The sequence below is a fragment of the Schistocerca gregaria genome, chromosome 6 (genome assembly GCF_023897955.1).
Source record: "Schistocerca gregaria isolate iqSchGreg1 chromosome 6, iqSchGreg1.2, whole genome shotgun sequence".
In the NCBI taxonomy this organism is placed as follows: Eukaryota; Metazoa; Arthropoda; class Insecta; order Orthoptera; family Acrididae; genus Schistocerca; species Schistocerca gregaria.
The window spans coordinates 473,453,010-474,606,442 of record NC_064925.1 but is presented as its reverse complement, the minus strand read 5'-3'; the positions used below and the strand labels follow the sequence as shown (position 1 = coordinate 474,606,442).

General features: G+C 42.5%; 1 non-coding gene across 1 annotated transcript; it reads right to left on the bottom strand.

Annotated features, from left to right (window-relative positions):
* Positions 1-995,301: 995,301 nt before the first annotated feature.
* On the bottom strand, positions 995,302-995,376 carry Trnas-cga (transfer RNA serine (anticodon CGA)). Its single transcript has one exon. It is a non-coding gene; the product is annotated as a tRNA-Ser (tRNA).
* Positions 995,377-1,153,433: the final 158,057 nt, after the last annotated feature.

Genomic DNA, 1,153,433 nt, shown 5'->3' with positions numbered 1-1,153,433 from the left:
CGAACACGCTGAGCTAGCGTGCCAGAACAAACTGAGCTACCCGAACACGACTCACGACCCGTCCTCACAATTTTACTTCCACCAGTATCAATATTTAATGAACCAAAAACACGTTCTAACATCACTAACATCAGTAGTGTGAGGTTAAACTTAATTCACACATTCATCGACCAATGTCACTTTTCCTCTTTGATCTGTTACTCTTTCCATCCATTGAATCGTCTTCAGCTGCGTTAAATACAAAAACTCTTCAGCTGGTTCTCGTTGATTTTTACCATTTTATTTGTGGTATGTTGGCTACTCCAGCAGTGACTCAGGTCTACGATTTCCGCTGAAACGTTGCAGACACCTTCTGCAACAGTAACTGACACGGAGTGGACGAATATAAATATTGACATATGTTCACGATGTTTTATAAGTGATATGCCGTGCAACACTGATCATATGAAACTAACGTATAAATAGGAATGAGGAAATGAGTATCCAGTTTGATTCCTTATCAACTGCGAACTTCAGCTGTATTATGTTGAGAAGTGTTTTGACTTGGGGAGCTGCGGTAAAAATCCGAAATATTAAAGTCGACGGGAACCAAATGACGATTTGGAACCATTGTGGTGTGGGTTAATCTCCACTTACTCGTTCAGCTGCATCAATAACATACAGTACAATATCAACCGCGAATCGTAGGTGTTACATTAATAAGTATTTCTTCTTAGATTACTCAGTTTAAAAAATCTGCAAATACTAATAGGAGTCCTGAGAGTGGTGTCAGTGACACAGAATCCCATTACGTGAAACTTCCTTCCAGTTGTGATTTTCTTACTCTCTTGATATAACCTAATGCTAGTTGTAGTATTGACATATACTTTCTCCGTTATCCTAACAGATTGAATCAGGGCCTGTTTTCTTTTGGAGTGCAAGGTATAGTAACGTATATAAACATTCCACGCTAACTCCAGGAAGCCTAACTGAGGGTGTAATATTCGTGTACGACCTCTTCAGATAATATAATAGTATACAGCTGTATACTCATATTGTGCTTAAAATTACCTCCTAGACCGTAGACAGCGAAAATACTTATAGTAATTTAAAGAAACTAAGATCTCATCTTGACAAATAAATTACATACAGATAGCCAATTATATAGATTATCTGTATGTAGACTCGAGAACTACAATACTTGCAATTTTATTATGAATCAAAACCGCGCGACGCTCTGTAATTTATTGAAGTAGTCATTATTTATCTAAAAGATTCTCCGCTGTTAGTCCTTTATCAGGTACAAGGACAAATATATGTGACTATGATTAAACTAGGTGCATCCAAGGAATCTCCCAGTTGACTGTTAAATTGGAGAATTATTACAGTTCGATGTAAGACTAAATTGATAAATATGAATTCGAAAGTTAATAACGGTCATCTTTGACAACCAGTCGACTAGTTTAAAATATTTGATCTCACAAAACTCATAGCTACACACATTTGTCTTGGTATGTGATGACAGCTTAACAGCCGAAAACACACAAAAGTGTTGCATGTTTTTCATTCAAACTGTATTAAATATCCTCCTGTGAACCAACGAAATAGTCAGTTAACGCAGCTGCACTTTTGATTGGTTTGTGAAGTTCTGGCAGGTACAGACTCATCCCACAACAAGTCTGCAAACGTATGGGGGTCAAGGCATAAACAAACATCAAAAAAAAAGTTTTGCATCACCCTGTTTTCAGAACTCCTCAAGACAGACGTTGACTGTGGATAATGTATGACAGACACAGTCGCTTTGACTGTTCAGAGATGTCACAAAACCCGCCAAAATACGTAAACAACCATGCATGAGCAGCGCCTATTAGACAGAGCGGCTCCGACAGCCGATCACTTCCAGTCATTCCATCAGGAAGGAGGTACAAGACTCGTCTTGTCTGTAGTGCAACCATACCTAGACGGTTTGTACCACGGTTCGATCACGTCCGCATTTTGACTTTGTGCCCGAAACGACTCTCAGGAAAGGAAGTGTCCAGGGGTCTCGGAGTGGATCAAAGCGTCGCTATTTGGACATGGAAGAGATACAGAGAAGCAGGAACAGTCGATGACATGCCTCGCTCAGGCAGCCCAAGGACTACTACTGCAGAGGGTGGCCGCTGCCTATGGATTATGTCACGGAGGAACCCGGACAACAACGCCACCATGTTTAATAATACTTTTCGTGCTGCCGCAGGACGCCGTATTACGACTCAAACTGTGCGCAGTAGCCTGCATTATGCGCAACTTCACTCCCGACGTCCATAGCGAGGTCCACGTTTGCAACCACATTATGCAGCGAGGTACAGATGGGTCCAACAACATGCCGAAAGGACCGCTCAGGATTGGCATCACTTTCTCTTCACCGATTAGTATCGCATATGTTTTCAACCTGACAATCGTCGGAGAAGCGTTTGGAGCCAACCCGTTCAAGATGAACGCCGTAGACACACTCTCCAATGAGTGGAGCAAGGTGGAGAGTCCCTGCGGTTTTGGGGTGGCGTTATGCGTGGCCGACGTAAGCCGCTGGTGGTCGAGGAAGGCGCCGTAACGGCTGTACGATACATGAATGACATCCTCCGACCGAAAGGGCAACCATGTCATCAGCATATTGGCGAAGCATTGGCCTTCATGGATGACAATTCGAGATCCCATATGGTGAATGACTTCCTTCATGATAACGACATCGCCCGACTAGAGTGGTCAAGATGTTCTCCAGATATGCCTGGGATAGATTGAAAAGGGCTATTTATGGACTGTGTGACCCACTAACCACCCTGGGAGTTTTACGCCGAGTCGCCGTTAATGAGTGGAACAATCTGGACCAACAGTGCCTTGATGAACTTGTGGATAGTATGCCACGACGAATAAACGGATGCATCAATGCAAGAGGACATGCTACTGGGTATTACCGGTGTGTACAGCAGTCTGGACCACCACCTCCGAAAGTCTCGCTTTATGGTGGTGCAACATGCAATGTATAGTTTTCATGAACAATAAAAAGGACGTAAATGATGTTCATGTTGATCTCTATTCCAAATTCCTGTACAAATTCCGGATCTCTCTGAACCGAGGTGATTCAAAAGCTTTTTGATGTGTGTAGTTTGCGAAACAGTAGTGATATTTGTCGGAACGAAAAACAAAAACATCCTGTTACGCTTCGTAACTTATGAAGATGCACGTATCCACGACGACACAGAAAACCACTGTCTTATGCTTACTGTTCATCGTCAACTGAAGTCGCCATTTTGATGCGTAAGGAACTGAAATGGAAATTAAATGTCCCTTATTGATCAAATCTTCTAAACACGTCAAACTGATTGGGAGATGAACAGGCCGATGTTTGGCTACCAGCTGTACTACACTGGAAAATTACAAGTCGTTTGCTGCGTACGTCCATTACGTGCCGGAAACAATGTACTAACGTGCGAAGTCAAATGTTAATCAGGCTAGGCTCGTGGCTGAACGCTGTCACAGTGGTAAGTAACGAAGCTGAAAAAGCAACTACAAGCAGGTCAGTGAATTGCGTCGCCAGTCTACGAGTAGGTCAAGGGCAGGCTGGTAGGGGTGTGCATGGTAAGGGGGGGAGGGGGGAAAGCTGCGGTGGTGGAAGTGGGGAGGGGGGTTAGTTGCAGTGGAAAGGCGGGGCACGGGAGCACTTGTGGATTGTCGATAGCGCGACGCCACGCTGTCGCTAACAACACTAATTTGACCTATCGCACTGCTCTATCTTAATTTTATTTGACGTGTCATTAATGGAAATTAGGGGTTTGCCTGCGCTTTCGCTGATAAATCATGACGTATCCCTCGTTTACTCCGTGCGCACCGCGGTGACAGATCACAGCTGTGCTGTGTTGTGTTTTTGTTTTGGTGTGGTTTGACACAGAACATACAAAGCACGGAATACTTCAGCGTCTGATGATTTCACCTCTGCTAGAAAAACACATTATTACAACGGTATTCTGAAGGTAACGTCTCCCCATTTCCCCCTCGAAGAAAGAAAATAATACTGGTTTCAAAACAATAGCAATCTCTTTAAACAAATCAAGTTGCTTATGGCCCTGATTACAATTTTGTATTAATTTTCTACCTGTGTGAAACATGTGATTCTAGAAGTTATAATTTCCTTTCTACGCCAACGAAGAAATAAAACTATTGAGGCTTGCTGATGACGTTACAACTCTGCCAGACACGGCAAAGGACTCGGAAGAACATGTGAATGGAACAGATAGTGCCTTAAAGAAAGCTTATAAGATGAAGATCAACAAAAGTACAAGTTAGGTAATGGAGTAGATTTACATCAAGTGAAAAGGAATTAGATAAGGAGAGAAGACATTAAAAGTGAGTTTTACTATTTTAGGCCCCAAAATAACTTATGGTAGCCGAAGCAAAGAGGATATCAAGCAGAACTTAAATAAATTTTGCTAACAGAAATGTGTTACCATCTAACATAAATTTAAGTTTTAGGAAGTCTTTTAGGAAGAAAAACATTTTCCATTTCAGAGCGGGAATCGTACAGCAACCAGTAACATGCAATGAAGAAACAGACAGTCTTAGTCGCAGAGTTGTGATCATTTTTTGTTGATTCAGGCTTATTGAGATTAGATGATATATTGTGTTAGGCACATGGGATACAGAACAAAGAAAACTTCTCTGCAAATAATTGTCGTTGTCAAATATTCGAAAACATTCCGCAGTGTCGTTGTTGAGGCATGCAACGAAGTCCACTAATTACTATCCTGCAACCAATATTGATAGTTTCTTCATATATTATGAGGGTATTTGTGTATAATGTAGCCTTTTAAGAAAGTGAAACATGAACGGTAAGCAGTTCACACAACAAGAGAATAGAGGCTGTTGAAATGTGGCGTTACAGAATAATGCTGAAGATTAGATGGGTAGATAGAATAAGTAAATAGAAGGTACTGTATATAAGTTGGAAAACAAATTTATGGCACTACTTGATTAGAAGAAGGGATAGGTTGATGGGAGACATCGAGAGGTTTGGATGAATGGTCAGACTACCAGTGGAAGCAGTCGTATGTGTTGGCGGGGGGGGGGGGGGGGGGTGTTGTAGAGAGAAACCAAATGGATCAGTTCAGTAAGCAGATTTAAATAGATGTGGCTTCAATGTGGCTTCAATACTAATCCGGAGTTGAACAGGCTGGCACAGGAGTTGCATGGACCCCTTCATCAAAGCATCCTCGGACTGAAGACCACAACAACAAATCGCCTCACCTGCTAACATTTCAAATAAATACGTACCAAGTTAGGTATATTCATTTAAGTTCATTTGTCTTATGAGTGGTTTGAGGCACCCCGTCATGCCTACTTACCTCGAGCCAACCTCTTCATTTTCTAGTAGGTACTTCACACTACATTATGAGTTATTTGTTCGAAATATTCCATTTTCTGCCTTCCCCGAAGTATTTTGTACCCTACAGTTCCCTCCAGCGCCGTGGAAGTTGCTCTTTACGTCCTAACACGTATCTGATCGTTATCACTCTGTCGGGAATTCTAGATAATATTGTTTTCCTTGTCTGTTCTGCGGGAAAACTCCTCATTTCCTATCAGTCCACTAAATTTACAGCTTTTGTCTGTAACATCAAATCTCGAACTCTCCAGTTTTCATCTTTTACTATTTCTCCACGATACTTCCATACTATGCTGAGCACTAGACGAATTTTAATAAATATCAACCCTAATTTAAGACCGATATTTGACATTAGAGATCATTTATAGAGAAGAATATTCTCTTCGATTTTAGTATTTGCTGATTATATCCTCCTTGCTCCGCCTGTTGTGTCTTATTTTGTTTCCAAGACAGAAGAATTTCGTCACATGTTCTACTATGTGGTACGTTAATATGGTGTTAACTTTATCGCTAATGTCTTCTCAGTTTGATACAGTAAACGATGGTGCATATACACTTTCATTCAATGGTATCATTCAAACCAAGACTGTTGTACGCCCGCTGCAAAAGAGAATACAGGGAAACTGAGGGAAACAACCAAATATACATACCTGAGAAACGTAGAGAAAGAAGCTCACGACAGTTTCTACCGTCAGATGTGAGCGAGCCCTAGTAAAAGCCTTAGAGCGTATTAGTCCTATATAAAGGCATTGAACAGAACTTAACATTCCACCAATTCACAAATGGATCACTTTGCTGATGAAACCGAAGACAGCAAGCAGAGAACTGAAATTTTAATTTTATCATTTAAAAGGTGTTCACGTTTTGGAAAGCGCTCAACCAATGTTTCTCCGACGCGCTCGTAGACGAATTGTTGTTATGTAACCACATACGTACAGTACTGAAAACCACTTAAGAATATTCAAATTGAACAACGCTCTAAAGAAGATGTAAATGATATTACGAGTACATTTTACATGAAATGTGCTGCAGAACCAGCTTATTTTCTATATAATGTTTATAAGGACCCCCTGCGCCTACTATGATGCAGTCATAATCAATTTCGGCACAGAATGTACGACTTTGGATGCCACTTATGAGCTTAAATAAACGACAATTAAAATATACTGTGTGGATATATGTATTTGTCATGGGTGGCATTTAGCGAACGAAAGGCTCTTTCTGTATCGTAGAATGTGCTTGTCCTCTATAAATGATAACAACGAATGAGTCGCCGAGCTCCTTTCGACAGAGTATTGTTTTTCCTGAAGGCTCTAACAAACAAGAAAGTTCAATAGTCTTGATTTCTGGAGATCACTTACAATATCCAATGCACCACTCAAGTGAAATAAGTAGTGACTATAATTTTAAGACAACCTCGTTAAAGAAAAGACACAATATACCAACTACAATGAAAAAACTTGAGAAATTGCAAATTATGTTCTGTAACAGCTGTCATAGTTTAGGTGACTGAAATTCAGAATAAGTTTCAGATTGCAACTACTATTCCACTTTGACATCAGCTGCATATTTCAGAATGTCGAACAGAAAACTTATTTTACTGTTGAATTTTGTAAATTTAGAGTTATAGTTGTTTACGGTACACTAACAGGCTTTTAATCCTTATCTAAAACCATCTTTTTTTATGTTTTCAGGCAGTACTGTTATCAGAATTCGAAATTTTTTTGCATGATATCTACATTTTGCATGTTCAACTTACATATGGCGATTCTGGAAAATGTCGTCAGTCTTCTATTCTTCACAGGTCAGTTATAGCCTTGCGACACATGGTATTTCAGGTATAATACGCTCTCTACATCCAACGTACGCTTTGTAATGGGCTAAATTTTCTTCCCATAATGTATTTTTTCCTTTGACTTCCTTTGTTTTCATTTCTATGTGTGATGGAGGGCTGGAAACGAATAAAAAAAAATTTAAAATGTCCTTTAAAATAATGGTTTGGCACAGCAACTGTATGCCACTTCAGCATTAAAACTGCTAGTCTCAGTTAAACAATAGACCAGTATCAGTCATTAAGAACAGCATAAAGAAGTAACAGACAGCTTTTGAGCCAAGTCATGATTTTTCAGAGATATGTAAAGTCTGTAAATCGTAACTTGTTTATAAGGATTGTTAGTTAACAATGATGCATTTCAAAACATTGGTTGAACTTTTTCATTAATTCTCTGGAGGAATCGTACTTCGGTATGAAGTAACTTGTGAATGTCGAACCCTGTTGGTTGGGACGTTGCCAGAATTACTACCATTAGGCCATCGTAATCGTTCGTGAAGGCCTCAAATAAATAGGAAAGTGAAATAATTACCTTGAGGAAGATTCGTTTGGATTCCTGAGAAATGCAGGAACACGCAAGACAATACTGACCATACGATTTATCTCAGAAGATAGGTTAAGGAAAGGCAAACCTACATTTATAGCATCTGTACAATTAGAGAAACTTTTGAAAATGTTAATCACAACATTCTGTTTGAACTTCTGAAGGTAGTAGGGGTAAAATACAGGCAGCGAAAGGCTATTTACAACTAGTTAAGAAGTCATACTGCAGTTGTAAGAGTCGAGGGGCATGAAAGAGAGGAAGTGGTTGAAAAGGGAGTGAGACGGAGTGAGACAGGATTGTAACCTTTATCCAATGTTATTCAATAGATTGAGCAAACAGTGAAGGAAACCAAAGAAAAATTTGGAGTACGAATTAAAGCTCAGGGGGAAGGAATGAAAATTTTGAGGTTTGCCGACAGCATTGTAATTCTGACAGAGATATCAAAGGCCAGTTGAATGGAATGGAATGTGTCTTGGAAGGAGGGAGTAAGATGAACATCAACAAAAGAGAAACAAGGGTAATGGAATGTTATCGAATTAAATCATGCGATGCTGAGAGAACTAGATTGGGAAATGAGACATTTAAAGGAATAAATGGGTTCTGCTATTTGGGCAGCAAACTAAGTGAAGATCAGGAAAGTAGATGGGTTATAAAATGCAGACTGGTAATGATAAGAAAAGCATTTCTGAACAGGAGACATTTGTTACTATCGAATACAGTTTTGAGTTTTGGGAAATCTTTTTTGTCTGACACTTGTGATTTGCAGAATATCCATGCAGGTTTAGATGTAGAAAGTACTTGTCATGTATAGGCCCTCTATTGTTCTTGATCTATATTAACGACATAGGAGACAATCTGGGTAGCCGTTTTAGATTGTTTCCAGATGATGGTGTCATTTACCGTCTTGTAAAGTCATCAGATGATCAAAAGGACTTGCAAAATGATTTAGGTAAGATATCTATATGGTGCGAAAAGTGGCAATTCAAAAAATGGTTCTGAGCACTATGGGACTCAACTGCTGTGGTCATCAGTCCCCTAGAACCGCGAGACCACCGCGGCCGGCAAGTGGCAATTGAACCTGAATAAAGAAAAGTATGAAGTTATCCACATGAGTACTAAAAGAAATCAGCTAAATTTCGATTACGCGACAAGTCACACAAATCTGAGGGCTGTAAATTCAACTTAATTGGAACGATCACATAGATAATATTGTGGGTAGAGCAAACCAAAGACTGCGATTCATTGGCAGAACACTGAGAAGGTGTAACAGGTATACCAAAGAGACTGCTTACACTACGCTTGTCCGCCCTATTCTGGAGTATTGCTGTGCGGTGTGGGATATGTATCAGGTGGGACTGACGGATGACATCGAAAAAGTACAAAGAAGGGCAGCTGTCTTCGTATTATCGAGAAGTAGGGGAGATAGTGTCACATGCATGATACCTGAATTGGAGTGGCAATCCTTAAAACAAAGGCGTTTTTCGTTGCGACGGGATCTTCTCGTGAAATTTCAATCACCAGTTTTCTCCTCCGATTGCGAAAACTTTCTGTTGGCACTCACATAGGGAGAAACTATCATCGCGATAAAATAAGAGAAATCAGGGCTCGCATAGACAAATTTATGTGCTCGTTTTTCCCGCGTGCCGTTCAACAGTGAAACGGTAGAGAGATAGCATGAAGGTGGTTCATTGAACCCTCTGCCAGTCAATTTATTGTGAACAGCAGAAAGTTTCTGAGATATGGAGCTACAGAGGAATGCTGAAGATTAAATGGGTAGTTCACGTAAGTAATGAGAGGGTACTGAATAGAACAGGGTAGACAAGAAATTTATGGCATAACTTGACTAAATGAAGGGATCAGTCGAGAGAATACGTTCTGAGACATGAAGGGATCACTAATCTAGTATTGGAGGGAAGTAATTTTGGGAGATGAGGGAGAAAGTGTGAAAATCGTAGAGGGAGACTGCCCCGTAAGCAGATTCAGAAGGATGTAGCTTGCAGTAGTTATTTGGAGATGAAGAAACTTGCTCAGGAGAGAGTGGTGTAGAGAGATGCATCAAACCAACCTTCCAACCGAAGACCACAACAAAAATATCGAAACAACTGGAAGCTATAGACAGGCCGGCCGCTGTAGCCGAGCGGTTCTAGGCGCTTCAGTCCGGAACCGCGCTGCTGCTACGGTCGCAGGTTCGAGTCCTGCCTCGGGCATGGATGTGTGTGATGTCCTTAGGTTAGTTACATTTAAGTAGTTCTAAGTCTAGGGGACTGATGACATGAGATGTTAAGTCCCATAGTGCTTAGAGCCATTTGAACCATTTGAAACTATTGACTGAGAAGTGGAGAAAAGCAACGAAGAGAGCTGAGAACTTTGCATAGCTACACCAACTGTTACTCCACAGCATTCTCTAATAACTTCTATACCATGTGGAATATCGTTTATATACACCACAAGATGCAACTTAAAAGTTGCGACACCGTTTGTGTCTCCAAATCGACTTAAATAATTGCAGCTACAGTGGACTATTGGACTTTTCCTTCAGTTTCATATTTTAATAGTTTTAACGCCTGTTTTGCTGTAAGAATTGTCAATCTCTTACGTATAACGAAAATTCGATCTGGGAAATATTCAGCCCACGGTAGCTCAGTACGTTTGCTCCTTGTAGACTCGTTAGGCATGGTGCTACTTCAAAGCACCCTCGTGAGAACCCGAGTCCGGCCAGGACTGGCACCTGCCAAGGGCAGGAGGGGCCGCGGAGTTGCGCCCAAGTTGTGGCGCTGCCTGTTCAGATCTTCATCGAGTTGCACTCCCGCGAGAACTCTCGGGCTCAGGCCGTAGTTTCGCAAGAGCCCTGCGCGCAGAGAACTGTTAAGCTGCGCCCCTGTCGCCGCGGCTACCTCGCGAACACATTAGTCGGAGCACTGGGGTTTATATTTACTAAGATATTATCTGTTCTTTCGGACATGTCCGAAAGAACAGATACTATGTTAGTAAATATATATAGTTAAGGCTCACCGGCCACTTGATCATCTTCTTCTTCTGTACGACTGCACAAACAGTGCCCGAACTCTTAGGGGAATCGGCAACGCGCCGCGAGTAATAAGTATAGTGGGCGGGGGCACTACGTATGTAGTGCGGGACAATACGTTGAGAATGTGGGTTTCGCGGGAGGCGTGCCAGAGATAAATCCCTGCAGTGGCGCTATCCTTTGTGTCCTCGGTGGCTCAGATGGATAGAGAGTCTGCTATGTAAGCAGGAGATCCCGGGTTGGAGTCCCGATCGGGGCGTACATTTTCATCTGTCTCCGTTGACGTATGTCAACGCCTGTAAACAGCTAAGGTTGTTCATTTCATTGTAATTTTGCGCTAGCGTTTCTCCACGACTGTATGCCACTGATGACTTCTGTGTGACACTGTACTGCCCTAACCTGTTTAGATTTGCGCACAGGGAATAGTAAATACACGTAACTACACGCGGTCGTCACCGATTTCATGTCTATCAGCAAGTTAACTCTTTATGAATCAAGACGATTTCTGTACATCGAGACTGGCTTTATTATAGCGCAGCCATAACAAGAGACCTTGTGGTGATGAGAGCCATGGGATAACGGTATACACATAGCCAGATTGCGGTGGAGTCGTTGCACAGGGTATAAAAGGGTAGTGCATTGGCGGAGCTATCATTTGTACTGAAGTAATTCATGTGAAAAGTTTCCATAGTAATTACGGCCGCACGACGGAAATTAATAGACTTTGAACACGGAATGGTAACTGGAGTTAGAAGCACGGGAAAATACAATTCCGAAATTAGTAGGGAATTCAATATTTTGACATCCACAGTATCAATAATGTGCCAAAAATACAACATTTCAGACATTACATCCCACCACAGGCAACACAGTGGCCGACGGCTTTCACTTAATGACCAAAAGCAGCGGTGCTTAAGTAGAGTTGGCAAACAGGCAACACTGCGTGAAATATCAGCAGAAATCAATGTGGAACTTACGATGAACGTACCCGTTTGGATGGTGTGGCGAAATTTGGGGTTAGTGGGCCATGGCAGCAGATAACCGCCTGTTGGGCCTCTTCTCGGTTTGTGGCCATATCGGTTGGATTCTAGGCGACTGGTGAGCCGTGGCCTCGTCGAGTCCTGATTTCAGGTGGTAAGAGCTGATGGTACGTTTCGAATTCGGCGCTGACCCTACGAAGCCACGGACCTAAGTTTCTAACAAGCTAGTAGTGGCTCCATAATGGTGTGGACTGTGTTTACATGAAACTGACTGGGACTTCTAGTGAAACTTAAGCGTTCATTGACCCGAAATGTGTATGTTCAGCTACTTGGAGAGCATTTGCAAACTTTGGCGGACGCCTCGTTCCCAAACAACGATGGTTAACAATGAGCCATGTTACCTAGCCACAGTTGTTGGTGATTTTCTTGAAGAACATTCTGGGCAATTCGAGCTAATGATTTGGCTACCCAGGTCACCTGACATGAATTCCACTGAACATTTATAGGACATAATCGAGACATCAGCTCGTACACAATATCCTGCAGCGGCAATACTTTCGGAATTATGGACAGCTACACAGGCAGCATGGCTCAATATTTCAGCTGGGGAGTGCCAACGACTTGTTGAGACCAATCCAGGTCGAGCTGCTGCAATACGCCAGGCGAAAGAAAGCTCGATACGATATTGGTATGTGTCCCATGATTTTTGTCAGTGTTTAGTACATTTCGCAATGGACCCAAAATTCCTTACGAGGTACACCATTTGCTAGCTAACGATGGACTGCACTGATAACGAAATCCACCATCTGATGAAGAGAGATAACCTATCCTCACTAGGAAAATAACTTTGAGCCATTGGCAATGTGCTTTTACTTCAAGGGTATTATATGATAGCTAATTACTGATTGCACTCATAACGAAACATTTCGTAGTAGTGCCGTTGATGTGGGAATTCTCATATATGAGACCAATGAAAGCATGCAGACATTAAAGGTTGGATCATACGACGGGCCAGAACAAGAGGGTACACACGTCTGAACTCGTTTATGATGTCTAATGGAAGTGTGTTCTCATAATAAGGATAACGACAGTATGAGGTCAATGACGATAGTATGAGATCACTATGACAATGGTTATTTCTCAGACTAATCGATATGCATGCGACAGTATGCGCTGTATGTTTCAAAGTGCTCCGCATAGAAACGGCAATTTTCCGGGTCTCATACCTCGGATTCTGTTGGTAATGGAAAGGTTAGGTCAAGTATTTTGGTTAGCCCTCGGGCTAGGGACTATTTATACACCCAACAGAGATTTCACCTTATTATAAGTATCCTACAATACAGGGTCGCCTTCTAAGTACTACACACTTCATCCATCTCAGTAAAATGCAGCAAACCGGTTGGTTCTTTTGGATTATATTTGCTGTACGGTGTTCCCTAAAGAGCTTATGGAGGCACCATTTTTCTCTTGGGAGGTTCCTGAGAAAACCCGAAGAAAGCATTCTTCACCAGTTTTGCGCTGACACCAAGGGAAAACAAAATAATTAAACGCAGCAGTTTGTAGGCACTTATCTGGATGTGCCACCTTCATGTTTTAAAAATCTGTGTCCGTTATCGGGAGATTGTATTAAATCTCTAGTACCATGTAAGTTATTCCGCGACGTTTTAACACATATCCTATCATCCTGTCCATTCTTCTTGTCAGTGTTTTCCACATATTCTTTTCCTCACCGATTCCCCAGAGAACCTCCTCGTTCCTTATCTTATCACTGCACCTAATTTTAAACATTATTCTGTAGCAACACATCTCAAATGTATTCTTTTCTTTTCCGGTTTTCCCGCAGTCCATGTTTCACTACCATACAATTCTGTGCTCCAAAAGTACATTCTCAGAAATTTCTTCTTCAAATTAAAGCGTATATTGGATACTAGTAGACTTTTCTTGTCCGCAAATGCCGTTTCTTTGCCAGTAATAGTCTACTTTTTACGTCCTCCTCGCTCCATCCGTCACTGGCTATTTTTCTGCCTAGGTAACAGAATTTCTTAACTTCATCTAATTTGTAAGCGCCAATCCTGATGTAAAGTTTCTTGCTGTTTTCATTGCTGCTGCTTCTTATTACTTTCACCTTCCTTCGATTTATTCTCAATCCATATTCTGCACTCATTAGACTGTCCGCTCCATTCCGCAGAGCCTGTAATTCTCCTCAACTTTCATTAAGTATAGCAATACCATCAGCGACTCTTATTACCGATTTCCCTTCACCTTGAATTTTCAAATGGTTTAAAAGGCTCTAGGCACTACGAGACTCAACATCTCAGGTCATCAGTTCCCTAGACGTAGAACTACTTAAACCTGTCCTAGGCAGGATTCGAACCAGCGACCGTAGCAGCAGCGCGGTTCGGGACGGAAGCGCCTAGAACCGCTCAGTCACAGAGGCCGATCCCTTGAATTTTGATTCCATTCTTGCAGCTTCCTTTTATTTCCATCATGGCTTCTTCGATGTGTTGTTTGAACGGTAGGGTCGAAAGACGATATTCCTGCCTTGCACTATTTTTAATCCGAGCACTTACTTCTTTGTCTTTCACTCTTACTGTTTCTCTTGGTTCTTGTAAATACGGTATGTTACCCTTCTTTCTGTCTAGCTTACCCCTATTTTTTTCAGGATTACAAACACCTTATACCATGTGACACGGCCTAACGGTTTTTCCGTATGGAGAAATCCTATGAACGTGTCTGGCGTTTTCTTCAGTCTTGGTTCCATTATCAACCACGAGCTGGGAACTGCCATTCTGATGCCTTTACCATTCCTTAAGTCAACTGTTCGTCACCTAATACATACTCAAGTTTTGTGACCCATTCTTCTTCATATGATTATTGTCAGCAACTTGGATGCATGAACTGTTAAACTCATTGCGCGATAATTCTCTCACATGTCAGCTCTTGTAGTCTTCCGAATTGTGCGGACAGTAAGACGCCTGCCTCACACATTCTACACATCAACATGATTCGTCGTTTTAAGGACGCTTTCCCCTATGGTTTTATAAATTCTGAAGATACACTATGTGATGAAAAGGTTCCGGACACCACAGAACCATGCGTTTTTCACATTAGGTGCATTGTGTTGCCACCTACTGCCAGGTACTCCATATCAGCGACCTCAGTAGTCATTAGACATCGTGGGGGAGCAGAATGGGGCGCTCCGCGGAACTCACGGACTTCGAACGTGGTCAGGAGATTGGGAGTGAGTTGTGTCATACGTCTGCACGCGAGATTTCCACACTCCTAAACATCCACAGGCCCACTGTTTCCGACGTGATAGTGAAGTGGAAACGTGAAGAGACACGTACCGCTCAAAAGCGTATAGGCCAACCTCGTCTGTTGACTGACCGAGAGCGCTGACGGTTGAAGTGAAATGGGTAGCTCGAAGCAGTCCCGGCCCGCGGCGGGACCGAGTGACGTCACGTGGCGCGAGGGGCCGACGCCACGTTTGAAACTGACGCTCCCACATCCCTAAAAGCGTCAAGCATCTGTCTTTGCTTGCTTTCTTGATCCAGAGCTTACCCTTACGCCTCAATAAGTGTGTACCCCAGGAATGTGTTAAAATTGTTGCTGTTCATTCCAGTTTCAGCCGCGTCCTTCACAATATGTTCAAGCATGGGAACTCACTCTCGTGGTTTAAAACTGTACTTTTTGACTGTTTTCCACGCAATGCTGAGCTTCGGTAGCTTTGTCTCTCTCCGTTTGGTTAATATAATCACCAACGCTCGGTAAACTCTAAACATCAGCTGTTTTCGACACAGGAAAATTTATGCCACACACGGACTTGTAGTTTATTACGAGCAGTCGCCTTAACAATTTGGCTATCCGAGGACGCCTGCAGATTGATCCAAATGTTATGGATTCACAACGCTCATGCTCTCACAGTTCATGATTTCCGCACAGGGACACAAGTTTTATATTGACACTGTAACTGTCAACGACGTATCCATGCCTATGGCTAAAATAACGATATATTTAATTGTGCGAGCATTTCGCTTGTGACTACGTTACATAAGGACGTTTAGATCTGTTCTGGGCGCGTTCTCGGATATCCAAAGTGGTTAAAGCGACCCCTTTTTATAAGCAGGAAATCCGGTTTCGACAAACGGTGCGGCATAAAGATTTGCATCAGTTGTAGACAGCTGACGTCAATGCACAATCACAGATTAGATTAGATTAGCACTTGTTCCATAGATCATGAATACGACACTTCGTAATGATGTGGAATGTGTCATGTTAATAAAAGGCGTCTATACAAGATATTGCATTACACAAAATGTTATATGACATTTAATATATTTTTTATTTTTTTTTTATTTATTTATTTTTTTTTTTTTTTTTTGGCGGGGGTCTTGGCAAAACTACCCTCTTACTATATCCACAAATTCATCGAATGAGTAGAAGGAGTTGCCATTAAGAAATTACTTTAATTTACTTTTAAATGCTATATGGCTATCTGTCAGACTTTTTATGTTATTAGGTAAATGACCAAAGACATTTGTGGCACCATAATTTACCCGCTTCTGAGCCAAAGTTAGATTTAACTTTCAGTAATGAAGATCATCCTTTCTCCTAGTGTTGTAGCCATGTACACTGCTATTACTTTTGAATTCGTTCGGATTTTTAATAACAAATTTCATAGGGTAATGCATATATTGACTTTAAATAAAAGTCTGCAGGATGATCTAGGATGAGCTCCAGCAATTATCCTGCTTTTGTGCAATGAACACTCTTTTACTCAGAGACGAGTTACCCCAGAATATGATGCCACACGAAAGCAGAGAATGAAAATACGCGTGGTGAGCCAATTTACTGAGATGTATATCGCCAAAATTTGCAATGACCCTAATAGCAAAAGCAGCTGAACTCAAACGTTTCAGCAGATACTCAGTGAGTTTTTTCCAGATCAACCCCTTATCAATGCATACACCTAGAAATTTTGAATATTCTACCTTAGCTACCGATTTCTGATCAAAGTCTGTATTTTTTAATGGAGTCATTCCATTTACTGTGTGGAACTGTATACACTATGTTTTGTCAATGGTTAATGAGAGCCCATTTGCAGAGAACCATTTAATGATTTTGTGAAAATCATCGTTTACAATTTGGGTGTGATATTTCGCAAAATTTTGAACAGCATCTGAAAGAACCACTTAAGATCAAAGCAAATAGATAACTCCACAGGATACCCTTCCGTGAGGCTCTTCAGCTGGTTTAAATGCCTCGGGGCATTATGGGACTTAACATCTGAGATCATCAGTCCCCTAGACTTAGAACTACTTAAACCTAACCAACCTAAGGACGTCACGCACATACATGCCCGAGGCAGGATTCGAACCTGCGACTGTAGCAGCAGCGTGGTGCCGGACTGAAGCGCCTAGAACACATCGGCCACAACAGCCGGCCGCACTTCAACTGGACACGGCATAAGTGAAGAAGGTTGTTGCTCCCTTTACTGGTCGTGTTGAGGCCATAGACGGTGTTACACAGTATTAACGACTTATCTTTTGTGGATTTTCCAACGTACACACATACCACAAGGTAGCTCACTGTGAGTCATTCAGAACGTGTTACGGAAGCGATAACAGACTAGTGCACACTGCATTCCCCTCGTCGTCGCGTGCCAGGCCTCTATACAGGGTATCACAAAAAGGTACGGCCAAACTTTCAGGACACATTCCTCACACACAAACAAAGAAAATATGCGTCCGGAAACGCTTACTTTCCATGTTAGAGCTCATTTTATTACTTCTCTTCAAATCACATTAATCATGGAATCGAAACACACAGCAACAGAACGTACCAGCGTGACTTCAAACACTTTGTTACATGAAATGTTCAAAACGTCCTCCGTTAGCGAGGGTACATGCATCCACCCTCCGTCTCATGGAATCCCTAATGCGCTGATGCAGCCCTGGAGACAGGCGTATTGTATCACAGCCGTCCACAATACGAGCACGAAGAGTCTCTACATTTGGTACCGGGTTGAGTAGACAAGAGCTTTCAAATGCCCCCATAAATGAAAGTCAAGAGGGTTGAGGTCAGGAGAGCTTGGAGGCCGCGGAATTGGTCCGCCTCTACCAATCCACCGGTCACCGAATCTGTTGTTGAGAAGTGTACGAACGCTTCCATTGAGCGTAGGTGGAAGAACGAAACTAAAATGAGCTCTAACATGGAAATTAAGCGCTTCCGGACACATGACCACATAACATCTTTTCTTTATTTGTGTGCGAGGAATGTTTCCTGAAAGTTTGGTCGTACCTGTATAGGCGGTTTCAGGAGGAATGGTGGTGGGCTCAGCAGACGCGGCGGGGAAGCGGCCCTGCGGCTGGCTGGCCGGGCCAACGGGCGCGGGCGTCTCCGTGGCAACCGACTTGTTACCGGTGCGCTGTTTGCGCCAGGCCGGGCCCTAATGATGTTTACCTGCCGCGGCGGGACGCGTGTTTTCCGCGCCGCCAACGCCGCATCGGGCGCCACATCCGCTGGTGTCGCCCCGGGACAGGTGGTGGGCGGGTCAGCGACGCAGGTGTACGTCCGAGCTCTCCATCTCGCAACAACAGTTGCCGGAACCCCGCGTTGCTGCTATTAAGCTTCACAAAATGTTGGCCGTCTTAAATAGCTCTACTGGTGGCAGATGCTGGAAATAACCACGCGGAGGAATATGGTATCTGACAATATAACACAAATTCAATGTAGCCCTGTGCCTTACGACGTGGACTTCAGGATGGAAGACATTTTACTGACTCGGGCTTCGATGTGTGTGATGTCCTTAGGTTGGTTAGGTTTAAGTAGTTCTAAGTTCTAGGGGACTGATGGCCTCAGATGTTAAGTCCATAGTGCTCAGAGCCATTTAAACCATTTTTGAAGAAATTTTTACTCTTGACAGAGTAAGAGCAGTTGACGTAAGTATTAATGATACAGTTATTAGAATTAATATTAAAATTGTAAAAATACCGGGTGATCAAAAAGTCAGCATAAATCTGAAAAGTTCATAAACCACGGAATAATGTGCACAGAGATTTAAAAATTGACACACATGCTTGGAATGACATGGGGTTTTATCAAACCCAAATAAAGAACAAAGTTCACAAAATGTCCGACAGATGGCACTGGACAGCAAAACGTCAGTGACTTTGCATGACAGTCGTGTATAAAAGTAGATGTAATAAGAGAGAGAATCAGATGCGCCAGCAGTCGCAGCATGTTGACGTTACCTGAAAAGACGGTTTTAGTGAAACTGTATTATCGGAATAGAGAAGGTACTAGTTTAGCGTTACGATCATGTCGCCATAGGAAGGGGATTCGAACGGGTAAATGTCCGTTGACAAATGCAGCTGTGGAGAGAATGATTTCGAAGCTCGAAGCCACGGGTTGTTTAGACGATAGACCCCGTAGTGGCCGACGGAGCACGAGGCGTAATGCTGTTGAGACAGTTCAGGAGGAAATGGAGACTCTAGCGGGTTCGTCTATGCACGGGGGAGTCAGTGCTAATGCAGTCACACGTCACATCGGCATTCCATACACTACTGTTTGGTTGGCACTTAGGTGTACCCTCCAATGCTATCCGTACCAAAGCCATCGGCATCATGAACTGTTACCTGGCGATTTAGTGAAGCGGAGGGCATTTGCGGTATGGGCGTTACAAAAGATGGCCGAAGACGTCGATTGTTTGTGTAACGTGTTGTGGACCGCCGCTCCGAGGGTCTGTCAACGCCCACAACTGCCGAATTTTGGCTACCGAAAATCCTAGAACTGTCGTGGTAACTCCATTACACGACGAGAAAGTCACGGTATGGGTTGGATTTACCACATCTACCGTTATCGGGCCTTTTCCTTCGAGAAAATGCGTGAGTCTGGTTTTGTAACTGCTACCTTGACGGGTGAGAGGTACGCCGATATGTTACAGAATCGCATCATCCCCAGCCTGGCTGATAAACACCTGGCTGGAACGTAAGATGTTTAGGCAGGATGGCGCTCCACCCCATATTGCTAGACACGCGAAAGATATCATGCGCGCGTCGTTTGGTGATGGTCGTGTGCTCAGCCGCCACTCTCGTCATGCTTGGCCTCCCAGGTCACCAGACCTCAGTCGATGCGATTATTGGCTTTGGGGTTACCTGAAGTCGCAAGTGTATCGTGATCGACCAACATCTCTAGGGATGCTGAAAGACAACACCCGACGTCAGTGCCTCACCATAACTCCGGACACGCTTTACAGTGCTGTTCACAACATTATTCCTCGACTACAGCTGTTGTTGAGGAGTGATGGTGGACATATTGAGCATTTCCTGTAAAGAATATCGTCTTTGCTTTGTCTTACTTTGTTATGCTAATTATTGCTATTCTGATCAGATGAAGCGCCATCTGTCGGACATTTTTTGAACATTTGTATTTTCTTGATTCTAATAAAACCCCATGTGATTCTAAACATGTGTGTCAATTTGTACCTCTCTATCTAGATTATTCCGTGATTTATTCAGTTTTCAAATTTAGACTGACTTTCTGATCTTACGTAATACATAAATATAAAATACAAAAAAATATAAATTAAACACCCTAATAAAATACAAACGCGAAATTAGCCTTCAAAACAACAAATTATACTAGCGCAAAAGTATGTTCAGGAAAAAGTCACATTGCAGAAAAACTGAAACCCAGGTATTTACAAAATTAGTCGAAGTACTTTATATAGGACAGACGGGAAGAAATTTCAACCTCAGATTCAGAGAAAACACGAGAGAAACAAACAACAACCAGTCCACCTTCTTTACAGACGTCAGAAATGAAAAAGACGAAGTTGACAACATTGAAAGCCGGCCGCTGTGACAGAGATGTGCTAGGCGCTTCAGTCTGGAACTACGATACTGCTACGGTCGCATGTTCGAAGCCTGCCTAGGCCATGGATGTGTGTGATGTCCTTAGGTTAGTTAGGTTTAAGTAGTTCTAAGTTATAGAGGGACTGATGACCTCAGATACTAAGTCCCATAGTGCTCAGGGTCATTTGAACCATGTGAACAACATTGAAAATGCACTACGTATCCCACAAAAAATCCCAGAAGTTCCAGTCACAAATATTTTGGAGGAATTTGAAATACACATACACACTAAGGGCTACTACCACGATATACTAAGTGAACAAACCGAGTTCAAGCACATAGAGTTTTAGTAAAAATTATTCAAATTTTATACAGCGGTAACAGTTAACCAAAACAGCAGAGACGGCAATAACAGTTCCGTCTGCAGCTCGTGGTCTCGCGGTCACGTTCTCGCTTTCCGAGCACCGGGTCATGCCTTCGATTCCTGGCGGGGTCAGGGATTTTCACAGGCCTCTAGATGAGTGGATGATTGTGTTGTCCTCATCATTTCATCATCATTCGTGCAAGTGGCGAGACTGGACTGAGCAAAGGTTGGGAATTTGTACGGGCGCCGGTAACCGCGCAGTTGAGCGCCCCACAATCCAAGCATCATCGTCATCCATAACAGTTCCATATATAGACGACCTGCAGACGACATAAGTATCTTTGAGTAAACAGCTAGCTGTCAAACTTAAAATTTCTACGACTGTCAAAATAATAAAAAACGTATAACAACATACGTGTAACATTAAATCATCGAACAACTTTGAAAAGTTAAAGAGTACATCACCATAAAATCTTCATGACCGTTCTTACAGAGATAAATGAAACAGAAAGGCTACTTTGAGAGGAAAATCTGTAAGTTTTCAAATACTGCACAGTGTAATTGTTCTTAGCTGATTATATTTGTCACATTCTATTAATATTTATGGAATGTGCCTTCAGATAATGACGAACAGCGATTTTGAGGTTAATTCTAGTAAACACATCGTTTTATTACTACTTATCTGTGCCGCCCTTTATCTACAGTAACAACTTCTTTTACGTATTGCCATCAAGTGGTTAGTTCCAACATCTGCCTCTGGCACACACACACACACACACACACACACACACACACACACACACATACACACAAAACACACGTGTATATATATAGGGTATCTCACCTAACTCTGCAACCTCAAAAATCTCTGGAGCAACAATAGATATTCAAAAACGGCTTTCACCAGGAGCTGAGAAAACCAAATACCTTGAAAAATTTTAAAACGTAAGCAAATACTATGTTCAACACAAACTTGTGTGTTTTTGAATGGACTCACCCTATTATTTCGTATGCAATCAATATCATGAAAAACCACAAATATAATGGCGTTTGTTGCATCGAAATACATCAGTTGCATCCCGAGAAATTGAAAAGCGAAGTTGACGCTTGAAATAAATGAAGCGCACAACTAGCTCACGTCCTGAGACTCAAGCGTGCACCTCATGCTGCCGGTATTCGTAATGTGATTGACGTACTACGTCAGTGGAGTGTTAATGTATGGTGTGGTATTGTATGACATCATATCTTTGGTCCATACTTCATTCATGGCACTCCTAAAGGGAGATAGTTTAGCTCCTTCTTGAGCTCTACCCTACTTCAATCGGTCCACCTCTTATAATGTGTCAAATAATGCTGTATCAAAATGATGGATGTCCTTCGCATAATGTTTATTGTTGCGAAATGGCAACTAGAGGTGCAATTAGTGGTAACACACGTGGTTCCACGTATCTAAACGTCATAAGTTCTGAAACATGTGGCTTGTAAAGGATAGTAACGGCGTCACAGTTTCTGAAGTAATGCATCGTATGTAGTACTGTGCTCAGAGAAGGAGTTGTCTGCACTAGCGCCTGTATCCTGCCGTAAACATAACAGTATCACCACGGCACGCTCTACCTTCAGTGTACAAGTGTCTCCTAATCTGGTCTGCTGAGATCCTCTCATACTGTCACGTAATTCATATACGTTGCCACATTAAAACCTGTTTTCTCGTGGCTTGCTACATTTCCCGTCATCTAGTCGATTTACCGGCCTTCAGTAATGAAGAAAAACTAGATATTATTTTAATTTATGGCGAATGTCACAGAAATGCTACCGCATCTGTGACACCGTATGCTGAACGCTACCCAGATCTGCGGTGTCCGTCACGTCTAACCAATGGCAACATCTGCAAGACACTCACGGAAACAGGAAGCTGGGCTCCCACAAAACGTCGACGTACAACGCCAACGACTGGCAAAGGAAACGAAATTACTGTTCTGGCTGCTGCAGCGGTCAATCTTCAGGTGGGTGTACGAGGAATTGCACGAGGTGTAGGAATAAGCCACAGTGGTGTGTGCAGAATCGGCATCTGTTTCATCCGTTCCATATCTCAATGCACCAAGAACTGTACGGGAATGACTTTGAATCCCGCATTGCATTCTGTCGTTTTGCACTTAAGCAGTTGCAAGGTAATACAGTATTCCAAAGGAATAGGTTGTTTACGGACGAAACTTCATTTACAAATCATGGTAATGTGAATCTGTGGAACATGCACTACTGGTTCGTGCAAAATCCCCGCTGGATTCGCCAAATTGCTCATCAAGGACTGTGGAGTGTCAATGTTTTTGGCGCGGTATCATTGCTAACTGTATTATAGGTCCCTATTTTATACCGTGTTACATTGAATGGAGAGCGATATGCATCATTTCTTCAACACACACTAGCGCTCCCCATGGAGGATCTAGGATTGGACACTCGTCTATCAAAGTGGTTCCGCCGGTCGCTGTGGCCGAGCGATTCTAGGCGCTTCAGGAACCGCACTGCTACTACGGCAGTAGGTTCGAATCCGGCCTCGGGCATGGATGTGTGTGATGTCCTTAGGTTAGTTAGGTTCAAGTAGTTCTAAGTCTAGGGGGTGATGACCCACATTCTCCACCAACTTGGCGCCAGAACAGTTTGTTATAAAAACATCTATCTTCTCCCTCGCTCCTTCTCTTCATATCTCTCTCTCTCTCTCTCTCTCTCTCTCTCTCTCTGTCTCTCTCTGTTGTCATTGTTTGGGGAGAGTTCCACTCGTGGTAACGTGAGATCTCTTTCGGAGAGGATGACGAAAAAGCGTCCTCTCTCTGTCCCACTTCTTCGCAGTAGAGGTGGTGTGATACCACTTCACGGATTGCCGTTTTGTTTCCGGTTCGAAGTAAAGAGCACTTGTCTTCTGCTAGACGCTGAGGATCGCAGCCGACACACAGGTTTCAGTATCCCAACTGGTGGACGAGTGTATCAGCACTGCAAACAGAGACGTTCTGTTGTGCAGCGACGTATTTGATTGAGAACCGTCGATCACCTCCATTGAGGGTGTCTGCACGTTGCAACAGTGTGTGCGGGCAGCCACCACGCAGGGGTCAGTGAGGTTTGCGATGTTGACAGGTTCCTCGCCCACCGTCTCATCGTGCTTTTGTTCACTGCCAGGTCTCTGTAGACGTTCTGCAAGCGACTATGAACATCTGCGATGCTCTGGTTTCTCGCCAAATGGAATTCATTGACAGCTCTCTGTTTGATACACACCTCCGTTACAGAAGCCATTTTGAAGGCTACGCATAGCGCTGCCTCCAATCGGAACTTCCAGAAACTATAGGAGTTGCAGCAGGAATATTCCACGATTTCCCACAAAGAATTTAGCATTTTTGAAGCGAAATTGGTTGAGGCAAAACGTTTGTTGCATTACTTAGTGGAGGCACCTCGTATACCAATGCCATCTAATCTGTCTTGTCATTTGAAAACTGAATAGAAACACTAAATGATCAGAAGTAATATGAACCAATCTTTTTCTTTCTGTAGGTAGTCCGTTCCTATTTCTCATCAATAACTGAGTTTAAAGGTACCGGTACTTGTAACTGTATTTACATGGTGACAATTATTCAACTATATGAAATAAAAATTTGATAAATCCTGACCGGTTTGGGTTAGGACGTTCAAACTGCACGGCTCGAGGCGGGTCGTAATGGAAATTAATATATACATGCATGGTTTGATTTAGCGACGAAGCTCTCTTTCATGTGCATGCCTTTGTCAATAAGGAAAATTGGTGTATTTGGGGAACTGAGAATCTGGATTTGGCGGTCGCTAAGTCTTTTCATCCTCGGTGGGTGACTGTAGTTGAGGGCAGTGTCCAGTCACCGAATAATCGGTGCGACACGGTGACCACCGAACGGTACGTGAAGCGTTTGGATGGTGGTCATTCCCATTATCCAAAGTAACCTGACTTCGGCAATGTGTGGTTCATGTAAGACGGAGCTCGACCCCGTCGAAGCAGCAGTGTTTGATGTCCTGGAAGAGCACTTTGGGGTACCTAGTGGTCACTGGCATGAGCCTCGAATGGCCGCCTTCTTTTTCGGATCTGAATAAGTGCTACTCCCTTTTGTGGGGCCGTGTTAAAGGCAAGGTGACAGCAATAACTCCGAAACCGTTGCTGAGCTGAAAACAGCCATTCAGAAGGTCAACGACAGCACCGTTGTTCCGACACTGCAGCGGGTCATGCTGAATTCCGCTATACCTCTGCGCTACATCGTCACTAATAATATCAGGCATACCGAACGCGTCATAACCTAAATACAAATATAAGTAGTGACGTTTACATGTTGAATAAAATGTGACCACGCCGCAGTCAGTAACTAATTTACGTTTTCTCATACAGTTCAATAACTGTCGCCATGTATATTTCAATATCTACATCTACACCTACACCCATACACCGCTAGCCAGCTGACGGTGTGTGGCGGAGGGTACTTTGAGTACCTCTATCGATTCTCCCTTCTATTTCAGTCTCGTATTGTTCGTGGAAAGAAAGATTGTCGGTATGCCTCTGTATGTGCTCTAATCTCTCTGATTTTATCCTCATGGTCTCTTCGCGAGATATACGTAGGAGGGAGCAATATACTGTTTGGCCCCTCGGTGAAGGTATGTTCTCGAAACTTTAACAGAAGCCCGTACCGAGCTACTGAGCGTCTCTTCTGCAGAATCTTCCACTGGAGTTTATCTATCGTCTTCTTAACGCTTTCGCGATTACTAAATGATCCTGTAACGAAGCGCGCTGCTCTCCGTTGGATCTTCTCTATCTCTTCTATCAACCCTATCTGGTACGGATCCCAAACTGGTGAACAATATTCAAGCAGTTGGCGGACAAGTGTACTGTAACCTACTCCCTTTGTTTTCGGATTGAATTTCCTTAGCATTCTTCCAATGAATCTCTGGCCACACAAAATTTTCCGTGTGGAGCTAACAATTCAAATTGTTTCGTATGAATGGAAAGCACACAATACTGGAGTTAATCTATCAAGTGAGTTTCCCCCCTCCGAATGCAGAAAATAGTATTACATATTTGGCGACTTCTAATCAAGCTGAGGGCCTATGGGGTATCGTCTCAGATGTGCGACTTGATTCGTGATTTTCTGTCAGGAAGGTCGCAGTTCGTAGTAATGGACAGCAAATCATCGAGTAAAACTGAAGTGATATCATGTGTTCCCCAGGGAAGCGTCCTGGGACCTCTGCTCTTCCTGACCTGGGTGACAATCTGAGCAGTTCTTAGTTTTTTTTTTCAGATGATGCCGCAATTTACCGTCTAGTAAGGTCATCCGAAGACCAGTATCAGTTGCAAAGTGATTTAGAAAAGATTGTTGTATGGTGTGCCAAGTGGCAGTTGACGCTAAATAACGAAAAGTGTGAGGTGATCCATATGAGTTCCAAAAGAAATCCGTTGGAATTCGATTACTCGATAAATAGTACAATTCTCAAGGCTGGCAATTCAACCAAGTACTTACGTGTTAAAATTACGAACAACTTCAGTTGGAAAGACCACATAGATAATATTGTGGGGAAGGCGAGCCAAAGGTTGCGTTTCATTGGCAGGACACTTACAAGATGCAACAAGTCCACTAAAGAGCCAGTTTACACTACACTCGTTTGTTCTCTGTTAGAATATTGCTGCGCGGTGTGGGATCTTCACCAGGTGGGATTGACGGAGGACATCGAAAGGGTGCAAAAAAGGGCAGCTCGTTTTGTATTATCACGTAATAGGGGAAAGAGTGTGGCAGATATGATATGCGAGTTGAGATGGAAGTCATTAAAGCAAAGACGTTTTTCGTCGCGGCGAGATATATTTACGAAATTTCAGTCACCAACTTTCTCTTCCGAATGCGAAAATATTTTGTGGAGCCCAACCTAGATAGGTAGGAATGATCATCAAAATAAAAATAAGAGAAATCAGAGCTCGAACAGAATGGTTTAGGTGTTCGTTTTTCCCGCGCGCTGTTCGGGTGTGGAATGGTAGAGGGATAGGTGATTGTGGTTCGATGAACCGTCTGGCAAGCACTTAAATGTGAATTGCAGAGTAGTCATGTAGATGTAGATGTAGATCTAACAATCAGCCAGGGAAGTTCACTGGCTTAAATATACAGTCCTTTTCCTCACGACTGAAACACACTATAGCGGGAGCTGCCGAACGGCATCTCCCCTAGCACGCACCGGCCGTTCACAAGGGATCCCCGCCTGTGCCAATGCCCCTATCGTGTCCTGTAGTCTGCGCTGTTGCTAGCTATCTTATTTCGCGTCCATTCTTAGCTCTAGAAAGTTCCAATTCGACGCTGCGAAAAGAAGAGCAACGTTTTCTTTCATTGTGTCGTGGCTGAATACTCCATTCTCTGAATCATCACATAAGGGTGTAGCGTACTTCCACCTCAGATGCTGGTGAAAAAATGGCAGCCCACTATCGAGGCCTTCCTTCGTCGTCACTAGCTGCGACTCTAGCCAGACACAGACGTCATGGGCGGTACCGAGACTTGCAACGTGCGGACACGCAGTCAGAGGAATCGATGGCCGACAATGGCAACAGCGCCAAAGGGTGCGCCACGGGAGGAGGGAGTGGGGCGGCGGAGGCCCTCTTAAAGGCAATCCCCCGGTGCAGCTCGGCGCCGGCTTATTACGGCGGCCTGTTTGATCTTAATTAAACTCCGCTTTGGATCCGGAAACCGCCTCCTCGCAAAATTGGCTGAAGGAGGCGGCCGCGATCCGTGCACCGGCGCCGGTGAAACTGCGACCTGGGCGGCGGCGGCGGCGGCGGTGGCGGCGGCGGCGGCGACGACGCGGGGGCGGAGACGACGCCGCCCCGCCGAAGACGACGCCGCCGTCGACGCCTCGAAGAAGGGCCTCGCCGGCGCTTCGCTTCCGCCTGGCGGCGCGGCGCCCGCTTTGCAATTCCGCAACCCTAAGTGGCGGCGGCGACGCCTGCCGAATAGGCGAGAAAGGGAAAACTTTCGCCACTTGGCGCAAGAAACAGAGGCAGAGCGCGGCAGTCAGACTGCCGCTCAGGTCGCCGCATAATTCACGCCCTCCCCCCCCCCCCCCCCCCCCCCCACTACTTCCTCGACCGCTCGAAATTAGTTTCCGAGAGCGGTGCGGTACCTCACACAGAGACCAGCAAGTTCAGCTGCGGCAGACGCGCCGACCGGGACAAAGCTAAAAGTCAAGGTTTAGCCGCTTTCTTATGCGGGCATGTCTCGAAGAAACACAGGGTGTGTTTACAGATTCTTGTAGTTTCGTTCTGTCGTTGCAACTACTAAAAAAAATGCGTGTTCTTTTCACCAGATGCGTTTCGCTTTATTGAGGTAAAGCATCATCAGGTCTGTAATTAAGTTATTTACATTTTGATTTTCCTTAAGACAGAAAAACAGTTACTCTTACGCATTACACCAACACACAGCAACAAAATGAAATTGAATTACTCATGGCCGTGCGGTACTAGGAGCTTCAGTCTGGAACCGCGTGACCACTACTGTCGCAGGTTCGAATCCTGCCTCGGGCATGGATGTGTGTGATGTCCTTAGGGAGTTAGGTTTAAGTAGTTCTAAGTTCTAGGGGACTGATGACCACAGATGTTAAGTCCCATAGTGCTCAGAGCCATTTTAACCATTAGAATTACTCACGAACAGTAAACTCAACAAAAAACGAAGAGAGTAAAGGCCGAAGACTAACTGCCGGCAAGCTTATGTTGGCAATACTACTGAACACATACCACAGAGCATGATTAGAAATATAAAAACAGACAGAAAACAGTGGCGTGAGGAAAGGTGTGCTGCGTTAAACATAAAAAATGCGTAGCGGTGCAGAGCAACAAAAATTAGATCACAACTGTAAGTGTCTAAAGAAGAAACACATCAACGATTTGCTGGCAGACGGCTTTTCCGGATGTAGGTGAGACATCAAGCGGAAATCACCGTAAGTGGTGGTGGTGGTGGTTAGTTTTTAACGTCTCGTCGACAACGAGGTCATTAGAGACGGAGCGCAAGCTCGGGTTAGGGAAGGATTGGAAAGGAAATCAGCCGTGCCCTTTCAAAGGAACCATCCCGTCATTTGCCTGAAACGATTTAGGGAAATCACGGAAAACCTAAATGAGGATGGCCGGAGACGGGATTGAACCGTCGTCCACCCGAATGCGAGTCCAGTGTGCTAACCACTGCGCCGCCTCGCTCGGTACCGTAAGTAAAAACCGATATATTGTTAACGAACTATTTTTTCGATTTTAAAGCAAATCAAAATGTAAATAATTCAATTGAAGTCCACTGATGATGCTTTACCTCAATAAAGCGAAACGCTTCTAATGAAAAGAACACGTATTTTTTGTAGTTATAAGGACAGAACCTTCACGATTTGTAAAGGAATTTCCGACAGTGTGGCCACTCAACTGTAGTGTTTAAAGAGTACGATGAATGAGAAAAAGATAACTAAAGATAAGAACATAATTTCCATTGCGTTTCTCGTTGAGGAGATCGCAAATACTCAAAGAAAGGAATAGGAAAAAATCGCTGATTTGTAGCCCCATATCGTTCACATACATTTCTGGTAGAACCTTAGACCACCTGATTTGTTCCAGTATAATGAAATATCTCGAAGGAAACGATCTCTTGATATGTAACCAAAACGAATTCAGAACATATCGCTCTTCTGAAACACAACTGGCTCTTCATTCACATACAGTAACGCTTGCTGTTTGCAGGGTATCTGAAGTTGATTCCAAATGTCTTTCAACACAGTTTCTCATCAGCTTCCGCCGCACGGGGTAGCCACGCGGTTTGAGGCGTCTTGTCACAGTCCGCGCGGCTCCCCCGTCGGAAGTTCGAGTCCTGTCTCGGGAATGTGTGTGTGTGTGTGTGTGTGTGTGTGTGTCGTCCTTGGCGTAAGTTAGTTTAAGTTAGATTAAGCAGTGTGTAAGCTTAGGGACCGATGACCTCAGCAGTTTGGTCCCACAAGACTTTACCACAAATTTCAAATTTGAATCAGCTTCCGTGCCTACAGAGTATCATCTCAGTTGTGCGACTACATTCGCGATTCGCTGTCAGAAATGTCACAGTCATGGTAACCGACGGGAACTCATGTAGTGGAACCAAAGTGATAACTGAGGTTCTTCAGGAAGGTCTTTACGCCCTTCCTAGTCTACATAAAGGTTTCATAAAACAAAGAGACTATCCCTCTTAGATTATTTACAGGTGTTACTGTCGTTTAGCGTTTGGTGAATTTGTTAGAAGATCCTAATGTATTCAAAAGATTTAGAGAAGACATCTGCGTGGTGCGAAAACCTCAAATAATAAAAAAGTCAGAGATACTCTATATATGGACTGAAAACAAATCAGTTAAATTTAAGTACACTCCAAGTACCAAAAATTCAACGGTTGCAGATTCAACAAAATACGCAGGGCTTACAGTTACAAACAATTTTGCATTAGTTGACTGTTCCACCGATTCTTGGTAGAATATTTTAATACGCCATGAATGAGACTCACAAGTATTGTGTGCGTTCCATTCATACTAAACAATTTTAATTGTAAGCACCACACGGAAAATTTTGTGAGGACTGTGATCCAAAGAATGCACTTAGGACAAAACAGTGAAAATACCTACCGAAGTGACTCCTTACGACACACTTGTCCATCCTCCTCTGTGTTACTGATGCGCCGTTTGGTTATCCTTACCACAATAGGTAGACGCTTGACATCGATAAGGTTCAAAGCAGGACGGTCCGCTTTGTATTATCGCGAAGCAAAGGGGTTAGCGTCACAGATATGGTAAGCGAAGTGGCAGTCACTAAAACGAAGCCTTTTTCATTGCGGCGAGATGCTTACACGAAATTTCAATCAGCAGGTTTCCCTTCCAAGTCCGAAAATATTTTTTGACTGTGACCTGCATAGGGTGAAATGATTGTCCTGACAAGAGAAATCGGAGTTCACACAGAAATATTTAGCAGTTTCTTTGTCCCGCGTTCTACTCAAATAAGAATGGTTAAGAAACTCTCTGAAAGTCGTTCCATCGTAAGTCTGCCAATCACTTGAGTGTGAGCTACAGGGATAGTAATGTGTATGTGAAAGTAGTTTGCGGACGTGAAAATATAGTTCAGTGAGCGTTTATAAACTTGTTGGAAACGGACCGTAAGGCATTCTTTTACAAATAACAGAAAGAAATATTGGCCTTTGTGCTGCTTCATAATTTTATACAAACAACCATCCACGGTACATAGTGAACTCGAAATACAGCGACAAAATTTCGGCGGATGTTTAGAGACACTTTCTGAATATATTGGTATCATTGACCTAGTGGCTCATTAACGAGATTATGATTTACTCGGTTTTGACCCTAGTTACCCACAAATTTGTGGAAATTTCTGAATAGTCTGTAACCTTCTCCTCCTTCCTAATCGGCCTACGGGACTGACTTTGATGGCAAATGCCTAATGAAGTTCTACAGTAGGTAAGGCTATTTTCACCGAAGGAAAATAACACTGGTTAACTAGAGGGAAGTCTACAACAGACCCTTCTGAAGGAAGAATCTATTCTAAACTTAAGTTAAATACTGATGATTATTCTGAACTGTGTGGAATATAGCGCAATCCCTCACGAATCAAACGGTCGCCAGCTCGCTAGGGCAATGAACCTCCAGAGTCATAAGAAAGATAATGGCAAAAAAATTTATGCAAATACTCACTGTGGTGGCAACAGAGGTTGTCACGCCTTTCCACCACAGAAAAGTTCACGAAAAAATAAATGAATCAGAACGCAATGAGTTTACAGTTACTTAAACTTAAATATTAAATTTTCGAAGCAACGTCAATGAAGTTGCTGGTTAAACAAATGACTGATTGTAACTGAAATATTGTTAAGTAAAAATGACTTTCCTTAATCTCGGCGTAACGTAATCACCGGAGAAAATGCAAATACTTTACTTTTAGCAATTGAAAGATTTAATTGAACTTACTTTAAGCAAATGAGAATCTGATTTTGTTTTTAATATAAGAACAATGAGATACGCACTAAGCCTGCTGAAGGTACTCGGTAAGCTAAATATAGAATTAATGTAATTGTACACTCTTAATCTGTACTGTATCTTAAGTTATTAAGTGAGTGAATACTCAAAATTGCAACATCGTTAAGCCTTTATCATTCAATACAAGAATGAGCAGTTACTGAGGTGCAAAATTTAGATAAAAACTGGTTATTAGCAAACGAACAAAACCGGCAATATTGCAGCTTCCTCCGCCTGTCCACTCCTACCGTGCTCTCAATACTCGCGTTTTAACGAAGTAGGTGCACCTACACTGGCGCTATCATAACGGCACACTGGGTCTGCTGGAGTGCCTAACAAACACTTCCGCATTCTTTCATGACTCAAACTGCTCTGTCTCCTTTCTGCTTGCAGCGCGACAGTGACTCTCCATATGCGAAGATAAACAACGGCACAGCTATTGCCATTTCATTGTTGATATCAACACATTTAAATACAGTTCTCTTGGCCATTATCCAGCAATTTATAGTAATTACCTTTATGATTATAAAAAATTATATACAGTCAGAAATAAATAAATAAATACACTATTACTTCCACTACATATTAACTACAGCTTCTGTAATAAAGCTTACAGATTCAGAATTTGCAGTACTGAACAAATTAAACTGTTCTAAAAAATTCAAAAAAATATTTTCTGTTGTGATCCTAGTTGTACTTCAAATGCTGAATTAAAAACTGTTTTCAGTTTTTTTCTGTCAGGGATAGTTTTCTATTTTCTGTTTCTGATACAGCGCAGCAAGCATGAGATGAAATTCGATATACAAATTCACGTTTCTATGATGTTATAAGTGTATCACATTAACGGAGGATGAGATCTAACATATAACATAGCAATCTTGGTGTATACGCATTGTAGCATTTATTTGGCATGAGAAATTACAGAAAACTGACAAAAAATGAGCCACTGTGTTGTAACGCACATAACTTTTTTCTCTTGTATTGGGAGTCTTTCTTCTCGAATGATATTCCAGCAATAATTTGCTAACATAGAAGGTAACCACTTCCATTCATAACGCCTTTCTATCGTAGAAATGTCTTCATGGAATCTTTCGCCAAGTTCATCCGATACGTCACTACAACTCTCTGTGAAGTAGTCCAGATGAGAGTCCATCAAATGTACCTTCGAAGGCATATTGCTCCCCAGATCTTGATATGATTTGATCATGCCATTCATCACTGCTTTGTAGGTAGTAGCTCTTCTTCTTCCGAGGAAGTTTTCTGACACTATCTTGAAAGAGTCCCATCCTGTCTTCTCTTTGTCAGTTACTCGTGATTCAAAATTTGCTTATTTCTGCAGCTCCTTGATTTGCGGGCCCACAAATACACTTTCTTTTGTTTTTGCAGCTGAAAGACCCCGGAGTATGGTAGCTAGATATAAGTCTGATGTGAAGCGGTGAAAGTAGTATGTCTCCAGGAGCCGCCAGACTTATTTTCGCGTAATGAGAATTTCAGTTGCGACTATTCAACTTGCAAAGAAAACAGGCGTACTTCGTGTAGCCTTGTTGCATTCCCAGTACCATAGCGATTACTTTGAAATCTCCACATATCTTCCATTTGTATTCATTGTATTGTAATGAATTTATTATGCTTTGTACTAATTCGTCATGCTCTTTGGTCAATCTGGCGTAAACTACTGGAACGGAGTGTATTTTATTTCCGTTATGGAGCTAAACACCCTTGAGACTTGTTTTCGACGCATCTATGAAAAGTCTCCACTCCTAGGAAATCTAGATGAAGTTCAGCACTTTCATTAGTCAAGCAACGTCATTGAAAAATGTCAGTGCTCCGTCACTTGCAAAATACGAAATTAAGACATGTTCTCTGTGCCTGAACGCTATGATTTTAGTACATTGGTGGAGCAGATTATACTCTTGTCATCTTGAACCAAGTGGCTGCACCTTTTGTTTACTTAGTCCTAGATCATGTACCAAATCATTTTAAGTCTGCTTGTGTTAATAAATGTGGCGATGGCTCACTTGTGCACTGATGTAAAGGATGATCATTTGTGATTTCTTCAGTACTACTTAGTTCACTGTATCTCCGAATTTAACCTGGAACTCTTGAAGGTACTGGAAGGCTGTCAGAATCCTGCACAGTCATTCTCGCTGAAGGCAGATCCGAGTAAATAATGTGCCTCTTAAATATTTTGTTTGTATGACGCTGCATTTTTGAAAGACCGAAATAACAATCAGTAATGTGGTCCTTGAGCTCTCTCCACACCATGGGCACAGCGACCAACGTCAAATTCTTTTACCTTTCCACCACTGAATTAGTTTGCAGTAACATGTAGCACAACAGAATGTGGTGCCCATTCTTCATCTTGGTCCCCTATTTCTACTCTAAAGTAATGTTTATATGCTTTCTTTACGACTGTTGAAATTTTCTTCCCCTTTATGACAAAAGTGAACTTCCCACAGATATGGCAGAAGTTGTCTGGCTTATATCTACATCCACGATGACGTTGCATTTCTGAAAATTTGAAAAATACCGCTTCAGTAATACACCTGTACCACATTAATACTGTAGAACTAGGAAAACGCTGATAAGTAAAAGCAAGCAGTCAATTTACTTTGAGCACCAGGCTATATCAGTTTGAACACAGGAACTTATAATTTCAACTGTGCTCGGAAATATGACAGAGACATCTACTTGTCAGCCAAAACACCTAGTCGTTAAGATTGGCACAAATTACGGCTAACATCTCTGTTGTAAACTCAATAAACTCGATGCACCTGCATCTGGGAAGCGTGAAGGTCTACTGCCGAGGCAGCGACCGGTTGTCGCCTTTTGAGTTAATGAGCTATTGCAGGTGGTCTTAACGACATAGGTGTGGAGGGGGATAATCCAATGACGTCTGATTTTTCACCATGCTATTGAACAAGAAATTGTTACGTTCCATCACTATTGGATGAGGCAACATACGCTTATTTCTCTATAGCGTCCCTGTGTTTGCCAATAATTGTGTATATGTATATACTTATTACATAAAAAGTATCCCTAACAACGATATTTTGTTTACATATTTGAACTTCGAATGCTAAACTGGTTTAGAAGCACACATTTTAATATCAGAAATAGAACCCTTGTCGAACAGTGTTATCAACGGCTATTGAACGGCGCAAAGCTTTGGATGGTGCAGAAGGCAGTTTATCTACATTTCGGTTTTACAAGTGAAAAAGCCTCTGGCATTCAGTTACCATAAACGGAAGGAGCCAGTTTCTTTCAGCCGCTTGTGTGCAGTGACGTGGTTGGCGCCGTTATGGACAAAGCTGAACATGGCGTCGTTGTGGCATGGGTCCATAGCATGCAGTGATCTCAAACACGAGTTGCATGTCAGCCAACTCTTCGTCAGTAAACTCATCCATACTGCTGCTTTGTGTCACTGTTAACGTAGAAGAAACACTGCCAGAAAACAAAAACCTAGACAGAACAGGACAATGCAGACTTGAAGGCGAGAAGTAAAATCGGCACCACTGTTTTGAACAGCATATGCCGTGTGTGTCAGTCGGAACAATCTTCCTCACGAGGTAGACAGCGCATACTGTCGACGATTGCGGTGTTGTACAGATATTTTCAGTCCACTAGAGATACAAAAATAAATTTTAGGAAAGCAAGAGAAATTTAATTTTACTGTAACAAGTCCCCAGAGACCAGAGGTCGCTTATAGTGATATACTCAGAAAAATTACTGTACTGTCACCAAAAATTTGGACTGAGTTCGTGTTCACTCGGCATACATTCTACAAGACAAATACTTCTTTCTGGGATTGTTGTGCTTAGAAAACCTCCAGCACTAAAAATACTTCCGTTAAATCAGGGAAAACAGGCGTAAGATCGACATTAGTAACAGGGTCTGGCAGCTGGTCACCCAATAAATGTGAGGAATCGAGACTTTCTGCTTAATTATGATGAGAGGTCCATTACTTCTAGTTTACTCTATTGGCTACCATTCAATGAGAACAATAACGAACGTAAAATGTTTGGGAGCTTCGGCCGAGAGCGAAGTACACCAACCACTTAAAAGTAATTGCAGGGAAAGTAGATGCCAGGCTAAAGTACCTTGAAAGATCGCTGTGGATCTTTAATTCATTCACAAACTGCGCCTCAGTCTAGGACCCTTACCAGGCTGCAATAATGGAATAAACGAAGCAAATCCTAAGAAGAGTGGTTCTTTTCGTCAAAGGTTTGCCTCGCGAAATCGTTACGGAGATGTTCATCAGAGTTCATTGGCAGGAGCTAAGAGAGATGGATTACGTATCAAGGAGAGTTTCACAGTAAACATTCTCGGAGCGGACGTTCCGAATAGAGTCAGATAACATATCCTTTACTGTCGTTTCTTGTAAATATCAATTTATTCCCAACAATTAGCAGCTTTCAGTCAGTTAATACTCGGTAGAAATCTAATCTGCATTTGGATCGTACTTCCTTAAATCTTGTGCAAAAGGTGTGCTGTATAATGCTGCATCCATTTTCAGTAAGCTACCACAAGTATTCGAAAACCTCAGCAGTAATCCACACGCTTTAAAATCGAAACTGAAAAGTTTCTTAATGGGCCACTCCTTCTATCCTGTTGAAGACTTCCTTGAAAAATTAAGCTGATTTCCGTCTTATATTGTTGATTGCTTTTACTTAAACATATGACTTGCCTTTTTGAGTTCATAAACATTTTATTTTTACCTGTTATTACTTTTATCTTGTAAATTCATGTACTGACACATTCCATGACCTTGGAGATTTGCCTATGAATTTGCTCCTACGGAACTTGATTTGTAAATAAATAAACAAATAACAGGTCTGAAACAAATTTGAGACACTGACATATAGGACTGAAGTCGTGCTGGTGACACTCATCCAGATAAAATCATCACTATAGTCTGACGAAACTGTGATTAATTTGCATATGAAGTGGTTTGGAAACGGTTGGCACAATTATGTGACGCCTCTAAAAGATATTTGTTGTGGATGTAAGAATCTCCGAACACAAATTGTAACGAAGAAGTTACGAAGTAGTAGAGACTCAAGAACAATGGCATTACATTGCATTATATTCCGTCTGAACAGGCTGAAAAGGCTCAACAGTACCGACCGACCGCCGTGTCATCGTCAGCCGATAGGCGTCACTGGATGCGAATGTGGAGAGGAATGTGGTCAGCACACCGCTCTCCCGGCTTCTGTCAGTTTTCGTGAGCGAAGTCACTACTTTCAAATCAAGTGGCTCCTCAGTTGGACTGATAAGGCCTGAGTGCATCTCGCCTGCTAACACTGTTCAGCAGACCCGAACGGTCACCCATCCAAGTGCTAGCCAAGCCTGATAACTTTTATCTTCGGCGATCTAACGGGAACCGGAGTTACTACTACGGCAAGGCCATTAGCACAATTGCATAGTGGTGGGCAATAAGTATCCATAATCGTATAGAAGTGAAGAAACTGTAGGACACGTTCGTCATCACAAATTACGACTGCTCATCTACTATAAGGCAAGAACTTTTAGTAATAACGTAATAAGCAGAGTATACAGAGTAACAGTCATGTAAGTGCACGATGAAACATTACAGTTTATATGTTTTCTAAAGAGTTGATTTGTCAATAAACCACGTTTTCAAGAGGTGTAGATATCTGCTACGATAATGTCAATATGTCGTTTAATTAACAAAGAAACTAGTGGTATTAATTAGTATTAATGAAGTATTTGATTTTATAATTGTTTTGTAAATAAGACCGCGTTTTATCGAAGCAACTTAATTTATTCTTCCCAGACGCGTTTCGCATTTTTTTCTCTAAGGGATCTTCAGTGGGATCTGTAACGATACAGATTTGTTATTTTTAGATTACCAAACATTTCACGTCAAAAATGGTTCAAATGGCTCTGAGGACTATGGGACTTAATATCTATGGTCATCAGTCCCCTAGAACTTAGAACTACTTGAACCTAACTAACCTAAGGACATCACACACATCCATGCCCGAGGCAGGATTCGAACCTGCGACCGTAGCAGTCACGCGGTTCCGGACTGAGCACCTTAACCGCGAGACCACTGCGGCCGGCTCATTTCACGTCATGTAAATAAGTATTTTTTAGGGTTTGCGTTTCCTCTCACCTGGTCTGGATATCGCACGACCACTATATTTCCGAAATGTAAGAATAGTTTTGTATTCTATTACGAACTTTCTCACCCTGCTCAACATGTTTCTCTTTCTTTTTTGTGGAGTACCATTATTCTTTTGCCACTAGATATAGCTATCTGTTCGAGCACTGTGCTTGTAAAAAAGTAAATATCGTAACTTCATTATGTGTTTCCCCCTCTTTGGTTTGTATACGTTCACAATCACCTTCTATTCATGATATTTATATCTGTGTCTGTATTCGTGTGTGTGTGTGTGTGTGTGTGTGTGTGTGTGTGTGTGTGTGTGTGTGTGTGTGTGTGTGCCGAGAGAGAGAGAGAGAGAGAGAGAGAGAGAGAGAGAGAGAGAGAGAGCTAAAGGTTTATTTTTAAGTGCGTGTCTGTGTATGGATGTTTGGAGGAGGGGGGGGGGGGGGTTGGTGATTTGAGTTTTAGAGTGCTGAATATGAATCAAACACCTCTCAAACACCTCTTAGAGAGTGGTTGAAAGCTTTGGTGACAGCTGATCTGACTCTTCGTTTTAATGTTCTGTGGAGGGGTTCATGGAAAAGCGAATGAAAAGATGTTCGGTAATATTATTATCACGTTGGGAGGTTTTATTATTATTATTATTATTTTACTTGTTGTTTGTTTTTATATTAAGTTGTCGCCTTTCAACGTGTCATGATTAAATTCGCGTATTGTCAGTTTTTCATATTAAACGAAATGATTTTCGATAACCATGTTAGATGAGATTTTGCAACATGGCAGCTAGAATCCTACATAGTAAAGTTTTTAACTTTAAGCCATCTTTCCTGTCAAGTAACTTCGCAATATTAAAAGAGAAGTTTGCACCAAAGTAATTACAATAATGAGTGTAATATACAGAATGAGCCGCATCAGGTTTGGCCATCGTTACATTTTATTTTCGGAATTTATTGCAGAGGTATAAACTAATGGTAAGTTAGCTACTGCTCACGTTCTGACGCTGGATAGTCACTGTTTCTTTCGGGAATGAAACCAAGTTTTGAAGACAATACGCAGATAGCCAACGCAGCGAAGTGTTTTGTATATATGCGTGTTTTACATGGGAAAACCCAAGCCCCGTGTCTACCCAACGCTTTTGAATTAAATATGCGATTGGCTTTAACAGCTGTTCTAGTACAGGTTTACTCACTCTTAGAAGTGGTCAATATTATTATCAGCAACGTGTTTTTCCTTTGCAGTAACACATTCAGGGTACGAATAGTTTCTATAAACAGCTACAATCATAAGTTACAGCTTGTTGGGAATGTGGAAATTACGATACGCTCTGCAGTCGAGATAATGAGCGAGATCACGCGAACGGGCGCAGGTAGCTAGCTTAAGCGTAGCAGTTTAAACGCAGTACAATGTGTACTGTTGCAGGACAGCCTACTATCGCTTGTGCCTTTTCTCGTGGTTATGCAGGGTCGGCACGTTTAATCGGACTTGGCAAGGTTAGTTTAACGGGTGGCTGGATGTCCTCCCTGCAGCCACAGTGTACCCCAACTGTCTGCGACTAGTGTAATCCATGGAAAAGTGCGACTGTGTTCAGGTGTCTGCGAGACGTATAACTGAGGCAAGACGTGGGGACCAGCCCGGTATTCACCTATTGGGATGTGTGAAAACCACCTAAAAACCGTATCCAGGCTATCCAGCACACCAACCGTCGTCGTTAATCGCCCAGGCGGATTCGATCCGGAGCTGGCGTGCCTACCCAAGACCAGGAAGCAGTGCATTTAGCGCTCTCGGCTACCCTGGTGGGTATGTTGCAGGATAGCTTACAAGTGATGTAAATGTTACTAAATATTTGGCTTGTTAAAAAGTAGGTGAGCTTACATGGAGAACATACCGTCAAATGTTAGCTGGTTATTGCCACAGTTAGCCTGCAATTTAATTATATCTCTTTATAATCTCTGGGAGTGTTGATTTCTGACCAGGTTACTGCTAAGAGTTTGTAAAAATTTCTATTCAAAAGAAGATGTATGGAACACTTCATAAAGCTAGATGTCTTCTTTAAATGTTTCTTTTTTGCTATATTCTCTGTTATTGAAATAAATTCTTTCTTTAGATGTTTGCATTTTTCTCATATGATCGAAACTAAAAATATCGTAATAGGCCCCTTCTCATTTGAAGACAAGTAATATTTATTTCCCTTTTTTCTATTTACTTTGTCCTTTAATGTCCACCCTTCCCCTTTAAAACATTCACATTACTTTTCTAGTTTGTTTCAGCAAACAAGGTGAATCTAGGGAGAATAAAATTATGAGACTAACACCCAACATTTCAGGTTGAAATACAAGAAATCTTATAGCTCTAATAATTAAAGTTTTTCCCTGAGACATTTAAGTCACATGTTTACCTGTGATAATAATGGAAGCAGAAGAATTGAATTAAAATTTGTGCAGCGGCCGGGATTCGATCGTGGGTTCTCTTCGCTAACCATTACGCCACCGCAGCACTATGGTCATTATTGCTGCACGAACTAACGAAATCTACACACACTTTAATTCATATCTTCAGCTTCTTTTTCCCCTACATTGTCACATTACCAGGGCTCTCAATCATTCGAATAGCACTCCAGCGTTGCACGTAATGGGAAAGTAGGGGGCAAAATAAGCTGAAGATGTGAATTGAAGTTTGTGTTTGGGAGGGCATTGACAGTGGTAGTTCGTGTAGCAATGTTGACCATAGTGCTGCCGTGGTGCAATGGTTAGCACTTCTGCCTAATAAGAAAGAAGAGCCGGCTTTGAGTCTAGGCTGCGACACGAATTTTAATTCACTTCTTCTGCTTCCATTATTATCGCAGGTAAAAGAAATCGTTTACTTAAGGTTTTGAATGCAGCATCTGGCTTGCGCACCATCACCTATAGAATCCCCGTCTCCTACTCACTTGGGAAAGTCTGAAATAGTAATAATAATAAGAACAAAATTATAAGAAAATCATTGTTCGCTAACACCACAACAATAACAATACTTCAGAAAACAGGCGTTACATTCTTAAGTAAAGGTCTTCGAAGCTTGCTTTATACAATACTTCCATGGATTCACTGGGTATCTAATGAAATGATGAAAGTGCTGTTCATGTTTACAGGCCACACTTGCTTAATACCGTTTCTCACTGAACTGTCATGTAATACAATTCTTATGACGTATATTACCACCTCACTTTTGATAGCACATTTCTTAATGATTATATCGTTTCATTCATCACACTCCGTAGCAAAATAGCTACAAAAATTCTCCTACAGTTCATAACTTTTCTGAGACTGTACAAGTAATTGCGAGAATCGTCAGCTCCTCAGCCGAGAGACACAAATTCTCAATACTAAATCCCAACGTGCCACTGAGCCCTTGTGGGTCAAACTGGGGAGCCGTTTGATCGATAGGCAGCGGCTCAGGTCTCGTAAGCCGAGAGAGAGGTGTGCTGTCCACATGGCCCTTCGTATCAGCATCCAGTGACGCTTTTGGATTGAGGATGACACGGCGGCCGATCGGTACCGTTGGGCCTTCATGGCCTTTTCGGGCCGAAATTTTAGTTATGTAGATCCCAACGCTCCACATAAACTCTCAACTGTTCCTATTCCTATTACTAGTCCTGTGCGTCGAATAACTAAAACCAATTTCATGCACAATAAACAGGATTCTCATTACCTCTGTACGTTATTCATACCGTGCAGTGTTAATAACTGTCGTATCCGGGGAACGAGAACATGTTGTCTGCTTTTTGGAGAGTGCCATTGCCCTGTGTGCCTGGAATTTCTGCAAGGTAACTCCTCTGTAAAGTCATCGTCAGTTTACTGAAGTCTCCATACCTTCTCACACACATCAACAAAATAAAATAATTCCAATTACAAACCATACGTCACTTCTACTGTTAATGCACAAGGGCTTCTTAAGTACCTCATGTAGTGCAATGACGGTCCAGTGACGCTCCACTAATTTTTAGACCGTGACAGCCTTCAGTATTTTCTCCTGTACTTTTGCTCTACGGTCAGTCGGTGGGATATAAATGAAGACTATCAAAATCATGGTGAATGATGCTGTAAAGACTTTGCTTCAAAACCACCGTTCCTCCTATATGGATTTCACAAACATTTTTCGACGTTGCCATGTCCTTGATGGATATTTTGTATCTGTTTGGTTGTTATGGTCACCCCGAATGCAACATATTATCAGCAGTTTTCTTTTCGCCCAAAAAGTATTTCACCAAGTCGTAAACATACTGAGACCTAATCTTCACCAAACACTGGTCTCTACAGATGTCTGAGAATACGCACATAGACCGGGCAGAGCAAAGTGACCCCCTACCTAATGCCCGGTATGTCCACCTTTGGCATGGATAACAGCGGCGAAGCGTCGTAGCGTGGAAGCAATGAGGCGTTGGTAGCTAGCTAGAGGGAGCTGGGATCACATCTTCATATACAAGTCACCTAATATTCGTAAATTCGTGGGAGAAGGCCGATCAGCTCTGACACCACGTTCAATCATATCCATGATCCCGTGAGTTGGGGGGAAAGCACATAAACTGGAAACTCGCAACTGTGTTCCTTGAACCACTCCATCACATTCCCATTCCTGGCCTTGTGACGTGGCGTATTATCCTGTTGAAAAATGACTCTGCCCTAGGGAGACATAATCGTCGTGAAGGGGTGTATGTGATCTGCAACCAGCGTACAGTACTCCTTGGCCGCCACCGTACTTTAAACGAGCTCCAATGTACCCATGGATGCCAAGTGAAATTCCCCAGAGCATAATGGATCTTCCCACCAGTTCGTCTCCACCCCGCAGTACAGTCCAGTCACTGTAATGCAATTGACGTCCGATCTGGTACCACACATGTTCCTTCAAATGGTTCAAATGGCTCTGAGTACTATGCGACTTAACTTCTGATGTCATCAGTCGCTCGGCTCCAGACTGTAGCGCCTAGAACCGCACGGCCACTCCGGCCGGCCACATGCTCCTTCGGGGACAGATCTGAGCATCATGTTTCGTGGTTTAATTGGAGACAGCCCGGTGTCGAGTATAGACTCCTGATGAAAGCTAGCCCAATTGCGCTAGTAGGGATCCCACAGTAAATTCGCCATGGAAAATAAATACTCTTTTGGCAGTGGCACCCGAGGATGGCGAAACTAGTCATGCAATACAATAAAGACATTCTCAAGATACAGCTGTGGTGGCACCTTTCCTCATATATGTCATCAGCTGAAGTTCCTTGCCCATGCATTAAGATGGACATCAACAAATTGAAGTACAAGTGGTCTCTGTGATGAGTATGTGCAGTCACTGTGACCAGCTACCTTGTGACAGGAGCCTGCCACCTGTCACGTAGGTACCTATGGAATTACAGTGCTGAGTCATAGGCCTTGGAAGCACAGTCCACCTCTAAGGGAAACTACTGTGTTGCAGGACGTGTGCCGTGAATATTCTGGCACTGTCCAGATGGGGGTGTGTATGCTGGCCAGCCTGTTGCTGCCACAGTGGAACAGCAGTGTCTGCTTGAGCAGCCTTGCTTACACAACGATGTCGTCAGACATCCAGCAGGTGACAACTGTATGCTGGACTGATCCCAACAATCGGCCACATGCACACATGCCTTTTGCTGAAACAGAGCCCTCATAGTTAAGTGGTCAAACTACAACGCCGTAGGTGTGACCTCCACTCAGTGGCACCAGCTAATCATCCAGAACCCTCAGGTCTTAGATGGGGGCTGCCCACCCCCAGCCCTGGAGGACTATTGTTCGAGACTGGGATGGTGCAGCAGGCCAGGCGCCTTCGCCTGTGCAGGCACACGCCCTGTGTTTGCCTCTATGTACAAGGACGGGCACCACTGCTGAGAGCTCGAGATCCATGACGGGATTAGGTGGCTTCCAGTGCGTCTTGCCCTGAGCTGCGAAGCTGCGTACAATTGGCGCATACGCGGCCCAGGCCACCAAACGCACCTCTCGTTAGCGTTCCCTCTGAGTCGCTGGCTTCATCATTTCTCAGGGCGAGTAGCGTAGCCAGCTACCAGACACCATAAGTAGCCTGCTGACCTCGTAGCCTCCACATCTGCCGTCTACAGCACATGTCCTAGAGGACGTTTCGTTCCCTGTGCATTGTTCAGATTGTTGTAGTTGCTTCACTAATATAATGTGCGTTTAATCAATGATGTTTTCATGTTTCAAATGGTTCAAATGGTTCTGAGTACTATGGGACTTATCATCTTAGGTCATCAGTCCCTTAGAACCTAACTAACCTAAGGACATCGCACACCTCCATGCCCGAGGCGGGATTCGAACCTGCCACCGTAGCAGTCCCGCGATTCCGGACTGCAGAGCCTAGAACCGCACGGTCACCACGGGCGACATGTTTTCATGTTTATACATTGTATGATTACTGGCCTTCGACTCACCACTCCACTGTTGCCCCTACCAGTGACGTGAACTATTGGCTTGCTGATACTGAAACCTCAATTTCACCACCCACTACAGGGACCATCCTCTCTCGGCCATTACTCAACATATGGCTACAGGAAAGGAGGAAACTGTATAAACATTCAGGATTATGGATAATTATCCAGACACATAATTCAAGTGATTGTAAAAAATGTAAAAAGTAAACTATTAAGAGTACACAGACGACATTTAGTTACATGTATGAGGAAATCCAACAAACATGTGCACAGCCATCCAGCATGTAAATTCCGATGTACTTGCCCTGTCAGTGTGGGAGCAAACCATAGATTCAAAATCCAACCTATCTTAAACGAAAGCAGTCTTAGTAGCTCACTAAATACTTACTAAATAACCCCTTAATTGCAAACGGCACAGAAACAATCTTTTCATCTTCTGCAAATAATTTTCCAGGACAGGTTTCATTGTGGACCGTCATTTAGAACGAACTGAAGACACAACTGCAATCTGTGAGAAAGTGTTGGCGTCATTTCACTCACTACGGAAATATAGAAAAGTGTATTTCCTTTCGGGCTTAAAAAAAGGCATGTAGAGCCACTAATAAACCCCATACTTGACTACAGTGATGGCATTCTTCTATGAGTTTTGTACAAAAGCTCAGACATGCTGGAACTGGTGATGAATGCTTGTAAAAGATACATTTTCGACGTACGCCTGTTCAACCACGTCACTCCACCCTACGAAAAATTATCATGGCTACGTGCCTTCAAGCGTAGCGATTATAATACTCTATGTTTGCTCTATCGTCTAGTCAATCATTGCATTCCCGTTTATTTGTGTTCGTCTCTTAATCCACTATCTGAACAGCACAGCTAAAAATGGCTCTGGGACTTAACTTCTGAGGTCATCAGTCCCCTAGAACATATAACTACTTAAACCTAACTAACCTAAGGACATCACACACATCCATGCCCGAGGCAGGATTCGAACCTGCGACCGTAGCGATAGAGCAGTTCCAGACTGAAGCGCCCAGAATCGCTCGGCCACACTGGCAGGCAACAGCTCAGCAGAAATACTTGTTATCAACAGAGTAAAATGCTATGTACCCTCACATAACACTGCCATGTTCTCCGAACTGCTTTCTGCTCCGGGGAGACGGCTTTCCAACAGTACGTGAAATATTAAAGAAATTAAATTCCTTCGAAACTTCAAAGTCGAAGGAGTTTTATAACCCGTACTTTCCTTAGAGCCACTGTCACTGTCATTTCAACCTTTTCCTCTGCCTTTATCCATTCTGCTTCAGATCATTCTAATTGTCCTTTACTATTATAATTATTACTTTTTATTGCTGTTATTAGTGTCAGTTATTATTATTAGCATTATTATTATTACTGAGAAGGTTTTGTAATATGTTTGGTGTGCATTGCTACTGTTCAGGTGCAAGAGAGGGCCTTAAGACCCTAATCTGGTCAGACCATATATATATATATATATATATATATATATATATATATATATATATATATATATATATATATATGGCTACAACCACTGAAGGACTTTTTTTTCTTTTTTGCTGTGATCTCTAGCTACATGGCAGATCAACGGTGAAGATTCTTTGTGTGATGGAGCTCTGCAATAGAGAGTCCGAAACTGAGGCTTTCGGATTCAGAACCACATTTAACATGGTGAGAGGTTTCCTCCATTTTTGCATGTCACGTCTCACTTTCGTTAATTTTATTAATGTTTTATATCATGGCATGGCGGGAGAAGGCCGAATAAGGTTATTCTGTTGAGAGCATTTGTATTGAGAGCTCAAATTGCTTTTCACTTTATTGGTATGAATGTGGGGAACTGTATGTGATCTTGCTTTTAGTTTATTCTGTTATTTCCCTATGTGTCAGGTTGCGAGACGAGCACCAGAGGACGCGCCTTTTCGTAGGGTGTCTGCTTTTCTGCAAACACGGAGAGTGTCACACACAGTGGGCTTGAGCGTCCTGCGGGGCGACCGATCCTTAGTCGAGTTTCGTCTACAGTATGGAGGGCGAAACGACCTACAAGCCATCTGAGCTGCGCCACAGTTTAATTTGTTTTCTGTTCCGGTGCATCTGGAATGAATACTGCTAGCGCCGACTGACTGTGTTGTCTTCATGATTCTGACAATACTTGTGGACGATGCCCCGCTCGGTGCGACTGTCTGGCGCCGGGTGGCTGGTGGTCTTGGCATGCTGTTTTCGTAGCCAGTCAAATGGCAAGTTCAGTGCCAGCAGCTAAATAGCAGAGGCATGATTGGTCAACTTGAAATGAGGCCAGTTGACGTCATAAAGCCCTGCACGAAACTGCATGGAACGGTTGCTATTAGCGCAAATGATGTTCTGAGATAGTGTGGGCTATTTTGGAATGAGCACTGAGTGCTGATTCGAGGCTTTTCGAGGGTAGTGGGGAGATGAATAACGTTGGCTTTGCTCTTGTGTTGAGTGGGCGCAGGGCATTTCGGGATCTGATATTCGTAGGATTTGGACGGTCTCGCAACTTAGTTGCACTTTTTCGGAACCGTTGTGGAGCATGACTTCGGTCATACTTAAGTTTCGTTCTGCGACTTAAGACCCAGGTTCTTAGTTGCGTTTACGCACCTGTACCGACATGTCGAGTTTTTCTATGTCTCTTTCCGGAGTTACACCCACCTGCATCCAGTTTTTCTGCTTTGGCCACGCGTGCAGAACTTAGAATTCCCCGAACAGCATTCGAGGCCACGGGTTGAAACAGAGTTGCTGCACAAAAGGAGTCGGCGCCTACATCATCAGAACGCTGCCTAGCGACGGCCTGCTGCAGGTTTCAGGACTGGTAAAGTATTTTATGGCTCCAGCATTGTAGGACCTATCAAATTTATACTGAAGTCCTCAGCAGTACGCGCTCGCTTTCCTACAAGTCCACCTTGTTTATTTCTCCAAGTGTGCCCATTTGAGCTCTCAATACTAATTGCGATACTGCACTGTAGGCGGGAGAGTAATATTTGATTCATTAGGACCTCCAGTCATTATGGTCAGTCTCTTGCATCACAGAGAGTAGGAGCACCTTGTCCTTGAGCCAACTCTTATTCTCATAATAGTTCAATGTACCCTATCCTTTAGCCTACTATTTGTATCGACAATCAAGTACTTTTGTGTTCTGATTGATAAGAAATCTCATTGTAATATTTAATCCTCTTATAATTTCATAGATAAACGCAGAATCCCATCTCCTGTCGTTTGTTATGATAACATTCCCATTTTTTACTGAGTAGATTACTCTTTTATTAAATTATTATGAGTGTGCACACCTTATTTTACCAACTAGCAGGTCCACCAACAATTCCTTTCGTTACCGTTGTGTACGTAAATAATTAGGTGGTACATAAGGAGAGGGTGGAGTGCATGTCCAGTTTTCAAGCAATATTCGCCAGAATTAAAAAGGCACTAACTCTTCTCCACCCCGACACCTCGCAATCGCCCCATCTACCACACAATTCATTTACTAGTGAATGCAGAAGCTTAAGTAAACTGTGTCTTTGTAAGGATTGACGCATCAGGCAGCTATGATTGGTATCAATGGGGACACTTTAGGGTGAGTGTGGTCCAATTTGGTCTCTCGACTGGACGTGTGCCGTGCGTCTAGCCGTTTTTGTAAGCATGACACAAAGAACATATTCAGTTTCTATTTCTATGCGTCTAAAAAAATACCTTATCTCAATACAAACACTTCTTCAATCGCTTAAAAGTGTCTACATCATTTTCAATAACCTGTGTGTGAAATGCGTTCCGCTCACATACGCCTTGTGCATGCCATAAGGATGGCAATTAGTTGTTACTGATACAAATATCATAGTTCTCAAAGTAACGACAGCAGTCAGGAGAATGTCGTATATCATGTGACGCGACGTGTTCGTTTAATGCATATTTATAACTACACCATAACTGTCGCGGATAAAATATAAGCATTTTTTAAAGGAAGACGCTGTTTTCTCTACCATCATCGCTCTCGCACGCAGAATTATGTTCGCTACAAGAACGAAACCTTTTCCGAAGTCCTCTCGGGCAGTGCTATCTTATCGTAATCTGCTGCATAATCGATACTAGTCGGCCGATCTGGTCGTAAATTCGCGTACTGTAAATCGAGGTTTCTTGTAGCTCCCATCCACTTGAAATTTAAATCAGAACACCAGAACTTCCGTATCGGTCTGTCAGGGTGCTTTCTTTCGCTCTAAATAATAAGGAGTCTTGCCTTCTCCTTCGCTGTATCTTCCTCCTGGAGTTTTTTACTCTCCTTTGGTTGCCTGAGCTGAGGTACCGGCTCTTTTCCAATATAAGAGCTGGTCTCTCGTCTTACTCTCCTGTCACACTAAGCTCCTTACAGCGGATACTTCCAGCAAAGTAAGATGCTATCGAGCCACAACCTCTTACTTCACCGCACCGAAGCTGAGACGATAAAGTTAACAATATTTTATCGCATCTTCTTCCTCCAGTGTAAAACAGGATGATAAAAAGCCTTGTTAATACCCCTTGTTTTAGTCACAGTAATGCTGTTAGCAACGCGAATTCATTCTCAAAAGGTTTTAGAGTATTCTATATTTTGCGATTCCGTCCAAGATTTGTTTGTTTTTTAAAATTAGTATGTTGACCACATTATGTTCAAAAAGATCTGAAACAGCTATATTTACGCAAAATTCGTTGATACTTATCACTGAGCAGTGTAATGAACGGAGGAAACAAAAGATACGAAGAAAATATCTGGCAGGATAAATGCTAAGTGCCTTGCTCGTGTAGACTAGGACGCACACTCCAAGAATGGGAGGTGAGCCGCCCTGGCTCCAATGCATTTTGCTGATAAATGTTTAAGTAGGCTGATTAGGTTTTTTTATTGGTAACGCCGCCGCCACGTAACGCTCTGTATGAAAATCACTAGCTGCGCCGTGTGCAGTCTGTGGCTTGTTTGCATTGTTGTCTGCCATTGTAGTGTTCTTATTTCAATTTCCAGGAGTGTATGATTACACTGTGAAACTCTTAATTTATGATATTTACTTAAATTAAATGATGAGAAACATTTTATATCTATTGTCTTTCCAGCTGGGAGGTTGCTCATTTTGTTTAATATCCAGTTTCTATCTGCACTGCAGCATTGGCTAAAGCAAAATTTAATAGATGTACTAATATCACTATTTTCTGTCTACAGACCCAGTAAAGAATCATTTTATGATGTACTTTCTTAGAAAAGAGAGCACAAATAGACATTTCTCTTCACAGGAATTGCAAAAATACTTTTTTTACGATTTGGTAACTTATCTGCTAGCGTATGTTCTCGTGATGCATTACTCTAGTGTTAAGATGTGACATAGGTATTAAACATTTTTACTGTAATATTTTTTCTGCTTCAGCTTTGCCATGTTTCTATATAAGTTATTACATTTATTGCTGCCTGCTTTGCTTACTTGCACTTTTTTGTCATTGCTGTTTGTGTTAATTGTTTTGTGCTGCTGCATTGCCTCGTCCCTTAGTTTAGCATCTGAGTTCAGTAGCTTTAAGTTAGCTTAAGATGGGGTAGTCTATAAAAGAAAACGAGTTGTGATGAATTGGAAGAAATGCATTGAGAAGCTATAAGGAATGATTTGGCCAAAAAAGTAGTGTACAGTGGAGAAAAACTATTTTTGAAAGAGGGTGTGAACAAAATACAGAAAGCATGCTTGGATAGGATATTTTTGGTGGAAACAAATGTTGAGATATGACGAAAGATCTACAGAATGAAGTTTTGGGTTTGACTGCAGTACCAAATGTCACAATGAAAACAAACCCTGTCCCGTATTTTGTGTTATTATGCTATGTGAATTTGTATTTTTTCCTGTCTTTGTGTGTTTAGCTGATACGAGTTACATTGTAGAATTTTTCTGATAATATATTATTTACTTTGTAAACATGTTTAGACATTACATATCAGTTCTGTTTTGTTGCTCATATGTGAATTTGATGTTTCAAAAGTTATTCTGATCTTTATGTATGTACTTATGTCATAATTTTTGTAACACTGATGAGCATGTTTATTTCTATTCTTTTGTAAAGCCTGTTTTACTACAAATGTTATCTGTATTATTATATTTTAATGATGTACTTTGTAACTTTGTTATTGTATTCTTATGTTATAAAATTGTAATTGATACCAGTTCATCAGATTAAGTAACTTGTAGGTTACATTTCACTGCACGCGTTTCTGTTGGTCATAGTATATGAACAATATGTGAGAAGTAGGGACTGTTAGTGTTTGCACATGTGATGATGATTCAGCAAGGGACTGGTTAATAGCATTGCTGGTTCTAAGGACAATTCCAAAAACTTTGTGCGTGCACAAGTGGTGGTTGATGGACTTGCTATATTCTCCGCAAGACTCTTCGATGGTGATTGTGCACCTGCACAGTCGCAACAGATGGCTGCTGACTATCTCTACAAGGACTGAAGTGGGTCTACACCTTTGATGACTTACCAATACCATTATTTCTACAAGGACTGCAGTGGGTCTGCACCTCTGTTGGCCCACCAATACCGTAATCTCTACCAGGACTACAAGGAGTCTACTCTATGTTGACCTACCTACCAATATTCTTCAAATCTTCGACTGACTCTGTTGTGGGTTACCTATCAGTATGTCAAAAGTCAGCACTGTCTTTCCGTTGCAAGGACAACACAACTTCTTCAAGACTGATTAGAAATCCACTACATCCAAGTGCAATTTCTTTTATTGCTCAGACTTTGAGAAAAACACTGCAATTGTACTGTGATGAACGATCAGAACTGTCTTTATGGACTGTGAGAAAATTTTAGCTTTGGACCAACGTTGTATCAATAAGTGAGTGCATTTGGTATCTTTGTTATTGCAATTATGAAAATTTTTTCAAATCTGTATTGGCCACTGCCCAAAACAATTTGTAATTTTTTTTGTGGGGAGCATGGGGGCTATGTAAGTAGGCTGTTTAGGTTTTTTTATTGGTAACGCCGCCACCACGTAATGCTCTGTATGAAAATCACTGGCTGTGCCGTGTGAAGTCTGTGGCTTGTTAGCATTGTTGTCTGCCATTGTAGTGTTGGGCAGCGGCAGCTGGATGCTAACAGCGCGTAACGTTGCGCAGATGGAGGTGAGCCGCCAGCAGTGGTGGATGTGGGGAGAGAGATGGCGGAGTTTTGAAATTTGTAAGAATGGATGTCATGAACTGCCATATATATTATGACTATTAAGGTAAGTACATTGTTTGTTCTCTATTAAAATCTTTCATTTGCTAACTATACCTATCAGTAGTTAGTGCCTTCCGTAGTTTGGATCTTTTATTTAGCTGGCAGTAGTGGTGCTCGCTGTATTGCAGTAGTTCGAGTAACCAAGATTTTTGTGAGGTAAGTGATTTGTGAAACGTATAGGTTAATGTTAGTCAGGGCCATTCTTTTTTTAGGGATTATTGAAAGTCAGATTGCGTTGCGCTAAAAGAATATTGTGGGTCAGTTTAAGCCCATTTGTGTATAATTTTTTTTAAGGGGATGTTTCAAATGTAGTGTACTGGCCAGCTTGTGACTTTTAGGCGCGTGTCTAGGTAAGCTCTGGGTTGGTCCCAGATCTGTTCCTCGTAACATTCGATTATGGTAAACACGATGATCGCTGAGGTCGAGTCCCTCGGTCGATTCAAAAACTAAACACCGCCCAAAGAGACCGATAAGGCCCAACAGTACCGCCCACAGACGCCACCGTATGAGGATATGGAGGGGCATTTGAACAGTACATCGCTCTCCCGGCGGTATGTCAGTTTATGGGACTGGAGCCGCTACTTCTCAGTCAAGAAGCTCCTCAGTTCGCCTCACAAGGGCTGAGCGCACCACGCTTGCCAACAGTGCTCTGCAGACCTGGTGGTCACCCATCCCAGTGCTAGCACAGCCCGAAAGCGCTTAATTTCTGTGATGTGACGAGAATCGGTGTTACCACTACGGCAAGGCTGTTGCCTCTTCTGTAGACATCTTTCTTTTATTTTTTTAGAAATATGAATTTGTACGTTGCTTAAACTGCAGATAATCCGAAATAATGGTCAGTGTATCGTATTTACTAATGCGAGTATTTTCGTAAAAGGGAAGTGCAAACAAATACTAAGAGGTTTTGGAAAATGAACAAAGAATGCCATCGTGAAGTATGAAAATGAACTCCAAAATGCAATCCGCTATTACAATCCTGCGACGTCTATTTTCATCTTCAGGTAAAAAACTTACTCAAAAACTTTCAAAACTCCTCTTTTAGAGAAAGAGATGAAGAAATCACATTCCGAGAACACTGCTTTAAAATACATTCCACTGCACATCCGTACAAATCCTCTCCAATATTTGTCGAAATGATGTATTATGCGTAGGTTGCTGTCAAACTCATGTACTATACAAGTTACATGTCTGTAATTCATACCAATTTAGGTTTACAGTAATAGCTTTCTAATGACACGCCGATAAGCAAAATCGGATGAACTGTTTAGATTTTGGAAATTCGTTACTGGGTGTCACTTGTATAATTTACAGTCCGAAACTATACTTTAAACTAATAAAGACAAAGAAAATCTGATTATACCACCAGAATCGTCGTGAAAATAATGCTAAGGTACGCGTGTCTTTTTAAGTTATCGTGATTCCTCTGGCTATTATTAATTTCTACATGAACTGTGAAATGTCTGCCATTGTAGTTTCACAAAGTCCGCCATATTTGGCACTCCAAGCATACACGTCTCCTTCATGGACTCAAAGCACAATCCTCGTCACAGCATCAACATTGAATTCCCAGCCACGCGGTCGCCCTGGACCATGCGCTGGGGCTACCCCTCTTGCTTCGGCTAACGTTCGCCACGACGCGGTTGCTGACGAGACACAGCTAGCCGAGAGGCCCGTGCGGCCATGCCAACTCTGGCGATTTTCTTTTCAAATCCATCTCTTTCAAACCAGGGAGAAGTTATTTCTTACGTTTTTGTGTCTTACTGTGTACAGTGTGCAGTGAAGGCCACTTAAAATGCGACGTCTGCAATCCTCTCAACTATCAATCAACTTTAAAAAAAAAAATTCCTTAAATTTCGTTCCTGCACTCCATTTCCTCCATGAATTCAACATGTTTTTTCCTGGGTTCATCAGTCTTCTGACTGGTTCGATGTGGCTTGCAACGAGTTCTTCTCCTGTGCCAACCTTTCCAGCTCACAATAGCTCTTGCAAACTACGTCCTCATTTATTTGCTGGATACATTCCAGTCTCTCTCTTCCTCTACAGTTTTTGACTTCTACAGCTCCCTCTAGTAACATCGAAGTCATTCCCTCATGTTTTAACAGATGTCCTACCATCCTGTCCCTTCACCTTGTCAGTGCTTTCCACATATTCCTTTCGTCTCCGATTCTGTGCAGGACTTCCTCATTACTTACCTTATCAGTCTACATAATTTTCAACATTCGTCTGTAGTACCACATCTCAAATGCTTCGATTCTCTTCTGCTCCGATTTTCCCACAGTCCATGTTTCACTACCAACAAAGGAAAGTTTTAAATCGAAAAAACCGCTGCATGTGTACCCCTTGACCATATCTCTCTGGTATTATAGGAAGTCTCCACACTCTTCATTTAATTCCGTCAACCTGTTGAAACTGACATCAGATATTTAACTATTCGTACCACCAATTTTTTACATTTTCTGGACGCTTGCAAATTTAGCTCAAAGTTCTTCTTAGGGCGCGGTTACTTTCGTCCATTACCTGCACTTACCTACCGAGCGAGGTGGCGCAGTGGTTAGCACACTGGACTCGCATTCGGGAGGACGACGGTTCAATCCCGTCTCCGGCCATCCTGATTCAGGTTTTCCGTGATTTCCCTAAAACGTTTCAGGCAAATGCCGGGATGGTTCCTTTGAAAGGGCACGGCCGATTTCCTTTCGCTCCGTCTCTGATGACCTCGTTGTCGACGGGACGTTAAACACTAACCACCTGCATCTACCTGAAACTCGTTCCACCAGATCGCCAGTAGGAAAGCAGAGCAGAAACCTACCGCACTGCAACACGCACCAAGCTGCACACAACGTAACTATTCCAAGAATCGGGAAAAGGTCTTAATTTTGAATGAAAGGTGGAAATACCGGCAAAACTTCGGTATATTCTAAACCTTGATAATGTACACGTTCACTGCCTAGCCCGTGCTAATCTTAACACAGTAATGCGCAAACCTTTCATTCACGTTAGCAAGTTTAAGGTGACGTATTTCAGGAAATCTGAACAGCTACTCAGCACGGTTTGTCCTTAAATGAATGTGCTCGCCATACTATTAAGTTTATCGATGTCTAATGCACTCCTGTTTTTAGTCACCGATCTGCTCAATATGCCATGCGGAATTACTGTCTTTTCTGATACACAAAATTACTTAAAAAATCCGTTCTTTCTAAGAAACGCACAGGAATAAATATGCCTTCATTTTAAAACGTTTTTGAAATATGTAGCAAAACTGAAACCGGCAAATAATAACTTCCTTTGGAGCTTATATTGCACACGACCGTGCCGTTGAAAGGCAAGGCTCCGACTCCTTAGACTCCTGTAAGCATTCTCTATCTCCAAGAGAAAAGACACGCGAAGAATATTCCGTTCTGGTTGGTCAGTTTTCTTCAAGCTCAATATAAAAACATTATTCTCCCGCGTCAGTCCGCTCTTTTCATGACTAACCAATCAATAAATAACAAACTTTCGAACTATACTTTCTTCCGAAATAAATATTTAAAGTTCTGATACTCAGTTTATACTTTAGGTTATCAACTATTTCCATTTGCACTCGAATTAGCTTTCTTTTTACCATGAACTTACTTAACAAATTGTAATACAAAATTCCCCGTCGTTTGCATTCACACTGTCTTGAAACTTTCTGTCACTAGATCGTACAGCGTTCATCTGCAGAACAATGAGCTAGATATTACTTTGGAACACATTCACGCATCATTCAAACTACTAAAAGCATATACAGCATTGTACAAACATAAATAAACAAAAATCCTTCGAGAAATAAACGCATCAATTCACAAAAACATTCTCTTGACATCTTTCTTGAATGTCTCTGAGCACTACTACACTCTGGTGGTCAAAATTCGTAACTAAATTATAGTTATTTCCGTTTAGTCGTGTCCGCTACTGCCCTCTAGCAGATGAACATTAGAACTACGTACTCGACTGAACAGGCTTAAGACTATCTGTCACTGTTTACTTACGAGTCGTTCTCCCGATACACTTGCTGTAGACAGGAGCGATATAAGGCGGCACGCCTCACACTGTCAACTAAATCTTTAAATTCTTTCTTCAAGGTATTGTAATGTCGTTACACAGTTAATCTGTAGTGCCTAATACAGGGTGTTTCAAAAATGACCGGTGTATTTGAAACGGCAATAAAAGCTAAACGAGCAGCGATAGAAATACATCGTTTGTTGCAATATGCTTGGGACAACAGTACATTTTCAGGCGGACAAACTTTCGAAATTACAGTAGTTACAATTTTCCTCAACAGATGGCGTTGCAAGTGATGTGAAAGATATAGAAGACAACGCCGTCTGTGGGTGCGCCATTCTGTACGTCGTCTTTCTGCTGTAAGCGTGTGCTGTTCACAACGTGCAAGTGTGCTGTGGACAACATGGTTTATTCCTTAGAACAGAGGATTTTTCTGGTGTTGGAATTCCACCGCCTAGAACACAGTGTTGCTGCAACAAGACGAAGTTTTCAACGGAGGTTTGATGTAACCAAAGGACCGAAAAGCGATACAATAAAGAATCTGAAACTTCCTGGCAGATTAAAACTGTGTGCCCGACAGAGACGCTAACTCGGGACCTTAGCCTTTCGCGGGCAAGTGCTCTACCAACTGAGCTACCGAAGCACGACTCACACCCGGTACTCACAGCTTTACTTCTGCCAGTATCCGTCTCCTACCTTCCAAACTTTACAGAAGCTCTTCTGCGAAACATGCAGAACTAGCACTCCTGAAAGAAAGGATACTGTGGAGACATGGCTTAGCCACAGCCTGGGGGATGTTTCCAGAATGAGATTTTCACTCTGCAGCGGAGTGTGCGCTGATATGAAACTTCCTGGCAGATTAAAACTGTGTGCCCGACCGAGACTCGAACTCGGGACCTTAGCCTTTCGCGGGCAAGTGCTCTACCAACTGAGCTACCGAAGCACGACTCACACCCGGTACTCACAGCTTTACTTCTGCCAGTATCCGTCTCCTACCTTCCAAACTTTACAGAAGCTCTTCTGCGAAACATGCAGAACTAGCACTCCTGAAAGAAAGCGTTTTGGTGCGGCTGTTCTGTTTGATGTATACTATCCGACTCTGCAATGACATGGAACTCCCTCCCACACTACCTTCCACCTTTTACTTTGGCACCTTTACGGCTCCTAATGACAAAGCTACTTAATACAACAATTTGTTTATGACAGACATTGATCCAGTCAGTGTCTGACACTGCCGCGATAGCCCTGGTTCTACGCCCAGGGTGGCCAAGCGGTTCTAGGCGCTACAGTCTGGAACCGGGCGACCGCTTCGGTCGCAGGTTCGAATCCTGCCTCGGGCGTGGCTGTGTGTGATGTCCTTAGGTTAGTTAGGTTTAAGTAGTTCTAAGTTCTAGTGGACTGAGTTTTCCTAGCTTCAATAAAATATTATTCATACTGCGTTTCTGTCTAACCGCTGGGTAAGATATTAGGAAAAGAAGTGAATAGTCTGATTTTCTCATCCAGTAGAAACAACAAACGGTCCAATCCTGCATAAAGGGTAACTTTATTGATTAGCTTTTCCTATAAACAGGACTATCCTCCCATAGTATACTTTATTTGTAAACTAAACCATATTTTGGTAAGAGGGTTATATGTGGTAACAGAGAGACAGGGTTTTATGTTATTTAGGTAAAAGTATACAAAGTACAGTAGTTGTGGTAGGGTTATAACTTCCTCGTGATTTGCTGTACCCTGCATTAATCTATAAAGCTATCCTGCATATGGATCGCACACTTTCTTTTCGTAATACAAAATTTGTAGTGTTGGCAGAAGAGCCAACACCGTGTTACTAGGGGAGGCCGAAATGCACGCCGATTTAGCTCACGCAGGCTGGCGTGAGAAAGGAAGAACTATACTGACGTGAGGTCTGGAACATGACAAGGAATTAGAATTTAGAAGGCGTACGTAGCTAGTTTGATACTTAACTGTAATCCATTAATGATGAACGTCGCTCTTGACCGTACATGACTCACAGTATCAATATCAATAGTAACTGAATATGGCGCCTTGCTAGGTCGTAGCAAATGACGTAGCTGAAGGCTATGCTAAACTGTCGTCTCTGCAAATGAGAGCGTCTGCAGTCTGTGAACCATCGCTAGCAAAGTCGCCTGTACAACTGGGGCGAGTGCAAGTGAGTCTCTCTAGACAAGCCGTGTGGTGGCGCTCGGTCTGCAATCACCGATAGTGGCGACACGCGGGTCCATTTCGAATAGTCACACCCTGATATTTGGCTGATGTTACCGCTTCCAAAGACTGATCATTTATGTTTTACTCTTACATTAATGGGAATTTTCGCCTTGTTATACGCTGTAGATTACACTTACTAATATTGAGAGATAACTGCAAGTCATTACACCACGCATTTATTTTCTGCAAATCCTCATTGATTTGTTCACAATTTTCGTGCGATACTTCTTTCCTGTAGACTACAGCATCGTCGGCAAACAGTCTAAAGCCGCTGCCAATACCATCAACCAGATGGTTTATGTAAATCGCAAAAAGCTGAGGACCTATTACGCTGCCCTGGGGCACACCTGAAGTTACTCTTGTTTCTGTTGAAGTTACCTAGTAAGGTCATCCGAAGACCAGTATCAGTTGCAAAGCGATTTAGAAAAGATTGCTGTATGGTGTGACAGGTGTCAGTTGACGCTAAATAACGAAAAGTGTGAGATGATCCACATGAGTTCCAAAAGAAATACGTTGGAATTCGATTACTCGATAAATAGTACAATTCTCAAGGCTGTAAATTCAACTAAGTACCTGGGTGTTAAAATTACGAACAACTTCAGTTGGAAGGACCACATAGATAATATTCTCGGGAAGGCGAGCCAAAGGTTGCGTTTCATTGGCAGGACACTTAGAAGATGCAACAAGTCCACTAAAGAGACAGCTTACACTACACTCTTTCGTCCTCTGTTAGAATATTGCTGCGCGGTGTGCGATCCTTACCGGGTGGGATTGACGGAGGACATCGAAAGGGTGCAAAAAAGGGCAGCTCGTTTTGTATTATCACGTTATAGGCGAGAGAGTGTGGCAAATATGATACACGTGTTGGGATGGAAGTCATTACAGCAAAGGCGTTTTTCGTCGCGGCGAGACCTTTTTACGAAATTTCAGTCACCAACTTTCTCTTCCGAATGCGAAAATATTTTGTTGAGCCCAAACCAACATAGGTAGGAATGATCATCAAAATAAAATAAGAGAAATCAGAGCTCGAACAGAAAGGTTTAGGTGTTCGTGTTTCCCGCTCGCTGTTCGGGAGTGGATTGGTAGAGAGATAGTATGATTGTGGTTCGATGAACCCTCTGCCAAGCACTTAAATGTGAATTGCAGAGTAGTCATGTAGTTGTAGATGTAGGACGACATACTGCTCTCTGTCTGTTAGAAAACTTTCTATTCAACCGCATATGTCATCGGATACACCGTAAGCACGCACATTATATTCTGGTGGTAATCTAGGACACCATGACACCTGAGTACAATCAGATCAGAGCTTACAGAGCATCGGAGCAGACCTCTCTTAACGCTCTTAACGGAACTAAATCGACAGATGTAAAGGTAATATCCGTAGTACCACATGGAAGTGTGATAGGACCGTTGCTGTTCACAATATATGTAAATGATCTATTAGAAAGAGTCGGGTGCTCTTTAAATCTATTGGCAGATGATGCAGTTGTTTATACCAAAGCAGCAACGCCAAAAGATAGAATTCGCAGAACGGCCTGCAGAGAACTGCTGACTTGTGCTGACTCTCGCAGATTACCCTAAACATACATGGATGTAACACACTGCGCATACATAGGAAAAGAAATCCACTACTCCACTACTGTACAGCTACACTATTGATTACAAACAGCTGAAGACAGCGTCTGCCGTAAAATATCTAGGCGTAACTGTAAAGAGCGACGTTAAGTGGAATGACCACAGATAGTGGGAAAACCAAACAGAAGACTCAGATTCATCGGAAGAATTTTAAGCCAATGTAACTCATCCACGTATAAAATAGCTTATAAGGCGTTTGTTCGCCCGTTTCTTGAGTATTTTTCGTCTATCTGGGTTCCCTATAAGGTAGGACTGATAGAGGAGATAGAGAAAGTACAACGAACAGCGGCACGTTTCGTCACTGGATCGTTTAGCTAGCGAGAGAGCGTTACGGAGACGTTAAACAAACTCCACTGGAAAACGTTACAAAAGAGACGTTGTGCATCACGGAGAGATTTGCCACTAAAATTTCAGGGCAGCACATTTCAGGAGCAGCAGTTACCCCTGCGAACATCTAGTGTATTGACCAAGAGGAGAAAATTCGAGAAATTAGAGACAGTACAGAGGCTTACCGACAACCATTCTTCCCACGCACTATTCGCGAGTGGAACAGGGTTGGAGCTATGAGATAGTGGTACAGAAAGTACCCTCCGCCACACACAATTACGTAACTTGTGGAGTATGATGGACCACCCACATCCTGTCACTCTTGAAGTTTCTCCCGATAGCATGCCGCCTCCTGGCGGTATAATGCTCCTTGACACAAGGCCAACATCTTAGTACAGAGTTCTGAGGAGCATGATAGTGAAATCACTCTGACGTCTCGGCCAACAGACTCGCCTGATCTGCAGCCGACGAAACACCGACCAGTGCGCCAGTTACGTCCCCACTCACCACTGGTCCATCATTGACGAGAACTGTGTGACCTGTACATCAGGAGCCATCTATCCTTGGATATCTACCGAAAGCATATCGAGAGGATATGCATCAAGGAGAACCGTTGCTGTATTCTGTTCTGAAAGTGAAACAAGATGGTATCAAGCTGGAGGCCATAGTGTGACTTCGTAGGCTTTCCCGGAGTAATAAGTCTTGAAAGTCTCTTCGGGTTGTCCTCATGCGCTGACATCCACGTTTTTTATTTTTATTTAACGGAAACATTTCTGAACAAAAGTGGAGTGGCCCTGGGTAGTCCTTTATCACCCATAGTCGCTAATTTATTTAAGGAGGACTTCGGGGATTTGGCACTGAGGACTTCAGCTTTGCAACGAACATGCTTCTGGAGATATGTGGATGATATCTTTTCCGTCTGGCCGCATGGACGTGATGCTACTAGTAGATTTTTGGACCTCTTCAACTGTCTTCATCCCCGCTTCAAATTTACCATGAAGGTTAAAAGCGATGGGATGCTTCCATTTTTAGACGTTATCGTTTATAAAATACCAGATGGTAGTTTGAGACACAGTTTTCATCGAAAGCCGATGCACAGTGATCGGTATCTGCAACCTAAGAGTTGTCATCCACCACACCAACGCAGTGGCGTCCTTCGGACTTTGGTACGGAGAGCATATGCCATTTCTGACGAGGACAGCTTAACCCAAGAACTTGCGCGTTTGATGGCTGTTTGTAAGGAAAATGGATATTCCGAGAAGCAGATTCTTCGGGCTATGGAGTTCGGACCATTACTAGAGGTGCACTAAGAAGAACATAGATCGGTGGCTTTTCTTCCTTATGCTGGACGTATATCGTTTAGGATTGGCCGAATTCTGAAGAACTTTGCATTAAGAGTGTGTTCCGCCCACCTTCTAAGATTAGGGCACTACTCGGCTCTGTGAAAGATGATTTGAGGCTTAGGAAACCCGATGTATACAAAATTCGTGTCAATGTGGGATGGCTTACTTAGATTCGCACACTTGATCACAGGTGTGTGGAATATCGCCGTCATACGAGGCTACAACAGCTGGAAAAATCGGCAGTAGCAGAACACTGCTTAAATGAGGTACACGGTATGAAATTTGATGAAACTGTGGTAGTTGCCAACATTTCCGGTTTTTGGAACAGTGTCTATAAAGATGCGATTGAAATTAGGTTGGCGGATAATTTAATCAACAGAGACAATGGGTTTCTTCTTAGAAGACGTGGAATCCTGTGCTATCTCGCATCGAAAATGAACGCTCTTCGATGCAGCCCTGAGTGCGATACATCGTTGCCGCCAGTGTTCTACTAAGGGTGGCGCCATTTCCCTGTCTTGGAGAGCAACAACCGTGATGGTCGGCGCATGCGCTATGTACTGAACGGTAGCCTATATAGGACGCCGACTTGCATCCTGGCGTCCGGGACTAATCAGCAGATGCATCATTCTCCATTAAGATGGCGACCATTTGGATGGTCGAAATATCGAATCAAGTTGATTTTAGGATCCGGAAGCACACCCGAAGAGTCTTTCATGGAGGCCACAGTGTTTAGCATCCACATCTTGAAGCACTGGAGTACATGTATAGCGTCTGCTTCTATACAGCGACGAGGCTAGGCTTGAGAGGGACGTAGCTGAAGTGAGGTACGAGGTACGTGTTCAGCTGGACAAGTCGACGGCCCCTTACCATTAGCCGAGCGCTGCTCAGAGAGCGCCACTGTGCGGTGGTAGGCGGCGCTGAGGAGCTCGCACTGTCTCTCGCGGGCGCGCTTTTCTGGAGCTAAGCAGCAAAGAAGAGAGGCGCAGGCGGAAGAAAAGAAAGCGGACGACGCCTCCCTTCCCTGCCACTGTGGCGCCAAAAGCCCTCCCCTCCACCCTGCCCCACCGAGGCTGCTCGGCTTTGACATAATAGAGAAGGGGTTCCTTTTACTTTGCAGATTGCTGATATGAATAATTACTGGCCGGGCTCAGTGGAGAAGACTGGAAGCGGTGGGGCATGGGGCTCCCTCGCCCTCTTGCTCCTCCTCAGCGGCAGGTGTCCCAGATATAGCGAAGAGGAGCGGCTCTACCCGTCTAGGACGCCGGACGCTCTGGCTGCGTCGAGAACCGGCCGGCTCGCTAAATTATTAGCGCCGACGCCAACCAGCCGAGGAGCACCGCCGCGCCGCAGAATGGTACCGCGGGGCTCTTCCGGTCGAGAGGCTACCTGCTTCACACTGAAAGCCTGCTCCAGCGACAGTGAGGCACAAGACAAGAAGTTATTTTCACCAACTTTGAAAGATACATTCGATACGCATACCCGAAAGAGCACTGCATCGTTCTTCTTAACAACAGCGTTACTGCAGCATCGTATTTATCACTGGGCTTGTGGCTCTCAATTACAATGTCTCCTCTATGCGGGAATATACACTCCTGGAAATGGAAAAAGGAACACATTGACACCGGTGTGTCAGACCCAACATACTTGCTCCGAACACTGCGACAGGGCAATACAGGCAATGATCACACGCACGGCACAGCGGACACACCAGGAACCGCGGTATTGGCCGTCGAATGGCGCTAGCTGCTCAGCATTTGTGCACCGCCGCCGTCAGTGTCAGCCAGTTTGCCGTGGCATACGGAGCTCCATCGCAGTCTTTAACACTGGTAGCATGCCGCGACAGCGTGGACGTGAACCGTATGTGCAGTTGACGGACTTTGAGCGAGGGCGTACAGTGGGCATGCGGAAGGCCGGGTGGACGTACCGCCGAATTGCTCAACACGTGGGGCGTGAGGTCTCCACAGTACATCGATGTTGTCGCCTGTGGTCGGCGGAAGGTGCACGTGCCCGTCGACCTGGGACCGGACTGCAGCGACGCACGGATGCACGCCAAGACCGTAGGATCCTACGCAGTGCCGTAGGGGACCGCACCGCCACTTCCCAGCAAATTAGGGACACTGTTGCTCCTGGGGTATCGGCGAGGACCATTCGCAACCGTCTCCATGAAGCTGGGCACGGTCCCGCACACCGTTAGGCCGTCTTCCGCTCACGCCCCAACATCGTGCAGCCCGCCTCCAGTGGTGTCGCGACAGGCGTGAATGGAGGGACGAATGGAGACGTGTCGTCTTCAGCGATGAGAGTCGCTTCTGCCTTGGTGCCAATGATGGTCGTATGCGTGTTTGGCGCCGTGCAGATGAGCGCCACAATCAGGACTGCATACGACCGAGGCACACAGGGCCAACACCCGGCATCATGGTGTGGGGAGCGATCTCCTACACTGGCCATACACCTCTGGTGATCGTCGAGGGGACACTGAATAGTGCACGGTACATCCAAACCGTCATCGAACCCATCGTTCTACCATTCCTAGACCGGCAAGGGAACTTGCTGTTCCAACAGGACAATGCACGTCCGCCTGTATCCAGTGCCACCCAACGTGCTCTAGAAGGTGTAAGTCAACTACCCTGGTCAGCAAGATCTCCGGATCTGTCCCCCAATGAGCATGTTAGGGACTGGATGAAGCGTCGTCTCACGCGGTCTGCACGTCCAGCACGAACGCTGGTCCAACTGAGGCGCCAGGTGGAAATGGCATGGCAAGCCGTTCCACAGGACTACATCCAGCATCTCTATAATCGTCTCCATGGGAGAATAGCAGCCTGCATTGCTGCGAAAGGTGGATATACACTGTACTAGTGCCGACATTGTGCATGCTCTGTTGCCTGTGTCTATGTGCCTGTGGTTCTGTCAGTGTGATCATGTGATGTATCTGACCCCAGGAATGTGTCAATAAAGTTTCCCCTTCCTGGGACAATGAATTCACGGTGTTCTTATTTCTATTTCCAGGAGTGTTCTCTGAAGCACCAAACAAACTGCAACTGCCACACTGGTGACCATCCTACGATGTGTATAAGCACGCATAAAAGTTTCAAACTCGATTTTCTCGGAAATGGTTGAGAGCTGCGTCTCCTTGTTTACATATTTTGAAGTCCTAGTCGTGCTCTACACTCCCTATCAATGTCAATTAAATCGGTGAGAGCAAGTTCTTACGGTCCCCCTCTAATAACGCAGAAAGAGCACCGAACTAGCGGTGCACTTACTGACTCGATGATCTCCAAAGAACGGCGTCCCGGCTTTCCGCAATGGTTGCAGCTCAGCTCCCCTCAGTGGCCTACACGATGGGCAGCCATGCCTATGCCATGCCTATGCGTTTTCAATTACAGCGATATGCAACTAGGCAGAATACGACGCTGCGCTCCTATATAAGATAACTCAACGTTTTGGAAAACATCCAGATTTACAAAAACAGAAAGAGGTTTCCGAGCAAATTGTTGAACGACCAGTTAGAATCGGCGGATCATAATTTCTTTGATATATTTGATGCGTTGCGCTAGAGACCCCGTGCGACCTATTCACACATTGTGATGCGTAATGTGTGTCTATTATGCTCGGTAAGCCACCTTTAGAATACTGCTAATGTTATTTATATGTTTTTTCAGAGAGCCTACCTTGGTAAAGTAAATACTTTTTCATAAGGCTTGAAGTGTAGTTGGCCAGCTTCGCCAGTAAAACTTTACTCGATGATTAACATTGCCCGCAAGCGTGTCTTCGTTACGTTCTTATTTTATTTATTTTATATTTTACAGATGTATTTTTGTATGAAGCTAGAACGCTTCTTGTTTTGGTATTTACTTTACCAAGGTAGACCCTCCTAAAAACATATAAATAACATTAGTAGTATTCTAAAGGCGGCTTTCCGAGCATAACAGATAAACATTACGCATCACAATGTGTGAATAGGTCGCCTCACCCATTCGGTGAGACCTATGGACGAAACGAGTGCCATGCCGACGGGAGCGTGCATCTTGGTCTGCATGTCTTTTCCCCTCTGTTCCTGTGCCCTTCGGTTTGCTTCTGACCTGGCATTCCTTAAATCGATGGTGAGAGACTTTATAGCAAGTAAATATGTTATTTTTTAGCGCTTACAATACATAAAACCATAGTGCCTAGACAGGTAACGCCCAGCATACAGGTTTTTATTTCTCGTCACATTGTACCTAAATCGTGTTATGAACAGCCTTCTGTGTGCATATTCGTGACGTCCTTATAGGAATAAAGGTAAATTGTAATATGTAGTTTCGTACGGCGATAATGGATAATGTCTGTGCCTCAGATGCTTTTACTTTGTAATTGACGTACTTTATAGTGATTGTAGTATGTACAGGAAATGCACGCACAAATGTGGGTGCATGGGTATGTAACAATCAGTAATAGTAAAGCTGTGTTTTAGTAGTAATGAGTGGTTGTACCGTGGGACTGTGTGCGCGCTGCTAGGACACAGGTATCTGGTGGCCGGTTGTGAACCGCTACAGTCACAGCAGGTAAGCCTGCGCGGAATAGGACAGTGATGATGCCGACCTGTGTTAGGCGAGCAAAGGTAGTTTTATCTGGTGACTTCAGTTTTATATTTTATGGAAAGAACGACCATGAGAGAAGTTTTTTATTTTTTTTTATTGGTTGTGACAATGATTTTATCAGACGGTCTGCCTCATATGCCATGATGTCCATATTGTTTTATAAATGTTAATCCACGTTTCAGGCATGTGGTTCTGTAATAATTATAATGTATTAAGCCCTCCCTCAAACCTGTTATGATATACCTCCACAGATCTGATGATGGCACCTTCAGAGTGCTGAAACCGGTCGTCTAATAAACAACCGAAGTGATCGTGGCTTTTCAATTATTTTAAAAACAAAGTGATCGCCCCACGACGCACCATGTGTTCATTGAAAAAGATAACAAGTGCCTGGCGCAGTTGTTAGATCGATTACTGCTGCTACAGTGACAGTTTATCAAGATTTAAGTGAGATTGAACGTGGAGTTACAGTTGGCGTACGAGCGACGGATCACAGCAGCTTAGCCGGCCGCGGTGGAAGAGGGGATCCACGCGCTTCAGTCCGCAACCTCGCGACTGCTGCGGTCGCAGGTTCGAATCATGACTCGGGCATGGATGCCTTTGATGTCCTTAGTTAGGTTTAAGCAGTTCTAAGTTTTAGGGGACTGGTAACCTCAGATGTTAAGTCCCATAGTGCTCAGAGCCATTTGAACCATTTTGAACAGCATCTTGTAGGTAGCAATGAAGTGGGGATTTTTCCATACCACCATTTCACGGGCGTACTGTGAATATCAGGAATCCAGTTAAACATCAAATCTCCGACATCACTGCGGCCGGAGAAATGTCACTTCACAGTGACCAAAATCATATTGTGTTTCAGTTTAAGCACAGTCGTGTAAAATTGTTCAAAGGGGACGTTTCAGTCTTATTGCTTTTAGTTTTCTTTGCCCATTTCACCTTCTGCTTTCTGCCTGCCAGTGTGGCCGACCGGTTCTAGGCACTTCAGTCTGAAACCGCTCTATCGCTACGGTCGCAGGTTCGAATCCTGCCTCGGGCATGGATGTGTGTGATGTCCTTAGGTTAGTTAGCTAAGTAGTTCTAGGTGACTCATGACCTCAGATGTTAAGTCCCATGTTAAGTCCCATAGTGCACAGAGTCAACCATTTTTTTTTTTTTTTGCTTTCTAGAATGATCTTCAAACACATTTCTAAATGGGATATCTGTTGCAGTCTTTGTATTTTGTTTGGATCTTTCATCAGCCTCTGAAAATGTCACGACCAGCTAAATTCTGACACTGTACTTCTTCCCTAGTTGGTGTATTAAAAGGGTGTTCCTGTGACTCAGTTTGACCCTCATCACTTATAGGTGTTACATCTGTGCCTAATACAGCTGATGTCGAAGAATTCGTAGTCAGCAAATACATTTCTAATTATTTCCTACATTATAAAGATATAAAAAATAAGAGAGCCTTCTGTAAACATATTTACAGCTAGTTACATGTAAGCAAGTAGATTGAATTCAGTTTCTAGTTACGTTAGATTTTACTCATTATATGCTGTGAAATGCTTGTTCTAATTCCAAATGAACATTGCACATAATACTGCGTCACAAATTATCTACAGAATGTTAACCGCTGAGATACTATAAATTATTTCCGCTGGTAGTGCAGATTTAGGACAGTTACTGGGAATATGCAAAGTGACGAAAACAGTTTATCCATATGATTAGTTGATTTATTCAGTTAGAGGGATCACGCCGACTTCCGTGAATATTTCTTTTAGATCAATAGGCATGACGTCATGGAGGTGGTGTAGTTCCACGACAGACGAAGTTACGACTGTTCATGTAATGATATGCTGCGAAGAGGTCACAGAAGAGTGCGCAGACGGTTCAGAATTTTGGAAGAGACGCTGGCGCAGAAAGTGTAGTTAGTACTTGTACAGTTCCAAACGCCAATGAAGTAGCTGACAGTCTGTGGCAATAGAGTGTCAAGTGGGGCAGTGTGTGAAACGTTTCGTACAGATGCAGCAGCTACGGTGGTCTGTTTACCTGTGTTTCAAGAAAGTCTCGAAACTAAATGGTGATTCAAACGCCTCTGAGTACCATGGGGCTCAACATTTGAGGTCATCAGTCCTCTATAGCTTAGAACTACTTAATCCTAACTATCCTAAGGACATCACACACATCTATGCCCGAGGCAGGATTCGAACATGCGACCGTAGCGGTCGCGCGGTTCCAGAATGAAGCGCCTAGAACCGATTGGCCACCACGACCGGCAGTCTCGAAACTAACCCTGATACTGAAGCGACTGCCAATGTGATTTATATTCATGGTGTAAAATTGAACCCAAGTGCTTTGGAAAACTTCCTCCTGCATGCCATATGTTTACTGACAGAAACTGACATCCATAATTTCCTGCGATTTTTACAGACTTATCTGTGATACTATCACGTATAATTTCGTGTTCCTGACTGACTGAAATGAGTGTTTATTGTAACTAATGGTGAACCTAGAAAAGCATAATAAATTAAGCGGTTTTATTGGTTATTATTCCCGGAGATTATATGCTGACATTTTGTTTTAATAGTGGATAAAACATTCTTCAAGGGTTTGTGACCAGGAGACAAAGCTGTCGGAGCGGAATGAATTGAAAAGGAACTACCGTACAGAGAAGACAGGTCGTTAGAGCTGTGTGGCAGACACTGGACGTCAGATGACGTAACCGGAGTAGCACACACTTGTCTCGCAGAGTCCGACAGGCGGCGTGTATTCAGGCAAGTGTCAGCAGGCGAAGCGCTGCGCAGTGCGGCTATCTCGTGTTTGCATCCCCGCCTCTCTCTCTCTCTCTCCGGCGGCCCTGGCAGACATCCGAGATGCAAACACGAGATGCGCGCAATTGAGCAGGCGGCAGACAGCGATGTACACGCCAGATAGCGGCGCCGCATAAAGAAAGCCAATTTCTGCCACGGGCAGCAGAGCCGTGGCCCGAGCTACCTGTTCAACGCGCCCTGGCGAGACGTGCTGGATAAGCACTCTGCGGGCCAGGATGACTTGATGTGCGCAACGTCAGGGGCTCCTTAATGAAATGCTTTTGAAGCTGAATTGAAAGCGGCACGTGGCGCAGTCAAAAGTCCCCGCTTTCTCTACATCTAAGTCTTTAATTTGCACCCTCTCACCAGTTTGTTATGTTAATCACTTTACACCCATCACACTAAAAAAAGTTGAATTTTGCACCTCATTCGGAAGAGAAAGTTGTTTTAATTATGTCCAGCCCAAAGCCTGAATCATTTCAGTGACGGTCTCTCCTCTATTTCGCGATAATGCAAAACGTTCTGCCCGTCTTTGAACTTTCTCGATATGCTCCGTCAATCCTATCTGGTTAGAATCCCGTACCGTGCTGCAGTATTCTAAACGAGGACGGACAAGCGTAGTACAGGCAGGCTCTTTAGTAGCTCTGTTACATTTTCAAAGTGTCCTGCCAATAATACGCAATCTTGGGTTATCGTTCCCCACAACATTTTCTATGTGTTCCTTCCAATTTAAGTAGTTCCTCATTGTAATTTCTAGGTTTTTTGTTGAATTTACGCCCTTTAGATTTGGCTGATTTATCGTGTAACTGAAGTTTAACAAATTCCTTTTAGGACTCACGTGGATGGCCTCACGCTTCTCGTTACTTAGTCCACAGCTCGTGGTCGTGCGGTAGCGTTGTCGTTTCCCGCGCCCGGGTTCGATTCCCGGCGGGGTTAGGGATTTTTCTCTGCCTCGTGATGACTGGGTGTTGTGTGCTGTCCTTAGGTTAATTAGGTTTAAGTAGTCCTAGGGGACTGATCACCATAGATGCTCAGAGCCGTTTTCGTTATTTAGGATCAACTGCCAATTTTTGCACCGTACAGATAGCTTTTCTAAATCGTTTTGCAATTTGTTTTCATCTCGTGATGACTTTACTAGTCTATAAACGACAACGCCATCTGCAAACAACTTAAGACGTATTCTCAGATAATCTTCTAAAACTTTTATGTAGATAAGGAACAGCAAAGACCTTGGGAAACACCAGAAATCACTTCTGTTTTACTCGATAACTTTCCGTCAATTACAACGAACTGTGACCTCGCCGAAAAGAAATCACGAATCCAGTCTCATATCTGAGACGATATTCCACAAGCACGCAATTTCACTACAGGCCGCTTATGTGGTACAGTGACAATAGCCTTCTGGAAATCTAGCAATACGGAATCAACTAGAAATCCCTGAGCACTCAACACTTCTTGTTGCGTAGTTGTGTTTCACAAGACGATGTTTTCTAAATCCGTGTTGTCTGTGTTTCTTAGACGTAATTTGCAATGTTCAAACACAATATATGTCATAAACCCTGCTGTATATCGACGTTATTGATTTTGGCCTGTAATACTACCTTTCTTGAATGTTAGTGTGACCTGTGCAACTTTCCACTCTTTGTGTACGGATTTTGCGTCGAGCTAACGGTTGTAGGATTGTCAAGAATACAGCTATTGTATCAGCCTACTCTGAAAGGAACCTAATTGATATACAGTCTCGACCGAAAGACTTGCTTTTGTTAAGTGATTCACGTTGCTTTACTACTCCGAAGATATCTACGTTTCTCATATTGGCGTCTGTTCTTGATTCGAATTTCGGAATATTTATTTCGTCTTCTTTTGTGAAGGAATTTCGGAAGGCTGTGTTTAGCACTTCTGGTTCGGCAGCATTTTGCGTCTATAGTGTTTCTAGTGCTATAGTGCAGAGAATGTATTCATTGTGTCTGCTCGCTAGCATGCTTCACTTACGACCACAATCCCTATGGACTTTTTGCCAGGTTTCAAGACAAAGTTTCGTTGTGGAAACTATTATAAGCATCTCGCTCTGAAGTCCGTGCTAAATCTAGAGCGTCAGTAACTGATCGCCAATCTTGGAGATTTTGCGTCCGTTTAAATTTGACATGTTTCTTCCGTTGTTTCTGCGACAGTGTTCTGGTAAGTCTTCTGTACGAAGGGGGCAACAGCTTGTATAAACCTCTAAATTGTTGCTGATACTATTTCTTTGAATTGAAGCCCCATCTGCTCTACACTTACATTGTTACTTTTGAAGGAGTGCATTTTATCTGCCTTTTTGAGTAAGTATGTTTCTCATTTATTTTTGGAGGAACTGGGCTTACAGTATTCAGTCTCGCTACGACAACCCTGTGCTCACTGATCCCCGTATCCGTTTTGATGCTTGTTATTAGCTCAGGATTTTTTGTTGCTGACAGGTCAAGTATGTTTCTATAATCTTTTACTGTCCGCGTGGCGTCATGAAGTAACTGACCTAAATAGTTTTCAGGGAATGCGTTTAGCACAATTGCGGATGATTTTTTATGTGCGTCTCCTGATTTAAACACGTATTTTAGACAACATATCTAGGGCAAATTAAAATCACCACTAACTATAATTGTAAGAGTCGGGCACGTGTTTGAAATTAAACTCAAGTTTTATTTGAATCTTTCAGCAGTTGCAACATATGAGTTGGTAGGTTTGTTAGAGTATCCAATTATTATTTCATTCCGGTTGCAACAATGACCTCTGTCCGTACTAACTCACAGGAGCTATCTACTTCAATTTTGTGTTAAGATAAACTACCTCTAACAGTAACAAACAAGACACCGCCAACTGTGTTTAGCCTAACATTTCGGAACACCGTTAGGTTCTTAGCAAAAATTTCGACTGAACTTATCTCCGGCTTTAGCCAGCTTTCAGTGCCTATAACGATTTGAGCATCAGTGCTTTCTATTAGGGCTTGGAGCTCTAATTCTTTACCAACATGGCTACAACAATTTACAACTACAATACCGATGGTTCCTGCATTTATGTTCTTCATGTGTTCGGCCTGCACCCTTTGTGACTGAAGCCCTTTTTGTGTATTTTCGACCCCCTCTTACCTTATAAGCCGCCCAGTCCACACCACACAGCCCCTGTTACACGTGCAGCAGCCTCGTGTGTGTAGTGAATTCCTGACCTATTCAGCGTAACCCGAAACCCAACCACCCTTTGGCGCAAGTCGAGGAATCTGCAGTCTACACGGTCACAGAACCGTGAAAGCCTCCACGCGGGTCTGTACCAGAGGTCCGCAATCTGTCCTGTCGACTATGCAGCAAATGGTGAGCTCTGCTTTCATTTCCAAAGAGAGACTGGCAGTCTCTACTACTTCTGTAAGCCGCTCGAAAGCAGACACAATCTCTTCTGATCCACAGCGCCTCACATCATTGGTGCCATCCCATTAACTAAAATACTGTAATGGTGAACTGTCACTTTCTAATTAGTGTCAAAAGAAGAGAATGAGGCAACCACCAGGAAAACACACTAAAATCTTCTACTAATAATCTTTATTGAGCTCAGACGCTACTCAGACTCATAAACTCGGATCACACTCGTTTCGTCATCTCCTAAAATGGAAGGTAAATCAACTGCTAAACCACCTGCTGCCTTCATATTTTTATGTTATTGTTGTTGTTGTGGTCTTCAACCCCGAGATTCGTTTCATGCAGCTCTCCATGCTACTCTATCCTGTGCAAGCCTCTTCATCTCCGAGTATCTACTGCAATCTACATCCTTCTCAATCTGTTCGGTGTATTCATGCCTTAGTCTCTCTACGGTTTTTACCCCCCGCGCTTCCCTCCAATACAAAATTGATGATCACTTGATGCCTCAGAACGTGTCCTTCCAACCGATCTCTTCTTCTAGTCAAACTCCTCTTCTCCCCAATTCTATTCAGCACCTCCTCTTTAGTTACATGGTCTACCCATCTAACCTTTAGTAATCTTCTGCAGCACCACATTTGAAACCTTCTGTTCTCTTCCTGTCTAAAGTATTTAACGTCCATGTTTCAGTTCCATACATGGCTACATTCCATACAAATAATTTTAGAAAAGACTTCCTGACACTTAAATCTATACTCGAAGTAACTAATTCCTCTTCTTGAGAAACGCCTTCCTTCCCACTGCCAGTCTACATTTTATATCCTCTCTACTTCGACCATCACCAGTTATTTTGCTCCCCAAATAGCAAAAATCATTTACAATTCTAATTCCCTCAACATCACGTGGTTTAATTCGACTACATTCCGTGTTGTTGATGTTCGTCTTATATCCTCCTTAAAGACACAGTCCATTCCGTTCAACTGCTCTTCTAGGTCCTTTACTGTCTCCGACGGAATTACAGTGTCATCGGCAAACCTCAAAGTTTTTATTTTTTGTCCGTAGATTTTAATTCCTACCCCGAATTTTTCTTTGTTTTCTTTACTGCTTGTTCAATGTACAGATTGAATAACATCGGGGATAGGATACAACCCTGTCTCACTCCCTTCCCAATCACTGCTTCCCTTTCATGCCCTCGACTCTTATAACTGCCTTCTGGTTTCTGTACAAATTGTAAATAGCCTTTCGCTCCCTATATTTTACCCCCGCCACCTTCGGACTTTGAAAAAGAATATTCCAGATCTGTCTTTTTTAAGATAGGTCGTAGGGGAGTATTGCCTCACGTGTTCCAACATTTCTACGGAATGCAAACTGATCTTCCCCGTGGTCGGCTTCTTACCGTTTTTCCATTCGTCTGTAAAGAATTCGTGTCAGTATTTTGCAGCCGTGACTTACTAAACTACTTTTCACACCTGTTAACACTTGCTTTCTTTGGGTTTGGAATTACCATTCCTTTTTGAAGCCTGTTGGTATTTTGCCTGTCTCATATACCTAGCTCACCATATACCTCTGATCATATTTTTATATAAAGTGCATTCTGTTAAAATAAGGTACGCTGATACCGGTGCACGAGAATGGTACACGAGAAGAGCTGGACACCGGAAGGGCCTCTCACCGGAAGAGTAATCAATGCGTCCGTACCCTGTCTGGAGGACCATTGAAAGTATTCCTCCTGCCTCGCCGACTGTAACGTATTATTCTTCAGCTCTACCCAATCTTCTTCCTGTGGACACCGGACCCAGTATCTCAACAGTGAGGTATCTGAAGATACAGGCTCAACTCACTCTCAAATTGTGTGCAGGAAGATGGTGTCGTGGATCCACTGGACTTGTATTTCTGCTGGGCATATGTAGTGGACAGCCTGAACAGAAGTTTGAGAAGTTTGGGAGTCAGTTCAGGTGAAGAATGTGGTAACGCCATTACGCCTCATATGATCTAGTACCATCAATATCACACATAATTCGCCGTCGTATACGGCGAGTTCATGAATTAAGTGAATCTTAAAGGTTTAATCAGGAAATACCACAGTGCAGCTGACGGGTCGTCTGAGTACAGCCTGGAAGCTGCGTGAAGGTGTCTGCTGTTAGCGTTGCGCAGCAGTTTGCCTCGTATTTTCGGCTGTTTGAGCTCCTGGATTTCGGCGACCCACTACTGGACTAGCGTAACGGCCGGGACCCGTCCTCCCGCCCTTGGCTGCCCTTCGCCGAGGATGAATCGATGGTGTCGCCGGACATTTGTTTGGCGGCGTATCTCTGCGCGGGTGGGGGCCCGCATGAATCACCCGGCGACAGACACGCGTGTCGTACCCGTGTTTGTGTCAGCGGCGCCGAGTCCAAGCGCACTCTTCCAGTAATAGACACACTTCGTAGCGAGTGAACAGCATAGGACGGTTCCGCAGGTGTTTTGTTTTCTGCACGCAACGACAGCGAACAATACTTCCCTCTCCTTCCTCTTCCTCCTCCGGGCCGTTGCAATCTAATATTGGCCGTCCGCTACCCCAGGACGCCATCACATCACAGCAGTGCACGGAGCTACCATATTAGCGTACTCTGAAAGGAACTTGACTGGTATACAGTCTGGACCGGAAGCCGTGCCTTTTTTAAGTGATTTAAAGTCTCGCCTATTGCCAGGCCATCGGTTCATTGGTTGTTGCTGCGCCTGACGTCAGCACAATGGGGCAATCACTGACGCGGTTCCTTCACGCCAGTGCGGAAGCCCCCGTCTACGGTCTTCAACAGCCTGTGTCGCCGGAGTGGAGAATTTCTGTCTCACATTACTAAAGATGTAACGTGTATCTGAAGCCGATAAAGTACTGTTTCTGGCTCATGAGTTTACCTACTGAGTCTCACCAGTCCATGCACCCTGAATGTATTCACCTTCTGCACTCTATACATCTACATCCATACTCCGCAAGCCACCTGACGGTGTGTGGCGGAGGGTACCTTGAGTACCTCTATCGGTCCTCCCTTCCAGTCTCGTATTGTTCGTGGAAAGAAGGATTGTCGGTATGCCTCTGTGTGGGCTCTAATCTCTCTGATTTTATTTTCATGGTCTCTTCGCGAGGTATACGTAGGAGGGAGCAATATACTGCTTGACTCTTCGGTGAAGGTATGTTCTCGAAACTTCAACAAAAGCCCGTACCTAGCTACTGAGCGTTTCTCCTGCAGAGTCTTCTACCGGAGTTTATATATCATCTCAGTAACGCTTTCGCGACTACTAAATGATCCTGTAACGAAGCGCGCTGCTCTCCGTTGGATCTTCTCTATCTCTTCTATCAACCCTATCTGGTACGGATCCCACACTGCTGAGCTGTATCCAAGCAGTGGGCGAACAAGCGTACTGTAAGCTACTTCCTTTGTTTTTGGATTGCATCTCCTTAGGATTCTTCCAATGAATCTCAGTCTGGCATCTGCTTTACCGACGATCAACTTTATATGATCATTCCATTATAAATGTATAACGAAGTGGCATACCTGCCCCTTACTCCCATTAAGAACCGGAACCCACGTGGAGGCTTTAGTGCTTGTAGACTAGCATCTCTCGACCAATGTGACTGCCTGTCTAACTGAGGCATTACCGGATGCGTTGCCCCTGTGTCACCTCAAACCATACCCTTTGCCGCCTGGTCTCCGTGCATGAGAGCTGGCCGCATCATTATAAGACAAACTAACAAAGGAAGCAGTGAAAACCGCCGAAGAAGGCAAGGACCCAACCATCACCCATCAATATGATGCTGAATCGTTTTTTGGGTTTGAAATGGTCTAGTGTTAACAGATTATGCTAGCAAGGGTCGAACTATCACAGGACCATACTACTAAAATCTGTCTTGGTTCCCAGCCTGGAGGTTATTACCTTCTTAGGGGTAAAATATAATTTTCTTAAGGGTAAAACCGAAAGGTCTCGATTGTGTTTCTATCAAAAACTAAATTATTTTTAAAAGATCGCATTTTCCCTATTTCTTTACTCATTTATTTACTTGATCGGAATTAATGAGGCGAAAAATTAGATTACGACATTACACCATCAAAATGACACGTTCAGCATTACTTAATACAAAATTTTATACAATATAACTTATTTTTTAAGCCATTCAATTGCATTGTCTGTGAGGTTGTGTATATCCCCCAGTTCACCATTAAAACCATGCATAGTACACTGGATGAAGTGGGCCATTGATTGGTTATGTTGTCATCATCTCCCTGCATCTTCTGACTCCGTCTTCACAGGGTTCAGCGTAGTCCACACACTTCTGGAAAGCTTAAGGCCCTCTATTGGTATATTTGGGTCAGAAACGAGTTTCCTGTTCTTTACTGTGCTTCTACTGCATAAATTTTCAATTCATTTCCTGGAATGAAGGGGAAACACCTCTTCATCTGTTTGCCACAGAGGTGACCTTGATCTCAGGTGGTTTTTCGGTGTCAAGTAATGTTGTACTGGAAGGCTTGGGTTTTCCAGTATTTTGTTACACTGTCTTGATAGTAGCTGGTCTCTTCTGATTTCAGGTGGTGCAGTATTAGACAGTACAAGTATCCAATCTATAGTTGTAGGTCTACGTGCTTCTGATATTATTCACATTGTTTCTCTTAGCTGGATATCAAGTTTTGATATATGCACACTTCTGGCCCATACAAGTGGACAGTACTCGGCCACCCTGTATACCAGTGCCGAGGCTGAAGTTGTCAGGGTATTCTTCATGTTTAATGGTGTGGTTATTCACGCAGATTTTCAGCTTTCTCTTGGTTCCTCTGTTATTGATACGCGTGTTTACACTTACTGTCTTATCTGGATTCGGTTGTTGATGCCATTTGGCACAGTATACGTGCAACAGGTTTAGGTCTTCGTTCAGTTTCTACTCTATTTTCTCAAAAGATCTTCTTTGATAATCTATTGCCTTATCGTCCCTGTATATAAACTTACGGGACGTTGTTTCTGGGATATCTGCAGTGTACAAGTTAAATAATAAGGGGGCCAGTACTGAGCCCTGTGGTAGTCCGTTATTGAGCTCTATGCATCTGCTGGTTTTGCCATTAAGAGTTACTCTAATTTTTCTTCTAGTTAAAATGTTTGTCATAAATTTATAGGCCTAGCTGCGCTGAGTTTTTTTTTTAGCGGTTTAGAGAGTAGGCCATCCCTCCACACACTGTCACTATTTCTTAAGACTGTAATACTGATGACATAAGTTACCAATAATTAAATTTTTAAGTGATAGGTTTAGCAAGCGACACAACGTGGTGGAAATTAGAGCTTCACAAAGGAGTGTATGAACATTCTTTTCCTCATGTAGGGAACCTAATACACACTTACTTTGCGCTTTGCACCATGCATGTATGACTGAGGCATATACATCACATATGTATCAGTATCTCAGGAAAATTCTTTCTCCAAGAAACAACTAGGAATTGCTTCATCATTCACTTGGCAACACATGAACTAATTAATTCACAGCACAACATAACAGTAACTCTGTAAAAGTTACAACCTTGCTCCATGGGCTATTTTTGCTTCTTCTTTCGTTTCATTCAACTTTAAATCAATCAATTGTTAATTTTTTTGGCCTTCCTCTTACCCCAGTGCTTATTTGATTGTCTCTGGTCTTGCTTTCCTTTCTTCTGAAGAGATGTGGATCGTTATCTGGTTTTAATTTTTACTTGGAACATTTCTTTATTGTCTTTAATCTCCTTTTTTTGACATTTTTATCTACCGATATTCTCCGTATTTTCTGTGTTTTGGAGTTGCCTTAAGAAGTCCTTCTCCGTTCCCGTAAACCGGTTTGGCGTTTTTTGCGAATGTTCACATTTTTTGGTTAATGTACTTGGGTTCATTCCATAAAATCAGTTCTTCTGTTTCTCATTGTATCTGAGAGTTTTTCGATAGTTTGGTATTATTTTCATGTTTTATGTTGGTTTGGTTGATGGGAAATCTGGGGCCAAGGATTATACCGAGTATCTTCCTTTATCTAATCTCCAGCCTTGCATCTGGCCCATGGTTGGTGATTGATAGTGTTTTGGGTACATACAGGCCTTCCAGTCTGATTATTGTGTTGCATGGTTCTATTCTTGCATTCCACAAAAGCATTTCTTTTTTGTGTTTTTAGTGAGCTACGAGGTCTTCCTTTTTTCTTTCTGATTCCATCGCCTTTTCCATGAGGGTATACCAGGTCATCGATTCTCCGAGGTATTTGAATTTTTCGACGGATCTGTTCCTTGTTTCACTTTAAAATGTTTGTTTGGTTTTTTTTGTGTTTGTCATTATCTTGGTCTTCTCGAAGAAGATTTTCAAACCTTTTTTTTGCTGGTATTTATAGTTACATTGTCTGGCTTCTTTCCAGGTATCGGCTAGTAGGGCTGTATCAACTGGAAAGGCCAGAGGATTCACTTCAATGCCTTTACTTTCTCATCCGTTCCCATTCTGGACCTTCGGGATCCACTGTCTGACTACTTTTTCTAGAGAGCAATTAAATAGAAATTGGGAGAATCCACCTCAGTGCCGTTCACAAGTCTGACTTCGAAACAAGTTCAAAAATTCAAATGGCTCTGAGCAATAGCGGACTTAACATCTGAGGTCATCATGCCCCTAGACTTTGAACTACTTAAACCTAACCAACCTAAGGGCATCACACACATCCATGCCCGAGACCATATTCGAACCTGCGACTGTAGCAGCAGCACGGCTCCGGACTGAAGCGCATAGAACCGCTCGGCCACTGCAGCCAGCTCGAAGTAAGTTTTGGTAGGGCGTTCTCTGATAAGGTTTGTGGTTTCAGATTTTCTGATTTGTTGTGTAGGTATAATTATTTCACTTCAAGAAAGAAGAATTCGTGGTTTGTTGTATCTTTCGTTTTTTGAAAGTCCATGCATATGATTTACACTCTCGATTTCTGGTAGGCCATGAAATTTTTGAAGTGTGGGGTTAGTTCTTGGCTCATGTTTCGCTTCATGAAATCTTCCTGGTATTCTCCACATTGACAGTCTACTTTGGGTTCTGCTCAGCTTGTTATTACTTTTGAGAATGTGTTACGTGCTATGTCTAGGAGTGAGATCCTATTGTAGTTGTTTGATTCTGTTTCGGAGTTCGTAAGTCAGGACCATCTTCCATTCACCTGGGATTGTTTCATTCGTCAGAATTTTTTCAAAGATGCTGTAGGAATCTATGACATTTTTATTGGCATTTTACAAAGTTTAGATGTGATTTACTTTTCTCCCCAAGCCTTCCCGTTTTCGAGATTTGAAATGACTGTATGACCTCGGTGGTGGTTGGTTCAGAGTTAGGGTTGGTTATTATTGAGTTCTTGAAGTCCATTTTTTATTCGTTCTTCACAGGTCAGAAGGTTTCTGAAATATACCTCAAATATTTTGCAGTTATCCCTGTTGTTGCGGACAGGATTCCCGTTTTGTGTCTTTTAGTTGCACGCACTGGTACAGGTAGCTAGGGGAGTGGAAGCCCCTCATGCACGACCACCCGCTTGGCGCCTGTGTGTGTCGCCGCCGTGTCCTCCCCTAGCGGCCAGCAGATTACTTGCCGCTGCTGCTGCTGCTGCTGCTGCTGCCGCCGCTGCTGCCGTCGCCCTGAAAGCCGCTCCCTGCTCTGTGGTCTCCGCGCACCTGCAACTAGCAGACAGTCTACCGCCGCAGCCGTTCCTCTATTCCTCCTGCCCCTGCTCCAGCAGTGTGGTGGTACCTGAGCTGCGGTGTTGTGGCCACGTCTGTGCTGGAAATGTGGGCTCTGAGGGCTCATTAATATTAGCCACAGCATGAACAGTGTTCTGAGTTTCCTCTTATTTCCAACACTTGATTGAACTTTATCATTTTGAGAGTGCTGAAGGGCGATCTGCTTTAATTTTTAAAAACCATTCAATGGTCAAGCTCGCATAAAGTATTTCTTTAGTTGAGACAACCGGTTTCAATAGACTTTGCTGTAAGCCTCAGGCCTTAAGAACCTTTTGTTGTAAAATGTGTTCATTTTACGCTGAACCTCACGCACAAGATGTCAAGTGGATGAAAATCTGCACATTATAAATGGTGTGTCATCTCTAAAATATTTAAAAACATAAAGCACCTTGAGGGAAAGGCCACGTCCATACACATATTGCTCAGAGATGCTTATTACATTACACAAACATCGTTCACAATAGCACATCTCTTTACACATTCTGGACATACTCTAAATACTACTGCTCATTAGAACCGCTTGACTTAAACAATGAATTGTTTTATACGGTCTTGGCTACTGAATGGTTTTTAACGAATTTCCCTCAGTGTTTGCTTTGCTATTTTAACAATTCATTTGAATTGCTATTTTTAACAGTTCATATGAATACTGCAGTTGAGATGAGTAAGTTATTACCTTCAGCAGCTACATACACTATGTGATCAAAAGTATCCAGACACCCCCAAAACATACAGTTTTCCTATTAGGTGCATTGTGCTGCCACCTACGGCCATGTAGGCATCAGCGACCTCAGTAGTCATTAAACATTGTGAAGGAGCAGCAGAATGGGGCGCTCCGCGGAACTCACCATGGACTTCGAACGTGGTCAGGTGTTTGGGTGTCACTTGTGTCATACGTCTGTAAGCGAGTTTTCCACACACTAAACATCCCTAGGTCTACTGTTTCCGACGTGATAGTGAAGTGGAAACGTGAAGTCACTCACAGCTCAAAAGCGTACAGACTGACTTCGTCTGTTGACTGACAGTTACCGCCGAATGTTCAAGAGCGTCGTAATATGTAATTGGTAGACATATATCCAAACCGTCACACAGGAACTGAAAACTACTTAGGATCCACGGCAAGTACTATGGCTGTTAGGAGGAACGTGAGGAAACTTGGATTTCATGGTCGAGTGGCTGCTCATAAGCCACACATCACGCCGGTAAATGCTAAACGACGACTCGCTTGGTGTAAGGAGCGTAAACATTGGACGATTGAACAGTGAAAAACGTTGTGTGGAGTACACAACGTGGCGATCCCGTGGCAGGGTGTGGGTATGGCGAATGTCCGGTGATCGTCATCAGCCAGCGTGTGTACTGCCTACAATACAATTCCGATGCAGTGGTGTTATGGTGTGGTCGGGTTTTTCATGGAGGAGGCTTGCACCCCTTGTTGTTTGGCTCAGGCCTAAATTGATGTTTTAAGCACCTTCTTGCTTCCCACTGATGGAGAGCAAATCGGGGATTGTGACTGCATCTTTCAACACGATCGAGCACCTGTTCATAATTCACGGTATGTGGGAAAGTGGTTACATGACAATAACGCTCTGTAATTAACTGGCCTCTCCTCAGTGCAGCCCCCCGTGATGAATAGGCTTTCATTCCCCAAGAAACCTCCCTTCACCTGAGTGAACGTATGCCTGAGTGGAAACTGTCATCAATGCTAAGGGTGGACCAAGACCATATTGAATTCCTGCATTACCGATGGAGGTCGCCACAAGTTTTTTAAGTCATTTTCAACCATATGTCCGGACACTTTTGGTCATATAGGGCAGCTACAGCGACTTGCAACGAGGTATTTCCAGCGGTTGGATCGCAGCCAGCAGGGCCGCCTACTCCGTAATTTGTGCTGAAGTATGCCATTCAGATGGGGCAGAGCGTGTTTAACATAGCTGGGGACAATCCGAGTTTTTATTTCAAATATTTATTATTAGAATCCATTTTTAACACAGTAATCATTAGGGGAGGTCTAAGAATTATAAACGCTTCTTCACCATAATTCTACGATGCAATTAACTATATGTAATGAGAAATAAATTACGCTTCGTATGCTACCGATGAAGTACGAATCCTACCAATGTCGTAGGAACATTGCTAGTAATTCCTATCACTCACCCCGTAATTCGGATTGCGTTAGGATGTATAGGATGGTCCGTAAGTAACGCCCGTAAATTATTCAAGTAACTTATACGCTCCCGGCTGCATGGCTCTGGAAATGTTTTCTACGTCGAAAGTAATCTACCTAGCCGCCTGCCTTCTGGTAGAAGCCACTCAAATTACAACAGTGCAGTTGATAAATTCTGTGCGTAAAACTGCTACAATGTAGGTGTCACTCCATAAAAATATGGTAAGTAATGGTGTTGCTTTCTTTATGCTTCTGGCGAATGGTACTGTATGTGATAGTTTTGCTACTGAAGTGCTACTGCCGTAAACATTTCTGTTGTAAAGGTGAACGCAAGCAGATTCAGAACTGAAAAACGTTTACTTCTTAGCGTATGGGTGTGCGAAAGGTAACGAAAGGGTGTGACAGATCATCAAATCATGAAATACTTTTTAATAATCTCAACGAAGGCTAATCTTCGGAAACCCCAGTGGAGGCTTATCTTCGGAAGCTGGAAATAAAGGCCTTTGCAACTGGGTTTGTGACAGACTCAAGAAAGGTGACAATTGTAAGGAAATCAGTGAACGCTTAAATGCATCATTGCTTCGCTCACCAGCAAAACTGATAAGCAAGCGGTCGGGGAGATGATCAATCCTCCATGCTTCTTTGGTGAAGAAAGAAGGTTATCGTTCAGTTATACCCGGCAGCATCCGTGTAAGTGGCCATGGTATAAATACGCAACAAGATTCGTGCGAACACTTATTCGCAGGATTACCTAAATTATTGGACCGCTGTGAGATTATGATGACAATTGGAATTACATTCCTGTGCCGAGGTGTTTATGCCTCTGTGAAAGACGACCGTTAACAACCTCCAGCTCTGCACCGAGAATAATAGCATACAGAGAGAGTTTGAAATATGAAAGAGGTATATGAGGCTTTCTTTTCCCTTTTATTCCACTCTTGCACGTATCTTTTATCAGAGAAATACAATTTATGCTAGAGTCACGGAGTCGTTTCATGTTCCAGTTTACCTTTAATCCTGCTTCTTCTTTGAAAACAAACACATTAGACATTTCTGATGTTGACTTTTGCCCCAAGCTGTACACCGATTCTGATCGCTTTGTCTTCCATACTTCCGATTTTCCGTCTTATGTAACGTTAAGTACATTAATCTGAGTAGTTGTAACCCACTTTAAGGCATTTGTCAATATATGCACCGTAATGACATCCCGGAATATTATTTAATGTAGAACGTTGTTTTTTCCATGCATGGATGATGCTACTTCAGCAACTGTTGTTTAATCAATGGAAATCCTGTTAATCATATCCTTATTACGTACGCACGACCGAAATAGAGCTTTATATTAGGCCATTATAAAGTGTCTCTGAAAATTAATCTGTAGAGAAACACTGTCAAATGACGTTTTACAAACGTCTGTGGATACGCAACCAAAAATAGTTTTTCATCGTGTTAATAACGGGTGTAAAGCTCTTCTGGTAACATTGATACTTATTGTGAGAGTACTAAATTATTGACAGAGAGCTTCATTTTATTTGTTTACACCATCCAACCACTCCCTCGCTTCTTACAACAAAAACTCTTTCTGTTTCTTAACCACAACAATATACAAGTGTGAAATGCGTGTCATCTGTAAGGAATAAGAAGGCACGTATGTCCACACTTTTATTATTGTCAGATGTATCAGACATTTAAGATCGTGACTACATATATTTCGTATGTTTATTTACCTCACCACATACAGCTATAAGCAATCAAATAGGCTAAGGAGGTCACTTTCCTGCGTAGCCTGGTCTTTCGCATTGAAATAAACGCTCTGTCTCGTTATTTAACGATTAGGTAACTTTCCCATTCTGCGCCATAAACGTAAATCACAATTAAGTTTGTGTTTACCGTGTGTTATATTCCGTATATGATTGCGGGGAAAAATCAGGAAGTGATTGCGTTCCTAACAAGGGAAATAATGAAACAGCATGTTTATTTCAATATAAAAGAGCAGCCTATACAATAATTACCTTAATTTATAGCGGTTGTGGATACATACATCAACAAGAAAGTAAGCTAGTATACAACTTTTAAACAATTGGGAGAGGAAACTCTAGTTGAAAGAGCTAATAGATGTCCATGTTCATTAAATTCCTCAACTTCACTTTCTGTAGGTACTGTTACGAGAGATTTACCCCACTTTCATCCTTAAATTTAAAGCTTGTCTTGCCATGTGATTATGCTTCAGCAGTGAGTTTGAATATTCTTAGTATCATGCAGCTGTTCCTGACAATCTCTGTGATTGAGTTTCTGTCAACTGTGATATCGGTTGTGTTGTTCTGATCCCATAATTAGCAAAAAACCCTTAGTCTCAAGTCCCACATTTAATGCTTTTCTATCAAAAGTTGTTAGTGGATATTTTCACCAGAATGCTCAAAACAGGAGTGTTTCAGTAGGAACTCCAAATAGATTCTCGAATGGAATGTATTAACGGAAGTGCACAACAAAAGTGGTTTTTTGTAAAATGTTACTTACCAGTAGGAAATGTCACACTTATAAAATATTCTGGATCAGTGTGATAAGTACCTTTCCTTTCTTGTGGGATCTTTTAGTTAGCCGGGGATCAATATCATACTGTCGGCCTGCCAGTGAATTTGCTTTGTAAATCTAAATCTCCATAGCAAACCCTGCTCCAATAACCAAATTCAGCTATTCGCTTTAAACATATTTCAAGAACGTTACATGTACCGTCCGAGTTGTAGTGTTAGTAGAGTGCTGATTGACCAGTGACGTCTATCAAATATCTAGACAGAACGTTGCATAGCGGTATGAAATGGAGCGAGCACGTAATGACGGTGGTAGAAAAGGCGAATGGTTGACCTAGGTTTACTGGGACAACTGTAGCTCATGTATAGAGGACATATCATACAGAACACTAGTGCGATCCATGTTTGCTCAGTGTTTGTGTGTTTGTGATCCATGCGAAATCATGTTAAAGGAAGATATCGAAGCAGTTCAGAAGCAGGCTGCTAGATTTCTCACCGATAGGGTTCTATCAGCATACAAGTTATGGAGATTCTCCGTGAAAAATTGGAATCCCTGGAGGGAAAACGAGTTCCTTTTCTAGGAACACTACTGAGAAAATTTAGAGAAGCATCATTTGAAGCTGACTGCAGGACACCTCTACTGCCAACAACGTACACGAAAATAAGAGATTAGGGGTCGTACGGAGACATGTAGATAGTCGTACTTCCCTCCCTCCATTTTCGATTGAAACAGGAAAGAAAATGACTAATAGTGACACCAGGTGCACTCCACCATGAACCACGCGGTGGTTTGTGCAGTATGTAGAGAGTACTGACTATAACAAAGAAATATATATATATATATATATATATATATATATATATATATATATATATATATATATATATGTGTGTGTGTGTGTGTGTGTGTGTGTATGTGTGTGTGCAAGTCAATATAAATATTTATTTGCGTGGAATTACACAATGCGACCAATGCTTTTGTTTATTTTCTAATTCCATGAACAAACTGTAGTGACCGCAATTACCATACTAAACTTCGTTCATCATAAGAATAAGCCTGATGTAAACAAACACAAACGCGATGATTGGTCAGCAGCCATAGCTCTCGTATATTGGTATTGTTCCGCTCTTGGAAATAGGTTTAACTTACGTGTTATATATCTTATTAAATCTCACCGTAAGAGAACCTTTAAGGCATTCTAATGTATTAACAGCCATCAACATTTTCTCAATAACTCATTAGGTACGTATTTTTTCTTTCAAAAATCGAGTGGTCACAGATTCTGCAAGCGCCAGTTGTGCTCGCTGTTCATACGTACTGTGAAAATGGATGAGACCGCTTCCTGCTTCACAGTGAAACACGAGCGTGGAACACCGTTAATGGCTCAAAAAACTTCTTTTTAATGTTTTTCACAACATTACAGAGATAAATCAAGTCTTAGGGTTTTCGAGAAACACCATCTAATGAATAAAATGGACGGTAGGTCAATCATATGTGTGGTGTAAACAGTAGCGTCGTATAATGATAATCGTGTATATTGGCTGGCGGCAGTTCGGTTTGAATAGCCAAGTCATTCAAACATGAAATTCATCTAATATACATTAGTTAAAGTATACTTAACCCTTTTTCTGTTCGGTTTGCATATCTAACTCATTTAAGTATGAAATTCATCAAATATATGTTAGTTAACGAGTACATAACCATAATTTTTTTTAAGAAAAATGCAAGTCGTCTAGTTTCTAATTACATGTCACACGCAAAATTCTGGTTTTCTTACCAAATATACATTCTTAATTATCGATATTTTATAAAAGACTGTTGAAGAGTTTTGAAGTTTAGAAACATTACACAATCAAATTTTGGGGGGAAAAGGAAAATTAAATACTCCTTTTTAAATAAGCGCTTTGTTTTGTAGGACAAATGTGGTCTCACACGAGACTGAATGATAAGTGTCGTAGAAACATGGAAAACAATTATTTAATTACAACACTATGTTATCTAAGATCGAGAGCATATAATATTTTCCGTCCCGTCACCTCAGAAGCGTATCGCCTGAGTTTTCGCTGTAGGCAGCTTTTTCGATTCGTCAGCCAGTAAACAACGGTAAGTGTCTAAGACATAGCGGTAAACGAGAGTGAAGTATCCAATGATCGTGTGAAAAGCAAGGTCTTCAGTGGGTTTTTGGACTAGTGTGGTGATGACCTGGATCCTTATGACTCTGATAGACACCCGGAATACGTTCCTGAAGATGAGAGCACTTCCAGAGTTGTTGATAATCAAAAGAATATGAATATTTATTTCTGCAAGTAAACAGTGTTAACATTCGTCCCTTAATATTATTTACATCAATATACTTGACAATGTGATGGCAGTAATGTTAAGGGCTATCCGTAACATTACTTACTTGCCGTAGTAAGAAATCCAGATTAGTTTTCTATGCAGTATTACGGGATCTGTAAATGTAGCTGTATGTTAATACCTAACCTTCTTACAGCAATCGGTGTTTATTTACGGATCTATTATTATGGAGTTTCTGTATTCCACATATTTAACGTTGCCAACATTTTTTTTTATCTAGAGTAGGTGTGTCAGGAATGTCAGTGTATATGTTACGTGATGAAAACTAAAGTGGATGTATAATTTTGGGTGTTTCACTATTCTTAGAACTTTGCTAAACGTTAATCTTATGACTCTGGTTTTTTGTTGTTGTTTTTTTTGTAGATTAAGAGGCTTCTTGGAGGTAGATTTTCCTCTGAAGCTACATCCAGTAGTGACGATGATGAAGCATACGCTAAATATGTTAACGATCAACAGAGCATACGGAAAGGACGAGTGGCAGCGTGCACGAGCAGATGAAGAAAAACAGGAATGAAGGAAGCAGTATAAGAAGTACTGAGGTAAGGTTGCTGTCGTTAAAAAAAAAAAAAAAGAAGAAAAAGAGAGATAGACAATGATGTACTGAGAAAACAATGTTTTAAGTAAAGTAACAATGTTAAGTAAATGCGTTGAGGATAAAATGTTTACATGTAAAAAATGTTAGGTAAGTTTGTTGAGACTACAATGTTCCGAGTAAATAATGGTAAGTACGTGTTTCTGAAATTTTTAAATTTTTTTTTTTGAGTTGAAATTACATACTAAAAGCATGTAACTACTGGCGCTGTGTAATAAAGCAATGCTGCATCAGAAATAATATGATTTTGTATGCATTTCAGGTATTTGATTTACAGGATTTTATTAAAATATTTGTTGTGTGTTTTATCAGAACTACTTATTTGTCCCTCACCATTTTGTACTGCCAAGCCCTTCAGTTCCCATCATGGTCGCAGGTCTCCTGCACACTTAACGCCGCGACTATATGGCGCCTAAGGTTACAGTTTTCTTGACTTATGCAGGTAGTATATGCAACGGTATGGGTCCTGTTCTGTGGTAACCAGATGGGAAATGCTTTTTTCTGCCACCATCTAAGATTACGGTCTTATCAGTGTCTGAAGTCTTTCGTCTGTGAAAAACGGATGCCTACCGTATCCCGTGCAGTTGTGGCAAGTTATACACCTGTCAGAGGATGAGAACAATGGAGGACCGCTGCACAGCACATGCCAGTACAGCAGCCGAGCGAAACTGCAACCTCAAAATATTACACGGTCATCAAACATCAGATGGAATATAATAACGTTGAGTTCCTTTCGTGCGCTTTCACTTACTAGGATAGTGTTGAAGAAAGCTGTAGAGATTAATCTAGAAAGTGATCTTATAAATATAGTTAGAGGTTTTTTTGCTTTAATTCTGTGAGAAAATCTGCACTGACACTGTTCTCGCATCACAGTGACGGGACCAGCGCTACCTGCTCGCCTGTTGTTAATTGATATTCTCGGTAACCTTGACGCCGATTATTCCTGGTTCTGACGTGGCGCTATGCCCTGTGTCTTCCCCTGTCGAAATATCGGTCGTTTTTAAGAATACCAGCCGGTTGCAGTCCCGTAAATTATATGAACAGAGCATACAACATTTGTATCATTTTAGATGACGGAAAGGACCGACGTACAAGGCGTAGATAAAAAACAACGCTGACATTCAAAACTCCTTCCTGTGGCGTCGTCGGAAGAACGAGATCCCATGTCAGTATGGTACCTCAGGCACGGCGTAGAGACACCGTCGAGAGGTTCGATACGCCGCCGCTGCTGGAAAACTACTTTCGTAAGAGGGCAGTGACGTTCAGCCCCACTCTGCAGTCGTCGCTTATGACGGCAGCATCGTCTTGCTTCAGATCCAGCAGCGCGAGCTGTATTTGAAACCAGAACATCATCGAAGATTACTGTCAAATGAACATTGACATCAGGCTATCATCCTGTGTTGTGTCAAGTGATAAGTTACAGAGAACAGCGACAGTAACAAATACATAAGCAACATTCCTGTGGAAATGGATTGACTATTTCCAATCAACAGTATAAATAAAGTGACCTAATACTCTCTCTCTCTCTCTCTCTCTCTCTCTCTCTCTCTCTCTCTCTCTGTGTGTGTGTGTGTGTGTGTGTGTGTGTGTGTGTGTTGTAGCATCCACTCGACCGCCTCCAGAATCAAGTCTGGGCTTGCTGGAAAGCAGTGCAGAACCGATGTGAATGTCCCTGGTGTTTTATCGTGCGCTACTACACTTCCACTCCTCTCGAAATAGGTAAACACAGGTCCAGTAGGGTTTTATAAGTATTCTTATATCAATCTTCCTTGAAAATAGTGGCAATTTCAGGTAGAAGTGGAGGTGGATAGCGATCCAGCACCTTTCTCTCCAAAGTAGCCCACAAAGTCTCGATGATACTGAGACAAGGCGACTGTGGAGGCCAGGACACATGCGAGAATTCATCCTCATACTCAGAAAACCAGTCCCGCACGGTGCGAGCTGTCTGGACAGTGACCCTTTCGTCTTAGTACTCAGCATCACCATTTTTGGACGAACATCGTGCCATGCGAAGCACATGATCAGGCAAAACGGTCACACAATCCTTGACAGTAATGGGACTTCCCAGATCTAATCTACGGACCTGTAGATTAACATGATATGGCTGGCCAGATCTTCACCGAAACTGCCCCGTATTCCATTCGTGGGAGGTAAATTCACCCAGAAGTTGTAAACGGTGCGGAACAAGGCTCATTCGACTACGTGACTTCCTTCCATTGTTCCATAGTACAGGTTTCCGTCATTGTGCATTTGTTTCACTCAAAACGGGTTCTGGAATTACAGCACGCCCTCAGATTCTCGGCTTATGGAGCTCTGATCGTGTTGTTTTGGTGCTGGCAATGTTAGCAAGTGCGATATGAGTATCTGTTGTGACTTTTGCGGCTGCTGTTCTCCTACTTTTTGTCACAATCCTCTACAACCACCGTGTGTCACCATCATTCGACACATACTTTCTTCTGCGTTGTGTGTTACCAGATGACTTTTTTCGCTGTCTTCCGATGCGGTTAAACCTTTGATGTGGTGCCTCTTTTAACACGCCATCGCTTCGGCTACCACGGTTACTTAAACACTAACAATACGACTACCAATAATTTGCCCCTAATTAGAACTCACTTAGGTCCGACATAATGCACTCACAACTACACAGGACACTGTTCTGACACTCGCAACGTATTGAGGATATTTCACAGATGCCGTTCATCGTCAAATACGACAGCGTCACCTGCAGGCTTGGCTAGTACCTGCGTTTACGTTCAAGCACGCATTTCACTCCGTGTTTCCATATTTTTCTCTAAACCTTATATGCGATTTATTTCTGCGTTATTGAAAGAATTTCTGTTTTTTTTTTTTTTTTTTTTTTTTTTTTTTTTTTTTTTTTTTTTTTTTTTTTTTTGAGTCATCAGTCTTCTGACTGGTTCGATGTGGCCCGCCACGAAATCCTTATTTGTTCGAACGGCTTCACCTCATAGTAATAGTCGCACCCTACGTTCTCAATTGTTGCTGGATGTATTCCATTCTCTGCTTTCTCGTACAGATTTAATTTTCTACAGCTCCTTCCAGTACCTTGGATGTTATTCTCTGATATCTTAACATATACCATTCACTTTGTCAATTCTTCGTGTCAGTGTTATCCAAATTTTCATCTCTTCGCCACTGCTTGAAGAGAATCTCCTCATTCCTTATCTTATGAGTTAACCTAATTTTCAACATCGTTCTATAGCACGTCCCCTCGAATGCTTATATTATCCATTTTTTCGGTGTTCATGACCATGATTTACTATCATACAATACTGTGCTCCATACGTATGCGCCCAGAAATTTCTTCTCCAAACTGAGACCGATATTCGATAGCACATGTTCTCTTGGCAGCAATGCCCTCTGTGCCTATGCTAATCATCGTTTTATGCCCTCCTTCCTTCGCCCGTTACGTTTTGTTATGATTCCAAGTTATCAGAATTCCTTAACTTCTGGGTGCGAGTCCGGGGCTCTGCAACCAGTGTGACCTACGTGTATGACATCCTGCGATCCGTAGCCATACCCTTTCTGCACAATACCCCCGGCTTCATTTTCCAGCAAGACAATGCGCGACCACATACTGCTGCACGAGCATGTGCCTTCATGATGTCACAGGATGTCAGTCGCTTGTCCTGGCCCACCACATCAACTGACTTGTCGCCAAACGAAAATGTGTGGGAGATTGTAATACTGCATGTGCAGCGCTGGGACCCAGTGCCAAGGACTACAAATGAACTTTGCAACCAGGTAAACGCAGCATGGATCACTATACCGCAGGACGCAATTCGCGCCTTGTAATCGTTGATGCCATCATGCATGGAACAGGTTATGAGGGCCCACGGCGGACCATATGCCTACTAGGCAACAGGACGCATGCTGAACAGACGTGACTTAAATGCTAATCATTTCTGCAGAACATACTGATGTACATATCCTGTGAATATGAACGCCTGGGACCCAGGTAACAGGTTCAGGATAGGAAAGATCACGCATCAAGACGTGGGAGGGAAACGCATAAGATAGTTGGTCATCTTCACCAAACTAACGTTTATTTAAGACAAACATACTGATCAATTAAAATCCAGATAATAACAATATCAAAACCACCAGAAATATACTGACATATAAAATGAGAAACTTCAGAAATTTACCAATATAAGCAAAAGGAAACAGTATTCAATAAACACAAAGCATCTGAGTTTATGAACAGTAAAAATGAAATTTGAATTTACAAAAGTTCATGAGTTAATCCCGCTAAACTGCACAGCATACAACCCTCGGGGAAATCGATCAACCCAGGTATAGCTACGAGGAACAAGACAAGTACTCAACTTTTGCCAAGTATGCCAGACGACGCTGCAAAGTGCTCCCGTGGCAGTAACTTAGACCTTGGGCGTTGGGCAGGATGACGCCAAGGTAGCTGCCCCGAAGTCACGGCTGCAAACACCAGGGTAGACTCACGTGTTTCGCAAACAACTGTGAACATAAATCATATGCGGGGCACCACTCTCAAACAATAACAGGCTATACACTGAAAATGCGACTCGCTTTAGCAAGATAAATACAACTCGTATCCTTAGCTAAAACAAATAGTTAAAGCCAAAGTTATATATGTAACTAAGGGAGTTGGGGTGAGGAGTACACTTAGCATGGAAGGTCCAGGCCCCCCTTGAACACAACAGTCAGCAAAACAAAAAATTAATTTATTCAAGACAATATTTATAAAACAGCTAAGAGACAATCAACACGTGGCCATCTTTAAGACAATACTAAAATGTCACGTAGCTTGCTTCTTAAGCAAGGCAGCAAAGTATAACTACCAAAGCTAACTTAAAGAGATGAGGCTCAAAGATTTCAATAGTTACAGGAAAAATAAATTACAGTCTGGAGGTGATTTAAAAGTTACCAATTAATGGAGTCATTCCGAAGCAAATCAAAAAAACCTTATTTTTTTAATATACATGAACACCTTTAAAGTTCCTCAAGCAGCAGACCAGCCATTCAAAACAACAACTAAACGCCGGGGCCCAACCGGGAGTCACTTCCATTAGACGTCACATCACAATATATATACCTTCAAAGGCTTTTTAGCAGATCAGGGGAACCCGCTAACATTGACAGAGATAATTAGAATGGATTTTGTCGTACACAATAAATACATATGTCTCTGTCTAGGTAAGATGATAAGCGGGTAGCCGGCTGGTGTGGCCGTGCGGTTCTAGGCGCTTCAGTCTGGAACCGCGTGAACGCTACGGTCGCAGGTTCGAATCCTGCCTCGGGCATGGATGTGTGTGATGTCCTTAGGTTAGTTAGGTTTAAGTAGTTCTAAGTTCTAGGGGACATGACCACAGGTGTTAACTCTCATATAGTGCTCAGAGCTATTTGAACCATTTTTTGATAAGTGAGTACATATAACTCACAAGGAGCAGGTACAAACAGAGCAGTGGCAATTAAACCGCCTGAGTCACGAATAAGTTTGCTACAACGTCTTAAAAAACATTAGCTAAGGTGAGCTTAAGCAAAACAGAAAATTGAAATCAGTAGTAGCACTACGTAATTCAGTTATGACTATATTGAAACGCTTCAACGTAGGTTACAATAAATATACTTTACTAAATCACAATTAGATTTCAAATTCACACCCAGTACCTGATGCAGTAACATGACAATGCCACCGGGTACAGTGTCACTCACCGGTGTTACTACTTCAGTCCATAACATCTCTCCCCAAGCGTGTCCACACAAGTGGCTTAACAATTGACAGAATCAGGAGACACACTAACGACCATTGGCCACTCTCAAGCCAAGGCACACTGCAAAACAAACGAATACATATTATTCACTGAACAAGGCACAATAATATTGAGCCAAATTTCATTTAAACAACAAAACAACAGGGACAGACTATCAATAGGCAGTGTTTTACGGTACACTATCCCCAGCGTCAGTTAGGCTTGTAACTCCTCTTCAGATGACAGGAGCAGGCCATCGTCACCAGAGCTGTACAGCACGACCTTCGTCACCTTCTTTAGCGGCTGCCCAACATTCTCCAAGTCGCTTGGCGATCCAACTGCGTACATGCATCGTCAAACCCAAATCTGCCCAACCAAACCCCGCCGCCAGGCACCGCTGCTCCAGCCCTCCTTCTTCCGTCACGTGCCGTTCACCACTCACTGCCACTGCGCCGAGCCTCCACACCTCAACCAGGAAAACCAAAGATAATTCACAACGGAGGTGACTATCGATACCGGTGCCAGAGGTAGTTAGGCCAGCAAACCGAGCCGCCACAGTTTATGTCCTTTCCTGTCATCATTCAAGGTGTTCTTTTTTTTACCGCTGCTACAGTGGCAGGTTATCAAGACTTAAGTGAGGCTGAACTTGGAGTTACAATTGGTTCGTGAGCGATGGATCACAGCATCTTAGCCGGTCGGGGTGGCCGAGCGGTTCTATACGCTACAGTCTGTTACGGCGCGACCGCTACGGTCGCGGGTTCGAATCCTGCCTCGGGCATGGATGTGTGTGATGTCCTTAGATGTTATGTACATAGTTCCGCGTAGTCAGCGCGCACACAACTTTTCCACTAGAGCGCGCCCCACTAAGCACAACAGCGCAGGTGTAGTGCTAGTCCATCTCCGCACTACGAGATGGCGCTGCCTTAGGGATAGACCAAATTCTGCTTCCACCGATCCGCGTATTAATATGTAACGCAGCCAATGAGATTGGTGCTAATGTAGAACTTTTTCTCCTCGCGGATCACACTCGCGCAGTGATACCTGAATGCACGAGGTATTATAATGAGTATACAGACCTCCAATTAGTCAGTCTGCGTTTGTCTGCATTAGTCTGTACCAGTCTGCATTAGTCTGTACCAGTCTATAGTCAAGTTGCAGTCTGCACCTAAGAAGATTATTATATTACTGTACATAACCATGAAGATAAATGTATTTGTCAAGTATCAGAGATATGTGAGAACAAGATTAACCTTCCAAGACCAAAGGAACTTCAGACTGTCAATTTTAAATAGCATCCAGAATCAAGTTACATAATGTCTATGCTTTTTATTATTTTAATAAATGTGTGTGAAAATTAATCAAGTTCTGTTTAAAGTTGGTCACCGTCAATCTGCTACTCTAAGCGTACAAATGGCATTTCTATTATCTGACCTAACGGCAGAAGATAAACACGCCACGATAAGACCTCGAGACGTATAACTGACAATCGCCTACTTCGTTAGAGCGACAAGTCAAATAATCTGATCGTGTGTGTACCGAAGATCTTACAGTACGCAAACCACAGTAGGTTCGTTAGGTTCAAGTAGTTCTAAGTTCTAGGCGACTGATGACCTCAGAAGTTAAGTCCCATAGTGCTCAGAGCCATTTGACCCATTTGTGATGCTCGTTAACAAGGGTCAATCCTCTGTCAGTCAGTTTAAATATTTATGGGCAAATTTTATTTTGCCCGTCCTGAGTATATGCCAGCGATACTGGATGTCCACATGTGCACATTTCTAGTGCACAGATTAAGCCGGAGACGGCTTTAAAGGCTCCCGACACGCACGGCGCTCGTTCTGCCACAGGGCGGCACAAAAGAACTGCTCACTGGTGCGGAACAACACAGTCTATAACCTACTGCTACATCTGCTTCTGCGTCCGTACTCTGCGGGCCTCTAACAATTGCGTGGAGAAGGGCACGTGTCATTATGAACCGTGTCAGATTTGACCACTTGAGCCGCTGTTTGCCCCTTTTCTTGCACTGTCGTATATTTATGGGACTACAAATTGTTGATTGCATCTTTTAAGAAGAGGCACTTAACTCGTCAACACTCGCGTGGATGACTCTCGCCATCTGCAGGGTGGTTATAATTAAAGTTAAACCTTCAAACTGCTGTAGAAGTTGTAAATAGGCTGTTTAGGTTTTTTATGTTGGTAACGTCACGAAGCGCTCCGTATGACAATCACTGACTGTGCTGTGTGCAGTCTGTGGCTGGTTTGTATTGTTGGAATTTGCTATTGTAGTGGTGGGCAGTTGGATGTGAACAGCGCATAGGGTTGCGCACTTGGAGGTGAGCCGCCAGCAGTGGTGGATGTGGGGAGAGAGATGGCGGAGTTTTGAGAGCGAATGATCTGGACGTGTGTCCATCAGAGACAGTAAATTTGTAAGACTGGATGCCATGAACTGGTGTATGTTTATAATGACTTTATAACACTATTAAGGTTAATACATTGTTTGTTCTCTATCAAAATCTTTCTTTTACTAACTATGTCTCTCAGTAGTTAGTGCCTTCAGTAGTTAGAATCTTTTATTCGGCTGGCAGTATTGGTGCACGCTTTATTTCAGTAGTTTGAGTAACGAAGATTTTTGTGAGGTAAGTGATTCATGAAAGGTATAGGTTATTATTAGTCAGGGCCATTCTTTTGTAGGGATTTTTGAAAGTCAGATTGCGTTGCGCTAAAAATATTGTGTCAGTTTAGTGTTGATCAGAATAGGTAAAGAGCGAAATGTCTGAGTACGTTCAGTACTACTCAACTATTAGAAAATCAAATAATGTAAGAGGTTTATCAGCACAGTCATTAATAAATTTTTCTAAGGGGACGTTTCAAAGTAACACCACCGGTCAGAATGACTCCAAATTGCAACTGAATATTATCAGAGAGACGGGAAAACGTATGGAAGAAGAAAAATAGATCGTTACAAAAAGTAGCAATAGTTGGCGCTGTAAGTATCATAATTTAATAGTGGTCGACTTCAAATGACCAATGAATCACACAACTATGCCTAAGGAGTACGTTTGACGTTAAGCAAACTGGACTGCCCATTGTGCACGGGTGTACAGGTGTGATACTGTTAGCTACGTAACCCCATCCATCACGGCAAGGTCGTATCACACCGGATGGGAAAAATCGGTTTTTAATTGTCCTGAGGCCAAAAGCCGCATAAAAAGCATCACTCACATCGGTTTTTAATTGTTCTGAGGCCAAAAACCGCATAGAATGCATCAGTCAAAATCTAATCGGAATATTAATTTCTGTGTGACTGGCGCAAAACATTTTCAATATGCTGTCTACCGTTTTCTGCAACAAGTTGAAATGAAGAAACAGAATGTTCCACAAATGATCGAAGTGTTTCCAGGGTCGTGTTCAAAACGTGTTCCTCAATGCGTACCTTCAGTGCAGCTAATTATGCAATCAGAACATTGATCACATCTTTCAGATAGCCCCACAACCAAAAGTCAAGCAGATTAAGATCAGATGATCGGGCCGGCCAGGCTGTAGGGAAATGGCAGATGATAATTCTACCAATTCCGGAGTAGTGGTTCAGCAGCTGCTTAACTGGATTTGAAATGTGCGGAGGTGCGCCATTTAGCATAAAAATGATCATGCCAACATATCCACGCTGTTGGAGAGCTAGAATGATGTGGTTGCGCAAAAGACACTCGTAGCGCTTACTAATAACGGTACAGGTAACAGGACCGGAAGCATCTGACTCTTCGAAGAAATATGGCCCTATGATAAATGATGCAGTAAACCAGCACCAAACAGTAAATTTTTCAGGCTGAAGTGGTACTGCTTGATTTGCGTGTGGATTTTCCTAGCCTACATTAGACAATTCTGTGTATAGACATATCCTGTTTCATGGAAGTGGGCTCACAAATCTTCAACAGTCAATCATTGTCTACTTCCATGCGAGCAAGAAATTTTAAAGCAAAGGTCTCTCTTGCTAACAGGTCAACAGGAAGAAACTCGTGCACATGTGTAATTCTGAATGGATAGCAAAGTACACTGTGTAATCAAAAGTATCCGGACACTCCCAAAAACATAAGTTTCTCATAATACATGCATTGTGCTGCCACCCACTGCCAGGTACTCCATATCAGCGACCTCAGTAGTCATTAGACATCGTAAGAGATAGCACAATGTGGCGCTCTGCGGAACTCACGTTCTTCGAACGTAGTTAGGTGATTGGGTGTCACTTGTGTCATACGTCTGGATGCGAGATTTCCACACTCCTAAACATTTCTAATTCCACTGGTTTCGGTGTTATAGTGAAGTGGAAACGTGAAGGAACACGTACAGCATAAAAGCGTACAGTCCGACCTCGTCTGTTGACTGACAGAGACCGTTGACAGTTGAAGAGGATCGTAATGTGTAATAGGCTGACATCTATCCAGACCATTACACAGGAATTCCAAATTGCTTTAGGATCCACCGCAAGTACTATGAACAGTTTGGCGGGAGGTGAGAAGACTTGGATTTCATGGTCGAGCGGCTGATCATAAGCCACACATAACGCCGGTCAATGCCAAACGATGCCTCGCTTGGTGTAAGCAGCGTAAACATTGCACCATTGAACAGTGGAAAAACGTTATGTGGAGTGACGAATCACGGTACACAATGTGGCGATCCGATGGCTGGGTGGGAGGTATGGAGAATTCCCGGTAAACGTCATCTGACAGCGTCTGTAGTGCCAACAGTAAAAGTCGGAGGCGATGGTGTTATGGTGTGATCGTATTTTTCATGGAGGGGGCTTTAACCCCTTGTTTTGCGTGGCGCTATCACAACACAGGCCTACAAAGATATTTTAAGCACCCTCTTTATTCCCACTTTTGAAGAGCTACGCAAGGACGGCGATTACATCTTTCAATAAGATCGAACACCTCTTCATAATGGACGCTCTGTGGCGGAGTGGTTACACGACAATAACATCCCCGTAATGGACTGGCCTGCACAGAGTACTGACCTGAATCCTGTAGAACACCTTTGGGATGTTTTGGAACGCCGACTTCGTACCAGGCCTCACCTGCCGACCACGATACCTCTCCTCAGTGCAGCACTTCATGAATAATGGGCTTCCATTCCCCACGAAATCTTCCATCACCTGATTGAACGTATGCCTGCGAAGCTGCAGTCATGGCTGTGGGTTGGCCAACATCTTACTGAATTCCAGCATTTCCTATGGAGGGCGCAACGAACTTGTAAGTCATTTTCAGCCAGGTGTCCGGATACCTTTGATCACATAGTATAGGATGTTTCGTAGGATTTTATGTACTGTACTCACAGGTATGTCCAGTGTTCGAACAATTCTCCGTGCACTACTTGTTTTCGCTCCACCACTCGTCTCCTCCTTCGTTGCTGTGGGCACTGCCTCCACTGACGTCGAATCAATTCGTTTCTCCCCTGTACACCAAAAGAAACCGTCTTTTCGAATTTCCGAATCATTTTCTCCAGGCCCACGACACTCATCGGATCAACCCCTTTTTTCAAACCCTTCAGTGTGTAAGTAGGCTGTTTAGGTTTTTTTTTATTGGTAACGCCACATAGCGCTCTGTATGAAAAATTACTGGCTGTGCTGTGTGCAGTCAGTGGCTGGTTGGCATTGTTGTAATACTCGCCATTGTAGTGTTGGGCAGCTGGATGTTAACAGCGCGTGGCGTTGCGCAGTTGGAGGTGAGCCGCCAGCAGTGGTGGACGTGGGGAGAGAGATGGCAGAGTTTTGAAATTTGTAAGACTGGATGTCATGAACTGCTATATATATTTTGACTATTAAGGTAAATACATTGTTTGTTCTGTATTAAAATCTTTCATTTGCTAACTATGCCTATCAATAGTTAGTGCCTTCAGTAGTTTGAATCTTTTATTTAGCTGGCAGTAGTGGCGCTCGCTGTATTGCAGTAGCTTGAGTAACGAAGATTTTTGTGAGGTAAGTGATTTGTGAAACGTATAGGTTAATGTTAGTCAGGGCCATTCTTTTGTAGGAATTATTGAAAGTCAGATTGCGTTGCGCTAAAAATATTGTGTGTCAGTTTAAGCACAGTCTTGCAGAATTTTTCTAAGGGGACGTTTCAAGGGTCCGGAACTTCTGCAGAGCGACGTGTGCACTTTCTTCATTCTTGTAATACAGCTTTACAAGCAGAGCGCGATCCGGCATTGAGACAGTGACGGCGAATGTCGCAGATGCGAAAGGAGGAAAAGCCTTGTACGAGGCGTATTGAGATCAACTTCAATGTGTCGTGCGCATGACAGGTGTTTTTATTTACGTATTGTCCCACATACAGCGCCATCTACTGATCAGTTTTCTCATTATTTTTTTCTTCTGCCTTACGTTTTCCCCATCCTCCGATAATACTCCGTTGCAATTTGCCGTCATTCTGACCAGTGGTGTTATTTTTAGAATGTTTTGAAAGTTCAACTTTAATTATAATCACCCTGTACATAATTATCACGTTCTCTGAGTTTGCTGGACTTAGTTAACAACATTTTCAGCACCTTTCCGTCAACTGTCCGTCTGTTAGCTTCAGCCATTGTGGGATTTCAGTTACGGAAGTTACACAGTTTTTGAAACAGTATCATAGGTCAATGGTCATCCACGAGGGCTCCATTGCTGCAGTGTGAAAGAACGTTAGCGTATATTACTTCACTGCTTTGCTAGGTTCAGTCCAACTTTCATCTGCCTAATCAAATTTGCTTCTTACACAGTATACTTACCTTAAGAAACTGAATATCCTCTTCACTTTTATTTATGGAAAAATTTCACAGGTGAAGAAAACCTATGACAGAGTTTATCAGAGATCCTGATGTATGGCTGGAGTGGTTCCATGAACCTGGTGATGAAGATTTTGACAGTAACATTGCTGATTCATAGATCGAGGATTCTGTGCATGAAAGGCGTCATGATTCATGAACAGAGTAAGAAGTGTCCGAAAATGATTAATCTGATTCAGAGGAAGAAGTTATTCTAGAAGTCTTCCTTTTTGTAGGAAAAGATGGAGTAACTGAACAGATGAAAAGTAAATATCATACCTTTGTTAGAACAGGATTTCGTAATATTCTTACGTATTTTCCTGGATCCAAAGACGAAGCTCGTATCCAAAAACAGAAACAGATATTTCGAAGTTAGTCGTAGACAAAAATATAATACGCATTATTGCAACGTGTTCTAATATTAACATCACAGATGTTCGTAATAACTCTTCTACTGAAAAGGATGCTAATGAAATAGGACATCCATAAGATTGTTATATCTGTGTGGATCTCTGAGGGGTTGTATAAATAATTTATCTTCGTTGTGGGATAATAACTCAAAGGGCAACGGACTTGGATAATGTTGCATGTGCATGAGTGAAAACCGATCAGGTTTCTCTTGAGCTGTCTAAGGTTTGATAATATCGTTGACAAAGGCGTTCGCAGAGAGACACAAGTTGACTACTGTCCGAGACGCAGTGAAAATATTTACGAGTTGTTGCCACAAATACTTCTCGCCTAGTACTTATCTTACAGTACATGTGCATTAAATGTATTTTACTTAGTTTTAAAGAAATACCTCAGAAAGTCATTCATAGACACGTGCAGACTACCCAAACACACGGGTTATCTTGTGGATGACACCTGTCATCCGTAGGAATGACTGTGTCAGGAAATCGCCCGAGAAACGGTTATTTATGTATTTATTTTTGGCCAAAGCAGAAGATGAAACAATCATTTCTCCCTGACACCGAGTTGAAAAGAACGGTAAGGAACACTAATGACTGGTGCAATTCGTATTACCATGTACCGAATATTTCGTAGTGATTTGTACTACATGGATTTATAGTTGTAGGAAAAGTAAATGTCCACACTACGGTTTAATGGGTGAGTTCTGGAAAGTATACGACTTACACGGTGTTCGCGTAACCGGCTCTTGAGTACTGTTCGAGTGTTTGGGATATGCACCAATATGGATTAAAGAAACGCATAGAAGAAAGTACAAGACTGTTCCGTGAGATTTGATCGAAATACGTGTGAGGAATAAGATCTTTTGGCGAAACGCTCTTGCGACAGCTGAGAGAATCAGAATTTGCCACAAATTACACAGCACACACCGCTAATCTCGCGTAAGTACCGTAAGGTAAAAGTAAGCGAACAGGACTCAGAGTGAAGCGTGCAGACGGTAATTATGCAAGACTCTCGAAGGGAGTCGTGCGTGGGAATTCAAGGCACCACTGTTCTGTGGCAAGTACGAAGCCATGCATGGTATCTGTATCGAGTGAACTTTCTCCCTGCCGCCGTTGGATAAGCAGCTGCAGCAGCAAGTCGTATAACCCTAGCTTACTTATTTGTTAGATAGTTTAAAAATTAATTTCTTTGCGTGTTTTTGGGTACTTGCATTGTTTAATTCATATATTTCGGGCGTATTATAGCATTTGACAGTTGTAGCATCGCGCTTTAGTGTTTACTTCGTAGATTCTTATTTAAATTGCGTGTGAGTTTCGTATAGGAGGTGCAATTTCGAGTTTTAGTTACTGTAATCGTAAATTCAGCAGATTGTAGCGCAGCCGTTAGGCATTTGTACAGGTTAGTTGATACATTCTTTGCGTGTTCCGCTTGCGTTATCTAGGCACGGACTCGTGTTTCGGTAACTGTTGTTAAACATCGATTAGAATGGACAGGGACTGCGATTGCTGTGTTCGGATGAGGGCTGACTTGGCATCCCTTCGCTCAGAGCTGCAATCGGCGCTGACTTCGGTCTCGCAGCTTGAGGCTGTTGCCAATGGGCACCACTGTGGGGAGCCGGACTTGGGTATCACGGGGATGTCAACCTCGTCCCGTCTGTCCCCAGATCGGTCTGCCGCTGTGGTTGCCCCGGTTGCTGCCCGCAGTGGGGCTGAGTCCTCGCCTGTGGTTGATTGGGAGGTCGTTCCAAGGCGTGGCAGGCAGCGAAAGGCGTCCCCAGAGGCTGATCAGAAAGCCTCCCCGGTGCGTCTGACAAACCGGTTTCAGGAACTGTCTCTGGCTGAGCCAGATGCATCAGCCTGCCCTGTTTCAGAGGATCATTCTCAGCCTTCAAGGTCCGGGCAATCGCAGAGGGTGGGCTTACTGGTAGTTGGGAGCTCCAATGTTAGGCGCGTAATGGGGCCCCTTAGGGATACGGCGGCTAAGGAGGGGAAGAAATCCAGTGTGCACCCCGTGTGCATTCCGGGAGGAGTCATTCCTGATGTGGAAAGGGTCCTTCCGGATGCCATGAAGAGCACAGGGTGCAGCCAGCTGCAGGTGGTGGCACATGTCGGCACTAATGACGTGTGTCGCTTTGGATCTGAGGAAATTCTCTCTCGATTCCAGCGGCTATCTGATTTGGTGAAGGCTGCCGGTCTTGCTTACGAGATGAAGGCAGAGCTCACCATCTGCAGCATCGTTGACAGAACCGACTGCGGACCTTTGGTGCAGAGCCGGGTGGAGGGTCTGAATCAGAGGCTCAGACGGTTTTGCGACCGTATTGGCTGCAGATTCTTTGACTTGCGCCATAGGGTGGTGGGGTTTCGGGTTCCGCTGAATAGGTCAGGAGTTCACTACACTCAGCTGGCGGCTACACGGGTAGCGGAGGCTGTGTGGCGTGGACTGGGCGGTTTTTTAGGTTAGAAGGCCTCGGAAAAGTGCGGGATGGGCTGCAATGTCAAAGGGTGCTTGGCAATTACAGGACGTGCTTGGATCAAGGAACAGTCGGAATTATAGCTGTAAATTGTTGTAGTTGCGCTGGAAAAGTCCCTGAGCTTCAACGCTAATAGAAAGCACAGAAGCTGATATCGTTATAGGTACAGAAAGCTGGCTAAAGCCTGAAATAAGTTCTGCAGAAATTTTTACGAAGTCTCAGACGGTGTTCAGGAAAGATAGATTAGGCAGAATTGGTGGTGGAGTGTTTGTGTCTGTATCTTGTAGTGAAGTCGAAGTAGATACTCCGTGCGAATTGGTATGGGTGGAGGTTATACTTAACAGCCGAATTAAGTTAATAATTGGGTCCTTCTACCGACCCCCAGACTCCGATGATACAGTTGCGGAACAGTTCAGAGAAAGTCTGAGTCTCGTAACAAATAAATACCCCACTCATACGGTTATAGTTGGTGGGGACTTCAACGTACCCTCGGTATGTTGGCAAAAATACTTGTTCAGAACCGGTGGTAGGCAGAAAACGTCTTCCGAGATTGTCCTAAATGCATTCTCCAAAAATTATTTCGAGCAGTTAGTCCACGAACCCACGCGAATTGTAAATGGTTGCGAAAACACACTTGACCTCTTGGCCACAAACAATCCAGAGCTGATAGAGAGCATCATGACTGATAGTGGGATTAGTGATCACAAGGTCATTGTAGCTAGGCTCAATACCATTTCTTCCAAATCCATCAGAAACAAACGCAAAATAATTTTATTTAAAAAAGCGGATAAAGTGCCACTAGAAGCCTTCCGAACTGACTATGCGAATGTAGACGAGATATGGCTCAAATTCAAAGATATAGTAGCAACAGCAGTTGAGATATTCATACCTCATAAATTGGTAAGAGATGGAACGGATCCCCCGTGGTACACAAAAAAGGTCCGAACGCTGTGGCAGAGGCAACGGAAAAAGCACGCGAAGTTCAGAAGAACGCGAAATCCCGAAGATGGGCTAAAATTTACAGACGGGCGAAATTTGGCACGTACTTCGATGCGAGATGCCTTTAATAGGTTCCACAATGAAACATTGTCTCGAAATTTGGTAGAAAATCCGAAGAAATTCTGGTCGTATGTAAAGTACACAAGCGGCAAGACGCAGTCAATACCTTCGCTGCGCAGTGCCGATGGTACTGTTATCGACGACTGTGCCGCTAAAGCGGAGTTATTGAACGCAGTTTTCCGAAATTCCTTCACCAGGGAAGACGAATGGAATATTCCAGAATTTGAAACACGAACATCTGCTAGCATGAGTTTCTTAGAAGTAGATACCTTAGGGGTTGCGAAGCAACTCAAATCGCTTGATACAGGCAAGTCTTCAGGACCAGATTGTATACCGATTAGGTTCCTTTCAGATTACGCTGATACTATAGCTCCCTACTTAGCACTCATATACAACCGCTCGCTCACCGATAGATCTGTACCTACAGATTGGAAAATTGCGCAGGTCGCAACAGTGTTCAAGAAGGGTAGTAGGAGTAATCCATTTAACTACAGACCTATATCATTGACGTCGGTTTGCAGTAGGGTTTTGGAGCATATACTGTATTCAAACATTATGAATCACCTCGAAGGGAACGATCTATTGACACGTAATCAGCATGGTTTCAGAAAAAATAGCTCTTGTGCAATGCAGCTAGCTCTTTATTCGCACGAAGTAATGGCCGCTATCGACAGGGGATCTCAAGTTGATTTCGTATTTCTAGATTTCCGGAAAGCTTTTGACACCGTTCCTCACAAGCGACTTCTAATCAAGCTGCGGAGCTATGGGGTATCGTCTCAGTTGTGCGACTGGATTCGTGATTTCCTGTCAGGAAGGTCGCAGTTCGTAGTAATAGACGGCAAATCATCGAGTAAAACTGAAGTGATATCAGGTGTTCCCCAGGGAAGCGTCCTGGGACCTCTACTGTTCCTGATCTATATAAATGACCTGGGTGACAATCTGAGCAGTTCTCTTAGACTGTTCGCAGATGATGCTGTAATTTACCGTCTAGTAAGGTCATCCGAAGACCAGTATCAGCTGCAAAGCGATTTAGAAAAGATTGCTGTATGGTGTGTCAGGTGGCAGTTGACGCTAAATAACGAAAAGTGTGAGATGATCCACATGAGTTCCAAAAGAAATCCGTTGGAATTCGATTACTCGATAAATAGTACAATTCTCAAGGCTGTCAATTCAACTAAGTACCTAGGTGTTAAAATTACGAACAACTTCAGTTGGAAGGACCACATAGATAATATTGTCGGGAAAGCGAGCCAAAGGCTGCGTTTCATTGGCAGGACACTTAGAAGATGCAACAAGTCCACTAAAGAGACAGCTTACACTACACTCGTTCGTCCTCTGTTAGAATATTGCTGCGCAGTGTGGGATCCTTACCAGGTGGGATTGACGGAGGACATCGAAAGGGTGCAAAAAAGGGCAGCTCGTTTTGTATTATCGCGTTATAGGGGAGAGAGTGTGGCAGATATGATACACGAGTTGGGATGGAAGTCATTACAGCATAGACGTTTTTCGTCGCGGCGAGACCTTTTTACGAAATTTCAGTCACCAACTTTCTCTTCCGAATGCGAAAATATTTTGTTGAGCCCAACCTACATAGGTAGGAATGATCATGAGAATAAAATAAGAGAAATCAGAAATCAGAGGTGTTCGTTTTCCCCGCCCGCTGTTCGGGAGTGGAATTGTAGAGAGATAGTATGATTGTGGTTCGATGAACCCTCTGCCAAGCACTTAAATGTGAATTGCAGATTAGTCATGTAGATGTAGATGTAGATATGCATATCGCTCCTCTCCGATTCAGATATGATGTGACGAACTGTGAGCAACGGTAACGATTGGGCAACTAACGGCTCTGCCAAATAAATCACGGGTATCATCCTTGTCACAATTAATATTGACGGAATGGATTATGAGATTCATCTAATTGCTGAAATCCAAGATCATCCTGCATTGGCCATGATTTATTGCTAGAAAGAAAGGGCGAAAAGAAAGCAAAAACATTATTTGTGAATGAACCTGTCATTTCTTTAAACCAGCAAATAAGAGGAAACTGGATTACGAATTCGTTCAATATCTGATTAAAATGGGAACAATAAGGTACTACGAACTCCACAGGCAAGGGATGGGGAAGGTATCTGGAACTGTGCTCACATTTCACTGGCAGTGACTAAAAAGATGATTCCAAATCATCGATGATTTTGGGGTAAAAGAAAACACCCGCAGGAGCCCAGCTACTTGAGTTATGAGTGAGCCACCGGGCACAACGTAATTTGAAATTAAGATCCCCTCAACATTCCAACACTGTAGCTACACAGTGTGTACCTGAAGTCACATTGGTAGCGTGGTCTTATCACGATACTGCGGTGCGAGAAAATAGACTGCAACCTAAGTGGTTGCAGAGGTCGAAGTTAAATCGTTTTCAGTCGAAGCACCTCAGCAGAACAGCCCACAAAACGGTCAGCTGAAAAGTCTTGGAGAACAGTCTATCCCAGACTGCGACACAGAATCCCCAAGGAAAATCACTTACAATGATGCTCTTCAGAGCTCTAAATGGAGACTAGCCAAAAACTGCCGATTTTCGAATCCGCTAGGTCGTTAGACAAGCTCTCTACGGGTAAAAATGTCTCGATTTTCTAATTAGAACAAAGTGTTAACAATTTGTAATAGACATTCACTGCTGAAAACTTATGCAACTCATACCAGTGGGAGCAAACTCACGATTTGTGTTATTGGAAAAATGGGGCACTCACTCCCTTCTGTCTACTTTCTTAGGCACCAACCAGTCGTACTATCAGCTACCTGAATGGCGTGAGACGTTCCAACAACCTATAAGTCGTCACTGCAGTTCTTCAAAGAATGGGCCGAATATACCGCAAGTTTAACACTGCCACGATTCTGGAGATGTTATCTAGCGGTACAGCATCCCATAGTCTTTTTTTGACTAGTGTCTGGCTTGTGACAGTTAGCGTCAATATGGGCAATATTAATGAGCAGAATTCTTTACAGAAAAAAATTTTATGGCCATAGAATATTATGTACATTATTTTAAGTGTTCCATCTGTAAACCTATCCCCTTCTCACTCCCTTCTAATCACTACAGTTGTAATTTCCTATGAACTGTCAAAAGTAAAAATGCAGTTCATGATTGGATGTTTAGTAACGTCCATTTCTGTAAGATCTATCTTTAAGGGGGAAGGACTCCAAACAGGCAGTCTTGGAGCTGTAGAGGCACCACAGGACATTTTAATTTCCATTGTCTATACTTTTACAAATAAATTCATAAAACTTCGTCAACATGACCAGGAAGGATTCAGGATTCACACTCACAGCAGTAGAAGTTCAAAAATATAACAAAACAAATGCTTTTTACATGTGAAATTTCATCAATTTTCACTTACTATTAGCTGCATCTGTTGTTGTAGGTACACTTATACACCGATGAATTTTGCACAGCTCACAAACCGTACTTACAGGTGTATGAAACTGTAGAATTTATTTAATTTATGAATAAATTAATGAGCTGTTAGATTTTAAACTTCGTGTTTAGAAAAGGCTCAAATTTTATAGTTAATTATCTCAATTTTTACCACAGTTTTTAATAGATTTGGAAAATTCTTGAGTTTCATACACCTGTAAGTATGGTTTGTATGCTGTGCAAAATTCATGGATGAATTTCTCTTACTATGAAGAAAAGTCTACCTATAGCAACAAATGCAGCCAATAGTAAGTGAAAAAAATGATGACATTACATGTGTAAATAAAATTATTTTGTTATGTTTTTGAACGTCCACTGCTATGAATGTGAATCTTGAATCATTTCTGGTCATGCTTATAAAGTTTCATGAATTTATTTGTAAAAGTATAGACAGCGGAAATTAAAACGTTCTGTAGTGCCTCTCCTGCTCCAATTCCGCCCGGTTGACGTTCTAACCCCCTTATTTCCTATTAAAAAAATGTAACATGTAATAGAGGTAAAAGGGAACAAGTTACGTAAGTTAGCACATTTGTCAACGTACCATTAACAATAATACTGCACTGGTTTCTGTACGACTGTATGTCGGATAGTGCTTCACTTGAACGGATATTTTGGGGGTAAAGGAATGTTATCATAAAAGGGAATCTGGGATGTTTGCCATATACTATTAATGGACCTGATGTAGAACATTCAGAGATAGCGCTCTCTCAAATTGTCTGAATTTCCTGTATCGCGTTTATGCTTTTGCTCCCACTGGCGGAAATCGCATAGCAAGTGCGCCATCTGTTCTTCATAAATGATTACTTCACGCCTCACACAGTTTACCTTTATTTTTAAAGCCTTAAAACCGTATTATTACCAACCTTTACTGATGCTAGTATTTTATGCGCTGTAAGTCTTCAAAAACTGTTTGTCAACAGACTGTCGGTCTCTTGTAGCCTACCCCAGAACCACTCTGCGGTCTCTTCCAATGCATTATTCTCGACTATTCAAAAGACCTGTTACTCTTTGCTTTGTAAAAATATACCTTTTCGTAAAACATTGTAAAGTTGTTTTAATGAATTGTTTCCTAATGAAAGTTTTTTGCACTTTGTAACGATGAAAAATGTAGTTGCGAACAAAAAAATGTAGCATGTGTCACTTGTCCAGCGTTGCCCAGCGTTGTAATCCGCTTGGATTCCTATTTGTTCCTTCGTAGCAGTTTACACTTGTCTCGTGATTGAGAATGTTGCCGAAACACAACGCGCCTACTGAAAAGCGTTGTATGAACATAACGTTGGTAATCAAGGAAACCAGACTCATACATTATACTGTACCTCTAACCAATACGGAAATGTAGCATATTTTCATATCTTTTGCTACCAGTTTTATGCTGTATTTAAAAGTCATTAAAAATTACGGAATGTTCGAGGGTGGTTTTGAAAATAATAAAAAATGTGTTCTCGATATCTGAAAGTTATTAAAGCCTAGTGTAACATCAAACCCAATAGATAAGCGGGAATGACGAAATTAAAGGGAGGTTTTGATCTCCGACATCATCTGTGTCCCAATTTGAATTTAAGATCCTGCATTAAGCCATTTAATGAGGGGAAAGATAAACGAATCTAATTACTCTATGCTTACTGGCCTGTAAGTTCGACTGACATGTCACCCGTCAAAGCTGCCCGGGATATGGTGTGTTGGTAACTTATTCATTCCGGTTCTCCTGCAAACACTGTCGATGCTTTGTAGACGCACCTATAAACCACGTGGCAGTGTGTTCCAGCGCTGCATGTCCCGGCTGACTTTCATTCCTTTCCACCACTCGCTTTGATATCAGCTGCTAATGGTTTCACTCTGTACTGAATCCTTATGGTCAAAGTGGATGTACTGTTCTGTAATCTAAATATTTTTTTGTATTGGTGACTCTTCAGTCTCTGAAATAAACTTTATTGCAAACACATGACTTCTTTATGCTGCGATTCCCAGCGTTTTTCTTCCATTCAGTGTTGTAGCGCTACGGAAAAGAAAGGAATGGACATGTCTACATTGGCCGATCACGAAAGTTGGAAAGAAAAACCTAGGTACAAGGAAGGTAAGTGCGAAGAAATCACGGGTAACTGTTGATCTACGAACGTGGACTACACAAATGTTCAGGGACATTCAGAAATGCATAAAAATAAGACACTTAGGAATCCAATAGGTGGAAACTGCAGGGAAAGAAAGGCGAAATGGCTGCATGAAAAATGCGATGAAAATGAAAAGGCATATATGAAAGTAAAAACAACCTTCGGCGAAATTAAAAGCAAGGGCGGTAATATTAAGAGTGCGATAGGAATGCCACTGTTAAATACAGAGGAGAGAGAGGGACAGGTAGAAAAAGTTTGTTTGACGATGTGATAGAAGAGGAGTCAACAGGAAAGAGTTAGAGAGTCCAGTATTAGCATCAAAATTGAAAAGATCATTGAAATGATTAAGACAAAATAAGGCAGAAGGGCAGACAAAACTCCATCAGAATTTCTAAAATCATTGGGGGATGTGGCATCGGAACGACTGCTCATGTTATTGTGTAAAATGAATGAGACTGGAGATATAACACAATTCTGAAGAGAGCAAGAGCAGTCAAGTGCGAGAATTATCGCATAATCAGCGTAGCAACTCATGCACTCAAGTTGATGACAAGAATAATATATAGAAGAACGAAAAATAAGGTTGAGGTTCTATTAGATGCGGATCCGTTTGGCTATAGGAAAGGTAAAGGAACCAGACAGGCAGTTCTGACGTTGCCGTTGATAATGGAAGCAAGACTGAAGAAAACTCAAGACACATTCATAGTATTTGTCGACCTGGAACAAATTGTGCAATATGAAAGAAATATGGGTAATATGTAGACGTGCAAGAGCCAAAAGTGAACAAAAACAAAACTGTGTGACAAAGAACGAATTGCACGGATTAAAAAAGGTGTAAAATATCGATGTACTCATTCGCCACTATTGTTCAAGCTATACGTCGAGGAACCAATGACAGAGACAAAAGGAAATTACAAGAGTGGAATTAAAACTCAAGATCAAGATCAAAGAATGTCAGTGATAAGATTTGTTGATGACATTGGTATTTATTGTTAGTGTAGGTGAAGAAGAATTACAGAATCTTTTGGTTGGGAAGGACAATGTAATCAGTATAGAATATGGATTGAGGGTAAATCGGAGAAAGACGAAAATACTGAAATGTAACAGAAATGAGTACAGCAAGAAAGTTAACATCAAAATTGGGGACCACGAAACAGACGAAGGAATTCTGCTACCTAGGCAGCAAAATAGCCTATGGTGGACGGAGCAAGGAGGACATAAAATCAGGATAGCACTGCCGAAAAGGGCACCCCTAACAAAAGGATGTCTACTAGTATCAAGCGTTGTTCTTGATTTGAGGAAAAAATTTCTGAGTTTGTGCATTTGCAGCACAAAATAGTATAGTGGTGAAAACCGGAACAGAAAAGTGCCGAAGTATTTGAGATATGATGCTAGAGAATAATATCGAAAATAGATTGGACTGATAACATTAGGAGTGAGGAGATTCTGCGCAGAATCGGGGAGGAAAGGAACACATGGAAAACATTGAGGAAGAAGGTGGAACGGAATGGTAAGATGTTAGGTTTCATCAGTGGCAACGTGTCCACGCATGTTTAGGAAAACACTGTAGACAGAGGCGGGTTTCTCATATATAGGTAACAGTTCTTAAGTTGGTCGTTTTTTGGATCAGAATTATCACATCACATTTCCAAAGGAATAAAGTGTATTTTGTTGACTAATTTGTTCAAAGCGTTGACCTGAATCACGCCAAGCAACCTTAGGTTGATATAGACCATATGTTGCAGGCCACCTCTCTTGTCTGACAACAATTGTTCATTTTGCTTCTTCTGCATAAGAACCAGAGCTTTCAATTATTCAGATTTTAACGGTAAATTTAACACTTCCGGAAGAAAAATTATTTGTTGTATATGCGCTTAGATATACGAATGTCGTCTTTCGAAGTAAATGATAAATGCGTTCGGACGCAATTAGTAATTTGGTGTGCATCAGAAGTTCTCTCTACGGATGCCTCTAAGACAGGAATGATAATGATGATGATATCTGGTTTGTGGGGCGCTCACCTGCTCGGTCATCAGAGCCCGTACCCTTTCTTAATCTGAAAACAGACCAATCTCGCCACTTTTCATGAATGATGAGGACAACACAGACACCCAGTTCCCGGGCAGAGAAAATCCCCAACACGGCCAGGAACCGAACACGGGACACCGTGATCCAGAGGTAGCAACGGTAGCCGGTAGACCACGAGCTGCGGACTATGACAGAGGTATCAGAGTAAAAAAGTAATCAGGTAGTCAGCTAGTCAAACGTTTCCTTACATACACCGTTGGAATTGGGTTCTGGCTGAATAAAAGTCTAGCTCTAGGATGTAATTAATTCTGTCCTCGAGATACTGTTGTTTATTTCCGAAACTAAAGCCACACACCAGTAACTGTGTAACAAAGTACAGTATTTTTAAACCTTGAAAGCCAATACTTGTAAAATGCGAGGGTGATTGCTGCTGCTGCTCGGACGAGCTGTGCATCAAGTATGCAAATCTGGTTCATTGTTTTTCGCATAAATGATTGTGGGTTCACTGGTATTTTATGTCAGTTACGCACACTGCCTATTTAGTTTCGGGAATCTGGCGTTTAGTTCAAGCTCGTTGCTCATTGCAGAATATGAAATTTACGTCACATTATAGAATTTTTTTGATGGTGAATTATTTATGAGATAATGAGCTGTCGGCATCGAAAAATCTCTCACATCTGTCCCATAGGAGTACCTGATGTGAATAACTTCCTTCATTAGGTGGTGTCAGCAGTTGAAACAAACTTACTTTCCGTTAGTAACTTGTCAGCCTGTAAGACATACTTAACACACTATTTGTTTCTTTCTTTATTGGGAGGGAATGGGGACGTGCTTTAATCTTTAGACTGGTTTTATGGGGCCACCCGATTGGCACTCTTGTGGAAATTTCTTCGTCTCAGAGTAGCTGGTAGACCCGACGTCAAATATTTGTTGTATTTTTCTTTCCGTATCCGACCTTCATTGCAAGTTTTGCCGTCTACAACTCCGACTAGTGCCATGGATGTTCTTCCTTGAAGTGTTATCAAAATTCCCATAACTCAATCTTCTTTTTGTTTCCCTCACGGATCCTTATTTTACCAGTCCATTCTATTTTCTGCTCCTTTTGTAACACCGTACCTCAAAGTTTTCGATTATCTTCTTTTTTCGCAATACATGATTCATTTCCATAGATCACCTGTGATATAATGAGGCCTAATGCACATTAAGAACTACCTGCTACCGATAAGTTTCGGTAATTTCGTTTGAAAGACGACAACATTATACAGAGCTGTTTCTACGAATATGACACATTTCTAGCATAGCTTCTTTAATGTGGTCAGAATAATTTGAAGTTACTAAATGCGAAATTATATAAATCTGATTTCCACCAAACTGTCTTAAATTCACGTAAAGAATATTTATTAAATACCGTGTTTGCCAGCGATATTAATAAATAGATTCCTTTCCTACAAATGTAATCGTTGGTCTATGTAGCTTGGTGGGACAACAATCACACTCCGAAGACATTGTAGCCAACATATAAGACCAACTAAATACCAGTCATGTTTAAATGTAAGTTACTGCCACATGTCTGCGCATGCGCAACTTCGGCATGTTCTCTGCCAAGTGCTTTCCTTTATCATTACGTATGAATGGGAGAAGCAGAAGTCTTCAGTGACCCGTTACATTCAACACAAAATGGTGCTCACGGCAAAGTAACGAGGGTCCAACTTTCGAGTGTAATGCGAAGTACAATTCGTGGGCAAACGTGTGCAGAACTATTGGAGCAAGAGCAAGTTTGGAAGTGTGCAACGCATAGTGACAAAGCGATGTCAACAATGGTCGTTTCAAGCATCTTCTGTGATGCTCGTGCCGTATGCGGTGGCCGTGCGGTTCTAGGCGCTACAGTCTGGTGCCGCGAGACCGCTACGGTCGCAGGTTCGAATCCTGCCTCGGGCATGGATGTGTGTGATGTCCTTAGGTTAGTTAGGTTCAAGTAGTTCTACGTTCTATGGGACTGATGACCTCAGAAGGTAAGTCCCATAGTGCTCAGAGCCATTTGAGCCATTTGTGATGCTCGTTAACAAAGGTCAATCCTCTGTCAGTCAGTTTAAATATTTACGACAAATTTTATTTTGCCCGTCCTGAGTATATGCCAGCGATACTGGATGTCCACACGTGCACATTTCTAGTGTACAGATTAATTACACAGTAAACAGCATACATTCCTAAAGGATGTATGTCAGCACTTGCTGACATATATGAACTATAGTAATAATAATAATAATAATAATAATAATAATAATAATCCAACAGCCACGAGAAACACGTAACACAGTGTTCTGCCGAAATTTATTACATCCATCTTCGTTAGTTGGAGAACCTGCATCCTCACTTAGATACGATCATTTCCCAGTGTGCTAGGTGTAAGATGACAAACTTCCTGCAGTGGTCCTATAACACCACAACTCTGTGGACGATCATACATTTTCTACGTGTTGTTGTTGTTGTGGTCTTCAGTCCTGAGAATGGTTTGATGCAGCTCTCCATGCTACTCTGTCCTGTGCAAGCTTCTTCATCTCCCTGTAACTACTGCAACTTACATCTTCCTGAATCTGCTTAGTGTATTCATCTCTAGGTCTCCCTCTAAGATTTTCACCCACCACGCTGCCCTCCAGTGCTAAATTTGTGATCCCTTGATGCCTCAAAACATGTCCTATGAACCGATCCTTTCTTCTAGTCAAGTTGTGCCACAAACTTCTCTTCTCCCCAATCCTATTCAATATATCCTCATTAGTTACGTTATCTATCCACCTTATCTTCAGCATTCTTCTGTAACACCACATTTCGAAAGCACGTATTTTTCAAAAAAATTGTTTATTAGGTGTGCTGAATATTAATTTTGTAAATATGTTGTCGAGTTACAAATGCTATTTGTTCTTTAAGAAACAGAATACGCATGGAATGTTAACATTTGTATGTAGGCACTCTGGCCTAGTCAGGGAAAAGCTGTTATCAAAGAGCGTAATAAATTGTAAATGCATTATCGATGTTCATGCGAGCGCGCAAAAAATGTAGCGGCTGGGAGACGCTAGGAGATGAATGGTGTCGGTGATTGTGTGTATTTGCCGAGGTGGCTATGCAAAAGTGCGGAGACAAAAAGTCTGTTTCCGAAGTGCGGAGTAGTGAAAACTGAAATTAATTGTTTTGGCGGATGTTTAATATGGGTAAGATTTGGGCACTGTCCAAATACAGCAAGAGTATTTCACATAACATCAAGAGTACCGGTATTGTGGGCCCTTGTTATTGGCTATGGCATGGCTAGATCAACCTGTGCCTTATTTACCGCTAAATGAAGCCACTCGACAAACGAATAGCATCATGAAGTAAAGTACGATATAGACTTTTTATAACTAGAAGTGTAATAGACTGACCAGCGTAGCTGGAATTTTATAGCTTGAATAACATTATTTTCGCGCATATTGTTACGTAAATAATTTTCCGAAGTCATAATCCAAGTAGTATCCATCCTGTCCCTTTGTATGAACCGAGATAATCAGAAAATGAACTGAAAAAGGAGTGACTATAAATTTATTAGATAATCAAAACATAATTTTTCCAACTTTTGGACAACTACGTGATAATGAAAACTTTGGTTGTAGTATGAATAATGTCAGAAACAGAATGATGCAAAATCCAGTATTAATTCATTTGCTAAAAATAGAGTAACTTTCGTAATAAAAACTGGTAGTAAAACTTTACGTAACTTGGACACTGAATTTTACTATCAAAGGAGTTCTAATTTGTAGCTTGTGATATAATTTGTAACTTGTATCACAAAGAAACATCAAAGTAACAGCTACGTAAATAACAATCGTTACCAATGAGTAAACTCAAACAATCTTCCTGCTTGCTACAATTACATCAGACATTATTGCAGTGAGTAGCGTAAAAAAATAATTTATGTCCACAGCCAGTAAAGAATATTACTTTAATTGATCTTTGATCATTTATATGATATGTTGTATGTGTTTGCTATCTGATTATTTGAAAGTTATCCTGGCATGGCACGCCACAATGAAAGTTAACCCATGGTACTGACTATATAAAATGATTGAGAGTGTAGTAAAGTTTACTAATAACATTTTTTAAATAAAAACAGACATAAATTATAGTTATTGATTGAATACAGTGAATAACTAACAGTTGGACTAAGAGAACAATGGACAAGAATCCTGGGTGGCAGAAGTGGGTCAAGTACTCTGGCCCTAAAAATATGGATAAAGCAATCTGAATTGACCTGACACTGAACAGACTTAGATTGATAATCTACAGAAGTCTGTACAGGTGCAGCGAGAGCAAGTGGCGATTGAGATCTGTACGCCCTGACAAGGGCGGAGCAGTATTTATTTCGTGCAGCGAAGTAACTTGCTGCTGGCGAGATGTATGCGACGGAGACGAGGCGTAAGGCAGCACGTATGAAGCGATCGCGGCCACGAAAGAAATGCAAAATCTCATGGTTTATCGATCAGGCACACGGATCACAATTTACTCTCTACCGGAGCCCTGAAATAATGGTATATTCTGGTGTGTGACACACACGTTCGCTGGTCGTTTCAAGGACCAATCTGGCTCAATTTTATGACAGAGCGCTCAAGGACCCCAAACGTCAAGACTGGTCAACCAAAAACGAATAGGTGTTCCCTCAGCAAATGAGTAGTCCGAAATGTTTAAAGACACACTGTTGGTACAATAAGAACTTCAACACAGGCTCTCAAGTCTAACTACTTGCAAGTGAAGTCAGTCTCAGGACAGGTCCCTAGTACCAACCACACATGCCAGAACTTCGACCAGAAGATCACTTCCAGACCTAAGTGCAGAACACGAGTGTCTTGCTCCTCTCCAGATAAAAAAAAAATTCAGTTTTTCCGCAAAGTGCACGAACGACACCGCCTTTACCCTGACTTGAGCCAATCGCAGGGCTTTAGAAGTGCTATATCCCCTACTACACGACAGCACAAACTCATGTCGAACCAGTGCAAGAGTAAAGAAACCTGGATCTCTGAAAAAAATAGAAACTGCCAGTTACTAACTTCTTGAAGTTTTCACGGAGTGGGAAGATATTTTTCTCTGAAGTTAAGTTGCTTCCCACAGCAAAAAGTCATCAGATACAATCTTAAAGATCTTTATCTAAATCACCTGTGCCTTCAAGCATGTTAGTCCTAGCTATGAGGTGTAATAAAGATTCGATCTCTAAACGTTTCTCAGACACCAAAGTTTCTAATATAACCGAGGTGGCTGTTGGAAGTGAGTCACATGCCTATTTGCAGTATGGGCGAACATAAATACACTCCTGGAAATTGAAATAAGAACACCGTGAATTCATTGTCCCAGGAAGGGGAAACTTCATTGACACATTCCTGGGGTCAGATACATCACATGATCACACTGACAGAACCACAGGCACATAGACACAGGCAACAGAGCATGCACAATGTCGATACTAGTACAGTGTATATCCACATTTCGCAGCAATGCAGGCTGCTATCCTCCCATGGAGACGATCGTAGCGATGCTGGATGTAGTCCTGTGGAACGGCTTGCCATGCCATTTCCACCTGGCGCCTCAGTTGGACCAGCGTTCGTGCTGGATGTGCAGACCGCGTGAGACGACGCTTCATCCAGTCCCAAACATGCTCAATGGGGGACAGATCCGGAGATCTTTCTGGCCAGGGTAGTTGACTTCTAGAGCACGTTGGGTGGCACGGGATACATGCGGGCATGCATTGTCCTGTTGGAACAGCAAGTTCCCTTGCCGGTCTAGGAATGGTAGAACGATGGGTTCGATGACGGTTTGGATGCACCGTGCACTATTCAGTGTCCCCTCGACGATCACCAGAGGTGTACGGCCAGTGTAGGAGATCGCTCCCCACACCATGATGCCGGGTGTTGGCCCTGTGTGCCTCGGTCGTATGCAGTCCTGATTGTGGCGCTCACCTGCACGGCGCCAAACACGCATACCACCATCATTGGCACCAAGGCAAAAGCGACTCTCATCGCTGAAGACGACACGTCTCCATTCGTCCCTCCATCACGCCTGTCGCGACACCACTGGAGGCGGGCTGCACGATGTTGGGGCGTGAGCGGAAGACGGCCTAACGGTGTGCGGGACCGTAGCCCAGCTTCATGGAGACGGTTGCCAATGGTCCTCGCCGATACCCCAGGAGCAACTATGTCCCTAATTTGCTGGGAAGTGGCGGTGCGGTCCCCTACGGCACTGCGTAGGATCCTACGGTCTTGGCGTGCATCCGTGCGTCGCTGCAGTCCGGTCCCAGGTCGACGGGCACGTGCACCTACCGCCGACCACTGGCAACAACATCGATGTACTGTGGAGACCTCACGCCCCACGTGTTGAGCAATTCGGCGGTACGTCCACCCAGCCTCCCGCATGCCCACTATACGCCCTCGCTCAAAGTCCGTCAACTGCACGTACGGTTCACGTCCACGCTGTCGCGGCATGCTACCAGTGTTAAAGACTGCGATGGAGCTCCGTATGCCACGGCAAACTGGCTGACACTGACGGCGGCGGTGCACAAATGCTGCGCAGCTAGCGCCATTCGACGGCCAACACCGCGGTTCCTGGTGTGTCCGCTGTGCCGTGCATGTGATCATTGCTTGTACAGCCCTCTCGCAGTGTCCGGAGCAAGTATGGTGGGTCTGACACACCGGTGTCAATGTGTTCTTTTTTCCATTTCCAGGAGTGTACTTGTGAATGTTTATTACGCATGGCTCTGCACACAATGCCTGGTATATGACTCCAATGTGTTGATGTTTGCCTTCAGTCTTTCGCCCCCAGTGCAGCCTTCAGCTGGCGTCAATGCACGTGTAATAGCATTGTCCCACTGGGACCTGTCTCGACTAGGGGCTGCTCTGTCTGTCCTGTACGGCTATCGGCCTATCTGGCAAGATTTACTGAGGGATGGGGTCGCCGCCAATTGATTTCAAATTCCAACGTGATGTTTCTAAGAACTAAAACTCATAAAAACACCTCATGCTTTTAGTGCTCTACCAGGCTCCTTAAACACCTGCTCAGGTTATTAACTATCTAGAGTCTTGCTCAAGGTGTGTAAGGGTGTAATAAAATCTTTAATAATTTTCCATATACGAAAAATAGGTGAGAGAGTAACTCGTCCTCTCTCATATTATGTGACTACTATGATATGTGTGGTGTGAAGTACTGTTCCTACATCATGACACCAATAATTATTCTTACATAACATTGCTTATGAGTACAAAGTTCGGTTTCAATTTAATTATCCTTGTTCTGATGAAGAACTGGCCACTGCTGGTTATTGCATTAATAACATACTTTGAAAACCTTTCTTCCAAATTTTCCACTAACTACTGTTAATTAGAAAACTAGTTTGCATAGTTAAAAATATATAAAGTTAACAAAGATTTATTTCTAATCATCATTGCTAAAATATTGAGCAGTGGCGATTCGGTTATAACTTCATCTACTTCTCTCAGTTTTGTATTATTCTCTGGAGCAGATGTCTTTTCCCCACACATAAGGGAGTTTAGGTACACAGTCATATAGAATAGCCCAATTAGGTGGAGAGGTAGGATGGTTATACATGGCTCCCAGTGACAGGACGCTGTTTTATAATTAGGATTGTCCCGAGCCTTGCAAAATTGGCAGTGGTTAATTTCAATGAATTATATTGAGAAAATGTTTGTTACAACAATGCAGGCCGATTTGGGGTTACAATGCAACAATACAAGCATAGATGTGTTCAACAATGTTTCAGATATTGACGACAAACTATACTGTAGGAACTGAATGTGTAAATAGATAATTTGGAAATTAATGAAACAGCACATAAAAGTTATGTAAAAATGTGTGTGAATTCTTACGGCACTTAACTGCTAAGGTCATCAGTCCCTGAGCTTACACGCTACCTAACCTAAATTATCTTAAGGACAAACACACACACCCATGCCCGAGGGAGGACTCGAACCTCCGCCAGGACCAGCCGCACAGTCCATGACTGCCCTACCTTAGACCGCTCGACTAATCCCGCGCGGCTAAAAGTGATGTAAATGTAACACAGACGAAAACTAAACAGGAAATGGAATAGCGTAGAAATTTGACAGTATTTAGTACGAATGCTTTAATGCAAATTATTCAAAAATGAGTGACCAAATAAGTGGTGGGATTAGCTATGTGAAAAGCGAAATTATGAGTTTAGTAGGCAGTGAAGTTAGCTGCGTGTCGAAGACCGATAAGTACTGTAAAAGAGGAAATAACTGCTGTGAGAGGTGAAAGAGAAATGTCAAACTAAACATTGTGAAAAGAAATAAGTGACTTAGATACTAAATTTCGTAATGATAAAAAAGATATGATAAAACATTTTACAGACGAAATGAAAAGAAACAAAGACAACATACAACAACAATTGGGCGACGTATTAGTTGAAAAATGCGGGCATATCGAATATCAACCGAAACATGATACCGGTGTGAGAACGGCCGAGATCAATGAATATGTGAACAAAAAAGTAAATAGCTCAATAGCAACAGTCCGTTCTGACTTTAGACCTTCGGTGAATTCTTTGAATGAATTGTAATTGTTAAGGTCACAGTTCAGGCGTTGGAAACATATGATAATGATAAGTTTTCTGAAATAAAAGACCAAGATTGTGGGTCAGATAAACGATCGTATTAAAAATCTGGGGAACGCAAGAAATCTAAGCGCCACGTTCGTTGTTGGAGGGACATGCCAGAGCCAAATAAGCAGTCAGATTGATCAATTTGATCTGGAAGGTGATAATAATCCTGTCATCTTCCTTGACAAACGTAAGTCGTTAGTTCCGAAAGAATTTCCAGAAAATATTCGCGCAGGATTGCCAGGACATGACTGAGTGGTGACCCAGATAGTTGGGCAGTTTGTGCCCTGAGCGATTGCGAAACGCTTGACGAACTCTTTAAACGATATGAAGCCGAATACTGGTCAACCAGTAAGGAGGAGGAATTAACGTCTGCTCCTCCGTGCCGTGCCAGCAGAGACTCATATATGAACAGTTAGCGCGAGGATACGTGTAAAAAAGATCGAGCATGTAAAAGGACACATAACCGAAAAGACAATGTTGGACATGCTACGCGGCAAATTGAGGGTTCATCGAACCATTTTCGTACTACTTATCTACGATTCCACTCTCGAATGGCGCGTGGGAAAAAGAAACACCTCACTCTTTCCTTTCGAGCTCCGATTTCTCTTATTTTATTATATTGGTCATTTCTCCCTGCTTAGGTGGGTGCCAAAAAAATATTTTCGCACTTGGAAGAGAAAGTTGGTGATTGAAATTTTGTAAATAGCAAACCAGCGTTTTTGAAAAATGATCTAGATGTGTTATACCATAGCGACGATAATCGTTAGTACAGTCACCACAACAGCAGCTGTAATCAGAACTGAAATAGTAACTGTTACGTCAGACGAGATCAAAATAATCAAAGACAAAACGGAAACTTAAATACTGATTACAATGTGAGATTGGCATATGTAGACAGAGGAAGACCCAGCGGAAGAGGTTTTGGCCGTGGTAGGGAAGATTATAATTGTAACCACCTTGGCAACGATGGAGTGGGAAATAGGGGTTGGCAACAGTAGCGAATCGTAATGCTGCGGATCCCTTTGAGAGTCCCCGCCGGCTTCCGACGCAGTATTGCTGCAGCAACAATGACGCCGCAAAGGGGAGCAAAACGGTAACGAACTTACGCAAGGTCAAGTGTACGCTGGAAACAACGAGAATTTAAAACGATGCAGAAACGTCACGATTCGGACGCTGGTCGAATCAAATGTATTACCAAGCGAAATCACGAATTTATTTGGAGTGGCTACTTATTCGAGTACAGACAGTACCGTTACACCGAGTTTAGCGCGTCTTCCGAAAGCGAATAAGCAAGCTGATTAGGTAAATGAAGTTGAAATAATTGAGGTTAAGGATTGGATGACCCAGTTAAGTAATATGTACGATGGTTTTGAGGACTGGAAGAAAGAAAGTAACATATATTTTACGGAAAGTAATGAGGAAGTGATGAGTAATGAAGATGAGTTTTTTGTTTGTGAGACGAAAATGGCAAGTGATTTGAAAGACGTGTAACGTAAAGTAGATAATGTTGATGAGATATGTGAATAGAATAAAGAATGTGGGGCACATGAGTGGTTTAATAATAATGTGTTTGTTGATGTCATCCGGAGCTCGACGATGTCGGCGGATTAGAAAAGATAGCCGGAAACTGTATTGTGGTATGTTTGTTGTGATAACTGGGTGAGATTAGTGGGCGAAACGAAAGATTCCATTTTGTACCAAGTTACTGCAGAAGTATAGTGTTCAGGTGAAGTAAGGCAGGTGGACGGTGCAACAGATACTGCGGAAATAAAACACGTTTTGTTTCAAACATAAGAAGGTAGTAGTAGGGGGCAGAAAATACCACCGGATATAATGGTTGAGCCGTGTGGTAAACTGTGGAATGATTTGGAAGTGGAACAGGTTTCATTATGGGAAGATAGACGTGATGACTTGAGACGCTGTGAACAGATAAAGATCGCGGTAAATGTACATGGAGTGGAAACTCAGATATTAATCGATAGTGGTAGTCAGATTAGTATCTGTTCCCAGTGATTTTAAGAGAGCATATTAGGAATGAAAGTGAAATAGTCGAGATGCCATTTGACTGCGTTAAGATAATAGATGATAATGGTAGTTGTAGTAAACCAATAAAATCTCAAGTGTTGTTACAAATGGTATTAAAAATGCATTCCTTAAACACGATTTCTTAATGGTTTCTCGGCTTAGTACTGAAATAATTGCAGATATGGATTGGATGTCTAAGCAAAAAGTAATTATTGACTGTGACAGAAAGGAAATTATTTATTGTGGGAAACGAGAAGATTTATGTGTATTTTGATGAAGTAGTAGAAACTGGAGAAAGGAGTGAAGTTAATTTACGAATACTTAAGTTACCAATGTGTGCATGTGTGCGGTCTTGGTGAAGGAGCTGAGCGTTTGTTGTTGTTGTTGTGGTCTTCACTCCTGAGACTGGTTTGATGCAGCTCTCCATGCTACTCTATGCTGTGCAAGCTTCTTCATCTCCCAGTAACTACTGCAACCTACAGCCTTCTGAATCTGCTGGGTGTATTCATCTCTTGGTCTCCCTCTACTGTTTTTACCCTCCACGCTGCCCTCCACTACTAAATTTGTGATCCCTTGATGCCTCAGGACATGTCCTACCCACCGATCCCTTCTTCTAGTCAAGTTGGCCACAAATTTCTCTTCTCCCCAATTCTATTCAATACCTCCTCATTAGTTATGTGATCTACCCATCTAACCTTCAGCATTCTTCTGAAGCACCACATTTCGAAAGCTTATATTCTTGTCAAAACTATTTATCGTCCATGTTTCACTTCCATACATGGCTACAGTCCATACAAATACTTTCAGAAATGACTTCCTGATACTTAAATCTATACTCGATGTTAACAAATTTCTCTCCTTCAGAAACGCTTTCCTTCCTATTGCCAGTCTATATTTTATATCCTCTCTACTTCGACCTTCATCAGTTATTTTGCTCCCCAAATAGCAAAACTCCTTTACTACTTTAAGTGTCTCATTTCCTAATCTAATACCCTCAGCATCACCCGACTTGATTCGACTACATTCCATTATCCCCATTTTGCTGAGCGTTATCATGTTCGAAACTTGAATAAATTCTATCCATCTAATGACGAAATGAAAGACAGTAGAAAATGTTTTGGGAATACCAGTAGAACAGAAAAGGGACTTAAGTACACAGTCATATTGAAAAGCCTACTTAGCCAGAGAGGCAGGAGGATTATAGTCTCCCTGTTACGGTTCGAGACATTGCCTTGTATGGCATGCTCATCACATTTGAATCCTACTAATGAGAGCGATAGCGCAGTGATAAGACGCTGAAATCCTGTTACGAAGGTTGGTGGTTCAAACCCTCCACCAACTAACCAGATTTGGGTTTCCTGTGAATCTCGTTTCATCTACCGCAAATCTAGTTGTTAAAAGTTGGCGTTCAGTCTCACACACCAAATAGCGCAATGAAAACAACAGGATGGTGCGGTAGCGGAGACCTATCTGACAGTTACGACTGACGGTTCTTCACTCACTGTGTATTAATTATGACATAATCCTGAAATACACACTAACAGTGACAAACTTGTTACTGTAACCAGCACAGTCAGAGACGGTTCTGCTATTTGGACCTTGCTCCAGGTGTAGATTGTGTTACTGCCAGTATTGTGTGCTTGTTTCCAAAGTTCTTATGTAGGTATTTGTGAGTTATGAAAAATTAGAGTAATCTAGACCTGGATTAATTCATTGTGCAGTAGTCTCAGGACGCTATAACGGAGCAGTCATTCAGAAGGCTGCTCATCACCAGCACCGATATCACAACACAACAGATTTCTCTCCACAGCGTTTCTCCTTTCAAGCCTGTAACCCGTCTCTAAAGTCATCGTTGTAAACGAAATTTTAAACGCTTATCTTCCTGCCATCTTGCATTCTTTTAGAATAGCTACTAGCAATCATTGTAGCATTCAGCTAAGATTTACCATTACATAACTTGTAGTTACACGATTTCCAATTTCTGCGTTGTCTGCACTCCCCTCCACATTTAACTGGGCTAACGATTCGGCTTATTGCACTGTTTCGTAGATGTGATATACTGTATAATAAATGAAAGCACCAGTTTGCTTTTCTTCTACATTATTACTTTTATTACGTTTTCCGATTTTCGGCTTACAAGGCCATCTTCAGACGATTATTGAGTATTGTCACCAAAGAAGTTACAGTACCTGTAAACAACATTGGAATAGAAGTTACACATCTAGACTGAAGCAGAAACATACAGTAAGTAATATCTTAGACAGTGTGATACTAATGCAATGAAAAAGTAAAAAAATTAACAGTAAATAAATTAAAAATGGAGTATATAGGAAAAGCATTAACGCAAAACAGGAACAGCATGTCTGCATAACAGTTTCTGTTAATAAACAAAACTAATAAAGTAAAATAAAATTAGTACTTGACAAGACTACTTCAAAACTGGTTCAAATGGCTCTGAGCACTATGGGATTCAACTGTTGTGGTCATCAGTCCCCTAGAACTTAGAACTACTTAAACCTAACTAACCTAAAGACATCACACACATCCATGCCCGAGGCAGGATTTTAACCTGCGACCGTAGCAGTCGCACGGTTCCGGACTGAGCGCCTAGAACCGCGAGACCACCACGGCCGGCAAGACTACTTCAGGAGATGTAAAAGATGGAGAGTGATACACAAACCAATTGAAAGAAGAAACAATTATCAATGTACATAAGGAACTTAAGCAATTTCAATAAGATAAACAGAAATGAATAAATTAAGAAAAATGGAGGAGTTTGAGAGAACATACAGTAAATGAAATCTTTGAGAGTGTGGTGCTACTGCATTTTAAAAGGTAAAAATGCTGAACATTACACAAATACAAAAGGAGCAAACAGGAAATACATTAACATTATATTCAAAACTGTGGCTAACCCTTTATAGGGCAGAAAATGAAAATGTATTTTTTCTCTCTCTTTACACTTCTAACAGGTCTTTGTGGTTCCCACTAACGAAAGAAAATTTATTATAATTTTTCAACTTTTTAGATTGACTAATACGTGTACCACTGCCCTATAACGACGACTACAATCTGTAAATGGGCAGTGGTACATATATGTACCAGTAGGAGTAAGGTGCAAAACAGGTTTCAATAAACAGTTTCATTCATATACGTGAATTATCATACATTATAAATTTCCTAGAAAGGTTTCAAACAATAATTTGCAGAAACTATAAAAAGAAACTTGAATTATTTTGTGCACTAATTTGTGAAAAGGTGTAAAACACCCTTTACAAAGTGCTGCTTTGCAAGTATTACAGCACAGTGTACTACGTTTTTGAATTTTCTTCGTACTACACTAATAACCCCGTCGTCTCATACCAACTTCAGGCAAATGGATGCCAATATTAGCAAAACGAACAGCGTTTGGAACAGTATTTCTACCAGTGGGAAGTTTTATTTGGGAGACGGATGAATTTCTTGGTGAATAACCGGTTTTCATGCTGGGCATAAAATCTCCAAGTAGCTCATTTGCCAAGTGTGAACGAAATTCTAGTTGAGTCATCCACATCTTCTTATCCTGCAGTCTACAATTCTCTCGATAAATAATGTAGCTGTTAACGATAGTAGCATCAAACAGGTAGTAAAATATTCTCATCCACCACCTTCGTGACTTTCAGCCCACACTATATACTGTCATATATTGGCAAGAATTTATCTCACCGTCCATATATATATTATAGGATGCCACTACAACGGGACACGAAACTGTTTCTTTCACACCGTGATGACTGGTACACTGCACAGTTGTCTCGTCAGAGGGATTGTGCATTGAACTTGATACACATACTGCCTTCTTCCCCCTGTCCATCCACTTGGATACTGATTCGTCACCTGATTGGGTGAAATCAGTTTAGGATTGTTTGAGTAAACGGTCTCCCTTCAGGAGTGATTTTTGAAAATATTTCATATTCGACTCAATTGTCCCACAAGAGAAAATGTTCTTCGCCAACAGACGTTTTACAAGAGGAAGAGACGTAAAAAAATTATCGAAGTATATACAATATCCCAAATTTTGAAATGGCGCTGCTAGATCAAGAACCACTCTTTCACCTAAGCCAACAGTAATTTCTCCAGAGTCAGACTTACCAGTGTATACCGAAAATCCCATCATATAACCTGGAACTGCGCATGCAGCAACTCACACATTGAAGCCCCACTTAATAGGTTTCATAGGCATGTATTGCTTTAGGCTACTTCTTCCTTTGAACCTGATCATACTTTCGTCTATAGAAATGTGTCTAGATAGAATGAACCTTGGAGTGATTTCTGTAAAAAGCGTATTAGAGGCTTATTTTGAACAATTTATCAAATTGTGGTGTGTTATGAGCTGGAGCTTTCGAATTATTGCTTAGATGAATACATCGAATAAGTTTCAAAAAACGTTTCTCTGACATCAAACTGGCAACTCTTTTCACGTGAATAATTTGGATTATTTGACCAATAGGGCCTCATGCTTGGTAACTCATAAAAGCTCATTATTACAAGAATGTCATCTCTTCTGCTCTAGTGCAAATTGTTGTACCCACTGTTTGACTGGCATAGAGATTGGATTGTTCCACGATGACTTTCCAAACATCAGATGTAAAAAATACAAAAATATTTTACGTGGTGTTTTATTATCTATATTTATTTTTGGACCATAAGGTTCGTGAAATTTTATGTTACTAAATTTAGTGGGCAAAGACGTACACTTGGACCGAGACAAGAGTTCGTCAGTATTTTCATCAGTATGTGAGTCTGAATCAGAGCTGCGAAAATTGTTATTCTGAAAACCTCGAATTTCTTCCTGACTTACTAACTCGTCTCGTGAAAAAGTTGGGATCGGTAACTGAATTCGTTTACAATTTCTGTGAAGTTTGATAGACGTGGAGACGTTCTGTGTTGCTGTGGATTCCCAGCTGCCGTGGATGGACTGGATGTAGACGCTAAAGTGCGGGTTTTGCATGGTGAGCAATGCACTGTCACTAGCAGGTAAATCTTAGGCGTCATCATCACCTCCCCCTTCTGAGTCGTAAACTTGATCGCGGTAAACGAATTGAGGACACCTTCCACTTCTTTATCCGCAAGTCCCTTCATTATCTGAAAGGATTGTAAATCCATTTGTTACTACGCTGTATTGTTAATAATACCAAATATTAACAAGCGTCAGATTCTTTGTTGTAATTGTTTATCAAACTGTATAACCTGAAATAACTAGTCTGAAAAATAATTGAAAGGACGGAATAAAAATAAAGTAAAAATTCTAGCGGACAAATGCTTCTGAGATTTCTGTTACGGCGCGGAATTTTCGTAGTGTTATTGAAACTGCTTCAGTACTAGCTTTCGGAAAACGTATTCCTAACAAGTGATTATCAAAGTACAAAGCCAAAACTCTATAGCTCTCGGCAATATGTGAAATTTCATTCAAAGTAAAAGCGGAAATGGCAAAAAATACAAGTAAAAAGCTCCCACTTTCATGTACCTCGTTGTGATACGAACTTATCTTTCTTGAAAAACTATCAAATAGTAGAAAATTAAGGTCGTAAGCCAACTTATTTTACTGTCACATGATTATATTGTACTTACAGATGCTGAACTGCAATCACTCTTCTTGTTTTTGCCGGAAAATTCACGAAAGTTGCAACAGTTGCAAAGCAGTAGCGGAAGTAACTGCCAGTGGTACACATGTGTACCGATCAAAGACATTAGTCATTACGCCACCTATAATATCGTTTCCAAGAGTGATTAATGTTGTGGAATTGATACTATATCGTGTTTAGAAGGCGCTGAGTAAGTGGTACATAGTTGTGCTGCAAACTTTAGGGATTTTTTTTTTAAGAAAGGTGGTACAATATTGTACTGTGCCCTATAACAAATGAACCAAGAAAAATGTAAACAATATTCGACCAGACAGCTACAAGATGACACGTGGACAATAATACAAGTACCAGTTAAAAGAAAGCCTTAACAATTGAAACTATAGTCTATTTGGAATACATAGACAGCTTCAATAAAATAAAAGTTCTTAACGAATATAGATACCGTTCAGTGTACGTCGTCTTTCAGTGAACACTACGCGAAAACCGGATGGTACTCTGGGACATAGTGTTCACTGAAATCTGATGCACGCTGATCGGTACCTGCATGCTAAGGGCTGTAATCCACCATAGCAGCGGAGTCGTGTCCTTAGAACCCTGGTACGCAGAGCATATGCCATTTGCGATGCAGGCAGCTTAAGCCAAGAACTTGAGCATTTGGCGGCTGTTTCCAAGGACAATGGTTTCCCTGAGAAGCAGATTCGTCGGACCATCACTGGACGTGCAGGAAGAGGCATATAGATCGGTGGCCTTCATTCCTTATGCTGAGGGCACATCGCTTAAGATTCGAAGAATTTTAAAGAATTTTGATGTTAAGAGTGTGTTCCGTCGAACTTACAATATTAGAGCACTACACGACTCTGTGAAAGATGACTTGGGGCTTAGGAAGAATGGTACATACAAAATTTGGTGTCGTTGTGGGAAGGCTTACATGGACGTTCGATTCTCACAGTTCATGACAGGTGCGTGGAGCATCGCCGTCATACGAGGCTACAACATCCGGAAAAATCGGCGCTAGTGGAACATTGCTTAAGCGAGGGACACGGTATGAAATTTGACGAAAGTGTGATAATTGCCAAAAGAGGCAATTGAAATTAGGATGGCGGATAATTTGATTAATAGAGACAATGGATTTCCTCTTAGCAAGACGTTGGCTATTGTACTATCCTTGCATCAAAACAGAGCGTTCTTCGGTGCGATCAGGCCGAGTGTTCCAAAGACGCCTCTGAATGCAATATATCGTTGCCGCATGTGTTGTACAAAGGGCGGCACCACCTGCCCAATCTTGGAGGGCAGCAAACGTGCCGGGCGGCTCAGGCGCCGTGCACAGCAGCCTTGCCATCAGTTCTTCTGAGGATGGCGAACAATTGGGTCGTCACGAAAACTTATTTGACAACTTTCCTGAAATTGGGGATCCCATTGCCAATCCTTCTCGTTGTAGGTAGAATTCTTTGGTGAATTAAAAGGAATTTTGACCAATAATGAGGTGCAAGAATATGCTCATTTTCTACTATCGCGATTGTTTCTTTGAGAGTTTGTCTGTTTTCGCATCAGATGAAATCAACATAATTATGATTGGGATATATAAATTTTTTATGTGATTTATTACTTCTTCTGTGTTTTTACTGGTCTATCATTTTGTGTTTTATACGGCTGCGTGAGTGTGTTCTGCGTATGGCTGGCGAAGGCACTTTTCTGTAGTTCACCATTGGCCTCAGAGGAGTGTTTTCTTTATGGAACTTTGGTTGGCTCTAGAGTTTTGGCGAATTAGGTTTCACACCTTTCATATGAGCTTTTTGTTTGTCATTTAGTCTGTGTTCGATTGTATTGAGGGCATTTTTCATTTTTGAATGAAACCTTTTTTTCCGTCTGACTTTAGTTGCGTGATTGCATTTTGTGAAATGAATTCTTGTGTCTGGCATTTCATGTTTGTTCGTGAGGCTGTGCTCAATATCAATTCCCTGAACTGACGTGACGAGAAGTCTGAGAATGTCTTATACAACAACGCCATCACGAAAGACTCCTTTCTCAATAATAAAAACATTTGACATTCTGTACTTAGTACTGACTAATAGCTAATAAACTTAACACAGGCAGTACTTCTACTGTTGCTTCAGACAATAATACTATTAATAATAATAATAAAAATAATATCAGCAGGACGAATAAAAGCAGCTCACAAGACAAATCTTACAGACAGTAAACAAGAGCAAAAACAAGACGACGTGGATCACTGAATCAGAAGAAGACGTTAAAGAATTTGGGATCACACAAGACAACATCAACAATAGAGAAAAGTTTAGAAACATAAAAAAGAAACTCCCACTTAAACTAGAACATACGGAGAACAGAACGGGAAAGAGATGGTCGGAAGAACGCAAGGGAGAACACAGTGAACGTATGAAGAGAATTTGGGAAGAACGAAGATAGAAGAAGAAATCATAAGTACTCAAGTTCAATCGCTCTCTCAAAAGGGACTAATCGAAAATAATAATAATAATAATAATAAATATTATTATTATATTTTATTATTATTTCTTTTCTTTGTCATTCGTTACGTCTGGTTAAAAAGGGAAAGTGACGCGGATCTTGATCAAGCGTGACTTCCTTTTAACTGTACGGTATATGTTACATTGCATTTAGGAACTTTCGGGTAATTGAAGAAGTATCAATAATTACAGATTTCTGTAGTTTTATATATAAGTTTGGATGTAGCTGTATTGCGTTGATGTACTTGTGGATATTGTGTGGTATGACTCCTGTAGTTGATAGTATAATCGGTATAATGTCAACTTTATCCTGATGCCACATGTCCTTGACTTTCTCAGCCTGTTGGTTGTATTTTTCAATTTTTTCTCCTGTTTTCATCTGTATATTTCTTGTTCAAATGGTTCAAATGGCTCTGAGCACTATGGGACTTAACATCTGTGGTCATCAGTCCCCTATAACTTAGAACTACTTAAACCTAACTAACCTAAGGACATCACACACATCCATGCCCGAGGCAGGATTCCAACCTGCGACCGTAGCAGTCCCGCGGTTCCGGACTGAGCGCCTGAACCGCTAGACCACCGCCGCCGGCTATATGTTGTATTGGTTATGGATATTTCGACTAGTTGTGTTAATTTCTTCTTTTTATTGGTGAGTATGGCGTCAGGTTTGTTATGTGGTGTTGTTTTATCTGTTATAATGGTTCTGTCCCTGTCTAATTTGTATTCATCATTCTCCAGTACATTTTGTGGTGCATACTTGTATGTGGGAACGTGTTGTTTTATTAGTTTATGTTGTATGGCAAGTTGCTGATGTATTACTTTTGCTACATTGTCATGTCTTCTGGGGTATTCTGTATTTGCTAGTTATGTACATCCACTTGTGATGTGATCTACTGTTTCTATTTGTTGTTTGCAAAGTCTGCATTGATCTGTTGTGGTACTGGGATCTTTATTATTATTATTATTATTATTATTATTATTATTATTGCTGTGGCAGATTTGAAAGAATTTATAGGTGTACGAAATAGATATTTAATGATGCAATAGTTCCTGTGTAAGGGAAATTTAAGGAGATTGCGACACCTGGAAATCTTGGAATGAAGGATAAAGGTGCGTAACGAGTGTGTACACGGACAATGGTAGACATTATTGTTGTTTCAATAGATATATCTTGCAGTGTGTTTTGAAATGGCATGATGAAGAGGAATGGAGAAAAACAGCACAATTCCTGCTGTATAAAGTGCCCCCTGATGACATCATCGACGCATGTACACGACAACAAGCTTCTCTTAGAGGAGAAATATGAAACCTGTATAAAAAGAGACACAGTTACCCTTTATTTTGCACAAGTATTTTGACAATGTCGCAACTTATGAACAAAAAGGCCCAGAAGGTACCCTTTCACAGGTACTCAAAAGACTACCACCACAGATAACCTTTTCCTTAATAACATCATTGAATGGCGCCCTACGGATGGGCACAGTACCCGCAACTTGGAAAATGTAAAAATCTGTTGTAATCAAAACGTCGGAAAACGGAGATCGTTCAGATGCAGAAGATCCAAAAACATATTGTTCAATACGTCTAAAACTTTATGGCAAACGTTCAGGAGACGCTACTGCGCAAAATCCCACTGGCTCATGGAGCTCTTCAACGACTGAGCTCAGAACCATAAAATCTATTAAGTGAGCCGTCAGCCAAGCACTGTAAATTGTCAGCAACACTACGAACAAATAGGCCATGGCAGTAGTGATAGACATTGCAGGGACGTTCGACAACTTCCGGTGGCCTGCAGTCTTTGCCGGGTTAAATCAACTGGAGGTATCACAGTCTCTGTAGGATAGTCTTCTAGACTACTGCAGGAACAGAATGGCAGATGGGCAAACACAAAGTAATCAAACGAAATTCTAAGCGTTTTCCACAGGTAGCGATCTGTCGCCCCGTCTTCTGTGACTTAGATGTTGAACCCCTGCTGTGTTTAATAGGAGGGGATAGTAGGGCATATGGAGTTGTGCATGCAAATGATGTACTAGTCGTGATATCAGCGAATAATGGAGACCACCGGGAAGAGGAAGTCATTCGTTAGTCTATTTATCTCTGTTGTCTTGGAGGGGAGCAAACAGAGAGGTCATCGAATTAGGTAAGGATGGGTAGGCATTCACCATGTCAAATGAACCGTCCCGGCATTTGCCTGAAGGGATTTAGGAAAATCGTGGAAAACGTGAATAATGATTACCGGAAAGGTTTTCAGCCGTCGTGCTCCTGGGTCCAGTGTGCTAACCACTGTACCGCTTCTTTCGGTAAGAGACAATCAATGGAACACTACGTGCTATCACACAATAGTGTAGCAATAATCTACATCTACATCTTCATGAATAATCTGCAAATCACATTTAAGTGCCTGGCAGAGGGTTCATCAAAACCCTTCACAATTCCCGTTCATTCCTAACTCGTATAGCGCGCGGAAAGAACGAACACCTATCTCATTCCGTACGAGCTCTGATTTCCCTTATTTCATCGTGGTGATCGTTTCTCCAAATGTAGATCGGTGTCAACAAAATATATTCGCATTCTGAGGAGAAAGTTGGTGATTAGAATTTTGTGAGAAGATTTCGTCGTAACGAAAAACGCCTTTCTTTTAATGATGTCCAGCCCAAATAGTGTATCGTTTCAGTGACACTATGTCCCATATTTCGTGATAATACAAAACGTGCAGCAATTCTTCGAACTGTTTCGTTGTACTCCGTCAGTGCTGCCTGGTAAGGATTACACACCGCACAGCACTATTCTAAAAGAAGACGGACAAGCATAGTGTAGGCTGTCTCCTTAAGTAGATCTGTTACATTTTCTGTGTCCTGACAATAAAACGCAGTCTTTGGTTATCCTTCCCCACAACAGTTTACGAGTGTATGTGTTCCTTCCAATTTAAGTTGTTCGTAATTGTAATTCCTAGTACTTAGTTCACTTTGCGGCATTTAGATTTGACTGATGGATGACCTCACACTTTTCGTTATTTAGGGTGAGTGGCCAATTTCAGCACCATACAGATATTTTTTATAAATAGTTTTGCAATTGATCTGATCTTCTGATGACTTTATTAGTCGGCAAACGACAGCGTCATCTGCAAACAACCTAAGACGGCTGCTCAGATTGTCTCCCGAAACTTTTGTATAGATAAGGAACAGCAAAGGCTATACAACGCTATGTTAGGGAATGCCAAAAATTACTTCTGTTTTAGTCGATGACTTTCCGTCAATTACTACGAAATGTGACCTCCCTGACAGCAAATTACAAATCCAGTCACATAACTGAGACGATATTTCATAAGCATGCAATTTCACTACAAGCTGCTTGTGTCATACAGTATCAAAATCCTTCCGGAAATCCAGAAATACGTAATAGATCTGAAATCCCTTATCAATAGCACTCACCACTTCATGCGAATAAAGAGTTAGTTGTGATTCACAAGAACGATTTTTTTCTAAATCTATGTTGACTGTGTGTCAATAGACCATATTCTTCGAGGTAATTCATAACATTCGAACACAATATACGTTCCAAAATCCTTCAGCATATCGACGTTAATTGATACGGGCCTGTAATTAAGTGGATTACTCCTACTGCCTTTCTTCAATATAGGTGTGACAACTTTCCAGTCGTTGGGTGCGCATCTTTTTTCGAGCGAGCGGTTGTATATGATTGTGAAGTATTGTGCTACTGTATCAGTACTTCTGAAAGGATCCTAATTGGTACACAGTCTGGACCAGAAGACTTGCTTTTACTAAGTGATTTAAGTAGCTTCACTACTCCGAGGATATCTACTTATACGTTACTCATTTTGGCAGCTGCTCTCGTTCGAATTCTGGAATATTTACCTCGTCTTCTTTTCTGAAGGCATTTCGGAAGGCTGTGTTTAGTAACTCTGCTTTTGCAGTACTGTCTTCGATAGTACCTCTATTGCTATCGCGCATAGAAGGTACTGATTGTTTATCGCCGCTAACGTACTTCACATACGACCAGAATCTCACTGATTTTCTGCCAGGTTTCGAGACCGAGTTTCGCTGTGGAAACTGTTACAAGCATCTCGCATTGTGTCCACATTAAAATTCGAGCTTCTGTAAAAGATCGCCAACCTTCTGGATATTGCGTCTGTTTGAATTTGGTTTATTTGCTTCGTTGTTTCTGCAACAGTGTTCTGAGCCGTTTTTTGTACCAAGGCGGATCAGCTCTGTCGTTTGTCAATGTATTTGGTATAAATCTCCGAATTGCTGCCGATACTATTTTTTTTAATTCAAGCCACATGTGATCTACACTTACGGTATTAATTTGGAAAGAGTAGAGATTGTCTGTCAGGAAGGTGGCAAGTAAATTTGTATTTTCGCTTTTTTGAATAGGTGTATGTTTCGTTTATTTTAGGAGGATTTGGGGGTTACAGTATTCGCACTCGCTATGAAAACCCCGTGTTCACGAATACCTGTATTCGTTTTGATGCTCGTTATTAACTCAGGACTATTTTTTGCTAATATGTCAAGTGTGTTTTCACAAGCGTATACTATTCGCGTGGGCTCATGAACTAACTGCTCGATATAACTTTCAGAGAATGCGTTTAGCACAATTTCGTATCATTATTCATGCGTACCTCCGGAATTAAACATATTTTCGCCGACGTATGGAGGATGAATTAGTCACCACTAACTATGACTGTATGAGTCGGGGTACGTGTTTGAAATCAAACTCAAGTTTTCTTTGAACCATCAGCAAATCCATCATTTGAATTGGGAGGTTGGGAAAAGGATCCTATTATTATTTCATTCCTATTGCGAACAATGACCTCTGCCCATACTAACTCACAGGAAGTATCTACTTCACTTTCGGGTCAAGATAAACTACTTGTAACAGCAACAAACACGCCACCACCAACCGTGTTTAGCCTATCTTTTACCGTTAGGTCCTTTGCAAAAATTTCGGCTGAGCTTGTCTCCGGCTTTAGCCTCCTTTCCGTACCTATAACCATTTGAGCATCAGTGTCTTCTGTTAGCTCTTGGAGCTCTGGTGCTTTCCCAACACAGCTAGCACAATTTACAAATGTTATACCGATGGTTCCTGTGTTCGGCCTGCACCCTTTGTGACTGATGTCCTTCTTGTGTTTCCCGAGACCCTCTAACCTATAAAACGGCTCAGTCCACGCTACACAGCCGCTGCTACTCGTGTAGCCGCCTCCTGCGAATAGTGGATACCTGACCTATTCAGCGGTACCCGAAACCCAACTACCCTTTGGCGCAAGTCGAAGAACCTGCAGTATACATGGTCACAGAACCGTCTGAGCTTCTGATTCAGACCCTCGACTCGGCTGTACCAGAGGTCAGCAATCGGTCCTTTCGACTATGCTGCAAATGGTCAGCTCTGCTTTCATCTTTCAAGTGAGACTGGCAGACTTTACCAATTCTGTTAGACGGTCGAAACCAGAGAGAATCTCTTCTGGTCCAAAGTGACACAAGTCATTGGTACTGACATGAGCCACCACCTGCAGCTGGCTCCACCCCGTGCTCTTCATGACACCCGGGAGGACCCGTTCCAGATCTGCAATGACTCCACCCGGTATGCACACGGAGTGCACATTGGTTTTCTTTCCATTCTTGGCAGCCATGTCCCTAAGGGTCCCCACAACGCGTCTAATGTTGGAGCTGCCACCCTCTGTGACTCTGTATTTTGCAGGCTGAGGCTTTTCCTGTGAAAAGGACAGGCGACGGTGTCTGGCTCAGCGACAGTGTCTGCCACAGACAGCACCGCGAAGCTGTTTGTCAGACTAACCGCGGAGGGCTTACGTGCGCCCGCCTGGGAAGGCTTTCGCCGCCTGCTACATCCCGGAGCGACTTCCCAGTCGACCACAGGTGATGGGTCAACCTCAGTGCGAGCAGTAACTGGGCTGGCCACCGGTGAGGAGTGAGAGGAGGACTCGGACGTGCTGGACGTCCGTTGGATTCAAAAATGTAACTACCGAAGCACTCAGGCGAAGCTAAATAATTCACCCCTAATTAGGATATTGTAATATGTCACAAAATCGGTTTACTTTCCGACGCAAACGAAAACACGAGAACTGTAGCTATTAGATATTAAATTAACACGCAGAAACTAAAGTAACTAAGGTATTAAAGCACACACATCATATTATAAAATTCGCTCCTGCTTAGGAACTCTCAGAAGTCACAATATCGGTTACTTGCCTGTTGCTGCTTGTGTCTCGACAAACAACCTAGACACTACTGATTGGAGCGCTGACAAGAGACCGCTCAGTAAAGATTGGAGACACAAACAGCGAACGAGCCATCGTTATTGGAATAGACAGATAAAAATTTAAATTTCCATGGACACGCAATGTTAAGCAGAAACAAAGCAGAAAAAACTCTGTATAAACTAGCGGGGCTTAATTCAAGCTAGTACAAGTTATACCAACGTCTACAGTTCTGTGGACGTACCAATGCGCTGTCTTCGAATCTGTGCCAAGCTTTACAGCCAGTACATGGACACATCGATTGACCCTAGTTACTAAAAAGACGTCGGTCATACGAGGACAGAGTAGTGCCCTGAGTCTACCAGGAGCTTTAGGTACCATCTCAGTAACAGTACTGTGTATGGTACTCGGAATATACCGTACAGGTTATGTATGTGGAAACTAAATCAGGCAAGTAAAATTATAGGTGTACCTAAAGAAACAGAAACCAAATTAAGCTCTGACTGCTGGATACATGACAAGGGGAGTGGGGCACAAGTTATAATGGACGTTGAGAATATTATTTCCTCCCTGACACGAGTGGCCTGCTAAGAACGAAACATATCAATTCCATCTGTGGTGTGGTTCATTTCTTAACCTTACACGAAGCTTATCCCACACAGACTGAGACACACATCAGCCTGTACTTGAGGGGTTCCTCAGAATGCACAGTTTTTTTATGCGTACAGTGCAGAACATCAGAGACCATTGTAACACCAGACGACATATCAACACAGAACTAAGAAGGGAATGCCAATGAAGACAACTCAACACACTACAGACATCATCTCCGACACTACATATCAAGACCGCAAACGACCATTGGCACACAAGCAACAAGCTTATATTCGATCTCATGATGGATTCCGTAGGGAAGGTGCTCAAGAAGGAGCGGGAGAAGAAAACAACAACTGAACTACAATAACAGAACTTTGGACGATTGACATAACATTAACATAGCGAAAGTTAACGCAAGCGAGCTGTCGCAATACTGCACACTAAACCCGCGTACAAGTCAAGTAGTACAGGTCAGTGCAAGTGTATTGTCACAACAATGCACTGTAAACATGTAGAGTTATCTAGAATAACGCTGACGACAAATAGTTAATCTATTAATAATACACGAATTATACACTCCATCAGTATCAACTATGAAATTTTCGCACGATGTTTTTTTTTCACTATTAACATAATTTGAAGGTTTGCGACTGGCGGCCAATGGCTAGAGGACAAAACTGCGAGGTATTCAGCCTCACTCACAGTGGTGGAGGCACTAAATGTGGATGATGAGGCTCCATGCCTTACAGTACCGTCAGAGGCGGTTGAAATTGCATCCGCTGTTTGACGTGGGTCGCTTCTTGCCTGTTGCATAATGTAGCGGTTATCTGCTGCTCTAGTTGACCATAGTCTACCGCTTCCTCTCCTTAGGGCAGCCGTGCACTCGAGTAGTAGGTCAAACTGCGTACCACACCATTTTTAGGGTTGCCTACCTATCAGGGAGAAGCATAAGGACCGAACATTAGATGAAGACATCCAGAGTGCAGTGCCGAACATTAGGTTATGCAATATTTTTGCCCTGCATGCTTGCCCCTGATGGGTAGGCAACACACAAAAATTGGGTGGTAAGCACTTTGCACTACTCACGTGCTGCAGAACAATCTCCATGCTCTTAAAACAACTCCAAGCAATAACAAATTCCTGGGCTACACTTTTCACATTTTCTCCTTCTTCCAGTTTTCTTGTCCAGAACCACGCAACTGCTACGGTCGCAAGTTCGAATCCTGCCACGGGCATGGATGTGTGTGATGTCCTTATGTTAGGTAGGTTTAAGTAGTCGTAAGTTTTAGGGGACTGATGACCTCAGATGTTAAGTCCCATAGTGCTCAGAGCCATTTGAACCATTCAGGTTCCTTGAGATTCTTCGCCGTGTGAACTCATCCAAATGTTGCCTCCGGACGACGCTGTAATGAAGAACACCATTACAGGGCACCGCAACCGCTCGATGCTTGACACAAGCTGTCGTTTCCAGTCCCTTGAACTGCCTCGTTTTTCGAGACCAGCAACTTTCCGCGCTGTAGTCACTCTGACCTCGCGCCACGTGGTGAACAGTTCTCTGTGCCCGACTGGGAGACCTCTGGCAACAAGCTCCGGCACTTTCATTCATTTCAACTGAGTATTCAATATGTTATGCTACTTCATCGGTCTCGTTCTTAAGTTTTGCATAACAATGCACATTTTGGAAACGTTTGACACACCTTCGGATGATGCTGCAAGTGAAATTCCACTAGAATACATCCTCTAGTAGTCTTGAAAATTATAAGATTCTAATTTAAACATTGAACTTTAAATTCTCAATCAGCACCTCATTTGCGGTACATAAATTCGAGGATTATTCAGAGGCATATCAAATGTTTCTCTAATCCTTTTTATTCCTCACTTTTATCCAAACAATTTCACAAAGCATTTGACCATTTTTTCCAGAATGCATGAAATATAATTAAATATCAGTCGATATCCTATTATTATTAAGAGTATATAGGTCAAGAGAAAGCACAGAAGTTTCAGTTCAAGCCGTAATTTTTTTTTTTTGACACTTCGTTGGCATAAAGTACCTAGCAACAACTGTTCGTGAAAAATTTTTGAATCTTCCCTCAAATCACTAAGTTTCCCTTCGTCATACTGATTACTTTTCAGCAGTTAAAGGTTTTTCTGTTTGCTAAATTGGACCTCAGGCTAGTCAGTTTGTTACCGCATATGTCAAATTGTACTCTTCGTTTCGCTATGAAAATTCGGACAAATATATGTTGTGTATTTCTGTCGACTGTCGTTTCCGCTCCACTCAAACATTTGAGCAAGAAAGTAGATCGGGAAACATTACCTCCGAAGGCAGTCAGTGGCGCTAGGAGTACGGTGGACCCACACAGCACACACGCCCATTGCGAGCTAGTGCCAGAGTCACCCTATCGCGCCTGCCTGAGGCGGAAGCTCCGTGCGGCGGACGGTAAAAATACCCCGACAGTCGCGGTGGCCGGTGTCAGGTTATAAAACAGGGCAGCCGCATCTGCTGGCCGGCGGGTGATGGATGCGCCGGCGTATTCATTCCATTGTTTGTCGGTAAATCTGGGGTGGGGGGAAGCTGGCGTGTGGGCGGGTTTAGCGGGAAACTCTGCGCATAGACAGCGCCCCGGGGTCGCGGCGTTCAGTTCACAGAAACACCCCGCCGGTTAGTCTCCCTGCTACGGCACGGCCGTGTAAATAAATAGCATCGAGCCACGTTCAGCGTGTGTAAAACTGACAAGGGCGCCCTTCTAAATCAAGAAACCGTGTTGCCATGGTCCTCTTGCGCTTCTGACGTTACACGCAGCCAACAACTCACCTGTTAGGTTTAGATTAGGCGTTTTCTGGCCTATAGCTATACTCATGTTTATCCTTTACTTTTCTAGTTTTGTTGTGTTCTTCATTTGAATCGGTCACTACTAAAAGGCTCCATACCGACAAAAGCTATGTGCGAGGAAAAAGCGAAAGTGTGTTTTTCTGTCAAACTAGTGGTCCAATAAGTGCTAATTTTTTGATATCAGTAGTGAACGTCACGGAACGTGCTCTGTAACAAAATTAGTTTTCGATGCCTTATAGAAAGAAAGCTTTAAGATTCCGAGATGTGTAAAATAAGTGCCTTGTAACAATGAGTACAGAAATCTGCTTGCTTCTCCACCGAATCTTTAAGGGGTTGTCTTTTAAAAACAAATAGAACCTTGTAGCGTCCCCTTAGAAAATTATGAATGACTGTGCTTTTAAACTTCTACCTTATTTGATTTTCAAACAGCGGAGCAAAACTGAACATACTCAGACATTTCTCTCTTTACTTATTCTGATCTTCACTAAACTGACACACAGTATTTTTTTAGCGCAACGCAACCTGACTTTCAATAATCCCTACAAAGAATGGCCCTGACTAACAATGACCTATACCTTTCACGTATCACTTACCTCACAAAAATCTTCGTTACTCGAACTACTGCAATACAGTGAGAGCCAATTATGCCAGCTAAATAAAATATTCTAACCACTGAAGGCACTGACTACTGATAGGCATAGTTAGCAAATGAAAGATTTTGATAGACAACGAACAATGTATTTACCTTAATAAAGTTCAATAGTGATCATATATATATATATATATATATATATATATATATATATATATATATATATATATATATATATATCATGACATCCATCTTTACACATTTCCTTTTTCTGACGGACACGCTTATAGGAACCGCTCAAAACTCTGCCATCACTCTCACCACATCCACCACTGCTGGCGGCTCACCTCCAACTGCGCAACGCTATGCGCTGTTCACATCCTACTGCCCAACACTACAATAGTGAAAATTCCAACAATGCCAACCAGCCACAGACTGTACACAGCACAGTCACTGATTTCCTTACAGAGCACTACGTGTTGTTACCAACATAAAAACCCAGCCAGCCTACTTACAACCTCTCAAACGATAGAACATTCATTGTTTTACTAAGCAGTCGGTATACAACCTACGTATACAGGATACTAAATGCGATATATTCTTACAGAACGTAGAACAGCTACAGGAAGGACGTATCTGCCGGTCACGTGCAAGTAGATATTATAGGCAGTGCGTCACATCCTTCAGTCCATCTTTCCAATGAATCACTCATCTTTGGTATCCACATGGTTCTATTCCGATTGTGTGAAATTCATTGGTCACACACTACTGCAGCGTCTGCACCTTACCTATGCTTGGGGCACACACCATTGACTTCAAATGTCCCCGTAGCCACATACTCAATGTATTCAGGTTCGGTGAAGTGAAGGACGTACTACTGGATTTCCGTGACAGAAGTGCCGCCATTAAAGTTTGCGCTAAGGTACCGCCGCAAGATCCGTAGAACATGGTTTGTCTGTTGCCCTGTTGTTCGTCAACTACATTCATTGTCTTTCTCTAAGGGTAACGGTCTCTAATAGCCATGGGAATTCATTGCACAGAAATAGATGATACACAGCACCTGTTAATCTAGTGAAGTGTATTGGCCTATAAGTCTGTCTACAGAGGCGACCTATGGAGAAAATGCTATTATACGGTAATTGTAAGCTTTTCATTTGTGTTTTGTTTATTGCTTTTGCTGTACTTCCAGCAATAACTTTTGTAGTGTCTTCTGAACTCCCCTCATGGCAACTACAAGAGTCCGTGAACTCTTAGTGACTAGTAGTGTGTGAAATAAATCACATGACATACTGCTCCAGAGACTTTCTCTGTCTTTGCTGGAGGACCTGGATAATTTCCATCCAATGCTGTATACCATCGAGCTACATGTGGGTCTGCAGCCTCTTTTTGACCTGCAGCACAGAGATAAAGTAGTCATTTCTTCTATACAACTAATCAATGCCCTGCGGCACTCTTATTGCTTTTGAAATACCACAAAATACGACCACTGGACTGGAGAACAAGCACCACATTCATTCACTAAGCAGTCATCACTTCTTCTATACAACTAATCAATGCCCTGCAGCACTCTGACTGCTTTCGAAATACCCCAAAATACGACCACTTGACCGGAGAACAAGCACCGCAGTCAGTCACTAAGCAGTCTTCTGTAACCCACATTCGATCACAGTCTACAGTGAAAGAGCTAACGGAATACAGAAGAATTCCACATCTGAAATTTCCATTGGACCAAACGGAATTAATTGTCTGCTGATGACCTTGTCAAATACACTTTGTTCGTTAGGCAATATCTCTAGCTAGTTAATTTCTCCACACCCATCTAGGCATATGCTTCCTAAGCAGTCCACGTACGCTCCCTAAACAGCATCACCCGGCTTATCAAACAACTGATGAAGCCAGTTCACACATCCGCACACAGGAGCATACTTCCGAGCACTTTCTAAACTTTCCGTACAGAGAAAAACAACTTTTTGGAGTATTAATGACAAAGTTTCGAAATACACACCGCCTCACCAGTTTGTCACTAAGGGTCTCAAAACTCGCCTTCTGCACCCCATGATTGCTGCCAGTCCATTTTCTCGATTTCGGTAGTTGCCAGTTCCAAATCGCTCCCTGAAGTTATTATAACACGCGACGTTCTGGTCAAGCAACAAGCAGTTGTGGTGCAGAAAATAGGCACTCAGAGAGTCTATTTACTGTTAGTGCTCAAAGTAATGTTGTGAAGTTCTGCAGTCTGGCGACACGATCAGGAGTTGTTTCCCACAGGGTATTAGGAAGCAGGGGAAACCCACTAGAAAACACTCACTTTGAAAGTCGCTGGTATGGACCAGGCTACCAACTATACACCTGATGAAATGATCACTGGAAGCTTGTCTCCCAGCTGGAGACAGTCCCCATAATCCAGAAGCCAGACAACGCCCTAGCGTTTACCACAGTGACGAACAGAAGCGCCGTCTTTCATTCACAGCGCCAAATTTTGACCTGGTGGCCAAACTTGGAACTAGTCTTTTTCCAGCATAAATCTCTTCCACATTAACGCAGTACAATATCTACCAAGTTCCACTGGCGTACAGTCCACACTGGACCTCTGTCAGTAGCATTATTTTAATTAACCTCTGACTGCTGGAGGCGCACGATCCGCTTGGCACGTTGAGGCACTGGCCTGCACTGTCATCCGTATACCTGCGCTAATGTGGCTGACCCTCGAGTTGCCGCCTGGGACGGAGCGCCCCTCCCTGCTCCATCCACCCTGTGCTGAATATTTCTGCAGTGGCTGCGACTCCACGCGAAATATTGTGTCCTCTCAGGGCTGATACACAATACTCGTAAATGCTCTCACTACGTACTTCCCCTGCAGGTGAATTACTACAGAATCAAACTGTCTGGTAAAACTACTTTCCGTCACCAAGAATGATATCTTGCTTGTAGTTTTCCAGCACTATTTTTGTAGATTATACAGAAAGCGACGTGATTCGTTAGCTTTACATCAATAGTTTATTGTTCTTTCTTGGATACCCCTTTATAATGTGTGCATTTATCTATGCGCTCCTCACCGTACTAACTCAAGAACGAATAAAATAAGCCATAGATTATAGATTACTGTAAGTTATTTTTGTTGTTCAGAACATCTATTTCGTCGTTTATAGGAGAAAGCGACATACAGACAATCTTTCACATCGCACTACAACATCGGAATTTACTGTGAGCAACGGTAAGAACAATTTTACTTCACGTCGTAAAATTCGTATTCTGGTGCGATAAGAAATTTCACACGGCCTACTGTTTGTATCGCTGAATTGCCCGAATGTTTGTTGCGCTTTGTAATAACACGATTATGCGTAATTTTGTTTCTTTGACGAAATTTTACAATACTTGTGATTCAACAGATTTTCAACATCTGAAAGCTGTGAAATCTCTTGCCTTTTGGTTAGCACATCAAATTCACTTATAGAGAATATTCAAAGACATGAACTGTAAATTTAGGCCTTACTTCTACACTTTGTGAATATGTTTCCCATCCTTCTTTTTGATCCGGGCTTTGGACCGGCACGGGCCAAGTTATAAACATTTTTAATTTAGTTTTTCTCTTTTCATAATTTTTTTCGGTTTCGAAGCTTTTTTTGTAATAGCATTATTGGAATCGTTCTATGCTGCAATTAGTAACTCTGTTTTGTGTGGTATTTTTCAAAATAGGGTACGGCACACAATGGTACCTTGCAAGTTTTACATTCGTACCTGCTTTCTCGACGCACTTTTTGTTTCCAGCAAAGAATGCATTACGCGTTAGCGCACTTTTCTGGGATTGCTCACTTGTTACAATGTCTGGAAAACACCTTCCCACAAATCTTAGAGGATTGTCATCAGAACACCTTCCTCTACCAGCTTTTCTGCGCTCTAACGCATACGTTTCTGTAAGTTCCCTTGCCAATGACAGATGAAACTCTGCTATCGTCATTTTACAGCCTGTTAGTGATATGTGTAGTACATGAACATTTAAAACACACAGATCTAGAACGTGAAAAAAGAACGTTTTTATACCACTTCATTGTTTTCTGTATACATCCGACAGAGTTAAGCAGCATATCAGAACGGTCAACTGCTGCCATATTCAAGTTATAATCTACAATGCTTTGTGGTTTCTCCAGTATTCCTGTCAATCTTTCCTGTTTCAACCATTTTTGTGGTGTTACATGTGGTCAACACCCACACTTTCCTTTTGTCACACCACTTTATAGCAAGCATTGTATCAGTACACATAAATTGAAGAATCTCCATAATATCTTCCTCAGTGCAACCACGACGTCTCCTTGTAAAATACAAGACGTGAAGAACACTGATGTAAATTCCGATGAACAGTGAACTCTAGTGCGAAGCCTAAGTTCACAACAGACAAGCTAGCGGCCAGAATTGCAAAAGGCTACTGAGACATGGGACGGGAAGTCCGCTGTCCGAGTTATCTCGTCATCAGCACTCAGGTAGCGGCGCGCCTATACTCGACAACAGCGCTCAGGGGAAAACCGGCGGCCGCGACTATACTCGTCATTAGCATCCAGGGAGCGGCACGCTGCATCACGAGTAAACTCGTCAACAGCAGTCAAAGGGTTAAGACCACCTGGTAATTGCCGAATTCTGAAGAGGAAAGGTGTGATCTCTTTCTCCTCCGCACAGAGTGCAAGTATGTGAAATTTTCAACAAAAGTTTGTTTGCCTTCTCAGAGTGACGAGAGAACAAGTATTCGGGCTTTTGTATGAAGGAAAGTTAACAGAAACGTCGCGGCCTTTGACATACCAGCGGATGCCCGACAAGAGACCGGCTAGTGTACCTGCAGTACCTCCCCGCCGACAAAGTGAATTTCTGTTGCATTTCGATGCTGCGCTCCTCCCCATCCCCCGGCTTTATGGAAGCGGCGTCTCGGGCAGAAAGTGAAGCCGTGTTTCCAGCAAGTCGCCGGGGACGGCGCTGGCGCCGGGAGTGGATAAGACGGCCGAACAATCCGGCCCCCCGCGCCCGCTGCGATCCTCCAGCGAGGAGCTTCCCCCCAGGGGGGCGGCTCAGCGCGGCTCAGCGAGTAATTCGACGCAGCAGGCGCCGCCTACCCGCCTCCACTGCCTGCACCTCGCGAGCCAAGTTGTCTCGCCCTCGCTCCTCGCTGTGTTGGCAGCGCTCCCAGCGGCCGCGCCGCGCAACTCGTGAGCTGTGCAGGCCCCGCAGATCCGCGGGCTCTGCCCCGAGCGTCAGAGTAGCAGGGTGGGAGGGAGGGGGGGGGGGGTGTCCAGAACGTTCCTCCCCTTTCTGATGGAGCTCTTACAATTGTATCAACACAAAGAGAAGTTATAAATTCCACGAAACTTTTCAAGAAATGGTTAAGATCAAGGTGACAAATGCTACAGTGATCGCCAGAACATTATGACCGTTGATCTACTATCGACTTAAATCCGTCCAGGCGACAGTAGGGTCACCTGGCGAGGAATTACTGCTCGTCAGACACACACACAGTGCATATAGTATCTGTCTATCTACTGAGGTCATGGGTCCCTAGTCGTACACACTAATTAAGCTAACTTACGCTAAGGACAACATACACACCCATGACGGAGGGAGGACTCGATCCTCCGACGCGGAGAGACGCGCGAACCGTGACAAGAGGCCCTAGACAGTGCTGCTACCCCACGTGGCTGTCTGTGAATGTGCTGTGCGTGTGGATGACAGGGAAGGCGCGCGATCTATCTGCATTTGATCGAGAGCATTGGGCGATGGCCCAGAGGCTCAGCACGAGCATTTCGCAAACTTCACAACTTTTTGGGTCTTCTACGCTCGGCGAAACCAAGGTGAAACCACGTCCAGACGTCGTAGTGCCACACCTCATTACAGATGTCGGACGTCGTAGGCTAGGCAGACTGGTAAAACAGGATAGGCGGCGAATTGTGGCGAAACTAACATCACACCTTAATGCTGAGCAGAGTATAAGTGTGTCTGAACGCACAGTGTAGTCAACACTCCCAAGGATGAGCCTCCGCAGCCGGCGTCCTACGCATGTGCCGTTGTTAACACGACTTCGGCAACTACGAGCGAAATGGGCACGTGACCATCGACACTGGACGTTGGCGCAGGGGCAGGGCGTTGAGTGGTCTGACAAATCCCGATACCCTCTTCATCATGCCAATGGAACGGCGAGAATCCGTCGTCTTCCAGGGGAACAAAGAGTTCCTTGAACCTGTACTGTGGAACGGAGACAAGCGCTGTCGGCGGCTCCATTATGCTATTGAGAACATTCACGTGGGCATCCATGGGTCCAGTGGAGCTTGTTCAAAGCACCATGAGGATCAAGAAGTATCCTATACTGGTTTCAGACCGCGTACACCCCTACATGACAATCATGTTTCCCAGTGACAGTGTCATTTTTCAGCAAGATCATGCATCATGTCACAGGGCCAGGAGTCTCATGGAGTGATTTGAGGAATTCAGTAGCGAGTTACAATTGATGTGCTGGTCCCCAACTAGCCAGATTTGAACCCGATTGAACCCATCTGGGATGTGAATGAATGTGGCGTCAGAGCTCATCGCCCCACTCCCTAGGAATTATGTGACTTGTGTGAGCATACGTGGTATCAGCTCCCTCCAGCGGCCTGCTAAAGCCTCATTGCTTCTGTGTCATGATGTGTCGCGTCTGTTCTCCGTGCAAAGTCGGACATACCGGCTATTACGTCAGTGGTCATAATGTTCTGGATGATCAGTGTATAATATGAAGAGCTGATCGTAACTGCTGCATGCAGTTGCATTCAATTTTATTTTCCAATAAAAAAAAGAGTACAACCAGGGTTCAGGACAACAATCCCATCTTCAGGTGCGTAGAACAGCTGTACGAGTCAACTGAAATGTGTAGTGCACCAGAAAATCGCTATACTACACCTTTTAGTCCATTCGTATGGATATTCTACGACATGTGCCAGAGAATCACTACATTAACCCATTTTCAGTTGTATGGATATTCTATACACCTGAAGGTTTTTGTCCTGAAACTTGGATGTGCTCCCTTTTAATTGAAAAACAGAATTTTTTACATCCGTAAACTAATTTTATTAATTACGATTAATCTATACAACACTTGTGATTGTCCATTTAAGAGAAACATGGACACTTCGGCTGTAAACCGTGGTAATGGACAAGTTGGTTGTTTTCAGAAATTGCGCATGAAAACTTCAATGGAATCCAACAAATAAGATATTTCAAATACATACAGAGCGATTTTCTTAATTGGATAAGTGATTGTTTTCAAATATCTCTACAGTAACGACATACTTTTAAAATGGTAACTTCTACCCAAAATTTTATTCTTAGTAATTCATCAGTGAGTCCGTAACATCTTTTAATTGCGACTGATTGCTCTTAACTTGTGTCAGCAATGAGTTACCAGTGTTTACTTGCTGCTCGAGGTGTCTGTCAAGCCAGTAATCTCAATTTTCTCATATTTCGAAAGTTGGAGATAAAGTGCAAGTGCTCACCCTCGGGGCATGCTGTGTTGGGATCACCAACTGAAAGGTTCCAGTAATGTAGGATCCAAGCAGTAACCATCAAAAATTTACACCCTACTTCAGATGCACACAAGCCTTTCTTCAGTACACGGAACGCTGAAAAATAAACTCTCATTATGATGAAATGTTATCAACTTATCTCACAGGTATGCAACTGCTGAAATATTCGTTTCATAGTGTTCGGTCAAGGAATTCATGGAGTAACAGTTTCCATTGGCGTCAGTAGGGTTACAGAAGTTTTCCAAAAGGAGATATTTTCCCAATAAACTCAACAACCATACAGTTTTTTTTTCACTGACAAGGAGACAAAAATGACATAAAAGCAGTAAGGGTTTTAATCAGTTTTCTGTAATCTACCAGACAGTCACTAAAACAAGACTTTCATCGAGGAAAGAAACAAGCTATTTCTAGAAGTGGAGATAGCACTGTGGACCAGTTGTGTACCATGAATGAAATTATATAAACGAGCAATAAAGATCAGTTACCATTACTATTGCGGGACATGGGTTGTCATAAAGATTTTTACGCAGTTGCAACGAAGCCTGTACTGACACGCAGAAACAACGCTTGAGTACGAGCTGCACTAGTTTACTAACGAGAATATATGTCAGTGACACAATTACCAATGGGGCACATTCAAGGAGGTTCCACACCACCACAGCTAGCCTCAGCAGCCCCAGCAGTCAGCAGAAAAAGTTAGCATCCTGCAGTAGACAGAAACTACTCAAAATTAATAAAAATTATTAAAATAACAGGCAGCATTCACATTGCGTCAGGAAACATTAATTCATAAAACTGACTTAAGATTACATGGTCTGTAGTAAAACGAGAAACAGGACGATCAGCCACAGAACAAGGTGACATCACTATTGACCTGAATTGAATGGCAAAACTATGAGCTATAAGTATTAAATATATTTAATGATCATTCCTTAAATATAGTAGAAAGTATAACGACAAATAGTTAAAGAGAAATATTGCAACAGTACGTTGTAAAAGTAACTCTCAAAAAGTTCAGTAATATTATTGTGTCACCTACATCTCCTTCTCAAATTAAAAAAAAATCTATGCATTCTATATTCAAATATAACTGTCGTAAGAGTTATGACTAAACGTAATTCAAATATATATTTGACGCTGCAATAGTGAAGCCATAGTCACAGGACATAAAATTACAAAACAAAAGGGGGTTACATTACTGGTTTCAACAAATTCAGTCATATTATTGTATCACCGACATCTCCTTCTCAAATTTAAAAAAAAGTCTATGCATTCTATATTCAAATATAACTGTCGTAAGAGTTATGACTAAACGTAATTCAAATATATATTTGACGCTGCAATAGTGAAGCCATAGTCACAGGACATAAAATTACAAAACAAAAGGGGGCTACATTACTGGTTTCAACAAACGACGTCGTCATTTTCAAATGTAAAACATCAGTTGAAGAATTCACGTTTTTCACATTTTTATTTAAAAATGTTTCTCATTTTTCTTAAAAAAGGGGTTACGTAATGTAACCCTTTTTTTAAAGAAAATTTTTTGTACTGTGATGATTCACTATTGTAGTCTCAAATAAAAATTTAACAATAAATTCTTTCAAACCTAATCTGGATAAGATCGAGTTTCCAATAAGGTAAACATTTGTTCCCATGTAGTAAGTCCTGTCATTTCTGCAATATATATGGTACACCCTAAATCAGAGCATTTTTTCTGAAAATCTGAAATAACCCAATGTTAAACCCTTTGTAAGTAATCTGTTTAGGTTTTCTTATTGGTAACGCCACGTAGCGCTCTGTATGAAAATCACTGGCTGTGCTGTGTGCAGTCTGTGGCTGGTTTGCATTGTTGTCTGCCATTGTAGTGTTGGGCACCGGCAGCTGGATGTGAACAGTGCGTAGCGTTGTGCAGTTGGAGGTGAGCCGCCCTCAGTGGTGGACGTGGGGAGAGAGATGGCGGAGTTTTGAAATTTGTAACACTGGATGTTAGAACTGCTATATATATTATGACTATCCAGGTAAATACATGGTTTGTTCTCTATCAAAATATTTCATTTGCTAACTATGCCTATCAGTAGTTAGTGCCTTCCGTAGTTTGAATCTTTTATTTAGCTGGCAGTAGTGGCGCTCGCTTTATTGCAGTTGTTCGAGTAACCAAGATTTGTGTGAGGTAAGTGATTTGTGAAAGTTATAGGGCCGTTCTTTTGTAGGGATTATTGAAAGACAGTTTGCGTTGCGCCAAAAATATTGTGTGTCAGTTTAAGCACAGTCGTGTACAAATTGTTCAAAGGGGACGTTTCACCTTCTAAAAAAAAGATGGTGGACCAGTTTCACTACTGACATCATTTTCCAAAAACAGCGAGAAGGTAATGTGTTGTAGAAGAGTACCTCATCTAAGCAGCAGTAATATCGTCAGTAAACACAGCTTCGATTTCAGAAGACTTGCTCTACTGAGAATGCCATTTACACGTTCAAATATTTTACAAAAATTGCATAAAAAATAGTACCAAGTGGTATTTCTGCTACCTGTTTAAGACAACTGACTCTGTGAATACTAATTCTCCTAGATAAACTGAGGTTTTATGGTAACATGTAAATGAATATAAATCACCTTAAGACTGGCAAAAGCTCAAAACCACTCACGTGTTAAATAAAATGACCTTGTCTGGGACGGGTAGCGTTTATTGTTCTACACCCCATAAACGAACAGTAATGGAGTACAGCTGCATCCATGGATCGATTTCACTTGGGGTTATGGGGTTGATGTACTGCCAACCAATGGATAACATCAGGTTGTTAGTTCCATGTTACACGGATCATTTTGCACGATAAATCCTAGTTATGTGATGTTGAAAGAGACGTTGTTCATTCATATCGCATATGAATTTGTAAACATGTCTACATGCTGAAAATTTATAAGTTAATTTAAAAAAAAAGAAGAGGCAGATGTTAGTAATTCGTACCCACGTCCTCGTGCGAATTCAAATTTTACTTTGCTTCCTGTTAGACATTTAATATCACTGGATAAGTAATCAAAAGTTTTTATTGAAGACTTGTGCGCCCCTTCTTATGCTAAAGACAACCTTAACGTGTAGTAATTAATGTCATTTGTGCTTCTGATATTTTAATTGTGTACCTCATTCCTCCTTTTGAACTGTTAGTGAATTACTTGCAACAAACTTTCTGAGGGAATACATTTACTGTGAAGCAGTAGTCAGGATGATCAACTCCTTAAGCAGATGTCTACTAGATGATCGTTGATAACACCAAATGTTATTTTTACATCACGTCTTTTAGCAATCCTTCTGATATTTTAATTGTCTTCCTCATTCCTCCTTTTGAACTGTTAGTGAATTACTTGCAACAAACTTTATGAGGGAATAAATTTACTGTGAAGCAGTAGTCAGGATGATCAACTCCTTAAGCAGATGTCTACAAGATGATCGTGGATGACACCAAATATTATTTTTACATCATGTCTTTTAGCAATCCTTCTTAAAGATAAGTTGCTGCAGAACATTATTCCACATGACATTATTGAATAACAATATGCAAAATAAGGCAACTTCCTGATTTGTTTCTCCCAGGATTTGCAATGACTATACATGTGTAAATGTGGCTGAACTACGTTGTTTTATGAGTTCCGAAATGTGGTTCTTCCAGTATAATTCTCTGTCAGTATGAGCACCTAAGAATTTTGAAGTTTTGACCTTATTTATTATTTCCTGCCGATGTGACACACGTATCATTGGTGTAGTACACCTATACCTTCGAAACCGAATACTTTGCGGCTTTTCTAAAATTGAGATTGAGACCGTTCGCAGAAAAGCAGCCAATTACACTGTTAAGAAGCTTGTTTAGCATTTCTTCTGTTACTGTATGAATGCTTGGGTTAATTACAAGCAATTCTGCTGGTTGTATATTTGTTGGAAGATCGTTTACACATATGAGAAATAGGAATAGGGCTAATATTGAGCCTTGGAGATCCCTATACGTGATTTCTCCCCAGCAAGAATTATGTTACCAGACTACATTAATTCAATTGTCAAGTACACCTTTCTGCATTCTTATGTTTAGGTCTGACATTATCCATTTTTTGGCTATAGCACCATTTCCATAAAACTTCAATTCATCTAGAAGAATATTGTGATTCACACAGATTCCTTAGACAGGTTGCAGAAAATTTAATTCCTGTAAAAGTAGGTAATTGAACGTATAAATGACATTCCTAATAGAGCAACTCTTCTTAAACCCAAACGGCGATTTGCTGAGGATATTGTTGTTTCTAAGGTGAAGTATTATTCTAGAACGCGAAAGCTTTCCAAGATTTTGGAAAAGGTCAACAGTGGCCAAATGCAGAAAGCTGTATTTAATAATTGAATCAGTGCAGTTCGGAAATCTTATTCAGACTGGACACAATCTCATGTCCACTTTTGTTTCTGATATATGTAAACGAGCTTCCATCTGATATACAACAAGTAGAATTTGTTCATTTTGCGGATGCCACTAATATTATACTCAATGCAAGCATACGAACATAAGCCGGATAAATGGTAAATAATATCCGTAAATGTATCACTTACCGTTTTTATCTGAATGGTTTCTCCCTCAATATTAAAAACAGACAAAATATTGTGTTTTGAAACCTAAAGCATCTGTACTGATAGGAAGTGTAACACATGGTAAGGATATAATTAACAGGGTGGAATTCAAAATTCTTATGTTTACCTATCAATGAGAATTTAAATTAGAAAAACGGAAATTTTTGAACTCCTTAAACAGCTTAGTGCAGACACATTTTAAATTATCTTCGTTGCAAATCTGGTGGAGAAACGCATCAGAAAGTTGACTTATTTTTCATATTGCCATTCAATAATGTCACATGAAATAACTTTCTGGGGTAACACATCTTTAGGAGGACTATCTTCATCGCTCAAAAACGTGTTATGAAGAACATACGTGGCCCTCACCCACGATCATATTCCATACATTTAAGGTGTTAGGCACTTTAACCACCACTTTACAGCATATTTATTCTCTCTTAAAGTTTGTTTTAAATAGTCCACAGTACTTCAAAAGGACCAACGATGTACATAATTACAATACCAGAAGAAAACATTCATTACACCACATTAAGGTGTCAATAGCACAGGAAAGAGTGTACAATGCTGCAACAAAAATTTGTGATCACTTATCCATGATGTTTAGTATTTGACAGTCACCTAAATCGAATTTGAAAACCGACTGAAAAAGAGTATGCTTAAAAACTCCTTCTGTTCCAAAGAAAATTTTCAATTTTGTGATGTATAAAAGGTGGTGGGTATGAATTACTAATTCACAGTTATGTGTCCAAGCTTGAAAGTGATAAACACGTAGGCGTATTTATAAAATAATTTGGTTATAATATGACCCTTTTCTCATCATTACGATTTATCGTACAAATGATCCGTAGATCACGAAACTGATTAACTAATTATGAGAAAATTTCAAATAACTAAATGCGTAAAATGCATAGAGGTTTTAATAAATCATGCGTGAACCATCTACGTTGCGCTAGTTACATTCTGCTAATTGACTCTGCTGCAGAAAACACGAAAATCGATTTTAATAATTGTAAAACTGCCCCAGTACGAGCTGTAAGCCACTACATGAACAAAGTAATTTATAAACAAGAAAATAGTATAAAATAATAATGAGGTTATAGAAGCAGTGTGTGAGCTTTTATATTTAGGGCAGTTGAAAATAATTACCGTACTAACACGAAAAGAAGGTTAACAGAAGGGATAAAAATGGCTCGAGAGCTTGTTGAAGGCTTTTAAAACGTAATGTTGTAAGTAGGCTGTTTACGTTTTCTTATTGGTAACGCCACGTAGCGCTCTGTATGAAAAATCACTGGCTGTGCTGTGCACAGTCTGTGGCTAGTTTGCATTGTTGTCTGCCATTGTAGTGTAGGGCAGCGGCAGCTGGATGCTAACAGCTTGTAGCGTTGGGCAGTTGGAAGTGAGCCGCCAGCAGTGGTGGACGTGGGGAGAGAGATAGCGGAGTTTTGAAATTTGTAAGAATTGGTATCATGAATTGATAAATATATTATGGCTATAAAGGTAAATACATGGTTTGTTATCTATTAAAATCTTTCATTTGCTAACTGTGCCTATCAGTAGTTAGTGACTTCCGTAGTTATATATGAAACGTCCCCTTAGAAAAATTTATACTCGACTGTGCTTAAACTGACACAAAGTAGTTTTTAGTGCAACGCAATCTGACTTTCAATAATCCCTAACAAGAGAATGTACCTGACTAACATTAACCTATATGTTTCACAAATCACTTACCTCACAAAAATCTTCGTTACTCAAACAAACTGCAATACAGCGAGCCCCACTACTGCCAGCTAACTAAAAGATTCAAACTACGGAAGTCACTAACTACTGATCGGCACAGTTAGCAAATGAAAGATTTTAATAGAGAACAAACCATGCATTTACCTTTATAGTCATAATATATATATCAGTTCATGACACCAATTCTTACAAATTTCAAAACTCCGCCATCTCTCTCCCCACGTCCACCACTGCTGGCGGCTCACCTCCAACTGCCCAACGCTACACGCTGTTAGCATCCAGCTGCCGCTGCCCGACACTACAATGGCAGACAACAATTCAAACTAGCCACAGACTGCGCACAGCACAGATAGTGATTTTTCATACAGAGCGCTACGTGGCGTTACCAATAAGAAAACGTAAACAGCCTACTTACAATGTGTCTGAACGTATGCTACGTTGAGAGCTTGGGCTGTGCTTGGTGTCTGAATATGGCTCGATTTTTCTTAGCTATACGACGGACTTAGACTTTATTCACAAATATCATCATTCCCCAGTGTTCATTCTTTGCATAACCGCAGCCATACAGAAGTTTATCGAAAGTGCAGAAATTTCAACCTGTACCAGATCTGTAACTGGACTTATTCTCTAAATAAAGTACCCTTCTAACTGAGTGAGATATGCATTTGGGGAAATACCAAAGGAGACAGGAAAGCTAGTGGTCCAGAGGACAGTTAGGAGAGGAACTCATAATCGTAACTAAAATGAATATAAAATGGAGGTGGCAATGACATTTAGCCAGTCGAATATATAGGAAACAGAGAAAACTAGTTCTTTCCTGGATTCTAAAAAAAAAAATCAGAGAAATTCAGGATGACAACATAATGGAAGGTCAAATGACGTTAGAAAACTTGCAGAAGCAACGTGGATCACAGAGAGGGAGAATGCTTGGAAAGGCGGCGGTAATCCAGCAGATGAGTGTCAGATACCTCGTGATAACGATAATTGTAATGATTTATGTAAACGCAAATTAGAATAACGATAATTCAGATATCTAAGACATCGTGGAGAGTTGCCAGAAGTGTACCATTTTTGAAATGTTATTCATTGTAGCCTAAACAGTAAGGTACAAAGTTATTTAGACAGTGTCATCCTCAGATGCAGGTTTTAGGTCTTTGTATTTGCTTTAAAGACTAGAAATTCTGAGAAAATGACCACTCTACGCTCTACGCTTAGACATCTGAAAATGATACAAATTCGGGTTTTGGTATCCTAATTTTTCAGTGGGTGCATGACCTTTTGAATCCTTATAAACTATGTCTCTGAGCTTAAAGATACATACTAATCTAAGTTTTCCCATATTTTAGTTCTTACATCACTATCTGCAGGCACTCCAATGTAACTTCCTCATCTCTGCAAACTTTCCGTGAATCTACGATTCTTGGTGCAGATCATTTCTTCCAATACATCTCCCTTACATAGCTCGCTGTATCATTCCTCTGCTTTACGAATGAGTTTCTATGGTGGTTTCCCTGCGGACTCTCACCTTTTGACAAGTGGAGCTATAGTTGTAGAGTTGTTACCCGAGGCTCCTTGGCGAGGTCTTGGAAGTTGTGTTTGGAGCTTTCATCATTTGCCTTGTGGTAATATTCTTTCGATGGACATCTTTAGCCCACTTTCTGCCTGCCATGACTTCTTCTGTCCTGACATTATGGAGCAATCTGATTCTAGCTGCAATGTCGAGCACGAGTTTTCTTACGTCCGACAGGCTGAAACTGAACTTCTTTTTAATGTAAGAACGCTCTTATCCCATTAGTTTCCAACCTCGCAGGAAGCAACGCTAGTGCGGTCAATTTTTTCCCACTTTGAATTTTCGTGTTTATTTTCATCATGCTTCTAGAATTGTTGGCTTAGACACATTTTATATGCGTGCACACTCATTTTATCCATGATCCCCATTTAGATGTACTGTTACAGACAAATGCAATTCATCTGTGCTCCACTTTGCTTAATGCCTTTATGTTGCCATACTGCAGTACAAAGTGATTCTTTAATTAATAACTTAGGATACAGGACACTTTGCAAAAACTCCATTATATCGTTTCTAAACAATATATTGCACTAATAAAGCTGAATACATTTATTAAGTCTCTATATATGAGCAAGCTTCGCAAATACACTGGTACAGTATTGGTAACCTGTAGCGGTACATTAAAGCAGTCTGTCAGTTTCCTACAAAATAACCACAACGAATACAATTTCTTGGTTGTCTGAAAACCAAGGTTATCCCTCCAATGTTCGCTCATAAAGAGATCATTGCGTTGCCACTTGTAACAACAATTCACTTCGCCATACACACGAACAGTTAGATGGGAACAACAACAAAATCAACGTTGTCTTCAGATGATCTCTTCCTCAACACACAGAGCTTACAGCTTACATAATCCCCCTAAAAAGACCGTAATTAACACTGACTTCACTAAACGTCGGTCAGTACAGAAGGTACGAATTTTACAGCAATGTCACAAATTAAGAGCCAGTACAATTTCCATGCATCGATCTGTTAACATAAATAGCGAAAAATGCACCGGTGATAAAACTACTTGTGTGTACCGTAGGCTCACAGAGAAAAGAAACGGAAATATCAAAATAAGGAAAGAACATAGACGAGAATGTTACTGCAGTGTTTCAGTATGTAGTGTTCTCTTGGAAAGGTACCATCATAATGTGTTCAATAGAGAATATTTTAAGAGAAGGGTTTCATAAGTGTATTACCTGTAAACATACAGCTGAGACTGTGTCCATAGCCTCCTACAGGAGGAATGAATGGAGGTGATAATGGATGAGTGTGGGACGAATACCTCTCAGCAAATAAAGGCGATGAAAAGCGATGGACTGAAGATGCATTTCGCAGCTCGAGGAGTAGTACCTCTACCTCCTGCTTATTTAGAAGGGACATTGCAGCAGAGACCCACCCGCCAGGGTAGTCGAGACCGCTAACGCTCTGCGTCTTGGACTCAGGTAGACGCCCCAGCCCCGGATCGAATCCGCCCACCGGATTAACGACGGGAACCTGTGTCAGCCTAGATGTGGTTTTTAGACGGTTTTCCACATCTCACTAGGTGAATACCTTGCTGGTCCCTACGTTCTGCCTCAGTTACACGTCTCGCAGACATTTGCAACACATTCACACTGTTTCATGATTTACGCTAGATGCAGACAGCTGGGTTACAGTATTTCCATCCCGGGGGTATGGGGTGGCGACAGATAGACACCTGGCCAACCCTCAGTAATTAACCATGCTGATTCAGTATTTACAAAAGCAAACCCCTCAAGTTAGGATTCATGCCTGGAAAGAGAGAGATTACAGCAGCGACTAGACATGCTGTATAAGTCATGGGAAGGACAAGGGGCTTTAGATTGCTCGAATGTATGTAGTTTCTATGCGATGCGGTAGAGGTTACTAGCTGGTGCACACTGTTTGAGCTGCACTCAGAATACTGTCAGTTTTAGTTCCGATGCTGTTTGTTTAATTTTCTAATTCCTTACTAATTACTACTGCAGTTGATCTTAGTTATGAGAGTGAATGAAGGTTTGAATGTGAAATACTCTTCTATGTAAAGTTTTTATACTGTAAGTGAAGTAATTGTTCAGGTGAGGAATGTTCGAGAATGACGTGTGTGTTAGTCATTCGTATCGCGAAATTTGTTATAAACTATTTTATCAGTCTATAGTACTAGGGAAAAGAAATTACAATTTCGGTACAGTAGTTTGGTTAAGAGGGAATTAATTTTATATTTGTGCGTTGTCAAAATTTATTTATGTTAATTTACTCTTATGATTCAATGACAAATTTTGATTGGTTCTGTAGATATGTGCGGGACTGAGCGGCTTGCAAGCTGCTTTCCAATTAGGCAGTGATGTTTCTCTGCGAATCAGAAATTGGCACACTCGCGCATTTTTTTGGGAACCAGAAACTTCTGTGTAGAGAGAGAGTAGAGTTGGGGCTTTGATCTCATAGTGATCGGACCTATTGATATGTGCTCCGTCGAAAATTGTTAATACTGCGATATTTCGGTACCGAAATGTTTGAGAAATGCCGTTAAGTGTGGAAGTGAGTTCCATTTAAAGCACAGAGTTAAAATTCGGAACATTTGATAACATTTAAATAACTAAATTCCGCGTGTCCTGTTTCTTACTTGAGAACTTGAAAATTATGTTCCGTCAGAGTGATTACAGCAACATTTGAGCGAGCTACTGTGAAGGAAACAATCCGTTTGTAAACTTTCTGAGAAGTATCATTAATAATTACCATAAACTGGCTATGGTTATGAATTACGTGTGCCTGTGGACTTTTCAGACTATGTACAGGTTAGAGTAAGGCTTGGTAGTGAGTGGTGTTTACCATGACAGAGTGCAATTTTAGGCACATAAACGCTTTCATTTAACTATTCGTTCCACCGACAAAACAGTTGTTAGTACGACTTTAGTATATGAGGTATACAGCTGTTTTTCTATAGCTTTTTCCGTCTGAGAATAGCATTTCAGCAAACTCGCAGAGTCTGTGCTGGACCTGTTCGAATGCTATAAAAAAGCCTGTCAATTTCATAGTGCAGGAGACCGTCCTATTCCACTATCCCGACAGAATGAACCACACGTGCTCACCTTGCTGTATGTGCCTTCACTGAGCCAATTCATAAAACTGCAACAGAAGGTGCTTGAACCAAGTCCCCTATCACTTCCCTCAGGAACCAATAGGAAAACTGCATTCACCACCTGCCTCATCAGAAAACTTGTGGGGACCAATAGCAGCACGGAATGCTGCAACTGGCCACGTAATTTTGGAGTCAGAAGAGATAAGATAGATCTCACGAGGGAAACTCCCTATCGCCCGCCCCTCAGATTTTATGGTAAGAGGGCTCAGTAGACAACTGACCACAGATCAAGCATGAAAGCACGAAAACAGGAAGAAGGTGTACTAAACAGTGGAAAGAAAGCAAAACAGAAACAGTGAACGGCCCAATCACATGAAGTGCAAAATAGAATAGCGATAGAAAAGCGACGGTTTAGTGGTTTAATGGCCATGGTGATGGGCAGCAGAGCGAGCGACCCACTTTCGAGTCTCTCTTCCACCAAACTCTTTTCTTCTTCTTCGCTGTTCGCTCTATTCAAATTATTCAAATTTGTCTTTCTGTCGTGGTGCAACGTCCGTTGGCATCGCCAAGGGACCTATAATGGAAGTTGACTGTACACAACTACTCTATTAACAGCCTAAAGTAAGTGGCCTTCGAATGGAAACAGCAAACGTTTAGTTTGATGAGAAAGCGACGGATTCAAAAATGGCTCTGAGCACTATGGGACTTAACATCTAAGGTCATCAGTCCCCTAGAACTTAGAACTTAGAACTACTTAAACCTAACTAACCTAAGGACATCACACCCAGGCATCACGGGGCAGAGAAAATCCCTGACCCCGCCGGGAATCGAACCCGGGAACCTGGGCGCGTGAAGCGAGAACGCCACCGCACGACCACGAGATGCGGGCAGGCGACAAGTGAACCAACACTGCAGAGAGATATGAGCCTTTCTACGGGCAATAACGGCGCCTTACAATATGTGAAGATCATGACTGTATATATGAACGTATAACTATTATTTAGCTGTATTTGTAACTTAGCCGTGGTAAAAATTTGCTGTTTTGAAGAGCGCGCCGCAGCGCGTAGTGTGAAGCAGTCGCCCTCCGATTCTGGTTGGTGGCACTGCTGTGGCATTCGCGGCTTTGGTGTCTCCCCTGGCGGGAAACGGGGAAGGTTGCCTGTTCACGTGAATTTAAGGGCCGCTCGCGATTTGGTCAGTTGGTCACTCGTCACCAGTTGCTGGTCTGTTTCTCGTCCGCATTTGTTTGGCAGTCTGTCGTTCGGAGCTGCCTCTGTCATGTTTGTCGAATTCGGTGTGTTAACGAATTTATTGCTTTAAGTGGAACGGCGTAATTCCTGAAATATGTTTTTATCTTGCCTATCATCTTGAGAGGCGGTATATCTATACTGTAGAATATGTGTGGCCAACCTTGTATAATTTTATGTAAGATTGCATTCCATGGGCTTTTATATAAATGGTCATTTTAGTATATAAAATTGCCACCCATCCACCGTAAGACTTTCCTTAGAAGTTAAAATCAAGTTGCACCTTCGGTGGCAAGTTATTCTTTTAATTTTAGTGTTTCGTACTCTTTCCACCCCTTCTACAGGGTGCATAGTTTGTGTACTTGTGTGATTTGTTAAAACTTTACTTCAAGGTAATGTGGTGTGTTGCACAGTTGCACCTGTGTCGTCTTTCAGAGGTTGTCGTGAGCGTTCGTGACTACGGCCGTGTCAAATGGGAGTGGCAAGGTTCTCAGCCCGAAGGCCATACACTCAAAAATTTGTTTCTTTCTGCCTCTAAATTGTAACATCATATTTAGAGGTTGCTTTCTGCGTATAATTTTACGTCTGTTTCAAAAATAAAAAAGCTTTTAGGAATAAAATTCCCATTTGTTAAAAGCAATTTCATTTTGATTTCATCAGTTACTCCCTGGCAACTACTTCCACGCTCACATAATGTGATTAAATGCGTTTATGTTCTTGATGAATCGCTAGTAAATAAGGTAAATTCTTAAGAAAAACTTTTGAAATTAAATTCAAGGTTCAATAACCTAGTATATGTAGCCTATTAATTAATTACAGAAGTGGCTCAGACACGATGAAATAAATAAAACTCTGTAGTATCTCAGAGTAGAAAAAGCGATGGTGAATCATATTAAATTACACAATTAAGCGAGAAATTGCACTTTGTTATAGGTTCTCTAAGTATGTATTTTATAGGCCCACCCGGTTGACCATGCAGTTTAACGCACTGCTTTCCGGGCGGGAAGAAGCGCCGGTCCCAGGCGGATATGTGTAGAGGTCCGGTGAACCGGCCTGTCTGTGGATGGTTTTTAGGCAGTTTTCCATCTGCCTCGGCGAATGCGGGCTGGTTCCCTTTATTCCACCTCAGGTACACTCTGTCGGCGATTGCTGCGCAAACAAGTTCTCCACGTACGCGTACACCACCATTACTCTACCTCGCAAACATAGTGGTTACACTCGTCTGGTGTGAGACGTTCCCTGGGGCGTCCACCGGGGGCCGAAACGCACAATACCCCTGGGTTCGGTGTGGAGCGGTGGAGGGGTGAAGAGGACTGCGATAGCCGTCGTGGGGTTGCGTCCACTGCGGCTGCGGCGGGGGCGGAGCCTCTCCGTCGTTTCTAGGTCCTCGGTTAACATGACGTAACATAACATAACACGTATTTTATATATTATATGTGCAATACACATGTTACAGCCATGTGTTCAGTAGAATGAACCTTAATAGGGTAATTGATTTGTAGTGAACTTATAGGTGCTTTAGATAATATTATGTTCTGTGTTCGTACTGCTGTCTCAATCTTCGCTTGCGTTTACGTTAGATCACTTATAGCAAATTCCTCTGACGTCATTGATATACTGTTTTCTGCCCGAACAGTTCTGAAAGTAAATGAAAGAAATTTTACAGGTACACTGCTCTTTGCACAAAATGAAACACCAAGACAGAGAGATGTGAGCACAATCAAATTTATTCCACTAATTAGGGAGATGGCACTGCACAATGATTAGAATTATAGACCGGTACATGCACTGTCACCGTGGAAATTTAGTACGGAGCTGCTGGGGAATACTCTGACACATGGTTTGTAGAAACGTCCACAAAGCATCCACTGTGACTGTAGGGGGGACCATATCCCAGACACGTTCCATAGGCAGTGGTAGCCGAAGAATGCTTGTACATTCGCTGCCACATGCGATCGGGCGTTGTCGTGCTGAAATATGGCATGTGGGACGGTCTTAAAGGGGGCCAATGCCTCGGGTTGTAAAAACCCCCTGATGTAGTGGTAGTTGTTCAGATTGCTCTCAAGACATAGGAGGCGAAAAAGCATGACACTTGGCGTTTGTCCGCCGTGCTGCTAAGCCACTTACCAATACAGTCTGATCGAGTGGGTTTACCACAGCGGCGTTGAGCGCGCATGCGGCCGTCACTGTAGGACAATTTGAAGCGACATTGGTCCAAAAACACCACATTTTGCCACTCATCTCGCTGGTGTAAGCGTTTACGCGCCCATTGCCGTCTGCGGCGCTGATGGATTCTGGTCGGTACATTCCGACGCAATGGCATGCGAGTCACCAGTCCCGCCCCCAGAAGAAGGCGTCGAACCGCCGACGCAGACATGTCCTCACCCGTTGCCGTGCTCCAATTTCGCTTCAACATTGTGGACGAAGGTGTTCCGTCTTTTACGACCAAGCTCAGAACGTGGTCACCTTCCACTCTGGTCACCTTGTGTTGTCCAGCACCCTACCAGCGCTGTATAAAAATGGAAATGAGCGTTTAGCGTCATTGGCCGGGAGGCCCCTTATAGGGCAGGTTCGACCGCCTTGGTGCAGGTCTTATTACATTCGACATCACATTGGGCGACCTGCGCGCCGGATGGGGATGAAATGATGATGAAGACAATACAACATCCAGTCACTGAGTGGAGAAAGTCATCGATCCAGCCGCGAATCGAACCTGGGTCCGTAGGACGGTAATCCGTCACGCTGACCACTTTTTTTTTTTCATTTTGCATTTTGTTCGTGGTGTTTGGCCTTTGCGGACGTTACATGAGATCCGTTCCAGTTCGTTGTTAATTCTTTCACTCAGTTTTTTTATTACAGAGGCCAACCAGCTCTCTGACCCAACGCAATGAGCTACCGTACCGGCAACCACTCAGCGTTCGGGGCGGACAGCGCTGTGTACGGCCCTCTTGTTTACTCGTGCCGTTTCTGAAGCAGCGTGCCCTGTATCAGCCACAGTGTCACTGATTGGCAAACTCGCCTCTTCGAGACCACTCGTTGTGCCCTTTTCGAATCCATATTCCACACTGTTTTGCCGACGAGGCACTATGACACGTTTCCGCTTCGTGTGACGTCTTTGCACCACTGATCATTGCGTAATACTAATCAGTCCGGTCGCGAAAAAGAGGACGCTGTTGGGCCTACATCACTTATTATGGTTCTGCTGTTCTACACGTCCTCTTATCGTGGCATGTTACAGACCATTGCTTCTCAGTGTTTCACTTTTACAAGCTATAGTAGACATTTAATGGGGGTAGGACGTCAAACGGGACGAGTTGCAGCAAGAGAGGCACCACAGGAATTTTTAATTTCCACTGCCTATCCTTTTAAAAATAAATTCATAAAACTTTGTTGGAATGACCAGAAAGGATTCTGGATTTACACTTATAGTGGTGGAGGTTCCAAAATATAAGAAAATAATTTATTTTTTACATTTGTATTTCACCTTTTTTCACTTACCATTGGCTGCATTTGTTGCTATAGGAACACTTCTCTTCATAAGTAAGGGAGATTCTTCGATGAATTTTGCACAGCATACAAACCACACGTACAGGTGTATGAAACTCTAGGATTTTCCAAATCTATTAAAAACAGTGGTAAAAATTGAGATAATTAACTACAAAATTTGAGCTTTTTCTGAACATGAAGTTTAAAATGTAACAGCACATTCATTTTTTCATAAATTAAACAAAAACGCAGCAAATAGGAGTGAAAAAATGATGAACTTTCACAAGTAAAAAAAATTATTATTTTTTAACTTCCGTTGCTATGATGGTGAATCCTTAATCCTTCCTGGTCATACTGACAAAGTTTTATGAATTATTTCGCAAAAGTATAGACAGTGGAAATTAAAATGTCCTGTGGGGTCTCTCCTGCTCTAAGACGGCCCGTTTGACCTCCTACCCCCCTTAAGAGAAAAACTAAAATAAACTCTGCCCGAACAGGCCATGGAGGCCCAACGCCACCAGTAGGCCGCTGTGTCATTCTCAGCCCACAGGAGTCACTTGGTGCGCATACGAAGCGACATGTGGTCAGCACACCGCTCTCCAGGCCGTATGTCAGTTTACGAGACCGCAGCCGCTACTTCTCGATCAAGTAGCTCCTCAGTATGCCTGACAAGGGATGAGTGACACCCTGCCTGCCAACAACGCTCGGCAGACCGAATGGTCACTCTTTCATTTGCTAACCTAGCGCTTGACTTCGGCGATCTGAAGGGAGCCAATGTTACCACTGAGACAATAGCGTACTGTACATGAACTAAATTGTCATTAACAAAGACTTTTTAGGAACTTAACTCGGTTTGTTGCCAATTTTGCCTCTCATATGAAATAAAATATTTAGTATCTTTTCGTAAGTAAAATTATCATAGCTCATATTACAGACATTATGGCTAGCTAGCTAATGCTGCAGAAAATAATTATACAAATTTATAACCATTGTTCACTAATATTCTTTTATCGTATGGCTACATGACTGTACAAGGTAGTCTATCTTCTTCTGAGACAAATAAATGTCACTTTGAATTGGCATTTACTCGTTTTCTTGACAATTTGTTAGTCTCAAGCGTGTAACGTGGTAGTCACATCAAGTAAAGGAGCCACATCAGTGCCTTGCTCTTTGAGCTCCCTGAGGCGCAAGTATTGTGGTAGAGTGAATGGCAGAGGGAGGGAGGGGGAGAGAGACAGAGCTGCACAGGGCACGGGTTATACGCATACAGCGAGCAGCAGGCCGTCCTTAATTAAACTGCGCGCCCGCTGCAGCTCCTGGTTTTAAGCTCAGCCGTTCCGCACTTTTAAGCAAGAAGCAATTAGCATTTACAAATTTTAATTTCCAGTTTTTTAACGTTAGAAGCTGCCGCTACTAAAGCCGGTGCTCCGCTGCATTTGTTCTTCGAAATAAAGCTCTCCAGATTCACAAGCTTACCAGATTCCGCTTGTGCGAGAATATCTTGCACTTTATGACTGAACTCAAGCTCTGAAACGAAACAAAAGTGCTTTTAATAACTCGAGTTCCACGGCAAGTGAAGACTGTGTCTTCAGTGCGACCTCAGACTTAAGCCGTCCTCTCGCAGGACTAGTTAGCTAACGTGGGCCTGGAGCTGTACCAAGTCTCTGACGTCACTTCCTGCTATTTCACTTTGAGGAGGCATTTCGTAATGTGAAACACAAAATAAGTTAAGCTATATTTCGGCAGCGTGCCACGTAAAGTAGAAACAATAAGAAGCGAGAACACTTTCTACGTCAAAAGAAGAACTTGAGACACGCCGTATTATAATTAAAGTTTTTAGCTTAAAGCCATATTCGATGTTTTTTAATTTTGAATATTTTCTTATTTTGTTTATTTGCATTGATTGACTGCAGTTGTAGAGAATTACACCAGTGTCGTATGTTTTTATATTCATAATTTTATTTATTTATTTTTGTTTTAACCTACATGCTGTCAAAGTATACTGGTTCTAAAAACCAACACATTGATGATCTCTCGAGCAGCCGTTACTGGTATCATTTGTCGTAATAAAATGGTGAGAACGTTGTAGTTCTTGTAAGAATATTCGTACTTTCTTTTCGTGTTATAACTCGCGTCTGAGCAAACTATGCCTTTTTCAGGCAACGGTACACTAGCGATTCTTAAAAAGCGTATTGTTCTCGGTAAAATTAGTCTTAATTAAATTCCAGTTAATAACGTATCAGGCATTTGAGCCTTAATAATAACAAGGTCGTTCTTATTAAATAAACAGACAGAATTTCTGTAATACTCGACGTTATGTAAATATAGTTTGGCAGATTTTGTGAAGTTTTACAAGCTGACGTCCTTTCTGACTGAACACGGAACTTTTCGTCTTATGACATGTTCATGGACACTGAAGTTTCTGTTTATATGTCCTACAGCGAGAACAGCACGACTAGAAATGGACAAAGGAGGAACTCTGTTTTTTAAGAGAGCTAACGCAGGAATTTTACGCGCGTCCACTTTCGTAAGCCAACTGTGTGGTTTGCGAGCCAAGTAAAGTCCAGTGTGTGGATAGCTTCAGGAAGCCCTACGGTAAGAGGAAAACCGTCAAAACAATTCTGATAGTGAATACATGCGTAGCATTTAGAATGGAATGAAAGCTGCTACTGAGTGACAAATGTGATTACTGGGGTATCCAAGTATGTTACTGGGACCTTCACTACAAAAAGACAAAAAAAATTAAATTAAGATATCGTATTGTACTTATTTTATTTAAAAGACATGCTTGAGACCTGGTGGTCAAGGAAGGAAGGATTCGGTTACGATTATGGACGGGGCCATAAACAACTACTGTTAGTTGGCTTTTCTTTTAATCACACACAATTTACTTAAAATCAACAACAAATTAAAATAATGGTAATAATTTAAGAATTGTTTCACGTCTGAATGTCTTAATGGCAATAAATTAAGAACTATTTAAACTTCCTACAACTTACAGTTACAGTTATTAAAATATAAAAGGCAAGTGAGCAAGAACTTAAAGCTCGCTGCAAAAATACAACTGCAAATTAAAAGACAAGTAACGACACTCACGGCCGAAGGCCTTAATGGCAATATATAAACAATAGTTTCACGGCTGAAGACCTTAATGGTAATAAATTAAGAATGCTTAACTTGTTGCAACTTACAAATTAAAGTTATTAAAATATTGAAAACTAATCATCAAGATCTTAAAGGTTAATTGCTAAAATACAATTACCATATTAAATTTTTAAGACAATTAGTGACAGTTACGAATGAAGGCCTTTAATTCCAAGTATGGCAATTACTAGAAAACATTTAACAAACATACTGTCAAACAGCAAGACAATAGCAAAAGTTAATTTAAAAGACAGGCAACTGATGACCAAACAGGTGAGACAAAATGGTAGTAAAGTTGGTGGCACAACCGTTTAAACTTGCTGTAACGCCAAGAATGGCAATTATATTAAAAAATTAGAAACATAAAATAAAAAAGCAAATATAATAACATGGTTAATTGAAAAGCACAAGCAACTGATCACCATACAGGTGAGACAAATGATAGTACCTTGGTAATACAATAATAAAATAATAACACAATAATAAAACACAAGGCATAGTCACAGACGGTGCTCCAGGAATCGACATGTGAGTAGGTCAGGCCAAAAACAGTTTCGCAAGCGATGAGAAAGGCAGCCAAGGGTTGCATTCACTTCACAAGATGGTAACTCAGACTAGTGGCAGTCCAACGAAAGACTAATCATAATCTCTGAAGCTACCTAAGGTCCGATAACCTATGACGATGGAACAGCATACCAAAGCCTTAACCTACATCTACATCTACATCTACATACATACTCCGCAAGCCAACTGACGGTGTGTGGCGGAGGGTACCCTGAGTACCTCTATCGGTTCTCCCTTCTATTCCAGTCTCGTATTGTTCGTGGAAAAAAGGATTGTCGGTACGCTTCTGTGTGGGCTCTAATCTCTCTGATTTTATCCTCATGGTCTCTTCGCGAGATATACGTAGGAGGGAGCAATATACTGCTTGACTCTTCGGTGAAGGTATGTTCTCGAAACTTTAAGAAAAGCCCGTACCGAGCTACTGAGCGTCTCTCCTGCAGAGTCTTCCACTGGAGTTTATCTATCATCTCCGTAACGCTTTCGCGATTACTAAATGATCTTATAACGAAGAGCGCTGCTCTCCGTTGGATCTTCTCTATCTCTTCCATCAACCCTATCTGGTGTGGATCCCACACTGCTGAGCAGTATTCAAGCAGTGGGCGAACAAGCGTACTGTAACCTACTTCCTGTGTTGTCGGATTGCATTTCCTTAGCATTCTTCCAATGAATGTGAGTCTGGCATCTGCTTTACCGACGATCAACTTTATATGATCATTCCATTTTAAATCACTCCTAATGCGTACTCCCAGATAATTTATGGAATTAACTGCTTCCAGTTGCCGACCTGCTATTTTGTAGCTAAATGATAAGGGACCTATCTTTCTATGTATTCGCATCACATTACACTTGTCTACATTGAGATTGAATTGCAATTCCGTGCATCATGCGTCAATTCGTTGCAGATCCTCCTGCATTTCAGTACAATTTTCCATTGTTGCAACCTCTCGATACACCACAGCATCATCTGCAAAAAGCCTCAGTGAACTTCCGATGGCATCCACCAGGTCATTTATGTATATTGTGAATAGCAACGGTCCTGACCGGCGGTCAGCACTACGTCCTGAGAGTGCTGTGTTTAAAGCGTCCGAAAGCAGAAAGGGACCACTACTACCAGAGTAGAAGAAACACCAACCGACCTACAAATCAAGGAATCTGTCAAGACTACACGCTCTACCGGACTGCAGCGGCAAGGTGAGGAAACGTACACTGCCGTTACATACACTAACTTCCAGGACTGGTCACTTCGGACTTAGTGGACACCAGGCAGAAAAAGTACCGCTGGTTAGACTTAATAAATAGTAACACATAGACTGCAACAATAGTAACAAGATGTCGAGGAAAGTTAATTAGATCTGCCGTCCCCAAGCGTTCCACTCGCAGCTCTTCGTCTCAGCAACACTGCGAGCAGCAGCACAAACCCATGCGGGAGATACCATAATGGTGAAGGTTTCACTGCTAGGATTAAAATCCACCCAACTTAAAGCTTGTTTGATACGTTTGACGATTAGGTCGTGAACCACAGCCCTTCCATCCGGCAGTGCATGCTGCCAGCAGTCCCGGCGTGTTGTCGCTCTACGCTCTTGGTTCCTCCATAGTTCCCAACCTAACTACCCACTCGCACGATTCGGGAGTGCAACGACGTCAGCCCAAAGATAGGGCCACAGTTACTACATATCGATAACGCCGCTGCTGCCACTAGCGGACAGGCAACGCTTGCGAAACTAAGCGGCGCCAGACAACACAAGAATAATACAAACAACCGCAACCATGTCTACTAAACGATACAGTTTGTCCTGCAACAGAGGACGGAAACCTACAACAGCACCAATGGGAGCCGCAGCACGGCTCGAAGCTCTCAACACTTACTGGTGTTAGTCACTTGGTGTTGAATATTGTGTCATGTAATTTAGTGAAACGAACCTCAGTAGGAACTAAAAAGTTTCTATTACTGATGTTTAAGTAATTTTAGTGGATAAAGATATATTTCCAACATGTGTAAGTGCGTAAGTGAAAGACGGGGTAAGATTCTGACAATGTACTTCACTACGGCTTATTAAAAGCAACAAGGAATGTCTATAGTACATGCTCCATTGCACAACAGATTTCTGATATTCTGCGAACAGTCTACATCCACATGATTTCCCTGCAATTCACAATTCAACAATCTGTGGTAATTTTTTGTGGAAACAACTAGTTGAAGACACAGAGTTCTCGTAAGCACATAGTTTACGGCTGATAGTTTGAGTTGAACGTTTGAAATTTGCTGATTTCCTGCTTAAAGCTTGACCATTTCATTTACGTGATACAATTTTTGGTATTTTGGTAGAGAAATAAAAACTGTCTCCTTGACGTATTCTCTGATTAATGATTATCCGATGGCGAAACGAAGACACATATGAATCGACAGCAAATAAAACTGGAGTAATCTTCTTCAACCTTGTTTCCTTTTAAGTATTCCGATAGGTAAGGTCTGCAACCAACTTTCTTCGATTTATCCAAAACTTTAATTGGCGAAATGTAAGAAGACGTGTTTATAAGTGAAGATGAATACACAAAAAACTAGAAGAGGGAGAATTTTATATCCTCTTCTTCTCGGAAGATTACTGGAGTTGTTAATATCATCTACAGTTTAACAGTTTTATCCAGCACACATATTTCAGTTGAGAACGTCACCGAATTACACAAAAAGGAAGAAGCAAAGAAATAATAACTCTGTATTATATGATACGAATCTTGGCACTATGTATACAGGGTGTTACAAAAAGGTATGGCCAAACTTTCAGGAAACATTCCTCACACACAAATAAAGAAAATATGTTATGTGGACATATGTCCGGAAACGCTTAATTTCCATATTAGAGCTCATGTTAGTTTCATCAGTATGTACTGTACTTCCTCGATTCATCGCCAGTTGGCCCAATAGAAGGAAGCTAATGTTGATTTCGGTGCTTGTGTTGACATGCGACTCATTGCTCTACAGTATTGGCACCAAGCACATCAGTACGTAGCATCAACAGTTTAGTGTTCATCACGAACGTGGTTTTGCTGTTGGTGCAATGTTTACAAATGCGGAGTTGGCAGATGCTCATTTGATGTATGGATTAGCACGGGGCAACAGCCGTGGCGCGGTACGTTTGTATCGAGACAGATTTCCAGAACGAAGGTGTCCCGACAGGAAGACGTTCGAAGCAATTGATCGGCGTCTTAGGGAGCACGGAACATTCCAGCCGATGACTCGCGACTGGGGAAGACCTAGAACGACGAGACACCTGCAATGGACGAGGCAATTCTTCGTGCAGTTGACGATAACCGTAATGTCAGCGTCAGAGAAGTTGCTGCTGTACAAGTTAACGTTGACCACGTCACTGTATGGAGAGCGCTACGGGAGAACCAGTTGTTTCCGTACCATGTACAGCGTGTGCAGGCACTATCAGCAGCTGATTGGCCTCCACGGGTACACTTCTGCGAATGGTTCATCCAACAATGTGTCAATCCTCATTTCAGTGCAAATGTTCTCTTTACGGATAAGGCTTCATTCCAACGTGATCAAAATGTAAATTTTCACAATCAAGATGTGTGGGCTGACGAGAATCCGCACGCAATTGTGCAATCACGTCATCAACACAAATTTTCTGTGAACCTTGGGGCAGGCATTGTTGGTGATGTCTTGATTGGGCCCCATGTTCTTCCATCTACGCTTATTGGAGCACGTAATCATGATTTCATACGGGATACTCTACCTGTGCTGCTAGAGCATGTGCCTTTACAAGTACGACACAACATGTGGTTCATGTACGATGGAACTCCTGCACATTTCAGTCGAAGTGTTCGTACGCCTCTCAACAACAGATTCGGTGACCGATGGATTGGTAGAGGCGGACCAATTCTATGGACTCCACGCTCTCCTGACCTCAACCCATTTGACTTTCATTTATGGGGGCATTTGAAAGCTCTTGTCTGCGCAGTCCCGGTACCAAATGTAGAGACTCTTCGTGCTCGTATTGTGGACGGCTGTGATACAATACGCCATTCTCCAGGGCTGCATCAGCGCATCAGGGATTCCATGCGGCGGAGGGTGGATGCATGCATCCTCGCTAACGGAGGACATTTTGAACATTTCCTGTAACAAAGTGTTTGAAGTCATGCTGGTACGTTCTGTTGCTGTGTGTTTCCATTCCACGATTAATGTGATTTGAAGAGAAGTAATAAAATGAGCTCTAACATGGAAAGTAAGCGTTTCCGGACACATGTCCACATAACATATTTTCTTTCTTTGTCTGTGAGGAATGTTTCCTGAAAGTTTGGCAGTACCTTTTTGTAACCCCCTGTATTATACAATATATGCACTACTTTAAAAAATGATGAAATTACCAACAGATTAGGAAAAATAAATAGGTCAGAGTAGCTTTCAACCTATACATATCACAAGACAAGCATCCTAAAGAAGAAAGCAGGCAAGGTAGACGCAGCATCATCACCCATAGTATTCCATCTGGCACATCATCAAAACTACTTTATTACACAGAATCATATTTTATTGTTTTTATACGTTACACAACATAAGTTAAGAGGTGTAACAATTTGCTCAGATTTTAAATTACGTTCCGTTAAAGAGCAGAGAAATGAAGAGTGGAAATGTCGAACCTAAGTACCGAACCTCATATTTGTCAGGAAAGTTAAAAATGTATCTCCTTTTATTCATAACCTGTTTCTATCAAAAAATCTGAGAATTTATTCCAATACCACAGAAATCAGCTACTTACTGTGCTGGCGTAAACCTTCGAAAGCACGCCGGTTGGCACTGGGAAACTTCGTATATACGGCGCCGAACTAAGACCGCATATGACAAGAGAAGACTGAGAGGGAACGTTAGTCATTGTATATTGTGATATGGACACGGACAAGATCCAAGAATTAGTACATATTTTATTGCTGTTAGCCACAGAACTTCAGATTGGACATCACTGAAGTTAAGTACTCAGTTGGTTCCTGTAATAAAGTGTATTTTAACCAGTGAGAGGAAACCGGCCACTCATCTACCATACCACCCTCTCCTCATCCAGCTAGGAACCACAAAACATTACAAGAGGGCACAGCTGCTACACTCACACCACGAACGCAAAAAATCATGAGATAAATTACTAAATAAGTAATTTATTAACAATTTTCTAAGTGCCACATCAAAAGAATGAGTGGTTCTAAAAGGGAATATGAAAATTTTTGTTTCAGTAGCCGTGAACAGCCAGGCACAATGTTTTATTTGCCCTAATACAAGTACAAGAATGCAGCACTTGTGATTTAGGTAGTAGAACTGTAGACGACAAAAATCAGTTCTCATATCTTTTAAGTTTTTTGCGTAGGAGAATAACAAAATTAAACAAAACAAAAAGAATCACCCAGTATCGACTTCGTTTTGTGGCGAAGCAAGCGCTGTGTCGTTTGCGAAATAGAGAGGCGAACGAATTTGCCGGGACTTACGCCAGTTCACTGCCAGTAGCTCAACGTCACCATAAAACGTCTGTCTGTAACACACGAGTATTGCATAATAATTTAAGAATAAAATTAAAAGCCAACGTTGCTTTTCCAAACTTCATCAGCATATGCTTTAGTATATCAATAAACTGTCAAATTTCAGACTGATCAGATGGATATATTTCCCTAAATACATGGTTTTATGAAAAACATAAACGGCGCTAAAGAATAAAGCTAGGAAGCCAAAAATAGGTCAGAATGTACAAATGTATGTCAAAATTAACTGCTACAAGTCTGGACGTGATCAGAATTCACGTTTTTAAGAAAAACTGAAGGCGCTAAGTATTAGACTTACAAATATGAAGCTTCAGTTCAACATAAAAATAGTAACTATGTGACCCAATTAAGCTACCGCTAATAGTTTTCGAGTAATTTACAAAAACTTAATTTCGAGCAAAAACATCCTTATTTGCTGTATATTAAGAATTATTTGTGGTTCAAATAGTTCGAATGGCTCTGAGCACTATGGGACTTAACATCGGAGGTCATCAGTCCCATAGAACTTAGAATTACTTAAACCTAGCTATCCTAAGGACATCACACACATCCATACCCGAGGCAGGATTCGAACATGAAACCATAACGATTGCGCGGTTCCAGACTGAAGCGCCTATAACTTCTCGGCCATTTGGAGTAATGATGGAAAGTTCTAATTACAGCACGTGATTAAACCCATTAGATAATAGACCTATAACAACTTTCAAGGCCTGGATGTAAAGAATAACAAATAAAAGGTCTCTTAAACTTGTAGTACAGAGGTGTTGTTCTACTTGCTGTTCCGTTTTCAAAATTCTAGACGCCAAAGTTTATATATGCGTGAGATAAATCTTTTTCTGTGACTATATACAAATTAATTACATTTATAAAAAATTGCGGAGATTCTAAATTGATTCATGACAGTGTATAAAATATTATGTGCCCGAGAAAGCAGCCGTTTAGGGGCTACTACCGGCGGCTTAGAGCGGATAACAGCAGATTTTCCCTTGGCCGTCCGATGCGCCCGAATATAAATACTGCCTTAGAGGTAATATACTACACATCCAGCTACCGTACGACGCGTGTCAGTCAAACCCCGGAGTGCGCGCTGCCTCGGATGACGTCACTGCTAGACTGAAACTAAACTCTTCATCATTTGACACTTGAAACAAATCTGGTGGTATGCAACTTAGTACCGGGAACACAACGGCACTGAAAATGAGTTTTGCGAAAAAAATGGCACCTGGTACCTTTGACACTTTCACCCTTCAAATGTCTGCCGGTAACTCCCCCATCCCTCTTGCCAACCCCTACATAACACAAACAAGGAAAGGGAACGTCCAGTTTTCTCTTATCCATCCAAATCACGAAACACAGCTGTGCCTTCCTACATTTTCTGTGTTAACGTGAATCTGTTTTAAATGAAGAGAATGACATTGCCAGGAGCGATATGCAATGAATTTCCACAGTAACATGCAAAGAGTAAGTTGGAACTGCTCTAATCAATTCCGTACTGTGTAGAGGCATTTTCTACTGTGACATTTTTTTAAAAGGTGCGAAACCTTCTCATTGCTACTCAGTAGAAAGTGACGTTACAGACATAATTCACACCTCAGCAATGTGAGGCCTTCTTAGTGCTAATCAGTGGAGAGTGACGTCACAGACATAATTCATACCTCAGCAAGACAACCTGTTGTGATTAAGCTGAGCAGGGTACGTACGTCTCTAGCCTAGAAAGGAGAGTTTATTCCAGAGTTTATTAGCTATTTTACTATTTGTTTCTCAAAACTTGTGAACGATACACTCATCGTGACGTTGTGTTATCTTCAGCGCTCGCATGCTGCTTCAGGGATTGACGTCCGACGTGACTCTCACAGCTGGAGTTAACTTGGCTATTTCTCAGTAATCATCCGCGGTAGTGCTTCTAAAGTATTACGTAGCACATGCTACTAAATGAATGCTAAATCACCAATAATGTGGTTTGTTGTTACACAACGACCAACTCGAGAGGACGAAATGGGGTTCCGCAGTAGCCGTGTATCGTATGCCTACATCACCTTCGAACTCAATATTGAGGTTCTATGTAAGCGAGTGCTACATTCGCTGGACATAAATCTATGTTCCGATGTGTGGACACCTGATACGATAAGGAAACACCACCAGAATGAGACAACAAATTAAATGACCAAATGACTGATTATGTTTACTATTTGACCCACTGACTTATACAGCCGGCTCAGTAGCCGAGGCATCGCGTTCTTACATCTACCTAATGGAAGCCGCATTTAGTCTACGACCCGCGGTGTCTTAGCAGCCAAACACGCCCTCTGCTGACAGGAACAGAGGGCTCGCTAACTTCCATAAACTGCAGTCCCTTGAGACGCTATTTCCCTTACTCCGAAAGCCCTGTAATTTCCCACCATGAGTAGAAAGGCACATCTGGATTTTCTCGTCCACGTCCAGACAATCTTAATTTCTATTCTTAAGCTAACAATCCGCGTACTCTCTTCCATCACAGTTAAGAATAATAACAAAAAGGACTATAACCAAACATCGCATTGTGATATTTCCTAAGCTCCCATCTAACTCCTGCGTCGCTTATTGTAATCCACCACGTTAGCTTCCAAAGCTGAACTGACTTCAGAATTCGCAAACTCCCATTCATTGCCCCTTTGTCCAAACATCGCAGCTCTGGCCACCTTCCTTCCTTTGTGAATATTGAGTCACTTTATTGTTAATTTTTCTCGTACAGTTTAATATTCCTCACAATGCTTCTGAAAAGGATGTTCCCATTCTGTGACTTCTGCTACATAAAGAATACGTGAAGCTGGTTTCCAAAACGTATCAGATCCAAAAAATTCAAAAAATTACTTAGAGATTGCCCTAACCTAACCTAACAGCTTGCTGGATCTAGCAAGTGAATGTTTTCTTCCCAAAAGTACAAAATCTCTTGTACGGAGGTAGTCAAATCCAGCATTTTACACGATAACATAACAAATCTCCTTGAGCTTTTATAGCAAGAAGTACGAAATCCTCTTGCATCGATCTTAATGAGTGCTGTGACGTCCCAAACGCAGTGAGCCAACTTCAGTTTCTTATTGTGTTACTTCATGTAATATTCTTGTGTCTTCTGCTGTGTTTGCTTATGGTGAACACTTAAAATTAATTCTGATATGTCAGACGAATATGTCGAGCTGCCTGAATTTACAGAAAAGCTAGGGAAACGTAAAAGATCGGTAAATATGTGGAAGTGGAGTGTTTTGAAACACGAAAAACATAATTCTCCTGCAAGTGCAAAACCTGAAATACCTGCAATCATAATGACTGCTTTTACAAATCATTATGCATATCAGAAGATGACATGATACGTGAAAATTGCAGGCACTGGAACACTACAGCGCTGTAAGTCAGAAAAACTTTTTAACGACGTATATTGATGTGGACTATCCTAAAAGAAAAAGACTTGATCAAGGCAACAAAGAGTGTTCAGGCAAAAAGAAAACTCTAAGCTACAGGATACAGACTCCTTTTCAGGGATAGCTCCCGGTTTGAAATTTTACATTCCGAAATATTTTAGATGTTGGGAAAAGGAAGGATGAGTATGCAGCTTATAAGACAGTGAATAGTTGTAAGAAAGAATGTTCAAGTAAAAAGAAAACTATAAGCTGCAGGATACAAACTGCACATAGGGGTACGTCCCTTTTTGTGAATTTACATTCGTAAGTATTTTTCATGATGAGGGAAGAAGGGTCGAGCATGCAGCTGATAATAAAATGAGTAGTGGGGCAGCAGTTCCTGGAAAAGACGTAGTGCAAGGCTTGGTGAGGATGAAAAGAAAATAAAGGTTGAAACTCAAGCTAACACAAAAAGTTTTAAATGCAGAGAACAGCATTGCGGGAGAAAAAAAAGGCACCATTAAGAAAAATAATTGCCTCCAGAATTAACCATAAGTTATAAGTTTAATTTATTTTCTGGGAGGGGGGTGGAGGAGAGTTATTCGTGCATTAAGTATAATTTGTATACTTCTAAAATAATTTTTATGACAAAAATACCGAATCGTAAATTAAATTCCTAATGGTTGTACAGTAATAGTGAGGAATACCTTAAAAGTTTCTAAAAGACGTATCAGCGAGTCCCAGACACACTGTATATCCTCTACGATTTGCCTACAAGAACTATTGCGCCTACAGGGAATATTTCTGCTCTACTCAGAAATCTGCCCAGTTGGATTTAGTGTGCTTTCGAAACAAGCTTCTCATATTAATATAGAGTATCCATACTACATAACATCTATGTGACCTCAAAAGTTTTTTTTTTTTGTACCCACGAGAAAGTCTCCACATATTTTACTCACTGCTCATAGCTGTGCTAAATTGTCTTATTAATACTGCTGTAGCGTTATGAGTACGAATAAATATTAAAATTAAAAACAAATTACACGAAACCGATATGTTGCAAGGCCCACTTTTTATCTGGTTAGATTTCGATATGTGTAATGATTGTATAATATTACACTATAAGTCAGTATCGATAATTTTCGGTTAAAGTTAGATTGGAACTGGGCTTCTAACTGAAGCTACTTTAAAAGAAGACTTTCTCAATAGGTGATGAGTTCATCAATATATGCTCCGGTTAATTATGTTAAAAGTCTTCCAGTTTTGGAGCAGGAGTACTGAGAAAAGGCTGAATAAATAGTGACTACGAAACGTAAATTCTCTAACATGCAGAATAATCAAATATCTTACCTGTTATTATGGTTATATGGTATTTATAGAAAATATTAACGGAACATACAATACTCACTACAATTATCTAACAGACACTGAAACGCGCATTGTCTTCTTTCTACGAATTTTAGCGTCTCACCGTATGAAGCTTTAGTAGCATTTGTGTGGTGGAGCTACCTGGGAGTATGAATTTGTACTAAGTGATCAGTCACGATGCAAGACCCGTCAGCTTATCCCAGGCTCCCAAAATATAAATATCAACTATTGTCGACTGTTATTCGAGTTACTTGACCATGTTTGAAGTTGTCCTAACTTGATGTCTATTTATCTTCACCGGTTTCTCATCTGCGAATGCCACGATTTTGATCATTGCAACACAGGTGTTAAATCTACTTTCATACCCTCGTCTGGATTGAATATGCTTGTGCTGGCCTTCTTAAAAAACCGTATTCTGCTTCAATTAAAATCAGTCGTTCGTATGGGTGCGTATCTAGCATGATTTATTAATTTCGAAATGTGTATCCAATTTCTTCAGCCGACCATCAATGACGTTGTCAATTACACGAGTAGTATTTCATAAAGGACCACATTAACATAGGCACTCGTTTAAACATGGGCACCCCATCCCTCAAACCATATTTTCAGAGTCTTTTCCTGTGTCATTGACAAATCTACAAAAATTATGTCAGTGTCCAAACACAAAAAGGAGTTATTCTATTACCAAAAACAAACATCAATACGCTATGAATTTCATTTAAGTGATTTGTCGTGTAGAAAGAAGAATTGGAAGTGTTTTGGCATAGCACACAGTAGCTCGCAGCACTATTTTCTGTAGATTTTGACACTGACTGTGCTGGCACTAGTAATCAAAAGTTGAACGGTTGGCACAGTAGCTCGTGGAAAGCCATATTGGACCGGCGTCTTCTTGGAAGCCAAACGTTCTGAAATTGCAGAATCTACGACAAACGACAGCGGCAGGTCCTGGGGCGAAAGGCAAGTCGGGAAATTGGATGCCGAAGCGCCCAGTTCTGAGACGCTCAGTTCGAGGGCAGAAGAGACTGGAAGGTAAAGGAAACGAAGGAAAAAACACGTAATAAACTTCTTCCTCTTATAGCATCTCTCGTTGTTTTCACGGGGTATTAGGAGACAACACTGCTAACTGCACCGACAACTAAAGAATATGGATTTATTTACGAAGGTGCTGTTAATTATTTAAGTGTATATTAACATCAAACAGTTGTTGGTACCCTTAAATTAATATCTCCATTTCTAACAAGGGAACATCCCCAGCGCAATCCCCTCAGATTTAGTTATAAGTTGGCACAGTGGAAAAACTGAACACAGATCAATCGAGAAAACAGGTAAGAGTTGTGTGGAACTATAAAAAATAAGCAAAATATACTAACTGAGTAGCCCATGTGAAAGATATGCAACATGAAGGAGACTGAGAGCTCCGGAGCGCCGTGGACCCGTGGTTAGCGTGAGTAACTGCGGCAGGAGAGGTCTTCGGTTCAAGTCCTCCTACGAATCAAAAGTTTATATTTTATTTTCAGACAATTAATATATGTCCGTCCGATGCGAGGTAACTGCACCGTAGTATGGGGACGCTAAACCTAAATAAACTCACCACGTCACTGCACGCAGAGTGCTACGGGAGAACCAGTTGTTTCCTTGCCATGTACAGCGTGTACTGGCAATATCAGCAGCTGATTGACCTCCACGGGTACACTTCTGCGAATGGTTCATCCAATCCGCATTTCAGTGCAAATGTTCTCTTTACGGATAAGGCTTCATTCCAACGTGATCAAAATGTAAATTTTCACAATCAACATGTGTGGGCTGACGAGAATCCGCACGCAATTGTGCAATCACTTCATCAACACAGATTTTCTGTGAACGTTTGGGCAGGCATTGTTGGTGATGTCTTGATTGGGCCCCATGTTCTTCCACCTTCGCTCAATGGAGCACGTTATCATGATTTCATATGGGATACTCTACTTGTGCTGCTAGAACATGTGCCTTTACAAGTACGACACAACATGGGGTTCATGCACGATGGAGCTCCTGCACATTTCAGTCGAAGTGTTCGTACGCTTCCCAACTACAGATTCGGTGACCGATGGATTGGTAGAGGCGGACCAATTCCATGGCCTCCAAGCTCTCCTGACCTCAACCCACTTGACTTTCATCTACTGGAGCATTTGAAAGCTCTTGTCTACGCAACCCCGGTACCAAACGTAGAGACTCTTCGTGCTCGTATTGTGGACGGCTGTGATACAATACGCCATTATCCAGGGCTGCATCAGCGCATCAGGGATTCCATGCGATGGATGGTGGATGCATGTATCCTCGCTAACGGAGGACATTTTGAACATTTCCTGTGACAAAGTGTTTGAAGTCACGATGGTACGTTCTGTTGTCCATGATTAATGTGATATGAAGAGAAGTAATAAAATGAGCTCTAACATGGAAAGTAAGCGTTTCCGGACACATGTGCACGTTACATAATTTCTTCCTTTGTGTGTGAGGAATGTTTCCCGAAAGTTTGGCCGTACCTTCTTGTAACACCCTGTATAAATGGCATGCCTTCTAGTATTACAGGTGATACAAATTTTTTTCCGTTTGCTGATGACACCAGCTTGGTATTGAAGGATCTTGTGTGTAATATTGAAACAGTATCAAATAATGTAGTTAATGGAATAAGTTCGTGGCTTTTGGGAAATAATTTGATGCCAAATCATAGTAACACTCCGTTTTTACAGTTTCTAACCCACAATTGAACAAGAACCGATGTTTTGATCAGAGAGAATGGGCATGTTATAAGCGAGACGGAACAGTTCAAGTTCCCAGGCGTTCGGATAGATAGTAAGCTGTTGTGGAAAGCCCATGTTCAGGATCTTGTTCAGAAACTAAATGCTGCTTTATTTACAGTTAGAACAGTATGTGAAGTAAGTGACAGTTCATCCCAAAAAGTAGTCTACTTCGCATATTTTCATACGCATATGTCACATAGTATTATTGTTTGGGGTAAGTCTTCTGGTTCAAAAAGGGTATTTTTGGCTCAAATACGGGCTGTTCGAACTATGTGTGGTGTAAGTTCGAGAACCTCTTATCGACCCCTATTCAATAGTCTGGGAATTCTGTCATTGCGCTCACAGTATGTATTTTCTTTAATGTCGTTTGTTGTTAGCAATATTAGCTTACTCCCAAGAGTTAGGAGCATTCAGTCAGTAAATACTAAGCAGAAATCAAATCTGCATGTGGACTGCACTTCCTTGACTCTTGTGCAGAAAGGAGTGCGGTATTCTGCTTTGTCTATTTTCAGTAAGCTACCACAGGATCTCAAAAATCTTAGCAGCAGCCCAAACACTTTTAAGTATAAACATAAGAGTTTCCTCATGGCTCACTCCTTCTATTCTGTCGAGGAGCTCCTGGAAGAGCTGAAAAATTAAGCAAATTCCAGTGTTACATTTTTTATTTTCTTTTTTTAAACTTAAGAACTGTCGCCTGACATGTTTCTTCTATTTCATTTTATATGTTTCTACATCTTGTTACAATTTCATGTATTGACTCGTCCCATGACCATGGAGACTTCTTCTTAAGTTGGTCCCACGGAACAATAAATAAAAAAAGGTGGCAGGGGTCAAATACAGCGAACGAAAGGCTGTTTACAATCCGTACAAAAACCAGATGGCAGTTATACGAATCGAGGGGCACGGAATGGAACCAGTGGTTGGGAAGCGAGTGAGACAGGGTTGTAGCCCATCCCCGATGTTATTCAAGAGCAAGCAGAGAAGGAAACAAAAGAAAAAATCGGAGTTGGAATTAAATTCCGTGGAGAAGAAATAAAAAATTTGAGGTTTGCTGATAACATTGTAATTCTGTCAGGGATGGCAAAGGACCTGGAAGAGCGGTAGAACTGAATCGACAGTGTCTTGAAAGGAGGATATAAGCTTAACATCAGCAAAAATAAAATGAGGATAATGGAATGTAGGCACATTAAATCAGGTGATCCTGAGGGAATTAGATTGAGAAATGAGACACTTAAAGTAGTAGATGAGTATTGCTATCTGGAGAACAAAATGACTAATGATGATCGAAGTAGAGAGAATATAAACTGTAGAGTGGCAATGGCAAGGAACGCGTTTCTGAAGAAGAGAAATTTGTTAATATCGAGTACAGATTTGAGTGTCAGGAAGTCCTTCCTGAAAGTACTTGTATGAAAGTGAAACATGGACGATAAATAGTTTGGACAAGAAAAGAATGGAAGCTTCCGGAATGTGGTGCTACAGAAGAATTCAGAAGATTTGATGGGTAGAGCACGTAACTAATGAGGAGGTACTGAACAGAATTGGGATGAAGAAGAATTTGTGGCACAACTTCACAAGAAGGGAACGGTCGGTAGGACACGTTCCGAGGCATTAAGGGATCCCCAATTTAGTATTGGAGGAAACCGTTGAGGGTAAAAATCGTAGAGGGAGACCGAGAGATGAATACACTAAGCGGATTCAAAGGATGTAGGTTGAAATAGTTACTCAGAGGTGAAGACCCTTGCACAGGATAGGGTAGCATGGAGAACTGGATTAAACCAGTCTATGGACTGAAGCCCATAACAAAAAATGGTTCAAATGGCTCTGATCACTATGGGACTTAACATCTGAGGTCATCAGTCCCCTAGAACTTAGAACTACTTGAACACAACTAACCTAAGGACATCACACACATCCATGCCCAAGGCAGGATTAGAACCTGCGACCGTAGCGGACACGCGGTTCCAGACTGAAGTGCCTAGAACCGCACGGCGAAGTACATAACAACAACATGCCCTTCTGCTAGGAAACTGAATATAGTTAAATTATTGTACTGGGACATGTTTTCGATGAAGGCCACGGTTTTCAAGTTATTCAAGAGAAAGGCGGTTGATTGTATTTGTAGGTTTTTATTGAATAACACGAAAACTACGGCCTCTGGTAGAAATCATCCCAACACAAAATTTAACTGTATTCACATTCCAACAAAGAGACTAACTAATTTTTCTCACACGTTCCGAGCGAGATAATATGTAAATAATGTGTGTTGTACTTGAAGGCATTGTGAACTGCGTGAAACGCATAAGTAGGAGCAACTTAATCACCCTGTATGTAGATGATTTTTCTAGCAACTTCGATACATATTTTTTCGAAATAAAAACAGTAGTCAGCTGCTCAATTTACACATTTTATCGCACTTTATCGGTTTTAACAGATTACTCTGTCACCTTTGGAAGTATACAAAATTTGGAAAAATACAAATCATTTGGAATATAAATTTATGTAAAGTAAAAGATGCGTGTCACAAAATACTTCCGCAATATTGGTTTGTAACATGGATAAAGAGATATCAAATTCGAACTGGACAGTTAAGATATCCTTAAAAGATAAAGTCAAAGCACATTAATATGTTTATTTAAAATTAAGTGTTGTGCGAGAGTAACAGCAAGGAAAATACCATAGCTTCGTTACTGAATGACATGACATATCGCAAAATACAGATACCGTAATGCATTAATTGCAATTATGGAGTGATAACACAGAGTGAATGAACAACAGATACAAATAGCGTTAAGTACGTACCCTAGTTACGAAGTACACTACAGAAGCACAACAAATGTATGACTGTGGCGTATAAAAGAAAGTTATGCATTAAACAAAAAACTCAACACTCAAGAGCCAAACGAGGGTCAGTATAAATTTTAAGCAAAAGGGGTCTGACAAAAGACTGGTTCAAAATGTTTCTGAGCACTATGGGACTTACATCTGTGGGCATCAGTCCCCTAGAACTAAGAACTACTTAAACCTAACTAACCTAAGGACATCAAACACATCCATGCCCGAGGCAGGATTGGAACCTGCGACCATAGCAGTCGCGCGGTTCCGGACTAAGCGCCTAGAACCGCTAGACCACCGCGGCCGCCCAAAAGACTAGTGTAGAACTGTATTCATTAAAAGTTTATGGTGGCGGCATGGGCCGATACTTTAGTGGCAGTTCATTGTACTTTCCAGTGTCCTCGATATGTTACTAGTAGCCAGAATTGAGTCTGCAAAAGCATGGAGGAAGTCATCTGCATGTAGGCTTTGGTTGTTGTTGCTGTCGTCTTCAGTCCTGAGACTGGTTTGATGCAGCTCTCCATGCTGCTCTATCCTGTGCAAGCTTCTTCATCTCCCAGTACCTACTGCAGCCTACATCCTTCTGAATTTGCTTAGTGTATTCATCTCTTGGTCTCCTTCTACGATTTTTACCCTCCACGCTGCCCTCCACTACTAAATTGGTGATCCCTTGATGCCTCAGAACATGTCCTACCAACCGATCCCTTCTTCTAGTCAAGTTGTGCCACAAACTTATCTTCTCCCCAATCCTATTCAATACCTCCTCATTAGTTATGTGACCTAACCATATAATCTTCAGCATTCTTCTGTAGCACCACATTTCGAAAGCCTCTATTCTCTTCTTGTCCAAACTATTTATTGTCCATGTTTCACTTCCATACATGGCTACACTCCATACAAATACTTTCAGAAATGACTTCCTGACACTTGAATCTATACTAGATGTTAACAAATTTCTCTTCTTCAGAAACACTTTCCTTGCCATTGCCAGTCTACTTTTATATTCTCTCTACTTCCACCATCATCATTTATTTCGCTCCCCAAATAGCAAAACTCCTTTACTACTTTAAGTCTCTCATTTCGTAATCTAATTCACTCAGCATCACCCAACTTAATTTGACTACATTCCATTATCTTCGTTTTGCTTTTGTCTATATTCATCTTATATCCTCATTTCAAGACACTGTCCATTCCGTTCAACTGCTCTTCCAAGTCCTTTGCTGTCTCTGACAGAATTACAATGTCATCGGCAAACCTCAAAGTTTTTATTTCTTTTCCATGGATTGTAATACCTACTCCGAATTCTTCTTTTGTTTGCTTCACTGCCTGCTCAATATATAGATTGAATAACATCGGGGAGAGGCTACAACCCTGTATCACTCCCTTCCCAATCACTGCTTCCCTTTCACGCACCCCGACTCTTATAACTGCCATCTGGTTTCTGTACAAATTGTAAGTAGCCTTGCGCTCCCTGTATTTTACCCCTGCCACCTTTAGAATTTGAAAGAGAGTGTTCCAGTCAACATTGTCAAAAGATTTCTCTAATTCTACAAGTAGGCTTTAGTATACGTGTGTTAATTAAAATCCAAAGAAGTAATGTCTGGCAACTTTGGTGTCCAACAATAGTGACTGTTTCTCCCAATTCATCCTCCAGGGAATGACGTGTTTCAACGACGTATCACCTGGCGACTACACTGTGCAGGAGCGTGTCGTTCTGGAAGAACACACTCACCAATGTAGCCAGAAAGAAAATCTTCCAGCATTACTGGAAGGTCGGTTTCAAGTATGTCCAAATAGTGAGTAACAGTAAGAAGATGAGGTAATTCCAGCAGCCAGATTAACTGATTGTCCATCAAGCTAAGTCACATATTTACAGAGCACGTTCTAGAAAACTGTGTCTCCACATAGGCATATGGGTTTTCTTTAGACTAGAGGTGTAAGTTACGAGTCTTACTCACGCCGCCGCTAGTGAAAGTGTCTTCATCCAAAGTCAGTTTTAATGGGACTACTCGAAGATATGCAATTAGTCAAAGACCGAATTTCAGACGTCTATCCCCATCCCCTTCTCGAAGGTGTCGTACCACTGTAAGTGATAAGAACCGAGGCCTTGGAATCATATGTTTGCCACCTTCTTGTATTCTGCCATTGTACATATCTCTGTATTTGAATCGCATGCCTATACCAGTTTCTTTGGCGCTTCAGTGTATAACGGTATAGTTGCGAGTCATGAAGATAGCGGTCGAGGTTAGGCTTCTTCTGCGCATAAACGTCTCTCATATTCCAACAGCCAATGAGCGTTCTAGTAGCGTTCTCGGTGCTCTGTTGTGAATTTGTTAGCCAAAGCGAGCATTAAACTTGATCGCAACGAGTTATTCAGATAATTTCTGTTCTGTTGTTGCAAGTTGTCACAGCTGCTGGTGGTGGTGTTCGACAAATTACGCACAGGCCAGCGAGAGACATAATTTTGCAGTGCACACGGTTTCTTCAAGCGCGGAGCACTTGTATGCGCTTACGGAGACCGTCGCGTGGAACTGTCGACAGTGCAATCCCCGTCCTTCTCTCGATCTGTGCGAACTGCCTTCGCTCGTAGGCCAGACTATAGATCTTACTCAACAGTATTTGTTTCTATTGTTATGTTTTTTTCTAATTTTACTGGTTATTTCATTCATGACGTTTGTGTGCTTTGCTGTTTCGTCTGAACAAGACACAGACATGTCAAAAGCACCACAGGCTCAAAGATGCGACTTGGTGCCAGTACCATAGAGACTCGCCATTTGAACTAGTTCCCCAGGGCCACAAGTAGAGCCAATTTCCGGCTGAGTACAGTGGGCCAATGACCGGACGACAATGGACAGAAGCCAACGCGAAAGATAGAAGAGCAGCTCTCGCCCACTTGGTTATAGATCATCGGCCACGGCTGACTTAGACACGGAACGTCATTTAGTCAACTCTTAGAAGTGAAGAGACTGTTATTGGAAATTGTATTTGCTGTGTGCTGAGCAATGTTGCAGACTTGATTATCCAACAAGTCACAATGATAAGTAAACCTTCTTAACTCGTTTGTGTGATTTTGATACTAATTTGTTGGAGTATTGTGGAACCTGCGTTCTCCTATCCTCTTACCTGACCCTGAGGCACTGCTGTGTCGTAGTGGCAGGGAGAAATTGTCTTAGCGGAGTACTGCACCAGAAGTCGTTTTACGAAGTCACAGACTGGACCTACTCTAACAACAGCGGCAACACGGCCTCCACTGCAGCAGCGACCTGCCCTATACAAGAGTGGTGACGGTGTTTTGCGAAATACTTTATGGCGCCAATTTTGTGCAGCGAGAGGGAGGACTGCAGTTGAAACTTCCTGGCAGATTAAAACAGTGTGCCGGGCCGAGACTCGAAATTGGGACCTTTGCCTTTCGCGGGCAAGTGCAGAACTGCAGTTGCTTACCTTAAGGTGATTTTAAGGACATTATACATTGTCAGCTCTGGATACATCACTTATTGGTGAGCATTATATTAATTTGGTAGTTATTGTTTCAAGGTAATTCTAATTACGATTTTGTATCTTTTAGGTCAATATTTTGTTACCTGAAGATGTGACTATAATGTTATGAAATTTGTCATAATGAATAAATCATATTAACGCAGCTGTTGCGGTTTTCGTCATTCGATATGAAGATATGCTTTACCGACACTGTTGACCTTTCTTTTATTTGCGTTTCACTATGGACAGTAACGTTCCGGCTGCTCTGTTACAGTGGATGTGGGGACACAAGCAACACGTTTTCATCTGTTATACAGGTTATCCGCCATAATCACACCAGACGCGTCTCGCTTTTATTTACAAAGTACCTCTTATTCTGTAAATTGAATACATACGTTTATACATTTTTTGATTGTCTTAGCTTAAAAACAGCGTTTACTTTATAAAGTTGGTCTGCAAGCTGCTTGTTTCTTTACATTATCTGCTCCTTCCCACCTTGTTAGCAGTGGGTGGTGTCATCAGGCTCACATCTGCACTTGGCACTTTTTGACATTCCGCAGTATTTCCTGGGCTGCGCTATTTACAATTGTTCTTTCTCAAACTGTTTTTCATTCTGCACTGCCACAGTGTTTAAGCCTGTTCGTATGTTTTCTTTCACGTTGTGAGCTTTCCTGACCTATGAAACGATTTCGGTGTGTGTGTGTGTGTGTGTGTGTGTGTGTGTGTGAGAGAGAGAGAGAGAGAGAGAGAGAGAGAGAGAGAGATAGCGAAATTGACTTGCATGTAGATAGAGACGTGAGAGTGGTGTGGGTTGCTTGATGTTTTGATATTTATTTATCTTTGCAAGCGGGGGGAGGGGGTGGCGTGGGGGGGGGGGGGGGAGGGAAGGAAGACTGAGTGATTATAAGACATAATCTAATCTGGGAGAAAGTGGTAGATGCAGTCTGTTATATCATGTTGTCAATCAGTTTAAAGACTATGTGATTTACCAGGTTGACCTGATCATTTATGAGTTGTTTCTGTTCTGTAATGGTTTTTTGAATGTGGTAGTTTTCTTGAAAGGTGAGGAGGTGTTTTTTTGTCGTTGTTTATCCTTATGATTTCCATGTCTGTGTCTCTTGTTATAATTTTATGGTGGTGTTGGTGTAAGTGTTCTGCAAAAGTTGAATGATCTATCGTATTCTTCAAAAAATGATTCAAATGGCTCTGAGCACTATGGGACTTAACATCTATGGTCATCAGTCCCCTAGAACTTAGAACTACTTAAACCTAACTAACCTAAGGACATCACACACATCCATGCCCGAGGCAGGATTCGAACCTGCGACCGTAGCGGTCGCGCGGTTCCGGACTGCGCGCCTAGAACCGCCAGACCACTGCGGCCGGCGTGTGTTGGTTGTTTTGAATCTTCATGGTGATGTCCAGGAAATGTAATTGTCTATTTTGGACTTTCTCTATTGTAAAATCTATCTTACCACGAACAGAATTTATGTCAATGGGTAACTGGTGAATTTTATTGTTTGGTTCGTCTGTCAGGCATAAGATGTCATCCATATACTTAATTCAGCATAGGATGCTCTACCTATTTGGCGCTATTTTGTTAAATATAATCTTTTCTACATAGTTCATAAATATGTTTGATATCGTTCCAGACATTCGAACAGTTTAAGAAAGTCAGTTGCAGATAGTGCAGCGCAGGAAATACCGCAGAATGACAGAAACTGCTTAGTGCTGATGTGAGATAAAGCCTGTCGACACAACCACTGCTAGCAAGGAGGAGGATCAGATTACGTAAAGAAACACCGTAATTAGCTTGCAGACCAACTTTGTAAAGAAAGCGCTGGTTTCAACACTAAACAATCAAAAAATGTAAAAACGAATAAATCCAATGTAGAGAATAACCGTGGAAGGTGCTTTGTAAATAAAAGCGAAACACGTCTGGTGTAATTATTTTTAATTGGACTGCAGTCAGCTCAAGGCGGATAGCCTATAGTAACAGCTGTTAACAGCTGCTGCGGAAGATGGCCACGCAAAGAAACGTACACGTTTTCATCTTCAACAAGATGCACAAGAAAGAAAGATAAGTACATGCCCCTGTGCATTCTAGAGCATCGAGGAATTTGTAGGGCTGAAGTCAGGTGTGAAGTCTAGTGTAAATTCCACCAAGACTTTGATAATACGCCACAATTGACTACAGCAGCTCCTTTTCAATTTGAAATCTGTTGTCCGAGGAGATCTGTCCCACGCTAAGCGCTCCAGCCGTTGCCTGCCGTGAGAGCTGGCAGCGCAGCAGTAAAGCGGCACGTTTTATAACCATCTCTGTATCTGACTGTCCGCTGAAAAAAATTAAATCCTACTTAAAATGACACTTCGCAAATTTTTCATAAGCTAAATAAACGCGACAAGCAAAGCTAAATGTTTTATACGCGCCAGAAAACAAACTCCATAGACAGACGTGGCACTCAGACGCTGGTGGCTGATACGTTATGTAGTACTCTAGCCGTTGATGCTATTCGTTGTCTCGTCGCAAGCAAGGGCAACGGGCAGAAGAAAACGTACATTGCCTCGGCCTGTGAATAAGAAGGTTAAAATTAGGCCCCCGCAAAATTACAGACCAGTGTCCTTAGCATAAGTTTGCTGCAGTGTTCTTGAACGGATACTCAGTAGGAACACAATAAATTTCCTCGAGACGGAAGAGCTTCTGTGTACAAATCATCAATGATTTAGAAAGCATCGTTCGAGCGAAGCTTAGCTGGTTCCTTTTCTTACACTGTATCTTGCGAACGATGAATTAAAGGCAACAGGTAGATTCCATAGTCTTACATTTCCCGGAAGCGTTTGACACAGTGCCCACTGCAAACAATGTAGGTACGAACATAAATAACAGGTCCCAGATAGTGGCTAGAAGATTTCTTAAGTTATAAAACGCAATGCGTGTTCCTCGACGGTTAGTGTTAGTCAGAGACAAGGGTAACGTCAGGAGCGCCTCAGGGAAGAGTGAAGGGATCACTCTTATTCTGAAATGATCTGATGGACAGGGCTAGTATCCATCTGCAACTGCTTTCTGATTATATTTTGGTGTACTTTAAGGTATCATCGTTGAGTGTCTGTGGGAGAATAGAGGATGTCTTAGACCAAGATTCTGCCGGCCGGTGTGGCCGTGCGGTTCTAGGCGTTACAGTCTGGAACCGAGCGACCGCTGCGGTCGCAGGTTCGAATTCTGCCTCGGGCATGGATGTGCGTGATCTCTTTATGTTAGTTAGGTTTAATTAGTTCTAAGTTCTAGGCGACTGATGGCTTCAGAAGTTGAGTCGCATACTGCTCAGAGCCATAAGACGAAGTTTCTTTTAGTGCATTTCAATGACAGTTTCCCCTATCTCTAGAAAAATATATCTTAATGTAGGTGAATTGGAAAATGCTCGGATACAGCTTTAGGATAGTGCCACTTGAAACAATCGCATCCATTAAATGTCCAGGCGTTAACTTCTAAAGTGCCACGAAATGGAATGAACATATAATTACAGCAGTAGAGAAGGTGAATTGTTGATTTCAGTCTATTTGGAGAATTTTAGGAAAGTGTGGTGCACCTGTAAAGAAGTGCGCGTGTGAAACACTTGTGCGACTGTTTCGTGAGTACTGCCCCAGTGTTTGGGGTCCCCACCAGGTCGGATTAAAGAAAGACATCGAAACAATTCTGAGGTGGTCTGCTAGCTTTCTTACCAGTAGCTTCGATCATCATGCAAGTATTATGAAGATACTTCTTGAACTCACTCGGGAATCCCTGGAGGAAACAGTATTGCTAACATTTAATGAACCGGTATTTTAAGTTGACTGCAGGAAGATTCTACTACCACCAATGTACATTTCGCGTAAGGTCCACAAAGATGAAATTAGAGAAATGAGGCCTCGTACGGAAGCATATAGATAGTCGAACAGAGACGGAATGACTTGTAACGGTACAAGGCACCCTGCCACAGTGTAACACCTATTTTCGACTTACTTTGTATGTGTGTCCTTATTTCTAGGTCAATTTGTAGAGTATTATAAATATCATGGAAATTCTTTGACTATGAATATATATATCTCAACTATGTGAAACTTTTAAAAGATGTTGTTTAAATTATGCTTGTAGATTTAGATATCTAATGAAATAATTGTTATGTAATGTACTGTAAATGATTTGGTCCACAGTTAGGTAACGCAGGTTTGAATGCAAAAGATGTAGGGAAGCCCTGCAGCTGCGGAAGTAGCCTGGCGGAGTGGAAAAGGTGTAGATGGCGTGCAAGTGACAACTCGTCCTTTGTGATGGGTAAGGAGTCTGGGCTGAGTAGTGCAGTGGTTAACACCTTAATAGCAGTAGCGAATCATTGTGGCTCATATTCCCGGAGCCGTACGGCCATAAGAGCTTAAGGGCAGTAGTTATGGGCCTCGGATTCTGCAGTTGGTGATAGCATTATCATGGCATAGCTTCTGGCTCTATAAACATAATTCAGACGCCACCAAGATATGTAACAGGGAGAGGCCAACAGTATTGCTATGACTGCATCGCCGGCAGGTTAATAGTCATTGAAAATTGCGGCTCCAGAGCCTTCCACTAAATTGTTTACATTTGACAATCTGTAAATACACTAGGTATTTGTGAAATTTAGTTGATTTTATAACAATAATCATGGTGCTGTTAAAAACTCTATCATACACCCGTGATTATCCCAAGTCATAAACCTGGTCCGGAATCCTGTCTTAGTGAATTTAATTCGGAGTGTCCTAATTTATTATGAGAAAGTGGCTGAACTTGAATTTAATGTTGTGTTGTCTGTTGCACAACCAATTCTATTTATGATTACTTCAAAAGACTGCTCATGAAAACACATTTGTTATTTAAAGAGTTATACTTTGTTATGCTTTACTTCATTAATAATTAATGATTTATATACTTACCATTTCTCATACATACTGGTGTTGTTTTGTAAATGAGCATGGTTCTTCAATGCATGAAGTTTAAGCGTCCTCATGTACTAAGCTAGTTAGTTAATGAAGCAATGCAAAGGCTTCTTCAGAGCCAGTAGAGTTAGATTTTCATTCTGTTTCGTTGCTTCAAACAGAGTTAAGAAAGAACTATTTACTGTGTTATCTCTTCTAATGCAAGCTCGTTAATGCACAGCCATAGAGACCCTGTACTAAGCAATAAAGTTATACATTATCATCATCAGCAGGAGCCCTGATCTAGATTCAGAATAATTTCAAGTTTTTCCCTGTTCAGTATTCCTGCTAGTTTCATGTGTGATGGTACTTGGGTTTATAAACTTTTTCACCTATTTCATTCCAGGTAAGGGTTGTTGAGAGGCATGTTACTGTTTACTATCTCATTGGCCATTTGTAGCACATTTATCTACAAGGTTAGGCTACACTGTTGTAGTGTGAACAGAGACAAGGAAAGAGTTTAGTATGTCTGTCAAGGTAGGTCAGGTCAGTCTTAGCACTGCCTTCTGCTTTATCCTTTAGCTTGACACAAGAAAGCCTAATTAGGCTGGCGACTTGTTGTAATATGAAATGGTACAATTTGATTTTGTGATGGGAGAACGACTGTTCCTGACCCACCGTCTACTACAGGTGTAAGTAGGATGTTTAGGTTTTTTTTTAAATTGGTAACGCCGCTTAGCGCTCGGTATGAAAAATCACTGGCTGTGCTGTGCGCAGTCTGTGTTTAGTTTGCATTGTTGTCTGCCATTGTAGTGTTGAGCAGTGACAGCTGGATGCTAACAGAGCATAGCACTGCGCAGTTGGAGGTGAGCCACCAGCAGTGGTGGACGTGAGTAGAGAGATGGCGGAGTTTTGAAATTTGTAAGAATTGGTGTCATGAAGTGATATATATATTATGACTACTTAGGTAAATACATTGTTTGTTCTCTATTAAAATCTTTCATTTGCTAACTATACCTATCAGTAGTTAGTGCCTTCCGTAGTTTGAATCTTTTATTTAGCTGGCAGTAGTGGCGCTCGCTGTATTGCAGTAGCTTGAGTAACGAAGATTTTTGTGAGGTAAGTGATTTGTGAAACGTATAGGTTAATGTTAGTCAGGGCCATTCTTTCGTAGGGATTTTTGGAAGTCAGATTGCGTTTTGCTAAAAATATTGTGAGTCAGTTTAAGCACAGTCTTGTATAAGTTTTTCTAAGGGGACGTTTCATATGGCGACCCTGCCAGGATACCTCACAGGAATCTTCTGATTTTTTCTTGTAGTTTGTGTAATTAATGTAGATTTTGTTTATTGCTAGTGCGTAATTGTAGAGAGAATCTCCTTTGTAGTTGTAGTCTTTCATTGTTGTTCAGTACAACAGTTGTAGCATGCATGTAGAGTTGCACCAAGTATTTCGCAGCTGCGCTTGCAATTAACTAGATATTATTTTGTATGTTAATGTATTCTCTTATTTTTGCTCTCCAAATTGTTTTTTTTCTGTGTTGTCATGTGAAATATTGTGACAATAATGGCGTGTGAAAAACGTAATACTAGGCTCCAAAGTAAACTGAGAAATGACAGTGAAGACGAAAGCAGTGTGTTAGCGCCACCTAGTAATGAATTAACTAATGTTCAAAGTAGTAATTTGGTAATTGTACATAGGGAAATGGAGTGGGCTGCAAACAATGGTGTAGACAGTGAAATAAGTAGTGAACAGGGAACAATTATCGATCGATCAGTCGGCAACAGCTCGCCTCAGGATTCCGAAATGACAGGACACATTCTTGTAAATACTGTAGATTCAGGTTTTGCATCCTCACCGCTTTCTCAAATAAGTCAAGACACATTTTCTGTTTTTCAAACTGCGAATATTGCCGGTTCAAATGCATTGCCGAATAGCACTAAGGAACATGTTTCAGACACCAGTGCATTGTTATTACAATTAATGCAACAAATGGGACAAAAGCTTCAAAAGTTAGACACAATGGAACAAAATCTGAGACAAACACAGCAAAAGCTTCAAAAGTTAGACACAATGGAACAAAATCTTCAAAAGTTAGACACAATGGAACAAAATCAGAGACAAACACAGCAAAAGCTTCAAAAGTTAGACACAATGGAACAAAATCAGAGACAAACACAGCAAAAGTTAGACGCAATGGAGCAAAAGCTTCAAAAGTTAGACTTAGTGGAACATACGCTTGAACAAACACGTGAAGATTTAACTACTGAATTACATAAAATCGAATCGAAATGTCAAAAAGTCTGTAATGAATTAAATTAACAAATTTGTGAGCATTTCCAACCTATTTTTTCGCGGCATGAAAATGCATTACAGAATCACGAAGCAGCCATAAAAGAACTGCAAACAATTGTTCATGAAAATCATGAGACCTTGCAAGCTAAAATTGACTCAGTTGCATCTACCGATTCAGTTACGCAACTTGCAAAAACTCAAGAAAACTTAAAGGACACAGTAGATACTCTGAAAATTGGTTCAGAAAGACACATGTAGGACATTAGTTCATTATCAGAGAAAGTAGTTGAACTTTCGGATCAGCTAAATAATTTATCTACGAAGGTAGATGATAATCTGAATGACACAAAACCGGTAGTCTTTAATGACACAGAAGAGTTCGAACAAATTAGGAAATTCAAACAAAATCAGAATCAAATTAATACGCAACACCAAAGAGAAATCCGGGAAGTACAAAATCAGCTGACACAGGTAATACAAGAATTACGTATTTCAGAGGACACTCGCACTCCAATACGGGAAGAGGGACATAAAAATACGGAATTGCCACAAAATAACAACACAGGGCACTTTGGAGATTATGAAAGAAATTGGCAAAGAACACCGAATTTTGAGATGGGACCGCCGAAACGACGTAACAATGACCGACATGCAACCCGCCGACACGATGATTTTGACTACAAGCTGTTCATTACTACACGAAATTCAAAACATTTAAGAATTCTAGCAACGACATTCATCCACAAGCGTGGCTCCAGCAATTCTTTCACTGTTTTCCTCCCAACTGGTCACTAGAACACAGATTAGAATTTATGTGTGGCTACTTGGAGAATGAACCAGCTGTAAGAATGCGATCGGTCATTCACGATTGTCACAATGAAGGAGAATTTTACCGTGCCTTCCTCTCAGCATATTGGTCTCAAGCCACACAAGACCGAGTAAAACATGGCATCATAATGATGAAAAATTTCGAACAATCTGAATTTTCAAGTCTTGTGAAATATTTTGAAGACATGCTACGTAAGAATCAGTATCTTTCAAATCCATACAGCCCCTCAGAACTCATCCGCATTTGCTTAATCAAATTACCGGAACATTTCCGGCATATTATTTTGGTAGGACGTTGCAAAGACGACACTGAAGCTTTTCAGCGACTCTTACAAGAACTGGAAATTGACACTGAGAATTGCGGAACGCGAAAACAGAAGCACAACAATTACAGGTCATATCCGTCGCAATTCCGCGATGAAAGACATAACTGGACACGACAAGGGTATTCTTACAACGTAAATCGTGACCAAAACAGACACCACCCGTATGACAACCGTTGGCAGAGTAGTAATAATTACAGGGGAAGGTCGTCTCTCCGCGGTAATGACTATCACAGAGACAATCAGAGACACAGACAATATGGGAACCAAAATAATTATTATCAAGGGAGACAGAATAACTTTAGACGCAACGGTCCAGCGCGCAGTGACGATTCAGGGAGAAATTCACCACCACGTGACCGACAAGAAAGAAACTATGGAATCTACCGACATGATGACAGACGATATGATCGTAACGACAGGCCTGAATTGCATCAGAACTGGCGGGATTCAAACAGGGCGGGGCCCTCTCGGCAAGGTGAATTTGTAGAAGTTAGGTCTCCTAATCCCAATAACGACGCGCGCCAACAAAGAAACAGACAATGACTCGCACCGCAGGCAGCCGCGTGCGCCGGCTGGCTCAGAGAAAAGTAACATAAGTTAACCTTGAGCAGAATTCCAGTGTTCCTTAACGACGTAATCACATGATAATTGCTTTTCAGTTGACAGTCTGCGTACTAGGAAGAGTAAAGGTTTACACCACATTTCACATGTAAAACCGTTTATTGAAATATAATCTGCTTTTTAACTTTGTCTTTGCCATAAAGCTGTTCACATCACGTCACTAGTATACTCTGTCACACTAAGAATCTGTTAACATGCAACAATGTTTGAAGTTTACTATCCAGTCTAGAACTTAGAGAACTTATTTAGACAGTATTTGCGAGTGCATTGTTATAGTGAACAGACGTCACAGTGTTATTGTGTGTGTACATTCTTGCTTGTTAGTTGCACGATTACGTAACGACTATAAGGCTTACATACTTAGAACATTTACCAGTACTGCTAAAGAGATTTTAATGCAACATTTTGGTTTACTTGAAAACACATTCTTTATTTGAAGTTCATTAGGTGAGATTAAAGATGACTTAGCATTTGGTTTCTCTAATAGCTACACGATTATATCACGACGCTACTAATATGTGACACGATTTACATTGTTGCTTTTGCGGTGTATCTGTTTTATATCTGCACAGTTTTTCTGTATTATTCTGGAAAGTAAAACATGTTTTAGTAGTAACTTTTGGGGTACAGCTACAATGAGACAGCCTTTATCGTAGCACAACAATACGTTACAGTACAGTAGTTACTTCATCACGGCAATAAGCATAGTAACTACGATATCTATACGCAAAGCATTTCACTTTTGTTTATCATGAGGTAAGTACATTGACTTCTGCAGAACTTAGCTTTCGGAGGACGATAACTACGACACTTCCACAGAGATTATCTTACAACAAGGCACACAGTTTAGCGCTACAGTACACGTATTTGAGTGATTAATTTTGTACTTAAAACATTTATTTTTAAAGATATTTGAAGTACAATGATACAAAGGTTTTCCGTGATACATTTCATTCCACTGCTGTAATCTGCAACACCTGAGGATATAATTGCATTTATCCTCAGGGGGTACACGCTTACTTTGTGTACCATGTGCATGGCAAGCACAAGGAGCCCTAGCTAATATGGTATTTACTTATACAACTTTACACATCGGTACCATATTTCTCTAACACATAAATTACACATCTATCTGATAATTTAATTGAGAGACAAACTTTTCTTTACTACATCAGTGACAGATGTTTACGCAATTACACAGTTGGATAATTTCACACTTATGAAATTCTATTTTGTCTGTACTTTGTGAAATGTTCATATTTTTTCGGAACCATTGTGATACCGTGACAGTTTTGAATGATGTATTTGGTATGGGATCATGATTTTTAAAGTACGTTTGAGGCAGCTGACACTTTTGACATGAGCAGAGAATTTTTTTAGGTTTTGAAATTATTGGAGGAAGCTACGACGATTTTGAGATTTGACTGAGGTGTTATGATGTTAGTATTACGATAACTATGTGTATTATGCTGTTGTGGTATGTTTATGGTCAATAAGCTGATGCTGTATGAGTTATTTGATTATGCTATGTATCTGTTATGATGAAATATTGAAGAAGTGTCGACGAATAAGGTAAGGAATAAAGAGTAGTGGTTAGGGACTCTGGTTTGTGAAAAAGGATGTCGGAAACCGAGAATCGTACTTTAAGAGTTATGAAATGTATGTAAATGCGTGAATGTATTACAATGCCGATGAAAATTTTTTGGACACTATTATATTTAAAGGATTTTGTTTCTACAGATTTGTAACGCAAATTCTCAACCTGTGGAAATATTTTTATATGTGACTGTCACTGTAGCGGAAACTGACGTCGTAAATTTTTCAGTAAGAAAGGTAAGTGACCACCTGCACGTAATGCGTCGTGGGCACCCAGCTGCGCGACAGGCACCTGGAAAAAAAGCCATTAGTGTGTGCCTGTCAGAGGCACAGGTGGAGAAAAAAAAAAGAGGCCATTATCCTCGCTATTGACATTCGTTTGTAGAAAGCGTCGTAAATACGACACCCTCAAACTTGAAAACATGATTACACTGTAGAGTTCTTAATTTATGATATTTACTGAAATGAAATGATGAGAAATGTTTAATGTCTATTGTCTTGCTAGCTGGTTGATTGTTTACTGCATTACGAAATGCCTTATGGCTAGCGAATGATGTTTCATGCCTTGCTTTGCCTATTTTGTTTAATATCTAGTTTCTAGCTGCACTGCAGCATTGGTTACAATAAAATTTAATGGATGTACTAATATAGATATTTTATGCCTACAGATCCAGTAAATAATTATGACGTACTTAAAAAAACGAAGGAGCGCAAAAAGACTTCCCTTCACAGAAACTGCATACATAATTTTCTTTTCAAGTACTTGGTAATTTTTATGGTAGGATAACTTCTTGTGGTGCACCACTTTAATGACATAGATATTAATATGTGAATAGACATTTCGCTTTTCTGCATTGTTGTCTTTACTGTAATATTTTTTCTGCTTGAGCTTTGTCATGTTTAGTTATAAGCTATTGCATTTGCTGCTGCTGTGTGCCAGGCGTAATGGTACTGAATTTGACTTTGTATTACTCTGTTAAGCCAGTTTTACTAGGGATTTGTTTTTCTTGTTTGCTGCACAGCGCCTTATATTAGTTGTAATATTGCAATTGCTTTACCAATTTCCATTTTTTTTGGACATTGCTGTTTGTATTAATTTGTTTTGTGCTGCTGCTTTGCCTCGTCCTTTAGTTTAGCATCTGAGCTCAGTAGGTTTAAGTTAGCTTAAGAGGGGGTAGACTAAATAAGAATCTAACTATGATGAATTGGAAGAAAAGCATTGAGAAGCTATAAGAAAATGGTTTGGCCAAAAAAGTAGTGTACAGTGGAGAAAAACTATTTTTGAAAGAGGATGTGAACAGAATACAGAAAGCATGCTTGGATAGGATTTTTTTGGAGGAAACAAATGTTGAGATACGACGAAAGATCTACAGAATGAAGTTTTGGGTTGAACTGCAGTACCAAATGTTACCCTGAAAGCAAACCCTGTCCTTTCCTTTTGTGTTATCCCACTATGTGTTTGTGTACCCTTGTGTATTTGTTTTCTTCCTGTCTCTGTGTACTGTTTCATGGAATTGTTTCTCTTATAATACTAAGCTACATTCACTATGATGAGGAATACTGTTATCCTCAAATATAATTTGCATTAATAACATGTTATTTACTTCGTAAAGATGTTTACACATTATTTATTCTGTTTTGTTCTAATGCTCATGTGTGAAGTTGATGTTTCAAAAGTTATTCTCATCTTTTATGTATGTACTTATTATTTTTGTAACACTGATGTATGTGCTATTTCGATTCTTTTGTAAAGCCTGTACTACTGCAAATGTTATCTGTATTGTTATGTTCTTTAAAGATGTATTTTGTACCTTTGTTATTGTATTCTTATGTTATAAAATTGTAATTGACACCAGTTCATCAAATTAAGTAACTTGTAAATTACATTTCACTGCACACGTTTCTGTTGGTCATAGTATATGGACAATATGTGAGAAGTAGGGACTGATAGTGTTTGCACGTGTGTTAATAACTCAGTAAGGGACTGGATAACAGCATTGCTGGTTCTAAGGACATTTCAAAAGCAATTTTTCTGAGTGCACAAGTGGTGGTTATGGACTTGCTATATTATCCGCAAGACTCTTCAATGGTGATTGTGCGTCTGCACAGTCAAACAGATGGCTGCTGGCCATCTCTACAAGGACTACAGTGGGTCTACACCTTTGATGACCCACCAATACCATAATCTCTACAAGGACTGAAGTGGGTCTACACCTTTGATGACTCACCAATACCATTATTTCTACAAGAACTGAACTGGTCTGCACCTCTGGTGGCCCACCAATAGTAATCTCTACCAGGACTACAGTGGGTCTGCTGTGTGATGACCTACCTACCGATAGTCTTCAACGTTGACTGATTCTGCTGTGTTGAGAAAAACACTGCAATTTTACTTTGATGAATGATCAGGACTGTCTTTATGGACTGTGAGAAAAGTTTAGCTTTTGACCAACATTGTATCGATAAGTGTGTGCATTTCATTTCTTTGTTATTGTAATTATGAAAAAATTTTTCAAATCTGTATTGACCACTGCCCAAAACAATTTGTAAATTTTTTTGTGGGGAGCATTGGGGTATGTAAGTAGGATGTTTAGGTTTTTTTTAATTGGTAACGCCGTTTAGCGCTCGGTATGAAAAATCAGTGGCTGTGCTGTGCGCAGTCTGTGTTTAGTTTGCATTGTTGTCTGCCATTGTAGTGTTGAGCAGCGGCAGCTGGATGCTAACAGCGCGTAGCGTTGCGCAGTTGGAGGTGAGCCGCCAGCAGTGGTGGACGTGGGTTGAGAGATGGCGGAGTTTTGTAATTTGTAAGAATTGGTGTCATGAAGTGATATATATATTATGACTACTAAGGTAAATACATTGTTTGTTCTCTATTAAAATCTTTCATTTGCTAACTATACCTATCAGTAGTTAGTGCCTTCCGTAGTTTGAATCTTTTATTTAGCTGGCAGTAGTGGCGCTCGCTGTATTGCAGTAGCTTGAGTAACGAAGATTTTTGTGAGGTAAGTGATTTGTGAAACGTATAGGTTAATGTTAGTCAGGGCCATTCTTTCGTAGGGATTTTTGGAAGTCAGATTGCGTTGCGCTAAAAATATTGTGAGTCAGTTTAAGCACAGTCTTGTATAAGTTTTTCCAAGGGGACGTTTCACAGGTTATACTCTGCTGGAGTGTTTCGGAAACGATTCACACTTTGATTGCTCTATTTCCATTACATTATCTCAAGGTCACATCTCACAAATTCCTCGCAGAAGTATAACGCTAGTATCGATTGTTCGGTGGTAGCGTTACACAACCACCGTATGGTGACTTGCGCAGTTTGTATATGTGGATACAGAAGCAAACGTACACCTTACGATTACAAATAAATAAATAAATAAATACATTGTTCAAATGGCTCTGAGCACTATGTGATTTAACTTCTGAGGTCATCAGACGCCTTGAACTTAGAACTAATTAAACCTAACTAACCTAAGGACATCACAGACATCCACGCCCGAGGCAGGATTCGAACCTGTGACTGTAGCGCCTAGAACCGCACGGCCACTATGGTCGGCTACGATTACAAGCTTCACCGTTATTCGATTCACATCGAACTGTGCCAAGCACGCAGATTCAGGGCGAGAGGCAAACATCACCACCGAAAGTGAAAAATGGACACACACAGTCGATTCAGCTCCACCAGCCCTTGTTTTATTCTGACTGTTCGCCCGTTCCGTTGTGGAGGCGATGAATTATCAACTTCGGAACGCACCAGGAAGGAAGGAAAGAAAGAAGTAAATGGAGAGAAATCCTAGTCTTCCCCCACTCTGGGGCAATAATTTATCGGATATCAATTCGGGCCGGTGGGCCGTTAAGATAGGCTGTTTTACATATCGTTTCCCACCCGGACATGGCCCAACCCTCTCCAGCCGCGCCGTTGGAGGCGGCGAACGCTCGCGGGGACCGACCCGACCGCAGAATCCAATAAACTTCGCCTCCAGCCAGCCACTTCCAATAATTCGGGGCCAATCGGAAGGCCGCCGCCGCAGAAACAAGCGACGGTCGCGCGCCCCTCCTCCGTCGAGCGAGCGCCTCTCACCGCCGCCGCCAGTAGACTCCGCGAGTAAATCCGGCCCTATGGGCTATTAAAGGGCCCGCGGCGGGCTCGAGAGCGAAGAGCGGCCGTCAACGACACTGCCACGGACGAGGTGACGGCGGCCTCTTTCGTTATTAAAGCCAATAAATCCAGTTTATGGCGGCCCCCCCGTAACATACAGCGCAACGGAACATACGCTCTCAGTTTGGTAGACTGGTCGATGCTGGGAAATGCGCCAACCCATGTAAGACGTGTATATTTCTATTGTCAAACCACAATTTACGAAAGATGTTTATATTTTATTAATAGGATTAAGTAGGAATAGTTAATATTTGTCGTTTTGAAAATAATTGTGGTGGCAGGGAATGTTTGCACCAAATATTGTTGGCGGGAGAGACCGCGCATTGACATAATTTTAAAAAGGGCGAGAGAGACCGCGTATGGATACATTTTAACCCTAGGACGCCCAAGCCTTTTTCTCTAACTTGGATGCCTAAAGAGGGGGGTTCGGCGAGCCCACAGGTATTAAATAAGTTTACTGACGAAAAATTACAACTCTCAAATGGTTTATGTATTTTAACTAAGGCATCGGTTTTTAAATGTTGTTTATTGTTATAAATATTGGATTGAGTGAATAAAAAATTGACATATTACAATACAAAATAGAGATGTGCTCATATACAATAGACTACTATGAGTCCTCAACTTCATGGCAAGAAACACACTTCACAATTTTTTTATGAATGTGTGTTACACACATGTTTATGACACAGTCCACAATACTGTTTTGGTTTACTTAGATTGTTGTACTTTTGCTTCTTTGTTTTAGCTTTTCTTACACAAAAATGGCACCGACCTTTCCCTGCAGGCGGCTGACGTGCTTCTGTTGTCACTTCTTTGATTTTCTTTTGTAGAATAGTATCCTTTGATTGAACAATTTGGTTAGATAACCTTCTTGCATTGGCACTTCTTTCTTCTACCTGCAATTGCACTAGTTCCATCCCAGCTTGCAGAAGATAAAGTTTCCGTTTGTTGTGTTTCTGTTCATTCCATCTTGGATGTTGCTGGATGAATATGGTAGTGGCATTGGTAGCACAGATAGAGGTTATCTCTTTGTTTCCCTGCTGTAGGTGTACATACGCGCCATTTGATCAATGGTATCAGTTCCACATTTAGTGGAATTATAATATGCATTTATCTCGGTTTTAGTCTTCTCCAACAGTGCCTTTATCTTGGTCCATTGTTGTCAACATCAGTAAGTTCTTACTTGGATTCGTTTTTGCTGTGTATGACACCAAAGTTACTGGAGGCTTACGTGTTGGGAACTGCACTAACTCCCTGCAAGTTTACAATTTAAAGAACAGCTGACTGACATCAACAATCACTTCCTCTGAAAGTAAACCGATTGTTGTGAATATCAAGAATACCAACCAACAAGAAACTAACTTGCATTGTTGTGGAGATGAGAAATACGAAATCCTACTAACGGAAATTTTCTTTCAAATCAGGAATTTTCTATAAAATATATTGACACTAACGTTTCATAAAACAGCCAACAAACAATAACTCAAAGGGAATATGTAGTATGAAAGTTACTTGGGAAAAAGCAGGGGACATTAAAAAATGGTGGGTTCAACGAACCGCCCCCCCCCCCCCCCCGCCCCCCTTAGGCGTCCTACGGTTAAGAAAAGAGCGGGAAAGGCCGCGCATTGATACATTTTGTAATGGTAGCATGGATTGTCTACACCAGAAAGTATGGCTGGCGGAAGAGACCACCATTTAGCGTTCGTAAGAAGTCAGTAGTAAGCGAGATGTGAAGCGAGTTGGTAGCAGGTCTGAAGCGAGAGGTTGAGAGGAGCAGTGTGTCTGCCAGCCACCAGCTATGATTGACAAGAGATTATAAACGGATGTACAGAGACATCAACTAACTATTATCACAAGAGGAACCAATACTGTTGAATTATTTTCTTTGCAAAACTCAAGACTACTGAAGGTATGTTTGCGCAATGCTAGTTGTAAGATTATTGTGAAAAGTAAGTCCCATTTGAACGTTTCTAAAATCATTTCATTACCAACAGTAAATATTTGAAGCGTTTTCAGAATATAATTAATTTTTGCCAGCAATGTTGCATTACTGATTATAATCCATCCCAAAAACCATCAACATAAAACTCTGCAAAAATTCTATTGTTGTCGAGAAAAAGTGTAACTGTGAATTACGTAACTTCAGTCAAATTAATTAAAGAATAACTTCACCTTTGCTATTAAAGAATAACGTCAGCTTTGGTAATAAATACAGCCACTTATTATGACAGCCCACCAGCAGCTAATAGAGTACAGTAAAACAGAGTAAGTATATTCATGTCGCAGTTCGATGTAGCAGTCAGATGGCGATCCAGTAAAAGTAAAAAACGGTGAGGAACAGTTTTGGGTTATTGCAGAAACGACTGAGGGCCACGACGACGACACTTTCTATGTTTCGTCGAAATAATCAGAAAATCCCTTTTCATAAGCAGCAATTAAATTTGTATACGGAGATTGAGAAAGAGAATAAGGAAAGGTTACATAGGTTACTGTAGAAGGAAAGGTTGCGTAAAAAAAAAGAGATATAGAGGAGACGGGAAGGTTTCACCTGTCAAAAGAGTAACTCCTATAGAGGCCGTGGCCTATAAACCCAAGGATTCTACGTGTTGAATTATTTTTAATGAACTGCATATAATTCATCAAACTGTCGTGAACAGGTAATCGCAAATTACTAACAACAATAATGTGAAGAATAAAAAGAAAAATTGGAATTTTTGGGATTTGAGGTCCGGCAGTTACTCAAAACATCGTTTTTCTCAGTACCCAAACACGTTTCGGCACCACTGTGCCATCAACAGTAGGTTTTCGTTTTTATTTATTCTGCAATGTGAACATTTTGGTTACATGATTATAAAATTATGTGCATTTTTACTTCAAACAACAGATCGTTTCTTTTTGAAAATACCTTTACGTTTCGGGGAGCATGAATTTTCTGTACTTTGTGTTAATTATTACAGGTAGCTTGTCATCTGCAACCAAACGATGTTAAGGAGAAAGTTTTTTTTTCTTTATTCTTGCTGAGAGTTAACCTATCTTCTAGAGTGTAATTTAGATTTTCGCGATGTTTTCCGGCCTATTTTCGTATTTACTTACGTTTTCGTGTGGCAAGCACTTCCATTCTCCGCATCATGCTGAGGTGTTGTGATGCATACGTAGCTGTGATAAATATTTTCCACAAATAACGTAGTAAAACGCTTTTCACTGCACCAGAACACAGTGTGATTGTGGCTTGTTATGTGTTGCAGTCCAGTCAGTGTTCATTCGTTCACCAGAGAGTTCGGCGCCAAATTTGAATTTCATTTGCATTTTATCTGTGTGTGTGTGTGTGTGTGTGTGTGTGTGTGTGTGTGTGTGTGCGCGTGCGTCTGTGTGTGTGGTTTCCGTGTGTTTCTTAGCTGTGTGTGTTGTCTTTTAAATGGTATTCCTATTTGTGTGCAAATTGTGAGTCTTTGCAGATTTTAGTGTATTTATTTTTCGCGCTCACTCATCAAAGATGTTTGAAACGTGGCATTCATTCAATGGTCTAGCAATTTGTACCTTTTTAAAGCGAAGAATTTCTGTTCATACGCTAATATTATCTTTTCTACACCACTAATTAGTGGTAACATGATTTTTAATTGGCCTCTGGCACTCATTTGAAGTCCAAGTTCGACTCTCAGTTCCTGCGAAAGTTCTTAAAGCGAATCTCCTTTCCGAGCCCCGTTACTCTGTTCCTTAAGACGGACTCACAAGAACTCATTAATACGAAATCCCAAACGTTTCTTAAACTGGAAATAACGTATCCGTGTAATGACAAAATATTGTATAAAGTGAAGAACATATTTACAGAATATCGGACTTTTTATTCTGTAAACCTGTGCAGTGAGTGTTCTAAAAAAGTTACTTCTGTCGATTCAATTACGATGTGTGAGAGCCGTAGACAGAAAGAATATAGTGCGTAGAATGAGACAGTCCTTGCTTGGAATGTTCCTCTACTAACTGACCATATTTTGTGGAAACTGACTAGCAATTTTCTCATTGTTTCTGAACCTCATAGAAAGCAGTAATTCACACTTATAACCCGGTACTGTTATTTCCAAATGACCCACTGCCTTTCATTCACCTCTGATACCAAACCGTTCATTTGCACGATTGAAGACTAGTGCCTTTCTTACGCGCTTGCTAATAGTTTTAGTGACAGTCTTATAATTTACGGAGAGGAATTGCACCTACAGTGTTTCACATCTTGTCAGTCTTATTTCAGTAGTTGTAAGATTGTCCAAGTGTTGAGGAGTTGTCTTCCTCCGCGGAAGGTCTACACAAGACTTCGCAGAGCTCTTTTGTAATACTCTGTCTGAAACCTTAACGTTTGATAGATTATCGAGACATTACCACTTACTGATGAAATTCCTTTTTTGGCTTTATAGAATTCATTTAAAAGTAGTTTACTCTTTGACTGTCCACAGCTCGTGGTCTCACGGTAGCGTTCTCCCTTTCCGAGCACGGTGTCCCGTGCTCGATTGCCGGCTGGGTCAGAGATTTTTACCTGCCTCGGGTTGACAGGGTGTTGTTGTGTCGTCTTCATCATCATCATTCATCCCCATGACGGTCGGAGGAAGGCAATGGCAAACCACCTCCAGTAGAACATTGCCTAGTACAGCGGTGCGGGTCTCCCGCATCGTTCCCTTACGCTCTATCAAGGAGTATGTGACTTCATCATCATCGTACTTTTGATTCATATCGCGAACTTAACAAATGTTAAAGGAAATCCTCGAAGACTTGTACAGATTTCCTCCTTCTGTTCTAGAGCTTTTTTGCACCTCAGCTGATGAAATTTGGTCTCTACCCATATATACACTCCTGGAAATGGAAAAAAAACACATTGACACCGGTGTGTCAGACCCACCATACTTGCTCCGGACACTGCGAGAGGGCTGTACAAGCAATGATCACACGCACGGCACAGTGGACACACCAGGAACCGCGGTGTTGGCCGTCGAATGGCGCTAGCTGCGCAGCATTTGTGCACCGCCGCCGTCAGTGTCAGCCAGTTTGCCGTGGCATACGGAGCTCCATCGCAGTCTTTAACACTGGTAGCATTCCGCGACAGCGTGGACGTGAACCGTATGTGCAGTTGACGGACTTTGAGCGAGGGCGTATAGTGGGCATGCGGGAAGCCGGGTGGACGTACCGCCGAACTGCTCAACACTTGGGGCGTGAGGTCTCCACAGTACATCGATGTTGTCGCCAGTGGTCGGCGGAAGATGCACGTGCCCGTCGACCTGGGACCGGACCGCAGCGACGCACGGATGCACGCCAAGACCGTAGGATCCTACGCAGTGCCGTAGGGGACTGCACCGCCACTTCCCAGGAAATTAGGGACACTGTTGCTCCTGGGGTATCGGCGAGGACCATTCGCAACCGTCTCCATGAAGCTGGGCTACGGTCCCGCACACCGTTAGGCCGTCTTCCGCTCACGCCCCAACATCGTGCAGCCCGCCTCCAGTGGTGTCGCGACAGGCGTGATGGAGGGACGAATGGAGACGTGTCGTCTTCAGCGATGAGAGTCGCTTTTGCCTTGGTGCCAATGATGGTGGTATGCGTGTTTGGCGCCGTGCAGGTGAGCGCCACAATCAGGACTGCATACGACCGAGGCACACAGGGCCAACACCCGGCATCATGGTGTGGGGAGCGATCTCCTACACTGGCCGTACACCTCTGGTGATCGTCGAGGGGACACTGAATAGTGCACGGTGCATCCAAACCGTCATCGAACCCATCGTTCTACCATTCCTAGACCGGCAAGGGAACTTGCTGTTCCAACAGGACAATGCATGCCCGCATGTATCCCGTGCCACCCAACGTGCTCTAGAAGGTGTAAGTCAACTACCCTGGCCAGCAAGATCTCCGGATCTGTCCCCCATTGAGCATGTTTGGGACTGGATGATGCGTCGTCTCACGCGGCCTGCACGTCCAGCACGAACGCTGGTCCAACTGAGGCGCCAGGTGGAAATGGCATGGCAAGCCGTTCCACAGGACTACATCCAGCATCTGTACGATCGTCTCCATGGGAGAATAGCAGCCTGCATTGGTGCGAAAGGTGTATATACACTGTACTAGTGCCGACATTGTGCATGCTCTGTTGCCTGTGTCTATGTGCCTGTGGTTCTGTCAGTGTGATCATGTGATGTATCTGACCCCAGGAATGTGTCAATAAAGTTTCCCTTTCCTGGGACAATGAATTCACGGTGTTCTTATTTCAATTTCCAGGAGTGTATTTCTAGTTTGTTACCTTCATTTACTTGTTTTCAGGTGTTTTTACATCCAAATTTTCGTACTTACTATGTAAATCTTGTCGAAGACGATCAGAATTATTTTGTTCATTTCAGAGTATAGTATGTAAACAATAATTGTTCAAACGTACCACAGTGGTCTGCAGCAAGTCGAGACGAACAGATTGATAGAGGACACTACAGGACACAAATACGCAAACTAGCAAAAATTGGCCTACACGAACGTTCCTAGCGACAGCGCATGCGCGGGTGGGCGAAATTTTCAATTTTCTCTCGCTCTCGCTCCCTGTGCGCAAACTACTGGCACTAGAGATAAATAAAAATAGTAATTTTTTTTATAGGAGATGTAATGTAGATCAGTTTGGGCATTCATTGACTGGACTGTTATGCCATCGGCTTAGTAGGCTATTTCGTTGCAACATTAACTGAAAGAGAAGCATTTTTGTAAACGTTACGCGTAAACTAATTACGTTTACATTTCTATCTCGACATAGCACCTACAAGCACAGTACTTTGACAGAAAGAAGGCTCGACTAACAGAAGGATATAAATGTAGAGTATCTTTTTATTTCTTTCTTATTATTATTATTATTTGTCAGGCATGGAGAGGTGGGCTGCATTGGTTCTTCCCTTGGCTCAGAGGATGAGGTACAATAAAACATCCCTTACTTCAAGAGCTATTTATTGACAAACATTTCCTTGACAACAGTGCATTCAGCGGTCTTCAACCGGTTTACTTTACTCGCTTGGTTCAGAGCTTCCGTAGCAACACGGCGTAGTGGCCTCGGTGCTGGCGGCGGCGGGAGATGCTAACGTAGACTGCAAGGAATGCCCCAGGAACAGCAGCTGACGACGGCCGCACGTGGCGAGCGCTGCTTACGGGGCAAGAATGTGTGCCGGCGAGTGTACTGGCTTGCAAGCCCGGGCGGCTGGCCGGCCACTGCGATGACTAAAGTTGCCCCGTGCTACGAGCGAACCCGTGTTCTCAGATTCGGCGGCTCTGGGCGGCGTCCATTGAACTGGAGTTCTTCCCAATTCACGGGTGACTTTACTGGTACGGCCGCATCCCTTCGTCCGAACCAGTCACCCGGGTTATTCACTATACGTCTTCCTTCGTTGCTAAGGTGAGACTTCGACTTTAATGACTTGACTCAGAACGAAGACTCGACTTCTGTGACTTACTGGCGAAGGGACGACATCTTCTTCTTTGTTCGTAAGTCGTGGTAACTAGACGCTGCTATCAGGTTCGATGCTGTCGTAGACGCTGCTATCAGGTTCGATGCTGTCCTATGACCTCCATAGCTGCCGCTTCTTCTTCATGCGTACCGTCGGGAGTACATCAGCACGCCCAGCAAACGTCACGAGGCTTCCGGAACATGACAAGCGTACTCCATAAGTTGACCAGCACTTCCAGCAGACTTCGAGCAGACTCCCAGCAGACTTCAGTAGAAGCTGCAAACTTCGAGAGGGAGCTGCCTCTTTCCGGGGTATTTATTTCGTGATCCTGCTGACGGCGTGACGTTTGTAGCACAGTAACTGACCTCTGTGGTTCGATGCTAGAAGGTTCCCTCGTGTATCGTACACGTGACTTACGCTGGCTCCTGATCCGTCTGCCCTGCTTTTCAGCGGGGCCGGCAATGTCCTCCGGACGACGCCCCCAATAGATTGCTGACTGCTTGGTTCGCATACTCGATCGGACGATTACCTCTCCGTTGTCCTGCTCCACTTCCGTGTATCTCCTAGCGTGCTTGAGTCCCTGTAACTTCCTTCACCAAGTCTTTACTTAATTTTATAACTAATATTTACACATACGATTACTACACCTATTACACTCCTCCACCGTTCGTAAAAATTCGTCCTCGAATTTACACTATGTCCACTGTTTGGGAAATTCATCCTCCACAACACATCTATTTACTCACAACACTTTGTTCTTGGTTATTATTTTCGCAATACATTTTCACAATACTGTCACTACTGCACCTATGACATTCCTCCCTCTCCACGAAATTCCTCCCGAATTTTTACCCTTAGCTAGCACAACAAAAGAGGAAATTACGAACAGAAGTACATAATGATAACCTTACTATAATACTTTAATATAATAATGTCATGTAATACATTTTTGTTCCAACGGAATGTAAGTAAAAGGGTAAGAAAAATTACAATTGTGGACATTGTGTAGGTTTCAGCCATTCTGCCGGTATTTGATGTAGGACTACAATAGGGTTTGTTTTAATTTTACATTTGACGTACAGGAAAATAATACAAAGTATAACTATAACCAAGAAGCCTCCAGAAATACCTGTGCTCACAGTGATAAGTCGTATTTTATGTTGCTGCTGTAACTCTAACACATGCTGCATTATAGCATTGGTGTTAATTTTGCCTTGTTGTGCATTAATGAAAACGTCTAGGGATTGTAAGATAGAAGTATCTAGGGAATTATTTAGATATGACAGGTTTTGAGGAGGCAATAGTTGCATTGTTGTTTCTGGCCAATAGATTAGTGAGAAGTTTGAGGAAACAATAGTTGAACCGTTTACAGTTGCTGGTAAACGAAATTTTGAGCTGGAGAAGGAACAAAAGGTACCATTTACTAACAATCCGCTATCTCGAAGTTCAATGTGCTGACTTACAGTAACTACTCCGTTATTGTAACACTGTGTAACCACGCTGGTTGTATGGTGTACTGCATAAAGCCAATGACTTCCTATTTGTTCGAAAAAGAACGCTGTATCAGTTAGTAAATCGCGTGCGCAATTTGAGGCGTTATTTCGTTGGAAGAATAACTGAGATTCACAATTCTCGGCGTTCACTTCTGTGGCACGTGATGGGCATATGATGAATTCCTCATGTATGCACTTATTCAATTCTGCTTTCGAAACTAACAATACCTGGTTTGTGCGGAATTGTACAAGTTTATTCATTTTACTCCACTTAACTGGATATGGGTGTATTGTGTAACAATCAGATATATCAGTTTTACCAGTTACTGGGAAGGAAATATGGATTCTTAATTTTACATCGTCTGTATCGACAAAGATTTTTGCTAAGTGGTAATATTGCAGTAAATATTCCTTGCGTGGAGGAAAAATTAATTGGAGTGAATATGGTAGTTGTTTACGGATCTGGATCAAGGTTACTATGAATTTTCTTGGTGATATTAAAGTTAGTGATAAATGTCCTTGTATTGCATGTTGGACAGCTTCTTTGAGATCTCCTATTGCTAACAGCGCATCTGTTGACTTATCTGTGAGTAACCGAAGTAACTTTGCTACTAAAATTTTCTGGTCCGTCCAATCTAGCCTGGTTTCGACGATCCGTAAATCCGTATTTAGTACCGCTGACGTAGTTTCGATGTATTTATTTAATTCTTGCGTGACATTTCCAATTATCTTTGTGTTATTAAGTATTGATCGTTCTAAATCGTTCAGACTTGTGGTATGCCACGCCATGCTAGCTCTATTGTGACTTACTGTCTCCGTAATATCTTGCAAAGTATTATTTAATTGAATGATGTCATCATGGTCGGCTGTACCAAAAAGAGTTTTTAACACTTTCCCTCCAGCGTTTATCCATCCTCACTTGACCCGTCTTCCAGCTGATGTAATTGATCTCGTAGTTGGTTGTAAAAGTTTTGTAGAGTTTCATACTCAATTTCTGTCTCGTTAAATATCTCTGCTTTTCGTGCCGTTGTGTTTAATGTACTGAACTCTACGTCTAGCTTCCTTAATTCATTGCGTATTTGCCATAGATTATATTCTAACACTATCGTCCACTGGTGATTGGTTAATATTACCGGATCTTGGTGAACAAAAATGACACCACTTGTCAACTGATGAACCTGCAACCCATCGGTCATGGTTCAAATGGCTCTGAGCACTATGGGACTCAACTGCTGTGGTCATTAGTCCCCTAGAGCTTAGAACTACTTAAACCTAACTAACCTAAGGACATCACACACATCCATGCCCGAGGCAGGATTCGAACCTGCGACCGTAGCAATCCCACGGTTCCGGACTGCGCGCCTAGAACCGCGAGACCACCGTGGCCGGCCATCGGTCATGCATGTTACGAGTAATAGTAGTACTGCTGCATGGTAGTATTCCATTGTAGTGGAAGGCGATACCTGTAAAAATATGATTACTAAGTAAATTGCTATAAGTAAGTGATTAAAGTATGTGGAGACCATGAGAAGAAATGAAAAAGAGAAAATAATAATAATAATAATAATAAATTAATGGTTCTCAAGGTTGTAAAACCTTCGTATCCGTGAGTAACCTTCAGGCTTACCCACTTCCAGTCTAATACATATTATCTATTGCTACACCAATAATCCATAACAATTAATTAGTGTTTAGTATTGTATTTACACTCTTCCTTTCTTGCTGTAAGACCCTTACCGCTACAAAACCTATATACAGTTTCATCAACAGTGGATGCTTATTTCACTGTGCGCGGTCGAAGACCATATGGTGCTGCATGTATTTTTTGTGTCTGTTGTTTGTCGTTGTCTTGGTGCAGCACGTTTATGTTGTATTGGTGGAGGTGTCATATCTCATTTGTAGGGTTTCACTCTGCTGGCATGTACTACAGTTGTTTTAGTTGGTAATTGCAACTTAACATTCACTGGTGATGTTATTTCTACTACTTGGTACGGACCCTGGTAATTTGTAACGAACTTCTTAGTTTTTCCTTTCGGAACGTAAGGTGTTGATAGCAGAACCCATTGTCCAACTTTAAAATTCGGATACTTGGCGTGTACGTTGGTTGCCTTTTCCTGTCGTTCCAAAGCTTTTGTGTTCGATTTTTGTACCTTTCTCCATACATCTTTAATTATTCTAGCAAACTTCCTAACTGCTTCTCCATTCTTTCCTTCTTTTGGCTTAATGACATCGAAAGGTAATGGCATCTTTCTGCCGAAGACTACTTCATAAGGAGACATGCCCGTTCCTTCGTGAATTTTGGTGTTGTACGAGGAAGTGCAGTAGGGTAAATAGACGTCCCAGTTTGAGTGTTCCTTATTTATATAGTGACTAAGCATTTTTCCCTATAGTACGGTGTACTCTCTCCGTTCGTCCGTTAGCCTGTGGGTGTAAAGGAGTGGTTCGTAACTTCCGTACTCTTAAGAGGTGACAAAGTTGCTGCCTGATATCAGACATGAAGTTTCGCCCCTGGTCAGTTATGATAGCTTCCGGCACACCGAACTTCAGAATCCAATAATTTACTAGAGCCTGCGCAGTAGTGTTCGCCTGCTGATCAGGTAGAGCGACCATCGTGAGATATCTTGAAAAATGGTCTATAATAGTTAATACGTATTTATTTCCTGCTGTTGTTTTGTTAAAAGGGCCATAGACGTCTGTGCCGACGATTTGGAAGGGTTTTGAAGCTTCAGGGAGTCTTTGTAGAAGTATACGTTGACGGCAAACATCCGCTCGTTGTGCACAAGGTATGCAATTACGTACGTAGTGCGCGGTCCAACTTTCTCGTCTGCCACCAAAAACGTTCGGCTACTCGTCGTTCCGTAGTTCTCTGACCTCCATGTCCTGATAGAATGTGTTCATGCGCCTCCCGCATGACTTCCTGTCTAAGGTGTTCGGGCACTACTAATCTCGGTCCGAGTCTCGTCATTAAACAAAGGACTCCATCCTCTACGCAAAATTGTCTTTGTTTAGCATATTTTCACATTCAGCGTCTGATGACTGAGCTCTTTGCCATTCGTCTGCATTCCGACCTACGGCTTCTATTAGTGCAATTTTTCGACTAAGACAGTCAGCATTTAAATGATTTTTGCCTGGTTAGTGAATGACTTCAAAGTCCATTTCGGATAAGCACAGGGACCAGCGCGTTAACCGACTCTAAGGGTCTTTTAATCCAAGTAGCCATTTAAGGGCTGCATGATCTGTCATTACGTTGAATTTATTACCATATAAGTAACACCTGAAATATTTAATACCATAAATGACACTTAGTAATTCCTTTTCTGTGGTTGAATAATTCTTTTCTGCTGTCTTCAACTGTCTTGACTCATACGCTACTGGATGTTCTGCACCATTAATGTTTTGACTCAGCACCACACCAATCGCGTGACCAGATGCATCGCACGATAGAATGAAATCTTTACTGAAGTCCGGATAGATCAATACTGGGCTGTGTATTAATTTGTTCTTTAAAGTTTGAAAAGATTCCTCGCATTCCGTAGTCCATTGAAATTTACTACCTTTCTTTAGCAACTGTGTGAGTGGTTGTGCTATTTCTGCATAATCCTTTACATATCTACGATAATAATTCGAGAGTCTCAGGAATTGTTGTACTGCTCTAACTGATTGGGGATTTGGGAAATCTCTGAGTGCTGATATTAATCGAGGCTCTGTTTTTACTCCTTCTTCACTTATAACGTGGTCTAAATATGTAACTTCTTTCAGAGTGAATTGACATTTTTCTAAATTTACCGTGAGCTTGGCATCCCTCAGGCATAGGAAAAGTTCTCGCAAACGAATCGCATGCTCGTTGATATCATTCGAGAAAATAATTACGTCATCTAAATACACTAGACAGTGTCGAGGTTTTAATCCACGTACCACACCATCTAACAATCTTTGAAATGTTGCAGGGGCGTTTTAGAGGCCAAAAGGCATTCTTTTAAATTGCCAATGTCCACTATGGGTAGAGAACTCGGTTTTGTGTCTGTCCTCTGGGGCTACTTCTATTTGATGTTAACCACTGCGCAGATCGATGGTGGAAAAATACCTACTGTTACCGAGATGGTCAATGGTGTCAGTAATGTTTGGTAATGGGTAAACGTCTGAAATGGTTTTGCTATTTAGGTGCCTGTAATCGCAGCAGAATCTGTATCGCTTCGTGCCGTCTGCCGATTTTTTCGGAACAATGACAATGTTCGTGTTATACGGGGAGTCCGAATATTCTATGATACCGTCTTTTAGCTGTTGATCTATGAACTCATCGAGTAATGGCTGTAATTTATGTGGAACTCTGTACGGTTTTCTGTAAACTGGGGCACTATTTCCTGTAGGAATTCGGTGTTGGGTTATGTTTGTAGCTGGTAGTGGCCCTTGTGAATTAGAAAGATCTTGAAATTCGTTTAACACTGTTTCTATTGCCCCTCGTTCGCTTCCTTCAAATGAGAAATCTGTTGGCGAAATGCAGTGGTGTAGGCGGCTGGCTCAGTAATTGAATCCGACCAATCAAAATCATCTGCTTCAAGTGTACTTATATTAGCTATTAGCATTCCCTTCCTTAATCCTTTATCCTCAGACCCAAAAGTATCTACATGTATCGGTACCTTCTGTACTCCGTCAATTTCTGTAACATGAACTACACTCCTGTGCACAAAACAATGTGCTGCGTTTAATTCGTCATTTTCTTCCAAAGGTTCCATTATCCATAGCGCGTTTTTGGGTGCGGCAGTATGAATGTCTACCCCAAGTATTTTTCCCGTACCGGCCTGTATTTTATCCCGCGAATCTACCTTCAAGGAAATAGCGTGCAGTTTTGGTGATTCCTCATTCCGGGGTAAGGGATCTTGCAGCTGAATTTCCTTGGCAACGGTTTCACTTAGGCGAAACACGGTTCCACTAAGTTCTACGGTTTGTTGCCTGAGGTTGTTTGTGCAGGAAATCTAACCCTAGGATAGCATCGTACTCGTCGCTCACCCTTGATACTACCTCCATAACTTCTTGGAATTTTACTCCATTTATGTGAAAGGACAGTGACGTACAGACTGCTGAACGTATGTCGCTTCCGCCAATACTACTCAACTTATACCTTGGAGGGTCGTATTTCTTATTTACTGTACACTTCTTACTAACAACTGACACAAAAGCTCCGGTGTCCACCAGTAGCCTACTTTCTTTACCATTAATAATGCCTGATAACCAGCATTCCGCCTTTGCATGCGCTTTCATAGCATGGAATTTTACTGGGAACGTCGGGCGGTGGTTCCAGGGTTCCCTGATTCGTTTAACTGTCCCCTATTCTCTCATCTCCTTACACTTCTACATTCCCGAAATGTGTGACCTATTCTGTGGCAAACTGTGCACTGTGGCTGCCTGCAATTTTTTGCAATGTGTCCCTGTCTGTCGCATCGAAAACAGCGAACTCCTGTGGGGAATACATTTTTCTTTTCTTTGTATTTTGTCACGACATCGATTTCCTCGAAAGCGGTAGCAATGCTAAATGCTTCGTTTAAGTTTTTCGGAAATTCTGCACGGACACGGCGTGAAGATACGGGTGGCAAACCACGTAAAAATGTATGTAAAGCTCTATTTTCAGCTTCCATCAAAATGTACTTATTTGCTTCGTCGCTCGCGGTCAACTGGTATTTGTGACTATTGACTTTCCGTATCCTATCCACAAAACTTTCAAGTGTTTCATTATGTCTCTGAGACATAGTGTTTAGTTGTTCTCTGTAAAAACGGCAACTGTTCTGTTCTTTATATCTTTTTAACAAGCCTTGCTTGAATTCTTCAAATGTTAATACATTCCGCAATTCCTCTTGGTATAAGTCGTGTGTCTTTGCTTCTCCAATTAATCGTAATTTTGTCATTTGTAGTAGCTGTTCATCCTTCCAAAACCCTAGTTTAGCTGCTGCTAATAAATCTGCAAAAAATGCTTCTATGTCCTCACCCGACTTGCCAGAAAATGGGGTCACTAAGGTTACTGCTGATGGGTCTAACATGTTTGGGGTTGCTTTGAAAGATGAACTACTCTGGGATAATCTGTTTAGAAAGTCATTGTTATCTTGTTTTGACTGAGAAACTTGATTACCTAAGCTTTGTATAGCTTCGGTTGCGGAAACTTCTTGTACCTGACTGTTTGCCATTGTACTATTTTCCTGTTTACACAAGTACAATACAAACCAATATTTAACTTTACTACAGAAATCACTACCAAGTATTTGATTTTTTTTTTTTGTCGTCAGTCTACTGACTGGTTTGATGCGGCCCGCCACGAATTCCTTTCCTGTGCTAACCTCTTCATCTCAGAGTAGCACTTGCAACCTACGTCCTCAATTATTTGCATGACGTATTTCAATCTCTGCCTTCCTCTACAGTTTTTGCCCTCTACAGGTCCCTCTAGTACCATGGAAGTCATTTCCTCATGTCTTAGCAGATGTCTTATCATCCTGTCCCTTCTCCTTATCAGTGTTTTCCACATATTCCTTTCCTCTCCGATTCTGTGTAGAACCTCCTCATTCCTTACCTTATCAGTTTGAGTTAATGCAAGAAATAATGAGTACTTGTCTATGTCATTACAAAGAGGGAAAAACAAAAAACAATATCAACTACTACTTGAAAAGAATAATAGTGACTCACATGAGTTTCGCTAAAAACAAAAAGAACGAAAGAGCAAAAGAAATATCATTAGCCATTTTGCACTCACCAAAAACTGAATTAACGTCTGTTGATTGTAGATGGTTGCTAGCTATCTTGTGCCAGTGTCTGATACTGGTGTTGATAACTTCTTGCGCCGTGGTCCTCGAATCAATATAGCCACTACCGACGTTTAGTTACTGGATAGATCCAAGTTCTTTCTGCCAATATATTCATGTCCTACACCCGAAAGAGACAAGGTATTCTGACACCAAAAATGTAAAGTCTTTTTTTATTTCTTTCTTGTTATTCTTATTATTTGTCAGGCATGGAGAGCTAAGCTACATGGGTTCTTCCCTTGGCTCAGAGGATGAGATACAATAAAACATCCCTTACTCCAAGAGTTATTTATTGACAAACATTTCCTTGACAACAGTGCATTCAGCGGACTTCAACCGGTTTACTTTACTCGCTTGGTTCAGTGCTTCCGTAGCAACGCGGCGTAGTGGCCTCGGTGCTGGCGGCGGCGGGAGATGCTAAGGTAGACTGCAAGGAATGCCCCAGAAACAGCAGCTGACGCCGGCCGCACGTGGCGAGCGCTGCTTACGCGGCAAGACTGTGTGCCGGCGAGTGTACTGGCTTGCAAGTCCGGGCGGCTGGCCGGCCACTGCGATGACGAAAGTTGCCCCGTGCTACGAGCGAACCCGTGTTCTCAGATTCGGCGGCTCTGGGCGGCGTCCTTTGAACTGGAGTTCTTCCCAATTCACGGGTGACTTTACTGGTACGGCCGCATCCCTTCGTCCGAACCAGTCACCCGGGTTATTCACTATACGTCTTCCTTCGTTGCTAAGGTGAGACTTCGACTTTAATGACTTGACTCAGAACGAAGACTCGACTTCTGTGACTTACTGGCGAAGGGACGACATCTTCTTCTTTGTTCGTAAGTCGTGGTAACTAGACGCTGCTATCAGGTTCGATGCTGTCGTAGACGCTGCTATCAGGTTCGATGCTGTCCTATGACCTCCATAGCTGCCGCTTCTTCTTCATGCGTACCGTCGGGAGTACATCAGCACGCCCAGCAAACGTCACGAGGCTTCCGGAATATGACAAGCGTACTCCATAAGTTGACCAGCACTTCCAGCAGACTTCCAGCAGACTCCCAGCAGACTTCAGTAGAAGCTGCAACTTCGAGAGGGAGCTGCCTCTTGCCGCGGTATTTATTTCGTGTTCCTGCTGACGGCGTGACGTTTGTAGCACAGTGACTGACCTCTGTGGTTCGATGCTAGAAGGTTCCCTCGTGTATCGTACACGTGACTTATGCTGGCTCCTGATGCGTCTGCCCTGCTTTCCAGCGGGGCGGGCAATGTCGTCCGGACGACGCCCCCAGTAGACTGCTGACTGCTTGGTTCGCATACTCGATCGGACGATTACCTCTCCGCGGTCCTGCTCCACTTCTGTGTATCTGCTAGCGTGCTTGAGTCCCTGTAACTTCCTTCACCAAGTCTTTACTTAATTTTATAACTTATATTTACACGTACAATCACTACACCTATTACATAAACATCAATTTCATGCTAAAATTCACGGAACTCACACAAGTGTCTGTCTTACAATTTGTAAAGACACAACTATACCTGTGACATAATAATAGCCCAGTGAATGAAGACACTAGCACGGAAAATCATTCGTGTAGTGGCAAATTTTTGTACCTTTGTAGGAGGGAGTGCCATGAATAACAATAAAAATCCTGATCTGTGGTGGGTTACGTTTGGAAGCCACTTTTATGCTATTGTGTTGAATACCACGAGAACCACAGCCTCTAACGAAGACGAATCCTGGTATAAAAGTAAACTACATCACATTTCCTACAAAAAAAAAAAAAAAAAAAAATACTAAAATAAAGTCTCAGATGTTGAAAATCTTGAGCACCGTGCATGCGCTGTAACTTTGGTGATTCATGTAGCGCAGTCTGTGGCAGTTTTCCGGCTTGCTGGACCACAAGATGCTTTGGCTCGATTTTCCCTACAGCACTGACGTAAGCTGTAAATCATTATAGTGGTACGGTTTGTGCTATCTCGCGTTTCCGTTTTCGTTTGCTTGATACTTTCGCTTTGTTTCCATGGCTGCTTTCTTACAATACAAATTTTTCTGTTGATGTTCAAAATGTATCGCAATGTATGGTGAATGCTTACAAAGAACATAGGAAATAATATGATAATTGAAGCAAAGGCATTCCAGTCTTCATCTCACTTGGGTTGAATTTCACCGTAAGGTACATAGTTGAGAAATGAGGGCACCGGCACATTTACTGTTGATATAAGACGGTATACAACGCCCCAGTACGGTCCTAGATGGATAGGCCTATCAGCGGTCAGTCTGTCGGCCCCACGATCACCTGCTCTCAGGCTCCAGGGCAATTTGTTTCTGATGTCTTCTCAGAAGTGAAGTATAGAGTAGCACGTTGGTATAGTTGAAGCTGCGAATCTACAGCCATGTCAAGATTTACGAGTCGATGCGAGTTCGTTTCAAACCATTCGTAACTAACGGTAGCGGCGACTATAACATTGCAGAAATCGTCCTTTGAAAAGATACGGGTGTACACTGAATTCTAACATGTAATGAAGTAGTATTGTATTTCTTGGTATGGTAAGCCATGTCTGTAATTCGAGCTCAGTTAAATGGTGGCTTATTGAAAAGTTTACATTTTACGTACATTCCCATTTCCTGACTGAAAAACTTACACTACAAATGGATTCTAATTCTAGAAGTATAATCTCTACCTGTTAAGATTTTGATCAGAAACTTGAGATATTGTCCAGGTTCTGCAGCTTCTCTCGCAGGTGGTATTTAAAAGTACTGCTATAATCTCTACCTGTTAAGATTTTGATCAGAAACTTGAGATATTGTCCAGGTTCTGCAGCTTCTCTCGCAGGTAGTATTTAAAAGTACTGCTATTCACTTCCGATGGTAGCCAGATTTCATTCCTAATGCTGTTATTGTTGTGATCTTCAGTCTGAAGACTGGCTTTATGCAGCTCTCTATGTCTGTGACGTGCAAGGTCTCCTCATCTCTACGTGACTACTGAAACCTATGTCCTTTAGCAGCTTCCTACTGTACTCGAGCCGTGAACTTTTCATATAGCTTTTACCACCTTCAGTTCCCTCCATTGGCAAATCAAAGAGTCTTTGATGCCTGAAAGTGAGTCCCATCGCACGAGCTCATAGTCAGGTTACTTTTTTCCGAATACAGTACTGCACCTCCTCCTCGCCTATTCAAACACCCACGCAATCCTCAGCGATCTTTTGCAGCACTATACTTCTTAAAACTTACATTGTCTAGATGTATGAACTGCCTATCGTCCTCGTTTCACTTCCGTAGACGACTGCACTTCAGACGAACACCCATCCCAGAAAAAACTTCCTAAATTTAAACTTTTATTCGATGTTAGCAAAATTTCTCGTTTCCAGAAACGTTTTCGTTGCTATAACCGCTCTACATTTTATATCTTCTACTTCGACCAGCATCAGTCATTTTTACGCCACAATATGACGGTTTTCCACAAAGTTAGTTCCGATCGCTCGCTAAATGGAATCCACAGTGAAAATCAGAAACACTTTATTGGCAAGAGTTAGCTACACATTCCAGATACTTCTCTACATAGTTGCCGCTCCGACTTAGACATTTGTCAGAGCGTTATACCAAATTTCCAACACCATCGTCATAGAAAGCAGCCGCCTGTGTTTCCTGTTAATTCTCTACGCTCGTCTACAGCGCATAGCCTGCGCTCAACCGTCGTCTTCGTATCCAGTGTTTCATTTGAACAGAGATGATATTCAGAACGAGCCAATTAGGGCTGTGATGTGGGTGATCGAACACTTCCCATCGGAAAGGTTGCAGGAGCGTCTTCACTGTATCTGCAGTGTGCAGCTGAGAATTGCCATGAAGAAGGAAGCGCGTGCCAGCTGTGTTAGGTGGGCTGCATTCACTAAGGCGTAGCCTCTTGGAGGGCCCTCCTACTTGGCCAGAAACATTGTTGTTCTATGCACCTTTACTCGCTCACAGTGTGCTCACAACTGAGAAGAGCGTCTTCATGCGATCGACGGTCATACTAAAGACACTACCAAACACATCTGTGCAAAGCTTCATTGGGTTTTCACTGTGGTGTCCATTTCGCGACCAAGAATTTGAAACTATATGTTTGTCTCCTTTTCTTCTCATCAGTCTTCTAACTGGTTCAGTCCTATCCGCCACGAATTCCTCACTTACGTCAACCTCTTCCTGTGGGAGTAGCATTTACACCCAACATTCTCCGTTTTGTATACTATAACCTGTCTTGTCCTTTAGGTTTTACCCACAACAGTCTAATTTACTACCATGGAAGTCATCCTCTGTCGCCTTGTCACAAATCCTATCATATTCATCCTTCTTATTTTTTTCACATATTCCTCGCCCATTTTGTGAAGATCTTCCTCATTCTAGAATTAAATTTTCACTCTACAGAGAAGTGTGCGCTGATATGAAACTTCCTGGCACATTAAAACTTTGTGCCGGACCGAGACCCGGTCCGGCACACAGTTTTAACCAGCCAGGAAGTTTCAACTTCCACATTGCTTATCAGTACATCACCTGTTCAAAGTTCTCCTAGGCTAAAGCTCCAAAGAAACTGGTATAGGCATGTGTATTCAAATACAGAGATATACACTCCTGGAAATTGAAATAAGAACACGTGAATTCATTGTCCCAGGAAGGGGAAACTTTATTGACACATTCCTGGGGTCAGATACATCACATGAGCACACTGACAGAACCACACGCACATAGACACAGGCAACAGAGCATGCACAATGTCGGCACTAGTACAGTGTATATCCACCTTTCGCACCAATGCAGGCTGCTATTCTCCCATGGAGACGATCGTAGAGATGCTGGATGTAGTCCTGTGGAACGGCTTGCCATGCCATTTCCACCTGGCGCCTCAGTTGGACCAGCGTTCGTGCTGGACGTGCAGACCGCGTGAGACGACGCTTCATAAAGTCCCAAACATGCTCAATGGGAGACAGATCCGGAGATCTTGGTGGCCAGGGTAGTTGACTTACACCTTCTAGAGCACGTTGGGTGGCACGGGATACATGCGGACGTGCATTGTTCTGTTGGAACACCAAGTTCCCATGCAGGTCTAGGAATGGTAGAACGATGGGTTCGATGACGGTTTGGATGTACCGTGAAATATTCAGTGTCCCCTCGACGATCACCAGAGGCGTACGGCCAGTGTAGGAGATCGCTCCCCACACTATGATGCCGGGTGTTGGCCCTGTTTGCCTCGGTCGTATGCAGTCCTGATTGTGGCGCTCACCTGCACGGCGCCAAACACTCATACGACCATCATTGGCACCAAGGCAGAAGCGACTCTCATCGCTGAAGACGACACGCCTCCATTCGTCCTTCCACTCACGCCTGTCGCGACACCACTGGAGGTGGGCTGCACGATGTTGGGGCGTGAGCGGAAGACGGCCTAACGGTGTGCGGGACCGTAGCCCAGCTTCATGGAGACGGTTGCGAATGGTCCTCGCCGATACCCCAGGAGCAGCAGTGTCCCTAATTTGCTGGGAAGTGGCGGTGCGGTCCCCTACGGCACTGTGTAGGATCCTACGGTCTTGGCGTGCATCCGTGCGTCGCTGCGGTCCGGTCCCAGGTCGACGGGCACGTGCACCTTCCGCCGACCACTGGCGACAACATCGATGTACTGTGGAGACCTCACGCCCCACGTGTTGAGCAGTTCGGCGGTACGTCCACCCGGCCTCCCGCATGCCCACTATACGCCCTCGCTCAAAGTCCGTCAACTGCACATACGGTTCACGTCCACGCTGTCGCGGCATGCTACCAGTGTTAAAGACTGCGATGGAGCTCGGTATGCCACGGCAAACTGGCTGACACTGACGGCGGCGGTGCACAAATGATGTGCAGCTAGCGCCATTCGACGGCCAACACCGCGGTTCCTGGTGTGTCCGCTGTGCCGTGCGTGCGATAATTGCTTGTACAGCCCTCTCGCAGTGTCCGGAGCAAGTATGGTGGGTCTGACACAACGGTGTCAATGTGTTCATTTTTCCATTTCCAGGAGTGTATAAACTGGCAGAAGGTGGCGATATGGTCGGAAACGCGCATATGACGTCAAGTGTCTGGCGCAGTTGTTAGATCGGTTACTGCTGCTACAATGGCAGGTTATCAAGATTTAAGTAAGTTTGAACGTGGTGCTATACGCTTCCCCGTGCAACGGGACATAGCATCTCCGAGGTAGCGATCAAGTGGGGACTTACGACCACTTCACGAGAGTACTGTGAATGTCAGGAATCCGGTAAAACATCTAATCCCCGACATCGCTGCGACCGGGAAAAGAACCTGCAAAAAGGGAATCAACGATGCCTGCAGAAAATTGTTTCGGCGTGATAGAAGAGCAGTCCTTCAGAAATTGCTGAAAATTTCAATGCTACACCATCAGCAAGAGTCAGTGGGCGAACTATTCTGAGAAACATCAGCGATATGGGCTTTCGGAGCCGAAGGCCCCACATGTACCTGTGATGATTGCACGACACAAAGCTTTACGCCTCGCCTGGGCCCGTCAGCACCAACATAGGACTATTGATGACTGCAAAGATGTTGCCCTGTCGGGCTAGTCTCATTTCAAATTATATCGAGCGGATGGACGGGTACGGGTATGGACACAATCTTATGACTCTATGAACCATGTGTGTCAGCAGGGGACTGTTCAAGCTAGTGGAGGCTATGTAAGAGCGTGAGGCGTGTGTATTTGGAGCGATTGACACATACCACTCTGACAGGTGACACGTATGTAAGCATAATGTCTTAGCATCTGCATCCACTCATGTCCATTGTGCATTCCGACAGACTTGGACAATTCCAGCAGCACAATGTGACGTCCCACAAGTCCAGATTACTACAGAACGACTCCAGGGATATTCTTCAGAGTTGAAACACTTCCGCTGGCCACCAAACTCCTGGGATATGAACATCTGGGATGCTTTGCAAAGAGCTGTTCAAAAGAGGTCTCGACCCCCTCGTACTCTTACGGATTTATGGACAGCCCTGCAGGATTCATGGGGTCAATTGTCTCCAGCACTACTTCAGACATTTGTCGAATCCATGCCACGTCGTCTTGAGGTACTTCTGCGTGCTCGTGTGGGTCCTACATGATATTACCCAGGTGTACCAGTTTCTTTGGGTCTTCAGTGTACGAGGATCGTTCAATAAGTTATGCCCCACTTTTTTCCTCAGTATGTATTTATGGTTGAGGGTCAGAATTTCGTTACAATATACATTAACGTTTCTTGTCCCTGTCTTACTTTTCTACGTAGTTTCTATCACGTTCTATGGCCGTACGCCAACATTGGGGAAGAGCATATATTCGCTTCTGGTATAAGCTCTTGTTCTGTAGGCGTAGCCATGTTTTCACTGTATGGTTGACACTCTCGTCATCTTCACGGTGTGTTCCCCGCTCCAACAATTCAGATGAAATGGCCTTTCATTCAATCTTGTAGCCAGCCGTGAGCCTTCGTGAAACCAATCGTCAGTACCTCTTCGAATATCCGAGACTGTCGATCATTGCAGACACACTTCCAATGCTGACCGATAACTGTAGAGCCAATTGTCGAGTTGTGATGCGCCAGTCCACACGGATAATGGCATCCGCACGATTCAGCATGTAACCTCCCCACAAGATAATTTCCGTAACCTCCCAACAGTAAGAAATATAATTATTTATAGCATTCAGCGTAACCTCCCACAGATAAATTCCGTAACCTACCAACAATACAATGCGACTAATCTCTCAATCAAGTTGTCGCTCACTTATAACCTTTCAAAAATTGACAGTCAATTTAACCTGGTAAATTTTGGACGTCAGCAGTGCTGCGTCATGGCCCTGATACATCATTCTGAATAAACTGAAAAATCTTACCTTAATTAGATCGCCGGATAACGCGTATATATCTGCTCCTATAAGAAATTTTCCTGGCGCAGCTAAGTGCAATGCTGGCCGATAGATTTGTCTTATGTAAAAGGAAAGAACTGATTTTTCTTTTCAATAATCGGGATGGCCAAGGATTGGAGAAAGTAGTGAATTCTTTAAATTGAGATGAATGTCAAAAGTTACTTTTTATGAGAAAGATTATTATTAACAGATTTTTTTAAAACATTTACATGGGACTTGATGTAACAATACTACATATGCGCGAGGCTGCTTTTACCTTAACCTACAACGCTCAGGCTCCGCCATCGCTGCACACGACCGGCCCAGCGAACACGATACACCAGACACGACTGCTCGCTAGCAACTACTTACTGCTACTGCTACACAGTTCCTACTGCAGTCAACACTGCTCTTTGGTCTCAGATTCTCTTATAGCTTACATGTCACAGGCAGCGCGTGAGCAATACATCGAAATTACATCTGGTCGAGTGCGCTAGCAACATATTCTTTAGTCATGGACCTCTTACATAACCCTCCACTGGGGGGGGGGGGATTTGGCAGCGATGGTGAGTCAATGGGACTTGCCATGAGCAACAAATTTTTCTATAATGTATTTAGTTTACTAAGCCTACAGCACAGAGTATATACATTATTGATAAGTGCGGAACATATTAGGAAATTAAATAGAGTGCACATGCACTGAGTACAAAACATATTCAAAATGAGAAAGTATATACGCAATGAGTACAAAATATATTAACAAATGACATAAAGTTCACACGTACTATAAAAGTTTTTAACATTTTGTAAGTGCTGAATTCATTAAGAAAAGAAATAAAGTACACACATTATAAAAATCTTCAGCATATTTAGGACAACTGATCATTTTAACAAATGAAATGAAGTGCACACACACTGTATAAGTCTTTAGCATTTTTTACAAAAACTGAATACATTAACAAATGAAATAAAGTGCACACGTACTATTAAAGTTTTTAGCGTTTTGTAACTACTGAATTCAGTAAGAAAAGAAATAAAGTGCACACGCACGATAAAAATCTTCAGCATATTTAGGACAACTGATCATATTAACAAATGAAATGAAGTGCACACGCACTGTATAAGCCTTTAGCATTTTTTACAAAAACTGAATACATTAACAAATGAAATAAAGTACACATGCACTATAAAAGTTTTTAGCATTTTGTAACTACTGAATTCATTAAGAAAAGAAATAAAGTGCACACGCACAATAAAAATCTTCAGCATATTTAGAACAACTGATCATATTAACAAATGAAATTAAGTGCACACACACTGTGTAAGTCTTTAGCATTTTTTACAAAAACTGAATACATTAACAAATGAAATAAAGTGCACATGCACTATAAAAGGTTTTAGCATTTTGTAACTACTGAATTCATTAAGAAAAGAAATAAAGTGCACACGCACGATAAAAATCTTCAGCATATTTATGACAACTGATCATATTAACAAATGAAATGAAGCGCACACGCACTGTATAAGTCTTTAGCATTTTTTACAAAAACTGAATACATTAACAAATGAAATAAAGTGCACATGCGCTATAAAAATTTTTAGCATTTTGTAACTACTGAATTCATTAAGAAAAGAAATAAAGTGCACACGCACGATAAAAATCTTCAGCATATTTATGACAACTGATCATATTAACAAATGAAATGAAGTGCACATGCACTGTATAAGTCTTTAGCATTTTTTACAAAAACTGAATACACTAACAAATGAAATAAAGTGCACACGCACTATAAAAGTTTTTAGCATTTAGAACAACTGATCTTATTAACAAATGAAATGAAGTGCACAAGCACTATATACACTCCTGGAAATGGAAAAAAGAACACATTGACACCGGTGTGTCAGACCCACCATACTTGCTCCGGACACTGCGAGACGGCTGTACAATCAATGATCACACGCACGGCACAGCGGACACACCAGGAACTGCGGTGTTGGCCGTCGAATGGCGCTAGGTGCGCAGCATTTGTGCACCGCCGCCGTCAGTGTCAGCCACTTTGCCGTGGCATACGGAGCTCCATCGCAGTCTTTAACACTGGTAGCATGCCGCGACAGCGTGGACGTGAACCGTATGTGCAGTTGACGGACTTTGAGCGAGGGCGTATAGTGGGCATGCGGAAGGCCGGCTGGACGTACCGCCGAATTGCTCAACACGTGGGGCGTGAGGTCTCCACAGTACATCGATGTTGTCGCCAGTGGTTGGCGGAAGGTGCACGTGCCCGTCGACCTGGGACCGGACCGCAGGGAAGCACGGATGCACGCCAAGACCGTAGGATCCTACGCAGTGCCGTAGGGGACCGCACCGCCACTTCCCAGCAAATTAGGGACACTGTTACTCCTGGGGTATCGGCGAGGACCATTCGCAACCGTCTGCATGAAGCTGGGCTACGGTCCCGCACACCGTTAGGCCGTCTTCCGCTCACGCCCCAACATCGTGCAGCCCGCCTCCAGTGGTGTCGCGACAGGCGTAAATGGAGGGACGAATGGAGACGTGTCGTCTTCAGCGATGAGAGTCGCGTCTGCCTTGGTGCCAATGATGGTCGTATGCGTGTTTGGCGCCGTGCAGGTGAGCGCCACAATCAGGACTGCATACTACCGAGGCACACAGGGCCAACACCCGGCATCATGGTGTAGGGAGCGATCTCCTACACTGGCCGTACACCTCTGGTGATCGTCGAGGGGACACTGAATAGTGCACGGTACATCCAAACCGTCATCGAACCCATCGTTCTACCATTCCTAGACCGGCCAGGGAACTTGGTGTTCCAACAGGACAATGCACGTCCGCATGTATCCCGTGCCACCCAACGTGCTCTAGAAGATGTAAGTCAACTACCCTGGCCAGCAAGATCTCCGGATCTCTCCCGCATTGAGCATGTTTGGGACTGGATGAAGCGTCGTCTCACGCGGTCTGCACGTCCAGCACGAACGCTGGTCCAACTGAGGCGCCAGGTGGAAATGGCATGGCAAGCCGTTCCACAGGACTACATCCAGCATCTCTACGATCGTCTCCATGGGAGAATAGCTGTCTGCATTGCTGCGAAAGGTGGATATACACTGTACTAGTGCCGACATTGTGCATGCTCTGTTGCCTGTGTCTATGTGCCTGTGGTTCTGTCAGTGTGCTCATGTGATGTATCTGACCCCAGGAATGTGTCAATAAAGTTTCCCCTTCCTTGGACAATGAATTCACGGTGTTCTTATTTCAATTTCCAGGAGTGTATGTCTTTATTATTTTACAAGAATTTAAATGCACTGTATAAGTCTTTACCATATTACAGGAACTAGGAAAGGAATGGGAAGGATTGCATCATGGTTGTAGCAGAGTAGGTTGCACATAGCTGCACTGAAAGTCCATATCTTTCTACAGAAGCGCAACACCCAGTGAGACCATCTGAAGTTCTCTTCCCTGAAGTATTTATTAGTGTAGCCAAGATACTGAAATGTTGTATTAATATTCAGTGTTATCATTTTGGTAGTACATTAGGTACACCAAACAGTAGGACCATAATAACATCTCCATCGTTCAAGGTGGTGGACAGCTTGATATGTCAACACCATATTCTTCTAGAATCCATACTCTTACAGCAACGTAGAATTAGTGCAAAAACCAATATAATGCTCCATGATCATGAGGATGGACAGGACATACAGATATTGCAGTAATTGCTGGTAATTAGATCAGAAGGTGAAGGACATTAACTCTTATGCTAGTCATCATAGAATTACACTAGTGTATCAACCGATATGAATAATTATTGGCATTCATTGGCTATTTACACAGCATTTAAGTAGTATGTTTGGAGAATTATAGAACATTATTCATAAGTCATCTAATTACAGTAATCAGTGGTATTCATAAGACAATTCATGACAGTGAGTATTGACATTCATTGGCTAGTTACAAAGTACTCATATAGTGTTACAAAACATTATTCAGTGTTATTCACAAGTCATCATTTAAAACAGGAGCTACTGAGTGTAGCATCAAGTTACTGGTGTTTATATACAATATCATGTAAGTGACATAAGACATATTTAAAATGTAAGACACTGGAACTGTTACTCGAGGTCGGTAGTCCAATAATACATAGACATAATGGAATCAATAGACAGAAAATTTGCATTATCTTTAGCATAAAATATATATCTTAACCTGGTAGCATTATTTAGTTGTATACTGGTAATAGTTGGGACTGGTAATTTTTTTTTGTGCTAGCAATGCATTGCATTGGGATCCATAGTTGCTGGGGCATGAAAATACTTGCTTTTGACTTATTGCTGGAAATAAGGATTAATAACATCATTTGTCATGAGTCAGCTGTAGCAAGGTTATGAAACAAGTACAGTATATGTGATCACATTCATAAATGATAGACACAACTGGGTAAAACAAATGCAAGTACTAGAACAGGTTTAATAACTAACTACTTACAGCATATTATGTCATGAAAAGCTTCTCCTCGAAAAAATACAAAATGGATTATTGAGCTGAAAGAAGAAATGCATATTATGCTGAAAAATAGTGTAATTCGAATTAACAGGTAATGAAATGTGTACTTAATATGTATGTACTCTGTCTTTACCAAAACATTCAGTCATTATACTATGCGACATAAGACATACTGTCAAAAGGAACTGCAACAAATACTTAAATAACTACATATCATTTATTAACTAACAGTAAACATATAAATGTCATCATTATCACCATCTGCAAAGAAAAACTTCATTATTCATATTACCATAATTTCATCACTATCATCACGAGCAAAGAAAAACTTCATTACTCATATTAGCATATTCTTCATATAACTATTCATCATCATTTATTATCATGTGCAAAAAATAGACACTTCATTATGCATATCCATATTACCATTTACAACATACAACTATTCATTATCATTCATTACTTCATATAGTATAGAGTTTCTTACTTCTAGCATATTTCATCACTAAAATTAACATCTGTCTGACAGTCTGCATCAATCGCCTTGTATTCTGAAAGAAAAAATAATTAGTCAAGACTGCTATCATACGATGTGTACAGTATATTCTCGTTAATGCTTGTTAATTCTGATCCATTTACTCTTTATGACAAGATATTGCATTTTCTCTCCTTCATTCTGACGGTAAAATTTCCATTTCATAGTAAACCACTATGGTTGTTTAATTCATTTCTTTTACACGGTATTGCTCTCTGAAAAATGATGAATAACGATTAATATCTTGCATTTAATCACATACTCATTAAATGAAAACTTGTTTCTAAGTGATATAATTAAGCATACAGCGAGGCATGACACAAAACATATTAGGTCAAAAACATAGACAGTTTTTAAGTGCATAAAATGTACACACAGTATCATAATGTAGTAGCAAAAAATGTAGAATAGTCAAGATGTTGAGATATCATAATGCAAGATGTCAATGTCAACTGGTGTTTGTTACATCTTAAACATTTCATAGTGCATACCGACAAAAATTCTACTTTCGAAAGGAAAACAAGCATACATACACAAAAAATCGAAAATGTGCACGGTCTGATGTATAACGACAATAAAAGCGACCTGCTAACCTTACCTTGCCGGGCACTTGCCAGGAAAAAATATGATAATCATCAGTAAGTGTTCATATCAATAACCGGAAAAGGCATTAAAATGTGATAAATCATAAAGTATGTTCATTCAATAAAGGGTTTAATATTGGAGATATGGTGATTGCCCTTCCTTTTTCTGGTTCTCAAAGTTTCAACATGTACCACATTGGGATGAGGAATGCTGCGAATTCTGTATGGACCTGCGTATAGAAGTTCAAATTTACTGCATCTACTCTTTCTCTGTTGTATAAATAGTTTGTGCGTACTAATATCTTCTGTCCAACGTGAAAGTCACGGCGTGTACAAACCTATTTTTGCTGTCTTCTCCGGCGCTCTGCGGCACGTTTGATGTTGTTGAGCGCAATCTCAATTATTTCATCGTGGCGTAGTCGACGAGATGTAGCAAATAATTCTTTAATTTTGTTAGGTGGTTCAACATTTTTCAATATGACAGTCGGAGATAGCATAGTAGATTCATTTGGTATGGAGTTAATTACATCCTGGAATGAGAGTATGTGTGTATCCCAATCAATATGTCTTTTGTGGCAGTACTTTCTACACAGTTTACCAATTTCTTTCATCAGTCGTTCACAAGGGTTCGAAGAAGCGTGATACTTGGATATATAGATCAGAGAAATGTTTCTAGCTCGTAACATACGTGTCCATATCGCAGATCGAAATTGTGGTCCATTGTCAGAAATTACTTTCAATACATGCCCTACATGAAATAAAAAATGTTTTACAAATGTCTTCGAAACAGATTTAGCAGTAGCTTTGCGTAACCGAGTGAAGGTAACAAATTTCGAAGTGAGTTCAACATCGACAAAGATGTAGCAAAAACCTCTATTAGTTCTGGGAATCGGTCCAAAAATGTCTACAGCGGCCATGTGTCTCAATTTAACAGGTACTGTGGGATGTAACGGAGGAATATGTGAAGTCGTGTCTGATTTAGCTTTCTGGCAGATTTTACATGACGCTAAAACTCGTCGAGTACGTTTCACCATGTTGGCAAAATAACAGTTCTGTCTCAGTATCAGAAAACATTTTCTGGCTCCATAATGTGCGTAACTCAAATGAGTATACCAAATTAATTTGTTAACAAGTTCTTCTGGAATGCATAATAACCAGTTCTTGCCATCATGGTGAGAGCGGCGGAACAGAATGTTATTGCGTACCGTGTAATGGTTTCTAATGGTAACGTTATTCTTATCTTGCCAAAGGTGCTTAATTTCTTTCCATACTTTGTCTTTACTCTGCTCTTGTGCTATGTCTCGTAATGACGATGAAATGAAATTTTCAAATGCGACATGTTGAATATACATGACGCTAGAATTTGCTTGGTAGAAGCTGGTTGCGATGTTTTGCTGATTGTTGCAGAGAGAACGGGATAGTGCGTCTGCTACAATATTTTGTGTACCGGAAATGTGAACAATTGTAAAATTAAACTCCTGTAAATAAAGTTTCCATCTGCTTAATCTGTCACTTGTAAATTTAGTGGAAAGTAAAAACTGGATAGCTCTGTGGTCTGTGTAAACGGTAGTATGTCTTCCATAAAGAAAATGCCTAAATCGGGTAAATGCCCATACAACACATAATGTTTCAAGTTCTGTAACAGAATAATTGCGTTCAGCAGGTGACAGAATGCGGCTTGCAAAGGCGATGTTTTTAATTACTGTATTACCGTCTTCTTCAATTTTCTGAAAAATGTGTACGCCTAAAGCTGTGTTAGAACTGTCGGTGACAATGGAAAAATTTCTGGTGAGATCTGGGTGTGATAAAAGTGGTGCGTTCAACAAAGCATGTTTCAAATTAACAAATTCAGAATGTCCTTGGCTATCCCAGGACCAAATAGCGTTTTTACTCGTCAGTTGGCACAATGTAGGGGCGTCTAAAGCACAGTAATGAATAAATTTACGGAAAAAGTTAATTAAACCCAAAAAGCTGCGTAATTGTTTCTTCGTCATTGGAACAGTGATGTCACGTAAAGCTTGAAGTTTTTCCAGGTCAGGCGCAATGCCTTCTGCTGGAATTATATGTCCAAGAAATTTTATGGAAGTTCTGCCAAAGTGCGATTTGTTAAGATTAACTGTGACTCCTTGTGCACGAAAAGTTTGCAACAGTGGTTCCCGAATCAGATTATGTTCCGACCAGTTAGCTTCTGCAATAAGAATGTCGTCTACATACATTGTGATTCTGTCTTTTAATTCTGTCGGAAGTATAGTATTCAAACCGCGAATAAATGCTGCTGAAGAAATTGTTAAACCGAACGGTAATTTGCAAAATTGATAACAGTCACCAAAACAGAGAAATGCTGTGTACTTTCTGCAGTTCGGGTGGAGCTGAATTTGCCAAAATCCCTATTTCAAATCTAATGTGGAATAAACAGCAGTACCATGAAATTTACTTATAAGTTCTTCTAGTGTTTGAGGGCGATCTGTTTCATTAATAATATTGTCATTGATGTGACGCGAATCAAGTACGAGCCGAAGTGATCCATCCTTTTTCTTAACAATATGGAGCGGCTTTATGTACCGACTAATTGCCGGTTCAATAATACCTTGGTAAAGCATAGCTTGCAATTCTTTCTTAACTTGTTCTCTGTGAATATATGGAACGGGATAATGTTTGGCTTTAAACGTGTCGTTCTGTTTAACTTGAAATTCATATATAAAACCGGACATAGTACCAGGGATGTTGTCAAAAACTGGAGCTTGCTGTAAAAGAATTTTGCGTAGCTCTGTGCGTTCGTCGTCTGTATTTGTACTGCTTTGCTTTACTTTTTCAGAAAACATTTGCATAATGTCATAGTCGGCTTCGTCTGGTGTATTGTAGTTGTGTACGAACGTATCTGTGAACAATGTGGAATGACAGTCTATGTTACGTGATTCAAAAATGACCTCTGTCCGATTAATTGTTTGTTCTTCTGCAGATAAAGAGTGCTGAAATTCTAATGCCAGTTGTACATTTTCATCCTTTAACATTGAATAGGAATTCTGAAAGTCAATAATTGCGTCGTGTTGTACCAAAAAATTCGTACCTAAAATAACGTCTGTTGTCAGTAAGGGAACAATCCAAAAAATTGAGTGGAACTTATGACCTGCAATACAAAATGATAAGTGTGTCTGTAATTTTACATCTACTCCTGTCTGAAAGTCTACTGTGTGTGTGTCTGTTTTTGTTTTAAGATCGGAGATTTCATCATGCAATTCGGTGTTCAACTGTTTAATAGTATTGATTTCGTCTGATACTGTAGCAATGTTATTGTCTACGTATATTTTTGCTTTCGTAAATAATTTACGCTTATCTTCCTGTCTCTGTGCAGTAATTGATTCCATGACTTGTTTCGTTACTTTGTTCTGTTCCTGCATGAATTTACGGTAACGCGTTTCACTGTTTTGTAGGTGGTGATTAAAACGTTCGTCAATTAGGCTGTTCTGTTGTTCGAATTTCTTGTCTATTTTCGCATCCAGTGTGCGTGAAAGTTCTGCTGACATTAATTTAAACTCGTCGCGAAACTGTGTTGCGTTTTCAGAACATTGTTCAGCGACTGCACTAATTTCATCTCTAAGTAATTTGGTTGTAGCTGCATGTGTATTACTTAATTCTTATGCCATAGATCTAATTTCTTCACTACTGTTCCTAGCACAAGCCTCAATTTCCTCACGTAATTGTTCTTTAGTATCATGACATTCCACGGCAACGGCTGCAATCTGTTCATTAATCTGTTTAATGTTCTCATTAATTTGTTTGATCGACCTGTCGTGTTTTTCATTCAACTGCTTGAAACTTTCATTAAGTTGTTTGTTCGATTCATTAAGTCGTTTTAAATTGTCGTCTTGTTCTTTCTTCGACTGTTCGAGATTTTCATTAAGTTGTAGCAATACTGACATAACTTGATCCACGCCAAAATTAGCGACTCTATTTTCTATGCTGTGTTTTGGTGTATCTGCATTTGTCCCGTTTTGTGTAACAATTAGGTCATTGTCTGATTCAGGAAGAGGTTTGCAAATCGGATGTGCTCTGTTGGTCACTACATCGGTATCAAATAAATCTGGCGTACTTTGAGTGCATTGTTCACCTTCGTTAGAAACAATTATCTGTTCGCTACGTAAATTTTGCAAATCAGCCGTGTCAAACTGGACAGCGTTCGTTGTAACGCAAAGTGACGCGCCATCAATTGTTAAATTTACAGTGGACACAATTGAATTTGTTCGCTCATCATTTAGATTAGAATCATTACTAGTGATCGGCACGCACTGATTATCTGTAATTAGAGGATTATCACTATTACACTGAGGGTCGCTTGTATTATCGGTCAAATTATTTGAATCGGCTTTTTCACTCATTGCACATCACGATGAACTGTTAGCAGTTTTTCGCGGCATTTTCACAAATCAAAGCTAAGCACAAAATCAAACAAAGACAAAGCAAAATGGAACAAATACAATTACAACAAAGAGCAATAAATTGCCGGTGATCTGTGAAAGAAAAAGTGACAAATTAGTAAATGCGTTGCGCCAGATGCAAACTACTTTTAATATTAGGTAAATAAGAGCAGATATATAACTGACTACTTCTCAGAAATTCACAAAAATACGATCCTGGCCGGTTGTCGACAAGTGTAACTCCCCACAAGATACCAAGTGTAACCTCCCCACAAAATAATTTCCGCAACCTCCCAGCAAAATAAAATAATATGAATAATATTCTCATTTAGTGTAACCTCCCCACAAGATAATTTCCGTAACCTCCCAACAGTAAGAAATATAATTATTTATAGCATTCAGCGTAACCTCCCACAGATAAATTCCGTAACCTACCAATAATACAATGCGACTAATCTCTCAATCAAACTGTCGCTCACTTATAACCTTTCAATAATTGACAGTCAATTTAACCTGGTAAATTTTGGACGTCAGCAGTGCTGCGTCATGGCCCTGATACATCATTCTGAATAAACTGAAAAATCTTACCTTAATTAGATCGCCGGATAACGCGTATATATCTGCTCCTATAAGAAATTTTCCTGGCGCAGCTAAGTGCAATGCTGGCCGATAGATTTGTCTTATGTAAAAGGAAAGAACTGATTTTTCTTTTCAATAATCGGGATGGCCAAGGATTGGAGAAAGTAGTGAATTCTTTAAATTGAGATGAATGTCAAAAGTTACTTTTTATGAGAAAGATTATTATTAACAGATTTTTTTAAAACATTTACATGGGACTTGATGTAACAATACTACATATGCGCGAGGCTGCTTTTACCTTAACCTACAACGCTCAGGCTCCGCCATCGCTGCACACGACCGGCCCAGCGAACACGATATACCAGACACGACTGCTCACTAGCAACTACTTACTGCTACTGCTACATAGTTCCTACTGCAGTCAACACTGCTCTTTGGTCTCAGATTCTCTTATAGCTTACATATCGCAGGCAGCGCGTGAGCAATACATCGAAATTACATCTGGTCGAGTGCGCTAGCAACATATTCTTTAATCATGGACCTGTTACAAGCATGTCTGGAGCAGTGGCTGTGACAGGACGTCCCGAGCATGGCTCATCATGAAGCTCTGCTTCTGTATTTCGTGAGGCTGTAACTTTTTTTACCCATCGCCCAACTGTACCATCAACTGCAGCATCGTCATACACTGCACACAAACGTTGTAGGATGTTCACCAAGGTTTCTTTTACTGCACACAAGAATTCAATAACAGCACGCTGCTTCTAATGCATGTAGACGCCATTTGGACGCTCTACTACGTCTCTGCTATCTGCCAGAATGGTTCTATACATCACCGGCGCACAGAACAAATATCAAATGTGAAGCACGAACAAGGAAGTTTGTCTATGTATATTAACGGCTTTTTTTAAAAAAATGTGGGGTATTACTTACTGAATGACCCTCGTTTATCACCACATTCCAAATCTTCGATTGTCTTCCTGTCTGGTTCCACAAAGCCTAGGATTCACTTCCGTGTAATGCTATGCTCCAGACGTACGCTCTCAGAAATTTCTTTCTTATATTAGGGCCAGTGTTGGATATCAGTAGACTTCTTTTGACTACGAATGTCATTTTTGCTTGGACTGGTCTACTTTTTATGGCCTCAATGATTGTCTAAATAGATTTTTTTACTACAAAATGCCTTCCATATCTGAATCGTATAGTTCATATAAATGTTAAAGACATAGATTAGTAGCTGCAGCCTGCGACCTTACCCGTGGTTAAACAGTTGTTCATAAAGAAATTTGCTGTTGAAAATCATTATCCACGCATATGCGCCATCACAAAAGTTATCTCTTGGATGTATTCCGGCGCAAGGCACATGCGGTCCATCAAACTGCAAGACATTGGAAAGAAGACCACCAGATTTTGAGACGATAAGAGATGCCCACAGAATACTTGACGCTCACGACTCACTCGTTTGTTTTTATTTCTGAATTTGGCCAAAGAACGTAAGACTTCTTGCCTTTTCTTCTACTGTCCCCCCAGAACCTCTTCATGCTTCAAATCTTTTTTCTTCCTCTATCCTCTTCGGAGCTGGTCCACTTGGGCATCTTGTTTGGTGGTTTCTTTTGAAATGTATGTACACTCTTAACTTCGACTCTGAACTCTCTTATTTTGAACCATCTGAGGTGTAATTCCACTTTCCGCTGCAACACTCTTCACCTCGTCTATTCATTCTGATGTGGCCTTTAACCGCACGATTTAGTTGAAGATCCTTTTGGTCAGTCTGCATTCATCCATTCTTAGTAGGTGTCTGAAGAACTTCAACCTCCGTCTCCTCATGGTATCCGTTTTGTTTTCAGTGTACTTGTAGCGATTTGCGTTTTTCCTTTTCTTCCATATCCCATGAGTAGTCTTCAGTGGTCCGACTGTATTCTTCAGAGGCTTCGTTTCGTTTTTCTTCGATTTCTTGAAGATCCTCCCTTTTTATTTAAAATAAGACACTCCGAAGCCTAAAATCCTTCACGTTGTACTACCGAGTCATCGTGTCTGAATTTGGCCTTGTATGATAACGTCCGTTTGTTGTATTTGTTCTACGCTAGCTGTGTCACCCATTTTCATAAGGAATTTTTTTTGCGAAACCGAATAGCGAACTACAAAATGTACCAGGTAAGGGAATAAATAATTTCACGACAGTTTGAGACACGTCCACCGCGGAAAAGACAGCAATTGTGTTGGTACGTGTGATGTGAGAAATCTACTGCAATACATCTCTGTAACCGACGTTCCAAGGGTCCTTGTTCTCTGTGTACATAGGTAGAGATTTATGGATCTCGATACACTCAGGCAACAAACGTAGATCTGTCCGTGTATAATATTGAGGGTGAAAAGAGGAAATTAATGTTTTTAATATGATAATATTAAACTTGCTGTTACTGAACTACTGTGCGTAGTGTCTACGTCATTTCGTATACGTAGTCAAGTTAACTGTCTAGTGGAGAAGCAGCTGTCGACACTGACGGTCACCTGTAAAATTCTTTAAATATAAGAGAAAGAAAACTTCTATAAGATCTTCTCGAATTGGGATACTACCATTCGTATTCGGTCATTTGATTATTGTCTGCGAGTGAAATGAGTTCTTTTTGGTAGAGGAAACTTTCTCTATGCTTTTGACCGTGTTATTGAAGCAGATTCTACAGTAAACATCGACCAACAAATGTTGGAAGACCAATGCAAGCTTGTCGTACATTACAGTTCATCACAGAATACTTTTGATCAAAAATAAGTACTCGAAATTACCTTTGAAATGCACCAGACTGTATTATGGCTGTCACTAAACACCACATTAACGTTACATATCGCTTGTGAATCACAAAAAAACACAAATTATACTATATGTCGGTTAACAATGAATGTTTAATGCACACACTTCATTCACGTCCTCTCGTTATCCTGTTTCGCATCGAAGTCCTGTCAGATAGTGATTTTCTTACATGCAATACTTAGTTAAGGAATAAATATTGCACTCATGGAGGCGAGACGCACGTATATTAACTTTGAACCAATAATAATAGGAAGGTCGCTGAACTGATCACCTTATCGATTACGAATCCTAAGCGCTAGTACGGGCCAAGGGATACTATGGTGTGCCCAGATGAATACGCACTGATTGAGAAGACCACGTTCAAAGTGAATTGAAGCGTTTGAACTATACAGGCACGTTCGATGGGATCGTAGCAATTCGTGGCATCAATAATTTCGTTTGTCAAAACAGATGCAAACCACTGTCAGCGCTAAGCTTCTTGCATTCATTTGATGGTTAACTTTCATGGATGATTTTTTAGTCACGTTAGTCATTCCACAGGAACATTAGTCACGTTGACCATCCCTCGGAAACAGAGGTTTTTCGGAACAGAAGGTGACCTATGTGTTAATTCAGGGTTTACGCTATATCTATTCCAAAATTCATCTAAACACGTCCATGCGCTTCAGCGTGAAGGAGTTTCAAACACAGTCACACCCTAACTCCTCCTCCTCCACATCATCATCATTTAAGACTGATTATGCCTTTCAGCGTTCAGCCTGGAGCATAGCCCCCTTATAAAATTCCTCCATGATCCCCTAACTTCAATATATATATACATATGGAATAAGCTTAACCCTTGTCTGACAACATAGCTTCTTGTGAAAGAATTTGTCGTATTGACTCCTACTCTACAAAGGCCTTCATTAAATGAAATGGATAGCGTCTCCTTCTCGTAATACCTCCGAGATTTTCCTCTGCCAACACATCATTCAGAGAGAAATTTGTGTGGTATTTAAACTGTTCTGTTGTTGTATCGGGAGCTCTACGACCGAGGGACAGTGGCTCGTCCATCGCGCACGCGTGTAGACACTGCCGCCAATCAGTCGGCCATCAGACGCATCACGTGGAGCCGCCTACCTAATATCTATTGCCGAGGCTGCCGGCGTAATGTCATGCATTAGTGGGGTGATCGACTATAATGCAGTCGCGGGCGCGGATTACGTTTGCCTCTCCCCCCTCCCACTTCCTCCTCTCCCCTCCCTCCCCCCTCAACACACCTCACTCCTCTCTATCCTGTGGCGCCCTCCGATCCCTTCACGGCGGCTCGTTCTGCCTCCTAATGGCTAGCCATATGACCAGCAGCAAACTGGATGAAGCGGTAATTCCGATGCTTTTTACACCTAAATGGACATTCCTGGGAAATAATGAATCGGTCGAGGTCGGATGACTTCGGGCCGGCACAGAAAGTTCCCACTCGCTGAAACTTTAACTGTTAGACAATAGAAAACGCCGTAGAACTGTAGTAGAAAATGAGAATTCATTGTTGATTCCAGTGTGCTTCCGAAGCTGCTACTACCTACCACTACCAATAGTTTCCTTTTGTTGATATTCGTCATACACTGCTGGAAATGGAAAAAAGAACACATTGACACCGGTGTGTCAGACCCACCATACTTGCTCCGGACACTGCGAGAGGGCTGTACAAGCAATGATCACACGCACGGCACAGCGGACACACCAGGAACCGCGGTGTTGGCCGTCGAATGGCGCTAGGTGCGCAGCATTTGTGCACCGCCGCCGTCAGTGTCAGCCAGTTTGCCGTGGCATACGGAGCTCCATCGCAGTCTTTAACACTGGTAGCATGCCGCGACAGCGTGGACGTGAACCGTATGTGCAGTTGACGGACTTTTAGCGAGGGCGTGTAGTGGGCATGCGGGAGGCCGGGTGGACGTACCGCCGAATTGCTCAACACGTGGGGCGTGAGGTCTCCACAGTACATCGATGTTGTCGCCAGTGGTCGGCGGAAGGTGCACGTGCCCGTCGACCTGGGACCGGACCGCAGCGACGCACGGATGCACGCCAAGACCGTAGGATCCTACGCAGTGCCGTAGGGGACCGCACCGCCACTTCCCAGCAAATTAGGGACACTGATGCTCCTGGGGTATCGGCGAGGACCATTCGCAACCGTCTCCATGAAGCTGGGCTACGGTCCCGCACACCGTTAGGCCGTCTTCCGCTCACGCCCCAACATCGTGCAGCCCGCCTCCAGTGGTGTCGCGACAGGCGTGAATGGAGGGACGAATGGAGACGTGTCGTCTTCAGCGATGAGAGTCGCTTCTGCCTTGGTGCGAATGATGGTCGAATGCGTGTTTGGCGCCGTGCAGGTGAGCGCCACAATCAGGACTGCATACGACCTAGGCACACAGGGCCAACACCCGGCATCATGGTGTGGGGAGCGATCTCCTACACTGGCCGTACACCTCTGGTGATCGTCGAGAGCACACTGAATAGTGCACGGTACATCCAAACCGTCATCGAACCCATCGTTCTACCATTCCTAGACCGGCAAGGGAACTTGCTGTTCCAACAGGACAATGCATGTCCGCATGTATCCCGTGCCACCCAACGTGCTCTAGAAGGTGTAACTCAACTACCCTGGCCAGCAAGATCTCCGGATCTGTCCCCCATTGAGCATGTTTGGGACTGGATGAAGCGTCGTCTCACGCGGTCAGCACGTCCAGCAAGAACGCTGGTCCAACTGAGGTGACAGGTGGAAATGGCATGGCAAGCCGTTCCACAGGACTACATCCAGCATCTCTACGATCGTCTCCATGGGAGAATAGCAGCCTGCATGGCTGCGAAAGGTGGATATACACTGTACTAGTGCCGACATTTTGCATGCTCTGTTGCCTGTGTCTATGTGCCTGTGGTTCTGTCAGTGTGATCATGTGATGTATCTGACCCCAGGAATGTGTCAATAAAGTGTCCCCTTCCTGGGACAATGAATTCACGGTGTTCTTATTTCAATTTCCAGGAGCGTATAATCTTTTTTCAAGACCGTGTCCATCCCGTTCCTTTTCTCTTGATCGTCCCTGGCCGTGCCAGGCACAATTAGATTGTCATCTGCAAACCTCAAATATTTTATTTGTTCTCCCTGAACTTTCATTCACTTTCAAACAATTTCCCTGGTTTCGTCTGTTGCCTGCCTAATGTACAGATGGAATAGCATGGAGCATAGATCACAATCCTGTCTCAATTTCTCAGCCACTGCTTTCCTTTCATCTCCTTAGACACTTCTAACTGCAATATGGTCTTTGTAAAAGTGGCAGACAACTTTTCGCTACCCTTGCTATCTTCAAAATTCCGAAGAGTGTGTTCCAGTTAAAACTGTTAAACGCTTTATCTAAATCTACAAGTGTTATGAAGGTATACCTTTCTTCAGTCCTTCTTCGAAGTAAGTCGTAATGCAAGTATAATCTCACATTTTCCCACATTTTTCACCTGTCCAAGTGGATTTTCCCTCAGATAGGCTTCTACCAGTTTATCCTTTCTTACATATACAGTTAGTGTCAATATACCGATACAGCTGTCAGCACCTGCTATCTTTGGAACGGTAATTGTATCTTGCATACCAGATGGAGTAGTTTGAACATACCTGGCTCTTCCAAAGATCTCAGTAATTATGAGGAAATACCGTTAACTCCAGGAGACGTGTTTCGACTTAGTTCTTTGGAGTTCTCATCAAATCTTGTTCAACTGTTCAAATGTGTGTGAAATCTTATGGAACTTAATTGATAAGGTCATCAGTCCCTAAGCTTACACACTACTTATCCCAAATTATCGTAAGGACAAACACACACACCTATGCCCGAGGGAGGACTCGAACCTCAGTCGGGACCAGCCGCACACATCAAATCTCCTCATTTTCTTCTTCTCTTCCTTTAATATTGTCATGATGTTGGTTTCCTTATATATTCCCTCTATACATTGATTCCAGCTTTCAGCCGTCTCCTGTTTGCTCTGTACGCGTTTATTATCTGAGCTTATTCAAGTACGTCCACTTACTCCAGGCAACAGCCTTGCCGCAGTGGATACACCGGTTCCGGTCAGATCACCGTAGTTAAGCGCTGTGGGGCGTGGGCGGCGCTTGGATGGGTGACCATCCGGGCCGCCATGCGCCGTTGCCATTTTTAGGGGTGCACTCAGCCTCGTGATGCCAATGGAGGAGCTACTCGACCGAATAGTAGCGGCTCCGGTCAAAGAAAACCATCATAACGACCGGAAGAGCGGTGTGCTGGCCACATGCCCCTTCTATCCGCATCCTCGTCTGAGGATGACATGGCGGTTGGATGGTCCCGGTGGGCCACTTGTGGCCTGAAGACGGAGTGCTACTTACTCTAAAGGTCTCTTCAATTTTCCTACATGCAGCATCAATCTTTACCATAGCAATCCTCGCATCTACTGCCCAGTATTGTTCTTCTGGATAGTCTTGTTTTGCCGGTTAGCACTTCCTATGAGCCACATTTTTTAGGCGACTGTGTTCCATTTTACCTGTTACATTTGCGATTTGTACACTGGTGTCCAAAATTAAAGCAACAAACTGTTATTTCCCTGTCTTGCGTCTAATTCGTGATATAATCATACAAACTGTCAACAGATGCCAGTTCGAGCGTGTTCCACAAGGAAAATAGCCTTCCGGTCAACGGACAACCACGCTAACGATACCGTCAGAGTACCTATCAAGCCTCGGGTTCCCGGGTTCGATTCCCGGCGGGGTCAGGGATTTTCTCTGCCTCGTGATGACTGGGTGTTGTGTGCTGTCCTTCTAGCAAGTTCTAGGGGACTGATGACCATAGATTTTAAGTCTCATAGTGCTCAGAGCCTATTGAACCTATATTGAACCTATCAAACGGAGTAGTGTTTGCCGAATAGTGCCGCATCCAAAATCGCTGTCTACACAGGCAGAGACAGTGCAATATGGCACAGAGAAGACACCTAACAGACACTCTGCGGTGGAGGGCCATAGGGAGAATGGAAGCAGAACAGTCGCACAATTATATGGTCCGATGGCTTAATGTGAATCGTTTTGTTGTTCCTCGGAAGTGGCAACAGTTTATAGAGACCGAAACTGTATCCCAAAGACAAGGACAGATCCGTCCACGTGTGACGTCAGAAAGACAGGACCGTTATTTGCTTTTGAGGGCACGGTGGTACTGCCTTAACACTGCACGCCAACTGGCATCTGACCTCACAGCATCCACTGAACATGTTGTATGGAGGCAAACGGTGTACAGAAGGTTTCGACAGAGTGGCCATTACTGTCGGAGACCTGCTGTATGCTTGCCTCTGACGCTTCTTTATAGAAGGGAACGTCTAGAGTGGAGTCATCAAAATGCTACCTGGATGGTCGGTCAGGGGACTAATCTGTTTTTCATAGATGAGCCCCAGTTTGGTCTGGAGAATGATTCTCAACGGATTCACGTCTGGAGGGAACGTCGAACGGAATTTCGGGAACAAAACATAATGTAAGAGTCCGATAACCTGGAGGATTCGTAACAGTTTGGGCAGTATGGGTGAATCAGCAAGGTGTAACTGTTGCCAGATATCATGACAAGATACTTGGTCCTCATGTGCGGTTCTTGTGAGGTCTATTGGCCCACATTTCGTATTCATGGACGATAATGCCCGACCTCCTAGAGGACGGGTGGTTGGTGTTCACTGAGAACACTATCACGATTTGAATTTCGTAGAGCATGTCTGGGATGCACTAGGGATACTGGTTACATCACGTCAGCATCCACCAGCCACTCTGCAAGACTTGCGAGCATCTCTGCAGGAAGACTGGGCCTTATTGCTTCAACTTGTCCCATCATTGTCAGGCCTGTATTGGTGCCAGAAGTGGTCACACCCCATACTGAGAATATTAGCCAGTTGTCAGAATGTGTGTGCAAATCCGTTAAGTTGAAAAAAAACGAAGAATTTCTTTGTCTACCGTTGTGCATGTTTAAATTGTTTACGTTCTGTATTCTTTGCATTGTTTCTTCTTTACAATCATCTGTCTGTGCTGTTTCGTGGCAAAATACACGAAACTTTGCAAACCGCTTCTTGCTTTAATTTCGGACACCAGTGCATGTTTTACCCTTTCGTCAATCAGTGCAATATCTCGTATAGAAATTAGGGACGTGGAATCGTCAAGTGGTATGGCCAAATATGGTGGCTTGAATTTTATCTGGATTAATTTGACTTTTTTTAGTCGTCGCACCACTCTTCTAGAAGATTGGGGCGAAGTTAAAGAGAGTCACGGAAGGGGGTTAAGTGTGCGGTGATAGCTGCGTTGTCGTGAGAGTAATTGTGCAGGCGTCCATGGCACTCACGGTCAGAGGTGTTCGGTACCAGCGATGTGTACAGAGCTGTAAAGAATCTGAAATGGGATTCTTATAACTAGCTGACGAACAGAGCTATCGGTCTGATGTTCTGAGCATTCTGAAATATAGAAGCGTACTATACCTTATGTGGACACATGTGGGATTGTATCGGTAATAATTACCACGACTTTCCAACACCAGTGTTGTATTTACAACTCTGAAGCGTAGGGAGCACAGCACCGGTAACGAGGGAAGACTGCAGGACGAGCTCACGTACGATAAATAAGTGACAGTCAAATAAAAACAAAACACCCTACACCATGGAATGTTTCCATTCAAAAGTAATCACCATACATGTTAAGACATTTACCCCACTGGGAGACAAGGCGATCAGTTCCTCTTTCGTAAAACGCCGTCGGTCACTGATGGACCCATAACCGCAGCCAGTGTTTCACCTCCTCGTCCGACTGAAACCGACGTCTGCTCATGTCTTTCTTCATCTCGCCAGAGATGTGAAAATCACACTGTGAAAGATCCGGGCTGTACGGATGTTGTTGCTGTCGTTGACCACAAAATCGCTGAACCGTAGCCTTTCTTCTGATTGGCAGTGTGAGGGTTGGCGTTATTAAGTAACTTGACGGAACTTGAGCTATGGATCTGTTTGGTGGAGGAGAAGTGGGATGTTTCCACTGCTGACTTTGCCGTTTGCACTCGGGCTCCAAGTGGCAGCAACACTTGAGGACGCGACGACCTTCTTCTTCGATTACAGATGCCCTCTGCGTGGGACCACAATCAGTGCGCAGATCTATGAAGACCCTCTGAGCAAACTACGACGGTCCATAAAGTCAAACGATCAGGAATGCAGTCGGACGGAGTCATCCTGCCGCATGGTAACGCCTGCCCCCACCTTCCAACCTGACGGAGTCTACCTTCAGCGGTCTGGACATCCTCCATATATCTACATCTGCATGGTTATTCTGCAGCGGTCTGGACATCCTCCATATATCTACATCTGCATGGTTATTCTGCAATTCACGCTTAAGTGCCTGACAGAGGGTTCATCGAACCATTTTCATACTACTTCCCTACCTTTCCACTCTCGAATGGGACGTGGGAAAAAGGAACACCTAAATATTGCCCTTCGAGCTATTATTTCTCTTATTTTATTATGATGATCATTTCTCCTTACGTAAGTGTGTGTCAACAAAATATGTACGCATTCGGAAGAGAAAGTTGATCTTGGAAATTTCGTAAATAGATCTCGTCGCACAGAAAACCGCCTTTGTTTAAGTGACTGCCACCCCAACTTTCGTATCATATCAATGACGCTATCACCCCTGTAGAGCGATAACACGAAAAGAGTTGCCCTTCTTTGGACTTTTTCGACGTCCTCCGTCAATTCTACCTGCTAAGGATCCCATACCCTGCAGGAACATTCTAGCAGTGGACGGACAAGTGTAATGTTGGCTGTCTCTTTAGTGGGTTTGTCGCATCTTCTATGTGTTCTCCCAACAAAAGCGTAGTCTTTGTTTCACCTTCCCCACAATATTATCTATTTCCTCTTTCCAATTTAAGTTGCTCGTAATTGTAATTCCTAGGTATTTAGTGGAATTGACAACCCTTAAATTTGCGAGATTTATCGTATACCCAAAATGTATCGGATTTTTAATACCCATGTGGATGACCTCGCAATTTTTTCTGTGTAGTGTCAATTTCCACTTCTCACACCATACAGAAATTCTCTCAAGATCATTTTGTAACTGGAATTGATCGTTTGATGGTTTTACTAGACGCTAAGTTACGGCGTCATCTTCAAAGAATCTGAGAGGCTGCTCAGATTAGCACCTAGATCATTTAAATAAATCAGGAACAGCAGAGGGCCTATGACACTACCTTACGGAACGCCAGATATCACTTCTGTTCTACCCGATTATTTTCCGTCCATCACTACGTACTGTGACCTCTCTGAGAGGAAATCACGAATCCATTCACACGACTGAGACGATACTCCACATGCAGGCAATTTGATTAATATTCGCTTGTGAGGAACGGTATCAAAAGCCTTCTGGAAATCTAGGAATGTGGAATCGATCTGAGCTGCGTTGTTGGCAGCACTACTTCATGGGAATAAAGAGCTGGCTGTGTTGCACAAGAACGATATTTTCAGAATCCGTGTTGGTTATGTACCAATCTGACGGAATCTACGCTTCAGTGGTCTGGACATCCTCCACACAACCCGGATCTTTCACCGTGTGATTGTCACGTCTTTGGCGGACTGAGGAAAGAGATGTGTGGGCGTCGGTTTCAGTCGCATGAGGAGCTGCAAGAGAGAGAGAGGTTCTGGTGGATCCGTCGGCAGCCAACCGCCTCCTATGCAACACGACTTGTTCACCTCGTCTCCCAGTGGGATAAATGTCTTAATGCGTGTCTATAACTCTACCACCACTATCGTAATTAGTATGCTTTTACCTAAGTAACAGAAAACCCTGTCCTTATGTTGTCACGTATAACCCTCTTACTAAATTTAGTTTAGTTTCCAAATAATGTACACTATAGGAGGACAGCCCTGTTAATAGGAAAAGCTAACCAATAAAGTTACCCTTTTTACAGGATTTGACCGTCTGTTGTGTCCAATGAGTAAGTAAATCAGACTATTCAATTCTTTTCCTAAGATCTTACACAATGGTTAGAAAGAAACGCAGTACTAGTAGTATTATATTGATGCTAGGACAACTCAGTTTCAAGTTCCTTCAGTGGTTTAAAATATGTACTAACGGTCACCAGCCTATCCAGGCAATGAAACAGCGAAGCATTGGAAAAGCAGAAGTATGAATTTTGCCTACTCTCTTACTACTGTCTAAGTTGCTCTTCAAATATACAATGTTGATGAAGACACTGGATTTATTTGACTACTGAACCCTTATACATTACGTTTTTAAAAGAGAAAAAGTCCAGTAGATAACTTCAAGGAACCTAAAAAAAATTTGGCCAATGCGACGTTTACAAAAGCACTTTCCATAACCAACAAACTTAGATACTAGAGTACTTAGATACTAAAGCACACACTTTTGATAATGGACATTTCACTTAAAGAAAACCTCTTTATTACTAGAGTTTACTTTCAAAGGCTATTATTACTTTTAGAACTAAGGTTGTACAGTCATTTAACAGATTCTAGTAGCTTTGGCTGACTTTGACTGCAACACTTTGCAATAGTTAAGAAAACTTTTAAAACATGAATAGTTTAACTTTATTTCTCTGTAATTTACTAAAGCATGGACGTGTTATTACTGTAACTAAAATTTCCATTACGCCTTTCATTGAAACAATTAAGACAACTTTCCTTTAACTATTGCTCAAGATGAAAACATTTATGAACTCTTTAGTTTTATGGTCCAAAATTTCATTTAAATTCATCCTAATCAGTTTCCACTCTTCCACTATTGAGACGTAATTTCATTACTACATGATTTAGTCCGTCCCACATATATCTCATTATTTACACAAAAACAATTTAAATGGTGCCTCTTTATACTAACTTCGCTCTTCATAAGCCTGTAAAACTGCATACTCGGATGAACACCAGGAAGGAACACTATAAAGGTGTATGATTAGGATAAAATAAGAGGGTAAACCAGTTTTTAAATTAATGGTTGACCTGTACAAAAGTAAAATACAACAAACATCTTATGCGGTTGCTGTAGGCTTGAGTGTGGCAAACATTTATGACGGCTACACTACCCACAGTGTAGCCTGCAAGTATCTTGCTGTATGGGCTCAATTTCTCTTCATGGCGTTGTTCGATTTTACTTACACCAGCCCAACAACTCGCAGCTATGACGTAAGCTGTTTGCTGTCTTCATTCGAGCCATTTTTGTGCAAATTACCAGGCAAAGATTCTCCTGCTCCACAAGGGTGTTGCCTCAGTCACTGCTGCCTACAGACTGTGTGACTTACTTCCCGTGCTTACTCTAGGTAGCGCACCAATTTGCCCTTGCCACCTTTTCCAGTCCCCAGAGACACTTTCATTTCTAACAAAACCACACAGGCTATTACATAACACCTACTTCTTATATTGTTCCAAAGCGTGACCATTTCTTATAACTGTCAAATTTACATAAACATGAACAGTTTATACACACGAATATTTTTAAATACAAAATGTTATCAGAAAATTATTTAACGTAATAAACAATTTACATATTGTTTTCCATACATTCTCACATACAATGTAAACAACTTCAACCTTAAGTATAGTACACTTTACTTTACATATACAGAAGATATACACTCCTGGAAATGTAAAAAAGAACACATTGACACCGGTGTGTCAGACCCACTATACTTGCTCCGGACACTGCGAGAGGGCTGTACAAGCAATGATCACACGCACGGCACAGCGGACACACCAGGAACCGCGGTGTTGGCCGTCGAATGGCGCTAGGTGCGCAGCATTTGTGCACCGCCGCCGTCAGTGTCAGCCAGTTTGCCGTGGCATACGGAGCTCCATCGCAGTCTTTAACACTGGTAGCATGCCGCGACAGCGTGGACGTGAACCGTATGTGCAGTTGACGGACTTTGAGCGAGGGCGTATAGTGGGCATGCGGGAGGCCGGGTGGACATACCGCCGAATTGCTCAACACGTGGGGCGAGAGGTCTCCACAGTACATCGATGTTGTCGCCAGTGGTCAGCGGAAGGTGCACGTGCCCGTCGATCTGGGACCGGACCGCAGCGACGCACGGATGCACGCCAAGACCGTAGGATTCTATGCAGTGCCGTAGGGGACCGCACCGCCACTTCCCAGCAAATTAGGGACACTGTTGCTCCTGTGGTATCGGCGAGGACCATTCGCAACCGCCTCCATGAAGCTGGGCTACGGTCCCGCACACCGTTAGGCCGTCTTCCGCTCACGCCCCAACATCGTGCAGCCCGCCTCCAGTGGTGTCGCGACAGGCGTGAATGGAGGGACGAATGGAGACGTGTCGTCTTCAGCGATGAGAGTCATTTCTGCCTTGGTGCGAATGATGCTCGTATGCGTGTTTGGCGCCGTGCAGGTGAGCGCCACAATCAGGACTGCATACGACCGAGGCACACAGGGCCAACACCCGGCATCATGGTGTGGGGAGCGATCTCCTACACTGGCCGTACACCTCTGGTGATCGTCGAGGGCACACTAAATAGTGCACGGTACATCCAAACCGTCATCGAACCCATCGTTCTACCATTCCTAGACCGGCAAGGGAACTTGCTGTTCCAACAGGACAATGCATGTCCGCATGTATCCCGTGCCACCCAACGTGCTCTAGAAGGTGTAACTCAACTACCCTGGCCAGAAAGATCTCCGGATCTGTCCCCCATTGAGCATGTTTGGGACTGGATGAAGCGTCGTCTCACGCGGTCTGCACGCCCAGCACGAACGCTGGTCCAACTGAGGCGCCAGGTGGAAATGTCATGGCAAGCCGTTCCACAGGACTACATCCAGCATCTCTACGATCGTCTCCGTGGGAGAATAGCAGCCTGCATTGCTGCGAAATGTGGATACACACTGTACTAGTGCCGACATTGTGCATGCTCTGTTGCCTGTGTCTATGTGCCTGTGGTTCTGTCAGTGTGATCATGTGATGTATCTGACCCCAGGAATGTGTCAATAAAGTTTCCCCTTCCTGGGACAATGAATTCACGGTGTTCTTATTTCAATTTCCAGGAGTGTAGTTCCAATATGCGAAAATCTTAAACCAAAAAAATAAAAAAAAATTAGAGGAGCCATGAACAAAAGGTGTTATATGTGGTGGTTGCTCTTGGATCGAACCACTCCATGGCCCCGTTGTGACGGGTGTTCAGTTTTCATTAGACTTCCCCTCAGAATCTTAGGCGAAGCTACTGAATAAGGAGGATGATGTAGAGAGGTCTTTCCTCAAAGGTAGGCCAGATCCCCACCGAGGACAAAGTCCCAGTGATCTTCCGCGCTGTACTGAAGACGGTAGAGGTTCATGGGTCCATAAAAACGTTTTTAATGATCAAATATCCTGGCGTTCACTAGGTCCCCGCGAATGCGAAACTCGCAGCTCTCACTACCCAGTACACGCACTTTGGCAGAGCACTGACACCAGTACGCGGTGTCTGAAACTGTTGAAAAGTCAGTGTTGACTTTAGTCTTCTGCGACACAGTTGTGGTAGAAGAGCAATGGGAAGGATTTATTTAATGATGATTGTGGTTTCAGCACGAGAAATCTCAGAAATTCGGCCCTTGTTTTGACAAGAGACGCTGCTTAAATCACGTGAACCTGGCGTTTAATTTGGGCGTATTCCTACCCGTCTCATACCACCTGCGTCCAACCTCCTAACTCTTCCTAATGCTCCTCCTCCACCCATTTCCTATTTGATCGCTCAAGGTACAAACGAAAGCGACGACTAGAGGGCAGTGAAACAAGAAAATAATAACAGTAAACGTAGCTCCAGACGCCAAAGGCTGCTCCTGTGTGACGCACGCATAAATGCAGCCATGGCAATGTTATAACACCGTTAATGTCTGAGGCTACTTTTGTGCTGCTGCTGAGGTAAGTACATGATGGTGCACCGGCACACTTTCATGTCGCTGCTCGGGAATACGCAGTACGAATAATCGACGACTTGCGTGTCGGTCGTGGCTTGGCAACTGAGTGTCATTGAACTCCAGGAACTCATTCTGCATAATTATCAATGCATTCGGAGTACGAATGGCATCTTAGAACGTGTACCGGAACGATGAGGATACGAGCTGTAGCCTGTACGCACACGAACGGTGGCCATCATCAACGTCGATATGCAGTAGGATTTTCGAACATATATTGTGTTCAAACATTATGAATTACCTTGAAGAGAACGGCTTATTGGCACACAGTCAATACGGATTTACAAAAACATCGTTCTGGTGAAACCCGAATAGCTCCTTACACACACGAAGTGCTGAGTGCTACTGACATAGGATTTCAAATTGACGTGGGATTTCAAATTGTTTCTCCATTTCTAGATTTCCAGAAGGTTTTTGACACTGAACACAGCAGAGGCTTGTAGTGAAATAGCGTGCATGTGGCATGCCGTCTCAGCTGTTTGACTGGATTCGTGATTTCCTGTCAGAGAGGTCACAGTTGTCAATAATGGACGGAAAGTCGTCGAGTAAAACAGAAGTGATTCCTGGCATCCCTAAGGTATTGTTACAGGTCCTTTGCTGTTAGGAGGCAATCTGAGAAGCCGTCATAGGTTGTTTTCAGATGATACTGTCCCTTATCGTCTGGTAAACTCATCAGAAGATCAAAAGAAATTGAAAAACGATTTAGAAAAGATATTTATACGATGCGGACATTGACAATTGACCCTAAATGACGACAAGTGTGAGGTCATCGACATGAGTGAGTCTGTTAAACATCGGTTACGTGATAAATCAGTCAAACCTAAAGATCTTAAATTCAACTGATTACGCAGGAATTACTTCAATTGGAAAGAACACACAGAATATGTTATGGGGAAGGTATACCAAAGACTGCCTTTTATTGGCAGGACTCTTAGGAAATGTAACAGATCTACAGAAGAGACTGCCCACATTACTCTTGTCAGTCCTTTTTTGGAGTACTGCTGCGCGGTGTGGGATCCTTATTAGACAGGTAAGATAGTACATGGAGAAAGTTGAAAGAAAGGCAGCACGTTTTCTGTTATCGAGAAAAAGATGAGAGAGTGTCACGTACATGATGCATGATTGGATTGGACACCATTGAAACAAAGGCGCTTTCTTTTATGGCGGCATCTTCTCACGAAATTTGAATCACCAACTTTCTCCTCCGAATGTGAAAATATTTTTCACGCCAATTTACGTAGGGAGAGACCATCACCATAGTAAAATAAGGGAAATCAGAGCTCGCAAGACGTAATTGTTCAGTTTTCTGCCCGCTGTTTTAGACTGGAAAAATAGAGAACTGCTGTGATGGTGGTTCAATGACCCCTGTTCCAGACACTCAAGTGTGATTTGCAGAGTATCTCTTTGGATGCAGAATTGGAGATCTTGCGATAATGTATTTGTCCTTAGGTACATGTCTGCAGTTAAGATACTCTGGTACTCTGTTATCAGGTGTTCACATACTCAGTCGCAAAACATCGTATCGGGGAAACAATTGCTTTCTGGACCTATATTTATCAAGATGATTTGCTTGTTTCGTTGTCTTTTTGTTTGTTCCATCCGTTTGTTCTTGTAATAGCCAAACAGCCTACAACCGTTGAAATGAAATTCTTGATGATGGGAAAGGAATTAATGTAGATGTGATGTTATAAAAATATAACAGCCATGACCTGTCAGAAATGCAAAGTCAGAAACGTTAAGCCTATGTTGCGTCTAATAAAAAACTTAGTCGGACAGGGACTCGAACCCAGAGAGTCCGATCCACCTTTGGTGCTTTTTTCCCTGTCATATTGTAGAATTCCCCCGGCGGCGGCAAAACGCAATTACACTTAAGTTCTGCTATACGTTTATTTCTTTTCGTTTCATATATTTTGCAATCGACTAAGCGCTCTCGTGAGCGAACCATATTTCTGTTATAGAGTAATTTTCACTTACCACCCACGAAGAACGACAGAGAAAGGGGACTAGAAATCTCAAACTGCCATCCTGTGTCAGAGCTACAGAGCGGACAAATTTTAGAAGCGCATTCGTAGTGGGAACGGATTGTGAAATACTGGCAAGTTTTTTATCGTATTTCCTTTGCCTACATTATTTAAACAACCAGTCGCTCAAATCCTTAGTGAAAAATATAGTACCTAGAGCATAGTGTACCTAAGAACACATGTTTTTAGTCCTGTACTTCAGTCTAGCGATTAATTTTAGAACCACACGAAGAAATCCGCACTGGAGACCGCCATAATCAATTTCGGCCATTTTCTGCAGTTTTTGTTGTTGCTAGACACGATGCTGTGTTTTGTGCAGCATTTGTAAATCTTTAACATTGTAGAAATTTAAATTCTATATAAATATTAAAGTTATTTGAAATTGTTGTTCATTCTTTAGCTGCAGAATTTTATGGAAAATAAAATTCTATGAACTTTTAAAATTAGTTTTATTACTTGTTCGTCGGTTGCCATCTTGTGCCTAGAAACAGCAGGATGTCTTTTGCTATGGAACATGGGATACTCGTCAATGAATTGAGTTTCGTTATTTTAATAATTCGCCTGTCTTCAAAATGGAAATTTGTGTTAGTTCTCAATAAAGTAACCTGAGCGAGGGAAGCATTGTGCGCCACGGGTCTGTGAATCGTGTAAACGTAAACTGTGTTCTGTAAGTGATCGCATATTAACTGCTTGTGTACAGTATTCTCTGAGGCGAAATGTGGGGTCAAGTGCACCATTTGCCTACAGAGCGTGGGAAACAGCCTGAGAACCACACTAAGTCTGGCCGGTTAATAAGCCGCGTGGTAGTTAGTTAAATGTGTGGAATGCGAAATATTTACAAGTGCCCCGTAAAATAAATCCTCAATAAAAACCGTATAAAATGTCTGCTTACAGCGGTCTGTGGTGGGTATTTCTTCATGTGGTTCTAAGCTAAGTCATTACACTACAGCATCGACAAAAAAATCATTTTGTGCTCCTGGGTAAACAACTCCCTTCGTACATCACTTTTCCCTACGAGATGGGATAAAAATAGGGAATAATATAGTAGGAGAAGCAATGTGATGTTTTTATACTTGGAAGGATCAGAAACCTTTTGGCCCACAACCAATAACATGCTCTAACAGAGTGGTGAGTTTCTCCGTAAGTGAAAGTTCTATCAGCTTTTTCGACTTCTTTTATACACCGTGAACCACTGGACAGCCCAACGAGATAACCCCTTTGAGTGCAGAACTGTACCTGAGTTACGTGTTTGCTTGCATTTGGTGTAGAAGGGCAAACATTAGTGGCTCTTGAATGAGATTTTCACTCTGCAGCGGAGTTTGGAAGGTAGTAGGTGAGATACTGGCAGAAGTAAAGCTGTGAGTACCGGGCGTGAGTCGTGCTTCGGTAGCTTAGATGGTAGAGCACTTGCCCGGGAAAGGCAAAGGTCCCGAGTTCGAGGCTCGGTCGGGCACACGGTTTTAATCTGACAGGAAGTTTTATTAGCGGCTCTTTCTCCATTTTGCGTGACAGTTTTTGCGGCCCATTTATCTTGTTGCTTTTGATGACATTCCACACAAGTCCTTTTCGATAAAGAGGAACAGTTCATAATTATATAAAAAAGGGTTCATAATATAAATCATACTTACTCTTTTACTATGGTACTATCGAAAATATTTTAAAAATGTGTTGCAATTACGTTTCCTCTATTCCTATTTCGTTCTTCAGCCGTAGAATCTTTTAAGAGTTTACACACTTTTATGTCTTCTGTCTCTAAAAAGAGTTTGAATGTTTGTTGGTAAAGCACTACCAGAGGATATCCGACACTGAATTAATTTCGTAGCTTGTTAATATGCTCTGTCGCAGCTGAGAAAATGTGGTTAAAATCTTCCTGGTTGCCACAATCTCATGAAGTAGATGTGACCATGTTGAGACGGAAAAGACGTTGCCGAAATCTCTCCAGATGGTATCGAAATCATGTCATTCCCACCATAAAGTTTATGCTGTGTCTCAAATTTCGATTCCAAGGACGTGGTGGGAGATGACATACCTCTGCTGCGTAGTGTCTCCATTTAATTTCATAAGACCGATGGAGGTTTCCATAAGGGCACTGTGAAACTCAGCTTGCCCTTTTCTCACACAATATACTGAGAACTATGGATAACGGACAACAGGCAGATTCCATGTTTCTAGATTTCAAGAAAGCATTTGACACGATACCCCATTGCAGGCTGTTAATGAAGGTACAAGCATATGCGACAAGATGACTGACATGTGAGTCGCTCCAAGACATCTTAAATAATGGAACCCAGTTCGTTGTACCCGACGACGAGTGTTCATCAGAGACCGTCAGAAGTGCCCCAGGGAAGTGTGATGGAACCACTGTTGTTCCCTATACTCATAAATGATTTGCCAGACAGGTGGACAGCAACTGCTGTTGTTTGCTCGTGATGCCGTGCTGTATGGTAAGGTATCGAATTTGAGTAACTGTACAAAACGACCTACACAGAATTTCCAGTTGGTGTGACGAATGGTAGCTAGCCCTAAATGAGGGAATCCAACTGGAATCTACGTATAAATGAGACTGGTCACTGCCAGTCTAGGCAAGCACACTCTGCTGTATCGTTCCACTGATTGGTCTCTGATGTCAAAATGTAATTAAGCTTGCAATGGACAATGGGAATGACTACTGCGAATACAAGGCTGCTATGAAAAAAGATGTTAGTGAAAACTATTGATAGGCTTCTGAATTTGCCGTAGCTGTTCAACGTTACCGATATAGCCGGTGAAAGACGAGATGCTGTCGTCTGCGTGCTTGTGCTGCTGAAGCTGCTAGGTTCGGTGCCACGTCATACAGCTGGAGGTGACCCCATGACCTCCGGTGAATGTTTCACGTCCGCAAAAGTATAAAGTTTCAACCGGGTGTCCTGACGTATTTGCAACTAACTGCTCTCTCCATAGAAGTGGAAGAGCTCCAGCGACTGTACTTTGCGATGGTCGAGAAGCAAGTCCAAGCCTCTCTTGTTGCTCAAAACCTTCCAAAAAATAGCAGTTTCCCCTGATGCTCCTGAGTAAGTCTATCATGGCCCAGCATTGGTTACTGTGTGAATCATGTTTTCCAACAAGGAGATTCGATCTTCCTCTACCAATCACTGCAGTGCAGTACAGATTCTGTTCTCTAAAAGAACATTACACAATACCTGGATGTCCTGCTGCCAAACCCCCGGTGCATTTCACAAGATGAGGAACGCTTCCCAGCGAAAACAAGCTCCGTCTTGTCCACAAAACGATTTCGTGGGCGCTGTTTTGGAGAGGCGTGGTTGCATCTAAGAAACGAAACATCTGGAAAAATCAGTCGTGCCGTCTCACAAGGTACGCTGTACTTGTAATAAACACATTAGATGGAGGCCAGCTCGACTCCGCTTTACCTAGACCAAGACACGGGATAAGGAGACCAGGCTCCCACACCACGTCCACTCACTAACAAAACAGTTAGGGCGGTGCCAGGATTCCCGGCGCCACCGGTTTCTAAAGGAGTGTCATTTCTCATTCAGGCACGGCGTTCCCACTTTCTTGCTTGGCCGATAGTGAAACAAGGCCGTCCGCCAGAATGACGGCCCATAAACCACTGCCCTGCAGGGCCCACGGGCAGTTTCGGTTACTCAGAGGATTCTGCTAACTAGCCTTCTGATTGGGGATAGTTGTAAAACTACCCCTAATGCAAGTCAACTCCAGAGTCCAAAAATATGTCTCTATAGCCGAGTTTAATTATACTACTGCTACTCAAGTCATGCCAGTACTGTGAGATCAACCAGTGGTTTACCCTAACCCTAATAGTCCATCAGATTAATTTCAATCAGGGAAAATTTAGATACAGCAAATGCGAATGAAATTGTATGATAATCACCAAAACAAATTGAAAGGGAAAGTGTATGACAGGTATTACCACTGCAGTGGCCTGCCCAGAAAGCACTGCTATCTTTCACAGTCAAGTCGCTCAAACAACTGGGCGTAACGTTGAAAAGCAATATGAGATGGAGAGAGCATGTGGGAACTGTGGTAGGGAAGGCGAATGGTTGGCTTCGGTTTATTGGGAGAATTTTAGAGAAAGGTGGTTCACCTGTAAAGGAGACCACATATAAGACTCTGGTGCGACGTGATCTTGAGTACTGCTCGAGTGTTTAGTATCCATTCCTGGTCGAATTGAAGGAAGACATATAAGCAATTCAGAGACGGGCTGTTAGTTTTGTTACTAGTAGGTTCGACCAACACATGTTAAGGAGGTTCATTGGAAACTAAAATGTGAGTCCCTACAGGGAAGGTGACGTTCTATCTGAGAAACTCTGCTGAGAAAATTTAGACAACAGGTATTTGTAGCTGACTGCCAAACGATTCTACTGCGACAACGTACATCCTGCGTAAACACGACGAAGATAAGACACACGGAGGCATACAGACAGTGGTTTATCCCTCGCCCTGTCTGAGATTGGAACATAGCTCTGTTTTAGATTGGAACAGAAGGGTAAATGACGAGTATTGGTGCAGAGTACCCTCCACCAGGCACCGAACGGTGGCTTGCGAAGTGTCTATGGAGATCTAGATGTAGATGTAGTTATCTTGCCATGCAGGCGATCGTCACATCGCTGTTTGTCACAGTTCACTCAAGCAGTGTACACGACTTCCTTGGTAACAGTGTGAACTTGATCGCCCTTCATTTCGCTGCGCGACTTTAACCTAAACAAGGTGATAGTCTTCTTTACGCGGGAAAGCTACTGAGCGGTTTCTAGAGTGTAGTAAAGTAGATAATATTTGGTGTTGTTGACTCCACAGCATTTTAATAGCGCCAGTGCAGTGCCAGAGTCTGATAAAATGATGGTCTCTTGTCGAATTTGCTTTACGTATTGAAGTTCGTAGCTGGCAGTTCTGTGGTGAGTATAGGCGCTGCTTGAGAGAGGCCACGCAAACTGCGGCTGTTGTTGAACAGCCGACTGTGTAAGCTGGCCAGTGGAGCGAGCGTTGCCTCGTGGCCACAGACGCTCCAGGCCGTGGGTGGCTGCGAGTGAAGGCGGTGGTAAAGACTGAGGAGGACCGCCCAACCGTCAGTGGAAGGGCCGCCCGCGGGGGTGCGTAGGAGGGCGGGCGTGGCTTCTGGAGTCGAGGCGAGCTCGTGTGCCGCGGCCGTCGTACTTGCTGGTGTGTATTGCATTGTGCGTAATATCTGGCGCTGGCAGCCGCGCCGCCTGCTTATTTGTCTCAACAAACAGCCGCATCCAGAGTTGCGAGCGGCGCCGCGCGATAACACCGCGGTCTGCGCTAGCGACTCTCAGGCGACCTGGCGGAACTAAAGTAGGGGTCGCGGAGCATGGGGGCAGCGGGATACTGCTGCACCCGTCCGATTCTCTGCTGTAGTCCACTGTGCGTTGCTCATTTACACGTCAGTTGGAACAAAGAAGTAAAATGTGTTGAGTAAACAGCTACCATGTAAGTGTTTTATGATTAAAACATTTTTTCGTATATTAAGACTTAGCACAACAACTGCCACTATTAAATAATACGAATTACAGACAACAGACAATCCACCCCTAGCTATATACAGGATGGAGAAAAACTCTTCAAATGGTTCAAAAGGCTCTGAGCACTATGGGACTTAACATCTGAGGTCAACAGTCCCCTAGAGCTTAGAACTACTTAAACCTAACTAACCTAAGGACATCACACACATCCATGCCCGAGGCAGGATTCGAACCCGCGACCGTAGCAGTCACGCGGCTCCGGACTGAAGCGCCTAGAACCGCTCGGCCACACCGGCAGGCAAAAATTCTGTCACGTCATGTGTTCCTAGACAGTAATGAACTGCAACAGAAGTGTATTGTATCTCGACAACGATTGATTCGTGGACCCATGTTTGTTGGAGCTTTTTAGCTACTTTTGGCCAGTACTTTCCATGTGTGAATTATTGATCATCACTTCTGAAACGAACTCTACATGGAGGAGAAAAATTGTGTCACGAAAATTTAACCCTAGGTAGCTGAGGTCAGGAGGAACCATTGTACTAAACTTGTGTAGGTCGACAACTCACCATTTTTGAACTGCAGAAACTTGGTGCCACGTGCTCCATAGGCCATGGGATTGCCCTGTTACCGTTCGTCGGTAGATGGGCAGTGCTATGGTTGTCGAATCACACTGCCCCCAACGTGATACGCAAGCGTGTCGAATAGGAAGTACCTACGACCTACGACTAGTACTTGGAGGGTTGGACACAACATGGGCGTCACTCATCGGTTAGTTTGGGAGGTTTTGACGTATGACGGTCAGCATCCATTTAGTTTCCACCCCATCGAACACCTAAATCCTGTGGCGGGGTACTGGGCAAGGGGAAATCCTCACGTCCACGGACACCAGGGACGATTTTTCACTTAACATTTAGGCGAGCATTGTGGATGACCATCTAATTGGGCCGGTCCGTCTACCTCCTCGACTTGCCGGAGCAAATTATCTTCACTTTTTGCAAGAAACTCTACCTGGCCTGCTGGAAGATGTTCCCCAGGACATACAGCTACGAATGTGGTTGCAGTATGATGTAGCGCCCTCACGTAGTAGTTGTGCTCTGCGCGGCCATTTAAATGAACTCTTCGACGGCCGGGTAATTGGCAGAGGTGATCGTAGTACATGGCCCCCGCGATCGCCAGACCACAAGCCATCGGATTCTTCAAGTTTCTGGTTCACCCACCCAGACACGAACCACCTAGAAACGAAGAGGAATTAATGGATCGCATTCAACATGTGGCCAATCACATCAGGGCAATGCCCGGAATCTTTGAAAGGGTTCGGCAAAACACTGTTCCCAAGCCTGTGTCGCGTCACAGCGTCGCCAGTTCGAGCACCTGTTTCAAGTAAACAATGTCCTAGCTACAATAAAGGTCCTGTTCAGGGTCGATACAATTTGTGAAAGACTTTCTGTGCTCCAACTAACAGCTGTTGATACATTTGTTCCCGGTATGTCTTATCATGAAACTGCAATGAATGGGTCGGGACCCTGGCGAATTCGGCCCCAGGCTCCCAGAGTAGAAGGCTGGCGCGGTACCCACCGAGCATGTGGATTGCCTACGATACAACGCGATCTCAGGCAGCCAAAGTATTCGCTGTCATCCGTTGTCCACATCATCCAGCAACAGCCAATCGGAGTGCGTAGCTCCAAGTTTCCGTAGTTTAAAAATTGTGCATTGTCGACCAACAAAACATTAGTAGTTTGGTTTCTTACTTGCATCAGCTATCGAGGATTAAATTTTCGTGACAAAATTTTTCTCCAGCCTGTAGAGCATGTTTCAGAAATGATGGTCAGTAATTCATACATGGAAAGTACAGGCAAAAAGCATATAAAATGCTGCAACAAACATGGGTCCACAAATCAATCGTTGTCGAGATACAATACACTTCTGTTGCAGTTCATTACTGTCTAGGAACACGTGGCATATCTAAACGTTAAAGTAGGTGTTCGAAATGTTGTCCGTGCGTCTCAATGCATCATTGAACTTGTCTCTGAAATGAGTTGCTAATCCTCTCAGGCAGCCCTGGGGAATTCCTGAAATACTGCTTCAGTTCGCTAGCATAATTCCTCAAGAGAGTTGACCTCCATAACGTATATCAGGGTTTCTGTCATGGTTCCACACAAAAATCTATAGGACTTAAATCCAGAGACCTTTGAGGCCATGGAACAGGCTCTCCTTACCTATCTTAATTAGGAGCCGGCGCACACGTAAATGAAAATGTGCTGGATCATCGTGGTGCATGAACCACACGTTCAGACGTTGGTTCCGTGGGAGATCATCACATACATCTGGAAGTACAGTCCCCAGAAACAGCATGTACTGCTGTCTAGTTAGTCTCTGTGGTAGGACGTGTGGTCCAGTTATGCAATCTCCGGTCAGTCCTGCTCAGTCGTTTAAATTCAGCCTCATCCGTGAACCGAATACTGCTTACAAACAGGGGATCCAGTATACACTGTTGTTGCACCCACTGGCATAAATTCTCTCTAGGAGGGAAGCCTGCATTTTTGAGGGCTTGGACTCACTCGAGATTATATGGATAAACTACTTGCGAAATGTAAAATCCGCCACACAGTGCTACGACTCAGGAGACGCTCTTGGGTAGCAATCCTCCTTGTTGGAGTACTAAGACATTCATGCACAATGCGTAATATCCTTTCCTCAACATCGGGTGTTGTGGATGTGTGTCGAACTTCTCCTACATGGTGTGTGAATCTCCCAGTTTCTCTATGATGCTGATATAACCGGCTAAATGTACGTCTTTCGGGCCGCCTGCAGAGAGGAAAAGCTTCTTTATACAGACGTGCTGCCTCAAGGGCACTGCCATTCGCTTTGGCGTACATGAAGTGCATGTCAGCGTGCTCTTCACTAGTGTAACCTCTGTCCATTGTACCTTGATGTTTGTAACTGATTGTAAGGCCGATATGGCACAATGCATCGATGAGGAAAGGAAAGTAGTCGTGCAAGCTAAACAAACAGATAGTCAGTCCCAAACGTTAAGGTACCAAGATAAATACCGCAGTATCCACGGGGGCTTACAGTTGGTCCCCAACTCAAATTAATGCAATATTTCGGCAACCGTTGAAGCTTTTTAGCTACTTTTGGCCTGTACCTTCCATTTGTGAACTATTGACCATCACTTCCAAACACCCTCTATAATAAAAGGGACCATAATGATGAACAATCATCACAAAGGATAAACAATAGTCCTATACCCATAAAACATTTTTCATTAAGTTACCTTAATTACAAGATTGCATTCAGTCATAATCAATTGAGTTCAGACCAAAGTTGGAGAAATCTTCTCAGGTTAACAGTCGAATCATATCCTTTTGTCACGACATTTCGACGAGTTTCTCCTCGACATCTTCAGCGAAGTAATGACTTCATGTCCAGTTCCCTCCTTTATAGCTGATAGATAGCAGACTCCTCTGCCGAGGGTCCATTACCTGGGCCACCCATGTACCACTGGATCAGACACCTCTACCAGTGGTGGTAAGGCCCTCAGCAAGATGGAGCCGGTTTCAGCCGCAGATCCCCAGTTCTACCGGTCTATGCCGCCAGCTGCCTCCACTAGAGGTGGACAGAACCATTCTTTACAAGGATCAGATCGCAACTGTTCAATCACAGGAGTCGACTAGCTCTTCTCCATGATTCTCTCTTGTCAGTTACTAAAATCAGTGAAAACATGGAACCCTGCCTTTTTAATTCAAAGCCACAGAACCTGTATTTTTACCCTTTTACCTGTTGTGAAAGAACATAGAAAGACATTAAAAATTTTTTGTTGCATTTCTTGTACTTTTAAGGTTTTCGTAAACCTATAAATCTCATATTCAGTAACGAGTCCACAGCCAGAAAAGCAATAAAAGAAACTTCGACAGAAATCGAAAGCATTAGTATAAGGACTTATGAGCTTAAAGAGAAATGGAAGTGCACTGGAAATGTAGTTTAGAACATGATTTATAAATAAAATGAAATTTTATAACGTTGGAAGAAATGTGATAAGTTGCTTACATTTTGTTATTATACCCAAAAATACTCCATTTTTGGTGAGAAAACCTGACGTCATAAAAAATGGATTGCTTTTCTGAGATCAGAGCTGAAAAGTACATAAGTCAGTTATCAAATATCAAACAACTTTCAAAAAATATTTTTTGCAGACCTGCGTTATCGTAACCGTCAAAGTCCGAGGGGGGAAGCACCCGAACTTCCTGTAACAGTAGTATGTCTAAATCTGCAGCCTTTATCATGTCACTGAAAATCTCATTTTTAGACGCGTCCCAATGCTACTGATGTTAACAGACCTCATCCAATAAGCTTGTTGCATGGCTGTCGACGTAGTAGGGCACTTTACAGTCGCTAATTCTTCCGTACACAGGGTGCTTTCTTTTTAACGTCCCCCTCCGTCCCCTCATATAATCTGCCGTTATTCAGTGCATTCTTCAGGTCTTATACGGAGAAAAGTGTGTGGGAGCAGATCCTCCAGCATCATCTGCTCCCCATGGTGGTGGGTCTTCTGACCAATCCATTGAGACCCATCGCTGTCGTGAGTCAGAGTGGCCGTAGCCTCCTCAGTAGCCTGTTGTCGTCGATCGAACGCCTACGCTGTTTCTGGTGCATCGTCAGCGGAAGGTCGTGTCGCCGTCCCACTGGCTTCCCCTGCATCCACGTTAGGCAGTTTTTCTGTATATATTGTCGTCTGCTCTCTACCTGAACATGTCTCAGGGTTGTCTGCTGGATGTATTTGGTCGTTTTCCACCGTGAGGTGGCGTTTCATACGGAGTTTTGGTGATCTCTGGTTTCGTTGCCGAGCTTAGGAATCAGAGAACAGCACGGCCTCTGGATGTTATTGGGGGACGCAGGAATCGCGCGCCGTCGGATTATCGACGTCTGTAAGTGTCTTATCCGAAGGGGCCGCAAGCGGCAGAGAAGAGAAGGCGTCCCGTGACTGCTGCAGGGGGTCGAGGGCAACGTCGTCCTTCCGTGGCTCGCCACGATCTGCCTCCGCCAGTACGTATCGGTACGTTTCTGTCGCGCGGCCTACGTCATCGCGTAATGCGGAGACATAGGTCATAAGGAGCATAGTTGGATGCGGAGTGAGTAACGGATCATCCCGTGGCAGCTGTAACAACCTTCGTTGAGTACACTCAGAACGTACGTGTCCCTGCTTCCCCCAACCAGACCACGTCCTTGGTTGTCCGTCGTAGACAAAAAAAACCCTACAACCAGCGATTTACAAGTATGACGGAACATGTTTCCGGAATTCGATCCGTATTAGTCTGACGCCATTAGGGACCAGATATGTTTTGAAACTCGCCCATTTTTCAGCCACATGGGATATGACCGTTCCTCAAGGACGCAGGGTGTCTGTCACCAATTCTTCTGGCACTTCGAATGGAGGCTCAAACACGCTCATCGTTCGTAGTCCCATGCCGGCGTGTTCAACTATAACCGCCCTAACAATCTCGTCTGAATGACAGTAACGAAGTCCTTGTCGGTGTCCGAGTATTACTTCATCACATCATTGATGAGCTTGAAAGAGATCACGGTTATGACTATAGATAAGTAGGCTATATCCCAAATAGAACGATCGTTTCTATTCAAAATATACATAAATGACTTCGTGGATGACATCGGAAGTTCACTGCGGCTTTTTGCAGATGATGCTGTGGTGTATCGAGAGGTTGTAACAAAGGAAAATTGTACTGAAATGCAGGAGGATCTGCAGCGAATTGACGCATGGTGCTGGGAATGGCAATTCAATCTCAATGTAGACAAGTGTAATGTGCTGCGAATACATAGAAAGATTGATCCCTTATCATTTACCTATAAAATAGCAGGTCAGCAACTGGAAGCAGTTAATTCCTTAAATTATCTGGGAGTACGCATTACGAGTGATTTAAAATGGAATGATAATATAAAGTTGATCGTCGGTAGAGCAGATACCAGACTGAGATTCATTGGAAGAATGCTAAGGAAATGCAATCCGAAAACAAAGGAAGTAGGTTACAGTACACTTGTTCGCCCACTGCTTGAATACTGCTTAGCAGTGTGGGATGCGTACCAGGTAGGCTTGATGGAAGAGATAGACAAGATCCAACGGAGAGCAGCGCGCTTCGTTACAGGATCATTTAGTAATAGCGAAAGCGTTACGGAGATGATAGGTAAACTCCAGTGGAAGACTGCAGGAGAGACGCTCAGAAGCTCGGTACGGGCTTTTGTTAAAGTTTCGAGAACATACCTTCACCGAAGAGTCAAGCAGTATATTGCTCCCTCCTACGTATATCTCGCGAAGAGACCATGAGGATAAAATCAGAGAGATTAGAGCCCACACAGAAGCATACCGACAATCCTTTTTTCCACGAACAATACGAGACTGGAATAGAAGGGAGAACCGATAGAGGTACTCAGGGTACTCTCTGCCACACACCGTCAGGTGGCTTGCGGAGTATGGATGTAGATGTAGACGTAGGAATAACATTCTATCCTGTAAGCCTTCGGTCGAGCATATTCGTTAACAAAACTAAATTTAATTGTCTATTTGCGGAACGACAAGGCTCTGATTCCTTGCATGTATTACCGCTGCACGCCGTTACGCACCTCCGTCCACACGTGCGGCACGGACGTAAACACTGTCCGAACCGCTGCGCCGCTGAAGGCTGACTGAACTCAGTTATCCAAGCACGACCCACAACCCGTCCTCACAGCTTCAATTCTGCCAGTACCTTCCAAAGGTAGGAGACGAGGTACTCGCGGAGCTGAAGCTGTGAGGACGGGTCGTGAGTTGTGCTAGTGCTAGGGTAGCTCAGTTGGTAGAACACTTGCCCGCGAAAGGCAAAGGTCCCGAGTTCGAGTGTCGGTCCGGTACACAGTTTTAATCAGCTAGGAAGTTTCGTAGACGCATTTCGGCTGCCACAGCTATGCGTACACCCATCATACGAGCAGCGACAATTTCACCAGTTTGGAAATGACTTGGCTCCGATGTAATTCACTCGCAGCTACACAGAACACTTTTCTGACCACGACTGACTTTTGCAACGTATTGAGGGCGTTGCACAGGTGCCTTTAGCGGTCAAATACAACAAGCTTACAAAGCATCTGTATTTATGTTGAAGCAGGTATTTATCGTGGCGTTTCCCTATTTTTCTCCAATCCATGGACAGCGTACTGGTGCTTCTTACAACGATAGTTTTCATTCACGTATCATAAATTTTCAATACCGCCGTCCATCAGACGCACGAAAATCATCTAGACGACAGTCAAACTCCCATACGTTTGCTAGCGTTACTAGACTTAATGTCATTGCTACTGCTGTTGCTAAGCGACATTAACTGTTCACCCAAAAGTGTCGGAAGACGAGGCACATAGGCGGGGCGTGCAAACTCCGACACTCCTTCCCAGAAGGTCATATAGCGTGAGATGAGGCAACTTTGGAAGCCAATGGAGCATCGAGAGATCCGTACACCCCTTACGGTTGTAGGGGACATTCTGCTTCAAAATTGGTTCAAATGGCTTTGAGCACTATGCGACTTAACCTCTGAGGTCATCAGTCGCCTAGAACTTAGAACTAATTAAACCTAACTAACCTATGGACATCACATACATCCATGCCTGAGGCAGGGTTCGAACCTCCGACCGTAGCGGTCGCTCGGTTCGAGACTGTAGCGCCTAGAACTACACGGCCACTCCGGCCGGCAGACATACTGGTTTAGGCCTAAACAGGTAACTTCGGCACGCATGCAGACGAGATACCGAGCATCACTACTCTCAGTGCCGTCGACAAGGGGGCGAGAGGGTTAACATGATTTGCTTTCTGAACCCTCTTCAGCGAAAGTACCCAAAGTGGTACGCAAGGAGGCAAATGCTCCAAACAGAGACAAATGGGAAGTAAGCAAACACACCTTGTAGCACTCAACTAAGATCCGTTCGTGTGTGTGCACTACATAAATCAAGGTAAGGTACATTGGTGACTCATCCACATTCACAGATGCGTGATATATTTAAAGGATATACGAATTTACCCCAATATAACCTAGGTAGAAAAAAAATCAGAAAATGATATTTACATAAAAACATATATTCTAACTGTTTAAAAATTTTAGTGAATGAACTTTCAGTATCGAAACTTCTAGGCTTTAAATTCTTTAATTGTTTCCTTATGGGAACTTATAGTAGATCAGGAATTAAAATTACACTTAAACGTATCATCTGGTCATACATGACCTGAAATAAACCTTTATAAACTAAGACATATGAGTAAAGCTACTCTATAACTACTCCTTCCATGTTTTACAACGGTGCTTGTGCACTGAATATATTTTGTTGATTGCAATCTCTGAACAGTGGTTGTTATTGCAAATATTTCGGGAGGTCTCGATGATAATAGAGTCCCTTTATACTTTCAGTATTGACTTCTTGCAGGAAATAGCAACCGTCATGAGGAATTGAAACAACCTTGAATGGTCCTTCATATAGTAGATGACACTTTTTATTTGTTTTCTTTTCCTTCATCAGTGATGGCTCAGGACGCGTTCTAAGCAGTACTAGTTATATGTCTCATTACCTCATTCTTCTTCGTCGAAGGGACCGAACAGAAAGACTTACAATAGGTCTTGTGCGATACACTTTCATATCATAAATATAACCTTTTGTAACATCTGGGTGATCTATGAATAATTTTTCATAGTTAGACCATAGATTTACTAATTGCCTAGCTTGGATTTGGTCAATGCATGAAGCTCCCTTCACTTCCTCCTTAATCAAGGCAGAGATGTCGCTCACATTGTTGTGCTAGTATGCCACTCTTTCGGGTGATCACACTGTAATATGAGCAATTTTTGTTCGCTGACCACTACATTTACAGGTCTAGTCAGCTGAAGGCTTGCCTCGATTTTCCGATGTAGCTGTAAGGTTATTTTTCGCTTCAGGTACTTCAGTTCACAGACTCCTAGGGCGAGATCTATTATTGCTTCTCTATCCCAGAGAAATTCGAAGCACAAAATCATTGGTACAGAAAGGTTTCCCATAACTAGGAACGTGCACCTGAGGCTGTCATTTCCGAAGGAAAGCTCTATCTTTGTTTGGATCTTCACCGTCAGTGACTTCTTTCCCAAAGCTCCTATAACTTTACAGTTGCTCACTGTCAGAACTGGTAATCGCTTTACTTGCATAACCCTCATGAAAAATTGCACACTTATCACTGAAATACTTGCTCCAGTATCAAGGAGTACTGAGATAATAATCCCTTTTACGGATGCATTAATTGTTGCTTGTATATATTTTGCTTTATCACGGTCAGAGATAGTATCTTCTTGATATAATTCGTCCTCTAATATTATTCCGTCCTGATATTTAATCATATTAATTCTGGTGGGAATAGCCGTTTCCTTCATTTGTAGTCCGGTCTCCTGAAGAAGACCTACAAGGAACGAATCTAGCTTGTCGTTTTCTTTGCTGCTCGTTTCGCATCCGTTGATACGTCCACAATGCTCATATTCTCGGTATTATTAGTTGGAGGTGGTCTCTTTGGATCCCACGACTGTGAAAATGGGCAGTTTGGTACAGGTACAGTCTCTATTTAATTTACAGGCTGCCCTTGGTTTGCAAAACTGTAGTGGGGTTGCCAATGACTCGACCCTGGCTGTTGCCAGTACTGATTGTCATTACGGATATTTTTCGATCTATCCTTGTATGGACTTTCCGATTTGCTATCGTTTCTCTTTTTTTTCTTATTTTGATGTGTATTGTTTTTTTTTCACATTCGAGTACTGCCTCTTATTATCATTCGTATGTTGATACTCTCGGTTTTCCTGGTAATTATGATTACTGTGATTGTCCTGTTTCTGATAATAATTATCTTTTCCATTGTAATTGACACTACCATTAAATTTATTTTTATTCTTCTTCGGACTATTTTCGCCCCTATTACCGTTGCTCCCATTCCAAGGGCTTTTTCCATTAGAGTAGTTGGTATTAGAATTACCTGTATCTGAAATTTCTCGACCATGTCTAATGAGTCAATTACGGAGAGAAATTCTTTAAGGCCAGAGTCCGTAACATTGAACAACTTTTCCATTATGTTAATCGGTTACCTTGCTTTTAATACTCTCAATAGACCTTGCCTAGTTAAAGGCTCGTCCCAATACCGAACCATATTGATGTACTTTTCAAAGTATTTTCGCTGAGACCCAGTCTCAGGATTATATACTTCTGCACTGTACACAATTTTTCTTTCTTGTATCGAAGCTGACCAAAACTGATCAAGAAATGCCTTCTCAAAATCACTGAAAGTTTTCCAAGTCTCCGCAGCATTTAATGCCCAAAGCGAAGCATCCCCTGCAGTATATGATACAAGGAATTGTGTCTTCTGTTCTTCCGTCCAAGATTTAGAAAGAACACTTCTGAAGTTTTGTGTAAAAACGATTGGGTGAATATTCTTTTTTCTCTTTACTGAAAATGTGAAACTGACAGTTTTTAATGAAACTTTCTTCATACATCAATGTACTCAAATGCATGGATCGGCTCTCGTTAGCAGGCGGTGTACTCGTTTTGCAACAGGTACAGTCCGCTTCTAGTTTTGAATTTCTTGTCTGTACCAGGGGCTGTGGTAATAAAGGTTGGCTATCATGGCTTGACTTATCATAAATTGCAACAGGAGTTACTGGCAAACTTTGTGTATTACTCTGATTTATAACATGACTAGTGGGCAAATGTTGTGGTGTAGTCTGCACTGCTACATTAGCAGTCGGCAAATGTTCAAATTTAGTTTCCCCGTCAGCACCAGATTCTTCATAACTCGACTCTGACATTACCTCTAAGTTTCGTTTGTCTAAATTAAAAACTCTGGATACCTGCGTTTTACCCACAATTCTGTCTACGGGTGTAGTCAGCGTTTTAAAACTAGTTTCTAAGTTACTGATTTCAGTCTGCATATCATTTACTTTAGTGGGAATGTTTTAAAACGGTTTTATCGTGTCTTTATCTGCATTTATCTCCGCATTAAAGTGTGCTGACAATGCTTTATCCTTGTTGATTATCACTTGGTTAATATTTTGAACAATTTCTTTGTTCCGCCGGATAATGATGGATTTGTTCTAAGAAATTTCTTACTCTTTCCTGTTCTTTTAATTCGCGTTGCTCTGCTTTTGAAGCGTTTGCTTCTAAACGTTGCTGCTGTTTAAGAGCTTCTTCTGATGTAATATGGCTAATATATTACAATCTGGCAATGGCGTAACTTCAGAATTAGTAATTTCTGGTCCCTGCTCGGTGAAACTGCCATCATTTGCTTCTAAAGTTTTCACAACTGGAGTGTCAGTCAACAGTCTCAACTTCTCATTTTATATATCACTTCACATATCTGGTAAAATAATATTATCATCAACAGTTAAGCTGTCTAGCTCCTGCACCGAAGTGTGCGGAATTTGGCTCACTTGAGCATCTGACACCAAATCTGTATCAGCCTGTTAATTCGTTTTAGAATGTTTCTTAGGCCTAACCATTTTTATCAGGAAATATTTCACACTCTAAAGCAATTATAACAAATTCAAATCTCCAAAAATGTTCTATAACACAAGAAATAATCACTAAAACTAAATGTATGTTTGTGTACACAATAATTCACTACACACAAGAAAATATTTGGAAATGTAGCCCTTGGTCAAATGTTATAAGCGCGCTTGTGATATACAAGTGCGTACGTTCATACCTTCAGCCAACCGACAACACCATTGATGAAACAATTACACACAGCTCACAACGTCCCATACAAGATCATACGCGCTTGTGCTTTCAGCTGGTACATGAGAAGGCAATGGTAATAAGCGTTTATTCTTAGAAATAAAAATTTATTCTTAACAGCGGCAATCTATATATAAAAAGAAATACACTGATTACAATTTTTGTACTCGAACCCCACGTGACAGGTCGCCAAAATAATGGGTAATGGGACTCTATTTAATGTTGTGGTGGTGTGTACATGTTATTGTAAAACGTATGAAAATGTTTCAGCAAGAATAACAGTATTATTTGAAAGAAAGAAATAATCTGTGATAATTCTTATTTATGTGCTGCTGACAACGACTATAGTTTCAATAATTCTTTACTTGACATTAAAATGTACACACCAAATAATTAATATATCACACCATAACCTCTACCTATAACAACACTGGTGTCGTAAATTCTTTTATTTAAAGTCACTGATAAATTACTCTGAGAAAAATTAATACTGCGCACCAGCCATAAAATTTACGTGAAGGAAGAGTGCTCTACTCAATGTTATTTTCACTTTTACCATAGAAAATGATAAATTCCTGTGTTTTCTTGTCCTCGGAGTTCAAATATTGTAATAACGATCGAAGAATTAGTGTCTGATTATTTCTTCAGTTTAAAATTAGCACTCGATACGCTTACGTAATGGCGGCATACAAAGCACCGTCTGGACTGCTGCGGACACAAAACTTAAGACAATCATAGTTGGTTAACTAGTTACGAATAAAAGTCTGTATACTAGAATTGCATTTACTAACTTGTACGTTATATTTTCCTTTTGATCAGTTATGACTACCTTTTACCATTTTTAAAAGAACAGACCTCAGCTTATCTTGAGTCTCATCCACTTCATGCATCAAAGGAAGAACAGAAGAAGGAAAAATTCCACAGACAATACATACTTTTAGTGGTATTATCTTTTGTTATATGATTATTTCTTGTAGAGAACTAGTAATAAAAGTAATAGAGCATATCGTTCTTGGATATTTCATAATACAATAAGTCACAATATGATAATAAGTCTTTTCTAAGTTAAAAGTCATTTCTGGAAAAATATTTGTTGATTCATAAGTCTCGAGCACTGTCCCATACACTGGCGACACAAAATATTGGCGTTGCCATTACACACATCACACTACTTCGAAGAAGCTCTTTGATGATTCTGTGCCTATGGATCCTTTCAGGCAGCCGAATGTTTAGTGACGCTGCTGATTATGTGTACACCAGGTATGGAGGACCGTGCTGCCTCCCAATCGCAAACAACCTCACGTTTCACGTAAAAGTATCAAGTGTCATGACTACCATTTGTGATGCGGCAAACATCCCACCGGTAATCAATCTCTTTCCACAATAGTAACTGCAAATCGGTCGTAACTTGAGCAACACCAGGATAGATTCGATTTTTCAGGCCAGCTAAATCGTTTGGTAGGGGTCTTTAATAAAACCCCAGAGAAAAAACTCCAGTTGTGTCAAGTCTAGAGAGCGTTGTGGCCCTTCATGGAAAATCCAGTTACCTTCGAAGTAATTACCGAGGAACACGCCTCAACAAAATTTTTGAGTCAAGAGTGAAATGTAGGCTGGCTTGGAACCTTCCGAGCGTGCTCAGTGCGAAATTTAAGCTGAAAATTTATTGCACATGTCGTTTTATGAAACCAAAACACACAGACAGCACGCTCCATATCAGTGGAAGTACCCTTTTTATCTGTGCACTATGCTGATGATCCTGAAGGCTGAATGGGGTACTGATGCATTACTGTGAATCAAACTGAAGGTTACTTGCTATAAAATGATACATCTGACGTTTCTGTAAGCTATCTCAGCAAATTTTTATATCATTCCAAAGTTTTGACATCCTTTTTGATACACACACACACGTATATGTACCCATAAGAACTATGGACCTTACCATCGCTGAGGTAGCTTGCGTACCTGAGCGATACACACAACCGTACCGTAGGTGCAACTGCGACGGAGGGAGCCGGCCAGTGTGGCCGAGCTGTTCCAGGCGCTTCAGTCCGGAACCACGAGACCACTGCGGTCGCAGGTTCGAATCCTGCCTCGGGCATGGATGTTGTGATGTTCTTCGGTTAGTTAGGTCTAAGTAGTTCTAAGTTCTAAGGGACTGATGACCTCAGATATTAAGTCCCTTAGTGCTCAGAGCCATTTAAACGACGGAGGGGTATTTGTCGAGAAGTTCCTGAAGAGGGCCAGCAGCCTTTTCAGTATTTGCAGGGGCCACAGTCCACACGAATGACTATCTGCCTTGTAACACCAACCAAAACGGTCTTGCTGTGCTCGTGCTGCGAACCGCTAAAAGCTGGGTGGAGGGGGGAGGGGGGGGGGTACAACAGCGATAAGTTTCCCAGGGGCATGCCGCTCTACTGTATAGCTAAATGTTGATGACATCCTCTTAGCTAAAATATTCCGGAGGTAAAATAGTCACTCATTCGGATCTCCGGGCGGGGACTGCTCAATAGGAGGTCGTTATCAGGAGGAACAAAACTGGCGTTCTATGGATTGGACTTCCCCCAACTCAGAAAGTGATGAAGCGTGTACCATGTAAGCCACTTCTTCCGAGCTTTAATTATAAATAACTTTATCTTCCATCTTGAAATCTCCTTCGTTGACATCTAGCTCCACGTGGCTGTGAGAAAAAAACATAGCGATTCGGGCATGTACAGAGCCATCGTTTTTGTTGTGGTCTTCAGCCCCGAGACTGGTTTGATGCAGCTCTCCATGCTACCCTATCCTGTTCAAGCTTCTTCGTCTCCCAGTACCTACTGCAACGTACATCCTTCTCAATCTGTTTAGTGTATTCATCTCTTGGTTTCCCTCTACGATTTTTACCCTCCGCACTGCCCTCCAATACTAAATTGGTGATCCCTTAATGGCTCAGAATATTCCCTACCAATCGATCCCTTCTTCTAGTCAAGTTGTGCCACAAATTTCTCTTCTCTCCAATTCTATTCAGTACCTCCTCATTAGTTATGTGATCTACCCATCTAATCTTCAGCATCCTTCTGTAGCACCACGCTTCTATTCTCCTTTCTCTAAATTATTTATCGTCCACGTTTCACTTCCATACATGGCTACACTCATACAAATACCTTCAGAAAAGATATTATGACGCCTAAATCTACACTCGATCTTAACAAATTTCTCTTCTTCAGCAACGTCTTCCTTGCCATTGCCAGTCTACATTTTATATCCTCTCTACTTCGACCATCATCAGTTATTTTGCTTAAGGTCTTTTAATACGGGTGTTAATCAGCGACTTTTGTATAATACAAAATTTTGAAAAACACAGCCCTCAATCGCGAACACAATTAACCCTCAGCATCACCCGACTTAATTCGACTACATTCCATTATCCTCATTTTGCTTTTGTTATTGTTTATCTTATATCCTCCTTTCAAGACACTGTTCATTCCGTTCGGGTCCTTTGCTGTCTCTGACAGAATTACAATGTCATCGGCGAACCTCAAAGTTTTAATTTCTTCTCAGTGAATTTTAATTCCTACTCCAAATTTTTCTTGTGTTTCCTTTACTGCTTGCACAATATATAGATTGAATAACACCGGGGATGGGCTACAACCCTCTCCCACTCCCTTCCCAACCACTGCTACCCTTTCGTGCCCGTCGTCTCATAACTGACATCTGGCTTCTGTACAAGTTGTAAATAGCCTTTCGCTACCTGTATTTTACCCCTGCCACCTTCAGAATTTGAAAGAGAGTATTCCAGTCAACATTGCCAAAAGCTTTCTCTAAGTCTACAAATGCTAGAAACGTGGGTTCGCCTTTCATTAATCGATATTCTAAGAGCCGTAGAAACCGTGATTTCTCCCTCGATCAATACTCAAATGGGAGAGACCAGAAACTTAACCGCGTTGGTAGGATGTGATGCACCATTCAGTGGCTCGCAGAATATATATTTCAATGTAGCTGTAGAACTCGTTGCGCGGTGATCATACCCGGATACGGAGAGTAGTGTACACGGTGTTGTTTCCTTTTCTTTTTTTATCATCCTCCGCATGCGAGACACTCGCGTGGTTAGCAGGTGTTGGCCCGGGGAAAACTTGAGGGGCGTGGCGGCGGTGGGCCAGATAAAGGGCGTGGGTGTTTACGGACGCCTAACACGTATGGGAAACTTTACGGCCCGCGGCGGGGGAGCGCCCACAGGGTGTGGAGGAGCAGCCAGGCCGGGGCGCCGAAGGGATTTTTCCAGATTAGCGGCGCGCACGTGGTCGTTGATTAACAAACAAGCAACAACGGGGTCGAAAGCGGCCGCACGGGGCGCCGTAAAAAACTGTCGCTCGCTGCGTGTTGCCGTCCGGGCGGAATTCCTCGGTCCGTGTTCAGCGGGTTCCTAATAGAGTGTACGCGCCGGAGGAAACTGCGAATAAATCAGGATTAGCTGGAAATCCTACATCGGAAAGCAGCTTAATGTGTTAGCAAAAAGTGAATTGCATAGCACTCGGACGATGCTAAATGTTTGGAAAAAGTTGTCACGACTACCAGGCGCTGCTGTGAGAGACAGTAAAATATGAAGCAGCGCATACGGGCATCCCTCACTGCTGTAAGCGTTGTCCGATCGTTTAGCCAGTGGAACAAACGTTGTTGTGTGGAAAGATCTCTTACTATATTTCTGTAACAAACGCAGCCAGCAGAAGATAACGTCACACATGATACTGTGTGCCGAAACGTCCCACAATCACAGATTTGCTTGGACATAAGGCCTAGTCACATTGTAATGTGTTGGAAGACGTTGATGATTTATAAAGGTGAACCTGATAACGAAATTTGTTATTTTGAAATTGGCAGTGCTCTGAAACCAGAATGAATAAAATAAAACGTGTTGTAAGGAACCTAAGTTACCCATATTAAAGATTTTGCATCTGTGACTGCAGCTATCCAATTTCAATGAAATGGGGAAGGCTACGAGAACAGTATGTAATTTAGTGTACTTGCATTTACAACGCGTTAGTATGAACTAATATCAAGCGCCTAATAATTAGTAGTCACAAGGAGATCGAACCAAGCTGCTCTTGTGCAATTTAGCTATTACAGGGCTCAAAATAAATAATTTCTCATTAAAAGAAAATCGTACTAGATAGCACATTTAACTATAAGCTAATCTTGTAAAGGATTGCTTTAGCGGAGAGGAACTTGGTGACTGTTAGGGCAATGTTAGCGAGGTACGTGCTTTAGAAACATAACTTCTACTTTACATTAATACAATTCCACACGAATAGATCAGGCTTACAGAACCGGCTAGACCATGGCTCTGAGTAAATCTGCTCTGCTAGTATCTTGAAGACTCTCACATCACCATTACATCTGTGACAGTACTAGATTGTCGGTTAGATCGTCAGTGACAGAGACGTTCGAGTTCCTACTGCTAATAAGGCTAGAACACCGTCCGTTTAATACATATTTTTACGTTTAAAATAGGAGCAACTTCAGTAACGGATTGGAACTGATTGCTGTGTACAGATGCTAGCTGAGTTGGTGTCCCTTTGCTCACAGCTCCAGTCAGTGCTGGCTTCCGTCACACAGCTCGAGGCTGCTGCGAAGGGGCATCACTGTGGGGGTTCGGACGCGTGGGTGCGAGGGACTTCGAGGACGTCCCACGTGTCTCTCGATCGGTCCACTGCTGTTGCCACCCGGGGTACTGTTTGCACTGACGTTGACGCCTCACCTGTGGTCGAATGGGAGATCATTCCAAAGTCTGGCATGGAGCGAAAGACTTTCCGAGGGGTTGATCGTAGAGCCTCCCCATTTCGTTTGACCAACAGGTATCGGACGTCATCTGCGGATGATGAAGTCTCTAACCTGGATGCAATCGTGCACCCTGTTCCAGAGGAAGCTTCTCGGTCTGCAAGTTCTGGGCGTTCACAGACGGTGGGTTTGCTGGTAGTTTGCACTTCATCGTTAGGCTCGTAATGGCGTCCCTTAGGAATATGGCTGCCAAGAAGGGGAAGAAAGCCACTGTGCACTGCGTGTGTATACCGGGGGGTATCATTCCAGTTGAGGAACGGGTGCTTCCGGATGCCATGAAGAGTACAGGGTGCAGCCAACTGCCAGAGATGGCCCATGGCGGTACCAGTGACGTGTGTCGCTTTGGATCGGAGAAGATTCTCTCTAGTTTCGGCCGGTTAGCGGAAATGGTAAAGACTGACAGTCTCACTTCCGAGATTAAGGTGAAGCTCACCAACTTCAGGCATCTTTGGCAGAACTGACTGTGGTCCTTTGGTGTAGAGCCGAGTGGAGGGTCGGAATCAGAGTCTCATGAGGTTCTGTGACCGTGTAGGCTGTATATTGCTTGACTTGCGCCATCTGGTGGTGGGTTTGTGGGTTCCGCTTAGGGTAAGGAGTCCACTACACAAAGGAGGCGGCTACACGGGTTGCAGGGGCTGTGTGGAAGGAACTGAGCGGCTATTTAGGTTCTGTCTAAAAGGAGCAGGTGAAACGCAGTAACGTAGTTGTAGAAACGCTCGGTACTGTAGTTGTAAATTGTCGTAGCTGTGTTGGGAAAGGACCAGAGCTCCAAGTCATAACTGAAAGCAATGAAGTTCAAATAGTTAAAGGTACAGAATGCTGTTTGAAGCCGGAGATAAGTTCAGCCGAAATTTTTCCGAATGATCTAACAGTGTTTATAAAGGATAGATTAAATACAGTTGGCAGTGGAGTATTTACTTCTGTCAGAAGTAGTTAACCTTGTAGTGAAATTGAATTAGATAGTTCCAGCGAAATAGTAAGAGTAGAGGTTATACTTCACAACTAGACTAAACTATTAACAGGATCGTTTTATCGACCTCCCCGACTCAGAAGATATAGTTGCGGAACAGTTCAAAGAGAACTTAAGTCTCAGTTCAAATAAGTACCCCACACTCATACAATTATAGTCAGTGGTGACTGCAATCTACCCTCGATATGCAGGAAAAGCCGGCGGCAGGCATAAAACGTCATCCGAAATTGTACTGAATACTTTCTGAGTAAATTACTTTGAACAAATCGTTCATGAGCCGACGAGAAGCGTAAATGGTTGGGAAAGAATACTTGACCTCTTAGCAAAAGTAATCCTGGACAAATAGAGATAATCGTGACGACTGCAGGCATTAGTGACTACAAGGCAGTTGCTGCTAGGTTGAATACCGTGAGACCCACAACCATCAAAAAGAAACGCAAAGTACATCTATTTTAAAAAGCTGATAAAAATGCTCTTAATGCCTCTTTAAGAGACAGTCCCCATTCCTTCCGATCTCATCACCTAAGCGTAGAAAAGATGTGGAATGATTCCAGAGAGTTAGTTTCGACGGCAAATGAGAGATACACAGGATCTTACAAAAAGGTAACGCCAAACTTTCAGGAAACATTTCTCACATACAAACAAGGAAAATATGTTATGTGGGCATGTGTCTGGAAACGCTTAATTTCAATGTTAGAGCTCATTTTAGTTTCGTCAGTATGTACTGTACTTCCTCGATTCACCGCCAGTTGGCTCAACTGAAGGAAGGTAATGTTGACCTTGGTGCTTGTGTTGACATGCGACTCATCGCTCTACAGCACTAGCATCAAGCACATCAGTACGTAGCATCAACAGGTTAATGTTCATCACGAACGTGGTTTTGCAGTCAGTGCAATGTTTACAAATGCGGAGTTGGTATATGCCCATTTGATGTATAGATTAGCACTGGGCAATAGCCGTGGTGCGGTACGTATGTATCGAGACAGATTTCCAGAAGGAAGGTGTCCCGACAGGAAGGCGTTCGAAGCAATTGATCGGCGTCTTACGGAGCACGGAACATTCCAGCCGATGACTCGCGACTGGGGAAGACCTAGAACGACGAGACACCTGCAATGGACGAGGCAATTCTTCGTACAGTTGACGATAACCCTAATGTCAGCGTCAGAGAAGTTGCTGCTGTACAAGGTAACGTTGACCACCGCACTGTATGAAGAGTGCTACGGGAGAACCAGTTGTTTTCGTACCATGTACAGCGTCTGCAGGCACTATCAGCAGCTGATTGGCCTCCACGGGTACACTTCTGCGAATGGTTCATCCAACAATGTGTCAATCCTCATTTCAGTGCAAATGTTCTCTTTACGGATGAGGCTTCATTCCAACGTGATCAAATTGTAAATTTTCACAATCAACATGTGTCGACTGACGAGAATCCGCACGCATTTGTGCAATCGCTTCATCAACACAGATTTTCTGTGAACGTTTGGGCAGGCACTGTTGATGATGCCTTGATTGGGCCCCATGTTCTTCCACCTACGCCCAATGGAGCACGTTATCATGATTTCATACGGGATACTCCACCTGTGCTGCTAGAATATGTGCCTTTACAAGTACGACACAACATGTGGTTCATTCACGATGGAGCTCCTGCACATTTCAGTCAAAGTATTCGTACGCTTCTCAACAACAAATTCGATGACCGATGGATTGGTAGAGGCGGACTAATTCCATGGCCTCCACGCTCTCCTGACCTCAACCCTCTTGACTTTCATTTATGGGGGCATTTGAAAGCTCTTGTCTACGCAACCCCGGTACCAAATGTAGATACTCTTCGAGCTCGTATTGTGGACGGCTGTGATACAATACGCCATTCTCCAGGGCTGTATCAGCGTACCAGGTATTCCATAAGACGGAGTGTGGATGGATGTATCCTCGCTAACGGGGGACATTTTGAACATTTCCTGTAACAAAGTGTTTGAAGTCACTCTGGTACGTTCTGTTGCTGTGCGTTTCCGTTACATGATTAATGTGATATGAAGGGAAGTTATAAAATGAGCTCTAACATGGAAAGTAAGCGTTACCGGACACATGTCCACATAACATACTTTCTTTCTTTGTGTGTGAGGAATGTTTCCTGAAAGTTTTGCCATACATATTTGTAACACCCTGTATACCACATAAATTAATAAGTGGTGGTACTGATTCCCCATGGTTCACAAAACAGGTCAGACCGCGGTTGCTGAAGCAAGGAAAAAAATATTGCCAAATTTAAAAGAACGCAAGATCCCCAAAATTGGCAAAGTTTTGCAGCAGTTCGAAATATAGCACGTGCTTCAATGCGAGATGCTTTTGATAATTTACACATTTCCTTAACCTGGCAGAAAACCCAAAGAGATTCAGTTAATACATGAAGCACACCAGTGGCAAGACGCAATCAATACCTTCACTGCACGATAACAATGGTGAAGTCACTGGAGACCGTGTCACTAAAGCAGAGTTATTAAACACGGTTTTCCAAAATTCCTTCACGAAAGAAGACGAAGAAAATATTCCGAGATTCCAATCAAGAACAACTGCCAAGGTGAGAATCATAAAAGTAAATATCGTCGGTGTAGAAAAACAGCTTAAATCACTTAATAATAGCGAGGCTTTTGGTCTGATCGTGTACCAGTCAGGCTCCTCTCAGAGTATGCTGACACAATAGCTCCATATTTAGCAATTATATTCAACCGCTCGCTCACAGAAAGTTTCGTACCACAGACTGGAAACTTGTTCGAGTCACACCAATACACAAAAGGGCAAATGGGGTAATCAGTTGAATTACAGGCCCGTATCACTGACGTCGATTTGCAGTAGGATTTTGGAATATATAGTATGTTCGAACATTTTGAGTGACCTCTAAGGAAACAATTTATAGACACATTGACAACATGGATTCAGAAAACATCGTTATTCTGAAACACAACTAGCTCTTTACACTCATGAACCAATGAGTGCTATCGACAGGGGATGTCAAATTGACTCCACATCTTTAGATTTCCAGAAGGCTTCCGACATCGTTCCCCAAAAGGGACTTCTAACCAAACTGCGTGCCTACGGAATATCGCCTCAGTTGTGCTACTGGATTCGTGATATCCTCTCAGAGAGGTCACACTTCGTAGTAATAGGCGGAAAGTCATCGAGTAAAACAGAAGCAATATCCGGCGTTCCCCAAGGAAGTGTTATAGGCTCTCTATTGCTTCGGATCTATATTAACGACACAGGAGACCATCTGAGTAGTGTCTTAGATTGTTTGCAGATGACGCTGTCATTTGCCGTCTTGTAAATTCATCAGATGACCAAAACGAATTGCAAAATGATTTAGATAAGATGTTTAGTGTATTCATCTCTTGGTCTCCCTCTGCGATTTTTACCCTCCACGCTGCGCTCCAATACTAAATTGGTGATCCACTCCGGAATGCTTTACCCAGGAGGACGCCATCATCATTTAACCATAGAGTAAAGCTGCATGCCCTCGGGACCTTGCCGTTGGTGGGGAGGCTTGCGTGCCTCAGCGATACAGATAGCCGTACCGTAGGTGCAACCACAACGGAGGGGTATCTGTTGAGAGGCCAGACAAACGTGTGGTTCCTGAAGAGGGGCAGCAGCCTTTTCAATAGTTGCAGGGGCAACAGTCTGGATGATTGACTGATCTGGCCTTGTAACACTAACCAAAACGTCCTTGGTGTGCTGGTACTGCGAACGGCTGAAAGCAAGGGGAAACTACAGCCGTAATTTTTCCCGAGGGCATGCAGCTTTACTGTGTGGTTAAATGATGATAGCGTCCTCCTGAGTAAAACATTCCGGAGTGGATCACCAATTTAGTATTGGAGGGCAGCGTGGAGGGTAAAAATCGTAGAGGGAGACCAAGAGATGAATAAACTAAACAGATACAGAACTATGTAGGTTGCAGTAGGTACTGGGAGATGAAGAAGCTTGCACAGGATAGAGTAGCTCAAACCAGTCTCAGGATTGAAGACCACAACAACAACAACAACAACTGTGTGGTGAGAAAAGTGGCAACTGACCCTGAATAAAGAAAGGTGTGAAGTTATTTACATGAGCACTAAAAGAAATCCGCTGAATTTCGATTACGCGATAAGTCACACAAATGTAAAGGCTGTAAATTCAGCTAAATACTTAGGACTTGCAACTGCAAATAACCTAAAATGGAACGATCACACAGATAATGTTGTGGGCGGAGCAAACCAAAGACTGCGATTCATTAGCAGAACACTCAGAAGATGCAACAGGTCTACTAAAGAGACTGCTTTCACCACGCTTGTCCGCCCTGTTCTGGAGTATTGCTGTGCGGTGTGGGATCCGCATCAGGTGGGACTGGCGGATGACATCAAAAAAGTTCGAAGAAGGCCAGCTCGTTTTGCATTATCCGAAATAGGGAAGATAGTGTCACATACATGATACGTGCCACAAAACACTATAACCAGGTAATAGTAAAGTAGAAACAAAGCAAAGAATACACAGCGTAAACAACTGCAATATGCATAATGGTAGTCAAAATTGTTCCAACTTCTGCCTGACAGCATGCGCGATTTGTCTCCCACCGTATCTGCTCCTGTTGAATACTTCCTTGAGGGGACCGAACTTTCCTTGTAGGCTTCCTTCTTCGGATATTGCACAGAACCTGCGAACCCATATACACAGCACACCCTCATGCTGTGAAGCATTGTGGCAAATGGAGGCGTGGATATACAAACCAGTGTGGCTGGCCTTCCTGTGCGAACTGTGTGCCATAGTACCGTCCGCTTTGCGCCTGACTAAGGCGCCCGGAAAGGGGAGTTCGTAATTTTCTTCCACCTCATGCTTGAATGAAGAGCGTTCAGATGTTAGAGATACTCCTGAAGCCATTCACTGCAATGTGATGACACCACAAAGTCATCAACATATCTGAATATATTGTCAGACAGAACAGACACAATTTAGATACAGCAGATATTGACTGAAATCAATGGACAAAGTTGAAAATTTTGTGCCAGACCACTGCGTCTAGATGCCTCAGTGCTCAGAGTATCTGCCTAGTAAGCAGGATATCAACGTGCGTATCCCGGTCTGCCACAAATTTTCAGCTTTCCCCACCAATTTCAACCAGCGGCCACTCACAACCAGCGTCTGTAATTCCTTTGTGTCTTATACCTGAAAAAGCATGTGGACTTTTTGGCAGTTTTCTCCAGTGCTTTCTCTTCGGAATCATCCGTGAAAAAGTTTGCCACTAGCGGAAACAGGGGACATCCCCTGATAATGCCGTCTGTTTGCTCACAGCAGTCGCCACTAAGCAGAAACGTGAAACGTCCCCTTAGAAAAATTAGTCAATTACTGTGCTGGTAAACACCTTACGTTATGTGTCCATCAGAGACAGTAAATTTGTAAGACTGGATGTCATGAACTGATATATATATATATATATATATATATATATATATATATATATATATATTATGACTTTTGAACGCTATTAAGCTAAATACATTGTTTGCTCTTTATCAGTTCTTTCATTTTCTAATTCTGCCTATTAGTAGTTAGTCCCTTCATTAGTTAGAATCTTTTATTTAGCTGGCAGTAGTGGCGCTCGCTGTATTGCAGTAGTTCAAGTAATGAAGATTTTTGTGAGGTAAGTGAGTTGTGAAAGGTATAGGTTAATGTTAGTCAGGGCCATTCTTTTGTAGGGATTTTTGAAAGTCAGATTGCGTTGCGCTAAAAATATTGTGTGTCAGTTTAGTTTTGATCAGAATAAGTAAAGAGCGAAATGTCTGAGTACTTACGTTATTTGATTTTCAAACAGCTGAGCAAAACTGAACCTACTCAGACATTTCGCTCTTTATTTATTCTGATCAACACTAAACTGACACACAATATTTTTAGCGCAAAGCAATATGTCTTTCAAAAATCCCTACAAGAGAATGGCCCTCAGTAACATTAACCTATACCTTTCACAAATCACTTACCTCACAAAAAATCTTCGTTACTCGAACTACTGCAATACAGCGAGCGTCACTACTGCCAGCTAAATAAAAGATTCCAACTACTGAAGTCACTAACTACTGATAGGCACAGTTAGCAAATGAAAAATTTTGATAAAGAACAAACAATGTATTTTGCCTTAATAGCGTTCAAAAGTCATACTATATATATATATATATATATATATATATATATATATATATATATATATATATATATATATATATATATATATATACTCCTGGAAATTGAAATAAGAACACCGTGAATTCATTGTCCCAGGAAGGGGAAACCTTATTGACACATTCCTGGGGTCAGATACATCACATGATCACACTGACACAACCTCAGGCACATAGACACAGGCAACAGGGCATGCACAATGTCGGCACTAGTACAGTGTATATCCACCTTTCGCAGCAATGCAGGCTGCTATTCTCCCATGGAGACGATCGTAGAGATGCTGGATGTAGTCCTGTGGAACGGCTTGCCATGCCTTTTCCACCTGGCGGCTCAGTTGGACCAGCGTTCATGCTGGACGTGCAGACCGCGTGAGACGACGCTTCATCCAGTCCCAAACATGCTCAATGGGGGACAGATCCGGAGATCTTGCTGGCCAGGGTAGTTGACTTAAACCTTCTAGAGCACGTTGGGTGGCACGGGATACATGCGGACGTGCATTGTCCTGTTGGAACAGCAAGTTACCTTGCCGGTCTAGGAATGGTAGAACGATGGGTTCGATGACGGTTTGGATGTACCGTGAACTATTCAGTGTCCCCTCGACGATCACCAGAGGTGTACGGCCAGTGTAGGAGATCGCTCCCCACACCATGATGCCGGGTGTTGGCCCTGTGTGCCTCGGTCGTATGCAGTCCTGATTGTGGCGCTCACCTGCACGGCGCCAAAAACGCATACGACCATCATTGGCACCAAGGCAGAAGCGACTCTCATCGTTGAAGACGACACGTCTCCATTCGTCCCTCCATTCACGCCTGTCGCGACACCACTGGAGGCGGGCTGCACGATGTTGGGGCGTGAGCGGAAGACGGCCTAACGGTGTGCGGGACCGTAGCCCAGCTTCATGGAGACGGTTGCGAATGGTCCTCGCCGATACCCCAGGAGCAACAGTGTCCCTAATTTGCTGGGAAGTGGCGGTGCGGTCCCCTACGGCACTGTGTAGGATCCTACGGTCTTGGCGTGCATCCGTGCGTTGCTGCGGTCCGGTCCCAGGTCGACAGGCACGTGCACCTTCCGCCGACCACTGGCGACAACATCGATGTACTGTGGAGACCTCAGGCCCCACGTGTTGAGCAATTCGGCGGTACGTCCACCCGGCCTCCTGCATGTCTACTATACGCCCTCGCTCAAAGTCCGTCAACTGCACATACGGTTCACGTCCACGCTGTCGCGGCATGCTACCAGTGTTAAAGACTGCGATGGAGCTCCGTATGCCACGGCAAACTGGCTGACACTGACGGCGGCGGTGCACAAATGCTGCGCAGCTAGCGCCATTCGACGGCCAACACCTCGGTTCCTGGCGTGTCCGCTGTGCCGTGCGTGTGATCATTGCTTGTACAGCCCTCTCGCAGTGTCCGGAGCAAGTATGGTGGGTCTGAGACACGGGTGTCAATGTGTTCTTTTTTCCATTTCCAGGAGTGTATATATATATATATCAGTTCATGACATCAGTCTTACAAATTTACTGTCTCTGATGGACACACGTCCAGGTCATCCGCTCTCAAAACTCTGCCATCTCTCTTCCCACATCCACCACTGCTAGCGGCTCACCTCCAACTGCGCAACGCTACGCGCTGTTAACAGCCAACTGCCCAACACCCCAAGAGCAAATTCCAACAATGCCATCCAGCCACAGACTGGAAACAGCACAGCCAGTGATTTTCATACAGAGCGCTACGTGGCGGTAGCGTTACCAATATGAGAACCTAAACAGCCTACTTACAAAAGTAAAGGCGTGATGAGAAATTACAAGTGAGGTTTAATTTCTCCATGATCAGCTTAACAAAATCTGTAAGCGGTGCATTGGTGAAGAGGGAGACCACATGAAAGGTCAGTTTCATATCCTGGTTATGATGGGGCAGTTCTTGCGGTAACTGCACGAAATGCACGTTGTATTTTATGTGGTGATGACATTTACTGACTTGTTGTTGTTGTTGTTGTGGTCTTCAGTCCAGAGACTAGTTTGATGCAGTTCTCTACGCTACTCTATTTTGTGCAAACTTCTTCATCTCCGAGTAACTACTGCAATCTACATCTTCTGAATCTGCTTAGTACATTCATCCCTTGATCTCCCTCTATGATTTTTACTCTCCACGCTTCCCTCCAATACTAAGTTGATGATCCCCTGATGCCTCAGGACGTGTCCTACTAACCGATCCCTTCGTTTAGTCAGTTTGTGTCACAAATTCCTCTTCTCCCCAGTCCTATTCAGTGCTTCCGCGTTAGTTACGTCATCTGTCTATCTAATCTTCAGCATTTTTTCTGTAGCATCACATTTCGAAAGCTTCTATTCTCTTCTTGTCTAAACTATTTATCGTCCATGTTTCATTTCTATACATGGCTAGACTCCATACAAATACTTTCAGAAAAGACTACCTGACACTTAAATCTACACTCGATGTAAACAAATTTCTATTTTACAGGTACGCTTTCCTTTCGATTGCCAGTCTACATTTTATATCCTCTCTACTTCGATCATCATCAGTCATTTTGCGCTACAGATAGCAAAACTCATCTACTGTTTTAAGTGTCTCATATCCTAATCTTATTCCCGCAGCATCACCTGCTTTAATTCGACTACATACCATTATCTTCGTTTTGCTTCTGTTGGTATTCATCTTATGTCCTCCTTTCAAGACACTGTCCATTCCGTGCACCTGCTCTTCCAGATCCTTTGTTGTGTCTGACAGAATTACTATGTCATCGACAAACCCCGAAGGTCTTTTCTCTTCTCCATGGCTTTTAATTCCTACTCCAAATTTTTCTTTTGTTTCCTTTAGCGCTTGCTCAATATAAATATTGAATAACATCAGGGGTAGCCTACAACCCTGTCTCAGTCCCTTCTGTACCACTGCTTCCCTTTCGCGCCCATCTACTCTTATAACTGCCATAAGGATTTGATATGGAAGTTAGATATTTCGCCAGCCGGTATAAAGGGTGATACTTAATAAAACCGACAAACTACAGGTACGGATTCCTTACTGGAAATGGAGGAAGGAAGGTCATCTGAACATGTGTTCGGTAATGCATCATTGCTACGGCAGATGGCGTTGGTGAATGAGATTTTCTCTCGCCACGTGCCGTGTGTTCCTTGTGTACTGCAGGCAGTGCGATTGAAGCAGCGTACTTTAATCGTCATAATAGTCTGCTATTCAAGTCGGGAGCAAGCCGAGATAATGTTTGTGTATGGCCGAGCAGATACAAACGGTCGACAGGCAGCACGGCTATACCAAAACAAGTGCCCGCACGTACGACATCACACAACATTTCATGCCTTGTTTGGGCGATAGTGGCCATGGATCATTTCAGACAGAAGATCGTGCAGGGGGACGGCGGATTGTACGTGCACCGAAACAGAGGATGACACGCGTAAAGCTGAAATACTAAACACCTTTTTCCAAAGCTGTTTCACAAAGCAATACCGCGCTGCAGTTCCTTCTCTAAATCGTCGCACGAACGAAAAACTGGCTGACATCGAAATAAGTGTCAAAGGAAAAGAAAAGCAACTGACACCACTCAACAGCGGAAATTCCACTGGACCTGACGGGATACCAATTCGATTCTACACAGAGTACGCGAAAGAACTTGCCCCCTTCTAACAGCCGTGTACCGCAAGTCTCTAGGGGAACGGAAGGTTCCAAATGAATGGAAAAGAGCACAGGTAGCCACAGTCTTCAAAAAGGGTCGTCGAGAAGATGTGCAAAACTATACACCTATATCATCAGGGATGATGCTGTAGTATACAGAGAAGTTGTACCATTAGAAAATTGGAGCGAAATGCAGGAATATCTGTAGTGGATAGGTATTTCGTGCAGGAAGTGGCAACTGACCCTTAACATAGACAAATGTAATGTATTGCGAACACATAGAAAGAAGGATCCTTTATTGTATGATTACATGATAGCGGAACAAACACTGGTAGCAGTTACTTCCCTAAAATATCTGGGAGTATGCATGCGGAACGATTTTTAGTCGAATGATCATATAAAATAATTATTGGTAAGGCGGGTACCAGGTTGAGATTCATTGGGAGAGTCCTTAGAAAATGCAGTCCATCAACAAAGGAGGTGGCTTACAAAACATTCGTTCGACCTATACTTGAGCATTGCTCATCAGTTTGGGATCCGTACCAGGTCGGGTTGACGGAGGAGATAGAGAAGATCCAAAGAAGAGCGGCGCGTTTCGTCACAGGCTTATTTGGTAAGTGTGTTAGCGTTACAGAGATGTTCAGCAAACTCAAGTGGCAGACTCTGCAAGAGAGGCGCTCTGCATCGCGGTGTAACTTGCTGTCGAGGTTTCGAGACGGTGCGTTTCTGGATGAGGTATCGAATATATTGCTTCCCCCCTATTTATAGCCGGCCGGAGTGGCCTTGCGGTTCTAGGCGCTGCAGTCTGGAACCGCGAGACCGTTACGGTCGCAGGTTCGAATCCTGCCTCGGGCATGGATGTGTGTGATGCCCTTAGGTTAGTTAGGTTTAAGTAGTTCTAAGTCTAGGGGACTAATGACCTCAGAAGTTGAGTCCCATAGTGCTCAGAGCCATTTTTTCAACCCTATTTATACCTCCCGAGGAGATTACGAATGTAAAATTAGAGAGATTCGAGCGCGCACGGATGCTTTCCGGCAGTTGTTCTTCCCGCGAACCATACGCGACTGGAACAGGAGAGGGAGGTAATGACAGTGGCACGTAAAGTTCCCTCCGCCACACACCGTTGGGTGGCTCGCGGAGTATGAATGTAGATATAGTTGTAGATGGAGCTTTGGAGGTCTGGGTTCTATAGGACACTGAGACGAACCCTAGTACAAGCTCCAGGCAAGTAGCATTCCGCCATGCTATAAGCCGGAGTACGGTTGTGTACACTGCATGACGAGCGCTACTACATGCAACGTGTACAAGGATTATCGGCAGCGGATTTCCCTCTATAAGAATGATTTTGTCGCTGGATTTTGGACCAGACCATCACAGTTATTGCATTTCTGTCATGAGACCTCTTTACCAACTAAGCCACCTTTACCACACCTGGCTTCATAAATCTGCGTAATCGTCATCTGTGAACTAAGACGACACATGGGCAGAGAACTTTCATTCGTCAGCGCCATCTAGCGTGGTAACGATGCATTTCCGGACACATGATCACTGGACGTTTTTCCCTCTATTTTCAGGCAGGCATCCGTCCCTGCAGTTTATCTGTTTTATTAATGTTCACCCCATATCAGTGCATCTGTGTTGCTTACAATAGGTCGACCGAGCGAGGTGGCGCAGTGGTTAGCACACTGGACTCGCATTCGGGAGGACGACGGTTCAATCCCGCTTCCGGCCATCCTGATTTAGGTTTTCTGTGATTTCCCTAAATCGCTCCAGGCAGATGCCGGGATGGTTCCTTTGAAAGGGCACGGCCGACTTCCTTCCCCGTCCTTCCCTAAACCTTTGAGACCGATGACCTCGCAGTTTGGTCTCTTCCTCCAGAACAACCAACCACCCAACAATAGGTCGTAGGGGAACGGCTTGTTTGTGATTGTTTGGAAAGCTATTGAACATTGGCGGAGCACGAATTTCCTGTATGCTGGATCCTACAGTAATCTGTACTTTTTTCTATTGCGCACTGACAGCTAAAATAGTATAGCGGGAATATCTTTGTCCGTAAGTAAAAAAAAAAAAAATTCAGGATCATTCCGCAGTTATTGCATGCCATCTCCTTCCACTTTCAGAATATTTTCCTTTGTCTCTGGTGAGCACACAGCACGTTTCCCGACTTATCTGTTCCGTATCATCTGTGAGTATGATGGAGAATAGTTGTTTTATATCTCTGGTGAAATCTTCAATATATATATATATATATAGTCGATGCTGGTGCAAAATCGTGTCCCCTCCCCTGAATTGATTTCAGAACGACGTCGATCTGTTTGCCTGCGAGATTCATTGTGGTTCATCGTAGCTGTCCATGCGGCTATTCTTCTCTCTGACAGACATTAGAACCTGTACACTTGTTTGGTTGTAGCACTGCTTCGAGGTCCGTACGTCTTAGGCCAAGAGGCAACATCAGACACTCCTTTCTAATGAGGCCAGAATATAAAAGCCCCCTCTAAGTTGAGTACGAGCAATTCCTTAGACGTTGTGCCCACTCGCCGACATGTGAGCCGGATTCCTTCCCTTACAAGTGACAGACATACTCTTCTTGTGATCTGGAGGGGCGGCCGCTTTATTAAGTACGTATTCAAGAACAACGGGTACCGTAGGAGACAAATACGATTTGCTTTCAGACAGAACGTACAGTGCAGCAAACAGAACACGACGAGGAGGGTAAGACAATGGCGTATCTGCCGTACGGCAGCAAGTTAGCGGACAAATTCAGCAGAATCTTGGCTCGACGCAACAATACATAAATGTTCTATGCACCTACGAAAACGCGTACACTACTAGGTATGAGGAAAGATGGCTTCAGGCTCCATAAATCATGTACCTATAGAAGGGCATGCAAAATATTTGGAGCATAATCATGGCAGAACGTGCGGACGGTCGAATAAATGTGCTAGGAGCGGTGGAGATACGCCAAACACAAGCAACCAACAAAATCTGTTGCACGAAAATAAACACTTACAAGCTATAAACGTACTGTCATATCGCTGTATTAGTTGTGGAATATCTTTGCGGGCAACCGCGTCTGCAGTGTCGAGCACGTGACTCGGAACTGTTGTGTTTTGGGTAGCTCTGCATGTGAGAGGTATGGTTATTATGGAAGTTCGAGTGTTGCTGCAAGTGCTATTACAGTAGAGTGATGAAATATGGAGGCGATTCAGAGGAAGTTGCATAACGATGTAATTAAAAATGAGCAGTACCGCCGATAAAGTATTTGTGTATCCTCTCGTTGCGTGTCGCACAGCATCAGTCATCCGCGCCTTGTTCAGTCTCTCAGATGAACTAATGTGAATCAGTAATACTATTTACCACAAAATAGAGTATTTAAGTGCCAGTGTCTTGTAGCGAGCGAGAGAACGTGCGTTCGGTCATCGCGTTTCCGCATATCAACAATCAACCGTGCCGCGACGGTTACGTGCACGCTCGTACAGTTGAGAGCTGTGAACTGTAAATTTAACTTTGTGAACATTGTAAAATTTGTTACTAGCGTCAAGGAGGACTGGTACCAAATATCTGTGTATGTGTCACGAGCGTAAGAACTTTCGTGCGATCATTCGGCTTCCGCATCATCAACAATCACCCGTCGGTGTCGGTTACGCGTACGCTCGTGAGAGTGATATTGTGTACTGGTAAACATCCATTAATTGGGATAAACAATTATAAATTAGAATGTAAATAATGCAACCATCGATTTTCTTTTATCGTCTCAGAATATAATTTTCATACCAGACGTAAAACAGAATTGTGTTTTAATGTTGAGTGGCTCCCCTAAACCCGCTTGCATATTCCTGTAGATAATTTTAGGCAAGCCAGCAGCAGTGTGGAGCAGAACAATACGATCTCCGCGGGAGTATCAGGTACGTGGTGTGGACAGAGCGCACTGTCTGAAGTGACAAACAGTTTAAGGGCCCCCCGCCATTAGTACCCCCGGTCGTGTTACAAAGCGTCATAATATTGTCATTCATTGCGTACTACCAGTTTCACTGCATGATCCTCAGGCCTTAGTTGAAGCTGAATGTATTATCAAGATCCATATACACGATGCATCAGTGGCCAACAACTGGTTTTGCAGACTGTAACTGTGATGTCATCTCTCCAACCGTCATACTTAGTCTGCATAAACTAGCTGTTGACCAGTGAAGCATAGAATACGTGGATCGTGATACTCTACTCAGCATCAACTAAGGCCAGAAGATGGCGCATTGAAGCGCCGAAACTGGGCGCTACAGAATAAATGACAACATAAATATACACTCCGTGAAATTGAAATAAGAACACCGTGAATTCATTGTCCCAGGAAGGGGAAACTTTATTGACACATTCCTGGGGTCAGATACATCACATGATCACACTGACAGAACCACAGGCACATAGACACAGGCAACAGAGCATGCACAATGTACAGTGTATATCCACCTTTCCCAACAATGCAGGCTGCTATTCTCCCATGGAGACGATCGTAGAGATGCTGGATGTAGTCCTGTGGAGCGGCTTGCCATGCCATTTCCACCTGGCGCCTCAGTTGGACCAGCGTTCGTGCTGGACGTGCAGACCGCGTGAGACGACGCTTCATCCAGTTCCAAACATGCTCAATGGGGGACAGATCCGGAGATCCTGCTGGCCAGGGTAGTTGACTTACTCCTTCTAGAGCACGTTGATTGGCACGGGATACATGCGGACGTGCATTGTCCTGTTGGAACAGCAAGTTCCCTTGCCGGTCTAGGAATGGTAGAACGATGGGTTCGATGACGGTTTGGATGTACCGTGCTCTATTCAGTGTCCCCTCGACGATCACCAGAGGTGTACGGCCAGTGTAGGAGATCGCTTCCCACACCATGATGCCGGGTGTTGACCCTGTGTGCCTCGGTCGTATGCAGTCCTGATTGTGGTGCTCACCTGCACGGCGCCAAACACGCATACGACCATCATTGGCACCAAGGCAGAAGCGACTCTCATCGCTGAAGACGACACGTCTCCATTCGTCCCTCCATTCACGCCTGTCGCGACACCACTGGAGGCGGACTGCACGATGTTGGGGCGTGAGCGGAAGACGGCCTAACGGTGTGCGGGACCGTAGCCCAGCTTCATGGAGACGGTTGCGAATGGTCCTCGCCATTACCCCAGGAGCATCAGTGTCCCTAATTTTGCTGGGAAGTGGCGGTGCGGTCCCCTACGGCACTGCGTAGGATCCTACGGTCTTGGCGTGCATCCGTGCGTCGCTGCGGTCCGGTCCCAGGTCGACGGGCACGTGCACCCTCCGCCGACCACTGGCGACAACATCGATGTACTGTGGAGACCTCACGCCCCACGTGTTGAGCAATTCGGCGGTACGTCCACCCGGCCTCCCGCATGCCCACTATACGCCCTCGCTCAAAGTCCGTCAACTGCACATACGGTTCACGTCCACGCTGTCGCGGCATGCTACCAGTGTTAAAGACTGCGATGGAGCTCCGTATGCCACGGCAAACTGGCTGACACTGACGGCGGCGGTGCACAAATGCTGCGCAGCTAGCGCCATTCGACGGCCAACACTGCGGTTCCTGGTGTGTCCGCTGTGCCGTGCGTATGATCATTGCTTGTACAGCCCTCTCGCAGTGTCCGGAGCAAGTATGGTGGGTCTGACACACCGGTGTCAATGTGTTCTTTTTTCCATTTCCAGGACTGTAGCTGTAGGTGTTTATTCTCCTACAATAGTGAACGTCTGTAGTCCCTCCAAACCTCCTGTCACAATGATGTGCAAACAAAAACCAAATCTGTGGTTACAGAACACTGCGCTGCTGCAGGGAACTAAATGAAACAAGAACAAATGGAAGTGATAAGAGTCACTCGTCGTTTTGGGAATGCATTGTAAAGGAGGTTACTGAAATACGAGTGGCCGACGAGCTGACAAATAGAGACAGTGGCCTGAATGTCAGTAAAACATGGGATCCAGCGCTCAGCCAACTGCAGTCGCGTCTTTGGCCGAAAGCGAGTTCCACCCCCGCCGAGAGCGTCAGAACTAATGAAGAGTCAGAGCTTATGCCCAGTATTTGGCCATTGCGTCCGCCCATCACTCCAACCGAGACGGCGTGCGCCTGGGTAGTGAGGAAAGGGGTGCACTGCGCCACCCGTTAGATACCGCTAACCAATAGGAGATTCGGTGTATGAACAGGCTCTAAGAGGAATGCAATATGAAGGTGAAAAGCAACGATGGACAATGTGGCTCACTCTCGTAATACTACAGTAAGTTGTACTGATAAGACCTTGCCTACAATCAACTAGGTAATCTGTGTGTCTTGAAATAATAGTCTGTACTAACACAATGACGTCACGTAAGATTTGATACTCAGATTCTCACGCTATGAATCACACTAGAGCTCGCTACGATATCACTATGTAAAAAACGATGGACAAAATAACACTTTTCGTGGCATAACGAGGTCAGTGGTACCTATCTGGATATTAATTACAACAACGCATCTGACTATTGAAGTTCTCTAGGTTCGAAAGATAAATTACGACCAAAGCTAGTATCAGTCACCAGAAAAATACTAAATACGAGAGTGTACGGGGAGTAGGAATGATGTACTGTATTTACCAATAACAGCAACCTATAGAGAAGCTTACCCCGTGTACTCTTACAACACAACTAAACACTTCCTCAACATCGCAGGTAACAGAAACGATAGCTTTCGTATATAACTGATGAATGCGTCATAAAGATTCCTTGTCTCTTGCAGCTGCTCCTCTTTTAAAGGTTCAACGAATAATGGCATATACAGCCAATCAGCGTGAACGTGTAAACTTTTACGTACATTGGAGAATACGTTCACAGGGCAAATATATAATTTAATATTGTTTATCTTTCGTTGTTATCAACGATAACTCTATAATTAGAGCCTTGATGTAACAATATCCTTGACTCTATAGAAATTTTATCGTAATAAGCTACTTCGTTAATATCAGCCTTTCAGAATTAAGTGGAATAACTTTTCATACACAATTAAATACTTTCCAATGAAACGTAAACTTGCATGGCATTACATCGTGTAAGTACAGATATTCCTATCATTGCTGGCTTAACATGCACCCACTTCAGTACGTCAATTGTTTTTTCTCAGCATCGAACAGTATTTCAGCAAACACGTCACATAACTTACTACCTGATATTTTCCGAGTGGACTACACCTGTCAGTATTGACCAAAACTTTTGCATCAACGTGTCAACATTTCAGGACGTGACCTACTGTCCAGAGCAAAATAAGCATTACTAGCTTGCTCTTGCCACATGTACTTGGAGGTACTACCCATCTTCAAAACATACTACTCCCAACAGCTATAATTATTAGTCTGTAAATGTACAAAATAATGATGCAATGTTGAATTACGTTAGACAGTCGTCTAATATAAGTTGTTTCTCAACCAAGCCTCACGATTACGCCTTAGTTGCTTGATATCTTACATCACTAATCTTTGTTTATGTTATATTTTAAAAATTTTGCTACGTTGTTTGCATAACTTATTGTGTAGTATGATTGAGACACATCCTATGCATAGAGCGTGTGCAAGTTACTCTTGCCAAAGACAGGATGAATGCAACTTTTGATAGAAAACTTATTTCGAGGGTGACAACAGCGTTTCTGACCATTGATCATAAACCGTTCCGAGGGGATAATTTTATCCAGCTCAGGCTAGTTTCAGTAGGTTTTCTTTTAGTTGTTACAGCAAAAAAGTAGGTTCATACAAGTGCCCTAAATAACATACCCATGATTTACTGTAATGAGTACTGCGGGCCCTGGAGCCGTGAGAACTCTGCAGAGTTCAACGAGATAGTCGGTGTATCATAAAAACCTCCTGATGAACTAGGGAAGGCAATACAGTGAAGATTCCTTGCACTGTAAGGAAGAGAGACGCAGGTACGCTTACTCGATGATGCAGTCCTACAACATCTGAGCCGTAGGGAAGTACTCAGAGAAATATTCAAAAACATACATCAGGAATAAGGAGTATGCAGTGTAGTGAGTGATGCAAGAGTGTACGGGAAGAGCCTAGGTAGTCACCTTTCGCGTTTTTCATCGAGCGGGTGCCATTTGAAATGTGAAGGTCTACTAAAAGTAGAGATCCTGGAAGTCCGAAGAAGCGATTTGTACTGGAACAGGCTAATTACCCTATTTTTTCACAAATGTGAGTTTAGTGAAGTTATTCAGAAACAAAGACAAAAATGTTTTTGTTGCGTGTCCACATGTGTTTTAGTGCGCCTGTGTGATGACAACTGCATTTTCTGTCCTATACCAGTATTACAGTATATTAGTTGTCCAGTACGCTAAATATGAACTTTATAACTTTTGATTACACGCGATATTTGAAATGACTACACATCGAACAATTGTCTGAAGCGAAAATTATACGAAATGCCAATTTAGTCCTAAAAGTTTCGAGATTGGAGTAATATAAAAACAAAGAACCGTTAAGATGGTGTTTTCAACGATTGACGTGTTCTACACAGTCTCCCCTACTTGAGTAAAATTCAAGGAATATATAGACAACTATGTGAAACTGTCATACGTCTTTCTTTTAGATGTTGTACAACTAGCGCATCATTAGGACCGTCTTTGCCCTTTGCGGACCATCAGAGACCCATTTTGCTCTTTGTCGTTTTGTGTTAGTGTCGTTTTAATAGTTTTAATAACACCAAGTCTCCTCATCAGTGACGATTTTTTCCAGACAAGAAGTATCCACTTTTTTATTTGAGTCAGGTCACGGCAGGCGTGCAAGCCTCGTTATTTCTGTTAGGGGGTCAAGGTGGGCGTGACAAACTTTGCACCAGTGGTAGGTAGATGCATATGGGGGGGGGGGGGGGGGGAGGCGGTAGTTATGCTTCCCTATATAGCACGAGCGTCCTCGTCATTGTATTTTATACGTTTCTGTCTGGCAAATAGATAGCTAAAACATACCTGCGAGAAAAGTCGCGGATGTTCTAGTGATCTCGTTAAGTTATTCCGTCTGGTATTTGTTCGAGAAAAGTAGCGAATATTCACTGTTTTTCGTACATAGAACCTTCGATACGTAGCACTATAAATACGGACTATTCACCGAATAGGACCCTAGTTTATATTCAGAAGCAGAAATATTAAGAGTGAAGAATGAATAAGTAAAAATTCCTAGTTTTAGCAAGTGCAAATGTGAAGATTAGTCCAGAGTGAGAATGATCAATTGATTGTGATGTATTAATAATAATAATTCATGGTAATTTGTCAGTAAAATATTGTTAAGAGACTCGTAACAATATTTTTACTAATAACGTAACAATAGTTTCCCACACCTAACTTGTAATACGAGAAACTATTGGTGTGTAGATCTCCGGTAATAGTGACTTTCGAGAAGATTCCTCGAAACGCATTGTTATTATATAGGCTTTCTATAGAATGCACTAGAAAGGAACGGAATCGACATTTAAAAGTTCCAAGCACGTAAATTGCCGGATGACGCCATCACTGGAAACTCGCCCTTATATTATGCGTTGTACGGCACATATTGGCTTGTCGCTTTCACAGTAGGTATTTGATTACACTCCATAAAAGTCTGGAATCGAACATTCTTGCATGGAATGTTCTCGAAACAACCGAGCCACATATGTATGGGAAGCAGAGGTGCTATCTGGTAGTCAGTTTGAAAGCTACAATCGTCACGATAACTTGAATGTGATTAAAAAAAGTGAACAACAGCGATTATTGGCCATTACCACGGACTCCAGTCAGTGTTGTGCTTAGTGATACTAGAAATACACGGAGTGTGACCGTGTGTTTTTTACTGCTAATGTACGATTGTTGCGTTTGTATACGTGTATATTGTAAAGGAACTGAAACTATTGTGATTTAATCGCAGAGGTGCTGAAAAATTGTTCCAGTGACACACCAGAGAAATATCTGGTAAACTTTTTATCTTTGAGAGACATAGGAACAATTTCGCCCTTCGTTTTTTATTTCTTGTATGAACGACTACTTTTTGTTCTGATGGGCTGGTGGGATGCCGTACTGTCTAATTACTAGTGTGTGTGTGTGTGGTAAATGAATGAGTTAAAAGACGCAAGATGTGTTTTATATTATTTTCATCCCACAACAAGCCTTATTCCCATGCCTACGGAGTATTTATGTTAAGCAGAGAAGGCGAGTTTTATATGGAACCGAAGATCTTCAAAACGGCGCTGCTCAACAATAGAGGTACGTGATTGTGCTCTCTACTTTCCTTTCGTGGCCGCTAAAATTACTTCCGATTCGTTTTGCCGAGACATTCAGAACCTGCAATCTTCTTTTTCTTATAAAAATACTAGTCCGATGCAAAAGAAATACTCTTAGATTTAAATAATTGAAATTCTTTTACCCAGGCCACGGGGAATGATAGAACGTACGTGCCTCTACTCTGAATGTACGTTCGCAATCTCCGAGTGTGTTACGACGAAATTATTTCACAATGAAAATTTCTCATCAGACCGCAACCACTCGCACGCGAATGTACGTACCCTCTGAATGTATCTAGTCAGTCACGCGCGTTGTTCAAAAGCTTTAATTTTAATATTCAGTGGATTACATTTCCGAAATTAATTTTTGTTTATGCTGCAAATCGTACTTCACGCGAAGTATTTATTACGAAAGTTTCAGGCTCAATTTAATAAAAAAAAAAGATTCCGAATAATAGAAATAAAGAATAACAATCAAACAAATCAAACCTAAATAAACAGAAAGAGGGAACGTTACAATATTCAATTTAAATAAAACTTTCTTAAACTTTGCAAGTGACTTAACTTTTTTTACGCTAAAAGTAAAGGTAGCTAACCTGCCCGGCTAGCCGTGTGGTCTAACGCGCTGCTTCCCGAGCGGAAAGGCGTGCCGGTCCCCAGCACGAATCCGCCCAGTGGTTAGGGGTGAGGTCCGGTTTGCTGGCCAGCCTGTGGACGGTTTTTAAGACGGTTTTCCATCTGTCTCGGCGAATGCGGGCTGGTTCCCCTTATTCCGCTTCAGTTTCACTACGTTGGCGATTGCTGCGCAATCACTGTCTCCACGTACGCGTACACAATAATTACTCTTCCAAGCAAACACTGGTGTTACACTCGTCTAGAATGAATCGTTCCCTGGATGAGGAGGTGGGGGGGGAGGGGGGAGGGAAGGGGGCTTCTCTGGGGCCGAACCGGACAATAACCTTGGGTTTGGTGTGGGGCGGCTGTGAGGTGTGTGGACTGCTTGGCCTGCTGTGGGGTTATGAACCATTGATAGCTACGGCGCGACGAAGCCTCTTCGTCGTTTCTAGGTCTCTGTTAAATACACAAAGGTAGTTCCAGATATATTTTGCGCTCCCTCCTTGAGGTTTTTCTGTAATCACCAGTGCTTTACACACACTTTTCTCTGCTTCAAAACATTCTGGAGACAGTCTGAACACTTTATTCACCGATGTTCAGTTCGTTGCTCCACTGCAATTTGTGATACAACTTTGCACACTACAGCCGCACATCCACCACTCAACACTGTCTGGCTCGAATGCACACCTGTTGTTTACAGTTTCTAGTCAGTAGATATTGCTCTGCCGTCGCCTATACGCCAGGAAGAACATCAGTCTCGGACCTTTTACGATAGTTGGTTGGTTGATTTGGGTGAGGGGATAAAACAACTAGGTCATCGGTTCCATCGGATTAGGAAAGGGTGTGGAAGGAAATCGACCGTGCCCTCTCAAAGGCACCATCCCGGCCTTAACCTGCAGCGATTAAAAGAAATCACGGGAAACCTAAATCAGGACGGCTGGATGTAGGTTTTCAATGGTTGTCCTCCCGAATGCGAGACCAGTGTGCTAACCAAAGCGCCACCTCGCTAGTTTCTAGGACAGATGGTGCAATTTTCGTGAAGCAGCGTATATCTCCTAAAGATGTTACAGCTTAATTGGAAGGTAATCAGTAAATAGTGATGTAGAACATTTGAGAATACAGTGTCGGAATATTCCGTTAGCGTGATGAGAGAGAGACAGAGAGAGAGAGAGAGAGAGAGAGAGATCTAGTAACGTGGTCCAGCAATCCACTCGATCGAACGGAATTTTGAAATTACTGCGTGGGCCACCGAGTGTGCATCAGGATGAATTGCTGCCATTCTTTTATTTCTGCGAAATAATTAAATTTTTGCTGGGAAATTATTTGTAAATAGCAGTGCGTGCTGTCTTTATTCCCGCGACTGCTCCCCTCGTATTCGCTGCTGTTTCTGCTTGCAGCGTAGGCTTTGCGACTGTTAAAGCTATAAGTTTGACGTTCGCAAATAGATCGGAACTAGTTCCGTCTCACTTTACGATCTACATATCACGATTAATTTACTCCCATGGCAAGTTATTTTGTGTCTATTTGAAATGATCATTCCGTAAAATAGTTTTAATGGCGATCTTATCTCAAAACAAAGTTCCAAAATTTTAAAATGATATTCCTGGTAAAAAATAAAGTATCATTTATTTTATGTATGTCTTTGTGCTTTTACACTGTAAAACAGAATCTGGCTTCAGTGTCTAAACATTAAACAAAAAGTAATGTCGCGGAGTGGAAACTGAAGTGACGAATGAGATCACCAAACTCCAGCAATGATAAGTCCCGTCGACATCCAGATCATTCGAGGAGGTGCAGTCACTTGGGAATTAAGTTTCAGTCCTCTCATAACCTCTTCGTCAGTATTACCTAAGTATAAATTTTCACGTTTCCTATTTTTTATGCATCTTTCCTGAGGCAATCAAGCTTTGAAAACCACATATAGCTACGTTTTCCCACGTTCTGTATTCTCCTTAATGTGTAAAAGGAATAGCCGCGCGGGATTAGCCGAGCGGTCTGCGGCGCTGCAGTCATGTACTGAGCGGCTGGTCCCGGCGGATGTTCGAGTTCTCCCTCGGGCATAGGTGTGTGCGTTTGCCCTTATGATAATTTAGGTTAAGTAGTGTGTAAGCTTAGGGACTGATGACCTTAGCAGTTAAGTCCCATAAGATTTCACATACATTTGAACATTTTTTTGTAAATGGAATAGGTGACGATTCCTACAGCCGATTCTTTCTTTTATCAGACTTTTGCTTCATCGTTTGCCCCGTCCGACATACCCTAGCTCGTAATAAGAAACGGGACACCAATTAATGGATATTAGCCCTCTAAATGCCGCGTGCGTCACAATCTCATTACATCCCGCCCGCGGACATGGGAACCGCGTTTGCAAAATGACACCATCCGTACATTTTTGTGTTTATTATCACTTGTATCCCCCCATGAACCATGGACCTTGCCGTTGGTGGGGAGGCTTGCGTGCCTCAGCGATACAGATGGCCGTACCGTAGGTGCAACCACAACGGAGGGGTATCTGTTGAGAGGCCAGACAAACGTGTGGTTCCTGAAGAGGGGCAGCAGCCTTTTCAGTAGTTGCAGGGGCAACAGTCTGGATGATTGACTGATCTGGCCTTGCAACATTAACCAAAACGGCGTTGCTGTGCTGGTACTGCGAACGGCTGAAAGCAAGGGGAAACTACAGCCGTAATTTTTCCCGAGGACATGCAGCTTTACTGTATGATTAAATGATGATGGCATCCTCTTGGATAAAATATTCCGGAGGTAAAATAGTCCCCCATTCGGATCTCCGGGCGGGGACTACTCAGGAGGATGTCGTTATCAGGAGAAAGAAAACTGGCGTTCTACGGATCGGAGCGTGGAATGTCAGATCCCTTAATCGAGCAGGTAGGTTAGAAAATTTAAAAAGGGAAATGGATAGGTTAAAGTTAGATATAGTGGGAATTAGTGAAGTTCGGTGGCAGGAGGAACAAGACTTCTGGTCAGGTGATTACAGGGTTATAAACACAAAATCAAATAGGGGTAATGCAGGAGTAGGTTTAATAATGAATAGGAAAATAGGAATGCGGGTAAGCTACTACAAACAGCATAGTGAACGCATTATTGTGGCCAAGATAGATACGAAGCCCACACCTACTACAGTAGTACAAGTTTATATGCCAACTAGCTCTGCAGATGACGAAGAAATTGAAGAAATGTACGATGAAATAAAAGAAATTATTCAGATAGTGAAGGGAGACGAAAATTTAATAGTAATGGGTGACTGGAATTCGAGTGTAGGAAAAGGGAGAGAAGGAAACATAGTAGGTGAATATGGATTGGGGCTAAGAAATGAAAGAGGAAGCCGCCTAGTAGAATTTGGTACAGAGCACAACTTAGTCATAGGTAACACTTGGTTTAAGAATCATGAAAGAAGGTTGTATACGTGGAAGAACCCTGGAGATACTAAAAGGTATCAGATAGATTATATAATGGTAAGACAGAGATTTAGGAACCAGGTTTTAAGTTGTAAGACATTTCCAGGGGCAGATGTGGACTCTGACCACAATCTATTGGTTATGACCTGTAGATTAAAACTGAAGAAACTGCAAAAATGTGGGAAATTAAGGAGATGGGACCTGGATAAACTGAAAGAACCAGAGGTTGTACAGAGTTTCAGGGAGAGCATAAGGGAACAATTGACAGGAATAGGGGAAAGAAATACAGTAGAAGAAGAATGGGTAGCTCTGAGGGATGAAGTAGTGAAGGCAGCAGAGAATAAAGTAGGTAAAAAGACGAGGGCTGCTAGAAATCCTTGGGTAACAGAAGAAATATTGAATTTAATTGATGAAAGGAGAAAATATAAAAATGCAGTAAATGAAGCAGGCAAAAAGGAATACAAACGTCTCAAAAATGAGATCGAGAGGAAGTGCAAAATGGCTAAACAGGGATGGCTAGAGGATAAATGTAAGGATGTAGAGGCTTATCTCACTAGGGGTAAGATAGATACTGCCTACAGGAAAATTAGAGAGACCTTTGGAGAGAAGAGAACCACGTGTATGAATATCAAGAGCTCAGATGGCAACCCAGTTCTAAGCAAAGAAGGGAAGGCAGAAAGGTGGAAGGAGTATATAGAAGGTTTATACAAGGGTGATGTACTTGAGGACAATATTATGGAAATGGAAGAGGATGTAGATGAAGACGAAATGGGTGATACGATATTGCGTGAAGAGTTTGACAGAGCACTGAAAGACCTGAGTCGGAACAAGGCCCCCGGAGTAGACAACATTCCATTAGAACTACTGACGGCCTTGGGAGAGCCAGTCATGACAAAACTCTACCAGCTGGTGAGCAAGATGTATGAGACAGGCGAAATACCCTCAGACTTCAAGAAGAATATAATAATTCCAATCCCAAAGAAAGCAGGTGCTGACAGATGCGAAAATTACCGAACTATCAGTTTAATAAGTCACAGCTGCAAAATACTAACGCGAATTCTTTACAGACGAATGGAAAAACTGGTAGATGCGGACCTCGGGGAGGATCAGTTTGGATTCCGTCGAAATGTTGGAACACGTGAGGCAATATTGACCTTACGACTTATCTTAGAAGAAAGATTAAGAAAAGGCAAACCTACGTTTCTAGCATTTGTAGACTTAGAGAAAGCTTTTGACAATGTTGACTGGAATACTCTTTTTCAAATTCTAAAGGTGGCAGGGGTAAAATACAGGGAGCGAAAGGCTATTTACAATTTGTACAGAAACCAGATGGCAGTCATAAGAGTCGAGGGGCATGAAAGGGAAGCGGTGGTTGGCAAAAGAGTGAGACAGGGTTGTAGCCTCTCCCCGATGTTATTCAATCTGTATATTGAGCAAGCAGTAAAGGAAACAAACGAAAAATTTGGAGTAGGTATTAAAATTCATGGAGACGAAGTAAAAACTTTGAGGTTCGCCGATGACATTGTAATTCTGTCAGAGACGGCAAAGGACTTGGAAGAGCAGTTGAACGGAATGGACAGTGTCTTGAAAGGAGGATATAAGATGAACATCAACAAAAGCAAAACGAGGATAATGGAATGTAGTCAAATTAAATCGGGTGATGCTGAGGGAATTAGATTAGGAAATGAGACACTTAAAGTAGTAAAGGAGTTTTGCTATTTGGGAAGTAAAATAACTGATGATGGTCGAAGTAGAGAGGATATGAAATGTAGACTGGCAATGGCAAGGAAAGCGTTTCTGAAGAAGAGAAATTTGTTAACATCGAATATAGATTTAAGTGTCAGGAAGTCATTTCTGAAAATATTTGTTTGGAGTGTAGCCATGTATGGAAGTGAAACATGGACGATAACTAGTTTGGACAAGAAGAGAATAGAAGCTTTCGAAATGTGGTGCTACATAAGAATACTGAAGATAAGGTGGATAGATCACGTAACTAATGAGGAGGTATTGAATAGGATTGGGGAGAAGAGAAGTTTGTGGCACAACTTGACTAGAAGAAGGGATCGGTTGGTAGGACATGTTTTGAGGCATCAAGGGATCACAAATTTAGCATTGGAGGGCAGTGTGGAGGGTAAAAATCGTAGAGGGAGACCGAGAGATGAGTACACTAAGCAGATTCAGAAGGATGTAGGTTGCAGTAGGTACTGGGAGATGAAGAAGCTTGCACAGGATAGAGTAGCATGGAGAGCTGCATCAAACCAGTCTCAGGACTGAAGACAACAACAACATCACTTGTATGATGTCAGTACAACATAAGCACATTAAACGTCACACAAAAATAATATTTATTTTAACTTCGGTACCAGTTTAGGGGATGAATACGCAACTATCATTTACATTATAATACCAATAGTTTTGCTTTCAGTAATATATAATATTGAATAATTACTGTATAAATCATATACATATACCTGTATTTCTCATTACAACTGAAACTTATTGTATTAGAACACATATAAATATGAAAACACTAAATATAAAAGGCTCTGCACTTCTATTTCCCCATCTTCTCTTCGACGACGGCAATTTCAAACTACTTGGCGTATTGAGTGATTCTCACATACAAAATATTTGCATGTTGAACAAGGTACGGCAGCCTTGTTCTTCTTATGTCGACCAAATTTCCGGCACGGATCTACTCTTTTTTCATTCGATTGTCTCCTGGATTCGCTGCTAGTTGGTTCCGGTAGTCTGAAGGCATTATATCCACTGGAGAGCCAAAGAAACTGGTGCGCTTGCCTAATATCGTGAAGGGGCCTCGAGAGCACGCAGAAGTGCTGCAACACGACGTGGCATGGACTTGGATAATGTCTGAAATAGTGCTGGAGGTGACACCATAAATCCTGCAGGGTTAACAGTAAGTGTGCAGGAGTACCAGGGGGTGGAGATTTCTTCTGAAGAGCACGTTGCAAGATATCCCAGATATGCTCCACAATGTTCGCGTCTGGAGAGTTTGGTGATCATCGGAAGTGCTTAAACTCAAAAGAGTGATCCTGGAGCGACTCTGTAGCAATTCTGGATGTGAGGGGTGTCGCATTGCCCTGTTGGGAATGCTCAAGTCTGTGGGAATGCACAATGGACATGAATGGATGCAGGTAATCACACAGAATGCCTACTTTGGTGGCCAGTGGAAGTGTTTAAACACACACTGCACTGCTGGAATTGCCCACGTCTGTCGGAATGCATAATGGACATGAACGGATGCAGGTCATCAGACAGAATGCTTAAGTACGTGTCACCTGTCAGAGTCGTATCTAGACGTGTAATGGGTCCCATATCACTCCAACTACAGACGCCACACACCATTACAGAGCCTGCTTCATGGCGTTGTCTCCATCCCCATACAAGTGCATCCGCTCGATAGAATTTGAATTTAGGCTCGTCCGACATGTTTCCAGAGAGCAACACGCCAGTGTCGGTGTTGACGGGCCCAGGCGAAGCGTAAAAGTTTGTGTCGTACAGTCATCAAGGGTACACGAGTGGGCCTTCGGCTCCGAAAACGCATTTCCATGCTGTTTCGTTGAACAGTTCGCACAATGACCCTTGTTGATAGCCCAGCATTGAAATCTGGAGCATTTTGCGGAAGGATTGCACTTATGTCACGTTCAACGATTCTCTTCAGTCATCGATGGTCTCGTTCTTGCAGGATCTTTTTCAGGCGGCAGCGATGTTGGAGATTGATGTTTTACCGGATTCCTGATAATCACGGTACACTCATGAAATGATCGTACGGAAAAATCTTCTCTTCATCGCTACCTTGGAGATGCTATGTCCTGTCCCTCGTAAACCGTCTATAACGCCACGTTCAAACTCACTCAGATCTTGATAACCTACCAATGTAGCGGCAGTAACCGATCTAACAACTGCTCCAGGCACTTGTTGTCTTATATAGGCGTTGCCGACCCCAGCGCATATTCTGCCTGTTTACATATCCCTGTTTTTGAAGACGCATGTCTATATCTGTTTTTTTTTTTTTTTTTTTTTTTTTGGCGTTTCAGTGTATACATCCTTTGGCAAATTCTTAAGTTTTCCACGGTCTTTGTTGTGTTTTTTAAGGAGCACCAAAGCCATATTTTCCCAGGAAGTCCTGTCTATTACGTGTTTGGTCTATATTAGTCCACATCCACAATATCTGTAATTTTATTCCAAAAAATTTGAAGAATATTGCCAGTGGCCACCTATTCGCTTTTCTTGAAGGCGAATAAAGCGAACACATTTAGACAACTGTATCCACGCCCCCTTAGTATGGCTGTAGTCCGTTACTGGTGTATGTTTTCACGTTTCTCTGTCTATTTCCTTGCAGTCATGCCTTGTACATAACAGGAGGACACCTTTTTTCTTCTTTGACATATAGGATACCAGGGTGCCAGGGTGTAATGGTCCTGAAATCCAAACAGTGAAGAACTCATTTTTCGGGATATCAGATCCAGAAAGTCTGAGGGGATTTCGTTTTTATTCTTTTTCATTGTACCGAGAAATGTTACACCGTTTTCCAGAAGAAACTGCACCAGTGGATAGCTAGTGTAGTAGTTGTCGATTGTCACAATTCTGTGAGCACCTAAGATGGGCTGTACCAGTCGCTTGACTATGTCGAAGTTTTTGTTCCAGGTAAAGTAAGGGCTTTCACTTTGTTTCTTTATTTGCAGCAGTATGTGTCAAAACTGTGCACATAAAACGCTCTACTGTTTCACGCCGTACTTTGCCGGCTAGGAAGGCAGATATTAGATGAAACTACACGGACATTGTAAGGGAAGCAGAATTTTATCAATGGTCACAAATTCTGAAAGGGAGTAAGTATTTTTACTGTTATTTGTCGTATATCTCCCTAATGGCTGCTCGTTTATCATACTTTTCTCGTATTCCCCTGCTCCCCCTCTCATCCGACCTGATGTTTCCCAGTAGGAACGTATATCTGCGATAGGAAAACGCTGCTCGGCAAGCCATCATCCTTGTACCATTACATTTCCAAGCTCTTCGGGCACTGGCGAGGCTAGTTTTGTTGAGATTGTTCGAGAATAGAGCTTCACAAAGAGATTTCATTTCCGAAGATGAAGTAAACCTAGAATCTCTTTCTGTCGTGTACTGAACTGTACATCTCCGCACTGAAATATATTGGTTTGTGAAACTACGAAATTTGTCAATCATAGCCGGCCGCTGTGACCGAGCGATTCTAGGCGCTTCAGTCCGGAACCGCGCTGCTGCTACGGTCGTAGGTTCGAATACTGCCTCGAGCATGGATGTGTGTGATGTCCTGAGGTTAACTAGGTTTAAGTAGTTCTACGTTCTAGGGGACTGACCTCAGATGTTAAGTCCCATACTGATTAGAGCCTTTTGAATTTGTCAGTCATGTTTGTAGGAACGAGTATCATAAACGCATCCAATCCAGACGAAGTATCTCTGCCCTCACGGGTCGGGCCTGCCAATAATGTTATTTTGATATCGTTTTATTCGACAGACATAAGGAACTGCTGATGAAAAGTATTTCCCGATCTCTTCCGACGTAAACACGGTAAACATTGCCTTGAATATCGTCTAAGGGATTGAAATGTTCGTCCCCGGATTGTTCCAAGCGATCACGCTTTCTTCCTCCCTTTCACTTTCATCGGAGAAATCTCATGGAGGCTCTACCCCTCCATCATCGTTCTCTGTCAGCCCACTAAGTACTTGAGGTATAACTTCAACATGTACATTGTCCCTATTCCTAGAAAAGCAGAAGCGTGCAAAAAGGTAAGTTTATGTATTATACTTACCGCAATCTGCAGCGACGATTAGCACAAACAACGGTAAAAGCAAAGGGAGATAGGACAAAGTAAATACGTACGTGACTGACCGCGAACACTATGGAGCGCCGCCTGTGCGACGTTTTCTCAATGTCTATGCAAGAAATCTGGAGGCATATCCGTGCAATACTCGGGGGAAGGGCGAACATGGGAATTCCTATAAACAGAAGTTGAGGTCTAACACGTCGTGGTACTCTCTGCCGCCGCGTGTTGTTTGGACGTTTAATACGGAATATAGTCACCTTTCTGCTTCATGACGCCTTTAGCTGTGTTAGGGACAGGTTCGGTGACGGTCCGAATTTCAGTGGAGAACTGGCAACCGATTCTTCTTCAAGTGCAGGAACTTGAGAAACTAGTGATGTTGGACGCTGCTGTCTGGAATGAAGCTGACGTTCTAACATGTGCCAAAGATGTTGTACCCAATTCAGGTCAGGACTATGGGTAGTACAGTGCATTTCACGAATGTTACCGTCCACAAATCGTTGCCTTAGACACGTTGCTTTATGACCGGGTTTAAAAAAAAATGGTTCAAATGGCTCTGAGCATTGTCATCAGTCTCCTAGAACTGAGAACTACTTAAATCTAACTAACCTGAGGACATCACTCACATCCATGCCCGAGGCAGGATTCGAACCTGCGGCCGTAGCAGTCCCACGGTTCCGGACTGAAGCGCCTAGAACCGCACGGCCACAGGGGCCGGCTATGACCGGGTTCACTGTTATGCTGATACAAACGATTATCACCTCGAACTGTTCCCCTGCTGTACGCAGTACACAGCGCCGTAGAAGTTGTCCATCTCTTTCGACAGTTACCCTTCTCACAAATGCAACAAGGATATTGCGCAGTAACCACGAGAGCCGGCCGCGGTGGTCTCGCGGTTCAGGCGCTTAGTCCGGAACCGTGCGACCGCTACGGTCGCAGGTTCTAATCCTGCCTCGGGCATGGATGTGTGTAATGTCCATAGGATAGTTAGGTTTAAGTAGTTCTAAGTTCTAGGGGACTGATGACCACAGATGTTAAGTCCCATAGTGCTAAGAGCCATTTGAACCAGTAACCACGAGAATACACCCATACGGTCACACAACTTTCTCCCTAATTGACTGTGGGCGCATCGACCAGCTCGTGTCAATAGACCGCAACAGCGCTTTGCAGCAGATTACGTAATCACTGAGTTCACAGAAATTCCTAGAGGACAGGCCGCAGTATGCGGAGAATCTGATCCAATTCTGGCTTAGGCACCAGTTTTTGGAGCATAGCACTCAACATCGTTGAGCAGGGCGCTCTGTAGCACTGTAGAACCTGCAACAACAGTAACTTGGTGACCTCATTAACGGCCTTAAATGTTACGGTTTTATTCGTATGATTAGTTTTTTGTATTTAGAGAGTTAACTCAGTATCTGATATTTTTATAATTTTTGCATTTTTTCAGAAAAGACTGAAATTGATAGGGTTCTTGGCAATAGTTTGTTATACAACATTCATTCTTGTTATACTATGCTATTGAAAAGTACTCTTTTTCCGTTAGCCCAGTTTTCATCACTGGAACGAATTCTGTTAATGCTACAACAGTAACTAATTAATATTGTGTATGTGTACAGTCTTTCGTCAGACATTCTGACTTTCAACAGTAATTAACGGCTTACCCACGTGTTTCGCATGCATCTTCAAGACCATTTTTTATATTTAAATTATATGTGGATCGTGGTTAATGGCTTTAAACGGGTTAGAAACATGGACTCTGAGAAAGCAGGACGACAGAAAAAATGAAGCTTGCGAAATTTGGATATGGGGCAGAATAGAGAAGATCAACGGAGCTGATAAAGTCAGGAATTAGGTACTGAGAAGAGCTGTAGGGGTTCGTAGGATGTTACTCACAGCGGAGAATAAGAAGCTGAAGTGGATGGGACATAGTTGGAAGCGAGACTGCCTTCTAGTAGAGGCAACTGACGGTTTCATTCCGAGGAAGAGAGGGAAGGGCGAGGAAGATACCAGATGCTGGATGAAGTCAGTAGACCGTAACAAGGGTACCAAAGAATGAACAGGAAAGCAGAGGACCGAGAAAAATGGAGGGCTATGAAGTCTAAACCTGCCACCGAGCGAGATGGTGCAGTGGTTAGCACAATGGACTCTCATTCGGGAGGACGACCGTTCAAACACGTCTCCGGCCATCCTGATTTCCCCAAATCATTTCAGGCAAATGCCAGGTTGGTTCCTTTCGAAGGGCACTGCCGGTTTCCTTCCCCATCCTTCCCTAATCCCAGCTTGTGATCGGTCGACGGGACGTTAAACACTAATCTCCTCTTTCCCCTAAACCTGCCGCAAGGCAGGTAACCAAATAATATCTCTCTCATGTTTTCTGTTATTTTCTAAGCAGCAGTCAAGCCACCTTGCATCAGCAATAAAAACGTAAATACTATACATATGTCACTCACGGCTGTTCGTTTCTTATGAGTATACTAAAATTACACGCCCGTCTAGCCGCGCGGTCTAACGCGCTGCTTCCCGAGCGGGAAGGTGTGCCGATCACCGGCACCAACCCACCCATGTCATTTGTGCCTTGTCCGGTGTGCCGGCCAGCCAGTGGATGGTTTTTAAAGCGGTTTTCCATCTACCTCGGCGAATGCGGTCTGGTTCCCGTTATTCCGCCTCAGTTACACTATATCGGCGATTGCTGCGCAAACACTCTCTCCACGTAAGCCATCATTACCCTAGCACGCAAACATTTGGGGTTACACTCGTCTGGTATGAGACGTTCCTGGGGTGTGCACTGGGGGCCGAAGCGCACAATAACCCTGGGTTCGATGTGGGGCGGAGATGAGGTGGGTGGGCTGCTGGAGCCTTTAGTGGGGTTGTGAACCACTAAGGGCTACGGCGGGACGAAGCATCTCTGTCGTTTCTAGCCCGACTGTTTAATACACAATACACACACACAATACTAGAATTACATTAAAACTAATTCCACCCTTCAAGGGCTTAGACAATTTCAGCTTATTTCCAAATATAAAAACTAAACAATAAAAATGAAGAAATTCAGAACCCTCACAAAAGATATAAGTATACAACAATTTGTAAAGGTAGAACTATAGGGAGCCTATATAATATTTTTTCTTTATTATTTTGTTTTATTCATTGCATTTTGTAGTAGATGGGAATACAATCTAATAATATATATATCTGTCCACTAAACTTTCAGTTGATTTTTCTATATGCTTGACCTTGGGTTTTGCGCCTTTGACAAAAGGTGCGTCCTACTGCTTGATTGTTTTGAGCTGCAGTGTAAATCTGATTTCATTCTTTCATTCCTTCAGCCTGTATGGGACAAATCAATGATGTTAACGGGGAGAGCTGTTATAAAACGATGTTAATGGTGTAAGCTATTATAAACCGCTATAACCGAGATATACTGCTTGCGATAAAATTCGAAAGTTTATTTAATTCAATATCACTAATGCCTAGTGCTTGCTTGTGAGCTTCTACTGGTTACAGACTCGTTACAGAGTGAAACATGTAGAGAGAGGCATTTAAGACATCAAGAGCTGTCATGTTGATAGTCCATGTTGTAACATGTATTTTGAACAGATTCAAATGCCTTTGCAGCAATTTCTTCTGGTGAAATAAAATGACCCCATTGATTCGATGTCGTTCATAGCCTTGCGTACCAGCTTCAATACTTCAGTTCCTCTTTTCTCGTTGCATCCCATTCCGCATCACCTGTTTGGCGGCAAATATGAGAGAATGTTAGTCGGGACGTCCGCAGTAGTAGCCACGAATGCTGTCAGCCCACGGAAGATGCCAAACATGAATATACAATCTTCGTACATCTATAGTTGAAATGGAGGACAGGGGGACGTCAGATGGTATAGATTTATATTAAAAATGAAGAAACTCCTCCAGCTGTATTTAAGGTGTCGATTTTATTTTGGCAACTAGTCTCAACGTTGTGACAACGTGATCTTCAGACCTATACACTTGTTGACGTCACTTGGTTAGTAACCACCTTCCACAAAGAGCACGTCCGTATCTCACCACTGACTTCTAGTATCAGCTGCACACAATTGACGTCAACCAGTGTATGGGACTCAAGATGACGTTGTTACAACGTTGAAACTAGTTGCCAAAATAAAATCGACACCTAAAATACAGCAGGAGAAATTTCTTCATTTTTAATATAAATGTAATATACAAGTACCACACATCATGTTGTTCACTCAAAACCTTGTTCAGAAGTACCTATGGTCGCGGTGCTACAACTCTGCTGCTCTCTCGCGGCGGTTCGCAGAAACGTCTCGCGGCTGCTTGCTGCGCCTTGCAAATGATTTCGTGCGTCAATCAAACGCCATGGCGGGCCGGAAATTTCATTTGGTCTCTGAAAGAAAGTGTCGTTCCATGCATTTTCCTCTGAAAAGCTGCACAAGAAGTTCGGAAATTTAGTTTGCGCCGCCCGGCGGAAATTTGTCTAAGCGAGTTTTCGATTACGTCGATAAGTTCGTTTGACGTCGAGAGAACTGCGGGCTGCCGCCCTCGTATTGAGACCGACAACTTTTTCTCCTGCCCCACCACTGGCGTCTGCGAGAGTGCTGGAAATGAAGCGAAAACGCCAAGGGCGAATTACAAAATTACTTTCGGCATTTTGTTTTAAGAGTTTTCATAAGTCTGTGGTGGAAAAGCAAGTGAGCCGTTACACAGATCCAGAGTCCAGAAGACGAAAGTTTATTCCGTGTATCCATCAAACAGGTAATACGCAGATGCTAAATAACACTTCCCATTTCGACCCAGGCTCTTCTAGTGCAAGCGCTACTATTCCATTCCGGAACAGCAACACGTATATACTTTGCAGGGCAGTAAATTTGTAGTCAAGTGACGTTCAATGTAATTACAAAATTGTTGCCATTAGCAGTATTCGATATTATGTTCATTAGGAACTTCTCACTGAACTCAACATAATTTACAAAGATCAGTACATACACACATCAAAAGAAGTTTTGAATGACCCCGGTTCCAGGAACTCCTGAAGACGTTGACTGTGGATATTGTATCAGAGACACAGTCCCTTTCACTGTTCAGAGATGTCACTAAACCCTTCCAAAGATGTAAATAACCATGCAAGAGTAGCGCCTATTGGACGGAGGGGGTCCTACAGCCTATCAGTTAGTGTTGTCTGTAGTTCAACCGTGCATAGACCGTCAATATCGCGGTTCGTCCACGTCCGAATAGTTGCTTTCTGCCAGGTAGGGCTCTTAACAAGGGAAGTGTCCAGACCTCTCGGAGTGAACCAAATCGATGTTGTTCGGGCATGGAGGAGATACATAGAGACAGGAACTGTCAATGACATGCCTCGCTCAGGCCGCCCAAGGGCTACTGCTGCAGTGGATAACCGCTACCTACGGAGAATGGCTCGGAAGAACCCTGACAGCAACGCCACCTTGTGGAACAATACTTTTCGTGCAGCCACAGGACGTCGTGTTACGACTCAAACTGTGCGCAATAGGCTGCATGATGCGCAGCTCCAACGTCAATGGCGAGGTCCACCTTTCCCATCATAACACCATGCAGAGCGGTACAGTTGGGCCCAACAAAATGCCGAATGGACCGCTCAGGATTGGCATCACGATCTCGTCACAGATGAGCGTCGTATATACCTTCAGTCAGACAACCATCTGGAGGCAATCCAATCAGGCTGAACGCCTTAGACACACTGTCCAGCGAGCGCAGCAAGGTGGAGGATCTCTGCTGTTTTGGGGTGGCATTATGTGAGACCGACGTACGGCACTGGTGGTCATGGAAGGCGCCGTAAGGGCTGTACGATACGTGAATACCATCCTCCGACCGATAGTGCAACCGTATCGGCAGCATATTGGCGAAGCATTCGTCTTCATGGACGACAGTTCGCGCCCCCATCTTCCACATCTTGTGAATGACTTCCTTCAGGATAACGCCATCGCTCGACTAGAGTGGCCAGCATGTTCTCCGGACATGAACCCTAGCGAAAATGCCTGGGATAGATTGAAAAGGGCTGTTTATGGACGACATGGCCCACCAACCACTCTGAGCGATCTACGGCGAATCGCCGTGAGGAGTGGGACAATCTGGACCAACAGTGCCTTGGTGAACTTGTGGATAGTATGGCGCGACGAATACAGGCATACATCAGTGCAAAAGGACGTGCTGCTGGGTATTAGATTTACCGGTGTGTACAGCAATCTGTGCCATCACCTCTGAACGCCTCGCTGTATGGTGGTACAACATGAAATGTGTGGTTTTCATGAGCAATAAAAAGTTCGGAAATGATGTTTCTGTCGATCTCTATTCCAATTTTCTTTACAGGTTCCGGAACATGCGGAACAGAGGCGATGACAAACTTCTTTTGATGTGTGTTATTGATCCAATACGCAGTATATAACGACTTAAGTATATCTGCAAATAAGAAAAAGTTAATTGCTATGAAACCAAAGATCGAAAATAGTAGTAAATGAGAATCTTTTAGAACAAGTATCCCGCTTCAGTTACCTCGGATGTGATTTTAGTTGCAACTACAAGGAAGACATTCAGAAGAAAGTTATAAATATCACGCTATCTGTGGAACAATTGAAAGAACTTTGGGGAGAAAAGCAAGAAAGGAAAAACAAATGAAATTCTGGAAGGTTATGGTCTACCTACTCTTGTATATGTTTCTTAACCATGGACAGTAAAAAAAAAAAAAAGAAAGAAAGAAAATCACGTATACAAGCAGCAGAAGTGAAGTTAATTAGACATGATACGGGTTGTAATAGAATGGTTGGAATGAAACAATAAGAACAGATTTAAAAATCTTTTCACTTAATGATAAGACAGAAGACAGAAAAGAATAGAATGGAATGTTGATAGAATGACGGACTGCAGATTGCCAAAACTGATAATGACTTATCGGCTGACTGCAAAGAGAAAACTAGATAGACCTCATAAGTGGTGGATGGATGGATGATGGAGAGCTGAACAGATGATTACAACAGTTAATCCGTAGAAGGAATTAATAATGATGATGTACTTCTAAGTTTCTAATGAAAGGTAAGAAGATCACATAATTTTTTATTCTTTTCTTTAATTTCGTAACCCAGTTCGAAAGAACCAAGAACACAGCCTCTGGTATAAATCTTATTATTTCGGTGACAGCCGCTTTCAGTATTCCAAAGGGAGCATCATCAGGTCCAATAAGACAAACGTGGGAAGCAAGCTGCAGTATATTTACCTAAATCACGCTAATTAGACGTACATCACGACATATAAAAAACTATAGCGCAGTTGGTGGGGAGTAGTTTGGAGGCTGGGATTTTTGATGAGGGGGGGGGGGGGCGATGCTGAAGGGAGAGAGAGAGAGACATGAGGGCTGAAGATGAAGCAGGGGTGTGAGGACAGCGTCTGTGTGGAAGTTGCGATTGGCAGATTTGTTGAGGGAGTCTTTGAGGGAGATGATCTAGGTGACAGGAATGTGGGGTGGGGGGGGGGGGGGCATACTTTCTGATTTCAACGGTAAGGGATTTGGCATTTAGTAAATGAGGATGAGGATGGCCCAGAAGATTCAAGCCAGTAGTGACCCGTGGCGAAGAATCGACCTCGCTGGGTCGTGGTCGATCCATAGTTTCTCGGCTCTGTTTCAGAGACACGAGCTAAGCAGCTGGTCTGTGTAATCGATATCTGAGTGTTGTAGAGGGGGCAGCGGTGTGAGATGAACTGGAGAGTGGAGTTGCAGACAGAGCAGCGAGCATCAGCGTCGCGTGGCCGTCTGCAAGTAACACTGGTCACGAAGAGAGGTCACCCCTAGCCGGGCACTGACACACGCTGGAAGGAGGGTGCTGTACTCGGGAGCTGGTGACGAGGCGGAAAGTATGGGGCAAAAGCTGTAACCGTCAGCTGTTTTTCGACTATCCTATCTCTCTGTGCGTGGATTGTCAAGGCATCAGAGGGAGAAAGGAAGGAGCAGCTGATGTTGTACTACATGGTAAGACAGACGGCACGTGAATCTGGGCAAACGGCAGATTTAATAAAGAATGATGCGACGTTTTTGATATATGCTAGCGATCATAATTAAAGTGTATTGCAGTTCTTCTCAGCTGTAGAATATGACGGTCAGGGAAGTTGGACTCTCGCCCTCATTTAGCTGTCGCCAGGTAATTTGATACTCTGTGTCCAATTTTGTTGTCTTGTTTGTGTATAGTCAGAGAAAAACAGTGCCGTTGTCTGGCGTTTTGAAAAACATTAACTAACGCCAGGTAATTTGATAAACTGTGTCCAATTTTGTTGTCTTGTTTGTGTATAGTCAGAGAAAAACAGGGCCGTTGTCTGACGTTTTGAGAAACAGGTCGTGTAAAGGGTTGAGAAGTGCTTAGGAAGTGAATTGCTTTTAATTATCGCGTTTAAGTTACGAGTTTAATGTACACTACGTGATCAAAAGTATCCGGACACCTGGCTGAAAGTTCGTGGCGTCCTCCATCGGTAATGCTGGAATTCAGTATTGTGTTAGCCAAGCCTTAGCCTTGATGACAGCTTCCACTCTCGCAGAAGTACGTTCAACCAGGTGATAGAAAGTTTCTTGGGGAATGGCAGCGTGCACACGTTCGACGATTCAGTAGGTTTTTGTAGATGAAGGTCTCGCTGGGTGACGTACACCTTTAACGTGTTGTCGACCTTCCAAAAATAATTTGTGCCAGTGAAAACCTTGGACTCTTATTGAGAAATTTACCCCATAGCGCTCTTACAACTTTTCAAAGGTCATACTCAATTATTCCCCAAGTTTGACACAAAACTTGGTGGTATAATGTTGCTCTGAATCCTTCTGTTCCGAAACCACAGCTTCACTGACGGCGCTCTCCAAATTCACGTGATGGCTCTTCGGAGTTGAAAGAAGGACTGAGCATCTGGAAGGAACCAACACGCCGGTCTGCACAAGTAGGAAAACACAGCTCGGAGTATTGTAAGTCTCATTACTTTTCTCACACACGTCGTGTAAGCACAGCAGAGACGAATGGTAAACCATTCTAGTGACGATACCGGGTACATACGGGAAAATCCACAGACAAAAGAGACTATGAGAAAGGGGAGAGTATGATGTCGTCTGGTCGATTGTTTGCTATCTACTGGCGTGAGATTCTGTGGAATGTGGTTGAAGGGCGGTGAAAGCATGAGTAGACGAGAAAGTGCCCGACGTCGACTCCTCCAGACGCTCGTACACTCTGTAAAGTAAGATACATGGTGACTTTTGACAGATTTATAGACAGAGAACAGTGCTGGAGTAGGCTAAAACGTTTCGCAGACACCGATATGCACTCACTGTTGAAAGTGGCGTTCCGCAGCATGTGCTGACGATTGTAGTCATCACAGGATAATCGATAATGGCCTGTCGATCAATGGAAACTTGTCGCTGGTCAAATGAATCACGTTCCTTGCGTCAAATCGATAGTCGTGTATGGATACGCCGTCATCCAAGTGAACGGCTGCTCTGAGCGCGTACCACGCCACAGATGCATGCAGTCTGTTTACATTTGTATGACTGTTTTCAAACTGTTCATGGTTTCAACATTACTTCTTACATCCTCCCTTTAACATCCCCTTTTAAAATAATTTTAAATTCATTGTAAACATGTTTCCTTGTTTTGTGTTTTTGTGTTTAGCTTCAAAGCCAGAGGATAAATGGTACTGGATGAAGAGTGGTTTGGCTTACCGCTACCATAAACCCCCCCTCCTCTCCCACATGACACAGGGGGCGTTGGTGGATGAGACATCGATCTAGAGGGGAAAAAACCTAGGGGCCTGTAAGCATATAATGACGAGTCAAAATACTATGAACACCTACTTAACAGCATTTTGGTCCATCTCTGGAAAGCAATACAGCAGCGATTCTGCATCGCATGAGCTCAGCAAGTCTTAGTTGGGTTTGTGGAGGCATGTAGTAAGAAAAGACTCAATTAATTTAAATAAAGGCCCAGTGTTTCGTAGGGGCGTCAGCTAGGAGTCAAGGATGGACTGTAGTACCTGTGCATTCATGGACAGTATATAATTAGTACTCAACGTTAGGCTCATCAGGGATGGAAAAGATGTCAGAGAGATTGGATGCAAAGTGATAGGCTTTGCACATGTCGTTATGTAACGGATGATTGTTGTGAAAGACTGGGTAGTGAGGAATGGGATAGGTGCCAATAAGTCGGTAAATGTACTGGGAGTGCAGCATCGAATTTAGTGTGTGTCTGGTGCCACTCCTGCCTTTATTTTACATTGAGTAAATTTCGAATGTGTCACTGTGTTTGCTGGTGGCACGTGAGTTTATCCCAGCCACAAGTCCACAGGAACAGGTGATACAAACGGAAGAATTCACAGAGAAGGAGTATGGCTCATGGGGTAGGGAAGTAAGGATATATGGCATTAACAGGGATACAGACAGAGATATGATTTGAGAAGACCTGCTGCAGGAAGGCTGTGGCATAGGAGAAATCATCAGGTTGTTGGAAGGTAGGGTGGCTTTCTAACTGGGTGTCTATGGACTGCCAGTTGACACGAGAGTAGTCATGGCCAATTTCTTGGAAGGAGAAAGGAATGGGATATATGGGGATATAGTGTGTAGGATATGGTGAGGTGGACAGGTAGGTGATACTTCCAGTTAGGTTACAGACTTCAGCAGTGAGATGTCCAAGGAGGTTGTGAGATCCTAGGATAATATCTTGGGTGGTATCCCTTTCAGGACAGGTGTGCTGTGAGATGGGGCAGTACAATGCTGGAGAGAGTCTATAAACGGACTGGGATCTTGCAAGGGGCAAGAATGTAGGTGGAAAAGGTATGATCACTGTGGGTGAGGTATTCATAGAGTATGCGATTATTAGGTTTAAGGCAGATGGTAGTGCTTTGAAGAATAGGCTAAGGGATTACTAAGGATTGTGGCTCAATGGGGATGTTCCTACAATGGCCAATTGTTATGGTAGCTCTGGCCAAGGGAAAGGGTTTATCAGTGTGGTGGAGGATATAGGGAGAGGTATGGATGGTGTGGTGTGGTGTGGTTGGAGGAAAGTTTAATCGATGATGAAGCTATTAATGTTGTGTTGTGACAGGGTATGTGCGAAAATGATATGTTGGTCGGTGTGGAGGAGATGTTGCTATACAGAATGCTTTAGTGCTGTAGCACCATCATGAAAGGCTCGGGAGAGGGCTGCACGGTTTGGAGACAGAGAGGTTTCTATAACAATGTCAAGATGGGTGAAGACAAAGTGCACATGGTTTTGGGAGTATGTGGCATTGATATAGATGTATCATAAGAGGCAAGAAGAGAGATTTGCGGCATGGTGTGTAGTCACTGGATTGGGTGGATATTTAAGACGACAATAGTATGGAAACAAATAATGTTGTCAGGGATAGGAGTGGGTGTAGGAGTTGTTGGGATGGATAAGATGGTCAGTACAATGGACAGGCACACTTAATCTAGGTCTGAAGGGTGGGGGTTTGGTCTTGCACTTCGCAGAGTAGGTAGGTTGAGCATCATTGTATGTAGGGGATGAGTCTTAGGTTGGACATGGCTCAAAAAAGTGGGATTGTGTTTGATGGGGTCAGATGAGGGGATTCTTACAATCATAAGCGAGGAGGCATTTTGGCATATGTTGTATTCGGGGGGGGGGGGGGGCAGATATCGTGGTTTGACTTTGGGGGAGGGATGTGGTGGGTCTCACTTTGTGACAGTGGCTGTAGATGAGAAGGTGATGCAAGAGGAAGGCGGGACTGGAGTCATTGAGGATACAGCAGGTAGTGGTAGATTTTTATGGAGGGACTGTAACTTAGTTCAACGATAACCTCTTTTGAAGTGGTCTCAGGACCATGATTTGTCAGCGTGGCAATGAAGGTGGGGAGTATTCGAAAGGTGGGTTTTTGATGAGGTGGTGTGATGTTGTAGGGAGAGAGAGAGGCATAAGGACTGAAGGTAAAGCAGCGGTTTGAGGACAAGGTCTGTATGGAAGTTGGGAATGGCTGACTTGATAAGGACAGACCCTTTAAGGGAGCTGATTTCGGTGATAGGAATGTGGCGGTGGTGGACATAATTTCTGGTTTCAAGGGTAAGGGATTTGGTATTTAGGAATTGAGGGTGAGTGTGGGACAGGAGGAGGATGTGGAAAGCCAGAGGACAAGGTGTACAAGGGGGTGGGGAGGTGGTAATCTCTATCTATTTGTTCAGTGGGATCTGGCTTGGTCTGAGGCGTTTTGGTGGTGTGTCCTGGCTGTGGTGTCTGGTTGGCTCATGTTTGGCGTTTTTGGTGACTACAGAGTACGGTTGGGTTTGAAGAATTGGACAAGTACGGGATATGGCACTGGGTGGTCCTCCCATTGGGCTGGAGTCAGTGCAGGAAGGTGCTATGGAGTCTGTTGGAGCGACAGTATCACAGTGTGACGTATTGCACAGGTGTCACAGGGGCAGTGGCAGGTGTGGAGGATAGGCAAATGAATCGCTCTAGTGCAAATTAGTGAATGCCGTTCTAAGGTTTTGTTCTTTAGCTCCGGCGATTTACTATCAACGAATTACGGCGATTAAATTCTCGTCTTTAATACGTTACGGAGCCGGCTATTGAGGCCCACGGCAGTTTCAAATAGTAGATGGATATGAAAATCATTGCTAAACTCACGCGTCATGATACACTGTTGAAAAGACTGAAATCATATATCGGGAAACACTTATGCGGACAGGCTCCTAATCACTCCGAACTACAAATCTTTTTACCACTGGCATTCGTTATCAATAGTCAAAGGATTTTTATCGTAAACAAACGGTCGGACCAAAATCGAGTGGTACTTCTCCACACAATATGATTTTAGGGTAGAGCACTTCTACTGAGTAAGGTGGCGTAGTGGTTGGCACAAGAAGGACGAGTGGAGTTTCAATTAGGTCCATCTATCCGTAAGGCGAATGCTTCCTTTAAAAAGGATACGGCTTCCACTTTGTACCGTTTTGTAATGACCTCTTCGTCGACTTACTGTTAAACCTTAAGTGTCACTACTTGCTTTAAGCGAGTACACTGGGCTACAATGCGGACAGAGGTCTAGCTCCCCGCCATAAATATTGGCACAAATGAATCTGAGCACTATGGGACTCAACATCTGACGTCATCAGTACCCTGGAACTTAGAATTCCCTAAACCTAACTAACCTAAGGACATCACACACATCCATGCCCGAGGCAGGATTCGAACCTGTGACCGTAGCAGTCACGCCATAAATAGTATCAAAGGACTCTGTAGCGACATTGAAAAGTTAATATGAAACTAAACACTAGAAACAGTTGTCTACGGGAGTCACATTTTTCGTAAATACCTTCATGTGCTACAAACATGAGTGTGTGGTAGGCATATTGTGTGTGCAGCGTACTGGAAGCGTTTCAAAAAAACACATAGGCTGTTTGTCTTCACGCAAAAGCACGTAAAACCTCCCTGGTGCACAGTTATTACAGTGCACTGATATTAGACTAGGTTCAATTTTTTAAAAATTTGTTCTAACAGTAGCAGTAATTTTTGTCAAGTCTTCTAGAACTACCGTCGCATCCCATCTTCAATTTTTTCTTTGCGACAATCTCTACATCTCAAAGTAGCACTTTTACCTTATGATCTCAGTTAATTGTTGAATGTATTCAGATTCATGTCTGTCCCCACAATTTTTGCCTTCCACGGTTCCCTCATGTACCAAGGAAGCTATTCTCTGACACCTTGAAACATGTCCTATCATAGTTCCTCTCCTTCTTTCACGGTTCTCCATATCTTCCTCTTTTCGCTGATTCTGTGGAGAACCTCCTCATTCCTTATGTTATCAGTTCACATAATATCCAACATCCTTCCATAGCAGCATATCTTTAGCGCTTCGATACCCTCCTGTTCCGATTTTCCTATGTTTCATTTACATCATCATACAATGCTGTTCTCCAAAGCGTATGTTGTTAGAAATGTCTTCCAGAATCCCACCGTGCCCTAATTTTGCCTTCTAATGTCGATGGCCAGTCCTGAAGGGACAAATTTCGAAATTAATCCTGTTCGTTAAACCTGAAACACTCAAAGAATTTATCTTTAAATAAAAATACTTTCAGCTTCTAGTATACGAATAAAACTGATAAGATCCTTAAAGAATCCGTTTTTTATCAATTACTTACTGAAACGTTTCAAATAAAAATGAAGTTATTTATTCTTTTGGATTGAATTTACATCAGTCTTGAGAAACTATGCAAAGTAATTCGATCCAATACTGTTACGATGCATCGAAGGTGCGTGTGTCCACTTTCTTACCTGAACGGATGAAACAAAAATGACATTAAATGCAACTGCTGTTGCAAGTAACAAATTATAATTTCAAGATACGAAGCGAAATAATCTAAGGTACATGGAACATGGAGGTAACACATCTGAAAATTGACTAATACTGTATTAATCCGAAAACACAGTCACTACAGTTTTTGTGAACAAAAGACTGGTTTTCCTGTTACATCATTAATTACGAAATAAACTGTCAGAAGCTTAATTTGTCAGAGGCAGTGCTTTTAAAGATATTGTTCAAATTAGCCTCCATAGTATGTTCATGTGTCTTATTATTTAGATATATCAAACTTGCCATCTTATCTACCTCTGGAAACCATTCTTGAAGTAAGGTGGTGCAGTTCTTGCAGTGCCGTAATCTTACCTGGAGATATCTTGCATCCACAGCTATAACTTACATGTGGCAACTTGCTACTGCACAAGTGGACACTCCCACACTGTCAAGTTTGTTTCGTCTATGCTGCAGAAGCTCTTGCATGTTTTCCATACGGTCCCGACCTCTCCCCATGCGATTTCCAAAATATTGCAGCCCGGGAGAAATGAATTCGTGGCAGTCGATTTACTTCGGACAAAAAAATGCACGCCTGGGTAGAATCGTGGTTCCCTAGGCAACAGCGGACATTTTCCCAAGAAGACATATACCGTCTTTTCTGACAGGGAATATATATATTAACAGTTATTGAGATTACTTTTGAAATAATAAACAGTTTACTTACTTCTTCCATTTGTCTGTTTTTCATCTGTCAGTTTTTCATCTGATTGACCCTTGTAGATGTCTCTCTGACGCTTGTCGTGTCTCGTGGAGTCAGGAGATCCTTAGCGCAAAAACAGAAGGTCGAACTACGGTACGAAGCCATTTGCACTAAGGTTTTCTTAGAGAATTTATTTGTGAACTATTTCTTGAAACTTTTCAGCCAGAGAGCCCCGTCGTTTTACACGGTGATCACGGCGAGCGTTGGCTTCTGAAGCTATTTTCAAATGGTTCAAATGGCTCTAAGCACTATATGACTGAGGTCATCAGTCCACTAGACTTAGAACTACTTAAACCTAACTAACCTAAGGGCATCACACAAATCCATGCCCGAGGCAGGATTCGAGCCTGCGACCGCAGCAGCCGCGTGGTTCCAGACTGAAGCGCCCAGAACCGCTCGGCCACCGTGGCCGGCAAAAGCTATTTACACCTTCATTAAGACTTTCCTGGCTTTAAGGACTATGGCATCATATTGTCACACTTGTCAACTTTTGACAACTGCTGCAACTGGCCTCCTTCAAGCTGGTGTAACTCCTCATATTACGAATTGTTAAGTTCATGCAGCTTTCAGTGGCACGCGAAAGTAACGTAATCTTGTAGGCTATGAAATTAAAGAAAACAGTTGAATAACAATAGTGTCATGATAATCGCCCACCTCTGCCTTGTGATACTCTAGCTTTTTTAATGTCCCTTTGATGACGAATTTATTAAAGAAAGATCATATATCCCAAAAACTATTATGTAACAAAACAATATAGAGAAATAGACTTCGATAGTTTGAGCTTAAAGTTATTATCTTTTTGTTCCCTACAGAACGCAAAACGGCCAGATCTACCAAGCGAGGAGTACTACGTAACGCACTAAATATTTGCTGTCTATTCACTTCCAATATTATCCTTGCCTGAATCAGCTGCACTGACGTAAATACGGAGAGATTCTGGTAAACCATCCACAGATTGATGTTGAGTGTTTGTTAAACCGGCTGTCAGACCCCTGCCTGAATTTGATATCGACGGGCCAAAACATAGCTTTTTGCTCACATTGCCATGTAATCAGAGACATCGCTTTGTCAACAGCTACACACAACGTGCATCCACTGAAGATCACGCAATTGCCAAAGCATGGTTGTGGCTGAAATACAGTATGCAGAAATAAGTTTGTTTCGCTATGCCAAACCGACACCAATGTACCAATTATTAATCCCTTCCATGTTCCGCTCTCACGTGTACTGCAGATGAAGAGTGTTACACCGGACGCTACTCACAACTTTTTCCAATGCATCTATAATCGTGGTTCTATATGTTCCTCACACACATGTTTTTACAACTTGATTCTTATAGAATTAAAAAAAGTGCTGCTTATGAATCTGGTATACAGTTTGTAATCGATGGGGCTGAATTTCACCAACATCGTTCCGTTTTTCGCCTTGTAGGAAAGCGCTTTTTCTTTCGTTGGACTTAGTTTCTTGGGCTTTCACCTTACTTTTGTAAAGCAGCACTCAAAGGAGTTTTACTGTAAACTCACCTTTTTCGCATCCAGTTCTGTGACTTTGTGTGTAAATTTGTTTTTCGTTAGTGTTTGGCTTAATGCCAACATTAAGAATAGATGTTCGTATTCATTTGTATTTGACTGTGTGTGTGTAAAGTGAAGAACTTGTACTAAAAGTTGCATCAGAGATGTGAAGTGGTGTGTGTTGGCTGGAGGAACGATGGGTGTGGATAATGGAGAAGGGTTGCGGGGATGGACGGGTGAGGGATGGAGCGGCTGCAGTGGAAGGTTGGGGGGGGGGGGAGGGGGAGATGGGAGGGAGCGGGGAACGAGGACTGGAGAAGGAGATACGACAAGGGGAGAAGCAGCATCCTCTGTGTATATTTAATAGTACAGTGAGCATTGTTTAAATTTCAGACGCTGTATGAAAATTTGTATCGGACCGGGACTCGAACCCAGATTTCCTGCTTATCGGGAGCAGTCGCCTTTTAACCACTTCTGCTATCCGAGCACGCCTCCAGGATAGATCCAAACTTTCCTATGTCACGAAGTCATCATCGTTGTCCTTGAACAATTCGTGATGCCAGCACAGGGAGACAAATATTAGATTGTTATTTTAGCCCATCGAGGAGTGAACACATTATCATTGATGGTTACAATGTTTATGATTACACAGTGTCTGTATCATCACAATACAATGTTCTTCAGACATCCATGCATGTCTGAAGGACATTGTACTGTTAAGATGAAAAGATATTGTTAACCATCAATGATGAATTTGTGATCTGTTTCTTTCCTGTTATTGTTTTATATACAAATGTAGGAGATGTCTTGTACAGTGGTAGCATATGTGTAGCTGCTTATCGTGATGATTTCCATGTTTGTGTCTCTTGTACTAATTTTATGATGGTACGAGGTGTAATCAAGTTCTAAGGCCTCCGCTTTCTTTTCGGCGGACTGGAAAGAGATAGAAACATACGCATTGTTTTAAAATGAGGCCGCGTTCATTGTTAATACGTCCCAGAGATGGCAGCACCGTACGGCAGATGGATTTTTGCCGCCAGCGGCGAGAATGAGAACTATTTTAAATACTTAAAATGGCGACGTTTTCCTTACTTGAACAGCGTGCAATCATTCGTTTTCTCAATTTGCGTGGTGTGAAACTAATTGAAATTCATCGACAGTTGAAGGAGACATTTGGTGATGGAGTTATGGAAGTGTCGAAAGTGCGTTCGTGGGTGCGACAGTTTAATGAAGGCAGAACATCGTGTGACAACAAACCGAAACAACCTCGGGCTCGCACAAGCCGGTCTGACGACATGATCGAAAAAGTGGAGAGAATTGTTCTGGGGGATCGCCGAATGACTGTTGAACAGATCGCTTCCAGAGTTGGCATTTCTGTGCACACAATCCTGCATGACGACCTAAAAATGCGAAAAGTGTCATCCAGGTGAGTGCCACGAATGCTGACAGACGACCACATGGCTGCCCCTATGGCATGTTGCCAAGCAATGTTGACGCGCAACGACAGCATGAATGGGACTTTCTTTCCGTCGGTTGTGACAATGGATGAGACGTGGATGCTATTTTCCAATCCAGAAACAAAGTGCCAGTCAGCTTTATGGAAGCACACACATTCACCACCACCAAAAAAATTTCGGGTAACCGCCAGTGCTGAAAAAATGATGGTGTCCATGTTCTGGGACAGCGAGGGCGTAGTCCTTACCCATTGCGTTCCAAAGGGCACTACGGTAACAGGTGCATCCTACGAAAATGTTTTGAAGAACAAATTCCTTCCTGCACTGCAACAAAAACGTCCGGGAAGGGCTGCGCGTGTGCTGTTTCACCAAGACAACGCACCCGCAAATCGAGCTAACGTTACGCAACAGTTTCTTCGTGATAACAACTTTGAAGTGATTCCTCATGCTCCCTACTCACCTGAGCTGGCTCCTAGTGACTTTTCGCTTTTTCCAACAATGAAAGACACTCTCCGTGGCCGCACATTCACCAGCCGTGCTGCTATTGCCTTAGCGATTTTCCAGTGGTCATAACAGACTCCTAAAGAAGCCTTCGCCGCTGCCAAGGAACCATGGCGTCAGCGTTGTGAAAAATGTGTACGTCTGCAGGGCGATTACGTCGAGAAGTAACGCCACTTTCATCGATTTCGGGTGAGTAATTAATTAGAAAAAAAATCGGAGGCCTTAGAACTTGAATGCACCTCGTACTGGTGTAAGTGATAAGTAAAAGTTGAGTGGTTTGTTCTATGCTTCAATGCTCTTACATACTCTTTGTATCTGGTGTCAAATGTTCCGCTAGTTTGTCCCAAGTGCTTTTCACCAAATACAATGCCTGAGAAAAAAGTGAAGCACGTCGAAGCGGAGGCGGTAACGAAATGAAACTTCACAGATTGAGAGATTATTTGATGTTACTGCAGTGTTTACAAAATTGAGTCAAATTTAAGAGAACTGGGCAACATAAGCCCTCTTATCCATATGACGTTGCCCCCCTTCTGACTTGGATGCGTACACTGATCCGATTGCAAATGGTGTCATAAGGCCTTTGTATCCTCTCATTAGACAAGCTGGCGCATAGTATCGTAATTGGTCCTTGTTATCACGGTTAATGGCCCTGGGACGGAGATGGAGTCTGGGACGGTCCTGCACGTGTCCTCAATAATGAGAAGTGTCTTCTGCCTGCAAGCAATTAGAGTTCTACGATGAGTCAAGAGGCGGACAATGAAACTGAAAACAGCCGCAATATGTTCTTATACTTTAGTCATCCGGTTCACAGGTCATCATGGCGTCATTTTTAGGGTCATTTAGCGGTATATTTAAGAATTAAAACACGAAAAGGACCCCATGCACTAGTGATGGATCACAGCGATCCGGCGCATGGGCGAAAGATCGGTCCGTAGATCGTACGTGTGTGGGTAAATAGCAGCGATCGATCACTGATCGCTGAACGCATGGATTCCAGGCAATGTGGTGGATCGATTGCGAGTCGTGCTTGCAATATGGCTACCTGGCTGTTAGCGACGATGTGTGACAATTTTGCTGCAACCTGTTTCTGCTAATATTAAATGTGGTTGTGTAGTTTTGTTTCGCTTCGCTTTATCCGCCTGATTAAGAAATTTCGTTGGAATATTCTAGATATCCGGCAAGGACTAAACACTTTGGGAAGTGGTGCTGAGGTCGGATTTGCTATTTAAATTAAGAGACAGTACAAAATACACCCACCGGTTTAGCAGTGATTAGCATTTTAAAGCTTGTACTGCAGAAGTAGAATTGATGGGAAATTCATAGGAATAATCGTGATACAATGGACTCCATCTGACGATTTTGAGTTATTTATGAAATAATTACACTCATTGTTAAAGTTTTTAACTTCTCAGCAGATTTACATAGTACTGCAATGGTAGGAGGAAATCTGAATTTAAATGTACAGGGTAAATCTATTATACAGCTACAATCAAGCTTCTTGCATTTCGGATAATCTAAGTCTCCTTCAATCTATTTATAACAAGAGTTATGGCAGTCAGCACTGCTGCTGTTAACATTTCCACGGACACACCGAGACTGCAAACAAATTGTGTGAAGTACAATACTAATGAATAAAAAAGGAAATGACGGCTTATGAATGAAAAACGGATTGTATTATGACATGGAGGTCTTATAAACGAAAAACTAATTGTATTATGATATGGGAAGATGTGCACAACCCACTTGATGTCGGTGAAAGATGTAATACATTCTGTATAGTAACCTACAATTCCCAACGAAAGCGTTTCAAGACAAGTTTAATAAATTAAAATTTTCGTTGATTTTAAATGTACTCGTATTTTTGCAAGTACTCTTGGGAATAAGGCAACAACTTATCGACACAGTGGCGTTTCTATCACTGACAAGAACTGTTTGTCAAATCGCTCGTTTGCAGGGAGCCGAGGCGAGCGACCGACTGGGGGTAATAACGTATGCGACGGATGACACGAGAAACTGGTATGGGTACATCGATTACTAAGATTCTGAGCCTCATGAAATATTCATATTTTAATGACGTAAGGACTAGCAAATTATCTTATCCCAGATCAGTTAGCTCACATGAAAAAAAATTCTAGTCATGAATTATTCATATTTTAATGATATAAGGACTAAGAAGTTATCTTATCCCGGGTAATTTCTGTTAGCACATATGAAAAAGTTTCTAGCGTCCCAAAAGAAATAGCAAATAACGGTACGTAATGACTTACTTCTCCTGAGCAATTATGAATATACAGGGTTTTGCAAGAAAAAGTGTCACATATTCCTACAGGTCGTAGTACACCTGTCTCATTCAGAAATACATTAATCAAATGCTTCTGTAACTTGACACCGAAGCGATATTCATACTCATTTCCATGACTGCTCGAGGATTTGCAAATGTTCACACTTACTCGTATTATGGTTATTTATTGTGCCTTGTCTTGAGAATCCTATCTCACCTGTATGTACACTAAAGCACCAAAGAAACTGATAGAGGAATGCATATTCAAGCACCAAAGAAACTGGTATAGGAATGCACATTCAAATACAGAGTTATGTAAACAATCAAAATACGGCTCTGCAGTCAGCAACACCTATGTAAGACAACAAGTGTCTGGCGCAGTTGTTAGAACGGATACTGCTGCTTCAATGGCACGTTATCAAGATTTAAAAATGGTTCAAATGGCTCTGAGCACTATGGGACTTAACATCTGAGGTCATCAGTCCCCTAGAACTTACAATTACTTAAACCTGACTAACCTAAGGACGTCACACACATCCATGCACGAGGCAGGATTGGAAACTGCGACCGTAGCGGTCGCGCGGTTCAAGACTGAAGCGCCTAGAATCACTAGGCCACAACGGCCTACTATCAAGATTTAAGTGAGTCTGAACGTGATGTTATAGTCAGCGCACGGGTGATGGGCCACAGCAGCTCCGAGGTAGCGATGAAGTGGAAATTTTCTCGTACGACCAATTCACGAGTGTATCGTGAGTAACACGACTCCGGTAAAAACATCAGATCTCCGACATCACTGCGGCCGGAAAAAGATCCAGCAAAAACAGGGCCAACGAAGACTGACGAGAATCGTTCAGTGTGACAGAAATGCAACCCCTCCGCAAGTTGCCACAGATTTCTGTGCTGGGCCATGAGCAAGTATCAGCGTGCGAACCACTCAACGAAACATCGTAGATATGGGCTTTCCGTGCCGAAGGCTCACTTGTGCAGCCTTGATGAATGCACAACACAAAGCTTTATATATTGCCTGGGGCCGTCAACACCGACATTTGACTGTTCATGACTCGAAACACGTTGCCCTGTCGGACGAGTCTCGTTTCAAATTGTGTCGAGAGTATGGAGGTGTACGGGTGTGGAGCCAACCTCTTGAATCCATGGACCCTGCATGTGAGTTGGAAACTGTTAAAGTTGGTAGAGGCTCTGTAAAGGTGTGGAGGCTGCGCATATGGAGTGATATGGAACCCCTATTATGTCTAGATACGATTCTGACTGGTGAAGCATTCGTATTCATACTGCCTGATCACCTGCATCCATTCATGTCCATTGTGTATTCCGACAGACTGGGGCAATTCCAGCAGGACAATACCACATCCGACACGTCCAGAGTTGCTACAGAGTACCTCCAGGAATACGCTTCTGAGTTTAAACACTTCTGCTGCCCACCAGGATCCCCAAACCATTAACATTATCCAGCATATCTGGGATGCCTTCCAAAATTGCTGTTCAGAAGAGATCTCCACCCCATTGTACTCTTACAAATTTATGGACAGCCCTGCAGGTTTTGTGGTGTCAGTTTCTTCCAGCACTACTTCAGACTTTAGTCGAGTCCATGCCACATCGTGTTGCGGCACTTCTGAGTGGTCATTGGGGCACTATGCGACATTAGACCGCGTAAATTGTTTCCAGGAAAGGCAGTACTTGTAAACGAAACTGTCACCACCTTTTTTTACATGTATATCTACCCGTCACAATTGCTCATAATGTATGGGATAGGTTACTATTTTTCTTACATATTCGTTTAGTTTCCAATAATCGATAGCGCTCGGAATTAATTACGAGGTCAAATATATCAGTGCGGACTTGTCTACGATACTATTGTCTTCCTGATAATTCTGTTCCTCTCGCTAGATTCCATAAATCGCTCTACGAAAGTGCCGCTCTTATCGTTTCCGCTGACAGCCATAAGAGACTGTTTAGGACCTTGTCTAAACATTTCATCCGCTCTGCTATTGCTGACATACCCGCTTCAAGCAGTTAAACCAGATGAACAGAAGTACACCCTGTGCCTGTACCGGCTAATGCAGAGTGTCCACGAATTTTAGCATTTCCTGGAGCCGATGGGATTTCATTGCTTTAATTTCAATAAACTGACGCGTTTCTATTTCGATCCTTTTGCCGAAACACAGAAGTTTCCGAGGAATGTCTTATTGGAATTGCGAGTGTTTGCGAAATGAAGTTCAATGAACGAGGCGGGCTTATGAAATTCGACTGTTCCCGGAACTGCATCCAAGACGGTTTAATTAAAATTCCAGCAGAGTACCCCGCTGCTGCAACTTTGTCGTCGGTCGCATGCTGGTGCTCTTTCATGCATCATCACAGGAATGCGAGCAATGTGAGTACATAATAACTGCTGCATGCACAGCACGTTCCCGGTAAATGGTGCCGGCGTTGTAAATACTGCGCTGAAAGGTGTGTGTTGCTCCAAGGACAGACTTATTAGCAAGAACGGCTCGCATTAATTGTACTGTTACGAAAAATATTATATTGTCTGTATAAAATGAAATTCAAGAGGTCGACAGTGTGTTGTGTGTTCTTCTGAAGGACGTAATTTTGTATTATACACAGTGACTTGCGCTTTAAATTAGTCCTCTCGTCGATGTTACCAGAGAGACTACCGCAATGACCCGATCTCGAATAAAGTATTACATTCTCGAAAATACCACCTTCAAAACGACACAGTTGCTATGCTAACGCAGGCGAAGTTACATATCTTACTACATACCTTTTTTATCGCAAACTTATTTCCATTCCTATTATCTGTGAATTTCGCGTTATTGTATCAGGCCACTTAAAGTGGGCACAATGCAAGTTTATGCAATTCGTATAATATTTATAAAAATGTGTCTCTGTTGCAACGTTTTTATCTTATGTGTTCTGTGGTTTGAATAGCTTGTAAACGAGATGGAAACAGCCAAACAATTACTCTCTGAACAGGCCACTGACAATTTCTCTGAAGTCTCATACACTGAGCGGAGTTCATTTTTCACATAAGGCACCAAATGTAAATTGTTACTACAAATTGCATCCATATTCAGGAGTACTATACATAATATCAGAACAGCAGTTGGGAAATCAGATTATAGTTTCAAAAGAGAACAGGCTCATAAAGGACGCTAAGTTGCAGAAGATGGAACATTAGAGTACTTACGAATGCGTGCTACTCTCGGCTGTGATCTACGTTTGTGAATAGTACAAAGGTTTTTCGAACAAGCACAATAGCAGGAAGTCATAAGATAGGAAAATCATATTAAGTAATGATACGTCGTGGCAGATTAAAACTGTGTGCAGGCCGAGACTCGATACACGGACCTTTGATTTTTGCGGGCAAGTGCTCTAAAATGGTAAGAGTAGAAATGAGTGTTTTTAACTGAATACCGTATGATAGAGTCGTTACTGGAACAAGAGTTTGACATGTTATAAATGTTTCGCTGTTAATTCAGCGTGATGCTCCTGTAAGTTCTCGAAACAAAAGTGAAGTGGAGCAGCTCCAATGGCAGAAGTCCCGATTTGGGGCCACAGATCGTCACAAGGCTTTTATCTACCATGAAATTTCATTTTCGCACACACTCCACGACAGAACGAAAATTGCATTGTAGCATATTAAGTATTAATAGCATAGACCTTACTTTCTGATTCCTGTTTCGAACAACGACTGATGAAGAGAGTTTAGACTCTTATACTCGCTAAAAGAGAGAGAGCGGGGTGGTGGTAGAGGATAAATAAGGTGAAAAAAGAAGAGAAAGACAAGAGGAGGAAAAGAAGAGAGTGGCAAGAAATGAGCATAGAGTAGACGGTAGGTAGGGATAAGAGAAAAATAAGCGAGAGAGTGCGCCTCATTGAGAGAGATTTGTGTAACACTTCTGAAGATAGAATATTCATAGAGAAAGGCATATTCTGTCGGAAAGTTAGTGTCATTAAGCCTTACAAACAAAGCTACTGCCCATCAGTTGCCAATCGATGTTGCTCCGCTATTGTTGAGAACTTGAATTAATCCTCGCTATTTACTGGACGAAAAAGTCGTGTTTATTTTGATACAGTGGTCTAAGATAGTTCATTGACAGTAGTGACGTTCGGCGGCTACAAAATTTACCCAGTTTTCGGGTAACTAATGAATTCGCGCCAAAAAATTCACCTTCACTTGAGGCGATCGGCTCAGGGTGCCAGATTTGAGATCATTAAAAAGAATTATTGTCCAGAAAGACCACGCTGCGTGGATCGAAACAAAGGTAGTCAAGAGGGCTCTGTTTGGAGAATACGGTGGTTTGTCTAAGACATTCCCGTGAAGTGCATTCAGGACTTCCTTCCTTCAGTTTGCAACGCGTGGTTTTGCACCGACAGGAAGCAGAACGACTTTGTCGTGTCTCTGAGGATATTGCGGGCGTTTGGCCCTAAGCTTTAAATTCTTAGACCCGGCTGTAGCAGCTCGTGGTACACAATACCGGTCAGGACACAACTTGTCACTCAGATCAAAATTGTCGTTTTAGAATCTTCAAAACGAATCTGCGTGCGTTGATTCCGACAGATGATGTCCTCCATTCGCTTCCTGTAGCAAACGAGGACTTCGCCGCAGCGGATTTCTTGAGATGAAAGCAGAAGAGTAACACTTTCCGCAGTTGCTGTTCTATAGGTGCAAAATGCGACACGTTCAGAATACTCAGTAGGTTCCTTTTGACTCCAATCGGAATCGAGAGCTGTAAGCCTAACACATCCACTGTCAAACAGGTCTCGTGTCGCTGTCCGCTGTGCTGCCCTATGAAGTACAACTACGGGCGACGCTTCGTCAACAATTAGTACATATCACTATACAGTCACAAAAGTCCTAGAGATCTACATAAGTCATCGGAGGACAAGGTATATATTTTTTGGCCTGCTGCAGAAATGGACGGGTAACAACAACTTTTGTTGCCCATATATTGCAAAGGTACATTCTGAGGAATGACATAATTCAAGAGCCTACTTAATCATTGGAGCAATTTTGTTAGTACAACTTGTTAGAATGATCGTGTTCTAAGAGTTTCATGCCGGCCGTGGTGGCCGAGCGGTTCTAAGCGCTTCAGTCTGGAACCGCGCGACCGCTACGGTCGCAGGTTCGAATCCTGCCTCGGGCATGGGTGTGTGTGATGTCCTTAGGTTATTTAGGTTTAAGTAGTTCTAAGTTCTAGGGGACTGATGACCTCAGATGTTAAGTCCCATAGTGCTCAGAGACATTTGAACCTATGAGTTTCATTTAATTCAGCTGTGAAGCTTAATAAAACCACAAAAAGGTTGAGGCAGTAACCTTAATTTCCAGCAGTTATAAACTGACTGCTGAACTCAGGCGTTGTTGGCCGTCTTTTAAAGATGACGAAACTGAGGATCCGCAAAACTGGAATCAAATTAAAACATCTAGAAAATGCGCAATATGGTATTAAACGATAGATTAAACATGTATAAAATGCACGCATCAAAAAAAGTTTTGCATCACCTCGGTTCCGAGTGTTTAGGAACCCGTACAGAAAATTGGAGTAGAGATCAACATAAACATGATTTCCCTCTTTTTTATAGCTCATGAAAACCACACATTGCATGTTGCACCACAATACACCGAGGCCTTCAGAGGTGGTGGTGCTGATTACTGTACACAATGGTACCTCTAATACCCAGGAGCACATCCTCTTGCATTGGTGCATGCCTGTATTCTGTCGTGCCATACCATCCACAAGTCATCAAGGCAGTGTTGGTCCAGGCACAATAAGCCAGCAACAAACACCACTTACATTCTAATTTATCCTAATTTTAGCTTGCTGATGCTAATAGGCATTGTTCCATTTAAAGAATGGTATGTTTGGAAAAAAATATACTTTATAGGTATTATTAGAATCTGTTGACTGGGAAAATATACGAGCCCCTGACTACCAATCCATTGTGTGAAAACCGCACGTAAATAGCACTTTACAAATACGCAGCATCTGCTGTGCAAGTTTTAGGTGATACGCCCTATATACACTATGTGATCAAAAGTATCCGGCCACCCCCAAAAACATACGTCATTCATATCAGCGATCTCGGTAGTCATTATCCACCGTGGGGGAGCAGAATGGGGCTCACCGTGGAAATCAGGGACTTCGAACGTGGTCAGGTGATTGGGTGTTGTCGCTTGTGTCATACGTCTGTACGCGATATTTCCACACTCCTCAACATCCCTAGGTCCAATGTTTCCAATGTGATAGTGAAGTGAAAACGTTACGGGATACGTACAGAACAAAAGCGTACAGGCCGACCTCGTCTGTTGACTGACAGAGACCGCCGACAGTAGAAGAGGGTCGTAATGTGTAATAGGCAGACATCTATCCAGTCCATCACACAGGAATTTCAAACTGCATCAGGATCCACTGCAACTACTATGACAGTTAGGCGGGAGGTGAGAAACTTGGATTTCGTGGTCGGGCTGCTCCTAAGCCACGCATTACGCCGGTAAATGCCAAACGACGCCTCGCTTGGTGTAAGGAGCGTAAACATTGGACGATTGAAGAGTGTAAAAGCGTTGTGTGGAGTGACGAATCACAGTACACAACGTGGCGATCGATGGCAGGATGTGGGTATGGCGAACGCCCGGTGAACGTTACCTGCCATCGTGTGTAGCGCCAACAGTAAAGTTCGGAGGCGTTGGTGTTACGGTGTGTTCGTGTTTTTCATGAAGGGGGCTTGCAGCCCTTGTTGTTTTGCGTGGCATTATCACAGCACAGGCGTACATTAATGTTTTAAGCACCTTCTTGCTACCCACTGTTCAAATGGCTCTGAGCACTATGGGACTTAACATCTGAGGTCATCAGTCCCCTAGAATTTAGAACTACTTAAACGTAACCAACGTAAGGACATCACACACATCCATGCCCGAGGCAGGATTCGAACCTGCGACCGTAGCGGTCGCGCGGATCCACACTGAATCGTCTAGAACCACTCGGCCACGCCGGCCGACAGCAATTCGGGGATGGCGATTGCATCTTTCAACACGATCGAGCACCTGTTGTGCGACTGGATTCGTGATTTCCTGTCAAGGAGACCGCAGTTCGTAGTAATAGACGGCAAATCATGGAGTGAAATTGAAGTGATATCAAGTGTTCCCCCAGGAAGTGTCCTGACACCTCTGCTGTTCCTGACCTATATAAATGACTTTAGGTTGTTCGCAGATGATGCTGTAATTTATCGTCTTTAGCAGGTGACGCTAAATAACGAAAAGTGTGAGGTGGACCAAATGAGTTCCAAAAGAAATCCGTTGGAATTCGATTACTCGACATATAGTACAACTTCAATTCTGTGAATTCAACTAAGTACCTGGGTGTTAAAATTACGAACAACTTCAGTAGAAAAGACCACATAGATAATATTGTGGGGAAGGCGAGCAAAAGGTTACGTTTCATTGGCAGGACACTTAGAGAAGATGTAAGAAGTCCACTAAAGAGACAGCTTACACTACACTCGTTCGTCCTCTGTTAGAATATTGCTGCGCGCTACGGGATCCTTACCAGGTGAGATTGACGGAGAACATCTAAAGGGTGCAAAAAGGGCAGCTCATTGTGTATTATCACGTAATAGGGGAGAGAGTGTGGCAGATACAATACGCGAGTTGGGTAGGAAGTCATTAAAGCAAAGACGTTTTCCGTCGCGGCGAGATCTATTTACGAAATTTCAGTCACCAACTTTGTCTTCCGAATGCAAAAATATTTTGTTGAACCCAACCTTCATAGGTAGGAATGATCATCAAAATAAAATAACAGAAATCAGAGCTCGAACAGAAAGGTTTAGGTGTTCTTTTTTCCCGCGCGCTGTTCGGGAGTGAAATGATAGATAGTATGATTGTAGTTCGATGAACCCTCTGCCAAGCACTTAAATTTGAATTGGAGAGTAATCATGTAGATGCAGATGCACGGCCTGTGGCGGAGTGCTTACACGGCAATAACATACCTGTAAAGGACTGGCCTGCACAGGGTCCCGACCTGAATCCCCTACAGACCGGCGCCGTGTCTTACCCTTCGCGAGCACAGTAGTGGTGAACATCGCGTCCCGTCGGGTCGCCGCGACGCCCGCACTGCGGCATTCAACAAAACGCCGCGCGACACTTCCTGATTACCACTTTATGTCCGCCCGGCCTCGGCTGCCGCTCGAGAATTTTTATCTTTTTAGCTCTCCCTCCAAACTACTTTATGTCCGGAGACGCTGTTATTTTGCTCGCGCTGTCGAGGAAGTGATTTCGAAGTTTCTTCATTGTAACTTTGAGCGGCTGTGCTATATATATAGCCGGCCAGACGCGTGCCGAGAAAGGACTGGATCTGCGGTTTCACTCCGTCTTCCCTCCCTCCGCCCTTTTCCTGCGCCCGCTTTCTCTCGCCCTCGCCTAATTTTGCTTCGCCTTTCTTTCCCACGGCGCGGGCCTCCCTCCTCCGCGTCCGCGGTCGCTTATACGGTATAAAGTCTTCCGCAGACCGCCTGCCAGCTCCCGGGCGCCGCCGGTAATCTGTCTCATTGTGGGCGGCCAGGCGGGGATTCGATTTGGGAGCGGCCGCGCCGCTTACATTTTCATTCATCCCTGTTTCGCCTCGTACGGCTTCCGAGGAAAATCCCTACGTGTGATCAGTCGCCCCAGGGAAGTGTTCGGACGATCAGCGTCTGTACCGCCGTAGCGCCTTACATTTTAGCGGAGTGGTGTTTCTGATTTGTTCGATATCATTTTCTCTTTTCTGAAGACTCACGTGTACGTCAACACGATCTGTATCACGAGGAATCTCAATGGCCCTTCGCTGTCAGCTAAAAGTGTCAGCTTTACGAATCTGTGTATATATCCCAGTTCCAAAGAAAGCACGTGCTGACAGGTGTGAAAATTACTGAACTATCAGTTTCATAAGCCACGGCTGCAATACTACCACGAATCCTTTACAGAGGAACGCAAAACTACTGGAAACCGATCTCGGGGGAGATCAGTTTGGATTCCGGAGAAATGTAGGAATACGCGAGGCAATACTTAACCTACCACTTCTAATAGAAGATAGGTTAAGGAAAGGCTGCAAAATACTAACACGAATCATTTACAGAGGAACGCAAAACTACTGGAAACCGATCTCTGGGGGGGGATCAGTTTGGATTCTGGAGAAATGTAGGAATACGCGGGCAATACTTACCCTACCACTTCTAATAGAATATAGGTTAAGGAAAGGCAGACCTACTTTTATAGCATTTGTAGACTTACAGATAGCTTTTGACGATGTTGACTGGAATATTATCTTACAAATTCTGAAGGTCAAATACAGGGAGCGAAAGCCTATTTACAATTTGTACAGAAACCAGATGGCAGTTAAAAGGGTCGATTGACATGAAAGGGAAGCAGTGGTTGGGAAGGGAGTGAAACAGGGTTGTGGCCTATCCCCGATGTTATTCAATCTGTATATTGAGCAAGCAGTAAAGGAAACAAAAGAAAAATTCGGAGTAGGTATTAAAATTCATGGAGAAGATTGAAAAACTTTGAGGTTTGCCGATGACATTGTAGTTCTATCAGCAAAGGACCTGGAAGAGCAGTTGAACGGAATGGACAGTGTCTTGATAGGAGGATATAAGATGAACATCAACAAAAGCAAAACGAGGGTAATGGAAAGTAGTCGAATTAAATCAGGCGACGCTGAAGGAAGTAGATTAGAAAATGAGGCACTTAAGGTGGTGTATGAGTTTTGCTATTTGGGAAGCAAGATAACGGATTGTGATCGGAATAGGGAGGATATAAAATGTAGACTGACAATAGCAAGAAAAGCATTCTTCAAGCAGAGCAATTTGTTAACATGGAATATAGATTTAAGTGTCAACAAGTCCTTTCTGAAAGTATTTGTATGTATTGTAGCCATGTATGGAAGTGAAACATGAACGATAAACAATTTAGAAAAGAAGAGAATAGCTTTTGAAATGTGATGCCACAGAAGAATGTTCAAGATTGGATGGATCGATCACGAAATTAACGAAGAGGTACTGAATGAAATTGGGGAGAAGAGAAATTTGTGGTACAACCTGACTAAATGCAGGGGTCGGTAGGTAGGACTCATTCGGAGGCATCAAGATATCATTACGTTTGTACTGGAGGAAAGCATAGGGGGTAAAAATCGTAGAGGGGGACCAAGAGATGGATACAACAAGTATATTCAGAGGGATCTAGGATGCAGTAGTTATCAGGAGATGAAGAGGATTCGCAGGATAGAGTAACATGGAGACGTGCATCAAACCACTCTTTGGACTGAAGACCGCAACAACAATGAGCTACAAGCGGTTCACAGAAATATAGGAACACAAAAAAGCAACACGTTACCCAGCCTAGAATGGTGTAGAAAAACCTTTGGCATTCCAAACAGCCTCCTGTCGTACAGGGGTTAGATAATCATAGGACCTGAAAGATTCTGAAACGAATCTTTTACCATGAATTCTGCAAAATAGCGACCATCTCATTTAGCGATGGTCAAGATGGAATAGATAAGCCACCACCTCTCCAAAGTAGACCTCTAAGATCCAATAATATTGAGATCTGGTGACTTTTAAGGCCAGTGAAGATGTAGCAATTCATCTCTCTGCTCACAAAACCATCTTGGACGATGCGATCACAAAGATTCAATCATTATGAGATCTAGTTACCGTGCTGGCCAGGGAAGATGTGACAATTCATACTCGCGCTCACAAATGCACTCCTGGACGACGCAGGCTGTATTGATAGCACCCCTGTCGTCGTGGTACCCAACATCGCCATTGGGAAACAAGCATTGTACCACGGGATGGACTTCTTCAGCCAGAATGTCACAGAGTTGTAGGCAATAACGCTAACTCAACCACGGGGCCAGCAATTACACGATATGGCTGCCCAGGTGTTTACCGAAATCACGCAATCTTTCGGTCTTGGGTAGCAAAACTAGGCCAGTAATTGAAAGCAGTAAACAGCAAGACTCATCCGACCAGACAAGATTCTTCCATTGGTTAACAGACCAGGTATTATGACTTCGACATCATGTTTTCGTGTTACGGGCATGTGAATGACATAAAGCGTTTTTGGAATTCCAGCTCGACTTGATTTCCCTGATAATAGACGTAAGTTCGTGTTATTTATTTCCCATGACAGAGTTCGCAAGTGCCATACTCCGTTTTTCAGTGATTTTTGCAGCTGTCGTCGCAATATTTTTCGTTACAATCGGTTTTAATGAGTCACCGTGACGATCAGTCTACACATCCTTCAGATCGCGGCGTGATTAAGCAGTTGATGTTTTAATATTTTTGAAAACATTATCAGCGATCTTATATAATATAATTAAATACATATAATTAAAAACAGTCTTGGTCGCAATTTCTTTTAATTCGAGTGACCGATTTCAATCCTTAAGGACCATCTTCAGACTCCAGAACGGCAGGTGGGCTTCCATGGAGCATCAGTTCAGCGGCGTGGGTCGGCGCAGCTTGCTCCATGGAAATCCACCGGCCAATCTTGAGTCTGAAGATGATCCTAAAGGTTTGAAACCGGTCACTCCAATTAAAAGAAATCTGCAATCAAAACTGTTTCCAATTGTATATATTTAATTATGGATGATGTTTTTCCTGTTTCCAAATGGTTCAAATGGCTCTGAGCACTATGGGACCTACTTCTGAGGTCATCAGTCCCCTAGAACTTAGAACTTCTTAAACCTAACTACCCTAAGGACATCACACACATCCATGCCCGAGGCAGAATTCGAACCTGTGACCGTAGCGGTCGCGCGGTTCCAGACTGTACCGCCTAGAACCGCTCGGCCACTCTTGCCGGCTCCTGTTTCCCTTTATGCCGTATAGAAGAAGTGGATGCTGCAACACCGAAGCAGTTCAGCTACACTTATTACCAGAAGTACCCACAACACGAGCACCTACAATTTTCTTTCGTTCGAATTCACTTTTTTTATGAGTCATCACACAACGAATTCCTCTCCTCTGCCAAACTCTTCATCTCAGAGTAGCACATGCAGCCTACGTGCTCAATTATCTTCTGGATTTATTCCCGTCTCTGTCTTTCTCTACATTTTGTGCCCTCCACAGCTCCCTCTACTACCATGGAACTAATTCCCTCTTGTCTTAACAGATGTCCAATAATCCTGACCCTCCTACTTGTGAGCGTTTTCCACATATTGCTTTCCTTTCCGATTCTGCGCAGTACCTTCTAACTCCATACCTTATCAGTCCACGTAATTTTCTACATTCTACTGTAGCACCACAGCTCAAATACTTTTTCCCTACTGTTCCGGATTTCCCACAGTCCATGTTTCACTACCATGCAATGCTGTGCTCCAAACGTACATTCTCAGAAACTTCTCCCTCAAATTAAGACCTATGTTGGACAGTAGTAGACGTCTCTTGGCCAGGAATGCCCTTTTTGTCAGTGCTAGTCTGCTTTTGATGTCCTTGTTGCTCCGTCCGCCTTTGGTTATTTTGCTGCCTCGGTAGCAGAATTCCTTAACTTCATCTGCTTCGTAACCATCAATCCTGATGTTAAGTTTCTCGCTGTTCTCATTTCAGCTGCTTTTCATTACCTTCGCCTTTCTTCGATTTACTCTTAATCCATACTCTGTACTCATCAGACTTTTGATTCCATTCAGCAGATCATGTAATTCTTCTTCTCTTTCACCAATATCATCAACGAGTCGTTCATAGATAACCTTTCACCTTGAATTTTAAATCCACTCCTGAACTTTTCTTTTATTTCCATCATTGCTTCTTCGATGTTCAGATTGGACCCCTTTTTGATCCGAACACTTAGTTCTTGGTCAGTCACTCTTATTATTCCTTTGTAGCTCTTGTACGTATTGTATATTGCCCGTCTCTGCCTACAGCTTATCTACTTTGCGTTGTCGAACGTCTTTTCCAGGTCAACAAATCCTATGAAAGTGTGTTGCTTTTTCTTTAGTCTCGCTTCCATTATCAAACACAACGTCGGAATTGCCTCTCTGATGCCTTTGCCTTTCCTGAAGCCAAACTCATCGTCAACTAATACATCCTCAACTTTACCATTCTACTATATATTATTGTTGCCACCACCTTCGATGCATGAGCTGTTAAACTGACTGCGCATCAATTCTCGCACTTGTCAGTTTCAGTCTTCGGAACTGTGTGAGTGATATTTTTCCGAAAGTCAGATGATATGTCGCCAGACTCATACATTCTACAAACCAGCTTGAATAGTCGTTTTGCTGCCACTTCTTTCAATGATTTTAGAAATTCTGATGGAATGTTATCTATCCCTGCAGCCTTATGTGGTCTAGACCTTCAAAGCTCTCTTAAATTATGATTTTAATACTGGATCCACCATCACTTCTCAATCGACTCTTGTTTCTGTTTCTACCATATCAGACAAATCTTCCCCCTCATAGAGGCCATAATGTACTCTTTCCGCCTATCCGGCCTCTCCTCTGCGTTTGACAGTGGAATTCCCGTTGCACTCTTAATGTTACCACCCTTGCTTTTAATTTCACCGGAGGTTGTTCTGGCTTCCCTATATTCTGACTCAGTCCATTCGACAATCATCTCTTTTTCGATTTCTGTACTTTTTTCATGAAGCCGTTTCCATGCACTTCCCATTTATATCATTCCTCAGCGACTTGTATTTTCTGTATTCCTGAATTTCGCCGAAAATTTTCATTCTTCTTTCGTCGCTCAACGAAAGTATTTCTTCTGTTGCCCATGGTTCCATCGCAGTTACCTTCTTTGTACCTATGTTTTTCTTTCCATCATATAGTCTCTTATTAATTCACTCGCGAAGAGAGACAGAAAATAATGACATATTATAGGACTCCGTGAGTGCTGCTATTACACTCCTGGAAATTGAAATAAGAACACCGTGAATTCATTGTCCCAGGAAGGGGAAACTTTATTGACACATTCCTGGGGTCAGATCCATCACATGATCACACTGACAGAACCCCAGGCACATAGACACAGGCAACAGAGCATGCACAATGTCGGCACTAGTACAGTGTATATCCACCTTTCGCAGCAATGCAGGCTGCTATTCTCCCATGGAGACGATCGTAGAGATGCTGGATGAAGTCCTGTGGAACGGCTTGCCAAGCCATTTCCACCTGGCGCCTCAGTTGGACCAGCGTTCGTGCTGGACGTGCAGACCGCGTGAGACGACGCTTCATCCAGTCCCAAACATGCTCAATGGGAGACAGATCCGGAGATCTTGCTGGCCAGGGTAGTTGACTTACACCTTCTAGAGCACGTTGGGTGGCACGGGATACATGCGGACGTGCATTGTCCTGTTGGAACAGCAAGTTCCCTTGCCGGTCTAGGAATGGTAGAACGATGGGTTCGATGACGGTTTGGATGTACCGTGCACTATTCAGTGTTTCCTCGACGATCACCAGAGGTGTACGGCCAGTGTAGGAGATCGCTCCCCACACCATGATGCCGGGTGTTGGCCCTGTGTGCCTCGGTCGTATGCAGTCCTGATTGTGGCGCTCACCTGCACGGCGCCAAACACGCATACGACCATCATTGGCACCAAGGCAGAAGCGACTCTCATCGCTGAAGACGACACGTCTCCATTCGTCCCTCCATTCACGCCTGTCGGGACACCACTGGAGGCGGGCTGCACGATGTTGGGGCGTGAGCGGAATACTGCCTAATGGTGTGCGGGACCGTAGGCCAGCTTCATGGATACGGTTGCGAATGGTCCTCGCCGATATCCCAGGAGCAACAGTGTCCCTAATTTGCTGGGAAGTGGCGGTGCAGTCCCCTACGGCACTGCGTAGGATCCTACGGTCTTGGCGTGCATCCTTGCGTCGCTGCGGTCCGGTCCCAGGTCGACGGGCACGTGCACCTTCCGCCGACCACTGGTGACAACATCGATGTACTGTGGAGACCTCACGCCCCACGTGTTGAGCAATTCGGCGGTACGTCCACCCTGCCACCCGCATGTCCACTATACGCCCTCGCTCAAAGTCCGTCAACTGTACATACGGTTCACGTCCACGCTGTCGCGGCATGCTACCAGTGTTAAAGACTGCGATGGAGCTCCGTATGCCACGGCAAACTGGCTGACACTGACGGCGGCGGTGCACAAATGCTGCGCAGCTAGCGCCTTCGACGGCCAACACCGCGGTTCCTGGTGTGTCCGCTGTGCCGTGCGTGTGATCATTGCTTGTACAGCCCTCTCGCAGTGTCCGGAGCAAGTATGGTGGGTCTGACACACCGGTGTCAATGTGTTCTTTTTTCCATTTCCAGGAGTGTAGTTTCAGTTCTACGAAATCTATACTGTATCATATTAATGGGTTTTTCACTTAAAACTGGCTCTTGAAACTAAAGAACTTTCGCAATACAGATGTCGTCTGCCCGCAAAAACATCCGATTCTGGAATTTCAGCGGCCGTAGCCACTTGAAATTTTTTTGCTCCCCGTGTTTGTATACAGGCTATTTCCTTATTATAGCTACAAACGAAAGGGAGCAGTAGAAGATAACCAAAAAGCTAATAATACTACTAAATATCGGCCCGGGAAGCCAAGGTGGATCCGATACGACATATTACGATTTATTATAAGAACATCTTGTAACAGAGTCCCCAGGGATGCAGAATGCACAGAGATTCTTGAGTTCAAACACTGTAGAACAAGTGTTGCACGTGGCCGGCGCCCACGTGGAGACGGCCTTCAGCACCTCCCCTCATCCATGCCAGTACTCGTTCAAAAATCCCATGCGCGTTCCTGATTCTTTACCGGACATCCACCACAATGCATTCCCCGTGTCCATCGACTCTATCAACACCGCTAGAATACATTAATGTATTTCCACATACAAAAAAAAACGACGCATTCAAGTCGAGGTACTCGGCCGACCTCGAAATTGTCAAAGACTCGTATTACGTACTCCAGAACAGCGACATGAAAGTGTGCCAGTGCACCAGCATACGTATACCGCATATGCATCCTCTGACCATCCACACAGGTATGAAAAGTGTTGTGACATTGTCATAACTACACCTGTGCATGCCATTTCAGAGAAGCCATCAATTTCCGGACCTGTGTTTGTTATAATTATTTCCTAGTTTGATTGTCCTTTATTAGCTCATTTCGTGTGTACCTATAATAGTAAAAACTACAGAACACTGTATCTGCAGTTAGCTCTGTTAGCTATGGTGTGTTCTAATAGTGAACCGAGTTCTGCCAAGTCCTTTACCAATTACTGAGCCTATGCAATCTTTCCAGATTATGATCTTTTGTCTGTTGGCAGCTCATTCACCAAAAGTAACATAACGAATCAATTAATCTCTGAATTCCAACCACACGCTGAGTTACGTACGTGATGTTACCGTGCGAGGTGGGCATCTGTTAGCACACTGAACCACGCATTCTGGAAGACGACGGTCTAAATCAGCGTCCGACCATCCAGATTTAGATTCTCCTTGATTTCTCTAGATGGCGTAATGCAAGTGCCGGATGTTTGTGCCCGTCCTCAAACAAGCGATCACTGTTTGTACTCCGTTTCTGAGAACCACAATCTCGACGTGATGTTAACCGCTATCTTCCGTCTTACCTCCATGGATCTGGTTCACAAAAACTCTCGTTGAAGTTACATCGACTGCTGTCGGAAGCTACTTACCGATACCAAAATCGTGATTACAGTACATGGTCAGCTCCCTCGGGCCTCCGAGATCGGAGGTTTCCTAGTGATAGAACAAATATAAATGTTTCATTTAACACCATTGGCGGCCTTAATTTATACCGCTGAGGTAAATGTTGAGTTAACTTTTACACTTCCACTCATCAGATTTGGGTCAAGGATGATTACTCTGACTTTACAAGCGGCTTCAAAGAGCCACCTATCAGGCATTTACAGTAGTGATAGAAGCTCCCCATTATCCCAGCTTGCTCAACAACTTGCACGTAAGTCTCATGCAAGGCCTCGTACCTAGTAAGATATTCATTTCTGACTGTTGGTTCTTGTGTGAAAACTGTATGAGTCTTCATAATTGGTATAATTTTGAGCCTAGAGGTTATTTACTTATTTATTTACACGTCAACTTACGTAGGACCAAACTGAGGAGCAAATCTCCAAGGTCATGAAACGTGTCAGTACATGAAATTACAACACAAAAGTAATAACAGAGAACAGATAAAAATAAATGTTTATGAACCCGAAAAATATCATTCAATAAGTTTAAATAAACTCAATCAACAATACAATAAGAATCAGCTTAATTTTTCAAGGAACTCCTCGACAGAATAGAAGGAGTAACCCATGCGGAAACTCTTCAGTTTCGATCTGAAAGCGCGTGGATTACTACTAAGATTTTTGTATTCGAGTGGTAGCTTATTGAAAATGGATGCAGCAGTATACTCCACATCTTTCTGCACAAGAGTTAAGGAAGTCCTATGCAAATGCAGGTTTGATTTCTGCCGAGTATTAATCGAGTGAAAGCTACTTATTCTTGGGAATAACGAGAAATAACAGTAAGGAATATATACATCGAGAGGCCAATGTCAAAATACCCAAACTCGTGAACAGGGGTCGACAAGAGGTTCATGAACTCACACCACTTATTTCCCGAACTGCCCGTTTCTGAGCCAAAAATATCCTTCTAGAATGGGAAGAGCTACCCCAAATTATAATACTGTACGACATAAGCGAATGAAAATAAGCAAAGTAAATTTTCGTGTCGAACGATCACTCACTTCTGATACCGTTCGAATAGTAAAAATTGCAGTATTAAGTCTGTGAACAACATCCTGAACGTCGGCTTTCCAGGACAGATTACTATCTATCTGAACACCTAAAAGTTTGGACTGTTCAGTTTCACTAATCATATGCCCATTCTGTGAAATTAAAAGGTCAGGTTTTATTGAACTGTGTGTTAGAAACTGTGAAAAATAAGTCTTACTGTGATTTAGCGTTAGTCTATTTTCTACAAGCCATGAACTTAGATATGTACTGCACTGTTTGAAACCGAGCGAATGTTGCACACAGCATCCTTTACTACCAAGCTAGTGTCATCAGCAAACAGAAATATTTTAGAGTTACCTGTAATACTAGAGGGCATGAACACGAGTGGCCCAAACACTGATCCCTGGGGCACCCCCCACTTGAAAGTACCCCATTCAGATCCCGCATCACAGCCGTTATCATCATTGTTAATAACGACCTTTTGCTGCCTGTTGCTAAAGTAAAAGGTGAACCAATTTTGAGTTACTCCTCATATTCCGTAATGGTCCAGCTTATGGAGCAATATTTTGTGATCAACATAATCAAATCCAAATCCAAAAATATGCCAAGCGTTCGAAACCTTTTGTTTAACCAATCCAGTACTCGCAGAGAAAAAAGAATATAGCATTTTCAGTTGTTAAATGAAATGTACATTTGATAGCAAATCGTGAGATATAAAACGATTAATTATCCATACATACACAACCTTTGCAATAATATTTGTAAATACTGATGGCATAGAAATAGGTCTAAAATTATCTACTTTATCCCTATCTCCCTTTTTATAAAGTGACTTTACTACTGAGTACTTTAACACTCAGGAAACTGACCATTCCTAAAGGAAAGATAACAAATATGGCTAAATACAGGGCTAACATGTGCAGCACAGTACTTTAATATTCTACTAGACACTCCATCATAACCATGAGAGTCCTTAGTCTTCAGTGATTTAATTATTGACTCAATCTCCCTGTTGTCTGTGTCACAGAGGAAAATTTCAGACATTAATCTCGGAAAGGCATTTGCCAAGAAAGTTATATGATTTCCAGTAGAAACTAAATTTTTATTTAATTCACTAGCAATGCTCAGAAAATGATTGTTAAATACTGTACATATATCAAATTTATCAGTAACAGAAATAGTATTACTGCGAACTGACTTTATATCGTCGACCCTGTGCTGCTGACCAGACACTTCCTTCACAGCTGACCATGTGGTTTTAATTTTATCCTGTAAATTAGCTATTCTATTTGCATACTACATACTCTTTACCTTCCTAATATCACTTTTTCAGCACCTTACAGTGCTGTTTGTAAAGGGCTACTGTAGCTTGATTGTGACTACTTCTACCATTTTGCTATAATTACCGCTTTTTTTCTACAAGATATCCTTATCCCACTAATCAGCCACCTGGCCTGCCTATTGCTGCTAGTACCCCGCTTAGAACGTTCTAATGGAAAACAACTCTCAAAGAGAGTGAGAAACGTGAAGGAAAGCATTGTATTTATCATCTTTGTTACCGGCACTATAAACATCCTCCCACTCTTGTTCCTTGGCATGGTTTATATAACCCTGGGAACATTTCATATTTCATGAGGGATAGAGGCTATACTGAAATGAAAAAGACCTCTCAAGTTTCTTGTTTAAGTGAGGAACAATTACCAAACCTTTCTAATGAGTAGAAAATACGGGTTGGAAGTAAACTAAAGAAAGACGGGAGTAGTAAGAAGTAGGAGAAATGAGATTAGCCACAAAATTTGCCTGAAAATTACGGCCATGTGGTGGACGACATTTAGGAATTCTAATATATAGACAGTAAAATAACCCTTTATGGACGGTGCAAGCCGGATTAACAAGCAGACTTAAGAATGCATTTCTAAGAGTGTTCATTCGGCTACGGCGTTTTATGGAGGTGAAAAACGGACTTTGGGATAGCAGGAACAGAAGAGAGGATTTTGAGATATAATTCTAGGGATGATGCTGAAATTAAAAGCTGCTAAGAAGAGAAATGAAGACTTTCTTTGGAAAGACAGCGTAGAAAGGATTATCGAGTTTCAATAAAGACTGCAGAGTAACTGGCGGTGTCGATTTGCGGTCTAAATTCAAAAGCGCTTTCAGTCGCAGCGCGTTCTTATAGCTTGTTAAGTATCTCTCCGTGCTGGAAAGCAGTTCTTGAGTAAAGGTTTCAGTTTATGGAAATAATCAGCTTCTCACAAAACAATCTTAGTACCGATATCGAAATCGTTGCGAACCTGGAACTGGAGTGTGTAAGTAGGGGTTTGTTTCGAGAGTGATATGCAGTACAGCAGGCAGTTACTGCCCCGAGTTATGCATTTTAGCTGCACCATCACAATACATATATGCGCCAATGAAATTCGTCGTAAATAATCCGTCACAATTTGAGAAGAATAGTGATGTCCAACCCTATGACAGTATACGACTCTATTACCTTTATTACCCATTACTAAAACTGTCAGTGGCTCAGACACAGGTTCAATATGCAGGAACAAAATTTTTTGATCATTTGCCCAATAACATAACATGTCAGACAGGAAGCAAGGCACATTTTCAAACTAACCTAAAACATTTCTCCTGCGATAATCCTTTAATTCCATCGAAAAACCTTATTTAAAAACTTATAATCTAAAAGGATTAGTTTTAAGTGTAGCTGCATGAGTAGGACTAAAGATAATAAATTAACACTAATGTTAAAAAATAATCAATTAACGTTAAAGTTAAGACTAATCACGTATGCATACCTTGTAAACCGACTTGTTCCACATCATTTCGATAAAGATATCGTTCAGCTGACCTATGGACAATATAACCAAGTAACAAACTAACCAGGCATACTTCGTCTGCACGTCTTCCTACATTTCGCTACAGCCTTTCGTGGGGAGGTAACATTTTTATAGCCAACAGCGTCGACGAATAGCTTCATGGAGATTTGGATGCTGCAGTTAACAGTATTTCTTTCTCTTGCACTTATGCACAATGTAATATGTTTTTACCTCGTTTTACTTAAGGAGCATTATTTCAGTTTAATTTTCAGGACGGAGAATTCGTCATTCCAGCTGCAACAACAGGTACCCTGAATCGAGCTTGCTAACTGACCGATAGCCAGATAATTTGGTGAAGTCATTAGGCAAAATTTTATGTTCAGCTACTACACCACTTATTAGAAGAAGGGTCGGGATGGTAGGACATGGAATAAATTACATCGTACTAGAGCGATCTGACGAAGGCAACATCTGTGGGGAATTTAGCAGCGGAATATAAACCGTACACAAGAAGTTTCCACTTACTTATTCAGTGTTGTTAAGTCACAGGTATGTCATGACGTACAAAATGTATAACATATAGTACAATGTCGTACAAACACAGTATGCTGAATACTTTAGCTAAAATAAAGAAATGAAAATATTTCAATAGTTCGTATATAATATGTGGATACAGGAAAATGGCGAAAGAGGCTTTATCAGCTGATCAAACATTCAGTCTTTATAATACATCCAAATGAAGGCAACTTGCTGTTCTGCAGGCTATTTTGAAAGGACTCTTTGAAGTTTCGCAGGTACAACCAGCTCAATGTTGAGGCTGGGATGTAATTTACACAAATATATATATAGCTTTCAAAACCCACCAAATTTAGGATTATTATATCAAACAGTAAACACAAAGATATATTTAGTAACTTGAAGATCACCGAATGAGCTACATCAGTAATGGCAGTTTTAGAAGTTACTTCCTCTTGGATAAATTTCTACAGGCGTCCATCTGTGTCAATCGTTCGGGAAACGGATTATACTAGAAATCTACCATAGAAGCACACCTCCGCGTTCTGGTCTTGATGAGCCCAGCCAGAGGCGGCATTAGATGCTTCTCCTCACTCAAGTAGTTTCTCAACTGGCATGGCGAGGCTGAGTGCATTCTGTTCCAGCCCATCTAGTAAGGAAAAATCCGTAGCCGTGACGGGAATCGAACACAGATCCGCCGCATTGTAGCCAGACACACCGAGTACTGAATAGCCGGGCGGAAACAGCATTATTGGACAGGTCACAATTTAGATGTATGAAAATTACTTAGCGAGCTGGACTCCAACTCGAATATTTTAACGCTTCACATTACCCATTGAACTAACTTGGCAGCAGACGTAGACAAAACTGAAACAACATACCAGTCGTACATGTGGTCACAGTGTTACTAAAGTGACTATTTTCAACGCCCACTTTCTACTTAAAATTTCGAGTGGGCGAAATTTTGTTACATCTATATCTACATGATTACTCTGCTATTCGCAGTAAAGTGACTGGCAGAACGTTCAACGAACTACCTTCACGCTGTATCTCTATCGTTCCACTCTCGAATGCCGCGCGGGATAAACGAGCACTTCATTTTTTTCTGTACGAGCCCTGATTTCTCTTATTTTATCGTGGCCTATGTAGGTGGATGCCAACAGAATGTTTTCGCAGTCGGAGGAGAAAACTGAGGATTGAAATTTCATAAGATCCCGTCGCAGGGAAAAACGCCTTTGTTTCAATGATTGCCACTCCAATCCAATTATCATGTCTGTGGCACTATCTTCCCTATTTCTCAATAATACAAAACGAGCTGCCCTTCTTTGAACTTTTTCGATGTCATCCGTCAGTCCCACCTGATGCGGATCCCACACCGCACAGCAGTACTCCTGAGTAGGATGGACAAGCGTGGGGTAAGCAGTCTCTTTAGTAGACCTGTTGCACGTTCTAAGTGTTCTGTCAATGAATCGTAGTCGTTGGTTTGCTCTTCCCGTAACATCGTCTATGTGGTCTTTGAAATGTACATTATTTGTAATTGTAGTTCCTAAGTATTTATCTGAATTTACAGCCTTCAGATTTATGTGACTTATCGCGTAATCGAAATTTAGCGAATTTCTTTTAGTACTCGTGTCAATGACTTCACATTTTTCGTTATTCAGAGTCAGTTGCCACTTTTTACACAATACAGTTATCTTATCTAAATCATTTTGCAATTCGTCATCTGATGACATTACAAGACGGTAAATGATAGCATCATCTGCAAACAATCTAAGAGGGCTACTCAGAGTGTCTCCTTTGTTGTTAATGTAGATCAGGAACAATAAGGGGCCTATAAAACTTCTTGGGGAACGCCGGATATTACTTGTGTTTTACGCCATGACTTTCCGTCTATTACTACGAACTGTGACCTTGAAGACAGGAAATCACGGACCCAGGCGCACAACTGAGACGATATTCCATAGGCACGCAGTTTGATTAGAAGACGCTTCTGAGGAACGCTTTCTGGAAATCTTCATAATGTTACAACACAGGGTATGTTCCAAAACCCTACTGCAAATCGAAGTTAGTCATACGGGGCAGTAATTCAGCTGATTACTCCGAGTTCATTTTCTGAGTGTCGGTGACTTGAGCAATTTTTCCGTCTTTAGGTACTGATCTTTCTGTGGGCGAGCGGTTGTATATAATTGTTCAAATGTTCAAATGTGTGTGAAATCTCATAGGACTTAACTGCTTAGGTCATCAGTCCCTAAGCTTACACACTAGTTAACCTAAATTATGCTAAGGACAAACGCACACACCCATGCCCGAGGGAGGATTCGAACCTCCGCCGGGAGCAGGCGCCTGAGACCTCTCGGCTAATTCCGCGCGGCTGTATATATTGCCAAATTTGGAGGTATTGTATCAGCATACTCTGAAAGGAACATGACTGGTTTACAACATGAGCCGGAGGCCTTGCCTTTATTAAGTGATTTAAGGTGCTTTGCTACACCGAGAATATCTACTCTACTTCGGCAGTTGTTCTTGATTGAAATTAAGGAATGTGACTTCACTGTTGTTATTGCGCAGTGAAGGTACTGATTGCGTCTTGCCACTGGTATGTTTTATGTATGATCAGAATCTCTTTGAGTTTTATACCAGATTCCGAGACAGAGTTTAGTTGTGGACATTACTGAAAACATTTCGGATTGAAGTAAGCGCTACATTTCGAACTTCTGTAAAACTATGCCAGTCTTAGGGATTTTACACTCGTTTAAATATGGCATTATTTTTTCGTTGCGTTAGGGACATTTTTGTACTGTTTTCACACCGTGGTATCCAGGTGCTGTAGTTTCGGTTCACCCTGTATACACTTACACCATGATATCTACTACATCTACATCTACATACATATTCCACAATTCACCATACGGTGCGTGGCGGAGGGTACCTCGTACCACAACTAGCATCTTCCCTCCGTGTTCCACTCCCAAACAGAACGAGGGAAAAATGACTGCCTAAATGCCTCTGTACGAGCACTAATCCCTCTTATCTTATGTTTGTGGTCTTTCCACGAAATATAAGTTGGCGGCAGTAAAATTGTACTAAAGTCAGCCTCAAATGCTGGTTCTCTAAATTTCTTCAGTAGCTATTCACGAAAAGAACGCCTCCTTTCCTCCAGAGACTCCCACCCGAGTTCCTGAAGCATTTCCGTAACACTCGCGTGATGATCAAGCCTACCAGTAACAAATCTATCAGCCCGCCTCTGGTCCTCCCTCAATCCGACCTGATAGGGATCCCAAACGCTCGAGCAGTACTCAAGAATAGGTCGTGTTAGTGTTTTATAAGCGGTCTCCTTTACAGATGAACCACATCTTCCCAAAATTCTACCAATGAACCGAAAACGGCTATTCGCCTTCCCCACAACTGCCATTACATGATTGTCCCACTTCATATCGCTGTGCAATGTTACGCCCAAATATTTAATCGACGTGACTGTGTCAAGCGCTACACTACTAATACAGTATTCAAACATTACGGGATTCTTTTTCCTATTCATCTGCATTAATTTTACATTTATCTATATTTACAGTTAGCTGCCATTCTTTACACCGAACACAAATCCTGTCCACGTCTTCTTGTATCCTCCTAAAGTCACTCAACGACGACACCTTCCCGTACACCACAGCATCATCAGCAAACAGCCGCACATTGCTATCCACCCTCCTCAAAAGATTATTTATGTAGATAGAAAACAACAGCGGACCTCCCACACTTCCCTGGGGCACTGCAGATGATACCCTCACCTCCGATGAACACTCACCATCGAGGATAACGTACTGGGTTCTATTACTTAAGAAGTCTTCGAGCCACTCACATATTTGGGAACCAATCCCATATGCTCGTACCTTAGTTAGGAGTCTGCAGTGGGGCACCGAGTCAAACGCTTTCCGGAGGTCAAGGAATATGGCATCCGTCTGATACCCTTCATCCATGGTTCGCAAGATATCATGTGAAAAAAGGGCGAGTTGCGTTTCACAGGAGCGATGCTTTCTAAAGCCGTGCAGATGCATGGACAGCAACTTCTCTGTGTCAAGGAAATTAACTATATTCGAACTGAGAATATATTCTAGAATCCTGCAAGAAACGGATGTTAATGGTATTGGTCTGTAATTTTGAGGATCCGTCCTTCTACCCTTCTTATATACAGGCGTCACCTGCGCTTTTCCTAGTCGCTCGGGACTTTACGTAGAACAGGAAAAGTAGAAGATATGCATACTACTGAATGGATAAAAACTTCTGCTCCCCCATAATCTTTGTTATTACTACCATGAGGATCGTGTCAATGATACGATACATTTGCCTTCATGTACTCATCAGTAGTGGAGAAAGCACTGGAGATGTCATGTGATGTCGCCCGGCAAGAATCGCACAGCGAAGTACAGACGGGGAGGTGGCGGCACCAAATGTGCGCACTGCTGAGTTGCACCCTCCCTCGGCGGATGCCTCATTCACTGCCCCTAACTAGACACGCACGAGCTGGCCCCTCGCAGTAACGTGTGCGACCTGCAGGAGAGTACAGTGCGGCTGCCCGTAGCTGTCCTCCCTGTTTCGCGGCGCCCGATGCCTGCCGCCCGCAGTGGCTGTCGCCCCGACCACAGCTCCACCACTGAGCAGTGCGCGGGCCGAGTCTATCAGGCGCGGCCGGCGGCTGGGGCGGCCGTGCCGTCCGCGAACGCGGTTTAATTCGGGCGGCCGCCACCGCGCCGCTGCGAGCGCGATCCGGGCCTTTGTGGGGAACCCCCGACCCGGCCGGCCTGGCGCGACGCGTCACGTGCGCGCGTAGGTGGACGTGTGTGCCTGACCGGAGAGCGCGCCGTGTTTGCTCGGCCGGCGCGCCTATCTGTATGCGTGAGCCCCGCGCCCGCAGTGTGTTCACGGAAGCGAGAGCCCGCCAGCGCACACGTGCGTACGTGCGTGCGTCTGTCTCGGCGCGGGGTATCCCATTCGGAGCGCTGATCCCACGCCGATATTTATTGTGCCGGCAGTGCACAGTCGGCTGAGCCAATAACGTAACGCGATCCCAAACGGCGTCATCACGTAACACCTCATCGGAGGCTGAAGGCCGGAGATACACAAGGTTAACGATACAATGAACTGGGTGCGCCGCCAGAGCAACTAATCAACCAAATTAGTCCGAGCTACACTGCCGCGAAGAATTAGTTTAACGTTAGACCCATAATTCTGTGGGGACAGTTAACTTGCCAAGACTAATATTTTATTAAGAACAAAGAACAATCGCCTTCAGCCAGAAGTCGTGATTTTATTGTAATGCACGAGGCGTTTCGAGGCCTGGGAGTCCATCTTCAGATGCTTTGAGAGTCTACATCAGCTTTCGCTTACTTCTGGGGCAGACAGTATCAAAATTTTATATTAAAAAATCCTACATCATAAAATATAAGTTTATAAAAGAAAGAAATCGAAAAGTAACTTACGGTTTCTAGTAGTAGGTGTATGGCTCTGGATAATATTTATACTCACTATTAAACAACATATTTGCAGAAACGTTTTGACACAGCACATTTTCGAATACAATTCAAAACATTTCAAAGAATTTCGACCCTCAAGATGCATTTTTACAAACACACGGACATTATTTCAAACGTGTTACATTATTATTTACAAAGTTGTCATTAATATTACAAATATTTGTGAAAGCGCTAAATGTGACTGTATTTTAGGAAATGGTTACATTATTAAATACATGTTTCTGCAGGAAAAAATTGTGCCTTCTGAACTCTGTTTGCTCAGTCAACAAATTTTCAGAATCCTTTTCTCTATTTAAAACTATCTCTAATTGCTCTAGCACATCAAGCCTTTTACCATTGTTGTCTATGTAGAGTACAGCTACGCTGTTTGGATGTGACGTAGTTTTTTAAAAAATGTTCAAATGTGTGTGATATCTTATGGGACTTAACTGCTGAGGTCATCAGTCCTTAAGCTTACACACTACTTAACCTAAATTATCCTAAGGACAAACACACACACACCCATGCCCGAGGGAGGACTCGAACCTCCGCCGGGACCAGCCGCACAGTCCATGACTGGAGCGCCCGAGACCGCTCTGCTAATCCCGCGTGGCGATGCCACTTAGTCTGTGTCTATTAAGATACATGCTTGTAGCTATTCCAGAATCGTCAAAGCGATAATTCTAAAGGCATCATTGTGTTCATTACAGCATGCACAGAAAGTTATTCCTGTTTTGTCTATGGAAGATGCAGGGCAGCTGTTACAAAGTAATTTACACTATTGGTCATTAAAATTGCTACACCAAGAAGAAATGCAGATGATAAACGGGTATTCATTGCACAAATATATTATACTAGAACTGATATGTGATTACATTTTCACCCAATTTGGGTGCACAGATCCTGAGAAATCAGTACCCAGGACAACCACCTCTGGCCGTAATAACGGCCTTGATACGCCTGGGCATTGAGTCAAACAGACCTTGGATGACGTGAACAGGTACAGCTGCCCATGCAGCTTCAACACGATGCCACAGTTCATCAAGAGTAGTGGCTGGCGTATTGTGACGAGCCAGTTGCTCGCCCACCATTGACCAGACGTTTTCAATTGGTGAGAGATCTGGAGAATTTGGTGGTTAGGGCCGCAGTCGAACATTTTCTGTATCCAGGACCTGCAACATGCGGTCGTGCATCATCCTCCTGAAATGCAGGGTTTCGCAGGGATCGAATGAAGGGTAGAGCCACGGGTAGTAACACATTTGAAATCTAACGACCACCCTTCAGAGTGCCGTCAATGCCAACAAGAGGTGACCGAGACGTGTAACCAATGGCACCCAATATCATCACGCTGGGTGATACGCCAGTATGGCGATGACGTATACATGCTTCCAATGTGCGTTCCCCGCGATGTCGGCAAATACGGATGAGACCATCATCATTCTGTAAACAGAACCTGGATTCATCCGGAAAAATGAAGTTTTGCCATTCGTGCACCCTGGTTCGTCGTTGATTACACCATCACAGGCGCTCTTGTCTGTGATGCAGCATCAAGGGTAACCGCAGCCATTGTCTCCGACCTGATAGTCCATGCTGCTGCAAACATCGTCGAACTGTTCGTGAAGATGGTTGTTGTCTTGCAAGCGTCCACATCTGTTGACTCAGGGATCGAGACGTGGTTGCACGATCCGTTACTGCTATGCGTATAGGATGCCTGTCATCTCGACTGCTAGTGATACGAGGCCGTTGGGATCCAGCACGGCGTTCCATATTACCCTCCCCTAACCTACCGATTCCATATTCTGCTAACAGTCATTGGATCACCACCAACGCGAGCAGCAATGTCGCGATACGATAAACCGCAATCGCGCTAGGCTACAATCCGACTTTGATCAAAGTCGGAAACGTGATGGTACGCATTTCTCCTCCTTACTCGAGGCATCACAACAACGTTTCAACAGGCCATGCCGGTCAACTGCTGTTTTTGTATGAGAAATCGGTTGGAAACTTACCTAATGTCAGCACGTTGTAGATGTCGCCACCGGCGCCAACCTTGTGTGAATACTCTGAAAAGCTAATCATTTGCATATCACAGCATCTTCTTCCTCTCAGTTAAATTTCTTGTCTATAGCACGTCATCTTCGTGGTGTAGCAATTTTAATGGCCAGAAGTGTATGCACTCTACTTTGTTCTGTTATTGGAGCATTTATGTTGACTGTGTGAGTTAAGTAGTGTCCCAGTTTGTTGTTAGTGGAGACAGAAATTTTAAAACTTGTGTTTCTAAGTAAGTCAGCAATTTTTTGTGATACTGCGTCTAAATAGGGAATCCTGTGAATATACTGGGTGATCAAAAAGTCACTATAAATTTGAAAACTTAATAAACCATGGAATAATGTAGATAGAGATGTAAAAATTGACACACATACTTGGAATGACATGGGGTCTTATTAGAAAAAAAAAAAAAAAAAAAAAAAAACAAAGCATCGCTAGACACGTGAAAGATCTCTGGCGCTCGTCGTTTGGTGATGATCGTGTGCTCAGCCACCACTTTCGTCATGCTTGGCCTCCCAGGTCCCCAGATCTCAGTCCGTGCGATTACTGGCTTTGGGGTTACCTGAAGTCGCTAGTGTATCGTGATCGACCGACATCTCTAGGGGTGCTGAAAGACAACATCCGACGCCTATGCCTCACCATAACTCCGGACATGCTTTACGGTGCTGTTCACAACATTATTCCTCGACTACAGCTATTGTTGAGGAGTGATGGTGGACATATTGAGCATTTCCTGTAAAGAAAATCATCTTTGCTTTATCTTACTTTGTTATGCTAATTATTGCTATTTTGATCAGATGAAGCGCCATCTGTCGGGCATTTTTGAACGTTTGATTTTTTTGGTTCCAATAAAACCACATGTCATTCCAAGCATGTGTGTAAATTTGTACCTCTCTATCTACAACATTCCAACATTCAATGATTTATTCAATTTTCAAATTTATACTGACTTTTTGATTACCCCGTATGTGCAGTGTCAGACGTTTTTCCTGTAGTGTTTCTGTTACTGAGGTTGGCCTGTATTTTGTTTGATAGGTTGTCAAATGAAACAAGAATTTTATAATGTAGAAATTTCATAAAATATAGGCACATTTGCCACAGTCACAAATATTTGTGTTATTAAGGAGAACTATGTAAATAAAAATGTAACACCTTGTAAATAATATCGGCGTATTTGTAAAAGTGAGGCATCTTCATTGCCGAAATATTTTGACTTGTTTTGAATTGTGTCCGAAAATGTGCTGTGTCAAAGTGTTTCTGCAAATGTGCTGTTTAAGAGAAAGTGGGTATTTGTACATACGTATTCTCCAGAATCATAAATCTACTACTAGAAACAGTAAGTTATTTTTCGATTTATCATAGTATTACAAACTTATATTTCATAATGTGGCATTTTGTCATATAAAAATGTGATATAGCCAGGCCCAGAATTAAACGAGACGTAGACATGTCAAAGGACCTGAAACGAGCCCCCAGGGCTCGAAATACATCGTGCAGTTCAAGAAAATCACCATGTGTGGCTGAAGGCGATTGTTCTGTATTATTACGAAAGTAATACAGTCACGGAAGAAACACTGCAAACAATGGATACATTTAAGTAGCACTTTATTGACACTCACTCTATGTCTGTTCCTGGTTTTAATCCATTATTAAGTAACCTCGCTGCTTGCATGACGCTGGATTTTGCGGACTTCTGTCGTAAGTTACTGACGTTTGAAACACACAGGCTACTTTAATGCTAATTTTACATCCAACTGTGTTTACTGTTTATATGCAATCGCTTTCGAAACCTTTAATGTCTTCGTCTTCAAGCAATAAGCTGCAGTTATAGAAATGAAATACACCTGCTAGTTTACATGTTGCTCATTATTACAGAAAACTTTGCTGGTTGTACAACGTTTGGTACCCTAAATCATGGAATGAGGGTTATCTTGAGCCCAAAAAGAAAATGCATCGTCGGTCGTGAGAGGAAACATGGATCCATGAGACTGCTAGTACATACTATGATTTTCCACAAGGCAGAAGCAGTATATGTAGTGTAGACAGATTTGTTAGCTCTTGAGGTTAACTGAGGTTCTGTTCTGGCTCATTTGTCACAGCGAAATATTATTGTTTCGGTTACTCGTCAAACTTTCGTCTACACCCTTTTCAAAAGTTACAGGTCGTTGAAAAGTGATTTTTTTTTCTAACTGCATATAATATGTCCATCGTTAGTTAACGTTTTTCTCATGAAGAAAAGCATATAAACAGGTTGACTGAAAAATGTGTCGATCACTTATTTTTTATTCGTGCGGTTGACACGCAGTTTAATATTACAGGTATATAACATTTGTAATACCATATGTGGCAGGAATATGAAAATATTGAACTACATTGTCAATCAGTAAAAGAGGATAACTTAATCTTATTGTTTCTCTCATGTTACTTGAGCTAAAGAAGATCTGCATCACATCTGCACCCTTCAAATGCGATATCAATGTGGGCTGAAAATACCATAAAGAGAAATTCCTTAGCAATACAACCTTTACCTTTGTAAAATACAGATTACTAAAGAGCGTGTGATTGCACTGAGGTGACGATATGCACAAATACAGATTGCGGTGGTAATGTGGGCACAAAGTACAGTATAAAACGGCAGTGCATTGGCGGAGCTGCCATTTGTATCAAGGTGATTCATGTGAAAAGATTTCTGAGGTGAATTGGCCGCACGACGGAAATTAATGAACTTAGAACGCGGAATGGTAATTTGAGCTACATGCATGGGACTTTGCAGTTCGGAAATCGTTAGGGAATTCCATATTCACATATCTACAGTGTTAAGAGCACGCCGACAGTATCACATTGCAGCCATTCCCTCTCACCACGGACAACGCAGTGGTCGGCGGTCTTCACTTAACGAACGAGACCAGCTACGACTACATAGAGTTGTCAATAAGACAAGCAATACTGCGTGAAATAACTGCAAAAATCAATGAGGGACGTAAGACGAACGTCTGCCTGAGGATAATGTGGCAAAATTCGGCGTTAGTGGGCTATGACAGCATACGAACGACGCCGGTGCCTTTGTTAAAAGTACGACATCGCCGACGTGCCTCTCCTGGGCTCGTAACCATATCTATTGGACGCTAAATGACTGAAAAACTGTGGTCTGGTCAGATGATTCACGAATTCAGTTGGTAAGAGCTTATAGGGATTCGAGTGTGTCGCAGACCCTTCGAAGCGATAGACCCAAGCTATCAACAGGGCACTGTGGTGGCTCCATGATTGTGTGGGCTGTGTTTACATGGAACAGATTGCGTCCTCCGGTGCAGCTGATCCGATAACTGAATGTAAGTGGCAATGTTCGGACACTTTGAGATTTCAGACCATTCGCAACCTAACAATAATGCTATCTTTTTGGATGGCAGTGCGCCATGATATTAGGAGATGTACCATGACTTTTGTCACTTCAGGTCCACTAATTCAAAGAAGTTGGGCCACAATAACATGTGATAACCTCCACTGTGCGTACATACAGATGACAGCGTATTGCTCTTTAAGGTAGCGTCGCCAAGGCCGACACCCAACAATTTTTTCTTACGAACATGAGTAGTTTCTTCTTTTTAGTTACTGTTCTTGTAGGATCACGAGTAGGTTCTTCAACCGGTACGTTTTCTTCTCCTCCTACTACCTCTTCACCCTTTCTTTTCCCCTCTCCTGCTCTTCTTGCGATATATTCTGTATCATCTTTACCTTTCTGATACACTTAAGACTGTTCTTTTCCTGTAAGCATCTCTGTCGTAGATGTCGAGCACATTGATCAGTGTCCAATATCTTCTCCAATTTTGGTCTCCTTCCAAATAGCTACCTAGTTACGACCCCTCCTGAGTTCAGCAACCCGCCTGGTTTCTGCTTTTCTTCTTGGTCTCCTCGTTATTTCTCTTACTTATTTCGTCATTCTGTTTACATTCACCGTAATAATACGCCTCGCAAATCTTGCCTATTTCAGTTTGAATTAATATTGATCTCTTTCTCAGGTAGAGTCCTTGTCTAGGTCTTTGCATCTCTTTGAGCAGCCAGAATTATCCTCAGTACCTATTTCTCTTCTTTCTCTTGTTTTCTAAACTGTGTATTCCCAGTATTGTCGTCTCAGCAGCATGCACACCCCGATCAAAAGCACCCGGACACCTGTTAGTGGACATTATGATGGGGTGTGTACACCTGTCAACCATACGACGGCTTGAACTCTACTAGGGATACTTTCAGTAAGGCTTCTCAGTGCAGGAGTAGCAGAAAGTAGGAAAGATATCGATGTTGGACGCTAGGGTCTCAAGCTGATGTTTTAACTCACCCCATAGCTATTCCAGTGAGTTGAAGCCGGAACTTCGAAGACGCCAGTCCATTTCCGAAATGTTATTGTCCACAAACTATTGCCTCAAGGACGGAGATCTATGCACCTACATCTACATCTACGTGATTACTCTGCTATTCACAATAAAGCGCCTGGCAGAGGGTTCAATGTACCACCTTCATGCTGTCTCTCTACCGTTCCACTCTCGAACGGCACACGGGAAAAACGAGCACTTAAATTTTTCCGTGCGAGCCCTGATTTCTCTTGTTTTATCGTGATGATCATTTCTCCCTACGTAGGTGGGTGCCAACAGAATGTTTTCGTAAGCGGAGGAGAAAACTGGTGATTGAAATTTTATGAGAAGATCCCGTCGCAACGAAAAACGCCACTCCAATTCACGTATCATGTCTGTGACACTATCTCCCCTATTTTGCTATAATACAAAACGAGCTGCCCTTCTTTGCAATTTTTCGGTGTCATCCGTCAGTCCTACCTGATGCGGATCCTACACCGCACAGCAGTACTCCACAATAAGTCGGACAAGCGTAGTGTAAGCAGTCTCTTTGGTGGACCTGTTGCACCTTCTAAGTGTTCTGCCAATGAATCGCAATCTTTGGTTTGCTCTAACCACATGTGATCGTTCCAATTTAGGTTATTTGTCGTGCTAATACAATAGTCGCTCCCGAACTTTTCCTCGACTCTACACAGTACAAAATGCTGTAAAATGTCTTCATATCCACCCAAATTATCGTTCTTTTAAGTGCAATACGTGTACCGCAACCTAACCGCGTGAATCACTCCCCCACCATAACAGCACCTCCTCTGAGCTTCACAGTTGGCACTACACAGGATGGCAGGCATTCTCCAAACTGGAACCCTTCTATCGAACTGACACAAGGTACAGCGTGATTCATCAGTCTACATCACTCGTTTCCAGTCATCCAGTACATAGTGTCGCCCCTTACGCCACCTCAAGCGTCGTTTAGTACTGACTGTAGAACTGTGTGGATGTTCTGCTGGATGTTTTCGCCCCGAACTCCTTAACCCTCTAATCACAGTCATTGTGCTGGCTGGACTGCTGGCAGAGCTCTGCAACCCACAAGTGGTTCCTTCCACTGATTACGTACCGTTTTGTACACCCACTCTCCGCACTGTTGGACGGTCCCTGTAAGCCAGTACGTGAGTTCCCCGTGTTCTTGGTTTAACTTTGGTCGTTGCTTTGCGTTTCCACTTCACTACCCCGTCACCAAAAGGCGCCATGAGCATCTTTAGTAGGGTTCAATTGTTCGTGATGGATTTGTTACTCCAGCAATATCCGATGCCTTGTTCATGTTTGAAGCTACTGACCTCTGCTGACAGACCTATTCCGATGTTACCTCTTCTCTGCCCGCCTGCCCGCCGCATTTTCATACTGGCGGGTCTGTCCCACGTAACATCAAATCGTCGATTCCACATTACATAAGGATGTTCGGATATTTATGACCAAACGCTGTATAGAACCTCATTTCTAGCCGTTGCCTTGTACTGTCGGATCTTTGCGTCAGTAGATATTTCTCTTTAGTAATATCAATATGGTAGCTTTCTAAAAGTAGTGCTACAGAAGAATGCTGAAGATTAGACGGGTAGATCACGTAACTAATGAGGACGTACTGAATAGAATTGGGGAGGAGAGGAATTTGTGGAACAACCCGCCTAAAAGAAGGGGTCGGTTGGTAGGACACGTTCTGAGGCCTCAAGCGATCACCAATTTAGTATTGGAGGGAAGCGTGGAGCGCAAAAATTGTAGATGGAGACCAAGAGGTGAATACACATAGCAGATTCAAAAGAATGTAGGTTGCAGAACTTACTTGGAGAAGAAGAAGCTTGCACAGGATAGAGTAGAATGGAGAGCTGCATCAAAGCAGTTTCTGGACTGGAGACAACAACAACAACAACAACAGTATCAATATCTCGTGTCATAATAAAGGTCGACCTCTCCCTCTCTATTATTGCCACACTGCTTCTTCTTCATCCCGTTTTATACTTCACACAAATATTTAAATTTTTGCTCCTTCTGCACAGCACTTTATATTATGTCCTTACCCCCAGTGGAAGTTAATGGCTTTGTGAAGCTGTCGGCTATATTCAGTCTCACCTTTCTGGCCCTTTTGCTTAACTTTTCCAGTTGTTTATTCGCCTCTTCTTCTGCGTCGTGATCATTATATCATCCGAAAAAGCCATGCGGTCAAATGTATCCTCTTTCTCGTCCACGTGCTTATTTGGTATGCCTACTTGTCAGGAAGCCTTTTCTAAAAGTATTTATATGGAGTGTAGCCATGCATGGATGTGAAACAAGGACCATAACTAGTTTAGACAAGAAGAGAATAGAAGCTATCGAAATGTGGTACTACAGAAGAATGCTCAAGAATAAATGGGTAGATCACGAAACTAATGAGGAGGTATTGAATAGGATTGGGGAGAAGAGAAGTTTGTGGCACAACTTGACTAGAAGAAGGGATCGGTTGGTAGGACATGTTTTGAGGCATCAAGGCATCATCAATTTAGTATTGGAGGGAGGCGTGGGCGGTAAAAATCACAGAAGGAGACCAAGAGATGAATCCACTAAGCAGACTCTGAAGGATGTCGGTTGCAGTAGGTACTTGAAGATGAAGAAGCTAGCACAGGATGGAGTAGTCTGTGGACTGAAGACTACTACAACAACAACACTTGATCATACACTGCTTTTTACTATGTGATTATTTCGACTAGCGCTGCGTTGAACAAATCTGGTGACATTCCATCTCCCTGTTCGACACGGTGCTTGATATCAGATACTTCCGATGGCGCTCATCTGAATCTTATTATTTTTGTCAGTATTTACATTATCAGTTCTCATGTAGTGCCGCCTAGACCTATCTTCTTCGGGATTTCTCCAGGAGCCTAGACATCGATGGAACAATTTCCTTCGGGCGTCTCATAAATGTTGTTACATTCTATTTGGTCTTTAAGACCCTCTGTTTACTTTTGAGGGGAAAAACATGTTCCCTGCACCCTATTCCATTCCTAAATCCCCCTTGATAGTCTCCAAATGTGCTTTCATTTTTGTTCTCCAAACTTCACTCGTAGTTTCTACAGCATTTTGCAGCCGACCACTAGACGTCATATTCCTCTCTAGCCGTGCTTCATATGCATTATTCGCTCATGCCGTTTCACTATTTGAAGCATCGATTTCGCTGTATCGAAATATGTGTACTTCTACCATGATGTTTTGTATCAGCCTACAGAAGCCTAGAAATCACATTCAGTAGCGCACTGTCGATTTGTATCTATTGACAGCGCTGACTGACTTCAATTCTTTGTGAAGTGCAAAATCTACCGGTGTAACTGAGCGCTGATACCTAAAATCCAAAGGTGCACAGTATATAGGGTGAGTCATTAGCTATTGCCACCTAGAATAACTCCGAAAGTATGATAGGAGCTGAAACGTTTGTGGCACAAAAGTTGCATGGGACAGCGGGGGCCATAATATGAATAGGTCGTGTCGTGTCAGAGATACGAAGGTCAACTTAATTTTTTTTTGTTTTTTTTAATGGAGTGCTATAGTTTGGTACTTAATTTTCTGATTGGGGCTATCGAGACGAATCCAGTGATGTGTAATAGTAAGGGCTTTGAAGGTCAACGAAAGTCAAAAAGGTGGCATGAGCGTCCTTTAACAGCCGGCCGTTGCGACCGAGCGGTTCTAGGCGCTTCAGTTCGGAACCGTGCAACTGCTACCGTCGCAGGTTCTAATCCTGTCTGAGGCATGGATGTGTGTAGGTTAGTTAGGTTTAAGTAGCTCTAAGTCTAGGGGACTGATGACCTAAGATGTTAAGTCCTATAGTGCTCAGAGCCATTTGAACCATCGTCCTTTTACATAAGGTGTTCGAAGCGACGACCACTGGTATCAGTGCAGTGCTGCAATCTCCATATCATGGATTGAGTGGTTCCTTATCACTTCGGCACCTATCGAAGCTCATGCTCTGACAATTCTCTCTCGTATATTGTGTAAATAGTAAATATTCGCTGAATACGACGTATCCATCTAACGTGCAATTGACATCTAAACAGCATTCGACGGTTTCCAATACAATACTAATAGGAACGGTAAGACTAGTATCGTTGAATCAAGCGAATGTGAATGATGTATTCCCTCGAAGAACAAGTCGATATGCTTCTCATTTACGGAGAATGCCAATGAAATTAAGTGAGAGCTAGAGACTTATACGCTGAAAGATATCCTCAACATACTCACCCTACACGTCGTACACATAAATATGTGTATGATAAATTGAGAACAACTGGATCTTTAACGCATCGGAAACATATCTGGCAAAGGAAAGTTACTAACGAGGAAACGGAAATTGGTACTCTTGCCATTGTGGTTCGAGATCCCTGTGTTAGCTCGCGTCAAACCGCAAGGGAATCTGGTATGAACCAGAGAAGTGTTGTTCGTGTTCTGGGTTTCCATAAATATCATCCTTACCATACAAGTCTCCACCAAGAATTAACTGGTAAGGATTGTATGCGCCGCATTGAATTCTATCGATGGGCTCAACTTCAGATTCAGAGGGATGACACATTTATTAATTTGATTTTATTTACTAACGAGGCTACATTCACTAATCATTGAAATGTTAATTTGCATAACATGCATTATTGGGCAACTGAAAATACATGTTGGTTGCTGCAAGTTGCACACCAAAAACCGTGGTTGGTGAATGTAGGTGTTGGATTCTGGAGGACAGAATTACAGGCCCCGTGAATGTAATTGTGGGATTCTGGAGGACAGAATTATAGGCCCCTACTTCATCGAAGGTAATCTTGATGGTAGGAAGTTCACCGCATTCCTGCAAGAAATATTAGGTCTGTATTTGGAAGAAATACCTTTAGGAACAAGGAAAAGAATGTGCTTTCAATACGATGGGTCTCCCGCACTTTTTTCTCCGATGGGTAGAAATGAGTTGCAGAGAGAATTCCCAGATCGCTGGATTGGACTCGGAGGAGATGAGTCGTGGCCAACTCGTTCACCAGACTTAACGCCTCTGGATTTTTTCTTGCGAGGATTCGTAAAAGACATTGTTTATAAAGACGTTCGAACTACACCTGAAGATATGCGAGAGGGAATTGTCAGAGCGTGTGCTTCCATAAGTGCCGATGTGATAAGGAATATCCCTCAATCCATGATAAGAAGATTGTGGCACTGCATTGATACCGGTGGTCATCACTTCGAACACCTACTGTAAATGGACGTTCATGCCATCTGTATGATCTTCAATTACCTTCAAAGACCTTACTGTTACACGTCATTGGACTCATCTCGATAGCCGCTATCAGAAAATGAGTACCAAACTACAGCATCCCATTAAAAGAAAGTTGACCTTCATATCTCTGAAGCGACCCCACCTAGCAACAAAAAACCAAAGTCATATTATGGCCCCCATTGTCCCATGCAACTTTTGGCCCATAAACGTTTCAGGTCACTATCATACTTTAGGAGTTATTGGCTCTGAGCACTATGCGACTTCTCAGGTCATCAGTCGCCTAGAACTTAGAACTAATTAAACCTAACTAACCTAAGGACTTCACACACATCCATGCCCGAGGCAGGATTCGAATCTCGGACCGTAGCGGTCGCTCGGCTCCAGACAGTAGAGCCTAGAATCGCACGCCACTCCGGCCGGCTCGGAGTTATTCTTGGTGGTAATAGTTAGTGACTCACCCTGTACAGTCTCCGTCTACGGTACGCAATTTTCCGCCATGTCATTACTGAACCACAAATACTCAGGAATTCCTCACTTGAAGCTAACAATGTTCGTTGCGTGTGCCTCACCGTGTCGTTTGATTACAGTCAAGTAATACAGTATGTCTAAGAAGCGCCGTGTCCATATGTCAGAACCGTGTATAGTATACTGGAGTAGATGCATATGAAAACAATGTATCCAGTGGATCTGTATGTGCACCATCGTGACTTAGAAATAGATCTATGCACCTCCTCTCTGATACCTTACGAAACATCTCAAGAGCTATGCTCTGGAAGACTACCTAAACACTCTGCCATAGTTCTTCGTTAGTTCTGTACCGAGCTACAAGTAAGATGGGTATTCACGACAACGCAATGTCTGGTGAACTAAGGTCCGGGTTTCGTGGTCGTCATATTAGTGGGGCTTCAGATGTCGTGCAACTTAAACCAGTTCAGCGAGCTTGAAACTGTTTGTCGAGAAACTCGTGCATCTGAATAGGAGGGTGTGTTGGAGGTTCGTCCTGATGTAACAAAAGAGTATGCATAATTGTCTCGTCTTGGAGCTGAGATATTAACCACGTTTGCAAGGTATCGAAATGATAATCTCCATTTATCTGACCTTCAAAAAAATATAATCCGAACAGGATATTTCGGCACTTGTATAAAATTTTCCTGAGACTAGAAAGCCGTATTTTTCCTGCATGAACTGCGGCGCATTGCCAATCCATCAGATCATAACAGTCTTGGGTGAGACACGGCATTTACAACATGTGAAAATGAAGCACAGCACGCTGCAACTTGCTACTCTATGTCGTTGTCAGATAGTTCATTCACGAACATCGGCCTAGATGCTGTCATTTTCGGATCTTTGTTAGTGTGTCCATGCTTTGCTGCGATACTTGAAGGTGAGCTACTTTTTTGCGATTAGAGTCCACTGGAGATTTCTCGATAGACTCTCGCGTCCACTGCGCGGCTTATTTTTAACACTGCCTGAAACGAAAGCACGATTCTTGTATCACACTGGGTTACGTAAGCAGGTGATGTCTTGTCAAAGTGGTGTCTAGACACACTCATAATTTCCGTTATTGTTTGCTCTTGCTGTCTTCGTTTCTCCACCCACCAGCCCACCCACGTTTACACACACACACACACACACACACACACACACACACACAACTATAATCGCTCTTCAACGACGGAATTGCGTCCGCTGATATGTACCATAGCTTCACGGGTGAAACAATGCGATACTGAAACAAAACGATGAAAAACAGAAAACATTAGACTTCTTCAGCTTCAGAGCCGGTGTAAATTATATGTGCTCTCTTGGAAGTCAGATCTGGGAGCTTGAGAGATCTGTAGAGACTGAATAAGATTCTCTAACCGTCCTATCCACCAACCTGTCCTCTTATAAAGTTGTGTCCCCAGCGCAGGAGACAGCTCGTCGGTCGTAGGATTGTCTTCGCCGGAGGTTGCTACACTGTTAACTTAAACCTGGGATTGTGCTTTTTATGGGACACCACTCGTCCATTTTAGCCTCTGTATCTACAGAGGGCAAGATCTGTAGTACTGACAATAATGGTAGGCGACACTTCTCATTAATGTTTCCTGTTTGGTTGTTATTTAAATATCTACACGTTTTACACAGACTTTTACAACACTGTACACAGCTCTGTTAAATCCATTTTCGATATAGAGTCCGTCCGAAACAGAGCTACATGTCTGGGTGTGAAGAACGCCGAAAACTGTGATACACGTCCGGCTCAGAAGAACACACGAAACAGAGTGACTAGCACAGCCGAAGTACTTCGTCTCCCAGGCGCGCCAAAGCGACCCGAAGGTGTACGAAGTGCTTCGCCTGCAATATCGTTACCCTCGTGTTCCTCAAAACAAGTGAATCTAATAAATAAAAACGATAGACTCGTAGGATAGCCATGAGACACCGTCACACGAAAAACTGGGTAAAATACAGTGATAAGTATATGTAGTTGTTGTTCTTCAGTCCCGAGACTGGTTTCATGCAGCTCTCCATGCTACTCTATCCTGTACAAGCCTTTTCATCTCCCAGTACCTATAGCACCCTACATCCTTCTGAATCTGCTTAGTGTATTCATCTCTTGGTCTCCCTCTACGATTTTTCCCTCCAAGCTGCCGTCCAGTACTGAATTGGTGATCCCTTGATGCCTCACAACATGTCCTGCCAACGGATACCTTCTTCTAGTCATGTTGTGCCACAGGCTCCTCTTCGCCTCAGTTCTATTCGATACCTCCTCACTAGTTATGTGATCTACCCATCTAATCTCCAGCATTGTTCTGTAGCACCACATTTCGAAAGCTTCTATTCTCTTCTTGTCCAAACTATTTATCGTCCATGTTTCACTTCCATACATGGCTACACTAATACAAATACTTTCAGAAATGACTTCCTGACACTTAAAACTATACTCGATGTTAACAAATTTCTCTTCTTCAGAAACGATTTCCTTGCCATTGCCAGTCTACATTTTATATCCTCTCTACATCGATCATCATCAGTTATTTTGCTCCCCAAATAGCAAAACTCCTTTACTACTTTAAGTGTCTCATTTCCTAATCTAATGCCCTCAGCATCACCCGACTTAATTCGACTACATTCCAATATCCTCGTTTTGCTTTTGTTGATGTTCATCTTATGTCCTCCATTCAAGACACTGCCCATTCCATTCAACTGAACTTCCAAGCCCTTTGCTGTCTCTGACAGAATTAAAATGTAATCGGTGAATCTCAACGTTTTTATGTCTTCTCCATGGACTTTAATACCTACTCCGAATTTTTCGTTTCCTTTACTGCTTGCTCAATATACAGATTAAATAACATCGGGGATAGGCTACAACCCTGTCTCACTCCCTTCCCAAGCACTGCTTCCCTTTCATGTCAATAGACCCTTATAACTGCCATCTGGTTTCTGTACAAATGGTAAATAGCCTTTCGCTCCCTGTATTTTACCCCTGGTACCTTCATAATATGAAAGAGGGTATTCCATTGAACATTGTCAAAAGATTTCTCTAAGTCTACAAATGTTAGAAACGTAATGCTTCTTCACGTGTGTCACCCTGCATCAACGCGAGCTTCTAGTGAAATAAAATATTGGCGGCCACAGCAAGGAATATCACACTGGACGTCAAATAAGGCAGTTTGTTACATCGCAGACCGTACGAAATCAAGAAGGGTACGAGGACGTTTTCGACACCCTACGGGTAAAATCGGATGAGAAAGGAAGAAGATTAGGTTTTAACGCCCCTTCGCCGCGTGGTTGTCAAAGTAGGTTCAAGCTCAGATTGCGGAAAATTTGGGAAGGAATTCGGCCGTGTCCTTTAGAAAGCAACCATTCCGGCCCTGATATTCACCGATTTATTAGCACCACGGGGAAACGTAAGTCTGGATACCAGAAGGGGACATCAAACGCCGCCCTGTCGAGCAAGCGACAGTAAGCTGTATCCAGCACTACTGGCCCACCTCGCCCGCTAGCAGACAGGTGCTGAGTTGCTGCAGGCTGGCGGCGGATGAAGACGTTCGCCAATATCGGCAGCTGGGCAGCTGCGGGGAGTGTGGGGTCGTGGACACGGCGGGCTGTTTGCCCTTGGCCGTAATTACCAGCGAACACAGTTTGGGCAGGGCGCGCTCCACTGCCAGCGCACGGACAGCCTCTTCCTCGACAGCGCCTAGGCGAACCGCCGCCAGATGCTTGCCCGTCCAAAACAGCAGATGTAAGTGAACTACGCTTTTGTCTTTGCTACGGAGTACATGACAGTATGTATCCAGAAATATAGCCTCGACGAAATTCCATTATTTACATAGAGTTAAGAACCAAGAAATTTTTTACAGCACACTCTAATACTTCTTTCCTTTTCAAGGAATTAAGGAGGGTAGGACGTCACACGGGCCGACTTGGAGTAGGAGAGGCGCAACAGGACATTTTAACTTCCACTGTCTATACTTTTACACATAAATTCATGAAACTTTGTCAACATGACCAGGAAGGATTCGGAATTCACGCTCACAGCAGTGCAAGTTTTAAACGTAACAAAATAGTTTTTTTTACATGTGAAATTTCATGATTTTTTCACTTAGTGTTGGCTCTATTTGTTGCTATAGGTACACTTTTCTTCATAAGTAAGAGAGATTCTTCGACGAGTTTTGCATAGCATGCAAACAATACTTACAAGTGTATGAAACTCTAGAATTTTCCAGGTCTATTAAAAACTGTGGTAAAAACTGAGATAGTTAACTATAAAATTTGTGCTTTTTCTACACATGACGTTTAAAATGTAACAGCTTATCCATTTCTTCAAAAATTATATGAATTCTAGAGTTTTGTACGCTTCTAAGTAAGGCTTGTATGCTGTGCAAAATTCATCGAAGAATTTCTCTTACTTATGAAGAAAAGTGTACCTATAGCAACAAACGCAGCCAATAGTAAGTGAAAAAATGACGAAATTTCACATGTAAAAAAACATATTTTATTATTCTATTGAACTTCCACTGCTATGTGTGTCAATTCTGAATCCTTCATGGCCACGCTGCCAAAGTTTTAAGGTTTTTTTGTGAAACATATAGACAATGTAAATTAAAATGTCCTGTGGTGCCTCTCCTACTCCAAGTCGGCTCGTTTGACGACCTACCCTTTTGAGAGTGGTTGCTGATTACCTTCCTCAACGGAAAAAAATGGAGTACTCTAATGAACACTGAAGTGATTGTTTCATCGCAGTTCCTACTTGCAAGTTCATATACTGATTTCGCGAACGTATCAATAACCCACCTTAAAGGCGATTAATGACCATACCTGGCTCATTCTGATAAAGCAACTCTTCTCTGCTTAGAAATTTGAAACATCGACAGATTTAAAGGTAATATACGGATTAGCACAGGGAAGTGTGATAGGACCATTGCTGTTTACAATATACAGGGTGAGTCACCTAACGTTACCGCTGGATATATTTCGTAAACTACATCAAATACTGACGAATCGATTCCACAGAACGAACGTTAGGAGAGGGGCTAGTGTAATTGGTTAACACAAACCATTAAAAAAATGCACGGAATTCTTTTTTTAACACATATCTAAGTTTTTTAAATGGAACCCCGTTAGTATTGTTAGCACATGTGAACATATAAACAAATACGTAATCAGTGCCATTTGTTGCATTGTAAAATGTTAATTACTTCCGGAGATATTGTAACCTAAAGTTGACGCTTGAGTACCACTCCTCTGCTGTATGATCGTGTGTATCGGAGAGCACCGAATTACATAGGGATCCAAAGGGAACGGTCTTTTTCACTGACGCACATGTACATTACCATGAGGGGTGAGGTACACGTACACACGTGGTTTCCGTTTTCAATTACGGATTGGAATAGAGTGTGTCCCGACATGACAGGCCAGTAGATGTTCAAAATAGACTTGCTGCAATACGTCTCTCTCCAAAGCATCTCATATGTGCTCCATAGGATTTCAGTTGGAGGAACGGGTGGGGCAGTCCATTCACCGAATATCCCTTCCAGGAGCTCCTCTCCGTGCACAATTCGAAGCTGTAGAGCATTTTCATCCACAAAAACGAAGTGAGGGACAAATGAACTCCTGAAAAGTCTCACATCGGGAAGGACTACAGTGACACAATAACGTTCACCGATGAATGTACTGTGTTCAAAGATTTGGAGCCCATTACGCCAATGCACCGTTATATTTCCCCACCCTAGCATCTGGATCACTAAAATGATCTTGTTCGTCAGTGATGGACGTTCATATGGCTAGAGGTGGGAACGTGTAATGCACTGACGAACGTGGTCAAACATGAAAGTATTGCTGGTCCAGTTGTTACGGTGTGGAGAAGCAGAATGATGCAATGGAATACTGACCTCGAAATAGGGCCAACGTCACTGTGAGACTGCTCTGCTTCCCCTATGCGTTTTTTAAGAGGTGCATTCAGACCTGACTTTGTTTTTGTAGATGACAATGGACGACAGCACTGAACGGCGTAGATGGAGGAACTCCTGGAACAAGAAGATATTCGACGAACGATCTGGCCTGCCCATTCCCCGGGTTAAGTCCCATGTGGGATGCGTTGTGGAGACGTACTGCAGAACGCCTCCATGAACCGAAAACGGCCCAACAGTTAAACACGCTGGTGGAGGATTGGAACATCATACCACAATAACCCCTTACTAACCTTTTTTTCGCTCGTGTTACGGAGATGCTTCGAAAATTCAAATGAGGAAACCTCAAGGGAAGGCGATGTTCTTTCGAGATACACTATTGAGAAAATCTAGAGCACCAACATTTGAAGTTGACTGCTGAACGATTCTCCTGCTGCCAAATACATCTTGCTTGAGGACCACGAAGATAAGATGCGAGAAAGTAGATCTCATACAGAGGCGTGCAGACAGTCGTTTCACCCGCTCTATTTGCGAGTGGAACAGTAGATAAAATGACAAGTAGTGTTATAGGGTACCCTCCACCACAGCGCCGTACGGTGGTTTGCGAAGTATCTAAGTAGATGTAGATGTAGCATGACAGCTCGTTGAACAGCTTCCATTAGCGTACGTGATGATCACACACCGTATGAACAATCACGTGTCGCCATTTGTAATGTCAACGAGACCGTCATGATTCTAGATAACATCAGCATAATTACTATCTTTGAATAAAAGCGTCATTTCTGTTTGTATATTGCGAATATATTTCAGTTATCTTCTTTACTATACTGAAGTTCCTTCTAGGTGTGGACAAGTTTCTTCGAGCTCTGTTACTTTGCGTGACACCTCAAGTGAAGATTACTTTCATCCTTAAGATTTGCACGCAAGTGTACATCTAAAATGATTATATCGAACACGATGTGATAAAAAGCTGCAGCATAATCAGAATCTCTCCGCCGTCACTTACCTTCTACCCTGGAAGGCATGTAACGGATGGCAAAAGCGTTCAGCTGCCTGCAGCGTGTGGGATATACAGGTTGGAACAGTGGCTCAATTCAGTGGCTCACTTTGACTAGTGGTCCTGACTAAGGCAGACAGCTAACAAAAGTACAAGCTGTCCATCAATGTAGGTTGCAACCTGCTCTCAATGCCTCAAAACTAATAGAGTCCATAGACGTGAATTTATCATTGCCACAGGAATGTGAAATTCAAAACTATTTCGTCTGTAAACATAATCATTGATACAAAATTAACACAATTATTCATATGTCAAATATGTGGCATACTGTGCCAGCAAAAATGAAATAACTGAACAGCAAGATACTCTACGTACATTGGAAAATGCCGGAAACATTTAACTAACGAGAGAGTGATGATTTCCTCAAACCTGTTATTTTGGTGGATCAACTAGAAACCGATTCCCTACTATCTGCCTTCAAACTATCCACTTCACTGAACAACGACATTAAAGTCTGAACATAAGTAAATGCACGATAAAGATCGGGAAATGGTGCAAATTAATATACGTCAAGCAGCTGGACGCCAACCAGAATCTCACGGTAAATTTGTAAATCGTCGTGTGGCAACGGCCATATTGGGAGCAATTTCAAAGCAAGTTAGCACATCGCTCGTTCAAAGCAGGGCTGCAGTTGGTGAGCACGCAGAAACCGTGACCATTTCACTGTTTCGTGTGGTTCAAATTGGCATACGGGCAGGGAGCACTCGGTCGCGCTCGCTTCCCATTGGATACTCGCCAAAGTATACTGCTTCATACGTCCATTTGCAGTTTCTCAAAGATTATGATACTGTCAGTAACGGAGCATTCGGTACAGTATATATTTGTCAGTATGCTTGTGATCCATAAAATGCGAAAAAGTAACACCTTTGAAAGCAGACTCTGTGGGAACTGAATTTCACTCTTTAAAGGAAAAATGCAGCTTATAGTGTTATCAATAGTACCAACGGCCTTGCGTCACCGTTTCCGTCCGATCACCAAAGTTAAGCGTAGTCAGGCTTGGTCAACACTTGGATGGATGACAGTCCGCGTTTGTCATGCACTGTGGGCATGTGGGGTGCACTCAGCTTTTTGTGAGGCTAATTGAGGAGGTGCTTGATTAGGAAATGGCCGCTCCGGTCACTACAACTAACAACGGCTGGGAGAGCGGTGTGCTGAGTACATGCCCCTCCATACGCTCACAAACGAGCCACGAGCGGAGGATGGCACGGCGGTCGGTTGGTACCGTTCGGCCTTCCGAGGCGCGCTCGGGAATAGTTTACAATCACTAACAATATACATGGTTCAAGAGAAGTAGTTTTACATGTCTTGGAACGTCTGTAGTGTTAAAACTCGTTTGATGTACAGAGTATCAGTAGCCTTGCATCAGATACTGACTTATCAGTACATTCAACACCTGTGTCACACCCGACCCGCAAGCCTAGTTCTGTATTAAACAACCACTTCCAGCACACTTGTTGAAATTTAACTGGCATGGGGAATGAGTTTTGTCTCTCCATCTGAACGCACGCTGGTTTTTAACTTCCTGACAGATTACAACTGTGCGCTGGACAAAAACTTAAACTTAGGATCTTCGCGAGATACACCTTTCACATACCAGGAAGTTTTAAATAGGCGAACAATCGATTAAAGACTGGAAATTTGTTCTGGACATGACCCCTGAACAACGGATAAGCCATGCCTCTGCAGTGTCCTTTCTTTCACGTGTGCTAGTACCGCAAGGTTACAAGAGAAATTCTGTGAAGTCTGGAAAGTAGGATGCGAGATACTGGCCGAATTAAAGCTCTGAATACAAATCGCAAGTTGGATAGCACAGTCGGTTGAGGACTTGCCAGAGAAAGGCTATGGTCCCAAGTTCGGGTTCAAGTCCTGTGTTTACAAACGTACGATCATGTTAAAATACTGGTTCTGGACTTTAGGAGGGTCACTGGAACCGCAGTGGATGAGCACTAAGTAAAGGACATGTCGTTTTAAATTTTATTACTTATTTTATATTGACGTTTGGTTACATCAATACAGATGGTTCACTTTTCCAGAACTGCCTTACCCCTGAAAGCACCAATCTTTCTTCCCTAAAATTTTCTGAAAAATGCTTCATTTACACACACATCAAAAAACGTTTTGCATCACCTCGGTACAGAGACTTCCGGAACCTGTGCAGAAAATTGGAATAGAGATCAACATAAATACCACATCCACCCTTTCTATTGCTTATGAAAATCACACATTCCATGTTGTGCTCCCATACAGAGAGACTTCCAGAGGTGGTGGTCCAGACTGCTGTACACACCGGTACCTCTACTACCCAGTAGCACGTACCCTTGCATTGATGCACCCTTGTAATCATCGTGACATACTATCCACAACTTCATTAAGGCACTGTTGGTCCATATTGTCCCACTCCTGAACGGCGATTCGGCGTACATCCCTCAGAGTGGTTGTTGGGCCACGTCGTCAATAAAAAACCCCAGGCATGATCGACAGATTTCATGTCTGGAGAACATGCTGACTACTCTAGTCGAGCGATGTCGTTATCCTGAAGGAAGTCATTCACAAGATGTGCACGATGGGGGCGCTAAATGTCGTCCATAAGGACGAATGCCTCGCCAATATGCTGCCGATATGGTTGCACTATCGGTCGTCGGATGGCATTCACGTATCGCAGAGCCATTAAGGCGCCTTTCATGACCACCAGCGGCGTACGTCGGCCCCACATAACGCCACCTCAAAACAGCAGGGAACCTTCATCGCTGCACTCGCTGGGCAGTGTGTCTGAGACGTTCAGCCTGACCTGGTTGCCTCCAAACACGTCTCCAACGATGGTCTGATTGAAGGTATATGCGACACTCATCGGTGAATAGAGCACGGTGCCATTCCTGAGCGGTCCATTCGGCATGTTGTTGGACCCATCTGTACCGTGCTGCATGGTGTCGTGGTTTCAAACATGGACCTCCCCATGGACGTCAGGAGTTAAGTTGTGCATCATGTAGCCATTGCGCACAGTTTGAGTCGTAACACGACGTCCTGAGGCTGAACGAAAAGCTTTGTTCAACATGGTTTCGTTGGTGTCAGTGTTCCTCTGAGCCATAATTGGTAGGTAGCGGTTACCCTCTGCAGTAGTAGCCCTTGGGCGGCCTGAACGAGGCATCTCATCGACAGTTCCTGTCTGTCTGTATCTCCTCCATGTCCAAACAACATCGCTTTGGTTCACTCCGAGACGCATGGACACTTATCTTTCCTGGCACAAAGCAACAATGCGGACGGGATCGAGCCGCGGTATTGACTGTCTAGGCATGGTTGAACTACAGACAACACTAGCCGTGTATTTTCTTCCTGGTGGGATAACTGGAACTGATCGGCTCTCGGACCCCCTCCGTGTAATAGGAGCTGCTCATGCATGGTTGTTTACCTCATTGGGCGGGCTTAATGACATCTCTGAACAGTCAAAGGGGCTGCGTCTGTGATACAATATCAACAGTCAACGTCTACCTTAAGGAGTTCTGGGAACCAGGCTGAGGTCAATTTTTTTTTTATGTGTTTGGAGAACCCAACAATTAAAGACAGTGTCTCACACTAACAACTCCATTTCCTAAATGATGGTAAAATCTTCTGGATCTACAGGTCGCCTCATACTTATCTTCAAATTGTGTGTAATAAACACACGCAAACAGAAACACACACACACACAACATCGTTAATACATCTACAGATGCTAACGCCATGTAATTGGTTTGGCATCTGTCGTATCTGCTGTTTCCTTTCCACCATTGATACAAAGCACTAAATCAATACATCGGAATCAAATATTGTCTAGAGAAAGGCAGTCCTCAAAGCGCAAAACTGTTTTTACTTTAAGTATTTGATTCTTCAAATTTCTTATTAACTTGACAGAATGTGTTTCTCGAAAACCCTGGATGTAGTACCTATTCGCCGATACGTCAACTATTATGTCATGGGACACCAGAAAAATCTGTCTAGTAAGAGAAATTGTGTGTGTGCAGTGGACTAAAAGATGCTAAAAAAAAAAAAATAGCTTCTGAAAGAGGGACGGAGGGAAAGGGAGGGGAGCGAGAAAGAAAGAGAGAGAGAGAGAGAGAGAGAGAGAGAGAGCTCTGTTTATCAAAGAACTATTAGTCGTCATTGATTATAATTTAATGCCAAATTTTATCAACAACTGCAAGAGCAAACTATAAATTTTTATATTCACTGCTGTCAAAAGCAGCATTCGAGAAAACTTTTTGTTTCATTTTAACGAGCTCTAGAGGTAGCCAGTCTGATCCATTTCTGTATAGAGGACAGCAAGGGTGTATGTGATTGACGTCATGGATCTTATCACCATCGCTGTTGGTGCAGTATGACATTAATTCTATGGAGAAGCTGCCAGTTGCTGCCATTGATGATTATGAGTCCTGTAATAATCATTACGAACCGTCCCTTATCCCGTTTGCCAGGGGAGTTCAAAGATGAACAATGTGGTTGCCAAGTACTAACATGCTCTACATGTTACGTTAACCTATCGACGTACGACGTACATACTCGCTTCTCTCACAATCGATCGCCTCAGACTTGAGATGTATTAGCGATCTGAGCGGACACACGTGATCCGCTTCACTTTTGTCTGTAAGCCGAGATATGACGTCAGCTTCTGCGGATTGCACTTCATATGCTGAATGTGGTAACGATAACTTATATTATTACACGTTTATTCCCAAAGACCTGTATCCAAATCATCGTTTTACAGAAGAGCATAAATGTTGCAACCACTAACGACTGATTCTTGTTGTTTGCCATTAAGCATGTTGCGCTGTATTGCGAAAATGGTGCATGATTCATAGGCCCAGTATCTGCCGTGGTAGTCTTTGTTCCGTACGCTAAGTATCTTATTAACTAAAGCCACAATTTGGCACAATTATGGTTGGGAGATTGTAATAAATTGGTTTTCCGTTCCTGATCGTGTTCAACGACCGACTTGCAATTCAAAGCACTTGTAGTCTCATGTGGATATCCTTGGTTCTCGTGTTCCATCTTCTGGACACATGAGTTTGGTCGATGCTTTTGTGTTCATGACTGATGTATGACTTATTGTAAATTGTACCATAGTAGCACATTGAAAGCTACAGATTAGTCTCATAGCCCTGTCTTTTTCAGAATAGCTTAAATCCTCAGGTATACCGGAATTAGAAACTTTCTCAATAAGCACAACCTAATCATTGAAAATTAAAATGGATTCTTAAAATATATATCAACTAGCAAAGCAGCTGCTCAGTTAACTGATGAGGTAATAATTGGCATCAAGAACAAGCAACATGCTGCAGGTATATACCTCGACTTTGAGAAAGGTTTTGTCAATGTGAACGCTAGTATACTATTAGGTAAGCATCAGAGGCACTGCTCTTGACCTAATCAAATCTGACATGAGTTACCGAAAACAGTTTCTAGTGCTTAAAACTGAAAGTGGTGTTCACAAATCCAAAGTGAAAAATATAAAATCTGGGGTGGCCCAGGACCCGGTACTGAGTCCTGTTCTGTTTCTGATTTATGTAAAAATCGTTAAGTATTGCACTCAAAGCTCCGAAGTAATTCTGCAAGCGAATGGCACGTCCATCGTGCTTAAAAAAAAGAATCATTTAACGGACTAGAGACCTATTTTAATAATGTGACAAATGAAATTGTTCAGTACTTTAATAAAAGCCACTTAAATGCAAGCACCAGTAAAATACGTCTCGTGGAATTCAAAAACAGATGTAATGATAAAATTAAACTAAACATAGGCAATGAATAGTAAAAAAGAGTTTCCTCAATTTTACAATAATTCGAAGAAATCTAAAGTGGGACACATGCGTAGACACTGTAGCATGTAAGTTTTCTAAGGACATATTTGCAGTTAATATCATTAACAAGTTCTGCGAAGACACTTTGTAATAAGGACTGCACATTATGCCTTATTTTCCTCTTACCTGAATACCTGAATTACGTAATAGAAATTATGGGAGAAAAAACGAAAGGATATCTAAATAAGCTTTGATGCTACAAAAAAGAAGTGTAAGAATTATCTGTGTAGTAAAATACAATGAATCGTGCCCTGACTTGTTTCAAAAAACTGGTATGCTAATCATAGGAAACGTGTACTTTGTAAAACCCATGTTGCTTGTTAAAAGCATTTGTTCCAATCTGCATCGGTACAATTCCAGAAAGAAAGAAAAATTTTACAACAGCAGCCAAAGAACAGCAGTCTATGAAAAGGATCTACAGTACGCAGTTTAAAATTAGGCAATGAACCATCCAGTATAGTTATGACTCTTTACACAACGAAGCTTAAATTTCAGCTATAGTAATTGCTGTTGCGAAATCTCTTTTTCACACTAGAAGAATGTCATACTTATATACAGAATAAAAAGTGCTTTGAAAAAATATGTAAATAGAGTTAAGCAAAGCATTTTATTTCTAATCTAATCACTTTGTTGATCATTGACGTATTGAGAAGAATGTATTATTGTATTTGTATCTGGAATTGTAGCCTGCTATAATGATTCGAAGCTGAATAAGGCATTATTATTAATTATTTATATAAATTTTTTAGACCCATAGAGGATCACACAAAGCGAACTACGATCTGTGGTTGTTATTTTTCTTGTTCTTCCGGAATTGTTTCATATTCTCCATATGATTAGCTCGACATTCTTCCCTCCGTTTTCCCGTAGATCTTTTGGGAATTTCTTCTGGAGCAGCTTCCCAGCAGAGGATCATCTGTCTGAATATTTTCGACCTGCGATGTCTGCGGATGTGATGTTGACATTTTTGAGATCAGTTTGAACTTGTATGATCCAGACTGTTTTTAGTCACTGTGGGTACATTAGAATTTTCTTTGTTAATCTGTGATCATCCAGGCTCAAGATATGTAAATAGAAGTTCAGTCGTCGTTTGCGGAAGTCTGTTTCAATGTTGGAGTATTTTTTTGTTGTCGTGTTGAATGTAATCGATATCCTTCGGTTGTGACCTTTGGACTCAGGATTTTGCGAATGATTTTCCTTTCAACTTTTATGATATTGTCTAGATCGCCTTTGTAAGTGAGCTTTAGGGTCTCGGTTGCATACAGTGTTTCGGGTTTGATGCCAGTCACATAGTGTCGATTTTTTTTTATAGTCATGCACTTTTTGTTGTAGATGTTCGCAATCTTTCCGTATGCGTGATTTCCCTAAATCGTTCCAGGCAAATGCCGGGATGGTTCCTTTGAAAGGGCACGGCCGATTTCCTTCCCAATCCTTCCCTACCTCGAGCTTGCGCTCCGTCTCTAATGACCTCGTAGTCGACGGGACGTTAAACACTAACCACCATCACCACCACTTTCTGTATGCTTTTCGTATTTTCACTTCACGTGGGCTAATCTTTCTGTTCCTGTGGGTTCGATGATTTCACCGAAATATTTAATGTGATTGGCCCTGTTTATTATACCGTATTCTGTGACCAAATTTTCTGTTTTGACGTGTTTTGTGGCCATAAATTCAGTTTTTATGAAAGAAATTTTGAGACCGACTTTTTCGGCACATTCTTTGAGTACTTCGATCTGACGAACTGCTGTTTGTTCATCCTCCGAATGGATCGCGAGACCATCTGCGAAGGCTAAACATGTGACATTGATGTTATCCCCTTTTTTCCTAGCATGATGGGTCTCCAGCTGTTTTGCTTTTTCAGCTCCTTTTACCATTCTTTGGTGACCTTATCGAGAACGATGTTGAAGAGTAGTGGGGATAGTACGTCATCCTGTTCGGAGGCCGCTTTTGACGAGGAAAGATTGGGAGATTTCTCCGCTGAACTTGACTTTGGAAATTGTGTCGTTTAGGGTTTGTTGAATGAGTCGTCGTGTTTCCTAGTCAACATTTGCTTTTTTCGAGTATATTGAAGAGGGAGATTTCGTATGGCTCGAAGTTTTAGTGTGCATTTCAGGTTCAAAATTTGTTCAGTGCATGATCTGTGTTGTCGAACCCTGTCTGGTATTCACCAGTTAGGGGCTCGAGATGTTGTGGGCGTTGTAGGAGGCAGGTGGAGAGTATTTTGTTAGGGGCGGGGAGGAGGGAGATTTCTTTGCAGTAATTTACTTCGGATTTGTTTCCTTTTTTGTGGAGAGGGTGGGTGAGTGCACATTTCCAGTCCTCTGGGATTTTTTCACTTTAAGAGCTCTCTTGGATTATCTGTATGATTTTTGAAGTGATCGTGGCCCCAGATTTTTCAATAATTCCTCGACGATTCCATCTTCTGCTGATGCTTTTCCCTTCTTGAGTTACTTCTTGTGTTGGTGGCTCTGCATCGGGTTCTGTGTGCTCTGGGACTAGTTGTTGGAAACGCTCGGGTGGTTTGGGGCGGTTGAGGAGGTCGGAAGAGTACCGTGCCTGTTCTTCGCAGTTTTCTTGGTTGGTGAGTACAAGTTTTCCATCTCGTTTCTTGAAAGTCAGATTTTGCGGTGAGTAACCTGTAATTTTGCTCTCGAAATCTTGTAGAAATTCCTACTGTTGAAGTTCCTGAAGTTATCCTCTGTTGATTTGAGTTGTTCAGTAATTTAATGGCGTTTTGTTTTGCTAATGGTTCCGTTTGTCTGCTTGCGAATGTTGAGGAAGTGCTGTTGGGTTTCTGGTGATTTGTGGCGAGTCGGCGGCTAATGATGGCTTGATCACAAGTCAGAATTCCACCAGGCGTGTTTTACCTTCTTTTGTAGTAGGATAAGTTCTTTGACTTTCCTGGTTATTTTGTTACGGAAGTCAGTCCAATTATTGGCCGGTTCTTTCTCCCATGCTTCCGTGGTTTTTGTTTCCTGAATTTTCGATACATCAAACTTTTGGATGTGGGCTTTTTTGTGGAGAAGTCTCTCCAAGCTGTTGGATTGGAGATCGCCACTTTTTCTGCTTCCGTGCGGGTTTTCTAAAGTGGGTAGACATGATGTTGAGGTCAAATCGTTGGCAAATATCAACCAGTCGTGTGCCGTTCGTGTTTGTGTTTTGGTGTGCAGAATTCTTGCCAATCATTTTTCGATAGATATTTCCCATTAGGATTTTCAAGTCATCTTGATGAAATTTTCTCACGGTCTTTCCGAGCTGGTTCCAGAATTTTTCGACGATTTCGGGGTTCTTACCGCCGATGTTGGTGGGAGCATGTGCAATGATGAGGGTATACTTTTTGTTGGCGCTCTGGATGCACATTGTCATAATTCGACTGTTGACAGATGAGATATCCTTGACAGAGTTGATGGCAGATCTATGCACAAGAAAAGCCATGGCGAAGATTGTTTCTCCTTTCGCGACTTCCAGTTTTGTTTTGCTCTTGGAGATGCGGTAATTTCCATAGTTCATGGTTTCGTCGTCGGTCAGTCGTGTTTCCTGAAGAGCAAGGATGGGGATTCGTTGTTGATCGATTTCTTGATTTGAGGTTGTGTAGTTTTCCTGTTTCGACGGGTGTTTTGAGTTCAGTGTTCCGATGAATGTTTTCTGGCTTTAGGGAAGTGTACCAGAGATCTCCAACGTTCTCTGCTGTGCTTGCCTGGACTCCCCAAAATACGAAAGTCCAGTTGCCATCTCTTGATGGGTGGACTGTGTAACACCTGGGGTAAATTAGTGATGGGATGCATAGTTCATGTTCACTTGTATTTCAGTGGTTTGGCCTGTTTCATACCAGGACCAGCTAGGATCAGAGATTGTTGAATCCTCTGGAAAGTATTGTTTTCAGCTGAGCTCACTGAGCTAACAAACGCTGACCACAGTACCGGTGATTTTGATTCAGACTTGTCTGGATATCTAGGGTTCATGTTAGTATTTGGTCCACCCCGAGTATTTGATTTTCTCAGTACCACCCATATCTGGAAGGCTTTTCTCTATCCGCCACCTGGGGAGGCTCTTGATGGGGGTTCTACCTCACATAAGCATTATTATTATTATTATTATTATTATTATTATTATTATTATTATTATTACAATTACACATCGTAAACCATCAGACGTTTGGCCACGTATGAGAACATTAATACCTATACCATTGTCTTTACTGTTCTTTTGGATCCTAACACACACACGCAGACTCAATCACAGCTGTTGATAATGATTTTCTATACCCCGATCACAATTTGCCATACTTTCAGCCCTGTCGCTCCGAAAGTCACAATCTCGCTTTTATGTAAAGTTAATTTGGGTACATTGCACACAAGCTAGTGTAAATTGTCACTGCATATGGTCAAGAGATGCGGGACAGTTGCACAGGGCACATTCGTCGTGGATAATATCACCTATCAAAAATTCAGATCGTCTGTTTCAGGGCATAATTTGTAGTCATTTGGTGTTCAGTAGAGACTTAACTTAGAAGCACTGATTTCAATTTATGACAAAATTTTAATGTAAGTGCCGCAGTCACCACAGACGCCTACTGCAACTCCGCAGTCAGACCAGCGAGGGGGGTTGCTGTGTCTGTTGCAAAGTTTGACCGATGCAAGAGAGTTTACAAGCATGTACCACAGTCTATAACAAACACGTAGGTGCGGCCAGCGTCCATCAGAGGGCATGAACTAGGAGCAGATCAACGAACTATTTTCTGCCGATCACATTTGTGCAAATAATCCCGGAAATATGCTTCTGATGGGGACTAGATAAGCCGGCGCAGACGTCGCTTCCGTCGCGTTAGGCTATCTACCAGCTGCTAACAGCGGAGTTCGATATGGAACAGCTGTACGGGTAGAGAGTTGAAGGAAAATCTACCTATAGGAATTAGTTGTTATTTGCTTGATCCGAGAAGGGATCCTTATTGCTTTTTGGTTTTGAAGAGTGTCTCACAGTTCGTGATGTATTGTAGTTCCGTTAATACATAAGTTAGCAAAAGGTGTGTTTCTTGCTCTGTAGATTTAGCAGAAAGTGTCCCCAAATTAAGTTTCAATCTTAACCCTCAACTAGAGCACTTAGACTTGTCTGTACCAGGTGGCATTGTTCCACTCGCTTTTGGTCACGTCTTTGAATACAGAAATTAAATCAACCATAGGAATGCACCTCTTTTGTATTATGTTCTTTGCAGTAATCTTCGTCAGTTGACTGACCTTCTCGTTCCCCACAAGCGAGGTGCTCCGTTTGGCAAACGATAAGTTACAGGGAAGTAAATTAAGTTGGAGCTTCTACCAAGCGCCACTTAAATAAAAAGGGGAAATGTTTGAGCACTGCAAGTAAAGAACACAAATCAATATGTGAACTCAGACTGTGGCTCTAAAAGAACCCAGAGAACACATTTGCTGAGTACACAATTGTTTTAAAGAATCAAGTTCGTGCCTTTCGTGTCAGACCTCATACTGAGTACCTGATGATGCAGACCAACGTAAACTGCCCTGCACAGCCACTGATTTATCGAGCTTGATGAAACTTGTCACAGCGCAAAGACACAGCCAAATCGATGCACTCGTGTACACTGGAAATGAGTGTGTTGGAGCAGATGAAGGAATCCCAGATTGCAGCCTGTGACAAGGCCCTAGTGGAGGTGGTTTGCCGTCGTCTTCCCCCATACTGTTATGAGAAGAGTGTGAGTTAACAAGCATTTCACTCTCATTTAAATATATGGACCGGCCCGAGTGGCCGAGCGGTTTTACACGCTTCAGTCTGGAAGCGCGCGACCGCTACTGCCGCAGGTTCAAATCCTGCCTCAGGCATGGATGTGTGTGATGTTCTTAGATTAGTTAGGTTTAAGTAGTTCTAAGTTCTAGGGGACTGATGACCTCAGCTGTGAAGTCCCATAGTGCCCAGAGCCATTTGAACCATTTTAAATATATGGTCGAAAGAGTCAGCCTTGAGCGATGTGAAACGAGTCCTGTCGTTCAGGACCGTGTGAGACAAAGAACGCAGATTCGCCATGAGATGGGAAATTCACAGGTGTCTAATGTCTATCGAGGCCTAAGTCTGTAGTGTATGAGTGAGACAGACGGGAATGTACATCATAAGGGAATCCTGTAGAAGCCGTTTGTGGCCGGGGTGACGTAGCAGTGTTAAATATGGCGGACCTGAGACTGGTCGTAAAGGTAAACACTTGTGAAAATTTTTTAATTCTGTAGGAATTCAGGGAATAAAGCTACAGTAATTTTAATCTACCAATCTTCATAAATTTCTATCGTGATCCCAACAAAACTTTAATATTGATCATATCTGTAACAGTTTAGGATTAACTGCTAAAGCGAAATTAGCATGTTTTGTGACAAAGACCTGAATATTAAAATCTGAACGCTTTGGTCGATCTTAACGATCGACATTTCATATAGAAGCGCATCATCATAATGACAAATGTTGTAAATATCGACTATGTAACTATATTTATTCAAAAGATACAGCAAATTTAAATTATCAGTATTTTCAGGTAAGCGTCATATCATCATTTCCTCCACACAAAACACATTGAACGATGACAGCATGAGATCTTATTGAATCATTAGATAATAGAAAATATGTTGCCAACTTTAGTGCATAGTAGTTAATTTTGTCCTTTATTTATTTATCAGGGAGCACATTGGTGCAAGGCTACTGGCCGTGGCATTCAAAGCTAAGAAGGAAATTGTATTGGTTCTATGTAAAAGAATTTAACATTTATTACATAATGGATGTTATTGTTACTTTATTTAGAGCTTGAAAGTGGTCAAGCTTTGATTATTCAAAAATGTTAAAATGTAAAATAATGTAGAATAAGCTGTAGCCAATAAGATGGATGGCTTCAGGAAAGGTAACTGCCCTATCCAGTTGAGCGACGATGTTCGGCACACGGGGGACGCGACCGGAGACGGGTAGAGGGACAGTGCTGGTCTAGACACCAAAGGGTGCAGTTCGGATTGAGACAGTGCGCAGTCGGTCTTTAGGTAGCTTGGAAGTAAAACTACTTCGAAAACTTCACGTTGTGTGGTATCGCGGGACTTGGTCCCTGAGCGGTGAGCAGCCACGCGCGTGATGTGATCTCTCAACTTTTCGTGTAAATATCGAGGTGGGATATTGGACTTGTTTTTCGCTATGAGATTGTGAATGATCGCACTGTGTCAGATGGATATGCGCTCGAGTGTATTAGTAACTCTAAATACGACCACTTCTGCTATTAGTTTGCTTTCTGAATCAACATTATTCTAACCAAATCGCAACTGTGTGACATACATCATTTATGGGTCGTTAATTTAGCCCCCGATTTTATTATTGCTGTTGTTATATGTTATATTAACTTTAAATGGTTCATAAAATTTCTCAAACTTGCCATCAACCAGAGAATTTAACCAAAGGGTCACAAAGTCTAATTTAGGCCGTGTAATACGACACGTGCGGTTCACCTCCTAGACGTGTTTGAACCAAGAGATTTCGACATAGACGAACCGCATGTGAGCCCGAACATTTTTGGGATGTTGGCTCGCAAGAGTCACCTGTCTCTTGAATGCTTGTACAGTGTAGCGCTGACCTTGTGCTGGTATGTAGAAGCGAAGGGAGAGGCTAAAACGCGGTGCCCGCACACAGTCTACTGTTCTCGAACAGCACAAAAGGGACCTCCGGGCACAGGGCACATATCTGATGGTCGGATCACCACCAACGGTGTCACCAGCCTTCTCGTCACGACACAATGCGTAGAGATATAGAATAGAAACCAGGACCCTTTTGTAAAGGCTGGTGATCAGAAACACTACGCGTCCAATTGCCCTCTCTGTGCTGGCTAAACGCCAGCAGTGAAAATTTCCCACCACCACAATTCCGACCGATTGACCTCCGAGTCCACTGCCACTCCAAAAGCGCATGTTAGCAACTCATCTACGGAGGCGTCTCAGAGACACACTGCAAAGTGAAAAACAGAAGCACAACGTTGTCACAGCTTATAATCCTCCAGTAAAGTGGAATGTCTTTCACTTACTCAATCTTTCTGTGTCTCTCTTTGATACAATCTATTCATATTGGTTTGCAATTTCACATATAGGAGCATATTAGTATTGAACACAATTAATTTTTTCTCGACATGCTGTAGTCGATGTAAGTTTGCACCTAGGGCCATATACTTCGCTTTCCCAGCTTTTTTTTTCTTTCTCTTTCCTTCTATTCCTTGCCATCATCATTTACGTTTCACTAAATATGGTATTAGAATTGACACCTTCAAGAGATAGATTCGTACAAATTATGCAGAATTATATTCATGTGTCTGCTTTATGGACAATTCTTATCTAGATCCGGAGCTTCTGATTTCCTGAGGAGCTTCACGCCGGTGGTTAAACGGCTGAAACGTCTCTGTTAGATTCGTTTCATACTATTTAGTTTGTATTTCATGCTTTCACGTTCAGTTGTTTGTTTGTTTCTGTACTTGGTGTTCGTTGCTATTCCGTGATATACAACTACAAAAGCACCCAATCCTATCTACATTACCTAAATTTTGTGCTCCCAAATTTTCTCTCTATTATCTGTATGAATGACTGAATAAGTGTGTATGTTAAATTTGTCTTTGGCTGTCTGCAGCGGTTGCAACAGTGTACCCAACCTAGCTTTCTAATTCAAGACAAAGAGTTTTGTACCCTTCCGGTAGTCTTTCGACAGTAGTTAAGTTGGTGGCGGAAAGAACCCCTCTGGTCTCTTCCCAGCTACGTGAGGGAAGTTCGGTGCAGGGAGAGCGTTCACTCGGCACTGTGATCTGGACCTCTGGTGAGTGAAGACGGCACTCTTAAGAGCGACCTGGTGTGTATGTTAATATGTGATGGTGTATACCTACTCCAACTGAAGAACACGTCTGATCTGCCAGTTGATTTTTAAGTTTGGTAGTCAAATTTTTACATTGTTAAGAGTATATTTTTCTGCATGTGGTAAGTTTTTCCTGGCCTCGCTTTGTGTGAGCAAAACACGTGATGTGGATAGTTCGTTAGTCCAGCACAGATTTAAACTTCTGTTGTCTGACTCTCTTTTAATTCGAATGTATGTGCGAACTTTACTCGTATGTATGTGTTTTATTACTTCTACTTTTCATTTCATTTTAATTCTGAGATTCTGTATCCTTTTCATACCACGTGGTGGTAATGTTACCGTGTGTAATTTCAGAACCATCTTCAATATGTTTTATTCTTCATTCTGCATGATATTTTATTGTTATTTGTGTCTACATGGTTTACTTTTGTGTTCTTGAAGTTTTCACGAGTCTTGCTAATTTTGCTTTGTTCATGAATATTCAAATGCATTTGTTTCACGCCAGCATAGCTTAGTTTCATACTCATGGTGACGCAGGAAAATTTCTTTATCGGGAAGTATTCCGCAGTATAATTGTTCAAATCAATTCAATCATAGTGATAGGGATGAACGTATGAGTCTCTGACTATCTGCATTGGGCAAAATTCGTTTTATTTTTTTTCTTGTGTCTGTGAATCGTGTTTGTTTGTAAAACTTTGCCCATATTAGCCTAAAATTTCCCTTTAATTTATCACCGCAATGTATCTCAGAACTCAACTCCACAACAATAAAAGTGAGTTTATTAATTAAATTACAGACAACGACAGACCATAACTTAGAATTACTTTGTGAATTTCTAATATGATTTTTTTGTTTTAACAAACTTTGTTAAACTGGGATGACGGTTCCTCAGATAAACGCGAGCCATTTTTGTAAGAACATTTTTAATACATCCCACCTGTCGTTTCTGATGCGCAAAAGGCAAGCGTCGTATTTGTAGACTTTTGTCTGATTATCTTATTCTATTTGTTGAGACTTAGGCTCCTGCTTATTCTGAATTATTTGATTTAAAGTTTGTAATTCAACTGCTCCCATATCCTCATGCCATGTATTCACTTGGATATTTTTATTAATATTAATACGTTTGTTATGCTTACCAATTCAGTGTATTAATTCAGTCATTATATTAAATTTTGATTAAAGTGGGTGGCGATCCAGAAAAAAAATTGTGGTACAGGAAACTTACAATAGACTGAAGGGTTCTACTTTGGCTAATTTCCTCCCAGTTTCTGTTTGCAAGTCACGTTTCAGTTGTCCATTCATCGATTAATAACCATTTACCGGAACATCAGTTATGTGAGGTTTGTAGGCAAATTTATAGGTATAGTAGACATGTAAACCTCAAAGCCACGATTGATACCATAAACAATTATTTTATTCAAAGCTAGAGCAACACTACTATGTTGAACTTACTGCAAGGAGTTACAACTGCTTGCGATGAATAATCGCAAACTCAAATCCACTTACTATGCAGGCTGCACGCATTACGATTTAGTATTGTTAACGGACGCAGACTTCACATTTCATAAAGAAACTTTCGTTTCCTCTGTACTTCGAGCTTCTTCGGAGTGTCGTAGACCTATAGCATTTCGTTCAGATAGTAAATCACGGTTATGACAAGCACCGTTAAAATTGCTCCGGGGTTTATAGAGTACCCACTCTCACTCCTTCGCCAAGAGAGGGTGCAGGTGTTCCGTCGTCGTAGTAATTCTCTGTAAGTGGTAAGTCACAAGTGCCAAGTCTGGATGAAATAGCTCTAAAACTTCAGAGTTATGCTTGCTTATCGTCTTCTGTCCTTACCTAGCATAAAGCTAAAACCAGGTTTTATTTTTTATTTCTAGTTGATGGAATTAACTAAACTCGCTGTGCCGGATTTTAGCACATACTTCACACCACCTGTTCTCAGTATACCACTTACTTTCGTTCCTGCATGTTTCCAGTACGCAATAGCATCTGCTTAAAAAAAGTTGTTTAACGGAATGACAACACGTCTTCGAGAAATAAAGATAATTTCTGTTTTTATTCAGTAATCATGAATTAAAAATATTTACAACATGATGTAATTATATTTCACTGAAGAAATTCGGCAACCAGCCACTTTTTAATACGTTTTTTATTTACGCCAATATGCATTTCGGGTTTGCACCCATCTTCAGCTGGCAAATTACATGGATCTTCAGTTACTACAGTAGTACAATCTCGACAGCAGTTTAGATGCTGCAGCAGGCCTGTGCAAAAGCAACAACTCCAATCATTTACTTCAATTTCGCGAGTTTAAAGTCACACATCATATCATTATCCACGGCCACGGAGCTCAACAGTCCAAATAAAATGGACAAATTGTCATGATGTAATTATTAATATGCCCTGTAATATCTAATAAGTGATTGTTTATTTCATCGCTAAAATATAGCAATATTTTTTCAATATAGCGCAGGGACTAAACTAGGTAACGATCTATACTTTCCCACACTAGTGGCAATGTTTTCATAATTTTCCGGTGTTTAATATTACGTTTTCTGAATACCGCACATTGTTCAGCTATTTTTAACTCAAATAATATTCACACTGAACATGTTATAAAATTTTCGTGACCTATTAATTTTTAAAATATTGTGTTGTAATCTCATTTTGGCGCAGAACAATGCACTGACCAGCAAAAGTGGTCTGAAGTGACGAAGAATCTTTGCACACGACTGAGGAGATTACAGATTTCACTGTCTTCCCATCACCAACCTCAGTAACGACTACCGAACCGTAGCACCACTCCAAGAGAGTTTCGATGTTGCCAGTAGCCTGCAATATTGTGTTACTGAGTACTAGTTTCAGCCTTTATTATTTATGTTCTCGACAAAATCGATAAAGACATTTGGAAACACCTGGCTCCGAATACCTTTAGAATTTGAAAGAGAACATTCCAGTCAAGGCGGAACGTATTTGATGCAGGTAGTTTTTGAAGTTGAAAAACTTGTACGAAAGGTGGGTCTATGGGTTTGCATGTTGTTGTTGTTGTGGTCTTCAGTCCAGAGGCTGGTTTGATGCGGCTCTCCATGCTACTCTGTTCCGTGCAAGCCTCTTAACATCCAAGTACCTACTGCAACCGACATCCTTATGAGTCTGCTTAGTGTATTCATCTCTTAGCCTCCTTCTGCGACTTTTACCCTCCACGCCTCCCTCCAATACTAAATTGGTGATTCCTTGATACCTCAGAACATATCCTACCAACCGGTCCTTTCTTCTAGTCAGGTTATGTCACAAATTCCTCTTCTCGCCAATTCTATTCAGTAACTCCTCATTAGTTACGTGATCTAACCATCTAAACTTCAGCATTCTTCTGTAGCACCACATTTCGAAAGCTTCTATTGTCTTCTTTTCTAAACAATTTATCATCCATGTTTCACTTCCGTATATGGCTACACTCCATACAATTACTTTTAGAAACGACTTCCTGACACTTCAATCTATACTCGATGTTAACAAACTTTTCTTCTTCAGGAACGCTTCCCTTGCCATGGCCAGCCTACATTTTATATCTAGTCTACATCGACCATCATGAATTATTTTTCTCCCTAACTTTAAGTGTCTCATTTCCTAAGCTAATTTCATCAGCATCACCCGATTTAATTCGACTACATTCCATTATTCTCGTTTTGCTTTTGTTGGTGTTCATCTCATATCCTCCGTTCAAGAGTGTCCATTCCATTCAACTGTTCTTTCAGGTTCTTTGCTGTCTCTGGCAGAATTACGATGTCATAGGGAAACAGCAAAGTTTTTATGCCTTGTCCCTAGATTTTAATTCCTATTCCAAATTTTTCTTTTGGTTACATTACTGCTTGCTCATTATATAGACTGAATAACATCGGTGAAAGGCTACAACCATGTCTCACTCCCTTCCCAACCACTGCTTCCCTTTCATGCCCCTCGACTCTTATAACTGCCATCTGTTTTCTGTATAAAATGTAAAAAGTACACTTCTGGAAATTGAAATAAGAACACCGTGAATTCATTGTCCCAGGAAGGGGAAACTTTATTGACACATTCCTGGGGTCAGATACATCACATGATCACACTGACAGAACCACAAGCACATAGACACAGGCAACAGAGCATGCACAATGTCGGCACTAGTACAGTGTATATCCACCTTTCGCAGCAATGCAGGCTGCTATTTTCCCATGGAGACGATCGTAGAGATGCTGGATGTAGTCGTGTGGAACGGCTTGCCATGCCATTTCCACCTGGCGCCTCAGTTGGACCAGCGTTCGTGCTGGACGTGCAGACCGCGTGAGACGACGCTTCATCCAGTCCCAAACATGCTCAATGGGGGACAGATCCAGAGATCTTGCTGGCCAGGGTAGTTGACTTACACCTTCTAGAGCACGTTGGGTGACACGGGATACATGCGGACGTGCATTGTCCTGTTGGAACAGCAAGTTCCCTTTCCGGTCTAGGAATGGTAGAACGATGGGTTCGATGACGGTTTGGATGTACCGTGCACTATTCAGTGTCCCCTCGACGATCACCAGAGGTGTACGGCCAATGTAGGAGATCGCTCCCCACACCATGATGCCGGGTGTTGGCCCTGTGTGCCTCGGTCGTATGCAGTCCTTATTGTGGCGCTCACCTGCACGGCGCCAAACACGCATACGACCATCATTGGCACCAAGGCAGAAGCGACTCTCATCGCTGAAGACGACACGTCTCCATTCGTCCCTCCATTCACGCCTGTCGCGACACCACTGGAGGCGGGCTGCACGATGTTGGGGCGTGAGCGGAAGACGGCCTAACGGTGTGCGGGACCGTAGCCCAGCTTCATGGAGACGGTTGCGAATGGTCCTCGCCGATACCCCAGGAGCAACAGTGTCCCTAATTTGCTGGGAAGTGGCGGTGCGGTCCCCTACGGCACTGCGTAGGGTCCTACGGTCTTGGCGTGCATCCGTGCGTCGCTGCGGTCCGGTCCCAGGTCGACGGGCACGTGCACCTTCCGCCGACCACTGGCGACAACATCGATGTACTGTGGAGACCTCACGCCCCACATGTTGAGCAATTCGGTGGTACGTCCACCCGGCCTCCCGCATGTCCACTATACGCCCTCGCTCAAAGTCCGTCAACTGCACATACGGTTCACGTCCACGCTGTCGCGGCATGCTACCAGTGTTAAAGACTGCGATGGAGCTCCGTATGCCACGGCAAACTGGCTGACACTGACGGCGGCGGTGCACAAATGCTGCTTAGCTAGCGCCATTCGACGGCCAACACCGCGGTTCCTGGTGTGTCCGCTGTGCCGTGCTTGTGATCATTGCTTGTACAGCCCTCTCGCAGTGTCCGGAGCAAGTATGGTGGGTCTGACACACCGGTGTCAATGTGTTCTTTTTTTCATTTCCAGGGGTGTGTTTAGCTCCCTCTATTTGACCCTTTCCACCTTTATAATTTGAAAGAGAACATTCCAGTCAACATCGACAAAAGCCTTCTCTAAGTCTACAAATTCCAGAAACGTATGTTTGCCTCTCCTTAATCTATCTTCTAAGATAAGTCGTGGGGTCAGTATTGCCTGACGTGTTCGAAAATTTCGGGGGAATCCAAACTGCTCTTACCCACAGGTCGGGTTCTACCAGTTATTCCATTCGTCTGTTTGTACGTAAACATTACTAAATCAGAGTTTGCTTCCGTAAGTTTTTATTCCTTCTTCATTTATATTCATTTAAATTACGCGAATACACGGAGAGGTTAATGAGATGTCGAAGAACGTGCGGTAAACTCCTAAAATGGTATATTTGGGCGGGAACTTCACAGTTCGATAAAGGACGCGTTAGGATATCTGCTGGTGTCCTAAGTCTTTCATAGGCGGCTCATACCTGGAAATATCACTTCTGTGCTTCGGCTTCAATGGGCCCTGACATTTGTAGCATTGCTGCAAGTTCTCGATCAAGTGAGGACTGCAGCGAGTGTTGTTTATCAACGAGTAAGTTGAACAAACCGACCCGAACGTAACACACTGGCTAGCATGTGAGTATGTAAATAGAACCGTGTTTACGCTTGAAATTTGACAAGTGACGCACCCCACTAAAAACGTGGAATAACAAACAGGCAGCCATCGAGCCAGTGATGGAAAAACCACTGTGTGTGAAGCGTACTAAATACAACTAGTCGCAGCCTGCGCGATGTCACATTTTGCAGGGAAGTGGGCCACACAAAAAGTGACGACACCCAAACTGTACTTATGGGGGTAAAGTCTAGGTTCACACTGGTCCGCACCGGCTCCTGGCATAGTCTGGAACTCTTACAGGAAACTTTAGTGAGACTTTGTCCTTGAGAGCTGATGGGGCAGTAGTATGTAGAATGTAGGCCTTCGTAAAATATATTGGTGTTGTTGATTATACTGTGTACTAGTGAGGGGCCCCGTGTTGTTAATGATATAAGAAATATTACGAGAGCCTTAAAACTATTTTTTCGGTTTGCCAGAAAGCGATGAAGAACTTACTGACAATGGTTTTCAGTCTGCAAGTCCACATTCTTCTTATACTCACTGAAAGAAATGTTTCTACTCTCTGTTTATTCAAGGAGATCGGGAACTATGGTTATAAATGAAAGTTTTGAGTTATAACTGATTGATATATTTGATAAAATTTAGCCCACACAACATGGCAATATTCCTGTTAATAACAGCAATAATGATAACTCTGTCCTCAACAGCACAGTGGAAAGTTCAGAGGCGACTTCTACGGTAAGTTCTGATTATAGGACGTTTCGCGCTGACTTGTAATAATGAGAGTTAAATTTTCGCCACAAAAGTGGAAAATAATCTAGACACTAGTTAACATTACGGCCGACACACACAAACAGTCACTTCCGCGAAATCTAAGCGATCTAGGATGGTGTACAATCCTTGCGAGTTCACTTCCTATTTGTAGCGAAAACGTGTTTAGGTGCAGCCTGGCTGCGACGTCACTCGAGGCAACGCGTAAGCCGGCGTTTGACTGACGCGGACAAAGTAATAGCGTGTGTGAAAAATGGTTCAAATGGCTGTGGGAACTATGCGACTTAACTTCTGAGGTCATCAGTGGCCTAGAACTTAGAAGTAATTAAATCTAACTAACCTAAGGACATCACACACAGCCATGCCCGAGGCAGGATTCGACCCTTCACCGCACGGCCACTCCGGCGGGCAGGCGTGTGTGAATTGATGTCCCTGCATCTCTGGCCTAGTTGTATATGGGTGAAGGGAACATATGCCGCCATCTGCTGTATGTCAAGGTAGCAGCATCTAAACAGCCGCTTTCTCGGACGCATAATACTTCATAGCTCGCTCATGAATTAATTTACGATCTTCATAATTTTTGTGTGAATGGGGATAAGTTGTCTTTGATCACAGTAAAAGTTTTAGCTCGACTGCATTTAAATTTTGCTTGCCAGAATTTTTAGAACAGAAACGACACGAGAACGTGACCTGTGAACTAGAGTTTTAAAGAGATCGTGTAGTGACTGGTATTACATTTAAGTCTTGTTATAGCTTTATTATTTAATGCATTTAATCAAGCGCTTTAATCAGAACTTTCTGTCATTGATATAAATGATACTTAATCTGCTACAAATAAGAACGTTTTCCTTCCATATTTAGCTGTTAGAGGTAGCTTAAAGGGGCCACGTATTTACTGTTTTTATATCAAACTGACGCTTCATACCAATTTTCATCTTGCTGAGTCTAATATTTAGCACCTTAAAGATTTCTTAAAAACGCCGATTTTTACCAAATTATTGTTTCGATCAAGATGAGACTTGTAATAGTAGATTTTGACATACGTTTGTACATGTTGAACAATTATTCGCCTTCTAGCTCTATTATTTTGCGCCACTAGTTTTATTATATAAGACGATGTATTTAGGGAAACATATTCATCTGATCATTCTGAGATTTAACGTGATAAACATTCATACACTCAAGCATAAGTTGACAAAGTTTGAAAACCTAATTTAATTTTTAGTTTCACCCTTAGAATATGGTGCAATACTTGTATGCTACGCACAGGCTCGTTCTGATGACGTGATGCTAGTAGCAGTGAACTGCGGTAATTCCCGGAACACTCGCTCTCCTCTGTATTTCCCAAATTATACGGCGCTTATTTCGCCACACTATTGCAGACGTACATACCTGTGATTACTCAGTACCTACAACATTCAACCCATTTTTGTTGTTGTGGTCTTCAGTCCAGAGACTGGTTTGAGGTAGCTATCCATGCTATTCTACCCTCTGCAAGCTTCTTCATATCCAAGTAAGTACCGCAACCCACATCCATCTGAATCTGCTTAGTGTATTCATCTCTTAGTCTCCCTCTACGTGTTTTATCATCCACTCTGCCCTTCAATACTAAATTGATGATCCCTTGATGCTTCAGATCATGTCCTACTAACATTTCTTCTAGTAAAGTTGTGCCACAAATTTTCCTTCTCCCTAATTCTATTCAGTAAACTTCTCATTACTTACGTGATCTACCGATCTAATCTTCAGCATTCTTCTGTAGCATCTCATTTCAAAATCTTCTATTCTCTTCTTGTCTAAACTATCTATCGTTCACGTTCCACATCCATATATGGCTACACTGCATACAAATACTTTTAGAAACGACTTCCTGACACTTAAAATCTATACTTGATCTTAACAAATTTCTCTTCTTCATAAATTCTTTTCTTACCATTGCCAGTCTACATTTTATGTCCTCTCTACATAGACCATCATCAGTTATTTTGCTCCCTAAATAGCATTTACTACTTTAGGTGCCTCATTCCCCAATCTAAGTACCTCAGCATCATCTGATTTAATTCGACTACATTCCGTTATCCTCGTTTTGCTTTTGCTGATGTTCATGTTATGTCCTCCTCCCAAGACAATGTCCATTCCGTTCAACTGCTCTTCCAAGTCCCCTTCTGTCTCTGCCAGAACTACAATGTCATCGGCAAACCTCAAAGTTTTTATGTTTTCTCTGTGGGATTTTAATTCCTACTCCAAAATTTTCTTTTGTTTCCTTTTCTGCTTGCTCAATATATAGTTTAAGTAACATCCCTTCCCAACCACTGCTTCCCTTTCATGCTCCCCTGCTCTTATAACTGCCATCCGGGTACTACACAGATTGTAAATAAACTTTCGATCCTCCACCTTCACTATTTGAAAGTGAGTATTGCCGTTAGTATTGTCAAAAGCTTTCTCTAAGTCTACAAATGCTAGAAACGCAGGTTTGCTTTTCCTTTACCTATCTTCTAAGATAAGTCGTAGGGTCATTATTGCCTCATGTTATTGCCAACATTTCTACAGAATCCCAACTGATCTTACCAGAGGTCTACTTCTACCAAATTTCCCATTCGTCTCTAAACATTTGGTGTTAGTATGTTGCAGCCGTGACTTATTAAACTGATAGGTCGGTAATTTTCAGACCTGTGAATGCCTGCTTTCTTTCGGATTGGAAATATTACATTCTTCTTGGGTTTGAGAGCATTTCGCCTGTCTCATACATCTTGCTCACCAGATGGTAGAGTTTTGTCAGGGCTGTCTCTCCCAAGGCTATCAGTAGTTCTAATGGAATGTTGTCTACTCCAAGGGCCTTGTTTCGACTTAGGTCTTTCATTACTCTCTCAAATTCTTCACGCAATATCATATCTCCCATTTCGCCTTCATCTATGTTCTCTTCCATTTCCATAATAATGCCCTCAAGTACATCGCCATTGTATAGACCGTCTATATACTCCTTCCACCTCTCTGCTTTCCCTTCTTTGCTTAGAACTAAGTTTCCATCTCAGCTCTTGATATTCACGCAAGTGGTCCTCTTGTCTCCAAAAGTCTCTTTAATTTTCCTGTATGGAGTATCTATCTTACCCCTAGTCACATACGCCTCTACATCCTTACATTTTTCCTCTAGCCACTCCTGCTTAGCCATTTTGCACTTCCTGTCGATCACATTTTTGAGACGTTTGTTTTCCTTTTTGCCTGCTTCATTTAACTCATTAACGTTGAATAATTTTTGTATCCGTAACAACTTACTGTTGTTAACATCTATTCACTGCCAATCTGTTGACGTTGTCCCTAATATCCTCCTGAAGCAGACATTTTTATAAACGTTCGAAGCATGGTCAACGAGTTTAAATGAACATTTCGTTAAGCACTTAACTGGATGCTTATTATTTCAGCACAAACGATAATTGGTGAAACATGAGTTCCTCTCAGAATGTGCAAGGGTACGCTGTAAAGAAATGCCTCCGAATATTTTATATAAAACTCTTACAGTTCTTTAAATAGACGCTATTAGCATTATGCATCTTGATTCTTCGTGGCTACATATTTATTCCTTAACATAGGAACTCTGCCGACGAACACATGTCTTCCAACGAGGCACCAGTCTATTTCGACGCGCAAGACGCCGAAGTGACATCAAGTAGAAAGACTTGCACCTGGCGGACAGTCTACCCGACGGGAGGTCCTAGTGACACGACATTTACATTCTACCATTCTGTTGATGCCGTCACTGTAGAAGGCTTGACTCTGTTTACGGCGGTACAACCGCACCTCTACTTTCACCATAAATGTGAAGTCATAGAACATGATATTTAAGTTTTGAATACAGATGAAAATCGCATGGGGCCAAGACGGGACTGTAAGGAGGATGAAAGGTGACAGTGGACCCGAGGCATTGTCGAATTTTTGCAGATGTCGCAGCACAGGTGTGTGTGGTCTGATATTTTCATGTCGTAGGAGAAGGTGCTTCATGTGAGGCAGAACTGTTCGAATTCCGAAGTCGATTAAGCACGTTGTTGCCGGCCTGTGTGGCCGAGCGGTTCTAGGCGCTACAGTCTGGAACAGCGCGAGTGCTCGCAGGTTCGAATCCTGCCTCGGACATGGATGTGTGTGATGTCCTTAGGTTAGTTAGGTTTAGGTAGTTGTAAGTTCTAGGGCACTGATGACCTCAGCAGTTAAGTCCAGAGCCATTTGAACCAAGCACGTTGTTTCTAATGAACCGGCGTAGTTACGTTAGACGCCGCCATGTTATACGCTAGAATTTGGAGCTCTCTAGAGGCAGAAAGCTGCAAGTCCAATCGTGAAGAATAAAAGTGTAGAATGTTAATATCGTTTGTTTTATTTAAAAATCTCTAAGAATTTTCACGTAAAATATTAGGAGGAATAACTTTTCATCAGATCCGCGTAAAATGGTTAGTACTTTATTTCTCACCTTCTCTATTCTTCACAGTGTATCGACTGTGAAGCCGATCCGTAGATTACTGCAGGAAGAATGAAGTCATAGGATATAAACTATGTAGCTTGTATTCTTAAACGTCACCTGTGTGAAAGGGTTAGAGAGGGTGTAAACATTTTTGTAATGCGTACATTGAAGATATCTCTCTCTCTCTCTGTCTATCTGTGAGTGTTTGTGTGTGTGTGAGTTTTTGTGTTTGTGTTTATGTGTGTGTGTGTGTGTGTGTGTGTGTGTGTGTGTGTGTGTGTGTGTGTGTGGGTGTGTGGGTGTGTGTGAGTGTGTGTGTGTGTGTGTGTGTGTGTGTGTGTGTTTGCGCGCTTGTGCGTATGTGTGTGTCCTGTCGGTTTAGTACCTCAGGCTGTCAATTTAAAACTACGTTTTAATGTTCCTAGTAACGATTTTCTCTTTTCAAACGTAGCACCGCCGTGTAATCATTAACAGTTAGTTTTCTTATTTCGAATTGCAGGTTGCTGCTACTTTAGTGAAAGCAGTGCCATTGTCATTGTGGAGGACTTAACCATTCAGCAGTCTTAATATGTTCATTTGCGTAGACTGAGTGCAGCTTCTTTTTGTCAGAAGATGTTAAACTGTTTTGATACTGTCGTCCATCTTTTCGTGCCTCGTGCTTCTAGTATGTCCTTCCTTCTAAAAAATCTTTTCCAATGGTGTCGTTTCTCATCCGTTCTGTTAAACTATCAGAAATTTCATTGGTCCACTAAATTTTCAACTGTCAGCGACGGTATAACATGTCAGGTGTTTTCCATTTCTTTCCCGCACTTCCAATGGCCCACATTTCACTCCACACTTCACTTCCATACAGTGCCACGACGTAAACTATCAGTAACTTCTATCACATTTCCGTATTGCTATCTGATACCAACAGTACTCTTTTATTGAAGAAAGCATTCTTCAGAATTCTCTACTTATGACATCATCCTTGCTTCAGCTGTGCTTTGTAACCTACTTCCTATAAAGTACTCATTAATTCCTTCACGAACAATAGAGCCTAGATCACATTTTTATTTGATGGTATCTACTGGTTTCAGCTGAACCTGGTGCGACTGTAAGTTGAACAATAATAGTGTTTATCTACATCCCGGCCCTACAGCCGTCTTAATAGGAATTCTTTATTCACCTTACACATTTATTACTTACCCTTAGTTTTTTCTCCTTTTAGTTTTGGTAAATTATGTGTCTTTTTCTTGCAATAATCAACCCCCCCCCCCCCCTGGTACTAAACCTAAAGAAATGTCTGTTTACACTGCGAATCTGTAGATAGTGGTGTAAGAGGCGTACGATATAACTGGCGATGCTTTCCCACCAGAGTTATGGGATAATTACGCCAGTCCGTCTTCAGCTGAGTTAGTGAGACGCCGGCCGTCGGGTAGGAATTCTTCCTACTTGTTATGCGGAGATACTCTCGTCGTTTTATGTCCCGGTACAGAGCCGTAGCAGCGCCGTCAGATTCTGAAAATGCATATGTTTTATGTAATGAAGCGGGAAGAAGATTTTGTGCAAATAATTTGTACATCTGATGCAATTATAGTGCGTTTGATTATGAAACACGGTAAAATGAACTTGTTCACACAGATTATAAGTAAACTATACTCTGTTCATCATAAGAATAAACCTGATGTAGACATTACACCGTGTATTCTTCCGCGTTTGGTTGAATCTTATTGGATTTAGTTTCACGTGGAGCGGAAGCCAAGCTGTGACCAGTACAGCCAAGTACGATCATAAGGAAACGTTTTATGCTGTGCTACACGCACGTAAACTGAGCGTTCTTGCGGGACAACAGCTTCACCGGCGCATTTAACTTGCACAGCACCAGTCAGCCAATGGTCCAACTAACCTGCAATGATGTGAGCAGTTGCCGTTCAGAGGTAAAAAGACACTAGCAAAGAAACATCGTAGCTTCGAATGTCATTTAATTTTTAAACTCCATCATTAGCACGCGCTTCTTAGGTGAACAGACGGAAGTATGAAATGCACTCGTTCTCATCTGACATAGTATTCTTATTACAAAAAAGTGTGATGAAAATTTCTAGCTTAAGCATAGGGCAATTTTTCTGAGCGAGTTGTGTGTAATGCAAAAGCATACTGCAGGGATTTCACCGTACTGTTGAATACTGAAGCCACTGAATGTATTAATTCCAATCACTCGTCTGGTATTCTCCTAGCGCCTTCTTTATCCAAATCCAAGAAACACATTTCTGTTCTGGAAGTGTCACCCGCTACTTTGATAACGAGCCTGACAGCAACAGAATCCATGAAGCCAAACAGGCGCCACATTTTCTCTTCTTCTTTTATGATGAGCCTGTGGGACGGCTGGTGTAATGTATATAACGATGGTGTTGGTTTATTTATTGTCTTTTTTTGCCGTCTTTTTCACGCCAGCCTGGAAATGATTTTTGTGGTCATCCAGAAAGCGATGGAGAACATACTGACCTTAGTTTCCAGTCTGCACGGCCATATTTTGGTCCAGCCGACTGAAAGAAATGTTTCTACCTTATTTCTATTTAGCGGGATCAGAACTATGATTCTAAATGATCGTATAAAGTTCTATTTCATTCATATATTGAGTAAAGTATCTCACGTACAACACTTTGAAGGTCACTATGTTGTACTGACAGTAAATCTTTCTACCTTAAACAGCACTACAATCCGTTCAGAGGCGACCTCTACGGTAAGTTCCTACCAAATAGTCCTTCGCCCTGACTACTAATACTCAAATAAATGTTCAAACGAAATGCTCACCACAGAAGTGGAAATAATATTCACCACTCACCACGAGGATTTGTAATTATCACGGACGGTAGACTAAAAGTTCCTTCAGTAGAATCTAAGCGATCCAGGACGGTATACAGTCCTCGCGAGTTCACTATCAGTTATTAAAGAAAATGCTCTGTTTGTCATAGTCCGTCTCTGACGTCATCCGAGGCAGAGCGCAATCAGACATTTAACAGACGTGGATCTTACAGTGGCTGAATGCGAAGTGAAGCTCTTTCCTGCTTCTCGGGCTGTATTTATAAATGAAAGGCTTATTTCAATAGCGGTACAAGTCCATTACCTCCACTTTACTTCCTATAATGCTTCTGAAATTAATGATCCAAACAAACAGAAAGAAAGGTTCATCTCTAGCAAGAAGCCATAAACTTGTATATTTCTGGTATCTCAAATGCTGATTTTTCATCGCTCATTTAACTTTAGGACTCTGTATCTCTAAATGAACAAATATGGACTTGTACCATTATTGAAATAAGCCCTTCATATGTGCCACAGAGGATGGCCGAGAGAACATCTGTTGTTATCTGCCTTATGCACACGGCAGCAGCCTCCGAACGACCGCTTTCTCGGACACATAATCTTTAATAACAAAACTATGAATTAATTTAGAATCTTCTTAATTTTTACCTGCATTCAAGTACGTTGGTTGAAAGCACAGAAAAGGTTTCAGCTAGCGCGATTAAAAAATTTACCTTGTACAAATTTTAGAGTGGAACTAACGGTAGATCGTTACCTCTGAACATACCTTTACTAGAACTTGTATTGGATGTTATTACTATTATGGTTCTAAAATTTGGTATAGCTCTATTATTTAGTAGGTTTTATCATGTGCTCAATCACAATTTTCTACCATTAAAATTACAGGTACTTAATCTACGTTTAATATTTAACGCCTTCAATTTTTCTTAAAAACGTTGATTCTGGCTGTAATTATAATTATTTTCCTATGAAACTTTCACCATTTGTTTATGATCTCCATAGGCACATTCTAACCCTATTCTGGCTTTCTAGCTTTATTATTTAGGGCCACTTACTTTTTATTAAGACCGCGTTTTTATGGAAAATATTGATTTCATTACTTTAAGACTTGATATTCAAAACGTTATAAAACATAGGTTGACAGCGTTCGGCAGTGAGATGTGAAAAAGCTGCGTGCGTTAGCTTCAGTGCGTCTGGCAGCTTAATAGTCTTGTTACTTCTCAGGCCGAATCTCGCAGCTTGGTTCCAGATCAGTTCTGTTGGGTTGATATTGTAATGGTACAGTATCAAATATAAAAATGCTGCATTTGTATGATATGCTCGATGTGGTGAAAATGACTGTTTTTGATGTTTTTACGGTACTTACCTACCTCTGGTTTAAAACGATGCACATAGCCAAAATAAAGAGGATTTGGATTTTCATTTTTGCCTTAAAAATTAAATTGTTATGTTTTCATAATTTAAACAACTTTTATGAACAGTCTTTTATAAAACAACGATAACTAAGAATTTATATTTGAAATGAAGACAGGAATTTCGCGTCCAAAACGTAATTAGAAACAAGAAGACGTGCATTTTTCATAAATAATAGTGATGAGTTGTATAATTACGAGATGTAGGTATTTCACGTTGAAAGAGCAGAGAACAGCAGTACTGGTGAGATTTGAATCACCAAACCATCATCTGTGTTTAGTTGACGTCCTGTTACACTACCGACTCCACTATCATTATGACGTGAGTATATAGATTAACTGTAATACATGCAGTGGCTGGGAAAACTTCAAAGTCTATTATCACAGTAAATTAATGAAAAACATTAAGAACAGCCTATTTCTCCGCACTTTTTACCAGTATTTCACACGTGTGTTTCACTATCGGACAGAAAGCAGCCTGAACCATTTTCATACTGCGCGGTAACAGCGCGACAATCAGAGCACAACGATGCAGAGGCTGTGACTATACACGATTTTTGAAATAAAAACTACGTAGCTAAAGCGTAGTTAAGGAAAACATTGATTGCTGTTGATACATTTAAATATCTTAAAGTTTCATTCAACGTAACATAGTGATAATATATGCACCGTGCGTGGCTCGTGTTAATGCCGGTTATTGCTTGTCACCTTGTCGTTACAGTTCTGTCGCCCCCTTCCTATTCGATGTACTGGCGTCACTAAGTTGTTGGTTTGCTTGCCCGTGGGAAGCAGCAGAAGCGCGTATCCATAGTGCACTGTTGTACTATCTCTGGAGCGACCGCCAGTATTTCCGAGTCGTCGTGTGTCACGAGTTCACTCGGGATGGAGCGCCAGTGAGGTCCGCTTGGACTCACCCTCGACTGTCGCCTCACCTTGACCCCTCACCTCAAGACCATCCAACCCAGAAAGCCAGAAAGCATGTTCCCGCCTCTGCCTTCTGAAACTCCTGTCTGGCCGGACAAGGGGCTTACATCCTTCCATCATTCTCAAGACTTACAAATCCCTCAACCATCCTATCCTCTGTTATGCTAGTGTTGCCTGGATCTCCGCAATCACCCACTTTTACAAGGCTCTCCAAAGCCTCGAACGCCATGTGCTCTGAATTGCCATCCGTATGTGCCTTCCTTCCCCCACACAGCTCCTTATGACCGAATCCCCTCCCCACAACTCCTCCTTTTCCTCCTTACATCTCTGTATCCTTTAAACTGTTCACAGGCTTGACAACCCCCCCCCCCCCACCCACTGGTTTCCTCCTTCCTCTCCACCCCCCACCCCTTTCCGCGCCTCTATCGCTGTATCCCTCTCTCTCTCCAACTCCACACCCTCCATCTTCTTCATCAGGATAATTTCCAACACCTCCCCCTCCCGGATGTTGAACTTCGCCATGACATCTACCGTTCCTTCCAAATGTAACCTGGCCTTGTTCCCCCCCCCCCCCCCTTCCCCAGAGCCTCCCTTTTGCTCTCCCCTCCTTTTCCCACAGAGGATTTTCCTCCTCCCGCCCCCCACACTGAGTCCCTGCACCCCATCCTCGCCACTTTCCCTCTCACGTCCTTCTCTGCCCCGCCCTCTTCGGCGCACCCTGTGCCCATCCCTCCCTCTCTTCCCCTCTCTCCCTTCTTCTCTCATCTCCTTGTGCCTGGCAGATCCTCCATTTGGCTGTGTGCTACATCAGTGTTGTGTTTAGTGCTGCTCTCCTGTGCTTTGAGGGGTGTGATTTTCATTGTGTGCTGGACTTGTACATAGTGTTACTGTCAGTGATTTTTATGTGCTACACTGTCTGTCGATACCTTTATGTTCTGTTCGTACTTCGCCTTGTGTTCTTTTAACTGTCACACAGTGTGGTTTTTTGTGTGTGCTACTTTTCTACGGTTTTTATTTCCATTTTACACTCACCCCTTTTTGTCTATTGTCTTCCATAATGTTCCACCCCTTTTCATATCTATGTACACCATATCTTCTCCTTTATGTTATTTTTAAATCTCTATGTCTTTCGGCTGAAGAGGAGTGCATACGCTGTTGCCAGTCCGCCCGGAAGGGGAACCGAAATACAATAAAGAAAAAAAAAACAGTAAGTTCCAGACAGCCAGTACTCGCCGACCGCTGGCGACATACATGTAGCCGACCGCTGGCGACATACATGTACTCTCCAATGGAAGGAGACTGCAGTGGCAACGACTGGAGGTTGGTCGTTCGGTCGGTCATCTCATCAGACGACATGTATTTGGTCTTCACCATTTCTGAGCCTCATCAGTTGGTCCTCTTACCGGACGTGGTTTTGTTCCTTCCTTGTGCAGAGATGTCGGGTGGCCAATGGGGAAGTGTTCCCTCTGCATGGTTGGGTCCGAGCGAGGATGCTGTGTCACCGAGTTCTGAATGGACATCATTTGAGTCCAGATGGAGCTTCAGTCAGCTCTGCACAGCCCTGACTTGCCCAACCGTTGCCGAAACACATAAATGAAGTAGGGACCACCTTGTTCGGACATTCAGTCGGTCGTTTCATCGTTCGACGTGTATTTGATCGCCGACCACTTATGGAAACTCTGTGTGTGTCGACTTGGTATTTCTCCTTGTTGTTCCACAGTGATTGGTTTTAGGACTGTCAGAGCTCTTGATGCATGTGTGCACATGGAACTGAGTGTAACTTCAGTGATTTGCACTGAGCAGTTACGAAAGCTGTGTGCCTACTGGAGTAGGCAGTTGGTCAGTTGCAGCAGAGCAGCGAGGAAATCGCTGCAGCGTGTGATCAGGCTGGGGCTGCTGGCGGTGTGCACACACGGTCGGAGTTGTGTGGCACTAGCTGCAAGCACTGCTAAGTTCGGCGCCCATCTATCTGCATACTAGAGTTGAATAGTCAATGAACCTGTCATGAAAGCTCAACCACTGTGACGTCTCTCGTTGATTGCTAGTTGTTGCATCCAGTGTTATCCTCTCAAGCAGCAACATGATTGTGTGTTGGAGTTGGCAAAATTTTGCAGCATCTCCCTTCAAGGTGTTTAAACTTTGAAATCATTATAATTTATCAGTGAAGTGCACCGGTGGTATCTTAGGCCTTGTGGCCTTTCACGTTCTAGTTATATGCACTGTTCATTAGTATAGTTTTGTGGCAGTGTGTTTTCCTCACAACGTTGATGCTGTTTACCATAGCGTGTAGTTCGACAGCTTGGTATTATTCTCTTTTCTCTTTGAGTCTTTATTGCGTCTTGATTGTGTTTGTACACCAATTATTAAAACATAATCCTTCTGCGATCGTACTTGGGTACCGACGGCATTATAGGGTGGATGACTAATTGGCGTCACCTGACCTCACTCCAATAGAGGCTGCGACGAGCTTTTAATTTGGACCACGACACTGGTGATTAGTCTCGTGTCCAAGAACGTAGCGCGACCACACCTTTTTCCCATGCTGGACGGATATCAGTAGGGACAATCTGTTCTACTGTGACGACCGAGATCTGGTATTTCGCAGTTGATCACTACTGCACAATCATACGATGTCATACGGATACAGAAGTGAATTAATTTGATAAGTGACGAGATTTCACTGCGGTTTAGACTAATCCAGGTATTCCGTGTGGACCGTACCAAGACATATCACCAGTGTGTAGCACTGGTACTAACGAAAATCTGGGCATATAATTTTACCTCACTCAAAATTATTCTCAGCTGTGTCATCAATATTGCTTACAATACCTCTATTCGGCCAGTTCCACATACCTTCACAATTCGACAAAATGTCCGGCTAACGCTATTAACCTCAGATGTACTGTCTCTTGATAGGACTGATGATCTCGCCGTGTAGCCGCTTCATTTCCAACCAAGAAACGAGAATTTGAAAAGCGTAAAAAGGAGGTGACCAGTAAAATGCAGATGGCGAGCGATATTGTCCCCCAGGTAACAATCCCAATCTCTTGTAGGGAGCAGCAAGTTTTTCAGTGTCTGATTTTGAGTGTTTATTGGTATATCACAGTCTGCTTAGTTTTTTCACATTTAGTGATAACTAATTACTGGTTATAAGACCAAATTACTTAAGAGTTTTAGAAAATTTCTATAAAAGAAATTCTGCTCTTCTAAGTCCCGTCAAACTTCATGCTCTTGCAGAATAGAGTTACAACGAGTAAGACGTCCAGTGTGTAATGACATCAATTCAGTCTGAAGTCGAGACTTAGGAACAATTGCTTCACAAACTACAAGTAGATAATTCATGTTTTTAATTTCCGCGCCTTTTCAAATAAAATGACACTTAACAACTACCAGAGATTAAAGGACATTTTCAATGAATAAGATGTTTCTAAATCTCCTATCGCCACCACGGCGTCCTCGAAGAAGACTAGCTCGTTAATAGTACACAAAATAGATGCAAATACAGATTGTATCGTCAAAGAACAAACGTTTCTCTCTCAAAAGATCGATGCTGTACATGAAAACACTTGGCATTATTAGGCTCCCTAATATCTTCATTAAGAGGCCGTTCCATAAATACCAATTTAATAAACATCCCATGCTCGAGCAATAACGGTCCTCGGGGACAAAAACTGGATACACTAGTCCACAATCTAACTTACGGAGCGTGGTCGAGGGTACTCTGCACCACTGGTACTCACATCCTTTCCTGCTCCATTCGCAAACAAAACGAGGGCAAAAAGACTGTATACAGTACTCCACACGAGTACCAGTTTCTCCCATCCTGTCATCGTACTACTTTCGCGAAATGTACTCTGGCAGCAGCAGAATCGATCTGCAGTCGGCATCAAATGTCGGTTCTCTAAATTTTCACAATAACGCCTCGCGAGGAGAGAGTCGTCTTGCCTTCAGGGATTACCGTTTGAGTTCGCGAAGTAGCTCCGTAATACTTCCTGCTGATCTAACCTACAGTAAAGAAATCTACCAGCACGCCTCTGAATTGCTTCGATGTCTTCCTTTAAACCGAACTCGTATGGATCCCAAACCCCAGAGGACTACTCTAGGGTGGGTAGCACTATCGTTCCATATGCCGTCTCCTCTATGGAATAAACTACACTTTCCCAACATTCTCCCAATAAAACGCAGTCGATTATTCGCCTTCCCTGCTGTTAACTTGACGTGCTCATTCTGTTTCATATCTCTTGGCACTATTACTCCTAGATATTTAATCGATGGGACCGCGTCAATCAGCACATTACTAATGTCGTATTCGAACTTTACAGAATTGTCACTCATACTAATCCGCAATAACTTACTTTGCAATAACTTACATTTTCTTTTTTCATTTACAACAAGCTGCCATTCGTCACATCAAGTACACACATCAAAAAAAGTTTTGCATCACCTCGGTTCCGAGAGTTCAGGAACCTATAGAGAAAACTGGAATAGAGATCAACATAAACATCATTTCCGCCCTTTTCATTGCTCGTGAATATTGGAATAGAGATCAACATAAACATAATTTCGGCCCTCTTCATTGCTCATGAAAACCATACATTGCATGTCGTACCACCATATAGCGAGGTGGTGGTCCAGATTGCTGTACACACCGGTACGTCTAATACCCAGTAGCACTTCTTCTTGCATTTATGCATGCCTGGATTCGTCGTGGCATACTATACACAGGTTTATCAAGGCAGATTGACCCACTTCTCAACGGCGATTCGACGAAAATCCCTCAGTGTGGTTGGTGGGTTACGTCGTCCATAAAAAACCCTTTTCAATATATTCCTACATCTACATCTACATACATACTCCGCAATCCACCATACGGTGCATGGCGGAGGGTACTTCATACCACAACTAGCATCTTCTCTCCCTGTTCCACTCCCAAACAGAACGAGGGAAAAATGACTGCCTATATGCCTCTGTACGAGCCCTAATCTCACTTATCTTTTTGGTCTCTCCGCGGCAGTAAAATTGTACTGCAGTCAGCTTCAAATGCTGGTTCTCTAAATTTCCTCAGTAGCGATTCACGAAAAGAATGTCTCTTTTCCTCTAGAGACTCCCACCCGAGTTCCTGAAGCATTTCCGTAACACTCGCGTAATGATCAAACCTACCAGTAACAAATCCATCAGCCCGCCTCTGGTCCTCCCTCAATCCGACCTGATAGGGATCCCAAACGCTCGAGCAGTACTCAAGAATAGGTCGTATTAGTGTTTTATAAGCGGTCTCCTTTAGAGATGAACCACATCCTCCCAAAATTCTACCAATGAACAGAAGACGACAATCCGCCTTCCCCACAACTGCCATTACATGCTTGTCCCACTTCATATCGCTCTGCAATGTTACGCCCAAATATTTAATCGACGTGACTGTGTCAAGCGCTACAATACTAATGGAGTATTTAAACATTACAGGATTCTTTTTTCTATTCATCTGCATTAATTTACATTTATCTATATTTAGGGTTAGCTGCCATTCTTTACACCAATCACAAATCCTGTCCAGGTCATCTTGTATCCTCCTATAGCCACTCAACTACGACACCTTCCCGTACACTACAGCATCATCAGCAAACAGCCGCACATTGCTATCCACCTTATCCAAAAGATCATTTATGTAGATAGAAAACAACAGCGGACCTACCACACTTGCCTGGGACACTCCAGATGATACCCTCTTGTATCCTCCTACAGCCACTCAACTACGACACCTTCCCGTACACTACAGCATCATCAGCAAACAGCCGCACATTGCTATCCACCTTATCCAAAAGATCATTTATGTAGATAGAAAACAACAGCGGACCTACCACACTTGCCTGGGACACTCCAGATGATACCCTCTTGTATCCTCCTACAGCCACTCAACTACGACACCTTCCCGTACACTACAGCATCATCAGCAAACAGCCGCACATTGCTATCCACCTTATCCAAAAGATCATTTATGTAGATAGAAAACAACAGCGGACCTACCACACTTGCCTGGGACACTCCAGATGATACCCTCACCTCCAATGAACATTCACCATCGAGGACAACGTACTGGGTTCTGTTACTTCTATTCCTGACATGTTCGATAGGGTTCATGCTGGCCACTCTAGTCGAGCGATGTCGATGTCGTTATCCTGAAGGAAGTCAATCACAAGATGTGCACGATGGCGGCGCGAATTGTCGTCCATGAAGACGAACACCTCGCCAACATGCTGCCGATGTGGTTGCACTATCGATCGGAGGGAGGCTTTCACGTATCGTTTAGCCATTACGGGGCCATCCATGACCACCAGCGGCGAACGTCGGCCCCAGATAATGCTACCCCAAAACAGCATGGAACCTCCACCTTGCTGCACTCGCTAGACGGTGTGTCTAAGGCGCCCAGACTGACAGGGTTGTCTCCAAATACGTCTTCGACGATTGTCTCGTTGAATACATGTACGACACTGATCGGTGAAGAGAACGTGATGCCAATCCTGAGCGGTCTATTCGGTATGTTGTTGGGCCCATCTGTACCGCGCTGTATGGTGTCGTGGTTGCAAAGATGGACCCCGCCATGGCCGTCGGGAGTGAAGTTGCTCATCATTCAGCCTACTGGTCACAGTTTGAGTCGAAACAAGACGTCCTGTGGCTGCACGGAAAGCATTATTCAACATGCTGGCGTTGCTGTCAGGGTTCCTCCGAACCATAATTCGTGGGTAGCTATCATCCACTGCGGTAGTAGCCCTTGGGCGGCCTGAGGGAGGCATGTCATCGACAATTCCTGCCTCTCTGTATCTCCTGCATGTCCGAACAACGTAGCTTTGGATCACTCCGAGAAGCCTGGACACCTCCCTTGTTGAGAGCCCTCCCTGGTACAAAGTAACAATGCGGATGCGATCGAACCGCGTTATTGACTGTCGAGCCGTATATCTCCTTCCTGGTGGAATGACTGGAAGTGATAGGCTGTAGGACCCCCCTCCGTCTAATAGGCGCTGCTCATGCATGGTTTATTAACATCTTTGGGCGGGTATAGTGACATCTCTGAACAGTCAAAGGGACCGTCTATGTGATACAATATCCACAGTCAACGTATATCTTCAGGAGTTCTGGGAACCGGTGTGTTGCAAATTTTTGTTGTTGTGTGTAGAAATTCTATCTAACGTACCTATCCTCTTACAGTCACTAACGACGACACCTTCCCGTACGCCACAGTACCATCAGCAAAGAAACAGTGACATGTGACCAGGCAAGTTGTCCAGGGTAAAACCGATGTGGTCACAAGCCCAGGAGAGGCGCTGCAGGAGATGTCGTGCGGTTAGCAAGGGCACTCGCGCCGGTCGTGTGCTGTGATAGGCTGATAACGCCAAATGTCGCCGCTCTTTCCTAGTAAATACGTTCGTTGACGTCCCACACTGATCTCTCCGCTTACGCAGCATTGCTTCTGTGTTTGGCCTGACAACTCTACGCAAACGCCTCTGCTTTCGATCATTAAGTGAAGGCTGTTGGCTGCTACGTTGTCCGTGGTAGAGGTAATGCCTGTATTTTGGTACTATCAGCACACTCTTGACATTGTGAATCTAGGAATACTGAAATCTATAATTATGTCCTGAAATGGCTATAGTGCTAAGTTTTTGAGAGAAAGAAAAGACATCCAGTTTCAATAGACCATATCCCATACATGAATTAGAATAGAAATTTGGGGGATTTGTTACGGAATAATAATGTAATTACGGTTTATTAGGTTTGTTACAACAATTAGCGTTTTTCTAGTGAAAAAACTTCGTAAACATGGAAGTAAAGTGCACTAATCGGAAGATATGTCACAAACCTCAGAGCAGTGCAGCAACTTTCGGAGGATGCAAAAGTATGGTGATGTGTTTGCCGTTGCTGCCTTGTGCAGGTCTTCAATTGCAGTCATTGGACCCATACAGGAGGTTCAGATCCGCGGACTCGTCATCAGCAAACCTACCCATATTGCTGTGTGTCGCAATCTCTACTGCTGGAAAAACTATCCCGCGATGGAAGCGGTCAGTGCCGATTGTAAGAATGAAGGTGAAGAACGAAGCAGGTATTACTGTTGTCAACAGCAAGTATGCTGAATGAATAGAATACACAGCGCTTACCGTCAACATTTGTACCGTTATGGAGATATTTTCGGTTTAATGCAGGTGTAAAGATTAAATGGGGATAAGAAATAATACGAAAAGCAAGTACTGCATATAACGAGCCACTGAACACCACCAAAGCACTGGGGAAATATCACTTATTAACGTCCGATATTTTATCGGTGGAATTCTAATCAGGTATGCTTCCGGAATGCGAATGCTATGTGGAACAAATTGCTACAGAATGTGTGAAATCTTACTCCCAAAAAATCTCACACAGTTTTTTTCACCCATAGCACGACATAAAACCGAACTAGTTAGAAGAATCAGATGTATGTTCTTTTTTCGTTGGGTGTTTTTCAAATGATATCAGTTGTGTTGTGAGTTCGCTGATACTGTGTCTCGTGACTTCTAACTGCTCCTCAAGTGTCTTATATTGGTACCATATATTTTTCTGAAACATTATTCTATTGTTTATTCAGTTTTGGGAAAGGAACCATTTTCTATGTCACTGTATTCTTGCGGGTATTATCCTTCCGGACAATCAGTTAGCTCATCACTGTTGCAATTAGTCCAGCTAGGCTTCTTATTTGTGAAGTAACGGTAGGACTGACATTATAGTGTTCTTTGGTACTGCAATAATCTGCGAAAGAGGCTTGCTTGTAGAGTTTATGTTGAATTTATTATTATCACATAACCAAAGAGCACTCTTTCAGTGTTAGCCAGGAACACAAGAATGGTTCAAATGGCTCTGAGCACTATGGGACTTAAATTCTGAAGTCATCAGTCGCCTAGAACTTAGAACTACTTAAACCCAACTAACCTAAGGACATCACACACATCCATGCCCGAGGCAGGCTTCGAATCTGCGACCGTAGCGGTCGCGCGGTTCCAGACTGTAACGCCTAAAACTGCTCGGCCACTACAGCCGGCCCAGCAACACAACTTAGTAGCAAATTAAATAAGAAATGCCCTTTAATTTAATAACACCCTTGACGCATGTCGATGTTCCAGTAGAGTATCTACAGTACTGACGATCTGTTGAAGAAAGGAGTGGTCACGGATTCTCCAAACCCTAATATCTTTTTACAAGAAGCGTACCAATGTGCCAGAATAGAGTAGCTGAAGCCCCTATACAGACTTTGAACACGAAAGAAAGTCTGCTAAAGATGCTGTCTGAAATGCGTACCTTAACAGCTCTTCCATACGGTGAAACACATCTCTTCAAATGTAATGTTTTCTCTCCATATTTTGGGAGGGAGTCGAACGGACCAAAAGAAGAAAAACTGTCCAGTAACCATGGCCCTAAAATGCGTATCTCAAGAGCTATGAGCACTTGTTCAGTAAAAGAGATGTGGTCCACAGCAGCGGAAATGAAAAAGTGCTGGTAACTGTTAAGGTATGCATTTGAGAGACCATGTTTACTGGACAGCTTTCCAAACGGGGTCTACGCAAGACACTGGTTATAAGCAACGTGCTGTGATTGGATTCTTAGTCCCGGAAAAAGAAAAGGTGGTTAGCTTTCATGAAAGTTTCTGTGCAGCGTATGGTAATGCAGCAGTTGATACGAGTACCAGTGGGTGATATATAAAGAAGAGTTAAAGAGCCAGGAAGTGAAGTAACTGCACCCCGTGATCGGTCACGTTGTGTTCAGCCACAGTCACTGCTCCCGCCAGGGTGAATCACGCAGATGGCATTATTCGTGCTGACCGGCGCATCACAACCCGACAATTGATTTCACAGGTACCGGTGAGCGTTAGAAGTGGTTGTGCAATGATATTCTTAAATACTCAAATGTGTACGGTTGCACAAATGTTCATAATACACCGAAAGACTCAAAGTAAAGACATTTCTCTGAACTGTTTGGGAAGTTAGAGACCAACGGAGAATCTTTTCAGTCACAATTCGCTGCAAGTGACGAAACCTAGGTTCACCCCTCTGAGCCGGAAACAAAAAGGCATTCCCAGGAGTGCTACCATTTGCAATCACCAAAAAGAGAAGAAATTCGAGGCATGTCCCTATGCTGTCAAGAAAGGGTCAACCATTAATTCAGCCACTAACTCAAGATCCGTTTGCGACGTGTTCTGTCTAACAAGAAACCAAAATAAATCTTGCTTCAACATGGCAACGCAGGCCCATATAGCAGTCTCAGAAGCCGTGATCACAGCGCCAAACAGAGTTGGACATCACTGACTCATCTACCGAATAGGCCAGACGTGACACCCTCGGAATTGTTTCTGAGCACTATGGGACTTAACAGCTGTGGTCATCGGTCCCCTGGAACTTAGAACTATTTACACCTAACTAACCTAAGGACATCACACACATCCATGCCCGAGGCAGGTTTCGAATCTGCGACCGTAGCAGTCGCACGGTTCCGGACTGCACACCTAGAACCGCGAGACCACCGCGGCCGGCTCCCTCGGAATTCCATCCTTCTTGACAGCTTAAACCCGTCGACACACGGACCACGATTGTTCTGCGTGCCGAACTTCTGACGTCACAGAACGATGTCTAGCATGTCAGAGATTTTGAAAGCGAGCGTTTGAAAGTGGATCACTGAGATGGCAGAACGCCACCTACGTCACATGCCCGCCATCTCTCTTCAGTGAATAGTCGCGTGAAGGTGTAGCCCAAATGTGTATATGTGCCTAGGAACGGAAGTAAATAGAGGATCTCCCGAAAGCCAGACTCACAGATCTGTAAGATACCAGGTGATGTGTTGGTTCGCGTTTCACTTAATCGCAATTTTTTCAATAACCTTCCCGTTTTCTAATAGGGTTGTACACTTTATTATTAGTTTAATAAAAATACATTTTGTAATATTCGATATTATGTAAATACAGTAAAAGTCAAAGAAACAGTCACACCTTCCTAATATCGTGTACGGCCCCTGGAGCACTCATAAGTGACCGAGTAATGTCTGAAGTAGTGCTGGAGGAAATTAACGTCATCAATCCCGCAGGGCAGTCCATAAATCCATAAGAGTACGAGGGAGTGGTGCTCTCTTCTAAACAGCACGTTGCAGGGCGTCCCAGATATGCTCAATAATGTTCATGTCTGCGTAGTTTGGTGGCCAGTTGAAATGTTTCAACTCAGAATAGTGTTCCTGGATCCACCCTCTAGAAATTCTGGACGTGTGAGGTGTCGCGTTGTCCTGCTGTAATTGCCCAAGTCCGTCGGAATGCACAATGGACATGAATGGATGCAGGTGATCAGACAGCATGCTTACGTACATGTCAGCTGTCAGGGATCCCATATCACTCCAACAGCACACGCCCCACACTATTACAAGCCTCCACCAGCATGAACATTCCCCTGCTGACATGCATGGTCCATGGATTAAAGAGGTTGTCTCCATACCCGTACAATTTCGTCCGTTCGATATAATTTGAAACGAGACTCGTCCGACCAAGCAACATGTTTCCAGTCATCAACAGCCCAAGCGAGGCGTAAGGCGTTGAGTCCTGGTACACGAGTGGGCCTTCGGCTCCGAAAGCCCATATCGATGATTTTCCGTTGTATGGTTCGCACGTTGCTACTTGTTGATTGCCCGGCATTGAAAGCTGCAACAGTTTGCGGAACGGTTGCACTTCTGTTACGTTCAACGATTCTCTTCAGTCGTCGTTTGTCTCGTGCTTGCAGAATCTTTTTCCGGCCGCATCGATGGTTTACTGGTTTCCTAATATTCTCGGTACACCCTTGAAATGGTCGTACGGGAAAATCCCCCCTTCATCGCTACCTCGGAGATGGTGTGTCCCACCGGTCGTACGCCGAGCATAGCACCACATTCAAACTCACTTAAATCTGATTACTTGACGTTGTAGTAGCAGTAACCGGTCAAGCAACTGCGCCAAACACTTACTGTGTTGTACAGGTGTTACCAATAGCAGTGCCCTATTCTGCCCGTTTTCATATCTCTGTATTTGAATACGCATGCCTATACCAGTTTCTTTGGCACTTCAGTGTATAAGTGCGCTCTCTGTGAGGAATGAGCTTGTTCGACTAGCTTTATCTACAAGACTGTAGTGCTCTGAGTTACCACACAAGAAGAGTTTGCGACAGTTGGTGCCACAAGTATCGTGGACGTCCTTCCGCTGCAGGAACACGGCTGCGAGGAAACCAGTCACCCTGCCACGCGAGGACCACGACCCCTGCAGCGCCAGCGCCAACAGGAAGAGAAACGCGCACTCAAGTAGCCGTGCACGAGAAGAAGTTGTCAGTAGCAAGTTGTGAGTCTGTCCCATTCTTGCTAGGGAGTTTCTACAGAAGGTTTGTCGTGTCTTCAGGTCATCGAGTGAGATAGAAACAGTGGCCGACAGGTAGGGGTTAGGCGTCAGTAAAAACAGAATATCCGATAGAATTGCCGTGTATGGACAGTGACCGCCTGTCTAAAGATTTAACTGTTTGTTTGGAACTGTTCTTCGAATAGTACATCAAGACAGAAGATTAGTTTTCTTCCGACCTCAGTTCAGAGAGCTGTATTTAGCTTGTGTTCATTGAACGGTAGTCTACACAGGACAGATAGGCTAAACCAGCATTCTATAATTGCTTTAACAAGTCTTCCCAAACTTGAGTAATTTATTTTACTATTCACTATTCTGTTTGCTTTCATTATGAGTGTGCTGCCCTAGAATCCACGCATGCATCCTGTTAGAACACCTGATTAATCTTTTCCAGTGGCACCGAGATTTTCATCAAAGTGAACGTCTCCAGTCCTCACCAGGGACAGCTTGCGCTACTTGCGGTAAGATATTTTGCTCTTTCTTGCTTTAAGTTTTGTATTTCACACGCTTTAAAAAGATTCCGCTAGTGAGTAGGAACACTGATTCAGTCAGCAACCTTTGGGATCTAATGAAACGTGGCAATGATGAAATGATGTATTTGGATGATGATGTTTGGTTGCGGGGCGCTCAACTGCGCCGTCATTAGCGCCTTACAATGTCCCAGTTTTTACACAATCCAACTTTTACGCAGTCCTATCAAGCCATTGTCACGAATGACGATGATAACCAAATGACGAAAACAACGCAAACCCCCAGTCCATGGGCAGAGAAAATCCCCAACCCGACCGGGTATCGAAACCAGAACCCCGTGATTCAGAGGTAGCAACTCTAGCCACTAGATCACGAGCTGCGGACATCTTATGTCGAGAACTATTTTAAATTTATATCGTACTGTTTATAATGGAACTGTTCTAGGCTAATGGCCTCATTGACTGACATGGCACCTTCTTTTTGCTTTATAACATTTTCGTGGTACTGATATTCTTATTTATGAGTACTACAGACAACAGCATGATTAGCATGTTGATCAAGGAGGAAACGTGCGGTCTAACACAGCTGACGTAGGAATTTTACGCACGTCCCTTTCGCAAACAATCTGTATGATGTGCGAGCCGAATCACCTCCTAGATGATCACGGTGCAATAGATGCGGAGAAATCATGGGTGCAGATACTGGACTAGAGCTTTTACCAACAGGAAATACATGCTTTTTCACAACGCTGGCATAAGGTCACAAAACGTGATAAAGACTCATAGGAAAGTATTAAGTGCAAAAGAAATGTTGACCAACATTCTCACCCACTTCCAGCTCCTACGAAAAAAATACTTCCAGAGAAAAAATCTGTGGGGGGGGGGGTTACTTATTGAACGATTCTCGTACACCTACAGAACTGAGGAACCGCTAATCCGACATGAAGAGATTTGGAGTGACACTTCCATGAAGCGACATTTCTGCGGTACCCGGGGTTGTTGCTGGAATATGTAGCTTTTGCGTGTGGCTTTAGGGACAAACTGTTCTGTTTCAGGTTACGTTGAAAGGTGGTAGTCTGTTTGTAAGTTGTAAGTTGGCGAAGCCGACATAAGTGAAAGCAAAAAACCTGGTTATGGGGACCAACTGATCTATAACCTAGCCAGAGGTCTAGGTTGGACTGGAAGGTGGTAGTTTGGTTGTGAGATGGCAAAGCCAACGAATGTGAAACCAAAAGTGACTTGGAATCCGCAGAAATGTCAACACACTCCATCTCTACACAATTATCTCTCCGAAAAACTGTAACATCTCGGGGTAGAAGTATGGGAGATAAGTTTGTTACACATGAGAATTGCCTTAAATTCGCCACTGAACGTATCGCTTGCACTAAAATGTGGCTACACACGTACCTGCAGCAACTGATAGTTGCCTTTCATTGCTCAAATAAACTTCTGAACGTCACGGTTCCGCTCCACGCTCTGACAAGCGACCACGCTTCTAGTACTCCATGTCTGAGGGTCTCAACACCCACCTTTCACGCCTCAACCGCCCCCAATTTGCGCACCAAAGAAATCAGTGCTACACGGCGAACTGTCAGTATATACACTACGTGATCAAAAGTATCCGGACACTTGGGTAAAAACGACTTACAAGTTCGTGGCGCCCTCCATCGTTAATTCTGGAATTCTATATGGTGTTGGCCCACCCTTGATGACAGCTTCCACTCTCGCATGCAAACGTTCAGCTGGAAGGTTTCTAGGGGAATGGCAGCCCATAGGCTGGGGTGTCCGAGCGGTTCTAGGCGCTACAGTCTGGAACCGCGCGACCGCTTCGGTCGCAGGTTCGAATCCTGCCTCGGGCATGGATATGTGTGATGTCCTTAAGTTAGTTATGTTTAAGTAGTTCTAAGTTATAGGGGAATGATGACCTTAGAAGTTAAGTTCCATAGTGCTCAGAGCCATTTGAACCTTTTTTTTTTTTTTTTTTTTTTTTTTTTTTTTTTTTTTTTTTTCACCCCATTGTTCACGGAGTGCTCCACTGACGACGAGAGGTGTCGATGTTGGTCGGTGAGGTCTGGCACGAAGCCGGCGTTCCAAAACATCCCAAAGGTGTTCTATATGATTCAGCTCAGGACTCTGTGCAGGCCAGTCCATTACAGGGATGTTATTATCGTGTAACCACTGCGCCACAGGCTGCGCATTATGAACAGGTGCTCGATCGTGTTGAAAGATGCAATCGCCATCCCCGAATTTCTCTTCAACAGTGGGAAGCAACAAGCTGCTTAGAACATCAATGTACGCCTGAGCTGTGATAGTGCCACGCAAAACAACAACGGGTATAAGCCCCCTCCATGAAAGACACGACCACACCATAACATCACCGCCTCCGAACTTTACTGTTGGCACTACACACGCTGGTAGATGACGTTCACCGGGCATTCGCCACACCCACACGCTGCCATCGGATAGCCACATTGTTTACCGTGATTCATCACTCCACGCAACGTTTTTCCACTGATCAGTCGTGCAATGTTTACGCTTCTAACACCAAGCGAGGCGCCTTTTGGCATTTATCGGCGAGGTGTGTGGCTTATGAGCAGCCGCTCGACCATGATATCCAAGTTTTCTTACCAGCTGCGTAACGTCATGTTACTTGCAGTGGATCCTGATGCAGTTTGGTGTTCCTGTGTGATGGTCTATATAGATGTCTGCCTACTACATCTTACGACCCTCTTCAAATATTCGCGGTTTCTGTCAGTTTTCAGGTGAGGTCGTCCTGTCCGCTTTTGTGCTGTACGTGTCCCTTCAGGTTCCCACTTCACAATCACATCGGAGTGTGGACATCTCGCGTATAGATATATGACACAAGTGACACCCAATCACCTGACCATGTTCGAAGTCCGTGAGTTCTGCGGAGCGGCCCATTCTGCTACCTCACGATGTCTAATTACTACTGAGGTCGTTGATATGGAGTGTCTGGCAGTAGGTGGCAGCAGAATGCACCTAATATGAAAAACGTATGTTTCTGAGGGAGTCCGGAAAATTTTGATCACATAGTGTATTGCAGTATGCCACCTCTTCAAATGGTACAAGGCCTCCCATGACGTTTGGGCACCCAGCCTGTGACGGACGCTTAATCTGGTATATTATGATGTGATAGTCATAATTACATACATTTTCGAGTAATGCTGCGATTTGTTCCATCGTCATTGCACGGATCTGTGATAACTTTGGTGCTGTCTAGGGCATAGTGCAGTTAGCACTTCTCTATCTGATAAAGACAACAGTTTATTCGCCTAGACAACAGTTTATTCGCCTGCCAAAAGGCCGATCAGCCGCTGCCGGATTTGGGTTGAGAGGTTTTTTTTTTCTTTTTTTCCAGCCATGTCGGCTTTGGTAGTGGAGGGAACTGAGCCAGTTGGTCCTCTGCGTGGGCCACGTGCAGAAAGAGGCAGCCAGTTAACGGGGCAGCGGACCGCCATCGGCCGCTAACGAAGCGCCATGAATATTCACGCCCGCGCGACGCGACCCGTTTTAACGGCCGCCGGCCGCGGACAAAAAGTTTAATTTTAATTCAACCGTGTTTACGCTTCGTTACCTGCATCTGCGTCTTTGCCATCATGACTGCTGAAGGACCAAAGAGGAAAGAAGTCCGCAGCTCCGCAGGTAGCAGTCTCTCCCCCCCCCCCCCCCCTTCCATATTTACTGACCCGCTGCTACACTGCAGTTTTTTCAACCTGAGGACAAATAAATTTCGTCAATTTTTGTAGCTTATCCTTCAATGAATGGACACCTGATACTGTTACATTCTCCATTTCGTAGCGAAAATTTTTAGATTTGAACGAACAGAGTAATTTGAACAGTTAACGAAGCGTATCTTACTCCAAGTACATGTTCAAACCGTGCAAAGCTCAGCGGCCGTCCTGTGGACTCGCTGAGTCGCGTTATTGTGGTGACTCGGTGCTCCTCCCAACAGGCTAGTGTAGACGATGCAGCTTCCCTTCGCGATTCTCGGGGCAGTAATTAATGACGAAAGGTGTCTTCCAACGTTCACATTTTACATGTAAATGACCGTAGTTCTATATATGCAAATGGGTGGGCATAATCAACTCCGACAAATTCAAGGTGAAAATCTTCAGCTGCCTTTTACACTGAAGAGGCAAAGAAACTGGTATACCTGCCTAATATCGTTTAGGGACCCCGCGAGCACGCAGAAGTGGCGCAATACGACATGGCAAGGACTCGACTAATGTATGGTTTAGTGCTAAAGGGAACTGATACTATGAAGCCTACAGGGCTGCCCATAACTCCGTAAGGGATCGAGGGGGGGGGGGGATACCTCATCTGAACAGCACGGTGCAAGACATCCCAGATATTCTCAATAAAATTCATGTTTGGGGAATTTGGTGGCCAGCGAAAGTGTTTAATCTCAGAAGGGTGTTTCTGGAGCCACTCTGTAGCAATTCTGGACGTATGGGGTGTAGCCTTATCCTGTTGGAAGTGCCCAAGTCCGTCGGATTGCACAATGGACATGAATGGATGCAGATGACCACACAGGATGTTTACCTACGTGTCACCTGTCAGAGTCACATCTAAACATGTAAGGCGTCCCACATGACTCCAATTGCACACGGCCCACACCATAACAATTCCGCCACCAGCTTGAACAGTCCCCTGCTGACATGCAGGGTCCATGGATTCACGAGGCTGTCTCCATACCCGTGCACGTCCATCCGCTCGATTCAATTTGAAACGAGACTCGTCCGACCAGGCAATATATTTCCAGAATGCTTCGGTAGCTCAGATGATAGATCACTTGCCCGCGAAAGGCAAAGGTCCCGAGTTCGTCTCGGTCGGGCACACAGTTTTAATCTGCCAGTAAGTTTCAATATATTTCCAGTCATCAACAGTCCATTGTCGGTGTTGACGGGTCCAGGCGAGGCGTAAAGCTTAGTGTCGTACAGTCATCAACGGTACACGAATAAGCCTTCGGTTCCGAAAGCCCAACGATTCTCTTCAGTCGTCGTTGCTTCCGTTCTTGCAGGAATCTTTTCCAGCCGCAATGATGTCGGAGATTTGATCTTTGACCGAATTCCTGATATTCACGGTACACCCGTGATATGGTCGTACGGGAAAATCCCCACTCCATCGCTACCTCGGAGATACTGTGTCCCATAGCTCGTACGCCGACTGTAACACCACATTAAAACTCACTTAAATCTTGATAACCTGCCATTGGAGCAGCAGTAACCGGTCTAACAACTGCGCCAGGCGTTATTGTCTTGTATAGGCGGTGGCGAATGCAGCGCCGTATTCTACCAAATTTCATTTCGCTGTATTTGAAACCGCATGCCTAAGCCAGTTTCTTTGGCGCTACAGTGTATTTTGCACCGTGCTAATAGTTTGGGTGCTAGACCATTTCCAAGTTAGCATGTATAAATGGCAGAAAAGTTGTACCATGATGTGATCATTTGCAAATTGTTGTTGCAGGCCCACCATAATCAAGAAAATTGACAACCCAGAGTCTCAGCGTAATTTAATGCTTACAATTTTACTGACCGCGGTTGGCCATCAACAGAAGCTTGTAATCTCCCACATCATCGTGTAGTATTGCTGCCAGTATATTTCATAAAAACTCTACAATGTATAAGAACACACGTTCTTTTAAAATAATGTAACGAGAATAAAATTTCTTCGCTTATAAAGCCTGGACAGTGGCCAGAAATACGATAAACTACGCGCAATCCACTTTGAAACTTCACTTGTATTTACTACATTTATATAGTGTGTTTTAAAATACGTTACCTATTTTTACAGGAGCAAATATTGATAAAAACTTGAAGAAAAGTTCCAATAACCAGAGGTTCAGAAACGTGTCTTGGGAATCAACTTCAGTTTATATAGTTTTAAGTTGTATGTACTAAAAGCATTCAGTAAGTAATGCAACAGATTTTTTTCCTCGGCTGACTTCGTTACAATAAATTCGAAATTTGTTGTGGAACGTCGCGCAATATTCCTACTTCACCCCTTATATAGGTGGCGGCGCTATACGTAGCCTTTGAAATGGTGCCTGTAACGTAGGTGCGCTCCAAGCAAAGAGCTCACAATGGGTTCCTTTTGGCGGAAAAACAGAGCTTAGCAGATATACATAGGTGCTTGCAGAATGTTTACGGAGACCAGGCAGTGTAGAAAAGCACGATGAGTCGTTGGGCAAGGCAACTGCCACTATCGCAATAAGGTCGCGCAAACCTGTCCTATCTCCTGGCCGCCCGCAAACACCTGAGACTACAGCAATTTTGGAACGTGCGGACACTCTCATTCATGGCAACGTAGGACCACAATCAAAAACTTCGCTGGTCAACTGGACGTCTCTGTTGGTAGTGCAGACACACTCGTAAACCAGTTAGGGTACTGAAAGGATTGTGTGCGCAGGGTTATTCACTGCCTGACAGAAGACCATAAAGAGCAACGAAGGACCATCTGTGCGGTGTTGCTTCACCGTTACAATGGTGCCAGTTTTTCGTCGAATATGTTCACAGATAATGACACATGGCCTCATCAACTTCGAACGCGAAACAAAACGACAATCCCTGGAGTTTCACCACACCACCTCGCCTCCAAAGAAAATGTTCAAAGCCTCTCCCTTATCCGTTAGTCATAGTAACTGTCTTCTGGGAATCCGTGGGGTTCTTTTGCTTTATGTCCTTCCTCACGGTGCAACTCTGAAGTGTATTGTGCTACCTTCAGGAAACTGAAGAAACGGCTTCAGCCTCTTCGGCGCCACAAAAATTCAAACGAACTTCTCCTTCTCCATGACAACGCAAGTCCTCAGACAGGTTTGCGCTCCCTAGAGGAGCTCACGATATTTCACTGGACTGTTCGCCCTCATCCACCCTACAGCCTGGACATCTTACCTTCCGACTTCAATCCGTCTGGCCCAATCAGAAACGTACTCCGCAGGAAGCAGTACGTGAATGATGGAGAGGTTACTGCTGACGTTGGCTCCGACGTCGATCAGTAGAGTGGTAGCATGCGGACGCGCAGGCACTTCCACTTAGGTGGCGTAAGGTCGTCGCACTGAATGGAAATTATGTTGAAAAACACGGCTTTGTAGCGAAATGAGTGGGGACTAACAAGGACCTGGAAGAGCAGTTCAGCGGAATGGACAGCGTCTTGAAAGGACGATATAAGATGAACATAAGCAAAAGCAAAATGAGGTTAATTCAATGCAGTCAAGTTAAATCAGGTGAACCTCATGGAATTAGATTAGGAACTGAGAAACTTAAAGTGGTAAATGAGTTTTTCTATTTTTGGAGCAAAATAACTAATGATGCTCGAAGTAGGGAGAATATAAAATGTAGACTGGCAATGGCAAGGAAGGTTTTTCTGAAGAAGAGAAATTTGTCAACATCGAGTATAGGTTTAAGTGCCAGGAAGTCATTCCTGTAAGTATTTGTATGGAGTGTAGCCATGTAGGGAAGTGAAACGTGGTCGATAAATAGTTTGGACAAGAAGAGAATAGAAGCTTTCGAAACGTGGTGCTACAGAAGAATTCTGAAGATTAGATGGGTAGATCACATAAGTAATGAGGAGGCATTGAATAGAACTGGAGAGAAGAGGAGTTCGTGTCACAATTTGACTAGAAGAAGGGATCGGTTGGTAGGACATGTTCTGAGGCATCAAGGAATCACCAATTTAGTACTGGATGGCAGCGTGGATGGTAAAAATCGTAGAGGGAGACCAATAGATGAATAGGCTAAGCAGATTCAGAAGGATGTAGGTTTCAGTAGGTACCGGGAGATGAAGAAGCTTGCACAGGATAGAGTAGATTGAGAGCTGCATCTGGGATGAATACCACAAAAACGACATCTAAATGACATTCGTAGTCCGTAGAAACTGCTGTTCTGCTCCCACACGGTTGGTGTTTATGACGTATTGACTGGACAGTTTAGAAGGGAACTGCAACGCCCTAAAATTAGAAAACAAACCACAAGGAAAATAAGAAAAAATCAACCGTATGTTATTGCGAAGTGCATCAGAGGACTCAGTTTGATGAGGGGATTACCAAACAAAAATTGGATTTAGTCCACGCAGCGTATCTTTTCCTGTTCTTATTACTCCGCATCTACATAGCGTTAATTTTCGGAATTAGCAAGGTTAATTGTCCTTCCTGTCGCCATCCCGTTTCCAAATGCCAACATTTGAAATACACAATGAGAGCCATTGTTATTATTGTTGTCTTCTGTCCGAAGAGTGGTTGGACGCAGCTCTCCTTGCTACTCAATGCTGAAAAGACTCATTTCCGAACAACTACTGCTACCTGTACCCTTTTGAACCTGTTTACTGTATCCTTCTCCTGGTTTCACTTTACAATTATTTAGTCCCCACACTATCCGCCACTGATAAACTGGCTATTAAAAAATTACTCCACTCGATTGTGGCAGGGTATTACAGAAACACGTTTCGAAATATTTCAGAGTGAAAACAGTCTCGGTTGCCAAATTATTCAAATTCAAGTATGCGTTTCTCCCTTTTGGGGCATCACCAGCGTCATATGAAACCCATTCGTCATATAGCCATATAAACTGGAAAATAAACGTCCCCAGATACTGTTGCGTCCATTTTCCATTTCATATGGTTACATGACGGATGGATTTCATATCCAGCTACTTTGACACAGTCCTCAGTAGAGTGAAACTCGTCATTGACATTAAATAACTTCGAAACCAACACAGTTTTCACTTTGAAAAAGCTGCCGATTCCTTTATGTCTCAGAATTTGTCCTACCAACCGACCGCTCCTTCCAGCGTAATTATGCCACGAATTTCTTTTCTCCCTAGTTGTGTTCAGTACCTCTGCGTTGGTGACATGATCTACCCATCTAATTTTCAGTATTTTTCTGTAGCGCCACGTTTCAAGAGGTTCTATTCTCTTCGTTTTTGAACTGTTTATCGTCCGCTTTTCACTTCCACACAAGCCTACACTTCAGACACATACCTTCAAAGTAGACATTCTAAAACTTAAACCTATATTCGACCTTATTAATTATTCTTCATCAGGAATGCTTTTCTTGCCATGGTCTGTTCACATCTTATATCATTATTCGGCCATCATCACTTATTTTGTTGCCAAGATGGCAAACCTCATCTACTACATTTAGTGTCTCACCTCTAACCTAATTCCTTTGGCATAGCCTGATTTAATTCAGCTATACTCCATTGCGCTTGTTTTTCTTTTCTCGGTGTTCGTATCATATCCTCCCTTCAAGACACTATGCATTGACTGCTCGTTTAAATCCTTTGATGCCTTTTCTGGTATTACGACGTCACTAGGGAACCTCAAAATTTTTCTTTCTTCTCCCTGGACTTTAATTCCTACTCCGAATATTTATTTGCTTTCCTTTGTTGCTTGCTCAATGTGCAGATTGAATAACATCGCAAACAGGCCTAAACGCTATCTCAGTTCCTTCTGAACCACTGCTTCCCTCTCAAGCCCCTCGACTCTTGTTACTGCCATCTGGGTTCTGTACAAGCTGTGTATAGCGCTTCGCTCTCTGTACTTTACGCCTGCTCTCTTCAGAATTTCAGAGGGTTATTGCTGTTGACACAGGTAAATCTACAAATGCTATAAACGTAGGTTTACCTTTCCTTAAGACGTCTTACGCAAGCGAGATAAGTCGTAGGGTCAGTATTGCCTCGCATGTTCCTATATTTCTCCGGAATCCAAAGTGCTCTTCCCCGATGTCGGCTTCTTCCTGTTTTTCCAGTTCTCTGCAGGCTGTTATAGTAGATATAAATGTAATGACTAGTATGGGTAGTTGCAGATGCTATAGCAGAATCTACTTTTAATTTGCAAAGCTTTCAGTTGCACTTCAGAAAGGATTTGGGATCTGAAGCCATCAATTATATAGGTGAGTCGAGCGGTCGCAACGAATCTCGCATTTGAGAAAAGAATATTTTAGCATATATGATAATGTGACAGGCATGTAAATCCTCCGTCACCTTGAAATGAAAAATTTGTACAAACTATCATTATTTCAGACACGACTGTCATGATATACGTATTACACAAACTCACTCGTGATATGGAATAAATCTGAAGACTGTATTCTTTGTTTCAAGTACTGAACAACTCGTCGGCACACAAAACGCAACTTTATCTGAAGTGATACGCACTGAGTCCCAGACCCGACCTGTGCCAAGACTGATTTCACACCGTACTATTTACAGTACTAGAATTTCTACGGTCATAGTGTGTTATCTTTGGCTATTCTCACTGTTCTTTGGCTGTTCTCACTGTTGTTTTAGTTTCAGTGAATTAAAAGCAGCATTAATGCAGTACGTTTATAACGAGATAAATCATTTGGACAATATCACTGACAGATTATTACATTGTTTAATATTTGTTCTTGCAGTATTCCGTTTTTGCGCTGAGACTGCAAGAGTATTCCGTCGTCTTGTTACTAACTCCAGCCGACACTAACGACGACGTTCGTCCCCTGCTCAACGCCCTCCGTTGTCGTAACACACGGTATGTTGCCGCAGACGACGGCGGTGTGTGATTACCTGTGGTAACGGCCACTGGCCTGCTGAAGCCTTGTAGGTGGTGTCTAAACTTAATGGCTAGAGTATAATGTTTAATGTCTTGAAGCTAACAGACCAATGATTGGGTTTCACCCTCTTCAAGCTCCCACATGCACCCAATATCGCTGTTATAGCCACGCTGAAATATATCCCCGTGTGTGTCGCCTTATATGTAGTGGGCTAGTCCCGGATTTTTCTGTACAGGTCCTACATTGACAAGGAGGAAAATAATTTATATTCATTTTGTAAACAGAAAAACGGCCTTCTCTTGCGGCAATTTATTTTATTTGTACCAGACGCGTTTCGCCTTTTACTTTAAGGCAACTTCAGTGAAATCTAAAATGATACAGATTCGTTTTGAGTGTGGCGGTGGAAGTTATATTGCGACCTCCAGCATTTGAGGAAACTCATATGCCAGAAAGAAACTCGAATAACTTTATGTAATCACTTTTTAGTAAATAATAAGGTACGGACTGTTGTATAATCTACGAATATTGCATATCAAAGTGAAAGCCTATCCTTCTAGATTCCATTCAAGATGTCTTAAAGTAAAAGATGAAACGCATCTGGAAAGAATAAAATACACTGCAGTAAGAAAGAGGCGTTGTTTATTTACAAAGCAATATTTATGTCCTTGCTGCGGATAGTGGCCATTCAAAGAAATTTGAAATTATTTTATTATTATTATTATTATTTACAGAATGAATTTTGAGTCTGCAGCAGAGTCTGTGCTGATTTGAAACTTCCTGGTAGCTGAAACTGTCACCGGAGGGGTGTACGAATCCGGGGTATATGCATCAAGGAGTAAGCTGATATTGACATGGCTGGGAAATTATTCTGATATTGAGACTTTGAGCCCGCATCTACCGCAGCAGTCTTTGGAAACGATTTAAATACGAAGTCCGATTATTTGAGTTACATTTCACGGTCAACTACGAATAACATTGCATTAACGAAAAAGCCATTGTCAAGCGTCTGATACCAAATAATTAAACGTCCACGTTCTAGATGGGCACGTTGGGCAACGCCAACACATCGTCGACAGTGAGCTGACAAAGAGGACACGAGCGCTGTCCAGAACATAGTAAAGACCCACGCCCCTAGAGCCTGGGGAACTGTGAAGGATAGCGGACTTTAAGATCATCCTCTGGCTCACAAATGGATCCATCGCTGCTATAATGCGGCAAGCCAGGGCGTACAAGACTGAAAGAGTTTGCACCACATGGGAGATCCGCTACGCATTGTGAGTGTTGGCACAGCGCGTAGGTTGCGGCAGGCGACGGAAGCGGAGGCAATGTTCAAGTCCAAGCCTGTTCCGTTGCACCAGGTGTCTGCAGCTGAGAGTTGCTGAGCGCCGCAGGTCAGACGTAAAATCCGTGCCAGGGCAGCTTAACACTAGAAGTACGACGTGGGTCAATTTTGACCCACGAGGGTTTATGAGGGCCCAATCCCCCTCCATAATCATTGCAAGACCCAACTCTCCCGTGAATTTTCATCATGTATGGGATAGTACAACTCACCAAAATTTCATCCTCCTATCCCACCTTAAAGTATGAAACATTCACCTGTTATACAAGGAGTACCACGTGGCTCTTTTTTGACACGAACACTTTTTAACGCAATTTGATACCAGTAACTCCAATTTTCAGACACTAAATAGTTTCTGGGAGTACCTTGACATTATTCACGAAATGTTGAACTATATTACAACACTTTGTGCCAAAACGAATGCAAAGTACGAAGAATCCGGAGGTCAAGCGATACTTTACATCAGCGCAGCATTCCGTTTTGTATGGAGAACTACCGAGTGACACTGGTAAGCTTAAAAACGAACATATTACAGAATGAGAAAGTCATCTCCCCCACTCGATCCCTCACCCCTCCTACACTACTAACTGGACACTGCTAATAGTTGTCGTACGTGGCAGCAGATTATAAAATAAATAAATAAAAAATAAAATGAAATGTTAATTATTGTATATGTATGATAGTGATGGGTTGTAATTAATATTTGCTGATCTAGAACGTGGACGTTTAATTATTTGGTATCAGACGCTTGACAATGGCTTGTTCGTAAATGCAATGTTATTCGTAGTTGATCGTGAAATGTAACTCAAATAATCGGACTTCGTATTTAAATCGTTTCCAAAGACTGCTGCGGTAGATGCGAGCTCAAAGTCTCAATACCAGAATAATTTGCCAGCCATGTCAATACGTCGTACAGTGGTGACTGTCTACTAAACATGCAAAAGTTTACACAGTTAGTTAAATCAGATACATTCAACGAATAAGCCTACAGTTAAATAATTCAACTTACTTTCACAAATATATAATCTTTACAGAGTCGAGTGCCTAGTGAGATTGCAACTCGCAGTGTTCTTATATAACATCAAATATGGCGGTGTGTCAGTTAATAAAATATAATTGCTTCCCCCACAAGACCTACTTCTTCTTAATGAAAAATAAGAGTGTCGTAATTGTATTTTGTTTTATCAGTGGCATAGCGCTGCAGTTCTGTGCCATAGACTTTATTTATTTGTCAGAGATTAATTATGTAATTAAGATTTTGCGTTTCCAAGGAAACTCACGCACGGCATACAAATGTGCCTTTATAAGATGTCAGGCGCGTGGCCCTCACGTAAGATAACGACTGACAATTTCTTCACCTACGTAAAACTGGCAGGTGAACTGAAACAAGAAAGAACAAGTTTAGCTGGCACTCTTCGGAGATCTCTCAATGAGGTTCCTCATGCGGCGCGAAGTGAAGACAATACATTGTGTGCAACATACTTGGAAGTCAGACGACAATCTTCCTAAAGCATACCAAGGGAAAAAGAAAAAAAAAATATCGTTATTCTGAGTAACATGCATGCTGGATGTCAGATGAGTGGGAATACTGAGAAAAAACTTCCAGAAACGGTGAAGTTTTATAATGAAATTAAGGGTGGAGTCGATATAGATGACCAAATGGCAAGACACTACTGTCCGAGCCGACATCCAGCGGAAGCCTGTACATGTATTTAATAATATTTTTGACCATGCCATGATCAACGGTCACACAATTTTTAAATTACTTAGCTCTAAGGTTTCTCACCGAATCCTTATCCGAAGAGTAGCAGATGAGCTCACTGCCCTCTACAAACTGCAAACAGGAACAGTTTCCCCTTACAGGCACTAGATACTGGCGCTGGTTAATATGTCAAATTCAGTTTTCCTGCAAACAACGAAGCAACAGAATGGAATAAAACATCAAATGTTTGCTTCAAGTTGTGAGTTAACGAGTTTTCGCTCTCATCTAAGTACATGGCCGAAAGATTCAGCCTTCATGAATTGTCAAACGGACCCTGTCGTCCCGGACCGTGTGCCACAAAGAGTGCAGATTCGCCACGAGATGGGGAAATTCACAGGCTTCTATTGTGCTGAATGAGGTCTAGGATCTGCAGCGTGCGAGTGAGACATTCGAGAACCTACGTCAAAGGGAAACCCCGGAGAAGCTTTTTGTGGCCAGGGACACGTAGCATTGTTAAATATGGCGGATCTCAGATCGGCCATAAAGGGAAACATTTATGAAAGCTATTTAATTCTGTAGTAATTCAGGGAATGAAGTCACAGTAATTTTAATCTACTTTCCTTTATAAATTTTCATGGTGATCCCAATAAAACTTGAATATTGATCATATCCATAATAGTTTAGGATTTACTGTTAAAGTGAAATCAACAAGTCTTGTAACAAAAACCGGAATACTAAAATCTGAACGCTTTGGTCTATCTTAACGATCGTCATTTCATATAGAAGCGCATTATTAGAATGACAAATTGTGGTGTGCATACTGTAAAACCTTCAGTACTCACACCATCGGATTATTTGACTGGTCGCTCTAACGAAGTAGGCGAGTGTCAGCAATATTTCTCGTGGTCTTATTATGGCGTGTTTATCTTCTGCCGTTAGGTCAGACGATAGAAATGCCACTTGCACGCTTAGAGTAGAAGATTGACAGTGACCAACTTTAAATACAACATGTTTAATTTTCACACACAATTATTAAAATAATAACAAGCATAAAAATTACTTAACTTGGTTTTCGATGGTATTTACAATTGACAATCTGAAGTTCCTCTGATCTTGGTACGTTAATCTTATTCTCACATATATCTCTGATACTAGACAAAAGTGTCTATACATTTATCTTCATGGTTATGTATAGGAATATGGTAATCATATTAGGCGCAGACTGAAACTTGACTATAGACTGGTACAGACAAATGTAGAACTTGTACAGACTGGTACAGACTGGTGCAGACAAATGCAGACTGACGAATCGGAGGTCTGTACACTCGTTATAATACCTCGCGCGTTCATGTATCACTGCGCGAGTGTGATGCGTGAGGAGAAAAGGCTCTACGTTAGCAGCAATCTCATTGGCTGCGTTACATATTAATACGTGGATCGGCAGAAGCGGAATTTGGTCTGTCTCTATGGCAGCGCCATCTCGTAGTACGGAGACGGACGAGCGCTGTGCGTGCGCTGCTGTGCTTAGCGGGGCGCGCTCTAGTGGGAAAGTTGTGTACGCGCTGACTATGCGGAACTATGTACACAACATAAACGTTATAAATATAGACTCCGTAACTTTATTTGTTTAAAAGATATAGTAAATTTAAATTATCAATATTTTCAGTTAAGCATCAGATCATCATTTCCTCCACACAAAACACTTTGAACGATGACAGCATGACACCTTATTGAATCTTTAGTTAATACAATATTTGTTGTAAAGTTTAGTGCATAATAGTTACATTTGTTCTTTATTTATTTATCAGAAAGCACATTTTTTCAAGGCTACTGGCCATGGTATTCAAAGGTAAGAAGGAAATTTTGTTGGTTTTAAGTAAAAGAATTTAACGTTTATTATATAATGGATATTACTGTTACTTTATTTACAATGTGGTCAAGCTTTGATTATTTAAATATGTTAAAATGTAAAAAAATGTGGAATAAGCTGTAGCCAAGAAGATGGGTGGCTTCAGGAAAGGCAACTGCGCCAGTCAGTTGAGCGATGAGGTTGGGCGCATGGGAAACGGGACCGGGGACAGGCAGAAGAACAGTGCTGGAGGAGACGTGAAAGCGGAAAGTCGGTGTGCAGGCAGCTAGGAAGTGAAACGACTTAGAAAATTTCGCGTTGTGTGGTATCGCGGGTGAGCAGTCGCATGCGTGGTGCGAACTCTTAACTTTTCGTGTAAATAACGAGGTGGAGTATTGGATTTTTGTTTCACGATGAGATTGTGAATGATCGAACTGTAGCAAATTCATGTGCACTCGGGTGTAACAGTAACTCAATGTACGACCACTTTCGCTATCAGTTTGCTTTCTGAAGAAACATTAATCTAACCAATTACCTTGGTATTTCGCAAACTTGCCATCAGCCAGACAATTTAACCAAAGGGACACTAGCGTCGAATTTGGGCGTGTAATGCGACACATGTGCTTCAACCTCTAGACGAGTTTGAGTCAAAACATTTTGTTGAAGAGGAACCGCATGTGAGTCCGAAAATCTTTTTGATGTTACCTCGCAAAGTGCAACAAATATGTGTGCAAAAGCTGCCAAGCAAAAACTCTTGTTGAATGTCCGAACTGTGAGCCCATCCCACCTTAGGCAGCTCTCTCAGGTCTGTGTTCCTATATATTTCCAGATATTTATAATTAGAGACTGAAGCTTTTGGTTCTTATGTTTTAGTTCCCCAGTTACAATAAGAATGAATACACGCACAGCATATATTTCCAGGTATTTATAATTAGAGACTGAAGCTTTTGGTTCTTATGTTTTAGTTCCTCAATTACAATAAGAATGAATACACGCACAGCATTTTAGTCACCTGCTGTGTTTTAGAATGTTTCACAAATACTCTGAACTTAATTTGTCTGTAAAAGTAAAATATTGTTAGTGCACACATAAAAAATATATTTTGATTGTGTTTCAACCTTTTTACAAAGAAAAACATTGTAATATTGTTTTACTTACTTCTTTTGACGATGATAGATGAAAGACTCTGGTATTTCTGCTGTCAAATTTAAAAGAAGGAAAAAGTTTGTTTCTGAACATTTATGTTTGACGGTGTGTTATTCATTTTAGACACCAAATTACCCCTTGGTTTCATTTTAGGGTCTTCCTGAACATGCTGTCAACATGGCAGCACTCAGAAAACCACCCAAATATGAATAAAACGGTAGTTTCCTACTGCAGGTCAAGGACGACCCACAGAGCAATACTAGGGGTACGACGAAGTCCGTTAATTCTAGTGTTAAGGTATTCGTGATATTGAGCGGATCAACAGTCCCTTCAGGTAGACCTCTACCGGTAGACATAGCTCGATATTTACGTACATTAAGGTACCTCCCTGACGCATCGCCGTAGGTCAAAACGCGTGGAAGCGACGCCCAGGTACCGTCAGCACTTCGAGGGCAGAGGACCAAATCGTCTGCATAGATTTGGGAGCAGAACCGATGTCCTCCCTGCGACATCCCCGTCAGTCGTTGTCGCAAGCCACGCAACGATGTTCTAGGACAGTGGTTCCCAACTTGGGGTTAACTATTCCCTGAGGGGTTAATTAAAATTTTCTGAGTGGTGAAAGCTAAAAGATTCGATTCTGTTTACAACATACCATTACTAGTATCTCAATTTTATAAGACTGTAATACTGATTATATAATCATCAATATTTACTTTTTCTCAATTAGCAGCCTTAATGCGGTGGAGGTTGCATATTCTTCACATAGTCCACCAATTACACAGATCTATTGTGCTTTGCCCCTACATTGCTGACGATAAAAGTGAGACATATACGTAACAAATGCTGAATTTTTCATGAAAATTTCTTCCACAAGTTGTAGATAGTACCTGCAGCAGTGCAGAGATTGCTTCGAAACAGATAAATAAATTAACTATCGGCGTGACACGGATAAGGAATACTATTGTGCTGTATACATTATTATTATTATTACTATTAGTGACTGGTCAGACACAAAGCATTAACAGTCTGAAGTCTTCCAATTTCTGCCAGTTCAGACGCAACGAGTACATCAATCAAGTGATGTATGAATGCAGAGTCTCGTGGCGATAACATTGAATAAAATGTTCTCGGGTTTCCAACGGCGTCAGTTGGTTAAAACTACACGAGCTTTCGGCCAAGCACTCCTTGGCCATTGTCAAGTGTTATGACTGCCAGTGGGCTGTTGGTGCGCCCTTTCGAATGTGCCTATCAAAGATTCTCTGGATTTAATATCCCAGTACTTTGTATGTGACGTGGTCGAGCTATTTAGGCACACTCTTACGTCATCCTACTTCGTGTACAACGACCAGTATTACGATCAGACAGACGGCGTAGCAATGGGTAGCCCGTTGGCTCCAGCAGTTGCAAACCTCTTCATGGAGAACTTTGAGGATATTGCCATAGATACTGCGCCATTGAAGCCTAAGTGTCTCTTTCGATACGTTGACGACACGTTCGTCATTTGGCCACACGGACGTGAGAAATTAGACACAACAAACGAGGAGGATTTTCATTTATCACCAGCCCGAATGTTCCCTGCCACGAACTGCATAAATTATCTGCAGATAATGCGTAAATATCCTTGTAAAGACAAATGAAACTAGAGAATACTAGAGAACTTTACAACTTGAAACATCTATGACATATATGTGCAGACTGAAGTGACGAATGAAAATTTGCACCAAGGCTGGAGTTCGAACCTGGGCCACCTGCTCACTAGACTTGACCCCCAGTTTGTTTGATGCTGAGGTACTATTCCAGTACAGTTGCAGAGCCTCAACAATGAGTTTCGAATTAGGGAAATACAAAGTACGTTGATGCCTGAATGGGAATTTGGACTGAGGTGAGAGGTGTGTTAGGGTTTTCCATGCAGTAATACAAAGCCAATGTGGCAGAGTGGCGTAGTGGTCAGTGTGGTATCGATAGTTCCGATGTAAGAGCGTAGGTGTACGCTACAAGAGCGGACGAACTACGCCAACCACGGTGCCCTCTAGCCGACACTATGGAGCTCAACGAGCGCCGCTCTACTTTTCGCCTAGTAGATCACGTGTAGACGGCCGCGTAACAGCGGTTCAGGCTAGCTTGCTGTAGAGATTGTGCATCGGTTACGAGGGGTCTAAGACATTGCACATACGTGCTCATCTGTACCAAGTTACACTCCTGGAAATGGAAAAAAGAACACATTGACACCGGTGTGTCAGACCCACCATACTTGTTCCGGACACTGCGAGAGGGCTGTACAAGCAATGATCACACGCACGGCACAGCGGACACACCAGGAACCGCGGTGTTGGCCGTCGAATGGCGCTAGTTGCGCAGCATTTGTGCACCGCCGCCGTCAGTGTCAGCCAGTTTGCCGTGGCATACGGAGCTCCATCGCAGTCTTTAACACTGGTAGCATTCCGCGACAGCGTGGACGTGAACCGTATGTGCAGTTGACGGACTTTGAGCGAGGGCGTATAGTGGGCATGCGGGAGGCCGGGTGGACGTACCGCCGAATTGCTCAACACGTGGGGAGAGAGGTCTCCACAGTACATCGATGTTGTCGCCAGTGGTCGGCGGAAGGTGCACGTGCCCGTCGACCTGGGACCGGACCGCAGCGACGCACGGATGCACGCCAAGACCGTAGGATCCTACGCAGTGCCGTAGGGGACCGCACCACCACTTTCCAGCAAATTATGGACACTGTTGCTCCTGGGGTATCGGCGAGGACCATTCGCAACCGTCTCCATGAAGCTGGGCTACGGTCCCGCACACCGTTAGGCCGTCTTCCGCTTACGCCCCAACATCGTCCAGCCCGCCTCCAGTGGTGTCGCGACAGGCGTGAATGGAGGGACGAATGGAGACGTGTCGTCTTCAGCGATGAGAGTCGCTTCTGCCTTGGTGCCAATGATGGTCGTATGAGTGTTTGGCGCCGTGCAGGTGAGCGCCACAATCAGGACTGCATGCGACCGAGGCACACAGGGCCAACACCCGGCATCATGGTGTGGGGAGCGATCTCCTACACTGGCCGTACACCTCTGGTGATCGTCGAGGGGACACTGAATAGTGCACGGTACATCCAAACCGTCATCGAACCCATCGTTCTACCATTCCTAGACCGGCAAGGGAACTTGCTGTTCCAACACGACAATGCACGTCCGCATGTATCCCGTGCCACCCAACGTGCTCTAGAAGGTGTAAGTCAACTGCCCTGGCCAGCTAGATCTCCGGATCTGTCCCCCATTGAGCATGTTTGGGACTGGATGAAGCGTCGTCTCACGCGGTTTGCACGTCCAGCACGAACGCTGGTCCAACTGAGGCGCCAGGTGGAAATGGCATGGCAAGCCGTTCCACAGGACTACATCCAGCATCTCTACAATCGTCTCCATGGGAGAATAGCAGCCTACATTGCTGCGAAAGGTGGATATACACTGTACTAGTGCCGACATTGTGCGTGCTCTGTTGCCTGTGTCTATGTGCCTGCGGTTCTGTCAGTGTGATCATGTGATGTATCTGACCCCAGGAATGTGTCAATAAAGTTTCCCCTTCCTGGGACAATGAATTCACGGTGTTCTTATTTCAATTTCCAGGAGTGTATATATTAAGTTGTGAATTTTTTTTTTTTTTTTTTTTTGGCTGTAGTAAACCTCTTTAACTTTACTTGCAGTACCGATGTGCTTTACCTCACCTGCTCCTACTCGCTTCCTTCATTCTGCATATATGTCAGATCACAGGAGCATATCCACGCGCCGCCTTCCAGGTGGGATGCAAAAGTCAGGGCATCTGCCTCGTCAGCTGGAGAGCTGGTTTCGAGTCCCTACCATGGTACAAATTTTCATTCGGGGCTTTAGCCTGCATATATACACTTATAAGCAAAAACATTATGAGCACCGCCCACCATGACGTAGGATGCCGCCTGGTGGCCCTGTAGGCACGTGACGTGGCAACAAAAGCATGTAAGCGGAGCAGACACAGACTGGGATCACCCTAGCGAAGGTATGGGATGCAAATAGGAAAATCCATTGAGATAAGCAACTTTGACAAAGGGCAGATTATTATAACGTAAAGCCTGCGAAACTGGTGGAATGTTCACGAGCTACTGTCGTGAACTTCTGTGTAAAAAGGTAGAACGACAATGAAACTACTATTGCGCGCTAAATGATTGGACGTCTACAAGTCGTCACAGGACGTGGGTTTCGGAGGCTTCCTGCTCTCTAAATTGTGATAGATGGTGATCTGGGGCATCTTCGACGAAAGAGCACAATTCTGATGCACGTACAAGTATTTCTGAACCCACCATTCAACGCACATTGTTGAACATGGAGCTCCGCAGCAGACCATCCCTACGTGTTTACATGTTGACCCGACGACATCGTCAGTTGCGATTGCAGTGGGCACCGGACCATTGGTAATCGACCACCTATCAATGGAAACAAAATGGCGTTCCGGGTGCATCACACTTTTGCTACACTAGGTCGATGGTCGCCTCCACAAACGCCGTCACTGAGGTGAACTAAGGCTCGAAACGTGCAGCGCGCAGAAGGCGCAGACTAGTGGGAGCAGTATAGGAGATATTCTCCTGCACTTGCATGGGGACTATTGCAGTTAGCCGCGTGGGATTAGCCGAGCGGTCTAGGGCGCTGCAGTCACGAACTGTGCGGCTGGTCCCGGAGGAGGTTCGAGTCCTCCTTCGGGCATGGGTGTGTGTGTTTGTCCTTAGGATAATTTAGGTTAAGTAGTGTGTAAGCTTAGGGACTGATGACCTTAGCAGTTACGTCCCATAAGATTTCACACTCATTTGAACCTTTTGTCATTGCAGTAATCGAAGACACGCTCACAGCTGCAAACCACCTGCATCCCTTCATTCTTGATGTCTTCCCTGACAGCGATGTCATCCTTTAGCAGTGTAAGTATTCGTGTCTCGGAGCCAGCGCCGTGCTATAGTGGTCTGACGAGTATTGTAGTGAACTTATGTTGATGTCTCGCCGTCCTGATTCAGCTGACATAAATCCTACGGATCCCATATGGGTCACTATCGAGTGCATCGCTGCCTCAGCGGCCCGTTATTTATGCGAATCATATGACCTGTGAGTAGACATCGAATGCCACTTATCTCTACAAAGCTTCCAAAAACTGTCACGTCTCTGATAATCAGAATCAGTGATACATTTCGCTCCGGAGACGAACAAGCAAGCTACTAAGCCGGTGGTCACCATGTTTTGTCTCGTCAGTGCGTATATCGATGTAAAATTTTCTTTTGTAAGAAGCAGATGGATATTTCCCGATTCTAGTGGTTTTCACGTGCTTATTGAGCTGTCAACACTGCTTCTAGTGTGCTAAACATCACTGGTCCATAGGAAAACCGTGGAAATTGGGTTTTCAGATCTTAGGATCTTGCAAGTTTTTCATGTATTTTTCATCGATTCTATTGTTGCCTTAACAGGAATATCGACAGTCTTTCTTTCCACGACTATGTGACAGTGTTCGACGAGTATGAAATTGGATGTCCTACAGTAGTATGGAATAGTACATGTCGGGTAAGTCTTCACACGTTTCAAGAAAGCTGCATAGAGCATAAAGGGCTCACTGAACCCGCGAAATCAGCAATTTGTTGAACTTTGCATGGAGACTAACGCCTAACATGAGGTGTGAAGAGTATCTGAATAACATCCCTCGTTTCGGATCGTGTACACGAGTTCATCTAACTCCGACAACCGAGCGAGGTGATACAGTAGTTAGCACAATGGATTTGAATTCGGAAGGACGACGGCTGAAATCTGAGTCCGGCCAACCAGATTTAGATTTCCTGTGATTTCCTTAATCACTCCCGAGTAATGCTTGGATGGTATCTTTGACAGGGCATGTCCGATTGCCTTCCGTATCATTGAAACACTTCAAATGTGTGCTCCACACGTATTGATCTCCATATCGACGGGAGATTAAAAGCTTCCTTCCTTTTCCTCCACACGATATTTCTGGGCAGCTCGGGACTCTGCTTGACAGTAGTAGCGAAAACGAAAGTATTTTTAATGAATGCCGGCATACATTTTAACATTGATTTTAACAGCCAAAACCTCGAATTCATTAGTGCTCAGATTCAGTTTCAGTATACACTGGTGTCCAAAATTAAAGCAACAAACCGCTATTTCCCCATCTTGTGTTTAATTAACGATATAATCATACATATTGTCAACCAGAGCCGGCCGGTGTGGCCGAGCGGTTCTAGGCGCTTCAGTTTGGAACCGCACGACCTCTACGGTTGCAGGTACGAATTCTGTCTGGGGCAGGGATGTGTGTGATGTCCTTAGGTTAGTTAGGTTTAAGTAGTTCTAGGTAACTAATGACCTCAGATGTTAAGTCCCATAGACCTCAGAGCCATTTGAACGATTTGTCAACCAGATGTCCTTGCAATCGTGTTCTGCACGGAAGATGGCATTCTGATGAACGTACAACCACGACGACGATGACGTCAGGGCACCTATAAAACAGGTCAGTGTTTGCAGGTAGTTTCACATCCATAATCGCTGTGTACACAGCCACAGACGGTGCGATATGGCACATCGAAGACGCCTACCTGGCTCTCTGCAGTGGAGGGCCTCAGGAAGAATGGATGCAGGGCAGTCTCAACCTGATGTGGCCCCATAGCTTAACATGAATCGTTCTGTTGTTTCTCGAACGTGTCGACAGTTTCTATATACCGAGACTGTATCACAAAGACAAGGAGAGGGCCGACTACGTGTGAAATCAAAAAGAGAGAACCGTTATTTGGCTGTAAGGGCACAAAGGTACCGCCTTAGAAGTGCATGGAAACTGTGGCCTCTGACCTCGTAGCATCCACTGGACGTTGTATCGAGCCAAAAGGTGCACATAAGTCTTTCGCAGAGTGGCCTTTACTGTCGAAGACCCGCTGTATATCTACCACTGACGCATCTTCACAGAAAGGAATGTCTAGAGTCATCAATATGCCACCTGGACGATCGAACATTGGACCAACGTTCGTTTCACAAATGAGTCCCGATATGGTCTGCACAGTAATTCTCGACTGATTCATATCTGGAGGGAACGTCGAACATGATTTCGGCAAGCGAACGTTGTGAAAGAGACCGATATCGTGGAGGATCCCTGATGGTGTGGGCAGGGATTACGTTGACCGTTCGAAAAGATACCTGATAATACGTTTCGTTTCGTGAAACTGTACGGCTGAATCGGAAACGTTTACATGATGTCAGGTATTGTGACGAGATCTTGGGACCTCATCTGCGGTTGTTGCAGGGTGCTGTGGCCCAGATTTCGTACTGATGGACGATAATGCTCGACCGTATACAGCACGGATGGTTGACGTTTTCTTGGAAACAGGAGATATTGCACGCATGACGTGGCATCCTCGCTCTCCCCTTTTTAATCCCATACATAATGTCTGGGATGCAGTAGGGAGACGGCTTGCATCACGTGAGCATCCACCTACCATTCTCCAAGGTAACTCAGCAGGAAGAATGGGCGCTATTGCATCAACATGAGGTTGATGACGTAATTCAGGCCTTTACTGCTCCCAGAGGTGGCTGCACCACTTACTGAACACATTAATTAATCGTCGGAATGTGTGTGCAAATCCGTTAAGTTGGAAATAACGAATAATATTTTTGTCTGCTGTTATGCTTGTTGCAACTGTTTATGTTCTGTGTTCTTTGCATTGTTCTTGCTTCAGTATCACCTGTTTATACTTTTTGTTGCAAAATAAATGCTACCTTGCAAAACGTCCGTTTGTTGCTTTAATTTTTGGCTGCTTTGAATAAGTAGTTGAGTAAATCCATTACCGTGAATACCTTAAAATGTCTACAAGCTCTTTCGAATTGTATTTGCGATAACACCGTGAGAGGTGGCAGAAGCCCCCTCTCCTATTTCTATCTTACTCTAATTCGATTTTCCTCTCTAATTGCATGCAGCAATAGCTGCTATTCCTTCACACGCGGACATCCCACGCAGCGTTTCTCGTCACCCGGGTGGTCCGGTGACCGGCGAATTCCGCTGAGCTTGACAGGGTTAATCCGACGGGTGTGAGGGAGTCGAGTGGATGATTTCCAGATGCTGACATTGTCATAAGAGCGGCGGTGACAAGCCTGCAGGGTCCTGAAGGAGCGACTGGACTAGATATTTCGTTAATTCGCAGAAACTTTGTGAAAAACCCTTTCTGGCGGGCTACCAGAGTGGCATGGGAATGACTTGTGTTCCCATGCAGTCTTGGTGGGCAAATTCCCGCGTTTTCTGCAAAATCGTAATTGTGATTGGCTTGCTCAGGCCATAGCTCCGTGACGTAGCAAAACCGGCGCAGAAATTGGCGCCTAGAAACTCCATTGGGGAATGGTAGTGCTTCGACAATAGAGTGGAATTTTCCGGTGGTTTTCGAGTTGCTGATTGGAACGTTAAACCACAGCCACTATCGTGGGGGCGGGAATGTTCTGTGTTCGGCTTGTACAGGTGCTCTTGAGGGTGTCGACACTCGCCTTCCGGTCGGACTAGGTTACAAGACTGAGCTCTCGCTGCTCTGGACAGCCTGCCTTCCATTGGCTGTCTGATATACTTTCATTTAATTGTAACTGTTTGACGAAGTTGCTTTAGTTTCAACTTCAACGCAGCTTTCCGAGTACAGTTGGCAACTGAGCGTTCTGCGTAGAAGTGGCCTATGTTGCCTGTCTTGAGCAGTTTTGGCTAAAATTGACTGTATCGGAGTTACTGTGTGACTTTGCTTGATAAAATCAATCACTGTACCGTCAGTGATTGTGTGGTGAGCCTTCTTCGTCTCCCTCAGAAGCGCGTCTGTATTGCTAGGAAGTCTTTAGTCTGGAACAACCAGACCAGGATAATTTGTTTCGGGCTATACTCGCGACATTATCATCAACACGACGGGACGTCGAAGTAACCAGCCATCGCCTCCGGTACGCCAGATCGCGTCTTTGCAGTTAAGAAGACAGCTTGGTAATGTACGTCCGCAGCACCGGCAACGCAGGCAGTTTTGCTAGGTGATGATCAGACCTCAGCAGAGCGCACCTGTTCGTCTTTTCTAACTTTGTTCTGTCTTGGGTGTTCATTGTCTGAGTTCTCACTACTGTAGGAACAATTAATGTTGGGTTGGCTGTGTGTTTCTCTTAAGGTCTGAGTAGCAACGAATTGGCTCCACATACCACTTCGTCATAAATGTCACAATCTAGTTTAGGGACAACTTCACCTTCACAGCATTTATTTGAGTATCCAACTTAAGCCAATTTGATGTATTGTAATTGTTTCATGTGTTTTGTTTATTCTTTTGAGTTTAGTCATAATAAATCGTGTTGTTATTTTGGACAGATATTTCATTCTGTTAATCGGTAGAGCAACCCTATCATTTCTCACTACGTTAATGAAACTTTCCTTTCTTTAACTTATTTATAAAATTAAATTATTTTGGGTGCCAAACTCTTTTCTACTCCACTTTCAGGGTCGATTACAGTCAGTTCGCGTTTCTTTTTAATCGATGTGCAACAACAAAAGTGGGAGTTAGAATAGGGGTGGGCTTAGAGCATCATTTACATATGAAGATTGTAGAAGAATTTAGTGTTAAATACACTGCTAGCCCCGGCACCTCGCAACCGTTTCAGTAAATTGATAAAAGCAAATGTAAGTGACTTACGAGGAAAGAGTGGCTAGCTGATAATTTCGATCTCACTGACTCGCCAGCTCCGCGGCCAACGCCGTGAACAAAAGACCACTTGCAGCTATCAGCGGGAGCCTGCTGTCGAGAGAGAGCATTGTTTTGCCAGCAGCAGGTGTGAACGCGCGCCCCGTCCCTACTCCTCTCGTGTCCGCGTGCACGTGCGCTCACGTGTCGTGCAGTCACGTGTTGGCGAGTTGTCCAGCTGCCCGTAACAAGCACTGCGCATTGCGCTCCCACACATCGCCGCCGCTTTAGCTCCACGCGCTTTCCAATCCTGCTTATTGGCGGTGAAGTTGACGTAACGAACCATCAGCTGCAGGCCGTTCTTAACGAAATACGCTTCCCAGCCATAATGGCGCCCCATTGTCGGGCATTATTCACCTGTCAAACAGAGTTTTCCTGTTAGCAGCGGGCGTTTCGACCGCCGTGCGCTGCGGTCGTCAGATTCGGCAGCCGAGTGACCACTAGCTTTCAGGACACTGGAGATGGCATAAAAATTTCAGACGAATTATACGGTCGTGGCGTTATAATTCAGCTTAAAAAGATAATACGTATAAAAATTTGACATTCTCGTCACTCTGTGGAGCTGAATAATGAATTCATACAAACATTTTTTAACAGGGCAATGTTGGATCACCCTACTTATAAACTTAAAGTCAAATATTCCCCAAAGTGCAATCAGGACAGCGAGGAAGAAGCCGATTTAAATCACATAACGTTAGCGTACACTAATGCAGAACACTGTAAACTAAATTACACCGTAAACTGTACCAGATGAAGGTTCCATTACGCACAAACATTACTGACATCTTAAGCGCAAATGGTAGAAGTATCTATGACATCCTAGGTTTCTACCTAAAAGACTCAGACACTACTATTTATTTTAATTTTGTTCCGCTTACATCTGTATATGTACCCCTGTACATATGAGGGTGAGCTGAAACGTAATACATCCAAATTTTGTGTCAAATCTCTTAAAGCTTTTTAAATAATACAAAACTTTAGTAACGTACCACATCTGTACTCTTCATGTCTACATACTTTTTTCTTAACGTACCCTGGCGGCGAACACATTTCTCCCAACGAGAGATCTGTTGGTTGATACCGTCACTGTAGAACGTTTCATTTCGTTGACGGAGCCACGGCCTCACCTCTGCTGGCACCGCTTCATCACCGTTGAACTGAAGTCCTCGAAGGTGTTCTTTCAGTTTTGGAAGCAGGTAGACATCAGATGGGGTCGAAACTGTATTGGGGATGATCGATGACAGTGAGCCCATGCTGAGGGATTGTTGCAGATTTTGCACAGTTTGTGTGTGATCCGGTATTTTCATGCTGAATGACGCTATGCTCCATATGTGGACGGACTCATTATAGATGTGTAGATTGTGTAAATACGACTTTACCAATGCTTGCAGTACAAGCCTGAACGTCAGAAAATGGTTCTAAAATAAGGTTCAACAATGAACACCAAACAACTACTAATATTTCGTTTGAACATAGACCAGGGGTCATTAGAGATGTGTAGATTCTATAAATACGACTACATCAAGGCTTGCAGTACAAGCCGGAATGTTAGAAAATGTCTGTAAAAGAAGATCTAACAATGAACAACAGAAACTTATTTCAATTCGACTTAATATACTGCTCAACCAAAGCAGCGTCTCTGCTCAGCAACACATGCGGAATGGAACCCCCTAGACGGAGACTATCGAACTAGAACTCCTTACGTGTGTTTAAACTGTATGTTCCTCAGTGAGTGACATGGTGCATCCGCTCCATATTGGTCGCCGCAGCCACTCGCCAGTGTTTCCTCACATCGTACTCTTACTGATTATCCCAAAGACAGTTATGTTTTGATAGATCGATTGCTCAAGACTGCCATTTACGGATTTGAGACGCAACATTCATCGTGAACCAAGAAATGAATGACGTAACATTGTCGTTTCAGCAGCACAAGACTATGCTGAGGTAGTAGTTGAAGTACGAAAACATGCTGGGGATTGTATAAAAATTTAATTTGGGGCGACGAATTCATGCTGTGATTAACAGTATATACCGACTGCGAGAATCGGACGTTCCGTGCTACGATCGCAACTCTGTGTCTTACCGAACAAAAATTTTGTTTTAGGTACGCTTTGTGAAGAAAATGGGGAGATCGGACACGTGAGAGGAGGAGAGAGAGAGTGTATTATTGAGAGATGCCATTACGGTATATGTGCAAAAAATATTTTAACATTTACTATATACCGTAATGGCATATGTTAAAATATTTTTTGCACAAAGTAAATTCAATAACTAACATTAAGTAATCAAGGTGTGTTTATCTCCATACTGAAATTAGTTAATTATCTCGGTACAGATATTACGAGACGTAGATTGATCGGAGGTTAAGTTTGGAACGATAGTGCGAACATGCATTTTGCAAGGTCAGAATTCGTCGAGAGATTATCTCCTAATTAATAAAGTTTAAACGGCTAAATTGTTGGACCTATCATCCAGATTCATCAAATAACAAAGCACACAGTTGCGCCGAACGAACTGCGTAGAGAGTAAAGGTTTTAGGGATTTCAGGTGGAGCAGATAACGACGAGGTATTTCCGCGAAATCGCCGCTGAGGAATACACCTCTTGCTCTCCTGTGGCATTGAAAACGAAATATTTGTTTTTCCAGGTTTACAGGAGAGTAAAGATAAAAGGAAATAAGGAACTAAGGTAATCCAACGAAAACCAGTAACTAAACCAATAATTAAAATAAAAGCAGACGTAATGAATATTTATTTATAATAATAAATATATAAAAACCATTTGAATAAACTAACCAAAAGTAACAATATTAAAAGGCACAAGGTCAGTAGCGTAAAGTGTATGGAACTCAGCCACCGACTCTTACAACAATATGTCGTTTTCGGGATGAATTTGAAGTCGGTGGTACTGTCTACGATGTGAATAAGGAAAGGCCTGGCCGACGAAAAACATCAACAACTCCAGCTTCCAGCGCTATTGTGCTGCAACATTTTTGTAGGTCGCCTCAGAAATTCTGTGTAGTAGGATGTAGGTAAAAGCGGGATAAGCCGATCAAGCGTAAGACGAAATCTCAAGACGGCGAAGTGGTAAGTGAACATTCCAAAATCACTGCACACTGTGAACGAGGATGACCCTGATCGAAGGACGGAGTACCGTGAGTGGTTTGAAGGTATGCTTCATAAGGATGCAGGGATGGTTATCTGGTCCGACGACGTTCAGTTCTAACTGAACGGTACGGTAAACAGCCACAGCTGCATGTACTTGCCTCCTGAAAATCCTCACGTTCACGAGGACAGACATGTTAATCTACCGGGTGTTACTGGATGGTGAGGGCTGTCATCGCGCAGTTTGATTGGCCCATTCTTATCTGAAGCTACTGTAACTGCTGAGCCGTATCTGCATATGCTTCAAAGATCAGTTTTACCTGCAGTCCAGGAGGTGTTTAGAAAGCAAAGATCTTACCTACAAAAAGATGGTGTTCCTCCTCATTATCAAGAAAATGTCGTAGATTACTTGGATGAAAATCTACATGTGCTGCAGTCCCAAGAGACGCCTACTGCAGCGGCAACACCGAAGCCAGATCACCGATGCGGGTTGCCGGCTCCTCTGCGAAGTTTGACCGATGCAAGAGTGTTTACAACCTAGTACCACAGTTGACAACAAATACATAGGTGCCGCCAACGTCCATCAGAGGGCATCAACCAACAGCAGAGGAAGGGGGCACGACGATCAACGAACTGTTTCCTGGCAATTGCGTGTGTGCAAATAATCCCGGAAATATCCTTCCTCCTGGGGCTACATAAGCCGGCACCCGACCATTCTTTACTGACGAATGGAAAAACTGGTAGTTGTGGACCTCGGGGAGGATCAATTTGGATTCCGTAGAAATGTTGGAACACGTGAGGCAATACTGACCTTACGACTTATCTTAGAAGAAAGATTAAGAAAAGGGAAACCTACGTTTCTAGCATTTGTAGACTTTGAGAAAGCTTTTGAAAATGTTGACTGGAATACTCTCTTTCAAATTCTGAAGGTGGCGGGGGTAAAGTACAGGGAGCGAAAGGCTATTTACAATTTGTACAGAAACCAGATGGCAGTCATAAGAGTCGAGGGCATGAAAGGGAAGTAGTGGTAGGGAAAGGAGTGAGACAGAGTTGTAGCCTCTCCCCAGTGTTATTCAATCTGTGTATTGAGCAAGCAGTAAAGGAAACAAAAGAAAAATTCGGAGTACGTATTAAAATTCATGGACAAGAAGTAAAACCTTTGAGGTTCGCCGATGACATTGTAATTCTGTCAGAGACAGCTAAGGACTTGGAAGAGCAGTTGAACGGAATCGACAGTGTCTTGAAAGGAGGGTATAAGATGAACATCAACAAAAACAAAACGAGGATAATGGAATGTAGTCAAATTAAGTCGGGTGATGCTGAGGGATTTAGATTAGGAAATGAGACACTTAAAGTAGTAAAGGAGTTTTGCTGTTTGGGGAGCAAAATAACTGATGGTGGTCGAAGTAGAGAGGATATAAAATGTAGACTGGCAATGGCAAGGAAAGCGTTTCTGAAGAAGAGAAATTTGTTAACATCGAGTATAGATTTATGTATCAGGAAGTCGTTTCTGAAAGTATTTGTATGGAGTGTAGCCAAGTATGGAAGTGAAACATGGACGATAAATAGTTTGGACAAGAAGAGAATAGAAGCTTTCGAAATATGGTGTTACAGAAGAATGCTGAAGATAAGGTGGATAGTTCAAGTAAGTAATGAGGAGGTATTGAATAGGATTGGGGAGAAGAGAAGTTTGTGGCACAACTTGACTAGAATAAGGGATCGGTTGGTAGGACATGTTTTGAGGCATCAAGGGATCACCAATTTAGCATTGGAGGGCTGCGTGGAGGGTAAAATTCGTGGAGGGAGACCAAGAGATGAATACACTAAGCAGATTCAGAAGGATGTAGGTTTCAGTAGGTACTGGGAGATGAAGAAGCTTGCACAGGACAGAGTAGCATGGAGAGCTGCATCAAACCAGTCTCAGGACTGAAGACCTCAACAACAACAACAACAACAACTCAAATAAAGTGATGTGAGCTTTTTATTTTCGAGGGATGGAACGTGGCTCATATTTGTATGCTGAATATTTTTTCAAACAGTAGTTTTCAATCGTCGATATGTCACGTCGCATACGTTCTGAACACAAGCGCTGTGATGTTTAGTTGCTGGTAGCATTGTCGTTGCAGCAGAAATTCTAACAGAAGTTAGCGAGAGATTCGGTTGTAGGCTATGCTACTGAGCGGTCTGATGTAGTTTTCAGAGCACGGAGACAAAGGTACGGAGTATGAAGAACTGTGGTATACGATTTGGTAAATATTTATTCAATAACTCAAGATTAGGAGGTAAAGTTGTTGCTGTATTTTTTGCTTGCCCGTAATTATGATGAGTACTAATAACGGAATATTTTCATGGAATTTTTCTTTACTGGCTTGGATTAGTCGGCTTTGCTGTTAAGACTGAGCAAGCAAAGTTTTTTAATCACGTGTCTTGCACTCAGAGGTTATAATTTAACATTGCTTCACCATTTTCTGTACTTAATGGCGTTAGCACAGCAATATTTGTTATTGAAGATAATTTTTGTTATAATGATTTTATAATTAGAAGACGAGTTTGATATTGCTATACAGTTTTTCAAAGCTCTGTTTCCATTTAATTATTCTGCAAGTTCAGATCCCATCACCGTCCTCTCACGGAAGAATTTCATGTTTTTTGATTATTTGTTTCGCCGTATTGTCCTTTGCGGCAAACAGTGGTTGAAGCTTGAGCTGCTTAGCATAGCTGCATGTCCTTGCATTACTCAGCGCAAGGCTTTTCCCTTTATTTAGCGTGCACACTGCTGCGCTACATATTTTGTGTTCGTCAGTGAGAGCTGTATTAAATTTCTGTTGCAACAGGGAAGTCACATCAAAATTTGTTAGGATCAAACAGAGCACAGTCAAAACAGTAAGATCGTTTATAGTCTAGTTTTACTTTCCAAAATTATTACCAGGTTTCAGTTTAGGTAAAATTCAGTTCAGATTTCGTATGCAGACAGTTTTATTTTTTCACAGAGCAGTGGTATATTCTCGTGCGTATTATTCACTGTCTAGAATTTTGTCAGTCAGATTGCGTACGTAAATTCAGAGGGCATTTTGTGAAACATCTTGATGATTCTATTAAATTAAGCAACAAGTTTACTGTTACCAGTCATCGTGACTGTTAACAGTAAACTTGTTGTTTCGTTTAATGTCAATAACAGTCACGGTAAAGCGTAACCTAAAATGTTCGCATTTACAGTTTTGATGATTCATTTCTTCAAACTTCAATTAGCAATTTTATATAGCATTATTATTCTATTTATTCTGTGTGTTGAAATTTCAAGACAAAAAGGTGACATATCGTACGTTATGAACAATGTGTACCAGTCTGTAGATTTTTTAATTACTAATTTTCCAATCTGTCTACTTACAATTGGTCATGAAAAACATACATTTAAAAAAGTACCTCAACACAGAAAAGAATTTTATACACTTGTGTCAGCTACCCCGTTTTATCAGACTAGTTGGATAAAACAGGGTACTACATCATAATGAAAATTTTAAGAAACTCCATTTACAAACCCTGACTATCACTTAATGTTCAAAAATCACATTTTATGGTTCATCATCATCATCATCATTAATGCCGGCGCACTGTTCATGAGCCCATTCACTACACTTATAATACTTCACCCAACCTTCTTCAGACTTAGAATTGGGGAAAAGTTCATTACAATAAATGCAAGCTGTATTATTATCTTCTCCTTCCTTTTCTGACGATGTTCTATACTCCCGTAGTTTTCCAATTTTCTTTACTTTCATCTGACCAACATTTCTGACTGAGTAGGCCTAGAACTGTTAGAATGTGGCCCCATGTGAAGTTCCCTTTTGGAAGTGTTCCCCTTTTTCATAGAAGACTTTCATTCCCCCTTATAAGGTGAACTTGTAACAACAGCTGCCTTTCCTCTTCTTCTATCAGATTTTTGTTCCTTTCTTTCAGCGATTGGCACTGCTTTTATGTCTTTCGGAGAGACGTGGAAAGCTGAAGTTGCCTATCCGACTGGGAAGACCCTGGTGTAGTTGGAAAAGATGTTTCTTTGTTTAATGACTCTGAAGTAGGTTCCGAAGGCGGAACTGCATCTTTCTCCAACGGTGGTCAGTGTCTGTTGTTTCAGCAGGCTGAAACATCAAATCAGGGAAAATATCTGCAAGCAGTGGGAAGATTCCAGTTCTACGGAATGCATTTACAGCAGTCTCCATACAGGCAGCTTTCATGAATGCTCTCCCATACAGCCCTGCAACTTGATTGATGATTGTCACTCGTCTAGGATGACTTTCGTACCTCTTGAGAGTAATAATTACTCATTGGGTCCATGCATGCGATATCCAGGGGCTGCATCTGGTGGGTGCAGTGTGGGGGTAAGCATAAGAGATAAACATGGTTTTGTCTAGCCATATCAGTAAGTTCAGCACTCTTTATGTGTGTTGAGTGACCATCTAAGAGCAGAAGAACGAGTTTCTCTGCAGTTGTCTAAGAAAATTCAACAAATCGTTGAAACCACTCCAGAAAAATTTCTATCTGCATCCATCTGCTAGGGTGATACTCCGCATCAGATCCTGGCGGAGCATTATCCAGCAGCTCAGGCTTGACTCTTTGTCTAGGGAACACAAACAATGTGGGCATATAAATTCCAGAAGCGTTAATACGGCTGTAGCAGTCACTAAGATGCCTCTATCCGCAGAAACCAAACCGCCAACTTGCCCCTTAAGGCAAGCACCTTTGATTGCTTATTAGGGACTGTTACTAATCCTGTCATCGACAGTATAGACTCTATCGGCTGTGAAGTTCTACCTATTATAAAGGCTGTGAAGTTGTACCTATTATTAGTGCTTTTTTTCTAAAAAAGAGTTTGAGGTGTGGGGCGGTGGGTGGAATAATCGAATAAATGTTTTGTATTTATGCTGTTTGCTGTTCTCAACACTGGCTCTCTAACTACAATATTGGCAACCAGAAAGTGATTAGCAAAACGTGAAGCCTGTTATTAGAATTCCTAGTGCCCACTTTATCTGAGAAATACATTTATAACTTCAGCTTATAGCTCTGAGGAATTAGGAGATTGTCTGGGATTCATAAAAAAAAACCATTCTCTCTAAAATGTTCACTATATTCTGAAAGCCACAGACCAAAAGAATCCACACAATCCAACTACCAGAGCAGTTCAGAGTCTAATGCGCTGATGCCACTAAAACTGTTAAAATTAAATGTTTAAGTAAATGCTCGCCATAATTGGATGACAATGTTCATCAAACGCCACGCTAATAATGGTAGAATGTCTGTCCTGCGGCGGCACGTGAAATACGACAGACGCTAACTAAAGATAGATCATTAACGTCATCCCAAAATTAATACTTCACTCGAAAACGATTTCATGGTTACGCATATCCCGAGTAACTTATTACTGTATTCGAGGCTGTTTATATCAACGATACCGACGCGACGCGACTCCCGGCACAGGTGGTGCGTCTGAAGAGAACTGGAGCCATTTTTTTTTTCTCGCGCAGCGTTCTTACATATAAAGCCGCGGTGCGGACGGCTAAGGGAACGCCTGATCAAATCTGCTCTCCCGACTAGCCGCTGGGGTAGTAATGCACCACTTTAAGTTATCGAATAAATCATTGCTTCCTTTGCTGATGGCCGATGAAGCTCTCAATTTAAATGTGCAATCAGAACACAGGTAAGTAATCATAATAAAAGTCTGACGTGGCTAAGTCAAATATTTTGGACGAGATAATTGCTTTAATTACACTACACGCAGTAGACGAGCTCTGAACTTGCCCTTTGGAGATACGCTATCGCTATAGTTTTGCAGTTATTCAGTTGAAACTTCTCACATCTTTATGATTATAGCGGGTCACCCTTCTACTCAAATTTAAACATCCTTGATTTATTTATTCGCCTACTTAATCTATCGTGCTTCCTTAATTTCTAAAGCAAAAACCAGAAAATCATGAATTTCAACTAAAATTTTAATTTGTGAGATCAAGAACACTGTTTATACTAAATTATTATGCAAAAGGAATCTAAATATAATTTTTTAAGTTTCTAGCTCTTTTCTGTTGCCCCAATAATTTTTACAGAAAAACGTCCAAATTTCGAAAATGGTTAAAGTTATTGAACTGATATTCATCACATATTGACTTAGTATTACTCCTGACATGCTGGAAACGTTTCAGGTTATTTACTTGATTTTTAACGTATTACACAACATTTATGACGTCAGAGCTAGTTACAGCGGACTGGCTGGTACACAATGGAAAGACTGATGTCAATTTTATAAGGCGTGATCAGGCTGCTTCCCTATAGAGGGTACTCCGACATTGGATATAATGCACCAAAAATTACTTATAACTGAAGCATGGGATACCACCCGTTGGCTTTCATCAACACCGTCTGTAGCGGGACAGTAAAGACATCTATCGGTAGCTCGGCGTTTGAGTGTACGCATATCCGTTTAGCACTATCATCGCCTACTATTAGGGCGCGAGCGCACTACATGCTTGTTGAATTGGCTGCCAGCGATTCAGCTGTCAAGAATGGTTGCCGCAGCTTCGAAATGCTTGAAATAGTCAATGACATCGCTTTTCCCAACAAAAACTGCACTGGTATCGTTCGTATTGCAATTAACAACACGAACAAATGAAATAAAAAATTTAAGTACTTCAAATAAATCTTTGTCACTCTTCCAAGTTCTCAACATCGTAAAAAAATTTGTTTTGTTGACGAAAAAGTTTAGGGGTACGCATCCCCAAATGTTCCCCCAGAGAAACAGCACTGCTTATTATAAAGCTCTGACAGCAAACCAAAGAACTACTTCACCACTGCACGATTAAAGCCCATTGCTTTGGCCAGAGATGTTGGCTCAGCAGAACGCAGGCTTATTTCCGTATTCCTCTTCAAAAACAAATAGAACCAGCATTTACCTGCCATCTTCTTAGTCTTGCTGAAGCTATGTGGCATGTTATTTTTCTCTGCCAGTTCAAAAGCAAGACTCCGCACCTCACCGATGGTCAATCCAAACAATCTGCTTTCCATTAACAGGATATGTTCAGCCAGTTCATTTTCCTGCTTTTGATTAAATACAGGTTTGTAGCAGCCTACACCTAAAACAATAATAATAATAATAATAATAATAATAATAATAATAATAACTGCCACAGTTTAATTAATTTCTTCTAAAATAGTAAATAGGCCTACCTTTCTTTGTAGGATCCTCTAAACACGTTCATCTCCGGGCCTTTTTTACGCGTGTTTCCCGAGTACTCTGATGAACCCCGAAGGACTCTGATGCTTTCAAATAGCCCTTTGTTTGGGCCAAACCTGCCGCTACAGCTTCTTTCATTATTGACTCTATGACTGTCTGTAAGTTTTCCTTTTATAAGGTGCCATAATTGTGGCATAATTTAAGTTAGATCCTGTGAATAATAATAGTAATAATAATAAATTTTATAACTGTACAAAGTAAATAAACAGCTTAGTGGCACCCTGTTTAATACCACAACGCCATGTTAAGAACATGTTAATTTCAACAGCCTCTGAGCGTGACAAACGCTTTGGTTCAAATGGCTCTGAGCACTATGGGACTTAACATCTGAGGTCATCAGTCTCCTAGAACTTAGAACTACTTAAACCTAAATTACCTAAGGACATTACACACATCCATGCCCGAGGCAGGATTCGAACCTGCGACCATAGCGGTTGCGCGGTTCCAGACTGAAGCGCCTAGAACTGCTCGGCCACGGCGGCCGTCAAACATTTTGAAACACTCAACGATCTGTACTGCAGACATCGTTCAACTTATATCATACTCATTTTACAGTCTTCAAAATAGTGTCTTCCAAATATATACGCACAATTCACTGTCGTATATTACAACAAAACACTGTAAAAATATATTTTTCCGCCGAGAGAACTCACAGTTGCTTTCAACGAACTGCAGCTACTCTAAGAATGAAGGTCATCGAGTGGGAAAGAGGTTACTATGTTCGCCGGGAGATAGCAGCACATATCAAGACGAGAAAAGTCCGATACCCTGTTTCATCAGATTACCCTGTTTCATCAGACTCTCCCCTATTGTGACGTAACGCATTGTAGTAGTTGAATGTCCTTTGCAGTAAAATTTCACAGAGCTTATTTAATGTACAGTTACGATTTCTAATCACTTTTACAAAGCTATTTCAAAGTAACGTTATACACTTCCAGTCCTGGCGACTCATTTATCAAATATAGTCGCCGTAATTACACCACTGGCGCTGTTTAGGATTGCAATACAGATACACTAGTTATAAAGAATGGCTGTTCAGTTTACTCCGGTTTCAGTTCACAAGATTAAACATGAATAGGCTACAACCTTTCCAAAACCAGTCGTCATCTAACAGATCATTAATTCTATTTGTCTACATTTTGAACATCATTCTGCATAAAATCTGGGATGCTTGGACTGTGAAGTTGATTTTGCGATAGTTCTTGACTATATTCTTTAGAAAATTTCGCTGCCGCCTTGATTATGAAAATACTTGACACGGCGTTAAGAATATTGAGTTAAAACTTAACTTACGGAATTATTCACTGTAGTCGACTTAATCATCTAGAGAAATTCAGCAATTGTTTAGATATTAAACATAATTCTCGTTCATTTATTCCGTCGCAGTTGCACATTATTAACTAGTTTACATGTTTTGATCACTTTAGACCATCTTCAAGGAAGCGATGAAGACGCGTAGCGGCATGAAGAGGCGAGCATTGGCTCCACTATTTGACTTGGGGGAAAATAGGCCACATATTTTTCTCGATTTTCGTTATTGCCCAACTCAATAATGCATAGTAGCATGAGCAACCCTCCCTGTCTTCTTAGAACCACATATCATGGTACACAACATATCAGAGTACTCTGATATATAGTTCTGATTAGACAACACGAGTTGATGACGCTACTACTCAGATCTGAAGACGATCCAAAGTGATGTACAACGAGACAAAATGTATAACGAGACGCAACAGTAAATGAGAATTATCTTAAGTACGGAAATTTGTATGTCTAAGAGCCGCTTCCGGGTGGGTGCTCTCTCCTGAGAAAGAAACGGAGGAAAACTAGAGGTTAACGACACAGTGAAGAAAATACTAGACACGGAGAGCAAATTCGTACTGTGGAAGGATGGGGAAGGAAATAAACGGTGTACATCTGAGAGGAACCATCCTGGCAGCTGCCTTAATCGCTTTACAGAAAGCTCGATGATAGGGCCTTACATTGAAGTGCTGTAAGGAATGACGTAATGTGTATACGGCAGTCGTTGGAAATTTATAACTGACTGCTAACCACAAAGTTTTCATGTTATAGTTGATTGCCGATTTCGGCTCTTAAAGGCCATCTTCAGATCAAGAAAAATCAAATACTGGCGATTTTTATTGGTTTTTCAAGGTAGTGCCATCCATGTTAATGCTCCAGGCAGCCGTTTGTTACAAAACACGTTTAAAAACTCGTTCCTTAAACACTTTTCTAGTTCGAGACCTAGCTCAACTTCATGTTCGGCCTTTGGCTCCTCGTGACAAAACACTTAATTTAGCGTCTTCCGCCGTCTGTACAGGTCTGGAACCCGTTGTATTACCCATGAAAGCAAACAACTCTCGGCCGTAGCAAGAAACGACTTCGTCACGTGATCGATAGAGATTCGCAAAGTGTTTCCAGATAATGACTTCGAAGATAGGCGTGACGGCTAGCCGTTAATGTCATTAAATTTGCTCGCGACGAGGAGACAATAGGGGCGGCAGCACCGACTGAGAGGGTCGCATACCGAGCTCGCAAAATGTCAGAGTTGACTATGTCTTCGTCATGCTAACTACGGAAGGTGGGGTACACGGCAAAGGCGATTTAAGTACCTACTCTAAATTAGTTAGAACCACTCCACACGGATCGATCTGTCTGCGAAGAAAAGCTGTGTGAATGTCTGTGCGTAAAATAAATCACATTAAATCTCGTGCGTCCGCATGACACAGGATCATTCTACTCCCTGTCTGCTATCTGTCGCTCTAGGACTTTACGCGGCAAGCGTCTACCCTCTCGCGAAGGATATTTCATTTCAGAACACTAACTGGTATGGAGATAATTCTGATGCAGTCTGTGTTCGTGGCTAGCCTTCAAAAATGTTGATAACGTGACAAAGGTGGATATTACTACCATAGCAACCAAGACAGTAACTTAGCAAGCGACGGCAGTTTTCACATATTAATTTACTTCGCGAGTTACACGGTGAACCCGGCGACTGGCAAAATTATTTTTGATTGGACATGGAGGCATACAAACATGTATTCACCATCGTATGTGCTCAACTAACACTGTACAATACTTGCACAAGAATATAAATTTCAACTTCACCGCATGAACGGCCTGTACACATTCATGTTCCTGGGAACAGGACGAAGTTGCAGAAATTTAGGATTGACGACAGCATTATCCAGACAAGCATTGAGCGAAACAATATGTGACATATGAGAAGGTAAACTGGTGTCAAGAAGAAGGGTTTCATGAGAACGTGTAAGGTACCACTGTTTCATAATATGTCGGTTGTGAAGAGTTCCAGGTAAAGTTTTCCCCTTTTAGGACTATTTTGAACTCCATATTCGAATGTGGCCAGTGAGGTACCTTTTAATTTGTTCCAGAGATTATGGAAATTTTAAAATTCTCTGCCCGAAATCTACTAGAGATCCCTTACAAAGTTTCACATCGCAGTATATCACTCCTTTATGAACTCTAGCTAGGGATTCGTAGTGCTTGTACATAGCAGAAGCTTTACTGTCAATACTGTGGTAATGCGTTGAATAGTTTACCTTCAATTAACTCTTTTTACGATTCTCAATTTCCTTAGAAGGTAAATGTATAGACACACAAGTATAGGAATCCCTGTATCCCTGAAAACATTGCTGCAATATGAAACTTCCTGGCAGATTAAAACTGTGTGCCGGGCCGAGACTCGAACTCGGTCCGGCACACAGTTTTAATGTGCCAGGAAGTTTCATATCAGCGCACACTCCGCTGTAGAGTGAAAATTTCATTCTATTGCTGCAATATGTTCATTTATCATTTTAACGTAATATTGTGAAGCAGCAGTTGTTTAGGATAAATACTTTCATTTCCAATTTATCTACATTGCCACGAAATATTGTGGTGCCAAACGTTATTGAGTAACAGTGTGTTAGCGATCACTTATTTACTTAAATTTTAGAAGTGCAGTTTTACTGTTTAGCATAGGATCAACTGCTCTTGTTTTCTCTGTTAAAGAATTACAAACCAGTCCCTCTTTACCTCGATCGCTGTAATCTTTGGCCCATACTTTTGACATAAATTTCAATACGTTCAGCAACAGATTTTTAAAGCACTAATACATATCAAACATTTTTGGATTCTCTCAGTACATAGAGGTGAGAAACACTTGACCGACCAAACAAAACTGTAGAAATGGCTCCAAGCAGTATGGGACTTAATATCTGAGGTCATCAGTCCCCTAGACTTAGAACCACTTAAACCTAACTAACCTAAGGACATTCATGCCCAAGGCAGGATACGAACCTGTGACCGCAGCAGCAGCGCGGTTCCAGGCTAAAGCGCCTAGAACCTCTCGGTCACAAAGGCCGACCCAACCAAACAACTAACTTACATAGATTCCACGCACAAAATTTATGGCGATTTACCGTTCATGCGCGATAATTTACCTGTGCAGGTGTTATCAGTTTTCCTTGAACCTCCAACTGTGGGATTCACCCACATCTCGTACCTTATCAAATCTATTTTTCATTTGCTACTATCTTTCTGAGCAGATGTTATGGCACAGACAGATCACTGCGTGAGTTTCACCATTTACTGTAACAAGGCCATATTAAGTCTTACATTGACAACATGCAGACGGTGGGCAAAAAATATGGAAGCACCAAAAACTAAACGCGTGTTCAAGAAAACTGATGACATTCAAACCAGCTCCAAAAGTCTCAGACTGGATAAATACCGATACTCTATGCCTTCAATCATTCTTCCTGCAAAATTGTGTCAGTTCTAGGTAACGATGATAGAGGTGGATAGCGTTCACGCACCCTTCTCTCAAAAGCAGACCCAAATGCTAAATAAAATCTGGTGGCTTCGGCCAGTGGAAGTCGGACAATTCATTATCGTGCTCACAAAACCAGCGCTCGACGATGGGAACTTTGTGAACAAGGGCCCTGTCGTCATGGAACGCAGCATCACCATTGGAGAACAAACATTGTACTATGGGATGGACATGATCAGCAAAAATGATCTCATAGCCCTTGGCAGTAATGCAACCTTGCAAGGTTACCAAGGCGCACATGGAATACAACAATGTGCCCGCACAAGTTATCACTTAGACCCAGCCATGTTTGACTCTTTGGACGTAAACTGGGCTCGTAGTTAGATATGGTGTCAAGCAAGACTTGTCAGATCAAATGACTTTCTTCCGGTGGTCTATAGTTCACTTTTTATGACCTCGGCTGTTACGCACGTTTCCATCGCTGATGAGCGTGGTTTTGGAATTCGAGCTCGCCCTGCTATTTCCAACTAACGGAGCTCCCTTCGTGTCGTTTTGGTGCTCACAGACTTCGAAGCACAACATTCAGTACTGCAATGGCTTTCCCGATTTTCTCTCACAATTCTATTCAATGACTGCCCGTCACGATCGCTCAACGTTCACTTTCGTCCGCGTTGTGATTTCGAGGATGATGTTTCTCCGCTGTCACTGTCTCGAGCATTAACCTTCGATGTATGTACGTGTGTATTGAACTGGGGACCTAGAAACGACGGAGAGGCTCCGTCCCCACCATAGCCCTCAGTGGTAGACAACCCCACAACAGCCTACAGCAGTCCACCCACCCCGCCACCACCCCACAACGTACCAAGAGTTATTGTACAGTTCGGCCCCCAGTGCACCACACCTCCCCGGAACGTCTCATTCCCGAAGAGTGTAGCCATAATGTTTGCCTAGTAGAGTAATTATTATGGTGTACGTGTACATGGAGACAGTGTTTCCGCAGCAATTGCTGACATAGTGTAATTGAGGTGGAATAAAGGGGAACCAGCCCGCATGCACCGAGGCAGATGGAAAACCGACTTAAAAACCATCCACAGACCTCGACATTAATCCGCCGGGTGGATTCGTGCTGGAGACCGGCACACCTTCCCTCTCGGGAAGCAGTGGGTTAGACTGCACGGCTAGTCGGACGGGCTAACCTTCGATTCGATGCCTCTTAAAATACCAAACACTTCTGCTACCTTGGTTAAGCAAGTAAACACTACAAGAGCATCAAAAAACTGCCCACGTTCGACATCAAGTGGCCCCAACGTAATGCATTCACAATTACACAGTACACTGTTCTGACACTTACTCTGAGTTGATGACGCTAAATATGTTATCGGACCTCCTTTTGCCCAGCGTATTGCAGAAAATAGACGTGGCATGGACGCAACAAGTCGTTGGAAGTACCCTGCAGAAATCTTAAGCCATGCTGACTCTATAGCCGTCCATAATTGCGCAAGTGTTGCCTTTGCTGGATTTTGAGCACAAACTGACCCCTTGATTGTGTCTCATAAATGTTTGATGGAATTCACGTGAGGCAATTTGGGTGGCCAAATCATTTACTCAAATTGTTGAGAAGTTCTTCAAACGAATTGGGAACATATGTAACCCAATAACGCGGCATACTGTAATGCATAAAAATTCCATCATTGGTGTTTAGGGACATGAACTCAGTGAATGTTTGCAGATTGTTTCAGAGTACCAAAAAATAAGCATTTACAGTCAACATTCGGTTCAGCTGGACCAGAGGACCCAGTCCATTCCATATAAACATAGCCCACAACTTTCAGAAGCCACCAGCAACTCTGGCCATGGCTTCGTGGCGTCTGGGCCACACCGGAACACTCCCATCAGCTCTTACAATCTGAAATTCGGACTCATCTGCCACGCCAAGAGTCCAACCGATACGGTCACGAGTCCAGCAGAGGCGCTACAGGCGATGTTATGCTGTTAGCAAAAGTACTTACGTCGGTCGTTTGCTGCATAGCCCGTCAACGCTAAATTTCGCTGCACTGCCCTAACGGATTCGTTCGTCGTATGTCCCACGTTGATTTCAGCGGTTGTTTCATTCGGTGTTGCTTGTCGGTTAGCACTGACAACTCTACACAATCGCCGCTGCTCTCGGTCGTTAAGTGAAAATCGTCCGTGGTGAGAGGTAATGCCTGAAATTTGGTATTCTCGGCACTCTCCTGACATTGTGGACCTCGGAATACTGAATTCCCTAAGGGTTTCCGAAATGCAATGTCCCATGTTTTATCATTTGAGAGATACAGAGGCGAGCGTGTGTGCAGGGGCTTACCCCAATTCATTGCTACTAGCTACACGGCATCATAATGCATCTTTGTGTAGCACGCACTGTATTGCGCCAAAACCTAAGAATGAAAGTAAATCACTGAGTGGTCAGTTGAGTATGTTTCCCTAAATACATTTTTAAGAAAAAATCAAGTGGCGCTAAATAACAAAGCTAGAAGGCCAAAAATTGTTCATAATGTGCAAAAGTATGTCAAAATCAACTGTTATAAGTCTCAACCTGGTCGGAGCAGTAGTTTGGTCAAAACCAGCGTTTTCACGAAGAATTGAAGGCGCTAAGGCGCTAAATATTAGACTCCGAAAGATGACAATTCGTATGAAGCTTCAGTTTGATGCAAAAACATTAACTATTTGACTATATTGATTTTTAATAGTTTTCAAGTAATTTGCTAGAAGCAAAATACGGAGCGAAAATGTTCTTGTTTCTAATAGATTAAGTATGATTTATATAAACGATAGAAAGTTATGATCACAGAACTTGATTACATCTATTAAATAATAAAGCTATAAAGGTTTCAAGACTTAAATGTAAGTAACAATCAGTACAAAGTCTCTCGAAGATGTAGTTCAGAGGTCATGTTCTACTCTCCGTTCCATTCTAAAAATTCTAGTCTGAAAATATTAAATGCAGTCCAGCTAAAGCTCTTTTCTTGTAATGAAAGCCAACTTAAATCCATTCATATAAAATTGCGAAGACTATAAATTGGTACACAACAGTGTTATAAAATCATATGTGCCCGATAAAGCTGCCATTTAGAATCTGCTATCTGGGCATAGATCGCATGACTGCAGATGGTCCGTTCGGCCGTCCGCTGCACGCGTGTGTAAATACGGCCGGAGACGCATTGACTTCACTTCACTTCCTACCCAGCTACCAATCTGTCCGCGTTAGTCAAACGACGGCTAACACGCTGCCTCAGATGACGTCACAGCCAGGCTGCAACTAAACGCATGTTTTCGGTACAAATTGGAAGTGGAATTGCGCAGTCTGTACACCATTCTGCATGCCTTAGATGTCATGGAAATAACTGTTTGTGCGCCGACCTTAGTGTTGGCAAAATTATTTAGCAAGTGGTGAGATTATTTTCCACTTTTTGTGGCGAGCAATTGACTTTGATGATCAGAAGTCAGGGTGGAAGACCATTTAAATTGAACTTACCATAGAGATCGCCTCTCAATTGCTCATATTGCTGTTTGTGATATGGACATTATTATTCTTATTGTTATCAGGAATATAACTATATTTGTGAGTGAATTTCACTGAATACATGAATCAGAACTCACACTTTTGCTTATAATCATAATTCCTGACCCCGCTGAGTAAATAGAGAGTTCAAACATTTCTGTCAGTAAGCAGAAGAAGAATATGGACTTGCAGACTGGAAACTACGGTCAATATGTTCTCCATATCTTTCTGGCTGACCTCTTAAATAGCTTTCAGGTTCTTGTAAAGACGGCCAACAAATATACGAGATATATTACTAACGCGCCACCTCACACTGTGTCATGCTCCAACTACCGTTCCGCGATCACAGTCTTGTTACTTTTATACGTTATGTACATGTTACTGGCACGAGGTGCATGTGCGCGCATCGCTATTCCATGGATTCCATCATGTCAGTGTGCAACATACTTAGGACACTAGGCAGTTGCTGTTCGGTGTTTGTGGCATTTGGGCGTAATGACAGTTCTATGGAGAGGGAAAGTGTTTGACATTTGTACGGATCTCAGGACACTGTAGGTAGCGGACAAGGTGTTCCAGAAGTACGATACACTGACCTGTCCACCACTACCTGCGACGTATTCTAGAAACTCGATTACAGCTGGAAATTGCACACCTAAAGTGAGACGTTTGCGTGAAGTCTGTAGCTATGATTATGTCGATGTTTGGAACTATGTGTACATGTTGCTTTTTACGCAACGAAGAGAACGAAGTGCATCCACGGAAGCTCACTGGCAGATTTCAACTTAAGAGCTTGCTTTCTAATTAGTGATATCAGACATTAACCTTCACTGAACAGAAAACGAAGCAACATTCACTGGCATGCTGTGTTTTTATGTTTAGTATTTAGATAAAATGGTAACGAAACATCAAATCGTTAGTTTGAATTTCGTCCCATAATGGCAGTAATCATAAGGCTGCAACAGTCATAAGTAATACCACGTTTTAGGATAAGCTGCGCCCCCATTCTTTGCACTATCAATATATTAGAAGCCATGATGAATTTCACTGTCAGTCTCACTATTTTGAATTTAATTGTCAGTTCTCATCAATACAACAGCCTTAAAAATAAATTTTCCATGAGATGCGTTAATGGGCCACCCTGAAGCTATATGTGGGTGCTCTCTACTGCGCTTAACTGCTTGACTTCCAAGTGTAGCTATACCTGTGAAAAGCCGGTTAGCACGGCAAGAGCCTCAGGCTCCATGTGAGTGTCACTCCGTGCAAATATTACTGCCAAGAAGTGTTCCAACGCCGCCTTTCGTGGAAATATATAACATCGGCATCTGCAGCGTATTCTAGCATCTGCATTTATGATCAAGCATGCATTTCTCGTTGTGTCTCCATATTTTTAAAATGTTCAAATGTATGTGATTCCTAAGAGACCAAGCTGCAGAGGTCATCATTTTGACAAAGGTTTGTTTGTGAATCAGCTGGAAATCTTCAGTTGCTAGCATGACTCCCACGTTCTCTCAACCTGGGAAAGTATGGTTTTTACCTGTGGGATTACCTCAGACACTGTTCTTACAGCTTCATTTCACCGCCACACCAATCGCTGACTCACAATCCCGTTAAGTAGTAAAGTTCATTCTAAGCCTTTTTGTTTGGGCGGGTTGCGTAAATTCAGAGTCAAGCACACATTCAGGGCCAAACCTAAAGTTAGGCTAATAGATTTATGACTAGGGGGAGTCATAAATCAGTTACTTTAAGAGGAGGTTTGCCCCTGAATGTATGCAACCTGCCCAACAAAATGACCCACAGTAAATTTTATCTTGCTACTCACATACTACAGTACTGGCCATTAAAATTGCTACACCAAGAAGAAATGCAGATGATAAACGGGTAGCCAATGGACCGATACATTATACTAGGACTGACATGTTATTACATTTCCACGCAATTTGGGTGCATACATCCTGAGAAATCAGTACCCAGAACAACCACCTCTGGCCGTAATAACGGTCTTGATACGCCTGGGCATTGAGTCAAACAGAGCTTGGATGGCTTGTACAGGTACAGCTGCCCATTGAGTTTCAACACGATACCACAGTTCATCAAGAGTAGTAACTGGCGTATTGTGACGTGCCAGTTGCTCGGCCACCATTGACTAGACGTTTTCAGTTGGTGAGAGATCTGGAGAATGTGCTGGCCAGGGCAGCAGTCGAACATTTTCTGTATCAAGAAAGGCCCGTACAGGACCTGCAACATGCGGTCGTGCATTATCCTCCTAAAATGTAGGGTTTCGCAGGGATTGAATAAAGGGTAGAGACACGGATCATAGCACACCTGAAATGTAACGTCCATTGTTCAAAGTGCCGTCAATGAGAACAAAAGGTGACCGAGACATGTAACCAATGGCACCCCATACCATCACGCCGGGTGATGGCGATGTCGAATACACGCTTCCAATGTGCGTTTACCGCGATGTAGCCAAACACGAATGCGACCATCATGATGCCGTAAACAGAGCCTGGATTCATCCGAAAAAATGACGTTTTGCCATACGTGCTCCCATGTTCGTCGTTGAGTACACCATCGCAGGAGCTCTTGTCTGTGATGCAGCGTCAAGGGTAACCGCAGCAATGGTTTCCGAACTGATAGTCCATAATGGTGCAAACGTCTTCTAACTGTTCGTGCAGATGGTTGATGTCTTGCAATCGTCCTCGTCTGTTGACTCAGGTATCCAGACGTGGCTGCACGATCCGTTACAGCCATGCATATAAGATGCCTGTCATCTCGACTGTTAATGATACGAGGCCGTTGGGATCCAGCACGGCGTTCCTTATTACCCTCCTGAACCCACCGATTCCATATTCTGCTAACAGTCATTGGATCTCGACCAACGCGACCAGCAATGTCGCGATACGATAAACCGCAATCGCGCTAGGCTACAATCCGACCTTTATCAAAGTCGGAATCGTGATGGTACGCATGTCTCCTTCTTACACGAGGCATCACAACAACGTTTCACCAGGCAACGCCGGTAAACTGCTGTTTGTGTAAGAGAAATCGGTTGTACACTTTTTTCTCATGTCAGCACGTTGTAGGTGTCACCACCGGCACCAACCTTGTGTCAATGCTCTGAAAAGCTAATCATTCGCATATCACAGCATCTTCTTCCTGTCAGTTAAATTTCGCGTCTGTAGCACGTCATCTTCGGGGTGTAGCAATTTTAATGCCCAGTAGTGTAGATCAGCTGCATCTAACATTGATGCCGAGATGGGTCATAGACTGACTGTGTGCCATGTAACTAATGCTCCACACATTGAACACTTGTGAACATGGCAAAGTAAACTTTATCAGTTCTTGTTCCCATACATATAACAATGCAGTACCTAACATCAATGCCAATAATTTTTACATACACTTCGATGTGACTAAATCATTTTGAATAATCATGTAATTGTGATTAAAATTCTTCTGGGTATTATGCCGCGTCATTGCTAAAAACTAACAACATTAATAAACTGAGACCGACGTTTCGGCCGAATTGCAACGACCTTCCTCGTGCCCTGAGGAAGGCCATTGCAATTCGGCCGAAACGTCGGTTTTAGTTTATTATTGTTCTTAGTTTGTAGCAATCACGCGGCATAATAACCAGAAGAATTTTAATCTCTATGACACCGGCCGCGGAAGTCACGATCTTAAATCATATAATTGTCTTACTGCACTGAACCTTTCAGATAACACTATATCTCTTACTGAGTAGATTCTGACAACTTTTTTAAATTTTTAAATCCGATCGGTGTTCACATCAAATATTCAAACTCTTCTTGGCTCTGAAAGCCTTGACAATGAACCTGAAACTGGCCTTTAGTTACATGACCCAGGATACTTTTTTACAAATTCCAGAGAAGCTAATGAGCCAGGTGGTCCGAACACGTAAATCAGGAAAATACATAAGCCCCTTGCTCAGTAAGTGAATGAGGGATATATGTTACTTTTTCTCTGTGAGAGTTACAAATCTCTAAAATCTATAACATATTATAGATACATAGAACGAAAATTAAGACAACTGACTCAAGCGTTTCAAATACGTATTATCACATATTCCTACAAGTTGTGAATGTTTCACAGAGAAAGTATTTCCTTATTCTTTCTGTAGTATTGTAGTGTTTGTTGTAGTATTAAACTACAGGGGTTGGGCAAAAATATGGGAGCCATGAGCAGTGGTCGCGGGGCTTCAGGCGCCATGTCATGGATTGCACTGGAGGTCCGACTTTTCCCTCGGGCATGGCTGTTTGTGTTGTTCTTAGCATAAGTTAGTTTAAATTACCAGAATGAGATTTTCACTCTGCAGCGCAGTGTGCGCTGATATGAAACTTCCTGGCAGATTAAAACTGTGTGCCCGACCGAAACTCGAACTCGGGACCTTTGCCTTTCGCGGGCAAGTGCTCTACCAACTGAGCTACCGAAGCACGACTCACGTCCGGTACTCACAGCTTTACTTCTGCCAGTATCCGTCTCCTACCTTCCAAACTTTACAGAAGCTCTCCTGCGAAACTTGCAGAACTAGCACTCCTGAAAGAAAGGATACTGCGGAGACATGGCTTAGCCACAGCCTGGGGGATGTTTCCAGAATGAGATTTTCACTCTGCAGCGGAGTGTGCGCTGATATGAAACTTCCTGGCAGATTAAAACTGTGTGCCCGACCGAGACTCGAACTCGGGACCTTTGCCTTTCGCGGGCAAGTGCTCTACCAACTGAGCTACCGAAGCACGACTCACGTCCGGTACCCACAGCTTTACTTCTGCCAGTATCCGTCTCCTACCTTCCAAACTTTACAGAAGCTCTTCTGCGAAACTTGCATAACTAGCACTCCTGAAAGAAAGGATACTGCGGAGACATGGCTTAGCCACAGCCTGGGGGATGTTTCCAGAATGAGATTTTCACTCTGCAGCGGAGTGTGCGCTGATAGAGCACTTGCCCGCAAAAGGCAAAGGTCCCGAGTTCGAGTCTCGGTCGGGCACACAGTTTTAATCTGCCAGGAAGTTAGTTTAAATTAGTTTAAGTAGTGTGTAAGTCTCCCAAACATCATTGTGCAAGTGCGGTGGAGAACGATCTTGTCGACAAATGAAAATATCACAGTCTTTTTGCAGCTGTGGCATAAACGATGCAAAATTCCTTCTCTGTCGGTGTAGCAGCCATGTTGCTGGAGACCAGTCCAACAAAATCAACTTCTAGTCTTGCTGTTTCCCTACAGACTGATATAATCATATAACACAGAGTGTCCATGAATTATCTTTACCACTTAAGGCTATAATAACTTTGAAACAATAGTAGATATTAACAAATGGTGATAAGATTACTCATGAAGGTCTGTTTCGTTTTTTGTACACATGCATGAGTGTACCTTAGTCGCACGGATAATGTCTAGTCGGAATTCTACAATGGCATGTTCAAATTCACTGTGAATGCGTGCCTGTAAGTACTGTAGGTCTCTATCTTGGTTTGATACACTAAATCCTTTACAAAACATGACAAGAAGGTTCGTTACACTTCGGGATTTGACGTCGTTTATATGAACCAGGGCACACACAGCATTCTTCCGTGACGTTCATATTTTATCGGATTTTCAAGTTCTGTTTTGTGTGACATAGAAGGTACAAAAATAATTTTTGTGTTGTCCCACTTTAAAATCTATTTGTTAATATCTAGTACATAGAATGAAGGCTTTCACGGCCAGATGACACTGCAGCTGGTTAGCCGTTCGGGACACAAAGTCGTGGTGCACGGAACTCTTCTGTTGTTAATGTTTCGCCAGAATTATGCTGAACATCCTCAGAGGAGTTGCTCCTCTGTTGAGTCTTTCCGTGGAGGAACAACGCCTCTGAAGATATCCAGCACAGTTCTGGACGAAACATTAGGGACAGAAGGGCTCCGTGGACCACGACCTTACGCCCCCCAAAAGGTTTAACGGCAGCAACATCTAGCTTAGTTTTAAAGCAATTTAAGTCTTAAACTGTAAAGATAATTTACTCATTGCCTCACTCTTTTGTTGCTCACGTTTCGTCCAGAACTGCGCTGGACATCTTCAGAGGAGCTGCTCCTCTGTTGAGTCTTGCCGTGGAGGAAAAACGCCTCTGAAGATGTCCAGCACAATTCTGGACGAAACATTTGGACAGAAGAGTTCCGTGGACCACGACTTTATGCCCCCCAAAAGGTTTAACAGCAGGAACATCTAGTTTAGTTTTAAAGCAATTAAAGTCTTAAACTGTAAAGACAATTTACTCATTACCTCACTACACACATTTTTTACAATCACTTGAAAACGCCTAGATTATTTTCAATGATCCTGTATTACTGTTCCAAACTAGGTTCGTGTATTGAGGCAGCTTAACTCGATGTGGGCAGAACGTCCGGACTATATTCTTCCAGTATTTTAGAATAAGAGCACTTTGTGACGTGCAAAAAACTTTAGACACAGTTTCAAACTTTTGCGAAACTGTTTCTCGCTGACGCTCACCACAAAACAATGAAAGGGGGTGGGGGGTGGGAAATATGTTGCTGTTTATGCAGGCGTTTTACTTTGTTTCTTCTTTACTATTAATTATATTGGAAACACATTTTGAAAGCAGTATCTACATATACCACTGAATGTAGCTACGAAATTATGTCTGTGTATGGCACATCAGAAGGTATGACGGCATAAATACTGACAAGGGTAACTCCCTTGCACCTCCCTCAGATTTGGGGGAAAAAGGGCCCAGATGCTTGAAAAACTAGGTTACCGAGGTTAAACCCATCCATTGTTTCGCAGTGTGAGCACTTGGGGCTTACAACTAATTTTAAACATAATTTCAAACGTTTTTTTCTCGATTACATGCCCAATGTCAAAAACTGAACACAGATCAAGCATGGAAACAGGAAGCAGGTTTACTGAACTGTGAAAAAGCAGCAAAATAGAAGCAAGGAACGGTTTAAGTATAACAGAGCAACAATGGAGAAAGAAAAGCAGTGACAGCGCCATGGTATAGTGGCCATCATGCTGGGCTGTCGTGGTGTAACGTCCGTTTGCAACAGCGCCATGTGTGGAAGGGACCTGAAAGTCGATTATGCACAAGTACTTTGTTAGCAGCCGAGAGGAAGTGGCTTCCGAATGGGAAGCGAAAACGTTTGATGACAAGGCGATAAGCAACCGAATCCTCCTCCGGAAAACACGTCTAAAGTGTCATACACGCCAGCACGTGTGTAATATGATAGGACCTAATTTGTACGAGATATACCTCCTTGCCCGGTTTAGGTAGTCGAATGAATGTCAACGTGATCACTCCCAAGGAAGTGACGAAAACATAGTAATTTGTCACATAAACTGCAAAAAATGAACGTAGTGGTTTCACAATCAGTTTCTCTGTGCTCTGGCAGAATATACGTTTTTAACTTTTTTGAAGTTGCCTTCCGTTTTGGAAGTTTCGGCTCTTCAATTCTTTTGTTGGAACATTGTTTTGTGGTTCAGTACACCTTCCTCCTGTTTTCATGCTTGATCTGTGTTCAGTTTTTGACCGGATGTCCACTGGGCCCTCTTACCACTAAATCTGAGGGTGTGTGTGTGTGGGGGGGGGGGGGGGAGGGGGAGGCCTGCGATGTGGAAGATCCCTTGTGAGATGCTTGAAAAACTAGGTTACTGAGACTAAACCCATCCAGTGTATCTGTGGTGTGCGTACTGAAAGACCTTCGGTACACACACCATCAGATTATTTGACTTGTCGCTCTAACGAAGTAGGCGAGTGTCAGCAATGTCTCGTGGTCTTATCGTGGCCGCTAGGTCAGACGATAGAAATGCCACTTGCGTGCTTAGAGTAGCAGATTCACGGTGATCAACTTTAAACAGAACTTAATTAATTTTCACACAAATTTATTAACATAATAACAATCATAAATCTTACTTAACTTGATTCTGGATGCTATTTACAACTGACAATCTGAAGTTCCTCTGGTCTTGGTACGTTAATCTTATTTCACATATCTCTGATGCTTGACAAAGTGTGTATACATTTCTCTTCATTGCTGTGTACAGGAATATGATAATCTTATTAGGTGCAGACTGAAACTTCACTACAGACTAATGCAGACTGACTAGTTGGAGATCTGTACACTCGTTACAATAACTCGCACAATCAGGTATGACTGCACGAGTGTGATCCGCGAGGAGAAAAGGTTCTACGTTAGCAGCAATATCATTGGCTGCGTTATATATTAACACGCGGATCGGCGGAAGCAGAATTTGGTCCGTCTCTAAGTCAGCGCCATCTCGTAGTGCGGAGACAGACGAGCGCTACGCCTGCGCTGTTGTGCTTAGCGGGGCGCGCTCTAGTGGGAAAGTTGTGTACGCGCTGACTATGCAGAACTATGTACACAACAGCTTCACAGTCTGAGCACTTAGGAACTTATAACAAATTTTAAACATAATTTCAAACGTTTTTTTCTCGATTACATGCCCAATGTCAAATATTTAATATAGTAACTCATTTGCAAACTGATCTGACGTCTGAAACTGTTTTAAACATTCAAGTTCCATTCTTTAAGAAATAGGGAAATTATTGGTTTTCATCGTAAATATTAAAGTTTACTTTTTGATAAGAGTTTACTGTGTAGTACCACTCCGCGTAAAGTGAATTTGCCTCTCTCTCTCTCTCTCTCTCTCTCTCTCTCTCTCTCTCTCTCTCTCTCTCCCCCTCTCCCTTTTTCTCTCACTCTCCCTTTTTCTCTCACTCTCTAGAGAGAGAGAGAGAGAGAGAGAGAGAGAGAGAGAGAGAGGGAGGGAGAGAGAGAGATTTATGATTTTTTAAAAAAGTTAATGGAATTTCATAAACACTATTTGGACTTACGACATCATCTCATCACGCACTTGTTTAATTGCTGTACCTGTGTACAGAACACAGGAAGGAGGCCTACGAGCTACAGCTTGTCGTGGTTCAATACGCCCTGCGTTAATCAGCGCTACGTTTTTCACCCCAGCGGTACATGTCGCTCCCTCCATATGTGTTCCTCTTGTCCCAAGCTGGTTTTATTTTCTGCGGTGATGTGATGTCATTCGTCCTCATTATTCCGCCGCCGAATTTGTGGCTGTAAAATGGTGTTTCGGGCGCTATGGACAACTGCGGAATATTCATTTCACGCTGCTTGGCTCGCTAGTAATGCGTACGCTTATTTTACGCGGAATACACACACACACAGACACACAGTCATTTGTAGCGGGAATTTTTATCAGCTCTTTTGTTTTTGCGTTCACGTTCTTGCTATAATAGTTGTTTTTCGTAACGCTTCAGCGAACTCCATTTCTGGTCCGTTGAAGACTGTCGCTATTTGCTATCAGTTCTAGAATTTCACAAATAAATGTAAATGGTATACAGGAAAAGGTTCAATTTTGCCTTTAAGAAAAACACTGATTAACATCCTCACTCTTTTTTGTGTTTACATTGTCGTGTTGTATAGTTATTATGACCGCAGAGGCAAGATAAGCGCCAGTTTAAAAATCACTTGCTCCTACACCATTTACATCATCTTCCTCAGCGAATCGCTGTGAAACGTGAGGCGGGCGATACTTCTTTTGTTGCATGTGTTAAATTTTTCTCCTGTTCTGTTCACTGCGAATGGTAAAAATGACTGTTTGTACACCTTGTACGGGCTGTTTTTTTCCTAAGGGATTTATGCATGGGAGGAACTTCCATGGAAGACAGTTCTTGCAGATTCGTGAAGTGCACGTCGCTTTGCTTTGAGTAACTACACATCAACTTTTTTTCTATAATTTGTGCCACAACCGCAGTGAAATAAGTCTGTGACCGTGTGTACAGTCTCCCGTTATTCTGATCATATCGGTATTGTGTTGCTGTCGTTGTTGTTGTTGTTGTTGTTGTTGTTGTGGACTTCAGTCCGAAGACTGGTTTTATGCAGCACTCCAAGCTGCTCTATCCTGTGCAAGCTTCGTCATCTCTGAATAACTGCTGCAGCCCACATCCTTCTGCATGTGCTCACTGTATTCATCTCTCGGTCTCCCTTAACTATTTTAACCCCCACCCCCCCACATCCGTCCAATACTAAACTGGTGATCCCTTGATGTTGATGTCTCAGAATGAGTTCTACCAGCCAGTCTCTTCTTCTAGTCTGGCTGTGCCACAAATTACTTTTCTCCTCCTGTTCATTATCCCCTCATTATTTATGTGATCTACCCATCTAATCTTCAGTATTATTCTATAGCACCACACTTCAAAAGCCTATTATCTCCTCCTATCTAAATTGGTTATCGTTCCTGTTTCACTTCTATACCTGCGTGCAGTAGACAAATAATTTCAGAAAAAATTTCATAAGCTTAACTTTATATTATATGTTAACAAATCTCCCCTTCTTCAGAAAGACTTTTCTTTGCCTGTCTGCATTTTGTACCCTCTCTACTTCGGCCATCACCAGTTATTTTGCAGCGCAAATAGCAAAACTCATATATCACTTTCACTGCCTCGTTTCCTAATCTTATTCCCTATGCATCATCAGATTTAATTCGACCACATTCCGGCATTAGACCGGTATTACACTATCAAATTTCTTTGTCCAATATCTTTGTCAAAGATATTTGATAGTGTAATAGGGAACTTTGACAAATGTCGTCCAATATTTGATCAAATCTAGGGCGAGGCCGTATATTTGATCAAAGAAATCGCCTGTCTTCTGTTCACTGCAATGCGATATGTTACCACGCGGAGCGCCAGCATCGCGGGAGCGTTCTGTCATCTTTTGTGTTTGTAAAAATGGCTGCTCAGTACAGTTGGTGTGTGGCGTCTACCACAAAATTAATTGAAATGTATGAGGCGGATGAGGCGCTTTACAATGTGAGGCACCCTGATTACAAAAACAGATTAAGAAGATTGGAGAGTTATAAAAATATAGCAGGGATCATTAGCCGTGACATACGGCCTGGATGTACGGCCGAGGACATAAAGAGGAAGATAAATGACCTCCGCACTAGCTACTCGTACGAGAAAGCAAAATTACGTATTGACATATTCATTTATATTTATTTATGCAAGTACAAATGATTAGCATCAATTTGTTCACTGCAGCGACTTGAAGCATACAATAATGTTTACGTAACCTACAAGTAGTTTAAATTATTTTCATTACTAATATTGCATATGCATAAAAGCAAAAGTGGAGCCAGTGCACAGGCGGCGTACACACCACAAGTGTACTGGTTTCAAATGCTCAAATTTCTCGACCAAGCAACCGAGGCAGACGAGAGTGTGTGCAATATAGAGAGCACGGAAAGTGAGAGTGAACGTGCCACACTAACGTTTGAGGAAATGTTTGAGGTATGTACATTTGTTTACATTTTACGTTACTAAATGTGATTATCTTGCCAGGGCACTTCCCCAGCGCCACTGTAAAATGTCTTAAAGTATTCCCTAACTGCTCTCCCGTGTACTGAATGTCCAGAAGCAGCTTGGCAAGCTATTGGTTCCATTCGCTGTAGGTCCTCAGTGCCTTGTGTCTCAAGATAAGTGCAGTCTCCTACTATGGCAGACACTGTTTCCTGACGAGTGTACAAGTGTTTTCTTCTCTCAGTTAACAAGTTGTGCAATGTGCAGGCAGCCAGTGTTATAGTGGTAACTTTTTCAGGAGGCAGATTAATGGTAGTAAGACAAATCCTGAAACGACTTGCAAGAATGCCAAAGCTAGTCTCCACTAATCTTCTCCCCCGTGACAGTCGGTAATTGAAAACCTTTTCTTCTTTTGTGATGCCTTTTAAGGGGTATGGCTTCATAATGTTATAACTGAGAGGAAAAGCGTCATATGCCAGTACTACCATTGGAATTGTAATGTTTGTGTTACCAAGCTTCCTGCCTTCAGGAATGTTGAGCATAGATCGGTCAATGAGACACTCACGTAGTTTGCTTTTTGAAAACACTCCAGCATCACCAACACGCCCATTAGTTCCTACATCTACATACAAAAATTTGTAGGAAGCATTTACCATGGTAAATAAAATGATACTGTTGAAGGATTTATAATTGAAAAAGTGAGATCCACTAGCTTGTGGACATTTGATACGAATGTGCTTTCCGTCCATTGCTCCTATAGTGTTATAACAGTTCCACCTCTTCTGGAAATCATCTGCAATTTGCTCATACTCTCCTCTGATTGTGGGTACCTGTAAATAAATAAGATTTATGTATGTGCAAGGAAGTACGTAACTAATGGCTTTTATCTTTTATTTATAGCATGAGATGCAAGAGCCTGTCGCATGTAGCGAGGCACAGCCACAGCCCCAGCGTCAAGAACTGCCTCCCACTAAAAAGAGGAAATTCACGCCAGACGTGACAACAAACGTCATGGAGGAGGCCAGCAGAACACTTTAAGGCTATGGCTGATGCTGCCAGAACCATGCCTGTCCATGAAGACCGCTACAGCACCCTTGGCGCCCACATCGCAGCAGAACTGCGTGAAATGGAGAAAGTGTGCGGCAGGGAATACACCACTGCCACTATGCACGGTCTGGAGCGGACATTAATGGACAGGTGGGATTTTCTGCATGCGACAGCCCGTGCACAACCGTCAACCTCTGGATATATCCAGGCTGCCTTGCAACAGGCAGCAATAGAGGAAAAGCATTCTATTCTTTAAATATGTATGCATATAATTTTTGTATCTCTGCAATCTTCGAAATCTGTTTTTATAATCAGGGTGCCTCACATTGTAAAACGTCTCATCCGCTTCATACATCTCTATTAATTGTGTGGTATCACACATCAATTGTAATTTGATATGTAAGTAAAATAAAATAAATAAAATAATAACAATTTATCTTCATGGACATAAAGTGTATCGAACATTTATTTACCTTCAGACAATGGTCCTTTAGTGCTTTATAAATTGCTTCACACGTTTCAGGTATTATTTTACTTAATGTGCATTGTGGAATTCGAGTGCTGTACTGTAAGCTAGAGTAACTTTCTCCTGTAGCAAGGAATCGAAGTGTTACAGTGAGCCTGTGTTCTGCAGATATAGCAGTTCTTAGGTGAGTATTGTGTTTTGAGATTTGAGGAATCACTTCACTGAGAACATACTGAAAAGTATGCATTTTCTTTAGATTTAGACTTTTTCCAGTGATAGATTCTCAAACTTCGGTTACATATAAGGAAAAAAGGGAATAAGAACCCTGATAGGTAACAATGTCTGGGGGCAATAAGGAGACAATCGCCCTGAATTTAACTGATTATTATTTAAATAAAGTTCATTAATCAAGTCACATTCAGTTATGCTGCTGGGTTAGCCGTTAATACTTTCTACCACTAACAGTCTTACTTCATGCTGTGTGTGCGACGGAACTCGGAGCAGACGAAGAATCTGCGTTGCTGGAACTGCTGCTGTTGCTGAAGACGGTAACACCTTGTGGCGCCACGGCTAATTACAGGAACGGGATATTGTAATTAATACAGCCTCTTCCGCCCGTCCACTGTCCTTCCTCCCCCTACTAGTCATCTGGCCAGCACGCGTACATGATGCCCCCGAAATGGTACTCTCTACTGCGCGAGCGTGAACACCACATATCCGCTGGAACCCGTCTCTCGCTCGCTCCGCCCGCTCTGCGCAACAACCCCCTACCCAAAGATTTTACAACGCACAAGCACTGCTATTATCGTTGCTAGGCGATGCAAATAAAAATTCCTTTGTATTTTTCCCAGAGCTTATAAGTTTTACAGTAAAACACAGATAAATTCAATAAAACGTCAAGAGACCTCTACCTAAATGTACACATACAGTGAAGCAATGTCCTTACTTATTACAAGAAAGCATTTAAATTACAAATATTTACACACAATATATATATATATATATATATATATATATATATATATATATATATATATATATCGATAGCAGGTGCCATGCATCCTGCATTTTTGGTATTATAAAACTGTTGTGTACATAGTTCCACGTAGTCATCAGGTACACAGCTTTCAGCTTTCCCACTAGAGCGTGCCCCGCTAAGCACAACAGCGCATCCGCAGTGCTCGCCTGTCTCCACACTACGAGATGGCGCTGCCTTAGAGACGGACCATATTCTGCTTCCGCCAATCTGTATTACAACAAGTGTACAGACCACTGATTAGTCAGTCTGCATTTGTCAGCACTAGTCTGCTCCAGTCTGTACTAGTCTGCATTAGTCTGTACCAGTCTATAGTCAAGTTTCAGTCTGCACCTAAGAAGATTATCATATTCCTGTACATAGCCATGAAGAGAAATGTATAGACACTTTATTAAGTAGCAGAGATGTGGGAGAATAAGATTAACGTAGCAAGACCAAAGGAACTTCAGATTGTCAATTGTAAATAGCATCCAGAATCAAGTTACGTAAGGTTTATGCTGTAACTATTCTAATAAGTGTGTGTGAAAATTAATGAAGTTCTGTTTAAAGTTGGTCACCGTCAATCTGCTGCTCTAAGCGTGCAACTGGCATTTCTATCGCCTGACCTAATGGCAGAAGATAAACACGCCACGATAAGACCACGAGACATATTGCTGAGACTCGCCTACTTCGTTAGAGCGACAAGTCAAAAAATCTGATGGTGTGTGTACCGAAAGTCTTACAGTACGCACACCACAAAAACCTTGGTCAACATCCGGTTTCATTTTGCAATCGAGGCGAAATCTTTATTACCATTAAATTATTCACGATTGCTGACGCGCTGCAATATTAAAAGTTCTCAACTATTGAATGTACCTGTAAAATTATATCATTCTAGGGCAGGCAGTTCAGAAGATATGACGCCGTAAAGCAATCAGATGTTTGAAGCCACTTATACATGGTCTTTCATGTTTTCGACCCTTAAAACGCGTTATTTTAAGTTCTTCTCTTTGTGCGAATCGAACCATTGACGTAAGAACTGAGCTCCAATGTTCCAGCCTGCACTGTTAACGTCAGCAGCTAACAAGTTGATTGTGAGTCTATTACCGCGAAAAAAACTCACTTATTTACGGTTGCTGACTGGATCATTAATATTGTGAAATACCCGTCTTATTTGTAGCTGTCGCCAGAAGGACTTAACAGGTAAGAGAAGTGCGCGCCGAGTGAACAGCTCGTTTTCCATTAGGCAGGTTAATGGTGCCCCGGCGGCTGCGAGGAAGCAAAGTGAGCGTACCGACCGCGGCCCGAGAAGACGGGTTTAATGAGGCTTACAATCAATAGCGCACCTCGCCTGAATTATCGCCGCGATGAATAATATCGGCGGGCAGCGGGTAGCGGGCGAGCCGCCATAATTACGATGAACAACCGCAATAACTTCCAGCACGCTGATCAATCGGCAGCGCCGCTGCACCCAAGGAGTCGTCCTTGGAGCAAAATTGTGCGGAAAAAAGAAAAGAAGAGAAAACTGAGAGGTAGGAAACTTTGCCTCGGATGGATGGAGAATGAGGCGGAAGGAAAGCGGTTAGTAAAGCACGGGGAACGAAACGGACAATAAATTATCTTTATCGACAGTTGTCTCTTCACCAAAGAACGAGCGACTTGGGAGAAAACTAGGAACAGAATACGATATTGTGACGAGCGAAATATTACGAGAGATGAAACATGAGCGACGCAAATCCTAAATGAGCGACTGGTGTTCTTGAAATATGTGTAGCATTGTCATTGTAGCGGAAGAACAGGTGTAACTTACACTTGCGCATACTATTGTCAGCAGTTTTTACCTACAGGGAAACTGAAACTTAAAATCGCAATCGCTTTGGACATTTATTTATTTATTTGTCATTTCCTTTCAGTCTGTTACCTACGTATAAGAGGATACCACATGTTTCCCGTGAACTGACATAAATGTAGCATGCCATATTTTAACATAATTTCAGATGTGTTAGCATCACTATACACACTGCCATAAAAAGAGCTGCACCCAGAGGGATAAGGCATATTGAGATGATTGCTGGAAGGCAGATTAATGATTACACTTTCAGTTTTGAAATTTGTTGTACTACACGGCTACAAAAACGTGCGTTGTTTACAGAATCATACACAATTGTAAGGAGAGCTAGGCTACAGAGAAGAATCTACTGTCGTCGTTGGAAATCTGGACAGGGGCAGAAATGATAATCGAACAAGTTAACACAATAAATAGAAGATTCATTTAACTGCACTTCTCCAAATGTGTGAAGACTCATTACAAACAACGCAGCAAAAATAGAGTCCAGGTCTCAGTGCCAACAAGGAAAAGACTACCTGCATTACAGCATGAATGGTGGTGTCGGAGCCGCGAATAGGCACCGTCTGTGTAGTGAAGTGTCTCCGAGCACAAATGGTGTGTGTATGGCTGCCATTGGCCGTCCTGTATTGTGGCAACAGAGGGCGTTCGTAGTCGAGAGCGTCTGGGGTGTGGCTTAGCAGGCGTGCAGCGTTGGGTCTACCGGATCCTGCTCAATTACAATTGGAATCAGACAGAAGATTGCAATTACTTTGCCAACTTGGTGACGCCTGTGGGGCCGTGTCAGAGCATGATACCACCACACATATACCGCCGTACCATCGTGTTGGGCTCCGATGGTTGCAAGTACATGCTTCCACACATCACAGTGTGGTGTTGTATGGGTGACATAATCCTCACATACCCGATCCAATGTTGCTTGCATCTGAGGACACGGTTCCCACACTTTGGCAGGTGGAGGTGGAGTCCTCGGAGTGGTCCATGGCATCCCAGATATTAATCATCAGGGAGACATCCAGCAATATGCCTGACCATGGCAGAGTATCGACAGCTGCAAAGCACGTCTCAGAGGGTGCAGCAGCATGAGGAAAAGCATTGCCCTTTTGAGATACGGGACTGGTGCGGGCATTCAGGAATGGCAGAGCTACTGATGCAGGACCTCCTTCGGTAAGTGTGTGGCTGTCACAGACTTCCTTAGGAAATGCCATGAAAGGACATCACCCCCACATCATTACACCAGGCTGACGGGACGTTCAGTGGGAGACCACAAACCACTCTGTGTGGTGCTCTCCACTGCATGTGATGGTCGTCGTTGGACTTACGACTAAAGATGACCTGCTCCCAGTCTGCAGAGTTCCATCTCCATCCTCGTCCTCCCCATGCGAATCAGACATGACACTGGATGGTTGTGAGTGGCAGGCGTCGTAATGGTTGGCGTGTGGCAAGTCCTGTAATATGCAGTCGTCCAACACTGGTATTGTCACATATTGGCTTTTGCATAGAAGGCAGAACAGCCCGCTTAATGACCCCTGGCACTGTCGTTAAAGCTTTTCCCATGGGTCAGGAAATTCGACAGACCTTCCCCATAGTGATGAATGTCAGACGTTCAGATACTACATGTCAGGCATGCATGCCTTCCTGTACATCTTTCTTCCAACAAGGCGCAGTGGTGGTTCCCTTACGACCGGTGTGGCACGCACTACTCAGGTAGGACCACGCAACCTCACACAGCCCCACAATGCAGGCTCCCTCGAACTCGTCTAAGTGAGCAGCGTGCTATCAAACTTGTCGTCTGGGATTATTCCACGTTCAGGTGATGCTCTTGTGATGCTACTCACTGTCATGCTGTCTTTTAAGGCCCTCTTATGTCAACCAACGCACACAACGCCACAGCCCCACTCACACTGCCTGTCAAGCCTACCATGCAAAAGTAATCATTGGTATAGCTGGTGGAGAAACATACCCACCCAGTTTCGAGTGCATCGGTGGGTTTCTTGAGGAGCAGGTCTTCTTATGACGATGGTGTTCAAGGAAAAAATCTATGTAAAATATCTGCATAACAAAAACAAAAATAATTTTAAAAATTAACGTACTATCGTTTGGTCATTTGGTGCATTGATCTGTTTTCATCAGAAATCAGGAAATCACATGCTACTGGCCTACTGTAGTATACTACGCTGATAAACAAGAAATTTTTAATTTAAAATACTGGATTACACTAATATACAGCACTAAACTCCACGACACTAATCTACACTACATTCCTGTACTTGGTATTCGAACCAACTTAGATTTCCTCATTTGTCTGGGTAGTTAGCCCCTGGTAATCGTACATGGAACTCAGGACTGACAGGGACAGTGCTGCAGTGCCATCCAAGGTGAAGAGACGGCGAGATGGATTTCAGCGTCTCAGGATATCCTTCCCTAAAGTCGTTCTACATATTTGTTGTTCCATGGGGCGTATTGTTGTTACGGTGTATGACCTCGTCTTAGTTGTCTCTAGACCTTGTAGTCTTGCAATTCATTGGCTGATGTTTTAGCTATCAGGAGTTCAGTTTATACCACAGTTCCTAAATCCTTTTTATCTTATGGACTGTCGTATTGTCAAAGACGTTCCTGCACTGATCTATGACATCTTGTCTAATGGCACATTCCCAGATAATGTAGTCTGGGGTGCCGACTGCTCCACATTCACAAATGTGTGATGCGCTGTCCTATTTTCAGTAAATCTCTGGGATATGGACCACTTCGAGAGAGGTAGAGTATAGCTCTCTTCGTAGGAGGTATTTATGGCATTCTTGATCTTCGTTTAATGTCAGAAAGGAAGTGGATTGTTAGGAGATGGTAACATAGGTGTGACAAATAAAAACTTTCAATTGCTCGCCAGAACTGTATTTGTTGTACATGAACATCTATGTCAGCCATCTTACGGTGTGTGACAGAGAGTACTTTTAGGGGATTCACAAATGGTACGTTGAAAGGTAAAGACTGTCGATGAACATACGACCGCCAGTTCATTTGATTTGTCATCATGGTCATTTCGGGAGAAATATGTGCGAGGAAGTAATACGTCGTTCGACTCTTCTTGAAACAGACGCTCTTAAAGCTTTGACAATATATCACCGCTTGTTGCCCATCGTATCTCATTTGGTGCCTGTCATTGTTTATTATAACCGCAGCGCTCAAGCGCTGAGCAACGATCCCGTGAGGAAACGCGCCGCTCTTCCATATCTCATCCTTTAAACGTACTAGTTATCCCAGAAGTATGAACCGTATAAAATAATTAGTCGAACGAGTGTTTTGAAATTGCTTCCTTCCTATGTGAATTACATTTTCTTAAAATTCTTGGCTTGGAATCTGTTTCTCTTATTCTTAATTTTATCTAGTCATTCCACTTAGAAGTCTCACGACTCCTAGTTACATTGCGGCAGTTACTATACCTTGTCGCAAGTAGTAACAACTGAACAGCAGTAGATCTCGTCTTGCCGCGCAGGATTAGCCGAGCGGTCTGGGGCGTTGCAGTCACGGACTGTGCGGTTGGTCCCGGCGGAGGTTACAGTCCTCCCTCGGACATGGGTGTGCGTGTTTGTCTTTAGGATAATTTAGGTTAAGTAGTGTGTAAGCTTAGGAACTGATGACCTTAGCAGTTAAGTCCCATAAGATTTCACACACACTTGAACATTTTTGATCTCCTTTTCCCATTTCCCTGCAATACGTTACATTTATTTACTGACAGGGCCAAGTGCCAGTCACTGCACCAATCGTTGTCTACCTTCATGCCTACCTGCGTTTCGCTACAGTTCAAACGTCCCCTTAGAACAATTATACATGACTGTGCTTAAAGTGACACACAGTACTTTTAGCTCAACGCAATCTGACTTTCAATAATACCTACAAAAGAATGGCCCTGACTAACAATAACCTATACGTTTCACAAATCGCTTACCTCACAAAAATCTTCGTCACTCGAACTACTGCAGTACAGCGAGTGCCACTACTGCCAGCTAAATAAAAGATTCTAACTACTGAAGGCACTAACTACTGACAGGCATAGTTAGTAAATGAAAGATTTTGCTAGAGAAGTTCATGACATCCAGTCTTACTAATTTACCCCTTCTGATGGACACACCTCCAGATCGTCCGCTCTCAAAATTCCGCCATCTCTCTCCCCACATCCACCACTGCTGGCGGCTCACCTCCAACTACGCAATGCTACGTGCTGTTAAAAGCCAACTGCCCAACACTACAATAGCAAATTCCAACAATGCCACCCAGCTACAGACTGCACACAGCACAGCCAGTGATTTTCATACAGAGCGCGATGTGACGTTACCAACATAAGAACCTAAACAGCCTACTTACACAATGCTCCGGCGTTGCCAACTTCCCACAGACAACAGAATCACCGGAGAATGGCCTCACAGTGCCTCTAGCGTTATCCACTAGATCATTTAATATAAATGGTGAACAGTGACGTGACTATAACACTCGATTGGTGTAATCTCGAGACCAATTTATAGAAATCTACTATAAACCAACAATGTGGTCAAGATTTATGGAAACCAGAATATCTGGACGTTCATTTCGGCCAGAAATAGCATTTAGTTTCACGTACTGATCAAGGGAGTAGTACAACAATATTAATAACTAACAAAATTGGAAGTACGTATCCCCGGTGTTTTCACAGCAACATCACGAAAACAAAAGCCGTCTCACGTAGAATAAAATCCTCGAGGTTTCGACAGAAGTCTCCTGTTTCGTCATTAGGAGTAAAATTACTTCATTCCGGTGCTGGCCCAAAGAAGGAACATGATTGACTTTGTTCTTTATAGAATATGCTGGAGCTTTGTCTTGGAGCAGAAACACCAGCGGCCCTTTGTCTTCATAGCCTTCCGTAGTCTCGTAATGATGCTTCAGTAGTAGGTTATTCTGGCGTATTACCCTTTACGAGCATAATCTGTTAGCTCCACAACATGCTAATGCCAAATATAACTCAGTATCATGTAGCACGACGATCATTAAGAATTTAAGTAGTGAATTCACATTATTGCACAGCTTGCTTTCTTCCTCTGTCTCGAGGTCATAATGATGCACCATCCAATCTTCCATTACGACTAGGTGACTAAGAAAATTATCTTCATTGGCCAGGCATACACTCCTGGAAATTGAAATAAGAACACCGTGAATTCATTGTCCCAGGAAGGGGAAACTTTATTGACACATTCCTGGGGTCAGATACATCACATGATCACACTGACAGAACCACAGGCACATAGACACAGGCAAGAGAACATGCACAATGTCGGCACTAGTACAGTGTATATCCACCTTTCGCAGCAATGCAGGCTGCTATTCTCCCATGGAGACGATCGTAGAGATGCTGGATGTAGTCCTGCGGAACGGCTTGCCATGCCATTTCCACCTGGCGCCTCAGTTGGACCAGCGTTCGTGCTGGACGTGCAGACCGCGCGAGACGACGCTTCATCCATTCCCAAACATGCTCAATGGGGGACAGATCCGGAGATATTGCTGGCTAGGGTAGTTGACTTACACCTTCTAGAGCACGTTGGGTGGCACGGGATACATGCGGACGTGCATTGTCCTGTTGGAACAGCAAGTTCCCTTGCCGGTCTAGGAATGGTAGAACTATGGGTTCTATGACGGTTTGGATGTACCGTGCACTATTCAGTTCCCCTCGACGATCACCAGAGGTGTACGGCCAGTGTAGGAGATCGCTCCCCACACCAAGATGCCGGGTGTTGGCCCTGTGTGCCTCGGTCGTATGCAGTCCTGATTGTGGCGCTCACCTGCACGGCGCCAAACACGCATACGACCATCATTGGCACCAAGGCAGAAGCGACTCTTATCGCTGAAGACGACACGTCTCCATTCGTCCCTCCATTCACACCTGTCGCGGCACCACTGGAGGCGGGCTACAAGATGTTGGGGCGTGAGTGGAACACGGCCTAACGGTGTGCGGGACCGTAGTCCAGCTTCATGGAGACCGCTGCGAATGGTCCTCGCCGATACCCCAGGACCAACAGTGTCCCTAATTTACTGGGAAGTGGCGGTGCCGTCCCCTACGGCACTGCGTAGGATCCTACGGTCTTGGCGTGCATCGGTGCGTCGCTGCGGTCCGGTCCCAGGTCGATGGGCACGTGCACCTTCCGCCGACCACTGGCGACAACATCGATGTACTGTGGAGACCTCACGCCCCACGTGTTGAGCAATTCGGCGGTACATCCACCCGGCCTCCCGCATGCCCACTATACGCCTTCGCTCAAAGTCCGTCAACTGCACATACGGTTCACGTCACGCTGTCGCGGCATGCTACCACTGTTAAAGACTGCGATGGAGCTCCGTATGCCAAGACAAACTGGCTGACACTGACGGCGGCGGTGCACAAATGCTGCGCAGCTAGCGCCATTCGACGGCCAACACCACGGTTCGTGGTGTGTCCGCTGTGCTGTGCGTGTGATCATTGCTTGTACAGTCCTCTCGCAGTGTCCGGAGCAAGTATGGTGGGTCTGACACACCGGTGTCAATGTGTTCTTTTTTCCATTTCCAGGAGTGTAGTTGCAACATTTCCAATGCTGCCTTGGTTCGCCTAGCTTTTTGGAAGAATGCGAGCAGCCACTGAATCCAACAGGCACTTTCGTCACATTCAAATTGTTTAATAAGACACTGAAAACTCGTCGATGATGGCTTCTTATTCATTCTGCCGTCTCTTCTACTGCAATACCCCGGTCTTGGAGCACCAGCGCCTCCTAATGTTTTCCTGTTCTTCGACATTCAGCATTATTTGACCACACTGGGGCTCTGCACCACTTAATCGTTACGTCATACGATGGTGCCCTTTCGCCATATACTTTCGCCACCTAAACATGGAATCTTCCTTTTACTATGCACACAACAAGTTACTGCAGATCTTGACATACACAATGGGTTGCACTACTTAGCAGCAAACTCCAGTACTATGGAATGAAGATTTAAATATTCACGAGACATGCACAGACCTACATGCAAACAAAAGTCATAATTTCTGTGACTACTTCCATCAGAAAATTATACTATAGGCAAACCTCAACTAAATATGTTGTGTTCGTATTGGTACGAAACTCATTGTTGTACGATCATAAACCTTTGCTGGTAGCTAAAGCGTACAGCAGATGATGGTGTCTGACCGAAACAGCCTTCTGAATAAGTAAATAACACAGCAACCTACTGTGGTCAATAAAGAGATATGAAGGTGACACTGAAATTAATGATGATCAGCTCAATTTAGTTAAGGAAATTTCATGTACACCGAAATTACAGAGATATTTTATTTTGTCAGGAGATTAATTACAAATGTAACATTTGAATGCTGTTTCTTTTCCTGATCAGTAAATCACTAAGCTGATTTTGTATTGGTGATGCAAGCTTAGATATTAAATGCTCGCAGATCTCTAACATGGTCGTACTTAATTACTATACCTAACAAAAATTCTTTGTATATCGTAAACACTTTTAGTATTGCGGCCAGAAAATAATAAGACCTTCCGTACGGAGTTAAATATGATCATGATATCAGAGAAGATAGGGGCTGCCCATAAAAAGTGGTATTTAGCTTCCTCTTGCTCTGTAAGAAAAATATTGAATCTATTTATTTTTCATTGCAGGGTAAGTAACTGGTAACTGGCAAAGCTAAGTAACGTTGAATTTGTTTCCATCTATGGAAAGTGGTGACGCTGTTGTGGTTAGAGGTAACTAGGAATGGTGGTTTAATAGAAAACTGCTACGATCTTCTTTCGGCTTGCAAAACTAAAAGTTACAAAATAAATCCAGTGAAATGTCGTGACTATGCATCGATGACTATCTCAAGGTCGGAGAAACATCTACCAATGGATAATGAGCTTGCAGCAACTGTTTTGAAAATTATGAACAGTGTCAGATCGTCCATGTACGTAGACGAGATTGCCAGACCTGTGCAATGAAAAGCGTGGACACCGATACACAATTACATTACAAGGACAGAACCATACAACAATGGGGATACTTTGCGTGAGAGTACTGTTGATAATACTGACAGAGAAATCTGAGAAATAAGGGCCTAGTATGCAAACTTATTGCGATAATTATTGTATAATCTTTTGTTGTTAGTGGTGGAATGGAGTAGAAGGAATAAATGATTTAGTATGGCGTATTAATTGTTGCCTTTTGTCTCCGGGTCTTTGGCCAAAGTTTAACTATTTTTCTGACGTTTAGCCATAACTAGTGGCAGAGACTGTCAAAGGTTCGCCATCCATTGCTGGTGATGGAGAGTCAGCCTTTGATAATACCAGGCACTCGTGCTGAAAAAGTGTCATAGAAAAAAAAAGAAAAAAAAAAATATTAAACGAACGTCGGCCACGGATACCGAGACAAAGCCAGTATACAGTACGTCAACAAGAGGTTAGGAACGACTCTACAACGTTGATTTTGTAATACAAAAACGAAATGTTTTAAGTAATCACCCATGACTTTGTTTTGTTTTTTAACTCTCAATAAATCCTTAAATTTTTCTGCTAACTCATCCGAACATAGTTTAACTTTTTCATCTTCATATGCTAGAGACTTTTTCATAATATTTTAACTTTTTCGAGAAAAAGCTCGGCGTTAAAGCATTGTATCTTTACCGTCTTGCAAGTGCACTCCAGTAATGAAACCGTATCAAAGGCAGAAGGTTTGCATAGGAAACAAAAGAAATCACCTCAACAAAATTCGCGAGCTTATTCGACCATGTAGGTGGCAAGTAATTACGGGTACAAGCGTTGGAACATTTACACGAGCGGGCGATATGTTCGCGTTTCCTTGGGTGAGCTATTGACTGCACTAGGCAGGCCACTCTGAGGAGAGTTGGTTTAACAAACCTGACTGACAGCACGTCTGACTACTACGCGGAGCATCTGGGTGGAAATAATAGACTGAAATGTCTACAATCCGACTGACGACCTGCTAGCACAAATAGCTATTCCGATAGAGAAAGGAAAATAGACTTCGTCTGCCACAAGAATGTACTAACCATTTGTTCTTCCTGCTTTATAGTCCACTGATACTTTTGGCAGAGAAGGAAGTACCTGTAAGGAGGCAAGATACACCAACATCCGTTGCGTTTATTTGTTCACCATCCAAATACGTGCAGTTTCTCCTTCAGTCTTCCGGCCGTTGTCGTTTCTCTTAAGTAAAATACTTCTTTGCAGTTTCGTATAGGAAGACGTTAGCATTAAAACTGTCTTGCTGAAGGAATATTTTTCTTCTACCCAAATCTGATTATGAGATATCAGTTGTTCCATGACTGCACTTTTAGTTCCTACAAGTGGTGCAAATGGCTGTGAGCACTATGGGACTTAACATCTGAGGTCGTCAGTCTCCTAGAGCTTAGAACTACTTAAAAACACTGAGCGAGGTGGCGCAGTGGTTAGCACACTGGACTCGCATTCGGGAGGACGTCGGTTCAATCCCGTCTCCAGCCATCCTGATTTAGGTTTTCCGTGATTTCCCTAAATCGTTTCAGGCAAATGCCGAGATGGTTCCTTTGAAAGGGCACGGCCGATTTCCTTCCCCATCCTTCCCTAACCCGAGCTTGTGCCTCGTCTCTAATGACCTCGTTGTCGACGGAACGTTAAAAAAAACACTAACTAATTCACTAACTTAAACGTAACTAACCTAACGACATCACACACATCCATGCCCGAGTCAGGATTCGAACCTGCGACAGTAGCGGTCGCGCAGTTCCAGACTGAAGCGCCTAGAACAGCTCGGCCACATTGCCCGGCTTTAGTTCCTGCATAGCAACTTTTATTTCCTACATGCTGCTCTCCATTCCACATCTCTTAATTACCTTCGTCCTTCCTCTTTAAATACACAAGTAATTTATAGCATGGGTATTTTAGTGGAACGGAACGCTTACACAGCAGACAATACGTTTTAATGTCAGATGATCTGACTACAGCCAAAAATGATGTGAACGTTGATGCTTAAACTGTAAGTGTCAAGCAGGCACAGACATTTGAGCCAAAGTTTGGGAGGGCAGAGCTACTCTTTGAAAGTGCGAGTCGAAGTGGGAAGTACAGCAGGATGTGGCGGACGTGCTTGTGCCAAGAAAACTCCTTATTCGAGCTTGGGAAGTGGGGCTATGGTTCAGCAGTACCCACGTGCATGAGGAACATCAGTTTCCACAAAAAACCGACTCAACAAATCACGACCCTGCGTTTATTTTGGGTATTTTTTTATTTAAAAAAGTGTAACTACAGTTGAAGGTAAATAGGCAGTGGGAGAGTGTCTCAACCCAAGTAAGCTTGGAATGTCTGTCGTGTTTCAAAGTTCACCGTACATGCTAAAGTGTATTTAAAGTAACAGTGGCGCAGAGAGAGATACTGGGAGCTACGTCGAATCATTCATCTTGCGAGTTAGTACGGAGACGACAGCAGTGTCACAAACTTCTCTTTAAGAGGAACTGCACCCCATTGTTTCAGCCATAGTGCACAACATTTTGTGAGACGCACTTTTTTCTTCTGTTTCCGTCGCGTTGGTACTCCCAGTAGCAATTTGTGGCCTAGCCATTATACTGTGTATACTGTAAAGGGTGAACAGAGAAACGGTAACTTTCGAAACTTTCGAAAAGCGTAGCGTCAGCCATATACAGATGGCAGAACCGCATAACAGAAACCTTGAGGTGTAAACGGTTGCACTGTTTAGTAAACATGGATCGATGGAACGGTCATAAGCGTGCTTTTGCTACAAACATGTTTTCCAAGAACAATGATAGTTTGGAAAGGGCGCAGAGAGAGTTCCGATTTCTTTTCATCGCTGGGCGTCATTGTCTGTTCCCTTCGAAACACACGATAGAGACTTGCATAAGAAGTTTTGAAGAGACTGTATCTGCTCTAGAAAGGAAACCGACCTGACGACCGAGAAGTGCTCGTACTTCACAAGTTGTGCGGGTTTCAGTCTTACGCATCCCACGGCGTTCAGCTGGTAAGGAAGCGTATGTGCCTAGATAGTTTTCGCCGAAATCTCCACTATGATTTCAATGCTGCGGATCGAGAACTATTACCAGCAGCGACTGCATATTCTGTCAGCAAATTATGACAAACATAAACAAGGAAAACGAATTTCTCCACAAACTTTGGGTCTGGTGAGGCCCGTTTACGTCTCACAGCTTATATGAGTAAGCAGAACTACCACACTGGGCAGACAGCAACTCTAACGGAATTCATGAATGCCCTTTACACGTCAGCAAGATGGCAGTGTGGTGTGCAGTTTCGTCACACTGAGTCATGGGCTCTTCCTTTTTCGAAAATGGAGAGCGGATGACCTTGACAGGCACTTCAGATGAGAAGGTGCAACCTTTTGTTGCACCCACCTTGAAGATATTTCCCATTGCAAGCGCAGGCTCCCGCAGCTTGACCACATTGTCAATACTTCAGAATATTCGATGTTTCGGCCTGTGTTACAATGTCCTTCCTCACTGTGTCTTTGCTCTCAGTTTGGAAAAACACCCTGACGGAGAATTTTACTTATTCAAAATGCGATCACAGACCCGTAAGAAATTTATTGACTGTACTGAGGAATAGATGGGTTGATCAAGTAACTAATGAGAAGGTACTGAATGAAACTGGGGTGACAAGAAATTCGTGACACAACTTGACCAAAAGATTGGATCAGATGATTAGACACATTATGAGACACCAAGAGATCACCAATTTAGTACTAGAGTGAAGTGCGGCAGGTAAAAATCGTAGAGGGAGACTAAGATAGGAATACAGTAAGCAGATTCAGAAGGATGTAGGTTGCAGTAGTTATTCAGAGATGAAGGGGCTCGCACGAGATAGAGTAGCATGGAGAGTTGCATCAAAGCAGTCTGAGGACTGAAGATCACAACAATATTCCACAACCTCACCAAACCTGGTTGTAATACGATTGTGAAACATCACACGCGCAATTGTGGAAGACGTGTTCGACAACCGAGTCCCCTAAAGAGTCGGTAACATTCCATGGCCCCATGATCACCGATTTTTTGCGTTTGTGATTTTTTTATGGGGCAATCTTATGATAGGTTCTACAAAACTAGGCCAAGAACACTGGATGAATTAAAACAATTTAGGACGAAATTAGTGGTATAATAGCTACGATGTTGCAGCGGTCAATGGGGAAACTCAATAGCCGATTGAAAGAATGTGTACGTACAAGAGGACGTCGTCTACGGGACGTGATTTCCAAAGATTGGACTACTGTCTCTTAAAAGACAGAGTGCAGTGGTTTAATTGCAACCAATAAAATATTTTGGTAGAGATTTTCGATTTTTATTGGGCTATTCAAAAGTTCTCGTGTTTTCTGTCTCACCCTGGAATACAGCATAAGTAAATTTAGTTGCGGAAATATACTGCAGGTTGAATGAAGTCGACTGAATGAAATCAGTGTTCATTTGACTAGAATTGCGTATCCTGGATTGGGAGCCCGTTGACAATAGTGGCGTTTTCCTAGTCCAAGATGATGATGTTTGGCTATTCTGCCTTCCTGAAAGACTCATACGAAGGCATTTAGCCACATCTTAAAAAGATATGCTATCACGTGTGCATTTGGGGTGACAGTGGTGATTCGAAAGTAATCACTGCTCTCATTAGAATTTGGACAAGTTCGAAACGCTGCTGTTTTATCTTCAGCCACATATCGATTGTATCTGTGCAGCACAAAGCACATCTCGGTCCACTGGTTTTCACAGTTACTTCATTTTCGTAACACTTGAAACTTCATAGTTTGTTTGTCTACTGAAATAACTGAGTGGGTGAAACTTCTTAGTCTGTACTGAAACTGCTGAATGCAATTGACCTACTGTCTCGTTACTTATTTTTATCATTAAAACACTGACCCACAGAATTTTCCCTGACAAGGATGATTCAATCTTAACCTAATCGTTTATTACCCACAATATACAAGTCCAACGCATTCTGATTGCTCTGTAATGACGACATTATTTCAAATAATGAACTCAGACGAATGGCCATGAATTAGAAGAAATCTTAACAATAACCCATACATTTTATAAGTCACTTACCTCACAGAAAATCTTCATAACACGAACTACGGCGATTACAGCAAGCAGCAACTACAGCCAGCTGAATAGAAAGATTCTTCCTAGTATAGGCTCTAACTACTGGTAGGTATATGGTTAGCAAAAGAAAGATTTCATTGAAGATCGGACGATATATTTAGCAGATTTCAAGTTAATTATGTTACATCCAGTTCGAAAAATTATATACCCGTCAATAATTCGACTAGCCATACATTAGCAAACACATCAATCAACATTTTACAATGCATGTTCTACCAACAGTGAATCTCCATGAAAGACACACGTCCAAACCATCCGCCGGCAAACTTTTAACCGCTAACTTCTAACTGCAAGTCCGTGCAACCACAGAATCTCTTACCGGGGGCGCAGAACGCTGTCAGCGATATCAATACAGTCTATAGCGCTGTCAACATACATACAGACCTTTACATAGTTCCCCTGTTCCCCACAAAAAATTTCAAAGTGTTTTGGGCAATGGACAAGATAAAGCTCTTAATTTTTTTATTTTAACAATATCAAATAAATCAATTCACACAAAGGTTAAGTAATACACTGTTGGTCAATAAAGCAAAAAATCTTCTCACAGTACTAAAAGGAAGTTCCGGTTCAGCGGAAGAGAATTCTGTGCCAGTTTTATGCACAAGGGCGTAGCAGTAAAAGAAAATGCACACGTAAGTAGTTGACCACCATGTAGTCTTGAAGAAGTAGTGTTGTTCTCCCCACGAAAACACAGTGCTGACACTTGACATAAAGATTTCAGTTGAGAAGATTAGTAATCGGCCACAACAGAGCAGACCCACAGTAGAGTCATTGGAAGGCGTGAAGAATATTGGTAGAATTGGTAGGTCTCCACAGAGCAGATCCTTGGTAGTCCTTGTAGAGATTATGATAGTAGTGGGCCGCCAAAGGTGCAGACCCACTGATATCCTTGTAGAGATGGCCAGCAGCTGTCCATTGTGACTGTGCAGGCGCACAATCACAATTGAAGAGTCTTGAAGATAATATAGCAAGACGATGAACCACCATTGTGTAATCAGTACTGATGCATATTACAAGTCCATAAACCATCACTTGTGCACTCACTAGTTTTTTTTTTTTTTTTTTTTGCAGTATCCTTACAACCAGCGATGCTGTTAACTAGTCCCTTGCTGAATTATCAATACACATGCAAGTGCAAACACAGTCATATAATCTCTGAGATTTGATAACTCAAGTCTGACCAACAGAAAAACGTGTGCAGTAAAATGAATCCCTACTATTTACCTAACTTGAAGAACTGTTGTCTATACAATTACAATATAGCAGCATACAATTACTAATGTGAAGAAAACATCATTATAGTAAAGATCATTGTAATATAAATAACATTTGTAGCAATACAGGCTTTGCAAAATGAATAAAAATGAGCGTTGTACGAGTATTACAGGAATTATGACATAGGTAAATAAATGAATGATGAGAATATCAGTAGAAGCATAAGAGAATAAATAATGTCTAAACATCTTCCGAACATGGTACAAAAACAGTCATTAGATTTGAGGAAAACAGCATTCCTCATCACAGTGAATGCAGGCTAGTATTAAAAGGAAAAAAAGTTCTACCAAATTTATCTTATCAGGTAAACACAAAAAATTAGGAAGAACACAGAGACTCAAGGATACACGTAAACATAGCGAAATAACACACAAGGAGTGGACAGGATCTGTTTTCAAGTGTAAATGTGTCAATGTGTAAGTGTAACTTTTGATATTTCAGTACTTGTGGTGTGCATTTTATACCTATGTTTCAACCAAAACTACTTCATTTACAACCAAAACCTTCACTTAATTCTCACAGCACTCTCTTACTTCAACGTTTGTTTCCGGAAAAAGTCCTATCTATGCGTATTTATACTTTAGACCACTGCATATACCTCCATATTTTTTATCCATCATTCGTTTCCTAGAAAATCCTACCTAAACCTGTTGTCACTATACCTAACTTAAATCTGTTCATTTCCACTTTCAAAATAATTGTTTCTCATTATACAATATTTTTCGCTAAAACTTTTCCTTATAGCTTCTCAATGCATTTCTTCACAACTCATCATATTGCATTTTCTTATATGGCATATCCCCACTTGAGCTAAGTTAAATCTACTGAACTCAGATACATAAACTAGAGAATGAGGCAATAAAGCAGCACAAAAAATTAACTCAAGCGACGACAAAAATGTAAATTGGAAAATGAAGCAGCAGAATGTCTAAATTAACAAAGCAAGTGCAACACTACAACTAATATAAGGCAATATGCATCAGACAAGAAAAATAAATCAATGGTAAAATAGGGTTATCAGAGTAATATAAAGAAAAATTCATTAGGTCATTTCCTGACAAATAGCTGCAGCAAATGTAATAACTTATACCTTGTTGTTGTTGTTGTTGTCGTCTTCAGTCCTGAGACTGGTTTGATGTAGCCCTCCATGCTCCTCTATCCTGTGCAAGCTTCTTCATCTCCCAGTACTTACTGCAACCTACATCCTTCTGAATCTGCTTAGTGTATTCATCTCTTGGTCTCCCTCTACGATTTTTACCCTCCACGCTGCCCTCTAATGCTAAATTTGTGATCCCTTGATGCCTCAGAACATGTCCTACCAACCGATCCCTCCTTCTTGTCAAGTTGTGGCACAAACTCCTCTTCTCCTCAATTCTATTCAATACCTCCTTATTAGTTATGTGATATACCCATCTAATCTTCAGCATTCTTCTGTAGCACCAAATTTCGAGAGCTTCTATTCTCTTCTTGTCCAAACTATTAATCGCCAATGTTCACTTATATACATGGCTACAGCCCATACAAATACTTTCAGAAACGATTTCCTGACACTTAAATCTATACTCGATGTTAACAGACTTCTTTTATTCAGAAACGCTTTCCTTGCCATCGCCAGTTTACATTTTATATCCTCTCTACTTCGAAAATCATCAGTTATTTTGCTCCACAAATAGCGAAATGGTTCAAATGGCTCTGACCACTATGGAACTCAACTTCTGAGGTCATTAGTCCCCTAGAACTTAGAACTAGTTGAACCTAACTAACCTAAGGACATCACACACATTCATGCCCGAGGCAGGATTCGAAGCTGCGACCGTAGCGGTCTCGCGTTTCCAGACTGGAGCGCATAGAGCAGCACGGCCACTTCCGCCGGCTCCCAAATAGCAAAACTCCTTTACTACTTCAAGTGTCTCATTTCCTAATCTAATTTACTCAGCATCACCCGACTTAATTCGACTACATTCCATTATCCTCATTTGGTTTTGTTGATGTTCATCTTGTATCCTCCTGGCCATTCGTTCAACTGCTCTTCCAAGTCCTTTGCTGTCTCTGACAAAAATACAATGTCATCGCCAAACCTCAACGTTTTTTTTTCTCCAAGGACATTGATACCTACTCCGAATTTTTCTTTTGTTTCGTTTACTGCTTTCTCAGTATACAGATTGAGTAACAACGGGGACAGGCTACAACCCTGTCTCACACCCTTCCCAACCGCTGCTTCCCTTTCATATCCCTCGCCTCTTATAACAGCCATCTGGTTTCTGTACAAATTGTAAATAGCTTTTCGCTCCCTGTATTTTACCCCCGCCACCAAGATAAGTCGTAGGGTCAGTATTCCCACACGTGTTCCAACATTTCTGCGGAATCGAAACTGATCTTCGCCGAGGTCGGCTTCTACCAGTTTTTCCATTCGTCTGTAAAGAATTCGCTTAGTATTTTGCAGCTGTGACTTATTAAACTGATAGTTCGGTAATTTTCAGATCTGTCAACACCTGCTTTCTTTGGGATTGGAATTATTACATTCTTCGTGAAGTCTGAGGATATTTCGCCCGTCTCATACATTTTGCTCATCAGATGGTAGAGTTTTGTCAGGACTGGCTCTCCCAAGGCCGTCAGTAGTTCCAATGGAATGTTGTCTACTCCTGGGGCCTTGTTTCGACTCAAGTCTTTCAGTGCTCTGTCAAACCCTTCACGCAGTGCCGTATCTCCCATTTCATCTTCATCTTCATCCTCTTCCACTTCCATAATATTGTCCTCAAGTACATCGCCCTTGTATAGACCCTCTATATACTCCTTCCACCTTTCTGCTTTCCCTTGTTTGCTTAGAACTGGGTTTCCATCTGAGCTCTTAATATTCATACAAGTGGCTCTCTTTTCTTAAAAGGTCACTTTAATTTTCCTGTAGGCAGTAACTATCTAACCCCTCGTGAGATAAGCCTCTACATCCTTACATTTGTCCTCTAGCCATCCCTCCTTAGCCATTTTGCACTTCCTGTCGATCTCATTTTTGAGACATTTGTATTCCCTTTTGCCTGCTTCATTTACTGCGTTTTTATATTTTCTGCTTTCATCAATTAAATGAAATATTTCTATACCCAAGATTTCTTCTAGCCCTCGTCTTTTACCTACTTAATCCTCTGCTGCTTACACTACTTCATCCCTCTGAGCTACCCATTCTTCTTCTACTGTGTTTCTTTCCCCCATACCTGCCAATTGTTCTCTTATGCTCTCCCTGAAACTCTGTACAACCTCTGGTTCTTTCAGTTTATCCAGGTCCCATCTCCTTGAATTCCCACCTTTTTGCAGTTTCTTCAGTTTTAATCTACAGTTCATAATCGTTAGATTGTGGTCAGAGTCCACATCTGCCCCTGGAAATGTCTTACAATTTAAAACCTGGTTCCTAAATCTCTGTCTTACCATTATATAATCAATCTGATACCTTCAGGTATCTCCAGGATTCTTCCATGTATACAACCTTCTTTTATGGCTCTTGAACCAAGTGTTACCTATGATTAACTTATGCTCTGTGCAAAATTCTATCAGACGGCTTCCTCTTTCATCCCCCCCCCCCCCCTCAAATCCATATTCACCCACTATGTTACCTTCTCTCTCTTTTCCTACTCTCGAATTCCAGTCGCCCATGACTATTAAATTTTCGTCTCCTTTCACTACCTGAATAATTTCTTTTATCTCATCATTCATTTCATTCATTTCTTCATCACCTGCAGAGCTAGTCGTCATTTAAACTTGTACTACTGTAGTAGGCATGGGCTTCGTGCCTATCTTGGCCACAATAATGCGTTCACTATCCTGTTGGTAGTAGCTTACCTGCACTCTTATTTTTTTATTCATGATTAAACCTACTCCTGCATTACCCAATTTTGATTTTGTATTTATAACCCTGTATTCACCTAACCAAAAGTCTTGTTCCTCCTGCCACCTAAGTTCACTAATTCCCACTATATCTAACTTCAACCTATCCATTTCCCTTTTTAAATTTTCGTACCTACCTGCCCGATTAAGGGATCTGACATTCCATGCTCCGATCTGTAGAACGCCAGTTTTCTTTCTCCTGATAACGACGGACTCTTGAGTAGTCCCCGCACGGAGTTCCGAATGGGGGACTATTTTCCTTCCCGAATATTTTACCCAGGAGGACGCCATCATCATTTAATCATACAGTAAAGCTGCATGCCCTCGGGAAAAATTACGGCTGTAGTTTCCCCTTGCTTTCAGCCGTTCACAATACCAGCACAGCAAGGCCGTTTTAGTTAGTGTTTCAAGTCCAGATGAGTCAATCATCCAGACTTTTGCCGCTGCAACTACTGAACAGGCTGTTGCCCCTTTTCAGGAACCACACGTTTGTCTGGCCTATCAACAGATACCCCTCCGTTGTGGGTGTACGTACGGTACGGCCATCTGTATCACTGAGGCACGCAAGCCTCCCCACCAATGGCTAGGTCCATGGTTCATGGGGGTGAAACATGAGAAAGCACAAGCAGAAAAATATTATGGTAAAGACAGCAATGCAGATAATGAAAATATACGTATAAGCTTACAATATCATGTGTGCATCTGTGATAATCAAAACCGTGCAAAGCGCCAGTACAAGGAATAAGATCCATTCTATCTCCGACGTGAAATGCAATGATTCTATGTCAAATCTTAACATTAAAGTGTTGCACCACATCAACTTATTCTACCAAAAACAATTACCAAGTCCTTGAAAAGAAAAATATATATGCAGTTCTTATTCTAGTTCCTTCTCCTTATCATTGATCTTTCCTTTCTAAGTGCTGTTTTTTAAACTATTTTGATCATAAAATTATACTTTAATGGATCTGTTGACAGAAAGTGTTCACATTAGCATATGTATTGAATTCGATATTATAAAACCAATGCTGCAGCTCAGCTAGAAAATAGATACCAAATAAAATAAACAAACATGTACAAAGCAAAACATAAAAACATAATTTTATAGCCATGGGTCATTTCTCTTGTAGAGAGATACTTGCCATAATCAGGTGTCTAAACGTAAGAATATTTCTCATCAGTTCATCAGCACTTCAGTAAGCAGCATAAAGTTCAAACTCCAAACTGTCATCATACGTTTGCAAGTAATATTGTATTTTGTGTCTGTCGTGGGTGAATAACAAGAGCAACGGCCTGTCTTTCCTGCAGTTATGCGAGAGCTTTTAAGAGTGCGGCGAGCTTCCAGGTGGCTTAAGCAGCACCAGTAAGGTTGAAAGGCAGTACAACAAAGGGCATATTTCAAGGCAGGTAGTATGCAGCGTAGCGCAGCAGAGCATTCCGTCAAGGTCACATACAATGTACATCACTCAAAGGTCTCGCAGTTATCACAATGGTTCGTAAAGTAAATGTGAACAGTTCCCAAAATACAAAGTACTATTTCATAAATGCAAAGTAATCCCACAGCGTAATTACGTAGACATGTGTCTCAGACGTAGTAAAAATGTTTATTTCTCTTAGTTAAATGTCATAAAGGTGTGTAACTATGTGTTACAGAAGTGCGGTACCGATGTACAAAACTGAGTAAGCAAATACCATATTAGCTAGGGCCTCCTGCGCTTGCCACATGCTCCGTACACAAAGTAGACGTACCCACTTGAGGGATAATGTAATTATACTTCAGATGTTACAAATTAAAACTGCGGAATGAAATCTATCACCGAAAACCATCTCTGTATCATTGTAGTTCAAAAATATTTCTAAAAATGTTCCAAGTACAAAAAGGTAATCACTCAAATGCACGTCATGTAGCGCTAAACTATGCTTCTTGGTGTAAGAAAATTTCTGTCATTGCTTAGCGGTAAAAATGTGCTAAGTGTCGTAGTTATCATCTTCCATAAGCAAAATTCTCCAAAAATCGATGTACTTACCTTGTCATATACAAAAGAAAAGTGATAGGCACATAAAAGTCGCAGTTATTAAGTTCATTGCCGTGACCTTCAAAGTATTGTACTGTAACGTATTGATGTGAGACTGTGCAGACATAAAACAGATATAGATTAAAATCAATAATGAAAATTGTGTCATTCATAAGTAGCATCGTAATATAATCATGTAGCTGTCAAACAAACCAAATACTGTGTCATCTGTGACCTCTCAGGAAGTACTTTAAATAAAAAATGTTTCTTTTCAATAAAAGCAAAATGTTGCAGTAAAACCTCATTAGCAGTATATGTTCCAACAATGTGGACCTTCTAGTCGTGACGTAACCGTGCAACTAACAAGCAGAAAAATTACAAACAATAAGACTGTGTCGTCTGCTCCCCATAAAAGTGAAATCGTAGAATTACTGTATTAATAAATTGCATAGGATCTTCACTAGACAGTTAATTTCAAAACATCGGTGAATGCTAAACAATTATCATGACGTATACGTAGGACCCTGTAAGGTCCATTGTAAATGAAACAAATTTGTGACACAAATATTTCTTCTTATGCGACAATGAATGGGCTTCAATGAGAACTTTAACCAATAAGTAATTTCTTTGAATTTATCTTAGCGTGTAGTTTTCTACTTTTGTCTGCAGCAGAATTTATATTTTTAATAACCGAATCAATTCTGTCTTTACGTCGAAGTTTAAGCGTACTTAGAAAAAATACAAGCTCTCTGATTATGTTCGATGGTTTCTCATTCTTCAGTACAAGAATAGGTAGTAAAGCTGTGGAGTCATGAGGCATCTCATTCAGTACATTTTGAAATAAGTGTATGTATGTGCCCCAATATTGATGCTTCCTGCTACAATATAGTCTGCAAAACTTATTTCTTTCTTTCATAATGCGTTCAGGCGGGTTATAATGTGGAGAGTACAATAAAATAGGAACAGGTTTGGTTTTACAATTCCGAAGCATGAGTTACCAAATAGCAAATCTGAATTGTGGTCCTGTATCTGAAACGACTTTGGCAACGTGTACAACTTCACGTAATAAATTTTTATCAAAGGCGTTGGATACAGACTGTCCATTGGATTTCCGTAAGGGTGTGACAGAAACAAATTTTGAAGTAAGTTCAACAGGGACGAGATCGTACGAAAACCCATTCAATGTTTTGACAATGGGTCAAAGAAGATCAACAGCAGCGAATTATTTTAATCTAGTGGGTATAATAGGAAACAATTGAGCACGATGTGAGATGCTAGATGATTCAGCTTTTTGACAACATTTACAAATAGACAAGACTCTCCTAATTCTTTTTTACATCTTTTTAAAATAACAAGTCGTCCGGAGAATATGATAACATTTTCGTGGACCAAAATGTGCGTAGCTGAAATGAATGTACCAGATGAGCTTATTAACAAAATCGTCAGGAATGCAAAGTACCCATAACTTATCGTAACAGAGCAACGTTTGAAGAATATGTTGTTTCTAAAGAGATAATAATGACGAATCATGCCACTTACTTTTAATATCTTTCCAAATCGGATCCTTGTCTTGCTCATGAGCAATGTCCTTTAAAAATGCAGTATTGAAGTTTTCAAATGCTACTTTTTGATTGTAAAGAATACTGAAATTTTTCTGTAGGTTAGCTTTTGTGTTGCTTGTCTCAAGGCCAGCCGGTGCACGTGAAATTGTGTCCACAACGATGTTTTTCGTACCAGCAATGTAGATTATTGTGAAGAGGAATTGTTGCAGAAACAATGCCATACGTTTCAACCTCTCATGGTTTAATTTTGATACATAAGAAATTGCAATGCTCTGTGATCACTATAAACTTTTACATTTTTGCCAAAAAGAAAGAAACGAAATTTGTCAAATGCCCAAATGATAGTTAAAGCTTCCAATTCATTGAAGAATAATTTTTCTCGGATTTTGATAGAACGCGGCTATCAAAAGCGATCGCTTTCTCAACAGAAATGCCATTTGCTATGGTTTCTTGAAATAAATGGGCACAAGACCAACTTCAGAAGAATCTCTGCTAAGTCAGAAATCTTGTGGCAGATCTGAGTGAGCTAAGATGACGCGTTAAGTAGCGCTTCTTTCAAAGAACCAAATTCAAACTGTGCCCGCTCGTCCCAGTTCCAAATAGTGTTTTTGCAGTGAGATAACGAATTTTTGGTGTTACTAGAATTTACATATTGAGGAAACGACTGCAGAAATTCACGATACCTAGAAAACTTCGAAATTATCTTTTTGTGGTTGGAACTGGAATTGCTGTGACTGCTTCCAACTTTTCAGGATCCGGCCGAGTGACCTCAGAAGAAATAATGTGACCCAAAAACTTCATCTTTGTTCCATCGAATTCCGATTTTTCCAAGTTAACTGTAATTCCAGATTCAGCAAAAATACGTAACAAACTGTTGAGGATACGATTGTGTTGTTCCCAAAAGACTTCTGCTATTAAAATATCGTCCACTTATGTGGTGAACTCAGGTAATATGGAATTTAGCCCACTAATGAATGCTGCGGAATACATGTTCAAACGAAAAGCAAGTTTCCGAATTGGATAACAAAAGCCGAAGCAAAGAAAAGCCGTATATTTTTCACATTGTGGATGAAGTTCAATTTCATAAAAGCTTGACCTGAGATCAATGGAAGACAACACTTAACGCCACTGAAATTTTGAAGAAGTTCTTCCAACGTTTGTGGCCTGTCAGTTTCAGGAATGATTGTGGTATTTATTTGTCTGGAATCTAAGAATAGCCTGATCGATACATTTTTCTTCTCAACAACGTGTAATGGATTGTTGTATGAGCTTACCGCTGGTTCAATAATGCCCTCATCAAGCATAGATTGTATTTCCGTTCTAACACGGTCCATATAATTTGCGGGAATTACATATGGTTTGAAGCAAAATTTAGTATGCTCACGAACACGAAATTTGTATTGAAATCCTTTAATTGTTCCTGTTTTGTGAGTATAAACAGTGGAATGTTCTTGTAAGATGTCAAAAAGGTCCTGCCTATCAGTGTCATTACAATTCTCAATTGTTTTATTTTTTTCTGAATTAAAACCTTAGTATTCAATTCGTTATCAATATCATCCTTGTTAGTACTTGCAAAGTGATAATTACTGTCTAACTACGTCGAAAGTTGCAAACTGTTATCTGACAAAACCTAAAGCCGATTGATTTCCCTCTCATGGTTTGAAAGCAAATCTTCAAATTTGAAAGCTATTGACTTACCTTCTTTCACGACCCTGAAGTAAGTTTAAAATTGCTTTACAGTCAGTCATTCATAAAATCTATACCTAATATAATATCCGTCGACAATAATTGCCTAATAAGAAAGTTCATAATAAATCTGTTGCTTTGACAAAGGAATTCTAAGTTAGTTTGTTGGTTTAAATCTCTAATTTTTCCAGTAATTGCACACTGTAATTTAATCCTACGTAAAGGAAGTTTGGGGCAATCGGTAGATTTGTTACATTTACTGAAAGCTGTTTCGCTTTCGCTAATTTCCAAAATAGACAGCCACAGACAAGTACTGCCGTAAATTTTATGTCATTTGTTGTGATGTGAATTACAGGATACGCAGTATTGTTCTGTTACATGTAATGTTCTTGGAGTAGAATGTCAATAATGTCGTCCATTTTCACATAACTGATAGTCATGGCAACTGTGAAGAACATCATCTTTGCTTTGTCTTACTTTGTTATGCTCTTTGTTTTTATTCTGATCAGATGAAGTCATCTGTCGGACATTTTATGAACGTATCTATTTTTTGGTTCCAATAACGACCCCATGTCAATCCAAGCATTTGTGTCAATTTGTACCTCTCTTATCAACATTATTCCGTGATTTATTCAGTTTTCAAATTTATACTGACATTTTGACACCCGGTATATTAATGACTTTACATTCTATATTCACGAATATAGAAAGCTGATACCTTTTTCCGATGATACAAGTATTGCTATCACATCCAACAGACAAGAATTAACTGATGAATTTTTAAACGATGTTTTTCTAAAAATCATTAAGTGGTTCTCTGCAAATGGGCTCTCATTAAACTTTGACAAAACACAGTATATACAGTTCCACACAGTAAATGGAATGACACGATTAATAAATATAGACTTCGATCAGAATTCGGTAGCTAAGGTAGAATATTCAAAATTTCTAGGTGTATGCATTGATGAGTGGTTGAACTGGAAAAAACACACTGAAGATCTGCTAAAACGTTGGAGTTCAGCTACTTATGCTATTATGGTCGTTGCAAATTTTGGCGTTATACATCTCGGTACATTAACTTACCACGCCTATTTCCATTCTCTGCTTTCGTATGGCATCATGTCGTGAGGTAACTCATCAGTGAGTAAAAAAGTGTTCATTGCACAAAAGCGTGTTATCAGAATAATTGCTGGAGCTCATCCAAGAGCAGCCTGCAGACACTTATTTAAAGAGCTAGGGACCACCACTGTAGCCTCACAATATATAAATTCACTTATGAAATTTGTTATTAACAATCCGTACGAATTCAAAAGTAATAGCAGTGTACATGGCTAAAACACTAGGAGAATGGATGATCTTCACTTCTCAGGTTAAAATCTAACTTTGGCTCAGAAGGGGGTAAATTATACTGAAATAAAAGTCTTTGGTCACTTACCTAATAGCATCAAAAGTCTGACAGATAGCCTTATAGCATTTAAAAGGAAATTAAAAGAATTTATGAATGGCAACTCCTTCTACCTATCAGATGAATTTTTGGATATAGTAAAGGGTAATTTCCCCACACCCCACCAAAAATAAAAAATAAAAAATGAGTGTCATGTAGTATTTTGTGTAATGTAATATCTTGTATTGACACTTTTTATTGACCTGACACATTCCAAATTATTACGAAGTGTCATATTCATGTTCTATGGAACAAGTACTAATCTAATCTAATCTAATCTCTAATCTAATGACCAACGAAGATAGTTTCACTGATTTAGTCCAAAGCGTATATCTGAAAGAATACAAGGTCCGTTGTGCGGTGGGCAGTGGAATGCAGGTGTCTCCACCTTGTTAAAACAGCTGCTTCAAGCTCGTATTACCAACAACACCGCCATTTCTTGTGATGTTGATTGTGCCTGATGCAAACTAACACCGATGGTTATTCAGATTATTATTAACATTATTATTGTTAGTATTCAAACAACGGAAACGTTTTGTGTGGTCGATAGGGGATGCATTCTTAAGTATTATAAAGTCATGAAATGTATCTTCTGTGTAAAGGTCAATAACTCGTTGAAGGACACAGATTGTAAATTGTACTTTTATCGTTGCTAGTCAATATACAGCAGTACGGTACCCCAAAATTAACAGTTATTGTCTGGTGCAACAACAATAGAGCGTGCGCAAACTTGTTTCATTAGCGTCTTTGATAAATGTTCGTATTTATATAAGGAGAACAATAACCTCAAGCAAGGTCTAAGTTTTTCTTATGCAAACTACGTCCTTGGTAAATGGAAACGGTCACAAATAATCAAGAACAGATTAGTTATTGTGAACTGTATTCCTAGTGCATAAGTAACATTGTAAATACAGAAGAGTCTCTTTTGTGCTCGTCTTCGGGAAGTAAATAATGCATAATTTCTTCTCATTTCTGTATTAATTATAGAGAAATTGGCGTGTCAATAGGATTTTACGCTACTGAAATTGTAGATCTTATGGAGATAATTTGGGCACCTTTTCAGTCTCCAAAATTTAATAAGTCTTTAGGAGTCTTTGTAGTTTTTACAAATTATTTATTTTGAACATCAAAACCAACTGCTGCCTTATGCGGAGTGTACCAGTACATGGAGTGTTCAAATCAAATGATACGAAACTTCATGACAACCAAACAGCTGGAAATTTGCATGTTTCGTTTTGGGATAACATAGTGAGACATTAGGGACTTCAAAACTGCGGCCACATGGTGATGCTCACAGTACGTTTCGGCATCCGAGGTCCGATACTCATCGAATTCTTCGACAACGGAAGATCCACTACACTGACGTATACTGTGAGGCACATCGTAGCCCACGCAAGTCCATCACGAGCAAACGGTCCCGGCTGATATCTCAGGGAGTGGCTCTGTTCCAAACACAAAATTTAATGGCCAAGTTCAAGTAGGTGCATTTTCAGTATCCTACCTAAAGCGAGGAAATGTCGCCCTGCAACTTCCATGTGTTTGATGCGCTAAAAAACATCTCAAAAGGAAGCGCTCCAATTCGGACGACGAATTTTCCACGCAGTATGAAGATGGTATCTGTTCTTTCGAACATGTCCGAAAGAACAGATATCATCTTTATATAGTTACGGGTAACCGGACATTGACCTTCTTATTCTGTGCTGAATGCACACGCATTGCCCGAACTCTCACGGGACTCGGTAAGTTTGTCTCCCGCGAGTAACGAGTGTAATGGGCAGGGCCACTACGAATGTAGTGTGTGGGCATTAAATTGGGAATGTGGGTCTCACGGGGGACGTGCAAGGTGTAAATACCTGCAGTCACACTATCCTATGTGCCCTCGGTGGCTCAGACAGAGGCCGGCACGGTAGCTCAGCATGTTCCGTCAGAGGGTTAGTTCTCCTCTACAATAAAGAAAAAACTGAGTAAATAGATCAAAGACGAACTTCAATGGGTGTCATGGACATCCGACCCGAGCAAACGCAGCGAACTACACCGAACAAAATAAGAATTAAAAGCAATGGATAGAGAGTGTGCCATGTAAGCAGGAGATCCTGGGTTCGAGTCCCGGTCGGGGCACCCGTTTTCAACTGTCCCTGTTGATGTATATCAACGCTGTAAACAGCTCAGGGTGTTGATTTTATTATCATTTCTTTCGACAGAGTGTAGTACTGCATCTTGTCACCGTCACAAGAATTCTGCCAAAAGGTACTTCTTCGGCTCGTGGAACAATAGAATAGTTGTGCTCAGGCCTCTGGTGGCTACTTCTGAATAAATACTTCAGTTATACCCACAGTATTGTTTCAAATTTTTCTTTTGAACACTCCTGATAAACATATCTTCTGTTACACCATTTTCAGTTACACTATTGTTCAATGTTATCTCAAACTAACAACATAATCTAGGATCACTTTACGTCCAATGATACTGATAAACACACATACAAATGTTTGAAAGGTATCTTATTGTTCTTCCTGGTATAACTGCAAAGTGCTGAATCAAAACATTAACACATATCTCTAAATTCAATCATTCTTGAGATATGTGTCATCAGCCATCACTAACTGTTTGTAACTTCCATCAACGCAATGAGACATAAAGCACTGTCTACTACATGGACACTAATGAACATGCTTTAGATATAATACACAAAGAAAAGTGTGAATAAAGGGTATAATGGATATAAGTGCTGATATTTCTCTTGGTGACTAAGCATGGTGTACTGAGAAATATTACGTCAATATTTACATTATATGCTGGCTAATAATTATAGCCATTATCAATCGTATGTTTTTTAGATTGGTTAGTACCTCCAAGTACATGTGTCAAGAGCAAGCCTCTAATGCTTAATCTACCCTGGGCAGCAGGTCAGATGCTGAAGTGTGGATGTGTTGACGCAGAACGGTTAGTCTCTACTGTTAGGCGTAGTCCACTTAGTGGAGCAGCACAACCATGCAGAAAACATCAAGTCATATTCTTTGTGACGTGTTTGTGTGTAGACTGTTTGACGCACAGAAAAAACAAACAACACACTTATGTGTAAACATATTAAGATATCACAAACAAAAACATCCGCAGTTGTACTTGTTACGCCCTGTCTACCCATGTGAGACATACGTCCTTCATATACGATGTTATAGCTTTTAATTAGATTAACATGTACAGCTTATGCTGTGCTGTTTCCATGCCGCCATCAAACGTGCAAGAGTGGTGTCAGTCAACATCGTTGCAGTGTGTCAACTCTGACAGTGTGGCTCCAACGCCGAGGTGTGTTGGTGAGGAGGCTCACCCTGACTGAACTTAGTCCCTGCCTAACTCATCATCAAAATTTTTCATGAACCTTCGTTTTTTATGAAGTGGTGGCACGATAACCTAGAGACGCTCAACCAGCGGTACGTAAGGAGCGCTTTTACTTCCCGGTTGCATTCCGCCTGTGATCGGTCATTTGTTCCTGCGGTAGTTGCGCTTTCTTTCTCTGCTGTCCCAATCGCAAACAAACCTGCACCACTTTGACCCTGTCTACACTCTAAAGAGAATAGTTATCAATCACCACAGATTCACTTAATGCAGTTGCGATAGCGTATATTTTCAAAAACTAGCAACATGGCTTTGTATGTCTCTTTCCGGCGAACAGAATATCCAACACGCAATCGTTACTGACGAATATCTCTTTGTGTGTAATAATACTGCCTTAGAACTTAGATCAGTCGATGAATATTCGCCGTGCATCGAAGCTATCATCGTTACTCATCATTCGTGTGGCACACACCTGCAGTACATTTGTAATATGTAATGAATGTCATTGCATGAAACAAAAATAAATCGACTAAATATTAAATCTAGTTTCCTAATCTTTCCCACCACCGTATCACTGGCTTTCATAAAATCACTTATAACGTAATAAGGTGAACTCCTCTTCAGTTCAACGCAGTCACAACTCGTAGACTCCACAATACGAGTCAGAGCACCATCCACATGCAGTGCGGATTCTGTTTAATTTGATCCACAGTTTTCTCTTAAGTTCGACGCTCACAGTATCGCTGTAATGTTTCTCGACATTCCAGTTTCGACGTGTTGACAGCTCTCGTTCCAGAGATCTGTTACTTTGGTGTCACTTATACCTAGCTGTTCAGGGCATTGTAGTGGCGAGCGTATCCTTCTCTTGTATATTGTGGCAATCTCTAAGTAGTCTCAATTCTGCGAAACTGTGGTAGGCAGATATTGCTTAGCAGGTGAATCCAGTGGACAAGAGTATGTCTGATTATACCAGTAATTACGCACATCATGTTGTTGAGTTGTGAATGGATGAGACAGTTGTGACAACTAGTACATCACATTGGAGCATAATACTCTGCGGCCGCAGAAAACAGTGGAAGATCCAAGTACGCCAGGTCTCCACTGAAGCCCCCAAGTTCTGCCAGGCAACCTCTGAATGATGTTGCGAGTTTTTATCTTGGCTGATGTGTTTCTCAGATATTTTAATAAGGTACAGTGCAGTCAAGGGTGATTCCAATATACTTCGGGTGCTTGTTGTGACGGAGAACATTTCCATCAAATAGCACTCAGAGTTCAGTGTTAGCTTGTTTGATTAGGGGAAACGCACAAACCTTGTCCTTACTCCTACTGGCCTTTAATCTGTAAGGTTTGAGAGTTAAGGGCCACTAAGACCTCTTGTAGTATCTGACTGACCAAGCTTTTTTGATTGACAAGCCAGAGCATAGCATAATTTCTTAAAGATGTTTCTTTGGAACGTCAGTGATATAAAGGTCGAACAGGAGAGCACCGAGAACCGAGCCCTGTGGCAGGCCATTAGTTTGTTTCCTTACTGAACTTTGTTTTCACCCAAGCAAACCTGAAGGTATCGATTTTTTATCATGTTGTTAATAAGAGATGCTGTAGTTTGCCATTTAACTATTTTCAGTAATTTGGGAGCCATACCTCCCCGCAGACTGTGGCATGTGCTGCTGTAAGGTCGATAAAGGTCACAGGTACTTTTAATTTCTCCTGGAAAGCGGACTGTGTGAAAGTTGTCGGGGCAAGTACCTGGTCGTTTTAGCTTCGGTAAGGCCTAAACTCCGCTTGTTCTATTAAAATGTGTTCTAAATACAACCACTAATTCTGTTGTAAATAAGCCTCTCCCAGACCTTTTATGTGCAACTGTTTAAGGAGGGAAACAGGCCGAAAGTTCTGGGGAGATCCAATGATTTGTTAGGTTTCAAGATTGTCATAATTTTGTATTTTTCAGTTCCTTGGGAAGTGTTCCTGTCTTCAAAATAATAGAGAAGATGCGAATCAACTGGTGCTTGGCATTTTCCTCAAGATCGGATAATAATTCTGGATCTACGAGTCTCTTATCAGACCTCAGAGTCTTACCACACTTAACTTCTAAAAGTACCTGTATTTCATCAAGGGTGAGCGACCGTTGTGGCCGAGCGGTTCTAGGCGCTTCAGTCCGGAACCGCGATGTTGCTGCTGTCGCACGTTCGAATCCTGCCTCGGGCATGACTGTGTGTAATGTCCTTAGGTTAGTTAGGTTTAAGTAGTTCTAAGTTCTAGGGGACTGATGACCTCAGATGTTAAGTCCCACAGTGCTCAGAGCGAATTGAACCTTTTGAACCATCAAGGGTGAGTGTGGAAGACAATTTTGAATCGCTTCGATGTTGAGCTTTTAGATTTGTCAGCTTTTTTTCTGTCCTAGGGGTATGCCGTTGATTCCTAGAAGATCTGGAATTGTGATATACGGTTAGTATAATGACTGAAATATCAGGCTCCTGATTAGATTAACTAAATAAGCCGCCCAGTTTACTTGAATGTTTGAAATTCAAATTTCATACCAGCCCAGCGCACTTCCCTTGCATTATCCAGACTACGATAAGTTCATCTGCAATGTCACTGTGTGCGCTTCTGTTAAATTGTTCATATACTCTCGTAGCTGTTTACATCTTTCATCACACCCTGAGATATATTCTCTTCTATATCCACGAGGAATATGTTTCTTAGCAGATGCAAATAGCACTCCAACTAAACGGATGTAGCTGCGGGTGTTCTGGTGGAGTGTAACAAATATGTTTTTCCTGGTGATCCGAGAAACCCTGCCAGTTTGCCTTTCTAAAATTCCATCTAGCTCTTGGCACTAACTTAACCAATGTAATGGTCTGTGTTGGCTATGCCGGAAGCCTGACAGGGCTTTCCTTAATGTAGGTATTGGTTGGGCTTTACGATCATGGGAGACAAAACAGGGGCCTGGGTTATAGCCTCTCTGCCATGTAGCTAATCTAAGTGTATCCAAATCCTTGACGCCAAAAACTAGGTAAAAGTTGTGCGTGGTGGCTGTTAAAATCATCAGTAAATACTGATAAATGGACAGTAATTGTCATAACATTTGTTGGCCACTCTACATCAAGTGGTTTGTAGATGTCATGGATAATGAGCTCTTCCAGTTTACATTACAAATTTCATCAGCTGCATTTGGCGAGATTAGGTGTGGGTGATCAGTGTTACCTTTAAAGTAGGTAAAACACCATGGACGTTGTCGTCAGTTTGACCAAAAAGCTCATAGCCATATATCTTTTCCATTTTGCGAAGATCCTCTCCGTTTGATACATGCGTTTCCTGGATTCAAACCACGTCAATATTATTACTTTAAAAAAAAAATTGAGAAGCACGCACTTATAGCTCGTCTAATACCTTATCAATTTATTTGATAAACAAAGAGTGAAGGGCTCAGCTTTTTCATCATTTGGTCCTGACAAGGGCCCTTTGCTTAAGTCAGTCAGCGTGGCCGTAAGCAGAAAGTCCAAATGATCTGGCGGCCAAGACACTCTAGCTCACTCAGCGTTATCCTGAGGGCACGTGCAGTATTTCACTGTGGACGCGAGCTAGATTTACACCCCAGGTCGACGCTATATTCCACCCTGAAGCTCGAGGTAAGATTATGAAAATCCGTACAGTAACAAATACTCAAAAATGTTCAAATGTATGTGAAATCTTATGGGACTTAACTGCTAAGGTCATCGGTCCCTAAGCTTACACACTACTTAACTTAAATTATCCTAAAGACAAACACACACACCATGCCCGAGGGAGGACTCGAACCTCCACCGGGACCAGCAGCACAGTCCATGACTGCAGCGCCTTAGACCGCTCGGCCAATCACGCGCGGCAACAAATACTGCTGATCATTGCAAAGATCTGGAATTGTATGAAAGTGTGAAGTCACTATACGCGATGCAGGGAAATGAAATTCCTTAATACATTAACAATGAACTTTGGCTTTGCCTTTTATTAGTGCCAGTTCTCTTACGAGGTTTGGCTTTGCCTTTTATTAGTGCCAGTTCTCTTACGAGGTTGCGAAGGACAACTATACCCAACAGATTCTTAGAGTCACAAATAGGTGATAAAACAATGTTTCTTTGCATTTCTACAACTATTGTGTATTCTGCAGGTTCTTCTGGTGTTCGAGAAGCTACATTATCACGTGGAGTTGATTTAAAAACTGAGGGCACGTCTGGATACTTTACATATGTGATCGCAGTTAAAGGTAACTAAAACCGCAAATATTTCGAGGAGTGCAAAAATCGTATTCGAAGTACGATTTCATCGGAGTTCCAGATGCGGTGCCGAACTAATTTAAATAACCAAAAAGGGTGAAAACATTTCCAACGAACAGTATTTCGTCGAACATCAAATTCTGTCCACGTCTTCGAAGTATGAGCTAATTCGGTGAAATGGTTTTCGTACGTGAAATCAGTGTGAATATCTTCATTACGAAAAGTGAAAGTCGTCTTAGATACCTACACTTTATTGAGCAGTGTAATTACGAAGGGGCCAATTCCTTTGCACCCTCGCCTGTGTCTGAGTGTACGCTTCCTGTGTCCGGTATACGGCCTTACCAGTCAAATGAACTCGAAAACATTTCGATATTGCAGAAATCTCGTTGAAAAAGAGTTTCATTGGAGTTCGAAATAGTTGAAACGTCCCCTTAGAACAATTATATAAGACTGGTCTATGTGAAACGTCCTCTTTGAACAATTATACACGACTGTGCTTAAACTGACACACAATATCTTTAGCGCAACGCAATCTGTCTTCCAAAAATCCCTACGAAAGAATGGCCCTGACTAGCATTAACCTATACGTTTCACAAATCACTTGCCTCACAAAAATCTTCGTTACTCAAGCTACTGCAATACAGCGAGCGCCACTACTGCTAGCTAAATAAAAGATTCAAACTACTGAAGGCACTAACTACTGAGAGGCATAATTAGCAAATGAAAGATATTAATAGAGAACAAACAATGTATTTACCTCACTAGTCATAATATACATAGCAGTTCATGACACCAATTCTTACAAATTTCAAAACTCCGCCATCTCTCTCCCCACGTCCACCACTGCTGGCGGCTCACCTCCAACTGCGCAACGCTACGCGCTGTTAGCATCCAGCTGCCGCTGCCCGACACTACAATGGCAGACAACAATGCAAACTAAACACAGACTGCGCACAGCACAGCTAGTGATTTTTCATACCGAGCGCTAAGCGGCGTTACCAATAAGAAAACCTAAACAGCCTACTTACATAGTGTACGAGGGAAGTTTATTACGTTACGTGAACCATAACGGAAAACATTTCTTATGAACCATATTCTTCTAAATCCACAGTTATATAGAAAAACATATTTCACATTTAATCAGCTTGAGAAATTTCGTTATACAAAGTAAAAATCGTGACGGATTACTACAGCTTATTTGCCAGTGTCATTAAAAAGGGACGGGTAGTTTGACAATCACATCGTATTGGAGGTAACCCCTGGTCTAACACAAGTCTACTCTCTTATCCCTCTTTGAATATTTAAATGTTCCTCTGCTGTTTGTTCCTGGAAAACGTACAGGGTCGAACAGGAAATATAGCCATTCATACCGTGTAGCAAATTACGCCGGCTTCTCTACACCCAGACCCATCTGCTCCCACACTGTGGCCCGTTTTATGCAGTCTCTCGACTGCTGCTCTAGTTTCGATGAGCTGTAGGCTATAGGATGGGGCAAGGGCTGCGCGAGCGGGCGCAGAATTGGTTGTTCGGAACTCATATTCGGAAGCGTGCGGACAGCAATGGTAAATAGCTAGCTCCCGCTTTTTGCATATTACGTTTGCGAACCACTTCACACAGCATTTCAAACGCACCTAATGAGAACGTTATTAACATATTCCGCTGCGAGGGCTGAACTCTGAACAGAGCGTCGCTTCCAGCAGCACCTCGCTGAACTGCGAGGGCCGCCACGCACCGCCAAAAAGTCTGATTGCACAAAAGAAAATTATTCCTCCATTTTTTTTAACAGGAGAACCTATATTTAAAGCGATAAAAAAGGGGGGAGGTGGAAGAAGCTAAGCCTCGTTAGTCGCACAAACAGACGCCTGAAATACAAGAACAGAAGGGGAGGGAAGCTCCCCACGCCGCCAGCCGGAATTAATCCAACTTCCTTTCGTCAGGAGAAATTCAGGCACTGGACCTAAGAAATCTTGTTCCCGTTCATCTGAAAGTATAATACAGTTGGGAGAAAATTATTTTGCATTCGTTTTGGAAATCCATTTCGTATTTTAGAAGTAAATGAAGAAGATTAAATGCGTCAAATGGAACGGCCACGGTACGTCGTGTCTGGGGTCTCTACAGGAACTTTAGAGGGAAGTTTCAGGTCGGCTAGGAACTAGCCATTGTGCAAACACTACTTTCTCCAGTGGCTGAAGCAGACAGAAGAGAGCCATTGCACTGATTCATTTTATTCCGTGGTGGTACTCGAAACTAGTTGGCTAACTACCTCTGACGGGTACTAATGGTTTTTAAGAATTAAGTAAGTTTACACGGCTACATTTTTACACAACTCTCTTCTATCCTCATATCAACCGGTGTCATAGTAGTGGCCTGACAGTCTTCACATCGAGACATCCGTTCGAATAACGCGTATTGCGTGATTAAGAGCAAAATCAAATAAGTTAAAAACAAACATGTCGAATATGCAGGTATCTTTGTGATTCAGCATTTATATAAAAAAAATGATTTTTTGTTTTACAGTGTAACAACTTACTGTTTAAATCTACACAGTAATCACATGCGGCGTTGTAGAGGCTCCAAGGCAGTTTCTCGTCATTATTTAAAAATGTTTGCTGATGCTATATACACTATGTGATCAAAAGTATCCGAACACCCCCAATTACATACGTTTTTCATATTAGGTGCATTGTGCTGCCACCTACTGATAACTATTCCATATCAGCGACCTCACATCGTGAGAGAGCAGAATGGGACGCTCTGCGGAACTCACGGACTTCGAACATGGTCAGGTGATTGGGTGTCACTTGCGTCATACGTCTGTACGCGAGAGTTCCACTCTCCTAAACAACCCTAGGTCCAATGTTTCCGATGTGATAGTGAAGTGGAAACGTGAAGGGACCCGTACAGCAAAAAACGTACAAGCCGACGCCGTCTGTTGACTGAGACAGACCGCCGACAGTTGAAGAGGGTCGTAATGTGTAATAAGCAGACATCTATCCAGACCCTGACACAGGAATTCCAAACTGCATCATGATCAACAGCAAGTACTATGACAGTTAGGCGGGAGGTGAGAAAACTTGGATTTAATGTCGAGCCGCTGCTCATAAGCCACACATCACGCAGGGTAAATGTCAAACGACTTCTCGCTTGCTGTAACGAGAGTAACATTGGACTGTTAAACAAAACGTTGTGTGGAGTGACGAATCACGGTACACAATGTGGAGATCCGGTGGCAAGGTGTGGCTTTGGCGAATGCCCGGTGAACGTCATCTGCCAGCGCGTTTAGTGCCAACAGTAAAATTCGGAAGCGATGGTGTTATGGTGCGGTCGCGTTTCTCATGGGGGGAGCTTGCACCCGTTGTTATTTTGCGTGGAACTATTACAGCATAGGCCTACATTGATGTTTCAAGCACTTTCCTGTTTCCCACTGTTGAATAGTAATTCGGGCATGGAAATTGCTTCTTTTTACACGATCGAGAGGCTGAAGTGCACAATCCTACAGATCACCTTTCGGATGTAGAACGCTGACTTCGTGCTAGGTCTCACCGACCGACATCGATACCTCTCCTCAGTGCAGCACTCCGTGTAGAATGGACTGCCATACTACAAGAAACCTTCCAGCACCTGACTGAACGCACGCCTGCTAGAGTGGAACCTGTCATCAAGGCTAAGGGTGGGACAACACAATGTTGAATTCCGATGGAAGGTGCCACAAACTGGTAAGTCATTTTCAGCCAGGTGTCGGGATACTTTTAATCACATAGTGTATTAATGCACATTGGTTGTCGTTTCTTGTATGGGAGAAGTGTATTTTTCAGTCTGAGAAGCATATACAAGAGCAGTAAAATTAAAACGAGAAGAACAGCTTAAAAGTAAGTAAACTACTTATTATTTCAGAAACAAGACCCATATTGTTAATGTATTTATCTCACTGTGAGACACGACGGTCGTCATTGTGTTCATGGAAAAATGTTTCCAACTGCCCACGAAACCATGATTCTACCCGGTAGCGAACCTATCCGTCCGAAGTAAATCGGCGGCACCGAGTTTCTTTCTTCTTGGCTCCAAAGATATTGAAATTGCGTGGCGAGAGACCGGGAGGATGTGCAAAGGCTTCCCAGCAAAATTTCTTCAGTGCGGTCCAAACAACGTCGGTAACATTTGGGAGGCCATTATTCTGAAACAGAATGATGACATGTATTAACACTCCTGGGCGTTTGGACTTGATGTTTAGAAAAGCGGTCCGCGTCGTCAAGTCCAAAAGTCCTGCAATGTTGACGGATGGGCACATACTGCTGCGTGATGATCTCGAGTTTGTTTCGGGTGTACTGCAGAAGTTTCGCTGGGACGGCTTTATACATCGTCCATATAGTCCCGATCTCTCCCCATGAGATTTCCGTATCTCCGGAGGCCTCAAGAAAGTCATTCGTTGCCGCCGATTCGCTTCGAACGAGCAGGTGCACACCTGCACACATCATGGTTTCTTAGGCAACTGGTAACGTATTGCCATGAATGCACTGACCCTCTTGTGTCACAGTGGGATAAATGTATTAACAGTTATGTACATTGCTTCTGAAATAAACAGACGGAAAAAAATCCAAACACGAAGAAGTAGTTAATGTGAAGTAATGAAATTTCCGGACTACATTTTTCTAGGTAACATGTTAAAGCAATCACCGTTGCAAGTTCACGGTTAATGTAAGCGTTAGAGAAGCCACTGCAAATGTGAAATGCTGGTACATTAATAACCGATGTAAATACTACAATGTGGAAAGGATGCATGCAGACGTGCATGATGTGTGTCGTAGGGGTGTCAAATGTTACTCCTTGGGCTGAGGGCTGGAGTTTCATGCAATTTGGTCAGTTATTACATGGGCGGTTAATGCAGGTTGTGAACGTGTGGGGTAGCCGCGCGGTCTACTGCGTCTAGTCACGGTCCACGCGGCTCACTCCGTCGGAGGTTCGAGTCCACCCTCGGTTATGGGTGTGTGTGTTGTCCATAGCGTAAGTTAGTTAAAGTTAGATTAAGTAGTGCGTAAGCTTAGGGACCGATGACTTAAGCAGTTTGGTACCCTAAGATCTTACCATAAATTTCCATTTGCAGGTTGTGGACGACGATGTATGTCCAATACGCCATCGATTGGAGGCACATCTGGTGACAGATATGGCCAAGGCCACATGCGGACACACTGTACAGCGTGATATAATGGCGGTATGTGGCAAGCGTTGTCCTGTTGGAAAACGTCCCTTGGAATGCTGTTCGTGAATGGCATCACACGTCGAATCAGCAGACTGAGGTACAAATTTGCAGTCAGGGTGCGTGGGATACCCACGAGACACTCCTGCTGTCATACGAAATGGCACCCCAGACCATAACTCCAGGTCTATGTCCAGTGTGTGCAGGCCACAGACAGGTCGGGGTCGAATGCATGTGCTCACTTGGCCTCCTCCTTTACAGGATGTCTGGCTCGGAGCAGCCTTTGAAGTAATCGATTTGTAAAACTCGGTATTGTCACTGTGGTGCAAGTGCTAGTCGAATTGCTCCTGCAGATGCAGTACGATGTGCCGCAACCATACACCGAACATGATGGTCTTTCCTCTCGGTAGTGTCAAGTGGCTGTCCGGAGGCCGTCTTCTTGCGACCGTATCTTCATGTGACCGTCGCTGCCAACAGTCATGTACAGCGTCTACATTCTTGCCAAGACTTTCCACATGTCGCTGAAAGAACATCCAGCTTCTCGTAGCCTTATCACACCACCGCGTTCAAACTATGCGAGCGGCTGATAAATGGCGTCTTTGTCTCCTAAAACGCATTCTTAAATAACATTGACTCCCTATATCAAGTCTCAAAGCTAGTAAACGCTCATGATCGTCACAGCGCGTATTTAAACTGAACCTGATGGGGATCCTCATATCGACGCTATGAGACTGCCGGGAAACTTGAAAAGGCATAAAGTTCCAGCAGGGGAAACACGCCTGCCAACTTCCATTTATGTCGCACAACTCCTTCTTCTTGCCGGGAGTTTTTTGCGTCAGTGTAACAATAAGTTCTATTACTGTTTTTCCATGCGTCTCGTTTTCATTTGGCTGCTGTTATGATACTTTGAATCTCGTTACACCAATGTACGTGGTTTGAAACTTTCATACTAGCAAATATTTATTTACAGCTCGTACAAAATAGATAAATGTTTCAAAGTTTTACTGAGATTCAAAGTAGTCACCAGCATTGTGTATAACCCGTTGCCAGCGATGTGGAAGTCGTAGGATACTTTTAGCAGTGCCAGTAGTGTTTGCAGTTGGAGAGGCGCGGTCTGTTGCCCGACGAAGTTGTAGCAGTTCTGAAGCGAATGCCGTGAAGTGTTTCCTTCAGTTTAGAAATCTTATTGAACTTACGAAGGCTGAAGTCAGGGGAGTGCAGTAGGAGATATAGCACTTAGGAACCCTTTCAGTCAAACAAACCAGTAACAACAGCTTGCACTGCACATGCTTGATCATTGTCCTGCAAAATGATGGTCAGGTCCTGCAGAAAGTGTCATCACTTCTGTCTCTTTGGTGCTAATTTTTGGAACATTACCTACGACCAGCTTAGAGACTGAAGTGGTGACACTTTCTGCAGGACCACCACCATTTTGCAGGACAATGCTCAAGCACGTACAGTGCAAGCTGTTACTGATTTGTTTGACTGGTGGGCTGCTAAGTGCTATTCCACCTACTTCACTCCCCTGACTCAAACCCTCGTGAGTTCAATTCGATTTCTAAAAATACTTCACGGCATTCGCTTCAGAAATGGTAAAACTTGTCGGGCAACAGACCGCGCCGCTCCAACTGTCAACACAACTGGCACTGTCAAGAGTATCCTACGACTTCCACATCGCTGGTGACTATTATGAATGTCAGTACAACTTTGAAACACTTATGTATTTTGTACAAGCTGTAAATAAATAGTTGCCCCTATTAAAGTTCCAACGCTCGTAGAAGGTGCTGGCAACTCAAGCACCGTCCGTAGATTAGGACTGTGACTAATAGGTTATACCATTTTTTCGTCAGTAGTAATTCTGATTCTTTGTCCACATGTTTGTGTAAATATTATCACATGGGCAGTTGTGTAAACAATAGAAATTTCGTACTTTTCTGTAAAGTGAAATAGCCTCTAGTTAGCTCTTGCAAGCAACCATCGAACGACCAAATAATCGGATCAGAGTGTAGTGTGGTGCTGATTCGGCAATACGCCAACCTGTGGCAATCAGTGGTGTTACCGAAATCCGGATCGGCACTTCAGCCTTATGACGGGTGACTATGCGGCACCTTGGTTCAAATGGTTCAAATGGCTCTAAGCACTATGGTCATATAAGGTCATCTAAGGTCATCATTTCCGCCGGCCAGTGTGACCTAGGGGTTGTAAGCGCTACAGTCTGGAACCACGCGACCGCTATGGTCGCAGATTCGGATCCTGCATCGGACATGGATGCGTGTGATGTCCTTAGGTTAGTTAGGTTTAATTCGTTCTAAGTTCTACGGGACTGATGACCTCAGAGGTTAAGTCCCATAGTGCTCAGAGGTATTTGAACCATTTTTCATCAGTCCCCTGGTCTTAGAACTGCTTAAACCTAACCAACCTCAGGACATCACACACATCCATGCCCGACGCAGGATTCGAACCTGCGACCGTAGCAGCAGCGCGTTTCCTGACTGAAGCGCCTAGAACCGCTCGGCCACAGCGGCCAGCGACATCTCGGTTATCGACACGTCACGCCGGGTCAGGTAGCTATAAATAGAGCCCTCTAAATCGAAAAAATATTGAATTCGGCGACTGCTGTAGAGTCAGCTATCTCCGAGGCGTCCTCAGAATCATCATCGCCCAACCACCGTCTGCTATTCCTGCCATCAACCTCAGTCACCGCTGTTCGAAGGGACCAAATATCGTACTGACTTTCAATTGGCACCGACGAACCCGAGGGTAGAACGGGCATCCTACTGGCTACTTATCGACTTGGCGTCTGCCGTCGCTGGAAAGCACCAGCCAAACGTCAGAGTACAGAGTTGGCTTTCTAAACGACGTAGCCTTCACTGCAAGCTGGTGGCGGGCAGGCTGTCGGCACAACATACTGGCCCTGTCACCGTTTGACCGCGAAGTACTTCTGCACCACCAGCAATCGGGAGGACGACGATTCAAACCCGCGTCCGGTCATATTGATATTTTCGTGATTTCCCTAAATCGCTTCAGGGAAAGGCCGGGGTGGTTCCTTTGAAAGGCATGGCCGACTTCGTTCCATAATCCAACGGGACCGATGGCCTCGCTGTTTGGTCTCCTTTCCAACATCAACCAACCAGCACTGACTGAGCTCCAGTTGCTGTCTGAACAATCTCCCCAGAAAGAACATTCCACTCTTGAGCCAGCGCCACCATGGACTGTGGGTTAGATGCCCACCCTGTCAACTAAATATTTTCCTGTGTACTGTATGAGATCAATAAATGGCTGGTTGCAGCGTGAGCACTGCTGAGTTTGATCCTGCTCACCACTAATGAACCTGCATGCCTGTGGCTGAGAGGGTCAGGTCTATGTTGAAAATCCAACAGGTGTTCGCCCAAACTCCAGTGGGGCTCACACCGCATCACGTTACCGAGACCAGTGCTAAAGATAAGTATATTCGGAACACATCTTTGTTGATTCTTGTGGTCTTCAGTCCAAAGCCTCGTTTCGTGCTCTATTGGCAGGTTTCCATGATAGCCCAACCTGTGCACTCATTTTCATCTTTGCATAACTACCGCAACCTATGTGCATGTCAACCTGCTTACTATATTGAAGCCCTGGTCTCCGTCTACAATTTTTACCCTATGCATTTCCTTCCATTGCCAAACTTTCGATCCTTGTTGGGTCTATATGTGTCCAATGAACTGATGCCTTTTTCAGTCATTCCACAAATTTATTTTTACCGCGTTAGATTAAGTACCACTTCATACATTATTCGGTCTACCCATTTAATTTTCAACACTCTCTGAATGTATCAGTACCTTCTCCTGAAATGAAGAAAACTGTATATTATCTCTGAAAGTTCAACTGGATTCGATGGCGTTCCCAGTGAAGTACTAAAGATTTGTTCCAACACAATAATCCGTGCATTATGTGCAATATGTAATGCTTCACTCACTCAAGACTCACTAGAGAGACTGAAATACGCCGTTGTTAAATCCCCCCTTTAAGAAAGATGATAAGAGAGATATAATTAACGACCGACCTGTTTCACTAGTGACATGATTTTCAAAAACTTTCGAGAAGGAAATGTATTCCAGAATAGTAAGTCGGCTGAGCAACAATAATATCCTCAGCAAGTCACAAGATTCTTAAAACTAACATTGACGGGTTTTCTGTGGGTGTCTTCATCCTCAATTTTAGACATACGCAACGTATTCAGTCCTTCACCTCTAAGGGTGATACACCACTGACAAAAGTAACAGATGACGATGAAATAAACGGTGGAGTGGAAACTTAACAATTCTTAGGTCTATATTGATGTGAGTTCAAAGTGAAAAAAAAACACATTTCTTAACTCCTAAAACAATTTAGTTAAGCCACGTTTGCACTTAGAATCATTGCAAATCGCAAGGATGACGTACTTTACATATTTTCATTTAATGACGTCATATTGGATAATGTTCTGAGGTAACTCTTCTTCAGGAAAGTAAATCTTCCTTGCTCAAAAACTTATTGTAAAAAAAATATGTGTTGCTCAACCACGATCATATCATGTACATCTGTTTAAGGAATGGGGTAGTTTGACTACTGCTTCATAGTATACTTACATACCCATGAAGTTTGTTGTAAGTAATCGGCTGCAGTTCAAAAGGAAAAATGATATACTTCATTACAATATCTGAAAGGAAAATAACATTAATTACTTCACAATAAGTTTATATTAAGGACAAAAGGGGGAGCACAACGCTACAACTAAAATTTTTTACTACTTATCCAGTGATATTTAATATGCCTGAAAGACAGAAAGATAAAATTGGGAAAAGAAAACTGAAAAAGTTTCTCGCTAACATCTCTTTCTATTCCTTAGTAGAATTTCTGTTGTTGTAATATGTGGGAGATGCTGGGCAGGAATTATTAACTAACATCTGCATATTTAATAACAATAGTTTAGCCATATTCACATATTAATTTATCGTTTGAGTGCAAAATAACTCCTTTCACATCATTACGATTTATAGTGTAGATATTCCCTGTTGTTGTTGTTGTCTTCAGTCCTGAGACTGGTTTGATGCAGCTCTCCATGCTACTCTATCCTGTGCAAGCTGCTTCATCTCCCAGTACCTACTGCAACCTACATCCTTCTGAATCTGCTTAGTGTACTCATCTCTCGGTCTCCCTCTACGATTTTTACCCTCGACGCTGCCCTCCAATGCTAAATTTGTGATCCCTTGATGCCTCAAAACATGTCCTACCAACCGATCCCTTCTTCTAGTCAAGTTGTGCCACAAACTTCTCTTCTCCCCAATCCTATTCAATACCTCCTCATTAGTTACGTGATCTATCCACCTTATCTTCAGTATTCTTCTGTAGCACCACATTTCGAAAGCTTCTATTCTCTTCTTGTCCAAACTAGTTATCGTCCATGTTTCACTTCCATACATGGCTACACTCCAAACAAATACTTTCAGAAACGACTTCCTGATACATAAACCTATATTCGATGTTAACAAATTTCTCTTCTTCAGAAACGCTTTCCTTGCCATTGCCAGTCTACATTTTATATCCTCTCTACTTCGACCATCATCAGTTATTTTACTTCCTAAATAGCAAAACTCCTTTACTACTTTAAGTGTCTCATTTCCTGATCTAATTCCCTCAGCATCACCCGATTTAATTTGACTACATTCCATTATCCTCGTTTTGCTTTTGTTAATGTTCATCTTATACCCTCCTTTCAAGACACTGTCCATTCCGTTCAACTGCTCTTCCAAGTCCTTTGCCGTCTCTGACAGAATTACAATGTCATCGGCGAACCTCAAAGTTTTTACTTCGTCTCCATGAATTTTAATACCTACTCCAAATTTTTCTTTTGTTTCCTTTACTGCTTGCTCAATATACAGATTGAATAACATCGGGGAGAGGCTACAACCCTGTCTAACTCCTTTCCCAACCACTGCTTCCCTTTCATGCCCCTCGACTCTTATTACTGCCATCTGGTTTCTGTAAAAATTATATATAGCCTTTCGCTCCCTGTATCTTACCCCTGCCACCTTTAGAATTTGAAAAAGAGTATTCCAGTCAACATTATCAAAAGCTTTCTCTAAGTCTACAAATGCTAGAAACGTAGGTTTGCCTTTTCTTAATCTTTCTTCTAAGATAAGTCGTAAGGTCAGTATTGCCTCACGTGTTCCAACATTTCGACGGAATCCAAACTGATCCTCCCCGAGGTCGGCTTCTACCAGTTTTTCCATTCGTCTGTAAAGAATTCGCGTTAGTATTTTGCAGCCGTGGCTTATTAAACTGATAGTTCGGTAATTTTCACATCTGTCAGCACCTGCTTTCTTTGGGATTGGAATTATTATATTCTTCTTGAAGTCTGAGGGTATTTCGCCTGTCTCATACATCTTGCTCACCAGCTGGTAGAGTTTTGTCAGGACTGGTTGTCCCAAGGCGGTCAGTAGTTCTAATGGAATGTTGTCTACTCCGGGGGCCTTGTTTTGACTCAGGTCTTTCAGTGCTCTGTCAAACTCTTCACGCAGTATCGTATCTCCCATTTCGTCTTCATCTACATCCTCTTCCATTTCCATAATATTGTCCTCAAGTACATCGCCCTTGTATAAACCTTCTATATACTCCTTCCACCTTTCTTGCCTTCCCTTCTTTGCTTAGAACTGGGCTGCCATCTGAGCTCTCCAAAGGTCTCTTTAATTTTCCTGTAGGCAGTATCCATCTTACCCCTAGTGAGATAAGCTTCTACATCCTTACATTTGTCCTCTAGCCATCCCTGTTTAGCCATTTTGCACTTCCTGTCGATCTCATTTTTGAGACGTTTGTATTCCTTTTTGCCTGCTTCATTTACTGCATTTTTATATTTTCTCCTTTCATCAATTAAATTCAATATTTCTTCGGTTACCCAAGGATTTCTATTAGCCCTCGTCTTTTTACCTACTTGATCGTCTGCTGCCTTCACTACTTCATCCCTCAAAGCTACCCATTCTTCTTCTACTGTATTTCTTTCCCCCCATTCCTGTCAATTGTTCCCTTATGCTCTCTCTGAAACTCTGTACAACCTCTGGTTCTTTCAGTTTATCCAGGTCCCATCTCCTTAATTTCTCACATTTTTGCAGTTTCTTCAGTTTTAATCTACAGGTCATAACCAATAGATTGTGGTCAGAGTCCACATCTGCCCCTGGAAATGTCTTACAACTTAAAACCTGGTTCCTAAATCTCTGTCTTACCATTATATAATCTATCTGATACCTTTTAGTATCTCCAGGGTTCTTCCACGTATACAACCTTCTTTCATGATTCTTAAACCAAGTGTTAGCTATGATTAAGTTGTGCTCTGTGCAAAATTCTACTAGGCGGCTTCCTCTTTCATTTCTTAGCCCCAATCCATATTCACCTACTATGTTTCCCTCTCTCCCTTTTCCTACACTCGAATTCCAGTCACCCATTACTATTAAATTTTCGTCTCCCTTCACTATCTGAATAATTTCTTTTATTTCATCGTACATTTCTTCAATTTCTTCATCATCTGCAGAGCTAGTTGGCATATAAACTTGTACTACTGCAGTAGGTGTGGGCTTCGTATCTATCTTGGCCACAATAATGCGTTCACTATGCTGTTTGTAGTAGCTTACCCGCATTCCTATTTTCCTATTCATTATTAAACCTACTCCTGCATTACCCCTATTTGATTTTGTGTTTATAACCCTGTAGTCACCTGACCAGAAGTCTTGTTCCTCCTGCCACCGAACTTCACTAATTCCCACTATATCTAACTTTAACCTATCCATTTCCCTTTTTAAATTTTCTAACCTACCTGCCCGATTAAGGGATCTGACATTCCACGCTCCGATCCGTAGAACGCCAGTTTTCTTTCTCCTGATAACGACATCCTCCTGAGTAGTCCCCGCCCGAAGATCCGAATGGGGGACTATTTTACCTCCGGAATATTTTACCCAAGAGGATGCCATCATCATTTAATCATACAGTAAAGCTGCATGTCCTCGGGAAAAATTACGGCTGTAGTTTCCCCTTGCTTTCAGCCGTTCGCAGTACCAGCACAGCAAGGCCGTTTTGGTTAATGTTGCAAGGCCAGATCAGTCAATCATCCAGACTGTTGCCCCTGCAACTACTGAAAAGGCTGCTGCCCCTCTTCAGGAACCACACGTTTGTCTGGCCTCTCAGGAGATACCCCTCCGTTGTGGTTGCACCTACGGTACGGCCATCTGTATCGCTGAGGCACGCAAGCCTCCCCACCAACGGCAAGGTCCATGGTTCATGGGGGGGGGGGGGGGGCAGATATTCCCTGGAAAACGAAATTAGCTACCTAAGTTTCAGTTGTTTGAACTGCTTATCGACACTAGTCACATATTTTAAACGCTACATAGCATACAAACACATGAACCTGCACATCTACACGACTGTTGTGTAATTCACACTCACGTGCCACTCAGAGGATTCAGCCAATCGCATTCAGCCTATCTGCGTCATCTATCGTGTAACCGAAATTTTCAATTGTAACTTTTCGCGTTAATCAAATATCTTGTCCAAATCATTTTGCAATTGATTTTGATCTTCTCACGTTTGCATTAGAAACTAAATGGCAACATTAACCACAAAAAATTTAAGATGGCTGCTCAGGTTGTCTACTAAATTGTTTATACAGATTAAGAACAGTAGATGATTATGATGATGATGATTGATTTCTTGGGCCCTCAACTACGCCGTTATCAGCACCCATACAAATTCCCAACCTTTTCTCAGTCCAATCTCGCCACTTTCCTGAATGAGTATGACATGATGAGGACAACACAAATACCCAGTTATCTGGAGGTAGGTGAAGGTCCCTGACACCGCCAGTAACCGAACACGGGAGCCCGAGCTCCAGAAGCGAGAACGCGACCGCGAGACCACGAGCTGCGGACAAGAACAGTAGAGGGCCGATAATACCTATTGGGGGAACGCCAGATATTTGTGTTTTGCTCGATGAATGCCCGTCATTTACCACGAACTGTGATTTTTCTGACATACTCACGAATCCAGTGCGCAACTGAGACGATACTCCACAGACACACAGTTTGATTAGCGGTCGCTTGTGAGAAAAGTTGCAAGTGTCTTCTGGAAAAGTAGATCTCAGATCTCTGTCGATAGCGTCCATTAATTCGCATAAATAAACAACTAGTTGCGCTTCAGAAGAACGCTGTGCTCTGAAAACGTGGTGCATCTGCGTCAATAGATCGTTTCTGTCTGATAATTCAGAGTGTTCGAACTCTGTATATGTTCCAAAACCCCACTGCAAATAGACGTTAGTGCTATGCGTCTGTAAGTCAGCGGACTACTTCTGTTTCCTTTCTAAAGTATTGTTATAACCTATGCAACTTAGCAGTCTTTAGGTACAGGTCTTTCTTCGAGCAGGCGGTTGCATGCTATTTTATCGTACAGCACACAGCGAGAGGAATCCATCCAGTATGCAGCCTGGACTGGAAGACTTGTCTTTATTAAGCTAAACCGAGGATATCTACTTCTAAGGTACGCTGTCAGCTATTCTTCATTCGAATATTTACTTCGACTTCATTGGTGAAGGAATTTCGGAAAGCCTTGTTTAGTAACTCTGCTTCAATGGCATTCCACTGCTATCGTGAGTTGAAGATACCGATTGTGTCTTGCTATTGGCGTACTTTACACTACCAGATTCTCTTTGTGTTTTCTGTCAGATTTCGAGACAGAGTTCTATTGTAGAAGCTATTAAGAACATTTTATTTTACAGGTCCGTCTTGAGCGCACTAACGTCTACAATTCACTATTACCGGTTTCGGCTACCACCATCTTCAGATTTGTTGCAAACAAAAATGGCGTGTAACGAATTCTCAGTTTGCTGACGCAAAATCTACGAAAGGCCTGGCGCTACTTAAAAATGATATAAAGTGTTTACAGGATTAATAGCCATGTATACCAATCATGCATACCATAAAATATTCTGATGTAGTGTCAACGTCAAACTAATCATGTAGGTACATAGAAAGTGCAGGTGATGATCAGAATCATTTTTTTTTTTTTTTTTTTTTTTTTTTTTGCAGATCTGAAGATGGCAGTCGCCGAAACCGGTAGTAGCGAAGTGTAAAAGTTTGTGTGATCAAGATGGACCCGTAAAATCAATTGCCAGAACATGACTACGGACTCATTTTCAGACTTTATGTCTTCAATGTTATATTAAGAACATTTCGCACTGAAGTATAAGCTAAATATCAAGCTTCTGTAAACTATGGCCAATCTTCGAAGTTTTGTGTTCTTTAAATTTTGAATGCATTTCTCATTGTTTCTAAGACAGTGTTCTGGCGTGTTTTGTGTACCAGGGAGGTATAAGTTTCGTCTTTTTTTAGTTGGTATGAACCTCTCAGTTTCCATCGATATTGTTTCTTTCAATGCAAGCCACATTTTGTCTATGATTATATACTTTGGAAGGAGTGAAGACTGTCTTCAGAAAATAAATCCTAATTCCTAAATTAATTTACGAGGTTAACAAATTTCTCCTTTTAAGAAACGCTTTACCCGCTATTTCTAGTCAGTATTTAACACGCTACCTATTTCGGACGTCATATGTCATTTCCTGCCCAAACCGCAAAACTCATCTACTAGATTTACTCTGTCATTTCTTATTTTAAGTGTCTCAGTATCGCCTGGTTTAATTCGACTGTACTCCGTTGCCCTTCTTCTACTTTCTTTGATATTCGTCTTACAACCCCTTTTCGAGACAGTGCCCGTTCCGTTCAACTGCTGTTACAAGTCCACAGTTGTCTCTCACAAAATTACACAAAATTACAATGTCCTCGGCAAACCTCAAAGTTTTTATTTCTTCCTCCAGAATATTATTCCCTTTTCAAATCTTTCATTGGTTGGATTTACTGCTTGTTCAGCATGCAGATTGAATAACATTGGGTATAGGAGATAACCCTGTCTCATACCTTTCTCAACCACTCCTTCCCTTGCATTTCCTTCAACTCATACAATTAGAATCTGGTTTCTGAACATAATGTAAATACTCTCTGTTACCTTCGGAAATTGAAACAATGTATTCCAGTAAACGCTGTCGAAAGCTTTCTCTAAGTGAACAAATGCTATAAATGTTTATTTGCCTTTATTTAACCAGTCATGGGGTCAGTAAGTGGGCTTCTACATTTCTCCAGAACCCAAACTGATTCCAAGCGGTTGGCCTTTGCAAGTTTTTCCATTCATCTTTAAATAATTCACGTCAGTGTTTTGGAAACATAACTTCTATCAAAAGCTACGTTCTTTGTTATATGAATTAATACAGTCTTCTATAAGTGTGAGGCTATCTCGCCTGTCTGCTGTATCGTCTATATCGGATAGAAAGATAGTACTCTGTCCTAAAGCAGTTGCTATTCATAGAACACAGAATGTAATATCATTACGTGATTTGGCATAGAAGATAATGTCTCGCTGTTCCAGCAGCATGGAATCCTACTTTATCTGTGCCTCAACGGTTTCACCATGTTATTCTCCTATTTGGCAATGTTGCTGGTAGTGGATGGCCGAATGCTCTCCCACCACTTCGTCTCCCAGACATAAGTGTTAACTGATGTTCAAGAGTGGCCAAGTCTCCTAAATGTCTGCACAGCGTTTGTTTGAGGCAGTACGAGGGAGCCAGCCAGGCATTTACTCAGTCGGACGCGGGTAACGACCTCCAGGCTGGCCAGCACACTGTCGGCCCTCGTCGTGAATCCACAGCGTGGATTCGACTCAGAATCAGTGCCTCCCCGTGACCCGGAAGCGGGCGTTTTGACGCGCTCGCCTATGCAGGGAAACTGACTGAGCTGGTGGCGGCGATAATATCTGTGCAGCAGGCGGATCCGCATGAAGTGGCCACTATTCGAGAGGTCGTGGCAAACGCGTCATATAAAGACAGCCGTTGGTCCCCTAAAGGAAATCAGTAGGAAACTCGGAAATTGTTTTTGGCACCATGATTGCCTGTCTTGTTCTTCAGGACGATTATGGCTTCGCTCATCGGTACGAATTTACGCTCGCGTTACTTGGGGTCGTAATGTCCGTTCTCTGCAGCGTTTTCGGCCGTCGACTTGCCATCGATCGCGGTTTCTGCAGACTACGTGGTCCGCGGCAGTTACTTACCAAGTTTACACGTGAGGCCGGCACACGAAAGTGAACACTGCAAGACACCAAGACAAGCGGAGTTTTTCATGTCTTGGTAAAGAAAGAACGGGTTTCTTTGGCAAATAACGCGTATTTCTTTACCGTGTACCCTTTATGTCAATGTAGTTTGTCCAGTCTTCCCCAAGTGAGCAGATTCCATGCTTCCAGTACCGGGGAGACAATCTGGTAAGTCTGCAGAATGCACATTTAAGGCTGTCATCAGTCCTTCAATGAAGTCAACGTATTTCCAACTTACAAACTGTTTTATGTGTTGGGAGAGGTGAAAGTCAGTGGTTGCTGAAAGTGATCAAAGAGGTGAGTGTTCTAACAATCGGTACTTCAGTTATGTAAGCACATCACAATGTTGTGGTGAAATTAAATTTTTTTATTTACTTTTGTAATATTACAGAAAGGAGGAGAAACGATTATGGAACCTACAACATCCTCCGCCACATAGCCTAAGATTCCTTGCGGAATACAGATACGGATGTAGATGAAGCCGTCACTTTATTTGCCTAAAATTCCACTAGTAATAAATCGTCCAAATCAAAGAATTTATAGATGGTTCAATACTTTAGTTTATATAACGGAACGATAAACGAAGAGTTACGTTTGATTTCTTGGTTTTTACACTGCAGGATTCCTCCAGATAATTCCACACTCGACGTAACAAATTGCTTAATATAAATTAAAATAATTTCTTTAATATAAGTTGTCGATATCAAGTCAGTCCGTGTGTCGAGCCAAAGATTTTATTAGGTTTATACATGATGGATGTTTTAGAACCAGTGACTGTTTATTCAATGCAAATACATAAAACTGCAGCTTCACTTTTTTGAAATAGTTATTTATTCAATTCATGAAGCGGTTTTCGAGCCTTTTCAGGCTCATGTTCATACAGCTTTCCAGAAGTTACACTGCTATTTCAAGAATAATTCCGTGTCTGACTTGCGACGGTGCGAGTGGCTTTGGTTCTTAGTGTTCATCTGTTTGCTTCCATAGTGATGGCCAATTGGTACCACATCTCACACTTTTGCACAATATGTAAATATATACACTGTGAGAACGAAACTTTGTCAGCATCCAGTGTGCTGTACAATACTTGTGTAACATTGACAGAATATCTTTGTTGGTTTCTTGCTTCAACAGTTGCGTAAGGATTGATGTCTGTCCACACAAGTCGACTGCGAAAATTTACTGTCTGATCTCGTTGAAACTCGTTGGAAAAAAATAAGTTGTAACATGGTAACAAAGCGTTTTCAGAACCATGTTGATGAAACGTAATTTCTTCGTCTACGTGTGAGGAATGTGTCCTGCAGTTTGTGACATACATTTTTTACTTCAAGTATGTTGTTTTAGAGAGAGAGAGAGAGAGAGAGAGAGAGAGAGAGAGAGAGAGATACACATTCTGGACGAAGCGAGAAGCTGCCCTATGTGCCTATGTGGTGGAAACAGAAATGCTTGCGTAAACACTTTACGAGCGCAAAGATTCAGCACAGGCAGCTGAAGAGGGCCTCTATGAGACATCGCGTCCGCTAAAGCTGATAATCTGCGGATTCTTAAAAGATGTCCAATGCTATTCATTTATTCGTGTTAACGGTTAGAATGTGGTTTTATGTAGTTGTAATGGCAGTGCAGTTCTGGACAGAGACATGTCGAGAGGTTCCGAAAGTACGAGGGGCGTTCAGTAAGTAATGAAACGAACGCAAGTAATGAAACACATTTTTCCTTGGAAATTTTCTGTTTAATAATGCGGAATTTGTTGTGGAATATATTGGAATATCCCCGCTTCAGTCTTTACAACCTTACGAAGTTCCGATAATCAATACGTAGCCCCTCCAAATGGCGTCTACAACGGAGCTGGGTTCCAAGCACAGACTTCATTGATTTTCTTTCGGAGGAAAACCTGAGTATCGGAGATTTTCATAGGTGCTTGAAGAATGTGTGCGGAGACCCGGCAGTTTACAAAAGCACGGTGACTCGTTGGGCGAGGCGCCTCTCATCGCTACAACATCGCGCAAACCTGTGCGGTCTCTCGTGTGCCTGCCGACCGCACACAGCTGTGACTCCTGCAGTGTTGGAAGGTGCAGACACTCTCATTCGAGTTGGTCGACGGATCACAATCAAATGCCCTGCTCCACAACTGGTCGTCTCTGTTGGTATCGCTGACACGCTCTTCCACCAGTCGTGTTACTCAAAGGAGTGTGCTCGCTGAGCTCCTCGCCACGCAACGGAAGGTCATAAAGAGAAAAAAGGACAATCTGTGCGATATTGCTTGCGCGTTATGAGGCTGACAGCGATCATTTTTTATCGAACATCCTGACAGGCGACGAAACATGGGTTCATCATTTCGAACCAGAAACAAAGGGGCAGCCTACGAAGAAAAAGTTCAAAGCCGCACCCTCGCCCTGTAAAAGCACGGTGACAGCCTTCTTTGGACTCTGACGGAGTTTTTTTGTTTGATGCCCTCCCTCATGGTGCAACGATCAAGTAGGAACTATTTTGTGCTGCTCTCAGGAAACTGAAGAGACGACTTCCGCATGTTCGTCGCAACAAAAATGCAGACGAACGTCTCCTTCACGACGCAAGATTTCTCTCCCGAGAGGAGTTCATAAAACCTCATTACACTGTTCATCCTCATTCACTCTGTAGACCGGTTGCACTTTCGTACTTAATCTATTTGGTCCTATGAAGGACGCACTCCGCTAGGAGTAGTACGTGGATGAGTACGTGGGAGTGTTACAATTAACTGTCAGTTTTGCGTCGCAAACAAGAAACTTGACTCCAAGGAGAATGTCCATCCGGTGAACGTGGTTGCGTTAGTCGCTTAGAGAGAAGTCAGCTGGACGCTGATGTATTGAATCGCGACGCAATTTGTGGGTTCCATCGTCAATGCGACGGTGCAAGGACTACATACAACGGTCAGTTTTGCGTCTGAAATAAGATACTTGACTCCCAGGAGAAAGTCCATCCGGTGACCGTGGCTGCGTTAGTCGCTTGAAGAGAAGTCAGCTGCAGGCTGATGTATTGAGTTGCGACGCAGTTTGTGTGTTGCATCCTGATTACGGGGCTGCGAGGGTTAAATTTAAATGTGTTTTTCGTCGGAAACAAGACGCTTGACTCCCAGGAGAACGTCCATCCGGTGACCGTGGCTGCGTTAGACCCTTTGAGAAAAGTCAGTTGGAGACTGATGTATTGAATTGCGACGCAATTTGTTTGTCCCATCGTCAATAAGTGGTGGTTACTGATGTAACAAGTATTTGGCTCTGATATCGACCAGTATCGTGGTAATACACAGACTTAGAGTGAGGTGGCGTAAGGCTGTCGCTTATGTCGAATAGCGTTTTATAGCCAAAAGAGTGATGAATAATATGGTGTACTGGAATCTTGAATAAAACCAACCCGCTTTCAGAAAAAAACATGTTGCATTACTAATTGAACGCCCATCGTACGTCTTTCTCGGTACCCAGTTGCTTCGAGAAGCTTAACATGAAGGATGAATTACTGGTGGTGCCTGTGGTTCAGCCACCATAAACAGGGAGCATGGTGGAGTTTTACCGCTGGTTACATTGGGTAACTTGTGTGAGTGAGCTCATTGTACAGAGAGCGAATTTGAGTTAAATCCTATGCAGCTCTGAAGAGCTTCTGGGGCCAATTTATTCGCATGGAATCCAAAGATATTTAGACGCTAAACGGTTTTATGCACAACGTATTTTGGTGGCAGTAGAATCGTTCTGCGATCAGCTTCAGACGTCGGTTCTCTAAATTTTCTCAATAGTGTTTTCGAAATTTAGCGTCGCCTTCCCTCCACGGATTTGCATCTGAGTTCCCGAAACATCTCCGTAACACTTACGCCGGTGTGGCAGAGCGGTTCTAGGCGCTTCAGTCTGGAACGGCGTGACCGCTACGGTCGCAGGTTCGAATCCTGCCTCGGGCATGGGTGTGTGTGACGTCCTTAGGTTAGTTAGGTTTAAGTAGTTCTAGGGGACTGATGACCTGAGATGTTAAGCCCCATAGTGCTCAGAGCCTTTTGAACACTTAAGTCTTCTTCGAACACGAAAGCCTTCAGATCGAAAGATGACTCGTTGATTGGCTCGTAGGGACTAGGTAAGTTCTACTGAAATTATTTTATTTCGTGATACCGCGATGTTACCATACTAGCGAACCAGATCTAAATCCGTTAGCAGGAATTGCGGTACCTAAAAGAAACCATTAATCCGCGTGACCAATAGTGTTAGTACTCACTTACAAAACACTTCGGGTGAATGCCCATATACGTGCAGATAATGGGGAAAAGTACTGTGGAGTAGACGCCAAGACTTGAAGCGGCCCTGCTTTGACTAATTTGTTCCATTTAGTTTCAAAATAACGATGACAAATTAGTACCTTTTTCTACTTGATAAATATGCCATCTGGGTGGTAGGTTTGGGGAAACACAGGCAATGGTACACAGAGATATTATCTCCGTGTAGCTGGCTTTTCAAACAATTCACGTTTGATATGGAGGAATGGTCATGTTACTCAACCACACGGATAAGACTGGGAAAGTTAAAATGTTTAAATTTTACTAGAGTATTACGAGAAGTTTAGATCGCTTATCGCAGTGTCAGGTCATAGACAATTTAATTCCTAACCTGTTTCCAATAGCTTGCTCATAATTTGTCCACAAGCGTCGCATTACATGCTTTTTCAGTGTATGGACTGAGCTCTAGGGGCTTATACCTTTTCTAATCCGAGCACTTCGTTGTAGGTTTTGAATTCCTATTGTTCCCTCTTCTTTCCTGAGGATACTTTGTAGTACCCATCTGTACCATTTGTAACGGTACCCCACTGAAATGTCTTAACGGAGGTATTAGTATGCGAAATAAGTTCGCAGATATGTGAGAGGCTCGAAGACTTCTTAAGTAATGAAATCTCGTATGTTGTCTCGACAGCGAGTGTTCATAAGAGACAAGGGTATCGTGAGGAGTGTCCCAGGATCGCTATTAATTTCTGTACACAGAAATCATGTGCGAACAGGGTGGGCAGAAATCTGTGGTTGTTTGATCATAATGCTGTGGTGTAGGGTAAGGTGTTGAGGTTGAGTGACTGCAGGATACAAGATGACTTAGAAGTTAGACAAAATTTTTAGTTGGATCGATGAATGGCAGCTAGCTCTAAATGTAGAAAAATGAAAGTTAATGCGGATGAGTAGGAAAAACAAACCAATAATGATCGGGTACAGCATTAATTGAGCCCTACTTTACACATTCACATCGTTTTAATGACTTGGTGTAACGTTGGAAAGCGATATGAAATAGAACGATTATGTGAGTATTGTGGTACGGAAGGCGAATGGTCGACTTCAGTCTGTTGGGAATATTTTAGAAAAGAGCCGTTCATCTGTAAAGGAGACTAGGTACAGGACGTTGGTGCGCGCTATTTTTGAATACTGCTTGAACGTTTGGAATTCTCAGCAGGTTGATTTGAAGGAAGACATTGAAGCAATTCAGAGGCAGCCTACTACATTGTCACCGATAGGTTCGAACAACAAGCAAGTATTATGGAGATGCATAGGTAACTCAAAGGGAAATAACTAATGGTAAGGTGAACTTCTTTCGACGAACACTATTGAGAAAATTTAGACAACCGGCATTTGAAGCTGACTGCAGAGCTATCCTACTGCCTCCAACATACATTTCGCATGAGGACCACCAATATCACGTACGAGAAATTAGTGCTCATACGAAGGCATATACACTGATTAGCCAAAACATTATGACCACCGATCTAATAGCCAGCGTGTCATCCTATTGCATGGATAACAACGACGACGCTTCGTGGCATGCAAGCAATGCCGCCTTGGTAGTTCGGTGGAGGGAGTTGGCACCACCTAATTATCGCAAATTCTGGTGAGGGGCGATGATGCCTGAAGCCTCGTTCAATTACATCCCAGATGTGTTCGACTGGGTTCAGATTTGGCACACTGGTCTTATGACATGGAGAATTATCGTGTTGAAAAATGCGTCTGCCATCGAGAAACATGATCGTCAAGAAGGGACGTACGTGGTATCCAACCAAAGTACGATACTTCTTGGCCCTCATGGTGTCTTGCACGGGCACATCGAAACCTTGGATGCCCACGTGAATGTTGCCCAGAACATAATGGAGCCGTCGCCAGCTTGTCTGCACCCCGCAGTACAGGTGTGAAGGAGCTGTTCCCATGGAAGACGACAGATCCGTGTCCTCTCATCGGCATGATGAAGAAGGTATTGAGCTGTGTTACTGTTCAAGTTACGTGCTAGAGAAACCAAAATTGCAATTTAACCACAACTACTTAAAGGAGATAGGAAGCTAGGGATCTTTGCTGATGGACAAACTTGTGGTTGGTACATAATTTTAATTTCAACTGAAGAACAAATTTCATTGTTACAGAATTACAGAATCAGAATAACAATGCAAGGCTACTAACTACGTGACTATCTGTAACATAACTGAAAACCAAACTGAGACATTTACCGACTAAAAGAACAATTAAAATTACACTGACTTAACAAAAGCTCTGCCCCTCATATGAAAAGAAAGTCTAAAACCAAAACTGGGCGAAGAGCACACTAATTAACATACTACATCAAATCAACACTGCAAGGAACCATTAAAACAAACAGTAAAACTCTATTCCCTTTTGCATTTGCCGAAATAATTAGACTCCATTCCGCGGAAACAACACTTCGAAGCCTTAAACTACGTAAGTTCCGTATAACACTCTCTTATTCAGAACCATCCTTAACTGATCTCCGGTAGATACAACATGCCACCATAAGTTTCACAAATCTTCACAGATTAACAGCAGAATATGAATCATACGTAGCTTCTTGCTTCCCGTTATGTGATGAGAAGATGTGCAGCATGAGATGACGGACCCGCCACCGTTTCGCACGCAAACGCGTCAACTAATCGTACACACGGCGCAAGGCAAAACGGCGAGGATGGCGAGCACGGCGAGGAGCAGACACAGCGGATAGAGACGAGGGCCTGCCTTCGAAACATGTTGCCTCGTTGAACACCGACCGGAGAGAAAAAATGCTTCAAATGGCTATGAGCACTATGGGACTTAATATCTACGGTCATGAGTCCCCTATAACTTAGAACTACTGAAACCTAACGACATCACACAATACCCAGTCATCTCGAGGCAGAGAAAATCCCTGACCCCGCCGGGAATCGAACCCGGGTACCCGTGCTTGGGAAGCAAGAACGCTACCGCACGACCACTAACTGATGACGACCGAAGAGAGCCCCCGGCTACATGCCAGGCCGAAAAACCAAAGGTGGAACAGTCAGAGATACAAGACAACACCAGTGACGATATCAGCGACACAAGTGGAGCATAACTAGCGTCAGTTAAAGAAAAAAAAATAAGTTTCAAATGGCTCTGAGTACTGTGGGACTTAACTTCTGAGGCCATCGGTCCCCTAGAACTTAGAACTACTTAAACCTAACTAACCTAACTACACCACACACATCCATGCCCGACGCTGGATTCGAACCTGCGACCGTAGCGGTCCTGCGGTTCTAGACTGTAGCGCCTAGAACAGCACGGCCACCCCAGCCTGCTAGGGCCAGTCGCCACGGCTTACGTGTCGGAAGTCATCATACCGTGCAATGGTCTGCCATCGGGCCAAAGACCAGTGCCGATGGTCACGTGGGCATTTCAGTGGTAGTTACCGATGTCGTGGTGTCAACATTCACACATACTTAGCTCATCGGCCGAACACTGCGTGTTCAGACACACTTCGCCCAGTATTTGAGCCTAAAGTTACTTCTGCCACAGTTCGCCTCCTGTCCTCTTTTACCAGTCTGCCCAGCCTATGACGTCCGATACCTGCAATGAGCGGTGACCGCCCAACTGCACGACGCGTCGAGGTGGTTTCAGCTTGGTTTCGCCACGTGTTGAAGACACTCACGGTAGTATTACTCGAACACCCGACAAGGCGTGCTGTTTCCGAAATGCTAGTGCCGATCCCCCGGGCTATCACAATCTGCCCTCTCACCCTTTCCCATTTTACACATGGAGAGCACGCTCCTTGATACTACATGAGCTGTGAGTGTGTCTGACTAGCAGATATTCCTCTCCACGTGATGCTGCTCTCACTGGACGGGTTTATATCGACATTAAGTCGGTCGTCATAATGTTCTGGCTGATGTGTGTAGACAGTCGTTTGGTCGTCCGTGTGTGTGCGAGGCAATTAGTAGTAGTGCCGTATTGCCGTGAGCCACGGTTTTCACGATGGCTTGTGGATATAGCTTACATCTTTTCCATGAGAATTTCGAACATGATTGACCTTTTACATTGTCGAAAGCTTTTCGTACGTGGACGAAACCTGTGAAATCTTAACTTCTTAAAAAATCACCTCAAATGCCGAAGTAGAGCCTTAATTTTCTATGATGAGAATATTTTGCCGCGCAGGATTAGCCGAGCGGTCTAAGGCTAGGCGCAAATTGAGACACGTATAGCGCGTTTTTGTAACATCACAGGTTCGAATGGGACCGCGCCACGTCGCGCGGCGCTGTCGTTGAGGCACAGTTTCTCGCGTCGCCCGTGCCTGCTGTCACCGTGGGAAATTTGAGGCGGAGAGCGGAAAAGTAGCCCGGCCATATGCTCAAATCGGAACGGCGCGTAGACATTGGTAGTATTGCCCATACGATTTTTGCCTTACTGCCTACTAAATTTTATTGCTTTCGGGTAGTGTTTCATTTTTTGCCATTTAAACGCTCCAGCTTTCTTCGTTATTACATTATACTTTTCTGTTATTTATATCTGTACAGTTTTGTTTTGTTTTTCTTCTGTCAAGAAAAATGCATACTTCAGTAACTGATGAGCCATTGGCCTCTGAAATTGTATCATATGCCTCCACGATATTTTCAGATCGCAATAAGGGAAAGAGCTTAGTGAATAAGGAAGCAAGGAACATTATAAAATGATGTGATTAAGAAGCAAGGCAGTCGGCCGGTTCTAGGCCCGTCTGTCTGGAACCGCACGACCGCTACGGTCGCAGGTTCGAATCCTGCCTCGGGCATTGATGTGTGTGATGTCCTTAGATTATTAGTTAGGTTTAAGTAGTTCTAAGTTCTAGGGGACTGATGACCTGAGATGTTCAGCCCTATAGCGCTCAGAGCCATTTGAACCAGAGAAGCAAGGCAGGACGGTATGCTGGCGTATGTGTTCGATCTGTTACAAAAACTTAGAAAGGGATAATCTCCACAGGTGTGATCCCATTGTGCTCCTGGTAAAAAGAGTCCAAGATCTGAAGCATAGAAGTCTCACTGTGATTACTTGGATATGGATGTAATAAGACACACTATACTACATGCATGTGAACATCACATTTCCACTGCAAGCTAGAAACAGTCGAAAAGCAGTCACAAATAACAATGTTTTAATTGGTTCGCCGTGATGAGAAAAAGCATTTCAATTGTTGCATGCACATTATCAGCATTAATGAACTAATTATACAACAGGCTATACAAATGAAGAAAGTGGTCGGTATTATTACGAAAGTAGGAATGTCCTAAAAGAGTATTATGATTAGCTATATTTAATTTGTTGAAATGTACTGCTGACAAAGGCAGATATACTTTCATGACAATGTTTTTCGAACACCAACTCATAAGACATGGCTAGCTTGTGCATTCCTGTCGCGCGCATTATCCTCCGCTGCTGACAATACACTGACCATTGTGTTGTGCGACGGATCAGTTTATACACTCCTGGAAATTGAAATAAGAACACCGTGAATTCATTGTCCCAGGAAAGGGAAACTTTATTGACACATTCCTGGGGTCAGATACATCACACGATCACACTGACAGAACCACAGGCATATAGACACAGGCAACAGAGCATGCATAATGTCGGCACTAGTACAGTGTATATCCACCTTTCGCAGCAATGCAGGCTGCTATTCTCCCACGGAGACGATCGTAGAGATGCTGGATGTAGTCCTGTGGAACGGCTTGCCATGCCATTTCCACCTGGCGCCTCAGTTGGACCAGCGTTCGTGCTGGACGTGCAGACCGCGTGAGACGACGCTTCATCCAGTCCCAAACATGCTCAATGGGGGACAGATCTGGAGATCTTGCTGACCAGGGTAGTTGACTTACACCTTCTAGAGCACGTTGGGTGGCACGGGATACATGCGGACGTGCATTGTCCTGTTGGAACAGCAAGTTCCCTTGCCGGTCTAGGAATGGTGGAACGATGGGTTCGATGACGGTTTGGATGTACCGTGCACTATTCAGTGTCCCCTCGACGATCACCAGAGGTGTACGGCCAGTGTAGGAGATCGCTCCCCACACCATGATGCCGGGTGTTGGCCTTGTGTGCCTCGGTCGTATGCAGTCCTGATTGTGGCGCTCACCTGCACGGCGCCAAACACGCATACGACCATCATTGGCACCAAGGCAGAAGCGACTCTCATCGCTGAAGACGATACGTCTCCATTCGTCCCTCCATTCACGCCTGTCGCGACACCACTGGAGGCGGGCTGCACGATGTTGGGGCGTGAGCGGAAGACGGCCTAACGGTGTGCGGGACCGTAGCCCAGCTTCATGGAGACGGTTGCGAATGGTCCTCGCCGATATCCCAGGAGCAACAGTGTCCCTAATTTGCTGGGAAGTGGCGGTGCGGTCCCCTACGGCACTGCGTAGGATCCTACGGTCTTGGCGTGCATCCGTGCGTCGCTGCGGTCCGGTCCCAGGTCGATGGGCACGTGCACCTTCCGCCGACCACTGGCGCCAACATCGATGTACTGTGGAGACCTCACGCCCCACGTGTTGAGCAATTCGGCGGTACGTCCACCCGGCCTCCCGCATGCCCACTATACGCCCTCGCTCAAAGTCCGTCAACTGCACATACGGTTCACGTCCACGCTGTCGCGGCATGCTACGAGTATTAAAGACTGCGATGGAGCTCCGTATGCCACGGCAATGAGAGATGTTGGCGAGTGTTTCATTTTCGCGAGCGTGAGATCGGAAGTGAGAGCGCTACATGGGATCCACTTTCTCGAGATCGGAGGCAGTTATAGACCTCCTCCCAAGTCTAAATAAAAATTCAACATGTTAGCTAAATTTCATACGCAGCAACATATGGTATAATATGGACCAAACGCAAAATCATAGCGACCACTAATTTTCGTTGCAAACTTTTTGAGTTTGGCGTAGTGTCTTACTGAAATGTGTACACCACAATAAGAATGGTCATTAGCGAGATGATAGGCACTTGACCACGAAGCTGACATGTAACGCTACAAGTAAGGCAAAAATCAAATATTTTCAGTGAATAGTTTCTGTAAAATCGTTTGAGAAAGATAACAGGTTGCGCGCACTTCGGTTCTGTAAGCGCAGAACGTCGCCAGTCGGCTCGTGCGAAGTATGGTGTACGCGTCACAATATGCGCTGCACCCGCGCGACCCGTGCGACACGTGCGTGTCGCGCTGTAGTCTCATGTCACGTCACATATGCTATACGCGTCTCAATTTGCGTCTAGCCTAAGGCGCTGCAGTCATGGGATGTGCGGCTGGTCCCGGCGGAGGTTCAAGCCCTCCCTCGGGCATGGGTTTGCTTGTTTGTCCTTAGGATAATTTAGGTTAAGTAGTGTGTAAGCTGAGGAACTGATGACCTTGGGATTTAAGTCCCATAAGATTTCACACACATTTGAACATTTGAGAATATTTTGTCCTCTCACACACTATATCCTTAGGTGAAAAATATTTAGATGGTCCGTCGTAGTAACTTTTCTAGAGATATGTTTACAGTGCAGTCGCAGAGTGCTTGGAGAACTCCGGTAGGGCTGGGGAAGCGCAGCGCAGTAGCTGGTGTCTACTTACTTGCATGACGTACGCTGAGCGGCCCGGGGCTACTTTTGTCAGCAAATAACGCCCAGAGGAAGAAGCCGCGTGTGCGTACGTGCATGTAGGCATGCGTGCACGCGGCGCTTTCGTCGCCGTGATCACCGCCGCTGCGCTGACGATACCCGGGAGCGCAAGCAAGTGGGCCACGCAGCCCGAGTCGCTCCCGGAGGGATATAGCGCGCCGCCAAGTTGGCCCGCCGCTCGCATACATCACAGCCGCAGTGCGTGCGCAGACAATGGGCCGAGTGCGTGGCACGGCGCAGGGAACCGCCGGCGGGCAACTTGCCGCTTCTCGCTCCGCCGTAACGGCCCCCGCCAGACCGGACCCGTGAGGTCGAGACCCACAGGGGAGGTGCGACAAGCGCCGCCTCATATTCGGACACAGTCGGCGTAGAGAACAGTCGAAACGTACGCTACTGGCCATTAAAATTGCTACACCAAGAAGAAATGCAGATGATAAACGGGTATTCATCAGCCAAATATATTATACTAGAACTGACAATTGATTACATTTTCACGCAGTTTTGGTGCATAGATCTTGAGAAATCAGTACCCAGAACAACCACCTCTGGCCGTAATAGCGGCCTTGATACACCTGGGCATTGAGTAAAACAGAGCTTGGATGGCGTGCACAGGTACAGCAGCCCATGCAACTTTAACACGATACCACAGTCCATCAAGAGCAGTGACAGGGGTATTGTGACGAGCTACTTGCGCGGCCATCATTGACCAGATGTTTTTAATTGGTGAGAGAACTGGAGAATGTGCTGGCCAGGGCAGCAGTCGAGCATTTTCTGTATCCAGAAAGGCCCGTACAGGACCTGCAACAAGCGGTCGTGCATTATCCTGCTGAAATGTAGGGTTTTGCAGGGATCGAATGAAGGGTAGAGCCACGGGTCGTAACACATCTGAAATGTAACGTCCACTGTTCAAAGTGCCGTCAATGCGAACAAGAGGTGACCGAGACGTATAACCAATGGCACCTCATACCATCACGCCGGGTGATACATCAGTATGGCGAAGACGAATACACGCTTCCAATCATACAATGTAGTCTTTCACGGCCGGTGTTGTCTTCACTTAAAACTTCCGGGCTGGTAAGCAGTTCGCCGCTTTACCTCCGAGGATGTCTCCCCCAGACGGAGACGAAACGTCAGGAGAGTTTTAAGTGAAGACACGCTTCCAATGTGCGTTCACCGCCATGACGCCAAAAACTGATGCGACCATCATGATGCTGTAAACAGAACCTCAATTCATCCGAACAAATGACGTTTTTCTATTCGTGCACCCAGGTTCGTCGCTGAGTACACCATCGCAGGCGCTCCTGTCTGTGATGCAGCGTCAAGGATATCCGCAGCCATTGTCTCCGAGCTGATAGTCCATGCTGCTGCAAAAGTTGTCGAACTGTTCGTGCAGATGGTTGTTTTCTTGCAAACGTACCCATCTGTTGACTCAGGAATCGAGACGTTGCTGAACGATCCGTTACAGCCATGCGGCTAAGATGCTTGTCATCTCGACTGCTAGTGATACGAGGTCGTTGCGATCCAGCACGGCGTTCCGTATTACCCTCCTGAACCCACCGATTCTATATTCTGCTAACAGTCATTGGATCTCGACCTACGCGACCAGCAGTGTCGCGATACGATGAACCGCAATTGCGATAGGCTACAATCCGACTTTTATCAACATCGGAAACGTGATTATACCCATTTCTCCTCCTTACACGAGGCATCACAACAACGTTTCACCAGGCAACGCCGGCTAACTGCTGTTTCTATATGAGAAATAGAGAGGAAACTTTCCTTACGTCAGCACATTGTAGGTGTTACCACCGGCGCCAACCATGTGTGAATGCTCTGAAAAGCTAATCATTTGCATATCACGGCATCTTCTTCCTGTCGGTTAAATTTCGCGTCTGTAGCACGTCATCTTCGTGGTGTGTCTACTTTAATGGCCAATAGTGTTTAAGTGTGAAGTTTGTTTACAACGGTGTGTCGAATATCGTCCGAAGTAATGATATCCCAACCACTCTGGCCACACGAATGTAAAAGCTGTCAACCCCCTGACTCTTTTCGATGACACAGTAATTGCAGTTGACGGTGATAAATCAAAAGCCGAAGTGTAGAACCCAGGTTCATATGTTCCTTTAGAAAGGGATATTCAGTGTACTGTACCAGTTTAACTCACGTACCACTGCAAAGATGATTGATGTATGGATATTAGCCGCCGCGAAAACTGAACAAAGCCCCAAGGTCCGATTGGCATCCTCATGGTATACAATCCCGAATTTGCGGTTGAGATAGCCACTCTTTTAACCGTAACATATCGTGTTCGAACAGATTTAGGCATTGCAGCAGATCGTCGTAAACTAGTCTCCGCGTTATTTTGGCTGGACACCTTCCAGTCATCTTCAGGCGAGCCTTCGAAGCCGACCGGCAGCAGTCCCGAAATCTCTTCGAGCATTTAATGCACCAGGAAAATTCTGAATTGCACGTAACATACAGTTTCGACCAGGGTAGCCAAGGTCACGCGTGTGTAGGAGGCTGGGTGCAGAGTCTGAGGGATTGGTTCACTTCACGCCTGGGGGCGTTACAGACACAACGGTAATTACACTTGTTTTCGGGTTCAGGTAACAGAAAATGTCTCACAGCATCGGATGGCAGCTTGCGTAAGCGCGAGCGTAGAAGATGTGTTGACGCGCCGCATCAGCGAATTGTGCGAAGCTGCAGGTCAGTGAACTGCGCCGTGTGCTGCTCCGGTGGCAGTGGGCAGACAGGCAGGCATCGCCCTTCTGCACACGCCGTGGTACAGTCTGGCTCACACCTCAGCAGTATCGTCGACATCCTGTCTTGTGCCCAAGTGAGGACAGCGTGCTATGCGACCCAGGATTTCGTTTGTCGTCAGGCCTGTGGCCTTGTCACCATCATGGATCGACCAATACTACAGCAGGCCTACAATAGTCAGTAAAGGGGCTCCACGAACATATCGCTCCTGGACGTTGTACAGGTGACAGCTTGCAGATCATCCGAGGTTGACCCTCTGTGTAGGATGGCTGGCCCGACATCGATCATCTCCTCATTCGAAATCTTACAGTAGGGAACAAGAACATACTGTGGTTGTTGTTTGCATCAGGTTCGTAGCATCTCAGTGTTGAAGTCAGCCACATGGTAGAAGGAAGGCCATCAACGATAGTGGTTTCTCTGAAACTCAATAGACCGACATTCTGTAGGGTTCTAGCGACACAGACAGAATGCCAGCATGACTCGATGTGATTTTGAGCTCCGAAACTCTCGTTATTTAAAGAGCGGAGTCTGCGATTAAGATGCGATGGCTCTGACGGCACGATCGAATTTTCCGTCCTTTATTGGTCTTGTAGCGAGCCAACCTTCTGCAAGGCACCAGACAGAATTTTCATAGTTCTAGAGCTAGGCTATCTCAATTACTCTACAGTAGTGTCGACACGATTTGCGCGCAAAAAATAACCACTGAGAGTGCGTCAGGTACAACCACAACAACCGACAACGGACTTCAGCGTAAATGTACTGGAATAGAGCAGCTAGACAGGATTATATTATATTGTGTAGTATTGTATGTTAACCAGGGGCCTAGAAAGAACGGAGAGGCTCCGTCCCGCCCGCAGGCGCAGAGGTCCACAACTCCACGACGACTACCGCAGTCCACTTCACACCTCCGCCGCCCCACACCGAACCACTCATTCAGGGACATTGTACGATTCGGCCCCCAGTGGACCCCCCACCACCCAGAGAACGTCTCACACCAGACGAGTGTAGTCACTATGTTTGCGTCGTAGAGCGATGGTGGTGTACATGTACGTTGGAGAACTTGTTTGCGCAGCAATCGTCGACATAGTTTAACTGAGGTGGAATAAGGGGAACTAGCCCGGATTTGCCGAGGCAGATGGAAAACCACCTAAAAACCATCCACAGACTGGCCAGCTCACCGGACCCCGACACAAGTCTGCCGGACGGATTCGTGCCGGGGACCAGGCACTCCTTTCCAACCCAGAAAGCCCGGCGTCAGATCGCACGGCTGACCGGGCGTGTTTAGACACGATTACTTCACCTTCGTTACGTAATGAAAGGGACGCTACTGGTACAATAACGTGTAAGAAGAGCTTTTACGAACCAGTTCTACACTATGACAAACTCGTTAAGCGATCACGGCAGCGTGAGAACTGCTGATACATTCGTAACAGCGAGACTTATGCGGTCACCAGTTACATCCGGTAAGCAATAGCCACGACTTTGTTCCGTAAATTCTCCAGCAATTTAGATCGTAAGGTTGTTGGTCAGACAGGTCGATGGCGTACAATACATTCACAGTCGATTCCGTAATTACGGTAACAGTCCGATACCGCGCGACTGCTACGGTCGCAGGTTCAAATCCTGCCTCGGGCATGGATGTGTGTGGTGTCCTTAGGTTTGTTAGGTTTCAGTAGTTCTAAGTTCTAGGGAACTGATCACCTGAGATGTTAAGTCCCGTAGTGCTCAGAGCCACTTGAACCATCTGAATCTTCCTTCACTTGGCCGTTGCGTCGCAATGCGCAACTGGTCTCCTCCTGTTCGGAACATGGGTCGTACACCTTCCATCACTCGGAGGTTCCGTGGCGATGCCCACCTGGTGTCATCCCGCTCGGTACGTCAGTGGTACATCTTACTTCTCCCGCGGGTTGTGTGGCAATGCGCACCTGGTTTCCTCCTCTCCGGCGCATGTGTGGTACACCAGCCTTCACTCGAATGTTCTGTGGAAATGAGCAGCTGGTGTCGTACTATCCGGTACATGGGTCTTACAAATCTCCCCACTCGGAGGTACGTGGAAATGCGCAAATGATGTCGTACACTTCCTTCATTCGGCGGTTGCGTGGAAATGAATACAAGGTATCCCCCTTGCCGGTACAAGGGTAGTACACCGTCCTCCACTCAGAGGTGGTTTGGAAATGCGCTCCTGGTGTCCTCCTGTGCGGTACATGTTCCCAACGCATTGCCTGATCCAATTCGAGTGCATTATTTTTCCTTTTCTCATGTTTATATTTTAATCTCTTTTCACGACACTATCCTTTCCGCTGACCGGTTCATGGACGTCGTTAGTCGTCTCCTGATAGAATTACAATGTCACTGGAAAACTGCGAAGTTTTTATTTCTTCTTCCTGAACCTGAATTCAATTTAGATATTTCACCTTTGTTTCCTCCACAGCCCGCTGGAAACTGAATAACATCTGGGACAGGCTACAGTCCAGTCTCTCCCTTTTCAACCAGGGCTGCCTTTACGTGTCTTTCGACTCCTGTAACTCCAGTCTCGTTTCTTCACAAGTACTAAATAAACTTTCGCCCCCCTTCTTATCACCATTACCTTCAGAAATGTCAAAAGCACTTTGTAAATCTGTTTGTGATCTTCATCCTATCTTCTAAGTTGAATCGTACGGTCAGTATTACTTCGCGCTTTGCTACGTTTCTGTGAAATCCAAACTGCTTTTCTTCAAGGTCAACCTCTGTTAGTTTTTCCGTTCTTCTGCTAATCATAGCTAGTAATATCTAGAATCTCTCGCGATTCTCGAGTCTAGTTTTCCGTACCACTTTAACACATGAAAGTTGGCTCAGAAATTGTGAAAGTGGAATACGTAAAAATGTAAACGCTTGCACTTAAGTGTTGTTCGCAGCAGGATGGGTGCGCCATGAGACCCATATCCTCCTTGGCCGCCTCCACCCCCTCCCTCCCGTCGCTGCCCATTGGATCCGTGTCTGTACGCACTAGACTCTATCGGAAGTACATCGTCTGACAAAAAAAGTGAAGCACGGAGGATGCGAAGAGGAAGCCGAATGAAATTTCAGAAGTTGTGAGGGTATTTGCAAATAAGTTCGCAATTTGAACACACTTATATGACACTGCAACCCCTCAGGGCAGGATGTGTACACTGATTCGGTTTCGTAAGAGCTCCGTAAAGCCGTTGTATCGTCTCCTGATGCGAATTAGCCCACAACTGTCGTAACTGGTGCCTGATATCCTGGGAACTGTCTCTGGGACGGAGTTGGCGTGCGATCTGGTCCTACACATTTTATATAAGCGACACAGCTGGGTGCCTGCTGGCCACAGGAGTATCTCGGCATCACGCAGGCAAATCCTAGAAAAATGTGTCATGTTTGGCCGAGCATTGTACTGATAAAATATGGCACCACGACTGCGTCACGTGAGAGGTCGCAGGAAGTCAGAGGCATGCGTTAGTGCCGGTACAGTTTCCTCAGTGTCCAGCGCCAGTGGCCTATAGTCGTACTTGACGACTCCCCATATCATGACGGCAGTAGTAACACAGCTATGCCTCTCAAACCTCTCCCCGATGATGGCGTCCGGGACAGTCTAGAACCGCGAGTCGTCGCTGAATATGCTGCAACGCAGTCATCAGCAGGCCTCACTTCCCGAGCACGACAGCGCTGAAAATGTAGCCACGTGTGTTGTGGTGAGAAAGGCAATCTACACACGGAACGGTAATTTCACATTCCTGTTTCTGGTAGTCTCCGACCAGATGACAGAGAATGCTGCAGATACTCCGTTACCTGTTCCCAGAGGGCAAATTCAGATGTTCAGTAGGTACGATGTGCTTGATGCACGTCCCTTCTCGTGGTCAGTCATGGTTGACAGGACCGTTGACGACAAGTAAGTTGTAATATTTCCGGCTTAGTCAGCCATCATATTAGGCTCCAAGAAGCTGTTCCCAGAACAGTGGAGATGCAAGAAAGATATAGATGACGAAATGTGGTGTAAGGTACCTGTGACAGTTGTGATATTTGGTACCATACCCTCGAGAAAGACCGCCTACATAATGCTACTGCTCTGTGATTGCCCGCTGTGTTCGGAGCAAGGGCGCCAAAACCTTACAGTGATTATTATTAGTTAAACTTTTAATTGGAATGACTTCACTTTTTAATATAAATATTTCTCAACAGCTGACTATCAATCAGTCACTTTAGAAAAAAAATTAAAAAGAAGACTGACGGAATTGCAGAAGAAGCACTTCGGAAGCGTTCGGGTCACGCCTTTTATGGTATGGCGCGCGAAGTATTTCGGGCTGTTCGTCACTCTGGAGTAGGCAGTCGAGAAGAACAGACATGTCGTCTGTAGCAAGATGTGTTTGCCAGTATTCCGTATTAAAAGATTCACTCCGCTAGTCATGGGGCACTGACACGTGCCACAAATAGTGTAAAGATACATTTTCATAAACATTGTGTTTGATCATGTACTTTGCTGTATCAGAAGGTGTTGTGTTAAGATCGTGTAGTCTTCTCGCGTATCTGTATTAAAATACGCGAGTGGCATCCGAACGAAGTGATACATTATTTCAGAACAGAACCTCGCTAAAAGTCAGTTTCAGCCTCAAGATACAGAACCTACGACCTGCGTGCTGTTTTCTGCGCTGGGGACATCAACTTGAAGACAGCAGGTTAGTGAACTATAACAGAACCTTTGTATTCCACACAGTGCAGTGGAAACCACTAGGCGCCTCACGTGTACTGCATGCACAGAACAAATGTGCTCAGTGACACGTCATCTGCAGTAATGCAGAGGAGGTAAAGGAGGAGGATCGTTATTAAAACCAACAATCAATTCATTCTTCGTTTATTCCCGTAAAGTCTGCCCTCACGCTCCCACGAAGTCCAACAGCGGAACACTGTCACATCCAAACGCCACAGAAATCTGGATATCGGACGATTCGACCAGCAGGCCAAATGCAGACAAAAAATGAGGCTACTTTGTAACTGTATGAGGCGCTGATAACGCTGTACCACGGGAGTAGGCGGCATTTACGTATCGTTCAATGTAATAGATGCACACCTGACCTTTACACGCCCCTTATGTACCCTATCAGGCCAGTCTGGCACTCGAGGAGAAATACAACTTTAAAAAGTTACACACTCAATGTGATCTTCAGATCAATAATACAACAAACTGAGCACTGTAGATGGCCTTAATGACAACAGACCTGACTAACAAATATTGCACCTTACGAGGTCTTCAGTCACCTTGAGTACTTACGATCTGTCGTCACTGACGCTGTACACTGCAAACCGGAGATGTATTTCGTTTGCGAGAAAAATGCTAAAGCAAAACTAGCCCGCATCCGGAGGGACACCTCCTTCATCGCCAAGACAAATCTCTGCCTCATCCGGAAACTAATATTTCCTATCGCTACCTATGCAGCAGAACCTCGGAGATGAAGACGGCTAATTGTCGCAGCATTGGTGCTCCGGAAATGCGGTACTGTAGAGAATTACTTCAAATATCACGGGCAGCATATCGAACTGATGAATATCCTGTCGACTCTTGTCAGCCAAAATCAGTTACAACATTGTGGTCTGATTTCCAGAAGGCAAGAGACAATGGAAAGAACATTAATAGAACGAGAAGTTGACGACCGAAGGCCTGATAGACGCGCGCCATTGTGGTGGATAGACCAGATTAAGAGGCTGACAGGGACGGGCTGGCAGCAAGTAAGACTCCATGGCCAAGAAAGAACTTAGGTCGTCAAGGGGCTTACCATGTTGGTGCGTAGCGTCAGACCAGAGAGAGGGAGAGAGTACGTGTAGTACCCCTTATTGACATCTGACATGTCCCCTGGGTGCTTCACTTTTCTTGTCGGCCAGTGTCACTGTGGCCCGAGTGGGGAGTCCGTTGTGACGTGAGGTCCGGCAAGTGGCTACCCCTGGAAGTTGATCATAGCCGCGTTTGCGCCGAGGCTTCTGATCGACGCCTCTCGGCAGAGCATTCGGGCTGACTCCGTATCGGTAACCGGCGCGCGCCCTATAAAGCCCGCAGCGTCGCTTTATTGGGGAGGCGCGCGCCGGAGGGGTTCATAACCGGACATCCCACCGGCCTCCGCACTGAATGCCGCCATATTGAAGGTCGCCCCGAGCCGGGGGCGGAGGCAGAGGCGGGGGCGGCTACACGGGCTGATATATTGCGGCGGCACCCCTGCTGGGTCTCCGTCACGCCGCTCTGCCGCCTCCGGGAGGCTTCCGCATTTCATACCCGTCTGCGCCGGCGGCAGGGAGGAGTCGAGGAAGCAGCACGTGCTCTCAGGAAAAAGAAAAAAAAGATATACTGTGCATGACTCGGGAGTGACAGAGCGTTGATAAGTGTTTGTTCTGCCGCCGCAACGGACGTCGCATCGTCCGGCAGGAGAAATTGGATGGAGCGAGGCATCAGAGGTTAGAAATGGAGGGCGGGGAAAGGAGAGCGATGGAGATTTGTGTGGAACCAGGGGCTGTGGGGGTGAGGCGTGGGGGGATGGGAGTGGCCCGTGAGCAGGACGTGTGCCACACGCCCCCATAGGCCATAACTCGGCCAGCAGCTCGCCGATCGCCATCCGCTTCCTGCAGTGAATACGTGATCAGTCTGCCATAGCTTTCCACCCTCTTCTTTCTCCCTCTCGCTGCACGCTTTACCGCCCTCCCCCCCCCCCCCCCCTCTCTCTCTCTCTATACGCTCTTCTTTTTGCGTCGACGGGCAGCCGGCATCCACAGAACCTCTTCCGTGTAATCGAAGCTGGGCGGATACTAGCTTCCTGGTATCGACATTCTTGACGTATAGTGCTCTTGCGGAAAGTAGGAAGCGATCGTGCATACGGGAGGCGCGTGCAGCGTATGAGAGTTCCTTTTTTTTTTTGGCATAAGCTGGGCGGACTCTGCGAGAAGTCCTCGACAGGCGTAGTGAAACTTTGGAACGCGGGCAACTCAGTCAGATAGGGCATCGAAAAAGCGGGGACACGCCGATAACCCTCGTTGTGGTGCCACCAGGGATAACAACTAACTCGTTGCGTGACGGTAAAACTGCGCCAGCTATGAAATATTTTTGGTTTTCGGTGGTACACTGCTGATAATACTATTTAACATAATTTTCTTTTATTGTTCAGTCTCAGTCCCACATCTTATTTTTAATTAGGTTACATGTTTCGATAATTTCATCTTCAGATCTAAGCAGTTGCGTCAGCAAACAGTCCTGTCTACGCACAACCACGTATCAGCGTACAGTGTTTAGCAACTGCAGTCAGACTGTAGCTCAAAAACGCAGTTGCGAAACATAGTACTCAGATAAGTGGTTGTCAGTAGACAAGACGCAACTACTAAGATCTTCAGATGATTCTAAATTATCGAAACATGTAATCTGATTTGAAAATGAATATCTGAGACTGAACCAAACAATGATAGTTGTCTTAAATGTCGATCAGCTGCTGATTCTCACATGACAAATATGCCAGCTGTAGTGATAATTCTGTGCTAAGTTCGTGATATACAGACAATACTGACTAGAATAAACTCTTTGTAATTTCTAAGGTAGCAGTGACAGAATGCAGAAACTGTCAGTCTACCTAAAAGGTGAGCAGAAAGCAGGTTTTGCCTGAAAGAGTTAAAGAACATTAAAGGAAAGCAGTATCTGAGAAGTCAAAAACTTGGAAGAGCAGTGGAACGGAATGAATAGCGCCTCCAAAATAAGGTATGAGGTAAATATCAACAAAGGTAATTGGGTACTCGAATTAAATTAGGAGGTGCTAAGGGAATTAGTTAAGGAAATAAGGTACTTTAAAAGAAGTCGATGAATTTTGCTACATAGACAGAAAAATTAGTGTCCATATCCTAAGCAGAGAAGATGTAAAATGCATACTGGGAATATCAAGAAAAAACTTTCCTGAAAAAGAGAAATTTCTGAACTTCGAATATGAATTTAAGTATTAGGAAGACGTTTCTGAAGTTCTGGGGCACAGACGTGTACGGAAGAAAAGTGAGGAAGATAAACTGCTCAGACGAGAAGAGAGTAGAAGGTTTTGAAATGTGATGCTATAGAAAAATGGTGATGATTGAACAGGTAGATCAGATAACTAATGTGAGCGGACACTGAACAGAAATGCTACTATTCCACTCAAAGAAAACATCAATGGACAGGATACAGACTAAGGCTTATGTGACTTTTCAATTTCGTAATGATAATAAGTGTAGGGGTGCAGGGGGAGGGGGGATTTTAGCGAGAGAACAAGGATTGACAACAATAAGCAAGTTTAAGTGGATGCAGGGTGCAATAGTTATGCAGAGATGAAGAGACTTGTACAGCATAAACTTATGTGGAGAGCTACATCCAAGAAGGCGTTTGTACTCTATACTGTGGTAGAGACGAAGAAGACAGATCAAGACGATGAATAGAAAGATGTTAATGCCAAGGCAAGCAACGTGATTATAAATGTAGAAGGTGGAGATACTGAAGAAGAGGAAGAAAAGAATGGTTGTAATGGGAATGATGATGTTAATAATGTTAATGGAGAAGAAGTAGAGAAAGAAGAAGAAGCTCAATATGATGAGGACGATAATGGTCACAACACGAAGGAAGTCTCTAATGAAATATCAAATGAGAAAGAAGAAGAAGCTCAATATGATGAGGACGATAATGGTCACAACACGAAGGAAATCTCTAATGAAATATCAAATGATATTGATTATGTTCACTGGAATAAGCTGAATGATTTGGCAGAGCAGTTAGTTTTTTCGCGAGCTTAAAATGTGATAGGCAATAATTCGGGTGATAATGAAATAATATATAATGAAGAGTAACTTCGGAAACATCGATTATTGCTTTAGATTTTGAATGAATCTCTAAACTAAAGTGAAAGACTTAACTGCGGAATAAATAATGTGAAACTTACTTTATGGAGCCAGATGCTTGTTTAACTGCGTAGGATGATGAATGATGATACAGGTGGGAAACTTGTTTCAGCAGCTCCATCTTTCCAGAGGTTTTAGTCTGACAATCGCCGTTCCACATATCAACACACTGCGTTTGCTGCCGGTAGGCATTCTCATCTCATTGCTATACCATAAGCAGTCAAAGTATGGGAAGATGTATGGATGCCTAGTGTACGAAACTGATTTTTGTGGGCATAAGATATTTCCTAATACCAACGCTCTGACAATAACATTGTTTACGTTGCTGATTTTCGGCAAAAGGTTCCAGTTAAGCAGTAACTTTGATCATCAGATGTGTTTCACAGAGTCACAGAAACAGTTTTGATGTATGTTGATGACTTTAATGATAGGTATAAATGTATGGTAAAAAAGATCGATCCAGCTCATCTACTAACAAATATTTCGATGTTACCAATGAGAAAGCTACATATGTTTTTAATAAATAATGCAAACAATTTAGATGTGTAAATATTTAATTTGAGGGCCATGTTGCTTGCAAAGTGTGGTTCAGCAATCGAACTGTTAGGCTATTGGAGTATAAACACTGAGTCCAATAGAGGACACACGTTTTAAATTCAACTGATTCCGAAAGACGTAAAACAAGGTATTAGTATTTAGCATAAACACTGACTAAAACCTCACACGGTGAACTTATTACAGTCAAATCACCATTAAATAAAGCGACAAGGCAACAACCTTTCTAGAGGCCGCACTCTTACAAAATCTTCCACTCTTTTCTTTCTTATAAAAAACAATTTCACCATCAGTTAACCAACAATGTTTCCCCTTTCTCTTTGCTCTATTAGCCTACAGCTAGATAGCATTATTGCTAAGTTTCATAAAAATAATTACAGACAACTATTAGCACCAAATTATGAGGTAACATCAACAAAGGTTATTCTTGATCACTCAATTGAACGAGCCACTCGTTCTGGAAGATTTGTGTTTGATAACTATTTGTGAAGAAAAATCCACAAAAACATTTCCTTGGTCGGATCTCAATCTCAGTAAGGTCGAATTAAGAATCGGAACGTATTCATTTTGCAGCTAGACACGAAATTATTTCTAAAAACCTTTCTGGTTACGACACATTTGTCTAACGTGTGGTGAACATGAAACATGCTACAGCTGATCAGCCAATTCTGGCTCGCGTCATTTGCTATTAGTTAAAAACAATAAAGGCCTTTCTCCTTTTATAAATTTTCTTCTTATGGAGAAACTATAATTACTAATGCTATTAGCAAGAGCAAAAGGTTACTTAATTTTAGGAAAAAGAAAAAAAAGAAACAAGAGATCATAGGCTCCTGTGGATGGCCGGTTAATATTGCACAAGCCGTTTAGCCAACTTCTTCACACAACCAAACACTGCACCCTAGGCAGGGCACTTAGACTATGAACAGATAGATCTAAAACATGAAACAACAATTAACACATAAATGTTGCTTCAAAAACTGAACCTTGCTGCATCAGCCAGTAGGCACTTTACAAACTTGGGCACTGTCGTGAACAAAGGCAATAGTGATTAAATCATCGGCACAATTACAGCTTGTGGTTGCACCTCGAATTATTTTTCAAAAGTAACTGACAGGAAAGAACCTTAAACGTACCACCGAATACAATTTTTGCACCTGTAACTTTCTAGTATGGAATTTACATAACACAGCATGTTTGTACATGGATTAAATAGTCTTTAGAACTAATAACCCCTCAAACGGTTTTTAGCTCTGCTTAAACAAAATTTGTTTAACATGTTAACTGGGGCAGTCCCATAGTTTGTTGTTGTTGTGGTCTTCAGTCCTGAGACTGGTTTGATGCAGCTATCCAAGCTACTCTATCCTGTGCAAGCTTCTTCATCTCCCAGTACCTACATCATTATACATCCTTCTGAATCTGTTTAGTGTATTCATCTCTTGTTCTCCCTCTACGATTTTTACCCTCACGCTGCCCTCCAATACTAAATTGGTGATCCCTTGATGCCTCAGAACATGTCCTACCAACCGATCCATTCTTCTCGTCAAGTTGTGCCACAAACTTCTCTTCTCTCCAATCCTATTCAATACTTCCTCATTAGTTATGTGATCTAATCTTCAGCATTCTTTTGTAGCACCACAAAGTTTCTATTCTCTTCTTGTCCAAACTATTTATCGTCCATGTTTCACTTCCATACACGGCTACACTCCAAACAAATACTTTCAGAAAAGACTTCCTGACACTTCAATCTATACTCGATGTTAAAAAAATTTCTCTTCTTCAGAAACGCTTTCCTTGCATTTGACAGTCTACATTTTATATACTCTCTACTTCGATCATCATCAGTTATTTTGCTCCCCAAATAGCAAAACTCCTTTACTACTTTAAGTATCTCATTTCCTAATACAATTGCCTCAGCATCACCCGACTTAATTCGACTACAATCCATTACAGAAGTTTACCTGCATTCCTATTTTTTATTCATTATTACACCAACTCCTGCATTACCCTATTTGATTTTGTATTTGTAACCCTGTATACCCCCCCCCCCCTGGAACCATGGACCTTGCCGTTGGTGGGGAGGCTTGCGTGCCTCAGCGTTACAGATAGCCGTACCGTAGGTTCAACCACAACGGAGGGGTATCTGTTGAGAGGCCAGACAGACGTGTGGTTCCTGAAGAGGGGCAGCAGCCTTTTCAGTAGTTGCAGGGGCAACAGTCTGGATGATTGACTGATCTGGCCTTGTAACAATAACCAAAACGGCCTTGCTGTGCTGGTACTGCGAACGACTGAAAGCAAGGGGAAACTACGGCCGTAATTTTTCCCGAGGGCATGCAGCTTTACTGTATGATTAAATGATGATGGCGTCCTCTTGGGTAAAATATTCCAAAGGAAAATAGTCCCCCATTCGGATCTCCGGGCGGGGACTACTCAAGAGGATGTCGTTATCAGGAGAAAGAAAACTGGCATTCTACGGATCGGAGCGTGGAATGTCAGATCCCTTAATCGGGCAGGTAGGTTAGAAAATTTAAAAAGGGAAATAGATAGGTTAAAGTTAGATATAGTGGGAATTAGTGAAGTTCGGTGGCAGGAGGAACAAGACTTTTGGTCAGGTGACTACACGGTTATAAACACAAAATCAAATAGGGGTAATGCAGGAGTAGGCTTAAAATGAATAGGAAAAGAGGAATGCGGGTAAACTACTACAAACAGCATAGTGAACGCATTATTGTGGCCACGATAGATTCGAAGCCCACACTTACTACAGTAGTAAAAGTTTATATGCCAACTAGCTCTGCATATGACGAAGAAATTGAAGAAATGTATGATCAAATAAAAGAAATTATTCAGATAGTGAAGGGAGATGAAAATTTAATAGTCATGGGTGACTGGAATTCGGTAGTAGGAAATTGGAGAGAAGGAAACGTAGTAGGTGAATATGGACTGGGGCAAAGAAATGAAAGAGGAAGCCGCCTGGTAGAATTTTGCACAGAGCACAACTTAATCATAGGTAACACTTGGTTCAAGAATCATATAAGAAGGCTGTATACATGGAAGAAGCCTGGAGATACTGACTGGTTTCAGATGGATTATATAATGGTAAGACAGAGATTTAGGAACCAGGTTTTAAATTGTAAGATATTTCCAAGGGCAGATGTGGACTCTGACCACAATCGATTGGTTATGACCTGTAGATTAAAACTGAAAAAGCTGCAAAAAGGTGGGAATTTAAGGAGATGGGACATGGATAAACTAAAAGAACCAGAGGTTATACAGAGTTTCAGGGAGAGCATAAGGGAACAATTGACAGGAATTGGAGAAAGAAATACAGTAGAAGAAGAATGGGTAGCTTTGAGTGATGAAGTAGTGAAGGCAGCAGAGGATCAAGTAGGTAAAAAGACGAGGGCTAGTAGAAATCCTTGGGTAACAGAAGAAATATTGAATTTCATTGATGAAAGGAGAAAATATAAAAATGCAGTAAATAAAGCAGGCAAAAAGGAATACAGACGTCTCAAAAATGAGATCGACAGGAAGTGCAAAATGGCTAAGGAGGGATGGCTAGAGGACAATTGTAAGAATTTAGAGTCTTATCTCACAAGGGGGGTAAGATAGATACTGCCTACAGGAAAATTAAAGAGACCTTTGGAGATAAGATAACCACTTGTACGAAAATCAAGAGCTCAGATGGAAACCCAGTTCTAAGCAAAGAAGGGAAAGCAGAAACGTAGAAGGAGTATATAGAGGGTCTATACAAGGGCGATGTACTTGAGGACAATATTATGGAAATGGAAGAGGATGTAGATGAAGATGAAATCGGAGATACGACACTGCGTGAAGAGTTTGACACAGCACCGAAAGACCTGGGTCGAAACAAGGCCCCCGGAGTAGCAATATTCCATTGGAACTACTGACGGCCTTGGGATAGCCAGTCCTGACAAAACTCTACCATCTGGTGAGCAAGATGTATGAGACAGGTGAAATACCCTCAGACTTCAAGAAGAATATAATAATTCCAATCCCAAAGAAAGCAGCTGTTGACAGATGTGAAAATTACCGAACTGTCAGTTTAATAAGTCACAGCTGCCAAATACTAACGCGAATTCTTTACAGACGAATGGAAAAACTAGTAGAATCCGACCTCGGGGAAGATCAGTTTGGATTCCGTAGAAATGTTGTAACACGTGAGGCAATACTGACCCTACGACGTATCTTAGAAGCTAGATTAAGGAAGGTCAAACCTACATTTGTAGCATTTGTAGACTTAGAGAAATCTTTTGACAATGTTGACTGGAATACTCTCTTTCAAATTCTGGAGGTAGCAGGGGTAAAATACAGGGAGCGAAAGGCTATTAGCAATTTGTACAGAAACCAGATGGCAGTTATAAGAGTCGAGGGGCATGAAAGGGAAGTAATGGTTGGGAAGGGAGTGAGACATGGTTGTAGCCTCTCCCCGATGTTATTCAATCTGTATATTGAGCAAGCAGTGAAGGAAACAAAAGAAAAGTTCGGAGTAGGTATTAAAATCCATGAAGAAGAAATAAGAAGTTTGAGGGTCGCCGATGACATTGTAATTCTGTTAGAGACAGCAAAGGACTTGGAAGAGCAGTTGAACGGAATGGATAGTGTCTTGAAAGGAGGATATAAGATGAACATCAACAAAAGCAAAATGAGGATAATGGAATGTCGTCGAATTAAGTCGGGTGATGCTGAGGGCATTAGATTAGGAAATGAGACACTTAAAGTAGTAATTGAGTTTTGCTATTTGGGGAGCAAAATAACTGATGATGGTCGAAGTAGAGAGGATATAAAATGTAGACTGGCAATGACAAGGAAAGTGTTTCTGAAGAAGAGAAATTTTTTAACATCGAATATAGATTTATGTATCAGGAAGTTGTTTTTGAAAGTATTTGTATGGAGTATAGCCATGTATGGAAGTGAAACATGGACGATAAATAGTTTAGACAAGAAGAGAATAGAAGCTTTCGAAATGTGGTGCTAGAGAAGAATGCTGAAGATTAGATGGGTAGATCACATAACTAATGAGGAAGTATTGAATAGGATTGGGGAGAAGAGAAGTTTGTGGCACAACTTGACCAGAAGAAGGGATCGGTTGGTAGGATATGTTCTGAGGCATCAAGGTATCACCAATTTAGTATTGGAGGGCAGCGTGGAGGGTAAAAATCGTAGAGGGAGACCAAGAGATGTCTACACTACGCAGATTCAGAAGGATGTAGGTTGCAGTGGGTACTGGGAGATGAAGAGGCTTGCACAGGATAGAGTAGCATGGAGAGCTGCATCAAACCAGTCTCAGGACTGAAGACCACAACAACAACAAACCCTGTATTCACTTCACCAAATGTCTTGTTCCTCCTGCCACCGAACTTCACTAATTCCAACTATATCTAACTTCAACCTATCCATTCCCCTTTTAAAATTTTCTAACCTACCTGCCCGATTAAGGGATCTGACATTCCACGCTTCGATCCGTAGAACGCCAGTGTCCTTTCTCCTGATAACGACATCCTCTTCAGTAGTCACCGCCCGGAGATCCGAAAGGGGGACTATTTCATGGCCGGAATATTTTATCCAAGAGGACGCCATCATCATTCAATCATACAGTAAAGCTGCATGCCCTCGGAAAAAATTGTAGCCGTAGTTTCCCCTTGCTTTCAGTCGTTCGCAGTACCAGCTTATCAAGGCCGTTTTGGTTAGTGTTACAAGGCCAGATCAGTCAATCATCCACACTGTTGCCCTTGCAACTACTGTAAAGGCTGCTGCCCTTCTTCAGGAACCACACGTTTGTCTGGCCTCTCAACAGATACCCCTCCGTTGTGGTTGCACCTATGGTACGGCCATCGGTATCGCTGAGGCACGCAAGCCTCCCCACCAAGGTCCATGGTTCAACAATTAGCAAAAAAAAAAAAAAAGAATTACAACTGTCAGCAGAGATCTCACAGGAAGAAATACCTGCCTTTAGCACAGCAAGAAAGCACATCCAATCTCATTTCTGTATTCTTAATGCTATGTTCGGAACAACCAGGGCACAGTCAGGACCAAACAACGAACTCGCAGGAAGCACTGCTCGATACGACTATTAATGCCGGACACAACGGAGCTCACTAGGCAGTCATCTGTGGAACAGTGAATGAGGCTCACCGCTTAATATCAATTCGGGCAGCCCCCTCCCAGGACCGCCTGCGACGGACGCAGAGAAACACCATCAGCCCTCGGCAGCAACCACTCCCGTCCCATGCTCCGCCATCAAGACGACACCATGGCACGGTGCCCCACAGAGCCGCCCTGCCAAACCAACCGCCACTCCACACACTGCCCAACGCTCGCTACCGACTGCCTCACTCGCGTGCCGCCTCGCCCTCCCCCTAAGCCGCCACTAACCAACCACAGCGGGTACCGGGAGACTTCTACACTCTCCCAGATAAACCTGAGCGAACCAAGGATATCGGCGGAAGTTAACGGCTCACGAACTTTGGACACGAACCTATACATTTATATCAGTGGTGTAAGTATGCAAGATATGTGTACATTTTTAAATCATAAATAATAACTTTTTTAGAAGATGAATGCCACATGTGCCATTTTCCGAGAAATAATACACTTATATTTTTCTGCAAATTCTGAATTTTCGGTTGAGATAAAAAGTATATAATTATACTTGCGTTTTCACGATAAGCTGCCTGCGTATGTGTTGCCCCCCCCTTTTGTGTGTATGTGTGTGTCTGTCTGTGTGTGTGTGTGTGTGTGTGTGTGTGTGTGTGTGTGTGTGTGTGTGTGTGTGTGGGTGGGTGGGTGGGTGGGTGGGTGGGTGGCTGGGTGGGTGGACGGGAGTGTGAATATTTGTACTGGACAAATGTAAAAAAAAAAAAAAAAAAAAAACATTATATCCTGGACATATAAACCTCCAATCTCTGTCCTATTGCAACCTCGTCTTTGGATATGTTTCATCTCTGCCTTGTTTCCCTGCCGTCACTGTATTTGGTTGTAGTTAGATGAATTTAAACGGTATTTAGGTATTACAAAAACACATAGTTTAACTGATGCACAGCAAAAAACTTTCCTTCCGTTGTAAAATCGTTTTCCACCATTTCGTTTCTCTGTCAGCCATGTTTTGTGTGTGTTTTTCTTACATCACGGATTTCGATTAGAGTGTAACTGTTTATAGGAAATACAAAATGTACACGTTTTAGAGAGCCTTGGCAGCATAGTTCCAGTAAATATTTGTGGTAAACACTTCGTGTGACTTCTGGTATTTTCCTATATTACACTTCTGAATGATAGTTCTTTGCCTAAAATTTTATCAAAAGGCTGAAACCACACAATGCTGTTCCACCAAGACTGTATGGACTGCCCAAGATTCACAAGGTTGGAGTTCCACTACGATTGATAGTGAGTAATATTGGTGCTTCTACTTATCCGAATGCAAAACATCTGGCCTCCTTACTCAAGCCGTATGTTGGTAAATGCTGCCATCATATACGTAATTCCAACGATTTTATCAATCGTTTGAAGACTCTTAAGCTGAGCAGCTCGGATTTACTAGTTAATTCAATGTGGTCTCACGGTGTCTGGCGGAGGGTACCTGGAGTACCTTTATCGGTTCTCCCTTCTATTCCAGTCTCGTTATTGGTAACTTGTTCAGTGATGATTTGACGGCTTTGTTTGAACGTACTCTCTCCTCAAATTACTTTGTATTTAATAACGAATTTTTTGAACCAACTGACGGTGTCGCCATGGGGCATCCCTTGTCCCCTGTAGCGGCCAATCTTTTTGTGGAAGACTTTGAGGAGAAAACTCTTCAGTCTGCCGTCTTAAAGACTACGGTTTTCTGGCGATACGCAGATGATACTTTCGTTGTCTAGCCTCATGGGAGACAAGAACTGGAAATATTCCTTTGTCACTTAATCTCTGTGCATGAGAACATCAAGTTTACTATGGAGATTGAGAAGTATGGGACTTTACCCTTTCTAGACTTGTAAGTACGCCGTAAGAATGATAGGTCTTTGGGACATCCGGTCTACACAAAACCCACACATACAGTTCTATATCTTCATGCGTCCAGCTGCCATCACCCCGCACAAACCATTGGTGTTCTCAGTACTTTAATTCATCGGGCGTCTGTAATATCAGATGCTAATAGGCTTTATGAAGAATTAGTGCATCTGGAAAAGATGTTTAAAGAGAATGGCTATACTTCGCGTCATATACGGAAGGGCATGCACAGTTAAAATAACAAGAAGCAACACTCTGAGGAGACTGATGACGACTATAAATCAACTACGTTCCTTCCACACGCCTGGAACGTGTCTATTAAATTAGGCAGATAGCTTAGGAAGAATAATATTAATATCATCTTCCGTCCACCAGAAAAGAGCAGGGCCTTAGCTGGACCAGTTAAAGACGGTTTACAATTGAGGAAGGCGGCTGTTTATAAAATTCCCTGAGAGTGTAGCTCTGCATATATAGGTCAGCCGACACGAACGGACCAGGAACCCTGTGTAGAACACAGAAGACACACCCGTCTGCTGCAACTTTTAAAAACAGCAGTGCCAGACCACTGAATTTTCATGGGACATTCAGTGGAATACAATAGTACCAAAATTTTAGCATCAGTTTCCAGCTAGCTTATGGGACTCTGTAATTGCAGAATCCATGGAAATTCGTCTCGCAAATAATTTAATGAATCGTGACAATGGCTTTCAGCTTGATAAAAACTGGAATCCAATTATTAAAATGATACGCTCACAACGGAGTCGGCATGCTCACTCGATAATCAAAAGATTAGTTTCTTCCTACTTCACCACTGAGGGCAGCACACATAACTTGGCTGCCTTGCGCATGTCACCTCCTAACTCATGCACCATAAACCGCCAGTACGATTGGCATGCGCGGAATTCGCTACAAATACCATGACTGCATCAGGTCTCTTCAGTACTTCGTCTACTCACCTGAGGATGGCCAGACGTCTCTAGGCTGAAATATCGCGGCAGAATCTTGATGGGATCCGGCTGCAAACCCGAAAATTACTGGAAGATACACTTCAGTATTTCTCGGTAGTCTATTTTGTATTTAACCTCCAGTAGGTATAGTTCAGATGCAAGTAATCAATAATATTATATTTTCAGGGTAGGACATGATGCATTATCTTTGTCATCCCTAAAACGATCCTTTATAAGGTGAAAAATTACTGGGAAACTGAAAATGAACGGGTGTTGACTGTTCGTGTTATAAACCATCAACAATATCTTCTCAGGCTGAAATAACAATACCCTATACTTATTTTGGATGTGGAAATACGATTGTAACACATGGTAAGCATCATAGTACAGTTTAGATGAGGAAATATTTAATTTGAGGATGAATTATATCATACATCTAGTATGACCTGAGTAATCAAATTAATTACATTCTTGCAGCAGTAGTCAGTAATTCTGACTGTCTATTTGTTTCTGTACCTACCTGCTTAGTGTCGTATTTCATCCAACATGAATCTTCTGCAGTTATAAGCTCAGTCACTTAGGTCTGCTACATCACCTGTTTTAGGTGTGACTCGAAACACCAGCTGTTTATTTGGGATGTTATTTTCAGCAAAATGTAGCAATAAAGTAGCGTTGAGACACTTGTGAGTCCAAAATTATGTTTTAGGTATCAGTTTGACGGAAATGTATGTGTGTATGTGTGTGTGTGTGTGTGTGTGTGTGTGTGTGTGTGTGTGTGTGTGTGTGTGTGTGATATTTGAAGTAAACATGGAATTTCTATGTTGCTGACATGTTTTTGCAGACATTTTAGACGTGGAAGTGACATTGAGACACTTGACAAGCGCTGAAGAATAATTCAGACGTGGAAAATAAATCAGAGGGAAATTAAATTTGTGACACTTGAGGTAAACATTGGATTTCTTGTACTGCTGAGGTGTTTTTGCAGACATTTTACACATGAAAAGAGCAGTGCGTCATTCATAAGGCATCAAGGAACAATTTTTAGATGTGGAACATAATTTGAGGCTCCGCGAGCCCTACATCTTCTACGGTGGAGAAACTGCATTCTACACCTTCATTGGTGATGTTTAACACGTACGTTAGTGGTGTAAACATCGTGTCTGTTGCATGGGGGCTTATTTAATAAGAAAAGGGACTAATATTAATGAATAAATTCAATAACTTTAGTAGTTGTGTGACCGGTTACGATGTCCCGTAACCGATTGGCCCTGACTATTATTAGCACGCAATCTGACTGCATAAAATAAAAATAAAGAATGACAAGGAATTTACATTAACACAATTGATTAATTAAGTCCCCTGCAACTAAAAAAGCTACGAAACAACAAAGCACAAGTGTAACTGCTCTGTGTGTGGTAGTGTGACTCAACGTACATGTATCTGGCTCGATTCTTTCTCAATACGACAACATATTTTAAACACCATTTTCAATGAACTAATTGAAAAACCAGAAATTCTATAATTGCACATAGAAACCAGAATTACAACTCTAATAAATGAACACGGCCCAGATGCCTTGTTGGCTGTACCTGTGAACAAGAGGCATTGTTATTCAAGAAAACTGCAACACCTTTTCACCTCATTATATATTGACGGAAATTTTCCATTTCACCAGCATCATAAATCAAAACCTCATCTCCTTAAATACACTCTGACAACTGCCACTTCTTCCATCTATACATTACACCAACCGAACAACATCTCAGTGTAGCCACCTTTCACTGTGTGTGTGTGTGTGTGTGTGTGTGTGTGTGTTTGTGTGTGAGAGCGTTCATGCCGACATATTTTAGATCTGGGAGTACTACAGAATACACTCTTTCTGTAGCTCTTAGGTTAAATAACTTTGAAGATGGTGTAAAAATTCAAATCTGTGGGATACTTTTCAGCACAGCTGTTCTAGGGTACACTGTGAATTTATCTTTATGTCCAGTTGAATACTAAGCTTTATTTGACTGCTTCATTTAATACTACGCTGATATTGACTGGAAAGGCGAGGACAGCAGATGGGGGATGATGGAGGGAGGATGCAGGGGAGTGGTGTAATGTGTCACTTGATGACAATGATGATGTCACTGGTAAGATAGCGGGGTTTACCGCCATTCGAAATTGTGCCATTATTAGTCCTGCATGTAAATAACCTGCGAAACCACTTGTACTTAAAGGAAATTGTATCACAACGATCAATACCGCGTACAAGTACAAAGTAGGCAGTTACATTACTATTATATATCCGAATGAAGACGACAGTGCTTAAAAGAGAAATTATTTCTCTTGCAGCCACCTCGAAAACAATTGTTTATTCCAAGAGATTTCAAAAGGCTGTTGATCGCGGCATGAAAAGTATTATAAATAAGATACACTATCTCACTAAGAAATCAATATCCCTCAATGCTAAACTTAGTATTCAAGAGCAATCCACACAGAAGTAATTCATATAGCAGAATGACTAACTCTGAACAAGATGGCAATGATGGAAGTCCTGGAAATAGATAAAATAAAAATACCAACAAATTCTGGGACCAATTAAAGAGCAAACACAATACATTAGACACGTATTGAAAAAAAATTAGAGACATGATTAATAAAAGAAGGAAAGTTATCAATGACCGACAAAGAGATTGTTCTCTCATTGCGGTAAATTAGAAACGGATAACACATGATACAAAGAAACTGGAAGGGACCCATCCAAACTCCAAAGTATTGCTCAAGATATTGTGGAACGACTGTCACCCATAAGAAAACTGCAAGACTCCAGAGGTTTCCATGAAAACCCCAAAAAAGAAGACTGGAGCCACTTGGATAGCCCAAACAAGCGAGAAAATTCGATAAATAATGAGAGAATTTAGGAAGACAAGAAAGGAGAAACTTGTAGTCCATAGTGACATATACATAAAAGGAGATGATACACTCAAGGTTGTAAAGGCAATACTTCCATCCAAGAGCGGAGACCCCAAAGCAAAAGGACTCCACGTCCGTGGTGCAGTGCACGGTTGCTTGCTGAATAGGAAAACGGACAACGGCCAACAATGACGTAAGCAAGGCCCACGTATTTCTGGAGGTCTGCGAGGGCGAGTATACGCCGGCACTTAGCCAGCTGCCCTTCTGGTGACCCGACCCCTCCCCTGCTGTGATCGGTGCCTCTTCAGACGGACTACAAGTGCAGTAATCGTGTTCGCCGTGGCTTGCAACACGCCGCCGCGGGCAGTCCGGGCGGATTAAATTCTTGGGAGATGCGGGCGGAATTTATTACGTCGGGGGCGGTGCGGTCGCCGGGCGCATACTGATGCAGCGGGCAGAACGTGGTCGCGCCGGTGACTCGGTGGCCTGCGACCCGCTGATGACTCTGGCGCCGCCGAGGCGAGAGGGCACTCGACTGTCTGGGGACACCATTACGCTCTCCTTCATGAAAAAAGCACCCGCGCACGGTAAACGGTCAGTAACAAAACTGAAAGAGAAGGCACAGAGTTTCAAAAATCGACACCGCGCCTGAGGAAAAGTAGAAAAGGTTAGATTTTAAGGTCTCGTCGCACCATCTTATTAATATAGTCACTGAGTATCAAAGTACTAAACATATCTTCTTTTCATCTTTGTTTTCACCCAAAAGCAGCAGGTTTTCCATGATTTTGCACTTTTTTTTGTGCCGTGACACATCACAATGATCAAGGATTCGTTATTGTTTTATAGACCACGTGAAATAGGTGTGAAATTACATAAAATGATGTGAAAGCACTTGTTCCCACTCTACCAGCTGTTTGTCGTAATGGCCATATCAATGAAAGGTACCTAGCAATTCGAAAAACTCCCATATCATTCCGATCTACAAGAGTAGTTGCCAGAAATACGTCCATAACTGTAAACATCGGCATCGTGGAAGTATCGAATATATTTTATGCTTACGCTATACTACCAGTTGAGTAACGACGAAAATATTCTCTACAAAAATATTTACGTGGATTCTGTAAACAGCACTCTCCGTTCTTTCATGAAATAGATAACACCTAGGTGTGGGTAGAATCAGTGTGCTTGACTTCTGGAAAAGAGGAGTTTGGCACAGCCGCTTAGAGATCAAAATGAGAGCTTACCGAGCTTCGGACCAGTTTCAGAACATCCTAGGGGAGAGAACTAAACACATTGTTGTCAACGGGACGAAATCGATAGATCTAAAAGTAATTTAGGGATTACCCGGATGAAGTCACAGGCTGCTACATGATCGCGAATAAAACGGTGATCCGGATATAGAATATATTCCCTTTACTTCACGTCTATGGTCACAATTCCTTTTGTCTTCAGACTACTGGTTTCGGTCTAGAATGACCATCATCTGATCTGCAGAAATATATGGGAAAAAGTACAAACTCACTAGCTGATTGTCTATAGCTTAAAACGATAAAATAGACCATAATGAGAAGTACTACTGACATACATGTGCGTTTGTGCGCTTTGAATATGAAGAGGAAGAGGCATACCTGCTTTATGAAAACATATCCTACTGTACTGGAGCCATAGTGGCATCGTCAAACGTTAAACACAAGATCAGCACCAGCATCGTCAAATATAAATAAATAACAGCATATGCAAGAGCCATCTTGTCCGCAGCACTACTGTTCAAAACAAAGTGCCGTACACTACACACAAAATGTTTGTACTGCAAGTTCGCAAGAGATCGCGACTGTAGGCACACACATATTCTTCAATAAACAATTGTACAACGTAAAATAAAGGGAGGTACAATCAGTTAATCTGCAAAAGGCTTATATACGTGTATTTTTTTTCTTTACTGTTATTTTAAAACCTGTACAACAGGCAGGCTGTCAGCAGCATTCTACGCTGCTCTTCAGCCATAGAACACAAAATGAGAAAAAAACAGAAAGAATACACATAAGTTACAGAACGGTGGGCAATAAAACAGTAGACACATAAAGACAAACACGGAGCCGTTCACACTCGACGATAACCCATACTGCAAACTGTTGACATGACGCACAAACACTGAAGATGGCGATGGCACAGGTGAACGATGGAGTGCGACGGTGAACACTGAACACTAAACACGACGGCACACACGAGACACTGATAGCGATGATCTCCAGCGCGCGAAAGTCCACTGAGCGTATGCGAGTCCGGGTACCTGCCAAGAGGGGAAGAAGGGTGAGGGGGGTGGAGAGGGGAGAACAAAGATGCCAATGGCTGAGGAGATGGGAGGAGGAGTAGAGGGACTGGGGAGGAGAAGCCCGGGGAGGAGTGGGGAGAAAGGGAGGAGGGAGGGAAGGTGCCCAAAGGAACAAACACAGGAAGAGGGAGGGGTCCTCAGCTCATGGTCGTGTGGTAGCGATCTCGCTTCCCACGCCCGGGTTCCCAGGCTCGATTCCCGGAGGGGTCAGGTATTTTCTCTGCCTCGTAATGACTGGATGTTGTGTGATGTCCTTAGGGTATTTAGGTTTAAGTAGTTCTAAGCTCTAGGGGACTGATGACCACAGATGTTAAGTCACATAGTGCTCAGAGCGATTTGAAGAGGGAGGGAGGATCAAAGTCGGTAGAAGGGGTAGATGGAGAGGAGGAGGACATCATGAGGGAGGGGAAGCTGGCGTAAGCCATCTTGGGAGAGGGTAAGGAGGGTGGAGAGATGGAGACTGGGTGGGATGTGGGGTATACAGGCGCGGCAGCAGGTGGGGGCGGGAGAGGATGGGCGAGACAAGTGGGTGAGGAGGATCGAGTTTATAGGAGGTGTACGGGATCCGTATCCTTTCAAGGAAAAGGAGGAGGTGGGGGAACGGAATGAGATCGTACAGGATCCGTGTGGGGGAGGGGAGACGGATGCTATATAGGTGTAAAAGTCCTTACAGTAATAAACAGCGATGAAATAAAACACGACAAAAGTTAGATTCTTAAAAAGAGAGAAGTTAAGAGACAGTAGTTGAGACACGCTCAAGTGCCAGTATTATAGACAGTGACATCAGTAGTAAATATCTTTCAGAGTATACAGAATCATATAAAAATAATAAAACAAATCGCTAAAGAAGCCACACTGAAAGTAAACAGACTGCCGCACATAATCAGCGCCCTCTGTTAGGCTAACGCCAGAACGCCGCATAGGCGAGAAGTGGTTAGCGGAAGGTGACCGCCAGATGGCCCCTCGTACCCTGCGGCACGCCGTTGCAAGAGAAGAATGATAAAACCCTGTACCAGTGCATGAGCTTGATCATTTGGTTAGTGAAGCATATTACGTAAACACTCCGATGGAGCGTTACAGGGCCACCAGAGTTTATGTAAATGATTTAGTAGATAACGACGTACTCCGCAGCTCCTGGTCGTGCGGTAGCGTTCTCCCTTCCCACGCCCGGGTTCCCGGGTTCGATTCCCGACGGGGTCAGGGATTTTCTCTGCCTCGTGATGACTGGGTGTTGTGTGATGTCCTTAGGTTAGTTAGGTTTAAGTAGTTCTAAGTTCTAGGGGACTGATGACCATAGATGTTAATTCCCATAGTGCTCAGAGCCATTTGAACCATTTTGATAACAACGTAAGCCCCACGACACTGCTCGCAGAAAACAGGCAGTGCTGCTGTGTGTAGGTAGTTAGAAAGGTCTGACGGTTCAAGACCTGCGGAAGATCCGCGGTAGGTAATGGGATTGGGGTTTGTCTCTGGAGGCCTAAACGGAAGTAAATGTGGTTCATTACAAATACGAATGTAAAAAGGATCATTACTGTCGTTACGATATCGGCGATAAACCACTGAAAAGAGTAACAGTCATAAAAAGAATTAACTGTCCGGAACGGCCACATAAAACTAGTGGGAGGAATAACAGTTTCCAGGCTGAGACTCATTCGAAGATTATTGGTTCAAATGGCTCTGAGCACTATCCGACTCAACATCTGAGGTCTTCAGTCTGCTAGACCTTAGAACTACTTAAACCTAAACCTATGGCTGACGAGACAGGATTCGAAACTGCGGCCGTAGCGCTCGCGCGGTTCTGGACTGAAGCACCTAGATCCGATCGGACACAGCGGCCGGCCGAAGATTATTATGTAAGCATTATTCATCACAAAAGAAGTAGCTTACAAAACTCCTCGAGTGTTCATTATTGCTCATAAGATGGGGCCCTTTCCCAGTTGCATTATCAGACGAGATAAGAGAAAATCCGACCAAAGCGTCGTGTTTCGTCAAGGAATCGTTGAGTAAGGGCTAGAGCGTCTTGGAAATACTGAATAAAAAAACAAAAAAGAAACTGCTGTGCCAGACGATACGAGAGATGCTTTGTGCGTTACAAATAAGTGCACTGTTGAAAGTCGAGAGCGTACTCGTACGCTAACGTTAAAAGACGAGTCGCACAAAATATTACTTTCCACCAAGTTCTAAGCCGGCCGGTTCTAGGCGCTTCACTCTGGAGCCGAGCGACCGCTACGGTCGCAGGTTCGAATCCTGCCTCGGGCGTGGATGTGTGTGACGTCCTTAGGTTAGTTAGGTTTAAGTAGTTCTAAGTTCCAGGCCACTGATGACCGCAGAAGTTAAGTTGCATAGTGCTCAGAGCTATTTTCTACCAAGTTTTGATAAAAGGCCGCGACAAGAATAACAGAATAATTGCTAAAAAATTTAAAAAAAGTATTATGTCTGCGACCAACACGTTTGGTTTTATGAGATTTCAAGGGTACCTCTTGGGAATATGCTGTCTGAAGTGGTCTGATGTCAAATTGAAATTTCTCAGTTACTATTCGGCATGCTGTCGTGCTTGTTGTTATGATGTTGTGTCGATATTCCAGGAGTTTGTATTTCGTTGTTTTCCTGATATATTGATGTTGGCACTGGAGCTTTTACATTAGCAAATACACTCCTGGAAATGGAAAAAAGAACACATTAACACCGGTGTGTCAGACCCACCATACTTGCTCCGGACCCTGCGAGAGGGCTGTACAAGCAATGATCACACGCACGGCACAGCGGACACACCAGGAACCGCGGTGTTGGCCTTCGAATGGCGCTAGCTGCGCAGCATTTGTGCACCGCCGCCGTCAGTGTCAGCCAGTTTGCCGTGGCATACGGAGCTCCATCGCAGTCTTTAACACTGGTAGCATGACGCGACAGCGTGGACGTGAACCGTATGTGCAGTTGACGGACTTTGAGCGAGGGCGTATAGTGGGCATGCGGGAGGACGGGTGGACGTACCGCCGAATTGCTCAACACGTGGGGCGTGAGGTCTCCACAGTACATCGATGTTGTCGCCAGTGGTCGGCGGAAGGTGCACGTGCCCGTCGACCTGGGACCGGACCGCAGCGACGCACGGATGCACGCCAAGACCGTAGGATCCTACGCAGTGCCGTAGGGGACCGCACCGCCACTTCCCAGCAAATTAGGGACACTGTTGCTCCTGGGGTATCGGCGAGGACCATTCGCAACCGTCTCCATGAAGCTGGGCAACGGTCGCGCACACCGTAAGGCCGTCATCCGTTCACGCCCCAACATCGTGCAGCCCGCCTCCAGTGGTGTCGCGTCAGGCGTGAATGGAGGGACGAATGGAGACGTGTCGTCTTCAGCGATGAGAGTCGCTTCTGCCTTGGTGCCAATGATGGTCGTATGCGTGTTTGGCGCCTTGCAGGTGAGCGCCACAATCAGGGCTGCATACGACCGAGGCACACAGGGCCGACACCCGGCATCATGGTGTGGGGAGCGATCTCCTACACTGGCCGTACACCTCTGGTGATCGTCGAGGGGACACTGAATAGTGCTCGGTACATCCAAACCGTCATCGAACCCATCGTTCTACCATTCCTAGACCGGCAAGGGAACTTGCTGTTCCAACAGGACAGTTGCCGTCCACATGTATCGCGTGCCACCCAACGTGCTCTAGAAGGTGTAAGTCAACTACCCTGGTCAGCAAGTTCTCCGGATCTGTCCCCCATTGAGCATGTTTGGGACTGGATGAAGCGTCGTCTCACGCGGTCTGCACGTCCAGCACGAACGCTAGTCCAACTTAGGCGCCAGGTGGAAATGGGATGGCAAGCCGTTCCACAGGACTACATCCAGCATCTCTACGATCGTCTCCATGGGAGAATAGCAGCCTGCATTGCTGCGAAAGGTGGATATACACTGTACTAGTGCCGACATTGTGCATGCTCTGTTGCCTGTGTCTATGTGCCTGTGGTTCTGTCTGTGTGATCATGTGATGTATCTGACCCCAGGAATGTGTCAATAAAGTTTCCCCTTCCTGGGACAATGAATTCACGGTGTTCTTATTTCAATTTCCAGGAGAGTATAACTGTGTCCTGTTTTAGCGCTTTTAGTTCAATACGAGCTAAATCCCGGTCACACGCTAAATAGGAATGGCTTTTCGTTGAAACAAAAAAAAAAAAAAAAAAATGGTTCAAATGGCTCTGAGCACTATGGGACTTAACATCTATGGTCATCAGTCCCCTAGAACTTAGAACTACTTAGCCCTAACTAACCTAAGGACATCACACAACACCCAGTCATCACGAGGCAGAGACGTTGGAACACATGTCGAATATTTCAACCACTGGTTTGGTTCCGATTGTGTTAGGTACAGGTATTTGTAAATATGTATAACCGTTTTGTTCTTTCTCTAATGTGATTTGTAAGAAATACAGTTTCATCAGGAATCTTTTTACCGATCAACTCGTTATAGGGATAAATGAAAGCTTTTCTCATCTGACATACGATGTACACCAGTCACGGGAATTTGCGGATACGGAACATTTTGCATAAAATCAAATGCGGTACACTCTGATGTACCATGCTCTGCTCCTCCCTCCTTGACAAGTGGCGTACATTCTGTCATATCAGTGAAGACCTTTTAGCTCTACTTTTATGAAGATCAAGTTCCCTTTTCATATTCTCGATGACCGCTGCAATACTTTCACACTTTATGTCTAGTTTCATTCTTTCACATTGTCCGCAAATGTCAGTTCTCTGACGTCCAAAGAGACAGATGAAGTTCTCACCGTAGAAACGAAGGTAAAATTTATACTTGATGTCTGGTTTAATACCACTCTTAGGATTTTTTAGAGACAGATATGCTTCTGGTTCATATGTTTGTAAATGTAGCTTCCACATAATTGTCACACTTACCTTTGAGTTTAAATATCATTTCTTTTTCCCTCATTTTCTGTAATGAACTACTCGGAATGCAAACGATTTTGTACGTTTTCTGGTTTTTACTATTCTTCCTGTCTAGCCCCTTGTCGATCTTTGGGAGATGATACGCCTTCAACTACCAATGAAGTGACAACTTGTAGTGTTGAATTAGAAATCACATTCATAAAAATAAAAGCCATTTTGTAGACTATTTTCTCGTAGGCACATACCTTAACCTAAAATCGAAATGTTTAACATATCCACACAGTATCAATGTAACCAAGGAAAACAAACCATAATACCAAAAAACAATAGTAATAAAGTTGTTAACGGCATTATTATGTTTTGAAACTTAGTAAAGGGTAAAAATATGTTATAATATTACACAACGTACACGATAATGGAAAACAACAGAATGACTCTTCGTAGCATCCTGTAGTCGTTGTCTGCGTCTAGCTGATGGGCAAACGGATATTAAACCAGCTAAATATGCAGCCTGCGTATTCTTCAAATCCATGTTGTTCATTTGTGTTATAGCTCCTTGGCTGCGTGAGATACGTCATCAGTACGTTTACGCCTACATCTAAAAAGCAATAGGAAAATGTATTCTTACTAAAGGTATATACGTCAGTCATTATTTTTCTAGTACTAGGATAACCCTATGTTTAATCATTATCGTTCAACTAAGTGTGTTAATAAAAGGTTATGTCACTTTTGATAATCATAATATTAGCCTACTTCAAAATTAAAAACGTTTTTTTCAAATCCTATTTATATGTTCTTACCGTTGATACTTACCTGCAGTTTTCACTAGTACTCCTCCCTGATGTAACATTTCTATCGTTGCGTTCATATTGCCTGGCACATACACGACTCGTGTTTTTGCACATTACATTCCCATTTGGAGGGATTTGACTTTCGTTTCGGAACTGGGACATCATTATCACTATTGTCACCCGTTTTACTATTATTGCTGATATTAATGTTCAGGAAGACTGTAAATAAGAACCGCGTTTACAGAGGAACGAGACACTAAGTATTCGGATTCAATGGGCACAATTAAAACAGCTGTTGCCCCAGTCACAACTCGTGGTGGGAATATGGCGAACTATGAACAAGTGTTGTTCCAAAACTCTCTCGTTTCATTGTACTTTTCATGAATGACATGCCGAAGAGCACATGTTAGTAGTCTTGTGTTGTTATGCTCCTGCCATTTTGTAGAGGATAATGTATTTGTGCTGTTCTGAATCTCGAAAGATAGCCTTGAGCGAGATATACACAACGTTACCAATAACTCATACAGTGTGAAAAGTATTTAAACCGACAAGCTCTGGAAGGTTGTAGGGGACATCAAAACAAATATTTTTCCCTAATGTCATTTTTTCCTGTGAGGAGTATTTAAACCGGTAGAGGAAGATTTCTCAGCAGCAAATCAATTAAACCAACAACCACTTTTTAATTTTGTATGACCAAGAGACAACACATAACACAACCCAATTTTACTTACACTAGATTTTGAAAAATACCTCCTCTGACACGTACACAAAGGTTACACAGTCGGATCATGTTCTGTCTGACACGGGCAAAAATCCCAGGAGAATCCAGAATTTTTCCTGCTGCTGCTACTGTCCGGGCAACCAGATCCTCTTCTGATGCAACAGGAGTTGCGTAAACAAGGTTGCGCATCTCTCCCCACACAAAAAAGTCCAGATCGGACTTAACTGGGGATCGAGCAGGCCATGGTACAGGACCACCTCTACCAATCCACGTTTCGGGGCACCGTCGGTCCAGGAATCGACGCACGCGACGACTGAAATGAGCCGGGGCCCCGTCATGTTGCGTTGTTTTGTAGGGAGCGAGACGTCTTCCAGCAATTCTAGCAATAATCTGGCGAGAAAGTTGTAATAGTGCCTGCCATGTAATGGCCTAGGTAGCAGATACGGCCCATGTAAACAGTCCCAAACAACTCCGACCCACACATTATCGAAGAACCGTACTTGATGAGCGCCAGTAACTGTGGCATGTGGGCTATCCTCACTCCAAACATGCAAATTGTGCATGTTAAAGACTCCATCACGCCCGAACGTCGCTTCATCGGCAAACAGCACAGAGGATGGAAATGTAGGCTGAATTTCACACTGTTCCGGGTACCACTGCGAAAACTGTGGTCTGGGAGGATAATCAACTGGTTCCAGGTTGTGGACACGCTGTAAGTGGAATGGACGTAACAGTTGCTGTCAAAGGACTGTTCTTACATTCGTCTAATTCGTCCCCAAGTTACGTGAAATTGCTCGAGTGCTGATTGAAGGATCGCGCTCCACATGCTGCAAGACAGCTTCCTCAAAATGCAGCATTATTACCGTGCGATGGCGTCCCTGTCCAGGTAACCTGCTAAACGACCCGGTCTCACGCAGACGATGGTACGCAGCAGCAAACGTCGTATGATGCGGGATACGGAGATTAGGATATTGTTGTTGATAAACCCGCTGTGCAGCTCCTCCGTTGTGGTGCGCTACGTAGTACGGACCAACCATATCCAGTGTACTAACTCAAGGTGTATCGCTCTATTAGTAAACAGAGGGAGTGAATGCACTACTATACTGTTAGACAGCAGTTGCCTACAACTGAAGAGCGTAATATACCCTCTAACAACTGAAGAGCGTAATAAGGCCTCCACCGGTTTAAATAATCCTCACAGGAAAAAATGAGATTAGGGAAAAATATTTGTTTTGATGTTTCCTACAACCTCTCGGAGTTTGTCGGTTTAAATGCTTTTCACCCTGTATAGTGCCAAAAAGTGGACTTCAGGTGTTCTGCACCTCATGACCTAAGTTATTTTACCCATGACTATCCCTTAGAGTACTAAACCGACTTGTCGTTTCGTTGAAACGGTGGCACTCTCTCGACAGTGTTAAAAAGAGTGGAACCATTAATTTTGACCAATGTACAGTGCCGCTATTTCTCTTAAAATGTTAAAAGTTGTTGATGAAGGCCGTCGGCTGCATTCTCAGTGTCTAACTGCAACGGTAGACCGTAACCTCTCCGGGCTGCAGGGTGACAGATTTCAGTGCACTGCCAGCAGCTCTGGGACACGCACGTAGCATCTCGAGATTACGAAATGAACAAAAACTATCAAAAGTATTGTATTTTCACATTTTAATTGATGTTAACGTATTTACGGTTGTTACTTCAATAAGCATAAGCGACACAAACAAAAAGTGCTTTTTGAACGTGACTCAGTACAGAGCATTACAGGCTTAAGAGTGAGACAGATGTTCCTAAGGAGTTTCTTGATAGTTCAGGGATGTATACGTTTTAAAACAGTCAATTAATATTAGATGTATTTTCTATATTACTTTTTATGTTATTTTCAACGAGAAGTGACATATGATTTCCTTTCCTTACGCTACAAAAGTATGAATTACAAAAGTCAGAAACGTAAAATATTTTAAAAGTAAATGTAAACAGTGAGAGATTCCAAGACGGATCATCGTATTTTCCTCCCATAACATGAGAAATGAGTACTCTCTCTTGAATTAGTTACTGTAAGGTCAAATCTGCGTCAAGAAAATATCCCTTACAGTGTTAATGATGATCCCTAGTTGAGACTATGACATGGATGACCCCAAAAGGAGTAGGAATTAGCTTTTTTTGTGGCGGGGCGGGGGGGGGGGGGGGGGAGAGGGGGTCATCAGTCTTCTGACTGGTTTGATGCGGCCCGCCATGAATTCCACTCCTGTGCCAACCTCTGTATCTCTGAGTAGCACTTGGAACCTCCGCCCTCAGTTATTTGCTGCATGTATTCCAATCTCTGTCTTCCTCTACAGTTTTTCCCCAATGCAGTTAGCTCTAGTACTATGGAAGTCACTCCTTCATATCTTAACAAATGTCCAATTGTAAAGGTACCACCGACCACCTTGAACGGAATCGTTGCTAGCGTTATACTTCTGCGAGGAATTTTTGACACATGAACGGGAGATAACCTAATGGAAACGGAGCAATCAAACTCGAATTCGTTTCCGAAATACTCCAGCAGAGTACAAACACTAGTAAACGGTGGATCAGGAACAGACGTTCTCCTAGCAAAAAAGCAAGCAAGTTGCAACATTACACATTAAAACAGGTCGCCAGCCTAACTAGGTATTCTTGTGTCGAGCATAATGATAAAGCAGAAGGCAGTGCTTGACACACACTCCAAACTCTTTCCTTATATCCGTTCACACTACAACACAGTAACCTAACCTTGCAGATACATGTGCTATTAACTATTAAGTCAGATAACAAATGGCCAATGACATAGTAAACAGCAACATATGTCTCTCAACAACACATACCTTAAATAAATTAGGTGCAACAGTTTATAAAACCAATTACCGACACTTATAGAACTAGTAGCAATACTGAACAGGGAAAGCTTGAAACGATTCTGAATTTAAGTCGTAATCTATACCTTCATTGCCTTATAAAAGGTTTCTATGCCTGTGCGTTAACCAATTTCCATTAGAACAGATAACACAGTAAACAGTTCTTTCTTAAACTCTGTTTGAAGCAACTAAACAGAATGCAAAGCTAACTACACTGACTCTGAAGGAGCCTTTGCATTGCTTCATTATATAACTATACTGGTACATGAGGACCCGTAAACTTTCATGGTTTGAAGAACCACGTTCATTAACAAAAACTACACCATTATGTATGAGAAAAGGTAAGTATTCATATCATTAATTATTAGTTAAGTAAAGCACAAAAAACTGTAACTCCTTAAATAACAAATGTGCTTTCATAAGCAGTTTTTTCACCTACTCAAAAATATAATTGGCTGTGAAAATGATAACTCAACGTCAAATTCAAATTCAGCTACTTTCTCATGATGAATTAGGACATTCGGAATTAAATTCACTAGGATAGGTATCCTGCCCACGATTGTAATTTGGGATTATCGTGGTTGTAAGGTTGAATTTTTAGTAATACCACGATTATTATTAAAATAATTCCATAAATACCTGGACCATTTACAGAGTGCCAAATACAAAACAATTTAGTGGAAGGCGCCGGCCGGAGTGGCAGAGCGATTCTAGGCGCTTCAGTCTGCAACCGCACGACCGCTACGGTCGCAGTTTCGAATCCTGCCTCGGGCATGGATGTGTGTGATGTCCTTAGGTTAATTAGGTTTAAGTAGTTCTAAGTGCTACGGGATTGATGACCTCAGCTGTTAAGTGCCATAGTGCTCAGAGCCATTTGAATCAATTAGTAGAAGACTGGTGGCAATGGTGGAGAAATTTGCAGTGGCTGAACGGAATGAACATCTGTGAGAGAACCCGAGAAAATTCTGGTCCTATGTAAAATAGATAAGCGGGTCTAAGGCTTCCATCCAGTTACTTGTTAACCTGTCTGGTGTGGCATTTGAAGATAGCAAAACGAAAGCCGAGATTTTTAATTTCATGGAGGAGACTCGTAAAACACACCGTCGTTTGACTATCTAACAGATTCCCGTATGGAAGGCACAGTAATAATCGTCCCTGGCGTAGAGGAATAGCTGAAGAAGTTGAAAACAAGTAAGTCACCACGTCCGGATGGAGTCCCGGTTCTGTTTTTCAAAGAGTACTCTACGGCGCTGGGCCCCTTACTTAGCTTGCATTTACCGGAAATCTCTCACACGGCTCAAAGTCCCAAGCGACTGAAAAAATGGCAGGTGACTACGGTATATAAGAAGGACCAAACAACGGATGCATAAAATTACAGATCAATATCCTTAATATCAGTTTTATGCGGAATCCTTGAACATATTCTCAGCTCGAATATAATAAATTTCTTTGAGACAGAGAAGCTTATGACCACGAAACAGCATGGTTTTATGAAATATCGTTCATGAGAAACTCAACTTGAACTTTTCTCACATGATACACTGCGAACTATATATGAAGGGCAACAGTCAATTTTCCACACATCTAGATTTCCGGGAAGCATTTGACACGGTGCCCCACCGGAGGCTGTTAAATAAGGTATAAGCATATGGAACAGGTTCACAACTATGTGAGTGGTTCGAAGACCTCATGAGTTATAGAATCCAGTATGTTGTCCTCGACGGTGAATATTCATCAAGGGTATTGACAGAAGTGTGGTAGGACTGCAGTTGTTCTCTATATACATAAATGACTCGGCGGACGAGATGAGCAGCAATCAGTGGTTCTTCTTTGATGCTGCTGTGGCGCACCGAAAGTGTCGCAACTGAATTACTGTAGCAGGATACAAGGTGACTTAGACAAAATTTCTTCTTGATGTGATGCATGGCATTAGTTCTAAATGTGGAAGAACGTAATTTAATGCGGATGAGTAGGAAAACCAAACCCGTAATGATTGGATATATCGTCAGTAGTGTCCTACTTGGCACAGCCACATCGTTTTAAGATCTGGACGTAACGCTGCAGAGCTGTGTGAAACGGAACGAACGAGTGAGCACTGTGGCAGGGAAGGCGAATGATGGACTTCGGTGTATTGAGGGGAGTCTAGGAAAGTGTCGTTCATCTGAAAAGGAGGTCGGATATGGGACGCTAGTGCGACCTATTCTTGAATACTGAACGAGTGTTTGGGACCCGTACCGTACAATGAAGTAAGACAGACACGGGCTGCTATATTTGTTACTGGTCGCTTCGAACAATGCGCAAGTGCTGCGGCGATGCTTCGGGAACTGAAATGTGAATCCCTGGAGGTAAGGTGACGTTCATTTCGGGGAACACTACTCAGAAAACTTAGAGAACCGGCATCTGAAGTTGACTGCAGATCAATTCTGTTGCCTCGAACATACAATTCGTGTTAGGACCACAAAGACAAACTACGAGAAATTGGAGTTCATACTGAGGCATGCGGACAGTCGTTTCTCCCTCGCTATGTTTGCGAATGGAGCAGGAATAGAAATAATCAATAGTGCTGCACGCATCGTAAGGTATACTGTGGAATATCGATGTAGGTGTAGATTTAAATGAACGTATCTGCTTTTACTAGGTTCTTCAAAGAATAATTGTAATGCAGGGGTTTGAAGCGTCGATTGCCCGTGTTTTTAAAACATTCCTCGGCTTCTTTAATGCGGTGAGGAGAACCTCGCATGACCAAAGTCGTTCGAACGCAATCGTTAAAAATTAGCGGCCGGTTTCCGGGATCTGAGTCAACTGTGTCCTCAACTGTAGGCTCGCCTTCAATCCCGCCTGCTTTGGTGACTACAGCAGCTGATGTCTCTAATTTCAGTTCTGTACGATATGTCCTTCTCGGAGATTCCTTCATAATACAGGTCTTCAGTCGAGTGGAGGCCTGTTGAAGATCTCATGGGTTGCCCACTGTCACCATTGCTGCCGTCATCGGTGATGAAAGAGACGTTCTCGTCAGGTTTGTAGTGATGACCTGAAGATGAAGTCGTTCCTTCTGAAGTTCCCCTAGTTTCTTCAGTCTGTGTCTCAGCATCCAAAACTTCTCTCTTTCCTCCATCGACGCTAGTAGATCGTTCTCTCTTTGGCTTGAAATTTCGTTGTAGTACTTCCGTTTTCTTCTTATCGTCTTCTTCTTTAAGCGCCCGTCTTTACCTACATTTACTGCCAGATAGTCTTTTTCTCCCGTCGATCATGTCTCCATGCGGCCTGTAAAGAACGATTACGTGAAACTAACTGTTGGTTTCACTGTTCTTTTAAAATTCATCTTCTTTGGCTTTTTTCCATTTTGTCCCCTTCATAAACTAAAAAATTAAGGAAAAGTGGGAAGCAAGCTACTCTCGTAGAAATATAGGATTTATTGCAGCATTGGTCTCGTGGAGACGAGGAATCCTTTTCTTGTACTGCAGTCCTCTGAATTTATTTCACATTTCATCGAACCCAAAGAATTTTATTTCCAGATTACTTATAAGGCTTTCGGAATTTTTTGTAGACTGGATTTCTGGCAGTTTAATAAAAAATTTTCTAGATACAAATTTGTTACACTCATACGTTATGAAACCACATAAGATATTACAGAAAATCATACATAACATATCAAAATTTGTACAAGGAGCGAGCTGAAGTACAGTCAACAAAATCAATAAATTGATGATACAGTAATTTAAATTTATAGTTCTACTCAATTACTAGGCTGTGCGGCCCGATTTTAGCAATATTTTTAAGTAGACACATTCAGTCAATGATCCGGTTTTCAGCCACATATTTTAAAAGGAATATTAATGCTGTAATAAATTACAGTCTTGATTGATTGGAAGTAAACAAACACAAGCCCACAGATACGGCTGGATCATTCAGCATAGTTGCCTCACTTATCAAAGATTATCACCAGAGAATGGCTTGACCCATTTGGTTGACATTTTTACTGTGTTCGTTATTGTCAGGGCAAAGTTAGTATGACAGAAAACTTTTGGAAAATCCTAAGAAAGGAAGGGAATTAAAATCAATTGCAAAAGACCATCCTGACCAAAATGACTAGGCTGATTTGGTTTATTTTTTCTCTTAATGTATTGGTAATTGTGGAAGGTAATGACATTTTTAGTATGGAACAGAATTTAAAACAAAGCTGCGTTCACTTTCGCACTTCTGCTGCGACGTCCAAAGGTCTCAAGTTTAAAGCTGGAGGGTCCTGAGAAGAAGCGTGTGTGTCCACGTCTTGAGAAAAATTCGTGTATGTCAGGAGATCTTTGAGATTATGTGGCTGCCTCTGCTTCTTGGCTTTAGATATTTGCCCTTTAGTGACTCTTCTTTAGCACCCCGCAGACACACGTGTGACTAATTGTATGTCAAGACCGCAAACTGTCATCTGTTTTTGTGAAAACAAAACTCAGTTTGACATGTAGGTAAGTAAAATATAAAGAGGAAACTTTGTTACAGAAAATCTCCAAAAGTTCTTAAAAGATGTACTAAAAAATTTTACACGGGACTCTAATGATCGTTCGGTCAGACATCTTTGTAACACATACAGTATATATATATATATATATATATATATATATATATATATATATATATATATATATAAACGGAAAGCACAGTTACCACAAATTTCCAAAAGCTCTTGACCAACTTAGTTCCAAGTTTTCTGCGATACTCGATGGACATTCGAATGGACATAGGCTATATCTTTTTGTGATATATTACACATACAATTGTATATGTAACATATAAAGGGGAAACGTTGGTACAAAAAACTTGAACATATCTTCATGGGTTTACTTCAAAGTTTTACACGATATTCGACTGAACATTCTGAAGGGAATGGGCATAAAGAGGATGAGAGAAGAGATGGGCAGAGAGAAGTGGGGAGAGACTATGCATAGAGAGATAGGTGAGAGGGAGCTGTACGGAGAGGGAGGGAGGATGAAAAACGGGGCCAACTGCGAAGCATTGCTGGATTCACTAGTAATTTCCATAAACACATAAATTTACGTGTTTCTCAATGAAGTACCTTAAGAGGAATAACAGTTTGAAATTTTCACAATAACAAGCTGTTTCCTTGGTTGACTGTACATGAAATAAAATTTGATTTCTGCAAATAAAAATATATAACATTATTGTGTTAAAATCAACTTAAATTCTTTTCTCTAGTAGCGCTTTTGTCCGCCCTGTGAAACGTTGTCCTTCCCTACGTAGTCCTTTCTTTAAAGAAAAACTTCTCCCACAACAGGGGAGCATCTGTTGTAGGGAAGTGCAGACTGTTGAGAGAGCCGGGCATCATGCGTCAACAAGGCACAGTTTCGTAAATTTTGATCACTTGCTACTGAACTCACTGTTTTAGATGTAGCGCGCAGCAGAGATAGTCTTCATGTCAGAATTATAAAGCAAAATGTTATGAAAAACGAAAAGAACGTGAATCAGTTTGCTTCCTGTACGAAAATCCTCTCTTCATATCTGTACATGCTGCTAGTCGTAGCAACATACACAGAGAACAAAGAGAGGATTTTCGTATAGCAAACAAACTGAATCACTTTCTTTTCATTTTTCGTAACATTTTGCTTCTTAATTCTGACATTAAGAATGTAATATGAGGTAAATAGTAAAATATTAACACGCAGCATCGCGGTCGACCATTAGGAAGAACCACCATTGGATGTATGTCATCCTTGTCATATTTCATACCTCTTTGGTGTGTGGTTATTCAGCAAGTGGTAAGAAACTAGTCACTTTACTTCTCTTTATTTTCATTCTAGCTATTGGGACTATTATTCAGCTTTGCGTGACTGTGAGAGAAGCCAGATATAGCTTCCTGAGAGAATTTGTCCCTGTTTTATAATGTTTCTAAAAATGTGCAAACTTACTAAATCCTATACTTTTCTGTTAATCTATTTAATTAAGCAAAGTGCTCCCTGTGAGATAATAATCTGCCTAATAATGCTGTTCATGAAATGGTCCTCGTGCGCTGATGTGTTCGTAGCAAACTGATCCTAAAATGAAATATCTTACCTCGTAATGTAATTGCTCCGAAACGCATTACTTCCTGCTCTCTGTACGTCAGTTGCAAATTTGAAATGCAGCTGCTGAGAGCTTAGAGGAATGCTCCATGCAACAAGAAAACTAGTTTATGCACATCATTCAGTGAGGCACTCTTTAAATACAAATGGATTCGAAGATGTGGATGAAGAGTCACTAAAGGGCAAATATCTAAAGCCAAGAAGCAGAGGCAGCCACATAATCTCAAAGATCTCCTGACATACACGAATTTTTCTCAAGACGTGGACACACACGCTTCTTCTCAGGACCCTCCAGCTTTAAACTTGAGACCTTTGGACGTCGCAGCAGAAGTGCGAAAGTGAACGCAGCTTTGTTTTAAATTCTGTTCCATACTAAAAATGTCATTACCTTCCACAATTACCAATACATTAAGAGAAAAAATAAACCAAATCAGCCTAGTCATTTTGGTCAGGATGGTCTTTTGCAATTGATTTTAATTCCCTTCCTTTCTTAGGATTTTCCAAAAGTTTTCTGTCATACTAACTTTGCCCTGACAATAACGAACACAGTAAAAATGTCAACCAAATGGGTCAAGCCATTCTCTGGTGATAATCTTTGATAAGTGAGGCAACTATGCTGAATGATCCAGCCGTATCTGTGGGCTTGTGTTTGTTTACTTCCAATCAATCAAGACTGTAATTTATTACAGCATTAATATTCCTTTTAAAATATGTGGCTGAAAACCGGATCATTGACTGAATGTGTCTACTTAAAAATATTGCTAAAATCGGGCCGCACAGCCTAGTAATTGAGTAGAACTATAAATTTAAATTACTGTATCATCAATTTATTGATTTTGTTGACTGTACTTCAGCTCGCTCCTTGTACAAATTTTGATATGTTATGTATGATTTTCTGTAATATCTTATGTGGTTTCATAACGTATGAGTGTAACAAATTTGTATCTAGAAAATTTTTTATTAAACTGCCAGAAATCCAGTCTACAAAAAATTCCGAAAGCCTTATAAGTAATCTGGAAATAAAATTCTTTGGGTTCGATGAAATGTGAAATAAATTCAGAGGACTGCAGTACAAGAAAAGGATTCCTCGTCTCCACGAGACCAATGCTGCAATAAATCCTATATTTCTACGAGAGAAGCTTGCTTCCCACTTTTCCTTAATTTTTTAGTTTATGAAGGGGACAAAATGGAAAAAAGCCAAAGAAGATGAATTTTAAAAGAACAGTGAAACCAACAGTTAGTTTCACGTAATCGTTCTTTACAGGCCGCATGGAGACATGATCGACGGGAGAAAAAGACTATCTGGCAGTAAATGTAGGTAAAGACGGGCGCTTAAAGAAGAAGACGATAAGAAGAAAACGGAAGTACTACAACGAAATTTCAAGCCAAAGAGAGAACGATCTACTAGCGTCGATGGAGGAAAGAGAGAAGTTTTGGATGCTGAGACACAGACTGAAGAAACTAGGGGAACTTCAGAAGGAACGACTTCATCTTCAGGTCATCACTACAAACCTGACGAGAACGTCTCTTTCATCACCGATGACGGCAGCAATGGTGACAGTGGGCAACCCATGAGATCTTCAACAGGCCTCCACTCGACTGAAGACCTGTATTATGAAGGAATCTCCGAGAAGGACATATCGTACAGAACTGAAATTAGAGACATCAGCTGCTGTAGTCACCAAAGCAGGCGGGATTGAAGGCGAGCCTACAGTTGAGGACACAGTTGACTCAGATCCCGGAAACCGGCCGCTAATTTTTAACGATTGCGTTCGAACGACTTTGGTCATGCGAGGTTCTCCTCACCGCATTAAAGAAGCCGAGGAATGTTTTAAAAACACGGGCAATCGACGCTTCAAACCCCTGCATTACAATTATTCTTTGAAGAACCTAGTAAAAGCAGATACGTTCATTTAAATCTACACCTACATCGATATTCCACAGTATACCTTACGATGCGTGTGACTAATTGTATGTCAAGACCGCAAACTGTCATCTGTTTTTGTGAAAACAAAACTCAGTTTGACATGTAGGTAAGTAAAATATAAAGAGGAAACTTTGTTACAGAAAATCTCCAAAAGTTCTTAAAAGATGTACTAAAAAATTTTACACGGGACTCTAATGATCGTTCGGTCAGACATCTTTGTAACACATACAGTATATATATATATATATATATATATATATATATATATATATATATATATATATATAAACGGAAAGCACAGTTACCACAAATTTCCAAAAGCTCTTGACCAACTTAGTTCCAAGTTTTCTGCGATACTCGATGGACATTCGAATGGACATAGGCTATATCTTTTTGTGATATATTACACATACAATTGTATATGTAACATATAAAGGGGAAACGTTGGTACAAAAAACTTGAACATATCTTCATGGGTTTACTTCAAAGTTTTACACGATATTCGACTGAACATTCTGAAGGGAATGGGCATAAAGAGGATGAGAGAAGAGATGGGCAGAGAGAAGTGGGGAGAGACTATGCATAGAGAGATAGGTGAGAGGGAGCTGTACGGAGAGGGAGGGAGGATGAAAAACGGGGCCAACTGCGAAGCATTGCTGGATTCACTAGTAATTTCCATAAACACATAAATTTACGTGTTTCTCAATGAAGTACCTTAAGAGGAATAACAGTTTGAAATTTTCACAATAACAAGCTGTTTCCTTGGTTGACTGTACATGAAATAAAATTTGATTTCTGCAAATAAAAATATATAACATTATTGTGTTAAAATCAACTTAAATTCTTTTCTCTAGTAGCGCTTTTGTCCGCCCTGTGAAACGTTGTCCTTCCCTACGTAGTCCTTTCTTTAAAGAAAAACTTCTCCCACAACAGGGGAGCATCTGTTGTAGGGAAGTGCAGACTGTTGAGAGAGCCGGGCATCATGCGTCAACAAGGCACAGTTTCGTAAATTTTGATCACTTGCTACTGAACTCACTGTTTTAGATGTAGCGCGCAGCAGAGATAGTCTTCATGTCAGAATTATAAAGCAAAATGTTATGAAAAACGAAAAGAACGTGAATCAGTTTGCTTCCTGTACGAAAATCCTCTCTTCATATCTGTACATGCTGCTAGTCGTAGCAACATACACAGAGACAAAGAGAGGATTTTCGTATAGCAAACAAACTGAATCACTTTCTTTTCATTTTTCGTAACATTTTGCTTCTTAATTCTGACATTAAGAATGTAATATGAGGTAAATAGTAAAATATTAACACGCAGCATCGCGGTCGACCATTAGGAAGAACCACCATTGGATGTATGTCATCCTTGTCATATTTCATACCTCTTTGGTGTGTGGTTATTCAGCAAGTGGTAAGAAACTAGTCACTTTACTTCTCTTTATTTTCATTCTAGCTATTGGGACTATTATTCAGCTTTGCGTGACTGTGAGAGAAGCCAGATATAGCTTCCTGAGAGAATTTGTCCCTGTTTTATAATGTTTCTAAAAATGTGCAAACTTACTAAATCCTATACTTTTCTGTTAATCTATTTAATTAAGCAAAGTGCTCCCTGTGAGATAATAATCTGCCTAATAATGCTGTTCATGAAATGGTCCTCGTGCGCTGATGTGTTCGTAGCAAACTGATCCTAAAATGAAATATCTTACCTCGTAATGTAATTGCTCCGAAACGCATTACTTCCTGCTCTCTGTACGTCAGTTGCAAATTTGAAATGCAGCTGCTGAGAGCTTAGAGGAATGCTCCATGCAACAAGAAAACTAGTTTATGCACATCATTCAGTGAGGCACTCTTTAAATACAAATGGATTCGAAGATGTGGATGATGCTCTTTGGTAAACTATTTCCTTATCAACCGTTTTAAAGTTATTTCATGGATTATTACTTGTATGAAATTCATGTTACTACACTCATTAACACTGACAAAGGGCAACTTAGATATGAAACTGTTACTCTAGCAAATGTTAGACAAAATGATTAATAAACATGGAAAATATCTTAGACTGGAAATTACACAATCTTGAATGAAAATTCCACAATGGTTCCAAACTAAGCGCAACTTCAATGCAACTAAATAGAAAACATTACCTTCATTGCTCTCCATACGTGTTTCGAATCTCATTACACCTTATTTCATTCTAACTCACTAATCGAAGCTTTCTTCTCTGTTCCACAATATGCAAACACAAATCATTGTACTTAAACACAGATACACTTAACTACATTGCTACGAGTCCTCTGCACGGCGTCTGTCTTACTGCTCCTATGACGACAGCACAGCTACTCTCACCAAAAACTGCGCACGAATAATACGCATTTCAGAATTGTCTCTTTAACGTTTAAGACATAAGTTCCATAAATGCAAATAAAAAACTACCAATAGACCTATTTAAACTCCAACCACACTAAAATTACTTTAGTCAGAATCAAGTAACATTTATACTTCACAAATTTACGAGGAACAACTTTTTTTTTTTTTTGGAGTGAAGAAATAATTTGTATTGTGACACACGTAGTTGGGAACTCATGTGAGTACATACCGACTGTTGAATACCGCAATGTAAACAACTGTACACAGTCTCATTAGTGCAAATATCGCACTATCTCCGCCACTGTTGTGGTATTAAATGAAATCGCGACCTAGAACATAACCACAACTTGATCCGGATTTTATATTTGTGATGTTTTATGTTTGACATGCTGACGTTACTTGCTAACATTTATTGTAAAAATATGACGCAATATCACTATGTCACTTGCAAGTCTGTAAAGACCATTAAATTCTTTTAATATGTTGTTGTTGTTAGTGTTGTTATCTTCAGTCCTGAGACTGGTTTGATGCAGCTCTCCATGCTACTCTATCCTGTGCAAGCTTCTTCATCTCCCAGTACCTACTGCAACCTACATCCTTCTGAATCTGCTTAGTGTATTCATCTCTTGGTCTCCCTCTACGATTTTTACCCTCCACGCTGCCCTCCAATACTAAATTAGTGATCCCTTGATGCCTCAGAACATATCCTACCAACCGATCCCCTCTTTTTGTCAAGTTGTGTCACAAACTCCTCTTCTCCCCAATTCTATTCAATACTTCCTCTTTAGTTATGTGATCTACCCATATAATCTTCAGCATTCCTCTGTAGCACCACATTTCGAAAGTTTATATTCTCTTCTTGTCCAAACTATTTATCATCCATGTTTCACTTCCATACATGGCTACACTCCATACAAATACTTTCAGAAAAGACTTCCTGACACTTAAATCTATACTTAATGTTAACAAATTTCTCTTCTTCAGAAATGCTTTCCTTGCCATTGCCATTCTACATTTTATATCCTCTCTACTTCGACCATCATCACTTATTTTGCTCCCCAAATAGCAAAACACCTTTACTACTTTAAGTGTCCCATTTCCTAATCTAATCCCCTCAATATCACCCAACTTAATTAGACTACATTCCATTACCCTCGTTTTGCTATTATTGATGTTCATCTTATATCCTCTTTTCCAGACGCTGTCCATTCCATTCAACTGCTCTTCCAAGTCCTTTGCTGTCTCTGACAGAATTACAATGTCACTGGCAAACCTCAAAGTTTTTATTTCTTCTCCATGGACTTTAATACCTACTCCGAATTTTTCTTTTGTTTCCTTTACTGTTTGCTCAATATACAGATTGAATAACATCGGGGACAGGCTACAACCCTGTCTCAATCCCTTACCAACCGCTGCTTCCCTTTCATGACCCTCGACTCTTATAACTGCCATCTGGTTTCTGTACAAATTGTAAATAGCTTTTCTCTCCCTGTATTTTACCCCTGACACCTTTAGAATTTCAAAGAGAGTATTCCAGTCAACATTTTCAAAAGCTTTCTCTAAGTCTACAAATGCCAGAAATGTATGTTTGCCTTTCCTTAATCTAGCTTCTAAGATAAGTCGTAGGGTCAGTATTGCCTCACGTGTTCCAACATTTCTGCGGAATCCAAACTGATCTTCACCAAGGTCGGCTTCTACCAGTTTTTCCATTCGTCTGTAAATAATTCTCATTATTATTTTGCAGCTGTGACTTATTGAACTGATAATTCGCTAATTTTCACATCTGTCAACACCTGCTTTCTTTGGGATTGCAGTTATTATATTCTTCCTGAAGTCTGAGGGTATTTCGCCAGTCTCATACATCTTGCTCACGGGATGGTAGAGTTTTGTCAGGACTGGCTCTCCCAAGGCCGTCAGTAGCTCTAATGCAATGTTGTCTACTCCTGGGGCCTAGTTTTGACTCAGGACTTTCAGTGCTCTGTCAAACTCTTCACGCAGTGTCGTATCTCCCATTTCATCTTCATTTACATCCTCTTCCATTTCCATAATATTGTCCTCAAGTACATTGCCCTTGTATACTCCTTCCACCTTTCTGCTTTCCCTTCTTTGCTTAGAACTGGGTTTCCATCTGAGCTCTTGATATTCATACAAGTGGCTCTGTTTTTTCCAAAGGTCTCTTTAATTCTCCTGTAGGCAGTATCTATCTTACCCCTAGTGAGATAAGCCTCTACATCCTTGTCCTCTAGCCAACCCTCCTTAGCCATTTGACACTTCCTGTCTATCTCATTTTTGAGACGTTTGTATTCTTTCTTGCCTGCTTCATTTACTGCGTTTTTATGTTTTCTCCTTTCATCATTTAAATTCAATAATTCTTCTGTTACCCAAGGATTTCTACTAGCCCTCGTCTTTTTACCTACTTGATCCTCTGCTGCCTTCACTACTTCATCCCTCTAAGCTACCCATTCTTCTTCTGCTGTATTTCTTTCCCCCGTTCCTATCAATTGTTCCCTTATGCTCTCCCTGAGACTCTGTACAGCCTCTGGTCTCGTCAGTGTCTCCAGGTCACATCTCCTTAAATTCCCACCTTTTGCAGTTCATATCCAATAGATTGGGGTCAGAGTCCACATCTGCCACTGGAAATGTCTAAAAATTTAAAACCTGGTTCCTAAATCTCTGTCTTACCACTATATAATCTATCTGATACCTTCAAGTATCTCCAGGATTCTTCCATGTATACAACCCTCTTTTATGATTCTTGAACCACGCGTTAGCTATGATTAAGCTATGCTCTGTGCAAAGTTCTACCAGACGGCTTCCTCTTTCATTTCTTACCCCCAGTCCATATTCACCCACTATGTTTCCTTCTCTCCCTTTTCCTACTCTCGAATTCCAGTCACCCATGACTATTAAATTTTCGTCTCCCTTCACTATCTGAATAATTTCTTTTACCTCATTTCATCAATTTCTTCATCATCTGCAGAGCTAGTTGGCATATAAACTTGTGCTACTGTAGTAGGCGTGAACTTCGTGTCTGTATTCGCCTGACCAATATTCATGTTCCTCCTGCCACCGAACTCCACTAATTCCCACTATATCGATCTTCAACCTATTCATTCCCCTTTTTTTAAATTTTCTAACCTACCTGCCCGTTTAAGGGATCTGACATTCCACGCTCCCGATCCGTAGAACGCCAGTTTTCTTTCTCCTGATAACAACGTCCTCCTGAGTAGTCCCCACCCGGAGATCCGAATGGGGGACTATTTTACTTCCGGAATATTTTACCCAAGAGGACGCCATCATCATTTAACAATACAGTGAAGCTGCATGCCCTCGGGAAAAATTACGGCCGTAGTTTCCCCTTGCTTTCAGCCGTACGCAGTACGAGCACAGCAAGGCCGTTTTGGTTAGTTTTACAAGGCCAGATCAGTCAATCATCCAGACTGTTGCCCCAGCAACTACTGAAAAGGCTGCTGCCCCTCTTCAGGAACCACACGTTTGTCTGGCCTCTCAACAGATATCCCTCCGTTGTGGTTGCACCTACGGTACGGCCATCTGTATCGCTGAGGCACGCAAGCCTCTCCACCAACGGCAAGGTCCATGGTTCATGGGAGTAGGTTTAATATGTTAGAATCAGTAATGGTACAGTATTTACGTGAAACCATATATCTAAAAGCTACCTTCACTCGGAATGTTTGTTCATCAAACTTTCAGATTCCATGACGGCAGCACAGATCTGTCGAAACTGGTGATCATTAAAAAGTTTTACAATCGATCTTGGCGAACCTGGTATTAAGAACAAGACTTATAGATACTTATCTTGATGTTGTTGTTAAACTTTTTAAGCCCCTTGATCTTCTTCTTATTGGACATTATTTCTCGTGTAGTCTCTATGTCTTAGGCCACTGGGCACTTGCTAGCATTTAAGGGGCTTAGGTCTCAAAAAGGGCTCAATGTTATAAGTTGGTTTTCGATTTAATTGCGCCATTGATTCCGATTGCGTGGCACTAGTAGAACGTAATACAGAGCTAGGCACGCCTGCCTGTGTGTTCACTGTGAAACGTCTGTAGATTATAGACTGTGTAATAGAATCAGGCATTTGTGAAAGGAATGATGGAAAAAGGAACATAAATACAGCTACGAATGTAACATCCTTATGGCTGCAAGAGCGTAGCTTACTTTCCATTAAAATTCGCAGAGTATTTTATACTCTTCTTTCTCTTACGTTATTCGTATTGTGGTGGCATGGCTAAGATTCTGGACAGCATATCCTGTCCAGAAATGGCTATAACTGCCACGAAACGCGGCTTTTTCTTTTAGGTAATGGATGGAGCACTCACTTTCGATGCATTTAGGCAGGTGCTGGCGCCCCAACCGTGGAAAATGTATCGACACACTCGATGAAAAATGTGGCGAATCATTCTAAAGCTCTCTCTTACCTACGTAAGAAGAGAGTAGGGAAATGGGCCTCAAAGCGAAATGGTAAAGCTAGCACGGAGCAGGCATCAATAAGATATAGAGGATTATCGGATACAGAGATGGCGAGAGCGTAGCAGACGAGTAGAAAGGAAACCCGCTCACTCAGTGGGCGACATTTCACAGCGAGCGAACACCAACATTTCCCGGTCCCGACAAAGCACCCCTCTCCAGGTAGAAATCTAATTTAAAATTACGTAGGCCGTTCTCGTCAACTCGTTCCCCTCCTCCATTTCGCGCAGTCCGCTAGGAGAGCTCCATCGGGATTCAGTTCCCGTTGCTAACGAGGACCTGCGACGTCACGCGAACTGCAGTTCCTCCCCCACTGTCAATTAATTACATTTTTATATCTGTCGTCAATTTTCTTAACTTATTCCGCCCTGCCGGTTTATCACCGCGTCATCCGAAATTACGCGTTCGTGTCGAACAGTGCGGCATCGGAAGTGGAGGAACGATAGAAATCTTAATCGGATGTGTGTGACACAAAGGGCGGAGAAATTAGAGAGCCGTGGCTAAAGTTGTGCAGCGGTGAATAGTTAATGTGGCGAGAACGTGCCGACTTTATGACTTCATTTAGGACCGCCGCGGCAGCTGGGCAGGCAGGAAATGAGCGAGAGGGAGCGAGGGAGGGCGAACGGGGGAGCAAAAGAGAGCAGGCTGCTACAAATTTGATCCAATTAAGAGAGTCGAAAAATGGACCGCTGGCGGAGATATCGCTTCCAGCAATCTGTGTGTGAATCGATCGGGAATTCGTACGTCCCATTTTGATGGTAATTACACGGATATATCTCTCTGCAGTGAACGATTAGGTTAAACTGTGCCTGCAGAAGTGATTTTAAACTTCTGTACTGTTTATCTTCTTTTGAAACTGAATTTTATTTTTGTTTTCTAGCGACCACTTAATTTTTTAGGCATTTTCCATGTTCCAAAAATTAAGTAACACTCATAACAAGCATTTGCTGAAATAAAATAGTCAGTCTCGAGGTGTTTAGTTTTAGGTATGTCACGTTGCGAAGTTTCACTTTCTGGTTACTCATTATTTTCTATTACTGTAAGTGTGTGAAAAGTTCTTTGTACACTCGTGTCTGACGGCGAGGTTATTGTAGAAGGAGATACCGTACGATGCTACATGTTGAGAGGCTGAAGGAAGAATACGAAGTGTGAGTAATGGCAGCTAACATGCAGAACACTGAAGACTTACCAGTAGCATAAAGAAATTTAGTATCCTTGGACTGAAAAAATTCAAAGGCTACTATGTTTTCAGATATTTTATATCGTTGTTATCATTTAACTGCAAAAGCTCCTTAACGTATTTCGTTTATTACTATTATGGCTATTGGAATGGAATATGGGGGGTTTACAAAGAGAACACACTTCGATAATAAATGATCTTGACCAGGTGCCTAACATGAACCCGGTTTTCTTACACTACACAAATATCAGAGCTTCTCAGTTGTAAAACAGAAAACATGACTTTGAGATAATAATAGTACAGATCATACTACATCGATTTACCGACCGTTAGGAACGTAGCATGACATAGCACACTCCACAAAATAACCTGAACTCATTCACGCTTGTATTGACCAATTTATTCCACTTTCATGTAGAAGAAACCACTCCTCCACTACATTTTCACATTAATTTTACAGGCTATCGGTGTTGAGAGAAGCGTTTTCCTTTACGTTCAAGTAGCAATATGTTCCACCAACTGAAGTTACTGATTAACAATCATGATGTGGTATCGTCTACTAACCTCAAAATAATTCTCAATACCTTTCTACGATTAAATTGGCCTATTTAATATAGGGTGGAGAGCGCTAAATTGTTGATTAGGGAAGGAAAAAAAATTAACACTTAGAAACTTAGACTTTTATTTTTCTCATATCGGACAATAATGTAAGTTTCTACTTACATGGTTTCAACAGTATATCAACGAATGTCTACCCTCACAATCCACACACTGCTGAAGTCGTTTTCTGAAATTCGTATGCACTCTTTCAAGCATGGTTTCTGGTATTCTTGCAATGTCAGCCTCGATATTGTTTTGTAGGCCTTCCACGGTTGCAATCCACCTTTAACCTCTCGTAACCCCACATAAAAATATCGCACGGGGCCAAGTCCGGTGACCGTGTGGGACAGTTGAGATCCCCATTTGAGAGATAAGACTTCCAGGAAACGTTTGCGTCAGAAAGTTCATGGTAATGCCCTCTGCGTGTGCAGTGGCGCCGTCCTGTTGAAACCAGGTATCCTGTAATTGCATTGCCTCGAAAGCCGGCTGGAATAACTCATACTGCATAGTTAAGTAACGATCAGAATTCACAGTTACAGCACGACGATTTTCCGGGAAAAAATAAGGGTCAGTGATGCCTACTCGTGATATGGCGCGCCAAACTGTGACGCGGCGTGAATGCAGAGGTCTCTTGTGAAGACGTCTGGGGTTCGTGTCACTCCAGTACCGCATATTACGTTTGTTTACACATCCACTGAGGTGAAAATGTGCCTCATGAGAAAAGAACACATTTGCGTCACGGGGTATGGTTCCAATCATGTCTTCACAAGAAGTTCTAAGTGTTACATAATCACGTACTGACAGCTACTGGGCCACGCACATTTCGTGAGGGTGAAAATTCAGTTCGTTGTGAAGAATCCGGTGGAGATAACGTCTTGAAATGCCCAGAGCAAGTGCGTGTTTGCGCGCTGAGCATTTAGGAGATTGCAGTGCTGCTGCTCTAACTCGTTCGACATTTTGTGGTGTTGTAACACTCTCAGGTCCCCTTTGCACAGAAGATGCATCCCCTATTCCGACGAATGCATTTGCCCAATCTAAAATTGATTGCCATCCAGGAACACGGCCGCGTTAGGGTACTGCAAGTCGCGAACGAAAGGAACGCCGCACTGCTGTGATAGAGTGGGAATTCGAGAAATACGCTTCAACACAAAGAGAGCGCACCTCACGTATCCACTGCAATACCGCAACTGAACAACAACTGAATATAAACCTCCCCTCTGTCACTATAAACCGCGCCCATTCTCCCCTCTATTCGACCAACAGTGCCACCACAACGTGAATTCTAAAAAAGCAATTTACCGCGGTCCAGCCTGCACTTTCAGAGTCTTAATAAACGTTTTAAGAAGTTCTTCGTATGTGTGAAGGAGCATCAGGCGAACGCTCCTTAGGAAACCCAGACAACTACTCTCCTCTCACATTCACATACAGGCGCGGTATCAGTTTGGGCATTGTTGACGTTAACAGCAAGAGAAGGCCTCTACCAGAGAAAAGTTCTAGAATACAGCGATGTGTAACAAGTACGAGTTATTAAATCGGTAGTACTCCTCACAAGCTTTGCAACCGACGTGCTTCTGGAGATACGTGAACGATACCTTCTTCGTCTGTCCACATGGGCGTGATGCTCTTAGCAGATTTTTGGACCATTTCAACTGTCTTCATCCCCGTATCAGATTTACTATGGATGGTATGCTTCCATATTTAGACGTAATGGTTTATAAAAAACCAGATGGAACTTTGGGACACAGTGTTCACCGAAAGCCACCACACACAGATTGGTATCTGCATCCTAAGAGTTTTCATCAACCACATCAACGTAGTGGCGTCCTTAGGATTTTGGTACGGAGAGCATATGCCAATCCCGATGCAGACAGCTTAACCCAAGAACTTGAGCATTTGAGGACTGTTTTTAAGGAAAATGGATGTACTGAGAAACAGATTCGTCGGGCTATGGAGTTTGGACCATCTCCGGAGGTGTACGAAGAGGATCATAGATCTGTGGCCTTTCTTCCATATGCTTATCGTTTAAGATTGGACGAATTTTAGGGAATTTTAACATTAAGAGTGTGTTCCGTCCACCTTCTAAGATTAGGGCTCTACTCGGCTCTGTGAAGGATGATTTGGGACTTAGGAAGCCCGGGGTATACAAAATTCCGTGTCAATGTGGGAAAGCTTACGTTGGTCGTTCTATTCGCACAGTGCATGACAGGTGTGTAGAACATCGCCGTCATACGAGGCTACAACAGCCGGAAAAATCGGCGGTCGCAGAACACTGCCTAAATGAGGGACACAAAATGAAATTTGAGGAAACTGTTGTGGTTGCCAACATTTCCGGGTTTTGGAACAGTGTCTATAAAGAGGCGCTTGAAATTAGGTTGGCTAATAATTTAATCAACAGAGACAATGTGTTTCCTCTTAGCAAAACGTGGAATCCTGTATTATCTCGCATCAAAACTGAACGTTCTTCACTTCGGCCTTGATTGCGATATATCGTGGCCAGCATTGTTTCACTACGGGCAGCGCCACCTCCCTGTTTTGGAAGTCAGAAACCGTGAACGGCGGCGCATGCGCCGTGTACTGAACGGTGGCCTTTTATACACTCCTGGAAATGGAAAAAAGAACACATTGACACCGGTGTGTCAGACCCATCATACTTGCTCCGGACACTGCGAGAGGGCTGTACAAGCAATGATCACACGCACGGCACAGCGGACACACCAGGAACCGCGGTGTTGGCCGTCGAATGGCGCTAGCTGCGCAGCATTTGTGCACCGCCGCTGTCAGTGTCAGCCAGTTTGCCGTGGCATACGGAGCTCCATCGCAGTCTTTAACACTGGTAGCATGCCGCGACAGCGTGGACGTGAACCGTATGTGCAGTTGACTGACTTTGAGCGAGGGCGTATAGTGGGCATGAGGGAGGCCGGGTGGACGTACCGCCGAATTGCTCAACACGTGGGGCGTGAGGTCTCCACAGTACATCGATGTTGTCGCCAGTGGTCGGCGGAAGGTGCACGTGCCCGTCGACCTGGGACCGGACCGCAGCGACGCACGGATGCACGCCAAGACCGTAGGATCCTACGCAGTGCCGAAGGGGACCGCACCGCCACTTTCCAGCAAATTAGGGACACTGTTGCTCCTGTGGTATCGGCGAGGACCATTCGCAACCGTCTCCATGAAGCTGGGCTACGGTCCCGCACACAGTTAGGCCGTCTTCCGCTCACGCCCCAACATCGTGCAGCCCGCCTCCAGTGGTGTCGCGACAGGCGTGACTGGAGGGACGAATGGAGACGTGTCGTCTTCAGCGATGAGAGTCGCTTCTGCCTTGGTGCCAATGATGGTCGTATGCGTGTTTGGCGCCGTGCAGGTGAGCGCCACAATCAGGACTGCATACAACCGAGGCACACAGGGCCAACACCCGGCATCATGGTGTGGGGAGCGATCTCCTATACTGGCCGTACACGTCTGGTGTTCGTCGAGGGGACACTGAATAGTGCACGGTACATCCAAACCGTCATCGAACCCATCGTTCTACCATTCCTAGACCGGCAAGGGAACTTGCTGTTCCAACAGGACAATGCACGTCCGCATGTATCCCGTGCCACCCAACGTGCTCTAGAAGGTGTAAGTCAACTACCCTGGCCAGCAAGATCTCCGGATCTGTCCCCCATTGAGCATGTTTGGGACTGTATGAAGCGTCGTCTCACGCGGTCTGCACGTCCAGCACGAACGCTGGTCCAACTGAGGCGCCAGGTGGAAATGGCATGGCAAGCCGTTCCACAGGACTACATCCAGCATCTCTATGATCGTCTCCATGGGAGAATAGCAGCCTGCATTGCTGCGAAAGGTGGATATACACTGTACTAGTGCCGACATTGTGCATGCTCTGTTGCCTGTGTCTATGTGCCTGTGGTTCTGTCAGTGTGATCATGTGATGTATCTGACCCCAGGAATGTGTCAATAAAGTTTCCCCTTCCTGGGACAATGAATTCACGGGGTTCTTATTTCAATTTCCAGGAGTGTAGAACGTCGATTTGCAACCTGGCGTTAGTTCTCAGCGGGACTCATCAGCAGAAGCACCATTTCCTGAAGATAGCGAACAGTTGTAATGCCGAAATATCGAGTCAATTCATTTTAGGATTTTGCAGACATAATGTCTTATGGGATAACAGCAATCAGTGATTTTATAATGGTACTTAAAAACCGTCTTGATTGCAAATTTTTATTCATATGACCGGTTTTGGTTCATTCAGAACCATCTTCAGGTCTGTAAATATAATGATACTAATTTACTATTTCACGGAAGCAAATCTTTTCCATCCTATCTAATCAACATCAAATGTACCAGAGCGTACCTGATATTTCAGTTACAGGAGTAACCCGTCCAAATCCAGCAATTTTCACATGCTACGTCACATAAAATTGGTTGGCAGTGTGCACGTCATTTATTTTAATTATAACACTATTACCGACAGGTGGCGTCTGGTACATTTGTTACATTCTATTTGCACATACTATATTCAGTAGATCTTTTTTTATTAATTAAAAATACTTTATTAAAATATGTAGGTGTCAAGGTTAAATTCTGTACTTGTCAGCATTAATAAAAAAAACAGTAAAATTATCATTTTTATATGATCTAAAAACATAGGGCGATTTATATATCTATGGTGATGGTGTGAACTTGTTATCCTCTACGGTCTGCTTCCGTATTTCCCGCCATTTCGGTATTGTGCCGCAGTCCGCTCAGTCGTCTGATGTCCATCGCCGCGGGCAAGAGGGCCGCACAGGAGGGCCCCGTCAACGACGCCAGGCACTGCACGCGTCTTCCGGCTTCTCCACCGCGCACCATCTCTCATCCCTCGGCCTAGATCTCCACACGCAACAGTTGTCATCCTAGTAGGTCGTCATAAATGCTAAAATAGGCGTTATGATTGAATTCGCTTTGCTCGTTGAGGATTAAATCCGGATCTTTATTTTTGTGGGTGTATATTTCAATTTCTTCCAAAATGTTAAGAAACCGTCCCTTATGGGCTCTATGCAGAATGTCTAAATTGTGTTCAATGTTCGTGACTGAGTGCTTTGTCGCAGCCATGTGCGCCCCAAAAGCTGTTTTGTTTTGAGAGTAGGTGTGCTCCCAGAATCTGGTTTCAAAGTTCCTACCAGACTGCCCTATATATTGTTTACAGCAGTCATTACATTTGATCTTATATAAACCTGAATCCTGAAATTTATTCCTACTATTACATATTCTATGCCGGAGCTTCAATTTTAACGTGTTATTGGTTCGGAACCCTATTTTAACGTCGGATTTACGAAAGCATCTTTCAGTTTTATCTGTAATTCTTCCATTGTAAGTGAGAGCTACATATTTTTTCTTGTTGTTCATTTTAGGATCCGGTAGCAAACCCGAATATACTTTCAAGACTTATTACGCCGGGAAAGCCTACGTAATCACTTCCTCACAAGATGACATAAAGATCAAATTTAGTGCAGGGCAAAGAGCAATAAGACCACTCAGAGCATCATCAGCTTACTTCAATTAGTAACGTGGGTGCCCACAGCGACTTCGATATGATTTACAAGTGATAGAGTACAGCAATCAGTCGTCCTTTTTTTTTTTTTTTTTGGCAGGATTTAATTGGCAAATCTAGATTTTGGCTAGTGCTCAACCGCTATCAGTGCTAAGAAATACAAGAACTACATGGAAGCTGAGAAGCTGCCACCATAGTAGACAACACTCATTATGTAATGACTTTAAGTACTTACTTTCATCTCTCCTTTCTTTTGTGTATGGCCTTAGACTCTGCTGTTAGAAGTTCTGCACTGAAACTTCCCCGTGTAAAAGTTTCCACTGCACGGTATTCCACTACACAGCTGCTACTGCAGTTGCGCCGTTCATCGATAACAGTAATACGCCACGCCACACACCATTCGGCGAGAGGAGAACCCCGACAAATGGCAGTTCTGTTCTCAACTTTCATCCGCGAAGTGCGAAGTACTGCCAGCAATACTGAACACACGTCACTGTGAAGTCAGTCTGCTACAAACGGCTTTCATCTTACGTATGAGTATGCGTGCTGTGAAACCTTTGTGTAACTCAAAGGCTATACAGTCCACATTTTCGTCTGCTGAAGCAGCCTTCCTCTTAGCTGAGTAGTTAAAAGCGTGTCTTGAAGTAGTACTTTGAGAGCGGAATGTAGTCAGCCAAACTTGGTGCCGAATTTTGCCTTCGATAGAGCACAATGGAACGGCAATCATTCACTTTCTGTTCCCATTCTCTGCCCGTAGATACGGCTCACCACTTTGAAATTGTAGACATGTGCCTTTGTGCATCGTAGAGAAAGGAATTTCGAAGCTACTTCGTCCAGAATCGTTTCTGCGACCCATTACTGCTCACATGACACTGGCGTAAATCGGTTTGAGTCATTGTTTGAATACGTATCAATCACCTGTTCATAGAGTCATCCCAGCTTGTAGGTAGTCTTTAATATTACTTTCTCACCCTCTAAATTTCATTACAGGGATTGGATAGAATATTTTTGGAGTCATTTATCTGTCTTTGCAAGTATTTCGTACTATACGAGCACGTGGTCCATTAGAGGACATTTCGTGTCCATTTGCTTAATAGTAACAACACGAAATCAAATGTTTCATAAATTATTTTCCTCACGGAGAGGTTTTTCAAACATATGATGATTAACGATCTTTTGCACATGTGCTCAAACAAGTTTAGTTCTTTCAGGCACCATGAAAGTGTATAACATACTTGAAATGAACAGAGTTCAGCAGAATTTCTATTTCTAGAAGCTGCCTTCAGCATTCATATTATTCTCCAATTTTATGTACAATTTTCAACTGAATAAGTTGAATGCAAATCGCAGAGAGCTTCAAGATAGGTGTCACATTACCTGAAGTGGGTCAGTAAGAGCCGTTTCATAGACCACGCATTCACGTCTCACCTCGCCTATCAGTAATGCTGATTTTCACGATGCACGTATTTACTTGGCTTATAGAGACCCATTTCAGTCCCTGTACATCAAATAACCGATCATGAGTGGATGAGTTTGTGTATACCTGGAACGAACGATGGGCCAAAGACAAAGTTCCGGTTCAAACTTCGTTGCGTGGTAGTTGGTCAGACATAACGGACCTATCTCCCCTGCACCTGGTTTGAAAACAGAGACGTCTCTGGGACAGGCACCACTCCCGTCTCTCTGACGGGGCCTGAGTACGTGAGGGGTCTCGCTCTGCTCACCTGGTTCGTTCCGGAATCGATACAGGAATCTGGATGTACTAATATAACTTGCAGGAGGGTTTCACCTGTTCTGCTTCAGCATTATTTATGTTAGGAAAATGCTTCGATATGCCATGTTATGGTCCTTTCACTTAATTTTGTGTTTGAGAGTAACGTGATGATCATTCCTTTCTACAGACTTGGACCATCATTCTAGTTGGCCATACTTCGTTATCTCGAAGACTGTGGCTTGTTTTAATGTGTTCGCTTGATAATCCGCGTATCATGCGAAGAACTTTGTGTGGAGCTAGTATCATTTTAATAGGCCATCATTTGTGTTCAACATCGCGGCATTTGTCCATTAGGACTCAACGCTTTCATTATCTCGTAGCTCTTCCACAACACCTCTATGACATTTGTAGTGCGGGAGGTACTGTCCTGAACAAACCCTTACGCCCAGGGAGAAACATCGTCCGTTACCCTCCTTCATTATTTTTAAAACGCGTGGCGCTTCGTGTACGTGAGATAACGGCGACTACTGTTCGCTCCATTCGATCTCTGAATGTCTTAGTAGTTGTAGGGGACACCCTCTTTGCGAGTTGCGTTCCATTAGAACCTTCTAAGCAGGCTACTAGCACTAAAAGCCCCCCTGAATGGCCGACTAGTGGGACACGGGTATCACGAAGAACAAAGTGGGACTACACTCCTGGATATTGAAATAAGAACACCGTGAATTCATTATCCCAGGAAGGGGAAACTTTATTGACACATTCCTGGGGTCAGATACATCACATGGTCACACTGACAGAACCACAGGCACATAGATACAGGCAACAGAGCATGCACAATGTTGGCACTAGTACCGTGTATATCCACCTTTCGCAGCAATGCAGGCTACTGTTCTCCCATGGAGACGATCGTAGAGATGCTGGATGTAGTCCTGTGGAACGGCTTGCCATGCCATTTCCACCTGGCGCCTCAGTTAGACCAGCGTTCGTGCTGGACGTGCAGACCGCGTGAGACGACGCTTCATCCACTCCCAAACATGCTCAATGGGGGACAGATCCGGAGATCTTGCTGGCCAGGGTAGTTGACTTACACCTTCTAGAGCACGTTGGGTGGCACGTGATACATGCGGACGTGCATTGTCCTGTTGGAACAGCAAGTTCCCTTTCCGGTCTAGGAATGGTAGAACGATGGGTTCGATGACGGTTTGGATGTACCGTGCACTATTCAGTGTCCCCTCGACGATCACCAGAGGTGTACGGCCAGTGTAGGAGATCGCTCCTCAGACCATGATGCCGGGTGTTGGTCCTGTGTGCCTCGGTCGTATGCAGTCCTGATTGTGGCGCTCACCTGCACGGCGCCAAACACGCATACGACCATCATTGGCACCAAGGCAGAAGCGACTCTCATCGCTGAAGACGACACGTCTCCATTCGTCCCTCCATTCACGCCTGTCGCGACACCACTGGAGGCGGGCTGCACGATGTTGGGGCGTGAGCGGAAGACGGCCTAACGGTGTGCGGGACCGTAGCCCAGCTTCATGGAGACGGTTGCGAATGGTTCTCGCCGATACCCCAGGAGCAACAGTGTCCCCCATTTGCTGTGAAGTGGCGGTGCGGTCCCCTACGGCACTGCGTAGGATCCTACGGTCTTGGCGTGCATCCGTGCGTCGCTGCGGTCCGGTCCCAGGTCGACGGGCACGTGCACCTTCCGCCGACCACTGGCGACAACATCGATGTACTGTGGAGACCTCACGCCCCACGTGTTGAGCAATTCGGCGGTAGGTCCACCCGGCCTCCCGCATGCCCACTATACGCCCTCGCTCAAAGTCCGTCAACTGCACATACGGTTCACGTCCACGCTGTCGCGGCATGCTACCAGTGTTAAAGACTGCGATGGAGCTCCGTATGCCACGGCAAACTGGCTGACACTGACGGCGGCGGTGCACAAATGCTGCGCAGCTAGCGCCATTCGACGCCCAACACCGCGGTTCCTGGTGTGTCCGCTGTGCCGTGCGTGTGATCATTGCTTGTACAGTCCTCTCGCAGTGTCCGGAGCAAGTATGGTGGGTCTGACACACCGGTGTCAATGTGTTCTTTTTTCCATTTCCATGAGTGTATATGAAAATGTTAGGAGTAGTCTCAATCAAGCTAAAGTATCCCATTACAAACAGTATAGTAAGGTGATTGAAAATATTTTTAGGAAGGCACAGGGTATGCAAATACAGTAGCTAATTCACATGATAAAATGAAAAGCTTATCGTCAGTTGTGAAGGAAGTGTCTGGTCAGCAGCAGAAGTTCGATGAAATAAAGTCTATTCGTAGTAAAAACATTTCTCTTACTGACAAGTCAGGTGTATGTACAGTATTTAACAATCATTTGCTGAGCATTTCTGGTGAATTAAATAAAAACTGAGTTTCTACTGGTAATCATATAACTCACGTGGAAAATGCGCCTCCGAGACTGATGTCTGAAACACTCCTCTGTGTACTGAGACGGGGGAGACTGAGTCAATAATTAAATCATTGAAGACTAAGGACTCTCACGGATATAACAGAGTACGTAGAGTATCAAAGTACTGTGCTGCACGTTTTAGCACTGTACTAAGCCATATTTGTAATTTTTCCTTTAATAATGGTCAGTGTCCTGAACGATTAATGTACTCAGTAGTAAAGCTGCTTTAAAAAAGGGAGAAAGTGATAATATAGAATTTTTTTTACCTATTTCTATGCCATCAGTATTTGATAAAGCTATTGAAAAGACTGTATATGTAAGGATAATTGTATGTGACAAATTTGCTATCAAATGTACAGCTCGGCTTTAGAAGCGATATAACAACTGAAAATGCTACATTGTCTTTTCTCTATGAGGTCCTGCACGGAGTAAACAAAAGGTTTCGAACGCTACGCATTTTTTCTGATTCATCTAAGGCGTTTGTTTATGTTGATCACAAAATATTGCTCCAGGAGTTGGACCATTATGGAATACGGCCAGAAGCTCTCTTACTTTAAGAACAGAAAGCAAAAGATCGTTATTCACATGGTTGAGAATGACTGTACTGTGGGGTGTTAGTGGGGCATGGTCAAATTGGGGGTGCCCCAGGGATTAGTGTTGGGGCCACTCCTGTTTCTTATTTATGTAAATGATATGCCCTCTACTATTATAGGTAACTGTAAATTTTTTATGGTTGCTGATGACACTAGCTTGGTGGTAAATGCTGTATTGTGCAACATTGACTCTGTTTCAAATAGTGCAGTTCATGACCTAAGTTCATGGCTTCTAGAAAACAAACTAACGCTAAATCGCAGTACGACTCAATTTTTACAGTTTCTAACACACAATTCAACAATACCCAAAGTTTTATTTTTACAGACTGGGTATATGATCAGTGAAACTGAACAGTTCAAATTTCTAGGTGTTCAGATAGATAGTATACTGTAGTGGAAAGATCACGTTCAGGATCTTGTTCAAAGACTTAATGCTAGCATATTTACTACTCGAACGGTATCTGAAGTAAGCGATATTCATTAACTTATGTCTTTTCGTATTATATCTTGGGTAAGTCTTACCATTCTCAAAGGATATTTTTGGGTCAGGAACTAGCAGTTCAGGCAATAAGTGGTGAAAGATCGCCAACTTCATGTCGACCACTTTTCAGTAGGATTGGTGTTCTGTCACTGACATATATATATATATATATATATATATATATATATATATATATATATATATATATATATATATATATATATATTAGTTACTGTCGTTTCTTGTTAACAACATCAGCTTATTTCTAAAAATTAGTAGCTTTCATTCAGTTAATACTAGGCAGAAATTGAATCTGCGCTTTTATCGCACTTTTGTGCAGAAAGGTGTGCAGTATACTGGTGCATCCATTTTCAATAAACTACCACAAGAATTCAAAAATCTTAGCATCAATCCGCGCCCTATCAAATCGAAACTGAAGAGTTTCCTCATGGGTCACTCCTTCTATTTTGTTGAGGATATCCTTGAAAAATTAACCTAATTCCTATGTTATATTATTGACTTCGTTTACTTAAACTGATGGCTTGTCATTTCATAGACATATTATTTTATCTGTTATTACCCTATGTTGTAATTTCACTTACTGACACGTTCAATGACCCTGGAAATTTGCTCCTTAAATTTGGGGGTACGGATCATACTTGTAAAATACGTGAAATTAAATAAACCATTGCCGGCCTTTTTATTGTGCAAATGTTTGTGAAACTGCGCGATCCTTTTGCGTCCTATTTTTGAACTGTGTTAAGGCACACCTACGTTGTAATCATTTGTGATCATACACTCTTATCAGCACTATGAGCTAATGTAATCTGACAGACAGTTTCTCGTGTTCATCCCATGTGTTTACCTAAATAAATCGTCACTTTTCATGATGAAAGAATCTCACTCACCCCTTAAATATTTCGCCACAGACAATTCCACGTTGCAACCTCCCAATGCACGTATTTTCAAACCGTAAATGTGCAAAGAATTATAGGTTACATATAAAGAAATGGATTGAGAAATGATCAGTGTGGTAAACGAGGAGATGACAAAGGTCGTATGATATCTCCTAATATCCCGTGGAACCTCCTTTTTGACGGGCGTTGGACAGCAACTCGAAGTGGCATAGAGTCAACATGTCGTTGGAGGTTCTCTGGTGCCTCTATAGACGCCAATAACCGTGAAAATTTTGCCAGTGCAGGACTTTGAGCACGAAATGACCTCTCGGTTATGTCACATCAATTTATTTATTTAAACGCCAAGTTCCGTAGAACCAAACTGATGAGCAAACCTCCTAGGTCATGGAACATGTCAGTACATGAAATTACAACATGAAAGTCATAACAGATAAAAATAAGATGTTTATGAACTCCAAAAATGTCAAGCCATACAGTTAAGTAAACACAATCAACAATACAACAAGAATGTGCTTAATTTTTCAAGGTACTCTCGACAGAATAGAAGGAGTGACCTGTGAGGAAACTCTTCAGTTTCGGTTTTAAAGCACGTGGATAACTCTTAAGAGTTTTGAATTCGAACGGCAGCTTATTGAAAATGGATGCAGCAGTATACCGCACCCCTTCCTACACAAAGTTAAGGAAGTCCGATCCAAATGCTGGTTTGATGTCTTCCGAGTCTTAACTGAGTGAAAGCTGCTTATTCTGGAAAATAAGCTAAAATTGTTAACAACAAATGACGGTAAGGAATACATATATTGACAGGCCAGTGTCAAAACTCCCAGACTCGTGATCAAGGGTCGTCAAGAGGTTCGCGAATTTACATCACTTATTGCACAACACATCCGTTTCTGAGCCAGAAATATGATTTGAGAATGGGAAGAGTTACCCCAAAATATAATACCATACGACATATGCGAATGAAAACAAACAAAGTAGACTAATTTTCGTGTCGAACGACCACTCACTTCAGATACCGTCCGAATAGTAAAAATCGCAGCATTAAGTCTTTGAACAAAATCCTGAATGGGGGCTTTCCACGATGGTTTACTATCTATCTGACCACCTAGAAGTTTGAACTGTTCAGTTTCACTAATCATACGTCCATTCTGTGAAATTAAAACTCCAGTGTTTGTTAAATTATGTGTTATAACTGTAAAAACGGAGACTTACTGTGATTTAGCGTATTTTCTACGAGCCATGAAGTTATGGCATGAACTTCATTATTTGAAGCAGAGCCAGTGTCGCACACAACATCCTTTACTACCAAGCTAGTGTCATCAGCAAGTAGAAATACTTTAGAGTTAGACGTAATACTAGAGGGCATATCATTTATATAAATAAGGAACTGCCCCAGTTCACCGTACCCCACTCAGATCACACATCACAGCCATTCTCAACATTGTGAATAATAACCTTTTGTCGACTGTTGCTAGAGTAAGAGGTGAACCAATTGTGAGCTACTCCCCGTACTCTGTAATGGTCCAACTTCTGGAGCAATATTTTGCGATAAACACAATCAAATGGCTTAGTTGAATAAAAAAATATGCCTATCGTTCGAAACCTTTTGTTTAACACATCCAGTACCTCACAGAGAAAAGAGGATATAGCATTTTCCGTTGTTAAATGACTTCTAAAACCAAACTGTACATTTGATAGCAAATCGTGTGATAGAAAATGATCAGTTATCCTTACAAAACAGCCTTTTCAATAACTTTAGCAAACACTGATGGCCTACACATAGGTCTACAGTTATATACATTATCCCTTTCTCCATTTTTATACAGCAGCATTACTACTGAATACATAAATCGTTCAGGAAACTGTCCATTATTAAAGGAAAAATTATAAATCTGGCTTAATCCAGGGCTAGTATGTGCCACACTGTACTTCAATATTCTGCTAGGTACTCCATTATAACCATGAGAGTCCTTAGTCTTCACTGATTTTATTATTGACTCAATCTCCCCCCTATATATCAATAACAGAAATATTTTTACTATGAACTGACTTTATAACGTCGACCTTGTGCTGCTGAGCAGACACTTCACAACTGACCATGTGGTTTTCATTTCATGTGAATTTGCTATTCTGTTTGCATACCACATATTTTTTTCTACCTATTAACATTTTTAAGCACTTTACGGTACTATTTGTTATGGGCTACTGTATATTGATTGTCACTACTTCTAACATTTTGACATATTTCCCACTTTGTTCTACATGATATCCTTACCCACTAGTCAGCCACCTAGGTTGCCTACTACTACTAGTAGCCCGTTTAGATTGTTTTAATGGAAAGAAACTCTCAAAGAGCACGAGAAATGTGTTAAGGAAAGCATTATCTTTATCATCTATGTTATCAGCGCTATTAATATCCTGCCACTCTTGTTCCTTGACAATTTTTAGAAAACTCTATATTACTGTTGGATTACCTTTCCTACATAGTTTGTAATTATATGTGACATTTGTTTGAGTACAAAAGCCTTTTAGTGTTAAAATTTGTGGAACTTTGTCTCAAAGGCCATTCACCCTTTTACTAACAGAATTACCATCTAGTAATTTAGAATGAATAAATATATATTTTCTATGGCTGTGCTACTGTTCCCCTGCACCCCGGTTTGAAAAAACATATGAATTTAGGAGATCTACTAAAATCCTTTTTCTTCCACCATCATATATAAAATTTATATTGAAGTTTTCAGAAATAATTAACTTCTGATAGTTCCTGCAAAGTGTATCATGAACCCTCTCCAGCTTGAGTAGAAATGCTCTGAAGTCAACGACAATTAGGTGTTTAGTTTCACAACATTTAAGTATCTGTTCAGTGCAGTACCGTGATACATCTATGAACTAAAATGGTATGTTGTTTCTTACTTGCATAGCCACTCTCCCCCCCCCCCCCCCCGAGCCCGCTAAGAACTCCTTGAGAAACAGCCAGCTAATCTGTATCCTGGTAAAGGAAACCTCTGAATTGCCAAATTATTTAAGTGGTGCTCCGACATACCAATAATTTCAAAGTCAACATCTATAATCAGTTCATTAACTTTATCTCTAACACTTCTTATATTTTGATGAAATATGCTAATGCCTGCTGTGCTTGGAAACATGACGTCCTCTGTAGGTGAACCGTTAGTTAAGAGGGCCTTCCTTTAAGCAGGTATACCTATCAGCAGACTTTAGTCTAAAAGTGTTGCAGCTCTAACACCAACAACTATAGGAATTTTTCCACCCACCACCACCCACTACACTCTCACCAATAAGCTTTGCCAGCCTCCCCTTCCCATACCTATTGAGCTGTAAGCAATGCCTAAAACGGGATTCATGTCGGACGAGCTTTGTGACCATATCATTCGCTCGAATTGTTCAGATTGCTCCTCAAATCGGTCGTGAATAGTTGTGGCCCTCTGACATTAATTAATGTCAGCCACAAAAATTCCGTCATTTTTGGCGACATGAAGTCCTCTCGGTACAGCTGTCGGCTCAGGAAAGGCAACCTAACGAAAATCGTACTGTATTACACTGAGGTGACAAGTCATGGGGCAGCCATGTGGGCATATACGCAAGGCATAAAAGGACAGTGCATTGTCGGAGATGTCATTTGTACTCAGGTGATTCATGTCGAAAGGTTTCCGACGAGACTATGGTGGTAGGACGGGAATTTACAGCCTTTCTAAGTGGAATGGTAGCAGGAGCTACACACATGGGACATTCCGTTTCGAAAATCGTTAGGTAATTCAATACTCCGAGGTCCACATTTTTGCCATTCCTGACATATCAGTCTTGCGTGATCCCCAGTGCTGAATAATGCACTACACTCCTGGAAATTGAAATAAGAACACCGTGAATTCATTGTCCCAGGAAGGGGAAACTTTATTGACACATTCCTGGGGTCAGATACATCACATGATCACACTGACAGAACCACAGGCACATAGACACAGGCAACAGAGCATGCACAATGTCGACACTAGTACAGTGTATATCCACCTTTCGCAGCAATGCAGGCTGCTATTCTCCCATGGAGACGATCGTAGAGATGCTGGATGTAGTCCTATGGAACGGCATGCCATGCCGTTTCCACCTGGCGCCTCAGTTGGACCAGCGTTCGTGCTGGACGTGCAGACCGCGTGAGACGACGCTTCATACAGTCCCAAACATGCTCAATGGGGGACAGATCCGGAGATCTTGCTGGCCAGGGTAGTTGACTTACACCTTCTAGAGCACGTTGGGTGGCACGGGATACATGTGGACGTGCATTGTCCTGTTGGAACAGCAAGTTCCCTTGCCGGTCTAGGAATGGTAGAACGATGGGTTCGATGACGGTTTGGATGTACCGTGCACTATTCAGTGTCCCCTCGACGATCACCAGAGGTGTACGGCCAGTGTAGGAGATCGCTCCCCACACCATGATGCCGGGTGTTGGCCCTGTGTGCCTTGGTCGTATGCAGTCCTGATTGTGGCGCTCACATGCACGGCGCCAAACACGCATACGACCATCATTGGCACCAAGGCAGAAGCGACTCTCATCGCTGAAGACGACACGTCTCCATTCGTCCCTCCATTCACACCTGTCGCGACACCACTGGAGGCGGGCTGCACGATGTTGGGGCGTGATCGGAAGACGGCCTAACGGTGTGTGGGACCGTAGCCCAGCTTCATGGAGACGGTTGCGAATGGTCCTCTCCTATACCCCAGGAGCAACAGTGTCCCTAATTTGTTGGGAAGTGGCGGTGCGGTCCCCTACGGCACTGTGTAGGATCCTACGGTCTTGGCGTGCATCCGTGCGTCGCTGCGGTCTGGTCCCAGGTCGACGGGCACGTGCACCTTCCGCCGACCACTGGCGACAACATCGATGTACTATGGAGACCTCACGCCCCACGTGTTGAGCAATTCGGCGGTACGTCCACCCGGCCTCCCGCATGCCCACTATACGCCCTCGCTCAAAGTCCGTCAACTGCACATACGGTTCACGTCCACGCTGTCGCGGCATGCTACCAGTGTTAAAGACTGCGATGGAGCTCCGTATGCCACGGCAAACTGGCTAACACTGACGGCGGCGGTGCACAAATGCTGCGCAGCTAGCGCCATTCGACGGCCAACACCGCGGTTCCTGGTGTGTCCGCTATGCCGCGCGTGTGATCATTGCTTGTACAGCCCTCTCGCAGTGTCCGGAGCAAGTATGATGGGTCTGACACACCGGTGTCAATGTGTTCTTTTTTCCATTTCCAGGAGTGTATATTCCTTGTTGAACAATGGAAGTTACGATAAGTCTGCAATACGACCGTGACATAGAAATGTAACAACATGGGGTTTCCCTAAACAGTTGTGTTTGTGAAGACTACCGTTAATTAGCACACATCTCCTCTGGCAGAATGTAACTTGTGTGTTGTCTGCGTTAGAAAAGGAGTAATTGCCTATTCTGCAATATCAGTCATCGTTGTTTTTCTTACCAGACCCGTAAATTTTTGGTGGTTATGAATGACTGTCACTTATTCTCCCTGTGTAAGTGAATCAGTCTGTATCTTACTAAAACCAGTAGTTACCATATTCTTCATATAACTATTCATCATCGTTTTTTATCATCTGCAAAAAGAGACACTTCATTATTTATTGTTCCTATTACAATTTTCTTCATACAACTATTCATTATCATTCATTTTTTCATATATAATACAGTTTCTTACTTCTAGCATATTTCGTCAATAAAATTAACATGTGTAGTTTTGACTGACAGCCTGCCACAATCAACTCGTATTCTGAAAGAAATATAATTAGTCAAGACTGCTATCATAAGGTGTGTATAGTATATTTTTGTCAATACTTGGAAATTCCTATCCATTTACTTTTCATGACAAAGTATTCCATCTTCTTTCTTTCATTCCAATGGTAAAATTTCCATTTCATAGTAAACCTCTGTGGTTGTTTAATTTATTTCTATTACGCAGTATTGCTTTCTGAAAATGATGAATATGGAGTAATATCTTGCAATTAAATCATATACCCTTCATATGAAAATTTGTTTCTAGTGATATAACTAAGCATACAGGATAACATGACAGAAAACTTATGTCAAAACGATGGACAACTTTCAAGTGCAAAAATGTACACACAATATCATAATTTAGTAGCAAAAAATGTATAATAGCCAAGATATTGAGATATCATAGGGCTAAATGTCGAAGTCAATTGGTGTTTGTTTTATCTTGAAGAGTTCATATTGCTTACAGAAAAACTTGTACTTTCGATGAAAAAACTATCATATACACATAAAAAAATTGAAAATGTGCACGGTCTGATATGTAACGACAAGATGAGTGACTGGGTAACCTTACCTTGCCTGGCATTTGCCAAGAAAAAATATGATCATTATCATTAAGTGGTCATACAAAAATCTGGAGATGGTATTACAGTGTGATAAGTCAAAGTATGTTTATTCAATAAACGGTTTAATTTTGGAAACATGGTGCTTGCCCTTGGTTTTTCTGGTTCTCAAAGCTTCGTCATGTACTACATTGGGGTGAGGAATGCTGTGAATTATATGTGGACCAGGGTATAGCTCAAATTTATTTCATCTACTCTTTCCTCTGTTGGATAAATACTGTGTGTGTACTAATATCTTTTGACCTATGCGAAATTCACGGCGTGTACAAATCTTTTTCTGCTGTGTTCTGTGGCGTCCTTCCGCACGTTTGATGTTGTTGTGAACAATGCCAGTTATTTCATTGTGGCGTAGTCGACGAGATGTAGGAAAAGATACTAATTCTTTAATTTTGTTGGGTGGTTCAACATTTTTCAATATAAAAGTCGGAGATAGCATAGTAGATTCATTTAGTATGGAGTTAATTACATCCTGGAATGAGAGTATGTGTCTGTACCCACCAATATGTCTTTTATGGCAGTATATTCTACATAGTTTACTAATTCCTTTCATCAGTCGTTCAGAAGGGCGCGAAGAAGCGTGATAACTGGATATATAGTTCGGAGAAATGTTTGTAGCTCGTAACATAAGTGTCCAATTGGCAGAAGGAAATTGTGGTTCATTGTCTGAAGTTACTTTCAATACATGCCCTACATGAAATAATAAATGTTTTACAAATGCATTCGAAATAGATTCAGCATTAGCTTTGCATAATGGAGTGTAGGTAACAAATTTCGAAGTGAGTTCAACAGCGACAAAGATGTAACAAAAACCTCTATTAGATCTGGGAATCGGTCCAATAATGTCTACAGAGGCCATATGTATCAATTTAATGGGTACAATGGGATATAACGGAGGAATATGTGAAGTCGTGTCTGATTTAACTTTCTGGCAGATTTTACATGACGCTAAAACTCGTCCAATATGTTTCTCCATGTTGGCAAAATAACAGTTCTGTCTCAGTATAAGAAAACGTTTTCTGGCTCCATAATGTGCGAGTATACCAAATTAATTTGTTAACAAGCTCGTTAGGAATACATAATAACCAGTTGTTGCTGAGAGGGTGAGATCGGCGAAACAGAATATTGTTGCGTACAGTGTAATTGTTTCTAATGGTAACGCTATTCCTGTCTTGTCAAAGGTGTTTAATTTCTTTACATACGTTGTCCTTGCTCTGCTCTTGTGCTATGTCTCGTAATGATGAAGAAATTAAATTTTCAAATGTACCTTTTTGAATATACATGAGGCTAAAATTTGCTTAGCGGAACTCGGTTGCGATGTCATGCAGATTGTTACTGAGAGAAAGGGACAGTGCGTCTGCTCCTTTTACTTTAGTTTTTCCTAGCGGTAACGTTGGAAAGGTGTTCTCTTTGTTATATTCGTTCAAACTTTCTTCATTTATAACTGACATAGGTTATCCAGAATCGATTACTGCTGAAAATGTGGATGATACAATCTTTACTTCAATAACAGGATGGGAAATGGTTTTTTGTATAACTGGTTTTTCATGTAAAAGTGTGTCTCGGATGTCGTCAAAAATAATAACATTTTCGTGAATAAGATTCTGTGTATCAAAAGTATTATTTACGTTGCTAGAAGATGCAACCTGTACTGTATGTAGTCAAATTTATTCTGACGTGCTGTTATTTGCGGGAGGATGCTATGACATTTCGACTATTTTTACTGTTATGTTATTCCGTCCTGATATATTTGGCTGAGGATGATATCGACTGTCTGGTTCATTCATGATAATCTGTGGTTGTGGATGATACCGCTGCTGATAAGACCTACTATTATTAAATGTACGCTGAAAACTGTGCTCCTTACCTTTACGTCTGTCTTGATAGTCATCACTTTGGCGCGTTGCGATAGGAGTTGAAATGATGTGTCTTCTGTACGTAGTTATTTCCTTGTTGCTGACTGTTACTATTTGGTGGGGGCTGAAGCTATACGTCTAGGCGGCGAAACATTAAAGCTTGGTTGACCTTGCGCACTATATTGTTGGGTAGGTACGCTAACCGGCTGGTTGTTTTGCTGTTGTGGGGAAAAGCCTCTAATGTTGCAAAAATGTGTTAGCTGATAATTTTGCCGATACTGATAATTAAAATATTGTCTGTTATGAAAGTTCTGGTTGTCGTCATACCCGGAGCGTGTATCACCTTTGCTATTAAAATAGTGTGGCTGATCGTAATTGCTGAACGCTTGTTCGCCTTGGTTATGTTGTGAAAAATTTTTATTTATGAAGGAATAGTCTGATTGCTGAACTTTCAAAAGCCACAGCAGATCTCTAAATGCCAAAATATTTTCTTTCTGCTATCCTGTTAAAAGTGACAACCTTAACGATCGTGGTAATTTTGAAATACATAATTGGACAAGTGCTGACTCACTGTATGGATCACATAAATATTGGTTTTGCTGTACCATGTGTTCAAAAAATTGCGTGACAGTGCAAAAATTTGAGTTCTCATAATTCGGTAAGCTAATTAACTGATCCTTGATTCTGCGCTGTGTCGTCTTCAACCAATAGCATTCTGAAATTATTCTACCGATTAACACGGTCTCGCGATCATTCTCATTCGAGTTGCCCGTTCGCCGTCCAAAAATCTGCAAATAAATTCCAGTTTGTGTGTTACGGGCCAAGTTGATGGAAAAGTGAAGCTAAATTGTTGTATCCAATCCAAAGGGTGAATCTCTGTTCTATCATTCTTAAATACCTTAAATTTTCTCACGGATAGAAAGTGCTTATAATCAAAATTATCGTCTCTGAATGTCAGAGCAGGTTCAGGATTGTATGTGAATCTGTTTGGTTGTGTATGTTCTGAATCTAAGTCACTTACGCTCTGTAAATTACCTAAGTTATACTGGCTGTGTGAGTGGGACAAATGTTCAGAATGTGGCGTATTCTGCGACGTGTTAGAGGCTGAAACATTTTTCATTTCTGTCACCTCTTCCTGTAAAGATGACAATTTTCTACGTAATATATTATTGGACGAACCTATCTCACTGATTGTCTGCTGTATGTTTTGGAATTCGGGTGTTTGATTAAACGAAACTGGTGACGTATCGTCTGATTTGGCGTCATTGTTATTTTCGAATACGCCAATACGACTGGTCAATTCATCAAATTTTTCAGTCAGTGCTTTTTCTTGATTGTCATTTCTAGTGTCACAAGCATTAAATTGTTTTTGCATTTTACGTGTGGTTTTGTTCAATTTCTTAACGTCAACTTTAATGACTTTGGGATCCTGTATTAATTCCAATTGTTCAAGTCTGGTGGTCACTGTCTGAAAGTCTACTGTGTATTTACTTTCCGAAGTCTGAATATTAGTGTCTGTTTTTGTTTTTAGATCGAAGGTTTCACCATGCAATTCGGTGTTCAACTGTTTGATTGTATTGATTTCGTCTGATACTGTAGGAATGTTAGTGTCTACGCTAGTTTTTGCTTTCGTAAACAACTTACCCTTGTCTTCCTGTCTCTGTGCAGTAATTGTTTCCATGACTTGTTTCTTTACTTTGTTCTGTTCCTGTATGAATTTACGGTAACGCGTTTTACTCTTTTGTAGGTTGTGATTAAAACGTTCGTCAAATTGTCTGCGCTGTTGTTCAAATTTCTTGTCTACTTTCGCGTCCAGTGTGTGTGAAAGTTCTGCTGACATTAATTTAAACTCGTCGTGTAACTGTGTTGCATTTTCTGAACATTGTTCAGCAACTGCACTAATTTCATCTGTAAGTAATTGTGTTGTGGCATCATGTGTATTACGCAATTCTTGTGCAACGGATCTAATTTCTTCACTACTATTTGTATCACAAGCCTGAATTTCATCACGCAATTGTTCTTTAGTATCATGACATTGCATGGCCACGGGTGTAATCTGTTCATTAATCTGTTTAAACTTCTCATTAATTTGTTTGATCGACCTGTCGTGTTTTTTATTTGACTGTTTGAAACATTCATTAAGTTGTTTGTTCTATTCATTAAGGTTGTCGTGTTTTTCATTCAACTGTTTGAGATTTTCATTAAGTTGTTTGTAATTGTTGTCTTGTTTTCCATTCTACTGTTTTAGATTTTCATTAAGTTGTTTGTTCAATTCATTAAGTTGTTTATAATTGGTTGTCTTGTTTCTCATTATGTTGTAGCAATAATGCCACAACTTGATCCATGCCAAAATTAGTGACTCTAATGTCTATGCTGTGTGATGGTGTACCTGCATTCATCACGTTTTGTGTAACCATTTGGTCATTGTATGATTCACGAAAAGGTTTGCTAATTGGATGTGCACTGTTGGTCACTACATCGGAATCAAATAAATTTGACGTATTTTGACTACACTGTTCATCTTCGTTGGAAACTTTTACCTGTCCACTGTGTAAATGTTGCAAATCAGGTGTGTCAAGCTGGGCAGCGTTTATTGTAACGGAACGTGCTGCGTCATCAATTGTCGTTAAATTTACTGTGAACATAATTGAATTTGTTTGCACATCATTTAGATTAAAGTCATTACTGGTAGTTGGCACGCACTGATTATCTGTAATTGGAGGATTATCATCAAGACACTGAGTGTCGCTAGTATTATCAGTCAAATTATTAAAGTCGGCTTTTTCACTCATTACGCATCGCGATGTACTGTTAGTGGTTTTTCGCAGCATTTTCACATAAAGTAGGCATAAAATCAAATAAAGAGAAAGCAAAATGGAACAAATAGAATAACAACAAAGAGCAATAAATTGCCAATTATCTGTGAAAGAAAGAGTGACAAGTTAGTAAATGCGTTGCGTCAGATGTAAACTGCATTTAACATTAGGTACATAAGAGCATATATATAACTGGTTACTTCTCAGTATTTCACAAAAGAGAAATACGATCCTGGCGGGCTGTCGACAAGTGTAACCTCCGACAAGTTTAAATAATCATGACATTCACGTTTAGTGTAACCTCCCAACAGTTTATTTCCAAGACCTCGGAAGAAAAATGTGACTAACCTCCCAATGAAAATGTGACTCATGTATAACTTTTCAATAATTAACTGACTGTGAATCTAAACTGGAAAATCTGGACGTCAGCAATGCTGCGCCATGGCCCTGAAAAGTGGTTCTGAATAAACTGAAAATTCTTACCTTGATGAAGCCGCCGGCTAACACGTACATATCTGCTCCTATAAGAAATTTTCTGGCACAGCCCAGTGCAATGCTAGCCATTACATTTGTCTTGTATAATAAGAAACAACTGATTTATCTTTACGATAATTGGGATAACCATGGATATGAGAAATAAGTAAAATCATTATATTCAGATGAATGATTGTCAAAAGTTAATTTTATAGTGAAGAATAGTATTAACAGATTTTTAAAAACATTTACATGGGACTTGATATAATGCTAGTATAAAATCAGTTGTTACGAATTACATATGCGCGCTGCTATGAATAGTACACTACTGGCCATTAAACGTGCTACAACAAGAAGAAATGCAGATGATAAATGGGTATTCATTGGACAAATATATTATACTAGAACTGATATGTGATTACATTTTCACGCAGTTGGGGCGCATAGATCCTGAGAAATCAGTACCCAGAACAACCCTGGTACGCCTGGGCAATGTCAAACAGAGCCTGTATGGCGTGCACATGTACAGCTGCCAATGCAACTTCATCACGAGACCACAATTTATCAAGAGTAGTGACCGGCGTATTGTGACGAGCCAGTTGCTCGGCCACCATTGACCAGACGTTTTCAGTTGGTGTGAGACCTGGAGAATGTGCTGGTGAGGGCAGCAGTCGAACATTTTCTGTATCCAGAAAGACCCGTACAGGACCTGCAACATGCGGTCGTGCATTATCCTGCTGAAATGTAGGGTTTCGCAGGGATCGAATAAAGGGTAGAGCCACGGATCGTAACACATCTGAAATATAACGTCCACTGTTAAAAGTGCCGTCAATCCGACCAAGAGGTGAACGAGACGTGTAACCAATAGCACCCCATACCATCACACCGGGTGATACGCCAGTATGGCGATGACGAATACACGCTTCCAATGCGCGTTCACCGCGATGTCGGCAAACACGGATGCGACCATCATGATGCTGTAAACGGAACCTGGATTCATCCGAAAAATGGCGTTTTGCCATTCGTACACCAAGCTTCGTCGTTCAGTACACCATCGCATGTGCTCCTGTCTGTGATGCAGCGTCAAGGGTAGCCACAGCCAGGGTCTCCAAGCTGATAGTCCACGCTGCTGCAAACGTCGCCGAACTGTTCGTGCAGATGGTTGTCGTCTTGCAAAACGTCCCCATCGGTTGACTCAGGGATCTAGAAGTAGCTGCACGATCCGTTATAGCCACGCGGGTAAGATGCCTTTCATTTCAACTGCTAGTGATACGAGTTCGTTGGGATCCAGCAAGGCTTTCCGTATCACCCTCCTGAACCCACCGATTCCATATTCTGCTAATAGTCATTGGATCTCGACAAACGCGAGCAGAAATGTCGCGATACAATAAACCCCAATCACGATAGGCTACAATCCGACCTTTATCAAAGTCGGAAACGTAATGGTACGGATTTCTCCTCCTTACAAGAGGCATCATAACAACATTTCACCAGACAACGCCGGCCAACTGTTGTTTGTGTATGACAAATCGGTTGGAAAATTTCCTCATGTCAGCATGTTGTACGTGTCGCCACCGCCACCAACCTTGTGTGAATGCTCTGAAAAGCTAATAATTTGCATATCACAGCATCTTCTTCCTGTCGGTTAAATTTCGCGTCTGTAGCACGTCATCTTCGTGGTGCAGCAATTTTAATGGCCAGTAGTATAATTCTTGGTTTCACCTTATACTACATCGCTTAGGCACCACCATCGCTCTCTACGACCGGCCCAACCGCCCGACAGTGAGCTACTACAACTACTGCTGCGAACACTGCTCTCTGGTCTGCGATTCTATTGTTGTTTGCATATCGCAGGCAGCGCATGTGAAATCCATCGAAGTTACATCTGCTCGAGTGTGCTAGCAATAAATTCCTTAGTCATGGACCCCTTACAAAGGCTGTTACTCATTCCCATCCTCCTTCCTCAGCAGATGCTAGTAGAAGGAGGCTGAAAGAAAGCATATCCATCGAAGCAGAGAAAACATTTCTCGTACCGACACGATTCATGGTGTTATGTGACGTTTTAGGCCCATTACCACCATTTGTTATATATTTAAACACTTACTAATGGCGTTTAGGCTCTCACCAGTAATCCCCCCCCCCCCCCCCCGACGTCTCCATAAAACAGCTTCAAACGTCAGATTACTTTACAAAGGAGTTAATAAGTTAGAAACGACCTTTATAATAACAGCAGTGTTGTACAATATCTTAGCATTTACGGAAGAGTATTGTACTCAGAGGATTGTGTGCATAGGATCACTGTGTTTTTTGGTCAGTGCTTAGGCCTAGCGACTGATTCCAGAATCAAATGAAGCATTGCGTACTAAGTACTGCCATGAACAGTTTTCATCATTCTTCACAGTTTTCTTGTTGTTAGATATGAGATTGTGTTTTGGGCAACGTCTCTAAATATGTATAATACACACATCAAAAATTTTTTGCATCACCCCGGTTCCCAGAACCCCTGAAGATAGACATTTGATATTGTATCACAGACACAGTCCCTCTGACTGTTCAGAGATGTTACTAAACCCGTCCAAAGATGTAAACAACCACGTACGACCAGCGCCTATCAGATGGAGGTGGTTCGACAGCAGATCAGTTCCAGTCATTCCACCAGGAAGGAGGTACACGGCTCGTGTTCTCTGTAGTTCAACCATGCCTAGACGGTCAATACCGCGGTTCGATCACGTCAGCATTGTTACTTTGTGCGAGGAAGGGCTCTCAACAAGGGAAGTGTCCAGGAGTCTCAGAGTGAATCACAGCGATGTTGTTCAGAAAGGGAGGAGATACAGAGAGGCTGGAACTGTCGATAACGTGCCTCGCTCAGGCCGCTCAATGGCTACTACTGCAGTGGATGACCGCTACCTGCGGATTATGCCTCGGAGAAATCTTGACAACAATGCCACAATGTTGAATAATGCTTTTCGCGCAGCCACAGGTCGTCGTGTTATGACTCAAACTGTGCGCAATAGGCTGCATGATGCGAAACTTCAATTCCGACGTCCATACCGTGGTCCATCTCTGCAACCACGACACCATGTAGCGCAGTGCAGAAGGGACCAACATACCGAATAGACCGCTCAGGATTGGCATCACGTTCTCTTCACCGTTGAGAGTCGCATGTGCCTTCAAACAGAAAATCGTCAGAGTTTTGTTTTGAGGCAACGCAGTCAGGTTGAATGCCTTACACACACTGTCCAACGAGTGCAGCAGTGTGGTGGTTCCCTTTTTTTGGGGAGGGGGTTTGGCATTGCGTGGGGCGCTGGTGGTCATGGAAGGCTCTGTAACGGCTGTACGATACGTGAATGGCATCCTCCGTCCGCTAGCGCAACCATATCGGCAGCATATTGACGAGGCATTCGTCGTCATGGACGACTATTCGCGCCCCCAAGATGCACATTTTGTGAATGACTTCCTTCAGGATAACGACATCGCACGACTAGTGTGGCCAGCATGTTCTCCAAACATGAACCCTATCGAACATGCCTGGGATAAATTGAAAAGGGCTAGTTATGGACTTGACCCACCGACCATTCTGAGGGATCTATGCCGAATCGCCGTGGAGGAGAGGGACAATCTGGACCAGCAGTGCCTTGATGAACTTGTGTATAGTATGCACGATGAATACACGCACACATCAACGCAAGAGGACGTGCTACTGGATATTAGAGGTACCAGTGTGTACAGCTGTCTGAACCACCACCTCTGAACGTATCTGTGCATGGTGGTACGGCATGCAATGTGTGGTTTTTATGAGCAATAAAAAGCGCGGAAGCGATGTTTATTTTCATCTCTATTCCAGTTATCTGTACAGGATCCGCCAGCCGGAGTGGCCGTGCGGTTCTAGGCGCTACAGTCTGTAAACGCGCGACCGCTACGGTCGCAGGTTCGAATCCTGCCTTGGGCATGAATGTGTGTGATTTCCATAGGTTAGTTAGGCTTAAGTAGTTCTACGTACTAGGGGACTCATGACCATAGCAGTCCCATAGTGCTCAGAGCCAGTTATACTGGTTCCGGGAGTTTCGGAATCGAGATGATGCAAAACTTTTTTTGATATGCGTATATTACAGCTTCTAGAATAGGCCCTATATCATGATTCTTCAAGTACAGAACTTTATGGTCAGTAAAATTCTGTATTTTAGAACTATTTATACAAAATGTGGATAATTAAGCTGTAGTTCGTCTGTCTTGCACCATTTTGTACCTGGAAACGGAAGAAGGTCGTTTACAGTGGGAAAATACAAATGAACTGAGCTTCCTTAAAGTCTTAAGTATTTTACCTGTCTTGAAATTGGAAAAAAACTGCTAATTCAGTGGTTACTTCACTTGTGACTGACTCTTGATAATACGTGCCCATTATTGTTGTGTAGCAGAATACTAACGCAAAAGATACACGACTGAATACAGTACTGACAAGGTTTTATCGACTGCTACGATTTTGAAATTCAGTCAGATAGCTACATGGCTATATTTTGTCTTAGAATGTGTTTTCGCTTTTGTAAAAATCTCAGTTTTCCGGAATGATTTTTGTAATTTCAGAAAAAGTCTGGAGCACATAAAAAGTGAATGCCATAATTTAAAAGTAGAATTAGAAAATACATGGGACTTCTGTGACAGAACTTGTTAGAGGTGAAACTCTGAACACTGTACCAAGGAATAACTCTTTTCTCTATATTCAGGGGCATTATGTTGAAACCGTCTGCGAACTGAGTTGCGAATATGCGTTAGGGAGGGGGAGGGGGGGGGGGAGCTCCCAAAATCCGTTAACGTTTGAAAATTCATTACTTCACGGCTTGATGTACGTAGAGAGGTATAAATTCACACACATACTCTAAGTGAAAATTTTTTATTCAAAGGAAAGTACTCAAACAACGTGACAAACTTATGGCGCTTCGTGTGATACAAGAGCAATAATTAGCATAACAAATGATTTTTAGCAAAGACGATGTTTTTACAACAAATTTTCAACACGTCGGCTATTATTTATTAATAATACCTGAAGCAGAGGGACAATGTTGTGGACAGGATTATACTGTATGTCAGTAGATATGCCGAGGAGCTGACGTCGGATGTTGTCTTTTAGCATCCCTAGTGAAACCGGACTATCGCGGTAGATTTGTGGCTTGAAGTAACCCCACAACCAGTAACCACACGCATTGAGGTCCGGGAGGCCAAGCATGATCGAAGTGGTGACACAGCATGCGATCCTCACCAAACGAAATGCGAAGGAAATCTTTCACTCGTGTAGCGACAGGGGATGGACCGCCATCCTGCATAAAAGTCGTGTCTTCCAGCAGTTCTTTATCAGCAACGTTAGGAATCATCGAAGTAGTTCGCATCAGCCACGCCCACATTTTACACACAACTCTCATATGGCGTCACTGACGTATTGATGTGCAGGGCCGTCCGTTGGCCGCTTTTTGCACTCGTTTATGGATTCAGTAAAGTCCCATATCGTTTCACGCGCGTATGCTAAAGTTCTATCTGTCTGCCTTCATTATCCTGTGAAGTAGAACATTTTCAAATCTTCGATAAAGAAATGATAAATTAAAACGTCGTGTCTGATGGTTTAGTCTTACTGACTGGAAAGCGAAAATGTAGCAAGAGATAAATTTTGTTATTTTCATTATTTTGCGTACGGTGTTCGCGAGAAAGTTTCCAAAAGTTCTGAAATTAGGTTGAAAGTTTCTCGGAAGTGGCTGCGTGCTGCCATTTAAAAATATTGGATGAATATAATCTGAATAATTGTCGCGCAATTACTTGCATTGCCTCAAGACGTATAGACGGCTTTCAAGTTAAGTAATTCACTTTTTGTGTCAAAACTTTAACTTATGCTTGTATCTCTTGACGAGTAAATTATGACAGGATTTGAAATTTTTAAATTTGGTCAATACTTACTTGAAATACTGCAAAACCAAGTTTTTGTTGCATCCGAAAGGCGTTACAATCACAACATGCTGCTGAGAGCGTAGGAGCGTTTTAGGCGTTTAGTCATATAGGTCTGTCAACTAACTACAGGAACCACGGACTGCGCTTCCTAGTAAACGGTCAATTTTAACCAAGGAAAGAGAGAAAGAAGATTAGGGTTCAAAGTCCCGTCGACGAGGAGATCATTAGGGAAAGGGCCAAAACTCGGATTGTTTCACGGATGGAAAATCAAATCGGCCGCGGCCTCTCAAAGGGACCACTGCGGCATTTGCCAGCAGCAATTTAGGGAAATCACTGGAAACCTAATTCAGGATGACCGGACGCCGATCCGAACCGTCATCCTCGCGAATGAGGGTTCATCGTACTGGACACTACGCCTCCGTGCTCGGCGGCCGACTTTAAGCTTCTATTCGCATGCTCATGACCTCAATTGTACTGCACCATATAGCCCCTAAAAACAAACAGGTGTAGGTTAGGGGTGGACAAATGTATTCCTCGCTTGACTTCGAATCGGTATGCATGCTATAGCATGTATATCCAATACATTCCTCAACGCCGTGCATAGAACGGCGTTTTCCAGTACTCACACCTCTAGTTGTATTCGCGATAAAATGGGAAAGTCAACTGTTTTGGATGACCCTTGGGCTAGAGACCAGTTGTATACTCAACGGAAGGATCGTCCTAGTGTCATTATAGTACAGCGCAGGGTCAAAATATGAATATTACACACTTCCTTAGGCAAACAGAGCAAATTACTTTGTTTTCTTTGTTTTCTTTGTATTTGATGTGGTCTAAGCCGGGCTTGATGATATTTCCGGAGACACCATTAGTTAATGGGAAGTTCTTAGGAAACCCCTACAAAAAGGGCATTTTTACTGTATTTTCAACGTCACCATCGGACAAAAATCCAGCTGGGGATACTAAGACGACTATATACAGAACAAAGTTAAACTTTTCACCATATATACAGAAGATTCTGATCTCCAATAGCCTTGACAATTTTCATCATATCTTCATCCGTTTCCTAGACACAGAGGTTTAAAGTGACCCTACAAGTATACTAAGATACAGGTGTAAAATCAAGTCTGAGGCGGAAACGTAGTTTACTAAGTGACATGGGGTGGAAAAAGTATGCTGTAAAGTGTTTCCGTTATCCTAGGGTAACCTCATACCGTAGTACTGTAGGACATGCAAAATTAAGTTTCACATAAAATCCCGTCTGAAGTGTGAAATGTTGTGACTAACAACCAAAAGATGCTCACATGCGGTTCCTCTTCGTCGAAATATCTTGGCTTAAACTCGTCTAGGGGTGGAAACACACGCCCTACTTTAGACACTTATGACCCTTTGGTTAAATTGTCTGGCTGATAGCAAATTTGCGAAATTATATGAAACGTAAAAAGGTAATATAACATATAATAACAGTAATAATAATATCACCTTGTGCTTTCTGGTGAATAAATAAAGAACAAAAGAAACTAGAATGAGATTTTCACTCTACAGCGGAGTGTGCGCTAATATGAAACTTCCTGGCAGATTGAAACTGTGTGCTGTACCGAGACTCGAACTCATGACCTTTGCCTTTCGCGGGCAAATGCTCTACCATCTTTTTTTTTTTAATCTTATTTTGGTCGTCATGGTTCGTTGCAATTGTTCGTGGCGGACGTCCCCTGACGCCCATTGAAGTTCGTTGTTGATCCATTTACCCAGCTTTTTTGTTACAGAGGGCAGCTAACCCTCTGACCGAACACGCTGAGCTACCGTGTCGGCAAATGAAGGGGAGCCAACAGCACCCGGTGTTCCCAGGCGGTCACCCATCTAAGGAGTTAATATAACATATAATAACAGTAATAATAATGTCACCAATGTGCTTTCTGGTAAATAAATAAAGAACAAAAGTAACCAGAATGAGATTTTCACTCCACAGCGGAGTGTGCACTAATATGAAACTTCCTGGCAGATTAAAACTGTGTGCTGTACCGAGACTCGAACTCATGACATTTGCCTTTCCCGGGCAAATGCTCTACCATCTGAGCTACCCAAGCACGAGTCACGCGCTGCCCTCACAGGCTTACTTCTGCCAGTATCTCGTCTCCTACCTTCCAAACATTACAGAAGCTCTCCTGCGAACCTTGCAGAACTAGCACTCCTGAAAGAAAGGATATAGCGGAGAAGTGGGTTAGCCACAGGCCAGGGGATGTTTCCAGAATGACATTTTCACTCTGCAGCGGAGTGTGCGCTGATATGAAACTTTCTGGCTAATTAAAACTGTGTGCCGTACCAAGACTCCAACTCGGGTCCCGAGTTCGAGTCTCAGTCGGGCACAAAGTTTTAATCCGCCAGGAAGTTTCAACAAAAGTAACTATTATGTACTAAACTTTACAACAAATATTCTATTACCTAATGATTCAACAAGGTGTTATGCTGCATCGTTCAATGTGTTTTGTGCGGAGGAAATGATGATCTGATGCTTAACTGAAAATAGTGATAGTTAAATTTACTGTATCTTTTAAACAATTACAGAGTAGATATTTACGACATTTTTCAGTTTATGATGCGCTTTTATATGAAATGTCGATCGTTAAGATCAACCAAAGCGTTCAGATTTCAGCAATCAGGTCTTCTTAGAAATCTTGTTAATTTCACTTTAACCGTAAATCCTAAACTATTATAGCTATGATCAATATTCAAGTTTAATTGAGATCAACTTGAAAATTTAAGAAAGATGGTAGATTAAAATTACTGTGACTTCATTCCCTGAATTACAAAAGAATTAAATAGTTTTCATAATGTTTTCCCTTTATGATCGATCTTAGGTCCGCCATATTTAACACTACCAAGTCTCCATGGCACAAACAACTCATACACGATTTCCGTATGACATAGGTTCCGTCTGTCTCACTCACACTCTATAGTGCTTAGGTCTGATCAGCCTGGCCTCATTCAGGGCAATAGACACCTGTGAATTTCCCTATCTCATGACGAATCTGCGCTCTTTGTAGCACACGGTCCTGGATGACAGTGCTCGTCTTACAATTCCTGGAAGGCCGTCTCTTTCGGCCATATACTTAAATGAGAGCGAAATGCTCGTTAACTCGCAAATTATTTTTGTGTTATTTCAATGTCACTTACAGTAAACTATGAAAAGTTTACTGACCTATTCATTTCTGTTCGTATGAGTTACATGCCTTGCTGCAGCAGGGAGAAGGGAATCAGCGGAAAAATGCACCTACTGGAGCACGAAAAATGCGAATATGTTATTGTTTCTTTAAAAGACTCCGACTGAAAAGTGCGCTCCAGCTGCCTGATTCTATCTTTCTCAGGACATTTAAAATTTTTCCAAGAAGCATGATATCGGAACATATTCGGGCTTTTTTTATGCTGACAGAGTTAAAAATTAGAAGGCATTAGGCAGCAGAGGGAAGAATGGCAGTGTGAGAGAAAGAGAGGATCACAGTGTCATAACAGAACACTGAAAAGGGTGAAGGAGACTGTGTCAGGGGAATAAAGAGAAAGAGAAAGTCGAAGTGGGTGAAGTCACAAAGCGAGAAGAAACAGCAACAGTACGAAGGAAGGAAGGAATGAGTTTATGACGGTTAGATACCGGCGCCAGCGGCTGTCACTTTCAATTCCCGCCGACTGGCACCTCCGGCGCGCGCAGTGACTGAGTTGGCACTGCCGAAAGTTGACGACGTAAACTTGTCGCTGCGACAGAGAGGGCTGATGAAGAGCGGCTGCAGTCTGGTGTTGCGTTGCATTGGTCGGGGTACACGGTCAGTCAACCGGTGGTTTCTGGCCGTTGTTCGATCGATTGGGCATGGAGAGTCATAGGAAGGGCGCCCGCAGGAACTGCTGCATACCGCTATTCGAATTGTGGACTCTGAGCGACGCTGAACAGCCACATGGAAAAAAGGTATATTGCTCGAGATGACTGTTTGCAGCTGTTAGCCTGAGTGGATTGGTGAGCCGTTACGGCTTGTAAAGGCACATTCACTGCTCAGGCGATTGAATGACTCAGTGGTAGTGAAGTACGTTATTGGTGGCATCATTGTATTGAGTCTACGTGGTTGTGGATGCCCATACTTGTCTTGACAAGAACCGTATCTGTTACATTATGCTGAGTACTATGTATCCTCTTATTCATTTGATTATTGTTGAAAAAGGCGTCGCTCACATTTTGAAGTGGCAGTATGTAGGTGTTAATGTGTGACCTATCAGTTCAGTGTAGCAATGGACTTGTCTGTTGGATTTTTATTTTTATTATTTTTGTTAATTGCAAGACGGTGAAATCAGTGGTAAATTTAAACCTTTCTTGTTAATTGCTAGTGGGATCTATGCCATTTCTGTCTGCAGCGTTAGTTAATGGGATTTGTTCCTTACGTGGAGACTATCTGTGGATTAGATTAGATTAGATTAGGTTAATACTTGTTCCATAGATCATGAATACGACGCTTCGTAATGATGTGGAACGTGTCAGGTTAATGAAAGATGTCTGTACAAGATATCACATTACACAAAATATTGCATGATACTAATGTTTAAGTTAGTTTTATTTCCCTCCCTTAAATTATATCTAAAAATTCTACCAATGAGTAGAAGGAGTTGTCATCTAGAAATTCTTTTAATTTATTTTTAAATGTTGGTTGACTGTCAGGCTTTTGATGCTGTTTGGTAGGTGACCAAAGACTTTTGTGGCAGCATACTTTACCCCTTTCTGTGCCAAAGTCAGATTTAACCCTGCATAGTGAAGATCATCGTTTTGACTGGTGTTATAGCTATGCACACTGCTATTACTTTTGAACTGGGTTGGATTATTAGCAACAAATTTCATAAGTGAATATATATTCTGTGAGATTACTGTGAGGATCCCTAGATCCTTAAATAGATGTCTGCAGGATCACCGTGGGTGGGCTCCTGCAATTATTCTGATTACCCGTTTTTGAGCAATGAATACTTTTGTACTCAAAGATGAATTACCCCGGAATATGATGCCATACGAAAGCAGTGAATGAAAGTAGGCATAGTAAGTTAATTTAATGAGATGGGCGTTTTAAAAACTTTTATTCTAAATGCAAGAAGCTGAACCCAGTACATAATTTGAAAGATATTTTAGTGTTTTCCAAATACGTTTATGTGATGCTTGTTCATTATCTGCTGTCTTGATATGTTTCTTAAGGTTAAAGGTAAATGTACGAGGGTGAGTCAAATGAAAACCTTAAATTTGTAATAACACATTTAAATTTCAAACCGTTATTCCTGTAAGTTGGTAAGCGTGCTACAAACAGCCTGCAGAATGGCCTGTAGGTGACAGAATAGTGCAGATGCATACATACCGTCGCAGTATCAGTATAAAGGTGGTCGCCCCACTTGCGGCTGGCACCAGGGAGGAACGGTGTTTAGTTATTCGGTTTTTGCGTCATGAAGGTGTGAAACCTATTGAAATTCATCAACAAATAAAGGGCCAGTACGGTGATGCGTGTTTGTCACAGCAGCAAGTCTACGAATGGAGTAGTAAGTTCGCAAATGGTGTGACTTCAGTGGAAGACGCTCCTCATCCAGGTCAGGCACAATGAATTATGACTCCAAAGAACATTGCAGCAGTTGAAGCCATACTGAAGGAAAACCGCCGAGTGACATTGAATGACATTGAAGCATGTTTACAGATTAGTCATGGGTCAGCACATCACATTGTACATGATGTGTTCCAGTTTCACAAAGTGTCTACATGATGGGTGCGAAGGCAGCTGAGTCCTGAAATGAGAGAACGACGTGTTTATGCTTGTGAAGAACTTCTTCGGAGCTTTCAACGAGAAGATGATGGCTTCCATGCAAGAATCGTTACTGGGCATGAAACTTCCACAAACCGGAAACGAAGAGAGCGAGTAAGCAATGGCGCCATTTATCATCACCAAAACCAAAGAAATTTAGAACAGAACCATCAGCATTTATGTTATGCTGGCTCTCTTTCTGGACGAAAATGGCGTCATTTTGGAGCATTACATGACTAGAGGGACCACTGCCACCAGTGCATCATACACAGGTCTCCTAAAAAATCATCTGCGGCCAGCAATCATATCAAAGTGAGGTGGATTGCTGTCAGCAGGTGTCCTTTTGCAACATGACAATGCAAGGACCCACACTGCCCGTACAACAGTTGCAACAATCACAGACCTGCATTTTGAGTTTCTTCCTCATCCAACGTACTCACCAGACCTTGCTCCAAGTTATTTCCATATGTTTGAAAAGTGATACAGCTTTGTATCACTTCTGCACAATAAATAATATTTTAAAAAATATGTAATTTTTTCATTTGACTCATCCTCGTAAATTTAAATCAAAATTTTCCCTGCTCATTGACCTTAAAGTTATATTTAAAAAATCGTCTGATAAAATTGTTTTATCGCTTGTTTTGTAAGGCTGACTGGGAGTTATCTCTTCAGTTTTCTGTTTAAATATTTGTGTGTAATAAAAGAATGAAATTTTGTCTGTTGGTATGTCATTACGTATGCCTGTAAGCCCCAGCACCACCACTCCACTGCTACGTTACAGAGATATTAGCAGGACGAAAGAGCAAGAGGGATCCAGTGTCAGTGAGAGGACACTGTAGTAGTAGGACAGGGTGAATGGGACTGTGACTGTGACAGTGACAAAGAGACCGTTTGGCTGAATGAGTGAGTGAGAAAGGGCTGCTGAGAGTGAACGAGTGTGAGAGACTTACAGTGACTGGCTAGTGGGTGTGAGTGAGTTACAGTTACGGGAACTTGTGGAAGTTTGACGCGAGTTGCCAAAATTCTTAGCTAAATTTTTAAAGCTGCTGAGCAAGGTAGAGTGAGGCAGATGGTATCCCACTTTTCGGTAATAGGCTTTAAATAAACAGGAACGCATCAGCACTTTTTGTGCTCCCAAAACAGCGTTTTACGGCTGCTGCGTAGTCAGCTCTGTCAGCCAGGCGGTAACCGGTCCCAGCAGTGGCACAGCCCTCGCCCACAAATCTTTGCCGGCGCCCTCCGCGGCACGGAAGACACAGCGAACGCGGAGGGCCCTTTGTGCGGGCCCAGGGTGGAGCCCTGCGGGGCGCCAGTTGGCTGATGAATGCCGCGCCGCCCTAATGGAGGCGGCAGCTGGCCCGCTCCCTGCTACCAGGCCGCTGTTATCGAATTAGGCGAGCGCCTCGCGGCTGCCTGCTAATGCTCTCCGCCTATATAAGTAATTACAGAGTTGCAGAGGCCGGGCGCCGGAGTGAATCATTCCCGGGCAGCAAAACTTCGCCTCAGAACCGCACGGCGGCAAACGTCCCGTTTCGCGCTACACCTCAATTCCGTTTCCACCAGGTCGCGGCTCCCCAGATGAAATTATACGCCTCCGTTTGCTCCCTCTGCCCCCTCCCTCGACGCCCCCCTTTCCTCTGTCTCTCTCTGCAGAACAATCCCGGGTAACGGAGCCCATTTTCTTGCGAAAAGTGCTGACGTCCAGCCATCTGCGGGGATTTCCCCGACAAATTCCAGAGATACCTCGCGGCTGAGCGATACCTTCGGTTCGCGGAAGCAGGCTCAGCGCGAAGGCTGCGTCTATTAAGTAGCTGTCAGCCAGTCGCAGCGCGGCGTAACGTTGGAGAGAGTGCCGTATGAAGGGTGGGAGCTCCGAGAATTTAAAAAAGTTCGCCACCATTCCGTAGCTGCAGTGAAAGTGAACATGTTCGTTGTGATTGCTATATTACGTACGCCGTCGTTGCAAAACGAGGGCAACTGAGCGGTACTGGGTGCGCACTGTGAACATTTTCATAATATCGCTTCTAATATGTAAATATGAGATGAAGCAAATGGTTTCCTCGGAACGTTATCTGATCCGATATTAACCATTTTCAAGCGACTCCTCTTTCCGTAGGCGAATGTGGTGACCTTACTGTAACGAATACCTTTCATTGGATGTTTCAAGATAAAGGAGAGGAAATTCCAACACTTGTTTGCACTTCCCCGTAACTACATACTGCACCTTACATTTTTTTTTTCTTTTTTCTCAGAAGTTTGATTTCTTCTATCCCCTGTTCTTCATTGCACCTCTATCGATCACACGCTGTACCTCAACATTTCTCAAGTTATAACATTTTCAGCATCTGCAGTGCGTAGTTTGAACAGGTGTAATTATTCGCTTGTGCTGTATGACGACGTATAGCAACAAGGCAAGAATTTTTAGCTATAATCATAACAATGTAAATCTGTGTAAGGAAATCGCGAAAATGCAGGTTCGAAATTCGTCAAAAGAAAATGGTATAAGCGTTTCCAGTACATCGCGTCTTTCCGCTTTCAGGTATTGAAGAAAAGACGTTATGAATTGTAGAATTTTTTGCTCTGAGCACAAAGAAAATGGTATAAGCGTTTCCAGTACATCGCGTCTTTCCGCTTTCAGGTATTGAAGAAAAGACGTTATGAATTGTAGAATTTTTTGCTCTGAGCACTATGGGTCTCAACATCTATGGTCATCAGTCCCCTAGAACTTAGAACTACTTAAACCTAACTAACCTAAGGACATCACGCAACACCCAGCCATCACGAGGCAGAGAAAATCCCTGACCCCGCAGGGAATCGAACCCGGGAACCCGGGCGTGGGAAGCGAGAACACTACCGCACGACCACGAGATGCGGGCTATAAACTGTAGACACAGTCTTACATCCTGAACTGAGGGAAAGCTTGCATTTGGTACTTGAATTACGTAACCATTACGGCAGCTCACCTGAACCTCTCGATACCACCAATATTCTTCTGTGTTTCTGTAAAGTAGTTGACATATTTCTGAGACAACATTCTGATTTGATTTCATTAATGTAGAGGTACTTGGATACACCGATATGTTTGTATTGCATTGACATTATTCTTATGTGTATTCTTTCTTTTGTTACTATGATCGTTGTCATACTTGTAACTCTTGATTTTTTGGGCGCGTAAGCGATAAGCAGTTAGTTGTTAGAGAGTCGGACCTTGAGAAGGTCAAGTCTTGGATGTCATGTTGGAAAGACGCATATTGTAGTTAGCTTATAAAATGTGAACTTTAACAGTAAGGAAGATGTTTTCAAGTATGTTTTGTATTGTGAAGTGATGTTGCGTGATATTGCAACAAAAGCAATAAAAATGAAGTGTCACTTAAATTCGGAGTGCTGATAACTTTTTTACATCACCATTGTCCTGCAAAAGTGAAATTTTCAAGAATGGTTTGTGAAGCACATCTATAAAACTTTTGAATATAGCAGCATAAAACCTAGGCCTCCTTGCATCCGAGCTTGGAAACATCACCACCTAGAATTCCGACGATTGAGCCATGATTTTACAACGAGACCAGCGTGGGAAACACGAACAGATGAGTGCCTAGTTTATTCATTATTACATGATATGACTTTATTTACTGTGCTCTAATGACACCTGCCACATAATAACTTTGTTGTTGCCCGAAAATGTAGTATTTAGCAGCGCGAGAAACACCAAAATCATTATTAAATTTTGACCTTTGTTGTGGTAGGGTTGTTAGAAGCTGGACACAGTTACACTGATCAGCCAGATCTACCAGCGATCAACTATCGATGTAAACCCGTCCAGGCGATAGCAGGATCGCCTGGCGAGGAATGACAGCTGGTCAGACACACGCACGGTGCATGTAGTATCAGTGAGGGTGATGTCCATGTGTGGAATGGGGAAGGCGCTCGATCTGAGGGCAGATTGTTATGGCCCAGAGGCTCGGTAGGAGCATTTCGAAAACTGCACGACTTGTTGGTTGTTCGAGGAGTGTTGTGGTGAGTGTCTTCAGTATATGGCGAAACCAAGACGAAACCACGTCCAGAGTTGTGGGGGTGTGCGGCCACCCTTCATTACAGATGTCGGACGTCGTAGTCTTGACAAACTGGCAAAACAAGCTATAGGTGACCTATTAGACTTTAATGATGGGCAGAGTACAAGTGTGTCTGAACACACAGTGCACCGAACACACCTAACGATGGGTCTCCGCAGCCGACCACCCATGCCCGTGCCAATGTTGACACCACGACATCGATAACTACGAAAGAAATGGGCACTTGACCTCCGGCGCAGGAACAGAGCGTTGCACGGTGGATTGAATCCCGATACCTTCTTCACCACGCATATGAGAGGAAGCGAATGCGTCGTCTTGCAGGGTAACAGATTCTTGACACCTGTACTGAGGGACGGAAACATGTTGGTGGCGGCAATATTAAACTCTGAAGAACATTCACGTGGGCTTCAATGGTTCCAGTGGAGCTCGGGCAAGGCACCATGACTGCCAAGAAGCGCCTTACACTGGTTGCAGGCCACGTACGCCCCTTCATGACAAACAGGTTTCCTGTCGGCAGTGGCACTTTTCAGCAAGATAGTACGCTTTGTCACAAGGCAAGGTGTACGATGGAACGGTTTGAGGAACGCAGTATCGAGTTCCATTTGATTTGCTGGACCCCAGACTCGCCAGCCCTGAACCAGATCGAACACATCTGGGATGTGGTTGACATGTAGGCAGAGATCATCGCTCCCCTCCCCGGGATTTATAGGGATTAGGTGACTTGTGTAGTGCCTGAGACACAAGTGCCAGAGCAGTGCCTATCTGGTTACTGATGGTCGTCCATGGTTTAGTCTTCAGATCAGAGACGTTAGTATGAGGATCTTTGACTGGAAGACTATTTAAGCGCGCTCGGCGTGTCGGTCGCTCTCCAGTCCTTCAAGTTTTGTTCTGCTGTGGTGCGAGGACACTTCCCGAGCTGGCGGGTCACGAGGCTGGCTGGCAGGGTGAGCCGGCCCGTGTGGCCGAGCGGTTCTAGGTGCTACAGTTGTAAGTAAGCTGTTTAGGTTTTCTTATTGCTAACGCCACGTAGCACTCTGTACCAAAATCACTGCCTGTGCTATGTGCAGTCTGTGGCTAGTTTGCATTGTTGTCTGCCATTGTAGTGTTGGGGCTGTTGGCTGTTAACAGCGCGTAGCGTTGCGCAGTTGGAGGTGAGCCGCCAGCAGTGGTGGATGTGGGGAGTGAGGTGGCGGCATTTTGAGAGCCTATGATCTGGACAGAGACAGTAAATTTGTAAGACTGGATGTCATAAACTGCAACGCCGGAGCACTGTGTAAGTAGGCTGTTTAGGTTTTTATGTTGGTAACGTCACTTAGCGCTATGTATGAAAATCACTGGCTGTGCTGTGTGCAGTCTGTGGCTGGGTGGCATTGTTGGAATTTGCTCTTGTAGTATTGGTCAGTTGGCTGTTAACAGCGCGTAGCATTGCGCAGTTGGAGGTGAGCCGCCAGCAGTGGTGGATGTGGGGAGAGAGATGGCCGAATTTTGAGATCTGGTCGTGTGTCCATCAGAAAGAGTAAGTTAATAAGACTGGGTGTCATGAACCGATGTATATTATGACCTTTGAACACTATTAAGGTAAATACATTGTTTGTTCTCTATCAAAATCTTTCATTTGCTAACTATGCCTATCAGTAGTTATGGCCTTCAGTAGTTGAATCTTTTATTTAGCTGGCAGTAGTGGCGCTCGTTGTATTGTAGTAGTTCGCGTAACGAAGATTTTTGTGAGGTAAGTGATTTGTGTAAGGTATAGGTTAATGTTAGACAGGGCCATTCTTTTGTAGGGATTTTTGAAAGTCAGATTGCGTTGCGCAAAAAATATTGTGTGTCAGTTTAAGCACCGTGATATATAATTTTTCTAAGGAGACGTTTCACAGTCTGGAACCGTGAGACCGCTACAGTCGCAGGTTCGAATCCTGCCTCGGGCTTGGATGTGTGTGATCTCCTTAGGTTAGTTAGGTTTAAGTAGTTCTAAGGTCTAGGGGACTGAGGACCTCAGAAGTTAACTCCCATAGTGCTCAGAGCCATTTGAACCATTTTTGGTAGGGTGAGAGAGCGGTGCAATGAGGGGCGTGTTTGCTGCCCGCTGCCATTGCGCGGAGCCGGCGTGGTAGCTGAGGACGAGCCCACAGAGAGTATTGTACCTGAGTCCGAGGGACCAGTTTGCTCTGGAGTTCACAAACAGCGGTGACCGTTTGTTAGTTTGGTTGGTTTGGTGGCTACATGGCTGTTAAAAGAGAGTGTCTCACAGCCTGGTTACAGTAGAAGTATGAGTACAGTTAACCTATAACTTACTACTCTGTGACCGGATTGCACTGGTGAGCGTATATGTTATGAAACGGTGGTTGGTCTAAGTGACCTGATATTAGTTTTACTGTTCAAGTTTCGTTTGCCTGCTAAGAAATGTCTTAAGTTAGCTGTAATTTAGCTCGATGTTCATGTTTAGCTCTGAGCACTATGGGACTTAACATCTGAGGTCATCAGTCCCCTAGAACTTAGAACTACTTAAACCTAACTAACCTAAGGACATCACACACATCCATGCCCGAGGCAGGATTTTAACGTGCGACCGTAGCGGTCGCGCGGTTCGGGACTGAAGCGCCTAGAACCGCTCGGCCACATGATGTTCATTTTTTAAGAGCCATCATGTGCTTTAACTGTTTTACTGTGTTTTAGATTTTTTTTACTTTAAAGGGAGTTCCTTCTACTCAGCTATTGGGTAAAGATTAGCTGAATTGTTTATAATTCTAGTACGGTTGAGTGTGGATAAGTATCACAGAATCATGAGAAACAGAAAAACATTAGTTTTCACAGCATCGAGCACACCATAAAAATGTTGCATTTCTACATTTGCTGCTGTACCATTACAATATGAACCCAACAGAATTGATCTGGTACCAAGCTGCGGGATTTGGCCCGAGAAGTAACAAGACAAGCTGTAAGACGTACCGAAACTAATGCACTCAGCTTTTTCACAGGTCACTAACGAACACTGGACGACTAGACGAAAACCGCCATACGTTATCGATTTTAGCTAACGTATTATTGTAATTAAAAGCAATGAATCATGAAAATTCGTGACTTCATCACAGGGTAATTTTTCTGCATAAGCTGTGTGTAATGTAGGAGAGTATTGAATATAATGTAGTTAAATATTGAAGCCACTGAAGGTATCAATCTCTTAGTTCCTTCATTATCCGAACCCGAGAAATACATTTAAGTTCTGGAAGTGTCACCTACTACATTGATAACGAGCCAATCAACAGAATCCACGAAGCCAACCAGGCGCAGCATTTCTTCTTTTATGACGAGCCGTAAACAGAGGAGGTATTTGTGAACGAGCTGTTGGCTTACTGAGTGCGTGTGTAATGCGAATAACTGGTTTAAACTGTTTACGAAACTCCTAATCCAGTAGTATTTTCATAAAGTTAGGTGCACTTGTCTGCACGAGTCACATAGCATACATAGTGCAATGCTTACATCAGGTTTATTCTTACGATGAATGGATTATAGCACAATGATTACGTGGAATATGCTGACGTGGCCTTGTGAATAACGACACTGAGACCCGCGCGTGTGACGCCTATGTTAGGCACGGTAGCTTCCTTGGCGGTGTGCAGCCTAGTCTGCATCTGTTGCGTGGTAGTAGAGAGCAACTATAAGGAATACATACTCATGTCAACCATTTAGTAAATCTTGTTCAGAGTCTAAACTTATTGAATACTGATATTAAACAGAAGAACAGTGTTAACGAACTGTGCGATAAGGTAATGAAGTTGCATTTGGAAAGTAATCCATTGAACTGACAGGTTAGCGATTGCCAGACCGACTAGGGAAGCACCAGATAAGTCCCGGGAAGTAGGCTGTTTATCAGGGGGTTGGAGGAAATACAATAAGTTACCAATCATTCTTCCGGCCTACTGTAAGGAATGTCTAGTCTTGCTATAGATTCTAGTGACCAAGGAGTCCAGCCGCTGTGACTGAGTATCACGGAATACATTAATGAGAACTGGTCCTTGAGTGGGTTTAGGAGGGGAATTTTACAGAAACATCTCTCAGACCGGCGCCTTTAGCAGATTACAAATTCTCACCGTTTTCGTGGGCAGCGCAGTTCAGTGAGTCTTGGCCAGAACACTGAAGATGTTCGTACAGCCACATCGGCGTTATGTTGAAAGTTATAATTCAAATAAATAAAAATATATTAGTGTGAAAGTTCTCTTTAAAATAATTAAAAATATAACTGAAGTACTGTTTCTGGTTGTAAGCTCTGAGCTGCAATAATAATTGAACTGTCGTAATGAAACTTGTAATGTCGTAATGTGAAAGCAAAGTTGCACTGTAATAATAATTAATTGTCGTAATGTAAAGGGAAGATTTCATATTGTAAAAGTTAGCAATCTGACTGCAAGAATTTTGAACAGTGTAAACTGCCTGAACAACGAACTTGCAAAACTGATCGCAAAAACTGACCCTGAGTGACATAAATTGGCCCTGACTGAATAAATAAAATGATATCATATTGAGTCCTTACCTCTGTGCTGCGCAACTCTGGATATCGCGTTGCAGTACTACCCCGTCCTGCGAACCGCTATGCTACAGCCGAAAAGTACTGTATCTACACAGATACACTCGAGAGGTGCAACGAGTTCTCTGTTAGTTGCAAATCGAACTACTTTCCGTACACATTTGGTTCCATGATCCAACAAAAACTGTAAGAGGAAGGCTGGTAAAAAAATGAAATATGGACATAAACAACAAAAAAATGGCTCTGACCACTATGGAAGCTGTTACCGCTCAAGTGAAATCTTATAAGTCAATTCATGATTCAATAAAAACACGCATTACTGTAACTGAAGGCAAAGTTAACACTACGAATAAACAACTAACAAACTGAAATTACACGCCGACAACCATTTTTCCAAAATAAATAAAAAAATTTCATGACTGGGTCGATCAGAAAAATAAGTATTTCGACCAATGTATTCAGGAAAAATTACCGACGGTTGTACACGACATCGTCGCCGAATTACTTAAAAATAACAAACATGTCATAGATGAAGCAGCTCAGTACAACGCAGCACGACAAAATGATTCAAATGGCACTGCTCACTATGGGACTCAACTGCTGTGGTCATCAGTCCCCTAGAACTTAGAACTACTTAAACCTAACTAACCTAAGGACATCGCACACACCCATGCCCGAGGCAGGATTCTAACCTGCGACCGTAGCGGTCGTGCGGTTCCACACTGTAGCGCCTAGAAACGCTCGGCCACTACGGCCGGCATAAATGACAAAACTAAGTTTTCTTTGTATACTGTGAAAAAGTGCTCAAAGCTGATTTTTAATTCAATCAACGTATCCACATCCAAGCAATCAAATCTAACAACTCTCAGCACATAAACCACGTTAGTTCGATGGCGCAGCAATAGTAAAAAGAAAAGTAACATCATCATAATATTTACCTCCTACATTCCACTAGACTTCTTCTTCAAAAACCAGTTTCCGTTACAAACTTGATATACTCGTGTTGACTGAACAACACATGCTCTATAATGTGCGCAGAATGCGATGCACCCTGTGTTGGCGCGGCGTCGGTATCATCTGACGTCTGGTCTGCTAGCCATTACTTCGTAGTGTCTATATCGATCGATGCGTTGTCAGATGCGACTTCAATGATTTGAACATTACGCTGGGTTCTGAATAATTTGGATTACCTTGTCACGTATGAAAATGCGAATCTGGTTCATTTAAGCCCTGTATTCCTGAAATTATGATTAATATTTGTTTACTTGCTTATTCCCATTGTGACCTTGAAAATTCTCAATGTAGACAAGTGTAATGTGATGCGAATACATAGAAAGATAGGTCCCTTATCATTTAGCTACAAAATAGCAGGTCAGCAACTGGAAGCAGTTAATTCCATAAATTATCTGGGAGTACTCATTAGGAGTGATTTAAAATGGAATGATCATATAAAGTTGATCGTCGGTAAAGCAGATGCCAGACTGAGATTCATTGGAAGAATCTTAAGGAAATGCAATCCGACTACAAAGGAAGTAGGTTACAATACGCTTGTTCGCCCAATGCTTGAATACTGCTCAGCAGTGTGGGATCCGCACCAGGTAGGGTTGATAGAAGAGATAGAGAAGATCCAACGGAGAGCAGCGCGCTTCGTTACAGGATCATTTAGTAATTGCGAAAGCGTTACGGAGATGATAGATAAACTCCAGTGGAAGACTCTGCAGGAGAGACGCTCAGTAGCTCGGTACGGGCTTTTGTTAAAGTTTCGAGAACATACCTTCACCGAAGAGTCAAGCAGTATATTGCTCCCTCCTACGTATATCTCGCGAAGAGACCATGAGGATAAAATCAGAGAGATTAGAGCCCACACAGAAGCATACCGACAATCCTTCTTTCCACGTACAATACGAGACTGGAATAGAAGGGAGAACAGATAGAGGTACTCAGGGTACCCTCCGCCACACACCGTCAGGTGGCTTGCGGAGTATGGATGTAGATGTAGATGTAGATTCTGGGCATTGCCATAAGTTCTTTCCTGGTACGGCTGTTTTCTGCTGTTACGGAAGGTGTTCCGGTGTACAAAATTATTACCAGAATCATTTTGAGAGAACGATGGCTGCTGTGACAGCTGATTTATGTGTTGTCCCGAATTAAGGTATTCCTGACTAGACTGTTGAAAATTGTGATTCTGCTGTTTGTCGGCCTTTCCCGCTTAAGGTTCGAGTCGTCCCTCGGGCATGAGTGTGCGAGTTTTCCATAGCATAAGTTAGTTTAAGTAGTGTCTCAGTCTAGGCACCGATGACCTCAGCAGTTTCGTCCCTTAGGAATTCAGACACATCTGGATATTCGATGTTGGTAGTTAATAGGGAGACTCTGGTTCTGCTGAAAATGTCGTTGCTGATTACATTTAAAATTTTGGTTGTTGTTGTCAAAATTTCTATTACGTCTTGCATCCCAAAATAGTTACTCTTATTGTGTTTGGAAAACGTACCAGAATGACCACCGTTGTGTTTGTAGTGAAAATAGCTGTTGTCAGAAAAGTTTTTATTATTCCTCTGCTGAGAAAATGAATAATCAATTTCAAGTAACTGTGGAACGTCACGGAAACCATACTCAAGACCATAACATCACAAAATTATTTTGTGTTCAACACAGAATTTTATTCTCAACATGAAGGACTGCCAGTGGGATCGCAAATTAGTGGCCTACCTAACATATTTATGAACAACCTGGAGAACGTAATCTTCAGACACATAATGGAACCATAATATTTAGGAAACCGACACCATAAGCACCACTACTCACAACCTATCGAGCCATCCATTGATGCATAAGCAAGTAAACTTCAGATTCATATTCCATAGGTTAAAGAGAACACCTATGAAGAAACAGAACTACACACAAGAACTAAACACAATAAAACAAATAGCGGTAGAAAATGGTTATGGTACCCGTATGGTAGACGCGTTAAATAAAAAAATGTGTAAACAGTACAAAAATGAACATACCACACACACACACAAATCCTCACCCAAAACAGAACAACACAAAGCAGTGACACACACAAGACACGACAGGGAAACAACATACACAAAAAACGAAATGGCACATACTCACCTACAATAACAAGATTGTTCACAGAATAGGCAACATATTAAAGAAACAGGGACTCCAAATAGGATACAGGACAGAAAACAACACAGAAAAAGATCAGAACACAAGAAACATCCACAGATAAATTTAACAGATCAGGAATAAATGAACTCACAGGCAACACTTGCCAGTCAGTGTACATAGGACAAACATGCATGGACTTCAAAATCAGATATTCAGAACATCTCAGAGCTTTAAAAAGCAACAGCTCCCATAGCACATTTGCTGACCACCTTATAGCCCACAAACACCACTCACCCAACTACAACAGAAACAGACATAAGAATACTAAAACACTGCCACAGCCTATAAAGGAAACTGACCATTGAGGAAAACTTCCACATACTGAAGGCAATAGCAGAAGGAAATCAGGTCAGAAATGAATGCATTACACGCTGAAAGGGCACACTATTCAACACATTAAAAGAAATAAAAAAAACACAAAAGTGTAAAGTACACACACACACACACACACACACACACAGACACACACACACGCACGCACGCACGCACGAAAAATGGATACATTACACTCAGCAAAGGTTCACCATCTTACATACAAAAGGAATACCATGAAAAAGCAACTCAAACAGCTAAGAAGCGTACAGAAAACGTGCTCACACAAAGATAAAATGTAAACAAAAATCAAATTTGGCGCCGATCTACCAGGTGATCAAATGAAAACTGACTGAGCTGGTACACACAACAACCACAATTACACCGTGTTTTGGTGAAGTTCAAAGTGCTTTTACAACTTTATTTGTGAAAAATACGTGTTATGTTTAGGTGTATATCATAACACCTCACCATGATGCTGAGAATAAAAGGACTTGCAACACAATAACGTAACTAAAATGAATATAGGGCAGAAACATCGTGACAAACTATATTACGTTTAGATGATAGATTAACTCGCAGCAAAATTTATCAACATCGTTTGCTTGTAAATGACAAGCTACCTGTAATAAATAATACACAAGTGGTCCTGAAAAATCATGCACACCAAGTGTAAACGTAGTAACAACAAGAATGGACTTATTGTTTGAAATAAATATCCACACAATTTATAATCATTTAGTAAAAATGTTCAAATTACGGATTAAATAAAGACGGAAACCCATGATGATGGCACAGTGGTGCTGAAACATGTTTGAGAATTTGTAAAAACGGTGGTTTGCATAACTGGCGGACCTTACATCCTAAAGAAGCATGTTGGATGTTTGTTGACCTACTCTTAAAACACATTTCAAATTTCCTGGACGTTTTGAAATACAGATGTGGATCAAACCTGACGGGTTAAATGGCTCAAGTAAATGCTGACTCTGTTGTACCATGTATTCAAAGTACTGCGTTAATGTTTCAAAATTCAAGTTGTGGTAAATTTATCAATTTGTCTTTTGCAACACGCTGTGCAATCTCAGACCAGTGCATTGCGAGTTAAGCGCTTTGGAATTCTTCAATTGAAAGCACTGGCGTGCAATAGGTCGCATTCTCATCGACGATTCCCCCTTCCAAAAAGCAACAAATAAATTCCGATTTAAGAGAGGCAGGCCAGTTTGGCCTGCAGGGATGCAGACAGTTAGGACCATTACGAGATACTTTGAATTTCCTGACAGATAAACAATGCTTGTAGCCAAATCCATCGGTCCTAAAAATAACAAAAGAATGCTATCGGCTGAAAATGGTGCAAGAGTAGTCACGTGATTGTGAAAAGTCTCTTTCTTTGACCGGTTTAGGAAGCTGAGGTTGCGGAGAACGTTTTATATTCTGATCGATACAATGCGCGGCAAAGTTATGTCAGCATTCCTGAGAAATGGTATCGTTCTTATTGTCAGACAAGCGAGCATTAAGTTACGTTCTTGATTGATTTGCATCTGTCCCTGTCGAACGTTTTCAAGTAATTGAAATTTTTCAGTGTCAGTGAAGTGTATCGGTTGTGTACCTTCAGAGCGTGTGTCATGATTTAATTTTAATTGTGCTACTATGTAGCCAAGTTCACTATATTCGGCATTCAGATTGTATTATTGGTCGTGAATTTTAGTAGTATCATCTTTAAGAGACTGTAACTGTACATCATGATTACACGTTTTCTTTTGCAGAGTAGCAACAATTTCACTAGGTACTGACTTTCTAATTTTAGCAATAAGTAGGGTAAACTTCAGAAATGGTATTAAGTTGTTCGTCAACGGCTACTTCTCTGTCTGACACAAGTTGATTAAGTTTGTCATGAGCTGTAGTTAGTTCGCTTAAACCTCCGTTGTAATCTCATTTACGCGGCCTGTTAAAGTTTTATAACTATCTTTGAATTCGTCAGAGTGATTTCTGCTGGCCACGGAGCGCATCTATAGATTTTTTATGCTCTTCGAATTTGTGATTACTCTCTTCCAAATGAGTAGCCTGTGCACCAAGTAGTTCTCTGAGAGGTTCATGAATTTTAGAACATTTATCATTAAGTTCTGGAAATTGCTTTGTACGGAACTCGTTACTATTTTTAAGTTCGTGAAAACGAGTGGATTGTTCATCAAAACGTTTCTGAAGTGGCTGATTGTTTACTTTAAGTTGCTCAGTAAAACGAGTGGACTGTTTCTCAGAACGTTTATTATATTCGTCAGATGTCTTAATAGCCTGCAACAGGCGTTCAAAATCTGATTGAGAAATAGAATGTTAATTGTTGGTTGTCAGAGAAACCTGTTGCGGAACGGAACTGTCGGAGTGAACCTTCCATATTTGTCTGTGTGCAATTACTATGCCCAGAAAATAAAAGATCAGTATTACGACAAATATTATTATCGGAATGTTGAGTTACGTCAGATTAAAGAGTGTCTACAGTCTTAAAGCATTGACTATCCGGGTGAAAATACAAAGCATCTTGCATTATTACGTCAGAAATATCGTTAGTATCAGTAGAATAGAGTAATCAGCAATGGTATTGTTGTTGTCGGTTGCATTTTGCAAATCAGGTTTTTGTGAATTCGTCGTAGTGCATGATTTGCTGACAAAAGTACTACACGGCATGATAATAGAGAAATATAAAAACAAATCACAGATGTAAAAGACAACGCCGAGGACAACATTTCAAAACTGAAAGGAGATGTACAATGTTAGTAGATAAATTGACGTTGCGTCAAAATTATAATAATAAGTAAGTCCGAACAGTACACAATTCCTGACTGTTTTTCAAAATATTCCTACGTTGACCGTGCTGTACAATGATTTCGCCAAGTGAAAATTCTCTTTAAACAGACAAAATAGTAAGTGGAAGTTCAATTTCAAATAATTAAAAATATGACCCCCATGAACCATGGACCATGCCGTCGGTGGCGAGGCTTGTGTGCCTCAACTATACAGATGGCCGTACCGTAGGTGCAACCAACAACGGAGGGGTATCTATTGAGAGGACAGACAAACGTGTGCTTCCTGAAGAGGGGCAGCAGCCTTTTCAGTAGTTAGGAGAGGCAACAGTCTGGATGATTGACTGACCTGGACTTGCAACACTAACCAAAAGGGCCTTGCTGTGCTGGTACTGCGAACGGCTGAAAGCAAGGGGAACGTACAGCCGTAATTTTTCCCGAGGGCATGCAGCTTTACTGTATTGTTAAATGATGATGGCGTCCTCTTGGGTAAAATATTCCGGAGGTAAAATAGTCCCCGATTCGCATCTCCGGGCGGGGACTGCTCAAGAGGACGTCGTTATCAGGAGAAAGAAAACTGGCGTTCTACGGATCGGAGCGTGGAATGTCGGATCCCTTAATCGGGCAGGAAGGTTAGAAAATTTAAAAAGGGAAGTGGGTAGGTTGAAGGAGGATATAGAGCGAATTAGTGAAGTTCAGTGTCGGAGGAAGAAGACTTTTAGTCACGTGAATACAGGGTTATAAATACAAAATCGAATAGGGGTAATGCAGGAGTAGGTTTAATAACGAATAAAATAATAGGAGTGCGGGTAAGCTACTACCAACAGCATAGTGAACGCAATATTGTGTCCAAAACAAGACACGAACCCCATGCCTACTACAGTAGTACAAATTTATATGTCAACTAGCTCTGCAGATGATGAAGAAATTGATGAAATGTATGATGAGATAAAAGACATTATTCAGGTAGTGAAGGGAGAGGAAAATTTAATAGTTATGGGTGACTGGAATTCGAGAGTAGGAAAAGGGAGAGAAGGAAACATAGTGGGTGAATACGGACTGGGGGAGACAAATGAGAGAGGAAGCCGTCTGGTAGAATTTTGCACAGAGCATAACTTAATCATAGCTAACACTTGGTTCGAGAATCATAAAAGAAGGTTCTATACACGGAGGAATCCTGGAGATACTAGAAGGTAACAGATAGGTTATATAATGGTAAGACAGAGATTTAGGAACCAGGTTTTAAATTGTAAGACATTTCCAGGGGCAGATGTGGCCTCTGACCACAATCTATTGGTTATGAACTGTAGATTAAAACTGAAGAAACTGCAAAAAGGTGGGAATTTAAGGAGATGGGACCTGGATAAACTAAAAGAACCAGAGGTGGTACAGAGTTTCAGGGAGAGCATAAGGGAACAATTGACACGAATAGGGGAAAGAAATACAGTCGAAGAAGAATGGGTAGCTCTGAGGGATGAAGTAGTGAAGGCAGCAGAGAATAAAGTAGGTAAAAAGACGAGGGCTAGTAGAAATCCGTGGGTAACAGAAGATATATTGAATTTAATTGATGAAAGGAGAAAATATAAAAATGCAGTAAATGAAGCAAGCAAAAAGGAATACAAACGTCTAAAAATGAAGTGCAAAATGGCTAAGCAAGGATGGTTAGAGGACAAATGTAAGGATGCAGAGGCTTATCTCACTAGGGGGTAAGATAGATACTGCCTACAGGAAAATTAAAGAGACCTTTGGAGAAAAGGGAGCCACTTGGATGAATATCAAGAGCTCAGACGGAAACCCAGTTCTAAGCAAAGAAGGGAAAGCAGAAAGGCGGAAGGAGTATATAGAGGGTCTATACAAGGCCGATGTACTTGAGGACAATATTATGGAAGTGGAAGAGGATGAAGATTAAATGGGAGATACGATACTACGTGAAGAGTTTGACAGAACACTGATAGACCTGACTCGAAACAGGGTCCCGGGAGTACACAGCATTCCATTAGAATTACTGACGGCCTTGGGAAAGCCAGTCCTGACAAAGCTCTATCATCTGGTGAGCCAGATGCATGAGACAGGCGAAATACCCTCAGACTTCAAGAAGAATATAATACTTCCAATCACAAAGAGAGCAGGTGTTGACACATGTGAAAATTACCAAACTATCAGTTTAATAAGTCACAGCTGCAAAACACTAACGCGAATTCTTTAAAGACAAATGGAAACACTGGTAGAAGCCGACTTCGGCGAAGATCAGTTTGGATTCCACAGAAATGTCGGAACACGTGAGGCAATACTGTCCCTACGACTTATCTTACAAAATGGATTAAGTAAAGGCAACCTACATTTATAGCATTTGTAGACCTAGAAAAACCTTTTGACAATGTTGACTGGAATACACTCTTTCAAATTCTAAAGTTTTCAGGGGTGAAATACAGGGAAGGCTATTTACAATTTGTACAGAAACGAGATGGCTGTTATAAGAGTCGAGGGGCATGAAAGGGAAGCAGTGGTTGGGAAGGGAGTGAGACAGGGTTGTAGTCTCTCCCCGATGTTATTCAATCTGTATATTGAGCAAGCAGTGAAGGAAACGAAAGAAAAATTCGAAGTAGGTATTAAAATCCATGGAGAATAAATAAAAACTTTGAGGTTCGCCGATGATATCGTAATTCTGTCAGTGACAGCAAAGGACTTGGAAGAGCAGTTGAACGGAACGGATAGTGTCTTGAAAGGAGGATATAAAATGAATATCAACAAAAGCAAAACGAGGAAATGAAATGTAGTCGAATTAAGTCAGGTGATGCTGAGGGAATTAGATTAGGAAATGAGACACATAAAGTAGTAAAGGAGTTTTGCTACTGGGGGCGCAAAATAACTGACCATGGTCGAAGTAGAGAGGATATAAAATGTAGACTGGCAATGGCAAGGAAAGCGTTTCTGAAGAAGAGAAACTTGTTAACATCGAGTACAGCTTTAAGTGTCAGGAAGTCGTTCCTGAAAGTATTTGTATGGAGTGTAGCCATGTATGGAAGTGAAACTTGGACGATACATAGTTTAGGCAAGAAGAGAATAGAAGCTTTCGAAATGTGGTGCTACAGAAGAATGCTGAAGATTAGATGGGTAGGTCACATAACTAATAAGGAGGTATTGAATAGAATTGGCTAGAATAGGAGTTTGTGGCACAACTTGACTAGAAGAAGGGATCGGTTGGTAGTACATATTGTGAGGCATCAAGGGATCACCAATTTAGTACTGGAGAGCATCATGGAGGGTAAAAATCGTAGAGGGAGACCAAGAGATGAATACACTAAGCAGATTCAGAATGATGTAGGCTGCAGTAGGTGCTGGGGGATGAAAAGGCTTGGACAGGATAGAGTAGCTTGGAGAGCTGCATCAAACCAGTCTCAGGACTGAAGACCACAACAACAACAACAACAATTCCTGTGTTATTCTGATTACGATGCAAAGTTTCTTAGGACAAGCAAGCGAGTTTCGAAATGGTTCAAATGGCTGTAAGGACTATTGGCCTTAACATCTGAGGTCATCACTCTCCTAGACTTACAACTACTTAAACCCAGCCGGCCGCGTTGGTCTCGCGGTTCTAGGCGCGCAGTCCGGAACCGTGCGCCTGCTACGGTCGCAGGTTCGAATCCTGCCTCGGGCATGGACGTGTGCGATGTCCTTAGGTTAGTTAGTTTTAAGTAGTTCTAAGTTCTAGGGGACTGATGACCACAGCAGTTGAGTATCATAGTGCCCAGAGCCATTTGAACCATTTTTGATCTTAAACCCAACTAACCAAAGAACAACAGACACATCCATGCCCGAGGCAGGATTCGAACCTACGACCGTATCAGCAGCGCGGTTCCGGACTGAAGTATGGGGTTTCCGTTGTATTCTTTACTTTGATCATGCGCAAGACACTATGGATATTTAAAAACATGATCGGTCAAAAAGACCAGTAGCGGTTCTTCCAAGTAGTTCGCTAATTTCAGTCCTCCTCGTGTTAATGACCACTTGCCGGTCGATAATAGTACCGATACTATTAAAAGAAATTGGGAGGCAGCTAGGTACATCCTGTATACACACAGGAGGAAAGCTGCCCGGTACAAGAAGGGCAGGCATTCCATCACTCTGAGCACTGGAATCCTAGTGTACCTGAAATATTTCTGGGTGTAAAGGAAAGGCGCCAGTAAGGTGATGCCGAAGATGATGTCATGATTTGTGGGGCTACACCACGCCATCAAGTTTCTCTCCTCAGTCTCATTCCTGGTTTAGAAAACACCTGGTGGTAATGTCGGGGGAGGATATATTGGCCAGATGAAAACTTTCAGTATGACAGAGCGTATGGGAAAGAGCATTAGTAAAGGTTCTTTTACGTCACTAACCACTGGGGTTCTGGGGTTTCATCTAAAGGGGGTGGGCGGAGCGTCAATGGGACCGGCCAGGATTGCACCCTACACGCTGACTTTACGGCCAGAGTAGTTCCTCTCTGGTTACCGATGATCATCCGTAGCTTAGTCTTCCGATCATAGACGCTGGTCTGAGGGTCTGACTGGAAGATTATTTATTCGCGCACGGCGCGTCGGTTGCTCTACAGTCCTTCAAGTTTGGTTCCGCGGTGGTGCGAGGATACTCCACGAGGTGTCGGGTCACTAGGCTACTGGCACGGTGAGAGAGCGAGCGGCCGGTGCACTGAGGTCGTGTTTGTTGACCGCTGCGATTGCTCGCAGCCGGCGTGGTCGCTGAGGACGAGTCAGACCAGAGTACTGTACTCGAGTCTGAGGGACCAGTTTGCTCTGGTCTTCACAGACAGCGGTGATCGTTTGTTAGTCTGGTTGGTTTGGTGGCTACACGGCTGTTTAAAGCATTAGTATGTCTCATAGCTTGGTTACAGTAGAAGTAATAGTGCAGTTACGCTATAATATACTTTTCTGTGACCGGATTATACTGCTGAGCGTATATGTTACGAAACAGCTGTTTGGTCTAACTGACATGATGTTAGAAATTTGCCCATGCTTTATTGTTCAACTTTCGTTCTCCCATTAAGAATTGTCTTAACTTTAGTTGGCTGTAACTTAGTACAGTCTTCATATTTAATGTGTTGTTTTTCTTGTTCTACCGTACTTTAGACATACTGTGCTTTAAAGGGAGTTCATTCTACTCAACTATTTCGTTAAGATCAGCTGAATTTTTTGTAATTCTATTACGGTTAAGTGGGCTGACCCTGTTGCTTCTCGTAAACAGAGGAGGTGCTTACGAACTAGTTGTTGGCTCACTGAGTGCGTGTGAAATAGGAATAACTGGTTTAAACTGTTTGCAGTTTATCCGAAATTGTTTCATAATGTCAATTGGTTTTGATTATATTGGTCAAATGGTTACTTTTTCTTGAAGTTGAGGCGTGGCACCTTACATCACTTCTGTCTAGAGCCTGTGTATCGGGAGAATGACTCATGCGTGCACACTGACAGATGGTCTGAAGCGGGTTTAGTCGAGAACGTAGTTCTAATTTCCATCTGCTAGGCGACAGTAGCGCACAGGACTAAACAGAAAGAACTGTAATGTAGTCAAGGATATTGACTACCAGAGTCCAGTAGTGCACAGAGACATTCAAGAAACAGGTCAAGTGAATTTTTGTGAATCGTTTTGTTTATTTCTTGAAGGCTTTTTTGTTTATTTATGTTTGTACAGTTTGGTATATGCTTTTAGTAGTGTGAATAATGCGTGAATGTGGTCTAAAGTAAATATGTAGGTCATTTTTCTACTGATGGACGATGTACGAACTAGTGTGTGAAAGTTTTAAGACAGTGTGAATGCAGACGACGGGGAATTTTATATCATAATATGTTAAGTATGTTTATGGTGAAAGGGAAGCTAATTCGAGTCTAAATGAAAACAGTTAATAACATCAAGTATAAACAAAATATCATAATGTTAAATATTTATTTTGGGAAAAAGTACAATTCGAAAGAGTGTTATTTCTTGATTGGTTCGTCATTAAAAGCGCTGACTAACGATGGAGAATAACGTTTTTCTATTGGCCTTAAAGAAAACTGGCCAATCAGAACGGAGTGCGTCTTTCCTCAGCAGTCTAAGTAGTCGGACCCTAGCCTTTCAATGGTACAGTCGTGTGTAGTATGAGCTCCGAAGGAAGTTATAATTTGCCGGTTTTAGTTGTGCTACATGCCTCAAATGTGCTTTAAAGTGAAGACATATTTATCCCGATATGTTTTTTAGAAAGTACGGATTTTTTAAGGAATTCTCTGTGTGAGAAAAGACAGTAATTACGCGTGGCGGATCGAACAGATCAGTGTCTAAAAACTTGAGTGCATTAGACACATAAACTCAGTAGTATGGCGAGCACTTTCATTTAGCCGTTCAGATTTCGGGAAATACGTTACCATAAACTTGCTAACGAGAATGAAGGGTTTTGTGCATGACTGGTTTAAGATTAGCACGGGCTTGGCAGTGCACGTGTAAACTATAAATGTTCAGAATATTCCGAAGTTTTGCCAGCAATTCCACGATTTCCAGATTCTTGGAATAGTTACGTTGTATGCAGCCTGGTGCGAGTTGCGGTACGATAGGTTTCTGCTAGGCTTTCCTATCGGCTATCTGCTGCAACGTGTTCACAGGTAGGTGCAGGTAAAGTACGAAAGGAACCGCTCCGCCTCAAAGTATCTGGAAGTAATTCAGGCTGTCGATTCGCTAAGCTGCTACGAGGTGCATTCAAGTTCTAAGGCCTCCGATTTTTTTTCTCCGGACTGGAGAGAGATATAAACATGCGCACTGTTTTAAAATGAGGCCTTGTTCATTGTCAATACGTCCCACAGATGGGAACACCGTACTGCAGATGGAATTTTACCGCCAGCGGCGTGAATGAGAACTGTTTTAAATACTTAAAATGGCGACGTTTTCCTTACTTGAACAGCGTGCAATCATTTGTTTTCTCAATTTTCGTGGTTTGAAACCAATTGAAATTCATCGACAGTTGAAGGGGACATGTGGTGATGGAGTTATGGATGTGTCTAAAGTGCGTTCGTGAGTGCGACAGTTTAATGAAGGCACAACATCGTGTGACAACAAACCAAAACAACCTCGGGCTCGCACAAGCCGGTCTGACGACATGATCGAGAAAGTGGAGAGAATTGCTTTGGGGGATCGCCGAATGACTGTTGAACAGATCGCCTCCAGAGTTGGCATTTCTGTTGGTTCTGTGCACACAATCCTGCATGACGACCTGAAAATGCGAAAAGTGTCATCCAGGTGGGTGCCACGAATGCTGACGGACGACAACATGGTTGCCCGTGTGGCATGTTGCTAAGCAATGTTGACGCGCAACGACAGCATGGATGGGACTTTCTTTTCGTCGGTTGTGACAATGGATGAGACGTGGATGCCATTTTTCAAACCAGAAAAAAAGCGCCATTCAGCTCAATGGAAGCACACAGAATAATCGCCACCCCAAAAAATTTCGTGTAACCGCCAGTGCTGAAAAATTGATGGTGTCCATGTTCTGGGACAGAGAGGGCGTAATCCTTACCCGTTGCGTTCCAAACAGCTCTACGGTAACAGGCGCATCCTAAGAAAATGTTTTGAAGAACAAATTCCTTCCTGCACTGGAACAAAAAGTCCGGGAAGGGCTGCGCGTGTGCTGTTTCACCATGACAACGCACCTGCACATCGAGCTAACGTTACGCAACAGTTTCTTCGTGATAACAACACTGAAGTGATTCATCATGCTCCCTACTCACCTGACCTGGCTCCTAGTGACTTTTGGCTTTGTCCATCAATGAAAGACACTCTCCGTGGCCACACATTCACCAGCCGTGCTGCTATTGCCTCAGCGATTTTCCAGTGATCAAAACAGACTCCTAAAGAAGCCTTCGCCACTACCATGGAACCATCGCGTCAGCGTTGTGAAAAATGTGTACGTCTGCAGGGCGATTACGTCGAGAAGTAACGCCAGTTTCATCGATTTTGAGAGAGTAGTTAATTAGAAAAAAAATCGGAGGCCTTAGAACTTGAATGCAACCTCATATGACAGAAAGCAATGTCTATTTCTTAATTCACAGACGGCTAAATTAAAAGGTTAAAATTAAGTGGGTTTGTGGAGTTTAATGCCATGGGATAATTCCAATAGTTGTAATTGCCTTTCATTAAAAGTATTGCTTGTGTGTGTGTGTGTGTGTGTGTGTGTTCGTGCGTGGGGTTGTTGCCATTAATAAACATCCTAATTAAGATCTGTCATTTCTTGTCTATGCCTAGTGCCAAAAGGTTTGTGTTACAGGCGTATGTTATTCTAACCAGAATGGCGAAGACGTGATCTAATGTGAAGAGAAGGCCAGCAAGTGCACTGGAGGACCTACCATTTGTAAAATTAATACCAATTTTGTGGTGCATCACGAATTAAGTATTGTTGTTTATCCTTTGGTTGTCACTGGATACGCAAGGATTATGTCTGTTGTTTAATGCACTGACTTGAGTGATTCTTCGAGTCAGACGTTTGTGAAATTATGAATTGTAATTATTTAATGAGAAAAGTCATACTTAAAGATTCTTGGAATTCTTTGTACGTATTGTTCATTGTTAATATCATTTTACTGTCAGCTATTAGCGTTGTAAAATCAATAGTGTTCCTTAATGCTGGTTGTCGCAGTGTGTTTAAGATTTTCTGAACTGACCGTCTACATCAAGTATTTAAAGTTTTGAAGAGATTAACAATAAATCTGTTTGTAAGATGTTTGAAAAGTGACATGGCACCTTAGCACTCCCCTCTCTTGCTTCTACCATTTCAGTGCCAACTCCCTTCAGGACCCACCAAAGCCTCATTGCTGCCCTGCCACGACGCGTAGCTGCTGTTATACGTGGCAAAGGTGGACATACCCAGATATTAGGCAGGTGGTCATAACGTTCTCACTTATCAGTGTATGTGGATCAACTACGCGTAAAATAGACGATATACCGTCAAAAACTCGAGAGACTGAATTGCAAACAAGACATAAAAATCCCAGATAACAGCGTGTCTTTTCCTCAGACATGGTTAATCTTGATATCAAAAAGAAAACCTCATGAAATACTATCAAGTATCCCAAGCATGGGTTTACGAAATACAACTCCAGCCATAACTTTATTCGGCAGCATTCATATCTTCAGTAACCAAATATTTTCACAGGAAGATGATCTTGCGATGGGTCATTGCTTGTCTGCCTCACTAGCAAATGTATTTGTAGACTACGAAAAAATTAGATTCTTTGAAGGAGAATACCACTGCAAAAGAAATGTAATATAATATCTAAGATATGTAAACACCACGATCCTTTCTGTTTAACTGACCAGAATGAGAAATTTGCAACTTTCACCAACAGTTTAACAGTATGCACAAGACCATGACCTTCACAATGGAACAAAGATGAACTCACTACATACTTTCAATACCTTCCTCAAATCCACAGAAATGTCGTAAGTTATAACAACGTTTGTCACCCATGGAGCCACACAGAGGCACACGTTACATCAGCAGGAGGTCGAGTCACCAAATACTCTCAGCAATTCATAAATTAAGGAAGAACTGAAGACTCGCAGAGCAGTAAAAATAAGTAAAGCCTACCATCTAGAAGTAGTCAACAAACTGCTTAAAAAGAAATTAAATACAAACATGAAAGCATTAAAGATGGAATCATGTTGACAAATATTGAAACAAAAAAGGAAGATAAGTCCGTAGCGCTTTCACAGTGGAGCCATGTATTAATGAGAAAAAAAAATAGACACTAAAGAAAACAAGTCTCAAAATAGGTTTCTAGAAAATCAAAGCATTAGGAGTCGACGTCATACATAAAATACACAAAAGAACAATATAACCATTCCGGTGTTTATAAAATCGAATGCATTGAAAGTAATAAAGCCTACTTTGGACAGACTTGCAGAACGTTTAAAACGAGTTATAGAGAAAACGAGTACAACGAAAATAATTATTCGGCTCTCGCGACACATCACAGAGAGAATAAACATTCCACTGCAAATACAGAAAGAAATCTAACGGCTTTGCATGTTTTCTCCATAGGTCAATTAATTTACTTTTAGAAGAAATACAAATCTACTATCACATGACAAAGCGAGAACAAATTCTAAATGAACAAAGAGAATTGTGCATCAAAGAATTCATAGAAAATTTTCATAGAACCTTAATCAGCATATGAAAGGCACACTATCTTGCACTGATCAACAAATCCGTGCGTGAGTGCAAACAACACATAGAAACCTAAAACAGAACCTTAATCAGCATATGAATGCACTCAATCCTATCTTAATCACTCACCAAATACGAGACAACAAACTACCCAGTGAAAATTACAATAGCATAGCGATACTATCACATGAAAATTCAGTTGAAAAACGAATGGAGCACTATGTTTCCTTTCAAATTGTGCTGGAAAGGAAATGAAAATTTGTTGTACAGCAGTAATGCGATGGAATACTGTGTCTGACACTGAATGTAGTTAGTAACAATAAAATTGCGAAGTAAATTGAGTTTATCAGACATTATATCAGACGTTATAATAAAGTTCTTTACATCAAAATCCGTCAAAATTTCCATTACACCTATGATAAATTAAACCAGCATGACACACAATGTACTCCAATAGGAAAAAACTCTCCATTGCGTAAACAATATTGCTGTACGTAGATTACATCATTCTGGATAATGACTGAACCACAATTAAGAAAAATCTGTATTCTGCATTTCCATTAAAACAATTCAGTCAGGTGTAACAACACCTGTCATATCTTTTAACACACATGTGAAATACATTTGTGTGTGACGACGTAAATAGAGCTGTTCATACCAAGCATATTTTAAATAAAAATACGCAAGCAGTTACAACGTGAAGGTAGTTTTCCTCGTGTAGGGCATGGGAACGCACGAATGAAACGTCGGAAACGAATATTTCAGTATAAGGCATTTATTCACTTCCGACAGAACGACACAATACTGAGCGTACAGTACTTCGCATGTCTCAGAACGAACTGCTTGCCCCAGTCACAGATATTCAGCACTTCCGCGTAAGAACGCTAGTCATCAGTTACGTATGTCGCGGTGCACCCACACCATATGAACCATTTTATCACATATACCTATATTGTCCACATTCTGCTCATCCATTCATAACGAATTTTGTGCTCCGTAATAGGTAACTTGTGGAAATGGGCAAAGCCCGAAACTAGTCAGCCAGCAAAAAAACAGAATCTTTGGTTTAAAAATGCCTTTCATTCAAAAGTAAAACGAATTACTAACATCTAAATTAATTTCTGCGTCAGACAGGTACACAGATATATTATACATCACAATAATTCACCCGGTTTACTTTTAATCTCGGCGAATAAAATTATTTGATTTGGAATCAGCTATCTCAGGATTCCTTTTAAATGAGAAGAGACTACGTCCTAACAAGAGCACTAATTACTTGCAGTTGATTAAACATAATCAGAATACCAATACCTTTAAAGTCGTTTGTCTTACTTGTTTGGCGGAAACCACCAGAACGAGGGAAGCAAAGAGGCCGCGTAATATTATACATTTTTCGTAATATGGCAAGCGAGAAAGGAAGGCCGATGAATTTGAATAATGCGTACAACGTACCCTGCATTCTTATGTTATTGAGACTCTAATTATTGCTTGTTATGAACATAATATAAACGCTTCATTTGCATGGCCATATTGCATGTAGTTGCTTTATAAGTAGTGAAAGTATTTTTATGCGATGTTGGTTTCACTTATTGTGCGGTATTTTATGCCTGTACAGAAAACACCATGTTTTGCATGTTTTTGAGTTGTTTAGAACTATGAGTTTCTAGATTTGAAACACAGCAGACTATAGTACCACATACGTTTGTATCTTTTCATCTATATAGGCCTCATATGTTTTTTCTAGTGTTCCCAACTTTACGTTAGTTTTCTTTGATCTGAAGACGTTCTCTTTCTCTGTGATTCACCATGTACGTGTTATGGCGTTTAATTGTGTTACTGTGTATTTATTTAACGTGTTAGAGAAAGTAAGGTGCAGTAATGTTGGAGGTTTAAATTGTGAGTAGATGGAAGAGGGGGGGAGAGGGGAAATACAATGGAACAGTGAATACAAATTAGAAAAATCGAGAATGAACTGGGCGGAAAGATGTGAGGAGCAAGAGGTGAAATGAATGGGGACAGAGGTAGAGGGAGTGAAAGTGGATGGAAAATTATAAATATCTTTTTCGTCTTACTTTTTTAACTTATTGTACATAGTTTTTGGTTTCCATCGTTTACCTGGTCACTGAGTAACTATTTATTTTGTATTAATACTTTGGTGTATGAAAGTTTCCCTGAAAATTAAGGCTATATCTGTCTTTACTGATTTTTATAATTTTCATATCAGTATCTATTGTACTTGGTCTGCAGTATCCCTGTTTAACTCAGCTGTCAGCCTTCGTTGGTGAAACACCAGAATACTAGCAAGTAGCATATTTAGCTTCTCTGTCTGTGTTCCCTGTTTAATTCTTAAATTCTTTCCCTAATTTTGCTAGCTTGCAAACCTTAATTCTTAAAATCATTGCGTGATTTGTATTTGAGAGTTGTGGTAACGCGTTTTAGTAACCATAACGTGTGCGAGTACATACGCGCAGTCGTTATTTGTTTGTTTTTTGACGGCCCATGAGACTATCGAGTGACATATTTACTTTATTCTTTTTCTTTTCATAGTTTGTCAAGCTACTAGTAGTATGATGATTGCGTGTGTGCATGCTGTGTGCGGACGCAGGAGGAGCAGGCCGCAGTTCACGAACAGCTGAAGAGACTTATGGTCTCGGTTGGCAAATTCAGGCTGCTGCTTCTGGGTTCAGTGGCAGCCGAGAAGGCGCTTCGCGTGGGACACCAGAGGTGTCGTTTGTTTCTCTCTTGGGCTCTGCTTGCGAGGCAGCTTCCAGCGTATCCGACGCAGGACATACGCGCTCACTGCAGGTCGAGAAGCAGCTTGTTACGCGGCCACGTCGCCCGCGGCGGAGAGTCACTGAGGATGCTGGCCGTCTGGACCCGCCTGTTCACTCTATGAGTGGACATGTGGCCGCTCCTTCAGCACGGTCCGGGCAGACACACTGGGGAGGGTTTGCTAGTTATCGGAAGTTACAAGGCTAGGAGTTTTATGGAGCACCATAGAGAAATAATGTCCACACCTCATACATTGGAAAAAAACACCAGAGTGCCCCTTGTATGTCTGCCAGCGAGGCTCATCCGAGATGTGGAGGAGGAGGGTGCAGGGTGCAGAAGTCTGCAAGTTGTTGCTCATGACCTCGCCAGTGAAATTTGCCGCTTGGTTTCTGTGGCCATCCTCTGTTTCTACGGGTGGCTGCCGGCTTCGCTCGCGGTGTAAATGCAGAGCTCACATTTTTCAGCATCGTACCCAGCCAAAGTCGATAGGCGTCATTCGGTTTTGAGCCGAGTGGAGGATCTCAACCAGAGACTCCGTCGATTATGTGTGGGACATCGGGTTAGAGTGGTAGATTTCTGGAGCAGCATTATAGGGTGCAGAGTTGTAGAGCTCCCCTTCATACAGATGCACTACACAAAGGAAGCAGCTACTCGGAAAGTGGAGTGCTTGTCGAGAAAACGTGGGTGGTATTTACGCTAGGCTGCAGATTGAGGTTCTCTTATGAACTCGGCGAGCGATACGAAGAGACTGAAGTGAGATCGCTTACTCATGAGAGACGCATCGACTGTCAAAATTTTAACAGAAATTTGTCGACGTATTCGTAACGAAGTTCTCCGAATTTACTGTCCTCCAGAAACGTTTTGGCGCTCAAATTATTCTCGAGACCGCGAGCTGCCTGAAACCCTAACAAGAAAGCTCTGAAATATTTAACCATTCATGGAATATTTATGGGAAACACATATTGGACGCCAAATGCGGGGGGGGGGGGGGGGGGGGGTGTTCACTGCAACTGACAAAATTATTGTCTCTATTGAGACCGAATTGGAGTGAAACACTGGAATTATCCGGACTCTCATAACAGATTCAAGTGAAATCAAGTTAATAGTTTGTTGTTTTTACCGGCCACGCGATTCCGCTGCCATACTTTTAGAGTTGTTCAAGGAAAGTCTGCGCTCAGTACGGCGAGCTCTTGCAGTATTGATTGGAGATGACCTTAACTTACCGAGTACAGATTTGAACGTCTATGGATTCGTTGCAGGTGGTATGGACAGACAATTCTATGAAGTACTTCTCAACATGTTTTCCGAAAACTGTCTTGAACACCTAGTTACACAACCCACACGCAATGGAAATATTTTAGATCTTGTAGCTAACAAAAGACATGATCTTATCGACATATTTAGTACAGAAACAGGGGTTAGTAACCATGATGTGAACATACGACGATCTACTAGTCTATGGCAGCAAGAGAAGACTGCATAATGAAAGCTCGAGTTTAAAATTTCACGTATAAGAAATCATTCACGCATGAGGATCGTATAAACATGACGTCATTTGATCGCCCCACACTTCCGTAAAGAGGACATAGAAATAGGCGTCCTTGACGTAAAGAAGCAATTAAAAGAGTTGAAAATAAATTGGTCACTGGGTGCAAATGGAATGGCAGTTCGGTTTTACAGAGAGTATTCTGCTGTTTTGGCCCCTTACTTACACTTCATTTATCGTGAACCTATCGCCCAGTGAAAAGACCCAAACAAATTGGAAAAAGTGCAGGTGTCCCTCGCATATAAGAAAGGTAAAATAACTGACCCCCGTAACTACAACAACGAATTATTGCATTATTCTTGAACACATTTTGAGTTCGATGATATTAAGTTTCCTTGAATGAGAAAATCTTCCATCGACAAATCAGCACGGATTTAGAAAACATCACCCTTGCGAAACACAGCTTGCCCTTTTCTCAAGTAATATCCTCAAAAAAAATATGGAGGCCAAGAGGCAGATTCCACATTCCTAGACTTCCGGAAAACATTTGCCACGGTGCCTCACTGCAGACTGTTGGCGAAGGTCCGAGTAATAGAGTCGAGAATGTTGTCATCTATTGGGAATGTTCATCAGAGACAAATGTATCGTTAGGAATGCACCACGGAAGTGTAATAAGACCGCTTTTATTCGCTATATACTTAAATGACCTGACGGACAGGATGAGGAACAAGTGAAAGGCTGATTGCTGATGAGTTCATAGTGCGAGATGATGTCCAGTTGAATGACTGTAGGGACTTACACGATGACTTAGACAAGATTCTGGTTGTTGCGATGAATGACAGCTTGTTGTAAACGTAGAAAAATGTAAGTTAATCTGAATGAGTTGGGTAAACAGTCCCGTAACGCTCGAATGCAGCGTTAGTAGTGTACAGCTTGACAGAGTCACAACGATTGAATATCTAGAGGTAACGTTACAAAACGATATGAAACTGAATGAGCGTGTCAGGTTGGTAGTAGGTAAGGAGAACGCTTGACCTCGTTATTTTGGGAGAATTTTACAGGACACGGCGTGTAGAACGCTAGGGCGATCCATTCTTGAGCTCTGTTCGAGAGTTTGAAATCACCAGCAGCAAGAGTTAAACGAAAACATAGAAACAATTCGTAAGTGTTGCCATCAGTTTAGCACGCAGTTACTATGGAAATCCTCGGGCAGAAGATGATGCTTTTTCCAGAAGGTACTATTGCAAAACTTTTGGGATCTTACATTTGAGGCTGAGTGCAGTACGATTCTGCTGCCGATAACGTACATTTCGCTTAAGAACAATGGAGATGGGATGCGAGAAATTACGGATCGTACTGAGTTCTATTTCCCTCGCTCTGTTTGCAAGTGGAACAGTAAAGTAAATGACTAGTAGTGATACAAGATGCCCTCCGCCGCGCACCTTACGGTGGCTTCCGGAGTATGTGTGTAGACTTAGATCTAAGGTGGCCTGCAAATGTTGAATGACTTGCAGTGATTTCCATGGTCTGTATATCTTGTGTCGTGCCAGTCCGCCGGCCGCGGTGGTCTAGCGGTTCTAGGCGCTCAGTCCGGAACCGCGCGACCGCTGCGGTCGCAGGTTCGTATCCTGCCTCGGGCATGGATGTGTGTGATGTCTTTAGGTTAGTTAGGTTTAAGTAGTTCTAAGTTCTAGGGGACTTATGACCACAGATGTTGTGTCCCATAGTTCTCAGAGCCATTTGAACTGAGGTGTTCAGTAGCCACTGGCATAAGCCTCGATTGGACGCCATATTCTCAGTTTCTGTTCACAATCGAGTGCTTTTTGTGGGTCTGTACGAAAGACAAGACAAGGTGTACAGCTATAAACCCAAAAGCACTGCGGAATTGAAAATAGCCATTCAGGAGGTCATCGACAGCGTCGGTCTTCCGACACTTCCGCGGGTCATCCAGAAGATGTCTATTCGTCTGCGCGATCATCACCACTGACGTCAGGCACATCTAACATCTCATAAACTAAATCCAAATATCTGTAGTGACGTTTACAATTTGGATATAGTGTCTGTAACTAATTTATGTTTTTTTTCATGTAGTTCAATGATTACCACCACGTACATACCAGATTGTTGGTATCTGTCTGGTCTCGTTTGTACTTTGGGGATGGTTAGACAGAACGCCAGTTTGTAAATATCTTTCATTAGAGACCACTGATGACGTTTTATTTCAATAAAACGTTATTTGATTTGCAGGTATTGTTAATACTTTGCTTTCTGGATATACCACCTGTTAGTACGTGAATATATTGTTGTAGGTCAGTGTATGACTTTCTCTTGTGATTCTGCTGCTTCTACCGGTTTGTGTTGGTGTGATTTGGTTTGTTTGTATGTGATTTGCATCTTAATTTTTCTGCTAAGTTTTTCCCCTAGTGTTTCTTTGAATCAATTTCTTAATGCTATCTGCTTCATAGAGGATAGTTTCTTTTGGTAATCAGAAATAACAAAGGGAATATTGTTGTGTCGGTTTAGCATGCAACTGATTTCAGTGTGTTTGTGGTTCTGTGAGTGATCTGTTGTTGAGCATTTTCTGAATATGTCAAAGGTGTGATTGTGATGGAGATTTCTTGTGTACGTGCCTCGAAAGTTAAGTATGTCTTCTTGATCTTCTTCTACTGTAAACGTTATATTCTTGTGTATAGTAGGTAGCTAAGTCTTTTTGTAATGGTTGTTTTGTGTTCTGAGTTTTTCTGCACACCCTTTAGAACTTTAACACACCCTTTAAATCTTCTACAACTTCATTTCTCTTAAAAGTTAATTAAATACATGATACATTAATAAATGACAAGCCGCACTCTTCACGAATCACATTTTTAGATCACAGAAAAAACTAGCGGTTAAGTTGGCAACACTAGAGAAAACCCATGACGCATATGTGGGTGGAAAGATACAAACAGTAGTGGAGCTATAGTTTGGTACCTTTCACATCAAAAAATGCAAAGTTCTGCAAAACAACAGGTGATTATGCCGGAATCAGTAGTGTCAGTCGAAGGCATTATTCAAAAATGTTCTAGCAGACGGCGTTACATAATTTGTGAGAAAACCAGGCTAAAATATCGTAAGTAAAATCAGCATCGTTTGCAACCCACTAATTTTTCGATCTAGAATGAAAACGATTTTGTAGATTTCGTTCATTATAGACCACTGATGACGTTTTATATCAACAAACGAAACGCGTTTGGTGACATAAACAAACATTTTTACTATCGCTGCAAAGACGGAATTAAAAGATCTTCAATATAATAAACGATGTAGCTCATAGGGCAGTTTGTAACATCTTCATGTGGCTTTCAGAGAACGCAACACCGCTTAACTGTAAAAAGACACAATGCACAGAGTTTCTTACACGGAACTCTTGCAAAATCGAAGTTTTATTGTCTGAAGGCGGCCAGACACTGGAGCTGAGTACTCACGTACTTACGTTAGAAAGGGTGTAGGACGGGGATGCTGTCTTTCTCCTCTACTCATCAGTCTCCATAGCGAAGAAGCGATGGTGGAAATAAAAGAACGTTTCAGGAGTTGGGTTAAAATTCAGTGCGAAAGGATACCAATGGTAAGATTCGTTGATGACATTACTGCTCTCAGTGAAGCTTAAAAAGAATTACAAGATCTGCTGAATGGAATGAACAGGCTTATAACTACAGAATGTGGATTGAGAGTATGTCCAGGAAAGACGAAAGTAATTAGAAGTAACGAAATAGAGAAACTTATCAAAAATGAGGACTACGAAATAGAAGAGTTGAAGGAACTGTGCTATCCTGGAAGCAGCCGATTAAAAGCATTTGACAGAAAGCGCAAGAAATGGAAGGAAATATGCTACACTGAACTATTAAAAAATTTAGACACACATAGATTCTCTTGTAATTTCACTTACATAAAAGTCTTTTGGGTGTGTGACTGCATGATATTACAGGTAAAACCACCATTGTTTCAGCTACGGTTACGGTCAACTTTCATCAGTTGACTCTGACACCATGGAGATAGAACACGGTACTTTAGATGATATCGTTTTGAGGTTTTGCTCCTTTAGGATTTATCTGAAGTCCTTGATCTTATAAATTGACTTCTTCAGCTTAGAAATTTTGCTGCAATTGTGGTCATTTACTTAATTACAAGTGGCTTAAGTCTTATGTTCTTTACAGACAGAGAAAAGGTAAATGTACCTCAGTGAAGCGAGAATGCATTCAGTATGCAGAAAATCCCATTATGGGGATATTTAAGGTTTTGTCTTATGCTCTCTTTTATCACCAAGCATTGAAAATTAACTACTAGACCCTTGTCGTTATGAAGTGCAATTAGAGTAAAAAGTTTTATTACAGCAAAATGTACTGATGATTTAGAGAAAGTGTTTCGATATCAGTATACAAACCAGAATGGCTTATAATGCTATCGTTATGAATAGCGATAAAATAAATTTAAAGACGTATAATCAGGCAAAAAGCGATTAATGTTCTGAATTTAACAAAACAATTGTCGGAACTGTAAGAACAGGCTAGGTGGTCAACGAATGTGTGAAAAGTTAAATATGTTTAATCTTGTATCTTTTTTGGCATCACACAAAAAACTTTCAGCTGTAACAGAGAAATCGATCATTGTGAAACTGTAAAAAGGTATGAATTTCACAATTATATACTTCATAGTAAGACCCTATATCAAACAATTATTATGTAATATAAAAAACTCCTCAATGTGTAACATATCAAGCGATAGAGACCAAAAATTATATGCTAACGATATTTACTATGTCTTCCGCATTAAGGTTGCTTTTTACCATTTTCCTTTGAGTATTCCAGTACGAATTGCAATTACCTAGCTGATCAAACTTTGCAGTAATAAGTGGTGTGGGTGTAACATTTTATCTTCTTGTTAACAGTAGAAGTTTTAGTAAATCATGCAGTGGCAAATAAAAAAAGAATAAGAAATAAATATGTCCTTTGACATATTTAAGAGTTTAAGGGCTTCAGTGTCAATATTAATCAGTCAAGTAACTACGTGATACAGTACACGACGAACACGCAATTCTCATGGAAGTAATTCTGTGACAGCATAAGTAGTCGATAGTATACGAAGATCGGTGGAGAATTATGTTCTTAGAAAACGGGCAATTATATAATTCTTCAGGTTATCGCACACCCGACAACTGAAACCTCACATCAGTCATTGCCCTCAAAGCGGCGAAATCCCCCCTGCGCCGTCTGAATTTGTCTTTTCGATAGAGTGAAGCAATCACTCGGTTGACAATTGAGGCTATGTGACTGACAGGCGCATCAAACCAAATTAAGCGAAACGTCGATGTTGGCAGATGTTGTGCCGCAACAACCTGTTCACAGTGGCGATGAAATACGAAGCATCTGCCAGGCCTGTTGAAATGTTGCCTTCGAAAGGGAAGAAAATATCCTGTGCTTTTAATCACTTTCCTGTGAAGCGTCTCCGCGGGATCGCGTAATGTCTGTCTTTTCTTGGCAAATGTCCACAGACGACGAATCAATTAACTTTACAGAAAAATTGGACGAACACGCGTTAGATGCGCAGGTAAGAACAGCTGAAGGTAATGATTTGGGATACAGCAAATGGTAAAGTTTGAAGTGCCGTTTGAAAATAATGGAACGATAGGGACAGATATATTTGAGTGGAGAGGTTAGCGTGGTTTTAGATTGTAATGCCGTAGCTTTAAACATTGAGAAAGTGAGGAAGATTAGTGTTTAATTACATGTCAACCGCGTTGTCTGTAGAGATGGAACGTAAGTTCAAATTGGGGCAGGAAATAGAGAAAACTTAAAAATGGATGGCCCCGACACAAGTACAGTGACAAACGACACACCACTTTAGTTTGCGAAAATATCTTTACAGAGATCACCATTGTCTGCACGCCTTAGATTTTGTATAATAACTTACTGTATCAGAGTCGCTTAAATACATGTGAAATATACACATCATCGGTTTCGGGTAGTAGATGTCATGATTCCATTTAAAGTCTTCGTGGAGATACATAACAAATACAGTTAGAGAATCATTTTATCATGTGGCGGTGTACATTCATTGGAATGTCTTAGTTGGTTTCATGATGTCTGAAATGCATAATTGTATTTCTTATACATCTGTACGATGGTCTTTAGTGAGTTCATCCATATGGAGTTGAAGACTACTTACCTAAACCGGTAATCTAAGCATTTTATGTACATTTAACAGATCATGGCGTAATAAATAATCATACAGATATTTACAAATATCGCAGACATCTACTTGGAAAATACGTTAATTTTTAAAAAGCGTCACATTTTGTCTATTACGCTTACTTGTAGAGATTAGTGTAATTCCACCCATCTAAAAGTTAATAAAAGTCACCACAGCTACTGTTACATGTACATTTATTACGTCATAACTTGTTTCGTTCTAAATTAACGTCTTCAGGTGACAAAATATGCCAGTGTCATGGCACCTGTACGTTTTGACACTTGAAAGAACGGGGTGTGACGTAACAGACGCACATGTAATAACTGCTGTGCAGGCTTTTGAGGTGTAGAGGCACAAAATGATAGAGATTATTACCAAGTATCTGTTTTGTGTATGTTTCTTTGTTCTTTCGATTTGTTTCTGTATAGTATTTCTTATACCCCGTCATCTGTTGATCCTAATGACGAGGTCTTTCCATTTCATCCTGTATTACTCTTTCTTTCATTTAGAAACATTAATTACAGATCTCATTTAATTTCTGTACTTCGCTTTCGATCTCGTCTACGTTACTTCATGTCTGAGAAATCTCATTCCCCCATTCTGGACTCTCAGTGTATCCTGTTTCGTAGTCACTTAGGTTTCGCTTGCATACCGGGCGTGACAGAGATTAGTAAAATTTCGTAAGAGTCTCTTTCCTTCATTCGCAAACTTAGTCTAATAGTTACATTTCACTATCTTATGCAGAAAATTAATTTCGTCTTTACGTGGTATATTGCAGACGAAGTATTTAAAATTATCAGTAACGTTACTGATGAAAACCTGTAGTTGGTTAATTAAGTGGTGCATATCGTAACTCGAATCCAGGTTGTGGCTCTTAGTGGCGAAACTTCGTTGCAGTATGTAAGGGCCATGTACTTTTATGCGTGATATTTCTACTCACTATTATTTATTTTTATAGTTTTATTAATTTATTCCTTCGTGTGCATTCAAGCAGTCTGTTGATGGTAAAAACACGATAGGAGCCCAAGTAATACCCAACTGGAAGGAATGAAGGAAATATAGGGTGTTTCAAAACGTACGGCATAACTTTAATGTGTTATAGCTTCAAAACTAATTAAGATATTCACAACGTATTTGCAGCGTGTGACTATCTCACAAAGCTCTTACGCCATTCACTTAATTTCAAGAGGTGCTACTCTGTCGGCAGGCACAAAATCAAATCTGTATTCGGGCTCCATCCACATTTGGCGCAACACATCCGCATCAACTGTGGCAATAGTAGCAATGATTCTGTTCATTAAATCACTGATGTGATCGACAGGCGTTTTAGATACTGTCCTTGACATTTCCCCATAGACAGAAATCTATCGGTGAAATGCCAGGCTGCCAAAGAGGCCAGAGACTTGCCAATCGGGCGATCCGGAAACGCCTTGTCCAGAACATCCCGAACAATCTGTGCACCATGTGGCAGTGTGTCAGCTTGTTGGGAAACGACTGTGTCTTGGCGGTCAGTCGTCTGTGGTAACGTAAAAATCTCCAGCATATCGAGGCAGTTGTTAAAATTTACTGTTTCTTTCTAGGGAAAAAAGGTAGTCTTACAAAGAGATCAACCATCAAACGACACACCACATCCACTTTCGGTCTGTCACGTTCTGTTCCGTCACAGTCTTCGGATTGGTCATGCCACAGATGCGAACGTTATCTTTGTTTATGTTACCATACACTCGATGCTGCTTCGTCATAAAATTCTAAGTTGTTTAGAAAATTTCCATTCTCTTCTACACGGTGGAGATTGTCCGCAGATCGTGGCTCGTCGTCTGTTTTTAACGCGTGCAACTGTTGCAGTCGGTATGGATGAATATCTGAACGTATTTGAGAGGCCATGAGCTTTGTAGCCCTATGGATCTGCAGTTCCTGCGACGCCCTCCAAACAGAATTCTGCACCGAACGTTGAAAATCCACCCGTATCCGTCCTTTGTCAGTTTCACTTGTTCCCGGTCGTCAAGTATGACGCTGCGCATCAGCCCTATATGTCTACATAAAATTCCCCTATCACCGGCGTGTCATAGGATGGGAGCTTCCTGTACCATGTTTGGAATTTCTTTTGAACCTGTTTGGGCTGAATAAGCCATTCCACACACTGAGGCTTTTCTTGAACGGTTGTCATTATGCTTCACTCACGACAAACACACAAAAGCAACACTTTGTGAGTTTGTTTGTCAGATGAGCGTAGCATGATGAAACTGTTTTGATTAGTTTGGGAGTTACAACGCTCTGAAGTTGTAGCCTGACCTGTATATCGCTACAGAGAAGTTAGTCTAGTGTCAGAGCAGAGCGCATTCATACAATTTCGATATTAACACTGATGCGTTTTAGTCTTGTAAAATTGCTGTTCTCATGATTCCAATAATATGTGAATGAAACATGGTAGTACCGAATCGTAAAATGAGGTGCATTTGCGTACAAGAAACTCAGTGTGAATAATTTTAGTCCCGTCACGTCATATACAGTCTATTACGCTTTACTGTGAATTTTTGTAGGTTTATGGATGACAAATGAACAAATACAATAAAGCCTTTGGTCCTAATTATGCGGTGGCTGCTTGTGCGAAATTTTACCAGTGTACTAAACTGTGGTGGCCCATAGATTTTAGACTTACAAGGGTAGTTCAAAAAATGGTTCAAATGGCTCTGAGCACTATGGGACTTAACATCTGTGGTCATCAGTCACCTAGAACTTAGAACTACTTAAACCTAACTAACCTAAGGGCATCACACATCCATGCCCGAGGCAGGATTCGAACCTGCGACCGTAGCAGTCGCGCGGTTCCGGACTGCGCGCCTAGAACCGCTAGACCACCGCTGCCGGCTACAAGGGTAGTAATCGTAACTAAATTGAATATGTCAATTTTATCTATATAAATATATTTAAATTTAAAAACTAGTTGTCTAACAATAAAATAACACGAAGAAAAGTGTCAGTAGCTGTGGGAACCGAACCCAGACCACAAAAGCAGGGAGCCATTGCTGCGAGTGGTCCTCAAAAACCCTTCATATTCTGTGCGTGCACAATACGTTACACGAAATTTCGCGGAAAAGCAAAGACCTACTATTGTATGCGTCGTAGTACCCGTGTTTCCCGAAGCTATGACGTCACTTCAGAGTATGTGCAGTCGAAAACAGGGAGCTACATCCTTTCTCAGGCTTGATAGTAGCGCAGCTGACCGTCATTTCGGCACTTGGCACGAGATGTGTAGGACAGATGGCTACAAAAACGTTTCCGACCGTTTTATTTGCACACCGGCGCGCGTTCAAAGAGAAATGGCGTAATTTTAGTGCAATTCCCAGCTCGCTTACGTTTTGTGGGTCGCATTCGAAGAGAAATGGCATAATGTTAGAGTGATATTTACTGTGTGCTGTAGTACGTTAGCGCAGGATAACTGGTCGCTACTGTAATTAAGTGTTCTCATGTTATACCACCCATTATTCATTTTGTTATGAAATATTCATTAAGTTAGCAAGATAGCTTAACTTAACAATAAAGCGTGTTACAGTTGCAGCCGGTATCTAGGTTGCTGGTAATCGTAGACGCAGTACTGTTTCATTTATTCACAATTTCAATCTAGATAACGGCACCACTTCCGCAAGGTAATAAAATGTTTGAGTGCGTATCAAAAATAAAGGCCCAAATGTAACAGAAAGTGGCATGTATGGACGTTCTTGGATTTTTCTCGCCGTGGCTTTTCCTATTTGGTTTGTGAATATCAGACAATAGATGAACAATAATCATTATTAATAATAGTACTGATTAGTTTATACAAACTTTGCGCGCTTGACAATGGCTTTTTGCATAAGGTCCGGTCATTGTAAGTTTGACAGTGTGTAATTCTTTATCGGACTTCGTACATTGAGTACTTCCCAAGCGTTGGTTCGTACTGGACCTTTGGTATAATTTGTAACACAGAACCTTTAGCCTTGCCAAGATGCCGTTTAAATGGAACAATAGCTTGCAACGTAAATGAAACACAAGATCAAATAATATCACTATATTCACAAAATATTATATTAAACTGAATAACACAGATACTTACATTAATTCTGTTGCCGTGTGTAACTATGAGTACGCCTAGTGAGATTATGTCTCAATATCTATAATAATGGCGGTGTGCTAGATAACTATCTGCAACAATGGCTGATATGCGTCCGATCAGGACGGCTTCCAGAACAAAAAAGGTGCCGCCTTCTCGGCAAGACAACTGAACTGCGTAATTATTCTAGTATTACAGCGGTTGCACGTCACAATCCATACTACCGCTTGTTGTTGTTGTTGTGGTATTCAGTCCTGAGACTGGTTACATGCAGCTCTCCATGCTACTATATCCTGTGCATGCTTCTTGATCTCCCAGTACTTACTGCAACCTACATCGTTCTGAATCTGCTTAGTATACTCATCTCTTGGTCTCCCTCTACGATTTTTACCCTCCACGCTGCCCTCCAATACTAAATTGGTGATCCCTTGATGCCTCAGAACATGTCCTATCAACCGATCCCTTCTTCCAGTCAAGTTGTGATAAAAACTCCTCTTCTCCCCAATCCTATTCAACACCTCCTCATTCTTGGTGTGATATACCCATCTAATCTTCAGCATTCTTCTGTAGCAGCACATTTCGAAAGCTTCGATTCTCTTCTTGTCCAAACTATTTATCGTCGATGTTTCACTTCCATACATGGCTACACTCGATACAAATACGTTCAGAAACTACTTCCTCACACTTAAATCTATACTCGATGTTAACAAATTTCTCTTCTTCAGAAACGCTTTCCTTGCTATTGCCAGTTTACATTTTATATCCTCTCTACTTCCACCAATATCAGTTATTTTGCTCCCCAGATAGCAAAACTCCTTTAATATTTTAAGTGTCTCATTTTCTAATCTAATTCCCTCAGCATCACCCGACTTAATCTGACTACATCCCATTATCCTCGTTTTGCTTTAGTTGATGTTCATCTTATATCCTCCTTTCAAGACACTGTCCATTCCGTTCAACTGCTTTTCCAAGTCCTTTGCTGACTCTGACAGAACTACAATGTCATCGCCGAACCTCAAAGTTTTTATTTCCTCTCCATGAATTTTAGTACCTGCTTCGAATTTTTCTTTTGTTTCCTTTACTGCTTGCTCAATAAAGAGATTGAATTACATCAGGGATAGGCTACAACCCTGCCTCACTCCTTTCCCAACCTCTGCTACACTTTCATGCCCCTCGATTCTTATAACTGCCATCTAGTTTCTGTACAAATTGTAAGTAGCCTTTCACTCCCTGTATTTTACCCCTGCCACCTTTACAATTTGAAATAGAGTATTCCAGTCAACATTGTCAAAGGCGTTCTCTAAGTCTACAAATGCTAGAAACGTAGGTTTGCCTTTCCTTAATCTTTCTTCTAAGATAAGTCTTAAGGTCAGTATTGCGTCCCGTGTTCCATCATTTCTACGGAATCCAAACTGATCTTTCCCAAGGTCGGCTTCTACCAGTTCTTCCATTCGTCTGTAAAGAATTCGCGTTAGTATTTTGCAGTTGTGACTTATTAAACTGATAGTTCGGTAATTTTCACATCTGTCAACACTTACTTACTTTGGGGTTGGAATTATTATATTCTCCTTGAAGTCTGAGGGTATTTCGCCTGTCCCATACATCTTGGTCACCAGATGATAGAGTTTTGTCAGGACTGGCTCTCCTAAGGCCGTCAGTAGTTCTAATGGGATGTTATCTACTCCCGCGGCCTTGTTTCGACTTAGGTCCTTCGTTGCTCTGTCAAACGCTTCGCGCAGTATCGTATCTTCCATTTCATCTTCATCTACATCCTCTTCCATTTCCAAAATATTGTGCTCAAATACATTGCCTTTGTATAGACCCTCTATATACTCCTTCCACTTTTCTGTTTTCCCTTCATTGCTTAGAACTGGCATTTCCTCCTGAATTGCGAGGTGAAAGGACGCACTTGAATGCGAGCAATTCAACCTAAAGGACATTCAGTATAACATTTACACACATATTCAAATACAGTTCATAGGACATCACTATGACATGACTTCCAAGTAGATGTTACAAAAAATATGCACTAACATCTAAAACAGGTACAATAATCTTAAAACTACTACGTATGTTAAAGCAAAATATCTTTCATTATTGGTCATTGTCCCTAATGGAAAGTATTTAAAATGTTTTTCTTACGACGTGTCGTCCTTTGCAGTCCATATATATAATACATACAATAATGCTAAGGTGAGAATCGTTTTAATAGTTTGCCTAACATACATGTTATTGCCTATCAACGTCACTGTTCACAGATTTGACTACCGATATGTGGAAATTTTCACTCGCTGTACTCTTTATTTTCGCTGATAACACTGTTCTTCCTAGGCCGTGCGTCGCGTGATTGAAGACCAATGGATTTCCAGTCCACAACATAAGTTTCGTGAAGGCATGCATGCCAGACTTTGCAAGGCAAACTGCTGACATCGATCCTCGACTTGTGCAGGTAAAAGTGGCCATCGTATTCCTTGAACATTACGTTCCCTGCAGTCCCGTCCAAAATTCCCTCTGAAATCAGTAAAATAATAAACTCACTGAAAAGTAAAAGCTCTTACGGAATTGATGGGATTTCCAGCAAGATACGTAAAGCTTGTTCCCCACAGATAAGTAGGATTCTCAGCCAAGTATGTAATAGCTCTTTGGAGCAAGGTTTTTTCCCTGATTGACTAAAATATGCCATTGTAAAACCATTGCATAAAAAGGGGGATACGTCGGATGTCAATAACTATTGCACAATCTCTCTTCTAACAGCTCTATCAAAAATTTTTGAGAAAGTAATGTATTCAAGAGTAGCCTCCCATATATGTAAAAATAAAGTACTAACAAAATGTCAGTTTGGTTTTCAGGAAGGCTTTTCAACAGAAAATGCTATATACGCTTTCACTGATCAAATATTAAATGCTCTGAATAACCGGACATCACCCATTGGTATTTTTTGTGATCTCTCAAAGGCCTTTGACTGTGTAAATCATGGAATTCTTTTAGATAAGCTAAATCATTGTGGTTTGTGGGGGGGGGGGGGGGCAGTGCACAAATGGTTTAATTCATACTTAACTGGAAGAATGCAGAAACGTGAAATAAGTGGTTCATGTAATGTTAATACAACAGCTGATTCCTCAAACTGGGGGGGGCTATCAAGTACGGGGTCCCACAGGGTTTGGGCTTAGGTCCTTTAGTGTTCTTGATATACATTAATAACTTACCATTCCATATTGATGAAGATGCAAAGTTAGTTCTTTTTGCTGATGATAAAAGTATAGTAATAACATCCAAAAACCAAGAACTAAGTGATGTAATTGTAAATGAAGTTTTTCACAAAATTATTAAGTGGTTCTCTGCAAACGGACTCTCTTGAAATTTTGATAAAACACAGTATATACAGTTCCGTACAGTAAATGGCACAACTCCAGCAATAAATATAGACTTTGAACAGAAGTCTAAAGCTAAGGTAGAATTTTCAAAATTTTTAGGTGTGTCCATTGATGAGAGGTTAAACTGGAAGCAACACATTGATGGTCTGCTGAAACGTCCAAGTTCGGCTACGTATGCTATTAGGGTTATTGCAAATTTTCGTGATAAGAATCTCAGTAAATTAGCTTACTATGGCTACTTTCATTCACTGCTCTCGTATGGCATCATATTCTGTGGTAATTCATCGTTGAGTAGGAAGGTATTCATTGCTCAAAAACGTGTAATCAGAATAATTGCTGGAGCACACCCACGGTCATCCTGCAGACATCTATTTAAGGATCTAGGGATCCTCACAGTAACCTCACAGTATATATATTCACTTATGAAATTTGTTGTTAATAATCCAGCCCAGTTCAAAATTAATAGCAGTGTGCATAGCTATAACACCAGGAGAAAAGATGTTCTTCACTATGCAGGGTTAAATCGGACTTTGACACAGAAGGGGGTAAATTATGCTGCCACAAAAGACTTTGGTCACCTACCAAACAGCATCAAAAGCCTGACAGATAGTCAACCAACATTTAAAAATAAATTAAAAGAATTTCTAGATGAAACTCCTTCTACTCATTGGTAGAATTTTTAGATATAAATTAAGGAAGGGGAAAAAAAACTAACTTAAGCATTAGTGTCATGCAATATTTTGTGTAATGTAATATCTTGTACAGACATCTTTCATTAACCTGACACGTTCCACATCATTACGAAGTGTCGTGTTCATGATCTATGGAACAAGTATTAATCCAATCTAAGCTAATCTAATCTAAACCTGGACCCATGAAGTTGTCTTCAATGCTTTTATGCGTCGCGACCGTAGGTCCAGTCGTTTCCAGTTCTTTATTTCCACAGTTGCATCGCAGTAAATGTCATTGGGCGGTGCACTACAAATGTTATTGCACTTAACATGCACAGTTCCATCGCACTCACAGTTTATCTGGCGACGTAGGAACAAATGATTTTTTGTTGTTGTAAAGTTTTATAAAAATGCTTCGTCGCGATCATTCTCATAGCGATATATGAAGAATAGTTTTAACAATTTTGCACACGTACTTCATTGCAGGTTCAGGCATTGCGATGTACGTAGAATGTCTTTAAAGCAGTCTCTTTCCCATAAATCTCGTGGTTTTACACATTTTGATATATATTACAAATTCGATTCACATTTACATACCAACATAATACATTTTGCTTTTCATCAATACCGCTAATTACACGCAAAATTATAAATTACATTTTGGGTTTATACGGAGTACCAGTATTTACATAATTTTACAGACATTACAGATTTTAGAATCAAATTTTGCATTCGCGCAATGTTGTCACCTGAAATTGGGAAGATTAGACACAACATCTGGATACAGCAGCAAACGAGCCCAAGCACACATATACTGATGGATAAACGTCTAAAGCAATACACTAGAATCAAATCTTCAGAATTCTCGCGTTGCGAGTGTGTGTAGACTGTGTACATGGCCTTGGCTTCACATAAACATGTGTTATGTGTTATGGAGTATTAAGTGCATCTAATCCATTCCTAGGAATACGAATATTTCAATAAGTCATGAATAGTCCTGAACCGACGCTACAGTTAGGTCAATTATGTTGTCTCAAAAATTATTTTCATCGCACTTGCGTAAATATCGTCATTACATTTGCCTAAAAATTTGGCTGGTGTTGTTTATGTACGTTCGGCAAGTCGAAATCTCTTCTTTCTTCTTCTGCTGCTGGCTGGATAAGCTGTAATAAAATTTCTTATGCTACCTTATTTTCTTGCAGTAATACTGAGAGGTACGTGTATTTTATGAATATATAGTTTACTTAATCATTACTGACAGATATAAGTTTACTGCTTAGAATGATGAGCGTAAAACCCAATAATTCTATTTGTTTTTGTGTTCTGCAACAGGTACGCACCAGGATGCGGTATTTTGACAATTACATAAGGACCGTTGTACAGCAGAAGCCACTTAGCGTTCCGCCGTTTTAGTGCAGAAAATTTGTGGTGAGTACGCAGTAATACTTAACATCCTGACCTTGAATTCCTGCTTTCGCTTAATAGTTCTAGAGTAGTATCTGTTTCTTGCATAAGCATGCTGCGTTAGCGTGTTTAGTACTTCTCTCATCTTTCCATAGTGCGTCTGCTGCTAAGGTGATAGCTTCGACAGCGGATCGCTCCACTCACTTGATTCTTTGCGGTCGAACATAAGCTCTTTAGGTGTATAGGTTGTGTCATATATATTCAGGTTGTTGTGAACTTCTCCAAATAGTAACAAAGTTACCCAATTAGAATGCTGTGTAGGTATACATGTCCTCATAAATCTGTTCAGTTCTCGGAAAATTCGTTCAGTAGGATTAGATTGTGAGCTAAACTTCGGGATAAGGATGCCTTAATTTTCGCCATTTTGTACCCTGTGTAGTATGTGGCGTTGTCAGATAAAATTGTTTTCGGTTTTCCCACTTGAGGAATGTAGTCGCGTGGAATCGTCTGATGACTGCGTTAGCAATTGCAGATTTTATGGGGTGCACCTTAACACGTTTAGAAAATATGTCATAGAATGCTAAAATATACTTCACACCACCACTACTTGCTGGATAGGGACCACTTATGTCCGTACTTACAGTCTCCAGAGGTTTACTGAGTAGTACGGAATGTAGATCTGTCTCTGAAGACAGAATCTGAGATTTAGATTTCTGACAAGATATGCACGTTTTAAGTACACTGGGAATTTTTCGTCTCATATTAGCGAAATAACAATACGTGCCAGGTTTTGCAAGGCACTTCTTCGTTCTATAATGTCTCTAAACTAAGTGTGTGAGCCAGATTAAGTTGTGATTCGAGTCTTTTGGAATATATGCACACCAGTCAGAGTTATCAGGATGACGACGATAGAATAACACGTCTTTATTTAGAACATAACGGCTAGACAGTGGATGGTCAGGTTCATCTATAACTAAAGTTCGTACCTTGTTCTAGTGCGGATCAAATTTTTGTAAAGCTGCCACATTTCTACACAGATCAACGTAATATTGGTAATATTGTTTATCCTACATTGGGGGTATTCTGTAGTCGTTGACATTATCAAGATCAGCTTTACAAACATCCACATCTCGTGGAAGACGGGACAAAGCATCAGCAATCATGACGTCTTCACCTTTAATGTGTACAATCTCAAATGAATAATTCTGCAGAGATAATGCGTGATAATCTAGGATGAACTAACTTACATGTTAACAAAAATATCAGAGCTTGGGTATCTGCATAAATTTTCGTGTGTTTACCGCACAAATAATAGTTGAACGTTTTGAGCGCCCAGGCAATTGCAAGAGATTCAAGTTCAGCGGTTGAATAAGTACGTTCACATTCACTTAAAGTACAGCTTGCAAATCCAATGATTTTTACCTCTTCCTCTTCTCCATTCTTCACTATTTGAAACAGGCAACAACGCAAGCCACTGCATGACGCGTCACACGTCATACAGAAATCCAAAGCAGTCACAAATACGCCTGAACTGTCGCTCAATCCCAAAGGAAGGACACATAATTGATATGTTCGCCCCCCCCCCCCCCCTCCTCCTCGCCAAATATGAGAGCAGTATATTTTCTGAAATCAGGCGTGATTGCGACTTGCCAAGACGAATTTGTTAAGTCGAAAGAGGAAAGTACTTAGCATCTAATAACTTCTGTAATAGTTCCTTTAAATTTTTTCGTTTAGTGCGTACAGATAGTATACTTTTTTTTTGGCACTTGCATCCAACACCACTATAATCTTTCCAGTAGGTTTTTTGACAATAAGTAATGGACTACAGTAGGGAGATGTGGGAGATTCAATGATTTTCCATTCTAACATCTGTTGAAGTTCTTGTCCAGCGCAGGTCGTTGAGATAGTGGTACATTAAAGGTTTTATGATAGGAAATTTGGTGAGGCTTGAATTCAATTTTATAAATATATGTCTTAATGGCACTATTCGTGTGACAAAGACCTGTATATACTTACATAGCACTTGATAGAGCTCATTGCCTTCATCACCAGTAGTTTCATTTAACTTACGGCTAATCAGTGTTTTCAAGTCATATTCTTTATCAGGTGCGAGTACCTCTATGTTTGTTTCGTCGCTTGCAAAAATTGAATTTTGTACCATGTACAAAACTTGTCATGTTTGTGAGTCCTGGTACACAAGTCAACCGTGATTTCACTGCCCTTACGTCTAAGGAAACATTTACGTTTCGAGAAGTCAATAACGCTGTCCTTCTCAAATAATATATCAAAACCTATAATACAATTAGTAACAAGATTCTGGACCACGAGGAATGGCCATTGTACTGTTCCATTACCTATCTTAATGCTCACAAAAGTCTGTTTCATAACTCTACTATACTTATTACCTACGGCAGTTAAAATCTTACACTTCTGAACTGGTAACTCTGGTGCAGATTCAAACTCCATCATTTTCTTATAGAAATTATACGACAAAACGCTCATAGCAGCTCCTTTACCCAAAAAAATACTGGTTGCAATTCCTCCTACTATCCCATTCGTTGTAGCTGAAACTATTTCATTGTTAGATGAACGACATTGTGTATTTACCTGCAATAGTTCATCACCTAAGGTCTCATCGTGATTGTAGTGTGTAACTAACAGTGGTTGCTCCTTAAAATTATTTGCTACATAATCATTGTGTTGTTCGTCAGTGGGTGTATCAAACCATATTTGATATGGAAACCGCCCCCAATCCTTCAGCCACGATATGGGGCACAGTAGTGTCGGTTTTTAGTTTGACGTCGTCTTAATTGGTGCAGATGGTGATAAGGCGGAAGTGGAGTTTCACTTGACACTTCTGTTATGTTTACATTAGGGTATTGTGTATTCCACTCTCCAATCTGTTGTGGCCTTTGCGGTTGAGCACCTTGACTTACCTGCCGATTGGTGGGAAAAGCCCAATTTTGATTTCGTACAGGCTGTGGCGGTATTTGCCACGGACCTGTGTTGATGCTGTACTGAGGTGGTGGACGTGTATTTTCGTACGGATTATCGTAGCTACTGTTCCAGTTTTGCTGCTGATTTTGTACACGCTGATAATTGTTTCTGTTTTTATTGTTTACGTTTCTGTTATTTCAATTACTGTTGTTGCCACGCCTCTGGTGTGGGATATCGCTTGATTTGTATGGTATGTTATGATTATTGTTCATAATGGGGTGTGTCTGCTGATGTTGGTCTTGTATTGGTTTACGGAAGGAAGGCATTGATTCTGCTGTGCTACGTAACCGACATAAGCCGACGCTCCAGGAGTAAGTTGGCTAGCCGGCGCGTTTTGCATGCCACTGACGTACAGATTGTGGCAGCTGTTTTGCCATGCGGAACGTTGATTCTCATACAACATTATAACAGAATGTACACACAGAAAATATTCCGCATCGTTGTCTAGAATGTGCAGTAACTTCTCTTTAATGTTAAAAGGCAATCTGGCTTTTAGTGCACGGAGTATATCGCTCGTAGCTACAGTTTCATCAAGAAAGTGGGTCATATTCAAATATTTCTCAAAATACCGGCGCAAATAGCCATGTTTAGCATTGAAAGGCTCTGGTTCCACAGTCTGTTTCCTTAGACGTTCTTGTACCGACTGCGACCAAAATGTAGCCAAGCAAGATTCATTGTATGCCCAGACAGCTTCGTCAACTTGGATGTAACCTACAACGTAAGAAATTATCTTTCGGTCACTCCATGCTCTTGGGAACGCATTTCTAAATGCTTTCAGCAAAATTAAAGTTTATAGAATACTTTTTTCTGAGATGAAAGGTTCAAATTGCCAATGTTAAATCAGACTTCCTTCTTCTTTGGCACTGTAATGTCGATTGCTTTCACTGTAATTATTGTAGTGATGGACTGGTGAACGGAAAGGAATGTACTTCCCATAAATATCGCGACTGTAATTAGGTGTCATGTGCCAGGGTGTGTGCATTCGGTGCTCTCACGTGTGTGTTGAGTAAGGAGAATACGTGACATGCATATATTTGTTTTCATTACCAAAGCGATCACTTTCATTATTAGTATTACTATAGTACACTCCGGTCGTATGTCACCGTTTAGTTGTTTCTGTCGTGCTACGCCGGCCGAAGTGGCCGTGCGGTTCTAGGAGCTGCAGTCTGGGACCGCGAGACCGCTACGTTCGCAAGTTCGAATCCTGCCTCGAGCATGGATGTGTGTGATGTCCTTAGGTTTAACTAGTTCTAAGTTCTAGGAGACTAATGACCGCAGAAGTTGAGGCCCATAGTGCACAGTGCCACTTGAACCATTTTGTCGTGCTGCGTCGTACTGAGCTGCTTCAGCTATGACATGTTTGTTATTTTTAACTAATTCGACGACGATGTCGTGTACAACCGTCGGTAATTTTTCCTCTATACATTGGTCGAAATATTTATTTTTCTGATCGACCCAGTCACGAAAATTCTTTATTTATGTTGGCAAAATGGTTGTCGGCGTATAATTTCAGTTTGTAAGTTCTTTATTGAGTCATGAATTGACTTATAAGATTTCACTTGAGTGGTAACAGCTTCGCATGTAGCGTTTAAATGTTTGACTTCAGTCTGAATATCTTTTACGTCTTTTGTGGGTTTTTTCCTGCTATAAGTTCAATTCGGAAAATTCTGAGTCAAGTTCGGACACTTGGCCGCTCAGCCTCGTGTTAATCTCGTCTACTCTTTCACGCAGAGTGTTGTTACAAGTTTTTAGTGCCCTTAATTCAATCCTAATCTCGGCATTACGCGTTTTTAAAACCGTCATGTGTTCGTCAATGTCTTTTTTGTTTTCAGTTATCTGATTATGTATTGATAACATTTCCGCGTAGGTGTCTTCCTTGTTCTTTCATTAGCCGGCCGCGGTGGTCTCGCGGTTAAGGCGCTCAGTCCGGAACCGCGTGACTGCTACGGTCGCAGGTTCGAATCCTGCCTCGGGCATGAATGTGTGTGATGTCCTTAGGTTAGTTAGGTTTAAGTAGTTCTAAGTTCTAGGGGACTGATGACCACAGCTGTTAAGTCCCATAGTGCTCAGAGCCATTTGTTCTTTCATTAGGTGTTGTTAACATGTGTGACGGTGTCTTCGTTGTTTTTAGTCATTTGATTATGTATTGATAACATGTGCGCCGGAATCTTCCTTGTTTTTAGTCATTTCATTATGTATTGTTAACATATGTGCGTCGGTGTCTTCCTTGTTATTAGTCATTTAATTATGTATTGATGTCATCTGATTTTTGTTTAAGTCATTTGCTTGATAATAGTGTCAAACATGCAGGAAATATTTGTTAACTGAAATTGCTCTGGCCCCGCCACGTCGTTTGACATAACGTCACGGACAAGAATGGGCTCTGAGCTAGATTTAGCTATTTGACTAGTGGTCGGACTATTTACGAGATTTATTTCACTAGGCATATTAACTGCTGATAGATCGTTAATATTGTAGTCATCTCTGGAGTCATTGTCACTGTTTCGTCCCATGTCCAAGTTGGATTCGGTTTGCGTCTGTTGTCTGTCGTGTTCAGTTTTTGCTAATTATTTACGCTTTACCATCATGCTACACGTAATGTATATAGCAAGAAAAATCTTTGAACACGCTTGAAAATGAATTTACGAAATTAATTTCATATAGCAACAATGTTGGCTTAACTGATCAATAATTACTATTAATGGTGAAAATATTAAAATTCATGGTTGCTTGCCATTTTGCGTTGCACATGACACGTTTCGGCAATTTTGTGGAATGGTATGACTGTATTGTTGCAAGAAACTGTATGATAAAAATAATTTGGAATACGCGATCTTGCGCAAAAATGACTCCTACGATTACGGATAATTTTCATAAAGTTGGGAAGCAAGCTGCAATTAATGAAAGCACTTGGACCAGCATGCTAATGTAAAAATGTTATATCTTACCTTGGATCCATGTACGCAATGTATATTCCAGTTTTTATCATCAGTCTCAATGGTTCATATTTTTGTTTAGTCTTTACAAATATTCAATGGCAATGGCTCGTCGGATATGATCCCATCACCCATGCAACAAAGAAAACCCGTGCAGCAAGTACAATAAAAGGTCCAGACACGAAATCGCCAGTTTGATTTCTCTCGCTGTGGCTTTGTCTGTTTGGTTTGTGAATATCAGACAACAGATAAATAATAATAATTATTAATAATAGTAGTGATCAGTTTATACAAACTTTGCGTGGTTGACAGTAGCTTTTTGCGTAAGGTCCGTTCATTGTAAGTCTGGCCGTGTGTAATTCTTTATCGGGCTTCGTACATTGAATAATTCCCAAGCTTTGATACGTACTGGACCTTTGATGTAATTTGTAATACGGGACCTTTAGCCTTGCCAAGACGCCGTTTAAATGGAACAATAGCTTGCAACATAAATGAAACACAAGATTAAATATTATCACTATATTCACAAAATATTAAACTAAACTGAATAACAGACACAATAATTCTGTTTCTGTGTGCAACTATGAGTACGCCTGAGATTGTGTCTCAATACATATAATAATGGCGGTGTGCCAAATAACTATTTGGAGCGATGGCAGATATGCGTCCGATCAGGACGGCTTCCAGAACAAGAAAGGTTCCGTCTTCTCGGCAAGACCATTGCACTGCAGAGTTACTCTAATGTTCCATAATGTTTCAGCGGTTGCACGCGACAATCGATACAACCGCCTATACTAACTCATATCTTACGTAACTCTTCATTTATATTCTGAACTTACATCTACGTTTTTGCTATGTGTCCGCGCCCATCCTACAAATGTGCCTCTAAAGTTCCTACGTGATACTCCTTTTTCTTACTTGATGATACACAGTAGTTTTATTGAGTAAATCGTACATTAAAGCAAAGACTTCTAATTGAACTCATTGCAATAAGTGTGCCATTAGTCTGTGCAATTTGCAAACAAAAGTTTTATTTTTTCTTCGTGTACTGTCTCTGCTCCAAAGGATCATAAAAGTATGAATATATACTCCGATGGACACAAATAATATTCTTACAATGTAAAAATCTCACCAGTTACAACTATGTTGGAAATGGAGCACTTACCTTCTCATTCTCGTATTCATCGTACTAAATATATTTGCCACGAAGCGATTTTACTCCAGCTGCTCGAAGAGCACAATGTAAAAGTGCAAAAACTTGTTGTTCTATGGTTAATGGTCCCAATCAGTCGCAACATATACAGGATGCACAGCATTTTCGAGATCAGATCTTTTATCACACACAAACTTTCTCTTCTGTATGGAAATGATGACTCCAACTTTAGAGACAACATAGACGGAAATACTCCTGTCTTCATCAGAAACGTGTATTTCTCTTTGTTCACTCAACGAATTGCTTCATTAGTTCTGCAAGCTACTCTTCAGTTATATTAGCAGGTACTTGTACATAGTTACCCCGCTAGCCACCGCAAGGTGCGTGGCGGAGGGCACCCTGTACCACTACTCGTCATTTCCGTTTCTCTTCCACTCTCAAGTAGAACGAGGGAAAAACGACTGTTTGTACGCCTGTTTGAGGGAAAACAAGGCGTTTTGCTTCCTGCTGTTCCTTTTGGGCTGCTCTGGAGGAAATGTATGTTTTGTTCGTGAATGGTACGGTGTGGTATCGAGACGGGACTGGAATAACATACTATGCTGAGAGAGTAAGAGAGAGGGAGCCATGCATAAGACTGGCTGTGGACTTGTGCTGACGAAGTGGTTATAACAGGCGTACCTCGCACAACACATCTCCGTGGACCATTTCTGCTATACAACGTAATGTATTTCTGTATTATACCACCAGAAGAGCTGCATTAGAACTGTATGGTTGCCTAGGCTACATTGTGGCGGTTACGGTCATTGTGGGACGGATGCCGTTTTGTTTACGAATAGACGGCCGTTGTGGCCAATTGGTTCTAGGCGCTTCAGTCTGGAATAGCGCGACAGCTACGGTCGCAGGTTCGAATCCTGCCTCGGGCATGGATATGGGTGATGTCCTTCGGTTAGTTAGGTTTAAGTAGTTCTAAGTTCTAGGGGACTGATGGCCACAGATGTTAAGTCCCATAATGCTCAGAGCAATTCGAAACACTTTTTTGCTTACGAGTTATTTCTGATTCGCCATCGGGTTCACCAAGCCGGTATCTCATTTACCAAATATGTTTAACATTTCCTATACATTTTGAATCGCTTGTTAACCAAATGGTCTTTGTATGGTTGCGGTGAGACCTGTAGGTAACGTTGCGTTATTTACTTCAAGCACTACACTGAAACTGTCATTGCTGATTGGGAGAATAGTACAACCGAAGGTACCCTATACAGGGTGTTACAAAAAGGTACGGCCAAACTTTCAGGAAACATTCCTCACACACAAAGAAAGAAAAGATGTTATGTAGACATGTGTCTGGAAATGCTTACTTTCCATGTTAGAGCTCATTTTAGTTTTGTCAGTATGTCCTGTACTTCCTCGATTCACTGCCAGTTGGCCCAATTGAAGGAAGGTAATGTTTACTTCGGTGCTTGTTTTGACATGCGACTCATTGCTCTACAGTACTAGCATCAGTCACATCAGTACGTAGCATCAACAGGTTAGTGTTCATCACGCACGTGGTTTTGCAGTCAGTGTAATGTTTACAAATGCGGAGTTGGCAGAAGCTCATTTGATGTATGTATTAGCACGAGGCAATAGCCGTGGAGCGGTACGTTTGTATCAAGACAGATTTCCAGAACGAAGGTGTCCCGACAGGAAGACGTTCGAAGCAATTGATTGGCGTCTTAGGTAGCACGGAATATTCCAGCCTATGACTCGATACTGGGGAAGACCTAGAACGACGAGACACCTGCAATGGACGAGGCAATTCTTCGTGCAGTTGACGATAACCCTAATGTCAGCGTCAGAGAAGTTGCTGCTGTACAAGGTAACGTTGACCACGTCACTGTATGGAGAGTGCTACGGGAGAACCAGTTGTTTCCGTACCATGTACAGCGTCTGCAATCACTATCAGCAGCTGATTGGCCTCCACGGGTACACTTCTGCGAATGGTTCATCCAACAATGTGTCAATCCTCACTTCAGTGCAAATGTTCTCTTTACGGATAAGGCTTCATTCCAACGTGATCAAAATGTAAATTTTCACAATCAACATGTGTGGGCTGACGAGAATCCGCACGCAATTGTGCAATCACTTCATCAACACAGATTTTCTGTGAACGTTTGGGCAGGCATTGTTGGTGATGTCTTGATTGGGCCCCATGTTCTTCCACCTTCGCTCAATGGAGCACGTTATCATGATTTCATATGGGATACTCTACTTGTGCTGTTAGAACATGTGCCTTTACAAGTACGACACAACATGGGGTTCATGCACGATGGAGCTCCTGCACATTTCAGTCGAAGTGTTCGTACGCTTCTCAACAACAGATTTGGTGACCGATGGATTGGTAGAGGCGGACCAATTCCATGGCGTCCACACTCTGCTGACCTCAACACTCTTGACTTTCATTTATGGGGGCATTTGGAAGCTCTTGCCCACGCAACCCCGGTATCAAATGTAGAGACTCTTCGTGCTCGTATTGTCTACGTCTGTGTACAATACGCCGTTCTCCAGGGCTGCATCAGCGCATCAGGGATTACATGCGACGAAGGGGGGATGCTTGTATAATCGCCAACGGAGGGTGGATGCCTTTATCCTCGCTAGCGGAGGGACATTTCCTGTAATGAAGTGTTTAAAGTCACGCTGGTACGTTCTGTGGCTGTGTTTCCATTCAATGATTAATGTGATCTGAAGAGAAGTAATAAAATGAGCTATAACATGGAAAGTAAGCGTTTCCGGACACATGCCCTCATAACATACACTCCTGGAAATGGAAAAAAGAACACATTGACACCGGTGTGTCAGACCCACCATACTTGCTCCGGGCACTGCGACAGGGCTGTACAAGCAATGATCATACGCACGGCACAGCGGACACACCAGGAACCGCGGTGTTGGCCGTCGAATGGCGCTAGCTGCGCAGCATTTGTGCACCGCCGCCGTCAGTGTCAGCCAGTTTGCCGTGGCATACGGAGCTCCATCGCAGTCTTTAACACTGGTAGCATGCCGCGACAGCGTGGACGTGAACCGTATGTGCAGTTGACGGACTTTGAGCGAGGGCTTATAGTAGGCATGCGGGAGGCCGGGTGGACGTACCGCCGAATTGCTCAACACGTGCGGCGTGAGGTCTCCACAGTACATCGATGTTGTCGCCAGTGCTCGGCGGAAGGTGCACGTGCCCGCCGACCTGGGACCGGACCGCAGCGACGCACGGATGCACGCCAAGACCGTAGGATCCTACGCAGTGCCGTAGGGGACCGCGCCGCCACTTCCCAGCAAATTAGGGACACTGTTGCTCCTGGGGTATCGGCGAGGACCATTTGCAACCGTCTCCATGAAGCTGGGCTACGGTTCCGCACACCGTTAGGCCGTCTTTCGCTCACGCCCCAACATCGTGCAGCCCGCCTCCAGTAGTGTCGCGACAGGCGTGAATGGAGGGACGAATGGAGACGTGTCGTCTTCAGCGATGAGAGTCGCTTCTGCCTTGGTGCCTATGATGGTCGTATGCGTGTTTGGCGCCGTGCAGGTGAGCGCCACAATCAGGACTGCATACGACCGAGGCACACAGGGCCAACACCCGGCATCATGGTGTGGGGAGCGATCTCCTACACTGGCCGTACACCTCTGGTGATCGTCGAGGGACACTGAATAGTGCACGGTACATCCAAACCGTCATCGAACTCATCGTTCTACCATTCCTAGACCGGCAAGGGAACTTGCTGTTCCAACAGGACAATGCAAGTCCGCATGTATCCCGTGCCACCCAACGTGCTCTAGAAGGTGTAAGTCAACTACCCTGGCCAGCAAGATCTCCGGATGTGTCCCCCATTGAGCATGTTTGGGACTGGATGAAGCGTCGTCTCACGCGGTCTGCACGTCCAGCACGAACGCTGGTCCAACTGAGGCGCCAGGTGGAAATGGCATGGCAAGCCGTTCCACAGGACTACATCCAGCATCTCTACGATCGTCTCCATGGGAGAATAGCAGCCTGCATTGCTGCGAAAGGTGGATAAACACTGTACTAGTGCCGACATTGTGCATGCTCTGTTGCCTGTGTCTATGTGCCTGTGGTTCTGTCAGTGTGATCATGTGATGTATCTGACCCCAGGAATGTGTCAATAAAGTTTCCCCTTCCTGGGACAATGAATTCACGGTGTTCTTATTCAATTTCCAGGAGTGTATTTTCTTTATTTGTGTGTGAGGAAAGTTTCCTGGAAGTTTGGCCGTACCTTTTTGTAACACGCTGTATATGCTCATAACATCCATTTAATTTAACGGGCACATAAGATAATCTATTCTTTCCAAAAACCAAATACTCTTCCAGAATTTCTCTACTGTCTCTTCAAAATTAAAATCGTTACTCACAAAACTTAAAGTTAAGAATTTCTTAACGTCACTGTAACAGCAAAAAATGTGTGTTAGATGTGTGTGAATTCCTAAGGGACCAAACTGCTGTGGTTATCGGTCCCTAGACTTACACACTACTTAAGCTAGCTTATGCTAAGAATAATACACACACCCATGCCCGAGGGAGGGCTCGAACCCCAGGCTGGTGGGGGCCGCGCAGTCCGTCACATGGCGCCTCTAACCGCGCGGCCACTCCACGCGGCACTGGAACACTACAATTTGCAGATTCTGTTCAATATGTTTAACAATACATATCTTGCCAAAACTCAGAAAAATTCCCACCATGTCTCAACAACTTCAAAACAATTTCCCCAGATGTTAATTACCGTAGAATGCTAATGCAATTTTAAAACACTTCATGTAAACTGACAAACATTACGTAAGCCTGTTCGATTTCGTTAATAAAATACAAAACCATTCAGTAGAATAACAGCAAATTTACAGGAAACGACAGGCTGACTGGAAGCAACTTTATTTGTCGAGATTATTCCACATGCCCTGAACATCTGTTAACGACGAGTAGGTGTACTTAGGACCGCTTTTATTACAGCACAAACCAGCTTCACACTATACCCCTGAACATAAAGCACTCCGTTTCGTCAAACATGGATACTTTAAACACAAGCAAGAGACTGACTGTAGCGCTTGCTGGGCGAATGTAACTCTGGCTCTGAGCACTGTGGGACTCAACTGCTGTGGTCATCAGTCCCCTAGAACTTAGAACTACTTAAACCTAACTAACCTAAGGACATCACACACATCCACGCCCGAGGCAGGATTCGAACCTGCGACCGTAGCAGTCGCACGGTTCCGGACTGCGCGCCTAGAACCGCGAGACCACCGCGGCCGGCAATGTAACTCTCTTATAACTTTTGCAGAAAAGAGATAGCTTCAGTTTTCTTAAAGTGAGGTGTTTTATTGTTAATAAATCCTTGTAAGGTCCAGTGAGACATACAAAACACTTTTAATCTCGCCCCAAAAATGTGAACACCTCTAATCTTGCCTCGAAAATGTGACACGTCAGCCTTAAGAAAAGCATTCCATTTACTTGACAACTCTCAGCGTAGCCGTGACAGTACAAATCACAGACCAAAATTTTATTTCCTGCTTGAGACAGATGAAAAATCTGTAGTACTGAACGAGACACGCATTACAACATTCTTAAAATCAACGAGAACGTGTCACTGTAATGCTCATGTATCTTGAAGGAAGCAGAAATAATTACTATTCAGGTTACTGTTGTTTAATCTTCAGACTAAGATGCAGAATATCGTTAACGACGATATGCAGCAGGAGTTTAGAACATATATTGTGTTCGAACATTATGAATTACTTCCAAAGAAACGGTCTATTGACACATAGTCAACATGGGTTTAGAAAACATCGTTCCTGTGAAACACAACTAGCTCTTTATTCACATGAAGTGCTGAGTGCTATTTACAAGGGATTTCAGATCGATTCCGTATTCCTGAATTTCTGGAATGCTTTTGACACTGTACCACACAAGCGGCTCGTAGTAAAATTGCGTGCTTACGGAATATCGTCTCAGTTATGTGACTGGATTTGCCATTTCCTGCCAGAGAGGTCACAGTTCGTAGTAATTGACAGAAAGTCATCGAGTAAGACAGAAATGATTTCAGACGTTTCCCAAGGTAGTGTTATAGGCCCTTTGCTGTTCTTTATCTATATAAACGAGTTGGGAGACAATCTGAGCACCCGTCTTAGGTTGTTTGCAGATGACGCTGTCGTTTATCGACTAATAAAGTCATCAGAAGATCAAAACTAACTGAAAAACGATTTAGAAAAAATATCTGAATGGTGCGAAAAGTGGCAGTTGATCATAAATAACGAAAAGTGTGAGGTCATCCACATGAGTTCTAAAAGGGCCTCGTTTAACTTCGTTTATACGATAAATCAGTCTAATCTAAAAGCCGTAAATTCAACTAAATACCTAGGAATTACAATTATGAACAACTTAAATCGGAAAGAACACATAGAAAATGTTGTGGGGAAGGCTAACCAAAGGCTGCGTTTTATTGGCAGGACACTTACGAAATGTAACAGGCCTACTATTCTTTTAGAATACTACTGCGCGGTGTGTGATCCTTACTTGGTAGGACTGACGGAGTGCATCAAAAAAGTTCAAAGACAGGCAGCACGATTTGTATTATCGCGAAATATGGGAGAGAGTGTCAAAGAGATGATACAGGATTTGGGCTGGACATCATTAAAAGAAAGGCGTTTTTCGTTGCGACGGAATCTTCTCACGAAATTCCAATCACCAACTTTTTCCTCCGAATGCGAAAATATTTTGTTGACAGCGACCTATATAGGGCGGAACGAGTGCCACGATAAAATAAGGGAAATCAGAGCTCGTACGGAAAGATATAGGTGTTCATTCATTCCGCGCGCTATACGAGATTGGAATAATAGAGAAATGTGAAGGTGGTTCGATGAACCCTCTGCTAGGCACTTAAATGTGCTTTGTTGAGTATCCATGTAGATGTAGATGTAGAGTGTCAGGGGTACACAGTACACGTCGATGATACGTGACGACAACGCATCGTAAAACAGCCTCCACATTCGGGTGGGTCCCACCATCACAACGCCATCCAATCCAAAGACGAGCGGACGAGCTACACACGAGTTGGCCCATTCGCGGCTTTCCAAGCGCAGCACTGCTTGTCGAATGTGGCTGTTGCTTCCTTGTGGACGCACATGCACAGCCACACTCAGCCGCACGCCCTATTACGTGCCTCGAAAGAACTGTTGCCGCCTGGAAAGCACACGAATGTCACTGCGGCAGCAACAAATATTCACGAGGAGCCCGTTACCACAGTGCAGCTAAACGCACTACTGTTCGACGGTGCGGAAACCATGCTCCCCCACTCACTGAGAGCTAACAGCGTACCCTCGGCAACATTTCCATCTAAGTGCCTCCTAAATACTATTCCGGTGCTCCCGTCCAACGTCCACTCACTCTGAACGCCTCAGATAACGAGTATAAGCGGTCGCCTGACAACGAGATGTCTTCGACAAGGCCGCAGTGGGCTGCAGTAATGCCTGCCACTAGCACTGCTGTTTTCGTAACCTTAATCGGTTTGAACTGACCAAGATTTTAAAATTTTGAAACATAGTAATAATGACAGATGTGAAAATTACCGAACTATCAGTTTAATAAGTCACAGCTGCAAAATACTAACGCGAAATCTTTACAGACGAATGGAAAAACTGGTAGAAGCGGACCTAGGGGAAGATCAGTATGGATTCCGCAGAAATGTTGGAACACGTGAGGCAATACTAACCTTACGACTTATCTTAGAAGAAAGATTAAGAAAAGGCTAACCTACATTTCTAGCATTTGTAGACTTAGAGAAAGCATTTGACAATGTTGACTGGAACACTCTCTTTCAAATTCTGAAGGTAGCAGGGGTAAAATACAGGGGGCGAAAGGCGATTTATAATTTGTACAGAAACCAGATGGCAGTTATAAGAGTCGAGGGACATGAAAGGGAAGCAGTGGTCGGGAAGGAAGTGAGGCAGGGTTGTAGCCTCCCCCCAATGTTATTCAATCTGCATATTGAGCAAGCAGTAAAGGAAACAAAAGAAAAATTTGGAGTAGGTATTAAAATTCATGGAGAACAAATAAAAACTTTGAGGTTCGCCGATAACATTGTAATTCTGTCAGAGACAGCAAAGGACTTGGAAGAGCAGTTGAACGGAATGGACAGTGTCTTGAAAGGAGGATATAATATGAACATCAACAAAAGCAAAACGAGGATAATGGAATGTAGTCAAATTAAATCGGGTGATGCTGAGGGAATTAGATTAGGAAATGAGACACTTAAAGTAGTAAAGGAGTTTTGCTATTTAGGAAGTAAAATAACTGATGATGGTCGAAGTAGAGAGGATATAAAATGTAGACTGGCAATGGCAAGGAAAGCGTTTCTGAAGAAGAGAAATTCGTTAACATCGAGTATAGATTTAAGTGTGAGGAAGTCGTTTCTGAAAGTATTTGTATGGAGTGTAGCCATGTATGGAAGTGAAACATGGATGATAAATAGTTTGGACAAGAAGAGAATAGAAGCTTTCGAAATGTGGTGCTACAGAAGAATGCTGAAGATTAGATGGGTAGATCACATAACTAAAGAGGGGTATTGAATAGAATTGGGGAGAAAAGGAGTTTGTGACACAACTTGACAAAATGAAGGGACCGGTTGGTAGGAGATGTTTTGAGGTATCAAGGGATCACAAATTTAGCATTGGAGGGCAGCGAGGAGGGTAAAAATCGTAGAGGGAGATCAGGAGATGAATACACTAAGCAGATTCAGAAGGATGTAGGTTGCAGTAAGTACTGGGAAATGAAGAATCTTGGACAGGATAGAGCAGCATGAAGAGCTGCATCAAACCAGTCTCAGGACTGAAGACCACAACAACAACAATAATAGTTATAAAGTTAATGGAAATTTCTTACCTTTTCTTCACATATTCCATAAATTTTATCAAGCGAAGTACTAATTTTATCAGATAGTAGAAGAGAGCCCTCATGAGGCATAGCACAATGCCTAGATGGAAGTAATTAAACAAAATACACTGACGGTAAAAAATTGAAACCCCCAAAAAATAATTCATGTGTAGTAACGAAATTTCGGGGATACATGTGTCTAGGCAACATATTGAAGTGATTAATACTGCAAATTGACAGGTTAACCTAAACGCAAATAAGCAACTGCAAATGTGAAAAGCTGGTACATTAGTGCTCTAAGCGGCAGAATGCTGAATGCAAGCGTGCAAACGTGCATACATTATGTTGTGGCCGGATGTCACTTTGTGGGCTGGAGTTCCGTGTCTGTTGCACTTGGTCGGTCAATACAGGGACGGTTAACGCTGCTTGTGGATGCCACTGGAGTTGTCATCTAGTGATGTCCGGTATGAACTCGATTGGAAACAGATCTGGTGATCGAGTAGGCCAAGGCAACATGTCGACATTCTATAGAGCACGCTGGGTCACAACAGCAGTTTTAGGCGAGCGTTATCCTCTTGGAAAACACTTCCTGGAGTTCTGTTTATGAATGGCAGCACAACAGGTCGAATCATCAGGCTGGCGCACAGATTTGCAGTCAGTGTGCGTGAGATAACCACGAGAGTGGTACAGCTGTCATACGACATTACACTCCAAACCATAACTTCAGGTGTAGGAAACTGTAAATTTGTGGTAAGTTCCTATGGGACCAAACTGCTGAGGTCATCGCTCCTTAGGCTTACACACTACTTAATCTAACTTAAACTACCTTACACTAACGACAACACAGCCACCCATGCCCGAGGGAGGACTCGAACCTCTGATGGGAGAGCCACACGAACCGTGGCAAGGCGCCCTCAGACGGCGCGGTCCAGGTGTAGGTCCATCGTGTGTACCACGCAGAAAGGTTGGTTACAGGCCCTCAAATGGCCTCGTCTGGCTCGGAGGTGTCCTCGTATTAATTGATTTCTAACAGTTCGTTGTGTCACCGTGGTGCCAACTACTGTTCAAACTGCTACTGCAGATGCACTCCGATGCGTCAGAGCCATACGGCGAACACATTGGTGTTCCCTCTCGGCTGTGCCACGTGGTCGTCCAAATATTAACTTAATACGGATATTAAACAAAGTGCTACGTTACATTGTATGAGTATGCGTGGCTGTAGACGCCTAACAGAGAGTAGTTAGATAGCATTTTGTTAATTCGGGTCTTATTCATTTTTGAAGGTAGCCGCTATGTCTTCTTTCACTTGCGGCTTTGACCCGCACTGTTCGCAGGGTCGGCGTGGTTACAACGGAGTTGGCAAGGTTAATTTAAAGGGGTGGCCGGATACCCTTCCTGCCGCCACCCCGTACCCCCCAGGACGGAATCAGTGTACCCCAGCAGTCTGCGGCAAGTGTAAACCATGAAATAGTGCGCAAGTGTTACAGATGTCTGCGTGTCGTGTAACTGAGGCGGGATGTGGGGACCAGCCCGGTATTCACCTAGAGGGATGTGGAAAACCGCCTAGAAACCACATCCAGGTTGTTCGACACAGCGGCCCACGTCGTTAATCCGCCGGACAGATTCGATCTGGGGCCGGCGCGCCTATCCGAGTCCAGGAAGCGGCGGGTTAGCGCTCTCGGCTAACCTGGAGGGTTGAAGGCAGCCCGTATGTGTCACCTAGTAATCACAGATTTCTGCAGTTAAGATCATAATTAGTATCCATTCACTATGCAACTAGATAGAACATGCCCAGATGAACTTCGCAAATTGGCAAGATAAGCATGCGAACGAATTAGAGCGAATAATGCTTTACATGTTGCCAGAAGTCCAAAATAATTCACTCGTATTGTATTTTTCTGCTTGTTCACCTAATGTTTCTGCTGTTGCATTCCTTGTACTATAGTGGCAATATTTTCAAGTGTATATAGACCTCCATACTTCTTTTATACAATACCAAAACCTCTGAACGCTTTTCAAGTTACCTATGAGATGTATTCCACAAGAATCGAACCGGAGGCTGTGACACGAAAACTGGTGAAGCGATCGCTAGGCCATTTTCTGCGGAAGAAGGCTCTGTTCCTATTAGAGTTCTGAGGTTCCAAAGTCGTCGGTAGAGGGCAAGGACACACTGCCACGTGCCGACAGAGCAGACACGTGCAAGCATCGACCGTCCACCGGACTCAATCGTGATGAAAACAGTGAAATGGAGGCTTCAGAAGAAGACAAAAGGGTTGCAGTGTGTTTCCTGGAAGAGGAAGCAGTGCAGGAAACAGAAATTCATTAGACTGGCACACGTGTGCGAAGAGCACTGCACGTGCGCTTTCAAAATTTATTAGCAAGTGTCTCATCCCTGGCTATTATGTAGAAACTACCATCAAGGTTCTCACTTAGGCCACGAAATGCTGAAAATCCACTGGCCTTTTTTGGGAAAGCAGCCTTGGCAATTCTCGTTTGATTGTACAAAATTACCCCTCTATAATGCAAAAGCACTTCTGCTACGAATGAGCCAGCCGCTGTGACGGAGCGCTTCTAGGCGCTTCCGTTCGGAACCGCGCTGCTGCTACGGTCGCAGGTTCGAATCCTGCGTCGAGCATGGATGTGTGTGATGTCCTTAGATTAGTTACGTTTAAGTAGTTCTAAGTTTAGGGGACTGATGGCCTCAGATGTTAAATTCCATAGTGCTTAGAGCCATTTTGAACTACGAATGACCTCCTGGTACGTACGTCGTTAGCAATTTGTTCAGTGCAGTGACGTTCTTCAGTTTATATTTTTCCGACACATTCATGTCATCATGTGACTGTGTTGTAAAAACTAAAAAAGAAATAAAGTAACATAATCAGCCACTTAATATCCATTGCCAATATGATACTTTTCCTATTTGGTTATGTTGGTTGCTGTATCAGTTGAGAATGCCCTTAAAGGCGAAACTGGTATTAGAACTCTTTCCGGCGCAACTCGAAACAAACAATGCGTGTGCTACATAGGCCTAATTCATTTTAGCTCAGTCTATTACAAATTCTGCTCACTTGAAAAGTATTTTGCGACTAGTCGTACGAGTGTTCTCAAGGAGACATTTTTGTTAAAAGTGTCCAAGTCCCCAGAATCCTTCCGTCAAGTGAAGCTCACAGTTTGCTTGAGCCCACGTAGTAGCTTCGAATATCCGCTCATTTCTACCCCGAGTTATTTACGTGATAGTCCATATGTGACTCAACAGCAGTGCTGTGAAGAGCAAGGAACGAAGGGAAATTTGAGTTCAACGTCCCCTCGACAATGGCATCATTAGAGACGGAGCACAAGCTCGGACTGTGTCAAGGGTGGGGAAGGAAATCCACCGCGTCCTTTCACGGGAACCTTCCCGTCATTTGCCTTGTGCGAATTATGACGGAAAACCTAACTATGGAAGACTGGGCAGGGTCTCGAATCTTCATCCTCCCGAATGCGAGTTCAATGTGCTAACCACTAAGTGCTATTCTACATTCGGACATAGATGTCAGTCTCTGACATAAAGGTTTTGTTTTGTTCCCACTGTACTTCACAGCACTTTTTCATAAGACAGCACTCATTCAACGACGAACTGGTAATCTGAGAATAAGATTCTCACACTACACGCTGATCCGTGACTTTATAGCAGAATAGCAACGACTTCTTGGCAATCTCATGAAGCATGCTGAAAAATGCTCGCTTTGTTAAGTCTGCGATGTCAGATTCAGGCACGCCATGTAGAAATCGATTCAGAAGCTGTAGGTGCCGATTAATCTTTTAGAATGGATCGGAGCTGGCAGACACATGTAACTGTGTTGGATTTGTAACAGAACAACATCAAGAAAATATTTCCATCAAAACAAGTTAAAAACGTTACTTGAGCCTTGTAAATAGGACTGTATATCTTCAATCTGTATCGTTTAAGTACTTTTAATGACCTCTTTTTCGCTGATTATTTTCGAGTCTTTCGACAGGCTTTGAAGTCTTGCTCAAAAAAGTCTAGATATTGCTAAATCTTTAGTGACAGTTGAAACAGTGACAAAGCAATTTTTAATGATGGTTCTACGAATGAAAGGGGAAACAAATGAAAACTGATTTTTTTTGCGGGGGGGGGGGGGGGGACAAGACAAGGTTATGAGCATAAATACGCCCAGAGGCGATGCAGTATGCATGCCACAGTCGAGATTACATACATTGCGAACTGTCCCTAACATCTTCACAGCACGGTTACGGCGAGCCAGATTTATTTGATTAATTGGGGTCTAGCAATACAGTGCTGCTCTTTACGACTAACGCCCGTTGGTGCCATCACTCGTTACGTGCACATCAGCTTTTGGCGGTTCTAACGAAACTTTGGAGCTACAAATTCAACATTGTAGCTGTGGTGCGCATGTTCTGCGGGTACGCCACTGATACAAAACCTCTCCTGCCCTTGCTCGGCATGTTCATATCGCAAATACCAGTACATGTAGTTGCCGCTCTTTGCATCCCAAGCATTGACGCGCAGAGATAATAATGCAGCCAGTGGAACAAATAAACATTACCCAGTTGGGCTGCCCGGGGACTGTTTTGTCCGTCGGCACTGCCAACAATACGAACAAGGTGTGTTATTCCTTGTGCGCATGTAAGTCTGACTGCGTTCTATACGCTATCGTCTTTTCCAAGTCCTGCGCTCGACTCCTGCATTACTATGGAAAATGTCCTACTGTGTTTAAAATTTTAAGGTAAATACCTTAGAGGTTGTTGTTGCGTTAGGATGCCGCGAAAATTGTAAAAAGTCGTCCACGTGAAACTTATGTTCTTCAAATGGCTCTAAGCACTATGGGACTTAACATCTGAGGTCATCAGTCCCCTGGACTTAGAACTGCATAAATCTAACTAACCTAAGGACATGACACACATCCATGCTCGAGGAAGGATTCGAACCTGCGACCGCAGGAGCAGCGCGGTTCTGAACTGAAGTGACTAGAACTGCTCGGTCACAGCGGCCGGCTTATGTTCTTCCACATTGCCATTTCTCTAAATGCTCACTGCAAAAAAAGAACTACTACGTTAGTATCTGAGTTGCCCTTTTACTTAACAAAAACAAAAGTTGAAAAGCAAATTTTAAAACAATATATGAGCTCTCCATTATAAAAATTTAAAATGGTAGCACTCGTACGTTGATAAGTCACGATGACCTAATCACTGTGTCTGCAAATAAGCAGTTAGAAATATTTAATTACGGACAAATGTTCAAATGTGTGTGAAATCTTATGGGACTTAACTGCTAAGGTCATCAGTCCCTAAGCTTACACACAACTTAACCTAAATTTTCCTAAGGACAAACACATACACCCATGCCCGAGGGAGGACTCGAACCTCCGCCGGGACCAGCCGCACAGTCCATGACTGCAGCGCCTTAGACCGCTCAGCTAAATACGGACAGAGTACACTGTTAAAATTACAAAGGCTGGGAATCTTGCAACTGACGTGTCGAACATAGTACATAGTTCGGTCCTGAGTCTTGAAAGTGGATCTTTATACTCCACTGAAGGCTTTTTTCACCGCAAAGGAACCGATACAGTACACAGTATAAATCGTGACAACGTTACGCTGCCAATGGTTTCCCACGTCCGTTTAGGCAAATGCTCGCCTGGTCCCCAAATTCCGCTTCAGAGGAAACGATACAGATACAGTTAAAATATGACGAGACACAGAACAATGTTTGTGCGAGTCACAGAGAGGTGGCCCATACGGTTTCCTTATTTTATGCTAACCTTGTCGGCTGTGGAGTCAGGAAGGGCACCCAGCCACAAACATAAATAATGAAGCAAAATTTGACAGATCTGTACTAATAACAAAACTGTAATACCGTCGTCTCTGTCTGTTTAAGCTCGCTAATCTTCAAAAGCACCAGACGACTTTTCATAAGGTTTTAGCAGAAACGTAAGCGTAGCTTGGGGCGACATTCAGTCTTTATCTCATCAAAATAAGATTACTGAAAAAAATTCCCATGATTTAAAATCTTATATAAAGACGCTACTCTCCAAAATTACTTGACAACTCTTCATGGAGTTTCCACAAGTGAAATGAGCGCAGCTTCTGCCAACGTATAAGCCTTTTCATAAAAATCGGATTACAAAGGAAGAAAAAAAAGACATTGGATGTAAGAAGTTTTATCTAAACAGTCGTGTCTGTCGGTTTGTCTGTTTGAACACTGTAATCTTCAAAATTACTAGACGAATTTTCATCGGTTTATCGCAGTTAACTTGAGCACAGCTTGGGACAACACTTAGGCTTAATTTCATTTAAATCGTATCACAAAAAGACGATGTAATTTAAAGATTTATCTCGTTTGGGGAATATAATGCGATGTATGGTAACATATGTTCTCTTTGAACAATCTGTTTATTCTTAGACTTTTGAATTGTGTCGTATTTGTGAAAACGCTTTTGATGATTGGTTTTATCGAGGTGATACGACTGAAAGTAATGAATTCATACAAAGGTTATACAATCCAGAAAGTGTTTAATCCATGTTATTAAATGCGGTAGTAACTTCGCCATAGCCGGTCCCAACCCCGAGTGAAAATGGAGGAGGGGGAGGAGTAACACCTCGTAAAAAACCTTGGTTCACCTGGCCCGGGTGAGGGCCTCTTGCCAGGGATACGGTGAAGACCTCAACGGCAGTGAAGGCGGATATGAAGATCATCGGTACGGCGGAACTGGCGGAAGAGGCAACCTTGATTTTTGGGATACTATGAAAGCTATCGTCCAAGGTTATTTGGACAAAGGGCACGAAGAGTTCACAGGTTAGTGGCGGCTGACCTATAAAACTCAGAAGTGGAACTCTGAGCTTAACCAGACTGAAATCTCAGTTTCAGTCACAAACCCGGTCCAAGTAAATCAACATGGATACAGCACCTTCAAAGACAAATTACCGCAGTGGGTCAAATACCACGGTTGTAAAACTGCAAGTGATCTATTCGGATTCTGGGGAGACCACAGAAGTGTGCATGGGGGTAAATCGGAGTACCTCAATGCCCCGTTATAACAAAATCAAACCAAAATCGAGAATATGGCTAATGACATTTAATGTAAATTCCCTCTTAAAAATGGGAAAACTAAAAAACATCCTGGACAAATCGAGAGAACGTGAAAGTAGAGTTGTTATACCACCTACCATTGCGTGTATCCGACAGGGTGTATCTACTTTTTTTTTTTTTTTTAGGAGACTACACCTTAAAACTGAGCATTTTTCATCCTTGTAAGTGGGGTCTGCAAACGTGTATTTTCTCATAAATCGAGGAAAGAAACTGTGTACTTTACATGTGGCAAGGGCCTTATCGACCATATGCCTGCTCTATGAGCCTCTTTCACTTTTGCCTCTCCATTGCTCTGTTTGTGCAGTTTCTGTTGCTGTTCATCCTACTTGTACCTTCCCGAATGTTATCCCGCCATGTGATTCTGTGTCTCCCTCTTCCACTCGTTCTATCTATTGTTCTTCTGAATGCCATTCTAGGTAGTCTATTCTCTGTAATTCCTGCTACATGGCCTGCCCAATTCAACCTTCTCCTCTTGACCACTTCGACTATGTTACGGTGTTTGTACAGCCCTCTTAATTCTTCATTTCTTCTTATTCTCTATTCCATGTTATTTTCGTCGTATACAGGTCCAAAAATTTTCCTTAGCACTTTTCTTTCGAATATTAACAGTTTTCCTTCATCTTTCTTCCTAAATATTAATGTTTCACAGCCATATAACATCACAGGTATAATGGTCGATTGATATAAGCGGATTTTGAAGTTACTGCTAAGTGATCTTTTTCTTAGAATTTTGATGAAACTAACAAGTGCCTTGTTTGCTTTTGATAAACGGGCATTTCTATATCTGTTCTCTTGTTATTACTAAAAAGACTTCCTAGGTACTTGAAGTGGTCAACAGTCTTGAAATTTAATCCATCTACAGTCAGAGGTGCATCTTTTCTGGTTTTCCTACTTATCGGCAGGTATTCTGTCTTTTCTTCATTAATATGTAATCCAGTTTTCTCAGCAATCCTGTAGCTGGATCCCTTGTGAACTGGTTTTAAAATTCTCTATCGACCTTCTCTAGGACAAGGTTAAATATAACAGGTGAAATGGCATTCCCTTGTCTCAGTCCAGTGCACACCTTCAAATCTGTTTCTTACCCATAAGTTTAACGCTGTTCAACTAAAGAGCCACTGATGTAGCGCCCAAGGCGTCTAGTTGTGGAGGAGAGAACCTGTCTTTGTTTCCCAAATGAATCCCAGAGCATCTTTATTTCCGTTTTATTCGATACTGAAATTGCTAGAAATAGGAACATTAATCATGTAATAGATAAGTAATAATAACGAGGTAGGCAAATAAATTTCTGAAACGTCTTGGATTAGTGAAGAATTGTAATAGTAGTCCTCGTTGCCTTGCAACGGCTCTTTCACCAACTCGGTTGAATGCCCTCAATTTCCTTCTAACAACTACATGGATGGCTCTTCTCACACAAAACGTTCGAAGGAATCACTAAGAACACTTAGTGAATGCAATCTTGACGCAACAACATCTTTCAGAAGATATGGTGGAGAGAAGTCTACCGCGAGGAGTGACCGCGTGGTTTGAGGGGCCATGTCACGGATTGCGCGGCCCTCCCGCCGGAGGTGCGAGACCTCCCTCGGGCAATGGCGTGTGTGTTGTCCTCAGCATATATTAGTTTAAGCAGTGTGTAATCAGCAGGTGGTCCCTTAGGAAATCACACACATTTGAACATTAATATTCAAAAACTTTTCTTTTTCTGGAATTACTTTTAATGCATACCACGCATACGGTAACATCCCTGAAGCATCGAAGCTAAAAGGTGATCACGAATTACACTATGCACCGTTGTTCCATCCGCCCGATTTCCAGACGCACACTGCAATTCTGAAAACCTTGAAATAAAGTTCTGTGACGTGCCTCGCCGTTAACAAGTATCTTGCGGTCGGTTGTCTGATGTCCCTCCTGATGGATTCGCAGCATGATACACGGAGTTCTTTTCGTACAATAAGGCTTAAAATTCTTTATTAATCGAAGTCATTTGAGACTTTTATTTTCCTACCTTGCTATTATTCTATGTTGATTATCTTATTAAATCTCCTGTTCCTGCCAGTTTCGATATGGTAAAAAACACAACTAATAAAAAAAATTGAAACACCTGTAGACCTCTATTGAGAATCGCTCACCAGTCAGATTTCTTGGTAGCTATACCAGCATCTTTTATTGAAAAGGCATTTACGTTATGGATACATAAGGGAGAGTCATAACAGTTTCTTTCCGCAGTTTCTAGAAAAATATGCATTCGCGGATGATGAAAAATGCTGAGACGACAGCGCGTCATGGGCTTTAGGGGTACTTTCTTTAAAAACGTTGTAGTGTTGAGACAATAAATCTAGAGTCTTTTATTTTAGGTTGAATACAGGCGACCTACCAAATGCGAAACGAATCTGTTGGCCATATTTGAGGCGGTCAACTTGTGAGCAGTTTTATTTGTTTTAAGAGGTACTTTAATAAATCAGTCTCTTAACAGATGCTGTGGAAACTCCTCTTTTTCGCTGTATTAATCTCCACTATGTTTTGTTCTAACTTTATTATTTTATACACTGAGCGTGTACCGCGAGCAATTTCATCGAGCCTTCGTGTCCCGTGAAGTTGATATGTATATTGCAGCCACTCTACCTACTGTATAACTTAATAAAATATTGAACTTACTATTTTACGCATTTGAGATCTACTAAATTTACTACTATGTAAGAGTTTCGAAACGAACGAGATGTTGACATGATTAACGCGTTCGACTGGCATTACTGACAGACTGGTTTCAAATCAAGAGCCATAGGTCCAGATTTGGTTTCCTTTGACTACCGTAAATCATTACAGTTGGCGCACAGTCTGTTTCCTTTAAGAAGTCCACTGCCAACTTTTCGATATGCACTACCTCTATCTGAATTTTTGAAATGAATATTGAAACACCTGCGGTCGTTACTTTTGCTTTTTGGTTTATTTACCCAACGAGTTTAGATTTTCCGTTGCACCATCTTGAGGTAACTTGACTGACATAAATTGGTAGTACTCCAATCTAGTGTGCAATCTTAGAAGCCGCCAATATTATACAAACGCTGTCGCTAGATCTCTGGTTTACATGACACTATCCCTTCGTTAATCAACTGACGACTGTCAAAACAACATTCCAACAGTTCTGTGTAAGGAAATCAGAGATGTACTGACGTATAATACTGGCACCTGTTACAACTGCACACAAGGGAAGATTCCTTCCACCTAACGTTGGTCGAGAGGCCTGACGATGATGTAATTGAACACCGAAACTGATTGAGTAAATAAATTAAATGCAAAAGTGACGGCTGCAGGTGTTTTAATTTTCATTTCATACTGTACACCCGAAGTCCTTGTAACCATCCATTACAAGGATGTACGAGTACATAAAAGGATTTGGGATTTTGCTCCATTTATAGTAGCCTCGTAGTCAACGGGGTATTATTATTTGTTTTATATTTTTTTGTTTCATCAATTACCATACTGAGTAGATCTGGTTTTTTAGGATCCCAGCCCTCTGCAAATCTCATTATCTTTCTAATGAGGTAAAAGATGGATCCCATTTGGGAATATACAAGAGACGATTTTCTGTATCAGCATTTATCAGACGTTCGAGGAAATTTTTGCTTAGAATTGATGACGATTCAATTTTGATTTAGAGTTTAGATGTATCTGTTGGAGGAAAAAGATATACGAATACCGTAGAGATTCTAAAGAAGAGACAGCAGATGGGTTTGTTCTCATCGGAGGAAAGCAAATATGAACTGGCGAACGCGGTCAATATCAGTCTGAGGGTAGAGCTATGAACTCACACTGGAATTCCAGGCGCAAGTGGGAGCCTGACGTCATCAACTGGAGATGGCGGAGTCATTGTCTCCTCTCGGCCACCGGGAGGCCTTCAGGGCTCGTAAATTTTCCGGTTTCGACCCCAGAAGGCAGCGCCTCTTCTTTACTCGCAACGCAAGCCCTTTTTGCACTGATGGCGATTTTCTTTTCTTTCTTTGCGTTTCTATTTTTACCCATCCCATAAGTACATTACTTAGTGCTGTATTTACTAAACCAGTTACCTTGTGTCTAAAACGGCGTATACTGTACACAATATGTTTCAAAGGTTTACAGAATAAAAATGGTTTCATTATTTTAAACAGTTAATGAACGATCATTTCTTAAAAACTTAACAGTCTAAGGAACGATAGAAACCAAATCTAAAAATTCTACATCTACGTAATAATTCTCTGTTATTCCACTCTAGAACACCTCATGGAAAAAACAAACACCTATATCTTTCCGTGCGATCTCTGATTTCCCTTATTTTATTATGGAGATCGTTTCTCATATGAACGTCAGCGTCAAAAAAAAAATATTTTTCCATTCGGAGGAGAAAGTTGGTGATTGATATTTCGAAGGAAGATTCCGCAGCAACGAAAATTGCTTTTGTTTTAATGGTGTCCATTCCTAATCCTGTATCATGTCCGTCATACTCTCTCCCCTGTTTCGCAATAATACAGAACACGCTGGTCTCCTTCTAACTTTCTCGGTGTCCTCTGTTAATCCTACCTGGTAAGAAAACCCAGGCCGTGCAGAAGTACTCCAAAAGAGGACTGACATACACAGTAGGAAGGAAGATTCGGTTTAACGACCCATCAACGTCTAGATCTTTAGAAATGGACGAGATAGTATAGGCAGTCTGCTTAGTACAAAACAAAATTAACACCCCATCACAAAAAACCAAAAGAAAAAGAAGGTAAGAAGGTATCTAACAGAGTATCGGCACTAGCTTACTGGTTGAGAAACGGTTCCGAGAGTTGATGCTGTTGTTGTTGTTGTGGTCTTCAGTCTGGAGACTGGTTTGATGCAGCTCTCCATGCTATTCTATCCTGTGCAAGCTTCTTCATCTCCCAGTACTTACTACAACCTACATCTTTCTGAATCTGCTTAGTGTATTCATCTATTTGTCTCCCTCTACGAATTTTACACTCCACGATGCCCTCAAATGCTAAATTTGTGATCCCTTGATGCCTCAGAACCTGTCCTACCAACCGGTCCCTTCTTTTTGACAAGTTGTGCCACAAACTCCTCTTCTCCCCAATTCTATTCAGTACCTCCTCAGTAGTTATGTGATCTACCCATCTAATCTTAAGCATTCTTCTGTAGCACCACATTTCGAAAGCTTCTATTCTCTTCTTGTCCAAACTATTTATCGTCCATGTTTCACTTCCATACATGGCTACACTCCATACAAATACTTTCAGAAACGACTTCCTCACACTTAAATCTATACTCGATGTTAACAAATTTCTCTTCTTCAGAAACACTTTCCTTTCCATTGCCAGTCTACATTTTATATCCTCTCTACTTCGACCATCGTCAGTTATTTGGCTCCCCAAGTAGCAAAACTCCTTTACTACTTTAAGTGTCTCATTTCCTAATCTAATTCCCTCAGCATCACCCGACTTAATTCGACTACATTCCATTATCCTCGTTTTGCTTTTGTTGATGTTCATCTTATATCCTCCTTTCAAGAGACTGTCCATTCCGTTCAACTGCTCTTCCAAGTCCTTTGCTGCCTCTGACAGAATTACGATGTCATCGGCGAACCTCAAAGTTTTTATTTCTTCTCCATGAATTTTAACACCTACTCCGAATTTTTCTTTTGTTTCCTTTACTGATTGCTCAATATACAGATAGAATAACATCAGGGAGAGGCTACAACCCTCTCTCACTCACTTCCCAACCACTGCTTCCCTTTCATGCCCCTCGACTCTTATAACTGCCATCTGGTTTCTGTACAAGTTGTATATAGCCTTTCCCTTCCTGTATTTTACCCCTGACACCTTCAGAATTTGAAAGAGAATATTCCATTTAACATTGTCAAAAGTCTACAAATGCTAGAAACGTAGGTTTGCCTTTTCTAAATATTTCTTCTAAGATAAGTCGTAAGGTTAGTTTTGCCTCACGTGTTCCAATATTTCTACGGAATCCAAACTGATCTTCCCCGAGGTCCGCTTCTACCAGTTTTTCTATTCGTCTGTAAAGAATTCGCGTTAGTGTTTTGCAGCTGTGACTTATTAGCTGATAGTTCGGTAATTTTCACATCTGTCAACACCTACTTTCTTTGCGATTGGAATTATTATATTCTTCTTGAAGTCTGAGGGTATTTCGCCTGTCTCATACATCTTGCTCACCAGATGGTAGAGTTTTGTCATGACTGGCTCTCCCAAGGCTGTCAGTAGTTCTAAAGGAATGTTGTGTACTCCCGGGGCCTTGTTTCGACTCAGGTCTTTCAGTGCTCTGTCAAACTCTTCACGCAATATCTTATCTCAATTTCGTCTTCATCAACATCCTCTTCCATTTCCATAATATTGTCCTCAAGTACATCGCCCTTGTATAAACCCTCTATATACTCCTTCCACCTTTCTGCCTTCCCTTCTTTGCTTAGAACTGGGTTTCCATCTGAGCTCTTGATATTCATACAAGTGGTTCTCTTCTCTCCAAAGGTCTCTTTAATTTTCCTGCAAGCAGTATCTATCTTACCCCCTTTGAGGTAAGCCTCTATATCCTTAGATTTGTCTTCTAGCCATCCCTGCTTAGCCATTTTCAGATCCTGTCGATCTCATTTTTGAGATGTTTGTATTCCTTTTTGCCTCCTTCATTTACTGCATTTTTATATTTTCTCCTTTCATCAATTACATTTAATATTTCTTCTGTTACCCAAGGATTTCTATTAGCCCTCCTCTTTTTACCTACTTTATCGTCTTCACTGCTTCATCCCTCAAAGCTACCCATTCTTCTTCTACTGTATTTCTTTCCCCCATTCCTGTCAATTGTTCCCTTTTGCTCTCCCTGAAACTCTGTACCTCATCTGGTTCTTTTAGTTTATCCAGGTCCCATCTCCTTAAATTCCCACCTTTTTGCAGTTTCTTCAGTTTTAATCTACAGTTCATAACCAATAGATTGTGGTCAGAGTCCACATCTGCCCCTGGAAATGTCCTACAGTTTAAAACCTGGTCCGTAAATCTCTGCCTTACCATTATATAATCTATCTGATACCTTTTAGTATCGAGAGTACTTTTAGTATCCGAGAGTGTTTTTCCCAAATCTTTGGAAATATTTCGTAGAGGCATCTATCGTTATCGTACTTACAGTCGCTTTACCAGCTGTTAGCTTTGATTTAGCTCTTAGCTGGACTACTTTGCACAATTCTCTTAGTGGTTAACACATGGATCTTCTCCATCTCATCATTCCTAAGACAAAACGGAGCAACAAAATAACTGGGGACAATCCTATCGTTAATATACGTAATATCACAAGCAGTGACTCTACTGGAATTTCAGTAGCCGTTACGAGTCAAATCCTCCGCGCTTTCCTCAAGATACACATTTACTGAGTATTTGCAGAGCTAGTGCGCCGACATACGAAACATGCATATGTACCATGTGTGCGATTTAGATTATTTGTGATCCATTGCAGGTGATGTAGGATGAGACCTCAATATACCAGAATCGAATAGATGTGAGATAACAAATTTTGAAGGGAATCAGTGGTATTGGCAAGTGGATAAAGCAAAATAAGAAATAACATCAGTATTACAGCAGAGTTGATAGCTTTCCACCTTGCTATTTGACCTGTTTCAATTTGTTTACGCCTTCAAGACTACTGTCAGGAGCTCGGTTAGTAGAATAGAATGTGGATAATAGTAACGTAATCAAACGTAGTATCAATCGATGTAAACATTGACCAATCTGTCATCGGATTGTTTCGAACATATGTTTCGAGCCCCTCTTCAGGATTATTGACGTGGATGAATTCACTTGAAGTATGCGAAATGCTTGCTGGTAGTGGTTTCAGCTAACGTCATTGCAGTTTCAGAGGTGAGAGCAGATGTGGCAGGTATGTAAACTGTTAGTATCCATACTGTACTGTATATGTTGCTGAACCGTAAACCTTTCGCAAACAGGAACCTGACTATACGGTAAAGAGGCAGTTCTGTCTCTAGACATAAAGTGCGGCTATCAAGGAGTATACTTGCTCTTAGCACTTTTACCTAGCCAGTTTTTACATGAATTCATGATAACAAACGGTTGAGTTACTTGTTCCATCGGGAATTCTTTCTGCCGTAATGATTTTATTCTGAGGAAATGTGGCTCCCTCATTCTCTCGACAGTGATTTCATCTCTGGTACGTCATAGGCTTGTACCCAGTGTTATCAATAGCGAAACTCGACAACGTAAGACCTCTAACGTCCCATCTTTATTGAAGAAACTTTACATTACCTAACCGCTGATCATTCCGTTCTATAGTGGAGCAAACCAGGATAGGGAAATTTTTCTTGAAGTTAGTGTAATCGCTGTCGTCCCAAATAAATTCTTCTGTTTCATTTATTACAACTGTCAGACGTCTACTCATATCATCAACCCTACTACTTTTAGCTATTGTTGAAATTCACAGGAGCCCCATTAAATAGATGAAACCTACGAGAAACACTACTATGGGCAATTCATAGCTCATTCATATGTCAAGTAAATCTCTATAATCTCTATAAATTGCTGCCAGGTTTAGACTTGGTCGTAATTTGGATCTGTAATATTCATCGTTATAACATGAAGAGACCAAAACAAACTTCGTTTTGAGCTCCTTGTAAATATGGATGAAAGAAAATATTCGCTTCATTTACGAGTTACACAGTTCTTCTGTGATTGTAATTTAATCCTCAGTGATTGCAGAGCGCGTATTATTTACGAAGTTACCTTCATATTATCTAGGGCGATATCATCGATGAGTCCCAACCATATTTCACCCTATAGAAATGTTACTGGTATGTCGAAGAATGTTTGCTGCTTCAGCAACTATTGGGCTGCGTGGGATTAGCTTAGCGGTCTACGTCACTGCAGTCATGAACTGTGCGGCTGATCCCGGCGGAAGTTCGAGTCCTCCCTTGGGCACGGGTGTGTGTGTTTGCCCTTAGGATAATTTAGGTTAAGTAGTGTGTAAGCTTAGGGACTGAGGACCTTAACAGCTAAGTCCCATAAGATTTCACACACTTTTTTTCGGAAACAATTGGACTTCGCAAAAAAAGATGTATTTAAGAACTGTTTATTCATGGGGCACGAACGATTCAGTATCAAAACTAATGACAAAGAATCTTTCTAAGATCAATGGAATTTCTTTAAAAGAATCATCCTCGTCAGTTCTCAGTCTCTCTCAGTCTTTTCCTACTTCGTCAGTCTAAGGGGAATCAAGAAATAACGTACGAAACAAAGTTTGCCGTCAGCACTTGCCAATATTCCATCGCATCGTAACCAAAACCGTCCTTTTCTATTGAAAGGTGAAAGATCTATTTCGTCTGCACCAGTGAGAAGACTTTCCCAGCCTTTAACCATTCACTGCTGCTCATAGAGCTTAAATCAGCTGGATGAATACTGAATCGCAGGCTTCCCGAACATCAAGTCTGGTGTTTTCTTCTTCACCGTATTTTCGATGGTTCATTGTTCACTTACTTGCAATGCTGAATTTCTGATGTACACTTTGCGGAAGTTCTCCTTCATTTCTGTATTAACATCTGATTCCAGTAAAGTTATGCTATGGGAGAAACCTTTCTTCACCTGTGCCAGATTACATCTCATATCTTCTTTGGTTCGGCTGTGCTGAATAATCTTGCTGTCTACAAACAAGCAAACAAGGCTTCATTCACTTCTTCCATTGATGTTCTGCTCTCACATTTCATTTTAAACAAGTCGGTATTCACCTTCCAGCTACTCGTCGTCTCATTATTCCTTGCTTTGTTTATCATTAACCCGGAATTTGTGATATTGTAATATATCTGGCTTATTCAGCCGTCGTATTAGCCTCCAGGAAGCTATTCCCAAGGCAATGGAGATGCAAGAAGCATAGAGATGACGCAATGTGGGATGAGGTACCGGTGACAGATGTTTGATTCGATACCATTCCCTTGAGAAAGGCAGCCTGCATGATGCTGCTGCTCTGGGATTGGCTGCCGTGTTCGGCTGTAGGGTTCCAAAACGTTAAACTGTAATTGCTATTATTAATTAAACCTGTCATCCAAATTTCTTCATTTCTTTTAAATAAACATCTCTCAACAGCCAGCTACCAGTCAGTCATTTCAAAATTATTAAAATAAAAAGTATTACTTAAACAAAAGACTGACGACATTACTGCCGATGCACTTCAGTGACGTTCGGGTCACGTCTTGCTGGCTTGGCGCTCACTCCGGCTCTCCAGTTCTGACCGTTCCAGTAGACAGACATGTTGTCTGTTATATCAGTATTTGTTTCATGCAGTTTTATTTACTACAGTTCCGACCGTCGCTAAGTACAGACATGTTGTCTGTAACAGTAGTATTTGATTCATGCAATTTTATTCTCCAGTTCTGATGTTTCCAGTAGACAGACATGTTGTCTGTGACAGGATGTATTCATGTTATTTTAGCCAGATATAATGACTGTGGAAACATATTTTCAATACGTTGTGATCAAGAACAGTTTCTCGTGTTTATATCAATAAAAAAAGCGAGTGGCATCCCAAATGAGTTATAGTTTAATCGTAGCAGCAGTTCCTTGCTAAGTTAATTTCAGTTTATAGAAAAAGAATCCACAACCTGCGTGCTGTTTTCTGCGCTGTGGACATCATCATCATGAAGACTGCAGGTTAGTGAAGTGTACAAGTACTTATGTATTCCACACAGGGCAGTGGAAACAACTAGGCACCTCACGTATACTGCGTGCACAGTACGAATGTGCTCAGTGACACGTCATCTGCAGTAATGCAGAGGAGGTGAAGAAGGATGAAAGTATTGACACTATCTCACTTTTCTTCCTTTTTCTCGCCGTACATGGCATCCCTTGCAGGTAAATCTTTGATATTTGAGTGCTTTGGAGATATGAGGCTTGATTATTTGCGAGGACTGTGAACAGTGAAAAATTCTTGGAAAAATTTGTAACACCTAATGTGATTGTTCTGCTACTACATGACAATAGAAATTTGCAGCAACTGTTTCAAATGATTTTTGAACTGTGATTGAACTCTTTTGAACTTAAGTTGAACTTCGATTTTTGATGCCACATACAAGGTGTTTTTTTTCCACTAGAACCTAACATCCGTGTATACTAGATGCTGAAAGTGTTAAAGTGCAAGTGACAGAAAATCAAATACGTGTGCGCCGTGCATGGGATTACGTTTTATTTTCATCGAGATTTCGAGGTGCTACGAGGCCACCCAACGCAGAGCGGGGAGGCAGAGCCAGCGGCCGCAGTTCTCCGCGTCAGGTGCTAGGATCGGCAGCCAGTGGCGGGCGAGATAAGTAGCAGCCGCCGAACAGGGTGTTACAGCAGTCCGAACAGCAGTACGACACTTCAGCTTCAGCAGCCATAACAGAAAAGGGGCTTCTCGACGGCAGCACGCAGAAGAGCATCGAAGAGAAAGTGTTATTCTGTCGCAAATAGCTAATCTCTGTAACGGACAGTAGAGTAATCTTGTAACTTAAAAGTCTAAAATTGATCCCTTTAAACATATTTGGCAAAAATTTTTAAATTATATTAAGGATAAAATGTATCACAAAATTGAAAAAAGATATCCTCTTAGAAGTAGGGAAAGGGATCAAGTAGATATTGACGGCAATGATCCTTCACATCATCCACAAAACTTGCAAATAGATAACATTGTTGATGATCTATAAGATAATTTGCAAAGTTTAGATAATGAAACTGGAAATGTTTCGGAAAATTGTGATTCTGTGTCAAATGATCGTACTGAAAATGTAGACACTGTCGCTCCTGACCAAAACGATTTAGTAGATTTGGATGATGACGTCAGACACACTGAATCTGATGTCAAAATTGCAAATGAGCCAACAGTGGAATCACACAGATTAAGTCTTGGCACTGCTTCAGCTGAAACATTGCCAACAGTAGATAATGGGGATATAGAAATCAGCAAGGAGCAAAATATGTTATCTATGTTATTATTACTTTTAAAAGAAACTAACGAAAAAATAGATAAAATAGATAAAGGGCAAAATGACACTAAAGAAGAGATAAAATCCGACTTAAGAGAAACAAAAGGTGATGAATGGAAAACAAGTGCAGTAATGACTCAAATGAATAGCAATTTTAATGCTTTAGAACAAAAGGTATCAAAACTTGAAGCTAAAACTGAGGCTTGTTCCAGCAAAATAGATCGAGAAACAAAAGAATGGCGTAAGAAATTAGAATTAAGTAAGCTTGAGATAAATCAGAATGTTGATTGCAAAATTAAACGGCTAAATGACGATATGGGGGCTCAGGATTGTGTAATATCAACAGTGAGTAACAATGTTAGCCAAGTAATAAACGAGCAAAGCAAGGCTGCTAAGCAATGTAATGATAAACATGAACAGCAGTTAAGTGAGTAGAAAGCAACAAAGATGAGCAACAGGTACTTAGTCGTAAGGTTTCACAAATAGGTGCTCATTGTAGAGGCACCACAGATGCGATTCAAGATAAATTGAAGGAATTTGAGCAAGAAATAAAGCTATTTCGTGACAAAAGTAAGGACAGAGTGTGTGTACATGCTAGTGATGTAACAAATCCCATTGTTGTTTACCATACTTTCTCTAGTAGAGGTAACATACATCCAATTAATTTTACTACACAGTTCGAGGGTACACTTCCGGAAAATGTAACAGAACAACAAAAAATAAAAGCTGTGGTAAGTAGATTTCAGGGAGACGTATTATCATGGGGAACCGGGGTCAGTAAGACATGTACCAAATACAAGGAATTTGTACAAGCATTTTTAAATCAATACTGGTCTACTACCACACAAAATAGCGTCAGGAGTGAAATTTTTGAGGGAAGGGGTTTCGCTAGTAGTGGTTGTAACAGTTACAAAGAGCTTTTTCAGCACTACTGGGAAAAGAATCAACACTTAACTGAACCTTTAAGAGAATCAGACCTCATAGGAATAATCATACTTAAATTTCCAGTGTATGTATAAGAGAAGTTAATCAATGTAAACAAAGCGACACTAACCTACTGCACGCCCTCGAGCAGTTAGATGCGTTGCCAGGCAACAAGCAAGTGCAGGAAGGCTGGAGAAGAATCAGGTCTTCTAAGATAAATTCATAAATAAAGAAGTTTCATGAATTGTATGAAGGGCCATAAAAAATAATTAGGATACCACACCCCCAATGCTGTGGAAGTTGCTAACATAAAAACGGGAGTAAGCAAAGGACTCTACAATAACGTAGACATCAAAAAATACTATGAACATTAGTAACCCTCAGGGAGCAATAGCGTTCTCTGCATTGCTAGGTAGATGACGACTACCAGGTACCCGAGTTAACTGACAGCATTACTTCATTTTCTTTCAAGCTGTTCGTTCTTCCTCTTCATTCTGAGCTATATTCTGTCTTCCTTACATTCTTCTATATCCACGGCTGTGACAATTTTTGTCCCGATTTGTGACAACAAACATAATTAGTGACAGCATAGTAACCCAGCAGTATACACATCTGCATTGCACGGGTGAAAAACAGGAACACCAAAGTATAGCATCACAGATACACAAAATAGAGAACACAGTATTACGTTGCCTCAAGAAACATCAGTATAAGAATTTAATGACATTACATTTATCACAAAGTATATAGTGGAACGATTTATTTTTGAATTTTAAGAACCAGTAAGTTTCTCGCTCACTCCGGCTCTCCAGTTCTGACCGTTCCAGTAGACAGACATGTTGTCTGTTATAGCAGTATTGGTTTCATGCACTTTTATTTACTACAGTTCCGACCGTCGCTAAGTACAGACACGTTGTCTGTAATAGTAGTATTTGATTCATGCCATTTTATTCTCCAGTTCTGACGGTTCCAGTAGACAGACATGTTGTCTGTGGCAGGATGTATTTCATGTTATTTTAGCCAGATATAATGCCTGTGGAAAGATATGTTCAATACGTTGTGATCAAGAATAGTTTCTCGTGGTGTCTATATCAACAAAAACGAGAGTGGCATCCCAAATGGGTTATAGTTTATTTGTAGTAGCAATTCCTTGAGAAGTTAATTTCAGCCTCAAGAAAAAGAATCCACGACCTGTGTGCTGTTTTCAGCGCTGGGGATATCATCATCATGAAGACAGCAGGTTAGTGAAGTGTACAAGAACTTATATATTCCACACAAGGCAGTGGAAGCAGCTAGACACCTCACGTGTACTGCATACACAGTACAAATGTGCTCAGTGACACGTCATCTGCAGTAAGGCAGAGTAGGTAAAGAAGGTTGAAAGTATTAACACGATGTCACTTTTATTCCTTTTTCTTGCCGTAGTAAGTTTGCTGTTCACTTCATTCAACAGGTCTTCGAACCCTTTCTTCTATCCACATGCAAGGAATATGTCATGTATGATCCCTAAGATTGGTATCGGTTCCCGCTGCAGTTTTAATGCTTTTCCAATTTTTTGTTAGTCTTCTATTGCCTCTTCTATGTAACCTTGTTGCATTGTTCTTGTCTTCCTTGACCTTCGAGTCTTATTACTCCCGTCTGGGTTTTCTTGATGTAGATTATTTGCCTGTCTCTGTAATTTAGCTGGAAACATATTAGCATTTTAACGTCTCATTCCAAGTTACGTTATAGAAAGCTTTCTCTTGGTCCACAAATGCTAGGACGCTATCGAGATTTTTGATCTGTCTACCTTTCAGTAGTAAGCGCAATGTCAAAATCGCTGTCTTATTAGCGTTTCCCTTCCTCATATCAGACTGGTCATTCAGGTGATCTACATCCTCCATATTTATTTATATTTTTCTGTATAGCATTCTTGTTGACAGTTCCCACTATTGACATGACTGACTTATCGTACTAAAGTACACTTTGATAGTCTTCTTAATCAGCTTAAGATGTGTGTCACACAAATTACACGTGAACCGACATGGACTGCGGTATGCCTGGATCGCCTTAGCAGTGCCGAACTGATCCTTCAACTTTGGGGAGTGAAGTATATTTCATGTTAGTGTAATAATACCTGAAGCACAATCTTAAATGAATTCCACAATACTAATCTGGTGACGCCGGCTTCTAGTTTCTGGGACTGTGTAATTGATGATGTATATCTAAATAATGATATACGGAAACTTTATAAAGAGGACCGGACGTTTCACTTGAAATATGACCTCACAAAGATATAAGCTTAGAAGTCGTAATACTGTGCACATCTGAAAACTTGCAGTCGACCAATCACGCAGTTAAAACCTCAGAAATCGTTTAGGCATTCAGAATATTAATCACTGTTCCACCTTGTTCTACAAAAGACCCTTAGAATGTAAACCCGATACCAGGTTGCAGGCTACAATCGAACAAGAAACGATAGCTCGGATCCGTCCATTGAGTTTCTGGGTTGACTACACATACGATTAGTATCGCACCAATCACTGACATTACCCCGGATCAGCGGAAAAATCCGCACGTAATAAAATGTCTACCAGTGATTAGACTTCCATGCAGGTTCTTGAACCACTTCGCTCACAAATAGGTTTACTCCTTTTTCCAGCCCCTGCCTGATGCAACCGTAAAATAGTCGTTACATCCAGTACTCAAGAGAGTACAGACGCAAGAACTAACATCAGCCACTATGCTTTCATTGATATTGGTACATAATAAGTAAGTGGAAGGCCTAGGTTGAGGTGAATGTGATACTTTTCTTCAAAACACACTTTTGTTTCAGAGAACTGCAGTGAAACAAACAATATTGAAAATTGCAAATTTAAGACAATATAATTTTAAACATTACAATACACGGTGTTTTAAAATGAATATACTGACTTAAAGGCTTCGTAGCATGTGATAAATAATACATCAACTGAAAGAGCAACTCTAACAGTTTTCTTTCTGTACCCGTGCGCAAAGGAAAGAATACTGTAAAACGTCCGACCGCGGCCACTTTCGCCATCGCGCTGCGAGCGGCCGAGGAGGAGTAGGAAGCCGGACAACTTGCGGCGAGCCCCTAAGAAGAGGAGACTGCAGTCATTCTGCAAGCGCGCAGTTGGAAGCTGGGCCGAAGTTCTCGCCTCGCTCGAGGAGGACCACGATGTGAAAGGCCCGTATGACAACGTGAAGCGTACTGAGAACTGATGGACACCTGCAGCCATTAGGACGGAACGCCAAGAATGTACGCGTGAAAACATATGAGTTCTTCTGGCCTGCCATAGAAAGCAGGAATGTGCCCACATTTCTAGCACCCCACGGGCACTGCTAGGAGTGTGCACAAAGTGCGGCGAATTGGCGCAGGGAGGCGTGCGAAAGAAGACAGTGTTCTTAAGAAGACGTTTTTCTCGACAGTGAGGACATCCCTTATAAATAACGGACGCCGGCAGATTTTGAGACGGAGCCCAAACCATGAGTCTGTCCAGGGCTCACGCAGAAAGAGCGGTTATAAAGAAGTGTTGTGTTGGTGCCCTGCCAAAAGCCTCGGAAAGCAGGAAAACGTCTTAAGAACGTGAAATAGTGCCAATTCACGAGGCACACGACAGACCATGCCGTATAGGAAATTTCCACCCCGCACGGAAAGGCGTGGCAATGAAAAGGCGATTTGTCATTGGGCTGCATTGAAAATTTCGTCCGCTATTAAGAACGCCGAAAGGATGCATATTCCGAAGGGGAGTTGAGCTGAGAGACAGAGGAGAAGAGGTGAGTCGTGGAGACACCGCGGAAGCGAGAGGACATGGGTGCGTCCCACCCATCGCCAACATCCGCCTTCCGACGCCGTGATACGACAGCTTCGGCGACGCAACTGACAACTGTCAAACAACGCGGAGGTCGTACCTCGGCCCCTCCGCAACGCCGCGGTTACTGACGAGGGCAGCCAACTCGCGCTCCACAGCTCCGAGGCAACGCGCCGAGTCGACGCACCGCCTGCCGCCGACAGCAGTACACGACGAACGATAACGGATAATGGTGAGACTATTCGTTCCCTCCTCCTTCCCCTTAATAACTGAGTCGTGCCCTGAGATTTGTAATTTTGTTTTGTTTTGTGTAAACAGCACGACAATAAGTTCATTTCTTTCACGTTTGATCATATAAGCAATCTTTTACATTCATGCATGAACACCATAATTTTGTACCCTTTGTGTTTGATTTCATTTAATCACTGATGTCAATTAATTGATGGCTCCTAACGTGGAGCAGTCTCATCAGTCATCTGGTCGTCATTTCACGTCCGAGAGCAGACAGAAGAATTTACAGCTCACCACATTTTTCATGGTACCTGATGTCACAAAATAATTTCCCGATTTCACTACAATACTAAAAGACCAGGAGTGGATGAAGAACGTGTTGAATGAGTTAGTCTTCATTCGTAACTCCAAGAAATCAGTTCGGAAGGCTAGATGTGAATTAGCAATTCCAGGGACGTCTATGTGGAGACTCCTTAAGGAGACGCTTACAACTACATCCTTATAGTCTCTAAAGCCTACAGACTACAGTTTACGTACCAGCCTAGGAAAAACATGTCTCTACTTGAAGACGAACATTTTACGGATCTTTGTACCCGACCGCAGAACTGGCCGCAAGTGGCCGGATGACAGAATCTGTTTTGCACGATCTCCACGTTCAGACACGATCTGACGCCATGCGATATTTACGTTTATGGGTCGGAAAGGACCATGTCTACGAGTGTGTGGCTTCGCCACCACCTGATCTACACGACTTTAGAAACAGCAGTCTTGCAACAATACTCCAGACACAGGTCAAGATTTGGGAGGAACTCGCCTGTCGACTCGATTTGTGACGAATGGTGCTCAGATTAAACAATCATGATTGTCTGAGCAATATATGCCACAACTGCAAGGAATGCGATAGACAGCAGCCTTACACAAACTAAGATCACCTTTTACGGACGCCTTAATCTTAGAAGGTGGTCGAAAACCACATTTCACATCATATTTCCGCAAAATACGGCCAGTCCTGTTGGAAATGCTTCCTGCGTTCGACCACCTTCTAATGTTAAGGCCCGGTTGGAGTCCGTAAAAGATGATCTTGGTTTGCGTAAGGCTGGTGTCTATCGTATTCCTTGCAGTTGTGGCATGTCATACATTGGTCAGACAATCAGGACTGTGGAAGACCGGTGTATTGAACATAAGCGTCAAACACGCCTACAACAGCCGTGCAAATCCGCTATTGCAAAATATTGCCTTGACACCGATCATCCTATGGAATAATTCAATACGGAGATTCTGGCTTCCACGTCCAGCTATTGGCATAGCGTTATTAAGGAAGCTGTTGGAATCAAACTATCAAGCAACCTTAAAAACAGAGATGGTGGATTTTGTTTAAATGCTGCCATCAATCCGGACCTGTCTCTCATCAAAAACCAGACGGACAGAATTAATGCTACCTCACCTGTTGATTAGTAGTCACTATTTGTGATGTTGTTTATCTTTGGTTGTGTGTTGATCCTGCGGTTACTTGTTCTGTGTGTGGTATCTTCTTCGTTTCTCCCCAGTGAACCGAGGTATTAAATTCCCTTTCACATTACTTCCTTCTTGCATTTGTGCCTTGAGAATGGCAGGGTTTGCTCCTGTTGAAATATCGGCGGTGCTCGACGACGTCACACGGCAGCAAAGAGTAAGTTATTTGAACAGGCAATCGGGTATCTGCGTACGCAGATTCAAGCAGCCTGCCAAAGACTGTGGCTCCATACGTGTTCTTTGTTTGGTTTTCTGAAACCGAGCAAGAGAGAGTCGCAAAAATTGGACATCGGACGTTGCCATATGGCATCTCTTTCTGTATAAATTCGCAGCTAAACGAATATTTCCTATAAAAATCGACTGCGTAAATTTAGTTTCTGAAGATAGGCGAATGACTAGCAGATAAAATTCGGCTACAGAAGTGTCAGTTCTTCTCATAGCGTAGATAGCAGCGCACGAGACTGCCCAGATGTTGCCTCGGTTTTCATCCTTGCTACCAATGTCCAGTCTCCAGTTTTTGTGTCGTTCTATTGTTCGGCTTTAGGAAAGCAAGCAAAGAAGATGGCTTCTTGACTTTACGGGCTAATTTCAGTCCCAATTAGCTTGGACACTAAATGGTTTTGTAGGTAACTGGCTAGAGCTGTGAGACATTTATAGGAAGCATTTTATTTGGCGTAAGCTTTATCGTCTTAACTGAATCTTGGTAGAACAACATTTTAATAAATACAAAGCACTAGTGCCGGTTGTTTCAGCCATCATCAACTGGAAGACTTATGAAACAGACAAAACCATATGTAATATAGACAGACAAGGAACGAAAAATTAGAGTTGTACTTCTGAACAGCAACATAATATACAGTAGTTACAGAATTATAACATCTGTTGTTTTAAAAATGCATATTCCCTTTGAAGAAGACACTTTCATGTACCAAACGCTACAATGACAAAACATAGAATGCCACATTGCCAGAGTTTGACAATAGATTAGATTAGATTAGTTAACAGGCGACTTCCATCTCATGCCTGTGAGCTCTCAGATGGTCAAAGATTCTAACATCACACAACAAAAGAAGTGGATCTATAACACTGTCATTGGTGAAGTCAGAGGGAACACTAAATAACAAGATTAACTTTACAACAAGATTAATTTAAATTTTGGCACCATGTAATATGTCAACAAACAATATACTATGATTGTAGCACAAGGAAACCAAAGGCTAGACGATGTTTAAATACAAAACAAGCCAAACAAATAAAATGCACATATGAAAACAATAACTTGTAGGAGCCATATAATGATATAATAATGGCGTTGATAAACTAAATTGTAAATAGTAATTACTATAATTCTAGCTTATCATTCAGTGAGGAAATGTTAGGGTTATAAATTTTCATTCTGGCATGAAGTGTCTTCTTTATCCGCAATAAAATGACAGATCACCAACCAGAATAGATAATGGCAGTACTGTCTGCTCACATATTGTATGGGAAAATGAGCTATTATGTAAAATAGTGAAATTAAAATGTATTTCTTTGCATCTTAGACATCGAGTGATCAAAAATACCGAGTTCAAACTGTTATATACACAATACTACAAGTTAATATATAAGTGTAGAAACACGGGATGTCAGGAAATTAAGCTTGATCATATACCTACATTACAGATCAGTAAGATACGCATGTACCATACCGTAGACTCAAGTTACAGTCGAGATGAAACTGAGACCTCGACTACTAAAAACGTAAAATCTAAACCTCGGGTGATTGCTGTATTATAACAGGTGTAGAAACATGAAACCGGAATTCCCTATAGATTGTGTGCTAGCGGCCAATATAGTGCCCGTGAGAGCGCGTCTGCGGCGCCATCTGCTTCCTGTAACGGCTGACGACGAATGTCGACACATTGTAACCCGAGTTGCATTCATCGATATCTGTTCAAAACCTGTAAAGATGTCGAGTTTTGTGCTTACGAACTACGACTTGCGGACAGCATTGGTTTTCTGTTATTATTTGAAGAAAACTGCAGCAGAATCGCATCGAATGCTTGTCGAAGTTTTCGCCGAACATGATTTTGTGAAAACAAGTGTTTGGAGTGATAAAAAATTCAAAAGTGGTGATTTTGACGGTAAACCACCGAAAAAGACAACGAGTTGCAGGCCTTATCGGATGAAGATGATACTCAGACTCAACAGGAACTCGCGAAACAGATGAATGTGACGCAGAAAGCTCTTTCTCTTCGTTTGAAAGCTACGGGAAAGGTGCAGAAAGTGGGAAAATGCACTGAATGAACTGAATCAGAGACAGCAAGAAAATCTAAAGACCACTTGTGAAATGCTCCTCGCCAGATACAAAAGGAAGTCGTTTCTCCATCGAATAGTGACAGGCGGCGAAAAGTTAATGTATTCTGAGAATCCTAAGCGTCGTAAATCATGGGTGAATCCAGGCAAACCATCGACATCCACTGCAAGACCAAATCGCTTCGGAAAGAAGACAATGCTCTGTGTTTGGTGGGACCAGAAGGGTGTCATCTGTTACGAGCTGATGAAACCTGGTGAAACAGCTAACACAAATAGCTACCAACAACAACTGATCGATTTAAATAGAGCATTATTTGAAAAACTGCCGGAATATGGAAAAAGGCAACACAGAGTCACATTGCTCCATGATAACTTCCCATCACATACAGCAGAACGGGTCAAGGAAACGATCGAGGCGTTCAGCTGGGAAATACTAGGGCATGCGGCATGTTCTCCAGACTTGGCTCCGTCCGATTATCATGTGTTCGCATGAACACACTCTCGCTGAACAACGCTTCATTTCGTACTAAAACGTATAAAAATTGCTCGCTGACTGCCTCGCTTCAGAAGAGGAACTTCTTTTTTCTTTTTTTTCTTTTTCTCTTTTTTTCTTTTTATTTTTTTTTCTTTTTTGTTTTTTGTTTTGTTTTTCTTTTTGCCGTGGCATTCGTAACCTGCGGAGAAATGAGAGAAATGTATAAATAGCAATGGAGATTATTCTGAATAACATATTGTTTATCAGTTTCAAAGCACAGATGAGTAATTATTGCAATCAAATTCCGGTGTCATACTTCTACACCTGGTGCCCTGGCTACACCTGATAATAGATCACAACAGCAGTATTTACACGAAACTAGTGCTAACAAGCAAAAGCATCTAGGTGATAGTACATACAAAAATACCATTTGAACATCATTGTGTCAATTATATAAAAATAACGTCTCAAGAATAAAATTATATATAAAGAAAAATACAGGCTGGTCAGTGATAGAAACCTAAAGTTAAAAGCCATAGGCACAATTTACATATACCATGGTACTACAGCTAACTCCATACTAAACGTACAATAATATAAGTGCAGCAATACCCAAGCCTCAGTATAGGCCTTTTATATATATATATATATATATATATATATATATATATATATATATGGAAATGGAAAAAAGAACACATTGACACCTGTGTGTCAGACCAACCATACTTGCTCCGGACACTGCGAGAGGGCTGTACAAGCAATGATCACACGCACGGCACAGCGGACACACCAGGAACCGCGGTGTTGGCCGTCGAATGGCGCTAGCTGCGCAGCATTTGTGACCGTCAGTGTCAGCCAGTTTGCCGTGGCATACGGAGCTCCATCGCAGTCTTTAACACTGGTAGCATGCCGCAACAGCGTGGACGTGAACCGTATGTGCAGTTGACGGACTTTGAGCGAGGGCGTATAGTGGGCATGCGGGAGGCCGGGTGGACGTACCGCCGAATTGCTCAACACGTGGGCCGTGAGGTCTCCACAGTACATCGATGTTGTCACCAGTGGTCGGCGGAAGGTGCACATGCCCGTCGACCTGGGACCGGACCGCAGCGACGCACGGATGCACGCCAAGACCGTAGGATCCTACGCAGTGCCGTAGGGGACCGCACCGCCACTTCCCAGCAAATTAGGGACACTGTTGCTCCTGGGGTATCGGCGAGGACCATTCGCAACCGTCTCCATGAAGCTGGGCTACGGTCCCGCACACCGTTAGGCCGTCTTCCGCTCACGCCCCAACGTCGTGCAGCCCGCCTCCAGTGGTGTCGCGACAGGCGTGAATGGAGGGACGAATGGAGACATGTCTTCAGCGATGAGAGTCGCTTCTGCCTTGGTGCCAATGATAGTCGTATGCGTGTTTGGCGCCGTGCAGGTGAGCGCCACAATCAGGACTGCATACGACCGAGGCACACAGGGCCAACACCCGGCATCATGGTGTGGGGAGCGATCTCCTACACTGGCCGTACACCTCTGGTGATCGTGGAGGGGACACTGAATAGTGCACGGTACATCCAAACCGTCATCGAACCCATCGTTCTACCATTCCTAGACCGGCAAGGGAACTTGCTGTTCCAACAGGACAATGCACGTCCGCATGTATCAGGTGCCACCCAACGTGCTCTAGAAGGTGTAAGTCAACTACCCTGGCCAGCAAGATCTCCGGATCTGTCCCCCATTGAGCATGTTTGGGACTGGATGAAGCGTCGTCTCACGCGGTCTGCACGTCCAGCACGAACGCTGGTCCAACTGAGGCGCCAGGTGGAAATGACATGGCAAGCCGTTCCACAGGACTACATCCAGCATCTCTACGATCATCTCCATGGGAGAATAGCAGCGTGCATTGCTGCGAAAGGTGGATATACACTGTACCAGTGCCGACATTGTGCATGCTCTGTTGCCTGTGTGTGTCTATGTGCCTGTGGTTCTGTCAGTGTGATCATGTGATGTATCTGGCCTCAGGAAAGTGTCAATAAAATTTCCCCTTCCTGGGACAATGAATTCACGGTGTTCTTATTTCAATTTCCAGGAGTGTATGTATAACATTTGGTTTACAAATGACGTGAAATATCGATAGTAGTATGTATAAGAACGCAAAGATTATTCATTGGCTGGAACAGACGATTTAGAACTTTGACCAGTCAGGACAAAATCCAATTTGTATAATTGGTCTCCAGTTTACAAATCTTACAAAATGTCGGTATAAAATAGGAACACCCTACGCCTGTTCAACATAGCAAAATTAACCGAATTGCTTCATGCACAAGTAAATAATATCACAAAATAAAGAAACGATTTCCAGTTGATAAAGCAGTAATGCAACTTAAGAAATTGACGAATATTGGAAACGCAACTTAATGGCTATGTAGCATACTTAAAAGCCTCTATGTAAGGACGCGGTCGCGTTCTCGCTTCCCGAGCACGGGATCCCGGGTTCGATTCCCGGCGGGGTCAGGGAGTTTCACCTGCTTCGAGATGACTGGGTGTTTGTGTTGCCCTCACCATTTCATCATCATTCATGTACATGTGAAGATTGTGCTGGGAAAAGATTGGGAATTTGTAAGGGCGCTGGTGACCACGCAGTTGAGCGCCCCACAATCCAAACATCATCATCATCTAAGTCAAGGTTTAACATCACTTGAGTGGTAATACAATACAAAATGACGAGGAATAAACAGTGAAATATCCAGTTGTATATACAGCAACAGGTGAACCGTATATTATTTTATTCATGTTGAAACGTCCCTTAGAAAAATTATACAAGACTGTGCTTAAACTGACACACAATATTTTTAGCGCAACGCAATCTGACTTTCATTAATCCCTACAAAAGAATGGCCCTGACTAACATTAAGCTATACCTTTCACAAATCACTTACCTCACCAAAAATCTTATTTACTCGAACTACTGCAATACAGCGAGCGCCACTACTGCCAGCTAAATAAAAGATTCAAATTACGGAATTCACTAACTACTGATAGGCACAGTTAGCGAATGAAAGATTTTAATAGGGAACAAACAATGTATTTACCTTAATAGTCATTATATATATATATATATATATATATATATATATATATATATATATATATATCCCCCATGAACCATGGACCTTGCCGTTGGTGGGGAGGCTTGCGTGCCTCAGCGATACAGATGGCCGTACCGTAGGTGCAACCACAACGGAGGGGTATCTGTTGAGAGGCCAGACAAACGTGTGGTTCCTGAAGAGGGGCAGCAGCCTTTTCAGTAGTTGCAGGGGCAACAGTCTGGATGATTGACTGATCTGGCCTTGCAACATTAACCAAAACGGCGTTGCTGTGCTGGTACTGCGAACGGCTGAAAGCAAGGGGAAACTACAGCCGTAATTTTTCCCGAGGACATGCAGCTTTACTGTATGATTAAATGATGATGGCATCCTCTTGGGTAAAATATTCCGGAGGTAAAATAGTCCCCCATTCGGATCTCCGGGCGGGGACTACTCAGGAGGATGTCGTTATCAGGAGAAAGAAAACTGGCGTTCTACGGATCGGAGCGTGGAATGTCAGATCCCTTAATCGGGCAGGTAGGTTAGAAAATTTAAAAAGGGAAATGGATAGGTTAAAGTTAGATATAGTGGGAATTAGTGAAGTTCGGTGGCAGGAGGAACAAGACTTCTGGTCAGGTGATTACAGGGTTATAAACACAAAATCAAATAGGGGTAATGCAGGAGTAGGTTTAATAATGAATAGGAAAATAGGAATGCGGGTAAGCTACTACAAACAGCATAGTGAACGCATTATTGTGGCCAAGATAGATACGAAGCCCACACCTACTACAGTAGTACAAGTTTATATGCCAACTAGCTCTGCAGATGACGAAGAAATTGAAGAAATGTACGATGAAATAAAAGAAATTATTCAGATAGTGAAGGGAGACGAAAATTTAATAGTAATGGGTGACTGGAATTCGAGTGTAGGAAAAGGGAGAGAAGGAAACATAGTAGGTGAATATGGATTGGGGCTAAGAAATGAAAGAGGAAGCCGCCTAGTAGAATTTTGTACAGAGCACAACTTAGTCATAGGTAACACTTGGTTTAAGAATCATGAAAGAAGGTTGTATACGTGGAAGAACCCTGGAGATACTAAAAGGTATCAGATAGATTATATAATGGTAAGACAGAGATTTAGGAACCAGGTTTTAAGTTGTAAGACATTTCCAGGGGCAGATGTGGACTCTGACCACAATCTATTGGTTATGACCTGTAGATTAAAACTGAAGAAACTGCAAAAATGTGGGAAATTAAGGAGATGGGACCTGGATAAACTGAAAGAACCAGAGGTTGTACAGAGTTTCAGGGAGAGCATAAGGGAACAATTGACAGGAATAGGGGAAAGAAATACAGTAGAAGAAGAATGGGTAGCTCTGAGGGATGAAGTAGTGAAGGCAGCAGAGGATAAAGTAGGTAAAAAGACGAGGGCTGCTAGAAATCCTTGGGTAACAGATGAAATATTGAATTTAATTGATGAAAGGAGAAAATATAAAAATGCAGTAAATGAAGCAGGCAAAAAGGAATACAAACGTCTCAAAAATGAGATCGAGAGGAAGTGCAAAATGGCTAAACAGGGATGGCTAGAGGATAAATGTAAGGATGTAGAGGCTTATCTCACTAGGGGTAAGATAGATACTGCCTACAGGAAAATTAAAGAGACCTTTGGAGAGAAGAGAACCACGTGTATGAATATCAAGAGCTCAGATGGCAACCCAGTTCTAAGCAAAGAAGGGAAGGCAGAAAGGTGGAAGGAGTATATAGAAGGTTTATACAAGGGTGATGTACTTGAGGACAATATTATGGAAATGGAAGAGGATGTAGATGAAGACGAAATGGGTGATACGATATTGCGTGAAGAGTTTGACAGAGCACTGAAAGACCTGAGTCGGAACAAGGCCCCCGGAGTAGACAACATTCCATTAGAACTACTGACGGCCTTGGGAGAGCCAGTCATGACAAAACTCTACCAGCTGGTGAGCAAGATGTATGAGACAGGCCAAATACCCTCAGACTTCAAGAAGAATATAATAATTCCAATCCCAAAGAAAGCAGGTGCTGACAGATGTGAAAATTACCGAACTATCAGTTTAATAAGTCACAGCTGCAAAATACTAACGCGAATTCTTTACAGACGAATGGAAAAACTGGTAGATGCGGACCTCGGGGAGGATCAGTTTGGATTCCGTCGAAATGTTGGAACACGTGAGGCAATACTGACCTTACGACTTATCTTAGAAGAAAGATTAAGAAAAGGCAAACCTACGTTTCTAGCATTTGTAGACTTAGAGAAAGCTTTTGACAATGTTGACTGGAATACTCTTTTTCAAATTCTAAAGGTGGCAGGGGTAAAATACAGGGAGCGAAAGGCTATTTACAATTTGTACAGAAACCAGATGGCAGTCATAAGAGTCGAGGGGCATGAAAGGGAAGCAGTGGTTGGGAAAGGAGTGAGACAGGGTTGTAGCCTCTCACCGATGTTATTCAATCTGTATATTGAGCAAGCAGTAAAGGAAACAAAAGAAAAATTTGGAGTAGGTATTAAAATTCATGGAGACGAAGTAAAAACTTTGAGGTTCGCCGATGACATTGTAATTCTGTCAGAGACGGCAAAGGACTTGGAAGAGCAGTTGAACGGAATGGACAGTGTCTTGAAAGGAGGATATAAGATGAACATCAACAAAAGCAAAACGAGGATAATGGAATGTAGTCAAATTAAATCGGGTGATGCTGAGGGAATTAGATTAGGAAATGAGACACTTAAAGTAGTAAAGGAGTTTTGCTATTTAGGAAGTAAAATAACTGATGATGGTCGAAGTAGAGAGGATATAAAATGTAGACTGGCAATGGCAAGGAAAACGTTTCTGAAGAAGAGAAATTTGTTAACATCGAATATAGATTTAAGTGTCAGGAAGTCATTTCTGAAAATATTTGTTTGGAGTGTAGCCATGTATGGAAGTGAAACATGGACGATAACTAGTTTGGACAAGAAGAGAATAGAAGCTTTCGAAATGTGGTGCTACAGAAGAATACTGAAGATAAGGTGGATAGATCACGTAACTAATGAGGAGGTATTGAATAGGATTGGGGAGAAGAGAAGTTTGTGGCACAACTTGACTAGAAGAAGGGATCGGTTGGTAGGACATGTTTTGAGGCATCAAGGGATCACAAATTTAGCATTGGAGGGCAGTGTGGAGGGTAAAAATCGTAGAGGGAGACCGAGAGATGAGTACACTAAGCAGATTCAGAAGGATGTAGGTTGTAGTAGGTACTGGGAGATGAAGAAGCTTGCACAGGATAGAGTAGCATGGAGAGCTGCATCAAACCAGTCTCAGGACTGAAGACCACAACAACAACAATATATATATATCAGTTTATGACATCCATCCTTACAAATTTCAAAACTCCGCCATCTCTCTCCCCACGTCCACCACTGCTGGAGGCTCACCTCCAACAGCGCAACGCTACGCGCTGTTAACATCCAGCCGCCCAACACTACAATGGCGAGTATTACAACAATGCCAACTAGCCACTGACTGCACAAAGCACAGCCAGTGGTTTTTCATACAGAGTGCTATGTGGCGTTACCAATAAAAAAACCTAAACAGCCTACTTACATAGCCCCCATGCTCTCGACAAAAAATTTTACAAAATGTTTTGAGCACTGGCCAATAATGACTTGATAAAATTTTCCATCATTACAGTAACAAAGATATCAAATGCACACACTTATTGATACAATGTTGGTCAAAGGCTAAAATTTTCTCACAGTCCATAAAGACAGTCCTGATCGTTCATCACAGTAAAATTGCAGTATTGTCTCAAAGTCTGAGCAATAAAACAAATTGCACTTGGAAGTAGTGAATTTCTAAGCAGTCTTGAAGAAGTAGTGTTGTCCTTCAAACGGAAAGACTATGCTCACTCTTGACATGCAGACAGGTAATGGGCCACAGCAGAGTCAGTCGACTTTGAAGACTATCGGTAGGTAGGTCATCACAGAGCAGACCCACTGTAGTCCTGGCAGAGATTACTATTGGTGGGCCACCAGAGGTGCAGACCCACTGCATTCCTTGTAGAAATAATGGTATTGGTGGGTGATCAAAGGTGCTGACCCACTGCAGTCCTTGTAGAAATAATGGTATTGGTGGGTCATCAAAGGTGCAGACCCTCTGTAGTCCTTGTAGAGACAAAGTCTGAGCAATAAAACAAATTGCACTTGGAAGTAGTGAATTTCTAAGCAGTCTTGAAGAAGTAGTGTTGTCCTTCAAACGGAAAGACTATGCTCACTCTTGACATGCAGACAGGTAACGGGCCACAGCAGACTCAGTCGACGTTGAAGACTATCGGTAGGTAGGTCATCACAGAGCAGACCCACTGTAGTCCTTGTAGAGACAGCCAGCAACCATCTGTTGCAACTGTGCAGGTGCACAATCACCATTGAAGAGTCTTGCAGAGAATACTTTAAGTCCATAAACCACCACTTGTCCACTCACAAAGAATTTGTTTGAAATGTCCTTAGAACCAGCAATGCTGTTATTCAGTCCCTTGCTGAATGATTAACACACGCGCAAACACTATCAGTCCCTGCTTCTCACATATTGTCCATATACTATGGCCAACAGAAATGTGTGCAGTGAAATGTAACTTACAAGTTACTTAATTTGATGAACTGGTGTCAAGTACAATTTTATAACATAAGAATACAATAACAAAGGTACAAAATACATCATTAAAAAACATAATAATACAGATGACATTTGTAGTAAAACATGCTTTACAAAAGAATAGAAATAAACATGCACATCAATGTTACAAAAATTATGACATAAGTACATACATAAAGATCAGAATAACTTTTGAAACATCAACTTCACATATGAGCAACAAAACAGAACAGATCATTAATGTCTAAACATGTTTACAAAGTAAATAACATATATTCAGAAAAATTCTAAAATGTAACTCGTATCAGCTAAACACACAAAGACAGCAAAAAAATACACATTCAAATAGCATAATAACACAAAATACGGGACAGTGTTTGTTTTCAGTGTTACGTTTGGTACTGCAGTCCAACCCAAAACTTCATTCTGTAGATCTTTCGTCGTATCTCAACATTTGTTTCTACCAAAAATATCCTATCCATGAATGCTTTCTGTATTTTGTTCACATCTTATTTCAAAAATCGTTTTTCTCCACTGTACACTACTTTTTTGGCCAAATCATTCTCAATGCATTTCTTCCAATTCCTCATAGTTAGTTTCTTATATAGTCTACCCCCTCTTAAGCTAACTTAAACCTAATGAGCTCAGATGCTAAACTAAGGGACGAGGCAATGCAGCAGCACAAAACAATTAATACAAACAGCAATGAAAAAAATGGAAGTTGTCAAAGCAGGCAGCAATATTACAACTAATATAAGGAAATCAAAAAATTGGAAGTTGTCAAAGCAAGCAGCAATATTACAACCAATATAAAGCAATGAGCAGCAAACAAGAAAAATAAATCAGTCGTAAAACTAGCTTAACAGAGTAATAGAAAGTGAAATTTAGTAGCACTATGCCTGGCAAACAGCAGCAGGAAATGCAATAACTTATATCTATACATGACAAAGCTCAAGAAGCAAAAATATTATAGTAAAGATAACAATACAGATAAGAGAAATGTATAATCACATCTTAATGTCTATGTCATTAAAGTGGTGCACCAGAAAAGGTAATTCTACAAAAAATTACCAAGTAGTTGAAAAGAAAATTAAGTATGCAGTGACTGTTATTAGTCCCTTCTTATTGTTCTTTCCTTTCGAAGTGTTCCTTTTTCGAAGAACGTGGATCATAAAATGATTATTTAATAGATCTGTTGACAGAAAGTGTTCACATTAGCAAATGCATTTAATTCTATTTTATAAAACCAATGCTGTAACACAGCTGGAAACCAGATATCAAATGAAATAGGCAACTATGAAAGGCAAAGCATTAAATATCATTCAATTGTCATGTGACATTTCATAAGTTAGTAATAATTCTCTCAACTCTCGTAGAAAGACGCTTGTCATTATCAGGTGTGCAGATGTAAATAAGTACCTTTTCCAAGTAATGTGCGTGTCGTTTTTTTATGCTTTCTACAAAGGAATGTCAATAGCGAGGATAATGGCCTCCTTTTTTTTCTTGTGTCTTTGAAAGGCACACACTAATGGCTTGTTTCCAGGTGGCTGTCGCACAGCTGGGTGCCCACGACGCATTACGTGCACGCGGTCACTTAACTTTCTTACCGAAATATTCACGACACCAGTTTCCGCTACAGTGGCAGTCTCATATAAAAATTTCAAGGGTCAAGAATTTGCATTATTCATCTGTAGAAACAAAATCCTATTGATATTTTCGTCGGCATTGTAATACATTCACGCATTTACATACATTTCATAACTCTTAAAGTACGATTCTAGGTTTACAACAACCTTTTTCACAATCCAGAGTCCCTAACCACTACTCATTATTCCTTGCTTTATTACACATATACATATTCGTAGACACTTCTTCAATATTTCATCATAATAAATAAGTAGCATAATCAAATTCCTCATTTAGCATCAGCTTATTGATCATAAACATACCGCAACAGCGTAATACACATCGTCATCATAACATCATAAAACCAGAGCCAAATCTCAAAATCGACGTAGGTTCCTCCATAAATTTTAAAACCTAAAAAAAATTCTCTGCTCATGTCAAAAGTGTCATCTACCTCAAACGTACTTTAAAAATCATGATCCCATACCAAATTCATCATTCAAAGCTCTCATAGTATCACAATGGTTCCAAAAAAATTTCACAAAGTACAGACAAAATACAGTTTCATAAATGTGAAGTTATCCAACGGTGTAGTTACGTAAACATCTGTCACTGACGTAGTAAAATAAATATTTATCTCTCGCAGGTAAATGATCAGATAGCTGTGTAATTCTGTGTTAGAGAAATATGGTACCGATGTGTAAAGTTGTATAAGCAAATACCATATTAGCTAGGGCTCCTTGTGCTTGCCATACACATGGTACACAAAGTAAGCGTGTACCCCCCTGAGGATTAATGTAATTATATCCTCAGGTGTTACAGATTACAGCAATGGAATGAAATCTATCACGGAAAACCTTTGTATCATTGTACTTCAAATTTCTTTAAAAATAAATGTTTAAAGTACAAAATTAATCACTCAAATACGTGTACTGTAGCGCTAAACTGTGCGTCATGTTGTAAGATAATGTCTATGGAAGTGTCGTAGTTATTGTCCTCCGAAAGCTAAGCTCTGCAGAAGTCAATGTACTTACCTCATGATAAACAAAAGCGAAATGCTATGCATATAGATATCGTAGTTATTACGTACAGTACCATGATCAAGAAAGTACTAACTGTAACATATTGTTGTGCTAACAAAAAAAGCTGTCTCATTGTAGCTATAGCACAACAGTTACTCCTAAAACATGTTTTACTTTCCAGAAGAATTCAGAAATACTGTGCAGATATAAAACAGAACAGCGCAAAAGCAATAATATAAATTGTGTCACTCATTAGTAGCGTCGTGGTATAATCGTGTAGTGGTCAAATAAACTAACCACTGAGTCATCTGGTATCTCACACAAAGAACTTCAGATCCAGAATGTATTTTCAAGTAAACCAAAATGTTGCATTAAAATCTCATTAGCAGTACTGGTAAATGTTCTAAGTATGTCAGCCTTATAGTCGTTACGTAATCGTGCATCTAACAAGCAAGAATGTACACACACACAATGACACTGTGTCGTCTGTTCACTATAACAATGCATTCGTAATTTATGTTTAAATAAGGTCTCTTGGTTCTTGACTGAATATTTAACTTCAAACATTGTTGCATGTTAACAATTTCTTAAGTCTGACAAAGTATACTAGTAATGTAAAGTGAAATGTTTTATGGCAAGACAAAGTCAAAAAGCAGATTATCTTTCAATAAACGGTTTTACATGTGAAATGTGGTGCAAGCCGTTACTCTTCCTACTATGCATAGCTACAGCTTCAACGGAATTATCATGGGGTATATGGTACATCGGTAAAGAATGTTCAAATTTTTCTGAAGGTTTGCGTCTATGTTATTTTTCTCTGAGCCAGGCGGCGCACGTGGCTCCTTGCGGTGGGAGTCATTGTCTGTCTCTTTGTTGGCGCGCGTCGTTATTGGGATTAGGAGACCTAACTTCTACAAATTCACCTTGACGAGAAGGCCCTGCCCTGTTTGAAGCTCGCCAGTTCTGATGCAATTCAGGTCTGTAGTTATGATTATATCGTCTGTCGTCATGTTGGTAGATTCCATAATTTCTTTCTTGTCGGTCACGTGGTGGAGAATTTCTCCCTGAATCGTAACTGCGCGCTGAACTGTTGCATCTGAAGTTATTTCGTCTCCCCTGATAATAATTGTTTTGCTTCCCATATTGTCTGTTTCTAAGGTTATATCTGTCATATTCATTACTACGGCAGTGCAATCTTTCTCAGTAACTATTATTCTGCCAACAGTTGTCATACGGGTGTTGTCTGTTTTGGTTACGATTTGCGTTGTGTACCCTTATGTATTTATATTCTTCCTGCCATAGAATTTCTTCTCTTCTAATACTCAGCTACATTCACTGTTATCCTCAAATATAATTTGTATTAATAATATCTCGTTTTCTTTGTAAATATGTTTAGAAATTATTTATTCTGTTTTGTTTTAATGAATTAGATGTTTCAAAAGTTATTCTGATCTTTTATGTATTTACTTATGTCATAATTCCTGTAACACTGATGTATATGTTTATTTCTATTCTTTTGTAAAGCCCCTATTACTACAAATGTTATCTGTATTATTATGTTTTAATAATGTATTTTGTACCTTTGTTATTGTATTCTCATGTTATAAAATTGTGATTGACACCAGTACATCAAATTAAGTAACTTGTAAATTACATTTCACTGCAAACGTTTCTGTTGGTCATCATATATGGACAATATGTGAGAAGTAAGGACTGATAATGTTTGCACGTGTGTTGATAATTCAGCAAGGGACTGGTTAACAGCATTGCTGGTTCTAAGGACAATTAGAGAAAAACTTTGTGAGTGCACAAGTGGTGGTTCAAGGACTTGCAATATTGTCTGCAAGACTCTTCGATGGTGATTGTGCACTGGCACAGTCGCAACGGGTGACTGCTAGCCATCTCTACAAGAACCACAGTGGGTCTGCATGTTTGATGGCCCACCAATACCATTATTTCTACAAGGACTGCACTGGGTCTGCACCTCTGGTAGCCCACCAATACCGTAACCTCTAACAAGACTACAGTGGTCTGCTCTGTGGTGACCTACCTACCAATATTCTTCAAAACTTCGACTGACTCTGCTGTGGGTTTGCTCTGTTGTGGCCCATTACCTGTCAGCATGTCAAGAGTCAGCACTGTCTTTCCGTTGGAAGGACAACACTACTTCTTCAAAACTGCATGGAAATCCACTACTTCCGTATGCATTTTCTTTTACTGCTCAGACATTGAGCAAAAACACTGCTATTTTACCGTGATGAACGATCAGGACTGTCTTTATGGACTGTGAGAAAATTTTAGCTTTTGACCAACATTGTATCGATAGGTGTGTGTATTTCATTTCTTTGTTATTGTAATTATGATTTTTTTTTCAAATCTGTATTGCCCACTGCCCAAAACAATTTGTAAAATTTTTTGTGGGGAGTGTGGGGGTTATGTTAGTAGGCTGTTTAGGTTTTTTTTTTATTGGTAACGCCACTTAGCGCTCTGTATGAAGATCACTGGCTGTGCTGTGTGCAGTCTGTGGCTGGTAGGCATTGTTGTAATACTCGCCATTGTAGCCTTGGGAGATGGATGTGAACAGCGAGTAGCGTTGCGCAGTTGGAGGTGAGCCGCCAGCAGTGGTGGACGCGGGGAGAGAGATGGCGGAGTTTTGTAATTTGAAAGACTGGATGTCATGAACTACCATATATATTATGACTATAAAGGTAAATATATTGTTTGTTCTCTATTAAAATTTTTCATTTGCTAACTATACCTATCAGTAGCTAGTGACTTCCGTAATTTGAATCTTTTATTTAGCTGGCAGTAGTGGCGCTCGCAGTATTGCATTAGTTCGAGTAACCAAGATTTTTGTGAGGTAAGTGATATGTGAAACGTATAGGTTAATGTTAGTCAGGGCCATTCTTTCGTAGGGATTTTTAAAAGTCAGACTGCGTTGCGCTAAAAAAATATTGGGTGTCAGTTTAAGCACAGTCATGTACAATTTTTCTAAGGGGACGTTTCAATGTAGTCTTAAAATGATGGTACGAAAGAAAACTATATAGCATAATCATTAATGCATATCATAGTAAAGTGAATTACAGTCCCGACGAAGACATCATCGTCATCATCATCATCATCGGCATCATCATCATCATCATCATCATCATCATCATCATCTAAGTGAGGGGTCAACATCACCTGAGTGGTAATACAATAAAAAATGGTGAGGAATAAACAGTGAAATATGCAGTTGTATGTACATAAACAGCAGAACCGTATATTGCTTTATTCATATTGTGTTAAAATGATGACACGAAAGAAACCTATATAAAATAATTCTTAATGCATATCATGGTAAAGTGTATTACAGTCCAGACGAAGACATCTTCATCATTATAAACATCATCATCTAAGTGAGAGGTCAACATCACTTGAGTGGTAATACAATAAAAAATGGTGAGGAACAAATAGTGAAATATCCTGTTGTATATACAGCAACAGGCGAACCGTTGTTGTTGTTGTTGTTGTTGTCTTCAGTCCTGAGACTGGTTTGATGCAGCTCTCCAAACTACTCTACCCTGTGCAAGATTCTTCATCTCCCAGTACCTACTGCAACCTATATCCTTCTGAATCTGCTTAGTGTATTCATCTCTTGGTCTCCCTCTATAATTTTTACCCTCCACGCTGCCCTCCAATGCTAAATTTGGGATCCCTTGATGCCTCAGAACTTGTCCTACCAACCGGTCCCTTCTTCTTGTCAAATTGTGCCACAAACTCCTCTTCTCCCCAGTTCCATTCAATACATCTTCACTAGTTATATGATCTACCCATCTAATTTTCAGCATTCTTCTGTAGCACCACATTTCGAAAGCTTCTATTGTCTTCTGGTCCAAACTATTTATAGTCCATGTTTCACTGCCATACGTGGCTACACTCCATACAAATACTTTCAGAAACGACTTCCTGACACTTAAATCTACACTCGATGTTAACAAATTTCTCTTCTTCAGAAACGCTTTCCTTGGCGTTTCCAGTCTACAGTTTATATCCTCTCTACTTCGACCATCATCAGTTATTTTGCTCTCCAAATAGCAAAACTCCTTTACTACTTTAAGTGTCTCATTTCCTAATCTAATTCCCTCAGAATCACCCGACTTAATTCGACTACATTCCATTACCCTCGTTTTGCTTTTGTTGACGTTCATCTTATATCCTCCATTCAAGACACTGTCCATTCCATTCAACTGCACTTGGAAGCCCTTTGCTGTCTCTGACAGATTTAAAATGTCATCGGTGAATCTCAACGTTTTTATGTCTTCTCCGTGGACTTTAATAGCTACTCCGAATTTTTCTTTTGTTTCCTTTACTACTTGCTCATTATACATATTGAATAACATCGTGGAGAGGCTACAAACCTGTCTCACTCCCTTCCCAAACTTTGCTTCTCTTTCATGCCCCACGACTCTTATAACTGCCATCTGATTTCTGTACAAATTGTAAATAGTCATTCACTCCCTGTATTTTACCCCTGACACCTTTAGAATTTGAAAGAGAGTATTCCAGTCAACACTGTCAAAAGCATTCTCTAAGTCTACAAATGCTAGAAATGTATGTTTGCCTTTCCTTAATCTATTTTCTAAGATTAGTCGTAGGGTCAGTATTGCCTCACGTGTTCCAACATTTCTACGGAATCCTAACTGAAGTTCGCCGTGGTGGGCTTCTAGCAGTTTTTCCATACGTCTGTACAGAATTCACGTTAGTATTTTGCAGCTGTGACTCATTAAACTGATAGTTCGGTAATTTTCACATCTGTCAACCCCTGCTTTCTTTGGGATTGGAATTATTATATTCTACTTGAAGTCTGAGGGTATTTCGCCTGTCTCATACATCTTGCTCACCAGATGGTAGAGTTTTATCAGGGCTGGCTGTCACAAGGCTATCACTAGTTATAGTAAATGCTGTCTACTCCCGGGGCCTTGTTTTGACTCAGGTCTTTCAGTGCCCTGTCAAACTCTTCACTCAGTATCGTATCTCCCGTTTCATCTTCATCCTCTTCCACTTCCACAATCTTGTCCTCAAGTACATCGCCCTTGTAAAGACCCTCTACATACTGCTGCCACCTTTCTGCTTTCCATTCTTTGCTTAGAACTGGGTTTCCATCTGAGCTTTTGATATACATACAAGTGGCTCTCTTTTCTCCAAAGATCTCTTTAATTTTCCTGTAGGCAGTATCTATCTTACCCATAGTGAGATAAGCCTCTGCATCCTAACATTTGTCCTCTAGCCATCCCTGCTTTGCCATATTGCACTTCCTGTCGATCTCATTTTTGAGACGTTTGTATCCCTTTTTGCTATTTTCATTTACTGCGTTTTTATATTTTCTCTTGTCATCAATTAAATTCAATGTTTCTTCTGTTAGCCAAGGATTTCTACTAGCCCTCGTCTTTTTACCTACTTGGTCCTCAGCTGCCTTCTCTACTTCATCCCTCAGAGCTACCCATTCTTCTTGTACTGTATTTCTCTCCCCCATTCCTGTCAATTGTTCCCTTATGCTCTCCCTTAATTTCCCATTGGAGTGCAGCGTAGGGGATAAAAATCGTAGAGGGAGACCTAGAGATGAATATACTAAGCAGATTCAGAAGGATGTAGGTTGCAGTAAGTACTGGAAGATGAAAAAGCTTGCACAGGATAGGGTAGCATGGAGAGCTGCATGAAACCAGTCTCAGGACTGAATACCACAACAACAACTACATCATGGTAAAGAGACTTACAGTGCAGACGACGACTGTCCGGAAACTGCTCAATGTATTGATTTTTTTTCTTATCAATTCTACGCACAACGTACACTGCAACACCCTTACAAGTTTTTCATCCTCTTTCCGACCACCCCGTAAGTGAGTCAGGTTCTTGCACAAGGTGATTTTCACGGTGTCGCTCGAGGTAGCAGCTGCCGCAACTTGGGCCCGTGAGGGAGCGTGAACCCGGCGGCAGAACACCAGCCCGCCTCTTGCCGCCCTCCTGCTGGAACGAGGGTGCCAGCGGACCGTGGCCGGGGCGGCCGCCTTCTGATCGGGACCGGCGGGCCGATCGATGCTCGCAGTGGTCCCGGCGCTCCGAGTAATTGTGTTGACACTAGACTGGCCAGTGTAATTGCTAGACCGTGGCAGCAGCATCTGATCAATAGCACTTAGTGTTTGCCCTCGGCGCTCGCGGACCGCTGCATAGGCGCATCTCATTACCGTCACACAATCTGCGCCCAACATCGCCTCATCTGGCTGCACGCTCGGGCCCGCAGCATAGCTGAGAAGTACGTCTCCGTGTCCTTCCACGTGTCTCGTAAATCATACCTGCCAGTTCGTGACATAACGGTTACTTTCCTTAAGCCGTCGGCAAAAGATTATTTATAGACACATCTGACACAGGAGGGTATGCTGAAAACTAATGCCTCAGAATGTTTTATGTGAAAAATCTTGTACATGACTGCACGTTCAGAGACAGTGAATAGTTATAATCGACAGAAAACAGCCCTCGGTCACTACTTTTAACGAAACAGGGGGTTTCGACACTGCTAGGAGTGTCTTCCTCAGAATTTAAATCAAAGAATAGTCTATAACATGGTCACAGAATTATGACTAAAAACGTATGATACATAGTGTAAGTACAGAATCATCGTAAAAAGTTGGCAGTACTATTATGTCATTTATAAAATGATAAATATGAGAAAAGGGCATTAGTCACTAAGAAATTTAAGATAAAAAATTGTGATGGCGAGCCGTTTGCAACCTGTAACCACGCAAGTAACGAGCAGACATTAGTGGCTCGCCATCACAATTTTTTATCTTAAATTTCTTTGTGGCTAATGCCCTCTTGCCATATATATTATTTAAAAATGACATATAAGTACTGCCAATATTTCACGATGATTCTGTACTTATACGCTGTATCATACGCTTTTATTCATAATTCTGTGACCATGTTATAGACCATTTTTTGATTTAAATTCTGAGGAAGTCACTCCTAGCAGTGTTAAAACCCGGTTTCGTTAAAGCTAGTGGCCAAGGGCTGTTTTCTTTCAATTATGTTTTATGTGAAAACTCTTAAAGCTTTTTAAATAAAACAAACCTCACTAATATTCCTCACTTTTATTCTTCTTTGGTCCACATTTCTTTCTCAACACAACCACCCTCAGGACGAACACATTTCTCTCAACGAGAGACCAGATTGTTGATACCTTCACTGTCGAATGTTTGACTTCTTTGGCGGAGCCACAACCACAACTCAGCTTGTACACTTCCAATACTTTGTAAGCGAAGTTCTCTAAGGTCTTCATTAAGTTCTGGAAACAAGTGGCAATCGGATGGCGTCAAGTCGCTGCTGTATGGAGGAGACGATATTACAGTGTCTCTGTTGTTCTGATTACGATGTATGCATGTCCAAAGGAACAGGCACTGCGGTGACTGCAGCCGTTATGAAACACATTAAATTAATTCGCAACTCAAAATAAGGACAACCATCAGCTGCAGAACGGAAATAGGACAATGAAAATTTATGCCGGAACGGGAATCGAACCCTTATTTCCCACATATCGGGAGCGGTCGCCTTACCATTTGGCTATCCGTGGATGACTCAAGAGCAGACCCATACTTTCACATGACGATCTATAATCGTACATCCGTTATGTATATTCCTGTAACTCTCGTACAGGTCAGACTTTGTATTTGAAAGTCGCTTGCCTGGTATTGGCAGATAAATACAATCTGGCAGATAAATACAATATTGTAATGCCTGTGTTGACTTGGAAGAACAGTTAAACGGAATGGACAGTGCCTTGAAACGATGGTATAAGTTGAACATCAACAAAAGCAAAACGAGGATGATGGAATGTAGTCGAATTAAGTCGGGTGGTGCTGCGGGAATTAGATTAGGAAATGCGACACTTAAAGTAGTAAAGGAGTTTTGCTATTTGGATAGCAAAATAACTAATGATGGTCGAAGTAGAGTGGATATAAAATTTAGACTGGCAATAACAAGGAAAGCGTTTGTGAAGAAGATAAACTTTTTAACATCGAGTATTCATTTGAAGTGCCAGGAAGTCGTTTCTGAAAGTATTCGTATGGAGTGTAGCCACGTATGGAAGTAAAACATGGACGATAAATAGTTTAGACAAGAAGAGAATAGAAGATTTCGAAATGTGGTGCTACAGAAGAATACTGAAGATTAGATGGGTGAATCACATAACTAATGAGGAGATACTGAATAGAATTGGGGAGAAGAGGAGTTTGTGGCACAACTTGACTAGAAGAAGGGATCGGTTGGTAGGACATGTTCTGAGGCATCAAGGGATCACCAATTTAGTACTGGAGGGTAGCACTGAGGGTAAAATTCGTAGAGGGGGACCAAGAGATGAATACACTAAGCAGATTCAGAAGGAGGTAGGCTGCAGTAGGTACTGGGAGATGAAGAGGATTGTATAGGATAGAGTAGCTTGGAGAGCTGCATCAAACCAGTCTCAGGACTGAAGACCACAGCAACAACAACAATTCCTGTGTTATACTGATTACGATGCAAAGTTTCTTAGGACACGCAAGCGACTTTCGAAATGATTCAATTGGCTCTAAGGACTATTGGACTTAACATCTGAGGTCATCAGTCCCTCAGACATAGAACTACGTACACCTAACTAACCTAAGAACATCACATACATCCATGCCTGAGGTTGGATTCGAACCTACGACCGTAGCAGCAACGTGGTTCCAGAGTGAAGCGCCTAGTACCGCTCTCCCACATATGCCCGCTAAGTGACTTTCAAATACAACGTCTGACCTGTGCGGGAATATACATTGTGGATGTACTATTACGGGTCGTAAACACGGGGTTGACGGTATATGGAAGATTGGGTGTGGCCGTGAGTCTTGCATGGATAGCCAAATGGTAAGACGACCGCTCGCTCCAGGTTCGAGTCTCCGTCCGGCACAAATTTTCATTGTCGTCATTCCATTCTGCAGCACATGGTTATCCTTATTGGCAATTGTTAATTCATTTAATGTGTGGAGGATGATCGACGACGCTGAACGCATGACACTGGATTGTTGCAGATTTCGCAGCGCTCGCGTGTGGTCTGGCATTTTGATGCTGGAAGGGTGCTCCATACATCGACGAACTCTTCGAATCCGAAAGTCGATTATAGCTCGGTGTTACTCACCCACCGTCATTGTTACAATACCCATCATCTTGTTACACGGTACAATTCGGCGTCCTGTAGCCAAAGATGTAGACACGAAAGATAAACATGTAGAATGTAGAACGTTTCTTTAACTTACACTACTGGCCATTAAAATTGCTACACCAAGAAGAAATGCAGATGACAAACGGGTATTCATTGGACAAATATATTATACATGAAATGACATGTGACTACATTTTCACGCAATCTGGTTGCATAAATCCTGAGAAATCAGTACCCAGAACAACCACCTCTGGCCGTAATAACGGCCTTGATGCGCCTGGGCATTGAGTCAAATACAGCTAGGATGGGGTGTAGAGGTATAGCTGCCCATGCAGAATTAACACGATACCACAGTTCATCAAGAGTAGTAGCTGGCGTATTGTAACGAGCCAGTTGCTCGGCCACCATTAAGCAGACGTTTTCAATTGGTGAGAGACCTGGAGAATCAGCCGGCCAGGGCAGCAGTCGAATATTTTCTGTACCCGGAAATGCCCGTACAGGACCTGCAATATGCGGTCGTGCATTATCTTGCTGAAATGTAGGGTTTCGCAGGGATCGAATGAAGGGTAGAGCCACGGGTCGTAACACATCTGAAATATAACGTCCACTGTTATAAGTGCCGTCAATCCGACCAACAGGTGGACGAGACATGTAACCAATAGTGATAACCTTAGGAATTTTGAAGCTACCTGGTTTTCTAAAGAACATAAAGAGTTACAACAGCTTGAAGTACAGATGAGAAATAAAACCGTGACGAGACATAAACAAAACTTAACACACCTCTGTTAATTACATCACACAACACCCTTGTAATCATGTAGCATCTGATACTCCAGACATCTGTGTGGAGGAAGCCACATCTTATAGTATCCTTAATAACAGTTTCTTACGACCATTGCGGTTACGGTCTGAGCTACCTAAGAAGGAACCGTCAAACACCGTCGCTCAAAACGGAAGACCTCTTTCTCTCCACCGCTGGGTTTCCAGCAAAGCTGGGATCCCCTCCCTCGTAACTGCAGAAGTCGAATCATACCTCTAAACCACGGAATATTCTCCCTCTCTACAGATTCTTCCTAACGCCGACCATCCATATTTTAGGTTTCGTCGTCCAGCAAAATGGTTCAAATGGCTCTGAGCACTATGGGACTCAACTTCTGTGGTCATCAGTCCCCTAGAACTTAGAACTACTTAAACCTAACTAACCTAAGGACATCACACACATCCATGCCCGAGGCAGGATTCGAACCTGCGACCGTAGCAGTCGCACGGTTCCGGACTGCGCGCCTAGAACCGCGAGACCACCGCGGCCGGCTCGTCGTCCAGCACTAGAAGTTTGTGAGTAAATACCTATCCCTGTAAATTAGGAATTCATGCAATGTCACGCTTCTCAGAAATCCTCTAAAATAACCCAGCCTGCGTGATTTCCGAAGTAACGCTTGCTTGTTCCTCTCTGCTACGTTCAAGATCTTCAGAGTTTCCTGTTATCCTTCCGGCCTAGCTACAACACTGGACAACCGCGACTGTATTGTGCTTCAGCGCTCAGGTGCCTAGAGCTACTTCCTGTGTTAAGCAGGACCAACACACATGTGCGGACTTTTCCACCCAGGGCCTGAGCTACTCCTGCCGTTTCATTTCCACTGGCGTTCCAACCTCTTATAGTGCAGGCAATCATTCATTACGCCGTTTTGATAATAAAAAAACACTCAATCACCTTTCACGCAATAAGCATTAACAACTATTTACAAAACCGAGCGAGGTGGCGCAGTGGTTCGACACTGGACTCACATTCGGGAGGACGACGGTTCAATCCCGCGTCCGGCCATCCTGATTTAGGTTTTCCGTGATTTCCCTAAATCACTCCAGGCCGGGATGGTTCCTATGAAAGGGCACGGCCGACTTCCTTCCCCATCCTTCCGTACACCGATGAGACCGATGACCACCCTGTCTGGTCTCCTTCTCCGAAACCAGTACCAACTATTTACAAAGTGTACGTGACAACGTCAGTCTTCATGAAATATTCATACATACGATGTACAGCCCTTTCAAGTGATACCTAATTCCGGTTGTAAATCACGGCAAAGTATGTAGATGAGTGCTTGTAAGGAGCGAAATTACAGCCATCTTACAACGCCAATACAGCTGCTACTACTGCTAATGCCTGAGACGGCGCAACGACAGCAGCGAGCTTAGGACATCTGTTAATCAGGTTGCCTGCATGCCGGCGCGAACTAATTCTACATGACAGTACGGAGCGGCAGATTGTCTACATGTTCTGACGGGCCTTCCCACTTCTTGTGCCTTGTGCAACTTAGTCATGTCACCTATTACGAATCAAAACTTAGGGACATGCTCTATCCACTGATATGTGTCAATTTATTTATGTCTGGTAGATTTCGGGCAGTCGTTTTTGGAACTTCTGAAATACGCGGCGGTAATAACTAAACCAAAGGTGTTCCGAGAGCTGCAGTGCGGGTTGTTTACATCGCAGGATGCTTGAATATCGTAAGAACGTTCATTAACAAGAGTTCTCGCAGAGTATGATGAAAAATAGTAGCTCCACTTAACGGTACCAAGTTAAAATTAGACGCCCTAAGCAGACAAAATGTGATATAGCTTTCCTGTTTTAACGTCAGTATCCTGTTTGACGCTTGGCGACGCATGTTGATTTCTTTTGTGAAGTGACTGTTGGCGTGAGCCTTCCAAGTGAGACGCAATGATTATTGAGAGGAAAAACAGTGCACTGCTAGTAAAGTTGTTTTATCAGACGTAGCGCTACATTGCTGGAATACCGCCGACGAAACAGCTGTGAGGAGGCCACATGTAAATTAATAAGAAGCGTCTCTACAAAATTATAATGTCCTCCAAATGAAGCCCAAAGATAGCCTACAACTCCGTGAAGTTGCCGCTCGTCTTTTTTTAGGTATTAAAATGGTTGGCACATGGCCGCAAAAAATTCTTTGGACCAACGAGGAATATTTTACTTTGCATGGTGCCGTGAGTGCACAGAGTTGTTGCATAAGGGAGTCTACTTCGCCACATTACGTGCAGGAACATGCACTGCACTCAGATTATGTGACTGTATTGTGTGGTTTCACAAGCTCCTTCGTTCCGAGTCCGTTTCACATCGAGAATATGATACCACGCAAGTAGTGATGCGATCAACAGAATAAAATCAATCGGTTCATCTGATTCTTGGAAAACAGTCGACTAATTCGGTGGTAGATATACATATCGGTTGAATTAGTCATTCGTTCTTTTGAGTGAATCTAGTTTATGGGAGCAACCGAATGAAACAATCGATTCAATCGGTTTGACTACTCATTCATTGTTTCGAGTGACACCAGTCTGTGGGATCAATCGAATGAAAACAGTCATTCAGATGGTCGACTATTTATTCATTATTTTGAATGGAACTAGTGTATGGCAGCAACCGGATGAAAACAATCGTGTCAGTCGGTTGTAGTTTTACCTGTCGGTTACATTATTATTCACTTTTTTTTCGAGTGAAAGCAGTGAATGGGAGTAATCGAATGAAAAGTTTCGACAGCGTTGTAGCGCTGCATATGGACTGAATTATTTATTCTTTCTTTTCAAGTGAAAACAATCAATAGGTTTCCTGTTGGTTAAAACATGTACTCGTTCTTTTAACTGTAACCGCTCTTTAGTGTTTTAGCTGACCTAGCTATCCATTCATTTTTATGAGTGAAACCAGCCTGCAACACTTTAATTAGCTGAACTAAATCAGTGCTAAATTATACTGACGGAAGGTGGTCCGAAGTGAAGACGTATCTCAGGGGTACTCAAAAGATAAAAAGTATACATATTCATTTAATTATGAACTGAATTGATTAACTTTTCTTTTCATCATTTAAAACTGCTTCAAATACTGTTGTGGATTAAACTGTTCCAGGTACCATTAAAGCATAATTAATTAACATGGTTTATCCCCGGGATAGGCCTGCCATCACTTAAATTGCCCATCCCAGACAAAAACTTCGGAAACCTCAGACGTGTGGGTCAAATCGGATTATTTTTCCGGGCACAAACACTGTGCCGATGATAAGTTGGCCGATGACCACGATGTTGCACGAACAGGGACATGAGAGGGAGAACGTTTTCTCGCTTATATTCTGAGTGCCGACAATGCCAGTGGGCTCGTGCCTGCTACCGATCAGAGGAAATAAATTACAAATGAGAGTGACAAGGATTTGTGAAATTGTGAAAGTGGACTATAGAGACGTTCATATTCAGACGTAGTACTAATTTGCAGCAAGGAAAATGAACGTAAGTGAAATCAGTTTTATACAGCTCAATGGGTAGAAGGCAGAAGACATTCCCAACATTTAGTTGTGTGGTGGCGGGACGGCGTCACGTTGTATGAGATCGCCCATTGTCAGCGGCTTCTCATTTTCTCAGTAAAGATGTATGTAAAATAGGGGATGTTCGAAAATCGTCTTTACAAATTTGGTCACATGTACACTTAAGAGAAACAGGTACACCTGCGCCTAATACCGTGTAGGGCCCCCTCAAGCACGCAGAGGTGCCGCAACACGACGTGGCGTGGGATTGACTAATGTAGTGCCGGAGGGAACTGACACCATAAATCCGGCAGGGCCGTCCATCAATTCGTAAAAGCACGAGGGGATGGAGATCTTTTCTGAAGAGCACTTTGCAAAGTATACCAGGTATGCTCAATAATGTTCATGTCTAGGGAGTTTGGTGGCAATCGGAAGTGTTTAAATTCAGAAGAACATTCCTACAGCCATTCTGCAGCAATTCTGGAGATGTGGGGTGTCGCATTATTTTGCTGGAATTGCCCAAGTCCGTCGGAATACACAGAGGACATGAACGCATATAGGTGATCGGACAGCATGCTTATGTACGCGTCTCTATAAAAGTGGTATCTAGACGTATCAGGGTTCCCATATTACTCCAACGTCCCACACCATTACAGAGCCTCCACCAGCTTGAACAGTTCCATGGCGACATGCAGGGTCCATGGATTCATGAAACTGTCTCCGCACTCGTTGACGTCCGTCCGCTCAATAAAATTTGATATGAGAATCGTCCGACCACGCAACATGTTTCCAGTCATCACCAGTCCAATGCCATTATTGACGGGTTCAGGCGAGGCGTAAAGCTATGTGTTGTGCACTCATCAACGGTATACGAGTGGGCTTATGGCTCCGAAAGCCCATGTCGATAATGTTCCTTTGAATGGTTTGCACGCTGACTATTGTTGATGGCCCATAACTGAAATTTGCAGCAATTTGCGGAAGGGTTGCACTTCTGTTACATTGAACGATTGCCGGCCTGAGTGACCAAGCGGTTCTAGGAGCTACAGTCTGCAGCCGCGCGACCGCTGTGGTCGCAGGTTCGAATCCCGCCTAGGGCATGGATGTGTGTGATGTCCTTAGGTTAGTTAGATTTAAGTAATTCTATAGGGGACTGATGACCACTGCAGCTAAGTCCCATAGTGCTCAGAGCCATTTGAACCATTTTTTGTGAGCAGACGTAAAGTATTTGTCTGTGCTGTAAATTGTTTCAGTATGTCTGTACCCTTCAACAGCGTTATGAAAACATTCCACTGAAGTTTCACAGTAGTTCACTATAGTCATTAATACTGCTTTCGTAGTTTGTACAACAGACTGCGTTTTGCCACTGCTACATTTACTACTCATTTTGGAAAATCCCCTTTCAGTGACAGCATACCGATACATGGGAAATGAAGATACAACTCGTGATAAATCGTTTTATAACTGTTAAATCCGGGACAAATAGGTGTCCCAAATTACTTTTAAAAAAAGGGGGGGTTGGGGGAGGAGGGGCGGTAGGATGGATGGTCACCTCAAATGAGTGCGCTTTCTATATCACACAGGTTATCTAAGCGATATTCCACGTCCAGCTTAGGTTGTCATTAATGTGTGGTGTTGCTGCTCTGATGCGAGCTCACAGCGTGTGCAAGTCCCGCCGGAAGAAAAAAACTAATGGAGCTCCGTAGATCCTGGATGTCCGGTCTGGTCTGCACCAACCGTTCCACACATTATGCCAACTGCCAGAGGGTGGCCAGTGAACATTATGCCGTAAACCGAAACTTTCTACCTATTCCCATCTCTAAAACATGCGTGATCAAAGTTGTAAATACAATTTGGGAACACACTGTATGCACATAGTAGAGCGGCTAAGCGTGATTGCCACTTTGCTTTCAGATACCAAAACGAAGAAACTATCAATAGTTAGGTCTTCCTTTACCGACTTTTAACTAAGGTTTATTGCAGTCTACTTCAAATCCATCGAATTTCCACAGGAACGAAAAAGATCCAGGTTTCCCCCGACAGTTGTATAAAAATCCCTCCAGCACGCCTCTGTAGGCCCTCAAAACTAGGATCTATTCGAGAAAATCGGACGTATTGCAACCCTAGTTGGGGATGCAATGATGAGCGCAATGGTGCTGTGGATATATGAAGAAAGGCACCTTGCGTCGTTTTAGCGACAGTTTGCATTACGTTTTATAGGCAATGTGTGATTATTTCCACAAATGCAAAATCATTCCAGTATTCAGCCATGTATTTATGTGGAAGGTAAAATTTTTGTTCAGAAAATTACGTCAGCAACTACACACGTACTGCCCACAATTTCAGTCTTACAGGTGATGTCATAGCAATTAAAAATTCACAAGCACAAATTTTCAAGACTATCTGTATGGAGTTAGGAATCTCTACGGGGCTCGGAGAGATTATTTAATATTTACTGATCCGTTTTAAAACCATGTTATATTAAAAAGTTTTTCTATTGAAATAGTCATTTTCCGAATTTTGGTTTTGTGTGTGAGAAATTTTTTAGTTTGATTTCAAACATTTCGGTGAGATTACAGCAGGACATGTGGAAAACTTCAGGTTTCTTTCAGTTTCTCTTCAAATGAGCTAACCTATATGTTGCTTTCTCATAGGCATATTTCGCGACAATACTGCGAATGTGAAAACCAGAGATAATCGATCTGACAGGGAAGCTTAACAGCAATCGTTCTTCAGTGCAAAACTGCGACTGGAACAAGAAAACAGGCAAATAGCTGCTGTACACCAAGTTCCTACTCTCCGTCACACACGAGAAGATAAAATGAGTTAATATTGCATTGTCATCTATTTCTGAGCTAAGTTGTCTATAGCTTATCGGGAAGTCAGATTAAAATAAACTGTAAAATTAGTACCGAAAAAACAGGCAACAAATCGACCTAATATAAACGTGCTAAAGAGTGGCTATTCGTTTCTATATGCACAAATTTACAGTGTAACTGCAGACATTAAACTTTTAAAACATCTGAAATTGATGTTTAATGCCATGAGTATGAAAATTCGTATTTAAGTGAGTAAATCCATACTTTTTGAGTGTGCTTTATTTTTAGAAATATGCTTTTTATGCACATCTCCTTGAAATCATAAACTTTAGTTATCTCCAAAAAGGTTGTCAACCATAGTCATTTTTCATGCATAACCGAAATTCTGAAAAGTACATACATAAAATCACTCAAACCAGGTGGGCGAGTCAAACATTCATATAACGGCTGCAGGTGACGGATACTTCTTTCAGTCGGATGTCTCACACTGAATGAAACCACTCAAATTCGGTGCGTAAGTGAAAACATTCATACTGCTGACATGGCCGCTGAAAGTAGTTTCATTCGGATGTTTCATTCGGCTCAAAAAAAGACCGAACGTTAATAAATCAACTGACCAATTGATAGTTAAAAACTGTCGATTGGCATGGCGTGCCTGTTAGGTGCACAATTACATCTGCACGTTATAAGGACCTCCTTGTGTGACACGTGATTCCATCTTTGCAGGAACGCATCTATGTCCACACGATTATTTTCATGTTAGAGGAACCGACAGCACATGTTGCTTACCAGATGATCGATTTGCTTCGAGTAAACTTTGGTTATGACCACATCATTTTTAGGTGATTTCAAGTTGTATTGCCTTCGGTATCGCATGACCTAAATTCTTCTGTGTGGGGTCCTGCCTACTTGTCTTTTATTGGATGCCTAAAGGATGTTGCGTTCTCGGGTAGCTATTCAACAGTCCAAGCAAATCACATTAATAGTTTTTATTACAATATAGGTTTTGAGAATGCTTAACTTTGTATTACAAAAACGTGTCGCAAGCGATGGGCGACATATAACTATGTCAGTGTCCTTCACTATATACACTATGTGATCAAAAGTATCCGGACACCCCCAAAAACATACGATTTTCATATTAGGTGCATTGTTGTGCCACCTACTGCCAGGTACTCCATATCAGTAACTTCAATAGTCATTAGACATCGTGAGAGAGCAGAATTTGCCGCTCCGCAGAACTCATGGACCTCGAACGTGGTCAGGTGATTGGGTGTCACTTGTGTCGTACGTCAGTACGAGAGACTTCCACACTCCTAAACATCCCTAGGTACACTGTTTCCGATGTGATAGTGAAATGTAAACGTGAAGGGACTTGTACAGCACAAAAGCGTACAGGCCGACCACATCTGTTGTCTGACAGAGACCGCCAACAGTTGAAGAGGGTCGTAATGTGTAATAGGCAGACACCTATCCAGACTATCATACAGGAATTCCAAACTGCATCAGGATCCAGTGCAAGTATTATGACACGTAGGCGGGAGGTGAGAAAACTTGGATTTAATGGTCGAGCGGCTGCTCATAGGCCACAAATCACGCCGGTAAATGCCAAATGGTGCCTCGCTTAGTGTAAGGAACGAAAACATTTGACGATTGAACAGTGGAAAAACGTTGTGTGGAGTGACGAATGTACACAATGTGGCGATCCGATGGTCTGGTGTTGGTATGGCGAATGCCCGGTGATCGTTATCTGCCAGCGTGTGTAGTGCCAACAGTAAAATTCGGAAGCGGTGCTGTTATGGTGTGGTCGTGTTTTTCATGGAGGTGGCCTGCACCCCTTGTTGTTTAGCGCGGCACTATTACAGCACAGGCGTACATTGATGTTTTAAGCACCTCTTGCTTCCCACTGTTGAAGAGGAATTGGGGACAGAGATTGTATCTTTCAACACGATCGAACACCCATTCGTAATGCACGGCCTGTAGGGAAGTGGTTACACGACCATATCATCCCTGTAATGGAGTGGCCTGCACAGAGTCCTGACCTGAATCCTACAGAACACCTTTGGGATATTTTGGAACACCAACTTCGTGCCAGGCCTCACCGACCGACATCGATACCTCTACTGACAAGGGGAGGGACTCAGACACGGCCAAACGATTCGGCTCAAATTTGGCAGGTCGCTTGTGTACAAGCTAAAACGAACGAATCTGAAATATTTTGGGTCAACACCCAGTCGTTTTTGAGAAAATCACCCCTAAAGGTTATGACGAGCAATCAACTCAAAATTGGCGGGATCGATAGATAATTGTAAGTAGAGCATTTTTCATCATCGGGCTTGGGGTCAGAAAACGCATACTTTTCCAGAAATTGGGGTAAGAAACTTTTACATCTGCCACGTCTGTACCGACATGCAAAACGCTTTTCACCGGCAGCGCCGATAGCGCAATGGCCAAGGTAATTGGCTCGGCATGGGGGAACGCGGGTTCGAATCTCGAAGAAACCTAGCGGATGTTATTCTTTTCATTTTTATTTTTCCATATCTTAATTGATAGGGATAGGAGGGTTAATATGGTAAGTAAATCAACAAGGACTGGTAATAAGAAGGTAGGCAAACTTATTTCCCAAACGCCGTGAGTCAGTAAAGCATTAAACTTTTAACCCTTCTCACTTGAAAACAATTCCGGGTAAGAGTGCTGCGAATTCCTCACAAGGGATCACAGACAGCCAACCGCGCGACGCTTGTTTATAGCGAGGCACGGGACAGAATGCACGCGTGGAGAGTTAAGTTGTCCCGGTTGTCTGTTCATCATATTATAGTTGTGAACCTGGAAGACTGAAGGTGTCCAGCACGAGCCTTATAGAAGTCAATCGGAAAGAGTTGTTTTCCGTCATTAGGCTGCCCGAACCTCCCGGATACCTGTATTGATTTTTCCATCGTTAATGCGCCGAATGAAATACGTTTTGTGAATGAGTACAGTGTCCTTTCGTAAGTAAAATATGACGAGTACTGTATGTAGTTTGTAGTAATTAGCTCGTCTTTTTCCGCTGTAGTAACTAGTTATTGTTTGTTGTGTCATATCTTTCGAGATTCGAACCCGGGTGCGCTATCAGTGCTGTCGCCGAATAGCGTTTACCATGTGGGTACAGAAGGGGCAGTTATATAAGTTTCTTTCCTCGATTTCTGGAAATGTTTGGGTTTGTGGACCCCATACCCGATGATGAAAAATGCTCTGTTTACAATTATCTATCAAACCCTCCAATTTTGACTCGATTGCTCTTCACAACCTTTGTTGTTGTTGTGGTCTTCAGTCCTGAGACTGGTTTGATGCAGCTCTCCATGCTACTCTATCCTGTATAAGCCTCTTCATCTCCCAGTACCCACTGCAACCTACATCCTTCTGAATCTGCTTAGTGTATTCATCTCTTGGTCTCCCTCTACGGTTTTTACCCTATACGCTGCCCTCCAATACTAAATTGGTGATCCCTTGATGCCTCAGAACATGTCCTACCAACCGATCCCTTCTTCTGGTCAAGTTGTGCCACAAACTTCTCTTCTCCCCAATCCTATTCAATACTTCCTCATTAGTTATGTGATCTACCCATCTAGTCTTCAGCATTATTCTGTAGCAAAACATTTCGAATGCCTCTATTCTCTTCTTGTCCAAACTAGTTATCGTCCATGTTTCACTTCCATACATGGCTACACTCCATACAAATACTTTCAGAAATGTCTTCCTGACACTTAAATCTATACTCGATGTTAACAAATTTCTCTTCTTCAGAAACGCTTTCCTTGCCATTGCTAGTCTACATTTTATATCCTCCCTACTTCGACCATCATCAGTTATTTTGCTCCCCAAATAGGAAAACTCCTTTACTACTTTAAGTGTCTCATTTCCTAATCTGATTCCCTCAGCATCACACGACTTAATTCGACTACATTCCATTATCCTCGTTTTGCTTTTGTTGATGTTCATCTTATATCCTTCTTTCAAGAGACTGTCCATTCCATTCAACTGCTCTTCCAAGTCCTTTGCTGTCTCTGATAGAATTACAATGTCATCTGCGAACCTCAAAGTTTTTATTTCTTCTCCATGGATTTTAATACCTACTCCAAATTTTTCTTTTGTTTCCTTTCCTGCTTGCTCAATATACAGATTGAATAACATCAGGGAGAGGCTACAACCCTGTCTAACTCACTTCCCAACCAGTGCTTCACTTTCATGTCACTCGACTCTTATAACTGCCGTCTGGTTTCTGTACAAATTGTAAATAGCTTTTCGCTCCCTGTATTTTACCCCTGCCACCTTCAGAATTTGAAAGAGTGTATTCTAGTCAGCATTGTCAAAAGCTTTCTCTAAGTCTACAGATCCTAGAAACCTAGGTTTGCCTTTCCTTATTCTTTCTTCTAAGATAAGTCGTAAGGTCAGTATTGCCTCACGTGTTCCAGTGTTTCTACGGAATCCAAACTGATCTTCCTCGAGGTCGGCTTCTACTAGTTTTTCCATTCGTCTGTAAAGAATTCGTATAAGTATTTTGCAGCTGTGGTTTATTAAACTGATTGTTCGGTAATTTTCACATCTGTCAAGACCGGATTTCTTTGGGATTGGAATTATTATGTTCTTCTTGAAGTCTGAGGGTATTTCGCCTGTCTCATACATCTTGCTCACCAGATGGTAGAGTTTTGTCAGGACTGGCCCTCCCAAAGCTGTCAGTAGTTCCTATGGAAAGTTGTCTACTCCGGGGGCCTTGTTTCGACTCAGGTCTTTCAGTGCTTTGTCAAACTCTTCACGCAGTATCGTATCTCCCATTTCATCTTCATCTACATCCTCTTGCATTTCCATAATATTGTCCTGAAGAACATCGCATTTGTATAGACCCTCTATGTATTCCTTCCACCTTTCTGCTTTCACTTATTTGCTTAGAACTGGGTTTCCATCTGAGCTCTTGATGTTCATAGAAGTGGTTCTCTTATCTCCAAAGGTCTCTTTAATTTTCCTGTAGGCAGTATCTATCTTACCCCTAGTGAGATAAGCCTCTACATCCTTACATTTGTCCTTTAGCCATCCCTGCTTAGCCATTTTGGACTTCCTGTCGATCTCTATTTTGAGACGTCTGTATTCCTTTTTTCCTGCTTCATTTACTGTATTTTTATGTTTTCCCCTTTCATCAATTAAATTCAATATTTCTTCTGTTACCCAAGGATTTCTACTAGCCTTCGTCTTTATACCTACTTTATCCTCTCCTGCCTTCACTACTTCATCCCTCAAAGCTACCCATTCTTCTTCTACTGTATTTCTTTCCCCCATTCCTGTCAACTGTTCCCTTATGCTCTCCCTGAAACTCTGTACAACCTCTAGTTCTTTTAGTATATCCATGCCCCATCTCCTTAAATTCCCACCTTTTTGCAGTTTCTTCAGTTTTAATCTACTCACAACCTTTATGGGTGATTTTCTCAAACCCTTGGGGGTGTTGATCCAAAACAACTTAGATTCATTCGTTTTAGGTTGTACACAAGCGACATTCCAAATTTGAGCCGAATACGTTGGCCGTGTCAGAGGCCTTCCCCTTGTGAGTGCAGCACTCCGTGAAGAATGTGTTGCCATTCCCAAAGAACACTTCCAGCACCTGCTTGAACGTACGCCTGTGAGAGTTATCATCAAGCCTGACGGTGGGCCAACACCATATTGAATACCAGCATTACCATGGAGGGCGGGCGAACTTGTAAGTCATTTTCAGCCAGGTGTCCGGATACTTTTAGTCACATAGTGCACAATGTCTATGTAAGCAACGGATACGGATCACTAATAACTGCAAGCGTAGTGCTCTCTTCCAGTGCTGGGTCTACTAACTGTGCTGGTCTGCTAATGCCGGTCTAGTACTGTGCGGCCGAGGCTGGCATGAGCGGAGCGTACAGGCCGTTCTTGTCGTGGTGCGCTCCTAGTCAGTGGGCTATTGGCTGACGTCGTCTCACAGCCTTCTCTGATCTCGTGTTCTTCGTCTTCGTGCCACCGCTTGTGGTTACGCCAGAACAGTATGACTTTCGACTGCTGAGGTATCTGGAACATCGTGTCTGTCAACAGTGTATCCACAGTCTACCTGATCTGAAGGATGACATACTACAACATATCGCTCTGATTACACACGATATGCGAGCAACTGTCGACCTCTCCGTGTTACGGATGCAGCGTGTTGCTGAATCAGAAGACCACGCTGAGTACTTGTGGTAACTTATGACCTTTTTCTGCGCCCACACCCCTTTCACAGTCTATACGGCGCCATATTTTCACCTGGCATCAGAAAATAAAACTATTACTTTTTTAGCATACTCCACGAGACCCACTTCAGCACTAGGAACACTGTCAGTTTAATTACAACAACCCGATACTTACGAATAAAACCTCATAATTGTAACTGTAAGTTGTGAAGACCATTTATTATATGAACTGAACCACATCTTACTCAAAAACAGTAATGTGGAAAAACACAATAAACAAGTACGCATTTGCTTAAGAATATATGGGATAAACTAATATTCGATTGATTCAGACTTGCACATGCTTCCTTATAGGCTGTCGCCTTCTTCAACCCATTTTTGGATTTCGCATGACGTGTACCGGAAAGAAAATAATACGATTGCACGTAATGAATCCGCCAATCTTTCTGTCTCTTCAGACGTTTCTCAACGTGCCCGCTGCGATCGCTGTACAAATGGCTCTGAGCACTATGGGACTCAATATCGGAGGTCATAAGTCCCCTAGATCTTAGAACTACTTAAACCTAAGTAACGTAAGGAGGAAGGAATCGAACCTGCGACCGTATCAGCCGCGTGGATCCAGACTGAAGCGCTTAGAATCGGTCGGCCACCGCGACCGGCGACCGCTGTACAACTCACGAACTCTGTACAAGTCGCAACCTGTCAGCTGCCTCACATGGTAAAAGGCAGTCTCTTGCTGGCACCCACCTCCTCTTTGATGGCCATGCTTTCTATAACAGCCTGACAGAACTAGAAAAAATGATCGTGGGTATGAAAGAAGATGCACTCTGAACAAAGGTACGTTCTTCCTGATGAAACTTTCACCTAAACCTGTGTGAATTCTCTTTGAGAATATACAGGGCGATTCCTTGACCATGTTACAAACTTCCAAGGATGATGGAGAATAGTAGATCTATCAATATGTGACCCTGCTCCGGAAGCGACCGAATCGACAGGCATTACCGAAAATCTACTCAGGTTCCAACTTAGCCTCGCGCAGCGCTTAAACTAAGAGCCCCAGCTTCCGAGCCCTAATCACGACGTACAAAACTCCCGCTGAATACTCCTCAAAGGGCCGTGCGGTTCTAGGCGCCACAGTATGGGACCGCGAGACCGCTACGGTCGCAGGTTCGAATCCTGCCTCGGCCATGGATGTGTGTGATGTCCTTAGGTTAGTTAGGTTTAAGGAGTTCTAAGTTCTAGGGGCTGATGAGCTCAGACGTTGAGTCCCATAGTGCGCAGAGCCATTTGAACCATTTACTCTTCAAACTCCTCAGATAATGTACTCTGTTGGTGGACTAGTAACGGCGCACGTTACTTGATTTCCGATAGACCGAAAATCCTAAGTCTGTGGTACAATTTACCTGCACGCGTTTCACGAGCTGCTACATTTGCAACGGTTGTCGAAAATGGCGTCCCGCAGCCTCAACGGAGGCACGCCATCGCCGCTCAAAGGCCTGTCGCACGAGTTCTGCTGTCCCCAGTGTCACCTGAACAGTGTGGCAGTCAGGAGCATTCTTCCTAGTAGATTCTCTTCAGTCACGACAAACGTCTCGTACACAAGAATTTTCACGTGGCCTCAAAAGAAAAAAAAAACCTAGCGAAGTGAGATCATGCATTGGTCAGAAAGAGGACCTCCTCTGACTGATCAGTTTTCACGGATTGTCTGCTCCAGGTGCTCATCAACCCTCTGCCCGAAGTGACGTGGGGTTACATGATGTTGGAACCAAATCAGTTTATGAATAACAACTGGGATACGTTCCAGGAACTTGGGCGGTCCGGTACACTGTTAGTGGCATCAGAATTAATTTCGATTATAACTTTGGACTCGGTCTTTTCTGGAACGAGGTTCCTTACTTCAAACTGATACGTGTAGAGGCAACTTCTGCCACCAAATGTAACATCAACACCAAATGTAGCGGGAAGAGGTAGAAGGCACCGTATTAAGACTCGTCCGAGCCTTCCAAGTGATACATTGTATCCAACTACAGTGCCGTGTTCCCCTCGGTCTGTGTCACTGGGTCCCACAATGCTGAGGACACCACTTCGCTGGCGCGGAGTGGCTGCTTTGGCGACCCATGCACTGTGTGTCGGCCTTGTACGCCAGCGGAGTTGCGGCGTCATCAGGATGCAGGCAGCTGACTCGGCGGTCTGCCAACTCAGTGCTCCTCGATGTGAGCCGCAAGTGACCAGCTGCGTGCTTCTGGCTTGCGTGGCTGAGATTGTGGCGACAACAAGCGCCTGCGTTGCAGTGGCCCTCACCTTGGAATACCTCCGGCATATATTAGAACCCAGGATGACTGCACGATGTAGCGAACTCTGGAGTGGCCCACCACTGGCTGGCAACAGACCCCGCATCAGCCTCAGAGGGTCGAACCAGCGACCTGCCGTGAACTGGAACGCTGGCTCCCCATTTGCTGCTGCGTGTAGCTGATGGTGTGACAGACCCCGCCATCCAGGAGATCTGCCACACTTGAATGAACCTCTTTACAAACCCGCTCCTATTTATACGCGGCTGTGTGCCTCTGTTTTGCCATACGCGCATGCTTCGCATCACATACTCAAAACAAACTAGGTTGGCCAGTTGGCTACTCCTGCTTGTGATTTGCGACATGCATAACCTCTACATATACTCTTTCAGCAATCTGATGGCCCTGTTGCCTCTATTCTACTGCGCAACTGTTGGTATGCCTAACTCACTGCAATCTAGCCCACACTTTGCTGTAAATTGTGCTCAGAATATTCCACAAAACTAACTTTGCCTAGCCGAAACGGTGGTGCCACTACAAACGTTTATCCTTCTCCTTAATCCCTGAAAGTATTTTATTATCATGACAGAATCATCCTGTACGCTAAAGAAAATGTAAGAACTTTCTGTTGTAGGTTCACAGCGACCGGAGCACTCTTTCCAGTATTTACTGTACCGACTTTTTATGATCTCCAACTCTTAAAACGTCAAATGTGGATATTTTAACGACGGTTAATTGGGAAAGATCTATTTAGTCCTGTCAAACAAACAAATTTTTATTCAGAATAACAACTGGCCTTTTCTATACCGTATTTAGGTCAGATTTAAATAGTAGGAGATGCAACGCCATTACGATCTTCTGACCGTAAGTGGAAAATCCAGGGTAGTAAGCTGAATATGAGGCAATATTATACGTCTTTCAGCTTCTCAATCACATAGCAGCCTTAAACGAACTTGAGGCTTGTCAGAAATCAGAAAGCAAGCGAGTAAGTCACACAAGTGGTCTGGTCATCCTTCTCACGGGTTACACTTATTTTCCGATTGTTAGTCTTCAGAGTGAAAGCCTTGCATTTCAGGCCGTCTGCACACATATGTAGTTTTCTTGCATCTGTCTATGGGGTCTCACATGCGACAGTGAAAGCTAGTAGCGAGTGACAGTCACAGAAATGTGCCTGGTCTCGCAGCGGTACCAAGAGCTGCAACATGGGTCGTCTTCCGATGCGACCCCTCCACGCTTGCCTCTACTCCAAATAAGTGTGTAACTCCTTGGCTGGCGCTTTGTCCCCCTTCAATACTGCTTGTGGGTGACACTCTTACCCATCAGTACCTGACATTTACTTGACAGGAGACTCTTTTGTGAGCTTCACGTTCATAGTTCCTAACACGCAGTGCGTATCTTGACGATCGCTTTACTAATGAACTTTGACGTGCTCATCAGCAATGGAGTCCATAAACGATAATGCTCCGGCCAAAATTATTGTTTTCTCAAACTCCACTGAATGTTGAGTGAAGAAATAGCGCTCGACAAGACACTTGGTGGTTTCTAAAAACGAGTGTTGCGTCTCTGTTCACAGAAATGCTTTTCCACAATATATAACGTGTCACCCTGGCAACGTATTTTATGAGCTCTACGCATAGTAGAAAGTCCGTTGTCGATCCCGTAATGTCTACAGTTTTCTGTGGTGGGCGAAAAATCACTAGAATTTAACATTTCTGCAGTACTCTGGCATTCCACACGAAACGTTTGGAATGAAACAAACGCAAAACTTGTGTTTTGAGGCGTACTGTGTTGCGTATCCAATGGATACATTTTGTCTATGATATTGTCTTATTAATCTTCCGGGACAAATATCCATTTCCCTTGACTACTGATTTAATGTGGCGATCTCGGTCGGCAAACTATACGAACAATCTGTACATATGTGTTAATGCGAATTGGCTTATGGCAAATCGAATTTCCTAAAGAGCCATCGTTCTTTCATCTGACCAGGCCGTCCAGGGGACATCACAGCTTTTTAACATATGTACTGAGAATCGAACGACGATATCCACAAAACAGCATCGAGGTTTCAGTATGCCGAGGAAGGTTCAAGGTGGAAAGTTAATAACAGATTGTCGGACAGTTCAGAGGTTCTGACACTGAGGTATCTTGCATCAAGACCTCCTCTATAGCTGCACAAATTGAAGAGATGCGATTCCCAAAACTCTGGTCTCTTTCACTGGAGATTAGGGGTTCAAATCAATAATTTTTGCCGCGAGGAATACTTCCATCCCTAATTAGTTCGATGTCAACGGAACTTTACGCTGTAACCTTCCTCTTACTGGGTCACTACAGCTTCCTCTCGGCATTTTCGCTCATTTGAGCAAGTATCCTCCTCTAATGATGTTGATGATTTTTTGAGGTGCTAACCGGTCTTCTTTATAAGTAATACAAAAGAACATTCATTCTAATTTAAGGTAAAAACAACAGTTCAATGTAGCCAGAATCCTTTCAACACCCTTCTGTCTCATTAAACCGAGAAAAAATGAAAATTACTCTTTTCAAGAGAACGCACTCTGCGCTGAAACAGGCTTGCGTCCTATCTAGCGTTGAACGCTGACTCCATTGACGATTACTCGTATGCCACGTCTAAAAACGTCAGCAGTTGCCGGAAGTAATTAGCGCAGGTCGCAGGAAACTGCTGCATTTAATTAAGGACGTGACATTTCGCAGACAAGGAAAAACTGCAAATCTCACGGCAATTAACTACTACTCCCAGGTTGCTGCTTTAATTCCTTGCACTAACTGCTGTCTATGAAGATGCCATCTTTCCTGAAGTAACGGTGGTGTGACCGGCCTGTGAAAATGGTCCGTTCTGTGGGACGTCCCTAAGCTTTGAGGACAAAAGAAGCAAATTACTCAAACTTCGGCACAGGATGTGGCGGTGCAGTGGTAAGGAATTATTTTTCTAATCGGGAGGACGTCGGTTGAAATCCTTCTCCTACAAATCTGAGTTTGGTTTCTTGCGGTTTACCTAAAACGCTTCAGGAAAATGCTGTTTGGTTCTTTTTAAAAGGAGCGGCAGTGTTCCTCCCTTACTCTCTCACAATCTGAACTTATGTTCTGAGTCTAATGACCGGTCTTTCGATGTGGCACTAAATCCCAACTTTTCCTACGTCACTCCTTTCACACAGGAAATTTAGAATGGAGAATAGTGTTGTGGAGGAGGGAAGGTTTTGATTGATTTGATGCGACCAGTCACGATTTTTATATTATGGAGGATGGTAGGGAGAAATAAATTGTGTTACAGAATAGCGCGAAGGAGCGAATGTTCCCATCGCGAGATGTCTAGCAAGATTTGTAAACGGATTGAAAACGAGAGACTTTTATAGACACAGAATTAATTTCCGATGAGTTTTAGGGAAATGTAATACGGACACTATCATTAATTATGTATAACAGAGATCATCAGAACGCTGACAGAATCCAAAGTAGAATTCGGGACAGAATCTCTGTATTTTCCTCGCTTGAACTCGTTTTCTACAGCTCTTCATAGTTCGCTATCACGCGAAACAGAAAGGAACAGATACTGCCAGCATACGGCATGAAACTCATTCTCACATTAAGTGTTCAAAATGCCATTTGTTACCACAGATAGATGTGTGATTCCGGCGTCGTAATGAATCCCGAAACGTGCTGATGTTTCCCTTTAGTACCTCGAACGATAGTTCCGCAGTCTCCTACAATTTTTATTCTTCTTAGTGTTTCGAAATCTGATTTCGCAGGACAGAGCGGATTAGTTTGTGTAAAGGGACCGAGATCAATTACTGTTAGTTGCTCAAGAACACACACAACTTTATTCCTCAAACCAATGCACAGTTTTCTCTTTAACACAACAAAGATCAATTCACGGCTGAGGGCCCAAATACCTTCTTCAGAATAAGTTTAAATGATTGCTTTTAAAACACCAGGATTTAGAGTAACGGCTGAAGGCCTTACTTAAGTAAAATTGCAATGTACTCTCGGCTAAAGGCTGAAAAAATATTTCAGATCAGCTAAGGAAATTCTTGAAAATCCAAGCATTTACCAATTTTTGTTAAGGCTATATTAAGGAAAATAAAATTAATTCTTCGTCTGAAAGCCCAATAAAAAAATTTTTTGCATGGTAAACGTGAGGCTTTAAAAATATGCTTTTACATAGTACAACAGAAAAACATCTTAAGAAAACCTGAAGTATCTTGTCGGTTGAAGACCCGAACAATAACTCACGAATAATTAAAGACCACCTTAAGATAAACATTTACAGAACACGGCTGAAGACCGTTCCAAGAATTCAAGATAATTAAAGGGAAGCCTAACAGACAAGGATTTAAATATTAAAGTCACAGATTCTGAAACAAACGTTGCTGAAGGCCTAAAAACGGAGCAACAAGAACTTTAAATGAAACACGGATGAAGGCCTAATCTTAAATTAGTTGTCATGAAGTTCGGCTGAAGGCCATATACTGAATATAAAACAGACAATGTTGATACGCGGCTGAAGGCCTGGCACAGCACCTGCGACCAAAAAAAATTACAAACAACAAAGTGGAGCTCAGATGTGTTCCAAGTGTCGGCCTGGGGAGGAAACTAACCACAGTTTAGGTGAGACAGGCAACTAAGCGTAGTACTAAGCCATCGGGATGCAACACGACCTAGGGACGGCTGAAGAACCAACCAAGAACTTAATCAGTTACCTCTGTCGCAACCGACCAACTGCCTATTCCAGTACACACACAGCATTCATTTGCTCAGTGGAAATCACAGAAGCTACACACAGTTCGACGTAAACACACTTGCACAAGAACTCGATCAATCGTAAAATCAATCACTGTGGAACCACAAGGACGAATCAATTCGACACATAGAGAGTTTCCACAAGCGGTCGGCGACCAAATACTCGTTGTCCGATGAGACGAACGACCAACCCAGGTCGTTCCCACTCGTGTCGGTGACGTTCGGGCGAGTCTTGGCTGTCCTAAGCTGACTGCAGCTCCAACCCTACTCAACTCCATGCCCGTTCGGAGCTCGGAGACACGGCGACCCGGGTATCCTAGCTCGGACCCATCCATACAAAGGCAACTCTTGCCCATTGGCCACGACATCTCTGCACAATGAAGGAACCCACCGACATCCGGCAAGATGACCAACTCACGAGGCCCAGAAACGGTCAAAGGACCAAATACACGTCGCCCGATGAGAAGACCAACCGAGCGGCCGACCAAAGATCGTCCCGCTCCAATCTCCTTCCGTCGGACAGTTCATGTGTATTGCCAGCGGCCGGTGAGCATAAGCTGTCCGCACCTCACTGGCTCTCCATCCCCGACTTCCCTGCTGTTGCGTCCGGACTGAACTCCGAACTTAACTCCAAACACATGACGACCCAGAAACACTATCGGTCGCACCAGAGATGGTACTACAGTCACTTATCGCTAACCGCTGCTGCTGCCACTCACGGGCAGGTAAGGCAGGATGTCCGTGACGCCAGTAAATGGAATAAGAAAAAGAGGTGGCAGTACCGTAAAAGAAGATGACAAACAATAAACGGGCTGAACACGAGTCGCGCATGGCTCATGTTTCTCGCGCACTAGCAGGGTGATCCACTTGTTGATCCATTTGCCTCCATTTGGTCTGTGAAGGACATGTTCATAGTTGGCGCTCATTAATTCCATTTCCTTCTTGATACGGTCCATCCGTTGTGTCTTCGGTCTGCCTCGAGGTCGTCGAACGTTTATGTCCAGATGCATAGTTGTTCCTATCTGCTTTGCTGGTTGTGGATTTTCCGTGCCATCTTTATCTACTTTCGTGTAGTTTCTCTGAGAAGGGTGCAACTCCAAGTCGACGTCTAACGTCGGCGTTTGTTGCGTGGTCAAATCTGTTAAGCCCAATGGACCATAGGAGCATTCACATTTCCGTCACGTGGAGAGCCTGCTCATGCTTCGTTGCCGTTGGCCAACACTCCGAGCCATTGAGGGCGACTGGGAGTACTACAGTCCTATAAACGTTTGACTTAAGGCGTAAAGTCATACTGCGATCACTCAGGATGCCTATCACCTGGCACCATTTCATCTAGGCTGTGCTACCATGTACGGGTCCATCAATGCATATGAGTTAGCCAAGATATTTGAACTGCTCCACTTTCTTCAGGTCTTCTCCACTAACTTCGATGGTCTCACCGATTTGAATACCACACACCATGTAGTTTGTCTTCTTGATATTCAGTCGGTGGTCAAATTCGCCAAGTCGTTGATTTCTTTGTTGCGTCTGTTCCTGGAGATCTTCACGATGTTCGATTGCCAGTAAAATAAGGTCAGCACATAGGAGTGACCAGGGGTGTGGTGACTGTACATCGTATGTCGCAGTGTCTATAGAGACGGTAAAAGGTAGAGGGGACAGTGAAGAAACCTGATCTACTCCGACATTGATAGTAAAAGGGAGTGATGTTCCCACTGCACCTCAGACATTGCTGAAGACATTTCAATACATCAGTTGGGCCCATTGGATGTAGGCTCCAGAGACATTGTGAGATCGTAAGGCATGTCGGATGAGCTGATGTTGGTCACGGTTGAAGACCATTTCAGATCTAGGAATGACATATGAATCTCCTTGTTCTTCTCAAGGTGTTCCTCAATAAGTAACCGTGCTTTCACTTCTTTTGATAAACCCCCACTGATCTGGAGTGATAGAAACAATTGCGCAGAGCCTGGAGTCTATAACAAGCTCAAAGGCCTTCATGGTGTAACAAAACAGTCGAATTGGTCGATACTGCGAGCATTCTGTCACATCCCCTTCCAGATTGGCAGAGCGACTTTCGCTTTCGCATCCTTCCCCGATAAAGACCCGAAATTATTCTGCATCTTGTACGTGACGCCTCATGCAATATGATGCTCCGTCTCAGTTTCAGTGCGTGTAGCCTACTGCTTAACAGCTCCACTCACAGATAGACAGGAAGACGTGGACTAGTTCTCCGGCCTCCACCTTCTCCAGACCTAAGCGAACCAGATTCTTATTTTTTGGAACATTTGATGGGTCTTCCGTGTCGAAATCTTGTACAAGATGCAAAGAGTCTGTATACCCTTTCTATGGAAACTATACACAGTACTCCAGAGCTACCAGCGCATCGAGGCTTCAGGATGATGGCTGGTTGATGTACGTATAAAAGCTCGAGGGCTAATCAACATTTCAAATAAAAAAGAATTTAGTTTGGTATGCCGGTAATTTCAGTTCGACGATTAATGGACTGTCATTGGTTTTAGAACGTAAGTTCTGACATGTAAGTAAAGTGTTCCCGTACCCTTTGTCCATATAGTAACGTATTTTCTTCCTCTATGTGGTAATACTATGTGTTTTAACTACAATTCTTAGGGGGAAGGAATACAAGAGGTCTCATCGAATAATGAACTACTTTATTCATTCGGTCGCTCCGTCTCGAACATTATTAGTTACCGGCTAATGCTTTCACTCCAGAGGAAGCATCATCTGATAAAACTTAAGGTGTATGCAGTCACATCTGGACAGTAAAACAACGAGGTGCTGTTCGGCCTCAGATTTCCACCTAGTGGCCGAAATTGGAGCTAATATTTTGCGTAAATTGGTTCCCCATTAACGCGTTACCATATATAACATTTTCCGGTGCCATACAGTAATTACAGCCTACACTGGACCTCCGTGAGAAGATGCACTTAAATTATAACCACCTGGTATATTTAAAATAATGTAAACATACCAGACGAAATGCCTTCATAAAAACGTCACATGCGTACGTTCTCACAATCAGTGTTCAACTAATTGATTCGTCAGATGGCTCATTCTCAAGCCATTAGGGAAGGTGATGAAATGATAAAAGGAGAGGGAAAAGGGGTTGAGCAGCAAACTGGGGCAGTAACAAACGAATCGCTCATCAAACATCCAGTAAACCAAAATACGTAAACCCACTTGATCCACTAAAGTACTAGATGAAATACCAACCCAAGCGTGCAGGAGGCTAAGGAGAGACATCAAAGATGGTGAGAAACATGTTTATTACATGAAGGGTTCCACAGCACCGATCGAATATTCAATACACCACTGAAATGTCTAGTACTCTAGAAATCTGTAGGCAGTATGCCCTTTTATGAGTGGCATTAAGTATCGTTGCATCAACTAAGTAAAAACGCAAAACATAAACTTAAAAGTGTTTACACATAAGTTGGCAAGAAAGAAGCAATAACGGAAAAAACAATGTATTATGAAACCTTCAGCAAAGGCGTAGGTGAATGTGAGGACAATTATATTTGTTTTTGAAACTTAAACAATTTGCTAACATTGAAAGCAGTACCACGTTTAACATAAACCACAAAGTCTCACTGACTTGCTTTAATCAGTTCTTTTGCTATTGCTTTGTTTCGTCTTCTAACTTCGTGGATAATTCGATTCTTCTCACGAAATTTTACCGTCAAGGTGTTTCTCGTGTAGTGAGCGCGAGGCTATTTGCCCACATACGAGATGGCGTGGGCTCATCCTCGATGGTAGCTCCTTGGGTTGTGTGGTGGCTCCTTGCGATGTGCCGCTAGTGACAAGGAAAGTGACAACAGGTGCCGGGGCAGCCGGCTGTAGAGTGTCAAGGATGGATGTCACGTGTGCAGTAGCATGGTCCGCCTTGCCAAAGCTAGAGGCACACATTTGTCAAAGGGATCTATTAGCATCGTGAAGAGCAGATCTGGAGAGTGTGTGCTCGTGTGCTGTCTTTGCAATTCTGTAGACTGGACTCTTGTGCAGCTTGCAGTGAACGGTGATGTTGTTGCAGACTATTTCACATAATGACACAGATTAGCCCTACGTAACATGTCATAGAAAAAAAGCTCTTGTCAGTGGTTCATGCTGTGGGTTCCTGTAGTCCTGTCCTACTTCATGAACCACGGGCAACGTATGAGTGGCCAAGTAAGTAGTCCTGACAGTCGGGATACCAGTTACTTTGGAAGAAGGCTGGGCATCTCGTTGTCACCTTTGTGCTCATATGGCAAAGACTACCAAATCCACCGGTTAGTCCCTCGACCGTTAAGGGTAAAACCCAATGGGACTCGGGGCAAGTAAGGCTAGCAACCAGCTTCCCTGGTACTTTAAATATGATGCTGGCAACAATCAGAGCAAAATGCCTCGGGCCTTTGGAGGTGACAGAGTCCCACCTCTAACTGACAAACAAGGGACTCCTAAGATACGACTTGGCAAACAAATGGTAATGAGGTGGGGAGCTATTAATATCAATGGGGGCTACTCTGGGAAGAAGGTAGAGCTGGCAGAGGCTGCAAGTAAGATGGGGCTGGACATTTTAGCTGTTAGTGACATTCGCGTAAGGGGTGAGAAAGAAGAGGAAGTGGGAGAATACAAGGTCTGCCTGTCAGGAGTCAAAGCAGGAATAGCACAATGGGGTGTAGGGCTTTACATCAGGAAAGAAATGGAACCCAGCGTAGTTGCAATAAGGTATGTAAACGAACGACTGATGTGGATAGATTTGACAGTGTCTAGCAAGAAAATTCGGATTGTGTCAGTATAATCGCATTGTAAGGGACAGATCAAGAGAAGATGGATAGTTTTTATGAGGCACTCAGTGATGTAGTTGTTAGAGTAAAGGACAAGGACAGTGTTCTGCTCATGGGAGATTTTAATGCCAGGATTGGAAATCGAACAGAAGGGTATGAAAAGGTTATGGGTAAATTTGGAGAGGATATGGAGGCCAACAGGAACGGGAAACAACTCCGGGATTTCTGTGCCAGTATGAGCTGGGTAATCACAAACTCCTTTTTTTAAACATAAGAACATTCACCGGTATACTTGGGAAGGCAGGGGAACCAGATCTGTCATTGACTACATAATAACAGATCAGGAATTCAGGAAGGCTGTGAGGGACACACGTGTATTCAGGGGATTCTTTGATGACACTGATCATTATTTAATCTGCAGTGAAATTGGGATTGTGAGACCGAAAGTGCAGGAGGTCAGGTCCATATGTAGGAGGATAAGAGTGGAGAAACTTCAGGATAAGGAAATCAGGTACAATTACATGACAGCGATCTCAGAAAGGTACCAGTTAGTTGAATGTAGTCAATTACAGTCATTGGAAAAGGAATGGACAAGGTACAGGGACACAGTACTAGAAGTGGCTAAAGAATGTCTTGGAATAGTAGTGTGTAAAAATAGGATGAAGCAAACATCATGGTGGAATGACACAGTCAAGGAAGCCTGTAAAAGGAAAAAGAAGGCGTATCAAAAATGGCTACATAGTAGAACTCTGGTAGACAGAGAAAGTTATGTTGAAGAAAGAAAAAAAGCCAAACAGATAATTGCAGCATCCAAGAACAAATCTTGGGAAGACTTTGGAAACAAGTTGGAGACTATGGGCCAAGCTGCTAGAAAACCATTCTGGAGTGTAATTAGCAGTCTTCGAAAGGGAGGTAAGAAGGAAATGACAAGTATTTTGGACAGGTCAGGAAAACTGCTGGTGAATCACGTGGATGCCTTGGGCAGATGGAGGGAATATTTTGAAGAGTTGCTCAATGTAGGTGAAAATACGATCAGTTATGTTTCAGATTTCGAGGTAGAATAGGATAGGAATGATGATGGAAATAGGATCACATTTGAGGAAGTGGAGAAAATGGTCAATAGATTGCAGTGCAATAAAGCAGCAGGGGTGGATGAAATTAAGTCGGAACTCATCAAATACAGTGGAATGTCAGGTCTTAAATGGCTACACAGGATAATTGAAATTGCCTGGGACTTGGGACAGGTTTCATCAGACTGGACAAAAGCAGTAATCGTACCAATCTTTAAACATGGAAACAGAAAAAATTGTAACAACTACAGAGGTATCTCTTTAATCAGCGTTGTGGGTAAAATCTTCTAAGGTATTGTTGAAAGGAAAGTGCGAGTATTAGTTGAGGACCAATTGGATGAAAATCAGTGTGGGTTTAGGCCTCTGAGAGGTTGTCAGGACCAGATCTTTAGCTTACGGCAAATAATGGAGAAGTGTTATGAGTGGAACAGGGAATTGTATCTATTCTTTATAGATCTAGAAAAGGCATATGACCGGGTTCCTAGGAGGAAGTTATTGTCTGTTCTACGAGATTATGGAATAGGAGGCAAACTTTTGCAAGCAATTAAAGGTCTTTACATGGATAGTCAGGCAGCAGTTAGAGTTGATGGTAAATTGAGTTCATGGTTCAGAGTAGTTTCAGGAGTAAGACAAGGCTGCAACCTGTCTCCACTGTTGTTCACATTATTTATGGATCATATGTTGAAAACAATAGACTGGCTGGGTCAGATTAAGATATGTGAACACAAAATAAGCAGTCTTTCATATGCGGATGACTTAGTTGTGATGACAGATTCGATTGTTAGTAATATTTCAGAGCTAGATCAGAAATGTAAGGACTCTGGTATGAAGATTAGCATCTCCAAAACGAAAGTAATGTCAGTGGGAAAGAAATATAAACGGATTGAGTGCCAAATAGGAGGAACAAAGTTAGAACAGGTGGACGGTTTCAAGTACTTAGGATGCATATTCTCACAGGATGGCAACATAGTGAAAGAACTGGAAGCAAGGTGTAGCAAAGCCAATGCAGTGAGCGCTCAGCTACGATCTACTCTCTTCTGCAAGAAGGAAGTCAGTCTCAAGACTAAGTTGTCTGTGCACCGTTCAGTCTTTCGACCAACTTTGTTGTATTGGAGCGAAAGCTGGGTGGGTTCAGGTTACCTTATCAACAAAGTTGAGGTTACGGATATGAAAGTTGCTAGGATGATTGCAGGTACTAGTAGATGGGATCAATGGCAGGAGGGTGTCCACAATGAGGAAATCAAAGAAAAACTGGGAATGAACTCTATAGATGTAGCAGTTAGGGCGAACAGGCTTAGATGGTGGGGTCATGTTGCACGCATGGGAGAAGCAAGGTCACCCAAGAGACTCATTTTTCGAGTAGTAGAGAGTAGGAGGAGTCGGGGCAGATTAAGGACTGGATTCGGTTAAGAATAATTTTGAAGCAATAGGTTTAACATCAGAAGAGGCACCAATGTTAGCACTGAATAGGGGATCATGGAGAAATTTTATAAGGGGACTATGCTCCAGACTAAAGCTGAAAGGCATAATCAGTCTTAAATGATGATGATGATGATGATGTCAGTTATTTTTACTTTGGAAGCCTGTTGCCACCGTGTTAATTCTAGATGGCCTAGAGAGCTAAGCTGTGTACTAGTGGCTTTCTTCTACCGAGTCTTCCAGGAAGAGGTGAGAATTTTATTGCTACTTATATTGTTACCATTCCCTGGTTACATCTAAAAGCCGAGTTATGTTTACTCTCATGTCAACGTTCCGTATAGTGACCTCAAGTTCGTCACGTTTTGTTGCGCGTAACAAGTGTATAAGTACCATCCCTCATATTTTAGTTATGTTGGTTGATTGCGGTAAAATCTCCATACTTAAGGTATTTCTACCCTAACGTTTTTCTTTCTTAACACATTGGCCACCTAGTTTATTGAAGATTTGTTTACATTGTTTTGTGGGGAAGGCTAACCAAAGACTGCGTTTTATTGACAGGACACTTATAAAATGTAACAGACCTACTAAGGATAATGCCTACATTACGCTTGTCCGCCCTCTTTTAAAATACTGCTGCGCAGTGTGGGATCCTTACCAGATAGGACTGACAGAGTACATCGGGAAAGTTCAAAGAAAGGCAGCAGGTTTTGTGTTATCTCGAAATATGGGGGAGAGTGTCACAGAAATTGTACAGGGGTTGGACATCATTGAAAGAAAGGCGTTTTTCGTTGCGACGGAATCTTCTCACGAAATTACAATAACCCACTTTCTCCTCCGAATGCGAAAATATTTTGTTGACACCGACCTACATAGGGAGGAACAATCACCACGATAAAATAAGGGAAATCAGAGATCGTAGGAAAGATGTAGGTGTTCATTCTTTCCACGCGCTATACGAGATTGGAATAATAGAGAATTGTGAAGGTGGTTCGTGAACCCTCTGCCAGGCACTTAAATACGATTTGCAGAGTATCCATGTAAATGTAGATGTAGAACCCAGGAAGCAGCTATTTGACAGTGGGGCCTCTACCTATGTGTTATTATTTGGAGCTACGTTCTTGAGTTATCAGTGTTTTAATCCGTTGTGTAGTCAGCTATCCAATATCTTAATCTGGCATGCTGTAAGATAGTCAGTAGTAATTATTACTTGGTGCTAGTAGCAGAACATTGCTATTTAATTCTAAGCTGTGGCTACTGTTTACTTGGAACTACCACTGTATCTAATGAGAGGCATCAGCTCCTGTAGGTAGGTACTATTTGAAAAGGCTGTGTGACTGAGATTTACGTTTTATGGTATTTGTACACTCTTTAAAGCGTACACTAGTTTAAGATATGTAATTGTTTCACTTGTTTTGAAAAGCTGTTCACTGCAGTGAACTTTGCTACTAATCCTTTCCCAAAATTTTTATAATTTACGTGGTAATTGCAAGTCCATTATTCTGGAATTGAATTAAAACAAAATTCGCGGAAGCGCTTCTGAACTTTAGTATTCCAACCCAGTCTTCGTGTAGTAAACATATTTTTGGAAAAATATGAAAACTAATTTTGGTCCAGCACTTTACCATTTTCTCTCTTCAATGATCCCTTAGGACTAAAACACTAAGGAAGTTATAACGTAATGTGCCAAAATGTGTAGGAACAGCGAATCCGTGAAGTCAGTTGGCTTATACGTGAAAAACGTAACAGAATCCCGCCGTAACTGCCTAAAGCAAACACAGTTAAAATACATTCAGGAGCCTTACAAGCATGCTCAGTCTCCTTGAAAAATAGGTGAGCTGCAATGGGAAGGACAATGTTTAAACAGCCTTGTGCTATGAAAAAGACACTCAAAATTGTTCCATTTACATAACTTTTGCACCTTTTTGCATGGGTGGAGACGGGCAGAGCATTCGGTTACTCTACACTACTAACATAGCCAATTCCAGATTTAACATCTCGACCCCTCAGTTGATGAAGACAGAGAAAGGAACAAGAAGATGAAGTAAAGAGAAGAAGAAGCTCACGATTCCAAAGAGTTTGTTCCAGTTATCAATGTCCAACTATTTTTGTAACTCTAAATCTACAGATACTATAAATTGTGGTTTCGGTAACTTACTTACGGTAATTGAGACATTGATTTAAACTATGTGATAATAAAAACACGAACAACTGTGAAAGGCAGTATTAGGGGCACACTGGCTCACGAACACGCTCATTTCTCTTGAGCACTGATCTGCTACGAGTGACGACTTGCGTCCGATGCAGACAAATCGGTGGAACGAGGAAGACAGATGGGGAATTTAATGAAAGATGTTCCTTCTGCATCTATTGCAGACTTCCGTTACTTACGATGAACCCAGACAAATCTTTCCCTGTACTGAAAGACGCATACTGCTTCCTTTCTAAAATCTCCGACATACATTTAGTCACTTTCGTGTAATATATCTTCAGGGATGGAATCTTAACGGTGTTCACCTGCATTCGATTAATATACTATTACTGGATAATCTGTTCAGCTCTTTTATTGGTGATACTTGATGCACATAATTTCAGAATTACGCTGTTTCGTCTTCAAAAGGAAATTAAGTAGTATATAAAGTAATTGTGACCATAACCTGACTACAACGCACCAATACGCCTCGTCATCACAGATACCCTGCCTGTCAAAAAGAAAAAAAATGAAATATCCAGAAGGGGAGAAGGAAACTAAATTGAGCTGTACGAGTAGAGAGGTTATGTGACATTATTTCAGTTTTTAAAGATTAGACTCAAATAGACTTGCAATAAAAATACCACTTACCTATGTAATCTGGCACCCCTCAGGCCTGGATGCACGCACTGATACGATTTGGAACGTTGTCATTAAGCCGTCGTACTCTCTACGGTATCAAGTTGGTGCACAATGTTTATAATAGGTTGTTGTCATCTCCGAGACTGGCACTGTGACGGAACTGTCGTTAGTGCTGTTTCCACACATGATCTATCGGGGCAGATCTGGGAACATCACCGGTGACGAAAATGCATCACCATTACGCGTGGAGTTCACAGAAACACATGCCATTTGGAGGCGAGCATTGTCCCGTGGGTAAACGTCCCCAGGATACCATCCCAAGAGAGGTAACACAAGAGGGCCAGGACATCCGAATTGTGCCGTTATCCCTTCAGAGTTCCCTCGGTTTACTACCCGCAGCACCGCACACCATATCATGAGTAACATCGCTGTGCCTGTCCAACACAGTAGAAGGACGTGACCTCTCACCAGGCAGCCGCTGTACTAGCCGATGAAGGCCATCCTGAATGATGCAGAACCGCGATTCCTCACTGAACGCAGTGCAAACCCGTGCATCAGAACTGACGTCCGATCACACAGAATGTTGCATGAAGTACCTCATTTACTGTCGGATGGAAGGGGCAGCCGTGAAGAGGTTACGATGTCCGTGGTTTACAATACGGCCATCCTTCTTTGCGGTGGTCAGACGTTGTCAACTGGAACCTTGGCGAGGAGTATACATGCCGTCACGTTCCGATGCAGTCCAACAGTGGGCTACTGTTGCATATGCATGACTCAAAAATCTGGATCTTGAACTATTCGAGCAGGCCCCCACATGAAGGCGCACAACGAAGTTTCAAACTCTGTCAGATGCTGATGGCGCTGTCTCATACTAGTACCTGGCATCTCCGAGCCCATAACAGTAGTTACTCAACATCTGACGCTGTTCACGCCCATTATAACGTCCACCACGTCTGCTAATATCACAAAACACGAACAATACAAATTCACTCCAGAGGCCGTTCCACCTGTCACAGAGAATTGCTACCCTGTAATCATTCACATACCCACTGATAATGTGTATGTGTACGAAGCTACATTAACGTGCACACATGTATTCTGGGAGCTTCACTTTTCTGTCAGTCTGTGTGTCTCCAAACCAAATATACAAAGTAATAATGATTTGTTTTAATTTCTAGAAAATGAGTGAACGACATGATTACGTGAGAGGACGAGGACTTCTAGTAAGGTGTACCAGGTACATCCAGAATGTAAGAAGTCATAAGGATTTTATTTTTTTAAGTTGGCCCCCGTAAAATGAAAAGGACTTAGTATCGGTCGAATGAAGTTAGAGACAATCATTAGGTTACTCCTTGTACACAGTAGTTTGTGTTTTACAAATAACTTATTTAATAACGTAATGCCACACTGTTAATTCATATCTCACTATCGGTCACTGCACACGCTATACACACATCGTTTCATAACACAACACACACACACACACACACACACACACACACACACACACACACACACACACACAATGGTGATCTCTGGGCCATTTTCTGTACCACAGCTTCCCATTTGCTGTCCTGAAAAACTGAGTTAGCATCCCCCTATAATAAGTAAGATGCTGAGCTCAGAAAGTGGAAGAGGTGTTACTATTGTGCTATGCATAGCTTGGGGGTTAGTATTTCTAGAAAAGGAAAAAGAAGGAAAAATACATAGTGTAAAGGTGTTATGTGGAATGTTGGATTTTATAAAACATTATTATTATTTAGTTGTACAACTTTTTTTACCAAACCCCTACTCTCTTTCAACTAAGTAATCCTTTAGTGTATAAAATGTATCGCATAACAGCTACTTTTTAGCTACCTTTTTATGTATGTCCATTTTTGTAATTTCTTTAATCTGTCTTGGTAATTTATTGTACAGTCTTATTCCTTGGTAGATAATGCTGTTTTGAGTTTTATGTTCATTTTTTATTGGAAAATGTAAGTTGGGTCTAGATCTTGTTCCATGGTATGGACAGCGCATTTATCAGGAATAGTATTGTTCCCAATATGCTACCTTGCAAAATCAATATACTAACGTATTTTTGTTCTGGTAAGTGTTTTATTAAATTTTTTGATCTATTTGAAGTATTTGTTATCTCTGCTCTTCATACCCTATCGGCTAGGTTTCATCGAAACCAGTCATTAACTACTCCTCTTATTCCTAATGATACTCATTTATTTAATAGAATCTTGTGGTCGACTGTATCAAAGGCCTTAGAAAGATTCAAAAATATGCCAGTGACACACTCGTCTTTGGCAAGTACATGAAGTACAACTTTTGTGAATTCTAGTGTGACTGACTCCCTATTTTTGCGACTTTAGAGACCAAACTGTGAATCACTTAAAAGATTGTATTCATTCAGATAATTCATTAATTTGTCTTTTATAGTTGCCTCTATTATTTTTGAGAATGGCGATAGCAGGAAAATGGGCTGGAAATTTGATGGTCTTCTACATTACCTTTCTTAAGCAAAGGAACAATTCTTGCCTGTATTAACTGCTCTGAAAATGTCCCTGATGTGAGGGATTCATTTATTATATTTGCTAAGAGGCCTTGTTGAATTTCTATGAATTGTTTCAGTGCACACACTGGTACTTTATCTAAGGCTACTGAATTTTTATTTTATGGTATTTGAACAGTTTTATTGACTTAATTCCCTGCAGTTGTAAGTAACATCATTGTATTTAGTGCAACATTATTTACAGGTGTCACATTTGCTTTGGGAATTTTTGCTGTAACTTGTCTGCAGTACTTAAAAAATACTCGTTTACATAGTTTTCAAAGTGTTGTGGTTGGTTTATTGCCTTATGCCTCTCCCTTAGCAGTCTGTTAGTCTGTGTTTGTTTGCCTCTGGATGTTTCCCTTTTTATGAAACACAGTTTATACAGTTCTGTACAGTAAATGGCATAAAACCATTGATAAATGAAGACTATGAACAGATGTCTGTTACTAAGGAAGAATACTCAAAATTTCTGGGTGTGTGCGTTGATGAGAAATTGTATTGGAAGAAACACATCGATGATCCGCTGAAACGGTTAGGTTCAGCTACTTATGCTACTAGGTTTATTGCAAATTTTGGTAATAAACATACCAGTAAATTATCCTACTATGCCTATTTTCATTCACTACTTTCATATGGCATCATATTTTGAGGCAATTCGTCACTAAAAGAGAAAGTATTCATTGCAAAACAGTGTGTAATCAGAATAATAGCTGTATCCCACCCAAGATCACCTTTCAGACATTTATTTAATAAACTTGTAATATTCACAATACCTTCGCAATACATATATTCACTTATGAAATTTGTCATTAATAACCCATTCCAGTTTAAAAATAACAGTGAAGTGCATAGCTACAACACTAGAAGAAAGGATGGTCTTCACTATTCTGGATTAAATCTCACTTTGACACAGAAAGAGGTGAATTATGCTTCCACAAAAATCTTTGATCATTTACCAAATAGCAGAACATCTAAAAGCAAATTAAAAGAATTTCTGAATGACAACTCCTTCTACTATATGAAGTAGTAACTGTAAAAAAGGAAAAATAATTATTTTGTGAAAAGAAAACTTATGTTAAAGTGACATGTTCCACATGAGTACGAAATGTCGTGTTCATGATCTATGGAACAAGGATTAATGAATTAATGTATGTATGTATAACATCTCAGGCTCCTTTGCTTTTATTCTCTGCATTATGTATTGTTTTGTCATTAAATAACTTTTTTGCGGCAATCAGCACCTTCCAACTTCTGTATCTGTGATAGAAATGTAAGATTTATGGATAATTGCAAATCTTTTTCAGGGAACTGAGGAATTTAAGTGCTTCGGAGGACCTCTTACTACCTGCTGTTATCCATCTGTTTTCGCGAAATGTTGATACAGACATGCATACGTTTGGAAATGCCTTCTGAAAGTCCAATTTATATAATGCGGAGAATTTATAGATTTTCATATTCACATTGGTTTCCTTACACACTTCATCGCAGCTTTGTTTTACTATCTCTCTTGAAAATTCTTTTATTTTAATTTCTCGTAGATGTCGTTTGCAGGCTTGTAGTCTAGGGAATGATTCGATCCCTGATTTTACTGTTGTTATTTGACAGAGATGGTCTCACAGTCCGAGATCTTTTACAGCTATTTTTTCCTGTCCATATTTGTGGTCACATGGCCAGCAGTCGTTGTAGTAACCCTTGTTGCACTATTGACCAACAGGGACATGCCAAAACTTTGAATGATATTTATGAAGGTGCTGCTAGATTCATTTATGATATTAGTGTCGATGTTAATGTCAACACACAGAATTATGTTGATATTTGTACTTGGGAATTTATCTGGATCTTCTGTCAATTTATTGAAAAAAGCGTCCACACTACCGCTGGGAGCTCTATACACACAAAATGATTAATTTCTTGGTGACACGAAGACCTGTTAATTGTACAGCTGATATTTCAATGTGTTGCTCTTCACTTTCTGTACTAAGGTTATGTTTTGATTTGAACTGTGTTCTTTTTCAGTTATAAATGTACACTCCTGGAAATGGAAAAAAGAACACATTGACACCGGTGTGTCAGACCCACCATACTTGCTCCGGACACTGCGAGAGGGCTGTACAAGCAATGATCACACGCATGGCACAGCGGACACACCAGGAACCGCAGTGTTGGCCGTCGAATGGCGCTAGCTGCGCAGCATTTGTGCACCGCCGCCGTCAGTGTCAGCCAGTTTGCCGTGGCATACGGAGCTCCATCGCAATCTTTAACACTGGTAGCATACCGCGACAGCGTGGACGTGAACCGTATGTGCAGTTGACGGACTTTGAGCGAGGGCGTATAGTGGGCATGCGGGAGGCCGGGTGGACGTACCGCCGAATTGCTCAACACGTGGGGCGTGAGGTCTCCACAGTACATCGATGTTGTCGCCAGTGGTCGGCGGAAGGTGCACGTGCCCGTCGACTTAGGACCGGACCGCAGTGACGCACGGATGCACGCCAAGACCGTAGGATCCTACGCAGTGCCGTAGGGGACCGCACCGCCACTTCCCAGAAAATTAGGGACACTGTTGCTCCTGGGGTATCGGCGAGGACCATTCGCAAACGTCTCCATGGCGCTGGGCTACGGTCCCGCACACCGTTAGGCCGTCTTCCGCTCACGCCCCAACATCTTGCAGCCCGCCTCCAGTGGTGTCGCGACAGGCGTGAATGGAGGGACGAATGGACACGTGTCATCTTCAGCGATGAGAGTCGCTTCTGCCTTGGTGCCAATGAAGGTCGTATGCGTGTTTGGCGCCGTGCAGGTGAGCGCCACAATCAGGACTGCATACGACCGAGGCACACAGGGCCAACACCCTGCATCATGGTGTGGGGAGCGATCTCCTACACTGGCCGTACACCTCTGGTGATCGTCGAGGGGACACTGAATAGTGCACGGTACATCCAAACCGTCATCGAAGCATTCCTAGACTGGCAAGGGAACTTGCTGTTCCAACAGGACAATGCACGTCCGCATGTATCCCGTGCCACCCAACGTGCTCTAGAAGGTGTAAGTCAACTACCCTGGCCAGTAAGATCTCCGGATCTGTCCCCCATTGAGCATGTTTGGGACTGGATGAAGCGTCGTCTCACGCGGTCTGCACGTCCAGCACGAACGCTGGTCCAACTGAGGCGTCAGGTGGAAATGGCATGGCAAGCCGTTTCACAGGACTACATCCAGCATCTCTACGATCGTCTCCATGGGAGAATAGCAGCCTGCATTGCTGCGAAAGGTGGATATACACTGTACTAGTGCCGACATTGTGCATGCTCCGTTGCCTGTGTGTATGTGCCTGTGGTTCTGTCAGTGTTATCACGTGCTGTATCTGACCCCAGGAATGTGCCAATAACGTTTCCCCTTCCTGGGACAATGAATTCACGGTGTTCTTATTTCAATTTCCAGGAGTGTATGATCCCCCTCTCAATAAAGCAGTCCTACAGTAACAGTTTGCCCATTCATACTACATGTTGGATTTCTGTATCTTTACACTAGTGTTCAGTAACACAAACTACTGTGCAGCTCAAAGGTTGGAGGTCAACTTCTAATAGTTGTACTTTATTTTTTTCTCATTGTGTGTTTTGATGGAGGATTGTTAAATCTGTGAAATGCCCCACGTTACTCATTCCAATGGTTTGTTTCTCTTTGTGACATCTGGTGTATCTGATATTTGGAGTGTTACAATCTGTCTTGTGAGTGATTGTTTCAGTATTTTTTAAACTGCTGGGATACTCTTTAGGCAGGGGAACCTGTTGTCTGGATTTATCTCCTATTTTCTATTTCTGGAAGCTTTGCTGAAAGGGCTAGGAGAAACTTAATTGTGGGAAACTAAGGCAATCATAAATTAACGTATTTCCCTGGTTTAACTGTGTCACAAGAGAGAAAAATAGCCAACAACAGTTAACGCTATATTTCTGACACTCTCCTCAGCATTAATTAACCGTTGCAATAAAAGGCAAACAGAACATGATTACCTAGATTCACCAAGATGAACTTCATGTTCAGTATTCTATCATAAATGATAAGTTCATTAAGATGAGAAATAAAACTGAATTCTGTGAGGTAAATCAGTTTCACCACTAACACAACACGTTCTAACAAACAAAACTATTTTTACTCCTGAAGTAGTGACCAGCGTGCTCCAAGTGGGAATCCAATACTGCCACAGCCATCGTGTGTAAAATACGCGGACAAGTGTAGGTGGGATGTAAGCGATTCTGGTAGAACGTTGATTTCGTATCAATGTCTGCATAGGTTTGTGCACGAGATTTCTCGTCATGTGCGGACGACTAACTTAAATTAATATTTGCGAAAATTTAATGAACGGGGGCTTATGTTGTATTTGAGACATCAAAGAGACAGGAGCGAGGAGTAAATATTTCATATGTGCCGTTTAGACTAAGTAATTAACCAAGTATTTCCGAATATGTTCCGACTGGGATTGCTGAATGAATTTATAACAGTGAACTCATAATTACATTTGCAGAGCTAAAGAGAAAATGTAATGGGCTGCCAATTACCCTGTTCTTTCCTAGAAATTCGGTAGCCAGCTCTCATACATAAAATTCTGTTTGTAATTATTCTGACTGTTGTTACTTAGGAATAAATTGGATTTAGAGCAGGTCGTTCTTGCGCTGACAGTGTGTTTGTAATTAAGATAATTATAGGAATACATAGGGAATTTAATACAGAAACCTACACAGGCCTTATCGACCTTGAAAAGGCTTATGACCGTGTGCGTCATGATAGCCCATGGAAGATCATGTCTGAATGCGGATATACTTAGCACGTAATAGAGAGAGTGAAAAGTATTTGAGAAATACACGCGTTGTAATAAACATAGGTAGAAATAAATTAGAAAAAATAATTATAAACCCACCTGTAAGACTAGGGTGTGGGCTACCAGTTACCTGTTTTGATATTTACATTGACTTCATTTTTTGTAAATGGAAATGTAAAGTAAACAAAGGAATTAAGATAATGAGTGAGGAATACCTCAATGTGCTAACGTTTGTAGATGATTAAGTTAGTGGAACGAATGCAGATGATCTCCGTATATCAATATACTAGCAGAACGTAATGTGTAAGAAATACACATGTGGTCTTGCCCACTCGTCGCTGTTAGGGTGCGTGAGGGACGCAGCGCTCTCGGAAAGCTATACAACAATTTCAAACAAATAACATCAGTAGTTTTATTTCTAGAAACCAATTAGTAGTAACAAAAGAGAGGTGACAAGCAATACAATTTAGAGTGCTAAACATGTGAACCGTTCAGGCAAGTTGACACACGTCGCTGATAACTCAAGTCTGCGATGCGGTGCCTATGTGAGCAGCCGAGGCTAGCAGGAGCTCCGCTTATATTCCCTTCTTCCACGTGTCGCTCTTGGAGCGGTGCGGTTCAGTTCCGCGCACCATTGGAACCTGTTTCCTCACTGCCTTCTTTGCTCTTGCGTTCCGCATCTTCTTTGTTCCGGCGCTTGTGGTCACGCCAGAGCAATGCAATTTAAAGGCTTCTAATAATAAAACGAAAACAGTGTCATTGTGAGTAAAATACTCAATGAGATCAAAACTGTTTTAGATATTTCGGTTCCAGAATAAGTGTCTCAAATCTCTTACTTAGATTGTGATATAAGTTCTGACTTTTACTCTTACATTGAAAAAATTGAAAATAAAATAATATTGAAAATAAAATACACAAATTCCAAGCAGTCTACGGCACCCTTAAAAGGTCTTTTGACCATGAAGTACAAAAATAGACTATTATGGTATTTTATAAAGCGATGGCAGTTGCTAGGTTACCATGTAAAAAAACAAGAAATATTACTGAAACAGCAGAGATGGGGTTCTTAAGGAAAAAGATTGGCTTCATACGAAGAGACATGATTAGAGTTAAAGGTATGGCAACAGAATTAAAGACTTTTAATATGAAAGGAAAAATTCGGATACATCGTCAAAATTGGACACAGCACAACATGAGAATGTTAGTTTACAGTATTCCCCAGAATATTTCGAACTACAAGCCGAAAAGAAAAAGTGATCTAAGACCTCGTAAAAGATGGGAATGATTCGTTTGTGAGTTGGGAAGAGACAGTAGCCTAATGCTTGAGATGAAGGTGATAATGGTGAATAATTATTCCTGCTAGATTTTTATGAATGAAGAAATTAAAGAATTAAATGGCTTCCACAGTCGTAAAGATCGTTAAGATAATAGGTAACACGAAACATTCGGTGGAGAATGCTCTTTGATGATTTGGAGTATAACCACTCAGCATTACTTCAGAAGAAGTAACAAAATAATTCCCCTAACCTTCACATAACATCAAAACCAGTGATTGATAAATAATGTACTTATCAAGTAAGGGAATCACACGTGCTCTCTGTGTTTGGAACTAGTATTACCAGGGGCCGGAATAAAAATGGTAATATTTCTCAGAAATGAGACTTAACGCAATATGTATCAAGGTAAGATTTTGTTAGAGTTGGAACTGATAAGTCACAGTCAATGAAAAATATGTTACTGACGAATCCCCGGCTGCGGTGGCCGAGCGGTTCTAGGCTTTTCAGTCCTGAACCACGCGGCTGCTACGGTCCCAGGTTCGAATCCTTCCTCGGGCATAGATGTGTGTGATGTCCTTAGGTTAGTTAGGTATAAGTAGTTCTAAGTTCTATGGGACTGATGACCTCAGAAGTCCCATAGTGCTCAGAGTCATTTGGACCATATTGAAACTCATCACTGTGAAAATGTTATTAAACATGGTAAGGCCGTCCACGAGAATGTACTGCCATAGTCATTCACTGTCTACATCTGCGTATCTACATCTACAGCTGTTCTTCAGATGCTAACGTGTGTGTAGTGGAGTACCAGTGACGAGAAGTGGCATGGTGGATGAGTCAGCGGAATAGCTCTCAAAATGACTCGAGGCTGGCAATCCGGCACGCCATCAGTATTTTGGTTTACTTTAGATTTGGTCACTGTCTGAAGATTAATGCTGGAATGGTTCTTATGATGATGACATGGCTGACTTCCTTCACCAGAGTGAAGGAATATTATACTTATCATCATTGTTCTCATGAAGGTTCTCTCTGAGCACACTCTTTGGTGTGAAATCACGTGTGCTGGACTACTGTTGAAATTGCTTGTCAATACTTTGTAAAGTTTTACTCTTCAGTTACTTATTTTTGAGTTTATTTGTGTTAATATTTGCTGTAAAAATAACTTAATAGTGGATTTTTAATATGATCAGTTTTTCTTCCTGAGTTGTTGACTCGAGTGGTTTGCTATTCGTGAGTGTGCTTACGTCGTTCGTCCAAGCCTCACGCGCCAGTAATGTGTTTATATTTTGCGGCGTGCAGTTGCACCTGTAGCGGTTATAAAGCTAAGTACTGACAAAGCTATTTGTGAATTGTTATACAGTTATTAAATGTAATAATTTTCAGCGGTGTTCCGTGCTGTTTGTAGCGAAATAACGATTTTTATAAACATTTGTAAACGTTCGCTAGCTGTTTTTTTTTTTTTTTTTTTCCTTGAGTTTTCTCTGCATTGAAGTCGTTTGGTAAATTTGATGCTTTGGTTTTCAGCTGACGTTTCTTATTGCTTATAGTGAAATATTTCAGCAAAATTTTCATTCAGTGCTTTAACTTCGTTGAGTGTTCCAGTGGGCACTTGAATTTTAGTTTTAGCTAGTAATTTTGTGAGCTTTTGTTGATTTTGGCATTAGCTGTGGTGTAGTAGTATTAATAGAAGTAGTTAGTTTCTTAGTAGAGAGAGACTTTTGAGACCGCTATTATTAGTCTATAAATATCTCTACTGGTGTACCTGAACTAAGGTAACGTAGACATATAGTTTTTTTTTTCAATAACTGTAAAATTTTCCCGTGAGTGAGACGTGTGGGCTCTGTCGTAGGTTTGTGAGTGGTAGATTACGATGTGGCATTTGTGCAAATTATTTTCATTTGGGGGAATGCAGTGGGGGAGCCATTGGGCGTTCTAGCGAGATCCTCACCTGGGAATGCAAAACATGTAGGAGAAACAAGTCAATAGAGAAGCAGGAGCGCAAGACCTGCACCCTTCAGATGCAGTAACAACGCGCAAAGAGGAAGTAGGTACGTTGAGGAGCGTGAAGGGTGGTAGGGAATTGAAACTGGCAGTTGGCAAGCAGGCAGCTAGGAGGAGGAGGTATTCAGACAGTTATACAAAATTTTTGACCAACTGTCAGAGTTGAGTGGAGATGAGCCTCTTGTAGCTGTAAATATGCTGAACATGCAGCAGTCCTCAGCAGTTAGGAGGCCTAGGTCAGTTGCTAAGTCTAACAGAAAGGAGAAAGTTCTGCTGGTAGGTAGTTTGCATGGCAGAGGTGTGGGCCAGCAGTTGCAGGAAGAGTTGGGGAGTGAGTACTAGGTCACCAGCATTGTGAAGCCTAGTGCAGGGTTGGCTCAGGTGACTGACAGCTTATGGGAGTTACATAGGAATTTTACGAAGGGGGATCAGGTAGTGATAGTGAATGTAACAGGGAACAGACAGGTAATGGGCCACAACCGAGCAAACCCACAGCAAAGTCAGTCGAAGTTTTGAAGAATATTGGTGGGTAGGTCATCACAGAGCAGACCCACTGTAGTCCTTGTAGAGATTATGGCATTGGTCGGCCACCAGAGGTGCAGACCCACTGAATCTTTGTTGAGATAATGATATTGGTGGGCCATCAAAGGTGCAGACCCACTGTAGTCATTGTAGAAATAATGGTGTTGGTGGGCCATCTAAGATGCAGACCCACTGTAGTCCTTCTAGAAATAATGATATTGGTGGGCTATCAAAGGTGTAGACCCACTGTAGCCCTTGTAGAGATGGCCAGAAGCCTTCTGTTGCCACTGTGCGGGTGCACATTCACAATTGAAGAGTCTTTCGGAGAATATAGCAAGTCTATAAACCACCACTTGTGCACTCACAAAATTTTTGAAATATCTTTAGAACCAGCATGCTATTAACCAGTCCCTTGCTGAATTATCAACACATGTGCGAGCACTAACAGTCCCTCCTTTTTTAACTTCTCACATACTGTGCATATACCATGACCAAGAGAAATGTGTGCAGTGAAATGAAATTACTTAATTTGAAGAAATGGTGTCTATACAATTGCCAATTTATGGAATAAATACAGTTATAAAGATACAGAATACATCATTAAAGAACATAATAATACAGATAACATTTGTAGCAATACAGGCTTTACAAAAAATAGAAATAAACATATACATCATTGTTACAGGAATTATGACATAATAAATAAATAAAAAACTGAGAAGATCTTTCGAAAGATTGACTTCACTCATGAGCATTAAAACAGAACAGAATGAATAATGTCTAAACATATTTAAAACTTAAATAACATAGTATTAGAACTCTTATCAGATAAACATATAAAGATAGGAAGAACACAAACACACAATGGTATACAAACACATAGCCGGATAACCCAAAAGGAAAGGACAGGTTTTGTTTTAGTGCAGTATTTATCGTATTTGATTTGCAAACAAAACTTTCTTTACTTCTTGGAGATTTCCCTTAGTTCATCATTATTCCCAAAAAGTCCTATCTATACCTGCTGACCATAAACCCTACTGTTTTGTTCATATCGTCTTTCAAAATAATTATTTCTCATTGTACAATACTCATTTTGGTCCAAATATTTTTATATAACTTCTCAATGCATTTCATCCAATTCATCACAACTCGTTCTCTTATATAACTTACCTCCTGTTAAGCAAACTTAAATCTACTGACTGTGATGCATCACTCTAGTGGTAAGATCTGACATAGGTATCAGACATTTCCCATCTTTACTGTAATATTCTTCTTTCTTGAGGTTTGTCATGTTTAAGTATAAGGTGTTGCATTTGCTGCTGCTGTTTGTCAGGCATAGTTCTACTGATTTTTACATTGTTTTAAGCTCGTTTTACTAGTGATTTATTTTTCTTGTTTTTGCACATTGGCTCATATTAGTTGTAATGTTGCATTGTCTTTGCTAATTTAGATATACTGCTGCTTGCTTTGCCAATTTTCATTCTTTTGTTATTGCCGTTTGTGATAATTATTTTCTGCTGCTGAATTTCCTCGTTCTCTAGTATATATATATATATATATATATATATATATATATATATATATATATATATATATATATATATATAGGCAAATACACTCCTGGAAATTGAAATAAGAACACCGTGAATTCACTGTCCCAGGAAGGGGAAACTTTATTGACACATTCCTGGGGTCAGATACATCACATGATCACACTGACAGAACCACAGGCACATAGACACAGGCAACAGAGCATGCACAATGTCGGCACTAGTACAGTGTATATCCACCTTTCGCAGCAATGCAGGCTGTTATTCTCCCATGGAGACGATCGTAGAGTTGCTGGATGTAGTCCTGTGGAACGGCTTGCCATGCCATTTCCACCTGGCGCCTCAGTTGGACCAGCGTTCGTGCTGGACGTGCAGACCGCATGAGACGACGCTTCATCCAGTCCCAAACATGCTCAATGGGGGACAGATCCGGAGATCTTGCTGGCCAGGGTAATTGACTTACACCTTCTAGAGCACTTTGGGTGGCACGGAATACATGCGGACATGCATTGTACTGTTGGAACAGCAAGTTCCCTTGCCGGTCTAGTAATGGTAGAACGATGGGTTCGATGACGGTTTGGATGTACCGTGCACTATTCAGTGTCCCCTCGACGATCACCAGAGGTGTACGGCCAGTGTAGGAGATCGCTCCCCACACCATGATGCCGGGTGTTGGCCCTGTGTACCTCGGTCATATGCAGTCCTGATTGTGGCGCTCACCTGCACGGCGCCAAACACGCATACGACAATCATTGGCACCAAGGCAGAAGCGACTCTCATCGCTGAAGACGACACGTCTCCATTCGTCCCTCCATTCACGCCTGTCGCGACACCACTGGAGGCGGGCTGCACGATGTTGGAGCGTGAGCGAAAGACGGCCTAACGGTGTGCGGGACTGTAGCTCAGCTTCATGAAGACGGTTGCGAATGGTCCTCGCCGATACCCCAGGAGCAACAGTGTCCCTAAATTGCTGGGAAGTGGCGGTGTGGTCCCCTACGGCACTGCGTAGGATCCTACGGTCTTGGCGTGCATCCGTGCGTCGCTGCGGTCCGGTCCCAGATCGACGGGCACGTGCACCTTCCGCTGACCACTGGCGACAACATCGATGTACTGTGGAGACCTCACGCCCCACGTGTTGAGCAATTCGGCGGTACGTCCACCCGGCCTCCCGCATGCCCACTATACGCCCTCGCTCAAAGTCCGTCAACTGCACATACGGTTCACGTCCACGCTGTCGCGGCATGCTACCAGTGTTAAAGACTGCGATGGAGCTCCGTATGCCACGGCAAACTGGCTGACACTGACGGCGGCGGTGCACAAATGCTGCGCAGCTAGCGCCATTCGACGTCCAACACCGCGGTTCCTGGTGTGTCCGCTGTGCCGTGCGTGTGATCATTGCTTGTACAGCCCTCTCGCAGTGTCCGGAGCATGTATGGTGGGTCTGACACACCGATATCAATGTGTTCTTTTTCCATTTGCAGGAGTGTATATACTTAATGCAAGGAATGAAACGTCATTCACTAGCCATATGGTATTTCATCTGGCTGTAAGGTATCTTTCAACTAGAAAGACATTAGTCATAAAATGTTTCTCATCATTTAATTAGGCATTTCAGTATCTAAATCTACATTTCTACACTTATACTCCGCAAGCTACTAAACGGTGTGTGGAGGATGGCACATTACGTGCCACTCTCATTACCTCCCTTTTATGTTCCAGTCGCGTACGGTTCGCGGGAAGAACGACTGTCTGAAAGCCTCCGTGCGCGATCGAAACTCCCTAATGTTACATTCGTGATCTCCTCGGGAGGTATAAGTAGGAAGAAGCAATATATTCCAAACCTCATCCAGAAACGCACCCTATCGAAACCTGGCCAGCAAGCTACACCGCGATGCAGAGCGCCTCTCTTGCAGAGTCTGCCACTTGAGTTTGTTAAACATCTCCGTAACGCTATCACGGTTTCCAAATAACCCTGTGACGAAACGCGCCGCGCTGCTCTTCTTTGGATCTTCTCTATCTCCTCCGTCAACCCGATCTGGTACGGATTCCACACTGATGAGCAATACTCAAGTATAGGTCGAACGAGTGTTTTGTAAGCCACCTCCTTTGTTGATGGACTACATTTTCCAAGTACTCCCCCAATGAATCTCAACCTGGTACCCGCCTCACAAACAATTAATTTTATATGATCATTCCACCTCAAATCGTTCCGCACGCATACTCCCAGATATTTAACAGAAGTAACTGCTACCAGTGTTTGTTCCGCTATCATATAATCATACAATAAAGGCTCCTTCTTTCTACGTATTCGCAATACATTACATATGTCTAAGAAAAGGGTCAGTTGCCACTCCCTGCACCAAGTGCCTATCCGCTGCAGATCTTCCTGCATTTCTGTACAATTTTCTAATGCTGCAACTTCTCTGTATACTATAGCATCATCCGCGAAAAGCCGCATGGAACTTCCGATACTATTTACTAGGACATTTATATATATTGTAAAAAGCAATGGTCCTATAACACTCCCCTGTGGAACGCCAGAAGTTACTTTAACGTCTGTACACGTCTCTCCATTGATAACAACATGCTGTGTTCTGCTAAAAATTCTTCAATCCAGCCACACAGCTGGTCTGATATTCCGTAGGCTCCTACTTTGTTTATCAGGGGCGGCAGTGCGGAACTCTATCGAACGCCTTCTGAAAGTCAAGGAAAATAGCATCTGCTTGGGAGCCTGTATCTAACATTTTCTGGGTCTTATAAAGAAATAAAGCGAGTTGGGTCTCACGCGATCGCTGTTTCCGGAATCCGTGTTGACTCCTATAGAGTAGATTCTGGGTTTCCAAAAACGACATGATACTCGACCAAAAAATATGTTCTAAAATTCTACAACAGATCGACGTCAGAGATATAGGTCTATAGTTTTGCGCATCTGCTCGACGACTATTCTTGAAGACTGGGACTACCCGTGCTCTTTAACAATCATTTGGAACTTTCTATTCCTCTAGAGACTTGCGGTACACGGCTGTTAGAAGGGGAGACAAGTTCTTTCGCGTACTCTGTGTAGAATCGGATTGGTATCCCGTCAGGTAAAGTGGACTTTCCTCTGTTGAGTGATCCCAGTAGCTTTTCTATTCCTTGGACACTTATTTGTATGTCAGCTATTTTTTCGTTTGTGCGAGGATTTAGAGAAGGAACTGCAGTGCTGTCTTCCTCTGTGAAACAGCTTTGGAAAAAGGTGTTTAGTATTTCAGCTTTACGCGTGTTATCCTCTGTTTCAATGTCATCTTCATCTCGAAGTGTCTGGATTCGCTGTTTCGAGCAATTACTGATTTAACTTAAGACCAGAACTTCCTAAGATTTTCCTAAGTCGGTACATAGATTTTTACGTTGAATTCACTGAACGCTTCACGCATAGCCCTGCTTACGCTAACTTTGACATCGTTTAGCTTCTGTTTGTCTGAGAGGTTTCGGCTGCGTTTACACTTGGGGTGAAGCTCTATTTGCTCTTGCTGTAGTTTCCTAACTTTGTTGTTGAACCACGGTGGGTTTTTCCCGCCCCTCACAGTTTTAATCGGCACGTACCTGTCTAAAACGCATTTTACGATTGCCTTGACCTTTTTACATAAACACTCAACAATGTCAGTGTCGGAACAGAAATTTTCGTTTTGATCTGTTAGGTAGTCTGAAATCTGCCTTCTATTACTCTTGCTAATCAGATAAACCTTTCTCCCTTTTTTTTATATTCCTATTAACTTCCATATTCAGGGATGCTGCAACGGCCTTATGATCACTGATTCCCTGTTCTGCACTTACAGAGTCGAAAGGTTCGGGTTTGTTTGTTATCAGTAGGTCAAGGTGTTTATCCATTAGTCGGTTTTCTGTTTCATTGCTGGATGTAATTTTCGGATAGTGCACTCAGTATAATGTCACTCGATGCTCTGTCCGTACGACCCGTCCTAAACATCTGAGTGTCCCAGTCTGTATCTGGTAAATTGAAATCTCCACATAAGACTATTACATGCTGAGAAAATTTATGTTAAATGTATTCCAAATTTGCTCTCAGTTGTTCTGCCACTAATGCAGCTGAGTCGGGAGGTCGGTAAAAGGAGCCAACTATTAACCTAGCTCGGTTGTTGAGTGTAACCTCCACCCATAATATTTCACAGGAACTATCCACTTCTACTTCACTGCAGGATAAACTACTACTAACAACGACAAAGACGCCACCACCGGTTGCATGCAATCTAACCTTTCTAAACTCCGTCTGTGCCTTTGTAAAAATTTCGGCAGAATTTATCACTGGCTTCAGCCAGCTTTCTATACCTATAACGATTTCAGATTCGGTGCTTTCTATCAGCGCTTGAAGTTCCGGTACTTTACCAATGCACCTTCGACAGTTTACAATTACAATATGAGGATAGGAAACGCTACTAAGACAACAATTCCGACATTGAGCTCACTACTGAAAGGCAGACAGAACAAAAATCAGGATAGCTTCCTGGCATTTGTGGACCAAGAGAAAGCTTCCTATAACGTAACTTGGAATGAGAGGTTAAATACTTATATATTTCCAGCTACATTGCAGAGACAGGCGAATAACCTACATCAACAAAACCCAGACGGGACTACTAGAACTCAAAGGTCAAGGAAGATATGAACAATTCAGCAAGGTACATCGAAGAGGCAATAGAAAATTGGAAGAGTATTAAAACTGCAGCTGGAACCGATACCAACTCTAGGGATCATACATGACATATCCCTTGCAGATGGATAGAAGAAAGGGTTCGATGACCTGTTGAATGCAGTGAACAGCAAACGTATCAAAAATTCCAACTTAATGATAAACAATGCGAGGACGAAGGAGATGACGAGTAGCTGGAAGGTGAATACCGACTTGTTTAAAGTGAAATATGAGAACCGAACAGCAATGGAAGAAATGAATGAAGCCTTGTGTGTAGAAATCGTGATTATTCAGGCTGGCCGAAGAAAAAAAGATATGAGATGTAAAATGGCACATGTGAAGAAAGGTTTCTCCCATAACAGAGTTCTACTGCAATCAGATGTTAATACGGAAATCAGGAAGAACTTCCTGAAAGTGTACATAAGAAATTCACCATTGTACGTAAGTGAACCATGAACCATCGAAAATACGGTGAAGAAGAAAACTCCAGACTTCATATTCGGGAAGCCTGCGATTCAATTTTCACCCAGTTAATTTAGGTTCTATGAGAGCTTAATCTAGCAGTGAATGGTAAAGGGCTAGGAAAGGTACAGACGAAATAGATTCTTCAGTAATAAAGGACGGATTTGGTTACGATGCGATTGGAATATTGGCCACCTCCTTTGTTGATGGACTACATTTTCTAAGGACTCCCCCAATGAATCCCAACCTGGCACCCACCTTACCAACAATTAATTTTTTATGATCATTCCACCTCAAATCGTTACGCACTCATACTCCCAGATATTTTACAGAAGTAACTGCTTCCAGTGTTTGTTCCGCTGTCATATAATCATACAATAAAGGATCCTTCTTTCTACGTATTCGCAATACATTACATATGTCTAAGAAAAGGGTCAGTTGCCACTCCCTGCACCAAGTGCCTATCCGCTGCAGATCTTCCTGCATTTCTGTACAATTTTCTAATGCTGCAACTTCTCTGTATACTACAGCATCATCCGCGAAAAGCCGCATGGAACTTCCGATACTATCTGCTAGGTCATTTATGTATATTGTAAAAAGCAATGGTCCCATAACACTCCCCTGTGGCACGCCAGACGTTACTTTAACGTCTGTACACGTCTCTCCATTGATGACAACGTGCTGTGTTCTGCTAAAAACTCTTCAATCCAGCCACACAGCTGGTCTGATATTCCGTAGGCTCTTAATTTATCAGGCGACAGTGCGGAACTGTATCGAAAGCCTTCCGGAAGTCAAGGAAAATAGCATCTACCTGAGAGCATGTATCGAACATTTTCTGAGTCTCATGTACAAATAAAGCGAGTTGGGTCTCACACGATCGCTGTTTCCGAAATCCATGTTGATTCCTACAGAGTAGATTCTGGGTTTTCAAAACCGACATGATACTCGAGCAAAAAACATGTTCTAAAATTCTACAACAGAGAGACCTCAGAGATATAGGTCTATAGTTTTGCGCGTCTGCTCGACGACCCTTCTTGAAGACTGGGACTACCTGTGCTCTTTTCCAATCATTTAGAACCTTCCGTTCCTCTAGAGACTTTCCGTACACGGCTGTTAGAAGGGGGGGGGGGGGCAACTTCTTTCGCGTACTCTGTGTAGAATCGAATTGGTATCCCGTCAGGTCCAGTGGACTTTCCTCTGTTGAGTGATTCCAGTTGCTTTTCTACTCCTTTGACACTTATTTCGATGTCATCCATTTTTTCGTTTGTGCGAGGATTTAGAGAAGGATCTGCAGTGTGGTATTCCTCTGTAAAGAGGATGTTGGAAAAAAGTACGGCCAAACTTTCAGGAAACATTTCTCACACGCAAATAAAGAGAAGATGTTATGTGCACATGTGTCCGGAAACGCTTCATTTCCACGTTAGAGCTCATTTTAGTTTCGTCTGTATGTGATCAAATTGTAAATTTTCACGGTCCAAATGTGTGGGCTGACGAGAATCCGCACGAAATTGTGCAATCACGTCATCAACACAGATTTTCTGTGAACGTTTGGACAGGCAGTGTTTTTGATGTCTTGATTGGACCCCATGTTCTTCCGCCTACGCTCAATGGAGCACGTTATCATGATTTCATACGGGATACTCTACCTGTGCTGCTAGAACATGTGCCTTTTCAAGTACGACAAAACATGTGGTTCATGCACGATGGAGCTCCTGAACATTTCAGTCGAAGTGTTCGTACGCTTCTCAACAACAGATTCGGTGACCGATGGGTTGGTAGAGGCGGACCAATTCCATGGCCTCCACGTTCTCCTAACCTCAACCGCCTTGACTTTAATTTATGAGGGCATTTGAAAGCTCTGGTCTACGCAGCCCTGTTACCAAATGTAGAGACTCTTCGTGCTCGTACTGTGGACGGCTGTGATACAATCCGCCATTCTCCAGGGCTACATCAGCGCATCAGGGATTCCATGCGAAGGAGGATGGATGCATGTATCCTCGCTAACGCAGGACATTTTGAACATTTCCTGTAACAAAGTGTTTGAAGTCACGGTGGTACGTTCTGTTCCTGTGAGTTTAAATTCCATGATTAATGTGATTTGAAGAGAAGTAATAAAATGAGCTCTAACATGGAAAGTAAGCGTTTCCGGACACATGTCCACAGAACATATTTTCTTTCTTTGTGTGTAAGGAATGTTTCCTGAATTTTTGGCCGTATCTTTCTGTAACATCCTGTATATCAGAAATTACGAGCTCCAAAGTGTAATCATATGTCTTCATGTATGAGCGTGTCGTATTTGCGATGCTTTCTACAAAGAAATGTCAATAGTGAGGTTAATGGCCTCGTTATCCTACACATGTTCCTCTGAAAGGTACCCACTAATGGATTTTCCTTTTATTTCCAGGTTGTCGCCCTGAAGGGCGCCCACAGCACATTATGTCAAGGTAACTTAACTTTCTTACCGACATATTTAGAACAGCAGTTTCCGCTACAGTAAGAGTTTGATACATATAAAATTTCACAAGTCGAGAAATTACAGTTGAAATGTGTAGAAACGAAATCTCATGAATAGCAGTGTTGTGATACATTCACGCACATACACAAATTTCATAACACTTAAAGTGCGATTCTTGGTTTCCAATATTCTTTTTCTCAAATTGGAGTCGCTAACCACTACTCATTATTCCTTACCTTATTACACGTATACATATTTGTCGACACTTCTTCACTATTTCATCATAATAAATACATAGCACAATCAAATTCCTCAAACAGCGTCAGCTTATTGATCATAAACATATCTCAACAGCATAATACATATCATTGTTGTAATAGCATTATCGCAGCTTCTTTCAATGATTTCAAAACCTAAAAAAAATTCTCTGCTCATTTCCATAGTGTCATCTACCGCAAACGTACTTCAGAAATCATGACCCATACCAAATACGTAATTCAAAGCTCTCATAGTATCACAATGGTTCCGAAAAAATATGAACAGTTCACAACGTACAGACAAAATACAATTTCATAAGTGTTAAGTTATCCAACTGTGTAATTACGTAAGCATATGTCACTGACGTAGTAAAAAAAAAAAAAGTTTGTCTCTCTCAGTTAAATGATCAGATAGCTGTGTAATTCGGTGTTAGAGAAATATGATACCGATGTGTAAAGTTGTATAAGCAAATACCATATTAGCTAGGGCTCCTAGCCCTTCCCACACGTTTAGTACGCAAAGTAGGCGTGTACCCCCTGAGGATAAATGTAATTATACCCTCGGGTGTTACAGATTACACCAATGGAATGAAATGTATCACCGAAAACCTTCTTTGTATCTTTGTAATTCAAAAATCCTTAAAAATAAATGTTTTAAGTACAAAATTAATCACTTAAATACTTGTACTGTAGCGCTAAACTGTACGTCTTGTTGTAAGATAATCTCTGTCATTGCTTCAGGATAAAAATGTGCTAAGTGCATAATTATCGTCGTCCATAAGCAAAGGTCTATAGAAGTCAATGTAGTTGCCTCGTAATAAACAAAAGTGAAATGCTATGCATTTAGATATCGTATTTATTACATACATTACCGCGGCCAAGGGAGCTGTCTCATTGCCGCTATACCAGAAACGTTACTAATAAAACATGTTTTACTTTTCCAGAAGAATAAAACAGATACAGCACAAAAGCAATAATATAAATTGTGTCACTCATTAGTAGCGTCATGATATAATCGTGTAACTGACAAATAAAGTAACAACTGTGTCATCTGGTATCTCTCAGAAAGTACTTTAAATCCGGAATGTATTTTCAAGTAAACCAAAATGTAGCATTAAAATTTCATTAGCCGGACTGGTATACGTTCTAAGCATGTAAGCCTTATAGTCGTTACGTAGTCGTGCAACGAACCAGGTGGAATGAATATACAATAACATTGTGTCGTCTGTTCACTATAACAATGCATTCGTAATTACTGTCTAAATACGTTCCCTGGGTTCTTGCCTGTATAGTCGACTTAAGAACATTGTTGCATGTTAACAGGTTCTATGTGTGACAAAGCATACTAATAACATGAAGTGAAAAATTTTATGGCAAAGGCTAAGTTAAAAAGCAGATTATCTCTCAATAAATGGTTTTACATGTGAAATGTGGTGTAAACCTTTACTCTTCCTAGTACACAGAGCTTCAGCTTCAACGCAATTATCATATGGTATACATCGGTAAAAAATGCTCAAATTTTTCCTCAAGGTTAGAGTCTATGTTATTTTTCTTTGAGCCAGTCGGTTCACGTGACTGCCTGTGGTGCGAGTCATTGTCTGCTACCTTTGCTGTCGCGAGTCATTACTGGGATTTGGAGATCTAACTTCTACAGATTCACCTTGTCGAGTGTGCCCTGCTCTGTTTGAATCTGATTAACTTCTGGTGTCTTGTTAAGATTATATCGTCTGTCGCCATGTCGGTAGTTTCTAAAACTTCTTTCTTGTCGGTCACGTGGAGGAGAACTTTTCCCTGAGTCGTAACTGCATGGTAGCCCGTTGCGTCTGAAATTGTTCTGTCTCCCTTGATAATAATAGTTCTGGTTGCCATATTGTCTGTTTCTGTGATTGTCTCTGTCATAGTCATTAATGAGGAGAGGTGATCTTTCCCTGTAATTATTACTACTCTGCCAACGGTTGTCGTACGGGTGGTGTCTGTTTTGGTCACGATTTGTATTGTGAGAATAGCCTTGTCGTGTCCAGTTATAATTTCTGTCATCGCGGAATTGTGACGGATGTTACCTGTAATTGTTATGTTTCTGTTTTCGCGTCCCACGATTGTCAGTGTCAGTTTCCAGTTCCTGCAACAGTCCCTGAAAAGCTTCGATGTCGTGTTTGCAACGTCGTGCCAAAATAGTATGTCGGAAATGTTCAGGCAATTTGATTAAGCAAATTCGAATAAGTTCTGAGGGACTGTATGGGTTTGGCAGATACTGATTCTTTTGCAACATGTCTTCAAGATATTTGACAAGACTGGAGAATTCAGATTGTTCGAAATGTTTCATCATTATGATACTATGTTTTACGCGATCTTGAGTAGTTTGAGACCAATATGCTGAGAGGAAGGCATGACGAAATTCTCCTTCACTGTGACAGTCATGAAGGACCGATAGCTTTCTTACAGCTGGTTCATTCTCTAAGTAGCCACACATAAATTCTAATCTGTGCTCCAGTGACCAGTTGGGAGGAAAACAATGAGAGAATTGATGAAGCCATGCTTATGGATGAATGTCGTTGCCAGAATTCTTAAATGTTTTCAATTTACATGTAGTAATAAATGGCTTATATTCAATCATCATGTCGGCGATTCGCACTTCGGTCACTGTTACATCGTTTCGGCGGTACCATCTCAAAATTCGGAGTACCTTGCCAATTTGATTCATAATTTCCGAAATGCTCTGTGTTATTATTTTGTGGCTGTTCCGTATTTCTATGTCCCTCTTCCCGTATTGAAGCGCGAGTGTCCTCTGAAATACGTAATTCTTGTATTACTTACTGTACTTACTGTACAGCTAATCTTGTACTTCCCGGATTTCTCTTTTGTACTGTGTATTGATTTGATCCTGATTTTGTTTGAATTTTCTAATTTGTTCATACTCTTCTGTGTCAGTGAAGGCTATCGGTCTTGTGTCATTCATATCATCATCCACCTTTGTAGGTAAGTTAGTGGGCTGATCCGAAAGTTCGGCTACTTTCTCTGATAGTGAACTGATTTCTTCAGTGTGTTTTCCTGAACCAAGTTTCATAGTGTCCATTTGTGTTGAAAGATTATCTACTATGTCCTTTAAGTTTCCTTGGGTTTTTAAAGTTGCGTAACAGTATCGGTAGATGCAACTGACTCAATTTTAGCTTACAATTTGTCTTGATTTTCGTGAACAATAGTTTGCAGTTCTTTTATGGCTGCTTCGTGATTCTGTAATGCATTTTCATGGCGCGAAATAATATGTTAGAAACGCTCACAAATTTGTGTTTTTACGTCATTACAAATTTTTTGACATTTAGATTCGATGTTATGTACCTCAGTAGTTAAACCTTCGCGTGTTTGTTCAAGCGTTGTGTCTAACTTTTGAAGCTGTGATCCCATTTGTTGCTTAATTGTAATAACAGTGCACTGGTGTCTGAAACACGTTCCTCTGTGCTTTTCGGCAGAGCACTTCGCCCGGCAACATTCGCATTTTGAAAAGCAGAAAATCTGTCTTGACTTGATTGACAGATGGGTAATGACACAAAACTTGAGTGTACAGTATTTGCAAGATTGGGTCCTGTCATTTCGGATTCCTGGGGCGAGCTTTTGCTTACCTATCTACCCTGTTCACCCAATTGTCAAAATATTTCACACGATAACACAGAAAAGCACAATTTGAACACCAACATAAGAAAACACATTAAAATAGCACTGAAACAATATCCAGTTAATTGCAAGCGCAGCTGCAAAATACTTTGGGCAAATCTACAACAGTTCTACTGTACAACAGTAAAAAACTGCAACTATCAACGAAATTCTCTCTAGAATTATACGCCAGCAATATACAATAACTACACTAATTACTTAAACTACAAGTAAATATCAGAAGATTCCGGCGAGGTATCCTCAGTTAAGAGTCGCCATATGAAAATTCCCCTCTTTGTATGTGAGGAATGACAGTGCTGGAAACAATCTTACGTTATTTGATTTTCAAACAGCTGAGCAAAACTCAACGTGCTCATTTTTCTCTTTACTTATTCTGATCATCACTAAACTGACGACCGAGCGGGGTGGCGCAGTGGTTGGCACACTGGACTCGCATTCGGGAGGACGACAGTTCAATCCCGCGTCTGGCCATCCTGATTTAGGTTTTTCGTGATTTCCCTAAATCGCTCCAGGAAAATTCCGGGATGTTTCCTTTGAAAGGGCACGGCCGACTTCTTTCCCCAATCCGATGAGACCGATGATCTCGCTGTCTGGTCTCCTTCCCCAAAAACAACAACTAAACTGACACACAATATTTTTAGCGCAACACAATCTGACCTTCAATAATCCCTACAAAAGAATAGCCCTGACTAAAAATAACCTATACCTTTCATGAATCACTTACCTCACAAAAATCTTCGTTATTCTATCTACTGCAATACAGCGAGCGCCAATATTGCCAGCTAAACAAAAGATTCTACCTACTGAAGGCACTAACTACTGATAGGCATAGAAAAATGAAAGGTTTTGATAGAGAATAAACAATGTATTTACGTTAATAATGTTCAAAAGTCAACATATATATAACAGTTCATGATATCCAGTCTTACAAATTTCCCCTTTCTGACGGACACATTTCGCGGAAGGATCACGAGGAAATACCAGAAATCAAGACTCGTACGGAGGCATATAGACAGGCTCTATTCGCGAGTGACCAGGAAAGGAAATGACTGGTAGTGGTACAAGGCACCCTCCGTCATACGTCATACGATGGTTTGCGGAGTGTCTGTGTAGATGTAGTTGTAATTGTCACTGTAGTTATAGAGGTACACTGCACGTACTTATCCAATATATCACGTTTATATAACTTACATAACAACAACAGGTCTTGTTGTGGTTCTGGAATAAAGCTGCTCTGATAAGTTATTGTTTGCGTTCGATGCACAGTTTCCGAATATTACAGATGCAAAATGACGTTGTAAACCCGCTTGGAATAAATCTTGCATTTCATGTCATGCCATACCTTCTGCAGGAGTTATTAGATAGAAAACTAATATTCTTTGGAGTGCCTGGTTCATCCCACGTTTACCCAGTGATCAGCCTGTTCAATTTCCCTGTTACATTACTTAAGCTATAGCGTTCTGTGTGTTTAAGGGGACCACACCGTCGTTCAGGTCGAAAAAAAATTTATTTTCGGTTTTCATCATATTTCGATAGATGAAGGTTTTCTTTAAGTATTCTGAAAAGGATTTTGCTGAAAAATTTTTTTCCAGCATTATAAAGAGTTTTTTCCTACCACGTGTGTTTATGTGCCACGCCCACTATTCTGTCACCCACTTTTCAGCATATATTTTAGATCTTTATTTTCTGTCCCGCCTCGGAGGCGGCGCGTGGGTAAGGAACAGGAACAGGGAAAGGTATGAATCTCTCGGTACTGCAAATACGGTTTAAGCACCTTTACTAGTCGATAAACATAGTCAAATATATTACATAACTTGCAAGGTGGTGCGAGTGAAGTGTCCTGCCTGGCTGCACCTGATCAAGTGGGCAGAACCTGTAGCGGAGCTCGTAGAGCTGCACAGCACCAGCTAGAGGGCGGTGCCGTAGGTGTCTCGTGGTAGTGCCAACGTTTGAAACTATGTGGCATCGTTACTATCGATACCACACTTTATATCCCCTTTAGGGATTTTCTAGGTGCGCAGTCCGGAACCGTGCGACTGCTACGGTCGCAGGTTAGAATGCTGCCTCGGGCATGGATGTGTGTGATGTCCTTAGGTTAGTTAGGTTTAAGTAGTTCTAAGTTCTAGTTGACTAATGACCACAGCAGTTGAGTCCCATAGTGCTCAGAGCCATTTGGACCATCTTTTTAGGGATTTTTTATACTCCCGAGTGTGTTGACTATCCTTGGAATGCAACTGTCAGTATTCTTTTGTTTCTGCTGTTTGTAAACAACACACTTTCAAACACGCGGTTAGTTTTCTACAAGTATGACTGCGAGTAGTTGTTATAGAAAACTTGCAGGGCAGGCAGTTAGGAAAAATAAAGAAAATCTGGAGGTAATGAAAAGAGATGTAAGGGCTATCTTCTTCCGTAAGTGCTCTACTGATGGCCATGTCATGGAGTGTGTCCATCACGAGAAAATTCGTGGTGCAAATGCAATAGGACTCAGGCAAATGGACAGTCTTATCCTCACCAGCATTCTCTCCCTGCTACTGTTATTACAGCAATGAAACCTATTTTCAGAGACTTGGCTCATCCTGACCTAAGTAAATGACTGCATGGGCAGACACAGAACCCAAACGAATGTTTCAACAGCATAATTTGGCCGCTTTCCTAAAACTGTATTTGTAGGCATGCATAAATGAAACTAGGAGTTAATGATGCTGTTACTACATTCAGTTGTGATAATATTGGAAAGTGCTTGGTACTTAAAAAGCTGGGAATTAATCCTGGTGAAAATATGTTCACTGGGCTGTAACATTGCGATAAAATGAGGATAGCCGATGCAGACAGATCTGCATCCAATATGGCCAAGAAAGCAAGACAAACACCCAGGAAAGTGAAAAAGAAGCTGGAAGACCTGCTAGAGGCCAAAGAAGAGCCATCATATGCAGCAGGGCAGTTTTAATTAACTGTAAGTTTTTTTTTTCTTTTAAGTCAATTTCCCGTAATCTAAAATTTCGGTACATATGCCACATTATATCATAAACTATCATAGATAATTGAATGAAATTTTCATAGACTCTGAATATCATAAAATGCCACCTCTGGTACTGCATTAATTAATATTCCCCCATTAGGAAGTTCACAAAAAAATACTTTCTGCAGAAAAAACTTAATATTTTTGTTAATAAATTTAAAAAAGTGTTTCTTAAAGACGGTACAATGGATAAAGTAGATCCTAGTACAATTGACTCTATTATCATCATGTAACATACAGTAAAAACAGTAAGGTCCTGCATCTAATAGTGTTTTTAGAAATGGGTCAAATACGCGCCTAAATTAACATGGGTTAGATAGGCAGCGTGTGGTCCCCGCAAGTTTACTGATATATTTGAGATTAGTAACTTACAGGTTAAGGTCAGCTGCATTTTGAATGTCTTCAGTTCACTGCTGTGAAGGACAGGCCAGCATGCGAAAACGTTAAACGATGGGACGGGTGAAGAAAGGTACAGTTTAGCCTACAATCAACAACGAGGTCCCTTCAAATTACTGATAACGGACTGCAAAAAAGTGTCCTACAGCATTTTCAGCGGGCGGGCCTGTGTTTGTGTGTGTGTTTTCGTGTGTCTGCTCAAATAATACAGAAACTTTTTAAATCAAATTATGTCCACCATCAAATCCATTACTCACAATAATATACACTATTGTAATTTCTATCTCACGCTCTTTTAAAGAGGTTACAGTAGTTCAAAACAGAGTATCACTCAACATTAATAAAATTAATAAAAAGTATGTGATCCGTTGTGGCCATATCAGCACTTACACCGTCGGTATGTAATGGATGGAACTTTTTTTTTTTTTTTGTAATTATATCCATTACACATCCATTGCCCATGTGATTAGTGTTTCTATGAGCCATAAGGTCTAAAACCGTACCCACCTGAAAGTGATACAATGTTGAATTCTCAAAACTGAAAGGTTCAAGAAATGATATAATGTTGGATTCTGAAAACTGAATGGTTCAAATGGCTCAGAGCACTATGGGACTTTAATATCTGAGGTCATCAGTCCCCTAGAACTTAGAACTACTTAAACCGAACCAACCTAAGGACATCACACCCATCCATGCCCGAGGCAGGATTCGAGCCTGCGACCACATCGGTTTCGAGGTTCCAGACTGAGGCACCTAGAACAGCTCGGCCACAGCGGCCCACCTCTCAAAACTATAAATTATATTATGTCATTTAAAAAGGTCTATGAGACTCTAATCCCACAAGAAATGCAATTATGTAACAAACAATCATCCGATGAGTAATGACCTATCAATACCTGCGTATTTTATGCCAGCATAAGCTGGCTGTCTAATGTAAACAGAAAGCCAATGACAATTTAAAGACAGAAAACAACGATGACATTAGAGTTGAAACTTATAGTCCAATCGGGGAATGACGGGGAAGGAATTTGCGCATTTACATTTCGCAAGATCCATCCTGACATTTTTCTTAAGTTTTATACTGTAACCGGCCGGTGTGGCAGAGTGGCTCTAGGCGCTTCAGTCTGGAACCGCGCGCCCGCTACGGTCGCAGGTTCGAATCCTGCCTTGGGCATGGATGTGTGTGATGTCCGTAGGTAGTTAGGTCTAAGTAGTTCTAAGTTCTAGGGGACTGATGGCCTCAGATGTTGAGTTCCATAGTGCTCACAGCCATTTGAACCATTTTTTTATACTGTAACCACGGGAAACCTAAATCTTAATAACCAGATGGGTATTTAGATTCGTGTCTTCGCGAATTTGTGGCCCCTGCGCTGACCCCTGCTCCATCTGGCTCTATATGACGGTCGAATGTTTATTTAACAATCAGCAGATGATTTTTGAAGTGGTCGCTGTGTCAAGCAGGAATCTTTAGATAAGTCTTAAATGATTGCCACTGTTTTGACCGGAACTGAGTCTGGAATCTTCCTATACGTCGGACAGGGGGCCAGAAAACGGCGTAATAAATCGTCGAAATTTGTAGCCCAATAAAATGACAGTTTGTAAACTAGACTGCTGAAACTTGTTTGATTTGACATTCTGTACTCAAAAGTCGAGTCACGTAACTATCTCTGAAAAGACTGACATAACAGGTAACAGCTTCATGACACCTTTCCCAATCGGATCAGCGCGTGCAGCGAAACCAGAGGGACAGCGTCTTGATGCTGATAAATGGGTTGGTTGGTTGGTTGGTTGATTTGGGGATGTGGACCAAACAGTGAGGTCATCGGTCCCACCGGATTAGGGTAGGATGAGGGAGGAAGTCTGCCTTGCCATTTCAAAGGAACCATTCTGAAATTTGCTACAAGCGATTTAGAGAAATCACGGAATTAGGATGGCTCGCCGCTGGTTTGAACCGACGTCCGCCCGAATGCGAGTCCAGTGTGTTAACCACTGCGCCATCTAACTCGGTTTTTTGATAATTGCGCTCATATTGCCCTACTTAGCAATCATATACAACCGCTCGCTCAACGATAGATCTGTACCTACAGATTGGAAAATTGCGCAGGTCGCACCAGTGTTCAAGAAGGGTAGTAGGAGTAATCCATTTAACTACAGACCTATATCATTGACGTCGGTTTGCAGTAGGGTTTTGGAGCATATACTGTATTCAAACATTATGAACCACCTCGAAGGGAACGATCTATTGACACGTAATCAGCATGGCTTCAGAAAACATCGCTCTTGTGCAATGCAGCTAGCTCTTTATTCGCACGAAGTAATGGCCGCTGTCGACAGGGGATCTCAAGTTGCTTCCGTATTTCTAGATTTCCGGAAAGCTTTTGACACCGTTCCTCACAAGCGACTTCTAATCAAGCTGCGGAGCTATGGGGTATCGTCTCAGTTGTGCGACTGGATTCGTGATTTCCTGTCAGGAAGGTCGCAGTTCGTAGTAATAGACGGCAAATCATCGAGTAAAACTGAAGTGATATCAGGTGTTACCCAGGGAAACGTCCTGGGACCTCTACTGTTCCTGATCTATATAAATGACCTCGGTGACAATCTGAGCAGTTCTCTTAGGTTGTTCGCAAATGATGCTGTAATTTACCGTCTAGTAAGGTCATCCGAAGACCAGTATCAGCTGCAAAGCGATTTAGAAAAGATTGCTGTATGGTGTGTCAGGTGGCAGTTGACGCTAAATAACGAAAAGTGTGAGATGATCGACATGAGTTCCAAAAGAAATCCGTTGGAATTCGATTACTCGATAAATAGTACAATTCTCAAGGCTGTCAATTCAACTAAGTACTTGGGTATTAAAATTACGAACAACTTCAGTTGGAAGGACCACATAGATAATATTGTCGGGAAGGCGAGCCAAAGGTTGCGTTTCATTGGCAGGACACTTAGCAGATGCTACAAGTCCACTAAAGAGACAGCTTACACTACACTCGTTCGTCCTCTGTTAGAATATTGCTGCGCGGTGTGGGATCCTTATCAGGTGGGATTGACGGAGGACATCGAAAGGGTGCAAAAAAGGGCAGCTCGTTTTGTATTATCACGTTATAGGGGAGAGAGTGTGGCAGATATGATACACGAGTTGGGATGGAAGTCATTACAGCATAGACGTTTTTCGTCGCGGCGAGACCTTTTCACGAAATTTCAGTCACCAACTTTCTCTTCCGAATGCGAAAATATTTTGTTGAGCCCAACCTACATAGGTAGGAATGATCATCAAAATAAAATAAGAGAAATCAGAGCTCGAACAGTAAGGTTTAGGTGTTCGTTTTTCCCGCTCGCTGTTCGGGAGTGGAATAGTAGAGAGATAGTATGATTGTGGTTCGATGAACCCTCTGCCAAGCACTTATATGTGAATTGCAGAGTAGTCATGTAGATGTAGATGTAGATCAGGAAATCTGACTCTGTGTAGGAATCGCTGCAGTAATATCACAGATCCTGTTAAGCCGCGAAGTGTCATTCCGTTTCCTCCACCCCTTCTGCGTACTACACAGGCAGTGTTATTCCTTTTACAAAAACTTTTGTTGACCCCATATGCGTCTCGTACAAAGTAACGTCATTTGAAAATATGCTTTACCGTAGTAGCGAAGGCTTAGCTTCTTGCCGCACAATACGATGGAGTTCGCCATGATAATCGCACTTAGCGGTATTTACACCAAAATAGCCCATTCGGTCAGCTTTCTCTTTCAGTCTGAGCAGATTTCTTAGGTACTTTAAGAGAAATTTAAGCTCCAACATTAACAGGTGTGCCGGCCAGAGTGGCCGAGAGGTTCCAGGCGCGTCAGTATGGAACCGCGCCGCCGCTACGGTCTCAGGTTAGAATCCTGACCCGGGGATGGATGTGTGTGATGTCCTTAGGTTAGTTAGGTTTAAGTAGTTCTAAGTCCTAGGGGACTGATGACCTCCGATGTTAAGTCCCATAGTGCTCAGAGCCATTTGAACCATTTAACAGGTGTTGCGTCATTACGTTCGTATTTTCAAGAGGTTCGCAGCACCAGTACAAGGCTTGTTGGCTTCAATTTCTCAGTTGATACGAGAGTTAAGAGGATTAAAATTCAGACATAATTACGTGTGTTTCGCTTCCTAGCTACCTCGTTTCGATATCTTGAGCCGTTCGCGAAATATTGGGGGGGGGGGGGGGGTCCTATTCGCCTCACATGTGTATTTCAGTCCCAGATAGCAGTAATGCTATCAGTACCTGCTTAAACTTCGCTGCAAGGTATCGTTAGATGTTCAGTCTTACAGAATTGAAGAAAAGGATAATACAAAACAAGGAAACTACATTATAAAATCAAACTAATGTGTATTCAAGAGTGTCTTCTTCTGTATCGAAGTAAATTTGATTTAGTAATTTAGTGTTCTACTAATTACTAATTCACTAACCCCTTTTTACTTCCTTTTTGAGCACATCATCCGTTAATGACTTCATGAGATGAGAAGTACAAACTAGCAATGACACTATTTGAGTGACGTGAGCTGAAATAAGCAACAAGAAAGATTTTTGAGAACATTTTGTGTGACTAGTATGATGTTCCCCCGAAAACTTACTTGTTGCAGCTCACCGTGCTAAAACTGTACAAGCCTTTTCAGCTCTGCGTAGATGTGACAAACCACATTTATATCAACCTGCTTACCATATCGAAACCTTGGCTCGCCCTTACAATCCCCTCCCCCCCCCCCCCCCCAGCCTTACTTCCATTCATTATCAACCCCCAATAAATTATTCACTGGCACGTAAAGATATGTTACATCACTGTATCCCGGCTTCCAGTCAGATTATATCAGAGAGCTGTTTTCGCCTCGCTCAGCTCAGTGTTCCTTCGTTAGTTACCCGATTTACTGCTGTTCGTACGTGGAGACCACACATGTTCGCGAAGTTCGGATATCTGCAGAACAGGATACAATATCTCTGTGTACCCATATTTTCATAAATGGTTACGGGACACGACTGTTCGGTATAGGATGTCAAATCAAACACCTTTCAGCCGTCTGATTTCCAAGCTGTTAGTTTACACGGCTACAAGTTTCGGCGATTTACTACGCCATCTTCAGGCCCTCCAACCGACGTCTAGAAAGATTCCAACCTCTGTTAAAGTGATAGCTGTCTCAGGCAGAAATCTACAACTACCGATATTTGAATTCTGCCTCCTATTTTGACGAGAACCGAGGTGGAATCTTCCTACACGCGGGTCAGGGGGCCTGAAAATAGAGTACTAAATCGCCGAAACTGCTAGTCAAATAAAGTAACAGTTTGGAAATTAGACGGCACGAAGGTGTTTGATTGGCCATCCAGACACCATATCGGTGTTACACATGGACGAGTGGCATTTGGTGTCATTCATGCGACAGGCCGGAAGATAACATGATTGAAACGTCGGAACTGGTTGCCCAGTAGAACAATATCAAAATAACGGTCGAGGCTTCAGTATAATTACATGTAATCAAAAGGGTTCTGTGGGGACGTTATTCTTCATACCTGAAACTCACTACAAGCGCACATACGTCCACTGCAGCAGCTCTCACTACTTCGGCTGTTTGCGACGCCACACTCTCTTTGTAAAGGTATTATAACATTCCAGGTTGAAGAAAATATCGATGTCGGTATCTTCCTTGCCCACCAGATGTCTCAAGTACATGCTTCCGACAAAAGTGAAATGAAAAGCCGGCCGGGGTGGTTGAGCGGTTCTAGGCGCTACAGTCCGGAACCGCGCGACCGCTACGGTCGCCGGTTCGAATCCTGCCTCGGGCATGGATATGTGTGATGTGTTCGGTTTAAGTAGTTCTAAGTTCTAAGGGACTGATGACCTTAGAAGTCAAGTCCCATAGTGCTCAGAGCAATTTGAACAATTTTTTGAGATGAAAAAAGCCGTTATGGTGACACTTTACCGCAGGAGAACGAGGGACAACACGTAGGACAATTACTGCTTTGAAAGATAGTGTAAATGTAAGCAAGCTGAGGCGAGCGAGACAAAAATGGTTCTAATGGCTCTGAGCACTATGAGACTCAATTGCTGGGGTCATCAGTCTCCTAGAACTTACATCTGCTTAAACCTAACTAACCTAAGGAGATCACACACATCCATGCCCGATGCAGGATTCAAACCTGCGACCGTAGCGGTCTCGTGGCAGCAGACTGTAGCGCCTAGAACACCACGGCCACCCCGGCCGGCTGAGCGGGACACTGGGTGATTTTGATCATAAGCGGCCACTGAGGAGTGACGTGACTGAATATGTTGCTGACACGCAGAAACATCTGACTGTCCACAATTTGATTGATAGATGTCTTGGAACCTATAAGCGGAACAACGAAGCACTGAATTCATTAATTTGGACTTATGCTCCAAAACACAAGTTTTCGAGTCTAAAAGTCGTCCAAATTGCGAACAGTTGGGCGATACATGAGTTTTAACGGTGTATTTAAGGGTGATCCGCGTAACATGAAGCTCATCCCAGTCGTTATCGGTACCACGGCTTGTAGATTCTCGACGGAAAGAGACTGGAGGGCCTCAAGCGTTCGGAGAGGCTATCTATCGAGAGCAGCATCGTGGCTGGAACTGCAGCTGGAGAGACTCGCGCTCTAGAAATTGAGTTCTTCGAAGAAGAGGAAGGATTGCTGTATGGCCCGGGAAAGAAAATTATTCGCAAGTTGGGGCATTCTGAAGTTATATACACAAAAATTAACTCAAAACTTTAAATGGGCGTTTTTGGAGAGAACTTTTTCAAACAGGTTCGCATAATTAAAAAAACTATTTGGTTAAAATGGATGCCATTTTGGATTTAATAAAATAGATGCTTGTATTTTTGGCGTGAATCTGAAAAAGATACATTTTTAAATATGTTTATTATATATTTACATTTAAAGGCAACGAAATCGGTCGATTTCTAGTACCTAAGCTTTCTGGTCTCCGCCATTTCCAAATGCACTTCAGGAAATTTTATTTTCGACTTTCAATCCATAGCGAATTTAATTTTGATAATGTACATGTTTAATTTTAACTGCAGATCTATACGTCACCCTCAATCATGCAGTGTTTGTGCCATTCGCAAGTAGGTATTTTGGCCGCCATTTTCTACTGCATTGGCTAGTTTACCGACCAAAAATTATTTAGACAGTACCTAAGGTATGTAGTTTTGTTTGTTATTAAGGCATTGTAAGAAGAAATAATTTTCTGAAGAAAAAATTTTGAGCTTAAAATAAGGCTCCGAGACCGGAAACTCCCTTGAAACGGAAACTCCCCAAACTACAGACATGTAGTGTTTGATATTCAGGGCACGCGTCGATTTCCAGTCAGACGTTTAAAGCTGTTTTGTACGTGAGAGTTCTTTGCAGTGTCGGTGGTGGAAGAGTTGCTCGTAATACCTAAATAACGTTTTGCTATTAGAAAAGTAACTTCGCAGCATGTTTATATGTAAAGTGGACGCAGTTACGAATGCCGCTAGTGGCCTGAAATATGTACGTGTATCTCGTATTCTAACATTCGCCCTAATAATGAGCGTCGTTTAATAACGCCACTGTGTCTGCTGAGCGTGGTGGAACATCAGAGGGCGAGTTAAACTCAATGCGCATCCTACCAACCACCTCTGCAGGATGGCTCGCGCCCCAACAGAGGGCACCGATGAGAATAATTGCATCGTCCGTTAACGCAGCCAGTAACGAATAACGCTGCCCTTAAAACAAATTCTCGAGCGGCAGCTTGGCTGCGCCCACAGCGGGGAATGTTTTCCGAGGGAGCGAGGAGTAATTTAGGGCGCGCTGGCTCGCGATTTTTCTCGCAAATAACCACCGCCGGTTTATACGGGGCTTACGGAACGGCTGACCGGCAAATGAGCTCAGCACTTCAGGTAAGCATTACGCAATGGAAGCCTCGGACGTGAAGTCGTTAGTGGCAAAAATTAAATGAGCTCTATTGATTTTTCTCACAGTTCGTCTCACTGAGTCATCTACTTTGCAGGTACGCAGACGGCCCCTGCCAGGCAGACTACATTCAAGACACCCTTGTGAACCATATAACATACACAAGCACTTGCAGGCGCAACCAAGGGGAAAACAATTTTTCAAAAATAAACAGAACCTGCTAGAGCCTAGTGCGAACCTTTTTCTGTAGAGGTCGCATCAGAGACACAGGGAAGTTGGAGTACTCCGCCGACCTCCGCCGGCTTCATAAGGCTAGCGCAGCAGCAGTTCAGCCAGTTCCTCGCCGAGCTAGGACCAGCTCCGACGGACCTCACCGACGCTCTTGATGAATAGTTGTCTACTTTTTGTGTATAGAGTGATTGTAGGAGAAGTGTAGTTCAGTTTCAATAAACGACGTTGTACCGAGTGTTCAATAATACTGAGCATTCTTCAGGTTCGATACTATGTTTCGGTGTGGAACGACACAGGGAACAGTGAAAACTAATGTGTAGGCAGATCTTATGCTGTTACTTGTATAGGATCTAGGTAATTGCTTGACGATGGGGCTGAAACATTTACACTTATACGCAATATCGGTAACAACGATTGTGCGACGTAAGTGATGTGTGTAAATGTCCGCGTCGTGCTATGGTTATTCTATGGCAATGTGACATGAAAACAAAAACACAGAGGCCTAACATGAACTACTGAAGTTAAATACGTAGGACTTCGATTGACATAGATTTTTTTTGTGTCATCAGTCTACTGACTGGTTTGATGCGGACCGCCACGAATTCCTTTCCTGTGCTAACCTCTTCATCTCATAGCTGCACTTGCTACCTACGTCCTCAATTATTTGCTTGACATATTCCAATCTCTGTCTTCCTCTACAGTTTTTGCCCTCTACAGCTCCCTATAGTACCATGGAAGTCATTCCCTCATGTCTAAGCAGATGTCCTATCATCATGTCCCTTCTCCTTATCAGTGTTTTCCACATATTCATTTCCTCTCCGATTCTGCGTAGAACCTCCTCATTCCTTACCTTATCAGTTCACCTAATTTTCAACATTCGTCTGTAACACCATATCTCAAATGCTTCGATTCTCTTCTGTTCCGGTTTTCCCACAGTCCATGTTTCACTACCATACAATGCTGTACTCCAGACGTTGTTGTTGTTGTGGTCTTCAGTCCTGAGACTGGTTTGATGCAGCTCTCCATGCTACTCTATCTTGTGGCAGCTTCTTCATCTCGCAGTAGCTACTGCAACCTAGATCCTTCTGAATCTGCTTAGTGTAGTCATCTCTTGGTCTCCCTCTACGATTTTTCCCCTCCACGCCGCTCTCTAATACTAAATTGGTGATCCCTTGATGCCTCAAAACATGTCCTACAACCCGATCCCTTCTGGTAATGTTGTGCCACAAACTTCTCTTCTCTCCAATCCCATTCAATACTTCCTCATTAATTAAGTGATCTACCCATCTAATCTTCTGCATTCTTCTGTACCACCACATTTCGAAAGCTTCTATTTTCTTCTTGTCCAAACTAGTTATCGTCCATGTTTCACCTTCCATACATGGCTACACTCCATACAAATACTTTCAGAAATGACTTCCTGACATTTAAATCTATACTCGATGTTAACAAATTTATCTTCTTCAGAAGCGCTTTCCTTGCCATTGCCAGTCAACATTTTATATACTCTCTACTTCGAACGTCATCAGTTATTTTGCTCCCCAAATAGCAAAACTTCTTTTCTACTTAAATTGTCTCATTTCCTAATCTAAATCCCTCAGCATCACCCGACTTTATTCGACTACATTCCATTATCCTCGTTTTGCTTTTGTTGATGTTCATTTTATATCCTCCTTTCAAGACACTATCCATTGCGTTCAACTGCTCTTCCAAGTCCTTCGCTGTCTCTGACAGAATTACGATGTCATCAGCGAACCTCAACATTTTTATTTCTTGTCCATGGATTTTAATACTTACTCAGAATTTTTCTTTTGTTTCCTTCACTGCTTGCTCAATATACAGATTGAATATCATCGGGGAAAGACTGCAACCCTGTCTCACTCCCTTCCCAACCCCTGCTTCCCTTTCAAGGCCCTCAATTCTTATAACTGCCATCTAGTTTCTGTACAAATTGTAAATAGCCTTTCGCTCCCTGTATTTTACCACTGCTACCTTCAGAATTCGAAAGAGAGTATTCCGATCAACATTGTCAAAAGCTTTCTCTAAGTCTACAAATGGTAGCAACGTAGGTTTTTCCTTCCTTAATCTAGCTTCTAAGATAAGTCGTTGGGACAGTATTGCCTCACGTGTTCCAACATTTCTACGGAATCCAAACTGATCTTCCAAGAGGTCGGTTTCTACTACTTTTTCCATTCGTCTGTAAAGAATTCGCGTTAGTATTTTGCATCTGTGACTTATTAAACTGATAGTTCGGTAATTTTCACATCTGTCAACAACTGCTTTCTTTGGGATTGGAATTATTATCTTCTTCTTGAAGTCTGAAGGTATTTCGCTTGTCTCATACATCTTGCTCACCATATGGTCGAGTTTTGTCGGGACTGGCTCTCCCAAGGCCGTCAATAGTTCCAATGGAATGTTGTCTACTCCGGGGGCCTTGTTTCGACTCAGGTCTTTCAGTGCTCTGTCAAACTCTTCACGCAGTATCGTATCTCCCATTTCATCTTCATCTACATCATCTTCAATTTCCATAATATTGTCCTCACGTACATCGCCCTTGTATAGACCCTCCATATACTCCATCCACCTTTCTGCTTTCCCTTCTTTGCTTAGAACTGGGTTTCCATCTGAGCACTTGATGTTCATACAAGTGGTTCTCTTATCTCCAAAGGTCTCTTTAATTTTCCTGTAGGCAGTATCTATCTTACCCCTAGTGAGATAAGCCTCTACATCCTTACATTTGTCCTCTAGCCATCCCTGCTTAGCCATTTTGCATTTCCTGTCGATCTCTTTTTTGAGACGTCTGTATTCCTTTTTGCCTGCTTCATTTACGGCATTTTTATATTTTCTCCTTTCATCAATGAAATTCAATATTTCTTCTGTTACCCAAGGATTTCTACTAGCCCTCGTCCTTTTACCTACTTGATCCTCTGCTGCCTTCACTACTTCATCCCTCAAAGCTACCCATTCTTCTTCTACCGTATTTCTTTCCCCATTCTTGTCAATTGCTCCCTTATGCTCTCCCTGAAACTCTGTACAACCACTGGTTCTTTTAGTTTATCCAGGTCCCATCTCCTTAAATTCCCACCTTTTTGCAGTTTCTTTAGTTTTAATCTACAGGTCATAACCAATAGATTGTGGTCAGAGTCCACATCTGCCTTGGAAATGTCTTACAATTTAAAACCTGGTTCCTAAATCTCTGTCTTACCATTATATAATCTATCTGAAACCTGTCAGTATCTCCAGGCTTCTTCCATGTATACAGCCTTCTTTTATGGTTCTTGAACAAAGTGTTAGCTATGATTAAGTTGTGCTCTGTGCTAAATTCTGCCAGGCGGCTTCCTCTTTCATTTCTTTGCCCCAGTCCATATTCACCTACTACGTTTCCTTCTCTCTTTTTTTCTACACTCGAATTCCAGTCACCCATGGCTATTAAATATTGATCTCCCTTCACTATCTGAATAATTTCTTTTATTTCATCATACATTTCTTCAATTTTTTCGTCATCTGCAGAGCTAGTTGGCATATAGACTTGTACTACTGTCGTAGGAGTGGGCTTCGTGTTTATCGTGGCCACAACAATGCGTTCGCTGTGCTGTTTGTAGTAGCTTACCCGCATTCCTATTTTTTTATTCATTATTAAACCAACTCCTGCATTACTCGTGTTTGATTTTGTGTTTATAACCCTGTAGTCACCTGACCAGAAGTCTTGTTCCTCCTGCCACCGAACTTCACTAATTCCCACTATATCTAACCTTAACCTATCCATTTCCCTTTTTAAATTTTCTAACCTACCTGCCCGATTAAGGTATCTGACATTCCACGCTCCGATCCGTAGAACACCAGTTTTCTTTCTTCTGATAACGACATCCTCTTGAGTAGTCCCCGCCCGGAGATCCAAATGGAGGACTATTTTACTTCCGGAATATTTTACCCAAGAGGACGCCATCATCATTTAATCATACGGTAAAGATGCATGCCCTCGGGAAAGATTACGGCCGTAGTTTCCCCTTGCTTTCAGCCGTTCGGAGTACCAGCACAGCAAGGCCGTTTTGGTTATTGTTACAAGGCCAGATCAGTCAATCATCCAGACTGTTGCCCCTGCAACTAGTGAAAAGGCTGCTGCCACTCTTCAAGAACCAGACGTACATCCTCGGAAATATCTTCCTCAAATTAAGGCCGGTATTTGATATTAGTAGACTTCTCTTGGCCAGAGATGCCTTTTTTGCCATCGCGAGTCTACTTTTGATGTCCTCCTTGCTCCGTCCGTCATTGGTTATTTTATTGCCTATGTAGCAGAATTCCTTAACTTCATTGACTTCGTGACCATCAGTCCTGATGTTAAGTTTCTCGCTGTTCTTATTTCTACTACTTCTCATTACCTTCGTCTTTCTCCGATTTACTCTCAAACCATATTGTGTACTCATTAGACTGTTCATTACGTTCAGCAAAACATTTATTTCTTCTTTACTTTCACGCAGGATAGCAATGTCATCAGCGAATCGTATCGTTGATATCCTTTCCCCTTATATTTTAATTCCACTCCTGAACCTTTCTTTTATTTCCATCATTGCTTCCTCGATGTACAGATTGAAGAGTAGGGGCGAAAGGCTACAGCCTTGTCTTACACCCGTCTTAATACGAGCACTTCGTTCTCGATCGTCCATTCTTATCATTCCCTCTTGGTTGTTGTACATATTGTATATGACCCATCTCTCCCCATAGCTTACCCCTACTTTTTCGAGTATCTCGAACAGCTTGCACCATTTTATATTGTCGAACGCTTTTTCCAGGTCGACAAATCCTATGAACGTGTCTTGATTTTTCTTTAGCCTTGCTTCCATTGTTAGCCGTAACGTCAGAATTGCCTCTCTCGTGCCTTTACTTTTCCTAAGGCCAAACTGATCGTCATTTAGCTCATTCTCAGTTTTTTTCCATTCTTCTGTATATTACTCTTGTAAGCAGCTTCGATGCATGAGCTGTTAAGCCTATTGTGCGATCATTCTCATACTTGTCAGCTCTTGCCCTCTTCGGAATTGTGTGGATGATGCTTTTCCGAAAGTCAGATGGTATGTCGCCAGACTCATATATTCTACACACCAACGTGAATAGTCGTTTTGTTGCCACTTCCCCTAATGATTTTAGAAATTCTGATGGAATGTTATCTATCCCTTCTGCCTTATTTGACCGTAAGTCCTCCAAAGCTCTTTTAAATTCCGATTCTAATACTGGATCCCCTATCTCTTCCAAATCGACTCCTGTTTCTTCTTCTATCACATCAGACAAATATTCATCCTCATATAGGCTTTCAGTGTATTCTTTCCACCTATCTGCTCTCTCCTCTGCATTTAACAGTGGAATTCCCGTTGCACTCTTAATGTTACCACCGTTGCTTTTCATGTCACCAAAGGTTGTTTTGACTTTCCTGTATGCTGAGACTGTCCTTCCGACAATCATATCTTTTTCGATGTCTTCACATTTTTCCTGCAGCCATTTCGTCTTAGCTTCCCTGCACTTCTTATTTATTTCATTCCTCAGCGACTTGTATTTCTGTATTCCTGATGTTCCCGGAACATGTTTGTACTTCCTCCTTTCATTAATCAACTGAAGTATTTCTTCTGTTACCCATGGTTTCTTCGCAGCTACCTTCTTTGTACCTATGTTTTCCTTCCCAACTTCTGTGATGGCCCTTTTTAGAGACGTCCATTCCTCTTCAACTGTGCTGCCTACTGCGCTATTCCTTATTGCTGTATCTGTAGCGTTAGAGAACTTCAAACGTATCTCGTCATTCCTTAGAACTTCCATATCCCACTTCTCTGCGTATTGATTCTTCCTGACTATTGTCTTGACCTTCAGCCTACTCTTGATGACTACTATATTGTGATCTGAGTCTATATCTGCTCCTGGGTACGCCTTACGATCCAGTATCTGATTTCGAAATCTCTGTCTGTCCATGATGTAATCTAATTGAAATCTTCCCGTATCTCCCGGCCTTTTCCAAGTATACCTCCTCCTCTTGTGATTCTTGAACAGGGTATTCGCTATTACTAGCTGAAACTTGTTACAGAACTCAATTAGTCTTTCTCCTCTTTCATTCCTTGCCCCCTAACCCGTATTCTCCTGGAACCTTTTCTTCTACTCCTTCCCCTACAACTGCATTCGAGTCGCCCATGACTATTAGATTTTCGTCCCCCTTTACATACTGCATTACCCTTTCAATATCCTCATACACTTTCTCTATCTCTTCATCTTTAACTTGCGAAGTTGGCATGTATACCTGAACTATCGTTGTCTGTGTTGGTCTGCTGTCGATTCTGATTAGAACAACCCGGTCACTGAACTGTTCACAGTAACACACCCTCTGCCCTACCTTCCTATTCATAACGAATCCTACACCTGTAGTACCATTTTCTTCTGCTGTTGATATTACCTGATACTCATCTGACGACAAATCCTTATCTTCCTTCCTCTTCACTTCACTGACCCCTACTATATCTAGATTGAGCCTTTGCATTTCCCTTTTCAGATTTTCTAGTTTCCCTACCACGTTTAAGCTTCTGACATTCCACGCCCCGCCTCGTAGAACATTATCCTTTCGTTGATTATTCAATCTTTTTCTCATGGTAACCTCCCCCTTGGCAGTCCCCTCCCGGAGATCCGAATGGGGGACTATTCCGGAATCTATTGCCAATGGAGAGATCATCATGACACTTCTTCAACTACAGGCCACATTTCCTGTAGATACACGTTACGTGTCTTTAATGCAGTGGTTTCCATTGCCTTCTGCATCTTCATGTCGTTGATCATTGCTGATTCTTCCGCCTTTAGGGGTAATTTCCCACCCCTATTACAAGAGAGTGCCCTGAACCTCTATCCGCTCCTGCGCCCTCTTTGACAAGGCCGTTGGCATATTGAGGCTGACTTCTTATGCCGGAAGTCTTCGGCCGCCAATGATGATTATTTATCAAAATTTAGGCAGTGGCGGGGATCGAACCCGCGACCTAAGACGTTTTGATTATGAATCAAAGACGCTACCCCTAGACCAAGGGTTGACATAGTTAGGGAGAGTGAAATAAGAACATAATCAGAGATTCTCAACTGCGTAACCAGCACTTTCAAAATTAACAGGAGAAATAGACGAAAGAATTCCGCATCCAAGATTCACAAACAGTCAGATAAATACGAGCAGTTCACAGCACAGACTCTGAGATGGCACCTCACGCTGCAGCAAAAAGCGACACTTCGAAGTGTACCGTCAACACCGGCAACAACCGGGAAGCGAATGGCAGTCGGCACGGTACGCCTTCCAGGAAATGGTTGATCAGAATTTAGGCTTCTCTGCTCTCAGCCCTAAATCTGTTGGATTGACGGCAGTAGTTCTTGTAGCCAATGTAACGAGCGTAAATGTGCCTCGAAGCAAGAGAATGGAGCAGAATGCAACCAAAGTTTCTGAGACATTGTGTATAAATACGCATAAACAATTTACTATGTTGATACCAAATGTAACAGTCTACCACTGTAGGAGGTCATAGCGAACACAAAGTTTCTAAAACGGTAGACGACACACGAAATTGCACAAACAGAAATCCTGTTGAGATGGAGCTAAATTTCTGATGTCACATGGGATATGAGAGGTACGTTTCATACTGACGTCCATGCTGAAAATAAATTTGCTCCATTTCAAGTTGGCACTTGTGGCCTAAGGCACAGATTCTGCCCCGTGTAAGCCATTAATTCCCGGAAACCGCAAATTCAGATTAAGCAGAGCAGGCCGTGGGAAATACAGCGGAACTGCTTCCCAACTTGAGCAAAGCGTTATTGCTGCAACTCCACAGTAGTCACGGTATCCCCCGGAATCCGCAACTTTCCGTGAGAACCATCGAGCCACCAGCCAACAGTCGGTACTGCCCACTTAGTACATGAAATAAAATGTAACTTAGCTGATGCAGGATAGAGGAGCTTTTTTTATCAGTCATGCTACTACAGGTACTAGTAAAAGCGTCGTAAAATGTAAGAACTCTGGTATACGATACATGTCCGGAAGGCATTAATCTCTGCAGTGTAAACAAAGCTCGCCCGCCGAAAATGTCTCACCATAACTGAGATAACGAGTAGCTTGTTAGTGCTTGAAACGCTTTACAATTGGTACCAGACAGTTACGTAATCCTCCGTCACTGCCAGTGGATCAATGTGTGTGTGCCAGTGCGTTGCACTGAATGATCCCAGTAAGATGTCTTGATCTATTTATGTGACAGAGTGCCAGAAAGAAGCCATCTTGTCTGGACGTACCTATGTCTTCGCCATGACTGAGGTTTCCAGTCTGTTGATGAATCAGCTTGTAGTGTTTCTACAAGCGATAGAGTGCAACGTGCAGCCATGTAACACTGTGAGAAAGGCGCTATCGTATAAATATTGTAGCTAATAGGGCCCGAGTGAGAGTGTTCTTCACTGTAGATGAAAATCGATTTCACACATGACAGGGACACCAGCTGGCAGTGAATGAAGGTCCAATTCAACTTACGAGCGAAGGGAACGGTATGCAATGTGCAAAACCACGCGTGTGTGAGAAGGTGAAATCTAAATGAATCTAGATTTAATCAAGAATCAACTACACCCTAGAGAGATAGTGCTGAATTGAATGTTGTTGTTGTTGTCTTCAGTCCTGAGACTGGTTTCATGCAGCTCTCCATGCTATTCTATCCTGTGCAAGCTTCTTCATCTCCCAGTGCCTACTGCAACCTACATCTTTCTGAATCTGCTTAGTGTATTCATCTCTTGGTCTCCCTCTACGATTTTTACCCATCACGCTGCCCTCCAATGCTAAATTTGTGATCCCTTGATGCCTCAGAAAATGTACTACCAACCGATCCCTTCTTCTACTCAAGTTGTGACACAAACTCCTCTTCTCCCCAGTTCTATTCAATACCTCCTCATTAGTTACGTGATCTACCCATCTAATCTTCAGCATTCTTCTGTAGCACCACATTTCAAAAGCTTCTATTCTCTTCTTGTCCAAATTATTTATCGTCTATGTTTCACTGCAATGGAATTACTAACGCTGCAATTTATTGGCCCTAGCAGTGATTCTGAAGGAGAGGGCAGACGTAATGTTTACCATTTAGAGGAAACCGTTGTGACAATAAACTCAAAAATTAAGTAACGTTATGCTTTGTTATAAAAAACGTGTGAATAATAATGCAGCAAAACTGAGGTGCACAACCTTACACAGGTGTAGCTTACTATGAAAACTCCAAACTAAAACTCTGACTTGGCAAAGTTACTGGAACACATGGAGTTGCATAAAATTCTGCTTCTAATTCTGTGAAATAGGTACAATTACTAGTCTATGTCAGTCACAGAGTCAGTTTGTCAGAAATCAACAAACAAGAATCACAAATCTCTGGCGAAACCTGACAAATATGAGCCAGTGATAGCACAGAGACTCGCAACCTGAGTACCCAACCGCAACTTGGCCTCCAGCACCTGCCTGTGACTTCAGCCCTTTGACTCTTCAACCTTCTGTAACTCTTCACCCCTGTGACAGATTGTATGCATATCTGTGTTTTTCCAGTCTCCACCCAGCTGCTTGCACCCGTCTTTGCGCGAACGAAACGTGACCAATAACCTTCTTAAAAGGTGCTGCACCTCACAAATGGCGTATTTGTTTCTTTGACAATATATCAAGCCCAGAAACGGTGAATTGTCAACAAATATCTAAACATTCATGGTGGTGTTTGTTTGTACTATATCGTGTCTCCCTACCACTTTTGCGCAACGACGCTCTGAGCGTGTTTTTTAGGGAATTAATTAGTTTGAACCTGGGACCTGTTGCTGGTAAGGAGACGCCAGACCACACATGACATGTAGAATTCAGAAGAGTTCAGTGAAACTAGCGATGATATAACCAAATATTAAATGATCTCAGCGTCAGCTCCACTGCACTCCCCGTAAAAGAATCTTAATACTAACTAAATTTAGTGGAAGGGGTTCAAGGCTTTCCTATTTTTAGTTAGCTGGTAAAATAACGTCGAAAAAGCAGTTACGTTTACCATTGGAAATTTATTCTACTCACAAAACATCGTTTATAAATTGCACTATTGATAAAAGGAAATGTTCTAATACAGGATGGTAAAAACCAACTACGTTCAACAAAAATGTGAACGAATATTCCCTGAGTGGGTCTCCAAGTTCTACAATGAATCGAAGGATGACCTATGCCATAAAACATCTATAATCTAGGTTTAAATTAAGTTTCACAAAAGAGAAAACTATCAAAATGGTCTACAGTGACCCTCAATTATCTTTAATTACCTATTTAACTTGTCGTAAATTACAGTGGCTGATGTGGCTTCTCAATAACTATATAAAAGAAAAATCATCGCGTTTCAGACCTTTTCTTCAAGTGGCAAATGTGAACGCCATGAGTTTTAACTAACGATTGACACTAGTATTACAAAAAAAAGGGGTTAACAGATGAGTCTTCTGCAGTTCTGAGTGAAGCCTTATGTGCTCAAAAATGCGGCATCGCGTGCGTTCATTACCTTGTCGGTGTTTAGATAGCGTCAGGGCGACAGCGGGCGGAGCACCAGCCATCCAGCTCGCCGTCTCGGAACTAACTCTCCTCTAACTTCTCCTTACTACAATTTACCGAAGTTAGTTTAAAAAAACTATCTGGCTATGTTTTCATCTGACCAATCAGGGTCTCAATGTTAACCTTAAGCTCCGCCTACAAAAATTCTGTCTATCCAATGAGAAACGTTATACTTTTCGTGGTGGGGCAATGTTTTTAAAGTCTACAACGTAACAGAGACGCTAAAAAGTCTCACGCTAAAACCTGCAGCTAGTGTGGTCCCTTTAACGTTATCGTAAGATCTATACTGTTCTTCTGGAGGGCTCTATCTTTTAACATGGGCTGGGGGGTGGTCCTTGACGTACCTTAGACGCGAAAAAGTCTCACGCTAAAACGTACGGGTGGTAGTCATACAGGTAGGCTGGCCCGTCCATCCCTTATCGTAGGGCCTTCTAGCTTAACACGGTTCTGCTCTCGGCTTCTATCCTCGTTTCTCCCCTCCGAACTGCGTCTGCCTCACGGTGGGAAGGTATGACATGCATTTACACATTCTTGTATTAGTCTGTGGTATTCCATTTGCTCACTCGTTACTCGTATTACTTTGGTTAATTTAATGTCACGATTTATTCGGAGGTATGTGACATACTACTTGATTTGCTTATCATGTCAGGGTTTTCATGTGTTGGATTTGCCTGCACCTTACAAATAATACAATGTCTTCCTCTCTTTTCAAATAAAGCATCCCGTCGATTGTGCGTCCTTATGACGTCACTGCCAACAGACCAATCAGTGCTCATTTCATCCATGAGCTAGCCTTGCATTAGAGGCCTTGTGAAATATTCAGAAGCTTCACACAGGGCTAGCAGTGTTGCAGCGCCCTTCCGGTAAGCTGGTCAGTGCTGTGCCAACTGATGACAGAGGTCTGTCTTCTGGAATGAAGACATTTTATCAGTGCCACCAGCACAGTATCCTATATACTAACAGCAGCCTGTCTGCCAGCTCTCTATGCGGTAAAGTGAGTTCGCTGGCATGAGTGTTGGGTCCCCTGCTTGTAGTTTTTCTCCCTCTGAAAGCAGCCCAGCACGCCCAGGGCTCCTTGTGGCTCTGCGGGCCTCGATCCTCAACTCCTGTCCCATATTCACAGCACTCCTTACTCCCAAAGTTAGCCCATATAGTAAATTAATGTACCCAGTAGAAGAGCTTAAGAAGAGGGAGTGAAATCACCTAAGACAGGTACTGTCACAGCATGACTCCTGTTAAGCTAATACAACGCGCCTCCACTCGTCAAATGATGGTGAACAAACATGAAAAGAAGTTGGCCAAAAGACTCTTTTCAGATAATCGTTTGGGAATGGGTACCACGGAAAAGACCGTTGTTGACAGGGGCAGTCTTCAATGGGGCTATCTGGAAGTGTGTATTGGAGTCCTACATGTCACAGTTTCACTGTTCTTCAAATTATGCAGGCTGTCCAGAGCGCCGAAGGCCCAATGAGTCGTGTATGGAGGATGTAGCTTACGCACAGGTGGTTTCGGCTGTGACGCTTTAGGTTTAGCATGAAAATGAACTGGTAGATCCTTTTAACAGACTCTGTGACCAGTTGTTGCATTTTCTTCAGCGTCTCTGAAATGAGCATGCTGGGACAAACATTAACTCTTCATTTCAGAAAAAATATTTACCTTACAACGACTGTTAAATATCTCATGACTACATAAAACATGCTATTATAGACAGAGAATGCAAAATTACTGGAAATGCTGAAAGTATTTACACCAACTTACGTGGCTCACAAATAAACATCAGATACATAATCTGATTTACTTACATCTAATAGGCACTTTCCTTGAGCCTCTTATTACGAACATCTTTTACTATCACTTATACATGTTCTGAAAATAGCTTAGAAATCACATATTAAGGAATCACATAACATTTTTTTTCAGTACACGTTTTTAAATCACGTCCACATTAGTCTTTAGTAATCATTTACCTCCTAAAACATCTTTTAACTAGTTTTTATTTTATGATGGCATTAACTTTCAATGTACATTTTATATACATTTACTACGTTAGTGAAGAAGGGAAGAAAATAGCAAAAAAGTTCTGAATGGTGTAGAGTTTGGTTGAAAATACGAAACGAAATGGAAATTATATTGCCAACAACTCAGGATGCCTGGTGATCATCATACACCTGACGACACTAAAAATGCGTATCATCTGAGACCTATTAACTACTACTGTCCCCATCATCCTTCTGTGTGAACTTCTTCAAATCAATGATATTTCGCAATCTCTGAAGTTAGTGCGACTTAACATACTCTAATTTATATGCATTGGCATGAGGCTTGGCCAAAATTCTGAAGGGCCCCTTATGTTCAAATCTTACCTTTTTGGTTTGTGCAGTAAGCGTTTTAGATTTTTCCTTGGTTTTTACCAGCACTAAATCGCCTACTTAAAAACGTGTAGGACGCGTATTCGCATCGTGTCTTTCTTTTCAGAGAATTTTTTCTACTATTTGCCCATGTTAACCTCTATTTTGCTCCATGGCCATTTCAGTAAGAGTCACAAATTGAAGTAAGTCAAATAATAAGGTTTTTTAAAATAAAATACAGAACGTAGGTACGTTTGAACATTTTATTTCAGTTGTTCCAATGTGATACATGTGCCTTTGTTAACTTATTTCTGAGAACCCATGCTGTTTCAGCGTGATTACCTATAAATACCACATTTATTCAATAAATCCTCAAAATGATGTCCGACAGCCTCAATGCATTTGGCAATACGTGTAACGACATTCCTCTCAACAGCGAGTAGTTAGCCTTCCATAATGTTCGCACATGCATTGACAATGAACAGACGCATGTTGTCAGGCGTTGCCGGTGGATCACGATAGCAAATTTCCTTCAACTTTCCCCACAGAAAAAAATTCAGGGAAGTCAGATCCGGTGAACGTACGGGCCATGATATGGTGCTTCGACGACTAATCCACCTGTCATGAAATATGCTATTCAATACAGCTTCAACCACACGCGAGCTATGTGCCGGACATCTACCATGTTGGAAGTACGTCGCCATTCTGTCACGCAGAGAAACATCTTGTACTAACTACGTAGGACATTATGTAGAACACTACTTAGGAAATCAGCATACATTGCACCTTTTAGATTGCCATCGATAAATGGGGGCCAATCATCCTTCCTCCCATAATGCCGCAACATACATTAACCCACCAAGGTCGCTGATGTTCCACTTCTCGCAGCCATCGTGGATTTTCCGTTGCCCTATAGTGCATATTATGCCGGTTTACATTACCCATGTTGGTGAATGGCGCTGCGTCGCTAAATAGAAAGTACGCAGAAAATCTATCATCGTCCCGTAATTTCTCTTGTGCCCAGTGGCAGAACTGTACACGACGTTCAAAGTCGTCGCCATGCAATTCCTGGTGCATAGAAATATGGTACGGGTGCAATCGATGTTGATGTAGCATCCTCAACACCGATGTTTTTGAGATTCCCGATTCTCGCTCAATTTGTCTGCTGCTCATGTGCGGATTAGCCGCGACAGCAGCTAAAACACCTACCTGGGCATCATCATTTGTTGCAGGTAGGTCGTGGTTGACTTTTCACATGTGGCTGAACACTTCCTGTTTCCTTAAATAACGTAACTATCCGGCGATCGGTCCGGACACTAGGATGATGTCGCCCAGGATACCGAGCAGCATACATAGCACACGCCCGTTGGGCATTTTGATCACAATAGCCATACGTCAACACGATATCGACCTTTTCTGTAATTGGTAAACGGTCCATTTTTACACGGGTAATGTATCACGAAGCAAATACCGTCCGCACTGGCGGAATGTTATGTGATACCACATACTTGTACGTGTGTGACTATTACATCGGCACCTATCACAAAGCGAAAAAAGTGGTCCAACTAAAACATTCATATTTCTTTACGTACTAAACGAATATGTAATAAAAATGGGGGTTCCTACTTAAAAAAACGCAGTAGATATCCGTTTGATCTATGGCAGCGCCATCTAGCAGGCCAACCATAGGGCCATCTAGTTTCCCCCTTCAAGCTATACGATTTCGTTCTTTGTAGTTCTTGCGTTTGATTCTTATTTCGTGAGACATTCGGTCCGGTCACGATCAATGGACCGCCATATACATCGCCAAGCAAAGACCTTCTAAGGGCACAATCCACAGGTGCCAAATCTTTCCCATAGATATTGGTAATGGGGCATGTCGATACTAGAGCTGAGCCAGTGGCTCCAGGCAGAACTGTATTCTTACTCAATGGCACCACAGCTCAGTCACCTCCTCTAAAACATGACAAGCCTGCCCCAGGGGCTAAAAACCTCTCACTCTGCTGGAAGGTTTAACATAACCGAGATTAACTCTTATGAGCTTCCCCTTTCACAGGTCTCTGAGCGAAAGACTGATCGGGCTTAAAATTTTAACAATGGGATATGGACGTAGGAAATGCGGGGCAAGTTTCCCTGAGCGTTTATCCCGGGACGTTCGCCCAGGAACGTTCCTGATGTAGACAGGATCCCCCATCTTCCCTTCAGACGGCCGTTTGTTTCTATTAAAGCGACAGTCCCGATGATCGTGAGCCTTCCTAATATTTGCCCGAGCTCGCCCCCACTCCCAAAGAACCTCCGGAGTAATAGATAGAGGTAAGAGATCATTTATCTCCCATAAATTGGAAAGTGGGGAATTCATGAGATATACGAACATTAGTCTAGCCGGGGTATCGTGGGATGCTTCATGCCGTGCGGAGTTATACGCTAAGTTTAAGCAGGGCGAAATCGTATGCCATTTCTTAGGTGATTTATGGTGGTAAGTAATAATGCTGACTTCTATTTGCTGTTAATCCTTTTGGCAAAGGAAGCCCGAGTTAATAAGGTGCGGTGGTAACATATTTGCGAAACAGAATTGTCTAAACGACCTTGCCAGAAAGCCAGGAGCCTTATCTGCAACCAACGCCTGCGGTGGCCCGAACCACCTAAATATAATAGTAAAATGAGAGACGGTGATAAGAGCGGTCACCAACTGGCTAGGTATCAACCAAAAGAACCTGGGAAAGGCGTCCACCCCTACAAGAATATACGAATTGTATTTTTTCGTCCGGGGAAGCTGGCCCACATAATCAACGAACAGTTGGTCCAACGGATGTTCTTCCCGTTCTGACTGCAGCAATCCCCTCACCACGGAATTACTTGGTTTTCCCTTGTTACAATCTCGGCATCCTTTGACTAAAACTCTTACGCTGTATAAAGTGTCGGCCAGGTCTGCTGCTCCTTGACCTTCTCTAATGTTTTATAAAGACCCTACACGCCCCCTATTGGAGAAACATAGAAGTACCAGGAGACCAGAATAACTAAGGTTCAAGGGAGACAAATTCTAGCTTCCCCGGACCTACTCTTGCAGTTACACAGAACGCCGTACTTCCGATTCCTGTCCACCTAGTATTTGCTTCCTGAGGCCCCCCTCCCACACAGTGTAGGGGTGGATGCCTTTCCCAGGTTCTTTTGGTTGATACCTAGCCAGTTATTTCTTGTTCGGTTTTCAAATTATTAAATAGTTGGGGTACCTACTTAAGATTTGTACATATCTAAACATTCATGGTGGTGTCTGTTTGTTCTATATCGTGTCTGCCTACCCCTTTCGCGCAACGACGCTCTGAGCGTGTTTTTTAGGGAATTGACTAGTTTGAACCTGGGACCTGTTGCTGGTAAGGAGACGCCAGACCACACATGACATTCAGAATTCAGAAGAGTTCAGTGAGACTAGCGATGATATAACCAAATACTAAATGAGCTCAGCGTCAGCTCTACTGCACTCCTTGTAAAAGAATCTTAATACTAACTAAAAATAGTGGAAAGGGTTCGAGGCTTTCCTATTTCTAGTTAGCTGGTAAAATAACGTCGAAAAAGCAGTTAAGTTTACCATTGGAAATTGTATTCTACTCACAAAACATTGTTTATAAATTGCACTATTGATAAAAGGAGATGTTTTAATACAGGATGGTAAAAGCCAACTGCGTTCAACAAAAATGTGAACGAATATTCCCTGAATGGGTTTCCAAGTTCTACAATGGATCGAAGGATGACCTATGCCATATCACATCTATAATCTAGGTTTAATTTAAGTTTCACAAAAGAGATAACTATCAAAATGGTCTACAGTGTCCCTCAATTATCTTTAATTACTTATCTAACTTGTCGTAAATTACAGTGGCTGATGTGGCTTCTCAATAACTATATAAAAGAAAAATCATCGCGTTTCAGATCTGTTCTTCAAGTGGCAAATGTGAACACCATGAGTTTTAATTAATGATCGACACTAGTATTACAAAAAAAGGGGTGTAACAGATGAGTCTTCTGCAGTTCTGAGTGAAGCCTTATGCGCTCAAAAATGCGGCATCGCGTGCGTTCATTACCTTGTCGGTGTTTAGATAGCGTCAGGGCGACAGCGGGCGGAGCACCAGCCATCCAGCTCGCCGTCTCGGAACTAACTCTCCTCTAACTTCTCCTTACTACAATTTACCGAAGTTAGTTTAAAAAAACTATCTGGCTATGTTTTCATCTGACCAATCAGGGTCTCAATGTTAACCTTAAGCTCCGCCTACAAAAATTCTGTCTATCCAATGAGAAACGTTATACTTTTCGTGGTGGGGCAATGTTTTTAAAGTCTACAACGTAACAGAGACGCTAAAAAGTCTCACGCTAAAACCTGCAGCTAGTGTGGTCCCTTTAACGTTATCGTAAGATCTATACTGTTCTTCTGGAGGGCTCTATCTTTTAACATGGGCTGGGGGATGGTCCTTGACGTACCTGAGACTCGAAAACGTGCGGGTTGTGTGGCCCTACTGGTTAGCTGGCGCCGTAGGTGTCCAGACCTTCCCTTATCGTAGGGCCTTCTAGCTTAACACGGTTCTGATCTCGGTTTCTGTCCTCGTTTCTCCCCTCGGAACTGCGTCTGCCTCACGGTGGGAAGGTACGACATGCATTTAGGCATTCTTGTGTTAGTCTGTGGCATTCCATTTGCTCACTTGTTACTCGTATTACTTTGGTTAATTTAATGTCACGATTTATTCGGAGCTACGTGACATACTAGTGGATTTGCTTATCAAGTCAGGGTTTTCATGGAAGGTGTAGGGTTTGCCTGACACCTTACACATACTAGGTGACTGTCTGGCGTTTCTTAATCGAGCTCATGCTGTTGGAACATCCTGCTAAGGGCGTCAGCAACCTGATAATCAGAGCCCTTAACATTCCAAACCTTGGAAACGTAAGCCGAAATGCGGACCGCCCACCTCGCGATACGCCCTGTTTTCCTAAGACGAGCCAGTACCCAACTAAAGGTCTGATTTTCCGTCTCAAGTTAGAGTCAAAGTCACGATGTTCGTGATAGAACGGAAGTTTTTCCCTGGCAAATAACACAGCTAACGCTTCGCACTCATATACCGAGTAACTGAGCGCTGGCCCCTCAAGACGTTGAGAATCAAATGCTAACCGACACCTGATATCTTGATCTTCCTATAAAAGAACGGCCGCCACACTAGTATTGCAAGCATCAGTCTGGACCACACATCTTTTCTTAAAATCAGATACGGCTAAAACCGGTGGATTGGCAATCGAAGTCTTAATAGTTTCAAAGTCATTCTGCCGACTTTCAGCTCAAACGAATTTCTCATTATTACTAACAAATTTAACAGAGACGCAAGTTGCGCAAAGTTTGGGACAAATCTGCGGAAATAATTAGGCATACCTACAAATCGGGCAAACTCCCACTTATTTCGTGGCTGCGGAAAACTCCCCAACGCCTTAGTGCGTTCTGACCATATCTAATTCCGTCCCCGGATACCAAGTGACCTCACATGGCTCTTAGCCAAGGTTATCTTTGAGGGTTTCACAATCAGCCCCGCATCTCTGAGCCTCGATAGTACCTTCCGGATGTGCTCTAGATGATCTTCAAAGGAGGGTGTAAATATGACCACATCGTCCAAATAATTGAAGACACAAACTTTAAATCACCTAAAATTTTATCCACTAAATGGGATAAAACTACTGCACCCGTTGAGAAACCAAACGGAACCCGATTAAACTAAAAAATTCCAACCCGTGGCGAAGGCGCTGAGATGCTTATTTTCCTCCGTTAAGAGAACCTGATAACAAGCATGGTTAAGATCTAGGACCATAAACCAAGATAATCCAGAAAACCACGTGAAACAGTTGTGGAGATTAGACAAATCCTGCCCCTGATCTTCAGATACTAAAAAAAAATGTGGAAAGCGTAGGCGGAAGTGGACGGTCTTATGAGACGGTCTTTGAACAATCCCTCTATTTTGGGCCGTAATGTCCTTATCTGAGGAGGTGACAAGCGATATGGAGACTGGCAAACAGGCACGTCATCCACAACACGAATATGGTACCTTATGACGTCAGTGACTTTCAGCCTGTCACAAATAACGTCAGGACACTCTCCCAAAAGTTCTCTTAACTGTTTCCTTTGTTGATTAGAAAGGTGGTCTATCCGAAGCAGAGACGTTTTACTAATTGTGTCACGTCCCATCCCAACATGAGCACATGAACAAAAGGCTATTCGGTCGCTGCGAGATAATTTGAAATAAAAGGTCGAGGTACCATAATCTATCATACCGGTCTTACGGATGAAATCATGCCCTAGTATTAAGTCGGGCACCAGTCCCTTTACAAATAAAAATGAGACAGGTCATGAAAATTCACACATGCACAGAAGGAACTCTTGGTCATTGGCCACCCGACATCTCTCAGTCGAGGGACGTACTGGAGATCCTCTACATAAGTGTTCATACTCAATAAACCACTCTTAATTAAGGATTGACACAGAGCTGACTGAATCTAGTAACCCAGACAAGGGTTCATGCACTATAGCCGCACAAAGAAATGGTAAGGTACACGTGGTGGCTGCCCTGTCTCCGAGGATGCGATCTCCCCCTCCCCCTCCTTCCTGCGTCATTTCTCAGTGCGAGGCATCCTTGGAACCAGGCATCCTCGCTCGCTCTACATGACACGTGCACCGCATCTAAATGCCCCTGATTTCACTAACCCGCGCACTCTGCCTATCATCCTAAGCTACCGTCTGGACCGGAGTCAGATAAGTTTTGACGTCATCCCCATTAACTTATTTCGCTGGTTGTTCGCAAAGGACAATTTCGTAACAGAGTTAACAAGATTGTATAACTCACGAAGAGTGACCGAACGAGGAAAGAGTCTGATCCGAGACGTATCTTCAGGCCAAATACCTTCCGAAATATTAGTAAGTAAATTCGCCTCGGGAACATCCATAAGAGTGCCGATACTGCCTCACGAACCCGCTCTACATATTCAAACAACGATTCGTAGGAGTCCTACAGACGCCAATAATATGTACACTCTAGCCTTTTGCGCATACAGTCTGATAACTTACCCTCCACGACCGATTGCTTCAGTTGCCCGATCGGCTTACCCTGATGAAACGTTTCGGACAGCAGATTTCTGAAGCCAACGCGTGCTAACGGGCAGGGTGCGATAAGTACTACGTGATGGGGCATCCTTAATGCGCCATCATGCGACTCATACTAAACTTGCAGCCACAAAACCTGTGACGGATAATGACGAATTTCATAAACGATTATGTGTGTTGTGACAGTGCAGTTAAATTGCCCAACTTCAAGACGGCGGGTTAGCACCACGTGTTATTGTTACTGCTCACTTTTGTGCAATCAGTACATTCTTTCTTAATGAAGAGATACCCCAGAAAAATATTCCAAAAGACTTTATTGAGTGGAATATTCAAAACCTGTCAGGAATTTGATTCTTTTTTTTCCAAGATTAGCAGTTGTATGAAGAACGAAAGGAACTCACCCCAATTGTTAGGGAAGCTGAGTGGTATGTTCCTTCCTGTTCAGGTTTTCATCAGTATGTACACAAAAAGAAATCGAGTATTCTACCCTGTCCACTGACTCCTGCTCATGTGGCACATCAGATGCTGGTATGACTATTTGTTTTACAGGACTGAATAAGTGTTTTCAAAATCTACGGTGAGTCCATTTTCTGACAATCATTTAATAATTCCAGAATGAGATATTCACTCTCCAGTAGAGTGTACACTGATATGAAACTTCCTGGCTGATTATAAATGTGTCCCGAATTCGAGTCTCCGTCCGGCTAACAGTTTTAATTTGGCAGGAAGTTTCACTTAATAATTCTTTGTAAAACATCTCTTCTGCTGCTTTCACTCTAACGAGATTTCTTCTAACACTTGTCTCGTCTGCAAAAGTACCAATTCAACTTGTTGAATGTTAAGTGGAACATCTTTAACAAGTATAAGGAACTGGTGTGGATCCAAACTTGAACCTTGTGGGACTCCCTTTCTGATTTATCCCCAGTCACTAAAACTTTTTCCCCTCCCAGTATTGTTAGAATATTTCAGCACAAGCTTTCCATTCCGTTTCTGAAGTATGATTCAGACCAGTTGCGCGTAATGCCGTCGGTTCCATAAAACTAAAAGTTTTCCAAAGACTATAAAATTATCTATACAATCAACAGCCTTGGAAAGATCACGAAAAAAACCAACTGACGTTATTTTATTGCTTAAGTCTTTTAATATTTAGTGGATGAATGGGCAAATAGCATTTTCAAACGAGTAACCCTTCTTGAATCCAAACTGTGATTGACACTACGTGTGGAAAAGTAAGAAAGCATGTGGCATACGTATGCTGGCTTACCTCCGGGGCACATGATCGTTAACGGTGACGTCTCGTTCGTGTAGCTACCTCGCTCGGTGGTCCACTGGCCGCTGTACGGAGACTGGAGACATAGGTAACACAACAGCAAAAGGTTTTGCGTTCTCCGTTTCAAAGGTTACTGATGTGCGGTTGAATTTCCATTGAGAGTGCGACACTGCTCCTCCTACAACGAGAGGGACAATGGGATCCCAAACTGCGCCGTTAGACTCTGCACTTCAAATCCAGTAAGACACACATTTTCTTTTTAATTCTGTGCTTAGTTTGCGAGAGAATACGAGAATGTGCCTACCCATCCAAAAACTTTGAGTGAATAACGACGCCTCCAAGCAAGAGCAGTGTATGCCTTATCAGTTCGTAGTTTTATTCACTCACATCGTCACTAAAGACACTCAAATCATTTTAATAGCCATTTGTCATATTAAAATTGTTATTTCTTACTTAACTATCCTTAAAAAAGCGTCTGTATGTGTGAAAACCTGGTCGACTTAAGACAAGTCCTGTTGGGCCTAATCAGATCAGGCTGAATAAATAAACAAAATAAACAAAGCCATGCAGCGCCTCAAGGACTCCACGTGACTAGTGCCCGAGATGACAGACATATTTTTCATCCTGGAGCGCAGTATCGAACAGTCGCACGTTCAGGGAAATGTCTTGTTTGCAAGACATGCATAGTGTGACGAAGTGAGGAAAAGCGCAGACCACAGACTGTGAAGACGGTGACACTGTTGTGGCTTGCGTTGACGTGCCAAGATATAGGGGCGCGTTGGTATCACATGGCCTTTCAGGCGGATTCCGGCGTTGCGTGCAGCATGGTGATGGACGTATCAGTGTGTAGTGTGTCAGAGCAGCACGAACGTAGCCAGATGGCAGTCGTCATCACCCACTGCCACAGCACCTGGGGTCATGGTATAGTGTTCATTTGGTAAACAGCACCATCACCTCTGTTTTGCATAGTCCGTAATGTCGACAGCAGGCGATACATTTCCAACGTTTTAATGCCAGTAGTCGTGTTCTACGAGTTCGCCCTGAAGTTTCCTGTCAACCAGATACCACAAAACCACATGTTGGTCGCACTGCCACAACGTTCCACTTTTACCCTCGCCAGTACGTTCTCTGGGGTGTCACCCATTGATTCATGCGTCTGTGAAAAGATTTGTGCTGACAGCATACAACAACTACCACCGTCATACTTTAGCAAACGATCTGTCCGACATCCCCATAACACTCCGGTCCTTTGTAAAATCGCTGAGTGGGACTGCCTCGTTGACCAGTATGGTCTGGCAGTAGGTGATTGCGCCGCGTGGGATTAGCCGATCGGTCTAAAGCGCTGCAGTCATGGTCTGAGCGGCTGGTCCCGGCGGAGGTTCGAGTCTTCCCTCGGGCATGGGTGTGTGTGTTTGTCCTTACGATAATTTAGGTTAAGTAGTGAGTAAGCTTAGGGACTGATGACCTTATCAGTTAAGTCCCATAAGGTTTCACACACTTTTTTTTTGAGAAGGTGATTGAAAAATGAAAGCTGAAGTTTTAAATTTCGCATTTAAGAAAACTTTCATGCAGAAGAACCGTTTAAACATATCGTCCTTCTTCTATCGCACAAAGCCGTATGGGTGACATAGTAATAAGCGTCCTTGGAATGTGAGGATTTCGTTAGGGAAGGCGAACTGTCGACTTTGATTTACTGGAGGAATTTTGAGAATGTGTAGTACATCTACAAAAAAGACCGCATATAGGAGACTTGTATGATATACAAGTGTTCTTGAGTACTGCTCGAGTGTTTGGAATCCGGACCAGGTCGGATTAAAGGAAGACATGGGAGCAATTCGGAAGATTTGTTACCGGTTGGTACGAACAACACTGAATATTACGGAGATGCTTCGGGAGCTTAGATGGGAATCGCTGGAGGAAAGGTGTTGCTCTTTTCGATGAATGCTATTAAGAAAATATAAAGAACCGGCATTTGCAGCTAACTGCAGAGTGATCCTACTAGCGCCAACATACATTTTGCGTAAGGACCACTACAATAAGATACAAGAATTCAGGGCATGTAGAGAGTCTATTCTCCTACCTCTCTGTTTGCCTGTGGCACAAGAAAGGAAATAGTGATTACAATTCTTATGGGTATTATGCCGTGTCATCGCTAAAAACTAAAAACAATAATAAACTAAAACCGACGTTTCGGCCGAATTGCAACGGCCTTCCTCAGGGCACGACTGGTTTTGCATAGGGATAGGTGCTTCTATTTATTACAGACTATCGATGTCTGACGTCGCTGTTGCAAACTTTTAATTTGTCCTCTGATATGATTGGCTGGCCATGACGTAAGGGAAGATGGAAAGAAAGAGGCTATTCGTGGATGTACAGGGTGTTTCAAAAATGACCGGTATATTTGAAACGGCAATACAAACTAAACGAGCAGCGATAGAAATACACCGTTTGTTGCAATATGCTTGGACAACAGTACATTTTCAGGCAGACAAACTTTCGAAATTACAGTAGTTACAATTGTCAACAACAGATAGCGCTGCGGTCTGGGAAACTCTATAGTACGATATTTTCCTCATATCCACCATGCGTAGCAATAATATGGCGTAGTCTCTGAATGAAATTACCCGAAACCTTTGACAACGTGTCCGGCGGAATGGCTTCACATGCAGATGAGATGTACTGCTTCATCGGTTCAATTGTTTCTAGATTCTGGCGGTACACCTGGTCTTTCAAGTGTCCCCACAGAAAGAAGTCAAAGGAGTTCATGTCTGGCGAATAGGGAGGCCAATCCACGCCGCCTCCTGCATGTTTCGGATAGCCCAAAGCAATCACACAATCATCGAAATATTCATTCAGGAAATTAAAGACGTCGGCCGTGCGATGTGGCCGTGCACCATCTTGCATAAACCACGAGGTGTTCGCAGTGTCGTCTAAGGCAGTTTGTACCGCCACAAATTCACGAAGAATGTCCAGATAGCGTGATGCAGTAATCGTTTCGGATCTGAAAAATGGGCCAATGATTCCTTTGGAAGAAATGGCGGCCTACACCAGTACTTCTTGAGGGTGCAGGGACGATGGGTCTGCAACATGGGGCTTTTCGGTTACCCATATGCGCCAGTTATGTTTATTGACGAAGCCATCCAGCTAAAAATAAGCTTCGTCAGTAAACCAAATGTTGCCCACATGCATATCGCAGTCGTCAATCCTGTGCACTATATCGTTAGCGAAAATCTCTCGTGCACCAATGGTAGCGGCGCTGAGGGGTTGCCGCATTTGAATTTTGTATGGATAGAGGTGTAAACTCTGGCGCATGAGACGATACGTGGACGTTGGCGTCATTTGGACCGCAGCTGCAACACGGCGAACGGAAACCCGAGGCCGCTGTTGGATCACCTGCTGCACTAGCTGTGCGTTGCCCTCTGTGGTTTCTGTACGCAGTCGCCTTACCTTTCCAGCACGTTCATCCGTCACGTTCCCAGTCCGTTGAAATTTTTCAAACAGATCCTTTATTGTATCGCTTTTCGGTCCTTTGGTTACATTAAACCTCCGTTGAAAACTTCGTCTTGTTGCAACAACACTGTGTTCTAGGCGGTGGCATTCCAACACCAGAAAAATCCTCTGTTCTAAGGAATAAACCATGTTGTCCACTGCACACTTGCACGTTGTGAACAGCACACGCTTACAGCAGAAAGACGACGTACAGAGTGGCGCACCCACGGACTGCGTTGTCTTCTATATCTTCCACATCACTTGCAGCGCCATATGTTGTCGAAAATTGTAACAACTGTAAATTCGAAAGTTCGTCCACCTGAAAATGTACTGTTGTCCCAAGCATATTGCAACAAACGGCGTATTTCTATTGCTGCTCGTTTAGTTTTTATTGCCATTTCAAATACACCAGTCATTTTTGAAACACCCTGTATATGTCGTCAACGATTGGTAGCTGTCCGCCAATCAGCGTTCGGCTCCTGGTCGCAAGTTTTCCTCCTGGTGTGTGCGGAGGTGGACTGACAGTTGTTCTACAGCTGTTTGTGCAGTTACGTTCGTGTCCCGTGCAGCTTCTGCCCCACGACCGCTCGCGGCCCGTGTTGTGTACATAGTTCCGCGTAGTCAGCTCGTACACAACTTTCCCACTAGACCGCGCCCCGCAAAGCACAACAGCGCAGGCGCGTCGCTCGTCGGTCTCCGCGCTACGAGATGGCGCTGCCATTGAGGCGGACCAAATTCTGCATTCGCCGATCCGCGTATTAATATGTAACGCAGCCAATGAGATTGCTGCTAACGTAGAATCTTTTCTCCTCGTGGATCACACTCGCGCAGTGATACATGAACGCGCGAGGTATTATAACGTGTACAGACCTCCGATTTGTCAGTCTGCATTTGTCTGCACCAGTCTGTATTAGTCTGTACTAGTCCGTACGAGTTCTTCAGTTTTCTGTACCAGACTATAGTCAAGTTTCAAAATGGTTCAAATGGCTCTGAGCACTATGGTACTTAACTGCTGTGGTCATTAGTCCCCTAGAACTTAGAACTACTTAAACCTAACTAACCTAACACATCACACACGTCCATGCCCGAGGCAGGATTCGAACCTGCGACCGTAGCGGCAACGTGGCTCCAGACTGTAGCGTCTAGAACCACTCGGCCACTCAGGGCCGGTAGTCAAGTTTCAGTCTGCGCCTAATAAGATTACCATATTCTAGCACATAGCCATGAAGATAAATGTATAGACACTTTTGTCAAGTATCAGAGATATATGTGAGAATAATATTAACATACCAATACCAAAGGAACTTCAGATTGTCGATTTTAAATATAATACAGAACCAAGTTAAGTAATATTTATGCTTGTTATTATTTTAATAAATGTGTGTGAAAATTAGTCAAGTTCTGTTTAAAGTTGGCCACCGTGAATCTGCTACTCTAAGCGTGCAAGTGGCATTTCTACCGTCTGACCTAACGGCAGAAGATAAACACGCCACGGTAAGACCACGAGACATATTGTTGACTCTCGCCTACTTCGTTAGAGCAACAAGTCAAATAATCTGATGGTGTGTGTATTAAATGACTTACAGTTTGCACAACACAGCCCCTTTGACTGGGGTGGCCGGCAGCCAGGACGCCGGAAGTTTGTAGCCATCTTCTCTGTTGATGTTGTCAGACTGCTTAATAATTTCAATCGCCTCCCGCATTTTGCGTTCTCGCATCCACGATTCTTTCGCCAGTACTCGGGCTTCCTGGAACCTGAAAGGTTGTCCGCAGTCACGGTGGTGTTCCGCTATCGCCCATTTATTATGTTGTTGTAATCGTACATAGCGTTCGCGTTCTGCTACTCGTAAGCTGACAGGTCTCCCTGTTTTTCCTATGCAGGCAGCTCCGCACTACACCGTAGTTCGTGAACACCTGCAGTGTTAAGATTGTTGACTACATCCTTGGTGGAACCTATCGTTTCGTGGATACTGTGGCTGCTTCGAAAAATCGGTTTGAAACCTCGAAGGCGGAGGATGCTGCCTAGCCGTTCACTGACGCCTTTTACATATTATAAGGGTGCCAGTGGAAGCTTCTCTTCTTTGCCTTCTTCTCGTGTTCTGCTCCCTTTGGCTTTAGCTACCTTTTTTATGATGTCGTCATCATAGCCGTTGGCACGAAACGTGTTTTGTAGCTCCTTTAATTCTTCTTTGATGTTATTTTCATCGCTTATCCGGTAGGCTCGGGCAGTTAACGTATGCAGGACAGAATGCTTTTGAGCTGGGTGGTGGTGGCTCTCCGCGTGCAGGTACCGATTAGTGTGCGTTGGTTTCCGGTACACTGTGTCTCAGTTTCCCTTCGGCAGCTCTGTGTACTTCCACATCCAGAAATGGCAAGGTACCATTGTTTTCAGTCTCATGTGTGAACTCTATATTTTTGTGCAGGCTATTTATGTGCTGGAGGAAGTTTCCGCTTCACCGTGAGGCCAGATAACGAAAGTGTAGTCCTCATATCGTAGCCAACAACTGGGACGTAACGGAGGAAATGAGTAGTAGTGGAACAGAGTGCTCTCCGCCATGCACCATATGGTGGCTTGTGGAGTAGATGCAGACGTAAGATATATCTGTTTATGGCTTGGCACGGCACGCTTGGGAGCCACTACGATTGGTGAATTAATGAACTGAGGCAATGTGAAGGTGCTGCGTATCTGTTATGCAATTTGAGTTCTACTTGATGGCTAGCCGGGTGAGAAACATTATTAGTGTGAAAAGTGGCAAATCTGTGTACTGAATTTCACACCCCGTATACAGCTAAATCACGTAAAAGTTTAATAGTGTTGCTTCCCCTATCCTGTATGCGCACAATAAGTAAAATTTCGTTATTTGCTGTCCTTTCCGGTGTTACAACTTTATTGTGTCATCTGCGTGGTTCCCCCAGAAAATGGCTGCAACTAGCACCAGTTAAAGCAACGAACGTTACACCAGTACGGCACATTTACTGTGTGTCCTCTCTTCTTCTCTTGAGGTTTAGTAGTCGTTCTCTCCGTCGTTTTTCCTCTTTGTCTCTACGTGCGCCCCTTTATGCTCGCGTGTGGGGACGAGACGCCTGGAAGCGACGCAATAGCAGTCGGAGCGGTGCGTTCGGTACTAATGCGACAGCGCCTGGATGGGGCTGCTGCGCTGCGCAGCCCACCCTGGGTGAGGGGGGGGGGGGGCGGCTATTGTACCGCAATTACGGCTCTTCTAATTGGAGCGCGGCCCGGATTAAGCGGCGCGGGAAGTGGTCGATGCCGGCTCCACGCCTGCCAAGTTGGAACCTCCCAGCGCCGCTACTCTGCCGCCAAAGGATCTGCGTCTAACGTGCTGCTACGGCGTTGCACCTCGCCGTCAAGCCCGCCTGCCGTTCTAAAAGCGTCACACGAAACATTATCCCTGCTCCCTCGTTTATGTGCGTTAAGTAGTTGATATAAATGACCAACAGTCATGAAACTTCCCCCGCAGTACTTCTCTGGCTTTTCATGTTCTCCATTGAGCGGCGGTGAGACGAATTTTTCTGGTGATCTCAAAATGTCGATCAAAATTTCCTTCAAAGGCTACACTTAGTGATTCCACAGTACGTCGTGATGCCAAACAGATTGTCTACCGTGATATTACGCACGCCAATCTGAATCAACCAGCAGAAAAAGCAAACATACCTTGTTTTCAAAAAATTCCGTCCAGTTTCACAAGGCTATACAGGCTGGTCCATTGACAGTGACCGGGCCAAATATCTCACGAAATAAGCATCAAACGAAAAAACTGCAAAGAACGAAACACGTCTAGCTTGAAGGGGCAAACCAGACGGCGCTATGGTTGACCCGCTGGATGCCGCAGGCATAGGTCAATAGGAAATCAACTGTGTTTTTTAAAATAGGAACCCGCTTTTTTATTACATACCCGTGTGTACGTAAAGAAATATGAATGTTTTAGTTGGACCAGTTTTTACGCTTTGTGACAGATGGCGCTGTAATAGCCACAAACGTATAAGTACGTCGTATCACGTATGATTCCGCCAGTGCGGGCGGTATTTGCTTCGTGATATATTACCCGCGGTAAAATGGACCGTTTACCAGTTGCGGGAAAGGTCGATATCGTGTTGATGTATGGCTATTGTAATCAAAATGCCCAATGGGCGTGTGCTATGTATGCTGCTCGGCATCCTGGACGACATCATCCAAGTGTCCGGACCGTTCGCCGGATAGTTGCGTTATTTAAGGAAACAGGAAGTGTCTAGCCACATGTGAAACGTCAACCACGACCTGCAACAAATGATGATGCCCAAGTAGGTGTTTTAGCTGCTGTCGCGGCAAGTCTGCAGATCAGTAGCAGAGAAATTGCGCGACAATCGGGAATTTCTAAAACGTCGGTGTTGAGAATGCTACATCAACATCGATTTCGCGTGCACCATATTTCTATGCACCAGGAATTGCATGGCGACGACTTTAAACAGTACAGTTCTGCCACTGGGCACAAGAGAAATTACGTTACGATGACACATTTTTTGCAGCCGTTTTATTTAGCGACGAAGCGTCATTCACCAACAGCGGTAACTTAAACATGCGTAATATGCACTATTCGGCAACGGAAAATCCACGATGGCTGCGACAAGTGGAACATCAGCGACCTTGGTGAGTTAATGTATGGTGCGGTATTATGGGAGGAAGGATAATTTGGCCACATTTTATCGATGGCAATCTAAAAGGTGCAATGTATGCTGATTTCCTACGATGTTACTGCAAGATGTTTCACTGCATGACAGAATGGCCATGTACATCCAAGATGGTAGATGCCCGGCACATAGCTCGCGTGTGGTTGAAGCAGTATTGAATAGCATATTTCATGACAGGTGGATTGGTCCTCGAAGCACCGCACGTTCACCGGATCTGACTTCCCCGAATTTCTTTCTGTGGGGAAAGTTGAAGGATATTTTCCATCGTCATCAACCGACAACACCTGACAACATGCGTCAGCGCATTGTCAATGCATGTGCGAACATTACGGAAGGCGAACAACTCGCTGTTGAGAGGAATGTCGTTACACGTTTTGTAAAATGCATTGAGGTTGACGGTCATCGTTTTCAGTATTTATTGCATTAATGTGGTATTTACAGGTAGTCACGCTGTAACAGCATGCGTTCTCAGAAATGATAATTTCACAAAGGTACATGTATTACATTGGAACAACCGAATTAAAATGTTCAAACGTACATACGTTCTGTATTTTAATTTAAGAAACCTACCTGTCACCAAGTGTTCGTCTAAAATTGTGAGTCATATGTTTGTGACTATTACAGCGTCATCTATCACAAAGCGAAAAAAGTATTCCAACTAAAACATTCATATTTCTTTACGTACTACAGTAATATGTATAAAAAAATGGTGGTTCCTATTTTTTAAAAACGCAGTTGATATCCGTTTGACCTATGGCAGCGCCATCTAGCGGGCCAACCATAGCGCCATCTGGTTACCCCCTTCAAGTTAGACATATTTCGTTCTTTTAGTTTTTTCGTTTGACGCTTATTTCGTGAGATATTAGGCCCCGTCACGATCAATAGACCACCCCGTATATTTAACGTTTGAACTAATGTTGCAACGGAGAGATTTTCTTAAGCAGTATAAGATAAACAATCAGCCCAAGTCGCGACTTATATTTATTTATTCTGATAACTGGTTTCAGTCAAATATGAGCCTCTTCAGGCCATTAACTCCTTGGTACTGTGTCCAGATGGCACACGGAGCTGTCGTATGTATAAAAAGCTACCAGTCAACAACTTCAGAAAAAGTAGAATGGAATGGAATAAGTTTCACTTCTTCAGGATGTTTGACATGCTTTCGGTCGGGGTACATTTCAGCGTTGCGCAAAATAAATGAAAACTCTGTTTCAAAACGTAATTGTAAAAATGTGCTCCGCCTTTGTATGTCCATGCATGTAAAAGATTAATTTAAAATAGGATGATTCTTTTGAGATGAAAGCTTCGTGACACCATCGGTAATTAAAATTTACCTCACGTTTTTGTTTTTATTCACGTAACATGTAGTACAACGAAAACAATCAGTCTAGACCGCGACTCTTGTTTATTTAGCATGGTAACCGGTTTCTGATTGAAAATCATCAGACCACACAGGCTTTAAGTTCATTTGTGTGGCCATGCAACTATCAGTGTCGAAAGAAGGAAAACATCAACGATGAGCGTGATGACGGCGTTTCCCGAAGTAGGCGAGAAATCAAGCGGAAATCACCGTAAGTATAAATCAACATAATGTTAACGAACTGTTTTTCGATCTTAAAGCAAATCAAAATATAAATAACTTAATCACGCCGGCCGGTGTGGCCGTGCGGTTCTAGGCGCTTCAGTCTGTTACCGCGCAACCGCTACGGTTGCAGGTTCGAATCCTGCCTCAGACATGGATGTGTTTGATGTCCTTAGGTTAGGTAGGTTTAAGTAGTTCTAAGTTCTAGGGGACTGATGACCTCAGATGTTAAGTCCCATACTGCTTAGAGCTATTTGAACCATCTGAACTTAATCACAGACCATTGACTATGCCTTACCTGAACTAAGCGAAACGTGTCTGCTGAAAAAAAAAAAACGTCGTTGTTTGCAGTTGCAACGACGGAACGACAATACCTTCAAGAAATACTAAGCCTCGGTGAAGTACAGCAATACAGCTCCACACGTTACCTAGGAGTTAGTGGTCTGAATATGGTGATGTATGGCTAAAACCGGTTGCCACATTTAAAAAAATATTGATTGCGATATAGACTGACTCTTTTGTTACAATGTATCTTCTACATGAATGAAGAGCAAACATGCGTTATATTTTAACTCTCGATCGGACTATAAGGTTTTTACTTTCAAAAGAACCATGTGTTCTTACAAAATGTATTTGCTGCATGCATGCATGTACAACATTGACACACTGTTTACCATTAGGAAATGTTCAACATAACCACCACCATCCGCGTGCCAAATATCCATACGCCAGTCAAATTCGTTCCATCCTTGTATAAGAATTAGCAAAATGTGAGTGCACTGAAGATGTTAATTGGCCGGTACGCCTTATCTATATGAAGATGGTAACTGTTCTTTCTGACATGTGGGTCTCAGGGTGAGCGTGCCAGAGATAAGTCCCTGCAGTGGAACTGTCTGTATCCTCGATGGCTCACATGGATTTTTTTTTTTATTCGGTAATGTTCGATGCGTTTGGTCTAGGCGGACGTCATAGGACATCCGTCGAAGTTGATCGTTGATTCCTTTACTAAGTTTTTTTTTATTACAGAAGGCCAGCGCCCCTCTTACCGAACACGCTGAGCTACCGTGCAGGCGTACGGATAGGGCGTCGGCCATCTAAGCAGAAGATCCTAGGTTCGAGTCTCGGTCAGGACACACATTTTCAACTCTCCCCGTTGGTATTTATCAACGCCTGTGAGCAGCTAAAGGTCTGGATTTCATTGTAATTTCACAAATTAATGGTGCCGACAAGAGCCCCTTAAGGCAATTCTGCTTCGAGTGCCGAACGGGAAGGTTCTTGTTTATTACACTTGCCGCAGCGTCGCTTTTGTGAAGTTTGCCTCTTAAGTGTTGTTCTGTCTGCCGAGTGAGTTGTAGCGCCACCGCCCCCGCCTTTATTGTCAGTTTGTGTCCGTCTGCTTGCAGCGGCGTCGACCGCTCCGCTATGACTACCATGGTTTTCACGTATATTCCACGAAACTTACTGTGAGCTTTACTTTCGATAAAACAACGCGACACGTGCAGCCTCGGTCTCTAGAAATCCACGATTCGCTTGTCGATACAATTCGTGTGAACTCTGATCAGGTCCATACCGCTTATTTTGATGCTGACGAGTACGTGTTTTACGTGAAATTTATGGATCCCCTTCACGTTCCAAGATTACTATCACGACATGGTTCTCAAGTCCAGTTCAGGCATCGTGATAATTCCGTTAGTATGGTGTCACTCGCCGATTCTGAAATCGAATATACCAATGTTCGAGTGTTTAGTCTCCCGCCGGAAGTTGATGACAATTTTCTAAAGGACTTGTTGACTCCTTTTAGTAACGTGACACAAGTCCGTCGCGAACGCTTGTCTACTTAACACGGAATACAGTGTTATAGTGTAATTCTTTTCGTGTAAATGTATGTCAAACGCAATATACCGCATTCGTGTCATGTATACTCGTCAAGATAGAACCTACTTCCTATGTAATGAAAGTGGACACGATCGGTCTAATTGTCCAAGGAGGGTTTTTGTATTAAAGCCGTCATAAGTGCAGTGTCGCAAATTGACGGTCGCTCATCTTGTTCCTTCTACTGTGCCCTATTTCTGCTTCGGATTATAATGAACTAACAGTTAGTTCTGATAATCGTGTCAATGAATTTCCGCCCTAGCTCCGCGACAGGTTCAAAATCCTGTTGACCCCAGGATAGAAATTACAGCGGCGACAAAGAAAGGGACGTCGCACTCAGGATGGTGATGGTGAGGATTTGGCTGTGTCTTCTGCGCCAACCTCCTCCCGCATCGGTTGTGTCTCCTGCTCCTCCCGACGCTACGATACCTCTCGTCCGTGGTACGGGGAGTGGCGAAGAAGTTATCTCCAGCATCCCTCCTGCTTGAGAAGTGGCTCCTTCTGAGTTGCCTGTGTGTGAAGAGGGAGCGGAGTCCCGCCGTTCGTCTTTGTGTCCTCCGTTACAGTTGATACCTTTCTGTGCTGCCAAAGCGCGAGACTTTAGGAGAACGTATGAATATTACCATTCCCTTCTGCGTGAACGTTATGCTGCTTCGGATCACGTCCCTCTGCGAATTGCGGATGTTAGGCGTGTAAAGCCAAATTTGTTAACCTTGAAGAGAATAAAAATGGAAGGTTTGAAAATCCGATCCAAGCCTCGTTCATTGGTGACGGAAGAACTGACTTCCTTATAACATTTGCTTCGGCATCAGACCCGTCACCGACGCGATTGTATTCATTCTCTCACGACAAAAATGTGTGTGAAATCTTATGGGTCTTAACTGCTAAGGTCATCAGTCCCTAAGCTTACACACTACATAACTGAAATTATCCTAGCGACAAACACACACCCATGCCCGAGGGAGGCTCGAATCTCCGCCGGGACCAGCCGCACAGTCCATGACTGTAGCGCCTCAGACCACTCGGCTAATCCCTTGCGGCTCTCTCAAGACAAACGATGGACGTATCGTAATGGCGCAAGCTGATACAGTGCCTATCTTACACCAGTACTATGTAGACATCAACGATATCGAAAAACCTTTTACGATCCACTTGTCAGCCTCTTTGACACGACAATTACACCTGTACATAATGAATCGCTGTTAGCTGCCTTTCAGCCTGAGGAAGTTTGCAAAATTATAGTTTGATCGCCTTCTCAAAAGTCTCCGGGTCTAGATGGACTTCCAACGGATTTTACGTGCGCTTTTGGCCGTTGTTGGGTGCTATCTTTACCTCCCTTCTGAATGACGTGTTACAGGGTAGAGTAGTGCCGCCCTCGTTCAAAGTGGAAAAAATTGTTTTAATCCCGAAACGCACTGAACCGGCTGCCTCTGTTCACATTCGCCCACTTACTATGTTAAACTTTGATTATAAGACTGTGGGGAGGGCATTTAACAGTACGATCTGGATTCTGGTGGATACGATTGTTACAAAACATCAAAGCTGCTTACCTGGTCGTACCATTCTTACCCCTATAGTCGAGTGTCATGATGTCGTTTCTGTTGTTGCTGTAACGTCCGTCCCTTGTGCCCTTGCTTTTCTAGACTTCAATAAGGCATTTGATCGTGTTAATCATGACTTTATGATTCGGATTCTGGAGGCAGTTGGTTTCGGTGTCGACACGCTACTAGTGGTCTCAAATCTGTTATTTCGGCTTCGGCTTCGGTGGTTGTTAAGGGCCAACTGCCGCCCCTAATAAATATCCGTAGGGGAGTGTCTAAAGGAAGCCCGCTGCCAATGACTTTGTGTTGTCTCTGGAACCCCTACTTCGAATGCTAGTACCTCAGCTGACAGGTTGGACGCTTTCCGGCGGAACTATAGCTGTTCGTGCATACGCGCATGTCGTGATGGTTCTACTTCGCAATCCTGCTGAGATACCTCGACTGAATGCTGTCATGGATGATTTTTGTCGGAGTTCAAGTGCAACACTTAATGAAGGTAAATGCTAGCGAGTTTTTGATGACGCGGTTGTTCCATGGGCTACTGCCGTGGATCGTCATACGTCTCTCGGTATTATCATTCATCGTTGTCCACTGAAAATGGCGACGCTCAACTGGAAGACTGTTACGGAAAAAATTCAGGGAGAGATATCAGAGCATGAGAGGCGTTCTCGACTCTGCTCCAGAAAGTCCGAATACTGGATACATATGTCTTATGCAAATCTTACTACGTGGCCCAGGTTTATATGCTTCCCTCGATGATGGCGAAGAAGCTACAATTGTCTGATCGTTTCCTATGGAACTGACATGTATTTCAATGTCGGTATGAGGTTATCACGAAGCCTCGCTCCTTTGCGGGGCTGGACCTGACTGACGTACGGAGGAAGTCGCAGATGTTATATGTGCATTATACTATTTTAACGATGACTCAAGAAACTCAGACATTCACGTCTCATTTACTTCCCGGTGTCCGTCCTGCTAGTCTTGAACCCCCTATTGATGTTGGTCGTATCAATTGTAAATTAAAATACATTCGTGACTTCTATCTTGCGGTGAGGTATTTAGGGGCTGACATCTTATGGAGACCTGTCCTCACCATGAAATTCCTACAGACTCGTGGGGAAGCAGTCCCTTGCCCGAACCTCGTTGAAAGAGACTCGCCGCAAACCAACTGGACGAAAGTTTGATTCAATATCAGTCTTCCGATTTTGCCGATGTGCGTAGCGGTATAAGGTCGTAAATAACTTGACTCCAACGTACGAGCGACTTTTCCGTATTGTGCTTGGTGAAACGGATTTTTGTAGTCACTGTACGTCTCCCAGTACGATACGACATCGCTTTACTTGTGGAGGTCATAAGGCAAACTGGTCTTGGATCATGACACAACTGAACTTTCTTACTCGATCTTCTGAGACTGCCTACACTACGGACACCCTAGTGCCCCCAGGTTCTTCTGTCTTTCCATGGTCGAAAACCCATATCGTTATGTAATTGCTGGGAGACTTCGTTCATTATGTTGTAGAAGGTGAAGGGGACGATCACATGAACTTCCTGCAGTACATGATCACGGCGTATTGGACATGCTTGCGAATGCCTCTACGCCAACATGTTGAATCTTGTTTTCCGTCGGCAAGGTGTTGATTAACTTAATTTATTCTGATGGTAAGTGTCTTTCTTCGTTATGTATGTTCCCATCTGATCTGCTTTGGCTTGTCCTCTCCTGGTTTCCCTGTTCGTTTTGTTTTTAGTTTTGACTCTGCATCGCTCCAGTTCTATAGTCAAATGTGTATCGATGAAGTGTAGATACACGTGAGCGTCTACAATCATTAGTTTTTCTTAGTTTACCGAAATTTTTCGTAGTTTTCAATTACGAAGTATAAAAATATAAAAAACACAAAATAAAAAATAAAACAAATTAAAAATTACCAAAAAACAATTTAAAAATAATTGTTGATACACATCTTGTGAGCTTGGTGGTAGTTCGTCGGCTACGTTCTCGTTTTTTTCCTTTATTTATTGTTCTGTCATAATAATTAATTATTCTCCCTTTTGCAGCCTTTATTACATGACGATATGACGATATGACTACAGTTTCCCCCCCCCCCCCCCCATGACCCATAGACCTTGCCGTTGGTGGGAGGGCTTGCGTGCCTCAACGATACAGATGGCCGTACCGTAGGTGCAACCACAACGGAGGGGTATGTGTTGAGAGGCCAGACAAACGTATGCTTCCTGAAGAGGGGCAGCAGCCTAATCAGTAGTTGCAGGGGCAACAGTCTGGATGATTGACTGATCTGGCCTTGTAACACTAACAAAATCGGCCTTGCTGTGCTGGTACTGCGAACGGCTGAAAGCAAGGGGAAACTACGGCCGTAATTGTTCTGAGGGCTTGCGGCTTTACTGTATGGATAAATGATGATGGCGTCCTCTTGGGTAAAATATTCCGGAGGTAAAATAATCCCTAATTCGGATCTCCGGGCGGGGACTACTTAGGAGGATGTCGTTATCAGGAGAAAGAAAACTGGCATTCTACGGATCGGAGCGGGCAATGTGAGATCCCTTAATCGGGCAGGTAGGTTAGAAAATTTAAAAAGGGATATGGATAGGTTAAAGTTGGATTTAGTGGGAGTTAGTGAAGTTCGGTGGCAGGAGGAACAAGACTTTTGGTCAGGTGAATACAGGGTTATAAATACAAAATCAAATAGGGGTAATGCAGGAGTAGGTTTGATAATGAATAAAACAATAGGATTGCGGGTAAGCTACTACAAACAGCACAGTGAACGCATTGTTGTGGCCAAGATAGACACGAAGCCCGCGCCTACGACAGTAGTACAAGTCTATATGCCAACTAGCTCTGCATATGACGAAGAAATTAGAGAAATGTATGATGAAATAAAAGAAATTATTCAGACAGTGAACGGAGACGAAAATTTAATAGTCATGGGTGACTGGAATTCGGTAGTAGGAAAAGGGAGAGAAGGAAATGTATTAGGTGAATATGGATTGGGGTTAAGAAATGAAAGAGGAAGCCGCCTGGTGGAATTTTGCACAGAGCACAACTTAATCATAGCTAACACTTGGTTCAAGAATCATAAAGGTAGGTCGTATACATGGAAAAATCCTGGAGATACTGACAGGTTTCAGATAGATTATATAATGGTAAGACAGAGATTTAGGAACCAGGTTTTAAATTGTTAGACATTTCCAGGGGTAGATGTGGACTTTGACCACAAGAATGGGGGAAAGAAATACAGTAGAAGAAGAATGGGTAGCTTTGAGGGAAGAAGTAGCAAAGGCAGCAGAGGATCATCATCATCATCATTTAAGACTGATTATGCCTTTTAGCGTTCAGTCTGGAGCATAGCCCCCTTATAAAATTCCCTTCTGCTCGATTTCCAATCCTGGCGTTAAAATCACCCATGAGCAGAACACAGTCCTTGTCCTTTACTCTAACAACTGCAGCACTGAGTGCCTCATAAAAACTACCCATCTTATCTTGATCTGTCCCTTCACAATGGGAATATACTGACATAATCCTTATTTTCTTGCTAGACACTGTCAAATCAATCCACATCAGTCGTTCGTTTACATACCTTATTGCAACTATTCTGGGTTCCATTTCTTTCCTGATGTAAAGCCCTACACCCCATTGTGCTATTCCTGCTTTGACTCCTGACAGGTAAATCTTGTATTCTCCCACTTCCTCTTCTTTCTCACCCCTTACCCGAATGCCACTAACAGCTAAAACGTCCAGCCCCATCTTACTTGCAGCCTCTTCCAGCTCTACCTTCTTCCCAGAGTAGCCCCCATTGATTTTAATAGCTCCCCATCTCATTACCATCTGTTTGCCAAGTCGTATCCTAGGAGTCCCTGGTTTGTCAGTTAGAGGTGGGACTCCGTCACCTCCAAAGGTCCGAGGTATTTTGCTCTGTATGTTGTCAGCATCATATTTAAAGTACCAGGGTAGCAGGTTGCTAGCCTTACTTGCCCTGAGTCCCATTGGGTATTCCCCCTAACGGTTGATGAAATAACCGGTGGATTTGGTAGTCTTTGCCGTATGAGCACAAAGGTGACCACGACTCAGAATATGTCCGAGATAACCTGCCTTATTCCAAAGTAACTGGTATCCCGACTGTCGGGACCACTTACTTGGCCACTCATATGTTGCCTATGGTTCATGAACTAGGACATGACTACAGGAACCCACACCATGAACCACAAGCAGAGGATCAAGTAGGTAAAAAGAGGAAGGCTAGTAGAAATTCTTGGGTGGCAGAAGAAATATTGAATTTAACTGACGAAAGGAGAAAATATAAAAATGCAGTAAATGAAGCAGTCAAAAAGAAATACAAACGCCTGAAAAATGAGATCGACAGGACGTGCAAAATGGCTAAGCAGGCACGGCTAGAGGACAAATGTAAGGATGTAGAGGCTTATCTCACTAGGGGTAAGATAGATACTGCCTACAGGAATATTAAAGATACCTTTGCAGAAAAGAGAGCCACTTGTATGAATATCAAGAGCTCAGACGGAAACCCAGTTCTAAGCAAAGAAGGGAAAGCAGAAAGGTGGAAGGAGTATGTAGAGGGTCTATACAATTGAGATGTATTTAAGGGCAATGTTATAATAATGGAAGAGGATGTAGATGAAGATGAAATGGGTGATATGATACTGCGTGAAGAGTTTGATAGAGCACTGAAAGACCGTAGTCGAAACAAGGCTCCAGGAGTAAACATCATTCCATTACAACTACTGACAGCCTTGGGAGAGCCAGTCCTGACAAAACTCTACCATCTGGTGAGCAAGATCAATCAGACAGCCGAAATATCCTCAGACTTGAAGAAGAATATAATAATTCCAATCCCAAAGAAAGCAGGCGTTGACAGATGTGAAAATTACCGAACTATCAGTTTAATAAGTCACAGCTGCAAAATACTAACGCGAATTCCTTACAGACCAATGGAAAAACTGTTAGAAGCCTACCTTGGTGAAGATCAGTTTGGTTTCCGTAGAAATTTGGGAACACGTGAGGCAATACTGACACTAAGACTTATTTTAGAAGCTAGATTAAGAATAGGCAAACCTACGTTTCTAGCACTTGTAGACTTAGAGAAAGCTTTTGACAATGTTGACTGTAATACTCTCTTTCAATTTCTGAAGGTGGCAGGGTTAAAATACAGAGAGCGAAAGGCTATTTACAATTTGTACAGAAACCTAATGGCAGTTATAAGAGTCGAGGGACATGAAAGGGAAGCAGTGGTTGGGAAGGGAGTGTGACAGGGTTGTAGCCTCTCCCCGATGTTATTCAATCCGTATATTGAGCAAGCAGAAAGGAAACAAAAGAAAAATTCGGAGGAGGTATTAAAGTCCATGGAGAAGAAATAGAAACTTTAAGGTTCGCCGATGACATTTTAATTCTGTCAGAGACAGCAAAGGACTTGGAAGAGCAGTTGAACGGAATGGGTAGTGTCTTGAAAGGAGGATATAAGATGAACATCAACAAAAGCAAAACGAGGATAATGGAATGTAGTCGAAATAAGTCGGGTGATGCTGAGGGAATTAGATTAGGAAATGAGACACTTAAAGTGGTAAAGGAGTTTTGCTATTTAGGGAGCAAAATAACTGATGATGGACGAAGTAGAGTGTAGACTGGCAATGGCAATGAAGCGTTTCTGAAGAAGAGAAATTTGTTAACATCGAGTACAGATTTAAGTGTCAGGAAGTCGTTTCTAAAAGTATATGTATGGAGTGTAGCCACGTATGGCAGTGAAACATGGACGATAAATAGTTTGGACCAGAAGAGAATAGAAGCTTTCGAAATGTGGTGCTACAGAAGAATGCTGAAGATTAGATGGGTAGGTCACATAACTAATGAGGAAGTATTGAATAGAATTGGGGAGAAGAGAAGTTTGTGGCACAACTTGACAAGAAGAAGGAACCGGTTGGTACGACATGTTCTGAGTCATCAAGGGATCACGAATTTCCCATTGGAGTGCAGCGTAGGTGATAAAAATCGTAGAGCGAGACCAAAATATGAATACACTAAGCAGATTCAGAGGGATGTAGGCTGCAGTACATACTGGGAGATGCAGAAGCTTGCACAGGATAGAGTAGCGTGGAGAGCTGCATCAACCCAGTCTCAGGACTGAAGAGCACAATAATAACAAAAAAAACATCACTACAGTCTACTGAAGTGTCATGATATTACCAAGTCATTCTTATAGTAAAAAGAAAAGTGGTCAGCGCGACGGAATGTCATGCCTAACGGCCTGGGTTCGCTTTCCGGCTGGGTCGGAGTTTTTCATACTTCGTTCCTGAACTATAGAATAGTGAAACTCTATCCATTCTTCTATTGGGTATTTAGCCTAGGAGCTATTGAAAACACTTGTACCTTAGAAACCGAGGTATGAGCTCCGCCAGAATCGCGTTTTTATGCACGACTTTTGCATGCGTGTACCGAATACATCAATAAAAATCATGTTGAGATATAATATACTTTGTTTTCAACTATGTATATCACGTAGCAACAGAAAATAATAGCTAAGCATTTGAAGATTTACAGAAAGCTTTCGACAATGTGGACTGGAATACACTCTCTGAAGTTTTGAAGGCAGTAGGGCTAAAATACTGGTACTGTGATAAATATCGAAGATCATAGAAGGAAACATAGTTTTGGAATGTAGTGAGAGACGGGTGTTGCCTGTACCTAATGTTACTATTTCTATACAATGAGGGAAGAGTAAAATAAATCAAGGAGAAATTTGGAAAGGAGATTGAAGTTCAGGGCTACGAAATAAGAAATTTTGTGTGTGCTTGCTCATGAGATTATAATTGTGCCAGAGACGCAAAGCATTTGGAAGAGCAGTGGAACGCAATAGATAGTGCCTTGAAAAGAGGTTGTAAGACGAATGTAAGCAGAAAGAAAACAAGGCCGATGAAATGCAGTGCAATTGAGTCACATGATATCGATGGAATTAGATCCACGACATCAAAATTAGAAAATGAATTTTACTGTTTGAGCACCAAAATATTTGATGATGGCCAAAGGAAAAAACAAATATGTTTCTCGAAAAGAAAACTTTGTTTACACTTATTATAAATTTAAGTGTCAAGAAGTCATTTCTAAATGCGTTGATGTGGAGTGCAGCCTTGTACTGAACCGAAACCTAAGCGATAAGCATTTGAGGCAAGAAGAAAATAGACGCTCTTGAAAGGTGGTGCTACAGAAGAAAGCTCAAGATGAAATGGGTGGATCGAATAATAATTAATGAGAAGGTACTAAGTCTAATACAGGAAAAAAGAAATTTATCACATAACTTGAGTAAAAGAGGGGACTAGTTGATATGATATGTACTGCAGTATCATAAAATCATCAACTGCCTAATGAAGGGAAGCAGAGGTCGGTGGCAGGCGGACGGAGGTCTGGGGCAACTCTAGAGGAAGACCTACGCAACTTCAAATAGATGTAGGTTGCAGCAGTTATTAGAAGATGAAGAAGTTGTCATAGGATAGATTATCATGGAGACCTGCATAAAAACAGCCTTCAGGAGGAAGAGTACTACAAAAATACCAACAAAAACGGCAATAAAGTCAATCTGTTTAGAAAATTTTTAGTTTTAATTTATTTCGTTTCAGGCGGAATCCATTTCACCAGATAGAATCGTTGCACACGATGATATAAACAAGACATTGGTGACTTCATTACAGAATGTAAACCATAATTAAAAGAGACAAAAGAGTCAAAGAAGTGTATTAGTCTCACTGAACAATTTCAATAAATACCAAGGAATTTTAAAGTAAACTCTAATTACCTACATCTACATGATTACTCTACTATTCACAATAAAGTGCCTGGCAGAGGGTTCAATGAACCATCTTCAAACTGTTTCTCTACCATTCCACTCTCGAACGGCATGCGGGAAAAATGAGCACTTAAATTTTTCTGTGCGAGCCCTAATTTCTCTTATTTTATCGTGATAATCATTTCTGCCTATGTAGGAGAGTACCAACAGAATGTTTTCGTAATTGGAGGAGAAAACTAGCGATTGAAATTTCGTGAGAAGATCCCATCGCAACGAAAAACACCTTTGTTTTAATGAATGCAAACCCCAATTCATGTATCATATCTGTGACACTATCTATCCTATTTCGCGTTCGATCCCCCACAGTGACGCCCCATGGCAGCAGCCTCAAGCTGTGTGACGGAAGCCAAAGCAGCCTGGAGCTGTGAACGAAGGGCCATCAACTCAGCTCGCATCTGTACTCAACAATCACAGTTCCTATCCATTACTGCAGTCGCTCCTATTGAAGCTCGTAAAAATATGTAACAGTCGAAGGGTGTACGCGCCTTATTAGTAGCAGGAACTAGCGGTGCTGCTCTCGCTGATGGTCTAACCGACATGTACATACGTAATACAGATTTTGAATTTTCCTTTTACAAAGACGAAGGAAATGGAAAATGCATTTGTCATCGAAGCTGTTTTGGGAACTAAAAGCTAGTCCAACAAATCAGTAGTCTTTAATGTTTAAAATATTTTTCAATGTTTGTTCTTGTGTGATGGTATTTATCACATTAGATGAGTATATGTACAGTGTCCTCGTTAATGAGGCAGGAAACAAATGTACCATTTTATTAATGTCCACGTGACTTGCTCTTAGTCTGTTAAGAGTAACCTTCCCTCGTGAGCGTCAATTTGAGAAACCGAGGGTGGCGTGTAATTGGTTGCTGAGTCGCCCATCATCATGTGCTTTGATGGTACAATTTATGTCTACTAACTTTGTCCATTCCGGTTTTGTTTGCTTGATGCGTCTACTACGAAAATCTCTCTGTGTTTTAGGCGTATGTCGGTGGGAAGTAGATCCTGTATCACCCAATTCTGAAAACAGTCGTGACTAGTATTCACAAGTTTATGGCGTATATCGGGGACGATTGCCGAAATGCACATTGGAATTCTCTGTTTCGTGTTCAGAGTCTCGTGTAGGTAGCTAGCACACGCGAAAAGACAAACACAAACACACACACAACGTCAGAGGATGGGACGTGACACAACGGCTGGCGCAGCTCTGCTACTGAGGACCACCAGTAGTTGCTTACCTGTCGCGCACACACGTCCCCTTGAGCGGCCGAGTTTACAGAGCAGTTGTGATAGCAGCGCGGCGGGTGTCTTCCGGAGGACAGCAACGCTCCCCCGCCACCCCTCTGCCAAGCCGCCAGCGCCGCCCCCTGTGAGAATTTTCGCGAGCGGCGGCCTGTAGACAGCGGGAGATAAACTCCAATCCAAGTTTGAAATAGCTTCTGAAACTGAGTAGTAACAAGTTGGGGCGACGCGCCCGCCGCCCCCCACGACGCAAGTTTAAAGTTCCCTGCCGCCCGACCCGCTAGGGCGCCGCCCGTAACTACTGCGGCGCCGACCAGAGATTGCTACATCATACGCGCCATTGGCTATCGACTGCTTCTTCTGGAACCGCTCTGCCGGTCCGCGCCGCCCCCCGCCACAGCACTTGACAGATACCGATGTTCAGCCCGCAGCCTCATTACGAGCGCGGGGCTTTTTACAGTCTGCAGGGCGGCACGCCGGTATTAATCGGATTGTCAGAGGCTGCCAAACAGGTCAGAAGTAACGCGCCGATTTGTTTCTCCACAGACCGTAGAGAAATCTAACCTCTCGACACTAGCTATTTCGAATGCGAATGCTTCAATTCTGCAGTGATAGACTTTCGCCTACAAACTTTGTCCCTGTCTCATAGAGAACATCTCTAAACATAATACACCCCCGTCCCCTTCTTTTAAATGTATGATGACGGGCCGGCAGACATCAAAGCGAATGACATATTTTCCACAGGTGTCACTAATACACTACTGGCCATTAAAATTCCTACACCAAGATGATGACGTGCTACAGACGCGAAATTGAACCGACATGAAAAGGATGCTGTGATATGCAAATGATGAGCTTTTCAGAGCATTCACACAAGGTTGGCGCCGGTGGAGACACCTGCAACGTGCTGACATGAGGGAATTTTCCAACCAATTTCTCATACACAAACAGCAGTTGACCGGCGTTGCCTCGTGAAACGTTGTTGTGATGCCTCGTGTATGGGGGAGAAAGGAGTACCATCACGTTTCCGACTTTCATAAAGGTCGGATTGTAGCCTCGTGTCACTAGCAGTCGAGATGACAGGCATCTTACCCGCGTGGATGTAACGGATCGTGCAGCCACGTCTCGAACACTCAATCAACAAATGATGACGTTTGCAAGACAACCATCTGTACGAACAGTGCGACGACGTTTGCAGCAGCATAGACTATCAGCTCGGAGACCACGGGTGCGGTTACCCTTGACGCTGCATCACAGACAGGAGCGCCTGCGATGGCTTACTCAACAACGAACCTGGGTGCACGAATGGCAAAACGTCATTCTTTCGGCTGAATCCAGGTTATGTTTACAGCAATATGATAGTGGCATTCATGTTTGGCGACATCGCGGTGAACGCATATTGGAAGAGTGTGTTCGTCATCGCCATACTAGCGTATCACCCGGCGTGATGGTATGGGATGCCATTGGTTACAGGTCTCGGTCACCTCTTGTTCGCATTGACGGCACTTTGATCAGTGGACGTTACATTTCAGAAGTGTTACGACCCGTGGCTCTACCCTTCATTCGATCCCTGCGAATCCGTACATCTCAGCAGGATAATGCACGACCGCATGCTGCAGGCCCTGTATGGGTCTTTCTGGATACATAAAATGTTCAGCTGATACCCTGGCCAGCACATTCTCCAGATCTCTCACCAATTGAAAACATCTGGTCAATGGTGGCCGAGCAACTGGCTCATCACAATACGCCAGTCACTACTCTTGATGAAATGTGGTATCGTGGTGAAGCTGCATGGGCTGCTGTACCTGTACACGCTATCCAACCTCTGTTTGACTCAATGCCCAGGCGTATCAAGGCCGATATTACGGCCAGAGGTGGTTGTTCTGGGTATTGATTTCTTAGGATCTATGCACCGAAATTGCGTGAAAATGTAATCACATGTCAGTTCTAGTATAATATATTTGTCCAATGAATACCCGTTTATCATCTGCGTTTCTTCTTGGTGTAGCAATTTTAATGGCCAGTAGTGTACACATAAAAACATCCCTACAGCTGAACCAATATCCATTAGAAAAAGAAACTCATGGAAGTTTAATAAAATGAGCCAAATAGAGATTGATGAAATAATCACATAGAATTAGTCATAGCTCTGTGCTATTTCATCTTAAGCGTTTTGTGGATGGATTCCACAAAACATATAAACCAAAACTGGAAGCACCTGAACTCAAAAACTCTAAACGACACTCTTAGAGCTATTGCAATTAATAGAGCTTTCTACAATTGGCCCTCAAACAACCTACACACACACACACACACACACACACACACACACACACACACACACACACACACACACACACATGCACGCAAAACAAAAAATCCGTACATATACACTCTTTAGCTCTCTTACAAACCCACAGATACACCAAATAGTAATCCATACGTACACACAATCTTTCACTCTCTCTCTCTCTCTCTCTCTCTCTCTCTCTCTCTCTCTCTCTCTCTCTCTCACACACACACACACACACACACACACACACGCACAGATATGGATAGAAGTTAATAGATGTTAGTCTTCAGCATACAATTCGTTGTGTTGGCTACATGTACTTAAACAAGTCTAACTGGGTGACACAAAGTCAACACAATAGTTACGACTTTAAAGAACAGTTTTCGGTAAATAACAGAAGACTAATAGTGCTTCGGAGCAATTAGGGAAAACAATACGAAAACCGTGAAGAGAAAAGTTCATAACACGAAAATGTGCTTATGATTCACAACTGAAGTTATAGTGTGACCTCCGACATGTGACCAGATATGAGGAGACGCAGATGCCAAACGAAAACACGAAGAACGGTTAGTAACCACTTATTTATGTAAAAGATAGGACAAGAACTGTTTTATAATCCATAAATGTTATATGTTAAATCAAGACTGTAACATTCAAGATTCGACTGGCGATGCCTTAACACAAAACCAAACGTCTCTGGAAAAATGAAATATGTTACAGCAAGAAAATGCTGTTTCTCTATTTATTTATTTCCTTTTACTAAACGAATCCCTCTTGAATGGTTTGGACTAAGCTCACCTTCCAAACAGCAATAGAACTTTTACCGGAAAAGCTTACTGGCAAATATAATATGGCACTACTATCATTATCACGTTATATAATTCTTACTGCTCGAGCAGATTTTCAGTGTATATAAGCCACATCCATTCATCTTCTTTTAGCGTGATGAACGTTGCCATATATTAGCCCGCTGTTGTTTTATATTTTCCACTGGTTTTTAGTAAGTTGGATCATCCTGCACGCGGTTAGACAGTGAAACTTTGTTTGTGAATATGGCTAAGCTTATTTCTATCGATGTATTATACATTTATACAGAACAGTTTATTGTAAATATATTTTCAGCTTTGCAAATTAATCCCGAAATTCGTATTAACTTGCTTGAGTACGATTTTTATTTCCACTGTGTAGTGTGGCTTGCATATTTTACTGCAGTGTGAGATTGTTAAACAGTGTGTCAGCGCCAAGGACCATATAAAAATTCAGTGAAGTTCTAATATATAAACGGAATAGAAATTTCCTTATTCTTTCCGCATTGAGTGCACATCGCAGGACTATTGTCTTGCGCCTCGCTGGTGACAGCTTTGTCCGTGTGTGTCGCACACATCATCGTAACGAACCATCACAGTCAGCGATTCGTCGCCGAGCGCCGTATGTGCTTCAACGAACATTTCTCTTTTTCCTGTCGCAGGGCAGTGAAAGATGCGACGTAAAATTTTGTGTCTCCCAATCGTCGGATAGAAACTTTATTGCTCGTAAAACATTTGTCCCGATTTCCCTGCAAGTCCTCCCTGTTTTAGATCGGTTATAAAGAAAGCGGCGTGTCGTGTTTTAAGTTTTCGCGAAAAGGGACAATAAAATCTCAAACAAGACAAAGCCGTCCAACGAATTCCGAATCGACGCTGAAGGCCGAAGTTGGTAATTCAGCCAAAGTAAATTCCTCCTTCACGACCGTACCGTGCGGACACACACACACACACACACACACACACACACACACACACACACACACACACACACACACACACACGCGCGCGCGCGCGCGCGCGCGCGCGCGCGAACGCACAAAGATTTGGTACGCAGACGTAGTCATTAGATCGAGAAAAATCTAGGAAAAAGAGACGATCTGACTTCAACAAGTATCACTGGGATATGTTTTATGCGCTGCCTTTTTTGTTGAATATATACTAAGATAGTATCGGTGAGCATGCAGCTCGTTAGAATGAAATTACAATGAAATGAACACTCTTACCTGCTTACAGGCGTTGACATACGTCAACGGGGACAGATGAAAATGTGTGCCCCGACCGAGACTCGAACCCGGGATCTCCTGCATGTCCGAAAGAACAGATACCATCATAGTATATGTATAGTTAAGGCTCACCGGCCACTTGACCATCTTCTTCTTCTGTGCGAATGTACAAACAGTGCCCGAACTCTTAGGGGAATCGGCAACGTGCCGCGAGTAATGAGTATAATGGGCGGGGGCATTACGAATGTAGTGCGGGACAATACGTTGAGAATGTGGGTTTCGCGGGAGGCGTGCCAGAGATAAATCCCTGCAGTCGCGCTATCTTCTATGTCCTCAGGGGCTCAGATGGATAGAGCGTCTGCCATGTAAGCAGGAGATCACGGGCTCGAGTCTCGGTCGGGGCACACATTTTCATCTGTAGGTAGCTAAGGGTGTTCATTTCATTGTAATTTCTGTTGACAGCAAAAATATAAGACATTATCATTATTTCCTTCTTGATGCTGTGCAACAAAGCTGTAGTTTCTTTTTAGTATTTATCACTCATGTATGGTGAAAACAAAAATTCAGTATTGGCAGAATATTGTGGGTCGATGGAAGAGGAGACACCAATGTGTATTTGTTCACGGAAGTTACTGTCACATATCTCTACAAGATATTGATTCACCTTTGACGCCATTTGCTGCTTAATTTTATTTAGCGTGTGGTGGGTCCGTTTGCCAGTAGAAACGCTTTGCGCTTTTCTCACAGGAAAAACGTTCTCACGACGTGGTCTCTGGGAGGCTGGGCAGTTTTCGTGGGAGGAGGGCTGTGATCTGCTTCGTGATTTCGTCGCCAATCACCTCCTCTCCTAGGTCTGAGCCGAAGGTGACAATTCCAGAGAATAACTGAGCACTACATTCTTGCCTATTCTGTTCAGGCGTAAAAAACGAGACACATAGACGCCGCCTGACCAGCATGGGAAAGTTCGTTGCTTTCGCTCCAAAGTTTGGTGCGCCCAGTTTAGTTTAGTTGCCCAACCACAGTGCTCGGCGCGAATAATCCGACCAATCGATGGAAAAGTGCTCCAACCTCTGATTTGTTCAGGCGCGTTTTTTACGCTAAGAGAGGGGAGATTCTGCAGCCTTCAGTGTTGCTCCGTTTTTTGATAAAATAAACAATATTCTTGTCAGTCACACTGGGGACAGCAGTAAGTCGTCTCCCCAAGTATAGTTCTTTTGAGTGTAGAGAGCTGTGGAGGGCGGTCTACGTTTCATGGTCATTCGATCGCTGCCGCCTAGAAGTGTAACTTGTCTCCCGGCCACCATCTGGTACTGATGGGTGCACGGTTTTCTGAATTTGGTTAAATGTAAGTGCCGCCACTTGAGTTCCTTAATTTGGTTAAAATTTGTGGCAGTTTTTTCTATCGTTAACTTTAATTGTACGAGCTGCCAAGATGAGCCGATCTTGTTGCACTTCCACTATGCAGTCTTCCACACTTTTTGGTACTTCGGCACAGTGTTAGCGGCGTTTTATAATTTGATTTGAGTTATACAAAATTTTGTTCAGTGTTAGTTTTTATTGTAATTTTTGTCAGCCCTTATGGCAAGTGAGTGTGTGTTGATCTCAGACTTGACTTAAGTTTCAAGATCTTTTACATTGTTCCACAACTTTCCCATGGTGAGATTTTCACTCTGCAGCGGAGTGTGCGCTGATATAAAACTCCCTGGCGGACTAAAACTGTGTGCCGGACCGAGACTCGAACTCGAGACCTTTGCCTTTCACAGGCAAGCGCTCTACCAACTGTTAGAGTCTCGGTCCGGCACACAGAAGTTTCATATCAGCGCACACTCCGCTGCAGGGTGAAAATCTCATTCTGGAAACACCCCCCAAGCTTTGGCTAAGCCATGTCTCCGCAATATCCTTTCTTTCAGGAGTGCTAGTTCTGCAAGGTTGGCAGGAGAGCTTCTGTAAAGTTTGGAAGGTAGGAGATGAGATACTGGCAGAAGTAAAGCTGTGAGGACGGGGCGTGGGTCGTGCTTGGGTAGCTCAGTTGGTAGAGCACTTGCCCGCGGAAGGCAAGGGTCCTGAGTTGGAGTCTCGGTCCCGCACACAGTTTTAATCTGCCAACAAGTTTCAACTTTCCCATGGTTAGGCGACCCACTAATGACAAATATGTTGGTGAACCAAAACATTATGACGACCTGCTGAATAACTTGTTTGTCCGTCTTTCGAACGAAATACATCACTGATTATGCGTAACAGGGATCCGACAGTTTATTGGTAGGTTTTTGGAGATGCGTGGCTTTAGATGTCTACGCACAGGTCATGTAATTCGAGCAAATAACAGATCGATGATCTGCGTTCGCGGTGATACTGACTGATAATGACCCACATGGGTTCCATACGATTTGCATCAGGCGAATTTGGCCTCCGAGACATCAACATAAGTGTGCTATAATGCTCCTTAAACCACTGTATCACGGTTCCGGCTGCCAGACACGGACAATTATACTGCTGAAAAATGACGTCTCCACCGGGGAATGCATGATGGCATGCAGTTGGTTCACAGCTATCAGCGTGTCTTCAATTACTACCACAGGTTTCATGCAAGCGCAGTAGAATGTCTCTCATGGCGTAATATTGCTCCCATAAGCCTGCGTCCGTGGCGCGCTTCACGTTTCGAGCCGCTGTTCTCCTCGAAGACGGAGATGACCATAGTAAAAATGTGATTCACCCAAAGAGCCGACACATTTCCAATGATCGACCGTCGAATTCCTATACTCCCGTGCCAACAGCAATCTTAATTACCGGAGCCGTTGAGTCAACATGTCATCACGTAGGGATGCTCTGCTGCGAAGCACCGTGTTCAACGATGTACGATGAACAGTGTGCACCGAAACGCTTGTTCGTGGACCAGCACTGCGCCCTTTCGGTGTAGATGCCACAGATTACCATCCATCCTACTTTACAGAGCAGACAAGCCTCTGACACATCACTAACGAATTATACGAATGGGACGGATATTGGTGGATATACGTATACAGACAACAGTTGCAAAAAATCTGGATCATTATTCATTCAAGAGTGAGAGTTCCACGAACAGGTCATTAATGCGTTGATCCACTTTTGGCATTGACTGACATAATTGTTGAATGTTCTCCTGAGGGACATGGGGCCAAATTCTCACCAATTGACGGGTTGTTAGATCTTCAAAACGTCGATATGCTTAGAGGATCCTGCCCATAATGCACCGAACGTTCTCAATTGTGGAGAAATTTTTCGATCTTTCTGGTAAATGTAGAATTTGGAAACCACGACGACAAACAGTAGGAACTGTCGCCGTGTATGGGCGGGTATTATATTGTTGAAATGTAAGCCCAGGATGATTTTCCACGAAGGGCTGCAAAACGGGGCGTAGGAATTCGTCGACGTACAACGTGGTGAAGGGTGCCACGGGTAACAACCAAATGGGTCCTGCTATGAGGAGAAATGACTGCCCAGACCATCACTCCCGGACCGAGCGAGGTGGCGCAGTGGTTAACACACTGGACTCTCAGTCTGAAGGACGACGGTTCAAATCCGCGTCCGTCCATCCTGATTTAGGCTTTCCGTGATTTCCCTAAATCGCTTCAGGCAAATCCGGGGATGGTTCCTTTGGGAGGGCACGGCCGACTTCCTTCCCATCCTTCCCTAATCCGACGCGACCGATAACGTCGCTGTTTGGTCCCTCCCCCAAATCAACCAACCAACCATCACTCCCGGATGTCAGTACAGCAAGCAACAGTCAAGTTAGTACCCCACCACTGTACGAAGGGTCCCCAGATATGTCCTCGGTGGTTACCGTGGCACAGTTTGAAGCATGACTGTCACTGACGACACCTCTACTCCACGCTGAAGACGTGTCTGCAGATATCCCGGACGGAGGTGAGATACGATCCGACTGTCGCCCATCATACGTCTCGCCAATCGTAAGTTATTTCTTTTCACAGCAGAGCCCCTTTGGTAATCATTCATGGTACCCTTAACGGCTCAACAGTACGTTAACGATATTGTTGTCCATAGCGGCAAGCCATCCGGGTGTTACATTTCAACAATATAACGCCCAACAGCACACAGTGAGAGTTTCTACTGCTTGTCTTCCTGCTTGCTAAATCCAACTGTGGCCAGCAAGATCGGCGGATCTCTCCCCAATTAAAAACATTTGGCACGTTATGAGCGAGACCCTCCAAGAAGTTTGGGATTCTGATAAACGGCCCAATTAGACAGAATCTGGCACGTTATGCGTCGGGAGGGTATCCAACAACTCTAGCAATCAATGCCACGGTGTTTCATTGCTTACATAACGGGCAAAGATGAACCAGCGCGTTGCTGACTCACTCAATTTGTGAAGCTTTTTTTCTCTTCAATGCTGAAATTATAATAGTTTGTTTGTCTATACATCTATATAAAATCTACCAATTTCTGTCCCATCCGGCCCGCCTCTCCTGGTAGTGCGGTAGCGTTCTCGATTCCCACGCCTGGGTTCCCGGGTTCGATTCCCGGCGGGGTCAGGGATTTTCTCTGCCTCGTGATGGCTGGGTGTTGTGTGATGCCCTTAGGTTAATTAGGTTTAAGTAGTTCTAAGTTCTAGGGGACTGATGACCATAGATGTTAAGTCCCATAGTGCTCAGAGCCATTGAACCATTTTTTTTTCTGTCCCATAGGGACAATTCCTTCATTGTGCGTGTGTTTAACATATTACTTCATTTATAAAGTAATCAGGCGACTGAAGTCACTTTTTACAGGCGAGTTCAGTTCCTTAAGAAAGAACGGTGGAGGGTTTACTAGTAGAAATATTGCCGTGCGACAGGCAACTAGGAACGGACAGCGTCTGGGGAACACTAGGTTCACCTGTTCTCCTCGTAAAGCCCTACCTGTCCCCTTGTGCACACTCGATCCCCAGAGCAGTGCGCACGACTTTTTGTTTATTTTGTTTTGCCGTCCCCCGGCGATAGGCGAAGTGGCTGGAGGGACTCTCCGGATATATTGCTTTCTCGGATGCGTTATTGGAAATGCCGCCGCCGCGGCCTCCACCTCCAGCAATATTTATATTTGTTGAGGGCTGACTCGAGCCGAAGCTAAAGCTCTGTTGGCGACGGCGTGCTGGGCCCTCCACCCACCGACGAATACTCTTCATTATTCGCAGTCCTCTCCCGTTCCGCCGCTGCCCGCACTTCCATTTCCGGCGATCCTGGACGCCTTTCTCTCATCCGACGTCGGAGTCGCCGGCTTCGTAAGACGACGGTAAGTTATGCAAACCTGAATGCGTCCGGCGACGGGCATTTGTGTAGAGGTTGAGTGGCGCCTCAGCGGTACACGTGGCCCGGTTGGCGGCAGTGTGTAGTACTGGCTGGCAGCGGAAACCTAATTTTACTCAAATCGGATTCTCATAAACCAGACCAAAGTGTGACGAAAGATGTTACACTAGTGTAGCCTAACCAAATCAAAAGACTCTCGGCAAATTAGAAGCTGGGTCTGAATGTTACACAGGGTAACTCAAAACGAATGGCGCAAAAATAAATTATTCCTGTGACTATATAAATTTTATTTCGAAATAGACATGCAGACTGAAAGGTTATCTCTCACAGTTCCTATGGACATTCACGTGTGTCTGATGTGGGTTCTATCTGTGACACGGCAGGTAATGCATCTCCTTCCAGATTCACTCCAATGTAGCCCGATCTATGGAGTTAACCGTGCCAACTATCCGTACATAAACCATGTCCTTCACACATTTTCAAAAGAAAAACAAAATCCATTGGTGCAAGTTCAGGGCCACAAAATAAACGACACGTCCTTAAATCCAGCACGACCAATCGCTTACTGCGGAAGATGCTCTCTGACGTGACTACGTACGCACTTATGACAATGTGGCGGGGCTCAGTCTTGCAGCAAAATGAACTCGAGTAACTCTTGTGTCAACTGAGACAACGATCAGAAAGGTTATTCCTCTAACAGTAGATCCTGCGAAGAAGAAAGCACAAGATACTCTGCAGATGGTTATGGTGCTGAAAACTATGATTTTTTGGAGAAACTCGCTAATGTTCCAGAGAGGCATGTAGCTTTCGTATACCTCAAATTATGCTTCTTCACTTTGCCACTTAAGTGAAATGTGACTTCGTCAGAGAACACGAGTCTGTAACCGTCCCTAAAGTTACGCAGTATTTAAAAGTCCTACAACCAGTTTCTTCTGTCCCCAAGATTCCTGCCATAACTCCACCCCCACCTTCTAATCATAATTTTCTCCCAAACCTGAACCCCCCAGAAATTCTGCAGTCTTCCCTTTTTGAACCAGTACCATCTTGCCTGCTCACTTATCTTGATGTGAAGGGGACAAAGCCCCATTAACACCAACATCGCCGCGCCCACACATGTCCTATTTGCCCCCACTGAACGCAGTAACGTGTTTCGTTACACTCTTCTGACAGTCACAACAGGCATGTCGATCGCTAGACTGTGTGCCCACACTGCCATACTATATAACACTATGGATGTAATAATGCTGTTATGATACAATTAAATTAAGTCTTCTGGTAAATGAAATCTTTTGTCTCCAATGCCTATGGGGTTGTTGAGCACGTTTAGTGATCTCTGAGTTACTTTCCAATAGCACGTCACGAAATTCCATTTTTTGTCTATGATGACTCCTAAGTATCGGGCCTCATGACGCCGAAGAACAGGTGAACCATCAATCCTCATTGTTGGGCTCCTAACGGCCCTATCAGAAGTAAATACGTTGACTTATTCGGGAAAGTCTTCATTTCTGTTTTTCAGTACCAGTCTGTCAAGAAACTCTTGGTCCTCTGAACCTTAGATTCCAAATTCTCGCGCCTACAGCTGCCAACCAACTGGAAAGGTCGTAGACTTAGACTGTTACCTCTAACAAATCCTCTCTAGGTTGTAAAGTCTGCAGCAATGGCTCGATGTTAACGTCCGAAAAGAGCAGACCCTGAACAAACCCTTGTGGACACCCCATCGTTATTTTCTTCTGACTCGTGTGCTAGGAGATGATCTCCAGACCTCCCTTCCTTCACAATACCTCCTAAGACGACGACACACCGGCCACAGACATTTTTTCTCCCATAAACAGGAGAAGAACGAAGGCCACCACAAGTAGTCAAAGGTAGCACTGATATCTGGTATGATGCCAACCATGTACTCATGCAGAGCTGATACAAAGCTGGCAAATTCCAGATTTGGGTAAATGCTTATATGGTCCGTTCTCGGGACTCTAGTAGGGGTGCGTCCTGCCTGGGTATTGTCCCATTCATACTACTCACGGTACTCTCTTGTACTTGACCGTCCTGAACTTCACTCCCTGTACCACCACCAAACGGCCCATCACCACAGGACAAGCCACTTGCTGTTTTCGATCATCTATCGGCCTTTAACTCTGGCTGTGTGAGGAGTTTGGGGCACTGTTTGGGTGCTGACATCACCCATATCCACCCTCTGATTTCGAGACTCTGAGACCATTCTCAGAAGCTCTTTACATCTATTCGCCCTTTCAGCATCCCTCCTCCTTTTGCCTAGGGACTTCCTTTCTGGTACCCTAGATGCAGTTATGTCTTCAGCCATAATCAACTCAAACGTGTTGTATGTGGGGCAGATCCTTCCAGTGGCGCCACAGGATTTTTTCCCTCTTTCACAAATGGGATATTGTCCCCTGTTGTGTTACATTTCTTCCATATGTGGTCCTCTGCTCCGCACTTGGAGCATGCCAGATTCCTGTCACAGTGCTTACGAAGATGATAGAGATCCCAAAAATTACGATAAAGAAGTAATCCCTAAAATTTATTGCATGAGAGCCCATGTACAGCTTGGCCATAGTGGTCATCGCTCTCCATATTTCCCCCGAGTCCTTTGCAACGTGGTGCACAAGATAACTTCAGCAGAACGATATGTGGCATGTATCCAGTAAGTATGAAGGGATGAATACTAGACTGAGTTGTTACTGATCTTCTGTCAACTTTATTGGGCTCTGGAGGGTACCACATCACCCCACATTAGATAACATGACGAAAGAGGGCGTCCCACAGCTAGTTGCTGTGAACTCATTGCTTGCTGTGAGTTGTGGGAGCGAGTTGGCTTGATACCATCTATTGATGAGAGGTGAGCGAACTTACACTGAGTTGTCTCATAAGTTACAGTACAGTGAAGGACGCCTGGGAACACACCTCCCCACAGCACAGCTACGACAGAGTGGTTGCAGGGCTGTCTGCTTACGCACCTCACACACAAGGTCGTGCACAATATAAAGGTGGATCGATTTTTTAAACAATTTATTTTCTTCAATATACACCATTACTGTCGAAAATGTATTACCGTTCCTCCGAAAGCTTACAAATGCCATTCTTCCAAAATGTGTGGTTTTTCCGGTTGTTAAACTCTTCGACGTTCAGTCTACAAGCGTACAAGGAGGTGAGGCCTTAGGCCTTCAGGAAATTCTACAAGGAATGGAATAGAAGAAAGTCGGAAGGGGCAATGTCTGGCGAATATGGTTGTTTGTGAACACAGCTTTTGATGGATCACAATAGAGGTATTTAGTCTGGCGTTGTCGTGGTGAAATTCGACCTTGTGTCCCAAATCCGGTCGTTTCTCATGAAGGTGTGCCTTGAGACATTTTCGGAAGTGACGGTCCAATTTGCAACAAATTCGTAATACAGGACGCATTCGCAAACCCACCAGATGCACAGGAGAAACTTTCTCGAACGCAGCCCTGGTTTAGTAACTTATAGTGGTGGCTGCCCTGTCTTGCACAGCGATTTACTCTTCCCGGGGTTGTTGTACAAGATCCACTTCTCATCTCCAGCTAACAGCCGTTCCTGAAAAGGAGCATTGTGACTGCTTCTCAGTAAGGAGTCACAGACAGACACGCTCTGAATAATATCGCTTCACTCGGTTCATGAGGAAACCACACATCGCAAATATTTACCTAATCCAGATTCGTCAAGTTCCTCGCTATAATAGCACGAGCGGCACTGAGTTCCAGTGCCAATATTCGGGTTTAAAACTTTACGCAGAAGTCGATTGAAGGTATCTTCAGTATCATAGAAATCTCCGGTGACTCTGACATTCAAATGACAAAAGTTTGTTTATCTTACAAAAATTTCCTGCAATTATATCCTCTGCTAGAATATTTTCGGGAAAGTCTAAACATTCACAAAGAATGTTCTTAACCGACAAAGCGACAGTCAAAAGATCTATGTTCTCAGTGTTACACTGAAAGGCCAAAGAAACTGTTACAGGCATGCATATTCAAATACAGAGACATGTAAACAGGCAGCATACGGCGCTGCGGTTGGCAACTCTATATAAGGCAAAAAGTGTTTGACGCATTTGTTTGAACGGTTACTGCTAGTACAATGGCAGGTTTCCACGATGTAAATGAGTTTGAACGTGGTATTACAGTCTGTGCACGACCGATGGGACACAGCATCACTGAGGTAGCGCTGAAGTGGGGATTTTCCCGTACGACTATTTCACGAGTGTACCGCGAATATCAGGAATCCGGTAAAACAACAAATCTCCGACATCGCTTCGGCCAGAAAAAGATCCTGCAAGAACGATGACTCAAGAGAACCGTTCAACGTGACAAAAGTGCAACCCTACCACAAATTTCTGAAGATTTCAAGGCTGGGCCATCAACAAGTGTTAGTGCGCGGACCAATCAACGAAACATTGTCGATACGGGTTTGGGAGCTGAAGGGCCACTTGCATACCCTTGATGACTGTACGACATAAGGCTTTACGCCTTTCCTGGGCCCACCAACACCGACACTGGACTTTTGAAACACGTTGCCTGGTCGGATGAGTTTGGTTTCAAATTGTATCGAGCGAATGGACGTTTACGCATGTGGAGACGATCTTATGAATCCATGGATCCTGCATGTTAGCAGGAGGACTCCTCAAATAGGTGGAGGCTCTGTAATGATGTGGAGCGTGTGCAGTTGGAGTGATATGGGACCCGTGATACGTCTAGATACGATTCTGGCTAGTGACACGTACGTAAGCATCCTGTCTGATCACCTGCATCCATTCGTGTCCATTGTGAATTCGACGGACTTTCGCAGTACCAGCAGGACAATCCGACACCGACACGTCCAGAATTGCTAAAGAGTGGCTCCAGCAACACTCTTCTGAGTTTAAACACTTCCGCAGGCCACAAAACTATCCAGACATGAACACTAATGAGCATATTTGGGATGCCTTGCAACGTGCTGTTCAGAAGAGGTCTCCACCCCCTCGTATTTGTACGGGTTTATGGACAGCCCTGCAGGATTCGTGTTGTCAGTTCCCTCCAGCACTATTTCGCACTATTCCACACATTAGTCAAGCACAGGCCACGGTGTGTTGAGGCACTTCTGCGTGCTGTCGGAGGCCCTATACTATATCAGGCATGTGTATCAGCTTCTTTGACTCTTCAGTATATCATTCTCCCCTATCTACAGTAAAATATGTGGCTGAACAGTACTATCTAAGATAAGTGCTTTAGCACATCATAGAACAGCAGGCGAAGTGTGCGGAATTTTTGAACATTTATCTCACATAGTTGGCTCGATGTTTTATTTTGGTGTGGGGTGAGAGAACTTATAGAAATTACGGAGTGAAACACTGACTTTTCTGTCACATGATCACACATTTTCAACATAAACTGACATCGCTTGTTCGTCAGTAATATAATAGTCGAAACTGGTTTTGGGTCTGGCCTGGTATTGCCCCTTAAATAATCGAATAACACAGTATTTATATACACAATCGTCATAGGTATATTTGTAAATCTGCAGTACAAAAATTCACATAATTCTCAATATGTTAACAAATTCTGCTTAAATGAGTGAAAGGATATGAGAAACAAAAATTTGTTAAACACTTTTCAATTCTGAAAAATCTGTAAAGTTGCGCACCTGAACGATAAAATAGGAAATATTAGTTTTGTAGACTAGATTTTTATAGATTCTAATTGCCGTAATTTAGAGATATTCCAAGCCTAATGCTCTATTAATGAATAAACAGAAATTTTTTTAATAGTGATGAAAATTATAAAGACTTGAATGGTTTAGAAATTGAATACTCAACCATTCTGTTTCACATTACTTTCTAGAACGTTCTATGACGCGAATTTTACCTAAAAGTTTGTATCAAGTAATTGGACTGACATTAAAATGAGTAAATAAAGCGAGGTCTGAAATGTTTACTGGAAGTTTTGAATTTCGTAGTATATTATATGAAATGAGATGATAAACTTTGCTGTCCAAAAATCATTTCTTTATTTTAAATGATCTTAAATAGCATTTAATACGTGTAAAAGTAAGTAACATGAAAAAAAATGCATGTAAATACTGTAAAAATATGATTTATGAAGTACTCAAGTAATTGCAGGTATTGCATAGCAGTTGTGAAATATCTCATCACTGCCAGTATGGATTTCACATCAGGAAGGACTGTTTCACTGTATAGAGCTCTCCTAAACTGGCAGCTAAATCTCACAGTTCATAGGTTCTGTACAGGCCACTGTTCACTCGTTTCTGAAGCGTAATTGTGCCATCCCTCCCCGATACATACGCTCCCACTTCCCAATAGTGGTTGATAATGAGTGGATTCAGAGGCAACTGATGGGTTCCCTCACTAAGCATAAGTGCTGTAAGACTTCTGTAACTACAAGTATTTTAAGGCCAGGTATGCACTATTCTGCACATTCCATTTCCAATAATGTTCAAGCAAACAGAAAAAGCTGAGAGAGAGACATAGGCCATTTATATTTAAGTCTTCTATGTGCCCAGATGATTTTACTTCTGTATAATAGTTTAGTGCCTAGCATGTAACTTTTCTTCTTCTTCTCTTTCTTCTTTCGTTTCAGCCAGCTGCGACTATGTCCTTCCTATCTAGCTTCTGCTTGAGCATTAGCTTGGTCTCCTCTGTTTGTTCACTTCATGACTTATAAATTCGCAAGTCTGGCTTTCCTTGGAGACGCTTTAATCCTTTATTCATTGTAAGTAAACATTTGATCCGCACATAAACATTGTGTTGTCTTTTTTCCAGCTGTTTAGTTAACAATAAAATCATTTTTTTGTTTATACGAACCAGCTTTGGTAACCCTGCATCGTTGACGAAACAAGCAGCTGTTTGGGAGACTAGTCATTTTTGTTGGCAACCCGTGTCGAAAGGGCACGAAAGGGTGTGACGTTCATAAGAAGACACTCGTCACGTATCGTTCCAGACTAGACTAGAGAGAGCGCGGTGTTTCCTATGCTGACACCCACTTTCAGCCTATTGACAGCGAAAATCTTACTACATTTTCCGACAAACATTCCTGATTTAGTCGAAACAGCTCAGTGAAATATCCATAATATGATTCTTTCACATGTAGAATATTTTGGCTTGTCTTCTGTGAGTTCCAAAAAGAGGGCGATAGCTCTGTAAATAAAAGGTTTCCATGAAAAAGAAGCAGACGATGCAGATATCTGTGATGAAATACTGTCTGAAGAAAGGTGCACAAATATTCAATCACATCTTCATAACATTTAAAAATGGTGGAAAATCTGGCAACTTATTTAAAATATACAGGCGTGTAAAAGTTTCCACTTCAAATAACAAAGGAACGTAGTGCCCTGAAATCAACGAGTCACAACTGGAATTGGCTGAGTCAAGGAAATCCATGGACGTAAATGCTTGCAGGGATATGAAATGGAACGTTGAGACATATATCTAGGGAAACACAGTCAGTCTCCAAAAGTCATTGCTTACAAAACACTCTCACGACCCCATCCTAGAATATTGGAACCCTGGGAGAGTGTCCAGGTGATGTTGAAAAACCTGAACTGGCAGACGACTAAAGACAGACGCAAGCTACCACGACAAAGCCTACTAAGAAATTTTCAGGAAGTAACTTTAAGTGATGAACTTAGGAATATACTACAACCGTCTACGGAAGATTCCGGTAGGGATCGCAGAGAAGAGATTTAGAGCATGCATAGTGATGTTTAAGCATTTCTCCCGCTGGCCACACGTGAATGGAACGGAAAGGGGCCCCGATAATTGAGACAATAGGAAACACCCTCTGCCATGCACTTCACAGTGGTTTGCAGTGAATAAATGTAGTTATAAGTTCTTCTTCTTTTCCCTGGCGTTGTCCCTTGTCTTTACGCGATCGTCATGTTAGTCTGTATTTGGCAATGTTAATGTCAGAGCGTCGTCTAAAAACATTCCTGTCGTCCTCTCTTAGCCTTCCCCCCCCCCCCCCCCCCCCGCCATCCCGCGATTACTCGGACGGAATTTGTGTAGCCGATCTGCCTGCGTCTATGTCCTTGTTATGATGTGAAAGTTTTTCGAAACGTTGTCTGCGAATCGTGTAGCTGAGAGACAAATAATCAGTAATAACAGCGACGGGCGACGCGTACACACGTCAGAGTCAGTATCAGTAAAACTAACTAAATTAATTTATGTATTCAAAGAATAGTGACTGACGCCTGAACAACAGGGAAAATAGTGCATTGGAATTGCTAGCTACTAGCCAAAATCTGGATTTGCATAATAAAATCTAAAAATGACGACTTATTGCTGCATTCTATAATTTATAAGTCACATAACAGTTCTGAGTGCACCCACTTTCCGAATGGAAGGTCCTAATATTAAATTAAGTTGCTGTGAGTATCAGCCTAGTAGTATTCACTTCTTCGGAAACCGCTGTAATACGTGTATACTTGTATTGTCTATTGTCAAACCACAAATTATGAAAGAGGTTTATATTTTATTGATAGGATTAAGTATGAATAATTAATATTTGTCATTTTGGAAATAATTGTGGTAGCAGGGAATGTCTGCACCGCACATTGATATAATTCTAGAAAGGGCGGGAAAAACCGCGTAAGGGTACATTTTAAGAAAAGAGTGGGAAAGACCGCGCATTGATACATTTTGTAACGGTAGCAGGGTTTGTCTAGACCAGAAAGCATTGTTGGCGGGAGAGACCACACTTTAGCGTTGGTAGGACGTCATTAGTAAGCGTCATAGAAGCGAGTCGGTAGCAGGTCTGAAGCGAGAGGTTGAGAGGAACGGTGTGCCTGCCAGCCACCAGCCAGTTATGATTTACAAGAGATTATAAACGGATATACAGAGACATCAGCTAACTATTATCATAAGAGGAAATAATATTATTGAATTACAATTTTTATTTAATTTTTTTTTATTTTGGGGGGGATTGGGGGGGGGGGGGGGAATCTCAAGACTGCTGAAGGTATTATTGCGCAATGCTAGTTGTAAGAATATTGTAAAAAGTAAGTCCCATATGAACGTTTGTAAAATCATTTCATTACCAACAGTAAATATCTGAAGAAACGTTTTCAGAATATAATTAATTTTTGCCAGCAATAATGCATTACTGATTATAATGATTCCCAAAAACCATCAACGTAAAAGTTGCAAAATTTTATTCTTGTCAAGAAAAAGTTTAACAATAAATTACGTAACTTAGGTCAAATTAATTAAAGAATAATGTCAGCTTTGCTATTAAAGAGTAACGTCATCTTTGGTAATAAATACAGCCACTTATTATGACAGCCCACTAGCAGCTAATAGAGTATAGCAAAATAGAGTAAGTATATTCATGTCCCAGTTCGATGTAGCAGTCAGATGGCGATACAGTAACAGTAAAATAGGTAAGGAACAGTTTTGAGTTATTGCAGATAACGACGACACATTCTATGTTTCGTCGAAATAATCAGCAAATCACTTTTAATCAGCAGCATTTAAATTTGTATGCGAAGATTGCACTTATTATTATTGAGAAACAGAATTAATTTCAAAGGGAAGATTTCATTTGTTATTATTACCCAAGAGATAGAAATCCTAAGGGAAGGTTTCATAGGGTATTGTAGAAGGGAAGGTTGCGAAACAAAAGAGGTATAGAGGAGACGGGATGTTTCCACCGCCTGGGAACCACATCCAGGCTCGCCTTCACACCGATCCTCGTCGTTTATCCACCGGGCAGACTCTATCCGGAGTCGCCGCTCTCCCTGAATACTGCATGCCCTGTGCTAACGCCCGCGGCTGTGCGGGAGGGTACAGATGCAGATATGCTCTGAATCTTACGACCACACACCTAATAGCGCCGGCCTATGCGACCGAGCCGTTCTAGGCGCTTCAGTCGGGAACTGCGCTGCTACTACGGTCGCAGGTTCGAATCCTGCCTCGGACATGGATGTGTGTGTGATGTCCTTAGGTTAGTTAGGTTTAAGTAATTCTAAGTCTAGGGGACTGATGACCTCAGATGTAAAGTCCCATAGTTCTCAGAGCCATTTGAACTATTTGAACCTAATAGCCGGTACGTCCACCTTTGGCATGGATAACGATGCCAAAGCTTCGTGGCATTGAAGCAGTGAGGTCATGATAAGTAAGTGGAGGCAGTTGGCACGAAACCGGCAGTTTACTTTCAGTGAACTAGAGGGGGGTGATAAGCTCTGACGCCACGTTCAATTACATTCCAGATTCGTTCGATCGGTTTCAGATCTGACGAGTTAGGGGGCCAACACATCAACTGGAATGCGCCACTGGGTTCCTCGAAGCGCTCCAAACACACTTCCCCTATCGACATGGCGCTTTTTTGTTGTTGGAAGGGGTGTACGTGGTCCGCGACCAGTGTATGACACACCTTGGACGTTATGGTACCTTGCACGAGATCCACTGGACCCTTGGATGTCCACGTAAATGTTCTCCAGAGCATAAAGGAGCCGCCGCCAGCTTGTCTCGGTGCACTGTATGTTCAAACATACTTGTACTCTGCCCAGCATTATAGTCTGATATTAGTTCCGCCAGTGTTCGGCCCCTGTCCTGTTTTACCAGTCTGTCCAGCCTACGACGTGGGACAGTAGTAATTAGGATAGGCCGCCCGATCCCTCAACGTCTGGACGTAGTTTCACCTTTGTTTCGCTACATGCTGAAGACACTTACCACAGCCCTTCTCCAACGCCCGACAAGTAGTGCAGTTTCCGAAATGCTCGTGCCGAGCCTTCGGGCTCTCACAATGTGGCTCCGGTCAAACTCAGATATACATAACTACAAGTACATTTTACAAGAGCAAACCATTAATGCTTATTTTGCCGTGGAGAACAGGTCAAGTGTTGAAGCGAAAAGCGTGGACACAAAGCGGTTAGTCCATACTGACAAACCTAATCAACTTAGTCGTGTAGTTAGAACCATGGAAAGAACATCAGGTAGTGCTTATGTGACGTAGTTGCGGGAAGACTGTTACAGGCAGAGAAAAGACAGCTAACACACTGAAGAGGGTACATATTAAGGATGGAAGTAGGCTGTTTAGGTTTTTATATTGGTAACGCCACATAGCGCTCTGTACGAAAATCACTGGCTGTGCTGTGTGCAGTCTGTGGCTGGTTAGCATTTTTGTAATATTCGCTATTGTAGTGTTGGGCCGTTGGATGTTAACAGCGTTAGCGTTGCGCAGTTGGAAGTGAGCTGCTAATGACTTGTGAAAACTATTAAGGTAAATACATTGTTTGTTCTTTATCAAAATTTGCTAACCATGCCTATCAGTAATTAGTGACCAGTAGTTAGAATCTTTTATTTAGCTGGCAGCATTGGCGCTCGCTGTATTATAGTAGTTGGAGTAAGGAAGATTTTTGTGAGGTAAGTGATTCATGAAAGGTATAGGTTATTGTTAGTCAGGGCCATTCTTTTGTAGGGATTATTAAAAGTCAGATTGCGTTGCGCTAAAAATATTGTGTGTCAGTTTAGAGTTGATCGGAATAAGTAAAGAGAGTAGTGTTTGAGTACGTTCAGTTTTGCTCAGTTGTTTGAAACGCACAGTCATTCATAAATTTACTGAGGGGGAGTTTCAAGGCATCAGTGATCAGAATATCTTCACTTACACCGCTAACACCCTGTATGTCGATGTAGGCTTTATTCATATGTTCCCAATTCCACGCAGTTTCGAACTATAAAAAGACTGTACTTTTTTGTGTTTAGTGTTGGGAATAAGATCGCTTTACCTGCAACAATAAAAGCGCTGCGATCAGGCAGCCGGAAGCTCGACGTCCTCTGCCAAACGTGAGTCACGGAGACCTCGATATCACGATGAGGTCGTCTCTCCCACCGAGCTCCACTCCGCCGCTGTCGCCCCGTTACCGGCGACGATCACGGAATTGAAAACGTCACTTCCGTCCGAGGCAAATTATCCCTCCGTCCTTCCTCGCTCGGTGGACGTCCCCCGCGGGCCCGCTGTGGTGCGCTGCTCAGCCGGTCCGATTAGCGAAATGGACCGCCCCACTGGCTCCGTCTCTTCCTGGTCCTGGTCCACCCCCGCCCCCACACGCGCCGCCGGCTGACTGGGTAATCTGCCACTCAGGAGGGCCGCGGGGCCTCTTGTTAGCCGCGTCTGCAGCACCCTCCTTCCGCCTTGTAAGCCGCCTCCCACTCCCCCCTCCATCATCTCGCAGAGCCGTCAACTTCTGCTGACAGCGGGCTCTGCGGCGCGCTTCTTCCACCGCTCTGACGGCATCCGACCGGCAGTCCCGCGACTGTCAAATACGCTGCCGCGTAATCTCCCTCTTCCCGGTCCGGAGCGTCCTCCGTCGTATCTCCACGACGGCGGGACCCGTCCCGAAAATTTCTGCCAACGCCTTTTTTCTGCCACCACCCCCTCCACCCTTGGCCATCCTTTACTTCCCCCTCCTCCAGGAAGCGACACCGCCTTCTTGTACCCCCGTGCTGGCTACAAAGCAAAATTTCACCTCGGCTGCGCCCATAGCTCATCCGCAGCCTTCTATATCATCGGACGCCGTAAAAACGTCGCGATGCGACGACGCCGCGCTGCTTATGCAAAGGCCCGGCCGTACGTCATCATCGTCGACGCCCCGGCAGCCGCTATAATCCGGATCCTTCCTCGCGGTGGAGGGGGGGGGGGGGCTTCTTTAGCGCGCAGAGGTTTGCCCGCCTTCTCCAGGGAACCGGCTCGCCGGATATGCGGCGTTTTTCATCCGTATGGTGACCGTCAACCAAATTCAGAGCCACGCTTTTCCACTCGCCGTAAGTCGCCCAAGAGCGTCTTTTACAGATCGACACTGACGGAAGCCGAATTTGAATAGCGGATTCACAACGTTTGAGTGTGAAACAGCAGCAGTAGTCGAGAAGGGACTGAGACCAGGATATAGCCACGACATGCAGTCGAATGTATCAGACGATGTTGAACGCATTGGATTAAGAATGACGACACTAAAAGTAGTGTCAAAGTGAAAACAATCTTGTGTGCGGCATGGTTCTCTCATGCATCTCTACAGTGTGTAATTAGGTCAAATTACCTTTCATTAGGATTGTGGAATGCGCTCAACGACTGTGATATGACTACCCCAAAATGACGGAGCACAGCAGTCAGTCGTCCTTTCCTGTCAGGCTTTATTAAAGCAGATATAGATTTAGGCTAGTGACTAGCCATTATCAGTGCAGTAATTCAGAGCTTTAATACATGTGCTCGTACGTCAGTTCCCCTTTCCTCGGGATCCTGTCACATTTTGTTCAAGACTACTCTTGTCTTCAAGGGCAGTCTTGAAAGGAACACTGACGGTGTCTCGAACAATAGATGACTGACGCACAAGCACAAAATGGTTCAAATGGCTCTGAGTACTATGGGACTTAACTTCTGAGGTCATCAGTCCCCTAGAACTTAGAACTACTTATACCTAACTAACCTAAGTACATCACACATATACATGCCCGAGGGAGGATTCGAACCTGCGACCGTAGCTGTCGCGCGGTTCCAGACTGTAGCGCCTAGAACCGCTCTGCCACTACGGCCGGCTTTAAACTCTCCATTACTGCATTGATAATGGCTAATCACTAGCCTAAATCTATATCTGCTTTAATAAAGCGTGACAGAAAAGGAGGACTGTGATCTATCATTTTGAACGTGTAAATAAGCAATTTAAAAATCGTCGCTAAGGAAAATTTACGTAGTCTTCTGGAAATAAGTATTCGCCAAAATACATGCGAGGTACGGCATTGACATATCAGGTGAATGCTGTGGTAAGAAGCTTTGAAAGCATTAGCCGAAAGGGACAAAAAATACAAACGAGCTAGGGCAGAAACAGCAAATATTATCTTAAACTTTGTATTCCTTAATTCCGGTCAGAGAGATGACAGTTCGCAGTAACTGACGAAGAGTCATTGAGTAAAACAGAAGTGATATCTGGCGTTCTCCAAGGTAGTGTTCTAGTCAATTTTCTGTTCCTTATCTATATAAACTAGGGACCTATGACCTAAGTAGTTTGGCCCCATAGTCCTTACCACAAATTTCCAACCTATATAAACGATTTGGGAGACAATCTGAGCAGCCGTCTTAGGTTGTTTGGAGATGACGCTGTCGTTTATGCCCTAGTAAAGTCATCATAATATGAAAACAAACTGCAAAACGAATTGGAAAAGATATCTGAATAATGTGAAAATTGGCAGTTGACTCTTTATTTAAAGTGTGAGGTCATCCACATGAGTGCTGAAGAGAATCCGTTAAACTTCGGTTACTCGATAAATCAGTCAAATCTAAAGGCCGTAGATTCAACTAAATACCTACGAATTACAGTTACGAACAACTTACATTGGAAGGAACACATAGAAAATGTTGTACGGAAGGCTAATCAAAGACTGCGGTTTATTGGTAGGACTCATAAAATGTAACGGATATAGGCTACTACGAAGACGGCTTTCACTACTCTTAACCGTCCTCTTTTAGACTACTGCTGCGCAGTGTGCAATCCTCATCAGATAGGATTGACAGAGTACACAGAAAACTGTCAAAGAAGGGCAGCACGTTTGGTATTATCACGAAATACGGGAGAGAGTGTCACTGAAATGGTACAGGATTTAATATGGACATCGTTAAAACAATGGCGTTTTTCGTTGCAGAGCAATCGTTTAACGAAATTGCAAACACCCACTTTCTCCTCCGAATGGGAAAATATTTTGCTGACGCCGATCTTCATAGGGAGAAACGATCACCATGATACAATAAAAGAAATCAGAGCTCGTACAGAAAGATATAGATGTTAGTTCATTCCGCGCATTATACGAGATTGGAATAATAGAGAATTGTGAAGGTGGTTCGATGAAAGCTCTACCATACACTTAAATATGATTTACAGAGTAACCATGTAGGTTTACGTGTACATGTAGATGCAGATGTAGATGTAGATAAACACACCAGCATTTGCAGATGTAGCAGCTCAAAAATAGGACCACGCTTACAAACCCGTACAAATGTGGCATCATCTGTATACACAGCTCTAGTTTCCTCAAAGCAGACATGTAACCAGATACATCGTACTGGAGAACAACTGTACGTCGCGCGAAGCTTATTTAATTTTAATCCTCGTTGCAATTATTTTCTTACCATATACCTTGTCTGATCTGGTGGTACATGTTAGTGCATACGCTGTCCGCTACTAATTCTACGAATGACTCTTTCCATGCCCGAGAATTGCACATAAGTGTATTTTGCATTTATTCGCATTTACTGCGTCCGTTTGTAATCCACTTCAAAAGTTTGAAGTTTTTATTGTTGCTCTATATTACAACTATCCGTTATACACATATAAAGAAAGTTTTTCGTAAACTCGGTTCCGAGGCTTGCAAAGCCTGTATAGAAAATTGGAATAGAGCTCAGCATAAACATCATTTCACCCTTTATATTGATTGTGAAAACCACACACTGCATGTTGTACCACCATACAATAAAACCTTCAGGGGTGGTGGTTCAGGATGCTGTACACACTGTTACCTCTAATACCCAGTTCGTCCGCAGCTCGTGGTCGAGGGGTAGCGTTCTCGCTTACCACGCCCGTGTTCCCGCGTTCGATTCCCGGCGGGGTCAGGGATTTTCTCTGCCTCGTGATGACTGGGTGTTGTGTGATGTCCTTAGGTTAGTTAGATTTAAGTAGTTCTAAGTTATAGGGGACTGATGACCATAAATGTTAAGTCCCGTAGTGCTCAGAGCCATTTGAAGCCAATACCCAGTAGCACGCCATCTTGCATTGATGCCTGTATTCGTCGAGGCATACTATCCACAAGTTCATCAAGGTACTGTTGGTCCTGATTGTCCCACTCCTCAACGGCGATTAGGCGAAGATCCCTCAGAGTGATTGGTGGGTCACGTCGTCCATAAACAGCCCTTTCCAACCTATCCCAGCCGTGTTCGACAGGGTTCATGTCTAGAGAACGTGTTGGCCGCAGTAGTCGAGCGATATCGTTATCCTAAGGAAGTTATTCACAAGATGCGCACGACTGGGGCGCGAATTGTAGTCCATGAAGACCAATACCTCGCCAATATGCTGCCGATATGGTTCCACTATCGGTCGTAGGATGGCATTCACGTATCGTACAGCCGCTACGGCGCCTCCCATGACCACCAGCGGCGTACGTCGGCCCCTCATAATGCCACCCCAAAACAGGAGGGACAGTGTGTCTAAGGTGATAAGCCTGACCAGGTTGCCTCCAAACAGGCCTCCGACGGTTGCTGGTTGAAGGCATATGCGACACTCATCGGTGAAGAGAACGTGATATCAGTTCTGCGAGGTCCATTCGGCATGTTGTGGGCCCATCTGTACCGCGCTGCATGGTGGCGTGGTTGGAAAGATGGACCTCGCCATGGACGTCGGGAAGTGAAGTTGCGCATCATGCAGCCTATTGCGCACAGTTTCTGCCGTAACACGACGTCCTGTGCCAGCACGAGAAACTTTATTCAACATGGTGACGTTGCTGTCAGGGTTCCTCCGAGCCATAATCCATAGGTAGCAGTCATCCACTGCAGTAGTAGCCCTTGGGCGGCCAGAGCGAGACATCTCATGGACAGTTTTGTATCTCCTCCATGTCCGAAAACATCAGTTTGGTTCACTCCGAGACGCCTGGACACTTCACTTGTTGAGAGCCCTTCCTGGCACAGAGTAACAATGTGGATGCGATCGAACTGCGGTATTGACCGTCTAGGCATGGTTGAACTACAGACTTCACGAGCTGTGTACCTCCCTCCTGGTGGCTTGACTGGAACTGATCGGCTGTTGGTCCCCTCCGTCTAATAGGCGCTGCTCATGCATTCTGAACAGTCAACGGGGCTTTTCATGTGATACAATATCCACAGTCAACGTCTATGTTCAGTTCTGGAAACCGGGGTGGAGCAAATGTTTTTATTTTTGATGTGTGTATCTTAAACGCAGCACTTTCTACGTCACGTCTACCAGCACCACCTAGGTGAAGTTTCCCTTACTAAAATTAACGCGGCGTACCGTTTTCCTTCAGTTCGAGATGAACGGTTACATGTCTGTTTTGAGGAAACTACTCATTGCAATGGTGTGTTATGAGACCATACCCCCTTTTCTTTAACATTTTTCTTTTTTCTTTTTCTTTGTAAATAATATGATTATCTGATGTTATTCCATAAAGTAGAAACGCATTATTAAATAATCAATATTTTGCTAACCAAGACTGTTTGTTTTTGAAATGATTTTAACGGCTGCTGCACCAGTCAGCCGATGGAGTGGAAAACCTTTATTTTTTTTTAAAGTAGAGGATGTGTTTTGTTATTTGATCAGTAAAGTAACTGAAGACTGCCCAACAAAAGAGAATATAACAACAGAAAAGCTATAGTAAGAGAAACGTTTCTAAAAATTGTGTAATTTCTTAAGATCGAATAAAAACGTAAGTTACCTTTCCCTTACTGGAGGCCGCAGTCGTCAAAATGCTTCCCAACAAGAACATTTTCGCCATTTGACTATAATTATTCTTATTACGTCCACTACCGTAGTTTCGCCAGCGTAGACGTTTACAAGTGCAGTACACTGTCCCAAGAAAGACAACGTACCTAGTGAAGCTACTAGACTAGCCGGCAACATCTGTGCGTTCCTTTCACATTACAGGTTGATTCTTAACAGTATAAAAAACGCAATGGTTAGAGCTCTTGACACGACATTCCCATAAAACGGAAATTTTACTGTCGTAATGTGGTCAGTCAGTCAGTGAAGTCAACCATTTTACATTTTTAGGACTGAGGGCACATGAGGAGCTCCCCTGGAAGTATTGTAACTAAACAATAATCTAAAGATCCACGATTGAAACGCAAAGGCATGTTAGCTTACTTTAAATTATCACCAGGAATTTTCGTAGCCCAGAAAAGGGACTGATGTGAGTTCTTAGTTTGCGAGCTTCGTATATGGCATTGTTTAGGTGTCTCGGAATTTTCAATCTACCGTCCGTGCACATTTATTCCATCGTGAAATTTGCTACTGACAAAGTTCACTCATTTGGAAGAAACTGCAATGTTCATTGCAGTGAACACTATAAGTGGTATGGACTAGGATAACACTTCCTTAAACACTGTCTAGAAAGATTTGCAGTATTCGGCAGGTCTTATTTTCGCCACCAGAACAGAGAAACGAGGGATCAACCCCCAATTATTCACTCTCATCTTGAAATCTTTCCTTGTGGCACTTTACTCCTGTTTTGTACTGGAGTTCCTCGCAATACTTGAGATCTTTTCTCTGTAATCACTAATTTTTTCGTATTTCCACTCACAAATATTTTCAATTTTATTAATTCTGCAGTTACTTTGTTTCTAAATATTCTAAACAGTATTCTGTAAACTGTGCAAAGTTAAAAGCTACGCTAAAGCTCTGCCCTAGACGGGGCAATCGGATCCGACCGATCGCCGTGTCATCTTCTGCCTGTGTCGTCATTGCACGCGGTATGAGGGCGCGTGGTGCACACACCGCTCTCCCTGTAACTTTCGGGTTTCTCGACGTATTCAGGCAAGTAACTCTTCAGTTAGCCTCTAGAAGCTGAATGAAACCGAGTACCAGTCACCCCTCAGTGGAAAAATTACTGCCAGTACTGAGAGTCGAACCCAGGTTCCTACTAGGGCAGTCAGCGGTGCTGACCACGCGACTAGGAAGGCCTGCTGTAAACTGTCTATTGATTCCTAATATGGCCAAGTTTCTTTGGCTCCCATTGTCGTACGGAATCTAATTAAATGAAGAAACCCATAAATCAATATTGTAGAGAGAGCTGAAGGACTGACTATAGTAGACCAGTTCAGATACATGTAGGCTATAATAGTTATGCAGGGAGCAGAGGCATTTGGCATAGCGCAGGCCCTGCAATATCGTATTTAATCGCCGGCACTGGGCAAACGACAATCAAATAAAATGTCTCCCTTTTATGGCAAAATACGTAACGGATGTACGAGTGCCGTCTGTAGTCACATGGTTAACGACGTATGGAAGTTTGGGTCTACTCGTGAGTCGTGCTCGGATAGCCAAACGGCAAGGCAACAGCCATTATAAGAGGAGGAACAGAGCCAAAAATGGAACAAAAACACAACATGTTCAACATCAGCCACGGAACCTGCCACTGAAGATGCCTTGCAAAGAATAATGACGGAACGAGTATGGCACGAAAATTGTGTTTCATTCAGCTGTAATTAGACGGTCCAAAAGCAAAATTTCTCAGCATACGGGTGTAAAACAGTTGTCCACCTGAAGATGATGGTATAAACAATCGAAACGCATAGTGGGAAAATAAACAAGTGATGGACGCAATAACTGTTTTATTTGTATTGATCAACTATGTAGTTCCTTATGGACTAAATATTCATCTATTGTTCAGTCTATATATCGAAGAAACAATTACGGAAGTAATAGACAGGTTCATGGATGGGACTAAAATTCAAGGTGAGTGGATATCAATGATAAGATTGTCTGAGGTGATTGCTATCCTCAGTGAAAGTGAAGAAGATTTACAGGATCGGAGAAATGAAATGAACAGTCTGATGAGTACAGAATGTGAACTGAGAGTATACTGGAAAAAGAGAAAAGTAATGAGATGCAGCAGAAATGAGGGTAAAAAGAAATTATCACCAGAATTAGTGATCATGAAGTAGACGAAATTCAGGAATTCTGCTACCCTGGAAACAAAATGATCAACTACGGACGAAAAAAGGAGGGTTTAAAAAGCGGACTAGCACAGGCGAGGAGGGAATTCCTGGATAAGGGAAGTCTACTGCTATCAGACATAGGCCTAAATTTAGCAAGAAATTTCTGAGAATGTACGTCTGCAGCATAGCATTGTGTGGTAGTGAAACATTATCTGAGAGAAGACCGGAACAGAAAAGATTCGAAGCGTTTGAGATGTGGTGCTACAGAAGAATAATAAAAATTAAATATATTGGTGAGCAAGAAATGAGGAGGTTCTCGGCAAAATCGATGAAGAAAGGAGCACCAGGAAATAACGTCCATGATACTAGAGGGAGTTGTAGAGGATAGGAACCATAAAGGAAGACAGAGAATGGAATACATCCAGCAAATAATTGAGGACAAATGGCAAAAGAGAGGAATTCATGGTGGGACGGATCAAACTAGTCAGAAGCTGTTGAGTGAAAAAGAGACTGAGAGATAGAAAGAGAGAAATCTGACCCTCTCATTTGGAAGTCCCCTCAGGAAACCAATCTGTAATCTCTTGCCAATGGATACAGCATCACAAAAATTTTTCAGTTATGGCCACATGTCCTGTGAATACACATAATGTTTCTTTAATACAGAATTTCGTTGGCATTACGCTTTCTCATGCCACTAATAGTTGCTGATTAATCCGCATTGAAGGAGTAATAGTAGTAGTTTCCCACAACCCGGGCAAGAGAGTACCCTCTGTTCGCTCCTCCGCCGTCCTCTGCAATATCGCGGGCAGAACAATGGTGACTTTTCCTGCCACAAATCCTCAGCCACCATTGCTGATGATTTTTATTCAACATTTAAACAATGTCTGACCAAGAGGAGGGAGCCAGGGCGTTTTACTAACCCCCTCCCCCTCAGACAACGGGGTAAACATTATACAAAGCCTGTTATGGACCTGTGTTTCTTGCCGCATGGCAACCTAAGCTGTGCACCATGTAATTTGTTGACACTGACCTCACTGACTGGCGTCTCAAGCTTCTCTCGCTCCACAGTGATGTTCAGATGGTAGGTGTTTTCCCGTACAGTTCCAGCCGACCCGAAAAAGCGATAACTGTTTCTTTCCTGACACTGCCCAGTGTTGTCGATGATTGGTTACAATCAGGCCTTATTCAACCAAATATTTCCATACAGATGAAATTTGGGAACTACTGTGTCCTTCGCCAATGGCCGGGTTTGGATTTGAACCACCGTTCGCCAGAATGAGTCCAGCTTTTCACCATTGCACTGTCGTACTGTTTGTCTTCACTTTCGACGCGGACAAGAAGAATTCATGCTGTATCAGAGAACATCTGTGTGTGTTAGATGGATATATCACTTACGTTCCCACGAAAGCTGTTGATGATTTACAAAATGAGACGAAATGTTCCAACAACAGCCCACAAATACTTCCTAGAGGATGGGGACGTCAGAGTACGGTCTCCAATATGAGAGTCATTTCATTTCGATTTATCATCAGATTATTAACTTGGAAGAACGACATTATTCCACCCCGCTTTGGAATAACACTGATAGATTATTAACTAATTCTGAGAATACATGTTTGGTGACTGAGAATACATGTTTGGTGAGTTCTTACAATTCCAGCTGCGTATTTGGAGCCTACATTTCTTGTTACATAGCCGAACCTATTAGTGCATTTACAGTAAGCTGAGCTTATAGATAAACATTATTTTTTTAACACAACCAACTGTAATTATAAAGCATCAAAATGTTAGGCAGAGCCTTCACATTTGGAAGCTTTCTTGCTTTTTCGTATTAGGTTTGTGATGTAGTGAACAGCTTCAGATTGTAGCTGCCAAGATTATTACATCTGATTTTCTGCGTCTATTTCTGTTGCTAAATATTTTTGTCCCTTCAGCGGAGATTTTCCATAAGCTGAAAATAATTGGAGCTTATGGCCATTAGCGTAGAGTTCTTCATAACATCGTCCCTCAAGGGGCTCCGGGTGCCATTTCCCCCTTCTTTTGGCTTTGTCCACCAGACACAAAGAAATGAAACTAGCTTCTCTTTCATTGCCGTCAGTAAAACAGTAAAATTTTCCTTTCTCCTTATTCGCGTGCCCATATTTTAACAACTTCCCATCGAATAAGCTGCTCTATTTGACGAATGATAAGGCTCGATGACAGAGTCGCCAAGTAGCAACATGAATCAATGCCACTTGACCGATTGACAGTACAACACTCGAATCGTGTATCTGTCTCAAGCGTTTTGTTATCTCGAAATGTTACTGTCTGTGGTAAACAGAAACAGAATTAATAATGAGCGTGGAATCAAGTAATGCGATCCTTAGTTATTCTATCGTGAACCCAGTATGTATGTTGGATTTAGTCAATACTGCCTCAGAGTGAAGTGCACATACTGGCCCAGTAGTACTACGTTCTATTCTTGATTTACTAAGTTGTTTTTACAAGAACAAAGAATCAGAATTAAAGCTACTGTGCCGTTCTGTATCGTTAGTTGACAATATTCTGCTCTCAGCTCCACGATCTGTACATGACTTAGGTCATCCCACAGAGAGACTTGTTGTAATACCTGCATGTCACTATGACGAAAACGTTTTGCATTCAGTATCGTCAAATATGAAGAAAGACATGTACGACTTTGTGGGAGACGTGTACGGAACTGATATTTATTGGAAAAACGGTGGGAAAGTGTAATTAATTCACGTGCTAAGACAAAAAAATTCGTACTATCGAATCTCGAGTAAAAATTCAGTAAAACAAATTTGGACTGGAAAACAATCTGGATGTGAACTGGCAAACCATGCCCACAACGTGAACCTATTTTCATCCCATCTTGTCCTATTCGAACATACAATGCAGGATGCAGTCGACAATATTTGTATTTCTGGTATTAACTCCAGTGATGATGTTTGTTTGCCAGCACGAATTGCCGCGAATCAGTTGCTGGAATTTGGGTCTCTAGCGATATGGTGCTTAATCGAAATGTAGAAATCCTCAGGAGATAAGTCAGAACGCTTCTGTTAGCACTGCTGCTACGTGAATTAAGTACTATTAAGAATCAAATGAAACTATTTACGTAGAGGACATAGAATACAGTAATAAAATACCAAGTGCTATCGCCTGGTTGATAACGTGTCCAGGATCATAAATATTTATATTTAATGAAACATCTGTAAAGGCGCTATGAGAAACTTAGGCAATATTTCCATCTTCCACCGGGTTTCTGTTATGGAAAATTGTTTACAAATACTGTACACAATACGTCGGGTATTTATAAACTGTATTTCAATATTAAATCACTAAGCATTCGTAGTTCACGTGTTCAGTAACGGATGATAAACAATATACTCTGGCCACACCTGATTACGCAGTTTACTTGTGCCAAAGTGAGGAAGTGTTTTGGAACATTTCGGTGCAGTAGGTACATTACAGTCAGAAGAAGTTGGTACATCTGCGGTAGTGAAACTGTATCCTTTACTTCAACTTTCACAGATGAGATGACAAAGTCTTGAAGTGTCCAAAATGTTGAGGGGGGGGGGGGGGGGCGAAAACTGGAAACTGCACACCAACTTGTGCAAGTTAATGATACTAAAGATGAAGAGTGAAGAAACGACAGAACTTCTTAGATGACTTACACTTTGAGTCAGAAAATGAAACTACGGTTGGCAAATATGAATGGTGACATCCTGATGACCAGTTATTTAATTATATTGGACAGACTATCCAAGAAGCTCAATAAGCGTTTTGGTGTCTAAAAATAGTTCTCTGAAAGGCTATCTTTCATATCGTTTGACGAAGATGGACCCTGATGAGGTCTATAACGCTGCAAAACAACTGCAGCATGTTTACTCACTGGATATAAAGATGTATTTAGGAACAGAATGTATCCACCTCAAAAGCTTCCTTTTGAGTTCCTGGTACGAGAAATGTCCTTTTTTGGCTGTCTTAAATAAAATGCTAGGAGAGAAATACCTCTTCGGTATTTACGCAAACATTAGAATAACTCTTCAAATTTATTTTAGCGAACTAACAATGAAATGCCCTGCTGAACGTTGCTTCTCATTTCTTGTAAGGGTTAAGAACTTCTTGCGTGCTTCTCAGACTCAGAAGCTTTGAATCACCAGGCTGTACCAGATATAGCAAATGATCTGACTGAGAAACTGGACTTGAAGAATCTGATGAATGTGTTTGTTGCCAACAAGGGAAGAAGAAAACCGTGGAACTGCTGACATTCCTTGTTCATATACTAATTCTATTTTTGTTTGGATCAGTGAATTACTGACTTACATTGTTCATATACTAATCTTTTTTTGTTTCTACTGAGTTATCGTTTGTGTGTGTGTATGTGTGTGTGTGTGTGTGTGTGTGTGTGTGTGCGTGCGTGTAGCAGCAGTAGATATCTTTTTACAAGGCTATAGGACATATAAAAGTATTTACAAGTTTAGACCAATTTAAAATACGCTAATTGGTATACACATGTGTTTACAGTCTTCTAGTTAGAGGCACTCACTAGATTTACTCCTAGTATACAAAACTTTTTTTACAAATAACTTATCAAATAATTTAATGCCACAATGTTCACTCATGTCTCACTATCAGTCACTGCACACTCTGTACACACATTGTTTCATAACACTTCACTCATTACACACACACAAACTCTTTCTCTCTCTCTCTCTCTCTCTCTCTCTCTCTCTCTCTCTCTCTCACACACACACACACACACACACACACACACGCACACGCACAAACAAACACACACTATTGATCTCTGGGCCATTTTCTGTACCGCAACTTCCTATTTGCTTCCTTAAAAACTGAGTCAGCATCCCTCCATAATGAGAGAAATGTTGAGCTGAGAAAGAAGAAGAGGTGTTAGTAATATGCTATGCATAGTTGGGGGTAAGTATTTCTAGCAAGGAAACACAACTTCAACTGAGACTCACATTCATTCCTAGAAATTCTGCATTTGTTACACAGTCTATAGAGGTGCCATCTACATTTAATTAGACATTGTCATTTTTCCTCTTCAGACTGAAATTCATGGCATTAGGTTTCTTCATGTTCAATGCCACTTTATTGCTTAGTGACGAATCATAAACTTTGTGGAGGGTTTCATTTGCTTTCTCTTCAAGGTGTTCTCTTGTTTTCTCAGGGACTATAATATTACTGTCATAAGCGAAGTAACACTACAGGGAAAGTCATTGATGTACACTCCTGGAAATGGAAGAAAGAACACATTGACACCGGTGTGTCAGACCCACCATACTTGCTCCGGACACTGCGAGAGGGCTGTACAAGCAATGATCACACGCACGGCACAGCGGACACACCAGGAACCGCGGTGTTGGACGTCGAATGGCGCTAGCTGCGCAGCATTTGTGCACCGCCGCCGTCAGTGTCAGCCAGTTTGCCGTGGCATACGGAGCTCCATCGCACTCTTTAACACTGGTAGCATGCCGCGACAGCGTGGACGTGAACCGTATGCGCAGTTGACGGACTTTGAGCGAGGGCGTATACTGGGCATGCGGGAGGCAGGGGGGACGTACCGCCCAATTGCTCAACACGTGGGGCGTGAGGTCTCCACAGTACATCGATGTTGTCGCCAGTGGTCGGCGGAAGGTGCACGTGCCCGTCGACCTGGGACTGGACCGCAGCGACGCACGGATGCACGCCAAGACCGTAGGATCCTACGCAGTGCCGTAGGGGACCGCACCGCCACTTCCCAGCAAATTAGGGACACTGTTGCTCCTGGGGTATCGGCGAGGACCATTCGCAACCGTCTCCATGAAGCTGGGCGACGGTCCCGCACACCGTTAGGCCGTCTTCCGCTCACGCCCCAACATCGTGCAGCCCGCCTCCAGTGGTGTCGCGACAGGCGTGAATGGCGGGACGAATGGAGACGTGTCGTCTTCAGCGATGAGAGTCGCTTCTGCCTTGGTGCCAATGATGGTCGTGTGCGTGTATGGCGCCATGCAGGTGAGCGCCACAATCAGGACTGCATACGACCGAGGCACACAGGGCCAACACCCGGAATCATGGTGTGGGGAGCGATCTCTTGCACTCTCCGTACACCTCTGGTGATCGTCGAGGGGGCACTGAATAGTGCACGGTACATCCAAACCGTCATCGAACCCATCGTTCTACCATCCCTAGACCGGTAAGTCAACTACCCTGACCAGCAAGATCTCCGGATCTGTCCCCCATTGAGCATGTTTGGGACTGGATGAAGCGTCGTCTCACGCGGTCTGCACGTCTAGCACGAACGCTGGTCCAACTGAGGCGCCAGGTGGAAATGGCATGGCAAGCCGTTCCACAGGACTACATCCAGCATCTCTACGATCGTCTACATGGGAGAATAGCAGCCTGCGTTGCTGCGAAAGGTGGACATACACTGTACTAGTACCGATTTTGTGCATGCTCTGTTGCCTATGTCTATGTGCCTGTGGTTCTGTCAGTGTGATCATGTGATGTATCTGACCCCAGGAATGTGTCAATAAAGTTTCCCCTTCCTGGGACAATGAATTCACGGTGTTCTTATTTCAATTTCCAGGAGTGTATATCAGAAATGGTATTGGTCCTAATATGATACTTTTCAGAACCCCTATATTACGTATTTTGCTTCTGATAAGTGTTTTACTAAATGTTTGTATCAATTTGAAGTATGTGTTATCTCTACCCTTTGTACCCTATATGCTAGGTATGATTGAAACCAGTCATTAGCTACCTCTCTTATTCCTAATGCTTCTGATTAATTTAATAGAATTTTGTGGTCGACTGTATCAAACGCCTTAGAAAGATCTAAATATATGCCTGTGACATACTCACGTTTATCAAGAGCATCAAGTACAACTTTCGTGAATTCTACTATGGCTGACTGTATTTTTGCCACTTTGGAAACCAAACTGTGGTTTGCTTAAAAGATTGTATATATTCAGGTAATTCATTAATCTGTCTTTCATAATTGCTTCTATTATTTTTGAGGATGCTGACAGCAGGGAAATGGGATGGTAATTTTCTATCTCTTCTGCATCTATGTCTTCTTAAGGTAAGGTACAACTCTTACCTGTTTCAACTACTGTGGAAATGTCCGTGATGTGAAGGATTAATTTATTATATTTATTAAGAGGCCTTGTATAATCCCTATGCATTGTTTCAGTGCACATATTGGTACTCATCTCAGCCTGTTGACGTTTTACTTTTTAGTTTTTGAGCAGTTTTACGGACTTCATTCTCTGTGATTGGAAGCAACATCAATGTACTTAGTGCAACATTATTTACCGGTGTTATATTTGTTTTGGGGAACTGTTGCTGTAACTTCTCTGAAATACTTGAAAAATGCTTGTTTGCATAGTTTGTTAAGCGCTGTGGATAATTTATTACCTTATCCCCCTTCCGTAGCAGTATGTTAGTCTGCGTTTGTTTGCCTCTCCCCGTTTCCTTTTTAAAACATCCCAGACTGCTTTGCTTCTGTAATCCGCATTAGATATTATTTTGTCATTAAATGACTCTTTTGCAGCAATCAGCACCTTCCTATAGATCTCTTTGTATCTATGATAGAAATTTAAGAATTCTGGATCACTGGGAATCTTTTCATGGAACTGAGGTGTTTAAGTGTTTGGGAGGACTTCAAATTTTGGATGTTGTCGATGTGAATGAATCGTTTTGAGGATGATGATGTTTGGTTTGAGGGCCGCTTAACTACCTAGTAATCAGCACCCGTACAAAGTCACAACTTTTTCACAGTCCAATTTTTATTACACAGTCCAATCCAGCCACTGTCACAAATGATGATGATGTTGAGGAAATGATGAGGAAAACACTAACACCCATTCACTGGGCAGAGAAAATCCCCAACCGGGCCGGTATCGACCTGGGACCCCATGATCCAGAGTTAGCAGCTCTAGCCACTAGACCGTGAGTTGTGTGTGTGTGTGTGTGTGTGTGTGTGTGTGTGTGTGTGTGTGCGTTGTCAAGATCAGTTACAATAATTGCATGCAATATTTTTCTTTTTCGAAGATTTCTTTTTTTAAATAACATATACCTATGGGAAATAACCTGCTTACCAATTTCGCTGTTAAATGTTTTTCAGAATATCCCATGTTTTTTACAACATCCCATGTTTGTTGTCAGGGGGTGAGGGGGGGGGGGAGGGGTGAAACAGGGAGGGTGGAACCGGGAAGGCGAAAAAAGTTATTAGGCACATGGGTGTAACATACCAAAATACGCGGCTGAATATAGTGCATTACTGAATTATATCTCTACAGCACACACATGAAAGCAACGTGGGCCTTTACATATTTACTGGCTAGTTCATCAAATATGATGTGACAAGTAGGTGACTTTGTTTGTGAAGTACACCAGATGTTTCATGTAGACAAACAACGTATAAACCAATGTTAATATTTTTGTGGCAGTATTTCAGGTTCTTGAAAATTACTAACAGTTGAAATAGGAGAACAATGATGTCAAAAAATGTATCACAGCCTGTTTGAGTAACTTTCAATTCTTAAAGCACATTGAGGCTGTGGAAGCCCATAATAATAAATGCTAAACAAAAAATATGTTTCTGATATTTTTCTGTATGTACTGATAAATTTTTGCTTACTTTTTCAGTTCGATATTGCTTCATTTTTCTGAGGTTCTAATATTTATCATATAATTCAACTTTTTAATTCTTTAATTTATGAAGCCTTTAATTTATTACTGCAAATTCTATAGGGTAAAGAAATTCTGGTTTCATTATTACATTGTGGGGCTTTGTTCAAAGTTTTATAGATAAGTTTTTACTTCTGCCTTACGCTTTTTCGGTCTTATGTGACCTTACCTCTAAACCAGATTATCCTAAACGGTTTTCTTGATAAGTCTCCTCCAAATATTTGGATAGTTTTTACATTTTCTATATGCCCAATGTCTGTTAGTAAATATTTTGGAGCAATTTTTATATTTGTCGCATATTTTGTTTCTCTACACAGATGATAATGCCAGTCACGTTGGCTATCTGTTCCAGTAATCCATTTCGACTGCTATATCTGTCAGGCTGTCAGGAAGCATGGCAAAATCATGCGCAAATACTAGACAATCTATTGCAACAGCTTTGTTGTTCCTCTCTAGCATGAGTGCCTACATTTTGATTCCTTCAGATTTTCATTGTAAATTCTCAGTTTCCTTCATAGTCAAACTGAAAATAATTGGAGATATACCTTCTCCTTGCCTAACACCTGTATTTAATTTTTTTAAGTCGAGATGTATCGCAGTTAAATTTTACTTTTTGCATAATGACGAGTCCTGCAAAGCTATATGTGCACATGCAAATGGCTGTAGTATCACGTACACTAGGTATAAAAGGGCGGTGCATTTCCAGAGCTGTCACTTGTGCTCAGGTGATTCATATGAAAATGTTTCCGACGTGTTTATGGCCGCACGACGGAAATTAACACACTTGAACGCTGAATGGTAACTGGAGCGAGACGCAGAGAGCATTCCATTTCCGAAATCGTTAGGAAATTCAATAAGAAGAGATCCCCAATGTCAAGAGTGTGCCAAGAATACCAAATTTCAGGCATTACATCTCACCATGGACATACACTGTCGCAGACGGCTTCATTTACCGATCAACAATAGCGGAGTTTGCCTAGAGTTGTCAGTGCTAAATAACAAGCAGCAGCGCATGAAACAACGGGCAGAAGTCAACGCGAGACGTACGAGGAAAATATCCGGTAGGGCAGTGAGGCGAAATCTGGTTTTAATGAGTTGTGGCAGTAGACAAGTGCCTTTTCTAACAGCACGACGTCGCCTGCAGCGCCTCTCATAGATGACTGGAAAACCGTGGCCTCGTCAGGTAAGTCCCGATTTCAGCTGGTAAGAGTTGATGGTAAGGTATGAGTGTGGTGCAGACCCCACGGACACAAGTTGTTAACAAGGCACTGTGCAAGCTGGTGGTGGCTCCTTAATGGTATGAGCTGTCTTTACATAGAATGGTCCAGCTGAACCGGTCATTGATTGTAAATGGTTTTTCTCGGCTACCTAGAGGCCATCTGCACCCATTCATGAAGTTCAAGTTCCCAAACAACGACAGAATTTTTGTGGATGACAATGTGCCATGTCACCGGGCCACAATTGTTCGCGATTGGTTTGCAGAACATTTTGGCCAATCCGAGGGAATCATTTGGCCACTCAAAGCACCACATGGATCCCATCGAACATTTGTGCCACGTACTCGCGAGGCACCACCAACACTTTTGCAGTTGTGAACGGCTAAAGAGACAGCATGGGTCAGTATTCCTGCAGAGGACTTTCAACGACTTTTTTGAGTCCATGCCACGTCGACGTAGTGAACTACGCCAGGTGAAAGCGGGTCTGACGCGATATTATGAGGAGTCCCTTGACTTTTCTCACCTCGGTGTACGTACCTGCTATTTACGACGTACTAATCTGATAGAGGATTGTTTGTATGAATGTGTACGCATTATTTTGTTCAGAGCAATAATTACAGGCAATACCTTTATTTATTTATTGCAGACATTCAAATATGCTTCTCTTTAGAGTTTTGCTGCCTACCCTTTCCTCTATTACCACGAAACTAATTCCCTGATCTCTCAACGCATGTCCAATTATTATATCCATTCTACTGTTCAGTGATTTTTACATTTTCCTTTCGTTGGTTATGTTCCTAGTCTTTAAGTATCTAGAAATATTCTGTAACACTACGTCATAGTAACTGACAAGTTGTAGTGGTTTCGACTGTGAAAACTGTCTACCTTTAGACATGGTGTAAGTAAGTGGCCATTTGCATGTGTTGCGTGCCCTTTAATCAAATACTGGTTCTTGAAATCGAAATTTGTTATAGAAAATCCTTCAGTTGCTGTAATGACATCGTCATGACTGCAGTTGAGTTCTATACTAGCGTGAATGGAGACAAAAAGTGCAAGTGCCTTATTAAACTAGACCTAAAATTTTACGCCCCTGTTTCTGTTCTGCAGCGACTGCCTCCCCATACTGAAAGCTACTCGACCATTAAACATATAATCATATGAAATTACAAAGAAAATCTTGACTAATTGAAAGAATAAACATTACCAGACAACGGGCGTAAGAAATTTAGAGGATCGTCAAGATACTTTCAACAGCCAAGGTCACCTGCAAACGTGGTATTACTTTTCTTATAGTTCATATACAGGGTGTAAATTTTAAGCTGACAAACCAGAATTACTCGAAAAACAAGCTTCACTTGAAAGACATGTGTGAAATCGAGAGTTGATTATTTTTGAGGGGAACATCTGCTAGTGGCAAAATTAGCCCTCCACCACAGCCCCCTGGGGATGAGGCGGGATGCAACTTTAATATTTCAAATGGGAACCCCTATTTTTTATTGCAGAATTAGATTCTACGTAAAAAATTACGTACATTTGGTGTTAAATATTTGTTTTGATTCTTTGTAGTTGGCTCTGTAATTCAAGAAAATCCATGTTCTCATATTTTTATGGGAAATGGTTACAGATAAATAAAGAATACTTATTTTCTTCGTAAATTTTGATTCGCTGAAACTAATGTTTGGTTAATTAGTTAGCTAATCAGATGATTTGTTTCATAATTATAAGTGGTGTGACCTCATGAACACGAAAGAAACAAAACATCCGAATCTGCGGAAAAAATATTTGGGTCAACATTCGTAAGACTCTAATTACTCTCTCTCAAACCCCACACTATGTGGAGAGAGGGAGTGTTTTAGTTCTAACGAATCAAAATTTACGAAGTAAAAAGTATTTTTTTTATTCATCCGTAAACATTTTCCAAGCAAAAATGAGAACACGGATTTTCTTGAATTACAGATTGAACTACCAAGAATCAAAACAAATGCTTAAGACAAAATATACGTAGTTTTTTACGTAGAGTCTCATTATGCAATAAGAATGGGGGTTACCATTTGAAATTTTAAGTTGCGTCCCGCCTCACACCGAGGGGGCTGGGGTGCCGGGATAATTTTAGCACCAGCAGATGTCCCCCTCGAAAGAAATCAGCTTTGGATTCTGAACGATTTTTCGTGTGAAGCTTATTTTTCGAGTTATTCTGGTTTGTCAACTTAAAATTTACGCCCTGCATGTTATGTACCATAGGTGTGACAAACGTTTGAAGGCAGAGCAATGGATAACTGTCGAGATACAGTAATCAGTGAATTACCACGTGAGCTGACAGTCCAAACAACTAATCCCTGAATTACAGTAAACAAATATTTTCCATAGAATAAAAAAAAGAGCTATGTCACAGACTAGGCATAGTTATTAGCAATGCATATTTGCAGGAAATATCACGTGACACCAAAATGAACACGGAGACCAGTATGTCGTGAATTAGCGTGAATTGAAAATGAAATTAATAAAATTAAGACATATTTACGTTACAATAAGTTGACTGGGGGAGGCATGTGTGCCTCAGCGATACAGATAGCCGTACCGTAGGTGCAACCACAACGGAGGGGTATCTGTTGAGAGGCCAGACAAACACGTGGTTCCTGAAGAGGGGCAGCAGCCTTTTCAGTAGTTGCAAGGGCAACAGTCTGGATGATTGACTGATATGGCCTTGTAACACTAACCAAAACGGCCTTGCTGTCCTGGTACTACGAACGGCTGAAAGCGAAGGGAAACTACGGCCGTAATTTTTTCCCGAGGGCATGCAGCTTTACTGTATGATTAAATAATGATGGCGTCCTCTTGGGTAAAATATTCCGGAGGTAAAATAATCAACCATTCGGATCTCCGGGCGGGGACTACTCAAGAGCATGTCGTTATCAGGAGAAAGAAAACTGGCGTTCTACGGATCGGAGCGTGGAATGGCAGATCCCTTAATCGGGCAGGTAGGTTAGAAAATTTAAAAAGGGAAATGAATAGGTTAAAGTTAGATATAGTGGGAATTGGTGAAGTTCGGTGGCAGGAGGAATAAGACTTCTGGTCAGGTGACTACAGGGTTATAAACACAAAATCAAATACGAGTAATGCAGGAGTAGGTTTAATAATGAATAAAAAAATAGGAATGCGGGTAAGCTACTACAAACAGCACAGCGAACGCATTGTTGTGGCCACGATAGACATGAAGCCCATGCCTACGACAGTAGTACAAGTCTATATGCCAACTAGCTCTGCCGATGAAGAAGAAATTGAACAAATGTATGATGAAATAAAAGAAATTATTCAGATACTGAAGGGTGACAAAAATTTAATAGTCATGGGTGACTGGAATTCGGTAGTAGGAAAAGAGAGAGAAGGAAATGTAGTAGGTGAATACGGATAAGGGGAAGGAAATGAGAGAGGAAGCCGTCTGGTAGAATTTAGCACAGAGCACAACTTTATCATAGCTGACACTTGGTTCAGTAATCATAAAAGAAGGCTGTATACATGGAAGAAGCATGGAGAGACTGACAGCTTTCAGATAGATTATATAATGGTAAGACAGAGGTTTAGGAACCAGGTTTTAAACAGTAAGACATTTCCAGGGCAGATGTGGACTCTGACCACAATCTATTGGTTATGACCTGCAGATTAAAACTGAAGAAACTGCAAAAAGGTGGGAATTTAAGGAGATGGGACCTAGATAAACTGACTAAACCAGAGGTTGTACAGAGTTTCAGGGTCAGCATAAGGGAACAATTGATAGGAATGGGGGAAAGAAATAGAGTAAAAGAAGAATGAGTAGCTTTGAGGGATGAAGTAGTGAAGGCAGCAGAAGATCAAGTAGGTAAAAAGACGAGGGCTAGTAGAAATGCTTAAGTAACAGAAGATATATTGAATTTAATTGACAAAAGAAGAAAATATAAAAATGCAATAAATGAAGCAGGCAAAAAGGAATACAAGCGTCTCAAAAATGAGATCGACAGGAAGTGCAAAATGGCTAAGCAGGGATGGCTAGAGGACAAATGAAATGATGTAGAGGCTTATCTCACTAGGGGTAAGATAGATAGTGCCTACAGGAAAATTAAAGAGACCCTCGGAGAACAGAGAACCACTTGTATTGAAACGTCCCCTTAGAACAATTATACACGACACGTCTATATGAAACGTCCCCTTAAAACAATTATACAAGACTGTGCTTAAACTGAAACACAATATTTTTAGCGCAACGCAATCTGACTTTCAAAAATCCCTACAAAAGAATGGCCCTGACTAACAATAACCTATACCTTTCACAAATCACTTACCTCCCAAAAATCTTCGTTACTCGAACTACTGCAATACAGCGAGCGCCACTACTGCCAGCTAACTAAAAGTTTCAAACTACGGAAGTCACTAACTAATGATAGGCACAGTTAGCAAATGAAAGATTTTAATAGAGAACAAACAATGTATTTACCTTTATAGTCACAATATATATATATCAGTTCATGACACCAATTCTTACAAATTTCAAAGCTCCGCCATCTCTCTCCCCACATCCACCACTGCTGGCGGCTCACCTCCAACTGCGCGACACTACGCGCTGTTAGCATCCATCTGCCGCTGCCCAACACTACAATGGCGAGTATTACAACAATGCCAACCAGCCATAGACTGCACACGGCACAGCCAGTGATTTTCATACAGAGCGCTACGTGGCGGCGGCGTTACCAATAAAAAAACCTAAACAGCCTACTTACATAGCCCCCATGCTCCCCACAAAAAAATTTACAAGTTGTTTTGGGCAGTGGCCAATACAGATTAGAAAATTTTTTTCATAATTACGATAACAAAGAAATGAAATGCACACACTTATCGATACAATGTTGGTCAAAAGCTAAAATTTTCTCAGAGTCCATAAAGACAGTCATGATCATTCATCAATGTAAAATTGCAGTGTTTTTCTCAAAGTCTGAGTAGTAAAAGAAAATGCACACGGAAGTAGTGGATTTCCATGCAGTCTTGAAGAAATAGTGTTGTCCTTCCAACGGAAAGACAGTGCTGACTGTTGACATGCAGACAGGTAATGGGCCACAACAGAGCAAACCCACAGCAGAGTCATTCGAAGTTGAAGACTATTGGTACTTAGGTCATCACAGAGCAGACCCACTGTAGTCCTGGTAGAGATTATGGTATTCCTGGGTCATCAAACGTGTAGACCCATTGTAGTCCTTGTAGAGATGGCCAGCAGCCATCTGTTTGACTGTGCAGGTGCACAATCACCATTGAAGACTCTTGCGGATAACATAGCAAGACCATAACCCACCACTTGTCCACTCACAAAGTTTTTGGAATTGTCCTTAGAACCAGCAATGCTGTTAACCAGTCCCTTGCTGAATTATCAATACACTTGCAAACACTATCAATCCCTACTTCTCACATATTGTCCAATTACTATGACCAACAGAAACGTGTGCAGTGAAATGTAAGTTACAAGTTACTTAATTTGATGAACTGGTGTCAATTACAATTTTATAACATAAGAATACAATAACAAAGGTACAAAAAATATCATTAAAGAACATAATAGTACAGATAACATTTGCAGTAATACAGGCTTTACAAAAGAATCGAAATAACATATACATCAGTGTTACAGGAATTATGACAGGAGCACATACATAAAAAATCAGAATAAATTTCGAAACATCAACTTCACGAATGAGCATTAGAACAAAACAGAATAAATAATGTGTAAACATCTTTACAAAGTAAATAACATGTTGTTTATGCAAATTATATTTGAGGATAACAGTATTCCTCATCATAGTGAATGTAGCTTAGTATTAGAAAAATTCTGCAACATAAGTCATATCAGATAAACATATAAAGACAGGAAGAACATAAATACATAAGGGTACACAAACACATAGTGGGATAACACAAGGAAAGGACAGGATTTGTTTTACTGCAGTATTTTGCAAACAAAACTTTCTTTACTTCTCGGAGATCTCCCTTTGTTCTTCATTATTTCCAAAAAGTCCTATCTATACCTGATTTCTGTACTTTTTTCGTATAACTTCTCAATGCATTTCTTCCAATATATCGCAAATCATTCTCTTATATAGGCTACCCCCTCTTAAGCTAACTTAAATCTACTGAGCTCAGATGCTTAACTAAGGGATGAGGCAATGCAGCAGCACAAAACAATTTACACAAACAGCAATGTTAAAAAATGGAAATTGGCAAAAAAGGCAGCAATATTACAACTAATATAAGGCAATGCGCAGCAAACAAGAAAAATAAATCCGTAATAAAATTGGCTTAACAGAGTAATACAAAGTGAAATTCAGTAGCACTATGCCTGGCACACAGTAGAAGCAAATGCAACAGCTTATAACTAAACATGACAAAGCTCAAGCAGAAAAAATGTTACACTAAAGACAACAATGCAGATAAGGACAATGTCTATTCACATCTTAATGTCTATGCAATTAAAGTGGTGCACCACAAAAATTTATTGTAAAAAAATATTACCATGTACTTGAAAAGACAATTCTGTAGGCAATTTCTGTGAAGGGAAATGACTTTTTGTGCTACTTCATTTTTTTTAAGTACATCATAAAGTTATTATTTACTGGATCTGTAGTCATAAAATATTTATATTAGTACATCCATAAAATTTATTTTAACCAATGCTTCAGTGCAGTTAGAAACTAGATATTAAACAAAATGAGTAAATAAATGCATAAAGCAAGCCACATGGCATTTCTCTCAACTAGCAGAGCAATAGCCATAAAATGTTTCTCGTCGTTTCATTAGGCATTTTAGTAAATATCATAAATTAAGAGCCCCACAGTATAATCATATGTTTTCAAGTTTGAGCGTGTCGTATTTGCGACGCTTTCTACAAAGAAATGTCAACAGCGAGGATAATAACACCCTTTTTTTTTACCTGTGCCTCTGAAAGGCACACACTAATGGCTTGTTTCCTGGTGGCTGTCGCCCAGCTGGGCGCCCACGACGCATTACGTCCAGGTGGTCACTTAACTTTCTTACCGAAATATTTACGACACCAGTTTCTGCTACAGTGGCTGTCTCATATAAAAAATTTCACAGGTCAAGCATTTGCGTTACAAATATGTAGAAACAAAATCCTGTAAATATAACAGTGTCCAAACATTTTTGGTGGCCTTGTGATACATTCACGCGTATACACACATTTCATAACTCTTAAAGTACGATTCTTGGTTTCCAACATCCTTTTTCACAAATCAGAGTCCCTAACCACTACTCATTATTCCTTACCTTATTACACATATGTATATTCGTCGACACTTCTTCAATATGTCATCATAAAAGATACATAGCATAACCCAATAACTCATATAACATCATCTTAAGCATCTTCAGCAGCATAATTCACATCGTCGTCGTAATAATAACATCATAACACCACAGTCAAATTCTCAAAATCTCTGTAGCTTCCTCCAATAATTTCAAAACCTAAAAAAAATTCTCTGCTCATGTCAAAAGTGTCATCTGCCTCAAACGTACTTTAAAAATCGTGATCCCATACCAAATATGTCATTCAAAGCTCTCATAGTATCACAATGTTTCCGAAAAAATATGAACAGTTCACAAAGTACAGACAAAATAAAATTTCATAAGTGTGAAGTTATCCACCTGCGTAATTGCGTAAACATGTGTCACTGACGTAGTAAAAAGATGTTTGTTTCTCTGTCAAATAATCAGATAGCTGTGTAACTCTGTGTTAGAGAAATATGGTACCGACGTGTAAAGTTGTATAAACAAATACCATATTAGCTAGGGCTCCTTGTGCTTGCCAAACACATGGTACACAAAGTAAGCGTGTACCCCCCTGAGGAATAATGTAATTATACCCTCAGGTGTTACCGATTACAGCAATGGAATGAAATGTATCACAAAAAACTTTCTTTTTAATTCAACAATATTGATAAATAAATGGTTTAAGTCCCAAATTAATCACTCAAATGCGTGCCCTGTAGTGCTAAATGTGCGTTTTGCTGTAAGATAATTCTGTGGAACCTTCGTAGTTATCGTCCTCTGTAAGCAAAGTTCTGCTGAAGTCAGTGTACTTACCTCATCATAAACGAAGGTGAAATGCTTTCCGTATAGATATCGTAGTTATTACGTACCTTACTATGATCAAGAAAGTACTATAATGCTACGTATTGTTGTGCTACGATAAAGGCTGTCTCATTGTAGCTATACCACAAAAGTTACTACTAAAACATGTTTTACTTTCCAGAATAATACAGAAAAACTGTGCAGATATAAAACAGATACACCGCAAAAGCAACAATGTAAATCGTGTCACATATTAGTAGCGTCGTGATATAATCGTGTAGCTATTATAGAAACCAAATGCTAAGTCATCTTTAATCTCACTGAATGAACTTCAAATAAAGAATGTGTTTTCAAGTAAACCAAAATGTTGCATTAAAATCTCATTAGCAGTACTGGTAAATGTTCTAAGTATGTAAGCCTTATAGTCGTTACGTAATCGTGCAACTAACAAGCAAGAATGTACACACACAATAACACTGTGACGTCTGTTCACTATAACAATGCACTCGTAAATACTGTCTAAATAAGTTCTCTAAGTTCTAGACTGGATAGTTAACTTTAAAACATTGTTGCATGTTAACAGATTCTTAGTGTGACAAAGTATACTAGTGACGTGATGTGAACAGCTTTATGGCAAAGACAAAGTTAAAAAGCAGATTATCTTTCAATAAACGGTTTTACATGTGAAATGTGGTGTAAACCTTTACTCTTCCTAGTACGAAGAGTTTCAACTTCAAAGCAATTATCATGTGGTATACGTCGGATTCTGTAAGGTCCATTGTAAACTAGAAAGAATTTGTGACTCAAGTGTTTCTTCTTATGTGACAATGAATGAGTTTTAATGAGAACTTTCTGACCAATATATAATTTCTTTGCATTTGCTTTGCCGTGTAATTTTCTCCTTTTGTCTGCAGCAGAATTTATATTTTTAACAGCCAAATTAATTATGTCTTTGTGTCGAGGTTTACGTGTATTCGGGAAAGGTACAAGCTCTCTGATTCTGTTCGGTGGTTCTTTATTCTTCAGTACAAGAACAGGTGGTAAAGCAGTGGAGTCATGAGGCATTTCATTCAGCACGTTTTGAAATAAGTGTAAATATCTGTCCCAATGCTGATGCTTTCTGTGACAATAAAGTCTGCAAAGCTTATTGATTTCTTTCATAATCCGTTCAGACGGGTTACAATGTGGTGAGTACAATGAAATAAAAACAGATTTGATTTTATGGTTACGAAGCATGCGTGACCAAACAGCAGATCTGAATTGCGGTCCGTTATCTGAAATTACTTTACTAACGTGTCCAACTTCACGTAAGAAATTTCTAACAAAGGCGTTGGATACAGACCGTCCAGTGGCTTTATGTAACGGAGTGAAAGAAACAAATTTTGAAGTAAGTTCAACAGCGACTAGACCGTACGAAAATCCATTAGATGTTCTGACAAGCGGTCCCAAGAGATCAACAGCAGCAAATTCGTTTAATTTAGAAGGAATGATAGGAAACAATGGAGCACTATGAGAGACAGTAGATGGTTTCGCCTTTTGACAAAGTTTACAAACAGACAAGACTCTACGAATTCTCTTTTCCATATTGTTAAAATAACAAGTCGTTCGAAGAATATGATAACATTTTCGTGGACCAAAATGTGCATAGCTGAAATGAATGTACCAAATGAGCTTATTAACAAAATCGTCTGGAATGCAAAGTACCCATAGCTTGTCATCAACAGTGCATCATTTGAACAGTATGTTGTTTCTAACCAGATAATAATGCCGAATCTGTGTGTGTGCCTTTTCATGCCATTTACTTTTGATGTCTTTCCAAATCGGATCTTTATCTTGTTCATGAGCAATGTCCTTTAAAGATGTGGTGATGAAGTTTTCAAAGGCGAGTTTCTGTATGTAAAGAATACTGAAATTTCTCTCGAGGTTGCTTTCTGTGTTACTTTTCTCAAGCCCAGCCGGTGCGCGTGACAGTGCGTCCGCAACAATGTTCTCCTTGCCGGGAATGTAGACTATTGTGAAGTGGAATTCTTGCAGAAACAATGCCCAACTTTTTAACCTGTCATGATTTAATTTTGAAGACATAAGAAATTGTAATGCACGATGGTCACTGTATACTTTTACTTGTTAAATGTCCAAACGATAGCTAAAGCTTCTAATTCAGTAACGGAATAATTTGTTTCAGATTTTGTTAGCACTCGGCTAGCAAAAGCAATGGTTTTCTGAACGGTAATGTCATTTTCTATGGCTTCTTGAAATTAATGGGCACCAAGACCGACTTTAGAAGAATTCGTGCTAAGGCAGAAATCTTGTGACGGATCTGGATGAGCTAGTGTTGGCGCGTTAAGTAGCGATTCTTTCAAAGAATTGAATTGCAATTGTGCTTGTTCGCCCCAGTTCCAAATAGTATTTTTTCCAGTGAGAGAACAAAGTTTTGGTGTAACTAGAATTTGCATATTCAGAAAACGACGGTAAAAATTTACGAGACCTAGAAAACTGCGGACTTGTTTTTTTGTGGATCGAACTGGAATGGCTCTGATTGCTTCTAACTTTTCTGGATCCGGCTGGATGCCTTCAGAAGAAATAATATGTCCCAAAAACTTCACCTTTGTCCTACCGAATTCAGACTTTTCCAAGTTAACTGTAATTCCAGATTCTGCAAAAATACGTAACACACTGTTGAGGATGCGATTATGTTGTTCCCATGAGACTTCTGCTATCAGAATATCGTCCACATATAAGGTGATGTGACGTTTTAAGAACTCAGGTAATATGGAATTTAGCCCGCGAATGAATGCTGCCGAAGAAATGTTCAAGCCAAAAGGAAGTTTCCGAAACTGATAACAAACCCCAAAACAAAGGAAAGCTGTGTATTTTCTACATTCTGGATGAAGTTCGATCTGATAAAAGCTGGATCTGAGATCAATGGAAGACAACACTTTTACACCATTAAAATTTTGAAGAAGTTCTTCCAACGTTTGCGGCCTGTCTGTTTCAGGAATAATGATAGTATTGATTTGTCTCGAATCTAAGACAAGCCTGATCGATCCATTTTTCTTATCAACAACATGTAATGGATTGTTGTATGAGCTTACTGCAGGCTCAATAATGCCCTCGTCAAGCATAGATTGTATTTCTGTTCTAACACGGTCCCTATAATGTGCTGGAATTACGTATGGTCTAACACAAAATTTAGTATGCTCATGAACACGAAATTGGTATTGAAATCCCTTGATTGTTCCTGTTTTGTGAGTAAAAACTGTGGAATGTGCTTGTAAAATCTCAAAAAGGTCCTGCCTATCAGTTTCATTACAATTCTCAATTCTTTGAATTTTATTCTGAATTAACTCATTAGTTTCAAATATGCCGGCAATATCATCCTTGTCAGTACTTGCAGAGCGACTGTTAGTGTCTAGTTCCGTAGAAAATTCCGAACTGTTGTCTAACAGAAGGTAAAGCCGATTAATTTCCTCGTCATGGTTTGATAGACAATCTTCAAATTTCAAAGCTATTGACTTACCTTCTTTCTCTAAGCTTATTTCAGCATCGTGAAAGTTTAAGATTGCTTTGTATTCATTCAAAAAGTCTACTCCCAGTATAATTTCCGTCGACAACAATGGAACATTAAGAAAGTTCATAGAGAAGCTGTGGCTCTGACAAAAGAATTCTAAGTTGGTTTGTTGGCGTACATCTACACTTTTTCCAATGACTGCATCTTGTAATTTAATCTTGCGTAACCGAAGTGTGGGGCAATCGTTCGATTTGTTGGATTTGCTAAAAGCTGTTTCACTAATTACTGAAATGGGACTGCCTGAGTCAAGTACTGCCGTAAATTTTACGTCATTTACAGTAATGTGAATCACAGGATATGCAATGTTGTTATATTTACGTCGTGTTCCTGGAGTAATATTTCCCTAATGTCTTCCATTTTAACGTAATTACTAGCTACGGCAGCTGCGTCGTCAGTTTCATAAGTACGTTTTGAGGCTGCCAGCGGTATGAGTCATTGCCTATTGTGTCTTTGTTGGCGCGCGTCCTTATTGGGATTTGGAGACCTAACTTCTACAAATTCACCTTGTCGAGAGGGCCCTGCTCTGTTTGATTCCCACCAGTTCTGCTGCAATTCAGTTCTGTCGTTACGATCATATCGTCTGTCGTCATGTCGGTAGATTCCATAGTTTCTTTCTTGTCGGTCACGTGGTGGAGAATTTCTCTCTGAATCGTAACTGCGCGCTGGACCGTTCCGTCTAAAGTTATTCTGTCTCCCTTGATAGTAATTATTTATTTCCCTTATTGTCTGTTTCTCTGATTGTCTCTGTGATAGTCACTACCGCGGAGAGGTGACCTTTCCCTGTAATTATTACTACTCTGCCAACGGTTGTCATACGGGTGGTGTCTGTTTTGGTCACGATTTGTATTGTGAGAATAGCCTTGTCGTGTCCAGTTATTATTTCTTTCATCGCGGAATTGCGACGGATGTGACCTGTTATTGTTGTGTTCCTGTTTTCGCGTTCCGCGATTGTCAGTGTCAATTTCTAATTCTAGTAAGAGTCCCTGAAAAGCTTCAATGTCGTCTTTGCAACGGCCTGCCAAAATAATATGCTGTAAATCTTCAGGCAATTTGATTAAGCAAATGCGGATGAGTTCTGACGGGCTGTATGGGTTTGACAGGTACTCATTCTTGTGCAACATGTCTTCAAAATATTTCACAAGACTGGAAAATTCAGATTGTTCGAAATGTTTCATCATCATGATGCCATGTTTTACTCGGTCTTGTGTGGCTTGGGACCAATATGCTGAGAGGAAGGCATGGTAAAATTCTCCTGCACTGTGGCAATCGTGAATGACCGATCGTATTCTTACAGCTGGTTCGTTCTCCAAGTAGCCACACATAAATTCTAATCTGTGCTCTAGTGACCAGTTGGGAGGAAAACAATGAGAGAATTGATGGAGCCACGCTTGTGGATGAATGTCGTTGCCAGAATTCTTAAATGTTTTGAATTTACGTGTAGTAATGAACAGCTTATAGTCAAAATCATCGTGTCGGCGGGTAGCATATCGTTCATTGTTACGTCGTGTCGGCAGTTCCATCTCAAAATTCGGTGCACCTTGCCAATTTCTTTCACAATTATCGAAATGCCCTGTGTAATTATTTTGTGGTTTTCCCGTATTTATAAGTCCCTCTTCCCGTGTTGGAGCGCGACTGTCCTTTGAAATACGTAATTCTTGTGTTACCTGTGTCAGCTGATCTTGCACTTCCCCGATTTCTCTTTGGTGTTGTGTATTAATTTGATTCTGATTTTGTTTGAATTTCCTAATTTGTTCGCACTCTTCTGTATCATTCAGATCATCATCTACCTTTGTAGATAAGTTACTGAACTGATCTGAAAGTTCGGCTACTTTCTCCGATAGTGAACACATTTCCTCAGTGTGTTTTTCTGAACCAAGTTTCAGAGTGTCCATTTGTGTTGAAATCGAATCTACTGTGACTTTTAAGTTTTCCTGAGTTCTTGCAAGTTGCGTAATCGAATCGGTGGATGCAACTGAGTCCATTTTAGCTTGCAAGGTGTCGTGATTTTCACGAACAACAGTTTGCAATTCTTTTATGGCTGCTTCGTGATTCTGTAATGCATTTTCATGCCGCGAAAACATAGGTTGAAAATGCTCACAAATTTGTGTTTTTATGTCATTACAGATTTTTTGGCATTTCGATTCAATGTTATGTAACTCAGTAGTTAAATCTTCACGTGTTTGTTCAAGTGTGGTGTCTAACTTCCGAAGATTTTGTTCCATTGTGTCTAACTTTTGAAGATTATGTTCCATTGTGTCTAACTTTTAAGGAGATTCTGTCCCATTTGTTTCTGATTTTGTTCAAGCGTTGTGTCTAACTTTTGAAGATTTTGTTCCATTGTGTCTAACTTTTGAAGCTTTTGTCCCATTTGTTCCATTAATTGTAATTACAATGCACTGGTGTCTGAAACATGTTCCTTAGTCCTATTCGGCAATGCATTTGCGCCGGCAATATTCGCAGTTTGAAAAACAGAAAATGTGTCTTGACTTATTTGAGAAAATGGTGAGGACTCAAAACCTAAATCTACAGTATTTGCAAGAATGTGTCCTGTCATTTCGGAATCCTGAGGCGAACTGTTGCCGACCGATCGATCGATAACGCTTTCCTGTTCACTAATTGTTTCACTGCCTACACCATTATTTGCAACCCGCTCCATTTCCCTATGCACAATTACCAAATTACTACTTTGAACATTAGTTAATTCATTACATGGTGGCGCTAACACACTGCTTTCGTCTTCACTGTAATTTCTCAGTTTACTTTGGTGCCTAGTATTACGTTTTTCACACGCCATTATTGTCACAATATTTCACACGACAACACAAAAAAAGCACAATTTGAAAAGCAAAAATAAGAGAACACATTAACATATCACTGAAAATAATATCTAGTTAATTGCAAGCGCAGCTGCGAAATACTTTGTGCAAAACTGCATGCATGCCACAACTGTTTTACTGTACAACAATGAAAGACTGCAACTACAAAGGAAATTCTCTCTATGATTACGCGCTAGCAATAAACAAAGGCTACACTAATTACACAAACTACAAGGAAAAAATCAGAAGATTCCAGTGAGGTATCCTCGGCTAAGGGTCGACATATGAAACGTCCCCTTAGAACAATTATACACGACAGGTCTATATGAAACGTCCCCTTAAAACAATTATACAAGACTGTGCTTAAACTGAAACACAATATTTTTAGATCAAACGCAATCTGACTTTCAAAAATCCCTACAAAAGAATGGCCCTGACTAACAATAACCTATACCTTTCACAAATCACTTACCTCACAAAAATCTTCGTTACTCGAACTACTGCAATACAGCGAGCGCCACTACTGCCAGCTAACTAAAAGTTTCAAACTACGGAAATCACTAACTAATGATAGGCACAGTTAGCAAATGAAAGACTTTAATAGAGAACAAACAATGTATTTACCTTTATAGTCATAATATATATATCAGTTCATGACACCAATTCTTACAAATTTCAAAGCTCCGCCATCTTTCTCCCCACGTCCACAACTGCTGGCGGCTCACCTCCAACTGCGCGACGCTACGCGCTGTTAGCATCCAGCTGCCGCTGCCCAACACTACAATGGCGAGTATTACAACAATGTCAACCAGCCACAGACTGCACACGGCACAGCCAGTGATTTTCATACAGAGCGCTACGTGGCGGCGGCGTTACCAATAAAAAAACCTAAACAGCCTACTGACACAGTTCATCAAACTAAGTAACTTGTAAATTACATTTCACTGCACACGTTTCTGTTGGTCATAGTATATGGAAAATATGTGAGAAGTAGGGACTGATAGTGTTTGCACGTGTGTTAATAATTCAGTAAGGGGCTGGATAACAGCATTGCTGGTTCTAAGGACATTTCAAAAACAATTTTTGTGAGTGCACAAATGGTGGTTATGAACTTGCTATATTATCCGCAAGACTCTTCAATGGTGATTGTGCGCCTGCACAGTCAAACAGATGGCTGCTGGCCATCTCTACAAGGACTACAGTGGGTCTACACCTTTGATGACCCACCAATACCATTATTTCTACAAGGACTGCAATGGGTCTCCACCTCTGGTGGCCCACCAATACCGTAATCTCTACCAGGTCTACAGTGGGTCTGGTCTGTGATGACCTACCTACCAATAGTCTTCAACATCGACTGACTCTGTTGTGGCCCATTACCTGTCTGCATGTCAAGAGTCAGCACTGTCTTTCCGTTGGAAGGACAACACTACTTCTTCAAGACTGCATGGAAATCAACTACTTCCGTGTGCATTTTCTTTTATTGCTCAGTCTTTGAGAAAAACACTACTATTTTACTGTGATGAATGATCAGGACTGTCTATATGGACTGTGAGAAAATTTTAGCTTTTGACCAACATTGTATCAATAAGTGTGTGCATTTGATATCTTTGTTATAGTAATTATGAAAAATTTCATCAAATCATTATTGGCCACTGCCCAAAACAATTTGTAAAAATTTTTTGTGGGGAGCATGGGGGCTATGTAAGTAGGCTGTTTAGGTTTTCTTATTGGTAACGCCACTTGGCGATAGGTATGAAAAATCACTGGCTGTGCTGTGCGCAGTCTGTGTTTAGTTTGCATTGTTGTCTGCCATTGTAGTGTTGAGCAGAGGCAGCTGGATGCTAACAGCGCGTAGCGTTGCGCAGTTGGAGGTGAGCCGCCAGCAGTGGTGGACGTGGGGAGAGAGATGGCGGAGTTTTGAAATTTGTAAGAATTGGTGTCATGAACTGATATATATATTGTGACTATAAAGGTAAATACATTGTTTGTTCTCTATTAAAGTCTTTCATTTGCTAACTGTGCCTATCATTAGTTAGTGACTTCCGTAGTTTGAAACTTTTAGTTAGCTGGCAGTAGTGGCGCTCGCTGTATTGCAGTAGTTCGAGTAACGAAGATTTTTGTGAGGTAAGTGATTTGTGAAAGGTATAGGTTATTGTTAGTCAGGGCCATTCTTTTGTAGGGATTTTTGAAAGTCAGATTGCGTTGCGCTAAAAATATTGTGTTTCAGTTTAAGCACAGTCTTGTATAATTGTTTTAAGGGGACGTTTCTGTATGAATATCAAGAGCTCAGATGGAAACCCAGTCTTAAGCAAAGAACGGAAAACAGAAAGGTGGAAGGATTATATAGAGGGTATATACAAGAGCGATGTACTTGAGGACAATATTATGGAAATGGAAGAGGATGTAGATGAAGATGAAATGGGATATACGATACTGCGTGAAGAGTTTGACAGAGCACTGAAAGAGCTAAGTCGAAACAAGGCCCTGGGAGTAGACAACATTCCATTAGAACTACTGACGGCCTTTGGAGAACCAGTCCTGACAAAACTCTACCATCTGGTGAGCAAGATGTATGAAGCAGGCGAAATCCCCTCAGACTTCAAGAAGAATATAATAATTCCAATCCCAAAGAAAGCAAATGTTGACAGAAGTGAAAATTACCGAACTATCAGTTTGATAAGTCACAGCTGCAAAATACTAACGCGAATTCCTTACAGACGAATGGAAAAACTAGTAGAAGCCGACCTCGGGGAAGATCAGTTTGGATTCCGTAAAAATGTTGGATCACGTGAGGCAATACTGACCATACGACTTATCTTAGAAGGAAGATTAAGGAAAGGCAAACCTAAGTGCCTAGAATTTGTAGACTTAGACATAGCTTTTGACAATGTTGACTGGAATACTGTCTTTCAAATTCTAAAGGTGTCAGGGGTAAAATTCAGGGAGCGGAAGGCTATTTACAATTTGTACAGAAACCAGATGGCAGTTATAAGAGTCGAGGGACATGAAAGGGAAGCAGTGGTTGAGAAGGGAGTAAGACAGGGTTGTAGCCTCTCCCTGGTGTTATTCAATCTGTATATTGAGCAAGCAATAAAGGAAACAAAAGAAAAATTCTCAGTAGGCATTAAAACCACGGAGAAGAAATCAAATGTTTGAGGTTCGCCGATGATATTGTAATTCTGTCAGAGACAGCAAAGGACTTGGAAGTGCAGTTGAACAGAATGGGTAGTGTCTCGAAAGAAGGATATAAGATGAACATCAACAAAAGCAAAACGAGGATAATGGAATCTAGTTGAATTAAGTCGGGTGATGCTGAGGGAATTACACTCCTGGAAATGGAAAAAAGAACACATTGACACCGGTGTGTCAGACCCACCATACTTGCTCCGGACACTGCGAGAGGGCTGTACAAGCAATGATCACACGCACGGCACAGCGGACACACCAGGAACCGCGGTGTTGGCCGTCGAATGGCGCTAGCTGCGCAGCATTTGGGCACCGCCGCCGTCAGTGTCAGCCAGTTTGCCGTGGCATACGGAGCTCCATCGCAGTCTTTAACACTGGTAGCATGCCACGACAGCGTGGACGTGAACCGTATGTGCAGTTGACGGACTTTGAGCGAGGGCGTATAGTGGGCATGCGGGAGGCCGGGTGGACGTACCGCCGAATTGCTCAACATGTGGGGCGTGAGGCCTCCACAGTACATCGATGTTGTCGCCAGTGGTCGGCGGAAGGTGCACGTGCCCGTCGACCTGGGACCGGACCGCAGCGACGCACGGAAGCACGCCAAGACCGTAGGATCCTACGCAGTGCCGTAGGGGACCGCACCGCCACTTCCCAGCAAATTAGGGACACTGTTGCTCCTGGGGTATCGGCGAGGACCATTCGCAACCGTCTCCATGAAGCTGGGCTACGGTCCCGCACACCGTTAGGCCGTCTTCCGCTCACGCCCCAACATCGTGCAGCCCGCCTCCAGTGGTGTCGCGACAGGCGTGAATGGAGGGACGAATGGAGACGTGTCGTCTTCAGCGATGAGAGTCGCTTCTGCCTTGGTGCCAATGATGGTCGTATGAGTGTTTGGCGCCGTGTATGTGAGCGCCACAATCAGGGCTGCATACGACTGAGGCCCACAGGGCCAACACCCGGGATCATGGTGTGGGGAGCGATCTCCTACACTGGCCGTACACCTCTGGTGATCGTCGAGGGGACACTGAATAGTGCAAGGTACATCCAAACCGTCATCGAACCCATCGTTCTACCATTCCTAGACCGGCAAGGGAACTTGCTGTTCCAACAGGACAATGCACGTCCGCATGTATCCCGTGCCACCCAACGTGCTCTAGAAGGTGTAAGTCAACTACCCTGGCCAGCAAGATCTCCGGATCTGTCCCCCATTGAGCATGTTTGGGACTGGATGAAGCGTCGTCTCATGCGGTCTGCACGTCCAGCACGAACGCTGATCCAACTGAGGCGCCAGGTGGAAATGGCATGGCAAGCCGTTCCACAGGACTACATCCAGCATCTCTACGATCGTCTCCATGGGAGAATAGCAGCCTGCATTGCTGCGAAAGGTGGATATACACTGTACTAGTGCCGACATTGTGCATGCTCTGTTGCCTGTGTCTATGTGCCTGTGGTTCTGTCAGTGTGATCATGTGATGTATCTGACCCCAGGAATGTGTCAATAAAATTTCCCCTTCCTGGGACAATGAATTCACGATGTTCTTATTTCAATTTCCAGGAGTGTAGATTAGGAAATAAGACACTTAAAGTACTAAAGGAGTTTTGCTATTTTGTGAGCAAAATAACTGATGATGGTCGAAGTAGAGAGGATATAAAATGTAGACTGGGAATGGCAAGGAAAGCGTTTCTGAAGAAGACAAATTTGTTAACATCGAGTATAGATTTAAGTGTCCGGAAGTCATTTCTGAAAGTATTTTTATGGAGTGTAGCATTTGTATGGAAGTGAAACATGGACGATAAATAGTTTGGACAAGAAGTGGATAGAAGCTTTTGAGATGTGGTGCTACAGAAGAATGCTGAAGATTAGATGGGTAGATCCCATAACAAATGATTAAGTATTGAATAGGATTGGGGAGAAGTTTGTGGCACAACTTGACTAGAAGAAGGGATTGGTTGGTAGGACGTGTACGAAGGCATCAAGGGATCACCAATTTAGTATTGGAGGGCAGCGTGGAGGGTAAAAGTCGTAGGGGGAGACCAAGAGATGAATACACTAAGCAGATTCTGAAGGATGTAGGTTGCGGTTGGTACTGTGATATGAAGGAGCTTGCACAGGATAGAGTAGCATGGAGAGCTCTGCATCAAACCAGTCTCAGGACTGAAGACCACAACAACAACAACAACAAGTTCGCGGCATCACGAATACGAATTTGTTGTGTCCTTTTTACAGTAATTCGAAGTACTGGATTAACAGTACGGAGAACCACATGAATTTAACCTCACGCGACATTTTGGGGTCTGCATCAAGTCAAGAACACAGCTCCGAGTGCCAACCAGCGTTCTGCATTCTAGTCGGTCGGCTGCGAGGGCCGACGTTCCGCAACAGCCCGTCCCGCTGGACAACGTCTGCCATTACAAGGGAAGTTTGAGCCCGTGGGGCGTCCGGTAAAATGACAATATTCACCGGTGTTCACAAGAGCCTGAAAGCCATTTTTGCAGTCATCCAGTAAGCGTTAGAAAACATTCTGACCATAATTTCCACTCTGCAACTCCAAATTCTTCTCGTGTTCACTGAACGATATGTTCCTTATTCCTGTTTACTCAGAGTGATCAGGTACTATGATTATAAATAATAGTTTTCAATTCGAGACAATTAATATACTTGGTAACAGTTCACAGGCACATACATAGTAATATTCCTGAAAATATTAATAATAATGTCCCTATCAGAAACAGCAGTACGAGCAGTTCAGAGACGATCAATAAAGCAAGTTCCAATTAAAATGGTCTGTCACCGAGACTTCTAATCATCGAAGTTAATTGTTCGCCTCAAAAGTGGAAAATACGGTAAGTTCCAACTAAAATGGTCTTTCACCGTGACTTCTAATCATCGAAGTTAATTGTTCGCCTCAAAAGTGGAAAATACGGTAAGTTCCAATTAAAATGGTCTTTCACCGTGACTTCTAATCATCGAAGTTAATTGTTCACCTCAAAAGTGGAACATGATCTCACCACTTGCCACGCGGTTTTATCAACGTTAGGCTCTCAAACAGTTACTTCCGTGAAATCTAAGCAATCAAGGATTGTACCGAAAACACGTTTAGTGGCAACCTGCCTGTGACGTCATCCGAGGCAGAGCATAAGCCGGCATTTGACTGACGCGGACAGGGTGATAGCTCGGTGCGAAATGTGTCCGTCACTGCCTCTCAGACCGTATTTATGTACAGGCGCAGCGGACGGCCGAACACCACATCTGCTGTCCACTGCTCTACGCCCAGGCAGTAACATCAAAATGACCGCTTTCTCGGACATGTATTATTAAATAACTCTATTGTGCACCAATTTACGATGTTCATGATTTTTTGTGAATGGAGTTAAGATGGCTTTAGTTGCAGAAAAAGTTTTAGCTCGACTGCATTTAAACTTGGCAGGCTAGAATTTTGGAACGGAACCGACAGTAGAGCAAGAACTCTGAACCACTTCTTTAAGAGTCCTTGCACTGACAGTTATTTACATTAAAGTTTTGAGACTTGGTATAGCTTTATCATTTAATTAATGTAATGGAGTATTGTAATTAGAACTTTCTACCATTAATACAAATTATGCTTAATATCTTACGAGAAGGGCCCTTTAGTTCCAGCTTTAGTTTTTTGTAAATTACTTGAAAAATGTTAGAGTTAGGTTAATGGAGTTATACGGTTAATGTTCCTATATCAATCTGCAGCTTTCGTCTCTCTGAGTCTACTATATAGTTTTTCGTAAATCCGCCAGTTTTGACCAAAATACTGCATCGATCAAGCTGAGAGCTGTAAATTTTGATTTTGACATACATTTGCACGTTCTGAACCATTTTTGGCTTTCTAGCTTTATTATTGAGCAGCTACTTGTTTTTTTTAACTCATTATATTTAGCGAAAAATAGCTCAACACAAAAAGTGTGGCACGAGCCCATCGCGTACAGAAATGCACGTCTTATCCCAAGACACATTTGGATGATCACCTTTTCAAGGTCTACGGGACTTTGGTAAGGAGAGAAAAGCGAATGTCGATATAATGGGGCAAAAAACACACATATTTCAGTGTAGTGACTTATGCCTATATTTCCCTCTGCTCAGAATACTTACTCTCTCTTAACAACAAACCTTTCTACTGGCCTGATAGTGTTGCACAGTTAAAAATGTAAATGTTGTGCGACTAGGGCCTCCCGCCGGGTAGACCGTTCGCCGTGTGCAAGACTTTCGATTTGATGGCACTTCGGCGACTTGCGCGTAGATGGGGATGAAATGATGATAATTAGGACAACACAACACCCAGTCCCTGAGCGGAGAAAAGTCTCCGACCCAGCTGCGAATCCAACCAGGGCCCTTAGGATTGACATTCTGTCGCGCTGACCACTAAGCAACCAGGGGCGGACGTTGCATAGTTAAGGCCAATTCATACTGGCCGTCCAGTCACGTTACGTCACATCACAGCACCGTTAAGGTTTCTCTGTAGGAAGGTTTTGACTGCTGACATAATCCGTCTGTTGCTGATCGTGTGAACCACAACCTCATTTTTCTCAATACACAGCCGTGGATAGATCTCCATATTTCGTTTCATCTTAATTTTCGTGTTTGACATCAGTCGTTTTTTGTTTGTTATTTGCTATAACTTGTTTCGTTTCGTAATTTCTTTTGTTAAAACTTATAATAAATGACGCCAGATTAACTGAAGCAGTGAGACAGCAGTCTAAATTCTATTAAATTGCTTGTCCTCTAGTACATTTATAAAGTGGATTTTTATAGATTCCGTTACCGTATTTACTATCATACAATGAAATGGATTGCAACATGGCTACAACTTGAAGTGAAGAAAAGGACTTTGGGAAGTATCAGATTGACTAGTAGGTAGAATTTATTTGTATTTTGTGAAGCATTTTTAGTGTTACATAAAGAAATGCACTGAACCTTGACGCGCTAGAAGTAGTTCGTTTGAATATGTGTTTGTGGCAGGCCTATTTAGTGTTAAGCTGCTCTCTGAACTGTGTGAAATAGTTTTGCAAGCAACAGTGGTCAAAATTTATGTGGCATCACTAAGCCCAGTACAAATAGGACACTTGATCTACTAAAAGCAACATGTATTATAAAAGGAAAGGTAATGAGGGAGATATGACTACTTAACAAAAACTTGCACTGGACTAGCAATTAACGATAACTTAAAAAAAAATTCAAACTATGTGATGGCAGCCCGTAACACTGTCTTCGTTTCAGTAATTCTGGGTGAAGTTTGACGTAACAAATTGAAATAGATTGATTCTTCGACTTTCCAAAATATAAACTGCAGATTCCCCTTCCTCAAGCTCCTTGTGTAATGTATAATGAATGTAATTCCCCTTGTGTAACACGTAAGGACATTTTTTCGGACCCACGCAGTTTAATTTTTTTTAACTTCTATCTCCCTTCTTTAATATACAGGTTATTCCTGCAAGCTGCAAACCATTTTAGTCCAATAAATGTCATTTTCTCACAAACATGGATTCCAGTATGCAAGTAAGCTTCTGCGTCGTGTATGTGGACTTCGCGCGTGAAAACATTTGAAAATCGAAGATCGCAGTTTCTGCGAACAGTTTGAGACAGCAATGCGAGTTCATACCACGTGACTTATTCTAGGCGCTCAGTCCGGAACCGCGCGACTGCAACGGTCGCAGGTTCGAATCCTGCCTCGGGAACGGATGTGTGTGATTTCCTTAGGTTAGTTAGGTTTAAGTAGTTCTAAGTTCTAGGGGACTGATGACCACAGATGTTAAGTCCCACAGTGCATTTGAACCACGAGACTTGAATTGACGTGACAGTGCCGTGACGTGGAGGGCAGTGTGAATTGGCCTGTGTGTGTGTGTGTGTGTGTTGTAACCTCCCCACAAAATAATTCCCGAAATCTCCCCACAGTAAGAAATATAATTATTTATAGCATTCAGCGTAACCTCCCACAGATAAATTCCGTAACCTAGCAATAACACAATGCGACTAATCTCTCAATAGAATTGCGACTCACTTATAACCTTTCAATAATTGACTGTCAATTTAATTTGGTAAATTTTGGACTTCAGCAATGCTGCGTCACGGCCCTGATACATCATTCTGAATAAACTGAAAAATCTTACCTTAATTAGGTCGCCGGATAACGCGTATATATCTGCTCCTATAAGAAATTTTTCTGGCGCAGCTAAGTGCAATGCTGCCCGATAGATTTGTCTTATATAAAAGGAAAGAAATGATTTTTCTTTTCAATAATCGGGATGACCAAGGAGCGGAGAAATTAGTAAATTCTTTAAATTGAAATGAATGATTGTCAAAAGTTACTTTTTATGAGAAAGATTCATATTAAGCGATTTGTTTCAAAACTTTTACATGGGACTTGACATAACAATACTACATACGCGCGAGGGTGCTTTTACCGTATACTACAACACTCAGGTTCCGCCATCGCTGCACACGACCGGCCCAGCCAACACGATACACCAGACAGCTAGCAACTACTTACTCCTACTGCTACACAAGTTCCTACTGCAGTCAACACTGCTCTTTGGTCTCAGATTCTCTTACAGCTTACATGTCGCAGGCAGCGCGTGAGCAATACATCGAAATTACATCTGCTCGAGTGCGCTAGCAACACATTCTTTAATCATGGACCGCTTACGTAACCCTCCACTGGACCATTCATGACAGTGATTATTGACATTCATTGGCTAGTTACAAAGTATTCATATAGTGTTACAAAACATTATTCAGTGTTATTCACAAGTCATCATTTAAAACAGGAGTTACTGAGTGTAACATCAAGCTACTGGTGTTTATATATGATATCATGTAAGTGACATAAGACATGTTTAAAATGTAAGACATTGGAACTATTACTCAAGGTCGTTAGTCCAATAATACATAGACATACTGGAATCAATACACAGAAAAAATTAGAATTTTATGTAAGACTAAAAATATATCTTAAACTGGTAGCATTATTTAGTTGTATACTGGTAATAGATGGGACTGTTTTTTTTTGTGCTAGCAATGCATTGCGTTATGATCGATAATTGCTATGGCATGAAAATATTTGCTTTTGACTTATTGCTGGAAATAAGGATTATTAACGTCATTCATCATGAGTCAGCTGTAGCAAGGTTATGAAAAAAGTACAGTATATGTGATCACATTCATAAATGATAGCCGCAACTGGGTAAAAAAAATGCAAGTACTAGAACAGGTTTAATAACTAACTACTTATAGCATATTACGTCACGAAAAGCTTCTCCTGGAAAAAATACAAAATGCATTATTGAGCTGAAAGAAGAAATGCATATTATGCTGAAAAATAGTGAACTTCGAATTAATAGGTAATGAAACGTGTACTTAATATGTATGTACTCTAGCTTTCTTTTCCAAAACATTCAGTCATTGTACTATGCGACATAAGAGATACTGTCAAAAGGAACTGCAACAAATACTTAAATAACTACATAGCATTTCTTAACTAACAGTAAATATGTAAACGTCATCATTATCATCATCTGCAAAGAAAAACTTCATTATTCATATTAGCATATTCTTCATATAACTATTCATCATCATTTATTATCATCCGCAAAAAATAGACACTTCATTATGCAAATTCATATTATAGTATAGAGGTTCTTACTTCTAGCATATTTCATCACTAAAATTAACATCTGTAGTTCTGTCTGACAGTCTGCATCAATCGCCTTGTATTCTGAAAGAAATATAATTATTCAAGACCGCTATCATACGATGTGTACAGTATATTCTGGTTAATGCTTGTTAATTCTGATCCATTTACTCTTCATGACAAGATATGGAATTATCTTTCCTTAATTCTGATGGTAAAATTTCCATTTCATAGTAAACCACTGTGGTTGTTTAATTCATTTCTTTTACACGATATTACATTCTGAAAAATGATGAATATGGATTAATATCTTGCATTTAATTCATATACCCATTAAATAAAAACTGGTTTCTAGTAATTTAATTAAGCATACAGCATAGCATGACAGAAAACATGTTAGGTAAAAAACATAGACAGTTTTTAAGTGCATATAATGTACACACAGTTTCTTAATGTAGTAGCAAAAAGTGTAGAATAGTCCAGATGTTGAGATATCATCAGGCAAAATGTCAATGTCATCTGGTGTTTGTTACATCTTAAACATTCCATAATGCATAGAGACAAAAATTCTACTTTCGATAGGAAAACAATCATACATACATAAAAAATCGAAAACGTGCACGGTCTGATATTTAGTGCATAGAGACAAAAATTCTACTTTCAATAGGAAAACAATCATACTTACACAAAAAATCGAAAATGTGCACGGTGTGATATATAACGATAAGCCGATAAGAAAAGCGACCTGCTATCTTTACCTTGCCGGGCACTTGCCAAGAAAAAATATAATCATCATCAGTAAGTAGTCACACAGGAAATGGCATTACAGTGTGATAAATCATAAAGTGTGTTCATTCAATAAAGGGTTTAATATTGGAAACATGGTGATTGCCCTTGCTTTTTCTCGTTCTCAAAGTTTCGACGTGTACCACATTGTGATGAGGAATGCTGCGAATTCTGTATGGACCTGCGTATAGAAGTTCAAATTTGCTGCATCTACTCTTTCCTCTGTTGGATAAATAGTGTGTGCGTACTAATATCTTCTGTCCAATGTGAAAGTCACGGCGTGTACGAACCTGTTTTTGATGTCTTCTCCGGCGCTCTGCGGCACGTTTGATGTTGTTGAGCGCAATCTCAATTATTTCATGGTGGCGTAGTCGACGAGATGTAGGAAAGGATACTAATTCCTTAATTTAGTTAGGTGGTTCAACATTTTTCAATATAACAGTCGGAGATAGCATAGTAGATTCATTTGGTATGGAGTTAATTACATCCTGGAATGAGAGTATGTGTGTATCCCAATCAATATGTCTTTTATGGCAGTACATTCTACACAGTTTACCAATTTCTTTCATCAGTCGTTCTCAAGGGTTCGAAGAAGCGTGACACTTAGATATATAGATCGGAGAAATGTTTCTACCTCGTAACATACGTTTCCATATCGCAGATCGAAATTGTGGTCCATTGTCGGAAATTACTTGCAATACATGCCCTACATCAAATAAAAAATGTTTTACAAATTCAATCGAAATAGATTTAGCAGTAGCGTTGCGCAACGTAGTGAAGGTAACAAATTTCGAAGTGTGTTCAACAGCGACAAAGATGTAGCAAAAACCTCTATTAGTTCTGGGAATCAGTCCAAAAATGTCTACAGCGGCCATGTGTCTCAATTTAACAGGTACAATGGGATGTAACGGAGGAATATGTGAAGTCGTGTCTGATTTAGCTTTCTGGCAGCTTTTACATGACGCTAAAACTCGTCAAATACATTTCTCCATGTAGGCAAAATAACAGTTCTGTCTCAGTATAAGAAAACATTTTCTGGATCCATAATGTGCGTAACTCAAATGAGTATACCAAATTAATTTGTTAACAAGTTCGTCAGGAATGCATAATAACCAGTTGTTACCGTCAGGGTGAGAGCGGCGGAACAGAATGTTATTGCGTACCATGTAATGGTTTCTAATGGTAACGTTTGTCTTATCTTGCAAAAGGTGTTTAATTTCTTTCCATACGTTGTCTTTACTCTGCTCTTGTGCTATATCTCGTAATGACGATGAAATGAAATTTTCAAATGCGATATGTTGAATGTACATGACGCTAGAATTTGCTTGGCAGAAGTTGGTTGCGATGTCTTGCTGATTGTTTCAGAAAGAACGGGATAGTGCGTCTGCTACAGTATTTTGTCTACCGGGAATGTGAACAATTGTAAAATTAAATTCCTGTAAATAAAGTTTCCATCTGCTTAATCTGTCATGTGTAAATTTAGCGGAAAGTAAGAATTGGATAGCTCTATGGTCTGTGTAAACGGTAGTATGTCTTCCATAATGAAAATGCCTAAATCGGGCAAATGCCCATACAACACATAATGTTTCAAGTTCTGTAACAGAATAATTGCGTTCAGCAGGTGACAGAATGCGACTCGCAAAGGCGATGATTTTAATTACTGTATTACCGTCTTCTTCAATTTCCTGAAAAATATGTACGCCTAAAGCGGTGTTAGATCTGTCGGTGGCAATGGAAAAATTTCTAGTAAGATCTGGGTGTGATAAAAGAGGTGCATTCAACAAGGCATGTTTCAAATTAACAAATTAAGAATGAGCTTGGCTATCCCAGGACCAAATAGCGTTTTTACCCGTCAGTTGGCACAATCTAGGGGTGTCTAAAACAGAGTAATGAATAAATTTACGGAAAAAGTTAATTAAACCCAGAAAGCTGCGTAATTGTTTCTTTGTCGATGGAACAGTAATGTCACGTAAAGCTTGAAGTTTTTCCGGGTCAGGCGCAATGCCTTCTGCTGAAATTACATGTCCAAGAAATTTTATGGAAGTTCTCCCAAAGTGCGATTTGTTAAGATTAACTATGAGTCCTTGTGCACGAAAAGTTTGCAACAGTTGTTCCAGAATCAGATTGTGTTGAGACCAGTTAGCTTCTGCGATAAGGATGTCGTCTACATATGTTGTGATTCGGTCATTAAGTTCTGTCGGAAGTATAGTATTAAAACCGCGAATAAATGCTGCTGAAGAAATTGTTAAACCGAACGGTAATTTGCAAAATTGATAACAGTCACCAAAACAGAGAAATGCTGTGTGCTTTCTGCAGTTCGGATGGAGCTGAATTTGCCAAATTCCGATCACAAATCTAATGTGGAATAAACAGCAGCACCATGAAATTTCTGTAGAAGCTCTTCTAGTGGCTGTGGGCGATCTGTTTCATTAATAATAATGTAGTTGATATGACGCGAATCAAATACGAGTCGAAGTGATCCATCCATTTTCTTAACAATATGGAGCGGGTTTATGTACGGACTAACTGCCGGTTCAATAATACCTTGGTCAAGAATAGCTTGCAACTCTTTCTTAACTTGTGGGATAATGTTTGGCTTTAAACGTGTAGTTCTTCCTGACGTATTAGGTTCGGGATGATATCGACTGTCTGGATCGTTCATGATAATTTGTTGTTGCGGTTGATTATGCTGCTGGTAAGATCGACCATTATTACATGTACGCTGAAATCTGTGCTCATTACTTTTACATCTGTCATGATAGTCATTGCCATACGGCGCGTTGCGATATGAGTTGAAATGGTGTGTTTTCTGTACGTACTGATTTCCTTGTTGCTGTGCGTTACTGTTTGTTGGAGCCGACGCTATACGTGTAGGCGGCGAAACATTAAAGCTTGGTTGACCTTGCAGACTGCATTGTTGGTTAGGTATGCTAAACGGCTGGTTTTGATGCTGTTGCGGAGGAAACCCTGTATTGTATCCAAAATGTGTTTCCTGTTGCTGATAATTGTGACGATACTGTAATTAAAATTTTGTCTGATATTAAAATTACTCTGGTAGTTCTTGTCGCTTCGGGAGTGTCTAAAGAAAACTGTCACTTTCGGTGAAATTTGTCATATCAGGTTTTCTTTACACATTGCTAACACTAGATAGATCGATAGTTGAAGAGCTGTTTTGATAGATATAAAGGATAGTAAAAGAGAAGGCAGCAGTGTAGAAAACTAAAGAGGAAATAGCACTACTACGGCTCGGGGCCCTGTGCACGCTACGGCACATATTCATCGAAGCGTAATGAATCCCCTAACGTCTGTTACGCGCTGCAAATAAATTTTAGTTTCTGTTTTTCAGGCGAAACCGGTGGAAATTCAAAAACAAATTGTTGTATGCAGGCCAATTCTAGTTTCGGCATTACAGGCCAAGCTGATGAAAATACAAAAGCAAGTTGTCGTATCCAGTCCAAAGGATGTATTTATGTTCTGTCAATTTTAAATACCTTAGATTTTTTTACGGATAAAAATTGCTTATAATCGACGTTATCGTCTCTGAATGTGTAAACTGGTTCAGGATTATATGATAATCCGTTTGTCTGTGCCTGCCCGGTATCTAAGTCACATACTCTCTGTAAATTACCTAAATTATACTGGCTGTGTGAGTGTGAGAAATGTTCGGAGAGTGGCGTATGCTGTGTCGTGTTACAGGCTGAGACATTTTTAATCTCCGTCACTTCTTGCTGTAAAGACGACACTTTTCTACGCAATGTATTATTGGACGAACCTATCTCACTGATTGTCTGTTGTAAATTTTGGAATTCGGGTGCTTGATTGAAAGAAATTGGTGTCGTATCGTCTGATTTGGTATCGTTGTTATTTTCGATAACGTCAATACGATTGGTCAATTCATCAAATTTTTCAGTCAGTGCTTTTACCTGATCGTCATTTTTAGTGTCACAAACATTAATTTGTTTTTTGATTTTACGGGTAGTTTTGTTCAATTTCTTAACGTCTGCTTTAATGGCATCGGGATCCTGTATTAATTCTAATTGTTCAAGTCTGTTGGTCACTGTCCGAAAGTCTACTGTGTGTGTGTGTGTGTGTCTGCATGCAATTCGGTGTTCAACTGTTTGATTTCGTCTGATACTGTTGCAATATTGTGTCTACCTATGTTTTTGCTTTCGTAAACAACTTTCGCTTATCTTCCTGTCTCTGTGCAGTAATTGCTTCTATGACTTGTTTCTTTACTTTGTTCTGTTCCTGTATGAATTTACGGTAACGCGCTTCACTGTTTTGTAGGTGGTGATTAAAACGTTCGTCAATTAGGCTGTTCTGTTGTTCGAATTTCTTGTCTACTTTCGTATCGAGTGTGCGTGAAAGTTCTGCTGACATTAATTTCAACTCGTCGCGTAACTGTGTTGCGTTTTCAGAACATTGTTTAGCAACTGCACTAATTTCATCTCTAAGTAATTTTGTTGTGGCTGCTTGCATATTACTTAATTCTTGTGCAACAGATATAATTTCTTCACTACTGTTCCTAGCACAAGCCTTAATTTCCTCGCATAATTGTTCTTTAGTATCATGACATTGCACGGCAACGACTGTAATCTGTTCACAAAGCTGTTTGAAATTGTTGTCTTGTTTTTCATTAAGTTGTTTGTTCGATTCATTAATTTGTTGTTGATATTTTCATTAAGTTGTTTATTTGATTCAGTAACTTGTAGCAATAATGCCATAACTTGATCCAAGCAAAAATTTTCGACTCTATTTTCTGTGCTGCGTGATGGTGTATCTGCATTTGTCACGTTTGGTCATTCACTGATTCTTGAAAAATTTTGCCAATTGGATGTGCACTGTTGGTCCTTACAATGGAATCAAATAAATCTGTCATATTTTGAGTTCATTGTTCATTTCCGTTAGAAACATTTGTCTGTTCATTGTGTAAATTTTGCAAATCAGGTGTATTAAACTGGGCAGCGTTCATTGTACCGGAAAGTGCCGCGTCATCAATTGTTAAATTTACAGTGGACACAACTGAATTTGTTTGCTCATCATTAGCATTAAAATCATTACTAGTGATCGGCACACACTGATTATCTGTGACTAGAGGGTTATCACTATTACACTGAGTGTCGCTAGTATTATCGGGCAAATTATTTGAATCGGCTTTTTCACTCATTGCACATCGCGATGAACTGTTAGCAGTTTTACAATAAAAACAAAGAGCAATAAATTGCCGATGATCTGTGAAAGAAAGAGTGACAAGTTAGTAAATGCGTTGCGCCAGATGTAAACTACATTTCAAATTAAGTAAATAAGAGCAGATATATAAGTAACTACTTCTCAGAACTTCACAAAAATACGATTCTGGCCGGTTGTCGCCAAGTGTAACCTCCCCACAAAATAAAATAATATGAATAATATTCTCATTTAGTGAAACCTCCCCACAAAATAATTTCCGTGATCTCCCAACAGTAAGAAATATAATTATTTATAGCATTCAGCGTAACCTCCCACAGATAAATTCCGTAACCTACCAATAATACAATGCGACTAATCTCTCAATAGAATTGCGACTCACTTATAACCTTTCAATAATTAACTGTCAATTTAACCTGGTAAATTTTGGACGTCAGCAGTGCAGCGTCATGGCCGTGACACATCATTCAGAATAAACTGAAAAATCTTATCTTAATTAGGTCGCCGGATAACGCGCATATATCTGCTCCTATAAGAAATTTTTCTGGCGCAGCTAAGTGCAATGCTGCCCGATAGATTTGTCTTATATAAAAGGAAAGAAATGATTTTTCTTTTCAATAATCGGGATGACCAAGGATCGGAGAAATTAGTAAATTCTTTAAACTGAAATGAATGATTGTCCAAAGTTACTTTTTATGAGAAAGATTCTTATCAAGCGATTATTTTAAAAACTTTTACATGGGACTTGATATAACGATACTACATATGTGCGAGGCTGCTTTTACCGAATACTACAACGCTCAGGCTCCGCAATCGCTGCACACGACCGGCCCAGCCAACACGATACACCAGACAGCTAGCAACTACTTACTCCTACTGCTACACAAGTTCCTACTGCAGTCAACACTGCTCTTTGGTCTCAGATTCTCTTACAGCTTACATGTCGCAGGCAGCGCGTGAGCAATACATCGAAATTACATCTGCTCGAGTGCGCTAGCAACAAATTCTTTAATCATGGACCTCTTACAGTGTGTGTGTGTGTGTGTGTGTGTGTGTGTGTGTGTGTGTGTATGTGTGTGTGTGTGTGTGGATGGCTGCGATTTAACTCTGTGCTACACAGTTAAATTTCTGCACGGAAGTAAAAGCTTACGTTACAATATGCTCGACAAAAGGTAGGCTATGAAACTGACATACGAGTATCTTCGATTTGTTAATTCGGACTGCTCGAATACAGAAAAAGTAGCTGTAGTAAGATGTACACCGTATTTCCTTCCACTTATGCTCTAAAATTCTGGAAGACTGCACCCGGAAGAGTGCAAACCTAAGGAACACTGTCAGTTTAGTAGAAGAAGTTTGAGTGCAACGACATGTCTTTCATTAAAGTAAACACAATTCAAAACATATTGTTAACCGACCAGTATCAAGGCATTTTCAGTAACGTCTATTTGGAAGGGGGTGTTTACTCTATGCGCACAGTAAGAAAATTAAAACAATTTATCAGTTGTTGTTGACTTATATTAAAAGCATGCCTTTTAAAGAGGTTAGTAGGGCCCAACACCTGAAAATACCTTTTAGCACGCTTTTAGCGCCTGCCGGCGTGGCCGAGTGGTTCTAGGCGTTACAGTCAGGAACCGCTCGACCGCTACGGTCGCAGGTTCGAATCCTCCCTCGGGCATGGATGTGTGTGATATCCTTAGTTAGGTTTAAGTAGTTCTAAGTTCTAGGGGACTCATGACCTCAGCAGTTAAGTCCCATAGTGCTGACAGCCATCTGAACCCCGATCTTAGCAATAGCAACGCAGTGGGGATGGGTTAGCAGTAGTAACGCGAAGCGGAGGGGTATTTTATGCCTACTACAAAAGAATTAAATGCAAATAGCGTTAACTGTTTTTGGCTGTTAGTCACAACATACTTTTTGAAGAGAAACTAATGTGTAAGTAGGGTGCCGACCCAGACAATACTGAATATGACATTAATTGTGAAAAGTCACATCTATTTAAGACTTAAATTTTGGGTTTAGTTTAGCGGAAAAATGTTAAATATCTACGTAATATGATAGAGAGCTTTTTTTTCATAATGTTGCTGTATAAAGTATATCTCACAAGATTTTAGGTACAATGGACCCCCCTGCCCCTGCATTTTGGTATTACGAGGTTGAAAATACGTCAATGGACACTAAGTAGTGTTTACTTGCGAACTGGGAGCACTTCAAAAAGCTGATCATTGATCTACCACTACTTACTAGCTGGGCGAGTTTACGAAACGTTCGTGTGAAATATCTCAAAAGCACAGATTTCAGTTTATGACACTAATATTTTCATCACAAATTTTAGCAATAATGTATGTGACGTCAGTATAACATTGAGAACTTTTTAACTCCATCTGCGAGGGTGAGTCGCTCACCAGTTAGGTCTTTGCTGTACTGCAGGTAGAAAGGCATCGTGCCAGTGACAGTGAACAAGTGCGCGTCCAGAGGATGACTTGGGAGGCATGTGTTGTCAGTATAACACTCGAAGAATTCTAACTGTAGAAGTAGACGCGACCTTCACCTGGTTGCTGTAGGCGGCAGTGGCATGAGAGCGATGGCTTGCAATTTGGCACTGGTTCGCAGCAATGTCGGTGTGTGTGTGCGTTAAAATAGTCCACTGATACGTCGTGGTTGACGATAGTTAGAAAGCCGTTTTTTACGTGAACTGAATATTTCTGCAGTCCATTATTTCTGGCTCTTTAAGCGTTGTGAGTGTGTTTACAGAGCCTTTTACATGCCTTATTTTGACAAATTACGAGTTCAAAAAAAAATGGCTCTGAGCACTATGGGACTTAACATCTTAGGTCATCAGTCCCCTAGAACTTAGAACTACTTAAACCTAACTAACCTAAGGACATAACACACATCGATGCCCGAGGCAGGATTCGAACCTGCGACCGTAGCAGCCCCGCCGTTCCGGATTGCAGCGCTAGAACCGCATGGCCACCACGGCCGGCAAGTACGAGTTGGTTGCATGTCTGTACATCAGTGTACTGCATTATTTCGGTAGTTTACTAGTAGTTTGCCAGTCTGTATGCTGTGTATTGCATTATTTCGGTAATTTACGAGTTGTTTTCACGTCTGCACTTCAGTGTACTGCATTATTACAGTTACTTACGAGTAGTTTGCACGTCTTTAGGCTGAGTGTTGTGAACCCAAGCACGTCAGAGCATGTGTCTTGTATCAGTGTAATAAATAAACTACGTGAAATCCATCCCTAAATAAATTGCTCTAAAATAAATAAAGTAGACTCCTTCCTCTCTCCCACAGCCCAGAACAGGCTGAGACCTTTTCCCGCCGTTTTTCCATAGACCGCCATCTGGAATTACATAACGGATGGGACGACTGTGCCCTCTGGTGGCAGTACTGTATACTAGGTCAGTTGGGCTCTGTACCTCATGGTGGACACACTGGATGGAGCTACTGCCTCAGACTGTTTAAATAAACACAGCATAAAGGCTTACATCCATACTATCCAGTAGCCCAGCACAGGCTGAATCCTTTCCTGACCAATTCCTAGGAAGAGGTGACCGTGTGACCGTTGGACTACTTATCTTAGTGTAGGTGGCCAAAGTGACCTTTTTAGGTTATTGGAGGTAGCTGTGGTGTGTTGCATTGTCCTGCTGGAATTTCAACTTCCCACCATTTTCTGATGGTGGGGAGGGGGAGGGGTTAGGTTAGTGGAGGTAGTACAATTGACCTTTTTTCCCGTCAAAATAAGAACTTCCTGCCATGACATGATTGCGACATTGCCATATCTATCACTGCCATCTTGGATCCACCGTCTTGAATAAATTCGGTAACAATGCAACACGGGGCCGTATATAGTTTGTCCGAGTACTTATAATCCACGTTAAGAAGTCCAGTGTTCTGATAAATTAAAAAACTCTTTCCTAATGCCACTCCAAGTGAACTTATTTACTACCAGCTTTTTGCTTTGCTAACTAACTAGAATGACCAACAGGTGAATGTGGTAGCAGCTAGGTATAAATTCTTTAATTGCAAAAAACGGCCAGAACTATCTTATGACGAGTGGGACAGATGTGCAGGGTATGAAAAGGAATTTAAATTCAAATGTGCCTGTAGTTCTTCATATTCAGACATTATGTAGCGTGATGTGATCGTGTACACTGTGTCTGATGTTAAACTCAGAGAACAAATTTAGAAACAGCTCGATCCATCATTTTAGTACGTAGTGCAAATACTAGATCAGTACCATTCCGGTGGCCTGTCAGCTCATACATTTGAGCAGACAGCTATTTGTCAGGTTGAGTCACTTGCTTGCGATCGTCCCATTCTGCACCGGCGTCGTGTGCCGAATAAACACCACCTTGCCACACCGTGTATGCAGTTCACTAAACAGGCAGTTACACAGGCGAACACAATTGAGTCTTGCCCTAGGTGTTATTCCCGGCACAAACGCCAAAACTGCCCCTCCCGACTAGCTCAGTGTTGTAATTGTGCTAGGAAAGGACATGTACAATCCGTATGTTTGAACGAAACCAACATAAGAATTCAGCCCACTCACCAAACTGTCATCACATGGCCCATGCCATTAATTAAGTTTATTCCAAGACTGCAATTAGCAAGCATACCGTTTCGCCAGTAATAAGTCAGTAAAACAAACTTTTTGTCCGAAATGTGTGAAATTTCTGTTGGACACGGATGCCTCTGTCACATTGCTCAGTCGTCAACATATGAACTGTTAGGATCCCAACGCCTATCTAAAACTAGCACGCACCTAACGGTTTATAATGGACAAGATATTCTCATTCCCGGAACATGTACTTTGCCTGCTGTGTATGGCTCGCATACACGAACAGTGACTTCTACTTTGCTACAATCACGCGAGTATGAGAACATATTCGGTCTTGATTTTTCCCATTTGTTTCGCTTTAATATTGAGGACAATTTGGTCTGCATTCAATGAAAAAGACAGTATAGCTAGCTTGCTAAAAGAATTTTCAGAACTCTTTTTCTGAAGGTTTAGGTCAAGCTAACAATTTTGTCGCACATACTACGCAGAACATCTATTCTCAGACAAAATTCTGCCAGGCCAGAACTGTTCCCACTTCATTACGGTATAAAGTTTATGCTAAACTTAAAGACTTGCAAGAGAACAGAGTTATAGTCAGTGGGCAAGTCCACTGTTTTTACTCCCCAAATCTTCAGGTCGCGTTCGTCTCTGTGTTGACTTTAAGTCTACAGTCAATCCACAAACTTTCATTGGTATTTATCCATTGCCACGCACAGAGGATCTTATGGATAAATTGATTGGCGCAACACGTATCTTCAAATTCCACCCGATGAGGAATATCAAAAGGTGTGCGTAGTGCTCATTCGGGCTTGTTTAAATATTTGTGTTTGTTTAACAGTGCTTTCGTAGCCGTCATTTTTAACGGTTTTTGGAACAGTTGACTGCGCCTGCGCCAAACTGTTCAAACTATTTGGACGGTATTGTAGTAGCAGGTCGCACCCCTGAAGAACATATTGCAGATTTGCGCGCTTTGTTTCGTACGTTGCCTGATGCAGGACTAAAGTGTAGACTGGACTAGTGATATTTTTAAAACTGCGTTGCTGTATGTTGGTCACAAACAGTCAAGGTGTACATCCTCTTCATCGCAATTGTTAACCATACGAGAATTGTCAGTTCCTCACAAAATCACAGACTTGGAGTCAGTTTTAGGGCAAATGAACTATTATATTCGGTTCAAATCGAATGCTGCACAAATCGCAGCTCCATTGCATCGCTTGCGTCACAGGAATGTCCCCTTTGTTTGGACAGAAGAGTGCCAAGTAGCTTTTACAAAACGTACATTGCTTAGCGATCGACGCTTACTTCACTTTGATCCTGACACAGCAGTTGTCTCGAAAGTTGACGCTTCCTATTACGGAATTGGTGCCATGCTTTTCCACAGAATTAGTGATAAAGACAGACCTATTGCCTTCGCATCAAAAGTGTTGTCCAAAGCACAGTGCAACAACTCACAAATTGAAAAAGAATCTCTGGCTAATGTGTTTGGTGACACCAAATTTCACTAGTATCTGAATGGCAGAAAATTCTACATAGTAACGGGTCACAAGCCTTTTCAGTCCTTGTTTCATCCGACGAAAGCGATTCCTGCACGAACTGCCCAAAAATTGCAAAGATGGGCTTTGTTGTTGTATCGATACCAGCACGAGGTTGTGTATCGTCCGTCCGCAGCTCGTGGTCGTGCGGTAGCGTTCCTGCTTCACGCGCCCGGGTTCCCCGGTTCGATTCCCGGCGGGGTCAATGATTTTCTCTGCCTAGTGATGACTGGGTGTTGAGTGCTGTCCTTAGGTTAGTTAGGTTTAAGTAGTTCTAATTTCTAGGGGACTGATGACCATAGATGTTAAGTCCCATAGTGCTCAGAGCCATTTGAACCATTTGTGTATCATCCGACAGGTCAACGTGGTAATCCGGACGCGCTTTCACGTCTTCCGATTGGCCCTGATACAATGACGCCTCTGGTACATCTTGTTGTCACTCTGATGCTCAGGATTCTGAAATGCTTCAGTCTTTTCCGCTTAACTATAGGAAAATTGCACACGCCATCGGAAGCTGATTCAGATTTGAAATACCGAGCGAGGTGGCGCAGTGGTTAGCACACTGGACTCGAATTCGGGAGGACGACGAATCAATCCCGTCTCCGGCCATCCTGATTTAGGTTTTCCGTGATTTCCCTAAATCGTTTCAGGCAAATGCCGGGATGGTTCCTTTGAAAGGGCACGGCCGATTTCCTTCCCAATCCTTCCCTAACCCGAGCTTGCGTTCCGTCTCTAATGACCTCGTTGTCAACGGGACGTTAAACACTAACCACCACCACCACCACCAGAATTGAACATTTTGCTCAACTACATTCGCACGTCTTGGCCTCGTTCCTTGCCTTGCGTAAAGAACTCTATAGTGCGCCGATACTTCGCACGCTGGCATAGCCTCGCTGTACAGAAAGGTGTGATTCTTGTTCAGAATGACAATGGACAGTCATGTGCGTAGCTACCTAAAGGTTTGCAAAAAGAAGTATGGCGAAAATCTGGACGTCCCAAGAAGCCACAGCTTCCGTCCCGACGTTGCGCCCGCCCACAGTCTTGCATCCCCCGCCGTGGTCGCACTGCACTCCCTACACGACGAAGGCCCGCGACTTGGGCCGGAAGGAAGGGGAAGAACGTACGACCAAAGAAGGCGGTGCGGCGACGTCAGGCAATATCCCGCTGACAATGACCGCACGACGGTAGCAGCGACCTCTGCAAGAAGAGAATACAAGCGCCACTCCTTCCATGATCGGCCTCTCAGATCGGCTCAGTGTACGGACATTAGTGAAAGGTATTCGCGGAGTATTAGCACAGCCTGGGAGGGAGTGCTACGATAACAGTTAGTAGTGATCTCCATATACTTGCCTGAAGACTGCATATAGGCCAGGACTCTGATTTATATTGCCTGTCGCCCATCGCTTGCGGCACTTGATCTAAATCCAAAGTTAAGTATTGTCAATCTGCATTACAGAAATAAAACGAACAGTACCAGTGGTCCCATATCAGTCCAACTACAGACGCCCAACTGCACAGAGCCTCCACCAGCTTCAACAGTCCCCGGTGACGTGCAGTGTCCATGGATTCATAAGGTTGTCTCCATACCAATACACGCCCATCTGCTCGATATAATTTGTCGTCCCACCAGGCAACATGTTTCCAGTCATCAACAGTCGATTGTCGGTATTGCCGGGCTCAGGCGACGTATAAAGCTTTCTATGGTGCAGTCTTCAAAGGTACACGATTAGGCCTTCGTCTCCGAAAGCCCATATCGGTGACGTTTCGTTGAATGGTTCGCACACTGGCACTTGTTGATGGCCCAGTACTGTATTCCTCAGCAATTTGCGGAAGGGTTGCACTTCTGTCACGTTGAACGATTCCCTTCAGTCGTCTTTGGTCCCACTCTTGCAGGATCTTTGGCATCCGCAGTGGTGACCGGACGCATGGTATTCACAGTACACTCCTGAAATGGTCGTACGGGAAAGATCCCCACTTCATTGGTAACTCGGAGATACCGTGTGCCATCACTCGTTCGCCGATTATAAGACCACGTTCAGGCACTCTAAAATTTGGATAACTACGCCACACGCTTGTTGTCTCACACAGGAGTTGGCGACCGCAGCGCCGTATTCTGCCTATTTACATATTTCTGCCTTTGAATACGCATGCCTATATCGGTTCCTTTGGCGCTTCAGTTTATACACTCCTAGAAATGGAAAAAAGAACACATTGACACCGGTGTGTCAGACCCACCATACTTGCTCCGGACACTGCGAGAGGACTGTACAAGCAATGATCACACGCACGGCACAGCGGACACACCAGGAACCGCGGTGTTGGACGTCGAATGGCGCTAGCTGCGCAGCATTTGTGCACCGCCGCCGTCGGTGTCAGCCAGTTTGCCGTGGCATACGGAGCTCCATCGCAGTCTTTAACACTGGTAGCATGCCGCGACGTGGACGTGAACCGTATGTGCAGTTGACGGACTTTGAGCGAGGGCGTATAGTGGGCATGCGGGAGGCCGGGTGGACGTACCGCCGAATTGCTCAACACGTGGGGCGTGAGGTCTCCACAGTACATCGATGTTGTCGCCAGTGGTCGGCGGAAGGTGCACGTGCCAGTCGACCTGGGACCGGACCGCAGCGACGCACGGATGCACGCCAAGACCGTAGGATCCTACGCAGTGCCGTAGGGGACCGCACCGCCACTTCCCAGCAAATTAGGGTCACTGTTGCTCCTGGGGTATCGGCGAGGACCATTCGCAACCGTCTCCATGAAGCTGGGCTACGGTCCCGCACACCGTTAGGCCGTCTTCCGCTCACGCCCCAACATCGTGCAGCCCGCCTCCCGCCTCCAGTGGTGTCGCGAGAGGCGTGAATGGAGGGACGAATGGAGACGTGTCGTCTTCAGCGATGAGAGTCGCTTCTGCCTTGGTGCCAATGATGGTCGTATGCGTGTTTGGCGCCGTGCAGGTGAGCGCCACAATCAGGACTGCATACGACCGAGGCACACAGGGCCAACACCCGGCATCATGGTGTGGGGAGCGATCTCCTACACTGGCCGTACACCTCTGGTGATCGTCGAGGGGACACTGAATAGTGCACGGTACATCCAAACCGTCATCTAACCCATCGTTCTACCATTCCTAGACCGGCAAGGGAACTTGCTGTTCCAACAGGACAATGCACGTCCGCATGTATCCCGTGCCGCCCAACGTGCTCTAGAAGGTGTAAGTCAACTAGCCTGGCCAGCAAGATCTCCGGATCTGTCCCCCAATTGAGCATGTTTGGGACTGGATGAAGCGTCGTCTCATGCGGTCTGCACGTCCAGCACGAACGCTGGTCCAACTGAGGCGCCAGGTGGAAATGGCATGGCAAGCCGTTCCACAGGACTACATCCAGCATCTCTACGATCGTCTCCATGGGAGAATAGCAGCCTGCAATGCTGCGAAAGGGGGATATACACTGTACTAGTGTCGACATTGTGCATGCTCTGTTGCCTGTGTCTATGTGCCTGTGGTTCTGTCAGCGTGATCATGTGATGTATCTGACCCCAGGAATGTGTCAATAAAGTTTCCCCTTACTGGGACAATGAATTCACGGTGTTCTTATTTCAATTTCCAGGAGTGTACTTGAATAATGCTGACACAACCAGCGCGTGTATTTGAATCTAACGTCGTTTATTCTTTTTAAAATACGCAACCAGTTTCGACACCGCATGATCTGACCTTCAGGCACGTTTTAAAAAGAATAAACGACGCGATGCCGCCAAACACTGATGCGACCATCATGATGCTGTAAGCAGAACCTGGATTCATCCGAAAAAATAATGTTTTGCCATTCGTGCACCCAGGTTCGTCGTTGAGTGCACCATTGCAGGTACTCCTGTCTGTGATGCAGCGCCAAAGGTAACCGCAGCCATTGTCTCCGAGGTGATAGTCCATGCTGCTGCAAACGCAGTCGAACTGTTCGTGCAGATGGTTGTTGTCTTGCAAACTTCCCCATCTGTTGACTCAGGGATAGAGACGTGTCTGCACGATCCGCTGCAGTCATGCGGATAAGATGGCTGTCATCTCGAATGCTAGTGATACGAGGCCGTCGGGATCCAGCACGGCGTTCCGTATTACCCTCCTGAACCCACCGATTCCATATTCTGCTGACAGTCGTTGGATCCCGACCAACGCGAGCACAAATGTCGCGATACGATAAACCGCAATCGCGATACGCTAAAATTCGACCTTTATCAAAGTCGGAAACGTGATGGTACGCATTTCTCCTCCGTACACGAGACATCACAACAACGTTCCACCAGGCAATGCCGGTCAACTGCTGTTTGCGCATGAGAAATCGGTTGGTAACTTTCCTCATGTCAGGACATTGTAGGTGTCGCCACCGGCGCCAACCTTGTGTGAATGCTGTGAAAAGTTGATCATTTGGATATCACAGTATCTTCTTCCTGTCGGTTAAATTTCGCGTCTGTAGCACGTCATTTGCGTTGTGTAGCAAATTTAATGGCTAATAGTGTATATTGTAAGTGGATTTTTGTGCAGTTCTGTGCCTTTAAGTTCACAGACTTCAATCGCTCAAGGATCAACGGTAATACCGTGCAGGTGTACGACGTGGAAGTACCGCGTGGGCGAGGCGTTAAGGGGCTATACGTACGCAGCACGACGGCCGCTGCTGGTGCTGCGGGCAGCACGCTGACGTGAGAGGCGCGTCCCGGAGACAGGGGCCCAAGCGCGTCACCAGCAGGTGGGGCCCTCCATCAGAGCCGCCACGGACATTCGCGCCACCGATACCCGCCCATCGACGCCCCGTGAATCAAGGGGGCGGACACCAGGTGCATCTGGCTGGGGACGCCCAGCCGCCGTCTTGGAGGGGTGATTTGCACACGTCTGTCTGCGAACCCCCAGATACACAATGGAGCCCCCACGGCACAGCGATGTAGCACAAAACCGAGGAGAGCGCTGCCTGTTTGTGGAGGACCTTGTGGCAACTCAGTTTCTGCCTCCGAACGTTAAGAACGCTGCAACAGTCCTTGCTAACTTTGTGGACGTGTACGGCGAACGACGCACTATCGTAAGACACAGAGGTAGGAGGCACATGTTACGGCCCTCTGAGAGTAGTAATGCGAAGCACAATGTAATTTACGAACTTGACAAATGCACTTCTGATAACTTTCCTCACGTTCGAATCCTGTCTCAGGCATGGATGTGTGTGATGTCCTTAGCTTAGTTAGGTTTAAGTAGTTCTAAGTCTAGGGGACTGACGACATCAGATGTTAAGTCCCATAGTGCTTAGAGCCATTTGAACCATTTTGAACTATTGTCACGTCTTGAGCACACTTTTATTTTTGCAGCAATCTATTGCGTTTCGCCGCGTGGTCTAAGGCGCTGCAGTCATGGACTTTGGGGCTGGTCCCGGCGGAGGTTCCAGCTTTCCCTCGGGCATGGCTGTGTGTGTTTGTCCTTAGGATAATTTAGGTTAAGTAGTGTGTAAGCTTAGGGACTGATGATCTTAGCAGTTAAGTTCCATAAGATTTCACACACATTTGAAAATTTTTTGTGCGTTTCTACTTTACGCTAGTTTCAAAGGCTTCAAAATATAACATAATGAAAATCAGCTTTAAGCAAATACAATTAATTTGTATTTATATTTTTTTTATTTACCCAGACATCTTTCGACACCCGTATATCATCTCCTGTGGGTCAAATTTTTATTTCTGTAAAGTACAATATCCAATTTATAATAATTTATCTATTGTAGGCCTAAGAATTACAGTATATGCATTTTGCTTTGTTTTGTTTAGACGCTTGCCTTAAAATTACATCGCTGAATGAACTGCATTATTATAAATCGGTCTTTGTGGCCTTTTCGGTCGTTTCTTTGTCAAAATGTCATCGGAAAACTAGCCATGAAGAAAATTATTGTGTATGTGTGAAGTGTTTCGTGGGTAGAGGTTATGTGCGTTTCTGGACTTAAGTTTTCCGTCCTGTTGCTTCATATGTACTTCACGAAAAAGTGGCGAAAATAATCTGAGCGTACACTTATGACTCCATAATCAGTGAGAGGTGTTAGGTTATTGTCGCTCCTGACTAGTTCATCGTTAGCCTTGTGTTTCCTGTGACGCTAATTTTGGGAGCATAAAATAAATAATTTCATCACTGTGTTCGTCTGGCCTTCTGAGTACGGAAATACTGTAATCATAAGAGATAAGCCTGCATAGAATTATCAATGTAATTAGTTTGAGTTTTACGTTTAAAATAGTCGTTTTTCTTTCATTACCGTCACGGGCAATATTAAATTAGTAGTGTTAACGAAATACCCGACCAAGCTGGTGGCGTAATACCCCAGTCAATAGAGACCAGAAAAAGTCGAATACCGGGAACGGTTCGTGTAGTCAGAAATTTTTGAACAGTAGTCGGGGAAGTGCAACTAACAACTTACTAAAAACCCTGACTGGTGTGGGATGAGTGGTGAAGAGTAAGGTGAGGGGGGGGGGGGGGGGGGGAGTGGTGGAGTGGCGCGGCATTTGAAGGTCAGGTCATTTCTGTAGGTTGTTTTTGAATGACTCCAAAGTCGTGGCGTCCAACGAAATCGTACCCAAGTACAAAAGTTATCGACATTAAATTTCCTACAAAAAGGTATTGTTAATTTTTCTGTAGGACTAACAGAGTGCGCATTGCGAGCAATAGGATACGAAAAAACAGTATGTGGTTTCTCAAGGGCAGATATAACTTTGGGGGATGCTTAGAACGATATAGGTATGGGCAGCTGAGTCAGCCTATATACAACGGTGGTACGATAACTGTCGCACAGTCCTTTTCGAATGTGTACGTAGCATTCATCGAAATTCACATGTAGTACAGCTGGTACGATGAATTACCGCAGTTTAATCCTCGACAACCCATTGCCTGACACCACTAGAAGACCACATAAGATCACGTAAGCCCTTTACTGGTGATATTGTCTGTTGGAAGAGTGCATATTTTTCTTTTTTTCATCAGAGCTGAACACGGACCCCTGTCATCATATACCTAAGGTTTACGAGCAACTTGTTGAAGAGCCACGTAAAGGATTTTAGTACATAGCACATAATAATAAACAGATAGTTACAGTAGGATTATATTAATTTACCTGTGTAATGTTGATGCATTAATTTGTTCGGAAAGCGGTGATGATATTCAAGACAATAAAAGCTTGTTAAAAGCTGTGAGCTATCTGGGGTGGTTAACCTTGCATTACTGAGCAACTGCTTCACCAGGTATCCAGTCTAGCTTACCAAATTCCCAACCTGACTAACATTAATTATAATATTTTAATAGTCATCTTACGACAACCGGTGATATATATGAGAATTTAAATAAAAAGAAATAAATCAGTTTATATTTTGACATTTATTTTAACATTGATCATTGTCCCATTAAAATTTCAGTATATTAAACTTGATTCATAACTAAACAGGTGCCTTATTTAGGATTGTGAAAAGGTGAGTTTGTAATGGTACGGAGCACATCTAATATGGAGTCAAGATTGGGAGACTGAATACAACACTACATTCATAAAATAGCACACAAAAAACGTTGAAACATATGCAAGAGGAAATTAACCACAACCAACCGATTCAATTTTCTCCCAGAGAAGTTACGTTTGTAGCGCAATCCTGTCCATCATGAAATTACCACACACTGGTATACTAAATTCATATTAACACTCTGTGAAATCTACCGGAAACGAATAGCTGAGGCTACTTTGATGATTCCACCACATGCACCACGTGGTCAACTTGGTTCACACAAAGAGTGTAACTCCACAATAATATTGATGATTAAAATAAATTAGATCGAAACGCAATTTACAAAAGAAAAGCCTCTAACTGGTTACTATGGTCTTACTATTAACCTGATGGGTCAAACAATTGTATAAGCACGTGGTATTGGTCTCACAAAGTACACCCCACGTGTTGAACATAAAGAAAAGTTGCTATATTGAAAAATATTGTCAAGACGAGACGTTATAATCTCACGCACATTCGCATTTACGATTGATGATCTTAGTTAGAGTTACGGATCATCAACACTTGGTTCCACTTTACACTCAAAGTAGTGACAAAGCAACTACTGGAAGATATTCTGAACTTCACACTCGAATTACACATAAGATATTTTAGATCTAAACCTGAAACAAAGCTGATTAAATTTTCAGTCAGGCAGAACTTAAGAAATCCATTGTCCTATGGACTTAGCAGAGACGCGCTTAGCCGGAGATCTTACTACTTCAGACGCTCGCCGTGGACAGACTGCCGTGGGCCCCTCCTGAGGGTGCCTCACAGAAACAAACGGAAGTGGCCAGAGAGGCAGCTTCCTATACCAACATGACAAGGGACGGACAGGACCATACCAAGAATAGAAACCTCTTTGTTTTTAGAAAGCGTAGCTACCTGTTCCGACGTTTGTCCTACAGTTCTCTAGCAGACAGGCTTGTCTGCTACCGTCAAGCAGGCAACTTGAAATATATTTGTTCATTCATCCTTTCACACAGAAGGGAAGGGGGATGACAGTATCTTATCATATACACTATATAAATGAAAGCGCATGTAGGTTCCATATGAGACTGTGTGACATGAATTACATATAAACTGTGTTTTAAAGTGTAGTAGTGTGACAGATCGTTCTTGTTTATGTGTGAATGTAACACGTTCCACTGCTCAGTCTCCTCCCAGATAGAGTCAGAAACACCACAGTAAATTTAGAAGTAAATTTATGCCGTAAATGACAACAGGTTTACGAAATTAACATGAAAGAAATCCAACATACCTTTCACCTGCTCTTCCAAGAAAAAGGCGTATAAAAGGCGATGTGTTCTCAAGCCTTTCAAGGAGAGCAGTACAGTGATACACGTCGGCAAACAGGAACCGATGGTGACCAGACGATGTATGGGTACACTTAATCGATGAAGCATTTTGCGCACCGCCGCCCACATGACTAGGAGCTGAGACTCTTGTGTGCAGCAGAACCGACCGCGGCGCTGCGGTCAGAGAGAAGCGTTTCGCGTGCGACGTCGGTTGTACCTCTTCCGGCGTCCCGGGAGAAGGTAGGAGGGCAGAGTAGAGTAACAAGGGCCCGCCCTGCGCTGCGGCGCCGAGTAGAGCTTCAGAGGAAGGGCTTGCGGTCTGCGGCAGATAGCAGCCGCGGACCGGAAGCCGCTTCGATTGCACACCCTCCCCCCACCCCCTTCTGCGGGGCTCCTGATCCCCTCCTTCCGGTTGCGACGCTGCGGCGTGTAATGAGATGACTTACCACTAAGTAAGGGGTATTTTCCTTGTAATTTCATCTACAGTGAACCACAAGTAACTTTGACAACAGGCGTAGTTAGAGGGTGCCCGGGAAGTACGGAAAAATATCAAAATGCTATAGAACATAGAAAACTGATTGAAAATGTGTTTTTTAGGTAACTTTCCCCATTTGCGTATGAAATATTATATCCTCCACATGACTACCCAAGGCCCTGGCACAACAAGTTTTCGATGACACATTCGTAAACATCTGATGGGATGCCTTTAATAACCCTTTTAATTTCATCCTTTAATTGGTGTATGTGGTTTGTACACGTAAGCCTTGGATTTGACAAATCCCCATAAGAAAAGGTGACAAGGCGTAAGATCGCACGATCTGGCAGGTCACTACTGGTTGCCACAGAGACATAATTTTTTGAAGAAACTTTTAATTCAGTAGAGCAGTCGTTTCGCGGGATGTGGGACTTTCCATTGAAATGTCGTTGAAGTCCACAATAGTCATTTTCCTCAGTAACACTTAAAAACCAATCAGGAAGCATTTTTCGGTAACGGTCGCCGTTCACAGAGACGGCAGCTCCCTCATCACTTTCAGAAAAGCACATGCCGACCACTCCTCCTGCCCAGAAACCGCACCACAGAGTCGTGCATTCTGGACGCATCGTATCTTCCACAGTCACAGGCGGATTTTCGTTGCCCCAAACTCTGCAGTTCTGCTTATTGACTGAAGTGGAAGTGAGCCTCATCTCAGAAATTTATTTTTTTGTGTTCTCGCCGGCTGGAGTGACCGAGCGGTTCTAGGCGCAACAGTGTGGAACGGCGAGACTGCTACGGCCGCAGGTTCGAATCCTGCCTCGGGCAGGGATGTGTATGATGTCCTTTGGTTAGTTAGGTTTTAGTAGTTCTAAGTTCTAGGGGACTGATGACCTCAGAAGTTGAGTCCCATAGTGCTCAGAGCCATTTGAACCCATTTAAAAAATATGTACCTGCCTCATTATCTCGGTCAATATAAACGTTGTAATTATTGTGCATGTACCAACGTATGTCCCCCCTAGTCGACTATGATTCGCCGAACACCGCTTGTCGATACGTGCAACCGCCAACGGAACAGTGGATGTGTTACGTCTTACGCGACTCACCCTGTATATGGACAAAGAAAAACAATTTGTTAAAATAATGAAATTTTATAATAAATTAAGAAAAACATTGTATATTAGGAACTGGTTCACGCTTAGGGCACGTGTGTTGTAAAATGTAAAAGAAGTAGGGAACAATCTCTTCAACAGAAGTGGCTTGGCTCGATGTAAAAGGTTGTTTTGGCGGTCGAACTGGGCAGCCCCTTGGTGTGAACGGTATGCAGTCAGTGGCTAGCCATTGCACGGTACACATCGACAGTGTCAAGGGAGGCAATAGGAAGCCCCTTTGCAAGTAATTTTGCCTCGGATGTGGATTTGGCTGCTGCGTGGTACTCTCGGCGATAAGGAATGACTCTAAACATTAAAAATCGGTCGCCAAGAAGAAATTGTACAGAACATTCAAACATCAAGAGCCGTGAGTACAGTTAGTCGCCACGTCGCTTGCCAACACAACATCGCCACTGCTGCACCAACTTCATGCACACAGATATGCATGACACCAATGACTAATTTGTGTGAGTATTTTTAATAATAATCTATGTGTTATAAACCTATGTTTAGTACCATAACATTTATCTTGATCATGAACCCAAGCAGGATCCCTTCCCAAGTGTTCACAAAACCAAGTATCCTGTTGCAAATTAACTAGTGGTTTATTTATGTTTGTCAAATGTGCACGTATTAGCAGAAATTGAAGTCAGTTACAATGTTGCTGAGGTGATGCGTTTATTGCAAAGTATCGTTTTGTAAAAATTCAGTGCCAAACTGTGTAAATGTTACTGTCTAAAAGACCTGCTTAACATGTGATGAAATAAGGCAAGTAAGTTACACTATTTGAAACTTAATTTAGCTTTGATTACTTTCATGAACGATTTTTTGAAGTTAAATTTGCCTTAAAAGTAGAAACATAAATTATTCCAAGTGAAATTAAAAATTAAATTTACTTCAATTGAATTTTTTTTGCTGTAATAATCGTAGAGTTTGACTAGTGACACAATATCAGTTTATCGGTCCATACCATACTCTTCTCATATTAGAAAGATAATTGGAATATTATAGCTACTGAGGAAATCTGATATAATGTGGTATTATTTATTTTAACTGTGGTATTTATATGTCAAACAATAAACTGGTAGCCAAGATCGCAGAAATTCTTTTTGTTCCATGATTACCGGTTTCGGCGAAACTAAAGCGGAGCCTGTTATGACGCGAGCTGTTACATTCATTGGCGCCTCTTCTGCTAGCGCCATCTAGCGACGTGGCCTGTAGCGTAAGAACAGAGCCGGAGTTGCGGTAGTACCTAGCTTGCACTTGTGTGTGATGGAGACACTTAACATTTATGTCATCTCTCTTGGACGGCTATGTGCCACTTACGACAATTTTGTAAGGCCGGCGTGTTATAGCAACTATTAATATCACCATGTTTGCCTTGATGTTGTAACCTGCATGTGTCCTACGGTATGTAACTAAATTTATATGTATGTATGTTATATAAGTGGAATGTAAGCCCACTTTTATAGTGTTTTCTGTCCTCCCTAGATCCGATGATGATGGCTTTAGTTTCGCCAAAACCGGTAATCATGGGATAAAAAGAATTCCTGCGATCTTGGCTACAATTTTATTGTTTTACAAGCATCTACATCGTTCCCACATGAGCACAATGTGCTCCCTACAAAATTTGTATGTCAGTTAAGTTAGTAGCCCCTTCATACCAACTTTAGTTCGGTGCTTCCTGCAGTACAATCTCAGTACTGAGTCACGTAATGATCGTGATTGTAGCTGCTATTATGAGTTGGGTTGAGTTTTATGATTACCGGCTTTTTGCGTTATTGGTAACTACCGCTACCCACAGCTTAGATTGCCCTGTGTCCGTTTGTATCTTGTGTGCTGTTGAAAGGGTTTCTTAATGAAAGTCATTTCAACAACTAATATTCAATTTCCTTGAACATATATTTCCAAATTCATGTGCTTCATTGGGCTGGAGACCGTTCCTTTTTTCATTCATATACGAAATTTATTACTTTCATTAAACCCCTTAGTTTAAAGAATGTTTAGTGTTTCTGTTAATTAAAATATATTTAAAATTAATGTCCAATACCTTCATGTATTACACACACGCATGGTCAAAACTCAAAATCCTCCCAGAGGGTAACATTTGCTTGAGTAACGGCAGGTTAGTGTTACACGTGGGGCCGCGTGACAGGACATTCGTCAGTTTTATTCATTAAAATACAATTCATAATGTAAATATAGAGCGTAAAACAACTGTAAGACTAGTAGTTAATGTCTAGCGGCGCGAACTTGTAATAGATCAGGCAAAATAATAAAAAGAAAATTTCACGGGCCTTTGAAAGATAAAATATAAAGTACTGACAAAATTAAAATGGATACTAAGACGAACGTAGGTCAGAACAAGCGAGACGAGGAAGTGCTGAGTGTACTAAGTGGCAGTGATTCACTAGAGGGGAATACAGATGACACCATGGGACGGCAACAGGCTTAAATGGAGCACCATTTGCACGTAAATGATCAAATTTAGATTATTAGCTCTTCGCAAATAAAATGAGGTTGGAAAGACCAAGCGAGTGAAGACAGTGGTCATGTTAATGACCTGATGGATACGTTCAATTCATCGAAAGTCCAAAGTGAAACACGAGCTAAACACGAGAAGTAGAATCTGCATACCAAGACACATTATAACAAGAAAGCGAAAAACCACTGAATATGACCGATTTGTTAAAGATATTTTGCGCACGAATTGCAACACAAAGTAATAATTTTAACAAACGAATTAGAACATAAAGTAGTAATATAAACTAACAAATTACAGCACAAGGTAGTTATGTTAACGAACAACTTAAAATACATGCAGAAGTAATTAAAGTTCAGGTCAACAAACTGAAATTCAATGGGTTAAAATGAGTAAACAGATGTAGAAGTAAACTCAATAGTAGGTCTTGTGAGCAATGCAATCAGGAACTTAAAAATTAAGATAGACACTATTAGTAACAGAGTCGACAATGTGCACGGACAGATAATGATATCAATAATAGATTCGATACCGAAATAATGAAAATACAAGACTCTGTAGAACATATGGTGCTAACAAAAGTTGATGAAAAAGTTTTCAGTCTTAAAACCGAATTAATAAACAGATGTAACACCGAAATTTGTCAGTTGAGGTTAACAGTGAATGATTGCGAAAAAGAACTCAGTAAACAAGTGACAACATGCGGAAAGAAGTGTGAACAGAAAACTTTCTAGATTCAAGACAAAGTAAGCGACCTCGAACGCAAAATAAGAGAAACACCAAATTATGTCACTGACAGAATAACTTGTAACAAATTGCTGGAGGGTGAAGAACGATTCGATTCAGCAAAAACACATGATGGATGGCACCCCTTAGATTTTTTGAAAAACTGTGAAATGTATTTTCCTGCTTATGTAATGGACCAGGACAAGATCAATGTAGTTGTTAGCACCTGGGCAGACACGAAAAGATGGGGACTAAATTTGGATATGGAACAAGTGTCATTTGAAGAAATTAAACAAAAAATTTCTAGGGGAATACTGCTTTTCACAAAAACAGGACTGCCTATGGCGAGAATTCATCATGCAAAGATCGTATGCCAGCAGAGGCAGGAACTCAATGAAAGAATTTTGCGAAATGTGGTATCGAAAATTGACACACTTGAGAAATAGATGAACAAAATTCGAAATAGTGTGGAAACTATGAAAAAGCTCCAGGAGGATTCAAAACATTACATGGGAAGTAACCACAAAAGCTCCTCATCGCTTTTGGAAAGAGTAGAAGATGAGGATCACTTGAGAGGAAACCGTGATAATCACCAAAAGAATAATATCAGGATGAGAGAAAATCATGAACATAATGAACAAAATGAGAGCAAACGTTACTGCATAAATATGATACAAAGAGGTAGAAGCAGAGGTAGCGGTAATTGAATTTTCGCGGCAGAGATTCTGTAGCGCGAATTTTTTTTATTTACTTATTTATTTATTTATTTTTTTTTTTTTTGTCATCAGTCTTCTGACTGGTTTGATGCGGCCCGCCAGGAATTCCTTTCCTGTGCTAACCTCTTCATCTCAGAGTATCACTTGCAATCAACGTCCTCAATTATTTGCTTGACGTATTCCAATCTCTGTCTTCCTCTGTAGTTTTTGCCCTCTACAGCTCCCTCTAGTACCATGGAGGTCATTCCCTCATGTCTTAGCAGATGTCCTATCATCCTGTCCCTTCTCCTTATCAGTGTTTTCCACATATTCCTAACCTCTTCGATTCTGCGTAGAACCTCCTCATTCCTTACCTTATAAGTCCACCTAATTTTCAACATTCGTCTATAGCACATCTCAAATGCTTCGATTCTCTTCTGTTCCGGTTTTCCCACAGTCCATGTTTCACTAATGCTGTACTCCAGACGTACGTCCTCAGAAATTTATTCCTCAAATTAAGGCCGGTATTTGATATTAGTAGACTTGTCTTGGCCAGAAATGCCTTTTTTGCCATAGCGAGTCTGCTTTTGATGTCCTCCTTGCTCCGTCCGTCATTTGTTATTTTACTGCCTAGGTAGTAGAATTCCTTAACTTCACTGACTTCGTGACCATCAATCCTGATGTTAAGTTTCTCACTGTTCCCATTTCTACTACTTCTCATTACCTTCGTCTTTCTCCGATTTACTCTGTGTATTCATTAGACTGTTCATTCCGTTCAGCAGATCGTTTAATTCTTCTTCACTTTCACTCAGGATAGCAATGTCATCAGCGAATCGTATCATTGATATCCTTTCACCTTGTATTTTAATTCCACTCCTGAACCTTTCTTTTATTTCCATCATTGCTTCCTCGATGTACAGATTGAAGAGTAGGGGCGAAAGGCTACAGCCTTGTCTTACACCCTTCTTAATACGAGCACTTCGTTTTTGATCGTCCACTCTTATTATTACCTCTTGGTTGTTGTACATATTGTATATGACCCGTCTCTCCCTATAGCTTACCCCTACTTTTTTCAGAATCTTGAAGATCTTGCACCATTTTATATTGTCGAACGCTTTTTCCAGGTCGACAAATCCTATGAACGTGTCTTGATTTTTCTTTAGCCTTGCTTCCATTATTACTCGTAACATCAGAATTGCCTCTCTCGTGCCTTTACTTTTCCTAAAAGCCAAACTGATCGTCACCTAGTGCATTTTCAATTTTCTTTTCCATTCTTCTGTATATTATTTTTGTAAGCAGTTTCGATGCATGAGCTGTTAAGCTGATTGTGCGATCATTCTCGCACTTGTCAGCTCTTGCCGTCTTCGGAATTGTGTGGATGATGCTTTTCTGAAAGTCAGATGGTATGTCGCCAGACTCATATATTCTACACACCAACGTGAATAGTCGTTTTGTTGCCACTTCCCCTAATGATTTTAGAAATTCCGATGGAATGTTATCTATCCCTTCTGCCTTATTTGACCGTAAGTCCTCCAAAGCTCTTTTAAATTCCGATTCTAATACTGGGTCCCCTATCTCTTCTAAATCGACTCCTGTTTCTTCTTCTATCACATCAGACAAATCTTAACCCTCATAGAGGCTTTTAATATATTCTTTCCACCTATCTGCTCTCTCCTCTGCATTTAACAGTGGAATTCCCGTTGCGCTCTTAATGTTACCACCGTTCCTTTTAATGTCACCAAAGGTTGTTTTGACTTTCCTGTATGCTGAGTCTGTCCTTCCGACAATCATATCTTTTTCGATGTCTTCACATTTTTCCTGCAGCCATTTCGTCTTAGCTTCCCTGCACTTCGTATTTATTTCATTCCTCAGCGACTTGTATTTCTGTATTCCTGATTTTCCCGGAACATGTTTGTACTTCCTCCTTTCATCAATCAACTGAAGTATTTCTTCTGTTACCCATGGTTTCTTCGCAGCTACCTTCTTTGTACCTATGTTTTTCTTCCTAACTTCTGTGATGGCCCTTTTTAGAGACGTCCATTCCTCTTCAACTGTGTTGCCTACTGCGTCATTCCTTATTGCTGTATCTATAGCGTTAGAGAACTTCAAACGTATCTCGTCATTCCTTAGAACTTCCATATCCCACTTCTTTGCGTATTGATTCTTCCTGACTAATGTCTTGAACTTCAGCCTACTCTTCATCACTACTATATTGTCATCTGAGTCTATATCTGCTCCTGGGTACGCCTTACAATCCAGTATCTGATTTCGGAATCTCTGTCTGACCATGATGTAATCTAATTGAAATCTCCCCGTATCTCCCAGCCTTTTCCAAGTATACCTCCTCCTCTTGTGATTCTTGAACAGGGTATTCGCTATTACTAGCTGAAACTTGTTACAGAACTCAATTAGTCTTTCTCCTCTTTCATTCCTTGTCCCAAGCCCATATTCTCCTGTAACCTTTTCTTCTACTCCTTCCCCTACAACTGCATTATAGTCGCGCCCATGACTATTAGATTTTCGTCCCCCTTTACATACTGCATTACACTTTCAATATCCTCATACGCTCTCTATCTGTTCATCTTCAGCTTGCGACGTCGGCATGTATACCTGAACTATCGTTGGCGGTGTTGGTCTGCTGTCGATTCTCATTAGAGCAACCCATTCACTGAACTGTTCACAGTAACACACCCTCTGCCCTACCTTCCTATTCATAACGAATCCTATACCTGTTATATCATTTTCTGCTGCTGTTGACATTACCCGATACTCATCTGACCAGATATCCTTGTCTTCCTTCACTTCACTTCACTGACCCCTACTATATCTAGATTGAGCCTTTGCATTTCCCTTTTCAGATTTTCTAGTTTCCCTACCACGTAAAAGCTTCTGAGATTCCACGCCCCGACTCGTAGAACATTATCCTTTCGTTGATTATTCAATCTGTTTCTCATAGTAACCTCCCGTTGGCAGTCCCCTCCCGGAGATCCGAATGGGGGACTATTCCGGAATCTTTTGCCAATGGAGAGATTATGATGACACTTCTTCAACTACAGGCGACATGTCGTGTGGATACACGTTACGTGTCTTTAATGCAGTGGTTTCCATTGCCTTCTGCATCGTCATGTCGTTGATCATTGCTGATTCTTCAGCCTTTAGGCGCAATTTCCCACCCCTGGGACAAGAGAGTTCCCTGGACCTCTATCCGCTCCTCCGCCCTCTTTGACAAGGCCGTTGGCAATATGAGGCTGACTTCTTACGCCGGAAGTCTTCGGCCGCCAATGCTGATTATTTATCAAAATTTAGGCAGTGGCGGGGATCGAACCCGGGACCAAAGACGTTTTGATTATGAATCAAAGACGCTACCCTTTTTTTTAATCTCCTTTTGGTCGCTTTTGTTCGTTGTATCTGCTCGGGGCGGACGTCGTAAGACATCCATTTATGTTCGTTGTTGATCGATTGCCTCAGTTTTTTTTATTACAGAGGGCACGTAAACCTCTGACCGAACACGCTGAGCTACCGTGCCGGCATCCTAAACCACGTGTACAATCGCGAAATTATCAAAACCGAAATGACGCGGTAAACTAAGGCCTGCGTGTTTCATGGGCCAGAATGGCAGGTGCGGACAGGTATGAGTCGCGTACGGAAGAATATGCGGCAGGCGGCATGCGAACTAAGCCACCGCATGCATTAAACTTGGCAGAGATATCAGCTGTCCATCGTGTGGCTGTAGTAGCGGCAGTAGGAAGAGATGACGTCGCAAAGGAATTCAGTGGACCTGTTTCAGTGGGGACTATCACTGAAATGAAAAGAGAATCGGGCATGTTATTAAGCAAAAGTGACAAGATGGACAATTTGTGCAGAAGGGAGTCTTCAGAAATCATAGAAGGGCGTGATGATTTGTTTTACACTATAAGGCAATGTGAGCGGGAAACCTTTGAAAAGGTTTCTAGGACCAGAGATTTAATAAAATTGAGAAACGAAAGTGGAAATGTTGGAAAGAGGACGTTAACCTAAAATGAAAAGGAGGGAGAAGTAGTTAGCGGAACGCAAGATGCGCGAGCAGCAATTTTAGAGGAAAAGGTTGGTAAGGGAAAGGAAGGTGCTGCGCAAAGACCACGAGCTGCTGATGTTAGGGAAATTGGTGTTAAAAATATAAAAATGGTCGGTATATATAGGGATCTGTAGGAAGATGAAATACTGAATAGTGTGGATAAAGTGATCTTGGCTGACGAAAAACTCGTACAAGTAAATATTGTTGATAATCATGATAATATAGAAACACATGAGTGTTGACGTCATCCAAAGCGATACTGAAGAAACGCATGTGACTGAAAACGAAATATAAATCTTAGGAAAGGATGGGATAATTGGAAATAATGAAACTAACGAAAGATCAAAAAAGAGCAGACTCGTTGTCTTAGAGTAGCGTTCATGCTAGAATCAGACAGTGAATGTGAAATATGTGATAGTTCAGACGAAGAAAACGTAGAAATAGAGGAAAGAGAACCAAGCATAACAAAAGATGTATCTGAAAAGCATAATGAAACCTTTTCCAAACAAAATCTCGCAGTAAAAACCGAACCTAAAAAGAAAGAGCCACCTGACAATACGACACTGGGGCAAGATAAGATTAGAGTCATGAAAGACTTCGATATCAGACATCCGAAAAAGCCACCAGACGATTTGATACGATGGCAAGAGCTAACAAGGGTCGTGAAAGACGTAGAAATCAGGAAACCGAAGAAACACTACAATTTTCGCCCTATGTAGAACTAAATTTGAAAGAAAAAAAAGACTTAGTAAGAAAAATAATGACAGGAAAAGCGGATGCTAGATCTAAAAGGTACGACAAGGGCTTTAAAGTGACCTAATTCAAAATTGATGATTTTGTTCTCGCAAAAAATTCACGAGACATCTAGTGAAATAAACCAGGAAGTTTCTAAGTTTAAATATATTTAGAACGGTCCCTCTGAAGTACAAGGAACTCTGCACGATAATGCCTATTACCTTGTTTATCCTAAGTCAAAGAAGCCATTGGGCTTAAAACCTTGTCTACAGAAATGAATAATAAGGGGTAAATTGAAAAAGTATATATGGATTTAATCAAATAGTTATCTTATTCTATATGTTATATAATTATGAGGTGTGATTGCGATGACTTCGACAATGGTTTTCTTAAAAGCTGCCTGCTAATCCTTCTTCTTTGTCACATAATTATGTGTAAAAATGGAAAAACTTATCCTGGCGCACAACTTTGAAATTAAATACTTAGTTCATGAGAACTGTATTCTCATGCTGTCGGATGGATGTAATATAACTGAGCCAAAGTTCCAATTTATACTCCTTGACACTTATTCTGACATGTACATCAAAATAGTTCCGTTCCGCTAATTGAAGTGTGAGCAACTCCAAACATTTACGCATTAAAATTTTGACTGGAGGTAATGACAATCTCCGAAGACCAAGCCCCCAACAAACTTGATATGAATCCGATTTTCTCTCTGAAGTCAAATCCACAACTGATTTGAATCTCGAGATAATCTGCTTGATGTGAACATCATTGTCCCATCAAATATGCAAACCTCCAATCTTTTCTTGCTATCTCTTAACAAAGCTTTCCTCATAAATGTGTAGTCTTCTTCTGGTGCCAAAGCAACTCTATAAAGAAATAATCTCCAATCAATGTGAGTTTCAACATTGAAATAATCTCTTAGCATAGTTGCTGTAATGCCAGATGTACCTTTCTTTGTTGGAAGATGCTCTGATCTACATCTACATCTACATCCACATCCATACTTCGCAAGCCACCTGACGATGTATGGCGGTGAGTACTTTGAGTACCTCTATCGATTCTCCCTTCTGTTCCAGTCTCGTATTGTTCGCGGAAAGAAAGATCGTCGGTATGCCTGTGTGTGGGCTCTAATCTCTCTGATTTTATCCTCATGGTCTCTTCGCGAGATATACGTAGGAGGCAGCAATATGCTGCTTGACTCCTCGGTGAAGGTATGTTCTCAACACTTTAACAGAAGCCCGTACCGACCTACTGAGCGTCTCTCTTCTTAATTTCAAAAATTGTATTCTGTATGTTCTTGTCCTGGATGTGTTATTGCCAAGTGTCGTTACGTTGGAAAAACTTTTCTATTATCAGACCACTGACGCATGTCTATAAGTTTCAGATTCGGTATAACATAATGTAAACTCCAGGTTATAACTTATATAATGACTGCAATAATGGAATATTGCAGTATGGTCAGGACTGCCAAATGTACTCTTAGCCAGATAAAGTGTTGATGATGAAAACAACAGCGGACTGCCAAAAGTGCAAATAGGCAGAGTAAGGGTGAGAATTTGATATAGTGTATTGAGTATTGTGTTTTCATAATGAACTACATGTGTATCTCGAGCAGACGAAACATAATTTCTTATTGATCATACCGTGCAAAATAGGTTTAGATTAACCATGTGCTGTGAAAACTGTGTATGTAAGCAATTAGGAAATTCCAATATATGTCACTGGAATCACGACGACAAATGGAAACCGTCAAATGCAGAAAAAGACTAATTTAGGTCAATGGCACGATTAATATACAAATAATCCATCTGTTTGAAATTAATCAGGATGTGAAAGACATACAAACCGAATGAAGGTAGGCTAGGAACACATAAGAGGAATACAGAATAACATATTGATATGCAAAATGGCTTACTAAGTTGTACACAGGCTATAAATGCAGCTGTTTAGCAAGTATTTACGTTCATCTTCAGAGAGAAGTACCCGAAAATATAAAGAAAAATTTCTTCCTCTGAAGAATTATCGATGACGTAGACAGCGACCTCTTTCGTTTCACATCTTATTTTACTGATACGTAGCCTCTCTTCTAAATTGCATATTACATCCTCAAATACTTCATCACTGCTGCCTTTGTTGTATTACTTCTATAGCCTTACTGTATCGTTGCATGAGAATATCTAATATCTTGCAGACTGCAAAGTCAGAAAGAAGACCGACATTCACTCACTGCTGGAGACAAGTGGAGGGAGATGCTCTACAGAGTGGGGACCGATAAAAAGTTTGTAACAAGGTACCGGAAATAGCAAGTAGGTATGTTCTGCAAAAGTTGATTACAACAATCGCCCCTAGCAGCTGCCTGAAAATTAAGTCACAACGTACTGAAATCAGTGTCACCAACAACATTATAAATGTAAGGAAAATTGTTTAAGGAATGAAATCATGAGCATTTCGGAACCTCCTACCGTCTACTCCTTCCAGAATAGAGAATTTTACGTTAATTAAGAAATTGTTCTACTAATAACTCAATTAAAATAGGTTAACTGTTTGTACTGGACGTAATACCTCTGTAATTATTCCCTATTGTATAATATTTTGAAGCTAAAGAAGCACAGTGTTTTGCATTGATTAGAAAGCACGGTACTGGGTTAAAGCTCATGTCTCTGACGTTTGTGTTGCGCGACAAAACTCCTGTCTGGTAGATATCAACGCAAAACCCCTCTTCTCGCACTAATTGCACCTTCCTTTTTGGGACGGCACAGAATCTATAACTCGTGACAGGCAGCGATAAACTCTGGGTCAGCTGCTGGCCGGACGCGGCTAGAGTTAGCACCAGTCGTGCGTTCGTGGGGCCCGGCGTGTGACGGATATATGACGCCCTCCTCTGCCACTCACGCACACACGCATACACTCGCCTCGTCCGCTCGCCGTCACATCGGGCAGCAACCAACCCCCTTCCACCCCCTTCCCTCCCCCGCCCCACCTTCCGCCCCCACAACAACAGTGTTCCAAACTCGCTCCGGCGGAAGCTGGATGCCCAGATCGGACACGGTACATGCATTTCCTGTCGGAAAGCGGCGCCGCCCGACGCCCGCCCTGTTCACGCTTAGGCGCTAAATGCTGTTACAGAGTTTCGCGCACTGTTTTATTATTTCCTTGTGTCCACTGACAAAGTGGATAGCCTCGTTTGGCGAATTCTTGTTTCCCCTCGCCCCGCGCCTGCTGACGCTGTGCGACGCTGATGGACCTATATGTTTTGCCCAGTCAGGCGTGGAAACGTGTACAAAATACCAAACGCGAAACTTCCAACGTACACACGTCTGTAGATGACATAGCGAAACGAGAGGGTTTTCACCCTTTTTTTCTGCTAACTCTGCCGTCACGACCTTCACTTTATGTAGCCAGCGTGACATACATTTTACATACCTAATATCGGTTTAGTCTTTGAATCGGAACAATATCAGTTAAAAGGGAAAAAGGAAGAAAATGGAGGACATTTGTGCTATTTTTTCGAAAACTGACATTCTGAGACCGCGGATATGCACAAATATAAGTTGATCCATTCAGTGAAGAGGATAGCAATTAGCCACTATTGATAATGCCATTTATTTTCGTAAATAGCGCCGTAACTGGTTTCGAACCTACAGGTTCATCTTCAAACTGCTGTTCGCATCAGTACGCACATTTGTTGAAATGTATACTAGTTTTTTGCTCTTTATTCCCTCACAAGTGCGCATAAACACCAAAAACTTACGTAAACTCCAACAAATGTACATCTGGATCAGGAAAGCAATCTGAAGATGAACCTGTCGGTTCTAAAGCTGTTACGGCGCTATTTAGGTAAATAAATGGCTTTGCCGCTGGTGGCTAGTTGCAGTACTCTTCAGTGGAAGGATCAACCTATAAGGTGATGTTTAATGGCCCGTCGACGGAGAAGTCATTACACACGGAGCTAGCTCGGACTGAGGAAGGATGGTGGAACGAAATCTGCCCTGTCCTTTCAAAGAAAACAACCTGATATTTGATATTTGAAACTAATATCTTCTGGATTGTTAGGCCGAGTTATATTTCTTAATGTGATCGACGTTCCGATCTCTCTGCTGGGATCATATAACGGATTTTGTTGTGTCCAAGATTGACTGTTGATACCATTAACAACCTAAGATCTTCAAGAAGATACCAGCAGAGACGTTGAAATATAAAGCTGTCTAACAACTCAGAAGATTTTAATTGCAGTGATTACGGCCACGAAAGCCTGCGGGCACTTACTTCTATTGCCGTCCTTCGGAATATGTTTCCAGTCCGGAGTCGTACCACTGCTTCAACTCTCTCTGCCTCAATTCCCCGCCTTTTTATCAACTCATTATTTTTACTGTTTTAAAAATACGGCAAACAGGCACTTTTTTATACAATTTTAACTACGCCAATACTCTTTTCGGGCGTTCATTCATCTTCAGTTGGCGTAATACGTGGGTATGCTGAAAGTAATGCTTGAGAATTTTCCATCTGAAAACTCAAAACTTTTCAGGTAAAAGCAAGGTTATTAACCTTTTACATTTTTGTTCTTCATTTCTATGTATTTGTTTCTCAACATAGTCACCCTGTCGACGAGTACACTTGTCCCAAGAAGAGACCAGTTGTTTGATAGCGTCACTATACACTCACAGCATTGACGAAGCCACAACCTCACCTCTGCTTGCGCCCCTTTATCATTATCAAAGTGTAGGCCTGGAAGGTGTTTTTTAAGTTTTTGAAACAGATAAAAAATCAAATGGGGCCATACCGGTACAGTATGGAGAACGATCGATGACAGTTAAAGCGAGGCATCGGTTTGTTGAAGGTGTTGCAGTGCTCACTTGTGGTCTGCCATGCTGAAGGACAGGGCGCTAAAAACACGTGTGGACGAAAGCTTAGAATCCGAAACACGATTACACCACACGGTTTGTCACGCACCGAAATACACTGATGGAGGAAAAAGAAAAACGGAATACCAGGAAGGAGACGTGAGACAGTTTTCCAACAGGATAGCGCTCGGCACGTACCGCTGTTGTAACCCAACTTGCAAAGCAGAGTGTTTACATGTTGCCTTCCCTCAGCTTTCTCAATTACCTGATCTGTCTCCAATCGAGCTCATATGCGGTATCATCGGACGATAAGTCCAACCTCATCCACAACTAGCACTAACCGTCCCTGTATTGACCGACCAAGTGCAAAAGGCATCGAACTCCATCGCACAAACTGACATCCGACACCTGTACAACGCAATGCATGCTTGCATCAACATTCTGGCTGTTACACTGGTTGTTAATGTATCAGCACTTTACTTTTGCAATGGGTTAGCTCGCGCTTACATTAACCTGTGATCTTGCACTGTTAATAACTTGAGTACGTTGCCTAGAAATATGTCTTCCCGAGATTTCATTAGTTTACATTAATAATTTTTTGGTGTTCCGATTTTTTACGTTATTGTAGTTACGTTACACACCGCCATGGTACTCGCTACAGTTCGTAGCTCTCTATCGGCGGAGTGCTGCAACTACGTAGACACGAAGAATAAATATGTAGAATGCTAATTACTTTTATAATTAAAAAAGTTTTTAAGGGTTTTCACACAAAAAATTCGGATGCATTACTTTTCAGCATACCCTCGTACATATCCCAATCTCTATTAAATCGTCGTTGAAAGACCCAAATTCGATGATGCAACTAGCCCATTTGTTGAGCTGCGTTATATGAGTCGAATGTTTACGATATATTACAGGTTAAATGTACATACTTTCTACTCTGCTTGTTTTTGTTCCGATTTTCGCACTCATAATCGTGGCACAAACACATTTTTCTTTTTCGTATTGCACGAAAACAGTGCAGAATTCACCACGGTTCCGACTGATATCTTTGTTTACATCGGTAGATAATGTATACTATCAGTGTCACATTTTCTTACAGATTATGAAGGCACTGCTGAAGTCACGTGAGTGTATACCTTAATTTTTGTAATTTAAGCTCCTGAGTGACTAAAAAATTGAAATTGCTTAGTATGTATGTAATGATTGTTATTAGTGGTCACTGAATAAGTGCAGTAGTGTCTGATTAACTAAACTATACGGAATATTACAAAAATAACGTACTAAATTTTATAGGAGAGTATTAACTCATTTTACTCACTATGGAGTGACATTTAGAGTGTGTAAAGACAGAACAACTGAACTACACGATGTAAAATATGCATGGTATGTACTGCAATCGGATATTACAGCAGAATTATATGGCCCTGTGTTTATTATTTGTATTATGTTTCTCCATGACTGGACTTAGTGTGCTGCTGTATAAGTAAACTACGGAAATTTGTTAGAAAAACTTTGTTGGAGAACTGTAATTGGTCATTTAGGATGTGGTTTCGGCATACACATTTGTTCAATAATTCTTTCGTCGTAGGGACACTTAGATTAGAAGTAGTTCATGTATACGACCAACTGACTTCAAAAGTGCCTTCGGGACCGAAAAAATGGTTCAAATGGCTCTGAGCACCATGGGACTCAACTTCTGAGGTCATCAGTCCCTTAGAACTTAGAATTACTTAAACCTAACTAACCTAAGGACATCACACACATCCATGGCCGAGGCAGGATTCAAACCTGCGACCGTGGCAGCAGCGCTGTTCCAGACTGAAGCACCTAGAAACGCTCGCCCACAGCGGCTGTCCCTTCGGAACCTGTGACAAACATTTCTTTAAGGTTCCGTTTCTCAATCGGTAAAAACGCAACATTTATAAGATCACTCTCTTGTCCATCTGTCCGACTGGTTAAAAACACTTTTCCTCTTAAACGGGTAGACGCGTCGCATTGAAATTATGCCACATACTGAAGTCTAAGGTACTTGGGCGGTGTAAGGAATTGAAGATTGTAAATCAAAGCAGTCAAAAGATACGACCATTTATGCAACATGTCGCGATACTCGCAAACTCACTCATTACATACTTTAGGTTTCTTCCCGTTGTGCTAGAATCATGACATATGGAGCGACACAAGGTTTCACTGTACAAGTAAAGGAAAACAACCCGAAGACTGTTAATCTGTCATTACATTCCAAAAATATTCATTTTCACCTTCTTTTATCTGTCTTCAAACTTAAAGCATCGTCGAAAGTGTTGGAATTCCTGGAACCGATATTTCTCGAAAATAAATGTCGATAACAGGCAGATATTACTGGAATGGACGAACTTTGTATATACAAAGTTAAGTTTGTACCCAACCGTCTAGTGTGCTGTCGCTCATTTATGCAGCACATTGCCACAAACTCAGCGCAGAGTCATGTCAAAATGTTGAGAACTAAGCTGCATGATAGTCTGTTCTATTAATGGACTGCGCCACTTCGTTTAGCATATTCTGGTAGGGTGTTACGGAACTGTCGTGTGAGTACAGCAGTACATCCAATGGCCACAGAAAAACTAAGAACTTAGTATATAACTTTATTTTTGAAGTTGATAATTTAAACTAGAGCTGGCTCTGAGCACTATGGGACTTAACATCTTAGGTCACCAGTCCCCTAGAACCTAGAACTACTTAAACCAAACTAACCTAAGGACATCACACACATCCATGCCCGAGGCAGGATTCGAACCTGCGACCGTAACAGGCGCTTCCGGACTGCAGCGCCTAGAACCGCACGGCCACCGAGGCCGGCTGCTTAGAGCCATTTGAACCATTTTTGAACAACTACACGATCTGACTACAGTTAAGAAAATATGAGGTAGTAAACAATCTTTCGTAGCGCAACGGAACATAAAAACGGACCTTTAATATAACAAAAGCTAAACTACAGCAAAGGTTTTCAACTGTCGTAATGCAACGTATCAGCTTAAATGCCTGTGTCCTTGAAGAAGAGATTCGTGCTATGAAAATAAAACGAGACACAGTATGTTCTAAAACCTAACCACAAGGAAATGGTGCATAATGATGCAAAATCACGAAGCATTCATTGCCGCTGCATATGTCTCGAAGTTCTCTTGAAATTTTGTACTACCTTGTTTGGTTGACAAAGTGTGTATAAAACAAGAGATTACTGGTCTCCGGAAGGTAGTTTAAGCAGTACTGCTGTTACGGCTAGAGACGGCTTAATCGGTCTCGACCGACCGCCCTGTTCTCCTTCGGCCACTGACGTCAAGTAGATGCGTCATGGTGGCGTGGGGTGTCGGCACACCAAACCTCCAGCTGATCTCGCGTCAGAAGACCTGACACCGCTATTGCTGTGTCAAGCAGCTACTCAGTTGGCATCGCGAGGCTGAGAGCGCCCTCTATCAGGCCTCCCACCGAGAAAAAGTCCCTGCCAATACCGGAAGTCGAACCCGGGCTCTCTGCACGGCAGTCGCCAGCGCTGCCCACTCAGTTATGGAGGCGAACAGAAAGAAATACCATGCATTATTAGCTCTGCTGAAGGCAAGTCTTTTTATATACGTTGTTCTCGCAAGAACAAAGGTAAGTGAGTACATGCGCGTTTGAACAAAAAAAAAAAAAAAATCGATGAACTGAACAAACTAATTCGAGGGTACATAATTCGTGAGAAATTTTAAAGTAACTTAAGTTATTATTAAAAAAGCTGACACGAAAATTCGTGAGCAGCGAATACAAATGTCCTTCAATGGAGCATGTGTGCGTACAGTTCGACACATTCACAAAAACCGAGAAATAATCCTGTACGCTTTACAAACCCCGTAATACTATTTAGATAGTGGCGAAGTTCATGAAAGGAAATCTATATGTTCGGATGACTCACTGAAAAATAGGTATTGGTTCTCCCATATTCAAACACTGACGTGATCTGAACAAAGAATTGATATGACTCGCATGTATACACGATGGAAAATTATTTCCCACAGCAGGACGTGAAAATAATGCTACGTGGAATTAGCCCAATGCAGCTCAAGCAAACAACGATCTCACTAATAATGCTCGACGATTAGTAATGCAGGTCAAAAGTACCTTACAGGATAAAATCGTTTGTTTTAAAAACTAGTCAGCAGGTATTACAATGTAAGCAGCGACCCGCGAAGACCAAAATGGTACTGTAACAGTTGGTGACACAGACTAAAGGTCGAAATACTAAATGTCAGGTGAGGTGACCGAACTAGAAACTCTGTGCGGAGTAATCTGAATCGCTAACAAGGCTCTGCCCTCGAGCAACAAAAGCTGCGAAAAATATACTATTCGATTTTGATAGGCGGTGTATTTGCTGTAGTGTAGACCAAAATGAGAGATTTTTTTGTAGGTGCCCATACGGCCGTAAAGTGAAGGTAGACCATCTTGAAAATACGTGAATTTAATATGTCTGAATGAATACCGTTTAAAGCGTAAAAGATATTAAAAAAAGAACTTCACATAAAAGTTCTATGTTTTTTAATGTATGTTACAAAACCCTCTCCCCCCCTGACTATTTTGTTTTTCATTTCATCATTTTCCTATGAACTAAACGTATATTGTCGTTCACAGGAAATTCAACCGTAGTCAGTCATTTGTGGAGAAGTGGAATTCCAAAGACACATTTGTGAAAAATATGCTGTAAATATCTCTACATCGCTGCACTCACGCCGATATTTGCGCGCTTCAACACCAGTTTTCATGTTGGGCTCTTTGGTACGTATTTCACCGGTTACTATATTGTAAGTGTATATTCTACACATATTGTTTTATATACACATTTTTTAAACCCGTTTAATTTATTTCAATTTGTAACCATTTCAGATTTAATTATGTTACACTTGAAACTGTTTCTTCGTTATTGTTGCAACATTATTGCAGATCTGTGCAATAGTGAGGAAGCGCAAAATTGTTTGGAACAAAAAATGCTAAATGCACTTTGATTTTGCGCACCAAACACATCGTATATTTGCAGTTTCATGACAGAAGTCATTCTTTGGAATACCACTTCATCATATATATCTTATATATGACTGAATTTGATACTAATGATTTGATGCATCTTGCTGTTAGCCATATGTCGAAATGAAAAACGAAATATTGGGGGAGGGTCTTTCGAAAAAAGTGACTTTTTCGACAAATCTGGATGCACCATTATAACGTAAGCTAATAGACACAGAAATTTTATTTGAATTTTCTTTTGTAACTGTTACCATTTCAACGGTATTCATTCATAAATATTAAATTCAGTTTTTTTTTTCGAACGGATGTTACACCGGCTTAACGGCCGTGTGGTGCCGTATAAAAAATTGTGTGTATTATTGCTCTAAGCTACAACACATACAACCGAACTGTATCACGTGCTGAGGTTTACTTGTAACTATTACCTGAAGACTTGCTGTTCTCTGCTCAGCCAAACATAGACTTCTCTAATACACCATAACACGGATCGCAACTCGCCAATAGACACACGACATGAGACAATTATCACAGGTAACAACCAACGTGAACCTCTATTCAAAGGAAACTTCCACCGTTAACGTTAACTGCCGTAGGCAATAACGAGCTGGGAATTCGTAGAAGCGATGCTGATGGCTTCGAGCTTGGCAGCGGTCAGCTGAAGGCTTTAATGTTAACCTGCGCAAATCTTCATTCTGTAACCAGCTACAGCTCGAAACGTTTAGGACAATTTGACGTGAGGGCTGGTAGATAAGGGAATAGCTCACAAGGAAATAAGGAACACATTATCTCTATATCTGCCTTTGACAGCAAATTACTTACGTAAACATTTGATACAACAGCTAAGATGTCATGTCACATCGCAGGGTGGAGAACTGTATGCGAAGACAACAAATTAACGCTCTAATTGTGCATTGCTCCAGCCATAGATAAAATGCGGTGCCACCGTAATCACATTCAAGTAAGAAAAATGGCGAAAATGATGAGGATAGCTTGTTTTATAAATATAATCTAGTGATAATAGAAAGTTATTCTCTCTCTCTCGGTCTCTCTCTCTCTCTCTGTCTAAGTGTGTGAGTGTGTGTGTGTGTGTGTGTGTGTGTGTGTGTGTGTGTGTGTGTGTGTGTTGAGGGTGACACATTCCAACACGAGGGGAATTTTCTCATCACCTATACAGTACCATACAGCTCAAAATGAGTTCTCACGAATGTGTCAGTTTTAGTTTTTCCGTGTTTGATAAAATTGTTAGTCTGTCTATGGAGGAAGGTGTCAGTGATATAGTCAAGAAATAAACGAAAATGACGGCGATTTTACATTAGCCAATGATCACAATTCTGCTTACGAGCCGGCCGAAGTGGCCGACTGGTTCAAAGCGCTTCAGTCTGGAGCCGCGCGACCACTACGGACACAGGTTCGAATCCTGCTTCGGGCATGGGTGTGTGTGATGTCCTTAGATTAGTTAGGTCTAAATAGTTGTACGTTCAATGGGACTGATGACCTCAGCAGTTAAGTCCCATAGTGCTCAGAGCCATTTGAACCATTTTCTGCTTACGAACAAGAGTATCATTCAGAGAAGAACTTCAGGAAACTTGTGATAGGGATCTATCTTTTTCTTCAATGAAATACTTAAAGTGTCTGTTAAAAATAGAATGTGTTCTGAGTGGTGATAAGAAAAATGTAGTTCACAGCAATGAATGTCAATTTGACAGAATTTTTTTTTGTTCCTGTCGGTTGGAAGTTTTATGAATAAATATAAACTCTGGAATTTAGTTTCATTTGGAAATTTTTTGCTATAGACATTGTATAATTTTCCAGAATATAAATTCAGTACTCTAACAGTCCGTTTATGTGTACTATTTAAAAGAAACACAGAAAATTTTGTGCTTTTGTGTGATAAATAGTAAAATGCTGACGGTTTAGTTTAGTGCAATGAAATGAACTCGAAGCATTTAAACGATACTTAAATAGTTGTAAAAATAAATGTTATATAGCATACATTAAAAGTTTCAAATGATTTTGCATTAAATCTCGGTCTGAACGTAGGGGTCCCAGAGAGCCCACCTCGTGGTATACGTTACAGAAAAGTCACCTAGCGAGTTAAGGGTAAAAATAATATGTAATGTGCATTCTCCACCTCACAATAAAACTTTAACGGACGCGTAACGATTTCTCACATTTATAATAAGTATTCTGTATTCCATAACTGCTATTTATAAAATTTTCTGTTACCGAAATACACTATTCATGGTCTTTCGTCAGGAAGCTAAAATATTTTATACTTGTATGAAACAAATAAACTATATTACGAGAGCTTTTCGGAAAGTAAGGTGCGATCGCTCGCGAAATGAAAACCACAGTGAGAATCAAACGTCATTTATTCGCAATAGTTAGCCACACCTTCCAGTTACCTCTCTAAATAGTCGCCGCTCCGACTTAGGCACTTGTCGTAGGGTTGTACAAACTTTCTAGTACCCTCGTCACAGTAAGCAGCCGCCTGTGCTCTCCGCCAATTCTCTACGCTGGTTTGCCTCTCGTTGTTCTTGCCAAAATGTTGTCTTCATAGCCAGGGGTTCATGTGAGCAGAGATGAACATTGGAGAGAGAAATAAAGGGCTATACTGTGAGTAACTAAACACTTCCGATCGAAAACGCTGCATGAGCATCTTCAGGGCCCATGCAGAATAGGAAAGTAGCAAAAGTCTACTGAGTGTGAAATGCAGGTTTTTTGTGGTTCTGTACGTGAAGTTAATTTGTGTTAGAGGTAGATGTTTTGCTTAACTCTTTCTCTGCTGAAAATAATGTATTTTATTTATGCAGGTAGTTTTATACAGACTAAATATGACTACACAGCTCCTTTCGTCGGGTTTTGGCACAGTTATCATGTGTTACAGACTACTGTATGATAATATCTGATTCACTATTTCGAAAATGTTAATCGTTACTGAAGGAAAAAGTGTTTGTGTTGTGGTTCTCAGTCTTAAGGCTGGTTCGATGTTGCTCTCCGTGCTAGCCTATCCTGTGCAAGGCTCTTCACTAATGCATAACTGGTACATCAGCATACTGTAGCCCAGCCTTTGTCTGCCTCTACATTTTTTTACTCCCAAAGCGTCACTTCATAACCATATCGACGATTCCTTGATGCATCCTCGATTCCTTCTCGTTGTCAAGCTCTGCCATAAACTTCTTTTTTCTCGTGTGAGATTCGATATCTGCTCATTAATTACCCGAGCTATCCATTTAATCTTCGGCGTCATTCTGTAAGAACACATTTTAGAAGCTTCTGTTCTCGCCTGAATTGTTTAGCAACAACGTTTCACTTCCTTACAAGGCTACACTCCAGATTCCTTCACAAAATAATTATCACATGCTTTAAAATCGGATATTAGCAATTCTCTCTTTTCCATAAATTCATTTCATGCTGCTGGCAATCTATATTTTATACCCTCTCTACTTCGGTCATCATGAGTTCTTTTTTCCCCCAAATAACACAATTCTTCTACTACTTTTAGTGTCCAACTTTTCTAATATAATTCCCTCAGCAGCGTCTGATTTAATGCGACTCCATTTCCTTAGCCTTGCTATACTTTATTTGATATTAATTTCATGAACACATTTTAAAACTCTATCCTTTCCTTTAAACTGATCTTTCAAGTCCTTTGCTGTCTCTGCCAAATAATAACATCATCGAGAAACGACCTAATTTTTAATTCTTTTCCTTGAAAGTGACTCGCCTCTCTGCCTCCCTTGTCAAATACTACATCCCTTTCATGTGATTCGATTGTCATATCTGCTGTCAAGTTTCTGCAGAAGTTTGCTTCTTTATATTTTGTCGATGATAATTTCAGGATTTCGAATACTTTACTGTATTATAGTAAACTTTGACTGAAACTTATTCTAAATCTACAATGCTGCAAGCGTGGGTATGCCCGCTCTCAACCTGCCATCTGAGGTAATTCGTAAGGTTAGTATAGCCTCTCGTATTGCTATATTTCTTCGGAGCCCGAACTTATCTTCCCTGAAATCGGCTTTTATTATTCCTTCCATTCAAATAATATATTATTTGATAGTTTCAAAGATAAAGGCAAAAACTATAAGAATTCAGTGGTAGGAAAAATAATAGGAAAAAGAGGATGGTACTTACAACTGTAAGCTCTCGTAAGTCACCGCGTCCGTACTCGCTATGGAGGTAATGGCAGTCCAGCTGTTAAACACTCGTGGAGCGTTCCTAATGAAAACGGAGAAGACCCTTTACACAAGAACTACCACGAACAGAACCAGCAACTAATTAATATTTACAAACTGACGATGGCTCATTTTATACCGAAAAATTTGTTTAAAATAAAATTACCCTACTTTTTTAAAGACATCCGCACGGAGGACTGAAAGTACATTGCAGCTAAGAAATCATTCACCCTCTCTCAAATACACTCCTGGAAATTGAAATAAGAACACCGTGAATTCATTGCCCCAGGAAGAGGAAACTTTATTGACACATTCCTGGGGTCAGATACATCACATGATCACACTGACAGAACCCCAGGCACATAGACACAGGCAACAGAGCATGCACAATGTCGGCACTAGTGCAGTGTATATCCACCTTTCGCAGCAATGCAAGCTGCTATTCTCCCATGGAGACGATCGTAGAGATGCTGGATGTAGTCCTGTGGAACGGCTTGCCGTTCCATTTCCACCTGGCGCCTCAGTTGGACCAGCGTTGGTGCTGGTCGTGCAGACCGCGTGAGACGACGCTTCATCCAGTCCCAAACATGCTCAATGGGGGACAGATCCGGAGATCTTGCTGGCTAGGGTAGTTGACTTACACCTTCTAGAGCACGTTGGGTGGCACGGGATACATGCGGACGTGCATTGTCCTGTTGGAACAGCAAGTTCCCTTGCCGGTCTAGGAATGGTAGAACGATGGGTTCGATGACGGTTTGGATGTACCGTGCACTATTCAGTGTCCCCTTGAATATCACCAGAGATGTACGGAGAGTGTAGGAGATCGCTCCCCACACCATGATGCCGGGTGTTGGTCCTGTGTGCCTTGGTCGTATGCAGTCCTGATTGTGGCGCTCACCTGCACGGCGCCAAACACGCATACGACCATCATTGGCACCAAGGCAGAAGCGACTCTCGTCGCTGAAGACGACACGTCTCCATTCGTCCCTCCATTCACGCCTGTCGCGACACCACTGGAGGCGGGCTGCACGATGTTGGGGCATGAGCGGAAGACGGCCTAACGGTGTGTGGGACCGTAGCCCAGCTTCATGGAGACGGTTGCCAATGGTCCTCGCCGATACCCCATGAGCAACAGTGTCCCTAATTTGCTGGGAAGTGGCGGTGCGGTCCCCTACGGCTCTGCGTAGGATCCTACGGTCTTGGCGTGCATCCGTGCGTCGCTGCGGTCCGGTCCCAGGTCGACGGGCACGTGCACCTTCCGCCGACCACAGGCGACAACATCGATGTACTGTGGAGACCTCACGCCCCACGGGTTGAGCAATTCGGCGGTACGTCCACCCGGCCTCCCGCATGCCCACTATATGCCCTCGCTCAAAGTCCGCCAACTGCACATACGGTTCACGTCCACGCTGTCGCGGCATGCTTCCAGTGTTAAAGACTGCGATGGAGCTCCGTATGCCACGGCAAACTGGCTGACACTGACGACGGCGGTGCACAAATGCTGCGCAGCTAGCGCCATTCGACGGCCAACACCGCGGTTCCTGGTGTGTCCGCTGTGGCATGCGTGTGATCATTGCTTGTACAGCCCTCTCGCAGTGTCCGGAGCAAGTATGGTGGGTCTGACACACCGGTGTCAATTTGTTCTTTTTTCCATTTCCAGGAGTGTATTAACGCTTACGTTGTCTAGTGATGTAATCTCTGCTGCTGAAGTTTTTAAGTATCGTATTTTATCTCCTCCAAGTTTGTCGAACCCCACGTACCAACTCAGACAGCAAATAATCTCTACCCACGTTTTATGTTCTCTGATGTGAACCAAAATCCTTCATTGACTGATAATATAAATTTCAGTTCTTAGGCAGCGAGGGAAGAAGATAGTTACAGGACATGGTACACCAAAACAGAAAAGTACACTTTCTGCATCGCATAACAAACTCATAATTTAATCCATATAATACAATTTGTGAAACTGCTTGTAGATAAATTGGCGGTTACAAATGGCGAGTGTCAGCGACTGCTCCGTGACGCAACTGTTGATTCGTGCATCACATACTGAGATTTTTTGTACTGTTTTTCACCTATTTACACGTTTTGTGTTGTTTTTCAAGCTTTTGCACGTTTAATAACTTACTCAAAGACGACTTCTTCGCGTTCTCCGTCCGAGACTCTAACAACTTTACTTCGGTTTACACAATAAATCAGTCAAATCTAAAGACCGTTAATTCAACTAATTACCTAGGAATTCCATTTAGAACAACATAAATCAGAAATAACACATCAAATGTTGTGGGGAATGCTAACCAAAGATTGAATTTTAATGGAAGGACACTTAGAAAATGTAACAGATCTACTCAAGAGACCGCCTACCATACGCTTTTCCATCGTCTTTTAGAGTAATACTGCGCGGTGTGGGAGCCTTAGCAGATAGGATTAACGGAGTACATCGAGAACGTTCAGAGAAGGGCAGCACGTTTAGTATTATCACTAAATAGGGGAGAGAGTATCACTGACATGATACAGGATTTGGGGTGGACATAATTAAAACAAATGCATTTTTCGTTGCGGCGGAATCCTCTCACTGAATTTCAATCACAACTTTCTCCTCCGAATTGCAAAAATATTTTGTTGAAGACGACCTACATAGGGAGAAACGATCATCATAAAAAAATCAGGGAAATCAGAGCCCTCACGTAAAGATACAGGCGTTCGTTCTTTCCGAGGGCTGTGTGCGTGAAATAATAGAAAATTATTGTGAAGTTGTTTCGATGAACCGTCTGCCAGACGCTTACGTGTGATTTGTTCGGCAACGCCAGAAAGCTTCCTGCCTATGGGTATCGCGTGAACTATTGCCTTTTACAGGATTTGACTTTCCAGTGAGCATCCTGTACTTGCTGCAATGCTCCATGTGATCCTGAAGCCACTGAGCAGGTGAGGGATCCTCAGGGTAAACAGTTTCTCATGTCCTTCTCTACAATCTTCGAAGAACGCATACCGAGAAGAGGGAAAGGTCAAGCTCATACATGACCAGCTATCATTCTATATCACGTAACTTACTTAAAAAGAAGAGAGAGAGAGAGAAAAAATGTTCCGTTAATTTGGAATGAAAATGTTTGATTAAAGAAAATCTCTTTTACATTAATTAAAACCCACGGCAAAATTTTCCCAGGGCTCCATGGCCAGAAATATCATGCGTATTCCGATGTGAAGACATCCGTCTTACTCACGATAGAAAAAATATCTTTCTTTAATATTACTTGATTTGCAAATTTAAGCTAATATTCAAACAATTATTTTTCTTTGTGAGGCTTGATGCTCCAGAATAACTGCCTACATGCAATGGTAGCGTACACAATTAAAAAATCCCTTTCAAAAAGCCTGTACCTCTGGCCTAAAATGAAACGGAAATTATTATGAGACGCCGTTTTACATTTACTGGGATTAAATCCTTTCAATACTTTCAGAATTAAAAAGCTGTGAAGAAATTTTTATCAATTTTAACAGCAATGGCATCGCTTCAACAGTGCAATTACAAATGACCAGGGCAGCATTTAATTTTTGTGTAATTAATTAAATAATGGGAACAGGAAAAGGTACTAACGAAAACACATTCTACATTAAATACTGACATACATATTTAGCAGAAATTCTAGATACGCTACATAGAGTAGAAATAATTCTTTACAGACTGTAATCTAAATGCGACATCAGAACCAACCAGGTACGGAAAACAAGGAAGAAGAAGAAGGAGAAGGCAAGAGAGACAATGAAATCATTTCTTATATACTATGATACAGAGATAATAATAATTACAATTCTCTGGGCACGTAAAGCGTCTCCATTGAGTCACATATCCATAAAGTGATTTACATTACTTTTTTCTAGAAGAGATGCTGTATCTGATGGTTTCCGGGGCATGTGGGAGTTTGTTCACAATGTCATCGTTCAGGTGAGTCTCCAAACTTGTGTGAGGGTTCTGTTTCGTCCCAATAGCTCCCGTTTTGCTTTACACAATGTAGTGTTTGACTTATAATATGGGATATTTGCGACTAAATCTACATATCTTACAAATTCTGAAATTACTCTTTAAAAACTTGGGAAATGGGCACTGTCCTTTCGTCGTGGAATCTTTCCCTACAGTTATGCGTTATGTTCTTAACCTGCACATCAGCTTCTTTAGATGGGAAAAACCTTCAGCCATGATTCTATGATTTACAATGTTTAAACCACCTCGGCACTTTCTCGGTTCAGAATTCACGCCCAACCAGTTGGAATAAGCATCACATTTTCCGTACCTCTGGTCACAGACTGTCTCTGTTAAAAGTTCACACCCAAAAGCAGCCAGAAGTTATTTGCTTCGACCCAATATTTTAAACGTCTTAAACAGTCATTGATCCACGACTGTTTGCGAGTTGATACAGTCAGTTGTTCTTGTACAGAAGTGTTCGCCATAATATCTCGTAACTTGCACGAAACACGCCACGGAGAGTTTATGTACGAGGTGCATTGAAGTTCTAAGACCTCCGATTTTTTTTCTCCTGACTCGAAAGAGATAGAAACATGCGCAATGTTTTAAAATGATGCCGCTTTCATTGTCAATACGTCCCAGAGATGGCAGCACCGTACGGCAGATGGAATTTTATCGCCAGCGGCGAGATTGAGAACTGTATTAAATACTTAAAATGGCGACGTTTTCCTTACTTGAACAGCGTGCAATCATTCGTTTTCTGAATTTGCGTGGTGTGAAACCAGTTGAAATTCATCGACAGTTGAAGGAGACATGTGGTGATGGAGTTATGGATGTGTCGAAAGTGCGTTCGTGGGTGCGACAGGTTAATGAAGGCAGAACATTGTGTGACAGCAAACCGAAACAACCTCGGGCTCGCACAAGCCGGTCTGACGACATGATCGAGAAAGTGGAGAGAATTGTTTTGGGGGACCGCCTCCAGAGTTGGCATTTCTGTGGGTTCTGTACACACAATACTGCATGACGACCTGAAAATGCGAGAAGTGTCATCCAGGTAGGTGCCACGAATGCTGACGGACGACCACATGGCTGCCTGTGTGGCATGTTGCCAAGCAATGTTGACGCGCAACGACAGCATGAATGGGACTTTCTTTTCGTCGGTTGTGACAGTGGATGAGACGTGGATCCAGAAACAAAGCGCCAATCAGCTCAATGGAAGCACACAGATTCACCGCGACCAAAAGAATTTCGTGTAACCGCCAGTGCTGAAAAATGATGTCCATGTTCAGGGACAGCGAGGGCGTAATCCTTACCCATTGCGTTCCAAAGGGCACTACCGTAACAGGTGAACCCTACGAAAATGTTTTGAAGAACAAATTCCTTCCTGCACTGCAACAAAAAAGTCCGGGAAGGGCTGCGCGTGTGCTGTTTCAGCAAGACAATGCACCCGCACATCGAGCTAACGTTACGCAACAGTTTCTTCGTGATAACAACTTTGAAGTGATTCCTCATGCTCCCTACTCACCTGACCTGGCTCCTAGTGACTTTTGGCTTTTTCCAACGACGAAAGACACTCTCCGTGGCCGCACATTCACCAGCCGTGCTACTATTGCCTCAGCGATTTTCCAGTAGTCAAAACAGACACCTAAAGAAGCCATCGCCGCTGCCATGGAATCATGACTTCACCGTTGTGAAAAATGTGTACATCTGCAGGGCGATTACGTTGAGAAGCAACGCCAGTTTCATCGATTTCGGGTGAGTAGTTAATTAGAAAAAAAATCGGAGGCCTTAGAACTTGAATGCACCTCGTACGACTTGTAATGTTCACAACCGAAATCTGCTAAAATAAATCACTCACAAAGCTCAGTTTTTCCCGAAATACTCAGCACTGCAGTTACGTTTCATCAACTACGCGAGAACCGACGAGCGCGCAGATTTCTACATTTCGGTACAAATTTCACCAGCGCGATTTAACATAGGCTCGTATCAGAAGACGGCTCCCCAGCGACTATACCGATTCGTAGATCTGAGGCACAAAGTCCTACTCAAACGCTTGGGAAATACTAAATTCCGATTGGGTAGTCTGTGAAGTAGCCAATCAGATGGTCTCGAGTACTTTGTACTCGCGTTATTTCAATACCAACCAATCATGTTATCACAAGTAATTTGGAATAGAAATTTCGTAACTCTGAAAATAAATAAAATTTAACGTAAAAATACCATTCCTTTCCACAAAATAAAATTACTAAAAAGTTTAATAATCCATGTCCTTTCTGGCTGCCGTTTAGAATATCAAACTCACGCTGATATGCGTCACAAATTCCCCTATTACCCAACAACATTGCCACGCTTACATTTACATAGTTTTAATAAAATATCACATTCTCACTTTACGTGTGTCTCCCATTCACACTCTCAGATTCTCCAAAATCCTCACACAACTAAAACACAGTGAAATAATAATTTAACAATGTACTGTCAATTACTTCAGAAGTCTGTGGCAATGAAACTAAAGAAAATTCCAGGAAATTAGATTGAGTGAACCTGTCCGCTTGGCTGTATTTTCAATTGATACTATAGATGAATACATTGCATCCCCTAACTCTGTTTCACAATGACAGAACAGTTACTATGCGTTTTATGTTAAAATTTCCCAAAGTGTTGAAGTTATTGATTTGAAATTTTGATACTACGGTTCTGTTATTCATAGAGTTTGGTACATTAAGCACGATGAAGATTGATTAATATTTAATAGTACTTATTCAGATTCATAGAGAGAATGCGTAACGTATTGCACGCAGAATTTGTCAAGCACACCGATTTCCCGGGCCAGTAGCCAGCTTAAGCAGTGCGAGCGTAAGAACCAACATCAACTTTCCTCCCTGCACAAATGCAAGCTAAACACAACATGACAACTCGTAGTAATTTGCTATGCTACAAGAGGGCAGAAGCAAACTTCTGTGGGCATCTCCACTGTGTCTTAGTTGATGGCGAAATAAGTATGGTAAAGATTTTAAAGTTTCGTTTTGCGTCTGAAATCCAGCCACACTCATCACATACTACTTTCGTAAGCGCGCTGAAGACTGTGCCTCAACCGTAAATCAGTATACACTACTGGCCATTAAAATTGCTGCACCACGAAGATGACGCTCTACAGACGCGAAATTTAACCGACAGGAAGAAGAAGCTGTGATATGCAAATGATTAGCTTTTCAGAGCATTCACACAAGGTTGGCGCCGGTAGAGACACCTACAACGTGCTGACATGAGGAAAGTTTCCAACCGATTTCTCATGCACAAACAGCAGTCGACCGGCGTTGCCTGGTGACACATAGTTCTGATGCCTCGTGTAAGGAGGAGAAATGCGTACCGTCACGTTTCCGGCCTATCACGATTGCGGTTTATCGTATCGCGACATTGCTGCTCGCGCTGGTCGAGATCCAATGACTGTTAGCAGAATGTGGAATCGGTGGATTCAGGAGGGTAATACGGAACGCCATTCTGGATCCCAACGGCTTCGCATCACTAGCAGTCGAGATGACAGGCCTCTTATCCGCATGGCTGTAACGGATCGTGCAGCCACGTCTCGATCCCTGCGGCAACAGATGGGGACGTTTGCAAGACGACAACCATCTGCACGAATATTTCGACGACGATTGCAGCAGCATGGACTATCAGCTCGGAGACCATGGGTGTGGTTACCCTTGACGCTGCGTCACAGACAGGAGCGCCTGCGATGGTGTACTCAACGACGAACCTGGGTGCACGAATGGCAAAACGTCATTTTCTCGGATGAATCAGGATTCTGTTTACAGCATAATGATGTTCGCATCTGTGTCTGGCGACATTGCCGTGAACGCACATTGGAAGCTTGTATTCGTCATCGCCATACTAGCGAATCACCCGGCGTGATGGTATGGGGTGCCATTGGTTACACGTCTCGGTCACCTCTAGTTCGCACTGACGGCGCTTTGGACAGAGGACGTTACATATTAGATGTGTTACGACCCGTGGCTCTACCCTTCAATCTATCCCTGAGAAACCCTACATTTCAGCAGGATAATGCACGACCTCACGTTGCAGGTCCTGCTGGCCTTTCTGGATACAGAAAATGTTCGACTGTTGCCTTGGCCAGCACATCCTCCAGATTTCTCACCAATTGAAAACGTCTGGTCAATAGTGGCCGAGCAACTGGTTCGTCACAATACGCCAGTCACTACTCTCGATGAACTGTGGTACCATGTTGAATCTGCATGGGCAGCTGCGCCTGTACAAACCATCCAAGCTCTGTGTGACTCAATGCCCAGGTGTTATTACGGCCAAAGGTGGTTATTCTGGGTACTGATTTCTCAGGATCAATGCACCCAAATTGCGTGTAAATGTAATCACATGTCAGTTCTAGTATAATATATTTGTCCAATGAATACCCGTTTGTCACCTGCATTTCTTCTTGGTGTAGCAATTTTAATGGCCAGTAGTGTATTTTCGGAAGCGCGTGTCGTTCGCATCAACCGTATAATCAACATAGAAATTTTACTCTCACGACTAGTCACGCTTCCAGTGCCTCCCTTCTTTCTTTTCTCAGTGTATACTTCATGAGTTGGCAGCCTGGCCTCAGTAGCCGGCAACTCCTCTGCCCGACTGTCCGCGACGTTGCGGGTCGGGCGCTGTTCCGGACGTGACGTCAGGCAAATTTGGTTGGGTCCGCAGCCGCCCGCTGGGAATACCACTGGCGGGGCCCCCGTGGCAGGCCGCCTTCCACGCCTTTTATCTGCGCCCCTCGTGCGCACACAATGACGGCCACCTCTTTGCGTCTGCGGCGGCGGGGACCCCCTAACGTCGTAACGCCGTCCTTTTAGCACTAGGCACGTTCACGCTCGCCACAAAGCGACACAGAGTACGATCTCTAATGTGCTGTTAACACTGCTCCGTTCGGCGACTGTTCGCTTCTACTTTCATTTGAATAGAATCCGCAACTGCACGGCGGTACATATTCAAGAATTTTAACTATCACTTTGTAACGCTTGAAATTGGTCTGATAACTTTGAGGCTGAGTAACTTTGTGGACCTTTTTTAAAAAAGAGTCTGTTGAAAAAATTGGCGATATCCTGTGGATGTTGTGGTCTTCGGTGCGGAATGGTTTTCTGCAGATCTACATGCCAGCCTATCCTGTACAATCTTTTCTCCGTTGCGTAACAAAAGCAATCCACATCCTCTTTAACCTGCTTACTGTACTCGTCTCTCGCTCTCCCTCTGCAATTTTTACTTCCATTAACAAACAGTCGACAGCTGATGCCTCAACAAGTGTCCCATCAAGCGCTCACTTATTTTAGTCAAATTTTGTCAGTAATTTCTTTCCCTCATTTCCATTCAGTACTTTCTCATTTGTTATTCGAAATACCTACCTAATCTTCAGCATTCTATTACAGAACCACATTTCTAAAGTTTCTATCATTCTCTTGTCTGACATGCGTACCGTATACGTTTCACTTCCTTGCAAGGCTGCACTTGAGGAAAGACTTCCTAACACTTAAATTTATGTTAGATGTTAACAAATTCCTCCTCTTGTTCAGAAATGCTTTTCTTTCTGCAGCCAGTCTTCATTGTACACCTTTCCTAGTTTGGTCATCGTCATCAATTATTTTATTGGCCAAATAACAAAACTCTTGTATTACTGTTAGTGTCTCATTTATTAATATAATTCCCTCAGCTTCACCAAATATACTTCGACTACATTCCGTTAATCTTGTTTTGCTTTTGTTGCTGTTCTGTCCTCCTTTCTAGACACTATCCATTCCGTACAACTGATCTTCCGAGTCCTCAGCTTTTTATGAGAGCATTGCAATGTCATCTCAAAACCATAAACATTTTATTTCTCTTCCCTTAAATTTAACCCCCTTTCTAAATGCCCCCTTCGTTTCTTTAATAGCTTGCTCAGTGTGCACATTGAAAAGCGTAAGAGATAAGCAACACCTTGTGTCATACGTTTTTAAACTTTGCTTCTCTTCATAACTACAGTTTGGTTTCTGTACAAGTTGTAAAGCACTTTTCGGTCCCTATATTTTATAAGTGCTACCTTGGTACCTTCCTGATTATAACGACGTCATTCTGACTTTAGCCGATTTCCTAAGTGTCGTTTCCTTCCTTACCCTCGCAGTCCCTTACTGCAAAATAAATTTACCTGCCACTATGACCATGGAAGCGTTCGTTTTCTTGTCGTACTACAGGTGTTCCTGTCTAAACGTCCTGTATGAATTAGGGACAGGAGCTGCTGTATATGGTTTCACGTAGGGAACAGTTTGTTTGAATTTTAATGTAATTCACATGTATTCTTCAATTTACATGAAATTTAAGAAACTTTTTTTATCGTGAGAGCCACTAATACACGTCTGCCTGCCGTTGGAAATAATCATGTTACACACAGGAATAGATAAACCTCAAAAAGTATTAAAAAGATGCAGATTTTCTCTTACTCCGGTACGTACCACCCTAATATGGAACGACAGTTCATCGGAAGTACAAAAATGGTCTGTGGAATTAAGGAATACAATAAGATAAATCACTAAGGTAGGAGATAAATAAGAAGTGCAGGAAACCAAAAGTGAAATGGCTGCAGACTGAAATGTGAAGAGATAAAAAAAAATCGATCATCGAAAAGACTGACAGCATACAGAAAAGTCCAGACAACCCTCTGCTGAGGTTGAAAACAAAGACGTCAAGATTGACAGTGGACTGGTAATTCCACTGTTAAACGCAGAGCAGAAAGAGGATAGCTAGAAACAATATATTGAGGGCATCTTGTCTGATGAAGGGATAGAAAAAGACATAGAAGACTATGTGGGAGACATAGAGGATCCACTATTAGAGTCTGCCTTCAAAATAGATTATAAGAGCTGCGATCAAACAAAGCAGAAGGGGTAGAACACATTCCTTCGGAATTTATGAAATAATTGGCTGGAGTGACGGCCGAGTGACTGAAGTAAAAGAACAGTTCAGGAGTGCGACTAAACTTCATTGTGTAAGGAGATCAATGATGCATTGCTTACCTGTCAGTGAAAGTGAAAAAGAATTATAGCATGTGTTGAATGGAATCAACAGTGAACCGGGAAAAGTTGAAGGTAATTATACGTAACAGAACTAAGAATAGCGAGAATTTTAATATCAAAATTGGTCAGGAAGTAGACGAGGTTAAGGAATTCTGATACGTTGGAAACAATAAATAAATTTCTGAGACTGTACTTTCGGAGCACAACATTATATGGCAGTGTAACATGAATGTGGGGAAACCGGGACAGAAGAGCATCGAAGCATTTGGTGGGCTGATAAGATAAGGAATGAGGTGATTCTCCGCAAAATCGGCAAAGAAACGAACGTATGGATAACACTGGCAACAAGTTGCCAGAATGGTAGATGTATTTACACATCAGGGAATATCTTCGCGGTACTAGAGGAAACTGTAGAGAGTAAAGACTATAGAGGAAGATGCAGATTGGAAAACGTCTAGCAAATACTTGAGGACGTACGGTGCAAGTGGTTCTACGAAATAAAAAGGTAAGTGAGGGAGAGGAATTCTGGCGGCCGCATCAAACAAGTCTGAAGATTAATGACTAAACAAGTTACTTACAACGAGACGAGATAGATATGAATATTTTACTTATGGCGAGTTGTTGGGCAGTATTATTCAATATTATGAGATGTATAACTGCTAGTGCCTTATTTGATGAGGTTTTTTGCGTGTCTGCCAATAGCCAGTTTTGAACATTTGGAAATGAGCTACGAACCAAAAACAATCATGGAGATATTTTGGTGCAGTTGGTGAAACAATTAAAAAAATGTTATTAACAGTTTCGGAAGCCCTACATCTAAAGAAAAACGTTGGACTAAATAACGGAAATCGAAGTGTCAGTTAATGTACCATCCTCGATACAGAAGCAAGGCAATATGTGGACTATCATTGTAGGTATAAAGGGTATCAAAAATTTATGGTCTAAATTACACGGATGACAATGAATTACAGACTAAATTTTTTGAGACAGAATGCCTATGAAAGGAAATAAACGTTTGAGCATTAAGAGGTTGTTAAGAAATGTATGTGACGTAAGTGTTTACAACCTCCGTGTTTCAAAATATGCAGCTGCCCGGCGCGTCTTTGTTGTTGGTTCCAAGAGGATGACAAACATCGTATTCACGGAGAATTTTATTATTGTTTGTAATCGACCACTGGTGGTAAAAATGGAGCGTTACTCGTCACAGCATTATGAAGATATACCTTTAATGTATGGTACAGCAGTTGCCATTTTGATTAAAAAGAAATGTTTTGCCCTGGACAGAAACATATGAGAAATTGGTCGTTCAGAACACAGAGTGCTGGCCACGATTCTCCACAACGAAAAGCATGGACAGTAGAATCTGAGAAAGTATCTGATGGCAAAATATTCTTCAACAAACAGCCTTCATTATGTAGTGACGTGCACACACCGAAGAATACCGTGTGGACAGCACAAAAAAAAGTGAAAGCCATGTAGCTGTAGAATGAGATTTTCACTCTGCAGCGGAGTGTGCGCTGATATCAAACTTCCTGGCAGATTAAAACTGTGTGCCCGACCGAGACTCTAACTCGGGACCTTTGCCTTTGCGGGCAAGTGCTCTACCATCTGAGATCCTGCAAGGTTCGCAGGAGAGCTTCTGTAAAGTTTGGAAGGTAGGAGACGAGGTACTGGCAGAAGTAAAGCTGTGAGTCGTGCTTCGGTGGCTCAGATGGTAGAGCACTTGCCCGCGAAAGGCAAAGGTCCCGATTTCGAGTCTCGGTCGGGCACACAGTTTTAATCTGCCAGGAAGTTTCTATGTAGCTCTGTCTGGCAATATATTACATGTAACATATGCATCGGGACGAACTGTTGAGACTCTGAATCTGGCTACGAGCTTTTATGTAAAAAAAAAGCTAATTTTTTTCTACCATTAGTTTCGCATTTCGTATTTACCATTTTAGAATCTTATATCTTCCTTATATATCGTAAAGTTAAGTGACACTCTTTGCGGAACAGCATAAGCTGCTGACCTGTAGCTGTCAATTTCCACGATATCTACTGAGTGAAATATTTGCTTATTTTTCGAATTGATCCTCCATAGGTGTATTACAGATAGCATATTTTGCTGCACGTTACTGCAGTAATTGAAGATGGGTGGCCACAGGGCAAGTTTTAAGCGATAAATCCATATTTCTCGAGTGAATATTCATCTGGACCATTTTTTTCCACTTAACGATGGTTCGTGCGTGGAAAAAATGCAAGTTTGCTTTGCAGTTTGAGGTCCACAAAACTGTAGATCCTCCTGCTGGTGTCTAGGCATCTCATATCAAAGGTCGGAGAGAGATGTGAACATAGTATAAGATCATGTCTAGCAACGTGCTGAGAATTTTATATCAGTCTTTAGGTTGAGGACTGATTCACCCTAAACTGCTGAACCGCCCTAGATGCTTGCTGTTAGGAATGGTTAATTTAGTAAAAATCACTGGCAGCTTACACACTGAAGGAAGTGGAAAGTCCTGCACCATGAAATACTAGTCCGATGTTTACCAAACCTTGTGAATGCTGCATTGAGCACGCATAAGATATATCAGTTCTGAGTAAAAGTTCGCAACATTTATAGATGAATACACAGTACTTAACGTTTTTCTCAAGAACTCTGGGATTAGAAACAGTATTTGATGACTAATCACTTTGTATCAGAGTGATGAGCAGGTTAAGTTACGCTTTGAACATATTTTAACCCCACTCGCTGAACGCTGGTGGATGAGTAGCTGGCGAGGAAGTAGATCTACTGATCTACAAGTCGAACTAAAGTTGACTTTCCACACCGTTCTGCTGTTGTCGGGCAGCGCAGCCTCCTAAACGTTTTATGGGCGGAATGATACTGAGCAGGACTCTAATTCCGCCCATGTGACGGACACGGCAAAACACTGCGGCAGAGGCGGCGCCCTTTCTGTGCCACGTACGCCTGCCTCTCAGACAACCCGACTGACGGAGCTGTACCGCGTGAAGTCTCTACATCCCCTGGGTGTAGCACTGGAGACGTTCATGAAAGGGTATTAAAAAGGTGTGTGAGCCCCACGGACACAAAGTGCTGTCGTATTCATTGTTGCATGGTAGCGAACAGGTTCTGAATGCCACCTAGAGGAATTTCTTGCCATACACACTGTCTCATTTCACAACAACTGCAAGTTGGAGGCTCATCCCATCCTAAACACGTTATGCGGGTCACGCTCAGGGAACCAGGAATACTAGTCAAGAATCTGCACACCCCTCAAGAAGTTCGTGGTGTGAACTGGAGTCTGGAGCCTTGCATTATCCTGTGGGAATATGCCATTCGGTACTTTGATCAAGAAGACTTGCCACCTACTGATGAGATTTCAGCTGCCCTTCAACAATAACTAAATCAGTGCTGTTGCAATATCCAGTTACTTCACATACCACAACTTCTCAGTTTTACGAAATGCATGACACGCAGCTGTATTCATAACAGTGCTGTAAAGATATGACGTGACATGAATCGTAAATATGAGGTCTGTTCAGAAAATTCCAGACCTTGGTCCATAAACTTTTTCTGCGCTTACCTTTTACTTATCGCGCGTGGTCTACTTAAAAATACTCTCCTCCACACTTGATACACCACTCCCAACGCCCTTTCCACCTCCTGAAGCTGTCGTCGTACGCCACTTGCTCGATCGCGCGAAGCACAGTCTGCGAATTTTGTTTTAACTTATCTATCGTTGCAATTCTTCGTCTTCTCAACGGGGTTTTCAACTTTGGAAATAAAAAAGTCTGCATACACCAGGTCTGAAGAGTATGGAGAATGAGGCAGCACAGTGATTTCTTTTTTTGTGCAATAGTCACGCACCAGCACGAATGAATATGCGGGTGCGTTATCGCGATGCAAGACCCACGAATTGTCTCACCATCCTTAATGCCATTTCCTTCCCACATTTTTTCGCAGCGTACCAGTAGTACCATCGGTCAACAGTTTGTCCCTGTGGCACGAATTCATTATGAACTAACCCTTCAAAGTTAGAAGAAACTTTCAGCATGGCTTTGACATTTCACGTGATCTGATGAGCTTTTTTGGGTTTGAAGAACCTTTCGCTATCCACTGAGGCGACTCAACCTTGGTCTCAACATCATAATTGTAGACTCACACCTCAACACCACTTATGATTCTCTTAATGAACATCTCGTTCTCATTTGCGTGCTCTTTATTCGCACGAAGTAATGGCCGCTATCGACAGGGGATCTCAAGTTGATTCCATATTTCTAGATTTCCGGAAAGCTTTTGACACCGTTCCTCACAAGCGACTTCTAATCAAGCTGCGGAGCTATGGGGTATCGTCTCAGTTGTGCGACTGGATTCGTGATTTTCTGTCAGGAAGGTCGCAGTTCGTAGTAATAGACGGCAAATCATCGAGTAAAACTGAAGTGATATCAGGTGTTCCCCAGGGAAGCGTCCTGGGACCTCTACTGTTCCTGATCTATCTAAATGACCTGGGTGACAATCTGAGCAGTTCTCTTAGGTTGTTCGAAGATGATGCTGTAATTTACCGTCTAGTAAGGTCATCCGAAGACCAGTATCAGTTGCAAAGCGATTTAGAAAAGATTGCTGTATGGTGTGTCAGGTGGCAGTTGACGCTAAATAACGAAAAGTGTGAGATGATCCACATGAGTTCCAAAAGAAATCCGTTGGAATTCGATTACTCGATAAATAGTACAATTCTCAAAGCTGTCAATTCAACTAAGTACCTCGGTGTTAAAATTACGAACAACTTCAGTTGGAAGGACCACATAGATAATTTTGTCGGGAAGGCGAGCCAAAGGTTGCGTTTCATTGGCAGGACACTTAGAAGATGCAACAAGTCCACTAAAGAGAAAGCTTACACTACACTCGTTCGTCCTCTGCTAGAATATTGCTGCGCGGTGTGGGATCCTTACCAGGTGGGATTGACGGAGGACATCGAAAGGGTGCAAAAAAGGGCAGCTCGTTTTGTATTATCACGTTATAGGGGAGAGAGTGTGGCAGACATGATACACGAGTTGGGATGGAAGTCATTACAGCATAGACGTTTTTCGTCGCAGCGAGACCTTTTTACGAAATTTCAGTCACCAACTTTCTCTTCCGAATGCGTAAATATTTTGTTGAGCCCAACCTACATAGGTAGGAATGATCATCAAAATAAAATAAGAGAAATCAGAGCTCGAACAGAAAGGTTTAGGTGTTCGTTTTTCCCGCTCGCTGTTCGGGAGTGGAATAGTAGAGAGATAGTATGATTGTGGTTCGATGAACCCTCTGCCAAGCACTTAAATGTGAATTGCAGAGTAGTCATGTAGATGTAGATGTCATGTAGATGTAGATCCAAAAGCTGTTTACAGACTGCGAGGCGTAGGTCTTTCTGGTCTTGACTCATGAGTCATAAGATAAACTTGGCGACAACACGATGCATTCCAAGATGCTGTAGCAGGATTTTATGACATGATTCAGCTGAAATGTTACATTCTTCTGCAACCTCTCGGACAGTCAGTCATCGATTGACACTCACAATTCAATGACGTTTCTGATATGAGCGTCGTCGGTAGACGTCGAAGGACTTCCTGAACGATGGTCGTCTTTAGCTTCCTTCCGACCATTTTTAAACGGTCTAAACCATTCGTAACGCCGAACACGGCGTAAGCACTCATCGCCGTAGGGTTCCTGTAACGTTTAGTGTGTCTCTGTTAGGGGTTTCTTGAGTTTCACGTAAAAATTAACGCAGACGCTTTATTCCTCTGACTGCAATCTCGAAGTTCGCCAACTGTGCGACACAATGTTCTACTCAATACAGCACTGAACAACAGCTGACAGACATTCAACAATGAAACTACCTCCAGTTACACATTCAACACAGGCGTGTGCAGGGATGCCAACAGCGTTTCGCTTCAACACATCACTGGCGCGAAATTACGAATGTTACGAAATTTTTTGAACACACCTCTTAATGTATCAATTTCTCTGCTTTCATGATGATTATTGGTTCAAATGGTTCAAATGGCTCTGACCACTATGAGACTTAACATCTATGGTCATCAGTCCCATAACACTTAGAACTACTTAAACCTAACTAACCTAAGGACATCACACAGCACCCAGTCATCACGAGGCAGAGAAAATCCCTGACCCCGTCGGGAATCGAATCCGGGAACCCAGGCGTGGGAAGCGAGAACGCTACCGCACGGCCACGAGATGCGGACATTGATGGAATCCCGAAGTTGTAATAAAGGACCTACAGGGTATCTCGAGAGAAATCGTCAATATTCACGGGCAAGACCAGAACGCTTATTTGAAACAAAAAGCTACCTAAGGACATATACCGTAATCCGAACGGTTTCCGAGATAGAACACATTTAAGGTACACTTAATCTGGGCTAGAGTCCCGCAGGTATATGACTTACCCACGCAACATTTTGGAGTTTTATTCTAGTCACCGTACCTCGTTGCTTTCGCCCTCTTTGCACGGAATGTTTTTCTGTTGTTAAACTTGCCCGTTGAACGTGCAGTTGTCCACGGTCTGTTGTAAATCATGTAATGCGAGGGACTGAGAGGATGTCAAACAGAAACATTGACTGACTCTTTTTGTTCGTGCGCTAGCCAAAATGCCACATGGTACATTTGTGAGGAAAATGGAGAATTGCTGTACGTTTACGGTTTCTGCGATGTTAGTGCTCCTGATGCTGTAAGCAATACCGTCGGCGCTTTCCGACATGTCTAATTCCTGATCTTAGAGTGTTTACCATTGTTCTCAGCACATTTAAGATACATTCTTCTAAGAAGCCATCTTTCTTCCGAGCGTGTAGTTCAACAAACTGTGCAGGAACAGCAACGCGCTGTTGGAATGGAGCAGCGTAGCCTTACTACCAGCTTTCCGACTGTGGTGTTTGCCAGCCTTTTGTTGGTGACGCAGATACCGCTGCTTTTTCGGACAACTAGTTTCCCTCCACGTGTTTTCCGACAGTCTCTCCCCGACTGCTGATTTACACCCTGCCGTTCAGCAGCAGTGGACGTGTTGACACCGTCAGTCAGGCAGTAACGGACTCCGTCTCGGTTTAGTTCCACAGGCCTAACCTACTTGAGCTCTTTACACTCTGAAAAATTAAAGAATTACAGCAACAAAAAGGAAGTCGAGTCTTCTCCGAATGGTCGTCACTACTGGGCAGACAGAATAAGTGTTGAGCGTACGAAGCTGATCACAAATTCGAAATGGCAGAATCGTGGCTGAATAGCAACAGTCTTGCTCACCTGGAGAAGGAGGCGTGCATATCGGGAAACGAATGAATAAAGGCAGGAAAAGAGACCCCGAAGTAATGCTGTGTCTATTTTCCCAATTTTTAATTAGATCTGTAACATGATAGTTAAGATTTCGTCTCAAATATGGCAAATTACGAGAAATCAAAAACTGCAAGATGTGAAGCGTTTGAAGCCCCTAAGGGATGAAAATTTTTAAGAGAATATTTTTAAAGGTAAAGTTACGAAATCTGTTATTCCTCTTCCCGGTTACATATAAGGAAACGTGTGTTAGAGGATGAAAGTTTATATGGAAATATCACCACAACAAAGCAAAGGGCACGATTAACAAAGCCTTGGACTGCAGCTACCACAATCGCTTTGTGGTCAGTAGTACATTCGGGAAATACTGTGTGTTTATGGCTATAAATAGTGGGAGATGTTTAGAAGCTGTTGCTAATTGCGAGCACGTAAAAATTCGATTAAAGAAAAGAAATAATCAGTGTATATCATACGGTCTACGCTAGAGAAACTATGTTAGTACATTTTCTTTAGTTTAATTATGGCAATTATTCGTGGGGATGTATTGATCAACTGCCACTGCTGCTAAACGAAGCAGATCTTTTCCGTAGCAAAACTTCTTGACACAGTGGCGATGAACAGATGTGTCGAGAAGAGCGACATGTTCGAGCGATATCGTTTGCAACGAACCGCTCTGATCAGTTACTCCTGTGTAGGGGTCTTTCAACGCATCCAATACTCCCCCCGCTCCACCCTTTTGTACAGACTGAGGTGGCGCAGTGGCTATAACACTGGACTCTCATTCGGGTGGACGACAGTTCAATCCCGCGTCCGGCCATCCTGATTTAGGTTTTCCGTGATTTCCCTAAATTGCTCCAGGCAAATGTCGGGATGGTTCCTTTGAAAGGGCACGGCTGAATTCCTTCCCCGTCCTTCCTTAATCCGATGAAACCGATGACCTCGCTGTCTGGTCTTACCCCCACCCCCCTCCTGAAACAACCCGACCCAGCCAGTCCGACCTCTTTTGTACTCTTTTCATCTGAAGAAATGGCTTTTTTTCTGTACTGGAGGTGAGTTCGAGTAAAGATAAAATATTAGTCAACACATCTCACAAGCCTGGATATTCTGGGTTATCGATTTGTTAGCGATCGTTATACATGGTATAGCACTTTCCATCTCGAGCAGTGTAGTTGCAATGTAAGAGCTTAATCCAGCGAGCAATAGACATGCGGAACAGAGAGAACGACAAAGGGATCGCCAGCCGGGCGTTTTCCGAGGGCTTAGCTGCGGTGGGTAGGGCGGGAATAGTATTAGGGGGATTTTAGGGGTGAGTGTGACCCACTCGGTGAGAGGAGAGACGCCGGGGTGAGTTTTTAATCAAGCGAGCCGGCTTGAGGGATTTGCGTGCTCCGGAGGCGCCATATATATCGCGGCCTGGCAGCACCGGAGCACTCTTCCCGGCTTTTAATCCGGGGCGCGGTCCTGCCGGGCCCGTAAAACGCGCCGATTCCCGCCGCCTGAAATATGGACGGCCCGCTCCAGGAGGTAGCTCCGAATGAAGGACAAGGAAGCGATCTGCAAGAGGGGCGGGGCTAAACGGAAGAGGCCCGAGTACAGGCGGGTTATATCTGTCCCGTCAGGCGAAGCTGTGATAAGCGTGTGTTGTGGGCTGCAGTGTCTACTTGTTCGGACATCTGTATCGATGGTCTCGCATTAGAAAAGCTATGTAAACAACGAAATCAGATTACACTTGGCTCTTTGAACTATACAGGCATTCTAAAAATTGCGAAGCGCAATTACAGGGTTACTTTTTTGAAGCTCATCACTGTCTCCCATTGTGATGCAGAAGTTTGAGTATTTGCTCAAAGCTGTCTACAAACTTTCTCGGTAAAAGTGCAAAAGCACGGCACTCCTAGAGGTGTCTCTTATGCTCGGCGACGCATCAAATAGAAAGGTGGCGGCACTTGTGAAGAAAAGGCTGGAGCAGAATTTCATGTGAGATGTAAGCATAGCTGGACACAAGACCGTTAATCCATCAACCGTTAATTAACGAAGTTAATTTTTTGAGTAACAGATTAAATTATAAGTTAGTTACGAGAAAAAATGTAACACAGGCGTCGTGCTATAGAACGGCACTGTCTCTACTATACTTACAGTGGTTAACGCTTTACGTAAAATCAGGATCACACAACACTATGCTGAAGACGTGTTCAGCATGCTATTTTGTTTTCTGCTTGCGTACTTTCCTTCCTGTTTGCCTGTCTAATCATCAAATGGTTCAATTGCTCTAAGAACTATGGGACTTAACATCTGAGGTCATCAGTCCCCTACACTTAGAACTACTTAAACCTAACTAACCTAAGGACATCACATACATCCATGTCCGAGGCAGGATTCGAACCTGCGACCGTACCAGAGGCGCGGTTCCGGACTGAAGCGCCTAGAACTGCTCTGCCACAGCGGCAGGCTGTCGAATCATCGATCTCACTCTTAATGCGTATTGATTTTTCGACAGTATTTCGGGATAAAAGAGAATAGGCTTTATTATAGAATCAATGTTTACTTCGTACATGCGAGCCTAGAGACAAAACGCGAGAAAAAATAATGATAAATCATAACTTGCTCTGCATCAAGGCGTGGGACTGATAGAGTCAAGTTCCGTATTGGTCACTCTGTACCACTTTTTTCGCGTTACTTTATAATCCAACTACGACATCCAACGGGTCCGTGTTATGTCATTATACTGCTCTGTATACCAGAACTGGCATATTTCAGTGTTTCAGTGGTTTAAGCTTTCATATACAAGGGTTGGAACTTAAATAGTGGCAACTATTTATTCACAACTGATACGCAAGAGTTACATGTTTGCACCTGTTACTGTCCTTCTAAGCAGTCACAAGCGTTGTGTAGAATCCGTTGCCAGTGATGTGGAAGGCGTAGTTTAGCAGAACCTGTTCTGTTGATGATGCGAATGGAGCGGTCTATTGCCTGTCGAATCTCTGGAACAGCTCTCAAGCGAATGTCACGAAGTGGTTCCTTCATCTTCGGAATCAAATCAAAGTTACAAGGACTTACGCCCGGGGAATATGGTGGAAGGTACAGTACTTCCCAGTCCCATCGACCGAACAGAGCAACCACAGCTTGCGCTGTTTGCACCCGCGCATTGTCGTAGGCAAAATGATGGGTGACTTGCGCAGAGAGTGCCGCAGCTTCTTGCGCAAAACTGGTCTCAGGTGATGCTCCAAAAACGAACACTAACACTGTCTGTCGTGGAGGAACGTAATACGTTAGGATAATACCATCACAGTCGTACACGAGTATCACCATAACTTCAGACCACGCCTTTGGCCCCATCAAAAGAACAGGGCCCGCTAACTGAATACTACACCTTCCACATCGCTGGCAACAGGTTCTACACAACGCTGGTCACCACTTTGAAGGACAGTGACAGGTGCAAACGTGTAAATCTTTTGTATAGTTTGTGAATAAATAGTTGCCACTATTTAAATTACAACCCATGTAATAGCTTGTCTCCTCCATGGATAGAGAATGTACAGGTTGAAAAGTAACATCAAAGTATAATGGACCCTACTTTTTGTTGATTGCTGTTAAGATCTCTATACCCAGGCCGTTCTGTTTTAGCAATATTCCGAGCTTTCAAACAATCATACAACATGATCAATTATTTCTTTCACTCTTGAAGCGGAGCAACCCTTAGACCTCATGACAAGGTCGTCCATGATATGCGAGATAGGCATTTAACATCACGTAGTCAGCATATGATAACGGCCAGTACTCGCCTTATTGGAGACGTCCGCGTAAGGCAGTGGTGCCTGGCGGGTTGCAGCAACGCAGGGAACAATCGTGCCTGCGGTTAGTCAGGCTACGTTCATCTGTGGATAACTTTCTCTTTCTAGTGGCAGCCATATATAGTGACTAAATGTTCTATTTTGCACTGATTACTGCTTTCTAGGCACTTATTTTTCGGAAAACAGGTACTTAACACTCCACGAAATATCCCGTTTTATAACGTGCTTGTGTATTATAACGTTCGAATATATGAGAGTGATTAATAAGTAGCGCAGAGAGATCTCTCACGAATGCCAAATCTAAATATAAGAAATGATGGAAACGCTGTCCTTGGATAGCGGCAGCTGAGCTGTTGCCTATCGAAATGAAGTTTTAGGATGGAGGCGTCGACAGGTACATGGTCGGTGATTAAAGTGCGAAGTGTAGTAGAGATTTTGCGTTTAAAGAACACATTCCCAGCTGCAATTCGTAGCCATATAGCGTACGTTTAGAGAACCAGTGTAATGGCACAAAAAAATGTATTCCCTTGGCGTCAGGATTTTGATATGCGAGACATGCAAGAGTCTTGAACGAACTTTAACAGAAGCTCGAACAACAAGGGACTGACGTACTAGGACATGCATTGATACTATAAAATAGTGCATTAGGCATTAGCTGAAATCTAGATTTGCCGAATGAAACCTGAAAGGAAAGGAGGACTGATTGCTGAGCTCCATTATTTTGAAAGTTATTGGGGTTTTTTCCCGTGCCATACACGAATGGACTACGTGAAGAGCGATTGTTTGAGTGCTTCTATGCGTGCTGCAGTTGATCTAAGCTGTCCTCACGATCCGTACGGGAACAGCCTGCAGGGGTTTTAGTATGTTCCTAGTCTTGATTTAGAGCCAGTTCTTGAAACTTTATTAGTAAGCTTTCTCAGAGTAGCTTATGTCCATCTTCAAATGCCTGCCAATTCGTTTTTTTCAGTGTCTCTGTGACACTGTGGTACGGGTCCCAAACACTTGAGCAATATTCTAGGATAGGTCGCGCAACCGATCTGTTGACTCATTGCATTTATTCTACCAATAAAGCTAAATCCATCACCTGCTTTTAACCACGACCCAGCGTATGTGATCATTCTTTCTCCTATCCCTTCACAACCAGGCACTTGAATCAGTTGACACTTTCCAGTCGAGACTCGCTGTACCATAGTCATACGATACTACATTTATTAGTTTTGTGAAGGGCACCCTTTTACATTTACGAACATTTAAAGCAAGTTGCCAATCTTTGCACTACTTTGTAATCTTATCAAGATCTATCTGAATATTTATGCAGTTTCAAAAAATGGTTCAAATGGCTCTGAACACAATGCGACTTAAGATCTGTGGTCATTAGTCGCCTAGAACTTAGAACTAATTAAACCTAACTAACCTAAGAACATCACACACATCCATGCCCGAGGCAGTATTCGAACCTGCGACCGTAGCAGTCGCGCGGTTCCGGACCGAGCGCCTAGAACCGCGAGACCACCGCGGCCAGCTATGAAGCTTCTTTCAGGCATTATAGACATCTGTATCACCTGCAAAATGGCTGTCGTTTGTATCAGTAATTCCGCAAGGTCATTAATCTACTATATGAACAATAAGGGTCCCCAAGGCACACCTGAAGTTACTTCTAGATCAGTAGAAGACTCTCCATCCAAGATAACTTACCGCGGCCTCCGTATGGTGATATAATTTTGGAGGTACATTCACTGGAATATCTGGATACTAACTGCGAAAGATGTTGTAAACAGAGTTAGCAGCAAAGAAGTATTTAATTAATACGTCATGCGTGATGTGGTAGATTTTCAGCCATCCTAATGCTTATGACGTCAAATATCATGAACGATGTGTAGTTTAAAAATATAATTTGCAGGCGGATTTTGTGGTGTACATTAGAAGTTGTTTAATTCAATACTTCTAAATACTATTGTTGTGGTGGGTTAAATTTGAACTTAGTTCCATATAATGTGGTTAATCATCTGAACCCCTTAATACCCGTTGGTACAGCAATAATTATTGTTGCTGATGTGAAGTATGTGCGTGTATCAACATCGTACGCAAATGTGTAAAGCTATATCTCTGACAGTATTAGTAATATGATTGAGAAAAGAATATCGGAACAGTATTGCTCTTCCTACAAGCCACGAAAAATCTAATTATCTTGTATCTGACTGCGATTATAAAAATATTTTCTAATATCCCCCAAAAATTAATACAATAACGCTTCTGCACGCTACAGATAACTTACCTCGTCTTACCGCTGCAACTGCGTGAACATTCTGCATCCAGCAACATGCTATAATAACTCAAAAGAAATACTGTGCTCCATGCAGAGTGCAGTGTATGGTCACGAGTACTGATACATCTACTGCCATGGAGAAAAATTGTGTCACGAAACTTTAAACCTGAATAACTGATGCTAGTGGGAACCAGGGAACCAAAAATACTAATGTTGTGCAGGTCGACAAGGCACAGATTTTAAACTGAGGAAACTTGGCGCCACGCTCTCCTAATGGCCGCGGGATTGTCCTGTTTCCGGAAGCTCTGGACAACCGATGACCGCGAATGCTATTTGACACGTGTGCGTATCACGTTGGGGCAGTGATAGAGGGCGAGGGACGTTTGTATGCGTGAACCGACACCCATAGGGCTGCAATATACATCAACATGTCTTATGTTTCTACGTAGTCTCCATCACGTTCTATGGTAGTACGCCAACGTTATGGAAGAGCATGTATTCCCTGCTGGTTCAAGCTCTTGTCCTGTAGGCGTAGCCATGTTTTCACCGCTTGACTGACACTCTTGTCATCTTCAAAGTGTGTTCTGCGTAGAGAACCGAGTTGTGATGCACCAATCGGCACGAATAATGGCATCCGCTCGATTCATCATGTCTGGAGCAATGTCTGTGACAGGATGTCCCGAGCGTGGGCTGATCATGAAGCTCTGTTTCTGCATTTCCTGAGCCTGTAAGTTCCTTTACCAATCGCCCAACTTTACTCCCATCAATTGCAGTATCGCGATACCCTGCGCACAAACGTTTATGGATGTTCACCACTCTTTCTTTTTCTGCACAAGAGAATTCATTAACAGGACGCTCCGTGACACGTGGGTCGTATGTAGACGTCATTTTGATGCTGTACTACGGCTCTGCCATCTGCCAGAACAGTTAGAAATTTCACCGGCGCATAGAATAAACATCAAATGTGAAGTACCAACAAGGACGTTTGTCTTCGTATGTTAATAGCTTTCTTAAAAAATGTGGGGCATTGCTTATTGAAGGTTAACAAGCCTTTAGCAGTTTCAAAATTGAAAGAAACCTATAAAAACTTTTAATTTGCTATTTTCTGAAAAGTGAACTATGTACGCTGTCAAACTCTACACACAGCTTTGCATTTCTTCGACAGTATGATTAGCAACAACTTTAATTATCCGACAGTGCCTGTAATGAATAATCACGACTCTGGCTACAACAAAGATCTGAATATTACTCTCATTGTATGCACACACAAAACTAACAGAATCCTTCCAGTGGTCAAACAAGCAACAACTACTTGCTGCAAAAAGGCAAATTACCAAAAACATCCTCATTTAATGCCAGAGGCTCCTCCGGTGCTACTAGCACGAACACAGCAGGCTGCGACCTCATCTGTCTCGTGGCTTCTCTGCATCGCACGCTGCGACCGGCAACCCTCAACTCATCTTCGCTCAGTACGACTCCCGACAATAATATGTCAGACTCAGAGTTTGTGTATGCACTGCAAATCAGAATCAGTGGCCAACTTTCCAAGGGAATATTAATGTCCACCTTTCAATGTGGATGCTGTCTGCAGGACGTGATGCGAATAGAGTAAGCAGTAAAGAAGTAATAAATTAAAACGTCTTGCCTGATGCGGCAGTTGTACTGCATGAACAGCAAAGGTGTAGTAAGCAATAAATTTTTGTGCTTTCATTCTTTTGTGGGGTACACCGAGAAAAAGTTTTGCAAGGATTTGAAACTATGTGTAAAATTCATTGGAAGTTGTTGAGTGTTCTCGTTCTCAAACACTTGATAAATATAGTACTGGTATTTGAGTGCGGTGCGTTACGCTTCGTTTCCACCACCCATACTGCTTCTTTCCAGATCTCAAGTGACATGTCGACCAAGACTGGTTCAAATTGATCCAGTAGTTCAGGAGGAGATGAAGAACATATACATGCACGCGCACCTATATTTTGTAAGACACAGAGAAGACATCATAGTTTCGCTTGTGTCTGAGTGTGCTCCCTTCATATTTTCAGTGGAATATCGTAAAAACTTACATATGTAATACACCTCAGTATATCTTACGCTGTATTGATATTTTTTATTTCTGTCAGAATTCCCCTGAGCGAAGCAAGAAGTCTTACATGAAAACTTTGAATAGGCACATTGCGTTAAAATAGCTTTCATTCAGCAGATTATTGTGTTGAAAGCACATGGAATTGTATTTTCTTGGTAACTAAGTGGGAGGAGGGAACCGTTTGGCAGTACAGATTTCCCTCAGGGTCTGCCGAGCTTAGCGTCCACATCTGACGAACAAACCGACTGCTGACCATGTGAAATGCTGTCAGTCACACACCTGGATAGGCTCTAGATTTAATCCAAGACCTAAAACTGATATTCAGATACTATCCGCCACGGCAACTGTCCCGTTATGAAGACAGATTGTACGAGGGATGGAACTTAAATAGTGGCAACTATTTATTCAACATCGATACAAAAGATATACATGTTTGCACCTGTTACTGTCCTTCAAAGTAGTCACCAGGGTAGTGTAAAACCCGTTGCCAGCGCTGTGGAAGGTGATGTATACCGTTAGCAGAGCATGTTCTGTTGATGCTCCGAATGGAGCGGTCTAATGTTATGCTAATTCTCGTGTACGACTGTAATGATGTTATCCTATCGCAATATGTTCCTCCACGGCAGATAATCAGTGCACAATATTACTGTTCGTTTTTGGAGCATCACCTGCGACCAACTTTGCGAAAGCGGCGACACTTTCTGCGGAACCCACCCATCATTTTGCACGACAATGCGCGGGCGCATACAGCGCAAGCTACGGCTGCTCTGTTCGGTCGATGGGACTGGAAAGTACTGCACCATCCACCATACTCCCTAGACGTAAGTTCTTGTTACTTTCATTTGATTCCGAAGATGAAGGAACCACTTCGTGGAATTCGCTTCAAAACTGTTCCAGAGATTTGCACCGTCAACAGAACGCTGCTAACGCTGTACTACGCCTTCCACATCACAGGAAACATGTTCTACACAACGGTGGTGACTACTTTGAAGGACAGTAACAGGTGCAAGCTTGTAACTCTTTTGAATCGGTTGTGAATAAATAGTTGCCACTATTTATGTTCCGAATGTCGTAGTTAAGGAAACGTTCTCTACATCATGATTAACTGAATCTATCACAGCCGTCTCGATTGGAGTACGTTAGTGGTTTTGCGTGTGGAGGGAAATAGACAGAAAGAGTCAGACGCATACAGTTTTCAACTTTTAAAGCATCCACGCCCAGCGCCACTTTAAATAAAATTCTCTTGGGTTTAATCCGAATCATTATGATCAATAAAATGCTTACCATATTCAGCAAAGACAAACTAAATGTCACCGTTATACTTGTTTTGTCTTTCATAACGACGCTGCCTGACATCCAACAGGAATTACTGCAAATTGACGGAATACTGACATCGGTATTTTGGCTCACAGCCGAAACAAGACGGTCTTTTGGCAGGACCAACCCCAGGACTCAGAAGTTTAGTGCCCGGTCCAGCCGTTCGTGTCACAGTTTATGTCGAAAAAAATGAGTGCTGCTGCTGTTGGTGGATTGTTCCTTTTATGTGTTATGGTTTCATTTGTTTTCTTTTTTTCGCATTTCTCCTGTTCTTTATTTCATAGTATTGCATTCTGATTTTGTTCATGCGTTTTACCACATGGTATGATGGTACATTAATGAATCAATAATTGGTCTCACCAGAATAAGGGGTTTGTGAATTATAGGTTCATTACTAAGTACTGGTGCTTTTGTGCTCTTCTGTATGATGTGTTGTTTTTGCTTATCTGTGAGTATAAGTTTGATGTCTTTGAGGTTGATTTTTATATGTGTCTGGAAATATGATTTTTTTCTATGTATTCTTCTTTATTGATCACTAGTATGGTGTTCCCTTTATCGGCTCTTGTGTCTATGGTGTTATCAGAGTGTAGCTTTCCTTTGAATGTCTTGGTGATGATATTTTCTGTTTTAAGGTTCCTGTTTTGCTCTTCCTTTGACATGGTAGTCATTTTCTTTATTTCTTTCTCCACTAATTATTGCGGTTTTTTACTTATTTAAGGAAAACCGTTTTTGACCACTTCGCAATTTTTTGGCCATGTTTGCCATTGTGGACTGAGTTTCATGAAAAAGTAACTCCGTTCAAAATATAATTTCATACGCGCTCATATTTTTTGTTTTCATGTAATATTTTTTGTAAATTTAATATTAAGCCATCACAGAATGCTTGATCTGCAAAGCAAACAGCACCGGGGATGCTGTACTTCCACTGTCCAGACAATATACACTCTTCTTACCGGCCAGCAACGAGACCACTGCTAACCAGGCACATGGCCAAATCCTTCCCGTTTGTCTCCCTGATGGTACTCCAGGGTTCCCTATCGTGTTACTCGTTCCCATTTCTCCCTGATGTGTTGAGTCGGTCTTGCACACCAATTCATGCCAGTGCTGGTGTTGGTGCTCTCTCGTTAACAACGCCCTTCTGCACGCTGCCGCAGCCGCATTGAAGTTCGCGTGGCCTCTCAATTTGCCGTGGCTGAGTGATGTCTTGTGATAGCACAACCTTGCCCTTGAGATGGTTTCCCCTTACGAGCCTAATCTGATACCATTACATCATGGCATTACCAAACTGCACGTAATTGCACTTTACCTTGATGGTGATCCGATACTCTGTTATTTTAACGGTAGTGAGTCCACATGTTTAAACTGCTCTCATTCCTTCTCTGACATGGTGTCCTAGCGGCAAGCGCCTAGCACTCATCGTCAGTCATTATGCGGTGTAGAAATCATTTTGACTGGCCCCATATAGTGCAATATTTCTACTTATGCCTTGATTCAGCTACAGTTGGACAATGTCATAATTTTTTTTTTTGGGGGGGGGTTAAATGATTCAGTTATTGTAGTCGTCTTCAAAAAATTCTTCAAATTAGACTGTAAAGCCAAAGTCGAAGGCTGGAAAAAGGCTGCGCTGTGCGCAAGGAATATGAATTACGCTTTTAATGATCGCCGTAATCTGTCAAATCTAGTACGGGAGGAAAACTGTCGCCGAAGTCAGTTTCTGCTGCCTCCCGCAAACTACTAATATGCCATGTCAAAACTTGATAAGCAGAGTACAAATTACTCTCAGTAATAAATTAGACTTGTCAAATTACTTTACGTTTCACCACGTATGTCACATGAAGCAGTTATTAAATTTCTATAACGTATTCATAACCAATCATAATTTACGAGGTGGCATACTTAAGTCAAAATAAATTTTCACATCTCAGCGCCATGACATTTTTTGCAGCATTCGTCCAAGAAGCCTCATTTTTATTGATGTAACCGATAGCAATCAAAGATGATAGCCACATGAACTGTTCTAGAGACCACAAAAGATTGCTGCTGCAGCAACACTAGCAATTCTGGGTGATGGAAACGTATTACCTGAAGCATGATCTACTATGCGCTGGGCTTTCTGAATGAATGTGAGCATTCAAGGAACCCAACGGAGTCCTTTATCATATTTAAACTCTTGTGTTAGGTGTTTATAACTGATCCATGGCTGATGTTCACTATTTCCACAATCACTTCGATTCTGATAAGCTCATCTTCAACCACAAGGGCCAGCACTTCTCTGGTGATCCCCGGTCTTCACGGATATGTTGTTCTTCGTCATTCAGAATTGTTCTACTACACTTGCAGCATCTGTGCAACGTAAGCATTGAGCCATGCAGTGTTGCATTGTTGCTGCACAGTTTGAAGAACTTTTTCCCAAAACTGTTCCATAACTGATATAAAACCAGGGTTAAAATGACCAATCACACTGAAACAGTTATGCCTACTGATAAATGAGATGCATCTCAGTACCAGTGACTGCCAGTACTTGAATAACAGGTATTTCATTTTCATACTGAGCTGCATGGTTCACCCAAATAGGAGGTCATTGTGAAGGCATATTACGTTGTGCTGCGCTCCAGAGGATGCGCAGCGAGTCACGTTAAACAGCCTCTGGAGGCCACCCCCAGAAGCATTTCTGGAAGAGTCTCACCGGCAGCTGCAGATATCAATGCCACTTGTTCATGCTGGCTTTTGTTTCGAAGAGCCAGTCTGCATGCCAAGAGCGGCAGTGTAGATATGCTCTTCCGTTGTGCAGGGCCACTGGCAGAGTCTGTTTTCAACGACCTTCATGTGGAGGGAGCAGATGCACCGTTTTTGGCGAGGTCTGGAAGAACACTTTTATGGACAGACGATGTCGGATGCTGCCTTGCTCAAGCACTAAAAGAAATTTAAAACAGTGTAAGAACTGCTAGAAAAGGCTAACATAATTTATAAGTTACAGATGGAAACTTGACTATGTTGCAAAGATTGACCATACACAGAGTAAGAGAAAGACACCGTTTACAGCTCCAAGGGTTGGAGAGAGTGCTACTGGTTAACAGCCAGAACAAAAGTCATGGAGGGAGACCGGCTGCTCGTAAAGCATCTTTTCACTGCTCAGCGTTCAGAACACCCACAGTTAAGCCTATAGAAATGATGAGATGAAAGACAAATTTTAGGAACCAGTGGTACAAAAATCCTTCACCGTCAGCTTTCTCTGCAGTCAGTATCCATCATGCATCAAACTCGTCACCGAGCATCTCTGCAGCCAGATGCCTCTTTGAGCAGATAAAATGGAGACTTGAAAATTTTGCCCACTGATTTGAACTTAGCTGCAGACTCAAGTTGCTGGTATGGAATCAATGACTGATTTGGCAGCCAATTCAGCCTTCACCTGCAGATTAACACGCTGAAATCTAGCTCTGACAGTGAGACAAGCCTCAGACACAGTCAACCTTCACTCTAAAGACTTGCTTGCCAATTTTGCCGTCAATACACCTTTAGCTACTGTGACAGATGTAAACCCATACCCTTCTATAGCGCAATCTGCCTTCTAATACTAAAATTTCGGAAATCATGGTACGACTGCACGAAAATAATTGTTTTACACTGATATACGCTTATTAGAGTGGGACCCCAGATGCGTCAACCTGACTTGACACTGTTTTCGTCTAGCATTGTCAATGTATATCAGATGATTTATCAAGCACTTTAAAATAATAAACTGAGTTAACTGTGATTCTTGTTCATTTTTGTAGGTAACGAGTTCCTTGTTCATTACGGTGGAGGTCAATGATTGATTACGTCAGATCAACAGAACTACTTAGTATACGAGGGCGAGTCAAATGAAAATCTTTAATATTTTTAAATATTATTTATTGTGCAGAGGTGGTACAAAGTTGTATCACTTTTCAATGTAATCTCCTCCACGCTCAATGCAAGTCCTCCAGCGCTTACACAGTGCATAAATTCCTTTAGAAAAAATTTCTTTTGGTAGTCCGCTCAAGCACTCATGAATCACGTGGCGTACATCTTCATCAGAACGGAATTTCTTTCCTCCCATTGCGTCGTTGAGTGGTCCAAACATATGGATATCACTTGGGGCAAGGTCTGGTGAGTATGGTGGATGAGGAAGATACTCAAACTGCAGGTCTGTGATTGGTGCACCTGTTGTACGGGTAGTGTGGTGCTTTGCATTATCATGTTGCAAATTGACACCTTCTGACAGCAATCCACGTCACTTTGAGTTGATTGCAGGCCGCAGGTGATTTTTTAGGAGATCTTTGTGTGATGCACTGGTGACAGTGGTCCCTCTAGACATGTAATCCTCCAAAATCACTCCTTTTTCGTCCCAAAAGAGACCCTAACCTTTCCTGCTGATGGTTCTGTTCTGTTGGTTTTGGTGATGAGGAATGACGCGATTCCTTGCTCGCTCTCTTCGTTTCCGATTGGTGGAAGTAAACCCAGGTTTCGTCCCCAGTAGCGATTCTTCCAAGGAAGCCATCACCTTCTCGTTCAAATCGCCGAGAAAGTTGTTCACAAGCATCAACACGTCGTTCTCTCATTTCAGGAGTCAGCTGCCGTGGCACCTATCTTTCAGACACTTTGTGAAACTGGAGCACATCATGCACAGTATGGTGTGCTGACCCAAGACTAATCTGTAAACATAGTGCAATGTCATTCAGTGTTACTCGGCGGTTTTCCTTCACTATGGCTTCAGCTGCTGCATTGTTCTGCGGAGTCACAACTCGTTGTACCTGACTGCACGAGGAGCATCTTCCACTGAAGTCACACCATTTTCGAACTTCTTACTCCATTCTTACACATGCTGCAGTGACAAACATGCATCACCTTACTGAACCTTCATTTATCGATGAATTTCAATAGGTTTCACATATTCACTACGCAAAAACCGAATAACAGAATGCTGTCCTTCCCTGGTGCAAGTCGCAAGTGGGGTGGCCATTTTTATACTGATACTGAGAAGGTATGTGTGCATCTGCACTAAGCTGCCGCCTACAGGCCATTCTGCAAACTGTTTATAGCACGCTTATCAACTGACAGGAGAGCGGCGTGAAATTTCGATTTGTTATTACAAATTTAAGATTTTCATTTGACTCACCCTCGTACCTCTAGTCAACACCTCGACCCCAAACCCTGACATTTGCAGCATTGTTGCCTTACACTTGTGAGAACTCTTCGCAGTTTTTTTCAGCGTTTTTTCCTGAATTACTACACAATACTTCACTCTACCCATGAACAGTGACATTTTTTCCTCCACTACCAGCCATGTGGATTTCTATGTGTACCAGGACAGTAGACATGTACCTGAACACAAACACGAAAATAATTCATCAGTTTTCCGAGGTGACAACTGACTACCCCTCGCGTTCAACCCATTTAAATGAGAATTAGTGCTGTGTGCAATTCTTGGAAGAAAAAGTCAGTGTATTACGTTTCTCCTGGATGAAATTTTGAGAAGCCGTATAGTAATCAGAGAACTAACACTCTAAAATTAATGGCGTCTGGTTTATCTGTACATGATTTAGGATGGAACCACGAGAAGTGATTCCTGTGTTTACAATGGATTTCGAAGCAAAAAAGAATTCTTAGCGTGCAGAAGAAGCAGCGGTACCGGAATGATGAGTGGCCCCGTCAGCACGCAAGTCGTTACGTAACCCGGTGCGCAGTGCACCGAGGTGGCGACATTTGCATATGGAGGTCACGTTCATTTGTCGGAGAGGGCCGCTCTTCTCGTATTCTCATTTAGCAATTGGAATCGAGGGTCCTCCTAGCGAGCTCCCGGAATGGGTTTTCCGGAGTCGATAACAACATTTGCATTGCCGCATCTCTCCCGTCCCACCAGGAATACTTCACGGTCTCAGATAACGAACCGCCACAGAACACCTAGCACGAACTGCGTACTCGATACGAAAATTACCTGTCCACTTTGTTAGTACTACACTAGTCAACCTCTGATGCTTTAAAGAATATAACTCCTATGTGTAAATCAGTTTCAAACGTTTGATTACATTGTAAATGAGTTAATCTGTTAAATATTTGGCGTTAAGCCTGTAAGCGAGAAAAAAATTGATGAACAGTTTGAAATTAATGTTCAAGTTTGTTGGAGGTCGCTAACTGCTATCATTATAAATAACTGGGTGAGTTTAGTCAGGGTACGCCGTGCTCCATTTGATGCAAAATAAAATTTTTCCACATATCAATGTTGATGACATCACATCTCCTGAACGGTGTGTCGCACAATGACATAATTTAGCAGGAATATTCTGTGAGAGGAGTGGACACTATCTGCTAATTATGTCAGCAATAGAGTAGGTACTAAAGTAGTAATAAATTGAAACGAAAAACCTGATGATGCACATTTACTTCGTGAATAGCGATAAAATGGTAAGAGCGAAATGTTTTTCCTTTCATATTTTTGTGGCGGTCGTCAGCGTGAAAAAGTTTCGTAATAGTTTGAGATTACGTGTGAAATCTGTTGGACATCGCTATGTGCTCTCATTCTCAAATACTGGGTGAACGAAATCCGGCAAATTGCGGGAGGTCAGTTACACTGCCTCAAGACAAACACACAGTTTCTAACTGTAACACTGTGTTACTGGGTTATACTTCTAAAATATACACATCAAAGAAAGGTTTCCACAAACTCGGTTCCGAGAGTTCCGGAACTTGTACAGAAAATTGGAAGAGAGATCAACATAAACATGATTTCCGCCCTTTTTATGGCTCATGAAAACCACACATTGCATGTTGCGCCACCATGCAGCGAGACCTTCAGAGATGGTGGTCTAAATTACTGTACACACCGGTACCTCTAATACCCAGTACCATGTCCTCTTGTATTGATGCATGTCTTTATTCGTCGGGGCATACTATCCACAAGTTCGTCAAGGCACTGTTGGTCCAGATTGTGCCATCCCACAACGGCGATTCGGCGTAGATCCCTCAGAGAGGTTGGTGGATCAATCTATCCCAGGCATTTTCGAGAGGTTCATATCTGGAGAACATGCTGGCCACTCTAGGGGATCTATGTCGTTATCCTGAAGGAAGTCATGCACAAGATGTGGACGATAGAGGCGCCAGTTGTCGTTCATGAAGACGAGTGCCTTGCAAATATGCTGCCTATATGGTTGCACTATCGGTCGGAGGTTGGCACTCACGTATTGCACAGCAGTTACCAACACTGGCGTACGTCGGCTCCACGTAATGCCACCCAAAACACCAGGGGAGTTCCACGTTGTTGAACTCGCTGGACTGCGTATGTAAGACGTTCATCCTGACCGGGTTGCCTCGAAACATGGTCTCCGACAGTTTCTGGTTGAAGACATATGCGACAGTCACCGGTGAAAAGAACGTCCTGACAATCCTGAGCGGTCCATTCGGCATGTTGATGGGTACATCAGTACCCCACTGTGTCGTGGTGGCGAAGATGGACCTCGCCATGGATGCCGGTAGTGAAGTTGTGCATCAAGCAGCCTATTGCGCACACTTTGAGTCGTAACACGACATCCTGCGGCTGCACGAAAAGTATTATTCAACATGGTGGAGTTACTGCCAGTGTTCCTCCGAGCCATAATTCGTAGTTAACGCTTATCCACTGCAGTAGTAGCCCTTGGGCGACTTGATTGAGGCATGTCATCGACAGTTCCTGTCTCTCACGTCCTAAATACACCGTTTTGATTCTAGAAGCCTGGACACTTCCCTTGTTGAGGGCCCTTCCTGGCACAAAGTAGCAATGCGTACGCAATCGAACTGCGGTATTGGCCGTCTAGGCTTGGTTGAACTACAGACAACACGAGTCATGTATCTCCTTCCTGGTAGAAAGATTAGAACTGTTCGGCTGTCGGACGCCCTCCGTCTAATAGGCACTGCTCATGCATGTTTGTTTACATCTTTGGGCGGGTTTAGTGACATCTCTGAACAGTCAAAGGGACTCTGTGATACAATGTCCACAGTCAACGTCTATCTTCAGGAGTTTGTGAACCTCTTGACGAGTAGATTATGACAACATTTTAAGTTCTTAAACTCAGTCAGTAATTATGCGAAATATTAAAAAAGGAACTTTAGTTGGAACTACAAACCGTTAGACGTGTAGCCTACAATTGTGACCAGATTCCGTGTTCTCGGTCGCACTACTGCTGCTAAATAATATACACTAATGGAAATAAATCGGAACATTAAAACTAAATAATGTACAGTAACGACATTTCGGGTATACGTTTCTCCAGGAAAAAAATGTTGCAAGGCAACAGGTTAATGTATGAGTGAGATAAGGTATTGCAAATGTTAAATGCTGGTAGATTAAGAACCGGTGTTAGCATTAGAATGTTGAAAGCAGTCATGTTTTACAGGTGTCAGATGTCAGTTTATGGGATAGAGTTCTATGAATGTTGCACTTGGTCCGTCAATACAGGGACGTCTGATGCCGATTGTGGATGATGACACTGGAGTTGTCGTCCGATGATGTCCCATATGTGCTATACTGGAGACAGATATGGTGATCGAGCAAGCTACGGTAATGTAGTCACTCGGTAGGACATGTTGGGTTACAACAGCGGTATGAGGGCGAGCGTTATCCTGTTGGAAACACCCCCTAGAATGCTATCCATGAATGGCAGGAAATCACCACACTAACGTACAGACTTGCAGTTGGGGTGCGCGGAATAACCACCAGAGTGCTCCTGCTGTCACACGAAATCACACCCCAGACCACAACTCCAAGTGATAGTTCAGTGTGGTTAGTACGCAGACAAGTTGATAGCAGGACCTAAACTAACCAACACACTGCCATCACTGGCACCGAGGCAGAACCAGCCTTCATCAGAAAATGCCACACACCTCCTTCGTGTTGTCCAATGAGCTGTCGCCTCACCACTGGACTCACAAATAGTGGTGATTTGTAGTCAGTGACATGCACGCTCCACGGCTCTTTCTCGCAGTTACCCTTGATGTAACCGATTTGTAACCGTTCGTTATGTCACTGGTGCCAACTTCTGCTGAAATTACTGCTGCAGATGCAGTACGATGCGAAAGAGTCATACAGCGAACACGGTGGTCTTCTCTTTCGGTATTGCCAATTGGTCCTCTGATGTCAGGACTTCTTGTGACCGTATATTCTCATGACTGCCACCTGTGTAAAGTGACTACATTCCTGCCGAGTCTTTCTGCAGGATCGCAGAAGGAACATCCAGCTCTTTGTAGCTATGTTACATGACCTCGTTCAAACTCAATGAGCTGTTGATAACGGCGTCTTTGTCGCTTTAAAGGCATTCTTGACTACTCACTACATCCAGTTTCAAAGGTAACTAACGCTCATGACCGTTACAGCGTGTATTTAAAGCAAACCTGATTTGCAATCTGAACAGACGTCTTCTTTCTGATGTGGAATTAAGCCTACTAACTTTCGTTTATATCGCACAACTTCAGGGTCTTCTGATTTTTTTCCGTAAGTGCATAACAGATGAAAAGTACTTGCTCTTGTGAATAAAGTAATTTATTTTAAGAACTAAAGCAAAGTACTGAAAATGTGCATTCCTGCAAGACATTATAAGGTCAGGTAAATAACAGGAGAAGACACTGAACACTATACAATCCGCAACCGCGCGACCGCTACGGTCAGAGGTTCGAATCTTGCCTCGGGCTTGGTTGTGTGTGATGTCCTTAGGTTTGTTAGGTTTAAATAGTTCTAAGTTCTAGGGGACTGATGACCTCAGAAGTTAGGTCCCATAGTGCTCAGAGCCATTTGAACCATTGAACACGAACGTCAACTAACATTTGAAGGTCGGATGTCCGGCAAAGTGACGAAAGCCGCAGGGAGTAAACGTATTGCCCGAACGTCAGGGAATAGTTACGGATGAATCATGCCAATCCTGACCGAGACATGGTTTACTTACTGATTAGTCACTGCCCATATCCAGCGCATCTACAGCGCTTCTCACTTTCTGCGAACGGCAACCGCCAGTGCAGTAATCATGAAGGCCCTGATCACATCATGCTGGAGGCTAACACATATAACGACAGAAAAATACAGTCAGGGACTCATAAAAAACGAACAGACCCAATCTCCTATACAGAACATATTATCTATAAACAAATGAGACCTCACAGGCATTGTAGCAGACATCATAAAGACGGCTGGGTTACTTCAGATGAGGACCCCAGTAGTACAGACTCCTCCGACACCACCACAGATAACATAACGCACGAAGAAGAAAATGTAAACTCACGAACGTATCAAATGGCTTGTCAAAAAGGCCGTCAGGCGACGACACAACACTGCAAGACAGCGACGTCGGGTGGGTTGCCAGCTAGACCCCTGAAACTACACGACACTACTGCTCCGCCATTACAAGCGCGACCTGCAGAGGGCCTTCACGAGCACAAAGTGCGTGTAGATGAGCAAGAGAGCAGCCACAAACCTTTTGCTCCATCCGCCAAGTAGTACAGTAAATCAGGAGGAAGTGTACCTCAAGCCTTCGGGTATTTAGGACCGCGCCCGCGCTGATCAAGGCGGCTACAATGCAGCCAGCTAAGAGAAGAAGTCTGCGACGGATCCAGCGCCACCTCGACCGCACGCCGCCTTCGCCGACAATGGACCTCGGCGGGCCTGTAGATTTTCTGTCAGACTCGTCTGACAAGACTGTAGAAACTGTGAACTTGTACAGAACGTAACTTAGGTGTTAGTCTGTTCCAATGTGCTCCACTCAAGGAGAGCGATGACTTGAACATTTGGTACTCACACTAGTGGAGAACAAACACTGACTGTAGAAGCCTTCTCTGCATTGTTTGCTCAACCAAGACTCGTGTTGCAAGTAGTTCTATTTATTTGTGAATTTATTTTCCTGAATGAGATTTTCACTCTGCAGCGGAGTGTGCGCTGATATGAAACTTCCTGGCAGATTAAAACTGTGTGCCCGACCGAGACTCGAACTCGGGACCTTTGCCTTTCGCGGGCAAGTGCTCTACCAACTGAGCTACCGAACCACGACTCACGTCCGGTACTCACAGCTTTACTTCTGCCAGTATCCGTCTCCTACCTTCCAAACTTTACAGAAGCTCTTCTGCGAACCTTGCAGAACTAGCACTCCTGAAAGAAAGGATATTGCGGAGACATGGCTTAGCCACAGCCTGGGGGATGTTTCCAGAATGAGATTTTCACTCTGCAGCGGAGTGTGCGCTGATATGAAACTTCCTGGCAGATTAAAACTGTGTGCCCGACCGAGACTGGAACTCGGTCCCGAGTTCGAGTCTCGGTCGGGCACACAGTTTTAATCTGCCAGGAAGTTTCAATTTATTTTCCTGTTAGGAACTAGTTACAAAGGTTGTTACTTTTTGTGAAGTTCAACGAAGAGACCATTTGTGTTGAACACGTGTTGTTCTTATATGTAGAGGATGAACTCCATGCTCAAGTGTTTTTCGCAGAAAAGTTCCAGCAAGCCTCGGCAGGAAGGGCATCGGCTCTAAAAACTTTGCCAAAACAAGAGGAATTATGGATGCTTCTCAAGACAAATGTTACGGAGTAATAGCCTCCCATTCGGATCTCCGAGGGAGGCGTTTTTCGAAGGATCCAAAGGTGTTTAAGATCAGATTGGGAACTCTAAACGTAAGAACGATGACGGGAAAGGGAAGAGAGATAGTAGACATGATGCAGAGGAGGAAGATAAAGGCTTTGTGTGTGCAAGAGACAAGGTGGAGGGGCAATAAGGCAAAGATCTTAGCTGAAGGCTATAAGCTACTTTATAGCAGTGCAAGCCTGGAATCAAGAAATGGAGTTGGAGTTATTCTGCACATAGAGCTTCAAGAAGAGGTATGTGAAGTCAGCAGAGTAAATGATAGGATCACATGATGATGTTTGGCGGAGAAATGGTAACAGTACTGACAGCCTATGCGCACCAAGCGGGATGTTCAGAGGACGACAAGGAAAAAGTTTGGAGATATTTGGATGGAGTAATGGTCAGAATACCAGAGAATGAATTATGGATGTGCTGGTGAAAGATGTAAAGCAGGAAGCACCGTGGAATATGATGTTTGCGGGTGATGTGGTTCTTTGTGAGCAGAGCATCGACGAACTTGAGGAAAAGCTGGAGGATTGGAGAAAGGCACTAGAAAAAAGAGGGATATAAATTAGTTGGACAAAGTCAAAATATTTAGCACTGAAGGATGTGCAGATGAGGTCTTGCAAGATCCAGGATGATGAGCTGAAATCGGTCTGCAAATTTAAATACCTGGGGTCGTACATACAGAGCGATGGAGGACTGGAAAGCGTGATACAATACCAAATAACTTGCGGTTGGAACAACTGGAGGAAAATGAGTGGAGTGTTGTGTGACAAGAAGGTGAGGATTGTGTTGAAAGGGAGAGTTTACGTCGGTGGTAAGGCCTGCTATTATATACGGGGCAGAGACATAGCCATTCAGAGTAGCCCAGGAAAGGAAGATGAAAGTGGTGGAAATGAGTATGCAGAGGTGGATGTGTGGGGTAACAAGGAAGGACAGAATTAGAAATGAATTTATTAGAGGAGCTATGAAAGTGGGGCCCATGGGGAAAAAGGTACAAGAGAGCAGACTAAGGTGGTATGGACACTTACAGAGAAAAGGGGAAGAGTATATCGGAAACAGAGTTGAAGATATAAAGATTGAAAGAGCGAGTAGGAGAGGAAAACCGAAGATGAGATGGAAGGATAAGATATCTGGGGACCTAAGGGAGAAAGGATGGAAGAAGGAAGAGAGTATATATATATACTACTGGCCATTAAAATTGCTACACCACGAAGATGACGTGGTACAGACGCCAGACGCGAAATTTAACCGACAGGAAGAAGATGCTGTGATACGCAAATGATTAACTTATCTGGGCATTCACACAAGATTGGCGCTGGTGGTGACACCTACAACATGCTGACTTGAGGAAAGTTTCCAACCGATTTCTCATACACAAATAGTAGTTAGCTGGCGTTGCCTGGTGATACGTTGTTATGATGCCTCATATAAGGAGGAGAAATGCGTACCATCACGTTTCCGACTTTGATAAAGGTCGGATTGTAGCCTATCGCGATTGGGGTTTATCGTATAACGACATTGCTGCTCGCGTTGGTCGAGATCCTATGACTGTTAGCAGAATATTGAATCGGTGGGTTCAGGAGGGTAATACGGAACGCCGTGCTGGATCCCAACGGCCTCGTATCACTAACAGCCGAGATAATAGGCGTCATATCCGCATGGCTGTAACGGATCGTGCAGCCACGTCTCGACCCTGAGTCAACAGATGGGGACGTGAATCCAGGTTCTGTTTACAGCATCATGATGGTCGCATCGGTGTTTGGCGATATCTCGGAGAATGCACCTTGGAAGCGTTTATTAGTCATCGCCATACTGGCGTATCACCCGGCGTAAATAATATAAAATAAGACTAAACACTTGAAGGGACACAACACATAGCATACAAATCACATATCAACTGTGATACTTTATCATGTAGTACACAGACACGACGTACAATGTATTATCTATACCAGGTACCATGGTAAAACTGTAAAACACAAACCCACAATTACGTAAACTATCGCAGTTACATCCCTTCGCAAGTAACCTTAGGAGACACTTCACAGGGGTGCCGGTCACGTTCAGAGGCCTCCTCCCTGGGCAGCACAACTGAGGGATGTCTACTCAGTTGATCAAACCCCCTGTTATCACTCTTTGTAAATCGGTATTTTTCTCTTATAATTTCCTTTTTGAATGTGGTGTATAACAGTTTTATAAGCATAAAACAGCTGCCAGTTTCACAAAGAAAAGGAACAAAACATCCCCACGAGACCCCACCTCCACGTGGCGCTGCACGCACTCAGCTGCGTGGCAGCACAATGATGGCCTCCGCCAGTTCCGGCTATGTGGACCGAGTAGAGGCAGCCTTGCCGTCCACACAAAAGGATATGACTTTTTAGACGCGGGACCCTAGTAGTCCAAATACAGGATGTAATAAGAGATTTTAAAAAATCGCTGCACAGGAGATTCACAAATTTGAGATTTACTGCAACCGTACGAAATATGTAAAAAGCATTAATAAATATTTTCTATCGTTCTTAGCTATTTGAAGAAAGTTTACTGTTTCGAACAACATCAAAGAGTGTTTTTGTGTATTTACGCCTTTTAGTTATAATTTAATTGCTCTTTATACGGCAACAGTTATATGACATTTAAAACTGTGCTGATTTGGGAGTCTTGCCTGAACCGTGGTCTTTCACAAACAACATTGTTCACAACTGTGGCAACCAGACATGCTCTCTAATATAAAATATTAAAGGCTGTACGCCAGTGAACGCATTACATTGATATCTTCAAGCAGAAACCATGTCCTACGAAACATTAACGATATTATCTAAGAGTCGGGAGAATTCTGAGTAATTTAGACATAAAACATAAATCGATTAAGAGACTCATAAGGGACACGGAAATGAAAAGTACAGCGAAAAGTGCCGACATCACTGTATGAGTAGCTTCAAGAAATTGTGGAATCACCCTCTCCCCCCCCCCCCCTCCTCAACACACACACACACACACACACACACACACACACACACACACACACACACACACACAGCCGTATTACTCCAGCACGTAGGTTCAAAACTGAGCCAGCCATGCAGATTTAGATATCCCGTTGTTCCACGAATACTTTCACGCGAGCGAGGTGTGGATTCCTTTTGCAAAGTATTTTGAAATCACCTTTCATTTCCTACTCCATCCGAGCTTAGGCTCCGTATCCAATCACACTATAGTTGATACTCATTATAAAAATGAAAAATGGACGGACGTATGTACGTTCCACATTATCTCCTAAACCATTTGACCGATTTCAACCTAACTTGGTACACCTGTACCTATCAAAGTGGTGGAGGTGGGGGAGAAAAAGAAGTATAGCCCACAATGCACCAATACCCAGACTTTACTCATTCAGTATTTGCAAATGAGAGTACGCAGTGACTTCCAACAAACTTTACTTCAAACATTTTCGCAACTTTTTCTCGCTGACAGTCCCCACAAAATGATGAAAGAAGGAAAGGTTATCGCTTACTACATTACCGCTGTTCATGAAGTAACACTGCCTCATGAGGCACCAGGTTTCAACGTATAACTCCTTTAGTACGAAATGTATCTGCGACACAGTTTGGCGACGGTACACACACACACACACACACACACACACATACACACACACACACACAAACACACACTTTTATATATATATCACTGAATGTACCTGCGAAATTACATCATTGTACGGCATGTAGTTCAGTATATAAGATGTCATACACATCGAGATGCGTAGAAATCTGTCGCATGATGGATGACATTTACATTTATTACTTCTTTACTGCTAACTCTATTAGCAAAACTTTTAGGAAGCCGTGTCCACATATATCACTGATTGTACCTACAACATTATTTCACTATACTAGAAATCGTTCCGGTGTTATGACTTCATAAACGTTGAGCTTCGTGAAAACGTGGCTGAAGAGCGAAATTCGCTAGAAACGCTGGTGAATTATGTGTAGAAATATATATCAAATATGTTAAGCATATGAAACATGTGCTTAAGCGGGGAAAGCTACGGGTAAAAACCGCCTTTATTACCCCTGGATTGATTTCAACTTATGTACTACTTACTAACTGGAAAGAAATACTGTGTGGCTAAGAACCTGGAACCCAAAATTGCGATAGTACACATTAAATGGCCACAGAAGCGGTATGACGAGATATGAACAGAGAGAGAGGGGAGATGAAATGCAAACAAAAAGGATAGAGGAGGTGATGCACGGAGAGAGGGAGGAGGAAGAGATGGTCACAAAGAGGGGGGTAAAGGAGGAGATGAATAGAGAGGGAGTAGGAAATGCCCAGAGAGGGAGAAGAGGAGATTGACAGAGAGACAGAAGACAAGGAGACTTACATTGAAAGGAAAGAGGAGGAGACGTAGATAGAGGGAAGAAGGGGCGGAGAAAGGCGAAAGTCGATGAACATGGAGGGGAGTGGTAGGAGTAGATTAACAGAAGGGAACGGAGAACATGGACTGAGGGAAGAGGAACGGATGGAGAGAGAAAGGAAAATGGAGGACACGGATCAGGGAAGGAAGAGATGAAGAAGGACGAAGTAAACGTAGAAAGCAGGGAAGAGGAGATAGAGAGAAGGGGAGGAAGAAATGGACTAATAGTAAATTGGAATAAATAAGTACCTGGACAACACCAGACACTCAGCTAGTGTAAAACTTAAATCTTCATTACTTCGTTACAACTAATAAAAAAAGCCAACAGTAAAAGAATAATCATAATCGAACCTAATAAAGGAAGGAAACCAACTTACAAATTTATTAACAGGGAGTTATGAAGCTCCATGAAAGGATTTTAAATAGATTTAGCATTTATTTATATGTAAGTAAGGTAGAGTGATGTGAACAGAATGTGTTGTGCAATAAACAGCTAGACCCAACGCTAACAGACTCGTACTCCTGTACTTCCGTCTCCTTGGGATGCTCCCATTGAAATTTCATGAGAGCGTCACACCGTCAGCGGGGTGCAGAAAGAGTAGTTGGAGTCAGGGCAACAGTGGGGCGAGAAGAGCAGGCATGAATCCTTCTAGAGGAACTGTACCATCAGAAGATCATAGGACTGTTCAACTGCCTCTGACGAATAGAGGGGTGACAACAGCTGAATTCCGGCCAGAGACTACAGGCAGAGCATCATCGCAAATCGTCGGAAACAGGTTACTTGAAGTTCGATGGAGATTTCGAGATACCACAAGTCGTTTACTGCTGACACTGCACCACAGGCAGCCAACACTCGCGTGGTGTAGAGCCTGGGTCAACTGAGGCACTGAATAGCATTCCGTAGTGTTCAGCGATGACTTCGCCTTATGTTTTCTGGCATCCAGACGGACGCCAAGGTGTCCGTTGACGGCCCGGTTAAAGGTCATAGCAAGAAGCGGATCTCGAAGCCCAAACTCTTCCACGTCCTGGAATAGTGTTGCATGGAGTAATATGACATCACAAAAGGTCTGTTTTGGTAACTGTGGAGGAGAAGTTGAGTGCTTGCCAGTATGGGCCTTATTACACTAAACCGCCAGCGGCGCAGACAGGTGTGCCTCCAGCGGAGCAACAGTTACTTGTTCAGGCCACGGTAGTTCCGAAACTCTAGCTAGTCGAGCAGTCTGTTTTCCTAGCACACTTTTCTGTGCGCTTTTTATAGTCGTTTCAGTATGTCTGGTAAACTGCAGAGTGTCACTGTGGAAAGGAGTGAAAGTGTAGACACGACAAAGGGTAAAAACATGAAGCTGGAAGAAGCACTGAAAGAATGCCAGTTGTTATTGGACACACAAGTGAATATCAAAGATTTGAACCGCCAGGGTAGCCGAGAGCGCTAATGGCTGCTTCCTGGACTCGGGCAGGCGAGCCGGACCCGGGCCAAATCCGCCTGGCGGATTAACGGCTAGGGCCGGTCTGCCGGCCAGCCTGGATGTGGTTTTTAGGCGGTTTTCCACATTTCGCTAGGTGAATACCCGGCTGGTCCCCACGTTCCGCCTTAGTTACACGACACACAGATATTTCAAAAAGTTAGCACTGTTTTATGGCTTACACTAGACGCAGACAGCTGGGGTGCCCTACTTACATTCTGGGGGGTTCGGGGTGGCGTCAGGAAGGCTATCGGGTCACCCTCTGCAACTAACACTGCAAAATCCGTAATAACAAGGCGGACACCGCGTTGAAGCGGAACAAAGGCCTAAGGCAAGAAGGAAAGTCAATACCGAGAACTTCATTTGTGCAGTTGAACAACATCCCGCAATTTGAGACACCAATTCTGAAGCTTACAGCAATAAGCAGTTAAAACTAAATGCTTGAAATGAAATCATTTGTTCACTCCTACCAAATTATGAGCAGCGGTTCTTGGATGAGAGGAATCACCTTTGTAAGTATTTAAGCATTATATTTATTCTTAAATCCTCGCAAGTATAATTTTATCATTATGACTAGAGAGAACTGAATGCTTGAAATTCTACTTTTTTTAAATCATAACGTTATCTTTCTACATTATGCTTGGGAAGATATGCTTCATTTCTCTCTATAATAGGGAAAAAATGAAAAAGTTCTGAATTTTTAAAATAACTGCTGTTTATTTATTTATTTGCTAATATTCTTATGGGAATTAAAACACCAAGCAGACTATATCCACTGAACTATAATTATTATAAATACACATATTAAAAAAATGTTTTGTATCACCCCAGTTCCCTGAACTACTGAAGATAGACGTTGACTGTGGATATTGTTTCGCAGGCACAGTCCGTTTGACTGTACAGAGATGTCACTAAACCCGCCCAAAGATGTAATTAAACATGCATGAACACCGCCCATTAGACGGAGGGGGTCCGACAGCCTATCAGTTCCAGTCTTTCCACCAGAAAGGAGGTACACAGCTCGAGTTGTCTGTAGCTCAACCATGTCTAGACGGTCAATACCGCAGTTCGATCGCATCCGCATTGTTACTTTGTGCCAGAAAGGACTCTCAACAAGGGAAGTGTCCAGGCGTCTCGGAGTGAACCAAAGCGATGTTGTTCAGACATGGACCTCCATCATCAATGCTACAGTATCCTATACATCCACATCCTGTGCAAATACAGTGCATGCCACAACGGCCGATGAAACAACAACCAATGGAACAGAAAACAATGCCCCAGCCAGGACTAATCGATCAACAGCCACAAGTTCAATTTTTCGAGACTCAGTTTCAACAATACCCAAATGCAAGCGTGCCGTTACAATCTCCTTCGTGTGCAGATACTTCAGTCACATCAAATGAATATTCTGATAGTCAAATGAGTGAACCTTTGCTCTTCAAGACGAAGTGTATATATACAAATATTCAACACATATAACGTACAAAGCTTTTCGAAATTAATGTTCTTATCACCGTTCTTTTTGAAAATAAATGTTCTTATTAATGTTCTACTTTTAGTCGTACTTTGAATCGATTTCCATTTGGCGTTATAGGATAAAATATTGAACTAAAATATTCATATTTTTTAAAATGTTAACCGTTATCAAAAGTAATTTATATTTCCTGAAGCAAAAAATTTAATAATTTTCAGTGCAATTTATCTGTTTACTTACCTCAAAGTGAGCCCGCCCGGTTGGCCGTGCACTCTAACTCACGACTTTCCGGGCGGGAAGTAGCGCCTGGTCCGCGGCACGAATCCGCCCGGTGGATTTGTGTCGAGTTCCGGTGAACCGGAGGTCTATGGATGGTTTTTAGGCGGTTTTCCATCTGCCTCGTTGAATGCGGGCTGGTTCCCCTTATTCCGCCTCAGTAAGTCTATGTCGGTGATTGCTGCGCAATCAAGTTCTTAAGGTACGCGTACACCACCATTACTCTACCACGCAAACATAGGGGTTACACTGGTCTGGTGTGAGACGTTTCCTAAGGGGTCCACTAGGGGCCGAACCGCACAATAACCCTGGGTTCGGTGTGGGGCGGCGGAGGGGTGAAGTGGACTGCGGTAGTCATCGTGGGGTTGCGAACCACTGCGGCTACGGCGGAGACGGAGCCTCTCCGTCGTTTCTACGTTCCCGGTTAACATACAATACCTCAAAGTTACTACGAGTTTTGCCTCTGGTGAGATACACTTTCTCACTTTTATCTCCCGGTAATATCAGTCTTTATTAACGACAATAACTCAAAGAAAGACGATTTACACATTCGTAGGTAATTAAAAAACTTGCCGCTGTCTCAGTACACTTCATCAAAAAGAGTATAATACAACCCTTAAGATTCTCTTAACAATAGTGTAAGTAGCACATGCGCCTTCCTCTCCCTTCGCCTTCTCCTTTTCATTAAAAGTGCTAGGGGGAGCATGTATGTACAGTTGTTGTCTGACATGTTCCCTGGTCGCTAGAGCGAAGCGAAGTGACGGCGTGGTGGCCAAACCGAGTGGTGGCTGCGCCACCTGGCGACCCAGTGTAACAGGCCCCGTTTGACACGATGCCCCGCCAAGGCTCTCCACCACCAGTGGTGGCGGGGTAAGACAGCCGTCGGCAGCCATCTTGTGACGGCGCCACTAGCTGCCCTAGTTCAATAAGCTCCATAACAATCTATTACCAATGACGATCAGCGCCGTCGGTGGTGCGGCTGGCTGCACCGCCTGGCGGCCTAGTGTAAAGAGGACCTATGCGACAGGAATGGTGAAGCCTATTCGTAACGTAGATATCGTGTGAACGAAATTCACACTTTAGCATCTTCCAGTACCACACCGCCACATCTGTATTCTACATATCCACTTGTGTCCTTTCAGGTGTTAATCTCTCTGAATCGCAAGATAAGCCAATAGCATACCATACCTTTTTTTATTAAGGAACTCTGGTAAGCAGTTATAAAAAATGGTTCAAATGGCTCTGAACACTATGGGACTTAACTTTTGAAGTCATCAGTCCCCCCGGGTTTCCGGGTTCGATTCCCGGCGGGGTTAGGAATTTTCTCTGCCTCGAGATGACTGGGTGTTGTGTGATATCCTTAGGTTAGTTAGGTTTCAGTGATTCTAATTTCTAGGGGACTCATGACCATAGATGTTAAGTCCCATAGTGCTCAGAGCCATTTCAACCATTTTTTTTTCATCAGTCCCCTAGGACTTAGAACTACTCAAACCTAACTAACCTAAGGAAATCACACACATCCATGCCGGAGGCAGTATTCGATCTTGCGACCGTAGCAACACCGCGGTTCCAGACTGTAGCGCCTGGAACCGCTCGGCCATCCCGGCCGGCGAGCAATTGTACCAATGACTATTGTCAGCTGCGCTTTTTCTCACAGTCGATGTTATTAGTCAGCTACCTTGATAGGTTCCGGTCTAACCTCCTTGCCTATGGGTGCCAGATGAAAGTTGATGTCGTCATGCCCTGAATGAAAATTGCGCAACGGATAACTGGGGAGGGGAATGAAAGGGCGCTACCTAGAGAGCGTTCTCTTTCTGTATGATACTAGGCAAGGGGCTGGAGGGCTCACACACTGATGTGTGGTTTCCTGCATTCTATATCTTTTATCTTTAATGAGTTCCTTTAATTTGACTTCTTTGTGATTTTTAAGGTATGTTAAAGATTTATGACAATCGATTATCTATTTATTAAAACATTATCACTCGATTTTACATCGATTGCAGCAACAGTTCCAGTTTACAGATAGCACAATTTTACAACTTATAGCTCGCGTATATTACATACTAATCTGCACGCACATTTACCCGGGCAAGACGGAACTGCGTTGGCCGAATGTATACCACCAAAGCCTCCCAATATTTTACATAGGACATCCACTATGTGAGGAGGATAACGGGCAAACTGGGGACCAGATGCGTTAACACAGGGGGTCAAATTTCCGAAATTAAACGAGAACATTCATTTCCTTACACAATCCAAAGCTGGAAATAAAAGAATTAGTACAAATATTCAAATACCTCTCTTCCATGCGTGAACATTGAGACAGATGCACTGAGGGCACGTCTGTTCACTTACCCGTCTTCTGTAACTCTCACTCAATTTGGCGGGCACCCGGGGGTCTTCTTGGGTCCCGGTGGAGAGGATTTGGCCACGCTTTACGGAAAGGTTTGGGAAGGATTAGGAACGTTCATGCGCAGATTCACATTCACGTACAATAAATCCATAATACACGTCACATATAAATACGTATTATGAAGCTTCAAACATTTCTTTCCACCCGTCCACACGGGTTCCGTTGCACCCGCGGTTGGCCGCGTCGTGCAATAAAATTGGCGGCAGAGCCGCCTCTGTTTTTATTTCCCGGTGCGAGCGAGCAGCGAAACCTGCCGCTTATAGAGCGAAAACTACTGTACCGTTTCAACCTGACCGAGATCAAAGGTTTTAGCGACAGACTATAGTAATAAACGACACAATGCTTTAAATGAATGGATTTTTTGTCAGTGATATCAGCACTTTATTTATTATTTTATTTCCTGTTTTCATGGCGATACACTATCTCCGACTGCTAGCAGCTGCCTCCTCGCCCGCATGCAGAGAAGTGACAGTACCGACAGCAAAATACTCCTTTTAATGTTTGTAGTGTCAAAGTTCTTCCTGTTTGCCGTAGTTTTTTTTTTTTCACAGAAATTTTTTTCGCTGTTTGACACAAAAGCCAGATTGTGCGAATCGGTGCATCTGAAACACCTGAACAGAACATTCAACATCGTTCGTCTGAAGTTCAGTACAACAAACCGGTGACGTCACACACTAAAAGCACCTATCGAATGGGTCTGACTTTTCATTACGAATAGATGCAAGCTCGTGCATAAACAGATTTGCTTTGATGTGAAGAGTTTGAGAACTTTCTTTTAGAGCCGGACACAGTGGCTAACAACTCACGCGTAAACAGGACTGTAGTCACGCATGCACAAACAGCACTTACACAGAAATGTCACAAGCGTGATTACGTGGGAGTTCGCACAGTGGAGGACTTTAAGCATCGAGCGGAAAGCGCGCAGTTCGTGTGCCGCTGCTATGTTCACACCCAACAACCTCCAACAACTTTTTGCTGGCGCTTCAGTCTCGACAAGGCCCGATATGCAGTCGGCATGTACAACAGCGGCACGAACAGACGTTTCAGGGACTCAGGGTCGCTGACTGAATCCACAGCGATAGAAAGAAATCGAAGAGATTACTTGATGATACCTGGCAGGGTGGCACTGAAAAACATGTACCAGCAACATTATTAACTCTGGCTACAAATCGTAGTACATGGGGAAGCCTGCTGCCGAAAGTAGTATTCACCTCCTTAAAAGAGCGGACTCGTCCTTCTGCAGTTTGGGAGACGATATATCCACCAGGAGGTCATGTGACCTTCCACCGACGACGCGAGTGTATATGTGCCAATAAGTGAAATCAGTGCATCAGGTCAGCTTGAGAAGACCATATCCTCGGGCACCCCAGATATCGTTTCACTTTGTTATTAATGCCCAGAAGATTAAAATTGTCCGCAGCTCGTTGTCGTGCGGTAGCGATCTCACTTCCCGTTTCCTGGTTCCCGGGTTCGATTCCCGGCGGGATCAGAGATTTTCTCTGCCTCGTGATGACTGGGTGTTGTGTGCTGTCCTTAGGTTAGTTAGGTTTATGTAGTTCTAAGTTCTAGGGGACTGATGACCACAGATGTTAAGTCCCCCAGTGCTCAGGGCCATTTGAACAAGATTAAAATTTTTGATGTGTGAATTAATACCTAAGTTCGCCACTCAATTCAGTGCCCGTTTGATGTAGGTTATAAAAGTATTGGAAAGAAAACGACGTATCCAGATACGTAATCCACTTATCTGACAGTCATGTGAAACGCGCACCTTTTGTTGCTGTCAGCCCACGCATGGTATTCACAGCTGTTCACAGCATACTCTGATCGTCGTGTGCGATGCAATGAACGAACCCGGCGGAAGGGATGCTAAGTCAGTATGAATCGGACGATAACAGTGAAGCGGTTGAGCAAAGTACTGGCAAAATTAACACTTGGAGTAGAATGTTGAGGTTGCAAGGAAAACGCGGGTATTATTTTATAAATAATGAAACATGTACAGAAATGATAGTGATCCTGAAAATGTTTAACAAAACCAAACAGTGTCGTGCAATCGCTTATCAATAATTGGTACCGAGAATACAAAGTGAATAATGACAATTTACAAATCAAAACGACTATTTGTGGGTTTCTTCTTTAATTTGATCATGTTCCTAGATAGCGTCACCATGAACGGAGTGACAGCAGCATTCAGGTTTCGTTGTCATGTTGCAGCTAAAACGGGGCACACTGCTGACATCTCTTCAGACCATCTCTTTAAGCGTAGGAGGTGGATCACGACACTCTAGCTCAAGGTTAATGGGCCCCAGTGATCAAGAACAAGTATTCCACGTCACAGTTTCTCTCAGTGCTCAATCATAAATATTTCCTGTCAGAGTTTCTTTCAGTAGCATTACCTTTTGCAGCAGCGTTGGATCACACAAAAATATAATTTCACAAGTAAAAATTAAAAGCAGCCATTTGCAGGGCACAAATCTTCAGAGACGAATTTTATACAACAATTCAAACATTCAGAAGTGATGCAACTTCGCATCGCAGAACTGCGGTAGTAGTGTAACAGGCCGAGTAACGTGGATCGACATGGAGACCCCAGAGGTCGTTAGAAGCGAGCTATCGTGTTTAGACGTCCACCTAACCACACCGTGAATGAAGTCGCCCGGTTTGGTAATACACTCCTGGAAATTGAAATAAGAACACCGTGAATTCATTGTCCCAGGAAGGGGAAACTTTATTGACACATTCCTGGGGTCAGATACATTACATGATCACACTGACAGAACCACAGGCACATAGACACAGGCAACAGAGCATGCACAATGTCGGCACTAGTACAGTGTATATCCACCTTTCGCAGCAATGCAGGCTGCTATTCTCCCATGGAGACGATCGTAGAGATGCTGGATGTAGTCCTGTGGAATGGCTTGCCATGCCATTTCCACCTGGCGCCTCAGTTGGACCAGCGTTCGTGCTGGACGTGCAGACCACGTGAGATGACGCTTCATCCAGTCCCAAACATGCTCAATGGGGGACAGATTCGGAGAATTTGCTAGCTAGGGTAGTTAACTTACACCTCCTAGAGCACGTTGGGTGGCACGGGATACATGCGGACGTGCATTGTCCTGTTGGAACAGCAAGTTCCCTTGCCGGTCTAGGATTGGTAGAACGATGGGTTCGATGACGGTTTGGATGTACCGTGCACTATTCAGTGTCCCCTCGACGATCACCAGAGGTGTACGGCCAGTGTAGGAGATCGCTCCCCACACCATGATGCCGGGTGTTGGCCCTGTGTGCCTTGGTCGTATGCAGTCCTGATTGTGGCGCTCACCTGCACGGCGCCAAACACGCATACGACCATCATTGGCACCAAGGCAGAAGCGACTCTCATCGCTGAAGACGACACGTCTCCATTCGTCCCTCCATTCACCCCTGTCGCGACACCACTGGAGACGGGCTGCACGATGTTGGGGCGTGAGCGGAAGACAGCCTAACGGTGTGCAGGACCGTAGCCCAGCTTCATGGAGACGGTTGCGAATGGTCCTCGCTTATACCCCAGGAGCAACAGTGTCCCTGATTTGCTGAGAAGTGGCGGTGCGGTCCCCTACGGCACTGCGTAGGATCCTACGGTCTTGGCGTGCATCCGTGCGTCGCTGCGGTCCGGTCCCAGGTCGACGGGCACGTGCACATTCCGCCGACCACTGGCGACAACATCGATGTACTGTGGAGACCTCACGCCCCACGTGTTGAGCAGTTCAGCGGTACGTCCACCCGGCCTCCCGCATGCCCACTATACGCCCTTGCTCAAAGTCCTTCAACTGCACATACGGTTCACGTCCACGCTGTCGCGTCATGCTACCAGTGTTAAAGACTGCGATGGAGCTCCGTATGCCACGGCAAACTGGCTGACACTGACGGCGGCGGTGTACAAATGCTGCGCAGCTAGCGCCATTCGACGGCCAACACCGCGGTTCCTAGTGTGTCCACTGTGCCGTGCGTGTGATCATTGCTTGTACAGCCCTCTCGCAGTGTCTGGAGCAAGTATGGTGGGTCTGACACACCGGTGTCAATGTGTTCTTTTTTCCATTTCCAGGAGTGTAGATCGACGCTGACTATTCACCGTGTCTACAAAGAGTGATGCGCCACTCAGAGACATGTAATACGCTGTAAGAGCAGTGGTCGTAAAAAGATACGGGTCAGAGACGAGTTGTGAATGACAACCGGTTTCAGATTGTATAGTAATTACTGCTATCAGTATCACAACGGATTTCCGAACAAACATAGCAAATATATGGGTACACGACGTACATTTGGAACGGGGATTACCCACATAGGGGCCACTACCGACAGTGGCAATTATTTTGTTTTCTATTCATGTCAGAGGCTTTAGGCACAAGGCAGGTAACAGAAAGCTTAACAGGTATAAACATGTGTTGCTGGACAATGGACATTAGCATATATAAATACTGAAATAGACGACCACGGCAGTAACAAATACGTTTCAGCCATTAAATCACGTTCGCGTATTTGTACGGTAGTAAACAGTCATAAATACACTTAAATGTAGCCTATCTAACATTAACATTTTGCAGTCAGGCGGCATCACAGTGGTGTAGTGCGCGAAATAGCGGTCAACGGCCGGCGACAACACAGTGGTGTCGTATGCATGGTATCGCGCAGTGGCGGCGACAACACCTAAGTACCTTTTTCATTCTGTTGGTGTTTTGTTTAGGTAACAATAAGTTACACACATCAACAACATTTTTTGTTTTTATGAATACTTGTCCACTTTTATGATGGCAGACGAAAGAGACGATATGATTGTTTACGATGAATGCGCGGACGTCTTGTCTGCCATTCCGGACCACTTGGCCGATTGGGAAGAAGACACTGGATATCAAAAAATTGAAAATGAAGCAGAATCGTCAAAATACGGTGAAACACGTCCAAGAAGAATTAAGAAGACACACTATGATTTACTGAGGACCAATAATAAATTTTAGGGATCTGCGGGTCCACACATATTTCCCAAAGATACACAGAGCGTCGTGGATATCGTAGAATTATATACTGGGAACCTCTATTTGAATATATTAGCAACTAAACCAACAAGTATTACAGACAAAATTGCAATACAAGGAAAGAGTATTTTTAAAAAAATGCCAAATTTGTCGACGTTACGGAACCCGAACTTAGAAAATGGTTTGGGCTTGCTATCCTTATGAGAACTGTAAAAAAAGCAAGGATCGACGATTACTGGTCAACGAATCCGTTGATAGAGACACCGATATTTCGCAAAACGATATCCCGCAACCGATTCAGACAATTTATTTTTACATTTTTCCGTCAGCAACAATAAACCGGATAGTCCCGACCGGCTTTTCGAAGTACAATTCGTAACTGAATATTTTTCCAATAAGTTTAAAGAAAGTTTAATCTAAGAGAAAACATCTCAATTGATGAAGGAATGATACCGTGGCGATGACAGTTAAATTTTATAGTTTACAATCCGTCGAAAATTACGAAATATGGCATACCCGTTCGGATGCTGTGTGATTCGAGTAGGGGATACATTTCCTCTTACAAGCTATATTCCGGCGCAGGAAAACCTTTCGCAAAAGCAGTGGCACCTTCTTATGGGAAGTGACATTGCCTCTACATGTGAAATTATTATAACAGTATAGAACTTGCCGAGAAGTTACTTGAAAAGAAAATTCGAATTTGTGGAAAGATACGGCAAAATAGAGGATTTCCGGAAAAATTAAAGCTCGCAAAAGTCTATGTGTTTGAAGCTGGTCACCAACGGAAAGTGACAAGCGGCCGATGACAAGCCAAGTAATCCGAATTAGCGCTGCCGGTGCCAAGCGAATAAATTTGTACGAGACAAAAGTGTTAAACTGTTTTCACCCAAAAGGGCTACGTCCAAGACATTAGATTTGGCCAGCATTAGATCTTATTGGTGGATGATGAGGGGCACAACGGGCAGTCGGGCAGGTGGGACAGCCAAGCCTGCAGGTTGCGCTGTTGTATTTCACCACGAGCCAGTGCAATATCATCAACATGTTGCAAGTGTCAGTCGTGACCAGATCGACGCTCTATGTAGTTGGGAGTGCAGAATGTAAGGGCTCAGTCAAGCCGAACGTGATGGAATTGTTGGTGCTCCTACGGTGGGTTCTTCCGATTTTCAAGAGGCATCGCATAGAAGAAAAGGTGATGAGCACTACGCGCTAAGCCGAAACACGGACGAAAGTGTGTACTGAGCTATCGTGATGGACAGCCCTTGAGAAGGACTATGACGAAAAATAAACAGGACGCCTGCAAAAGTCTCTGCAGAAATGAATGTCGCACTCACGAACTCTATCAGTATGAAAACAACACGAAGGAACCACAACAAGCAGGGAATTGATGAGAGAGCTGGAAATCCAAGACCTGTGATGAGTGATGCAAGTGGCCTTAACAAGAAAACTTGGTGCTAGAGCAAAAAAAACTAGAACTGTGGAGTGTAGGAAGAAAGTCATTAGGTCGGATGGGTCTTGTTTCACAATGCTACAACTTCTGATTGAGATAACATTTGAAGAGTGGAACACGCCGGGAGCTCGTAGATGAATTGGGCAGTCATATTGAGGTATTCTATGGGCCACATGATTACCCTGAGACATCGTCGGACTATTTACCTGATCAGGTACATCCAACAACGTTTGTTTCGGAAATGTGATTCTGTGTTCCAAGACGACAAGGTTCTCTTCACAAAGATCGTATCGTCCACGGCTGGTTTTGAAGTGCCGAATCTCCCCTGGCCACCAAAGTCACCAGATCTCAATGTTATTGAGCCTTCGTGATCTACTTTGGGGAGGAGTGTGATTGATCGCTTCATCATAGTAAACTGAACATCGCCAGATCTCAGTGTTATTGAGCCTTCGTCATCTACTTTGGGGAGGAGGGTGATTGATCGCTTCATCATCGTCAACTGAACTTGTCACTGTTTTATGGGAAGATAGTGAAACCTGGTGATAATCAAAGGAGGGCCGGATTCGGTTACGATTTTGGACGGTGCCGTAATGAGTTACTATTGGTTGCCTTTTACAATTACACACAATTTACTTTTGATCCAGTAATTCCAGGCGCTACAGTCTGAAACCGCGCGACCGCTATGGTCGCAGGTTCGAATCCTGCCTCGGGCATGGATGTGTGTGATGTCCTTAGGTTAGTTAGGTTTAAGTAGTTCTAAGCTCTATGGGACTGATGACCACAGCAGTTAAGTCCCATAGTGCTCAGAACCATTTGAACCATTTTGCCAGTAATTCCAGACTCTCAATAAATAAATAATACCACACGTTATTAATGAAGGAATAAACAACAGTGTAAGTAATAGTGTTTTCAGTGAGTTACAGTTTAGCAAATCACCATTAAATACAGATACAGCAGATAATATTTTAAAATCATGCCACTATAATCGGGGCAGAAAGCCTCACAGGTCAGGAACGGTAATAAATTAAGAAATGTTTAAAACTCGCTGCAACTTACAAATTACAGGTATTGAAATATTAAAGGCAAGTCGCCACAAAGACAGCAGACGGCATCAGTCGCCAGGAATGGCAGTAAATAAGGTTTTAAGGCTTACTGCTAAAATACAAATACCAAATTAAAATTTTAAGGCAAATGACCACAATCACAGCTGAAGCCCTTACACGCCAGGGACGGCAATAATACAAAAAATTTTGAAACCTCTTGTAAAATAGCAAATACAATAGAAAAAGTAATTTAAAAAAACAAGTAACTGATCCAGATGGTGCTCCAGATCGACCTCCGCTAAGGTTTGGAAAGAAACACTTTCGCGAGCGATGAGATAGGCAGCCAAGACTTAAATTCACTTCACAAGATGGTAACTCAGACTAGTGGCAGTCTAATGAATCACTAATCATAATCTTGCTGAAGCTACCTGACGTCCAAGACACCAAATGACACGATGGAACAATAAGCCAGAGCCGGAACCAGCGGTCTGCACTGCGTCCAGAATACTGAGTTTGGAGCCCCCGGAATGAGAAAGTTATCGTTACTACCAGAGTAGAATCACTAACCGGCATAAATCAAGAAAACAGTCAAAACTACACGCTTACTGTACACAGCAGCGGCAAGGCGAGGAAATGTACACTACCGTTACATACCCTAACCCCCAGGACAGGTAAAACTGGGTCATTAACTGCCACCCGTAAAAAAAAGAAAAAGAAAAACCTCTGGTTGAACTTAAGAAATTGTAACAAGGTGAACGCAATAAATAGTAATAAAAAGTTGAGGAAAGCTAATGAGATCCGACTTCCCCGATCACTCCACTCTCTGCTCTTTGCCTTTGAGACAATACGGGCAGCAACACGAACCCAAGTCAATGGAGAATCGCAGGATATCGCAATGATGGAAGTTTCTCTACTTGGATTGAAATGCACTCATCTTAAAGCTTGCTGGATCCGGTTTACAACGAGGTCGTGCACCCTCGCGACCACAGTCCTTCCAGCCGACACTTCATGCGCGCCGCCAGCGGTCATGGCGTGTTCTGGCACTGTGCGGCCCTGGCTTCTCCTCAGTCTCCAGCCGAACTCGCCAATCACACGACTCAGCAAAACAACAACGTCGCCCCAAAGATAGGCTAACAGTTACTACATACCGATAACGACCGCTGCTGCCACTAGCGGACAGGACACGCTTGCGCAACCGAGTGGCGTCAGTCAACATGACAAGAAGAGAAACAATCGTAACCATGCCAAATAAATAATACCGTCTGGCCTCCAATGGAGGGCGGAAACCTACGAACAGCACCAACGTGATCCGCAGCACTGCTCAGAGAGTACCATATTCCCTTGAAAACAGTATGGCACCTGTACATTCTGAGACGACTGAAAGCTGTTTCTAATGGTAACGGATTTCTTGTACCATGTAAGGCACAGCAATTTGTGTGTGATTATTTACTTTTATCCTGCCCCTTTGCAAAAAAAAAAAAAAAAAAAAAAAAAAAAAAAAAAAAAAAAAAAAAAGTTCAAATGGCTCTTAGCACTATGGGACTTAACATCTGTGGTCATCAGTCCCCTAGAACATAGAACAACTTAAACCTAACTAACCCAAGGACATCACACACATCCATGCCCGAGGCAGGATTCGAACCTGCGACCGTAGCAGTCGCTGCCCCTCTGCAGTCTTGTACAGGTGATAATAGAAGATGGGGGTTAAGAGAGAAAAGGGATTACAAGAACGCATTCGTCAGGTAACATTTATGATTAGAGACAACATGGTGTCGGGTATAGACTCTTGATGAAAGCTAGCCCACATGTGCTAGTATTGAGGATCCCACGTTAAATGCCGGCCGGAGTGACCGAGCGATTCTAGGCGCTACAGTCTGGAACCACGCTGCCGCTACGGTCGCAGGTTCGAATCCTGCCTCGGGCATGGATGTGTGTGATGTCTTTAGGTTAGTTAGGTTTAAGTAGTTCTAAGTTCTAGGGGGCTGATGACCTCAGAAATTAAGTACCATAGTGCTCAGCGCCGTTTTTGAACCACATTCAATGCGCCAAGCAACTCAAAAGTTGTTTTTGCAATGGTGGGACCTGACGATGGCGCTAATGTGTCTCCGAAACTAGTGTTGTGATAGAATAAAGGCACCCTCAAGATACAGCTGTGGTGGTACTTTTTCTCATATTGAGCAGTGGAATGGACTGTAAAGTTCAGACCAACATAGTGCTGTTCATAGAAGAAATGTGCATCGTGTGGTCCCCACCATCCATTAATGCATAGGCAGAAAAAGGAGAAGAAGAAGAAGCAGAAACGATTAGGTGGTGAGGCCCAGGAAACCGTTCGCATTAAGAAGAAAGTGGCTTTGCAGGAGCTTGACTGGATAGTGTTTTGTGTGGAACCGTGCTGTGTTGTCGGACAAGCTGGCTGCTGGGTGTACCAGCGCCGTGTGTGGCCCGCCGTGCAGGTGATGCCCGCCGCAGTCGTCCGCCACCTGTCGCGACGCTCGTGACAGACGCCGCCCCCGCCGCCCAGAGCCTGTCGCATCAGCATGCCCGCCGCCCGCCCGCCGAGGCCCACCGGATACGGCGCTACGCGGGTTCCGGCAGCGGCGGCACCGCCATTGTGCTGCGCGCTGCTGTGCGGGCCGCTATTTACGACTGCCGGCAGATAAACGCGGCGCCCCGCAGTTCACTGGCCGCCGCCACACACTGACACACAGGCTGTGTCAGCCACTGCTGGGCTACATCAGTATCGAAGCTTCTCTGTGAGTCCACAGCCGAGATGCAGATAACACAATTGCGCTACTCTAGATCACGAAAATGAGGTGCAGTTAATAAAAGACGAATTTAAGGACGTCAGTGCTAAAAAAGGTCTGGGGAAGAGATGCAGCTCACCGCCACTTTATCTCACTTCAATACCGTAGATATAGCGTAAGATGTGAATGAAAACTCATAATAGTAATAAATAAAGACTTACGAAAGTCTAACCTACTTTTACATACACAGTGTGTGCTGAGCAAAAAAAAAAAAAAAAAAAAAAAAAAAAAAAAAAAAAAAAAAAAACGTGTGTGAAGTCTTATGGGACTTAACTGGTAAGGTCATCAGTCCCTAAGCTTACACACTATATAACCTAAATTATCATAAGCACAAACACACACCCATGTCCGAGGGAGGACTCGAACCTCCGCCGGGACCAGCCACACAGTCCATGACTGCAGCTCCAAAGCCCGCTCGGCTAATCCCGCGCGGCTTCCGGGTACAAGTGCAGATATTTTTAAATGTGGTACCATCAATATGTTGGCTGCTTTTTCTCTGCATCGAACAGTCTCCTCACAATCACGTCACAGATGTTAGGACCTGATGTTCTCTGCACGGTCGTAACGGCGCCAATAATTGGAGTGCGCCTGTCATTATAGACTAATTGTTTTACGTCCACGTATCCATGCTTCAACACCTGAGCTGGTGCCCAGGGGAAAAGCAAACATTAACGGCTTGTTCTTGCCACTCACTCTTGGAGGTACTAACCAATCTAAAAGCATACTACTACTACGGGTATGATTATTAATCTGCAAATGAAGTAAATACTGATGTAATGTTCAGTTCACAATCATCAGGCACCAATGGAAATATCTGCACTTATACCCGCTTCACCGTGCATTCTTCGCTAACCACTGTAAAGTGCATGGGAAATGGTACTTCTCATTGTGCTACTGCGACAGTGCCCTTTGACGATAGTTATTTCTTGATTATTTCCTTCAATTCTGCCATCCATATTACTCAACATGTGTAAGCTTATACAGGATAATTTTACCAAAAGGGGGCAAACTGCTGGAAACCATGCATGAGAGAATAAGGACCAAAGAAGGTCTTATAAAAGCATGGCAGCTGAAGTTTGTGGCCAAGCGGTTTTAGGCGCTTCAGTCTGGAACCACGCGACCGCTATGGTGACAGGTCCGAATCATGTCTGAGGTATGGATGTGACTGATTTTCTTAGGTTTCTTAGGTTTAAGTAGTTCTAAGTTCTAGGGGACTGATGACCTCAGATGTTAAGTCCCATAGTGCTCAGAGCCATTTGAACCATATGAAGCATGGCAGGAAATTTCATCTGTGTGTCACCCATTTGAAGGTGCAGATAAAAGATCTTTCCTTGTGATCCCCGTGGTCTGCTAGAATGAGGTAAGCTGCACACCCTGTGTGGAACATTCTCCAGGACAACTGCCATTTTCTGCATCAGCTTGAACACGTGCAGACTTCAGTGGCGACGGTTTAGCTACTGGTTCGTCGCACAAGCCACCATGCTGATGGGATCTCTCTATTCGCAGATTAAGTTACTGTATCGTATGGTGCCAGCGAGCCATCGCCACTCGTTCAGCGTCGTTGTGTGGGTGGCGATTATTGGCGACCACTTTCTACACTACGTGATCAAAAGAATCCGGACACCTGACTGAAAATGACCTACAAGTTCGTGGCGCCCTCCATCGGTAATGCTGGAATTCAGTATGGTGTTGGCCCACCCTCAGCCTTGATGGCAGCTTCCACTCTCGAAGGCATACGTTCAGTCCGGTGCAGCAAGGTTTCTTGGGAAATGGCAGCCCATTCTTGATAGAGTGCTGCACTGAAGAGAGCTATCGACATCGGTCAGCGAGGCCTGGCACGATGTCGGCATTCCAAAACATACAAAAGGTGTTCTATACAATTCAGGTCAGTACTCTCCGCAGGCCAGTCAATTACATGGATGTTATGGTCTTGTAACCACTCCTCCAAAGCCCGTGGATTATGAGCAGGTGCTCGATCGCGTTGAAAGATGTAATCGCCATCTCCGAATTGCTCTTCAACGGGGGGGGGGGGGGGGGGGGGGGAGCAAGAAAGTGCTTAAAACATCAATGTAGACCTGTGCTGTGATAGTGCCACGCAAAACAACAAGGGGTGCAAGCCCCCTCCATGAAAAGCACGACCATACCATAACACCGAATTATACTGTTGGCACTACACACGCTGGCTGGTGACGTTCACCTGGTATTCGCGATACCCACATCCTGCCATCGGATCATCACTTTGTATACCCCGACTCGTCGTTCCAAACAACGTCTTTCCACTGCTCAATCGTCCATTGTTTACGTCCCTTACACAAAGCGAGGCCTCGTTTGGCATTTACAGGCGTGATGTGTGGCTTATGAGCAGCCGCTCGACCATGAAATTCAAGTTTTCTCGCCTCCCGCCTAACCGTCATAGTACTTCCAGTGGATCCTGATGCAGTTTGGAATTCCTGTGTGATGGTGTTGGATAGACGTCTTCCCATTACACATTATGACTCTCTTCAACTTCCGACGGTCTCTGTCAGTCAACACACGAGGTCGGCCTGACCGCTTTGGTGTTGTATGTGTCCCTTCACTTTCCACTTCACTACCACATCGGAAACAGTGGACCTAGGGATGTTTAGGAGAGTGAAAATCTTGCGTACAGGCGTATGACACAAGTGACCCCCAATCACCTGACTACGTCCGAAGTCTGTGAGTTCCGCGCAGCGCCCCATTCTGCTCTCTCACGATGTCTAGTGACTAATGAGGTCGCTGATGTGGAGTACCTGGCAGTACGTGGTAGCACAATGCGCCTAATATGAAAAACGTATGTTTTTGGGTGTGTCCGTTTACTGTTGATCACATAGTGTAAGTCCAGCAGAACGTAGGTCCACAGGCGAGGCACAGCTGCCCTTTCTGCAGATGATCCTACCTCCAATGCAGGAAAACATCCCTTTAGTGATACGAAGGATAGCCTAGCTGCTGCACAATGGTTCTCCAGCTCATTCCAGTCTTGAGCGGGGAGCTAAAACAGTGGTACTGACAGAAAATTGCCACTTGCCTGTTGTGTTCTCACGTGCTCTTTCAAACATTGCAGTCTACACTGTCAAAAAACTAGGTCCCTTTCAACGAATTTACAGCCATATTTCCATAAGGCCTTTTCCGCTCCTTATCCTCTCAGCGATCGTTTTCTGCAATTTGCCTCTGTTTAGCAAATTCATCCAGTACGTAAAGTACTGTACATATACAGTTTTTTGTGGAAGTAATATGTCTAGAAAAGATAAAATGTATGAAACCTTAGAGGTAGAGGAAATGAAGACAGCTGAAGGACGGTGAGTAGAAGAGACTAACGACATTTATTATCTTGGTTTATGGCAGGATATAGTAAAAAACTTTAGTAATCCTTACTGATGGAAGAAAGTGATATAGAGTACAGAGTACTAAATTTTGATTGAAATATTCAAAAAGTAACAGTTATGCCGCATATTTGTGATGTGCTACACTTGTTCAGAGACATGATTTTGCGATATGAGAAGTACTTCACATAGAAAGTGCTGTGGAGGTGGAATATATAAATAATGACAGTATCAAGATATACATCTAAGCTGTTGTGCTGTGCATTGTAGCAACGTGGTGTAAGGTGCCTTGTCACGGTTCGCGCGGCTCCCCCCATTGGAGGTTCGAGTCCTCCCTCGGGCATGGGTGTGTGTGTTGTCCTTAGCGTAAGTTAGTTTAAGGGAGATTAAGTAGTGTGTAATCTTAGGGACCAATGACCTCCGTTATTTGATCCCGTAGAACTTACCACAATTTTCCTAACCGGTTGTATTTAATGATCAGTAAACAATTGTTCCTTTTCTATATTACAAACTAAATGTGTGATCTTATATGAATGAAACCCGCCTCTGTGAGCATTTAGTGTCCATTCGTTCTGAACATCGCTCCATAAATTATTCAGCATACATAATTGAAGAGTAACACATTCCTACAGAAGATAGAAGAGAAGTTCCTCTAATGATGTGTCCGGGAACCAATACTCCTCACTACCACCTGTTCGTTCCATAGAAGTAGACACTGTGGCAGTACTGTGTGTTATTACCGCACGTCCTGTCATCACCCACTATCTGAAATATACCTAGCTCCATTCTAATTTCATCACACGCATTGGCCGCTAGTTCCTGTAACACCTGCTCATTGTCAATACGATGGACACATGCCAATGCCTTTAGATATCCCCATACCAAGAAACACATCAGTTTCAGGTCTGGTGGGTGGAGAGGCAATGTTACCATTTCAGGTATTAGGCAAATTGCTTATAACTGAACTCCATGCATTGTATGGCCTTCCTACATTTCTTCTTAGAGTGTATTTACGCATCAAAGCAAAAACTCGCAACACCAAAAATAATTTATTCTAGCATAACGAAATTTCGGGAATACATTTGTCTAGGTAAAATATATAAGTGATTAAAATGCCACGATCACAGGCTTATGTAAGCTCGAGATAAGCCATTGCAAATGTGAAACACTGGTACGTTAATAACCGCTGTAGCCACCTGTATGTTGAATGCAAGCACGCAAACGTGCATGCATTGTGTTTTATAGGGGCGGATGTCAGTTTGTGGGATGGAGTTCCATGCCTGTTGCGCTAGGTCGGTCAATACAGTGACGCTTAATGCTGGTTGTGGATGATGATGGAGTTGTCGTCCGACGTTGACTCATATTTGCTCGACTGGAGACAGATCTGGTTATCGAGCAAACCAAGGCAATATATCGACACTCTGTAGAGCATACTGGGTTACAACAGCAGTGTGTGGGCGAGAGTTATTCTGTTAGAATACACTACCTAGAATGCTGTTCATGAACAGCAGCACAACAGATCGAATCAGCAGACTGACGTACGCATTTTCTGTCAGAATGCGTAGGATAACTACGAGCGTGGTCCTGTTTTCATAAAAAATCGCACCCCACACCATACCTCCAGGTGAAAGTCTAGTGTGTCTAGAATGCAGGCAGTTCGGTTGCAGGCCCTCAATTGGCCTCCATCTAACGAACATACGGCCATCATTGGCATCGAGGCAGAACCAGCTATCATCAGAAAACACAACAGATCTCCATCGTATTCTCCCAATGAACTTTCCTTGACGTTACCGAAGGCACCCTCCCCCCATGAACCATGGACCTTGCCATTGGTGGGGAGGCTTGCATGTCTCAGCGATACAGATAGCCGTACCGTAGGTTCAACCACAACGGAGAGGTATCTGTTGAGAGGCCAGACAAACGTGTGGTTCCTGAAGAGGGGCAGCAGCCTTTTCAGTAGTTGCAGGGGCAACAGTCTGGATGATTGACTGATCTGGCCTTGTAACAGTAAGCAAAACGGCCATGCTGCGCTGATACTGCCAACGGCTGAAAGCAAGGGGAAACTACGGCCGTAATTTTACCCGAGGGCATGCAGCTTTACTATATGATTAAATGATGATGGCGTCCTCTTGGGTAAAATATTCCGGAGGTAAAATAGTCCCCCATTCGCATCTCCGGGCGGGGACTACTCAAGAGGATGTCGTTATCAGGAGAAAGAAAACTGGCATTCTACGGATCGGAGCGTGCAATGTGAGATCCCTCAATCGGGCAGGTAGGTTAGAAAATTTAAAAAGGGAAATGGATAGGTTAAAGTTAGATATAGTGGGAATTAGTGAGGTTCGGTGGCAGAAGGAACAAGACTTCTGGTCAGGTGACTACAGGGTTATAAACACAAAATCAAATAGGGGTAATGCAGGAGTAGGTTTAATAATGAATAGGAAAATAGGAATGCGGGTAAGCTACTACAAACAGCATAGTGAACGCATTATTGTGGCCAAGATAGATACGAAGCCCACACCTACTACAGTGCCAACTAGCTGTGCAGATGACGAAGAAATTGATGAAATGTATGATCAAATCAAAGAAATTATTCAGATAGTGAAGGGAGACGAAAATTTAATAGTCATGGGTGGCTGGAATTCGGTAGTAGGAAAAGGGAGAGACGGAAACATAGTAGGTGAATATGGACTGGGGCAAAGAAATGAAAGAGGAAGTCGTCTGGTAGAATTTTGCACAGAGCATAACTTAATCATAGGTAACACTTGGTTCAAGAATCACAAAAGAAGGCTGTATACATGGAAGAAGCCTGGAGATACTGACAGGTTTCAGATAGATTATATAATGGTAAGACAGAGATTTAGGAACCAGGTTTTAAATTGTAAGACATTCCAGGTGCAGATGTGGACTCTGACCACAATCTATTGGTTATGACCTGTAGATTAAAACTGAAGAAACTGCAAAAAGGTGGAAATTTAAGGAGATGGGACCTGGATAAACTGAAAGAACCAGAGGTTGTACAGAGTTTCAGGGAGAGCACAAGGGAGCAATTGACAGGAATGGGGGAAAGAAACACAGTAGAAGAAGAATGGGTAGCCTTGAGGGATGAAGTAGTGAAGGCAGCAAGAGTGAAATAGGTAAAAAGACGAGGGCTAGTAGAAATCCTTGGGTAACAGAAGAAATACTGAATTTAATTGATGAAATGAGAAAATATAAAAATGCAGTAAATGAAGCAGGCAAAAAGGAATACAGACGTCTCAAAAATGAGATCGATAGGAAGTGCAAATTGGCTAAGCAGGGATGGCTAGTGGACAAATGTAAGGATGTAGAGGCTTATCTGACTAGGAGTAAGGTAGATACTGCCTACAGGAAAATTAAAGAGACCTTTGGAGATAAGAGAACCACTTGTATGAACATCAAGAGCTCAGATGGAAACCCAGTTCTAAGCAAAGAAGGGAAAGCAGAAAGGTGGAAGGAGTATACAGAGGGTCTATACAAGGGCGATGTACTTGAGGACAATATTATGGAAATGGAAGGGGATGCAGATGAAGATGAAATGGGAGGTACGATACTACGTGAAGAGTTTGACAGAGCACTGAAAGACCTGAGTCGAAACAAGGTCCGCGGAGTAGACAACATTCCATTGGAACTACTGACGGCCTTTCGAGAGCCAGTCCTGACAAAACTCTACCATCTGGTGAGCAAGATGTATGAGACAGGTGAAATACCCTCACACTTCAAGAAGAATATAATAATTCCAATCCCAAAGAAAGCTGGTGTTGACGGATGTGAAAATTACCGAACTATCAGTTTAATAAGCAAAATACTAACACGAATTCTCTACAGACGAATGGAAAGCACCGGCGCAGCAGTCTAATTAATTTGACCCCGCACAGCATACCCTATCGCCTTGTCGCCATACACAGCCCCGGTTTCCATGTATCAGGAGCCATCATTCCCGATCGATATGGTTCGTAATAGCCAAGAGTAATATGTTAGGGCGTACTCTCACTAACAAAGTTTGTAGGGCTGTATAAGCCATATTTGATCCCACACCTGAAGGCAAATTTAGCCAACGTCTCATTACCCAAGTTACATTGTTCCTATTTATGTTCCGTTCGCCGGTAGCTATGGCTGAGCGGTTGTAGGCGCTTCAGTCTAGAACCGTGATGCTGCTACGGTCGCAGGTTCGAATCCTGCTTCGGTCATGCCCTTGTGTGATGTCCTTAGGTTAGTTAGGTTTAAGTAGTTCTAAGTCTAGGGAACTGATGACCTCAGTTGTTAAGCCCCATAGTGCTTAGCCACTTGAACCATATTCCATTCAATATTTGTGCCTGGTACCACTTTAGGTATTCCTGCAATAAATCACATCGTGATACTAAAATCTTTGTACTACTTAGTAGTTGAACTTCACCTTTATTGTCAGATCCCTTTACCAGATATGAGTGACCAGCTACTAAATTATCATAAATAGAATTACGTCGAAGGTGCAACTCTTAAACTGACCGCACTGACCGCAAACAGAACCATATCATGATTTCCCCCATAAACTTTCTGTTGCGTGTTAGGAACTGTGGCAGTGAACTAGGGCTGGGGTTGTTTTGGGGAAGAGACGAAACGGCAAAGTCATCGGTCTCATCGGATTAGGGAAGGACGGGGAAGGAAATCGTCCGTGCCCTTTCAAAGGAACCATCCCGGCATTTGCCTGGAGCGATTTAGGGAAATCACGGAAAACCTAAATCAGGATGGCCGGACGAGGGATTGAACCGTCGTCCTCCCGAATGTGAGTCCAGTGTGCTAGACACTGCGGCACCTCATTCGGTCAGCAGTCAACTATGAATTGAGTCTATTAGCCTAACTAACACGAATTTCCTTAACGACTGTGGGTGATATGGTCACCTCTCAACGCCGACACCTCGCAAGTTCCCGCCGCTGATTTTGATACACACTGCACACAGCTCCTGCATTTCGGCGCCCCTCCTAGCGTGGCGCACAGAAGGTATAGAAAATTTACTTTTAAATATTGTTTTCCGTAAAACTCGATCCAAGATGACGAACATGGTCAAAAAAATTCCAAATTCGAGAAAAACTGTTTTTCTTAAGTAAGTAAAAAGCGATAGCTCCGATAGAAAAATTTAACGGAGAAAGCTGTAGCGCTTAAAAAAATCTATCGATCACTTTATTAGAAGTGACGGCTGCTTTGTTACATTTCTAGATAAGTAGAAAAATTATTAAAATTCGGCTTTTCTATAACTCGTTATCATTCACGTCACGGTAATTGCTGTTTGCTGTGTGTATAACCAGCCGTAAGTCAAAATAGTACTTGTTTGAAACGTTAAAAATCATTAACTATTTCCTACGCAAAGAGTTGGCTACCATGCTATTAGATAATTTTTACAATTTTATTAATTGTAAGGATCAGAAAACGACTTGGAAAAACTTTCACTTTTGTTGGGAGTGTTTTTTATTAAACTATTTTTTTCATTTTCCTTTTACGAAAATAACTTGAAAGAAATTGCTAACATTAAAGATTAATAAAGAAAAGAATTCTACGATCTTCTGGAGCCAAGATAATTCATTTTATTCCTCCTTTTTTTAAAAAAAATAATAAGTCTAGTGGTTGTCGTTAACATTCTACAATGAAGTGTTTGATGAACGTTAACACTGAATACTTACATTTTCAAGAAAAAATATACTAGGATATCTTTCATTGCGCGTTCGCTGTGAACAGTTATTGTAAACTCCCCGCACTTCCATACAATTTGACACCTCGGCTTCTTATTGTTATAAAATTAGATTATGCGATTATGTGATTACTTTACTACAACGTCATGAAAAATATGTTTAGAGAATTTTCGTGTAGCAAATATTCATTTAGAATTTATTCGTATAGAAACTCATCTGTAGACCATTTTTTTCTTAAAAATCTTCCCCGAATCGTAGGCCAGCGTGATTCAAAAAGATAATACTCATCGGTAGTTATAAACAGTAACTTATCACTTGTAGTTCACACACGTTTTATAATGCACTACACAATTTCGTGTATTTTCATAAAATAAATTCAGCTATGGACTATAACTCGCTTTTAGAAAGCTGTCGACGGTCCTGGTGTCACCTGGCCAAGAATCTTAATGACGGAAAGTTCCCTGGCTCCTACGCAGCAAACAACGGAGGGCGTCGAGATATCAAATATTATGCAGCGCCGGCCGTTAGACAAGCCCTTGAAAGATAGGAATTATTTAACAGCATGGTAGCACAACACTTTGCGAAGGAAATAAGCCTATAACTGCTACTACAGGGCCAAAATATGATAAGATGTAGCCAATTATATCTCGAAAAATAATTACTCCTTTTTGAATGTTTCAAATAGGTTGTTCTAACTTACTGCGATTTATACGTACAGCAAATAGCAGTCATGGTAATGTCAATATCAACGAGTTATAGAGAACGCAACTTACAGGGTTTTTCTATACATCTCGAAAAGTAGGAAACCAATCCATACCTCTAAAATAGCGGACGAGTAGCCTTTTTAAGTCCTACAACTTCCTTCTTCAACATTTTTTTATGGAAGCTATACTTTTTTTAGAAAAAACTATTTTTTAACACGTTCGTCATTTTGTATAGAGATTCATGAAAAAGATACGCTACTTAAAATTTAATTTCCAGTATGTCTTGTTTTTTGTTTTTGCTTTTGGGTAATAATAATTGTAAACTTAATATTAGGCTGTCACAGTAGGCTTGGTCGACGATCTTAAACTGGCACTTGTCACAATCTATGTTAATTTATCTTATGTACGTCTCTGATCACAGAAAATATAAACAGTAAAAGCGAACCAAGTCTAAAGCGTCACATATATATTCAGTGTAATAACAAGTTATTTTTTCAAAGAATGTACAAATAATACACTTCCCTCTAATATTCAGTAATGCAAATTTATTATAGCCGTTCGCGCAGGCGAAAACACATGAACAGTTTATATATCTAGGAAATGTATCATAAGAGTCTGATATGTAGCTCTTCTAATATTATGCTGATTTCATTGTGATTGTAAATTACACAATTGCCAGAGTCCATCGAGTGCAACCTAGTGTCAAAATTATGCTAGGCGATGAACCAATTTGTGATGGGTAGAAAACCCCCCAGACTTGTGACATGTCTACCAGTGGCGATGCTCCGTGAAATAATTTGCCCTCTTTTCCTGACTGCATATTAGTGGCAAAATTATGGTAGGCAGCAACTTACGCATTTGTGACGTAAAACAGGTTAATTCCACTAGCAAAACTGTTCAATCTTATGACAAGCCTAACGGGGGCGATCTACATGATTACTGTGCTATTAAGATAAAGTGGCTGGCAGAGGGTTCAATGACTCTACTGTTCCACTCTCGAACTACACGCGGGAAAAACGAGCACTTAAATTTTTCTGTGCGAGCCTTGATTTCTCTTATTTTATCAAAAAAATGGCTCTGAGCACTAGAACTTAGAACTACTTAAACCTAACCATCCTAAGGACATCACACACATCCATGCCCGAGGCAGGATTCGAACCTGCGACTGTAGAGGTCACGCGGTTCCAGACTGTAGCGCCTAGAACCGGTCGGCCACTCCGGCCGGTCTTATTTTATCGTGATGATCATTTCTCTCTATGTAGTTGGGTGCCAACAGAATGTTTTCCCTTTCGGAGGAGAAAACTGGCCATTGAAATATCATGAGAAGATCCCGTCGCAACGAAATACGCTTTTGTTTTAATGATTGCCACTCTAATTCACGTATCATGTCTGTGGAACTATTTCCATATATAGTGATAATACAAAACGAGCTGTCGTTCTTTGAACTTTTTCGGTGTCATTCGTCTGTCTCACCTGATTCGGATCCCACACAGCACAGCAATACTCAAGAATAGGTGGACAAGCATAGTGTAAGCAGTCTCTTTAGTAGACCTGTTGCACCTTCTAAGTGTTCTGAGAATGAATCGCAGTCTTTGGTTTCCTCTACCCACATTACCTGTGTGATCGTTCCAATTTGTAACTGTTATCCCGAAGTATTTGGTTAAATTTACAACCTTCAGATTTGTGTGACTAATCGCGTTATCGAAATTTAGCGGATTTCTTTTGGTACTCTTTGAATAACTTCACACTTTTCTTTATTCAGGGTCGACCGCCACTTTTCGCACCACACAGATATCTTAACTTAAGTCATTTTGCAATTCGTTTTGGTCATCTGACGACTTTAATAGAGAATAAATGACAGAATCATCTGCAAACAATCTAAGAGGGCTACTCAAATTGTCTCCTATGTCGTTAATGTAGATCAGTAACAATAGAGGATCTATAACACTTCCCCGGGGAATTCCGGACGTTACTTCTGTTTTACTCGATGACTTTCCGTCTATTAGTACTAACTGTGACCTTTTTGACAGGAAATCACGAATCCAGTCGCACAACTGAGGCGATATTCCGTAGACACGTAGTTTGGATTTAAGACGCTTGTGAGGAACGGTGTCGAAAGCCTGCTAGAAATCTAAAAATATGGAAACAATTTGACATCCCCTGTCGATAGCACTCGTTACTTCATGAATATATAGAGCTAGTTGTGTTTCATAAGAACGATATTTTCTGAATCCGTCCTGACTATGTGTCAATAAATCGTTTTCTTCGAGGTAATTTATAACGTTCGAGCACAGTATATGTTACAAACCCCTATTGCAAACAGACGTTAGTGATGTGGGCCTGTAATTCAGCAGATTACTCCTATTTCCCTTTTTGGGTATTGGTGTGACTTGAGCAATTTTCCAGACTTTAGGTACGGATCTTTCTATGAGCGAGCGGTTGTATATTACTGCTAAATATGGAGCTATCGATCAGCATACTCTGAAACGAATCTTGAAACGTCCTCTTCGAACAATTATACAAGACTGTGCTTAAACTGACTCACAATATTTTTAGCGCAACGCAATCTGACATTCAAAAATCCCTACAAAAGAATGGCCCTGACTAACATTAACCTTTCACAAATCACTTACCTCACCAAAAATCTTCGTTACTGGAACTACTGCAATACAGCGAGGGCCACCACAGCCAGTGATTTTTCATACAGAGCGCTACGTGAAGTTACCAATAAGAAAACCTAAACAACCTACTTACATAGCCCCCATGCTTCCCACAAAAAATTTTACAAATTGTTTTGGGCACTGGTCAATGCATATTTGTTAAAATTTTTCCACAATTACAATAACAAAGATATCAAATGCACACACGTATTGATACAATGATGGTCAAAAGCTAAAATTTTCTCACAGTCCATAAAGACAGTCCTGATCGTTCATCACAGAGTGCTGACTCTTGACATGCAGGCAGGTAATGGTCCACAACAGAGCAAACCTACAGCAGAGTCATTCGAAGTTTTGAAGAATGTTGGTAGGTAGGTCATCACAGAGCAGACCCACCGTACTCCTGATAGAGATAATGGTATTGGTGGGCCATCAAAGGTGCAGACCCACTGCAGTTCTTGTAGAAATAATGGTGTTGGTGAGTCATCAAAGGTGTAGACCCATTGTAGTCATTGTAGAGATGGCTAGCAGTCATCTGTTGCGACTGTGCAGGTGCACAATCACCATTGAAGAGTCTTGCGGAGAATATAACAAGTCCATAAACCACCACTTGTGCACTCAGAAAGTTTTTGAATTGTCCTTAGAACCAGTCTCTTGCTGAATTATTAACACACGTGCAAACACTATCAGTCCCTACTTCTCACATATTGTCCATATACTCTGACCAACAGAAACGTGTGCAGTGAAATGTAACTTACAAGTTACTTAATTTGATGAACTGGTGTCAATTACAATTTTATAACATAAGAATACAATAACAAAGGTACAAAATACATAATTAAAGAACATAAAAATACAGATAACATTTGTAGTAATAGGGGCTTTACAGAAGAATAAAAATAAACATATACATCAGTGTTACAGGAATTATGACATAAGTAAATACATAAAAGATCAGAATAACTTTTGAAACATCAACTTCACTCGTGAGCATTAAAACAGAACAGAATAAATAATGTCTAAACATCTTTACAAAGAAACATATTATGAGAAAAATTCTATGACGGAAATCTTATTACCTAAACACATAAAGACAGGACAAACACAGATTCACATAGCGTAATAACACAAAATACAAGACAGGGTTTGTTTTCAGTGTGACATTTGGTGCTGCAGTCCAACCCAAAACTTCATTCTGTAGATATTTCGCCATATTTCAACATTTCTTTCCACCAAAAAAATCCTATCCAAGCATGCTTTCTGTATTTATATATTCACATCCTCTTTCAAAAATAGTTTTTCTCCACTGCACACTACTTTTTTTGGCCAAATAATTTTCTTATAGCTTCTCAATGCATTTCTTCCAATTCATCACAACTCGTTCTCTTTTATAGCCTACCCCATCTTAAGCTAACTTAAAGCAACTGAGCTCAGATGCTAAACTAAGGGATGAGGCAATGCAGCAGGACGAAACACTTAATACAAACAGCAATGAAAAAAAATGGAAGTTGTCAAAGCAAGCAGCAATATTAAAACTAATATAAGGCAAAAAAAATGGCAGTTGCCAAAGCCAGCAGCAATATTACAACTAATATAAGGCAATGCGCAGCAAACACGAAAAATAAATCCGTAGTAAAACTGGCTTAACAGAGTAATACAAAGTCAAATTCAGTAACATTATGCCTGACAAACAGCAGCAGCAAATCCAATAACTTATATCTAAACATGACAAAGCTGAAGCAGAAAAAATATTACAGTAAAAATGTTTAATACCTATGTCACATCTTAATACTAGAGTGATGCATCACGAGAACATACGCTAACAGGTAAGTTACCAAATCGTAAAAAAAAAAAAAAATTATTATTTTTGCAATTCCTGTGAAGGGAAATGTCTATTTGTGCTCTCTTTTCTAAGAAAGTACGTTATAAAATGATTCTTTACTGGGTCTGTAGACAGAAAATAGTGATATTAGTACATATATTAAATTTTATTTTAACCAATGCTGCAGTGCAGATACAAACTGGACATTAAACAAAATGAGCAATCTCTCAGCTAGAAAGACAATAGACGTAAAATGTTTCTCATCATTTCATTAGGCATTTTAGTAAATATCATAAATTAAGAGCTCCACAGTGTAATCATATGTTTTCAAGTTTGAGCGTGCCGTATTTGCGATGATTTCTACAAAGGAATGTCAATAGCGAGGATAATGGCCTCTTTTTCTTTTTCTCCACCTAATGGATTTCTTTTGTCAGAGGATTACCTCTCAGCTGGGCGCCCAAAACGCATTACGTCAAGGTCACTTACCTTTCTTACTGAAATATTTACAACAGCTTCCGCTACAGTGGCAGTATCATATAAAAAATTTCACATGTCAAGAATTTGCGTTACAAATCTGTAGAAACAAAATCCTGTAAATATAACAGTGTCCAAAAAATTTTCGTCGGCATTGTAATACATTAACGCATTTACATACATTTCATAACTCTTAAAGTACGATTCTTGGTTTCCAACAACCTTTTTCACAAACCAGAGTCCCTAACCACTACTCATTATTCCTTACCTTATTCGTCGACACTTCTTCAATATTTCATCATAACAGATACGTAGCATAATCAAATAACTCATATACCATCAGCTTATTGAACATAAACATACCGCAACAGCATAATACACATAGTCATCGTAATAATAACATCATAACATCTCGGTCAAATTCTCAAAATCGTCGTAGCTGCCTCCAATAATTTCAAAGGATAAAAAAATTCTTTGCTCATGTCAAAAGTGTCACCTACCTCAAAAGTACTTTAAAAATCATGATCCCATACGAAATACATCATTCAAAGCTCTCAAAGCTAATCTAACGGTGTAAATACGTAAACATCTGTCACTGATGTAGCAAAAAAAAATGTTTGTTTCTCTGTTAAATAATCAGATCGCTGTGTAATTCTGTGTTAGAGAAATATGGTACCGATGTGTAAAGTTATATAACCAAATGCCATATTAGCTAGGGCTCCTCGTACTTGCCAAACACATGGTACACAAAGTAAGCGTGAACACCCCTGAGGATTAATGTAATTATACCCTCAGGTGTTACAGAGTACAGCAATGGAATGAAATGTATGACGGAAAGCCTTTGTATCATTGTAATTCAAATATCTTAAAAATAAATGTTTTAAGTACAAAATTAATCACTCAAATACGTGTACTGTAGCGCTAAACTGTGCGTCTTGTTGTAAGATAATCTCTGTGGAAGTGTCGTAGTTATCGTCCTCCGAAAGCTAACTTTTGCAGAAGTCAATGTACTTACGTCATCATAAACATAAGTGAAATGCTTTGCGTATAGATATCGTAGTTACTACGCTTATTGCCATGATGAAGTAAGTACTGTACTGTAACTACAGAAAAGGCTGTCTCATTGTAGCTATACCACAAAGTTACTACTAAAATAAGTTTTCCTTTCCAGAAGAATTCAGAAAAACTGTGCAGATATAAAACAGATACACCGCAAAAGCACAGTGTAAATTGTGTCACACATTAGTAGCGTCGTGATATAATCGTGTAGCTATCAAAGAAACCAAATGCTAAGTCATCTTTAGTCTCACAGAAAGTACTTCAAATAAAGAATGTCTTTTCAACTAAACCAAAATCTCATTAACAGTATATGTTCTAAGTATGTAAGCCTTATAGCCGTTACGTAATCGTGCAACTAACAAGCAAAAATGTACAAATAACAACACTGTGTCGTCTGTTCACTATAACAATGCATTCGTAATTTCTGTTTATAAATGTTCCCTAGGTTCTAGACTGGATAGTTAACCTCAAAACAATGTTTCATGTTAACAGTTTCTCAGTGTGACAAAGCTTACTAGAAATGTGAAGTGAAATGTTTTGTGGCAAAGACAAAGTTAAAAGCAGATTATCTTTCAATAAACGGTTTTACATGTGAAATGTGGTGTAAACCTTTACTCTTCCTAGTACGCAGAGTTTCAACTTCAACGCAATTATCATGTGGTATACGTCGGATTCTGTAAGGTCCATTGTAAACTAGAAAGAATTTGTGACTCAAGTGTTTTTTCTTATGTGACAATGAATGAGCTTTAATGAGAACTTTCTGACCAATATATAATTTCTTTGCATTTGCTTTACCGTGTAATTTTCTCCTTTTGTCTGCAGCAGAATTTATATTTTTAGTAGCCAAATCAATTATGTCTTTGTGTCGAAGTTTACGTGTATTCGGAAAAGGTACAAGCTCTCTGATTCTGTTTGGTGGTTCTTTATTCTTCAGTACAAGAACAGGTGGTAAAGCAGTGGAGTCATGAGGCATTTCATTCAGCACGTTTTGAAATAAGTGTAAATATCTGTCCCAATTCTGATGCTTTCTGTGCCAATAAAGTCTGCAAAGCTTATTGATTTCTTTCATAATCCGTTCAGACGGGTTACAATGTGGTGAGTACAATGAAATAAAAACAGATTTGATTTTATGGTTACGAAGCATGCCTCACCAAACCGCAAATCTGAATTGCGGTCCGTTATCTGAAATGACTTTACTAACGTGTCCAACTTCACGTAAGAAATTTTTAACAAAGGCGTTGGATACAGACCGTCCAGTGGCTTTACGTAACGGAGTGAAAGAAACAAATTTTGAAGTAAGTTCAACAGCGACTAGAACGTACGAAAATCCATCAGATGTTCTAACAAGCGGTCCCAAGAGATCAACAGCAGCAAATTCTTTTAATTTAGAAGGAATGATAGGAAACAATGGAGCACGATGCGAGACAGTAGATGGTTTCGCCTTTTTACAAATTTTACAAATAGACAAGACTCTTCGAATTCTCTTTTCCATATTGTTAAAATAACAAGTCGTTCGAAGAATATGATAACATTTTCGTGGACCAAAATGTGCATAGCTGAAATGAATATACTAAATGAGCTTACTAACGAAATCGTGTGGAATGCAAAGTACCCATAGCTTGTCATCAACAGTGCATCGTTTGAACAGTATGTTGTTTCTAACCAGATACTAATGCCGAATCTGTGTGTCTTTTCATGCTATTTACTTTTGATGTCTTTCCAAATCGGATCTTTATCTTCTTCATGAGCAATGTCCTTTTAAAGATGTGGTGATGAAGTTTTCAAAGGCGACTTTCTGAATGTAAAGAATACTGATATTTTTCTCGAGGTTGCTTTCTGTGTTACTTTTCTCAAGCCCAGCCGTTGCGCGAGACAGTGCGTCCGCAACAATGTTCTCCTTGCCGGGAATGTAGACTATTGTGAAGTGGAATTCTTGCAGAAACAATGCCCAACGTTTTAACCTGTCATGATTTAATTTTGAAGACATAAGAAATTGTAATGCACGATGATCACTGTATACTTTTACGTGCCTACCATAAAGAAAGAAACGGAATTTGTTAAATGCCCAAACGATAGCTAAAGCTTCTAATTCAGTAACGGAATAATTTTTTTCAGATTTTGTTAGCACTCGGCTAGCAAAAGCAATGGTCTTCTGAACGGTAGTGTCATTTTCTATGGCTTCTTGAAATAAATGGGCACCAAGACCGACTTTAGAAGAATCCGTGCTAAGGCAGAAATCTTCTGACGGATCTGGATGAGCTAGTGTTGGCGCGTTAAGTAACGATTCTTTCAAAGAATTGAATTGCAACTGTGCTTGTTGGTTCCAGTTCAAAATAGTATTTTTTCCAGTGAGAGAACAAAGTTTTGGTGTAACTAGAATTTGCATATTCAGAAAACGACGGTAAAAATTTACGAGACCTAGAAAACTGCGGACTTGTTTTTTTGTGGATCGAACTGGAATGGCTCTGATTGCTTCTAACTTTTAAGGATCCGGCTGAATGCCTTCAGAAGAAATAATAGGTCCCAAGAACTTCACCTTTGTCCTACCGAATTCAGACTTTTCCAAGTTAACTGTAATTCCAGATTCTGCAAAAATATGTAACACGCTGTTGAGGATGCGATTATGTTGTTCCCATGAGGCCTCTGCTATCAGAATATCGTCCACATATAAGGCGATGTGACATTTTAAGAACTCAGGTAATATGGAATTTAACCCGCAAATGAATGCTGCCAAAGAAATGTTCAAACCAAAAGGAAGTTTCCTGATAACAAACGCCGAAACAAAGGAAAGCTGTGTATTTTCTACATTCTAGATGAAGTTCGATCTGATAAAAGCTGGATCTGAGATCAATGGAAGACAACACTTTTACACCATTAAAATTTTGAAGAAGATCTTCCAGCGTTTGCGGCCTGTCTGTTTCAGGCATAATGATAGTATTGATTTGTCTCGAATCTAAGACAAGCCTGATCGATCCATTTTTCTTCTCAACAACATGTAATGGATTGTTGTATGAGCTTACTGCAGGCTCAATAATGCCCTCGTCAAGCATAGATTGTATTTCTGTTCTAACACGGTCCCTATAATGTGCTGGATTTACATATGGGCTAACACAAAATTTAGTATGCTCACGAACATGAAATTGGTATTGAAATCCCTTGATTGTTCCTGTTTTGCGAGTAAAAACTGTGGAATGTGCTTGTAAAATCTCAAAACAGGTCCTGCCTATCAGTGTCATTACAATTCTCAATTGTTTGAATTTTATTCTGAATTAACTCATTAGTTTCAATTGTGCCGTCGATATCATACCTGTCAGTACTTGCAGAGTGATTGTTAGTGTCTAGTTCCGTAGCAAATTCCGAACTGTTGTCTAACAGAAGGTAAAGCCGATTAATTTCCTCGTCATGGTTTGAGAGCCAATCTTCAAATTTCAAAGCTATTGACTTACCTTCCTTCTCTAAACTTATTACAGCATCGTGAAAGTTTAAGATTGCTTTGTATTCATTCAAAAAGTCTACTCCCAGGATAATTTCCGTCGACAATAATGGAACAATAAGAAAGTTCATAGTGAAGCTGTGGCTTTGACAAAAGAATTCTAAGTTGGTTTGTTGGCGTACATCTACACTTTTTCCAATGACGGCACCTTATAATTTAATCTTGCGTAACGGAAGTGTGGGGCAATCGTTCGATTTGTTGCATTTGCTAAAAGCTGTTTAACTAATTACTAAAATGGGACTGCCTGAGTCGAGTACTGACGTAAATTTTACGTCATATACAGTAATGTGAATCATAGGATATGCAATGTTGTTATGTTTTACATCGTGTTCCTGGAGTACGCTGTTCCTAATGTCTTCCGTTTTACTAGCTACGGCAGCTGCGTCGTCAGTTTCGTAAGTACGTTTTGTGGCTGCCAGCGGTATGAGTCAATGACTATTGTGTCTTAGTTGGTGCGCGTCGTTGTTGGGATTTGGAGATCTAACTTCTACAAATTCACCTTGTCGAGACGGCCCTGCCCTGTTTGAATCCCGCCAGTTCTGCTGCAATTCAGGTCTGTCGTTCCGATCATATCGTCTGTCGTCATGTCGGTAGATTCTATAGTTTCTTTCTTGTTGGTCATGTGGTGGAGAATTTCTCCATGAATCGTAACTGCGCGCTGGACCGTTGCGTCTTAAGTTATTCTGTCTCCCTTGATGATAATTATTTTGGTTTCCAAATTGTCTGTTTCTCTGATTGTCTCTGTGATAGTCATTACCGCAGAGAGGTGATCTTTCCCTGTAATTATTACTACTATGCCAACGGTTGTCATACGGTTGGTATCTGTTTCGGTCACGATTTACGTTGTACGAATAGCCTTGTCGTGTATTATTTCTGTCATCGCGGATTTGTGACAAGTGTGTAATTGTTGTGCTCCTGTTTTCGCCTTCCGCGATTGTCAGTGTCAATTTCCAGTTCTTGTAACAGTCCCTGAAAAGCTTCAATATCGTCTTTGCATCGTCCTGCTAAAATAATCTGTCGTAAATGTTCAGGTAATTTGATTAAGCAAATGCGAATGAGTTCTGAGAGGCTGTATGGGTTTGAAAGATACTGATTCTTATGTAACATGCCTTAGAAATATTTGACAAGACTGGAAAATTCAGATTGTTCGAAATGTTTCATCATTATGATGCTATGTTTTACTCGGTCTTGTGTAGCTTGAGACCAAAATGCTGAGAGGAAGGCATGATAAAATTCTCCTTCACTGTGACAATCGTGAATGACCGATCGCATTCTTACAGCTGGTTCACTCTCCAAGTAGCCACACATAAATTCTAATCTGTGCTCAAATGACCAGTTGGGAGGAAAACAATGAGAGAGTTGATGGAGCCACGCTTGTGGATGAATGTCGTTGCCAGAATTCTTAAATGTTTTGAATTTACGTGCAGTAATCAACAGCTTATAGTCAAAATCATGATGCCGGCGAGTAGCATATCGGTCACTGTTACGTCATGTCGGCGGTTCCATCTCAAAATTCGGCGCACCTTGCCAATTTCTTTCATGATTTCCAATATGCCCTGTGTTATTATTTTGTGGCTTTTCCGTATTTCTAAGTTCCTCTTCCCGTGTTGGAGCACGAGTGTCCTCTGAAATATGTATTTTTTGTATTACCTGCGTCAACTGATCTTGTACTTCCCGTATTTCTCTTTTGTATTGCGTATTAATTTGATTCTGATTTTGTTTGAATTTCTTAATTTGTTCATACTCTTCTGTGTCAATGATGGCTACTGGTCTTGGGTCATTCAGATCGTCATCTACCTTTGTAGATAAGTTAGTGAACTGATCCGAAAGTTCGGCTACTTTCTCCGATAGTGAACACATTTCCTCAGTGTGTTTTTCTGAACCAAGTTTCAGAGTGTCCATTTGTGTTGAAATCGAATCTACTGTGTCCTTTAAGTTTTCCTGAGTTCTTGCAAGTTGCGTAATCGAATCGGTGGATGCAACTGAGTCCATTTTAGCTTGCAAGGTGTCGTGATTTTCAAGAATAATTGTTTGCAGTTCTTTTATGGCTACTTCGTGATTCTGTGATGCATTTTCATACCGCGAAAAAAAATCTTCATGTGTTTGTTCAAGTGCGGTGTCTACGAAGATTTTGTTCCATTGTGTCTAACTGTTGCTGTGTATGTCTCTGGTGTTGTTCCATTGTTTCTAACTTTTGAAGCTTTTGCTGTGTTTGTCTCTGATTTTGTTCCATTGTGTCTAACTGTTGCTGTGTTTGTCTCTGATGTTGTTCCATTGTATCTAACTTTTGAAGATTTTGTTCTATTGTGTCTAACTTTTGAAGCTTTTGTCCCATTTGTTGCATTAATTGTAATAACAATGCACTGGTGTCTGAAATATGTTCCTCTGTGCTATTCGGCAATGCATTTGAACCGGCAATATTCGCAGTTTGAAAAGCAGAAAATGTGTCTTGACTTATTTGATAAAACGGTGAGGACGCAAAAACTGAATCTACAGTATTTGCAAGATTGTGTCCTGACTTGTCGGAATCCTGAGGCGAGCTGTTGGCGACCGATCGATCGATAAAGCTTCCCTGTTCACTAATTGTTTCACTGCCTACACCATTGTTTGTAGCCAGCTCCCTTTCCCTATACACAATTACCAAATTACTACTTTGAACATTAGTTGATTCATTACTCAGTGGTGCTAACACACTGCTTTCGTCTTCACTGTCATTTCTCAGTTTACTTTGGAGCCTAGTACTTCGTTTTTCACACGCCATTATTGTCACAATATTTCACACGATAACACAGAAAAGCATAATTTAAAGAGCAAAAATAAGAGAACACATTAACGTAGCACTGAAAATAATATCTCGTTAATTGCAGACGCAGCTGCGAAATACTTGCTGCAAATCTACTTGCGTGCCACAACTGTTTTACTGTACAACAATGAAAAACTACAACTACAAAGGAGATTCTCTCTATAATTATAGGCTAGCAATAAACAAAAGCTACACTAATTACACAAACTACAAGAAAAATCATAAGATTCCAGTGAGGTATCCTCGGCTAAGGGTCGACATATGAAACGAACAATTATACAAGACTGTGCTCAAACTGACTCACAATATTTTTAGCGCAACGCAGTTTGACTTTCAAAAATCCCTACAAAAGAATGGCTCTGACTAACATTAACCTTTCACAAGTCACTTACCTCACCAAAAATCTTCGTTACTCGAACTACTGCTATACAGCGAGCGCCACTATTGCCAGCTAAACAAAAGGTTCAAACTACAGAAGGCACAAACTACTGATAGGCATATCTAGCGAATGAAAGATTTTAATAGAGAACAAACAATGTATTTACCTTAATAGTCATTATATATATCAGTTCATGACATCCAGTCTTACAAATTTCAAAACCCCGCTATCTCTCTCCACATATCCACCACTGCTGGCGGCTCACATCCAACTGCGCAACGCTACGTGCTGTTAACATCCAGCTCTCCAACACTACAATGGCGAGTATTACAACAATGCCAACCCACCACAGACTGCACACAGCATAGCCAGTGATTTTTCATACAGAGCGCTACGTGGCGTTACCAATAAGAAAACCTAAACAGCCTACTTACAACCTGACTGGTGTAAATCTAGACTGGAGGCCGTTTCTTAATTAAGTGATTTAAGCTGCTGTGCAAAGAATGATTCAAATGGTTCTGAACACTATGGGACTTAACATCTGAGGTCATCAGTCCCCTAGAACTTAGAACTACCTAAACGTAACTAAACTAAGGACATCACACACATCTATACCCGAGGCAGGATTCGAACCTGCGACCTTAGCGGTCGTGCGGTTCCAGACTGAAGCGCCTAGAACCGCTCCGTCACCCCGGCCGGCAGCTGCTTTGCTATACCGAGGATATCTACTTCTTTGTTTCTCTTCTTGACAGTTGTTCTTGACTGGAATTTAGGAACGCTTCTTCGTATTCCTTGGTGAAGGAGTTTCGGAAAACTCTTCTTTAGTGGCACTTTCATCAGTGACTTCACCAACGTATCGCACTGCGATGGTCTTGATTGCGTTTTACCACTGGTGTGCTTTATGTGTCACCATAATCCCTTTGGGTTTTCTGTCCGATTCCGAGACAGAGTTTCTTTGTGGAAATTATTAAAAGCATCTCGCATTGAAGAACGCGCTATATTTCTATCTTCTGCAAAACTTTGTCAGTCTTGGGTATTTCCCGTTCGTTTAGATTTGGCATGCTTTTCTCGTTGCTTCTGCAGCAGCGATCTAACCCGTTTTAAGTACTATGGGAGATCAGTACCATCACTTATTCATTTATGTGGTATATATATCTCAATTTCCGTCGTTAATATCTCTTTGAAATCATTCTACATCTTTTCTACGCTCACATGATCGTAACGGAAGGAGTGGAGACCGTCTCCTAAAAAGGCATTGAGAACATTTTTATCAGCTTTTTGAAAGATCTACTTTGTGTTTCTTTTTTATGGTTGTCTGTGTTTCGGTATTCAGCCAAGCAGCAACTGCCTTTGGTCGCTAATCCCTGTGTCCGTTATTTGTCCAGGATTATTTGTTGCTAAGAGATTAAGTATGCTTTCGCAATCATTTACGCTTCGAATGGGCTCATGAACTAAATGTTCAAAATAATTTTTGGATAAAGTACAATTTCCGATGACGTTATGCTGCCCGCCGGCTTTAAATGTACACTCCTGGAAATTGAAATAAGAACACCGTGAATTCATTGTCCCAGGAAGGGGAAACTTTATTGACACATTCCTGGGGTCAGATACATCACATGATCACACTGACAGAACAACAGACACATAGACACAGGCAACAGAGCATGCACAATATCGGCACTAGTACAGTGTATATCAACGTTTCGCAGCAATGCAGGCTGCTATTCTCCCATGGAGACGATCGTAGAGATGCTGGATGTAGTCCTGTGGAACGGCTTGCCATGCCATTTCCACCTGGCGCCTCAGTTGGACCAGCGTTCGTGCTGGACGTGCAGACCGCGTGAGACGACGCTTCATCCAGTCCCAAACATGCTCAATGGGGGACAGATCCGCAGATCTTGCTGGCCAGGGTAGTTGACTTACACCTTCTAGAGCACGTTGGGTGGCACGGGATACATGCGGACGTGCATTGTCCTGTTGGAACAGCAAGTTCCCTTGCCGGTCTAGGAATGGTAGAACGATAGGTTCGATGACGGTTTGGATGTACCGTGCACTATTCAGTGTCCCCTCGACGATCACCAGAGGTGTACGGCCAGTGTAGGAGATCGCTCCCCACACCATGATGCCGGGTGTTGGCCCTGTGTGCCTCGGTCGTATGCAGTCCTGATTGTGGCGCTCACCTGCACGGCGCCAAACACTCATACGACCATCATTGGCACCAAGGCAGAAGCGACTCTCATCGCTGAAGACGACACGTCTCCATTCGTCCCTCCATTCACGCCTGTCGCGACACCACTGGAGGCGGGCTGCACGATGTTCGGGCGTGAGCGGAAATCGGCCTAACGGTGTGCGGCACTGCGTAGGATCCTACGGTCTTGGCGTGCATCCGTGCGTCGCTGCGGTCCGGTCCCAGGTCGACGGGCACGTGCACCTTCCTCCGACCACTGGTGACAACATCGATGTACTGTGGAGACCTCACGCCCCACGTGTTGAGGAATTCGGCGGTGCGTCCACCCGGCCTCCCGCATGCCCACTATACGCCCTCGCTCAAAGTCCGTCAACTGCACATACGGTTCACGTCCACGCTGTCGCGGCATGCTACCAGTGTTAAAGACTGCGATGGAGCTCCTTATGCCACGGCAAACTGGCTAACACTGACGGCGGCGCTGCACAAATGCTGCGCAGGTAGCGCCATTCGACGGCCAACACCGCGGTTCCTGGTGTGTCCGCTGTGCCGTGCGTGTGATCATTGCTAGCCCTCTCGCAGTGTCCGGAGCAAGTATGCTGGGTCTGACACACCGGTGTCAATGTGTTCTTTTTGCCATTTCCAGGAGTGTATATTTCTTCAAGAATACCGAGGATAGGCTCAAGTCACCGCCGACTGTGGTTGTATGAGTGGGGTACCTATTTGAAATGAGACTCAAAGTTTATTTGAAATGATAGGCAATTATATCTTCTGACTTGGGGGTGGGGGGGTGGGGGGGTGGGGGGGGGGGGGGGGGTGGGGGGGGGGGCGGTAAAACGATCCCATTGATAGTTTAGTCCGAGTGTCAAGTATAACCTCTACCCATACTATTTCGCAGGAACAATCTATTTCAATTTCACTACAAGGTGCTACTTCTCATAGCAATAAATACTCCGCCACTAGCTGACTTACTCTATCCTTTCGGAATACTGTTACGTTGTTTGAAAAAATTTGGGCTGAACTTATTTCCGGCTTTAGCCAGCTTCCCGTACCTATAACTAATTGAACTTCAGTGGTTTCTTTTTGGGCTTGGAGCTCTGGTTCTTTCCCAACTCAGCTACGACAGTTTACTACTACAATACCGATTGTTTCCACAGCTCCTTACTGTGTTTTACCTGCCCGCTTTTTAGACTAACGCCCTTTCTGTGGTTTCCTAAGACCCTCTAGCCGATGCCTTGTGTTTCAATGTTTCTACATATATTTTGACTGCAGTTTTAATACCAAATTTAAGATAAATAGTGGAAGGGCATTAATAAGGAAATAAAGTAAAAGAAAACAAAGTCGTGGGTACTATAGATCTTAAGTACACAGGAAGAATGACTGCTGTTATGTCTCTGTAATTAACAATAAATATCTATAGCCTTCATCACAATCCAGTAGTAAATGGATAACTGGTTTTGGTTGACAAGTAACAGTAGTATATCTAGAGGCATTCCAGCACACTGTCCACGTCAGTGACCTTGTGTAAGTGTTAGTGTGGATTATCTACATGCAGCATGGGTGTAATGACCCTGAATGCACGGTGGCATCAAAATGGGAAATTTAAAAATGCAAGATGGTGGATGGTGCGTAATTCAAAAACGCAGAAAGGGGGAAATCGAAATAAAAATTCCAAGATGAGTGAGTAGTTCTGTTCTGCTTTGTATCTTCTGCCCCTTCTTCTCACCCCTCTCACCAACCAGTGACATCCTAGCTTTTTAGAGGCCATTGAAATGAAACAGACAATCAAAATCTAGGATGGTGGAGCTAACCCAGTTGTGCTAGTTCCCTTCTCCCTCTCACGTGTGTGAGCTTAGTATTATGTCAGTTTCATTCACCATAATCAATGTAGCCTGCACCTCTGCCATTCATAATTTAAATACTATAAATACAGTTATATATAATTCAAATTTCTTTCAGCTTAATACCTTAGTGGCTGGTATGTTGCCCGCAGCTCGTGGTCGTGAGGTAGCGTTCTCGCTTCCCACGCCCGGGTTCGCGGGTTCGATTCCCGGCGGTGTCAGGGATTTTATCTGCCTCGTGATGACTGGGTGTTGTATGCTGTCCTTAGGTTAGTTAATTTTAAGTAGTTCTAAGTTATAGGGGACGGATGACCATAGATGTTAAGTCCCATAGCGCTCAGAGCCATTTGAACCACTTTGATGTTGTTGTTGTGGTCTTCAGTCCTGAGACTGGTTTGATGCAGCTCTCCACGCTACTCTATTCTGTGCAAGCTTCTTCATCTCCCAGTACATACTGCAATCTACATCCTTCTGAATCTGCTTAGTGTATTCTTCTCTTGGTCTCCCTCTATGATTTTTACCCTCCACGCTGCCCTCCAATACCAAATTGGTGATCCCTTGATGAATCAGAACATATCCTACCAACCGATCCCTTTTCTGGTCAAGTTGTACCGACAACTTCTCCCCAATCCTATTCAATACTTCCTCATTAGTTATGTGATCCTCCCATCTAATCTTCAGCATTCTTCTGTAGCACCACATTTCGAAAGCTTCTATTCTCTTCTCGTCCAAACCTTTTATCGTCCATGTTTCACTTCATACATGGCTACACTCCATACGAATACTTTAAGAAACAACTTCCTGACACTTAAATCTATACTCGATGTTAACAAATTTCTCTTCTTCAGAAACGCTTTCCTTGCCATTGACAGTCTATATTTTATATCCTCTCTACTTCGACCATCATCAGTTATTTTGCTCCCCAAATAGCAAAACTCTTTTACTACTTTAAGTGTCTCATTTCCTAATCTAATTCCCTCAGCATCACCCGACTTAATTCCACTACATTCCATTATCCTCGTTTTGCTTTTGTTGATGTTCATCTTATATCCTCCTTTCAAAACGCTATCCATTCCGTTCAACTGCTCTTCCAAGTCCTTTGCTGTCTCTGACAGAATTACAATGTCATCGGTGAACCTCAAAATTTTTATTTCTTCTCCATGGATTTTAATACCTACTCCAAATTTTTCTTTTGTTTCCTTTATTGCTAGTTCAATATACAGATTGAATAACTTCGGGGATAGGCAAGAACCCTGTCTTACTCCCTTCCCAACAACTGCTTCCCTTTCACGTCCTCGACTCTTATAACTGCCATCTGGTTTCTGTACAAATTGTAAATAGCCTTTCGCTCCCTGCATTTTACCCCTGCCACCTTCATAATTTGAAAGAGAGTTTTCCAGTCAGCATTGTCAAAAGCTATCTCTAAGTCAACAAATACTAGAAACTTAAGTTTGCCTTCTCTTATTCCTTCTTCTAAGATGAGTCGTAAGGTCAGTATTGCCTCATGTATTCCAGTATTTCTACGGAATCCAAACTGATCTTCCCCGAGGTCGGCTTCTACCAGTTTTTCCATTCGTCTGTAAAGAATTCGTGTTAGTATTTTGCAGCTGTGCTTTATTAAACTGACTGTTCGGTAATTTTCACATCTGTCAACACCTGCTTTCTTTGGGATTGGAATTATTATATTCTTCTTGAAGTCTGAGGGTATTTCGCCTGTCTCATACATCTTGCTCACCAGATGGTAGAGTTTTGTCAGGACTGGCTCTCCCAAGGCCGTCAGTAGTTCCAATGGAATGTTGTCTACTCCGGGGACCTTGTTTCGGCTCAGGTCTTTCAGTGCTCTGTCAAACTCTTCACGCAGTATCGTATCTCCCATTTCATCTTCATCTACATCGTTAGTGGATATTAATGTGAAATAACAAGGTAGCCCCAGAGCAGGAATCTGAAACCACGCTCAAATTATCAGAATGACCTGAATAATTAGTCAAGAAATTACATTTGCCGTATTTCCTCAAAGAAGATTCGTCAATAAAACACACACACACACACACACACACACACACATGCACACACCACATACACACATATTGAAGATGATGATTAAATGATTCTCTCTGTAAAATTGCAAACATGATCCATTAGAGAAAGAGGGATGACTGGAAAAAGACTGATGATACAGCCTGTCCTTCAGATGAAATACGTACAAAGACCATCCAATGCAGACAAATTGTTTGTATTCATGTTTGCCGCTCCTCCACCATAAGAATACATAAGTGCTCCACAAAATGAAAGCTGGTACACAGCAAGATCACTGTCGTGTTCTGCAGTCAAAAAGCACGTTATTTGTGTATTCTTTCGGTCATAGCAAAATGTATTTATGGGCTAGCAGCTATTTGTGTACGTTATTTTTCATTTCTGTAACTGTCTGAAGACTACTGTGAATTTAGTTTCATAATTAATCATTATATACACTTCATCCTTGGGTCCTGTCTTCCTGACTGTACTGTCATCACATATTCGATAATACGTTAATAGTGAGTGTAAGTGAACAGAATTGATAGAAGTTCTCTAAATACTACTTACATATATAAATAAAGTGTCAGCGGCTTTCAAATAAGTTTTATACATCTACATACATACCAAAGGATATACAGATACTCATATACGTAGGTACACACAAGTGAGTGTGTGTCATATGTACTTATAATGTACTAATATGCGTATAGGGTGTTACAAAAAGGTACGGCCAAACCTTCAGGAAACATTCCTCACACACAAATAAAGAAAAGATGTTATGTGGACATGTGTCCGGAAACACTTAATTTCCATGTTAGAGCTCATTTTAGTTTCGGCAGTACGTACTGTACTTCCTCGATTCACCGGCAGCTGGCCCAATTGAAGGAAGGTAATGTTGACTTCGGTGCGTATGTTGACATGAGACTCATTGCTCTACAGTACTAGTATCAAGCACATCAGTACGTAGTACGGGTTAGTGTTCATCAAGAACGTGGTTTTGCAGTAAGTGCAATGTTTACAAATGTGGAGTTGGCAGATGACCATTTCATGTATGGATTAGCACGGGGCAATAGCCGTGGAGCGGTACGTTTGTATTACCTCATGGTAATGCACATGTGCGTCAGTGAAAAAGACCAATAAAAAGGTGTTAGCATGTGGACGTAATGTGCTATTCCAGTCTCTTCTGTACCTAAGGTCCATCACCGTTCCCTTTGGATCCCTACGTAATTCGGTGCTCTCCGATACACACGATCCAACAGCGGAGAATTACACTAGCCCCTCTCCTCACGTTCGGTCTGTGGAATCGATTCTTCAGTATTTGATGTGGTTTACGAAATATATCCGGCGGTAATGTTAGGTGACTCACCCTATATATTGTAAACAGCAAGGAGGCCTAATTGCACGCGTTTTAGCTCACGCAGGCTGGCGTGAGGTCTGGAACATGACAAGGGAATTAGAATTGAGAAAAACGGACGTAGCTGGTGGAATACTTAACTTTAATCCATTAATGAAGAACGTGGCTCTTTATGGTACATGGTTCACAATATCAATATAAACTGATCATGGCACCTTACTAGGTCGTAGCAAATAACGTAGCTGAAGGCTATGCTAACTATCGACTCGGCAAATGAGAGCGTAGAAGTCAGTGAACGATCGCTAGCAAAGTCGGCTGTACAACTGGGGCGAGTACTAGGAAGTCTCTCTAGACCGGCCGTGTGGCGGCGCTCGGTCTGCAATCACTGATAGTGGCGACAAGCGGGTCCGACGTATACTACCGGACCGCGGCCGATTTAAAGGCTACCACCTAGCAAGAGTAGTGTCTGGCGTTGACACCACACACACACACACACACACACACACATATATATATATATATATATATATATATGACGATGTAAATAAAACAGAAAGAAACTTCCACATGGGAAAAATATATTAAAAATAAAGATTCCAAGACTTACCAAGCGGGAAAGCGCCGGCAGACAGGCACATGAACAAAACACACAAACACACACACAGAATTACGAGCTTTCGCAACTGGCAGTTGCTTCGTCAGGAAGGAAGGAAGGAGAGGGAAAAATGAAAGGGTGTGGGTTTTAAGGGAGAGGGTAAGGAGTCATTCCAATCCCGGGAGCGGAAAGACTTCCCTTAGGGGAAAAAAAGGACAGGTGTACACTCGCACACACACACACACATATCCATCCGCACATACACAGACACAAGCAGACATATTTAAAGGCAAAATATGTCTGCTTGTGTCTGTGTATGTGCGGATGGATATGTGTGTGTGTGTGTGTGTGCGAGTGTACACCTGTCCTTTTTTTCCCCTAAGGGAAGTCTTTCCGCTCCCGGGATTGGAATGACTCCTTACCCTCTCCCTTAAAACCCACACCCTTTCATTTTTCCCTCTCCTTCCTTCCTTCCTGACGAAGCAACTGCCAGTTGCGAAAGCTCGTAATTCTGTGTGTGTGTTTGTGTGTTTTGTTCATGTGCCTGTCTGCCGGCGCTTTCCCGCTTGGTAAGTCTTGGAATCTTTATTTTTAATATATATATATATATATATATATATATATATATATATATATATATATATATATATATATATATATATATATATGACAATGTCCACCTCCTCCTGTTTCTTTACCCCCTGCCCACTATCCCTCTTCACCTTCTACCTACCTCATGCATTTCCCCTTCCTAGCCCTCTCTCTCTCTCTCTCTCTGTGTGTGTGTGTCCATTTCCTCCTCTCCCTCACTCTATCCATCCCCTACAAAACAAATTACCCATGTACCAACAAGGATATCGTGCAATAAGTAGAAGCCTAAAAACTAAAACAAGAAAAGAAACATGAATGAAGTCCTATAAAATAATGGTTGAGCCAGTTCTTGTCCATGAATCTGAAATACGAACACTGAAAAAATTTTATAATAACAAGTTGGTAAAATGGGATTCGTCAGAACAGCGAAACATTTGAACTACCAGATAAAATTGCTTATGAAAAAATTAGGGGAGGAACTAGGAAAAGATTCTTTGGAGAAAAAAGGTTTAAAATTTTGAAATGATTGAAGGCAGTATAATGACAGAATACTGAAGGGGCAGATCGGAGGAAGGTATCCGGGATGACCAAGGATGGTCAGGTACGTTTTCAAGTCCAAACAGGCAACACTGATTAATCCGTGGAGTGCATCAGAAGATGAAGATGTAAATATATGGATATATAGAACAATATTTATTGCACTGACATCCTCGATCGCCACCTGCAGTGGTTGCGAACTTAGCGGAAACGCCGCGAGTCCGCTTTTCTGCACTGACAGAGACTACTAGTGTCGAACAACGTACTAATGTGACGAGTTTTCAGTTAAACGGGCCGTTGTGGAGACTAGCGACCCAAGTCTCTGAGCATATGAAGAAGACAAGTTCGGAAATAACCCACTTGCGAGCGTCTAGGAGAGTACACAGATCTCATTTATGATCTGTGTTTTGACGCTCCTGTAATCCCTCGAAGCCAGATAACTATGTTCTGTGGAAACGTATGCACCTGTGCAGGTGGTTTCTTGCTCCATTTTAAAGATTACTTGCTTCCACAAAACTAGTTTGAAGTACAAGCAGCCACGCGGAGGGGCCGAGCGGTTTCAGGGGTCATGTCACGAATTGCGCGGTCCCTCCCCCCAGAGGGTCGAGTCCTCCCTCGGCCATGTAATTAGTTAATTTAAGTATCGTGTAAGTCTAGGGACCGATCACCTCAGCAGTTTGGTCCCCTTAGGAAGTCACACACATTTGAACATTTTTGAAGTACAAGCAAGCTCACCACCTTGTTGACTGCCATTAGATTCCTGTGGGATTAACTTTTCATCAGACTCTACACACCGTCAGACATATCCGAGAGAGGATTATTATTGTAGTAATAAATGTTGTTCTATTATTTAATTTTTCTAAAGATGTTGTTATTTCTTGATAATTGATTGAGTTATCAAAATTTATAGTTTCGGTATTTTTGAAGAAGTCTATAGATATTATCATGCCTAAATAATTAGTGTTGATATGATAAAGACGCATTTTGCTTAAGTGATAATTATAGTAATTGATTTAGGTTGAAATATTTCATTTGGTGCAATTCTTGTGATATAGGCCTAAATAAATAGAACTAATATACCAACAAGAAATATTAAGAATAAAATATATGATAATCAGTAACTTTCCATAATTGTTCCTGGTATTAATCTAACAAGGAAGGTTTGAACGATAATAAAGAGTATATATATATATATATATATATATATATATATATATATATATATATATATACCGAAAGAACGGAATACCATCGGTGACCATGCAGCTTGTTAGAATAAAATTACAATTAAATGAACACCCTTAGCTGCTTACAGGCGTTGACATACGTCAACACGGGGACAGATGAAAACGTGTGCCCCGACCGGGACTCGAACGCGGGATCTCCTGCTTACATGGCAGACGCTCCATCCAATTGAGCCACCGAGGAATCGGCAACGCGTCGCGACTAATGAGTGTAATGGACGGGGCACTACGAATGTAGTGCGGGACAATACGCTGAGAATGTGGGCTTCGCGGGAGGCGTGCCAGAGATAAATCCCAGCAATTACGCTATCCTTTGTGTCCTCAGTGTCTCAGATGGATACCAGCACGGTAGCTCAGCGTGTTCGGTCAAAGGGCCAGATTCCCAATGTAATTAAAAAAAAAAACAAGAACCTGAGTTAATGGATCAACAACGAACTGAAACGGGTGTCTTTCGACACATACAACGAACGAAAACGAACAAAATGAGATTAAAAAAAAGATGGATAGAGCGTCTGCCATGTAAGCAGGAGATCCCGGGTTCGAGTCCCGGTCGGGGCACACATTTTCATCTTACCCCGTTGACCCATGTCAACGCCTGTAAGCAGCTAAGGGTGTTCATTCCATTGTAAGAGTACTATTGATACCGGGTGTCTTAATGTAATAAAACTTATATTTATTCAATTTGATAGTGATATAATTATCACTGTCATCTGTGAGAACTGAGCCAGTCAGCAGACGGGCTTCTTCATCCGTCAAACGCTTCCAGCTTGACCTTAGACATCAGTGTACTGCTGTGACTCAGAAAAGCGGCTAAAAGTTCCGCAGGAATTGTTCCTTTCCATTAAAAAGGCACTAACGTACAGGTAAAACAAGACCCCACAGCACAAATTGAATTTTCAAGCGTACAGTAAAATCACAGCATGTTCTGATGCCGGTAGTATGAAGCTGGGTCGGATGACATGAACTAGCCACTCACAGCTCCGTTTCCACGCTTCAGGTCCCCCCTGCTGCGCGCTATGCATTCGAGGTGCGTGACGTCACAGAAGCAGCAGCAGAGGTGCAGGAGCCGCCCCACTGTGGCGACAGCGGGGGGTCTCCTGGGTGCTGCGGGATTTGCTGTCTGCACCCTACACGTCCCGTGCCGCCCGGCCGCGCCGGCGAATCAATCTGCGGTTTGTCCACGGGCGCGCAGGGACACACCGCGGGTGAACGCGCCGCGCAGACACGCTCACCTGGTGATCCCGCCGACACCATTCACTCTGCTGGAGCCAGACACTTTGCTGATTTAGTCAGGGCACAAAGCAACCCCTGACTCGTAGCACTGCACTGAGTACTCGGAGAACCAAGTAACCTGCAGCTCCTTTCACACGCGACATCCAACTCGAAGTACGGAGTAAATTAGTCTCTAAAAAAGAACGAATAAAAGCAGCTACTTCTATATTACCATGTAATGTATATCTTTATAGTCCAAATTTTGTCTTCCGCAATACTATTTTCTTTCTGAAGGCTGAAATTTTGTCTGACAGTCGCACAGCGATCCTCTCATTACCTTGAAGGGATACGTTCAATGAACTGAAGTTTTCAAAGACAACCTTGCGAGTATTCGGCAACTATTAGTGTGTTCTCGAAAATATGCTTGGCAGCCGGTACATCTATAATAATACACTACTGCCCATTAAAATTGCTACACCAAGAAGAAATGCAGATAATAAACGGGTATTCATTGGACAAATGTATTATACTAGAACTGCTTTGTGATTACATTTTCACGCAATTTGGCTGCATAGATCCTGAGGAATCAGTACCCAGAACAACCACCTCTGGCCGTAATAGCGGCCATGATACGCGTGGGCATTGAGTCAAACAGAGCTTGGATGGCGTGTACAGGTACAGCTGCCCATGCGGCTCCAACACTATACTACAGTTCATCAAGAGTAGTGACTGGCGTATTATTACGAGCCAGTTGCTCGGCCACCACTGACCAGACGTTTTCAATTGGTGAGAGATCTGGAGAATGTGCTAACCAGGGCAGCAGTCGAACATTTTCTGTATCCCGAAAGGCCCGCACAGTTCCCGCCACATCAGTTGTGCATTATCCTGCTGAAATGTAGGGTTTCGCAGGGATCGAATGAAGGGTAGAGCTACGGGTCGTAACACATGTACCGTCCACTGTTCAAAGTGCCGACAATGCGAACAAGAGGTGACCAAGAGGTGTAAACAATGGCATCCCATACTATCAAGCCGGGTGATACGCCAGTATGGCGATGACTAATACACGCTTCCAATGTGCGTTCAGCGCGATGTCACCAAACACGGATGCGACCAACATGATGCTGTAAACACAATCTGGATTCATCCGAAAAATGACGTTTTGCCATTCGTGCACCCAGGTTCGTCGTTGAGTACACCATCGCAGGCGCTCATGTCTGTGATGCAGTGTCAAAGGTAACCGTAGCCACGGTCTCCGAGCTGATAGTCCATGCTGCTGCAAACGTCGTCGAACTGTTCGTGCAGATGGTTGTTGTCTTGCAAACGTCCCCATCTGTTGACCCAGGGATCGAAATGTGGCTGCACGTTTCGTTAGAGCCACGCGGGTAAGATGACAGTCATCTCGACTGCTAGTGATACGAGGCCGTTGGGATCCAGCACGGGGTTCCGTATTATCCTTCTGAACCCACCGATTCCATATTATGCAAACAATCATAGGATCTCGACCAACGCGAGCAGCAATATCGCGACACGATAAACCACAATCAGCGATAGGCTACAATCAGACCTTTATCAAAGTCGGAAACGTGATGGTACGCATTTCTCCTCCTTACACGAGACATCACAACAACGTTTCACCAGGCAACGCCGGTCAACTGCTGTTTGTGTATGAGAAATCGGTTGGAAACTTTCCTCATGTCAGCACGTTGTAGGTGTCGCCACCGGCGCGAACTTTGTGTGAATGCTCTGAAAAGCTAATCATTTGCATACCACAGCATGTTCTTCCTGTCGGTTAAATTTCACGTCTGTAGCACTTCATCTTAGTGGTGTAGCAATTTTAATTGCCAGTGGTGTACATACAATACCCTGAATAGATTATATGGTCTTCCGCTATGGTGTGAGGTTTCTTGCTCTTTGCTTCCCGATAGGCGGCTCTGTAAGACGAAAGTGGAGTATTTATAGGCACCGTAGCCTCTTTAGTGAAGGTTTTTTCCTCGCGTTTCATTTGACGTTGTGGGAAAAGTATTCTCCTTGTTCGTATGTACCAAACTACCATGATTTGGCTCCAAATATCGTTTCGCTTTACTATAAAGTGCTTTCGGAAGCTAAGAGGTTCAAAAGTATGACTACCGCTGTTCGTCGAAAAATGAAATGAAATGTGTGACGACCGCCTCCCAGCGGGTAGACCTGATCGCCCGGTGAAAGTCTTTTTGAGGTGACGCCACTTCGGCGACTTGCTCGTCGATGAGGATGAAATGATGCTGATGAAGACGACACAAACACCCAGTCCCTGAGGGGAGAAAATCTCCAACCTAGCCGGAATCGAACCGGAGTCCGCTGGCATGACAAGCCAGCGCGCTGTCCACGTCTCTTTCCTTTTTTTTCACTTTGTTCGTTATTGTTCGTTCTATTTGGTCGTAGTGGACGTCACATGACATCGTTGTTGATCCTTTCACTCAGTATTTTTTTTTAAATTATTATTACAGACTACAGCCAGCTCATTCCTGGCAGGGAAACCACTGACATCAGCTGGTAAAGCTAAAGGAAGTTGTTGTTCATCGTATCAGATAACAGCTGCTTTATCGGAGCTACAAAGATGCGATTCGCACGTATCATTTTTATGGCTGGAGGGGTGTGTTGACATTCTGATGAATGAGAAAGCTGACCAATTTTCGAAGAACGCAACGAGCAAAGGAATTCAAGAGCTATGCATTCCAGCGGATGATCTAACTGCTGTTCTCACACACGGGCCCAGAAACGTATGGAACAAAGCGTGAAGCTCCTAGTACAAACAAATGACAAACGTTTACCGAATGCCCATTCCTGGCCTGAAGAGTCAGATACATAATGCAATAAAATTGACATAGGGAACAAGTTGCAGTTCGTAACGATCATTGCCAGGTAGAAATTCAATAGCGGCTGCTAATTTCAACGCTTCTATAGAGTACTTATATCTGATGAAACACTACAACATGTGGATCAATCTTTTTGCATGGTAGACTGGACGCTTGTATTGAAAGTGGTAGTCAGCAATTTGAACACCACTTCTGAAGGAAAATTCTCTTTCTGCTTCAGAATCGAAACCATGTGTTCATTCATTTCCTTTCCTAATGTTTCATCTGACACATGAAACTGGCAACAGTCAGTATTTACAGTTTTAAAACTGCTATTGCTCGTAGACTACTTGTACTAGAATCCTGAAGAAACATTATTTGACAATTTAATTTACTTTAGTTTCATTTTGTTAGTATCAGTGGATTCCAGCATCTTAGTCTTCAGTGTGATTAAATATCCCTCGATGAACATAGCGAGTTACACTGCACTGCTAGTAATCGTTTATCTAAACGTGTCCCTGTTCTAGTATTTCGTAAATAGGTATATTGCAATCCAGTATACCGTGCAGAAATGTATTGGGTCTCTTGAACGAAGAGACCAAGCAGATTATGCTTGAAATGTTAAAATCATGTGCCAGAGAGGGACACAGATTGATAATCATGTTCAATCATGACCATTTGTGTGCTAAGTTAATAGGATGTTCATGCGTTGTAACCATAGCTAAGCAAGTACTTAACAATTACGTCTTAAAACTTTCTAGACCTAATCATAATAATGACGATGTTGGCATTATATTATCCTTCCCACTCCTAGGTTCTCTTTAGGTGATTGAACTTCGTGCTTAAGCACAAAGATTTTCCTAGACAGGCCATACCTTGTAAGCTCATGTTGTCTTCCTCATACAGTATCATGACCAATGAATACTTCATCAACATTAAGACAGTCGATATAAGTACCTTCTGCACAGGATAACATATACACCCTTTTCCTCAGCAGTACCTTTTATTTCACTTTACTAGTAAATTCAAGGTCAGGAGTTAAGTTCACGACTGGTCCCAAGAAGTAACTATCATACAGTTTATGCGCAGGCGCAAGGTATTGTGTCCGCCTAGGCGGGCCTCATGACGCTACGGTCAGTTCCAGAACAGCACTCGTGGCTGCCGCATCGCGGTGAAGAAGTGGGGCCGAGGCAGTTCCAGATAAGTTTTTACAATCAGACGATAATTTAGAGCTTGACGATGTCCGCTATGGACAAACGGTAGTTACTGCTATTTTGAAGAAGGCTGGGTTATCCAGACTGAAACCTAGGTAAATTCTAGGTAAACGGTGCAACTGAGGCTGTTTGTTATTAAAATTAAAATTAACAATATTTAATGTTTGGGAGTTATAAAAAAGTTATTTGCTACCACATGTTTGAAATTCCTCTCCCTTTCACAAATTAAGTTGCACGCTGAAAACTGAAAAGTGGCTGTATATGACACAGGCAGATGCCGCACTACATCACAAAATCGACGCGCGATGAACAAGAACATTTTACCGCCACTGTGAAGTAGCCACACGACAACATGGCGGACGGCCCACGGTGCAACAGATCGGCAGAGGGCGGTCTGCTGCGCTGAATACCTGGAACCACATCCGCGCTCTGTAATCAGGCCCAAGTGGCCACGTCTCGTCTCACTCTAATCACGAAAATTACTGTCCATTGTCCGCCAGGACAACGCCAGCTGCAACGGGTCACGTAACGTACTTACCACATGCAGGGTCGGTGATGGTAGGTACTGGTATATTTAAGCAAAATTATGCAGTAATCGGCTAACACTGACTGCCGGTTACTTGTATACACATGATGCTGGCAGTGGGACATTTTATCAAGCAATTAAAGTCATTTGCTACCTACATTCGTATGCATAATGTATGTTTGTGACGAATCAACGCACTCCAGAGAACTCCTTGAATTTATTTTGTTGCTTCTTAAAATTAGTGCTGTCGTAAATTACTTTTTACACGAATATCGTAAACTGAATTTGAATTTTAATTTGTATTGTGTTCCCAGTGTCTAAAATGGGAGTGCTGTGTATACAAAGGGAGTTGCGGGGGAGACCCTTCTGATGTAATTCGGCAGTGGGTAGTCTTACACAGTTCAATGGAAAGCGAACAGAACAGCTTCGTGAAACCTGTGCTAACACTCTTCTGTGGTCGTGTCTATGTACAGCGTGGCAGCAAGTCAAGGAATATTTTAGGAAATTGGTTGAAAAAAAAATATTTCAGAGACCCCAGTCATATCTTCACAAGTTTTCTCTCAGAGCGACTTCCGCTGTGGCTACGTGACACAAGTTATCTACCTGTCGGAACGAAGGAAGTCCTGTCCAGTTAAAGCTGCTGACAAGAGATGCCTTGAGCCCTCTGCAGAAACTGCTAGCAAATTCACGCCGTCGGGTTTATCCAATAGAGTGCGTGGGATACAGGTCACGTGTGTGGACGCTGTAGTACAGGACAGTTGCCTCTCTGTTGTGACACAAACTTCGAGCAGAACAGACGTCTTAGGCGGGAGGCAGAACCTCCGGCTCTGCATTTCACACCAGCCACCAACATCACTTAAGATGAATCGCTTCTCCTGCTGTTGCCCACTTATTTAGTTGTTCGTCTTCCTAGACTGGCCTGAACCTGGTAACTTCAACACTAGGTGCGCCCCTTGTATTCCGTACACCTAAATACAGGGTGTATGAAAAACTATCATTCGATTTAGAAAAATCAGAACTACTATGTTATCTGAGATAAGTGCATGACCAACGTAATGTAGGAAAGAGCAAACTCTCGAGTTTTACGTGGTTCTCTCTAGGTAGCAGCAGTGTGCCACCACTTCAGTTCTTGTAAAAATGGTGTTGGGGCAACAAAAAGTGTTTGGTGTTCTACGTTTGGCGCAGTGCGGGTCAGTAATAACTGTTCAGCGCGAATTTTCTCCTAGGTATGCTGTTGATCCTCCTACAGCGCAGAGCATTAACGATGGCATGAACAGTTCCGAGAAACAGGTTGTTTCTGTAAAGGCAAATCGTCGGGCGGTCCCCGAGTGTCTGACACAGACGTCGAACTCATCCGCCATAGTTTCACAAGCAGTCCGCAGGAAACCGTTCGCGTCCAGCTCGACAGCTCAACACTCCACTATGTCTATCTTACGTGTGTTGCACATAAAACCGTACAAAATTCAGCTACTGCTAGCTCGCCTTGAAGGTGATAAACAACAACGTGTAGAGTTCTGCAATTTTGTTCTTCTCGAGATCGAGGATAATAGTTTTCTTCCACTCTTAGTGTTTAGTGACGAGACAACATTCCATTTCAATGGAATGGTGAACTGTCACAATGTGAGAATACCGAGTACGGACGACCATATGAAGTTGTACAACATGAGATTTACTCTCCAAAATTTATCCTTTCATGCACAGATTTGGTGTCACTCTGTACGTGATGTTTAACCTGCTGTCAAACATCATTGTCCTGCTCTGTTTCTGCACGTACTTAGCATTATACACTCGGTACACGCCTCCAGCTGTGCTTCAAAAAACGTTTTCTTCAAGATCACTTTAGCAATCATACGTGTGCTGTGCCGAGTATTGAAAGTGCCACGTCCTTCTCACCCCTCCGTCTCATCCTCCTCCCTTGTGCCTACCTCTCCGCTCTTTACCCTCCCGCAATACATGGTTTACGCCGCAGATGAAACCCCCCCCCCCCCCCGGCCCCTCCATCACCCTACTAAAGCCCTACTAGAGAGAGCGCCGATTAAGCTTCCTGGCGTCACACGTGCATTTATCTTCTTTTCCGCCATGCTCTTCTCCCGCCAGAGAATTCGCTTCTGTTGGCATAACCACATTATAGTTGTGAATCTTTTCGTATTTTATCAACTAATTATAAAATCACTGCATTCTCTCCTTTCCTTTATGTGAAGTTTTGTGAATGGGACGAGGATATTGTTAGCTGTTTTGTCACTGTGGACACAAATTCATCTTTTCTGCAGTTTTGCCTGTGTATGTCACCAAGCCTATAATTTTGTTTTACAGGCATATATTATGCCAATGGTGGTCCCCTGATAATCTGAAAACTGTAAACTCTAAGAGCAGTTGACAAGACAGATATGTTTCTAGAACTTGGTTATTTTAGAGGAAAAAATCAGGTTATAACCGAACCTCATTTTCAGTTGGTAATCAAACAAGTGATTCTCTAGACTCGTCCGTCAGTTTTCTGGTTTTAATTTTAGTCATTCAGATTAGTTTGTCAATATGCGAAAATGTTGGGCCTGTGTGTTATCCTGAATACTAGATCTTTTGGAAATATACTATGCATTATAGTGAGATCTTAAACTACTGATGCATTTTCACAATGTACCCCTCAGTTAACGGGAATTAGTAATTTTTCATGTGTTTCCTGCAAAATGGAGAGCAATATTCTTATGTGAGACATTAGATATTAACGATTTACCCCAGGTATACACAGTTTCTGGCGAAGTCACAGAATAATTTTGTATGAACACACCGTCATTTGATTGTATTGTTGTTTATTTCATTAGGACCTAGGTTTCGGCCTTTTATGCCATTTTCAAATGACTGCCATTAACATATATTGCAGGACATATATGTTAATGACCTAAACCCAGTCACTTGAAAATGGCATAAAAGGCCGAAACCTAGGACATAATTGAATAAACAACAGTATAGTCAAATGGCGGTGTGTTCATTTAAAAAATACCACAGATCTGTTTCCTGAAGTACTTTTGCTTTATGTTCTTTTTATAATTGTGATATATTTTGATAATTTTATTTTGTGCTTCTGGGAATTCGATAAGCATTGACAGAAGTATGTGCTTTTTTACAATTAACGAAGTCGAAACTAAATTATGACTAGGAAGTTCTTACACGAGTTGCATTTGCCCTACAAATATTTAGGGTCATACCAGATCCTCATTTTGCAGTTGGACGATACTGTATTGGAGCTTGAGAACTAACCTATGAGAAATATTTATTACAGTTATCGATTATGAGACCTATATTGTTTGTTGTGCAAGCAAGTAACCATCTAGACCACAACTTGGTCACATTTTCACATTTTTCTCTTTTCTGAGATTTTCGCTATTATCTGGTTGTATTGGTCATTTCCAGTTATGTACCCAATTTAAGGCAGTGACAGCTCATCAGATGCTCTGGCTAGCCAGCCCTTTTTCCAGCTGAAACTACTGAGTAACTTTTGTCTACCTATAATATTTCAATGTCTCTCTCTCTCTCTCTCTCTCTTTCTCCCTTACTGTGTACACCTAACTATGCCTTAGTGTGTCGCATTTTGAAGGACTGTTACACTGTGACATGATATAAGGTATTTTAAATTGAGAAGGCACAATGTTAATATTAGAAATTTATGGGTTTTGATGTGTAGCATTTGCGATCCTATGATTTTACCCATATATATAGTATTTTGTCTGTAGATTGTATTTTAAAGTGGTCCAGAGTAATGAATCAATGTAGAGGCTAAATATTTCAGTGATTGATTTTATGAATTTAATTTTCTTCTTACTCAGCTGCTTTAAGCAGCTATACTTACCATTGTAAATTATGTTCACATTGGAATGTATTTGTACCCTCCTCTTAATCTTAAAACCAGATCTACCCTAGGAAAAATCTACTTATATTTCATATGTTATAGGTAAGGTTTGGGTCATGTGTTTTATGGTACATCATCTTTCGGTCTTCCTAACTGAATTCCACATTAAATGAAACCATGTTAATATTTGGTAATCTGTGGAATTTGTGTAAGTATTACCACCAAAAATATAGTCAGATGACTAACAAGATTTTACTTAAATTATTGTTCTTTTCCAAACGTTCTTAATCCACTTTAAATCCAAGCCAGCTATTAATGTTCTGATTTACTACGTTTATACCCAAATACTTTACCATAGAATTAAGTATTCTGTCATGTCGTTGATGAATTTTATAGTTTGGTATTAGTTGCACTATGTAGCAACGTGATTAATATTTGTCAGACTATACAACCAACTACGCACTTCGAAGAACGCCTGTAAACGATTAGAAGACAGTACTGATTTATTTCGGTCAGCGTCTAATTTCTATGATACTGAGTTTAGTACTGCTAGAGTAAATTGACATTAGATTGTTTCCTCAATGTAACAGAAACCATAATAGTTCATTCCTCTTTTGTGAAGCTCTCTGGGACGATTTTCGTTTATTTTAAGATTTGATTATACGGATAATGATGTCAATCACAACAGGATCTTTTGCATTTCTGCACAAAATTTGAACAGTTAATATTTTACTGCTTTCTTAATTCATGAAATTTGATAAACTTGACTACGTGTAAGACCCCTCCCACTTGCACTAAATGAACATGTTTGTAACATATCCCTCTGTTAGTATTAAGCTCCCTGTTAGGCAAACCATCTTGCTGGGTAGCAACTGACGCCCTTTTGTAAGCAATGTCAGTCACCACTCCTCTGGAAGGGGTAGGAATGTACACCGTCGCGTAGGTTTAAAAAATTTTGTTTCAAAGGTCTCAGTCAAATCTTTACAAGTTTTCTCCCAGAGCAACTTCCACTGTACCTACGTGGCACAAGTTGTCTGCCTGCCAGAGCCGAGGAAGTTCTGTCCAATTTAAGCTGCTCACAAGAGACGCCCTGAGCCCTCTGCTGAAACTGCTAGCAAATTCACGCCATCGGTTTTAGCCAATAGCGTGCTTGGGTACAGGTCACGTGAGTGAACGCTCGATGATTCTGCAGTGCAGAACACAGTTGCCTCTCTTTGTTGTGATCCATACCTCGAGCAGAACAGACGTCTTTCTTGGGAGGCAAAACCTCCAGCTTCGCGTTTCATGACCGGCCAGCAGAATCACTTAAGACGAACAGCCTTTGTTACCACTGCCCACTTATTTAGTTATTCGTAGTCCTAGACTGGCCTCCACCTGATAACTTCCTCCCTGCACTGATATATATTCTCCTTCTTTGAAGTAACTTCCTGTCCTGTCATTTAATGGCAGCTCTAGATCCCCATTCACAAGTCCTGACCGCTCGACATCGTGTACTTTGTTACTGACAGCCAGACCCGACAACCTCTTCCTTTGCCTGCCCACGTACGTCTAAAACAAGTTTTTAAATGTGGTTTCTGTTCTTTCGTACTTGTGCTAAAGAGGAGGCACCACATATATAAGATGATCTAGCTGACCCTATCTATTATTTTTATGCGACCCGCGAGACCTTCAAATGCAATGTGCAAGCTTTTCATACTCTCTTCCTCCCTACACATAAACTGTTAGTCTCAAAGGGAGCCTGCCGTTGTGGCCGAGCGGTTCGAGGCGCTTCAGTCTGGAACCGCGAGACTGCTCCGGTCGCAGGTTCGAATCCTGCCTCAGGCATGGATGTGTGTGATGTCCTTAGGTTATTTAGGTTTAAGAAGTTCTAAGTCTAGCGGAATGATGATGACCTCCCATGTTAAGTCCCATAGTCCTCAGAGCCATTAGAACCGTAAGGTGAAAAACGAACAGAATATTTTTATAGAAAATGTAATGTATTTTGCCAGGGCCTATAGTTTTCGAAATATTCAATGGAAACCATCAAAAGTAACCTTCGAACTCATTTTTATTGAATAACTTGAAAACCGTGGCCTCCAGAGAAAACGTATCGCCAAATAAAATTTAACTACATATAATTTCCAACAAAAGAAATCCACTTACTTTTTTCTTTAGAATCAATAGTTTCGAGCGACAGAATTTGAAACTCCCCGGCTGGTTTTTGAATGGATTGCGGGTTGTGGAAAACCCACAAGTAGTGGCAGTTGAATTACCGTGTATATACGGAGTGTTTCCAAATTACACCGACAGAGCCGGCCGCGGTGGCCATGCGGTTCTATGCGCTTCAGTCCGGAACCGCGAGACTGCTACGGTCGCAGGTTCGTATCCTGCCTCGTGATGTCCTTAGGTTAGTTAGGTTTTAGTAGTTCTAAGTTCCAGGAGACTGATGACCTTAGATGTTAAGTCTCATAGTGCTCAGAGCCAACGCCGACAGTCTTCGATGGGATGTGGAAGCCGTCTGGAGGAACGAAATGAGGATAGAAACCCGTGTCCGGAGACGTCATCAGCTATGGACGCCGGGACCCGCTGCTAGGTCACACCTTTGGTAACAAACGTGACATTCTACAATGACGGACTGCAGGCCGAATGGCTCACAGTGTTGTTCGTCATTCAGTGATCGAGACCAACTGTCTCCATCGCCAGTCGAGCAGCAGGATCTAGTTGCTGCGCATAAAGGCCTTATCTCCTATGAATGCGGAGCTCTGTTGCCTTGGTGGATAGCAGATTAGGATACAGGTTCCCACGTGCTGTTATATTTTTTTCCGCGGGAACCCTCTAAAATCTCCATTGCTTTTCGTTATATGGAAGTAAAATAAACTGCGTATGTTTCTTACATCGTCACCCACTGTGACAATAGAGCATCGCACTGATAGGAGCAAGGCCTGTCTATGCCACCTATTATCAACATGAGACCGTGACAAGCAGCTGCAACCACTGAATAACATTGCGAGACGTACCGCCTACGGTCAGTCACCGGTATGTCACGTTTTTAGCTGGAGGGGTAAGCTAGCTTTAACTTCGACACTCTATAGCATCTTTGGATGACGCTACCAGACACGGGGCCTCATCCACAATTTGTACCTCAACACAACTTTTACACATCCTCTACCTTTGCCTATGTAATTTTGAAGTACCCGTTATAGCAATAAGATGCTATGACCAGATATCCATTCTTTCAGTGTGATTAAGCCTCAAACCCGATCTGTGGAGAGAATTCTAAATGGTGAGTGAGGGGTTGACGGGTGGGTGTCACTGTGTAAGTAAGCTGTTTAGGTTTTTTTATTGGTAACGCCACCGCCACGTAGCGCTCTGTATAAAAATCACTGGCTGTGCCGTGTGCAGTCTGTGGCTGGTTTGCATTGTTGTCTGCCATTGTAGCGTTGGGCTGTTGGTTGTTAACAGCGCGTAGCGCTGCGCAGTGGGAGGTGAGCCGCCAGCAGTGGTGGACGTGGGGAGAGAGATGGCGGAGTTTTGAAATTTGTAAGACTGGATGTCATGAACTGCTATATATATTATGACTATTGAGGTAAACACATTGTTTGTTCTCTATTAAAATCTTTAATTTGCTAACTATGCCTGTCAGTAGTTAGTGCCTTCAGTAGTTTGAATCTTTTATTTAGCTGGCAGTAGTGATGCTCGCTGTATTGCAGTAGCTTGAGTAACGAAGATTTTTGTGAGGTAAGTGATCTGTGAAACGTATAGGTTAATGTTAGTCAGGGCCATTCTTTCGTAGGAATTTTGGGAAGTCAGATTGCGTTGCGCTAAAAATATTGTGTGTCAGTTTAAGCACAGTCTTGTATAAATTTTTCTAAGGTGACGTTTCAACTGCGCCAGTAGTGTGCAACAGACTGGGAAGTTAAGGGGGGGGGGGGGGGGGGGAGGGCTGCGAAGAGTGCTCAGATGGCCGTAGTTGTTAAGGCGAGAGCTCGAGTTAGGCGGGAGATCTGGGTTCGAGTCCCAGTCCGACATAAATTTTTGTGTGTTACCGGTGATTAATGCACAAATGCAGCTTACGTGATTGAAAGCTTTTGGAAAGTTTATCAGTTTTTCGCTTTCATTTACAAGACGACATTTATAGAACTATATCAAATAAAATCCTCGTAAGTTCTGAGCAGTTCCCGTTAGGTTGTTCAAACTGCACGGATGGCCGCGGGCCATGATGGGAATTAACAAGTCCAAACAAACAAAAAAAAAGTTCAAATGGCTCTGAGCACTATGGGACTTAACATCTGAGGTCATCAGTCCCCTAGACCTTAGTACTATTTAAACCTAACTAACCGAAGGACCTCACAAACATCCATGCCCGAAGCAGTATTCGAAACTGCGACCGTAGCGGTTGCGCGGTTCCAGACTGAAGCGCCCAGAACCGCTTCGCCACAGCGGCCGGCTCCAACTTTCATTTGGATGTATTCGTCAATAAGCAAAATTGGTGCTTTTGGGGAACTGACAATTCGCATTTCGCGATTGAGAAGTCTGTTCACCCTCCCGGGTCAGGTCCGGCCATCCTGATTTAGGTTTTCCGTGATTTCCCTAAATCTCTCCAGGCAAATGCCGGGATGGTTCCTTTGAAAGGGCAAGGCTGACTTCCTTCCCCGTCCTATCCTAATGCGATGAGACCGATGACCTCACTTGTCTGGTCTCCTCCCCCAAAGAACCCAACCCAACCCCTCACGGGTCACTGTGTGGTGTGCAGTGTCCAGTCACGGAGCAACCGGTGCGATATTCCTTGATGGCACGGTACGTGAAGGTTTTGGAAGATGATTTCATCCCTATTAACTAAAGTGACCCTGATTTCGACAAGATGTGGTTCATGCAAGATGGAGCTCGACTCCATCGAAGCAGGAGAGAGTTTGATCACCTGGAGGAGCACTTTGGGGACCGTATTCTGGCTCTGGGGTACCCAGAGGACAGTGGCATGAGTTTCCATTGGCCACCATATTCTCCGGATCAGAACACATGTGACTCCTTTTTGTGACTCTATATTAAAGGCAAGGTGTACAGCAATAACTCTAAAACTATTCCTAATCTGAAAACAGCCGTTCAGGACGTCATCGACATTATCGATGTTCCGACACTTCAGTGGGTCACGCAGAATTCGGCTATCGTGTGCGCCACATAATCACCAATCATGGCAGGCATATCGAACATGTCATAATATAAATCCAAATATCTGTAGTGAAGTTTACATGTTGAATAAAGTGTCTGCACGCCATTGTGTGTAACTAACTTACGTTTTTTTCATGTAGCTCGGTAACTGTCACTCCGTATTTCAATTTGGAGGTCAGGTGCCCTCATTATCTACTTAGCGTTGTGGCGTCAGTCTCAGGCAGGCCAGCGACGTGGTAAGCAAGCCAGCCAACCTGCGTAATTTTGCAGCCGTCCGCTGTAGTGATTGATATATTGCCACGTGATGTAACTTACAGCAACACATCACAGTTTACGAGCACCAAGGTCCTGCCAGCTGCTTCGGGCAACGGGCAGAGGACGCCACTCCTGCCATAAGCTCACTGAGCTGCTAAGCTGACTACGCGTCTCGCACGAGCAACGCAACACCGTCGCGCTACGTCACCACTCTGCTGCCCCAGTGGACTCCCTCTCTGCTGCCAACCACTGTGAAGGTGTCATCCTCACAGGGGAGGCGCAGAATGGCCGGCCAACAGCAGCATAATATGTTTCTTTAATTTACGTCTATGGTCATAATCTTTTTTGTTTAACAGATTACCGGTTTCGGTCTTTAACGACCATCATCAGATCTGTTTCATATGGCTGCAGTACATTAGGACTTTGTTTTTATGAAACAGATCTGATGATGGTCATTAAAGACCGAAACCGATCATCTGTTAAACAAAAAAGATTATGACAATAGACGTAAATTAAAGCAACTTATTACATATACGGGTCACTGTATTTTTTCGCGACGATGCCGCAGCTTGTGAAATCAGCATAATAGTCAATAAAAAAATTATACATTCCCTAATACCACAATTTTCGTTTTCTAACCATTAATTTTAAGATAGAAGGTTTTCATAAACTCTAAAAATTTAGGAATTATATTCTGCATATGTTTTTCACCATCAGCTATTAAAGCAATATCAGCTGCAAAATCTTCAGCGAAGGATGTGGAATTCCGTTCACTTTAACTCGAAGGGTGTAGAAGGTGGAAGAGCCCTTCTTCCCCAACGGTCCAAATAGCACCATCAGTGCTGGCACAATGCAAAAAATAGAGGCTATCAGACTGAACTGTAGCTGATGTTTACTGGCGTTGTGACGGCTACTTAAATAGCAGCAAAACTGTGATGTGGAAGACACCGCATTGCTTCTGAAGTACAATAATTATTTAGAATTACGGCTGCCTTTATCGAATTCGACGGAGAATTTACGAGTCTTACAGGTCGTGTTAACGGTTTAGTTACCACTGCTTTCTTTATATCCTGTGTGATTGTAACCAATGAACTAGAAAAGTATCTACCGTAAAATATGTAGGAGTAACTACCAAAGCGACCTTAAGTGGAATGATCACATAAAAGAAATAGTAGGAAAAACAGATGAGAGGCTGAGATTCATAGGGAGAATCTTAATGAAATGTAATTCATTCATGATAGAAGTGGCTTTTGAGGCGCTTGTTCGACCGATTCGAGTATTGTCTGGCATCCTTATCAGACAGGAAGGATAGAAGAGATAAAGAACATCCAAAGAACAATGGCGCGTTTCGTCACACGATCGTTTAGCCGGCGCGATAGTGTTACAGAGATGTGAGACGTCAGTTTGATCCCGGCGGAGGTTCGAGTCCTCCCTCGAGCATGTGTGTGTGTGTTTGTCCTTAGGATAATTCAGGTTAAGTAGTATGTAAGCTTAGGGACTGATGACCTTAGCAGTTAAGTCCCATAAGATTTCACACACATTTGATTTGCGACCTCAGTTTCTTCTGGCGTATACAACGTTCAAATAACGTGCGCGAATTCAGCCAGGTAATACTTTCAGCGACCGCAAACTGCCTTGAAAAAGGGGGGTTGTTCTCCCGCCGAAATATCGGTGCTCGCTGAAAGTGTTACCTAGCTGAATTCCCACAATTTATTAGAACGTTACAGAGATGCTCAACAACCTCCACTTCAGACGTTATAGGAGAGGCGTTGTGCATCAGGGAGAGGCTTAATACTGCAATTTGAAGAGTGGACTTTCCGGGAAGAGTCGGACTACATTATTAGACGAAAATGAGAAAATTCTAGAAATTAGAGCCAATACAGAGACTTACCACAGTCATTCTTCCCATACGCCACTCACGAATTGATCAGAGAACAGGGAATCAGTTAGTGGTACCAGAAGTATCTTCCGTCACAAACCATTAGGTTGCTTGAGGAGTATAATGTACACATGTATGAAATTCTTGTAGCGTCAACAGATTAAAGTGCAAGTTAGTTGGAGTAGGAAACTAATTACTGTAACCGGTTATTATCACTTGAGGTAGCAAAATGGTTGAGCTCTTTGGTTTCGTATTGTGGTTAAGCCATCCTGTTTTGGAAATCCGTGGTTACATTGAGTCATTTGAGGGGAACGCCTTTATGATTGCTTCAAAGAGGCTGTGATCGATTTCCAGCATCAACCTCGTCCCATCCGCCTCTAATGTTCCCACTCTCCTCCCCAACTTCATTATTTCCTACTTTTTTGTGAGAAATCATCATTCGTGTTTTCAATGTTCTAAGTACCGTAACAAATGAAGACGCATGCTTCAGCTGAATTCGCAAAAACAAACGAAATTCTTTCATTAGAGGCCATAACGACATGTTTCTGTAGTACTCACACGAAAGTAGCCACGGTTAGTCTCATGTTTGACAGTACCTGAACCTACTGTCAGATTGGGGACGCTGTCGTAGGTTTTACTGGTCATTGTAGCGTTGTAATTCTGTCACCTGAAATAGAAACACCCGGTGTTAATGTTTGCAGCTATGTCCTACATCTGCATGTATGTCAGTACTCTTCAGACCACTGCGGAGCGCACTTTGGAGGGTACTTATCATTGAATGGGTGCTTAAATGCTTGTCTGTACGCTGTAATTAGCCTAGCGTACGATCTTCTAGACCGACAAGTAGCAGAATGAATACGTTCCTCGATTACTTACCTAATAATGTTTCTTGAAACTTTGTAAGAAGACTGTAGCATCTGTCCTCAAAGGGCTGGCAGGTCAGGTTTCTCCTCACCCCTGTAACACTCTCTCGTGTGTCAAACAAACCTGTGACCATTCGTGATGCTCTTCTTTGTGTACTTTCATTATAGGGGAAGCGTCTGTATTATTTCGGAAGACAGGGTTTATAAACAACTACAGAAATGCTGTTGCTAGAGGACCGATCTATTTTAGATGTTAGCCTTTGTTCGAAAGTCATCACATTTTCCGTCAGTATATCTCGTGATTAATTTTACTCGCTCGCGTAGATCATAAAGTAATCGTAGCGGCACTACCGTTTGGGACAGGAAAAGTCAGTTTTGGTGCAATGAGCTACAGCCAGGTGTGGGCTTGTTTACCACGAGTTACGGTCACCAGCAGTTTCAAAGTAAAATAGAGGCCACATGGGCATAGAACCGCTGGAAAAAGTACACGCAGTGGTTTGCATGGCGTAAGCCACAGGCAGAAGGGGCCCACTGGCCATTCTAAATAGTGTGAATACGTGCCCGAAGAAGCGCATTTAGCAAAAGAGAGGCACACAGCAGCATATAAATAGGTGCCGGTTCACTAACAAGGCATTCAAGCGTGACAGCTCTCCTGGACGGCAGGGCGTGTCACACCACCTGCTACACGCAGCAGCAGATGGGGCGCCAGCGTTGCAGGCAGGTCGCTGGTTCGACCTTCTGAGGCCAACGCGGAGTCCACAGCCAGCCAGCAGTGGGCCACGCCACGGCTGGCTACTGCGGTCAGTCTCGTTGGCTCCCAACACACGCTGGAGGCATCCCAAGCCACAGATTTGGCTGTCGGATCGCAGGTGCTTGTTGTCGCTGAGATCCTAACCACGCCGGTGAGAAAGCACACTGTGGCCGCATTGCAGCCTCCTGCGAGCGGCGCTGAGGCAACAAAGACGAAGACCGCTGAGTCGACTGCAGACCCATCCAGAAGTTCCAAAACTCCGCAGTTGTACAAGGCCGACACCATGCAGGGCGTTGCATGGGTCGCCGAGGCAGCCATTGCACACACAGCCATTTCGCAGACAGCAAAGTAGAGTCCTCAGCATTCCGGGACCTGGTGACGAAGACCAAGAGAAACGGCGGCCCTGTAGCTGGAAATAATAAATCACTTGGGAAACTCGGACGAGTGTTAACACAGCGCATCCTGATAACCCATTCTCGTCCGGCATCGCCTCTACATAATTGTAAGATGGTATTCTGACGGTCTTACTACGTGTGCTCATTATCAACAGCGATTTCTTTACTCATATGACACTCAAACATACGGCCAGTACAGGAATTCTATGCAATAGACCTACGTAAACATATGAGGAACCGTACTTCTGACGCGAATCTACACTGTCCTAGTCACATTAATGTTACCACCTGTAGAAACCCGGAATAACCACCTTTTAAATCGCAGATCGGTGCAAGAGAGTCAGTGAGGTTCTGGAAGGTACCAACAGTGATGTGGACCTATGCTGACTCCAGTGCAGTGGGCAGCTCCACGAAGTTTGTTGCTTGAGGGTCCACAGCGCCAACAGACTGACCGAGGTGGCCCCACAGATTCTCGTCTGTTAAAAAGAATCTTATCACCTGAGGATGCGTTTTAAATTGACACGAAAACCTTCCATACTTTTAATAAAAAGTATTCCACAGCCAGTGCGACTCACTTAATTCAAAATGTGATTTGGCCGTGGTCGCCTGCAGTTTAAAATAACATTCTCACTGGGTTTAACTGTAGGGAGTTTAGTGGCAAGAAGAGTACGGTAAACTCATCTTGGTCCTCTTGGAACGACACACTTAGAATGGGAGCTGTGTGACACGTTGCATTATTGTACTGGTAGGAAAAACAGACTGAACGCTGGGTTGGACATCGTTCTGAAGGATACATGCATGCATGTGTTGATCCAAAAAAAAAAAAAAGGTTCAAATGGCTCTGAGCACTATGGAACTTAACTTCTGAGGTCAACAGTCCCCTAGAATTTAGAGGTACATAAACCTAACTAACCTAAGGACATCATACACATCCATGCCCGAGGCAGAATTCTAACCTGCAACAGTAGTGGTCGCGCTGTTCCAGACTGTAGTGCCTAGAGATGCTCGACCGCACCGGCCGGCTGTGTTGATTCATTTTGCCTTCGAGAATGACGAGATTACCCAGGGAATGTCACGAAAACATTTCCCAGACCATATCGCTTCCTACCCTTGCTTCGACCCATGTGGCAGTTGTCGTCAGGAGTTTTCTTTCACATGTTTCGGAGCATAAAAACGATTCATCCGAAATGGCTGCCTGTCGACACTCGCGATGGCCACATGTCGTAGACGTCTAGTTTAGGTACTGGCGTGCCAATTCCAGCCTTCATCACCGATGAACAGCAGTGAGCCTGGGTGCATGAACCGGGTGCCTGCTTCGGAGGCCCATACGCACCAACGTTCAATGAACGATCATTGAGGAGTCACCGTTGGTAGCCCCTTGGCTCATCTGGGCGGTCAGTTGCTCAACAGTATCAAGTCTGCTCTCCTGTACACGTCTTCGCAGCCGTCGCTCTCCCCTGCCTTCTATGGTCTGTGGTGCACCGCACTTGTCGATCTGGATAGCGTCTTTTCGCCATGCATGTTGTATGTTGCTGGTTGTATGTTAACCGGGGACCTAGAATCGACGGAGAGGCTCTGTCCCCGCCACAACCTCACGACGACTACCGCAGTCTACTTCACTCCTCCGCCGCCCCACACCGAATCCAGGGTTATTGTGCGGTTCGGCCCCCGGTGAACCCCCGCCCCCGGGAACGTCTTACACCAGACGAAAGTAACCCCTATGTTTGCGTGGTAGAGTAATGGTTGTGTACGCGTATGTAGAGAACCTCTTAGTGCCTCAATCGAGGATATAGTGTAGATGATGCAAAATAAGGGGAACCAGCCCGCATTCGCCGAAGAAGATGGAAAACCGCCTAAAAACCATCCACAGACTGGGCGGCTCACCGGACCTCGACACAAGTCCGCCGGGCGGATTCGTGCCGTGGACCAGGCGCTCCTTCACACTCCGTAAAGCCGTGTGTTGGACCGCTCGGCTAATCGGACGGGCGTGCATCGTGTACTTTAACCATGGCGGCAGGCAAACCGTTTACAAACTTAGCTGTTTCAGAAGTACGTCTACCCTTGGCCTGAAATCCTATGACAATGCCTTTTCGCACATCAGACAAAACGCTCCATTCCCGCATAAACTGCTGCACTCTTTTCCTCGTCCCCTGGACACGCTTTGTATAACATCCACTGCCAGTGCCGCCACATGCCGTCTGTGAGTGGTTATTGCGTGTTGACGTCTGGCATAGGTGGACGTCACATAAATGTAACAGGACCAGCTTACGCTCCAAATATACAATAACGGAAGGGAATGGAAAATGTCAGAACAAGTACTTCTTGCACCAAACGTTCTCAACTTGTAAGTAGGCTGTTTAGGTTTTCATATTGGTAACGCTACGTATCGCTCTCCATGAAAATCACAGACTGTGCTGTGTGCAGTCTGTGGCTAGTTTGCATTCTTGTTTGCCATTGTAGTGTTGGGCAGTTGGTTTACACGTTTCTGTTGGTCATGGTATATGGACAATATGCGAGAAGTAGGGACTGTTAGTGTATGCACGTGTGTTAATAATTCAGCAAGGGAATGGATAACAGCATTGCTGGTTCTAAGGACAATTCCAAAAACTTTGTGAGTGCACCAGTGGTGATTATGGACTTGCTATATGATCCGCAAAACACTTCAATGGTGACTGTGCACCCGCACAGTCACAACAGATGGTTGATGGCCATCTCTACAAGGACTATAGTGGGTCCACATCTTTGATGACCCACCAATACCATTATTTCTACAAGAACTACAGTGGGTCTGCATCTTTGATGACTCACCAATACCATTATTTCTACAAGGACTACAGTGTGTCTGCATCTTTGATGACTCACCAATACCATTATTTCAACAAGGACTGCACTGGGTCTACACCTTTGATGACTCACCAATACCATACTCTCTACCAGGACGACAGTGGGTCTGCTCTGTGACGACCTACCTACCAATAGTCTTTAAAACTTCGACTAACTGTGCTGTGGGTTTGCTCTGTTGTCACCCATTACCTGTCTGCATGTCAAGAGGCAGCACTGTCTTTCCGTTGGAAGGACAACACTACTTCTTCAAGACTGCATGGAAATCCACTACTTCCATGTGCATTTCCTTTTTCTGCTCAGACTTTGAGAAAAAAACACTGCAATTTTACTGTGATGAACAATCAGGACTGTCTTTATGGACTGTGAGAAAATTTTAGCTTTGACCAACATTGTATCAATAAGTGTGTGCATTTGATTTCTCTGTTATTGTAATTGTGAAAAAATTTTAACAAATATGTATTGGCCTCTGCCCAAAACAATTTGTAAAATTTCTGTGGGGAGCATGGGAGCTATGTAATAAGGCTGTTTAGGTTTTCTTATTGGTAACGCTACGTAGCGCTCTGTATGAAAATCACTGGCTGTGGTTTGTGCAGTCTGTGGCTAGTTTGCATTGTTGTCTGTCACTGTAGTGTTGGGCAGCTGGATGTGAACAGCGCGTAGCGTTGCGCAGTTGGAGGTGAGCCGCCAGCAGTGGTGGATGTGGGGAGAGAGATGGCGGAGTTGAGAGAGTGGATGATCTGAACAGAGACAGTAACTTTGTAAGACTGGATGTCATGAACTGATATATATAATATGACCTTTGAACAATATTAAGGTAAATACATTGTTTTTTCTCTATCCAAATCTATCATTTGCTAACTATGCCTATCAGTAGTTAGTTCCTTCAGTAGTTTGAATCTTTTATTTAGCTGGCAGTAGTGGCGCTCGCTATATTGCAGTAGCTTGAGTAACGAAGATTTTTGTGAGGTAAGTGATTTGTGAATGGTATAGTTTAATGTTAGCCAGGGCCATTCTTTTGTAGAAATTATTGAAAGTCAGATTGCGTTGCGCTAAAAATATTGTGTGTCAGTTTAAGCACAGTCTTGTATATTTTTTCTAAGGGGACGTTTCAAACTGAGTAAACACAGGGTGTCCAGAAAAGGGCTCCCTGATTTCAAAATTAAATATCTCGAAAACAAAGATCGATAGAGGAATGCAGTAAACGGTACGTATATTGTGAAAGCTGTAAGAGGTCTATAAAACAGTTTGAAATAATAGTTACAAAAGCTGCCAACAGATGGCGCTGTACGCTGTACAGCTCCTATCAGCATACATAAGTGATATAATCGTATGAAAACAGTCTTTGAAAACGATCACATCACAATGTTTTCAAAATGTTCACCTACAGAGGTGGCGCAAACGGAGAATGAAATTCACCATCACATTTCGTAGTGTGTTAACCGAAATGGATTCACATGCCACAAAGATCGCCGATTCAAGCTCGTCCAGCGTGGTGGGATGCTTCGGGTAGACCATTTCTTTCACTGTGCCCCACAAAAAAAAGTCACAGGGAGTCAAATCCGGCGAATATGGAGGCCAATCCATGCCTGCTCCAGTAAATTTGGGATACTCCAAAGCAATGACTCTATTTCTGAAGTATTTCTCAAGAAAGCGAAACACTTTCCGATGTGCTCGGGCCCCATCTTGCATAAACCATTCAGTACCTGGTCGATCCACTAACGCTTGCTGTGTGGCGACAAATTGTTCCAAAATTGCAGCGTAACGTGCACCAGTGACCGTTTTTTTTTGAAAGAAAAAGGGCCAATAATGCCTGTTCTGCATACTGCAGCCCACACAGTAACTTTAGGAGAATACAGGTTTTTCGCTTCACACCAAAATGGCCTTTCGGAACCTCAAAATCGCCATTTCTGCTTATTCACGTATCCATTCAGGTGGAAGTGTGCTTCATCTCTAACCCAGATGCAGCCAACATCAAATCCTTCACTATCAATCATTGTGAGCATCTGATTAGCAAAGGCAACCCTTTGTTGCACACCTCGTACGGGTATGGCCTGGTGCGTTTGAATTTTGAATGGAAACGAGTAGGCTCTTTCTCAGTATTTTATGCGTGCTGGAACGCTTCAAACCAGTCTCAGCTGCAATTCTACGGACGGATGACACTGGATCTCGCTGAATAATTCCAGAAACTGTGGCGATATTTTCAGGCGTAACTGCGGTTTGCTTGCTTCCAACATTCCCCACTAGATCATCCAGTTACGCTGCCTGTTCTTTGAAATTTTGTGAAGAGCGTACGAATGGCTTCCGCATCGGGTCCTTTTGGAACATTAAATCGTGCTTGAAAACTTCGCCTTGTTGCCGTAGGACTCTCTTCTAACCTGTGGAACTCTAGCACCAGAAAAACGCGTGGTTCAATGGAGTACATGGTTTTAATCTCTTCCTTCGGTACGCTAACCTCCTTTCACGTTTCAATAGTGGAACTGATCGCTCTGGGCTTCGTATCACTATTTATACTAGGCATTACGTATGGCGATTACAGCGCCATCTGTTAGCAGCTTTTGTAACTATTATTTCAAATTGCTGTATAGACTTCTTACAGCTTTCACAATAAACATACCGTTTATTGCATTCCTTTATCGATCTTTGTTTTAGAGATATTTCATTTTGAAATCAAGGAGTCCTTTTCTTGACACCCTGTATCTGGTGACCTTGCTGGTCAAGGTAGTATTTGGCAAGCACGAAGACAAGCAGGAGAAACTCCCGTCGCGTGTGGGCGGGCATTATCTTGCTGAATTCTAATGGCTTCTGAGTGAAGGGCAACAAAATCGAACGTAGAATATCGTCGATGTACCGGTTTTGCAAGGATTCTCCTATGAAAAGAGATGGCACACCAGATCATCAGTCCTGGTTGTTGAGCCGTATTGCGGGCGAAAGTCGAGGCGGTATCCCACTGCAGTCTGAGGCGTCCCCAGACACGTCTTCGGCCTGGAATCTCAGTGACTGGAGAGGAATGCGCAGACAGACTAAAGCCGTTGTAAGATAAGAATCTATGGCAGCTCCTTGACAAATGTTTTGAGGGAACAATATTCATTTACAAATGTACGTAGAAGTTCAGTGGAGCGTTCTTCTAACAGGGCAGAATTTCCCTAAGCACCTGTGAGCCATTGAGAGAGGTTGTTTCATGAGATAGTCATTCTGAGTAGTACCGGTAAACATTCTTTGTATTCATTTACAAATAGTCAGATATTATTTACATTAACTGATTTCATACACATCAGAAGTAATGTAGGGTAGCAAATGCGATTCTAGATGAGAGGATATGGGCGACACTGTAATTGGAAATTTTGGAAATTAAAAGAACTTGCTTTCACATTCATATCAAGAGGTTTTGTCACATACTCTTGCAGAGTCTGCCACATGAGTTTGCTAAACATCTCCGTAACGCTATCACGGTTACCAAATAACCCTGTGACGAAATGCGCCGCTCGTCTTTGGATCTTCTCTATCTCCTCCGTTAACCCGATCTGGTACGGATCCCACACTGATGAGCAATACTCAAGTATAGGTCGAACGAGTGTTTTGTAACCCACCTCCTTTGTTGATGGACTACATTTTCTAAGGACTCTCCCAATGAATCTCAACCTGGTACCCGCCTTACCAACAATTGATTTTATATGATCATTCCATTTCAAATCGTTCCGCACACATACTCCCAGATATTTAACAGAAGTAACTGCTACCAGTGTTTGTTCCGCTATCATAAGATCGTACAATAAAGGATCCTTCTTTCTATGTATTCGCAATACATTACATTTGTCTATGTTAAGGGTCAGTTGCCACTCCCTACACCAAGTGCCTATCCGCTGCAGATCTTCCTGCATTTCGCTACAATTTTCTAATGCTGCAACTTCTCTGTATAGTACAGCATCATCCGCGAAAAGCCGCCTGCAAATTCCGACACTATCTACTAGGTCATTTATATGTATTGTGAAAAGCAATGGTCCCATAACACTCCCCTGTGGCACTCCAGAGGTTACTTTAAATTCTGTAGACGTCTCTCCGTTGATAACAACATGCTCTGTTCTGTTTGCTAAAAACTCTTCAATCCAGCCACACAGCTGGTCCGATATTCCGTAGGCTCTTACTTTGTTTATCAGGCGACAGTGCGGGACTGTATCAAACTGCTTCCGGAAGTCTAGGAAAATAGCATCTACCTGGGAGCCTGTATCAACTAATTTCTGGGTCTCATGAACAAGTAAAGCGAGTAGGGTCTCACACGATCACTGTTTCCGGAATCCATGTTAATTCCTACAGAGTAGATTCTGGATTTCCAAAAACAACATGATACTCGAGCAAAAAACATGTTCTAAAATTCTACGACAGATCGACGTCAGAGATATAGGTCTATAGTTTAGGTCTATAGTTTTGCGCATCTGCTCGACGACCCTTTTTGAAGACTGGGACTACCTGTGCTCTTTTCCAATCATTTGGAACCTTCCGTTCCTCTAGAGACTTGCGGTACACGGCTGTTAGAAAGGGGGCAAGTTCTTTCGCGTACTCTGTGTAGAATAAGCCAAGGGTGTGAATTAAATACACTCCTGGAATTGGAAAAAAAAAACACATTGACACCGGTGTGTCAGACCCACCATACTTGCTCTGGACACTGCGAGAGGGCTGTACTAGCAATGATCACACGCACGGCACAGCGGACACACCAGGAACCGCGGTGTTGGCCGTCGAATGGCGCTAGCTGCGCAGCATTTGTGCACCGCCGCCGTCAGTGTCAGCCAGTTTGCCGTGGCATACGGAGCTCCATCGCAGTCTTTAACACTGGTAGCATGCCGCGACAGCGTGGACGTGTACCGTAAGTGCGGTTGACGGACTTTGAGCGAGGGCGTATAGTGGGCATGCGGGAGGCCGGGTGGACGTACCGCTGAATTGCTCAACACGTGGGGCGTGAGGTCTCCACAGTACATCGATGTTGTCGCCAGTGGTCGGCGGAAGGTGCACGTGCCCGTCGACCTGGGACCGGACCGCAGCGACGCACGGATGCACGCCAAGACCGTAGGATGCTACGCAGTGCCGTAGGGGACCGCACCGCCACTTCCCAGCAAATTAGGGACACTGTTGCTCCTGGGGTATCGGCGAGGACCATTCGCAACCGTCTCCATGAAGCTGGGCTACGGTCCCGCACACCGTTAGGCCGTCTTCCGCTCACGCCCCAACATCGTGCAGCCCGCCTCCAGTGGTGTCGCGACAGACGTGAATGGAGGGACGAATGGAGACGTGTCGTCTTCAGCGATGAGATTCGCTTCTGCCTTGGTGCCAATGATGGTCGTATGCGTGTTTGGCGCCGTGCAGGTGAGCGCCACAATCAGGACTGCATACGACCGAGGCACACAGGGCCAACACCCGGCATCATGGTGTGGGGAGCGATCTCCTACACTGGCCGTACACCTCTGGTGATCGTCGAGGGGACACTGAATAGTGCACGGTACATCCAAACCGTCATCGAACCCATCGTTCTACCATTCCTAGACCGGCAAGGGAACTTGCTGTTCCAACAGGACAATGCACGTCCGCATGTATCCCGTGCCACCCAACGTGCTCTAGAAGGTGTAAGTCAACTACCCTGGCCAGCAAGATCTCCGGATCTGCCCCCCATTGAGCATGTTTGGGACTGGATGAAGCGTCGTCTCACGCAGTCTGCACGTCCAGCACGAACGCTGGTCCAACTGAGGCGCCAGGTGGAAATGGCATGGCAAGCCGTTCCACAGGACTACATCCAGCATCTCTACGATCGTTTCCGTGGGAGAATAGCAGCCTGCATTGCTGCGAAAGGTGAATATACACTGTACTAGTGCCGACATTGTGTATGCTCTGTTGCCTGTGTCTATGTGCCTGTGGTTCTGTCAGTGTGATCATGTGATGTATCTGACCCCAGGAATGTGTCAATAAAGTTTCCCCTTCCTGGGACAATGAATTCACGGTGTTCTTATTTCAGTTTCCAGGAGTGTATTTGTAGTTATGAGTAACATCTACTTCTAAAGGAATGTACATTAACATCAGACACAATCTGCAAAAACCTTAATTACATCCCTTGCATTGTACTGGATGCTCAAAATAAAACTGACACAGAAAGTATTTACAACAAGACGGACAAGTAATATTTTCTGGCGTTAGAACTATTTTCCGATAGCTGCGATTTTATTCGCTACAGAACTTATTTCACTCGTTTTTGTCACTAAGTTTCGTTTAAACACTAGCTCAAGCAGTTCCTCAACCATTTCCCACGAACTGTGTTTCGCGTGGCACTCAGCAATGAAAAAGTGCTGTATTGTCGTGACCTACGTTTTGTGTTGTATTCAACTGGTCACTTAACACGTCTGTTCCTCTCGATCTCTCAAACGTAACAACACAACGAAGTACTCGGAACAGAATATCGTGCAGACAAGTGACAGCAACAATCTGTTAGATCGGAATCGCAGTTTCTAGCACTTTCTGTGGTGGGCAGTTATCCTGTTTATTAAAATGAGCCAATTCCGCTTCATCCTATAAACATATTTTGGGCCAATGTTATTTTTCCAACTGTCTGTAGATAAAGTGTTTGATCTTTTTTTTTTTTGTAAACTCCATATGCTCACTTACCTATTTTGCTGTCACCTATAGTCTGGGAAGTAAGTTTCCTACGCACTCTCGCGTATGAAGTATTTTGGTATCTGTTGCTAGACGCAAATTCAGTTAACCACATAATGGTTGAAACTGTCCAGGAAAACGTTGGTATGTACTAGTAGTTCTACTCTACCGTGAAGGCACAACAGTAAGATCTTTGAAGCACATTAGGCCGCATAGTGCAATCGATGAAGATGTACGTCATGATGACGACGACGAAAAATTTTGTAAGGGTGTGTTACTTATCAGTAGTTCAGTTCCGGTAATGCGATGCTACCTTACTATATCACATAAACCTCAGTCCTGGTTTGTAGGTGTCAAATTGAGTCTCCATTTTCATAAAGTTCTTCTGGTTTGTGAACACGTCGTGGGCCAAAATTCTCCAATATATTAGCAATTACTGTAAAACGGCTTATATAGGCACTGCTACTACAAATCCGAAGTGTAATAGTGGTAGAAACACTGGAAGCACTTTTCAATATGGAGTAGCCACCACTGCAGAAAACCTTACGAAACCTGATTCCAAGAGCGTCAGCTCATGTAGGTACTTAATATGATTTCATTTAGATGCAGGTAAGTTTTATAAAAATGGTTGTCGTAGGGTACATTTCTCTAAGCAGAGAGCCTCAGTTCCTATGAGTCAAACCCACCGATAAATACCTCTCGACGTGATCATCTGTAACTATTTGTTTACTTCAGTTTTCAACCAAAATTAAACACGTTGCTTCAGATTTCCTGTCACCACCAACCATCATTAGAAGCTGAACCCACAATGCAAGAGACTGTCGTGTTTGTGTAGCTTGCTCACCTGGGATTTTTACACTGCGTGCAACATGAACAATGTGAGAGATGGGATTCTTCATATACGGCCTGAAGATGGCATAATGTAACTCTAAAACTGGTAGCACAAATAAAAGAAATCTGAAAATTTAGACGACTGAAGGTGTTTTGATTCGACATTTTATCTGAACAATATGAGTTCACAGGAGTGGCGTCTGCTAAGACACTAAATTGATATGAAGTCAGTTTAGTTGCCGCCTGTTCCATAAGCGGGGCTCAACCAGAATATTTCAGCCCTTAACTTCTCAACACGTTTTCCTATAAGCATTAATTTTTAGAGGAGCCTTTTTAGTTTTAATATTAAAAAAATAAGGATTAAAGTGCACTCGTTCATTATTTATAACCAAATTTCTAAGAAAATTCTCCTAAAATGCAAACCAGGACATAGAAAAATAATCCACACTAAGACACTGTTATCACTACTCTGGTATGCATCACTGCTGACACACTGTACCCATTTGTCACTCAACGTGACTTAATGTTGCCCTTTGGAAGTAGAATCAGCATTTGAATTCATTGTTACGTGGAGCTTCTGGAAAAGTTGACCTTGTCTTTATGGTGACCGTTCCCTTGCAAGCTTCAAGGTACTGTTCTTGATAACCGGTGTCACACAACTGTTCTGGTAGTAGTGGTATGCTAGCCTGCTGATGGTGATCAATCGTTGGAATGTGACGTCAGAGTCAGAGGCTGCATTTTGCAGCTCAAGGGAAGACAATGTTCTTCGTCTTTCCCCTTCGTCTTCTTATGATGAAAAACACAACGATGGACTATGTTTCACACGGTCCCAATCGCAAACGCGAGACGATTTCATTTAACACACTGGATTTGCATTTTACACTCGAATAAACGTACCCAGTACGTACAAACAAAGGAAAATTAACTGATTTAGGTATGAGAAGCATCTACGGAATTTCGAGTCTATACGACATTTACGTTTATCTTTCATCGTACTTACCGCAGTAACAGTACACAAAAATGGATGTAACTCTTTAACTAGGGTTCTAGCTTCATTCGACATGTCAGCAAATTGCAGTGCGGGAGTACTTTTGCTTTACAGTGAGGGGGCTGCTGAATTACAGTTTAACTATCAATATACGCCTTACATTCCAAATATTGTTTCAGCTTACTTTTGTTCTAACTTTTCTGCCCTGCCTTAAATCATGAAAATTATTGTGTTTCGATGTAATGAATTCTTTTTCTTATTACGGGAATACAGATTCGCTTATAATGCATACAGCTACACCTCTGTTGTAACTTTACTGTCCTGCCTTACATCATGACATTTAGTGTGTTCCGATGTAATGAATTCTTTTTCTTATTAAAGGGATTCATATTCGCTTATAATGCATACAGCTACTACTTTTAATACCAAACTGTCGTCCAGCACATTGGTTCTGTCATTACTGTGGATTTTTATTCAGGTCTGCAACGTGACTATTAATTAAGAATAAAAAACAACAGTTGACATCTCAATTTCTTGTATTTCAATTGATGGTGACTGGTTTCAGCTTCCATAGCCGTCAACTAACCTCAAATAATTTACCGCATCACATGAGGAGGTGGTGCTCGCAAACGCTGTGTGCTACAAAGAGACAGCCGTCACCATTGGAATCAACGAAATATGTAGCCTGAGCGGATGAATCAGCTTTATTGCTACAGCGTAATCCTGGCGGAGAGCTCCTCGAAGCATGCACCGCGCCACCGATGCGCGCCGGTGTGGGCAGTGTAACGCTATCATTCACCTGAATTTCCATGCGAACTGTGGCAAATATCGAAGGCACCGTGGCAACTAAGGTCAATGCTAGCACAATTGTGGACCACCTCCATGCCATTGTGTGTTCCTCGGCGGCGGTGACATCTCCAGCCTCAAAGCAGGAATAATGTTTCCGTGGTTTGAGGATATTGATGGCGAACTCATGTTGTTCTCTTGATCACCAAATTCGCCTGCTCTGAACATTATTGAAACAACCCGCCCTTAAAATACGGGAACTGCGTGACGTGTTCGCGTCCAGCTCCTGAAACTTACCAAAGACTAGATTTAGCAATACATCCTGAGGAAGGCGCCTTGCAACAGTCGCCGAAACGTCGGAATTTTACAGATGACAGAAGAATTTTACTGACTAGACATACCTTGTCCAAGCATTATCACTGCTGTATCGCTTTCCATAGGTGGAACAATACGCCATTTCATGCTGATGTTTTTGCTCAAGAGTGTAATTTGTGCATGTTATACAAATTGATTTTGTTTCTGTTAAAACCCATACGTCTTAGAAGCTAAACCTAAATTATAGACAGCGCAGGCATCACGTGCTCTCTCGTGTGACTGCCTTACCCGTTACGGAACACAGTAGGCTTCACATGGTTTCTACATTGTCTAGAAACACCTGCTAATAGGAAGCGCAACAACTGGGAAGTGACAAAAAAAGTAAGTTTGTCACCAAATTCATCTGGTCTTTACCAGATGGACCGTCTATATCCACCTATTTTGCCATTTCTTAGCAAGTGGTGCCTCCTCTCGTTTGTTAACGACATGCTGCAAGGCTTTCTCTAGTCCTCAGAATTTCATGCAAATACTCCCAGTGCTGACAGATACCGAAATTCTGTCTCAAAATGATTAAACTATTCCACCGGAAATAAAAATTTTGTCAATATTGATTCAGTTTTAAGCAGCCCTACCAGCTGAAATCTAAGATAGGAAACCATATAAAGAGGCTCGTGTGACTGTCTAGAATTGAGGATTCTTTCTGTCGTATAGTGATATACCCAATTATACTGTGACAGTAAACGTCTCAAACACATATCATCTTCCTTCCCTTACATTTTAGTATCATAAAACATTAGCAAAAAGATCTGTTTTCGTTCTGTTACGTGTAATTACACGTCCAGTTTTGTAGGATTTCAGAATCTTTGTCAGTTTTCGCCGTTTCTGTATCCAAATATTTTTTTCATTCGGAAAACGTGAAAGTTTACTGAAATTTTTCGTATATATAGTGTTACAACTCAATGTTTGCAGAACGTATTTGATATTCATCTATCACATATTTTGTTTTGAGTTTTGCTGTTTAGGCAGCAAAATGACTGATGATGGCCGACGTGGAGAAGATATAAGATGCAGACTGGCTGTAACAAGGAAAGCATTTCTGAAAAAGAGCACTTTGTTAACTTCTAACATAAATTCAAATGTTACGAAGTTTTTTCTGAGGTCACTGCCTTGAGTGTATCCTTGTCCGGAAGCGAAACACGAATGAGAAGTTTATACAGTTTGGTTACGGAGGGAAGAATGGGGTGTGTGTGTGGGGGGGGGGGGGGAGGGGGGGCAGGGGGGATTCTAGAGCGAAACCAAAGCATGAATACAGTAATTATGTATAAACGGAGCTTCTGATGGAGAGACTGTTATCGTAGGGAGACCGACATGTTTAGTGTCCAGTCGATAACATGTTTATTTAAGACAGAACAACGCAGAAGTAAAAATATAAAAAGAATAAAAAATAAAACAAACTACTTGTTTCAGAATATTACAAGTCCGAGTAGCACAGGCAAAAAAACAAATTTTATGATCTATGCCAGCAGTCGGAAGTTCTCGTACTGAAGAGAAAACGTTCGTATGTATTAACATGTGTGTGTGTGTGTGTGTGTGTGTGTGTGTGTGTGTGTGTGTGTGTGTGTGTGTGTGTTTGTGAGAGAGAGAGAGAGAGAGAGGGGGGGGAGGGGAGAGAGAACACGAAGAAAAGTTTCTATTTACTGTGCCTTATATCTAAATGCTTTCGCCTATCGGGTAATAACGGAAAATAAAATACACGTCTATTAGAAGAGTGAAAACAGGTTTTGTAAGGTTCGTGTCACTTTCAGCGGCGATGGTTTGAGAAACGGTGTAAGTTTATTACAATTTTTCTACCTTGCTTAACTAATAACAGTCTCGTTACTGCAACTAGAAATTACACACATCACTTAATCTGTTAATTATAAAAAACGACATATGATAGTTCAGTAGACGTCCAGAAGAGATATTTTGCTATATCGATAGCAGTTTTACAGAAGGTTTACTTCGTACTGCTTTCGCGGATACAGTTGATTGAACAAACATGCTGCTAATTAAATTCCTCTGGAGTTTAGTGCAACTTCTGACCTCCTCCGTCTGTTTTCCTAATTATTACAGTCAAACGATTAAAGTTCCTCGCTATGTATTCAATGACGCACATTGTGGATGGTGAAATAGAGAGGCGAATGGTTATAAAGTTGGATACAGAATACCTTATCAAAAGAAATATTACCTACGATGTCTCTTACAAGTAGCTTTCTTGAAGTTTCTTACATGTTTCTGCTCAACGTCTATTTGAGTAAGTTCCTCTTGTTCAAGGGAAGATCTAGGTTTTTCTGCAGTTTAGGCACTAAATTGTACAACAAAACGTTGTGGAACTTTTTTCATCTTCATTATTTGTTACTTCAGCCGGCTAATCCTAGCACATTACTCTCTAACATATAACGAAACAGGATTGGTAATACAGTCTTCTCCAACACAACTCCGTTAACATGCACTAAAGTCAGACAAAGATGACCAAAGATTCGAATCTAGCAGTACAAAAATATTACACGATATCGATTTATAGATTCAGAGAGTCGTATCGGTTGAATAATTTAGTTTACAAATATTTTCAAATAATCAGCAAAAAATAACAGTAAGAATAAGAATAATTTCAAACGCCTTTTTCAAAATTTCGGCAAATTTATTAATCAAAACATGTTCAGTTTCGCATTATACTTTTTGTACGTAAGTGAAACAATACTCTACACTTCATTTCACTGTAATCAAAAAACTAATTTTCTATGAGTTCTGAAAATTGTCTGTGTATCGTGCATTCCATTATTTCAGTGTATTGAGAAGAACAATATGTAACGAAAATGGGCCTTTAAACAGTTCCATTACACACATAATCTTACAATATATGAACACGCTGAAAATACTACACTGCGACTGCAACACGGCTGAAACGTCTGGTAATTTAGGATTTTGCAATAGAACGCGGAATTGTACCCAGAAGGATTATAATGGGATTCACACCTATCACAAAAGCCTGCATATTTAAACCAGTCGCTAACTCTACTACTGAACAGAAAACATTAAACTTCCAACAGATAGGAATTTCCCTCCGCTAGGGCATCACAGGTAATTTCTGTTTGATGCATCAGTTTCAGTCCCTCCAAATATTAAACACTGCTTCTCTCCGCAACACATACAAGGCAGTAACGGCAGGTTTGGCAGACACTGGACCGAGCGATGTAGCACTGGACTCGCATTCGGGAGAACGACGATTCAAACCCGCTTCCAGTAATCCTGGTTTAGGTTTTCCGTGATTTCCCCAAATCACTTCAGGCAAATGCGGGGATGGTTCCTTTGAAACGGCACGGCCGACTTCCTTCCCCATCCTTCACTAATCCGACGGTATCGACGACCTCTCTGTTTGGTCCCCCTTCCCCGAATGAACCAACCAGACATTGAAAATGCCTCTATCCTCTCTGGCACAATGGCATTATCCACAAACAGAGCGACGCTCCTCTCTCTCTGGAGGGCTCATATCGACGGTAGACATACGCCGAGCTCCAGTCTGGGATTACACAGTTTTAACACATCTGAGCCGCCTGCCGCTCATACACGACAAGGATATAAGCATCATAAGCAATGAGCGAGACTCGATCTAGGGACCTTTGCCTTTCGCGGGCAAGTGCTCTACTATCTGAGCTACCGAAGCACGACTCACGCCCGGTACTCACTGGTGACTGTAAAGAAGTAAAGCTGTATCTCGGTCGGGCACACAGCTTTAATCTGCCAGGAAGTTTCATATCAGCGCGCACTCCGCTGCGGAGTGAAAATCTCATTCTTGAATCATAAGCAATGCTACACCTAAGTTACGCATCGTGAATAATCTGTGCGACAAAAAACACCAAGAATCAAGAATGAGAGGAGGGAATAGAATAAAAATTCACTGGTTGAGACAGTATGTGATGTTATTTCAGTGATGACAAAATCTTGTCAGATTTGCAAAGAATTCGAAAGTGTGAGCCCACTTATCAGCATGACGTTGCACCTCCTGTGACCTATATGCATGCTGTTATTCGTTTGGGAAGAGTTTCATATCTCGCGGTTCTAGGCGCGCATTCCGGAATCGTGCGACTGCTACCGTCGCAGGTTCGAATCCTGCCTCGGGCATGGATGTGTGTGATGTCCTTAGGTTAGTTAGGTTTAAGTAGTTCTAAGTTCTAGGGTCGGATCGTGGAATGTCAGATCCCTTAATCTGGCAGGTAGGTTAGAAAATTTAAAAAGGGAAATGGATAGGTTAAAGTTAGATATAGTGGGAATTAGTGAAGTTCGGTGGCAGGAGGAACAAGACTTCTGGTCAGGTGACTACAGGGTTATAAACACAAAATCAAATAGGGGTAATGCAGGAGTAGGTTTAATAATGAATAGGAAAATAGGAATGCGGGTAAGCTACTACAAACAACATAGTGAACGCATTATTGTGGCCAAGATAGATACGAAGCCCACACCTACTACAGTAGTACAAGTTTATATGCCAACTAGCTCTGCAGATGACGAAGAAATTGAAGAAATGTACGATGAAATAAAAGAAATTATTCAGATAGTGAAGGGTGACAAAAATTTAATAGTCATGGGTGACTGGAATTCGGTAGTAGGAAAAGGGAGAGAAGGAAACGTAGTAGGTGAATATGGACTGGGGCAAAGAAATGAAAGAGGAAGCCGCCTGGCAGAATTTTGCACAGAGCACAACTTAATCATAGGTAACACTTGGTTCAAGAATCATAAAAGAAGGCTGTATACATGGAAGAAGCCTGGAGATACTGACAGGTTTCAGATAGATTATATAATGGTACGACAGAGATTTAGGAACCAGGTTTTAAATTGTAAGACTTTTCCAGGGGCAGATGTGGACTCTGACCCAATCTGTTGGTTATGACCTGTAGATTAAAACTGAAGAAACTGCAAAAAGGTGGGAATTTAAGGAGATGGGACCTGGATAAACTAAAAGAACCAGAGGTTGTACGGAGTTTCAAGGAGAGCATAAGGGAGAAATTGTCAGCAATGAGGGAAAGAAATACGATAGAAGAAGGAGGGATGAAGTAGTGAAGGCAGCAGAGGATGAAGTAGGTAAAAAGACGAGGGCTAGTACAAATCCTTGGGTAACAGAAGAAATATTGAATTTAATTGATGAAAGGAGAAAATATAAAAATGCAGTAAATGAAGCAGGCAAAAAGGAATACAGACGTCTCAAAAATGACATCGAGAGGAAGTGCAAAATGGGTAAGCAGGGATGGCTAGAGGACAAATGTAAGGATGTAGAGGCTTATCTCACTAGGGGTAAGATAGATATTGCCTACAGGAAAATTAAAGAGATCTTTGGAAGAAAGAGGTCCACTTGTATGAATATTAAGAGCTCAGATGGAAACCCAGTTCTAACCAAAGAAGGGAAAGCAGAAAGGTGGAAGGAGTATATAGAGGGTCTATACAAGGGCGATGTACATAACGACAATATTATGGAAATGGAAGAAGGTGTAGATGAAGATGAAATGGGAGATACGATACTGCGTGAAGAGTTTGACAGAGCACTGAAAGACCTGAGTCGAAACAAGGCCCTTGGAGTAGACAACATTTCATTGGAACTACTGACGGCCTAGGGAGAGCCAGTCCTGACAAAACTCTGCCATCTGGTGAGCAAGATGTATGAGACAGGCGAAATACCCTCAGACTTCAAGAAGAATATAATAATTCCAATCCCAAAGAAAGCAGGTGTTGACAGATGTGAAAATTACCGAACTATCAGTTTAATAAGTCACAGCGACAAAACACTAACGCGAGTTCTTTACAGACGAATGGAAAAACTAGTAGAAGCCCACCTCGGGGAAGATCAGTTTGGATTCCAGAGGAACGCTGGAACACGTGAGGCAATACTGACCCTACGACTTATCTTAGAAGCTAGATTAAGGAAGGGCAAACCTACGTTTCTAGCATTTGTAGACTTAGAGAAAGCTTTTGACAATGTTGACTGGAATACTCTCTTTCAAATTCTGAAGGTGACAGGGGTAAAATACAGGGAGCGAAAGGCTATTTACAATTTGTACAGAAACCAGATGGCAGTTATAAGAGTCGAGGGACATGAAAGGGAGGCAGTGGTTGGGAAGGGAGTGAGACAGGGCTGTAGTCTATCCCCGATTTTATTCAATCTGTATATTGAACAAGCAATAAAGGAAGCAAAAGAAACATTCGGAGCAGGTATTAAAGTCCATGGAGAAGAAATAAAAACTTTGAGGTTCGCCGATGACATCGTAATTCTGTCAGAGACAGCAAAGGACTTGGAAGAGCAGTTGAATGGAATGGACAGTGTCTTGAAAGGAGGATACAAGATGAACATCAACAAAAGCAAAACGAGGATAATGGAATGTAGTCGAATTAAGTCGGGTGATGCTGAGGGAATTAGATTAGGAAGTGAGACACTTAAAGTAGTAAAGGAGTTTTGCTATTTGGGGAGCAAAATAACTGATGATGTTCGAAGTAGAGAGGATATAAAATGTAGACTGGCAATGGCAAGGAAAGCGTTTCTGAAGAAGAGAAGTTTGTTAACATCGAGTATAGATTTAAGTGTCAGGAAGTCATTTCTGAAAGTATTTGTATGGAGTGTAGCCATGTATGGAAGTGAATCATGGACGATAAATAGTTTGGACAAGAAGAGAATAGAAGCTTTCGAAATGTGGTGCTACAGAAGAATGCTGAAGATTAGATGGGTAGATCACATAACTAATGAGGAAGTATTGAATCGGATTGGGGAGAAGAGAAGTTTGTGGCACAACTTGACCAGAAGAAGGGATCGGTTGGTAGGACATGTTCTGAGACATCAAGGGATCGCCAATTTCGTATTGGAGGGCAGCGTGGAGGGTAAAAATCGTAGAGGGAGACCAAGAGATGACTACACTAAGCAGATTCAGAAGGATGTAGGTTGCAGTACGTACTGGGAGATGAAGAAGCTTGCACAGGATAGAGTAGCATGGAGAGCTGCATCAAACCAGTTTCAGGACTGAAGACCACAACAACAACTACAAGTTCTAGGGGACTGATGACCACAGCAGTTGAGTCCTATAGTGCTGAGAGCCATTTGAACCATTTTTGAAGAGTGTCATAAGGCCGTTCTTTCGTCTCCTGGGGCACGATTGGCGGCACCTGTGGTAACTGGGCCTTCATAACCTGGATACTGGCACTGGGAAGAAGTTGACCATAGAGCTGGTTCCATACCTGTTCTACTGGGCACTGATCTGGGGACCTTGCTGGCCACTGTAGTACCACACAATTCGTAGAGAATTGTCTTGTTGAAAACTGACACCACGATGATGCCGCATCCGAGGTAACACAGGAGAACGCTATACGACCGCGACATACCGTTGTGAAGTCAGAATTCCCTCAGCCACTAGCAGCCGTGAACTGAAATACGCAATGGTTTCCCAGACCTTGATGCGGAAATAAGGTCGTTTTACCTCTCCGCAACAAAGGAAGAGTTGGATGTCTCCTGAGGCCGCGATGGTGGTCGTCACTGATTACAGTGCAACACCATTCATCAGCAGACCAAGCCTCCCGGTCGCGGCACCACTCCAAAGTCTGCCGGTTGTGCAGTCGTGCTAACGGCAGCCTGTGTGTGGTAGGTAATTCCCTTGTTGCTCTGTTGTTAGCCTCTGACCAGTGGTGCAGGATGACGCATATTGTTGTGGGGGCTCCAATTGTCCTCACATGTCAGGCGCAAATGTAAAGGAGTTATAATGTGCATGGTGCACGCACGGCGACCCTCCCGTGCAGTCATCAGACGTGTTCGACCATAAACGTGACAACATGAATCCCACCCCTCATCTACATATACAGTACAACATAAGGACACTCCTACTTCTGAATGCACCACGAATCTGGATAGTGTATGATTCTATCAACTGGTCAAATGGAGATCAAATGAAGCCCCTCTCAAACTGCGTCAGTTGCTGATAACGCTGTCTCATACGCGTACACGCCAATCCGTGTCCTGCACAGTGTTCACTCACCATCTTATATTGCTCGTGCTCCTCATATAGCCTACCAGGCTTCATAGTAACACTAAACACTAGTGTACTCTGTTGATTGTTGTACCGTAACAGAGAACTGCAGCTCTAAAAATTAGCTTACCCGCCCATGGCGTGTACGTTTACGAAGTTAAATCCGACAGCGTGTCCTGAGTGCTCCACTTTTTTCGTCAGGCAGTGTATGTACACTGAATTGTGCCGGGAATTCGTCACGAAAGCAATGAAGGAATTCTCGTCGCGAAAGTAGAGGAGTTAAATACATTTGAATAACCTCTTCTGTCGAAGCATAATTGTCCAAAAACTATTGCGAAAGGGAATATAACTACCTACGACGAATTCAAACCCTCCAGACAATACGGTATCGCCGAGCACCTGTACGTCAATGAAAATGACGCCGTGCCAGCTAGCACCTCTCTGCAGCCCGGGAAGTGATACGAAATAAAACAGAGGAAACACGATCACAGTCACACACACACACACACACACACACACACACATCGCACGCGCACACTGTATTGAGAAGCCGCCTTTATAATTACACTGATCGCTCTGATAACGAATTTAGTATGTTACAAGGGCAAGACCATTGCAGTTGACCCGGTAAACATAACCGGTGCCTAGTAGAAATGTAAGTCTTCTTCTTCTTCTTGTTTGGGTCTACAGTCCTTGAAGAACCTTGGTCTCCTCTAGCACCTGCCTCCATTCTTCTCTGTCTGTCGCCTACCTTCTCCAATTTCTTACTCCCACCTCATTTAGAACTTTTCCATATCATCCAGCCACCTTTTCCTACGTCTACCGGTTCTCCTTCTCCCGACAGGTTTTCCCATGAAAACTTTCTTGGCACTTCGAGTTTCTGGCATTCTCTGTACATGTCCTGCCCATCTTATTCTTCCCTGCTTAGATTTTAACAACAATATCAATCTGTCCAAAAAGTGTTTGTAGTTCTCCATTTGTCCTTACTCTCCAACCATCTTCCTCTCTCACTGCCCCAAAAATCCTTCTCATTATCTTTCTTTGACATCTCAATAGCAAGTTCTCCTCCTTTAATGTCATACCCAGCCTTCTGATCCATTTGTTACTATAGGTCTTAATATGGTCGTGTATATTTTGATTTTAGGATTCCTACTAGCATTCCTGGAATTAAATACATTCTGCAGAGGCAAAATAGCAACGGTTTCCACTTGCTATCCTTTTTTGAATTTCTAATGCTACTTTATTGTCCTCTGTTATTAAAGTACTTAAATATTTAAGGTTTTTCAGTCTTTCATATTCTTTCTCATTCATTACTATTGAATTCTTTTGTCCGTTTATATTGGGCTCCCCATCACCATATACTTTGTCCTGTTTATGTTTACTTCTAAACCTACTTCTCTTGCTGCTTTCTCTAACGTATCGTAGTTCTCCTTTAGTGCCCTTACATTCCTTGCCATTAATGCTACGTCATCCGCATATGCTACCAGTTGAACTTGTGGATCAAGTATTTTTCCTCCTGGGTTTATCGGCATTATCCGCTTCACCTTTTCTAAAACTAAATTAAATAGCATTGTAGACATCACATCTTCCTGTCGTAGCCCCCTCTGTACTTGGAATTCACCAGACAGTTCTTGCTCTATTCTCACTTTACACACTGTTGCTTTCATTGTCATTTCTGTTAAACTGACCAGTTTTAGTGGAATTCCAAATTCTTTCATGATCCGTATAATTTTCTTCCTATGTGGGCTGTCGTACGCTTGCTTAAAATCAATGTACAACTAATGTAGTTGCTTGTCACGCTCATAAAAGTTCTCTAGCGCCGGTCTTAATAAGAATATCTGATCCATCGTGGATCTGTTCCTCCTAAATCGAGCCTGATAGTCCTCCAATATCCCTTCTATCATCCTTTCAAGTCTGGAGGCTAAACTTTTACTAAATATCTTATATGTTAGTCCCACGATAATTGCTACATTCCGGCTTGTCGCCTTTTTTAGGTAACGGACAGAACATTCCCATGTTCCAATCTTTAGGCATTACCTCCTTTATCCATATTTCCTTTGTCATTTATTAACAAATGCCTGTATCCATTCATGAACAGTAGCAGCTGGCAGGTATAACACACTGGCTGCCCTTACACGCGTCCAGACCGCCGCTGATGCTTTTATTCCCAAGACTTCTCATACCTCTTTTACTTTCTCCTGAACTGATGCGCTATCCTGCAGAGGCTTAGTCAGATGGCAACATTTTAATTAGCGTAGCTATAGAGAGGTCTGGACCACATCGCAAAAGTGTATCCTGTAGAACTCGATAGTATCAAAACCATTATGCTGAGCTGTTGGCATTTTTTTTATTTTTATTTATTTATTTATTTTATTTTTTTAATGGTCATAGTGCAAGAACGGCCGTGAAGAGCCTTCACTCTTTTTAAAATTCTTTGTTATAATTGACGCCATTTCCTACTTCTTCCGTAATGTGTTTTAATAGAAATGGAAAATAAGCGTATGGCGTCAGTTGCCGGGAGTTCCCAGTCGGGAAGTTCGGCAGCCAAGTGCAAGTGTTATTGAGTGCGACGCCACATTGAGCGACTTGCGCGTCGACAGTGGGAATGAAATGATGAAGACTGTCCAACATCGAGTCCCTGTGGGGAGAATATCTGCCTCTCTGCCGGGAATCGAACCCGGGCCCCCGCGCGTGTAATTGCAACGCTCTGACCATTCAGCTATTGGGGCGGAATTTTTAATACAGCAATATCTCTTTTGTCCTAGGATAGAAAAACAAAATAACAAGTAAGAAACACAGCATATTCTACGATTCGAATAGGTTTACATATTTGATGATTCGAATATGTCTATTTATTTGTTATGGATGATAGATGTTTCCTCATATAAATTTAAAATATCACATCCGAAATGCACGTAGGAATCCGCTGCTATCGAACGTGGAACCGAACGACGGAACGCATAAAAAGTACTACACTGTCCAGTCGCAGTAATGTGACCAACTTCCGAAAACCTGAGTAACTGACTTTTGTAGCGCTCACTGCTGGGAGAGGAGTAGGAGAAGGGTCAGTGAGGTTCTGAAAGGTACCAGCATGGTTGTGAAACCACACCGACTCCAGTGTCTTGGCCATCAGCGATAGGTTTTCCGGTTGAGGATGCGTGACGACAGAAACTGAGTGGGGTGGTCCCTTAGACTCTCGATATGGATTAAGTCTGGGGTGTTTGATGGCCAGGGGAGTACGGTACAATCATCCTGGTGCTCCTCGGTCCACGAGCGTACACCACGAGCTGTGTGCTACTTTGCATTCTCCTACTGGTAGATGGCATAGTGTCGAGGAAAAACTAACTGCGTGTAGTGATGGACAGTGTCATCAAGGATCGATGCGAATTTGTGTTGATTGATTGTGACTTACAGAATGACAGCATCACCCAGGGAATGCCCTCCGGCCTGAACCCTTAGAATAATTGACTTCAGACACTACACCTCGTAGACGCCAATTGTCATTTGTTCGACGCAGTATAAAATATTCCTTTAAAAACGCCACCTGACCATCCATAACACGGATTCCTACACCTTTTTTCCCTCCGCCGGTGTGCCCCAAGGCTCCATCCTCTCCCCCCTTCTGTACCTTTTGTATACGGCGGACATGCAGCCGCCGTCACCCCCCGTCCACCATCTCCAGTTTGCCGCTGACACCGCCTTCCTTGCCCTTGCCCCAAACCTGCAGCGCTCCCAAAACCTTCTGCAATCCCATCTTGACCGGTTCACCACTTGGTGCAACCAGTGGTTGCTCAAGGTCAATCCCTCCAAAACCCAGGCTATCATTGTAGGCAAAACCAACCCTTCCTTCCGCCTCCTTGATTTCTATCTCACCATCTATGGCCGTCCTATCGCCCTCACTCCCACCCTCAAGTACCTTGGCGTCACCCTCGACCGTCGCCTCTCCTGGACCCCCCATCTCCGGAAAATCCAGGCCAAGGCACACTCCCGACTCCGCCTCCTCAAGCTCCTTTCAGGCCGTACATGGGGTCTGGACCCCTCCACCATCCTCCACACCTATAAATCCCTCATCCGCCCTATCCTCTGCTACGCCCATCCGGCCTGGATCTCCGCCCCCCCACCCCTCTACCATTTATAAATCCCTTCAAATCCTTGAACGCCATGCTCTCCGCCTCGCCTATCGCATCCGTCTGCCCCCCCCACGCGGATCCTGTACGATCTCATTCCTTTCCCCCACCTCCTCCTTTTCCTTGAAGGGATATGGATCCTGTACACCTCCCGCAAACTCGACCCTCGTCACCCGCTTGTCTCACCCACCATCTCCCAACCCCGCCCGCTGCCGCACCTGTATTCCCACGTCTCACCGGGTCTCCACCTCTCCACCCTCCTTACCCTCTCCCAAGGTGGCTTCGGGCAGCTCGCCCTCCCTGATGAAGTCCTCCTCCCCTCCATCTACCCCTCCTATCAACTTTATCCTACCCGCCCCCACTTCCTGTGTCCTCTCCACTTGGCACCCTCCCTCCCTTCTCTTTCCTTTTCCCCCGTCCCCTTCCTCCACCCCTCTTCCCCCGGGCTCCCCCCCATATTTTTTCCTCCCCTCCCCCCGTCTCCCTTGCCCATGGCTTCTGCCCTCCCCTCTCCCTGTCCCCTTCCTCCACCCCCTCCCTTGGCAGGTCCCGGACTCGCACACGCTCAGTGAACATTCGCGCGCCGGAGATCATCGCCATCAGTCTCTCGTGTGTGTGCCTTCGTTTTGTGTTCAGTGCCCTTTCGCCGTCACGCCACCACTGTCCACGTGTGCCGTCGCAGTCATCCGTGTTATGTGAGCTGTGTCAACAAGTGTTAGTGTTTTTTCTCATCCAGTGTGAATGGCTTCATGTTTACTGTTTTTTGTATCTACATTTTTTGCCCGCCGTTTTTATTGTATTGTCTGTGCTACCTATTTGTCATGTTATTGTACCATTCAAGGCTGAAGAGCAGGGTAATGTGCTGCTGCCAGCCCGCCTTGTCTGAGGTGATTAAAATTACAATAAAGAAAAAAAAAACGCCACCTGAAACCACTCAGTGGAAGTCCATATGCGGCAATGGCGAACAAATTTCAGCCTTTGCCGTAAATGAACGGTAGTCAGCGTGCTTGCGAGAACCAGGCGCCTGCTGCGGAGGTCAGTTCGCAGGAGCGTCCGCCGAACGGTCGTTGAGGAGACGCTGCCGGTAGCCGTTTGGTTCATCTGAGCCGTCACTTGCTCAACAGTTGCAAGTCTGTACGCCCGTACAGATCTACACAGCTGTTGGTCAGCCACCTTATCTGTGCTCCATGGTGCACCATGGTTTCATTGGCGTCGGTATTCGATACCGCCATTTTCTCACTGATGGCTTAATGCCAGATCGTCATACTGGCCGCTCTTCTCTCTGAAACGGTTACATTTATCGTGTGCAAAGCTATGTCGCGTGCTGCGGTTTGCGGGGACACTAAAAGCACCGTAGTGGAACACAGAAGAAGCTTCTAAGTTGATGTGATAGCCAGTACGAAAGAGTGCAAATCAAGTTTTAGTTATCGATTATTGACTTTTTAGACGGCTTTGGTGCCTTGGCATGGCACCAAGCGAACCTAGCTGTTTCCATCCTTGATCCGACAGCCAATGGTCATGCCCTTTTCAAAGTCAGATAAATCGCTCCGTTTCCGCATTAGGACAACGACTGCACTGTTTTCCGCGTACCCCCCCCCCCCCCCCCCCCTCCCCCCGAAATGCTTTATATACCCTCCGCTGCCAGTGCTGCCATCTGCCATCTGTGACTGGTTCGTGCACGTTGATGTTGAACATAGTCAGGTGTGACATTAATTTGACAGGACCGTGTAGGGTTTTTACACTCAAAAATATGCAATAATGGAAGGGAATGGAAAATGTCCAAATGACGTGTTTCTTTATAAAGATTCGTTCGCTACAAGAATTGGGCAGTGAATGATTGGTAGTGAACATTTAGTACATAGTTACCAGCAGTGCTGTTTTTCTGGGGGAACGCTGGGGGATGCGTACCCCTGAACTTTTATGTCGACAAAGTAATTTTTTACGATTTTGAGAACTTGGAACATAATTTTTTTTTATTTCATTTTTTCGTGTTGGTAAATGCAATAGGAAAGATACCAGTGCAGTTTTTCGTGGAAAAAGCGATGTCATTGACTGTTTGAACCATATCGAATCTGCGGCAACCGTTCTCGACAACCGAATAGCTGGCAGCCAGTTCGACGAGCATGTAGTGCCCTCGCCTGTTAATAGTAGGCGATGGCAATGCTAAAAGGATATGCGTACGCTCTAACGCCAAGCTACCGATAGGTGTCTCTATGGTCCCATTACCATAATCCTTCACGATTCATTGCCATCTTTGTTTTGTTGTTCTTTATTCGTTTGCGTTTGCTGCTACAGTCTTGTTGGTTGTGCTAAGTTTTACAGTGTGTCCTGTCTTTCGTAGCAATTTTAAGTTAATGTGGAGTTGAGAGATGAGCAGAAAATTAACGAACTATTTTGCTTGTTCTCCTGCGTCTGAAAAACCAAAAACTGTCAGTAATTTTGTGTGCGAGTGAAAAGCCAGGAAGTTCAACGTCAGTGGATGACGAAAGTGAAACTGTAAACCTGAGCACTGAACCTACGTGTGAAAATGCAGTGTACGAACATGTGCGTGATAGAAAATTAAATTATCTCCAGAATGTTGAACTTTGGAACAAGAAATCGCGTTTTGTGAGAAAAATGACTGGTTGATCGTTTCAAACAAAAAGCTTGGCTACAGAATTTGCAAAGAAGTAAGGAAGGTTAGACACATAAAGAAACAAACAAGGCATGAACATTGCACAGCCTTGAGCTACAGCATCTGTGTCGTCTTCATATTGTTCCAGAAAAGGAAAAATGGTTTCTTTGCCTAAAGAAATATTTAAACATAAAGTAAGTTCCACTCATCAAGCAGCTGCCCAAATAATACTTCGTGCCAAACAGAAGACTATGGAATACGTCATGGCTAAAAGCAGATGGGTTGTATCCCATGCTTCAGTTGTATGTAATTTTCACTGCATTACATCCTATGTCGGAATACCCTCAAACGTTTTTTTAGAAAAAAGGCACGAGGTAATGCCCTTAGAACAATCCTTCACTGCAAACTCTGGATTAGATCAAAATGCATGAACGACCCTGAAACGAAGCAACGCAATGATTACTTTACTCTTCTTGGTCGACAACGCTCCCACTGAGATCTTACACTCCATACTAACCAGAAACAACGTCAGTTTAAATACATCCGCTACATTTTATGAGACATTAACTACCAAGCAAGCACGCCACACAAAAAAATTATCATACATAGAAGCATCTTGCTAATATCATGTGAGATCGCCTCTAACCTCGATAATATCGTAAATGCGTCGAAGAAGAGTATCCTCTCGTTTCTTCAGACGTGTCATACACAAATCACGTGATTCAGTGAGTCAGTCGACTTGCGGTATGGTGCCTGACAGGGAACCCTTTGAGTGAATGGTAGCAAGTTCGAGCTTCAGTAAGCGTTATTTGTAAGTGTTCTGTTAACAGTTATGACAGGAAAAATTACCTAACTCACCCTGTGAATCATGAGGGCCACAGATAATGAGTGTCTGGTAGGCGCAGAGGTCGATCTTCTGTGGGATGTATGGGTTACACTTCACAAAATGGACGTCGTCGACATTCAAAAAATGTTCAAAACAAAGTGTTAGTATGAACAATAGACACCGAATGTAAAATGGCGAGCTACAGTGATCGCAAAGGTTCACAACACCATAATCTAAGGGTAACTCCTTGGGCGTTACAAACTATACAGGACATTGAGCTAGGTATCCACTCTTAAAGAATGCATACACAATCATATTGGTGTAACGGGATGATGGTATCTCATGGAATGTGATGGCACGTAACGGAATGCGAAGCAGTCTATCATTCATCTAATCGTGATGCTGCCAGCGCCTTAAGGCGTCGCTGCAGATATTGCGATTATATGCTTTATAGGCACGGAAGAAACAATCCAGAGGCTGAGTTTGTGCAAGGGTTCCAGGTGGTATGATTGCAATGTTACACACTCTTCAGGAGGGACAGTTTACTGGTATGGTTTTTATGCATCAATCTTTACATGGCATATCAAGCGGAAGCAAGTTATTTTGACAAGCTATTGGCGATAAGTAGGGCTCATACTGCAGTTTAGTTCTCTTGCGCCCATTTTCCCACACTTGCTTGCTGTGAATTAAATATTCGCTACTACCCTCGCAAGATCACGCTTACGAGAAAGAATCGTAGTGGGCAGATCCCCTCTAACTACTCGTGGCACAATAAATAACCTCCCAGCTAATTTAACGTCCAGATCAACAGTCAGTGTAATTGTATACGAATGCTTTAAGGCACTCACTTTAGCCGATTTTGATACAATTCTCCTGGTACCTCTAACTTCCAGTGTTCCTCTCATAAGCAGTTCCTCACCAAATCCGGAGTGGTCTGAGTAGGGTATAAGATGATTTGTGGCATCTCTACCGAAAGAACACATTGCTGGTGCACCCACAAGTGCTTCAGAGCACACCGTTAATCGCACATTGTTGAACACGGAGCTCCGCAGCATACCACACCTACGTGTTCACCTGATGACCCAACGACATCGTCAATTACCTGCAGTGCGCACGGGACCTTCGGGATTTGACCGTCGATGAATGGAAACGTGTCGGCTCTTCTGGTGAATCACTCACATTTTAGCTACACTAGGTCGCTGGGCGCCTCTACAAACGCCATATTCGAGGTGAATGGCGGCCCGAACAATGCAGCGTGCCACGGACACACGCTGGTGGGAGCAGTAGTATGGTAAGGGAGACGTTTTCCTGCTCTTTAATGGTGCCTGTGGTAGTAACTGAAGACACGCTGACAGCTGCGAACCACCTCCATCCCTTCATGCTTGCAAGCCGGAGTGGCCGAGCGGTTCTAGACGCTACAGTCTGGAACCGCGCGACCGCTACAGTCGCAGGTTCGAATCCTGCCTCGGGCATGGATGTGTGTGATGTCCTTAGGTTAGTTAGTTTTAAGTAGTGTAATATTGATACTTTAATTTGTTATGTGAAAGCGGTGCTGATAGACAATAAAAGAGGGTTAAAAGCTGTGAGCTATCTGAGGAAGTTAACGTTGCATTACTGAGCAACTGTTTCACCAGGTATCCAATCTAGCTTACCAAATTTCCAACCAGACTAACATTAATTATAATCTTTTAATAGTCATACGAAAACCGGTGATACATATATAAAAAAGAGAATTTAAATAAAAATAAATAAATCAGTTTATATTTGGAAATTTATTTTAACATTGATCATTGAAATTTCAGCATATTACACTTGAGTCATAACTATGCTGGTGCCTTATTTTGGATTGTGAAAATGTGAGTTTGTAATCTTACGAAACACATCAAATAGGGAGCCAAGATTGGGAGACTGCATACAACACTACATTCATAAAATAACACACGAAGAACATTGAAACATATGTAAGAGGAAATTAACCACAACCAACCGATTCACCTTTCACCCAAAGAAGTAACGTTCGTAGCGCAATCCTGTCCGTCATATAATCACCACACCCTCGTATACTAAATTCATACTAACTCTCTGTGAAATCTTCCCGAAAAGAATAGCTGAGAGCTACTTTGATGATTACACCACATGCTTCACGTGGTTAACTTCCTTTACACAAAGAGTGTAATGCCACAATAATTTTGATAGTTAAAATAAATTAGATCGAAAAGCAATTTACAAAAGAAAAACCTCGAACTGGTTACTATCGTCTTACTATTAACCTGATGGGTCAAACAATTGTATAAGCACGTGGTACTGGTCTCACGAAGTACACCCCACGTGGATTGAACATAAAGGAAAGTTGCTATATTGAAAAATATTGTTAAGGCGAGACGTTATAATCTCACGCACATTCGCATTTAAGAGTGATGATCTTAGTTAGAGTTACTGATCAACACGTGGTTCCACTTTACTCACAAACTAGTGACAAAGCAACTACTGTAAAATAATCTGAAGTTCGCACTCGAAATACACTGCGTTGCAACTTAAGATAACATTAGATATTTTAGAGCTAAACCTGAAATAAAGTTGATTAAATTTTCAGTTAGGCTGAACTTAAGAAATCCACTGTCCTGCGGACTTAGCAGACACGCGCTTAGCCGGAGATCTTACCACTTCAGACGCTCGCCGCGGACAGACTGACCTGCGCTCCTACCGAGCGTGCTTCCCGATACAAAACGGAAGTGACCAGAAGGGCAGCTTCCTGTACCAACATGACAAGGGACGGACAGAACCATACTAAGGATAGAAACCTCTTTGCTTTTAGAAAGCATAGCTACCTGTTCCGACGTTGGTCCTACTGTTCTCTAGCAGACAGGCTTGTCTGCTACCCTCAAGCACGCAACTAGAAATACATTTGCTCATTCGTCCTCTCACACAGAAGGGAAGGGGGATGACAGTATCTGATCATATACAGTATATAATAGAAAGCGGATGTAGGTTCCGTATAAGACTGTGTGTCATGAATTACATATAAACTGTGTTTAAAGTGTAGTAGTGTGACAGATCGTTCTTGTTTATGTGTAGAAGTAACACGTTCCACTGCTCAGTCTCCTCTCAGATAGTCAGAAACGCCACAGTAAATTTAGAAGAGGAATTTATGCATTAAATGACAACAGATATAAGAAATTAACATGAAAGGAATCCAACAGAGACCTTTCAGTAGTTCTAAGTTCTTGGGGACTGATTACCTCAGAAGGTTAGTTAGTTTTAAGTAGTTTTAAGTTCCTGGGGACTGATTACCTCAGAAGTTAAGTTCCATAGTGCTAAGAGCCATTTTGAATCTTCATGCTTGATGTATTTCCCGTAAGCTATGTCCTCTTTCAGCAATATAATTGTTTGTGTCTCGGAGCCAGAACCGTGCTACAGTGGTTTCAGAAGCATTATAGTGGATTCACTTTGATGTCTCGTCGACCAAATTCGCCAGATGTAAATCATATGGAACCTATCGGGGTCGCTAAAGGGCACCATCATCATAACCAAATCAGGGGCCTGTTATTTACTCAAATGAAACGAGTGCGTTTAGACATCGAGTACCACATACCACCACAAACCTACCAACAAACTGTCTAATCTGTGACTCGCAGAATCAGTGATGTTCTTGGTTTCAAAGACGGACAAACAAGCTATTAAGCAGGTGGTCATGCAGTTTTGGCTCATCACGTGTCCATGTGAAATATCACAACAAAAACTCACAATAAGCCCACCGAAGCGCCCTCACTCTCAGGTGCTACAATGTTGTGGTCGATTAGCACAGGGGCATTCACAATAGCAACACACCTGCACGACATATGAGCATAGGGCTGATGCAGTACTCTTCTTGACGTCGACAGTACAATGATTGCCCGGTGAGGAGTCGGCTCCCGTCGTCAAACTTCAACCGTATTTTATTGGTGCAACTGGTTGACATTTTCAATTTCACCGAGCACACTACTGAAATATGACTGAAGCTACCTATTTATGCCAGCAGAAGTGGTGTCTGACTGGAGCTGTAAAACTACCATAAGGTACAGTAGACTATGAAAAGTAAACGTATTTTATCGTAGCTTTCCTAGTAGCTTTCGTCAGTTAAAGTCGACCAGCATTACCTGTACCTTATGTGTGTTGCATACCTACAGGGCGTTATGTCATAACGGTCCCTTTCTTTACACATGCGATCAGTGTCTTACTACGTGCATCTAATAACCGGAAGAGGTAAAGCGTCTAGAAACAGCGCGAGGACACGAAAGCGGCCGTGTAAACTATGACACTTTTTCTCAATACAGTACTGGCCATTAAAATTGCTACACCAAGGAGAAATGCAGATGCTAAACGGGTATTCATTGGACCAATATATTATACTAGAACTTACATGTGATTACATTTTCACCCAATTTGGCTGCATAGATCCTGAGAAATCAGCCGTGATAACGACCTTGATATGCCTGGGCGTTGAGTCAAACAGAGCTTGGATGGCGTGTACAGGCACAGCTGCCCATGTAGCTTCAACACGATACCACGGTTCATCAAGTGTAGTGACTGGCGTATTGCGACGAGCCAGTTGCTCGGCTACCATTGACCAAACGTTTTCAACTGGTGAGAGATCTGGAGAAAGTACTGGCCACGGCAGCAGTCGAACATTTTCTGTACCCTGTCGCCAAACATGGATGTGACCATCATGATGATGTAAACATAACCTGGATTCATCCGAAAAAATGACGTTTTGCCATTCGTGTACCCAGCTACGTCGTTGAGTACACCATCGTAGGCGCTCCTGCTTGTGATGCATCGTCAAGGGTAACCGCAGCCATGGTCTCCGAGCTGATAGTCCATGCTGCTGCAAACGTCGTCGAACTGTTCGTGCAGATGGTTGTTGTCTTGCAAACGTCCCCATCTGTTGACTCGGGGATCAAGACGTGGCTGCACGATCCGTTACAGCCATGCGGATAAGATGTCTGTCATCTCGACTGCTAGTGATACGAGGATGTTGGGATCCAGTTCGGCGTTCCGTATTACCCTCCGGAACCTACCGATTCCATATCCTGCTAACAGTCATTGGATCTCAACCAACGCGAGCAGCAATGTCGCGATACGATAAACCACAATCGCGATAGGCTACAATCCGACTATTGTCAAAGTCGGAGATGTGATGGTACGCATTTATCCACCTTACACGAGGCATCACAACAACGTTTCACCAACCAACGCCGGTCAACTGCTGTTTGTGTATGAGAAATTTTCCTCGTGTCAGCACGTTGTAGGTGTCGCCACCGGCGCCACCCTTGTGTGAATGCTCTGAAAAGCTAATCATTTGCATATCACAGCATCTTCTTCCTATCGGTTAAATTTCATGTCTGTAGCAGGTCATCTTCATGGTGTAGCAATTTTAATGGCCAGTAGTGTACATAGCCAAGTCGTGCTGCGAGTCGATAGGTCGCGTTCGGTTTGTGAGTCGCCGTATCTTTGGCCAGAAGGCGAAACTAAGGCTTTGGCGGGCGTTCTTTTGAAGTCGAACCGGCAAGGAGTGAGTTGTCAATAGCAGGAAGGAATCGGCTTTATGTTCCCTGCGGCTCATATGTGGCAAGGGCCGTATAGGCCGTTTCCGGAGTCTGAGTTCGTTCTGTGGTAGTCCGTGGGGCACGGGGGCATGTCTTGGAGAAGTTGGAGGAGAGCACGTTAGATCAAGTCGATGGGGCCACGCGGAGGCGGGAGATGTCCACGTGCAGCAGGTGAACCGTTGCGGCCTGGAGGGTATATTCTGCAGCGGTCTACGGCACCTGACATCTTTAGGGCGGAAGCCGTCTCTTGACGAGTCTCCATTAAAGATACCAGGAGAGCAAGTTTCAGAATGTTTCACTAGAATTCAGCTGCCATGCGGCATCTTTACCAGTGCTGTTTTCACGTCGTGTAATTCCGCCAGTTCGCCCCCAACTATGTGCTTTCCTAGTGTGTGTTTGCTAGCTTATCGCACTCGCCCAATGAACCTTGTCACGTATTACTGTCTTTACGACGTTTGTCATCGAGCCATGTACGTTACCTCGCATTTCTAGCTGCTTCTCTCACACAAATAATGATAAAAATTCAGAAATTCTGGGTCGCCACCAGCCCAAGACCATGCTAACCTTTTAGAAAAAAAAACGGAGCTGGAAAATTATGTGTTTAATTATTTTAATAATTTAATTACAAGGATGCAAATTTCTTTAAGTAGCCAGATAAATAGCACTCCATGTCGTACATGAAGCAATTTGATTCATTCAGGATTGGAAATTGGAGTAAGTGGGTAATATCAACACCACAGAATTTATCTTTCACGTGGATTATTTATTGTATCTAAGTATTTGGTTGCACATCCTAATTACACATAACTGGAGCCTGACTAGGAATATTTAACTAAGAATTACGTGAGATTGTAACACAGCACACTTCAACTACAGCAAGAAAAAAAATGGTTCAAATGGTTCTGAGCACTATGGGACTCAACTGCTGTGGTCATCAGTCCCCTAGAACTTAGAACTACTTAAACCTAACTAACCTAAGGACATCACACACATCCATGCCCGAGGCAGGATTCGAACCTGCGACCGTAGCGGTTTCGCGTTTCCGGACTGCTCGCCTAGAACCGCGAGACCACCGCGGCCGGCAACTACAGCAAGAAGAAACACAGAAAATGGGGGTGAGAGAAAATGATACTATCATCTCCTTTGCATTCATACCATAAAAATATTTCAATGAGATTCGCATTGCGAGTCTAAGCATACACTATTCTGGACAGAGGTTCAACCAATGCACGAGGTTGTGCGATAATTATTCAGCATACTAACTGCGTCTGCTGCTTGCAAACTAGAGCACGTATGCATTCCGAATCAAATTGTTGTGCTGATTTGTAGAAACCGCACGAAAGAACAAATATTCTTGCAGAAATTATAGCTCAGTAAACAAGCAAACTGTTAAAATAAAACCTATTGCGCTGCCGTGGTGGACCAGAACGGTCATTGCTTACCAAACACGTGGCACAAAATCGACACCTTAAGACAAAAGCAACTTCCACAAAATATACCATAAAAAATCATACTTGCTTCGACACAGTGTTACACTCACGTACGGTTGAAGTGATCCTAACCAGCTTTTTCTAATCAGCTTTACCGTTTGAAATTCTACTTCATCGTTGTTCAAAATGAACAAAGTAACTTTCACACTTTTAATCAATCACCCAAAAATCGCCTATTTAAAGCAATATAATTATGGCACATTCGGAAAAATAATTCGTTTCACACGCTGCAGTTAAGCTAAGGTTCTTGAGTATTTCAACAGTTAAACGTAACGAAGTCCTAAGTCAACTTGCTTCCAATCACCTGAAACCCCCCCTTAAGAGCTACGATCCGTACTTACCAAGCATTCAGCGAAGAGTGCTGCTTTCTCTTTCGAGATGACCTATCTCCCACCCTCCGTCACCAACCCCACACACAAAAACAGTCTTCGGCTAAGATGGGTAAACCTCTCTGTTCAGGTATTGGAAACCTAAGTTGGTCATCCTGTACTCCCCTTCGAACGAGAAGCAACATCGTCTCAGACGATGACCAACTCATCGTTTCCCACAAAACAAAACAGAAACCCCACATCAAACCACACATATAATATTAAATAGGCTTTATTTGAGTGCTAAGTCTTTCTGGATGAATTCATGAATTTAGAAAAAATCAGGTAGTAGAGTGAATAAGTTGTACCGAATTCGACAATCGTCTTATGAAACGACCTCACAGAGACATTTCAACAACTTTGGCTCCAAGCTGTCACTACCTCGGCTGTAACCTGTGGTCTCAGATTGTCTAAGCTCAGTCTTCCACCAGGAAAGTCTTCGTGGTGTGTTTAACGCCTTCATCTTGATATATGTATTCATTAACGTATCTGGCGGTTCATCAATTTAAAGAGAGTGCTATTGATGGCTTCCACGCTAGGTTTTGAGTTCCACAACTTGCTTGCTAATACGAGGGTTGTCCAGAAAGTAAGTTCCGATCGGTCTCGAAATGGATACCACAGCAAAAATCCGATGAAGCTTTGCATGGATGTGTTGGGTAGTGTCTCTAGTATGACTGTCTGTCGCATGAAGACGCACTTTTCAGTTGTGAGCGCACTGTGAACGAGTAAAAGTGCTCACAACAACGATGTCTCCCACCAAGTAGCAGTGTCCGCTGAGAGGCTTCGCCTTAATGAATGCAGCCCACCTAACACAACTGCCACGCACTTCCTTCTTCATGGCAATTCTCAGCCACACTCTGCAGGGGCAGTGAAGACGCTCCTGCAGCCTTTTCGATGGGAAGTGTTCGATCATCCACAACACAGCCCTAATTGGCTCGCCCTGAGTACCATCTCTGTTGAAATGAAACACTGGACACGGAGACCACACTTGGGCTCAGGCTACGCGCTATAGAAAAGTGTAGAGAATTATCAGAAAGCATAAGTAGTTGCCTTCTATGACTGTGGTTTGGAAATTTGGTATAAGGCTCCGACTAATGTCTAAGTCGGAGCGGCGACTATGTAGTCAAGTGTATGGGAAGTGTAGCTAACACTTTCAAATAAAATGTTAATGATTTCCACTGTGGTTTCTATTTAGCGACCGACCGGAACTTACATTCTGGACAGCCCTCGTGTATGTATTTATTAATGTACTTCGTGGTTTATAAATTAATGTGTTATTGACGGCCTTCGTTCCCAGCTTATGAATTTCACTACTTGCTTGCGACTGCTTGCACAGTAAGTATTCACTGAATTGGCAGAAGCCGTTACTTGCCTCAAGTACGGGAGGTGTTCTGTTTGTGACTGCCTTTTAGCATACGTACTGGTTCCCGTTACTCGAATTATTAATGGGAGAGGTATATTCCTTTAATACGTGAAAAATCCGCCTCAGTTGCGAGTTACTGGTCTTTACAGACTTCTTCAGATGCATGAAATAAACTAATCCATGTCAGAATAAGGCACGATCAAACATAAAAAGCTAAAGTACCGTGGTACCATGCCAAGCTACTTTACTTAGCTGCGGAACAGCCCCGGCCCCACTTCGTGGAAAGCGGTCGGTTAGCCGCCGACGCTACGTTAGAACGTAGTTCGGTCACAGAGATCGAGAGCATCTATACTGAGTAATAGGAAGACAACATTTGGCCGACGATTGCGAGTAGCAGCAGGGAGTAAAGTAATTGCACATAGGAAGCATAGGAAGCACATCGACCCACATCATAATAAGAAGTTATGTTTCTGTCCACTTTGAGATAAAGCGTTCTATTTACCTGCAAGATGATTTTGGATTCCTGCCTGCGGTCATGCCAACTCTTCTCCATCCTTGTTTCTGCCGGTGTTTACTCCCACAGTAGATGACACATACTGTGCGTCTTCCCGAGATTAACTAATTTATTATTCATCCTTTGCTGCTCTCGAAATTTGCTGTTCATTTCAAATTTTACTGGCTGCTCCTACGATGTTTTTGTGTCTTAATTAAGGTTCTCTTTAGGCAAAAAAGGAAATTATTGTCTTGAATCTTATGTGTTTATGTCTTTGAAGGGAATCTGGTTTTGAAATAAATGGTATTTAATGCAGTTTTTGTAACGAACGATGTTCAATCCCCACTAGCCCAGTCCTTCCTCATCCAAAGTCAACAAAGGTGCACTGGCACGCGACAACAGTTATGCTATTACTTAAAAATTAACAGTATTTATGGTGAAACTCAAGTTGCCAATGTTTTATTCGAAAATTGTTGATTTCTAAAGCCAAACAGAGGGTTGTTGTAGTATAAATAAAGAAAACTACAGATTTATCATACTGCGCAGCTTCCTCCACGATAAGATACATTTTAAAAAGACCAAAACAAAAATATGCCAGGAATGGTTTCAATACTTCGTCGAAGTTATATGTATAAAACACGATTCTGTGATTCACAAACAAATTTCGCATATATATATATATATATATATATATATATATATATATATATATATATATATGTGTGTGTGTGTGTGTGTGTGTGTGTGTGTGTGTGTGTGTGTGTGTGTGTGCAAGTAAACTGTACTTGCATCAGAAGTAATTGCTTTGGTTATATAAAGGCGCAGAAGTTATGCTGATTTTTATTACTTACAAAATGCAATTCATATTCTGTAAGGATATAAAATACATAATCGACTAACACTGAATGATGTACAGTTCTAATTATGCGCAAAACAAGCAGACAAAAAACTAACAAAAATCAAAGCGAAATCGTCGGCGCCGGCCGGTGTGACCGAGCGGTTCTAGACGCTTCAGTCTGGAAACGCGTGAGCGCTACGATCGCAGGTTCGAATCCTACCTGGGGCATGGATGTGTGTGATGTCCTTAGGTTAGTTAGGTTTAAGTAGTTCTAAGTACTAGGGACTGATGACCTCAGATGTTAAGTCCCATAGTGCTCAGAGCCATTTGAACCATTTTTTGAAATCGTCGACTCCAGATTCTCTCTTATACATTCATTTATGTTACGTTCTCTACCAATGTTTCTTGTACTGCCGGTAACCCTACCATTCACTACGTCATTCATGCAGCGTATCAAAACTATCAAACCATAGTATTGGTAGAGTGCAACTCTATGTGTGACCATTCGTTGCCATCCGAAATATTTATGTCGCAATCAAAACGTCAGCGCTTGTATGACAAAGGGCTCCCGTTTGCGGACGCTGTCATTTTCAGATGGTCAGTGCTGGATCCCAAGCTGTGCTAAGTTGGCATCCTGTGTCTCTGTTCGGCAGACCTTTCCAACCGCGATTCGGCGCTTCTTTAATATCACTGTCCCAATATGGAGACGCCGATGAGGGAATATTAGCGTCTTTGTAGTCCATTCTGCACCTCGTACTGAAACAATGCAAGGCCACTGATCATTTTCGTGACTCGTCCAGATACGTGTGTCATTGATGTTCGAAGTATCTGTCTCCCATGGTGCTACAAGTTTGTCCAACATATGACGTCCCATAGCTAAAAGGTGACATAGTCGCCAGGCTTTCTCAAAACAAAATTGTCTTACGCTACGCTTAGAAAAGCTATGAGTTTCGCTGACAGATTGAGATGCATCTAACTTCGTGTTTCTTCTGTACTCTTCCTGTTGCCGAAGAGACAACTCCAAAATATAGCAAGTCGACCATTGCTCTTTGTTCTTCACTTTCCTCCAGCTCCTCGCTCTGTCTGCCATGTCTTTAACATCACTATCTCAGTATGGACACGTCGACGAGAGTGTAAGGCAAAGGATCTCCCTTTAGAAGTATACATTCTGTATTAATATGGTACTGAGCTACCAGAATCCGATGTGTCTCTTGCTCAGTGGAACAACGTCCTAAGCACGGCACTTCATTGTGAAGGACCACGACAGCTAATGGCCTGAGAAGGAACATCTGCCGACTGAGCTTCAAAGAACAGAGTACAGCTATCGTTTATTGTCATTACAGTGTACAGATTAAGTTTCTAGAAGTTCATCTTCTTTCTTCGTGTATATTTTGATTTATTCCACCTCACTGTAGGTTCTCCTTCTTCGTGGAATCTCTGGAAGAAGATGAATAAATGGATCATTAGATAATACGTACATAACTGGATAGGCTTCCTCGGCCAGAGTCAGTTGACATAAAAGTTTTCTGGATATCGTAGCACGACATAATGTAAAAAGTTTTACTGGAGAAACCAACGTCTTGGTCACGGTTACAGCAGCCTTCTTCTGGGTCTACTGACCGTATTATCCATGCAACGCCTGGAATCGATTAATTACTAGTACGGACAGTGACCTCTTTAATCAATTATTCAAAATGACAGTCACAATCGCATTATTTATTTTGCCACCAACCGGTTTCAACCCGCGATGGGGTCATCTTCAGGGCAAGTTACACCATTTGGTTGCTCGCTGCCTGTGCACGGTTGGTAACCTGTGTTGAATAATTGATTATAAGTAAATTAATCGCTGTTATCTCCACACAACTATGTTGCCTAAAATAAAAGTGACCTCTTTACTTCGTCACTGGGTGACGGACATCGCGGTGTCCTGATACGAGACACTCGAAGAGGCAGCGAAGAAAATTTAGAGCCGGACACGTCAGTGCGAGTTTTGTCTAGCTCGGTACTCTGCCTGGTGTCGATGGTATGCGAGTGCTGAAGCGGTGTGCTACACGACGAGGGACAGCTCTCACCACATGGGATATAATGTGGTGGCCGTAGGGAAGTGTGGCATTTAGCAGCAGTAATCTCCCCTGCAAGCCAACGACGATACCGCAGTACTAAACGCTGTTCCCGCCAGATCACTGTAGTTAAGCGTTGTCGGGGTTGGTTAGTGCTAGTGAATGGGTAACCGTCTGGGTCCGCTGAACGCTATTGACAAGCGAGGTGCACTCAGTCCGTGTGAGGGCAATGGAAGAGCTACTCTACTGAGACGTAGGGGCTCCGGTCACGAAAACTGGCATGAGGATGACATGGCGGTCGGTAGATACAGTTGGTCCTCCCAAATGCCTCTTCGGGTTTAGTTTATTTTAATCGTCCCTATATATGCTGCATCGCAATTGACGGAAGGTTACCGCCAGGCGGGCTGCTGGTTACTGGGTATATTTTACTGATAATTTGCTGAAATTTCATCCACGTAAATGAATTAATCTGAAGCTGATGAGCCTTCACTTGTTAAACCTCTAATACTGGCTCTGACTCATTGGTGACTCATTCTATTGCAAAGTCCTTGGTCGCGCTTTTGCGAGCTAAGACAACAGTAACAGTGACAGTAACGTGTTTTATGAGGGGTTTTCATGTGGTGAGACCACCTCGTATTTGCTTCCTTCTTCAGAAACTCATTATAGTAGTTTTAAGGCCATACGCTAAGTCTTCTCTTTGGTGCTACAAAAACTTCTCTTGTATCGAGTAATGTATGCATGTCATGATTTTCATGCCCATTTCCGAGTACTGCTTAGCGTGTGATTATTTTCGGTATAAATTTCACGTTCCATGGCCCCTTGATAGGGCGTATCCCTTTTATACAATTACAAGACGCTCGCCTGTAATGATCCGAGTTTATAGAAGTGTTGAATCAACGGCCTTACAACAGAGAAGCAGATAATTATTTTTAATCAATGAAGTTTTTATTTTATCTGTTAAGTTTGTAAATGGTAAAGTAACTATAACTTTCAATTGAAGGGTGTTTCAGTTTCACTCTGTTAAACCGAATACTGCTTTCGTAACTGTGTAAGCTTTCTACGTAATTTATCTTTATATGAAACAATGAATATTCTTTTTCAAAAACTTTCTCCTCGTGTAACGTGTTCTTAAATATCGTATTCAATTGCTGACCAATGCTAACTGTTGGTTGTCCATGTACTGCACTCGTTAACAGTGTCGTGAAACAAAACTTTTATCTTAGTAGAATGCTGAATCTGATGTAATGTAAATGAATCTAATTGAATCACACAAAGAAATTAACTGTGTACTCAATGAAAACTATTTAACTGAAACTCAGTACTGAAGTTCGATATGAAAATTATGTAACATGAAGTAAAATTTCTGATTGAAATATCCAAAGAATAAAATAGTACTCAACGATGAATAAAAAAAAAACTGTTTAAGTTTACGTTCACTGATCTCTGTAAATTAATCTTCTGCCTTAGCACAACATCAGAAAATTGTGACTACGTACTGTTTGCTAACGACAATGCAAAGTGACATCTGCCCAGAAATAAAAACGACTTACCTCTTGCTCAGCATGCTAATTTGTGTCTGGCGTACTGAAGTTCTCGAAAGCAAATTGAAATCATCAAATTCAGCAGCTAAAGAAAAATAATATACTCACTACTAAACTTTCATTTGCTTGTCCGAAACAATTTGTGGCAGCGTGTGGCGTAAGGCTTAATGCACATACTTCAAAATATTTAAAACTTTACTAAGAATGACGAAGGAGGGTTTTCCTTTTAAAAAAGCGTTCTTGACAAATTAAACTCTACTTATTATCAAAAAAGACTGTACAACATAAGAAGACTAACAATTCACTCGTATGAAAATTGCGGACATTTAAACCACTTCAATTATTTCTGACGTAATAAAACAAACGCATTAAATTGAAACTAATCGTGAATATTATTAGTTATCCCACGGATAACGATTTATGTCAGTCAATGGGTCTGAGAAACAAACATTTCATTCTTGCGCGTGCGTTAGCTACCTTGAAATATTCGTCCAAAAATATTCTCCATTCATACAATCAATAAAATACCTACATCTCCATAATAAAGTATTCCAGATTAATTTCTCCCAGGGCCACAAACATGAAATCTTCTTTCTAACACTCCACTGCTCGTTAATATGCCCCTAATAAGAACGCCCTAATGCTGCAGGCCTGACTAGTGACTAACATTAAACACAGGATCAAGGATCTTATCCACTACTCGTGTAGCGCGCTCATGCATCTTTGAACCGCGCAGAATTAGCCGAGAGGTCTACAGCGCTGCATTCATGGACTGTGCGGCTGGTTCCGGCGGAGGTTCCAGTCCTCCCTCGGGCATGGGTGTGCGTGTTCGTTCTTAGATAATTTAGGTTAAGTAGTGTGTAAGCTTAGGGGCTGATGACCTTCGCAGTTAAGTCCCATAAGATTTCACACCCATTTGAACATTTTTGCATCTTTGGCCCAGTAAACTTAAGATATTTACAATGGCAGCAAACATATGAGAACCTTGCAACTGTAACAGGTTAACTAGAGATTGTCGGTTGACATTGCGTTCAATTCTCTGACACTCCACTCCTCTTTTCACGTTTGTAAAACTTCAGCCAAATCACCCTGTGAGTGCATTAGCGTCACTAGTATAAATGACCTGTTACGACCGAGCGAGGCGGCGCAGTGGTTAGACACTGGACTCGCATTCGGGAGGACGACGGTTCAATCCCGCGTCCGGCCATCCTGATTTAGGTTTTCCGTGATTTCACTAAATCGCTCCAGGCAAATGCCGGGATGGTTCCTTTCAAAGGGCACGGCCGACTTTCCTCCCTGTCCTTCCCTAATCCGATGAGACCGATGACCTCGCAGTCTGGTTTCCTTCCCCAAACCAACCAACCAACCAACTTGTTACGACGTATAAAATCTCATGTAACGTGCGGAATTGATATTCATTCAAGCTGCCGCCTTACAATTGTCTTTCAAGATAACTTTAGCTGTTTCAAGCTTAATGGATTCTTGCTTGCAAATACCCTTTCTTAACCCGTTCAAATGGTTCAAATGCCTCTAAACACTATGGAACTTAACATTTGAGGTCATCAGTCCCCTAGACTTAAAACTACTTAAACCTAACTAACCTAAGGACATCACACACATCCATGCCCGAGGCAGGATTCGAACCTGCGACCGTAGCAGCAGCGCGGTTCCATACTGAAGCTCCTAGAACCGCTCCGCCACAGCGGCCGGCTCTTAACCTGTGTTAAGCACTTTTGTAGAAAATCATTATTAAATTCTGTCAAATTTCCTTTGGTAATACCTCTGGAAAAATGGTTGTTTTAGAACTATGCCTTTCAGGAGACCAGAAGTACCCCGCTTCCTGCTCTAAGCACTGCTGCATCTTACCAACGGAATCAAGAACAAGTTTTATTCTTTGATCAAATAAATGTTACCTCGCTTGACCAATTAAATTAGTTCTATGAAGGTTTGGTTTAAAAACTAGATTCCGAGAGGAAAAGTTTTAACATTTTGAGATAACACTTTACGTAGCACGAATAAATGTCCTGGAAGGACGAAACTATACCTTGCCGAATTCAACAAGAAATAGAATAATGTAGTAGGAGCGTTTGAGTCTATACATATAATCCTTTTCACATTTGTGCCTGATGCAACTGCTATTACTTTCGAGGTTGTGACGAGTGTCTAATTCTGCATCCTGTACAAATCTCAAACGCTTCAGGCAAAATCATTGAAATACCGCTTCTTCTTCTTCTTCTTCTTCTTCCGTATCCGGATGCACCAATTATATCTTCCCTTCCCAGTAATTAGCAACGTAGTTTGCTTTGTCATTGACTTTCAAAATATCATCTTTAGTGCATGTCATAGACATATCTGGGCAAATCAGTAGGTGGTCCAAGTCCTGTATTGCTCCGCATTCACACCTATCGCTATCACTGTAACCCCATTTAAATAGGTTTGATTTGCACCCAGTTACTCCAGTACGCAGCCGGTTTAATGACCTCCAAGTTGTAAAAGGTAGTTGAAATCCTGCAGATCCCTCCTCAAGTAGTTCCATTGTGTAGTGTGTCACCATTTCCTCCCAAAGAGATAGCCGCCTTGCGGCGGGCTTGGTGGCGAGCTCTTCAGTAGTTTCAATGAAACTCCTGCGGGATTTCAGCCGGACACGTTTTCGGTGCATATGCAACGGGTGTCGGGGATCATTCATTTGTTTTGATCTTTCTATCTCGGCGGCTACTTGTCTGCGGATAGTGGGTGGTGCTATGCCTATGATGGGATAAATGATGTCTGTGGGAGTTGGTTTGAGGCATCCTGTGGCAATACGTACAGTTTCGTTTACGGCGACGTCAACTTGCTTAGTGTGAGCAGAGTTCCTCCAAACTGGCGCCGCAAATTCCGCTGCTGAGATACTCAGCACCAGACCCGTGGTGCGCAAAACATGTGGTTGAGCTCTCCACGATGAACCTGTTATCTTCCGCAGTATGTTGTTCCTTACACAGACCTTTTTTTTTAGTGTTGTGACAGTGCTGCTTAAAAGTAAGTGCTCTGTCCAATGTTACTCCCAGGTATTTTGGGCTGTTTGTATGTTTCAGCTCTTCCCCTTGCCACATGACTCGGAGTTTCCGTTTGGCTTGCTTGTTCCTAAGATGGAAGGCGGATACTTGAGATTTACTAGGGTTTGGTTTGAGATTATTGCCGTCGTAATAGGTAGCAAGTTCTGTTGAGGCTCCTGTGAGATTCTCCTCCACTTGTTCAAAGCTTTTATCCTGTGTGGCCACTGCTGCATCATCAACATGTATGAACATTCGTGTGTGGTGGCTGATGGGAAGATCATTGGTATAGATGTTAAATAATATTGGAGCCAAGACACTACCCTGTGCAAGTCCATTTTTCTGTGTCCTCCATCGGCTGTTTTTAGATTGTAAGGTTACATAGTAGCGTCTGTTCTGTAGCATGCATTTCACGAACATAGAAAGGGTGTAGTCCTTAGTGACATTATACACTTTCTGGGTAAGCAACTTATGGTTAACTGTGTCATATGCAGCACTGAGATCCAGGAATGCCACCCCAGTTACTTCTCCTCTCTGATAGCCGTCTTCGATGTACTGTGTGAGATTAAGGATTTGGCCACAGCATGATTTTCGTGGTCGAAATCCAGCTTGTTCGTTAATGAGGGCTTTGTCCACATAATCGGCTATGCGTTTGAGGATCATTCGCTCCAGCACTTTAAATAAATGACAAAGCAGTGAGACAGGCCGAAACTTTTTAACTTCAGCTGGGTCTTTCCCTGGTTTTAGTAACGCAATAACCCGAGCTTTCCTCCACAGTTTACGAATTTGCATTGTTGTAATACAGTGATTCATTAGCTCTAGGATCCATGTTTGTACTCCCAGTCCAAAATGTTTAAGTTGCTCAGGTCTCAGATCATCGAGGCCAGCGGCCTTATTGTTTTTCAAATCGTTGATGGCATCTTGTAGCTCCTGAATGAAGAACGGGCGAGCTAGGAAGCTAATCTCCTCGTTCAGTTTTCTTTTAATTTTGCCATTCCTGATCTTCCTTTTAGTTTTTCCGTTCATGAGTAGTTGGTGAGCTATCTGATCAGGTGTAACTTCACTGTAATTTGGTTTTGGTTCTCTTGGGTCGTTGCTGAGACTTCTGACCAGTTTCCATGCCTTCCTACTGCTGTGCTTCATGTCCGTCTCTTGTAGGAGGTTACGCCACTTTTCCTTTCTCGCTTCGGATATACCATACATCAGTTCCTCACCTGCCTGGATCGTTTCCTCTGAGCAGGGGTCCTTATTGTACAGTTGTTCATACTTTTTCAGAGCTTCCTTGCTGCTACCATTGAGTCCAGCGATATACTGGGTGCGGCACCCTCTAGGTATGCGTCGTCGAGAGATTTTCTTGTCAAGGTCTATAAAAGTTTCATACGATTGTATCTTTGGTTTAATTTCCAAGATCTCCTTATCAAGGTCCTCTGTGAAAAGTTCCCAATGAGCTTTTTTGAAATTGAAGAGTCTCTTGAAGGGCATTACATCTGACTTGATTACTGCAGTAATGCACCAAGTTATTGGTCTGTGTTGCGATCTTGGGATTGGGTCCTCGATTTGCTTTACAGTTTGCAGGGATACCTTTTCGGAGACAAGGATGTTATCTGGATTATATCCTCGTTTCCATCTTCCGCTGTTAAATGATGCAGGCAACTTTGGGTCATGTATCAATTTCAGTTTAGCCTGGTCTGCCCAGATCTCCAGCATTTCACCATCGTCATTTGTCTCTTTATAACCCCATGCGAGACCGTGACAGTTAAAAACTCCTACTATAACTTTAATGTTTTTTGAATCTAACTTTCCAGGCTCCGTAAATTTGAACCTCGCACTGGGTGGTTTGTACACGGATGTTACAGTACATGAATGTAGCTCAATTGTTAAAATTTCTATATTTTCTTCGCAGGTCAGAGCACAGGAGCATACGTCTAAGTTCGGTTTCACAAATATAGCACTTCCGTACCTTTCGTGTGGTCTCTCAAGAACTAATTTCATGCCCTGTATTTTTGGTCTATGGCTAGTTGGTGCCCTGTGTGTTTCTTGTAACACTAAAACATCAAAGTTGTTTCGTTTCAACAAGTCAGATAATAAAATTTCTTTATTTACAGATAAGCCTTCAATATTGCAGGAAGTTGTCACAAGTGATGGTCTTCATAAAGGCCTTTTTTGAGTCTCTCCGGAGACTTGTTTTGTCATCTTTGATTTTGGCGCTCATATGCCCACAGAAGTTAAAGCCGGTCTGAAATAAGTCCTGCAAAATCCGTCGCCACCTCTCGGAAAAACCAACGACCCTCTGAACGAGATCAGGTATCGTGACGCCTGACCCAGTCTACATCCGCGCCTCTGCAGCGACTATTAGAAGAATCAGGTCATCGCATAATCAGCGTTCTGGTCCGCCCGCGGTGCTATGCAGTGTACGTATATATATATACATATATGTCGGGGAGTGGGAGACAATTCCCAGCGGCACATATTCCGTAACCCGATTTGCCGCAGAAGCGCGCTGTTTATTTATTTAATGCTGGCGCGCCAACTTCGCGGCCCAATCAAAAAACACCGCTCGTCGGTGCACGGCGTGCGCAACAAATTTAATTAACAAAATATGTAACGACGACGCGAACGGGGGCGCCGCGAATTTTTCCAACTGCTCCGCGTAACACTGCCGCCGACACGGACACGCTATGGGGCGGCAGGCACCCCGCAGCCGTGCGGGGCTGTGCTGCTGGCGAACCGCGAAAGGCACGATGTCGCGGCCGATGTCACACCGGAGGCTAACTGTAACACGAGAGCTGCGAAGCCGCAAAGGGCCCAACCGTACTATAGTTCAATTCTTCTATCTTGGCGGTCCACGCATGCCCGCCCACACGCGGGAGATTGATGCGTTGCCAGTTGTACGCGCCAAGAGAAGCAGCGCCATAGTATAGTTCGCTAACTTACGTTTAGGGGGGAGCGCGCAGTTTATGAAGTAAAGGCACCACGGCCGCATTAACCCTTTCGCTGCTACAGAGACGTGCTCCCCGCATTCCGCGATGCGCGCGATTTTGTCATCATTGCGCTGCTCACCTGTGCAGACACATGGCGTTTCGACTGCTTTGACACACTTTATCATTCGATTTCACAAAAAACTATTTGGCACAAAAATTTGATTCTTACACATCTTATTGACTGATACCTTCCCCACATAAATGACTTAATTTTGTTTCAATGTTCAACGCAGTTATTGTGCAGCATTAGATTTAGTAAACCATTGCACGAGATTTTGAAGAGTTTGCAGAGGTAAAAGTCCATAGCGTATACTTTCCGGATGGTCGAAATTATTTGCCACTAGAAATTTCAAAAAATTACATTCAAACGAATAAAATTCATGAAGTAAGACACTTCGATATTCTTTTTAAATAAAGAAAATGTTAAGCACCGATCAAGGTTTGAACTCAGAACTATTCGCATAGCAGCAATACACATTAACCTTGAGGGGTTGTTCAGGTATCCATGGTTTTTGCGGGCTCGGCATTAAGCTAACGCAGTTCGTCCTTCGATATATCTCCCAGATGACTTTAAAATATCAAGCAAAATACCGATAAACACAGTTGGTATGATTATGAATTACTCACGTTTCGTCGAAGTACAATAGGAAATCAACAAATACCGCTGTTCTCTATTGCAAAAAAGCCGTTAGTAAGAATGATCTTTCCTTGCTATCGCCTGAATTAGGTGGCTTACTGCTTGGATGGTATAATTACTTAATAGAATATGAAGCAGCTGGTATAAAGAATGCTTTTTCCAAATTTTCTATAAAATAAAGTGTGATATCAAGACATCGCTTTTGTTCAATTACTTTATTTATGACTGAACGTTTCTAAAACTGAAGACACTCGTCCGTGCTCTGCACTGCAGTCGAACTCTGGCAACGTCGTTCTCTGTTCAGTGGCTGATTGTGTTCTGTGACATCAGATGCGCAGGACGATCCTAAACTCGGCCGCCGTTATAAATGACGCGCACTTTAGTACCGGTATTTACAAGAAAATCAATAATGAGACTCTGTTCTTAAGGTATCAGCATAATAGCGGTCAAGAACGTTCCCGACAGCTTATTGCTCATCTTAAAAGGCATATTTAATATTTCTCTCGTGGTGGAACATTCCTCACTCAATGGAAATGAAACGTACTTTGACTTTATGGATGCTCAGTGGCAAGATTATCAGCGAGCTACAACCGAGAACGAAAAGCCATAATCACATTGTGAATAGTGATCCATCAGTGCCTTAGGCCGGTATTACATATCAAAATTCTTTGTCAAATATCTGTATTGTTTTTACAAACATTGCCAGTAAATACAATTTGGGTGTACCAACAACTACAAAATTAATAGAGATGTATGTAGCTGCTGATGCGCTTTACAACGTGAGGCACCCTGAGTACAAATATAGATTAAGAAGATTGGAGACCTAACCTAACCTAAGATAACTCCCTCCTCTAGCAAGGAATCGGAGTGTTATTGTGAGCCTGTCTTCTGCAGATATAGGAGTTCTTAAGTGAGTATAGTGTTTTGTGATAGGAGGATACACATCACTAAGCACATACAGAAATGTATGCTCACCCATTCTTAAGTAATTGTTGTACGACTTGACGTCCTCCACTATAAGCTCACGTAACGAGTTTTGTTGCTGGCCGGAGTGGCTGTGCGTTTCTAGGTGCTGCAGTCTGGAACCGAGCGACCGCTACGGTCGCAGGTTCGAATCCTGCCTTGGACATGGATGTGTGTGATGTCCTTAGGTTAGTTAGGTTTCATTATTTCTAAGTTCTGGGCGACTGATAACCTCAGAAGGTAAGTCGCATAGTGCTCAGAGTCATTTGAACCATTTTTAACCGAGTTTTGTTGAATGCTTGTATTGTGTAGTCGTAAAACCCACGGCTTCACGCATGTACGTTTTCTTTTTTTTTCTCTTGCTTCTCTTCCACATGTGCTCACAGTACAATTGTGATACATGCATCTCCTGTGGTTAATAACAAGTTCTGGTCAGCCATCTTCAACTTTGACGAAAAATATGATGACAGTGTAATACCCCTTTTTAGCGCCACGTCAAATATCTTTGTCAAATATATTTGACGAATATTTGATCACATCTTTGACCAAATCTTTGACAAATAAATTGATATTGTAATACCGACCTTACGCACTGTATCCAAAGGCCTAGATTACACAGAGTGAAGCAGAATGCCACCGACGACCTTTTTCAGAGACAGCGCGGATTTACCTCCTGAGTGTTTTGGAATAACGGAGCCACTGTCTCCGGCAGATCTTTACAGCACTGCACTTCGTTTATTTTCCGCCCCAGTTAGGCTTGCGTTGTATTGCGTCGAAAACAATCCATATGCCGACCATACGGCCAGCTCGGTCACCAGATGTAACGCCAACGGGGCACGTAGAGAGTCTAGTTTACAGACTCCGGTCGATATCCTCACGGACCTGATTGATAGCATTGTCGCAACTGCGGATCAGTACACCAAATTCCTGGCATTATCGAGCGTTTGATGGTTTGTCGCTGCACGCCCTATCGTCATTATGGTGGTTGGAATTTTGAAGAATATCTGTAAGGGAGCATTTGTGCAGTTGTTACGTGTTCTTCTGTACACTTACTTAACAGACTGATCACGAAGAGATAAAAGCGCAAGTGTTTCATCTGACGCTTGTTGCATTACTCTCCGTTGTGTGTTTTAGCTTTTCGTTATTGCTTGCTACGAGATTATTGACTATTGTTAAGCTACTTCCACAGAAACAAGAGTGAGAGCGATAACAAACCGAATAAATTACATTATTACTCTGAGACGAGCCCTAGAGACCATAGGTTCCTTATACCAAAACACTGAGAAGCTATCCCTGAACCACCTCTAAAGGTTTTGCAACTGGACTTTATGTTCATCTTGCACTGCTCACAACCAAATTACTGAACACTTGCTCAGATTCTATTTATATGGCCGAGAGATTCTAGGCGCTTCAGTGTGGAACAGCGCGACCGCTACGGTGGCAGGTTCGAGTCATGCCTCAGGCATGGATGTTGTGACGTCCTTACGTTCGTTAGGTTCAAGTAGTTCTAAGTTCTAGGGGACTGATGACCTCAGCTGTTAAGTCCCATAGTGCTCAGAGCCATTGCAACCATTTTTTTCTACTTACATGGCGAAATCAGTCCAGCTTTCATAATCACTATACCACAATTACTCCATGAAGTAAGATAAGTGACGATCTTAAATGTGCCATGGAAACCCATAAGGCTACACAGCTAGACAGTAAATAACAATTTTTGCAGGCAACGCTGCGATTTCGACAGGTCTAACTGTTCAAAAGGGTTCAAATGGCTCTGAGCACTATCGGACTTAACGCCTGAGGTCATCAGTCCCCTAGATCTTAGAACTACTTAAACCTAACTAACGTAAGGACATCACACGCATCCATGCCCGAGGCAGTCGCGCAGTCGCGCAGTTCCGGACTGAAGCGACTAGAACCGCTCGGTCACGCTGGCCGGCGGTCTGTCATAGTCGAAACATCCGAATATATATATATATATATATATATATATATATATATATATATATATATATATGTATGTATGTATGTATGATATTTGTATGTGAGAATCGACGAGATGCTATTGCCATACAAAGAACACTGCACTGGCTCCTATGTTACGCCTGAGAGAACATGTTCTACGACTACTTTTTATTCCCACACACAATAGGTATATATGTGCTCAAGTGGTTTGAAAGCTATTAGAAGAACAGATAATACCTGTGGTGTGTGGGAATAAAAAGTAGTCGTAGAACATGTTCTCTCAGGCGTAACATAGGAGCCAGTGCAGTGTTCTTTGTATGCCAATAGTATGTCGTCGGTTCTCACATACAAATATCATTTCTATGCCGACGATGACCAGCCTTATCTAAGGGCCAGACCTGAAATCAATACAGCGGTCGTTCTCAAGAATGACGGATGACCTGACTTGAGTAGTAAGACGGGAGCAAAACGTGAGATGTAAACTACACGTAAACTAAAAATAACGCCTCCGAATTTTTTATGTGAAAACTCGTAAAGCTTTTTAGCAAAACAAACGTTACGAACGTCGCAGATCCTTATTTATCACGGCTACATATTTTCAGCCCTCTCCCGCTAGAGTTCTCCGAATTGTAGCGTGTAAAATGGCAGTGTGTAACGTACCTGATGGGTCCATGAGAAACAGCGTGCTGTAATCGAGTTTCGAATTCGAAAAGTTTGTCCACGCAAGGAGTACCCTCTCCTTCAGCATTGAGATGCCAGACCACACACGGACGCTGCGACATCTGTAGCAATTCGACGCGTTGAGTTCTATGTCATCGATCTTCCTCCACACAGTCCCGACTTCACCCCATCCGATTTTCATTTGCTTCGGTACTCGGGTTTAAAAGAACGGAGCAAGTGCTGGAGGGTCAGTCACCTCGGCTCCCTCTGAAGATGGCTGGAAGGTATTCAGCCGAAATATTAGAGGAAGCTTAATGTATGCGGATGCACGCCCGAAATTTTAATGGAACAGTCTTTGCGCAGCGAAAACATGTACAATAACCATCCTCTGATACTAAACGAGTCGCATCTGAAAAGTAATCTGGCTGCATTATCCTATTTAAGAAAAGAAAAATAGTTCACTGTTTTGAAATTTTTAACATTTATGAGTAATTGGCCTGGTGCCAGTTGTAGTAAAACGTCTTAAGCCCTGCTACCGCGTAGCATACTGCCCCATGACCGTGAGCTATGGCGCGCCAGTTTATATGGAGACAGCGTCTGCAACCCTCATTGACTGATCGTGGAATGGCGTTTTTTAGTTGTGTTGATATTGGCTCTGACGGGTCAAACGGAAAAGACAGAGACTATACTTCCTTTTGACAGCCAACTTGGGTGGCCTCCATAGTCGGGAGCGGTCGGGAGTGTTGTACTACTGTACATGGCCTGATAGATAGTGTGTTTGCTGCTCAGTTATAAAATGTTATTAAACTGCAAGCTGCACTATAATTAGTTTAAGTTCATGACATGAGTTCTTATTAGAAAGTCGAACGAAGAAGTTATTCATGGGATGGTTTGACTGTGTCATCATTTCGGTGTGTGTACCAAGTAGCAATGGTGTCTGTATTACGGCAAGTGTGATGACAAGAAAGGCACTTCCGGAATAAACACATAGCATTCCTTCAGAAATTTTACGCATTAATTACTGGAAAGTACACCTCCACATTTCTCACAACAGTCTCAGGTCCAAATCATCATCATAACCAGACCGTCTGTCACTTTCTGCGTTAGGGACTTCATCTTTATAGCACACAGTGTGAGAAATTGGTATTCTGACGCCATGTGCCTAGCGTTGTACATATCCAACTGCAACTCTGTCATGAACTGTCAGGCTGTTAAGACTTGCCACTCTTTCATGTCAGATGCAAAATTCCTGGTAGATTATACTGTGAGTATAACTGGAATTCGAATCTGGAACATTAAGTTTCGCAGGCAATGCTCTTACCCGCTGTGTATCCAGGCCCTCACAGATTCACTGCCTCAAGTGTTGTATATCTTGCGAACAGCTTCGTAGGCGACAGCATTGTCCGTGAAAATCAGGGTTCACAGTTCGAGTTCTGGCCCACCACCCAATCATAATCCGCGAGTTTTCAAAGCAGTGCACCCCTGGCTTTGGAGTAACTTGCACTGGAAGCAGTCCCTTCGGCTAAGGCGAAACTACTGCACCACTGTATGCTTTCTTCCACGGGCAGTAGTGTCTCGCAAGATGTGTAGGAGAAATTTTGTGAAGTTCAGAAGTTGGGAGAGAGGTACTGGCAGTGGTGAAGCAGTGCCTGAATAACTCTGCTGGTCAGAGTACTGCCCTCACAAAGCAAGATCTGGTATAACATGAGAACATGATGCTCTGCATACAGCTAATAAATTTAAAGAAAAGATTCACCACTGGAAATTTTAGAAATTCAGAAGCGTGTACTGTAGTGCTATAATCTAGTTTAATTTTAAAACAAAAAGAAAAGCTTCTTCATTATTACCCCCTACTACAATTGATCAGTTACTTCATTTATTCATCTATGGAAAAACTAATCGATTAACCGTTTCATCAGCTGCTTTTTAAAAATAACAATTTGTTTCTGTATGAAATGTGAAGACAAGATAAACTTTCAAACCTTGGGACTGAAGCAATCTCTCTCTCTATCCTGTGATTCTTCTGCGTCGTCGTCGTTTCGGCCTACTGAAGACCATGGAGATCCTATCTACCCTCGGCAAGGGTTTTAGACGTTAGTACTGCCAGTATTCCTCTATTTTCTGATTGTGGGCTAGCCTCTCTCTTTCCACCGTCGACTTGCTCCCTGTGGTCTTGTTACTGGTATGTGTCCTTTGGAAAACTCCCTGTCGGACTGCCTGATGAAACCACAGTCGCTCCGGCGTTTTCTCCTTAGGGACCTCCCTTTGATCCAGACCCGCCGTTACCAACGTGATCCATTTTTTCTAAGGTTTTCCCTCTACCTACCACTGTGTAGGTCCTGTTGGTGATTCTTTGGGACTCAGTCACGTTAATTGCTAGCAGAACGCCAGTCGCCTTTACCTTACACAGGTGACAATTTATTTCTTGTGTTGGTAATGCTTGTCAGTGTAAGAGATTGTTCACGTGGCTTCCTCTTTTCTTATAGGTCCCACGATCTTCCTCACCCAGGATCTTCTTCTGCCATGCCCTTCCTTTCCATGATCTCCAAGTTCCCTGAGTGGACCATTCCTGGCCGTTACAGGACACTCGGCTGTATAAAGAACAGAGATTTTTCCTACCGAGTTCTAGTGTCGGAGTTTAGGTTCAAAATGTTTCAAACGGCTCTGAGCACTATGGGACTTAACTTCGGAGGTCATCAGTCCCCTAGAACTTAGAACTACTTAAACCTAACTAACCTAAGGACATCACACACATCCATGCCCGAGGCAGAATTCGAACCTGTGACCGTAGCGGTCGCGTGGTTCCAGACTGTAGCGCCTAGAACCACTCGGCCATTCCGGCCGGCCGGAGTTTAGGCCTTAGGTCGTTCTGCAGGAGTGTAAAGTCCTTTCCCACTTGATGCATCTGGTATCTCTATCTAGGTTCTCGCCCGCATTTGCTGAGACTCACTCTCCCACGCATTTGACTGCAGGTACTCTTACCTTGGTGGTGTCCTCTAGTGGAATTGTAGGGAGGGAGGACGTTCTTTGATGATGTTTGATCATGAATTGAGTCTTCTGGATGTCGTTCTTCAAATTGCTCTTAAGTCTTAACTGATACACTGTAAAGTCACTGTAGGTTGTAAGCAGCCTCCTCTATATTGTTTGCTAGTAAGACGAGGTCGTCGGCAAAAGTTTATGTATGGTACTCTTATGTTATCTTTTGTACTCAAGCTTCAGTCCATCTCCTGCTGGCAGCGGTGGCTTCCATTCACTGATAATTTTGTCTAGGACGCGGTTGAAGAGAATTCAGGGGAGTGTGTCCATGTCTAAGTCCTGTTCTGACATACTTTTCTAGATCTCTTCTGAACTTTACCTAGGACGCCGTGTTCTTCAAGTTGGCCTAGACTTGTCTGAGGGCTGTCTCTTTTGGCCCAAGTTGCCACGGTGTGAATAACAGAGAATAAGGGTCCTGGGAGGTAATTCACTGTTTGTGTTCACCTGGTTTGAGGAGATTCTGTAACTAGCCCACAAGGATATCGATGCAGCCCTAGGTGCTCAGATGGGGCTTCGCATTTCGCCTCTGGAGAAGTAAAGTAGGAGCTATTTGTCTTCTACTGTGCTTCTTTGAGTTCCCTGTACAGGACTCTTATTTCTCTGGAAGTACTCTTCACCCTGTGAGAGTGCTGATGTAAGTTTCCTCTGCACTGCGTACGGTGCTGGCCATGACTATTTTATCTGGAGCAAAGTGATTCGTACAAAAAGTGTTGAAGAACATCAAAAACATTTTTTTGTATTGATAATTTTTGCATTCCCTAAGAAGGAAGAGTAAAGATATTGGTAGTCAGGAGGAACGTGTTTTTTTTTTTTAATTTTTCTTCGCTCTTCGCCTCTGATCAATTAATTCTGTACGTATATCTTTAGTGATGTAGAATATTATTTTTGCTTTGTTCCGTAATATGAACTGTGACTGTTCTGCTTTCTTTCAGTTGCTATATGAATCTCATTGTAACTGACAAGTGAGTAAGAAAAAGTTTCAATACATGTGCCATTTTTCTTGTAATGTTTATGTGTAATGCGCTGTGAGAAACCAAATGTAATAACGAGAGAGGTTGTATGAACTGTGATCAGAGAGCGATATCGTTATCGATAGTTGCAGTCGGAGAGTTAAGACAGTCGAAGGTGTGCAGTGTCGCGACATGCGCGCTGTTTATGTTTTGTAATCGTGCTAGACAAAACCACACGACAGTTCATTGTCGCGTTCTTATTTTGCAGCCGCGTTATAAATCAAGTGTTAACGTGGACGTCACGAAACAAAACGCTGGACTGCGAGTTTCGACGAGTACTACAAACAGCAATGCTTACGTGAATGGACTGTAACTGTCGTGGTTAGAACGGAACTGTTTTTTGCACGTGACAGAGTTGCACGAACTAATCTACTTTGAATTTATTGTCTGGTGTGCAGCTTAATGAGCTGCCGAGCGCGTCAGTACATTAACTGTCGCTATAGAGAGTTTTAAACTGTTTGTTGCGTGTGGTACTGTTTTTCGCTGGAACGAACTGACGATCGAAGCATTTGTGCAAAAAGTGGACGACTTATGATTTCGCGATGGGTGAGTGAAAGTGAATTTTATGTTGTTTTGGAAATGTGTAAAGAACGTTGATAACGGAGCCGTGAATGTAACGGCGTCGTTGACAAGCACATACGAACTTGGATCTACACATCCACAACAACGTCTAACCGGCCTGAGACCAAAGGAACTATACGCAGCGTATAAGCACTGCCAGGAGAATCATTAAGTAAGTAAACATTTTAAACAGTTTCAAATCTAAATTTCTGTTTGCTTTTTAACAAACGTTTCTCAGTATATGCTTTCCTTAAAAATAAATGCAGTTTTTGTCAAGCGTGTTCGTTAGTTACGTTGACCCACCATTAATAGTAGGCTAATTATTGCTTTTTATTTTCTCCAACTTATTCATTTATTTGTTGTAATTCCTTTGGAAGGTTGTGCTTTCACATACGTGGTTAGTGTTTCGTCAATAGAATTTATGTAGGCCTATTTATCAAGGAATGCCAGCCAGCGTAATTAGAGGCGTCCACCTTTATATTATGGACGCCAACCAATCATAGCAAGGCTGCTCGTTTGCTATTGGTGCAAGACACGCTACCGGCGGAAAATTTGATTTTGGTAGTTGTCAGCCACGTAAATTGTCTACGTTCAATAAGACTTCATATTACAGCATACTCCTTTGCAAATGCGAGTTTATTTAGCTCTTTCAGTTACAAACTGAACAAAATTATAGCCATTCCTTAATTATTTACTTATTTATTTACAGGAGTCCTTTCGTGTTTGTTGCCAAACTCTGGCGTGGTTGTTTTCGTTAACTTTGGAACTAAAACGCGTTCTTTTGGATTTAAATAATCGAAATTCACGGTGCAAATTACGCAAAATAGATTTCTGAGAACCGTGTTCTTCGCAGAAGCGAGAAGTCTCGAAAACGACATGGCCATTAAAAAGAGAAGACACACTCTGATAAATCAGAGAGGAAGAAGAAACTCTGTCGTGTCTATTTCATAGGAGCGATCCCAATACACGCCTTTATCACAGCAGGGAAACTACGGGACATCGATATCCGGATTCTCGGGAGGGGTTCGTAACGCCAGATGCTCCCGTGTAGGATCTCTTTCTATCATTCTAGCGTCGAGCGTCTTTTTCCATGCCCCATGGTCTAGCAACTAGTGTCATCCAGTTTGTGCTTTGCGCATTACTCACTCGCCATCGTGTCTCCCAAGGGCGTCCATGCCCTTTTGGGGTGGGGGTAGGGGTGGGGGTTCTAGACCTGGCAATGTGCAATGCTTTTAATGTTTTCGCAAACGATTAGCAACATGTAAGTACCCATAAAAAAGTTCAAGTTCTGACTATTTTAAAAACACTCCGTAATACTAACTTTCAAATCATTTTTTTCTGATAACACTATTCTTTTTCCTTTTCCTGAGAGCTAGCTTTTAGATGTTGAACGCAAAAGTTATATGGATGTTGATCTGAGTGATACGCTTCCTGGATAAGTCGTCCTCGCGATGGCCGTAGTGCCTTTGCTTTGCTGCGGTAGAAATTAGTGCTGGCCAAGCATGGTTTCCTGTTGCTGTCGTACGTCTGGACTCTGCTTTATGTTCATTTGCTACTAGCTTGGAGAACCTTCCACTTCGTGATTTGTTGCACATCCTGATTTCAGCGGCTTCTTTGAGGATAGAAACGAAGTAGGCACATGCTGAGATTAAGATTTTTATTTCACCAAACATAATCGTACCTTGCGAGGCTGTGATCAACAAACCCGACATCTAGAAAACTGAGAAACGTGTGTCCAAGAATGTCACCTTAAAAAACCAATTCCTGTGCATACCTCAGACTAGAGATTTATTTAACGGAAAGGAAATAAGTTCGCTCAATAGATGAAATCAATTAAAGCATTTGATGAAGCAAACAACGCAGACAAAATTTTAAAACAAATCGTGGTGTAATGGATCAAACATTCAGAAGATTAGTTATCCACAACCTAATGGAATCTGCGTCCCTAGTAAAGTTTCCCTGTAACAGACATCCACATAATCTCCGGTAGCATATGGAAGCTAAGTTCCTTCATGACGTCTCCATTAGGTAATTCAGAACTACTACGACAACATACGAAAGTTCCACATCAGCTGTTAATATAACGTTTAGCTCTTGATGATAACAACAAAGGAATCCGTTGAAATATTAAGTTTTCATACAATTCTGAAGCTGCAAAAACCCTAGAAACATTTATCCACTATTACGTTCGATTTTTGAATTTCTCTCATTCACCTACGTTCTTCGTAAGTGCTTCTCCCTGGACTCCTGTGGTCAGATTCATTTTAGCGCTACCGGTATGGCGTTCATACTCAAGTCCAATGACACAACGCTGAAGGAATATACAATTACGGTCATCTTGGTCTTTCTCTTCATTTCTTTTCCTCTTCCGCTATTGCCTATCGCCTTTCACCCAACACCCTTTCCGCCCACCCCCCCTCCACCAATCTCTCTCTCTCTCTCTCTCTCTCTCTCTCTCTCTCTCTCTCTCTCTCTCTCTCTCTCTCTGTGTGTGTGTGTGTGTGTGTGTGTGTGTGTGTGTGTGTGTGTGGTTATCATTGTGGCGCGCCTGCCTGCCAATCTCTCTCTTGTAATGACACTGTTCTGACAACATATATTTAAGACACATATACTTTCAAAACAAAGGGCCAGCACAATTTTCGTTTTTTTACTTCTTAATTTCATCTGATAACTAAATTTGAGGTTTTGTGATGTATGCGCTAATGGTCTGTAAGTGTAACAAATATTGCCCTGTGTTAGTGGTGTTGAGAACTGTTTCTATAAGAGTTTTCATTTTCTTTCTAAGTTGTAATGGCAGTTATTGCTATTTACGTTGTACATTATATAAACTTGAATAATAACGTTATTGTATAATATGTAGCGACAAAAACAGAAGCATGCCACGTCTGTAAGAGAACTGTACTGGTAGGCAAAGACTGTTATTTATTGCAACAGAGTCGAGTATTATATGGACACCACAGCGTAGTAGTTCTGGGTGGGGAGTGTTTTGAACTATGGTTGCGTAATATACCGCAGGAAACAATTGCGCTGCAGCCACTATCAAATGCTGTGTGTACTCCAGTTTGCTTTGTGTTGTGGAGTGCTTGTTTTTATTTTTTATTTTGAAAGAGATTCGAATGCGACTTTCACCACAAGAAAAGGAATCAGCGATCCCTATGACTGTTATGTAAGGTGTGCTTTTGTGGAAGCACAGAACGCGGACGTTGGATGGCAGCAGCCCTTCGAGAGGGAGGCGGGGTTTATTCCCGCGCACCGCTCCTCTACCCTCGGGCAGCCAAAGTTCTCGTTTGTTTACTGCCGTGGCCAAATACCGCGAAATACGGTCCTCATAATAGTCGTGTGTGTGTGTGTGTGTGTGTGTGTGTGTGTGTGTGTGTGTGTGTGTGTGGTGGTTATCATTGTGGCGGTTTGTGCATTAGGAATGCACCGATAGGAAAACGTAACATGTGGAGTAAAAACATGGCTTGTCATAATTGCAGTAGTGATTTTGTGCTGTATAGCGAGATGCAAATTTTGCCACAGAGATATCACTAAAACACTCGACGTCCACGGTAATAATGCAGCTCCAGGTTAAGTTCAAATACTTCCTGTAAAGTGCGACAATTTCTAAGAATGATTGTCTGTCGAACACCCAACCCCCTCTTGATATACCATATTGAACGTACGACTGTTGTTAATAAACATTGATCCACTTACAGTTTCTATGCTTATTAGTGTCTTGTATCAATGTGAAGTAATTTCGTCAATAACCTTTTTGATATTTTAGTTAACAATATTTCCCATTTATAGAGTGCATAAATATATACAACTCGTATACATTTTGAAAAGTGTGTTTAAAAATTCAAAGTAAATCGATCACGAAGTTTTCGAGATTTTTGATAAGAACGTTAAACTACAACTGTACATAAAAAGCTCCTTTCGGACAAGCCGAGAAGGCCCAACGGCATCGACCGGCTGCAGTGTTACCCTCAGGGAATTGGAGGGCGCCGGCCGCGGTGGTCTCGCGTTTCTAGGCGCGCAGTCCGGAACCGCGCGACTGCTATGGTCGCAGATTCGAATCCTCCCTCGGGAATGGATGTGTGTGATGTCCTTAGGTTAGTTAGTTTTAACTGGCTCTAAGTTCTAGGGGACTGATGACCTCAGCAGTTAAGTCCCATAATGCTCAGAGCCGTTTGAACCATTTTTTTTTGAATTGGAGGGCCATGTGGTAGCACACTGTTCTCCCAGCCGTTGTCCGTTTTATATATATCATTTAAAAAATCAGGTAAAAAACTGAAGTCATGGCCGGCCGGCGTGGCCGAGCGGTTCTAGGCGCTACAGTCTGGAACAGCGCGTCCGTTACGGTCCCACGTTCGAATCCTGCCTCGGGCATGGATATGTGTGATGTCCTTAGGTTAGTTAGGTTTAACTAGCTCTAAGTTCTAGGGGACTGATGACCTCAGCAGTTAAGTCCCATAGTGCTCAGAGCCATTTTAAACCACTTTTTTCTGAAGTAAATCGGTCAAGGCCTTTGCAGATTTTTGTTAAATACCACTCCCTTTTTTGTAGTAATTTAAATTTTTATATACCACCTACATTAAAATGTGTAGCCTATACCTGTCTGAAAGTATCGAGTAAATATGTGAGGTAAATTTGTCAAGAACTTCGCGATATCTTTGTAACAGCATTAAAAAACAACTGTTTTTTATATAATAGTACAGATACAGATGAGGGACAAATAGAGCCAGTGGAGGGAATTTACTTAAACCGAATATTAACAGACTCAAAAACCATCAAAATTCCTTTTGGGTCAAAATAAAATCGAACACCTTATGAAGGTTAAAAGTACAGTTTCAAAAGCGAAATTCCACGATCGTATGTGCTTGCAGTATATTCGATATAATAACGCGTTGAGCAGCCTGATCCAGTCACGGTGGTATATCCTAATTAAGCAGGGTAATTAAATAGTAAATCCCGACTGCCCCGTTACGCTGCCCTCTTCGTCTACTTTTCATATGTAATTTTTTTTTAATGCTTGTCACCTTCACCCACTCTCAAAACAATACCGAAAGTGAACTAGGATTGCATAGTAGATTATATTTCCTATTAACCAAAGGAAGAAATTTATTGCAGGATTTGCAGCCTAGTCGTATTTCTCAGAGTTTAGATGTGGCCCACTAGGTAGTACCACTACTGGCAAACACTTCTAAACGTCTGTAGTGTAGGGTTCAGTCATCACTATTAACTCTAACATAGTATACTAAATATTTTGGACTATGGTATATTTTATAAATATGGATGAATATTATTATGGAATTGTGGAAATTTATGCTTGGGCTAGCGTAAATTACGATGTATGTAACGTAAGCTTATACACTCCTGGAAAATGAAAAAAGAACACATTGACACCGGTGTGTCAGACCCACCATACTTGCTCCGGACACTGCGAGAGGGCTGTACAAGCAATGATCACACGCACGGCACAGCGGACACACCAGGAACCGCGGTGTTGGCCGTCGAATGACGCTAGCTTCGCAGCATTTGTGCACCGCCGCCGTCAGTGTCAGCCAGTTTGCCGTGGCATACAGAGCTCCATCGCAGTCTTTAACACTGGTAGCATGCCGCGTCAGCGTGGACGTGAACCGTATATGCAGTTGACGGACTTTGAGCGAGGGCGTATAGTGGGCATGCGGGAGGCCGGGTGGACGTACCGTCGAATTGCTCAACACGTGGGGCGTGAGGTCTCCACAGTACATCGATGTCGTCTCCAGTGGTCGGCGGAAGGTGCACGTGCCCGTTGACCTGGGACCGGACCGCAGCGACGCACGGATGCACGCCAAGACCGTAGGATCCTACGCAGTGCCGTAGGGGACCGCACTGCCACTTCCCAGCAAATTAGGGACACTGTTGCTCCTGGGGTATCGCGAGGACCATTCGCAACCGTCTCCATGACGCTGGGCTATGGTTCCGCACACCGTTAGGCCGTCTTCCGCTCACGCCCCAACATCGTGCAGCCCGCCTAAAGTGGTGTCGCGACAGGCGTGAATGGAGGGACGAATGGAGACGTGTCGTCTTCAGCGATGAGAGTCGCTTCTGCCTTGGTATCAGTTATCTCTTAGATTTGTTCCAGTTTCTTGCAAAATGCTATAGATACCGAATTTGCATTATTCTAAGTCATGACCAAGCGTTACGCTCTTACATGTTTGAAGTCGAGGTACCCCTGCAACGCAAGTAAGGAACCAGAAATGACGTCTGGGAAACGCTTTCCCTTCGTACGGACCAACGGCCTTATGTACGAGTAGCACTGCTCCTGCTGATTTAACTGCCGACGTAAATTTCTACCAATCGTACTTCTTTGTAACCTGATGCCATTTCTCAAGTTCTGTTCCCTTATATTCGTACGTATAGCCTTCTGATTGATTCCTGACAACTATTATGGAGCAAAATTTGATAGCTTTTATTTTTTCTGTTTCAGGTGTATGAGTATACAGTTTGCTGCTGCGGTGGTTATCGGTTTCGGGATGATTGGTCTGTTCGTGAATTACAAACCTAAAAATTACAAAGTGCATGTACACAAATTTTTCAGTGCAACATGCATATCCATATTTCAAGCATTTACGTGATTATAGACGTACCTTGTTATTAACTGTAACTCTACAACGTGGTGGCAAACGGCACGATCGGCATTGTATATGAAACTGTGAGCACCAAATACTCTGTTTGATACATGTGTCAATTGTTACACCTGAACGTCACAGCCGCACTAACAAATACAATTCTAGTGGCCACCAGTACACCTAGGTAGGTGTCACTCTCAAACATATGTGCATGCACGTATGGCTCCATTCTCTTTTGCTATGTAACTGTCGCACTCAGTCATTTTTTGACAACATTTGTGCAACATGGAAAACGACCAGTTTTACATTATATGAAACTGTGAACAATTTTATTTTAAGCAGTATATCCTAAATGAAACAAAGATCCAGGATGTGACGACTAACATGCCCTTCCTGTGTTTTCGTTCTAAAGTACGAAATTGTTACTTACGTCTGGAGATGATGATAATAATAATAATAATAATAATAATAATAATAATACAATGCCAAAATTGCTACATTCCGTACAGAAAGACAATGCAAAATAAAATATCCTTTTCTTATTATGTGTTATTCTCATACAGTTGGAGAAATGAAAGTAACGTGAAAAATATAAAAGATTACATCTTTTCATTTACCTTATTTTTCTAACCTTCAGTAGCAAACCTACAGTTACATGGTGAATATATGTTACACAGCCCTATACTAAGCCTCATCCGACATAATCATTATTCATGGTGCGAAGGCGGCATTCAAAGCCAAGGCCTTAATTTAACATTGGTGTCATATGCGTTAAATCGTCGATAAAAGCACTTCACAAAACCGACATTATTATACCATGTTCTATGGCTACATTGCAAAAGAAGCTGGTGTAAATGACATGTGTCATGAAAACCTGCGCATACACACCTGACTAAATGTAGCAAACGAGTACGTATGCACGCAACCTACTTGCGCTAGTAATATAACAACGTACACCTTACACACTGAAACGGAATATTCGTAAGAACGGTTCTAGGCGCTACAGTCTGGAGCCGAGCTACTGCTACTGTCGCAGGTTCAAATCCTCCCTCGAGCATGGATGTGTGTAATGTCATAAGGTTAGTTAGGTTTAATTAGTTCTAAGTGCTAGGCGACTGATGTCCTAAGAAGTTAAGTCGCATAGTGCTCAGAGCCATTTGAACCATAATCTTAAGTACAAAAATAAGTAACACACTTCGTACGCCACGCTTGTAGTGTAGACACTTTTATTGTTCCAGGACGGCCTGTTTCAACAGTCTTACACTGCCTTCATTTGGTCTTATGGAACTTGTAATTAAGTTGCCGCGATACATGACATGAATGATGATGAAGTCCCATACTCCTTGACAGAGCGTAGGGAACGATGCGGGAGACCCGCACCGCTGTACTAGGCAAGGTCTTTTCGACCCAAATGGGGATGGATAATGATGACTACGACACAACACCAGTCATCTAGGCAGGTTAAGATACCTGACCCCGCCGGGAATCGAACTTGGTACCCCTGCTCGTTAAACGAGAATGCTTCCGCGAGACCACGAGCTGCGGACCATTACATGAAATCAAAGCATAAAAGGTACTCCACACAAATACATATCTCGATAAAAAAGCCCCTTGGTAAAATGCGCACAGTTGATGAAATGCACTCAGTTCATAAGACCGTCGTACCATGCGTGTCGACAGCGAACATTCCCTCCCGAGCTTGTTGCGGAGCACACAACCGTAAGTATCATTGATACAATGTTATCAATAAATGGTAGTGGGTGCGGCAGCGCCATAGCAAACTAATAGGCAGCCATGTCTGAACGCGCAAATCTATGAGCGCGACACATACCAAAGTGTCCTGTTGACCATTAGAAATACATTTGTCAGTTTCGTTGCGTCGTTCAGGTGCAACAGTAGACACATAGGCTGTCTAATTACTGAGAGTATTTGCTGCTCACAGTTCGACTTTCTTGTACAAAACTAATAGTGCCCTTTGGCACCACGTTCGGTAACTAGATACGGTTAATAACAAGGTATGTCTGTAATCATAAAAATACTTGCGATATGTACACGCACACTGTATGTAAATATCTCTGTACGACATTTACTTTGCAAATTTTTAGGACTGTGGCTTGAGAATTGGCGAGTCAGCCCGAAACCAGTAACCTCTGCACCAATAAATTGTGCATTCATGCGTCTGAGAGGGACAAAATGATAATCAATCAAATTTTCCTTACACTATACAGTTGTGGACCTGCCAACCAGAAGCAGCATTCATCGAATCGGCAATTATTACTTTGCGACTGTCTTGATTCCGAACTGTATTCTACCGTTGAGTTTGTTACACCCAAAACTGTTAAAGAGGACTGTCATTTTTATTTCTGCATACCTACCAATACTTCATTACGTATTTGAAATGTATAGTGAATTTTTAGCGTCATGTCTCAAGTTTATTCTTATTTTTAATAACATACCTTACGCACAAATTTGTGTCGTTTTTATCTCTATAGATCGCATGTAGTACAAAATAAACGAAACGAGCTTTTGTGGAAGCTAGATATTCCCTGGTAACGTGAAAATAGTTAAAATAAAAATCAATAACATGTACAAAATGCTGTTATTCTTCAAATACACGCTCTTCAACACGTTAACTATTTTCTGTCACTTGTGGTAACAAACACCCAATACTTTTTTAAAGTAATCAAGTTTTCTATTTAATTATTTATTTATAAAAACTAATATTGTAATTTTGACCCATTGTCTATTGCGAGTGGAATACAGCAGAAGCCTTAAAACACACACATGTCTGGTGTTCATAAAATAATGACGTACTGGAGTTAAAAATATTGCGAAATATTCTGCCTGAAAATAGCTAAATGGCCAAAACTGCAATAAAAGATTTTAGGAACAAATAATTATAACAGCCAAAGATGACAACCATATTTTTCACTAAATTTCTCCCTGTTAACGAGCAGCGGAAAACTGTCAGCCGATTACAAATAGTTGAAAATAACAGTTGAAGCTCTGTGCACAGAGCCGCACATCTACTGTTAGAATTCTGTTGCTTACCTAAAAGACGTACACTGTCAGGAAACAATATGTGAAAAAGGGGCGATAGATCTCCAGTAAATCGGAGTTCGTAAATCCACATCCGACTATTGCAGCTTTCGTAATGCAGTAAGATTCTCATTTCTATGGCAGTCCTTTGGTGTCAACAGTAACTTCTTGACACATATGTTGGAAAAACTTGCACGTATGCTACTAGGTTAACATACTTGTCATAACTCAAGATAAAGATATGTACGTGTAGCTATAAATGTGATACTTCAGTAAGTTGTTAACCTATGATATATTCTAATTTAGTCTTCGGGTAGCAATGTACCTGATGTAACTGTATGAGTTGTATTACCCTTATTAATCCAAAATTCTACAGAAAAACTGAAAGGTGTCTGTTGTTAGACATCATTTATAGCGATCATTCATGCGCGCTTTGATAAGCATTTGTCTGCATCTACTTCTGGCCATGAAGACATGGTAGGGGGAATTGTCATGACGTCACAAACCTGAAGCGGAGATCCACCGTGCCTGTTCTCCCTGGTGGAAGTGTTTTGAGCAAAAATTCCAGCTTCCGTCTTTACAGGTGTGCCAAACATTCTGATTATGTTGTAAAGGATACAGGAATCATATTTTATTCGTAATTTGGCTAGTACAGCGATATTTTCTTTTATATAAGTAAATTTTGATTATGCAGGTTGCTTTTGAGACAGCGATTTTACTTCTGCCGTTCGACTTCGTTTCCTATTAGTGCAACTAAACAAGTTCCCTGGGTGACAGCTGTAAGAAGCAAAGATTCTAAACATACCAAACGTAGCAAATATGTTCTCAATATTTTCAGGAAAGGGACACAGACAGAATATCAGTTTCGAGTGTCCATATTAAGAAAAAAGTTTGATTACGAAAGCACCTTTGTTACATTAAATACCATACCGCGGTTTTCTAACAAAATACATTCCGCGTTATTCAAAAGACTTACCAATACGCACCTTATATAGACCTTGGCAAATAATGAAGTATTATGAGAATACGTAAAAAGAAACGCAGTTCCATCGATTGCTACCCCTTCAGCCCCCGCCTCCCTCTCTCCCGCCCTCCTATCAGTGGACCGATATGTTGCCAAAAATGAATCATATGCTTAAAAACACATCTATTTAAGGACAAAATATTATTGTATTGGTAGCAGCTGAAATGTAATTCAAGGTGTTGACTGCATTTCTGTATGTATCACACACTGAAATTTCATTTTGTAGTATGAAAATTTGTCACCATGAACAAAACCAGAACCACTTAACATAAATTACCGTAACGTTGAGCACAGAGTACGTACTTGATCAGTCTATTTGGTGAAGTACAGGAGAAACAGAAGAAGCGCTTCTTGTTTATTCCAATCGTATAAGGGAGGGACGCTTCACATATGCATATTTCTCATGGACTCTGTAACGGTAACACCGACAACCTTAAACGGCAGTCGATGCTAACGTTAAACATCTGCGAGGAATTTATGAGAAGTTGTGACCGTGAGATAACCTAATGGACGCTGCAGTCTGGAACCACGCGACCGCTACGGTCGCAGGTTCGAATCTTGCCTCGGGTATGAATGTCTGTGATGTCCTTAGGTTAGTTAGGTTTAAGTAGTTCTAAGTTCTAGGGGACTGATGACCACAGATGTTAAGTCCCATAGAACTCAAAGCCATTTGAACCATGTTTAACCTAATGGAAGGAAAACAAACTGGGATTTGTTCTCGAAACACTCCAGCAGAGTATAACTGACAAGAAACAAGTGGGTCAGGAAACAGACGTTCTCTCAGGACAAAAGCAAGTTGTAACATTCCATATTACTATCGGTGGCCCGCCTAATTAGGAATTCTTGTGTCAAGCAATATAATAAAGCAGAAGGCAGTGCTAACTAAGACTAATCTAAGCTTCCTTGCCACACACACTGAACTCTTTATTTATATCTATTCACACTGCAACACAGTAACCTAACCTTGCAGATAAATGTGCTGCTAACTAGTAAGTCATAGAAACAAATGGCCAGTGATATAGTAAACAGTAACATATACCTCTCAACAAGACGTACCTTAAATGAAATAGTTGCAACACGTTATAGAACCAGTTACCAGCACACATGAAACTAGTAGTAATATTAAACCGGGAAGAGCGTGAAATGATTGAGATTGAAATCAGGGAGTCTGTTAATGATCATACTTAATAACATTATTGCTTAGTACAGGATCTTCATGCCTGTACATTAACCACCTTGCATTAGAATAGCTAACACAGCAAATATTTCTTCCTTAATCTCGGTTTGAAGCAATTAAATGAAATTCAAATCTAGTTACACTGGCTCTGAAGGAATATTTGCTTTGCTTCATTATTAATTTTGTGAAGCACAACAAACTATAACCCTTTAAATAACAAATGTGGTTTGCTAAGCAGTCTTTTAACGTACTCAAAATATAGTTGGCTGTGCAAATGCCAACACAACATTAAATTCAAGTTCAAATACTTGCTCATGAAATGAACACTGATAGAACTTCGCAATTCTGATCTAAGTGCATATATGCAACAATTAATAATCGTTTTCATTAGAGATTCACTTTAATTTTTCAGGCAGCTTTTCAAAAAAGGCAAATTGTTCAAGAAAATACGGTCTAAGGCGCTGCAGTCATGGACTGTGTGGCTGATACCGGCGGAGGTTCGAGTCCTCCCTCCGGGATGTGTGTGTGTGTTTGTCCTTAGGATAATTTAGGTTAGATAGTGTGTAAGCTTAGGGACTGATGACCTTAGCAGTTAAGTCCCATAAGATTTCACACAAATTTGAGCATGTTTTTAAGATAATAACTGCAGATTGATTTAAAAATACACTGTGAATATTTCTCAGACTATAGAACTGAACTTTAAATACTGTAGTTCCACACATTAGAAAGCAATCAGTACTGTTTTTACAGCTGCCGAATAAGTCTTTCCATAATAAATTAGGACACTCGGAATTAAATTCAGTAGGATAGGATTCCTCTCCATGATTAGTATTAAAATCAACCAAATTTAACAAATACCTTGTCCACTTTCAGAGTACCAGTTGTAAACAATTTAGTGGAAGGCTGGTGGCAATGATGGGTAGTTTTCAGTAATTTTGCTGATAGCATGGCGACGTTACAGTCATAGTGGTACTATTGGCCTCGCCCCGTTACAGATCTCCTTGGCGTCGGAATTATACATTTAATGAGCCAAAAACCAGGCCATGATAACAGTATAGCCAAATGCACCAACCGCGACCCGTAAGGTCTTCTGGCCTCTAAACTACAAAAATATTAGCCACAATGGTCCGCTACTGCTAGCGAGATGTTAACCGCAACACTGCTGAGGCCAGCCATCTTATCCATTACAAAGGACGAGTTGCCTCGCCATCCACACCTTTTACAATCTGCCAAGATACTTCCGTAACTGCGGAGTTTCCCCACATCTTCTGCATTCAACCCTACGTTCATTAATTATAGACCAAGTCATTTACTCTAAATTATATAACAATTAGTCCTGTAGTTATTTAAATCCACAAAAATTTAAACAACATCGTTCAAAAGTTCAGATAACTGAAATACTTATACATACTCAAAGAATTTCCATGACAGATACAACACTCTACATGAGCAACACTACAGATTAACATGGAAATATCGATACAGATACAAAATAAGTCGAAAATAGGTGTTCCAACTGATTCACGCGAAGACAAGCACTGAATCATATCTTCTATTGCGCCTGCAGAGCACAGCTCACAAACTATGAATTCTTGCCGCCTTTGCGTCTCCTAGTATCTTTACCCATCTCTTGACATCTTTAATATAGTCGCACCCTGGGTTCTCTCTTCTCCTCACTCTTGTGCAGTTCAGGTTTGATGGGAATGTTCTTCAGGACTGGTACACCAAGATATAACTCAATTGAGGAAATATCAATTTTTTGAGTCCTTAAGGCGTTTATTAATGGTTCTGTCTATAGTTGCAGTTATTTATTAGGCGACTAGTTTCGAGTCCTTAAAGGTTCAGTCAAGGCTGGCCCTCCATGACAGCACTGACAGTGCCCGATCTTAATAACAAACATTGAGTGGCAACACAATGTTAGCAGCATGAATGCCACAATCCTCATGTGCCTATTACCAAGTCAAAATCCAACTGGAGGTCAATGTATCTAATAGAAACAGGAAAATTTCGATGGCGCTAGCGTCGCGTCTCACGTAAAAGCGCACCTCCCCAGCCAATGAGCGTGCCCCGTTTCTGACTTGGTTACAATCATGTGTGGATTGTGGCATTCATCGTGCTAACATTTAAACAGCATGTGTTCCCACTCAATGTTATTATTAAGATCAGGCACTGTCAGCGCAGCCTCATTGGACCAAGCTTGAAAATGAACCTGTAGGGGCACGAAACTAGTCGCCCAATAAATAACTGCCACAGTTGACAGAACCATTAATAAAGGCTTTCCTGTTGTTATCTTCAGTCCAGAGACTGGTTCGATGCATCTCTCCATGCTACTCTATCCTCTGCAAGCTTCATTTCCCAGTACCTACATCCTTCTGAATCTGCTTAGTGTATTCATCTCTTGGTCTCCCTCAACGTTTTTTACCCTCCACACTGCTCTCCAGTACAAAATTGGTGATCCCTTGGTGCCTCAGAACATGTCCTACCAACCGATCCCTTCTTCTAGGCAAGTTGTGCGACAAATTTCTCTTCTCAACAATTCTATTCAGTACCTCCTCATTAGTTACATGATCTACCCATCCAATCTTCAGCATTCTTCTGTAGCACCACATTTCGAAAGCTTCTATTCTCTCCCTGTGTAAACTATTTATCGTCCATATTTCACATCCATATATGACTACACTCCATAAAAATGCTTCCAGAAACGAATTCCTTACACTTAAATATATAGTCGATGTTAACCAATTTCTCTTCTTCAGAAAAGCATTCCTTACTGTCTCCAGCCTACATTTTATATCCTCTCTACTTCGACCATAATCAGTTATTTTGCTCCCCCAGTTGCAAACCTCATCCACAACTTTACGTGTACCATTTCCTAATCTGATTCCCTCAGCCTTACCTAATTTAAATCGATTACATTCCATTATCCTCGTTTAGCTTTTGTTGATCTTCATCTTATATCCTCCTTTCAAGACACTACCCATTCCGTTCAGCTGTGATTCCAGGTCCTTTGCTGTCTCTGACAGCTTTTATTTCTTCTCAATGGACATTAATTCCTACTCTGAAATTTTCTTTTGTTTCCTTTACTGCTTGCTCAATACACAGATTGAATAACATCGGGGAGAGGCTACAACCCTGTCTCACTCCCTTCCCAACCACTGCTTCCCTTTCATGCACCTCGACTCTTATAACTGCCATCTGGTTTCTGTACAAATTGTAAATAGCGTTGCGGTCAGGGTATTTGACACCTACCACTTTCAGAATGTGAAAGAGAGTCTTCCAGTCAACATTTTCAAAAGCTTTCTCTTAGCCTACGAATCCTAGAAACGTAGATTTACCTTTCCTTAATCTATCTTCTAAGATAAGTCGTAGGGTCAGTATTACCTCGCGTGTTCCAACATTTCTACGGAATCCAAACTGATCTTCCCCGAGGTCGGCCTCTACCAGTTTTTCCATTCGCCTGTAAAGAATTCGTGTTAGTCTTTTGCAGCCGTTACTTATTAAACTGATAGTTCGGTAATTTTCACACCTATCAACACCTGCTTTCTTTGGGACTGGAATTATTATATTCTTCTTGAAGTCTAAGGGTACTTCGCCTATCTCATACAAATGGTTCTCAGCACTATAGGACTTAACGTCTCAGGTCATCAGTGCACTAGAACTTAGAACTACTTAAACTTAGCTAACCTAAGGACATCACACACATCCATGCCCGAGGCAGGATTCGAACCTGGGACCGTAGCAGTAGCGCGGTTCCAGACTGGCGGCTTGGTCTTCCGTTCCTTATCCCCATTCCATATTCACTTACTACTTTGCCTTCTCTTCCTTTCCCTACTATCGAATTTCAGTGCCCCATGACGACTAAATTTTCGTTTCCCTTCATTATCTCAATAATTTCTTTTATCTCATCATACATTTCATCAATGTCGTAGTCATCTACGGAGCTAGTTGGCATATAAACTTGGACTACTGTGGTAGGCATGGGTTTCGTGTCTATCGTGGCTACAATAATGTGTTCAATATGTTGTTCATAATAGCTTACCCGCACTCCTTTTTTTTTTTATTTATCATTGAACCTACTCCTGCAGTACCCCTATTTGATCTTGTATTTACAACCCTGTTTTCATCTGACCAGAAGTCTTGTTCCCCCTGCCACCGAACTGCACATATTTCCACTGTAACTAGCTTTAACCTATCCATTTCTACTTTTAAATTTTCTTACCTACCTGCCCGATTAATGGATCTGACATTCCTCGCTCCGATACGTAGAACGCCAGTTTTCTTTCCCCTGACAACGACGTCCTCTTGTGTAGTCCCCACCCGGAGATCGGAATGGGGGACTATTTTACCTCCGGAATATTTTACCCTAGAGGACGCCATCATTTAACCATATAGTAAAGCTGAATGCCTTTGGGAAAAATTACGGCTGTAGTTTCCCCTTGCTTTTAGCCGTTCGCTATACCAGCAGAGCAGGGCCGTTGCGGTTAATGTTGCAATGCCAGATCACTGTCATCCAGCTGTTGCCCCTGCAACTAATGAAAAAGCTGCTGCCCCTCTTCAGGAACCACACTTTTGTCTGGCCTCTCAACAGATACCTCTCTGTTGTGGTTGCACCTACGTTACGGCGATGCGGTTATGTGTATCGTTGAGGCACGCCAGCCTCCCCATCAACGGCAAGGTCTGCGGTTCATGGGTGGAGGAGGGGGGCAGGGGGAATAAACGCTTTAAGGAATTTAAATGAAGTTCCTCGTAGCGGTCAATGAAAAGCTCAAACTGAAATTTCTGTTCTTTGGATTGCAGAAGAAATGGCTTCAGTAGCTGCATGAAGAAAGACAGCAGTTTAGAAACGATCTTGGCGATCTACCAAGACGTCGCCTGTTGCTGTGCAAATACCAACACCTCCAAATCTACTAATCGCAGAGACAACAGTAGCGGCTGTCCCGTACGCTTTACCAAAGATTTGTGCTATTTGAAACGGTGCGACACATTTTCCGGTGTACTCCGGTCGCCGTAATCAAGTCACAATTTTACTGGTCTAATAAGAGCTCAAAGACTTGAAAGATGCGACGTACAGTGGTTGGAGCCTGTGAGTGGTGTGACCAGGTAGTACCAAGAGAACGACGACGTTACCACGTGCCGAATAAAGGGCTCCATTTGTGGTGCGCGTTGAATGGCTATCTTACAGGGAATCCCTTGAGTGTGAGGTCCCAAGTTCAAGGTTCATTTGAAAGTCTTGACAGCTCCTAATGACTCATCATGTGCCTAAGAAGGGCAACAGAAAACGAGTGTCCGGTAGATGCAGAGTTCAACCTTCCATGGGATGTATTTATTACACTGCACAAAATGGACATAGTCGATATTTAAGAAATGTTGGAAAAAAGCCATTAACTTGCATCATGAACACCGAATGAAAATTGGCGTGTCACCGTGATCAGAAAGTTTCACACTACCTTGGGACTTCAGCTTGGTATCCACGCTTTAAGAATACGTTTAAAATCATATGTGTAACAGGGTGATAAGATTTATGGAATGTGGTAGCATTCACCCGAATGCAAAACAGTTGACGTGGAGTTTATCGTAAAACTGGCTGTACTTTAAGATGTTGCTGCAGATAGTGGGACAATATGTTTCAAGGCCGCAGACCACGTGACGCTATTACAAACATACGATGATGATGACGATGATGTTTGGTATGTGGGGCACTCAACTGCGCTGTTATCAGTGCCCGTACAAATTCCCAACCTTTGTCAGTCCAATCTCGCCACTTTAATGAATGATGAAATGATGAGGACAACACAAACACTCTGTCATCTCCAGGCAGGTGAAAAACAGACATACGACTCACCACTTCAAATATGGACTTCTCTATCTACTCAACTACCTTGGTTGGCAAAGAACTGAGACTTCATGCTACCTTCTTTCCAAAGACAGCATAGATATGCGCCCCACCTTGATGACCCATAAGCCGCGTTTAGGACCATGTCATCACGCCAAGCTCGCTACATATTCTTCTCTTCTCATTTACGGTATTCCATCCTTACGGCTTTCTGATAGAATGAATAATGTCTAACGTAGTTCTAAAATGTCAAGAGTACTTTTGAAACTAAAGTATCATAAACAGCCGGCCGGAGTGGCCGTGCTGTTCTAGGCGCTACAGTCTGGAGCCGGGCGACCGCTACGGTCGCAGGTTCGACTCGTGCCTCGGGCATGGATGTGTGTGATGTCCTTAGGTTAGCTAGGTTTAATTAGTTCAACGTTCTAGGCGACTGATGACCTCAGAAGATAAGTCGCATAGTGCTCAGAGCCATTTAGTATTATAAACACCTTGTCCAAACTAATCTCAAGAAATAAGTTTAGATTCCACTTTGAAAACATTATTACAAATTGAAAGAAAAATCATACTTACTAGAAATACAAGTAAATTTTCTACTGCTGAAAGAAAAGAAAAAAAAACTGAGGGCTTAATCAGGTGTTTTAGTGTAAAATGTTCTACTATTTGTTTTTGCATGAAAAAGGGATTTCATTTTGAAATTCTTTAAAATTTACGTTGAATAATTTCAAGTAAATCTGATAAATTGTAATAACTAATCGTGGAATAATTGAAAGCATCTACATGCCTTGCTCTTTCTGGAAGAATTAAATATATGTAATGAGATTAAAAACTCGTTGTATTTTTTACTTTTTCCCGAAAATAAATGTTAAAAGTAACTAAATTTTGTGTTTGTGAACAATTTAGTATTTTCTACTTTATGTAGGAACTTGAGATTGCTACTGGCGGATAAGCTAGCGCTGTATTTACATGCTTATACGTTTCACAGTTTACCAGATGATTAGTTTTCCTTCCGCGATACATTTTGCGGTCGAGTTTAACGTGGAAAATGTAATACCTTTATTCGCACATTCAGCTGTTCAGAACACGTGGGCTGTCCAATGTTACTTCAGTAATCTAATGTTTGAAGTAGCTTATCTCACTACTCTTGGACTTGTCAGTAATAATATATCGGTCATTATTGTCCTCGGAGGATGCCTTTCGCAGTCGAAGGCGTAACGTCAGGGGAGAGTCTTATCTATGGACCACGGCATCTCAGCCCAGAAATGTTAAGTGATGACAACACCTGCCGTGAAAACCTTCATTCTATGACCAATATATGTTGCTTTTGCTTTTGTCTGTGGTGTCAGATTGCAAACGTGAGGACACACTGTCCTTTGAAATTATATGTGAAATATGGCAGCTTCTTCTGAAGTACTAAATATTATCTTACTTTTGACCATAATCTGGGACTTGCTAGCTTTATCATTGTACCCTGGGCTGCATTCACGTTAACCTTCCATGCCTGCGTATGTGTTTACTCAAGAAAGAAAATTTTGCACACACTGCCTTCACATTAATTTTACGTAAATTCATGCGGCAGTTAGATATCTTGAGCAGATGTGAGACTATTATGAATAAAGCTTTCAGCTATACAAGTAAGTTTATGACGCTGTCGACGTTCGAGAAACAAGACGGCGGAGGCGGAGACATCGAAATTATTTCTACCACGCTGGATAACGTGTTTTATTTTTAAAAATTATTAGTGTTGTAGGATACAGATCGCAAAATATTTGCATAACAAGAATTGTACCTATAACATGCATAGTATTCCAGTACTTACAAATATGTAGTTAGTAAACTGCGCGAGGTCTGTGGTAAGGATTATAGTTCAGTTTTGTCTACGATAATTTTTGATAACCCAGCCGGTATAATTGTTCCGTTGACTTTTCGAAAGTTCTTGCCACTACAGAACATAATGATAAATAGGTTGAGTTTATTCGTATACGGGTAAGAATTGATATAAAAGGGTAACATTTCGGAGAATAAAGACCAGGGGCATTGCCACTTCTGAAGTCACAGGTAAACAGTAATGGCAGCAATCCAACACATGTTAAAATGTACCTTAAAAACATCTTAAATAAATAATACCTTGTTCAGATGAAATACGTATGGGCAAGAGAGTACGCTCGAATAACGCTAGACTGGCCAGTTTCTTTTAAGAGTGCTGTATATTGATATCGTAGCGTAGCTAATATCAGATTTAAGTAAAACTGCTCCGCGCAACTCCCTTTGTTATTTCATTTTCGCAGTCTCTAAGAATGCGGGTCGGCGTTAATGTCTACGCAGCTCGAATTACCGCCTCGCAGCGCAACTGGAACGCGCAAATTTATTTCTCGAACTACGGCGCAGCCAAGCCATCAAAACCCAATTTCGCTTTTTATGCGTGCATTAGTAACCTGGGAAACAGACTCTGGACGGCGCATACGGTGAAGGAGGCACGGTTCTCGTTAACCTTTATCTCCCGCCGAGCTCCGGATGGCGGGTAACTTAAGAACATTAATAAGGAGGGACGGCTGCCTTAGTGTCTTGGGGCGGTAATTACTCGGAACTTTATTTTCCCCCGAGGCGCATTGCTAGGACGCACACGCTAATGGTCCCTTAACACCCGCGTCAACAGGCCGCGGTGAATTTAGTGCACCCTCTCCGGCTGAGATGGCCACACGTTACGATACGCGTGGTTTCCACAAAATCATTCGGGCTCCCCCCCAAGGGGTTGGTGTAGTACCGTTTTTGGCATTCGTAGTGGATTGAATCGTCCTCGATATCGGTGGGATTTTCAGCTGTTCAACGTTATAAAACTTTTAATTTCTTCCGATATACGGGACGAAGACAGCAAATCGTTAGTTATTTTTCCTTTTCAGTACTCAGTGTCCCAAAAACAATCACACCCACCTGTTGTGGGCGCCGTGTTAGCTATATTATTCCCTCATCCATTAGTGGAAATTTTGAGTTAGGTACCTTATTCTTACTGTTGGATGAATATGGGCTCCCAACATAAATTTATAGACTTTCAAAATTACCTCTCCTCTCTTATACTGACAATAGAACTAGGTGGGAAGAGGACAAGGGCCTGAGGGCTACCCAAGGTGCTCTGCATACGTAAGCACGCTCTGCGGAGCGGACCAGTGAAAGTACAAAATCGTTCTGTTCATGACAGTGTTATTTATAAACAATGCCCTCAGTGATACTGATTAATGTAAACCACTTTGTCGAGTGTCGGCACGATTGTGTTTCGGCCGCAAGTGTTAAGGTCGATACTATCCTCGCCAGATATACTTGGCCATCTAGTTGGCGGCGAGTGGCCTTCTGGCGACGAGGATAGGAGGGTTGGAGAGTACATCTACATCTACATTTATATTTATACCCCGCAAGCCACCCAACGGTGTGTGGCGGAGGGCACTTTACGTGCAACTGTAGCTACCTCCCTTTCCTGTTAAAGTCGCGTATGGTTTGCGGGAAGAACGATTGCCGGAAAGCCTCCGTGCGCACTCGAATCTCTCTAATTTTACATTCGTGATCTCCTCGGGAGGTATAAGTAGGGGGAAGCAATATATTCGATACCGCCTCATCCAGAAACACACCCTCTCGAAACCTGGACAGCAAGCTACACCACGATGCAGAGCGCCTCTCCTGCAGAGTGTGCCACTTGAGTTTGCTAAACATCTCCGTAACGCTATCACGCTTACCAAATAACCTTGTGACGAAACGCGCCGCTTTTATTTGGATCTTCTCTACCTCCTCTGTCAACCCGACCTGGTACGGATAACACACTGTTGAGCAATACTCAAATACAGGTCGAACGAGTCTTTTGTAAGCCACCTCCTTTGTTAATGGACTACGTTTTCTAAGGACTCTCCCAACGAATATCAACCTGGCACCCACCTTACCAAAAATTAATTTTATATGATCATTCCACTTCAAATCGTTCAGTACCCATACTCCCAGATATTTTACAGACGTAACTGTTACCAGTGTTTGTTCCGCTATCATATAATCATGCAATAAAGGATCCTTCTTTCTATGTATTCGCAATACATTATATTTGTCTATGTTAAGGGTCAGTTGCCACTCCCTGGACCAAGTGACTATCCGCTGCAGATCTTCCTGCATTTCGCTGCAATTTTCTCATGCTGCAGTTTCTCTGTATACTACAGCATCATCCGAGAAAAGCCGAGCTAGAAGGACAGAACGGCAGAGTGTTGGGGTCTGGATCGTCAGAATTGTGCATTAATAATTTTGGCACTCTGTGATGATGAACTGATAGTGAAACCGACATGCTTTGGAATTCAACGCTGCTGTGGATCGATATGCAGTGGGTTCTGCAATAGTATGGACGCAATTTAGGGCGAGCTATGGCCGATGTCGTTTGTGGTTGTTTTGACACGGCAAATAAACAAGACAATTTTATGTTATCAGGATTACTCATTCGAAAGATTTGTAAAAAATGTTTAAACGTGCGTGAAATGTTATAGGACATAACTGCTAAGGTCATCATTCCCTAAGCTTACACACTACTTAACCTAAATTATCCTAAAGACAAACACACACACCCATGCCCGAGGGAGGATTCGAACCTCCACCGGGATCAGCTGCACAGTCCATGACTGCAGCGCCCCAGACCGCTCGGCTAATCCCGCGCGGCGACAGATTCTGTGCTGTAGGTCAGCGGGTTATAAATACTGGAATTTTACAAATAGACTGTGAGTGTTCGATACGTTTTTATATCTGCGTGTTAAATGAAAGTGAATTTTGAAGTTTTACCATTACAAACTGTAAGTTTTTATTTGGAAGTGATGTTGTGTGCCACTGTTATTGGTTGATGATTTATTACCAGATTAATCAACGGACCAGTTATTTTACCCGCCTTCCATTAAAGTGTTTTAAGACTTGTTTTTCAGTGAACTATTATTAATAAATTACGCAGATCAGTAATGTTGTGTAAGCAGTTATTGAAGGCACCCATCTTCATTAGCCAATCAACCAACATCCCCTAAAATAGGGGACTAGAGACTATTTGTTGAGTTGTGGCAACGCTAATCCTGTTGTTTGTTGTTCTTGTTGAAGTGTCTAGTCACCCGTAAATTAAATACTAATTCCGCACATCACCTCAGCTGTATAATTACAACATTTATTGTGTTACGACCGGTGTCGTACTTAGAATACCTTCAGACTGTCGAGTTGTGCTAAAGTCATGACATAAATGGTCTGGTTGTCGTATGTAATGATTAAGACCAAATCCGAAGGCACTAGAACGTCCTTACGACAGCCTGGCGGAATCATGACGAGCAGCAGGGCATGCTAGGAACAGTAACACAAAAACGTGTAAGAGTACAGATGAAGTGGTTTTCATTAATCATTAGCATCAGTGCCAGCTGTGGTATTCGAGAGGATCAAGATTACATTCTTTTTAATGCACTACATTTTCTACAAAAACTTTTGGCTTTTACTTCTGTTATTATGATTAGTAACCAACAGTTTCACATGAATCCTTCCTACATGACACTGGAGAAGGTACAAAAGACAACAAAATGGAGTAAAGACAATTATAGATCACAAGTAATCTTCAAAATCGTTCACTTATTTAACGGAGACGATGTTTAAACGATAAAAAATTTCATTGTTTTCTCTAGTTTTTCTTTTTACTCGATTCCCCATAAATGCGACTAGTTCCTTCTGTCCTAACATGATTGAAAATCGATACCATTACGGTTTTGATGTGCTTTAGTGCTCATAACACACCTTTTTATGCTGTTCCTCGATTCTGTTTTACACAGCGTTTGGTGTAGGTGACCACACTGATACGATCGCATTAAAAAAGTCTTAAATTCCAGTTCCTCAGAAAAAAATTGCAACATGAAAGTTTCTGATTTATGTAAAATGTAGAAGCAAAAGTACAGGATGATTATAATTAAACTTTCAAACCACTATAGAAATAACACCACTGCTCAGAATTACGCCAAATTGCTACGGAATATTATCGGAGAAGGAGAAAACGTATGGCAGAAGAAAAATAAATAGTTGCGAAATGTAGCAATGATGGCGCTGCAAGCACCGTAATTTAACAGTGGTCGACTACAAATGACAAATGAATCATACAACAATGCCTAAGGTGTACCTTTGACGCTACACAAACTGAACTACTCAGTGTGCTTCGGTGAACAAGTTTAATGCTGTTAGTCACGTAAGCCCATTCACCAAGGCAAGGTCATATCACATCGGATGGGAAAAATCGGTTTTTAATTTCCCTGAGGAAAAAAAACGCATAAAAAGAATCAATAAAAATCTAACCGGATTATTAATTTCCGTGTGACTTGCGTAAATCATATTAAATATGCTGTTCACCGTTTTCTACAACAAATTGAAATCGAGAAACAGCAAGTTCCAGAACTGATCTAAGTGTTTCACGTTCAGAATGTATAGCGCAATGCGTGACTTCAGTGCACCTACGTTTGCAGTCGGAACAATGAATACAACATCTTTCAGATAGTCACACCGATTAAGATCAGGTGATTCGGACGGTCGGGCTTAAGGGAAAGGTCGGCTGATAATTCTAGCATTTCTGAAATGGCACTTCAGCAGCTGCTTAACTGGATTTGCAATGTGCAGAGGGGTGCCATCTTGCATAAAAATGATCCCATCCATACATCCTAGCTAAAATGACGTGGTTGGGCAGAAGACACTAATAGTGCTTACCAGTGGCGATACAGGTAACAGGACCGGAAACACGTGTCTCCTCCAAAAAATATGGTCCCATGATAAATGTTGCCGTAAACCCGCGCCACACAGTAACGTTTCCGGGATGAAGTGGTACTGGTTGATTTGCATATGTATTTTCCATTGCCCATATTCCACAATGCTGTGTATTGACATATCCTGTCAGACGGAAGTGGGCTTCGTCTGTCCACAAAATCTTCCCCTGCCAGTCATTGTCCACTTCCATGCGAGCAAGAAATTCTGAAGCAAAGGTCTCTCTTGCTGGCAGGTCATCAGGAAGAAACTCGCGCACATGGGTAATTTTGAACGGATAGCAAAGAACGATGTTTCGTAAGATTCTACGCACCGAGTTCACGGGTAAGTCGAATGTTCGGGACATTCTCCGTACACTACATGTTTGCACATCACTACTTGTCTCCTCCTGCATTACTGTGGCCACGGCTTCCACTGATGTCGAATCAGTTCGTTTCCTCTCACTACCAAGTTGCACACCAAAAGAACCCGTCTTCCCGAGTTGCCGATTCATTTTCTACAGACCCACGGCAGTCATCAAACGAATGCCTTTTCTCAAAACCTTCAGTGTCCGAAACTTCTGCAGAGCGACGTGTGCACAGTCATCATCCTAGTAATTGAGCATTATAAGCACAGCGCGATCCTACATTGAGACAGTTATGGCGAACGTCGCAGACCTGAAATTAATAGAAACCGTGTACCTGGCGTGCTTATACCAACTTATAAATGGAGAGACGTCTACAGACGTTAAAGTAACCTCTGGCGTGTCACAGGGGAGTGTTATGGGACCATTGCTTTTCACAATATATATAAATGACCTAGTAGATAGTGTCGGAAGTTCCATGCGGCTTTTCGCGGATGATGCTGTAGTATACAGAGAAGTTGCAGCATTAGAAAATTGTAGCGAAATGCAGGAAGATCTGCAGCGGATAGGCACTTGGTGCAAGGAGTGGCAACTGACCCTTAACATAGACAAATGTAATGTATTGCGAATACATAGAAAGAAGGATCCTTTATTATATGATTATATGTTAGCGGAACAAACACTGGTAGCAGTTACTTCTGTAAAATATCTGGGAGTATGCGTGCGGAACGATTTGAAGTGGAATGATCATATAAAATTAATTGTTGGTGAGGCGGGTACCAGGTTGAGACTCATTGGCAGAGAGAAAATGTAGTCCATCAACAAAGAAGGTGGCTTACAAAAGACTCGTTCGACCTATAGTTGAGTATTGTTCATCAGTGTGGGATACGTACCAGATCGGGTTGACGGAGGAAATAGAGAAGATCCAAAGAAGAGCGGCGCGTTTCGTCACAGGGTTATTTGATAACCGTGATAGCGTTACGGAGATGTTTAGTAAACTCAAGTGGCAGACTCTGCAAGAGAGGCGCTCTGCATCGCGGTGTAGCTCGCTCGCCAGGTTTTGAGAGGGTGCGTTTCTGGATGAGGTATCGAACATATTGCCTCCCCCTACTTATACCTCCCAAGGAGATCACGAATGTAAAATTAGAGAGGTTCTAGCGCGCATGGAGGCTTTCAGTTTTTCTTCCCGCGAACCCTTACGCGACTGTAACAGAAAAGGGAGGTAATGACAGTGGCACGTAAAGCGCTCTCAGCCACACACCGTTGGGTGGCTTGCGGAGTATAACTGTAGATGTAGAACCTCAGTGGGTCGTACGCCTGACAGGTGTTTTCATCTACGTATTCTCATAAATACAGATAAGTGTCTGGAAGCCATTTCTGAAAGTATTTTTATGGAGTGTAGCCATGTATGGAAGTGAAACATGGACGATAAATAGTTAGGACAAGAAGAGAATAGAAGCTTTCGAAATGTGGTGTTACAGAAGAATGCTGAAGATTAGATGGGTAGATCACATAACTAATGAGGAAGTATTGAATGGGATTGGGGAGAAGAGAAGTTTGTGGCACAACTTGACCTGAAGAAGGGATCGGTTGGTCGGACATGTTCTGAGCCATCAAGGGATCACTAATTGAGTATTGGAGGGCAGCGTGGAGGGTAAAAATCGTAGAGGGAGACCAAGAGATGAATACACTAAGCAGATTCAGAAGGATGTATGTTGCAGTAGGTACTGGGAGATGAAGAAGCTTCCACAGGATAGAGTAGCATAGGGAGCTGCATCAAACCAGTCTCAGGACTGAAGACCACAACAACAACAACAGTGCCATCTATTGATCAATTTTCATACTACTTTTTTTCCATACGTTTTCCCTCTTCTACAATAATAATCCGTTGCAATTTGACGTCATCCTGGCCAGTGGAGTTATTTCTACAGCGTTTTCAATGTGTAACTTTAATTATAATCACACTGTATATTGACCCATCACTCTTCTCAAAATTTAGGTTATAAATATTTTTTTCCACCGTGTATTTCTGTGGCAGTGCACTCCCTCAGACTACACAGGATGGAGAATCCCACATAGGATATTGTGGGTAAAGGATCGGGAAAACGTATAACTCTATAACCAGCTATGATGTGGCCGGTATTACACTATCATTTTTCTTTGTCAAAGCTGATATGTCAAATATTTATTTCAAAGAAATGTGACAGTGTAATAGGGAACTTGGTCAGATCTCTCCTTTCGTCAAAGAAATTTGATCAAATCTAGAGCCTCTTCGTAGATTTGATCATAAAAGCCGTTCGTCTTCTGTTCACTGCAATGTGAAATGTGACTGCTTTGGAGCGCTGGCATCGCTACAGCGATTTGAAATCTCCGTAGTGTGTTTGTAAACATGGCTACAATGTTGGGACCCGTGATTATTTGGACTCTTTTTAAATAACCTTTCTTCGACTCTGCGGGGGAGGGGGGGGGGGGGGTGAGGGCTGTATGAGCAAGGGGCCCAATGCATCGTGTGCTGATAGGCATGTGGGATATGCTGCAAGGACTTCATATTCATAGCTACAGCTACAGCCATCCGCCTCTGTATCTGGAAACATCCAGGAAGCTTTTCAGTACGCCGGAATAGAGGTAGTGGTGACACGCTAAACTAATAACTGCTTTGTCTATTTTTGGACTGTGGATGCCACAAATTAAAAATCGGTTCAACTGTTTCGTACTTCTTAACTCTGTAGTTGTTGAAACACTAATTCTATTACTTAAATTATTCAAAATTAAAAATAATTCTTACTGGCCATATAATGTACTAGACATTTATTTACCCTCAATTATTACCCCTTCAGAGCTTTATAAATCGCTTCAACGTTCCTGACATTATTTTGGTTGATTTGCAATGTGGTATTCTAGTGCTACTAGAGTAGCACATGGTTCAGTCTTGGGTCCTTTACTGTTTTTAATATATATATAATCATGTGCCACTCTATATTCATGAAGATGCCAAGCTAATTATTTTTACTGATGATACAAGTATAGTAATCGCACCCAAAAAGAAAGAAATTGTAAATAATGTCTTTCAGAAAACTGTGAAGTGGTTCTCTGCAAATGGACTCTTATTAAATTTTGTGAAAATACAGTTTGTACAAAGCTGTACAGTAAATGGCATAACACCATTGATGCATACAGACTATGAACAGAAGTCTGATGCTAAGGCAGAATATTCAATATTTCTGGGCGTGTGCATTGATGAGAAATTGAATTGGAAGGAACACATCGATGATCAGATGAAACGGTTAGGTTCAGCTGCTTACGCTATTAGGGTTATTGCAAATTTTGGTGACAAACATATCAGTATATTAGCCCACTATGCCTATTTTCATTCACTAGTTTCATACGGCATCATATTTAGGGGCAATTCGTTATTAAGACAGAAAGTATTCATTGCACAAAAGCGTTTAATTAGAATAATAGCTGGAACCCATCCAAGATCACCTTGCAGACATTTATTTAAAGAATTCGGGATATTCACAGTACCTTACCAATACATATATTCAGTTATCTAATTTGTCATTAATAAGCCATCCATGTTCAAAAACAACAGCGAAGTGCATAGCGCCAACACCAGAAAAAAGGGCGATCCTCACTATTCTGGATTAAATCCCAGTTTGGCACAGAAAGGGGTGAAACATGCTGACACAAAAATCTTTGGTCTTTTGTCAAATAGCATTAAAAGTCTGACAGATAGCCACTATACATTTAAAAGGAAATTAAAAGAATTTCTGAATGACAAATCCTTCTACTCAATAGATAAATTGTTAGATACGAAGTAGTAACTGTGAGATAAAGAGAAAAGTAAGAAAATTAATTATTTTGTGTAAAGAAAACTTATGTTAAAGTGACACATTCCACATCGTTACGAAATATCGTCATCATGATCTATGGAACAGGATTAATATATACACTCCTGGAAATGGAAAAAAGAACACATTGACACCGGTGTGTCAGACCCACCATACTTGCTCCGGACACTGCGAGAGGGCTGTACAAGCAATGATCACACGCACGGCACAGCGGACAC